This window comes from Carcharodon carcharias, chromosome 10, assembly GCF_017639515.1.
Source record: "Carcharodon carcharias isolate sCarCar2 chromosome 10, sCarCar2.pri, whole genome shotgun sequence".
In the NCBI taxonomy this organism is placed as follows: Eukaryota; Metazoa; Chordata; class Chondrichthyes; order Lamniformes; family Lamnidae; genus Carcharodon; species Carcharodon carcharias.
The window spans coordinates 71295539-72438586 of NC_054476.1; the positions used below are offsets into that span (position 1 = coordinate 71295539).

The 1143048-nt window shown below is 44.2% G+C and overlaps 3 protein-coding genes and 1 non-coding gene across 9 annotated transcripts; 2 read left to right on the forward strand and 2 right to left on the reverse strand.

Moving 5' to 3' along the window:
• Positions 1-138396: 138396 nt before the first annotated feature.
• Positions 138397-901724, forward strand: LOC121283400 (potassium voltage-gated channel subfamily KQT member 1). 4 transcript variants are annotated; one of them, XM_041197951.1, is made up of 19 exons: positions 138397-139044; positions 140432-140863; positions 309573-309663; positions 385653-385779; positions 387093-387171; positions 388611-388707; positions 390941-391081; positions 398607-398717; positions 407039-407134; positions 410854-410970; positions 411282-411429; positions 415567-415593; positions 417015-417077; positions 435938-436061; positions 659257-659332; positions 670340-670434; positions 689540-689586; positions 692407-692468; positions 899440-901724. In XM_041197951.1, the coding sequence occupies exons 2-19, from the start codon at positions 140493-140495 to the stop codon at positions 899638-899640; spliced, it is 2073 nt and encodes a 690-aa protein (XP_041053885.1). In that variant the 5' UTR covers positions 138397-139044; positions 140432-140492; the 3' UTR covers positions 899641-901724. The 4 variants fall into 4 exon arrangements, with proteins under 4 accessions (XP_041053885.1, XP_041053886.1, XP_041053888.1 ...); XM_041197952.1 differs by lacking the exons at positions 415567-415593; positions 417015-417077 and having other exon boundaries at positions 138397-138772; XM_041197954.1 differs by lacking the exons at positions 659257-659332; positions 670340-670434; positions 689540-689586; positions 692407-692468; positions 899440-901724 and adding an exon at positions 532361-532668 and having other exon boundaries at positions 138397-138772.
• Positions 901725-988143: 86419 nt separating this feature from the next.
• On the reverse strand, positions 988144-990839 carry cdkn1cb (cyclin-dependent kinase inhibitor 1Cb). Its single transcript, XM_041196767.1, has 3 exons — positions 990099-990839; positions 989523-989663; positions 988144-988866 (listed from the first exon to the last, which is right to left on the reverse strand). Exons 1-2 carry the CDS (start codon positions 990610-990612, stop codon positions 989557-989559), a joined length of 621 nt encoding a protein of 206 aa, XP_041052701.1. The 5' UTR covers positions 990613-990839; the 3' UTR covers positions 988144-988866; positions 989523-989556.
• Positions 990840-1014673: 23834 nt separating this feature from the next.
• LOC121283608 (plakophilin-3-like) lies at positions 1014674-1084801 on the forward strand. Of its 3 annotated transcripts, none has more exons than XM_041198373.1 (13): positions 1014674-1014717; positions 1035485-1035835; positions 1042671-1042750; positions 1044571-1045364; positions 1046927-1047050; positions 1049225-1049429; positions 1061925-1062093; positions 1062970-1063087; positions 1065190-1065357; positions 1065782-1065961; positions 1070081-1070234; positions 1071249-1071441; positions 1082835-1084801. In XM_041198373.1, the coding sequence occupies exons 2-13, from the start codon at positions 1035595-1035597 to the stop codon at positions 1083004-1083006; spliced, it is 2598 nt and encodes an 865-aa protein (XP_041054307.1). In that variant the 5' UTR covers positions 1014674-1014717; positions 1035485-1035594; the 3' UTR covers positions 1083007-1084801. The 3 variants fall into 3 exon arrangements, with proteins under 3 accessions (XP_041054307.1, XP_041054306.1, XP_041054308.1); XM_041198374.1 differs by lacking the exon at positions 1014674-1014717 and adding an exon at positions 1074427-1074511 and having other exon boundaries at positions 1035361-1035835; positions 1082835-1083007; XM_041198372.1 differs by lacking the exon at positions 1014674-1014717 and having other exon boundaries at positions 1035359-1035835.
• Positions 1084802-1100271: 15470 nt separating this feature from the next.
• LOC121283677 lies at positions 1100272-1100378 on the reverse strand. Its single transcript, XR_005944325.1, has one exon. It is a non-coding gene; the product is annotated as a U6 spliceosomal RNA (small nuclear RNA).
• Positions 1100379-1143048: the final 42670 nt, after the last annotated feature.

Below are 1143048 nucleotides of genomic sequence, written 5' to 3' on the forward strand. Positions count from 1 at the left end.
GTGAGATGCAGATTTGAGGTTATCAGATCAGCCATGATCTTATTAAATGGCGGAGCAGGCTCGAGGGGCCGAATGGCCTACTCCTGCTCCTTGTTTGTATGTTCAAATGAATGATCACACCTCAGCTGCCCAGATTCTGAAATACAAATTAGCCAGATTCATAGATATGTCTGGGGAAGAAGCAATCAAATTTTATGAAGAAGCCAAGGAACTATAGATGAACCTGGACACAAATTCTCAAATGGACAGGATCATACAAGATCCTGTTGCATGCAGGGTTATCAACTGTGATTAAATGTACTGCTGGAGGTTTCAACACAGGACTTGCCCCACACTCCAGCCATTAGTCGGCCAACACATCCATCCTTGTGTTCCTATGTCAATAGGGAAGGAAAAAGACTCATTACCCAATTGCACGATGCTTGACTGTCAGCCGAACAGCCATTTTTTTCCCCATTTTCAATATTTTTATATCTGGAAAAAAAATGTTCAAAAAAATTAAAAATAAAATTATCTTGTTTAATGTCGCGATGATTTTTCTCCAGGACTGCACACAGCAGTGTCCTGGAGATTGATCTTCAATTCCTGGAGACTCCAGGCCATTCCTGGGGCGTTGGCAACCATAGTTGTATGGGAATGGGAACAGGGGATCTGCTGAGCATGTGACCGGGAAACATTGATGGCTTGTTTCACAGAACTCGGGCACAGCTAGGACTGAACAGGTGTAGGGCATTTTACATGTGCCATGTCTGGCAGGATTCTGTCAGCAAGTGGTGGGATTAAAGAACAAGAACGTCTGCCTTTGAATGTCTGAGAGCATCATGCTGAATCTATATAGAGTTCAGGCCATATCTTTAATATTGGACACCAAAGCATAAGGGAAGCATCCAAACCCTGAAGCTAATGAAGAAAAATGGTAGGAGGCTGATCCCTAGCATCAAAGGGCTGACTTATGAACTAAGTTCAAACAGTCTCGGACTCTTTTAGCTTTGAAAGGAAGTAAATGGAAGTCAAATAAGGAAGGTCGATCTGAATCTCTATTTCAAATTAAGCTATTACCTCAGGATTGGGTTAAGGGAACATGGGAACATAGTATAGACTAGTAAAGGACATACTGAATTCTAAAGTTTTGAAGCACTTCTTCACACAAGTTCATAGTGCTGGTCTCCTGATAAAATCATGAGGCAAAATCTCTGAAATCATTCAAGAATCAGTAAGATGCTGTGATGGGGGAATTGTAGGTTTTTGCAGGAGAATGAACAAAATCCTTCCTCCCTAGTTTTTTTTTTTGGATCATTTTGACAGTTCCCTTTAAATATCTGTTCAGGAAAGTAGTAACATTCTCACCTCTGAGTCAGAAGGTTGTGGGTTCAAGACTGACTCCAGAGATTTAAACACATAACGCAGGCTGACACTCCTACATAGCACTGAAGGGACGCTGCACTGTCAGAGATACTGCTTTTCAGATGAGATATTAAAACAAGGCTTCATCTACCATCTCATGGAAGATCCCACAACGATTTTCAAAGAAAAGCAGTTGAATTCTCCTTGATGCCAATATTTATCCCTCAAGCAACATCACTAAAAGAGATTGTATGTATCAATATCACCTTGATGTTTGTGGGAGCTTCCTGTGTGAACATTGTCTGCTATGTTCCCTATATTATAACAGTGACTATATATGAAGGGCCACTCTGCCCTTCAAGCCTGCTTCACCATTCAGTAAGATCATGGCTGATCTGACTGTAACTCCACATTTCTGCTTACCCCCAATAACTTTTCACCCCCTTGCTTGTCAAGAATCAATAGAATGTGAATTTGCCAGCTGCTATGGTGGGATTTGAACCCATGTCCCCAGAGCATTAGCCTGGGTCCCTCAATTACTAATCCAGTGCCATTACCACCACATGGTGGTGTAAAGTATATTGTGAAGTCACAAGAGTGTGAAAGGCACTATGTAAATCCAAGTCTTCATTTTATCTAAATACAAGTTCTTGTTTTATTTCTAAGTATATAAAGGTTAACTCTTTTGTTCCTGTAAAAGGACAGACAGCTCTTGAAGACGGACTCTCTCCCACTTATGGAAAGAAAAAATATTTACAGCTATCAAAGCAGTGTTTGTAGAAGGGTCCATTAGCTTTAAATCAACAGTTACAATAATGTAACTGTTGAGAGGTGGTTAAGAAGCAGTGGGATATTTTTGCTGTTCAAACAGAACATAGCCTATTTTCATAACCATGACTCTATTTTCAAAGTCCGTTAGGGCCTTGATTTCAGGCATTCCTCCACTAGTCTGTGACCTCTCCATCTTGCTGTGTGCCAGCTTGTCCTGCATGAATACAGATGGAGAAAGTGTAAGCAGGACACTTGCCAGGCCAGATGATAAGTATGCCTAGCATGTGTGGGTGGTGAGTGGTGCCATGGACAAGATGAGGACACTATCTGCAGGGCAGATGAAGATGCGTATGACAGAGTGAATGGTGATGTCCCTTGAACTGGCAGTGAGTGATATCCCTGTGGACGTGTGATGGGTTTTTGAGTGTGTAAGGTAAGAGTGATGAGAAGAGTGACTTATCCTAATGTAAAGGAGGAGATCATTTATTCTCTTTCTGCACTGGATGGCTGTCCTCTATTGCAGGGTGTTGCTGCCGACCACCGCTGCCACCGCTTCCCATGCAGGATTAGTGACCTTACTTGCTGGCCATCGCCCAAAGCTGGGGTAGAGGGCATCACAGCGTGGCTCCACAGCATCCAGTAGGCGCTCGAGGGAGGCCTCCTTAAATGTGGGAGCAGCATGTTTCCTTCCTTTGCAGCTGTTAGGTCACAGCAGCTTGCTATCCCTTGAAGAGTGCTAGCTCTTTAAGTATATTGAAGGTTTAGTCCCTTGCAGAAATGACGAAAGCCAATGCAATTTGAGTGCCAGTTGTCACTCTAGTACGACACTTGTTCCTGTTTCAGAAGGCGGTAATTCCAAAGGCCGGATCATCCCAGATTTGCACTAAGCACAGTATCGGGCAGAAAGCAGGACATTTTACCCGTTGGCTGCAATGGCGGCTTTTCGCACCGTATTGTCCCAATCCTGCCTCAATAATCAGGCATTCATGGGAAACAGACCAGGTTGCTGGTGGGGCATCCTCTTATTCCCCTGCCCCGCTGCTACCTTTGGCCTTCAGTAAAGCTATATTTAAACGCCGCCCCTGTAAAGAGACTCTTCAAGGGATAGCAAGCTGTTACAATCTAACAGCTGCAAAGGGAGGAAACATGCTGCTCCCAGATTTAAGGAGGCCTGCCTCGAGCGCTTACTGGATGCTATGGAGCCGCGCTATGGTGCCCTCTACTCCAGCTCTGGGCGATGGCCAGCAAGTAAGGTCACTATTCCTGCATGGGAGGCAGTGGCAGTAGTGGTCAGCACCAACGCCCTGCAAAAGAGGACAGCCACACAGTGCAGAAAAAGGATGAATGGTCTCTTCTGTTATGCCAGGGTAAGTCACTCTTCTCATCACTCTCAACTCAAACACACACAAACCCATCACACATCCACAGGGATATCACTCACTGCCAGTTCACAGGACATCACCATTCACTCTGTCGCACACACCTTCCTCTGCCCTGCGGATAGTGTCCTCACCATGGCACCACTCACCACCCACACATGCCAGGCATTTCAGATTTCCAGCATCCGCAGTATTTTGTTTTTATACTTATCATCTGGCCTGGCAAGTGTCCTTCTTACACTCTCTCCACCTGCATGTATGCAGGACAAGCTGGCACATAACAAGAGGGAGAGGTCACAGACCGGTGGAGGAATGCCTGAAAACAAGGTCCTCACGGACTTTGAAAATAGAGCCATCCAGCTGGCTGGCCGGGAGCTGGACCATTCCTGTGCTGATGGTGAGGTCAGCTGCACTCAACCAAGAGAGGATCCAGCAACATCCATCAGACGTCCATGCTGTGACTGATGTTTCACAGGCCACTGCAACGCACTACTTATCTCTCCTGGTTTTCACAGGTACATCTGGGAAACAGCTGAAGGGGTCCACGACCCAGATCCTCAACTTAAGCCCCGAAGGCATCTCAGAAGGGGAATCTGATGAAACCCTTTTTGAAGACCCGTCACAACACTCACCCACACCCTCCACCAGCACAGAGACACACACCTCAGTGGGACCTAGTTCTAGAGTAGTCCCGGGGTCACAATCTAGTGAGCACATTGCACTTTCACTGTCAGGGACAGTGACAGGCAGCGACTTCCCAGGTTTCTGGCACTTGGAAGACTGTTGGAAGCCAGGAATCTGCTAGTCCGAGCCAGATGACAAACCTCTGGACTTGGTCATACCTCAGCTGCTGGAGCTGCAAAGGCAAGCTTGGGAACATCAGGAAAGGATGTCCACAGCACTTCTCAGATTGCAAGGCACGATGGAGGAGTCTGTCCGCGTTCAATCTGTGGTGATAGTGCCAGCATGCCAACACACTGAGGTAAACACTTGTAGGATGGCAGACGCCATGGAGACCTTGGTCTAAGATATCGGTCCTGCACTGCAGCGCAGGCTTACCTCCATCGCTGACGCCATAGTTGACCTCCAACGGTGTCAACGCGAGAGCGGTGTGGGGCAGCTCGATCTCCCTTCAGTTTCCGCTTCTCCTCAAGAAGCCAGCTAGGGGCCCTTGGGCACCCATAGGGAGGAGGACCAGTAGGTGCACACCCCGGGGCCATCAACCAAGGTGATTCTGGAAGTGTCTGGCCCATCCGAATCCCCTCTTGCTGTGATGCCAGCAGCTCCAGCTCCACAGGCTGAGGATCCTGCCACACAGCAGGATCCCGAAAGCAGGCCTGGCCCTACAGGTCTCAGCCCTCCAGAGGACACCCATCAAGGTCATCATAGACAAGGTGTAGCAGTCAGCAGGCTGCCTTCACCTCTACTGTGGATGTTGGGGTAGCGGCAGGGTTAAGAAGGTTAGGAAGATGTAACTCTTTTGAAGTTAAGACAATTAAACTAAATTAACAAAATGAAGGACAAACCAAGCACAACCCCTAATTCAGGTCAGCTGTAAAACTAAAGACAAAGTTTAAAGGAAACTTACAAACTTTAAACCAAAAGTTAGGAAGATGTAGTTGCATATCCTGGGCATGGGTGTTAATCGCTTGTACATAATGTTCACTAAATAAATTCCCAAGAATGTTTCCTTGACTTTGGCTCCTTGTTCTGATGAGCAGTGTTTGTGTCACTCAGATATGAAGCCTTGGTCCTGCACAAGATGAAGGCAGGTGTTTCAGTCTAGGACCTCTTCCCTGTGCTTGGTGCAACCTTCCCAGCACACTGATGGTGTGCCTTCACTGTTACTGAACACATCAGTCATGCCTGCACCTCGATCGGGTTTATCATTGCCGCCAGGATGTCCTAGGCTGGTGGCACAGAGTTCCATCATCCTCTCTGTGCGCTCCCAGTACCTTTGAGGTACGGCTGGACCCCCATCTCATCAGCATCCGTGCCCGGTGACAGTGTGATCCTCAAGGGTTCAGCTCACAAAGGATGCTATAGGATCAGGACAAGTTATGGTTTTCCTGCTGCATCTCCATGATATGACCTGTTCACTGAGCATGAGTGAGTTATCATCAGCTAGACAGGAGTTACTCATTCACATAAGCTACATGAGGACTTTTTTTTTGAGGGCTCTGGGTCTATACTCGATGGAGTTTAGAAGGATGAGGGGGGATCTGATTGAAACTTACAGAATACTGAAAGGCCTGAATAGATTGACGTGGGGTAGATGTTTCCATTAGTAGGAAAGACTAGGACCCGAGGGCACAGCCTCAGAGTAAAGGGAAGACCTTTTAGAACAGATATGAGGAGAAACTTCTTTAGCCAGAGAGTGATGGATCTATGGAATTCATTGCCACAGAAGGCTGTGGAGGCCAGGTCATTGAGTGTATTTAAGATGGAGATAGATAAATTCTTGATTGGTAAGGGGATCAAAGATTACGGAGAGAAGGCTGGAGAATGGGGTTGAGAAACTTATCAACCATGATTGGATGGCGGAGCAGACTCGATGGGTCGATTGGCCTAATTTCTGCTCCTAGGTCTTATGGTCTTATGATCTATGGTGTGTCCCCATGACAGGAGACTCATCACAGAGGGTATGTGTGCTGCCATCAGCCGGACAGGAGTCAAACATTCACAGATGCAATGTGAGGATCTATGGTGTCTCCTCACTGCAAAGCGTCATCATCTTCCACAAATCTAGGAGCTATGAGGGCCTCCTGAGCGCATTTACCTCGTCTGGCTAGTGCTATGGCCACATCACTGTCATCCTCACCTTCAAGGACATCCTCAGCCTCATCCCCGACAAAGTCCTCCTCATCATATGAGACATGCAGTTCCTCCATCTCCTCTCCCTGTTGCAGCGCCAGGCTGTGAAGGGCGCAGCAGGCAACAATAATGCGTGACAGCCTCTGTGGACTATATTGCAGGGCTCCACCAGGCCAGTCCAGGCACCGGAACCTCATTTTCAGCATCCCAATGGTCTGTTCCACCAAAGTGCAAGTTGCAGCATGAGCCTCATTTACCTTCACTCTGCTGCAGTCTGAGGCCGCTGCACAGGTGTCATCAGCTATGTCGTCTGCGGGTAGCCCTTGTCCCCAAGGAGCCAAACCTGCAGCCTCTCTGGACCCTGGAAGATGTCAGGGATCTGAAACCTTCTGAGAATGTAGAAGTCGTGGACACTGCCTGGAAACCATGTGCAGACCTGCGGGATGCATTTGTGACGGTCGCACACTGGCTGCATATTCAGTAATCGAAAGTGCTTGCGGTTGACGTAGTTGACCACTTGTTACCAGAGAGATCTGAGCGCCACATGTGTGCAGTCAATGGCACTCTGCACCTGTGGGAAACCTAAGATCTGGCCAAATCCCAGCGCTCTTGCTTCCAGGCTTTCCTGTTTCTGGGCGAAATGCACAAAGTTTTGTGCCTTTGTGAATATGGTGACCTCATGGATGCATTTGTGGGTGGAGGCTTGTGCTGTCCCACAGAGGTCACTTGCAGAGCCCTGAAAGGAGCCACTGGCGTAGAAATTGAGCGCCACAGTCACTTTCACAGCCACTGGCAGTGGATGCCGTCCATGTCCCTAAGGCACCAAATCCTGAAGCTGGTGGCAGATGTGACTGACTAGCCTTCGGCAATGCTGGCTCTCGGTCATCTGCAGGAATGACAAGTGCCGTTTATAGACCCTGAGTCTAGCGAGCCACTGACCAGTGATGGTTCTGTGTGGCTCTTCAATGGCGTGAGCGGGAGCCCCAGCCGCTCCTTCTTCTTGAGGTGCTGCTCCTCCCTCCGTCTAGCCAGGCGCCTCAATCACTCTCTTCTCCGTCGTCTCCGCTCTCTGTACACCACGAAACATGCAGCTAGGTCACCAGGTTCCATGCTCCTGATGTACTCCTTCTGCAGGATGAAAGAGAGAAATGCATTGGTTAGCATGGGTGTACTAAAAACCTCTCTTGGTTAAGTCTGAAGGCCCCTTAACACATCCCAGACAGTGCTGGACACCACTTGGATGAAGACTTTAGTGCGCTGCATGGCTGCCTGGAACCCCACCCACCTCCACCCCACTCCACCTGACTGACTGGTGGCAGCTTTGCCGACTGGACTGTATGCAGTGCTCTCAGCTCAGGCGCAGGCATTCTTCTAACCCACACTGCAAGGCTGCACTGTTAGCTTGAACCATGGGGGAGACTGGCCCAAACCGGGATGCTGACATTGCAAGGGGCTGTGAGCGCCTCCACCAGTGACTGTGACATGGCCAACTTTAGCATGGAGATTGTACAATGTGCCCAGTTGTCCAACTGTTCTGTAGTCCATGAAAATGCTCATTAGTTTGCAGTCTGTACCCAAGGGGTGAAAAGCTTTGGAGCACTTGGTGGCACTTCCATGCCTCTGCGTTGCTTGAGTGGGAAGATAAGCTAGAGGCCTAACTCCAAGCATGTCAATGTGGTTGCATCTGAACTGTCTCAGCTGTGGAGAAATGGTCACTTTATACAAAGTTTCCTAATGTGTGGTTGCTTCCCTCTGCCCCACCCCACCTCTGTAAGTGTTTGTGCACTACCATCAGACGCAGTGCAGCCCTAGTCTCTGCACTACACTGTCAGTCAGCCAGGAAAAAGCGACTTGCCTTTGCCCTCGCCTGAATGCGCGGCACTTTAACCTTGAAGTCTAACAGGTGACCTTCTCAAGCTCTGCGCAGCATGAGTGTGCACTCACCTCCGAGTTCCCCTCGAAGTGCAGCTTCCCAGGTGCATGACTTTATAAACTCTGTTGTGAAATACATTGGCATTCAATCACACCAACATACTTGGATGATCCAGCGTGGGGGGATGATTCCGGTGAGCAGGGCTTATGATGTTTTGCAGATGTTTTAAAATTAAGTTCCCCACATCCGGCGGTGGTAAACACAGTAGGCCATTGACAGGCGGCGTGAACAATCGCAAACTGGTTTCACAACCTTGTGAAACCGATTTTTGGCTTCCCAGCCATATTGTCCACTCATGCCTGCCATGAATGCTCGACACCAGTGGGCATGGAAAATTCCGCCCAAGCTGCACTCAGTTGTTTGACTATGGCCCAGATCTTCCAGCCTCCAGATAGTCAGAGACCGGACACACACCACCACCCTCCCCCTGCCAAGATGCTCTATGGGACCCCTCGGAAGTCACACCACAATGACTCTGTGGGAATTGCCTGGGAAGTTTGAACCTCCAATGGACAATTCCCCTGCTTCCCCAGATCCACCCCCCGCCCCCCCACCCACAAACCCACCCACCCACCCACCCCGGCTAAAAGTCTCGAACTCTGAGTTCCGAATTACCTGGACAGTTACCCAGGAATTGTTGGATGAGTCAGTCTTAGTCTATACCTGGGTAACTATATAACTGAATCCTTGACTCCCCCTCAACTTCAGACTCCTCCACCGACCCTCCCCAACTCCTCCAACCCAACCTCAACCCTGACTTCAACCTCAGCTTCCCTGACTCCCTTGCAACCTCGACCTAGAAACAAAGAAGCATAGAAACCAGGAGCAGGAGTGGGCCATTCGGCCCTTTGAGCCTGCTCCACCATTCAACATGATCATGGCTGATCCTCTATCTCAACGTTATATGCCCACTTTCTCTCCATACTTCTTGATGACCCTAATATCCAAAAATTTATCAATCTCTTCCTTGAATATACTCAGTGACCTGGCCTCCACAGCCTCCTGTGGTAGAGAATTCCACAGGCTGACCACCCTCTGAGTGGAGAATGTTTTCCTCATCTCAGCCCTAAATGGCCTGCCCCGTATTCTGTGACTGTGGCCTCTGGCCCTAGACTCACCAACCAGGAGAAACATCCTCCCTGCGTCCAGTCTGTCTAGCTCTGTTAGAATTTAAACGTTTCAATCAGATCCCCTCTCATTCTTCTAAACTCTAATGAATACAGATCCAGTTGAACCAATCTCTCCTCATATGATAGTCCTGCCATCCCTGCTATCAGCCTAGTGAACATTCGCTGCACTCCCTCAATGGCAAGTATATCCTTTCTTAGATAGGGAGACCAAAGCTGCACGCAATACTCCAGGTGTGTTCTGCACGCAATACTCCAGGTGTGGTATAACTGCAGTAAGACATCCCTACTTCTGAACTCAAATCCTCTTGCAATGAAGGCCAACATACCATTTGCCTTCCTAATTGCTTGCTGCACTTGTCTATTTACTTTCATTGACTGGTGTACAAGGACACCCAGATCCCTTTGTACACCCACATTTCCCAATATATCACCATTTAAATAATACTCTGCCTTCCTGTTTTTCACACCGAAGCGTATAACTTCACATTTATCCACGTTATACTGCATCTGCCATGTATTTGCCCATCCACACAACTTGTCTAAATCACCCTGAAGTCTTCTTACATCCTCCTCACAACTCACAATCCTGCCCAGTTTTGTGTTGTCAGCAAATTTGGAAATATTGCATTTGGTTCCCTCATCCAAGTCATTTATATATATCGTGAATAGCTGGGGCCCAAGCACTGATCCCTGCGGTACACCACTAGTCACCACCTGCCACCTGGAAAAAGGCCCATTTATTCCCATTCTCTGTTTCCGGTCTGTCAACCAATTCTCAATCCATGCCAGGATATTACCCTCAATCCTATGTGCTTTAATTTTGCCCACTAGCCTCTTATGTGGGACCTTTTCAAAAGCCTTCTTGAAATCCAAATACACCACATACACTGGTTCTCCCTTATCTATTCTACTAGTTACATCCTCAAAAAACTCCAGTAGATTAGCTAAGCATGCGAACTTTGTCTAATCCCGTTAATGCTTTCCAAGTGTTCTGTTACCACATCTTTTATAATAGACTCTATCATTTTCCCCACTGCTGATGTTAGGCTGACTGGTCTGTAATTCTCTGTTTTTTCTGTCCCTCCTTTTTTACATAGTGTGGTCACATTTGCCACCCTCCAATCTGTAGGAACTGCTCCATAGTCTATAGAATTTTGGAAAATGACCACCAATGTATCCAATATTTCCAGGGCCACTTCCTTTAGTACTCTGGAGTGTAGATTATCAGGCCCTGTGAATTTTTCAGCCTTTAACCCCATTAATTTCTCTAGCACCATTCTTTTACTAATACTGATTTTCTTCAATTCCTCCCTCTCACTAGACCCTTGGTTCCCTAACATTTCTGGGAAATTATTTATGTTCTCTTTTGTGAAGACAGGGGCAAAAAAAGTGTTCAATTCATCTGCCATTTCTTTGTTCCCCATTATAATTTTCCCCATTTTTGACTGTAAGGGACTTACATTTGTCTTCACTAATCTTTTTCGCTTCACATATTTATAGAAGCTTTTATAGTCAGTTTTAATGTTCCCTGCAAGTTTACTCTCATACTCCATTTTCCTCTTCTTGATCAATCTTTTTGTCCTCTTTTGCTGAATTCTAAACTGCTCCCAACCCTAGGCTTGCTGCTTTTTCTGTCAATTTTATATATCTTCCCTTTGGATCTAATACTGTCCCTAATTTCTTTTGTAAGCCATGGTTGAGCCACCTTTCCTGTTTTACTTTTGTGCCAGACAGGAATAATTGTTGTAATTCATGCATACGTTCATTAACTATTAACCATTGCCTATCCACTGTCAACCCTTTTAGTAAGGTTCCCCGATCCATCATTGCCAACTCACGCCTCATATCCTTGTAGTTCGCTTTATTTAGATTTAGGACCCTAGTTTCAGTTCCAACTTCTTCACTTTCCATCCGAATGAACAATTCTATCTTTTTATGGTCGCTCTTCCCCAAGCAATCCCGCACAACAAGATTGGTAATTAATCCTTTCTCTAGTTGGTTCCTCAACGTATTGGTCTAAAAAACCATCACATACGCACTCCAGGAAATCTTCCTCCACAGTATTATTGCTAGTTTGGTTTGCCCAATCTATATGTAGATTAAAGTCACCCATGATTAGAGTTGTACGCTTATTGCATGCGTCTCTAATTTCCTGCTTAATACCTTCCTTTACATCTGCATTACTGCTTGAGGGCATATAGATAACACCCACCAACATTTTCTGCCCCTTGGTATTTCTTATCTCCACCCAAACAGATTTCACATCATGATTTTCTGTGCCAATATCCTTTCTCACTATTGCATTGATTTCCTCCTTTACTAACAATGCTACCTCACCTCCTTTCCCTATTTGTCTGTTCTTCCTAAATATTGAATACCCCTGGATGTTCAGTTGCCATCTTGGTCACCCTGCAGCCATGCCTCCGTAATCGCAACTATATCATAACCGTTTATATCTATTTATGCTGTTAATTCATCTACCTTATTGAGAATGTTCCACGCTTTAACATATAATGCCTTTAGACGTGTCTTTTTAACCTTGTTAGTCACCTTAGCTTTACTTTGCACTATGACTCCATTTGTTTCTCACCCTTGCTTTTTCTGCCTTCCACTTTTGCTTCTTACTTTTCTGTCTTTTGTTTCTATCCTTGTCCTGCACCCCCCGCCCCCCACCCCAACCCCAGCACCCCTTCTGCTCAGGTTCCCATCCCCCTGCCATTCTAGTTTAAACCCTCCCCGACTGCATTAGCAAACATCCCCCAAAGACATTGGTCCTGGTCCTGCCCAGATGCGACCTGTCCTGTTTGTACTGGTCCCAATGTCCCAGGAATCTGAATCCCTCCCCCCTACACAATTTCTTCAGCCATGTATTCATCTGGTATATCCTGTTATTTCTACTCTCGCTAGCACAAGGCACTGGTAGTAATCCTGAGATTTCTACCTTTGAGGTCCTAATTTTTAATTTACGTCCTAACTTCCTACATTCAGCTTGTAGACCCTCATCCCTTTTTTTAACGCATGTCGTTGGTATCAATATGTACCACGACTACCAGCTGTCCACCCTCCCCCTTCAGAATGCCCTGCAGCCTCTCCAAGACATCCTTGACCCTGGCAGCAGGGAAGCAACATACCATCCTGGTGTCTCTTTTGTGGCCATAGAAATGCCTGGCTATTCCCCTTACTATTGAATCCCCTATCACTTTGACCCTGTCACTCTTCTTCCTTCCCTCTTGTGCATTAGTGCCACCCATGGTGCCATGGACTTGGCTCCTGCTGCTTTCCATCTTTGACACCCCCGACCCCCAAGCTGACCTGACCACACTACTTGACTCCCTCCCTGACCCCCTCCCTGACTGTGTCCTGACCTCACCACCCGACTTGCCCCCTGACTCCTCGAAACTCCATGACCCGACCTCAGCCCTGACCTCCCAACTAGCCCCCAATGCTCCAACTTCCCCATGACCTGACCATCATACCCAGCTTCCACCCTACCCCCTCACCCACCCCTACCCACTTACATTAAATGCCTTACCCCCTTACCCACCTTACCTCCTTACCCACTTACCTTACCCACTGTACCCCCTTACCCACCCATTTATCCCTCAACAAATAAAACCAAAAAACAGATTAAATGATAGCTTATCTCATTGTTGATTAAGTGCAAATTGCATGTTACTGTTACATACATAGCAACACAGAATGCCGTTCAAAAGTATTTAACTTATTGTAAAGTGCTTTGAGACATCTTGAAGATATGAAAGGCACTATATAATGCATAATCTTTCATTGCAGAGAACTTTTCCCAGATACTGAAGTTTGCAGTTCATAGCTAAAAAAAAATGTGATTGATGCTATATTTGCCAGAGTAAAAAACTTTATAAAGAAGACACTAGCATCCACTTAAACGCATCTATGTTATTTGAAGATTCTTCTTTTCTTCCTGTTAGAATTATTAGTGACAATTTTATATTTACAGCCACTGTGAAGGGCTAATTCCTAACATCTTAAATCTAGACAACTACCTTTTAAAATGACTGAAGCCTTTTTTGGCTGTGACCTTCAAATGATAGGGGCCAATTTGGCAGTATCAAAGAAATTTGTGCCTTGTTATCTCTGAAGGGAGGCTAACGGCCCCTGTGGGCTACAGAGACCAAACTCAAAGAGAATTATACAAAGGCCATCTATATTTCATAAGCCAGGCCTGGCCAACCAGAGTCTACTAGTCTACTAGGACAAAGAGCCCTGCAACCTTCCTTTCAAATTCTTAATGTGTGGAATATTTAACCATCTCAGGAATCCAGACAAAGGGGTCTACACCCTTTGTCAAAGACAAAGTGGAGAGTTGAGAGCCATGTGGCATGACCACCCTTAGCTGGAAGAACAAGTTATACTGTCTGGCTGTACTGCAAATCAGTCTTCCATCTAATTAGCAGCACAGAAAAAGGGGTCCTGTCCAGCTTGAATACCTGGCACCCATCTGCACTGCTTCTACTGGAACCTCTGAACTCTTATACCATCACCCACCAGTCTAATTCAACTCGACTTGTCTATCTCACCGTGGAAGTCATCTCTACTGGAAAAGTGAATTATCCAGCAATAGTTTTCAGCACCTGCCGACCTCTGTGAAGGAATGTATCATTAGACTTTGATTCTGGACTCTGGAGTCACGTGAAACAATAATTCTTTGCTTTGTGGTCTTTGCCCTGTTTGTCTTTCTTTCTCTACGGGGGGCTACATAGAAACCCTCCTACAACATTTGAGCGTGTACATATAACTAATCTATTTGAGTTCATCCTATCACGGGTTTGCTGTGGGTTTATTAATAGAAATTGGATCACACCAAAGCCAAGGATTTGAGAAATGCACCTCTGCTTATAAAGGTAGAAATCAAAATCTAAATCCCTTTTTGTTTACAGATGGGTGGTGAGAGAAGGAATCGGGGTTGTTTAAATTAAACTCTCTCCTGTACATAACAGCCACTGTATATTGATCTCACCCACAAGTGGAAATTTGCAAGTGGATAAAGTATTCTTAACAGTTCTGTAGCTGTGAATCTCTTCTATAGTTCCTATCAGATCCAACAGGAGACTCCAGTAACTAAGATTGAACCTGTATTTTAATGGCCTTTTGCTCCAAGGATGACCACCTTCCTTTGTTGCACCTCCTGCATCAGTGCCTATTAGTCAGCTGGAAAGAATTGAGTCTTCTTCATTAGCCTCATGGCACACTTTCTTAAAGCAATGACACTCTTTAAGGTTAGTTAGCAAAATCAGTGCAGTCTTCTTTAACTCTGGGTCACAGGCCTTTATGAGCTGTTGCCTCACTGAGGTAAACATCTCCCAGCTAGTTGTACTGCAGACCTAGCTCCCTGCTAGTGTTTTCCATACACAAGTACCAAATGGAATTCAAGGAGAGGGGTTTGCCTCTCAAAATTTGGCAAGGAAGGCCCTGTCCCCAATACTGGCACAAACATGCCTTCAAACAAAAATGAGCATAGCTCCAACTTATTTAGTGACACACATCAGTGCCATAAACAGAGTTTACACCAATAAATATGGAAATTTTCAGTGGCTGTGAATATTTACATTTACAACTGCAAATGCTAGTTATAGTGGATCATATGAATTCTTAGTCATGAAAAGCACTGTTTACAGAATGAGATCAGTGAATTCTTTACCCTTAAAAGTTTTGCACCATCACAATAAGAAAAATATGTCTGTGTTTATTCTAAGCATTATACTGTCTTTGCTCCTATGTTTAACTGGTGGTTTCTTAACATTGTTCAAATGTTATGTTTATGCTTACTTTTGAGATTTTCGTGTCAGCTTGACTTGGTTGGTTATATTCCTGCCTTTGAAGTTAGAAGATCACAGATTAACAGCCCCACTCCCGAGACTGGAGCGCAAAATCAAGGCTGACATTTCAGTGCAGTGCGGAAGTAGTGCTGCATTGCCAGAAGTGCTGTTATGTGAATGAGGTTTTCCTAGCCAAGAGGATATTACAGATCCCATCTCACTATTTGATGAAAAAAATGAGATGTTTTAGTGCCAAGATCAACAACAATTCCTCAACCAACACTTTCAAAAACAAAACTAGCTATTCATCACTTAATATTGTATAAATGTATTCATTGCAATTCAAAATAGTTCATGTGATTTGTTTATTGCCATTATTTGAAGCTACTTTAGTGTTTTGGTGCCAAGACCAAGCAAACCTCCCTGAACCAACTAATCCAAAACAAAACTGGTTATTCACCTGTTTGTGGGATATATTGTGCTGTGGCTACATAACAGTATTCACCACAGTTCAAAACATAGGAACAGGAGTAGGCCATTCAGCTGTTCAAGCCTGCTCTGCCATTTAATTAGAGTGTGGCTGAACAGTACCTCAATTCCAAAGCTCCATATCTCTTGATATCCATACTGAACAACAATCAACAATAAACAGTTCATTATATATAGATGAAGAGATGTGAGAATATTTTATTTGAGTGTTTGTCATTAGCATTTAACAAGCTGCAGCACTTGCTGGGTCCTCAGGAGGGCAGTATTGTTTCTTCTAATGTAGTAAATATGGCCAAAGCTGGAGAATGCTGGTGCCATAAAAGAAAGACTCAATTTAATGAACAATATTTAAACACACCCTTGCTGTTGATCCAGGTTATCTTGATTCAGGATAAAGACCCACTAAATATAATAAATAGATCATATTAATAGCAACAACAATGCAACTTGTTATTTAACTCATTTCTTCAATATTAGCTTTAAGACATGATTGAGATGCCTCAGTGATAGAGGTTGGACATTTGTAGCATAGCAGCTTGGAGCAGTCAGTGGTAAAATGTGGATAAGCTTTCATAAATTTCTGTGTGGTGAGATCCTAATCCGAACAGTACATCATCCAGGCTAACACTCAGTGCAGTTCTGAGGGAGTGCTGCAGTGTTGGAAGTGCTGTCTTTTGGATGTGTCATTAAACTGAGGTCCTGTCTGCGCTCTCAGATGGACCTAACAGATCCCATGGCACTACATTAAAGAAAAACAGGAAAATTTCTGGCTAATGGCGACCACAAACTGCTTAAGGGGAGAGTTACTAAAATGTTTTCAAAGGACTTGGCACCTATTGAAGTAAGTACCTGTGCTGTCTGCCTCCCTCAGTACCTGGTTTATAATGGGAGGCCTGCAGAGGAATCACATCTGACTGCAACTTCTGCATTAATCAAGAATCCAGTCTCACTGGGACTATTTTGAAAGCACTAACATGGTGACATTGAGGTTTGCCAGTCCCTCCAGTCAAAAATACATTCTAGAGTTGCCCAGGAGAAGGAACTAATATGATAGCTCAAACAACTAAAATTACTTTATTGTGTTAAATTAGATTTAGATTGTCACCATTAATTACACAATCCGTATCCAATGGCATCCATTAGTTACACAAGGCTACAAGGTCAGGCTGGCATTCAAAGGGCAAGCAATCAGAGTGATCCTCCCAGCAAATCCTTTGCATTCTTGACCTGGGGATGGTGTGTTTTTGGATATGGTCGGGGAAAGGCCTTATTCCTTAAAGGGCCTATTTGAATACTAGGATCTGGATTGATTTAGGATCTTCCAATGCCTGTTGGGACTGAGCTTTGAGGTTTTATTGACCACCTGCATTATCCATCATATGCTAGCAATTCTTCTGGCTCCAGTTTTGCTCTACCTGTATCCAGGTGCTGGGGCAGGTGGTGGTGGTGGGGTTGGGTGGGCAGTGGGGTGGTGGGGGGTTATTCTGCCTTTATTAATTGACCTTGAGAAGGTGATGGTGAGCCACTGTAGTTCATGTGGTGTAAGTACACCAACAGTGCTGTTAGGAAAGTAGCTCCAAGATTTTTCCTCAGTGGCCAAGACGAACAGCGATATAGTTCCAACTCAAGATGAAGGCGAGTTTGCAGGTGATGGTGTTCCCATGTACCCACTGCCCTTGTTCTTCTATGTAATAATGGTCACAGTTTTTGGAGGTGCTGTTGAAGAGACCTTGACACGATGCTGCGGTGCCTCTTGTAGATAGTACACACAGTGCATTGATGCAGGGAGTCACTGTTTAAGATGGTAAACGGGGTGCTGATCAAGCGAGTTGCTTTGTCTTGGATGGTCTTGAGCTTCTTGAGTGTTGCTGGAACTGCCTTCATGCAAGCAAGTGCAGAATATTCCAAAACACTCATGACTTGAGCTTTGTAGTTAGCGGACAGGCTTTGGTGAGTCAGGAGGTGAGTCACTCACTGCAGAATTCCCTCCTGTCTGTAACAATACCTATTGACTCCAGTTTTACCAGGGCTCCGTGATGCCACTTTCAGTCAAATGCTGCCTTGATGTCAAAGGGAGTCATTCTCGAATCACTCTCAACTCACCTATGAGTTCAGTTTTTTCATGCTGTAATGAAGTCTGGAGCTAAGCTGTCCCAAACAGATGCCAGGGTGGTAGCTGTACTGGAACAGCTTTTCTAGGGGCAAGGCTAATTCTGGAGCATAGAGCTTCAGTACTACAGCCGTGGTCCAGTAGTCAGATTCCATAGCCTTTTCTGTTTCCTGTGTGCTCAGTCATGTCTTGATATTGTATGGATTTAATCAAACTGATTGGAAGACTTCCATCCATGTGGACCTAAGGAGGTGGCCCAAGATGGATCACCCACTTGGCATTCTGGCTAAAGATGATTGCAAACACTTCACCCTTGTCTTTTGCCCTCGTGTTGGGCTCTACCATCGTTGAGGATGGTGATGTTTGTTTTGCCTGTTCCTCCCATTGCTTGTTTTGTTGTCCACTATCCTCGATGAGGCAGGACTTTGATTTGAGGTAAAGCTTTGAATTTATCCATTGTTTGTGAGATCGCTTAGCTCTGTCCATTGTATGCTGCTAATGCTAATTAGCCTATGCTATTGACAGAACTATGTTGTAGCTTCACCAGGTTAGCACCTCATTTTAAGGTACACCTGGTGCTGCTCCTGGCATACTCTTCTACCCTCCTTATTGAACCTGGTTTGGTGCCCTGGCTTGATGGTAATGGTGGAGTGAGGGATATATCAGGTCAAGAAGTTACAGACTGTGATGGAATCCCATTCTACTGCTGCTGGTGGCCCACAATGCCTCATGGATGCCCAGTTTTGAGCTGCTAGATCTGTTCTAAATCTATCTCATTTAGCACAGTGGAAGGGCCATATAACACGATGAAGGTTATCCTCAGTGTGATAAAGGTGCTTATCTAAACAAGGACCGTGTGGTGGTCATTACTACTAATACTTTCAGGGGCAGATAAACCTGCAACAGGTAGGTTGGTGTGTTTGAGGTCAAGTAGGTTTTTCCCTTATGTTGGTTCTCTCACTGCCTGTTGCAGATCCAGTCTGGAGGCTATGTGCTTTAGGATTCAGACAGCAATGGTGCTAACAAGCTACTCCTGGTGCTGGGCATTGAAGTCCCCACACAGACTACATTCCATGTTCTTGCTACCAGTATTTCCTCTAAGTTGTGTGATTGCACGGCCAAGCAGCAATTCAAAAGTCCCTGCCCAGGCCGGGCATAAGTCGGCCCTTTGAAGTTACTGTGCACATATGGCTGCACAAAAACATTTAGAGGGACCAGGCACTTAAAAAATTCTGGTAAAGTGAATGATTAGGGGTCTTGAAGTCGAAACAATCTCAACCTATTCTCAAACTTTAAACACTCCAAAACATTTTTAGAGGGTTCATTACTTGCTATCTTAAGGGCTTGTTCTAATTGGTGTTCAAGATTGAGGAGTAGCATCATCAGGTGAGGGAGGGCAATAAGTGTTAATCAACAGGAGGTTTCCTTTGACTTGATACTATGAATCTTCAGGGGGTCCAGAGTCAATGTTGAGGACCCCCAGGACCACTCCCTCCTGACCGTATATCACTGTACCGCAACCTCTTATGAGTCTTTGCTGCTGGTGGCACAAAACATAGGGATGGTGATGGAGGAGACTGGGACTTTGTCTGTTAGGTATGAATCTATGATTATGACAATATCAGGCTCTTGCTTGACTAATCTATAGGCCAGCTCTCCCAATTTTGGCACAAGTCTCCAGAGGTTAGTGAGGAGGACTTTGCAGTTCAACTGGGCAGACTGTCCTGTTGTTGTGTGCTGTGACTAGGTTGATGATCTAAATCAATCCAAATTCTAGTATTCAAATTGGCACTGTTAGAAATGGATCCTCCTCTACCCCCTGTCCAAAAGCACAACATTTACAAGCACAATTCATTGGGAAAGTCACTTCTTCAAGATCTTGTTCATGTCAGCCTCACCTTCCCTAGAGCAACAAGTGGGCACTATTGCATGCTGGTTTTATTATTGAGGGTGAGAATCAATTCTAACTTAATAAAACACCATAAAGCAATTTTAGTTGCTTGGGCTATCATAGTTGTAGTCCCCATCTCCTGGGCACTTGTAGAATGTATTTTTGGCTAGAGAAACTGGGCAAACCCCAGTGTCACCATGTTAGCACTTTCAAAATAGTCCCAGTGAGACTGGATCCTTGATTAATCCAGAGGTTGCAGCCAGATGTGATTCCTCTGCAGGCCTCCCATTATAAACCAGGCACTGAGGGAGGCAGACAACATGGATACTTCAATAGATGCCAAGTCTTTTGAAAACATTTTAGTAGCTTTCCCTTTACGAAGTTTATGATCATTATTTTTTAAAGGAATAAGAAAAACAGTGTATCTCCTAAAGCCAACTTGGAGGTGTCTTTGCAGGTATGTATTCTCTTCTCATTGTGTCTGTCCATACGTGTGCTGGTTTCTCCATCAATTGTGTACATGACAAGCAGAGTTCAAGTTTACTAAGTATACCTCAATGTTTTTAATCAGCTCTGGGCAGAAAGTAAATTTTGAGACAATTGAGCAATAAGCAGATACCAAATTTGATCAATTATTAGGAGTCAATCAATTACAGTACCACAAACTTAAATGGCAGAATACAGGCTTCTTACCAGCCTAAGTAAAACTTATAATAGGAAATTGAGGAGGAAAAATAATATAAAATGGATATATTAATGACAGGAGCGTAATGATAAAATAAGTTATTGTATAGTAGAATATAGATTAGTGAAGTTTAAACATAGTAAATGTAATGTGGATGTGAAAAGTATTGTTGAGAGAGAATTTTTCCTATGGCGGGCGGGCTGGGTGGGAGCGGGCATGGAACTGATCGCCTCCCGTGATCGGCTGTGTGCCGCCATTTTATGTAGGTGGGCAATTAAGGCCCGCCCAGCGTAACTGGTGGCCGGTAGTGCTCAGCACTACCTGTGTGGGCGGGGGGAGGAGGGAGAGTCGGGGCCTGCGCTCTTTCGCACATGCACGCAAAAGAGCGCAGCAATCTCCCTGAGGCATGCAGCTGCCTCAGGGAGATTAAGTAGATAATAAAACTTTTTAACAAATAAAGTAAAAAATTATTTAAACATGTCTCCTCATGTGACAGTGTCACATGAGCTGGGACAGGTTTGTGAAGTAAACCTTCAGGAAACTTCATCCCACCCGAGGATGAAGTTTTCTGAAAAACATGAAGGCCACCTTGGCACTTCGCCTGCCCGCCAACTTTAAGGTTGAATGGGCAGCATTGTTAACAATTTTAATTACTTTTTTAATGGCATTAATAGGCCGTTGATGGTTCTGCAGGCACATGCCCGACGAACGAAATATCGAAATGACGTCAGAACATGCACCTGACGTTATTGCGCATCATTTTACACGTCAGCATTTCAGGCCCGCCCTCGCACACCCATGGCAATATTCTGCCCTTGGAGATCAAATATAGTATATAGTGTGGTATGTAAAGTTATGTGGGCTATATCATTAATGCAGGCTCTACAACTGTGCATAAGCAGCAAATGCACCCACTGCAGTTGAGACTTCACTAAATGCAGCCTAATCTTCATTGCATTTGACTAAGTTTTGACAAAGTCAGTGTCTTAATCAATAGCATGCAAAGAAATAAATAATATTCCCTGCTTTCACTCTGGATAGAGAACAGAACCTTCATCGATTCTTTTGTTCTTGTCTCTCTGACAAATTATCAAGTAAAACTTTAGATCTTTATAGGGCTGTAGTCACAGACACCACTTAAAGTTTGTGATATAGGCTGACTTCTTATATGAGGACCACTGACCCTTATCCAGAATCCCTTGTGAACAAAGGAACTTGGCATGCTGACAAAGCTTCTTCTCTGAAAAAGAGTCATCCAAATCCTGAAAATGAGCAAAATGATCATTTTCTTATTTCTAGCTTCAGTACAATTCTACTTATAAGTACAAAGGAAGCAGAAACTTTAATCATATAAGATTAAATCTATGTATATAAAACATTGTTACTCAGCAAGTAGTTAGGATTTGAAATGCACTGCCTGATAGGGTGATGGATACAAATTCAATTGTAGCCTTCAAAAGGGAATTGGATAAATACTTGAAGAAGAAGAATATTCAGGGACATGAGGGAAGTGCAAGGAAGTGGGACTAACTCATTAAAAGGGCTGGTGCAGACTCACAGGCTGAACGGACTCCTGCTGTGACATGCTATACTATATATATATATATATATATATATACTATAATACGGCATCTCATGCTCTCCCTTTCCCCCCTCCCCAACACTTAAATTTCTGGGCTGCCATTTCCCAACTAAGCAATTGAAAAAGAAGCAAAAATTAGAATTAAGAAGTTTTTATTTCTCCCTAATATTTGAATTATGGTCACTTGGGCAAATGCCTGGAAGATAATTGACGTTCATGGAATTGTGCCAAAGCTAAATGTTAACTGCTTTAGGGTAAAGATTGTTTGCAATCTATTTGGTGTCAAGTCCGAGAATATTACAGGAGTGAGAAAGCATGGCTGACTTACAGAATGACATGTATATATCGAGCAAACCAGAAAGAAAACGCTTGCATGTTTTGATCTAAGTGAACCCAGCACAGATCTTAAAAAATAAGTACCAAAAGACAAGTGCATTTTGGGTAAACAATAACCAAGTGCTAGAAACGATTAATTTGATTTGACAGCATAATCTAATCAGGATAGCCCTAACAAAGTAATTTTGAGGGAGCACCCCGCTTGAGAAAATAACATGGGGCAAATCGGCAAGGTAATGATTGGGAGCTCATGGAAATAGTGACCAAATATAATTAGGTTCAGTATAAAAAAATTAAAGGTCAAGGGAACAATCAATGATAAAAATACTTGACTGGGAAAAAAAAATCTAATTTTAGTCAGATTAAAAGAAAACTAACCCAGATAAACTGGAAACATTGCAAGTAAGACAGATAAGGGGAAGTTTTCAAGCAGAAAGTGATTAGGGTATAGACTACATATAATACCATTAGAAATAAAAAGGGGTTCAATAAAAGATAATACTTTTTGGATAAATCAGAATGAAAACGAGACTTTAAAAAGTGGCATATAACAATCAAAGTCTGATGATACAAGATAAAATCAAGCAAATTGTAAAAATGCATAGTGCACTTGGAATAACTTAAATAGGCTGAGGGAAAAAATACCAGCAAATAACATAAAGGGGGATCCGCAAAGATTTAATAGGCATACAAAAAGAAATTGAATAATGAAAGGATGGAACCGCTAGAAGATGAAAAATTAAGATGATGAAATTAGTCTATGCCAGCTATACAAAACAGGTTTGTGGTGAATCAGCAGCCAATTTTTCACTGCGTCCAAACTTCTTTCCATCAAAGTTCACAGAATGATAGTTCAAACTCTTTCTCGAGATTCATTTTCTAGTCTCATTTTTACTTGCTTTGAAATTAAGAATATTGGTAACATGTTCCAAATCAATGGGAAATAAAAACTGGTGCCGTGTAAAACAGGCTGCCACTTCACCACAAACCTCTGCTTGTGCAGACCGATTCAAACCCCTAAATCATTAAATGGAGGGTGGAGATATTAAATTAGGAATTTACCACAGATTTCATCATACATCGTGCAAATGAGAATGAACTGCAACAAGAGGAGGGAGTGAAGCAACTTGATAGGGTGACTATAGATAAGGAATTAGTGGGGAGAAATTTGTGTTTCAAAATGGAAAATGCATGAGGACTTTCAAAATGGAAAATGCACAAGGACTTGATTGCTATATCTTAGAAAGCTGAGGGAAATCAGAGAGAAAATAGCAGAGATTTTGATGATGATCCTTCAGTCATGCTGGACATGGAAGTTTTGGCAAGAGGATGGAGGTTTGCTTTTCCAAAAATGGAAAAAGCAGAAAAAACAAAAGCAGAAGTCATGATAACCTGACACAAATCATTGATTAAAATGTGATAGGCTGAATGACCACCTTCTGTGCTGATTTTTGAGTTGGACATGAAATAAAGTATCTGGGGATGTTTAAATCTTAACAGATGTGTGAATGGAAATTTGTCGAAGGAAAGTATGTTCCTGTCTCTATAGATGCATTCACCTGTGTTTGATAAAATAAAAGAGAGGGAAAATTTAACTGAAAGTTCATCATTACATTATGACGATGATGAAGAAAAATTTTTTATGGGGAAATCGTGGTAATTGTGGTAGAGATACATAGAACTTTGTGGCGACAATCTTTGTCATAAAGAAATTCGCTGACTTGATGATTCATAAAAACACCAGAGCCAAAGGTGGAATGCATAAACATCACTGAAAGAAACAAGGGCAGAAGTAGGCGGTGCAGTGATGAACATTTTCCAATGGTTGTTGGACGTGGGTTGATAACAGAAGACTGGAAGACATGGCTCCAATCATTAAAAGCATCCAGAGGTATTACCATGGGAATTTTAGGCCTGTTAACATGGCCTCTATTGTGGCAAAAATACTGGAGCTTTTCATAAAGAAAACATTACAAGGGCTTCTGCTAAGTGGAAAAGATTTCGCTAGACTCAAGGAACCATTGCTCAGGAAATTCAAATTATAACTAATAATGGTAATGCCACTCTCCAAGGATTATATGTTATACTTAAAACATATCTTGACTTTTAGAGAAAGAAAAATCAAGTTTTCTCACAGGAACAGTGGATACACTGAAGATTCATGGAATCCTAATGAAGATGCAATTTGGATCTGAGCAAAAGATGGAAGGTACTTGCTTTAATAGCAGGGTGTTCTAGCTGCACAAATGCGATCAGTGGATTAATGTTCACTGCTAATCCCAACTGACATATGACTGCATGAGATTGTAAATTCAGCCATTTTATTTGATGAAGCAAGGTGTTGGGGGGACTCACATTCGAAGAATTAATCAATCGTTACATAATAGGGAGAAGTGGAAAACATTTCATATAGAGAAATGAAAGATAATAGGTATCAATACTAAGTAGGTTTAAGTCAAATAGTTGTTTGGTAGTATAGAATTTGAGTATTGCTGACAGAAGAGATATGTCAAAGATTTTCATCTTGCACTCATCAGGACACTTGGCAATAATAGCAATATAAGGGGAAGACAACAATTTATACTATATGAGAAGGGAGTGCTGATTGGTTGGCAAGTGGGCTCTGAGCGGTAGAGGCTTTGCCATGGAGAATGTACCAGTCGATGGTGACTGACAGTTAACTGCCAGCACTATTTGAAATTTAAACCAGGTAATGTTTGCCAACCAATCAGCAGCCTCTTCTCATACAGAAGAAATGATTGTTTTCCCCTTATATTGATATTCTTGCAAAGAGTCCTGATGAGTGCAAGACAAAAAGCTTTGATGTGTCTCTTTTTTTCAGCAATGCTCAAACTCCAAGTCAATGAGAACCAATGAATCTGATAACTAAAACACAAAATGATGTCCCATCCACAAATAAAAAGTTTTCCAGGTGCATTTTAACTGTGGGTGTAATAATTGCTTTTTTGTAAGAAACTGTTTATAAAAAAATATTTTTAGTGCTCTTACAATACACAATAGTAAGATTGATATTACGATTGGACATTGCTACAAATGACTGTCCAGTACAGAATGAAGAAGTTTAGCATTTGTAAGGGAAGTCTCTGATTTGTGATTGTGCTGAAAGCAGTTCTGTACTACACTATAAAAGAGTTGTTATCAAGATTTGTTTTTTTTTATTCTTTGGCTGATTTTCTTCCTCCTCTGCTTTCCTGAAGGTGTCTATTCCTTATTGAGTGAGGCAGATCTCCAGATACCAGATTCCCTCTGGTACTTCATTGAATGTTCATTCCTAATTCATAACTATAGTGAAGTCGCAGGTGTCTTACATTCCTATGACAGCCGCACATTAATATTTTCCAGCAGAGGTCAGTATAAGTGATCTTTCCTCTTTCCTAGCCCTGATTGGGGATTGGGAAAGGTTGCGGGGGAACGGGGGAATCTGAGGTCAAATGTATTGCCTCTACTGCAGATCAGGGATTGGAGCACAGACTTGGAATTAGGGCCAACGGTACCAAACATAGAAATGTGCACACTTTTCCCAAATACTGCCCCCATCCAAATATTACTCCATCCTTACTGGTCCAGAAACTAGAATACCCCACTAATATTATACTCAAAGATTAGTCCTAGTGAGTATACTTTAGTGATGTTAAATGCAATAAAACTTAATCTCTTGGAGCCCTCAGCCATAGGATTAAAATTCTATCCTTCTGTTAACTTGGCATCTATAGAGGCAAAAGTGTTGGAGCTGTTTATAAAGAAAGGATGTCTGCTGAATGGAAAAGATTATGCTGGACTCAAAGACACATTTCTCATGATGTCAAATTATAATTAATAATTTTATTGCCATTCTCAAGGATTACATGTTATATTTAAAACACACCTTGGGCTGGATTTTACAGCCCCCCCATTGGGCGTGTTTTCGGTGGGAACGGGGAATGTAAAATATGTCGGGTGGCTAGCCGACTGCCTTCCTGCCCACGCCTGAACCGGTCTCCATAATACGGGAGGTGAGTAAGGTGCCCATTAGCCTGCCCTCCCTTAGATCTTTGAAGTCCTTAAATGGCCAATTATTGCTCACTTAAGGCTCTCAATCCACTTCCACTGTCATAAAATGCTGGGCAATGGAAGGTGGGCAAGAGTGGCAAGACTGTTTTTACCCAAGTTGGTGAAAAAGGGGGAAGGGGGGGTTAAATCCATTGTGGGGGTGCCCTATGTACATCAGGAGCAACCGCCTAAGATTGTACTACTGAGTTCCGGTGCTGCTGGGACTGCAAGAGCTCAAGGGTGGAGCTTCCTTCCACTAGGGGGCAGAAGTCTTTCTCTCTGTCTGATTAGGCTGCCTCCAGTGTATTATCACTGTGGGACTGACATTTCTTTCGGGGCGGCAGGGGAGGGGTGGGCATAAAATTCAGCCCCTTGACTTTGAGAAAAAAAATCAAGCTTCCTCAAAGGAACCATGGATATGTTGAAGGTTAATGGAATTCTAATGAAGATCCAATTTAGATTTGAGTTGGAGATGTAAGGTATATGTTTTTTCAGCCTTCTGCCAATTTCTTTACATCTATGCCCCTTGATTATCGACCTCTTTGCTAAGGGAAATATGTCCTTCCTATCCACTCTCCCTAGACCCCTCATAATCTTATGGACCTCAATTAAATCCCTCCTCGCCTTGCTCTGTTCCAAAGAAAACAACCCCAGCCTATTGAATCCTTCCTCATAACTGAAAGTGTCCATTGCTCATAGCTAAAATTCTTCAGTTCTGGCAGTGTCTTTCCTGTCCACAGGATTCCCAAAACATTTCACAGCCAGTGAAGTACTTATTGAAGTGTAGTCACTGTTATAATGTAGGAAAAAGTAGCAGACAATTTGAATACAACAAAGTCCCCAAACAGCAATGAGATGAATTACCTGATAATCTATTTTTTGGTGAATTATTAGTTGAGGGTTACAAATACTGACCGGGATTTTGGGAGAACCTACCAAGTCTCCTACAAATAGCGCTCTATGGTTGTTTATGTCCATCTGAGAAGTCAGCTGGTTTAACACTTCATCCACAAAATGGCACCTCTGACAGTGCAGAGCTCCTTCAGTACTTCACTGAAGTTTCATTTTATATGCTTAACTCTTTGGAATGGAATGTGAAACCGTGACCTTCTAGTTAAAAGCAGTAACTAAATGAGCCAAGAATGGCCCTTACAAGCTCTACATTGTAATGATTTACATCAAAGATATCAGTTTAATTTAAATTAAAGATCATTTAGGGCTACCAACTGTGATTAAATGTATTCCTGGAGCTTTTCATCACATGACCTGCCCCCATGCTCTTGCAATAGTTGGCTTTGTGACGTACTGCCTTCCTACGCCAATTGGAAAGTACAAAGACCCAATTGATGCTTGACTGTGACCCAAACAGCCGTTTCCCCCCATTTTTAATGTTTTCATATATGGTAAAGAGAAATGTTCAAAGAAAATGACAAGAAAAGGGATTCTTTTTAATGTCTTGATGATTTTTCTCCAGGGCGCAGTGTCCTGGAGATTGATCTTCAATTCCTGGGGACTCCAAGCCAATCCTGAAAGGCTGGCAACCCTTGGATGTTTTTCTGATTTATTAGCATTAAATTTGACATTTATTAATTATGTTTCTATCCAGTAGGGTTAGGTCTAGGGTCTAAGGACAGAATTTTGCCATCTCTCTGGTGACTGGTTAGGAGGCAGCAGGGCTGGTAAAATAACAGCTGCTCCAGGGCACAGTCCTAGCGGAACTAGATGTGGAATGGCTTCCCACTCCAAGGCAACCAATTGGAATACTTAAAGGTCCTGTTAAGGGCCATTTTAAGGGGGCCGAGAGCATTTTGCCAATGATGGGAGCACGAGGCCGCTAACTTAATGCAGCTGGTGACCTGCCTGCAGCAGCCCAGGGGGCCATCAAAGCCAGAGGCTGCATGGCCCATAGATGGGCCTGCTGGATAAGAATTCATAGGAATATAGGAGCACGAGTAGGCCATTCTTCCCATTGACCCTGCTGTGCTATTCCAACATTCAAACCCCCATGGCTACAACCCTCTCCCTGGAGGGGTTTTCTTTCCAATCCTTGGCCCCCCGAACTTTTCTTTCCTTCACTTAACAGGTGGAGGCTTGAGGTCTCTTTCCTACCTCAGCAACACCGACCTCTCCCAGTCAGTGGCACAGTTCAGAGCCGGCAGCCTTCAGATTGGGCCAGCAGCATCAGAACCCCCTCGGCAATTAGCTGAGCTAATACCTCTGGTGGTATGTGCGAGCTCGGAATCTGCTTTCCACCCTGACATCTGGATTTCGAAGTCCGTGGTTAAAATTCAGCTCTAAATGCCTGCCTGTGGAATTATTATTGTTATTAAATATTTCATGACCCTGCTTTTAAAACTGCATTTCCCTGATCCAGGTAAATTATTTGAACCTTTGATGATGACAAGGCAGGCGTGAGGGATTTACAGGAATCAGTAGGGATCTAGGTAGCTTAGAGCTCTAGTGCAAACCATGGGGAGCTCTCTGCATGCAAGGGGCTCCCCCACACTCTTGCACCCATACATAGGGGAATTTTCAGTAACTGTGAGGATTAGAATCTACATCTGCACTGCTATTTATAGTTGGTCATATGAATTCCTTAGTTATAAAACAAAACTGTTTACTGGATAGAAAAAATCTTTACTTTGGAAAGTTTTGCACCATTACAGTCAGAAGCAAATAATATGTCAGGGTTTAAACAAGCTTTATTGCCCTCAGACTTGTGATTCTTAAGCAATTTTCAGATACTTTCATATGTATGTGTGTGTGCTTGCCCGAGGCTAACAACTTTTTCAGATCTTTTTAAGACTATAATTCTGAACAGAATGAGAAAATATAGTGTACATCTTGCTTTGATCTCTTGGATGAGTTTAATTGCAGCTGATTGCAACCCCACTTGATTCCTGAGAGGGGCACAAGAGAAGCATCAAAACATTGCCTAGTGTTAATGGTTAGCCTGTTCCGAGCTTGGTTTCATTGCTGAGTGTTAACCTCATCTCTAGTGACAAAAGGTGTATCATGGAGAGAGGTTTCTGAACGACTAGCAAAAATGTGTGAACTTAACTAACCCACGTGAAGGGATATAAGTGTGTCATTGGTGACAATTCTGTATTGTTTCAATTTGGGATTTACATTGAGCTCCAAAGATGTAAAATTCAGAAAGCTCAGTTCCAAACCCAATATCAAAAGTGATAACAGACGCATATATTGGAACATGAAACCTCTTTGTTCACCTACTTCAAGGCTCATGGTTAAGTGCTCACACCATCTTGTGAATTAGTCCAAAGCACCATGTCTATAATATTCATATTACTTTTCTCATAATAATAGTGAGCAACAACTTACATTTACAGAATGCCTTTAATGTAGTAAAACATTCCAAGGAGCCTTATCAAATAAAACTTGACACCGAGTTACATAAAATGACATTAGGGTAGGTAACCAAAAACTTGGTCAAAGACGTAGGTTTTAAGGAGTATCTTAGAGAGGAAAGAGAGGTAGAGAGCCTCATGGAAAGAATATCAGAGCTTACGGCCAATGCAGTTGAAAGCAAAGTCGCCATTGATGGGGCAAAGAAAACTGGTGATGCAGGAGAAACTAGAATTTGAGAAATAATAGAGATATTAAAAGGGATTCCTGAGATAGGGAGGGGCAAGGCCATGGGGGGAATTTGAACACAATAAATAGAATTTCCAAATCAAGACATTACTGGACTGGGAGCAAACGTAGGTTAGTGAACACAGGGGTGACATTTAATTAAGTGGGAGTGATCTCACCAACATGAAATATTTCTGCAAAAGCCAGGAAATCAGATCATTGTCCAATTACTTCAATGTACAATACTTACACTGATCTGAAGTGTTTCTTTCATATTCTGTACAAGACCTTCATTTTAATAAAATTATAACATGAGACATAATATAAGGTATAATTTCCTTTCCATTTAGGACAGGAGCGCAGTAAGTACTAGGCTCATCTATCTGTATTTGGTAAAATGGGAAACTCCATACACAACAGAGTTCTTATAAAGAGGTAGAGTTTTCTCAATGTTCTTTTACGTTAATTTTCCTATTTGATGCTGGTTTTATTTTTAAAATCTCTGCATCAGATCATGTGAGGAATATTTATCGTAGTATTATGGAACTTAGACTACAGAAGAAAACTATTCAGCACCTTGTGCTTTTTGTGGTATTAACTCTTCAGCTGGAGCTAACCACTCTAAGCTTATTTCCAAACCCTTTACTTGTTCAGGTGGAAACAAAAACTGGCAGTTATTGTCTGAAATATTGTTCAAAACTCAACTGCAAATTAAGCATGCAGCAGAACTTTGAGTTTATAAGGAGCGCACATGGAATGGCTCTTTTACAATATAAACTGTTAGTGCATCACAAGATGCCAAACTGAAATTAAAAGGCCTTGTGTTGGTTGGCAAATCAAATTACCATTAATGATGTGCTGTTTCCCTATAGCTCACCATATGCAGCATTTCAGGTTCAAGGTAGTGCAAAATCACCAAGTAATTATAGATGAGGAAAACAAGTGGCCCATATTTATTCATTTATCTGGAGGGATCTTACGGCCCATCCCCATAGCAGCGTGTAATTATTTCTTAAATAATTTTCTCCAGATCTCTATTAGGGAGCTTGTTCCATATTTTTGTGAAGGAACTTTCCGCTGTCAGTCTTAAACTTCATCAATTTGAACATGTCACCTTTTGTCTTTATTTAATTTAAAGGAATATTCTGAATTTAGCTTTTAATTCTCTTAACTATCTTATATACCTATATAATGCCACTCTTCAATGCCTCCTTTTGAGCCTGAAATGCCCACATTTCTCCAGCTTGGATCTTTGACACTTAATTCACTAGATTGTTCTCTGAATTGCTGCCAATGTCTCTTGGGGATGAGAACTGCACATAGGAGTTGAGGCGAGGTCTGACCACATCATTGTGTAGTTAGATCATAACCTCATCTTCCATATAATTAACTGTTTTAGCTATGTAGTTCAACATGCTATTTGCATTATTCATTGCTGCTTGTCATTGGTCGGCTCTGTTGAGAACGGAATCTAATAAGACCTCAAAATCTTTTTCACCCTTAGCTATTTCAGTGTTATTCAAGGAGTGTGTATATTGCTCACTTTTCCTTCTGATGTGGAGTACTTTGCACTTGTCTGCTGTCACTTCCATCCATTGTTGTTCCCGACCCTTACACATTTTGTCCAACTCAATCAATTTCACTGTCCCTCTTAGTTTGGTAGCTTCTAAATTGGATCATTGCATTGAATTCCTGAACCCAAGAAATTGATGTAAATTAGAAATACTGGTAGCTTTGCCATTGACCCCTGGGAACACCAATTGGTACTCCCTCCCATTCCAAAATGGCAACTCAAATGAGTACTTATATTTCTCTACCCTCCAACTTCTCCAATTTTTTAGTCATTTCCAAGATTTATCCTGAATCTCCTCATTTTTGATCTTAATTAGCGTCTTTAGTATGGAACTGGGTCAAATGACTTTTGGAAATACATCATGTCACATGGCTTTCCTCTTTTCCAAAGAAGTTGAGGAGCTTGACCAGGCATCATGTCTCTTCTAAATCCATAATTACTGCTATTTGCTAAGTTATTATCATACAGATAATCCTCATGTTTACTTCTAATAATGCAGTCCATTACTTACATGAAGTGGAAGTAAGATTATTGCCTCTGTGGTTACTATGTTTACTTTGTCACCCTTTTTGAATATTGGTGTGAGATTAGCATGGTTCCAAACTAGTTTTGCACAGTGTCCATTGAATCTCATGATGATTGCCAATAGCTCACAATACTTCCCCTTAATCTCTCTGAGAGCTCTGACATTAAATACTACCTAGTCATACTTGTTTTGAGATCTTTAAACCTGTCTAACTTCTATCTTATTTCTATCGTTTATTGATTTTGTCCATATCTTTCCTTATGAAAACTTGGAGGAAGTAGTCATCATTACTATTTCATGCTCATCCTCAGCTTAAGCCTGCTTTGATCTTTTATGATTCCCAGCTCTTTTCTGACTGGCCCCCTAAAATAATAGATCTGAACTAATTTTTTAATGTTTTTCCTCTGGAGCTTTATTTAGCCTAGGTTCCTCTTTGCTCCTCTAATCATAATTTTAACATGATCCTCAATGATTTCATCTCAGTGATTCTTGTCCCTCCTTCCCACCTCTTCCAACTCACTTCATTTTTCTTTTCCATTTCATTTTTGGGTTCCATTTGTTTAGACTTAGTTCATGTATTATAGGTATACACATATCCTCTGGATTTATTCCTTTAAAAATATTCCATTTGACTTCTGCTGCAACTCCCTTCCTGATACCATTGTGGGGACCACCCTCAACATAAGGACTCTAGCAATTCAAGGACAGGTCCCATGGGTATCACGTCAGTGCAACTAAGAATGAACAATGAGCACAGCCTTGTTAGCATCGCCCACATAAAGAAAGGAGAGATAAAAAGGAAGACGTGCATTTATATAGTACATTTCACAAACTCGGGAGGCCTCAAAATGCTTTACAGCCAATTAAGTACTGTTGAAGTGTAGTTGCTATTATAATGTAGGGAACTGCAACAACAAGGAGCCACAAACAGTAATGTGGTAATGACCAATCCATTTTTTGGTGATGGCTATTAAGTGATAAATGTTGGCCAGGGCACTGGGAAGATTCACTTCTTCTTTGAAGCGTGCCGTGGGATATTCAGCATCCACATGAGAGGGAAAATGTGGCCTTGTTGAGCATCTCACCCAAAAGGCGACATTGGACAGTGCAGCACTCCCTCAGTACTGGGGTACATTGTAGGCCTTGGTTTTGTGCTGAAGACTCTGAAGTGAAACTTGAACACACAACCTACTGACTCAGAGACACAAATAAAGAAAATGATGGGCTGAATGTCTGCCTTCATCTGTAATTAGCTTGTGACACTGTGATTGGCCAGCTGAACTGAAAATGGTCCTTCCCAGTCCTTTATCTTTCCATGTTGCTGTGTGCTATTTCCTCGTAGATCAAATATTTGGTTCAGTTTACAAAGCCTAAATTTAGATTATTTTTGTGGTTTCCTTGTTCAGAAGTTACGCTGAAGATGTAGCCCTCACAGAGATTCATGAACCAGAAGATAAGACTTTGGATCTAGTTGATATCATTTGGGTTGGGCTGACACTGTTTCATTGTTTGATGTTCCAACTAAAAGCTAGTATGAACTGGTTAATTTGATGAGGATACAAATTCTCATTGTGAATGATGCTGGACTACATAGAAAAACAATTTCCTTGTAATAGGCAACAAATCCTATAATCTCATTCAAATCACAATTTTTAATCATGGACTGTTGACACCTGACTCTGATAAGATAAAAAAGTATGAATTTCCACCCAGGAAGCCATCACATTTCTGAGTAAATGCCTGTTTTTAGTTTCACTAGGGCAGCTTGGCTAGAGGCATGGCTAGTTCTGAGACACAAGTCTTCAGCACCACAGGCAGGATGTTGTCGAGTCTCATAGTCTTTGCTGGGTCCAGTGCGCTAAGCCTTGTTTTGTTATCATGTAGAGTGATTCGAATTGGCTAAGGACTGTCTTCTATGATGATGAGGGCCTCAGAAGGAGGCTGAGATGGATTTGCTGTGATGATGAATGATTTAGATGAGACTTATAAGTCTTATTACTCAATGGCAAGTTTCAGACATAATGACTGGCCATTTTGGTGAATACAGGAAAGCAGTCATCTCTTCTGGGAGATTGAAGAAACAATGAGCAACATGGTGTACTCCAGGATTGTTCATGCAAATTGAAGTGTTCGGACAAGGATAATGGAATTGACGTAATAAAACATGTAATGCATGTTTAAAACTTAAATGTACAAGATGGTATTTTACCAGTTACACCAGTTTTGCCATATGACCTTCTAGATTGAACTATCTCATTCACCCAGTAATTATAAAGTTCATTCATGTTAGGAATTTTCCTTAAGGGTTACAGAAGCAACAGAGTGTGATTTAAATTAGTTCCTGTAATCTGAGAAGCCTATTATGTATGTCAGAGGACTCAAAAATCTATTCAGTATTACACAACGTATTATTTAAGGGTAGCAACAGAGCACAAGGCTGTATGTTTAACATGCTCAGTATTGCATCTATTTCATCCTGCTTTACTAATTCTGAACACTTCATAATTAACCAAGGGATTGATTTTCGTTTCTTCCTTTTTCCCATTGTAGAATCAACCCTGTGCTGTGTACATACCACCTGCCATTCAATGGATGGGATTGTGACCTATTGTCAAATCACTGTCACTTCTAATCTGTAACTGTTACAGGAATACTTTCTATCATCCTTCCCAACTATCACAGCATGGCTGAGATCAGGAGCTCACGGTGACACAAATAGGGTGAGGAGAGGGGGCAAATCCATCTCAGTCTCCTTCTGAGGCCCTCGTCATCAAAGAAGTCAGTCCTTAGCCAATTTGAATCACTCTACATGATAACAAAAAAGGGCTTAGCGCACTGGGCCCAGCAAAGACTATGAGAATAGACAACATCCTGCCTGCGGTGCTGAAGACTAGTGCTCCAGAACTAGCCATGCCTCTAGCCAAGCTGTCCTAGTGAAACTAAAAACTGGCATTTACTCAGAAATGTGAAAAATTGCTCAGAAAAAGTAGGACAAATCTAATCTGGCCAATTACCACCCCACCAGTTTACTCTCAGTCATCAGGAAGGTGTCTTTTGCAGTGCTATAAAGTGACACCAATAACTGCTTGCCAGTGCAAGCTTTGGGTTCTGCCAGGACCACTCAGAAGCAGCCCTCACTACAGTCTTAATAAAAACATGGACAAAAGAGCTGAATTCCAAAGGTGAGGTGAAAGTAACTGCCCTTGGCAGCAAGGCAGTTATTGACCACGTGACATCACGGAGCCCAGCAAAATTGAAGTTAACGGGAATCGAAGGAAAACTCTCCACTGCTGGAGTCATACCTAGCAAGGAAGAGGCTGTGATCATTGGAGGCAAATCAAGTCAGCCCTGTACATTGTTGCAGGAGTTCCCCAGGGGTGTGTCCTAGGCCCAAACACCTTCAGCTGCTTCATCAATGACTTTCACCCAACACAAGTTTTGAAGTGGAAATGTTTGCTGGTGATTTCACAGTGTTCAATATCATACACAACTCTTTTGATAATGGAGCAGTGCATGTCTGCATGGAGAAAGACCTGGGCAACATTCAGGATAAAGCTGAGAAACGGAAAGTAAAATTTGCACCACACAAGTGCTAAGCAATGACCATCTTCAATGGGAAAGAGCCTAATCACCTTCCCATGAAATTCAACAACATTGCCATTGCTGAATCCCCAAACAACAAAATCCTGGGAGGGGTCACCATTGACCAGAAACTTAACTAGACCTGCCACATGAATACTGTGCTGAGTGACACAACTTCTGACTCTGAAAACCTTTTCTACCATCTGCGAGGCACAAGTCAACAATATGATGAAATGTTCTCCACTTGCCTGGATGACTGCAGCTCCAACAACACATAAGAAGTTCAACACTACCCATGACAAACCAACTCACTTGATTGAAATTTTATACACCACCTTAAACATTTACTCCCTTCATCGCCATGACTGCAGTGTGTGTACCCTCAACAAGCAATATCTGGTTTAGGCTTAAACTGATAAAACTATAGCTTAGGGCTTCACAAAATGAGGGGCCTCAGTCTCTGCCTTTACAAAGTGCTGGGCAGTGCTTAAATCATTTTTGGGTTCAGATTCCACTGTACCAAAATGTCTCTCTGACACTAGGTGGGAAGCACCTGCAAAGGCTTCTTCAGTTGTAGCTGATAGTTATGGTTCAAATATTGATGCTCTTAATCATCTCCGTACTGATAACAGTGAAACAGGTGACACAATGAGAAAAGCTGGCATTCTGCTGGAGAAAACAGAGGAATTAGAGTTTGTATTAGAATTAGAACTTTGGAATCGTGTGTTGGATCAGTTCCACAAAGTCAGCAAGGCCCTACAGGGTGCACAGATAGCCCTTAATACATGTGCAAAACTTTACACATCACTCTCTCACATCTTGGAAGAAACCCATGAGAGGTTCTGACAGAATTGAACTCAAAGCAAAAGAAAACTTGCCTGGATGTAGTCTACAAGTGTAAATGAATAGAAAGGATTAGAAAAAAAAAGTCAATAATGGTGACACACCTAATGCTCATGAAATGCTTTCTCCAAGAGACAAATTTCAGGTGTATTCCTTTATCACTATGATGAATGCACTTTGTAGTAATTATGGCTTTGTTAAATGTTGGACTGTACCTGAAGAATTGTCCTGTGATGTAAGATCACATGATCTGTGTAAACCAATGTGTTAGCAGCACCTCCACAAGCAGTATAGAGATAGAGATGGAGTTGAAAGCACACTTGTAGCTGCTGCTGACTGTATTGTAAATAAACCAAATGTTTCCACTTAGAAAGCTGTCTGCAGATCAATTCTGTTACAAACAGGTGACTTGGCCACACTGCAACAAACTGGCGATGAAGGTAAATCAGGATAAATTAAGATAAATCGGAATCGGTACTACACCTTGCCCAGTGATTGTGAGTATCAACGTCCGATTAAAATAACAGAAGATATACTCACCCAAAATGCCACAGAGGGCTTCTGGTGAGCAGGCAAGTCCGAAGGGTAGGCCAGGTGAGCAGGCCAGGCCGGAGAGTAGGGCAGCAGGGCAGACCAGGCCAGAGGGTAGGGCATCGGAGCAGGCCAGGCTGGAGGGTAGGGCAGCGGGGCAGGCCAGGCTGGAGGGTAGGGCATCGGAGCAGGCCAGGCCGGAGGGTAGGGCAGTGGGGCAGGCCAGGCTGGAGGGTAGGGCAGTAGGGCAGGCCAGGCCGGAGAGTAGGGCAGTGGGGCAGGCCAGGCCGGAGGGTAAGGCATCGGAGCAGGCCAGGCCGGAGGGTAGGGCAGTGGGGCAGGCCAGGCTGGAGGGTAGGGCAGCGGGGCAGGCCAGGCCGGAGAGCAGGGCAGTGGGGCAGGCCAGGCCGGAGAGTAGGGCAGGGGGGCAGGCCAGATCGGAGAGTAGGGCAGCAGGGCAGGCCAGGTCAGAGGTAGGACAGCGGGGCAGGCCAGGCCAGAGGGTAGGATAGCAGGGCAGCAGGGCAGTGTACCCTACAGTTTTCGGATGAGTGCCTAACTGCCTTCCTGGAGGAGGTGGCAGCACGGCGGGAGGTCCTGATTCTGAGGGACAGGAGGCGGAGGCCTCCCCACCTGAGCAAACGTGCATGGGAAGAGGTGGCCGAGATTGTGAGCTTCTATGATGTGGTGCGACGCACATGGGTCCAGTGCCGCAAAAGACGCAACGACCTCCTGTGCTCGGGAAGAATGAGTACCATGTTGGCTAAGGTCACTTAATGCAGCCATCTGCCTTTCCCCCCAAAGCACCCCTCTCGCCACCACCCCCCCCCACCTCCCCCGCCCCCAGTAGCTCTGAATGCAGTTACAGCATTGAATCCTTCACAGCATGTTTCCCTCGCTAGGTGGGCCAGCAGCTATTGCCCATGCCTAATTGACCCTGAGAGGGTTGAGCTGAGATGGGTTCTGCACCCGCAGCATGTGTAACACTGACACCCAGAGTGTAGAATTGGGAGGAAATTCAAGGGCCTGCACCTAGGCAGAGTGCTGCAACTGGGAAGCATGTCAAAGTCAGGGTGCTAACATGCTGGGAAGGGAGCTTCCAGGTGGCAGGCACCAATCCATCTGCTGGCTTTTGCGATCCAAGTGCTTGTGTCTCCTTGCTTAGCAAGGTTACACCATGTACTGCCAAATATGGTGGAGGCAGCATTTGGGCAAGGGGGGGGTCAGCCCTGGCTTCTTTGTGTGAGTGTGTGGCAGCTGCAGGGTAATGAAGAACTGGAGCCCTGCAATGTCCCTCTCTGGCTGGGTTGACAGGGATGCGAGTGGAATCCAGGTATAGGCTGGACTAATCCATGCTCTTCTCTCCTTTTCAGGAGAAGACCGCGCACAATTCCACTGAGTAGATGCGGACTGGCAGAGGCCAGGCCCAGTTGACCATCTTTAGAACAGCAGGCCATGGATCTGGAGATCCACGTACATGTGTCCAGGTCCACCGGTGGCAGTGAGGCTGGGGTGCCATGGGGAGGTATGTTTGCTGAGCACTGAGGTCACCATGTATGTCCCAGCAGCCATAGCATTGCTGAATGCTCAGTGATTGAAGTTTGCAACATAGGTTGACCATTGATTAATGATCCAGGGGACAGGCATGCAAATTGACATTGTCTCCACTTTAACTAATCAAATGTCCTTGTTCTTCCTTCCAGCATCACCGGAGCAGGAAAGAGGAAGCACAGGGGCCCCTCTCACACCTGAGGGCACTGAACATATCGACTCACCAGCATCACACCATCTTGCCAGGCAGGCACCAGCGCAGATACTAGCATCTCTGTGGGAATTAGATCTTTGACTAGTGTCCTGGGGCACAGCGGTGAGGGCACTTCACACTCACTTGAGGCACGGGCAGAAGCAGAGATTGCCCAGGGCGCCAGCAGATGGAGAACTGCTGGGGACCAGGCACATGCTTGGTCAGTGGCTGATGATGCGCCGCTGGAGTCATCCGTGAGGCAGCAAAGGCTGGAACTGCAGTAGGGTACGGGGGAGGATCTGGCGGAGATACATGAGGCTATGCGTGGTATGGTCCCCCTGCTGCAGAAGTCCATGCGGAGCATCACCGATGCAATGAGCCTCATGGCCGAGTGCCATGCTTCCTCCATGGAGATAGTGGTTACCCTCATGGAGAGCCTCCTCCAGGAGACCAATCAGGGCTTCCTGGGGTTGCGCTCAGACCTGCAAGCCCTCACAGCGGCATTGACCTCAGCTGGTCAGTGCCAGTGTGGGAGATGGTTTGGGCACCAAGTACTCCAGCTTGATGTCGATCCATCCACGGTGAGCAGGGAGGTCCAAAACTACCTCACGTCGGCGCAGCAGCTGCCTGTTGTCTCTGCAGGCTTCTCTCAGGGTACTCTGGATGAAGGCAGCAGCTCTTCTGCCCCTCTGCCAGTGACCGCGGCATCCGATGAGGCTGCAGCGACTGGGGTGATGCCAGCTGTGGAACTGGCAACTCCCTCCCAGGCAAGGCCAGCAAAGGCCCCATGGGCCAGTGGACGGCCGCTAAGGTCTTCGAGGCCAACAGGACAGCGCAGTGAGCAGGATGTCTCAGATGCCAGTGGCAGCAAGAGGAGAGCACCTCGACGTAGCACCCTTAAGCATAAATTTAAGGCACATTAGGCACACCACGCGTTTCTCACTGGTGCCTTTATGTTGCCCCGCTATTTGTTCATTAAGACTTGGTGTGATGTGTAACACCTTTTTCTTTTGGTTTCTGGTGTTCATTCTGTTATTACATTAAATTTTGTTATATGAGCATGGCTCAGGGTGATTCCTTACTTCTACAGGCGGACGGGAACGCATAGTGTTATCAGTGAGTTGTTTGACATTGAGCTTTATTGACAAACGCCTTAGTTAATGTTCCCATCCAGGCAGGTTTAGCACTCAGGTATTGAGCATGGAGCCTGCAGCCCTGGCGTGTGTTGGAGGTCCATCTGTGGTGGGCTAGCTGAAGGGTCTTTGGATTAAAGCCTTCTGGGCGTCCCTGCCTCCCTGGAGTATGAATGGGTCAGCGTCTACCCACTCAGCGTTCTCCTGTGCATGCTTATCCTTGGACTCACTGCTGGACTGAGCATGCGCAGCTGGAGCAACTGCATCTGTGTCTTCTTTGTCCTCTGCGTCACTTCTTTCCAGCGCTAGATTGTGGAGAGTGCAGCATGCAACCACTATCACCGACACACAATCTGGGGGGGTATTGAAGTGTGCCCCCTAAACAGTCCAGGCATCGGAAGCGCATCTTGAGAAGACCAATGGCTCTCTCCACCACAGCCCTTGTGGTGCCGTGATTCCTATTGTACCACTGTCCAGCTTCTGTTCTTGGATGGCAGAGAGGAATCATGAACCACCTTCTGAGGGGATAGCCCTTGTCACCCAGCAGCCATCCATCCAGCCGGGCTGGAGCACTGAAAAGCCCTGGCACCTGGGAGTGTCTGAGGACGTAAGCATCATGGGAGCTGCTTGGGTACCTTATACAGACTTGTAGAATCTGCTTCCTGTGATCACACACTATCTGCATATTCATGGAGTGGAATCCCTTCCTGTTGACAAAGGCACTGGTCTCATCCGCTGGCGCCTTGATGGTCACATGTGTGCAGTCGATTGCACCCTGGACACGGAGGAAGCCAGCAATCACTGCAAAGCCTCTGGCTCGCTCTGTCTGACTTGCCTGCTCCCAACGGTAGTTCATGAAAGTCAATGCACGCCTTAGCAGCGCTTCTGTCACCTGCTTGACACATGTGGATAGCTGACTGAGAGACTCCACAGAGATCACCCACTGACCCCTGAAAAGAGCTGGAGATTTAGAGGTTGAGGGCAGCTGTGACCTTTAGAGCCACTGGCATAGGGTGTCCACCCACACAGTTTGCGGAGATCTCAAGGCCTATCATCTGACAAATGGAGGCAACTGTCTCCCTTGAGAGATGGAGCCTCCTTCGGCACTGGACCTCAGACATATTGAGGTAGCTGCTTCGCCACCTTTATACCCTGGCAACAGGATAGTGGCATCTTCTGTGGACCCTTCCACCTTGGACTTCCAGTTGGCCCTGCGCCCCTTGTGCCTGTGCCTCTCCTCCCAAAGCTGGCTCCCCTGGAGGCTGAACATGGCCTCCTCCCCCTTCTGGCCCTCCCTTCCTCCTCAGAGGAGGTCTCTCCAGTGGAGAGCTAAGGCTAAGGGAAGGGGCTTCCTGAAACCTGCAGGCCCCAAAAATGATCTTTAGTGTTGAGTCCTGACCAAGGCTTTTACTCCTGTCCAAGCAGTTGGTATGACCTTTGAAATAATCCTGTTCACGCAGGCAAGTAGCGGTAACTTTCACAATTAAATACCTGAAAGATCACATTTGCGACCCCACTCACCCCTCTCATCCCGCCCATGGATGAGGTTTATACAAATGTCTCTTACCCGCCTGCCCGTTGTACCCATGCAACGTCCTGAAGATTGCATGGGCTGTGAAAAATCGTATTCAATTGCTGCCTCAAGGGCCTTAACTGGCTGATTAATCAATGGTCATTTCACACGTTGGTGTGCGGGGCCTGCACCCTCATGCTAACGGGAAAATTCTGCCACTGAGTTTACAAAGTGTGTCAAGACACCTCATAACTGAGCAGATTCAGATTTAAATGTGATATTGTACTGCAGAGAATCAGAGCAGGGAGTCCAAGTGGTTCTTGGGTTTAAAAGCTGAACTCATAAACTTGTTGATGTTTTGTTTTGTTTTCCATTTAGAGATTGACACAAGTGTATGGGATCCAAAACTTTGCACAAGGCACCTTGAACAATGAACACATGTTGTTAAGACAAAAGAGGGAAGTTGAGGTCACATTGCTGATAAGCTATATGAAAAACTGTTGGTTTGGTTTCTATTTAGGACATTATCTGTATTATAATGTGTTTGCCCACATGCTCCTATAGGCAAACAATGTCAAGTGAAAGAAGGCAAGGAATATAACCAATGACCCAGGCTGCTTAAATTAGTAAATACATATGCTGTTCAGAAGAAATAATTTTCATTTATATAGCACCTTTATGATCCCAGGATGTCCCAAACCTGTTCACAGATAAAATATATTTGAAGTGTAGTTACTGTTGTAATGTGGGAAACATGGCAGCCAATTTGCACACAGCATAGAGATAAGTGACTAGGTCTTCTGTCTTCTCTTAGGTATTGGTTGAAGGATAAATGTTGACTAGGACAGAGTGGAGAACTCCCTGTTCCTCCATAAAAGCAAAAAGCTGTGGATGCTGGAAATCCAAAACAAAAACAAAAATAAAAATACCTGGAAAAACTCAGCAGGTCTGAGAGCATCTGTGGAGGGGAATACAGTTAACGTTTCAAGTCCATATGACTCTTCAACAGAACTAAGGAAAAATAGAAGAGAGGTTAAATATAAGCTGTTTTAAGGGGGGTTGGGACAAGTAGAGCTGGATAGAGGGCCAGTGACAGGTGGAGATAGCCAAAAGATATCGTAGATAAAAGGACAAAGAGGTGTTGACGGTGGTGATATTATCTAAGGAATGTGCTAATAGGTGACATTAAGGGTTGAAAACAGGACGAGCAAGGTACTGATAGCCCTAGTGGGGGTGGAGTGGGGGGAATGGATCAAAATAGGCTAAAAGGTAGAGTTAAAACAATGGATGGAAATACATTTAAAAATAATGGAAATAGGTGGGAAAAGAAAAATCTATATAAATTATTGGTAAAAAGGGGAATCGGAAAGGGGTTGGGGGTGGAGGAGAGAGTTCATGGTCTAAAGTTGTTGAACTCCATGTTCAGTCCGGAAGGCTGTAAAGTGCCTAGTCAGAAGATGAGGTGCTGTTCCTCCAGTTTGTGTTGAGCTTCACTGGAACTTTGCAGCAGGCCATGGATAGACATGTGGGCATGAGAGCAGGGTGGAGTGTTGAAAGGGTGGAGGTCTGGGTCATGCTTGCGGACAGACTAAAGGTGTTCCGCAAAGTGGTCACCCAGTCTGTGTTTGGTCTCTCCTATGGAGAGGAAACTGCATTGGGAGCAACAAATGCAGTAGACTAAATTGAGGGAAGTTCAAGTGAAATGCTGCTTCACTTGAAAGGAGTGTTTGGGCCCTTGGACGGTGAGGAGAGGGGAAGTAAAGGGGCAGGCGTTGCACCTTCTGCGGTTGCATGGGTATTGAGTATGAATATTGAGTTCAACAATTTTAGATTATGAACTCTCTCCTCCATCCCCACCCACTTTCTGATCCCCCTTTTTTCCAATAATTTATACAGATTTTTCTTTTCCCACCTATTTCCATTATTTTTTAAATGTTTTTCCATCCATTGTTTTATCTCTGCCTTTTATCCTATTTCGATTCCTTCCCCCCACCCCACCCCCACTAGGGCTATCTGTACCTTGCTCGTCCTGCTTTCTACCCTTAATGTCACCTATTAGCACATTCCTTAGATAATATCACCACTGTCAACACTTCTTTGTCCTTTTGTCTATGACATCTTTTGGCTATCTCCACCTATCACTGGCCCTCTATCCAGCTCTACTTGTCCCACCCCACCCCCCTTAAATCAGCTTATATTTCACCTCTCTTCTATTTTTCCTTAGTTATGTTGAAGAGTCATACGGACTCGAAACGTTCCTCTCCGCAGATGCTGTCAGACCTGATGAGTTTTTCCAGGTATTTTTATTTTTATCCCTGTTCTTCCATGTGAGAGGTTGGGTGAGGCCTCCATTAAATGCCTCATCCACAAAGAAAATCCTTAAGTGCTGCATTGGAGTGTCAGCCTAGATTATGTGCGTTGGCCTCTACAGTGGGTCTGGAGTTCACAATCTAACGACTCAAGTAAAAGCACTACAAACTGAATCAACATTCTTTATGTTCTTGATAAATTTCTTTGGTCAATGTAGTTCCTCTATAGGCTTGTATTTCTCACGGATATATTAATAAGAGAGGGAAGCTGAATAGAAACTGAATCTTTTTACTCAATCCTGTTCAGCATTCCCTCCACAACTTGCTTGATCACGTTCATACTGAATATATAGTTCAGTTAAGCTGATAATTTAATTACATATATAGAGCATTCTTAAAGCAACATTATTAATGTGTTGAATGTTACGCTCATGTTTTGTCTAGAGTACAATGCCTTTCAAATCCTTCACTGCCAGTTTCAGACACAGTTTAGATAAAACATAGAGCCCAATAATGGCATATTTGTTTCCTCCACTTGCTCATTATTATAAAAAGAATATCAACAAGTATAAAGCAGAGATTTTTATACACAAGTCCACAGTTTTTGCTAAAATTAATAAACTGAAAATGCACTCAAATGTGCCTCTGCATCAAGGTCAAAAGAGCAGCCCCTACAGCACCACCTTGCACACTTGTCATACAATCTGATCATTAACATGCCCTTAGCCTCAAAAGCACAATGCACGACTTTATTACTGTGTAAACTATCTTATCTGTTTATTACACAATGAGTAATAACATGGAATGAGCTATTAACTTTTGCTCAGTATAAGCAGCATTAAGGCCATATTACTGCAAGGGACAATATATTTTAAAATCAACCAGTAATATACTACAATCTCACTTGCTGGTGTTTTTTGAAGAGATCACAGAAAAGGTCAATAAGGGTAATGCTGTTCATGTGACGTACATGGACTTTCAAAAGGCATTTGCCACAGTGCCACACAAGAGACTTGTGAGAAAAGTTATTGCTCATGGAATAAAAGGGATTGTAGCAACATGGCAACAAATTAGCTGAAAAATAGGAAGCAGAGAGTAATGGTCAATGGATATTTTTCAGGCTGGAGGAAGGTTTGTAGTGGAGTTCCCTAGGGGTTGGTATTGGGGCCATAGCTTTTCCTGATATATATTAATGATCTAGATCTTAGTGTGCAGTGGACAATTTCAAAGTTTGTGGATGATATGAAGCTTTGGAGTGTAGTAAACTGCAAGGAGGATGATGTGGAACTTCAAGAGGACATAGACAAATTGGTGGAGTGGGCAGATAGGTGGCAGATGAAGTTCAATGTAGAGAAATGTGAAGTCATATATTTTGGTAGGAAGAACATGGACAGACAATATAAAATAAGGGGTGAAATTTTGAAATGGGTGCAGAAACAGAAAGACCTTGGTGTATATGTGTATAGGTCATTGAAGGTGGCAGGACAGGTGGAGAGAGCAGTTTATAAAGCATATAGTATCCTAGGACAAAACAGAAAATGCTGGAAAAACTCAGCAGGTCTAACAGCATCTGTGGAGCGAAAGACAGAATTAACATTTTGAGTCCATATGACTCTTTAGAGCTCTGAAGAAGAGTCATATGGACTCAAAACATTAACTCTGTTTCTCTCTCCACGGATGCTGTGAGACCCGCTGAGTTTTTCCAGCATTTTCTGTTTTTTTTTTTCAGATTTCCAGCATCTGCATTATTTTGCTTTTATTATAGTATCCTGGGCTTTCTAAATAGGGCCATAGAGTACATGAGCAGGGAGGTTACACTGAATTTATATAAGACACTCATTAGACCTCAGTTGGAATATTGTGTACAGTTCTGGCTGCCACATTATAGGAAGGATGTGAACACATTGGAGAAAGTGCAGAGGAGGTTTACAAGAATGGTTCCAGGGATGAGAAACTTCAGCTATGAGGATAGATTGGAGAAACTGGGACTGTTCTCCTTAGAGAGAAGGCTAAGCGGAGAATTGATTGAGATGTTCAAAATCACGAGGGGGCTGGACAGAGTAGATAGGGAGAAGCTGTTCCCACTCGTAAAAGGATCAAGAATAAGAAGGCACAGATTTAAATTGATTTTCAAAAGAAGCAAGCGTGACATGAGAAAAAAAAAACTTTTTCACATAAGTGGTTCGGGTCTGGAATGCACTGCCTGGAAGTGTGGTGGAGGCTGCTCAATCGAGGTATTCAAGAGGGCATTAGATGATTATTTGAATAGAAACAATGTGCAACCGTAGGGGGAAAAGGCAGGACAATGATACTAGATCATAATGCTCATTTGGAGAGACAGTGCAGATATGATGGGCCGAATGGCCTCCTTCTGTGCTATTAAAATTCTGGAATTTTGTGATTCTGTGATCTCACATTTTGGCAATCCCTCACCACGTGAATCTTGATTGGATCAAGATGAGAATGGTTGGAAACATTTGCAATGATGTTTTCAGCAAGTGAAACAAGCGTGATTAATAAAAGAAAATCAAATGTCTGCTTGAACTTCACTTTGAAGAAAATAATTTTTTGAAATAGAAAGTCCTTTTTAAAATTTATTCTGGGAATGTGGGCATTGCTAGCAAGTCCAGCATTTAATGCACCTGAGAAGGTAATAGTACATCTTCTTGAACCACTGCTGTCTGTGTGGTGAAGATTCTCCCACAGTGCTGTTAGGTAAGGAGTTCCAGGATTTTGACCCCAATGAAGGAATACATATTCAGCTGAGGATGGTATGAGTGTTGGAGGAGAACTTGGAGGTGGTGGTGTTTCCATGAACCTGCTACTCTTGTCCTTCTAGATGGTAGAGGTCAAGAGTCTGGAAGATACTGTCAAAGAAAGTTTAAAACCTATCAACATGCTAGGAAGAATTATTGGGCTGGATTTTCAAATGCCAGAGGTGGCGGGAATTTGAAAATCAGGCCACTGAAGGGCAGCACCAGATCCCATCGCCTCTGAAATATGATGTGATTTTCAAAGGGAGGATGCGAGGGGGGTGATTTTGAAACCCACATGCCTCCAGTTAGGGTGTTTGTTGAGCTCATTGATGACCTCATTAATAGCTATCAGAGGAGCAGTTTTGAATTTTCAATTGCCAGACACGAGGATCACCCATTGCCTGTGAAGCATCTGGGTGCAGCTGGTGTGCACGCAGTGGGAAGCCATCCGGTTAATGGATACACTGGTTAAAAGAGGGAGATTGAAGCCTGACTCCTCATTGGGTGGCACAGAGTAGCCATCGCTGGTGCTGAGAAATTTGTATTTGTCAACAGTGAGAGGTAGGAGCCCTTAGAGTGGGGTAAGGCTGCTGGCATCATTTGGGCAATGGGTTGGCAGAGGAAGCCCTGGCGAACAGATAATCGCCAGTTGAGGGAGTACAATGGAAGCAGTCTACACTGATATTGGATAAAGTAGCAAGAAGGAGCTTGAGATAGAGAGGAGAGCAGAGGAGCACAGAGAGGGGCTGCAAGGGAAAGAAGGCGCTATCCAAGACAACAGGTGTACCATTCACGAGTCAGATACCTGCAAATGACAGATCATCTATGCCAGAGGAAACTGCACCTATCCAGGCAGATGGTCTCAGATATCTGCACTCTGGGCCTCAGTGACTGACACCTCACAGCCCCTATGACAGTGCCCTACCTGCAGCTATCAAAGTCACTGTTCCCTTGAATTTTTATGTTTCCGAGTCATTTCAGGCATCAGCCATGGTGGAATCGCACAGTCAGTAGCTCATTATGCTGTCAGGCAGGCTACAGGTGCCCTATTCTGGAGGGTGTTATGTCAGTAAGACATGAAAAGAAATCCAAACTGTATATATCAAAACCTTTATTGTTTTTTGCTATTTTTAAAATGGACTTTCTGCTGAACAAAAAGATGGCTACCTGAGTGGCCATTCTGAAATCTCTATATTCCTTTGAGAACTGACAAACCCTCAGACTGCTAACACCAATGGAAAAGAACTCCAGCAGCTCCCGGCTGAGCAAATAACCTGCCACCATCTCTCTTCTCCTTAAAGTCGGTTTGATTTTAAATGTCTCTGATCATTGCCTGCCCAGTGTTTTAAGCACAGAAAGCCCATCGTGCTACAGCGTCATTTATTTCAGGATTTTTATGTTGTCTCCAACCAGCAACTCATCTGGATTGAACTCTGTCATTAAGGAAACGCCCTCTGGACTTTGATTTCTCAGATTCTGGAAATCACATGAACTAATATTCATTTCTGTGGTTCTTTTATTGTTGTTACCCATAGTTGTAAGTCTTCCTTTTTTCTATCCTCCACCTTACTGTCTATATGTGTGAGGTTGTGAACACCCCCCCACCTAGATTTGAATGTGAATAAACTAACCTTCTGAGTTAATCATAACGCAAGTTTGCTGTGAGCTATTATTACATTGGATCACACAAACTGAAGGTTTAAAAATAATTCAAAAACACTTCTGCTTATGGACAGATGGGGAGAGGACAAAGAATAAAAATCTGGAATTAAAAGTCTGATGATGACCATGAAACCATTGCCAATTGTCATAAAAACCCTTCTATTCACTAATGTCCTTTAGGAAAGGAAATCAGCTGTCCTTACCTGGTTTAGCCTACATGTGACTCCAGGCCCTTAGCAATGTGATTGACTCTTAAATGCCCTTTGACCAAGGGCAATTAGGGATGGGCAGTAAATGCTGGCATGGCCAGCGATGCCCACATCCCATGAACAAATAAAAAAATGTTTCTCTCTCTCCTGTCCATAACAAGGGCATGGTGCTAGATTCATTTTCAGACATACCAGCCTGCGCAAGCACAGAAGACTTTGGTGTTGCTGCCATTGATGCATTCCCTTAGTTCTTAGGGGTCATCGATTGCACCCAAGTAGCCATCAAGAGAGACCAGCCAACCAGATTCCTGAACCGAAAAGACTTCAACTTAATGAAAGTCCAACCGACCTATGACCACAAGAAGCCCAGCTTGCAGGTATGTGCTCAGTTCCTGGGCAGCTATCATGATGCCTTCTTCCTTCAAGAGTCCCAGGTGCCACACCTCTTCATGCCAACATCTAGACTCTGTGGATGGCTGCTGGGGATAAAGGTTATTTTCCAAGGAGGTGGCTGCTGATGCCTGCCCAGCATCCAGACACAGATGCAGAGAGGAATAACAAACAAAGCCATCTACTAACATTGAACAGACTACCAGTATCTTGAAGATGTGCTTCCATTGACTTGACTGGTCAAGTGGTGCTCTCCAGTACAAACCAGGTAGGGTGTCTCTTATTGCGGTCATCTGCTGCACATTGCACAGCATGACAATAAAAAGAAGGCCAATCTTCCTCAGAGGATGACAGAAGGAGGAAGAAGAGGAGGAGAGTGAAGAAGAGGCAACTGTGGGCAGGCCCCCTAGGGGATGGATGACAGACACAACCATGCTTCGCTCTGCAAAAATGCTGGGCCTCAGGGTCCATGTCTCACTCCAGGCCACTCCTGGCACTGCTGATTCAGTGCCAAACTTGTCCCTGGTCCAATTAGATGTATTCGATTTGAAAATAGTGTGCCATCCCTGATGTTGACTCAGTTCAGAATTATCCCTCCTGAGGTCAAGACTCGGAAATTGCCTGGATGTCGAGTTCCTGAAACTGATTTGAAAATCCAGCTCATAGCATTTGTTGACATCCATTTTATTTTGTTCCCCCTATTTTCTCTTTTTGGTTTTAAACCTTCTAAAGTTAGCAGTTAAGCCTGATTGTGAAAAGAAGTGAATATGAACATTATTAGAGAAGCAGATATAACACTGGGAATAAATAAGCAGTATCTTAGTATCAGGCTCAGATAGCCTTCTAATATCCAATTGCATCATCAACACTAGCAGTTTAAACAGAAATATTCAAGACATTGACTGCAATGACTGAATGAAAGGAGATCTATTATTCTTCAGAATATTTGATTTTAGAAGAGGATTTTTGTGATCACTCCTAGAAAAGGTTAGATTTTGATTTTGCATTATAGAAACCAGGTTATGGAGAGTAGACAGCCTACTTTCCAATTCTCTTTTATTTCCATTGACATTAATGGAAATAAAAATCAGGACAGATGTAAAATGGATGGCTGATCCATTATCATCAGTTTTGACAGTCAAAACCTACCCCTTACAGTGTAAGGAAACCTTTCCATACAAAGAAAATGCACTTGAAGCCTTTGAAAGATTTAATCCATTATGTAATGATCAGATACTTCAACAAATAACCACATTTAATTGAACAGATAGTAGTTTCTTAGAAAAGTGTTTCCCTACCTTACAACCATTACCACTATAAAAGGATTTCATTGGCAATGAAACGCTTTGAGATGTCATTAGGTCGCGAAAGCCTAATACAAATGTAAGTTCCTTCCTTGTTTAAGCCAAGAGTTAAGCTGTAAAGATAACTTATGGTGCTATGGACACATGGCACATTCTGGACTTAATGCCATGACATTGATAAACAATTCACGTTAAGAATGAAGTTTTTTTAATGCATCAAATGCTGCTTATTTCCTGAGCTAATGCAACTTTCCATTTTGATTCAAATCAATTAATTTGGGAATAAGATTCACTCTATTTTCTCCATATGTGGTTTTTAGCTAAATATCAACACAAATCTAATAAATGCAGCTAGCAACTGACTGCTATGCCACAACAATGTAGTCAGCCCATTCTTAGACACCCAGTCTGGCTGTAAACCTGAGGATTGCTGTACATTCACAGCCTGACCTGTTTATATTTATTAGTGTGGTTGAAATATTCGCCTTCTCTATTTGGTGGGAGAAGGTGGCTTGGCACTGGGTAATTGGTGCAGTAAATCCAGTCTCATCATCTGTGCAGATTAAACCACAGTCCCAAAAATAACTGTAAGGGGTGTTACTGTACGAGCACTGAATGCCCTCCTACCATCTTCCTCTTTCTATTTTTTAACAGAGGCATTAGCTTATTATATTTTAACAGAATTAACACTCCCGACAAAATAACAGGGTGGAATTCAATATAGATATCCTGACATAATTGAAAAACAAAGGCATTTTAATCTTTTTTTAACCTTGAATCTAATTGTCTTTCTATTTCTTTCTCCTCTTGTCCTAAAGATATTGAATGCCTCTGGTTTGCAGTTATGCTGGTGTCAATAGCCCTCTGGTACCTCACCCAAGGGGCCATTCTTCCCTTCAACAGCCTGAGAGCAATTCGACTATAGGGATACATTATTGTGGTCCTCATCTGACATTCATGCACAACCATTTTCCAGTTGGAATCACTGGAAAACTATCAACAGTAGGAACCCCTCTGAAAGGTGTTTCCTTTCCTCCCATCCCCCATCTCCCTATCTGAAGGGCACTGAGACCAGTTGTCGCACCCTTTCCGACTACCTGAGTTCCAGATTAATAAATTTGAAGTGCAGTATAAGGGGTGGTTATGCAACAACTTGCAAGGAGCAATGTATGCAAGTGGTGCATCTTGGGAAATCCAGGCTGGATGTAACAGTCTTTACTTTAAAAGAGTAATTTCAAAAGTACTTCATTGGCTGTAAAATGCTTTGGGACCTTCTGAGCGTGTGAAATACACAATAGAAATGTTAGTTCTTCCTTTTCTCTTTACTGCCTTTGGCTTCCTGTGTGTTCCCAGACCAGGTGCCCATGATATTCCAAGATGTGCTCTCTGCAATGGCCTTTCCTCCTGGGACTACCATCTCAGCAAGTCATGCCTGGTTTAGTTAGGTCTACCCATATAAATGCTGGCAGGATGCAGATGTTAGTCACAACCAAATCAGAAGCACATCAGGAGTCACCCTGACACATTTTGTGAGAGAATAGGGTGTCCATCTTGGCCTGAATCCTTTCCCCTGACAATTAAGCGACTCTCCTGTATATTAGAATTGAGTGGCCAGAGCTGGTTAGTAGAACATTGTTAAGAAAGCGGTCGTAGATGCTTGATGGTGCCTAAAATAAAAAAGCCAAAAAGATAAATTAAAGGTCACTCACTCAACGTGAGTTGGTGCCAAGTTCATGTCGTGAATATCAGCGTGTCTAACAGTGCTTCTGCATGAGAAATTCCTAAAATAGTTCGCACCCTTTAAGAGTACCACAAATAAACATCACAAGCAATAGCTCTTCTCATCACTGAATCATCCTTTTAATAAGTACCGTGATTGTAATTAGCCTGACTTCAGTGACATTTTCCATATGGTCATGCCTGATAAGGGATGATAGGCAGGACTAAGGGAGGAGAGTATTTGAGCATTTATCAGCATTGATTCCAGTAAGCCAAATGCACTTCAGATGCAGGAATAATGGAACATTCCATGTGTGGCCGTTTCCATTAATTGTATATGGGACTGAGTTGCTGGTGACAGCAAGTTTTTGTTTCCCCTTTCAAACAGTTATTTTAAAAAGTGCAAGGCCTTCAGTGATACAGGGTAGCCTTTGGTCTGCTGTTTACCCTTTAATCATCCACTAATGACCACCTAACACAGGGGTAAAAACAAAGTATCTCAACAAGGTGGGAATAAGCTGCTGAAATGTCTCACTTCAGTTGTACCTCTGATAATGGGGCATGTGCAGCCTTCGCATCCTCACTCTGTACCTCGTGTAACCAGCAAGCTGTCACTCTGGCTGGAATTTTTCCTTCATGAAACTAAGTGCGGTGACCAGAATAGCAGGAACTTGTGTCCAATTCTACACTAAATATACAGAGGCGTGTATCGGTCCGAATCACCTGGTGGGTCAGGAGCTGATTCGTCTGCCCACCATCAGATGGCGGGTTCAAAGACCAGGAGCCATATTTAAAAGCCAGTTCAACACACAATCTTATTCTCTCCAGCCCACCAGAGATATCGGGCAGCCAGAAGGAGAAGGCCAAGAGCCTGAAGAAGAAGGCAGCACCTCGTTTCACTCACCAGGCCCTCCAGGCCTTGGTCAGAGCGGTGCAGGTGCAAAGGCACACGCTCTATCCCAGGATGGCTGCAGGAAGCACAGCAGCCTCACCTCTCCGGTCTGGGAGACTATCGCAGAGCAGGTCAGTGCAGACGGCAATCGCTCCCAAAAAGCTACCCAGTGCAGGAAGAGGATAAATGATCTCACCTGCTCCACCAGAATAAGTCATCTTTCAACTCCCTCCAATATCAAACTCTCATCATGGCATCATGCACTCAAATGGCTACTCTCTTCAGTGGATTCACATAACCATTAGTGGGGGACACATGTCAACACTCATTCTCTCACTGAGACTTTCACATCACCACCATCCCATCTATCATGTTGCTGACACTCCATCCCTTGGCCCTTCTGGGGCGGGATCATCACACCCAGGAAACCTGTGTCTCACTCACCCTCAGCTCTCTCCCTTCTCATCACATGCCTTTCTTTCTTCTTCATACAGGCCAAGCTGGCACACAACAAAAGGGAAAGAGCGCAGACCAGGGGAGGGACAGCCAACATCACTGCCCTCACTGAGTTTGAGGAGACTGCTGGTGAGCTGGTTGGGGAGGAAGGGTGTCACTCCTGTGGGAGAGAGGAGATCGGCCTCTTCCACCAACTTAGAACAGATCACAGCTCCATCAAATCAAACTTCATCAAATCCTGACAATCACAGTGAGTCACATGCAGTCTTGTCTAGCTCATGCTCATTAACTGAAACTCTATTTTCTATTTTCTAGGCACCAGCTGATCGAGGCCCTCTAGCCAGCACAGCACCAGTGTGAGCCCGCAGACTTCACCTGAAGAGGAAGCTCTGGAAGACCCATCACGGCAGTCACATGTACCCTCCACCAGCTCAGAGACACACACCGGGAGGGCACAGCTGTAGATTAGGCTCGGGCTCACTTTCTGAGGAACGCCTCACTGAGATGTCCCTGCAGCAATCGGAGGCAGGGACAGCCCAGGTTTCTGGCACTTGAAGGGCTGCTGGTGACCAGCCACCCACTCAGTCCAAATCAGGTGATGAGCCTCTGGAAGCGACCAGCAAATCAATGCTGGGGATGTAACAACGGGCAGCGGAACATCAGGCAGAGATTTGACAGTCACTCAGCAGACTAGAGTAAACATTGGAGGAGTCCGTCCACATTCTGTCTGAGGTTGTGGCTCCAGCATGTGAGCGCCTCGAGCTCACAATGGGAAGGCTGGCAATCACTATGGAGACCTTGGCCCAGCAGGTCTTGCCGGATTTGCCCTCAGCCCTGTATTCCATGGCCACACGCCCTGGTGGCCACCATCAGGATGTAAATGACATGGGGACGAGGCATCTTGACCTCCCTTTGGCTGCACCATCTCCAGCAGGAGTCAGGGCAGGGCCCTCAGGCACCCATAGGGGGGGGATGAGCGTCATCCGGACACCCCGGGGGCCTCCGCTCAGGGCACTTCAAGGGTGTGCAGCCGCTCACAGCTCCCTCTGCCTGTGACCCATCCACTCCAACTTCTCAGGCTACTGAGGGTGCTTCTGCCACTGAACAGGTGACCCTGATCAGGCTGGAGCCCTCCAGGCCTCGGGCCACCAGAGGACATCTGCCAAGGTCATCACCGACACCAGGACGTAACAGTCAGCAGGCTGCCTCCACCTCTGCTGCAGATGTCAGGGCTGCACCAAGGCGGAGCGGTAGAGTTAGGGAAGTTAACAAAAATTTATGTCACTTTTGGGTGTGTGTGCTAGGCATGTAAATAAATTGCACTTTTGTTAATACATTTGATGGTTACGTGAATGTTCCTCTCAAATGAAGGTGTTGTGATTTTGTACTTTGGAATTCTCTTATTTCAAGGCTTAACCTTCCTCCCATCAGTGATTGTGTCCCACTGTGAGATTCACATTCCTGTGATGTCAGCCTCACTTGAACAAGTCACCGCATCCTTGTGTGATGTTAAAGAGATGTGCTTAAATCTTTATTGGAAATGTGTGATGTAAGCATTTCTAACTCTTCTTCCTCAAGGAACACCATTGAGTGGGGCTGCTCATCAGCAATGATATTCTAGCGGCATTTATGTCTCCTCAGTGGTAGCGGCAGAGGGAGGAGGAGATCCCTAGGCATGTCCACATCTCAGTCACAGCAGCGTTTGCATCATTTGATGGCAGCAAAGGCTTCAAGTCTTCTCTCACATCAATCTTGTTCCTAAGTGGACTCTCAGTTCCCAGCGTGAGCTCACTAACAGGGCCCCACAGACAAAAGCACAGATCATGGCCTGGTGATTCATGAGGCAAGTACGAATGCAGGACTCATGCTCGCTGCAAGTAAGTGGACATCCCCTGAGTTAAAAGAAAATGACATTGAGGGCTAGGAGAGATGTGGTCACATGCCCTCACTCAACTTTACTCTTCATGGAACCTGTCAACAATTAACGTATCATGGGCACGTCTCCCACGTGTTTCTTCCTCCATATCTTGATCGTGCTCATACTGACCCTCAGCAGCCTCCTGAGGTTCCTGGGCCTCTGGATCTTCATCCTCAGATGAGCTTTCATCCTCCTCCAGTTTATCCTCCAGCAGAAGTTCACCTCTTTTCATTGCCAGATTGTGAAGGGTGCAACATACTGCGATGATGTGTGAAACCCCATCGGGAGTGTATTGGATTGAGCCACCTGAGTGGTCCAAGCAGCTGAAGTGCATCGTCAGAAGCCCTATGGCCTGCTCTGTAAGGGAGCATGTGGAGCTGTGAGTAGTATTGTAACTCTTCTTGGAATGACTCTGAGGTGACTCACCAGTGTCATCAGCCAACATTTCAGTGGGGACCCCTGCAGATGTAATGGCTGCTCAAAAATCTCAGGCATCTGAGAGTGTCTCAGGATGTAGGAGTCATGGCAACTCCCAGGGTACCATGCACAGGCGTGCAGTATGTGCTTCCGGTGATCACACAACAGTTGTACATTGATGGAATGGTAGTCCTTGAGTTTTATAAACATTAGGGCCGCTGCCATGGAGCCCATATAGCCACATGGGTGCAGCCTATTGCACCCTGCACTTTTGGGAAGCCTGAGATGGCAACAAAGTCAGTGAACCTTGCAGCTTGGCCATCTTCATCCAGAGCAAACCTGACATAATGATGGGCCTTCCTGTAAATGACATCTTGACCTCCTTTATGCATCGATGTGTTGCGGACCGGGAGATGCCGTACAGGTCCTCTGTTGATCCCTGGAAAGACCCAGAGGCAAAGAAATTGAGTGCTGCAGTCACCTTCAAAGCAGGGGATACCCTCCAACTCCATGTGGCATCAGGTCTTCATGAAGAATGTGGCATATGTGATATATCAGAGATCAGGACAAGCGCAGACGTGCACGGCATTGCCTCTCACTCATTTGTAAATAGGAGACTCTTCTACAATAAACCTTAGGTCTGGTGAGTTACCCCCATTGCCTGGTCTCTACTTCTGACCCTCCTCTTCATGCTCTGGCTCTGCTTGACCATGTCCCCCCTGCTGGAGCATTGTAAGGAGTTACCTCCCCCTCTCTCACCCCCTCCATTGCATTAGGAGCCTGACAAAGGCAACATTGAGCCCTGGGTCCATATGTGCTTTTGCTTTCTTTCAGAAAGGAAACATTGAAGACACTAATGGTTCAAGGGGCAAGAAAGTGAAGCTCAGAAGAGGGCACGTTTGGAGACTGAGGGTCCATAGTTTTTCCTGCCCTACTTGCACGGTGGCTGATGCCGCCTTGTCCCTGAGACACTAGCACACACATCGAGGTGACCAAGATGGCATCGCAGATATGTAACATCTTGAGCCCTGCATGGGATGCTAAAGTTTCAGTGAGATGAGTGACCCAACCTACCTCTGTGTTCCAATCTCTGAAGTAGCATATTAATGACCAATCAGTTGCTCATGGTCAATGAGTGGATGACCTTTGGCCCATTAGGAATGTCACATCTGGTAAACACGTGACAGGCGTTCATTGATGGAATGCCACATATGATACAGCTGTGTTTCCTTCACTATTTCCTGCATTCCCAAATTCTACATTCCTATGTGTTTCTCTTGAGATGCAGCGATTATGATGTGAAGCTACTGAGTTCTGAGTAGCCCTTTAACAGTGCTAATGAAGCCATTGGCTTTCAGTGGCTTTCATTGCAAGGAGGTCTTCCTCCTTTCTTTCTAAGCAGACTCCTGTTCATTCCTTCAGCAACAAGAGGTTAGAGAGCGACCCCAGAAAGGCCCTGCCCATGTTCGCCCTCCCCCTCACTGCCATTCCACAGCCCTCCCTTCACGTTGTCCCCCTCGTGTTCACCCTTCCCCCTTACTGCCATTCCACAGCCCTTCCTCCCTGTTGCCTCTCCCTCGTGTTCACCCTTCCCCCTCACTGCCATTCCCCAGCCTTCCCTCCCCGTTGTCCCCCTTGTGTTCATCAACCCCACCCTTGCCTCACAGCCCACCCCTGGTTGAAATGCTAGTTTCTGAAGGTGGACCCTGTGTGACTACCACAGCACAGTGGTGTTCTTCAGGACAATGTAGGCAAAGAGCAGGAGCAGACCAATCCTATAGCCCCAGCAGCGTGGAATTCATCGCAACAAGACCGGCACAGTGCAATAGCAGGTAGGCTATGTATGTTCCACTCACCTCGAAGTTACCAGCGAACTGAGGTCTGGCTTGTGCACCCTCCCCCTTCCAAACAGATTTTAGACCAACGGTATTTTCATCTGGCGTGAAGCAAGATTGGAAGGCCTGACAAGATTCCGGTGAGCAGATGTTTTAATGGGCATTCACGAGATGTTAATGAATGCAAATGGCGTTCACGCCACAAGTTGGTGGGATAACCGATCCCCCATAAACTCACCATCGGGAGAGTTGCGATCTGCTTTTATGACAGCGGAATTGCAGCTTTTTGCCTGCTGCTGGATTCTCCACTCCCGTCCACCATGACACTTGCCACAAGTGGGATGGGAAAATTCCACTCTCTGTGTCTGACACATCCCTTGATTCCTCACTGCATCCAGTGCAGTCCTCAAGACTTTACAGTGCAGCTATCGAAGTCGCTCTGCATCCAGTGCAGCCCTTGAGCCCTCCCTCTGTATCCAGTGCAGCCCTCAAGCACACACTGAGTCGCCCTGTACCCGAGGAACCCCTGCACCCTCATTCTATATTACATTCAGCTCTCGAGCCTTCACTTTGTATCCAGTGCAGACCATGACCCACACTCTGCATCCAGTGCCGCTCACAAGCACTTGATCTGTAGCCATTGCAAGCCCTCAGGCACTCACTCTGCATCTTGTGCAGTCTATGAACCCTCGCACTGTATCAATTCCAACCTCAAGATGACCATATGTATCCAGTGCAGCTCCCGAGACAGGAGCTGCATCCAATGTAGCTCTCGAGCCCTTGCTCTATATCCAGTGTAGGTGTCAAAACCAGGATCTGTATCCAGTGTAACTATTGAGACCAGGATCTGTATCCAGTCAAGCCCTCAAGATCAGGATCTGTATCCAGTGCAGCCCTCAAGACCAACAACTGTATCCAGTGCAGCCCTCAACACCAAGATCTGTATCCAGAGCAGTCCTTGAAACTATGGTTTGAATCCAGTGCAGCCCTCAAAACCAGGATATGTATCCAGGTCAGCTCTTGAGACCAGGACCTGTATCCACTACAGCCCTCAAGACCAGGATCTGTATCCAGAGCAGCCCTTGAAGACCAGGATCTGTAACCAGTGCAACCCCTGAGACCAAGCCCTGTGTCCCGTGGAGCAGCAGCAGCTCAGTTGGTACTTATGTTCCTCTCACTCAGTACTGCCTCCCTCTTGGTGATTAAATTCTATATTGGGAAACCAAGTTTGATTAGCAGTGGATGCTCACGATGTATTCAGGTTAATCATTAGATCCTCTACATGGCCCATGGGGACCAAGGCAAAGACACCATTATGCTTGTCACTAATGTAGCTCAGGGTGCGGAGCAGCAATATCCGTGCACCAACTCCCTTCAATCGTATGGTGAAATCAACATCATTATCTTGATAGCCGAAGCATAAACTCACAAACATGTCACTGGTATAAAATATGAATGTAAAAGTGAATGAGATAGCGGGAGGTAAAGCTTGAGATAGCAGACAGCACGGTGAGGGGTGGAAATTGAAAATAATAATGGAATGCTTGAGAGTAGAGGGAGCGGTGGGAGAGGAATATGGGAGGGAAAGCTCGAGAGAGCAGGTAGCAGGGCAAGGGTGGGAATATGATATGGAGAAGGAATGCTTGAGAGTGGAAACAGCAGGATGAGGGTGGGATCAAGGAAGCTTGAGCTGTTCGGATACAAAGTTCAGAGTTGAGAAAGCTGCCATTCACTCAGTTGTACCAAACATTCTACTCAGCTACTCATTACCTTTACTAAAGGCCAGCAATGACTTGAAAGGTAAATTTTCTATTAATTTTCCGGTAAATGATTTTTGAGTACCTCTGACTGTCTGAGAATTATGTTTTTAATTCTAAACACTAATTCTCCTTTTTCTAATGTTTCCAATTCATTATCAACCTTTGTCCTGGCAGACAATCATCCTACTATCAGCAAAGATAAGGCAAATATATTGGCACACAGGTCAAAACAGACACCAGTATAACCGACTAGAAACATGAATAGCAAAGCTAACATGTAAAAACAATGGTGTCAATTAAATATACAATAAAAACCAAGATTAACTGGGATTAAAGGATATAATCAGTCCTAATATATCTATGAGAGTGTGTGTGTGCACATGTCCATGTGTGTGTGTGTGTGTGAAATCTACAGGAATGCTTGTTCCACAGGCACCTATTTAAATATTGGCTTAAAGTCAGTGCAAGGTGTATCTATCTAGTATAAATACTTCCTTTTCGATGCAAGTTTTGTTGAATTCTGACTGTTCAGCTGTCTTGTCGATTCAGTTTTGCATTTTTCCACTTAGTTTTGGCTCTGCTGCAAAAGACATGGTTTATGTCTCACTATCTAAATGCACTTGCTGTGTTTCCTGACTTGTACAGCCTGGTTCACTTTCTGGTCTGTGTTGAGTTGTTTGATGTTTCAGGCTGACATTTCAGGCTAGAGCTGTAAGGTTGATTTCTGATTATCCATGAATGCTGCCTGACCTGAATGATTTCCAGTGCTTTCTGTTCTTATTTTCAGATTTCCTGCATCTGCCAGCAATTTTCTTTCTCGTTGAGCTACCTAACCACATTCAAGACAGTGTTGTGGGCGTTACAATTGGGCTTGATGCCATTAGGTTAAGAAAGATAAATTCAGCCAGGGTTCCCAGTTCCTGATGTCTGTCAGGCGGTCTCAGTTGTGTGGATGTTATGCTGAGATGATCAAGCTTGGCAGCGATGCCTTTTATGTCAAATAGCAAGTTGAGAGGAGAGGAGAAGGACGATTGGGTGAATGGAAGGATGAGGGGAAGGGAAGGAGGGGGAAAAGAGGCGCTGGCGTTGTGGTAATGTCACTGAACTAGTAATCCTGAGATCCGGGCAACAGCCTGACATAGTCATACTCACACAATCCATACCGTGCAGAAAATGTCCCAGACACCACCATCACATCCAAAGGTGTCAGCACAGTGGTATACAGTCCAGAGGGAGTATCCCTGAGAATCATCAACATTGACTCAGGACCCCATGAAGTCTCATGGCATCAAGCCATACGTAGGTAAGGAAACCTCCTACTGGTTAAGCAGCCCTCCCCCACACACCACCCCCCCATCCCCATGCCCCACCTCAGCTGATGACCATGCTGAACACCAACTGGAAGAAGCACCGAGGGTGGTGAGGGCACAGAATGTACTCTTGGTGGGGGGCTTCAATATCCATCACCAAGACTGGCGACCAGCTCGGTAACACCACTAATGACCAGGCTGGCTGAGTCCTAAAGAAAACAGCTGCTGGACTGGGTCTGTAGTAGGTTGCTGGGAACCAACAAGAGGGAAAAACCCACTTGACCTCAGCCTCACCAATCCACCTGTCACAGGTGCATCTGTCTATGACAGTATTGATAAAAGTGACCATCACACAGTCCTTGTGGTGACCAAGTCCTGTCTTTACACTGAGGATCCCCTTCATTGTGGTATGTGGCACTACCACCTTGCTAAATGGGATCGACTTTGAACAGGTCTAGCAACTTAAACTTGGGAATCCATAGGCACTGTGGGCCATCGACAGCAACAGAATTGTATACAGCCATAATCTGTAACCTCATGGCCCTGCATATCCCCCCCACTCTACCATTACCATCAAGCTAGGGGATCAACCCTGGTTCAATGAAGAGTGCAGGAGGGCATGCCAGGAGCAGCACCAGGCATATTTAAAAATTGAGGTGTCAACCAGGTGAAGCTACAATACAGGCTACTTGTGTACCAAACAGCGGAAGCAGCATGTGACAGACAGAGCTAAGTGATCCCACAACCAACGAATCAGAACTAAGATCTGCGTCCTGCTAATTCAGTCATGAATGGTGGTGGACAATTAAAATTAAGCTTTAGCTCTGAAGAAGGTTCATACGGACTCAAAACGTTAACTCTGTTTCTCTCTCCACAGATGCTGCTAGACCTGCTGGGTTTTTCCAGCATTTTCTGTTTTTGTTTCAGATTTCCAGCATCAGCAGTATTTTGCTTTTATTTAATTAAACAACTAACTGGAGAAGGAGGCCACACACATATCCCCAACCTCAATGGTGGGAGAGCCCAGCACATCAAAAGTGCAAAAAACAAGGCTGAAACATTTGCAAACATCTTTAGCCAGGATTGCCAGATGGATAACCAATATCGGCCTCCTCCAGAGGTTCCCAGCATCACAGATGCTAGTCTTTAGCCAATTTTATTCACTCTACATGATATCAATAAACAGCTGAAAGCACTGGACACTGCAAAGACAATGGGCCCTGACAACATTCCGGCAATAGTACTGAAGATTTGTGCTCCAGAACTTGCCGCACCACTAGCCAAGCTATTCCGGCACAACTACAAAACTGACATCTATCCGGCTATGTGGAAAATTGCACAGGTATGTCCTGTACACAAAAAATAGGACAAATCCAACCCCAGCCAATTACCAGCCCATCAGTCTACCCTCAATCATCAAAGTGATAGAGGATGTCTTTGACAGTGCTATCAAGCGGCACTTACTCATCAAAAATCTGCTCACTGCTGCTCAGTTTGGGTTCTGCCAGGGCCAATCAGCTTCTGATCTCATTACAGCCTTGGTGCAAACACGGGAAAAAGAGCTGATATCAAAGGTGAGATGACAGTGTCTGTCCTTGACATCAGGGCAGCATTTGACTGAGTGTGGCATCAAGGAGCCCTAGCAAAACTGGAGATAATGGGAATCAGGGGGAAAACACTCCACTGGTTGGAGTCATACCTAGCACATAGGAAGATAGTTGTGGTTTTTGGAGGTCAATCATCTCAGCTCCAGGACACCACTGCAGGAGCTCCTCAGGGTAGTGTCCTCAGCCCAACCATCTTCAGCTACTTCATCAATGACCTTCCTTCCATCATATGGTCAGAAGTGGGGATGTTCGCTGATGATTGCACAATGTTCACCACAATTCACCACTCCTCAGGTACTGGGCAGAATTTTCCGTGCCTGCTAACATAGGGCATGATCAGCAGTGTGAGTGGGCAATATGGTGAGAAGGCCAAAAATTGATTTCACGATGCCGTGAAGCCAGTTTGTAATAGTCTGCTCTGCCCGTCAATGGAGGGTCGCGTTTCCTGCCGTTGGACATCAGGAACCTCATTGTAATACATCTGCACATCATTATAAGGCCAGCCGTCTGGAATAACACCCCCCCCCGCCCCCACCACTGGATTGTCCATTCACGAATCATGCCGACATGCTTCACAGCAGCATTTATAAGGTGTGCACTTAGTGGGCTGCACTTTGAGGGGAACTCGGAGGTGACTGCACAGTAACATTGCACAGCACTCGTGCGGGTCATCAGTTGGGCTTTAAGGTTGAGGTGACTTGCGAGGAGAGCAAGGGCTGCCCTGTGGTCGAGGCAAGTTGGGGAGGGGGCAAGGCTGCCCTGCGGTTGAGGCAAGTTGGTGGAGGGTGGAGGTGCAAGGGCTGCTTTCCAGCTGAGGTGCATTGGGGTGTGGTGCAAGGGCTGCACTGCTGTTGAAGGTAGTGCACAAGCACGTACAGGATGGGGGGAGAGAAGCGTCCAAGAGTTAGGGAAATCTTGTATAAACTGACCACTCCTCTGCAGCTGAGACAGTTCAGATGCAGCCACATTGACATGCTTGAAGTTGGGTCTCTAGCTTACCTGCCCACTCAAGCAACGCAAACATGAATTGCTCCAGAGCTTTTCACCCTCAGGAACAAACCGCAAACTAATGAGCATTTCAGTGGACTGCAGAGGTTGGACGACTGCACATGTTGTACAATCTCCATGCTAAAGGTGGCCATGGAGCAGTCACTGGTGGAGGTGCTCACAGCCCCTTGCAATGTCTGCATCCCGGTTTGGACAAGTGTCCCTTATGGTTCAAGCTAACAGTGTAGCCTTACAGTGCAGGTTAGGAGAATGCCTGCGCCTGAACTGAGAGCACAGCATGCAGTCCAATGGGGAAAGCTGCCGCCAATCAGTCAGATGGAGTGGGGTGAGGAGGATGTGGTTTTGGGCAGCCATGCAGCGCACTAATCTCTGGCCATCCAACTGGTGGCCAGCACTCTCTGGGATACATTAAGGGGCCTTCAGACTTAACAAAGAGAAGTTCTTAGAACACCCAAGCTAACCCACTCCTCTCTCTCTTTCATCCTGCAGGAAGAGTACATCAAGAGCATGGAGCCTCATGGCGTACAGAGGGCAGAGATGATGGAGAAGAGAATGATGGAGTTGCCTGGCTGCACAAAGGGAGGAGCAGCACCCTCTGGAAGGAGGGGCGGTTGGGACTCCCGCGGACTCTGCTGAAGAGCCACAATGAGCCATGGCTTAGCTAGATCCAGGGTCTATATAAACCACCCTTCATTCCTGCAGATTACTGAGAACCAGTGTTGACGAGTTGCGCATGTCTAGGGAACTGGTCAGTCACATCTGCCAGCTACTGTAGGATTTGGCACCATGGGGACATGGAGAGCATTCACTGCCAGTGGCCGTGAAAGTGATCAGGGCACTCAATTTTTACGCCAGTGGCTCCTTTTAGGACTTCACAGTTCACCTCTGTGGGATATCACAAACCTGCACACAAATGCATCCATGTGGTCACGGATGCTGTCTTCACGAGGGCACACAACTTTGTGCATTTCATCCAGAACCAGGAGAGCCAGGATGCAAGAGCGATTGGATTTGCCCAGACCTCAGGTTTCCTACAGGTGCAGGGCGCGATCGACCGCACTCACTTGGCATTCACATCTCCATCACAACAAGTGGTCAACTATGTCAACTGCAAGGGCTTCCATTCGCTGGTGTGCGACCACCACAAAAGCACCCTGCAGGTCTGCACTCGGTTTCCTGGGAGTGTCCACGACTCCTACGTTCTCAGTTCGTCAAGATCCCTGACATCTTCCAGGGTCCACAGAAGCTGTAGGGAGGGCTACCCGCAGAGGACGTGGCTGATGATGCCCGTGCAGTGGCCTCAGACTGCGGCAGAGTGAAGGTATAATGAGGCTCAAGCTGCAACTCGCACTTTGGTGGAACAAACCGTTGAGATGCTGAAAATGAGATTCCAGTGCCTGGACCGGTCTGGCGGTGCCCTACAATATAATCCACAGAAGGTGTCACACATTATTGTCATCTGCTGCATCCTTTACAACCTGGCGTTGCAATGCAGATGTGACTGACCAGTTCCCCAGACATGCACAACACAACTCGTCAACACTGGTTCTCGGTAATCTGCAGGAATGAAGGGTGGTTTATATAGACCCTGGATCTAGCTAAGCCATGGCTCATTGTGGCTCTTCAGCAGAGTCTGCGGGAGTCCCAACCGCCCCTCCTTCCAGAGGGTGCTGCTCCTCCCTTTGTGCAGCTGGTTGAGGAGAACGTCAACGGGGATGATGTGAGGAGGTCCTCAAAGGCGCTAATGATGCTAATGAGTCCTCGTACTGACCAGATGAGGCAGGCACGCTCAGGAGGCCCTCATAGCTACTAAATTTATGGAGGATGAAGATGACATACAGTGAGGAGGCACCATAGATTCTCACAGCGCATTTGTGAACATTTGACTCCAGTCTGGATTGTGGCAGCGCACGTACCCTCTGTGATAATGCACCTGTCATGGCAACGCAGTGGAGGCCCTAATAGTCACTCAATTTCAGGAGGATGATGACAAAATGAAGTGAAGACACTCCATAGATCTTCATATAGCCTCTATGAATGTCTGACTCCTGCCTGGCAGAGGGCAGCTTGCTTGCACTCTGTGATCAGGGTCATATCATAGAGACGCAGCCATGAAGCTTTAGAAGCGTCAGGTCATTTGTCTGTCTTCAGCATCTGAGCCCTTCAGGAGCACAGCGTCAATGGTCACAGATGCTGAAGAGACGGGGGCGAGCCCAACCCTAAGTGTGCTGAGAGCACACGGAATGATGGAACTCTGTGACGCCTGTCCATGACATTCTGGCAGCAGTGACAAGCAACATCGAGGTGCAGACATCAGTAATGAGTCCAGGGAGTGTGAGGCCAAACCATTACTGTGGTCTGAAGACTGCAAAAAAGGAAGAGGCTGTGGATTGAGACACCTGCCTTTATCTTGTGCAGAAAGGTTTCACATCTGAGTGGCATGAACACTACTCATCAGAACAAGGAGTCATAGGCAGGGAGACATTCTTGGGAGTTTATTTACAATAGTGAACATTATGTACAAGCGATTAACACACATGCCCAGGCTCTGCAATTACATCTTCTTAACCTTCCTAACCCTGCTGCTATGTCTCCCTGGACATTAATAGTGGAGGTGGAGGCAGCCTGCTGACTGCAATGCCCTGTCTGTGATGACCTTGGTGGGTGTCCTCTGGAGGGCTGAGACCTGGAGGGCCCTGGCCTGCTTTCTGGGTCCTGCTGTGTGACAGTGGCACCCTCCTCAGCCTGTGGAACTGGAGCTGCTGGGGCCACAGAAAGAGGGAATGCAGATGGGCCAGACACTGCCGGAGTCACCTCAGCGGATGGCCCCAGGGTGTGCACCAGCTGGTCTTCCTCCCTATGGGTGCCTGAGGGAGCCTATCTGATTCCTTGAAGAGAAGGGGTAACTGGAGTGAGATCGACCTGACCCACACCCCTCTCACATACACATTGTTGGAGGCCAGCCATGGCATCAGTGATGGAGTTCAGCCTGCGCAGCTGTGCAGGAGTGATGTCCTGGGCCAAGGTCTCCACGGTGGCCGCCATCCTCTCAGTGTTGAACTCAGTGCATTGGCATGCTGGTGCTATCACCTCAGCTTAAGATGGACTCCTCCATTGTGCCTTGCAACATGAAGAGTGCAGCAGACATCCCTTCCTGATGTTCTCACGCTTTGCAGCTCCAGCAAATGAGATATGACCAAGTCCAGAGGCTTGTCATGTGACTCAGACTCAGCAGATTTCTGGTCTCCAGCACTTCTCTGAGTGCCAGATACCTGGGAAGTCCCTGCCGCTGCCTGCTGTGGATCAGACAGTGCGATGAGCTCACCAGATCATGATCCCGAAGCTACTCTAAAGCTCAGTCCAACTGAAGTGTGTGTGTCTGCTCTGGTGGAGGGTGTGGGTGAAGGCTGTGATGGGTCTGCAATGAAAGTGCCTTCAGATTCCCTTTCAGGGGTTCCTTCGGGGTTTGATTAGAGGCCCTGGGTCGTGGACTTTGTCAGCTGTTTCCCAGATGTGCTTGTGAAAGCAAGGAGAGATAATTAGTGCATGGCAGTGGCCTGTAAAACAGGACACATCACTCACAACATGGTTGCCTGATATATGTTGCACTGCTGGATCCTCACTTGGTGGAGCATCACTGACCTCACTGTCAGCACAGGACTGGTCCAGAACTTTGCCGGCCATTTGGATGGCTCCATTTTCAAAGTCGGTGAGGACATTGATTTCAGGCATCCCTCCTTCATTCTACGACCTCTCCCTCTTGTTGTGTGCCATCTTGTCCTGCATGAATAGAGATGGAGAGAGTGTAAACAGGACACCTGCCAGGCCAGATGATAAGTATGCCTGGCATGTGTGGTGGGTTAGTGGTCCCATGGATAGAATGAGGAGAATGAAGGTGTGTATTTGAGAGTGAATGGTGAAATCCCTTGACTGGCAGTGAATGAGATCCCTGTGGATGTGTGATGGGTTTGTGAGTGTGTGAGTTGAGAGTTGTGAGAAGAGTGACTTACGCTGACTGAACGGAAGAGGTCATTCATCCTCTTGCAGTAATGGGTGGCTGCCTTCTTTTGCAGGACGTTGGCGCTGACCACCACTGCCACCACCTCCCATGCAGGATTAGTGATGTTGTTGCCCATCCTGCAGCCTGAGGAAATAATGGCAGGCCTGCACGGCATCCAAAAGGGGCTCGAGGGACGCGTCATGAAACCAGGTGGGCTGCATTCTTCTTGCTTTTTGGGGCCATGTCTTCTGTGCACTGAGAGGTGTGTGCGCAGCTGGACTTTAAGTATGCTGCCCAGCCTGATGAAGTGGCAAGGTGATGGCGTGGTGAATGAGAGCCCGCCTGCCATCGAAACTGTGTTTCCCAGGAACGCATAATTAATGCAGCGGGTTTGGGATGATACAGCGTGAGAGGCCGCCATTGTGGCTGGCCGGTAAAACATCGTTTCCCCATCCACTAGCGCACTTACAAATATGGAATGATTCTGCCCACTGAAGCAGGCCAAGACCAAATACAGCAAGACCTAAATAACACTCAGGCTTGGGCTGCTAAGTGGCAAGTAACATTTGTGTCACAATCAAGAGAGAATCCACTTATCTCCCTTCACATTCAACGGCCTTACCATTGCGGAATCACCCAATATCAAAATCCTGAGGTTTGCCATTGACTAGAAACTGAACTGGACTAGCCATATAAATACTGTGACTACAAGAGCAGGTCAGAGGCTTGGAATCCTGCGGTGAGTAACTCACCTTCTGACTCCAAAGGCCTGTCCACAACCTACAAAGCACAAGTCAGGAGTGTGATGGAATACTCTCCACTTGCCTGGATGAATGCAGCTCCCACAATACTCAACATGCTGGATACCATCCAGGACAAAGCCCCTGCCTGACAGGCACCCCATCCACCACATTCAACATTCACTCCTTCCGTTGCTGATGCACAGTAGCAGCAGTGTGTACCGTCTACAAGATGCGCTGCAGCAACTCACCAAGGCTCCTTCAACAGCACTTTCCAAACCCACGACGACTACCACCTAGAAGGACAAGGCAGCAGATACATGGAAACACCATCACCAGTGAGTTCCCCATCAAGTCACTCACCATCCTGACTTGGAAATATATCACCGTTCCTTCACTGTCGCTGGGTCAAAATCCTGGAACTCCCTCCCTAACAGCACTGTTGATGTACCAATGCCCCATGGACTGCAGCGGCCAAAAAGGCAGCTCATGACCACCTTCTCAAGGGGCTTTCCCTGGTACATATATAGATGGTTTCAAGGTAGTTATGGGCATTTCTTTTTCGTGGAAGAAACAATGTGTTTGGCATTCACTCTTTATTGAATGTTCATGTTAGCGTTCAGTGTTGTACTCGCTACTCTGCGGAACGTGGCTGAACTTGCAGGCTCAGCTGGCCCTTCCCTCTATTGTAAAAGACATTGTCTGAGATCACTCTCAGTGGGTGTAATTGAAATGTTGTAGGTGAACTCAAAGCCCTGTAAGGACTCTGCCAGCCAACACCCTGAGATGGACACACATGTGGACAGTACTGATACCACCCGTCAGGCCTCTCATTTTCTTAGCTTATCTGACTGTTCCCACCAATCCCTACCACAGTTTGGATGCCTTCCCTCTTCCACTCCTCCACGCTCACGACCCCATCCTCTGTCCTCCCTTGGGTCCCACTTCCACTCACCCTTGCACCTGACCCCACTCCACACTGCCCCCACCACCCACCACTGACTCACCCTTGCCAGTCCTGAGACTCCATGCAAGCTGCCATTCTCCTGTTCCCCTCCCTTGTGCTGTAGAGCTCAACAAGAAAAACCACTGACCTCATACACAACTGCGTGAAACCAACAGGCGCACAGGTTGTGAACCGAATTCCACAAGATTCTCGTGCAACACTGACTTTATCTTGATGGTAGGATTTATTAAAAAAATGTTTACACTAATGGGCATTCATGGCATGCAAATGTATTATAAGTGGGATCCTGCCAAAGGATGGCTTGAGGCTTCATACGCCACAAACAGGCCGTTGACTTAATCTCTGCATCTCAACCCGCTGTTGCGAAATCAAAATCTCAGCTCCCGACAAATTCAGTCGATCCACATACCAGGTTTCCCGCTCTTGTAGGCTTCATAAAATCCACACCCACCCCCCTCCCCAACCCCCACACCCTCTTGGACTTCAAGAGGACATAGGCAGGTTGCTGGAATGGGTGGACATGTGGCAAAGCAAATTTAATGCACAATGTGAAGTGATAACTTGCTAGGAAGAATGAGGAGAGGCAATATAAACAAAAGGGTATAATTCTAAAGTGGTGCAGAAACAGGGAAACCTGGGGATACGTGTGCATAAGTCATTGAAGGTGAGGTTGAGAAAATGATTAAAAAGGCATATGGAATACTAATTCTTATAAGAGGCAGAGTGTACAAAAGCAAGGAAGTTATGATGAACGTTTATAAAACACTGGTTGGACATCAACTAAAGTACTGTGTCCAATTCTGGGCACCATACTTTAGGAAGGAGGTGAAGACATTGGAAAGGGTGCAGAATGGTTTCAGAGATGAGGGACTTCAGTTAAGGGGTTGAAGGAGTTGGGATTTTTCTCCTTTGGTAAGAGCAGGCTGAGTTGAGATTTGATGGACGTGTTCAAAATCATGAGCGGGCTGGACTGAGTAGATAGGGAAAAACAGTTCCCGATAGCAGAAGGGTCAAACTCCACAGATCAAAGATTTAAAATGATCAGCAAAAAAAGCTACAGCGACATCAGGAAAAACATTTTTACGTAGCAAGAGTGTGATGGAAAAAAATTCAATCTTGGCTTTAAAAAGGAATTCAGATAAGCACCTGAAGGGAATAAACTTTCAGGGCCGTGGAATAGTGAAATTACTCTTTCAGAGAGCCAACACAGACTCAATGGGCTGAAGAGCTTCAATCTCTGCAATAATCATTCCATGTTTTATGGTTCTTAGTTCAAGTGCTATGAACTCTTTTGGGGACTGATTTTGTTAATTTTTCTTCACCAATCCTTATTAACTGGCTGGCACATCTCATTTTTGCCTTGGCCACAATACCATGAGCTTATACACCTTGGTGTCTGAGATTTTGTTCTGCCAACTTGTCTTTATAATGTTAAAAAGGTGCTACAGATGGAAGGTATTTAGCTTTCGGATGTGGTGTCATTAATAAGTTCATATTTCACAATAGTAGAACAAGGTGGAGATGACTGCAGTATCATATATCTTGAGTTTAATACTTAGCTGCTTTCATGCCATCTCCAGATTCACTGGAGGCAGTTTTGGTTTGAGAGTGTACTAGGCCGATGAACAGGGCATGTGCTGCACTTGCCCGAAGGAGCAGTCTTGGACCTGTGCCATTTTTGTGGTCAGACGTCATTTCCATTCATTCCGCCAGCTGCCAACTGAAACACGTCCCCTGTAGATACCTGCCAATGTGGGTCAGGAAATCCGGAGGGTGGCAGATTTTGAAAGGCCTGAAGCAGCACCTTATAGGAGAGCTATAAAGTGTTGAGACTGAAAGGTAGCACCAGCAGGCTTAAGGTCTCCAGCACTTACAATTCAAGATCATTAAATGTAGTAATCTTTAAGCTTCAAAATGCACAAGGATATAAAAATATACCAAAGCTGCATCCAGTTTTACCTGGCACTAGCTGAGGATCGCATCAATAGACACCGAAGATAATTGCTCTTCCACCCTCAACTTCTACTGCCTACATTCGGTGGATAGAAGCAGGGACTGGCAGTATTCTGACAGGCAGAGATACAAATGGTGCTGAAGGTTATCTGACTCTGATTGACATCTAATCATGAGGCGCCTGGCAACTCAATCAGGGAACCATGGGAATAGATGGTAACCTAGCCATAAAAAGGCATTCAGCTGATTGCATATTACATTGGTTCCATTATTGCCCTGTTTAAGATGCAAAGGGGGATTCATGGTTACAAAATCGCCCCCAATGGTTGAATCTTATTTTTATTCATTCTTGAGATGTGGGTATCACTGACAAGACCACAATTTAGATTTAGCACTTTCCAAACCCACGACCACTATCATCTAGAAAGACAAGGGCAGCAGATAGATGGGAACATCATCACCTGGAAGTTCCCCTCCAAGTCACTCATCATCCTGACTTGGAAATGCATTGATTTTCCTTCACTGTCGCTGTGTCAAAAATCATGGAACTCCCTTCCTAACAGCAGTATGGGTGTACCTATACCAAATGGACTGCAGCAGTTCAAGAAGGCAGCTCACCGCCACCTTCTCAAGGGCATCTATGGGTGGAACCAACGTAATATGCAATCAGCTGAATGCCTTTTTATGGCTAGGTTACCATCTATTCCCATGGTTCCCTGATAAATACCGGCCCAGCTAACGAAGTCCACGTCCCATGAATGAATAATAAATAAATAATTTATTCTCCATCCCTAATTGCCCTTAAAAAGATTTTGGTGAGACATCTTTTTGAACTGCTGCAGATCTTGTGGTGTAGGTACACGCATAGTGCTGTTAGGAAGAGAGTTTCAAGATTTTGATGGATGGGGTGCTGATCAAGTGGCTGCTTATCCTGGATGGTGCAGACCTTCTTGAGTTTTTTCAGAACTGCTCCCATGTAGGTGAGAGGAGCTTTTCCCATCATACCCTTGACTTGTGCCTTGTAGATGGTGGGCGGGCTTTGGGGAGTCAGGAGGTGAGTTACTTGATGCAGAATTTCCAGTCTCTGACCTGTTCTTCTGGCCACAGTATTTATATGGCTGGTCCAGTTCAGTTTTTGGTCAATGGTAACCCCCAAGGTGTTGACACCTTGCTTTTTTGATTTGCGTTAGCAAATATTGGGCAACATCACAGGTTTCATTAACCTAATAAAATACAGATGAGGGGCACTAATTTGGTCCTGGCACTTTGGCATTGGAATTAATGGAAAGGAAAATCCAGAGAGGTGTATAACAATGACCAATCTGATATTGCACATTTTACACTATTGTCAATAGTTAAAATTTCTCCTTTAATGCTATGTTGACTTTGTTTTTCATAATATCACCACTTCTATGGCACACTGCAATCAAGCTACTGGTCATTTTAAAGCTGTACCACTACTGAAGGGTAGAAATGACTGCACTATTACTAGGTTTACCAATGGTTCACTGCTTCTTCACCAGGAGCAGCTTTAGATGTCCTGTTGCAGGAGGTGGCATTAAGTAGAGTTAGCCTTCTTAGAATGGTAGAGAAGTGGTCCTCAAACTTTTTTGGTTGAAGGAACCTTTTCAAATGGATTAGCAATCGCGGACTCCCCATTTCAATAATAATACTATATAATGCTCATAATAGGTAAGTGCTACATGTAAAGAGTTAAAAATGCTTGTAGGAAAAAAGGATATCAGTGGAATGGGTGTGCAAACTTCTCCAAACACAAATGCAAATATTTTTGAGCTCTTAAATGTTTTTTAAAAACTGCCTCACTTGAACAAGGCTGAACTCACTTGGCACTTGTCACCAGCTTTGGTAACTGCAGGTCCACCTGACAATCGCTGCTCCCGTTCCCCTCCATGTGTGCTCCCTTCCTCAGTGAGACAACCAGTTCACTCTTCACTGCATATCTGAAGGCTACACTCCATTCCAGCCATGCACCAAGGTCATCTCCAACCGCCAACCAAGTTATTTTACAGACCTTCTGGAAAGTCTCAGCAGATCCTCAGGTATTCACAGACCCAACTTGAGAAACACCGTGGCATGGTATTGTCCTCTAAGCAGCCCTTACAACAGAATGGAGGTAGCAGAAAGAATGAATGACGTTTCGCATATTTTTAAAAATTAATTTATGGGATGTGGGCACTGCTGGCTAGGCCAGCATTTATTGCCTATCCCTAATTGCTCTTGAAAAGGTGGTGGTGTGCTGCCTTCTTTAGCCAATATATAATCAGAAAGGAATTGAGGAGGCAATTTTCTGTGGTAATAGAGGAAACGTGTTAGCCAATTTGAGCACAGCAAGGTCCCAATAACAAAATGACCAGATAACCTATTTCAGAGATTTTGGTTGTATTACAGAGGAAGAATTCACAGTTTTTTGACAACTGTCATCTACTATTAAAATACATAGGTATGCATGCAATATTTTATTACTGCTGTCATGGACAAAATATATGTCCTCTCTTATTGTCCATAATCAGTATATTTCCAATGGAAAGAGGTGCGCCTTTTCTTACTCTTGGAGTGTGTTTTCAAATTAAACAATTCGGCAGTGAGCTTTACTGAGTATAAAATAAAGGTTATTTATTCTCACTGTTATGGCACAGCGGATAATAAATGCTGAGCTGCTCAAATCCCAGAGGGAAACTTGAAACAGCTGCCACAACTGTTTTGCAATTTGTCTTTTTATTTCAAGACGCGTGCCTTGAATTCGATAGTAATAAGACAACCAAGTCTTAGAGGTTTTTTACAAAATTAAAATAAACACTTATTAATAGAATAAATGATTTTCAGCATATAAATAGGTCTACAGATTACTATTAAGATAACTCCTAGCTCCCCTAATTAATCTAGCTCCCAGTTATGCCTCCGTTAAGGCAACTTAGATTTCAACAGACCCAGGCAAAGCACGCAATACTCTGGACAGTGATATTTAAAATGAATTATCTTAGCTTCAGTTCCTATAGGCAATAATTTGGCACATAGAGATTGGAGGTTTTTCACACTTGTTAGATCTTAGAATGTCCTCTTCCTTACACATAACCTCATCTCCTTTCTACACATTTCTCCCTTTGTTAATCCCATTGTTCCAATATGTCTTTGCAACTTTACTTTTTCCATAATATAAATCTTCCATAGTACTCATATTATCAGTAATCTTTGGGAGAAATAAACACATTGTTTGGCTTAGTCTCTGTTGGCCAGATGTAATACATTACCATCTCTTTGAAACTCACGACTCCAGTTAATCCAAAAAATGCAAATGTTCTTCACACCTCACATTCTAAGACTTCAGCCATGTTTACACTTTAAGCATTTCAAACCTAGTTTCCCTTCTGATACATCAAAGCACCCAGACCAGCTGTTTTCCAGTTAAAACCCACACACGCACACACACACACACACACACACACACACACACAGGGCTGAATTTTCCCCCCGTTGGGGGGGAAGTTGATGGGTGGGCGCACTTATACCGAATTCAAGGCACGCGTCTCGAAATAAAAAGATAAATTGCAAAACAGTTGTGGCAGCTGTTTCAAGTTTCCCTCTGGGATTTGAGCAGCTCAGCATTTATCATCCGCTGTACCATAACAGTGAGAATAAATAACCTTTATTTTATACACAGTAAAGCTCATATCTTTGTTGTACATTCAACTTCCGTGAAAAATACCCTATTGGTTTCTCAATTCCAGTGTCATTTTCTAGTGACAATATGTCCCCAATGCCTATATTGCTTGCGTCAATGGCCAACTTAACTTGCTTGGTATAATTGGGTGCTACCAAAATAGGTGTCATAATCAATAGAGTTTTCAAACTGTCAAATCCCTCCTGACACTCTCCAATGTCCATTGAAACTTCTTGTTCTTTTTTAATAGCTCAGTCAATGGAGCAACCACCCTGCTAAAATTTGGTGTAAATTTCCAGTAAAACCCACTTATGCCCAGAAACTTCAAAACTTTTCGTTTTGTTCTAGGCACGTTGAAATCCATGACTTTCACATCTCTCGGAGCCACCTTATCATGTCCAACGGTATGGCCTAGATATGACTTGTGCTTTTGCAGATTAACTATTCGCCAAGTTCACCACCAAATTAGCTTCTTGTAATCGATTAAATAATTATTCCAGATGTTGTAAATGCTCATATCAAGTCGTCAATATAAACAGGACAATTACTCAATCCTGCAATTACTTTGTCAGTCTTTGAAATGTTGCAGGTGCACTTTCATAGCTAATGGCATGAATTTAAACTGATATAGTTCAACTGGCATCACAAAAGCCAATATCTCCTTTGTTCTCTCCGATAACGGTACTTGCCAATATCCTCTTAATAAGTCAATTTTTGTAATAAATTTTGATAGTCCCACTTTCTCAATACAATCTTCCAACTGTGGTATAGGATATGAATCCACTTTTGTCACCGCATTCACCTTTCGATAATTCACACACAGTCTTTGTGTTCCATTTGGTTTCGGTACCAATGCAATAGGTGAACTCCAGTTACTGCAACTAGACTCAATAATGTCATTTTGAAGCATAAATTCTGTTTCTTTCTGTACTTGTGACAACTTGTGTTGCCTTATCGAGGATGGAACTTCTACACACACATCATGTATATCTAAATTTGCCCTCCCCAGTTTATTCCCACAAAAAGCTTTGTGTGACTGCAATAGCTTCTCCAAATCACTTTTGCACCTGTCTGGAAGGTAACTCAATGTTACATTTAAATTTTCAAGTACTCCCTCATCATCCAATTTAATTAGAGGAAAATCAATTTCAGAATCCTGCATTTCTACCTCTTTCTCTTTATCTACCACCTCGAACATCTCCTTTTCATCCTCTTCCCTGTCAAAGTACTTTTTAAGCATATTTACATGACATATACTCTGCTTCTTTCTTTTGTTTGGAGAATTTATTAAATAATTTATTTCACTCAGTTTCTTTGCAATCCTCTAAGGCCCACTAAGCCTTGCCTTTAACGAGTCACCCAGTACTGCTGACAGAACTTGCATTTTTTCCCCAACAACAAAACTATGAGCTTTCCTGTCTGTCTTCACTTTCATCGCTGGCTGTGACATCTTTAAATATTCCCTAGCTAACTCACATGCTGTGCCCAATCTCTCTCTGAAGTTTGATCATAATCCAGGAGAGTAGTTTCTGAATTTTGACCTACCAATTTCTCATGAATCAATTTCAGTGCTCCTCTTACCTTATGACCATAAACTAGTTCAAAAGGACTAAAACCAGTCAATGCATTAGGAGCATCCCTAATAGCAAATAACAAGAATGGAATTCCCCCATCCCAATCCTGTGGATAATCCTGAACATATACCCTCATCATAGTTTTAAAGTTTGATACCATCTTGCCAAAGCCCCTTGTGACTCAGGAAGGTAAACTGTTGACTTAAACTGTTTTATCCCCAAACTGTTTATTGCCAACTCTTCCATTTCTCAAAGGTATCGCTTCAGAAAACCTTGTCGACATATCCATTTGTGTCAGTAAGTACTGATTTCCACTTTTAGTCTTTGGGAGGGGTCCTACATAATCAATCGTGATCCCAGTAAAAGGGTCATCAAATGCTGGAGTTGGAATTAAATGTGCCTGCTTAATCACTGCTTGAGTTTCCCTTTCACCTGATGTTTGTAACATGTTCTACAGAATTTGACTACATCTCCATGCAATCCAGGCCAATAAAAATGTTTTTGTATTTTTGCCCGTGACTTTCTAATTCCAAAATGTCCCCCATTGGAATTTCATGAGCTATCATCAGGATCTCATTTCTATATCCAAATAGTATAACAATCTGAGGCACTTCCCTCCAGCTTTCATTTGCTGAAACATGATATGGCTGCCATTTTCTCATTAAAACATTAAGGTAATAACACTCTGGAATAAATTTTGCCTTTGTTTCTGAATACGCAGTTTGATATAACTGTCTTATTTGCATATCCTTTTTCTGTAACTCCACCAACTGCCTTGAGCTAAATATCTCAGCTTCATTATCCTCCAGTCTTTCTTCCTGAACAATGTTATCAAAACCAGTGTCAGCTATTTGGAATTCATCACCTTCTCCCTGCCTTTTAACTTCCTTTTCTTCTTGTTTCAACCTGTGGCCTTGTTGTCAGGCAATGTGGAAACAATCCAAGATGCTCTCTCTGAAACATTTCTGTTGAAAACACTTCTACAGGCTGCTCAACTACCATAGGCATCACCCACATCTGTGACCCAGCTATATCATTACCTAAAATAAATTGAAACCCTGCAATGGGCAATTTTTCCACTACTCCAACTATTACCTTGCCTGTTTTCCTCTTTCTCTTTAAATTTACCTTCCACAATGGAATAGGTTTAGCATCTCCATGAACCCCATTTATTATCACCTGTTCCTGCAATACTCACTCTGAACAACTAAGGTCACTATCTCACAACATTAAGTATTGACTAACCCCTGTGTCTCTTAAAAGTTTAACAAGTTTACCTACTCCACCATGTACACATGGAAAGATTTTCCCTTCACAAACAAAATCTCTAGACATCTTAGCAACCTGCTCCTCAGAATCCCCTTGGGTAAATTGTGAACACATTCCCACTTCTTTACCTATCACTGATCCTTCCTGTTTTACCTGTAGACAAACCATTGGTTTTTCCTGTGCCTAAGCTTCAGAACCCACTGTATTTTTACTTCCAGAACTTTTCTACATCCCAATAATTCCAACAGAATTTCCCTGTAATTTCCAGCGCACTGACTTTGTGTGTCCAACTTTATTACAATGAAAACATCTCAATTTTCCAGTTCCACTTCTACCCTCAGCAGCTTCCTTTTTATTCTGAGAAAAAACTTCCTGGAAATTTCTACCTACTACTTCTTTTCCCCGAGTACCCACCTTCCTTTCACCTTTCCACTTTCTATCCTTCTCTGATTTAAAAGGGTGACCTTAAAAAGGCTTAGCTCTATGAACTAACTCATAATCATCAGTTGTATCTCTGCTGCTTGTATTACCATTTTAACCCTCTGTTCCTCCACATGAGTTCTAACTACTGAAGGAATTGAATTTTTAAATTCTTCCAAAAGAATTACTTCTCTGACAGCTGCATATGCCATCTCCATCTTTAATGCCCATATCCACTGGTCAAAATTACTTTGTTTTACTCTCTCAAACTCAATATAAGTTTGCCCAGGCTGTTTTCTCATATCCCTAAATTTCTGTGTGTAGGCCTCAGGAACCAACTCATATGCACTCAAAAAAGCCTTTTTTTAACCACATCATAGTTCACCAACATTTCTTCTGACAGTGAAGCATAAACCTCACGTGCTCTACCCTCCAGCCATGGCCTTTTCATCTGTTTAGCTACATTCTGAAATGAAATAAAGAATGCTTCAACATCTCTTTCCTCAAACTTCGGAAGAGCTTGTACAAATTTAAACATCTCCCCACTGGGTTTTAGGTTAAAGGTTTTCTCATCATCAGAACTTTCATCAGCATCTGATGTCTCCCTTAGAGAATATCAGCTTAAAAAGCTGGATTTTAAGTCTCTTTCCTTACTTCTCTTTTCCATTGCTAACTTTTTCCTCTGGAGATGAAGTTTTCACATTTCCATTTCTTTTAGAAATAATCTCTCTTTTTCCCTTTCTTTTTCTACTGTCTCTAGTTCCAGTTTTTCATTTCCAATTCTTTTTCCTTTTCCTTTGCCTCCAGGTCAAGTTTTCCCAGTTCCTTTGCTTGTTCAAATTCAAACCTCTTCATTTCTAACTGAAGTCTTACTACCTCAGCTGTGACTCACTAGTGTTAGGTATCACTTCCAACTTTAATTGCTGCACTATCACTTCAACTATGTCTGCTTTCTTTGCCCTACAGGCAACCTCAACTGCAACTTATCCGCCAATTCTGTTAACTTACTCTTAGATACTTTTTGTCACCCAGTCAGAATTATATCTTCTACGTCCAAAAAAGTTTTAGCTATGGATACAAGCATTTTTGCAGTCTCACCACTTTAAAAATACCTCACACCAACGCCTGAACTCAAAGTGCTTCTCATACTCATAACATTAAGATTCACCAATTCCAAGCCAATCAAGGAATTTCAATATATCCCACCAACAGCCCCCTATTTTGTTATGGCACAGTGGATGGTAAATGCTGAACTGCTCAAATCCCAGAGGGAAACTTGACATAGCTGCCACAACTGTTTTGCAATTTGTATTTTCATTTCGAGATGCATGCCTTGAATTCAGTAGTAATAAGACCACCATGCCTTGGAGGTATTTTTTATTAAACTAAATTAAACTTCTTTTGATAAAAGAAATGATTTTTAGCACATGCTTATATCTACATATTAATATTATGATAACCCCTAGCTCCCCTAATTAATCTAGCTCCGAGTTACACCTCTATTAAGGCAACAGTAAAACAGCATGGATTTCAACAGATCCAAGCAAAGCATACAATACCCTAGTCAGTGATACTTAAGATGAATTCTCTTAGCTTTGGTTTCTATAGACAGCAGTTTGGTACATAGAGGCTGGAGGTTTTTCACACTTGTTAGATCTTAGAGTCCCTTCTTCCTTATACATAACCTCATCTCCTTTATGCATGTTTCTCCCTTTCTAATGTAAATCCCATTGTTCCAATATATATTTGCAACTTTACTTTTTCCTAATATAAATCTTTCATGGTACTCATAATATCAGTAATCTTTGGGAAAAAGAAACACACTGTTTGGCTTAGTCTCTGTTGGCTAGGTGTAGCACCTTACCAACTCTTTGAAATTCATGACTCTAGTTTATCTAAAAATGCAAATGTTCTTCACACCTCTCATTCTAAAACTTCAGCCATGTTTACGTATTTAGCATTTCAAACCTAGTTTCCTTCTGAAACATCAATGCACCAAGACCAGCTTTCTGTAATTCAATTAAAACCCACACACACACGCCTACACTCAGAGAAACTAATCCAAACCCCACTATTAATCTATCTTTACAATAGATTGCTATAATATTATGAAAATGATTATATTTTTGTGACACTCACATATTTACTCCGAACTAATGCAAATTCACACACTCAGTCTCACGCAAACACACACAAAGATTGGATACAGATGAAGGTAGAGCACCTTTACAGTTAATTCAGTCTCTGATTTTCGATATCCGGTCTCCCATGTGGCAGGCTGTGGTTTCTTCAGTGGATTTGATGATTAAAAGTTGAAGTGAGGCTTTTTTAAAGTGAAATGAATATTTAGGAAATTGGTTCTCAGGTGAATTTTAAAACTGGAACATGTTAAACACTTTCACTGCTTGAGATCTTGCAGCCAATTTCAGAGTCTTGTTCTCAGACTGCCTGACAACTGATGGTTCTGATGGATCTAGTGGATCCTGGGGTAATAAGAGAGCAGTCCCTGAAACCAGCTTCAATCACATGATTGCCGGGTTAAAACTTCTGAAACGCGCTCATTCTAGTTTGGATGGGGAACTCATCGTGATAAAATGGGAAGTTGAAGGTGGTCATTTTATTTCGATCTTTCCTTTTGTTCAGTATGAAGCATGGAGACAGGCAGTCTGGAAATGCCATAGACTTTATGTGTTAGCCCATTCTTTAATAATGAGGTGTATGAATTCCACAAATGGCTATGAGGTACCCTCACCTATGTTCATATTTAATTAGGTATTCACTGGAGACTTGATGCTGTCTGTGGTACAAATGCCAAAAATCACACGATTTGGGGCAGCTATTCTAATAGCTTGTCCTTATGTCCAATTTTTAAAAGTATTGACTGTAAATACATAACATGACAAGCCTGTTCTGAGGATGACACTGTACCCTATATTGTTGCCACATAAATGCATCAGCCCTGCAATGGGGAAAAGAGCAAATGCGAATACACAGCCAACACAACATGCATGCATTCTGCACATTCAGAGTCTCATACAAGGGCGTTTGATCACTAAGGGACCTCTTATTCATCTGGTCAATGGCAACATGCCTTCACAGATGAGGTTGGTAATCATTCTGGATTTTACATTGGCTGGTTCTGCATTGCACTCTACTGCTCATCCTCCCTCCTCCAAGGCCTACTGGATAGTGATAATACTTGTCGGCCCATTTAAAGAGAGCTCAGGTGCTAAATAAGGTGCACCATTAAGAAAGTGCAAGTAGTTGCAATTCTGGCTTTCATTTCCATTGTGCCTTTCACAACCTCGGGACATCTCAAAATGCTTCATAGACAATGGTTTACTTTTTCAGTTTATAACCACAGTTACAATGTAGATAGCGCTCCAACCAATTTGCACACAGCAAGATTCTATTAAATGAAATAAGATAAATGGTCAGATAATCTGTTTCAGTGACTTTGGTTGCAGGGAAAACAGAAAAATGAAGCCAAAAATGAATATAATAATGTGTAGACTAGACTTTGGTCTGCCTGGGTTTTTGGACATACAGGCTATGATTCAGGACCTGCCCAAACTTATTTAGATCGAGGTGGGCAGAACACAAAATTAACCAACCACCTCATTTGACTGAGAACAGCATGGGGCCAATTGGCTGCACTGCTTTCATGTTGCCTGCAGCACAACAGGGGGCCCTGGCAGTGTTGCTTCAACCAGCCTGGTCCTCTTAAAAGGTCTCAGCCTCTTAAAGGGAGGCTGCACACCTGAAATCCCTGATCATGAAAAAAGCATTTTGTAGCATTGGAAGGATGTCACAGTAGGAAGGGAGAGGGCTCCCTTCTTTAGTGAGGCCACATTGGAGGCCCTGGACACCCAAACAGACAACAGGAGGAAGGCAATGTTTCCCTGGATGTGAAAGAAGGCCTCAAGGAATGGCCTGAGGAGAGAGTGGGAGCACATTTTCCAATGAGTTGTGTCTGAACAAGGCAGGATGCAGGAAAATATACGATGGCCTCACAATCATGCTCGACGTGAGTGAATGCATCCTCACAATACGTCTAATGCCCACCACACCTACAAACTCTTGCTGTGCTCAATGCATCACAACACCATCACTCACCTAGCAGCAATCCTCTCATGCCCAACATTTCTATCATTCACCCCCCCCACATGCATCTTCTAATGCTACCAGCATCTCATACCGCTCTCTCTGCTTCCACACATCTCCAGCTATTCAGCTGTGGCAGGCACATCAACCAAGTGCAATGTTTCACAAGCACTTAATCAATCCACCCTTTTTAATTTGGTCCCACAGGAACATGTGATATAACAGGAGTAGGCCATATGATCCTCGAGCTGGGTCTGTTATTCAGATTATAGTTTCTAAAAGCTGTCCCACCACCAAGGTCAATCTGACTGGCCTGTAGTTGTTGTGTTTATCCTCACATCCTTTTGTGAACAAAGGTATAATATTTGCAATTCTCTAAACATCTGGAACCACCCTTGTATCTAAGGAGTATCAGATTATGGCCAGTAGATCCGCTATTTCCACTCTTACTTCCCTCAGTATCCTCGGATGCATCTCATCCACTTCTAATCACTTATCAACTTTAAGTACATCCAACATCTCTAATACCTTCTGTTTACCAATTTTTAGCTGATCCAGTACCTCAATTAGCCTCTCCTTCATTATGACTTTCAATGTATCTGCTTTCTTGGTAAAGAAAGCTCTTAGGTTTGTGGCTGCCAACTCAGATATGGGTCCTGCAAGGATCTTAGAAGTGGTATAGAGTTACTTTCAGCATATAGTGAGTCAACTGGCATACATGGGAAAAGGTAGCACCTGTACTGGCTTCCCATGGGACCTAGTTGTGGATGAGTTCTGCTGAAGGGGGCCCAGTGAGGGCCTTGATGGGGCAGTATATGGACACTGAGACGCTTGGAGCATTGGCAGGCATGCTGGACAGCCTCCTGTCAGTGGCAAGGAGCATGGAAGAATCCGGCATCAGTGAGACATAGGGCATCATGCAGAGCCTGGATCCATCCTTTCCACAATTGGAATAGTGGCCAATTCAGTGATAGCACTTGCAGACCCAGTTGTGATGCAGTGCCCGGGGTGGCTGCTGTCCCACCTTTCACTGTAGCACAGGCAGAATTCTCCTGATGTCTCAGTGCTGCAGTGGAAACTCAGATGGAGATCATGCAATTCGTGCTTGCTGCCTTTTAGGCCCTGACTGCTGTCATTATGGGTGTGGATCTCATTGCTCACAATGCAGGATTTCACAGCAGTCCAGCAACCTCTCAACAGCCTGCACCAGCCATGCTGCAGCCACTGGGTTTACCTGGCAGCCTCCCTGCACACCGGTGGGCCTTTTTATTATGGGAAAAATGTCCATGGGGTGGGAAGTGGCCCTCAAATGGGCTTTTAGCAGGCAGACAGCTGCGCCTCTGAGGTTTCTGCCACTGTTAATATGCCATGGTGGCAGGACAACATCGGATTCCCCTCCTGACACCTTCCCCTGCCGTATTACCAGCTCTCCCACCTACCAACCCATCACCACAGGTTTGATAAAATTCAGCCCTTAGGGGTGAGTTGCAATAACTTTACTTATACATTAACTACTTCCACTCAGTAAGAAGCTTGATATCTTATTGCCTCTAAGAACTGTAAAGCACCTTGACAGATGCTTATAACTAGTTACCTTTTACCCAGTGTGTTGTATCTGCCTCGAACATTCTTGAGATGTACAGTAGGTGCCTTTCACATACTATAAAAAAACAGAAGTGGCTGAGCACAGAGAGCTGCACAAAACTACTAGGGAGAGCTTCCCCATTTCACCTACTTAAAAACTGGTACAACATTTCTAACTTTTCCCAATTCTGATGGAAAGTCACGATCTGAAATGTTCAGCTGAATTTTACGGGTCACCTGCAGGCAAGTGGACCTATAAACTAGGGCACTGTGCCATCAGCGGCATGCCCGCCACCTGTCCACCCACCTCCACCCCCATGACAACGTTATGAGCAGCAGGGAGGAGTCGGGTGAGTCACCCACATGTGGGCCAGTTGAGGCCCTTAAGTAGACAATTAATGCCCAAATAAGGGTCTCATTACACTGCCATTCTGATTTAACAGGCAATAAGAGAGTCCGGCACTCAACGTGCGGCCTAACCCTGCCAGCTGCTGGTCAGTTAAAGTTGGGGGATGCCTTTTCCATGACCCCTATAGCTTTGCCTCCACACATCCACCCGCCCCCTCGACCTTTCCAACAGGCCACCCAACCCCGCCTCCCTTCGCCCTTTCTGGGGCCTGTCAGTCTGACGCCAGTGAGATATATGAATGTGTGGGTCCATTGCTGAACACTATCTCCTTGGCATACCTCCAGTACCCATACTGGCCAATGCTCCTGCTTGATGCTTCTGTTGTTCAGAGCTAATTCCGATTGGCCAGTAGCTCTATGAGGCACGGATTCCTCCTTCAGGCAGATGGAAGCCTCACCTCACGTTAATTATAGGACCGTTGCCTGAAAAATTGCCTGAACAGGCTAACTCTTCTTCTCCTTCTTAGGCAGTCCCACAGGACCAGGGATGTCTTTCTTCCACTCCGGGATTGTGAGTCCTGAGGTGACCAAAAAGCCCAATGCTGGATTTGCACACTCTGCCACAGGTGGGAGAGATTGTGTTTGATGAGGCGGGTGGGTGGGAGGCTCGGATTTTGGAACACCCCTTCCACTGTTTGTGCTTGTCCTCCACCTAAGCCTGTCAGAGATGTTGGCAAAGTGGAGGCAGGCTCACCCCTGACATTTACTCTGGGGTGCAGGTAGCACGAACACTCTGTTTCTCTCTCCACAAGTGCTGTCAGATCTGCTAGGTATTTTCAGCAGTTTTCTGTTTTTATTTTATTCAAGGTGATATTTTAACCAGATGATGCTGGCACCACCCACTGGGGATAGTGCACTGTAATACCAAGCCCCACTGCTCCCTGGGCTGTGACAAATGTGAAAAGTTTGACCAAACCACCGATTGCCCCAATTCTACCTAACTGTTTAATTTAGGTTAACAGAACACGAGCAACAGGTTTGTAAATTTAATAAGTAAATAACTGTTTATTGAACAAACTGCCGATAACCAGTGGCAAAAGAAAGAAATATGACTTGCTAATTTTTAACTCTATAACCTAAACTCTACCCTTTTCTTAAATCTCTATACACATACAAGACACTTAACACACGTAAAAACATGGATTCTAAGGGTGGGATAAAACAGTTCAATAGCACCAATTCCGGAGCACAGGAATCGATAGGTTGATTTTGATCAATGACTTCCAAATTCTTTTCAGTTCTTTGTTGATGACATGAGGTGGTCTTCCAGCACTTTCAGTCTTTAGTTCATTGGTTGAGCACTTACCTTTCAATGTCTTTAACAGTGATTTTTCCTTTGCCTCTTAACAGAAACAGGGGTTTTCAGAGAGAGCAGGTTATAGAGGTGTGAGGAGAAAAAAACAGCCAGCTATTATTGTAGGATTTCTGGAATCTGACACACACAGGACCAAGAGGTTTTAGGTCTTTTCCTTTTCAGGCTAGGAGCTATTCTGCTGCACTGCTCTCATATAAAACCTGGTCACCTGGTCAGGAGCCAATTAAAATATTGTTGCCAGGCAGCTCCCTTGGTCCAGGACTCCTTTCTGGCACCTTCCTGTCTTTGATGGCAATCTCTGTTCCAGGATTGCAACATTGTATATATATATATATATATATATATATATCATCCTGTTCCAGTGGACATGTCTTTCAACCTGCAGCCATTGTAATTTTAATCCACAGTCCACAGAAAGTAAAAAGATATGTTCTTCACAACAGCCCAACAGAAATAAAAAGGTATGTTCCTTACAATGCTTATAGATTGTTTAACATAAAATTAACTGTTTCCTGCATAATATTGCATACAAAATTAATAGTTGCCAGCTATTCTGTTTTAAGTAAGCAATGTTTTTATGGAACTGTTGATTGGGAAATGTAAATACTTATCTGGATGCCTCAGGGAATGTGTACTTAAGGAAAAGTGTGTTACTTTCCAAAGTAACCAATAAACACCAGACCCAGCCTTAACATATGCACTAATATGCAATAGTAGTCCTGTGGTTAATCTGTATGCTAATTAGTAGTAGTATGGCAAAAATTAAGTATTTTGTTCTGATAGCTCATGGCATTTTCTTCTTTATTTGTGTCACACTAAGCAGGTGGTCCATAACCAGGTTCACTCACACAAAATGGCTCAATTTGTTTTGCCATGCATAGTCACAGTAACATAACTGTTATATCTGCTCCCCATGCCCAAAGAAGGTAAAACCCAATCAATTCAAATATGAAAACTAATGTGTTTTGTTTGACTGACAGCTATTTTCTCCCCTGATATTTACCTGGCAGGGGAGAGACCATTATCGCGTTTCTGCTAGGGAAAGAGAAATGGCTATAACCAGTTGAACTCCTTACCATGGGGTACCTAACATCATCCGAGTCATGGTGAAGGGCAGCGAGCAAGGAACAGGAAAGGACAGGACCTTCTTCACCAAGTGGATCCTATTCAAGCTGTGTGGTTTCGAGGCTACGGAGATCTACTGCCTATAGGATTTCCCCAGTGCTGGTTTTATTGATATGACCCTCAAGCAAGTGGCAGCTTGTGTCAAACTCCTGAAGGTGTTTGAGGAAAAGAAAGACCTGCCAAAAATGAAGATCCTGACGGCAGAGCCGCTCTTTGCTCTACCGTTGCAACGAGAACGGGTTGTGACGGTGCATCTGTACAACACCTACGTCCCTGTCGCTGACGTGCTCACCTTCCTTACCAGGTACTTCGAACAGGTTGGGAGCTGCACTGAGGTTAAAGATAATTTGGGGATCTGGACATGTAAACGCCAGGTTAAGGTAACGCTCAAGACTGATGGTAAGGGAGCCTTCTTCCACCCTCCTTCCAGATTCGCTATCGGGGTAAGCCGTGGCTACCTTGTCTACGCTGGGCAACCCAAACTTTGTCACTCATGCAGCAAGTCTGGTCATGTGGCGGCCAACTGCAGTGCTGTCCTCTGCAAGAACTGCAAACAGGAAGGGCACCAGACAAAAGATTGTAAACCAGGCTAAGTGCTGCAACCTGTGTGGCGAGGCAAGTCACCTCTACAAGACCTGCCCCAAACGTTGCTGTACTTATGCACAGGCAGCCAAAGCCAACGAGGGGGAAGCAGAAGAAATGCCTCGCGTCACTCCAACTACCAAGGCCCCCAGGGAGAACAACGGGACAAAGGAGGACACAGAGAGAGACAATGTGAAGGAAAAGATTGAGGCAACAGACGGCCAACCAACAGCACTGCCCCCTGAACCTCCCACTCCTCAGGAGAGCGAATCAACGGAGGAGGAAGAGGCAGCAGTGGGAAAGCAGCAGGGGGAGTGGCAGCTGGTGAAGAGAGCCAAAAGGAAGAAGAGGCTAAAAAGAAACCAAGCCACTTCCCAGACAAGAGTCAAGAGGCGTCTCCTATCTGACATGGATAACAAGAGCAGCAGCTCTTCGGACGAAGAAGGGCCAGGGCGGTGCCAACAGAAGAAACGGCAAAACGCTAGGGAGTTGGAGGATGAGACACCCGAGCTCCAGAACATTGAAGACAATGAGGAGACCAGCGCACCCCAACTTTGCCCACAACCCGAAAAGGCCAGTGCACCACAACCCCAGGAATCTGGGAACAGTGAGGCGCTCAGCGCACCCCAGCTCCGGGAAGCCGGGAGCAGCAATGCCCCAGAGGGCGAGAGGATTGGAGAAGCTTCTCCAACAGAGGACATTTCAAACCCCGCTCTCTGCACGGACCCCCAGATGCCACCCGAGCAGAACACTGTCAATGGGGAGTTTCAGGACAGTTTCCTCAGCCCATCCAAAGTGAGGCAATTTGAGCACGCTACGGGTATGAAGGAGCAGACCAAAGGTCTGGGACTCTCAGAGACAACAGGTTTGGTAAGCGACTGACTGCTTTAAAAGGGGTGTAAAGATTGTATCCATAAATGTGCGTAGCATTAAATCTACTACACGATGTGTTGCAACCTTGGATTACCTTGCCAAGGTCAAAGCTGACCTGTTGTTTCTGCAGGAGTGTGCGATACCGCACCTCAGCTCCTACAGGCAGTGCTCACGATGGTGGTCCCACGGGCCATCAATCTGGTCGGGAGGAAATGACTCTCGTTCCTCTGGCCTGGGGATTCTGCTGTGGGGAGGCAGCTTCACCGTCTCCCAGGTTAAGGAGGTGGTGGGCGGGCGCCTCCTTGTGGCAGACGTAATGTACAAGAATGCTCCACTCCGGTTAATTAACGCCTACGCCCCGTCACAAGGGGCTGAGCGGCTGGAGGTTTTTCAGCAGCTCCCACTGATGCTGGCGACCTCCAGGCCGGTCATTCTGGGCAGTGACTTCAACTGCATCATTGATGCGGCTGGACAATCCAGCAGGGCTGACAGCAGATTGGATGCTACATCCAGATCCCTGATGGAAACAGTAAAGGATGCCAGGCTGCACAACGTCTTCAGCAACCCTGCTGACGGGTCTGTCCATTCCAGGATAGACTTCCTGTTTGTGTCCATTCACAGTCAGATCCACCGACATCAAGCCGGTGTTCTTCTCTGACCACTGCCTCCTACTGGCTGACTGTCACTTAGAGAAGGACCAGAGGGTTGGCAGGGGGGCATGGAAGCTAAACGTGAAACTGCTGACCCCAGAGAACATTGAGGAGCTCAAGAGGGATTACAAATTTTGGAGAACCATGAAACCCCACTTTGAGTCCCTGACACACTGGTGGGAAGCAATCAAGGGAAACATCAAGAGGTTTTTCATCCTCAAAGGCACCCAGAAAGCTAGAAAGGAACAGAGGGAAATGTCCCGACTCCAGAAAAACATGCAGAATCTGCTCCGGCTGCAGTCGATGGGGGTCGATGTCAAGGAGGAACTCCAAGAGGTGAAGACCCAGCAATCCTCTCTCTTTGCCTCGGAGGCCTCCAAGATCATTTTCCGTTCCAGAGTCTGCTCCGTAGAGCAGGACGAGACATGCTCACGTTTCTCTTCCAAAAGGTACACAGAGAGAGCTCTGTGATTAGCAGCCTGAAGGAAGAAGATGGCTCAGTAAAGTCATCGCAGTCCGACATTTTGAGGATCAGCAAATCCTTCTATGCCGGATTATATGACGTGAAGCCCACAGACAGCACGGCCTCCCAGTCCTTCCTGTCCTCTATCACGGAGGTCTTAGACGACAGTACATGGGAGAGTCTGGACAAAGCCCTAACTCCTGATGAACTGACTGAGGCCCTTGAGTCCTTCGAGAAGAGTAAAACTCCTGGAAGCGACGACTTGCTGGCGGAGTTGTATTCGGCTCTGTGGGACTGGATCAGCCCGGACCTGCTAGAAGTGTATGAGAGTATGCTCCTGGCCGGCAGTATGTCAGAATCCATGAGGAAAGGCATTATCACCCTCATCTACAAGCACAAGGGGGAAAGGGAGGAAATTAGAAATTGGCGACCCATTTCACTGTTGAATGTGGACTATAAGATTCTGTCCAAGGTCATCGCCAATCGGGTCAAATCCACTCTGGAATTGGTGATCCACCCTGACCAGACCTGCACTGTGCCGGGCAGGAAGATCTCTGACAGCCTCGTGCTGCTCAGGGATACGCTTGCCTATGTACAGGACAGGGGTGTGGACACCTGCCTCATCAGCCTGAATCAGGAGAAGGCCTTTGACAGAATATCGCACACCTACATGGTGGATGTGCTCTCCAAAATGGGGTTTGGGGAGGGAATTCGCAATTGGATCCAACTGCTGTACACTAACATCAGTAGTGCAGTCTCAATCAATGGGTGGGAATCAGATAGCTTTCCTATTAAATCTGGAGTCAGGCAGGGCTGCCCTCTCTCACCTGTTCTTTTCGTGTGTTGCATAGAACCCTTTGCTGAGTCCATCAGGAAGGATCCGGGCATAAGAGGAGTGATGACCCCAGGTAATGGAGGCACTCAGATCAAAGTCTCCCTCCTGTACATAGATGATGTCGCTGTTTTCTGCTCAGATCCGCTGTCAGTGCACAGACTTATCCACATCTCTGACCAGTTCGAACAGGCCTCGGGAGCCAAGGTAAATCGTGGGAAGAGCGAGGCCATGTTCTTTAGGAACTGGGCTGACTGATCCTTTGTCCCCTTCACTGTCAGGGCTGACGGCCTGAAGGTGCTGGGGATATGGTTCGGAGGGACCAGGGCACACGTTAGAAACTGGAAGGAGCGAGGGTCTATGGTGAAAAGGAAACTGGGCATGTGGGAGCGACGCTCCCTCTCCATTGCGGGTAAGAACCTGGTCATCAGGTGTGAGGCACTCTCGCTGTTGCTGTACGTGGTGCAGGTCTGGCCCATTCCACACTCCTGTGTGGTGGCGATCACCCGAGCCATCTTCCGCTTTATCTGGAAGTCGAAAATGGATCATGTCCGCAGGGACACGATGTACAAGCCTCTAGATAAAGGGGGAAAAAACGTGCCCAACATCGCCCTCATACTGATGGCCACCTTTGTGTGCAGCTGCATCAAGCGGTGCGTAGACCCTCAGAATGCAAACACCAAGTGTCACTACATGCTGAGGTTCTACCTGTCCCCGGTGTTGCGAAGGATGGGTCTGGCCACGATGCCGCGGAACGGTCCAAATAGTTGGACCGTGCCGTACCACCTGTCCCTCGTGGAAAAATTCATGCCGAGAAACGCCTTTGACCACAAGTCCATCAGGCAGTGGTCGGCACGTAACGTCTTAGAGGCCCTGCGGGAAAAGGAGAGGGTGGATCCTGTGGGATGGTTCCCCGAGCAGACTGTCAAAGTCATTTGGCAGAATGCCTCATCGTCAGAATTTTCCACTAAGATGTAGCTTGGCTGGTCGTTAGAAAGGCCCTCCCTGTCAGATCCTTCCTATATGCCAGGAGTCTCACCCCCTCTGCACGTTGCCCTCGAGGTGGCTGTGGTGGGGACGAGACCGTTGTTCACCTCCTTGTAGATTATGCCTTTGCAAAGAAGGTCTGGAGAGAGATGCAGTGGTTTCTGTCGAGGTTCATCCCGAGCAGTTCTGTGACACAGGACTCTGTGCTCTACGGGCTGTTCCCAGGGACACACACCGAGACAAACATCAACTGCAGCTGGAGGATCATCACCTTGGTGAAAGATGCTCTTTGGTCTGCCCGAAACTTGTTGGTCTTCCAGCGCAAAGAGTTGTCCCCGACCAAGTGTTGCAGACTGGCACATTCCAAGGTCCAGGACTACCTGCTGAGGGACGCACTAAAGCTTGGGGCAGCCACCACAAAGGTGCAATGGGGAAAGGCCGCTGTCTAAGACCTTTCCACCATAGTGCACCTAGGGGCTGGGAATTGTATAGAATCCTTGGGCAGTACAGCTTACAATGAACGTATGCATTGAATGTTAATTGTATTATAATTGTATTGAAGAACCTCAGAGTGCAACAAGATGTATGTCAATAGCTCCAATACCATTTGACTGTCTGTAATGACCATATTGAAATGACTGTAATATTCATTGATTGTATTGAAGCACCTTGTGATCCATGTGTAAAAGTTGAACCTGATTGTACTTTTTGTGATGGCGATTTAGAAATGTTTTGGAATGTTCTTCCAAATATTTTATGAATAAAACATGTTTTTCAAAAAAGAAAGCTCTTTTTTGAGTGTAAGAGACATATTTGGTTTGTATTTGTCTATGTCATTGTTTCGAGAAACATTTCTTAGATGTACAGAACAGTACATCTGAAACAATCAGTTTAAAAAAAATGCCATAGATTCAGAAATAGTCTGCAAAAACCACCATGTACGGATTAACATTCAGGGGTGTTGTGTGAGCCCCACTACTCATTGTAGCCCAGGACAACAGATGTAACTGCTTGACATTACCCATCGTTCTTGAAGAGTTTATTAACCCTGTGGCAACTCTTAGCCTACTATGTGTCATTGCTTCTGTTTATTTATCCATTTTGAGACAGTCACCTCCATTTGTCAGATGATAGGTCCTGAGATCTGTGCCAATTGTGTGGGTGGACACCCCATGCCAGTGGCACTGAAGATCAGAGCTACCCTCAAATTCTATGCCTCCGGATCTTTCCAGGGGTTGGTGGGTGATCTTTGTGGAGTCTCCCAGTCAGCTGTCCACACTTGTGTTAAGCAGGTGACAGACACTCTTTCAGGCATGCATTGACTTTCATCCACTACCACTCAGATGAGGCCAACCAGGCAGAGCAACCCAGAACAGATTCACCATAAAATATTTGTGTGCATAATGCATCACCAGGTGATTATGAAATGAAATATTGTAATTGGTGTTGAGTCCATGAGGGGCTGCTGTAATAATCTGCGAGAGATATAGATACAAATATGAAGAAACTTGGATGCTGACTTGTGGAATAAGTGATAATCAGATTTTCTGTTACTGATTGGGATAAACGTAAGTCATCCTGACCTTGGTGCTTTACTCCATTGTAGATTTGAGTCAAAATCTTGCAAGCAAAAATTGGCTTTTCCTCTGCTAAAGTTAAATGCAGTACAGTAACCAGATATTTTTTTAATTCATTCACGGGATGTGGGCTTTGCTGGCTGGGCCAGCATTTATTGCCTATCCCTAATTGCTGTTGAGAAGGTGGTGGTGAGCTGCCTTCCTGAACCGCTGCAGTACATGAGGTGTTGGTATACCCACAGCGCTGTTTGATAGGGAGTTTCAGGATTTTGACCTAGCGACAGTTAAGGAACGGCAATAAATTTCCAAGTCAGAGTGGTGAGTGATTTGGAGGGGCACATCTAATTGCTGTCCTTGTCCTTCTAGATGGTAATGGTCGTGGGTTTGGAAGGTGCTATCAAAGGAGCCTTGGTGAATTCCTGCAGTGCAACTAGTAGATGGTACACACTGCTGCTACTGTGTGTCTGTGGTAGAGGAAGTGAATGTTTGTGGATGCAATGCCAATCAAGCAGGTTGCTTTGTCCTGGGTGGTGTCAAGCTTCTTGAGTGTTATGGGGGATGCACTCATCCAGGCGAGTGGGGAGTATTCCATCACACTCCTGACTTGTGCCTTGTAGATGGTGGACAGGCTTTGGGGAGTCAGAAGGTGGGTTACTTGTCACACTATTCCTAGCCTCTGACTTGCTCTTGTAGCCACAGTATAGAAATGGATAGTCCAGTTCAGTTTCTGGTCAATGGTAACCCCCAGAATGTTGATAATGGGGGATTCAGTGATGGTAATGCCATTTAATATCAAGGGGCGATGTTTGGATTCTCTCTTGTTGGAGATGGTCATTGCCTGACACTTGTGTGTGCGAATGTTACTTGCCACTTGTCAGCCCAAGCTGGATATTGTCCAGGTCTTTCTGTATTTGGACATGGACTGCTTCAGTATCTGAGGAGTCATGAATGGTGCTGGACATTGTGCAATCATAGCGAACATCCCCACTTCTGACCTTATGATGGAAGGAAGGATATTGATGAAGCAGCTGAAGATGGTTGGGTTGAGAACACTAGCCTAAGGAACTCCTGCAATGAAGTCCTGGAGCTGAGATAACTGACCTCCAACAACCACAACCATCTTCCTTTGTGCTAAGAATGATTCCAGCCAGCGGAGAGTTTCCCCCCTGATTCCCATGGACTCCGGCTTGCCAGGGCTCCTTGAAGCCACACTCGGTCAAATGCAGCCTTGATGTCAAGGGCAGTTACTCTAACCTCAAATCGGGAGTTCAGCTCTTTTGTCCATGTTTGAACCAAAGCTGCAATGAGGCCAGGTGCTGAATGGCTCTGGCAGAACCCAAACTGGGCATCATTGAGCAGGCTATTGCTAAGCAAGTGCTGCTTGATAGCACTGTTGATGACCACTTCTATTACTTTACTGATGATGGAGAGTAGACTGATGGGGCAGTAATTGGTGGGTTGGATTTGTTCTGCTTTTTGTGTGCAGGACATACCTGGGCAATTTTCCACATAGCCGGGTAAATGCCAGTGTTGTAGTTGTACTGGAAAAGCTTGGCTAGGGGCGTGACAAATTCTGGAGCGCAAGTCTTCAGTACCAATGCTGCAATATTTTAAGGGCCCATAGCCTTTGTAGTATCCAGTGCCTTCAGTCATTTCTTGATATCACATGGAGTGAATTGAATTGGCTGAAGACTGGCATCTGTGATGCTGGAGACCTCCAGAGGAGGCCAAGATGGATCATCCACTCAGCACTTCTGGCTGAAGATGGTAGCAAATGCTTCAGACTTTTCTTTTGCACCAACATGCTGGGCTCCTCCATCATTGAGAATGGGGATATTTGTAGAGCCTCCTCCTCCAGTGAGTTGTTTAATTGTCCACCACCGTTCACAACTGGTTGTGGCAGGACTGCAGAGCTTATATCTGATCCGTTGGTTGTAGAATCGCTTTGCCCTGTCTATCACTCACTGCTTATGCTGTTTGGCACATTAGTAATCCTGTGTCATAGCTTCACCAGGTTGACACCTCAGTTTTAGGTACGCCTGGTGCTGTTCCTGGCATGCCCTCCTGCACTTTTCATTGAACCAGGATTGATCCCCTGCTTGATGGTAACAGTAGAGTGGGGGATATGCCGGGCCATGAGGTTACAGATTGTGTTTGAGTACAATTCTGCTGCTGCTGATGGCCCACAGAGTCTCATGAATGCCCTGTCTTGAGCTGCTAGATCTGTTTGAAATCTATCCCATTTAACATGATGGTAGTGCCACACAACACAATAGAGGGTATCCTCAATGTGGAGCCGGGCCTTTGTCTCCACAATGTGGTGGTCACTCCTACCGATACTGTCATGGACAGATGCATCTGATTCAATTTAACCATTTTGGAATGCACAAAGAGAATACTTTGGAAATAATAAATGTGGGCAACTGTCTTCACAAGCTATGGTATCCAAAAGGAGCTAATAATGGTTTCACTAATGTTCTGTTTCAGATTTTCAAGAGGACGGGGATCTGAGGCACAGTGATAGGGATGGTGGATCCGGTAAGACTGTGCCTTTGTGGAAAATGTAACAGCAAACCAGTTTGAGCCACTTTAGATTTGTTATATTGTCCTCTTTCAGGAAATATGGCCTCTCTGTAACTCATAGGGCATCATTGAAAGAAGCCAGAGATGTGCAGAAGGCTGAAGTATCCCACCACACTGGCTATAAAAAGAATGTACAAATGAAGGATGGGGATACAGATGCACCCAATGGAAACAGTTTGAAATGTTAAGGGGGGAAAAGCTGGGCAGATGATCTGGGTGATATTGACCAGTTCATTTTAATGACTGGCCCTCATTTAAATGCCACTAATGAGCTGCTCAATAGTTGTCCAGAGGTAACTTGCTGGGTTTTAGCTGGCATAACATTGGGCAACCTGGGAGAATACAAGGCTGTCAGTCTGGTAAATTATCAGGATATGGGTTCAGGAGGGCATCAGTATGAGGAGGGGGTGAGACCCTGGGCAGGAACAGCCCAAACATTTTGGTGAGGCCCACAGGAGCAGTTCTGCTCCTCCTAGTCCCATAAGATTAAATGTTACCTGAACATTTGACCTATTCAAGGCCTCAGGCTCCTCCCTGATAGCACATCAATGTGGATGTCCTCAATTTGCCTCCACAGAGGTGAACGCCAAATTTTTCAAATGATCCTTTCCCCATGATTGTAGTCAGGTCACCCCGTGGGCAAAGCAGCTGGCTTAAGCCCCACTCCATCACACTTTCACCACCCTGAATAAAGTCACAGAAAGTCTAGGCTAATGGCCTTCTTAAATTTAACATTGTTGAAATGACTGAACAGAAATTACTTTAATACCAGACTTATTTGTAAATATTTACTGCACAGAAAGAGGTCATTTGATCCAACAAGCCCATGTCATCATTTCTGCTCTTCATGGCCCTCCTTCCGCTGCTCTTCATCTAACTCCATCAACATACCCTTTCTCTGTCATCTAGCTTCCTCTTAAACATATCTATGCTTTCATACATATCAGTGAATTGTTCCCCATATAACATAGTGAATTTGTTTGGGGCTTGCAGACTCTAACGTCATTATTATTGTTTGATAAGTGCATCTATCCATGAGCCATAGGGACCATAATTTCCCAGTTTTAATTCCAGAGTTAGCTGACCGCAACCAGGGCAACTGTGCTAAAAATTAGCCTCAGTGCCCCTGGAGCAGCAAAGCAAACACTGACATGTGTTTTCACTCCTGTGTCCTGCAGAAAGTGTACACTTGGATTTCAAGGGGAAGATTGGGGTTGAGCTAGGCTGAGAGGCACCCAACGACAAAATAGGCTTGCCAAAACTCAGGATCTCAGTTCATGTGTGAATGTGCACTAAAGTGAGGTACTGACAGACAGCTGACGCCTACAGTTGGAGTCTACAAATTGGCAAAGAAAATAAAACGCAAATCAATATGGCTGGTTATTTCTTTTTGGGATCTACAAAACTTTTATGATAAATAATCATGGTAACAAAGACATTTTAATTCTTGACAATAGAGTCAAATACAGTACGTGCTTTCGGGTGGGGAGATTGGACAGGTACCTGATTGCCAGCCATATTGTCTATTTTTAAACCACTGTCTTGTATATTAAGTTAGTTTATAAAATTTTCACACTAACTGGGAGCTGAAAGTGTTCTCCTTGAATGTTAGAAGAGATTTTGCATCTGTTTACAGCTTTGTTCATTACAGTTGAAACCTGCAGCAAAAGAACAAGTTTTTTTTATGAGTACAGCACTCTGTAATTTGTGGCTTGTGCCTTTGCACTGGAGATCTTAATATTGAAATAACAGATGCCTGGGAACATTTTAATTAGCTGTAACACAATCAAGGCTTTCTGATCTTGTAAACAGTGAAGGGCTAAGCTGAGGTAATTTATACAGCTATCAGAAGCCCTGATCCCCATACCAGTAATGCACTCCCAGCCATCTATTAAGCTATGAATCCCTGTTTTGCTTTTTTGAAAAAAAATATTATTCATTCTCAGGATGTGGGCGTTACTGGCATTACCCATCCCTAGTGCAAAGGAACAACTTGCTAGACCACTTCAGATGGCAGTTAAGAGTCAACCAATGATCATATATAGGCCAGCCTGTGTCAGGACAGCAGGTTTCCTTCTCTAAAAAACATTAGTGAACCAGCTGGGTTGTATGCAACTATCTAACAGCTTCCTGGTCATTTCTATTGATATCAATATTTTATTTCCAGATTATTTTTTAAATTGGGATTTGAACTGACATTCTCTAGATTGGTCAAAGTTCTGGCATATTGCTCCAGCAATGTAATGACTACATGAACAGATCCACTCCATGAAAGTCCAGGACAGGCCAAAATAATTCAAATGTCTAAACAAAATTGGTTTTAAGCTACAACCTGGAACTGGGTTACAATAGATTAAAAATGAATGTTTATGATACAAGTGACACTCAATTCATACCATTGTAAAAGTTGTGGGTCCAGACCTGAGTGCAAAGGATAATACTTCAGTGCAGTACTAAAAAAGTGCTGCACTGTCAGAGGTGCAAAGTTAACATTTGAGTCAAATATGACTCATCAGAACAAAAAGAAGTCATAATGAACTCAAAATGTTAGCTCTGTTTCTCCCTCCACAGATGCTACCAGACCTGCTGAATCTTTCCAGAATTTCTGTTTTTATTTCAGATTTCCAGCAGCTGCAGTATTTTGCTTTTATATTACTGTCCGAGATGCCACCTTTCAAATTATACATTACACCAAGATCATGCCTGTTTGCTCTTGTGGATGTAAAGTATCTTTCTGATCTTGTAAAGAGAGGAAAGAAGTTTTTCTAAAATCCTCGTCAACAATCACCCTCTCAACCCAACAAGGTTGCTTTTGTGGCCCTTACCCTGTGCAAATGGGCTGACACATGTTATCTACAAATCAACAGTGCCCACATTGATTTACTGGCACTTTGAGACATCCTGTGATCATACCTAAATATAGTGGTATCTAAATGAAAATTTATTGTTTGGTTAGACAGCTCCTCATTTGGTCTATGACATTCCCCACATGCCATTTTCACAAAGCAATTAATTTTATCTGGGTTAATAAGTAAGAGCCCATGTTCCAAGACAAAGTGGCACATTGGATCCAAAAATGGCTGAGAGGCAGGAAGCAGAGGGTGATGGTAGAGGGATGTTTCTGTGATTGGGAGTCTGTTTCCAGTGGGGTTCCGCAGGGCTCGATTCTGGGGCCCTTGCTGTTTGTGGTGTATATAAATGATTTGGACTTAAATGTAGGGGATATGAGTAAGAAGTGTGCGGATGACACAAAATTTGGTAGGATGGTAAGTAGTGAAGAGGGTAACCATCAATGGCAGGAGGATGTCAATGGACTGGTCAGTTGGGCAGAACAGTGGCAAATGGAATTCAACCCAGAAAAGTGTGAGGTAATGCACTTGGGGAGGGTTAACAAAGCAAGGGATTACATTAAAAATGGTAGGACCCTGAAAAGTACTGAAGATCAGAGGGACCTTGGTGTGCATATCCACAGATCCCTGAAGGTAGCAGGGGAGGTAGATAAGGTGGTTAAGAAGGCATTTGGGATACTTGCCTTTATTAGCTGAGGCATAGAAAACAAGAGCAAGGAAGTTATGCTGGAATTATATGGGTACAGAGGAAATTTCCAGGATGCTGCCTGGGCTGGAGGGTCTGAGGTATAAGGAAAGATTGGACAGGCTCAGGTTGTTTTCCTCGGAGCAGTGAAGGTCGAGAGGGGACCTGATAGAGGCATATAAGATTATGAGGGCCATGGATAGGGTGGATAGGGAGGCACTTTTTCCATTAGTAGAGGGATCAATAACCAGGGGGCAGAGATTTAAGGTAAGAGGTAGAAGGCTAAGAGGGGAGTTCAAGAGAATTTTTTTCAACCAGAGGGTGATGGGAGTCTGGAACTCACTGCCTGAAAGAGTGGTTGAGTCAGAAACTTTTGTAACATTTAAGAAGTATTTAGATATTCACTTGCATGCCATAGCCTCCAGGGCTATGGGCCAAGCGCTGGAAAATGGGATTAATGTAGTCAGATCTTTGTTGATTGGCACAGACACGATGGACTGAATGGCCTCCTTCTGTGCTGTAGACGTCTATGAGTCTATCATTAACCTACTAAAGAAAGGACAGTCATTTGTACAGTAAAGTTTAGTCTTCCACTGTCTTCCTCCATTTTGGATTGCTGTTGAGGTTAATCCTAGCACGAGGTTTGTTTGTAGGGATTTGTCTTCTGCTATAGCTGTGAACTTTTAGTCTTCCAAAGTAACAATGCATAATAGGAAGAGAAAGCTGATTCAAGAATTAACAGGGAAATCCAAGGAATGAATTCACTTTCCTTGTGCACTGGTGTGATTCTCACTCTGTGGCCAACTCAGTGACTGTTGTAGTGCATTTTAACAAAGCGTCAAATTCAATTGGGATAGTTTTAATCTAACTGGAATTGGGGGGAATACTGGGTCTAATATTATTCCCTGCTGACTTCAATGGACAGTAATCGTATGGGAAAATTGTAAGATGTAACTTGTTACTATTCAACAGTACTGTGCATATTACCTGTAACAGTGTAAAATATTGTTTGGCATTAATGGATAGCAATTCTGGCAATTCATATTCAATCAAATAACAAAAGGCAGAACTTTACATACATATGTACCAGTGTTATCATTGTCTTGATGCCATGGAACAATGATATCCCACAGGGTTTACATTGTCCCTAGACAGGTCTGGCACGCGCTGTTTACTTCGACTTAGGTTCCAGAAGTAAGTACTTCATGACCTGCATATGAAGAGGCATTTGGGGTGTAACACTCCCATGCCCCCACTACTGTTGCCATTAAGTTGATTATAGCAGTCATTTTCCATGCTACAAGCACCCAAAGGATCCTGGCTGGAGTAATTGTTACTATCAAGTACTTCAGCACTATCCCAGCCTTTGTTCTGAAAACAAAGTTGCTTTGCTCAGGAGGAAACTATCAAATTCCCAATGTGCCAGCAACAGTAACAGCGAACCAAAGAAGCATTCTTTGCTGCATCCGTCTATTCTAGATCCTATCCATGGTAGTCATGCACCAAAAAATTACAGAATTATAAGAAAGTACAGCATAGATGGTGGTCATTTGGCCCATCATGTGTGATCTGGCTGGAAAAGAGTGATCCAGCCTATTTTCACTTTCCAGCCCTTGGTTCATAGTCCTAAAAGAAAGACTTACATTTATACAGTGCTTTCTGTAATCACAGGACATCCCAAAGCACATTCCAGCCAATTAAGTCCTTTTGAAGTGCAGTCGCTGTTGTAATATATAAAGCAGCAAACTTCCAAGGGCAATTAGGGATGGGCAATAAATGCTTGCTTGGCCAGCAAAACCCACATCCCTTGAATGAAAAAAAAGCAATGCGATAATGACCAGGTAATCTGTTTTTGTGATGTTTATTGTGGGATAAACATTGGCCAGGACACCAGAGATAATTCGCATGCTCTTCTCCAGGATAATGCCCTGGGATATTTTTACATCCACCTGAGGTTTAACACCTCATCCTAAAGGCAGCACATCTGACTGTACAAGACTCCCTCAGTGCCGCAGTGGAGTGTCAGCATTACCTTTCATGCTCAAGCCATGGAGGGAGACTTGAACCAGCAACTTTCTGCCTCAGAGGGGCAAGTGCTACTAACTGAGCCACAGCTGACACAGTCTTGGTAGGTTACAGCACTCCAAGCACTTTTTAAATGCCTTGTGAGTTTCTGCTTCTACCCTCCTTTCAGGCACTGAGTTCTATGCCCCAACCACACTCTGGGCAAAAAGCCTTCTCCTCAATTCCCCTTCTGCATCAATGCCATCAAGTTATTGATGCCTCTGCTATGACAAATAGATCCTTCCTAACCACTCTATCTGGGTTCCTCATAATTTAATACAGCTCAATTAACTCTCCTCTCGCTTTCCTAGCCTCTCCATTCTTTCCTCATAGCTGAAATTCTCCATTTTAGGCACACCCTCATAAATCTCCTCTGTACCCTCTCTACTGCGATCGCGTCCTTCCTGTAATGTGCTGACCAGAACTGTACACAGTGCCCTAGCTTTGGGCAAACTGGTATTTTATACAGTTCTAGCATAACCTTCCTAATATGCCTCAGCTCATAAAGGAAAGTACCTCATTATGCTTTCTTGATCAACTTATCAACCTGTCCTGCGGCCTTCAGGGATCTCTCTCTGTTCCTCTACAATTCTCAGTATCCTATCATTGTTGGCCCTGATCTTTTGGTCAGCGGCAATGTTGGGCGCATTGCCAATGTCCACAGGTTTTCTGTACCCTGACTATATTGCATATTTTGAGTTAAGATTTCCGATCCTGTATACAGCGGAAATGGGCCAGCACTGCCTCTCCGGGGCAAGTCCGGTGAGGGTTAAAGAGGGATGAAGAGAAGGTTCGCACCCCACCATCCCACCCCCTCCCCCTTTTACAGCAGTAACTTCCTTATTCAGGTAAATTTATAAAGGTCTTAAGACTTTCACTGAGTGAATGGGTGAGAAGATGAGTGAGCGAGTAGGCGAATGGTTGAGGAAGTGAGTGAGTGGGTGAGTGAGTGGATGAGTGAGTGGGTGAGTGGGGCAGTGAGTGGGTGACAGAGTGGGAGAGTGAGTGGGAGAGTAAGTGGGTGAGTGAGTGGGAGAGTGAGTGGGTGAGTGAGTGGGTGAGCGAATGAATGGAGTAATGAATCGGTGAGTGACTAGTTGGGTCGGGGGTTAGTTGAGTCGGGGATTAGTCAAGTGGAGGGAACTCAACTCCCTTTGCTCCCAGATTCTCATATCCCTTGATTCCCTTGGAGTTGAAAACTCTATCTAGCTGAGTGTTGAAAATACTTAACAATTAAGCATCCACCACCCTCCAGGGAAGAATTACAAGGATTCACAACCCTCTGAATGAAAAAAATTCTCCTCAGGTCATGAATGGTCAGACCCCCATCCAGAAACTAAGTCCCTAATTCTAGATTTTCTAGCCAAGGAAAACAGCCTGTCAGCATCAACCCAGTCAGACCCTCTCAAAATAGTATATGTCTCAATGTCTCATTCGTCATACTCCAGGATAGGCACATTTAATCAATCTCTCCTCATTGGTCAACTCTCATCCCAGCAATCAATCTAGTGAATCCTTGTTATTAAGGTTGATATACCCTTCCTTACACATGGAGGCCAAAACCACACAGGTATTCCAGTTGTGGTCTCACCAAAGCCATGTACAAATGTAGCAAGAATTCCTTACTCCTTAAGGTAAAAGCAAAATACTGTGGATGCTGGAAATCTGAAACAAAAACAGAGAATGCTGGAAAACCTCAGCAGGTCTGGTAGCATCTGTAGAGAGAGAAACAGAGTTGATGTTCTGATGTTCTGAGCCCATATTACCCTTCTTCAGAGCTGTTGGATCAGGCCAAAGAGGTGATCAAGTTGGGTGGGTAGTCAGGTCAGGAGGGGTGGTCGGCTTGGGTGCGGGGCCACTAACACATATGTGAAATTGGGTCAGATTGGGTCGGGGATGTGGTGGAAGAGGGAATTGGGTCTCCAGGGAAATGATTGGGGGGAAGGGGTGGTCTGTAGAAGGGTCATATGGGCTCAAAATATCGACTCTGTTTCTCTCTCCATAGATGCTGTCAGACCTGCTGAGGCTTTCCAGCATTTTCTGTTTTTGTGCCTCACCCCTTACCCTTATACTCTAACCTCCTTCTAATAAAGGCCAACATGCCATTAACCTTCATAATTGCCTGCTATATCTGCATTACAACTTTTTGTGTTTCATGTACAAGGGCACCCAAATCCCCCTGAACACCGACAACAATTAGTTTCTTACCATTTGAAAAAATATTCTCTTTTGTATTCTCCCTACAAAAGTGAGTAACCTCAGATCTCCCCACACTATATTCAACTGGCCAACTCCTTACCCACTCACTTAAACTGTCTTTGTCATTTCATAGAGTCTTTGGGTGGAATTTTACTCCAGCGGGATTTTACAGTTCCGCCAGAGTCAACGGATGGGATTTTAATGGCTTGTGGTATTTCACAGCCCCGCCCCCACCATGAATAGATCGTTTAATTCCTCCATTTGGCTGTGAAATTCAAAAACCTCCAAATTTGGTGCCAGGATAGCAATGCATGAATAACCCAGGCCCATTGCATTTGATGCAGACAGTACACAAACATCCTGTTGCCTGTCCATTAAATGATTGTAACATGCATCCAGTGCTAAGCTGTAGAATGGCTGCACATCTGAGTAGGGGATGCAAAATCATGAGAGGCTAGCATGGCTTCAAGTTAGGGTGTGTGACTTAAAGCCAGCCACCAGCTCTTACAGGAGGGGGAGGTGGAGGTGCAATGTAACCAGAACATGAGCTGGAAGTCATTTTAAAAGTCATTTAGACCCAGGAAAGACACATAATTATCATAACAGGGCAGATGGCAAGTTCCCAGGTTTTCCATTGCTGTACTGGAGTCCTTGATGCAGAAGCTGGACAGGAGGGAAGATACCATCTATTCACAGGCCAGGAAGCTCTCCAAACAAACTTTGGGGGACAAAGTAGCCACGGCGGTAAATACCAGGAGTCAGGCATGAGGACCTGAATGCTGTGCCACAAGAAATTCAATGATCACTGAATGTATTTTCAGATGCTACATCCCACCAATTGCACCATGAGCCTCATACTCTGCTCAATGCATCACACCCCCATCACTCGCTGACCAACAATCGCTATTAATGTAACTCATGCCTAACATTCGAAGCTTCACTTCACTGCCCCCTCCATCCCCCACTTGGCACTGCTGTATGCCTCATACCCACCTCACACAGTGTTAACTATTAAACCATGACCAGATACATCATTCAAACACATTGGCCAGGATTTCCTGGCCCCATGGAGAAGACTGCAATTCTGGCATAGCCGTATACTGGCTGCGCATCAATCACAGAGCATCAATGAACTCCTTTAATGGCTTACCAATAAATTGAGGTCCATTTTCCATAATGATCTCTCTAGGCACACCAAATAAACTGAAAATAGCACTTGGAGTGTGCACGATAGTTGTACTTGAGTTTTTGTGCAATTGTCGAATAACAGGGTACTTGGTAAAGTAGTTGACAAAGAAAATGAAGTTGGTGCCATGAAAGAGGTCGGTTGCAATTTTGGACCAAGGATGGGAAGGAACTTCACGTGAAACCAGTGGTGCTTTGTGCTGACTTGGCATATGCTCTTGACATGCCTTGTACTTTTTGATGATGACTTCAATGTGACTATTCATACCCAGCCAATAGACTGCCTCTCTTGTGAGACTTTCCTCCAATCTATGCCCATGTGTAAGTGATGAAGTTGTTGGAAAATATCAGGCCATAAAGATTGTGGTATGTTAACTGCCTGCCTTTAAAAATGAATTCCCGGGAGATGCCTAGCTCATCCTGGAAAGGCCAAATTGGTCTCACATGTTCATGGGCATGCTGAATTGAATCAGACCATCCTTCAATTATGTTTTTCCAAAGTTTCTGTAACGTGGAATCTTCCACCGTTTCTTCCTGTAGCTGCTGGCATTGGCGTTTTGCAAAATGAACCAGGTCAATTGGCGGACTTGCATTCCCTGCAAGTATAATGTTACAGCTCACTTCAAACTGACAATTTTGTCAAAACATTCTGGATATTTTGATCTTAGGTCATGAACTGAGGTGATAGGAGTAGTTTCTGAGGTTGATCTGCTTTGATGAAGTCTGATTGATTCCATGGTTCATCATTAGCCGTCATACTAGTAGACCTCCAATCGCTGGGCCTTTAGTTTCTATGATTTAGAATATCTGTGACACCCAAGAGGGTTGATCATACTTGCACTTCAGAACAATGGATCTTACACATGGAATAAGTGAGCCGTTGTACACTGAAAGTTTCACAGTAGTAGGTTTCGCCATGGCCTTCTGAGGTAGTATGTTGGCACTTGCCCCTGTGTCAATCTTGGCCAATAACGACTAATTACCTCCTTTCTTAGACACATAATTTGAATGTTGGCAAACACCTCAGATGGAGTGACAGTATCTATGTTTTGCACGAGATTCACAGTGCAAAACGTGTTCACTGCTCTTTGTCTTGTCATGCACATCATTGCCATTTCCTGGTTTGTCAACCATCTCATGTCTATGTTTCTGATGGGATGCTGGATGACCATATTTATTGCTTGAATGCACCCATTGTGTACGGTCTGTTTGGATCAGTACACGGCTCTTTGTAGCTGTATCAACCTTTGCTCTAGTGCGCTGCCCTGCCAATGGCCCATTCTGCCACGCGCCTTGTAGAATTACTGTAAAGCTGCCCATTTCCTTGGGGCATGCAGAAGGCCACACCTTCTACATGTCTTGATAGGTTTGGGTGTGCTAGTGAGTGCATCAAGAATTGGTGTTGCACTTAGAACCTATAAGCTCTGTCAACCTGTGAGGATACTTATGCCCATCCTTGGGTAGCTCTTCGATGCCATATGTTTTGGGCTTGACTAGCAGATCTTGCTGGAATGCTTCCATGGGCATGGATGTGATCACCAACTCAACAATTCTGTTGGCTAGCTCTGCATTTGAAAAATCACAGTACGTACCCTTTTCTCTGCATCTGCTGATGAAGCGCTCTATGTAGGCTATAGGCTGTCATCGAAATGACATGAATTCTAGTTGATGAATACAGAGGTTTAATTTGATTCTGAACTGGTCTTCCAATGTAGCCCATATATTTTTGGGATCCTTTAGCTCTTCCTCTGTTAATCCTGATGTGTTCAGCCAGTGTAAACTTTCATTTGCAATTGCTGGGCAAATTTTTATGGCTTGCTTGTCTGGCTCAGACACACTTGAGTCAAGGAACCATAGCTCTGTATGTTGTTTAAACATTTTGAATTTGTTTAGTAAGTCAGCTGTATTCCAATTCAAACTGGGGAATTTAGTGGACATTCTGACAATATCCCTTTGACTTTCCTTCTCCTATAGTGCATGGGATGATTGTCACTATAGTTGCTTTTGTGTGATTTTCTGAACCCCACCTGGTATAAATGCAACCTTCTTTGGCATGATTTTTATGTACTTTTTTGGGGTTTTTTTGTTTGACTCTCCCTTGCTCACTATCGATCTGGCCCACACCCTGGTTATTCACCTGTCCCAACTGAACTTACCTAGTGCCGGCCCTCTCAATGTGCTGTCCCACTCACTGACTGACAGGCTATGCTCTCACTACGAGGGATCCATATGCTTACCAGCTCTTTATTTGAGCACTACCCCGGCACTGTGTCTTGAAACCTTTTCTGCGCAGTCACCATGCTGCAACATCAACACTCTCTGAAGCTGTGACTGTGTTGCGCTCTGACCAGAACGTCAAGGGTGTCTCATGCCATGTAGCACACTCTAAGGCTGTTCACCATGTTGTACCTGCACTTAACCCTACTGCCAGGCTGTTTGATCACTGCTGAGCACCATGTTGTGTTCCTATAATGATATAAAGGCACCAATCATTCATCAGGGATTGGGTAAACACATTGTGGGTTCATTTATTTAGACTAGGCACATAAGAACAGCTATACATAGGTAGGAAACTTGCAGACCAGCAGCAGAGCTGTATGTGTGTGCTCTGCTCAAAAGCAGAAGTGAAACTAAGACTGGAAGACGTGACACACTTCCCTTCTAGTAATGTCATGCTGCTATCCCTTAAAGACATATTACAACAATTTCCGCCCATATTGATTCCACTTCCTGATCTTCTGAGCTAGCTTTTCATTGTTTATTATCAGTGCTACCCATCTAACCACACCACCCCCCATCCTCACCCCAAGTCACTACCCCATCTCTTTTTCCATTTTGGCTGCCTTTTCGAAACACCAAGTACCCTGGTATATTTAGTTCTCAACCTTATCCACCATGCAACCGCATCTCTATTAAGTCAAACCCATTTATCTCTATTTGTGCCATTAATTCATCCATTTTGCTGCAAACACTTCATTCTTTCAGATAAAGCACCTTAAAGGTTTTACCATTTTTCCCTGATTTGATCTTATTTACTGATAAACTATTACCATTAAACTCTGCCCCTAACTGCTTAACTTTACTTAAATCACTACACTGTTCTGTGGTCTTGACTTTTCTCTTTAGGTTTATAAATTTCCCGTCACATGAACCACTTTCCCCCACTCTTTTAATTTAAAGCTCTACCTATAGTTCAAGTTATTCAATTCTTCAGAACATTGGTCCTAGCCCAGTTTAGGTGGAGCCTATTCCAGTCAGCCAGTTCCCTCTTTACCCAGAACTGATACCTCATGAATCTAAATCCCTGTCTCCCACAGCACTCTTTCCGCCATACATGCACGACTCTGATGTTTCCCGATTGGCATGTGGCTTCAGTAGTAATTCAGAGGTTATTACCTTTGAGATTCTGTTTCTTGGATTCTGACCTTAGCTCCTCAAGTTCTCGCAGCAGAACCAGCTCTATCTATGTTGTTGGTTCCTACGTGATCATGATAACTGACTCCCCCCTCACACTCCAAGTTCTTTCCCACTTGCATGTGATAACCTTAGTCCTTGCACCAGGCAGTCAACACAATTTTCAGCACTCCTGGTCACATCTGCAGAGAACAGGATTCACCTCACTGATGATCCCTGATTTCTACCACATTTCTTTTACTCCCTCCACATGAGTGCCATCCTTTACCATGATGACATGGTCACATTGCCCATTCTCCCTGCAGCTTTTGTTCTCATTCATACAGAAAGCACCTCACACCTACTGGACAAGTTCAAAGGCTGAGGCTCCTTCATCTCTGCATCCTGGATCCCCATACCTGCCTGCCCTACAGCCTCCCTCTACTGTCCCTGACCACTGACCAAGTCTAAATCACTCCCTAACCCAAAAGGTGTAACTGCCTTATGGATCAAAATATTCAGATAACTGTCCCTGTCTTGATGTCCAAGATAGTTTGTTGCTCAAATTCCAGCTCAATAACTCTGGCGGAAGTTCTTTGAGTTACTGCAGATGTGAACGGGATCTCACTGGTATCCAGCAACTTCCACATGCTGTAGTTACGACACATTATTTAATTAGTTAAGGTTTTTAATCATGCAATTTTTTTTAGTTTTATTAGCTTATTAGTTTATTAAAGTTTAAGTTACTGATTTGATAAAGTAATAGTAATAGTTTCCCATTCTTAATTTAAACCACTGGCCTAGCTTAAAGAGCAAAATAACAGTAATACTCACCAACCATTCACCTCCCTGCAGTCTAGGAACATCGCACCTTGATTATGATATGATCTCTTTCTGCACCATATATTCATACCTCAGCATTCCCTCAGTGCTCACAACTGTTAATACATCTCAATTTCCTCCAGACCCTCCACTGAAGAAATGAAAATCCTGCTACCATCAGCTCAGAGGGTTTGATAGTTTGCATTGCTACACATGTGATCTCAAAGAACTCTACCAATAATCTAGAGAATAGTATTCAAATCCCACTGTGATAGTTTTCAAAATCATAAAGCGAAAGTGACCATGCAGCTTTCAAATGGTCCTAAAGCCTCAACTGGGTCCCTAAATTTCTTAAGAGAAAAGAACCTGCTGACCTTGTCTGGCCTGACCTATAGATAACTTCTGTCTCACACTAGTTTGGTTGACTCTTCCCTCAGTTGTATTGGCAACCAGGGGTGCCCTTTTCTTATCACGAGCCATTCACACATAGACAAAATCAGTTTCGGTCCACACACATAAAAATCAACTTAATTTAATGTGTGTTTAGAAAGAATACTGAAACGTTCAATTCACCTGCTGTTTTAATGTGATGACTGAATTTGAATATTGTATTGTTAAATATTATTATTTAGCTGACACATTTACCCAAAGCAAATTTGTGGCGATGATGATAAATGTTACATTGAAGGCGCTACTGTCATAGGTATATATTTTTAGAAATTTTGTTGTGGGATGGATGCGGGCCCCTATTCTAGAAGGATGCAGTTTCTTCATGTCTTTTGCAATTACCAATGTACCGTAACTTTGATGGTACCACCTTCAGCCCATTTGATTTTTCAAACTTCCTAGACTCAGGATCTTTCCTGCCCTTAAGTTTCCTCCTGATTCAGTTACAGCAATCATGCATCTAAATCAGATCATTATGGGTTCAAGAGGCTTCAGCACATAGTCTAGTTTTTTTGTAAAGTTATTGCTGTATTGAGGGAGTGCTGAATCGCTGAAGATACCATGTCTTGGTTGAACATTTAAACTGCCTACCTGTTCAGGTAGATGTGAAAGGTTCCATGGCATTATCTAACACTCTGGTCAGTTCTCATCCCTCAGCCATTACACCAAAATCCCAGTACCACTTCTCTCATTTTGTGGCTGTGGGATCTTGTGCTTCTTTCCCTACCTAACAACGATGACTACTCTTCAAAGGTACTATATTGGCTGTGAAGCACTTTCAGACATCCTGAAGTCAGGAGAGGTGCTATATAAATGCAAGCTCTTCTTTCTTAAATGGAGCTTCCACAAGTCCTCCAGTTAGAGCAGGTTGAAGTGGGTGTCATTCAACCATGAAGGTCTTATTCCATGTCTACCAGTCACTTTATTGGCAATGTCAGCCTCTATTGAAATTCAACAGGTCAGTTTCACTGCCTATGCCAAATTATTCCATTAATGAACCTATCAGGGTGACCTGAGAGTCAGAAGAAAAAAATGACAAAATCTTTAAATAAGCTCCAGATATATATACTTAAAAGATAGTGTTAAGTATGACATTATGGTTGACCTAATTTTTGTTTTCAGATTCTTTTGATTGAAAGAGATGGAATAAAGCACAGGGAAACAGCAGCGTGGAGAAAAAGGCAGAGCAGTGAGGTTGAGGAGTGATATAGTGCAAGTAGACGGTACTTTGCAAAAAAAAATTAGGGGTTTAAAATAATCTTCCATGCACAAAAATAGAAACAATATGAGTATTTGCAGACTGTTTTTCTCAGTCTGTTTGCCTTCATGTGAATTGGAGAAAAGATGCACAATATACAGGAGAAGTCTAATAATATAAGGGAGTGTGGACAATCTTAAATATGGCTACTCTACTTTTTCACAGTAGAAATCTGGAACTCTCTGCTGGGAGATTTGGAGTTTTGAAGATTGCGATTGAGATTTTTGTTAAGTAAGCGCATCGAGGGATATGAAGTTAAGGTAAAAGTAGCTGAGGTACAGATCAGTCATTATCAAATTAAATGCTGGGGCAGGCTTGAGGGACTGAAGGGCCAACTGCTGTTCCTATAGTAGCAAAGTCATCAAAATGGAAACACTGAAAGCTTGTAACCTCTTTCCTATACCACTAAACAAACCCATTGGCTAACTCCTGGATACTGTGCTGGGATTTTCTGTGCCTGTTGATGTTGGGCGTGTTTGATGGCATGAGTGAACAATGTGGCATGATCAGTTTCACAATGGTGTGAAACCAGTTTGCGATCGTCTGCTCAGCCCACTGATGGCGGGTTGTGTTCCCCGCAATCGGACATTGGGAACCTCACTGTAATATATCTGCATATCATTATAAGGCCAGCTCACCGGAATCACGCGGTGCTAGCCAGGGTCATCTTTTGGACTTCAAGTTTGAGGTGACTTGTAGGGTGGAAAGGGCAGCTCTGCCATTGAGGCGACTTATGGGGGGACAGTGGTGGTGGGGGGTGGGGGGGGGGGTGGGGGCAAAGTCTGCCTTCCGGTTGAGGTGACTTGGTGGGGGGCAAGGGCTGCCTTGAGGTTGAGGCAACTTGTGGGGGGGTGGGGGTGTCAAGGGCAGCCTTAAATATAGTGCACAAGTATTTGGGGTGGGGGCTGGGCAGGATGGGTGAGGGAAGCTGCCATGCATTAGGGACATCATTTATAAAGTGATGATTCCTCTGCAGCTGAGACAGTTCAAGCACAGCCATTGATATGATTGGAGTCAGGCCTCTAGCTTATCTGCCCACTCGAGCAATGCAAAAGCCTCAAGTGCCACCAAGTGCTCCAGAGCTTTTCATCCCTCGGGCACAGACTGCAAACTAATGAGCATTTCAGTGGACTGCAGAACAGTTGGATGACTGAGCACGTTGTACAATCTCCTTGCTAAAGCTGGCTTGGAGCAGTCACTGGTGGAGGTGCTCACAGCCCCTTGCAATGTCATCATCCCGGTTTGTACCCCCATGTTAACAGAGCAGCCTTGCAGTGCGGGTTAGGAGAATCCCTGCCCCTGAGCTGAGAGTTCAGCATGCAGCCCAGTGGGCAAAGCTGTCCCCAATTAGTCGGGTGGAGTGGAGCGGAGGGGTTGGGGTCTTGGGCAGCCATGCAGCACACTAATCTCTGGCCATCCAAGTGGTGGCCAGCACTCTCGGGATGTGTTATGGGGCCTTCAAACTTAACCAAGAGAGGTTCTTAGTATACCCAAGTTAACCCACACATCTCTCTCATTCATACTGCAGGAGGAGTACATCAGGAGCATGGAGCCTGGTGACTTAGCTGTATGCCTTGTGATGGGCAGAAAGTGAAGATGATTGAGAAGAGAGTGACTGAGGTCCCTGACTGTGCAGAGGGAGGAGCAGCACCCTCTAGAAGGGGAGGCTGGGGCTCCAGCACATGCTGCTGAAGAGCCACAGCGAGCCATCATAAGCCAGCACCTCGTGACACCCAGGGTGTATAGACGCCGCCTTTCATTCCTGCAGATGACTGAGAACCAGCTGAAGACTGCGCATGTCTAGGGAACTGGGTCAGTCACATCTGCCACCTGCTGCAGGGTTTGGCACCATGGGGACATGGAGGGCATCCACTGCCAGTGGCTGTGAAAGTGACTGCGGTGCTCAATGTCTATGCCAGTGGCTCCTTTCAGGGCTCCACAGGTGACCTCTGTGGGATTTCTCAAGCCTCCACCCACAAGGATGGAGGTCACGGGTGCCATCTTTGTGAGGGCACACAGCTTTGTGCATTTCACCTGGACCAAGAGAGCCAGGATGCAAGAGCGATTGGACTCGCCCAGGTCTCGGGTTTCCCACAGGTGCAGGGTGTGATTGACAGCACTCACATGGTGCTCAGGTCTCCTTCGCAACACACAGTGAACTATGTCAACTGCAAGGGCTTCCATTCGCTGAATGTGCAGCTGGTGTGTGACCACCACAAACACACCCTGCAGGTATGTGCACGGTCTCCAGGGAGTGTGCACGACTCCTACATTCTCAGTTGGTCACAAATCCCTGATGTCTTCCTGGGTCCACAGAAGCTGCAGGTTTGGCTCCTAGGGGACAAGGGCTACCCGCAGAGGATGTGGCTGATGACACCAGTGCGGCAGCCTCAGACTGCAACAGAGCAACACTATAATGTGGCTCATGCAGCAGCTCGTAACTTGGTGGAGCAAACCATCGGGATGCTGAAGATGCGGTTCCAGTGCCTAGACCGGTCTGGTGGAGCCCTGCTATACAGTCCACAGAGCGTGTCATGCATCATCATTGCCTGACGTGCCCTTTACAACCTGGCGCTGCAACGGGGAGAGGAGCTGGCTGAGAAGCAGATGGAGGAGCTGGAGGTCTCCTCCGATGAGGAGGATGCCGTCAGGGTATGAGGGTGAAGAGTTCCTCAAAGGCAACAATGAAGGGGATGAGGCCCTTGCACTGGTTAGATGAGGCAGACGTGCTCAGGAGGCCCTCATAGCTGCTAGATTTGTGGAGGATGATGACAACATGCAGTGGGGAGATACCATAGATCCTCACATTGCATCTCAGAATGTTTGACTCCAGTCTGGCTTATTGCAGTGCACACACACTCTGTGATAGTGCTGCTGTCATGGAGATGCAGTGGAGGTCCTAAAAGTTGCTCGATTACAGGAGGGTGATGATGACCTGCAGTGAGGTCACTCTATAAATCTTCACATAGCCTCTGAGAATGTCTGACTCCTGTCTGGCTGAGGGCAGCTCACTTGCGCTCCATGAATAGGGTTATATCACAGAGACGCAGCCATGAAACTTTAGAGAAATCAGGTCATTTGTCTGCCTTCAGCATCTGAGCCTTTTAGGAGCACAGCATCACTGGTTACAGATGCTGAAGAGTTGGGGGCAACCCCACCTTAAAGGTGCTGAGAGCACACAGAGAGTATGAGAGAACTCTGTGGCACCTGCCAACTACATTCTGGCAGCAATGACAAGCACTGCTGAGGTGCAGGCATCAGTAATGGGTCCAGGGAGTGTTAGGCTGGACCATCACTTTGGTCTGAAGGCTGCACAAAGCACAGGGAAGAGGTCCTGGACTGAGACACCTGCCTTTATATTGTGCATCTGAGTAACACAAACATTGCTCATCAGAACAAGGAGCCAAAGGCAGGGAGACATTCTTGGTAGTTTATTGACAGTAGTGAACATTATGTACAAGCAATTAACACCTGTTCCCAGGCTGTGCAGCTAATTCTTAACTTTCCTAACTCAGCTGCTACATCTTGGTGCTCCCCGGAGGTGGAGGCTGCCAGCTGACTACTACGCCGTGTCTGAGATGACATTGGGTAGGCGTCCTCTGGAGGACGGAGGCCTGGAGGGCCCCAGCCTGCTTTCAGGGTCCTGCTGTGTGGCAGTGGCACCCTCCTCAGCCCGTGGAGCTGCAGCTGCTGAGGTCACAGGAAGAAGGGAATCGGATGGGCTGGACACTCCTGGAGTCACCTGGAAGGATGGCCCCGGGATGTGCACCTGCTGATCCTCCTCCCTATGGGTGCTTGTGGGCCCCTGGCTGATTCCTTGAGGAGCAGGGGTAACTGGAGTGAGATTGAGCTGCCCAATACCTCTTTCACATACACGCTGTTGGAGGCCAACTATAGCATCAGCGATGCAGTTGAGCCTGTGCAGCAAGGCAGGACTGACATCCTGGATCAAGGTCTCCATGGTGACCCCCATCCTACCAGTGTTGACCTCAGTGCATTGCAATGCCAGCACTATCACCTCAGACTGAAGATGGATGGACTCCTCCATCGTGCCTTTCAATCTGAGGAGTGCAGCGGACATCCCTTCCTGATGTTCCCGAGTTTGCCTTTGCAGCACCAGCAACTGTGACATGGCTGAGTCCAGAGGCTCATCATCCGACTCAGACTCAGCAAATTTCTGGCCCCCAGCAGTTCTCTGAGTGTCAGGGACCTGGGAAGTCCCTGCTGCTGCCTGATGTGAACGAGACAGTGTGATGTGTTCACCAGATTATGATCCCGAGGATATCTTAAAGCTAGGTCCCACCAAGGTGTGTGTCTCTGCACTGGTGTAAGGCATGGATGAGTGCTGTGACAGGACATTAGATTCCTCTTCAGAGGTTTCTTCGGGGCTTGATTGGAGGCCCTGGGTCATGGGATCCATCAGCTGTTTCCCAGCTGTGTCTGCGAAAGCAAAGAGAGATAATTAGTGCATGGTAGTAGCCTGTGAAACAGGACACATCACTCACGGCATGGTTGTCTGATGGATGTTGCGCTCCTGAATCCTCACTTGGTAGAGCAGCGCCGACCTCACCATCAGCACAGGACTGGTCCAGATCCTCGCCGGCCAGCTGGATAGCTCTGTTTTCAAAGTCTGTGAAGACCTTGATTTCAGACATTCCTCCTTCAGTCTGCAACCTCTCCCTGTTGTTGTGTGCCAGCTTGTCCTGTATGAATAGAGATGGAGAGTGTGTAAGCGGGACACCTGCCAGGCCAGATGATAAGTATGCCTGGCATGTGTGGGTGGTGAGTGGTGCCATGAGGACAATGACAGCGAGTGTGAGAGAGTGAATGGTGTCCCTTGAACAGGCAGTGAGTGAGGGCCCTGTGGATGTGTGATGGGTTTGTGAGTGTGTGAGTTGAAAATGATAAGAGTGACTTACCCAGGCAGAACGGAGGAGATCATTCATCCTCCTGTGGCACTGGGTGGCTGCCCTCTTTTGAAGGGAGTTGATGCTGTCCACCGCTGCCACCGTCTTCCAAGCCTGGTTGATCATGCTGCTGCCCATCCTGTGGCCAGAGAGGGGGCAGATGAAATCCTGGCAGGCCTCCACGGCATCCAAAAGGCATTCCAGTGACACGTCGCTAAACCTGGGGGCTGCTGTCTTCTTGCTTTTTGTGGATATCTTCTCTGCAGCAGCCATGGGCTGGAAGCACTGAGATGTGTGAGCTCAGCTGGGCTTTAAATATGGAGCCCGGCATGCTGAAGTGGCGAGGTGATGGTGGGCAGGCAAATGAGAGCCCACCCGCCATGGAAATGACATATTTCCTGAGAATGCATAAATAATGTGGTGGGCTTGGGATGATACGGCGTGAAAACCTGCCAACGCAGCAGATGGGTAAAACAGTGTTTAGTGCAAATCTGGAACGATTCCGCTCTGTGACTGCTGTGACACTAGACTCAGAACACGATATACATAGCTAAAAATAAATAACTTGACAGCACAGGAACCTCCTATAGTTAGAAGTTGCAGAAACATTATAGGCTTTTGACCTCTAACCACCAAGTCATTGCCGAATGCAAGCCAAACTGAGCCCTTCAATTTTAGTTAAACCAGTCCATTTTGAGATTTACTATAGCTAAATATTAATTGGCATATCAAATGAAAGATTACCTGTTCAAATCTGGCCTATCCACTGTTGTACTAACCCAGAATTAAGTTAATTAGGGAAAAATAAAATCACTGATAACATGCCTCCAAAATAAGATCCTGTTGACACTTGTTTTACTGTGGAATACTTGCTGATAGCTCAACTGTGCATCGGTCATAAAAGAAGGAATGAGCGTGATACTGGTATGCTGACTGAAGGAACATCAGCCACAAATGAGAGGTGTTGTCACTCCAGACAGGGACCTTGCACTCTCATCACTTGTGTTATTTAATCAGGTTATGTGTTTGGAGAAATGTCTATGGATTTTTTCCCCCTGTGGAAAAAAAATTAACCTGATAAAAATACAGAAGTACTGATTAGAATGAAGTTAACTCCCTTTGACATTGTGAGACAAAAACTCCTCTGTTCACTTAAGACCTGGAATTCTACCCATGTTTGCTGGTTGCATAGGCACCATAGGACATCAGGAATTATGAGAGAAGAGTAAACAAAGGATTGGTACTCAGAAGTGGATATGGAGCAAGCCGACACATGGGAGCAGGGTGCAGCCACCACATGTACAGTGCAGATTGAGCTGGCTGCCTCATCCACAAGGGGAACACACATGGAGAGGCGCTGAGAGAGACATGACATTCACCAGGCAGTGAACCCCACAATGTTGATCCATCACAGTGGGTGATTGTGTTCTGCTATTCTCTAGTTTTGGGGTGAGATGGGGAAATGTAGAATTTTAAAGCTTTAGAACCTTTACTTTAGACCATATTTGCAATTTTTTGTGCCAATTTTCTCCTATACTCCTCTTCCAGGGGTTTGACTCCTATCATGGGGCATGGTTACACCCCAAACCATCACCTAAAGTACCATTCTTAACATATTCGAGTCTAGAGCATAAGGCTGGGGATTTCCTTGGAGCTCATATAAACAGGGTTCCTGCCACCCTTCCAGGGGCAAAGCAGGAACAGTTATACAAAGGAAACCCCAGCTTTACTGCTGAAGAGACTTCCACCATAGGAGGACATCACAGTTGAGCCCAATCTGGTCCTCACCCAACACCTTCACATGCTCACTGACCAGCAGTTTTTATTCAATAACATACATTGGCTGAGTTTCCTCCTGCCTAGCCTGGCTGCACTGAGACCAATCTCTGCACCTATACTGTCTCCCAAACTGAGATGATCTAACTCAGCCCAGAATGGGAATTTAACTTGGGACTTTCCTATCTGAATCATATTGTTGCTCACTGATTTTGTCAACTAGCCCATCAAAAAATTTGAATTTTGGTAAATGATCTCCAGTCTAATTAATCTTTATGTAGAATATACAGCACTGAAGCAAACAATTCAATCTAACCAGTATGCCAGTGTTTATATTCCAGGTGAGCCTCCTCCCTTCCTTCCTCAACTAACTCTATCAGCCTAACCTTAGTTTTCCCTTAAATGCATTTAAACTATTCATATCATTTCTCCCTGTTGTAGCAAATTCCACATTCTCACTTCTCTCTGGATAAAAAAAAAGTTTATTTTGACTTGCCTATTTGATTTCCTGTTGTCTAACTTGTATTGATGGCCTCTAGTTTAGATCTTCCTACTAGTGGTGAAGTATCAGTCAAGCCCCAGGGACCTTGGTCTCCATTTGAATATCTATAGAATTTTATGACAATTGTGTTTATTCATCTTGAATTTTCTTCTCCAAATATAGTCCATATTTGGGTTCCTGAGAGAAATTTGAGCAGCTGGCTCATATTCCTGTAAAAGATGTACTATATATGCACTTCTCCTTCAGATACCAAACCCTGCTTGTTGTTGTGTGGTGTTTGAGGGACACTAATTGTCCAGGACAAAATGTGATCTGCTTATTGTCGGGAGATCAGTGATAACCCCACCCAATATAGTTTTGTCCCACCATCTAAATGTTTTTAAAATGCATTTGTTAAGTTCAAAGATTTGATTTCACAATACAAAGCAAATTTTCTAAGAAACCTTTTGTGAACTTGGGTGCCTCAGAGTTAACTCCTGATTTGATAGCTGATGGCTTTGAACAAGCCATATTTGATATGTTTTATATGCATGTTGGTTTCTTGATTCACAGATCACACTACAGATTGTTAGAATATTCTATTTACTATCATTGGCGATTGTAGTTTAGCTGCTACCCTGTAAATTATTCCTGTAGTGTTCCTACTTGATGTAATTTGCTTTAGTGTGTTGTTATACTAAAGGTCTTTACCCACTCTGTTGTATTCAGGGCAATTAAGATAGGCAATAAATACCAGCCTTGCCAGTGACACCTACATTCCCAGAATGAATAGAGATAAGTTTCTATCTCTCTGCAAGATAGACTATTCCACAGGGTCTGTTATTCCTAGCAAGATACACCGAATTGGGCTCAACCTGTAGACTGAGAAAAACAAGCTGGTCTTTTCTGGTCAGTTTATCAGCTCATTTGAACGCTCATGAAGTGCCCGCTGGTCCAAGCACAGAAGTGATGCATGGATGGGATATCTATTGGGAGCCAGCCACCCTTAATCTTAGTGGCCATTTGCTGTAAGGAAATGGGTGAGGGAACTGGTTTCTATCAGTGTTTAGTTTTAAATATTTGTCAGCCTTTCCAAAATAAACAAATAGGCAAATTCAACATTGAATCACGAAATGGATTGTGGGGTGGGAAACCAATATTTGACCATCTACTTCATCAATGATTTTATGGGTGTGCTACTGAATGAGGTGCGTGTGATGAAGGTTCCTCAACTTCATTAGACAGCAGTGCGCCTTGCCCGGCAGGAGGTGACAGCCATGCTCAATGCTGTGTGTGGTATCTGGGAACAGATATGAGGAGACATACTTACTTGAGTAATGAGGCAGGATAAGACTACCAAACAGTCCTATGTACCAGACAGCTAGCCTAAAATAATCCTAACCTTAATCCTTCAGACACCACCTGCTGAGCATGTGGCAGAGTCTACAGATGGCGTTTTGGACTTAACAGTCATCTCAGAACCCATCGAACAGAGTGGAAGCAAGTCATCCTCAATCATAGGGACTGCCTAAGATTGGTGGCTATAATGTTGACACAGTTAATTGCAACAAGTGTGGACAAGTTTCTAGACAGATTTTCCAGCAACCATTTGTTATCATCAGTTACAGTTACTAATCCAAAACTGATTTTTTGTAACTGATGTCAATTTGATTCAGTGAAAAGTTACATAGAAATCACAACACAGAAACACGCATTAACCCAACCAGCCCATGTTGATGTTTATCCTCAATAACATGTCAGGGCTTTATAACAAAGTTATGGTCTTGGTCCAGTACTGAAAATAATGAATCACTTGTTTCCCTGCTGTCCAATTCTGATGTTTGCTTATAATGATGTTATGTCTATTTGTTCTTCATATGAAGAGACAGCCATTCTGTAGAGGGTGGCACTGTCAACAAAAACATCTCCACCAGCAAGTTGTTGATAAGGAAGGAATCAAAGCCCTAGGGAACACATGCAGAGATTTTGCAATAAGACAGCAAATGTGCTTTGGAGGAAGTTGTACATCCATTTCAGTGGTTCACCAGATACATCAGAAGAGTCAGTCTCCTAATTCAGAGTCATAGGACTGAAATGTGAAGCAGTTAATTCTTTCGGAAGACAAATCGCCCTTTTATATTTCTTTCCCCTGTTTTTATTTAATAAACCTTTCAAAATTCAAGCCATTTACCACCATAGCCCTTTCAGTTTCATTTTTCAAAATAACGAGAAACACTTTATTCCAACAACATCTCCAACTTTTTTACAATTATGAAGTTCATAAGGTTATTATATTTTGGAAATGTAGCTTTAAATTTAGGGTAAATGAAAGGGGCCATCTGACCTATTCTCCAGTCTACTTGACATTAAGCCTTGGTTGTTTGATTGTTGGAAATCAAAGGAAGATTTAGCTTGTTTTGCTGGGAAGAAAGTGCAAGGTATTTATGCTTGAAGACAATGGCAGTAGTCTCTGAGTGAACCATGAGTAGACACTAAGTCACCCAAAATCCCAGAAATGTTTTGAAGGTATCAAGTTGTAAACAGTTGTGCTGTAAAATTTTCCATTTACTTCTAAGATAGAAAGCAGCATTGGTCAAGGATAGCTAATTAGCTTTTCTACCTAGATAATGTGTTTTTGTTGCCATAGGAAGAGGACCGAGGAAGCCATTTTGAGATCAGGTTACAGGTTTCCTTACAAATTAGTGAATTTCTCAGACAGCAGAGGTTCTGTGTGGTCAGCAGAGAAAACCCAGCTGGACTTCACAAGCTACCACAGCAGGAGGGAGATGGTTTCTAAATAAAGAGAAACATCTTGCAGCCTTCTATGGATTCTGAGAGATTTGTTCTCTTGTAGCCAAGAGAAAGAAGAATCATTGGAACAGGATTTACTGCTGCTGATGGATTTAAAAAACTCTCTGAAAACTGAGGTAGGTGCCTGGAGATGGTCACTCGAAATTACTACTAGACAAAGCAAGGATACAGGAAACCATTGGAGGCCAGGGATGTCATTTTCTGTAGTTAACAGGTAAGTTGCATACCAAAAGAAAATAGTGTTTAGCCAATAGTGTTTTTAGTCATTTGTTACAGTAAAAGTTTTAAAATATGAAACCTTGTTGGGTCATTCTTTCAGCTGATTATGAAAAGGAAGATTATGCAGGCTTACAGAAAAATGGCAAGGGAGTGACACCGAGTGAATTGCTCCTTTGCAGGGCTAGCAAAGACATGATGGGCCACATGGCCTCCTTCTATGCTGTAGCAATTCTGTGATTTTGCAATAACTGGAAGTTTGAATCCCTTTTTAAATGTATTGGTCTCTAAGGTGACTGTAACAATTAAATGGTGAGTTTTGAGACAATTTTTGATCTGTAAATTTGTTTGTTTCTTAAAATAAACATCAAATATCCTACAATAGGATTTCCCTTTCCATTTATTCTGCCTTCCTTCTCAAAACATCATCCGTTGTCCATCACTTCAGAGTAGACAATGTAGCTTTATTTTATTTCAATCCACACAGCTCACCACCTGCAAAGTTGAATTCTAAGGAAGTCACTTTAGTCTCTGAGATCCTAAATACATTTGGTATTTTAAACAAGAAATAAAAGCAAGTAAATATGGCCCTCTTGAGGGCTTCGTGGATAAATAAAAGCTCTGGTGATAACTGGCAAAAGAACTGCGGGAGATAAGGAGAAATTATTTTTACACTGTTAATTATTATTGTCTGAAAATGTGGTGGAAGCAAATTCAGTGATAGCTTTCAAAAGGCATTTGGATATATACTTGAAAAGGAGAAAGAGCTGCATGGCTTTGGGGGAACAGTGGGAGAGTGAAATAAAGTGGATAGTTCTTTCAAAGAATGGGCTGAATGGTCTCCTTCCATGCTGTATGTTTCAACAATTAAATGGTGTGCCACTGAACCTCATAGATTAGGGATATCACCAGTTTGCATAACAGTTTTGGCTGATCTCAGCCAAGGAGGCATTACGTATGGCCTCTGTATCTTTGTAATTGAAAAACTCTCTCGTGAAATTTGCTGGCAGGAATGTGTGTGGACTTTGGGTGAGGTCAAGGTATGGCTTAATTGTAATACCTCCCCAATTTTTTTTTGTTTATTCGTTCATGAGATGTGGGCCTGAATATTGTCCAGGTCTTGCTACATATGGACACAGACTGCTTTAGTATCTGAGGAGTCATGAAAATATTGTGCAATCATCAGCGAACATCCCCACTTCTGACCATATGACGGAAGGAAGGTCATCGATGAAGCAGCTGAAGATGGTTGGGCCTAGGACACTACCCTGAGCAACTCCTGCAAGTGATGTCCTCGGGCTGAGATGATTGATCTCTGATGACCACAACCATCTTCCTTTGTGCTAGGTATGACTCCAACCAATGGAGAGTTTCCCCCCTGATTCATATTGACTTCAGTTTTCCTGGGGTTCCTTGATGTCACACTAGCTTAGATGCAGCCTTGATGCCAAAGTCAGTCACTCTCACCTCACATCTTGAGTCAGCTCTTTTGTCCATGCTTGGACCAAGGCTGCAATGAGGTCAGGAGCTGAGTGACCCTGGCAGAACCCAAACTAAGCATCATTGAGCAGGTAATTGCTGTGTAAATGTCTTTTGATAGCATTGTCAATGACTTTTTCTATCATTTTACTGATGATCAAGAGTAGGAAGATGGGGCAGTAATTGGCTGGGTTGGATTTGTCCTGCTTTTTGTGAACAGGACATACCTGGGCAATTTTCTACATCACCAGGTAGCTGCCAGTGTTGAAGCTGCACTGGAACTGTCTGATTAGGGGTGTGACTAGTCCTGGAGCACAAGTCTTCAGTACTATTGCCAGAATATTGTCAGAGCCCATAGCCTTTGCGGTATCCAGTGCCTTCAGCTGCTTCTTGATATCACTTGGAGTGAATCGAATTGGCTGAAGACTGGTATCTGTGATGCTGGGGACCTCCAGAGGAGTGGATGGATCATCCACTCGGCACTTCTGGCTGCAGGTGGTTGCAAATGCTTCAGCCTTGTCTTTTGCACTGAAGTGCTGGGCTCCCCATCATTGATGATATTTGTGGAGCCTCCTCCTCCTGTTAGTTGTTTAATTATCCACCACCGTTCATGACTAGATGTGGTGGGACTCCTGAGCTTAGATCTGATCCATTGGTTGTTGAATCACTTAGCTCTGTTTATCATACGCTGTTGCTGTTCTTTGGCATGCAAGTAATCTTGTGTTGTATCTTTACCAGTTTTAGACCTCATTTTAGGTATACCTGCTGCTGCTCCTGGTATGCCCTGCTGCACTGTGCATTGAACCAGGATTGATCCCCTGTCTTGATGGTAATGGTAGGGTGGGGGATATGCCTGTTAATTCCAAGAATTGTATGTTGAGGAAGAATGAGTCTGAAGCTAGCCTTGAAACAGTTTTATTTCCAGGACAGCAAAGTAAAATCACAATATCTCCCAGTTCCTGACACCCAGCGTGAACTGGTTTATGCAATGGTTCCCTCATCCTTCCCCAGTTGGGGACAGGTACGCTTAGTTACCGACTTAAAGCATGTATTCTATTGCAGCATGATTTCAACATTCACAGATTCACTTCTTTCTCTTAAAGCAAAAACAAAAGTTCATTTCCTTTTCAGAAAAAAAAATAAAAAAACTGAAGACAGAAAATTAAATCACCCATTTTCAAAAAAAACTCACAACCTGAGTTGTCCTTTTCCTATTACGCCCAACAATTTTTCACTACAAGTGTTCTTTTTGGTGAAACGATCTAATAACAGATGACTTGTATCAACCTGCTGGAGTTTTGAGATTTCCTTTTTCTCCATCGTTTGTTTTAGACTTGCAATGTCAATTCATAATCTTTTTTTCACTCATTCTTTGTGAAGTGTACATTACCTCAAAGAGATCAATTGTCAATGTAACATTCCGTTGGGACCTTTTCTTCTTCATTTCCCCCATGTAGTATTTCCCCTAAGGTTTTAGATAAAATCACCTCTACTCGGGTGAGCATCTCTGCAGCCAGAGTGCTCTTTACCACTCGCCTTATTTTCTTGGCTTCCCAAACCAAGGGACAACACCTCCCATTTTCACCCGCAAGAAGTATTATAAAACCCGCTGCATTTGAAAACCCCTCAACAAGGTTTGTGTGAGAGGTGTCGCTGAACACAATCAACTTTATATCCTTAGGCCTGAATTTCATGCCTGGTGTGCACACCAGGTTGGCAGGTAGCGAAGCGGATGTGGAATCCACTCCTGGCTGCGGCCACATTGCAAACACAATTTTGCGCTGGATAGCCAATTAACATCCTCCCAGCGTGAAACACGTCCTCTGAATGGTCGGGAAGGGCTGGGCGGGGTCCTATTGGGTGCTGGGTCTGGATGGCAACCCAATGGGTGCTATAAAACCGGCAAACACAGCTCTCTGAAGGCTGCCAGGGGAGAATCCCACAGGCTGGAACAATGGCCTCACCAGCGGCAGGAAATATCAGGCAGGAGGGTAGGCCGGGTGGACATTCAGCTCCCCATTTCTCTGATAAGTGCCTCATGGTCCTCGTGGAGGAGGTGGGTGTCAGGCAGGACACTCTCGTACCCAGGGATGGCAGGAGGAGGCCACCGCACCAAACCAAAAAAGCCTGGGAGGAGGAGGCAGCCGAGGTCAGCAGCTGTGACATTGTGTGGCGCACGTGGGTGCAGTGTGGCAAAAGGTTCAATGACCTGCTGCGCTTAGCAAGGGTGAGTACCGAGTTGACATGGCTCTGTGTGGAGAAGTGTTAAGGGCTGGCTGTCCCCCTGGGGAGCTCAGAGTTGTTAGAGTCTGAGTGCCAGCTGTCACTGATGCTGGAGCTGGTCAAGGGGATGAGCTCTGGCTGCTTAGCCTGAGTGTCTTGCAGGTCGAGGGCCACGACTTGGATGTGCCCAACATAGTGTTCCTCATGTGGGGTTGGCCAGGTTGCAATGGTGTTGCAGGTAGAGAGTGGACTAATCAATGCTCCTCTGTCTTATCAGGAGAAGTGGAGCCATAACACCAGCTAGAGGCCAAGGACAGGCGGACGCCCCCAAATCTCCTAATCTTGATGAGGTACGAAATGGATGCATTGGAGCTGGAGAGCCGCCACTCACCTCGATCAGCCAGTTTTGGAGAGACAGGGGTCTCTGACAAAGATAAGAGTGTAGTGCAGACAGGTGAGAGTTTCGGATTGTGCAAACATTCTTGTGTAGCAGCATCATTAATGGGAGCCTCAAACCTGGAGTCCCCAATGATCATTGAAAGACGTTGGCACCATGATGCAGATCTCCATTGTCTCACCAGGGTGCCTGGCATGCACAGTGACAGTATGATGACTTAAACTAATGACATTTCATTGTTCCCATTTAGATTCGTCAGCATCCAGTCGAACACAGGACCCCGCAGAGCCACCCTTGATGCCAGGGGACCACAGGGCTTTAGATGCACCTGCGTCACACCCCCCTCTCTGAACCAGGCACCAACATAGATACCAGCACCTTGGTGGGCATTAGATCATTGGCTAGAATGTCAGTTCACAGCAGTGAGGGCGCTTCACACTCGCTTGAGGAGCATGCGGAGGCAGAGAGTGCCCAGGGGCTGGCAGCTGGAGGAATACTGGACACCAGGCAGGAAGGCAAGATGATGAGTCTCTGGAGTCGTCCATTAGGCACCAGATGCTGGATGTCCAGTGAGATGTGCGGGTGGATCTGTTAGAGATCCATGAGGATATGCGTGCCATGGTCTCTGTTGTGGAGGAGTCCATACAGAGTGTGAGCACTGCATTGACCCTCATCGCTGAGCGCATTGCCTCCGCCATTGAGAGAGTGGCCACTCTCATGGAGAGGCAGCTCCAGGGACAGAATAAGGGGTCAGTGCCTGTGTGTGAGATGGATGAGGCACCCAGTATCCCAGATAGGTGCCCATCCATCAATGGTGAGCAGGGAGGTCCAGAGCATCCTCATGTTGACGCATGAGCTGCTTGTCATGTCTGTGGGCTCCTCTCAGGGTGCTCTGCATAACAGCAGCAGCTCCTCCAACCCTCTGCCAGCGACCGTGGCATCTGATGAGGCTGCGGTGACTGGGGAGATGCCAGTGGAGGCACTGGCCACTCCCTCCCAGGCAGGACCAGCACAGACTCCACTGGCCAGAGGACAACCACCAAGGTCATCAAGGCCAACAGGACAGCAGAAGCAGTAGACTATCAATGCCGTTACCAGCCATTGGTAGGGAGGTGGGGAGGGTGGGGGAGGGGTGCAGGCAACAAGACGCAGCATTCTTAAACGTAAGTTTAAGACACCATGAACAAAAGAGGGACTGTTCATAGGTGATCTTCTGTTCTGCCATGTTTTCTTTTTATATTTACTTGTGTGGGGATTAATACCATATATAACTATGTTCATTTGATGTGAGTGTCAACATGATATAAATTTTGCTTTTGTCTTAATGGTCTGAGTATGCTTCATTTGTGGTGTAGGTGCAGGACACGCCAGTATCTAATGCTGGACGTGAATGACTCTAAACTTTACTGTACAGGCACCATGTGGACTTTGGGTTCAAAGGAAAGGGTCATTTCAAACATTGACACCTGCTCTTGGGTATTGCAGTGTTCCCCCTGAATGGCCCAGGCATCAGAAGCGCATATTCAGAAGACCTATTGGTCCTCTTTATCACGGCCCTTGTGGGGCATGAGTCCTGTTATAATGCTGCTCCACCTCTGTTCTTGGGTAGTGGAGAGGTGTCATAAGCCACCTCCTGAGGGGATAGCCCTTGTCACCCAGCAGCCATTCATCCAGCCAGGCTGGAGAACTGAAGACCCTCGGCACCTGGGAGTGTCTGAGGATGTAGGTGTCACGGGAGGTGCCAGGGTACCTTGCACAGACTTCCAGAACCTGCGTCTTGTGGTAACACACTATATGAACGTTCATCAAGCCAAAGCCCTTCCTGCTGCCCCGCTGGCACCTTGAAAGCCACATGTGTGCAGTTGATGGCCCCCTGGATACGGGGGAACCCAGCAATCGCTGCAAAGCCCCTGGCTCACTCAGGCTGGCCTTGTCCGTAGGGAGATAAATAAATGTCAATACCCGCTTCAATAGAGCTTCAGCCACCAGTTAGATGCAACTGTGAACAACTGACTGGGAGAATCCACACAGATCCCCCACTGACCCCTAGAAAAAGCCAGAGGCATAGAAGTTGAGGACCAACTGTGACCTTCAGAGCCACTGGCATGGGGTGTCCATCCGCAAAGTTGGAGTTGATCTCAGGTCCAATCATCTCACAAATGGAGGTCACAGTCTCCCTGGAGCGGCGGAGCCTCCTTCAGCATTGCACCTCAGACATATTGAGGTAGCTGCATTGCTGCCTGTAAACCCTAAAAGCAGGATAACGGCGTCTTCTGAGGCCTCTTACACTTTGGACTTCCTGCTGGCCCTACACCCTTTGTGCCTGCTTCTCTCTCCCCCCACAGGTCGCACCCCTGGAAGCTGCACTGGGATACCTGGCCTCCTTTCCCTTCTGCCCCTCTCTTCCTGCTCAGAGGAGGTACCTCTAGCGAAGACCACAATCCTCATTACCAGGGTAAAAGAAGGTTGTCCGATACCTGGAAGGGTCCACAGGGTCAAAATCCTCTGAGGGTCTTGGAGACACCAATGAGTCCTGAAATGAAGCTTAGAAATGCTAAGACTGAAGCTCAGAACAGAGGTGCAGCTGTCAAGTTCAAATAAGCAACCAGCAGCAAACTATTTCCTAAACTCTTCACTACTCATGCTGGCAATGCTGCTGACCTTTTTATCCCATCCTTGGATGAGGTTTTGTTAAAAGTGGGAAATCGCACGGGCAACATAAATTCAGAAACAATTGCCCTTTTAATGACCTTAAGTGGCCTTTTAGTTCTTGGCGGGTGCGGCTCCGACACCTGCATGTGCCCGCTGCCCTGAAGATTGCTCGCATGCGAGATAATGTCAGGACACTCACCGACATCATCTCGTGTTATTTCACGTCCATTCCGATCGGGCAGGTGCCCTCCTGCAAGGCGTAAAATTCTGCCCTTAGGATCGTCCAAAGATGGGGACTTGAGTGCACATTTCTCCATCTTTAACTTTTTAAATGTTTTGTTCCCAAGTATAAGCAAACAAAGCATTTAAAGAGCTGAAGATGGAGAAATGTGCACTCCAGTCCCCATCTTTGGGCGATCCTATGGTTGTTTCATTATAATACTCAGTTCAAGCACATCAAAACTTGTATCCAGCTTCGTCTGAGTGCCCAGACAGTTTAATTGCCCAAACAGACTTCAAAGCTGTTCTGTCTTATCCCTGGAAGCATCAGCATCCTTTTATGAAGATCTAGCCCAACTGACTGCAAAAAGGCTAACTCTATCTAAATATGATTGCTGGTGCAAAGTAACCTCAGACTTGTACTGTTTTATTTCTAATCCAATATATTTAAAGGCCCCATTAGCCTGACTCCTAACCTTAAAGTCTGTTCTAATCCTGTCAATAACTTTGTTTTGAAACTCACTAGAGCCACCCCATAGGAAGTTGTCAACATGCATCATGGAGATGCCCACATGTTTCCCACCATGATATGATCTGCCTTCAGTTGGAGACAACCCAACTTTGACGTGGACTGAACTGAAAAGAACCACATTCTAGAAGCATCATTCAAACTATATACTCAATTATTCAACTTCCCAAGTTTTCCCTCTACCTCTAGCTCCTCCTTAGGAGGTTTGAGAAACACTTCCCTCTCGAGGTGATCACCTGCAGAAGTGTAGCTTTTATATCTATCAACTTACACTCCTGCTAAAACATCACCAAAAGAGCCAAAAAAATGTTCAAAATTACCTTCCCTGCTGTGGGCAAGTCCACTCTGATTTCTTTATCTGCTAAGCATTCTTCAAATCCCTGGGCCACTAACCTAGCCTTGGCCTTATAAGTGCCATCCAGTAGGACCTTTTCTGTGCAGAGCCACCTATGTGATAATGCAGGCTCACCCACACTTGGGACTTCTGAATACACACCCTCCTACTGTCCAACTCCCTCTGTTTCGCCTCCCATATAGTTTTATCCCCTAGCTTGTCAGCCATTACAAAACCCTCTCAGTCGTGGGGACTCCTGCTTCTGCTATTTTGTCATAACGGTTCAGCATTCTCCACTCTACTATGTCATCTAGTCAGACTGCGACCCCTACTTGTCTGTTTAAATCTGCCTGGGCTCCTGCTGTTAGATCCCCTGCTTAACCCAGCAGAGGCCCTATCCATTGTATGTGAACTTTTCCTCACCAGGGATTCATCACATGACGCATTACTACAACTTGGGCTACACTTCCTTATTTTCCATTCTCATACTCCATTCCCTCAGTCCATGGCCTTCACTGCTTGTCCATCATCTGGGCATTCAGCCAATTCTTATACTTTCAAATAGATTTTCCTGCCTATCCCACTACTGTTGTATCCGTCTAGGTACCTGATCCTTCTGGACAATATGGTACCCGGGAACCCACTACGGGCAGCTGACCTCTGGACAAAATAGCCCCTTTCTATTTATCACTATCAGGTTTTCAACCAATATCTAACTCCTGATCTATTATATCTTGTCCCTCTGGCTCTGCCTCACAAAATATGTGAGTACATGGTGCTCATGGTGCTTCTATCACATTGTCAGTATTTGCAAATTCATGCTTCTTTCTGATGACCTGTGAAGAATGGGCTTTTATTGTATGATTCCCATATTGAAGAATCATAGTTTTCCCTTCACATCCCATAACTTTCCCCGAGCCTTTCCATTCCCTTTGTCCCTCCCTCTTATAATAAACCAGATCACCTGAACTAAATTCTAACACAGACGGTCTTATGTGGTGATGCACTGCTCTCCTAACTCTTTCTGAAACCTCTGCCTTAATGAAAGCTTCCCTGCCTGCATGTAATTCATTCAAGTGGACAGTAAAAACCGACCTAATGGTAGTTCCTTATAGAGCAGGGGGAGAACCCGAGAGCACTGAAGGCAACTTCAGATTTCTTCCGTACACCAACTGGTACAGACTATACCTCCCAAGTGTTGGTAAAGAATTCTTTGCATGCACTGTCCATGCCAATGCTGTTTGAAACTTGCAATACTGTTGTTTGGCGAGTATCTTATGCAACATGTTGTCTATCATTCCATGATTCCTCTCACATTAACCATTGCTGAATGGGATCTCAGCTGCAGTATGCATGACTATGATATTCAAAATTTAACGCGTCCCAAAATTCATCATTTGCAGATTCCCCTCTATTGTCCATCAGGAATTCCCTCAGTGTTCCTACCCATTTCTCCATAACCTTACCAACAATGGTCTGTTTGTCCTTACCGCTTATTACTGTAGATATGCTAAATCTAATCGCCATATCTACGAAGTGTAGCCAAAAAAACCCCGATCCATGTCCCATAACTTTAAGTCCATTGCCATTACATCATTAAATTCCCTGGCCAGTGGCAAACTCACAACAGGACATGGCGGTGTCTTTCAATATTTAACACAAATATCACATTGAGCCGTGACTTGCTCAATAAGGTTATCATATTCTTCATCATCCACTTCAGCATCTCACAGTAGAGCTTTCAGTTTTTGTGGCATTGGATGTGCAAATTGTCCATGCAACTTTCAAATAATCTTTTTCTTGCCCACCAAACTCTTATCCACAGAAGTTAACAAGACCACTTGAACTCTTTGACGAGAAATAATTGGCTTCCATAATGGCAGGCAGTAATGGCCTGACCGAGTAAAATGTAGATCCACAGTTTTCCTGAACACAATTGCTCTGTCAATCTCTGTGTCCAGCTTCATCTGTGCTTTTTTCATTGACTATCTGCTGAACAATAGAGGGATCTCACTAGAGACCACATCAGTACAGATGAAGAGACTATCTTGCATGGAGAACTATCTTGCATGGAAGCACTACTCTTTTGGAAGTCATTTGTGTGTTATCATCTCCAAACCTAAAGCAGGTGGAGCTTCCTTATTCCTTAACCTTCCTCCGACCTGCCTCATCAAGAGATTCCAGGTAGCAGCTAAGCCAATCCACCCCACACATTATGGAACTGCAACCGTAATCTAAAACTGCATAGTTGAATGAATCAGCCATCAAAATACTCATCACTCAATTCAAACACCAGCGATCAATGCAATTCCTTCATGGTGGCCACCTTGATCATTCTCAGCATCTGAATTATCTGTTCCAAGCGTTATTTCAAAAATACAATTCTTCCGCTGTGGGCAATTCATTGTGTAATGATACTTAGAATCACACCAATAACACTGATTAACCATACCCTTTGGTTCAAGTGCCTACGGGCGCTGTCCCAGACTCACCTTTTGTCTTGACCCTCAAATTGGCTAAAAGTGCGACCATCTTCAGACTGCCTATCACCAACCCCATCTTTGTACTGGAATCAATGTTTAATATTTTGGCGGTCTTGAAATTCAGTCACCATGGAATCCTCCATCCTTTGCTTTACCGCAGAGTTGCCTGTATTTGATAGAACGTAGCAGGAAATGACTGCTTTCCCCAATTTTTTTAGGTCTGTAGCCATCTTATCTAGGAGAGAGTCTTTCCCATGGAATTGAACCCCTGTCAATACCAAAAGTCTATTGACATAATAAATGTGTGCACAATCAAGTAACTTAAATGCCAATGCAGTCTCTGGGATTTCAAAGTTAAACTTTTTCAGTCTTTTCTGCAACTTATCAAAGTCCATAATATACTCCACCATGGACTGATCATCTGTTTTCTTAATTCTGTCAAAGATTGACCAGGTGTCAAATGCGTCCAACAAATGATCCTTTTTGTAAAACATTTCCAAAAATTGTAATAGAAGGGTCAACCCCTCTTCAGTATCCAAGTCATCCAAGTCCAATTCTGAAAGTACTTTACTCCCAACCTTCCTTTTTACTAGTAACGACAAAGCCAAAGCTGTACCTTGCTTCTTTCAGGGTAACAAAGTAACCCATGCCCACGTCTTGACTTCATTTTTCCATGGCTGATATAGTGCCACCGCCAAAAACAGTGGTGGATCGTCAAAGCCTGAGATTTTGCATCGTCCTTTGCCATTCTGTAACTGAGTTTGCCAACAGCAGCATGCTTCTTTTTCTCTCAGAGGATAGAAACAAAGAACTTCTTATTCATCAACCAATCAGCAAAGCTTAATACTCATCCTCTGCTACCATGTTAATTCCAGTAATTTTATGTTGAGGAAGAATGAGTCTGAAGCTAGCCTGTACCTTAAAACAAGTTTATTCCCAAGTCAGCAAAGTAAAGCACAGACTCTCCAAGTTCCTCCCAGATACCCAGAGTGAACTGGTTTATATATCTTGCAATGTTTCCCTAAATCCTTCCCCAATTGGGGACAGCTACGCTTAATTACCAACTTAAAGCATATATTCTATTGCAGCACAATTTCAATATTAACAATGCTGGGTCATGAGGTTACAGATTGTGGTTGAAGACAATTCTGCTGCTGCTCATGGTCCACTGTGCCTCATGGATGCCCAGTTTTGAGTTGCTAGATCTGATCAAAATCTAGCACAGTGGTATCACAGTATCTTTACAGTGCAGGAGAAGGCCTTTTGGCCCATCATGTCTCCACTGGCTCTCTGAAAGGGCATACCACCTAGTCCCACTCCCATGCCTTATCCCTGTAGTCTTGCACATTCTCTCTTTTCAGGTAGCAATCCAATTCCCTTTTGAGTACCTTGATCGAAGCTGCCTCCACCACCCTTTCAGGAAGTTTATTCCAGACTCTAACCACCCTCTGGCTGAAAGTTTTTTCCTCACATCACTTTTACTCCTTTTGACAATTATTTTGAGTCTGTGCCCTCTAGTTCTTGATGTTCTCTTGAGTGGGAACAACTTCTCACTATTTACCCCATACATACCCCTCAGGACCTTGAATACCTCTATCAAGTTTCCTCTCAGCCTTCTTTTCTCAAAGGAAAACAGTCACAACCTCTCCAATCTATCCCCATAGCGACTGTTCTTTATTTTTGGAATCATTCTTGTGAATCTCCTCTGTACTCTCTCCAATGTCTTCACATCCTTCCTCAAGTATGGCACCCAGAATTGGATGTAGTACTCCAGGTGAAGCCTAACTTGTGTCTTATACAAGTTCAACATGACCTCCTTAGTCTTGTACTCATATCCCTATTAATAAAGCCTAAGATACTATATGCTTTATTAACTGATCTCTCAACATGCCCTGCCATCTTCAATGACATATGTAGGTATACACTGAGGTCTACCTGTTCCTGCACCTCCTTTTATTTTAGGCTCTCCTTCCATATCTTTCCTGCCTAAACGAATCACCTCACACTTCCCTGCATTGAACATCATCTGCCACTTGCCTGCCCAATCCACCAATATCTCTATGCCTTTTTGAAGTTCAAGACTATCCCCATCACAGTTGACAACATTTCCAATCTTTGTATCATCTGCAAATTTTGAAATCATGCCCTGCACACCACAGTCTAGTTCATTAATATATATCAAGGGTCCCAAAACTGACCCATGAGGAACTCCATTACAAACCTTCCTCCAACCTGAAAAACAACCATTTATCATTACTCTCTGTTTCCTTTCACTCAGCCAATTTCTTATTCAAATGCTTACTTTCCCTTTTAATTCCATGGCCTAGAATTTTGCTCACAAGTCTATTGTGTGGCACTGTATCAAATACCTTTTGAAAATCCATATACACCACATCAACAGTGTTTCCTTTATCAACCTTCACTGTTACCTCCTCAAGTGGTGCCACACAACATGATAGAGGGTATCCTCAATGTGAAGACGGGTTTTCGTCCCCACAAGAACTGTGTGGTGGTCTCTAATATCAATATATTCATGAACAGATGCATCTGCGACAGGTAGATTGGGGAGGATGAGGTCATGTAGGTTTTTCCTTCTTGTTGGCTCCCTCACCAACTGCTGCAGACCCAGCCTAGCAGCTCTGTCCTTTAAAACTCAGCCAGCTTGGTGAGTAGTGGAATATAAGTGAAATACTGTGGATGCTGGAAATCTGAAATAAAAACAGAGAATGCTGGAAAAATTCAGCAGGTATGGCAGCATGTGGAGAGAGAAACAGTTAATGTTTCAAGTCCATATGGCTCTGAAGCCAATATTGCCCTCCTGAGTATATACAACTGCACTGCCACCCCTCTGGTGGTTCTGTCCTGCTGGTGGGGCAGGCCATATCCATGGATGGTGATGGTGATGTCTGGGACATTATCTGTAAGGTATGATTCAGTGAGTATGACTAGGTCAGGCTTTTGATTGACTAATCTGTGAGACAGCCCTCCCAATTTTGGCACAAGCCCCAGATGTTAGTTACCACTACGCCACCTGCATAATAATCCGCTGATACTCCGTTTGAAAACTCATAGATGAAGACTGGCTTCTGTCAGTAGTTTCCCAATGTCCATGAAGTTCATTGAAATAACCATCTTCAGACAGATGGGGGGTGGGGGGGGCGGGGGGGAACTATGGAAAAGGAGAATCCTTTCCCACCACCATCGCCTCTTATGCCCTCCCATTCAGTGATGCCATCTTATTGCTTATTAAAACTTGCCTGACGGGGATAAAGTGGAAATCTAGTTAGACTGAACCTCTGAATTGCTTATAAGTTGCTTAGAAAATTCACAATTGCCGACTCAGGATTGAAGGTCCCCCGATAAAAGCCCTTCGCTCCTGTAAAAACAAAAATGCAAATGATGGAAATAACATGTGAACTGGCTAATTTGTAACGATTTCAGGTCACCCGCTCTGCAGTTAGCCTCACTATTACCGTTCTCACAGAGCCCTAATTGATGCCACTTACAACATTCAACCATCGCTGCTTCCCAGAGTCCGTCTTTCAAATAAGATTGCATTCCACCCGAGCCCCTTCCAAAAAAAGAGCCAGGACATGATTTTCCGACAAGTTCGTATTATTAGTACATCTGATCTAGCGCCCGCCTGTCATGGATTGCATAATGATGTTTTTGCATTGAGATTAAAATATTTAGAGGAGCAAAGTGGGAAGGTCCCCTCTATAAACTGTGTGCCCAAATTGGAGGTTTCCTTTTTATAAATGCCATGATATTGCGACCCACCACACACACAGTACCGTAACTCTGCGAGTATTATACGCCCCATGGTTAGAATGCATCCCATTCACACTCTCGTGTTAAGAAAAAATCGAATATTTTAGCTACATTTTTGTGTCTGCATATAACACGCGTTTAGAAATATAACGGGTATATTATACTCAACGATTCCCTGTAAATTTTCCCCAGTGTATTTTACTATTCAAAAAATTCGCTGCGATAATTAAAGGCAGACAAGCAACACCTTAGCAAATTATTTTGCTTTTTATCCCCGTTTCCCCAAACCCGGTGCCGACAAGAAGTGTCATACAGACTCGAACTGTTAACTCTGTTTCTCTCTCCACAGATGCTGCTCGACCTGCTGAGTTCCTCCACCATCTGTTTTTATTTCAGATTCCCAGCCTCCGCAATGTTTTGCTTTTATCACAGAACAGCACTCGTCATTCTGTAATACTGCAACCCATTGTCTGTTCTCCCTGTACCCAATATGATCTCAAAGGAACTGAGTGAAAAGTCACGTTCGCAATTTTGCCAATCAGCAAGGAGCTAACGCAAGTTTGGAAGCAAGTGCCTTCTCCAATACTTGGTTCAAAATCACAACACTGCCTGTTGTGGATCTATGGCCAAACCAGAAATGGCATAAGGGATTTAACAGTTGCAAGGAAGCCAATGTTTATACTTACCGCCAGAATCACTGGGCTCCAGCCTCATTGAGACAGCCTTTTGCCTTGTCGGGAGTCAAAGGGGAAACTCTGTAGTTCGAGTCATGCCTAGCACAAAAGAAAGTAGTTGTTGTTTTCACCGACCAGCCACTGCAGGAGTCCCCGAGGAATGCATCCTCAGCACGACCTCTAGCCACTTCATCAAAGACCTTTGCATCATCAGGAGAGAGCGTGTTCACTGATTATTCCTCAGTGTTTTGCTCTGTTCATGACTCTGTTGATAATGAGGAGGCCCACACCAGCCTAGGGCAGGACCTGGACAACATCCAGGCTTCACTTGACAAGGGGCAGCTAACATGCATATCACAGAAGTCCTAGCTAATAACCATTTTGTACAAGAAAAAGCCCAGGCAGGTCCCTTTGAGCCTCAGCAGTACCACCACCACTGAGCTCAGGGGTTTTGGGGGGTGGGGTGGGGGGGGGGGGGGGGGTGGGGGGCGTGTGAGCTGGGGGTGGTTAGGTACCATTGACCAGCAGCTTAACTGGGCCAGCCATTTCAACATAGTGCCTATAGGAATAGGCAGGCACTGGGTTCTCTGAGACAAGTGGCTCTTCCCTGTGTCCTCCAAGCTTCTCCAAATCTACAAATCAGGAACTTGATGGAATACTCACTACAACTGCTGCAACAACATTGAAAATGGGTGATGATGAGATCACGGTGTAGTGGTAATGTCACTGGACTAGTAATCCAGAAGCCCACTCTAATGCTCTAGGAATACAGGTTCCATGGCAGCTGGTGGAATTTAAATTCAATGAATAAATCTAGAATATAAAGCTGCGCCCAGTAATGGTGACCATGAAACTATCATTGATTGTTGTAAAAACCCATCTGGTTCACTAATGTCTTTTAGGGAAGGAAATCTGCTATCCTTATCTGGTCTGACCTACATGTGACTCCAGTTCCACAGTAATGTGGATGACTCTTAAGTACGCTTTAAAATGGCCTAGCAGCTTGCTCTGTTCAAGGGCAATTAGGGGTGGGCGAAAAATGCTAGCCCTGCCAGCAATGCCCACAACCCACAAAAGATTAAAGAAAGATCAATGCCATCAAGGACAAAGCAATTTGCTTGATCTGTGTCCTGTCATGAGTCTCAGTATCTTCCCCTTCTATCATTGGCATACCATGCCACAATTCTGTCCAATCACTAGAGTGGCAGCTGCAATTCACCAAGGTGAGTTTGACAGCATCTCCCTCTCCTGGGACCTCTCCCACTAACGGGAAGGGCAGCAATGTCAGCGGAAATACCCCCATGTTCCCCTCTACACCACACACCATCCTAATGTGGACATGAATCTCCATTTCTTTACAGTTATTTGGTCACAATCCTGGACTTTCCACAACATAATGTTAAAATAAACAACTGCCGAAGGTAGGTTAGACTTTAAGGGGAAAGCAACAGCAAAATACTGCAGATACTGGAAATCTGAAATCAAAATGGAAAATGCTGGAAATACTCAGCAGATGGAGGTGAAGATCCAACTTTTGTTTCTTTACTTGTTTCAATATCATCTTTATTTACCTGGCACCTTTCCCCTTGTCATTTAGTCAGCCCTGCCTTCCAAACTATCACAGACCTTCTTCCCTTCTGTTCACCACCCCCACCTCCCCCACCCACCCACATACACCTTTCCCTGCCTCTGTACTTGCTTCTAACCTGTTAGATTTCTAACTTTAACCAGTTCTGATGAAAGGGTATTGATCTGAAATGTTAACACCATTTTTCTCCCAACGGATGCTGCCAGACCTGCCAAGTACTTTCAGCATTTTCTGTTTTTGTTTTCAACTTTAAGGGTGTTGCTCCATTATGCTGTGGGAGCACCAACACAGCAATGACTGCAGTGATTCAAAGAAAAGGACATCACCACTTTCCATATATGGAGAATGAATACAGCCTCGATACAACATCTGCATCCTCAGAACAAACTTTATAAAGGTGATACTCTCCCCTCTCCTACCCCTGGTGGGATTTTTTTTAACCTACAACAGCACTACTGTCAATATGTGTCAGCCATGACTCAGTTGAAGGCTCTCTCACCTCTGAGACAGAAGTTGTGGGTTTAAGTTCCATTCCAAAGCCTTGATGCTGAGAGATTGTTTTTGCTGGTTTGGGAATCTAAAACACAGGGGCAGCATCTCAGGATAAGGGGCTGATCATTTAGAACTGATATGAGGAGAAATTTCTTCCCTCAAAGGGTTGTGAGTCTTCGGAATTGTCTACCTCAGAGTGTTATGGATGCTCCATCGTTGAACACGTTTAAGGTTGGGAGAGAGATTTTTGAAACAAAAATAGAAAATGCTGAAAAAAACTCAGCTAAAGAAAAGCTTCAACTTTGTCCTGGATAGAGATGTAAGAAGCTTCTCTTTAGCTCTGAAGAAGGGTTATATGGACTCCAAGGGTTAATTATGTTTCTCTCTCCACAGATGCTGTCACACCTGCTGAGTTTTTCCAGCATTTTCTGTTTTTGTTTCAGATTTCCAGCATCAGCAGTATTTTGCTTTTAGACAGATTTTTGGTCTCTCAATGAATTAAGGGATATAGGGACCTTGTGGGAATGGAGTTAAAGCCCAAGATCAGCCATGATCATATTGAATGGCAGAGCAGGCTCGATGGGCTGTGTGGTCTACTCCTGCTCATATTCCTTGTGCTTTTGACCATGAAAGATGTGCTGACACTTCAGTGCAGCACTGAGGGAGTGCTGCATTGTTTGAGGTGCCGTCTTTCAGATGAGATGTTAAACTAAGACCCCTACCTGTCTGCTCAGGTAGATGTAGAGGATCTCATGGCACTCTTTTGAGAAAAAAGAACAGAACGGTTCCACCCGGTGCTTTAGTTTGTGCTTCAAACACATGACTGAAACATATTATCTGGTCATTAGCACATTTGCTGTCTTGTGCTGTGTTTTCTGCTCTACAACAGTAATTACACTTCAAAAGCAGCTGACTGCATGTGAAACGTTTTGGGAAATCCCTTATGAAAGGTGTTGTATAAATTACTTTCTTTTCGTGTCAATAGAGACAAGCTTGTAAAATGAATGGGACATCAGCAACCGAACCATCCTACACATCACCTGGGAGAGTTTGAGGTTGAAGTGCCTCGCCCAAACTGCAATCTTTCACTCCCCAACACTGAGAACACCTCACCAAACATACAAGGACAGGTAGAATTGATTTTAAAAATTATAAGATTGAAGTAAATAACTGCAGGAGCTAATTTGAATTTTAAGGGCACTGCTTTAAATGAGATCAGTTTAAAATGGCGGCTATACTGTTTGATTTCCTGTGACTTCTGGCTTCCTGGAGATGTTAAGAATTTGACATGGACCAGACTGAGATCCCGCTTTTAAAGTAAGGTGCGGGGGTGGCGGGGGGGGGGGGGGGGGGGGGGGGGCGGAGTGGCGGGTTCAGCAGGACTCCTCCTATGTTCTGTAATTGATGAGCCGCCAAGGAAACCAGATTCTCAGCAATTGGACACGGAATCCCACTAATGTTACTTAATGACAGAGGAGACACAGACATTCTTCAGCCATTCCTGGAAAAAGGATTGCTGTTCTTTAGAAGTGCCACCTTAAGACTATGTTTAGGACCAGCAGGGGGGGAGGGGGCGGGGGAGGTCAAAGTCAAGGCAATTAAGATAGAGACAAATGCAGAGTTGTGATGGGTGAGGTGAGTTAACTGGTGAAATGCATTCTAGACGTTATCAGTGTAAATAAAGGCAGCACAACAAAGCAATGGAGCTCCATCTGTCGAGGAGCTGTCATTTATATATCTCCCTTTCAAACGGACCTTTTTTGTTCCATGAAACAATGTTTTGAATTCCTCACGCTTAAGATGTTCCGATAACATTGTAAAGAATTTTCCAAGTCTCCTCCCCTTTTAGTTTTCGTTTCAGGTGAGCAAAAGGGGGCAAGGCACACTTCGAGCTTGAAGACCACGCCTTAAAGACTCTGACATATCCCATTTAAAGAGACGCTCGGCGCCCTAGGTGCGTTCGGGATTACTGCGGCTCATAACAAGTGCGGAACCTCTGACTATTGGACTCACTCATTTCCAGTAACTAGGCTCTCTGGTTCAGTTCAGTTCCAGTGCCCGCTTCTCCCTCTCTCTCTGGTATCTTTATTTACTTTTTCACCCATCGGAGACATGAAGAAAGGCCACGAAGTGCCGCCGGGTCGTTCGTGGATGTTGCTGGTTTGAGGCAAGTGGAGCTTTTTCATTTGGAAGTTGGGCGAGGGAGTGATCCAGCCCCATCGTCAGCACCCAGCCGCCAGCTGCTCTGCTTTGGTGAGTGCTACTTGTGCTTTGGAAGTTCTTGGTCTTTTCCCCTCCCTGCTTCCCCACGTTGGGAAGGTGAAGCTGCCGAGCGAGCGATGCCCTTGAGAGACGCGTCCAGGTACAGCCGCCAGTACAGGAGTTTGACAGAGGGAGAAGAGATAAAACTCCGCTGAAGCTCTTCCAAAAATCCCACAACCGTCAGAAAAAAAGAGCCAGTGTCTTCTCTCGACCCTTAATACCGCCATTTGCACGCTCACAGCCTCAAATCACTGAGTTGACAGGTAAGGTGGCCATGATTTCAGAGCTGTCACTGTCAGACTGCGGGAGACAGTGAGGCCAGCGGCAAGCTGCCCTTACTATCACCGAATCGTCAGCTGCTCCTGAACTCGGACAGGGAAGTCCTATGTGTATCCAGGTTGCTTAATTCGTCAGCTAGTGTATATTCATTCAAACATTAAAAAACAGTACATTTAGATCCCCTGACTATACATGCCAAAAACCAGGAATTGTCTAACCATTTGGTTTTAACTTTCGTTTTTAATACAGTTTAAATCAACATTACTGATAAATTGTCCGGTGTGTGTTACGGTTGTGAGCTGAGGTGACCAGGGAGCGTTTCAGCTGAGATTTGTTTGCGATTGAGATTTGAAATATCTGAAAGCGCAGACTGCCCGGTGATCGTTCCCTCCCCACCCCTCAATGTGCATGCTTGTGTTTATTTTTTTTGTATCTGTTCGTATGACGTGTGTGTATGAATGTGTGTGTATGTATGGAGTGTGCGTATGTGTAATTATGTATTTGTTTATGTTTAGTGTATGTGTGTGTGCGTGTAATTGTGTTTGTGTGTGTATGTGTGTATGGTGTATGTGTAAGTGTGTATGGTGTATGTGTAATTGTGTATGTGTGTGTGTATGGTGTGTGTGTTTATGTGTTGTGTGTGTGTGATTATGTGTTATTTGTTTGTGTGTTGCACTTGGTCTATAGTCCAAGATGCCCTCAATGTCCATAACCCAAATCTCTCCGAGTGCTGACTTTACGTTGTATCCACACAGAGACTCACAGCTGTGTCGCCCAGACATCTCTCTGCTGATGTCCTAACTCCTCACTGTGCTTAACAAAAACAGAATCACCTGGAAAAACTCAGCAGGTCTGGCAGCATCGGAGGAGAAGAAAAGAGTTGACGTTTCGAGTCCCCATGACCCTTCCACAGAGCTGGGAACTTCCAGTTTTGTGGAAGGGTTATGAGGACTCGAAACGTCAATTCTTTTCTTCTCCGCCGATGCTGCTAGACCTGCTGAGTTTTTCCAGGTAATTCTGTTTTTGTTTTGGATTTCCAGCATTCCCAGTGTTGGGTTTTTATCCTCACTGTCCTTGCCCGATCTCGTTGGACTTGACCTGAAGTCTCTCAAGGTCCTGGCTAGCCATGTCCGTATCTAACTCTGCCCCAAGGCTGACTCTCAGTTGTAAGCAGCACGCTCCTCACAGGCATACACCTGCCTCGATCAGATATCTCAAAGCGGATGTCCTAACTCTCGCTCGTCCCTCTTCTCTCTCTGCTTGATCTGAGGCTCTCGAAGTCCTGACTATTCATGTCCATGTCTTGAATCTCTAAGGCCCATGTCCCCACTCTCTTCACTGTCCTTCTCCCCTTCTCTCTCCCTCTCTCAGTTGTGCCCTGTCTGAAGACCAGGCGCCCCAACACGCCTGCTTGCATCTCCCTCGTACTCCGATGTCCTCCGAAGTCAAGTCACGATGGAGTGGCTCCGGTTCCCAGGCGAGCGGCTCGGTCCGCAGGTCAACAATGTTGGAGATGTCTGAGAACGCGAACAGCGCTCAGTACGAGCCCGTCCCGCTGCCTCTACAGAGGAGCAAAAGTCCCGAAAGCAGCACGGACAATAACCCGGAGATCCGTGCTGCCGACAGCCGGGCTGAGGTGATCATCAACCCGGATATCCCTCCTAAAGCTATCAGCCTGCCATCGCACATGTCGCCATACAACAGCCGCAAGCCTTTATTTTCCAAGGTGAACATCCAAGGGAGAACTTACAACTTCTTAGAACGGCCCACCGGCTGGAAATGTTTTATATACCACTTCACAGTGTGAGTACTATTTACTGTTTTCTTTCAAAAGTGCACTGTAATACTCCGAAAACCCATGTACCAGGGGTTAATCCTAAAGTTTTAAAAGTGACTTTGGGGTATTCGACCAGTTCAACCTCTTTCCTCCTTGAGTTTTGAGTGGCAAATGAAATCTTTGAGATCTGGTTTGCACTGTGTGCTTGGGAAGGGCAGCTGATGGGGAGGGGAATTGTTTAAATCTGTTTGACAGTTCCTGCTCCTTGTATAGTGTTTCCCCAGAATAGTTGGTCCTTTCCCTAAAGATCTCTTATTCCAGGATAACCGGAACATGTATGTCCGACCTGTTGTGAGGCAGGTGACCTCTGTTGTGCTGTGTTGTTTAAATGCACTCTTAAAATATGCTATCGCCCTGTGGGAACTTTTCAAACATTCATTGTACCCGGGGTTAATGCTGGTCCCATTCGGGGAAGATGAGAGATTCGGCAGGAACCCGAGTCGAACTTGTTCTGTAAATGCACTCGGTGATGTGACACATCGACTTGTGCTTTCAGGCAAAAGGTGGTGTGGTCAGCTGAGCTTAGCTGGGTTATATAGGGGTCTGTTTTATTTGTTTGCTCTGGGGATGATGCAGCCAGCACCATGAAACAGGCTTTAGAAATGATTCGACCGAACAGCGCGATTAAGTTCTGCAGGGGGGAGACAACGTGAATCCATTTGTGGATGCATTTGTGTTCTTAAAGATTGCCTTTCGAGAAATTATATCTAAGATTAGTAACATCTTTTTTTAAAAAAATGCTTTACTTCGAACTTTTGTACTGAAGGAGGGGGAAGCGATTTCAGAAGGAATGGTTATTGAATTTAACCTCATTCCTAACCCTAGAACCTTACATTCGGCCATTCGGCTGATCATACTGGTGATGGCTCTCTAAAAGAGTCCCACCGTTCCGCTTTCCCCACCATAACTGTCTAATTGTTTTTCTTCCTAGTATAAATCCAAATCCCTTTTGAAAATTAATATTGAATCTGCTTTCGGGCATTGCAGGTCGTAACAATTCGTTGGGAGGTTGTTATAGTGAGAAATCCATTCTCCCCATTTCTGTACCAGATTCATTTTAATCTTGCTTATTTTGCTGTTTTCTGGACGGTTTCACCTTTACGTGCAGGGCGGAGAGTGGCGCTGGTGGTGGGGTGGGCGGGGAATCGGTTCGATGGGGAAATGGAAACCTTAAATAAAAAGTTTGATCAGATTGCAGGAGTATACGTGGGCACTGACGTTAATAACGCTGAAAACAGCGCACAAAGTGCCGACCGTGCCAGCTAATGTCGTCCCGAGGTTGTGTGTGTACATACAGCAAAGGATGTACTGGGGCATTCAGTAACACGCTGCACATCATCAGTCCTGTAGCATCGCTTCTTGTCTATACAAAAGCAACAGTTGCCATTCTGTATGCAAGTCGTTATCAAAGCAAATTGATTATTGAGATATTTAAAACATGATGGAAGGTTTATTTCTTGTGTTGTATGTTAAAGATGTCTGTGGCAGCCTGGGGTGAGTCCCTTGTCTTTATAGAAAGTTACTATCAAGAAAGGCTGAACGGGCTGGGATCTTTTCTCAAGGAAAGAGAAGGCTGGAGGGTGACCTAATAAAGGTCTAGTAAATTATGAGGAATAGACTTGGAGATGTTTTTTTTTCTAATAGTGGGTAGTGGGAATTTAAAAGCAGGGGTCATAAATATAAGATAGTCATCAATAATTCCGGTAAAGAATTCCAGGGAAACTTCTCTTTTCCCAAAATATACTTTATTCATAAAAATTGTGACGGTATGTTACAAATCAAGTACACAGCATAAAAACAGAAAATGCTGGAAAAACTCAGCAGGTCTGGCAGCATCAGTTAACAGTTAACGTTTCAAGTCCAATATGGTTCTTCTTCAGAGCTACATGGCATCTGCATTTACATTGTATTTAAACATTTTATAACATATACAATCCAAGGGGTTTTGCATTGGCTCCAGTTACTCAGTGTAATATGGCAGGAAAGTCTTAAATTATGGCCTTTTCCCTATTGAGGCTTTGTGGAAGCTGTATCCCTCAGTTACATGCTGCTCTTTGGAATGTGTCAGTCTACAAGACTTGGTTGTGGACAGCCCCTTGCCCTTGAAAACCAAGAAGTTTCATACATACCAAAGAGTGCTGATGCTTGTCTCAGTATGTGTCCCTGGGAACTGTGTGTAGGGCACAGAATCCTGTGTTGCAGATCTGCTTGGGATGAACTCCAGCACATTCCAGAAGGAAGTGAATGACAATCTTTTCCCCATCACAGCTGCCTTAAGGACAGTTTGAAGTGGCACTGAGATTCTGAGTGCTCAGAAGGGATTTGGTATGCAGGGCCCTTCTCACCATCAGTCAAACTACATCTTGGCACTTGTCTGAAAGTTCTGGTAATGAGACATTCTGCTAAATGATTTTGACAGTCTGCTCAGTGAATCATCTGACAGGATCCACCATCTCCTTTTTCCACAGGACCACTTCTTTTACCCAGAAGAGTGTGGAACTTGTTGTCACATGGAGTAGCTGATGTGAATAACATTTAAGGGGAAGTTAGATAAAGACCTGAGGGGGAAAGGAATGGGAGGCCATTCTAACTGGGTTAGAGCAAGTAAGATGGCTGGAGGTTCCTATGAAGTGTAAACACTAGCATTGAACTGTTAGGTTGAATGGGCTGTTTCTTTGCTGTAAATATTGTAATGCTGCTGGACAGTGCAGTCAGTCTGATCCCTTGCTGCTACTCCATAACTTGCTCAGTAACTCTTTAACCAGTCTACATTATAATAACCCCAGCTTTTAAAACTTCAAAGCTGAAATATTTTGTGTGTGTGTGCGCACGCGCATGCATAACATGCAATACACACAAACTTAGAAATGTGATAAGAGTCTATGCTATTCCCCATAGCATGTGATAAACTGAAAACCAATATTAGTGCTACAACTCTAGTTCAGTTTAAATTATGAGATAACCCTGTCCTTCTCAATATCTGCCACTAGCTAAGAGAAAATTTGCCAAAAACAGGAGTGACTCTGATATACTGTGTGGATGTCTTATGTAAGAGGTTTCCCACCACCACCCCCTCACCCCCCCCCCCCCCCCCCCCCCCCCCCCCATAACCTGTAGAATGTTGGAAGGAATGTGGGGTTAAGCTATGAGTGCTCTTAAACCTGACATGTGTTATTGCCTTATAACACACTCTAGCCTATTACATGTTATTCCTCACACAGTAACACTTCCATTCACTTTCTGTCATGACACCATACATTTTGTTCCTTATGGACAGATTTATTATCCTGTTACACAAAGTGTGCAAAGGAAAACTGTTGCCTTTCAAGTTCCAGCACTGCCATAAACGGTGAATTTTGTGGTGCTCTTTTTTTAAAAAAAAAGTTTTTTCTTAAACAGGGCAACTGAAGATAACCAATATGAATGTGAATGTATTCCAAAATATACTTCTGAGGCATCTTATGACTTTGATTTGAAAAGTATATTTGAGGAGCTGCCTGAGATCAAGCATTTTGTTCAAGGTCAAGCCAGGGATATCTAGGAAAACACAAGATTTCTTTACCACTGATGAGGACTGTTTATATTGACTCCTTGCTCCCTTATAAATTTTCAACAATCCTACAGTCATTGGCTCAAGTGATGTGAGACTCGTCAATGGGTTTTGACTTGCTGTTTGACTGTGAGAGCTATCACAGTCTGATTCTCAGCCAACATGTGTAGCTTTCAGCAGCAGCACAGCGTGTCAGCTGTAGCTCAGCCAGGAAACCTCTTGAGTCAGAAGGTTGTGAATTCAAGTTCTATTCTAAAAACTGAGCACAGAAATCTAGGCAGACACTCCAGCACAGTACACACTGAGTGAGTGCCTTTTGGATGTTAAACCTGTGACTCCGTCTGCTCTCTCAGATTGACCTAAATGGTCCTAAGACACTGGTTTTGAAGAGTTATCCCTAGTGTTCTAACCAATATTTATCCCTCAATCAATAAATCAATATTAATAAAACAGGTTTTCCCTGGCCCCAACCGCCTCCTCTTCACCATGGACATCCAATCCCTCTACGCCTCCATCCCCCACCAGGATGGTCTGATGGCTCTCCGCTTCTTCCTCAAACAGAGGCCTGAACAATCCCCATCCACCACTACTCTCCTCCGTCTGGCTGAACTTGTTCTCACACTGAACAATTACTCCTTAAATTCCTCTCACTTCCTCCAAATAAAAGGTGTGGCTATGGGTACCCGCATGGGCCCCAGTTAGGCCTGTCTCTTTATGGGGTATGTGGAACATTCCTTGTTCCAGTCCTACTCCTGCCCCCTCCCACAATTCTTTCTCTGGTACATCGATGATTGCTTTGGTGCTGCTTTATGCTCTCATTTGGACCTGGAAAAATTTATTAATTTTGCTTCCAATTTCCATCCCTCCATCATTTTCACATGGTCCATCTCTGACACTTCCCTTCCCTTCCTTGACCTCTCTATCTCAATTTCTGGTGATAGACTGTCCACCAATATTCATTTCAAGCCTACCGACTCCCACAGCTACCTCAACTACAGCTCCTCACACCACATTTCATGTAAGGACTCCATCCCATTCTCTCAGTTCCTTCGCCTCCGTTGCATCTGTTCTGATGATGCCATTTTCAAAAACAGTTCCTCTGACATGTCTTCCTTCTTCCTTAATCGAGGTTTTCCACCGACAGTGGTTGACAGGGCCCTCAACCGTATCCAGCCCATCTCCCACGCATCTGCCCTCACACCTTCCTCTCCTTCCCAGAGCCATGAGAGGGTCCCCCTTGTCCTCACTTATCACCCCACCAGCCTCCGCATTCAAAGGATTATCCTCCACCATTTCCACCAACTCCAGCATGATGCCACCACCAAACACATCTTCCCTTCACCCACCCAGTGGCATTCTGCAGGGATCATTCCCTCTGGGACCCCCTGGTCCATTCCTCCATCACCCCCTACACCTCAACACCCTCCTATAGCACCTTCCCATGCAACCGCAGAAGATGCAACACCTGCCCCTTTATTTCCCCTATCCTCACCGTCCAAGGGCCCAAGCACTCCTTTCAAAGGAAGCAACATTTCACTTGCACTTCCCTCAATTTAGTCTACTGCATTTGCTGCTCCCAATGCCGTTTCCTCTACGTTGGAGATACCAAACGCAGACTGGGTGACCACTTTGCAGAACACCATCAGTCTGTCTGCAAGCATGACCCAGACCTCCCTGTCACTTGCCATTTCAACACTCCACCCTGCTCTCATGCCCACATGTCCGTCCTTGGCCTGCTGCATTGTTCCAGTAAAGCTCAACGCAAACCGGAGGAGCAGCACCTCATCTTCTGACTAGGCACTTTACCACCTTCCAGACTGAATATTGAGTTTAACAATTTTAGATCATGAACTCTCTCCTCCATCCCCACCCCCTTTCCGATCCCCCCATTTTTTCCCAATAATTTATATAGATTTTTCTTTTCCCACCTATTTCCATTATTTTTAAATGTATTTCCATCCATTGTTTTATCTCTACCTTTTAGCCTATTTTGATCCCTTCCCTTCAGCTCACCCCACCCCCACTAGGGCTATCTGTATCTTGCTTGTCCTGCTTTCTACCCTTAATTAACACATTCCTTAGATAATATCACCACCTTCAACACCTCTTTGTCCTTTTGTCTATGACATCTTTTGGCTATCTCCACCTATCACTGGCCCTCAATCCAGCTCTACCCCTCCTTAAAACGGCTTATATTTCACTTCTTTTCTATTTTTACTTAGTTCTGTTGAAGAGTCATACGGACTCGAAACATTAACTGTATTCCTCTCCGCAGATGCTGCCAGACCGGCTGAGTTTTTCCAGGTATTTTTGTTTTGGATTTCCAGCATCCACAATTTTTTGCTTTTATTAAAACAGGTTATTTGACAGTTATCACATTGCTGTATACGAGGGCTCCCTGTTCTCTGTTTCTCATATTATAACAGTTAGATTTGAAAGATGTACTCCATTGTATGTAAAGTGCTTTGAGTCGTTAGCCGCACTACACAAATGTTTAGAATACAAAAGCAGCAGTCAAATGCTCCACACAACCTTTACTTTTTTTATTGATTTTTTTCATGGGATGTGGGTATCACTAGCTAGGCCAGCCCAACATTTATTGCCAATCCTTAATTGCCCTAATTAAGAGGGTGTTTAAGAGTCAACCAGGTAAGGACAGCAGATTCCCTTCACTAAAGGACGTTTGTGAACCAGATGGGTTTTTATGACAACAATTTCATGGTCATCATCAGACTTTGATTCCAGGTTTTTACTGAATTCAAATTTCAAACCCAGGTCCCCAGGGAATACTAGTCCAGTGACAATACACTACCTCCCCCTCGAGAACAAGAACCCTTCTACTCTCCTGCTATCCCCAGAAACCGAGTTACTGATTTCAGCCACAGAGCCTGTGGCAAGTAATGGCAATGAGCTTTCTACCCTGGGGAGCAAAACAAAATCAGCGAGAGGATTGATCCAAACTTAATCTTACACTACTGTCGACGGAGCCGTTTGAATTTGACACCTCAGCGTTCAAGAGCATTACTGAGACGAGCAGCCATGCACCCAAAGCAAACTGCGTTCATTTTTAAAAATGACTGCAACTGAAGCAGCTGGAAATTTGAAACAACAGAAAGTAAGGAGATAAAAACAAAAAAACTGCGGATGCTGGAAATCCAAAACAAAAACAGAATTACCTGGAAAAACTCAGCAGGTCTGGCAGCATCGGCGGAGAAGAAAAGAGTTGACGTTTCGAGTCCTCATGACCCTTCGACAGAACTTGAGTTCGAGTCCAGGAAAGAGCTGAAATATAAGCTGGTTTAAGGTGTGTGTGTGGGGGGCGGAGAGATAGAGAGACAGAGAGGTGGAGGGGGTTGGTGTGGTTGTAGCGACAAACAAGCAGTGATAGAAGCAGAATATCAAAAGATGTCAACAACAATAGTACAATAGAACACATAGGTGTTAAAGATAAAGTTGGTGATATTATCTAAACGAATGTGCTAATTAAGAATGGATGGTAGGGCACTCAAGGTATAGCTCTAGTGGGTTTTTTTTTATTTTATATAATGGAAATAGGTGGGAAAAGGAAAATCTTTATAATTTATTGGGAAAAAAAAAAGAGAAGGGGGAAACAGAAAGGGGGTGGGGATGGGGGAGGGGACTCACGACCTAAAGTTGTTGAATTCAATATTCAGTCCGGAAGGCTGTAAAGTCCCTAGTCGGAAGATGAGGTGTTGTTCCTCCAGTTTGCGTTGGGCTTCACTGGAACAATGCAGCAAGCCAAGGACAGACATGTGGGCAAGAGAGCAGGGTGGAGTGTTAAAATGGCAAGCGACAGGGAGGTTTGGGTCATTCTTGCGGACAGACCGCAGGTGTTCTGCAAAGCGGTCGCCCGTAAGGAGCTTGCCTGGCAGCCCGTGAAAGAACTGAGCTGACATCAGATGCTCCCTCGCTGCTTGCCTGTCCCCGTCCCGAGAGCTGATCTCGCCTCCAACACAGGTTGAAAGCAACGCCCTCTGAATCGACAGCAACAGATCGAGCGCTGAGAGAGACTCGGGGTGTGAGCTTTTGATTACGGGCAAGCATTGGAAATCCGGAAAGGGAACAAGGTCTCTTAAGAATAGAGAAGGTGTCTTTTTTGGTGCATTTTGTATTTCAAAGTGACACTGGTTGAATGAGGAATGTCGCTGTTTTGTTCGATAGGAGGCTGAGCTTGGAATGGGGATGTTTTGTAAATGTGGAAATGAATTTTGTTAAGAAATAAAAGCAGAAAATGCTGGAAAACACTCAAGCTGGTCAGGCACCATCTGTGAGGAGAAAAACAGTGAACCGTTTAGGCCAATAATCTCTTCATTAGGACTAAATCAGGCTGAAGGTGAACTGCTTTTAAACCAGTGCAGAGCTAGAGTTACAGGTATAGGCCTGAGCGGGGGCAGAGCAGGAGCCGCTAAATGCCAAAAGTGGTGGTGCAACCAGAGGAGCTGATAATGAACCAAGCGCAGAAACAAAAGATAGATCCAAAGGAAGTGTTATCAGTACTCGTCCATGTTTAACACCAATGGGAAGAGGTAGAAAGGGCACAGAATGTACAGCTTCAATGCCCACCACCATAATGGCTTGGTAGCAACACTATCAGTCAAGTGCTAAACAATATAACTGCAAGGCTGGGTCTGCAGCAGGTGGTGAGGGAACCAACAAGAGAGAAAAACCTATTTAATCTCACCCTCACCAATTTACCTATCGCGGATGCATCTGTCTATGGCAGTATTGGTTGGAGTGACCACCACACAGTTCTTGGGGAGACAAAGTCCTGTCTTCACCTTGAGGATATCCTCCATTGTGTTGTGTGTCACTACCACCGTGCTAAATGGGATAGATTCAGAGCAGATCCAGCAGCTCAAAACTGGGCATCCATGAGGCACTGTGGACCATCAGCAGCAGCAGAATTGTATTTAACCTCAATCTAACCTCATGGCCTGGCATTCCCCCACTCTACCATTACTATCAAGCCAGAGGTTCAAACCTGGTTCAATGGGGAGGGCAGGAGGGCATGTCAGAAGTAGCAGCAGGCATACCTAAAAATGAGGTGAATAATTGGTGACACTACAACACATGACTACAAACATGCTAAACAGTGGAGGCAGCACGTGATAGACAGAGCTAAGCGATCCCACAACTAACGGATCAGATCTAAGCACTGCAGTCCTGCCACATCCAGTCATGAATAGTGGTGAACAGTTAACTAACTTGCCGGAAGAAGAAGCTCCACAAAACCAGCACGTCAGTACAAAAGACAATTCTGAAGCACTTGGAACCAACTTCAGCCAGAAGCGCCGAGTAGATGATCGGTCTCCCCTGGAGGTCCCCAGCATATCAGATGCTAGTCTTAAGATAATTCGAATCACTGCACATCTTCACAAGAAACGGCTGAAGGTACTGGATACGGCAAAGGCTATGAGCCCCATCAACGTTCCAGCAGTACAGAAGACTTGCACTCCAGAACTTGCCGGGCCCCTAGCCAAGCTGTTCCAGTACAGCTACAACACTGGCATCAACCTGACGGTGTAGAAATTGTCCAAGTATGTCCTGTCAAGACAAATCCAATCTGGCCAATTACCGCCCCATCAGTCTACTCTCGATCATTGGCAAAGTGATGGAAGGTGTTGTACAGTTACATTGCCATAATCTGCTCAGCGATGCTCAGTTCCATCAGGGTCACTTGGCTCCAGACTTTATCACAGTGTTGGACCAAAACTGGACAAAAGACCTGAATTCCAGAAGTGAGGTGAGAGTGTCTGCTCTTTACATGAAGGTAGCATTTGACTGGGTGTGGCATTAAGGAATCCTAGCAAAATTGAAGCCAATAAAAATCCTGGGTGAAACCCCATCATTGGTGGAATCATTTTCAGCACAAAGGAAGATGGTTGCAGTTGTTGATGGTCAGTCATCTCAGCTCCAGGACATCACTGCAGGAGTTCCTCAGGGTAGTGTCTTAGGTCCACCCATCTTCAGCTGCTTCATCAATGACCTTCCATCATAAGGTCAGAAGTGGGGATGTTTGCTGATGATATCACCAGTTCCATTCACAAGTCCTCAGATTCTGAAGTAGCCTGAGCCTGCATGCAGCAAGGCCTGGGCTGAAAAAATGGCAAGTAACATTCACACCACATAACTGTCAGGCAATAACCATCTTCAACAAGACGGAACCCAACCATTTCCCCTTCACATCACTGAATCCCCCACCATCAACATCCTGGGTGTCACCATAGACCAAAATCTGAATTAGACCCAGGGCCCAGGAGAGGGGGGTGCCCAAGGTGCATAACACTGGGCCCCATGCTCTAGGCCAAGTATCCTGTCAATACGGGGGGATCTCCATGCTGGATTGGTTGCTTTGGGCACTATCAGACTGGTCAATGTCCAAAGCAGCCAATCGGACTTGCAGGCCATCCTAATTGACAGGCTACTTGGCCATAGATTTCTCTTGTTCTGAGTAGAATACACTGGATGCCCCAGTCCCTCCTTTTTCTCTTAGCTCATGCTCTGTTCTGTTTGAGTGATGTTGGGTGCTGCTTTCTTCACTCTTCTTCAGATGTGGCTGGAAGCTGTTGGAGCACAAAGTGCCTAATGCCTCTATGTTTAGCTCATCTCCTTAAGGCCCTTGGCACCCCCATCCCTGGTGTGGCCCTGGGTCTTCTCTCTCTCGACTTCTCCTCCCTCCCTCCATCAATGGTGTCTGTGGTCCCTGGCCTACCTGACCTCTCCAAAGTCTTTTGACAATGGTGTGGCCCTGTGCCTGGCATCCCCTACGTGTGACTGATTGAGTGAGTGCGTGTGTGACAGTGAATGCCCATGTGAGAGTTAGTGCCCGTGTGAGTGAATGTGCATGTGAGAGTGTGTGTGTCTGAGAGTGTGCCCTTATGTGAGCATGTGTGTGTGTGTGTGTGTGTGTGTGTGAGTGTGAGAGTGTAAATGAATGTGTGTGTTTAAGAGAGAGAGAGAGAACCGTGAGACAGAGACACGCAAACACATACACACACATGCAAACACAGACAGAGGCTGCTCGGTACGGGGACACATGCCCTCCCACTCCTCCTTCTCACTCCCCAAAAACGTATCCACACACCAGGCCGGGTGAGGAGGGAAACCCAGGCCGAAATGTAACCCACTTTCGACCCTAATTTTCATATGAATTTCATTGAGGCCAGCTTGGAGAGGTGAACGCAACACTGATGTTAGTTAAACCCAACCCCTTAGCTCGGCCCTTGTCCCCTCCCCCTTTCCTGGTGACCATGACTTGGGGCCTAGTCTGTCCCCCTCTCTTCCTAGCTCTGCTTCTTAAGCAAGAAAGCAAAACAGGCATTATTAGTTAACTCTGCTGCTTGTCATTTTTATTAATTACACATTTTTAAAAATGATCAGTTTGTTGTTTTGACATTGCTTTATTTTACATTTTCTTCACACTCTAATTTATATATTTTTTTAAATCCATGTTTAATGTTTTAAATCAGATCTCAGCTGCTGCTGGGTTTCTTGCTGAACGGGGATGAGAGGCTCACAGGAGGGCTGGCGAAAAGGGTTTATTTTTGCACCAATAGAAAGGGGGAGTGTTGGAAATGCTTAGCACGTTTGGTGGCAGCTGTGTAGAGAGAAACAGACATCAGAGACGCTTTGTCAGAACTAGTGAAGCGTTGACTCTGTTTTCACCCCTCCACAGATGCTGCCTGAACTGCTGAGTATTTCCAGAATCTTCTGTTTATATTTCAAATTTCCAGCATCTGCAGTTCTTTGCTCTCCTATTATATGCTCCATGCTGGGCATTTGTAAGTGTGGTTAATATAAAAATAGAATACATTTATCACTCAATGCCAAGTGTAATTTTTATGTTTTCAAAGTCCACTTGTGTGGATAGAAATAGAACATTATTGCAGGTGAATTGATTACTGCTACTTTACTGGTAGGTTCTGCCATTTTTAATTAAACCAGGAGTCACATGCCAATCGAATGGCCCAGACTTCCAATCTCCAGATGCTTGTACCCCGGAGGTACTCTGGATGATGCGCTGGCTACCCCTGTGTCTGGAACCTGCCGAAACTCTGAATTAAAGTTGGAGGCTTCAGTTGGTTCTGACTCCCTTATCATAGTTACCCAGAAAAAGTTAGAAGGATTAGAACCAGTTCTAACTCCTGGGTAACCATACTTCTGACAGCCGATTCCTCACTGGAAACCCCGACTGCACCCATGCCCACCCCCTCACCACCCAACTACTTCCCTGACCCGACTACCCCTCAATCCCCTGACTACTCTCTGACCACCGGACTACCCATGACCTCTCCAATTACACCCCAACTCCGAGTGCCTTTCTGACCCGGCTACCCCCGATCCCTGACTACCCCTCCAGCCCAACTACCCCTTGACTAATGCCCTGACCATAACCCTGACCACCCGTCCATCCCTAACTCACTCTACCCCCTCACATTCTTTTATCCACCACCCTACCTCCTCACCCCCCCAACTACAACCTTACCTCCTCATCCACACACCAACCTTACCTCCTCATCCATCCAGCTGCTACCTATCTCCTCACCCACCCAGCTGTTACCTATCTCCTCACCCACCCAGCTGCTGCCTACCTCCTCACCTGCCCACCCGACCTCTAACCCCTCATCCACTTGCCACCCTACCCCCTCACCCATTTACCTGCAACCTTACCCCTCACCCACCCACCTGCTACCCCACCTCCTCACCCACCCACCTGCCATCCTACCCCCTTACCTACCTTACGCACTCTCTTTCTCTCCATAGCTCTTCAAAATGTCTTTGGGACATTTAAATCTATTGGAAATATGATATCTAGTGCCATGAAATGAGGGTGTGGATTGGCTTCCCCTAACAATCCTGCACTATGAGGAAGGACTTCCAGAACAATTACATTCCACATTTCTGAGGAGGCCTGGTTTTTATGTCTAGGCGAGTATTGCGAAGCTCCAGTGCAAGGTAAATAAGTAGGACTGGAGTGGCAATCTGATGGTGATTTCCACTCCTCGGAAAACTCAGCCCAATGTCACTGTTAGTTTAAGATTCTCTCATTTGTATTAGGATAGTTGTTTGCAGAACTTGTGAGGTCTAAATCATTTAGATGTTGCTGCTCGATATTGCATAATGTCAGGTTTAAAGAAGCGGAGCTGGTTGCACAAGATGAATGACCAAGTTGTATGCAATTGTTTGATAAAGCCATGGTTGTAAAGTATATCATACTGGACCCTGAGCTTTCAATGGGCTTCATATATAGAAGCATAGATTACAAAATCCAAGATGTTTTACTAAACCTATATAAAACAGTTTGACCCCACTGTGACTGTGTTTCCCAATTTTGGGCACCTGAAGGATGTGGGGTGAGTGGGGGGGGGGGGGGGGGGGGGGGGGGGTGGGTTTGGGGTAAAGGGGGGTAGAATGGATAGGGGGTGCAGAAAGAGGAGAAGCACCAGGGCCCCTGATTACTCTCTCTTTGGCTCTGACTGGACTAGCCATATAAATTCTGTGGCTACAGGGGCAGGTCAGAGGCTGGGAATCCTGCGGTAAGTAATTCACCTCCAGACTGCCCAAAGTCTGCCCATCATCTACAAGGCACAAGTCAGGAGTGTGATGGAATGCTCCCCACTTGCTTGGGTGAGTACAGCTCTAACAACACTCAAGACACTCAAGAAGCTTGACAGTATCCAGGACAAAGCAGCCCACTTGATCAGCACGTTATCTATTCACATTCACATAAGAATTTATTCCCTCCACCACTGATGCACAATGGCGGCAGTATGTACAAGATGCACTGCAGCAACTTGCCAAGGCTCCTTCGACAGCACCGTCCAAACCCATTACTTCTACTACCTAGAAGGACAAGGGCAGCAGATGTATGGGAACAACGCCCATCTTCATATTCCCCTCCAAGCCACTCACCACCCTGACTTGGAACTATATTGTTGTTTCTTCTTCAGTCTTCAGGCTAAAATCCTGGACCTCCTTTCCTAACAAAACAATGGGAGTAGTGTCACCAGATGGACTGCAGCAGTTCAAGAAGGTGGCTCACCAGCACTTTCTCAAGGGCAATTAGGGATGAGCAACAAATGCTGGCCTAGCCAGCCACTTTTCAATTCCTATGAAAGGATAAAAAAACTCCCAATTCATCCATTATTTCACCACCTGCATCCCTTCATAATCAAAGTTCTGCTGACTCCTTAGCCCTGTCCTCATTGTCTTTCTATTCTCTAAACTGTAGGTTTCAAAATTTTTGCTTTCTTCTCCAAGAAGGAGCAGGAGTAGACCATACAACTTGTCCAGCCTGTTTCATTCTTCAATACCACCCTGGCTGATCTTGGGTTCAACTCCACTTCTCTGCATATTTTCCATTTTTTTAAATTTAATTTTATTTATTTTCCATTCTATTTTCCACATTTTCTACATTTCCCTCTATGACGTCTTTCTACCCTATCTCTGAAACCTCGTCCAGCCACTCCTCATTGCCCACCTCTTCTGTGTCTGAACGCAACATATCCCATTCCCATCTGCTAAGCCCCAATGAGCAGTTTCATTTATTTTTTCCCATCTTCTAAAGACTCCTGAAAACCTAACTCTTTGGTCATTGATCCTAAATTTTCTCCCAACTCCAACTCTTGTGCTGATTTGCGAACACTTGGGGAGGGCAGCACCTCATAATGTCTCACTGTTCTCATTGTGTTTTAATCAGCATGAGTTGTAAAAAAATGAATGAATAAAGATAATTTTGGAAGCAATAATGTTCAAGATATGTACAGTATGTACAAGATGCACTGCAGCTACTTGCTAAGGCTCCTTTGACAGCACTGTCCAACCCATGACTTCAAGCACCTAGAAGAACAAGGGCAGCAGATGTATGGGAACAACACCATCTTCATCTTCCCCGCCAAGCCACTCACCACCCTGACTTGGAACTATATTGTTCCAGGAAGAGTAAAAGTTAATTAAAAAATAAAAGTTTTACAGACTTCAATGGTCTGATCCATATGCTAATGCATCCACACAGGTTTCAAGCATCAGCAGCATAAAAGGAACAAGAGATGCTGTAGAAATGAAACTTCTGTACAGGCAGTAACACCAGTTTATTAACCTCGCCAATAACTTACAACCAAGCACCACATGGGCTAAAAAAATGGAGAGTGAGATTTGAAAAGAGATAGGTAAAGGCTGAGAAAGGAATAGAAAGATTGCAGACATGCCATAGAGCAAGAAAACAAGTGTTGACTGTAGTGTATATTCAGTGTGTTGACTGTATTCTTATGTTACAGTTTCCCAGCCTGGATGTCCGAATAGTTGACTGACACCTAGACCTTCTTTATGATTTCTAATATTATGTAAATGTTATTAGCTTTCCTCTTTTCCATTTATTCCTTCTTTATCTCTCCTTGACTATCCAATTCAGGAGTCTGGTTATGGAAGGAACATGGAGAAGAGTTGGGAAGTTTTGTTTGGAAAAATACATCTACGTAAACTAAATTCTTTATTTTTAAATACTCAATGTAATTATGAAAGAAAAAAACTAAAAGCAAATCCTTTACTGGTATGTTCAGCTACCTCATCAATGACCTTACTACCATCATTATGTCAGAAGTGGGGATGTTCGCTGATGATTGTACAATGTTCAGCACCATTCATGACTCCTCAGATACTGAAGCAGTCCATATCCTAATGCAGCAAGACCTGGACAATATCCAGGCTTGGGCTGACAAGTGGCAAGTAACATTCACGTGGTTCAAGAAGGCAGCTCACCACCATCTTCTCAAGGGCAACTAGGGATGGGCAATAAATGCTGGGCCAGCCAACGAAGCCCACGTCCCATGAATGATTTAAAAAAAGATAGGGAAATAAATCCAGATGTGTCTCCAATGAACTGTTTCAAATTAGATTGAGCTATTCCCATTTCTAGAGGTGGATGCAGATCTATTAAGAACAGAAAAAAGCTGCAGCGACATAGGAAAATTCATGAAACGATTGCTAAAAGAAGCAACAAATAATTAAAATTCCTGAGATTGATGAAGGAGAAAAATAGGATTCAGGAAAGATTACAGTAAAACAGACCAAGTGGCAAAGTTGTTGCCAAGTGGGCAGGAGTTAAGAAAATAATATAAATGAACAGGTGTGCACTTACTTAGGGCCTCCTCAACTTAAATGATCAATTTGCAGATACTGGACACTTTTCCACCCCATGTGTTACACTGGAGAGCTGAACTCACAGCTAACAGACACAGAGCAATGCAGGTGCCAAGAACTGCAGAAATGGAACTTGTGCCCAGTCTTGCAATCAAATCAGGGGCTAACAACTCTGCATGCCCAGATAGTATTTCTCTTTGCGGTAGTCCAGTTTTTTTCCCCCGTGTGTCAGCTGTTATCAACTATTCCAGTTTTTCACCTAAGTGGCAAGAAAATAAATTTTGCCACTAATTTGTCATAAGTGCAAGATAGCCACAAATAAATCCAGTAAGGGAATTCAAGAGAAGCTTATTTACCCAGAGATTAGTTGAGGCAAATAATATTTCAGGGGAAGCTAGCTAATTACATGAGTGAGAAAGAAATAGAAGGCTATGCTGATCAGTTTAGTTGAAATAGAGTTGGATGAGGCTCATGTGGAGCACAAATACCAGCATAGGCCAGTTGGGCAGAATTATCTGTTTCTGTGTTGTAAATTCTCTATTTCCCCTTTTTCCTGAAGGCACAGTGTATTACAGAGGTATAGTTACACAGATTGTTGTAGCTGCCTTACAATTACAACTTGCATTTCACAGAAACATAATCCGACAAAACAACTGACACTGAGCCAAGGAAAGAGGCATTAGGACCAGTGACCAAACACTAGGTCAAAAATGTAGATGTTCAGGACAAATATAAAGGTGGAGAAAGTTATAGAGTTGGGAGGAGAATTGCAGAGCTTCAGGCTTAGATAGCAGAGGTAAAGGATACTGGGGATGCATAAGAGGCCAGAGTAGGGGAGTGCAGATTGCTGAGAGTTGAAGGGCTGGAAGAGATATAGGGAAGGCTGACAGCATGGTGGTATTGAGCATAAGGATAAGAATATTAAATTAGAGGCCTTGATGGACCAAAAGCATAGGGCTGATGGGTGAACTGGACGCGGACTTGCAGAAGGATTTTGGATGATTTAAGTTTTTGGAGGATAGATGATGGAATACCAGCCATGAGGGCTTGGAATAGTCGAGTTTAAAGGTAACAAAAGCATCGATGAATGTTTCAGCAGCAAATAGGCTGTGGCAGGGATGGAGGCGGGTAATATTATGAAGTAGCCAGTCTTTATCTTTGGGACAAGATATTGAGTCTCAGCAGGCTATTTGACCTCTGGAGACTCCGCTGTGAAAGAAAGGCTTGCACTTATCTGGTGCCTTTCATGACTACTGGCCATCTCAAAGAGGTTTACAGCCAATGAAGTATTTTAGAAGTGTAGTCACCGTGGTAATGTAGAAAACACAGCAGCCAATTTGTGCACAGCAAGCTCCCACAAGCAGGAATGTGACATTGGCCCAATAATCTGTTTTTGCAATGTTGTTTAAGTGATAAGCACTGGTCAGAACACTGTGAATAACTCCCCTGCTCTTACGTAAAATAATACCGTGGGATCTTTCGCATCCATCTGAGAGGGCAGACAGGGCTTCAGTTCAAGATTTCATCCAAAAGACAGCACCTCCAACAACACAGCATTCCCTCAGTACTGGAATGCTAGTTGTAATGTGTATGTTTAAGTCCTAGAATGTGAGTTGAGCTCACAACCTTCTGATTGTGAGATAAGAGTGCTACCAACTGAGCCACAGCTGACAGAGGAATTACCAACATGATTTTGCTTTTTGTAACTTTTACTTTGTCATGAATCAGAACCAATGCAAATTACATATGAATCAACAGACAAATGATATTTCAAATAAAAAGAGAAATCTCATTTTAAGTAGTCAACGAAACAAAGATACATCTTACATAACCGCAAGTATTTCTCTTCAGCACATATAGCGTTACACAGCTACACAACTCCACAATATTCACGCAGGGTGGGTCACGAACCCTACCTGACAACAGCTTTTACCTCTGAGTATCAAGGGTATGACTATCACCAACAGGGCACACTTCTATAAACCTTTTCTCCCTTGGGTCATGACAGTCCTGATGGTGTAGCTGTCCAGAATCCCTAAAACCAAACAACCAATAACACCTCTGTTCACAGTTTGTTCTCTCTGGTAAAAAATCCAGCTCTTTTGCATCTCTGAGCAATTCACACAACTTTCTAAGTTTTAGACCTTTATAGGCCACTCACAAAGTGCCTCCAAGAGCTCCTGCATCTGTGCGCTCATTGTCTCCTGCTTCCAGCTCTCCCATTTGTAGCTTTCCTTTGTGGCTGGCCACATGGTTTCTCTCTTAACTTTCTTCCTGTTTGTCCTGCTTCTAGGTCATGGGTCAGGTCACATAGACCCAGTATCTCTTATTCTCCCAAACAATTACAATTGATTCCTTTACAATTGATGCAGCTCTTAAAAGTCCTTCTCAAACATTCTTAAAAACAATTAGAGATTCCACAAATATTTTAAAGAAATTACAAATTTTCCTTACTGTACTGCTTCCAGATCAAAAGTTGTCATATTTGTAAATTCGTTTTTAAAATAAATCAACCTTAATTTCTCAACAACTATTTTTTTTTTAAACTACAATAATTGTTGGGTGCCAGCTTTGGCTCAGTGGTAGCACTCATGCCTCTGAGTTAGCCTTGGGTTCAGGTCCTACTCCTGAGTCTAGGGGTTAATAGCTTAGGCTAAGGGAGTGCTTCAATGTTGGAGGTGTTCTTTCAGGTAAGTTGTTAAACAATGGCTCTTTCTACCTTCCTGGCACTATTCAAGGAAAAACAGTGGGTTATCCTGGCCAAATGTTATTTCTCACCCAACACCACTAAAACAGATTACCTGGTCATTTATGTTGAGTTTGTGAGATCTTGCTTTACACTAATTGGCTGCCCCTTTTCCCTACATACAGCAACAATTACACTTCATTGGGTGTTGAGGACTTGTGAAATGCGCTATAGAAATTCAGACTCTTTAGTTAATAAACCATGTCTATAAATAAAATCAAACAAATGAAAAAAAAGAGTCCTTCAGTTGCCTAGCTGACAATACTCTCATCCAACAAACCAGACTCACTGATGATTCATCTCATTGCTGTTTGTAGGATGTTATTAGTGTAGAATGCTACTCAATTGTCTATATAACAAAAGTTGTGGGGCTTTAAAAGCACTTATTATGTTCAAAGTGCTTTGAAGCATTATAGTAATGTGCTAAGTCATTATATGAATACAAATATAAATGATAGATGCTTTAATGGTATGTTGTCTACCTCATTGTAGATCCTTTTATTGTTGTGGCATTTACTTTGCCGGTACAATAATGTATAGACTGTCAAATCCATATTGTTTGACCCTAAGGAATCTGCAAGGGAATACTGAGGGTCTAACAGGTCAACAGCATTCTGACTAATTTCTCATGGGGTAGGAAATTGCTGGAAGGGGCATGGGGGAGGGGGCATCGCATTGGCATGCCTGGTTTCTCCTGCATCCTTCGGCTTAAAATATTTTGCCCTGTGAGTTACTGGGTGCGCAAGTTGATTGTTGTCGAGGGCAAAAAGTTAACGAGAACCTTAGTAATCAGTGAGACTAATAGTCTATCTCTTTAGCCATTGAGATTCAAGGATTGAAAGATAAACAGAGGAAGGACTGAGAAGGCGAGTGGATTAGAATGGGTGAATATAATGCCAAATCAGGTACAGAAAAAAAATTGACAGAGAAAAAGAGAAAACGACAGAAAGAAAAGCAAGGGAAAAATAAGAATGATTAAATTAACATTCTCAGATCTCCAAGAGATAGAAAGGAAATGTCAAGGAAAAATAAGAATTAAAAATTTAACAGTTTCAGATCTCCAACAACAATTCACTACCTGTAGGAATGAAAGTTCAAATTGTTTACTTCCTGGACCAGAGAGGTTGACTGGCAATCACTAACTATTATCAGGTCTTTAAGAGGATATTTTTATTCACTAGATTTAAATTTCTCTGGTGAGTTTAAAGGACAATTAATGAGCAACATCATGAAACTCATTGGAAGGCAAGGCCAATGGCATAAATCATCCAGCAACTTGTGGCAATTGCAATTCATGGGATATCTTCTCACTGTGACAAGTTGCTGGATGATTTATACATCCATAACTGCGCGTGTTTTAAACTCATCAATATTCTCGGCCATCAGGTTGTTTTACTTACTGATATACATTATTTATATTGCTGTGTACTGTTAAACATATGTTGGCACTGGTTTTTTTTTGGTTAATTGACACTAGGCAAGGGAGCTGGAGATGGATCTCCTGGACATGATGAGCTTAGAGAGGGCCTGAGGACAGATAGGAGAGGAACTAGAAAAAGATGTGAGATCAGGCCTAGGGAAGGGGACCAGTAGAGGAAGTTTAGCTTGGTGGGTTCGTGGAAGTGGGGGACATGGCAGAGGCAGTTGATTGGATGGTTTCAATATTAGTAACATCAGTTGTCCACCATGTCCTTTCAAGTCTGCATCCCTTGGGCTCAGGAAACAGAAATGAAGGCCTTACCAAGGAAATAGCCAGGTTGAGAGTAATGATTTTATTGGGGATTAGGACATCAAAGTTGGAGATGAGGTTAAAAACCACCAGTGCAATGCATTGCTGTGCCAGCATATTGGTATTCTCCATTCTGTTTACACATTAACTTATTAATACACAAACAGTAACCTTTGCTTGCTACACCTTAGTCAAATTAAATGATGTGAATTTCTTTTTTAATTGTTTCATTGGTGCTGAGATACTGTTAATTTCTTAAATGGTGTTTGGTGTAAGCTGTTTTATTTACTGTGTCCTGTACACAGTAAATTAGAGTGCTCATGAGCAGTTCCCAAATCCTTTGTTGATGGATTGTTATAAAATGCTGCATTCAGGGGAGATTATATAGAATCAAAGATATTTCAGCCAAGGAGGCTATTTGATACATCATTCTGTGCTAATATTAACTCCACAGTGGAACCAGCCATTTTAATCCTTTTCTCCTGCTTTTTTCCAAAGCCCTGTAATATTTTTGCCATGTTTAGTAGTTCTATTGGGATTCAGGATGTTGTCTCAGCAAATGTACTGGTGGAGTGTGCAATATCAGTGAGAAAGTAAATAGGAAGATCTTTGCTGCAGATAGCAGTTTGAAACCTCGCAGCAACATGTGACTTGAATTCTCAAGTTATACTGCTGGCTCTGCAGCTCTAGGCAATGAAAGCAGAGCTCGCACTAAGGTTAAACACTGCATGGAACTTTTTAAAGTTTGCTGTCTGTATGGGCTGCTCAAGTTCTAGCCACTGAGAGAGATGTCTACGATGTGTAATTGTTTTCATTACCTGCCATGCAAACCAGGAGGACATGGTTTTCCCTCGGAATTCACCCATGTTATTAAAATTAGGCTTACTACAGAGGGTCTGTGCATGATGGCTCAAGTCGGAGCAATTTGCATCCCGCCCCACTTTTGTCCTGACTTTACACCCAATCAAACAACTCTATATGAATACATTTAAATCAGATACAAATCCGGAATGGTGTGTGAGACTGCTGTTCTATCTTGCTTTACATTAATGTCAAAATATAAATATAGAAGTATAGACAAATTTAAGGCCACACAAGGAGACCATTCGGCCCATCATCTCAATGCCAGGAATATGTTGTATAACAACCTTACATTGTGCTTTATATGCATAGGCTGGATCCCAACATGGTCTGGTAACTATGGTGAGTGTGATTGGGAGATTGGCTCCTAGTGGCAGGAAGTTGGGTACTGTTGTGGGATTTAAATTTCTGCAGTAACCTAAAGGGACCAAGCATGTTGGATTTTTCAAATTTGGAGAAACAAATCTATAGGGGGTAAAAAAAAAAAGCAATGCCTCCAAAATGAGTCATAACTATTTGCCCTGCCAGAGCATTTTTGGCTTTAATTGGACTTCCCTTTGCTTATAGCAGGCACTCTGGGGCTTAAGTGATTTGGCCATTATATGCATTGCACAAATTATAAGAATAGTTGTTTGGTAGTATAGAACTTGAGTATTGCTGAAAAAATACATTTTATCAAAATTTTTCATCTTGCACTCATCAGGACATCACAAGAACACCAATGTTTCCCCTAAGGTATTCTTGCAATTGTCCTCATGAGTGCAAGATGAAAATCTTTGACAAAATGTCTTTGTTCAGCAATACTCAAGTTTATAAGCATCTTCATGACACCCTACAAACTTGCACTTTTTAAAGTTGAAGGCGATTAGGAACAAATTTACTTTTTGATTAGGATTGAAACGTTCAGACCAATTTATTGCAACAATTTGGATCAGATCAATCCCTTGCTAAAACTCTTCTGTGATGTATTTAAACTCAAGTTCCTGATCTGATTCCATGGTTGGGAAAAGATTTTTGGAAGTGCTGGTGTATTATGTATCAGGCAATTTGTAATTCACTAACCAGTGCATAAAGAGAACACTACCAAGGTCCTAAGTTGTAAGTGCCAACATTTAGATGGGATTAAGTAAAATGGGTAATTGTACTTTATTGTGATGTGGACTTGTTATTGAACACCTGCTACTCCCCTAAATAGCAGGTATGCTTAATACACTGTTTGTGGTGCTTTTGTAATTCACAGCAATCATGTTGACAAATGGTTGGCATTATTTACCCAACTTAAATGTGAATGGTTTAAGTGGTGGTGATTGTATTTGAGATTTGAGGCATCATTGCAGTGTCTTTCACTGCAGAGAGATTTTACATCCTAGCTATGCTGAATCTAGAGTCCGGGCCTAACCTGATACTGGAATGAGGCAGACTGGAGCTTCCTGGAGGAAGGAACTTCACTTCATTTTGCTTTGCAGCAAGTTTGGTCCTTGGCATGAGTTTAGCATTGGGGTGAGGCCAAAACCACTTTGCATCTTAAATTAGCAGGGTAAACATTCCTAAGATTTAACAACAATAAAATATTTTGCTTTCAACAAAATATTTGGGCTTGGATTTTGACCACGATGGAGACCCTTCCTCTCATGCTGAAAATGGCGGACAAGCACAGAAAACACAACTCCCGCCATCCGAACACGGTACTTCCCAGACATAAGAGCCGTGGCTTTTCCCTAATTAGCAGGCTTCCCTCAGGTGCAGGGTGTTATTGGTTGCACCCATGTTGCCATAAAGGCCCAGTGCAGCATATGGATACATTTGTCAATCAAAAGAGGAGGCCACCAATGGCAGATTAGCTGGGAGGCATGGTCATGTAGTCAGGGCTGATCTTGTGCTCTCCACTCACTTCATTGCTAGACGCGTCCTTGCACAAAATAAATTCTCATAAGGTCTTCCAATCTCACAATTACCATCAGCCAGTCCCTGGTGAGCAACTTCCACCTGGAGAACCTTGTACATTTATACCACAATTACTCAAGGGAATACCCACCCCTCACAATGGAGGGAATCAACATTAATGCAGTTGACTCAGTCACATTCGAATTGCTGCAACCCTCACCATTATAACCATGAGCCTCAACATATTGCAAGCACACATGATAATAAGTCCTTCAAAACTTGACCCCCTCACATGAATGCCAATATATGAGATGCCAAAGCCGCCAGCCAGTGCATACTCAAACCAAACCCACAATGCTGAGTGTGACATTATTACCTAAGACTTCACACCCAATATATGCTGATAGGATTGTATATGCCAATATAAATGCAGATAAGGCATATTGTGCAGAATGAGCCCACAGCTGTGCAACATCAGCTCCTCAAAAGAGCTTGTGCACCATCCAGTTTCTGAAGTGGGTGCCACATGCAACATTGCAGGCTTCCATAAACCTCTGCTTCCCGCACAAAGCATATCCTGTGACACCTAGAAGGCAAACGCTGCCAAAGTAGTGGGGACAGCAGACAACTAATCTTGCCTAGAGCATACATGGCCTCTCAACCTGCGATGCCTACACCTAGGCCAATGTGTAACACTGCAGTACAGAAGAATGCCTTGCACCCAGCACTCATGCTTGAGATGCACCTGCTGCCCAGCATCTGTTCATGGAGTCTGATTATTGAGCCTCCCTTAAAGTCAAATTTGGATGGACAATGAAAGATACAAGGAGCCTTTGACCTCTGGATTCTTATGAGAGAAGGAAGTAGCCCTCCAATGCCTCAAAAATCAGGCCATAACCTTGCTCCTGATGATGTCATATCAAAATGGACCTCAGCTGCCACCCTCATTATTACTGGTAAGAATTTGCTTCATAATTTTACCATTCTTTTGGAGTTCTATAGAGTACAAACACTCAGTGAGTCATGTACAAGTATAGGTAAATATATTCAAAAAGTACTCATATGTGATGTGTGCAATGTGAAAAGTGTAACCATGGTGAACCCATCATTGCTTTAGGCGAGAGAACGCTCTGCGCTCACCCGCACTCCTAACAAATGCCTCGGAGGAGGTGGAGACAGGCTGCTCACTTCACGGTCTATACAACAATGAGGAGTATGGTGACTGGCCTTGTCATGCAGGCACCCATTGACAACCTCCCTCAGACTGCAGCCCTTGCATCACCCTAGGCAGCAGTGGTCACTGGCACCTGTAGAGTAGATGAGGCCTCTGGCGGAGGGGCTGGGAAGATGGAAGAAGATGAGAGTGTTGAGAAGCTCCTAGTACCATTACCCTCCTCAATTCCCTCCACAGCCCTGGGCTAGCCTTCAGGTGGGGTTGATGGGGCTGGCTGCAGGCGCCCAGCAGTCGTCCATTCCAGCAACTGCTGGGCAAAAAGTGTGACCGTCCTGTTCAGGGTACACAGCTCCTCATATATTCCATGGATGTCCGCAACTCATAACCTGAACAGACTGACCCAGGCTACTGAGGGATGAGGTGCCTGGATGAGGTGCCACTCTTGCATTCACTCTGATTGCTGCTGCTGCATGTGGTTCTCCATGACAGTGGCCAATCTCTCATGCTCAGATCTCATGCAGTTGAGCCCCTGGGACAATGTGGAGCTCCACGAAGGCGATGAACTCCTCCATTCACAGCCCTAGAGATCCCACTGTCTCAGGGAACTCCACCAGCTGTCCACACATCTGTTACTGATTGGACAAATACGGTGCCCCAAAAGATCATTCCTGAGGTTTCATATTCCTGCCAAAGGGAGCATCATCATGACTTTCCTCCGTCATCTGAATGGGACTGTGCACAGATGTCTCTGACTCTGACACCACCTCCTTCACTCTGGTGCAGCGCCCTTCATCCTATGCCACCAACTTTACACACCCACTACATTCCACCGATGCGCTGATATCTGAGTTGCCGGAGTGTGGGCCAGTTTGATGTGATCCTGCCTCCCCGGACACCTCTTTCTCCTCCTGATGCCTCAGGGCTAAGGTGGCCCAGAGTGGGTGAGCAAGCAGAGCTAGGACCTGTGTGTGATACAAAAGGAGTTATGTAGGTATAGCCCTTCTCATTGTGAAAGCACACTCTGATGCACGCCACTGCCTTAAGCATGCTCACGCTGCCCTTATGATGCAACCCCATCCTAACACTCCCTCTCGTGCCAACACCCACTTATACTTGGCACACTAACAACATGATGTCTACCATTACAATCATATTCCAAGGAGCAATTACCACCCACTTTATCACCTGCTAATGGCAATCCACCATCACCAACAGGCCACTGCTCAGGAACCTTGGCAAATCTCCATGGCTATCAGTTCAACTGAGTGAATTGTTCTCTGCCAGGCTGACCCACCCCTAGTCTGCACCATCTCTTTAGTGCTCTTCACCCTTTTCGACTGCAATGACAATATGATCTTATATTAGCCTGATAGATCATGCATGTGGGAATATTTTTCTTCACTGTGTCTGTGCATCACAGTGCTCATTCACACGTGTTCTGTGTGCACCTACAAGAACTGTTTACACACGAGCCTCAATGCTGAAGCAGAGGTATGGGCCAGGTCCCTCACCTTAGCTGCAGCATGCAGGTGTGACCCTTCCCTTGGACCTCTGTATGGATTAGCCAAGCTGCTAACCTTGGCGAAATGCAGCAGGTCATTGAACCTTTTCCGGCACTGTATCCACCATCTCTCGTGGTTCCTGCTGCACTCATTGCAGCACAATTTGTATCCAGGCCTTCTTGGTTGTGGAAGATGATTTCGATGGCCAGCACAGTACAGGTCAGATCTCCACCTCTGCAGCTCTTCCATTAACACTTGAAGGTCCTGATCAGAGAAACAAAGGGACCCATCCCTTCCCCCATAGCGTCTCAGTGTGACATTCTATCAATAAAAATATAAATTGAAAAGGGTCATGAGCAATTCAGATTACAATGCTCTCATTCACTTTTGTGAACTTACCTGCAATAACAATTTTCACCATACCATCAACGAATACTGTTAATGGTGAGCTGGAGAAAATGGCTCTGCACAATTGCTTGTTGCCATGGATGTTGTGGCTGTGACTCCAAGGTAGCATGTTGTGCTCCGCAACCATTGTCAGCCCTAATGGTTTCCTCCCTCTTAGCCACATTGTTATGTTGTGACAGTGTGCAGATGTGAGGGACATGGTCAAGGGTTAGCAGTGTGGGTGCATCTTGATAGGTGGACGGTAAGAGGGCAAGGGTATGTGATAATGAGTTTGATACTGTTCATCATTCATCCACTGAGTCTTGGCAGCTAACTACATCACTGCCGAATGTCTGTACCAGGTAGTGGTGGCAGGACAATGCAATCTCCATGTATGTCTTGAGAATCCACCCCATGCTTTCAGTACTTGAGTAGAGTATACTATGAATAGGCAGCAGCAATAACAATTCTCCCATTGGGAAAGTCCATGACGGACCATCCATTCCAGGGTCAGCTAACAGTTGGACAATATTTGCGTTGTTCACACTCACCTGACAAGACAATGAGGGTTGGGCCCACCTCCAACGCCTCAATACAGCTTGGCTTGCCCACCCCGACTCCTAATATAGCCCAATATCCCAGCCCCAAAACTTGACGTGCAGGCAGACATTTTTAAAAGTTGGGTTTGCCAGAGCCAGGAATTCTCCCGACTCAGCACACCCGACTCAGACAAAAATCCAGGCCTTAGTGTCACTCAGCTATGTTAATTTGTGGACAATAATTCACAGCACAACAACATTTTGCCTCAGTCCCAGTCACTTTGCCTTCAAACACCAACTTGCATTTGTTTACTCTTTAACGTACAAAAAAATGTCCCAAAAGTTTAATCATCTTCCACCTAGAATTTCTGCTGGGGTCTCTTGATTTTTTGCCATAACTTGGGTGGAACACTAGTGGGCCCCACAAGGATGCCAGGTAAATGCCCACTTGTGCCGTTTCTCCTGGGAAAGTGACATGTTCAACCACTTTTCCACTGAATTTACAGTGGGAGATTGGGAGAACTCACATGGAAATTCACGCCTCTGCTCTTTAACTATATCATTTATCTCCCCAGTTCCAAGACCCTCAATTCCAGGATGTTCTTCCTTCTTTCTCTGCTTGCTCTTTCATTTCTCCTTCCTTGTTGAGCATTCTGAAAAGTTGGGTGTGTGAAAGGTTAGACAAACACACATTGTTTAGATTGAGTTTAACTATGAACATAGACTTACAGTCAGTTAGATATGTGCTTCTGATGTCACAAATCATAAGACAGATTCTTCAGTAGATTTGGGATATCAGCATAAGTCACAAGATTGAATCATTGCCAGCCAGATATTTACTGCTGGATAGCTTTGTGTGTGTTTATTCCCTTTTATTATAGTGTGTGGTTACAGACAACTTGTGTCAGTAGAAGAATAACAGAGTTATTTCTTAAACAATGGATTGATAAGCAAACATCAATACTAGTTTCATTTTGGAAGCAGCAGAGTCCATTGTGAAGTTGGTAAAGAATCGGACTTAACATCTGAATCAAAATATCATGGGCTCATGTTTCCCTTCAAGACCCAAGCACCTGATCTAAGATGACACCTCAGTGCCTATACTAAAGGAAGGTCATCTTTTGGAAGTATTAACCAAGACCTCTCTGTCCTCTTTGGTGAATGTAAAAAATCCCATGGCACTACTTTGAAGGAAAAGAGGCAAGTTCACCCTGATGAATATTTTAAATTAGCCCTCGGTAAATAATTTCCATCATTATCCTGAATCAAAACCTCTTTATTCAGTGAATTTTTTGGAGAGAGTTTTATGTCATTTTCCAACACCAGTGACTGTGCTGATTCTGTATCCCTAAGGAAAATAATCAAGTTGCCTACTTTACCAGATGAACATGGGGATACTTTACCCTCAGGCAAAAAAAAATCTCTATAGCTCTCCATCGCCTTGTAACCACATAAGCGCTCTGCTGAAACAGATAAGCACACCTCCAAAGCCTTCCTTACCAGAACACTTTGTAGGAGAATAACCCAATGTTCTTCCAGGTACATGGCAATTTTCTTGAAGGACGTGAAGTTCAACTCCACTCCCGCCTCACTAATTTTAAGTGTTAAGCGAAAATTCTTCACTAAATTAAAATTAGGAGGAGTTCTACCTGAGTCAGCCTCACTTCTCTTCATCAATTTTAGTTCATGTAATGCTATAGTGCTATTTAAAGGACAGCAGAGTTCTCCAGATGTCCATGCTGAACATTTCTTCCTCAAGCAACACCATCAAAAGCAGATTAAATGGTGATTCATCTTCTTGCTTTTGCTAGGCAAAAAATGGCTGACACATTTCCCTACATAACAAGTCACTGCACTTCAAAGTAATTAATTGGAATTTGAAACATTTTGAGATAATTTGCTTTATAAATACAAGCATTATTCATTTGTTTTCTTTTGGTCTTGTTTCTTTGCCTTTTCCCCTTTCCATATTAAGTTATAAGAATACCCTTGGGTATTTTCTGCTGTCTTGCCCCAACAACACATAACACTGACGCTCCTGTCCCTCACATTCCAACATCCTCCAGCCCACCTCCAGAGAAAAGTCTAGACTATTTTTTTGCATGGGAATGTGGTTTACTAGCACCCAGGAGAGAAATTTGCACAATAATCCAGATGTTCTATGTTTGGACCATACTGAAAGCACAGACTCATTATTGTAAATGGTGGCCAATGCTTAGATAAGCAACTGACTACAGAAATGCAAATAAGTTGTTAGAAACTGATTTTCTGTGGCACTCTTCCAAAAATAAAGATACTTAACCACATTCATTGACTAATTAGAGATAGTATTAGGTTCAGGGTGATATATTTTGGAAGTCAATAGGATTGAACCTATCAGTAATTGAAATGGTTGACTTTCACGGCACTATAATCACATTGGGAGAAGATCCTTCATGTTGAAAGTTTATTTATGTTTGCATACCTCAGATTAGTTTTTAGTAGATAAATATATTAACGATACGACAATTAAACTGCAGATTGGCAATCGATTGGCAGGTAACCAAGACCAAACTGTTGATGAAGAGAGTTGAAAGTTGGCACAGTCATGCACTAAAATGACAGTGTCAGCTTCATGTGAAGTAAATTTTGTAACTAATTGCAATTCCAGCATTGACTTTGGAAATATGTATCTCCCCAGCAAATTCAAAAGCAAGACCTTTAGGAAAAATGTACAAATTTAGCTTTGTTTGGAGACTATTCCACCTGGTGAAAAGGATAGCACTGGATGCCTGTCCCTTCCCACCTCTCTTGCTTTCTCAATTTGAGAAGGTCCCTGACTGTCACTTGACATCTCAATCATATCACCTCAGCTGCAGACAGAAATTCAACAGCTTGATTAATAAAGCCATAAAAAGCAAACAAATCACTGGGGTTCATTTCCACAGCAATAGAATTGAAAAGCAGGGAAGTCATGTCCAACTTTATGGGACCTTGATTTGACCCCACTTGGAGTACTGCTCTCCATAACAAAAAAAAGAAAGCAGAGGCAATGGAGAAGGTGCAACAACTATTTACAAGAATGATACCAGAACTGACAGGTTACTCCTATCTCAAAAGATTGAACAGCCGGGGGCTCTTTTCCCAAGCAAAGACAAGTCTAGGAGGGTGACCTGATAATGGTCTTTAAGGCTATGAAAATATTTGATAGGCTAGACTTATAGAAAGCATGTCCACTCATGGTGAGACAAAAACTAGGAGCCATAAATATATGATAGTTAATAATAAATTTAATAAAGAATTTAGGAGAAGTTCCTTCCCCCAAAGAGTAGCTACCTTAGGGAGTAGTTGAGGAGACTAGCATAGATGCAATAAAGGGGAAGCTGAATAAGTGCATGAGGGAGAAAGGAATAGAAACTTATGCTAATAGAGTTAGATAAAAAAAGGTGAGAGGGGTCTTGCATATAGAATAAACATCAGCATGGGCTAGTTGGGCTGAATGGCATGTTTTTGTACTGTTTGTTTGTACTGTATGTTGTTCTCCATAATCAATCACGTTGCCTAATTTTCAATTTGCCCCCCCCAAAACATAAGCTGTGGCATCCATGTACAAGTGTCTCAAGCTGCTCTAAGAAGTCACACTATCAATGAAGAGGAGCTAGTAAGCTCTGCAACCAAAAGGATTCTCAGGAAGAGACAATTGGAATTTCTTGGGTAGTAATAAGAAATCATGATTTAGAAAGTCTGATGCTGATGGGAAAGATTGATGGTTAAAGAGATCGAGGTAGACAAAGAATGATCTTTCTAAAGAACCTTGCAAATTGAATGAATGAATGAACAACCAACAAAGATGATCCATGTTTTCAGAGCAGGATTAACATGGAGGTCCATGGTCACCAACACCCTCTCAGGGCATGGTACCTGAATGAGAGAGATTAATTTGGTTGAATTGCAAGGAATACTAAGGATGAAATGTAAGGTAAATGATGAGGGTTTCTCCCACTGTCTGGAGAACCGGCAAAAGCCCAACGCCAACTCTTTTAGGAAAGGCCGGACACACTAAGTATCAATCAAGCATTTAACCAGGTGGTGACAAGCCTTCCCCGGGATCAACTTCTGGGGCAGGCCCACCGAGAGCTGCCGGCCAATCAGAGGCAAGCAGCCTTTCATTGCTCTCAAAGCCAAAGGGGAGCTGCTGGTTGCTGCTGTTAATAAACCCACCTCTCACCCAGGATTGCTGAGAGACCCAGGTCTCAGGTGAGTGATGATGGGAGAGGGATCGCAGGGCGGGTTTGTGAGGGAGTGGGGTTGGCAACACGGGCCGACGGATGGCTTTCAGCAGGTCCTTCCCCTTCCCAAAGCTAGGTTCCTAGATCAGGCACTGAGTGTCTTTGAGTGAGGAAACTCCCTGCCAATGCCGCACTCCTTAAGCCCCCAAGCAACCCTGATAGCGTTTGCTTTATGGGATTCCTGTATGGCAAGACCATGCCCACCTCTGGGTGAACACCAGCAGCAATGGGATGAGGCCCTTATATGGGCATTAATTTCCCACTTAAGAGCCTCAAATAGGAAAGCCATCCACACATCCACAAGAAGGTCCCTGCCACCACCCGTCTGCCCAATTAAATTCCCCCACCACCAATTTGCCACAGGGCAGGACACTACTTTCCAGACGAAAGGGTAATGAATAGACTTACCCTCAGCAACATTTTTACGTGTTAGCTGCAAATTGTTCAGGATAATGAGGAACTGAAAGCATGCATCACCACACACTGGGCTGGAGAGATTGGAAATCTGAGGGAAAAGCAACAAAGGAAGGATTGATGAACTATGAGGAGATAGAGAGAAAGAGATGCAGGACTGTGGGCAAGCCAGTGAGTGGCTTTGCTTTTCAGCTCAGCAAAGGCAGAAAGAAACCCATTGAATTGATGTACAGAATTTTTAATTCAGTGCTGACAGTTCAAGGTAATTATTCTAATTTCATTGAAAGAAAGACTTGCATTTAAGGAGATAAAAACAAAAAAACTGCGGATGCTGGAAATCCAAAACAAAAACAGAATTACCTGGAAAAACTCAACAGGTCTGGCAGCTTCGGCGGAGAAGAAAAGAGTTGACGTTTCGAGTCCTCATGACCCTTCGACAGAACTCAAGTTCTGTCGAAGGGTCATGAGGACTCGAAATGTCAACTCTTTTCTTCTCCGCCGCTGCTGCCAGACCTGCTGAGTTTTTCCAGGTAATTCTGTTTTTGTTTTGCATTTAAGGAGTGTGTTTATGAACTCAAGTCTTCCCAAAGTGCTTTGGAGCCAATGAAATACTTTTGAAATTTAGCCACTGTTCTAATAAAGGAAATGTACCAAGCAATTTACAAACAGCAAGATCCCACTGACAGCAGAGTAAAATTAACTAGATAACCTATTTTAGTGACATTGGTTGAAGTATAAATATTGGTCATGACACCAGGGATAACTCTTCTGCTCTTCTTTGAAACAGTGCCATGGGGTCTTATACATTGACTTGAGAGGACAGACAGGCTCTTGGTTTAATGTCTCATACTCTTTCAAATCATAAGTAACTTCCCCCACAATAATGCAACATCTAATGCCCTCCAATCTCTCTGGTTAAGCCTTAGATTTCAAGTTGGGATCAAAAGTTTTCCAACTGCACCATTCCAGATGTTTAAAGTTTTTACGGCTCCGTTGCAGCAGGAACGGGGCCATAAAATACAACGAGCCCTTCTAAACTCCATTGATTTCAGCGGGACCGCAAAATCCTGCTGGCATAAAACCCGACCCTATATCTCCTGGAAAGGAAAGAAAAGACCTGAACTACATTTGTACTACATTTATTGAGAAGGGAGGCTATGTTTGTTTGTCTTCTCTGTGAGCAGGTTTGTGTTTACTGTCACCAGCACTGCTGAATAAGTGGAACAATTTGTACTCTTAGCTATTGTCTCAAGTCGCTATCAGTTTACTCAGGCTATTTTATAATTACAGAAGTGTGATTCAGTGTAGAGTTGGCACCTGGTGGCATATGATGGATATCCCAGACCTGTGCTTGAATTTTTACCAGTGTCCTTTTTGGAGTTCATCTGCCAGTCAGCAGGGTTTGAGGTAGAGCATAGATTATGAAGGGGTCCACAAGGTCTTATCAAATCAAGTCAGTGCTCCATTATGAAATGTGTATACTGGCAGCAATCTGACACTGATTTGCCTGCAGTAGAAAGCTGAAAGGAATCCCAGAGGAGATGAAGTGTTTGTATCAGCAGGGTAGTTATTTCTATGATCCTGCATTTACAGCCATGCAGTTAATTATTTTGTAATCTGTCTTGGTATATGTAGCCATTTGTGGATTGACAGCAATGGGCCATGTTTATTAATGGTCATTTCACCCTGCCCATAAAGTTATATTTCCTTCCTCTTAATTTCTCCCTTCCCTCCAAATAAACTGTTTGGCCAATTGCACCAAAACTTTTAACACTGTGTAAATAACTCAGAAATACATGGCAGGTATCTGTGGGCAGAATTTTTAGGTTGGCGGGCAGGCATGAGTCCAGGATCAGTCAGGAAACAGACCGCCAACCACGATCAGCCCTCGACCACGATTTCAGGCTGGCTGGCCAATTAACGGCCAGCCAGCATGAAATGTCAGGGTGGGCACTGGCACCAACGCGGGCGCAGGCGAGCGCTGAATGAAAGCTCCCTGAAGGCAGGGAGCTGCCTCAGGGAGCTGAAGGCCTGAAAAGTCAAAAATAAAGTTTTCAGAAGCTGAAAGAAAGTGTCCATGCATCGTTATAAATCACCTGAAAATTTAGCTACTGAAAATGCTGTGCACAGGAAATTATTTTTTTTTAAATCATCATGGAAACTTCATCCCGCCCGTGGATGAGGTTTGAAGAAAAATGCAAAGGCCGCCTGGCCGATTTGCCCGTCTATCAATCGTAAGGTTGGACAGGCAAAGTAAAATTAAGGACAGTTGCAACTTTAATTACCTTAATTGGCCTCTTAATTGTTGGTGGGCACGTTTCCAACTTTTGCGCGCACCCGCCAACCAAAATATCGCACGAGCGCGGGATGACATCGGGATGCTCGCCCGATGTCATCTCATGCGATTTCGCCTCCAATCGGGTTGGGTGCGCACCCGCCTGCCAACCTAAAAACTCTTCCCTATGTTTTCAAGGTCAAAAGATAAATTGATGAGATTAAATGTATTAGGTTATTGTAAAGCAGTGGCCTCCTCAATCAACTGCTTTTTCCGGTGTCTTCCACTTTCAAACCAAAATAAATGATGTTATGGCTGATGTTACATAACATAACCACTGTGCTACTGAACCCGCTTGCATACCCTGTGAATGAATAAATTATCAAAAATCTTTGTCCACTGGTTGCTTGGCAGCGACCTCCTAGCTATAACTGAACAGTCCAGCTTAATCAACTAAAAATAGCCCTGCTTTTCCTCACTTGTAGGTGATGCTGAATGCCCTCTGTGTTTTTTGTTATTTTCTTTGCACACTAATCCAAGTTGGTGCGCAAGTTAAAGCCATTCAAGTGCCAGCTTAAATCCTGCCACAGAAGTGTATGGGCAGCCTTGTCAACTGCAAGGTGCAGCCTATGGTGTCCCATATTTTGGCATGGCAGTTCACAGATGTGCTAAGTAGAAGACAATTAATGAGTACTGGAGTGGTGGGTGATCGTGGTGTGCGATAGAGAAGGGCTACGGGCCAAGTGCTGGAAAATGGGATTAGAATAGATAAGTGTTTGATGGCAGGTATGAACGTGATGGGCCGAAGGGCCTGTTTCTGTGCTGTATAACTCTATGACTCTATGTAGATTGCTCCTTTGCCACCTCTCTGCACTGGATACTACACAATAATTTCAAGTGCATTTTTTCTTTAACTGTCTTCAGTGAGAAATTGAGCAGAAGAGGCAAGCTTCACAGAGCAAAGAGAGCCAAAGTTGGGAAAAAAGAGGAGGTGAGGCAAATAGGCATAGTTGCCAAGCTTTTTTTTAAAGCTTGGAGGACATAGGAAAAGGCGAAACATGGGGGAGGTGAGCAGTGCTGAGTTCATGGAAAGAATGTGTTAGAGTAGGCGAATTGGTGATGAATTTTGATTTTAAAGGCAGCCTGAGGATAAAGAAGAGGAAGCATTCAGCAGATAGTGCACTTGAAGCTTAGAAAGATTGAGAGAGGAAGGTTCAGAGGACATTGAGTATGGTCATGTTCCTATAGTGAAAACAAGAAAGGTCATGATGGTATTAGAAACTGGAGACTAGATGTGAGACAGAGCTTGTTTAACAGCATAAAAACCAACAATTCAAGTTTTATGTAAAGAGCATTTTGCATCTGAGTCTGCATTTTGGAGGTAAAAATTACAGGAAATTTAAACTTCTGCAGTGGTCCATGAGCCATGATGTTCCAGTAATAATGGTCTTATTCTACTGCCTCTCCCCTTTCACCACTGCTTTCAGCTCCTACCTGAGGCTGGGGATTGAACCCTGGAGCATTGGATCCAAAGGTAGCAACTGTGAGCCAAGCCTAAGAAAACTTGTCTATCTGCCAATACTAAATGTTAAACAGACTTTATGGAGCACTGATGCTGATGAGAGGAGGAAGGACGTAGGCCAGAAATCCTTATCTTGAGAAAGTCTTGGGTGATTAGGATTCCCTGCCTGTGCAGCAGAGTTAGAGCCACAAGCAAAGCAGCAACAGGCCTGCTTCAGCAGTTTCTCTATTCCTTCCTCCTAACTCCGACTTTGACACTCGGAACTGGCTTTCTAGATTTTCTCTGCATCGCATCCAACAGTTGGATAACTTTTTTGAAGTAGACATTCAACTTGCCACTAGGATGTGAAACGGATTTTATGGATTGACACATTTCATTACCCTTGTGTCTTACTGACAGGAATTGTACAGACATTGCCAGATTTGGCATGGCCAAAGCGCTGTATAAATGCAAGTTGCCAGTGTTGTTTCAGGGGACATCTTTCTTGCATACCCCCTCTAAATACTTAGAGAGAGTTATGGTTCATCATGGTTAATTCCTTTAAAATTAAGGGGCATTCAGTCGCTATTTCGATTACATTAGTTATGGATTTGAGAGCTCAACAGTGGACCATGGGAAGGCTGTCATCATCCACCCCATCATGCCCCAGACTCAAGTTTGAGGGTGACATCCTGAAGTTATACTTGCTCTCCAGCTGGGTGTTGGACTGGTTAGGGGACTTGACATGTGATGACAGCTTCTGCTCTTAAAGCCAAATGAAAGAAAGAAAAGAAGATAATTTATGTTTAGTTTTCATCATTCATTTCAAGTCCCTTTTGCCAGATTTTTACCACTCCCCCGACAGTCCTATTACTATGGTTGCAGCCAACTGCAAGACCTTGGCATTTTGTTACACTGCCAAAGAAATTAGCGACGAAACTCACAAGGGTGTGATGCTTAGTAAAGCTCTCAATTATGTCAATATTTGTTGGCCTAAAGGGTGTGCCAATGAGAAACTGGAGGGGCAGAATTTTCTGCCTGTTGGGCAGGCTGGGCGAATGTGGGAGCGGGGGCGGACCTGATCAGCGCCCCCTATCAGGTCCACGCCGCCAATTTACGTCGGCAGGCCAATTAAGGCCCACCTAGCGTGACTTGCACCCGGAAGCGCTTCCCTGTGCGGGTGGTGGGGGGGACGGATGGTTTTGCCTGAGTCGGGAGTGCACAGAGGTTCCTCAGGGAGATTAGTTTTAAGTTCAATAAGTTTAATAAAGTGGCGAGAAAATTTTTATGACATGTCCCCTCATGTGAAACTGTCACATGAACTGGGGCATGTGCATTAATTTCAATAAGAAGTTTTGTCAAAATTTAAAATCATTCATGAAACCTCATCCCACCCATAGATGAGGTTCCATGAAAAATGTAAAGGCTGCCTAGGCTCTTTGCCTGCCTGCCAACCTTAAGGTTGGGCGGGCAGCTCCGTTAATAATTTTAATTGAAAATTAAATGGCCTCAATAGGCTGTTGACAGGTCGGCGGGCGCGCAGCTGACTCGGGTGTGAGCCTGCTGAACTGAAAGTCAGAATGACGCGTCATGAGGCCGGGACGCATGCCCGACATCACCACACATCATTTTATGCCTTGGCAAGCGGGCCCCACCCCCGCTTGCCAAGCTGAAGATTCAGCCCCAGGAGTGTTTCACGCACAGGAATGATTGAGTGTAGGTTAAGGCTTGTCTCCTGTGGGGTTTAAGAGCCATTATTCTGCCAAGGTTTGGAGAGAGATTGGTTAGTGAAACTTCATCAAGAGAACACAGGGACAGTCCTCATAAAAGCAGTAGCAGGAAGTCATTTTGGCATCCGAAGGTGGATGGAGATATTGCCGAGTTGTGGAAAAGTTGTGGTGTGTCTCAGAGTGAGAAATGACCCAAGCAATGTTCCTTTCATTGCACAGGGCAGAATTTCCCCCATGTCGGGCGGGCTTGGCGGGACAGGCGGAAGTGGTCGGGAAGCCGGCCGCCACTTGTGATCAGAGCCGGAAGGCGATTTCACGCTGGCAGGGCATTTAAGGCCCGCCCAGCGTGAAACACGAGCAGCAGTGCTCAGCGTTGCCTGTGCGGGCGGGGGGGGGGCGGGGAGGGCAAGCGGGGTGACTGCGAACTTTGCACATGTGCGCAAGTGCGCACTTCATAATCTTCCTGAGGCACAGAGCTGCGTGGTGAGGGGGAGGTTATCCGATGGGTTTGGGGTGTGGAGAATACTGTGGGGGGCGGTTAGTCGGGGGGTGGGGGTAGTCCCATGGTGGGGGTAGACAGGGGCTGGAGGGACTCCTCTGAGAGGTTGGGGGGAATCCTATGGGGGAGCTTGGTCTGGGTCTGTGCAATAGTTACCTCAAAGTTAGAAGAATTTTCACTTCTTGTAACATTTTCTGGGTAACTATTTCTGTGACACAGTCAGAACCATCCAAAGTTTGCGATTTAAATCACATTCTTGGGTGGTTCCCAGTGCAGGGCACTTGCCCAGAGCAAGTTTGCGCTTCTGACCAAATGTCATGCAAACCCTTACCTGGGAACTTCCGAACAGGATTCCCCAGTGCATCATTGGGATTCCCCCCACACCCCAAACCGACTACGGTGAGCTCAGAAGTTACAGTCCACAGAACCTGGGAACTTACATACATGTAGCATGTTATATTTTAATGTGTAAGTTGTTTTGAAGTAGGGATGGAGTGGAGAATATTGCAAGATCTGAATATTTTGTTCTACTGCCCTCTCTTGCTGTCCTCTGTGTTGGAGATGTGTAAATAAAATTAGTTCAATAATGGCTGCCTGCAGTTGAGCATGTATTGGTCTTACACAATGCAATACACAACAGTGGTAATACTAAGAGAATCTCTAGAGTGGGACCTGAGCCTCCTGGCTCAGACATGAGAATTTTACCAACTGGACCATGGCTAACCAAAGCGAAATTACCTCCAGGGAAGAAAATTAATGTACAGGTTTTGTGAAAGATAATTGAGGGTACGTTCAAAGGGCTAATTTTGCCAGGTAAGTTTCCCAGTGTGGAGCCTTGCTGACAGGAGCATAGCAAGAGGGCTGTAACCTTGGAGAAGATGCCCACTGAGGTCAGCCTAGAGCTTTCCCCTGTGTGGCCAGGAGCAGCAGGAGTGATCTTCTGGGCCCTACAACAAAAATCCTATTCTCCTTTGCCCAGATACTCTTTCGCAGCCACGCCCCATAACCCCATCTTCACCCCTGTCTGTCTGTTTCCAAAACCCCCCCACCCACCCCCATCCCCACCCCCACCACAAATTGCCAGTGCACCCTCCTTGGGTGTGCCTAGCTTCCTCTGGCTGCCTTGTGCTTCCTCTCCTGCTCGCTAGCCACCTACCAATTTCCATTGTTTCGGGTGTACAGATGACCAACCACATCTGGACAAGGCCCAGGCATGAAAATACCCACAGCTACCTGGGGCCTCAAACCTGGGCCAGCGAATGCATTTTGCCCCTTGCCCTTCCCCTTTCCTCCATAACTTTCTCTCACATGGCGGACACGAAGCTGCAGCTAATTGTAAATGATGACTTACAAATACATGGCAGAGATTCCTGGATATTCAGTAGGCCAATCCGATTGAATGTCCGGCTATCACTTAAGCTAGTGTGGAAGCTAAATTGTACCAAGGAACAAAATTAGTCTTTGGGGGCATAAAACAGGTGGCAAGAAATCATTGGAACTCTTTTCCACCTTCCGATTTTCTGTCTGCAAGCTGAGTTCCTGTTCAGTGTGATCACCTAACTTAAGTGACTAAGTGGCACCAGCCTGTAGTTCCTACAGGACATCTGATCATGGGTGGCACCAGCCTGTAATGTGTAAAGTGCAGCATCAGGAAACCCGGCAAAAAAGAGGAAAATGGTGCCACACTGACCTCAGGTTCCTGCGCCTAATAGCTCTCTCCCTCTCTCTTAAGCTCTCCCTCGGGATCGAAGACCATTTACTTCCTCACTAAAAATGAGTTCTCAGGTGGCTGAAGAGTTCAATGTGTGACCTACAGCAGCTGTCACAGGCGGGGCAGGCAGTGGTAGGAGATGCAGGTAGGTGGGGTGCCCGGGCTGCCACGTGCTCCTTTCACTGTTGACACTTGGCTTCAGCTAGCCCTTGGCAATGAGACTGGAGGTGTTCAATTCCTTCCTGGATGCTTTCCCCCCACTTACAGACAGTGCTTGCGGCAGCCTGAATAAAGTAAACCCAGTAGCTGTATCCCCCCATCACTTTTAACACCCTCACCTCTGTCTTGACTATGAATGCAAATTTGCCACTTTGAATATGTTTTTGCTCTGGGACCTGGATCCTGTTTACCCGAATGGAAAACCACATGTTCAAAAGAATGTGGTGTGATCTGGGCACAAGGAACAGAGGCTGAGAGTCTGGAACATCTCTAAAGAGCATGGTATTGTTCTCAGGTAACTTTAAACCGCAGTCTTAACCCACCCAAGACAGTCTTTTGTCAGTCAGCTCAAAGCTTGTTTCTGGATCATTTGCTTGTAATTGAGTGTGAAGTGTATTTAACCTCTTTATTGGTTTAGCGGGCCGAGGTGACTGCAGACTACTGGTCACCTAATTAAACCTGTCTGGCTGAATAAATAGAAGAATACAATTACTTTTTACCAGATGAATGAGCAACACTTCCAAGGTTAAACTCCATTTGTGGTCCGCTCCTAGTCTGTCCAAAATTATTCCCAATCGCTAGTGTTAAGCATTTGGTTGAAAAAGCAAACTGGTCAGGCTGTGAAGTTGTCCACCAATTTACTGCTGCCCTTTTTATGCCACTTCCCAAGAAGAATTTCACCCACATTTTTAAAAAATTGCATTTATATAGCACCTTTCACAACTACCACCCATCTCAAAATTCTTTACAGTCAATGAAGTACTTTTAAAGTGTAGCCACTATTCTAAGGTAGGAAATGCAGCAGCCAATTTGCACACAGCAAGCTTCCACAAAAAGCAATTTGACATATAATAGTCCAATAATCTGTTTCAGTGATATTGATTGAGGGACAAATTGATTGAGGACACTGGGCTTAACTCCTCTACCCTTCAAAATAGTGCCATGGGATCACCTAACTCAACCTGAGGGGACAAGCAGGGCCTTGGGTTAACATCTCACATGAAAGATGGCAACTCCAACAGTATTGCAATTGTCTTGATTTTTTTGTGCTCAAGTCTTGGGGTAGGACTTGAACCCATAACATTCTGATAAAAAGCAAGCGTGCTGCCAAGTGATGACATGCAACTTAGACCAAAAGTATTTTCTTGATGCTCTTTTAATTCCAAAGTCGCTTAATTGATGACTGGACATTAAGTCTGATGGACCTGCTGACTCAATGAGTGACCAGAGGCCCCTGCCTATTTTGTAAGTGGAGCAATAGTAGGATTCACTGTGAAGTGCCATGGGATATTTTACTATTTTAAAGCACTGTTTAAATGCAAGTTGTTGAGTCTGTTCATGGAATTTGTAGCTTTAGTCAAAAACAGCTGGACTATGGTAGAGGTGCTATTGTTGGCCACTACTCCCCAGGCCATAGCAGATTTCCTTCATGTTGCAACTGCTGCTGGAAATGTATCTTTGTGAGGTCAATGAAGTATAGTATCAAGCTTTGCTGTGCTCTTCCATGTGGTTGAATAGCCAGCCAATACTCACTGTTAAGGCCACTTTAGATAATATGCTGGAGGACGTACAGAAATCAAAGGACTGTAAAGCCCCAACAACAAGTCAGCTCCTTCGGAAGGGCAAGAGACAAAGCCTACAAAATATCTGTCCCTTCCTAAAAGTAAATCAAAGAATTTTTAAAAAGCTCCATAATATCTTTCCCACATTCCTAAAGCTTTCAAGCTGCCATTGTACTTCACAGAGAATAGCCATCATTATTTGCTTACACTTTTTGAGTCATGTATCTTGTTCCCTTCCAAATCTCCCTTCGCTTCATACTATTATTTTTTTAAAGGTGTTTAGCTGACAGTCACTTTAATTTATCAGGATCCCTGAAGACAGTGGCCTGTAATTCTGCTTCTGCATTATCCTGCTCCTTCCTTATAATATGAATGCCACACTCTGTGGTAAGTGCTGGAATGGGAACTGAAGCCAATATCTAGATCTGATTTTGAGAGGCCTAGATCCACTTGTAGGGGCAGAAACCCTAGCTTGATGCTTTATTGATCTTTGCTACAGTTTACACTTTCTAAATTACCCCACACCCCAACATCTCACAATGCTGTAGTGACTAATCCTTATCTGATCAAATCAGTGTGGTGTTCAGGGATCAAAGTTGCTTGGATTTTATTGGGTCTGCAAGGCTGGTTGTCAATGGTAGATGACAATGCACTTTGGTGCAATTGATCACTTGTGTGTCCAGGATGTGATGAAGTGCAAGTCTTCAACGGAACCTGACAGCCAACCCTTTAGACACTGCATAATCTGACACTGAGACACAATATTGTCCAACATAAAAACAGAAAATGCTGGAAAAACTCAGCAGGTCTAACAGCATCTGTGGAGAGAAAGACAGAGTTAATGTTTTGAGTCCACATAACTCTTCATCAGAGCTAAAGAAAACTAGAAATGTGATGCAATTTATACTGTTTAAGGGGGTGTAGCAGATGAAGCTGGATAGAAGACCAGAGATAGGTGGAGGCAAAGGAGAGATTGCAAAAGATGTCATGGACAAAAGGACAAAGGGGTGTTAATGCTAGTGATACTGACTAAAGGAGGTGCTGATGGTGGCACTAAGGTCAGAAAGCAGAATGTGATAATAGCAGGACAGGGGTAAGCACTCTGGAAAGAACAAGTGACAAATGGCCCTTGTGGGGGTGGGGCAGGGGAGGGGATGGTGGTGGGAAAAAAGATTGGAATTAGGATAAAAGGTGGGGATAAAACAATAAATAGATATGAAAATAAATAAAAAATAAAAATAAGTAGATAAAAAATAAAAATGGAAAGATGAAAATGAATATTGAAAAAAGGGGATAAAAAGGGGTGAGGATGGAAGACAGAGTTCATGGTCTGAAGTTGTCCAACCAGTTAGTCAAGAACTCTTCACTCGTTTCCATTGACAGCACTGTTAGGCTAATCGTGACCATGCATTTGCTACAAGCTGTGGCTGTTCTTTGGGTTAGGATGTTCTGATTTATTGAAATGCATCACTTTTCCCCCAACCACTCCCCTTGGACTTTAAAACTGACAATCCAGCCATCCCCCTGAATAAAAAACAACATTTGAATGCCCAGGAATAAAGTTACTAATCTCTAGTAGGGCATATTCCTGGAAGTTTTATCACACCATCGTCTACCTCCAACCACCAGTCAAGCAAACATTTTCCCCACCTCCAATATTTTTGGAAAAAATAAATGAAAGCATTGAACTAAAAAAAAGGGGAAAAAAACAACCGTGCTTTGGTATGTACTCTCAAATGTCAGAAATGTGAGCACCGCTTGCTCTGTCATCTGTCAAACTGGTAAAACAGCACGACTTTCAGGCAAATTCAAGAAAGGAGTGCATTCTTCCAGCAAGCAGCAGCATGAGCCATTTTAATCCAGTTGTACCCAGTCAGGCTGTAGCCTGCAAGTAAACTCATTGACCTGCGCTTGAGAGTAGCCCAACCTTCTTTCATGCTGATGTTCACATTAGCATGGAAGAGTTCTGGAATCAGGCTAGCTAGTGTTGAACCTAGCCTGGTTCCATAACTCTTCTTCAGTTGTGCATACTTAAACTTGAACCTGACTGTCACATCATTCGAATGGAACATGATGGGTAAATGTGGTTCCAACCTGAAGAATGATGACTAAAGATTAAAATAATCTCATACTAAAAAAATAAAGAAAAATAGAGCCTAGGTTCAAACAAACTCTTACTGGGTTGGTTTACTCCCTTGAAGTTGCAGGATGACATTATATAATACAACAAACAAAATTGCTTTGAGTTGATGTGGTTCTATTTTGGTCTGCTGGGAAGTGCAATTTATGCAATTTGTACTTCAGTCTGTAATAATCCAAGATGTTGCATGACTGTAGCAATATTCTTAAATTTATCAGTGAATAACCTGTTGCTGATAGTTATCGAGCTTACTTTCAGTATCTCAATAGATTCTACTCTCCCTCTTGTGTTAATTGGATCATCTTAATGTAATGCTGTTGTCATTATCCTTTCATCTATGTAAAATGATTGACATGAAGCAAATGAAATCTGGTGGTGTAGTGTAAAGAGTTAATGTTAAATATGTAAATATATAGCCTACATCATCAGTGACATACGATGACATGACAATAGAGCATGGAGAGAGAGTTCTATGTAGATCATCATGCTAAATCTGTATTGTACATAGCTAATATAATGTTCAGTAAAAAAGCAGAGTTTACCAAAAGCCATCTCTAGCCAAGAGCATGAGTAACCCCATCTGAGACCCACAATGCTGATAACAGAACCACCTTACACCATCCACGATTCTCATTGGCCACTGTCTAGATCAGCCAAATGGTGCTAACCCATTTGCCATTACTATAGGCGTGAATTAGAAAGGCATGGCTGAATAGGTATTAAGTGTATTGACGATTTGGGGTAGTTAAATCATCTATACTTGCTGGTACTATAATAACAAATTATGTTTATATAGTTCCTCGAATGTGGTAAAATGTCCCAGGGTGCTTCACAGGAGTGGTGTCAAAGAATTGACACCATGTTGCACAGAGATATTGGGCTGAATCTTCGGCTTGGCGAGTTGGGGTGGGGCCCACTCGCCGAGACATAAAATGACACATGGTGATGTCAGGCATGCGTCCTGACGTCACGGGGCGTCATTCAGACTTTCAGTTCAGCGGGCATGCACCTGAGTTGGCTGTGTGCCCGCCGAACTGCCAAAGGCCATTTAACTGTCAATTAAAGTAATTAACAGAGCTGCCCGTCTAACCTTAAGGTTGACGGGCAGGCGAAGAGCCCAGGCGACCTTTGCATTTTTCATGGAACCTCATCAATGGGCGGGATGAGGTTTCATGAATAATTTTAAATTTTGACAAAACTTTTTAGTGAAATTAATACACAGGTCCCAGCTCACATGACAGGTTCACATTAGGGGACGTGACCGAATATTTTTTAAAAATCTTTTTTCAGTTTTTCATGCTCTGCTTAATCCCCCTGAGGCAGCTCTGTGCCTCGGGGAGATTTCTGCGCTCTTTCGTGTGCATGCGCCTGAAAGAGCGCACTCCCTACTCAGACAACGCCCCCCCCCCCCCACCCCCCTGCCCGTGCGGGGAGCGCACAGCTTAATTGGTCCACCCATGCAAAATGGTTGCGCAGACCCAATCAGGGGCACCAATTGGTCTGTGCCCACCTGTGTCTGCTCTGCCCTGCCTGACAGGCAGAAAATCCTGCCCATTAGGACAGGTGAACAATTGCTTGATAAAAGAGGGAAGTTTTAAGGAGCAAATTAAAAACTGATGTAGCAACAGACTTGCTGTTTCTTCTGTGTCACAGAAATCCTATTTACACTCTTATAAAATGGCATTGTTACAGATAAGTCACCAGTCAAAGATTCCCATTTAGTTTCAAGATGTGATTGACTGAAGCGCTGAAGGCGATTAATTGTGGGCAAGATATTTAATATGTATGGGCGGAAACCTGAGCTTTACATTAGGCCACAGGTAGCTCACTTTTGTCTCTAGAAGAAATAAAACCCACTTGGGGCCACAAGTGCCGGTATCAAGAAACTGCTACACAGTTTTAGCACTTTAACTATTGTAAAAATATGTACCAAACATGACTAACAATTCTGAATCCTCTGGATGGTCTTTGAGGCTAATGCTTAATTCTGACAATCTATGGTGGCTGTGCTTTCAGCTACCTAGGCCTTAAATGCTAGAATTCCCTCCACACACTGCTCTACCTCACCCTCCTCCTTTAAAACCCTCCTTATACATGGTTGACAAAGTTTTTAATAAACTGACCTAATACCCCCTTATGTGTTATATTTTGCTTTATAATGATCCTGTGAAGTGTTTAGGAACGATTTATTACACTAAGGCGCTACATAAATATAAGTTGCTGTCGAATTCACAGACACTTATTTGTAATTTACCCTGTTCATACCTTCAGAGGCTGCATCTGGCATCCAAATTTGATTCAGTGTTGGGTCAACAGCAACTTATATTTATATCGCCCCTTTAACATTGTAAAATGGCTCAAGGCACATCACAGGAATGTCATCAGAAAAAAAAAATGACAAGTGATCAAGACAGGTAACCAAAAGCTTGATCAAAGAGGAAAGTATTAAGAAGCAACTTTAGGGAAACAGATGGGTTAGATGAAGATAAACTATTTCTTCTGGATGGTGGGTCTAGGACAAGGGGGCACAGGGACAATTAGAGCCAGACCTCTCAGGTGTAAAATTAGGGAATGCTTCAAACATAAAAAGAAGTGGTAGAAATTTGGAACTGTCTTCCATGAATAGCAATTAATGCTGGATCAATTGTAAATTTTAAATCGGGGATTGATAAGTTTTTGGTATCCATGGTCATTGCAGGTATATGGACTTGGGTCTCAGATTAGCCATGATCTTATTGAATGGCAGAACATGCTCAGAGGGCTAAGTGACCTACCCATGTTCCTATGAGAGAGAGGTGGAGCTTTTTGGGGGGTGGCCTCCAGACCTTGGGGTCCAGAAAACTGATGGTACAGCTGCCAACGGTGAAGCAATAAAAATCGGGGATACACGAGAAGCAGAATTGGAGGAGCTCTGAGAACTTGAAGGCTTGTAGGCTGGAGGAGGTTACAGAGAAAGATGGAATTGAGACAATGGAGGGATTTGAACCCAAGGAGGAAAATTTTAAAATAGAGACGATGCTGAAATGGAAATTAATGTAAGTCAACAAGCACAAGCCCAAGACTGTACCGACATCCCATCAATGATGTAGGATGGCTTCAAGTTCTGGGTGGTATGTTAATAGGAGTTTTGAGAGCTTGCAATAGGGTTGGTTGGGTAGAGCTTAGTTCCAGTTAGTGATTCCTTTAATCATACTACCCAATGCTACTGTTTGAGTCTGCCTCATTATAAGCATGCACAACGATCAGGGCACTGATACAGCAGGCTGTAGTTGGAAAAGTCTCCTTCTTGTCAGTCCAGTGTCCAGCTATATCAAGCTCCTGTAGGCTGTCTGCTAGATGGAAATATCCCCACCACCCAGTTTACATGTACAAAGTGCTTCCCCCAACTAGCAGCTAGAGTTTCCACACCAGCAAAGCTTCATACACAGTTATTAAATATTGTACTATGACCAAAGAAAGCATAAAAATTCTTAAACAATGCAGTGGTAGCAAAATAGAACTAGTTCATCTGCAATGTGCAGTCAAAAATTGTTTCACTCCTTCAGGTTTCTCTCCTCCACTGGAACAAGAGGATATTTTTTCTGTGAGGAGAGATGGAATAGAATGGGCCTATATTACCTAGAGTTTAGAAGAACGAGAGGTGATCTCATTGAAACATATAAGATTCCGAGAGAGTTTAATGTGGTAGATGCTGAGAGGTTGTTTTCCTTTGTTGGAGAGTCTAGAATTAGGGGATCATAGTCTCATGATTAGGGACTTGCTATTTCAGGCTTGAGATGAGAAAATTTCTTCACCCAAAGGGTTGTGAATCTTTGCAGCTCTATCCCAGATGACTTTGGCTGCTCAGTCATTAAATATACTCAAGGCTAAGCTCAATAGGTGTTTTGACACTAAGGTAATCAAGAGTTATGAGCATTGGGCAGAAAAATGGAGTTAAGATTGATGATCAACCATGATCTTGTTAAATGGTGGAGCAGGCTCAAGGGGCAGTATGGCCCACTTCTACTCCTTATGTTCTATTGCAACTTCTTTTCTAATTTTCTTTTCTCTCACTGTCTTTCCATTTCTCTTCCTTTGTTTTTACTCTCTCACACTGCCCTCAATGTATTTTCAGTATTTCTCTGCCATTTATTGCTGATCCCCGACCTCAACTAATCTTTATATCCTTTGAATCCTATAGAATCCAAAATCTATCAGTCTATCAGCCCTGAATATATCTAATGACTAAATATCCAATCTCTCCATCTCTCTTGTTTTATATGACCTTTCTGTCTCCTATGTATCCTCTATACACAGTGCAACAGTCACCCTTATTCCTTTACCCAATTCCTTTTTCTTATCTGCTTTGAAGCTCGAGCTACACAGAAATGTTTCCCAACATGTCGCAGCAGCTGAGCACCCAGATCATGCGGCTGCCCAAATATTGTAACAATGTCCCTTGTGTGATTCCCCCCAGCAGTGGCCACCTCTTGCTCGATTTTAACTGTCCAGCAGCTGCTAACCTATTGAATTCCTGGTTCTTTTTTAGTTAGGTAGCTAAGGAGGGCTAGCCATTATAAATCAGCCAAGCCTGTCCGCTTCCAATCCCAGATGAGCACTCTGCTTGCTTTGCTGCTTTCCCAACCAGGAGTCAAAATTGAGCCCTTTTGCATTTGACATTAAACTCGAGGCTCCATCTGCTCTCTCAGCTTGATAAACAATCCCTTGGCACTCTTTGAAGAAGAGCAGAGGAGTGCCTTGGCCAATATGTCTCAACCAACATAGCAAGAGGCAGATTATCCGGTCATTATCACATCTTGGTCTGTAGGAGCTTGCTGTGTGTGAATTGGCTGCCCACATTTCCTACATCACAGCGGTGACTACACTTCGAAAAGTACTTCATTGACTGTAAAGCACTTTGAGATGCCCTGATGTTGTGAAAGGTACTATAAAAATTGCAATTTCTTCTTTTGTGACAGATGCAAAGCTAAGAGCAGAAATTTCTGTGCCCGTTGGCGGTGGGCATATTTGGTGGCGAGTGGATAATATACCGAGAAGGCCCAAAATCGGTTTCATGACATTGTGAAATCAGTTTACAATTGTCCACTCAGCCCATCAATAGTAGGCTGTGTTTCCCTCTGTCGGACGTCGGGAACTTCATTGTAATACATCTGCATATCATTATAAGCCCTGCTGGTCAGAATCATCCTCCCATGCTGGATCGCTGGATCATCTGAGCAGGTTGGCATGATTGCACACCGACATGTTTCACAACTATACATAAGAGAAGCACCCGGTGAGCTGCACTTCACTCGGGACTTTGAGGCCTGTTTGCCTACCCTGCTTCGGGCAGCACTCGTGGTCATCAGCACCAGGCTTCACAGGCAGCACTACTTTTAGGGGGGCTCACGGGCAGGTCTCTACCCACCAGAACAGCCATAAGGCAGGGGTAGCTTTTCAACAGCAGCTGGGTTAGGGCTTGCTTGGGAAAGGGGGAGAAGTGGCCTCAGGGAAGGGGTTGCAGACCGAAGGCTGTAGAAGGGGAAGGGTGGTATCCCAGGGCGTGTCTGGGGACACATGTTGATCTGTGCAAGTGGCCGCAAGATGGTGAGGGTTGAGGAGGCAGTCTCCAGGGGAGATGAGGCTAGATGGCGATGTGAGGGTGCATGTGAGAGAGAGTGGTGATGTCCCTTGAGTTGGCAGTGAGTGAGATGCCAGTGAACATGTGATGGCCATGTGAGTGTGTGAGTTTAGAGTGATGAGGTGGTTGCCTTACCCTGGTTGCACAGATGAGATCATTATTCCTCTTTCCACATTGGATGGTCAACCTCTTCTGTGCAGCATTGACGCTGACCACTGCTGCCATCGCCTACCAAGCTGGAGTGGTGAGGTTGCTGGAGCGCCTGTGGCCAGAGTCGGGCTAGAGGACATCACAGCAAGCCTCAATAGTGCGCAAAGATATTCCAGGGATACGTCACAGAATTAGGGGGGCTGCAGTCTTCTTGCCTTTCAGGGTGATGTCTTCTCTACAGCAGTCCTGGATTGGAAAAGCTGAGAAGTATGCATGTGTCTGCACTTTTAATATAGCACCTGGGTGTGAGGAAACAGTGAGGTGATGGCATGGTGGGCAAATGAGAGCCTGCCTGCCATCAAAACTGTGTGTTTCCTGGGCATACATGAATATTAGGACGATATGGAATGCAAAGCCACCATTTCTGCTGGCAGGTAAAACATCCATTTTCCCATCTGCTACTGCACTTACTACAAATCTGGGATGATTCCACCCCAACAGTAAAATGCAGCATGCTTCTACACTGTATCCTCCACTCCACAATGTTCCCCTGCCGAAACAATGAGGGTTTCAATAATTTCAATAACATGAAGTTCCGTGTTTCTATTGCCAAAGTTCTTTCACCAACCAATTATTGTGTATTCCAAATTGCAAGAGACTATGATCAATTGGCAATTATTTTTTCATTGTTTTCAAAGGACACAGCTACATTATCAGCATCATATGGGGTAGCACATGTGTTCTTAACAAACAGCATATCATCACTTACTATGAGTGAGGCCACTGGGGATATGCTAACAATGCAAAAATGGTACATTTAAACACTCATTGTCAAATTTCTCCTATGTAACATTTTGGTGTAAAATATTTGGCACTATACACTTTAATGTGCAACTGTCTTGCAGCTGATGAGCTTGTATCACACTTGTCAAAAAATTGGAACTTGATAACAATGAGCTGTGAGGCAAATCCACCAATTACAAGAAACAGAAACTGAATCAATTAATTCCTTTCAGCCACTATTTTTGCTTTGATTGAAATAAAAAAGACTTAAAGTTACTTCAGAAAACCACAATTAAAACTGTCTTATATATTTGAGTGTGTTCACAAATGCTTTTACTCAAATTCTAGCTGATTTGAAGAGCATGCAAGTGGATTTGGCATCATTTGTAGAGAGAGTACTCTCACTTGAGGACAGGTAATAACTACACTTGTTGTTGCAACCCGTGCTGCCACACTTCTTGCACCATTAATCTGTTGCACTCCCTTGTCCCACTTAACCCTGAAGACAATCATTCATAAATTTCAGTGTCACACTTGCAACTGATTAGCTTCAATTCTGTGTTGATCAAATTCCAATCACTCACAACTGGCAAGCACAGCAAGTGCAAATCACAACATAACCTGCCTTGTATGAAAACTTCAGCCAGTAATTTCAGAAAAAAAAGGAACACTCCCTACCAAAAGATAGTGACTGTTATCAATAGCAAGGAGCAGAAGGGAAGCCAACTGACTTGTTGTAATTTTGCCCAGATCCTTCCTGCTGACTTTGACTACATTCTTCTCAACTCCCTGAACAGGGAGTCTTATGTGAATACCTCTCTTTAGAGGGACCAAAGTGCTTGCCTGGCTGGCTTCGATCACGGTGGATATAATAGAAGATTAATGTACATTAAAGTGTTTTTTTCCACAAAATCACCAAGAAGCATGTGTAGACTTATTTATTTTAGTAACTAAAACCCAGGAATGTTAATTTTGAGTCAAACAGGTCAGCACTGGGAGATAACATTCAGTCCTGAACATGAAGCCTGCTATGCTGGATAATCTGCAAAGTTTTAAAAGTTTAAAATCTATGTGCTTTGCCATTGGCGTTTGGTTAGATTTATGGGAACATGTCTTACAATCACTGAAGCCTTGCAAAAGTGGTTTTACGTATGTGAAGGAGTGGTATAAGCAAGTTTTGTGATTTGGTTTCAGATTTTTTACGTTTATTATAATTTTTTTGATAGAGGCATGTTGCTGAATGAGCTGCTGGGGCGAGTTTGATTTTTTTCAATCATGTTGATTGTTACGTTTGTAGCAATTGTCACTTGTCATTAGTTTTTTTTCAATGAACAGGAATATTTCTTTTAGCAAAGTATTTGATATTTTTCCCAAAGATAGTAGTTGGAATTTTACAGCCCCGTTGCAACAGGGGCAGGGCTGTAAAAGGCCATGAGCCATTCAAAAGCCCATTGACTTTGGCAGGACTGTAAAATCCCACCGGCGTAAAATTATGCCCAGTATTTCTTTAAATTTGCGCAAATGTGCAACTGGATTAAAAACAAAGCAATCAGCACGACATTTTGAACAGCACTTGGCTTGTGACTCATTTTATTTGTCAATGGGGGCATTTAAGCCAATCAGGATTTTCTGCCTTGAAGTCATTTGCCACACCTTAAATTTTTATGCTCTATGGATGGTGTGCAGATGCAAAAAAAAACACTTTGAATTAAACCTGTGTCATATGGGAAAAGGACCAAAATTAAAGTGCTTTATGTGGCTTGTCTGCAATCAGGGCGAATAACACGCTTCTCACTGAGTAAATATGCTTGAGTAAATAAGGCTGTGGAAATGTGTCACAATTGGGACAAAGTAGGGCCAGGAATTCCCTTGAAGCTCCTTCCATTCTGCCACTGTAACATCATCAAATGTATGCTGGAAGCTGTTTATGTACATGGACCAGGAACTTCTGCTGCAGCTATGGTGGCAGTATGGGAATAACTCTGAGGAAATTCCTGGCCTTGGGGGTCACCACCCAGAAATCAGGCTTGATATAAGATGGTTAAAGAAATGAAAATTGTTGTTTTTAACCAGTGTAAATGCAGGGACACAGCTTCAAACCACTGAAAGGTAAGTTTAGAAGAGATTTATCATCCGCAAGCTGCGAGCAATCGACATAATGAACAGATGTCCAGTTAGAGTAGTGGAGGCAATAATCCTGCTATCATTAAACAACAGGAATGGGAGTGGAGGCATTAAGATCTTTCTAAGATGAATGTCTTAGGCTGGGCTGAATGCTCTTCTTCACTCAGCACATCACTATTGTGACTATATAGGCTGGGATTTTCTGACCCTACCATGGTAGGACCTGTCACAGGAGATGCAGTGGGCCAGCCATAAGTCCATTTACTTTCAGCAGGACTGGAAGATCCCAGCAGTGGGCGGGACTGGATAATCCCAGCCATAGAGGCCAAATTTCAGTTTGCTGCCCCTGTGTGTTAAATTGACATTGTGGGTTCAATTGCCCCTATTTTCAGCTCCTGCAGTCCTACAATGCCCATCCGACAACCACAAAACTTGGTTCCGCTCTCCAAAAAAATTGCAATAAACTTGTTAGGCATGTTGACCTGTTTCTCAGATACTTGTGTTTCCCCCGAGCTGTTGTCTTTCCTCTTGTCAGGTATGTGCTCATGAAGAGTATGCTCTCAGCCTTTCTGGTATTTGCCTTTGTGCAAGCAATCTGCACAGGAATGTCTTTCCACTGTTATTGTTCCTTCTATGAACTTTCTTCTTGTTGTTCAGGCCTGCAACTCAAGGCCCTGGCGTAAATACTTCACTTCTCCCCAGACCAGTTGCTGTCCATTAATTATTCAGTCGTGACTTTGAGATTGTCAGGCGCTGATGCACATGGTGCCTATACAAACATGTATTGGCTGCACAGTTGATTTTTTTTGTCAACAGGACAATGCAATGGGCACTTTCATTGAAAGTTATTAACGCTTGCATGCCCTTCAGAGAAAATCTGTCATTTCAGCAACACAATAGTGCACCTGTCTTCAACATAATAGATTATGAATGACCTGCTAGCAAATGCAGGCAGGTGGACCTTATGATGATGAGTGAAAAAATGGCTGGTGCATAGAGAGGGTGCTTTGATGTCATCGTAAATCTATTTGATTAAGCTGCTTGCTTCCTGGCCTTGACTGACAATTCCAGTATTTAGCTTCATGTATTATCAAAAAAAAGAGGCTCCCTTGAGGTGAAAGCCGCCCTATAGATTTTTCAGTCTCTGTGGTAAGATGGAGGCATTGCTACTCAGACCACTTAAAATCTCAGACGTGTCTAAAAGCGACGGTGGAGGCTTACCAGTTCTTTGCTGCTGCTCTGATTTTGTAGCCAGTTGGATTGAGAGATGATATCCCCCTGTGTCCTGGTTAACATTTATCCCTCCATCAGTGCCACGAAAACTTGCCTCATCAATCTTATTTGCTGCCTGTGAGGCTTTGCTGTGTGCAAATTGGCTGCAATGTTTGCCTATGTGAGCAGTTGTGAATATATTTCAAAAATACATTGTGACCATGAAGCACTTTGGGCTATCCTGAGGATATGAAAGGGGCTACACAATTGCAAGTCCTTCCTTCCCTTTTTTTATGATGGGGAAGCTATCAGTGCTACCCACCCTAGCTACCAACAGCTCGCACATTTGTGGGAGGGAAGGGTACAGAATTTTGGTGGGAGTGACACCATTTGAAGGCAGCTTGCTCTCCTTAAAAGGGACGGTCACTTTGGTGCATGTTTTTGTGCCTGAATTTGGAGAGCATAGCCAGAAAGAGCTCCAGAATTTTCAAACAGCACTGTGAAGGAGGAGGGCCAGCATCTGGAAGGAGGCCTTGTTACTTGTTGCTGGGAGAAGAGAGCCAAGGCAAATAGCCTGGCAACAATTGGCAGAGGGGGTTGGCTTGGTGAATGTGCAGAATGTCAGTGACTTTGCAACAGTGCCAAAAAAGGTTCAATCATTTGACAGAGCTGTTAAGGTAAGACTGTTCATACCTCTTTTATTCTTCACGCTGAGTGAAGGGCTGACCTGCACCACCAATAGCCCCACTCCCTCTGCCACTTCCTATCCCTCTCCCCCAATCACAGCAGTTCTATCTCCTCCTGCTGCCACTTGAACGAACTATATTTGCTACTTCTTCACATCTGTTGCTGCTTTCACAGCCAAAGTATGTTACCCTGACATTTGGCATTGCAGATACTAACATATACCCTTTCTTCTTGCAATAAAGCTGACACACAATACAAGAGGGCAGATGTGCACAGAAGGAGGGCTATCCTCAAACCAAGTGCACACAACATTGGAAGAAGTCACCATGGCTGTGGTAGCTAGAGGGTATGTCTGAAGCATAACATGTGACAAGGTGACAATGATACAGTGCACAGAGTGTTTGGCCATTGAACCTTTCTTTCCTCATAAACAATCTTCCTCATGCACTCTGCATGGCAACCTGCCATGCAACAAACTGCCAGTCAACTGCTACTGATGAGATTTGCCATGCTGCTAACCCTTGTCCCTCTCTCCATTTCTCAGGCCCACTGCAACTCCCCAGTATTGTCACAGCAGAAGAAGAGGACAGTCCTCTGGAAAGTGCATTGTGGTTGGCAATTACTCTTGCGCGTGTCAACTCAGAAACTGGCAATCTATGTACTTGAGGGATCTGCAGTTGGATAAATATTGAGAAAGAGGAAAAGCAAGCTGGGCCAGGGGGAAAGCAAAGCTCAGGGACCAGTTCTCCAGAGGCCAAGCCCATATGCTAGCCCTGATGTAGAAGGTACAGATGAAGATGACCAGGGATCAGTCCAGTAAGGATGATTAAGAGCCACATATTAGCAACTACTCCATGCATTGGATTGCTTATCAGGAAGCTAGAACACAACGTTAGACAGTTGGAGGAGTCTGCCTCCAACTTGTATGAGACTTACACTTTTGGTGTTGAAGGATTGAGTGTGGCCACCTCAATGCAGCAAGGCCTCAGTCATGGGATAAAAGCAAAAAACTGCGGATGCTGGAAATCCAAAACAAAAGCAAAAATACCTGGAAAAACTCAGCAGGTCTGGCAGCATCTGCGGAGAGGAGCACAGTTAACGTTTCGATTCCGAATGACCGTTCAACGGAACTAAGTAAAAATAGAAGAGAGGTGAAATATAAGCTGATTTAAGGGGGATTGGGACAAGTAGAGCTGGATAGAGGGCCAGTGATAGGTGGAGATAACCAAAAGATGTCACAGACAAAAGGACAAAGAGGTGTTGAAGGTGGTGATATTATCTAAGGAATGTGCTAATTAAGGGTAGAAAGCAGGACAAGCAGGACAGATAGCCCTAGTGGGGGTGGGTTGGGGTGAAGGAATCAAAAAAGGCTAAAAGGTAGAGATAAAACAATGGATGGAAATACATTTAAAAATAATGAAAGTAGGTGGGAAAAGAAAAATTTATATAAATTATTGGGAAAAAAAGGTGGGGAATCGGAAAGGGGGTGGGGATGGAGGACCAAGTTCATGATCTAAAATTGTTGAACTCAATATTCAGTCTGGAAGGCTGTAAAGTACCTAGTCGGAAGATGAGGTGCTGTTCCTCCAGTTTGCGTTGAGCTTCACTGGAACATTGCAGCAGGCCAAGGACGGACATGTGGGCATGAGAGCAGGGTGGAGTGTTGAAATGGCAAGTGACAGGGAGGTCTGGGGTAATGCTTGCAGACAGACCGAAGGTGTTCTGCAAAGCAGTCACCCAGTCTGTGTTTGGCCTCTCCAATGTAGAGGAAACCGCATTGGGAGCAACGAATGCAGTAGACTAAATTGAGGGAAGTGCAATTGAACTGCTGCTTCACTTGAAAAGAGTGTTTGGGCCCTTGGACGGTGAGGAAAGAGGAAGTAAAGGGACAGGTGTTGCATGGGAGGGGGTTGAGGTGTAGAGGGTGATGGAGGAGTGGACCAGGGTGTCCCGGAGGGAACGATCCCTGTGGAATGCCACCAGGGGGGTTGAAGGGAAGATGTGTTTGGTGGTGGCATTTTGCTGGAGTTGGCGGAAATGGCGGAGGATGATCCTTTGAATGTGGAGGCTGGTGGGGTGATAAGTGAGGACAAGGGGGACCCTATCATGTTTCTGCGTGGGAGGAGAAGGCGTGAGGGCGGATGCGCGGGAGATGGGCCGGACACGGTTGAGGGCCCTGTCAACCACAGTGGGTGGAAAACCTCGGTTAAGGAAGAAGGAGGACATGTCAGAGGAACTGTTAATGAAAGTGGCATCATCAGAACAGATGCGACAGAGGTGAAGGAACTGAGAGAATGGAATGGAGTCCTTACAGGAAGTGGGGTGTGGGGAGCTGTAGTCGAGGTAGCTTTTTTTTCCCAATAATTTATACAGATTTTTCTTTTCCCAACTACTTCCATTATTTTTAAATGTATTTCCATCCATTGTTTTACCTCTACCTTTTAGCCTTTTTTGATTCCTTCACCCCACCCCACCCCACCCCCACTAGGACTATCTGTATCTTGCTTGTCCTGATTTCTACCCTTAATTAGCACATTCCTTAGATAATATCACCACCTTCAACACCTCTTTGTCCACCTATCACTGGCCCTCTATCCAGGTCTACTTGTCCCAACCCCCCCTAATCCAGTTTATATTTCACCTCTCTTCTATTTTTACTTAATTCTGTTGAAGGGTCATTCGGACTCGAAATGTTTACTGTGCTCCTCTCCGCAGATGCTGCCAGACCTGCTGAGTTTTTTCAGGTATTTTTGTTGTTATCTCAGTCAATTCTGATGGCTGCAATGGAATTTCAGATTGCTATCATTCAGGCTCTTGCTTTCACCATCTCTTGCAGCTTGCTGAACACTGAAGGAAAGCATCAAACCATCATGTCACTCTGACACACTGCTGTTGTGCAAAGTAGCAGAAGAGCTGAGGCATAGTCCTAGTCAAGTGGTAGTGACACAATGGGAGAGGCACATGCTCCTGCTCTTAGGATGACAGAATGCACGTCGTGCTCTCCTCCTGCCCAATGCACATGCTAGTGCCTGAAAACCAGCTGAGGCAGAATGCCTTGGCATAGCCAAGTTGATGCAGCATGTAGCTGAGCACACTTAACTGAGTTCCATTAGGTTGTCCGTGACAACTACCTCAAGTGCCTTCACTGGATGTATAATAGCCTTTCACCTCTCATCTGTAGCAACTTAGGTAGCACCTCATCAGAACTATGTAGAAGGGCACCTACAATAGGCACCGAAATGGGGTTTCCACCGCACTTCTGATGAACAGCTGCAGAGCAGGATCAGCTCCAAGAAAATTCCTGGCCAAGCTTGTGGCTTTTTTTGTTTTTTCCTTTCAGCTTTAGCCAATAGTTGTACATTCACAAAACCTCTATTTCTGCTAATGCTCTGTGCAGAAGTTTTTTATAATAGGCCTTTAAAGTCAAACAGAGACTATCTGAGGTACAAAGCATCTAAATCTAACATCTTAAATCAATTTGTCTCAATATTTATGAAGAGGTCATAGCTCAGATTCAATCAGCAACAGTTGTAATGCCTATACTCCACTTACAGACTCATTACATTAAATAGAACCATTAGGCATCTGAGAAGTATGAGCACCCAGCAACCAGTTGACTTGTGAAGTGAATTTAGAAAGTAGGGAAACCATGTGTTGCATCTAAAATCAGTGCCACAGTGGAACTAAACTAAAATAAGCAGTTAAGGGGTGTAGTTCATATCTAGAAGGACTTGGGCACATAATCTAGGCTAGCACTTCAGTACATTACTGAGGAAGTATTAAAGTGTTAGATGAGCTTAAGGTCTGTCCACACACTGAGATGATATGTAAAGATCTCACAGTGTAATTCATAGATGAGTGAGGGGAGCCTCCTGGTGCCCTGGCCCAGCATTCATCCCTCAACCAACTCGATTGAAATCAGTTTAATGAATCATTTGTTCTCTTAATGTTTGAGGGATTTTGCTACATGCCAATTGGCTTCCTTGTTTTCCTCTATAACAACAGAGACTGCACTTTAAAAGGTATTTGGTTGCTTGTAAGATACTCAGAGGATTTCACAAGGATTTGATGAGACACTATACAAACATATTTTATTTGAATGACTATTATTTATCTGACTGATGTGGAGATACTTCCTACTTGATGTAATAATTATCTGATTATTCAAATGAAATGGTTCTCAGTGAGAAAATACATTTGACTATGGAAAGTCTACCACCACCTTGTGGCAAGTAAGGATAGGCAACTGATACCAACGTTCCAAGAACGAATAATAGCTTTAAAAAGGTATCAAAGAATTAGCATACTATGCAGTTGCTCCCTGACCTCTAAAGACAATCAAGCAAGATTCCACGGTATCAGTCTGACATTACAATCCAAACCGGTTGCATTCCACAGATGATATTCCCATGGTCCCAGATGCACTGGAACTACAGCGCTCAGTAGAATATCTGATGGTCTATCATCTTGTCTTATCTCTGTTTATTTAGCTGACTGTTAAAAATGTTATAAAGTATATGCAATGCCTAGCTCAACAGGAACCACCAGCTCAATCACAATTTGTACCCTATGTAATGCTTTACAGGTAGTGCAATGAGTTGTTAGTCACATGTTCATAAGCACAAGAGAAAGAAGATTTATCTTTTAACTGTTTTCAAATGGGCCATTGCTTGACAAATGTAAATACCTTTGGGACATCTGTTCATGTCTGCTATTCCCCATTTAGCTGATATTTGCTTCATCACAGGGTAACATTATTCACCTGGATTTAAATAATACCTTTACTGTAGAAAGGCATTCAAAGGTATTTCACAGAGGTGCAAGCAAAGAAAAAAAAGTCTGCAGAAATGTCAGTGCAGGAAGGTGTTTGGCCAATCCTCCCTCTGTTGGTCTAACTGTACGTCAGAGAACTTAGGTCAAAATCACAATGTGAAAACACATTGTCCGGCTCAACCAACATATGCTAGTTTTAATCCTCCACACAAGCAGTGGTCTTAATCCCTAGTGCTCCTGTGTTTCTTTATTCACTTTTCCTTTAACCATCTACCTAAGCTACAGCATTCTTAAATGTGGACATGACCCAGGGATTTCCTGGGAGCTGCGGCTACTCCAGCACCATAACTTTGCCAGATACCCCATTTATGCCTGTAAATGGGGTCTTTGCCGCTCTTCTGCAGAAATTACAGTGGTGAAAAAGGAACAACTCTGAGGAATTTCTGGACTGTATTCTGGGCTTCAATCACAATCTCCAATAGTGCATTCCACAGCCTTATCACCCTCTGTTTAAATTTTTAAAAACGTTACTCCTGCCACTCCATTCAAATCCCTTACATTTAATCATACATCTTAGTCCCTTCACCTGCATCTTGCAATCATTGGGAGCAATTTGATTCTATTCACTCAGTCCCATCTCTTCATAATTTGAAATACCTTTAGCAAATCAGCCATTAAACTCTTCAACAAAAACACCCCTATTTTTAGATCTTTTGAGATTTCGTCATACCAGGCAGCACCCCAGTGAATCTGAACTGTATGTTTTCTATTGCCTCAACTTTGTTCTTATAGTGATTCCAGCTGTGGTTTTCCTAGATGTTTATTTATTATGCAAAGGTGTTGTGCATGGTAAAAATATTTGCATTTATATAGAACCTTTTACAACTTCAGAATGTCTGAAAGCATTTCAGAGCCAATGAAGCACTTTTGAAGTGTAGTCACTATTGTAGTGTAAGAAACGTGGCAGCCAATTTGTACACAGTAAGCTTCCATAAACATCAAAGACCAGATAATCTGTTTTCGCAATGTTAGTTGAGTGATAAATATTGGCCAGCACACCAGGGAGATCTCCCCTGCTCTTCTTCAAAACAATGCAATGGTATCTTTCATATGGGGAGGCAGATTGTGGCCTTGATTTAAAGTTTCATCTGAAATACAGCACCTTCAACAATGGAATTCCTGTTGCAGCATCACCCTAGATTCAATGCTCAAATCTCCAGATCAGCTTTTGAACCCACGACTTTCTGACTCATAGGTAACAGTGCTACCACTGAACCACAACTAATTGTGGTCATGTATTGGCAGATATTGTTTCAGACTCTCTAGGACATTCCCTTTGGATACAACTTCCACTAATAAGTGGAGACTCTGGGGTGTAATTACTATAATTTGCTTACTTCCTTCTTGGGGCCCTCTAGTGGTCAATTAAAATATATATATCAAAAAGGATGTAATAGATTAACGATAAAATATATCTGATGGGTTTAAAAGCTCTAATATGATCAGTTTTTATTCAGCCAGGTACAAGTGCAGAATCCAATTAATAAGCTTCATCCTTTACAAAATCATTAAGTCTTACATCAATTCTCCTCATGAAATTGCCCATGATAACGGTGTTGTCGTCTATTACCAGAGGTGCCAGCTTTTATTGTTTGTATTGTTTTAATGGTTAGAAAATTGGGTCCATTGTGTTTTATAACTGAATGGATATTGGGTATTGTGTACAGCCGGCAAGTGTCATAGTGGTTTTGATTGTGTGGGGATTGAAGATAATTTAAGCTTTAGAAAACCAATTAGGCCTCTCACTGGCTGCCTGTTGGTCAGGTGACTGAATCTTCGATTCTATTGTTTACTCCTCGCCTTCCATTTGTTCTCTTTGTGCATTCCATCTTGAGTCTTGGATCCATGATGTCTAATTAGATCTTCACTTACTCATTGGAAAGGAAACACATGGCTGGATGTTAAACAATATTGGAAGAAGGGTACATTATTTGGTAGCAAGCACACTGAGTTGAACCCCTGTCCTGCCTCTCACCCCTGCCAAGTAATTTAGACTGAACTTCAGCTTTTCTTTTGGACTTTGTAGTGTATAGAAGTAAATTGGCAATTGTGCCCATGTAAGAAAGTTCCAGCCTATGGGCTGGCTGTTTTCATGTCACTTAGCACCTGGGGCTGGGAACTTTCTTTTTTCACTTCCCTGCTAAGAATGACAACAGGACTCTTGCTAGTTGTGATTGGGTAATTGCTGCCATGAATCAATAAGCTGCATGGTGTAATATTTTTTGAGAACTTTGGTACTGTGCCACCAGGCTCAGATCTCTGTTGGTGATTGAATGCCTTGCTCCTGATGATATGTTGTTTATTTTATGGCTTGGGTAAACTTTTCCTATGGAAATTACATCTGTGTTTTCTAACGAGAAAGGGGACGCAATGAATGCAAAAAAAATGACAGGACACAGATCCCAGTAGAACTTGACCACGCCTGCCAATGACTTCTGAAATAAAAAACGGAAAATGCTGGAAATACTCGAAATAAGCAGCACCTATGGCAAGAGAGGCAGAGTTAACGTTTCAGGTCAATGGCCTTTCATCAGAACTGGAAAACATTAGAGGGGCAATAGGTTTAAGCAAGTAAAAGAGGGAAGGGTGGGAAAAGATAATAGCTAAAGTCTGTGATAGGGTGGACAAAAGGACAAGGGAGTGATCTTACCAAAGTGGGTGGTAACGGAATAAATAAATAAAAAGTTTTATCTTGAGAAGGTGAGAATGGCAGGACGACAAACAGCTGCTGTCTGAAAGTAAAAAAAAAAAGGGAAACAAGAAATAAAAGCACAAACCTGCAAAGAAAAATGAAACAAAATGAGGCAGCGGTTAGGATCTAAAACTGTTGAACTGAATGTTGAGTCTGGAAGGCTGTAAAGTGCCCAGTTGAAAGATGAGGTACTGTCCCTTGAGCTTGTATTGAGCTTCATTGGAACCAAGGACAGAGAGGTCAGGGTGGGAGAACAATGGAGAATTAGAATGATAGGCAAACGGAAGCTCAGCATCGCACTTGCTATCTATTTCTGTGGATAGGCTATCAACCAATATTTACTATAAGCCTACTCACTCCAGCAGCTAACTTTACTATATTTCTCATATCCCGCTTCCTGTAAGGATCTTATTCCATTCTTCCAGTTTCTTCGTCCCATCACATCTGTTCTGATGGTGCAACTTTCCATACCAGCGCTTCCGATATGTCATCTTTTTTCTTCAACTAAGTAATTCCCCCACCTGCATCCCATCTTTTGACTGGGCACTTTACAGGCTCTGGGCTCAACACTTAGCTCAACAATTTTAGATCATTATCTCTGCCCCCATTTTGTTGCCTTTTTCTTTGCCGGTTTTGGCTTTTCTCTCTTTGTCTCTCATTTCCTTTTCTTTGCTTTTGGGCAGTAATTGTTCATCATCCTGTCATTCACACCTCCTCTTTGTCACTTTACAGGCCCCCCCTTGCCATACCCTTTGGCCTTGCAAATGAACCCTTTTGTCTTTCAATCTCTCCTGCCTTCCACGCTATCACAGATGTCCCTCTTGTTCATATTCCAATCCTCCCCACTTTCACTTGCTTAAAACCTATTACACCTTTAGCTTTTCCCAGTTTTGATGAAAGGTAATTGACCTGAAACATTCCTCACAAATGCTGCTTGACCTGCTGATTTTCCAGCATTTTCTGTTTTTACTTCAGATTTCCAGCGTTTGCAGTATTTGGTTTTGTAATGAAAGTCCACTCATACTGAGTGATCGCTGAGAAATTCCAGGCCAATGAAGTGGTTAATCACAGATCTTGAAGAATATCTTCTCAAGCAGGGGTGAATCTGGGTGTTGTTCTAATGCTGAATAAGTCTCTATGGCCCACTGAAGCATATCTGCCACTTTGTTCTGCTTGCTCATCATGTCATGTGGCTCTTTTATTTTCTTTTCAGATTAGAACCTTGGATGTAATCAAATATATTGTACATATGATGTCATTGACATAATTGGAAGCCCAAAAGCAAACAAAAAGTTTGCAGCTGAATTATTCAGAAAGGTATTTTGATCGTGTTGTAAACATGTTTGTGCTATATACAGGGTTAATGCTGTACTTAGAGGTATCCACAAAGCCCAGAACACTGAGAGGAATCTCCATTGGTAAGAAATTTGGCGGGCAGGGAGCATTTGTACTGCAAAGTGTTCTTGAGCTTTTGGTTCCTCTCAAATTGGCTGTTTTTGTGAAGAGTGTTTCTTTGCACATGAGGGTAACTCAACCTGTGTTTATACAAGTTATAAATCTGTGGCAAACACAAGAAAGTGTCAGCAACTAGCAATCCAAGGAGCAGATGGCAAAATAGGAGGCTGATTACACAACAGCCTGCAGTACTCCTAGGGAGCTCCATTATTTCAGTAATGGTTCTCAGTCACAAAGGGACTAATTAATAATGGAACCATCAGGAGAGCCTAAATGCTGTCTGCTTCTTAAGAACAATAATAATACTTAATAAATTGTAAACTACATAGAAAACAAATGGGCCACACTGGGTGCTTTTAATCGCCTCCAAAAGCCTCTTATTTTGCCTGGCTTACTTGATATATTTTCCTATTATATGTCTTCTCTATGGACAGAAAGCCAGGTTCCACATCTCAGCACCCCCTCTCCTCCCCATCGCCACCTCACATAACAGAAAAATATGCAATTACAATAAAATGTATTTGATGAGATAGTTGGCCACATTCTGTTTTGTGTGCCTAACCCAATGTGTGTCAGCTGTGGCTCAGTTGGTAGCACATTCACTTCTGAGCCAAAATGTTGTGGTTTCACAGTTTCCCTCCACAGTTTTGTCTTATCAATTATGTTGTTAAGGTCTGTTAATGTCAATTACGTTTTTAAGGTTAAGAGAAACAGATGAGGGTTTAACTGTCTTTAAGAACATATAAATAGGTGATAGCTGGGGCACTGGGTTTGTGGGAGGAGAGCTGTGAGACTGAACAAGTCAATAAACTCAATAAAGAAAAGATCTGTGTTTCAGTTTTGGCTTCATCAACCGGCTTGAATCCTGTTAACAACTTGAGTTCAAAGTTTAGGCTGAGGGAGTGTTGAAATGTTGGAGGTGCTGTTTTTCAGTTGAAGTGTTAAACCGAGGCCCCATCTTTCCTTTTGAAAGGGGATGAAAGAGCCCGTGCTGCTGTTTGAAGAAGAGCAGCATGTGTTTTCTCTGAAATATTTATCCCTCAACCAACATCAATAAAACAGCTTTTTTGGTCATTGTCACCTTATTGTTTGTGGATGGTTTTTGAACACAAATTGGCTGCTGTGTTTCCTATGATGCAGCAGTGACACTTTAAAAATGCTTCTTTGGCTATTAAGTTCTTTGGGGTGAGGTCATGAAAGGCACTACGCAAATGCAACTCTTTCTTTTCATTGGAAAGAGAGCTATCATATCTGCCATCACCTATATCCATATATGTAAAACCTGCAGATCTCCTGCTCAGACAGCAGCACTGATCAAAGCTTTTTGCTTCATGGAGTGGGATTAGAATGGAAGATGACTGGAGTTTGTAATGAGACAGGGACTGGGGAGTAAAGGAATTGAATTAATTAGGAGAGTGTGTAAAAGGATTTGAGAGAGCAGGAAGGCAGGGACCAGAAACTGAAGTTGAGACAGATGTGGTAGTGATGGGAGAAGTAGCTTCATCAGCACAGATTCTGTTGGTTGCTCACTCGGTTTACAGATAAATATCCAAAAAGTTGTACAACACCATTTGAACCCATGCAGCTCACCTTTCCTCTCCCTGATCTGAGGCTGAACCAGCTCACGGCCTTGGGTGTTGTTTTTGACCCTAGACAAGCTTCCTACAATCATCAAGACTGCTTACTCCCACCTCCATGATAACCCCTGACTCCATCTATGCCTTAGTTCATCTGCTGAAACACTCATCCCTTCCTTTGTTACCTCTAGACATGACTATTCCAATGCCCTCCTTCCAAATATTTGAGCTCATCTAAAAGTTAGCTGTCCATAGTTTAACTTGCACCAAGGCCCACCGCATCTTGTGCCACGTAGGCACTTAAAAAGCCAGCAGCGGGCCATCCAGGGAATTCAAGGACCCTGGGGATGGAAGACCCACTTGCCGAGAGACCCAGCAGCCCTTCTGTACTCAGCAGTGGCTGCTCCCTGTACTACACCTACCTGATGCTGCAGATTGAGGAGGGACCCAGACATAGGTGAGTGATGGCGGGAAGGGGGTCACGGGCGGGGAGGTAGAGGGATTGATAGCAAACGGCAGGGGGATGGTGGCTCTCAACAGGCCCCTCCTTCCCAATGTTGGGTCCCTCGATCAGGTACCAAGTGCCTTTGAATGAGGGTCCAACCCTAGGACCCCGCAAGCAAACATGCCACGGTTTCACCAACTGGCTTGGATCCTGTTAACAACGTGAGCTGAAAGTTTAGGCTGAGTTAGGCGGAATGCTGAACTGTTGGAGGTGCTGTTTCTCAGTTAAGGTGTTAAACTGAGGATCTTTCCTTTTGAATGGGGATAAAAGGACCCACAGTTCTTTTTCCAGGGCTTACTTGTTGAGCTCCCTGTATGGTGAACCGTCCACGTTGTCCCCGCCACTGTCACTGGGCTAATGTCAATGACGGTTGGATGAGGCCCTTAAGTGGACTCTAATTGGTAGTGGGGCGGGAAGGCTATCCATGGGACCAATCGGAGTGGAGGCACGAAGGTGACGTGGTGCCAACCCACCAGCCTGCTGCCTGTTTAAATGCCCCGCCCCCACCAAACTCGAGAGGGCACAAAATTCCACCCGTTAACTCTATTTCTCTCCCCACAGGTGCAACCTGCCAGCATTTTCTGTTTTTGCCCCAAGAATATGTCACTGCCTTCAGGAGGGGAGAGTGAGGAGAGAAAGTTTGATGCCTTTTGATGGCTAACACTTTCTGTGTGGATCACAATAGAAGCCTGTCACCAATGGCAGCTACATGTTGTAAATGCCTGATCATAACTATTGTTATTGAATAACACAACCTGAGCTGAGCTATTATTTTGTGAAGATAAAGACCAGCGATCTGTCTATAGTGGACACATGTCAGACAGCAAACTGGCAGGATCATGACATAAACCAGACTGCAGTTTAAACCTTGCTTTTTTGCCGCTTTCACTGATTGTCATGTAAGTGTTATTAAGTAGATATTGATCTGTATTCCTTCTGTACAGAGCAGCAAGACTGAGTTCATAGGCACCTCGCTTGAAATACAGCATCTCAGCAGAGTTATGCTCCCTCAGTAGTGCACTGAAGTGTCATATTAAATCAGTTTCTGGAGTGGGATTTGAGCCCACAATCACCCAACTCAGAAGCTATAATGCTGAGAACTGAGCCTTGGCTGACACCTAATAATCCACATGAAGTATTCTTCCAGCTCAAACATGCTATGAATTGGAACACCAGGTTTGGACTGACAGGGCTGTCTATGAATTAGACCACTATAGGAGGATATGTCACTTTAGATTGCTTTCTGAAAGGAATTATTACCTTGGCTGGATGGCAGAGAGCCGGGGTTGGGGGGGGGGGGAGATGCAGAATTAAGGGAAGGGCGGGGTGCGGCAGGAAAGAATGAGTTAATAAAGTCCTAAAGATTTTGCCCTCTCCTGTCTTTTGATACTTCAATAACAATAATAATGCCCATTTTGTTCACACCAAACTTGATCTAATTGCATGGAATAAAGACAACATGCTACGAAAACGGACATTGGGTTGCTTGTTTGAAAGAGAAAGACAAATTCATGTTTCTGTCTCCGACCTACAATAGATTTTCAGATTTTATTTCAGAATTCCATCATTTGCAGTTTCCCTTTGTATCTCTATCATTGTGAATTGGAAAACCTGCAGAACATAACGTAAAACAGCAAACTCAGTGTTCACATAAGGGCCTACAAAACAATAGGTATCCAAAAAATGCTGGATGGGGTAGAAACCTGGTTTAGAAAAAACAGGTTGGAAATACCTATAACAGCAATTTGCATTTATATAGCATCTTTAATGTAGTAAAACATCCCAAAACACTTCAGAGGAGCATTGTTATTTGATCGAGCCACAAGGGAAATATTAGGATAGGGTGACCAAATGCTTTGTTGAAGAGGTAGTTTTATGGAGCGTCTTAAAGGACTAGAGAGAGGCACTGAGGCAAGCAGGTTTATGGAGGAAATTCAAGAGTGTAGGGCCTAGGCAGTTGAAGGCATGGCTCTGGTTGGGTAGAAGAAATCTGGGGTGAGGGAATGGACCAAATTGGCTAGGATCCCAAACAAGAATGGCTATGGTGAGGGTATAGATGATATGGGAGGGTAGAATTGCTAACTCTTCAGGATCGCCCAGGAGTCTCCTTCTATTGGTTGATCCTCTGAGCACTGCTGGGTGCAACTTGAGAAAAACCATAGCAGCATTAAGAAAAAATTGTACACTTATGTTAGTTGGTTATGAAATATTAACAGATGAGAAAAAAATGACAATTTGGCCAAGCAGGTGAAAGCAGTCAAGTGATAAAACCTTCAGGAATTTGTCAAATCACATTTGACATCCTCATCAAGGGACAGACTAAGGTCATCTGGAGAAACATTAAAAAACTTACTTGATCAAAAATTTTCTTATCAGAACAGCGCGACCAGAGAAGATCAGACTGTAGACATCTTGGAAACATGGCCGTTGACTGAGATTTGGAAGAAACATGAATGAATTGCAGATAAAGGTGCTGACTGGGTCATAAAGCCTTGCATTTATATAAGCCTTTCATGACCCAGTGCTCTTTACAGCCAATGAAGTACTTTTGAAGTGTAGACACTGTTGTGATATAGGAAATGTGGCTGCCAATTTTGTATATAGTAAGGCCCACAAACAGCAATGCAAAAATGAGCATAATCTGCTTTGTAATGACATTGATTGAGGGATAAGTATTGGCCAAGACACCAGGAAGAGCTTGCCTGTTTTTTCTTCAAAATAGTGCCATTGGGTTTTGTTACCCTTATCTGAGAGGGCAGACAGGACTTTGGTTTAACATCTCATCTGACAGATGACACCTCCAACAGTGTAGCATTTCTTCACTACTGCATTGGAGTATCAATCGACATTTGGTGTTCAAGGTGAGGAAGGGGAGATTTTCCTCTGCTCAAACCTATGAAATTAGCATTCTAAAAATCTGTGGAGCAGTTTCTGCAATCTCACCTATTTTCAATCAACTTTCCAATTTATGCATCTTTATGCTGTAGCTGGAATATCCTTAACTGGGGAGATTCATTTTCCTTTTACTTACCCTGCACTCAAACGTGGTAGCCTGTTGACCCACATGTCCATATATGCTGACCATCTTTGGAAGGCAGATTCTTCATTCACGGCTAACTATTTAAGTGGAGAGAGGCTGAACTCAGAGATATGCTGTACTGTACTCAAAGGCCTGAATATTTCAGATGGCAGGGTTTCCCTTCCTGCCATCCAAAGGGTCGGTGGGGAACCCATCTTCACCGAGTCCAAGTGCCCTGGAGCCATTTCACAAATGAGCATCAGTTGACTGCAGGCAGGACTTCTGCCCCTCACTTGGGTGGAAATCCCACCTTAGAGGCCTGCCAGCCAATCTGGCTGGCAGCTCTCCAGTCCCTGCAGCGATAAGAGCTGCAGTGGACTGAAGAGGAACTTCAGGAAGATGCCTGGGCTAAGTCCTGGGACTGGAGCACTAGGTAAGTAGCATGACCGAAATTGGGAGCTCAGTATCTGAGAAATCATGGATGCAAAGCTTACAATCCTTCACTTCACAGTGCATTACATAGCATTCCAGAGAGTGGTCCTTACTTAAGATGTTAATTGGGATTGTGAGCTTGGACACAAGGGCATGGAATCTTCCACCTTCACCCATGGCTTGTTTGGTGGGGGGTGGGGTGGGCATTTAATAGGTGAGGGAGCAAGTGGGGACCCCACCACCTTCCCACTTCCTGATTAAGTCCGTGGCAGGAAGGCCCATGGACAGCCTTCCCACCCTGCTGCCAATTAATGCCCACTTAAGGACCTCATTGTGCCACTGCCTTGGGGAGAGTATTAAAAGCAAACCCATATGAGGTTGCTTGCGGGCTCCCAGGGAGGTCTTTGTCCTTTCTGCTGACCCCATCTCCTGCCATAACCACCTGTGGCCTGAGATCCAACGATGATCCTAGGCTTTGGTCAGGTACCGTATCGGCAGCACTCTCCGGTGGCACTGCTATTCAATGCCTTTACTGGTCGGTAATTCATAGCAGGCTGGACTTCCACCCCCGGGACCCTTTATCCCTGGGCAAAGGCCTATCAAGTGCCTGAGTGGGACATGATGCAGTGGGCCTTCCTGGAAAGGGGTGATGTGGGCCTCTCCCTGGGTCTTTCATCTATAGCCAAGACCTCTAGCGCCTCCATAAGATTTGTTCAAGGTTACTAAGACTGGGCTCTAGCACAGAGACTGAAGTAATAAGCAAAGGAAACCTAAACCTGCAGGCCAGGCTGTTGAGAGCACTCAGGTTGAAATTATTGGGCTGCAAGGAGTTGTTTTCAATTGTCCAGGTTGAATTCTTTGTGCTGGAATCACCTCGCTGATTAATTGTTACTCTGACCCTCAATTCCAAGGGGATGTAAAGAAGCTTGAACATATTTGAGGAACTGAGTTGGAGGTAGTTGTGTAAAAACAGATCGTGAAATTGTTAGGTACTGGCCAAAAACAAAGTACTGCAGATGCTGGATATGTTCAGCAGATCAGGCAGAATCTGTGGAGAGAGAAAGGAAGTAACTGTTTGAGTTTGGTGACCTTTCATCAGGACTGGAAAGGTTAGAGATGTAGCAGGTTTTAAGCAAGTACATAGGCAAGGACAGGGAGATGGGTCGGGAGGAATGAAAGAAGGGAAGATCTGTGTTAGGTTGGAAGGCAAGAGAGATTAAATGACAAAAGGAATGATGATGCAGGGCAAAAGGAGATGGTACTGTGATAAAGTAAAAAAGCAAAACATGGGCCACAAAGAGGTGTGGATGGGAATAACAGAATCATCACCAACAGCTACAGTCTGAAAAAATTGGAGCAGCAGCCATGATCTGAAATTGTTGGACTCAATGTTGATTCTGGAAGGCTGCCAAGTACCTAATTGAAAGATGAGGTGTAGTTTCTTGGCTTACATTGAACTTCTTTCAAACAGTGTAGAAGGTCGAGAATAGAGAGACCAGAATGGGATTAGGGGAGAGAATTCAAATGATAGGTGATTGGAAGCTTGGGGTCACACTGGGAACTGAAGGACAGTGTCCTGAAAAGTGATCACCCAGTCTGCATTTGGTCTCTGCAATGTTGGGGAGACTACATGATGAGCAGCAAATAGAGTGTACTAAATTGAAAGTGGTTCAAGTAAATTGCTGTTTCATCTCAAAGGAATGTTTAGGGCCGTTGTCGGTGAGGAGGCAGGAGATAAAAGGGCACTTGTTGCATCTCCTGCGCTTGTGTGGTTAGGTGTCATGCAAAGGGGAGGGGGTTGCTGGGGGTGATTGAAGAGTGAACCAGGGTGCCTTGGAGGGAATGGTCCTTTCAGAATGCTGAAAGGGGAGTGGAGGGAAATACGTGTTTGGTGGTTTTATCACACTGTGGGTGATGGAAATGATGAGGATGATCTGTTGAATGTGGAAGTTGGTGGGGTGGCAGGGTGCCACTATCGTGGACCTGGGAGGGAGGGGAAAGGGCGAAGGCAGAGTGTGAAAATGGAATGGACATGGTCGAGTGCCCTGTCAACCATGATGGAGGAGAATCCCCGCTAATGGAAAAAGTATGAGGTTACTGGGCATGCTTGATGTGCAACTTGTGCAATAATATTTTTGTTTTCTTAATCAACCAAGGCACAATGAAAAAATGGTGACAGATGGTTTCTAGATCTTTAGGACTGGTTCTGAATAATTTTCAAACAAGATTTAGGTTTTTTTTTCAAGAAAGAAGCCATATGTTTCAAAGGATTATTGTTATCAATTGTCTTACTTATATTCTTTTGATGGAGACAAATGGTGCATTATATAACAGAACTGCATGCAAGCTCATTTCAAAGTAATGATTTATGGAGTTTTATTTTCTGGAGTCCAGATATTCTTGGTAGCTGGGAACCTGATTGGTGGTCTGTACAGGTGAGCAGGGAGCCAGTTGAATTGGATGTCAACTGTGGCTTAGTGTCAGCATATTCATCTCTGAGTCAGAAGATCATGGGGTCACGTTCTACTCCAGAGGCTTGAACACAAAATGTAGGCTGACACTTCAGTGCAAGCACTTTTGGAAATCCTGAGGTCATTAAATGTTGCAGATAAATGTAAGTTCTTTCTTTTTACCCTTATATCACTGGAAGCAACATAGTGGGTAGAGCAACAGAAAAAATGCAACTGTAACATTTGCCCCACACAAGTGCCAGGCAATGACCATGTCCAACAATAGAGAATCTAACCTTCACCCCTTGATATTCAATGATATTACCATCACTGAATCCCCCACTACTAACATCCTAAGGGTTACAATTGGTGAGAAACTGAACTGGCTGCAGGAGCAAGTCAGAGGCTGGGAATCCTGCGGTGACTAACGCACCTCCTGACTCCCAAGGCCTGTCCACCTTCTACAAGGCACAAGTTATGGGTGTGATGGAAATCACTCCACTTGTCTGGATGGGTGCATTTCTACCAACAGTCAAGGAGCTTGATACCATCCAGAACAAAGTAGCCCACTTGATTGACACCCCATCCATCAACTTAAACAATCACTTCCTCCACTATCAACACACAATGGCAGCAGTGTGTACCATATACAAAATACACTGCAGCAACTCAACAAGGCCACTTTGGCAACACCTTCCATACCCACGAGTTCTACCACCAAGAAGGACGTGGGCAGCAGATACATGGGAAAACCACCTATCTGCAAGTTCCCCTCCAAATCACACACTGTCCTGACTTGGAAATATATCACCGTTCCTTCGCTGTTGTTGGATCAAAATCCTGGAACTCCTTCCCTAACAGCACTGTGTGTGTACCTACACCACATGGATTGCAGCAGTTCAAGAAGGCAGCTCACCACCACCTCCTCAAAGAGTATTAGGAATAGACAATAAATGCTAGCCTAGCCATGGCGAAGCCCAGATCCCATGAACGAATAAAAAAAACCTTTTTACCCTTTACTCCCCAAATATTCTATCTTGCAGATATATTTGCATCTGAACTCTTTACCAATATTATTATATTTTAATAATATTTTCATTTAGCATCCTCTTCAGCATGGTCCTCCTGACCATGGTGCCCAACTGTAAGATTGGCCCTATCATGAACTTTGAGGGGACTTGGGAAGGTGGCTGCTGAGATGATGTTTCCTTTTGTGGTCTAGAACTGAGGAACAAAGACTGAGATAACGAAAATTCTTTTAAGGAAATATAAGGGAAAAGTGTGCAGTTTTCCAATTTGACATGAAGAATAGAAAAACAGAATATCATTTAAGTGGAGAAAGAATTCAGAATGTTGCAGTCCAGAGGGATCTGAGTGCCCTTGTACATGATTTGCAAAAAGTTAACATGCGGATCTAACTAATAATTAGGAAGGCAAATGAATGTTGGCCTTTATTGCAGGAAGGAGGAAATATGAAAGTAGGGAAGTCTTGCTACAACTGGACAAGGCAAGTGAAGTCGCACCTGAAATACTGTATACAGTTTTGGTCTCTTTACTTAAGGAGAGATATATTTGCATTGGAAGCAGTTCAGAGAAGTTTCACTAGGTTCATTCATGGGATGAAGGGATTGTCTAATGAGGAAAGTTTGAGCAGGTTGGGCCTGTATCCATTGGAGTTTAGAAGAATGAGAGGTAATCTTATTGAAACAGATAAGATTCTGAGGGGGCTCGACAGGATAGATGATGAGAGGATGTTTTGCCTTGTGGGGTAATCTAGAACCAGGGGACACTGTTTAAAAATTAGGTGTCTCCCATTTAAGACTGAGATGAGGAGAAATCTTTTCTCTTGGAGTGTTGTTAATCTGTAGAATTCTCTTCCCCAGACAGTTGTGGAGGCTGGGTCATTGAATATATTCAAGGCTGACTTGGATAGATTTCTGATTGACAAGGGAGTCAAGGGTTATGGGGGCTTGTTATGATCCAAGCTGAGGTTACCCCTGGACAAGCTTGATCCCAAAGTGGAACCTAACTTCATAAATCCTAAGTTTTATTTTAGTTTGTTTAGATATGTGGAGAGTAGCTACTGAACAGAGTCACAAGAGTCAGCTGATGAATCTTTTACAAAAGAATAAAACATCTATTCAACAAGAAAAGATGAACTATATTACAAAACTCCTTCACTCACAACTATACCTTTACAGATGTGTACAGATTTGTAAGGATAACACAAGTTGTAAAGGCTATTTTATACTTTAATGTTCACAGTAAATACCCAGTTCATGTAAACCTATGGCACCCTGTGGTCAGACACACCACACTCTGAAACCAAGTGACAGATGCCACCTCAAACAGATGCTGTGGATCTCTCCTCAACTCCCTCCACACGCTTGTCATACTGTGAGCCAACCAGTCTCACTGAATTCTGTCCTTCACATGAGGGATTCCAATCTCCACTCTCCAGGACTTTGCCTTGGAATCTTCTCCCAAACTGACGTTTTCACGCAGACACCTTCCGCAAGGGTTCATCTCCAGGGTTTCAAACTCTCCTTCTGATATTCTACTTCCCTGGGTCACTACATGCACTCAAGCTGTCTTCCATGCACCCTCTCTCACCAATTCAGCCTTAACAGTACACCATTGCTTCACATTCTAATAGCAAAGAATTACAGATCTTCAGTTGTCGCTTTGAACCTTCTTGCTTCTTGCAAGCTGTCCTCACTTTTAAATTTGAAGCTTGGAGCCTTTCCCTCTGCCCCTCACTCTTACCTTCACTTAACAGGACCTTTTCTCAGGTTCCTGTCCTTCCTTTAACTAGAAGGTCTTCTTTGGGTTTTCTCTTCTTCCACTCCACTGGAATTTTGGGGTTTTTCTTAGCTTGGGGCTTGCTATCTGTTCCCTTTTAGGCTGCTTTGCTTCACAGCTTCAAACCAACTGAACTCAAATGGCTTCCAAAACAGCTTATTTCTTTTTCTGTGTGTGTGTCTGTGGGAGGAACCTGCCTATCTGGCCCCCTGTTGCTAAGCAACAGCACTGTTCTTCTTACTCTTGTGTTTTCTTTCACTTTATAGAGATCGTAAAGGTCTCATTAGAAATGCAAGCAGCCTTTTAAAGTGAAACTAAAATTCCATTTGACCTTTCTTAACACACAGTTACAGAAGTACAAATCAAACTTAAACTTTAAAGCTAAAACTCATTCCTATCGTCCACAAGTACAAGTATAATTTACTTAAGCTATCTCTATTTCTTAACAGGGCTAGACAGGTAAATGGAGTTAGGGCCATAATCAGATCAGCCACAGTCTTAGTGAATGGATGAGCAGGCTTGAGGGGCTGAATTACCTTCTCCTGCCCCTAATTCTTCTGTTCTTATGTTCATTTCTGATTGGATAGGAGCTGGCAAGGTTGTTGGAAAGCAAAATCTAGCCTGTTGTAGCCTTTTTTGGAAGAAAAACTGATGACAAGTTCTTGTTATTAGGTATGAAGTGAGACTTTTTAAATTCATTCTTGATATGTGAGAGCTGCTGACAAGGCCAGCATTTATTTCCCATTCATAGTTGCCCGAGAAGGCAGTGGTGAGCCACTTTCTTCAGCTGCTGAAATACATATGGTGTAAGCACACCCACAATGCTCAGGAATCTTGTTATAAACCTTTGCAATCTGTATTGTTCACTCCACATTGGCCAATGGGTTTACCAACTAAAAACATTAGGGATACTTGCTCCCATGTTTACAAAGTTCATAAATAACCTTCACTTGACAAGAGATCAAGTTCCATTTGAGTATTGTGCAATTTCACAAGTTTGACTGAATATTACTCTTGTGTGAGTCTTTTATCAAATTCTGAATCCCACATTTAAGCATAACAGGCAAAAACCAAGCAAGACAATTTGCACAACCAAATACACACTGTGTCCTTGTAAGTTGAAGCCCTTCACGATCCCAAGACATGTTGTATGCCCTTCCAGTGACCCCTTTATTGTGTCTTGAATGACATTCCACCATTACTTTTATCAGTTCATCAGCACTTTTTACGGGTGGGATGAGGGAGTAGACGAGGTGTGGGAGGAAAGAGGGAAGAGTTGAAGATTTCCAGCATCTGCAGTGTTTTGCTTTTATTATATAAGAGTTGCATAAGAATTGTCAATATTTCTAGATTCAGGCTATTCAAAGGAAGGGCACCTCCGGACTATTAGGTTCTTGATCACAATTATCTTTTAATTGGACTGTTGTAAATGTGGTTATTGTTTAAGGGAGTTCCTGTGCTCCACTGTTTGTAAGTTTATTCTTCTATCCAGTGACATGCTTATGCATAGAATTAGCTGATGTTAAAGGTCAGAGCCTTCACACAATTCATTATTCTTATCATTCAACACTCTTTATTATCTTTAATCCATTTGACTGAGGCTGAGTGCTGATCACTTCAACCTATGACACTTAGTGACAGCCTTGCAGCTAAGATAAATATACCAGCAGGACAATGAGATTGAAATCTTGCACCTTACTGCAATCTTGCTCATGCAAAACTTTCCCTCAAGTGATTCCTCCTTATTATTGATAATTCTTGGAGGGTCACATTTTCCTCTGTTCAGTAACTTCTATGAAAAAGTAGATGTGAGCAAGAGAGAGTGTGTGGTACAATATTGGTAGAAAACACTGACTGTCCAGGTTTGACTTTTTGAGAGGATTCTGACCACTTCCAAAAGTGGACCAATAAATATCAGCAAAAAGTGGGTTTAAAATGTCCCTTTTTTGCTTGTTTAGCTGTTGTCCATAACATTGATAAAGAGCTTGTGCAGCATCCAGCAACAATATGTTGTAAAGTAATAAAGTAATTTACTGTGGATCAGACCTGACATTGGGGAGTTTAATGAAGGGAATGATTTTGAAGCTTCACCACCATGCCGGTGAGAGAAGTGATGAGCAGACAGAGGTTGACATCCAGAGTGTGTGACCGTTTGGTGCCATGAGTGGGTATGGTCCAGTGGAGTGAGAGGAGGAGGAGCAGAGGACGTGGGTCTATGACTCACAGCTGGTACTACTGCAGGTAGTGCCTCTACTGTATGGAGTCAACTGTCTTGGCCTGACAGAGGAGCGGATCATGAGGAAGCTCAGGCTTGTCCTGGAGATTGCGTTCATACTATAATATATATTGACAGTAAATTACTTTTACAGTATTAAATTTTTGTTGCCATATACATTAGAGACAGTTCTATTTCACTATTACACAGCCATGCATCAGATTACAATAACTGCCACTTCTCAAAGCAATAGCTATAGTAATTCAGCACTGATTTATTCCCAGCAAGCCTTATCTATCCCATGCAGCTCATAATTTGGCTACATAGCCACACCCTCATACTGTTAGTTCCACAGCATGGGAGCCATTTGCTAATAGAGTACCTCCACAAGGAATATCGAACAAACAAGTTCGACATAGACGAGGGCTAAACTCTGCATTTAGTGCACCAGATACAGATGGGTCAAATCATGCTGCGAGACACCCATGAACCAACAAATTTACATCAAATTCCTTGCATTCCTATGAGATCTCTCTGCCCACTGTCTAAATGCTAGCTTAAAATAAACAGGTGCAAGTAGTGGACAGAGAACATTAAACATGTTCACTACTAATATGATTTCACTCTGACACTGAAAATAAATATGATCTAAAAATAAGGAATAAAGGATGCCTTATGTGAAGGATGACCATTTTATGACCTTTTAAGATGACATCTATCAGAATTGAGTTTTAGGGACCTGCTTTACACCTCCATTAGGACTTGAATCCTTCACCGTGAAGGGACACTTTCTGCCCTTCCTTCCTGCCTCATATTGTTTTATCAGTTTTTCCCCCACTTCCCTATTTGTAGCCTCAGCAACTCTCCCAAGACTGACTACACAACAACCAGCAGTATTACCTGAGTATCAATAAGTTAGGTCAACATAATATTAGAGCACTCTCCCTCCTGCTTAATGCTGTTTGCACCCAGGTGAACTGCATTCCCATTCCTGTGGTCCATTGCAACTTCCCATGAGTCAGGCCTTTTGACCACAGAGGACATTCCGCAGCTAAGTCAGCAGCCAGCCCTATTTCCCTTAGGCCAGAAATACTGTCAACAGCTATGGACTTTGAGAGCTTTAACCTTCTTGATGTTATCTGGATTGGATGGTTGCCCACTTAAAGTACTCTGACCATTATAGTTCTGCTGATTGTCTGCATCAGAGCATCACCTTTGTGTGAGCTGCTATATTACATATTTTCTCAAGAATCTCTGAAATTATTCATAAGGAGGTGGGTGCAGGTGTTACCGAAGAGGTCAAAGTGTCCTAAAGGGAATGGGGCTTATTGTTGATCTTTCTAAAGAATGTCAAAAGAATTGATGGTGGCCAACTGGCATTTATACAGAATGATCAGGTGTTTGAGTACTGAAATAGATTTTTTTAAAAAGGAACAGTCACTAAGAACATCTTAGTGACTTAGCCATCCATTTTTCCCTTCTGATATTTTTCCCCTACCCACCTCCCACCACCCCCCAGTCCACCTCTTGAAAATCATGGCAAATGCTAGGGCATGTTTCACAGGGTAGAGAGGTTCTTTCAAAGTTTAAATCATTTTAAGATGTTCTGAGGGATGAAAAGGTGCAATATAAAGGATTGTTTTTCTTTCTTTCTGTCTTACTTTCTGTCCTTTCTTTTTCTCCTTTCTTTCTGTCTATCTAAAAAGTGGTATAAATATAAGACCAGATTTTCCCCTTGGGTCTCAGGACTCCTTGGTGAGGTTTAAATGGGGATGAGAAGGCCACACGGGCGAGCGTCCCGATGTCATCCCATGACGGGCGGATCTGTCAGGTGGACTTTGCCTTTTTGATGAAACCTCACCCAAGGGTGGGATGAGGTTGCCATTATTAATTTTTAAAAATAAAAATGTTTGGACAGAATTTTCATCTATATTTTGAGATGACTGATTCTGATGCGTGGACATTTTTTTCTACATTTTAAAATCTTATTGATTGCTTTTAAATTTTTTAGCTCCCTGAGGCAGCTCTCTGCCTTCAAGGAGCTTTCATTCCATGCTCCTCCGCACCTTGCGCTTATGTCCACACCTGCCCTCCTCCAGTCCCCACCCCAGCAGCGCTGAGCATTTCAGCACAACTCTCACACTGGCTGGTCATTAATGGGCCGATTGTGGTTGGCGGTCCATTCCCCAGCCACTCCTGGGCCCGCCGACCTCGGGCACTCCCACTGTATGGGAAACAGTCATCCAGCTGTGATTTTCCCTGACCTGGCCTATTAATGGAGTCAGGTTTTCGCTATCCAATTAAGGACATAGCTAACCTCTCGAAACTGGAGGAACAATAGGAGGCCCTCCAGTTCAGAATGAGCAGCAGAATTCCTAGATAAGCGAGGGAGAAGATGACCCAAAATGGAGGCACCCTCTCTCAAAATTTTTTAGCTTAAAATTTAAAAAAACCCTCAGCAGCCAGGCTACCACTGTGAAGGGGAGAATCCCTCCACAGGGTGACCTGTGGCTGCAGCTGAAGTTAGGCTAGCCCCCTGTCTAAACCTAAGCCTCACTGGAGAGTTGGGCCCCGGTTTGTTGCCAGGAGACCACCTCCAGGCAACTACACTGTTTCCTAATGCCTCAGGGGGTCTGGAGGTCAAAAGAAGGTTTCTGCTTGCAGGCAGTAACCCATGTTGCCCTTCCATCCTACCTCAAGGAAAATGGCCCAGAGGCAAAATAGAACCTGAAAACTGGCACAGGTGTGGTGTCAATTTATATGTGTCTGCCCTTCTTCCGCACCTACCCACATTGTGGCTTAAAAATGCAGTCCAAGTATTTGCAATCGTTGCCGCTGGATCAAAAACCTGGAACTCCCTTCCCAACAGCACTATGGACTGTAGCAGTTAAAGAAGGAGGTTCACCATGACCTTCTGAAGAGCAACTAGGGATGGGCAATAAATTCTGGCTTGCCTGAGATGCTCACATCTCAACAATGAATAAACAAAATAATCACTTTTCACAACTTCAGGACATCCCTTTACAGTCAATTAAGTGCTTCTGAAGTAGCCTTTTTTATAATGTGGGAAATGTGGCAGCCAAGTTGCACACAGCAAGGTAATAATGTAAAAAATAAGATAATGATCAGATAATGACCAGTTTTGGTGATGTCAGTTGAGAGGTGAATACTGGCCAGGACACCAAGAATAACTCCCCTACTCTTCTTCGAGTTGTGCCATGGGGACTTTCACATCCACCCGAGAGGGTAGATGGGACCTTAGTCTAATATCTCATCCAAAGATGGCACCTCCAATCATGCCGTATTTCAGTGATAATACTCTGGAATGTTAGGACCATGTGCTTACCTCTCTGGATTGGTGATTGAATCTATGACTTTCTGACTCAGAGCTGAGAACCGAACAAAAACTGTAATCATAACAATTTTGGCCTCCCTCAGCCAAAGTAGGATTTCCAAAAACAAACACATGCAACTAAAATGCATTTTTCTTTTGCTGATTAAAACATTTTGCAGAATGCAAACTCTGTCACCAATGTTTAAACAGGAGTCCGGACTTCAGCAAAAACAAGAGAACAACATGCGGAATCTGTGACTGGTAAAACATTGCATGTGGTCATCATCAAGCAAAGGATCACTGGATCACATCCAACTTTAATTAACACCATACATCTCAGTTTAGGATTTTTAAAAAATAGTAACAAACTAGAATGGACATAGAAGTAATTAGTGTTGAATTCAATGAAGATAAAAATGCAAATTTTATCCAGTGATGATTTTCTTCTCATTTGCTTCCTTTCAAGAGTTTTCTGATAAATACTCTTATAAAAAGTGTGAAGGAATTGGGGATATTTCTTATAAAAAATGTTCTCCGAAGTTAATTTCACAATCTGACTGGTTTTGAAAGGATTGCATGATCCAATCTCCCACATATATACATGTGTGCCCTGTTCAACATCTTAATGTACAATAAGAACACTGATATATACTATCTTGCATTAAGCATTAAGGGTGATACAGATAAGCACAAATATAAATAAGCTCATACTCAATGGTGCCTTTGACCTGCTGGGGCCCTGCTCATTATATGTGAGGAATGTGCAATCAAGGTTGAACAGCAATAATAATATTGATGTGTACAATAAATTATGGTTAATATCCAATTTTGTGCTGGGTCATTGAGGTGATTCAGTTTTCTGTTTTGCTTTTTGTTTTTGTTCTTTGTTGGAGTCTGAAACTGCTCCCTTACTGAAGAATAGAGAAGGCCGATTTCTATCCACGATTGATGACCCGCTGTTATCACATGAACAAGCAGCCTTCGAACTTGGGATTGCTGAGAGAGTGACCAGGAGGTCATAAATGAATTAAAAGTACAGACTCACTTTCACTTTAAATTTGGTCAAAGGAAGAATTTCAACCACTTGAATTTTAATAAGTTGTTACAGTCCATTGTTAACATCCAAGGAGTCCTAACTTTTTCTTTTATGGGATGTGGGCGAAATGTTGGCAAGGCCAGCATTTGTTGCCCATCCTGACTTGCTCTTGAGAAGGTGATAAGCTGCCTTCTTGAACCACCGCAGTCCATCTGGCACAGGTACATGCACAATGCTGTTAGGAAGGGAGTTCCAGGATTTTGACCTAGCAACAGTGAAGGAACAGTGATATATTTCCAAGTCAGAATGATAAGAGTCTTGGAGGGGAACTTCCAGTTGGTGGTGTTCCTATGGTCTGCAGCCCCTGTCCATCTAGGTGCTAGAGGTCACGGTTTGGGAGGTGCTGTCATGGAGCATTGGTGGGTTCTAGCAGTGCATCTTGTAGATGGTACACACTGCTGCTACTGTGCGTCAGTGGTGGATGGAGTCAATGTTTGTGGATGGGGTGCTGATCAAGTGGGCTGCTTTGTCCTGGATGGTGTTGAGCTTCTTGAGTGTTGTGGGAGCTGCGCTCAACCAGGAAGTGGAGAATTTGAGACAGGGTGCCTCCATTTTGGGGCATCTTTTCCCTCACTTAGCCTTGTCGATCGTGGAAAAGTCAGGAGGTGAGTTACTCACAACAAAATTCCCAACCTCTGACCTGCTCTTGTAGCCACAATATTTATATGGCAGGTCCAGTTCGATTTGTGGTCAGTACTAAACCCCAGGATGTTGATAGTAGGGGATTCAGTGATGGTAATGTCATTGAATGTCAAGGTGAGATGGTTAGATTCTCTCTTGTTGAGAGACATTGCCTGGCAGTTGTGTGGTGTGATTATTATTATCCATATCACTTCAACAGATTGATGTCTCCATTAAAAGAGTGGGGTAAAATTTACAATTTATGCATTAAGTGGTCTTATAATGATAATGAACTGTGTGCTATCCAGGTTGGGGAAAGCAAAATAACCCTTTTACATTTCATGCTTAAAGTGAGACAGATTAGAAACCAGTCCTCTGTTAAAACACAGAGGGTGGAATTTTAGGGTCGGGAGGTGGGGTGGGGGTGCAATGCAGCGGTAACTGAAAAATCAATTTCCTGTCGGAGTAAAATGACAGCGGAATCTTGCTCCATGGCAGGTTACAATTCCTGACAGAGGGTGGCATGAACTGAATTGCAACCTGCTAATGGGATGCAGATGAATTCCTGACCAGAATCACACCCCCCACTCAATCGTCCTCATGCACCAGCGGGAAATTACACCGGTCCAGAACACATCTGGACCACCGTGACATGGAGATTTCAGACCTCACCTGAAGAAGACCTGGGGGAGCTCGTGAGGATCCAAAGAGAAGATGGAGGCCTCCAGCGACCGGACCCTGGAATACCACCTATGCAGTAGGTGGGTGGACCCTTAACCACGTGGATCTTCTCTGCGCAGCAGCATCCAGGAGGTGATTGTTCCCAGCGTAGCAACTTCTCCTGGGGTTCAGATCTTTAAGCTGCAGGTGGAAGACTGCAGGAGGTACTGGTGGGTGGCAATGATCTTTGTGGTCTGTGCTGGGTTGCAGCAGGGGGAATTACACAGGGAGGAAAGAAATGAAGAAGTGGGGTAGGTGTGGCGGCCTCGAGAGGTGTGGGGGAGAGAGATTGGATGAGGCATTGACAGAAATGGGTGAGCTGGTATGGAGAGGGCCGTGTTGGAGTGCAGTGATGAGGAAGGTGGTTGTGCAGGTGTGGATGGGCATGGACGGGGTGTAGAGGTATGGATGGGCAGTGCGAGGAAGAGAAGAAAGGGAGTTCAGAGGAAGGGGTTAGTGGAGTCAATGGTGGATTCTAGGGGCGCATACTCAGGGAACTGGTGATAGGATGAGATGGTGATGGTTAAATGGGCAGTGGGAGCTGGTAGGATAGGAGGGTGAGGGCATGGCAATGTCGAGTGAAGGGGCACTGATAGTTGTTGGAGGGGATGTGGAAGGTGATGTGGATCCAGGTGTCAGCAGGATAAAGGGGGGCATGTCAATTGTAACGGGTGTGGGCTGTTTGGGAAGGTAGGGGATGGACAGAACAGAAGGTGATGGGGGATGGTTGAAGGATGTTCGTGGGGAGCTCCAAAGTGATTCCGGGTGGGTGGTTGGTCAATTGTTATGGGGGAGAGGGTGTAGGTGATGCGGGAGGGGAAAAGGTATTAGACTCAACCTTGAACGTGACGATGACCATGTCTGCAAGCTACTATGCAGAGCTTTGTGGTGGAGATCTTGAGGTGGGAGCTGGGTCATTGGAGTGGGTGGAGATGCAGGTCAGCTCAACTGGACAACTGAAGGGGAACCCCAGCATGTAGTATTTACACTGCTAGGGCCTTGGGAGAGATCAGACAGTGAAGGGAAAGGCTCAGCGTACGTGGAAAACTTCTTTCACATGGCTTACAAGGGGCCTGGTAAATACCTTTGCTTCCCTGTACACGCCTGATTCCTGGGTACATGGGAATGTACCTCAGCAGATTATTGGGGGAGGGGGTGGCGTGCACACAGGCTTAAGGACTATCACAAATAAACCACATGAGACACGATTAAAGTGCAAGTGAACTATATTTACAAAAGTGTGATAAGGTAACAATCATAGTGCACAAGTGCAACTACATGTGAAATCAGAACTTAATTTTTCTTTCCTCTAAGTGCTCCCCTGACACCCACAGGTGTAAAAGATCTCATTGCACAATCTGAAAAGGAGCAGTTGGCTCTGTTGCCTTGGATGACCGTGGCATCCGCCTTCTGGAGACCCGAGGCCTGAAAATCCCTGGATTACTTTAGCTGTCCTGCTTTGGGGAAGCTGCTCCCTCTGTGGTCACACAGGACGAGGCTGAAGGGTCACAGGGTAGGTGGATTCAGAAGGGCCTGAAACTCTCAGAGTCCTGGATGGAGGTCCAAGTGGTGTCCAACTGCCACTCGCTTCCCTTTGGTAGTCCGAGGGCCCCTGCCTGACTCCTTGATGGGAAGGGGTACCTGGAAGGAAGTCGAGGTGCCCTGCTCCCCACCTCGCTTAGCCACTGCGAAAGCTCACCCATGGCTACAGTGATGGAGTGTAGGTCTGTGCACACCTCTGGCCTAATCGACTGGATCAGGGTCTACATGGAGTCCGCCACCCTCCTCATGGAGACCTCCATGAGTGCACAGGTCTGCGCCACTTCATCAACCAACAGGCCACTCTCTGGAGGGTCTCCAACATCTCTGCCTGATTCTCCTCCATCTCTTGCGGCATCCCAGCATCTCTTGGGAGGCCGATTCCAGAGGTCCAATATCGGGCACGAACCCTGCAGATGCCTTTTCCCCAGCACTCCTTCAAGTGTCGGTGAGCTTGGCTGACCCTGCCTCCTCCTGCTGCAGACACGTGATACCGTGCCAATTCCCAGTGGCCTGCGTGGCGGTAAACACTCCCCGTCCCCACCTCGCCATAGGACTTAGTCCCGGAAGGGTAACTTCCACCCAGAGAAATAGGGTTCATAAAATCATTAAATCAACAACTCTTGAAAACAAGTAGTATTTAAATCCAATGTTTGGAGCTTTTGTTTGAAAGAGCCTGGAAAAAGCTTAATGTTAAGTTCAGCAAAGCAAGTACAAGTAGTATCTGACATGTCGGGTGGAGGAGGGGAAATAATTAAATGTTAGTTCAGATAACAATTGCTTTAATTAATAATAAATGTGTCAGCTGCCCTTTGAACATTATTTGGATTTTAGTCTTTGTACATTGTGGATAGATAGGGCTGAATTTTACACTGCTCGGGCGGGTGTGCGCTCAGCCCAATCGGGTGTGAAATCGTGTGAGATGACGTCGGGCAAGCGCTTCCCAATGCCATCCTGTGCTCATGCAATATTTCGGTCGGCAGGCACGCGCAAAAGTTGGAAGTGCGCCTGCCAACAATTAACAGGGCAATTAAGCCCAGTACCAGGGTTGGTACTTACGGTTGGCGGACAGGTGAATCGGCCAGGCGGCCTTTACATTTTTCAGCAAACCTCATCTAAAGGCGGAATGAGGTTTCTGTCATTAAATAAAATAAAAATGGAAATTTGTGGACAGCTTTTTTATAATCTATATGTTCAGGTGCCTGATTGTGATGCTTGGACATTTCTCTCCTGGTTTTAAAAACTTTATTCCCTGGGTTTCAGATCTTCAGCTCCCTGAGTTCTCTGCCTTCAGGGAGCTTTCTGTCAGCGCTCGGCCCCGCCCGCATTGACGTCATTGTTTGTCCTCCTTCCACCTCCACCCTGCAGCACTGAGCTTCTCAGCTCATGCTTCATGCTGGCTGGACGTTAATTGACCAGCCAGCGTGAAATTGCAGTCAGGGGCCGATCGCAGGTCTCGACTGTTCCTGGGCTCGCCGATTGCACCCGCCCACTGAGAGGAAAATTCGGGCCACAAAATAGCAAAAGATAAGGAAATGTGCAAAGAGGTTGCATGGGGTAGAGGAAAGCAGCAAGTTTTCAAAGGCATGTCCTCTGCAAGATGGTGAAGTTGGAAAAGACACTTCCTGGATTCTTGCTGTAGTTTCAATGGTACTCGATAGCACTAGCCCATCACAGTTAAGGACAATTACAATGTTCAGGATCTAACATTGCACTATATGAAAATGGCTGACGGCCTCCTGTTGTGTCTCCTGCTCGTCAGCCCACTTTGGTCCTACAGCATAAAATTACCCCTAGTTTGTCACTCATAGCAATTAGATTCAGAAATGTTTAATGTGGTGCAACATTGTTTAAGGCAATGATGCATTTCTGTGCCACACACATTGGAGAGAGGTTCACTCTGCAACTGATGTTTGCTGCTGCCACTTGCATTTGGAAAACAAATTTCCCAGTTTAACTGAAAAAAATAAAAACTATGAAAAGTAAACTAGTATTTTTTTTGAAGGGTGGAAATGAATCCTTCTCCAGAGTAAGAGATAGCAATTTTACCACCCAAAGCAGTCCTTCCTGGCAGGAAACTTTAAAATTCCCACAAAGGAGCAGTCAGGCAAATGCAATGACTTAGCAGCAGGGAGGTGAATGAACTAATCTTACACCACATATCTTTGTCCAAACAAAACAGATGGAATTCAGGAAATTTAGTATTGAATCAGAGAGGTAATGATGATATAGTCACTGTAGAGATGAAATTGTTTTTTGAGTGATTGTGGAAAGTTGACAGTGATAAACCAACAGCCAGCTTTAAAAAAATTAAATTCTTTTCCACTTTTGAAGGAAATTGGTGAGGGTGTAAAATGTGCTGCCATTCATTGCTGTCCATTCTGGCTACTGCTTAAATTAATTTAATGCTCACTCCCAAGATTTTATGAGTGCAGCATTAATCCATATAGGTATCAACCTTGGCTCACTGGCAGTTTTTCTCCCTCCTAAGTTTGAAGGTCGAGGTCTAAGATCCACTGAGCATATTATCATGGCTGACTTGTAGACGCAGTACTGGGAGTGCTGCCCTGTTGGTGGTACCATTGTCTGGATTAGATGGTGAATTGAGACTTTGTTTGTCCCTTCAGGCAGGCTTAAAAGATCTCATTCCACAATTTGAAAAGGAGCAGGGGAACTCTCCCTGGTGTTTGCTCACTGCCCTGCTCCCAACCCTTGGCTGCCTCACTTGCTGTCCTGCTTGCCACTTCGCTCACTGGCCTTTTAAATAGCCTCTGAACAGGGGCTACCTTGTTGTCTTGAGAGTGATTAACAAAAATGCTGCCTGCACGTACGTTGACCAAGTTTGGTATTCTGGTGTTATGTCAGCCCGTTGGGTCCCTGATGTTAGGATATTGCACTTTAAATGTCTTTGGGCAGGTGAAGCATCTGTATGCACCACTCCATTTCATTAATGCCATGCAGGCCTCTTGGACAGCAGTGCATTGTGTACAATAAAAACTCATGTAGGCTTTCATGGTGCCACTAGAAGTGGTGTTGCACAGCTGAACAGACACCTGGTGCAATAGCACAGGAATGTGAGCTGGCATTTAGTGGTGTCTTGAATTTTAGCAGCTGGAATATGTGCATGTCACTGTTCATACCCATTTCTGAAAGAAATACAAAAAATAAATCCTTGTGTGATTATCCTCATTGAATGTGACTCAGCCCTGGTTATTATCAAACCATTATTGCTGAATTGACATGCATAATCACTCTCTATGGTAGAAAAAATAAGTGGTTGGAAAAAATGTGTCACTGGCAATGTCCTTTATATCCAAAAGATTAATGATCCTGCTATTGTGATTCAGTCCTGGTGCTTTTTCCATCCCATTAGAAAATGACTTGAAAGATAATTTATGACTGCTTGAATTCCTGATTTAGTAACACCTTTGTTTATGAGTAGCCTGAGCATGTTTCCTGAATATTTTTCTCTTGAAGTTGTTCTTGGTATCTCTTCTGTTTTCTGGATGGGACTGCTTGCTAGAAATGGGTTATTTTCTCTTTTTCCTATTTTATGGTAAAGTTGCTCCTGCCACTGTGTCAGGAGATTGTGGGTTTGACATGTGGCTGACACTTTGGTGCAGTACTAACAGGGTACTGCACTGTTAGAGGTGCTGTCTTTCGAATGAGGCATTAATCCATGGCCCTGTCTGCCGCCTCAAGTGGGTGTAAAAGATTCTGCCGCACTATTTGGCCTGAAGTTGCAGGTGGGTGTGATTGGTGGGCCCGGGATTGGCGGGGAAACAGACCGCCGACTGCAATCGGGTTTCACGTTGGCTGGCCAATTAATGGCCAACCAGCATGAAGCATGTGCTGAAAAGCTCAGCGCTGCCTGGGTGGGCAATTACATTAACTTGGATGCTGGCGAACACTAGGAGAAAGCTCCCCGGAGACAGAGAGCTGCCCCAGGGAGTTGCAGACCTGAAAATGTTCCAATAAAGTTTTAAAAAGCAGAAAAAAAATGTCCGAGCATCACAATCCGGCACCTGAAAATATCGATGATAAAAATGCTGCCCACAGATTTTCATTTTTATCTTATTTCATCACGAAAACTTCATTCCGCCCTTGGGTGAGGGTTCATGAAAATGTAAAGGCCACCTGGCCAATTCGCCCAGCCGTAAGGTTGGACGGGCGATGAAAAATGGCTGATAATTGTGCCATTAATGAGCTTAATTGCCCTCTTAATTGTTGGCGGATGCCCTTCCAATATAGCATGCGCCCGCTGAGCGAAGTATCACTTGAATGCGCGATGACGTCTGGAAGCTCGCCCGATATCATCTCCCGCGATTTCACGCCCAATCGGGTCAGGCATGTGCCTGCCCCAATCAATGTAAAATTCAGGCCTTTGTTTTTTGAAGGAGAGCAGGGGAGCTGTCCCATGTCCTGGCCAATATTTATCATTCAGCTGACATCACTGAAACAGTTTAAATGCTCATTATCATATTGCTGCTTATGGCAGCTTTGTTGTGCGCAAATTGACTGCCGTGTTTCCTGCATTACAACAGTGGCTGCTCCTCAAAAGTACTTCTTGGCTGGGAAACAATTTGGACTTCCCGTGGTTGCGAAAGGCGTTACATAAATACAACTTTCCTTCTGTTGCCAGACTGTGAGGCATCGATCGCTTGTTGAATTTTTTCCCCAAAGGAATTTTTTGTTCTAGCATGTGGATTGTGAGTGTTATGGACGAGAGATAGCAGTGCTAAGAACAGATTACTTTGTGCTGCTCGTTCTGGTCGAGATCTCAACCTGATGCTGCCCCAGCAGTCTGTGTTAAACCCTAACTCTGAGCAGCACCCCTGTCATGACTGTTATGACTCATACCTGGCATTATCATAGATGACAACACCAGCATTTTGAGGGGGGGTCAGTCAGTGTGTTGGGATTTAGTTACAAACATCAGTGTTAGACTCCCCTCGGTTCCTCTCAGCTCCGGTGGCTGTACTATGAGCGTTAACAGCTGGGATTGTTGCCTCTGGATGCAACACCGACTTGCATTGTATAGCACCTTTAACATCGTGAAACATCCCAAGTATGTCATCAGGCAAAAAATGATATAGAGTTCGAAAGGCTCGGTTTGGAGTGGGTGGGGAGTGGAATTCTTGATCTTAACGCCAAGATGGCTAACGACACGGCTGCCAATGGTGGGGCAGGGGAATATCGGGAATGCATAAAAGTTCAGAGTTAGAGAGCATTGGCAGGTACACTTACTTTCAGAGAGTTAGAATCCCAGAAGGAGAAGGGCAGTGTCACCTATCCAGTACAATAGCCTCCAGTTTCAGGCAGGAGCAGAGACTGGGACGGGGAAGAATAAAAGGCAGAGTTGCGGATAGGAGGGGGCAGAAGATGGGGTTTGTGCCAACCAACTAGAAAACACAGTAAACTTTGTGTTATCCAAAACTCCACCAACCGGAATTCTCTCGTAAACAGAATTTCCGACGGCTTGATTTTTTTTAAAGCCGATCACTTTTAGTGCATGTTTTTTTAAAAAACTAATAATAACTATAGATTGTAAACCTGTAGAAGTTGTTCTTAGGCTTTACATTGAAATTATGAAATTATTAGGTCAGCTTTGGTTACTGTGCCTCAACCAACGATATGCCGCACCTTGTCTTGTGTCCGGAATGATATAACTCCCCGTTAACTGGCATTTTTGTGTAACTGGCACCACCTATTCCCAGAGCATGTTGGACAACAAAGATTTTACTGTAATATCATGCGGGATGTAAAACAGCTGATCCGATCCCGCAGGTTAGCTAAAAACGTGTCCATCGTTTCATGCTGGGGCTCCAAGATCAAATGACACTCGTGAATGTGAGGGGCTTATTCAACCTATCTTAATTCATTCATGCAATAACGACCCTATGCTGCCCCTCCCCATTGCTGCATCTTAAATGACTCCTGGAGTTTCACTGCTCCACACCGCAGTCTATTCCAGATGGTGTCCACTCTCTGTGGGTCATTTTGACATTGGGTGATTGTTTAAATTGGGCAATATTGATTTAGCTCTCCATCATACATCTCTCTTGATTTTTATTTTCTTAAATACTCTGAGAGATGTATAACTGAATCGATATTGCCTATTTTACAAAGCTAATATTATTCCCTATTTGCTGTGTGAAGCAGAGCCTCCGGATAAATAAAATACCTTTTATTTGAACTTATGTCCTCTCTTTTTCTTGCTCCCACTGTTAATTTTAAAGTGATGGTCCATATTAACAAGTTTAAAAATGGCCTTGATATTTTTTTCCAAATTGCATCAGGGTGAGCATGTTCATTTCTCCACAGCCTTGGGCATATCCTTCAACAGGATGTACATTCCATCCACTTACTGCCTAAAGGCTGGATTAAAGTAGTTCCTGGAACACTTATTAGTAGCTTCCTGCAGCAAAAACATCTCCGTTTCTCAACACTTATAAAATATAATATTAAAATGCAGGTTACATGGTGTGGCACTAGCTCCATGATGGGATAACCTAACTGCTGTGGAAATAAGTTTCCAAAATGGCTATTCTTAAAGAGATCAAGTTAGTACTCTTTTTAGGAAATATACTGTTAAACAATTTAATAAACTATAAATAAAGAGCAGCAATATGTTCACACTAGGCTTCGCCAGCAAACAGCTAAAGTTTTAGTGACACTAATTAGAAGTGTTCATTTCTCTAAGAGCATCCACCCCTCTTTTTTTTTGATGTGGTCTTTATCATACCATCACAACAAAGGTCTCTTCATGGGTACACTGGACTCTTTAATTGTCAGTGTTCCTAACCGTCCACTCTTGTCTGCATGAGCTGTAAACATTTGCTTCATTGTTATTGCAGGCTTGTTCCTTGACTTATTTGCGCTGTAATGCTGTAAACTACAGCAGAAACTATTCTAGAAGTGACTAAAGTCATAATACGAAATCTATTTCAGGAACGATGCTCCTGCTTTCCCCATCACCATCCCCCCCAACCCGCCACCTGAACTCCCCCACCATTCCATTTTGAACGATTTTCAATAAGAGAATTTCAATTTAAAAGGCTGTATGTATAGTTTTTTTGTATGAAAGGTCAGCACTGATCATTGCAGGAATGAAAGAACAAAGTGCAAAAGATCAGACAAATCAGAAGTGCACACATTTTCCAGCAATATTACCACTGCTAAAGGCTAAAAGGTCTGCCTGTGACCAAAAAATAGCATTTAAAAAGTTTGGGGGTGGGGTGAAGGAAATCACACACAAAATCACAGAAACAATCACCCAAATACACACACAAACAACAAACACATAGCAGGCAGAACATTTCTTTGAAGTATAATATTCAAAGCTTAGATTTCACTGATGCAATGAGGAAGACCAACTTGTATTTGTATAGCAAATTCATCACCTCAGAATGTCCCACAGCATTTTACAGCCAATGAAGTACTTTTTGAAGTGTAGTCACTGTTGTAATGTTCAAAAGTGGGTCAATCAATTTGTACTCCTAACCATGCAGTTGGATTTTGTCCTGAAGTCTCTGGAGTAGGGCTTGAGTCCATAATTTCCAACAAAGTGCTGCCAATAAGGCTGACAGTCATTGGTTCAGCTATAACTTGCTGCAGAGCTCAACCTTTTATTCAATTGATTCAGTTCCAGTATTTTTTTTTTCTTTAGCTTTTTTCTTGTACTGTTTTTGGAGCTTTCAAAATAACTCCCACAAACCAAATTCCTGTAAATCAGGAATTGGAAGGGAAGGAGGAACTCAAGAAAATTACAATCACCAGGGAAGTGGCACTTAGCAAATTGTTAAAACTGCGGGTTGACAAGTCCCTGTGTCGTGATGGATTTCATCCTAGGATCTTCAAAGTGACTAGTGAGATTGTTGATGTGCTGGTTTTAATTTTCCAAAGTTCACTAGATTCAGGGAAGATTCCATTAGATTTGAAAACAGGTAATGTAACTTCTTTATTCAAAAAGGGATGGAGACAGAAAGCAGGAAACCATAGGGTAGTTAGCTTAACATCTGTCACAGGGAAGATGTTAGAAGCTATTATTAAAGACATTTTAACAGGGCATTTAGGTAAATTCAAGGTAATAAGACAGAGTCAATATGGTTTTGTGAAAGGGAAATCATGTTTAAACCATTTATTGGAGTTCTTTAAAGAAGTAACAGAGGTGCTATGGATAAAAGGATGTACTGTAAAAGGTGGATGTACTGCACTTAAGTTTTTCAGAAAGCATTTGATCAGGTGCTTCATCAAAGGTTATTGCAGAAAATAAAAGCTCATGGTGTAGGAGGTAACATGGTGGCATGGATAGAAGATTGGCTATCTAACAGGAAACAGAGAGTAGGCATGAATGGGTAATTTTCTGGTTGGCAGGATGTGATGAGTGGTGTGGCACAGGGATCAGTGCTGGGGCCTCAACTTTTTACAATTTATATAAATGATTTGGATGAAGGGACAGATGCTATGTTTGCTAAATTTGCTAATGACACAAAGATAGATAGGAAAGTAAATCGTGAAGAGGACATAAGGAGGCTACAAAAGGATACAGATAGGCTAGGCGAGTGGGCAAAGATCTGGCAAATGGAGTATAATGTAGGGAAATGTGGCAGGACAAATAAAAATAAAACATATAATCTAAATGGTGAGAGATTGCAGAGCTGTGAGATGCAGAGGGATCTGGGTGTCCTAGTGAATGAATCACAAAAAGTTAGTATACAGGTGAAGCAAGTGATCAACAAAGCTAAAAGAATGTTATTGTTTATTGCAAGGGGAATTGAATACAGGAATAGGGAGGCTTTGCTTCAAATATACAGGGCACTGGTGAGACTACGTTTGGAGGACTGTGTACAGTATTGGTCTCCTTGTAAATACATTGGAAACATTTCAGAGAAGATTTACTAGATTAATACCTGGAATGGGTGGGTTGTGAGGAAAGGTTGAACTGACTAGACTTGTATCCACTGGAGTTTAGAAGAATAAGAGGTGACTTGATTGAAACATATAAGATCCTGAGGAGACTTGACAGGGCAGATGTAGAAAGGATGTTTCCTCTTTTGGGAGAATCTAGAGCTAGGGGCTACTGTTTAAAAATAAGGGGTCGCCCATTTAAGAGAGAGATGAGAATTGTTTTCTTTCAGAGGTTTGTGAGACTTTGGAATTCTGTTCCTCAAAAGATGGTTGAGGCAGAGCCTGTGAATATCCTTAGGGCAGAAGTTGATAGATTCTTTATAAACAAGGGGGTGAAAGGTTATTGCAGGTAGGTAAGAATATGAAGTTGAGGTTAAAATTAGATTAGCCATAATCTTATTGAATGGTGGAGCAGGCTCAAGGGGCTGAGTGGCCTACTCTCGTTCCTAATTCATATGTTCGTATGTTCATGCTCTTCTAACAATCACTTCACATTGGGCAGAATTTTCCCTTTGGCGTGTGGGGGCAGGCCCCGCATGTCCATGCGTAAAATAACGCGTGGTGACATCAGGTGAGCGTCCCGACCTCACAGCGCACCATTGCGATATTTCGCTGGGCGGGTGCATGATGATGTCTGACGCCCGCCATTAATTAATGAGCCACTTAAGGCCCTTGAGACGCCAATCAATGCTGATTTTTCAGCACCCATGCAATCTACAGGCTGGCACATGGGCGCAACACGCAAGCAAATAGGACACATTTGTCTTAACCACCTCCACGGGCGGGATAAGAGGGCTCACTGGGGTCACCAGTGTGCACAGTCAAGTATTTATTTATGAAAGTTTTTCAAAGTTGCTTATGTGATCTGCAGTACTTCAAAATGCATACCAGTTGCTTTTCCTGGACTCTTAACATTCAGGTCAGCACACTGCAGTGAGGAATCTTTTCTGGGCTTGCAGGTTTCATGAAGCCTTCCCTTAGCCTGAGAATGGGAGCTGAACTCTCCACTGTCGGCAGCTCCTCTGAGGAGGAAGGGAGGGCTAGACGAAGGAGGAGGCCGGGAGTGCACTTTTAGCCTCCAGGGGGGCCACCTTTGGGAAAACAGGTGGAGGCACAAGGGGCGCAGGGACAAGAGGTAGTCCTAGGCGGAAGGGGCCGCAGAAGATGCTACTATCCTGCTGCCAGGGTATACAGACGGTGAAGCAGCTACCTCAATATGTCTGAGGTGCAGTGCCGAAGGAGGCTCCGTCTCTTAAGGAACACAGTCTACTATATCTGTCAGATAATAGGGCCTGAGATCTCTGATAACTGTGTGGGGCGAACACCAGATACCAGTGGCTCTAAAGGTCACAGCTGCCCTCAACTTCTATGCCTCTGGCTCTTTCCAGGGGTCAGTGGGTGATCTTTGTGGTGTCTCCTAATCAGCTGTCCACACTTGTGTCAAGCAGGTCACAGATGCTCTGTTCAGGCGTGCACTGACCTTCATCCAATTCCGTTGGGACAAGGCAAGCCAGACAGAGTAAGCCAGAGGCTTTGTGGCCATTGCTGGCTTCCCTCGCGTCCAGGGTGCAATAGACTGCACACCTGGCCATCAAGATGCCAATAAGTGAGCCCGGTGCCTTCATCAACTGGAAGGGCTTCCACTCCATGAACGTGCAGATAGTGTGTGACCACAGGACGCTGATTCTTCAAGTCTGTGCAAGGTACCCTGGCAGTTCTCACATCCTCAGTCACTAGCAGGCGCCGGGGCTCTTCTATGCTCCAGCCCGGCTGGATGGATGGCTGCTGGGAGACAAGGGCTATCCCCTCAGAAGGTGGTTCATGACGCCTCTCCGCCATCCAAGAACAAAGGTTGAACTGCGGTACAATAGGAGCCAGGGCATCACAAGGGCTGTGGTGGAGAGAGCCATCGGTCTTCTCAAGATGTGCTTCTGATGCCTGGACCGCTCAGGGGGCGCACTCCATTACCCCCCAGATCATGTCTCGGTGATAGCGGTTGCATGCTGCGCTCTCCACAATCTTGTGCTGGAAAGGGGGAACGCTGTGGACGATTAAGACGTCGACGCAGTGGCTGCGGTTGCACACAATGAGTCCAGCAATGAGTCCGAGGATAAGCACCCACAGGGAAATGCTGAGGGGGTAGACACTGACCCGGGCATGCTTCAGGGAGGCAGGGACATATGGGAGACTTTAATCCAATGAACCTTCAGCTAGCACACCACAAATGGATCACCAGGACAAGCCTGTGCTGTAGGCTCGATACTTGACACCTAAGTGCAAAATCTGCCAGGTTAGGAACAGTCACTAAGGGCCTTGTTAATAAAGCTGAATGTCCCACAAAGCACTCATTACTGTTTTGGAAACCGTACACATGCAGAAGGAAAAAGGCACCTTGAGCCATGGTGACATACCTGAATTTATTATGTCAAGCAAACCACTTATTCCAAAATAAAGAGAATAGTGTTACAAAACAAAGCAAATCATAAGGAGCACATCTCGGGCCAACACAAAAGCACCAGTGATAAACCCATGGTGTGCCTAAGATGCATTATGTTTTCATTTCCGGGTGCTACGTCTTGGTGCTGCCCCATCGCTCGGAGTGGCATCTGAGACAGCCTGCTTACTCTGCTGTCCTGTTGGCCTCGATGACCTTGGCGGTCGTCCTCTGGCCCAGGGAGCCTATGCTGCCCCTGCCTGGGAGGGAGCTGCCAGTTCCACAGCTGGCATCTCCCCTGTCGTTGTAGCTTCACCAGATGCTACTGTCACTGGGATAGGGGTGTAGGAGCTGCCTCCCTCATCCGGAATGCCCTGAGAGGTGCCCACAGAGACTCCAGGCAGCTGCTGTGCCAACGTGAGGTCGCTTCGGACCTCCCTGCTCACCGTGGATGGATGGGCACCAAGCGGGGAAAGTTGATGCCCAAACCATCTCCCACACTGGTACTGACCAGCTGAGGTCAATGCCGATGTGAGGACTTGCTACTCAGAGCGCATCCCCAGGCAGCCCTAGCGGGTCTCCTGGAGGAGGGTCTCCATGAGAGTTGTCACCCTCTCCATGGAGGATGCATGGCACTCGGACATGTGGCTCATTGCTTCGGTGATCATCCGCGTAGACTCCACCATGGAGACCATGCCATGCATAGCCTCATGTATCTCCCCTAGATGCTCCCTCACACCCGGCCGCATTTCCTGCACCTGCTGTATCACAGACGACTCCAGAGGCACCGACTGAGCATGTGCCTGGTCCCCTGCAGTCCTCTGACTGCTGGCACTATGGGCACTCTCTGTCTCTGCCAGCTCCTCCAGCAACTAAGTGCCCTCACCATTGTGCCCCGGGACACTAGATGATGTTTGAATTCCCACCGAGGTGCTAGTATCTGCACTGGTACCTGCATCGCAGTGATGGTGTGATGCTGGTGAGACTTCAGGCCCCTCAGGTATGAGAGGGGGCACTTTCTGCTCCTCCTCCTGGCCTTGGTCCGATGATACTGAAAGGAAGGACAAGGACAGTGGATCAATTAGCGTGCAGACAATGAAAAAGTGCATCCCTGTCCTCCGGATCATTATGCGTTCATCCTTCCATAACCAATGGTCAAGCCATATTGCAAAATTAAATCACTTAACATTCAGCACTGCTATAGCTGTTGGGAGAACAATGGTGACCTCACTGTTGGGCATAAATACCTGGCTGTGGCACCCCAGTCTCACCAACACCAGTGGACCTGGCTTGTCCAGATCTAGGGCCACCTGCCCGAAGCAGCTAAGAATGGTGATCTGTGCCTGGCCGCCGCCAGTCCTCACATACTCTGCCACGTTATGAGCATTCTTCTCCTGAATACGAGAGACTAGCATTGATTAGTGGAAATTGCACATGGACTCTGTTTGCGCACGGCCCACCCCAACCAGAGTGGGACATATCAGGGCTCCAGTGCCTCCCCACCCCACTGCTGCCGATCACTCAGACAAAGATGCTAGGCCTGCTCCCCACCACCCCCACCGCCCCCTTGGACACATGCTGCCCACATCACATTTGGCACCACACGGTATATCCTTCCATTGCAAGGAGGCGCAAGCACGTGGAGCGCAGAGCGCAGCAGATGGTTCGTTGCCACGCCACCTTGAAGCTTCACTCCCAACATGTCATCACCCTGACTTGGACATGTCCTGGAGTTCCAGCACTGCGCCTTGGTGCAGCTCCTCCCGGTTACTCCTAAACCAGTCATGCGGGTCTCAGTGTAACACATGCTGAGGGGGCAAAACACATCTCTTCATCACCCTCTCAGGCTGACTTCAGCATGGGCAGTATCTGCTTGCCCACCCAGCAAAGGACAAATGCCGTCAATAATTCAATGCAGTCACGACACATGGACATGGGGTGAGGAGGGTGGGGAGCTGGGGGGGTAAGCTGACCTGCTGGGTTAAATGCCCAATGTCAACATGGCACTTACCCCGCCAGAGTGCAACAAGTCGTTGAAGTGCTTGCGACACTGGATCCAGGTGTGCCGCACCACATCGTTGGGGGAGCTCACCACCTCTGCCACCTCCTCCCAGGCACGTTTTGTCATGTGGGGGGGCCTCCTCACCCCAACCTGGGGAACCAGCACCTCCCACCATGCTGCCGCCTCCTCGAGGAGGGCAGCAAGGCAGTCATCCAAGAAATGGTGGGCACACCCTCCAGCCTGGCCTATCCCAGTGGCTTACCCTCCGGACTAGCCTGCTCACCAGAAGTCCTCTGGTGAGCCCTTCCAATTGCCATTGTAAGCAGCCTTGCAAAGGCTGCCAGCGCTTCAGATAAACAGGCCACCAGGTCGCCATTGAACCCGGTGGACAATGCACTCCTGTAGCCACCTGCTCACTCCTGCTATCCTCGGGAGTCACGCCGCTGGGTGGGCCTTAATTGGCCTGCCCGCTCCCACTCCGCCCCCTTGACAAACAGAAAATTCAGCCCATTATCTCACAAGTCACAAGGCGGGCATAATGCTGGATTGTTGGATACTGAAAGTATTTGGGGCATAGAATATCTGGTTTTATTGAGTAATATCCTTCAGATTTTATTGAATTCTGTACTCATTCTGCCAGGCTCAACTTCAAACTGACAGCATTATTTATCATTTTCCCGAATCTACCTCTTTTGACATTCTTCCAACACACTTTTCCTGATCTTCATATCACAATTCCGAAGTCTTAATTTAACAGGGCTTTAGTGAGATTGTACCTGAAGTACTGTGTACAGTTACTGTCTCCTTACATAGTGAAGAATATTCTTGCTTTCAAGGGGGTAAATGAAGATTCACTAGACTTGAATGAAAGGGTTGTCATATGAGGAGAGATTGAGTAGAAAGGGCCTATATTCTGTGGAGTTTAGAAGAATGAGAGGGTCATCTCATTGAACTGTATAAAATTAATAGCGGGCTTGATGGGTAGATGCTGAGATGCTTTTTCCTGGAGTCTTGAACTAAGGGTCATTGTCTCAGGGTAAGAAGTCAATCAGTTAGGATTGAATTGTGGAAAAAGTTCTTCCCTCAGAGTGTTGTGAATCTTTGGAGTTCTCCACCCAAGAGGGCTATGGGTGCTCAATTATTGAATATATTCAAAGCTGAGGTTAATAGGGATTGATAAAGGCACTAAGTGAATTGAGGGATACATGAAGAGTTTGCAAAAATGGAGTTAAGGCCAAGGATCAGGCGTTAACCTTTCTGGCAGAATTTCTGATCCATTTGGAGGGGGGGACCAAAGTCAGGAGGGCTCAAAAACTGGCATCAGAGAGTGGCATGCTGGGCTGCCAGCATGTTCCTACTCTGGGATGAACAAGGTGAGGGAAAGGGGGCAACAGCATTTACCCATAAATGGCAGTTAGCCAATTAGAACAATTAAATGACGTATTAAGGCCATTCAGCAGAAGCCGACTGGAATTTTCCAATTGTCTTGTCAGTACTCTCCCCACCTCCCCCAACCCACCTAGGCTGAAACATGGCTTCCTGACAACAGGCTGAGGGGGAGGGGTGAGAAGGAACCAGCACCCCAACCTGCTAGGGTCACCTCCACGTACCCTGCCTAGTGAAACATCCTCAACGTTTCTTATATGCATTGGTAGCTCTCACCTTGGCTCTTGGGTCTGCTGATGTGTCATTACTGGCAGAATTCCTATTGGACCTCCAGCCTCAGGAACCCATCTGCCATTGTTCATTGGACTCTAATTGAAGAAATTGTATTGGGCATCCAACGCCAATGCAACTCAGTGTTAGGGACCTGGAAACTCGCTCGATGTCAGGGTCCTGACATCAGAACAAAAATTCTGCACATTACATTGCAGGGCAGGCTCGCAAGACAGTATGGCCTACTCCTGCCCATGTATCTTCTTATGTTTCTTAATTATCAGCAGTTTCAATGTTTCCTTATGTCACATGTATTTAAACACTTGTAAGAAATCAAGCTTTGTATTCCAAGCGTATAGGTTTAGTTTTTGCTGAGCTGTTTTGTGTTGTTCTGTGCATGTGTGAAAACTGGATACCAGGAATGATTAGTCAGTAATTATTTGCAAGGAAGTGAAGTCTGTTTAAGTTCTTTGTGCAGTTTCCGGCCAGTAATATGCTCCAGTACATAGTCTGCTGCTTACTCCTGCTAGTCTTTGCCTACTTGCTGCTTGGGGCCTTCAACTCACTGCTCTGTGGTCCTACTTCTTCATAGTTTACTGTTGACAGCCTTCCAGGATTGCCCAGGAGTGTCCAGGGCACTGCTGCATGCAACCCCAGAGGAAAATCATAGGGGTAAACTTTTCAAGAAAATATTCTTTGAATACTTTTGTTACCTATTTGAACTCCCTTCATAACAGCACTGTGAGTGTACCTACGCCACAGGAACTGCAGTGGTTCAAGAAGGCAGCTCACCACCACCTTCTCAAGGGCAATTAGTCATGGGCAATACATGCTGGCCTAGCCAGCGATGCCCACATCTTGTGAAAGAATAAATTTATTAAAATATCGAACATGGGGGAAAGGTTTGACAGATGGTCAAGAATCATTCAGTTAGGTAATGAAAAGTCTGTTCCCTTCTTCACTGGCCTGGGAAGGCGGTGCCCTGTGAGGCTAACTAATGGTGGGAGGATGGTTGGGTGCAGGAAGTCGTGTGATGGCATCTTCATATGTCCGACCAGCGTTGGTAACCCTATCAGTTTATTTCTTGTCAAACTTCCTCAGGCCTTTGATCTGCACCTACCAGAATCCTTAGACTACCTGGAACACTTGTCAGAAAAGCAAAGCAAGTGATCTTAGATCAGAAGGGCTTCTGAGAAAATTTTTCCTTCGTTGGGCGGGCACGTGCCCATCCTGAACAGGAGAAAAATAATGCATGATGACGTCGGGCGATATCGCACACACGGGTGTCGGCAACCCACCCATTGACAATTAAGAGGGCTGTTAAGCCCATTAATTAATTAACTAAATGGAATTCTTACCTGCCCGTTCAACCTTATGGTTGGTGGGCGGACAATTAGGCCAAATGGCCTTTGCATTTTTTGCGAAAGCTCACCCAAGGGTGGGATGAAGTTTCAACTGGTGATTTAAAAAAAGAAGAACTTTTAAAACTCATTTTTAACATGTCCCTGCTGGTGTGACAGAGACAAAGGACATGTTTCTCTTATTTTTCAATTTTTTATTTTTATAGTTAAAAATCTTCAGCTCCCTGTGGCAGCTCTGTGCCTTCAGGGAACTTTCACTAAGCGCACCCATGTGCATGCGCTGACTTCCACGCTTGCCCTCGTCACCACCCACGCTGGCAGCGCTGAGCTTTTCAGCATGCGATTCACGCCAGCTGGCCATTAATTGCAGTCGGGGCCCAATCATGGGTGGCGGTCGGTGTCATGGCCGCTCCTGGGCCCACCTGCTACGCCCAACCGACGGGGTTGAAAATCCTACCCCTGGAGTCAATAGATTATGCACGTCAACCACTCAAACCATGTGTTGACTTGTAAATATTTTGACGGAAATCTTTTCTCACTAGCTTTGGGAGTTGTTAAAATGAACTCATTAGATGAATTGGAAGGTGACATTCAAGTCTGCCCAAACCAAATTGGTTGTCTTTCCATCTTCCAAAAAATCAGGCATTACTTTCTCTCACTGCTGTGTGCGAGCTTGAGGCAAAACTTTTTAAAATGAGCTGTTAGTTTCTGAGAGTCCCAGTATACAGGCATGTTCATTTAACATTTGTCCCCAAAGATAAATAACAGGTAAGCTGCGAAAATTAAGCCTATAAAGACCAGAGGCAGAATTTTAACAGGTGGAGGGGTTTCCCACTCCATCACCAAAAGGCCATTAGGGAACTCACCCTCACTTCCAACAACTGTCCTGCAGCCAGTTAACGCTCTGATTGGCCAGTTGCTCTCTGGTCCCAGCAGTGCCCCTGGGAGCAGTGGTCACCTCTGAGACTCCATCCAGTCCCAGCAAAGGAGAGCCAGGAGCTGGATGAAAGGTAAGTCTAAGGGCTCACAGCAGGGCCTGGAAAGCAGAGCCCAGGGGCGGGGGTGGGGTGAGGTGGGTGGAGGGGGGACAAGGGGGAGGAGAGCCTAACCTTAAAAGGAGGCCTGTCAAGCCCCTGTCCCTTTCCCGCTTGAGGCCCGAGAAGGCTATCCTGCCGGGCCTCCACCCCATCCCTGACCTCCACCTATGCTTGCCAACTGTGATTAAATGTATTCCTGGAGGTTTCATCATATGACTTTCCCCCACACTCCAGCCATTAGTTGGCCAACACATCTATCCTTGTGACGTATTGCCTCCCTACACCAAGTGGAAAGCAAAAAGACTCATTACCTAACTGGATGATGGCTGACTGTCAGCCAAACAGCCTTTTTTCCCTCCATTTTCAATATTTATACATCTGGTAAAGGGAAATGTTCAAAGAAAATTTTTAAAAGACCTTTTTTAATATCCTGGTGATTTTTCTCCAGAGTTGCACACAGCAGTGTCCTGGAGATTGATCTTCAATTCCAGGAGACTCCAGGCCAATCCTGGAGGGTTGGCAACCCTACTTCCTCCAACCAGCAGAAAAATTGCAGCATGAGCAGGAAGTGGCCCCTAGTGGCCATTAATTGGCTACTTAAAGATCACAATTGGAGCAAGGGTGGCACCACCTGTAAAATGACGGTGAAGTCGGGGGCGAGTAGGTGGTGGGATTTTTCTGGAGCTTTCCTGTTTTTGCTGAAGGCTTGGCATCAACAGAAAAGTAAACCAGATGGGGCCTACAGAGGCAGCCAATCTGCTACTGTTGGTTTTGCACATCTGCTGAAGTCTTCCTGTGCAATCAGATCATTTTTGCCTAAATTAGAAATGAGCTGGAATTTTCTCAAAACACTAGCTCATGGAGCAATGATAATAGTGACCACATGGCTGATTAACTATTGTGATCTTTCTCTATAAGTATTTTTTAAAAATTCCTAGCTATTGAGAGGACTGGTTAATATATCTCAAACTACTGTTTTTGATTTGATTTATTTTTAAAAGCATTAATGTTGTCCATGGGACATTGGGATTTTTCTTTGCTTAAAAACAGGCATTTTTTTTAAGTTGGTCTTGCCTAGTCAAGGATCCAAAATGTGGAATAAGGTCCCAATTTTCCAGTTTATTTTCTCCTGTGAATATAAAGCCACAATGATTGCAAGTGTTTTAAGTGAGGGGAGTGAAGTGATCTTAGTACCAACTATCCTAAGGATTATGTGTTTTTTGGCTGCTGCCATTAAGGTAACTGATGGAGAAGCAAACAGGAGTGTTCACATGAAATATTATTTTAAATACCTTGTTGAATCTGTAGCAAAGGAACGTTCCTGAAAGATTTTGCATTCCATCAAATACTATCTTATAGCCACGTGCTTTCTTCACACCAATGACACGCCAACAGTGTGACAAAGTCATTAAAGAGAATTCAAACTCTGCTTCATGAGACCTGTTTTAAAATAGAAAATCTAAATTGACTTTGTTGGTCAGACATTTCCAAAATCTTTAAAGACTTCTGTGTAACAATTATAAGCAGAATTACAGAATGAAACACCACAGAAGGAGGCCATTCACTCCATTGTACCTCTGCTGACACTTTTGAAAAGTCATCCAATTAGTCTCTCTTTCCCCCATACCTTGTAAATTTTACCTTAACTATTTGTCAGTTATTTTTGAAAGTTATTATTGTATCTGCTTCCGCCACCCTTTCAGGTAGTGTATTCCATATCAAAACCAGCTACTATCTCCTCATATTCTTATTCTATTGTCAATTACCTTAAATACGCATCCTTTAGTTGCTGAACCTCCTGCCAGTGGAAACAATTACCCAATCAAAACCGTTCATGATTTTGAGCCCCTTCTTTAGCCTTCTCTGCTCCAAAGAGAACAACTTCAGCTTCTGTAATCTCTCCACATAACTGAAGTCTCATATCGCTGTTATTATTTTAGTAAATCTCTACTGCACCCTCTCAAAGGCCTTAACGTCCTTCCTAAAGTGCGATGCCCAGAATTAAACACACTCCAGTGATATCTATCTAGTAAAATGTCTAAGCTGCTTTCTCCTCAATAGGAAATAGCACAAAGCACTCCTGTTTCCCTTGAGTGTGTGTGTGTGTGTGTGTGTGTGTATGTATGTGTGTGTGTGTGTTATTTAAAAGTTTTGCACAAGCTTTATTTTTTGTTGCCATGACTTTTGGTTTGTTTCAACTTTTACCTTGCAAATTGTTAGGTCAAGTATTATAATGTGGTTGAGACTCTGACCACTACCTAGTTCTGTGGAGTGAATTCTGCTTCCATTCACCTGCACATTTTGACTCCTGCTCCAGAGTTGAGCCTATTTACAGTTCCTTTTTAACTCCTTTACTTTTTACTTCTCCGAGACGCTCTTAATTTTATTGTGATGCCTCCTTTCACTTCTCCATTCTCCAGTACTCTGCCTCCCCAATTCCCTATCCCAACCATTCAGTGCTCCTCAAGCTTCCTGCTCTCTCTTTTTTTAGATTAATTCACAGGATGTGGGCTTTGCTGGCTGGGCCAGCATTTATTGCCCATCTCTAGTTGCCCTTGAGAAGGCAATGGTGAGCTGCCATTTCCTTGTATCACTCATCACCATATCCCCCTCTCCACACCTCAATCCTACCTTTTTCTGTATCTGTCCCTAGAAAAAACTATCCCCAATTCACTTACAACTGCACTTTCAAAATCCGAACTACCTAGCCTTTGGCCCTCTGTTTCTGAAGCAACTGATTTACTCAATGTCACACTCATCTCCACCTTGTCTTGCCACCATCCCAGGCTTGACTGTCCCTTAGATAAGCCTACAGCTTCTCTTTGTGCCTTCTTTGGCATCCTCCAAAGGGCTCATCAAGACACTCAGCACTGGCTCAATGCAAGCAGCAATTCCATTGTCCCTCTTGTTAACCTTCCCACCCAGTGGGCATGCTGGTGGTTAATGTCGCCAACCTTCTTCTTGTCCAACTCACCCTTTCCCACTGCTGACCCTGTGAGTTCTGCCAGTGGATCAGTTCACACCACCCCTCTATGTGTTTCCCCCCAAAATGTCCATTCACTGGTGAACAAGACTCTTGTGAGCCACAAACTTATTGTGCATTGACATCATGCCCTTCATGGAAACCTGGCTGAGGTGTGCTGACAGATTTCCCCTGAATGAAGCCTACTCTCCTAGTTACATCTTCCACCATTTGCCCTATCAAGATCATTGCGGTCTGTTGCAGTGCTTATCCTGAGACCATCCATTGTTCTGCCACTTTCTCCTCCTATAAGCATCTCACCTTGTTCCACCCTTCTCACTTGCAAAATCCTTGTCCTCTATTGCCCTCCCAAGTACAATAAAAATGTTATCACTGAGATGTCTTCATTGTTTTCCTCTTTCAACTTCTGCATTGAGAAACTTCTCATCCTCGGTGATTTCAACATTCAGCTCAACTCATGATGTTTCCTTTCCTCAGAGTTCACTGCTCTCTTAACCTCTTAACCACTAATTCTTTCGCTCCATGTAAACTCCCAACCCATATTTAGGGGCACTCCCTTGACCTTGCCATCTTATATGACCTTGCTAGTGCCATCATGTCAATCACAGGTAAGACCATCTTTGATCATTTCCTCATCACCAAATCTCCTTCTCCACACCTCAACCCTACCTTTTTCTGTATCTGTCCCTAGAAAAAACTATTCCCCAATTCACTTACAACTGCACTTTCAAAATCTCAGCTACCTAACATTTGGCCCTCTGTTTCTGCAGCAACTGATTTACTCAATGTCACACTCACCTCCACCTTTAAATCTTGGTTTCTAATAAAACCATTACCCTCTCTCCTACCCTAAACCTTCCCGCTGATATGGCCCTCATCTGTGATTCCTAAATCCAGAGACTTGAAGGGATATGGTGTACAACTGGTTTAGCCATCCAGCTCCAGATCTGGCTGGACAACTTAAAGCACTGCTTTTGTATGTCAAAAATTGCTCACTATTCCAGGATCAACCCATGGCTTCTTTTCTCTACTACAAGCTGTCTTCTTAAATCTCCCTCCTCTGCCCCCTGGATCCTTACCTCCAATAATAGCTGCGATGAGCTCATGGTTGTCTTGGTCACAAAAGATTGAGACATTCTCTTTTAAGGTGTTGTTTGCCTCTCCTTTAAATCTGCTGTTATCATCCCTTTCCTCAAAAAAAAACTATTGAATCCACCATCCGTGCAAACTGCCACGGCATCTCCAACCTCCCTTTCCTCTCCAAAGTCCTTGTTGCCTTCCAAATCCATTCCTATCTTCCCTGCAACTTCACGTTTGAATCCCGCTGCCCCTGCCACAGTACCTGTTCCATGTGGTTTGTACACCAAAAAAAAATTGCATGCGCTATCATTTGCAAGATCCTCCACATACAAAATCCATAAAGGAAATGATCATTCATGAACAAAAGTCTATTCATGCTTTAGAATCTGTTCCAATTTTGCCTGCCCTTACACAGGCATTGCACACATAGGGCAAAATTTTACAAGCCCCTGCCGGTGGATTTACAGGCGGGAGTGCGGGGATGCCAGAACATTCCCCCAGGTGGTAATACCACTGTTGTCCTGCCTGCCTCTGACCTGTCCATCAATTTACGGGAGGCAGGTGAGGCCTAGGGCAGCCTGCCTGCCCTCGCCCCAATTGAGGTCCTTAAGTGACCAATTTAATGGACATGTAAGGGCCGCTTTCTACTCTGTCCTCAATTTTGAGGTCAGCAGGAGTGGTACAGGGATGGTGAGAAGCCCGGATGGGAGGAGGGGGGAACACCTCCATTACTGGTCCCCCTTCAAGATCGGCCCCCACCCTCCAGGTGCTTCCTCCCCAACTACTCTTCAAATCACAAACCACATCCACCTCAACCCCAATTCCTGGGCCTCTCCTCCCCTCCTCGCCATAAGACCCCAGACATTCCTGCGTCCTGGGCCTCTGGCACTTTGTGACTCAGGAGACTGGTTGTTGTCCCACTGCTCATGGTGGTGCTACTGGGACTTGAGAACTACTGGCCAATCAGATCATGAACCCTCTCTGAGACGGGCCTCCTGCCCGAGTGAGTGGCAGAAGCCCGCCTCCAACCAATTAACTCTCCTCGAGTGTTAAATGTGGCGGGCACCCCTGATCGGCAGAAACTCTGCCCTTGGAAAAATTCTGCCCATAGCCTTTAAAGCCTTTGAGTCTTTTATGATAGATGTGTAAGTTGGCTCTTCACCTGGTGTCTGCTGGTCCTTAGGATGACGTTGCTTCTCTGGGGAACGTTATTGTCGTATGGTGAGTGTTTCCGATGTAGTACGTGTTGCTGCTGAGTCATTGCATTTGTTGAGGAGTGGTTGACCTCTGGGACTGATGGTCGCTCAGTTCCTTGCTCAGTTGTTGAAATCAGATCTGCCCTCATCAGCGGTGGTCTGCTGTGAAAGAGCAACTTCTCCAATTGCATGCGGATGTCTGCAGTTGCGGCAATATATCTGGTTGTTCACTTTCACTGTGTACGATGAAGGTGACTACTTCTCTGCACAGGTCCCAAGTTGCAACTGACTTTTACTGAGTGCATTGAATGTTTACATTCTGATTGGCTCTCCAACTCTCTGCCTTGGTATTGGTTTGGCAGCGAAATTTGCCTTTCTGTCATTTCACTTTGATTTTATCACTCAACCCCGTTGCTACTTCTGGGCTTAATAGTTTTTTAGCTGTTGGAATTGACTTGCCAACCCTCCAGGACTGCCCTGGAGTCTTCAGGAATTGAAGATCGATCTCCAGGACACTGCTGTGTGCAACCCTGAAGAAAAATCATCAGGACATTAAAAAAGATTGTTTGTTTGAAAAATTTCTTTGAACATTTTTCTTTACCAAATACAAAATTGTTGAAAATGGGGGGAAAAAAAGGCTGTTTGGCTGACAGTCAAGCATCATCCAATTGGGTAATGAGTCATTTTGCTTAGAAAGGCAATGTGTCACAAGGATGGGCGTGTTGACTAACTAATGGCTGAGTGTGGGGACAAGTAATGTGATGAAACCTCCAGGAATAGATTTAATCACAGTTGGCAATCCTATATTGGAAGAGTAGACTGGGTAGGGGATGACATCAGTCACTGGACTGACTACTTTCCATGCCTTCAGTAGGGGTGTTTCTCCATTCCAAAATTGCCTTGTACACGTCTGTGCTGGATCTAGTTGATTTTTTGATGATCCCTTTGGCAATTTTCATGACTCTTTTAACCTTTCCATTTGGCTGAGAGTAGCGTGGAGATGATGTGTAATCATGAATTGATAAGATGAATTGGGCTTATCACTCGTGCTTACAGTCTCCTGTGTTGTACTAATGTTCTGCAGTGAAACTGGAGTGTCCTCTCCAGAGCACAAGCCAGGGCAAAATTTATGGAGACTGTGGGCTGCCCAAGTGTCAGGAACCCCCTCTCAACCTCCCTAATTGAATCCAAAGGAATGCAAAGCACTACATTTGGCACCAGCTTCGTTGCAGGAGTTGCCGGAAAGATGACAAATTTAGACATCAGTTCGCCTTTGGGATCTGTTCCAGACTTTATCTCAGAATTTAGTCCCTTAGCCTTCAATTCTCGTGAGGTATCCATAAGACAGTGAGCTATTTGTCCATAGCTGGGAGCTTGGTTCATGAGTGCCAGGGTGTGTCCACATACTGGTGGGCCTGCACACTTCACGTCTGGGGGTCTAACCTTCTCCGAGTTCCTCTGAATGTTTAACCTGGACCACGAGGAACCCAGTTTCTATGTATCAACTCAAGGAGGCACAGCTGAGGAGTCGCTGATGGCGAGGCTGTGCACTGACATGGTGAGACTTAGACATTTGTCTCTCTTTTTCGCATTGCTGTTAGCCAACAGTGTAGGCTGAAAGTGAGAAGCAAACTAGCACACTAAAGCAGAGTGCATGTGAATTTCCTTCGCCCACACACTAAATGCATTGCATTGATCTAATCTCCCAAAAGGCTCGATAACCAGAGAAATGTCAGCCATGGCTCAGTGGGTAGCACTCGTCTCTCCTTCAAAATGGTTCAAGTACCACTCCAGAGCTGATACTCCAGGGGCACAGTTCAATGCTGTACTGTTGGTTGTTCTGCTCTTCAAATGAAACAGTTGAAGTCCTGTAGAATTCCATGGGGCCATTTTGAAGAAGAGCAGGCAAGTTTTCCCTGATGGCCAGGCCAATATTTATCCTCCAACCGACATAATTGAAAGGATTATCTGCAAAATTGTGTTGTTTTTGGGACCTTGCTAAGCTCTATTTGGTTGCCATGCTTCCCACACTACAAAAGATGTCATTTTTTAAAAAATAAAGCTCCCTTCTCTTTGCAGAGTGTAGTAGCACCTTGCTCTTTTGACAGACTCCACCTAAAAGGATGCAATAATGAGCGTGCAGGCTTATGCCATCCTCCTCATGTGTCACCACATGTTAAAGGAATAGCATCGTGAAAATTAGCCAGGATTTAGTTCTAGCGACGGAGTCTCCCCTCAAAGAGAGTCCTGCATCGCTTCTGTGGGGTGGCCCAACACTTAACTGGCCAGGGTCGGGCCTTCCATTCAATTAAGCCCACAGGAGGTGGAAATCCCACCCTGAGAGCTGCCAGGAGTGGTGGCTGCTGCCGGTTGTGCTCCAAGGCCCAGCCCAAGGATTGCCATTGGATCCCTGGACACAGGTGAGTGGGGCGGGATGGGGGTTATGGGGAGGCTATCACTGGAGGTGGAGAGGAAGGGGGTCCGAGGCAAGGGCAGTGGCCACCCCTCGATTGGGCAATGAGTGTCTGACAATGAGGGCCCCCCCCCCACCCTCTCTTCGCACCCCCCAGCCCCCCGCCACCAGGCTGCAGGCTAACCCGCTCAGGGATAATTCATATTAAGTGTCTTATTAATGAGCCCAAATGACATCCTATTGCTGGCAGGTGGGATTCCTGCATCAGGCCCTTGCTGCCTGGGCTAAATGGAGACAGTTCTCCCAACGCTGGAAATCGAATGAAGGTACTCGCCCAATTCTCCCAGACCCCCGCCTTCATGCCCACTCCAGCAGGCTCAATTAAATTCCTACCATTAAGTGTACCAAAAGTCACTGCATCTCATCTATAAACAGAGCACTGTTGTCTTGCTGACCTCATTTGCAGCAATGTTGAAAGGTTTGTGCTGTCCCTGTTAAAGTTTGAGGTAAGGTTGCTCCTGTAAGCACTGGTCTGATTATGAAACTTCCCATTGGCATTTCTTTAAATTGCTGAATTCATTATAAAAAATGTATTTGCGTTTTATACACGCCATGTGTGAGTGTGTGGCCAGGAATTCTGAGGTGAATATGGTAGCTTTCAACCATCTGGAAGCATTGAACTGTCCCTCCACTGTTCAATTGTCTATGTGGCTCTGGTCTTTGTACAGAAGGGTAAAGAAAATCAAGTAGAAAACGAGCAAGCGTCGTCACAAGAGTCTACTGCTGTGAAAATGCGGTGCAGCTGATTGCAAACCTCGAATTGGAACATTCTTGCTCATCCCTCCACCCATCCCTCGCTCCTGTTTAACATTCTGCCCATTTAACGTTTTATTCAGGAATACATATTGCGCCTGTTAGTAGTAAAACCTGTGTCAGGGTTTCTCCTCTTCCTCTCTTTGCTTCATTATGCCAGTCGTGCAATGTGATCTTTAAGCCATGTGAGAAGTGTGATCAGGCTTTTTAATTCATTCTCTCCATTGAATAGCTTGCCTTCTTTGCATCTCAATGCTTGTCCCAATGGTTTATTTTGCCCTTGTGTATTATTTTTCTAGCATGCCTAATCCAGTGAGAATGATTTACTACCACAATCCAAAGACTTTAATAAAAGCAAAATACTGCGGATGTGGGAAATCTGAAATAAAAACAGAAAATGCTGGAAAAACTCAGCAGGTCTCTCAGCAAGTGTGGAGAGAGAGACAAGAGTTAACATATGACACTGCTTCAGAGACAGCTCTGAAGAAGTCATACAGACTTGCAACGTTAGCTCTGTTCCTCTCTCTGCAGATACTGCAGAGACTTTAAGCTGTGCCATACAATGTTCACCTTCAGTAATTTGTTTTCTACCAAGTCTATTGGTGTTGTAAGTAACTATGGATGGAAAGGGGTATGGATTTCCGGCTGGGATAAACCCCCGCCTTATGAAAAATTAATCTGTGCTCCAGCCCTCATTTTAGCTGGAGATGATTAATTTTTAACTCAATTTCACTCTGCATGTGTGCTTCCCGGTAAATGCCTATTCGCATATGTAGTGGAAGAACAGGACTGGGAAGATAAAGTTCAGAGTACAGAAGAAGACATGAAAAACTAGAGTAACTATTAATGTCAAAGAGTTTTCTAATAAAATGTTCATGTTCATGCTTGATTGAAATGGTAGTTGTCTGACAAGGTAGGACTGGGCTGGGGTGGTTTTTTGTGAATCTCTGAATAAAACAACAGATTATTGGTGGCTAGCAAGACCAAAGTGCCTGGTCCCCTGGCCTGAAGAGAATGATGGCAATACACTCAGAGACCAGATGGACACCAGTGGTGAAATGAGGAAAAACATTGTAAAATTAAAGAGAATATGTTAGCAGATCAGGATCCATGACAATATTCCCTGCCCTAAGCTTCTTCCAAAGCCAATGCATTTTGATGTTATACAATTTCACAGAATCTTTCTGCTGTACAGCCCACAACAAACATAGAGCCAAACCCACACCACTATTATTAGAATAAAAAACATTGGAAAATTAATTTTGAGAGAGACTCAAAGCTGGGCACGTTAGTGCACCTCCCAGCAGCTGGCTCAGAGGAATGGCGATGGAGACTTCCAGGGAACAATGCGAGACTTCCCACTTGGATGCACAAGGAGTGTGAAAAGGTAGGAAAACACTTCACGAAAAGAGGGACTCATCATACCCTCTCAAAAAAAAAACAGAAATGATCACTCCAGGAAATAAAAGGTATTTTACTAGTTGATGCTCAGTTGCCGTAGTAAACGCTCCTGTGTCAGGCATCATTGACAACTTGTAATTATGTAGTGCCTTCAATGTATAAAATCATCCTGAGGCTCATCCCTGGCGTATTCAAAGAAAAAATGGGCTCCAACCCAATGAAAAAGAAGCAAGAATAAACGGTCATTTATACAGTGCCTTTCATATTCTCAGGACATCCCAAAACACTTTACAGACAATGAAGTAAATTTGAAGTGTAGTCATTGTTGTGATCTAACAAGGACATAGTGTGAGTAGGGTGAAAAAAAGCTTGATCAAAGCACTACATAGTATCGCTGCATAGTGAGCGATTTCAATTCCAAAAATGGTTCATCGGAAACATCCTGAGCATGAGATAAAGCAGTGCAAAAATCCCATTTCTTTGTCGTTCTCTTTACACAGCTGAATACTGAACTGAAAATATTAAATGCACGTTTGTCAGCATTGTCGTTCTTCACCCACCCTCTCATGGCCCCTCATACTCTCTAAGCCAAGCTATGCCCATTCGCCCACCACCAATGGCCCTCATACTCCCATGCCAACCTATGGCATTTCCATGCCCATTCATGACTATATGTTTTGCATTAAACAAATGAGCCCTATAATGACATTAGGACGTATCAAAAAAAAAGCTTTTAATAAACAATCATCCATTCATGTCTGTCCTTGGCTTGCTGCATTGTTCCAGTGAAGCCGAACACAAACTGGAGGAACAACACCTCAGCTTCCGACTAGGCATTTTACAGCCTTCCGGACTGAATATTGAATTCAACAACTTTAGATCTTGAACTCCCTCCTCCATCCCCACCCCCTTTCTGTTTCTTCCCCCTTCCTTTTGTTTTTTTCCAATAATTTATATAGATTTCTCTTTTCCCACCTATTTCCATTATTTTTAAATCTTTTATGCCCCGCTAGTCTTTCCACCCACCCCCACTAGAGCTGTACCTTGAGTGCCCTACCATCTATTCTTAATTAGCACATTCGTTTAGATAATATCACTACCTTCAACACCTCTGTGTTCTTTTGTTCTTTTGTCTGTGACATCTTTTGATTATCTGCTCCTATCACTGCTTGTTTGTCCCTACAACCACACCACCCCCCCCCAACTTCTCTCCCCCGCAATCACCAACCCCCCCCCCCCACCTCCCACCTTAAACCAGCTTATATTTCACCCCTCTCCTTATATTCGCTCAGTTCTGTGGAAGGGTCATGAGGACTCGAAACATCAACTCTTTTCTTCTCCGCCGATGCTGCCAGACCTGCTGAGTTTTTCCAGGTAATTCTGTTTTTGTTATCCATTCATAAAATTTGCTTTCACTACAGGCCAATAAAAGTGTCAATCATCCAGAGTCTTTAAAGCAGTTGAAGAAACTGCAAGCATTTGAAACCTCTTTATTTTGTGGGAATAAACATTGTGAAATTGACAGAAGAGATTAGAGTGCCAGAGCTGTCAATCAAGCAATGTTTTCCCTGGGGCTCAGGTGTTTCAACAGGCTAATGAATTTCTGGGTTTTCGGCCAAGCCTCATTATGCATTATTTTGGCTGAGAACCCAGACATTCATTAGAGGGACCATGGGGGATAGGTAGAGGGGCATAGATTGGCACAGGAGGGCATTGGTAAGATCTTTGAACTTACCTTTCAAAAAGTTTCCTCATCCAGACTATGGTTCACAACACCTCTGAGGTGCCATGAACCATGTCTCTTTGAAAAGCTGGCCTGACTCCATGAAAACTATAGAGGACTAGGATTCATCTCATTCGTGAGATGTGGACATCACTGCTAGGCCAGCATTTATTGCCCATACCTAATTGCCCTTGAGAAGAAAGTGGTGAGCTGCCTTCTTGAACCGCTGCAGTCCATGTGGTATAGGTACACCCACAGTGCTGTTAGGGAGGGAGTTCCAGGACTTTGACCCAGCAATAGTGAAGGAGCAGTGATATATTTCCAAGTCAGGATGCTGTGTGACTTGGAGTTGAACTTCCAGGTGGTGGTGTTCCAATATGTCTACTGCCCTTGTCCTTCTAGGTGGTAGCGGTCATGTGTTTGGAAGGTTCTGTTGGAGAAGCCTTGGTGAGTTGCTGCAGTGCACTTTGTAGATGGTACACACTGCTGCCACTGCTCGGCGGTGGTAGAGGGACTGATTGATTGTGGAAGGTGGCTGCTTTGTTCTGGATGGTGTCTAGAGTGTTGTTGGAGCTGCACTCATCCAGGCAAGTAGAGACTATTCCGTCACACTCCTGACTTATGCCTTGTGGACTGTCTTTGGGGAGTCAGGGGGTGAGTTACTTGCCACAGGATTGCTAGCCTCTGAACTGCTCTTGTAGCCACACTATTTATATGGCTAGCCCAGTTCAGTTTCTGGTCAATGGTAACCCCTAGGATGTTAATAGTGGGAGATTCTATGACGGTAATGCCATTGAACATCAAGGGGTGATGGTTAGATTCTCTCTCTTGTTAGAGATGGTCATTGCCTGGCATTTGTGTGGTGTGACTGTTACTTGCCAGTTGTCAGCCCAAGCTGGATATAGTCCAGATCTTTCTGTATTTGGACATGGACTGCTTCAGTATCTGAGGAGTCGTGAATGGTGCTGAGCATTGTGGAATCATCGGCAAATGTCCTCATTTCTGACCTTATGATGGAAGGAAGGTCATTGATGAAGCAGCTGAATATGGTTGGGCCTAGGAGACTACCCTGAAGATCTCCTTCAGTGATGTCCTGGAACTGAGATAATTGACCTCCAACAACCACAAACATCTTCCTTTGTGCTAGGTATGACTCCAACCAGCAGAGTTTTCCACCTGATTCCCATTGATTTCAGTTGCCACACTCGGTGATGTCAAGGGCAGTCACTCTCACCTCACCTCTGGATTTCATCTCTTTTGTCCATGTTTGATCCAAGGCTATCATGAGGTCAAGAGTTGATTGATACTGGCGGAACCCAACTGAGTGTCAGTGAGCAGGGTGTTGCTATACAAGTGCCTCTTGATAGCACTGTTGATAACCCCTTCCATCACTTTACTGATGATGAAGAGTAGATCCTCATAGACTTTCTAGCGGTTTGATACAAGTGAGTGGTTTGCTAGATCATTTCAGAGGGCATTATAAGAGCCAACCACATTGCTGTGGGTCTGGAGCCACATGTAGGCCAGACCAGGAAAGGACAGCAGATTTCCTCCCCTAAAGGGCGTTAATGAACTAAATGGGTTTTTACACCAATCGACAGTGGTTTCACGATCATCATTTAATTTCAGCTTTTTATTAATTGAATTCAAATTCCACCATCTGCTGTGGTGGGATTCAACCCAGGTCTTCACAGCATTACCCTGGGTCTCTGAATTACTCGTCCAGTGACAAACCATTACACCATTGCCTCCCCATGCCTATTTCTGCAATGGAGCCAGCCGGGCCAAGAGTGCTGGGTGTGGAGTTTTAACTAGAACCAGCCCATACCCTTTAATAGTCCTGCTGAAAATCAGAAGCCCTGGGAATGGGGTCGGGAATCCTGGAATCAGGCCCCAGCCGCCATTTTCATCCTTCCACAGACTCTATGAAAATCCAGCCCATAAAAACAGATTGTCAAAGCTGCTGTAGATATATAAAAAGAAAGTAATAAAAGAAGCTAAATGTGGGTTCTTTACTGAGAGAGACAGGAGAAACGTAATGGCAGACATTAAACAAAGACTTTTGTCTTCATAGCAGAAGACACTAAAAACTTTCCAGGGATAGTGGAGAAGCAAGCATCCATTAAGAATGATAATTAAGAATAAAAAAATAGTATTAGTAAATAAATTACTGGAGAAATGAATGGAATTTAAAACTGACAAATCCACACGACATTATGGTCTATATCCTATGGTTTTAAAAGAGGTGGTTACAGAGATAGTGGATGTATTGGTTTTGACCTTCCAGAATTCTCTAGATTTTAGAATGATCCCTCTAGGTTGGAAGGTAACAAATGTAACCCAGCCGTTCAAGAAAGGAGGGACCGAGGAAATAGGCAACAATAGACCAGTTAGCCTGATATCAGTAGTAGGGAAGGTGCTAGTATCTATTAGTAGGGACATGGTAGCAGGGCACTTAGAAGATCATAATATGATTGGACAGAGTCAATGTAGATTTATGACAGGAAAATTGTGTTGGACAAATCTGTTTTTGAAGTTATAACTAACAGGGTGGATAAGGGGGAAATGAAGTGTATTTGGATTTTCAAATTGATATCACACAAGAAGTCTTTACATAAAATTAGGGCTCATAGGATTGGAGGTAAAGTGTTGGCATGGATTGAGGATTGGTTAATGGACAGAAAACAGAGAGTGGGAATAAATAAGTAATTTTCAAGTTAGTAAACTGTAAATAATAAGCTATTTCAAGGCTTTGACCTCAGCTATTTACAATCTATTTTAATGACTTAGATTAGGGGACTAAGTGTAATACATCCATTAATAAATAAAAACAGAAAGTGCTGGAAAAACTCAGCAGGGCTGGCAGCACCTGTGAAGAGAGAAGCAGAGTTAATGTTTCGAGTCCAGTAAGGTTCTTCTTTGTAATGCATCCAAGTTTCCTGACTATACAAAGCTAGGTGGGAGACTAAGTAGTGGTGAAGATGCAATAAGGTTGCCAAGGGATATAGACAGTTCAAGTGATTGGGCAAGAACATGGCATATAGAATATAACGTGTATAACTGTGAAGTTATCAACTTTGGTAAGAAAAATAGAAAAGCAGAACATTTTTTGAAATGGTGACAGAATGGGAAATGTTGATGCTCAGAGGGATCTGGGTGTCCTCACTAATCATGGAAAGTTAACATGCAAGTACACCAAGCAATTAGGAAAGCAAATGATACCTTTGCCATTCCCATCCTACCACCAAAAGGGCCATACACCAGTCACCAAGTAAGTGGATGGAATCCTCCCCTCCTCCTCTGCCACTGATGGGAGTTGTGATGGACAGGGGTGGACAATCCTGTGGGAACTGTATGGCAAGGATCGATGATGGGTGCTTGCGGTCCCAACCATCATGGCAGGAAAATGGCGGGTTGCCATTCCCACCTGAGGCCATCAGGAAACCCTTTTGCATCCTATTTTCGGGATACAAATGAACTCCCGACTGGAATTTCCGCCAACGTCCAATCACAACCGGCCACCAAACCCCACCCCATCCACCCACTCGCGCAATTTCACATCCGGTCCAATGTGGCATGCATATGTTTTCTGTTCATTAATCAATCCTCAATCCATGCCAACATGAAGGCCTGGGGCAGCTTACAAACAGTGGTGAGATGGAGACCTGCAGCGGCAGTGAACCCTGGAAGATCACATTCAGCTGTGGGAGAATGGAGTATCTATTAAGTGGATCCTTGAGCTGCTGGTGGATAGCTGAATGAGGCAGAGTAGGGGTGGGATAGCAATTTCCTCAGTTTGCCAGACAGGACTCATCCGTTGACAGCATAAACCCGTCCCTCTGAACCCCTTTCTCCCCACCACTGTCTGTTCACACCTGCACACCCCCCCCCCAATTTGACATACTCCAACACAACTCTTCCCACCCTCCCACTCCTTTGGGCAGTGAAGGTCTGTGTCGTGGTGGGGAGGGCATTAGATGGGGAGGAGAGCAATGAAGAGGTGGGGCGGGTGTGTAGACGTAGAAGGGGGTGGAGAGTTTGCGGGTAGTAGAGGAAAGAGTGGGATGCTGCGGGGGTGGTGGAACGGATGAGCTGGTTTAAGGAGCGGGAGGGTGTGAAGGGTTGTGTTGGAGTAAGGCAAGTGGCGGGGGGGTGTGCAGATATGAACAGACAGTGGCGGGGAGAAAGGGGTTCGGGGGAGGGTTTTGTGCTGTCAATGCATGAGTCCTGTGTGGCATACTGAGGAAATTGCTATCCCGCCCCCACTCCGCCTCACCGGGGTCTGACTGATTAGCCACAGCATCCCCAGAGCCCACTTACCTGTCTTTGAGATCGTGTGGGCATCGATGCACCCTCTTCTGCCAGGTGTGGCCCCAGCAACGGTCACTGGTGCTGCTGAGCTGCCATCCCTCTGATTGGGCAGGCAACTCTGCCGGGTGGGCCGTCATCCGGAATAAGTGGCCACTTAATTGGCTGTGGCTGGCAAAATGCGGTCCTTGGTAATGCAAGCTGCTGAAAAATTCTGGCCAATGAGTTAGAATGAGCGCTGAAAGTGATAAATGGGCCTGGCTGATAATTTAAAGGTAAATGCACTTCCCTACCACGTCCTCACCAATGATTCACAATGATGGACAACAGTCTTCAAAGTGAACAGATATTATTCAGTTGTGTTGTCGTGTTTGGAAAGCTGAATACAAAAATCTACACATTTCATATCTTGTCCAGGTTCTTGATCTGGAGTGCAGTTATTTCAACTGAGGTCCAGAGGTATCAGCTTTCTACAGTTAGACTGAACCTGTCAACGTACAATACCATACCATACCCACTTGTCCCATACTTAGCTAACATGACAAGGTGGTGTTAGAAACTGCTGATCATGGGAACTGTCGGTTGAACTTTGGGCAGCACACAGTACTGCAGAATCATGCAAAATTGTGGAACACATAGAATCACAAACTCCCATTTTCAATAAGAACTGTATTGAAAAAGCACCTTTGAAGATCTCAGGACATCCCAAAGCATTTTGCAGCCAATAGAGCTTAGTCAGTGTTATAGGCCGGAATTTTACATTAATGAGACTAAGTGCAATGCTGTGCAGTTTTGGCAGCATCCACCCTGCTGGCCGGAATGGCGGGAACTCACGCCTGATTCCGCGATTGGAGGGTCACTAATTATGCAAAGGCACGTATCGGTCCGAATCATCTGGCGGGTCACGAGCTAATTAGTCCACCCACCATAAGCTGGTGGGTTCGAAGGTCTGTTTGCCAGCCTAACACATAATCTCATCCTCTCCAGCCCACTGGAGATGTTGGCCAGCCAGAAGAAGGAGGCTGAGAGCCTCAGGAAGAAAACAGCAGGGCGCTTCACCCACCAGGCCCTCCAGGTCTTGATCAGAGGGGTGCAGGTGCACAGACATGTGCACTATCCCAGGGATAGCTGCAGGAAGTGCAGCAACCTCACCTCTCTGGCCTGGGATACTATTACAGAGCAGGTCAGCACAGCTGGCAACTGTGTCCGAAATGCCATCCTGTGCAAGAAGAGGATGAATGATCTCACCTGCTCCTCCAGGGTAAGTCATCCTTCAACACCCTCCAATATCAAACTCTCATCATGGCATTATGCACTCAAATGGAGACTCTCTTCAGGAATTTCACGCAACCATTAGTGAGGGACATAAATCACACTCATTGTCTCACTGAGACTTTCACATCACCACCATTCCCATCCATCATGTTGCTCACACTCCATCTTCTGCCCCTTTTGGGGAGGGCTCACCACACACAGGAAACCTGAATCTCACCCACCCTCTGCTCCCTCCCTTCACATCACATGCCTTTCTTTCTACACTCACAGCTCCCTCTGCCTGTGACCCCATCCACCCAGCTTCTCAGGCCACCAAGGGTGCTTCCGCCCCTGAGCAGGTGACCCTTAACAGGCCGGGGGTCCCCAGGCCTCGGGCCACCAGAGGGCGTCTGCCAAGGTCATCACAGACATTAGGATGTAGCAGTCAGCAGGCTGCCTCCACCTCTGCTGCAGATGTCGGGGCTGCACCCAGGCGCAGTGGTAGAGTTAGGGAAGTTAAAAAATTAATGTCACTTCTAGGTCACAGGTGTGCTATACATGTAAAGAAGTTGCACTTTTGTGAATACAATTGATGGTTATGTGAAGGTTCCTGTCAAATGAAGGCGTTGTGATTTTGTGCTTTGGAATCCTCTTATTTTGAGGTTTAGCCTTCCTCCCACTAAGTGATAGTGTCCCACCGTGGGATTCACATTCCTGTGATGTCAACCTCAGTTGAACTAGTCTCCATACCCCTTGTGTGATGTCAGGGAGATGTGTTTAAATCTTTATTGGAAGTGTGTGATGTAAGCACTTCTAATGCTTCTTCCTCAAGGAACACCATTGAGTGAGGGCAGCTCTTCAGCACTGATATTCTAGCGGCATTTGTGTCTCCTCAGTGGTAGTGGCAAAGGGATGAAGAGGTTCCTGGGCATGTCCATATCTCAGTTGCAGCAATGTTTGCATCATTAGATGGCGGCAAAGGCTTCAAGCTTTCTCTCACACTGATCTAGTTCCTAAGTGGACTCTCAGTTCCCAGACTGAGCTCATTCACAGGGCCCCACAGACAAAAGCAGAGATCATGGCCTGGCGCTTCATGAGGCCAGAACTCGCAAGTGTGAATGCGGGATGTGTTTTTGCTGCAAGTGGGTGGACACTCCCTGAGTTGAAAGAAGATGGCATTGAGGGCTAGGAGAGATGTAGCCATATTCCCTCATTTTTTTTATTTGTTCATGGGATGTGGGTGTCACTGGCTGGGCCAGCATTTATTGCCGATCCCTAATTGCCCTTGTTCAGAAGGAATTTTAAGAGTCAACCACATTGCTGTGGGTCTGGATTCACATATAAACCAGACCAGGTAAGGATGGCAGATTTCTTTCCCTCAAGGGTTTGGGGAAAGGCATTGTGATTGTTGTAAAAGCCCAGGTGGGTTTTTACAATAATTGACAGTGGTTTCATGGCCATCATTAGACTTGTAATTCCAGATTTTTTTTACTGAATTCAAATTCCACCATCTGCCAGAACATTATCTTGGATTATCTGGATTACTAGTCCAGTGACAATACCACTACATCACCACCTCCCCATTACTTTACTCTTTGTGGAACCTGTCAGCAATTAACGTATCATGGCATGTCTCCCATGTCTTCCTTCCTCCATTGCATGATCGCACTCATACTGACCCTTAGCAGCCTCCTGAGGTTCCTGGGCCTCTGGATCTTCATCCTCTAATGAGCTCTCATCCTCCTCCAGTTTATTATCTGTTAGGGGTTCACCTCTTTGCATAGCCAGTGAAGGGTGCAACACACTGTGATGATGGAGAAAACACTGTCGGGAGTGTATTGTAAAGAGCCACCTGAGCAGCCCAAGCATCTGAAGCTCATCTTTAGAAGCCCTATGGTCTGCTCTGTAAGGGACATGTGGAGCTGTGAGCAGCGTTGTACCTCTCCTTGGATAGAACTCTAAGGGTGATGCACCAGTGTCATCAGCCAGTATTTCAGTGGGGACCCCTTGTCCTCAAGCAGCCATCCCTACAGACGTAATGGCCCCTCAAAAATCTCAGGTACCTGGGAGTGATCAGGATGTAGGAGTACCGTGCACAAACGTGCAGCATGTGCTTCTGGTGATCACACACCAGTTGTACATTGATGGAATGATAGCCCTTGCAGTTTATAAATATTAGAGGCTGCTGCCATGGAGCCTGTATAGCCACATGGGTGCAGTCTATTGCACCCTGCACTCTAGGGAAGCCTGAATTGGCGGTGAAGTCAGTGAATCTTGTAGCCTGGCCATCTTGATCCAGAGCAAACCTGACATAATGATGGGCCTTCCTGTAAATGACATCTGTGACCTCCTTTATGCATCGATGTGTTGCAGACTGAGAGATGCCACACAGATCCCCTGTTGATCCGTGGAAAGAATCAGAGGCCAAGAAATTGAGCATTGCGGTCATCTTCAAAGCCACTGGCAGGGGATACCCTCCAACTCTACGTGGTGTCAGGTCTTCACGAAGAATGTGCCATGTGTGATACACCAGAGCTCAGGACAAGTGCGCGGCATTGCCTGTCACTTATTTGCAAATAGGAGACTCTTCTACGATAAGCCCTAGGTCTGGCAAGTCACCCCCATTGTCTGGATCTCTCCTCCTGACCCTCCTGTACATGCTGTGGCTCCACTTGACCATGTCCCTCCTGCTAAAGCTGTGCACAGAGTTGCCTCTCCTTCCTTCAACCCTTCCATTGCATTAGGACCCTGACAAAGGCAGCATTGAGCCCTGGATCCACATGTGCTTTTGCCTTCTCTCTGAAAGGAAACGTTGAAGACATAAATGATTCAAGGGGCAAGGAAGTGAAGCTCAGAAGAGGGCACATTTGGAAACTGTAAGGGTCAGTAGTTTTTCCTGCCCTACTTGCATGGTGGCTGATGCCGGCTTGTCCCTGAGACACTAGCACATACATTAAGGTGACCAAGATGGCATCGCAAATATGTAACATCTTGAGTCTTGCGTGAGATGCTAAAGTTTCAGTGAGATGAGTGACCTAGCCTTGCTCTGTGCTGCAGTTTCTGATGTGGCATATTAATGACCAATCAGTTGTTCATGGTCAATGGGTGGATGCCCTTTGGCCCATTAGGAATGTCAAGTCTGGTGAACATGTGACAGGCGTTCATTGATGGAATGCCACATATGAGACAGCTGTGCCTCCTTCACTATTTCCTGCATTCCCAAATTCTACATCCCTATGTATTACTCTTGAGATGCAGTGACTGTGATGTGAAACCACTGAGTTCTGAGTAGCCCTTTAACAGTGCTAATGAAGCCTTTGGTTTTCAGTGGCTTTCATCGCAAGGAGGTCTTCCTCCTTTCTTTCTAAGCAGACTCCAATTCACTCCTATGGCAACAGGAAGTTAGCAGGGACCCCAGAAAGGCCCCCTTGTGTTTCCCCTTCCCCTTCACTGCCATTCCACAGCCTTCCCCTCCGTTATCCTCCTTGTGTTTGCCCTTCCCCTGACTGCCACTCTACAGCCTACCCTCCCTGTTGCCCCACACATGTTCGTCAACCCTACCCTCGCCTTACAGCCCACTCTCGGTTGAAATGCTAGTTTCTGAAAGTAGAGTCTGTGTGAGTACCACAGCACAGTGGTGTTCTTCAGGACAATGTAGGGAAAGAGCAGGAGCAGAGCAACCCTACAGCCCCAGCAGTGCAGTGTTCATCACAACAAGACCGGCTCAGCGCTATGGCAGGTAGGCCACGTACGTTCCATTCACCTCAAAGTTACATGTGAACTGAGGTGCGACTTGTGCACGCCAACCCTTTTCAAATGGGTTTGAAGCTGACGTGATGTCCCGCAGACGTGACGCAAAGTTGGAAGGCGTGACAAGATTCCAGTGAGCAGCATTCATGACATGTTAATGAATGCAAATGGCATTCACGCCACCAGTCAGTGGGATAACCGACCCACTATAACCCGCCATGGGAGAATTGCAAACTGTTTTTACTCCAGCAGATTTCTGACTTTTTCCCTGCTACTAGATTCTCCGCTCCCGTCCCCACGAAACCCATCGCGGGCGGGACGGGAAAATTCAGCCCATTATGTGGGAAATACAGCAGCCAATTTGGGCACAGTAAAGTCCCACAGATGGCAATGAAATAGTTGATGACTGGACCATTCATAAATTGACTTGTTGGTCCGTTTTCTCTTTGTAGTGCTGTACACATCCAAATTCATCCTTGCTTTTATGATTCATCCAGAAATGTCAGAAAATCCACAATAAACGATTCTGACTTTGTGGATTATCACGACGTCCTCAAAGAAATTGGATCAAATTCAAAAATGCTTCTGAAAGCTGCTTTGGAGGTCAATCTGAAATGCACAATAAAAATGACATTCATGGCAATATTTCCCAATAACCAAATATTGAGATGATTAAAAGGTGATGAGTAGATGATTGTTATTTCCTCAACAGAGTCACCGAAAATGAGAGAAACTGTCACACCAAGATAGAGAGAATGTGGTGATTCACATTGAGGGCACTTAACCCGCATTTTAACCTTCACAAAGCCTGCTGCCTTTCAGATTTCCTCTACCACATTAAATTGGATCCTCAAATTGAGGCCAACACATTGATTGAACAGCTATGCTATTGATAATTATTAAGTCTGTATTGACCAGATGCCTGATCCTGTTACTAACAAGAAAACCTACGCATGTAGCAGGGTCAGGGTCTCAGGCTTAACTTTCCAGAGGCACACAAATGCAAGGAAGCTTGAAAATAAGCCAATTGACACTGCTCACCTTCACCAACTCACCCACTTACAGCACAGCAGGGATAGAGGCAAGCTTAAACAAAAACAGAATTACCTGGAAAAACTCAGCAGGTCTGGCAGCATCGGCGGAGAAGAAAAGAGTTGACGTTTCGAGTCCTCATGACCCTTCAACAGAACTCAAGTTCTGTCGAAGGGTCATGAGGACTCGAAATGTCAACTCTTTTCTTCTCCGCCGATGCTGCCAGACCTGCTGAGTTTTACCAGGTAATTCTGTTTTTGTTTTGGATTTCCAGCATCTGCATTTTTTTTGTTTTTATAGAGGCAAGTTTTCCTGTCATACTTGCATTACAGGACTGATTAGAGTGGTCTGCCATGGAAGGTACCAGCAAAGACAGGGTGTGTAATCAGTTCAGACAGAGCACTGTTAGCCACATGTTAGGATAAATTTAGTATTGCCCTGCAAGCAACAAGGAGTTACACTTGAAGTGAGTAAATCAAAGATCATTCTAGTCCACTTTTCATTTTTCAAGTGTGCTCCTCATCATCAGTGTAGAATTACTGATTTTTCCAGTAGATTTTTGTTTGGCTTATAGAGGTTGACAAGAGGAAGAATTTTGCCATTTGGTTTGGGTCCCCAGAGGCCAGTTCCGATCCTGCTCTGTCTCGGGAACAGTCACCCAACTGTGATTTTCCTTGATTGGCCAATTGTCCACAGGGTGTGCTCACTGTCCACTTAAGGAGAAAGGGTGAGGTCTTGAAGCTGGAGGGCCATTAGGATACCCTCTTGCCTTTGTCCCCACCTACAAAGTGGGGCAAATATCCTCCCTATGGTCACTACTTCTATTACTGACTCTGGGTAATACATGCTATAGCCTCACAACGATCTGTGTAAAAAGAAAATCGCTTAATCGGGGCAAAGACAAAAAGGCAGCGGGGTCCTCACTTGCAACCCTTCTGCCCGCCACCTTGGGCAGGGGGGTGGTTGGGGGGTTGGCAGGGGTGGTGGTGGTCATTAAATTTTGCCCACTGTGTTATGACAAAATGATGGAAGGTTTGGAAGACATTTTAAGAAATTGCACAAATTATGTTGAGTGCAATTTCTTCCAGTTGTATTGGGCTACTGAATGGTCTAAGCTTTCTTTCTTCACAATTCTGAAAAATATAATCAAGTTGTTGCTATTTATTCAGTTACAAGATTCTAAATGTATACTTATCTTCGAGTCTTGCTGAACAGCATGATTCAATAACCAAAAGATTTCAGAAGAAGATTTGCAGTTGGCTAAATAATTAAGTGAAGACGACCTTAAAGGTTGACCAGAAAAAGCACAAACTATTTAATTCATGCTCTATGGTTGTTATGAGAGAAAGCTTCTTTTTTGGTGCTGGTTGTTTATTGAGCTTGTGCCCTCATCATTGGAATGATTCAGTGAATGAATATATGTTTTGGAATACCAATATAATCAAGTTTCCAGGGGCTATCATGATTAATGATGATAGTAACTCTGGACCGTGCAAATGTCAAATGTTGTCCAGTGTTAACACCCTTGCCCCTTAGTCAAAAGGTCTTTGGTTCTAAGCCCTATTTAAAACACTTGAGTACAAAATCTAGGCTAGCATTCCAATATCACACTGAGAATATGTGCACTGTCAGTGATGTCTTTTAGATAAGACATTGGATTGGATTCAAATTTCCCCTCACAGGTGGATGTAAAAGATCATGAAAACTCTCCTAGGGCTCTTTATCCCTCAAGCAAAATCCCTACATCCCCAACATAAGGTCAGAAGTGGGGATGTTCGCTGATGATTGCACATTGTTCAGTACCATTTTTAACCCAGATACTGAAACAGCCTGTGTCCATAAGCATGGGCAAAATTCAGGCTTGGGCTGATAAGTGGCAAGTAACATTAGGCCCACAAAGTGCCAGGTAATTCCATTTCCAACAAGAGAGAATCTAACCATCCTCCCATTGATGTTTAATGATATGACCATCGCTGAACCCCCACCATCAACATCCTAGGGGTTACCACTGACTAGAAATAGATCTGAACCGGCCAACTAAATGCTGTTGCTACAATTCTGCAGCAAGTAATTCACCTCCAGACTCTCAAAAGCCTGTCCACCATCTACAAGGCACAAGTCAGGAGTGTATTGGAATACTCTCCACTTGCCTGGATGAGTGCAGCTCCATTAGCACACAAGAAAAACTTGACACCATCCAGGACAGAGCAGCCAGCTTGATTGGCACCTCATCTACCAACTTAAACATTCACCACCGACGCACAGTGGCAGCAGTGTTTACAATGTACAAGATGCACTTCTGCATTTTGCTAAGCCTCCTTCAACAGCATCTTATAAACTTCTACCACCTAGAAAACAAGGGCAGCGGATGCATGGAACACCACAACCTGCAAGTTCCCTTCCAGCCACACACCCCATCCTGACTTGGAACTATATTTCAATTCCTTCACTGTCACTGGGTCAGAATCCTGGAACTCCCCTTCCTAACAGCACTGTGGTGTGCCTACACCAGATGGACTGCAGAAGTTCAAGAAGGCAGCTCACCATCAGCTTCTCAATGGCAATTATGGATGGGAAACAAATGCTGGCCTTGCCAGCAATGGTCACATTCCATGAGATTAAAAAGAAATTATCTGGCCACTTACTTCCTTATGTCTGGGGCAATGCTATGCACAATTTGGCAGTCATCAGTCAAATTTGAACAGTAACATTACAAAAGCACTTCATTAACTTTAAGGTGCTTTGAGGTATTATGAAAGACACTACACATGCACCAGCTCTATTTTTGCTCCTTCTTCCTATTTGTTAACCCCGGTGACACACCAGATCCTGCTCAGCTAGATGGGGGGCTAGTTAATCTTTTCCCAGACCTTTGCCAGTGACAAATAATTATAGATGACGGTGGTCATCTCTTCTATCTGGAAGGTGCAATTTAGTTGATGAGTTTGTGATAAATTCCAAGGGAAGATCCCACTTCAACGTTATGGCACCAACATGCTGTACCTTCACCTTGACAATAGCACTGTGTATTTAAAGATGAACTTCAATAAAGAAAGGGCAGTTCACTTCAATTAGCAAAGGTATCTGTGGCATTTCTATTTTCTCATCTACTTACCAATGGTGTACCATGGTGGTGGAACACACATGGCCCTCAGATTAACAGCATGGCACACTCAGGTTGTGTAAATATACTACTGCCATGCTATCATTTTTATTAAAGACCTGTCCCATTGTAGCATCACTTTAGCACTACTTTTGTCAACAGGGAAGGCAAGGGAACTAGTAGGACCACTTCAAAATATGATGACCTAAGTGATGTATACAGTGCAGGATGTATTACAAAATACAATGGAATTCATATGATTGTACAAGCACTGAATAAACAATCAGCAATGCTATGGAAGCAGGGATACAATAATGAGAAAACTAAGAGATCACATAAATTATTGGCTGGAAAAAATGAAGTGAAAGAGGATTAAGATGAAAGAATCTTTGAGCAAAGGGTTAGGAGGATAAATGAGGATGGAAGTGAGAAGGGAAAGAGGCAATGCTGTAGTGTTGGGAAAGAACCCAGATATAAAGAACAAAAGAGCTTACCTGCTGAGAAAAGAAAAGCACAGGCGTTTATCAGTCAGCAAGCCTTCACATTGCTTGTGATGTGATAAGTCAGCTATAACCCTCTGTCTATGGGTAACAATAGTTTAGTTGCAACCTGGGGAAATCTTGGTGAAAATGCAAAAGGGGGAGATCTTTTATGGTGATCTTCTGCAAACTTGCAGGATGGTTAGCGCCTTTGTTATGAGTCTAAATGGAGGCCATCGCCTACCAAAAGGTGGGATTATTTCCCTTGTTGCTGCCTAGGCATTAGCCTGGCTGAGCGGGTGAGCCATCCATTCTAGATTGATGGGGTGGGGCGGGGGAATTTCCTTTGAGCTTCTCTTGCTCCAGCACCACGACTTGGACTGAATCTTGTTTACATGTCACTGGAGTTTCCAGCAAAATTACCATAGGGATGCAGAGAAGCCCCAAGGAAATTTTGCTCATCCCCATTGGTTTGAATAGGATGAAAATCAAACAAGGACTGTAATAGGCAGGCAAGACACTTTACCATATTCCCACCCCAGCACCAATGTTGTAAAGGACTCCCTTCATTTCAGATGTTGACCTTATTGCTTGCCTTTTGCTTTGATTGTGATATTGATTGTAGGAAGCTCATTCAGTTAGATTTATATGGATCAAACTATGCTGGCAGAAGAGCTAGGGCTTATTATGTTACATTCACAAAGTAATGATTTAAAACATGCATACAAGTGCAAAGGGTCCATAACAGGTTTATACTGTACTACCAGACCCCCACTTGGAGGCACTGGAAATAGGCAGCTCTTATTTGGGGTGGGGGCCGTATTGAACCAATTATTGTGGTTTTGGGCTATGTCTCTTAGTAACCTATTTTCAGCAAGGGAAGGATGGGTATATGTTTTATTCCCTCCAGCTATTAGATCAGCTTGCTTTATTGCCCTTATTATTGGATGGCTCTCAATGTCCCTGTTATAGGGGGTAATCTGCTTCAAACTCCTCCTCGTTGGGAGGAAAGAGTTCAATTCCAACCTGTACTGGGAGGCCATTCTGCATTTTTATTTGTGTTTATAACAAAATCAAGACCATACCAGATTCTTTTGGGAATAAAAATTGAACGATGGAAGCTTCCACAAGGACAGCCCTTGTGTTGAACAAAACATTCCCTTTGGGCCTTTTATTTAAGTTGAAACTATTGTAAAAGCTTTGCAGAATATACAGGTAATTAATTCACACCTCAGAAAACATATTCTTTAGTCAAAGGTGCCCATTAACCTGGATTTATTCTGTATGAAGTGATTATTAATTCCACAGAACTCCCAAACACAGGCTACCTGGGATTGTGCTAAGATCCAAACACTTTAGACCTTTCTCTTGAGCTTTATCTAAAGAAAGTAAACAATCTGGTGATTTGTTAAAGGGGCATTACACTTATTGAGGAATGTTTTGACAATGCCCATTGTTTATTTACAAACACAGAAGAGAAAGATGTCAGTTCAAATGCAGCAGTGTGTCGCTTATACACAGCACTATGCCTTAAGGGCTGCAAAGCCCTTCATCATCTCCAAATACAAAAGGTTTGCCAGATATTTTTTCGTGACGGCTGCATCCCTTTAACATGAATCCCAGAAGGCACAACCGGCTATCTCTCGGGGATAGCTTTAACCAGTCATGAAGGGAAAAGGGTTGTCAGCCTCCAGTGAGAATGAGTTCATAACAGTGAGTCCCCCTGATGATTCAACCTGTACAAGATGCCAAACATACCGAATGTTTAGATCTTTCGACTTGCGCACCCATGTCGTTTTAATCTGGCCATAATTCACAGAAAGTGGAGACTTCCACGAAAGAAAGATAAAGGCAAACTTGCATTTCTGTGGCATCTTTCAGAAACATTGGCCAGAACTTCACCTACAATGAATCACAATGAAGTGTGAAGTGTTACATGGATAAACTCAGATGGCTATGTAGCACACAGCAAGATTTCACAAACAGCACTGAGATGAATGTTAATGTTTTGATCAGGCTGTCTGAGGAAGGAGCTTTTTCCAGAGTGCAGGGAGTACTCCCTCCTTTCTTTAAATGGTGCTATGGGATCTTTAATGTTCATCTGCACTATTGGAACAAGCAGATGACCCAAAGGATATTAAAGCACTCCCTCAGTAATCTACTGAAGTGTTGTACATAAAAATACATGTAATGTCAGCTATGGCTCTGCAGTAGCACTCTTGCCCCTGAGTTGGAAGGTTGTGGGCTCAAGCTCCACTCCAGAGAATTGAGCACCTAATCTAGGCTGCCACTTCTGTGTGGTACTGAGAGAGTGCTGCACTGTCAGAGGTGCTATTTCAGCTAAAGCTCTGTTGCTTCCTCATGTGGGTATAAAAGAGCTGGAAGTCCTGAGCAAATTCATCCCTCAATGAGCACTTAAAAACTGATGGTTGGCCATTTATTTCATTGGTGATTCTGGGAACTTGCAATGCACAATTTGATCGTCCCTCTTCTTACATTACAACAGGAATGACGCTTCAAGGGTATCAGTTTTAAAATGTTTTGGGATGTCATGAGGTTGTGAAATGGGCTAGATTATGCTGAGGTCCCTTGCTGCAGATGAGGACTCTGGAATCCCACCCTTCCTCATTTTACACCATGCAACTGTATATAATAATGTATATCCTAGACTGCAGCAGTTACTACACTTCAAAATGTACTTCATTGGCTGGAACAGAAAACTATAAGGAATAGGAGCAGAAGTAGGCCATTCGGCCCATTGCACCTGTTCTGACATTCAGTAAGATCATGGCTGATCAGATTGGGGCTTTAACTCCACTTTCCTGCCTACCCCCTCATAACTCGTGGCTCTTGTCAATCAAAAATCTGTCTGCCTCCATCTTGAATATATTGAATGATCTAGCTTCTACTGCTCTCTGTGGAAGAAAACTCCAAAGGCTAGTGACTCTCTGAGAGAAGAAATTCCTCCTCATCTCCATCTTAAAAGTGAGACCCCCTATTTTTAAACTGTGCCCTCCCAGTCCTAGATTCCTCTGCGAAGCTTCCTATCAGCACCTCCCCTGTTAAAACCCCTCAGGACCTTATATGTTTCAATAAGACATCCTGAGATTGTGCAAGATGTTTTATACGTGCAATTTTTTTTTTTTTTTTGCTTTTTTTTTTATAAGATATAAAGGGCAATATCTGTGCCATCACTTGATATCTCAGTTACCTATATTAGCATGATCTGGAATTTTAAACCTATTGGTTAAACTTAGGCCTGGAGCAAACACTCCTCTTAATTTGAAATTCTGTCTCAGTGACAACATCATTGTGCCAGTCTGGAGCTGGTGAGCTGCACTGGGGCACTCATTCGGGGTGTGCAGCTCACTGATGACATGAAATGTGACCTCGCCCTCAAAATGGACAGGTCTCCCTTCAGAGCCATCTGCTGATCAGCATGCCCATTGCATAGACAGTCCCTTAATGGTTAAAATCCCCCCAAAATGTCTGATTCTAGGCTCCTTCTAACCAATAGTTTAAAGTTAGAAAACACAGTAACAAAAGGGCAGCAGATGCACAGCTATTTGTTCCCCTTTATAGCATCTAGGGTTATGTGATGAGCTATTATCATATACATTCCCTTATACCTCTGAACTGTTTCCTTCATTGGCATTTTCCTCAGCACTGTTAAACCATCATTCTGCCATTTGTGTGGTTGCTGACTTTTGCCCATCTGGCAATGGTAGGCAATAGTGCAAAAACATCTACGCAATTTTGATTTGCTGGTTAATGCTCATTGTTTTTGTCCCTTGTTAGTTCAAGTCTATCAATTTATGCATTTGTGGATTTTGTAGTGCTGAACTGAGTGCACCAAAATCTGTGCCCTGCCCCTATAGCAGATACTCCATCATAACTTGTTGATTCAAGCCTATGGAATTTAGGGATTCTAGAACTCCAGCTCCTGATCAACCCAAATCCTTAGCTCTGCCACCTCCATGCAGCCAAGTGTCCCTTGAGTTAAGAATCTATTGACATTAACTGGGAAAAGAGCTTGTTATGGTACTGAGCACTGAAAAGCATCATGCTGCACACTGCGATTTAGTAGTTTGGATTTGGATAGCCAGTTTCGATTCACTATCCAGATCTAGCAAGTAAAGCACTGCCAGGCCTTAGGCCTGTTCCAATCCCATGACCTCCTGAACAAATAACTTTCATACAGTTGATATGAGGAAAGCAGCAATAACAATTGTGTCTCTATGAAAGGGGGTAAAGTGAGATATGCAAGTAATTTAGTGGCTTTTTTCTGGACTGCCACTTAGAATTTCAATAGTCCTGCCGATATAGTTAGAGCATAAAAGTTTAAGGTTTTGTAATAATTGAAGGAATAGCCTCTCCCACTGTCTGTCAAGGATCATGTGATTGTTCTTGGAGACTTCAATGAGCCCTAAGCACAAGTAATCCGGGTGGGGGGTGGGGGGGTTGCTTCTGGCGAGGACCTGGTTCAAGCATGTAGCATCTGAAAAGCTCATGATAATAAAGTTAACTGTTTCATGTTGAAACCTGTCCAGTATGTCAAGTCATTACATTTGGCAATGAGGGTAAAATATCTTTGATGCTGCATCTTGCCCTGTTATTGTGAGTGCATCGAATCTTAAGGGAAAAAAGAAAAGACTACTCACCTGTCATGCCACTCTTCAGCAGAATTGGCCCTTATGATGCGACTACGGAAGACTGGAGTCAGTGCGTAGAGTGCTTTTGTTTTTATTTCGTAGCAAACAAAATTACCAGGGAAGAAGAGCAGAAAGCAATCCTTTTGAGTGTAGGTGGCAGCAAGACACACAATCTTATCCGCAGCCTGCCGGCCCCGAGCTCACCCAATTCTAAATCCTTTAATGAATGAGTGGACCTCGTGAAAACGCATTTTCAGTTGAAGCCATTCGCAATAATACAGGGGTTTAAGTTTAATTCCAGAGTTAGGGCCCCGGGAGAGTCCATCTATGTAGCAAAGTTGAAGCAGTTGACTGAACACTGCGACTGCGATATGTTGCGGGACCAATTAGATTGTGGAGTTCACGACGCGCCATTCAGCGCTGTTTACTCACAGAAGTCAACATCGATTTGAAGTACGCCATGGAAATATCACTCGCCATGGAAAGTGCTGCGAGGGACTCGCAGGCTTTACAATATGTACAACATGGCGCCGTTCTTCATGTGTGGCAGGAACCTGCTGCTGGGCAAGATGCGAAAACCAGAGACACAGCAGCAAAACGAGAGGCAATGTCTGCTTTGAAACACAAAAAGGCCTTGTAGAAACACTTCAGCTCTGACTTCAAGGTTAATCTGTTATAGATGTGGGGGTAACCATGTACCGGACACCTGCAGATTCAAGGAGGCAGAATTCCATTACTGCCATAAGAAAGGTCACATGTTAAGGCAATGCTGGGCAAAATCAAAACAGCCTGTAAAGCAGCAAACCAACATGATTGAATTGAATAATACAATAGAACTTGAAGCTGCCGATACCGACATCTATTACCTGCAACTGCTGTAAAAACCGAACCTATCACTGTCACAATTCAAGTGAATGGGAAACCACTAATAATGGAGGTAGATATGGGATCCTCAACTAAAGTGGTGGGAGAGCATACACTTAAATACCTAAATTAAAGTACCCAGCCACTGAATCTGGAACGAACAATGGCTCAATTGAAGGCATACACCAGAGAACCTCAGGACCTGTGTCCTATAGCCCAGCTTCCAGTGATTATAGTGACAAGTGAAGGACCTGGTCTTGTGGGCCAAAACTGGTTACGAACAATTTAGCTCAACTGGTCTGAAATATTTCACTTGAGAACAGGAAGAGCTCCTGAACTGCAAAGGAAATACAACAATGTATTTTGTGATGAATTGGGGAAGTTAAAAGGCTTGCAAGCAAAAATGTATGTGGATTTTCAGGTGACGCCCCATTTCATTAAGGGTAGACCTGTGCCTTATGCCTTAAAAGAGAAGGTGGATGCAGAACTGTGCCGGTTAGAAAAGATGGGCATCATCCAACCAGCCCAATCTTCGGAATGGGAGGCACCCATAGTCACCAGGTGAATATATGCATTTGTGGGGACTATAAATTGACTGTGAACAAGGTAGCCAAACTAGATAAGTATCCTATCCCGAGGATAGACGACTTATATGCAAAGCCAGCTGGAGGCAAATGTTATACAAAATTGGACATGAGCTATGCATACCAACAATTAGAGCTGGATAAAATGCCTAGAGGGTATGTAAACATACACACGCACAAGGATTTGTATCAATATACTTGCCTACCCTTTGGAGTATCATCTGCATGTGCAATCTTCCAAAGGACAATGGAGAGTCTTTTGCAAGGACTTCCCCGAGTGGTGGTATACCTACATGATGTTCTGATCATAGGGTCAACTGGAAGAGGTGCTAAGAAGAATCTTTGAAGCTGGTGTACAATTAAAGGAAGATAAATGTACATTCCAAGTGCCAGAAGTTACTTAAACAAAAACAAAAATAGCTGGAAAAACTCAGCAGGTCTGACAGCATCTGTGGAGAGGAATACAGTTAACGTTTCGAGTCCGTATGACTCTTCATCAGAACTAAGGAAAAATAGAAATGAGATGCGGAGAGAAGAGCTGTACTTCATCAAGGTTAGGCTTTCCTGGAAGAGAAGTGGCAGTCAATTAAACACTAAGATAAAAGCAAAATACTGTGGATGCTGGAAGTCTGAAACAAAAACAAAAATAGCTGGAAAAACTTAGCAGGTCTGACAGCATCTGCGGAGGGGAATACAGTTAACGTTTCGAATCTGTACGGCTCTTCATCAGAACTAAGGAAAAATTACTTACCTGGGTCACAGGGTGGATGCCATGGGTTTGCATCCAGTAGAAGAGAAAGTTAGGGCAATCAAAGATGTGCCCTCTCCGTCCAGTGTAACTGAACTCAATTCTTTCCTGGGTATGATCAACGATTATAGCCACTTCTTGCCAAACTTATCAACAGTGTTGACACCATTACACTTATTAAAAAAGAATCACCATTGGTTGTGAAATTCACAACAGGAAGAAGCCTTTGTAAAAATTAAGAAGCTATTACATTCATCATCTTTATTGGTACATTATGGCCCACCAAAAGAATTGGTATTAATATGTGATGTGTCTCCTTATGTTGAGGGAGCCGTGTTATCACATCGGATGTAAGATGAGTCAGAACAGCCCATTGGCTATGTTTCCAGAACCCTCTCTGCAGCCGAGAAGGGTTATTCCCAACCAGGAAAGGAAGGTTTATTGGTAATATTCAGAGTGAAGAAATTCCACCAGTATCTGCATGGATGACATTTCACCATTGTGTCAGACCATAAACCATTAATGGGTTTATTCAGTGAGGATAAGGCCATTCTGCCAATAGCATCAGCAAGAATTCAACATTGAGCTTTGATATTAACTGCGTATGAGTATACTTTTATGCACTGTCCTGGCTTGCATATTGCAAATGCTGATGCACTCAGTCATCTCCCATTACCAGATAGCATTGTACATGCTCCTGTGCCACGAGAAGTTGTGCTTGTACTGAATTTCTTGGATTCTTCACCTGTGTGAGCAAAACAAATTAGAAATTAGATGAACAGATTTCCAGTTCTGCTGAAAGTCAGAGACCTTGTATTGCAAGGATGGTCAAATTCACCAGTGCCTGAAGAGACGAGATCATTCCATGCCTGAAAAACAGAGTTAAGTTGTCAAGATGCAATCTTGTTGTGGGGATGAAGAGTTGTCATCCCTTCACAAGGAAGAGAACCATTCTTGACAGAGCTTCGCAGTGTGCATCCAGGCATATTGGAGATGAAAATGCTTGCATGAAGCTATGTCTAGTGGTCAGGCATTGACAGTGACATTGAAAGCATGTTCAAGCACTGTCCCCAGTGTCAGCAACAACAGAAGTTGCCTGTTTCAGCAAAACTGCATCTGTGGGAGTGGCCTGGTTGACCCTGGGTTAGACCACTTTTTGATTATGTAGGACCATTCTTAGGTACCATGCTTTTATTATCGATGCACATTCTAAATGAATGGATGTGTATGAAGTCAGAACACCAACATCAAGCACAACTATTGAAAGGCTGCGTCAATGTTTTAGTATACATGGCCCACCAGAAGTCATCATTTTGGATGACGGTAGGGTCTTTACCAGTACTGAGTTTCAGAGATTCATGAGTTTAAATGGAATCAGTTATATTAAAATAGCCTGAGACCGTCCCTCATCAAATGTTTTAGCTGAAAGAGCTGCACAAACTTTCAAAAGTGGAATGAAGAGGTTATCAGAATTTACTCTAGAAAATCAACTTTCCCGCTTTCTTCTCAATTATCGTACAATGCCTCATTCAACTATGGGTTTAACGCCATCTGAATTATTGATGAAATGCCATATAAGTACAATGTTAAGTCTGGTGTTTCCAAACTTGGGGGGGTGGGTAGAGAAGAATTTGTGTAATCAGAAATTGAATCATGATATAGCAAAGCTCAAAGATTTACTGTAGGAGACATAGTTTTCATATGGAACTTTGGAAGTGGGCCTTGTTGGGTTCCTGGTACAATTGTCTCAGAAACTGGTCTCTTGTCCTTCCTGGTGGAAGTGGAAGACCGAATTGTTCGAAAATGTGTGGATCATCTTAGGAATAGAGAGACATTAATACAACCAGCTATTCCATCTGTGATCAACGTCAAACCATTAATCTCTGAGGTGACAGATCAATCTAGAACAGACATGCCTGATGCCTCTGTAGAGTTACCAAACCCTGAATTGTCACTTTCTAATGATGTATCTGGTACTGCAGTTCCTGAGCATATCGATCCAGTGGAAGAACCTCAAGTACTAGAGCTACACCACTCTAACCAAATAAGGAAACCAGCTCAGAGACTTAATCTTTAATCACCTGAGTTATATTTATGTGGGATATTCAAATGTTCTCTGTAAATAGAAATTGTAAAAAAAAAGGGAGATAATGTAGTATTTGAAGGTATAGCCTTTCCTACTGCCTATCAGGGATCACGTGATTGTTCTTGAAGGCTCCAACTAATCCGGGGGGGTTGGGGGGGGTGGTGGGGTGGTCGAGGATCTGGTTCAAGCACGTAGCATCTGAAAAGCTCTCTGTAATAAAGTTATCTGTTTCAGGGTGAAACCTGTCCAGTACATCAAGCCATTACAGGTGTCCAGTTGAGTAAAGCCTAAAAACAGATTTGTCAGGGAGATGAGGGTTGGAGAGGCAGTGAGGAGTGGTGGGTGGAGCGGTGGGGGGAGGGGTAAGTGTCGTGTGGGTGATGGAGATGGATTTTGTGAATTCTGACCAGTCTGAAGCTACAGCATTTCATGTTGACCTGACAATCGCATGAACCTTAATGTTCCCATTATATGCCACTCATACAAGAAATGAGATGTCAATTTTTAGTTTCCTTGATGTGGACCGGATAAGTGTAGCGACACTTGATTGGTGTTTGCCATTTAAAACCATGTTTTGCACAATGGCAATTATCCAAATGTCATCGTTTGGAAATTTTCCTGAATTCAAGCTTTGTTCTCCATAATTTCTGGTGTCGCAACTTTGCTCAGTTCCTGAATATCAAACTACAGTGACATGATCTTTACTTTTTTTTTCATTGTCTTTAATCCCTTGCCCATTCTGAAGTTAGAGGGTGGAGATTATGAAGAAATTGTGTTATGACTATATCTGTAACCCATTATCTTCTTACGTTAGTAACTTAAGATCACAGGCCCGATGGCAAACTCTTTTAAAGATTTAGATCTGCTGCCCCATTGTTTGCTAACAGGCCTCATGCTAGGTGGTGGTTCAACTCAACCACAATATTTTAGGTCAAGGCGAGAGCAAGCTTTTTTAATTGTGCTAAGGATAAATGGCGTGAATCATATGGGTCAGGAAGGTCCCAGTTCTCGGTAGTAGCACTTTGCCTCTAAGTGAGGAATTTGTGTGTTTGAGCACCACTCTAGAGATTTGAGTACATAATCTCAGATGAAATGGTGTACGGAGGGAGAGCAGCACTGTCTGTGATGCTGGTTTTGGATGAGGCATTAAACTGGGACCCCCTTCTGAACTCTCAGATGGACATAAAAGCTGTATTTGATCTGAGGCGTTCTCTCCATGACCTGGCTAATATTTATCCTTCAATCAGCATCACTAAAACTGCTTGTATGGTCCTTATCATATTACTGTTTGTGTGGTCTTGCTGTATGCGAATTGGTATGTAAATGGAAATTTTTTTCTTTCTTTTTGATTCAGCTACCCAGACCTCTGTTTCAAAACCTTCTTAGCTCATTTTTCACCCAAACTTTTTTCCTGAGAAAATCCACCCCTCCCCCAACCCGCACCCCACCCCCCCCACCCCCCCCCCCCCCCCCCCCCCAACCCCCCACCCCCCCACCCCCCACCCCCCCACCCCCCCTTCTCCACCACTCCCCATCACCTCCACCGGCTCAGTATTCTTTTCCAATTACTATTTCTATGTAAAGTACCTCCAGGACATTTTATACTGTAAAGGTAATATGTAAATGCAACTTGTTGCTAATATTCCCTAACCCAGCCATTCATGCTTTGGCATACTGCTCTCAGAAATGCCACAGAAGATTTATTTCCAAGAGTGACTGAGCTAATCCAGCTTTAGAGTTGCTGGGATAGATCTTGACTTTGTGTGGATGACAGCGTCTTCAACAGAAATAAAAATTGAGAGAGATGTAAAACTCAGCACTGCCCGATTTACACAATCACAAAAGTCCAAATCTACTCCGCTGTGCATTCTGCCAATAGCAAGAAGCAACTCATTAACAGTGACCTTGAAAGCAAAGTGGTAAAATCAGATTTTGTTCAAAACCTCTGGTATTGGGTTTAGCAAACAGTACATTGTGCACCCTGTTTGAAGTGAAATCTTTTGCTGCTGTAGTTTTCTAGGATAGTACACAGAAGGCAAGCATTACCCACTGAACACAATGTCACCTTTGTGTCTTGATACTGTTGGCAGCCCATTTTACACTATCTCACAAAGTCATGATACTGAAACATCAGGAAGTGCAGAGCGTTAAGAGGTTATTAATGGAAACATATCAGATTAAGCCTGTTAAGTGACATTTGATTGTGCCATCTTAAATTGTGGGTGGTTTGCTTGCTTGTCACAATGATTGAAAAGAATGCTGAGGCTTCTTAAACAAAAACAACACATGTCAAGAAAGCTTCAGTCTATGAGATGATGGTTGCAGAGATTTTAATTCATACTCACATGGGAGCTATTTAAAAGAAACAATTTGAATTGCTACAAGCTGGAATCCAGAATGTTCTTGAATTTCTGGTGATTGTGAAGTGAATAGTAATACTCAAATCCTGGTGCTAATTTGGTACACAAAAGCTGCCTGATTCTTTAAACACTTTGGCCTGGATTTTTGTGGAGTTGGGCCAGGTCGGGAGGCCTTTAATGGCGGGACCCAATTCTGGGTTTCAGACCCATTCCAAGTCTTTGCTGGCTCTATTGCGGGGCTGGGCGTTTCAAAGCCCCAGGCAATTTTGATGGAGCCAGGATCGCTTTCGTGGGAGAAGTGGTTCACAGGATAATGGTGTTGAGGCCACAATCAGATCAGCCATGAACTTTTTGAATGGTGGAGCAGGCTCAAGGGGATGCATGGCCTACTCCTGCTCCTAGTTCATATGTTCATATGTTTGTATAAAAGCCATGATATAAATGCAAGTTGCTTCATTCCTTCCACAAGCTGCCCCTCCGATGCTTATTTTCACAGTAACGTTGGGTTACAGACATTTTGACCTGTGGACCCGAGCTTGCTAAGCTGAGCAAAGTCAAGCTTATTCTGCATGAAACCCTTGTGGCTGGCAAATAGTTGGATTTAAGGACAGATCCCTGGAGTGGGAGCATGGTGTGCCTACCCACTGGGCTCTGCAATCCCCTAGCAAAAATACACTTTGGGATTGAACGGATAATGTGGTTGTTTCCAAATGGTTGCAATTAATGTTGGCAGTCAAAGCTGGCACCTGCTTAGCTTCAGCTGTTAGCTTTTGTGCCCCGAGAGGACTCTCCTGGATGATTATTCTGTTCTAATTGTACTTCACAGTGGAACAAAACACAGCAGGGCTAAGTGAAGTTGTGGGCACATACTGACAACAGGTACGTTGAGATGAAAGGGTTAAACTGCTGTTGCTATGGACAGAAGTGAAGGTGCAGTGTTTCTTCTTTTCTACGTAGTGTTTCTGGGGCAAAGCTAATACTATTTTCTTGTTTTAGGCAGAGCTGATGGTTTGCTGTGAGTATTGAAAATTAGATCCAAGAGCATCATATTCTTTTAATGTTCTCTGTATGATACCATGCTTATGCAGTTTATTATATGAAAGGAGCTCTATTTCATAGGAGAGAAGGAGATGCAGATTTTAGATGATATTTTGCATTCAGGTCCCACTCCAGAATTTGAATATTTAGCCAAGGCTGACACTGAGGGAGTGCTGCATTGTCAGAAGTGTCATCTTTAGGGTAAAGAGCTAAACTGAGCTCTCACCTGCCAATCTAGGTGAATGCTAAGATGTTAGGCTGTGTTTGCTGCCAATGCCACAGCCAACACCGAGCATGCGCAGTTGCTCCCTTGCATCATAGCGAGTGACAGTGTCGGCAGCGGCCAGGACCAAAAGTGGCGCTGCTCAAATATTAACAGCTGTGTTTTCTCCCCTGTTTCGGCAATTGTCAAAGCCATCCCCTTGTTAAAGATGTTACAATTCTCAGTTCAGAACTTGAATTCGTTACTTTTGTGAACAATGATTTCACCAATATCTTTTTAAGAAGAATGGCAGAAATCTTAAACCGTACGCTCTTTATTTTAAACCTGGCGTCAATACTAAATGTACCGCACAAACATGTCCATTGCATCATGGTTTGTATAGACAACTTAAAATGCTGTTTTTAATGTTTTTCAATGCCAGCCCATGGAGTCTGAATTCGGGGGACTATGAGATGTGTACAGACATGAGCCTAAAAACACTGACTGTAATTTACATAACCACAGCCCATGCAAGCTGCAACAGCATACCAATACAATACTGTGATGCTACTTTTCCAAACTCACCTATTGAAGTCGTCTAACACAACATTTCATAGAGTGTTAGGGGCAGAATATTTCTGATCAACTGCTACTCTGACAAAGACTCTACATCTGGAACTTGGTCTTCTCTTTTCAGATATAAACAGACTTGCTATGTGTTTCCAATATTTTGGCTTTATTTCAGATTTCCTGTATTTGCAATTTTCCATGTAAAGTGGCCAGGAAAAGAAAACTGGCTACTTTTGTTTTATTTTTAAATTAGGCTTATAATCTCATGGAAGTGCAATTTAAACACAAAATTTAATAGCAAATTTGAAATCCAGTCATGAAATAAAGGGTGTTTCACACAAAATATTTTAATCGTTCTTGATCAGCCAACCAACATTCAAAGTCTTGTGAATTTACTGCTTAATTTGGGCTCTTGTGATTTCATGCAACTTCTGTGTAAGCAGGGTCTCCTTAGGGATGAGTTTTAAGGGAGATTAGGATTCAGCCTATCCTCTCTAGCAGATTCAACAATTTGACGTATGAGCCAGAGATGTGCAGAGTATGCCAGGGCACTCTATTGTTACTGAGTTTGGCTGACTCACCATTGGAATTTGGAAGGATACTTGTCCCTAATTAAGTAATAGATAGCTTTATTGTTCTTCAGGCTAAACCTAAACTTCCAACCATAATCATTGCAGGAATGTATCCAGACAGATATAGAAGCTTTTCACGCATGCTCAGAGGTGCACCAGCAGGCTGGTCACAGCAGAATGATGTCATTGGCATGCACAGACTGGCCATCTTGCGTTGTCAGGAGGTAGCAGTGAAGATTTTATGGCACAGTTCAAACAAGAATGGGGGATTTCCCTGTGTCTTTTTTAACAATCCTTCCTCCACCAATTACACAAGATTAGCTCATCCTTCACCCCTTTATAGTGACTGCTGTTGCTGTGCCAAACTTAACTACCATATTTATCCACATAACAGCAAAGCAATTCCTTGTATGTTAAGTGTTTTGAGATGTTTTTGAGAGGCATGATAAGCCACTATGTCAATGCAAATCTCCTTATTGTGAGTTGCTTTGTGTGGTTTTTGAATGAATTATTTTAATGTTACAGTTGAACAGTAAGAAATGATTTTGGGAGTGCTGCTTCAGATTTATTCTCATTAAAAAAGCAAAATACTGTGGATGCTGGAAATCTGAATTAAAAATAGAAAATGTGAGAAAATTATTTTCAGCAGAAAAGGCAACATAAGTGGAGAGAGAAACAGTTTGTGTTTCTGCTTAATGACCTTTCCTCAGAACTGGGATAAGTTAGAAATTTAATAACTTCTAAACAAGTGAAAGTTGGGGGTCGGGGGGGGAGGGGGTGGAAGTGAGGTAAAAGTACAAAAGGGAAACCTGTGATGGGGTGGAAACAAAAGAGTTGGTGGTGCAGGGCCCAATAGAGTTGTAATGGGGCAAGTAAATAAACAAAAGATGTGTCTTTAAAAGGTGTGAATGATAGACTGATGAACAGCTGCTATCGGAAAGCAAAAATTAGGGGAAAACGAGGCTAAAACTCAGCTGAACTAAAATGAGACGAAAACTGAACCCAGTGAAGAAAAGCGAAACCTAATGGGGGCAGAGATTAAGGCCTGAAATTTCTGGATTCAGTGTTGAGTCCAGAAGGCTGTAAGATGCCTAATTGAAAGATGAGCTGTCGTTCTTTGAGTTTACATTGAGCTTCATTGGAACTCTACAGGAGACAGAGAGGTCAGCATGAGAGCAAGGTGGAGAATTAAAATGATAGGTGACCAGAAGCTCAGGGTCATGCTTGCAGATTGAACAATGATGTCCTGCAAAGTGGTTACCCAATCTGCAGTTGATCTCCCCAATTCAGATTTACCCTGACTGAGTCTGGAGGGACTGGAAGGATTATTTCTCTGACCAGAGCTGGGCTGATGCTTTCCAAGTTGAGGTGAATTACGTATGAATGGCCAGTATTCCAGAAGAAATGCCCCATTAATATTATCATTCACCTGTAATCTAATAATCTAAAACAAGATGTTACATAGAGCCAGATTCAAGTGCTCACCAGTCAGCGCCCTTTACTCTTGTCATGTTGAAGTGCTGTGACTCTGGGGAACTGAAAAAATGTTTACAATCTTGTCCATTATTGCCATGCCCGTTATAACATAAAGCACTGACAGAGTCTAAAGTTATGACAAACTGTTCTTTCATGTTTGTTGATGCATATCATATTTTTAAAATAATAATGCTAAGAATTCATATTTTCTCTGCCTTTTCTTTCCTACCTTTTGGCTATTCAGCCTGTTCTAGTTCCTGTTCTTAGTAAAAGTTAATTAAAAGCCCCACTCCTCTGCTATTCCCAATTTTTCATTGTTTTTTCAAGTTTTCAAGTGGTTTAGCGCTACAGCGCTATAGAACCATTGCCTGAGAGAACTCAGGAAATTTCCAGCTGCCCCCTACATTACCAAAGTTTGGCCTAATTAATGGTTGTATCCATGTTACCCCACGTGACATGACATCTCAGTTGGTAGCTGTCAGTGAGTATCTCTCTCTCTCATCTGAGTCAGCAAGTTATGTGTTCATAGACTTGAGCACATTATTTAAGCTGATTATTTATCTCATTGCTGTTTATAAGAACTGTGCTGTATGAAAATTGGCTGCCACATTTCCTACATGACAACAGTGACTAACTTCCAAAGTAGTTAATCATTTATAAAGTGTTTTGAGGTGTCCTGAGGTCATGAAAGGCACAATAGAAATTCAAGTTCCTACTTCCTTTAGCAAAAGTGAGTGCACATCAAAAGCAATATATTGTTCATGAAACATTTTGTGATATCTTGCTAAGGAGCTATACAATGCAGGTTCTTTCTTTACTAGCATCTCTCATCAATTTCACATTGTAAAGAAAAGCTATCATTTGTTTTAGGAATAATTGGCACGTCCAAGGGATATTTTGTTGCATATAGAACCGGAGACTGCAATGAAAGGTATCGACATAGTGAAAACAAAAATGCTTTGGATAAGTTCAAAGCTTTTGTGCTATATTTTTTGTTATTCATTTATGGGATGTGGGCGGTGCTGGCTAGGCCAGCATTTATTGCCCATCCGTAATTGCCCTTGAGAAGGTGGTGGTGAGCTGCTTTCTTGAACTGCTACAGTCCATGTGGTGTAGGTACACCCGCAGGAAGGGAGTTCCAGGATTTTGACCCAGCGACAGTGAAGGAACGGTGATATATTTCCAAGTCAGGATGGTGAGTGGCTTGGAGGGGAACTTCCAGGTGGTGGTGTTCCCATCTATCTGCTGCCCTTGTCCTTCTAGATGGTAGCAATTATAGGTTTGGAAGTTCAAAGGAGCCTTGGTGAGTTTCTGCAGTGCATCTTGTAGATGATACACACTGCTGCCACTGTTCGTCAGTAGTGGAGGGAGTGAATGTTTGTGGAAGGGGTATCAATCAAGTGGGATGCTTTGTCCTGGATGGTGTCAAGCTTCTTGGGTGTTGTTGGAGTTGCACTCATCCAGGCAAGTGGAGAGTATTCCACCACACTCCTCACTTGAGTCTTGTAGAGGGTAGACAGGCTTTAGTGAGTCAATAAGTGAGCTATTCGCCGCAGGATACCCAGCCTCTGACCTGCTGTTGTAGCCACAGAATTTATGTGGCTGGTCCAGTTCAGTTTCTGGTCAATGGTACCCCCCAGCATGTTGATAATGAGGGATTCAAGCAGTTACAAAGGTAGAGGAAGAATGACACTAAAGGGATTAAAAATAGGTTGCTTTTGCTATATATCTATCAGATTAGGTTTCAGCCTTCAGGTTAACACAATCTTCTAGTTTGCAACTCTCTGCTGGGTGAATGCAAAAAGCACTATACAGCAGTGTAAGAAATTCAGTGCTAATAGGATCACATCATTACAAACTATTCACTGGTCCTTTCCTCTGCTGAAAGCATTGCTTTATGCAGTGATATGGTGTCTCAGACATCCCAACTAAATGTCCAATTTTCATGTGCGTGATTGGACACTGATCAAGACCAGAGATTAAAGTTGTGATCTTGCTGGTCTGCATGGCTCAGTGTCGCACTTTATGGTGCATGTGACTATTGAGCTAAGGGAGCTAGAATGTAAGATTCTCTTAATTGCTATTAAAATACAATCGTGTATAAAAATCATTGAGCAGAGCAGATTAAAGTAAATGGTTCTTTAAAAATTCTCATTGACGTGTTCAATATGCTTCACTGTCCCACTGACTTTGTTCCTACATTACATAGAGATTTGTGATAGCAAACGGATATTCAGCATCCCCCTCCAGCTCATGTTTTGATATTCAGCCTGTTCCTGGTTAACCTGCATGAAATGATGTTGAGGTTTGGATTAGCTATGATTTAATTGGGTGGCATACTGGTATTGTCACTGGACTAGTATTCCAGCAAACCCAGGGTATAGTTCTGGGGACCCAAGTTCAAATCTCACCATGCCTGATGATGAAATTTGAATTCAATAAAAATCTGGAATTAAAAGTCTTATGGTGACAACAAAACCATTGTCATAAAAACCCATCTGGTTCACTAATGACTTTTAGGGAAGTGAATCTACTAGCCTACATGTACTCCAGACCCACAACAATGTGGTTGACTCTTAAATGCCCTCTGAACAAGAGCAATTATGGATGAGCAATAAATGCTGTCCTAGCCAGTGAATCCCACATCCCATGAGTGAATAATTTAAAAAATAAGAGCAGGCCCAAGGGGCTGAAAGGCCCTTTTGCTGTTCCTAATGGTATTTGTTATTATCTACATTTACATGATAATTTTCAAGATGGCTTTCTGTTTCTGAAGGGAACTGATGAAAGCAGTATTTAAAATGCACTGTTTTCAGGTCTGGTAATTTGCCATTTTTATTATGAGGATCTAAAGGTTCAGTCACAGGGCCTTTCCCCAACTCCCAACGATTCACTGAGCCCAAAGCATAAAGTTTGATTTTAGTTCTCTAACTGTGCCCCAATTAAATGTATAAGGAATGAAAAACCTAATTTAGCAACAAATGAGGGGAATGGCAGTTTGTCCCCTCTAACTGATGAAATGCAAATAAAAATACTAGTTGTAAGTACAAGAGTTAGTTAGTGGGATGTAAATTATGGAGAAACACAACGTTTGCCAGCTTTGTACTAAAAGGGCAATTTTATCTCACCTTGGATCACATCATCCAGATGGCATAGCACCACACCACCAGTTCTACGGAAATAGTTCTGATCTAGAATGGTGATCCCGAACTGTTAGATCTGTGAGCATTTCTCAAAAACTCAGGACTGGCCACTGCACCACCACACAGTTTTGACTATTCTGACCACTTAGACTGAATGCGTCACTCCTCTTAGTCCATCGTTATTTCTCAGGCAGTTTAAATAGATAAGCACAGCAGTCTAGCTTCCCATTCTCAATAGCAAATAGTGTAACTTTGTCTGCCAAGATGCATTGCTCTTAAAAGTGGAGCAAAGTAACTGAGCCAAGTGAACATGAGCACTGAGCTGAAACTTAAATTATTTTATGTTTTGTCAGAAAATCAGTAGTACAATTGTCAGCCTGAGCAGTTTCTGAGAATCTATCTGAGGAATGTGGATTAAACCACAGAAGGGAAATTGTTAATCATTGCTGAGATGTTTTTGTAAAATTGATCTAATAATGGCAAGAAGGCAGTTTGTAACAGAGAACTTAGTCTTTCCATCATATTCAAAGATTATCAGCTATGTTACAGCTATCCATTGCTGCGAGCTAGTAAAATGAGTATTAGCATATAGAGTCCACTTACGAGAATCTGTTCAGTCTGCATCAAGCCCCTGACAAGGAATGGGATTGCTATTGGTGCAGTTAACCTGCACAAATGAGATTCGGTCCTTGGATTAATGGACATTCTTCAGGAATTTACCTTTCTTTTCTGTGCCATCTGTTTATATGGGTTTATATACAACAAAGTAACTAGGGTGAATTTAACAAAATTACACAAATATTGACCTGCAGCAACACTTATCTGCTCTGCATTTCCAGTGGCAGACAAGTTCACCACTATTCTTGACTTATATGCCACAGGGCTCCTCAGATACCCCAAAGGGGCTTCCTAGGAGCCAGGTGCTAAGCTGTCCCCTGATGTATTAACAAAGTAACTGAGGACATGTTTTGCCATCCACCCACTTAAATTCTTCCTGATTTTAATTCAATGATTCAACTTCATTCAGATTGATTGCTGTCTAGTACTTGAGAAAGGAAATTACTTTCCTGTTAATATCGCTCTGTGTGGTAATAACAACAGGAAAGAGTTTTTTATTCGACCCTCTAGTACTCTCCATGGAACTGTCAGGATGGCTTTCTTAACTAAAACACCATGGGCTATATTTATTCTGTGAGCAAAATTGAGCAAAAAATAAAGTAAGTGAACAGGTGAACTGGAGAATGTGCTAAAATTGTATTCCATTATTTAATTTGCTGTACTCCTGCTTTCTTGCACACCTGCCTGACGGACATAAAATCCTGCGCATAAAAGTATTACTTTCTTTAGATTTTGTGATGACAATATATTGAGGTCACCGAAGAGAGTAGTAATTTCATGAAAAATAACTGGAGTAAGCTATTTTATAAGTACTGATGTGGTGACTAGTGAGAGGGAAGAGTGCCAATCTTTGTGCTGCGTTGTGTTTGAATAACTGGAGGTATATGGAGACAATGGATGGAGTTTTCTCACAATTGCACTAAGTGTGGTAGCTGGTGGGTAAAATGGAGTCTGACCCACTGATGAAAATGATGGGTTTTCACGCCGTATCGTTCCAAGCCTGCCTCATTATTTATTCACCCCCGTGAAACACGCCGTTTCCATGGTGAGCGGGCTCTCATTCACCCACCTGCCATCACACGGCTGTTGCATCATGCTGGCTGCCATCTTTAAAAGGTAGCCGCTGGCAAAGCGCTCATCGCCACCAGCTCATCACCGCTATCCGGGAGACATGGCCAGCAAAGGAAAAAAGGCTGCAGCCCCCCGTTTCAATGATGGGTCCCTCAAGCGACTGCTGGATGCCGTGGAGGCCCACCGGGATGTCCCCTACCCCTGCTCTGGCTGCAGGATGGGCAGCAATGTCAACAACCCGGCATGGGAGGTGGTGGCAGCAGTGGTCAGCGCAAATGCCCTGCAGAGGAGGACAGCCACCCAGTGCCGCAAAATGATGAATGATCTCCTCTGTTCCACCAGCTTAAGTCACTCTTTTCATCACTCCCAACTCACACACTCACAAACCCATCACACATCCACAGGGACCTCACTCACTGCTGGTGCAAGGGACATCACCATTCACTATTTCACAAAAACCGATTTTGTCCTCATCCCATCCATGGGACCACTCACCACCCACACAGGCCAGGCAGTCGTCCTGATGCACTCTTTCCATTGCTATCCATGAGGACAAACTGCTCACAACAGGAGGGAAAGGTTGCAGACAGGTGGAGGGATGCCGGAGATCAATGTTCTGACAGTATTCGAAAACAGGGCTCTCCAGCTGGCCAGCAATGACTGGGACCAATCCTATGTTGACGGTGAGGTCGGCCCTGCTCTATCAAGTGAGGATCCAGCAGTGCAACATCCAGCAGACAACCATGCCATGAGTGATGTATCCACTGCCATGCACTAATTATCTCTCCTTGCTTTCACAGGCACATCTGCCAAACAGCCAACAGAGTCCATGACCCAGGGCCTGCAATCAAGCCCCGAAGAAACCTCTGAAGAGGAATCTGAAGGTACCCTCCCTGAAGACCTGTCATAGTGCTCACCCACACCCTCCATCAGTAAAGAGACACACACCACAGTGGGACCTAGCTTTAGAGGACACTCGGGATCACAATCTGGTGAGCACATCGCACTGTCTGATCCACAGCAAGTGAAAGCAGGGACTTCCCAGATCCCCGGCACTCGGAGGATGGCTGGAGGCCAGAACGTTGCTGAGTCCGAGTCAGGTGACGAGCCTCTGGACTCGCAGTTGTTGGAGCTGCAAAGGCAAACTCGGGAACATCAGGAAGGGATGTCCGCTGCACTCCTCAGATTGCAAGGCACAATGGAGGAGTCTGTCCATCTTCAGGCTGAGGTGATAGCGTCAGCATTTCAATGCGCTGAGGTCAACACTGGTAGGATGGCAGCTGCCATGGAGACCTTGGTCCAAGATGTCACTCCTGCACAGCTGCGAGGGCTTAACTCCATCGCTGATGCCATAGTTGGCCTCCAACAGTGTGTATGCAAGAGGGGCGCTGGGTAGCTCAATCTCACTCCAGCTATCCCTGCTCCTCAAGGAGTCAGCCAGGGGCCCTCGGGCACCCATAGGGAGGAGGATCAGCAGGCGCACACTCTGGGGCCATCCACCCAGGTGACTCTGGGAGTGACCGGCCCTCCCGAATCCCCTCTTCCTATGACCCCCACAGATCCAGCTTCACAGGCTGAGGAGTGTGCCACTGTCACACAGCAGGACCCCGAAAGCATCCTCCAAGTCTCGACCCTCCGGAGGACGCCCACCAAAGTCATCACAGACAGGGCGTCACAGTCAGCAGGCTGCCTTCACCTTGGCCTTCGTCTCTGCTGTGGATGCCATGGAGCACCAAAACATAGAGGCAGGTTTAAGAAAGTTAGATAAAAGTAACTGCACAGCCTGCTCGCGGGTGTTAATCACTTGTACATACTGTTTGCTATTGTCAATAAACTCCCAAGAATGTTTCACTGCCTGTGGCTCCTTGTTCTGATGAGCAGTGTACTTGTCATTCAGATGTGAAACCTTTCTGCACAAGATAAAAGGCAGGTGTCTCAGTCCAGGGCCTCTTCCCTGTGCTCTGTGCAGCCTTCAGACCACAGTGATGATCCAGCTTCACACTCCCTAGAAACATTACTGATGCCTGCACCTTGACAGTGCTGGTCATTGCTGCTAGAATGTAGTGGGCAGGCACCACAGGGTTCTCTCATTCTCTCCGTGTGCTTTCAGCACCTTTAAGGTGGGGCTGGCCCCTATCACACCAGCATCTGCAACCAATGATGCTGTGCACCAGCTCCTGATGGGCTGAGGCGCTGAAGGTGGACACAGCATTAGATGCATCTGAAGTTTCATGGCTACGTCTCTGAGGTGGCCCTGATCATGGAGCGCAAGTGAGCTGCCCTCGGCCAGACAGGAGTCAGACATTCTCAGAGGTTGTGTGAAGACCGATGGAGTGTCCTCACTGCATTTTGTCATCATCCTTCTGTGATCAAGCAACTATTAGGGCCTCCATTGCATCTCCATGACCGCAGAAGGTGTCACGCATCATCATCTGCTGCGCCATTTACAACCTGGCGCTGCAACTGGGTGAGGAGCTGGCTGAGGAGATGGAGGAGCTGGAGATCTCCTCTGTGGGAGGATATTGGCACTCCCATAATCCAGACTGGAGTCAAACATTCACAACTGCAATGTGAGGATCTATGGGGACACTTCACTGTATGTCGTCATCATCCTCCACAAATCTGGCAGCTATGAGGGCCTCCCGAGCGCAACTGCCTCATCTAACCAATGCGAGAGCCTCATCCCCATCATCATCACCACCGAGGACCCCCTCATCCCTGTCTCACCTTCATCCCAGTTGACGTCCTCATCTGAAGAGATCTCCAGCTCCTCCATCTCCTCCTCAGCCAGCTCCTCAACCAGTTGCAGCGCCAGGTTGTAAAGGGTGCAGCAGATGATGATGCGTGATATCTTCTGTGGACTATATTGCAGGGCTCCGCCAGACCGGTCCAGGCTTTTAGAACCTCATTTTCAGCATCCCCATGGTCTGCTCCATCAAAGTGCAAGTTGCTGCATGAGCCTCATTATATCTTTGCTTTGCTGCAGTCTGAAGCCGCCACATGGATGTCATCAGCCATGTCCTCTGCGGGTAGCCCTTGTCCCCAAGGAGCCAACCCTGCAGGCTCTGTGGACCCTGGAAACTGCAGGGACCTGCGAGTGACTCAGGATGTAGGTGTCATGGACACTCCCTGGAAACCGTGTGCATACCTCCAGGATGAGCTTCTGGTGGTCACATACCAGCTGCACATTCAGTGAGTGGAAGCCCTTGCAGCTGAAGTCCACTGACTGTAGCGACGGAGATCCGAGCGCCACATGAGTGCAGTCAATCGCACCCGAACCTGTGGGAATCCCGAGATCAGGTTGCATCCAATGGCCCTTGTATCATGGCTGTCTTGGTCCTGGGCAAAATGCACAAAGTTGTGTGCCATGGAAAAGATGACATCCGTGACCTCGTGGATGCATTTGTGGGTGACAGATTGTGAAATCCCACAGAGGTCATCTGTGGAGGCCTGAAAGGAGCCACTGGCATAGAAACTGAGCACCATGGTCACTTTCACAGCCACTGGCAGTGGATGCCCTCCATGTCCCATTGGCGCCAAATCCTGCAGAAAGTGGCAGATGTGAGCTGCCAGGTCCCTAGACATGCACAGTCATTGGTGACACTGGTTCTCAGTCAACTGCAGGAATGGCAGGTGGCGTCTATAGACCCTGGGAGTCACTAGGTGCCAACCAGCCATGGCTCACTGTTGCTGCCGGGCAGCGTGTGTGGGAGCCCCGGCTGCCCCTTCTTCATGAGGTTGCTGCTCCTGCCTTTGCGCAGCCAGGAACCTCGGTCACTCTCTCCTCAGTCTTCTAAGGTCTCTTTAGACCATCAGGCTTACAGCTAGGTCACCAGGATCCATGATCCTGATATGGTCCTCATACAGCATGAAAAGAGAGAGAGACATGGTTATCATGGCTATACTTAGCACCTTTCCTGGCTCTGTGTAACTGCCCTTTAATGCTTCCCGGAGAGTATTGGTCACCCCTTGGACGCCAGAGATGAGTGCGCTGCACGGTTGCGCTGTGAACCTGCGACATGGGGGACACTGGTCCAAACCAGGATGCTGAGATTGCAAGGGGCTGTGAGCACCACCAGCAGTGACTGTTACATGACCAGAGTTGGCAAGGAGGTTGTACAACATGTACAGTCCAACTGCTCGGCGGTCCAATAAAGTGGTGGTGGACTCGAAGTCTGTGCTGGGGGTGGTGGGGGAGGGATGGTGGGGATAATGTATGGAGGGCTTTGTGGCCCTTTGGTGCCTCCACATTGCTTGCATGGGCGGGCAGGCTAGGAGCCTGATTCCAATCGTATCACTGTGGCTGCGCCTGATCTGTCTCATTTGCAGAGGCCTGGTCAGTTTATACAGGTGTCCCTAATGAGTGGGCACTTCCCTTGTTTGCCCTGACCCCCACCTTGATTGCCTGTGCACGGGATGCAGTGCCAGGGGAACACTTGACCACGCCCCCACCGACAACGGATGCCTCCGAGGCTGGCCAGCACTTGCAGCCCTCGCTCCCTGACGAGCTGTGGAGAACGCTGCTGCTCACTTACCTCAATTCCCCCAAAGTGAAGGACGCTAAGTGCACGTCTCCTGCGTGCTGTTGTGAAACACATTAGCATGCTTTCCCGCTGATATGGATGGACAATATGTTGGGGTTCCAAGAACCTAGCGGGATGGCCTTTTAATTATTTGCTAATGCATTACAATTAGCTCCCCACTGATTGATGGCAGGAAACGGGCTGAATGGATGATCGTGACCTGCGCTCACGTACGCCACCAGCAGGCTCAGAAAATTCTGCCCAATGAGGGATAGATATGAGGTTGACATCATTGGAATATGTGTGAGGGTAAAGCGCAGTATCTACATGCTTGGCATGAGTCCTGAGATCGAGACACTGCTGCTGGCTGAGTGATGGGGATGTGGTGCCATGAGCAGTGTGAGAGGTTTGTTGTGTGATGGTTAGAAGATGTCATCTATTTAGGGACCTTGACTACACCTGTGAGATCATTAAATTATTTCCAGAGTTGTTGCCAGGTGCTTAGCAACAGACTCCTTGCACTGACCTCCCTGACAACCTGCTTCCACTCCCTTTGGAGAGCACCATTGAGTGTCTCCTGGGTCCCCATGGAAGCATGGCATCTCCTCCTGTCAAACTCCATGCCTAAGGCTTCCAAGGCCGCATACAAAAACAGCAGAGCCCTCTCACTCCCTGCAACTGCAGCACTGGCATTCAGCAGCAGCCCCTTTAATTCAGTGCAAATTCCCTATAGAAGGGACACGCTGACTAACAGTGGGAAGCTAACTGTAACATGTGCTAGCCTTTATTTTATTTTATTATTCATCCAAGGGATGTGGGCTTCGCTGGCTGGGACAGCATTTATTGCCCATCTCTAATTTCCCTTGAGGAGTTGGTGGTGAGCTGCCATCTTGAACTGCTGCAGCCCATGTGGTATAGGTACACCCACAGTGCTGTTAGGAAGGGGGTTCCAGGATGTTGACCCAGTGACATAGAAGGAATGGCGATATATTTCCAAGTCAGGACAGTGAGTGGTTGCTGTGGAGCTGCCTCTGGGAACTACTGAGCTCCACCCAGAAGGTGGAGTGGCTTCCAGGTGGTGGTGTTCCCATGTATCTGCTGTCCTTGTCCTTCTAGATGGTAGTGGTCATGGGTTTGGAAGATGCTGTCGAAGGAGCCTTGGTGAATTCCTGCAGTACATCTGTTAGGCTGTGTTAGGCACTGTGTTGTACATGTAGCCAGCCTGTTGTGGCAGTCATGCTGAGCTGCATGTAGAGATCATGGTAATAAAGAGGCAGCACAAAGTTTGTGTGCTGTCTGCCTCAACAGGAACAGGCATGAAAAGATCACACATTGTGAACCCTACACCTGAATACAGGCCGGGTTGAATTTGTCCCCCCTTATACTCACCTTGGTTCCACATCACTTGATACCTTGACCTTACAAAGATCTATCAATCTCCGTTTTGAAATTTTCCATTGATTTTATCTTTGGCAGCGAGAGTTCCAGATTCCCACTGCCCTTCGTGTGATAATTAACCATTGGTTTATTAATAGACCAAAATAAAGCTCCATATATTCATGTTACAGAAATACCATTGTATTCTGCCAAGGTTAAATTGACATTGCCTGCTTGTAGTCAAGCAAACCCTCAGAATTGATTTTTGCCTAGGAGTGCTTGTCTCGCAGAGATTTTTGTTTGGAACCAACTTGAGCAGCTTTGGAGTTGACCCAAATGCAGCATTGCCAGGTATTAGATTTAGGTGCATAAAGACCAGCCAGTGGGTGAAGAGGTGCTAGCAGACAGCAACAGTGCCAGCAGCACCAAGGGAATACAGGTCAGTGTATAATGGGGATGAAAAGACTGCCAAGGTGAAGAAAAATACTGATATCCTGGCAGCAGTAAATAATACGCCCTCAAAATGGGCAAAACAGTGATAAGATTGCCCATGATTATGGAAATGGCAGCTGTCAAATTGGACTGGATGTGTCTCATGTGTTGATTATAGTCAATCTAGACTGACAAACAAATAGGTTACTTGTTGGGAACTTACAGATCTTAATTATTATAAAATTGTCTGTTCTGTCTTCCTTGCATGACCTGTAGCTTCATGAATATTTTAATACGAGATTATGTTTTACAAACAAAAAGCAATTAATTTTGTTTCTGATTATATTATGTGGAATGGCATCTTAATGACCACAGAATATCTGAGCTATTTAGTTATCCAAATGGCAATAAACTTAACTTTTCTGTGGGAGGAAGAGAGGAAGTCTTGCCAAGTAGAACAGCCCAGTAGTGCAATGGATTTATAATCTGGGCTCAAATTGCTATTGAAAGATTTATAAAGCAGCCTTTGTAAAACAATATTAAAAGCTTCCTTACTGTAGAGTGCTTTGTCAGATAAATAATTTTCGTTGTTTTGTTGATAGCAAAACAGATTTCAGTACAAAGAGCAAGTGTGAAATGACATAACTATAAGTATTAATCAGGCTTTCGTACCAAGCTCAGGAAAAATTCCAAACCATATCCTTCAGCTACCCTTTGAAAGTATCTTTACTGAACCTCCCAGCTATGGGCAAAGTTTCCGTCAGAGTCATTAAGTCCACAACAGATTTCATCCAGATCATCATTACTGTGCCTAACCTCAAAACATATCCCTCCTTCCCCATTCTAAGGGAACTTGACGGAAGTCACATTTTTCACCAGTGCACCATTTCTGTTTTGTAAAATAGTTGAACCTTATAACAATTGCAGAATATTTTCACTCGCTTGCTGATTGAGTTTCTCCATCTCCACCAGGAATTTGCATTTATGCAGTGCTTATAAAAAGGAAAATGTCCACAACAACTTCATGGAACACCACCACCTGCAAGTTCCCCTCCAAGCCACACACCATCCTGACTTGGAAATATATCGCCGTTCCTTCACTGTCGTTGAATCATGATCCTGGAACTGCCTTCCTAACAGCACTGTGGGCGTATCTACACCACAGGGACTGCAGTAGTTCAAGAAGGCGGCTCAGCAGCACCTTCTGAAGGGCAATAAGGGATGGGCAACCAATGCTGGCCTTGCCAGCGAAGTCCACATCCTGTGAAATAATAAAAAGTAAAAGTAAAAAGAAAAGAACAGGCACTGAGGTGACATGTTAAAGGTCAGCAGAAGTGACTGAAAGCTTGGTCGAAGAGATGGATGTTAGTAAAGATTTGAAAAGGTGGAGCGAGAAGTAGAGAACTGGAGAGGTTCAGGAAGAGAAGTCAAAGAGGAGGGCTGACTCAATGGCTGGCTCTGTCACCAATTGTGGAGCAAAAGGAAGAGGCCCATTTAAAACCTAAACTTCTTGACCCAGAAGTGAGAATGTTACCAAGCTGAACTAGGCTGTTGGCACCTAAGATTAACAGGCTTCAATGTATCACACATTCATTGTCAACTAGTTGGTTAATTGGAGACTCGTGCTCTCTTTGTTTAATGGTGCTGTCCTATTTGTGACTAAAAATGATATCTGATCGATCTTAACCCTAGACCTTTCTTCCACAGTTTCCATGCCTCTTTCAATGAATGCAATATTACAGCATAGAACTCGAGCCACAAAATAGAATTTAATTGTCTTACTGAAGAAAGATCATTCAGAGAGATTTTTTTGCCCACACTTCATGTTCTATTGGGTTTCGTTATATTTGGCGTGACCTAGATAGCTGTTTACTTGTTTGAAAAATGACATAACAATGACTCTGAGAGATCTATAGCTCCGTGGTCTTTACTTCCTTATAATTTGATAATAGTTGTTCTGGCCCATTTCCCAATCCAGAGGAATGTCTCAAGTGACTTTTGAGTGCTTCAAAGAATTCACCAGGAATTTCTCAGGGTGCCATCTTGAAAAAGAATTTAATCCATGTATTCATTTAGATTGTGATTGTTCTTTTGATGGTAAAACAAGAAGTTGCCATTTTTTGATGAAATCTAAACAGGCCTCGGTAAGGGGATAAAATTGATACCCATCTTGATGTGCAATCTTAAAATCTTTAAGCAAATCTAGATATTTGAGCACCCACCATAATGGACAATTACATGGTATGGAAATGTGGCATTCATAGTTTGTTGACATTGTCCCTAATTGTTCTTCTATAACATTTATAGTTTCAAATGTCCTTTGGACATACACCTGGGAAATAAAGACACATTGTTTTAATGTAGGCTAATCTTCAGTTTCACTGGAAGTCACCAATCCGCGATTCCCTCCCTCTGCCGATGGCAATAAGCAAAGATTCCAGGTGCAGTACAAACAATGGTGTCAAGGTCTGGTACAACAACCTGAACTGAAAGATTGTACACATGGCTGATTCATTACCTTGGAACTGTGAAAATGAAGAATTTTTGGATCCACTTTCCCTAGAAACCATAGGACAATGCCAGATGTCTTCAGAAAATACTTCCTCTCAACCTTATTGTTTACCTTTTCCACATCCAGTTAGAAGTTGGTCATTAAGTCAATTAGGTGCCTGCAGAAAACTGACTCTTAAAGAACCCAACATGATCCTGCGTGCAAGGTCCTTCTCTAGTTTAAAGGGTGGAACTGCCCAGTTATATTGTTGCAACATTTAGCAGCAATACTCTATAAATTGATAGCTGCCACATTATTTAAACCTTTTCCTTTCCAAAACGGAAAAGAGGACTTGCTTGAGGACCGTCTCAAACAACTGTCCGTCATATCCTTCAAGCAGCTTATGTTCAATCAAGACATAAAGGGCAGTCATCAGTGAATTTGTTATTCCCAGGGGATTCCTTTTCTAATCATAGAATTCTACACTAAAGAGGCCATTCAATCCAACATGCTTGTGTCATATCTTTGAAAGAGCTACTCACTTAGTCCTATTTTCTGTGCCATTAAATATTTTCTGTTTCAAATATTTATTCACTTCTGTTTCTGAACCCTTCAGCCTCTCTGCTGTAAGTTTTACCATTTAGTGGATCTGCTTAATCATCCTCTCAAAATATATCACTTTGTATTTTGTTGCATTAAATTTCACATGACATCTATTTACCTTATCTTCTGACTTGTCTATGTCCTCCTGAAGTTACTTATAGCCCTATTGCTTATACTTAGCTCCCTTCTTGGTACCTGTGAGATTTGGGATAGCCGCATCAATTAAATACAATTGGGCATTCAAGAGAAACTTTGTCACCCAGAGAGTGGTGAGAAAGTGGAAGTTTGTACCCATGGACTAGTTGAGCCAGATAACATTTAAGGGGAAGCTAGGTTAGCACATGAGGGAGAAAGAAATAGAGGTTATGCTGATAAGTTTAGATGAAGCACAGTTTGACAAGGCTCATGTGAAGCATAGATAACAGGATACTCCAGTCTGGCAGAATGGCCTGTTTCTGTGCTGGAAAATACGCCTAGCTCTTCCATTCTTGGGATCTTTGTACCCTGGAGGTACTCCGGAAGATGTGCTCAGAGGTCCTCATGCACTGACTACTTGGGAAGTTTCAACTTCCATTGGGCAATTGCTTTACATCTGGAACCCCCTGAAATTCTGATTTAAAGTTGGAGACTTGGGATGGTTCCAACTCACTTAGTAGAATGGTTACTCAGGAAAAGTTAGAAGGATTAAAACCAATTTTAGCTCCTGGGTAACTATACATCAGACCCCCCCCCAATGACTACCCACACCACCGATCACAACCTACACCCTCCGACTATCACTCCATACCTGACATCAACCCATGGCCCTCCCCCACTTCCCCCAGCTACCCCTTTGCCCCTCCACCGATTACCTCCCCACCCCTCTCAATTAGCCCCCACCTCTCAACTACTCTCCCAACCACCTGACTGCCCTCAAGTGATGTAAAAAGGGGGCATGGCTTGGTTTCCCCAGATGCTGTCACACTCTGATGGAAGGACTCCAGAATCAGTATGCTGCACATTTCTCAGGAGGCCTGGGTTGGAAACCTGGGAAGGAAATGTGGAGCTCCAGTGTAGAGTAAATAAATAGGTAGCAATCCAACAGTGATTGTCAGTCCACCGAAGATTCAGGCTACTATGTAAATAAACCTTGATTGAGGGTTTACGTAATTTTGCACTGATGGATTTGACACCACACTTTGTTTTGGTCATAGTGAACAAAACTCTTGAGGTGATTAATTAATTTGGTTTAGAAAATGACTGGTGAAAGTGAGGGCCACCTGTATACAGGGAAATATTAACAGTTGAAGAAAGCGGATTTAGCTGGTAGGAAGTCCAGCCACAGCCACAAGGAGCAGGTATCATCACAGAATCTAGAGAGACCATGAAGCTTTTGCTGCAGCTTTCAAAGTTTCCTGTGTTATTCCCTGTAAACCACTGTTTTGCATTAAGTGGGGCTGAAACTGTGCTGCAGAAGTGTTGGTCAGGACCAGTTATTTGAAAGCATTCATTCATCTCTTCTGATTAGTGGTAGCCCTGTTGCCTCTAGGCAGGTTGTGAGTTCAAGCCCAGAGACTTGAACACATAATTTAGACTGACACTCCATTATAGTACTGCGGGACGGCAGCACATTGGGAGTTGCTGCCTTTCCAATAAGATGTTAAAGCAATGCTCCATCAGCCATCTCGGTGGACATAAAGGATCCCATGGCGCTATTTCGTAGAAGAATACCAGAGTTCTTCCTGGTGTCCTGACAAATATATATCCCTCCACCAACTTTACTGAAACAAATGGATGAGATAATAAACAGAGGCCCCACCTGCTCTCTCCGCTGCACATAAAATCCCACAGCCACTGTTTGAAGAAGATCAGGTGAGTTCTCCTGGTGTCCTGACCACTAGACCACAAACAGATCAGCCATGATCTTATTGAATGGTAGGTCAGGCTCAAAGGGCCAAATGGCCTACTCATGTTCCTAAGGCCTATGTTCCTATTTATGCAACATTTTTTACAACCACAAGATACCCAAAGTGCTTTACAGTCAATGAACTAATTTTGAAATGTAGCCACATTTATAATATAGGGAACACAGCAGACAATTTGCACATAGCAGTCTCCCATAAACTTCAGTGAGATAAATGATCAGATAATTGGTTTTAGTGATGTTAATTGATGGATAAGGAATGGCTAGGATATTGGGGAAAATTCTGCTGATCTTCTTCAAAATGGTGCCATTGGATCTTTTATGTCTATCTGGGAGGGTGGACGGGGCCTCGGTTTAACATCTCTTCCAAAAGATGTACCTCCAACAGTGCAACACTCCCTCATTACTGCATTCGAATTGTCAGCCTTGATTTTTGTGTTTGAGTCCTGATTCACAACCCCATTACTCAGGCAAGAGTGCTGCCAACTGAGCCATGGCAAGACCTAAATATCAGTCATCGTATCCCTCAACCGATGCCACTAAAAGAGTTTAATAGATCATTCTTTTTAATGCTGTTTGTGTGACTTTGCTGTTCATAAATTGGATGCCATGCTTGCCTACAAAACTACAAAATAAAGAAGAAGACAGAATGACAGGAGCATAGCTAGAAAGATGGTGGCCATGAAATCTCATGGGGATTCTGCTGGGACCCCATGTGACTCGGGCAGAAAAGCAGCATTTTTAGCCAGTTATGCCATTTCTGTGGGGTGAGGGAGCCAGTCAAAGCATGACACAAAGTGGCTGGCAGTTTACACTTTTCATTGTGTCTGTGAACAGCACTATGGGAGGCCAATAGTAGTTTTGATAATATTTGAACCATCCCACATGTCATGCATCGTTTAGAGAAGACATGTTAATAAAACTACACAAAAGGCTGCAACTTATGAAAGCTCCATCTTTTACTTTCTGCTTTCCCTGTCCAACTGCTTCATGTTGTTCTCTCTGGATAGTGAAACAAAGCATGAAGATAACTGACCTAACATCAATGATTGTATACTAGACCTAGCATTACATGCACTTCCGCCGCCCCACATCTTCAAAGTACCTTGAGTTCAACACAATGTCCTACTATATAGTTGCTTCTTTTTCAGAGCCCAGAAACTGGCACTCCTCATCTCTCTTCAGACTCCCTTCCTCTTGACAACCTGCTTTCTGATTCATCTCATTTTGTCTATTACTGTTTCCAACTTTGATGGCGTCAGGCTTGCGTTTTTAACAAATTAGCTCTAGAACAAGACGGTGGAATAGTGATAATGTCACTGAAGTAGTAGCCCACAGGCCCATGCTAATGCTCTGGGGTCATGGATTCAAATTCCACCATAGCAACTGGTGAATTTAAATTCAGTTAATAAAAAAAAACTCTGGAATTATAAAGCTAGTTGCAGTAATAGTAACCGTGAGAGCTATCATCAATTGTTGCAAAAACCCATCTGGCTCACTAATAAATTTTAGGGAAGAAAACCTGACATCCTTACCTGGTCTGGCCTACATATCATTTCAGATCCACAGATATCTTAACTGCCCTCTGAAATGGCCTAGCAAGCCACTCAGTTCAAGGGCAACTAGGGATGGGGAACAAAGGTTGGCCTTGCCAGCAATACCCATATACCATGAAAGAATAAAGAGAAACAAAAATGCTCCAACTAGCTTGTATTGATTGCTCAAACTCATGCAACATGTGATAAACTTTTCCAGAAATCTTGCTGGGGATATTGGATTACTTGAATAATTTGTTCCATTTTTATCTCCTATTCGGGTTAGGATACCAATCAGATTGAATAATTTAAAGGTTGTAATTTACAGACTTCACCCTGCTTTTTTCTATCACACCAAAAAATGATTGGAAATGGTATGGGTCTTTTCATCCTGACACTGCCTATACTTAAAAGCCTGCAGACAAAGCCTGGCTCCTGTGTATTTAAGGTGACTCAAGAGTTGTGCCAAGGGTGGATGTTGCATGAAGCTGGTCCAGGTTGTACAAAGATTTTTGAGTTGTTCTGCCCTTGGGGTGAATCAGAAATGTCCCACAGCCTGCTGCAAGCCTGTTAATAGGTGATGAACCTAACACTGATGTAGCTCTATACAGAATCCGAGATTCCAGATGCTGGGTGTGATGTTTCTGTTACTTTGCTTAGAATTGTTGGGCCATAAAACATATTTGTTTTACAATGCTTCCTGTTTTGAAAATGCCCTTTATAAATTCGGAAATGTATTCACTCTAAAATTATAAAGCGTAAACCCTAGTTGGATCCGAACATTTTCTGTAGCACAGGGAATGGTGCATAGCAACTTCCTGGGCAGCGCTCTGAAGCCAGTGTCTCTTGCTCCTCGGAATACCTGTTTTTGGATGGAAAGAGATCTTTCATATTATTAACTTCTAAAACTGTGAGAAAGGCATTATCCATTAGGAAATCAAATGCACAGTATGTATTTTTAAAGAAAAATTAAGAATACTTTGGTTATGTAACCAGAATATCAGAATCTCGAGGCCTGGACTAATAATTTAGAGAATGCAATTTTCCCACCATGGCACTTTAAGAAATTGAATTCAGTTTATATTTTTAAAAATCTGCTTTAATTGACTTATAACAGAAAAAATGACCATGAAGTTGTAAATTATCTTAAAACCCAACTACTTTACTAATGTCCCTTGGGAGGAAAACTTGCCATCCTTACTCAGTTATGACCTACATGTACTCAGGTCTCACACAAATATAGCTGACTTTTAACTGCCCTCTGAAATGGCTTAGCAAGCCACTCCATTGCTTCAAAATTGTGGCGGTTCAAGAAGGCTCACCACTGCCTTCTTGAGGGCAATGAAGGACAGGCAATAAATGCCAGCCGAGCCAGGTATTCGACATTCCAAGAATGAAAAGGGGAAAAAAATGTATATTCCTCAGAGATAATCATACAAGTGTGAAATGGCTGATAATAGATAAGGAAAGTCCTATATGATTGAGATTGTTATTTTATCAAAGGTTTAACTTAGCTGAAGAACAGAACTTCTCTAAGCTCGAGGAGGCAGTGGTACAAGAACACAAACACTTGGCCTCAGTGCCCCATTGCTAGGGGAAAAAAAACACTAGCTAGGGCTGCTGTTCTTGAAACATAGAACCATAGAAACTAGGAGAAGGAATAGGCCATTCGGCCCTGCTCCACCATTCATTATGATCATGGCTGATCATCCAACTCAATAGCCTGTTCCCACTTTCTCCCCATATCCTTTGATCCCTTTCACCCCAAGAGCTATATCTAATTCCTTCTTGAAAGCATACAATGCTTTGATCTCAACTACTTTCTGTGGTAATGAATTCCACAGGCTCATCACTCTCTGGGGGAAGAAATTTCTCCTCATCTCAGTCCTAAATGGTCTACCCCATATCCTCAGACTGTGACCCCTGGTTCTGGACCACCCCCCACCATGCGTCTACCCTGTCTACCCCTGTTAGAATTTTATAGGTTGCTATGAGATCCTCCCTCACTCTTCTGAACTCCAGCGAATATAATCCTAATATACTCAATCTCTCCTCGTATGTCAGTCCCGCCATCCCAGGAATCAGTCAGGTAAACCTTCGCTGCACTCCCTCTACAGCAAGTACATCCTTCCTCAGATAAGGAGACCAAAACTGCACACGATATTCCAGGTGTGGTCTCATCAAGGACCTATACAATTGCAGCAAGACATCCCTGTTCCTGTGCTTGAATCCTCTCGCTATGAAGGCCAACATATCATTTGCCTTCTTTACCACCTGCTGCACCTGCATGCTTACCTTCAGCGACTGGTGTACAAGAACACCCAGGTCTCGTTGTACATTCCCCTCTCTCAACTTACAGGATTCAGATAATAATCTTCCTTCCTGTTTTTGCTACCAAAATGGATAACCTCACATTTATCCACATTATACTGCATCTGCCATGTATTTGCCCACTCAGTCAGCTTGTCCAAATCACACTGAAGCATCTCTGCATCCTCCTTACAGCTCACCCTCCCACCCACCTTTGTGTCATCTGCAAATTTGGAGACATTACATTAAATTCCCTCATCCTTATATATATTGTGAATAACTGGAGTCCCAGCACCAATCCCTGCGGTACACCATTAGTCACTGCCTGCCATTCGGAAAAAGACCCGTTTATTCCTGCTCTTTGTTTCCTGTCTGCCAACCAGTTTTCTATCCATCTCAATACACTGCCCCCAATCCCATGTGCTTTAATTTTACACGCCAAATTCTTATGTGGGACTTTGTCGAAAGCCTTCTGAAAGTCCAAATAAACCACATCCACTGGCTCCCCGTCATCAACTCTACTAGTTACATCCTAAAAAAATTCCAGTAGATTTGTCAAGCATGATTTCACTTTCATAAACCCATGCTGACTCTGTCCAATTCTGCCACTGTTTTCCACGTGCTCAGCTATTAAATCTTTTATAATGGACTCCAGAATTTTCCCCACTACTAACGTCAGGCTGACTGGTCTATAATTCCCTGTTTTCTCTCTGCCTCCTTTTTTAAATAGTGGGGTTACATTAGCTACCCTCCAATCTGTAGGAACTGTTCCAGAGTCTATAGAACCTTGGAAGATGACCACCAATGCATCACTATTTCTAGGGCCACTTCCTTAAATACTCTGGGATGTAGGTTATCAGGCCCTGGGGATTTACCGGCCTTCAATCCCATCAATTTCCCCAACACCATTTCCCTACTAATACTGATTTCTTCCAGTTCCTCCATCTCACTAAGCCCTGTGTTCCCCAACATTTCTGGTATGTTATTAGTGTCCTTCTTTGTGAGGACAGAACTGAAGTATGCATTTAGTTGGTCAGCCATTTCTTTGTTCCCCATTATAAATTCCCCTGTTTCTGACGGTAAGGGACCTACATTTGCCTTCACCAATCTTTTTCTCTTCACATATCTATAGAAACTTTTACAGTCAGATTTTATGTTCCCTGCAAGCTTACTCTCGTACTCTATTTTCCCCTTTTTAATAAATCCCTTGGTCCTCCTATGCTGAATCCTAAACTGCTCCCAATCCTCAGGTCTGTTGTTTTTTCTGGCCAATTTGTATGCCTCTCCATTGCATCTAATACTATCTCTAATTTCCCTTGTAAGCCATGGTTTGGTCACCTTTCCTGTGTTCCTTTTGAACCAGACAGGAATAAACATTTGTTGCAGTTCACCCATGCAGTCTTTGAATGTTTGCCATTGCCTATCCACCGCATCCTTTTAAGTAACATTTCCCAGTTCATCATAGCCAACGTGCACCTCATACCATCGTAGTTTCCTTTATTAAGATTCAGGACCCTAGTCTCAGAATCAACTACATCACTCTCCATCTTGACTGCTATACAGCAACTCCAGCTGGGAGTGAATATATGTTGATGCTGGTTGATAGCTGGATTTCCTTTGGTTGTGATGACCCTATGGTCAAATAACCAGACACCAGCCAGTTTAACATGTGAAGAGGGAGTAAGGTAATGGGGGAAGGTTGCAATTACCAGACCTATTCACCCTCCTAGGTTCCTGCCTTAAGGAGAAAATATGGAGGACTAGAAGGTGAAAGTCAAGAGAGATTTCCACATTAAAACTCCTAAATAGTCTTTTCTTTACTACTTTAATAGCCTCCTTAATTTTACTTTAATAAATGTTATAGTTGGAGTGTGTTAAACAATCTCTCTGAGCTGGGTGATAAGGTGGATTGGGGCACCATTCTTAAACTTTAAGGACCTCATTTTAATTCCAGACTCTCTCCTCTGGCCACAAGGTCCAGTGTGAACTAGGCTTGCTCAGTGTCATCTCCGTTCCTATTGTGTTACGAATCACAGAATTGTTACCGTGCAGAAGGAGGCCATTCGGCCTATCATGTCTGCACCAGCTCTCCGAGTGAGTAGTAAGACTCAGTGCTATTCTCCTGCCTTTTCCCCTTAACCCTGCATTTTGTTTCTATTCAAATAATCATCCAATGCCCTATTGAATGCCTCGATTGAACCCGCCCCTACCACACTTCCAAGCAGTGCATTCCAGACTCGAACCATTCGTTGTGTGAAAAAGCTTTTTCTCACATCACATTTGCTTTTTTGGCAAATCACTCTTGCTCTTGTACTCTATGTCCCTATTAATAAAGCCTAGAATACTGTGTGCTTTTTAACTGCTCTCTCCACCTGTCCTGCCACCTTTAATGACTTATGCACATATACACCCAGGTCCCTCTGCTCCTGCACACCCTTTAGAATTGTACCCCTTATTTTACATTGCCTCTCCATGTTCTTCCTACCAAGATGAATCGCCTCACACTTCTCTATACTGAACTTCATCTGCCACCTATCTGCCCACTCCACCAACTTGTCTATGTCCTTTTGAAGTTCGACACTGTCCTTCTCACAGCTTATAACATTCCCAAGCTTTGTATCATCCGTAAACTTTGAAATTGTCCCCTGCACACCAAGATCTAGATCATTTAGATATATCAGGAAAAGCAAGGGCCCCAATACCAGTCCCTGCAGAACTCCACTACAAACCTTCCTCTAGCCTGAAAAATATCCATTAACCATTACTCACTGTTTCCTATTACTCAGCCAATTTCGTACCCATGTTGCTGCTGCCTCTTTTATTCAATGAGTTATAATTTTTCTCACAGGTCTGTTGTGTGGCACTGTATCAAATGCCTTTTGGAAGTTCATGTACACTATGTCAACAGCATTACCCTCATGAACCCTCTCTGTTAGCTCTTCAAAAATCTCCAGCAAATTAGTTAAACACCATTTTCCCTAACAAACCTATGCTGGTTCTTCCTAATCAACCCACATTTTTATTCTATCCCAAATAATTGTTTCTAGAAGCTTCGCCACCACTGAAGTCAAACTGATTAGTTTGTAATTGCTGGGCTTATCCTTACAACCTTTCTTGAACAAGGGCGTAATGTTTGTAATTCTCCAGTCCCCTGGCACTTCCCCTGACTCTAGGGAAGACTGAAAGATTATGACCAGAGCCCCTGCAATTTCTACTCTCATTTCCTTCACTATCCGTGGATGTATCTCATCTGGTCAACCTTAAGTGCCGACAGGTTGTCCAACACTTTCTCCTTATCAATTTTGAACCCTCCTAGTAACGGAATTTCCCCCTCTCTCACCCTGACCTCGGTAGCATCTGCTTCCTTGATAAAGACAGATACAAAGTGTTAGTTTACCACGTCAGCCATGCCCCCTGCCTCCATCTGTAAATCCCCATTTTGGTCTCAAATCAGCCCTACTCCTCCTCTTACCATCCTTTTACTATTTATGTACCTATAAAAGACTTTGGGATTCCCCTTTATGTTGGCTGCCAGTCTTTTCTCAGAATCCCTCTTCACTTCTCTAATTTGCTTTTTCACCTCCCTTCTGAACTTCTGTATTCTGCTTGGTTCTCAATTGTATTTTCTACCTGACACCTGTCATAAGCACACTTTTTCATCTTTATCTTAATTTCTATCTATTTTTTTCATCCAGGTAGTTTTGGATTTGTTGCCCTACCTATCCCTTTTGAGGGAATACACCTTGACTGTACCTGAACCATTTTTTCTTTGAAGGTAGCCCGTTGTTCAGCTACAGCTTTTCCTGCCAATCTTTGGTTCCAGTCTATCCAGCCCAGCTCCATTCTTGCCCCATTGAAGTTGGCTCTCATTCAGTTAATTATTCTTATCCTCGATTGCCCATTGTCCTTTTCTACCGTCATCCTAAACCTTATGATACAATGATCACTGTCTCCTAGATGTTGCCCCACTGACACTTGACCTACTTGGCCCACCTAATTTCCAACAGCCAGGTCTAACATTGCCTTCTTTTTTGTTGGGATGGACACATACTGTTGTAGAAAATTCTCTTGAACACACTCTAGGAACTCTCGTCCCTCTCTGCCCTTTACACTACTATCCCAATCTACATTCAGGTAATTAAAGTCCCCCACCTCTCTGTAATTTCCTTGCAGATTTGTTCCTCTACACCCTTCCTCTTATTGGCGGTCTATACACTACACCGAGCAATGTAATTGCACCCTTTTTATTCCTTCGCTCTAGCCAAGTTGATTCTGTCCTTGAACACTCTGGGACATCCTTTTTCTCCAGCACTGCAATGCTCTCCTTAACCAATACTGCTGCCCCTCCTCCTTTCCTATCTTTTCCAAACACCTTGTGCCTGGGAATATTTAACACAGAGTCCTGCCCTCCCTTGAGCCAGATCTCTGTTATCGCCACAATATCATGCTTCCACATGACAATCTGTGCCTGTAACTCCCCGATCTTATTTACTATACTCTATGCATTCACAAACATGCATGGTAACCCTGATTTAGACTTCATTACTTTCTCCCTTACTCTGACTCCACCTATTAACTTACTATTCTCTATTTTAAAGTTATCTGTCTCTCCCAGTATTTTGCGCACCTTGGTATTATTTTCTAACATTCTCTCCTGGCTCCCACACCTCTGCTGAGTTAGTTCAAAGACCCCCAACAGCACCAGCAAAATGCACCGCAACATACTCAGTCCCGGCTCTGTCCAGGTGCAACCCGTCTGGCTTGCACAGGTGCTATCTCCCCCAGAGCCAGAGCCAGAGCCAGTGCCCCAGGAATCTAAAACCCTCCCTCATGCACCATCTTTCCAACCACGCATTCACCTGCCTTATCCTTCGATTTCTGTATTTACTTGCACGTGGCACTGGAAGTAATCCGGAGATAACTACTTTTGAGGTCCTGCTTGCTAATTTTCTACGTAGCTCCCTAAATGCTGTTTGCAGGACCACATCCCACTTCCTACCTAAGGCATCAGTACCAATGTGGACCATGACCTCGGGCTGTTCACCCTCCCCCAGAAGAATGTCCTGCAGCCGCTCAGTGACAGCCTTGGCCCTAGGACCAGGGAGACAACATACCATCCTGGAGTCGTGTCTACGGCCACATAAACACCTGTTCCCCTAACTAATGAATCCCCTATCACTATTGCTCTTCCATTCTTCTTCCTCCCCTCCTGTACAGCAGAGCCACTTGTGGTGCCATAACTTGGCTCTGACAGCATTCCTCTGAGGAACCAATGCCCTCACCATATTCAAAACAGAAAACCGATTGGTGAGCGAGACCTCAGGAGACTCCTACACTACCTGTCTGGTTCTCTTGGACTGCCTGGCGCTCACTCATTCCCTTTCTGCCACCATACTGCTAACCTGTGGTGTGACTACCTCTCTGAACATGCTATACACATAGCTCTCAGCTTTGCAGATGCGACACAGTGTCTCTGAAATCAGAGCTCCAGTTTCTGCAGCTGGCAGCTCTTCCTGCACATGTGGTTGTCTAGGCCACCAGTAGTATCCATGACTTCCCACATATTACAGGACACGCACTCCACATGGCTGAGCTGCCCTGCCATGCCTTAACATTACTACCCTTATATTAATTTTATTTGACTTTGGTGTACTTATATTACTTTACATTTATTACACAAATCCAAGTAGCTACTTGTTTTAAAATAAAATGCTTTTCTAAATTAAATTTATTTAAAGATACTCCTTAGCAGTAGTTTCTTACCAACCAATGAATTTACAGTTTTCCTGTGATGTCACTGTGCAATTTTTTTTCTCAAGCTCATCTCCGAAGATGAGGTTTACACCCAGGTCCATTTCTGCTCAGCTGCTCCTGTTCCCGACTTAGAATAATTCCGATGTATACCACATCTCTTTCCCCCGTGCACTGAATTCCCACGTGAGCCTAATTTGCTGTTCACTTGGTCTCTGGCTCACTCCAGCGTGGTCGCTTGTCTCCTCGCGTGCCCTTTACTGACCAACACTGCAGAATTATGAGTTGTACAGTACTGTTAGCCACTGACAAATGCAGCAAAGATTTGGGAGCCAAAGGACATGGTTGAGTCAGAGTGAAATGGAGGTCTATTCTGTTTGGAACCATTTCAAGTTGACTGTAGACTGGCTTAAGATGTTACATTCCCCAGCATTGATGCTCGCTTTGGTATAAATATCAATCGAGGCTGACACTCCAGTGAGGTATTGAGCAATGCGCCGTCAGAGCCCTTTCAAATGAGACGCTAAACTGAAGCCTCACCTGTCCTCTGGGGTGGATATAACAGATATGATTCGCTGCTGAAGAGAAGGGGAGTTCTCCCTGGTGTCCTGGCCAATAATTACCCCTCAAACAACGTCACTAAACTAAATGGTCATGACTGCAGTGCTCTTTGTGGGATCTTGCCGTACGCAAATCAGCTGCCAACATTCCCTACATTTCAATAGTGACTACACCACAAACCTACTTCATTGGCAGTAAAATACTTTGGGAAGTTATGAGGTCATGGAAGACAGTATATAAAAGGGAACCTGTCTTCCTCTCACCTTACCACCGCTATACCCTGACATTTACAGACCGTCCCCAAAGAGGACAATGCAGCGTCAACTCACCGTTAACCATGGAAGAAGTTGACCTGGTCAGGTGCACGCCACTTATAGGCAGCCGTGAACGTGAATGCTCTAATTTCTTGTGGCGCGGAACTTAAATTGGAGGGGGAGCTTAATTCCGGCGAGGGTGCGTGTTAATGAGCATGAGATACTAATACATGGAGAAGGTCTTACTGACATTGTTCGTCAGGAAGCCCGATTCACCTTAAACCCACTTTTAAAGTCCCAAGAAAGTTCATCTTGCCATCAGGAAACTGATTTTTGGCCTCATTCTGCTGGCGGGACCGGACAATCTCTAACCGCCTTGCCCAGCCAAACAGTCTTTTCTCCACCCAACCACAAAACGCTCTATAATTCATGGGGGAAAAAAGCGTTCAAATAAAATGGGGGAAAAGAAAGCGCACTTCGTTTTAATGTCCCAATGATGTTTCACCTTGCTTGCTTGCAGCAGTGTCCAGATGATTAAGCTTCAATTCCCGGAGACTCCAGGACAAGCTGGGATGGTTGGCAATCCTTTCAATGTTGCGATATGTCCGGGGATCTCCTGCAAACTCAGCCGGACAGCTAGACGAATAGCAAGAGCTCTGGGCGGGTGAAGGGGAAATCACCAGTTATGTACAATTTATGAGAAGAAACTGTCTCTTAGCAGAAAGAGTGAGTCCAGGCACCTTGGCAATATGAGATCTTTTTAAATTAGGTTTTTCTCATATTTAGATATATTTTTGGGAGTACATTTATAAATCTTCCTGCAAACGGGGAATTTAACTGCTGCTAGAAGCGAGGCAAAAGAGGGCTGGGAAGGAGGAAAATGCCACTTCATTTTTTTTAAAGGTAAAAAAAAAGTCATCAAAATCTGAAGGATTTTGAGAAATAATGAACTTTTAGTAATGATATTTCACCCAGTGAGCTTCATAGCACCTATTTGTATTGTAATGCCCTCAGTATTTTGACATCTTCAATGCTGATACCTCTGCATTAGAAGATATGATGCGATTTTATTTCCCCATTAGCAGGTTGGGAGGCTGGTGCAACTATATTTTATTTCCCACATTAATAGTTGGAGGGATGTGATGCATCTGTATTTTGTTCCCCTATTAATAGGTTGAGAGACAAGGTGCAACTGTATTTTTTCCCCTTTCCAAAATTTGGGGGATGTGATGTGACCTAATCAATACTAGTGTGTGTTTTTATTTTTCTACGCATTTAATTCTTTTCTTTTTACTTCCAGATTTCTTATCGTTTTGGTTTGCCTCATCTTCAGTGTCATGTCGACAATTGAGCAGTACCATTACTTTGCCAATAGAGCTCTTGTTTGGATGGTATGTAAACACCACATTGGTAACATTGTTGTCTCTATGCGTATACTCTGGAGCCTTCCATAATGTTTACTGGGTTGTGCCACTGTCTGTGGGCGCTGCCATTCACTGTTCTTTATTGGTATTAGAGGTGTACACAGCAACTGCTGCATCTTAGGGTCTGTTGCCATTGTGATTGAATTGATGAGATATGTGAGAATGTTTGGATGATGATGACGAGCTTGAGCCATCCAAGTGTTGTAATCAAACCACCAAGCTTTCTTGCTATTTCTCCAGTGATGATTGGATCTGCTGTATACCTTTCTCTAGCGCAGCACATAATGTCTTGGAAAGGGTAATCGAGTCAGAGTAATTGATTTTAAGTTTCTACTTTTGGCTGGGTATCCAAGTGCTCACTGTGGTTGTCTGTTCTACTCATTAACCTCATGGTTGGTTGATGATCGACTCATTGGTCGGAATTTGGCTGAACGCTGAGCACTCATGATCACACAATTAATTTTTATGTATCCGAACTTAAGTGTACATTTGTATGTGCGTGTGTATGTGTATGTGCATGTGAGTGCATGTATGTGTGTGCATGTGTGTATATGTTTGTGTGTGTGTATGTGTATATGAGTATGCATATGCAAGTGTCTGTGCACGTGTGTGTGTGTGTGTGTGTGTGTGCATGTGTGTGTCTTTATCAAATCTGAAACCTGGCAAAGTTGTGGTTTGAAGTTTGGGTTCTGAGGTTAGCATTGCTGGTGGTGAGAATTCAGGGGAGATCTGAATTATAAAATCAGAGGAGTTTCAACACAGACTAAGGGCATTTGGGCCTCGGCGTCTTCATCCTGTGCCACTCCACCCACATCATGGTGCACAGAGGCGATTTGAGAATGTAAAAATGCGGCAATATTTAAAAGAAAGAAACAGATTTGCCTTAATTTGAGACTCCCACCCTGTCTGTCAGGGGCAGGTATTGGAAATTTGGACAAAGTTAAAACTGAAGGCTGGAAAACTGCCTGGATTTCCTGGCTGCAGGGTTCCATTCAAGGAGCCCAAAGTTCCACTGATGACACTCAGTTTACATTTCAAACATCTCCAAACAATTCATTCAATGACTCATCTGGGGAGAGAACAGAAGAAGGGTTGGTAATGATTAAGGAATTCTTCCAGTCAGTGCACCATAGAAACACCTCCTTTTATTGATGACGTGCCACTCCATTTTTTTTACAGTGCTCTGGATAATGTAACTTGGACTATGAAAATGGTTAGGTAAACAAACCTGAAAGATTTTGCTAATCATTCTCACTGACAGCGCTGTGCTAACATCCTCCTGTGTCAAACCTGCCCGTGTTAATCCTTTCTTAAGGGGGGGATTCCAAAACGTGGGAAAATGTTAAACAGCAAGTGATGTTGGTGCCTGAGGCCTCTCCTCGGTCACAGTTCGCCACAGCAGGTGTTTCAGGTGTGTGCTTCACAACAGTTTTGTGTGTAGTGATGATAGAGTGGGGTTGCAGACATTAATCATAGGGCTTTGTGAGGTTCAGTGGGATGAGGTTAGGGTTATAGCTGCCCACAGTCCTGAATCTCAGACAAAGTGTGGGGAACTGCCATAAGAATCAACTGCCAGATCTCACCTGAGCTGACTGTGTGCTGATAGGCACGCGCATCGCTTGGGGAAAGATTCCCCAACCTTATTTTCCAAGCCGACACCTCTCCCTCATGGCTATCTCCATGATTCAGGTTTTTCACATTGCATTCTTCTTTCATTAAATTCTGGTTTGGTTCCAGCATCATCATGAGTTTGTATTAGTGCACTGGTTTCCTCATAACAGAGTCAGGTAATTTGAGATGATAGGAAGCTTGTTAAATGCACCAATTTCCCACTTTACTATATTATTTATGTGGCTTAGTTTGAATGACCAGGAACAAACAGCTTTGGCCATTGTATGTATTGGAGAACACTGAGGTTAAGGCTGGTAAATTCTGGAGAAAGCTTTTCTTCATATATTATAGCATTTGTGCTTTAACCAGTGGAAGAGAATGAATTGCTAGGGGCCAGTGACAATTTGTCAAGCGAGGCGGGAAGAGGAGAGGTTCTTTTTTGTATTTTACGTGTCCTTTCCCATGCAGTACTCTCATGACTATTCTAAGCTGTAAGCCTTGAAGTCACTGCTGTAAGCACCTTGTTGAAAGCAGCAGTGTCAGAGCAGGAAGAACCCTGTTTAGTTCAACAGCGCTAGGCATATCCTTTTTTTTATATGCTCCTCTTAATATGATTTTCTGGTCACTGTAAAGAAGGCATGTAAGTTTTGTAACATTTTGTTTTTAAAGGAATTTGTCAACCAGGAAATTACCTCTAAGCATCCGACCATGCTTGGTTCATCCAGTTAGTCATACAAAGAAAAATATAATCCTTGGCTCCATCCGTAATGTATCCAGCCTCCAACAGATGGCGATATTGCCTATATTTTCCAGTCTCATCCTTCTCTGAAGCATATAATAAGGCAGGGATCACTGCTGCCTGGTAAACTATGACCTTAGTCTCAGGTTTGAGAACCTTGTCCTCAAATACTTTTCTCTTTGGTCGGCTGAAGGTTGAGCTGGCACATTGGAGGCAATGATGAATTTCATAATCTATATCTGCCTTCATCAAGAGGAGGCTCCCAAGATACGGAAGATGGTCCACGTTTTCCAGGATATTGCTGTTGATCTTAATTGAAGGGGGGCTGGTGGTGTGGGGAGTGGGGGGAGTGTTTTGCTGTGGGAGCTGTTTGGAAGGGGACCTTGGTTTTCTGGGTGTTCAGTGAAAGGCCCGTTTTCACATATGCTTCGGAGAAGGAGTCACCAAAGATCTGGAGCTCAGTTTCTGAGTGAGCGCATACACAAGTGTCATCAGCATACTGAAGTTCAGTGACTGAGGCTGGAGTGGTTTTGGCCTTGGATTGAAGGCGGTGTAGGTTGAACAGTTTCCCGCCTGTTCTGTAGAGTATCTCCATGCCTGTGGGTAATTTGCTGGAGATGAGTTGAATTACTGTAGTGCGGAAAATGGGGAAGAGAGTTAGTGTAATGACACAGTCTTGTTTGATCCCAGCCTTCACTGAGATAGGGTTGAGACTCCAAGACTCTGTCTTCAATCCAATCATCCTCAACAACATTCCTCACGACCTCGTCTGGCTTGGTCTTGGCACTACCCTGGCCTGGTGTGAAATTGAAAAAGCCCATTTGGCAGCTGAAAAACAACAAAGCTCCTGGAGCAGTTGGAATCTCTGCAGAAATTCCGAAACACAGTGGGGATACACTCTTGGCACGGCTGCCCTCATCTGGTAAGAGCAGTGCATGTTAGGAGATCTAGGGGGTGGTCTGATCATGGTTATATTTAAGGAGGGAGACAAGCCCGATTGCGGCAACTACAATGGAGTCGCCCTGCTGTCTGCCACAGGGAAGATCATTGCAAAGAATCTCCGCAATCACCTCCTCCCAGTGGCTGAGGAACTCCTTCCAGAATCACAGTGCAGTTTTTGTCCATCAAGAGGCAGCACAGATATGATCTCCACTGTGCAGCAAGTCTAAGAAAAGTGCAAGGAGCAGCACTGACTGCTCTACATGGCCCTTTTCTACCTCACAAAAGCCTTTGACCCTATCAATCACAAAGGCTTATGGAATATCCCCCTCAAGTTTGGCTGCACTCAGAAATTTGTCACCATCCTCCACAATGACATGCAAGCCATGGTCCTCTCTAATGGAACCAACACAGACTCTACTTTCCAAGCCAGCAGTGAAATGAAGGGCCAGTTTTTGATAGTGCTGCTTGAAAGGTGATGGCTGGCCAGGAAAGCTCTTTGCTCTACTTTTGGTCAGTTTCATTAGATCTTTTACACCCGACTGAACAGGCAAACAGGAATTTAGTTTTGAAGTCTCATCTGAAGAAGGGCCTCTTTGACAGTACTGCATTCCATCATCACAGCACTGGAGTGTTGAGTTAATTCAATGGTGGGGGTTGAACCTGCAACCTTCTGATTTGGAAGTAAAATTGCCACCAAGTGAGCCACTTTTTCACAGCCGAAGCAAAGTAGTTCGATCTCAGTTAAAGGCACAGTGATTGATGGGTAGTGCAGTGTAGGATAAGGTGTTACCGACTTACATATCAGTTGAAAATGGGACCATTGATGGAGAGTCTGTATGGAAGTGTTGTACAGAGCTGCATTGTTCAGTGTGGTTCTAATATCAGACGGTGGCCTTCGCCATGTTAGCAAATCTCGGTTTGGCTTCAGTATTTCCTCAGACTAGTTAAAGGTCAGCCCGGCTCATGATTCTGATAACGATCCAATGACTAGCTAGTTGCTCATGTCTATACACCATGTCTGGATAGTTGTAAATCCTGACGACACATAAAAAATAATGTCCTTTTACTGATTTGTTCCCTTGTTCCACTGTCATATTTTAACTTCAATTTAGTGCCTCAATTAACCTTTTCTGTCCCATCTATAAGTAGTTTCTAGCTTTTGCCTGAATCCAAAAGGCAGATTTTTGCCTCTCTGACCTCGGCCTTCTGACCTCTGACCTCAGAAAGCAGACAGACACAGTCAGGGAAAGCCAGTCAAGAGGCTGCAGCACAGTGGGATGTCTTTTTTTTTTGCAAAAATATACTGGATTCATAAAATATCTAAAAGAACATTTACAAAACATTTCAAAATGGCCATCACAGCAAGTTATATTAATGATATTCAAATTTTCTACATAGACCATTTTGCACTCTGAGGTGCTTCAATCTAATTGTGATACATGTAATATTTACTGTTTACATTCAATGTGAGTCTTATGGCCCAAGGGAATCTATATTCCCAGCCCCTCGGTACGCTATGGCTGAAAGATCCTAGACAGCGAATTTCCTCATTGCGCCTCGGTGGCTTTCCCAAGCTTCAGTGCATCTCAACACGTAGTCCTGGACCTTGCAATGTGCTATTCTGCAAAGCACAGTGGGATGTCAGGTAATTGGCAGAGGCTTCACCTTGACACAGGCACTAACATCAAGCCATGCTAACTGCTGAATCACCAACCCCACCCATTCTAGACAAATGGGAAAAATGGGACGTCCATTTAATAAAAATATTGCCCATTCCTTTTTCTGAGCCAACCCACTCTTTGGAAATAACTGGAATGATTGGACCAATATTGATGATCCTAACCTGGATGACATGGCAACCAAGAGGAAGAGCAAATCAAAAGATAGCAGGAAATGAGGCCCGTGATTGGATCCAGCAACAGTCAGTATAACCCTGTGCCAACCATGGCTGCAGTCAGGTTTTAAAACTTTAATATTTCCTACATTGCAACAGTGACTATGATCCAAAAGTACTTGTTAGTCTGTAAAGCGCTTTGAGACTTCCGGTGGTCATGGAAGGGGCTATATAAATGCAAGGCTTTCTTTTGCCTGGGCAGGGGGATGTTGCAGGACAGAGACATCCTGAGTGTGTGGTTCTCACGCTCTTTATGTCACTACACAAAACAGGCCAGCAGGCTGAATCTCACTCCCTTTTTCCCAGCAAACTCTGGAAGAGGTGTTGTTCCCAAGCAGTCATGTTGCCTAGGTGTAGGACTGCCAACTCTGATTAAGTGTATTCCAGGAGGTTTCATCTCATAACTTGCCCCACCCTCCAGCTATTAGTCAGCCAGCACATCCATCTTTGTGATGTACTGCCTTCCTGCGCCAATTGGAAAACAAAAAGACTCATTACCCAAGTGGACGATGCTTGACTGTCAGCCAAACAGCCTTCCCCCTACCCCTGCACCATTTTTATTGTTTTTATATCTGGTAAAGGGAAACGTTCAAAGAAAATGACAAAAAAAGTCCTTATTAATGCCCCAACGATTTTTCTCCAGGGTTGCACTCAGCAGTGTCCTGGAGATTGAACTTCAATTCCGGGAGACTCCAGGCCAATGCTGGAGGGTTGGCAACCCTATGCAGTAAAGAGGCTTAATCCTTACTTCTGCACAGCCAGACACTCGCCTACCCAGCACTGCATTCCTGACGGTTTGGACTCATACTTGTCTTCAGTCTTCCCTATCTGTACTCCAGTAACCCTAAAATAACCATTCTTCAGTTGTGAGTCCCATCAGTGAGTGTCGACTGAAAGGGTGGAGGACTCCCAGTGGAACCAGATCTGGTCCTTACATAACCTTCATAAAGGCAAAATATTTTGTGTATGTCTGCCTGCCAGTCTACTCTTTATAGAGGAGAAAGAACTTGCTTCCATCCATACAGCAGCTTTTAGTGTCCCTAAACGCTTCGTAGTCATTGAAATACTTTTGAAAGTAGGCACTACTGTAATGTAGGAAACACGGCAGCCGATTTGCACACAGCAAGCTCCCACAAGTGGGTAATGACCAGATAATCTGTTTCTTAGCGATTGAGGCTTAGTTGTTGGTCAAGGAACAGGGTGAGCCCCATGCTATTCCTCACATAGTTCCATGAGATTATGTAGCTCAATGTGTGAGTGCAGGTTAGCATCTCATTGTTAAAATGGTACACCTGACTGTGCAGTGCTCCTTCAATACCGCACGGAGATGTCAGCCTGCATTTTGTGCTGAGGCACCTGAATTTGCGATATTCTGACTCAGATGTGAGTGAACCACATCTCCGTCATAAAGTGAATCAGAGTAAAATCATAGCCTTTCAAGCACACAAATGGAAAATTCAAACCACAATTCTAAACAGGGGTCACCAGACAATGGTCAGTACAGCAATGTCAACCCCACTATTTCATAGATAAAAGACGAGGTCTTAAAAAAATCAAAAGATTTGACATAAAAATCATATAAGTTGCCAAATAAACAGATATAAGTTGCCCATTGGTTTATAAAGCTCATTTTGCGTTTATTTAATCTCTAACAGGGTCAGAGCTCTTTACAAAAACTACATTATTACATCTGAAAATGCTTTAAAAGAATATTTTAAAAATCCTACCTGTTATCCCAGCACGTGTTAAAGAAGAATCTGTCCTCACACCATGTAGAATGAGACAGCACAGAAGCAGATCATTCAGCCTATTATGCCTTTTTGACAGTCATCCAATTAATTGCACCCCCCTGCTCTTTTCTCATAGCCTTGCAAGTACTTCTCCAAGTCCCTTTTGCCAACCCTCCACCCTCCAATTTTAGTCACCCCTTCTTACTGGGGTAACAGTTCAACTGGTGTCGTATGCAGGTATCCATTCAGTCAGGTATTCAGCCATGAAGAGATGAAGGGATGAGCTCAATCTTGTTTTCACCCAGTATGCACACAAACAAATGCATTGTGTACACATTTCCTAGTGAAGGTCACTGGACAGCATTTCAGGAGCAGGAACTCTGTTTGATCTTTCCCTGCCATAGCCTATTGGATGATGCGGCCATTTCCTGATTAGACCCAGAAAACTGAGCACAGACACGAGAAGAGGGTACTTGCTGGCCTGGACAGCTGAATAATCCACTAACAGCCTTTGCCTTCCACTGCACACCCACTATCCCCCCACCGCCCACCACCACCACCACCACCACCCCACCCCACTGCCAACTTCAAGAGCTCCTGCTATCAAGGTCTGTCACATTGCTGACAGCATTTGTTGGTCCATGCTCCTTCTCCCCTCATCCACCAGACGTCAATCTTACCCACAGCAGCAGGCTCACGTCTATAGCGGTTTCCAGCTTCCCCTCTCCACCGGCAGCCTCACCTCTGACCTTTCAGCAACGGCACACAGCAAGAAAGAACATAAAAACACGTGAAATAGGAGCAGGAATAGGCCATTCAGCCCTTCGAGCCCATTCTATGAGATCATGGCTGATCTTCTACTTCAATACCATTTCTCTGATGGTGATTTTCAAGATCCTGAGATCTTGGGGTCCCGTCGCGAGAGAAACCTAATTTTATTGGGAAGTTGCATCCCTCACAATCAGTGTGCGAGAATTGGCATGTCTGTCAGTGCACGGAGCCAGTGGCTGTGAGTATATTAATTGTACTGCTGTACAACACCCATACTGCCCAGAGATAGAGGCATTCTGACTTAAATGAGTTCTGCAGTATTCTCTACCTCCTTATCTTTGTTTTCAGTTTACTTTCAAAGGAAAACCTACAGGACAGATTTACTGATCTGGGGCACCCAGCAAGAAGCCATATTTGAAGGTGAAGTGCTGTGGGTCGGGATTTTCCATGCCCACTGGTGTCGGGTGTGTTAGGTGGCGTGAGCGGACAATATGGCGAGAAGGCCAAAAATATCGTCTGTTCAGCCCATTGATGGCGGCTCCTGTCCCCACCATTGGACATTGGGAACCTCATTATAATACATTAGCATATCATTATAATGCCAGCCCACCGGACTCATCCCCCTTGCTGGATCTTCTGCCCACGTTGGCGGGAAAACACGCCGGTGCTGAACACGTCTTGACAAGTGTGACGTGCAGAAGTCGGGACTTACTGCCGGGGCCTTGCTCACATCGCGGACACCCGAGGAGCAGAAGATGCTGGAGCCCAACACCAATGGGATCCTGGAGGAACATCCATGCTGGGTGGATTCTCATGAACTTTGCTCTGCTGTGAAACAGCTCATGGAAGTTGGAAAGTTACTGTTGATGCTCACAACGGATGATGGTCGAGGGGATGAGAGAGGAAGGCCTAGGATTGATTGGGAGAGGAAGAGGTGTCGGGGGTGTGAGGTTCAGAGGGGGGAATGAAGGTGTTGGGGGGTGAGGTTGGGAGCAGGGAATGAAGGTGTTGGGGGGTGAGGTTGGGGGGAGAGAATGAAGGTGTTGGGCGGGTGGGGTTGGGAGGGGAGAATGAAGGTGTTGGGGGTTAAAGTTGTGGGGAGGGGAATGAAGGGGTTGGGAGGTGAGGTTAGGAGGGGGAATGAAGGTGTTGGGGGGTGGGGTTGGGAGAGGAAAATGAAGGCGTTGGGGGGGTGGGGTTGTGAGGGGGTGGGAGTACGGAGGGAGTAGGGAGTAACTGGGGCAAAGATGGCAACTGGGATGGTAGGTGTAAGGGAAGGAGTGCGGAGAGGGGAGGGAGTCCAGGGGAGGAAGGAGTGCGGAGGGGGAGGGAGTCCAGGGGAGGAAGGAGTGTGGAGAGGTGAGGGAGTCCAGGGGAGGAAGGAGTGCGGAGAGGGGAGTGAGTCCGGGGAGGAAGAAGTAACGGTGGAGGAAGGAATCAGGAACGGGGAAGGACTAAGGCCGGCAGGAGAAGTAAAGGTATCTGAAAGAATCAGGAAGGGGGAGGAACTAAGCAGGGGAAGAGTCCGGGACGGCAGCAGAGAACTAAGGATGGGAAGGGATTCCAGGGGTGAAGGGGTCCGGCGGGGGTAAGGGGTCTGGAGGAGGAAGGGGTTCCAGGGGGAAGGGGTCCGGAGGGGGGGTGTCCAGGTGAACATGCAAGTGACGGGTCAGATGGGTCCATGTCTGCCTCCTGGGGAGCGAACTGAGGGTGGGAATGACCGAGGGCAGAGTGTGGCGGTAGGGTGGGAGAGTGAGGGTTCGACGGTAGCGATAGAAGGAACGGAGAGGGTGGTTGGTGGAGACCCAGAGGCAGATATGGACCCAGGGGTGGGAAGGAGGAGGTTGGGGAGGTGAATGTGGATGGGGGTGGGATTTTCGGGAAGGAAGGAAACGTGCACATTCACCTGGACATCCCTGAAGCAAAAGGGTTGTGGCTGGTAGATCACAGAGGGGAGGTGGAAGGTGATGCCAGTGGGGTCAACAGTGATGGAGGAAAGAAAATGGATGATGGGGTGGGGGGGAAAGACAGGGGATGGCATGAAAAACCCAATCTAGACCCTGCTGTCCAAATCGAAAGTGAAATGACAGTCGTGCTGGGCGGGCACAGGTGATGCGTGGGTGTGTGACCAGTGGGTGGGCAGAGATGCAGGTCAGCTCAGATGGACAACTGAAAGAGAACCCCAGCAGGCAGCATTGAAAATGCTCAGGACATTGAGATGAGTGGGATATGTGAACGATCCAAGCGCATGGGAGAATGCGTACATGGGGCTCCGAAAGGCCCTGCCACACATACACATTTCTCCCTTCAGAATCACTCATTGGCCGGCTGCTGTCTCTCAGGTGACAGGATGAGGTTGAGGGGCTCACAGGCAAAGGGGACTCAGAGGGAGAGGACAGCCTCTGAGATTCCCAAACAGATGACCCAGGGGTGTCCAGCTGCCGCTCCTCCTCCATTCGTGTGCCCAGGGAGTGGCACCCCGGAACCCCTTCCCCCCCCCTTAGTCCTCTCACATCCTCAGATTCTCCCCCCATTTAGTCTCTCCCACCTCCTGACTCCCTCGGGCACTCTTACATCTTCGACCTACGTCCTTGAGGGGAAGGAGCACCTAGAGGAATGTCGAGGTGCCCTCTTTCCCTCTCGCGTTGCCGCTGCAGGAACTCACCCATGGCTCCCATGATAGAATGCAGGTCAGCACACATCTCCGCATTCTGTTGGACCAGGGTCTTCATGGCCTTCACCATCCTCCCCATGGAGACCTCCATATGTGCACATGTGGGCACCACTTCATCAGAGAGCAGGCAGATGCACTCCTCCGACTCGCGTGTCATTCTGTTGAGGGCTTCCTACAGCTCTGCATGATGTTCCCACACCTTCTGCTGACTTGCCACGATGAGTTGGAAGGCTGAATCCAGATGCTCGTCATCTGACTTGGACCTCACAGATGCCTCTTCCCCAGCAGCCCTCCGAGTGCCAGGGAGCTCAGCTGAATCTGCCTCCTTCTGCGGAGGACACGTGTCTATGCAGTAACCACCAGATTGTGAACCCGAGCCTGCTCTAGATCTAGGTGTGTGTCTCTGTGCTGGTGGAGGGTGTGGATAAGCGCTGTGATGGGTCTTCCAGGCTGCTTATTTCCAGCTCTTCAATGGAGGAGGTGTCCTCTTGGCTGGAGGTGAGGACCTGGATGGAGCTGAGGGACTGGCTGACATTGGTCACTTAGCAGAGCTCCCTGTGAACCAAAGTAGAGATAATTAGTGCATGTCAGGAGAGTCAAAAGCAGGAGAGAGAGAGCACTCACATTTGGGCTGAGAGAGGGATGATGGGGTGCGGGATCCACATGAGGGTGTTCGCCGCTGACCTCACCTTCATCACAGGCACAGTCCACGTCCTCACCAGTCAGCACGATGGCACACTTCTCAAAGTGAGTGAGGGGTCTAACGTGGGCCACTCCACCCCTGGTCTGGGACCTCTCCCTGCTGCTGTGAGCCAGCTTCTCCTGCATGAAAACAGATGGAGAGAGTGTGAGCAGGACACATGGCACTGCGTGGAATGTTTGTGTGGTGAGTGGAGTCATGGGATGAGGACGCGAGCACCAGAGGATATGAGCCTGATGGAGATGTGAGGGTGTGTGTGAGAGTTAGTGGTGTTGTCCCTTGAGGTGTGAGATCCCTGTGGATGTGTGATGGGTTTGTGTGTGTGTGTGAGTTGAGAGTGATGAGAAGAGTGAATTACTCTAGCGGAACGGATGAGATCGTTCATCCTGTAGCGGCACTGGGTGGCTGTCCTCTTTTGAAGGACGTTGGTGCTGACCATCGCCACCCAAGCCAGATTAGTGAGGTTACTACCCTTCCTGTGGCTAGGGTAGAGGGCAACAAGGTGAGCCTCCACCGCGTCCAAAATCACTTGAGGGACACGTCATTGAACCTGGGACTGCAGTCTTTTTGCCCCTTGGGGCCATGTCTTCTGTGCGGCAGTCCTGGGCTGGAAGCACTGAGAGGTGTGCGCGCGGCTGGATTTTAAATATGGCGCCCGGCATGCTGAAGCGGCGAGGTGATGGTGTGGCAGATGAATGAAAGCCCGTCCGCCATGGAAACGGTTGTTTCACCTGACCGCTACCGCACTTAGTGCAAATCTGGGATGATCCTACCCAAGGTGTTGTAGACTACATTCCTTCTGAGCATAGCTTCCCCACTGGGAATGCAAGATCAGAGAATTTAGCCCTAAATGCACAGTAATCCTGCAAAATGTCAACAACTCAATACTTTCTTTCCAAAGACAGAATGATTATTTTATTTCAGGCAGTACCGAGACACCTCTTTGGGGCCTGGGGTCGTGTCTCATTATGGAACTATAGCGACAGGTGTTCCTTTGACTTTAGTCTCTCTCACATACAAGAGTCCATCATTAAGCAATGCTCCCAGCATATCACTGCACTAAATAGAGCTCCAGTGCTTGTTTTCTTTTGTACCGCACTTGATTTTATGTCTGACCTTAGCCAGCTGGAGTTCCATTGTTTTAAGTGCAATGGTGCGTCTGATGTAACATAACCAAATCAGCCGAGCCTGTTCACAGAGATGTGAGCAGCAGCTTTGGTTCCCAGGACAAACAATCTCCGAGATAATGGGATGAGTCTATCGTTATGAGAAAGCTGCCCATTGATCACAACCCGAAGAAATGCTCTCAATTTAATCGAGGCTTGGAATGGTCTGCCAGCTGTCACTATAGTTACCATCCCAGAGATTGCTTCTGGGAACACTGTGTCTGCGCGTGTAGCTGAAGTAACCATCATGGTTTGAAGCATGTTTAATGGTATTGTTACACAATTGATAATAGCAGCCACAGTTTGCATTCTATGGCTGGCATAAGTGAGGAGCTGAGCTTGCTGTAACTGGTGCGATGGTACAAGAGCAAAAAAAAGACTTGCATTCATGTAGCACCCTTCACAGCCTCAGGATGCCCCAGTGTGGCTTACGTACTCTTGATGTGCAGTGAGCATGGTAAAAGTGGCAGCCAGTTGCACACAGCAAGTTCCCAAAAGCAGCAAAGTGATAAAGACCAGCTGATTTGGTTTCTTTTTATGATTTGGGCTGAAGGATGAATATTTACCAGGACACCAGGGGGAACTCCCCTGTTCTTCTTGAAAGTAGAGCCTTGGGATCTTATACATCGACCTGAGAGAGTTTCAGCTTAACATCCATCCGAAAGAATAATGCAGCACTGTCTGACTAGTGCATTGCAGTGCGATCCTAGGTTATGTATTTAAGCCTCTGGAGTGGGATGTGAATCTTCTGACCCAGAGGTGAGAGTGTTACCAACTGAGCCATGGCTGACACCATGTATGTTATGCTATAGTGTAGTGTGGAGCCCAAGTTTTGGGACAATGGTCCCACCATAGACAGTCTTCTGCTGCAGTTTCAAGCAGTAACTTCTGGAATAAGTTATTAAGCAAAGCAGTATAGGGGTAACTTTAACCTAACCTGTGGGGTGTAAAATAGGTGGTCAATGCAATGCTGTCAATAACCAACGGGCGAGCGGGGTCTCGCTCTCTCTCTCCCTCAAAAAGGTGGTGGATAGAATAGAAATCTTTTAAGAGGGGCAAGAGGCTGAGGTTTGCCAAGTGGAGTGGTTCCCACATGGACAACCTACCATCCAGTTCCAGCATGTTGGCCTAATGCCCTCTTGTTAATTTTTGTACTTTCCTCCTCCCTTAAATAAAAGAGCTGTAATAATTTTACCTTGTACTGAACTCAGGTAAAGTGACTTCTGGGAAGATGAGGTGAAGCCAAAGGAGTTTAATTGCACGATATATGTTGCCAATTTTCATTTTGCTTTCGTTACTTTTCCTTTCCCAAATTAGATTTAATTTATTACATTATTTTTTGACTATGAACTGTAACTGATCCACACGCACACACTCACGCGCACACACACACTCGCACGCACACACACTCGCACGCACACACACTCGCGCACACACACACACACTCGCACTCACTCACACACACACATACTCACTCACACACAAACACATACACATACTCACACACAAACACACACACACACTCGCACAAACGTACACACACACATACTCACTCAAACATACACACAAACACACTCACACAAACATACACACACACTCATTCACACAAACACACACACACTCACAAAAGTACACACACATTCACACACATAAACACACACACACAAACACACACAAATGCACTCATACAAGCACATTCACACAAACACACAAATACACACACACTGTCAAAAACGTACACACACATACCCACTCACATGCACACAAACACACTCACACAAATAAACACACACACACACAAACACACACACACACAAACACACACACTCACACAAATGTACACACATACTCACTCACAGACACACACACAAACACACACACTCACACAAACACACACACACAAACTCACACAAACATTCACACAAACACATACGCACTCACACAAACACATACGCATTCACAGACGTCCATACTCTCACTCACACAAACACACACACACACACACTCTCACCCACACATAGGGCAGAATTAAGCCCATTAATAGTGCAGTTGAAAGAGATTTTTCGGTTGGCAGGCAGGCAAATCGGCCTTTTTCAGGAAACCTCATCCAAGGGCGGAATGAGGTTTCTGTGGCAAATTCAAATAAAAATAAATTTCTGTGGACAGCATCTTCATTACCTACATTTTCGGGGGACTGATTATGAAGCTTGGACACCCTCACACACACATGCGCTCATACACATACATATAGACACACACACACACACATACACACACACACACACCCTCACACACAAAAGCACTCATACACATACACATAGACACACACACACTCACACTCAGACACACACACACACACACACCCTCAGACACATATGCACTCATACACATACACATAGACACACACACACACACACACACACACACATGTGATTGCCAGACTAGTCAGTACAGGAACCTGGATACAAACCATTAAGATTCCATTATATAGGATCTTCAGAAATCCTTAAGACAGGGAGCTTGGAAAAGAAGGAGTAACAATATTGATAAAAGATGGAATTACAGCTGTAGTAAAATAAAGGATTTCAGTAGGAGTGAATAGACAGTGTAAACACAAAGGAACGAAGGAACAGCAACGGATGAATTATTTCAGTGAGCATTTTTTACAGACCTGATAGTGGTGATGCAGTTGTTTGGGGGAGGAGGGGTATAAAAATAACTCAAGGGGGCAGCACATAGCAGAAACAACGTGGTTCTGATAGGAGATTTAAATTTCCACATCTACATGGACGAAGTAGAACAGCTCAAGTAGTAAAGAATTTCTGGAAGATAGTTTTCTATAATTACATGTTTTACTACCGACTAGAGATAAAGTAATATTGGATTTAGTGATGAGTAATTCACCAGAATTGGTTAATAATCTTGCAAATAGTGACCATAATGTGATTGAGATGGAGAAGGGAGTCACAGACTAAGGTTTTTTTAAGCTTTAAGTATGGCAAATTTCAAAGTGATGAATGATAAATTTGCTACAGTAAACTGGGCTGAACTGTTATTGTACAAACAGTGGAAAGTACTCAAAGAAGTATTTGGTATGGTACAAAACCAGTAAATTCCCCTAAAGGCGAATGAATACTTCTCTCATAAAGTGTTGCTGCCTTTAGTGGCACTACAGAACCTACTGTCCCTGATCATTTTCTATGTGGTTCACATGGCATTGCTGGATAAAAAGGTGCAGACAGGTTTGTCCCCTGTGTGTGCTGGAAGATCTTCAATTGATACTATCCTGACATCACACAACTCAACCAGCTGATGTGACACCAGGAATCCAAACTTGGACAATAAAAGAGCAAGCAACCTCTTCATTCATCACTCTGCACTATGCGGCAATGAAAGCCACCATCAAAGAACTATTCCACAATTTGCAGGCAGGGTGGAAGCAACTGCCTGAAAGTGTGGTGGAGGCAGCTTCAACTGAAGCATTCAAAAAGGAATTGGACCGTTATCTGAAAAGGAAGAATGTGCAGGGTTATGAGGAGAAGGCAGGAGAATGGCACTAAGTAAATTGCTCAAGAGAGCCAGTCCAGGTGCAATGGGCTAAATGGCCTCCTTCTGCCCTGTAACAATTCTGTGATTCTGCGAAGCAACTACGGTCAACAAATTAAGTAAGAAACAACATCGAGCTGGAAGAAAAAGCTTGCACAATGCAAGGAAAAGTGGAAATCCAGCAGACAGGGAGAATAATTAAAACAGAACAGATATAAAGAAAGTAATGAGGTGAAAAAGGAGATATAAAAAATCTTGCAAGGGATATCAAAGTTAATTGATGGTCCCTACTCAACTTTAAAGGAAGCAGGTAAGGAAATTACAGGTGAAAGTCAAAATTTTCCAAGCTTCTTTAGACTCAAGAATTGAGACTTTGGATTAAAATATGACAACCTTCACTCTGTTATTTAAGAAAGGAGGAACAGATAAACCAGGTAACCACAGAGCTCTCAGTTTACTCAGCTGTGGGGAAGTTCCTGGAATCTGTCATCAGAGATGGAGTGACTGAGCACTTCGACAAGTATAGATTGATCAAAGTGAGTTAACACGGATTTATGATGGGTAAGTCATGTCAGACTAATATAGTTGAATTTATTGAGGTTGTTGTATAGGAGAGTATATACAGACAATGACTGTATGGAAGGTATGAAAAGATATTTGATAAGGTTTTGCACATGAGATTGTTAACAAGAGTGACAGTGTATAGAATTGGAGATAACCTTGCAGCATGGGTTGGATATTGGTTGGGAGGTGAGAGACAAGAGTTCATACTCTGATTGACAAGTGACAAATGGCATTCTCTAGAGACCTGTTCTGAGGCCAGTCAAAACCCCTTCCACTTGCAGGAACTTGTCCAGCTGCCTTCTGAGCATATGAACATACGAATTAGGAGCAGGAGGAGGCACTTGCAGCAAATGCAGATTCAGCACAGAATCTGCCAACTCATTCCTGAGATTGATGAGGCTCTGTAAAATGAAATGCATCGTGACCTCCTGACTCCATGATTGTATCCTAATATTGGTATCCCCTAATCCTGCCTGCCAAGCTAGCTCAATCTATCTATCCAGTGGCTATGTCATTCGTTATTTGAAATAGCTCAGTAATTTCCCCTCGAAGTCTACCCTTTTCCAATGTTAAAATAAATCTTAGCTCTCTAAGCCTATCCTATTAAATAAGGGCTCTTAAACTCTCGGCATCGATCCAGGGCCTCATTATCCTCCACCATGTGAGGGGACCAAAAATGGATGCAGTACTCGACCACTGCCTTGTAAAAAATACTTCTGGGTTTTATTAAAGCTGAACGTGAATTTTAAACAATTGTACAAGTCGAACCAAGCTAGTTGTAATACCGTTGAGTGATTCCTGATGGCGATGCTGAGTTGCTGTTTGCCACCAGTCTGACATCACCACCATCAGGTCACTTATGGTATTACTGCTGATTTCACAGCATTCTTCATTCCATACCTGATGTTCCTATTACTTTTTAGAATCATTTGGGAACTCAAAAATAGCAGCAATTATTAACATGTGCCTTACTGGGGGCCCAGGATGTTTTATATGCATTTTTACAGACTAGGTTATGTCTCAAGAATGCTGCTAATAGGTAATTATTACAGCAAAGTAACCCCTGTATTAAGTGGTTAGGGATATTTTGGTGTGAAGGCTGCTTAATAAATACAAGCGTTACTTAAACCAGCTTGGTTGCTGTGTTAGGGTGGTGGAAATTTGGAACTGTCTCCCACAAAGAGCAGTGGATCACAGAATTGCCAGAATGGTGACAGCACAGGAGACCATTTGGCCCATTGCATCTGCACCGGCTCTCCAAATAAGCTGGGACAATTGTAACTTTCAAAATTGAGAATGGCAGATTTCTGTTAGGCAAGAGTATTGAGCTGGTGCGAAAATGAGTTTGAGGTGTGGACCAGCCATTATCTAATTGACTGAGGCAAGAGGCCTGAGGGCCTGAATGGCCTCCTCCTATTCCCAAGCTCCTAGGTACTGCAGGAACATCATTTTAAAATTATTCACTCTTTGCAATATATTTTTGGAGCCCTCAAATTTGCCTCGTGTAGTGGGAGCGGGGGAGAAAGAAACTGTTTTAGTCAGAAGTAATTTGGCATTGGAATGAACAACACACGCCTTTTGTTGTGAATTAGGAACTAGTTGGTGAAATGAAGGAAGAGTTGAACAGACTGCAAAGAATCAATGAACCAAGAAAGTATTGGAAGGAGCAGAGGGAGAGAAGAGCTAGATGGAGGGTAGGGGAGAAGGGACAGGGGATTGAAGCAGTGAAGGCTGAAGGTTAAAGCGCTGAAGAGCTCGGTGGCTGAAGGAGAGAACCTTGTGGAAGCTTCTGGAGGCACAGAGAAAATGCCCAGAGCAGAAAGGAGTCAAAAACTCTTGATACTTGCTGGCTGTTTTTTTTTATCGCAGTTAAAATTACCGTGTAATTCTTCCTCTGAATACTTGGAATCATCCAATGCATGAGCAGTTGGCCAGTAGCTCGTGATTTAATTATAATTAAAGGGTACATTTGGCAGCATTTAAAATGCTGTAAGGCAGGACAGAAAGAATTCGGTTTCTACCAACGCAGCAAATTCCTGATTGAATTCTCGATATCAGAGGGAGCGAGGGCCAGTTGACAAATGGAGGGAGAGTCTCCTCCAGGGGTAGGACACATCTGTCGAGAGCAGCATTGGCTGAGGTCAGAGTGGTTAGTCAGCTTTCTGTCTTTCCAGGAGAATGAAGTGTGTCACATTAGGGGAAGTTTTGCTAAGGACTCTGAATCTTAATTTTAAAAATTGTTAATAAATAAAAATAAGTTATGGCTTTAAATTTTTCAGACATAGCTTTCCAAAAACAAAACGATAGACTTTAATAGTTGTGAATGTGATGGAGCCGAGGGTGCTCAGTGCTATCATGATGAAAGGTTTGCGCAATGATAAAACTCCGACTTTATGTTTAATTATAATGACTTCGGTGACCTCCTACAGAATCCTCCCTTCGCTGAAAACTTTTGAAACACAGCTGTATTGATTTGCTGTGCTTCAGATTTGAAGCAACCTGCAGAACACATGCACCCCTATGACCAAGACTGTACAAACTCAGGAACATAGGATTCGTGAGATAGGAAAAAGATCAAAGTTCATCTTCTACCATCCTGGTAGTCATGTGATACAATGATAACAGAGTAACAAGGGCAGAAATAGGCCATTTGACCCCACTGGTTTATTTTGTTGCTCATCCTTAATTGTCCTTGAACTGAGTGGCTTGCTAGTCCATTTCAGAGGGCAGTTAAGAGTCAACCACATTGTCTGGGTCTCGAGTCACATATAGGCCAGACCAAGTAAGAGCAACTGAAGGACATTAGTGAACCAGATGGGTTTTTACAACAATTGTTATCATTACTGAGAGTAGCTTTATATTAATTGAATTGGAATTCCACTACCTGTCATGATAGGATTTGAACCCCAAATTCCCCAAAGAATTAGCCTGGGGACTTTGGATTACTAGGCCAGTGACATTACCACTACACCACCATCTCCCCATGCTGGTAGCTATGCTCTGCATGAGCCTCCTCTCAGTCTACTTCATTTAACACTGTCAGCTTCATCTTCTGCTCCTTTCTCATCATTTGCTTATCTAGCTCTCACTTCAAAACATCCATGCCAATTGCTTCAACTACCCCATGTAGTAGTGAGTCACTTTTTAAGCATTCTCTGGGTAAAGAAATTTCCCCTGAATTCCTTATTGGATTTAGCAGTGACTAAAAATTGGATTTATGACAAATATAAGGCAAAATAAATGTAGAATATGGCAATTACTTGTCACTCAAATAAAATAAAGTGGGCTGGAATGGTTGGGAACAGTGGAGCACTGATAAACTGGATAGAAACTGGGCTGCACCATAGGAATGTACTGTCTATATAGGTGTTGGTATGTTCAGCCTGTCACACATGGACAGAGCTGCTAGTCCAACATTTAACTGTGGGCTGAATTTTCCGTGCCCCCTAGCATCAGGCATGTTCGGCGGCGTGAGCAGACAATATGGCAAGAAGGCCAAAAATCGGTTTTTGGATGTCGTGAAACCAGTTTACAATCAATACATCTACATATCATGATAAGCACATCCTGCTGGAATCATCCCTCCATGCTGGATCATCCACCCACGTCAGCGGGAATACACATCGGTGCAGAACATGTCTTGACAGGTGAGATGTGCAGAAGTTGGGACTTACCATCAGGGACTTGCTCACATCGCGGATATCTGAGGAGCAGTAGGTGCTGGAATCCAACAGCATTGGAACCCTGGAGGAATGTCCATGGCATGTGGGGTGGATTCTCATAGACATGGCCCTGCTGCGAAGCAGCTCATGGAAGTTGGAAAGTCACCATTGAGGGTCTACTCACAATGGATGATGGTTGAGGGGGTGGAGAGGAAGGTCCAGCTGTGTTTGGGAGAGGAAGATGTACCGGGGGTGGGAGAGGAATATCTAGGATCGACTGGCAGAGGAAGTTGTGTTGGGGTGGGGGAGAGGTTGGGAGGGGGATAAAAAGCTGTCGGGGCGGTGAGGTTGGGGGGGAACAAAGGTATTAGGGGGTGAGGTTGTGATGGGGGAACAAAAGTGTCAGGAGTGTTAAGGTTGGGGGTGGGAGGACAAAGATGACAGGGGGTGAGGTTGGTAGGGGGGGAAACAAAAGTGTTAGGGAGCTCAGGTTGGGAGGGGGAATGAAGGTGCCTGGGGGTGAAGTTGGGAAGGGGGAACGAAGGTGTCAGGACGGGTGAAGCTGGGAACGGGGCGAAGGTTTTGGGGCGGTGAGGTTAGTTGGGAGGGAGTACCGGGGAGGTGGGGGTATCAGGGGAAATGACGGCAACTGGGGAGGTAGGTCTAAGGGCAGGTCAGCTCAGATGGACAACTCAAAGCGAACTCCAACAGGTAGCATTCAAAATGCTTAGGACATTGAGGTGAGTGTGATGAAGGGAAGGATCTGAGTGCGTGGCCCTGCCACACACACACACTTCAGAACCATTCATGGGATGGCTGTATGCAGCTGAATGGCAAGCTGGGGTGTGGGAGGACTCTCCAAGCCTGTCAATGAAGTTGAAAGTCACCATTACACATTATTCAGTGAATGTAAATATATTTTCAGATTATAAAGTGACCAACTATAATCAGAATCTCTTAACATTTGAATGCCTTAGACTTCCAGGTGCTGCCCTGACATCCGCAGCAGGGGTGCAGACAGTCTGCGCAATCGTTGCCCTGTTGCCTCTGATGACTTCAGCATGGGTCCTCGGAAGAGCCAAGGCCTTGGGGGCCCCCACTTGCTTTAGCTGTCCTCCTGTGGGCCAGTTGCTACCTCTGCGGTGACAGAGGGTGAGGTTGAGGGGCTCACAGACAAAGGGGACTCAGAGGGAGAGGACAGCCTCCGAGACTCTTGAGTGGATGAACTAGGGGTGTCCAGTGGCTGCTCCTTCTCCCTTTGGGTGCTCGAGGGCCCTGACCTGACACTTTGAGGGGAAGTAGCACCTGGAGGGACGTTGAGGTGCCCCGTTCCCCTCTCTTGTTTCCATTGCAGGAAGTCATCCATGGCTATGATGCAATGCAGGTCATGCATCTCCACGTTCTGCTGGACCAGGGTTTCCATGACATCCACCATCCACCCCATGGAGACCTCCTTATGTGCACTTATGGACACCACTTCATCAGAGAGCAGGCAGACACACTCCTCTGTTGAGGACTTCCAACAGCTCTGCATGATGTTCCCACGCCTTCTGCCGACTCTCCATGATGAGTTGGAAGGCCAAATGCAGAGGCTCAACATCTGACTCGGATCTCACAGACGCCTCTACCCCAGAATCTACCGAGCGCTGGGGAGCTCAGCCGAACCTGCCTCCTCCTGCTGCAGACACATGTCAGTGTGGTGACCACCAGAGTGTGAACCTGAGCCTGCTCTAGATCTAGATCCCACCAAGATGTGTGTCTCTGTGCTGGTGCAGGGTGTGGGTAAGCGCTGTGATGGGTCTTCCAGGTTGCTTACTTCCAGCTTGTCAATGGAGGAGGTGTCCTCTTGGCTGGAGGTGAGGACATGGATGGAGCTGAGGGACTGGCTGGCGGAGGGTGTCAGTCGCTTGGCAGAGCTCCCCGTGAACCAAATTAGAGATAATTAGTGCAGGGCAGTAGAGTCAAAAGTGGGAGAGAGAGCACTCACAGTTGTGTTGAGAGAGGGATGTGGTGCAGAACCCTCACAAGGATGTTTGCCACCGACCTCACTGTCACTGCAGGCACAGTCCACATCCTCACCAGTCAACACGCTAGCACACTCCTCAAAGTGAGTGAGGGGCTTAATGTGGGCCACTCCGCCACTGGTCTGGGACCTTTCCCTGCTGCTGTGAGCCAGCTTCTCCTGCATGGAAACAGTTGGAGAGAGTGTGAGCAGGACACATGGCATTGCGTGGAATGTTTGTGTGGTGAGTGGAGCCATGGACAGGATAAGGACGTGAGCTTGAGAGGATATGAGCCTGATGGAGATGTGAGGGTGTGTGTGAGAGTTAGTGGTGTTGTCCCTTGATGTGTGAGATCCCTGTGGATGTGTGATGGGTTTGTGAGTGTGTGAGAGTGATGAGAAGAGTGACTTACCCTGGCAGAACAGATGAGACCATTCATCCTGTAGCAGCACTGGGTGTCCTTTTTTCAGGGCACTGGCACTGCCCACCACTTTCACTGCCTCCCAAGCCGGATTAGTGATGTTGCTGCCCATCCTGTAGTCAGAGTGGGGTAGAGGACATCATATCGGGCCTCCACGGTGTCCAAAAGGCACTCGAGGGACATGTCATTAAACCTGAGGGCTGCAGTCTTTTTGCCTTTTGGGGCCATGTCTTCAATGCAGAAGTCATGGGCTGGAAACACTGAGAGGTGTGCGTGCGGCTGCACTTTAAATATGACGCCCGGCATGATGAAGGGGCGAAGCGATGGCGTCGCGGGCATATGAGAACCCACCCACCATCGAAATGGCGTGTTTCCTGGGAATGCATAATTAATGAGGCAGGATTGGGTTCATACAGTGTGAAAAGCCACCATTGTGACCGGCAGGTGAAATGTCCTTTTTCCTGCCCGCTACTGCACTTAGTGCAAATCTGAGACGAATTGAGACTGGGCAAGAGTTCTACTTCTGTGCTTTTTTTGACTAGCCATAGTTAACCGAGTGAAAAATTACTCAGAAGTAAAATTAGCTTTTACAAATCCTGCAGGGTTCATTGGGGTGAATAGGAATCGTTCAGCAAAATGAATTTTGTATGGTGGCTGGAGAGGCATTGAGAACTGTGTAGCATAAGAAGCTCCTCCAGTACTGCAACAGCAAGAGGTGAGGATGATAAAAGAGAAAAATTGGCTGGAACTGAAATGAGAGCAATATAGTTAATATTCTGAATGATTAGCTTTTCCACATGTTCACTTGGGAACACATAAAAAACATGCTCTCTATGACTAGCCATCAACGTATTTTGACACAAGAAAGGGGGAGGCAAAACAGACTATGAACAAATGAAAATAACCTTGGGGGTGAAAGAATATGTGCACTTTTAAATAGTGTCCGATCCTCAGGACATCTCAGCACGCTTCACACTCCCAAGGGGGTTATTTTTCAAGTGCGGTCACTTATGTTATGTAGGCAACTGCAGCAGCCAATTTCCGCACAGCAAATAAATGAATGAGCAGTTGGTTTGTGTTGGCTGAGGGAGGGATGTTGGCCAGGACACTGGGAGAACATTTAGACTTGGAGGCAGTTCAGAGAGGAGCCACAAAGCTGATCCCTAGAGTCTGTAGGATAAATTATGAGGAAGGACTGGAGTAACTCGTGCCTTGAAAGGAGGCTACTGAGAAATAAACTTCTAGAAGCAGTTAAGGTAGTAAACAGTGTGGAAAGGGTAGTCTCAGAAATATACCTCAAGCTAAATTGTGAGGATAAGATAAGAAGCACAGGTTCAAGCTAATAAAAGGCAGGGGCTTAAGAATAGAAACTCTCCTCTTATGAACCTAAGGGGAAAAATAATAAAGACATTATTTTTCTTTGAACTGCAAATACTCTAGGTGGCACCATTTCTATTCCCAATCTGCAAACATCTGGGATTTTAATCAGGCAAGATGCTGATACTGTACTTGTCCTTGAGTTTAACACTTTTCCATTCACAGTCTGTGGCCCTTAATAATTTCACTTCTGTGAAGAATGAAAGCAAAGATTTGCTGCAGTGAATTGTCTTTCAAAACTGTTTGGCCATGAATGAAATGGGAACATTGCAGCAGTGACTGCAACAACATCCTAACAGACCGTGTCTTATGTAAGCCTTTGGCACTCCACAGTCTGCTCAGATAAGAGTGACTAGATATATGCATTGCAGGTGCAGAGATAGCTGTAAGAGGGCTTAGGAGATCTCATTGTGTACCCTGAAGTAATGCAGTGGGAGAGTGGGATCACATATTGAGGAGCATTTCCTGTGAGAATTCTGGGGAGCTTCAACAAAAATCTTCAAAATTTTTACTGTAAAATTTCTACACAAAGGTAACTGAGGGAGCCCTTGATTGAGGGGTGGTGAAGTGCATATATTATTCATGTACCTCCTCATTGCTTTAAATTAATCAAATTATTTTCATAAAGTTACAATTGGCCTCATCCAGATTTCAATTCAATAAAAGCTTTAAAACACTAAGAGAAATATGGTCACATCAGATTATATAAGTATATATGTACATATTTCTTGGCTAGCCTCTCATCTTCCATGCACTCGAACTCAATCAAAACTCTGCTGCCCTTGTGATAACTCACACCAATTCCTGTTCACCCATCCTGCCGGTTGACCTACATTGGCTTCTGACCCAGCAATGCCTCAACTTTAAAGTTCCCATTCTTTTCTTCAAATCCCTCCATGGCATTCGCCATCGCTTATCTATGTTAACCTCCCACAGGCCTACAATCCTTCAAGACCTCTGTGTTCCTTCCATTCTAACCTCTTTCTCAGCCCTGAATGGTTGCTGTCTTCAGCTGCCTAGACTCTAAACCCTGGAATTCTCACCGTAAATCTATAGGCCTCTCTATCTCTCTCTCTCTCTCTCTGCCTTGATGATGCTCCTTAAAAATTATCTCTTTGACCATTTTTGGTCCTCTGTCCTAATATCTGCTTATGTGGTTCAGAGTCAAATTTTATCTGCTGACGCTCTTGTATTATAGAGGTTAGGAGACTGGTCACTGATAGAATCCCTGTTTTGTATTTTATATAGGATAGAGATATGTATACTATTTACTTATTTAAGAGTTTTCTTTGTGTAAGGCTTGGTTGAGTGGGGCTTCACTGTAAAGTAATCAGATCTCCCTGACCTGACCTTTCCAATGATAGGAAACAAGATTTATAAGGGAAGGTATAATTGGAGAGGAGAATCACATAGATAAAAACAAAAAAACTGCGGATGCTGGAAATCCAAAACAAAAACAAAAACAGAATTACCTGGAAAAATTCAGCAGGTCTGGCAGCATCGGCGGAGAACGTCAACTCTTTTCTTCTCCGCCGATGCTGTCAGACCTGCTGAGTTTTTCCAGGTAATTCTGTTTTTGTTTTTGTTGAGGAGAATCACATACTCATCAAGATGCTTGAATTGGAAGATTTTCCACATTCTGATCCTGGGATCAGTATCAATCATTCCAGGATGAATTAAATGCAAAGTCAAATTCCAGAAATTTGACCTTGACAGCAGGCTTTAAAACCAATCACAGAGGAACATAAAAACAAAAAACTGCGGATGCTGGAAATCCAAAACAAAAACAGAATTACCTGGAAAAACTCAGCAGGTCTGGTAGCATCGGCGGAGAAGAAAAGAGTTGATGTTTCGAGTCCTCATGACCCTTCAGCAGAACTCCTTTGCAGAGGAATATCCTTTGCCTGCTGCACCAGGTGATATCTGCAGCCTGTATTCCAATGTAAAGTTGGGATGGAACATGTGTCTGTGCTATGAAGGGAACTTGGAAGGGTTCAGAAATAAAAATGCTGCAAGTATTTTGTGTGGTTATTTCAGAATTGAAGCTCACATAGTGTTTTGCATTTGCGTTAGAAGGGTTCAGTCTGCCCCTTCTCCATTTCGATTCACCTATGTCATCTCTATGTGAAGTGTCTTCAGGAAGTTGTTTTTGACCCATTCTAAATTAGCAGAGTCAGATAACTTGAGGAGAATGCAGGAGTTTAAATGATTGCGATTTTCACAATCCTTGATGAATTAGGTTTCTCTGTGGATAAATGAACTGAAGGATAAGTGGTAAAAAAATCAAATCTTAAGCTCCCTCATGGGTAAAGACTTCAATCATTAGGCCTTACAGAACTGAAGATCCTGGTCTGTGTTGAGTGAAATGACTTAAACTTGAAATGGCAACCAGAGTGCTGCAAATAGATTTAAAATCCAAGGCTAGTGAGAGAAAGGGTGAACGTTCCTACTTGTTGATGGTCATTAACAACTCCTGCTGGCAATGGCGTGCATGTGGGCATTGGGTGAGGATAAGATTACACTGGTTTATGACAACCTTTATCAGTCATGTATCTTGCCAATGCTCACATATAAAGGCTATGGAAGGTTATCAGTCCTGAGGAAATGGACTCCAGGGGAAGTCAGAAATGTCAAGAGAGGAAGAGCAGGTGACATAAAAGTAATGCTTTGTAAAGTTATTGGGATCCAAGGTCTTTGTCAGTTAAAAGAGAGGCTCTTTGTGCAGGCATATGGAGATTGGAACTTCTTATTGTGACCAGAAGCAGATGGGAAATGATAAGGTTGGGACCATCGGTTTCTTTTGCTGTTGATATAAGGTGAAGACGTCAAGCTTTCAACATTAAATCGTACAGGCCAGAAGGTCACTTCAGGTTCAGTTCATTCTCTGCACTGAGTTATCTGTCCTTAACTTGTATGTACTATTAAGGGTGCTAATGTGGCCTAAGCATGCCTGGTTGAGGAGTTGAGAAATCAGCCAAGGCTGCTATCTGTTAACTCCTAGGAAGTGTGCACGTGCATGGGTGTCAAGTGAGGAACAGGACCTGCTTGGCTGCAATGGCCTCAATGGTAAAATATCTTGCAGCACTCCCCATTGCTTCTCCTCTGCAGCTGGACACATACACGAACAACAAGCACTTGGGTGAGGTGCCTAAAAGATCCTGTGGCACTATTTTGAAGAGCAGCAGGGGTGTTCTTCCCATATCCTCAACCAATGTCAGTAAAAGGCATTAACAGCTCCTCGTCTCATTGCTGCAAGTGTTGTGATAAAAAATCAGTACTGGAAAGACTTGATCCTGATTTTTTTTCACTATCACCGCAGCATCAACCCCCAACAATATGGCAGAATCAGTTACCTTAAAGGACAGCTAATTATAAGCTGGCTCGTTTATAATTGAGCAAAATAAAGTGATACGTAATTTCTTCCATATTTCTTTGCACAGGTGGTAGTGAGACACTCGAAGATGGCAGCAATACACTGCGGGCTCCAAGCAGAAAATGTTCATTGTTAAGCAGTGATTTGAAAATACCGTCAAAGCCTTTATTTTGTGACACACAACACAATATATATTTGAGGTGTTATTTCTTTTTTTGCATAATCTGAATATTTTCACCATTTTATTGCAATTTTCAACAGTAAGCCAGAAAAATTGTCACCAGATGGGGTAGAAGCATCTCTAAGCTGTACATAGGCAAGTCTACACATTAGTGAGGAGTCAGTGATTAGTGCATAAGGAAATTGTTGTTATCACTCCACTATCCCAATGCAGGCTCATATTTTCATGCTGTGTCTCATTGAAGATTTTCAGATTGGTGGATCGGATGCTATTTTGCCAGCTCACGGAAATAAGGGTGTTTGAACTCAGGTTCAGAGGCCCATGCATTGACACAGATAGATTGTGGCTTTGTCCATTAGTTTTGAATAGGAGGTAGTGAGTCAGTGGCTGATCATTGGAAATAAAAAAGATTTTATACAGTGCCTTTCATGTCCTCAGGATGCCCTGAAGTATTTTAGAGCCGATGAAGTACTTTTGAAGTGAAGTACTTTTGTAATGGAGGAAACATGCTGCCAACCTTTCACACAACAAACTCCTACAAACAGCAGTGAGACAAGGAGTTGATAATGTCTTTTAATGATGTCGGTTGAGGTATAAATATTGGCCAGGATATGGGCAGAACAAAAACAAAAAAACTGCGGATGCTGGAAATCCAAAACAAAAACAGAATTACCTGGAAAAACTCAGCAGGTCTGGCAGCATCGGCGGAGAAGAAAAGAGTTGACGTTTTGAGTCCTCATGACCCTTCGACAGAACTTGCGTTCGAGTCCAAGAAAGAGTTGAAATATAAGCTGGTTTAAGGTGTGTGTGTGGGGGGCGGAGAGATAGAGAGACAAAGAGGTGGAGGGGGGGGTGGGGGTGTGTGGTTGTAGGGACAAACAAGCAGTGATAGAAGCAGATCATCAAAAGATGTCAACGACAATAGTACAATAGAACACATAGGTGTTAAAATTAAAGTTGGTGATATTATCTAAACGAATGTGCTAATTAAGAATGGATGTTAGGGCATGGATGGTTTTCCACCCACGGTCGTTGACAGGGCCCTCAACCGTGTCCGGCCCATCTCCCGCGCATCCGCCCTCACGCCTTCTCCTCCCTCCCAGAAACATGATAGGGTCCCCCTTGTCCTCACTTATCACCCCACCAGCCTCCGCATTCAAAGGATCATCCTTCGCCATTTCCGCCAACTCCAGCATGATGCCACCACCAAACACATCTTCCCTTCACCCCCCTTATCGGCATTCCGTAGGGATCGCTCCCTCCGGGACACCCTGGTCCACTCCTCCATCACCCCCTACTCCTCAACCCCCTCCTATGGCACCACCCCATGCCCACGCAAAAAATGCAACACCTGCCCCTTCACTTCCTCTCTCCTCACCGTCCAAGGACCCAAACACTCCTTTCAAGTGAAGCAGCATTTCACTTGCATTTCCCCCAGTCTACTGCATCCATTGCTCCCAATGTGGTCTCCTCTACATTGGAGAGACCAAACGTAAACTGGGCGACCGCTTTGCAGAACACCTGCGGTCTGTCCGCAAGAATGACCCAAACCTCCCTGTCGCTTGCCATTTCAACACTCCACTCTGCTCTCTTGCCCACATGTCTGTCCTTGGCTTGCTGCATTGTTCCAGTGAAGCCCAACGCAAACTGGAGGAACAACACCTCATCTTCCGACTAGGGACTTTACAGCCTTCTGGACTGAATATTGAATTCAACAACTTTAAGTTGTAAGCTCCCTCCCCCATCCCCACCCCCTTTCTGTTTCCCCCTTCCCTTTTTTTTCCCAATAAATTATAAAGATTTTCCTTTTCCCACCTATTTCCATTATATATAAAAAAAAACCCACTAGAGCTATACCTTGAGTGCCCTACCATCCATTCTTAATTAGCACATTCGTTTAGATAATATCACCAACTTTAATTTTAACACCTATGTGTTCTATTGTACTATTGTCGTTGACATCTTTTGATGATCTGCTTCTATCACTGCTTGTTTGTCCCTACAACCACACACCCCCACCCCCCCCCCCTCCACCTCTTTGTCTCTCTATCTCTCCGGCCCCCACACACACACCTTAAACCAGCTTATATTTCAACTCTTTCTTCGACTCGAACGCAAGTTCTGTCGAAGGGTCATGAGGACTCGAAACGTCAACTCTTTTCTTCTCCGCCGATGCTGCCAGACCTGCTGAGTTTTTCCAGGTAATTCTGTTTTTGTTATGGGCAGAACATCCTGCTTTTCTTCAAAATATTGCCACAGGATCTTTTAAGTCCATCAGAGAGGACAGATGAGGGCCTCAGTTTAACATCTACCTGAAAGAAAAGCAAAACATAGTAGAGACATAAACCAGACTCTAGATTTACAGGACATCTTTGAAAAAAAATTGCAACAAGTAATTCGCTCCAACCCAGCCTTTTGTCTAGTGCAGGTGAAGGAGCTGTCACATCTCGAGTTACGTGCCACCTCTGTGTCTCTTCCCAGCCATTCTCCATCTGTGTCTGTCTAGGTTCCCTCTGCCCCAGGGGCTGGGGTCTGTCACCAGCACAGTGGCTGTAACCAGATGAGCAATTTCCCAAGAGGTCTTGTGTGTTTAGTGTAATCTTGGTGCATTATTATAGAGTAAAAAGTAAATTGCAACTCATTTTCTGGCTTCAAATTGAGTAAAAGAATGTGGAATCTGATAAAGTGAATTTCTAAATGCTAAATCTCAAAAGTCAAATGCGACATGCACTCACAGCTATGTTGCTTTTCAACATTTTCAAGCTACTTATTCCCAGCAGGTAAATTTATTTAGAAAAAAATGAATTTGTTTGGGGGAAACTAGACACCACTGAGCAAAAATGAATTTTGCAGCACAAGCAGGGGGTTTTTTTGTTCTACAACCCCCTCAGCCTTTGCGTGTGCTGTGTTTATTAAAGATTAGAGCATACCTGTATTTTAAAGAGCTCATAAGAATAATTCAGGGAATTCACACATGCAGTGGAGAGCTTTGAATGTTGGGGGTGCACACAAGGAATCTGGGCATAGAGCTCAGCTCGGAAATCACAGTTTTTCCAATTTCATGGATTTGACTTTGCTGCAATCTGCATCAGATTTGGTGCTGGAGGGCCCAATCTGCAAAATCTACCTCTACAATTATTGTAACCTTTATACAATTCCAAGTTTTCTCCCAAATGCTTAGGTGTGTAGATTCAAAAATCAAATCAGTGGCTTTCTGGTACCTAACTTGAGTGCCTGTCCTTCATGCATGAATCTGGAGATGAAAGTCTTACATTTATATAACACTTTACAAGAGCTCAAGATGTCCCAGTGTGTTTTACAGCTATGAATTACTTTTGAAGTGGCCAGGCAATTTTGGCATGGCAAACTTCCACCAACAGCTGCAAAATAGTATGTTTGCGACATTGAAGGATAAATATTGGCCAGCTGGGCACAATGGAGAACTCCCCTGCTCTTCTTTAAAATAGTGCCAGAAATTCTTTTATATCTGCACGAGAGCCTTGGTTTGAATATCTCATCCAAAAGAAGGCACCTCCAACAGTGCAGCATGCCCTTAGTATTGCACTGGATTGTGTGCTCAATCTCTAGAGTGGGACATGAACATACAACCCCCTAACTCAGAGGTGAGAGTGCAGTCATTGAACCATGGCTGGCAGAAGACTGAAACTCGCTACACAATAATCCAGTCTCATTGTTATACTGAGACTTGGTACCACAGTCTTCATCCAGGGATCAAATGTGCTATTGCCAATGTTCCCACTGTTGATATCTCCACATAGGTAGAAATTTGTATTATGGAGCAATAGAGGGCCTATCAGACTGAAGGTGCCATCCTGAAACATCCTAGTGGTTGCCATGGTTGCAGTGGCAGTTTTGTAAGGGAGGCACATTGAAGTATTTCAGTGATGTGGCCCTGTTTTGTGTGGATTTTGTGAGAGGGTTTATTCGCGTATTTCAGCTCCCGGAAGATCCTTTTATAGAGTAGCACAGCGATAAAGGAGAAAGGAAGAAATTTGCTTTTCTTAAAGCGAAAGGGCCAAGACAGGAAGTAGTTGATTGTTGTGTGAGTGGCCACTTCATCCTGTAAAAGTGATAATGTTCTGTTGCCAGCTCATTATCACTTTGTTGGGAGAAAAAGAAGTCTAAAAGTCTAAAAGAACTGACTTCCTGAATATTCCTCAGAAGTGAGAGTTTTCTCTCTGTCTCACTGCTTTATCTAACACAGCTGCTGAAGAGATCATGGCTGTGAGTGTCTTTAGACTTTGTTTTTTAAACTGTTAAGTATTCAGGAATGAATTGTGTTTGGAAGTAGAGTCATTCTTTCATCTCCAAAATAGCTTTGCCAAGGGAAGATTTCACTTCGCACATTGATCCCCAAACCCTCCTAAGTGGGGGTGGGCGTGGGGGAGTGGAAGGTGGAATGAGCCCTTTTGTATGTTGAGGAGGAAACCCTACTTTTGTGGCTGTCACCATGATCGATGTGAGATAGGCCCCAGCATGAACTCTGGGGGCTTTCAAGAAGAAACTGTTTCCACTCGAAGGTGGGCAATAACAAGAGGATGCAGATTTAAGATAACTAGCAAAAGAAACTAGAGGGCAGTTGAGGAAACCTTTTATTAATGCAGCCTGAAAGAGCAGTGGCACCAGATTCAATAATAACTCTCAAACGCCAATTAAAAAGGGAACATTTTCAGGGTTATGGGGAAAGCAAAGGGGAGTGGGACTAATTGGAAAGCTCTTTCAAGCAACCAGCACAGGTACAATGGGCTCAGTGGCCTTCTGTGCTGTAAGATTCTGTGGCGCTGTCACATTGACATGGGGTACAATTCAGACATGGGGTACAATTCAGAAGTGCAATATCAAAGGTTGAACTAATGCCAAGCTGAAGACCCAACCTGCACCAAACTACCCAACCCAAAGTGCCTTGTGACCTCGGTATTCAGTTGCATCAGCCGAATCTAAAGGTAACCACTGCCCTTCTGTTTCCTGCCCAATTACTCTCATCATTTGGAAAACAAAGGACGGAAGTAGATCTGATTGTCCACAGGGTTCTGATTAAAATGCACAACGTCATGAGATGGTTGCCTCAGGAATACAGCCGATTCTCTGTGTTATTGCGCATTTAAATTTCTAGGCTTGTTAGAAGCAGATGCCGAATGGTGACAGTACATTAGCATATTAAATAGTGCATCTAACTGCCACTCCCATCACTCAAGTTTCTGTTCAATGACTGTCCCTTAACATTGTAAAAAGTGCACCTGCCCGGCCAGTGTTCAGCCTTGCATTTGATGCGTGTCTCTTACTAATTTGGACACAGTTGGTGGGGTGGGAGAGCTGGTGGATAGCTGGAAAGTTAGAGAGTGCTATAATGAATGCTGGATGAATAATAGTGTTTTGACTGAGAATCTTATGATATGAGTAATACGGGAAGCCTGTTTTACCATATTATATGGTAGCAGAGAGTGCTCTAAACTAAAAGCAATATAGTGTGGGTGAGGTGTATAACAGAAAAGCATAGAAAAAAAACCACCTTGTAGATGGCATGTATTGCTGCCATTAGGTGTCAGTGATGGAGGGAATGAATGTTTAAGGTGATGGATGGGGTGCCAATTAAGCAGGCTGCTTTGTCCTGAATGGTGTTGAGCTTCTTGAGTGTTATTGGAGCTGAGCTCATCCAAGCAAATGGAGCATATTCCATTACACTCCTGACTTGTGCCTTGTAGATGGTGGACAAGCTTTGGGGAGTCAGGAAGTGAGCTACTCTCCACAGAATTCTCAGTCTTTGACCTGTTCTTGTAGCCACAGTATTTATATGACTGGTCCAGTTCAGTTTCTGGTCAATTGTAACTCTCAGGATGCTAACAGTGGGGGATTCAGTGATGATAATGCTATTGAATGTTAAGGGGAGATGTTTGAATTCTCTCTTGTTGGAGATGGTCATTGCCTGACACTTGTAAGACACAAATGTTATCCAGGCCTTGCTTTAGTATCTGAAAGGTGCTGAACATTGTGCAATCATCAGCAAACATCCCCACTTTTGATCTTATGATGGAGGGAAGGTCATTGATGAAGCAGCTGTAGGTTGGGCCGAGAACACTACCCTGAAGAACTCCTGCACCAATGTCCTGGGACTGAGATGATTGACCTCCAACAATTACAACCACCTTTCTTTGTGCTAGGTATGACTCCGACCAGTGGAGAGTTTTCCCCTGATTTCCATTGACTTCAGTTTTGCTAGGGCACCTTGATGCCACACTCGATCAAATTCTGCCCTGATGTCAAGGGTAATCGCTCGCACCTCACCTCTTGAGTTCAGCTCTTTTGTCCATGTTTGGACCAAGGCTGTAATGCTTTCGAAACATTTCTTTGCTCCTATTTGAACCCAAACACATTCAGTTTATTTTAAATTGTTAACAACAGATGTGAGTTGAGGAAAATACTTCTCGCACGTGCATTAAACATTTGATCATGAATTTGTTGACTGTAATTCCTAGGCTATAGTCAGGTCAAGTGTTAAAACCCGCTGCTGTGATGACAACAGAAAGCACTATGTGTGATTGATCAAACACTGTGTGCTGGGTGATGGTTAAGTAACCTGCTCTCCTCCAGAAATTGTCCATGATTTATGGAACAGAAGGGGGAGCAGGTTGGGAGAGGAGGAAGTCAAGGGCCCAGGGCTGGAGACTGGGATTGCCAATGGAGGAAATGGTATAAAAAGATGGAGGAGATTATTTTCGAATTAACCAATGCCATGTGCAACCTGCAGGCTGTGATGCATTTGTCATACAGAACAAGCCAACAGAAGAGCGACCTTGAACAGCCCAAAACACAACACTTAGAAGGGGGGCGTTGGGCAGGGAAAAGGGGGTGGTGGGGGTGTGCAGTCAGGGGAGTTCCAAAGGAAGTGAACTGACCATGATAACTCCCTGAACTGATGGAACACTACAACCTTCTAACCAGGGTGAACACAATGGAAACACTATCATCTCAATGTTCCCCTCCAAATCACACACCACCACAACTTGGTGATGCATATTGCCATTTCTTCATCGTGGCAGGATTAAAATCCTGCAACTCTCTACACATCAGGAGCAGCTTCATCACATGAACTGCAGTGGCTCAAGAAGAAGGCACACTCCGCCTTCTCAAGGGCGCTGGAGATGATCAACAAATGCTGGACTTGCTAACAAAGCCCATACGCCAAGATAGAGTTTTAGAAAGGCGCACCTGAGAATCTCTCTTCTGTTGAAGGGTCATGAGGACTCGAAACGTCAACTCTTTTCTTCTCCGCCGATGCTGCCAGACCTGCTGAGTTTTTCCAGGTAATTCTGTTTTTGTTTTGCACCTGAGAATCAGTTGGCTCTATTTGGTCCCAAGATTTTGAGATCAGTCATTCTTGTACCATATTAAAAAAAAGTTAACCGTGCAAGCAATGTTTCTGGAATGCATTGGAAGGGTTAGCATGGGAGGGAAGTTACCCCAAACTCATTTGGCATTGTAGTCCTATTTAAACTTAGGTTCAGTCTCTCTCTCCCTGTGTTTGCTTTCTCAGTGGAGACTGTAATTACAGTATGCTTCATTAACAGGCTGTGTCTGGCTGGAAGGAAGAACTGGTTGTTTCTTTTGAAAGTGTCAGGCCATCCCATGGAGACAAGCTGGAGGAGTTCAGATGGCTGGGGGTGTGCTTTTAATGACAAAATGAAGGGGGAGGAAACGAAAGACGTTTGAACTATTATAACGTTTCATATCCTATTGAAGGTGTAAACCAGTTGAAACAGGTTTCAAAGGGAGGGAGGAGACAAAGGGTGGGGAGGTGGGGGAGGGGAAGCCAATCATACTTATAAACTTCTCAGTGTGGTGACAGGCTGGATATGGTAGTAATTATCTGGCTTAAAAAGGAGGAAAAATGGGTGTAGCAAAGGCACAATAGGATGTGGATTTTAAACTTTTTAATGATACATGGCTGAGTGAGTCTGAGGATAACGCAGAGTGCACTGTGCCTTCAGTGGCTTGTCTGGTGTAGTTTATCAGAGGGATGCGCCACTGAACAGCAGTGTGATAGGCCGCAACTTTTCAAGAGGCCCATTTATATTCCTTTAAATAAAAGACTCCACTGTTGTCAGAGGAGGAAAAACCAAAAAGCTGCCTTTTCCCCCACTTCCAATTAACACCCCCTCCCCCTTCCCTGTGAACTTAAAATTTTAAATCTACTCCTCCCCTCCCCCAGCCTCCCCATCTTAGTGTATTATGACTTCAAAGGTGTCCTAAAGTCTCTGATAAATTGATCATCAACTTCATAAAGGTATAATTAGTCATTTGAACTTGGAGCAAAGAGGAGGATATGAAGAGGAGGAGGAGGAGGGTGTGGGTGGGGGAGGGAATCAGCCATCAGCCCTCTAAAGACAATGTGCTGTACAAGGTTGCTCCCATTAACAGTGACCTGACAGGCAGGAGATTAACTTTACTGCAGGGGTTAAATCCCGGTGGACTCCAGTGTATTAGGTTGACTTTGCAGGAGAGTTTAATTAATCCTAGGACCCTTTATTGACATGGTGGAATGAGAATAGAGCTGGTAATGCAATCCCAAAAAACAGCTCTGGAAGTCGAGGATTAAGCTCATAAAACAGTTTGACTCCACAGCGAGAATGAAGGGACATTTCAAATTAAACAAACCTGCGTAAGGCAGAATGTCGAGTGGGTTCATCCCCGGGGTTTCCTGCTGCTGCAGACTATATCTGAAATTGTGGAAATACTGGAATAAGACTTGCTTCGATGATTCGAACAAAAGCAAGCAGTTGTACTGGCGACACTAGGAGCTTGTGGCACAGGGGGTTGTGGATAGATTTTTTTTGGCCCTTTTTTTTTGGCTCTGGGAGCAGGCAAAACATAAGCCTCCCACTTCTTTATTATCCTGGTGGCAATGAGACAACAGCTGGCAACTACTCCCCTCTTCCCTGCTGCAGGGTGGATGGGAAATGGTGGATGCCGTGGGTCTCCATGACAACCAGAAAGGCATTGCAGCTGCTTCCCCCTCCACCCACCCCCACAACCACCACCACCGACCTCCACCCCACCCCCCCAGCCTCTTTGCCCGCCCCTCTCAGCTGAATGCCTCTCCCTAGACCCTGGCTGAAGACATCTGGTCAGTGCAGCCATTTCCCAAAGGAATTGCTTAATTTCATCCAAGACTGACCATGGAATCTCTTGGCTGAGCTTTTAGCTGCATGATGATGAATAGGAGAGGGGCAAGACGGCAGCCTCAGTGGTTTCAAAAGTCAAGGGTTATCAGTTATTTTCTGAAAAGAAACTAGTTATCCATTGTTTGCATAGAAGACAACAATGTGAGGCAGAAAGTCTGTTCTTAACAGATAGTGATATGAAGGCCTTGCTGTTAAAGGACAGTCTCCCAGCAACTGTCTTTGAAGTGCTAAAATTCAAATTGCAGAGATTTATTTAAAATCTGGATTTTTTGGGAGATCATTCTCCCATCTTGATTTCATCATAATTCTGCAAATCAAGAGTGACATATTTAATTTTTAAAAACCCTGATGATTTTGCTTGCTTTTTTTTCCTATTCTAAAAGCTTTCACTCTCCCTGGTCCATGTTTATTTTGACTGTCACCCAGGACACAATCTGGTGGAATTTCTGATTATCTGTTGGATTGGAATGGAGGCTTGTGTAAAGCATACACATAGGCCCAATCTGTTTCTGTGCTGTGAATTCTAAAGCATTCCGTGGGCCGGAGGGGAAAACAAAGCAGTTGTGCAGTGCAACTGAAATGCTGATGTGCATTTCATCCAGGATGATTCACAGAAGATACTGCAGCAGCTTTTACAGCAACCTGTATTTATATAGCACTTTCAATGCAGCCAAATGTCTCAAAGCACTTCACACTTCACAGGGTTAAAATCCTGGAAACCCCTTCCTAACAGCACTGTGGATGTACCTACACCACATGGGCTGTAGTGGTTAAAGAAGGCAGCTCACCACCACCTCCTCAAGAGCAATTAGGGATGGGCAATAAATGCTGGCCCAGCCTGCGAAGTCCACATCCCCATGAATTAATAAAAAAAATATAAGGCAAAATTTGACCCTGAGCCACCCAAAGAAGTACCAGGATAAATAACCAAAAGCTTGGTCAAAGAGGTAGGTTTTAAGGAACGTCTTAAAGGAGAAAAGAGGTAGAAAGGTGGAGAGGCTTAGGGAGGAAGTTCCAGAGCTTAGAGCCTTGGCAGCTGAAGGCATGGCCACCAACAATGGAACAACTAAAATCAGCGATGCTCAAGATGCTGCATTAGAGATGCAGAGTTTTAAAAGAAACACCATGATGGGGAAATTTTATCCCAAAACTTCAGATTTTAAATAAATCTCCACGATTTACAATCTAGCAGTTCAAAGGCAAGTGTAATGGAATGTATTCAGTTTTACTTCTAGCACTTATCACACCCTCTGGACTTATAAGACTCATGATATACACAAGTTGCTGTTTACAGTGGGATAAATCAAAGTATAACCATTATGCAAATCATGTCGGGCAGGATCACTGCTGATCCAGCCACACGTTCAGATCCTTCTGCCTGTCCACATTTCACCTTCTGTGTTGTAGGATTTCTTCACTCGAATCATTCACCTCGATCAAACTTTAACCAACCATTTGGATCCTGCCAGAAATTTGATTTGATCGATTCACAGTTGGACCTTCCGTCTCTGTCACACAGAAATACAGTTGCTTTGTCCAAAATTGCTTCTGGCTATTGAGTATTTTCCTTTGGATGACTCATACACTCCACGTGTGTGTGGATTATTCTAAATGTTTTTAATCTGCATCTGTGGATCATCCTTACATTTTTCAATCAATGCTGGGTTAACAGTGCTGAGGCTTTATTTTTGTATAAGGATAAATATCATTATTTCAAACCATAGAAGCAGTATTTTAGCATATATATTAATCACAGCAAAATGCAGTACAAATGGAGTCTGATTAACCCATTAAGCCTCTTTCAAAGAGCAATCCAGTTAGTCCTATTGCCTCGCTCTTTCCATATACTGTTGCAGTTTTATATCATTCAAGTTTTTACCCAACTTCCCTTTGAAGGCTGGTAAAGAATGTTTTTCCACCACCCAATCAGGCAATATATTCCAAATCTCAACCACTCGTGTAAAAGAGATGTTTCTCAAGTTGCCTCTGGTTCTTTTGTCAATCACCTTAATTTTGTGCCCTCTGGTTATTGGCCCTTCAGCCAATGAAAACAATTTCTGTATATTTACTGTATTTAAACCATCCATGATTTTAAACTCCTTGATCAAATCTCCTTTTAGCTTTTCTGTTTATGACCTCAAGTCTCTAGAGTAGGTTCCAAACCCATGACTCACCTTGGGATTAGTAATTAGTCAGCATTTCATATATATAAGAAAATATTTTTATAATCACTACTGTATAAGGCTGATAAAGGTTTTATTAATATCCAGTCAGTAGCAAGAAGGGCTGCTAGCCATGCACGGGAAAGAATTGCAGCACATGCCGTGTGCAATCTTATAACCTTCAAGAATAATTACGGGACCATTTCCAGGTCCTAACTTTGCACTTGCCCCTAACTTAGGGTTGCCAACCCTCCAGGATTGGCCTGGAGTCTTCAGGAATTGAAGATCAATCTCTAGGACACTGCTGTGTGCAGCCCTGGAGAAAAATCATCAAGACATTTAAAAAGATTGGCCAGGATTTTTCCTATGGTGGGCGGGCTGGGTGGGAGTGTACGGGGCGGGTGTAGAGCCGATCACCGCCCACGATCGGCTCCGCACCGCCATTTTATGTGGGCGGGGCAATTAAGGCCAGCCCAGTGTAATACACATTCCAGTAGCGCTCAGCGCTACCTGTGCGGGCAGGGGAGGAGGGAGATTTGGGACCAGCACTATTTCGCACATGCACACTAAAGAGCGCAGCGATCTCCTTGAAGCACAGAGATTGAATGTATATTAAAACCAGGAAAGAGATGATTAAAAATTTATTTAAATATGTCCCCTCATGTGACTGTGTCACATGAGTGGGGATATGTTTTTATATTTATGAAAAATAATTTATTTATTTAATAAAAGCTTCAGAAAACCTAATCCCGCTCATGGATAAGGTTTCCTGAAAAACGCAAAAGCCGCTTGGGCTTTTCGCCTGCCCACCAATCTTAAGGTTGATGGGCAGTGTTCTCAAGTGACTCAATTGATTTCTTAATGGCCTTAATAGGCCGTTTATATTTCGGCGGGCGCGCAACCGACTCGGGCTCGCGCCTGCCGAATGAAATATCGCAATGGCATGCGATGATGTCAGGAAGTACGCCCAACGTCATTGCGCATCATTTTACACATTGGCATGTCGGGCCCACCCCTGAACGCCAACTGGAAAATCCTGCCCATTGTTTTTTTCCCTTCATTTTCTTTCAGCGCTTCTCTTTACCAGGCTTAAAGATATTGAAAATGAGAGGCCAACAAGGAGTGTGGTGGAATAATGAAGTTTGGAGGTAGCAAAGGCATGGATGAGGTTTTCATCAGCAGATGAGCTGAGACAGGCATGGTGTCAAGCAAAGTTACAGAAGTGGAAATCGGCCTTCTTGGTGCTGGAGTGGATATGTAGTCAAAGGTTCATTTTGGCGTCAAAAAAACATCAAATTAGTGAATAGTCTGGTTCACCCTCAGACAGGTGCCACGCAGAGGAATGCAGCTGGCGGTAAGGGAATGGGCTTAGAGTTAGGTACAGAAGACAATGGCTTCAGTCTTCCCAATATTTAGTTGGAGGCAGTTTCTACTTATCCAGTTTGTTAGGGGATCCAAACTTATCTCGTCAAGAGTGGAGGCTGGGAAACACATCACCCAGCATGTCTTGGGAGTTTCCGTGGATGCGTGGGCTGGGAGTGGGTGGCGTATGTGCAATCTAACATATTTGTAATTCTTCAGGCCAAGGATTCTTCGTGCACCTGCACAAAAAGAAAGCTTAAAAACCCAGGTCACGTAATCGGGAGCAGAGCATCAGAAGTGAGAACAGTCCCGGGCAGGGGACAGGGAAAAATCTCAAAGGAAATCCCAGGCAGGGACAAGGAGAGAGGACAGAGAGATGTCCCAAAAGAAGACCCCAGACAGGGGACAGGGAGAAGTCCCAAAAGGGAGCCCCGTAGTGTTCTGCTCGACACAGCCAAAGAGCTGAAGTTGTGCTTTTGAGTTGGTGCTGGAGCGCAGACTCAGGAATCTGGGAGAATGGAATCTCGGGAGACAAGATTGGAACCTTGTGAGGTGGGCTGTCATTAACACTGTCCAAGATTGGAGTGACTTTTAGAGCGAGTTCCAAGGTGGGATATTTGAAGGTAAAGACTGCAATCCCTGGTGAGAGAGACAGAGTTTCAATGTGATTGATTCACTCAGTGTTTGCTGATGGGCTGTTGAGAAATGCATGGAATCTGTCTTGGTTGCATCTGCCATTTATTGTGCAGTGTGGTGTGTTTGTACATCATATTAACCCTGAATGTTAGAGTATAAGATAGATATTGTAATTTGCTTTATCTTGTAGATCTTGTATAGTAAAGTTTATTTTTGTTTGTTCAAAACCTGTGGAATCTTGTGGCTTTATTCTCTTGGTGAGCATCTTGAATCTCAAACTTTCTCTATGTTAAACAAGAAGTTATTGGTCCCTAACCAGATCACACCAAAAGCTTGGGGTCTGGCCCAGGATCATAACAAGTGCTGGATACAGGATAAGCACTCTGACAAGTGAGGAACAGTTGGAGGGCTGAAGAGAGTCCTGTTGAAGTAAAACAAAAACAGAATTACCTGGAAAAACTCAGCAGGTCTGGCAGCATCGGCGGAGAAGAAAAGAGTTGACGTTTCGAGTCCTCATGACCCTTTGTAAAGCTGGGCATCCTCAGGGTACATGTGGAAATTGATGTGTTTTTGGATTAAATCATTGACGTATGCAGTATGCAGATGAGAAATAGGAGGGGGCCAAGGATAGACCCTTGGAGGTCATTAGTGGTAATGGTGTGGTAGTGGTAAGAGAAGTTATTGCAGATATTTCTCTGGTTAGGACTGGATATGTAAGAATGAAACAAAGTCAGTGTAGTCCCACCCAGCTGGATGACAGTGGAGAGGTGTTGGGGATAATGGTGTGGTCAGCTGTGTCAAAGACTGCAGACAGGTCATGAAGGATAAGGAAGGAATATTTACCTTTGTCACAATCACATCGGGCGTCACTTGTGACTTTGATAAGAGCCGTTTTGGTACTGTGGCAGGCGTGGAGAGAGAAAAATAGATATGTCTTAACCCATTCCCACCCACCCTTCCGTCCCAGAAATAAACAAATCCAATCATCTTTTGACTAACAATTTGCTAAGTAAATGTTAAAGCCAAATCTTAAACCTCCAGTTTGCAGCATCCGATGCCAGCAGGTCGCAGATTTAAGTTTACTTTGGAGTCCAAAAGAAAAATAAAAGAGAGTCTCTGATCCCTCCAGCAGACAAGGGTAACAATGGTGTCTCACCCCCCTGAGTAACATTAATCTCCCCGCTGCTCTCCTGCTTGTACCTTCACTACACCCAGTGCTGCAAAGCAGAGAGAAAAAAATAAGGAAGGCGCCAGGAGCAATGGGTTTATGTAAAGCCATGGTGCTACTAATTTGTTTTTCTGGTCAGAGCAACAGGTGCCCATGTTCCAGTCTGCTCCTCAACCAAGAGATTTATGAGCCCAGAATGTGCCCTATTCATCTCTCTGACTCCTAGGAGACAGATCCCTCCAAACATGTCATTAACTTGGACGGTTTAGAGGCAGGAATCAGTAGCTTGCCCATCTCCAGTCAGCTACTGTATTTGTCACTTTCCTTTATTTGTGTTTTCCTTTCCAAACCTTACTGATGGCCACATTTTGATTTAAAACACTTTGCGTGATAATGTTTTGTGTTTGTTTGTTCTTTTTTGTCAGTGCCATTGTATGTGCTAAATTACAACACCTCTGTAATGCCTTCCCCACACTCATCTGGTATTGCTAGAATTAGGAATGGCTGCAAGTTAATGTGGGTTGCTCATTCTTCCCTGATGTTATAACTACACGGATGCAGGTCAGCACACTGACACCTCCATGTGTGAACCCAGATGGGGTATCATCAGACTATTTGGCTGTAGGAACATCACAGTATGTCCTTACACAAAGTTCTCTCAATAGGTGCCACTAGCAGGAATCTTAGCTGTTATTTTTTTTGCACTCCCTCTCTCTGTAAGGATGCTGAGGGCTATTGCAATATCTGTTAACTTAAGCAGCCTGGGAATTGAACCAAGAAACTTTTTTATCTTTTTGACCTAGTATACGATACTGCATCTACTTATTCGAACCATTGAGTTAGATGAGATATTGCCAAAATATTTTGCTGGTCAATGAATGGCATCTGTTGATGGTTAGATTTTCCCTTGACCATTTAAGGGGAATATTTCACCCTGCATATTGCCGGAAGTAAGAGGTAGAAACAGGGTGGATTGTAGCAGCCCCAGTTCAGCACTTACGCGCCATCGGAATTCGCACTTCCACAACGTCAGAGGATCGGACATGGGTCTTCAAATTGGGTACAGGTCCAGCAGAGGAAGCTGTGAGAAGGTGAGTCGGGGCATGGGAGGTTCAACCAGAGGGTGTGTCGGGGAGGGGAGGAGGTCACAACTCTGAGGCTGGGGAGGAGAGAGAGGTCACATCTCTGAGATTGGGGAAAGGAGAGAGGCCACAACTTGGAGAGTTGGGGAAGGGGAGGATCTGCAGCAAGTTGGAGGATCAGGGAGTGGGAGGTTTAGGAAGCAGGATCTGTGGTGAGCAGGAGGCATTGTAAATAGGTAATTACATTTTTCTTTCATATTTTTAAACTTATTTTAAAAGTTGTTAAATTTACCAATGTAGGAATTTAGCAATATAAAGCATTTTAGCTTAGAGGGTATAATGTTTAAACATTTGTTATTTTTTCTGATAATAAAGGTCCTCCAGAACCTAACTACAGTTTTAACATTGATTGCTATGGGAATCAATGTTTCACTTAAGTCATGATTTTCAGGAATGCAACCACAACTTTAAGTGAGGACCTACTGTATTAGCTGTAAATTGATCTATTGAAGAAAATTGAGGGAGTTCTCTCTGGTGTCCTGGGCAATATTTATCCCTCCACCAGATCACTAAAACAGAGATCTGGTCATTATTACACTGTTTGTGGGACATTGCTGTGTGCAAATTCACTGCTGCATTTTCTATATTGCATCAATGACTCTGCTTCATCCTTTGTGAAGCACTTTGAGGTCATCAAAGCTGTTAGATAAATGCGGGTTCTTTTTTTCCTCACAGTTGGGGTGAAAAAAGGTTCATTTATTGAGATGGAAAGGGTTTAACTTGCTAGTGTATGTGTGAATCTGCTCTGGAGTATCAATGTAAGCAGCAGTTTGTGGGGGTAACTGTGTTGATCTGTAATCTTGCAGATTATTGCTTACCTGTACTGACCTGCTGACAGCTCTTGGCCTCGCTGTTGCTCTAGGGCCTTTCACTAGAAGGTGCCAAAGAGCTGTTAAGGCCAACTCCCATCCTGTGGAAACACTGTGGTCCAATCTTGCCTGACAGCCTGTCTTACATCAGGGATGGAACACATATGGAATTAGAGTGTATGATTGGTGTCTTGTCACAACTTGATGTCTTCTTGTTTTTCTGACAAATTGCACCAGTGGGCCTACGCTCTTTGTCTGATTTTAGTTGTGCATATGTTGCATTCCCTGATATCCCAGCTCTTTATCTCCAGGCTATTGTTTAATGCTTTGTTCTGTTTCTTCCTTAATTGTTGATCCTGTCCTTTTCCCATCCATTTCTCCTCAATTTTTGACTGCTGTTTCTTATTCCCACAAATTCTGAGTCAAAAGTGTTCCATGGGGTGTCCTTGTGTTATGTGTAGTGATTGACAGTGAGCAGTTGATTTTAATTTTAATTTTGCCATCAGAAATACTGAAGAGTGCATGTGCCATGTAAGAAGTGGGGTTGGTTTGAGTAGGTCAAGCTGAGCAGATGTTGGTTGTTATGGTGTAACTGATGAGAATGCAAGTTGGTGTATTCAAAGGGTTAAGTTGTTTTCCTTCTTCTGTTTAAAGGCGCCTGATTGACAAGATGTAGCCTTCGTTCTACTCTGTGGCACTTTGACCTGGTTTCCCTGACAGTGCATGGTTTGTGTCAAACATGAATGACTGGTTACCTAGTTTGACACTGTACATGACAATGGTTGACATCCTATCCACATGGGCCACTTAATAACAGAGGCTACAATGTCCAATATACATTTCAATTTGATTGGAAAAAAAAACATTGGTCTTCTGATTAAACAACAGCATTTTACCGAATCATTTCAGTAAAATCTGGTAGGCCTGCTTCTTCTAACGCCATGTACAAGAACAACTTTGGATCATACTGTGCCTTTAAGAACATATGAAAAAGAAGCAGGAGTAGACCAGTCCACCCCTTGAGTCTGCTTTGCCATTCAATTAGATCATGGTTGATCTAAATGCAGCCTTAACTCCTGTTCCCACCTTCTCCCCATAACCCTCGACTCCCTTATAGAATAAAAATCTATCTAACTGAGCCTTGAATACATTCAATGACCCCAATTCCACTGCATCCTGGGGTAGAGATTTCTAGAGATTAATAACCCTCTAAGAGAAGAAATTTCAGCCCCTCTCTATATAAAATGGGGGTTCTCTTATTCTGAAACTGTGAACCCTAGTTTTAAATTCCCCAGGAGGGAAAAAATCCCCTCAACATCTACCCTGTCGAGCTCCCTCAGAATCTTATAGTTTCAATAAGATCACCTCTCATTCTTCTAAATTCCAAAGAGTATAGGCCCAACCTGCTCAATATTTCTGTCACACTGGTTATTTTTACCCATGTCGATACTCTGTACTATTGTCTTGTCCTTTTACTTTAACTTGCTAAATTTTCCCTTACCTGAACCCTCCCCAACCAACTACCCCCCTTCCCAACACTCTAGTTTAAAGCCCTCTTTACAGCCCCAGTTAATTGATTCACCAGTGTGCTAGACCATTTCTACTTGCGCCATTGTACCTCCTATGAGGTATGAATGATGCTAAAGGCACATGATTCTCACCCTTTTGAAAAGTCCTGTGTTGTATGACTCAGGAGTGGTATTTCCCCTCCCGTTTTTTCTCTATGTTACATTGAACGCCCTTGGTATCTTGCTCCCAAGCTGATGACAGTGACATCTATTGAAGCTCACCAAGACTAAGCTATGGCTATCCTAAAGATGAATTCTTGATTTTTCTTTATTCATCCTTTTCTGTGGGGAGGTCATGGCTGGAGAGGTGAGGTGGGTTGGGGTGAAGGCAGTCAAATCTGTCCCCCAACCACAATCTATCAAAAGAGCTTTCTTATAAGGAGGTTTTGCAGTGTTCCCCTCCCACCCACCCTCCCAACCACCAGTCAGTGTTCTGAGCAAGCAATCAGGAGGACTATGCCTGACTTCAGATTTAGGGAGGCAGAATTCAGCCATTTTTGCCGTAAGTACCTGTTGAAACTACACACGTGCAAACATTTGATGAGGATCAAATTGTTTTTGGATGAGGTACTACCCCTGGAATTTAGCGGATGATGTGTTGAGGTCAGGTTGCATAAAGAAAGACTTGCATTTATATAGCGCTTTTCATGAGCACTAGACATCCCAAAGTGCTTTGCAGTCAATGGGGTACTTTTTAAAGTGTAGTCACGGTTGAGATGTAGGAAACAAGGCAACTAATATGCGCTCAGCAAACTTCCACAAACAGCAATGTGGTAATGATCAGATAATCTATTTTTGTGATGTTGTTTGAGAGGTAAATATTGACCAGACAATGGGGATAACTTCCCTGCCGTTCTTAATGTATCATGGAATCTTTTACATCTAACCAAACAGGCAGATGGAAACCTCAGTTAAACATCTCAGAATCATAGAACTGTTACAATGCAGAAGGAGGCCATTTGGCCCATTGTGTCTGCAATGACTGACTGAATGAGCAATTCACCTAGTGCCATTCTCCCACCTTCTCCCCTAACCCTGCATGTTCTTCCTTTTCAGGTAACTTTCTCCCCAATTCCATTTTGCATGGCTTGGATTGAACCTGCCTCCACCATACCCTCAGGCAGTGCATTCCAGACCTTAACCACTTGCTGCGTCAAAAAGCTCTTTTTCATGGCGCTTTTGCTTCTTTTGCTAATTGTTTTAAATCTGTGCCCTCTCCCTCTTGATCCTTTCATGAGTGGGAACAGTTTCTCCCTATCTACTCTGTCCAAATTCCTCATGATTTTGAATATCTGTATCAAATTACCGCTCAGCCTTCTCTTCTCCAAGGAAAACAGGCACAACTTCTCCAATCTATCTTCATAACTAGAGGTCCCCATCCCTGGAACCATTCTTGTGAATCTTTTATGTACTCTTTCCAATGCCTTCATATCTTTCCTAAAGTGGGGGCCAGAACTGGACCCAATACTCCAGCTGAGGCTGAACCAGTGTCTTATACGAGTTCAACATAACCTCCTTGCTCTTGTACTCTATGCCACTATTAATAAAGCCTAGGATACTGTATGTTTTATTAACCACTCTCTCAACCTGTCCTGCCACCTTCAATAACTTATGCACATATACACCCAGATCATTCTGCTCCTGCGCATCTCCTTTAGAATTGTACACTTTATTTTATATTGTCTTTCCATGTTCTTCCTGCTAAAATGAATAACTTCACTTTTCTCTAAATTCTACCTGTCCAACCATTCCACCAATTTGTCTATGTCCACCTTGTCTCATCCAAAAGACAGCACTTCCAACATCCTCTCAGTAGTGCACCGGAGTGTCAGCCTAGATATTTGTGATCAAGCCCTAGAGTGGGACATGAACCTGGAAACTTATGACTCTAAGGTGAGAGTGCTGCCAACTGAGCCACAGGTGAATCACAAAAGCTTGGCTAGTATTCCCTTGAGTATAGAAGATTGAGGGTGATTTTATTCAGGGCCTTTTTCTTCCTGGTTGGGGACTCTAGAATTCAGGGTTGCGGCCTCATGATAAGGGATCAGCATTTAGGACAGCGATGAGGAGCAATTTCTTCACTTAGGCAGTTGTGAATCTTCAGAATTTCCTACCAGAGAGGGTTGTGGATGCTCAGTAGTTGAGTATGTTCAAGACTGAGGTTGATAGATTTTTGAACATTAAAGGCATCAAGGGATATGAGGATAGACAGGAATGTGGATTTGAGGCTGAGGATCAACCATAATCTTATTGAACGGTGGAGCAGGTTCAAGGGTTGAATGGCCTTCTCTCGCTATTTCTTATGTTGCTTTGAAAGTTTTGGGCTGTTCAAAATGATTATAAGTACAAGTATTCAACAAGGCAGATACAGAGAAACTATTTCTTCTGCAGGATAAATCACAAATAAGGGAATATAATCTTAAAATTAGAGCTTCAGTATCCAGGAGGGTGGTAGAAACCGGGAGTTCTCTTCCCCCAAAAGTCTATGGATGCTACAACAATTAGAGTTTTCTAGTCTGAGACTGAGTTTTTTGTTAGGTAAGGATATCAAGAGATATTTAGCAAAAGCTGTAAAATGGAGCTGAGGCACACATTGACCATTATAGTATAAAGAGTTAACAGATGGAACACACTAATGTATGATGTAGACGATGATGTACTACTGACATTAGTCAGTCATGTGTTAGACTTGAGAGAGAGAAAAAAGGAGAGAATTGAAATCATGCGTAGGAGCAACATGCCTACTTTGTAACCAGTTTTTATATTATTCTTTCGTGGGATGTGTGCGTCGCTGCCTCAGCCAGCATTTTTATTGCTCATCCCTAGTTGCCCTTGAGAAAGTGATAGTGAGCTGCCTTCTTAAAACACTGCAGTCCAAGTGGTGTAGGTACATCCACAGTGCTGTTTGGAAGGAAGTTCCAGGATTTTAACCCAGCAATAGCAAAGGAATGGCAATCTTGTTCCAAGTCAGGATGGTGTGTAGCTTGGAGGGGAGCTTGCAGCTGGTGGTGTTCCCATGGACCTGCTGCCCTTGTCCTTCTTGGTGGTAGAAGTCACAGGTTTGGAAGGTGCTGTCGAATTGATAAGTTGTTGCAATGCACCTTGTGGAAGGTACACACTGCTGCCACTGTGCATCGGTGTTGGAGGTGGCGGATAGAGTGCCAATCAAGTGGGCTGCTTTGCCCCAGCTGGTGTCAACCTTCTTGAGTGTTGTGGGAGCTGCACTCATCCAAGCAAGTGGAGTGTATTCCATCAGACTCCTGACTTGTGCCTTGTAGATGTTGGACAGGCTTTGGGGAGTCAGGAGGTGAGTTACTCACTGCAGCATTCCCAGCCTCTGACCTGGTGTTGTAGCCACAGTATTTATATGGCTGGTCCAGTTCAATTCCTGGTCAATGTTAACTCCCAGGATTTTGATAGTGGGGTATTCAGCGATGTAATGCCATTGAATATCAAGAGGAGATGGTTGGATTCTCTTTTGTTGGAGATGGTCATTGCCTGGCACTTGTGTGGTGTGAATGTTATTTACCACTTATCAGTCCATGCCTGAATGTTGTCCAGGTCTTGCTGCATATGCGCACGGACTACTTCAGTATCTGAGGAGTCACAATCTCAGGAGTGCTGAATATTGTGCAATCATCAGCGAACATCCCAACTTCTGGTCTTATGGTGGGGAGGTAATTGATGAAGCAGCTGATTAGGCCCAGGGCACTATCCTGAAGAACTCCTGCAGTGTTGTCCTGGGACTGAGATGATTGACCTCTAACAACCACAACCATCTTCCTTTGTGCTAGATATGACTCCAACCAGTGGAGAGTTTTTCCCCTGATTCCTGTTGACTCCAGTTTTGCTAGGGCTCCTTGATGCCACACTAGGTCAAATGCAGCCTTGATGTCAAGGGCAATCACTTTCACCTCATCTCTGTCATTCAGTTCTCTTGTCCATGTTTGAACTAAGGCTGTAGTGAGTCAGGTGTTGAGTGGCCCTGGCAGAACACAAACTGAGCATTAGTGAGCAGGTTGTTTCTGAGTACGTGCTGCCTGATAGCATTGTCAATGATCCCTTCTGTCATTTTTGCTGATGATCAAGAGTTGACTGATGTGGTGGTAATTGGCCAAATTGGATTTGTCCTGCTTCTTGTGGACAGGGCATACCTGGACAATTTTCTACACTGCCAGGTGGATGCCAGTGTTGTAGCTGTACTGGAACAGATGTAATACAAATAAACAAGTGTTAAGCAGAAACCAGAGTATGTCTACAGTCTGCCTAAGGACAGAGTCCCATATCTAGAGTCCAAAGTAGAATCAGAACAACCAAGGCCTAATAGCAGAATGGGCTCGAGGTACTAAATGGCCTACTCCCTGTTCCTACATTCTTATGTTCCTTGCAATCAGGTAGAGTGCTAATATTCATGTCAAGACATATATATGAATGACAGCCTGTTTACTGAGTTAAATGGAGTCTCTGACTCCCCTGCACCCATGGAATTATACCAAACAAGAAATCAACTTCTTCAGCATAGGCATAGGAAAAAGAGGCTGGGGAAAAAATTCCAGAAAGATAAATAACAACTACATAAAATTCACAATATGTATGCACTGTCTTGCATCAGTGGTGTACAGTTCAGAAGTGCTGCAGGGTTTGTCCACATGCCAAGCAGACATTTATAATATTTCAAGAGAAACTGTTTTCGTCCTGTAAGCGTCCTGCCTATTAAAATTGCATTAACTTTTTCTTAAATCCTCTTCCGGGACAAAAGATCCAGTACAGAATGGCTGACTAAGGGATCCTGCCTTTTCCCTGGTGATGGTGGCTTCCTGTATGTGTCAGTAAAAAATCCACAATTTCAGCCACAGTATGGCAGGGCCAGGGGGCATATCGAGTGCGAGCACTAATCACGCACTGACGATATTTTTGCCAACTTGAACTGCCAGCAAACGTCTGCTCCACTGAGAACTGTTAAGTGCTGGACTGTAAGGCTCAGTTTCACTTACTGTTGTTGCAGCTGTGTGCTGGAGCATGCCGGGAATTCCCCAGAGCCAGCCTAAGATGGAAAACTTGTAACGTTTACTGACACGGGGTTGAGTGCCCAGGCAGGGGTTGTTTTCATAACTGCAGCTTAAGCAAACATGGCGACAGATTGTTTGCGTGTAATTGTCCCAAACCTTCATGAACTGCAGTTGCTACCATAAGACCAATTCTATTTGAAGCCTTTAGACATGAGCAACGCTTAACGACCGGGCCAGACAGATTCAAATCATTTTCCTAAAGACAATGATGTTTAGGGGTTGTTCTTGGATGTGATTGTTTTCTTATTTTGTGTCCACGTGTATGTTTTCTTGATGATTCCACTTTCACACATGATCTGCAAACCCAATATGTGTGACTGTTGCAAAAGTTTCCTTGGTTTTTAGGCCCCACGGGGGCCGGGTTCAGAAGAGGCTGAGGGTGCTAAAATAACCCTGCTGGCCGAGGTTTAGGTGGGATGGAAGTGCAATGGAGCTACCTGCCCACATGCAGCAGATAGACAATGTGCTCCTTTAAGAGCCTATTGATGTCAATTAAAGGAGGCTGACTGGGATTTTCCAGTCATCCCCCTGATCCCTGAGGGTGTCGAAAGTCAGTTTAACTGTCAGGAGGCAGCCTCCCAGCTGCAGACCAAGGGGCCAGTGCTCTAGGCAGGTCCAGAGGTCCTCCCTGCCCTATGCATGCTGCAGCAGTCGCAGGCTGCCCTGTAGAGGGGCACCACACCCTTGCAGTGGCTGCAGGATCCATCTTTTAATTTAAGTTTAAAAAGGTTGGAGAGAAGGCAACTCCATTTTGAAGCACCCTCTCCTTTACTTCCCCTCCAGTGCAGTCTGCTGCTCCTTTCAAGCTGGAGGACCTCTGAATCTCCCTCCAGCATCAAGACCCCACCTGCCACTCTAAATTGGACAGCGAGGCTGCCCTCTGGCTATTAATTGGCCATCTCTGTGAAAATTGAGGCGTGTGGCTCTTTTTCTCCAGAAACTCATTCAGGATAAGAAAACAGACCCGAACTCTGATATCTGGCCCCAGAGGGAAAAGTCTACCTATTATGTTACCCAGCAAGCTGCCCATATTCAAGTGCTGGCTTGGTGCATTTGGTAGCATTGATGCTCCTGAGCCAACAGCTTGTAAATTCAAGTCCCACCCTGAGACTTGAGTGCGAGATTTATGCTGACCCTTCAGTGCAGTATTGAGAGTGGGATGCTGGGGTAGATCTTGGTGTCTGGCAGTTGTGCAAGCTGGGTGATAGGGAATTAGCAGCTTGTTTTTTTCTCTCCACCTGATATGCTTTTCCATAATAGAAACGAGAACAAGGCGGAGTGCAAAATATGTTGCCAGATTCACTAATTCCCCATATTGACCGACTGTTCAAAAATACTTTGTGTCCTATTGTCCATTAGATGAGCTGTCAAGCTGTGGTCTTGTCTGTCTTTTTAAGTGAATGTAAAAGATCCCATGGCAATATTTGAAGAAGAGCTGTGAGTTTGGGAAAATTTCCTACCTCAGTCAACGAACACCACCAGCGCTGCACAATCTTTACTTATGGGACTGTTCTGTATGCATGTTGGCTCTTTTTGCTCCCAACGCAAAGTGCACTACAAAGAGCAAGCAGTTCATTGTTTATGAAGGGTTTTGGTAAATCCTGAGAACATAATAAGGTGCTGCATAAATACAAGCTCTTTCTTTCCAATATAATGGTGATAAAGTATGCCAATTGTTCTAGGGCATGTAGCAAAGGAGGCTGTAATGGTAAGAATAGATTGTGATGCAATGTTTAATATTTCATACACACAGTAAGTCCTTTCTGTAACCCTGAGTTAACAACCATGCATTCACAGTCAGATGGGTCAATTAGTGTAGAATACAGATCAGGATGGTTGAATGTTTATTTACTGGTGTATCCTGAGTTAAACGAACTCTGGTAGAATATACTGGGTCTACTATAGTTGGAAACCTGATGAGAGTGAGGAAAAAACTGAATCAAAATACTTAACATTGATCACCATTCTCATTTCTTTGTTGGAAATGAGTGTGAGCTAGATGGGCTCTGTTATGACCCACTCCATGATAATAAAGCCAGTTGATGGTATTTAGCAGCCTTCTGTGTGAAGAATACCCTCTTGAGTGAGATACTGGAAGGCTGCTGATATCTTTGGACCTGTATGCCAGTAACACTGCATTGCGGATGAATAAGGGAATGTTTTCATCATAGGTTAGGATGAGATGGGATAGTAAGTGAAGATTAAATCTGGTTTAGCCTCTCTTTGCATTAGATAGTATAACTGTAAATTGCATTTTGTTGTAGTAATCATTGTTACAGTTTCAAACTGCCATGGATGCCTGTCTCAATAGGAGAATCAGGTAATCGGGCTTGACCAATGCCATAATGCCCAGTGACAGTAAGATGGCTGCAAGTATGCTCTTTAAAGCTGATGTCCCCATTCTCTATTGAAGCCTTGTTCTACAATCAGTGCTCAGTCTTCCAAGAGCTTATATGCCATCTCTGTGTAAGAGTTGACTATGAGCATTGGCAGGCTATTTGGCCATGGACACACACCACAATTAAATTCAATCCCTTTCTCACTCTCTGCCCACATTCATAAATTTAGCAAGAGTCACTGGACAGCAAACAGAAAAGAAAGAACATATTTGCATTCATATAGCACTTTTCACAACTTTAGGATTTCCCAATGCACCTTATAACTAATAACTTATAACTATATAGAATTGAAGTGTTGTTGTATGTAGGAAAATACAGGAACCAATTTGCATACAGCAAGGTCCCAAGAACAGCAATGTGACAAAGACCAGATAACCTAATTTTTGCTATTGGTTGAGCAATAAACATTGTCCACCACACAGGGGATAACCCCCTTCTCTACTTTGAATAGTGCCATAGGCACTTCTGGGTCTACCTGAGAGACTAGACAGAGACTCAAGTTTAACCATTCATCCAAAAGAGTGAAGAAAGAGTGCAGCATGCCTCGGTACTGCAGTGGAGTGTCAACCTAGCACTGAGCACTTCAGTTTATGAGTTGGAGGTTGACCTTATGATCTTCTGACTCTGAGGTGACAGTGCTTTCTACTAAGCCAAACTGATGCACGATTGGGGAATCTAGCTGAATTTTCCTTCCTTGATCCTTTGGAGACAATGGCCCAGACTTTCCAGTCAGTGGTATAGAGAGGGAGCACACTCTTCTGATTCATTTAAAACTGTACACTGTCATTGAAAAAATGTAGTGTTTTATTGTTATCCCTGATCAAAGTGTTTTAATGTATTTCCTTACCCTCAGACTAATTTGTCCCAATTTAAATGATTTCCTACAGCAAGCTTTTTTGTGAATTTAAAAATAAAGAAGATTATTTATTATCATGCAATTGCCCCAGAGGTTTAAAATGTGATGTCTCACACACACTATCACACACACAAAGATTAGAAACAGGTGAAGAAAAAAACAATATGATTACCATCTGGAATCATTTCAGTCTCTTTCATAGCAGGCCTATAGTTTCTTGGATGAATTCATGCTTTAGCTGGAATGGAGGTCTTGTAAAAGCAGAGGATTCTTAGTAAGCTGCAAGGCTTCTTGTAGTTGATTTGCCAAGAAGTCAGATCTCAGGTGAAGTTGAATTTGGAATAGTTTGGAGGCGGAGAGTCCTTCTACCACTTTCAAGGTATAGCTGTATATTACCATGGCTGCCTAATTGTCTAGCAGTTGGTTCAATAGTGTTTCTGATGGCGTTTCTGATATTACCTGTTTTAAAAGCAGATAACAAATTTGGCTGCCTTACCCATGTGCCCTGTTACAAGTCTAAAGTCATTTTTCAAATAAGATGATGTGTTAGCCTGATACACATCCTGTGTTGTGGCTTGTCACACCATGAGTTTCAGTCAACCAAGCTCTTTGTCTTTTGAATGAGAAGCCATCACAATACAATGGAAGGTTGGTGGTATTCACTTTATATTAGTCCAACATACGTTGCGTTTTGACATCTCTATTGTCCATGATGAAACAGAAACATGAGTCAGCTGGTATATGATGGTCCTTTCAGTTACCAGTCCATCCTAAACAAAGGGATGTGTGAATTTTACAAGTGGCTGTGATTGTTCATATTTCATGAGGTATTGCTTAAGTTTCAGGACTGCCTGGAGCTGGATACTACCAAGTCACATGATATGCTAAAGCCATTTTAAACAGCTTTTGATATCCACCTTTTAAAATATAGCTTTAAAATTTTGCAATATCTTCATGACTGTACTGGGCATGATATGCCTCCCTCCCATAGGAAAAAAATTAATTCTATGAAATTTTTACATGGCTTCCTTGCAAAGCAAAGGGGAAATGTACACATTCACTTCTTTGTACACACTTGGACTTTCACACACAGTAACCTTATACTGCTACAGTTTCTCTGTCGCATTCCCTTTCCTTACAATTCCCAGTTACGTTTTATTTGGCGAATGTTTATTAACATAGGTACATGAGGTTTCAGGAATAGTGACTCTATTAGACATATGACTCTCAATACAGTTAGTAATTGAGGAAAGTTCAGACTTCAAGCTGGTTCCTAGGGAGAAGTCAGGTTTCACCAGGCTGATTTTCGTTTGGAAGCTTGCAATATGTAAATTGTTCTGACTACTTTGCTGTGAGATCTGCAAACTTCTTAACCCTTTCATGGTTGCTTCCGCAATCCATAAATCTGTTAATTTAGGTTCTGGCCCTCTGATGATTCATATTTCTAGGGCGATGGTGTGATGCATATTGTTTTTGGACCCCAGTGAGGCATCAGGGTTCTCCTCCAGCACCTTGTCATCAGTTATCTGGGAAATTGAGCTGCTGGGTTCAGGTGGATTTAAGTTTTGAACTTGATCCTTTAATGACTTTGTGGTTAATACTGTGTTAGCTGCACCTGTATTTCCCTTGTGGCTATCACAAGTGCAGCTTATCTAAACAGGTATTGACTTGCCCATTTCTCTTACTTTGGGGATGGGTTGGTCTCCAATCTGCCCAATATCCTTTGGGACACTACTGCCCACAGGTGTTTAGATCCAGAAATAATGTGTTAGCTAACCAGACTCTGGTTCAGTCCCTTTATTATTTTTAAATTCCATAGGCCCTTAGCCCCTTTAACCTCTACTGGTTGGATTTGGCCTCTTTAACATTTACGGGTTACATCTTCACCATTCCTACCTCAGAAGGCTCTCTGCTAGCCTCTGGAATCTTCTCTGGCTTTCCTTCTGGTTCCTACTCCTTATTGGCTCTATTACACCACTGTAGGATGTTAGGGTCATCTTCAGCTTTCTGCAGCTGACCAGCATTTTCTTCTTCCCAACTGTTTCACAGTCTCCATGAACTGCAGTTGACCCCCTGGGTGCAGAGCCTGGCCCTCCATCAGGTCAACTCCCAACAATAAAGTCTATTCCCCCTATAGGTAAGCTTGCCATAACGCCGACTGTCAATATCTGGGTGACCCACTTACTCTGTAGCTTAATTTTACTAGGGGGGAGCATTAAATATGCACCAGTAAACCTCTCTACTAGCACTGTGGTGTTTGTCCTGTATTTGGCGGCACATCAGCAATTTCCACTGCAGGCAGTGATTGAAAACACCCTGTATATCAGAAAATAGTTATTTCTTTTCTGGGAGCATGTGATGCAGAAGGAATCATTGTCCCTTTTCGCAAGAAGCTTTTTTGATAGAAGAGGGGGTGAGCACTCTCGGGGAGGGGGGGTGCAGGGTGGTGAGTATTATCAATGGTGCGGGGAGGGTAAGTATTCTTGGGGGTGTGGGGGAACAGCGTTACCGGGGTGTGGAGAAGTGAGCATTATCTGGGTGTGAGGGGCTGGGCATTATTAGGGTGTGGGGCAGTGAGCATTATCGATGCTGTGAGGAGCTGAGCAGTTTTAGAGTGCGGGGCAGTGAGCATTATTAGGATGCAGGGTGGTGAGCATTATGGGGGTGTGAGGGGGTGAGCTGTATAAGGGTGTGGGGCAGTGAGCATTATCAGTGCTGTGAGGGGCTGAGTATTATTAGGGTGCAGGGCAGTGAGCATTATTAGGGTGTGGGGTGGTGAGCATTATTAAGGTGCAGAGCAGTGAACATTATGGGGGCGTGAGGGGGTGAGCAGTATAAGGGTGTGGGGCAGTGAGCATTATCAGTGCTGTGAGGGGCTGAGTATTATTAGAGTGTGGGGCAGTGAGCATTATTAGAGTGCAGGGTGGTGAGCATTAACGGGTGTGTGAAGGGCTGAGCAGTTTTAGGGTGTGGGGCAGTGAGCATTATTAGGATGCAGGGTGGTGAGTATTATTAAGGTGCAGGGTGGTGAGCATTATGGGGGCGTGAGGGGCAGCGAGCAGTATAAGGGTGTGGGGCAGTGAGCATTATGTGGGTGTGAGGGGGTAAGCAGTATAAGGGTTTGGGGCCGAGCGTTATCGGTGCTGTGAGGGGCAGTGAGCATTATTATGGTGCAGGGCAGTGAGCATTATTAGGGTGCAAAGCAGTGAGCATTATGGGGTTGTGAGGGGGGTGAGCAGTATAAGGGTGCAGGGCAGTGAGCATTATCGGTGCTGTGAGGGGCTGAGTATTATTAGAGTGCGGGGCGGTGAGCATTATTAGGGTGCGGAGCGGTGAGCATTATTAGGGTGCGGGGTGGTGAGTATTATTGGGTGTGTGTGGGGCTTAGCATTATTAGGGTGTGGGGTGGTGATCATTATTAGCGTGCAGGGCAATGAGCATTATGGGGGTGTGAGGGGGTGAGTAGTATCGAGCTGTGAGCTGCTATGGGGATTTGGACAGAGTGAATGTGGTCAGGGGTGCAGGGCGGGGTGAGCAATGTTGAGGGTGCAGTGAGGGGATGTGATCAGTGATGGGTGTGTGGTGGGGGTGAGCTCTGTCATGGAGTGAGCATTGTTGGAGGATTGAGCTGTGCCGAGGTGGCGTGAGCTGTGTTGGGGTTGGGGTGGTGTTGAGCAGTGTCGGGGTTGGGGGCGAGTGGTAAGCTGTGTCGGGATGATAGTGGTGAACTGTGATTTGGTGGTGGGGGAGGGTGGGGTGGGAGGGTGTTGTGAACTGTGCTGGGAGTGGGTGGTAAATGGTTAATGTTAAATATGTAAATATATAGTTTTTATTTATTCTTTCATGGGATGTTGATGTCACTGGCTAGGCCAGCATTTGTTGCCCATTCCTAATTGCCCTTGAGAGCTGGTGGTGAGTCATTTTTTGAGCCCCTGCAGTCCATGTGGTGTGGATATACCCACAGTGCTGTTAGGAAGGGAGTTCCAGGATTTTAACCCAGTGACGGTGAAGGAACGGTGATATAGTTCCAAGTCAGGATGGTGAGTGACTTGGGGGAACTTGCAGATGGTGGTGTTCACATCTATCTGCTGCCCTTGTCCTTGTTGGTGGCAGAAGTTGTGGATTTGAAAGGCACTGTTGGTGAGCTGCTGCCGTGCACCTTGTAGATAGTACATACTGCTGCTAATGTGCACCGGTAGTGGAAGGAGTGAATATTGAAGGTCATGGATGGGGTCCCAATCCAGCGGACTGCTTTGTCCTGGTTGGTGTCGAACTTCTCCAATATTGTTGAAGCTGCACTTATCCAGGCAAGTGGAGAGTATTCCAACAAACTTCTGAATGTACCTTGTAGATGGTGGACAGGCTTTGGGGAGTCAGGAGGTGAGTTACGCTCCACAGAATTTTCAGCCTCTGAACTGCTCTTGTGGCCATTTATATGGCTGGTCCAGTTCAATTTATGGTCAATGGTAACCCCCAGGATGTTGATAGTGGGGGATTCAGCAATGGTAATGCCATTGAATGTCAAGGGGAAGTGGTTAGATTCTCTCTTGGAGATGGTCATTGCCTGGCACTTATCGGGCATGGATATAAATTGTCACTTGTCAGCCAAAGCCTAAATGTTGTCCAGGTCTTGCTGCATTTGGACATGGACTACTTCAGTATCTGAAGAGTCATGAATGGTGCTGAACATTGTGCAATCATCAGCAAACATCCCCACTCCTGGCCTTATGATGGAAGGAAGGTCATTGATGAAGCAGCTGAAGATGGTTGGGCCGAGGACAGTACCCTGAGGAACTCCTGAAGTGATGTCTTGGAGCTGAGATGATTGACCTCCAACACTCACAACCATCTTCCTTTGTGCTAAGTATGACTCTAACCAACGGAGAGTTTTCCCCTTGATTTCCATTGACTCCGGTTCTTCTTGGGATCTTTGATGCCACACTCAGTCAAATGCTGCCTTGATGTCAAGGGTAGTCACTCTCACCTCACCTCGAGAGTTCAGCTCTTTTGTCCATGTTTGGACCAAGGCCATAATGAGGTCAGGAGCTGAGTGGCCCTGGCAGAACCCAAACTTAGCATCAGTGAGTAGTTTATTTCTGAGTAGATACTGCTTGATAGCACTGTTGACGACACCTTCCGTCACTTTGCTAATCATCCTGAGCAGTCTGATGGGGCAGTAATTAGTTGGATTGGATTTGCCCTTCTTTTTGTGGATAAGACATATGTGGGCAATTTTCCACATTGTTGGGTAGATACCAGTGTTGTAGCTGTATTGGAAAGGCTTTACTCAGTGCACGGCTAGTTCTGGAGCACAAATCTTTTAGTACTTATGTCGGAATGTCATTGGGGCCCATAGCCTTTGCAGTGTCCATCAGCGAGCACTCCCACAGAGCCATTTCTGAGGATTGGAAATTCCTGGTTTCTGTATAAATTAGCTTCCTGGATCTTTCCTTGCCATGACGGCCTTCAGCAGCAGTAAATATCTCAGCATTCACTGCTATAGGGATCAGAAGCTCTGGGACAGTGTTTTCATTTTGCTGTGAGAGAAGCAAGCAAGCATCAAGAACAGGACTGCAGCCTGCCTTGGTTAAGATGTCGAATTGATAAATCTATTGGTCATACACTTTCTCTCATTATCTTTTCAAAGACAAATAATTCATCTTTGTTGCTAGAGAGGTTAATACATAATTGGGCTTGTTACGCAATTGCCCTCCATTCACCTCCATCCATAAATCAGTGCATGTGAAGATATGTTTTTTTTCACTTTGTAATGTAAAAAGAAGAAAAATCTATTCTAGTATTAAGTACTACCCAGCTCCTTTTGATCTCAGCCACAGTAGTGCAGATTTTATTCATGAACCAGCTGGATCCTCGTGAGCTGAAAATATCAGAATGATTAAAGCAGTTTTGCTGCCAGGACACGGCTCAGACAGTAACCTTGCATAATCGGGATCTGACAGTCCCTTGTATCTTTCCACACACACAGAGCAAAGTTCGTATCATGCTGATATTATCTGTTGATCGTTTTCCAGGGTTCCACAATAAGGGGGAGCCATAAAAGCTAATTGCTGTATCTTCTGATGAACCTCTTCCCATAGGCCACGTCCCAAAGAGTTGCATTTTGGCTTCTACCCCTGTTTCACCACAGAAAATCACATGGCGGAATTAATTTGCATTAAGAGTTCGAAGATTTTGTGATGTTCCTGATGGTTACTGTAACATGTAAAACTGATGTCAAAAAACCCTGCAAAAGAATTCACCTCCTCGTTGCCAGATTTTCCAATGGCAGTTTCAGACGATGCCTTGCCCTTTGGTACAATTTTCAACATTGCAGCCAATAGATCCAATTAAAGTCTTGGATTTTGACTGCCAGCTATTGCATTTGTGAATTCAGTAATGGCAGAAAGGGACTGAAAGTGGAAGAGAGCTACAGAGTGAAAATTGAGGAGAAAAAAAACTTGCATTTACGTAGTGACTTACACATCCTCAGGACATCTCAAAGTGCTTTACAGCCAACTAAGTACTTTTGAAGTGTTGTCACTGTTATGATGTAGGGAGGCAATCAAATTGCACACAGTGATCATTCATAAACAGTAATGAGGTAAATGACCAGATAATCTGTTTTTTTGTAGTGTTTGTTGGGGAATAAATGTTAGTCAGGATGCCAGAAGAACAACCCTGCTCCTTGTTGGACATTTTAGGTCCACCTGAGAGGGCAGAAAGATCTTTAGCTTAATGCCTGAATCAAAAGATGGCATCTCTGCCAATGAAGTACTGCACCGAAGTGTCAACCTAGTCTATATGCTCAAGCCTTTGAAGTTGGACTTGAACCTTCTGACTCTGAAGCAAGAGTGCTACTACTGAGCAAAGTGCCTGAACAAATCTACTCAAAAACCACAGGAGCTAAACGAGAAAAGCATTTTGGAAAGAAAAGACGCAAGAGAACGGATGATGGAAGCACTATAGAAAAACTTAAAAAAACACAATTCCAAAGGGAAAGCCAACAACTAAAATCAAATGAAATGTTTATGAAAGAGCAAGCAAGCTATGAAATCATAGATCATAATATTCTATGAAAGCAGCTTTATTTGGAGAAATAATTTATATTAAAAACATCTGAATGTTATTTAATTTTGTGTAGGTTTAACTAGATTAGTTTAATTCTATATGTCGGATTGAACGAGTTGTTTAGTTGGGTTAAGTTGAGTTAGATTGTGACCATAGCTGTCATAGAACAGCCTGGTCTGGATAAATGGTCTACTTGGTAGGATTAATTTGAAAAGAGCTTAGTAGAAGACAGCTGTAGGATTGAACTGGGACTGGCAGAATGAGGATATAGAATTAAATCGGTTTGATCAGTTTTGCCAGATGAAAGATCATCGACCTTAAACATTAACTCTGTTTTTCTGTCCACGAATGCTATCTGACCTGCTGATTATTTCCAGTATTCCCTGCTCTCATTTCATATTTTCAGCATCTGCAGCATTTTGTTTTTGTTTGCCTAAAGTTACAGTAGGTAGAGCAGAGTTAGACAGAGAAAGACAACCAGAATGGATTGAGCAGGGAGATGTCAGATAAAAGAAAGCTAGGCCTTCATTCATATAACACCTTTCATGAACTTGGGATATCCCAAAGTGCTTCACAGCCTAGGAACAAGTTTTCAAAGTGTAATTACTGCTGGAGGGTAGGAAACGCGATAGCCAATTTGCACACAGCAAGCTCCCACAAACACCATTAATAATTTGCATGTAATTGTTAAATGAACTTCAATATAGATAAGATACAGTGGCCTATTTTGGTTGGAAGAATAAGGAGGGCACATACTGCTTGGGTAATAAAAGTCTAATGGGAAAGAGGAACAGAGGGATTTGAAGGTTGAGATACATAAATCATTAAAAGCAGCAACAAAGGTTAATATGATCATTAAAAATAAGCAAACAAAACATTGGGTGGCAGAGAAGTTAGGTTAAAGTTGGATGGATCCTTTGTTAGACCACACTTTATCGTGAATAGCTCTGGCTTCCAAATTACAAAAAGGATATACAAGCACTGGAGAGGTCCAAGACACGTTAGAATGACAGCAACTGAGGCTTTATACACATGAGGGAAGATTACACAGGCTGAGGCTATTTATTTTTCTGGAGAACTGAAGATCGAGGGTGAGCTGAGATCTTTATGACCATGAAAGAATTTTGTAAGGAATATGTAGAGAAGATGCTTCCACTTGCGGGTAAGAGTAAAACTGGCAGGCCTAAATATAAAGTAGTCACTAATAAATCCAAAAGGGAATTCAGGCATAACTTTTTTATCCTGAAATGACTAGGAAGCAAAACTTGCTACCATGAAGTGTAATTAATGTGACTTGCATAGATGCATTTAAGGGGAAATTAGATAAACACATGAGGGAAAAAGGAATAAAAGGAATGTATGATGGGATGAGATCAAAAAGGGTGGGAAGAGGCTTATGTGGCAGATCTGTTGGGCTAAATGGTCTGTTTCAAGGCTGCAAATAAAAAAATAATGACATTTTAAAAATTTATTCTTACACGTCGCTGACTAGGCTAGCATTTATTGCCTATCTCTAATTGCCCTTGAGACGGTGGTGGTGAGCTGCCTTTTTGAACCGCTGCAGTCCATGTAGTGTAGGTACACCCACAGTGCTGATAGGGAGGGAGTTCCAGGATTTTGACCCTGTGACAGTAAACAAATGATGATACAGTTTGAAGTCAGGATGGTGTGTGACTTGGAGTGGAAAAAGCAGGTGGTGCTGTTCACATGTGTCTGTTGCCCTTGTCCTACTGGGTGGCAGAGGTTGTGGATTTGGAAGGTGCTGTCAAAGGAGCCTTGTCGAGTTCCTGCAGTACATCTTGTAGATGGTACACACTGCTGCTACTGTGTGTCAGTGGTGGAGGGAATGAATGTTTAAGGTGATGGATGGGGTGCCAGTCATGCTGGCTGCTTTATCCTGGAAAGGGTCAAGCTTCTTGAGTATTGTTGAAGCTGCACTTATCCAGGCAAGTAGACAGTATTCCATCACACCCCTGACTTGTTCTGTCTTGTACATAGTGGACAGGCTTTGGGGAGTCAGGAGGTGAGTTACTCTCCACAGAATTACCAGCCTTCGACATGCTCTTGTAAGCACAGTACTTAAATGGCTGGTCCAGTTCAGTTTGTGTTCTCTTAGAATGTTGACAGTGGGGGAATTCAGTGTTGGTAAAGCCATTGAATATCAAGATGAAGTGGTTAGATTCTTTCTTGTTGGAGGTGGTCATTGCCTGGCATTTGCATGGCACGAATGTTACCTATAGTCAAAAAATCTGTTGATTGAGAGATAAATATTGGTCAGGACACCTGGAAGAACACCCTTCTTCAAAATAGTGCTGTGGTCCTTTATGTCCACCTGTGGGGTGGGACTGGGCTGAGGAGAGTTGGACAGAGTAAGGCTACAAAATTGAGGAGAGCTGAAAGGAGATTAAAAAAAATACATTCTCTGTGAATCATTCTGATCTTCTCACTTTTGGCTCATGCCAGTAGTTGCAGATAAGGGGCCTGGGGAGATTTCTTGACCCCTGTCAGCTTAGATTTTAAGGCTTGGCCTTCCAGTTTCACAAAGTAGAAGCTTTATTCTAAGAACAAGCCATTTTTTTCTGATTTACATGGGTATGAGAAATAAAGCAGATGTATATATTGTTTTGACTTTGTGCACTCTTTGTCCTTTAGTAAAATAAAAACGTGTGTGACTTTGGAGCAATGCTATATCTTTTAAAAAATCAAAGATTGATACCCAAAGAATATTTATTTTAAAATGTGTTTTTTGTATTTCTCTTCGTTTTCTGTTACCATTTTATGTAGCATCTGTAACATCACTGATGGTCACTATTTTATTTGGCCTGACTCTGCAGTTTGTCAAATAAACCCATACCCTCTTTAGGGACTTAGGTCATGTTTTGATCTTGCTCACTTAGCCAGGCTTTGTTACACTACAAATGTTTGCACGGTTTCTCAGACAGCAGCACTCCTATGCTGATGGCTCAACTTTTAATCCTACCCTCAGTGGTCACAGCTGGCAGATTTGGTGGAAGTCTGCTGTAATCATATTCTCATGTCCTGTATTCAAAATGCACTTTCTACCTAACATTTAACCTTTGAATGTGGCATTACCCTTGACTCAGTTGGCAGCACACTCACCTCTAAGTCATAAGGTCATATAAGGTTCAAACCTCACTCCAAACATTTGAGTATATCATTTAAAATAATAGCTTCCATTTATCTAACATCCTTAGTATAGTGAAACGTCCCAAGGCACATCTCAGGAGCAGCTATCAAACAATATTTGATACCAAACCAGATAAAGGAATATTGGAATGGGTGAGCGAAAGCTTGGTCAAAGAGTTTGGAGGGATGTCTTACAGATGGAGGGAGAGGTAAAGATGCAGTGAAGTTTAGAGAGCTTAGCTAAACAGTTGAAGGCATGGCCTCCAACGGTGGAGCAATGAAAATCAGGGATGTGTATGAGGCCATAGGAATTGAAGAGTGCAATATCATGACATGTTATAGGGCTGTAGGAGGTTGCAGAGATAAAGAAGGGCAAAACGTTAGAAGGATTTGAAAACAAGTTTGAGAATTTAAAAGTTGAGGCATTGCTGAACTAAGTTGTTACTTTAATGGTGTACTGGAGGAGTGCCTGTCATTTGTAGGAGACATTAAGTTGAGGGTCTTTTCTGTCCTTGAGTCGATGTAAAAGATCCCAATACATTGTTTGAACGAGTGCTCCCGAGTCCCAGTTAACACTTATGCTTCGATCACAATCATCAAAAACAAATGAACTGGTCCTTTATTTTGCTGATGTTTGTTGGGATCAGTTGGTTATTAGAGCCTATAATAAATTGGTGACTTTATTAGAAGTTTGTAACATAATCAAGAGTTGAAAGAAAAGCCTTAAACATAAAGCTTTAGGCCTAAGCATTTGGGAAATTACATTTGAATCCCAAGTTTGCATCCTCTCTCTGTCTCTCTAGGTGCCATGACCTAAGAGAACATGGACAACCATGGGCTTCCATTGGATTGCTTCATGGTTATGCTTGGCAAAGTACTGCAGTGGTTTGCCATTGTCTTCTACAGGTCATGGTTGACCAGGAGACTCTTCACTCTTATCACCTGCCTAAACCACTTGCTCCCTGACATGGATGCAGCAGAATGCATCCCACATAGAATACAGCATAACATGGAGAATAAGCAGAGGCTGCACAGAGCAGGACAAACTGCTGGAAGAGAAAAGGGGAGGAGGGGGAGAGGAACTCTCAGTTAGGAGGCTACTTCCACCCAAAGTGTACAGGTAACAATTTTCCTACCTGAACTTCGACGCGGAGCAGGATGTCAGATGTTTCCAATTCACTAAGGTCACCTGCTGCAGCCACAAGCCCAGCCTCGGAGCAGGGTGAGGATGCTTTGCTAGCGGCTTAAAAGCTATGAATGTTTATGCATCTGACTTTTTTCAGGCTGGAGTCTGAATTATTTGTAAAATCTCCCAGCTTGCTGTCTACTTTTGTCTAAGGGAAGTCTCTAAGGCTCTATATTCTAAGAGGAACTGAATGGATTTCATTCTATCTTGTCAGAAAGAGCTAGATGAAGTGAGTACATGGCTTTGCGAGGTTTGTAGTCTTCACGATGGTGCAGTATGCCATTGACTGCATGCACATTCATTTTGCATGCGCTGGATGTCAACTCTTGAGATGTACCACAACTAAAAGGTTCCCATCTATGTGCGACCATATGCTGTGTACCATGCAGGTCAATGCCCACCATGCTGTCAAAAGCCATAATGCCTTCATTCTGTGTTGGTCCGCTGTGTCATCTGCATTTGAGCCATCATGACAAACGAAAGGGTGGTTACAGGGTGACAAGGGCTATCCTTTGACAACCTCGTTATGAGTCAAGTACATAATTAATGTACATGTGGGAAGTATGTTTATAGCAATACCATACTACCACACAAAGTGTGATAGAGTAGACAATCGGGGTGCTAAAACAATGCTTCAATTGCCTGGGCTGCTTTGGAGGAGACCTGCTCTACTCAACAGAGTGCATGTCAAGATTCCTGTGGACCGGCTGGACCTAGCAAAACTTGTCCTCATGAGGGCACAGTCCTTGTCACCAGTGATGCAATGACCAACTGAGCAGGAGGAGGCGTAAGACAAGAAGGAGAAAGGGAGAAAGCAACAAACCTTTCCTGGATGGGATTTTTGTGATTGACTCAGCTGACTCAGTGATGCCAGCAAGATCATATGGTCTTAGGAAATAGGAGCAGAATTAGGCCATTCAGTCCCTCGAGCCTACTTTGCCATTCAATAAGATCATGGTTGATCTGATTGTGGCCTTAACTTCACTTTCCTGCTTGCTCACCATAACTCTTGATTTGTAGATCAAAAACCTGTATAACTCTGCCTTAAATATCATTGATCCAGCCTCCACTGCTCACTGTAGAACAGAATTCCAAAGACTAACGGCCCTCTGGAGAAAAGAAATTCCTTCTCATCTCCATCTTAAATGTGAGATCCCTTATTCTCCCTAGTTCCAGATTCCCCCATGAGAGGAAACATCTCCTCAGCATCTCCCTGTCAAGTCCCCTCAGAATCTTACATGTTTCAATAAGATTACCTCTCATTCTTCTACACACTAAAGAATATGTGCCCAATCTTCTTAACCTTTCCTTGCAAGAGAATCCCTTCATCCCAGGAATCAGCCAAGTGAACCTTCTTTGAACGGCCTCCTATGCAATTCCTCGTTAAGTAAGGAGACCAAAACTGCACACCCTACTCTAGGTGCAGTCTCACCAATGCCCTGTACAGTTGTAGCAAGACTTCCCAACTTTTGTACAATAGTGTCGCAAAAACTGGAATTGGCTGAAAACTGGACATTTTTAGAGTGTGCTGTGCATCAATTTGAATTGAGTAAAACAAAAAAAAACTTAACTGGATAAGTCGGCTGGGCACTGCATTGGCATGGTGTGGTGCCTGACTAGTTATCCCCTTCGTCGCTTGTATGTCGATCTACTCCCACAATTCAAGCAACCCTTGATCTCATTCAGCCTGGCTTGACCAGAACCACCCATGGCCCAAACCGCTTGATCGAAAATCCAGCAAGATCTGAAATCTGGCACGGCCTCAGTCCTGAGGGTGTTGTTTTGAGACACTGTATCTGTACTTTACTCCCCTTGCAATGAAGGACAACATTCCATTTGCCTTCCTACTTACTTGCTGCACCTGCATGTTAACTTCTTGTGATTCATGTACCAGAACACCCAGATCCCTCTGTACTGCAGCATTCTGCAGTCTCTCTCCATTTTAATAATATTCTGCTTTTCTATTCTTCTTGCCAAAGGGGCAACCTCACATTTTCCCACATTATACTTCACCTGCCAATTTTTTACCCACAGATTCACAAGAACCTATCTATATCCCTTTGCAGACTCTTTGGCCAGGATTTTCCCCTCAGTGATTTGGGGGCGGGGTCCGGTCACCAAGGGGAAAATGACACAAGATGACATCGGGAGGAAGCCCTGAGGTCATCCCAGTCCATTTAAACTTTTAGGAAGGTGGGAGGTCAGCGAAATCAGCTGTCCGTCGGCCGACCTGTCAATGGCCAATTGAGGCCATTGACAGGCTAATTAAAGTGATTTAAGACCTGCCAGTCCAAGCTTAAGGCTGGCGGGCAGGCCAGGAACTCCAGTGGGCTCCAGATTATTCTTGAAACTTCATCCACTGGCAGGATGAAGTTTCATGTCCGTTTTGTAAATAATTAATAAAGTTTATGTGTTCTTTATTAACATGTCCCATCTCTTGTGACATTGTCACGAGGGGGACATGTTAATAATTTTTTAATGTTTCTATTTTTGAAGTTTTTTTCACTGTCAGTATTCTCCCTGAGACAGGACTTTGTCTCAGGGAGAAGTGCGCTCTTTCGCACGCATGGGCGAAAAAGCACACTTTTACAGCTGGGGATTCCCTCCTCCCCACATAGGAAGCGCATAGCGCTTCCTGTCAGGGATGCTGCTGGGCAGGCCTTAATTGTCCCGCCCACTTAAAATGGCGGCGGGCCCCGTTTCAGTGGCAGGGGTCGGCTGGCCGCCCACCACCAAACCAGTGGGGCCCGCACGCCATCCGAGGGCAAAATTCTGCCCTTTGTATCCACCTTATAACTTACTTTCCTACCTATCTTTGTATCATTGGCAAATTTGGCTACAGGACAATCGGTCCCTTTACCCAAGTCATTAATATTGATTGTAAATAGTTGGGGCCTGTAGCACTGAACCCTGTGGCACTCCGTTAGTTACAGTTTGTCAGCCTGAGATTGACCCATTTATCTGCCTCTCTGTTTTCTGTTTGTTAGCAAATCCCTTGTCCACGTTAATATATCACTTCAATTCTGCATTTGCCAACACCTTACCTTCGCTCTATTACTGAACATCACAGGATGCACTTGTACACGTTTCACAAATAAAAACGACAACAAAATACATATTCTGATTCAAATTTATAAATTAAACCATGCCTTATTGCTTACAAAAGTCAACTAATCATCCTTGCATAAACCCTTAGTAAGCATCTACTGTGTGTCTTTGCCTGTCTCAGTGTTCCTATACAGTGCTACCCCAGTGGCTGCAGCATAGTTGGTGGAGGGCCAATGAGGCACTTTCAATGAGGCAGACTGCTTATGGCCTAGCAGAATGCACTTGAGCAGCTCTGGTCCAAAAAGGCCTGGCTTCAGACATTGACACCATAATTATAGCTGGCTGGCTGGCAGGCAACAGCAAGGCTACTGGTTGAGAGGCAATGGTGAGAGCACGAACATTGCCACCCTGAGAGAGGACAGCAGGTTCATGCTCCACAGAGCCACTGCCACTCCCCTGGGGTATTGCCTCAACAATCCTAATCCTAGTAATGTGTTGGAGGATGGATTGCTGTGACACCTTGCAAGGCTCTTTGAACACTGGCATCCACAGCAATGGGGCAGAAACCTGAGCTTACATTACAGCAAGGTGAGCTACTACTGCAGCACCCAGTTATTGGGTGGCTTCTGCTTGTGCTACAACAGAAACAGGCTTCAGCCATCAGACGTTTCATCATGGTTGGGTCACAAGTGCACTAATAGAGTTCCACTTCCATGCTGGAAAGGATGGGCTCCAAGCTCTGTGTAAAGGCCTGTGCCGAATTTGTGCTGGTTCCCTCCATGCTCCTTGACATTGACTGCAGCCTTTCTGACAGGCTTCCCAAACTACCAAGCATTTCATTGTACAGAAACCTTTTTCCGTAGCCCATCCAAATCGAAGTTCACATCTGATTCCCCTGCAGCAGAACTAGTGTGGGACCTTGCCCTCCAGTAAACTGGCACCTGTGCTAACCTTGCCCCTTGTCCTGTCTTCAGACCACTTGTACCTGGCATCTCATCATGTGCAAATCCTAAAACTAAGCTATTCTCTGAAATATGTGCAGTGTGAGTGTCTGAGCTGGCGGTTGTGAGTGACAATGTTTCCTCCTCACCGTTGCTGTCCTGCTCTTTCACTAGTTGCTCTTTCACTGCTGGCTGGCTAAGTTCCAGTTCTTGAGTAGCTAGAAGGAGAAAGGCTCACAGTAGGGATATTGAAAATGAGGCTTGGGGTGGTGGAGTGCGGGGGGCAGGTCAAATGGGGAATTAGTATTTTCGTGCTTATATTATCTGCATCTTGTGAATTAATAGAGATTGTTGAATGAGGGGGAAGTGGATTGTGAGAAGGAGGGTTCAGTATGAGCATACTGTCATCTTCAAAGATTGCAGCACCACCACTGGCCATGCCTTTAGTTATGGTCACTCCAGTGCTGGTGACTGTTGTCTCCTCCATGCAAGTAAGACATGCAACCATGCCTGTCCCCATCAGTTAGTGCTGCTGCCTCCAATTATGCTCCACCACCTTGTGCTACAAGAGAGAGGGAAGTGTAACTGTTAGTGTGGTGTAATGCATTTGGATGATGTAGCGATCATTGTTAAATAGCTGGCAGTGTGAACTGGCTGTGAGATGTGGGTGTGAGGCAGTGCTAAGTGTATGAAGGTGAGGTGAAATGTAAGGTATGTATTCTGATTGATGGAGATTGTTGGTAGGTGAGTGATGGGGATGTGGTGCATTGAGTAGTGTATAAGGCCAGTTGTGCAGTTGGTGGGATATGGCATTTGAAGATACATTCACTGACCATGATCACTTGTGTGAGGAGTGGATTGGGTGGAGTGTGGGACAGGAATCCTCCCAATTGACTTCAATTAACCTATGATAAGGATAGTCATTTTCGACTCAAAACACTATTCTTATCGATTGGAACATTAACTGTTTCTCTCTCCACAGATGCTGCCAGACAACCTGAGTTTTTCCAGCCCTTTCTGTTTTTATTTCAGGTTTCCATCATCCATAGTAGTTTGCTTTTATTTTAGAATTTATCATAGATTAATTGGAGTCAATTAGGAGGATTCGGCTCAAAACATCAACTCTGTTTCTCTCTGCACAGATGCTGCCAGACAATCTGAGGTTTTCAAGCACTTTCAGGGGCTAAGGTTCTAATTTTGAAAGTGCCGCACCTTCAGAAACTCACCAGCAGTAGGCAGCAGAGTAAACAATGGGATGCCCCAGGATATAATCCTGGCCCCATAAGAGGACCAATGAGGTAAAGAGGAACTGGGCAGTTGGCAAGGGCGTGCAATTGGCACTGCATAGGTGGCAGGGAGAGTGGGCACAGCACCCAGGCTTTGAACAGGGTTGGCATCCATGGCATATCGATTTTGGCTCCATCCAAGGATCAACTGCAGGCCCCGCCCCATGCCAGCCAACTGGAAGATGCAGCCCAATGGGTAGAATTTCCTCCCTTTTGTGGGGGGGGGAGGGGGGGTTGTTCGGCGTCGGGCGCGGGCAGGCGCGGACCCGATCGGCATCCCCGATTGGGTCCATGCTGCCATTTTACGTGGGCAGGCCAATTAAGACCTGCCCAGCGTGACGCGCACCCGGAAGCACTGTGTACTCCCTGTGCGGGTTGGGGGGTGTTCCCTGAGTTGTTCTTGAGTACAAAGAAGTGTACTCCTTTGTGCATTCACACAAAAGAGCGCAGAAATTTCCCTGAGGCACCTCTGTGCCTCAGGGAGATTAGTTTTAAGTTTTAACAGTTCAATAAAGTGTTGAAAAAATTTTTATGGCATGTCCCCTCATGTAAAACTGTCACATGAGCTGGGACATATGCATTAATTTCAACAAAAAATTTTGAGAAAATTTAAAATCATTCATGTAACTTCATCCCGCCCGTGGGTGAGGCTCCATAAAAACTGCGAAGGCCGCCTGGGATCTTCACTGCCCGATAACCTTAAGCTTGTACGGACAGCTCCGTTAATTATTTTAATTGTTAGTTAAGTGGCCTTAATAGGCCTTTGATAGTTTGGCGGGTGCGCAGCCAACTCAGCTGCGCGCCCACCAAACTGAAAATCTAAATGACGCACGGTGACACATGCCCAATGTCACCCTGTATCATTTGATGCCTCAGTGGTGGGCCCCATACCTGCTCGCCGAGCTGAAGATTCTCCCCAATAAGTAAATAACTGTTTATTGAACAAACTGTCGTTAACCATTGGCAAAAGAAAGTAATATGAACTGCTAATTTCTAACTCTACAGCCTAAACTCTGCCCCTTCTTAAATCCCTATATACACAAACACACACATCACAAGACACATAAGACACACAAAACATGGATTTTACAGGTGGGATAAAACAGTTCAATAGTACTAATTCCGGAGTACAGGATTTGATGGGTTGACTTTGATCGATGTCTTCCAAATTCTTTTCAATTCTTGTTGATGACACAAGGTGGTCTTCCAGCACTTTCAGTATTTAGTTCACTGGTTGAGAACTTGCTTTTCAATGTCTCTTCCAGTGATTTTCCCCTTTGCCTCTTGACAGGGGTTTTCAGAGAGAGAGCAGGTTACAGAGATATGAGGAGAAAAAACAGATAGCTATTATTGTAGAATTACTGGAATCTACCACACACAGGAGAAAGAGGTTTTAGATCTTATTCCTTTCACACTAGGAGCTATTCTGCTCTGGTCTCACACAAAACCCTGGTCACCTGGTCAGGAGCCAATTAAAATGCTGTTGCTGGGCAGCTCCCTTGGTCCAGGACTCTTTTCTGGCACCATCCTGTCTTTCATGGCACACTCTGTTCCAGGACTGCAACATTGTATATATCTTTCATCCTGCTCCAGTGGACATCTCCTTCAAACTGCAGCCATTGCAATTCCAATGCACAATCCAACAGAAAATAAAAAGATATGTTCTTCACAATAGTCCAACGGAAATAAAAAGGTATGTATGTTCCTTAGGACAGTCAGGAGGTTTGAATAGTTAACATAAATGGGAGAACTATTTCGTTTTAGAGAGGGGAAATGTGAACACAAGCTCTGTATTTTTATTTTAAACTTAAAATGTAGTTGACTATTCAGTGGAAAAAAGGAATGAAGTGAATGACTAGCAGGAGAAAAAGAATAATTGACTCTAATTAGGGTATTTAGCTCCGATCTGATTTGTGACTTTTACTTGCCTGTGGAGTAATGTTTCCTTTACAAAGAGATTTAACTACAATTAATAACATTCCTGAACCCTGGTTTTCTTCTGTTTTCATTTTCATTAACATTGCACAAGTTGTTGTCTCGAGCTAAATTATTACGTCCATTATATGCATAAAAAAATCCATACTTAGCTTACTTACCTCATATGAGCCATTGCCAGAGATCCCAGATAAGGATTTTTGGCGGAGGATGGCGATCTAGCCTTCTCATGCAAAGATAAAATCTCTCTCCACGAGAGTCTAAAACCCTTTGGAGTTGTTTTTATATTAGCGTTCAAAACAGTTTTTTTTTCTTTAACCTGATTTTCTTCCCCCCCACTACTCCCTAAAGATTTAATGCTAGGATTAATGCTCAGTGATACACTTATGAGATGTCAACACTCTATTTATTAGAAAAGTTACATTGCTCCCCCGCCTCCCGGTTTTGCCTTGTTGTATGTATGTTGTCGCAGCCATTGGTTATATGTCTGCACACAATTGTTCATTCTCATATATAGTTTTTCTCAATTTATTCTCCTTTTCGTATGTGAACACAATATAATTTGCAGCTCTGAAATGATCTGAGCTTTTTAAAGCCTGTTTTATTCCCCCTCCTTCAGTAACATTATCCACTCTGGGACGACCTTGGCAAACTTGCTGGATTGCAATGACAATGTATCTATCAAACTGCAGAACTGCTTGGACTCTTGCAAGGACTGATATAGAAAATACTTTCCGATATTGGGCAGTCACCGGGGGCATGTTCTGGTTGCTAATGGTTACCTGGATCAGTTTTGTACAGCTATGAAGAACAGCTTGTGCACTTTCACCTCTGACCTCCTGTGAATATCTGAGGTCTCGTCGGGGTCAGTGGTCCTCTATTTAAACATCAGACATGAATAATGGCGCCTGGCGCTCAGCCGACTAGTCCTCTCCTTTTAGTTATTCTAGTCTCTAGCAGGATTGATGGATGCACACTTAGCATGTCTGCATGTACAGTATGGAATTCAATCACAGTAACTATTGCCTACTTGTCTTGTGCTTTGTCTTGCTGACAGTGCACATTTACATATTTGACAATGCTTTGGTTTATGAGTTGTACCTATGTAATGAAAGAAAAGTGAAAATGGAGTATTTTTTTACCCATGTTGATTAAGATCTTTTGAAGATGTTTGACATCTGATGGAGTTTTGTAGTTTAACAAATCTCGTTCAAAACCTAAATTACTTTACAGAAAATTGCCAAATTATAATCTGAGAGAGAGAAATAAATGAATTGTAGAACATAGAAGCAGGAGAAGGCCATTCAGCCCATCGAGCCTGCTCTGCCATTCAATACGATCAGACCTGATGAAACACGTCGATACCTTTTACCCAAACTATCCCCATAACTCTCTACGTTATTGTTAATCAGAAATCTATCAGAAAGAAAGATTGAGTGGAAAGAGTATCCAGTGAATTGTAATGTGAAAGGTGGTCCCTTGCTATGGATCCAGTTAAAGGGTTTCTTTATTACGTAGATGGGAGATGTCCATCTGTCCATGAATGCTAATAAACATGATAATTAATTAATTTGAGAAGCACTTAAAACAGGCTTAAATACCAACTTAACAATCGATTCCCTCCTAAATATTATTCACTAAAGAGCATTCTCAGACCTACACCCTTACATGTGCCAGTTTGTATGTGCATCACCACACACTGAATGTAGCAGTTGTTTGGTTTGGTTTGGTTTGGTTTGGTCCCACCTATGAAAAATAGTGACATTTAGTCTTGCAATCTTGATGACGTTTCCAGCTGCTATGATGACATTCCCAGTGACCAGCCCTCCTGCTATTTCCACTAACTGTGTCCTATTGATCCTTTTGTCATTTTCATTGACCAATGTTTTGCTGACAATCAGTGGGAAGCATTTTCCCTATGGCTCCTGAGCCCTGCCCTCAGACTGAAATGTGGGTCAGAAATCAGCCCTGTGTGGGGGAAACAGTCACTCATTGTAATTTTCCCTGGGGCGCCCAATTATTGGCCAGTGTGGCTTGCCATCCGATTAAGGATAGGGTGGGGGCAGGTTCTCAAAGCTGGAGGGCCAATCAAAGGACTTCTAGCTTGAAAGTAGCAGCAGCAGAAGACAATGGCAGATAAGTAAGGGAGAGGACACTTCAAAATGGAAGCACCATTTCTTCCATCCTCACTTCCAAAAGTGGCTTTTGCAGTCAGGCCACCATTGTGGAGTTGGGATCACTGTCCTTTAATTGGATCACTGCATGCGGACGCGTCACCTTACTGCCCCCATCCTCCCTTCACAAAAATATCTTTGGAATGGGATGGGGCTTGAGAATTGGCATGCGACAAGTGGCGCTATTTTTAATGTCTACCCACCTCCAATTCAGACCTCAGTATGGGCTAAAAATGAAGCTCTATTAGACAGTGTCTCCTAACCATCAGTCTAGTTCTGTTGCTATTGGTTGTTTGCAACAAGACTGTGCCTGTTTCAGATCTTAATCATACTGGTTCTGTTTCCTTTAAAAAGTGTTGGCAAAACAGAGAAATGTCCCGAGTGATAAATGGGCAGAAGAGTTTGAAACAGATCTGACTCGAGCATAAGAATTATTTTACTTTGTTTCAATTCACTATTTTAACAACCTGGTGCCATTTGCATTTGGGAGCGACAAACTGTCCCAATGGGCAAGATAATTCTCACAAAGAATCAAACTGTTTCCAGGACAGCAAAGGGTTTGTGTTTGGATGGGGCAAGAGCAATGGTTGTTGATTTGAATATGAAAGTACTTGACACAAGGGCAGCCCTACCACTGGAACTTGTGGTTTAACTTGAGTCAATATAGGAAACTTTGCCTGGATCTGAGCTGGGTTGTCAGATTCAGCTTTATTTTGGGGTACTTTGTGTGTGGTGTTAGTTGGTGGAGCTCCTAATTGCCTGGTCCTTATCTTGACTGCACAGTAGGGAAGTTCTAAAGGCAGCACAATGGTGCAAGTCAAGAATGAAAAATAAGTGCGCGACCCAAAGACATTCATATAGTATTTAAAATAAGTACATAATTGCTGTAAAGAGTATAAATCAGACCCTCCATTCAGCAGTTAAAGAATTCTTAAAGGGGAACTGACAAATCTAAGGGAACTGGAAGAGGCAGGACATTGCATTTTGTTAATGATAACAATGTCACAAGGAAGTGAGCATTGGAAAAAGGCATGGATTGGGGAAAGACGGCTCAATCTAACAAATTATTCTTTTCTATAGATCATCTGCAATCTACCCTCCCATCTCTATAACCTCCTGAGGGAAAGTTCCTAATAAATATTCCCTGATCCTTGAAGATTATCAAGCAAAACTCCTGGATATAACTTCGTCTGTGTCTCCACTATTCAACTCCAATCTTCTAGCCTACTCGGTTAACATCTTTGCCCCATCCCCACTCCCCAGTGGAAAGTATTCATTGTATAGCACATCACCATTACATCAATTCCTTCACTGCCATAGATAGTATTCAGATTGGGTGCGGTATCGTACGGACACAAAGAAGATTCTGGAGTTTCCATTTGTGCACAAATGTTCTCCATTTTGGAATGGCTCTGTTCATTTTCTTGTTTCTTTATTTTTCAACAGGAGATTGTATTAGTGGTATTTTTTGGAACTGAATACATCGTCCGACTATGGTCAGCAGGCTGTCGCAGTAAATATGTTGGATTTTGGGGAAGGCTGCGCTTTGCCAGGAAACCTATCTCGATCATCGGTGAGTGACTGTTACAGTTACACCTTACTAGGAGTGCACTCAGTCATCAACCCTTAGTTGTGCACCTTTTAATAGGAATGATTTGTTTAGCGACTGATAGGATTTTTGGAAAAAGAAACATGTCAGGTGGTACTGTATTGGGACACAGAATCAGTGGTATAGGCCCCAACTGAAGGATTGTGTTTAATTCTAGGAACCACCTTTTGGGAAGGACGTCAAAGTCTTGGAGACGGTGCAGAGAAGAATGGCACCAAAGATGGGTGACTTTTGTTATATTGGGAGGCTAGAAAAGCTGGGGTTGTTCTCCTTAGAGCAGAGAAGGTTAAGAGGAAATTTAATAGAGGTGCTCAAAATCATGAAGGGTTTTGATAGAGTAAATGAGGAAAAACTGTTTCCAGTGGCAGAAAGACAATGTGAATTTCAGGTAACTGGCAAAAGAAGCAGAGGTGAGATGAGGAAGCCATATTTTATGCAGCAAATTGTTATGATCTGGAATGCACAACTCGAAAGGGTAATGGGAGCACATTCAACAACAACTTTCAAAAGTGAATTAGATAAATACTTGAAGAGGCAAACTTTGCATGGCTATGGGGAAAGTGTATAACTGGATAGTTCTTTTGAAGTGCCGGTGCAGGTGTGATGGGCCAATTGTCCTCCTTCTGTGCTGTGTCATTCTCTCATTCCATGGTTCTAATCATACAGCACAGAAGAGACCATTCAGCCCATTGTGCCTGAACTAGTTCTTTGAAAGAGCTATCCAATTAATTCCACTCCCCTGCTCTTTCTCCTTTATATATCCATGGCATGCTTTTGTACCTGTAACTTTTTTTTCTGTGGGGTTATAGATCCTTATATAAGGATGCAGTGAGCAGAAAGAAGCTATTTTCATTTAAGGAGGGAGACATCCTAATCTATGTACCTTCTGAGTTCTTCTGCATCTTCTCGCGCTTGGCTTCAGAGCAACATTGGCAGGACCCTGGAGCAGACTGATGGACATTTCAGTTGAGGGTATTGAGTAGTGCTGCAAGCCCTGAGAGAAGGAAAAGAAGATATATCTTAAAAGGAGAAAGTCACAAGAGACAAAATATCAGTTCACTTTATTGTAAGGGTTTACAAAAGCAGAATGAATAATCGATAATGATGGGCAGAGAACAGACTGTGATGAGCCATCATTACTCGTCATTGTGTAAGAACATGTTGCATATTTTAGTAAATACTCCATCAAACACTGATTCCTTTTCTCCAAGGTTTGTAGACTGTAAGGTGAATCCTAAATTTTTATAACCTCCCCTGATTTTGTGTTTTCCTGGCAGATCTCATAGTGGTGGTGGCTTCTGTTATAGTCCTCTGTGTGGGCTCAAATGGACAAGTTTTTGCAACATCAGCCATCAGGTAGGCAGAACAAGCTTGGATCTCTTTATCAACTGGGTTTGGTGCTGGACCACCACCATTGTTAATTGTGGGTAAGCCAAAAGCATACAAAGCAACTTTCCTCTCCTGCCCTCCATATTGGAAACATGCTAGATTTTCCATGTGGTGTTTGGGGCACATGGCCCACTGGTATGTGTGGGGTCAAGAAATTACCCTTTAAAAGCCAATTCTCCCATTTTGGGATAGGCCATGTGCAGGTTTCTTAAATGCCAGTGACAGACCTGCCCTCTTGAAGAACCACTTGACTTCCTCAGACCTGTACCATGGTTGGTCAAGAAAACCAGTTGACTTACTCCCAGACCTTGGCATCTGGAGCAGGATAGCCTTGCTTTACAGCATACAGAAGTTTAGCATAGAGTGATTCACTCTCCAATGCATTTTTATATCCTCATTCCCACCCTTCCTGTTGTAAGTACCTGGTCTTGACAAGTTGGTTTGTCTGTGATCAGTATCTCAAAGCCAAATGCTACCATGAAGCATCGTGTTGGAGCTGCAGCTTGTGGTGCCAAAATATCAAAACTTTGGGCTGGAATTTTACTCTCTTATTTTACTGGGGGTGGGGGGCAGGTTGGTAGGTGGGAGGGCATAAAATTGGGCGCCATGGCAGCTTGGCACCCGTGAGACCCTGGACTTATCAATAAATTGGCACTCCATGTTACTCGTCTTTGCAGACTGCCTTAGATCCCAGGAATGGCCACTGCTCCCAGCAATCTAATGTCATTCCATAATCCAGAAAATTCCAAAATCCAGAAATGACTTGATCTCAAGCATTTCTGGGCTGGACAGATTACAGTGTGTCAGTAAAAGTGCTTCATGAAGCTGTTAGGTTGTCATAAAGACCCAACTGGTTCACTCCAATCCTCTTTTTAGCTCTGAAGAAGTGTCACATGGACTCAAAGCATTAACTCTGCTTCTCTCTCCACAGACACTACCAGACCTGCTGAATTTTACCAGCATTTTTGGTTTTTATTTCCAACTAATGCCTTTTAGGGAAGGAAACCAAATGTGACTCCAGTTCTACATGGATGTAGTTGAGTCTTACCTGCTTTCTGAAGCACCCTAGCAAGCCACTCAGTGGTATCAAAGATCTGTAAACATTGTGAGACACCTTTATCATACAAACTGGAATGGTTCAAAAAAAGTCCCATCACCAGCTTTACAGAGCAACAAGAGATAAGTGATAGTGACGTCATTATCCTGAAAATGAATAAAATAAAATGTTTCCAAGGCTGTAGCCTAAAGATTGGTTTTAATCTTGATTCTCTCTCTCTGGAAATCAGTACCTTCAGTATTTAGGCCTAGATTTTAAACTCTAATAACAAAAGCCACAGCCACTGGAACCTACAGACCTGGTTGCCTATCTAGCAGCTTAATGGAGCATTGCTTTTCTCTCATTCCAGGGGCATCCGTTTCCTGCAAATCCTTCGAATGCTGCATGTTGATCGGCAGGGAGGCACCTGGAGACTTTTGGGATCAGTTGTCTTTATCCATCGACAGGTGGGGTGGTCTGACCTCGTGTTCAAGGCATCAATTTAAACACCTAGTTATAAAGTCATAAAGACGGCTGGCTTCCATCAAAGTTCTCATCTCATCTAATTTAGCCTGACAAGAATTTTCTTTAGTTTCCATCCTTGTTGCTCGATTCCATTCTCAAGACTTGTTAAATGTACTTGTAGATAACTGGCAGAGCCTATAATGCTGCTGTGTTTACTATCAAATACGATCATTCCAATCCACATGTTGTCTTTTGCTATGGAGATCAATTAGGTCAATTTTAGCAATAAGGAAATGTTAATGGACCAGAATTTGCTAGAGGGGGGCATCTCATGGCAGGTTTGGACAATTAGACCTTTCCCTGCACTCCTTGGCTCAAACATTTTGCCCTGTAAGTTAAAAGTGCAAACTGATAACAGACATTGGACCATCTGGGACCTTTGAATTATGCAATCATCCCCTTAACCAATGGGATTTAAGAGAGAAAAAAGAAGTTTTGCATTTCTATAAGGCCGTTCACGACCACTGGTCTTCAAAAATTGCTTTACAGCCAATGAAGTGCTTTTGAAGTATAGTCACTGTTGTAATGTAGGAATGGATTGGGAAGTAAACAGGAAGGACTGAGAAGGAGGGTGAATTAGAGGGGGTGAATTTAATATCAAATCAGGTACAGGAAGAGAAATAAAGAGAGAGCGAGAAAGATTTGATTAATGGAGTGAGAATGAGACAAAGGAAAAGTAATAAAAATATTAGAAAGCTAAAATTTGATGTTTTTTAAAATCTGCAATAATAATTCACAAACTGAAGGAATGGGGTACCATATTTTTAATTGTTCACTTTCTGAACCAGAGAGGCGATTGGCAGACTATAAAAGTTATCACACTAAAAACAAAACAAAAACAAAACCAGAATTACCTGGAAAAACTCAGCAGGTCTGGCAGCATCAGCGGAGAAGAAAAGAGTTGACGTTTCGAGTCCTCATGACCCTTCGACAGAACTTGAGTTCGAGTCCAAGAAAGAGTTGAAATATAAGCTGGTTTAAGGTGTGTGTGTGGGGGGCGGAGAGAGAGAGAGAGAGAGAAGTGGAGTGGGGGTGTGGTTGTAGGGACAAACAAGCAGTGATAGAAGCAGATCATCAAAAGATGTCAACAACAATAGAACAAAAGAACACATAGGTGTTAAAGTTAAAGTTGGTGATATTATCTAAACGAATGTGCTAATTAAGAATGGATGGCAGGGCACTCAAGGTATAGCTCTAGTGGGGGTGGGGAGAGCATAAAAGATTTAAAAAAAATTTTTTTAAAAAATGGAAATAGGTGGGAGAAGGAAAATCTATATAATTTATTGGAAAAAAAAGGAAGGGGGAAACAGAAACGGGGTGGGGATGGGGGAGGGAGCTCACGACCTAAAGCTGTTGAATTCAATATTCAGTCCGGAAGGCTGTAAAGTGCCAAGTCGGAAGATGAGGTGTTGTTCCTCCAGTTTGCGTTGGGCTTCACTGGAACAATGCAGCAAGCCAAGGACAGACATGTGGGCAAGAGAGCAGGGTGGAGTGTTAAAATGGCAAGCGACAGGGAGGTTTGGGTCATTCTTGCGGACAGACCGCAGGTGTTCTGCAAAACGGTCGCCCAGTTTACGTTTGGTCTCTCCAATGTAGAAGGAGGATTGCCTTGTATCTATGCTGAGGGCAAATGGTTTTGACTCTGACTTCAAATAAAAGGAGAAATTGTTTCCCATTAAATTTGGCTTTTATTCCCTTGAGTATAGAAGATAGAGGGATGAACAGACTGAGGAGTTTAAAATATTAAGAAAAATATTTGATAGAGTAGTTGCAGAGAAGTTATTTCTGCTGGTGGAGAAATCAAAAACGATTAGAGCTAAGCTATTTAGGAGAGAAGCCAGGAAGTATTTACACAAGGGATGGTGAAAATCTGGAATTTCCTCCCCCAACATGCTGTGGATACTGAGACCATTAAAGCTTTGAAGACAAAGATGGATAAAAGATTGTTGTTAGGCAGGAGGATTAAGAATGTAGAGCTAAAGTGAATAAATGGAGTTGAGATCCAAAAATCAGCCCAGATCAAATTGGATGGTGGAGCAGGTTTGAGGGGCTGAATGGCCTATTCCTGTTCCTCTAGTGTTATGTTAACAAAATCTCTCACCGGTATAAAGTTAAGAAAACTATGTGGAGGTACAAATGTCTGCTCTTTAATTTTGTTGCTTTACCTTTGAATAGGAACTGATTACTACACTTTACATTGGGTTCCTCGGCCTGATCTTTTCCTCCTACTTTGTATATCTGGCTGAAAAAGATGCTGTGGATGACAGTGGCTCTCAGCAGTTTGGTAGCTATGCAGATGCCCTGTGGTGGGGTGTGGTAAGTGTCTTTAAGTGGGATAGCTCTATGCTCAGCAGAGTCATTTGGGAACGAGGGATTACTTTAGCAATCTGACCCGATAAGGAAATGGGTTGTAAAAGACTGTAATAGGGGCCAGGGATAATTAGTATCTGCTGTTTCCAGTTTGAAGCACTCCTGTAATTTTCTGCTCAGCTACAACTCCTGTCTTCTCCTGTTACAATTTTCTGATTGATATCTGGGTAGGTTAATGAGAAACTTGTGCTGTTTGTTCCAACAAGACATTATAGGGAACCCAAAAGTCTGTTTGGTATATTGTGGCTCAGTAAGCAATGGTGATCCCTGATTTACAGTGGCTGAGTTGGTCCATTTACTATGACCAACTGAATTGGCAGTAGAGTGAATGAGATCTGGCTAAGGACTGTTTGACAGTGTAAAGCGCCAACTGAATATTAGCTAAATCCCTGCCAAGTTCCTTCTCTGTCTACTGGACGCTTCTAATAAGTGAATTTTTTTTATCCATTTAATCTACCATTGAAGAGAAGTAATGCTACTTGGAACCATAGCAATTTATAACACAGATTTACACCATTTGGCTCACCATCTCTGAGTTGACTTTTTGCTAAAGCAATCCAATGCTAATCACACTGTCCGGCTTTCTCCTCAGGCCCTTTGTTTTCCTCTGTTTTAAATATGTATTCAGTTCTTCTTCAAATGATACAATTGTCTTTCCTTAATCACTCCCTGTGGCAAAGCATTCCACATGCCAACAATCCTCTGAGTAAAAAAAGCTCTCTTAACCTTTCTCCTTCAATGACAATTTTAAGTTGATGATCGCTGATCATGAGTGCTCAAGAAGAGAAAATATTCTTTTCCTATTTATCTCATGAAAACCCTTTTTAATTTAAAATTACTTCTATTAAACTCCCCCTTAGCCTTCTTATTTCCATTGCAAATGCTCCCAATATCTGAAAGTCTGTCCTCGTAATAAGGGTTTCCCATTGCTACCATTAGGAGGTCTTATGGCTCAGCGGGTAGTGCCCTTGCCTCTGAGCCAAAAGCATCAGGGTCAAGTCCCACTCCAGGGCTTATTGGCCATGGAAGGAGTGTTCATGATGTGGTTCAAGCAGGTTGCTAGTCAGCCTGCACATCCTACCAACACTTCCCCACTATTTCCCAAAGGGAAAAAGTGTGTGTGAAGATATGAAACAAGCAAACAATTGTCTGCATTATCTGTGAATCCATGCCACATGCTGTCTATAGCCCTCATGTTCTTTCATAATGGGCTACCCATAACTGCATGTAAATCCTCAACTGTGACCTAACCAAACTCTGTACAAATTTATCATTATGCCTTTATTCTTATATACTATGCCCCAATAATCTATCTACATTCCACTTTCATGGACATTATTATCTACATTAAACTCCATGTGCCATCTATCTCCCCCTTATTGTAATATGCCTATAAACAGAAGTTTAGCTTTCCCAGAGATTTTGCCCTCTGTGCCCAATCCTAAATCATTTATATATGCAGAGAGCAAATATGGGTCCAATTAGACTAATTAGTTTATAGTTAGCCAATGTATCCTTCTCTCCCATCTTAAGCAGAAATATAACGTCAAGTACGCCCCAGCTTTGTAGCACAATTTATTTATCCTAGAGAATCAAAAGTTCTCCTTTCCAGATTCATTCTGTAGCCAAAGGTGCAGCCTTTTATGGTGCACTGACATATTAACTTTGAGCTCTGTTCATTTTATTGCAACCCATTCTAAGCATCCAGTTGCCTCTAACAATTGATTCAAATCCTCCCCTAGAATACCTACATTTTCATTTGTAACAAAATTTTTAAAAACTAATGTTAACTGCTTATGTGTTATCTCTTCTATTTTGATCTTTCACTGTTGAATTTCCCCTTCATTGTTAAATGGTCCTGTTGTCTCTTTTATGATGTTGATCATTTTTTAGGTGCTTATAAATGCCCTCACTCTTTGCTTTCATACTATCTGCCAGCTTATTCTAGCCAGTAGCTTGATATAATCATTTTTTTTAAATAGCTTAAATAACTTCAGCTGGAAGCCTCAAGTTTTAAATACTGATTGTGGACTACATAGCCAGACCTGGAAGTACAAGACTTATCAATATTACTTTTGATTAGGTTTACATTTGCAAACCTCAGCGATGATCTCCATCTGATTGCCCATGATTGGAAGCAAACTGGGGATAGGGGTAGATTGGTTCTGTCCTGAGGAACTACTCGAAAGCTTGGGATACTTTTTTGTAAGCTCACTGCAATTTTTGAGTAAATTTCACAGTGATAATTCCATTTTAAGATGAGTGTGAGAAAGAAAGAGAGAGAAAATAATATTCATAAAAATGATGCAAAAATATTACCTCAATTAGATACCTCAAAGCAAATCTGCCTTCACAGCTAAACATCACAGATCACTCACAAGTCACAGTTCAAAGTTTACTTATTAGGCCTACAAAGACTAGATCATGAACGCATGATCAGATGCACTGCATCACCACTGATGAATGCACACTGCCATCATTCTTACCACTGTCCATTGTCTATGTAGTTTAAAAAGTGGCAAGTGTCACAAGAAAGCAGTATTTGCAGTGAATGACACTGAGCTTTGTTTCACTGGACGTTACATGGAGTTAGTCTTCCTTTCAAAACCACAAGAGATTCTCACCAATAATCCTACCAGCTTTCCAGTTTTCATCATCCTATTACTTAGGGAAAAACACCTATCTCAGTGAGACTTTTGAGTTAAGTACGCATTTAAGTGTTAACAATGTGTGCGCAGTTACATTTCCAGTTGATAAAATCTTTATTAAAAGAGAACTGCTTTACTGTTTGAGTTGCATATTCTGTCAACACGCAACCAAACCTTTCCAAACTGCTGACCAAAACTTACTGTTCATTCTAATGCCATTCATTTGAATTAGGTCCAAGAATGTACCGAGGCCCCAAGCCTGAAAGTTCTGAACAATGTGCATAGAATCATAGAAACATCAGCACAGGAGATCATAAAGCCCGCTGTATCTGTGCCAGAACTGGCTGCACACCAAAGTTTTGTACTCTGCTCTTCACCTTGTAACCTTTAATGTTTTTTTTTTCTCCAATCATTTATCTAATTCTCCTAAATGCTGTGATTAATTCACTCCATTTACTTGTAAGACATTCTTTGTGTGGAAAAAATCTCTTCTGACCTTAATGTTTCTAGCACTAAGTTTATGTGCCCTTGTTACTCATTCATTCACCCCTGAAAATAATCTATTTATCCTCTCAAACCATTTCATAATTGATAACATTTTTATAAACAAGCCCACTGTCCCACTATAATAAAAACAGAAAATGCTGGAAAAACTTTGCAGGTCTGATAGCATCTGTGGAGAGAGAAACAGAATTAACATTTTATTAACAGAAGTGTAAAACAGACTCAAAAGTTATCTCTGTTTCTCTCTCCACAGATGCTGTCAAACCTGCTGAGTTTTTCCAGCATCTTATGTTTTTATTTCAGATTTCCAGCATTCGCAATATTTTGCTTTTATCCCACTGTCCCACTACTGCCTCCCCCTTCACTGTGATTTTAGCTCTGGCCTCACACTAGTAAATCAACTTTGTATCTTTTATATGTCTCCAATATATCCATTCTATGACATAACACAACATTCTATTAAAGGGCTACTGTAGGAATTGAACAGTGATCTGGAAGGATCAGAATACCAACAATGTAGAGTGCAGTCTATAGGTTGTACTAATTCAAATAATTAGACCGTAGCTTCATACCATCTTCCCACGTGCTGTTGGTAAAAATCACTTTAAATGTGCAATGGCATTCTCTCGGTTAGGTTATAACTTAAGGTGTGCAGTTCCTGTTTTTTATTTTCTTTTGCAGGGTGGTGGCATGACTGCCTTTGGCTCCTTTTCAAATGAACTAGAATGCAAGTCGCTATCCAATCTCTCACTCTCTCCACTTTAGTGTTTAAAGTGCTTCCTATTTCTTCTACAGTACCAGTAATATAATAGTTTGTTGAAGTTTGCATCACAGTGAAAGGCTTTGTTTAGTGATAAGCCCCCAACTTTCCAATGAGAGAATCAGTGCAATACTGTAATAGGACACCTGGTCGCACTTCAAATAGAAACCAGTGGCGTATGTTAGTGAATTATTGATAAAGCTGTGTTATCTTTGAAGAGAGGACATCTGTGCACTGGTATCAGTCAGTGGCTCTGCCTCCAGGACTGAAAGCTGAAGCTTTTCCTTCAGATCAGTATCGTGCTGTCGTGTGACTTCACGTTTCTAATCCTTTCTATTTTTGTTCAGGCACATGCTCCCCAGCTGTGCTCCATTACATTGTTCCTCTAATCATTCACTGAATTAAGAAAAGAAAGAGAGAAGAAAAGTATCTCTAGCAAGGCTTTTACTTGTGTGAACTTGTTAAGTGTCTGATTTCAAACAAAAGAATATCTTTTTCTCTGCTTGGAATGACAGCCGTACACCTCAGATACTGTTTCACTCTGTCCTCGTACATTTATGATTGTGACTACCCCTCCTCTTTTCTGCAATTAACTCCTAAAAAGCTAAGCTCCCAAGAAGGCCTTGAACATTGGATTTTTATTCAGAGGCAGACGTTCAAAGAATAAATGGCACCGTCAGGGTCCATCGAACCATGTAGGCTGAGCTCATTTATTCCAGTGCGACCAGAAACACTGATGGTTTCACTTGTTCTTGGCAGCGGCAATTTAAAAGGGGGTTCAGGAACAGAGACACACAAAGGGTACACATACACAGATCTCTGAAGGTGACAGTACAAGTTGATAAGGCTGTCTTTAAAAAGTATACGGTATCCTTGACATTAGCAATAGGGGCATAGAGCAGTGTGTACCATCTACAAGATGCACTGCATCAACTCAACAAGGCTCCTTCAACAGCACCATCCAAACTTGCGTCATCTACCACCTAGCAGGACAAGGGCAGCAGATGTATGGGAACACCACCAACTACAAGTTCCCCTCCAAGCCGCACACCATCCTGGCTTGGAAATATATCTCTGTTCCTTCACTATCGCTGGATCAAAATCTTCCCTAACAGCACCGTGAGTGTACCTACACCACATGGATTGCAGCAGTTCAAGCAGGCAGCTCACCACCACCTTCTCAAGGGCAAGTAGAGATGGGCAATAAATGCTGGCCCAGCCAGCGACATCCACATCCCATGAAAGAATAGATAAAAGCAAGGAAGTTACCTAAATATTTATAATTCACTGTGCAGGCCCCAACCATAGTATTTTGCCCAGTTCTGGACACCTGAAGGTTGCAAAGGCCTTAGAGAGGATACAGAGGAAATTTACTGGGATGATACCAGGGATGAGGGTCTTAGTATTACAGAGACTAGAAAAGATCAGGCTGTTCTCCTTAGAGCAGGGAAGGATAAGGGTAGATTTAAAGGAGGTGTTCAAAATTATGAGGAGAGAGTAAATAAGGTGAGATTCTTACGACAGGCAGAAAGGTTAGTAACAGGAGAACAGAGAATTAAGATAATTGTCAAAAATATATAGAGGCGAGATTTTATGTTCTGTCCTGAAATAACACTATTAATAAGGTGAAGGAACTAGATTCAGTAGTAGCTTCAAAAGAAAATTGGATATACACTTGAAAAGAAAAAAATCTCAAAGCTATGAGGAAAGAGCTGGTAGGGGGATGGGAATAATTGGATAGCTCTTCCAAGGAGATGGTGCATGTACATTGGGCTGAGTAGTCCCCTACAATTCTGTAAATTTCCATGACCCTGTGGAGGGAATTTTAATCCCAAAAAACAGATTAGTTAGGGTTGAGTGGAAAGTGAAAATGTGAAAAAAAATCACAAACCCAAAGCCAATCTACCTCAATCTTGCCCACTTCCAGTTTTAACAGACGTGGAAAAGAGAGTGGTTGACCTTCCCATTCACCAGAGGCGGGGGTTCATTTAAATGTTTTATTGAGGCTATGCACCTCAGATTTCTTTCTGCCTTCCAACCTTAATGCTGGCCAGCCGCCGAAGGGAGGCAGGGCCTGCTACATGGAACAGGTAAGTGTGTTTCTAGTGCTGCTTGTGGGCCAGGAGGAGCAGTTGTGCTTCCCTTGGCTCACCAAGGAAACCTGCTAACCTCCCCAGCGATTGTACCACTCCTTGTAATCCAATGCCCTCCTAATGTCCTCCATTGCCCTTGATTTCCTTTGGCCTCCCCACTATTTTCTCCAAGCCGCCACTCTACACCCCACCCAACCATCCCCAGATCAATGTCACCTTCCCCTATCTCTCTGGCCACCCCATTGATGTTCCCCTGACCCCCAACCTCAGCTCGTCCCTCATTGACGTTACCAACATCAATCATCGCAGCCACCTAATTGATGGTCTCATCAATATCCCCCCACTCCTGATCCTCATTCCCCAACCTCCCAACCCATCAATGCCTGCTTGTACCACTAACACCTCAAGACAGGATGTGATGTAGTAGTCTCATGACCTGTAGTTAGTCAGCAATCAGCAGGGTAAAGAGATTGGATGTGTTATACTTAGCCTCCTAGTGAATACTATCTGTATATAGTCTTATCTTTAAAGTAAGAAACATATTATTGTTTCACCAATCCTTGTGTATGATTGGTACATTTACGTTGAAAAAAAGAATAACATGACACTGACCTCTCTGGCCAACAATTTGTCTCCTGCCTCCCTCCCCACATCTATGTCCCCCGTCCACCATCCTCCAATTTCTCCCTCCCTTCTCTCTGCTCCTGTACTGTGGTATGGTGCTGAAGGCCTAACTGCCTGACATCCAGCCAACCTCTCAATCTGGATGGCTGCGACTGGGGAATAGATTTCTAAAATGATAATAAGGTCCTGCTGTTGAATTTGGCAGGGACTGAAGGAAATCCATTCTTCAGGGTTTCCTGACTGTATAACTGCCCCTTAGCCTCACTCGCTCCCCATCTTTCTGTTAACATCAGGCCCTTTCATTTCTGACCTTGGTGCAAATTTTGCATCAGTGATTCGAACTGGTTGCACATTAAAGATGTGGTTATCTGAGCACACGTTGTCTGAGGGTCCTTACCCAGAATATTGCAGGCACATTACGCTATGCTCAAAAAACATGGACCATAATGTGACTGTTTTGATCTTTAAATTCTGAGCACCTGCGACAGTAACAATTGTTCTAACAAAAGATCATTGACCCAAAATGTGAATTCTATATTTTGCTCTGCAGTATTTTGCTTTCATAGTAACAATATCAGTTTAGTTCTCTCCCAATGACATTATCAACACTAAGAGATAGAAACTTGGCCTCCCATTATACACCCCGTCTAATATTCAGTTCCTTGTTGGCTTCATTAGCATTGAATATTGGTGGGTCAAGTAATGGTCACCAAATCAATGACTAGGAAAGTGATTCAAATTGAATCAAGTTCATTCTATTTTTGAGATTTCAATACTTTGCTGCAGCAGAAATTCCCTTGACAATAATACTAAAATTCACAAGCTGTTCTTTTCCTACACAGGTGACTGTTACAACAATCGGGTATGGGGACAAGGTCCCCCAGACTTGGATCGGCAGAACGATTGCTTCATGTTTCTCTGTTTTTGCAATTTCGTTTTTTGCACTTCCTGCTGTAAGTTGTTTTTTTTTTTAAAGAAATTTCTGGTTGTAGGATTTGGTTCAAATATTTACTTATCACTTAGGTCAGTCAGAATAAAAGTTACCATATGTAATGTCCTTAGTAAGCAAGAGGATTTAGTTGGAAAGCTTGTCTTGTTATTGTGAAAGAAATTTTTAATGATTGTCATATCCAGGCCCATAAACATTCTCTTAGAATCATCACTGATCAAACTGAAAAGCTGAATTGCTAGAACTGTAGAATTGGTCATCAGCACAGCCTGCTGGTATTCACCTATATCATATCTAAATAGATAGCTGGGTAAAGAGGAGATGTATAATCAACAATTACCTGGCTAAAGAAGAGGTGCATAGCCAACAGATACCTGGCTAAAGAGGAGGTGCGTAGCCAACAGATACCCGGCGAAAGAGGAGGTGTGTAGTTAACATAAACCTGGGTAAAGAGGAGAAGTATAGTTAACACATTCTTGGCTAAAGAGATGTATAATCAACAGATACCAGGCTAAAGAGGAGGTGTATAGTTAAAAGCAAAAAACTGCAGATGCTGGAAATCCAAAACAAAAATAAAAATACCTGGAAAAACTCAGCAGGTCTGGCAGCATCTGCAGAGAGGAGCACAGTTAACATTTTGAGTCCATATGACTCTTCAACAGAACTAAGTAAAAATAGAAAAGAGGTGAAATATAAGCTGGTTTAAGGGGGGATGGGACAGGTAGAGCTGGATAGAGGGCCAGTAATAGGTGGAGATAGCCAAAAGATGTCATAGACAAAAGGACAAAGAGGTGTTGAAGGTGGTGATATTATCTAAGGAATGTGCTAATTAAGGGTAGAAAGCAGCACAAGCAAGGTACAGATAGCCCTAGTGGGGGTGGAGTGGGGTGAAGGGAAGGGATCGAAATAGGCTAAAAGGTAGAGATAAAACAATGGATGGAGCACATTTCAAAGTAATGGAAATAGGTGGGAAAAGAAAAATCTATATAAATTATTGGAGAAAAAAGGGGGATCGGAAAGGGGGTGGGGATGGAGGAGAGAGTTCATGATCTAAAATTGTTGAACTCAATATTCAGTCTGGAAGGCTGTAAAGTGCCTGCTTTTCCTCCAGTTTGTGTTGAGCTTCACTGGAACAATGCAGCGGGCCAAGGACGGACATGTGGGCATGAGAGCAGGGTGAAGTGTTGAAATGGCAAGTGACAGGGAGGTCTGGGGTAATGCTTGCAGACAGACTGAAGGTGTTCTGCAAAGCAGTCACCCAGTCTGCGTTTGGCCTCTCCAATGTAGAGGAAACCGCATTGGGAGCAACGAATGCAGTAGACTAAATTGAGGGAAGTGCAAGTGAAATGCTGCTTCACTTGAAAGGAGTGTGGACGGTGAGGAGAGGGGAAGTAAAGGGGCAGGTGTTGCACCTTCTGCGGTTGCATGGGAGAGGGTGGAGGAGTAGAGGGTGATTGAGGAGTGACCAGGGTGTCCCGGAGGAAATGATCCCTGCGGAATGCCGCTGGGGGGGTGAAGGGAAGATGTGTTTGGTAGTGGCATCATGCTGGAGTTGGTGGAAATGGTGGAGGATGATCCTTTGAATGCGGAGGCTGGTGGGATGATAAGTGAGGACAAGGGGGACCCTATCATGGTTCTGGAAGGGAGAGGGAGGTATGAGGGCGGATGTGTGGGAGATGGGCCGGACACGGTTGAGGGCCCTGTCAACCATCACGGTTTCCCCACGTGGTTTCCCCACTGTAGGGGAATCCGCATTGGGAGCAGCAAATGCAGTTGACCATGTGACTGTATTGACCAATCGCTACAAAGCACTGGCTTCTTGGATAATTGGAAGTCTAGAGCTCGAGGTGATTGAAAAAGCACACATGGTGTTAGTGCTCTGTTCTTAGTTCCAATAAACTACCAGTGTTTGTTCAGTTAAACAGTCTCTCTGCCTCTATTGTTTCAAGCACCAACTAATATGTTAATATTAAGGGCGCAGCTCACATTTGCTTGATAAGCGAACCTGATAACCTAAAACATAAAATTGGCAACAAAGATAAACTGGATCAATTAACGCCAATCAAGAAAGCCACGGTAAGCCAGCCACGTTACTTCGCCACTACATTGAAGCTGTTTGAAAGCACAATCTACTTAGTCATCGAGTATGCTGCAGTTTGGGCATCTTGAACCGTTCGACCTCATTTCCGATGACTGGTCTCATTATGTCAAACAGGGCAGAATTTTACATTCAGTGTGCAGGCGTGCACCCAACATGCTGGAACGTAAAATGACATTGGGCGTGCATCCCAGCGTCATTGCAAAGTCGCATGATATTTTGTTCAGCGGGCGTGCGCCGGAGTCAGCTGCGCACCTGCCGATAATTGAAAGGCTTATTAAGGCCATTAACCTGAATTTTACGTTGTCCATCCAAACTTACGGTTAGCGGGCAGGCGAAAAGGCCAAGCGGCCTTAACGCTTTTCAGGAAACCTCATCCACGAGCAAGATGAGGTTTCCTAGAGCTATTACAAATTAAATAAAAAGTTTCATTTGAAATTTAAAACATGTCCCGTCTCATGTGACACAGTCACATGAAGGGATATATTTCATTGAATTTTTTGCTCTTTATTAATTTTTTCAAATAACGCTTCAATCTCCCTGAGGCAGCTTCATGCCTCAGGGAGATTGGAGCACGCTTTTGCATGCATGCGCGAACTGCGCACTAGGCCCAGTTCTCCCTCCTCCCCCCGCCTGCACAGATAGCACTCGCTACTGCTTGTGGTCCACGGAGTGCGGGCCTCAATTGGCCCACCCGCGTGAAACCGTGGTGTAGAGCCAATCACAGGCAGCGGTCGGCTCCACGACCACCCCTCCTGCTCCCGCCAAGTTTGCCCATCGAATGGAAAATCCTGGCCCTAGCATTCTTCTTTACTGCTGACGGCATCATGGAGGAGGACAAGAAGAGGGCGATTCTTGTCCGCAAATGGGAGCAACACATATGGGCTGATCCACAGCCTCACGTCACCAAATGCCCCAGCTATGGAGACTTTTGACAAGTTAGTAAATATTGTCAAAAACCACCTGAAGCCAAAGCCCTCAGTCAAGATGCAACGTTTTAAATTCAATTTGAGGAATAAGAGATAATCACTGGCTATGTATCTGCTTTAAAGGGATTAATGCAATATTGTAAGTTCAGAACTTCAATTAATGACATGTTGAGAGACGAAATGGGGGACGATGCTATTTAAAAGCAATTGCTATGTGAAACTAATCTAGACTTCAGTAAGGCATTAGAATTGGCAACAGCCATCGAGGGCATTGTTAGAGACTTGGAGGCGATAAAAGATACACAAAATGGCACCGTCCATATTGTAGGGCAGGAAGGGCCGGTGACAAAAGGCATGAAAACGTCGGACTTCGCAGAAAGGTTGGAAACGCCCGGTATGTACAGACCATTGAAGAACAACAGTACTACAGTGAAAATCCATGATATTAATGAGAGAATTGCATCCAGGCAACCTGCAGGCGATCGACAATTCAGAAATATTGAACACTTTTTCTGCCCCCACAATGCAACATTGTAACGATAGGCTGAGACAGCATTTTAAAAATAAAGGTAGAAATCATGAAATCTGTCTCGTTGAAGAGCCAGAGGAATCAGAATCTGATACCTATTCATGAAAGTGGGTAGAACTGAGCTAATCCAGGTAGTCATTAGAATCAATGAACAATCCATCAAGATGGAGGTCGATCCTGGGGCATCAATGTCTGTCATAGGAGAACATACGTTCAGATGCTTGAATAAATGAGTCCATCCTTTAATTTTGGAAGAATCAGGCACTAAATTAAAACTATATACAGGAGAAGAAATAAGAGTGAAAGGGACATGTCAAGGCCTGGTGCATTATGGGGATCAGTCTGTAAATTTACCCCTTATATTAGTAACTGGGGTGGGACCCAGTTTAATAGGTCTCAACTAGCTCAAAAAGGTTAAATTGCCGAGATTTTTCAAATCAGAACGAGAAACTTACAGGAATTGTTACAAAAGTACGCTTCCATTTTCAGTGACGAGCTAGGAAGGATTCATGGGCTGCAGGCCAAAATCCACATGGACACTAATTCAACCCCCAGATTTATCAGAGCCAGACCAGTCCCTGATGCTCTATGGGTCAAGGTTGAGACCAAGCTAAACAGGCTAGAAAAGTTGGGTATCTTACAACTGGTGCAATTTTCCGAGTGGGCAGCACCCATAGTGCCCGTACTGAAGCCAGACCAAGGTGTTCACTTATGCGGTGACTGTGAGTTAACTGTAAACAGAGTGGCCAAACTTGATAGACACTCAATACCGAAGGTTGAGGAATTATATCGAAATTGGCAGGGGTCAGCGCACATTCAAAACTCGACCTGAGCCACGCCTACCAGCGGGTAGAGTTGGAAGAAGGCTCTAGGGAATTCATGACCATCAAAACACATCGAGGATTATGTCAATATACTCGACTATCCTTTGGGGTCTCATCGGCATGTGCTATTTTCCAGCATACCATGGAAAATCTGCTTCAGGGACTGCCCCATGTCGTTGTTTATCGGGATGATGTCTTAGTCACTGGACTAACTGATGAAGAATACTTAGCTAATTTGGAGGATGTGACGAAATGCTTCTCACATAGCAGGGGTATGCTTGAAACGAGAGAAATGTGTTTTCCAAGCCAAGCAGGTAGTTTACTTGGGGGCCATGACCCAAAGAAATAATTGATTTTAACTTGCAATGCATCCTTTTATGGAGTAGGGGCTGTACTTTCACATCAGATGGTGGGCGGTTATACTTCTCGCACACTCAGTACTGCAGAGCGATGATATTCTCAAATTGAGAAGGAGGGCTTGTCTGTTCTGTTTGATGTTCGGAAATTCCATCAATATCTCCACGGTCGCTATTTTCACTTTATATCTGACCACAAGCCTCTGCTGGGATTATTTGGAGAGGATAAGGCTATACCCCCATCGCATCTGCTCACATCCAGAGGTGGGCACTGATGTTGGCTGCTTACAATTACACTTTTATTCAGAATCAGGAAGCCAGGTGGCACATGCTGATGGGCTGAGCCACCTCCCCCTGCCAGATAACAACTTGAATGTTCCAATTCCCCAGTAACTTGCCTTAGTGCTAAATTTTTTGGATTCCTCCCCTGTCCAGGCCAAACAAATCCATGAGTGGACAAGCCAAGATCCACTTATATCTCATGTCCGGGAACAGGTCTTAAATGGATGGTCAGGCAAGCCAAAGTCTGATGACATGAAGCCCTATTTCAGTTGCAGATATGAGCTCACCTGCCAGGACAGCATATTGCCCTGGGGAACAAGGGTTACCATGGTCCTAACACATAAAAACAAGGAAGTCAAGGATTATAGAGAACAGGCAGGAGAGTAGAGTTAAGGCCACAATCAAACCCGCCATGATCTTATTGAATGGATGGACAGGCTCAATGGGCCAAATGGCCTACTCCTGCTCCTATTTCTTATAACCTTATGGTGAAAGTGAAGCAGTGATCTATAGAGTCCTGGTGCATTTGGCCTGGTGAAGGTGAGACAGTGATGTTTACAGTCCTGATTGCAATCTTTCAATACTCATTGGTACAGGAGTAGTACAGGAGTGTATAATGTTATGCTAATGCTAATGTTATTTGGCTATTCAGAAAAAGGGGAGAGAAATAAACCAAGAAACTACAGGATAGTCAGCCTAACATTGGTGATAGGGAAGTTACTGGAAATTAATTTCAGGGACAAAATAAATTATAATTTGGAAAGTCAGGAGTTAATTAATGAGTGGTAAAGGTGATGCAGAGATTTGCTCAAGGCAAATCGTGTCTGTCTAACGTGATTGAATTCTTTGATGATAGAGTGGTTTGATCAAGTTAGCACAGTCAATGTTGTATATGTGGACTTTAGGAAGGCTTTTAACAAATGTCTCATAGGTGATTTATTAATAGAATGGAAGCCAATGAAATTAATGGGAAAGTGGTGACATAGAAAAAGAATTGGCTTAGTGATAGGAAATAAAGGGCGGAAGTGGACGGATGCTTTTCAGACTGGGAGGTGATTTGCAGTGGTATTCCCCAAGGTTTAGTTTTAGGTCCATTACACTGTGATTTTTATAAGCGACCTAGGTTCGGTTGTGAGGAGCACCATTACAAAGTATGCAGATGATACAAAACTTTGCCATGTAGTTAATCAAGATGATAATCTTCAGAATAACATAGGATGGTGAAATGAACAGAAGCATGACAGATGGTATTCAACGCGAAGACACGTAAAGTGATGCCTGTTGGGAGGACAAATATAGCAAGACAGTATGCTGCAAAGAGCATGATTTTGAAAAGCGCACATGAACAGAAAGCCCTCAGTTCCATATAGACAAATCCGTTAAGGTGGCAGGGTGAGTTAGTAAGGTGTTTAAAAAAATCACACTAGAACCCTGATTAGGCCTCAGCTGAAGTAGTATGAACAATTCTGGGCACCACACTTCAGGAAAGATGTAAAGGGCTTAGAAAAGGCACAGATGAAGTTTACTAGTATGTTACCGAGGAGGAGGGATTTCAGGTATCAGGAGAGGTTGTAAAGGTTCTCCTTGGAACTGTGAAGAATAGTCGATGACCCAATAGAGGTTTTCACTATGATGAGAGCTTTTGACAGAGTAAATATGGGGGGAAAAATTTTCCTCTGGCAGGTGAGTCAATAACTAGAAGTCATGAATTCATAATCATTGGGAAAAGACCTGGCAGCAAGATGAGGAGACATATTTTGACTGGGATGGTTGTTGGGAGCTGAAAAAATCATGGAAGCTGATTCCATAAATAACCTGACAGGTACTTGAGGATGAGTAACTTACAGGGTTATAGACAAAAAGCGAGATGTGGGACTAAACATGACTGGCCTTTCAAAGAGCTAGTACAGACATGCTGAGCTCAATGGCTCCTTCTGTGCTGTAAATTTTTATAATTCTATGTTCTTGGCCTGGTAAAGGTGAGGCAGTGAAGTGTAGAAAAAGATGTGTATAAAAGCTCTTCCATTGATACCGGTGCTGTTATATCTCCCTACTGCTGCTTTGAGTTATTTCTAGGTATCCAACTGCTCTCTGTAGATTTATTTATTCATACAAACTAGAATGAACAGGAAATGATAGATTCAGCCTGTCCCTTGTCCTGTCTCATGCATCACAACGCATTTACCCACCAGAAAGCCACATAATTTCCTGGGCAATGTGAACAATCAGATAAAAATCCAGGCAAATTAGAGGAAAATATTTGAAAAGTTCCTATTTGATTCCACTGGGTTGTCAAATCATCGGTGTAGATCACATTAACCCAGAATATACAGTATTCCACCATGTAATCTCTGCCCCTGCCAGAAACAGATCCAAATCTTGCTCAAAGAATTCGGCATATCAATGTTTGCTGTTTTAGCTGGCCAGCTTGTTCCATAGGCCCAAGAAAGTTTAGGATTTTGATGACATTCCCTTTAGCTATGCTTCTCATTGGTCACCTTCCAATGTGCCTGTGGCTGATTTGGCATGCAATAATTTTTAAAAAAAATATCTATTTTCATCTTCCAATTTTCCCACTGCTTTCCTTGAGGCACAGATCTACAGGCTCCAGCCAAATCTACAGCCAATCATTTCCTTACCTCAGGGCGATTGAAGGCATTCCAGAACCTCTTCCATCTAGTTGAGATCAGACAAATCAGCACTTGAACCTATGGCTTTCCTGGTCCATACAGCTCAGCTTCATGTTTGCAAGCACATTCCAAACTAGAACAAGGAATTCAGGAGAAAGTTCTATATCCAGACTGGTCAGGAAGTGGAACTTACTACTTTATGGAATCGTTGAGGCAAATAACATAGATGCATTTAAAGGGAAGCTAGATTAGCACTTGACAGAAAAAGGAATGGAAGGTTATGCAGGTAGGGTCAGATGTAGAGTGGTGGGAGGAGGCTCAAGTGGAACACAAATACTAGCATTTCCCAAAAACAGGAAATGCTGGAAAAACTCAGCAGGCCTAACAGCATCTGTGGAGAGAAAAACGGAGTTAATATTTCGAGTCCGTATGAAGAGTCATAAGGACTCGAAATGTTAACTCCGTCTCTTTCTCTCCACAGATGCTGCTAGGTCTACTGAGTTTTTCCAGCATTTTCTGTTTTTGTTTCAGATTTCCAACATCTGCAGTATTTTGCTTTTATACCAGCATTGACCAGTTGGACTGAATGACCTGTTTTTGTGCTGCACATCCCATGTAATTCAACTGGGGAAGCCAGCACAAATGATTTGACCTGATTTTCTCTTGTGCCATTCCAGGGGATTCTGGGTTCAGGGTTTGCTCTCAAGGTCCAACAGAAACAACGACAAAAGCATTTTAACCGTCAGATTCCAGCAGCTGCATCCCTCATTCAGGTATGTCATGGTCAGCTGCAAGCTGAACAGAATCCAATGTTGCAACATTCAGGGAGCCAATCATGAGTGGCGATTTTCAGTCAAAATCTATATTGGCTTTGAACTTGGCCTCTTAAATTAATGTTATTGTTTGAATGTTTACCTTTGGGATTTTTTTTCCCAATCAGTAGATCTTTCCAGAAACTTTAGAAATTGTAACTTTTTTCTGAGGTAGGATTGCAACAACCTACTTTAAGTTGAAAATTGTAGCCCACATGATATTGAAGGAAGTTCAAGTCAATTTAATTTGTTTTTTAAAGAGCTACTTTATTGTCATCATGCAGCACACAAACGATTTGCGAGTATATTGTAATCAACAACAGTACATAAAACCAAGTCATTTTGCAAGATCATAAATTTCATGTTGTATGAAGCTTGCCAGATGTAGCTCCTTAATGCATCGCAGATGTCTTTTTTAAATGCTCCCATGATAGACTGTCACCACTTCCTGATACTGCACACAAATTTAGGGAAGGATTGGTGTACAGGGAAGTGAAGTTCAGTAATGTGGGAAGAGAAGAAATATTTGTGCTATTAGAAATATTGGCTCAGTACTTGTGGAACCGTTCAAAAATTTCTTCAAGACATGCTTATGTTTAAACACTTGATTAACTGGAAGGTCTTGTGGAATGTGGTCGGAGTAGATTCATGTATGTATACCTCATCTACAGCTGGAGCAGAAGGGAAAGTAAGAGGAAGATAAAGGGATGGGGTTCAATGGGATGAATACAAGGACATGTAATTTGTTAAAAGGATGATCAGAGGGAAAAGAAATGACCACTAGGAAAGGCATAGCTGCAGATTTGAAATATAAGAGCAAGAGATTATTTATATCTTTCACAGTAAGAGGTTAATCAAAGAAGGGATGAGAAGTTTAAAAGGTATAATACTGTGCTGGGAGACTAAAAGATACCTGCCCCTCTCCAAAAAAAAATCCAGCAGCCTTCCCGTGTAAGCCATTTTGTTGTTCTTCTGCCGCAGCTATGTGAGAGTCTGGGAGAGCTCCTGTGGTATTTCAGGGATATTTCTCAACGTGAGCTACCTGCCTCAGCAGCCAAAATCTCACCCTCGGGCTTAGAAACCCAATTCAAATGAGTCAAATTTGCATATGATACTAAGCTGGGAAGGGCGGTGGAATCTAGAGAAAGCTCAGAAATCATGTGATAGTTGGGCAAAATCTGTATCTGGGCTGAGCAATGGGGAGTTAATTACTCGTGTAAAGTGGTCCCCATTGAAGGAAAATTGGGCTGCATACACACTCTGGAAATCAAGGTGAAATAGCCAAAGACAAAGTTGAAAAAAACCTAGAAGTCATTGCAGACTTGATGCTGAACATACCCATCCAATGCTGAGCCATGACATCAATAAATCCATTTCAATGTTGAACTTTAAAGTCAAATAGTCAAAAAGAGGAAGTCATGGTCAAACCCACTCAGTGTTCTGATCAGACTAAAACTAGAGTAATGTATCCAGCTCTGAGCACTGAGGCACAAGGGACAACAAACACAAGTTGGTGGCACTGTAAAAAAAAATCCAAAAGATTAATTATCTCATCTGAGTTTTGAACCTTGAAAGGTTACATTTGAGAGGTAATCTTACAGAGATATACAGAGTAGTTAAGCAAAGGATCAGGCAAGGTAAGCCTAGGCAACTACTTTAAATTAAATTATTAAAGTATAGCACAGATTCACACATTCAAAGTGATGGTTACTGCTCTACATTGAATGGACATGTTATGGATATGTAGGAAAGTATGTTGTGAAGAGGACAAAAGGAGGTTGCAGGTGGATATAGATAGGTGGTTGAGTGAGTGGGCAAAAATCTGGCAGTTGGAGTATAATGTAGGAAAATGGGAAGCTGTTTACTTTTGCAGGAAGAATAAAAAAAAAACGAGTATTACTTAAACGGAGAATGGCTGCCGAATTCCAAGGTGCAGATGGATCTAGATGTTCTAGTGTCACAAAATGTTAGTAGCAGGTACAGCAGTAATTAAGAAGGCTAATGGAGTGCTGTTCTTTATTATGAGAGGAATTGAAGTTGAAAGTAAGGATGTTGTGCTTCAGATGTACAGGGCATTGGTGAGGCCACATCTCGAATATGTCTGCAGTTTTGGTCTCCTTATTTAAGGAAGGATGTAAATGATTTGGAGGCAGTTCGGAGGAGGTTTACTAGATTAATACCTGGAATGACTGGGTTGTCTTATGAGGAAACGTTGGACAGACTGGACTTGATTCCACTGGAGTTTAGAAGAGTAAGGGGTCAATTGATTGAAGTATATAAGATCCTGAATGGTATTGACAAGGTGGACATGGAAAAAATGTTTCCTCTTGTGTGTGAGTCTAGAACGAGGAGGCACTGTTTTAAAATTAGGGGTCACTCTTTTAGGACAGAGGCAAGGAGAAACCTTGTCTCTCAGCGGGTTGTGCGACTTTGGAACTCTCTGCCTCCAAAGGCGGTGGAGGTGGGGTCATTGAATATTTTTAAGGCAGAGGTAGATTCTTGTTAGGCGAGGGAATCAAACGTTATCGGAGGTAGATGGAATGTGGAACTCAAAATATGAAAAGATCAGCCATAATCTTATTGAATGGTGGAGCAGGTTCGAGGGACCCAATGGCCTACTTCTGCTCCTATTTCGTATGTTCCATTGTTCCTTGGCCTCTTTCAACTTTGATAGTTGGTATTTCAACACCATCATAGGCAGGATTTTTCACTGAGCAGGCGTGCTTGACCTGCTTGAGTGTAAAATGACGCACGATGACATCAGGCGAGTGTCCTGTGCACGATATTTCGATCGGCAGGCGTGTGCAGGAGTTGGCAGCGCAGCCACCGACAATTAAAAGGCTTATTAAGGCCATTAACAATGTAATTGAATTACATTTTTCACTGCCCATGCAACCTTACAGTTGATGGGCAGGCGAAAAGGCCGAGTGGCCTTTGCATTTTTTGCAAAATCTCATCCACGGGCAGGATGCGGCTTCAATCCATCATTAAAAAAAATTTCATCCTAATTTCTAACGTCTCCCTGCTCATGTGACAAAGTCACATGAGGGGACATGTTTTTTAAATATTTTTAAAATCTTTATTTTTAATTTTCAAAACTCTTCATCTCCCTGAGGCAGCTATGTGTCTCAGTGAGCTTTTCCAGCACGCAACTGTGCATATGCATGAACTTGTGCTCTTGCTCTCCTCCCCCCACCGCACAGGCAGCGCTGCTGCATGTGTTTCATGCTCGGTGGGCATTAATTGGCCCGCCAGTGTGAAATCACGTTCCAGCCCTGATCGCAGGCGGCCGTCGGCTTCCCGACCACTCCCACCCACTGCTGCAGAGCCCGCCCAACGAGGACAAAATTCTGCCCATATATTTCGGAATATGTAAATTTAGGATTGATATCAGGAAATTCTTCTTCTCTCTATTTGCCATGATAGAGGAATGAATAAACCTGTGAATCATCAGAGTTTGCAAACTTTTCTCCCCTGACAGAATTTTAGCCACATAGCAAAATGGTTTATTCTGAAACCATTTTCAACAAATTGAGTCAAGATAACTAAGCCTGTGAAAATCAGTCTTCGTCACAAGTAAATGTACAGTAGTTCTTTTGCTCAGTTACTAATGCACAGGAAACATTTAAGCCCTTCCAAAGAGATAGATTAAACAGCTTTGTTGGTATTATTTCTTTCAGACATCATGGAGATGCTATGCAGCAGAGAACTATGAATCTGCAACGTGGAAAATGTATGTGCGACAACCTGTCAAAAGTTATGGTCCATCTCCAAGCCCAAAGCCAAAGAAATTAGTGGTAATTACCATCTTCCCATTGTCTTTATTTTCTTTGTTATCTCCTCCCTTTTCACATGTTTTTTCTTTTTATGTTCCCACTTCCCTTTTCTCTTTTCATCATTTTCTAATACATCAGTGGGAGCCAGCTTTCACTTGGACAAATCTGATCTCCATTTTTACCTCATTAAAGTCTCCCGCTTCCATCTGCACAAGGTTGTTTGAGCCTTGTCCCCGGGTGTTTACTGACTGTGTGTCGTGCAAACATTGACACCTGTCTTACAAGCCTGATGTTAAAGTTGTAAAGAAATTGTTGACTGCTTGCACTTTCAGGGTAAAAAAAAGAAGCTCAAAGTTGATAAAGACAATGGATTGAACTCTGAGAAGTCACTGAACGTGCCTAACATCACTTACGACCATGTCGCTGACAAGGATGACAGGAAATCTGAAAACTCAAATATTGATGGATGCGATTCATCAGGTAAGAGAGAGATATGAATGAGATTTGACAACCCTTGCCCAGTTAGCTGGTCCAACAAAAGATTTCTCAGGTAGACAGTTTGCTGCCTGTTATCAAGCTTGCAGAAAAAGAGAATGGAAATTTGGAACTCTCTCAGTCCAAGAAGCTTCGGCAATTAGAGCTTTCAAGACTGAGCTCGAAAAATTTTTGCTAAATAAAAGTATCCAGGGATATGGAGCTAAGAGGAGAAAATAATGTTGAGGTAGAGACTAGCCATTGTTTAATTGAGTGGCGCGCAGGCTCAAGGGACCAGATGACCCACTCCAGTTCACAATGTTACTGTGATACAGGTGATTCAGAACAAACTTTGCCAGTTGTTCTTTTTTAAACCCGCAATCTTGCGCTGTATTTTCAAGCAACTCTTTGATCTGTGTCTCTCAGCGCAGATATGCTCAGACTATCCTGAATCCAATACAATGTCCATGAAAATTTGAACAGTTGCAGTAACTTTGGTTTTCACCGATATTGTAAGATAAAGATGAGAATAAACAATCCATGCAATTTAACAACCAAGTTATTAAAATACAGTGACAAGTCTCAAAAGTGTTTCAAAAGCTGGGACTGCTGCCTAGCTTTTGAGCTGTCACTGTAAATTTGTTGGCCTAATGGATTATCCTATAAAATTGCATTCTGATTTCTGTACTATTACAGGTTAAAAGAAGGTGCAGCACCAGTCTTTGAAAACAGTTCCAAAATACCCTGAAAATATTACAATCATGATATTTAACTTGATCATTTTAAAGTAACCTGCTTTTTAATTAAAAAGAACAGTGCAGCATTTGACAATTTAATACAATATATGTCGAACATCTGTATTATGGCCTAAATTATAAAATGTACAAAGGCATTTGATAACAATATAAACAAAATAAACTTATGGCAAATTATTAAATTGATAGTCATAAAATGAAATTTTGGAGCAATAGATGGTGTAGTGGGGGAATATATGCAGGGTAATTACATTTGGGTTGTCCACTGTATTCAGCAAGTCTGAGAGAATGGGGTAAATTGTCAACCTGCCAGCTGGGTGTAAAACAGGCACTGTGGATGGGCCACCTGGTATTGATGTCGAATGATTTTCATTACCATAGAAATGAAAAGTTTCCAGTTTTTACAATGGATCCTCAGTGCTATGAATGAGAGGGAAGTTGAAAATTTACCTTCGTATAAATGATCACACAGTGACTTCAACTTAAAGTAATGCCATAAGAACATCATGATGTGAATTCCTTAAACATCAAAGGGTGAGATTTCATCTCTGTCCTGCGTGTAATGAAATCATAGCCCTACTTATAAAGAATGCATTTACCAGTTGGTGCACAGAGGAAACTTTCTTCCAGTATGATGCTCCATGGAATGATGAAAGGTGCTATTGGATTTTTCTGCCCTTTGAGGTTGTGGAAACAAAACAAAATGTGGAAGGAAATGGAAAATGTGAAGTACTTCTGATCAGCCCAATCACGTGGACCTTTCTATGAGCTCTGGATTGGGGGTCAGCAACATGTGTGTCCCTGAAATGAGGCAAATGGAGGTTACTGGGTCCATTTTCTGAGAATGAAAGGACAGCAGAGGAACAGGGCAGCGTCTCATTCCATGCTATCCAGTCCAGGGAACAAATATTTTGAAGTCAAGGAATTATTTTTATTGTCTAGGTCAGCTGCACATAATGAAAGTGACTCCTTTTTGTATATTTTATGGAAACTTGTAAATATATATATATTTTAATGATCCTAGAAGTTGTTATGTATACTAACACACAAACATGAGATGCATTCCATGAAACCTCTTTATTTTAAATAAACCCTTCTGATCCCTGGTTAAATAGTGAACATTTTAATACATTAAGCATGCTGATGCTGATTTCACTCCATGGCATTTATTTCTAGGTAATATTTTTTATGATAGTGGGATATTTTATCAGGTAATCCAAAGGAGGCCTTTACAAGAACGGTCCCCACATGCCCTGGCCCTTATCTCCTTAACCCTAGTTAATGCTGTATTTATTTGCCATAGTCTTTCAATCACATTGTAAGATGTGTGACCTGATTTATATCTACATTATTCATGGCTGTCAACATTTCATAGATTCAGGTCATGCCATTTTTCAGGTTTATTTTCTACAATGAAAAATGGCAAACTACTTCACACTTTGAAACCATAAGCACACGCATCCAGATTTTTAGATATTAAGGAGAGAAGCCTGGCTTTGCCTACCTGGATAGGGTGCTTGATATGAGAGGCCTACAGATCAAATTTCTCATCACAGTTCGCTTCCAATTGATGTTGGAACAAAATTTCTAAAACATGTGTGAACCAGAACTGGATGAGGAAAATACCATGTTGAACCATTACTAAAATGGCTAAGAATGCTAATGCAGGTGGATAGATCATTACTGATAATGAATGGTTATGGAAAAGATTTTGTAAGTAACCCTTACTAAGTGCATTTTCATTAAAATGTAAAATTTGAACAGACTTCCCTGTGTAACAAATCTGGAATGCCATCAATTGGGTTGTATGCTTGCATGTAGCTAATCTTTCTGTTGTATTAGTAAAGATCACAAAGCAAAACCCTAAGTGGCCTTATCTGGAGTATGCATACAATTCAACTATGTACCTTACAAGCTCTGCTGTGGAAGTTCATCTAAACGTGGAGTTTGAGAGACTTTGGCCAGAATTTCCTCTTGTTGGGCCAGCCACCCGCCGCCCGCGATCGGCTCCACTCCACGATTTCACGGGGGCAGGCCAATTAAGGCTGGTCCTGTATGGATCGCGAGCGGCAGCGCTCAGCGCTGCTTGTGCAGCCGAGGGAAAGAGGGAGAGCGGGCCTGGCGAGCAGTTCATGCATGCATGCGAAAGAATGCTTCAATCTCTCTGAGGCACGGAGCTGCCTCTGGGAGATTGAAGTGCTTTTTAAAAAAATTAATGAAGACAGTGAAAATTTTAAAAAAACATGTCCCCTCATGTAACCCTGTCACATGAGCTGGGACATGTATTTAATTCAAAAATAAAGTTTTTAGTTAATGTTTATTTGCTTTAGGAAACCTCATCCTGCTCATGGATGCCGTTTCTGAAAAAATGTAAAGGCTGCTTGGCCTTTTCGCCTGACTGCCAACCGTTAGATTGGACGGGCAGAGTAAATTTGATTTTAATTAGCTTGTTAATGACCTTACTAGGCCTTTCAGTAATCGGTGGGCACGCAGCCAACATTGACATGTGCCCGCTGAATGAAATATGCGAGTGCGCGATGACATTGGGATGCACACCTGACATCATCACATGTCATATTACGCTCAGGCGTGTTGGCCACATGCCCGTAAGCTGAATATAAAATTCTGCCCTTTATCTCAGTGGACAGCCTTTGTGTATTGGGGCTGGTGGTGTCTCACCTTCTGATAATATGTGGAATCTTGCATCTTATTTGTAATCAACCATGCAACTGAGGAAGGTTGCATTGACTCCACAAGCAATGGGAAGTGAAGTTAAGGTGAAATCAGACCGCTTGGTTTGGGTTAGTAGACAATAGACAATGGAGAAGAAAAGGGAGTGAAAAAATGGGAATGGAAGAAAATGGACAAAGCATTGTTGGAGTAGAATGAAATAGACTGTAGGCATGATGAGGTGGGTCGGTGTATGGTGAAAGGAATAGATAAAGCAAGGGAAGACAGACAAAGTGTGGAGATGGATTGAAGAAAACGGCCATGGGCAAGTATAAATAGGGGGAAATAAGCAAAGAGGTAGAGATTACGAAGGAAAAAAATGGTTGCCAACCTCCTCAAACTTAATCATAACTGAGATATTTTATCAGCACAATTTAAACTATGGTTGATATTAACCCAGTCAAATATGCGTGGTTTTGCTATTCCACATAAATGGGATGAACTTTCTGCCATCTTCTTCATAAAAAGATAACTGAGAAACTCATATGACAATGACCATCATTGTTGAGTTGTAACACTTCAGGTGATTGTGCAATTGAGGATATGTTGTAATATTTTGAATGTGCACAACATTACTATTTTCTCTGACCTTTTTCTATCTTTCTCTGTCTGTGACATCTCCGTCTATAACCTCTCTCCCACTTCTGCAAGTATACAGGAAAAGCAAAGATGCTGAAAACAACTGGTAAGTTATTGGTTGACATGCGCTGTGGTTGTAGAAATGCTGTATTTTCTTTTAAACCTAGATGTGGGTAATGCTGTGAGTGACATCCTTTGTGACTATTGTCTTGGTGATTAGCTTAGAGTAGAGCTCTAGAAACCTGTGAATTTTAGTAACCAAACCAAGTAAAGTACACTAAGCATGCATTGACTTCTAAATGAATTTCAAAAGCAGGGTGTTGCATGTGATTTTGCTGTGTTGTCATTGAGTGCAAATATTGACTGCAGTGACAAGCTACATGAAGGAGGTAATATCTGCAGCAGGGGAGGTGCACGGAACTGAGAGTGTATTCTACTCAAAGTTGGAAGGGGCATCATTTAGCTAATATATACTATATATATATAGCTCAAAACTGAAGTCAGTATTTGTGATATTGTAGTTATTTGCTTAGTTTCTTTCAGAAAGAGGAAATAGTCCACCTCCCTATTTACTGTACAGTTTTGTCGGTGGTCAATTTAGATAGCCCAACTCCCATTTAAACCGTGGAGCCATCCCAAAGGTAGGCACTTGGACTCTGATGACATGGAAAAATTATGTTCTTGTTCCATTTTCATGGCTACCTCGCTGGCTAATTGGATACTAACTTAATAAAAGTGCCTTGATGTCTCAAATGCTTTTACATAATTCCTTTGGGGAAACCAGGGAACACCAGAATGTGGTAGACACCATCATGTACTGATTGTCATTTTAAGAAAAAATGTTGCTATTCCTAAAAAGAGGTTCCAACTGTAAGTTTTTCCTCTGAACTACGCATATTGCTCACCAGAGACAGGTGGTGATAAGCCATCGCCACATCTTCTCTGCCCCATCCTTTTGGTTAGTTGCCTTTGCAACAGTTTGTAGATCATATCTCACTACCAGGAGCACTTTCAAACCAGGTCCTCCTCTCCCTCCGCTGTTCTTAATTATGAAATGGTGTTTCCCCACCCCTTTCAAACTGGAGTCACTCTGAAAACAGCAAGTTTGCCAAATCCACCATCATGCCATTGTTTGTTGTCACTTGCCTGAAATTATTTCCCACATGTGGCTTTTCTGCAGTTAGTTGCATGCAAGGTTTTGTTCCCAGGACAATATGTATATGATTATTAAGAACTTAAGGCATTGTATACTGTAAATATATGGAAAATAGGTTCAACCTGTTCAACCACAAGGAAAAGCTCCCATGTATTGATTATCATTTCTTGATTTGCCTCTTTCCTTTATGCTGTCTCATTTCAAATTCTGTAATGATAAGAGTCGAATGGATTGAGGTGCAAAAAAAGCATTTCCTTCTGGGCAGGTATGAAGAAACTGTTTTCATTCTTTAATCTTTAATTAATGCTGTCTTTTTTCTTTTTATCTTTTCTTTTCCTAATCTCTGATTTCGTCTCTGGCTGGTGACCAAGTTCGCCAGCATTCTTGGGCTTCCTTTACTCCAATCTATTCCTTCAGCTTTCCTTCTCCTCAAGGTAATGACTAAGTTGGGTGAAATAATTTGATTTGATTCTAACAGAAACTCGAATCTTCACTGATCTTATTCAATGCAAATGTTCCCACACCCTGAATAGTTGAGAAATGTCTAGCTTGTAACTGATGCTGTGATACCAAGGGTGGAGTCTTGTTGAGGCATCAGAGAACTCACCTGCTGGCTGGAGAGTCAGCGAGAGATCCGTACTGCCTCTTTTTAGGAAAGCCTGGTGGAGGTCTTGCCTACTAAGAGCTGCTGGCCAATCAGGGGCCAGCAACTCCTGTTCTCAGCAGTGCCACAGGGCAGGCAGTAGCTGCTGCAGGAAAAACACCTACCTGAGTCCCAACATCACAGAGCGACCCAGGTCACAGTTAAGGTGGGGGGGGTGGGGGGAAGTGGGGCGGTGGCAGAGGGTTCGTGGATTGGTGTTCGCTGGAGAGGGGTGTAGGGGGGTCAGCAGCAAGGCCAGGGGGTTGCTCTTATCTGCCCCCCACTCCTTCCCAATTCAAGTCCCTCTATCGGGAACTGAGTGCTTTGACCAATGAACCCCACCCCCCTGCCCCAGAAGTGACAAGCTGGCCACACGTTTTTAGCTGTCATGCACAACATATTTTGACAGGCTCTCTTACAGCTGGGTTAATATCAGTGGAAGTAGGATAAAGCCCTTAAGTGATCATTAATTGGCCACTTAAGGGCCTTAATAGGCAGCGGGGCAGGAAGTCGACCATGGACCTCCCCACCCAGAACTTTATTCTGGCGAAGGCAGGAAGGTGGCAGGCTTCCGATATGCCACCACCCTGCCTAATTTAATGCCTTTCCCACCTCTAAGCTCGCCTCCAGAGAGAGCACAGATTCAACTGCCCCACAAGGTCTCCTGATGTTAAAGGTGATTCTCCTTACATAGCACAAGTTAAGAAGGTGACTGTGTGCTGAATACTGGTTCTCCCCAAAGTTAGCGGGTAACAGAGTCCAACAATTTTTACTGTCCAAATTTGTTTTAAGGTTCGTGAATTATGAATCTAATGATGAATTCTGCTGGTTTACAAATGTGGATCATTGGGGGATTGAAACTAATTAGATGGATCTGTGATTCTGTTATGAGATCCCCATTCATTTGATTCAGAGTACAAACTGATGCTTGTCTAACACCATAACACATTTTTCCAAAAGAACCAAAGTATTTAGAAAATGAATTATTGTTGTTTTGTAGGTAAATTTAGCTGTCACTCAGCGCCAGCAACATGATGAATGATCAGTTAGTCCGTTTTTTTTCTCTGTTGGATTGCTTGAGGGAGGAAGGCTAACCTGAACCCTGGGAGGATTTCCTGCTGTTTTTCATACAGTAAGAGGGGTGTACCTAAATCACCTGAATCAGCTGAGACCTTAGTTTATCAGCAACTCTCGTGATGTGGTACTATACTGGATTAAAATCCCGGAGAGGAGCTTCACCCCACAGCCTTCTGACTCAGATGCTACAAATTCTTAAGAAAGCTGACAGGAATTTTGTCAAAAGGTATAATCGAAAAAAAAGCTAAAATCTACATCCTTCATGCTATTGAACGCTTACGCCAAAATTTCCTGAGAATTTCAATAGCTTATGCTGGTATATAAAATAAATTAGAAACTAATATTAACATTTGGGGGCCACATTTATTTCTTCTTTTAGTTTCTCATTAGGTATGAAAATTCAAGTTTGAAACCATTGAATTTTCCTCCAAGCACAATAGGTACAGCATGTTTAAGAAAATGCAATCGTGGAAACTTTTCAGTGCTTGGTGTAACTCTGGTTGATTCTTTTAAAATGCACCCAAAGATCCAGAATATACAATGTAGGCCTTCAGTGAGGGGCAATGGTTTTAAAAATTGCTTTTTTAAAAAATCACATTAAAACAACATAAATATAGCTTTGGGTTCTGCTGTGCCTAAAATGTTGGATGTAAACATATGCCCATTAGAACGGGAAACCTCAGAGAAACTCACAGTCTTTAGTCTTTTGCGTGAGAAAATGGAGCTATGTGAATAAGCAGCCAAAGGTTTCACTGGAAGTTTCTTTGAGTCAGCTCACACGTCGAGGAAACTAGGCATAGCAAACAATCATTGCAAGTCATTTGTGCCTTGCATCTCCTGAATCTTTTGATCTGAAAATCAGCATTGGCACAAGTTTTCAGGATATTCCAGATCTCAAACCCTATCTATGGGGGAGGAGGGAGCTTGGGCTCAGCAGTGGGGTGGTAGGGTATTAGAAAGGAGTAAATTGTATAATTGTAAAGAAAGGGACTGGGCTAGTACAGAACTCATACGAAGACCTTTACTTGGTTATTCTAAAATCAACAAATGGATTGCATTGGGTGCACATTCATGAATCTTTTACGTAAATGCAATTTTTAACACTGACTCATATTGCTTGGTATGTCCACATTGCCTCACAGTGCTTGAAAAAGTAATTTATGACAGATGGCTAACATCAGACTAAATAAGGTAGATATCCAACCTTGTTGTACTTGTTCTTGTGAGAATAAAATGAGTACAATGAGATCTAATATTGGAGACTAATGTCCTGAGCCCTAAGCATGTCGGATGGACATCCATCCTAATATTGGACAGCTGCATGTGGAGGCATGGCAAGTGCTAGCAGTTTACACAGATTTAGATGAATCCCAAGGACCAATTGAAGACTTCCAATATGGCTCGCATTGGGGATTCATCAACCACTTCACCTGTTATGATGTGTGCCAGGCAGATCCAATCCACAAGGAAAACTTGGTCACGTTATCACAAGTTTTACAATTTGTATTTATTACGAGGAAGATGTGTGTACTGAATTCAGAAGTAATAAGTCCACCAAGACCTTTAGAGATTTTTTAAAAATTAAATTAAAATACTTACTAACAAAATAAAAGATTTGAAACACATACATAAGACTACAATTAATTAATACAATTACTATAACAAATCCTAAAATTCCTAACTGACCTGACTCCCAGTTATACACCCCCTTTAAAGCAATAGTCCAAAATAGATTTTATATTTAAAACCAAACTCAGCAAGTTAACACTTGACAATGGAATTCCAAATGGGTGTCTCCAACTCATGTTACTTTACATAGCAGACATATGTACAAATGGCTGGAGGCTTCTTGAAGACTGTTTCACACACTCCTGTTAGATATTACATGGCCTTCCTTACATAGCCTTTCATTCTCCTTTATACATGATTCTCTCTTTTTAATATGTAAATGCTATTGTTCCATATGTCTTTGAAACTGTATCTTCCTCATAATATAAAAACTTTCATGTTGCCAACATTGCCAGTAACCTTTGGGAAAAATAACATCTCCTTAGCCTTGCTTATCTGGCTAGTTGTAAACACACTAAGATCTCTTTGAAATCCAAACACTCCCTTCATTTATCTGAAAATGCAAATTCCTTTCACACTTTAAATGCTAAGCCAGCATCCATGTTTACTCATTAGCACGTCAAGTACACTTCTACACCTAGCTTGTTTTGATGATTTCAAGCTTGCAGTCTACTTGACTCCACATATAATAAAATTACACAGACCGAACTATAATCGCACCATAAACCTATTTCACAATAAACCAGAAAAATATTATGCAAATTATTATACTTTCATCACACACTCCACAAAACAGAATGCCAATGAATTTCTACATTTGTAACTTCATAAAGTTTCAGAAAGAACATTTATTTTGTTTTGAGAACTGCATATTTATCTAATTTCTGTGTTTGCTGGTCTACCAGCTCTATGCTCCATGGCCTCACCCCTCCCTATCTCTGTAACTTCCTCTAATCCTACTATCCTCAGCATTAAGAGCATAAAATACAGGAGCAGCAGTAAATCATTCAGATCTTTGAGCCTTCTCCATCATTCAATACAATTATGGCTGATCATCTACCTCAATTCCACCTTACCGCACTATCCCCATATCTCCTAATCAAAAAATCTATCTATCTTTACTTTGAATATGTTCAATATATGACTGAAGATCCACAGCTTTTTAGGATAGATTATTTCAAAGATCCACAACTCTGTCAGTGAAGAAATTTCTCCTTGGCCAGAATCTTAGTGTCGGCGAGTGGGGACCGCACGTCATTCAGATCCTCAGTTTGGTGGGTGTGCACCAGAGCCAAACTGTCAAAGGCCTAATAAGACATTTAAAAACAAATTAAAATAATTAACTGAGTTGCCCGTCCAAGCTTAAGGTTGTCAGGCAGGCGAAGAGCCCAGGCGGCCTTGACATTTATCATGAAACCTCATCCACGGGCAGGAGTTTACTGAAAAATTTTAATAAAATTCATTGACAGGTCCCAGCTCATGTGACACTGTCACATGAGGGGACATGTCTTTAAATTTTTTTTTTCTTTATTAAAGTTTTTAAAATTCAAACTAATTTGCCTGAGGTAGCTCTGTGCCTCAGGAAAATTTCTGAGCTCTTTTGCGCAGGGCCCAACTCAGCCTACTCCCCCCACTCGCACAGGGAATGCTCAGTGCCTTAATTGGCCTGCCCACATTAAAATGGCAGCACGCAGCCCACTGCCACCCAACGCCCCCCCCCAACCCCCAACGGGGTGGAAATTCTCCCCCTTGTCTCAGTCCCGAATGGCTGACCATTTATTCTAAGACTTTGGCCTCTGGTCCTAGACTCCACCACCAGGGAAATCATCCTTCAGCTTCTACTCTATAATGCCCTTTTAGCCCTTTATACGTTTTAATGAGATCACCTTTCATTTTTCTAACTTCTTGGGAATATACGGCGGAATTTTATGGCCTCGTTGTGGGGGGAGGAGGGGCACAAAATGGGGCAAGCCATTTATAATTCCATTGACTTCAGCAGGACCATGAATTCCTCCTGCCAGTGTAAAATTCCATCAATAGCATCAATTTCCTCAATCTCTCCTCATAGAGCAATCCCCTCATCCCAGAAATCAGTCTAATGAACCTTTGTTGCACTCCCAACCAGACTAGTATATCTTACCTTGGGTAAGAAGATCAAACCTGTACACAGCATTCCAGCTGCCGTCTTGACAAGCCCCTATACACTTGCAGTAAGACTTATTCACTCTTATGCTTTAATCCCTTTGAAATAAAGGCTAACATTTGTTTTCTTAATTCCTTGCTGTACCTGCATGTTAACTTTGTATGATTGTTGTACAAGGATGCCAAAGCCCCTCTGAATATCAACATTTCCCAGTCTCCCAATATTTAAAAAAAAATTCTGCTTTTCTATTATGTATTCCAAATTGGATAACATTACAATTCCCCACATTATATTCTCCCTGCTATGTCTTGCTAAATCACTTAGCCTGACTATAGCCAACATTTTTCTCCTGTCGGGGGCAAGGAGCGGGAGTGGGCACCGATGGGCAGGCCTCCGATCAGCGCCCCAAGTTGGGGGCGTGCTGCCATTTTAAGTGGGCAGGCCAATTAGGGTAGCCATTTGTTAAGCAAATCACATCAGAGCATTTTCTGGGTTTTTTTTGTGTGCTCTGAAAGAGGACAATACGATGGTCAGTGATGGAGGAAAAGTAAATGTGGGATTGTTGATGAAGCTGCGATTGAGGCTATTGGCATGTTCATGAATTATTTGATCATGTAGAGCTCAGATAGACAGGGGCTGTCTATGTTGTAGCATCCCTTCCCCTTCCTGTTCTTCCACTTCTTGTTTCACATTCTTCTCCTCCTCTTACTCTTGCTCCAGCTTCTCAGCTTTTTGCCTGATAGGGGTTTGCAAAGGCTGTACCCTCATAAGGTTGCAAAGCACGGAGCATAGTACCAGAAATCTTGTTACGTGCTCTGCTGAGTGCTCCTCCAGAGCAGACCAGGTTTGTGAAAACTTGGGAATGGCAATGGCAAACTCTGTAATACCACTTGTGACAGTGTGGTTCTCACTGTAGGTGCTCTCACATGTAAGCATGAGTTCCGTATTGGAATCATGAGTCAAGTGGTAACCCCTGTCTCCCAGTAACCAGCCATGTTGGGTCAAATGTAGGTGGCACAGAGGACTGCTGCAGAATGAAGGAGTGGTGCCTGCTGCCAGGATAACAAGCATTCAGTTGTATGACATAAAAACAGAAAATGCTGGAAAAACCCAGCAAGTCAAACAGCATCTGTCGAGAGAAAGACAGAGTTAATGTTTTGAGTCCATATGACTCTTCTACAGAGCTGTATGACATGTTGCCTGTATTCAAGCATCAGACACACATTGAGAAAGCAAAATCCCTTTTGGTTAATGAAAATAGCTGACTTCAGATGAGATACATTCCAAGCAATGTTTGTTTAGTCAATAGCACCCAGCACCACAGGGAAGCCTGCAATCCATGCAAACCCTTGTGCTCATTCTGCCTGCTTCTCTCTGGCAAGAGGAAAGGAAATGAAGCCATTTCTCTCTGTATAGAGAGCCACAGTGACCCCTCCCATGAAGCAGCATACCGCAAACTTTGAGATATTGCTTGTATCCCCAGCAGCAGACGTAAGGAGCAAGGCACAAAAAACTTAAAGCAAAGGTCACCTCGATGGCCATAGGCAATGCTGACCTTGCCTTGCTTTGAGGCTGTTATTGTGGCTGCAGCTGTTGGCCACTTTCAGTCATGATCTTTTTGGTGAAGCAAAAAAGATATTGGCATCAGTTCTCACTACAGTTGAGGTAAGAGAATCATTCCTTAAAAACCCTGGGCAGATGTGGCCCCCTGCTGACAGTGCTTTTCATCCTCCTGCTCCTCCTCCTCCCTCTTCCAGCAGATTACACTGCTCTATGTGCCCTCACTTCATTCTCCTGGTCCTGCTCAATTCCAAGAGGAAACCCTACCAGGCCACTGAGGTCTGGAAGGAACTTGTTTCAGCACAAACTTTTGAATCAACACAAAAGTATCAACTAGCATACTCCCTGTAGATTATTTAAACTTTAGCCAAGTATAGGAAAGCCCTAAAAACAGGTATATTGCACCAACAGCCAGAAGAAATAATCTGGCAATTTGTGTATAAATAGTTCAAGTACCCTTTAATGGTGGTGGATGGGGCTGGGGGGGGTGGGGTGGGGGGTGGTGAGTGGTGGCAGTGGGGGACTTCATTCAATTTAACATTGTGTTTAGCTGTGTGAAGGTAAACCAGGGCATTGGCTGAAGAGTGACCTCGGAAGGTGGTAGCGCTGGCATCAAACTAGTATTGCACACTGATTTGTGCCATGCTGCTGACATTCATCAGATGCGCACCACAAACCCCTTTACCGAGAGGACTTTCTGTGCTCTTCCATCAGGAATTTTGATGCTCATCTCTGATCTTATTCCCTAGCAACTAGTAAGTGGAAGCTACACAGTTCAGTTTAGCCCCACTGACTAGTTTTTATTTCCCTCTCCTTCTTTAGTTTTTTTTTGTGGTTATCTAAAATCTGAAACCGCTTAAAACTGTCTCAATGACAGTGGAAACAATCTGCTCAGCAGTTTAAAATTCTTCATAAGTCTTAGTCAGGTCATAGTTGTAATTCCCTCAACCCCCTGGTAACAACTTTATGAATCTACATTGCGCCTTTGCTGTTGTTTAACTTGAACTGAAGTCCAATCAGTGTTTTATGCAAGTTCAACATTACCTCTTTGCTTTTGTATTCCATGTCTTTAGATGCAAACCAAGAACTCTCTTCCTGTTTGCATGGATTTAGGTGCTTTGTGGTACTACTTTCAATGATCTGTGTATCTACAGTCACACTAACAGTGGAAGTGGAAGTAGTCCTTCTAGTCATTTAAGGCCTATTTCCTTTCCTCAGAATTACTTCCAATGCATATTATGTCATATTTTTCTACATTTGCTTGCCCGTCCTGTGAGCCTATCAATATCAGGTGATCAGGAGTAGACATTCCTTCCTTCTTAACAGCACTGTAGGTGTGCCCACATGACATGGATTGCAGCAGTTCCAGAAAGCAGGTCACCACCCCTTTCTCAAGAACAATTCGGGATGGGCAATAAATACTGATCTAGCCAGCGACATCCACATCCCATGAAAGAATAAAAAAAGCTCCTCAAGCCTTTAGTTCATGTCTGATCTTTGTTACAAGCTCTAAGAGTACAATGCTTCAAGTACTATCGTCTTTACTAGAACTGAACATAACATTGCTACCCCCAGCACAATCTTATTTATCTCAATTCCATGAACCTTTACCTAACAAACATATATCAATCTCAGGCTTGAAAATTTAAAATATTCCAGCAGCCAATTTTGGGAAGAGAGCTCTAAATCCCCCTTTGTGTGAAAAATTGCTTCCTGATTTCACTCCTAATTGGCCCTGTTCTAATTTTAGGATTTTCCCCCTAGTTCTGGATTTCCCCAGCACAGGAAATACCCTGTAAGATCCCTTTAACATATTTTAAACACCTCAATTGGATCACCCCTCAACTTTCTAAACTCAGGGGAATACTGTTGGAACTTGTGGATCCTAGTCACACGCCTGTTGTAAGTGGCAGCTGAGTTGGTACTATAGATAGAGTTGATCAGCAGACAATTCTTAGGTGGAAAACATTATGGAGAGGATTTTTCCCTTGTCAGGCGGGCGCGGCGGGCGGACCTCGGAGCCGGCGTGAAACCAACCGCCACCCACGATTGGGCCCTGAATGCAAACTCACACTGGCTGGGCAATTAACGGGCAGCCGGTGTGAATCATGTGCTGCAATGCTGAGCGCTGCTGGGGTTGGGGTGGGAGGAAGACGAGTGCAGAAGTTTGTGCAGGCGTGTGGGTGCGTGCACTGAAAGCTCCCTGAAGGCACAGAGCTGCCTCAGGGAGCTGAAGAATTTTAAAAACATAAACAGAGAATTTAAAAATATTAAAAACATGTCCCCTCATGTGACTCTGTCACATGAGCAGGGACATGTTATAACTGAGGTTTAAACATTTTAATTTGATTTTTAATTCCTGTTGGAAACCTCATCCCGCCCGTGGATGAGGTTTCATAAAAAATCCAAAGGCCACCAGGCCAATTCACCTGCCCACCAGCCATAAGGTTGGACAGACAGCAAAAAATTGCATTTAGTTATTACTTTAATGTCCTTAATAGGCCTGTTAGTTATTGGCAGGCACGCTGCTGACTCCCATGCACACCCACTGACCAAAATATCACATGAGTGTGCAATGACATTAGGACGCTCGCCCAATGTCATTGCGTGCTATTTTTCTCCGTTCACGTTGGGCACACGCTCACCCAAAGAGAGAACAATTCTGCCCTATGTCTATTTACAAAGGTACTCAGCAACAACTTACATGTGCCTTCACTTCAAACCAATTACTGACCACTAACTGCAGAAGTAGCCCGCACTACTCTTCTATTGGTTACTCAAGATCATGTGATCTTCCTTTAATGCATTCTTCTTAAAGGGATATTACACATTAGATAAAACCATTATTACCAAGTCTTTACCAATTACCCTTTACTTGGAAATACATTTTATATTTACAAGTACAATTTTCTTGAGATAGCAAATTATTTACACTAATAAGTAATTTACAAATTCAATCTTTCTGGGGGTTTCCTTTGCTGTGTAGGATGTCTCAGCTCTACAACTTCAGATGCTTCGTTAGGATCCTCCTTTTCTGGAGTTGTCTGAACATCAGGTTCTTCGGTGGTTACCTGCAAATCTGTTTCCTCAACTCTCACAGGTACTTCAGACACATCAGACACTGTACTGGGTTGAGTTCTCTCAACAGGAAACCCGGTCGTGAACACTGGTGATTTCTTGGTGATTTGTTTCTCTCTTCCTTAGATGATCCACATGTCTCTGTATGACTTGGCCTTCCACCTTCACGTGGTAAAATGGAGGATCAGTCAGTGCACTTATTGCACCCGGTGACCACTTTCGTCCTTCTCTAAAGTTCTTCACGTATACCACCTCTCCCATGGTAAATTTCCTCTCACGACTATGCCAGTCATGTCTAGTTTTCTGTCTTCACTGACTCTTTTCTACCTTCCCCCCCTAACTTTAGCATTATTAAACTTAATCTCACCCTGAGACAGCGTTTCATCAATAACTCCACAGGTGTTAAGACCTGTTGTTGTGTGACAGGTGGTCCTATAGCGGAAAAGAAAGTGTGCTAGCTTGGTTGCAAAGGAATCTCCAGTTAGCTTCCTCATGCCTGTCTTGAGCGTTTGAACCGCCCTTTCGGGCAGTCCATATGAGGAAGGGTGATATGGTGAAGTTGTCACAAGTAATACAATTGAGGCTGATAAACTGCTGAAACTCAGCACTCATAAATGCCATGCCGTTATCAGAAATGACTACTTCTGCTAGCCCGTTAATGGAAAAACTTTGACATAACTTCTCAATTGTAGCAGAGGATATTGGTGACTTCACCTCATATATGTCCATCCATTTTGAGTGGGCATCAACAATGAGCAGAAACATTGTTCCCATTGAAAGATCCCACATAGTCAATGTGTAACCATGCCCATGGCTTCCTGGCCACTCCCAAGGGTGTAGTGGAGCTGTTGAAGGTAACTTTTGGACTGGCTGACATTGCACACAATTCTTCACTAACCTCCTTATTTCTCCATCCACCCCAGGCCACCATAGATAGCTGCATGCTATGGTCTTCATTTGGGAAATTCCTGCATGTTGTCATGAACCTATTAATGTATATAACATTATTGGAATGTATTTTTATTTTAAAATTGAGGTTTAGTCTGTGGGTGTGTCTTAATTGGATTAAAGCCAGTTAGTCTGTGTGCTTTGATGTGTACTAGTTTTGATATATAAAAGAGAGAGTGTATATTTGCATTTTTTGAATAGCGAATTCAAGTAGGGTGAAAATGGACATATATCTAGCAGCTACCAAACAATATGTTTATGTTACAAATAAAAATGGTACTATGAAAAGGGTTTTATTGTTAGAGAGGTTTAGTTCAGAGGTTGTTGATACAATGAGAATGGGCAGTGGTAGGTATAATGAGACAATCGTTTTGGGGCAATGTAATATCAAAGCAGCTGTAAGCCTCCAACTGACTCCACAGGAACAAAGTGAAAAGAACCTTATTTTGAATTCGTAAGGTGAAAATGCTTTGCCTGGTGTTTGTTTAAGTCTATGGGTTGCTGTTGTCTTAATGGGGATTAGTTTGGGAATTTGTTTTAAGTTACGATAGTAGTAATTTGAAGCCATGTATGTATATATTTTAACCTGTGTAAACTAATAAATGTTTCAATTAGTTTATTGTAAAGCCTCGAGAACTGATGGTCTGATTCCTGAATTTAGAGTTGCATCTCAAACATAGCACTTAAAATTATAAGTTATGACAGTTATTTAAAGTTTCCCTCTGGGATTTTTAAATAACTCTGCTTTACCAACTGCATTGGTCATAACAATGTGCACTGTGTGGTTCAATTAACAATAGCTCTCTTCCCTGTGCAGGAACTAAAACTCGTGCTCCCCATAATCAGATACCAGCCTGGCTGGTTATTTCATGCCTTCTATTGATGTGCGGTTTAATTTCATCAGTTACAGGCTCTCATGACCAACCATGAAGCACTTGTTCTCATACTTGAGTTAGGACTGCGTCCCTACTTGTCCAGTCTCTGATCTGTCGAGCACATACTGGTGAGGAATCTAAGAAATTTAACAATAAAATAAGTTCTTGTGGAACTGGGATGTCCTCATCATTTTCTTGTAAAGGCAAATGACTAAGTTCACCAGCATTTGCAATTTGATTTCCAGGCCTATGTACAAAAGTATGCCCATATGCTGCCAGGATTAAAGCCTTATTTGTGTTTCTGTGTCTTTTTTCTACATGCCTTCTTCTTTCTAGCACTAACTTTAATCTTGGCCTTCTTTTTGACTTCAATATTAGCCAGACTACTCTCAGATGTAAATTTGACTTGAGTGAACTCAGTGGTTGCATTTCCCAGAATTTCATCATCTGTTTGCTTCTTAGAAAATTCTGCAACTTTTGCCTCCAATGTCTTTTTGGATTCTTCAGTTCTTCCATTTCTATTTTCAATTTGTTTGCTGCCTCCTGGAAAATTGAGCATTGTTGGTCTTCTCTGCCAACTCATCTTTCAGTTTATTCAGAGAAGTGTTGAATTCTTCCTGTTTATTTTCATACTTTTCCAGTGGTACAAACTTTGACCTGAGGCAATCTTGTAGGGTGAGAAGGTCTTTCAACAGGTTTTCTTTTTTCTTTCGAAGGTTGCTCACTTCAACTTGGACTCTGTCATTGAGCATGGTCTCCTTGAGTTCCTTTTGCTGTTTTACCATGTTTTGGCTTAAGATACATTATTTTGGTTGTTGAGCCCTTACACACTTCTTTTCCAAAACAGGAACACTTCCAGCTTCCTTTAGGAATCTCAGTGGCCAATCAATGTTGATTCCCTTTAACCAGTTTCACTCTACAAGCCTTGGTGCTCTGCCTCTCAGTACCAACACTGGTACCTTTGCTGATTGGCTTCTGTAATGGACAGTTACTCTGCTTATGCCTTTGACTTGAATATCTTCACCCAAGTATGTATTTAATTTTGCATCATTTTCTTCTAAATTTGATTGATGTTCACCATAATTCAGATATCTGAAGGTGTGTTCACCAATTACTGTAGTGGAGCTCCTGTGTCCACTTCCATTCCAACAGGTCTGCCATTTACCTTCACTGTTACATATCTTGGTTCCAACCTTCAAATTAAACAACAAATAAATATCTTAACTTGTTGCTTGTTTATTAGGTGTTCATTTCTATGACAATAAAAACATTCATTTTTTAAAAAACATCATCATTATAGTACTATTTGTTTCCATCTCTATTGAAATTATTCCTTGTTTTTGCTGCTAAGTCATCTCTTTTCATTTTCATGCTAGCGGGGGCTGTTTCCCGCTTCTCGACAAAGTCTTGCATTTTCACGCCCCTTTTGGCTGGGGCTTTCCACCCAATGTGGAGGCTGGTGCCATTTTGCACTCCCTGTATGGCTTTTGAATCCTTTACTGCACTTTCCATGGCCAGTGCTATCTCTAGCGCGCCTTAAAATCCAAATTGTTTTGGACAATAATCTCTTCTGAATCGTTTCCTCATTCACACCGCACACTAAACGATCTCTGAGCATGTCATTTAGAGATGTACCAAACTCACAATGTTCTGTTAACTGTTTCAAATTTGCCACATAACAAGCCTCCCCTGGGGCTCTATTTCTCGAGTTAAACTTGAACAGTTGCATCGTTACTGAGGGCTTTGGCTCATAATGGCCGTTCACAAGGTCCACCAATTTATCAAAGTTTCTCAGGGCACTGGGTGCTATCAAACTTTGAATCAAGCCATAGGCTTTATTCTTACATGTAGATAAGAGGATCACTTGCCTCTTCTCCTCCCCCTAATCTGGTTTGCTTGGAAAAAGAATGCGAAGCGTTCAATATAATGAGACTAATCATCCGTGGCTGGATCAAAAAGATCAATTCTGCCGAATTGTGACATTCTGAGAGTGAGTTATTTTGTTGATTTGAACTGAACTTCTACTTACAATTACTGTGCAAGGTACAGCCTAATTTTGTTTCTCTTGATTTCTTCCGTTAACTTATTTTACTCTCATCGCCAATTTGTTGGATCTTGTGGATCCTAGTCGCACGCTTGTCCTAAGTGATGGCTGAGTTGGTACAATAGATAGAGTTGATCAGAAGACATTTCTTAAATAGAAAACATGTTTATTTACAAAGGTACTCAGCAGCAACTCATGTGTGCTTTCACTTCAAACCTACCTCCATGCTACTGACGACTAACTACAGAAGTAGCCTGCACTATTCTATTGGTTACTCAAGATCACCTGCTCTTCCTTTGAAGCATTCTTCTTAAAGGTATACTACATATTAAATAAAACCATAGTTACCACAAATATGAACAAAGTTTATTCAACCTTTAGTAATTTGACCTTTCAACCATTTTTGACCTTTTACCCACTTGTATCATTCTGTGACTCTGTGCTGCATCCCCACCAAGAACAATGTCTCTTTCCTAATGTGTAAAACCTAAAACTGAATGCAGAACTTGACTGGGGGCTGACCAATGTTCTGAAACACCACTTTCATGCTTCTGTACTCCAGCCCCCTTGAAACAAAGGCCAATATTCCATGAGCCTTTTTAATTACTTTTGTACTTGCCACAAGCTTTTCTTGATTGTATACAGGGATCTCCTTGCTTCACATCAGCTTTTAGTCTCTCTCCCTTAAGAAAATATTCTCACTGTCTTTCCTGGCTCCAAAGTGGATGACCTCACAGTTACACACATTAAACTCCTGTCAGAATTTTGTGCTCTCATAATTTTTGTACGTTCTTTGATAACTTCTACCTGCACAACCTTACTCTGTCTCCTAACTTGCCAACTGCAAACCTTGGTCTACAACTCTATTCTTTCATCCATGTTATTAATATATATGGTGAAAAGCTAATGCCCCAGTACAAATCCTGGGTGTCACATTCTGCCAATCAATTCTCCTGCATCTCTCACAATTCCTGTGACATTTTATCACTTCACTTTAATCATTAAGCCCAGGTCATTTATTTGTATGTTACAACTGGGACTACTTTTCAGAAGTACCACAGTAAAGAATTTGATGGTGTCCTGAGGTTGTGAAAGGTGCTATACAAACATAAATTCATTCATTATAATAAGTAACAGAAAATCATTGTAAAACACTTATGGTCACACTTTTGAACTCTGAAAAATGTGCTACCTTGGCCCTTTGCTTCTGCCCTCCAACCATATCTCTCTTATGTGGCCATGTTCTGTTTAATTTCATGTGCTGTTATCATTGTCATGAACTCTATCAACAAACCACATCAACCACATTACCTTTAGCTATGTTGGCTCTTATTTCTTCAAAGAATTTCATAAGATTGGCTAAGTACAGTTGCCTTTTAGAAGTTCATGCTGACTGCACTATATGAACACACTGGGGATAATTTTAAACAGTCCCATGATGGGTGGACCAGGGTTAGTGTTAAATCGGCAAATTTGCAAAACCTGGCACCAACCCATGAATGCGACTGTTTCTGCTTTTAACTGCTGCAGCTTTTGGGGAAACTGAGTAACCTGCACTAGACAAAATGAAAATAAGACTCTTTTAAATGAGTGGGAAAAGGCCTGGCAAATGGAGTATAATGTGGGAAAATGTGATATTGTCCATTTTGGCAGGAAGAATAAAAAGGAAGCATATTATCTAAATGGTGAGAGATTGCAGAGCTCTGAGATTCAGAGGGATCTGGATGTCCTAGTGTGGAAAGGATGTTTCCTCTTGTGGGAGGATCTAGAACTAGGGGTCACTGTTTAAAAACAAGGGGTCAGCCAATTAAGACAGAGATGAGGAGAAATTTTTTCTAGGGCCATGAGTCTTTGGAGCACCCTTCCTCAAAGGTAGTGGAAGCAGAGTCTTTGAATATATTTAAGGCAGAGGTAGATAGATTCTTGATAGCGAAGGGGTGAAAGGTTATTGGGGGCAAGCAGAAGTGTGGAGTTGAGGTTACAATCAGATCAACCATGATTTATTGAATAGCAGAACAGGCTCGAGGGGCCGAATGGCCTATTCCTGCTCCTAATTTGTATGTTAAAGGTAAATTTATTAATTCAATGTGTTGGAATGGCAGGTCAGTGAGAATGTTCAAATGAGGGCCCTTTTCTGATATTGTGGCAACAATTTGTATTTAACATTGGCCAGTGGGGTTTCCCAGAGTACGGGAAACCTAATGGGTAAGGGGAGACTGGAACAGCTGAATCCAGCAGGTGAATGCTTTTTAGAGCATTGCTTGTAGGGCCAGGAGGAGCAATAATGTTTTCCTCTCCTCCTCAACGCCTCAAGTAAATCTTCAGCCACAATCAGCCAACTCCCTCAGCAATTCTGCAATCTTTTCTGGTTCTCCCTCCTGCTCAATTGCTGGTCCAACAAATGCTGGGCCTCAGTATGCCCTCCCCCAACCCATAATGTGTCTATGTCCCTGGAAGTCAGCCCCAAAAGTCCCTGACCGTGGCCCCATATCACTGGATTTCCTGCCCGGTAGCTGCCTAGTCTGTCAATCTGGAAACAGAAAAGTGATAATGAGGTCTCCTGCTCATTATCCACTAAATTTGGCATGTTTCCAACATTTTGAGGCTGCCCCCCCACCAAACCCCAACCCGCCTCCACCTGCAAACACACTCCTCTTCTACAATCTCACCCGCTGTATATACCAGGCCATTATGTATGAGATATATCGTTCATTATAAAACCACACCTCCTGTGACTCTAAGATCTGTTAGTATACAGGAAGTTTGCTATCACTTGAAGGCACTTTTTTTATAAATACGTTTTATTACCTAGTAAAAAGGTATAGTGAGCTAGACAAACATTACGTAAGGGGGCGCAACTCTACTTACATTTTATTACAGAAATAACCTCAGACTCATCTATTCACAAAATGACGATGTCTGTGAGCAGGAATTCTAAGCCTGTGGCTTAGCAAATTTAACAAAGTTGTACCTTGAATGAAGTTGCAAGCTGGAATTGGAAAGCCTTGCACAGTGAGACTGACCCTGACCTTGTTGAAAGGTATTCATGAAGGTGGCATAAAAAAGGGAATTAGTTGTCTCACTTAACTTTGCACTGGGGTCAGTCTGTGTTCTCTGTATTTGATTAAGGGTTATGGGAAGGTCCAGCCAGTGGCTATTCTGTGTGCAAGCATGAATGATTTTGAGATTCTCTGTTTTGTTCCTATAAATATGCTTGGTGGTGGTGTGTTGAAATAACAAATGATCTATACCTGGGGCACAGTTGGTGCTTCTTTTAGGAAGGGAAATTGGGGGATTCAATTTCAATACAGGTAAATGTACAGTGTGTTATAGAAGTTCTATTTCCGAACAGCATTGGATATTTTTAAGAACTGACAGCATCTGAATAATGTCATCATTGTAGAAGATAGTTTAGCTTAGAGCATTGCGGGTGTAGACTTGTGGTCCAATAAAGGAACAATTTTATGTAGCTGTGGAAACCGTTTTTCTCCCCTTCTCCAATCAATTTTCAATAAAAGGAAAATGTAGTAGCATATTTTCCTTTAGGAGTTTAATGGTAAAGCAGAGGTGAGAAAAAGTGATATGAAAAAGTACTTTTCTACCACTGAAGATAGATTTTTGACTATGTGATAATACACAATGGGTGAAACTGAATTGACAGCATGTTTTACATCTCTTCCAATTCTTATTTCTGTGCAAGCTTCCTACAAGTAGGAAATGGGATACAATTCTGAGCCTTTCTTTGACTGCAGATACTTTATGAAGAGATTTCCTGCTTTGTGTGCCTGGATGGAGTCTCAACACACTTGATCTGTACAATAAAGTCACTAAATCACTTTGTGATGCTGTAGAAATGGTTTCTGTCCCATTATCCCCTAAAACAGTGACTTATGCTGAGTAGAGCTCCTTAGTACCTACAGTCCTCTGTTATTGATAAGTGCGCTCCCCTACCCACACTCTCCTTCAGAGTTCAGCTTAAAGAGTGTAAGTGTGTAAGAAACATAACAGCCAAGCATGTCCCTGCCTCCACCTGATTTCCATACACGCGTTGTGGGGTAAATTTTCTTTCTCAGTGATGGTAGAACGTGCAGTACAAATGTAGCTGGCAGTTGATCCACTACTGTCCATTTCTCAGCAGCCCAAAAGAGAAAATCTACCTTACCCCTTTGCAGCAGGATCACGAGACAGAGGTTGGAAGCAGAAATCTTGATTGATTTTCTTCCCCTAACCTGAGGGAAGAAAGATGAATTGCTGCCATCCTCATTGCGGCCCTGGTTAGAATTTGTTAACATAGCACAGATATGGGTTTGAACCTGAAGTTTACAAAGTCTGTCTGGTTCTTTAGGACAGTTTTGCTTTGTCCTATAAAATGGGTATATACATAATATATATATATATATATATTTCATTTTGAACACTCAAACAAATAACATTCTAATCAGTCATGGCTATCCATGGGCGTCCAGACTGATTAGCCTCCCCTCGATTTGGAATGGGGATGGTTGTGCTTGTGCAGTGTGAAGTGTTAAATAACTTGCCCTATGGTTACATTAGGTTCCCTTTTTTGGGCTTGTGCATTGGGTCATTGCTAGCTTCAGCTAATAGTGGTAAATGAGACTTATCTCCTGCTTCATTGCTCAGGCCAGCCCTATAAGGTCCATCAAGGTTGAGTTTTGCTTCATTGTTGGACATCAAACTTGGCTGACAGCTAAATTCTTTTTCAGAGGAGAAAGGTCACCAACTTCAGGAGTCTTCCAATAAATAGCAAGAGAATCTTTGTTTTCATCTCTGGGATTGGTTATTATTGATTTTTAAAAATTTGTTAAAATATGTAACTATTAGTCTATATTGTATGCAAATAAGCAATGTGTAAAAACCAAGTGTTAGTGGCCACCTAGCCTTCAGGCTGTGTCTGTGAATATGTTTGCCAAAGCTAGCTTAATGCCCTCATGGGAAAAGACAGCACCTCCTGTATCACCAGCTTAAATTTACTGAGTTAGCTGATCCAAGCCACAGTTCCTAATCCCAACCTCTGCCCAGTGATCGCTGCTAAGTGTGCGTTTGAGTAACAAAGATGGGGGTTGATGGGAGGGTGGTTACAGAGTGGGTGTGTGTAGAAGGGGATTGGAGTTGTCACTAAGTAGGGTGCTGACACTCACTGTCAAAGCTCATATGTGAATAATGACCACATGTAGGGTTGCTGGTGCCTGTAAAAATGTACATCAGTGTGACCAATACCTTAAGGTGAGGGGAAGGGAAACAGCTAGAACATTGTTGGGGAAATGCTAACTGATGTTGAGTTCTCAAGTGCTTTGCCAGACTGATGCTTGTTTTTTTAAAAAATTTATTTCTCACAGTTAAGAAATCCCTGGGGATGCTTGATGTGAACAGTGGAGCCTTGTCGAGAACAAACAGCTATGCGGATGATCTTGACCTTATCGAGGGAGAGCCGGTACTGGCTCCTATCACACATGTTTCTCAGTAAGTGGCAGTGTACAGTTGCTAAATGGACGTTACTGTGGTTTCAGGAGAAATTTTGGGACTTGATTCAATAACTGGTAGGGTCTGTTCCAAATTATAGTCAGTTGGCCCAGAATTTTCTTAATGGTGCATCTATGGCATTGGGATGGTTTTACACCATAAAAGCCACAGGAACTTTCAGATTGAGTGTTCAAGAGAGTCTGCTATTAAAAATTGTTGAGATTTTTAATAACTTTTATTAATAATACATGCTGGATTCAATCTCTTCAACTATTTTAAGTATCACATAAACTACTGGCTTAGAATCAACATGGACCTAGTGGGATAGAAGTCTGTCTGTGGGGCAACAATGAGGGAGGAGAAGAAAGGGCTGATTGCTCACTTGCAAGCCAAATATTCCAAAGTGCATGGGTTTGCTGTGTATTGTCTAAGGAGTGCAGATTTGTTGGGGACATTTCATAGAAGAGCTCAGGGTGGTTCTTCCTAGTCCTGCACCCCTTCCCCTCCCCAAGGCATATGGCTTGCTAAGACACAAGAAAGGAAAATTGGGTGGGGAGGCGCACACACCCTTAAGGGAGACTGCCCAATTTTCTGTCCTTTCATTTAAATGGTCTGAAAATCAAGCGCACTCACTTGCGGCTATGTGCTCCACCCTCCGCAATTTCCCTTTACTGGCTGCAGTAGTACTTGGGCACGGGACCAGGAAAGTCTACCTCTTCAAATATCAAAGTCCTTACTAATCAGTTAAGATACGTAGGGAGTCATTTTAACCTTAACCCACCCAGCGGGGAGTTGACTGGATTGGATCGGATGCCCTTTTTATACCTCAGCTGATTTTACATTCCATTGACTTCAATGGAAAGTAATATTGAGCAGAATGTAAAACAGGCATCTGGTGTGACCCGGTCAAATTCCCATCCCATGGCCAGATTAAAATGACCCCCGTCAGACTGTTATCAAGCTTGATCGGATGTGATGTTCTCTCATTGCATGTTTTCTTTGTTTGTTAATTATTAATAACCGTTGCAATTCTTGTTGAGTAGTTTGTGGTTTCTGTGGATTTAAATCCCCAAGTATCACACTGGGTGTGAGCTGCTCAATTAACCACAACGTTGAAGCTGTCAGGGCAGATGGAAAGCTCGGTCAGTGGTGTCTGGAACATAAGTTTGTGCCTATGAGTGAGTTATAGGGAAGCTTGAACGTCTATTGTTTTTTTGTAAACATTTCAATGTTTGCTCATGAGCACATCCTCTATGGACTGGCTAGGTCTCAATTGGGTATTGTGGTGGCTGGAAACATTACATCATTACCATTATTTCTTCTTCACCCTTGTTCTTAGTATAACTGCATGTGGATACAAATGTGTTTTACAGCTTTCTATTGAACGTTATGTTTAGAACTTGAACTTTTCATTCATGATGCCAAAAATAAATTGTAGTAGGGCTGCAATTTTCACAAAAATAGCAAACCATTACTGAGTTTTACCTTGCTGTCAGCTCTGGTTCTCTGTCCCTGTCATGGCCTCTTGTGTCCTAATTCCAAGTGATTTGGTTCTTTAGTCTGACAGACTTGTATTGTTATACAGCCAGACTTGCTTTGGCTGGACAAGTTACCAACTGGTCCATAGTGAGTGTTTCCTCAATGTGGAAAATTAGGATGTATCTAAACTTTTTCTCTGAATTTCATATTCATTTGGCAATTAATTGATTGCAGGAGCAAGAGATTAGCTAACATATTGAGTTCTCAAATATTCTCCCTTTGCATTAAAATGGGACAGAATGTTGCTAGTGCCATGGAACCCAGTTTGGCTGTCTCACATGCAAATTGAATTATTTTGTTAATACACCACCGCAAATTTCAAAGGAGGGATAAAGGGTCTGTTGTAACCTTACGTAAGGTATTGGAGTGAAAGTTAGGACATTCAAACTATGCAACAAATGAATTGTTATAAGACAAAAGAACAAGTTGAATGGGAAACTATGTTTGAATGATGCAAGAGTCTGCTATCTTATGTACCACTTGCACCAGAATTTCTGAATGGTCATTCAGTCGAACACTGGAGAATGGCTGTGCCATCATTGTGGTATCTATCTGAAGCTGAACAATGCATTTACTCAGTCATTTTTGGAGCCTATAGTATATGGGGTAGAAGACAATTAATATCCCCCAGCTCATTGTTATGTGAAGACATGCTATTACAGTTCACTGTGGAACAACAATGCCAATTGTATTAAAGATCGCAGCCCTGGCACTGGAGAGGATAGTGATGACTGACATATCACACAGAGTCGAGAGCAGCAGCAGCAAGGTGGTAAGTGAGAATGGTATTGAGATAGAAGCAGCCAGTAAAAGGGTGGGTGAAATCTGGGGGTCTCACTGTAGGTAAACAATGAAAGATTGTTTCCATTGCTGAGCAAGTGGTGAACTTGGGGATGGAAAAAAAGATTCCCATTAGAAGAAACAAGAGTGAAGGGAGGATGAATGATCTTGAACTGAGGGCTATTCGACAGTGAGATACTTCGCCACATGGTTGTTGAGGTAGAAACTCAAATATAATTTAAAATGAAATGCGATAAATATTTGGGGTGGGCCTGTTAAAACTGGCATCGAGCAGGGAACCTGACTGCACATTGTGCGGGGGGATTCTGCTTATGATTTCAGACTGAGTATCAGCAGGTTATATGATTACAGTTGGGATGTTGGAGCAATATAAACTATGACTTACAGTTAAATATATTGAGCTATTGTATTACTGTGGGTTATAAAGGAAATCTGTGTGTTGCCTCTTGCAGTTATCAGCTATGTTTGCAATTTTTGGGAGTTACCCTAGTTACTAGTGGACTCAAAGCTCCTCTCACTTCTGGCTTTTGCTTTGCACATTGCTCTCTGACCTTTGGATTCCCCATTTCCACATCCTCAGCCTTTCCTCTTTCTTACCCTCAGCCACTTCTCTTCACTTGCTCAAGGTTAGCCTCCTGCTTCTTGGAATTTTGTGCACAACAGCTGCTGATGTGAAACCATGAACATAAATACTTAACTACAGGGGATTTAACCTTTATAAGGTTACTAGTCGAATAGCATAACCACAACATTTCCGTACCCTAATTAGAGATGGGGAAGTGGATGGCAGCAGGGCACTGCACCTCGTGGGAAAGGAAACATGCTCAGTAACAGTCCTGTCCCACCCAATCTAAATGTCTTTGATACTGCTCCCGCCCAGAGGAATGAATCAATGGAAAACAACAGTGTCCCTTCCCAAAAAAAGACCCAGAATATGAGATGAAAAGAATTGGAGAAAAGTGACCTTTTCCAAGAAGTTTAGACTGTATTTATAACTTCAAACCAGTGCCTTTGTAAAACAAAAAAATAAACTGTGACGCAGAACCAGTTCGAATGCAACCTTTAACTAGCAATTATGTTTAGTAATATTTTCCATATTTGGAGACTTGTGTGATTGATTGTTAAAATGGCAAGTTGAATATTGCCTGTACCTAGAAGAATGCAGATGGCTTTGTCTATGTATGCTTGAAGATTTTGTGATGGGAGACACACACACACACACACACATACACACACACACACACACACACACACACACACACACACACACACACACACACACACACACACACACACACACCAACATTGTATATATAGGTTAAAATGTTAAAATGCAAACATTCATTCAAGAAGAAAATTCCAAAGGGCAAAGCCAAAGTGTTAAACTTTTTAATTGAATGGAATTTAAAGCTTCTCATTGCAGACAAATGTACTTGGCATGCGATCAGTCGATTTATTAATGAACAAAAGAATTCTTTACTCAGTAAGTTGACATTCCCCATCAGGAAATCTGCACCCCTCACTTCAGCGGGGAAAAGAAGCATGCTCATGCTCATCTATATTGGCTTCAAAGAGTCTTCAAAGGATATGCTTAAAAGATGTTTAATTTCGAACAGTTGGATGCAATTTACCGGTAATGAAAGCTGATGACATCATGTCTATGACATTGTGTTCAATTCCAGTTGACAAGTGGGTGCTAAGAACACATGCGTGTTCTAACCAAGCTTACACAGCAATAAAACCAATTGATGTGTGATGTTGATACAGCAGTTTGCAGTCAAAGTTTAATTCAATCAGTGCCCTTTTTAAAGTTTTCTCGAATATCTGGTTCAATTTTTTTTCTTTATGCTGATGCTTATTTTCTGGTTCAGTGAGCAATAAAGACAATGAAAAGCTTTACATGATTTTTTTTTAGAAATTAAATCATTAGATGTACTAGCTGGTCTGTTCATTGTTCCAGTTACTGAACTTCTGTATTTTTTTCCAGTACCCTCAAATGATATTGGTTTAAGTTTAGCAATAATGTAATGTAGACATCCTCTTGTTAGATTGTCTTTCTATAGTTTTAGACTGTTCAGGTTTAATGTTATGTTTGTGCAGTTGTCATTCTTTAAAACCTTTGGACAAAATCCAATTCCACTGTCAAAGAGAAAGATTTTTTGGACCTGACACCAAAAATAGTCACTTAAAAACATTGAAGGTCTTCAACTCCCAGTTTCTAATTAAATATCCCATTCCACTCTGTTAAAATAATGCTTTTCCAAACTTGATCATTATAAGTTGATTTTATAGGACTCATCCACCTCCTTTGCTGTCCCTTGCAGGCTGGGGAAAGAAGTGAGCAAGAATGTGGAATTCCGGCAAAGCTGGCAATGAGTTCCAGTTGAGACCCGGAGGACACGAGTGGGGAGTTGGTGTCCAATGAGGATTGTCTGGAAATAAGGGTTAACTAGGCTGCAAATGGGAATTTCTGGGAGCATACAAATCTACAAAATAATAAACAAGAAAAGACCAGCAGACCTATTGAACTTGTCCAAACTGTCATGGTGAGGATTGCCAATCCTCCAGGATTGTCCTAGACTCTCCAGGAATTAAAGATTCATCCCCAGAAGAAAAAAGGTGCAAAAAGGATTGGAAGGGACAGATCACATTAGGGTATGAAATAACACGGTATTAGTGTGTGTCTAACTAAGGAGGAACACAATAATTCGAAGTTTTTAAAGATTCATTCACGGGTGTTGGTATCGCTGACTTGGCCAGCATTTTTTGCACATCCTTAATTGTTCTTGAGAACCAGTATAGGCCAAGTGATGTAAGTACTCCTACCTATTTGGAAGGAAGTTTGACCCAGCGACAGTGAAGGAACAGCAATATAGTTCCAAGTCAGGATGGTGTGTGGCTTGGAGGGTTTAAGTTATAGTGCATGTATATAAATGCATGAAACAAACTACACAAGATTGGTGAGCTGCAAAAGGAGATAGAGACACGGGAATATGATGTTGTGGCAATAACAGAGACCTGATGCAAAAGAAGGGACAGGGCTGGATACTAAATATCCCTAAATATGAGGTGTTCAGGAAAGAAAGGGAAGGAAAGAAAGGAAGAGGGGTGGCAATATTGATTAAGGCCAATATTATATAGTTAGAGAGAGAGGTTTCCTGGAGGGATCAAGGGCAGTTAAGAAACAATAGAGGTATCATTTTGTTAGTGTATGTATTCTATGAACCACTAGTGGGAAAGATACAGAGGAGCAGGTTTTCAGCAAAATTACAAAGATGTGCAAAAACATAGAAGAGTGATAATGGAGACTTCAATTATCCTAATATAAACTGTGTCATAAATAATGCAAAGCGTGGAAAGGGGGAGAAATTCTGAAGTGCGTTTGGGAGAATTCTCTTGATCAGCATATTTCCAGCCCGTTGAGGAAGAAGGCATTGCTGGACCTGGTTCTGCAGAATAAGGTGGGTCAAGTGGATCAAGCATCAGTAGAGGAACATTTAGGGAGCAGAGATCATAGTATCATAAGGTTTAGGTTAGCAATGGAAAAGGACAAGAAGCAATCTAGAATCATCCAGTCCTATCCTGCTTGTGGCTAATCCTACCAGGAGAATCTGCTGTCATGGTATGTCACGCATCCTCACACATCCATTGTAGATCATCAGCAACCACCCTGTGGCATGCATCATCCAACTAGGACCCCTCTTTCAGCTGCCTTCCATTTTGCTCTCTAGCAAAGATCTCTGTAACTTTTCAGCTCTGATCAACTGGCCGAAATACTGACATTTTCTTTGCTAGGTGTCACTTGCTCTTGCAAGTTCAAGCACATCTTCACTTGTTTTATGGTCTGTATATGAAATTTTAAGCATATGTCTTAGCTTCCACATTTCAAAAGCCTCCATATTCTTCCACAGATCTTTATTTATTGTCCAAGTTTCTGAGGCATACAGGAAAGCAGACATAATGTAGCATCTTGAGTTTTTTTTTCCCTTGTTACTAGCTTGAGTTTTCTTGTTGCTAGCACATCCCTTATCTTCATGAAATTTCTTCTGGCTAACTCTATCCCTCTTCTAATTTTGGCAATACATCTACCATTGCCAAAGTCAGAAGAAGGTAGATGCGATGACAAAGTCAATCTAGGGTAAAAATACTTAAATGGAGGAAGGCCAATTTCAGTAGGGTGAGAACGGATTTGCCCCAGCTAAATTGGCATCAAACATTGGCAGGCAAAACTGTAATGGAACCATGGACTGCCTCCAAAGAGGAGATGGTTCAAGTACAGTTGAGGTACATTCTCACGAAGGGGGAACTAGGGCAACCAAAGCCAGAGCTTTTTCAGCCTGGTTCTCACTTGTATTATCAACTGGACATCTGTCATATACCCCTGCATGTAATTTTCCAGTCCTCTTTAGCTACAGCTGGCAGCAGAGAATGGAGAATTGCAAATGTTACACCCTTGTTCAAAATGAGGCATAAGGATAAGTCCAGGAACAGCAGGTCAGTTAGTTTAACCTTGATGGTGACAAAGCTTTTAGGATTGATAATGAAGGTCTAAATTAACAGTCACTTGGACAAGTGTGGATGAGTTGAGGAAAGTCAGCATGGATTTGTTAACAGCAAATTGTATTTATCTAACTCAGTTAAGCTTTCTGATGTGGTAACAGAAAGGGCTGATGAGGGTAAGGTAGTTGATGTGATGTACATGGATTTCCAAAAAGCATTCGATAAAGTGCCACCTAGTAGGCTTGCCAGCAGAGTTGAAGCTCATGGAATAAAGGGATAGTGGTAGCATGCATATGAAGTTCACTGAATGACAGGCAACAGAGAGATGTGGTGAGCAGTTGCTTTATGGATTGGTGGAAGTATACAGTGGTTGGTTTGAGGACGACTGCTTTTCTTGACATATTTATTGATGACTTAGACTTGGGTGTATAGGACAGCATTTCAAAACTTGCAAATGACACAAAATGTGGAAGTATTGTGAACTGTGAGGAGGATGGGGTATTGACTTCAAGAGGACATAGATGGGCTGGTGAAATGGATAGACATGTGGCTGAAATGCAGAGATGTGTGAAGCAATAGCTTTTGGAAGAAAGAGTGAAAGAAAATCCACACTTGTCCAAGTGACTGTTAATTTATACCTGCATTATCATTCCTAAAAGCTTTGTCACCACCAAGGTTAAAGTAGCTGATCTGCAGTTCCTGGATTTATCCTTATGCCTCTTTTTGAACAAGGGTGTAACATTTGCAATTCTCCAGCCCTCTCGGCTAACCTTGTAGCTAAAGAGGATTGGAAGATTATGTGTGATGCCTTCACAATTTCCCCCCCTACTTCCCTCAACATCTTTGGTTGCATCCCAACCAGTGTTAGCGACTTATCAACTTTAAGTACAGCCAGGCTTTCTAATATCTCCTCCTTATCAATTGTAGCCCATCCAGTATCTTAACTACCTTCTCTTTCACGATGATTTTGGCAGCCTCTTCTTTCTTGGCAAAGACAGATGCAACATACTCTTTTAATACCTTAGCCACAAGTCTAAAGAGGGTGTAGGAACAGAGAGATCTGAGGGTATATGTACACAAACTGTTGAAGGTGGCAGGACAGGTTGAGAAAGTGGGTTAATAAGGCATACAAGATCCTGAGCTTTATAAATGAAGGCATGGAGTACAAAGGCAAGGAAGTTATAGTGAACCTTTATAAAACACTGGTTTGACCTCAACTAGAGAATTGTGTACAAATCTGGGCACAGCACTTTAGGTAGGATGGGGGGATTTTAGAGAGATTGCAGAAAATGATTACAAGGATGATTCCTGGGATTAGAGACTCCTGTTATGTGGATAGATTATCTAAACTGGGGTTGTTTTCATTGCAGAAGTGAAGAATGAAACGAGGATTGGTAGAGCTATTCAAAATCATGAAGAGTCTAGATAAGGTAGATAGAGAGAAACTCTTCCCTTTGGTGGAAGGGTCAGAACCAGAGGACATCAATTTAAGGTGATAGAAAAAAGAACCAATGGCAATATTAGGAAGAGCTTCCTTATGCTGTGAGCAGTCAGGATCTAGAATCCACTGTCTGAGAGTGAAACTATGGTTTGAACAGGGAATTAGATAGGCACCTGAAAAGAAACCAATTGCAGGGCCACAGGAAAGGGGTGAGGGAGTAGGACTAGCTGAGTTGCTGTTGCTGAGAGCTGGCACAAACACACCAGGCTGAATGGCTTCCTTCTATGTTGTAAACATTCTCTGGTTCGATAGGACACTGTTATGAGCAACCCAGGAGAAACATAATATGGGTCATTAATAAAAAGTGTTACATAAACATGTTGGAAAATGGACTGCCAAGCAATATTTTCTTTAAAATTTTATTCTGTGTGGTTGTGGCCAGGCTTGCGTATTAGTTAACACAGAACAAGGCCTGTGAACCCGCACAGCTTAGTGGGAATGTTGCTGTCAAGAATCATCCAATCGGATAATGAAGAATCTGTTTGCCTCCCAACTGCTGGAGGGAAGCAGTAAAGTGAGGATGTGTGCTTTAGGCAATTGTTGGAGGAAGCATGGGAGTGCAGTGGTTGAAGGGCAGATGTCACATGATGAATTCTCCAGGAATACATCCAACCAGAGTTGGCAGCCCTAGTTACCGTGCACCTTGAACATGTGACATGCATGATTTCTCCTTCACCGCCACCCCCACCCCCACTCTCCCATGCTCTAACCAGCCAGCTAGACAGTAACCTGGGAGAGGCAGAAGTAATTCCAGAGAATAAAAACTACTGAAAAGATTCTGCTCTGGTCCTGAAGGGCATCAAAAAGGCTCCAGGTAACAAGGAGAAAGGGGCAGATCAGAATGATGAGGGCTGGTCAACTGTGAATGGAAGTTAGTACGTAGCTTTTTCTTTTTTCCAGGTTTTTAGGGAACAATTAGGGGTGATTTTCTCTTACTTTGATGGATTTGTTTGGTTAAGTAACAAATCTGAAATGTGTCTGCATAAGATAATCAGAAAGCTGTGGCAGGTGGCTTTAAGCACACAAAAATTGTGTATCAATTAGTTTTAGGGTGGCAGTTAAGATGGGAGTCTGTCCAGCATTCTGTGATAATATCTTTCGATGTGAATGGAGTCTTCTTAGGGCGGAGTTGTGTGGCGGCGGATGGGAGTGAGCACGAACCCGATTGGCATCCCCGATTGGGTACATGCCACCGTATTACGTGGACGGGCCAATTAATCTGTGCCTCAGGGAGATTAGTTTAAATTCTGAAAAATTTAATAATGGAAAAAAAAATTTTAAGGACATGTCCCCTCATGTGAAACTGTCACATGAGCTGGGACATCTCCATTAATTTTTTCATAACTTTTTATTTAATTAATAAACCCTTCATGAAACCTCATCCTGCCCGTGGATGAGGTTTCATGAAAAATATGAAGGCCGCCTGGGCTCTTCACCTGCCTGCTAACCTCAAGGTTGGATGGGCAGCATTCTTAACAACTTTATTTACTTTCTTAATGGCCTTAATAGGCCTTTGACAGTTTGGTGGGCTGCGCACCCATTGAACTGACAATCTAAATGAAGCAAGCTCGACATCACCACGCATCATTTTACGCGTCGGCGAGTGGGCCCCATCCCCACTCGCTGACCCGAAAGTTCTGCCCTCAAATTTTATCGTCAAGTTCTCTGGTCTTACATTCAGACTTTAAGTTGAACTACATTTAGGGAGGTCAACAGTTACAGGGATTACACAATAAATGGGAATATACTAAGAGGGGTAGATGAAGTGAGAGATCTTGGCGTACAAGTACACAGGTCCCTGAAGGCAGCAGTTCAAGTAGACAAGGTTGTAAAGAAGGCATATGGAATGCTCACCTCCATTGGCAGAGTTATAGAATATAAAAGTAAGGATATAATGTTGGAATTGTATAAAACACTGGCGAGGCCACAGCTGGAGTATTGTGTGCAGTTCTGGTCACTACATTACAGGAAGGACATAATAACTCTGGAGAGAGTGCAGAGGAGGTTTATAAGAATGTTGCCAGGGTTAGAAAAGTGTAGTTACGAGGAGAGAGGTTGGGGTTATTTTCCTTAGAACAAAGAAGGCTGAGAGGTGACTTGATTGAGGTGTACAAAATTATGAGGGGAATAGATAGAGTGGACAGGTTAATATTGTTTCCCTCGGTGGAGAATTCTAGAACCAGGGGACATAGATTCAAGATAAGTGGCAGAAGGTGTAGGGGGGACATAAGGAAGAACTTTTTTACACAGAGGGTAGTGGGTGTCTGGAACTCACTGCCTAAGTTGGTGGTAGAGGCAGAAACTCTAAACTCCTTTAAAAAGTACCTGGATCTGAATCTTAAGTGCTGTAAACTGCAGGGCTATGGGCCGGATGCAGGAAGGTGGGATTAGAAAGGGCACCTGGGTGTCCTCGGGCTGGCATGGACAAGATGGGCTGAATGGCCTCCTTCTGTGCTGTAACTTTTCTATGGTTCTATGGTACCCCTTCCATTTTAATAACTGGATGATGCCACCTCTCATTGTTTTCCTCTCTCCTGTGAGAACAAGTGCAGTTCTGTCAGAATCTTCTCAAAGCTTCAGGGTGTTAGACACTGGAATAATGCTTGCTTTTTTATGAGTCCTTTCCTTAGTACCTTTTTGATGGCAGAAAATGGAATGGGCACAGGTATTGTAGTGGACTAACACTCTGGTGGTCACAAAGTCAAATTGCATTGTGCCAGGTTCTGTGCTAGCAGCAGGAAAATAATGATGAAAGCAACTGAATAATTGTAAAAACCCAACTGCCCCAATGGATGTCATTAGGAAACTGAACCTCCTTACCTTCGACTGACTTACCCTGAATGTGACTGGGGTCCCAGACTATTTGTTGCATATTAATGTCCTTAGAGTGACTAGGAATGTACATCCACTGCTTTGTTCATGTAACACACATTACAAGAGCAAATGATTTGTAAAGAAATACATTTTTGACAAACTACTGAAAACTAATTGTGTGCCTAGCAGGAGTAGCAGGATGCCTGGAATTATGGCAGTTTGTAAAGAATATATCTTGACATATTTTATTCCGGTGTCTCTGGCTGAATCTTATCAATTGCCTTTATTCAAATTAGTTACATAACAGTACTTGAACAGAGGATTGTTAAGTGCCCTTGGTCGACAGAGCCACTGAGAATGAGTCAAGGTGTTATCAGAATAATCTGAAGGGTTGGGTCACAGTCCCAAAATTTAAGCGCTAATTGACTATGTATGAATCCCAAAGCATCTTCTCTGCCTGTTTCTCATGTAATGGACACAATCTAATGTGATTTAAATTGCATACTTATTCTCCCTCTTCTCTTTTTCCGCATATCAACACACAAACCTGGCTATTGTTATTTCCCCTCGCCCCCTCCATCTCCCCTTCAGCTGTATACAGGGCGGACTGGATTATAAATAAAACCTCCTCCAATTATTGGCATAGCATTAAACCTAAAGAAAATTGAATCAGTCAAGTAGACAGCGATGGGCCATCCTCCAGATTGAGGACCCTGGAAGACAACCTCCTGCTTGCCAAGAGCTCCGAGCCAATCAGAGGCCAGCAACTCTTGCACTTGGCAGTGCCACAGAGGAGACTGTGGCTGCTGCTGGAACAAAAGACCCCACTCAGAATCCTGGGATTGAGGAGCGGCCCGGGAGAAAGGTAACTACTGCTGGGGGGAGGAGGGGGTCTCACATGGTGGAGGACATGGGGAGGGGGCCCAGGGAAGTCAGCAGCAAGGGCAGGGGCTTAGCTGACCCACCCCACCCCATGTCCATGCTCTTGATCATACACAGATTAATGCAGATCGAGGGAACAACCCCACCCCACCTCAAGCTGACATGCAACTTGCACAGTTTTACCAGTCCAGTTGTGCATGTCAGCAGCCCACCCAGAGCTGGGAAGATTGCAGCGGAGGTGGGAAGAGGCCCTTAAATAGTTGTTAATTGGCCACTTAAGAGACTGAAGTGGAGGAGGGGGCGGGAAGGGCGACCATATGGGCGACCTTCCTGCTCAGAACTTATTTCCGGTGGAGGCGGGAAGCTGTAGGGTATTGGTCCCGATGCCAACCCACCAAATTTTCAGGCCTGCCTGCCTCCTCCTTCACCACCTGCTGGGGCCGATGATTCCGGACAGAGTTAAAGTTTCAGGCTCATGACCTTTCAACAGAGACCACAGGCTGCGTTTTCAATTGGGGTTTGGGAACCTGAGGCCTGGATAATTTCAAGATACCAAACCCACGTCACATCAGCGTCAGTAAAGCAACATATTCTTCAAATGTCAATCAACTAATTGGACTGGACGTGAGTGAGGCAACTGTTTGATGGATGTACTAGGTCTTGTATCTTATGAACAGGGACTGTAGCCAGACTCAGGCATTTACTTAAAATTAGTTTATTTACACCATGTACCTTATAAACAAAGTGGGCTATTGAGAAGCATATCTCCTCTGAGTGATTTGTCTGCTGCACAGAGACTCTGTCAATGTCACAGATACATCATAGTCTATATCACTTATGATACCTATTATATCTATTTAATTAACCGTTGCATTACAACACCTAATCTGTAGTGGCAAGACAGGCATTGTTGCAGGAAGTGGCTACAGACTGCGATGGTGATAGGCAGATGGCAGCCATGGCAGGGCCCTTTGCCATCTTGCTGAATGGTGCAGGCAGCAGATGATTGTTCCAGCATCATTAAGGCATTTAAAGCAGTTAAATGTTCACCAGGGAACGGGAGAAGTGCTACATTTCAATCAACCTATTTTTCCTTCATTTTGAGTCATTATCCACATCAAACTAGGTCCAACTGCATTGTTGTCAGCAGCTCATTACATGCACTGGACCACTCTCCACTTTGTAAATTCCCTTCTCACCTCACACAGCCTGATAACAACCTTCTCAAGGAGTTTAACAGGTTATTAATTGGAGGCAAGCGGGTTTCTGACTCCCTTTCCCCCAGCCTTCACTTTAAAAGTTGGAGCATGTCCCGGAGGCGCTGGGATCCAGATGCGATCTTCATTCTGCACCCGAACCCATGCTCGCCCCCAAAGTGCTTTGAAAATCCAGCCCCATTTGTCCGAATGCAGAACTGGCAAGGGTCTGGGCCTTTACTGTAAGTCTTATTGGTTTTATCGCTGTTGTGGTGGTCACTATGTTTCACTTACATTTCTGGGTCTCAATATTACTTCTGTTGCATCTGCAGCTGTAATTTTTTTTATTATTTCTTTACTTTTCTTACTTTAGTTTTACAGGGATTGTATTTTTACCCTGCCTCCACACTATTTCCATGTTTATTTGTCCATTCTGTATGTCTGCATTATCTAATTGATGACCTTCTCTTCCTAACACCTAACTCTTATTAAGCAGTTTGTAGATCATTTAACCCCTTGGCTCACTTTCTCTGATTGTTGTATATGTTGGTTCTGACCCCCTCCTTCCCAACTTTTTCCATTTTCCCAACTTTACTAAGGTGCCTGTTCATCGCAGCTGTCAGTCTGATAAAGGATACACATCCAAGATATTCTAACCTACCTTTCCTCTTTATAGGGATATAATGGTTACTTTGGGTACAAATGTAATGAGTATTTTGGGATGTGGCATAACGGTTTAAGATCGTTTTGTCCCATTACTTCTGCTGAACAAAAAACAATCGAAAAGCCCTGTTTCTATTTATTCTGTTTATTTACGCACAATGTCTGTATCATTGCCCCTTGGGCACTGACAATGCTGTGGTGTCAATCGTGATTCCTACTAAAGAGATTGTTTCCACATTTTCCAATAATTTCCTCACCTCCCTTCAAATTGTAAGCACTTCCCCAAAGAAAGCCTTTCCTCTTTAATGCGTCAGTCAGATCTCATGGGACTTTGGGTCAAGGTATTTAGCAAGAAGCGCAACCTCTTCAAACCTGAAACAGATGGAACTGCAGCTATCTGCTGCAATAGTGTCTGGGAGATGAAAGTGCACAGCCAAGTCTTCTGGAGTGGTCTGGTAATGAGATGAAAGTTACTGAACTACACAGGTGCCCAGACATCTCTCCAAACCTCAGACTTGTGGTGTGAATGAACAGATCGATTTAGCAGCTGGCTTCAAATTTTATGATGCAATTGAGATTTTCACTTCCTATTCAGAGTGTAGTTAACAAGTAGGTGATAGGTAACAAGTGCTAATGAGTCACTTTGTTGTGTTCTCCCATGTCCTGCATAGGCAGAGAGGGAAGAAGATTTGGAAAAATGCAGTGCTTGAGCAAAAGAATTGAGTGGGAAGGTGAATGGCTGGAGGGGTGGGAAGATTGGAATCGGAAGGCGTAATGCTCGGGTGGTAGGTAAGGATTGGAGTGAAAGGCTTTTCAGGAGGAAGAAAGTCCGACAACTTCGAGAGAAAGGCAATAGAATGGTGCAATGTTCAGGAAATACACCAGCAACAACTTGCATTTATTTAGTGCCTTTAACATAATAAAATATCCCATAGCACTTCACAGGGGCATTGTAAAATAAACTATAATGCCACATAAGGGGATACAAGGATAGATGACCAAAAGTTTAGTCTAGGATGTAGGTTTTAAGATTAATCTTAAAGGAGGAAAGAAAAGTAGTGAGGCAGAGGGGTTAAGGAAGGAATTGCAGAGCTTAAGGCTTTCATGGCTGGAGGCATGGCAGCTGATGATGGAGCAATTAAAATTGGGGATGCTCAAGTGGCCAGTATTAGAGGAGTATCTCAGAGGGTTTTGGAGCTGGAGGAGATTACAGAGATGGGGAGGGACAAGGCCATGGAGGGATTTGGAAACAAGAACTTTAAAATTGAGGCGCTGCTCAACAGGGAGTCAGTGTGGGTCAACGAATACTGGGGCGATGGGTAAACGGGATTTGATGTGAGTTGGGCAGATGAAAAGGCATCTTTCTATATATTTGCCAATATTTTCCCTTGCCACTGATCACAAAGATTAAACAATGGAGCTCTATTGCTTAGTGGATGAAAGGATCATATGGTGCCTTAGGGAAGAGACTTGGGGAAGTTTCAATTCAATATCCCTGGGTTAGGAAAGGGGTCTTTTTTTGTTGTTGTTCAAGGATTGTATCCCAGCAATGAAGAAGAAATAGCAATATATGCTCCTGATCACTTACCACTACCTCTCCTGGGCACTGGCTGAGGTCACTACTAGGTTTGGCTGGATTAAGGTCACATTAATTGCAAACATACATCATCCAGGTTTACTCTGATCACTTGTGTGAGCTACTGGAGAGCCACTGATGCCATGTGACTGGCTCAGCATGGATCATTACATTCATGGGAGATTGGATAAATGAACAAGATTAGGGAAGTAACTAAATTGTAAAGTGTACATGCCACTGTTTGAGAAACCAGCAATTTTTGAATCTTCACCACTCTATCAATTGATTCATATCTTTGGGATGGGGCCAGGGAGGAAGAGAAACATATTAGGACTTTGCTCCAGATAGTCCAATACACGTTGTCACAGTGGTGGGGTTGGCTTTGCTGTTGCATTTGACCCCTGAGGAGTTTCCGTGATCAATTCTCTTTATATCTTTGCAGTGGGCTTCTGGCGGGGTTCCCACTTGCACTCAGGACTTGGAGCTCAGCACTGATGGGCAGAATTGAAGAAAATTGACATGTCTTGAAGAAAATAACATCTGCAGCAGCTTAAAAGTGCAGGCCATCTTAAAAGATGGAAAAACAATTCCCTGTTCCTGATGTCACAGATTTGACACTTTATTGTACAGATAGTAATACATCTTCCTGCCTTGGACCTTTAAATTGTTTTTCTTGTTCTTCCTCCTTTAATGAGACCACATACACGCTTAATGCGGCTCTAAGTAATGTTGAGCATCACTAAGGCAACAATGATGAAACATGTGATACTTACTGTCACTTCCCAGAGTGCCATGACCTCCACCACAGGTAGGAAGCACGTCCCAAATCCACTCCAGCAAGAACAGGGATCAAATTCCATGATGTTGGCACCAATCAGATCCGCACCAGCCGTCCAGCCAACTGAGCCAAACGGCACCCCAAAGGGACCGAGTTGCTGTGGCAACATATGCTTTTTGCCGCATAAGTTATAGTCCAGAGCTATAGGTACTGTTGGTAGAGGCTCCATTTTCTATGCATCATATGGCTGACCAGGAATCCTTCCTGCTCTTACTGCCTTCCATTGGCATAAGTCATTAGGATTTACGAGTTAATACCTGTTTGGCCACATTATGAATGTATCTTTCTTGGGCATCAAGTCCTGGAGTGAGACTTGAACCTAGAGCTTCTACCAATGACACTACTCACTGCACCACAAGACCTTCTCCGCCTGCCCCAATTTGGAGGCTAAAGTGGTGTACACACCCAAGCAATCTAAATTACAGAAAACCTCACCCTCAACTACTCCATGGAAAGATATTTAAGATAAAGATTAAATTGAGCTCATTATGTAGAAGCTTTGGGTGAGAGAAGATTCAAGTTTGTGATAGTGCATGTTCAAATATTTTTCCATTAAACAACAACAGAAACTTTCATCATATCAGCCTTGTTCACATTAGTGACTATACACTTGTGGCAAAATGCAAATCCCATTGTGATGAATTGTATTCTGATTTGTAAATTAAAATGAGTACTAGACACTATGGTTGGACATGTGATCTCGATACTTATATTCTGACAGTGTTAGCATATGTACTTAAACATTTTTGTGCATTTCTTGATAAAATGGTGAGGCAAAAAGCAGAATGCTTTTGATTGTTGTGACTGCTTTACTTAATTATTGATTGGTGGTCAATGATGGATGTTAAGAAAATCTAAACACACTTGTATTGTGTAAGGTGTTTTCTACTAAAATTAGAGTGTGTACCGAAATAGATGTCACTTTAGCCATACCTGTGGCTAGTCACCAATTTTTATCCGACATCAATGGTTTACATAGTGTCTTTAAGATAGAAAACATCATGAGAGGATTCACAGAGAAATGAACACAAATGAACCCTGAGCCAAACGAGATGATATTTAGAGGGATGAGCAAAAGCTTGACCAAGAGATGGCTTTTAAGAAAAATTTCAAAGACCTTAAAGGAGCAGAGGGAGGTAGAGAGTCTCCTTCCGTTCAGGTAGTTTGGGGTCACCATGTTGTGGATGTTCCAGTTGTTTGGGGTCACATCATATAGATGTTCCAGTTCTTTGGAGTCATGGTCATATAGATGTTCCAAATGTTTGTGGTCATGATTTTTTTTTTATACATTCATGGGGTGTGGGCATTGCTGGCTAGGCCAGCATTTATTGCCCACGCCTGACTGCCCTTGAGAAGGTAGTGGCGAGCTGCGTTCTTGAACCGCTGCAGCCATGTGGTGTAGGTAACCCACAGTGCAGTTAGGAAGGGAGTTCCAGGTTTTGACCCAGCGACAGTGAAGGAATGGTGATATACTTCCAAGTCAAGGTGGTGAGTGGCTTGGTGGGGAACTTCCAGGTGGCGGTGTTCCCATGTTTTTGCTGCCCTTGTCCTTCTAGATGGCATTGGTCGTGGGTTTGGAAGGTGCTGCCAAAGGAAGCTTGGTGAGTCCCTGCAGTGCATCTTGTAGATTGAACACGCTGCTGCCACTGTGCATGGTAACGGAGGGAGTGAATGTTTGTGAGTGGGGTGCCATTCAAATAGGCTGCTTTGTCCTGGATGGTGTCAAGCTTCTTGAATGTTGTTGGGGCTACAGTCATCTAGGCAAGTGGATAATATTCCATCACACTCCTGACTTGTGCCTTGTAGATGGTGGATAGACTTTGCGGAGTCAGGAGGTGGGTTACTCACCACAGGATTCCTAGCCTCTAACCTGCTCTTGTAGCCACAGTATATATATGGCTAGTCCAGTTCAGTTTCTGGTCAATGGTAACCCGCAGGATGTTGATAATGGGGGATTCAGTGATGGTAAAACCAAATGATGAGGGGCGATGGTTAGATTCTCTCATCTTGGAGATGGTCATTACCTTGCCACTTGACAGCTCAAGCCTGGATATTGTCCACGTCTTGCTGCATTTGGACATGGACTGCTTCAGTAACTGAAGAGTTGTGAATGGTCTTGAACATTGTGAAATTGTCAGCGAACATCCCCACTTTGACCTTATGATGGAGGGAAGATCATTGATGAAGTAGCTGAAGATGGTTGGGCCAAGGACACTACCCTGAGGAACTCAGATGTTCCAGTGGTTTAGGGTCACAATGATATAAATGTTCCAGGCATTGGGGCAGATGATTGATTGCAGACATTAAGGAAAGAAGGAAGGTATGAAGATATTTTAGACTCTTGGGGAAAAGTGTAAGCTGTTTCTGGGGTTGGTGGCAAGGAGATAACAGGTGCTCCAGTGATTAAGGGGATATCTGTTGGCAGATGTTTAAGAGTTGTGTAGGGGTAAATTATGGCAAACAGTTCAAGGATGTAAAGGCAAATGTTTTCTCAAAATGGAGAACGTGGCATGCTCTGGATCTAGGATTTTAATAAGTTTTATTGAATTCATGTAATGTCATTAAAATAGACAGCAAAGAGCTGGAAATATGGAATGAATGTTAAAAAAAATTAGAGATAATTATTAGGATGGCTGTGATATTGATTGTAGTCAGATTCTAAGAATAAGTGAGATTTAATTCCTTATCCCAATGGATTACAGAGGAAATTAGAAAATAAAAAACACACCAGATCAAATTTAGTGCAAAAAATATTGGATTGGAATTCACTGCAACTGTAATATTTTCTAATTTATTCTTTCTTGGGATGTGGGTGTCACTGGCTAGGCAGCATTGATTGCCCATCCCTAATTGCCCTTGAGAAGCTGGTGGTGAGCCGCCTTCTTGAATCACCGCAGTCCATGTGCTGTAGGTGCACCCACAGTGCTGTTAGGGAGGGGGTTCTTGGATTTTGATATTGGCACTGAGAGCCATAAGTTAGTCCATTGTGTTCCTCCAGTGAGGAATTTATGCCAAAATTTTGTGGAGAACAGATTAGAATATGGGGCAGCAAGCACAAAAGTAAATCAGAAGCAGCATGGCCAATGGTCAAAGTAAAGCCCATTAATTTGTGACACTACTCAGTCCGACAGGATTTTTAAAATTTGATGTTTAAAAATGGAAATAACGGGCAGGAACTAGCTCAAATTGAAATTATTGAGTGCTGTTTATCTTCAGACCTGATCGGTCTGCCAGGACAGTCCTGATTGTGGATTTTGATCCGCTTCTACCTCCTACCCAAAATCCACAAACAGGACTGTCCCGGCAGACCGATCGTGTCAGCCTGTTCCTGCCACATGGAACTCATTTCTCGCTATCTTGACTCCATTCTCTCTCCCCTTGTCCAGTCCCTTCCCACCTACATCCATGATGCCTCTGACACCCTACATCATATCAACAATTTCCAGTTCCCTGGCTCCAACTGCCTCCTCTTCACCATGGACATCCAATCCCTCTACACCTCCATCCCCCACCAGGATGGTCTGAGGGCTCTCCGCTTCTTCCTTGAACAGAGGCCCAAACAATCTCCATCCACCACTACTCTCCTCTGTCTGGCTGAACTTGTTCTCTCACTGAACAATTTCTCCTTAAACTCCTCTCACTTCCTTCAAGTAAAAGGTTTGGCATTGGGTACCCGCATGGGCCCCAGCTATGCCTGTCTCTTTATGGGGTATGTGGAACATTCCTTGTTCCAGTCCTACTCCGGCCCCCTCCCACAACTTTTTCTTCGGTACTTCAATGATTGCTTTGGTGCTGCTTCATGCTCTCGTATAGACCTGGAAAAATTTATTAATTTTGTTTCCAATTTCCACCCCTCCATCATTTTCACATGGCCCATCTCTGACACTTCCCTTCCCTTCCTTAACCTCTCTGTCTCTATTTCTGGTGATAGATTGTCCACCAATATTCATTACAAGCCTACCGACTCCCAAAGCTACCTTGACTACAGCTCCTCACACCTCGCTTCCTTTAAGGACTCCATCCTATTCTCTCAGTTCCTTCGCCTCCGTCGCATCTGTTCTGATGATGCCACTTTCAAAATCAGTTCCTCTGTCATGTTTTCCTTCTTCCTTAACAAAGGTTTTCCACCCACGGTGGTTGACAGGGTGCTCAACCGTGTCCGGCCCATCTCCTGAGCATCCACCTTCATACCTTGCTCTCCCTCCCAGAACCATGATAGCATCCCCCTTGTCCTCACTTATCACCCCACCAGCCTCCGCATTCAAAGGATCATCCTCTGCCAACTCCAGCATGATGCCACCACCGAACACACCTTCCCTTCACCACAACCCGCACCCGCCCCCCCAGCCCCGGCGGCATTCCACAAGGATCATTCTCTCTGGAACACCCTGGTCCACTCCTCCATCACCCCCGACACCTCAACCCCCTCCCACGGCACCTTCCCATGCAACCACAGAAAGCGCAACACCTGCCCCTTTACATCCCCTCTCCTCACCGTCCAAGGGCCCAAACACTCCTTTCAAGTGAAGCAGCATTTCACTTGCACTTCCCTCAATTTAGTCTACTGCACTCGCTGCTCCCAATGCAGTTTTCTCTACATTGGAGAGACCAAACGCAGACTGGGTGACCGCTTTGCGGAACACCTTTGGTCTGTCCGCAAGCATGACCCAGACCTTCCTGTCGATTGCCATTTCAACACTCCACCCTGCTCTCATGCCCACATGTCCGTCCTTGGCCTGCTGGAATGTTCCAGTGAAGCTCAACGCAAACTGGAGGAACAGCACCTCATCTTCCAACTAGGCACTTTACAGCCTTCCGGACTGAATATTGAATTCAACAATTTTAGATCATGAACTCTCTCCTCCATCCCCACCCCCTTTCTGATCCCCCTTTTTTCCAATAATTTATACAGATTTTTCTTTTCCCATCTATTTCCATTATTTTTAAATGTATTTCCATCCATTGTTTTATCTCTAACTTTTATCCTATTTTGATCCCTTCCCCCCACCCAACCCCCACTGGGGCTATCTGTACCTTGCTCGTCCTGCTTTCTACCCTTAATGTCACCTATTATCACATTCCTTAGATAATATCACCACCTTCAACACCTCTTTGTCCTTTTGTCTATGACATCTTTTGGCTATCTCCACCAATCACTGGCCCTCTATCCAGCTCTACTTGTCCCACCCCCCCCCTTAAAGCAGCTATATTTCACCTCTTTTCTATTTTTCCTTAGTTTGGTTGAAGAGTCATACGGACTCGAAATGTTTCAACTGTGTTCCTTTCTGCAGATGCTGTCAGACCTGTTGAGTTTTTCCAGCTATTTTAATTTTTGTTTTTTATTATTTGTTAGTGATACGTGTGAAGAATAAATATTGGCCAGGACATCAAGGAGAACTCTTCTTCAGGGTAATGCTGTGGGAATTTTCACTTCCACCTAAGAAGATAGACAGGAATTCAGTTTCATGTCTGATTTGAAAGGTGGCAGGTCCACAGCACTAGATTTAGCCTAGACTTTGTGCTCAGATCTCTAGTGCTGATGAGTGAGAGGTGGGGTGGGTCAGTTCACCTCAGCCAAGTCTGTCTCATTAATAAACTGGGGGAGATGGGGCCTTGTAAGGATCTCAGCAGAGTTCTATGCCAAAGTAAAGAACATGAAATGAGAACATAGCTATCAGCTGAATCATTGTACCATTATTTACATATGAAAGTCAGCCATTTCCTCCACACGTACAGGCCATCAAAGGACCAAAGGTTGTGTACTGCAGCTTTGACTGGCTGAACTATTTCACTTGGAGTTTAAAGCTGAATTTCACTGCTGACATGCATGAGCTTTTTTCTAAGTAAAAAATCCGAGCAGGAGATAGAGGCTGGGTGAAATAAGACAGCAGATTTTGAATGTCAGTGCACCGTTGCAGTTGGAGGCTTGAAGGTCATATTATAGAGTTTGTTTGCTGGCTGGGAGTCCTCATCAGTGGAGATGGAGATTGAGCATCTTTAAATTGATGGAGTAGAAATGCTATAACACAATACCTTCACTTTACATCACCGCAATGTATCTCTTGTTTAAAGCACCTAAATGATGGACTTCATTGAACTTCTAGGATCCTTTTTACAGAAATACCAAAGTATGTTAGTCCTAAAGAAAATAGATAATATATAATACATAACAAATACAAATAAAAGTAAATCATGTCACCAATAGGCACTATTTCCATATGTTATGGTTAGATATGATTGGCTAACATACCTAGGAACCTCTACATGTATGAGACTGAGAACCATAAAAACAAATAGCTATATTTCTTCTTTCAAATGCCCAGGTCCCAGTGGTAAAGCATGTATCCCTTACTTACCTTGACACAATTGATGAGAGCACTCTGGGATTCAGCTCCATTGTTGTTTTCTTAAAGTTAGTGCCTGATCAACACAATATATTGAATGGGCTTAAGAAATCTTCCAGCAAGATGCTTCACATAATACACATGCCAGAGGCTCCAGAGGTGCTATTCTCCTCCCTCTTGTCTCTCTAATCCAGTTTAGATTGAGGTATACAAGGGCTGAGCAGAAGTGGCACCTTAAAGAGGTATTGATGGCGGCCAGCACAATTTATGCAGGGCCAGGAGATGTGACCTCAAGAGCAGCTGTTCGGCACTCAGTTGCACTGAGTTGGGTGTGCCCTGAGAAATACCAAAATTGCACCAGAGTCTGACATACCGTGTACTGCTCCATTTTGCATATTGTAAGTAGGCACCCACATGGCTATAAGTGTTGTTGCCATGATTCCTGGCATGCTAAGGGGGAGGAGGTGGCATAGTGGTAATGCCACTGGACTCCAGAGGCCCAGGCTTATGCTCTGGGATACAGGTTCAAATCCTACCATGGCAGTTGGTGGAATTTAAATTCATTTAATGAATATGAAATTAAAAGCCCATCTGGTTCACTAATGCCTTTTAGGGAAGGAAATCTGCTGTCCTAACCTGGTCTGGCCTTCCTGTGACCGTAGACCCACAGCAATTTGGTTGGCCCTTAGCTGCCCTCTGAAATGGCCTAGAATCAAACTGCTATGATCTAAAGAAAGGAATGAAACTGAACAGACCGCCCAGCATCGACCTAGGCAGTGGAAATGACAATGGCAAACCCATCACTGTCGACTCTGCGAAGTCCTCCTTACTAACAACTAGGGGCTTGTGCCAAATTGAGAGCTGTCTCACAGACTAGTCAAGTAATAGCCTGATATAGCCATGCTCACCTTACACACAATTTCCCAGATACCACCATCACCATCCCATTCCTGGGTATGTCCTGAACCACCAGCAGGACAGACCCAGCAGATGTGGCAGCACAGTGGTACATAGTTGGGAGGGAGTTGCCATGGGAGTCCTCAACAATGACTCCATATCCCATGAAGTCTCATGGCATCAAATCAAACATGGGCAAGGAAACCTCCTGCTGATTACCACTTACTGTTCCCCCAGCCTACCCCACCCACCCTCCCTCAGCTGATGAATCAGTGCTCCTCCATGTTGAACACCCCTTGGGAGAAGCACTAAGGGTGGCAAGGGTGCAGAATATACTCTGGCTGGGAGACTTCAATATCCATCACCAAGAGTTACTTGGTAGCACCACTACAGACTAAGCTGGCCAAGTCCTAAAGGACATAAATGCTACATTGGATCTGTGGCAGCTGGTGAGGGAACCAACAAGAGGGAAAAATATACTTGACCTCATCCTCATCAACCTGCCAGCCACAGATGCATCTGTCCATGACAGTATCAGTAGGAGTGACCATAATACAGTCATTGTGGCGATGAAGCCCTGTCTACACATTGAGGACACCCTCCATCGTGTTGTGTGGCACCTGTCAAATGGAATAGATTTCAAACAGATCTAGCAACTCAAGACTGGGCATCCATGAGGTGCTATGGGTCATCAACAACAGCGGAATTTTACTCAATCACAATATGTAACCCCATGGCCTGGCATATCTTGCACTCTACCATTATCACCAAGCCAGGGGCATCAACACTGCTTTAATGAAGAGTGCAGGAGAGCATGCCAGGAGCAGCACCAGGCATACATAAAAATGAGTTATCAACCTGATGAAGCTACAATACAGGCTAATTGTGTGCCAAACAGCAGAAGCAGCATATGACAGATAGAGCAAAGCCATTCCGCAATGAACAGATCAGGTCTAAGCCCTGCAGTCCTGCCACATCCAATCGTGAATGGTGGTGGACAATTAAACAACTAACTGGAGGAGGAGACTCCACAAATAGCCCCTTCTTCGATGATGGGGGGAGTAGCCCCTTCTTCAATGATGGGGGGAGCCCAGCACATCAGCGCAAAAGACAAGGCTGAAGCATTTGCAGCCATCTTCAACCAGAAGTGCCAAGCAGATGATCGATCTCAGCTTCCTCATGAGGGTCCCAGCATCAGTGACGCCAATCTTCAGCCAATTCGATTCACTCCAGATGATGTCAAGAAATGGCTGAAGGTGCTGGGTACTTCAAAGGCTATGGTCCCTGACAACATTCCAGTAATAGTACTGAAGAATTGTGCTCCAGAACTAGCCATTCCCTAAACCACACTACAGCACTCGCATCTACCCAGCAATATGGAAAATTTCCCAAGTCCACAATAAGCAGGACAAATACAACCCAACCAATTACGGCCACATCTGCCTACTCTCGATCATCAGCAAAGTGATGGAAAATGTTGTCGACAGTGCTATCAATCAGCACCCACTCTGGAATAACCTGCTGACTGATGCTCAGTTTGGGCTCCCCCAGGCTCCTCCTAACCTCATTACAGACTTGGTCCAACATGGATGAAAGAGTTCAACTCAAGAGGTGAGGTGAGAGTGACTGCCCTTGACATCAAAGCAGCATTTGACCAAGTGTGGCATCAAGGAGCCCTAGCAAAACTGGGGTTAATGGGAATCAGGGGGAAACCTCTCCACTGGTTGGAGTCACACTTAGCACAAAGGAAGTAGGTTGTGGGTTGTTGGAGCTCCAGGACATCACTGCAGGAGTTCCTCAGGGTGGTGTCCTCGGCCCAACCATCTTCAGCTGCTTCATCAGTCACCTTCCTTCCATCATAAGGTCAGAAGTGGGATGTTCGCTGACAATTACACAATGTTCAGCATCATTCATGACTCCTCAGATACTGAAGCAGTCCGTGTCCATAAGCAGTAAAGCCTGAACAACCTTCAGGCTTGGGCTGATAAGTGGCAAGTAACATTAATGCCACACAAGTGTCAGGCAATGACCATCTCCAAGAAGAGAGAATTTAATCATCACCCCTTGACATTCAATGACATTACCATCGGTGAATCCCCCACTATCAACATTGACCAGAAGCTGAACCGGGCTGGCCATATAAATACTGTGGCTACAAAAGCAGGTCGGAAGCTGGGAATTCTGTGGAGAATAACTCACCTCCTGACTCCCCAAAGCCTGTCCACCATCTACAAGGCACAAGTCAGGAGTGTGATGGAAAACTCTCCACTTGCCTGGATGAGTGCAGCTCCCGCAACACTCAAGAAGCTGAACACCACCCAGGCAAAGCAGCCCGCTTGATTAGCAGCCCATCCACTATCTTAAATATTCACTCCCTCCACCACTGATGCACAGTGGCAGCAGTGTGTACCATCTACAAGATGCACTGCTGCAGCTCACCAAGGCTCCTTTGACAACACCTTTCAAACCTGTGACCTCTACCACTGAGAAGGACCAGGGCAGCAGATGCATGGGAACACCACCATTTGTAAGCTTTGCTTTATATCGTTTACAGAGAGAAGTGACTGATTAATTATTTTTTCTTCTACACAATGTGCATAACATGTAGGGGCAAAAGGCAGATGATCACTTTGTATTTTATTGAGAAAAAAGTGATTAAATCCTGATGCTGATCCCAGCTTTGCTTTATATCAAACTTATAGCACAGAAAGCAATAATTCAACCTGACTGGTCTGTGCTGGCTTCACACAAGTCTCCTCCCACACTACTTCATCTCATCCCATCTTAACAGCATTTTCTCATGGCCCTTTTTCCCTCATTATTTACTTATCTCATTTCTCTTTAAATGTATCAGTGCTATTCACCTCAACCGCTTCATACTGTAGCAAGTTCTACATTCTCCCATTCTCTGGGTAAATAAGTTTCTCCTGAGTTCTTGTATTTATTAGTGACTGTCTTTTGTTTAGAACTCCTTATTTTGGACGCCTTGAGTAGAATTTTATGAGTCGGCGAGCGGGGGTGGGGCCCGATTGATGCGTAAAATGACGCGCAGTGACATCGGAGGGAACTCCCGACATCACTGCACCCAATTTAAATTTTCAGGAAGGCAGGAGCACAGCAAAATCAGCTGCACGCCCACCAACCTTTCAGTGGCCAATTGAGGCTATTGACAGGGTCAATTAACCAATTAAAGGTTGTCGGGCAGGCCAGGAGTCCCAGCGGCAACTAGAAAAAGCATGAAATCTCATCCAGGGGCGGGATGAGGTTTCATGTAGGGTTTAAAAATTTTAATAAAGACTTAATAAAAATTATGGACATGTCCCAACTCATGTGACATTGTCAATGTGGGGACATATAAGGGAAATTCTATTTTTCTATTTTTGTCTTTTTTACATTTACAGATGATCTCCCTGAAGCTTCAGGGAGATGAGTGCACTCTTTCGTGTGTCTGTGCGAAAGAGCGCATTCTTGATTTTGGGATTCCCCCCGCCTGCACAGGAAGCACATAGCATTTCCCTGCGGACGTCACGCTGGGCGGGCCTTAATTGGCCTGCCCATGTAAAATGGCGCAGTGCCTCCAATTGGGGGCACCGATTGGATGCATGCCTGTATGTGCCCGCCCATCAATCTGCCCCCCCCAACGGGGCGGGGTGGGGGAGGGCGAGGAATTCAGCCCCTCAAGTGGAAACGTCTTTTCTACCTATGTCTATTCTAGTGAACCTTTCCATAAATTTAAAGACCTCTATTAGGTCACCCCTCAGCCTTCTTATTGAGAAAGGAGACCACGCCTATTTAGCTTAAGTCTCAATCTGATCGTTTGTAGCAAAGATGAAAAATTGGTCATACCAGGCTGTGCTGTACATTGGAGCCACATACCATTGTATCAGGCAGAATTGTGTCCATAATCCTCTGTGACCTGAATTTCCAAATTCAGCTGTATTGTCATGCACAAGCCCAAAATGGATAGGTAAAGAATATATTGCTGGAATACTCACCATCTGGTAACCTCTTAAGGGAGAGTTTCAGAATTGCACTGGCTGAGGCTATAGGTTAGCTTGCTAACTCACCCAAAAGGAAAGAAAAAGAAAGATTTATAATCATGTACAGCATTATCTTTTCATGTCTCTTAGAAAGGTATCAAGGTATCTCACTCACTCACTCACTCACTCACTCACTTTTCCAGAACAGCTTCATCCAATTCAGGGTCACGGGGAGTCAGAGCCTACCTTGATAGGCAATGGGCACTAGGCAGGGTACACCCAGGCCAGGCTATCACAGGGCACACACAGACACACACACGCACACACAGACACACACACACAAGCACACACATAGACATACACTCACACGCACCAACTCACATACACATGCACAGGCACACATGCACACGCACACACACGCTCACACAGACACGCATGCACACACACACACACACACGCACACGCCACACACACTCACACTCACACACACACTGGGGGACAATTTACCGTGGCCAATCCATCTAACCAGCACATCTCTGGACGGTGGGAGGAAACCGGAGCACCCAGAGGAAATCCACACAGACACGGGGAGAATATGCAAACCCCACACTAGACAGACCCGAGTCAAGGTATTTCATATACAAAGAATTTCTTTGCGGTGTATTAACTATTGTTAATTAGGTCTTTTCAAGTTTTAAATCGCTCCATGACTTCTCCCTCCTCCTTTAAGATGCTTGCTAAAACTTTCCTCTTTTGGGCTCCTGACTTAAATCTCTTTATGTGGCAGGGTGTGAAATTATGTCTGATAAGGCTCCTTGGATTGCCTTGGGACATTTTACTACATGAAAGATGCAATATAAATTCAAGTTGTTGTTGTAGTGGATACAGCAGTCATTTGGAAACAACGGGTTGGATTTTATTTTCCAAAAATAAGTGGGCTGGGGTCTGGTCAGAAGTTAAAATGTTAAGAATCTCAAACATGACTTTGACCCACTGACTTCATTCAGGTTTAATAGAGGCAAAACAAGGGGAGGGAAAGCAATTACACTCCCAGGAAGTGGGTTGGCAATTTAAATATTTTTACGAGGCTGGCAGCCTCTGCTTTAACCTGTTTAACTGTGGGCTGTCAGATTTCCCAGGCCCCTGGAACCCAGCCAGCTGAAGGGAGGTGGGAACAGCTTTGGGGAGAAGGTAAGAGTTTTTACAGCACTGCTTGTGGGCTGAGAGGGGCAGGAGTGTTCCCACTAGCCACCACCACCGCCGCCCCCCCCCGAAACTTCCCCCCCTGCATCCAACTCCCCCATATAAAGGCTCCTAGCCCCTAACCCCGGGAACTGACCCCTCTCAGGTTCAGGGGTTCAGGGGCTTGACCCATTCTAACCCCAACCATGGGATCATGGTTCAGACCTTCATGGGCCTGTATCCTGCTCCAGAGGCCTCCCTGCCTAGCTGGAAGCCAAATTGTCAATTTGGCTGACATCCAGATGGGGAACCTGTCGATGAAAAGTTGCACATGCTGAGCAGCGAAGATTCCATTGGATGCAGGGAAACCTGGACTTGTGGGTTTCCGGTCTGAAACTTATAACCCACCTCTGTCAATATCTTGGCCAGAGTTTCACAAAGAGTAAAGAGTTAACTAGCAAGTTAATCCATTTTTGATGATGTTGGTTGAGGGAAGCTAGGGCAGGAGAACTCCCTGCTCTTCTCCAAATAGCATCTTAGGGCTACTGGAATAGCCATCACTGGGATCTCAGTGCTGATGATGCAACTTTTCATTGACTTACAACTCCAAGGCAAGAGTACTGCTGATGAAAGAAAAGCTGATTCCCAGAGCAGGGATGAGCTCAATAGAAGACTCTTTAGATACTTGTACTTTGCAGTCTGGATCTTGGCTGAGTAAGTTAATTGAGCTGTTTTTCCACCCTTAGCTTTTTTTATGTGCAACTAGCCTTCCTATAAAGCCGCTGCACTATGACGGTTCAGTGTTCTACATGCCAGCAAAGATCAGTAAGAAAGTAATGGCAATGTTGGGTCACGAGATGTAACATCATGATGTCACTGCCATAATAACAGCAGCAAACTGCAGCAGCGTGGTCACTGAACCTGGTGAGTCTGCGACAGCCTGGGACAGGTGGGGGTGGGTTGGGTGGGGAGGGTAGACTTGCTAATAAACAAGACAACCCTCTCCACCAGTCTCCAATGGCTTTATGTCGATGTAAATGGCTAGCTGTGTGGGACCTGCACTATGGCAGCCAGTGGGCTGAGAGAAGAGGTGTAGCAGGGACAAAGAAGGAAAAACAGCAGCTTTCATGAACAAGATGAGTAACAGCAGGCACAGCCAATGGTAAGAAAATGCCATCATGCTGCCAACCAATCCTTCTATAAATAAAACATTTACTCCACAACCTGACCTCTTTTAAAAATGAACAAGCAAAAAAAAAAGATCAACTGCTAGTTGTAACATTTCTGTGTTACTGTTGTGCTTTTATTTATTTTTGTTTTGTGAGTGCCCTCGCCTGCCAGCTCCCTCATGAGATTGCTCTCCAGCTGTGAGCTGGCCCCGGACATGATTGATGTCAGTAATTAAAGTCCTTGATTTGAGATGCTGACTTCGTCTGCGCTACTTTGATCCTTTGATCTGATAATGAGGACTCTGCCTCTGAAGAACATTCTCCTGTTATTGTTTGTTTTTGGATGTCACGCGAAGCCATAGCTGGAGGATCCACAATTGCCAGCTTGTGTTGGACATAAACTTGTGACTCTCCACAGATGGTACTATATTACCCTTGTAATGTATCTTTGAACAGTGAAAAGTATTTTGATTTGACATTATTAAATTGGTGCAGCAATGAAGCAATGAGGAGTTGGGGTTAGGGGATGTACAGGCCAGTTTCTTGGATGTGATGAGATTTTATATTTGACAGATCTGGGACTTGGCTGGGGCCTCGGATTAGTTGCAAAAGTTGAAAACCTGCCTTTTGCAGAGTTACTGCATAGCACTGTCTCCTTACTTCACTTGGGAGGAGGAAGATCCAAGCATTTCTTTTCTCTGCTCATGTTCAGGGGTTTTTTTGGGCGGGGGAGTTGGGGATGGTGCGGGGGGTGGGGGTGGTAGTGGGGACAGGAAGGGAGGGAGTGGGTAGCAGATGGGGAGTTGATTTTAAATGTTCTTGCAAATGGAAAGGAAAATCTGTCAGGGTGTAAAACAGGCAGCCAATTCTTTGGCTGGAAATTAATTTAATTGCCACAGGGCCAGCCCATCAGTTGGAGAACAAGTCAAAAACCAAGGTCACTTCTGAGGGGGAGGCCCAAGCAAATTAAGTGCCTGTTAACTGGCTGGTGCCAGGCCTTCCCTGGAATCTAGTACATCAGGAGTGTAAACCCGCCCCCTCCCAGTCAGAGGCTGGCAGCTCTTCACTGCTGGAGCAGTGGTTGCTGCCGATAGTGCTCCAGGGGCTTCATCAGGGGTCATTGTTGGATCCCTGGGCTCAGGTGAGTGAGAGCGAGTTGAGGGTCACAAGGAGGAACTGTGGTGGGAGGATTGGGTTGGGCAGAGAAATTATAGGCAAGGGCAATGGGGTGCCTTTCAGTGGCTGCTCTTCTTCCTCTGGGTTCCTCAATTGGCCACAACATTCCTGACAACAAAGGTCCCCCACAGAAGGCCGCAGGCAAACCCTACAAGGCTTGCTGGATGGTCCCTGTGAGAGCGGGAAAGCTATACTACTCGACTTTAATACTTGAGCCACCACTAAAATCTGGTGGACTCAGTGATAATTGCTGTCAATTGACTCAGTAATGAGCCTGAATGACCTCTCGCCTTTACACAATCTACAAGGCACAAGTCAGGAGTGTGATGGAATACTCCCCACTTGCTTGGGGAGTGCAGCTCCCACAACACTCAAGAAGCTTGACACCACCCAGGACAAAGCAACCTGCTTGATTGGCACCACATCTACAAACATTCACTCCCCCCACCACCAATGCACAGTAACAGCAGTGCGTACCATCTACAAGATGCACTGCAGGAATTCACCAAGGCTCCTTCGACAGCACCTTCCAAACCCATGACCGCTACCATCTAGAAGGACACAGGCAGCAGATAGGTGGGAGCACCACCACCACCTGGAAATTCTCCTCCAAGCCACACACTTATCACTGTTCCTTCACTGTTGCTGAGTCAAAATCCTGGAACTCACTTCCTAACAGCACTGTGGGTGTACCTACACCATATGGACTGCAGGGGTTCAAGAAGGCAGCTCACCACCGCCTTCTCAAGAACAACTAAGGATGGGTAAAAATGCTGGCCCAGCCAGCGAAGCCCACATCCCCTGAATGAATAAAAAATAATTAAGATCAATTGTTGGAGGCCACCTGGGATTTTCGAGTCAGTCACCAGGCTCCTGTGGGCAGTAGGGAGCAGTGCAGCTGCTGGAGGTGGCCTCCCGGTGGCAGACCAGGGAAGCAGCATTCCAGACAGGTTTAGAGGACTTTCCTGCCTGCCTGGGTTTAGTAACAGTTATACGCCATTCCCCCAGCACAAACCCACCATATTGCCCACATTGGAGACCCAGCTGCTGAATCTAATTTTTACCTTAAATTTGCAAGAGTTTGAGAGATGGCACATCCACCTTTGGGTATTTTCTTCCTCACTTATCTATAAGGACAAGCTGCTGCTTTCAAGCTGGAGTTCCTCCTATTGGCCGTCTAGCTTTGAGAGCCCACTGAGCAAACCCATCCTCTGGTTTGGCCAGTCCAGGGAAAATCAGAAGTGAGTGACTGGATCCCACACAGTGCAAGGTTCTGACTCTTGTTTGAGCCAAATGGCAGGGTCCTGAAGCCCACAGGAAAACCCTGCTCCAAGTCTTTACAACTAATCTGGTGTGGCCTAACTGTCGATGCAGTGCGCAACTCCGAAGTTCAGGTGGCTGGGGCATTTGGTTGCCAGCCTGTTATAGACAAAGAAAGTCTTAGGTTCAAGCCCAAGCCACTGCCTAGCCAGCCAGTTTCTCAACTGCTACATTTGGTCTCAATGCTCTAAGGGAAGGAAATGAAATATTAGCCTGTGTTCTGTCCCTGATTACTATCCAGTAACTCTCAAGGTGTCAGTGAGCAGAGGACTGAACTCAGTTGTGATACCCCTTGTGATCAAATAACTGACTGCTAGATTGCCAAGTACGTGCGTGAAGAATGGGTGGTGCATTGAAGGGTACATTCCTCTAATGGGACCGTACTCTGCAAGAAATTAATTCTTAGGTACTTCAGCAGCACCTGCTTGTTTTGTGACCAACACCATTGAAAATGATAAGGGCAGCAATGTTGTGGGAACATCAACACCTTGAATTTCTCCTCTCACACTCCACTGCCCTTGAAGTCTGACATGATCCTGATTTAGAAGTGTCATCTTTGTTGGGTTAATATCTTGGAACTTCCCACCAGATGCCATTGTGGGATCACCATCACCACAAGGACTGCAGAGCTTCATTAAGAAGGTCTGTCATCCACCCATGCCAATAGAAATGAAAATGGGAAGAGATGTAAAATGGGATGTTGAATGAGCAGCACCAATTTTAGTCCATTTTCCACAGTAAGAATTATCCCCCTCACCTATGTGATGCTGAGCCATAAACACCAGCAAGCTTCCAGCTTTGTTTTTTGACCTCTGATGAGTTAGCTGGACACTGAATACTGGATTACTAGGGGCTCGATTATTCACAACTGCAGAGTTAGAATTGACACGATTGAACGGTCATCTATTTCTCATTAGCAAACCCATTTAAATTCAATTTACAATTTCAGCTTGATTTTCCACTAGTTTCAATTCAACATGAAAAATCACAAATGACATTTATATATAGTACCTTTAATGTTAAATAAAAGTCCCAAGATGTTTCAGGAGCTTGAGTCAAAGTTGGAGAGACTAGGAGCAGTGATCGAAAGCTTGGTCAAAGTGGTAGGTTTCCAAGGTGATGAGGGCGATGGGGGGGAAGTGGGCTTTAGGAAGGGAGTTCCACAGAATGAGGCCTCGGTAGCTGATGGCAAGGCCACTGATAGTGTGAACAAGAGACTAGGTGCTGCCCAAAAGGTTGAGTTAAAATAAGAGGGAGTCCAGAGGAGAGTGATGTTACAGAGGTGGGGAGGGATTCAAATGCAAAGTTGAAAATTTTAAATTTGAGGCTTTGGATGAGTGGGAGACAACTTCTGTCAGCAGAGGAACTTTATCAAACACTTGCCAGCAGTCAGCACCTCTGATTTCCACATTCCCAGTCATCAGTTACATCCTCAAAAGAAACTCCCAGTTTGATAGGTATGGTATTGTTATTATAGAGGCACTTCCCATTGGGTGTTATTATCCTCATCCTGCTACATGCTATTGATTTGTTTCCATAAGTTCAGCATCATGGAATGTGTGGGTTGCCTTAAGAGGCAAGGTTGGACAGGCTAGGCTTGTACCAGCTGGAGTTTAAAAGAGTAAGAGACGACTTGATTGAAACATATAAGATCCTGAGGGAGCTCAACAGGGTGCATGTGGAGAGGGTGGTTTCTCCTGTGGGAGAATCTAGGACTCGGGGTTGCTGTTTTCAAATTAGGGGGTCACCCATTTAGACCGTAATAAGATCATAATAAGACATAGGAGCAGAAATTAGGCCATTCAGCCCATCGAGTCTGCTCTGCTATTCAATCATGGCTAATAAGTTTCTCAAACCCATTGCCCCGCCTTCTCCCCGTAACCTTTGATCCCCTTACCAATCAAGAACCTATCTATCTCGGTCTTAAATACATTCAGTGACTTGGCCTCCAAGCCTTCTGTGGCAATAAATTCCATAGATTCACCACTCTCTGGCTAAAGAAGTTTCTCCTCATCTCTGTTCTAAAAGGTCTTCCTTTTACTCTGAGGCTGTGTCCTCGGGTCCTAGTCTCTCCTACGTTTGGAAACATCTTCCCCACTCTATCTATGCCTTTCAGTATTCTGTAAGTTTCCATTAGATCCCCCCTCATCCTTCTAAACTCCATCGAGTATAGATCCAGAGTCCTCAAACGTTCCTCATATGTTAAGCCTTTCATTCCTGGGATCATTCTCGTGAACCTCCTCTGGACCCTCTCCAGGGCCAGCACATCCTTCCTGAGATACGGGACCCAAAATTGCTCACAATATTCTAAATGTGGTCTGACCAGAGCCTTATAAAGCCTCAGCAGCACATCCCTGCTTTTATATTCTAGTCCTCTTGAAATAAATGCCAACATTGCATTTGCCTTCCTAACTACCAACTCAACCTGCAAGTTAACCTGAAGAGAATCCTGGACTACGACTCCAAAGTCCCTTTGCACTCCAGATTTCTGAAATCTCTCCCCATTTGGAAAATAGTCTAAGCCTCTATTCTTCCTACCAAAGTGCATGACCTCACACTTCCCCACGTTGTATTCCATCTGCCACTTCTTTGCTCATTCTCCTAACCTGTCCAAATCCTTCTGCAACCTCCCTGCCTCCTCAATACTACCTGTCCTTCCACCTATCTTTGTATCACCTGAAAACTTAGCCAGGATGCCCTCAGTTCCTTCATCTTGATCATTAATGTGTAAAGTGAAAATTTGTGGTCCCAACACTGACCCCTGTGGAACTCCACTAGTCACCGGCCGCCATCCTGAGAAGGACCCCCTTATCCCCACTCTCTGCCTCCTGCCAGACAGCCAATCTTCTATCTATGCTAGTACCTTGCCTCTAACACCTTGGGCTGTTATCTTACTGAGCAGCCTCCTGTGCGGCACCTTGTCAAAGGCCTTCTGGAAGTCCAAGTAGATAACATCCATTGGCTCTCCTTTGTCTAACCTACTCGTTACCTCCTCAAAGAATTCTAACAGATTTGTCAGGCATGACCTCCCCTTGATGAAACCTTGCAGATTTTGCCCTATTTTACCATGCGCTTCCAAGTATTCTGAAATCTCATCCTTAATAATGGACTCTAAAATCTTACCAACGACCAAGGTCAGGCTAATTGGCCTGTAATTTCCCATCTTTTGCCTCACTCCCTTCTTAAACAGGGGGATTACATTAGCAATTTTCCAGTCCTCTAAGATGCTCCCTGACTCCAGTGATTCCTGAAAGATCACCTGAAAGAAGCATACTAAAGGGAGGACGAGTCAACCATGGCTAGCAAGGGAAGTCAGGGACAACGTAAAAGCTAAAGAGAAAGCATACAATGCAGCGAAGAGCAATGGGAAATCAGGGGATTGGGAAGCCTATAAAGACCAACAGAGGACACCTAAAAAAGAAATAAGGAGGGAGGAGATTAAATATGAGTGTAAACTAGCCAGTAATATAAAAGAAGATTGCAAAAGTTGCCTCCACTATCTCTTCAGCTATCTCCTTCAGAACTCTGGGGTGTAATCCATCTGGTCTAGGTGATTTATCCACCTTCAGACATTTCAGTTTTCCTAGCACCTTCTCCTTGGTAATGGCCACCATACTCACCTCTGCCCCCCGACTCCCTTGAACTTTGGGGATATTACTCGTGTCTTCCACCGTGAAGACTGACGCAAAGTACCTATTCAGTTCCTCCGCCATTTCTTTGTTCCCCACTACTACTTCTCCAGCTTCATTTTTCCAGCAGCTCAATGTCTACTTTTGCTCTCTCTTACCCTTTATTTATCTAAAAAAAACTCTTGCAATCTTCTTTTATATTACTGGCTAGTTTACCCTCATATTTAATCTCCTCCCTCCTTATTTCTTTTTTAGTTGTCCTCTGTTGGTCTTTATAGGCTTCCCAATCCCCTGATTTCCCACTGCTCTTCGCCGCATTGTATGCTTTCTCTTTAGCTTTTACATTGTCCCTGACTTCCCTTGTCAGCCATGGTTGACTCGTCCTCCCTTTAGTATGCTTCTTCTTCCAAGGGATGAATTTTTGCTTTGTCTCCCAAATTACTCCCAGAAACTCATGCCATTGTATTCCGCTGTCTTTCCTGCTAGGCTCATCTCCCAGTCAATTCCGGCCAGCTCCTCCCTCATGCCTCTGTAGTTGCCTTTATTCAACTGTAATACCGTTACATCTGATTCCAGCTTTTACCTCTCAAATTGCAGGGTAAATTCTATCATATTATGGTCACTTCCTCCTAAGGGTTCCTTCACCTTAAGCTCCCTTATCAAATCTGCCTCATTACACATCACTAAATCTAGAATTGCCTGTTCCCTAGTGGGCTCCACCACAAGCTGCTCCAAAAAGCCATCTCGTAGACATTCTACAAATTCCTTTTCTTGGGATCCACTACAAACCTGATTTTCCCAGTCTACCTGCATATTGAAATCCCCCATGATCACTGTAACCTTGCCTTTCTTACAAGCCTTTTCTATCTCCTGGCGTATCTTGTGCCCCACATCCTGACTACTGTTTGGAGGCCTGTACATAACTCCCATTATGGTTTTTTCACCTTTGCGGTTCCTCAACTCTATCCACACAGATTCTACATCATCTGACCCTACGTCATTTCTTGCTATCGATTTACTTTCATTTCTTACTAACAAAGCAATCCCACCTCCTCTGCCAACCTGCCTATCTTTTCGATAGGATGTATATCCTTGGATATTTAGCTCCCAGTCCTGATCTCTTTGCAGCCATGTCTCCGTGATGCCCACCACATCATACCTGCCAATTTCAATCTGCGCCACAAGCTCATTTACCTTATTTCGTATACTGTGTGCATTCAGATACAACACCTTCAGTCCTGTATTTCCGTCTCCTTTCTCATTGTCGTCCCCTTATCTGATGTGCTTGAAGTTAGATTCCTAGCCCTTTCCAAACACTCTGTCCTATTTTGTGTTCTGGAGACTTTAATAGCCTCTCCTGGGTTCTCCTTTCATTTCGGTTTTTTAATAATTTTCCATGTAGGTGAATCCACCCCCCCACATGCTAACCTGCTGCTTTGTTTCCCATTAGTCATACTTCTTGGAGTTTTACCCTTTCCCCCTACTTTCTAGTTTAAAGTCCTGTTGACCACCCTATTTGCCCTTTTCACTAGAACATTGGTCCCAGATCGGTTCAGGTGGAGACTGTCCCAACAGTACAGATCCCTCCTGTTCCAATACTGAGTGCCCCACAAAATGGAATCCCTCTTTCCCGCACCACTCCTTTAGCCACGTGTATACTTCCCTTATTCTCGTGTCCATATGCCATTTTGCACATGGCTTGGGTAGTAATCCGGAGATTATAACCCTTGAGGACCTGTTCTTTAAGTTAGTTCCTAGTTCCTGATAATCCCCAAACAGGTCCTCTTTCCTAGTCTTACCTATGTTATTTGTCCCAACGTGGACCACAACAACTGGATCCTCCCCTTCCCTCTCCAATATCCTTTCAAGCTGGTCAGAGATGTCCCTCACCCTAGAACCGGGCAGGCAACGTACCACGCGGGACTCTTGATCCTGCTTACAAAGGATCAAGATTTCTCTGAGGCTTGTGAGTCTTTGGAATTCCCTTCCTCAAAATGTGTTTGAGACAGATTCCTTGAATATCTTTAAGGCAGAGGTAGATAGATCTTGGTAAGGCTAGCAATCCTGCAGCAAGTAACTCACCTCCTGACTCCCCAAAATCAGTCCACCATCTACAAGGCACAAGCCAGGAGTGTGATGGAATACTCTCCACTTGCCTGGATGAGTGCAGCTCCAACAATACTGAAGAAGCTTGACACCATCCATGACAAAGCAGCCCACTTGATTGGCACCCCTTCCACAAACATTCACTCTCTCTACCATCAATGCACAGTGGCAGCAGTGTGCACCATCTACAAGATGCACTGCAGAAACTCACCAAGGTTCCTTAGACAGCACCTTCCAAACCTATGACCACTACCATCTAGAAGGACAAGAGCAGCAGATAGATGGGAACACCCCCACCTGGAAGTTCCCCTCCAAACCACTCACCATCCTGACTTGGAAATATATCGCTGTTCCTTCATTGTCACTGGGTCAAAATCCTGGAACTCCCTCCCTAACAGCACTGCGGGTGTACCAACACCACATGAACTGCAGCGATTCAAGAAGGCAGCTCACCACCACCTTCTTAAGGGCAATTAGGGATTGGCAATAAATGCTGGCCTAGCCAACGAAGCCCACCTCCCTTGAATTAATAAAATAAAGGGGTGAAAGGTTATCAGGGATAGGCAGGAATGTGAAGTTAAGATTGAAATTAGATCAGCAATGATCTTATTGAATGGCGGAGCAGACTTGAGGGACAAAGTGGCCTACTCCTGCTCCAAATTTGTATGTTCATACATCTCCAGTTAGTGAGCTTTCAAGCAGTTTGTAGAAGTTATCAATTCTCTCTCTCTCTCCCCAGTAGGCACTGACTTTTGCTGGGAAATGGTTCCAAAGGCTGTGGCCTCACCTTCCCAATTTCACCATCTTCCTGCTTTGAGCCTTGACAGTGATTTTAGTGGGACATGTGACCATGGGTCAAAGGTAGGCTCAACCTTATCCAAATCACATTTTCTGGGAGGATCTAAAATGGGAACCCAGGCTAATTTCCCACCTTTCCCATGAGCGACATAGAAGTTAATTGAAGCACCCAGTACAGCCCCAGTTAAGATTAGCATTGAAAATTTGACAATGATATCTGCTGACCTGTATGGTATAGTAGCCATTGCATGCGGTGCCTTTGCCCATTAGGCTATTGGTAGAGCAGGTCAGTAAGCTCTCTATTAAAGCCTGGAATTCCATTACCTGACCCAGAGCTTTCTTACTAGGCAATGCAGTGACAGAAAGCACTTTAGCCACCACATATCTCATAGTTCATTTGAGTCCGATGCTGTTCAAGTACTGCAGTTGCATCACAAACATATATTTACTAACAACTGCTCTCTTTCCAGTTTACTTACTTGGCAAAGCACAACTTTAAAAAAACTTCTGTTCGATTCTGCTGTTATCTTTGTTTAAGTGCTTTTGATTGTTCTCTAATTCATTGTTCTGTGTGAAGATCAGGTTGATGCTTTGATTGACAAAATGGAGTTTAGGTTCTGCAAGGAGTCCAAGAACACTGTTAATGGATTGGGGTCACAGTCGTATGGTTTACTGACATTACTGGGTCCTGCCTTTGTTTCTGCGCAGAAGCATGGAACATGTGGATTTTTTACAACACTAAAACACTTAAAACAACTGTGCATGTTGTATGTGCTTTTGGGTACAAGAATGAATTTGAGCGGATAGCTCTATTGAGGAGCTGTTACACACATGGGCACTGGAGGCCAAATATTTTCCTCCTGCTCTGAAATTTTATGGCTCAACAGCAAACAATGAACTGAGTTAACGGCAATAACAGCTAGTCGCATTGTCAGTATATTTGGAAGACCATTGTAGCCGCTGATATGATTCTGTCTCACAGAGTTGCCAGCAGAGGGCACTGTGTCTACATATTGATCACATGTCTGTACTTGCCCCAAATCCCTACCTTTTGAGTAGAAGTGGCTTGTCATCTGAAACGTGTTATAGTTATGAACACTTCAATGCCTGCACGTTTGTAAGTAAGGTTACACTTAGTAGACAAGCTGATACGATTGTCATCTTCCCCTCTCTGAGTAAAGTGTATTTAAAAAGGATAATTAGACAGCGGAGCAATAGCAGTATGGAGTGACGACAGACTTTTCTTCAGTTTGTGCTACTATTCGAAGACTTGCTGCTGAGCTAAAGATTCCCTGGACCTCCCACCACGCCCTACCCCCTGCCCTAAAACGCCAAAAGAATTGGTTAGAAAGGTCTTGTTGATAGAAACCAAAATGGAGTTCTGAACTTGTCTTCAGAGATTCAAGTTAGCTGTGTGAAGGGAGATAGCTGGACTTCAAAGTTTGACCACTATAGTCATAAGTGGCCCTTCCATCTCATGCAACAAGCATGTTATAATGCCTGGCCATGACAAAGGAGCAGCATCGAGAGAGGCTCAGGCTCACCAGAAGGGCTTGGGCTCAGGAGCAATCTTAGAGCAGATTGCAGAGACAGTCAACCAGCAGCAGTGAAATTCAGTGCTGACCTTGGCTTTTCTGCTACCTCCAGACAATCACAGACCTCAGCAACAACAACCTTTATTTATATAGCACCTTTAATGCAGTAAAACATCCAAAGGAACTTTATAGAAACATCATTAAACAAAACATGACAGAGTCATATAAGGAGATATTAGAGCAGATGACCTAAAGTTTGGTCAAAGAGGTAGGTTTTAAGAAGCATGTAAAAAGAGGGAAGAGAGGCAGAGCAGTTTAGGGAGGGAATTCCAGAGCTGATAGCATGCCTGTCAAGAGTGGAGCGATTAAAATTGGGAATGTTCGTGAGGCCAGAGTTGAAAAAGTGCAGTTATCCCAAAAGATTTTGAGGACGGAGGAGATTGTAGAAATAGACCTTGGAAGAGTTTGAGAGAAAGGATGAGAATTTAAAAAATGGAGGTGCTGCTTAAGCAAGTGCCAGTGTAGGAATGACAGGTGACCAGGACTTGCTGCGAGTTAGAACCAGGCAGCAGAGTTTTGGATGACCTCAAGGTTATGGAGTGTAGAAAATGGCAGGCCAGCCAGGATTGTGTTAGAATAGTCAAATCTAGAGGTAACAAAGGCATGGATGAGAGTTTCAGTAGTAGACAAGTTGAGGCAGGGGCACAGTTAGGTGATGTTATAGAGGTAGAAATAGGTAGTCTTACTGATGGCACAATATGTGGTCATCTTGGGGTCAGATACGGCATCAAGGTTGAAAAAGCCTGGTTCAGTTTTGGACAGTTGCCAGGGAGGGGGAAGGATTTGCAATGATGGAATGGAGTTTCTGGCAAGGACCATAGAAAGCTTTTCCTTCTTCCCAATAATTATTTAGAGTAAATTTCTGCTCATCCGGTACCGGATATTGGACAAGCAGTCTGACAACTTAGAGACAGTAGAGGAGTTGAGAGAGGTGAGATGGAGCTGGGTCTCATCAGTATACATGTGAAACTAGGCACTTTGTTTTTTGATGATGTCGCAAAAGGGCAGCATATAGATGAGAATTAGGAGGGGCCCAAGGATTTATCCTTGGGGACACCAGAGGTGATGGTACAGGAGTAGAAAGAGAAGCCATTGAAGGTAATTTTCTAACTAGGACTGGATGGATAAAAATTGAACCAAGCAAGTTCAGTGCCACCCAGCTGGACAACTTTGGAGAGGGGTTGGAGGAGGATGGTGTGACCAACCATGTCAAAGGCTACAGACAGATCGAGAAGGATGAGGCGGGTGGTTTACCATTGTCACAGTCATATAGGACGTCGTATGTAACTTGGATAAGAGCTGTTTCAGCATCCTGATGGGAGTTGAAACCAGGAGTGATTCAGTCATGGAGTTCTGGGAAAGATAGGCACAGATTTGAGAGATGACAACTTACTCAAGGACTTTGGAGAGTGAGGTTAGAGATAAAGTGTTTGCTATGGAGGAGGGTCAAGGAGTTTTTTTAAGTGGGCGGCAGGTGGTGACAACAGATTTGAAGGAGAAGGGGACAGTGCACAAGGATATAGAATCATTAACAATATCTGCTAACATGGGGACCAGGAAGGGAAATTGGTGGTCAGCATGGGAATAGGATTGAGGGGCAAGAGGCAGGTCTCATGGACAAGATGAGCTCAGAGGGGGCATGAGAAGAAATAGGAGAGAAACTAGGTAAAAAAATGAGTTCAGGGCTTGGTCAGGTCGACTAGGGGAAGGAAGTGAAGTGGCAGAGGCAGCTGAATAGAGGGTCTCAATCTTAGTGGCAAAGAATCCATGAGCTCTTTGCACCTGTTGTTGGAGTTGAGGGTGGGGGAAGAAGGTTGCATAATGAACAGATGACAGACTATAAAATATACCAAAGGTGAATTCATTCCATTTAGACAATGAACAGTGTCTAAGTGTAAGCCTTTGGTGTGTCTTTATTTGTTTGTTCCATGTAATTCATGCTCTTCAACATATTGATTGTGTATTCCCTATTCTTCAAACACTTTGTTGAGATAACACAGTAGCAGTGGAAACAACCACTGAGGTAACTGGTGAGCTACCTGGATTCAGAAACCTAACTGCAACTAAATCTGATTTGTGTGCAATAGTGCTTGAAGTGCCCTCTCTGAAGAGCCAGAGCACAAGGCCTGCACTTGAAGTGCAGTAAATTCAAGACAAATCTGCATAAACAACAACAGGTGGGTTTGGGATGTGTGAATAGTGAAAAATGTCAAAGCTGAGCCCAACTCGGAGATGGGGGCAAGGTGGGTGGGAGATTAACCTGCTCTCAGGTTCTCCATCATTGGGGTTTTCTTCACCTCACATAAAGCGTATTGTTGATTAATTGATAGAAATTGATTGCTTATTGATTAGTCAACAGCTCCATTTATTATTGTATCATGTAACGACCAAGATGGTAGAAGACAAACTAGGTGAGCCGATCTTTTTTCACAAGCAGTTCTTATGTTCCCAAGTCACTAGCCTTCAAGCTACCATGAGAGGCCTGCCAGTTGTACAGAACTCATGCTGTAAGCACATCAATAGAATTCCAGATCACAGATAACATACTCTTCAGCTCACTGTATTTTGTTTTGAATGATCAGTCAAATACGTAGAAGCAGCACACTGCTGCTTCCAGCCAGTCAGCTGTGTGCAGTATGTTTTTATTTTGGCATGTGCTTGTTTAGGTTAAGATGCTGAATGAATGATTGAGTGGGCCAAGATTTGTACAGTTGCTGGGGTGGGGAAGGGGTGGTGTTTTTTTTTTATCAACTGTACAAAAAAATCTCGATCCGATTTCTTGGCAAATCCGCTGATGTGTTTCTCGGAAGAACTGGCCTGTGGCCTTGGAAAGGTCAGGTGGTAAAGCTAATATTTTTGGCATGGCTTTGTACAGGAAGAGCCGGCAAACCAGTGTTAGATTTTATTTTTGAATGGCTGTTAGTCACCAGGCTGAAGTACCTGCTGGTCCTGAAAAATCAAACTAAAACTGCGCCAGCTAATTATTCAGTAAATATTTCTATTTTGCTTTACTTGATTTACCACTTCCCACTGCCCTTCTGAGGTTGCCTGTAACACACTATCCTTAGCTGAAGGGAGACTGTATAATATGAAGGCCGCTGCCTAATTTTATACCCATGCCATTCTGTTGCCATCTGCCCACATGTTCCATATAGTTGGCCCTATCGCTCAGGGGATTAGGTGGGGGCTTCAAAGTTGCGGGGAGGGGGGTCTCGTGAAAGCATGACTAAGATTGACATGCACCAAGCTCCTCCATTCAAATCAAGTTCAGTGAGAATATGGCTTAGCTCACTACTCCCCGATGTACTGTAAAAACAATGAAACAGGACCTATACTTCAAACCAGATTTGAAAATATCCCTACCTCTCAAAGGCACACACATACACATGCCAAAGAAAAAAGTCAATTTTATTTGGGCCAAGTCAGGTTCTTTCACTTGCAGTGTCTGTTTATACAGGTGCTTAGAATTCACATAGCAGCAAAGTTGACTCAAAGTAGACCTCTGTTCAACAATGTGGGTGCAATTATATATGCCACGTTTAGTTAGATTCGCCTATGGGGTAGGTTTCGTGCCCGTAAGTGCAGTTTAGATTGGAGACAGAATTGCAACCTTTCTTTTTAATTCCCTAATGTGGCCGATTCAGTGTTCGAATGTCTCCTGCCCCTTGTCCTGTCACCTCCCCTCATACTGCCTCCTCTGGCAGAATTCTTTCTTACGCCTCATTCCTCAACCTCCCATTTATCAGCTTGAGGATGCAGCCTCTCTCTGGTTTGCTCTTCCAACCAAGACCTTACTATTTTAAATAATCAGCTTGGCACTACTCACCCCCATTAAAACTGCTTTCCTACCTACTATTCCCCATATGAGAATGTCGCAGACACAACTTTGTGGGAAAATGTGAAGAGGAATGAATTACTTGGCTTCATAGTAAGAGGGGCAAGATGGGATTTCCTCTTAATGGGAGATCAGAGGAATATTGGGGCTCTGACAATACAACTTATCTGCTTTCATCGTATTTATTTGTCTTGTGTGCTTCCCAGCATACCTCCTGCAACTCCTTTGCAGTGTCACCTTTGCCCTCAGATAGAGCTGAAACCATCCTGTTCAACACCCACAAAGAACCTCCATGTACAAGCCCCTAATTCCTTACCCCTCACTGGCTACTCATCCCAGTTGAACGCGACAGTGGGCAGCCTTGGTTTTGTGTTTGCCCTGAGATGATCTTGAAATCACATATAAAGCCCATCATCCTCCAAGTTAGCAACAGCTTAAGAGGTTTGGGGCAGAATTTTATGTTTCGCGGGCGGGCGTGTGCCCGACCCAACCAGATGTAAACTAGCGCGAGAAGACGTCGAGCAAGCGTCCAAACATCATCCAGCACGTGCACAACCATCAGGTCGGTGGGCATGCACGGGTGTCAGAGCCATGCCCACCATCAATTAAAAGGCCACTTAAGGCCATTAAAAACCCAGTTGAACTCGATTTTAAGTTGCCTGTCTGATTTTGCACTCATCGCAAGGGCAAAATGGGCAAGTGGGTAGCCCACATTTTGCAGAACTTCATCCAAGCGCTGGATGAAAAGGGTCAGCAGCATTGCCAGTGTGAGTAGTGAGGAGTTTAGGAGATAGTTTGCTGCTGGTTGCTTATTTGAACTTGACAGCTTCATCTCCATTCTGAGCTACAGTCTTAGCATTTCTAGGCTTCATTTCAGAACTCATTGGTGTCGCCAAGGCCCCCAGAGGACTTTGACTATGTGGACCCTTCTAGGCATCAGACATCCTTCTGTAACCCTGGTAATAGGGATTGTGCTCTCTGCTGGTGGCACCTCCTCTGAGGAGGAAGAGAGGGGCAGAAGGGAGAGGAGGCCAGTATCCAAATGCAGCTTCCAGGGAAGCGACCTGTGGGAGGAGAGGCGCAAGCACAAGGGGCACAGGGCTAGCAGGAAGTCCAAGGCGGTAGGGGCCACAGAAGACACCACTGTCCTGCTGCCAGGGTTTACAGGCAGTGATGCAGCTACCTCAACACCTCAGGTGCAATGCTGAAGGAGGCTCCACCTCTCAAGGGAGACAGTGGCCTCTATTTGTCAGATGTTTGGGCCTGAGATCACCTCTAACTGTCTGGGTGGACACCCATGCCAGTGGCTCTGAAGGTTAAGTGGCCCTCAACTTCTATGCCTCCAGCTCTTTCCAGGGGTCATTGGAGTGTGCCAATCAGCTGTTGCATCAAGCTGGTGACAGAATATCTGTTCAGGCAGGTAATGACATTTATTCATTTCTGTACAGACGTGGCCAGTCAGGCTGAGCGAGCCAGAGGCTTTACACAATCGACTGAACACATGTGGCCATCAAGGTGCCAGCGGGTCAGCCGAGTACCTTCATCAACAGGGAGGGATTGCACTCCATGAACGTGCAGGTAGTGTGTGACCACAGGGTGCAGATTCTGCAAGTCTGTGCAAGGTACCTTGGCAGCTCCCATGATGCTTACATCCTGAGATACTCCCAGGTGCCCAGACTGTACAGTGCTCCAGCCCGACTGGATGGGTGGCTGCTGGGTGACAATGGCTATCTGTTGAAAAGGTGATTCATGATGCCTCTCTGCCACCCAAGAATGGGCAGAGCAGCATTATAATTGGAATCAAGCCTCCACAAGGGTGGTGGTTGAGAGGACCATATGTCTCCTGAAGATGCATTTCCGAAGCCTGGACTGTTTAGGGGGAGCACCACAATACTCCCCAGAGTGGGTGTCACTGATAGGGGGTGCATGCTGCGCTCTCCACAATCTGGCACTGGCAATGGGGGACCCAATGGAGGAAGAGGATCTTGACACAGCTCCAGAGGCCACAGAGGATGAACCCAGTAGTGAGTCAGAAGAGGAACACAGTGAGGAAAACTCTGAGGGCGCAGAGGCAGACCTCAGGCAGACCTTGATCCAACACTCCTTCATCTAGGCTGCCAAAGATCTGCTTCCACCTCATGCCAGGGCTGCCGTCTCCATCCCCGATGTCTAAAATGACCCTTTCATTTGAACCCAAACTCCGCTCAGTGCCTGTGCAATAAAGGTTAGAGCCATTCATGTCCAGCATTTCCATCTGGCGGATCCTGCACCAAAAAAAAAGAAAAGGTGAAGCATATTCATTTTCACAATCCAAACAAGTTAACGTAATCTTCTGTGGTCTTCATTCCCAGACCAGTAAACAAAAACAAAACATTACAGAACAGAAGGTCACCCGTGACCAGTCCCTCTTATGCTCATGGTGCCTTAAACTCACATTTGAGAGTGCTACGTCTTGGTACCCCCCCCCCACAAATCTCCTCACTGGCAGTGGCATTGGAGACAGCCTGCTGACCCTGCTGTCTTGTTGGCTTTGATAACCTTGGTGGTCGTCCTCTGGCCAGTTGAGCCGGTGCTGGCTCTGCCTGGGAGGGAGCAGCCAGTACCACTGCTGGCTTCTCCCCAGTGATCACAACCTCATCACTGGCAGAGGGGTGCAGGAGGTGCTGCTGTCATCCAGAGCACCCTGGGAGGAGCCCACAGGGACGACAAACCTCATGCGCTAACATGAGGTTGCCCTGGATCTCCCTGCTTGCCATTGGGGATGGATGAGCACTTAGCTGGGATACTGGGTGCCTCATCTATCTCCCACATTGGCACTGACCACCTGAGGTCAGTGCCTGTGTGAGAGTTTGCAGGCCCTAGTGCAACCCCAGGAACCTCTTATTCTGTCCCCGGAGTCGCTGTTGTCTCAATGGAGGAGGCATTGCGCTCGGCCATGAGGGTCAACTCAGTGCTTATGCTCCGCATGGACTCCTCCACAACAGAGACCATGGCATGCATACCCTCATGGATTTCTGCCAGATCCTCCCGTACATCCCGCTGGACATCCAGCACCTGCTGCCTAATAGATGACCCCAGAGGCTCATCGTCAGCCTTTGACTCAGAATCGCCCTGGTCTCAGCTCCAACTGCCAATGCCCTGGGAGCTCTCTGCCTCTGCCTGCTCCTCAAGTGAGTTCGTAGTGCCCTCACCGCTGTGCTCTGACGTTCTAGCCAAAGATAATGCCCACCAAGGTGCTGGTTTCTGAGCTGCTGTCTGGCTCAGAGAGGGGGCATTTTAAAAAATTTATTCACTAGGTGTGGGCTTTGCTGGCTGGGCCAGGATATATTGCCCATCCCTAGTTGCCCTTAAGAATGTGGTGGTGAGCTGCCTTCTTGAATCGCTGTGGTTCATGTGGTGTAGGTACACCCACAGTGCTGTTAGGAATGGAGTTCCAGGATTTTGACCCAGTGACAGTGAAGGAATAGTGATATATTTCCAAGTCAGGATGCTGAGTGACTTGGAGGGGAACTTCCAGGTGGTAGTGTTCCCATGTGTCTGCTGCCCTTGTCCTTCTAGATGGTAGTGGTCGTGGGTTTGGAAGGTGCTGTCTAAGGAGCCTTGGTGAATTCCTGCAGTGGGTCTTGTAGATGGTACACACTGCTGCTACTGTGCGTCAGTGGTGGAGGGAGAGAATGGTTCTGAATGTAGTGCCAATAAGCAGGCTGCTTTGTTCTGGATGGTGTCCAGCTTCTTGAGTGTTGTGGGAGCTGCACTCACCCAGGCATGTGAGGAGGACCAAGGACACTACCCTGAGGAACTCCTGCAGTGATGCAGGTGCAGCTGAAGCCCAGTGGTCCTCTGGTGACAGAGATAGCTCTTTGGGGTCCTGAGAATGAGTACCTGCTGGCGAATCTAAGGGAGGACAATGACATGCCATTAGTTAAAGTCATCACAATGTCACTGTGCATGCCAGGCACCCTGGCTAGACAATAGAGATCTGCATCATGGTTCCATCATCTTTCAATGATCAATTGGGACTCCAGGTTTGAGGCTCACATCAACGAAGAGACTGCACAAGAATGTTTACACTATCTGAAACTCTCACATCTGTGCATTGCACTCTTTCTTTGTCAGACACACCAGCCTCTCCATGACTGGCTGAACGAAGTGTGTGGTGCCTCTCCAGCTCCAAGGTGTCCTGCTCAAATCTTGTAAGGTTAGGAGGTTAGGGAGGCTTCCGCCTGTCCCCGACCTTGCCATGTTATTATGGCTGGTCTTCTCCTGAAAGGTCCACTCTACCTGCAGCGCCATTGCAGACTGGCCAACCCCAGCTGAGGAGTACCTTGCAGGGCACAGCTGAGTCATGGCCTTTGAGTCACAGAACACTCAGTCCAAACAGGCAGGGCTCACCCCTTTGGCCATCCCCAGCCTCATTGACAGTTGGCACTCAGACTCTAACACCCCTGAGCTCCACGGGGGGATGACCGGACCTTAACACTTCTCCACACTGATCCATGCCAACACAGTATTCACCCTTGCTGAGCACAGCAGGTCATTGATCCTTTTGCACCACACAACACCGTGGCTGCTGACCTCGGCTGCCATCTCCTCCCAAACTCTTTTTGTTAGGTGCGGTGCCTCCTCCTTCCATCTCTGGGGAAGAGGGTGCCTGCCCCCCTCCCCCGGCAGCCACCTCCTCCAGGAGGACCACGAGGCACTCACCTGAAAACCCGGGGGGGGGGCAATGCCCACCCAGCCTGTCCTTCCGCCTGGCATCTCCAGCTGCATTTGAAGCCATAGCTTCAGTCTTCAGCATGCAGAAGTTATGTTCTTCCCTGGCAGCCTTCAATGAGCTGCCTGTGCCATTTTGAAACCGCCCGCCGGATCGCCATTGGACCCAGTGGCCAACAGGCCCCCACCCCCACCCTGCCCTTCCCGACCATTGGGAAGACATGTTTCATACTGGGAGGTCCTTAATTGGCTAGCCAGCGTGAAATCGCGGTCGGGGGCCGATTGCAAGCAGGGACCCGTTTCCCGACCAGTCTTCGGCCTGCAGATCACACATGCTTGCCAAGGGTAAAATTCAGGCCTTGGTTTCCTATTAATAGAAGCAGTGGTTACCCATACTGCTCAACACTAGTTCTATAGCTTAGAGTTCAAACATGGACAAAAGAGCTGCATTCCAGAGGTGAGGTGAGAGTGACTGCCCTTGACATCAAGACAACATTTGACCAGGTGTGGCAACAAGGAGCCTTAGAAAAACTGGAGTCAATGGTAATCAGGGGGAAAACTCCCTGCTGGTTGGAGTCATGCCTAGCAAAAAGGAAGATTGTTGTGATTGTTGGAGGTCAATCATCTCAGTTCCAGGACATCACTGCAGGAGTTACTCAGGGTAGTGTCCTAGACCCAACCATCTTCAACTGCTTCATCAATGATCGCCCTTCCATCAAGTCAGAAGTGGGGACGTTCACTGATGATTACACAATGTTCAGCATCATTCACGACTCCTCAGATACTGAAGAAGCCCATGGCCAAACGTAACAAGACCTGGACAACATTCAGGCTTGGGCTGACAGATGGTAAGTAACATTAATGCCACAAAAGTGCCAGGCAATGATCATTTCCAACAAAAGAGAATTTAACCATCTCCTCTTGGCATTCAATGGCATTACCATCGCTGAATCTCCCACTATCAACATCTTGGGGATTACCATTAACAGAAACTGAACTGAACTAGCCATATAAAGACTGTGGTTACAAGAGCAGGTCAGAGGTAGAAATCCTGTGGAGAGCAACTCACCTCCTGACTCTCCAAAGCCTGTCCACAATCTACAAGGCACAAGTCAGAAGGGGAACGGAATACTCTCCTCTTGCCAGGATGAGTGCAGCTCCCACAACACTCCAGAAGCTTGACACCAGCCAGGACAAAGGATCCTGCTTGATTGGCACCCCATCCACAAACTTTCACTCCATCCACCAGCGGCGCACAGTGGCAGCAGGATGTATCATCTACAAGATGCTCTGCAGGAACTCACCAAGGCTTCTTAGACAGCACCTTCCAAATCCACGATTGCTACCGTCTAGAAGGACAAGGGCAGCAGATAGATGGGAACATCAGCACCTGGAAGTTCCCCTTCAAACCACTCACCACCCTGACTTGGAAATATATTGCTGTTCCTTCACTGTTGCTGAGTCAAAATTCTGGAACACCCCCCCACCCCCAACTAACAGCACTGTTACACCACATGACCTGCAGCAGTTCAAGAAGGCAGCTGACTATCACCTTCTCAAGGGCAATTAGGGATGGGCAATAAATGCTGGACCAGCCAGTGACGCCCACATCCCAAGAACGGATAAAAAAAAATGATGGCTGTGCTTCAGTCTTGCAGAAGTTTTTGGGTATGTTCTGATTGCACGATTATGAGAAGCAAGTTTAGCAGAAATGTCTTTGCATGGAAAGTTGATGGGAATATGGGATGCGTTGCCACAGGCAGTGGTTGAGGCTTTGAAGTAGATGAAAATACAGGGCTACAGGAAGACAGCAGTCCAGTAGGATTAGCTTTGCATTATCCCAGAAAAGAATACAGATGGGCCAAGTGGTTTCTTTCCCTTCTGTACTACCCTATGATTCAATTAATTATTTCTAATCCTATAGGTGGAGTACTACACCACTGTTGAAATGTATCAGGCTGTTTACAACATTGGCTGTACCATTGGGTTCAATATGCTTTATGAGTCAGCAGTAAAGGTATTGGTCTGCATGTTTTTGCAGATGTGATACCCATGCCATGGTGAACTTCTGTAACTTTTTTTGTAGAATGGTTTTAAATTTAAATGTACGCAACGGAGTCAGTAACATTGAATCATGTTATTTTATAATGGTGTGCGCAAACAGCAGTGAAAAGATTGTGGCATGCTTTGCCATATTGCTTATGGCCCTTCAAAGTGTCAAACATAACTCAGTGCTTCTCAGTGACTGTCTCTGTGTTAGCAGGTTCTGGGTTCAAGTCCCATTTCAGAGCCTTCAGCACATAATCTCAGCAGACTTTCTGGTACAGTGCTGAGGGAGGGCTACTCTGCAGTCTCGCAGATGAGATGTTAAACTAGTTATCCTCTCAAGTGGATGTAAAAATCCCATGGCACAATTTGAAGTAGAGCAGGAAAGTTCTCCTGGTGAACTGACCACTATTTATCCCTCAGCCAACATCTATAACAAGTTCTGGCTATTTATCATACTGCTGTTCGTGCTATGCACAAATTAACTTCCATGTTTACTATATTATAGAAGTATTACATTTCAAAATATACATCTGAAGGACTTGGGAATGTTTTGAAGTTGTGAAAATTGCTATATTAAGCCTAGTATTTCTTTCTTTAAGATGAAGAGAAATAACATCCAGAAAACCCAAATTAAATTTTTGACAATAACTTTGGCTGGTGCTATTATCCCCAGTGTTTATCCTACATGTTTCAAGAGCATGATAGAACACTACAAGTTCTCCGTTTTTTTTATTTGTTCATGGGATATGGGCATTGCTGGCTAGATCAGCATTTATTGCCCATTCCTAATTGCCCTTGAGAAGGTGGAGATGAGCCACCTTCTTGAACCGCTGCAGTCCCTGTGGTGTAGGTACACCCACAGTGCTGTTTGGAAGGGAATTCCAGGATTTTGGCCCAATGACAGTGAAGGAATGGCGATACAGTTCCAAGTCAGGATGGTGAGTGGCTCGGAGAGGAACTTGAAGGTGGTAATGTTCCCATGCCTCTTCTGCCCTTATCCTTCTAGGTAGTAGAGATCACAGGTTTGGAAGGTGCTGTTGAAGGAGCCTTGGTGAGTTGCTGCAGTGCACCTTGTAAATGGTACACGTTGATGCTACTGTGAGTCGATGTGGAGAGAGTGAATTGTTGAAGGTAGTCAATGGGGTGCCTATCAAGCAGGATTCTTTGTGCTGGATAGTGTCCAGTTTCTTGAGTGTTGTTGGAGCTGAGCTCATCCAGGTAATGTAAGGATGTAAGGAACAACAAACAAAATTGTTCATTCATTTGTTTTCTATTGCAGTTGGAGTGTCCACTGTGGCTCAGATGGTAGCACTCTTGCCACTGGGTTGCAAGATTCTCGATTCAAGTCCCACTCCCGGGCTTGAGTACAAAAATCAAGGCTGACACTCCAGTGCATAACTGAGGGAGTGCTGTGCTGTTTGAGGTGCTGTCTTTCAAATGAGTGTTAAACTGAAGTCCCATCTACTTGCTTGGGTGGATGTAAAAAAATCTTATGGTGCTATGAGAAGTGTAGGGGAGTTTTCCCCCAGTGTCCTGGCCAATATTTCCCCCCAATCAACATTGCAAATAAAACAGATTAATTGGCCATTTATCACATTGCTGTTTGTGGGAGTTTGATAAGTGCATATTGACTGCGGTATTTCCTTTTTTACATTAGTGGCTACACTTCTAACAGTACTTCATTGGCTGTAAAGTGCTTTGATACAATTGATGGTTGTGAAAAGCGCTATGTAGAAGCAAGTCTTTCTTTTCTTTGTTTCATGTCAGTGGTGCCATTATTTTTGTACTCTTTGGTGGGGAAAAGATTATCCACATTTGATGATGGCTAAATATTCAGTGTTACTCCCTGTTACTGAAGGTTCACCATTCGTAAGGGCTAAAGCACTTGTCAGAGTATTCCTGACATCTTATTTGGGAAGGGTTAAAGACTTGGTCACAGTTACCCAGACCTGAGATGAGGATGGTTAAAGCCTTCAGGCCAAATCCTACTGTCTGCACTAAGAGTAATTAGAGTTAATAGCCCTGAACCTTAGATTCGCAAGGGTTAAAGTGCTACACAGCGACCATGAAACTTGGGTTGGGAAGAGTGAAAATGCTACATAGTGACCCTTGGCTCCATTCCCGCTGATGCCAAATTATGGAAACTACTTGGATGACACACAGAAAATTCTGGAGTTCAGACAGGGTCAGTAGATCAGAAACGGCACTCACAGTAACATTTGTGTAGGGTGGCATTTGATAAACTCCTACCATTTCTGTAACTCTAGCCTGTGGCTGCAACATGCTCAGCATATTTCCAATTTTTCTGGAGAAATTAAAGTGGCCTGGGGGCTCAAGATATAAAACAAAACTGTGCCTAAATGAGTGAGTTACAGAAAAACAAATAGAATAGATCTTGCAGTTAAACAGCAATGCCATATGCCACTCAGTGTTTTCTGGTTGTAGGTCTGGTGGCAATTTAGGTGCCTGGTTCGTTGATTAATGAGAAATGGCTTATGTTAGCATATATACCTTAGGATATACACCTAGAAACGTCTGTTGGTCATGCTAGTCAGTAAACATTTAATGCATTCTTATTCATCTGTTTATTTTAGCAGAGGCACCAACCTGTTTAAAATTACTTATGATTCCTCCATTATTATCTCTAAGAACAACTTTTAAAGTTTACATTAATTAAGGGGGCTTGTTTATTGGGCGCAAATGAAGTAACACACTTAATGAGTCAAGGATGAAGAACGATGCCCTTTATGCTCAAAGTTGGCCATTTTATGAGGAAAATCAATCTCACCACTCTGTTATTAAGTAATCCCCTGAGTATGGTGACTGTGCCACATGGTTTATTTACTGTGAGTTAGGGGGAAATGCATTTAAGAAGATAACAAGCTGGTGTTAAATGGTAGAAACGTGAAGGTATTTACCTTTTTGAGGATCAGAGAGAATTTATATGGAACTTTTCTCTCAGATAACTGAGTGTGTGGGATAGAAGTGCCCAACTTGATGGTCTATGACTTTCATCCAATTCATTCTTTCTTCTCCCTCGGGCCTGCACTGCCATTTTTATTATTTTATTTATTGGGGAGCATTGAGAAATGTATGATTCACTGTTTGCCCATCTGTCTCATGTCATAAAAAGATTTGTTGGTTTATAACCTGAGAGTGGGCATTCAGGGAGCAGGTAGAAGGGAATAGAATAGAGATAAAAACAAAAAACTGCGGATGCTGGAAATCCAAAACAAAAACAGAATTACCTGGAAAAACTCAGCAGGTCTGGCAGCATCGGCGGAGAAGAAAAGAGTTAGCGTTTCGGGTCCTCATGACCCTTCAACAGAACTTCAGTGGAATAGAATAGATCCATTGGTGGTTTGTGCGTTCAATCAAGGTTCTCTGTTATGAGCCCTGAGTCATGCTAGATATCAGGGAGACAAAGCTCCAATCCAGCTCAAGGTCCACTTATGATGCATACGTTTAAAAAAACATGACGCTTGGGCTGGGATTTTCCGGCCCCACCATGGTGGGACCCAATGGCCAAAAGTCCATTGACATTCGGCAGGACTGGAAGATCCTGGTGATGGGCAGGGTCAGAAAATCCCGACCTTGGATTGAGGTTTCTAGTCCTGAATATAACAGTAATTGGTCTGGTGGAAACTGAACAGAGGTCAGTTAGAATAATTGGAGTAACTTATCTCCTCTGATCGTACATCCATCCTGCTGTGTCCCCAAATTAATTTCCCTTTCTAAGGTGAGAAAGGTACCTGCTGGAAGAAAGCAATCTGCCATGTTAAGCTGAGGCCTAAACAAGGAACAGGGTTACATTCCCCCATCAGGCTGGGAGCAAGGCCCTGGGCCAGAAATTGTAATGTTATAATACAAGTTTCCTCCTCGGCCAGGGTGCTCCGGGCCTCTCAAGGGAGCCTTGGGTCTACGTTTTGCAGGGCCCAGCCCTTCCTCTCCTTCTGATGGTAGCCAGACCCACCCTTTCCCTGAATTCTTCCCCCACCTTGGATCATGGCCAGAGCCACGCTGGCTTCTCCAAATTTGCAATGTTCTGAAGGACCTAGCTGTTTTGGGCTGTATGATTCTGTGCAGTCAAAGGGCAGAAAAGACTGCCTGCTTCCTAGGGCTTTGTCCATGCCACCTGAGGTATGCTGGCTAAAATGCACATGTGTAGTCCTGGATCCAGTTCTGCCCTGTCCCTCCCTGGGTTAGCTCTAAAATTTATGGACATTGTTGGACAGAAGGCCACCATGCAGCATTCCATAGCAGAATACTCGGCATGCTACTTTATTCTACGCAAAGAATATAAGAACATAAGAAATAGGAACAGTAATAGACCATTCGGCCCCTCAAGCCTGCTCCACCATTCAATAAGATCATGGCTGATCTTCTTGTGTTTCGATTTCCACATTTTCATCTAACCCCGCTAACCTTTGATTCCCTTGCCTAACAAGAATCTGTTAACCCCTGGCTTAAAAATATTCAATGACCTGAGGCAGGGAGTTCCAAATTCGCGCAAAACTGAGAGAAAAAAATTCTCCTCACCACTGTCCAAAAAGGACGACACCTAATTTTGTGCCCCCTAGTTCTGGACTCGCCCTCTCACTCACTCGTCCACTTTGTCAAGGCTGTTCAGGATCTTTTATACTTCAATAAAATCACCCCTCACTCCTCTAAGCTCCAGTGGAAACAAAGCCAGTCTGTCCAACCTTTCCTCATAAGAAAACCCACTCATTCCAGGTATCAATCTAGTAAACCTCCTTTGAACCACCTCCAATGCATTTACATCCTTCCTTAAATAAGGAGACCTAAACTGCAAACCGTATTTGAGGTGTGGTCTCACCAATGCCCGGTATAACTCAAGCATGATATCTTTACTTTTATGTTCAATTCCTCTTGTGATAAAGGATAGCATTCCATTAGCCTCTTAATTACTTGCTGCACCTGCATACTAACTTTTTGTGACTCATGTCACAGAATTATACAGCTGTCCTCCATTTAAGTAATACTCTGCTTTTTTGTTCTTCCTGCCAAAGTGAACAACTTCACATTTTCCCACATTAAACTCCATTTGCCAGATCTTTGCCCACTCACTCAACCTATCAATATCCATCTGCAACCTCCTCATTGCCTCTTCACATCATACTTTCCTACCTATCTTAGCAAATTTAGCTATCATGTCTTCACTCCCCTCATCTACGTCATTGATGTAAATAAAACCTGTCCATTTGCCCTTTGTTTTAAAATGAACATGCCTAAAGACGAACTGATTTTGGAAGCAGACCAAACTAGTGCTCTTGCAGTTTTCCTTTATCACAAATGCTTATTATATTTCCTTTTTTGGTTTTTTCAGTTTATTAATGGTGTCCCCTCGTGTACTCTGTTGATTGGCCTCGCTGAGCAAGACAGGTGTGAGATATTTGATACAGCCCCAACACATCGCAGTGTGATTTGCAATAAAACAGGACCCTGAGAAATACAGCAACAGCTTGCTAAGGAATCATCCTCTTGGATAGGGCTTGTGTATGGATTTGGACCTCTTATAAACCTTGGATAAAATTTACCAGCCGTTGCAGTTCAGTCTGTTTAATCATTCATTTTGTCCCCCAGTAAAATCAATCTCATTGAAGACTCCTGACTAAAACTGATGTTTTATATAGCAGTTTCAGTGCTTTTATAGCATTCCACTGCTGTTTTTACCCTATGTGGTGAGAACTGTAATGGTCCCCAAAGGTGAATAGTCTGTTGAAGCTATCTGGGCTTACAGTAAAAGAATAGCTACATGGAGGAGGCACCAGAAGGTAGCCAGCACCTGTGGAGCAGTACCCCAGAAACTTCTTAGCAGCCAGGAGAAAACACCTAAAGGGTGGAATTAAGTGCTTGTGCTGTGTGTATTATAGGTGTCGCTGCCACATTGGACAGTTAAGTTGTTCTGTTGCATTTCAGCCATCAGAGGACAGGGTATGGGCTGGTATCATTTACATTACTGGCTTTGGTCTTTGGGTAGTATTTAAGCTGAACATATATTTTGCCCTTTGCGCCCTTTGCGTGAATGGCAAGTTGGGTACAGCAAGAATTAGTCATCTTTCATCATGTTGGCCTCATCCCTGGGTCTGTGATTCTGCTGGCGACAGTGGTTCTGCTGGTGGCTGCTGTGGTATTGCTGAAGGCAGTACTTCTTCCAGTAGCAATAATTCTGCTGCTGGTAGGACTAATTCTCATCCATATGGCAGTAATGCTGTTGGTGGCAGCAATACTGCTGGTGGCAGTATTTTGGCTAGTGGCAGCTGTTCTGCTGGCAGCGGCAATAATTTTGCTGGAGGTGAAAGTTGGTGACAGTATTTCAGACAGTGGTGGTAGATTTGATGTAGCTGGTAGCAGTTCTGCTGCAGATGACAGGGCATCTGCTGGAATTGACAAAGCCCATTGGAATATTTCTGGATAAAAAAAGAGAACTTGTAACCAAGGCTGCTTGTTGCATTATCTTCCTGTACTCAAACAATGAAAAGAACTGGCTAGCAACAATCAGAGGTCCGTAACCAGTTCTCTCTCTACTGCACCAACCCATGGATTTATCCATGGGTTAATGTCACATTGGATTTTTACAACCGATAGATAGTGCCCCAATAGGGAGCAAGAGAGTTTCTGCCCATCAATTAGTGCTGGATTTCAACCACCAGATAACTAGTCATTTTTCTGGAACAATCATTTCAAATGATTTTTTTGGAACAATCATTTTAACTTATTTTTTAACTAAATGAATAATCATCAACCTGTTACCTCAGAGACCTTTTTAAAAAACAGATTAGTCTCTTTGGTATCTATGGATCATTTTTCCACAAAAAGGCATTGAAACAAAAGTAAGTTATTTTAAAATACAAGCTTCAAAAAGACTTTGTAATGATTTGTACAGAGATCCGAATGAGCTACCCCCGATGTTGTTTCTTAAGTAATGAATAGTTTGCTAGCTGGCCTCAACAATTAAAGATTATCTCACAGTCACATTGTAAAGCATTTGAGCCTCCTTTGGCTGTGAACAGAGGGACATAAAATACAGAGGCAGAGACTCATGTAACTGAGTTTTTAAAATTGAAAGCTGCAAAGCAGTTAGGCTTAGCAATAGCTGAGACCAAAAGGTTAGAAATGCTGAAGGAGAGTTAGAAGTCAACTTACTTAAGTCAAGCATTGACAGCCCATTAATGTGAAAATGTGTGGCCTGTTCTTTAGTTTGTATTATCACGTGAAGTTAAGTTTAACTCGTTGAATTAAGTGAATCTAATCCTATCTTTTTTTCTGGAATGTCAATCTTTCTGTGAAATAAAGCAGCTTATCAAATGTCAGTCTGGTTAGGTCACAAGGGGGTACTATTGTTACACACCTGGGTTATGTTAACATACAGGTAGATATAGGGCAGTGCTAACTAATTGCCAGGAAGTTAAAAACAAAAAACTGCGGATGCTGAAAATCCAAAAGAAAAACAGAATTACCTGGAAAATCTCAGCAGGTCTGGCAGCATCGGTGGAGAAGAAAAGAGTTGACATTTCGAGTCCTCATGACCCTTCAACAGAACTGAGTGAATATTAGGAGAGGGGTGAACCCAATGCGGTCTCCTCTACATTGGAGAGACCAAACGCAGACTGAGTGACCGCTTTGCAGAACACCTTCGGTCTGTCCACAAGCATTACCCAGACCTCCATGCTGCTTGCCATTTTAACACTCCACCCTGCTCTCTTGCCCACATGTCTGTCCTTGGCTTGCTGCATTGTTCCAGTGAAGCCCAAAGCAAACTGGAGAAACAGCACCTCATCTTCCGACTAGGCACTTTACAGCCTTCCGGACTGAATATTAAATTCAACAACTTTAGATCTTGAACTCCCTCCTCCATCCCCATCCTCTTTCCGTTTCTTCCCCCCTCCTTTTGTTTTTTCCAATAATTTATATAGATTTTTCTTTTCCCACCTATTTCCATTATTTTTAAATCTATATCTTTTATGCCCTGTTAGTCTTTCCACCCCACCCCCACTAGAGCTGTACCTTGAGCGTCCTGCCATCCATTCTTAATTAGCACATTTGTTTAGATAATATCACCACCTTCAACACCTCTTTGTTCTTCTGTCTGTGACATCTTTTGATTATCTGCTCCTAACACTGCTTGCTTGTCCCTACAACTACATCCCCTCCCCCACTTCTCTCCCCCAACCTTAAACCAGCTTATAGTTCACCCCTCTCCTAATATTCACTCAGTTCTGTTAAAGGATCATGAGGACTCGAAACGTCAACTCTTTTCTTCTTCGCCGATGCTGCCAGACCTGCTGAGTTTTTCCAGGTAATTCTATTTTTGCCAGAAAGTTAAGTTGCTCAGAGTGCTTATGTGAGTAACAGAAGACACTGAACCCAAACTGGTTTTTAATGCAGAGCCAAATGTATAGCAGAGTTTTGGATCTTTCCTCCCAAAGGTTACAATTTTGCTTGAAGCATATTTGCTTTTGAGATGCCATGTCCCCTTTCTCTCTTGTTTTGCCTCTCTCTTAACTTGCACCTTAAAACCTACCTCTTTGACCAAGCTTTGGTTATCTGTCCTAATATCTTTTTATGTGGTTCACTGTCAATTTTTGTCTGATTACACTCCTGTGAAGTGCTTCGGGACATTTGTACTAAAGGTGTGATATAAGTGCAAGTTGTTGCTTGCACAGCTGATATAAAATTGTGCTGTAGGGCCATTTGCTTTGAAGTGATTTTGTTGCAATTTGCTATATCTAGTGACTCCCCTTGTAACTTTAGTGGATATATGCATCAGTTGGTATGGTATTGAGCCAAACAGATGTGGAAGGTCCCAAATTCAATCCGCAATTTGCAATGATCTCAGTGTATGTTGCTACAGTTGGCCTCAGCATTCCTGTGTCAGGATGAGAAATATCAACTCAGGTTTCTTTTGCTGAGCACTACATGACTCCTACGGCTCAATGTGCACACACTGGATTAGTCTTAGTCATGATGCCTACTCTGTTTCAATGGCTGCAGGCACACACCTTCAAGAAGAGCCTCTGGACACTGGAGGCTTGCACGTGAGTATCTATGAATCATTTGCCTGACCAAAAGTCAGGAATGCCAGGAAGAGAAGAAAGAAACTTGAGAATTGGATGTTGTGGGGAGGGGGTTGGATGTGGTTAATTGTGATCTGCATCCACTTTCTAAATATAATGTTCTACCGTTAATTGTTTGAAGAAAGCAGCAGCAGAAATAGCAGTGAGTCTCCACTGGTAGCTGAGCAATGCAGACTAATAAAGTCCCAGGTTTGATAGCTGTGGTATGTGCTGAGTAGGCTGATAAGTGTAGGCTGCACAAGTATCACTATGACTCAAAGCTTTGGGGAGTTAGGATTCCGTTACTGTCATTTGTCTGAGAGTATGCTTTTTTTGTTTACTAGCCAATGAAACTGAGAAACAATAATCAAATGACAAAGAGTTACATTGTAGTGCGCTTAAACCTGTAAGCTGAGAATTTGTTTTTTAATTCTGTGTTAGCCTTACCAATCAACTGCTGTTCACACTTAAATACACAAAAAGGGAGAGAAAGAAACACTGAAATGGATCCCAATTCCTGTTGATGCGGGTAATTTAAAACAAACAGTAAAATTGAGTTAGAATTTTATTTTCCTGATGTGCTTTTTAATGTCATCCTTCAGTGCTTCACAATGAAACTTTGGCAAGTGAAGTAATCCACTCATGAAGTTCAGATTGTTTTTTTCTTTATTCATTCTTGGCATGTGGATGTCACTGGCAAGGCCAACGTTTGTTGCCCATCCCTAATTGCCCTTGAACTAAATGGTTTGCTAGGCCATTTAAGATTCAACCACATTGCTGTTTGTTTGAAGTCACATGTAGGTCAGACTGGGTAAGGATGGCAGATTTCCTTCCCTAAAGGACATTAGTGAATCAGATGAATTTTTACAACAATTCATTATAGTTGTCATGGTCACTGTTACTAAGGCTAGCTTTATATTCCAGATTTATTAATTGAATTTAAATTTCACTAGCTGCCATCATGGGATTTGAACCCATTACCCAGAGCATTAGCCAAGGCCTCTGTATTACTAGTCCAATGACATTCCTTTTATGCACTCAATTCTATAAACATTCCAATAGGCACAAAATAATTTTTGAGCGAATAACCTGGTTGGCTGAACTCTTAGCTTTGCATCCTAGTTGTCAACCTAATTATCTTTCACATTAATTTCTAGTTGGCCAATGTTGCTTTCAGACAATATCCAAACTGTTAATGTAGCAATGATTCCCAATTACATATACAAACCGTTTTTCAATAACATATTAGCAGTAACCCTACGCGTCTGGATAAATTCACCTTCTTCCTCTCATAGTGAGTCTGATGACACATCAGCTGCTGTTTCAACCATTAATATAAAGCTGGTTTCAAAACAATCTGTTATGCATAATATGAGATCGGTCTGTTACATTGGTAATACCTCCACTTCTTGCGTTCAAACTATGACAGGTGTACAGGCTTCAGTGCCACTCATATGATTGGGGCATTAGACAAAGTGTTTGATGTTTTTACAACCTTTGGTTATGATTACATCAGTGATTCCATCCATAATTAATGCACACACTTGAATTATACTACTTGTAGTATTTACATTCGAATATATTGGCCTGGCTAAAATTGATATCAGGCCACTATCAATCAGTGTTTATAGGACTGTTCTGTGCACAAATTGGCTGCTGCACATCTCCTACATTACAATCATGACCACATTTCAAAAGTACTTCATTGGCTTGAAGCATATTGCAACCTCCTGAGGTCATGTAGGCACTTTATCTTTGTTTTCTTCCTTCTACAAAAAATGTAGATATTTGTGCATAATCTATTGATGAAAAATACCTATCTTTGCATTTGTGGTAAGTGTTAGATTTGTGGGCAGTGCCACTTATTAATTTACATTATCTTTGTCCTTAAATTACGTAGTCATGTTTTAAGTTCTTTATCTCTGAAAGAAACTGATGAGCAAGCATACTGCACAAAGGCAGTGTCTGTGATTTAATATTCAATTTTCCTTTAAAAAAGGAAATGCCCAGGATTGAGGTGAAGATCCTGATGGCTGTTGTAAGCTTCAAGGAGTTCATTCTGGTCAACCATGAGGTCACCCACTTTGGCCCAAGAAAGATAAATTAGAATATTTGCTAAAAGCCTGTGGATGCTGGCACAATTGGAGGGTTCAAGAATGAGATCGTTAATTGTTTGTTAATGGTATCAAGGGATAGAGCAAAGGCAGGTCAATCAAATTGAAGGTATGGAACTTGGGGAGAGAGACTGCGAGATTCTTGAGCAAATTGATACAGGGAGTGACAATGTACTGGAGGTGTTGGCAGGCTTAAAAGTGGCCAAATCTCCAGGTCCAGATGATTTGTGTCCCATACTGCTGAGGGAGGCAAGGGAGGAGATTGCAGGGGCTCTGACCCAAATTTTTAATTCCTCTCTGGCCACGGGGGAGGTGCCAGAGGACTGGAGAACAGCTAATGTGGTTCTGCTATTTAAGAAGGGTTGTAGAGATAAGCCAGAGAACTACAGACCAGTGAGTCTCACATCAGTGATAGGGAAACTATTGGAGAAAATTTTGAAGGAGAGAATCTTTCTCCACTTGGAGGCAAGGTTTGATCAGGGATAGTCAACATGGCTTTGTCAGAGGGAGGTCATGCCTAACAAATTTGATTGAATTTTTTGAGGAGGTGACCAGGTGTGTAGAAGAGGGTAGTGCTGTTGATGTAGTTTGTATGGATTTCGGCAAAGCCTTTGACAAGGCCCCACATGGGAGACTTATAAAGAAGGCAAATGCACATGGGATACAGGTAATTTGATGAGGTGGATTCAAAATTGGCTTAGTTGTAGAAGACAGAGGGTGATGACAGAAGACTGCTTAGTGACTGTGGAAGCCGTGTCCAGCGGCATACCACAGGGATCTGTGCTTGCTCCCCTACTATTCGTCATTTCTATAAACGACATAGATGACTATGTGGGGGGTAGGATTAGTAAGTTTGTGGATGACACAAAGATTGGCCAGGTGCTTAACAGTGAGGTTGAGCATCTTGGGCTACAGGAAGACATAGACGGGATGGTCAAATGGGCAGATAAGTGGCAGATGGAATTTAACCCTGAAAAGTGTGAGGTTACACTTTGGAAGGAGTAATTTGACAAAGAAGTATTCAATGAACAGCATGACACTAGGAAGTTCTGAGGAACAAAGGGACCTTGGCGTGTGTGCCCATAGATCTCTGAAGGTGGAGGGGCATGTTAGTGGGATGGTGAAAAAGGCATATGGGACATTTGCCTTTATTAATCGAGGCATAGATTACAAAAGTAGGGAGGTCATGTTGGATAAAAACAAAAAACTGCGGATGCTGGAAATCCAAAACAAAAACAGAATTACCTGGAAAAACTCAGCAGGTCTGGCAGCATTGGCGGAGAAGAAAAGAGTTGATGTTTCAAGTCCTCATGACCCTTCATGAGGACTCGAAACGTCAGGTCATCTTGGAGTTGTATGGAACCTTGGTGAGGCCACAGCTGGAGTATTGTGTGCAGTTCTGGTCACCACCACGTTATAGGAAGGATGTGATTGCACTGGAGAGGGTGCAGAGGAGATTCACCAGGATGTTGCCTGGGATGAAACATTTAAGTTATGAAGAGAGGTTGGACAGACTTGTGTTGTTTTCGTTGGAGCAGAGAAGACAGAGGGAGCAACCTGATTGAGATATACAAGATTTTGAGGGGCATGGACAGGGTGGATAGGGAGCAGCTGTTCCCCTTAGTTGAAGGTCAGTCACAAGGGGGCATAATTCAAGGTGAGGGGCAGGAGGTTTAGGGGGGATGTGAGGAAAAACTTTTTTACCCAGAGGGTGGTTACGGCCTGGAAAGCACTGCCTGGGAGGGTGGTGGAGGCGGGTTGCCTCACATCCTTTAAAAACTACCTGGATGAGCATTTGGCACGTCATAATATTCAAGGCTATGGGCCAAGTGCTGGTAAGTGGGATTAGGTAGATAGGTCAGGTGTTTCTCATGTGTCGGTGCAGAGTCGATGGGCCAAAGGGCCTCTTCCGTACTGTGTGATTCTGTGATTCTGAAATTGAGGTGACATCTAATTGAATTAATCTAATTGAATGTGCAGAGCAGGTTTGAAGGGCTGAATTGCTTATTCCTCTTCCTTATGCTCCCATGTTCCTAGTCAGTCTGCTAACATTGTACGATACTTGAGCTATTTGGTCCAGGTTTTCTGAGTTCATAATATGACTAGGTAAGGGCTTTACATGGACTTTATATTAGCGTGACCTAAGCTCATCACCTTTTTCTGTGCTCGTTATGAAGTCATAGTATCACATAGCTTGTGATCTTGTTTACAAAGTCCAGCATGGCTTGTTGGTATTCCACTTCCTGCCGTCTGAGCTGCTGTCTGGTTTCCTGGTGCACTGCAGATACCCACAATCAACTTCAGATCAAATTGGTGGTTAGAAAACAAAACTGGAACTTAAAGGATTTCTGCGTAATACTGACGCACTTTCATGTTTTAAAACCAACCCCAGTAACCTCAGCAAAACCAAGATTAAGTTGCTAGCCTGACTGAATCTGCCAGCATGCAAATTATAAGGAATAAGCAAGTTCAAAATTAGAGAGGAAATGACGGAGCTGGTTTATAAAAATGCCAGGCTGACGAGGAAAGAAAGGTAAGGAATTGCATTTGTATAGTGCCTTTCATGACCTCAGGACATCCCAAATTGCTTTACAGCCAATCAATTATTATTGTAATGGCGGATACAGAAACATTTCAACATGGCAGTGGTGAGAATGTCAGAGAGAAGACATTCACCAATTTTTGAATATTTTTTCTTTCCCTCTCCTTTTCCTTTGCTATAGTGCTCACTGCTTGTAGGCAGCCTTTGGAACCTCATTCAAGCAGTTATTCTAAATGTTTCTACCCAGGATGTGAGTGCTCCCTGGCTGTTTGACTGCAGGGGCATCACAGCCAAGCCTTACCTTGTCCCCATCTGGTATGTTGTGTGCAGTTAATAACCTTGACAGTGTTGCTCAATATCGTCACAGTAGTTAATGAGTAGCTAATGAGCTTTTAATCTGGCACACTTTCTAAGTAGCTAATTTGTAACTGCTACCCAGTAATGGAAAAGATGCCTGTATATCCAAGATATGGGGTAATGTGTTGGTAATGCTGCCTCTATCTGTGTAAACTTGAGATTAAAACAACACTCTCAGACAATGCTATCTGTTTTTGCAGACTAATGGTGAGTTGACTCCAGGATTCCTGAACGGTGCAGTAAAAGCAGGTTATCTGATAACATTAAGGATTACCTCACTGCACTTGGCACAATTCATTCCAAGATTACCCTGTGAGCTTCACATTCTAATATAGTTAGGTACTGCAGGGAATGGGACCTTTAAGTTTGAAGCTGCCATTTAACTATCAAGGAGAATTGGCAAAAAGTCAAACTGTATTCAAAAGGCTACTTGCCTGGTAATGTGTAATAAAAATAAGTGAATAAAATATACTAATTTTTATTTTTATTTATTTTCAATTTTATTCATTGTTTTATCCCCCTTTTATCCTATTTTCAATCTTTTTCTCACTACCAACCCCTCCCCCCAGCCCAGCCCCACAAGGCCCACCTGTCGCTTGTTCATGTTGTTCTTTCCAAAGTGCTTACCCTTGTCCTGCTATTATCACATTCTGCTTTCTGACCTTAATGCCACCATCAGCACCTCCTTTAGCCAGTACCACTATCATTAACACCCCTTTGTCCTTTTGTTCATGATATCTCTGGCAATCTCTCCTTTGCCGCCACCTATTTTGCCTTCTATCCAGCTTCACCTGCTCCACCCCCCCTTAAACAGTATACATTTTATCACATCTTTACTTCTCTTTAGCTCTGAAGAAGTCATACGGACTAGAAATGTTAACTCTCTTTTTTCTCTTTCCGCAGATGCTGTTAGGCCTACTGAGTTTTTCGAGCATTTTCTCTTTTTGTTAATAATCCAGAGGCCTGGGCCTGGGCCTTGAGGCAGGTAGGGGGAGTTGGGAAGATACTTGGCTAAGCCCCTCTGCCTCGGGAGAAAGTGCCCACAAAGGCGAGGTCTTCATTGGCAGGGGGTGCGTGGGGACCCAACCTAGGAATAAGTGTGGGGGCCAAAGGGGCTGCCAAGTGCAGAGGGGGGGCTGTTTAAAAGGCCCGCTTGGTGCATGAGACTTCTTCCCAGTTAAAATAAAAACACAAAGGTCCTCCATTGCTCGTCCCTCACACCCTCTTCACCCGCCAAACACTCCCCATTCCCCACCCATGTCACATCATGCCTCCACCAACCCCCTATGGCCCCTCATGCCCATCCACCCCCTATGGTCCTGCATGCCCCCTATGCCAAGCTATGATATTTCCATGCCCATTGACCCACTGTACACTTTCTAGAACCAATGAACCCTAGAGTGTACAGTGGTATGTGTAAAAGTAAAGTTTTGAACAAAAGTAAACCATTGATAATTTTCTCCTATGTTGAAAAAACATCTGCGCTACAAGCTAATATAAGTGTCAATCACCCAGGCCCTTTAAACCACAAACCACAAATCCTTGAATCCACTTAACTTGTGCAAACAAACATTGTGAAATTGACAACAGAGATCAGAGTCCAAGCTGTCAACCAAACAACGTTTCCTTTGGGGAACAGGTGTTCTAGTATTCTTATAGCTGTCTGGGCTCTCAGCCAAGCATACATAATAAGGCTTGGCTGAGGGCCCAGGCAGCCATTAAGATTGTTGAAAAAGCTGTTCCACATATCCCTTGATGATTAACACTTTTATTAGCCTGCAGTGAAAACTTTTTTCTCAAACATAGGTTCGAGAGTCACATGAAGACCCATGGCAGAGGCTAGTGATCCCGGGTTGACCTGATCCTCAAATCAAGGGGCAGCTGATGACAATAACATTGAACTTTCTTTTTTGTCATATCTACTTTTGTTCTTCTATATTCTTCTAAGTCTTCTGGTTACCCACCTTTCTGCCAATGGAACCAGTTTCTCCTTATTTGCTCTACCAAAGCCCATCTTGATTTTAAACACCAATATCAAATCTCCTCGTAACTTCTCCTTATTAAGAAGAACAACTCCATATTTTCTAATTTGTCAATGTAACTGAAGTCAGTCATTCCTGGTACCATTCTAGTGCATCTCTTGAGCAGCACTGTCATACCTTAACATCCTTCCTAAAATGTGGTGCCCAGATTTGGCCACTACATTTTAGCTAGGGCTGAACCACAGTTTTATAAATGTTTTTTAAATGTCTTCACTTTTGTACTCGATGGCCTGAATCCTTGTGCAGATGGTGAGGTGCTCCATCCTTGCGAGAATGGCGCCGGATGCCCAATTCCAGATGACACCCCCCCACAACCACTTTCGCAGGTGGAGTGGGTAGAAATGGAGTCCAGTTGAACTTTGCACATCCATGATTCACGGAGGCAGCTGCACATGTTAAAGCGAGTGGAGGGCATAGGTTAGCGTGGAGGGCATAAGGGTGATGGAGGGGTGGGTGGGGGGTGCATAGGTTGACATGGAGGATATGAGGGACCAAGAGGGGTGGGTGAGGGTTAGTATGGTTAGTATAGGTTAGTATGGAGTGTTTGAGGGGCCATGGGAGTTGGGGGAGGCATGAGATGGCATGAGTTAGCATGGATGGGACATGGGGAGTGTGGGATGATGAGGGGTGAGTGCTGGAGGGCTGTTTTTTTGTTTGATTCTTTTTCTCACAGCCTTTTGGCCAGCCTGCCTCTGTGGCTCCCTACGAACTCTTTCCAGGAGTGGCGGGCACAACTCCCATCAAACCTGCCCCCCGACCTCATCCTGCTCCACTCCAGAAATCCAAACTTCTGGGTTGCCTTTTCAGTACTTGGGTTCGTGGAGCCAGGAATTCTCCTGACTCTGCTCACCCACCGCAAGAGCGAAAATTCAGGTTTAAGCCTTTTAAATAGTCTTCTCAACTCATTCTGCCACCTTCAAAAATTTGTGTGCACACACCCCCAGATCTCTGTGTTCCTGCATCTCCTTTAAAATTGTACAATTTAGTTTATATTGCCTCCCCTCATTCTTCCTACCAAAATGAATTACTACGACGTGGCATGATTGATGTAATGATACCATTTTGGCCTTATTTGCATGCAACTGCCCGCAGACTGACAGGTGCTTCCTGGAGTCTTTGTATTCTTGATTGTGAAATTAAGAGGGTGGAACAGGGGTGAAGATTTAGGTCCATGTGTTTTTCAGATTGGTTTTGCAGTTTTACTTATGATCAAATCTAAAATTTGGGTTGATGCTTTTACTTTCATAGCAAATACTGAAAACAAATGGCATGAAATCTGTGAGAATGTATATATTTGCTAGGATAAATGGTGTGAGAGGAGTAATTTCCCACAATAAATATTCACTATGCTGCTGCAATGTACAGGTGTAGTGATGTCCTTTTTGGATTACCACTTTGTTTTTGTTTCCAAACATTTTTCTCTTTCAAATAGATCATTTTTCTCCGCTCTCAATCTCTGCCCATACCTTCACGTGACTCCACCATTGTCAGCCAAGCAATCCTGGTCCCACACTCTGGAACTTTCTCCCTAAATCCTTCTTGTTTGCTACTGTCTCCCCTTCAACAGAACCTTCCCCAAAGCTCTTTGATCATACCTTAAGTTTGTCGTCTCTTCTCTACTGCAAACCATCTTCTTAAACCCCTCTCCCATACAGTCTCAACCCTCACCTTCAACAAGTGTGAGGAGCTCACGCACTTCTTTGTCACTGAGATGGAGACCATCTGTTCAGCGGCCTTTGTCATTTCCCTCTATCCCCCCTAGTCCACCAAGAAATATTTCTTTCCTAAGGTTTTCTCATGCTCTACATCTGAAAGCGCATCTCTCTTTGCTTTCTCTTCTATTTTCCCCCATCTCCGAGCTTATTTTGTCCATGAGGCCTACCACCTGCCCCCTTTCCCACCAAACCTGGCATCTCTTCCTGGCCCTCATTTTAAAGGCTCCCTCCCCCAGGTATTGTACCCCTCTCTTTCAAGCCATCATTGCCCCATCCTAAAAAAAAACACTGTCCTTACAAACACTACCCAGTCTTCAACCCTCCTTTCCTCTCCAAAGCCCTTGAATGTATTATTAAATCAAAAATCAATGCCTATCTTTCCCACATCTTCATGTTTGAATGCACTTTCCATCCACCTATGGTAGTTAAATGTGCCATAAGTCACAAATCACATACTGTGTGACTGTGACAAAAGCAGTCTATCCCTCCTTATCCTTTTTGAACTGTCCACAGACTTTGACACAGTTGACCACACTGCCCTCCTTTAAAAGCTCTCTACCATCATTCATCTGGGTGGGACTGTCCTCACCTACATACATTCTTAGTTGCCTAGTCAAAAGACGATGACGAGGAACCAGAGAATGACCTGTAATAGCTTCTCCTGCACCATTACAACCAGTGCCATCCAAAGATCTCTTCTTGCCCCCTTTTATTTCTCATCTACATGCTGCTACTCAGCAACATCATCTAAAGGCAGACTTTGGGTTTCACATGTACACTGATGACAACCAGCTCTACCTCATCACCATTTTTCAACACCTTGGTCAGTTAGCTTCTCTGACGTTCGGCACTGTATGAGCAGAAACTTCTTACAACTAAATTTTGAGAAACAGAAGCCATTGTTCTCAGTCTCTTACATAAACTCCATTCCACAGCCACCGACTCCATCCCTCTCCCTTGCCTGGTCTGAGGGTGAATCAGACTATTTGCAATCTTAGTGTCATATTTGACAATGAGATGAGCTTCCGATGACATACCTGGTCCAAGACTACCTACTTCCACCTGTTTAACAGCAGGCATTCCCATAGTTCATCTGATTCTGAAACCCTCATGCTAGCCTTTGATATTTGTAAACTTGACTGTTCCAAAGCCCCCCTGCCCAACCTCCCAAAATCAAGCTCATACAAAATTCTGCCGCCCATAATCCAACTCTCACCAATTCTCATTCACCCATCACCTTTGTGTTTGCTGAGCTACTTTGGCTCCGGGTCTGGCAATGCCTCAATTTTAAATTCTCATCCTTATTTTCAAAACACTTCATGACCTTATATCTCCCTATTGTTGTAACCTCCTCCAGCCCTTTCACCCTACAAAATATCTGCTCTCCCCGAATTTTCGCATCTTGTACATCCCCGATTTTAATTGGTCTATCGCTGGTGGCCATGTTGTCAACTGTCTAGGCGCTGAGCTCTGGAATTCCATCCCCAGACCTTGCTGTTTTTCCACATCTCTTTCCTCCTTTAAAATGGTCTTTAAAAACTACCTCTTTGACCAAGCTTAGTTTTAACTGGCCTAATATCTCCTTATGTGCCTTGGTGTTAAATTTTGTTTGATTGCATTCCTGTGAAGCATGTTGGAATGTTTTACTATGCTAAAGCAGCTACATAAATGCAAGTTGTTGTTGCATCACCTCTAGTAAAACCTCTACTGCTGCAGAGTGGTCAATATTTTCACCTCTGTGAAGCACTTTGTGGGAATTTTTATTACATTAAGGGTGCTATAAAATGCAAGTTTTTGCTGTGAGCATGAGCAGAAGGCTGCACCTACCCCTTCCCTCAGTTGTGAAGTGAATCAGTAGGATATTCAGCAGAATAGCCCAGGATGATTTTTTGTTTCCGTCTCTCACTTCCATTGAGGAAACACCAAACCTTCACTCAGCACATCCCCAATATCAGCGTGGCAGAGCTGGGGAGAGATTGGTGCATGTATGGGTGTGTGAGGAAGAGTGGGCACATGACCAGATTCCACCAGTCTTTGGCTCCACATGCCAATGCCTTAGAGCACCAAGCTGAAAGAGCTCCAACCTGGCCAGTGGCATCTGCATTTGCACAAGCTCTGGTCTATTTTCATCAGATGACTGAGTAACAATTGAAACCCAGCACGGGTGCCAACATCCCAAGCGGACCTGTGTCACACTGTAACTTTTGGATCAAGAGTGAAGGAAGCACTTTGGCAGCAGTTGGTTGTGGGCTGTTGACAGCAAGTTGCGTGACAAGGTTAAGCCGGCACCCTACAATGACAACATATTCCATCCAAACATCTGTCCCAGCTTCCTACACTGCACTCCTCATCCACCGCCGCCCCCACCGCACCACCCCCGCACTCCCCTCACCCCCACCCCCCCACTCCCCTCACCAACCAAAGGACACAGTACTTGATGTTCAGCCAGTTAATGTTCCATAAGTTAAGTTGTCAGCAGCTGGGACACGTATGCTTTATTCATTATGTGTGTGAAGCATTGGCTTCAACAGCCTCAGTGCCAGCTCTCAGCGAGTGCAAGAACCTTTCAGAATAAGAACAGGCCACTCCCAGTACGTGGTTTGAGAGTTCTTGCCGCAGAGCTGGTTGACAATATTTTTTGATTTAGTTGATTCATAAAGACAATATTTTTTTTAAATGTTATACCACGGGCATATACTTCATTCCTATTAATTTTGAAAATAATTAAGTTAATTGCTCATAGTTCTCTTCGCTTCAAGATATAAGATACTGGGCAGAATTTTAATGCCCTCCCCTGAGGTGAATTTGGAGGTGGCGGGGAGGGGGTGGCATTTCATCTGGCAGAATGCTGCCAGGTGGGGACCCCTCTTTTAAGACCACCCACAATTCCTATTGACAAAAACAGAAATCCCTGGAAAAACTCAGCAGGTCTGGCAGCATCGGCGGAGAAGAACAAAGTTGATGTTTTGAGTCGTCATGACCCTTCAACAGAACTAAGTAAAATAGGAAAGGGGTGAAATATGAGCTGGTTTAAGGGTGTGAGGGAAAGGAATGGGGGGTGGGGGGGTTGTTGGGACAAGCAAGCAGTGATAGGACGAGATAACCAAAAGATGTCACAGACAAAAGAACAAAGAGGTGTTGAAGGTGGTGATATTATCTAAAAGAATGTGCTAGTTAAGAGTGGAGAGCAGGACAAGCAAGATAGCTCTAGTGGGGGTGGGGTGAAATAAACAATGGGTGGAATACATTTAAAAATAATGGAAATAGGTGGGAAAAGAAAAATCTATATAAATTATTGGAAAAAACAAAAGAAAGGGGGAAGAAACAGAAAGGAGGTGGGGATGGAGGAGGGAGTTCAAGATATAAAGTTGTTGAACTCAATATTCAGTCCAGAAGGCTGTAAAGTGCCTAGTCGGAAGATGAGGTGCTGTTCCTCCAGTTTGCATTGAGCTTCACTGGAACAATGCAGCAAGCCAAGGACAGACATGTGGGCAAGAGAGCAGGGTGGAGTGTTAAAATGGCAAGCAGCATGGAGGTCTGGGTAATGCTTGTGGACAGACCGAAGGTGTTCTGCAAAGCGGTCACTCAGTCTGCGTTTGGTCTCTCCAATGTAGAGAAAACCGCATTGGGAGCAATGAATACAGTAGACTAAGTTGGGGGAAATGCAAGTGAAATGCTGCTTCACTTGAAATGAGTGTTTAGGTCCTTGGACAGTGAGGAGAGAGGAAGTGAAGGGGCGGGTGTTGCATATTTTGCATCTGCATGGGGAGGTGCCATAGGTGGGGGTTGAGGAGTAGGGGGTGATGGAGGAGTGGACCAGGGTTTCACGGAGGTAATGATCCCTACGGAATGCCGCCGGGGGGGTGATGAAGGGAAGATGTGTTTGGTGGTGGCATCATGCTGGAGTTGGTGGAAATGGCGGAGGATGATCCTTTGAATATAGAGGCTGGTGGGGTGATAAGTGAGGACAAGGGGGAGCCTATCATGTTTCTGGGAGGGAGGAGAAGGCGTGAGGGCGGATGCGCGGGAGCTGGGCCAGTCACGGTTGAGGGCCCTGTCAACAACTGTGGCTGGAAAACCTCGGTTAAGGAAGAAAGAGGACATGTCAGAGGAACTGTTTTTGAAGGTAGCATCATCAGAACAGATGCAATGGAGGTGAAGGAACTGATAGAATGGGATGGAGTCCTTATAGGAAGCGAGTTGTGAGGAGCTGTAGTCGAGGTAGATGTGGGAGTCGGTAGGCTTGTAATGGATATTGGTGGACAGTCTATCACCAGAAATTGAGACAGAGAGGTCAAGGAAGGGAAGGGAAGTGTCAGAGATGGACCATGCAAAAATGATGGAGGGTTGGAGATTGGAAGCAAAATTAATAAATTTTTCCAGGTCCCGCCGAGAGCATGAAGCAGCACCAAAGTAATCATCGATGTACCGAAGAAAAAGTTGTGGGAGGGGGCTGGAGTAGGACTGGAACAAGGAATGTTCCTCATACCCCATAAAGGTCAGTGTGCCAGACAACAACAGCACCACCCTTATCAGCGGGTTTGCTGACAATGTTAGGGTTGGACCTGAGAGAACGGAGTGCAGTAAGTTCAGAGAGAGACAGGTTAGAATGGGTGAGAGGAGCAGAGAAATTGAGATGACTAATGTTACGCCGACAGTCCTCAATGAAAAGATCAAGGCATAGCTGGGACCCATGCATGTACCCATAGCCACACCTTTTATTTAGAGAAAGTGAGAGGAGTTAAATGAGAAATTATTCAGTGTGAGAACAAGTTCAGCCAGACGGAGGAGAGTAGTGGTGGGTGGGGATTGTTCGGGCCTCTGTTCGAGGAAGAAGCTGAGAGACCTCAGACCATCCTGGTGGGGGATGGAGATGTAGATGGATTGGACGTCCATGGTGAAGAGGAGGTGGTTGGGGCCAGGGAACTGGAAATTGTTGATGTGACGTAAGGTGTCAGAGGAATCATGGATGTAGGTGGGAAGGGACTGGACAAGGGGAGAGAGAAGGGAGTCAAGATAGCAAGAAATGAATTCCGTGGGGCAGGAACAGGCTGACACGATCGGTCTGCCAGGACAGTCCTGTTTGTGGATTTTGGGTAGGAGGTAGAAGTGGGCTGTCCGAGGTTGGGCGACTATCAGGTTGGAAGCTGTGGAAGGAAGATCTTCAGAGGAAATGAGGTCAGTGACAGTCCTGGAAAAAATGGCTTGATGTTCAGTGGTGGGGTCATGGTCCAGGGAGAGGTAGGAGGAAGTGTCTAACCTTCCCCTCTGCGACGCTGAATGTTCAGTGCTCAGCAAAGGACTTAGTTTCATACCCTTATGCCCTCATCTCAATAAATTTCGGGCTCGGCACAATGCTGAACACTTCTTTGAGCAGGAGTCCTCTCCCCATTCAACGGATCCTTTTACCTACATCCAATATTCTCCCTCCACCTGGACCCTTCCCTCTGGATTCTTACCTTCTCTTGATCTTTTCACTGAGAACTGTCGGCATGACATTAGTCATCTCAATTTCTCTGCTCCTCTCACCCATTCTAACCTGTCTCTCTCTGAACTTACTGCACTCCATTCTCTCAGGTCCAACCCTAACATTGTCATCAAACCCGCTGACAAGGTGCTGTTGTTGTCTGGCGCACTGACCTCTACCTCGCGGACGCTGAGCGTCAACTCGCAGATACTTCCTCCTACCTCTCCCTGGACCATGACCCCACCACTGAACATCAAGCCATTGTTTCCAGGACTGTCACTGACCTCATCTCCTCTGGAGATCTTCCTCCCACAGCTTCCAACCTGATAGTCGCCCAACCTCGGACGGCCCGCTTCTACCTCCTACCCAAAATCCATAAACAGGACTGTCCCGGTAGACCGATCGTGTCAGCCTGTTCCTGCCCCACGGAACTCATTTCTCGCTATCTTGATTCCCTTCCCTCTCCCTTTGTCCAGTTCCTTCCCGCCTACATCCGTGATTCCTCTGACACCTTACATCACGCCAACACTTTCCAGTTCCCTGGCCCCAACCTCCTCCTCTTCACCATGGACGTCCAATCCCTCTACACCTCCATCCCCCATCGGGATGGTCTGAGGGCTCTCAGCTTCTTCCTCGAACAGAGGCCCGAAGAATCCCCATCCACCACTACTCTCTTCTGTCTGGCTGAACTTGTTCTCACACTGAACAATTTCTCCTTTAACTCCTCTCACTTTCTCCAAATAAAAGGTGTGGCTATGGGTACCAGCATGGGCCCCAGCTATGCCTGTCACTTAATGGGGTACTTGGAACATTACTTGTTCCAGTCCTACTCCGGCCCCCTCCCACAACTCTTTTTCCGGTACATCGATGATTACTTCAGTGCTGCTTCATGCTCTCGTATGGACCAGGAAAAATTTATTAATTTTGCTTCCAATCTCCACCCCTCCATCATTTTCACATGGTCCATCTCTGACACTTCCCTTCCCTTCCTTGACCTCTCTGTCTCAATTTCTGGTGATAGACTGTCCATCAATATCCATTACAAGCCTACCGACTCCCACAGCTACCTCGACTACAGCTCCTCACACTGTAAGGACTCCATCCCATTTTCTCAGTTCCTTCACCTCTGTCGCATCTGTTCTGATGATGCTACCTTCAAAAACAGTTCCTCTGACATGTCCTCCTTCTTCCTTAACCGAGAATTTCTAGCCACGGTAGTTGACAGGGCCCTCAACCATGTCCGGCCCATCTCCCACGCATCCACCCTCACACTTTCTCCTCTCTCCCAGAAACATGATAGGGTCCCCCTTGTCCTCACTTATCACCGCAGCAGCCTCCACATTCAAAGGATCATTGTCCGCCATTTCCGCCAACTCCAGCATGATGCCACCACCAAACACATCTTCCCTTCACCCCCCCCCGGTGGCATTCCGTAGGGATCGTTCCCTCCGTGACACTTTGGTCCACTCCTGCATCACTCCTCAACTCCCACCAACGGCACCTCCCCGTGTAAACGCAAAATATGCAACACCTGCCTCTTCACTTCCTCTCTCCTCACCGTCCAAGGGCCCAAACACTCCTTTCAAGTGAAACAGCATTTCACTGGCATTTTCCCCAACTTAGTCTACTGCATTCATTGCTCCCAATGCGGTTTCCTCTACATTGGAGAGACCAAACGCAGACTGAGTGACCGCTTTGCAGAACACCTTCGGTCTGTCCACAAGCATTACCCAGACCTCCCTGCCGCTTGCCATTTTAACACTCCACCCTGCTGTCTTGCCCACATGTCTGTCCTTGGCTTGCTGCATTGTTCCAGTGAAGCTCAATGCAAACTGGAGGAACAGCACCTCATCTTCCGACTAGGCACTTTACAGCCTTCCGGACTGAATATTGAATTCAACAACTTTATATCTTGAACTCCTGCTTCCATTCCCACCCCCTTACCATTTCTTCCCCCTCCCTTTTGTTTTTTCCAATAATTTATATAGATTTTTCTTTTCCCACCTATTTCCATCATTTTTAAATGTATTCCACCCATTGCTTATTTCACCTAACCCCCACTAGAGCTACCTTGCTTGTCCTATCACCACCTTCAACACCTCTTTGTTCTTTTGTCTGTGACATCTTGCGGTTATCTCTTCCTATCACTGCTTGCTTGTCCCAACAACCCCCCCCCCCCAATCCTTCCCCCCACCCCCTCTTAAACTAGCTTATATTTCACCCCTTTCCTATTTCTACTTAGTTCTGTTGAATGGTCATGAGGACTCGAAACGTCAGCTTTGCTCTTCTCTGCCAATGCTTCCAGACCTGCTGAGTTTTTCCAGGTATTTCTGTTTTTGTTTTGGATTTCCAGCATCCACAGTTTTTTGTTTTTATCACAATTCCTATTGTTCTGACCTAACCTTTGGACATCCTTCCTAATGTCTTCAATTTGGCGGGGCATTCGTTTTCATTATGCGTATTTGTGAAGTACCCTTGAAGGTTTAAATTAAAGGTGGTATATGCATTCAAGTCGTTGTCAGTTGTCCTTCTTGCACTCATTTTTTTTTCCTTGGACTTATAAGATGACTGCTAATGAATGGGCAGCCAATCTCCCGCCAATCTAGTAAAATAAGCTAGAACTTTTTAATGAAATGAAGCCCAGTGCCAAAAGCAGTCATTCTTCTCCATTGGGTTGGCACACTGTTGTGGGATCCAAATTTCAGTTGGAGGTAAATTTCCCTCTGCCAACCTAAGGGTTAAATATGTATTGAGTTCATGCAGATTTAGGAGGTTATTTCGGTAAAAGGGCGAAAACAGAACTGCGTTAATAAGGCATGTTTAAAAGTCTGGTTTTAGAATGCAGTGTTGGTTCCTAATTGCTAATTATCATCATTTGAACTTGCCTAGAAGTGCTAAAAAAAATACATTTGCAGGTTTAGTTTTCAATGCTGATGCGATTCAATTTTCTTGGAGCCGTATATCCAGACTCAACACATCCAGCTCCACTGAAGATGGAGAGTGTGCTGGCTCACACACAGCAGCTTGTTTCCAGATGGCACAGGAACTGAGTGAAAGGGCACACAGATTCTCAGACATGACACTGGAGGTCAAGTGGAGGAGATCCACAAGCGGAAGAATGCCCTCTATCTACCATAGGCAAGTCATCTACCACAAACTCCTGTATCCCTCTGTTCTGCAGCAGCTGGTGCTGCTCTGGGTAACCGCATGTTCTCCTCCCATTCCCCCTGCAGATGAAGGGAGACCCCTAGCACAGTGCCAAAGACCAAGCACTGCATTTCTTCTGGTGACTTTTATAACGTGTCCAAGAAGGTGGAGTAGCTCAGCATCTACTCCTTTGAGATGAAGTTCTCAGAGGATTTTCAGAATAAATGTCAGTACTGTTGGTGAAGCCTTGACAAAGTCTTGTGTGTTTCAAAAGTTTTCTTCAAAGGTCCGAAAACAAATGAACGTAAAAGATGATATTTCTTTAAGTAGCGTTCAAAGTTTTCAGCAACATCTTGGTTTAATCCCAATCAGATCTTCATTGTTTGGAGAGAGTATTAGGTCAAGAGGATTCCCCTTTAATGAGCCTTATCTGGCCATTTAAGTGGCAATCAGCCTCTTAATGATCCCCCAGGTGCCTGTTCCCACTCCAAGCTTTAATTCCTTTGCCAAGATGGCATCTTTGTCTAAACACAGCTAAACCATTGTTTCAGCTTAAACTTGGTCATCTCTAAAGTATCTGAGGAAAATCACCCCCTTAGTTTAGTTCCTTATTGACTGGACCTTTCAGTATACGATTGCTTATGGTTCAGCATAGACTGTTATGGTGGATGCGTTTATATGACAAGTGGAAAATTGCCCAGGTATGCCCTGTACACAAAAAGCAGGACAAATCCAACTCGGCCAATTACCGCCCCACCAGTCTACTCTCGATCATCAGTTAAGTAATGGAAGGGGTCATCAACAGTGCTATCAAGCGGCCCTTGCTTAGCAATAACCTGCTTACTGATGCCCAGTATGAGTTCTGCCAGGGCCACTCAGCTCCTGACCTCATTACAGCCTTGGTTCAAAAATGGGCAAAAGAGCTGAACTCTGGAGGTAAGGTGAGAGTAACTGCCCTTGACATCAAGGCAGCATTTGACTGAGTGTGGCATCAAGGAGCCCTAGCAAAACTGGAGTCAATGGCAATCAGGGAAAACTCTCCACTGGTTGGAGTCATACCTAGCACAAAGGAAGATTGTTGTGGTTGTTGGGGGTCAGTCACCTCAGCTCCAGACATCACTGCAGGAGTTCCTCAGGGTAGTGTCCTAGGACCAATCATCTTCAGCTGCTTCATCCATGACCTTCCTTCCATCATAAGGTCAGAAGTGGGGATGATTGCACAATTTTCAGCACCATTCGCGACTCCTCAGATACTGAATCTGTCCAAATGCAGCAAGACCTGGACAATATCCAGGCTTGGGCTGACAAGTGGCAAGTAACATTCGTGCCACACAAGTGTCAGGCAATGACCATCTCCAACAAGAAAGAATCCAACCCTCGCCCCTTGACATTCAGTGGCATTACCATCACCGAATCCCCCACTATCAACATGCTGGGGTTTACCATTGACCAAAAACTAAACTGGACTAGCCATATAAATACTGTGGCTACAAGAGCAGGTCAGACACTAGGAATCGTGCGACAAGCAACTCACCTCCCCAACTCCCCAAAGCCTGTCCACCATCTACAAGATGCACTGCAGGAATTCACCAAGGCTCCTTCAACAGCACCTTCCAAACCCACAACCACTACCACTGAGAAGGACAAGGGTAGCAGATAGATGGGAACACCACCACCTGGAAGTTCCCCTCCAAGTCACTCACCATTCTGACTTGGAAATATATCACCGTTCCCTCACTGTCGCTGGGTCAAAATCTTGGAACTCCCTTCCTAACAGCACTGTGGATGTACCTACACCACATGGACTGCAGCGGTTCAAGAAGGCAGCTCACCACCACCTTCTCAAGGGGAACTAGGGATGGGCAATAAATGCTGGCTCAGCCAGCAATGCCCACATCCCCTGAATGAATTAAAAAATGTTACTATTAAGCTAGTGGTTTAGTGTAAAAGCCCAATTGGATCACTAATGTCCTTCAAGGAAGACGGCTTTCTGTCCTTAACCAATTGGTCCATACAATATTGACACTTAACTGTTCTCTGAAGTGGCTGCAAAGAATTCTAACAGCATTGTAGGAGCTTCTTCACCAAAAGGACAGCAGTACGTGGTTCAAGAAGGCAGTCCACCACCACCTTCTCAGGGCAACTGGAGATGGGCAGTAAATGTGACCTTAATGCTAATGACACTTACATCCCGAAAATTAATTTAAATAAAATTATACTGTCGTTTAGCATTATTAGGAAGTGCTTTAGGCTTCACAATTATAGCTAAACATCTTGGGAGTAATTTTAACTTGACAATGCTGTAAAGTGGCTGACATCAAATTGGTTATACATTATACACCCCATGTGATTTCCCCTTTTCTTGACTTCAGTGGATAGGAAAATTGGGTACAGTGTATAACAGTCAGCTGATTCAATAAAAACTAGAGTTCAAGTTACCCCTCTGTAGTCTCAATCTAAATTGTTTCTTCAGGGAGCCTCAGTGCACTTCATTCTATTGTCAGAGACTTTTACTCCAGATTCAGGCTAAATTACACCATAATTGCAGTGTCAGGATGAAACAAAAGCAATGTGGGGTAGAACTTCCACTGGAATTCCCCAATCTTCACTCTATCTTCAGCGGATGATTGGCAAAAATCCCAGACAAACAGTATAAATAACTGTTTACTTCTTGCCTCCAGGGTTGCTGACCATGTTCTGCCCAAGTTACATCAGACAGTTGAGAAAATTTTCCTTGGAGGTTACTGGGGTTTGTACTTATATTTTATTCTTACTTGAGCAGCTGTAAAATGGCTGATATGGATATAGAAATAGTGAACTTCAGTTTGTTTTTCTGAGGTTGCGATGAAATCTCATCATCGGAGCAGCGACGAACCTCTTTTAAACTCATAATAAAAGCTGATGCTTAATGCTGACACATGATGTGAAAATAGGAACGGGATTTTGCTTGTGTTGGAATCCTCCATCTTAATGAACAAAAAAAGCCACAACGAATGTCAAAATGAGGAATTCAAGAGAGAAGCCTGTACTCAGAGAGTAGTTAGAATGTTGAACTCGCTACGACATGGATCTTCAGATTCATCCCAAGCTCTCCGAGGCAAATGCCAATCTTCACAATTACTCATGCTGCTCTTTCTTATCACATGTTAATTGGCTTTTTTTTTTATCCATCCACTCGGCACTTCTGGCTGAAGATTGTTGCATATGTTTCAGCCTTATCTTTTGCACTGATGTGCCGAGCACCTCCTTCATTGAGGATTCGTATATTTGTGGAGCCTCCTCCTCCATTGAGTTGTTTAATTGTCCACCACTATTCACGACTGGATGTGGCAGCACTCAGAGCTTAGATCTGAACTGTTGGTTGTGGAATTGCATAGCTCTGTCTTTCACTTGCTGCTTATGTTGTTTGGCAATCAAGTAGTCCTGTGTTATAGCTTCACCAGGTTGACACCTCATTTTTTGGTATGCTTGGTACTGCTCCTGGCATGCCCTCCTGTACTTTTCATTGAACCAGGGTTGATCCCCTGGCTTGATGGTAATGGTAGAGTAGGGGATATGCTGGGCATGTTGTGTTCGAGTACAATTCTGCTTCTGCTGATGGCCCACAGCACCACATGGATGCCCAGTCTTGAGTTGCTCGATCTGTTTGAAATATATCCCATTTAGCATGGTGGTAGTGCCACACAACATGAAGGAGGGTATCCTCAAAGTGAAAGTGGGACTTGTCTTCGCCGTGACTTTGTGGTGGGCACTCCCACCAATATTATCATGGACAGGCAGGCAGGTTGGTGAGGATGAGGTCAAGTATGTTTTTCTCCTTGCTGGTTCCTTCATCACTTGTCGCAGACCCAGTCTAGAGCTATATTCTTTAGGACCCAGCCAGCAGTGGTGCTACTGAGCCACTCTTGGTGATGGACATTGAAGTCTCCCACCGAGAGTACATTCTGCGCCCTTGCCACTCTCAGTGCTTCCTCCAAGTGGTGTTCAACATGGAGGAGCACTGATCATCAGCTGAGGGAGGGTGGTACATGATAATCAGCAGGAGATTTCTTTATCCTTGTTTGACCTGATGCCGTGAGACTTCATGGGGTCCAGAGTCAATGTTGAGGACTCCCAGGGCAACTCCCTCCCGAGTGTATGCCACTCTACTGGGTCCATCCTGCTGATGGGTAAGGAAGTAACCAGGGATGATAATGGTGGTGTCTGGAACTTTATATGTAAGCTATGATTCTGTGTTGCCTGCTGTCTGTGAGACAGGTCTCCCAATTTTAAGAACTAGCTCCCAGAAGTTAGTAAGGAGGACTTTGCAGGGTCGACAGGGCTGAGATTGCCATTATCATTTCCAGTGCCTAGGCCCATGCCAGGTGGTTCATCTGGTTTCATTCCTTTTTTGTGACAATTTGATACAGCTGAGTGGCTTGCTAGACCATTTCAGAGTCAGAATCAACCATTGCTGTGGTCCTGGGTCACATGTAGGTGAGGCCAGGTAAGGATGGCAGATTTCCTTCTCTAAAGGACATTAGTGAACCAGGTGGGTTTTTACGACAATCAACAATGGTTTCACGGTCATCATTAGTCTTTTAATTCCAGATTTTTATTGAATTTAAATTCCCATGGCAGGATTCAAATTTGGTCTCAGAGCATTACCCTGAGTCTCTGGATTATTAGTCCAGTGACAATACCACTATGCCATTGCCTGCCCAATGGTCTGGAAGCATCCAGATATGTTTGAGAAGAGGAAGAAGCTGGGCCTCAGTGAGCTGAAGGCAGACCCTGTTGTCATGCTTCAAAAAAAAGGCTATAGCCCTAATGCTTAGAGGTGAATAGTGTAGATACAGGGTACATTTAAGTGGATGCCAGGTAAACATATGAGGGAGAAAGAAACTAAAGTATAATTTGACAAGGCTACAGTCAGGTAGGAACCATAAAACCATAGAAAAGTTACAGTACAGAAGGAGGCCATTCGGCCCATTTTGCCTATGCCAGCCCGAGGACACCCAGGTGCCCTTTCTAATCCCACCTTCCTGCACCCAGCCCATAGCCCTGCAGCTTACAGCACTTAAGGTGCAGATCCAGGTACTTTTTAAAAGAGTTTAGAGTTTCTGTCTCTACCACCAAATTGGGCAGCGAATTCCAGACACCCACTACCCTCTGCATAAAAAAGTTCTCCCTCATGTCCCCCCTACACCTTCTGCGACTTATCTTGAATCTATGTCCCCTGGTTCTGGTATTCTCTACCAAGGGAAACAATTTTATCCTGTCCACTCTATCTATTCCCCTCATAATTTTGTACACCTCAATCAAGTCACCTCTCAGCCTTCTTTGTTCTAAGGAAAATAACCCCAACCTATCCAATCTCTCCTCGTAGATACACTTTTCTAACCCTGGCAACATTCTTGTAAACCTCTTCTGCACTTTCTCCAGAGCTATTACATCCTTCCTGTAATGTGGTGACCAGAACTGCACACAATACTCCAGCTGTGGCCTCACCAGTGTTTTATACAATTCCAACTTTATATCCTTACTTTTATATTCTATACCTTGGAATGGAGGTAGGTGAATTAGAAGCTAATAAAATGATGAAAGCAAAATCAACATTGCTAATCGACAATGCCCAAAGCGAAAAGACTTTAAGAAGCCTCAGCAGTGGAGATCCTTTTGAAGACTAATGGTGTATGCCCTGAAAAATGAAAAAATAAAAAGTAGGGAAATGCTCAGTTGAATTCAGGCTTATACAGCTCAAGGACAGTGTAGAAAAGCTATGTAAACCCAAGAAAAAGCAGCAAACAAGTTGCGGTGCTGGAGGGGAGGATTTTTGATTAAGAAATAACAGATTATAACAATTAGCCTAAAATGTGGACAAAGAGGTCTAATTAGAAATCGGGCTGTATATAGAAGGTCAGAGGAAAAGTATGCTGCAACTTGAACAAAAAAACTGCCTCCACAATCACCCCTCCCCCCATTGCCTTTGAGTGTCAAGGCAGAGTGTTGTGTGTTTTGTGGTTCCTGTCCATGTTGGTGGCCCTGTCCTTACATGAGGGTGTCACCTCCACAGGTGGCTGTTTCTTATGAAAAGCCTCCAAAGGGACAGCAGCAGCTGCAGGTCGTGTGTCCTGAAGCTTTATTATGCAGACAACGCTTGCACCCGTTCGAGGTGTCTGGACCTGCCTTCATGCGTCAGACTTTTAAAGCATGTAAGTAGTTGAGTGGCTTAATGGCTCTGAACCTCCCTACTGATTTCACAGCCAATCATTTGCCTCCCTCCATGGACACTGCTCTGTCTTGAGATGAAGCCCTGACTGTCTCCTTCCATCTCTGCAAGCTGTTCCTTTGCTGGCTTTTCTATTTGTCATCTGAAAATGGATCTAAGCTGTTAGCATTTTTAGTTGAAACTTGTGGGGGTAGAGACCTGAGAGCTATCTGATAATATGGAATAAATGGCAATCTGGCTGCCAAGAAAAAGCAACTTAAGTCTATGTGATGTGATATCAAGAATTTGCTTAAATCTTAAATGATTGGAACATACAATTGACATTTGTACAGCATTCATCATATAGGAGAGGGAGGAGAAAGAGGACACAGAGTCTATGGAAAAAACAAAGGAAGATAGGGAGACTGGAAACATGGTGGAAGAGATTTGCTTATTGAGGATTTTAGAAGGAGCAAGAAAAAGTGGTGGGACAGAATTGCTTAGAAAACGAGTTGTAGGTGACAGGGTGTAATGGCCGAAGGATTAACCTAACTGGGTAGGGAGCAAGGACAAGCAGTTAGCCAGAGCTGGAACAGTGGTCAATGCATGTTAGGGCATAGCATTGGCGAAGATTGCCTCAGTAGGGATCAATGAGGCTATGTTGGGATTTGAAAATCAGCACAAGGACCCCAGAACTGATGCATTGTTCACTGCTGTTATTCTTAAATGACTGAATCAGCAGCAATGTTCAAACTCCCAGCGTTTAAAATGAAACTCTGGAAGGAGATGCTGTTGAGATTGATACAGGGCCGGAAATAATGTGGGTCACTCTAGAGGTTGTGGCAAAGATGCTTTTGAATGTCCACCCTGATAGGATGGTTGAATAAGGCTTTGATTATGATTGCAAATCATGCATCCACCAGTTTGTAGCAGATTGCACTAACTTAAATGTAAAAGAGCAATGAAAATTTCATTTTTTAACCTGACCTAGCAAATTAGGTATATACTGGGGAAGGAAAAGTTTGCAGGGCCATGTAGGAAGAGTAGGGTAGTTGGACAAATTGATTGGTCTCTCAAAGAGCTTGCACAGGCATGGTGGGCCAAATAGCCGCCTTTTCTGCTGAATAATTATGTGGCTGAGAGCCACCCTGTTCAGAATTGGGAGAGAATGCACCAGTGCAGACTTTCAACAGCTTCAAACAGCAGCCATGCACAGAGGACTTTTGGTTATTGATCACAAAGGCAGCCTGCAGAGTGGGTAAAAGGGTTGCCACAGAGCACAGACTGCCTTCACCTCTGACCAGCCCTCCAACCACTCCCCACCCCCCAACCGCACCCGCGCCCCCACCCCCAAATTAACTGCAGCAAATGTGGAACTGTTCCAACAGGAAATTGGGAAAGGATGGCGAGTCTACTGGAACTTACAGAGGGGAAGTCCCAATGGGAGTATATCATGGTTAGTGGAATGAGATGGCCAGGACTGTGCAAACTTTATGCGCTGAGAAGGAAGAGGTTTAATGATCTTACCAAGTCAAGGACAGTAAGAAGAGTAGACCACGCTTTCTATGCATGTGTGTTACCAAAAGTGACCTTCCCTCACACTTTTTTTGATTGCTTATTATGCAGTGCCACTTATCCATGCCTTCACAAGTGTTTCTGAACTCATGTGCTTTATGTGTGTGAAAAAGTCAGTAAAAGCTTCACATGGAAGCTAATTATTGGTTGATGCATCTGTCGCACCCCCCCACCGCCCCCCCCAGCCCCACCAACACCCCCATAAATCTTGTGCTGCCACTGAATTTCTTATTGCATCTTTTGGTAACTGGAGATCATTCTTACTTGCTGCATTTGTTGCAGTGCAAATCTCTTAAGATAGAAGCATTAAGGGAAGCCTGTGCTTCATTGTGGATGCTGTCGCTACTGCCATAGAGGCCTTGGATACCGAATTGGAAATAGCAACCTCTATATGTTTGGACATGCTCGATTATCTGTTGCAGACAAATCTCCTACCTCAATTCTGTCCTCTTACATGCCCCCCCAACCCCCCAATTTTCATTGCTCCACCATTGGCAGCCTTGGTTTCACCTGGCTGGGCCATAGGCTCCAGAACCCCCTCCAAAAACCTCTCTGCCTCCCAACCCCTCTCTCCTTTTTTAAGGCACGCTTAAACCTACCTCTTTGACCAAGCTTTTGTTCATCTATCCTAATATCCCCTTATGTGGCATGGTGACAAATTTTGTTTGATAATGCTCCTGTAAAGCACTATGGGATGTTTTACTATGTTAAAGATGCTATATAAATGCAAGTTGTTGAAGATCTCATTGGGATAATTAGCTGTGTTTTCCTGCAGCTCTGTGCTAAGCAGGTAAGGTTGCCAACTGTGATTAAATGTATTCCTGGAGGTTTCATCACATGACTTGTCCCCACACTCCAGCTATTCATTGGCCAACACATCCATCCTTGTGATGTACTGCCTTCCTACACCAACTGGAAAGCAAAAAGACTCATTACCCAATTGGATGATGCTTGACTGTCAGCCAGTCTTCTCTGCCCCAATTTTCAATATTTTTATATCTGGTAAAGAGAAATGTTTCAGAAAAATGACAAAAAAAACCCAATCTTTTTTCAAGTCCTGATGATTTTTCTCCAGGACTGCACACAGCAGGGTCCCGGAGATTGGTCTTTAATTCCTGGAGACTCCAGGCCAATCCTGGAGGGTTGGCAACCCTATATGCAGAACCAGCGCCTGAGCCAAGTGGCATGGCCAAAAGTAGTGGAGGTAATGATGGTGCTGTCTCTCAGGATAACTGCTTATGTGCCCTCCTGGCAGCTCCTTCAAATGCCTAGGTATATGGCAGAAAGGAAGCGGGGTTGTGTTGCCCAGGCATTAGTATAAAAGGGGCAGCAAGTCCATGTCAGGATCTAGCTGCCATGAGGTGTGCATAATCCTGACACACACAAGCCAGTCACACCACACCCAGCAACCATTCAGGTAGCATGTTGGAGAAGCATGAAGTTATGGTAAAAAGTTCACAGGTCTTAAATCGGCACCAAGGGGAAGTAGAGATTGTAAGAAGAAGTAACTATCGGTACACAGTATGGCTTGTAACTAATGTTACGGTAACACTAAAGCTGTTGGAATTGCAGACATTTTTGTTGGCAAGACTTGGAAGTGATTTTGGTGAGGAGGCAGGAATTGAAGCTTTGCTCATTGATGTGCACAGAAAGGTTGGTAAATGATGGTGGAAAGGGGGAATTTGTAGCCAGGACTGTTTGTACTGTGACCAACTGTGATAGGTGAAAGAAGATCTCCCACAACAGAGTGACACAATTGTCTTTTGCAGCAAACGTGTTATTCCTTACTTCCTCTTCAAGCCACTACTCTTACTGAAGCCTTCATGCTCCAGGCCATCAATGAAGATCACTTTGTATGGCAAGGTTGCACTACATCACACAAACTTTTAGACCTGCAATTGACTTGGGGTCCCTGACTGATGCACCAAAGGCATGCATTCAACACATTTATGATGTTGTCAGTGATGATTCTGATGGATAAATAGACCCTGTTGAAGGAAAGAAATTTTTTTTTTAATGAAAAGTTCCATTTTGTTCCCATTGCCACTAGCACAAGCCTGGATGCTGTGGTTCTTGCTTATTGTTGATAGTTTAAAATGCTGCTCAGCTAGAGTCCAGGAAAGCACACTGATGTCATCTGATATGGCTCTGGAAGGGAAGGCTTCATCTCCAAAACACCATCCAGAAACTTGATCTTCTGAGTTCAAAAGTGGTAGAATGGTGGAGTATTTAAAAAAAAACACAAAGGCTTTGTGACTGTTTCCAGGGAAGTGAGATTTCACTTGTATGATGGTTCTCTGCTGATCATGAGCAAGCTGCACATTGAGGAAGTTGATTCATTACTGGCTAATGTCACGCCATTAGAGAACGTATGACCACAGGGTGCAATTTAAGAATCCTTGTACCTTGGGATAAGATCACAGAATTCTGTCATGTTGGAGCCAGTTGTCATTGGGGAAGCCGATGAAATCCCTAGCTTGCTTGATGCATCCATGCACGTTTGCGCAGCTTATGTTACAAGATGTCCTCAGTGACAGCCCCTTGGCAGCATAAACTCATGGATTAGAAATGAAGTGCAGTGATGACATTAACAGCCACTGGCAGAACAGCAAATAGAGTGGGAGAGGCTCCATATCTGCTTTCAGCGTATGGCATAACGCTGTGACACCCTGCCTTGTAAAATAAAGCCTCCACAAGCACTGCATCTCAGTCAAATACAGGTATGGGCACTTCTGTCTGTTTATTCTGATAGGCGTATTGGTATATGCGTGCTATTAATCTGCGGAGCGCCCTCACTAATGTGGTCCCCCTGCATTGTACCTCCTTTTCCCCAAAGAGCAAGATAACAGAGAATTAGGAATGGGAAACCCATCAGGTTGTGCAAATAAAGGAAAATAGCAAAGTTGACGAGAACGGTTTTTTTTCCAAAAAAGGACAAAATTCATGGTCATGTTCATTGTTTAATGGAAAATTGCATGTGGGTTAAAGCAAGCAGCACTCCCGTGTAACAGATCCCACCCCATTTCCTGCCTGATCCCCCACCTTAAAAAACAGGGGAAATCTAGACAAGAGTGGTTTTAGGTGATTGCCCTGCAAGCTTGTATGTTTTCTATTTGACGTGTATAGAGAAGTCTGCATATTTATACAGCTGGCTAAGTAAAAATGGTTTGTCCCGGTAATCCTGTACTGTTACTTTAATGATTTTCAGTCAGGCGTGACCTGCTGGAAGTCTATCTGGAAAAACTGAGGGTGCTTTTCAAAAGAACAAAAAAATCAGATGTTTGTTATCACGAGAACATGTGAGGTGGACAGAGTGCTGGGCACTGCAAATTACATTTGGATGTTGTTTATTCTTTTTATCCGAGGCTGGGGCTCGAGCTACTGTTTTGAAAGTGGGAGAGGTATTAATAGTTCTTCTGAGTGTTCAAACCAGTTGTTCTAATTGGAAGCCTGTCTAAATGTGACTACTCAGATCTTCTAATTGATGCCATATTTTCCAGTCTGAACGACATGAACATTTATTGTGCATTTTGCCTAATGAATTTCCTTTGATGCCAGAGCACTGGCTGCTGTAGCAATCGAGATGCCGATGCCCCTTGTACCCCAATGGCTTTGATGCAGTGACCTGGCTCCAAAGTCATAGTGCAAGAACTGAAATTGTTCAGAGCTGAAATTGGCATGTGTGCCCAGTCGCGGCACGTGTTTGCGCACCAATTAGATGCCAGCATGCAAAAACCTGGGACTCATTTACTGAAGCATTCCTTACCGTTAAGTGTGGAAAGCAAGCCCTGCTTATCCTGTTTGTCTTTGTTGTACCATATTGATCCTAAATTTTTTTTTAAAAATTATTATTAAAAAGATGATTTACAGCAGCTCCCTTTTCTTCCCATTTTTGCCAGCACAAACATGGGCAATTGGATTATGCTTCTTCTTGAAATTTTTAAAGGGCCGAGGCAGTGTGTGAAAAAAAACAAAAAATTACTCAAGCTTGCAGCGTATTATGGATTCTGTTGTACTCATCAGATTCCCTATTGCTGTTACCATTGGATCTCCGCGCCTCAATCCCAGGTTGAGCTTGGTAACTTTCTGTCAGAAGTCATTCCTTCCAAATAGTTCAATACTGATCAAAGCTGGATTATGTATTCTTGAACATGCAGGACTTCTCTGCACCACTCATACAGTACAACCCACCACCACCCCACACCCCACCCTGATCCTCTAAAACACAAATGTGTAATAAAATGTATGCAGAAATACACCAATAGAATGTTAACTTTTTTATTATTCATTCCTGGGATGTGAGCATTGCTGGCAAGGCCAGCATTAAAGACCCAAACCTAACTGCCCCTGAGAAGGTGATGGTGTTCCACCTTCTTAAACTGCTGCGGCCCATGTGGTGTAGGGACACCCATGGTGCCAATAGGGAGGGAGTTCCAGGATCTTGACCCAGCAACAGTGAAGGAATGGTGATATCATTCCTGGATGTTGTTTGGTTTGGAGGGGAACTTCCCATGCGTTTGCTGCCACTGTCCTCCTAATGGTAGAGGTCATGGGTTTGGAAGGTGTTGTCGAAGGAGCCTTGGTGAGTTGCTGCAGTGCACCTTGTAAATGATAGGGTGGAGGGAATGAATGTTTAAGAGGGTGGATAGGGTGCTGATCAAGTGACTGCATGTGCAGTTGTTTACCATTTGCCAATTACCTGTTAAAGAGCAATGGTGGTCTCATGATCTCGCTGTTGGTCAGTGCTATGCTGCTCCAGGCTGTAACCACCAGGTGGTGAATCCTGCCTCCAAGTCTTCACCCGCTTTTCTGACTGGTGATTACTGTCTCCAGGCCCTCTTTTCGCCTGCTCTTCTAGCTGATGGTTACTGTTTCTGGGCCCTCAGCCGCTCTGGCTCTGCACTGCCAACTGCTTCTGCCGACTGAGAGGCAGTCCCCTGAACAATCGCTGTTTTATCTCCCGACTGCTCCCTGATTTATCTCCTGACCTCTCGCTCGGTGATTTTTCCGTCTTTATTAATTTCACATATGCAGACCCTGTCAGTACTCATCCACCTGTGAAGGTTGCCATAGAGGGGGCTACAGGCAGCAAGATGTTTTTTTGATTGATGTTTCCCTTTTCCACAATTTTATTCTGATTCCAACCTTTCCATCTATTTTAACCAGACTCTTGCTGTGGTTGTGACCTCTTTTCTTGCTGCATCCACGTGCTTTTATTCTTTTTCAGTCACCAAAACAGACGGAGAAGACTTCTTTCTTCTGAGCATTTCAAAATGTGCACCAGGCTAAGCTTGCTTATCAGCCCACAAAGTCCAGATATGCACTCGAGAAAACAAGTCCGTTGCTTTAAAAAAAAGTCAAAGGAAAGTCCCTTTTTTTGAGCCTTGATCCTTTGGCTCCGTGAGTGTTGTTTCAACTGTCCTTCCCCCACTGCACCCCCCCCTCCCCCCCCACAGGATTATCAAAAGGCCTTGGACAATGTGGACCATGTTCCTTACCTTGGGAGCCTACTGTCAACAAGGGCAGACATTGACAATGAGATTCAAAGCTGCCTTCAGTGTGCCAGCGCAACCTTCAGCCGCCTGAGGAAAAGAGTTTGAAGACCAGGACCTCAAACCTGGCACCAAGCTCATGGTCTAAAGAGCAGTAGTGATACCCACCCTCTTGCACGGCTCAGAGACGTGGACTATGTACAGCAGGCACCTCAAAACTCTGGAGAAGTATCACCAGCGTTGCCTCCACAAGATCCTGCAAATCCATTGACAGTATAGGCTCACCAACATCATCTTGGTCAGCTCAACATCCCCAGCATCAAAGCATTGACCACATTCAATCAACTCTGCTGGGCGGGCCACATCGTCCACATACCTGACTTGAGACTCGCAAAACAAGCACTCTACTTGGATTTTCGACACCGTAAGCGAGTCCCAGGAGGGCAGAGGAAATGCTTCAAGGATGCCCACAAAGCCTCCTTGAAAAAGTACAACATCCTCACCGACATCTGGAATCCCTGGCCCACGACTGCCTGAAGTGAAGGGAAAGCATCCGGGAAGGAGCTGAACATCTCGAGTCTCATCACCAAGGGCTAGCTGAAGCCAAGTGTCGACAGCAAAAGGAGCGCATGGCAACCCAGGCACCCCACCCACCCGTTCCCCCTACCACCATCTGCCTCGCTTGTGACAGAGGCTGTAGGTCATGTTTTAAACTCTTACTCACCTGAGAGCTCATTTTTAGTGTGGAATCAAGTCATCCTCAGCCCCGATGGACAGCCTAAGAGTGAAGAGACCTGGTGCTTCGGAGGAGCCTCAGAAATAGGAGAGCTCCTGTATTGGCTGTTTGGATGGCAGTGATGCCATCTTGTGTGTAACGGATCCCTGTCACCTTGGCACTGCAATATAAATACATAACAAAGCGTGACCAACATCTGCTATTACAACTGCACCAGCTTATCTGAAGGGCTGTTTACATCGTACCTTTCTAAATCAGTGCAATGAGGGACTCCAGTGCTGAGCTGTCAAGTCAGGCCTAGCTTCACAACATGTGTATTTCAAACACCAGCGGGTGGTGCTGAATTTGCCTTTTTACGTGTGAAGCCCTCAAAGCATTTGATTTGACTAAAGTGGAGAATGGGGAAGGCAGCCTGTGAAATATGTTTGGATTCCCTTTATTTTCTGTTGAAGTGGTACAAGCTCTTAAAATTAACATTGTTCGATCCTCTTTATGGAAAGGGCAAAAGTAGTGGAATTTTATGCAAACGGGATCCCCAACCTTTGTCTTGCATCTCCCTCCCAGACTGCCCATTACCACCCAGGTTTGAAAGGCCTGCTTTCAGATGAAAATGGCAGCGACACTGAGCCACACAATAGAGCCATTTCACGCCTCATTTCATTATTTTAAAAACTGATTGCAGTTGCATCCCTTCTCAGCCTTCAGGATTCTAAATTAGTGGAAACATCCTCATCTGATTGGCAGACACACTCCATACAGAAGACTCAAGGATACTGGACATGTTTGCAGTGGGGGTGTGGGGGGGCGGGGGCGGGTGACGAAGGTTGTTGGGGGGGATGTGTGGGGGGGGGTGCGAAGGTTGTTGTGGGGGGATGTGGGGGTGGTTGGGTAACAATGGTAGAGAATTGTAGAGAAAGGGTGAAACAAATTGGTCTGTATGCTGTGGGGCAGGGACAGGGAGAAGTGAACCTGATTGCTGATAGAATCATAGAATCGGACAGCACAGGAGGAGGTCATTCAGCTCACTGTGACTATGATGTCTCTTTAAAAGAATGGTCAAAATTAATCTCACATCTCTATAACTCTAATATAAGGCCTGATAATTTTGAACACCCCAATATGTGCGCTCTGTGAATGGTAAGAGAGGGAGACCTGGAAGCAAATGAGAGAGAATGCAGATGGACTGACTGTGCAAGGCAGAGATTAAGTAGTTAAACTGCAGAGCCATGCATCCCCAAGGCTGCAGGGTGTGCATGCTATGAGTGCAAAGATAGAGTGAGAAGAGAGCTGTGACTGCAGGATCTGAATGTGGGAGAAAGAGGGAAAGAGAGGCTGATGGTAGATAGGGAGATGGGTGAAAGAGTCAACCCCTAATCTGATGGGTGGCAGGAACAAAGGAGAGAGGCAACTCCTAAACATGGGTGTCCATTTTCAGAAACATGAGCCAAGAAGGCATTGTTTTCCTGGGTTCCTGCTTGACATCCATCATAGAAGAGGGAGTCTAACAGGGTTGTTGCCTTCAGCCCCTTCATTTACCCTTGTCAAAAAATGGTGTAAAGACAAGCCCAGCAACCACAGGCCAGTCAGTTTAACTTTTGTGGTGGGGAAACTTCTAGAAACAATAATTAGGGACAAAATTAATAATCACATGGACAAATGCAGGTTAATTAAGGAAGACCAGCACAAAAATGGTGTTTAACTAACTTGCTGGAGTTTTTTGAAGATGTACCAGAGAATGTTGATGAGGGCAGTGCTGTTGATGTGGCGTACATGGACTTCCAAAAGGTATTTGATATAGTGCCTCACTTATAGATTTGTGAGAAAAGTTACAGCTCATGGAATAAAAGGGAGAGTGGCAACATTGATATGAAATTAGCTGAGTAATCTGAGAAATAGTGTAGTGATTAATGGATGTTTTTCGGCTAGAGGAAGATTTGTAATGGAGTTCCCCAAGGGTCAGCGTTAGGAACCTTGTTCTTCCTCATATATATTAACAATCTTGAGCTTGATGTACAGGGTGAAACTTCAAAATTTGCAGTTCTATGGAACTTGGAAGCATTGTAAACTGTGAGGAGGTTAGTGTATATTTAGAAAAGGACATTGGCAGGTTGGTGGAATAGGCAGACAGGTGGCAGATGAAGTCATTACAGAGAAATGTGAAGTGATGCATTTTTATAAGAAGAACATTGGGAGACAATATCGTGATAAAACTCTAAAGGTGGTGCAGGAGTAGAGGAACCTGGGTGTATATGTGCATAAGTCATTGTACTTGGCAGGACAGATTGAGAACATGGTTAATGAAGCATACAGTGCCCTAGGCTTTATTAATAGGGGCATAGAGTACAAGAGCAAGCAGGTTATGTTGAACTTGTAATAGACAGTAGTTGGGCCTCAGCTGGAGTATTGTGTCCAGTTCTGAGTATCACATTTTAGGAAAGATGTGAAGGCATTGATGAGAGTGCTGAAAACATTCATGAGAATGGTTCCAGGGATGAGGAACTTCAGTTATGACTGTTTTCCTTGAAGAAGAGAAGGCTGAGAGGAGACTTGATAGAGGTATTCAAAATCATGAAGGGTCCATGAACAGCATAGATAAGGAGAAAATGTTCCCACTCATGAAAGGATCGAGAATGAGAGGGCACACATTTAAAATGATTGGCAAAAGAAGCAAAAGTGTCATGAGGAATTTTTTTTTTCACACAGCATGTGGTTAAGGTCTGGAATGCACTGCCGGAGAGTGTGGTGGAGTCTGGTTCAATTGAGACATTCAGAAGGGAATTAGACTGTTATCTGTAAAGGAAGAATGTGCAGGGTTATGGGGAGAAGGCGGGCGAATAGCACTAATTGAATTTCTCATTCAGAGATCCAGTACAGCCACAATGGGCTGAATGGTCTCCTTCTGCACTATAATGATCCTGTGATATTTGAGGGTCTGAAAGAGGGACTTCCGTCAACTGCTTCAGGACTATGTTTATGCAGGTTAGCAGGCAGAATTATCGCGGCTGAGTAATAGCCAGAAAATCCAGAGCTGATGGGAATTTCCTTTCAGGCTCGCATCAGTGCACAACTCTGCATCCACCCCTACACCACCACCTCCTCCCATTTCAAGTGGTATTCCTGCCAGGGAAAAAGCCAGCCCAACATAATTAACTGAACCCATAAATCCAGTTAGATACAAGTTTCAAAGATGCATGAGCCAAAACATACAACATAAAACTGAGACTGAGGCTGGGATTTTCCAGTCCAGCCCACAGCGGGAATCATCGTAGGCGAGTTGGAAAATTTAACGGACCAGCCAAAGGCCCATTGACTTTGGGCAGGAATCTCCAGTCCGGCTGCAAGTGGGATCAGAAAATCCCAGTCTGAGTTAAATAGGGGAGGAAAGTATGTCCCATATCTATTTGCAAGTTTATTCTCTTCCTCCACTTTTCTCTCATGTTCTCCTGAAATTGCCAACTTCTGTTCAGGTTTTAGTCCATAAGTGCCATTGGAGGCCATTCTTCATGCTTCCATTGTTTACTCAGCTGAGATAACTAATTGAGCACAGCTTGGGGCTTTAACCAGGGCCCTTCTCAGTTCATATGGCTCATGTTTTGCATTTAACATCCGAAAGTCAAAAATAAAAAAAAGTCTTATGAATGTCTGCACAAGCACAATGACCCTAAAGCCGTCTCCTGTGCTGTATGAATCATGGTTCCGTTCTAAACTACAATGCCAGTGATTTCTGCACAGGCGTCCCCGATCTACTGTGCCAAGATTGGTAGAGACAGAGTAAATGTCCATCTTTACAATGGTGCTACAGTGGGATGCCCAGGAGCCCTCACAGAAATTCTATTCTATAATCTATGCTGAATTGGGCAGAATGTGCCTTCCTAATATTAAATCAAGTTTGCCTTCAGCAAAATAGTTAGCAAAACTGTTTCATAATGCAGCTACTCTAAAGATGATACAATTTCTCCTCAAGTGTTAGTATTTCACTGTTACAAGCTGGACTGTTCTATCTGGTAAAATTGTTTATGATTCCCCTGGTCAGATATTGTATAGCAATATTTGCTTAATTGTCTATTGCCATTTGTGGCTGGCTGTGGTACGAGCTGGTATGAGCTTTGCTCTGAGTCGATGGTAATAGAATTGTCTTGCTCTCTCCTTTAGCATTTGCTTTTCTGCCTTTTAGTTCCATTCTGGTGCTTCACCAGGTTGACACCTCATTTTCAGTTATGCTGCTTACAGCATACTGTTCTAACTCCTCATTGAACCAGGGTTTGTCATCTGGATTGATGGTGACAAGGGAGTGACAAACATGCTGGGTCATGCAATTGCAGACTGTGGTGGAATACAATTCTGCTGCCCAAGCTACCTCATGGAATCCCAGTTTTGAACTTTTGGGCCGGTTCTAGACAGCATGATGAATTGGCATCGCCTGCATGAAATGGATAGATTAGGAGAGAGTGCGTGATTCATATCGGTTGTGAGATCCTTTCAAGTTGAATTGGAAATGATATTAAGTTTGAGTGTGATTGATCCTATCGGGGATGATTGATGCATTAGAACCATGTGTGTGATGCTTATGTTGAGTGTGAGATGGATCAGGAATGGGTATGTGACAGCTCAGGAGTGTGCAGTGGATCGAGACTGGTTCTGCTTTTGTAGTTGAGAATGAAATTCTACTCAGAGCGCGATTATAACATTGTGTGTTTAAACCTTGTATAATCTTTAATTACTATTTCTTCTGCTTCTTGAAGAAAATAAAAAAAAAGGATGAGTTATTGAAGTCAGCTGGAATGGACACCCAGAGCTACAGCCAGAATAAAGCAGAAGTGTGCAGCGGCTGCTCCGTGCTGGGACCACCCAACCTCTTTATGCTAAACTCTTTGCCCTTTGTTCGCCAAGCTGAAAATGTGCGTCTCATATTTCACCTTTTAAGCCTTGAGATTGATTTAAATTATAGACTAGGCAACAACAGCAAATGGGATTTCTAAAAATAGCAGACATTCCATGGTCTGGTGAACTGCCTGAATATTAAGACTGTGTTGAAATTAGAGTCCTGTTAATGCACCCATGTATGTAAATAAAAAATAAAGGGCATGTTGAATACCCTGGACTTGTTAATGGACCCATGTATGTAAACAGAACGGAAAGGGAAGAAGGATACCTACAGGGGAGATTTTTTAAAGTTTGGGTAGAAGCAACATTAATAAATAAAATATGGAAGCCAGGTGAAAGATCAAGTGCTTATTTGGGTAGGAATACTGTGGCATCCAGTACATTTATATGGCTAAGAATCTCGTGATTGGTTTTTAAAAACTTTCAAAGAGCGGATGTTATTTGGTAGGGATCATGCATGGCTGGAAAATAAATTATTGGGCATTATAATAGCCCTAACATGTAAATACAGTGTTTTAGTTTTACAGTGATCTTTCAAGCCAACTGTTTTCTTCAGACTAGCGTTAGTAACATAGTATAGCATGTGGATTCTTGTTTTTAATCTCATGTCTCCTACTCAAGAGTATTACATGGAGTAGTTGAGGTGATAAGCATAGATGCATCAAAGATGCATAGGAGAAGCTAGATAGATGCATCAGGGAGAAAGGAGCAGATACCTAGGTTCATAGGATGAGATGAAATAGGGTGGATGAGTAGAATGGAGCATAAAGACCAGCACAAAGCAGATGGGCCAAATGACTTGTTTCTGCACTATAATTTTTATGTAAAATCTCCTGCTATGTTTCATGTTCTGTATTAAGAATCCCAGGCTGACTGCTCCACTGTGTAAAGCGCTGAATACATTGAGTTGTACAGAGGATGCAATGTCTTGCATTTGGTCCACACTGAGTTAGCTGATCTTAGCTATGGAACTTGGGAGAGGCATCTTAATTGGACTTGGTGCCCCCAGGTTAAAGAGGAGGAAATCAGTAATTGCTATCCAGAAACCTTCTCCTTCATTGAAGTCACATGTCTGAAACTGTGGTGAGGACAGGATTGGGCTTAGCTGTGAGGCACATTACAGTCAAGTAGTTTATTGACACCCACTACCAACTCTCAAACACAAAGGATGCCATTGGATGAGGTATCAGAGGGTGACTGACACCTGTGCAACTGGCAATCAATGCTTTCCAGAGAATAAGGGGAAAAATCTGTCCAGAGGCAAAGATCCAAGGCCTAATATATGATGAATAGGCCTGATTTACTGTCCCACAGCCCCATGGTGCCTAGAGTAATACTCACGCTGCACAAGTGCCAGGCAATGATCATCTTCAACAACAGAGAATCTAACAATCTCCCCTTGACATTACCATCACTGACTCCCCCACTATCAACATCCTGGGGGTTACCATTGACCAGAAACTGAACTGAATCAGCCATATAAATACTGTGGCTACAAGGGCAGGTCAGAAGCTGGGAATCCTGTGGCAAGTAACTCACCTCCTTGCTCCCCAAAGCCTGACCACAATCTACAAAGCACAAGTTCGGAGAGAGATGGAATATTCCCCACTTAGCTGAATAAGTGCAGCTCCATCAACACTCAAGAAGCTCGACACCATCCAGGACAAAGCAGCCCGCTTGACTGGCACCCCATCCTCCACCAACGCACAGAGGCAGAAGTGTGCACCACCTACAAGACACACTGCACCAACTCACCAAGGCTCCTTCAACAACATGTTCCAAACCCGGGACTCCTACCACCTAGAAGGACAGGGGCATTAGATAGATGGGAACACCACCACCTGCAGGTTCCCCTCCAAGCCACTCACCACCCTGACTTGGAACCATATTGCTGTTCCTTCACTGCTGCTGGGTCAAAACCCTGGAACTCCCTCCTAAACAGCACTGTGGGTGTACCTGCACCAAAGGATTGCAGCAGTTCCAGAAGGTGGCTCACCACCATCTTCTCAAAGGCAATTAGGGATGGGCAGTAAAAATGCTGGCCTAGCCAGTGATGTCCACATGCTGTGAAAGAATAAAAAGGCAGAGAAACCGAGGTAGGCCATTTATCCCCTTCAGTCAGCTCTGCCATTCAATTTAGATCATGGTTGATCTGTATCTTAACTCCATCCATTGATTCCATTACACATAATCCCCTTGCCTAACAAAAAATTATCAATTTCAGTCTTTAAATTTTCAATTGACCTAGCCTTAAATTATTTTAGGGGAGAGAGTTTCAGTTTTCCACGACCCTTTGACTCCAGAAGTGCTTCCTAACATTACCCTTGAATAACCTAGCTCCAATTTAAAGATAATGTTCCACCATTCTGGACTCTTCCTAACCCTCTACAGGTATGTAACCTCCTTGGGGAGGCAGGAGAGTTGGACACCTCATTTAGTTTTGGTCGGTGCAGTGTACCTTTACAAGTGATTGGGCCCAAAAGTGGGATTGCTTTTTCCCATTTACGCTGGGTGCCATGAGTGCCCTCAGACCTCCAAAATGGCATGCATGATGCGCATACTTTTTGGAACAAGTCGCATAGGAAATTTGGTGAGTGAACGTGCAGTGAAGAGCCACTGGTTGTATGCAGAATAGGTAGATCATGACATCAATTTGTCTATAATCTTGATATCAGCAATGGCATTTTGGATATCAACTCTGCATCCAATCCCCCTTTCTTCACCTCACTTGGCTAAACATGGGTTCAGGAGCAGGAAGGAACCCCCACTATAGCTATCTAAAGGGATCATCAATTTTTACTGGTTGGTTGCTGGTTGATTTCTTCCAGCTGTCGCTTCAATTTTCTAGGAGTTTGGTGCTTTCTATAGTTGTTTAAAGTTGCAAAGTCTAAAGGAGGTGGTGTGGCAGGTGCTGAATGAGTTTTTGCTGACCTCCAAGCTTCTGCACAAAGTAGCTCCTCCCAGACACGCAAGTAACCATTCTCGTTGGAATACAGCATGACTAGGAGAATGAACAGAGGGTACACAGAACAGTTCAAGCTGCTGAAAGAGGGAGGAGGAGGGTAAGGAAGAAAAATTCTCAGCGAAAGTCCAGCTCTGCCTAGGGAGTTCAGGGAGCAACTCTCCAACCTGATCCTGAACGGGAAACAATGTTTGAGATATCTGCACTTCTGTAAGGATGCCCTCACTGTCATCTCCCACTTAGTGCAGCCGTAACTGCGAGCTTAGAACAGGGTGAGGATGGCATTGTTTGTGGTTGTGAGGGTGACAATGGTAATGAACTATTATGCATCGTGCTCCTTCCCAGGCTGGAGCTGAAGAAATTTGAAAAATCTCACAGTTGGCCATCCACTATTGTGGAAGGGAACACACTGAGACAATAAGAGCTAACTATACTTGTTTATCTCTTTTACCAGAGTGCAGCAGGTGGAGTGAGGGCATGGCTTTGCAAGGATTGTAGATTTCCCCTAGGTGCAGGGTGCCATAGACATCATGCACATCACTCTGTGGGCACGACATGTCAATTCTGCCTTTGGCAGAAAATTATTGCAGTTTAAAGCAGCAATCATAATGTCTTCATCCTGGTGAAGTCTGTTGTGCCAGCTGCATTTCAGCCACCATGGCAAACGAAGGCCTGTGCCAACTTGGTGCCAGACTCCTCCATGCTCCTTGACATTGACTGCAGGCTTTCTGGCAGGCTTTCTAATGCACCAATTTTTTTGTGTATACCCATCAACATTCATCTGTATGCTGCACATTTAAGTGCTCATTTGAGTCCTCTGCAATGGAGCTCATGTGTGACTTCATCCTCTGGCAACCTGACTGCTGCCCTCTATGCTGGAAGTAGACCAATGTCGTACTATGTGCAAACCCTGTCTCTGGTCTATCAGCTAAGACACACGCAATCTCAGTAGCTGAGCTGGTGGCCGTGAATACAAAGTCAAGTGCTCTTGCTGTTCATCCATTGCCTGACGAGGTTGCGCTTCTTGGGTGTGTGAAAGGACAAAGGGTCACGGTTAAGACTGTGGTACAGTGGGGCTGGGGAGATGGTGGGGAGGTAAGAGGTGCATGTGTGGACCTTATGCAATCTGTAAATCAAAGAGACTACGGAATGAAGGGGAAGTACGACGAGAGAAGGAGAATTAGCTATAAGGATATTGTTGGCCTGAATGGTTTCAGCTCTGCCGGTAGCCACGGCTTCAGCAATAGAAGTCCCAATAATGTTCAGAACCATCTCTTCCACGGGGTTTAGAACCTGCAGAATTCCTGTGCCACTCTGATTAGCTCATGCTGCCTCCTTTGTATGAGACTTTGTCCTGCAAGAGAGAAGAAAGAGCATCAGTGAATGTCATGCAATCTTTCTGGCTGATGTGGCTGTCATAGTTGAATAGCTGGCAGCTTTTGCACGCTGTGGGATGTGAGAGTGAGGTTTATGAAAATGTTGACTCTGTGAAATTAGATTAGGTATATGTCAGGTATAAGTCCTGATTGATAGAATTGTTGGTAGGTGAGTGATGGGAGTGTGGTGCATTGAGAATGGCTGAGTCTAGTGGTGCAGCTGGCGCACTATCTCTCCTCCTTTCCACATCCTCCACCGAGGCCATTGTCCACAAAACTTGATGCCTGCTCTGTCCTCTGTTCTGCCATAGTTCAATGTTTCACAGGTCAGACTCACTTCATGCATGGCTGCTAGCACCTGCTCTATCCACAATACACCTTACCTTTAAGAGGCTAGCTTTAAGTGGTGGTAGCCACTCCAACACAAGACCAACCCACATTAGATGAGGTTTTAAAATGGCGGGTGGGACTTGATTCCAGGATTCCCATCAGTGGCAATTTTGAAGTGTGTGGAATAAGGGCGCAGGGTCCAAGCCCACACCACCTATCCCAACGTTGCCAGCTCCATCATGGAGGTGGGCATTTCAGACCACCCTATTGCAATTTTCATGGAGCTGGGTTGGCTTTAGAAGGTGATATAATTTATCAGCCCGCTGGGGCTCCTGGCTTGCCCACCAACCTTAAGGCCTTGTCTTCCTGAATATTTAAATGGGGTGGGATGACGTCGAGGATTCCCCCCCAACGTCATCCCACGTCGTTTTCGCATTGGCATGCGGGCCCCACCCCCACTATTTGGTATGAGTGGTGATGGTGGGCAGAATTTTGCCCTTGATGGGCGGGCAGGCCCCACCAGCTTGGCAGCAGACAGGCAGCCAATCGCCGCCACCGAAACGGGCCCCGCCGCCATTTTAAGTGGGCAGTCCAATTAAGGCCCACCCAGCAGCTGCCCGACGGGAAGCGCTATGCACTTCCTGTGCAGGGGGGGAGGATTCCCCAACTGTCAGAGGGCGCTCTTTAGCGCATGCACACGAAAGAGCGCACATCTCCCTGAGACTAAGTGCTGCCTCAGAGAGATCGCTGAAAGTGTTTCAAACTTCAAAAATAGAATAATAGAAAAAGTATTAACATGCCCCCCTCATGTGGCAATGTCACATGAGATGGAACATGTTAATAAATATGACTAAAACTTTATTAAACTTTTTTAAAACAAACATGAAACCTCATCCCGCCAGTGGATGAGGTTTCACATTTTTTCAGAAGCCCCTGGGGCTCCTGGCCTGCCCACCAGCCTTAAGGTTGTACAGACAGGGCCTTTAATTGGCTTAATTATCCTGTCAATGGCCTCAACTGGCCATTGACAGTTCGGTGGGTGGACAGCTGATTTCACTGTCCACCCGCTTTCCTGAATATTTAAATGGGGCAGGATGACGTTGGAGGTTCTGCCCCAACATCATCCCGCATCATTTTCACATTGTTGAGTGGGCCCCGCCCCCAGCTTGCCGACGGAAAAATTCTGCCCGGTGAGTTTAGGTAGAGCAGGGTGATGGGGATGCAGTGGGTGAAGCAGCTTCAGCAATTTAATTGATGCAAATGACATCCAGGTGGTGGTTAATGAGTTCTGGACCATTTGGAGTTTGTTGTTGGGCAACGAGGGTCTTATGACAATGTTGACCCTAATTTTAAGTCAAAGAGTGGTTTCAGTTGTGGGTTGTGTTTCTTCTCATATCCATCTGAAGTCCCTCCCTGCCAATGAAGTGCTTTCTAATACAAAAAGCAGCAAGATTGCAATGGTGGCACCAGGTACCCATATCACCTTCTGCCACTTAATACATTGATTGTGTGAATGAATGAGCACACATGCCCATTTATAAAGAGGGTTTTCTAAATTTCTCTGCCTCTCCTCTCTCTCCTCCTTTAAGATGTCCTTAAAGTCCTTCTCTTTGGCCAAGCTTTTAATCACCTACCCTAATATCCCCTTCAGTCGATCAGTGTCAATTTTTGTCTTATTATGCTTGTGGAGAAGTTTGAATGGTTTTATTTTATTCAAGGCACTATTTATTGGTTGAGGGATAAACTTTGTCCATGGCTGTCCACTGGGAGAGCTTGTCTGCTGTTCATCGAAGAGTGGCATGGATAGATTGCCTCCAACTGAGAGGGCAGATGGCTGGGGGACCTTGGCTTAATGTCTTATCTGAAAGACGGCAGTCTGACAGTGCAGCACACCCTCAGTACTGTGCTGAAATGTTAGCCTATATTATAAGCTCAAGTCAAGCAGTGCCCAATGAAGAAAAAGGAGGAATGACTTGCATTTATATAGTGCCTTTCACAACCACAGGATGCCTCAAAATATTTTACATCCAATGGCTGTTTTAAGCCTCCATTCTAATTTCTGTGCTAGTCATCAAGCAAGTAACTGCACCCCACATGATCCGACAACAATCAGTGTTGGATAATTTAAAACTGTAAAATGGCTATGGCAGCCAATGGCTGGGGCGGGGGGTGAAGAGGATGTTTAATGAGGAATGAATGTAGAAAAATTGAATAAAAATAATGCTGCCTACACCTGTTGTATCAAACAGTTGGACTCAAAGGCTTTGGCCTTTAGTGTCTGGTCTCTCAATCCACCTTCTTGTCATCAGGTTTCCTGGTACAGTGTTTTTACAGGTGTGGATTATTTCTCCACTATTTAGCTTGCAGTTGGATACTAATTGTGTTGCAAACAACAAGACTTTTTACTAAGGCAGCCTTGTCCTAGTGGCCTTCTCTTTTTTTCCCCCACCCCCCCATTGATTGTTGGCTAGTGACACATAGACTTGCTAATTACTTGGTGTGTGTGAAAAGCTTGCCGCCAACTCTAGAGGATTTCTTTCCCCACCCACTGCCTTTATGTCCTTTTTTATTTGACCAGTGACCTCTGACCCTACTCTGTTGACTCTGAAGCCAAAGAAAACGAAAAAGAAATCAATCCCCTCTCCCCTCAACACTCCTCCTCCCCTCCCCACATCCCCCACCATCCCCTGAATCACCTTACATTTGCCTTTACTTTCAGATGGGCTATTGGTTCATGTGTTAAAAAGAAAGAAACAATTATTTCTTTTTCCTGGATGTTGACTACAGAACTTTTAAACAAGAAATTTGTTTTAAACAAGAAAGGCTGAGAACAAGAGTTAATAAGATGGTAGAGGGTGTGTTAATGTGTCTGAGCTCTAATCCTGCAAGAGGCATGTGTGCATTTTAGTAATTAGTCTTGAACCAACATATACTATTGCAGAAAATCCACATTATAAATGTACTGGATACGCTGGCACATCAGAAACAAACTTTGTATGGATAAGTTATATAATTTGTGCACCTCACACATGGTATCTAAAGAAGATTTTTAAAAGGAAGGATTAAGGGTTTTTTTTTCCATTTGTTAAAGATTCCCTGATTGATACCCATGTAGGCTAATATTTTGTCAATGCAGGTAAAAAACCCACCAAGTATAAGGAAGACTAAAGGATTCATTTCCTGTGGGATTGCTTTTTTTTTGCCGTGGCAATATGTACTTGTGAAGAGGTGGTTACGCAGAGATTGGGTTTGCTGCATGTGGGGGTGATGCTGGGGCTGGAACAGAGAGGAACCAAAGCAGCTGTTCAGATTAAGCTGTCACTGGCTTTGTCAAAATATGCAGAATGTACCATGTCGCCCCTCCCCATCCCAATCCCCAAGAGTTGTGACCAATTTCCATACCTCTGCCACACAAATTCCTCATTTTGCATAATGCTGTAGGAATATCCATATTAAGTTACATACCATAGCGTAATAATGGCATTTATTTCTCTTTTATTAAAATGCCAGGCTTTGGGCAAGGTTCCCTTTAAATTTCTGTGGTTGTACACAGCCATTTTTTTTCAATGCATGGTCCCTTCAAACCTATATGCATAGCTGTGCCTGAGCAATACTTAAAACAGAATAAGACCTGTGTAGCCCTCTCCAGGCGGCTGCATGGCCATGCACATGTGCAGCTCAGCAGGAATGTTGGCTCCAGGTCCAGGTTTAATCCCTGGTCTGTGTTGAGACCTGGGCTAAAACAGCTTCCAGGGCACTGCAACCGCCAGTATCCTCTTGGCTAGGGCGGGTTAAAAAAATATGCATCAAGCATTCTTCTCCTGATTAGTATTAGTGACCACTACTGCAAAGTGTGCGCATAGGTGAGAGCAAAATCTGAGGTGGCTCTGATGCACCTCAAAGGCAAAATCAATCCAGACTTGCACGTGGAATCCGGCCACTTTGGGCAAAATTAGAAAGAGCAACTGGTGCCCATGAAACCCTACGGCAGTCCAAATCACCACCTTCAGGAAAGCAAGGGGATGCAGTTTGGGGAGGGGTTGGCGATGGAGGGGCGGGGTGGTAATAAGAATTGAATTGTATCTCAAAAAGATTTTCTTCTAAGAAGTGATCTTACTGTATGTAATAGCTGCACAACTAGGGCTGTTAAGTACTTAAGGCAATTTGTAAAGATAATGAGCCTGCTGAAAGGGGATTGTATGAACTGCTTTAAGCTACACAAGTGACCCTTTGTTAGTCAACATGCTTAGCACCATTGTAAATTAATCCAGGCTTGAATCGCCTCCTGTGTTCCTCATAATAACATATTTTAGATTAAACGCATAAAACTTTGTTCAAAACGTAAATCCTAATTTAGTATTGTGTGCACTAAAGCAGAACGTGGGTGATTTGGCGGCTGCTCGCATTGTGTTAGCGTATTCAGGCTATGAGTATAAACGTCAGATTGTTGGGGATGTAAATCATTTCATACTGCGGCCTACAACTATTATGTTTGCTGATTAGCACAAGCGATTATTGAAATGCTTCAAGCAAAATATTCCTGGCTTCTTGTCCTGGGCTTGTGACGACAGTTATTAACATTTTGCTTGTGTGTGTAATGCAGGGTTGATGTGCCCAGTAGGATATAACCTTCAAAGGTCTTTAAACACTTTGTCTATCTGCTTTTGTAAATTGTGTGTTCTTTCTGGAGTTAGAGGGGCAACAAATCTGCAAAAGCCACTTTAAAGGTACAGGCTCTAGAATTAGGCCTACTCAGACAATGGGAACCAAAAACCTGCAACAAAGATTTAGGACTGGGTGGACTGCAAAATTCTATACACTGGCATCAGAATTTAGCAGGGTACATGTGACTGTGCAACAGCAGTGAAGAGGCTGGATTTGGCAGGATACATGTGACTTTACACTGCTGCTGGCGAGTTGGGATTGGCAGGATGCATATGACTGTATGCTGGTATTGAGGAATTGTACTATACGCTGGAAACACGGAGCCAGGTTTGGCAGGGTGCATTTGACTTATGCTGGTAACGAGGAGTCTTGATTGGCTAGGGTACATGCGAATGTGCAGTGGCAGTGAGGAGTAGGAAATGTGAAGGGTACATGTGACCACGCTGGCTGTGAGGAGTTGAAATTGGGCAGGGTACATGTGACTGTACACAAGCAGTGAGAAACTAGGATTGGGCAGAGTGGCTGGGACCGGCCAAAAGGAGATGGGATTGCGTAGACTACATGCTAATGTATGCAGACTACAGTTGCGCAGAGTACCTGTCACCACCAGTGAGAATTCAGGATTGGGCAGATTGCATGTCAGTATGTACAAGCAGTGATGATTTGGGATTGACAATGTATATGTGACAGTACACTGGCTGTGAGGAGTGGTCAGGGTACATATGATAATACATACACAGTGAGGAGTGGGGACTGGTCAGAGTACATGTGAGAGTACACTGGCTATGAGGAGCGGTTAGGGTACATATGACAGTATACACAGTGAGGAGTGGGACTGGTCAGTATCCATGTAACAGTACATACAGTGAGGAGTGGTCCGAGTACATGTGACAGTACACACACGATGAGAACTGGTCGGGGTACATGTGGCAGTACACACGCACTGGGGAGTAGGGACTGGTCAGTGTTGTATGATGTTGTATTTGCCTGCGTGCCATTGTAATATAAAGTGCTTGGTAGAGCAAAGGTTAATGTGGAACTGGAGCCCACGGTATGCTCTATAGAGTCACATGGTAACAGACTGAGAGAACAGGATAGACAGAACACCCCGGAAGCAGTCCACCTGCACGGAGCAGCACCATGCATGACAATAACCTGGGATCTATAAATAGTTAAAGACTACCAATAAATGGTTCATGTTTAAACATACAAGTCTCAAGATCTCATCATGGAGATGGCTAAAGAACACATATTACAACAGCCAGGGTACATGTGACAGTACACAGGCAGTGAGGAGTGGGGGCTGGGCAGGGTATATATGGCAGTACACACTCATTGACGAGTGGGGAATGGTCAGGGTACATATGACTATATACTGGCAATAAGACGTTAAGATTGGTCAAGATACATGTGACTGTGCACTTGTCATGTGAAGTGGGGACTGGGCAGGGTACATGTGACTGTACACTGCTATTGAGGAACTGAAATTAGGCAGGCTACGTAACCATACTGTCAGTGAGGAACTGGGATTGGGTAAAGTACATGCAACCATACACTGGCAGTGAGGAATTGGGATTGGGTCAGGTACGTGTGACTGTTTACAGAAATTTGCTATCAATATCTGGGGGGTTACCACTGAGCAGAAACTGAATTGGACCAGCTATATAAAAATTGTGGCTAAAAGAGCAGGTCCGAGGTTGGGAACTCTGCAGCGAGTAACTCACCTCCTGATCCTCAAAGTCTGTCCACTATCTGGTTCAAGTCAGGAGTGTTTTGGAATACTCTACACTTGACTGGATGAGTGTAGCACCAACAACAATCAAAAAGCTAACACCATCCAGAACAAAGCAGCTCACTGATTGGCACCCATTCCACCATCATCAACATTCACTCCCTCCATCATCGACACACAGTAGCAGCAGTGTGTACCATCTACAAGATGCATTGCAGCAACTCACCAAGGCTCCTTCGACAGCACTTTCCAAACCCATGACCTCTACCACCAAGAATGACAAGGGCAGCAGATGCATGGGAACATCACCATCTGCAAGTTCCCCTCCAAGTCACTTACCATCCTGACTTGGAATTATTTTGCCATTCCTTCACTGTCACTGGGTCAAAATCCTGGAACTCCCTTCCCAATAACATTGTGGGTGTACTTACACCACATCAACTGCAGCTGATCTAGAAGGCATCTCACCACTATCTTCTCAAGGGCAATTAGAGATGGGCAATAAATGCTGGCCCAGCCAGCAGCACCCACATTCCATGAAAGAATGAAGAAAAAGCTGGGTAGTGTACATGTCATTGGACACTGACAGTGTGGAGTCAAGATTGGTCCAAGTACATGTGATTGTGAAGAATCTTGATTGGGTTAGATACATGTAACTGTACACTAGCAGCGAGTCAGGATTGGGTTAGGTACATGAGACTGTTTACAGCACTGAGAAGTTGCATTGGTAGAGGTTCATGTGATTGGACACTGGCAATGTGGAGTCAGGAATGGGCAAAGTGCATATGACTATATACAAGGATGGGGAATTGGCGAGGTGCATGTGGCTGTACATCGGCAGTGAGGTGCTGGGTTTGAGCTGGATGAGTGCAACTGTTTGCTAACATTGAGAGTCAGGATGGGGCAGGGTGACAGTAGAGGCAGTGTGGTATTGTGACTGGGCAGGGTACATATCAGCATTCATTGTCCCTTCTCACACTTAAATGTTAAATGAATGTTGAAACGCACGTGGGTGTCTGCATCCACTTCACACTAAAAGGGCGGAATAAAAGATTTTTCCTGTTAATCCCACAGTTGCTGGGACGGAATCTGATTTACATGTTGATAGTGGGGCATCAGAATAAAAATGGGACAGACCCCAGTTTGAAGAGTGACTATTCTTACAGGAAAACAAAAGGCATTTTGTTGGCCAAGATGGTAGCACAATGGCATGGACTGATTGACAGTTGTATGCGGGTGTGTCAGTGACTTTGACAGGAATTTTCAATGAAACCTTTGTTTAGAAAACTTGTAGTGTTCCAGAGCTAGGGAAACTGTTCATTTTCTTATCAGAGCTGTGCTCTCTAATGTCGCTTTTAAAGGTCTGTCACATCTCTCGGAGTAGAATTATAATGTGCAGTTCAAAAAGAATATTTAGTCCAAAATTTGGGCTTTGACAAAATATGGTGCAGTTTTTCTGTTTCAAACCCCTGCCATTCCTTCCCAGCTTCAATCCTTGGCAGGTGTTGAGGTAGTCCAACTCAGTAAGGGCAGCAAATGAACAAGTTGCCTGAGCACTGCCAGCCACGTGAGGAGAAATCAAGAAAGCCTTCCTGCTGGAGCTGCATGTGTCTAAAGGACAGGTGAGAAGAGAATCAGGCTGGCCTATGATGCCCCTTCGCCTCACAGCACCTCCAGTGATCAAATAGCTTACTGACCTTCACTCCCCAGACTCATACTTGAAGAATAGCCAGACAGCTTGGGATAAAAACAGAAAATGGTGGAAAAACTTAGCAGGTCTGGCAGCATCTGCAGAGAGATAAACAGAGTTAACATTTCGCGTCCATATGACTTCTTCAGAGTTAAAGCTTCTCTTTATTTCTAAGTTTCCAGAAACATTAACTCTGTTCCTTTCTCCACAGATACTGCCAGACCTGCTGAGTTTTTCCACCATTTTCTGTTTTTATTTCAGATTTCCAGCATCCGCAGTATTTTGCTTTTATCTTAGACAATGTGAGAAGTGGAAATAGCTGGAACTAGAATAGGATAATTTATGCTTATTTGAGCAGTTAGGAAAGACCTTGATTTAATATCTCATCTGAAAATAACATTCCTAACTATGAAGCATTCCATAGGAAGGAGTTGTTCATTCAACTTCTATATTTCACAATTTTAAAAAAATGGTTACTTTGAAGAATGTTATGAAGGCTTACTAACCCACGCCATAGCGTGGTGATACTCTATCCTAACCCACACTATAACATGGTGATACTCTGTCCTAACCCACACTATAACCTGGTGCTACTCTGTCCTACCCTACACTATAACATGGTGATATTCTGTCCTAACACACACTATAGAATGGTGGTACTCTGTCCTCACTCACACTGTAACATGACAATACTCTGTCCTAACCCACACTATAGAACGACAATACTCTGCCCTAACCCACACTATAGCATGGTGATACTCTGTCCTAACACACCATAGAATGACAATACTCTGTCCTAACCCACACTATAGAACGACAATACTCTGCCCTAACCCACACTATAGCATGGTGATAGTCTGTCCTAACACACCATAGAATGACAATACTCTGTCCTAACCCACACTATAACATGGTGGAACTCTGTCCTCACCTACACTATGACATGGTGATACTCTTTCCTCACCCACACTATAGAATGGCAATACTTTGTCCTAACCCACACCATAGCGTGGTGATACTCTGTCCTAACACACACCGTAACATGACAATACTTTGTTCTAACTCACACTATAGCAGTTATATTCTATCCTAACTCACACTATAACATAGTGATACAACATCCTAAGCCACACTATAACTTGGTGATACATTCTCCTAACCCACATCATAACATGGTAATCCAACTTGCGCTCCCTGTTTGGTGTGTAGGTGCCAAGGGACACTGCTCATCTCTTTGGCACACCATTTTTCAACAAGGGATGCAGACAACTTTCTATATGCAACCATTAAGTCGAAAGTGCTTGGAAACTCCATCATCACTTTCAACAAATTTCATAGGGCTGCTGCCCTATACTATATTGTGCACAAGTCTACAGAATGTTCCATGCCAATAACAGGCAATCTGTTGAATCTGCATGTGTCCTAGTTACTGAATACTGTCCAAATGACCCTCATGACATCTTTACATCTCGAGTGTAATGTTAAGCACAACCAGCCAGGTTTGGCTTTCTTTCCTCAAAACACCCACTAGTAATTCAAACCAGCATTACAATGCTCCAAGATCTCCTCGATTCTGGCTTCTTCAACGTCCCTGATTTTTCATCTCCCCACCACTGGTGACTGTGCCTTCCGCTGCCCAAGACCTCCCCAAGCCTATGTACCTCTCTACCTCTCTCTCTCTCTCTCTCTCTCGTCCTTTAAGACATTCCTTAAAACCTACTTCTCACCAAGCTTTTAGTCATCTGTCCCAATGTCACTAAGTGGCTCAATGTCATAAAAACAGAAAATGCTGTAAAAACTCAGCAGATCTGGCAACATCTGTGGAGAGAGAAACAGAGTTAACATTTTGAGTCTGTATGACCCTTCTTCAGAGCCATACAGACTCAAAATTTTAACTCCGTTTCTCTCTCCACAGATATTGTTAGACCTGCTGAGTTTTTACAGCATTTTCTGTTTGTGGTTCAGATTTCCAGCATCAGCAGTATTCTGCTTTTATTTTGGCTCAATGTCATATTTTGATTGATCATGCTCCTGTGAAGTACCTTGGAGAGGGAGGTCTTGTGGCACACCAGATAGCGTCTCTGTCTTTGAGCTGGAAGCTCCAGGTTTCACTCCCACTTCAGGATTCACTGGCCACAGAAATGCATTCATAACATGGCCAAACAGGTTGATTAGCAACCTGCAAATCCTCCCAATACAGCTAATACGCCCACTCATAAGGATGGGAGAATAACCTGGTCATGCTTGACGCAGAGTGATGGCTCTCAAGCTATGGCCTCTGGCTTCAGGCTAACAAACTGTTCCAGGAAAAAATAAGCTATGTAAACATGCACTTTAAACATGTAAACATGTCTGCCCCATTTGTTTCTAGGCAATGGAAGAGAATAGATAGAGAAGAATTTTACATTAAAAGCTCTACATATATGCAAGTTGTTATTTTTGTTGTTACATCAAGGCTGCTCTGGGCATGTTTGATACTGATACTGGGAGGAAAAGAAGTGCAAATAATCTTTCACTCACCAGCATTGCAATATTCTTCACTTGATTGAAACTAAAATATACAAACAAAAAGAAAAATATTTGAGATGATTTAGCTGCTAACTCATTACTGCTTAGGATACTGATGAAAATTTCTCACACTGAAAATAGATTCAGTTTGGGGGAAAAGTGTACCTGAGCCAAAGGCTGAGGAATACTCCAATTTTCATTGATAACATTATATATATGGGAGCCGTGTTCACTGCAGTGTGCTTGACAAATCATAGAATTAGCCCGAGCAACTATATTTAAGAATAATATCAATGCCAAATAAGGTGTAGAGTGAGGAGCTGGTCATCTAGATAAGAGCACTTGCTGTATCCTAACTCTTTGCTGGAGTGGGGCTGGATGGGGAACAATAAGGCTCCAATGCACTGCCTTTGATAAGCTAAATGAAGCGTGGGTCTAAACCTGCAGAGATTCAGATAGAAGCCGGTTGTGGTGCAAAAAAAATGTCTAATCAGCAAACGAACTGTCGTCTTGCGGGTTCAGCCACTTTTTATCACTGGCTTGAGTGATGTGTTGGCTGCAGCAAAGTTGGATTAAGGTGTGCAGTAATGAAGCTTTGCGACTTCATCAGCCTCAGTGGTCAGCAGAGCAGAACGAGTTTTCATTCCTGCTCAGCAGTGTTCAGGATGAGGAGTAAAATAGAGACAGCGGCAGAATGAATGTGCAGAAAACTGTTGGATGTAGAAGTTACCAGCTGCCTTTGTAAAACATGTTCATGGACTCTCTTTTCCTTTGGAAACACTATAATTTGTTTCTAGAGAAGTGTTTGCTTCTTGCCTCGTTTCCTATTTTAAATATCGTGGGATGAAATTCAGTTTGGCCGGTAGCATAAAATGGGCGATAACGAATCAGCAGCCTGTGTTATACTACCAATTAAGACTAAATTTGCCCTCGTCATCTTTTTATATAAAACCATAAATCCACTGTTTTTTGCATAATTTTGAGCCCCTCATGGATTCCAGTAAAGACAGAAGGCAGTCATTTAATTACTATTCTATTTCTTTGCTATGAATTCCACCTTCCTGCCACAATTTCCAAATGGGCTGTTTTCCTTCATCCTTTGTGGAATGGTTTTATATATATATATATATATATATATATATACACACACATATCTATATATATATATATATATATAGTTGGTAAACCCTCATTAGTGGAGATGTTTTCAACAGTCTTAAATTTTTCCTGAGCGCTCTATAATTATTTTTAAATCTATTTTTGGTTGCTCTTACATTACCAATCTTCCTGCCTACCAGGTTCCTGTATTATTAAAAGCCTACTGCTTGTTAATACTACTTGTTATTTTCTTCCTTGACCATTATTGAGCTCCATTGCCCTCTAATCTGTTCTGAATTTGCTTTGAAAGATATAGGATATACATTATTTCCTCCTTAAAATTCAAATCAATGTATCATGTGTGGACTTAAAGATTAATATTCAGTTTGTTACTGGAAATATTCCCACACTCTCCTATTGAGAGTCCTACAATGCAACCTTGAGTTTCAAAAGTAGATAGAGAATAAAACGAGTCAATCTTTAACCTTTTTTTAAAACTTGCTAAATTTAGAAGAGCTTTCGGAAGGTTGGTAATTAGTTATCATAACTCCATTGTTTTAAGATAGGAAGCCAAGTACGTAGCCTGGAAACCCATAAACCCAATGATTTAATGGCAGGACAGGAAAATTCTTTAAAATACTTCACAGGGACATTGTGGGTAGAGAGAAAGTAAATCATGAATAGCTGAGAGAAAAACGAAGTCACTGCAACTGGACACAAAAATGACAATTGGGCAAAGATTAGATGGAAAATGAGAAAGAAATAGGAATGTTTAATGAAGTAAGTGTCCAGAAAGATAATAAAAACAGAAATTGCTGGAAATACTCTGTAGTTCTGGTTGTAGCTATGAAGAGAGAAACAGAACTTCTGAAGAAGAGTCATAGTTGACTTGAAACATTGACTCTGTCTCTCTCTCTACAGATGCTACCAGACCTGCTGAGTGTTTCCAGCATTTTCGGGTCGGGATTTTCCAGCCTGGCCATAGCGAATTCCCTTGATGCAGATGCAGCAAACTAGCCAAAAGCCCATTGACTTCAGTGGGACCAGAAAATCCCACCAGTGGCTGGGATTTGAAAATCTCGCCCTATTTCAGATTTCCAGCATCCACGGTATTTTGCTTTTATGCCCAGGAGGATATTTGGGGAGTGCCAGTGAATTATCATGGACTATTATAATGAATTGGTATTTATCAAGGGGTTCAGATGGTCCACATTTAAAACTGTGTCATTATAGTCGTGACTAACTTCAAAAGTACTTAATTGACTATGAAGCACTTTGGGCCATCCTAAAGCAATGCAAGTTTTTCTTTCTTTAATGGATACGTAGGAGTGAATTTCTTGGCTGCTATGTACTTGAGAGGTTCAAGTACAATAATTTACATACGGTGCACATTGTTGTAGGAGTAGCACACTTAATTTTAAGTTTAATTAGGATCACTTGCCATGAGTTAATAATAAATTGCACACTGCCAATATGCTCTCTCTTTGCCTTTATGTAGTCTGGCTCAACTTTTACATAGCAGGAACTAAATGAGAGAAAAGTAATTCAACTAGGTCCCAACTTGTGCTACAAACCAAACAATTTTGCACTGATTTAGATCAGGCTTCCATGAATTTGCCCTTGCGCACACTCCTTTTAAAATGTATATTTATAGTCACACCATCTGGTTCCTGTGCGCATGCTGACCTCATCCTGGGTAGTTATGGTGGTATTTACCACTGTGTTCTGTGATATTTAGGGGCCTTCATGAAAGTACCAATGTCCTGAGAGTGTTTAGGATTGTTTAATGGGGAAGTTGTGCTTCAAACCACTAACTTCCCCGTAATTTCCTCAAGTTGCTGGCTCTCCATTTTGACTTAGGCTATTTGTGCAGGAAAGGCTGGGATGAAGCTTAGAAACAGGAACTGATTTAACTTATTCTCTTTTCAGAAGAATTTTAAGAGCTTGATTTCAGGAGCAGCTGGGCATTTCCCACTGGCCTCTCCCCCAAAACTTTTCACAAATTTTGAGCACTGCTAAAGATGTCAGATGTGTGAGTTTTACTATTTTATGTGCCCAGGCTGTAACACAAAATAAGAAGTAGTGAATTGACTGTTCTCTTTACATTACGTTTTATCTTCTCAGCTGACGGATCAATCAGGCAGACTAGGAAACGGGCTGCCATCTCACCACTGCCCGCTTTGTGTTCCTGCCCAAGATCAATTTAATGTTTCTTCCCACCATCAAGCTCCACTTTATCAAATATCCGAAGCAATGAGGGCTAACCTGTTCCTTGTGCTGCTCTGAGTTAGTCAGGAAGCTTGTGAGGACAGCAATGATTGCCTCTCATCCCTCTTCTGATTTTCCTTTCCATTCTGCGGGTCTGTCCTGAGCTCCTAACCTGCAACTTTGCAACTAGGGGTGGAATGGGGAAAATGAGCCACTTTCCCACTGTGCATTGATGCTACAGATGATGCTGCAAGGAGCCGTGTAGTTTTAACTAAAAGGTGGGTCGAGTACTCTTGCTGGATTGGGGGGTGGTCTTCCCAATTTTCCTATCTAACTTCACAAATGCTGCTCCTCTGGACTTTCTGCCGATATCACACCTAAGTTAAGCTGGAGTATAAGAATAACCTTCACGGAAATTTGACCCCAAGGTTTGGGGCAATGAATGTGATTTTATTTAATAACATTGGATATTGAATCAGCCATTCTTTCCCCACAATTTCTCACCATTTTATCTTCACAGATCAGCCAGTGTACACTTCACTGTGTACATTGCACATTTAGATATAATTTGTGACCAGCCATTAGCTGGGAGAAGACCTTGGGCAGAGCATTAAAACAGACTTTTAAAAAAGTAAAATGATTGGAGATTGGGATTGTTAAATAAAAACTGTTAATATATATTGTGTTTGATCTCCTACATAAACAGGAAAGGAATCCAAGCAGTCCTGCTTCTGTCTCCTGTTCTTTCATTAATTGTACACTGGTTGGCCAATTCTATGTCTGTCTCACAATGTTAGTCCAGTGTCAGGAATTCACAAATACAAAATATCAGCAAGAATGTTTCATTGCACAATTCCTTGCGTGCTTTTAATTGTTACTGAAATATTTTTCCCAAAAATGGAACCAGTTATTGCATGTGCTTGCTGCAGTTGAACACAATTAAAATAACATTCAGGGCTATAAACCTGGCAAAGTATGTAATTTGGACAAACAGCAGTCATTTAACTGGAATCTCAAGCAGAAAACAATTTGAGTTGAAGGAGTGGTTGCATTGAAGGTGCAGGTAGGAAATGGCCTCAGATTTTCGATTTTTGCTCAATAAACAAAAATGCTGATTTATCCAATTTTTTGCCTGTAAAGTTGATTGCATTTTGGGGCGTTCTGGATAGATCACCTTGATTATGCTCTCTCAAAATAATGGAAGTGTGCAAGCTTCTTATTAAGTGAATTCACAATGTTGATCCAGACAAACTTTCAGTTATGGGTTCAAGTATCATGGAAAAGAAAGTTTAAACATTTTAAACTTAAGAAGACGGTCAAAAACTTTTACCCAAATGGTAATGAACCTGTTGAGTAAATTACCAGAGCTCCATTGGAGCAGACAATATAAAAGGGTTTCATGGAATCATAGAATATTTTGGTACAGATAGAGGTTGTTCAGCCCATCATGCCATAAGACAATAAGACCATAAGACATAGGAGCGGAAATTAGGCTATGCGGCCCATCGAGTCTGCTCCGCCATTCAATCATGGCTGATAAGTGCTGGCTCTTTGAAAAGGCTATCCAATTAGTCCCATTTCCTTGCTCTTTCTCCATAACCTTGCAAACCTCTCTTTTTCAAGATCAACTCCATTTTGAAAGTTGCTGTTGAATCTGCTTCACCGACCCTTTCAGGCAGTGCATTCAACATCATACCGCTTGGTGTGTAAAAAAAAAAATCCACACCTCTTATTTTTTTTTGCCAATTATGTTTTATCTGTGACCCTGGTTATCAATCCTCCTGCCAGTGAAACAGTTTCTGCTCATTCATTCTAAAAACCCTTTATGAGTTTAAACACTTGTATTAAATGTCCCTTAATTTTCACTGCTCTAAGGAAAATAATCCCAGTTTCCCAGTGCCATTCTGGCAAATCTTTTCTGCACCCTCTCCAAGGCCTTGATGTCCTTCCTAAAATGAGGTGCCCAGAATTGTTCACAGAACACCAGCTGATTTATAAAGGGTTAACAAAGCTTTCTTGCTCCTTGGTTTAAAGATGCAGGCATGTGTTTCTGGAGGGAGTAGAGTTTGGCAGATATGAGGGCAGGCTTTACAAATGGATGAAAATTTGTGCAGGGCAGCTCCTGGATGCTCAAAATTTGCTGTTATTGCACAAAGCTCTGCACAACAGCACAAGTTTGTAAATTCTACACTTTATTAAGAAGGTAACAAATGATGGTGATCTATCAAAAAAAACAAAGTAATTTGAATTTTTGGCAATTGTGTAGAACAGTTGGTATTGCATTGACACCTGTTATACATCTCCTCTCATTTTCCATCTCCTTGATTCCCCTTCACCCATCAGTGGAATCAACACGATTTCATTGCTGAACCACAGTAAGAAAACTACTGTAAACCACAACCCTTTACTAACTGCTTCCCCCTCGGTGCCGCTCTGAATCACCACATTGCTGCTGCTGCTCTTCTCCTGGCTCTGCAGCAATTGTTGGTCCAATTCCACAATCTTCAGTCTTCTCCCCTCCCTCCCAACCTCATTCCCACTGAACCCCATTCCCCAGTCTCCATCTCTCCCTTCAAATCCCCAATCTCACTTCTATCACACCAGCTCCTACCCCCTCTGCCCCAGTCTTTTTCTCTCCCCCAAAACCCCATTCATAAATCTCCTGCATTCCCCCATTCCCCAGTTTCCTTTTCTTCCTCATCTGCTGGCCCAGTTCTCTGGTCTCCCACTCACCCATCACTGGAAACTAATGCCCAGTTTGTCTTTTGTATGCCTGGTTCATGATTCTGCCAGCTCCCACCCACCGGAACCCCCGCCCCGCTACCACCACATCCCATAACTCCCAGTTGTTACTGGCACACCAGATAGCGTCTACTTGCTGTGGCAATGGGCGTTGGTGTGTCTGAGTTGCAGGCTTCTCTTCAGCAGCAACCGGTGATATCAAAATGTGATGGCGATGGTGGGCAGGGGGGCTGCTACAGCAGGAAATTTAAAGCACAAAGGTCTTCTGTACACTGCTGCTTCATTCATGCCCCATTCTAGGAGATGCCTAAGCAATTTGGAGGAATGGTAGGCCAGTCTTGGTTCTAAATCAGGGCCTGAGGAAATGGAATACAAGAAAGATATCAGGAAAATTGTATCCTGTGGACTTGTGAATGATCGCAAGAGAAACCTTGGGTGAAATTTTACAGCAGCTGGATTTTACATTCTCGCTGAAGCCAATGAGGTTTAGAATGTCTTGCTGCATTTTACGGCCCTGTCCCCACCCAAATGGGGCCGTAAAATTCTGCCCCTTAAGTTTCTCTATATGAAGGATTCCCCTTTGTGTTTGCAGGGGGCACTCCTCCCACCAGGCCATTCACAGCTTTCTCCTCTAGCTATCAGCCCAAAGTGTTTTTCTCAGTCTCAACCTAGAGAGGATCACTATCAAAGCCGGACAATACACTGAGATTGGTGTGCGGCCTAGATCCCTGAAGACGGGTAGGCACGATGTTATTATTGAAATCAACATCTTTAGAAAAGGAATTGAATGAACTTAAAATCTCCTTCTCCTCAGGCTGACTTTGCACCCACAACTCCATGACTGTGTGGCCTGCATGGGCTGGCAGATGCCCAAATTGCATCACTGTCAGCATGGACATACGAATATACATACAAACATATGAAAAAGGAGCAGACATAAGCCATTCAGTCCCTTGAGCCTGCTCCGCCATTCAATAAGATCATAGCTGATCTGTTTGTGTTTCGAATTTCACATTCCCATCTAACCCCAATAACCTTTGATTCCCTTGCCTAACAAGAATCTATCTACCACCGCATTAAAAATATTCAATGACCCCGTCTCCACTGCCTTCAGAGGCAGAGAGTTCCAAAGTTGCACAACCCTCTGAGGGAAAAAAATTCTCCTTATTTATGTCCTATACGATCAACCCCTAATTTTAAAACACTGCCCCCTAGTTCTGGAATCACCCACAAGAGAAAATATCCTTTCAACATTCACCTTGTCAATACTGTCAGGATCTTGTATACTTCAATCAAATTATTCCTCACTCTTCTAAACTCCAGTGGAAACAAACCCAATCTGTCCAACCTTTCCTCATAAGACAACCCCCTCATTCCAGGTATCAATCTAGTAAACCTCCTCTGAATTGCCTCCAAATGCATTTACATCCTTCTTTAAGTAAGGAGACCAAAACTGCACACAGTATTTGAGATGTTGTCTCACCAATGCCCTGGAAAACTGAAGCATAACATCCTTTTATGTTGAATTCCTCTTATAATAAAGACTAACATTCTATTAGCCTTTTTAATTACATGCTGTACCTGCATACTAACTTCTTGTGACTCATGCACTAGAACACCTAGATCCCACTGCACTTCAGAATTCTGCAACCATTCTCCATTAAAGTAATACTCTGCTTTTTCATTCTCCTTGCTGAAGTGAACAACTTCACTTTTTCCCACATTATGCTCCACCTGCCAGATTTTTGCCCAGTCACTCAATCGATCCATATCCATCCACAATCTCCTTACACAACATACTTTCCTACCCATCTTTGTGTTGTCTGCAAATTTAGCTCCATGCCTTCGCTCCCCTCATCTAAGTCATTGATGTAAATTGTAAAAAGTTGAGGCCCCAGCATAGCCTTGCGGGACTCCACATGTCCCATCTTACCATTCAGGCAAAGATCCATTTATGCATACTCTCTGTTTTCTTCCACCCAGCCAATCTTCTATCTATGCTAATATGTTAACCCCGACATCATGTGCTTTTATTTTCCACAATAACCTTTGATGTGGCACCTTATCAAATGCCTTCTGGAAATCATAGTACAGTGTGTCTTCAGGCTCTCCCTTATCCACATCGATGTGACTCCTTCAAAGACGTCATAAACATGGGGCAGAATTTTTCCGTCAGCGTGTGGAGGTGAGCCCGACACGCCGACGTGTAAAATGACACACGATGATGTTGGGCGTGTGTTCCGACGTCACCGCGCATCATCGCAATATTTCGGAGGGCAGGCGCTATGAGTTCTGAGGCGTGCCCACGATTAATTAACAGGCCAGTTAAGGCCCTTGAGGTAGCAATTGATCCAATTTTGCACAGCCCGTGCAATTTTCAGGGCGTCGCACGGGCGGAACGGGCAGGCAGGTAGGCCACATTTTTCAAAACCTCATCCATGGGCAGGAAAAGGGGGTGAGTGGGCTTGCTAATGCGAGTTGTTAGTACTTTAGTTTTTAAACTTACTGCAACTTGCTTGTGTAAACAGGACAGCTTCAATTCTCTTCAGAGCTGCTTTGACAGAAAGAACAGACTTCAGTTGAGGACTCTGAAGGAATCATTACACTTGGGCCTTGCAGGTATCAGACAGCCTTCCCTTCCCCTGGGAATGGGGATTCTGGGCTCCGCTGGAGGCACCTCCTCTGAGGTGGAAGAGAGGGCCAGAAGGGGATAAGGCCAGGAGTCCACATTCAGCCTCCAGGGGAGCCACCTGTGGGAGGACGATGCAGGCACAAGGGGCTCAGGGCCAACAGGAAGTCCAAGACAGAGGGGGCCACGGAAGATGCCACTGTCCTGCTGCCAAGGTTTTCAGGCAGCGATGCAGCTACCTCATTATGTCCGAGGTGCAATGCTGAAGGAGGCTCCGTGTCTCACGGGAGACAGTGACCTCCATTTGTCAGAGGATTGGCCCTGAGATCAGCTCCAACTATGTGGGTGGACAGCCCATGCCGGTGGTGCTGAAGGTCACAGCTGCCCTCAACCTCTATGCCTCCGGCTCTTTCCAGGGGTTGGTAGGTGATCTTTGTGGAATCTCCGAGTCAGCTGTCCACACTTGAGTCAAGCTGATGACAGATGCTCTGTGCAGGCATGCATTGACTTTCATTCAGTACTGCGCAGACGAGGCCAGCCAGCAGAGCGACCCAGAGGCTTCGCGGCCATTGCTGTCTTCCCCCGCATCCAGGGTGCAATCGATTGCACACGTGTGGCCATCAAGGTGCCAGTGGGTCAGCCTTCATCAACAGGAAGGGCTTCCACTCCATGGACATGCAGATAGTGTGTGACCATAGGATGCAGATTCTGCAAGTCTGTGCAAGGTACCCTGGCAGCTCCCATGACACTTACATACTCAGACACTCCCAAGTGCCAAGGCTCTTCAATGCTGCAGCCTGTCTGGATGGATGGCTGCTGGGTGACAAGGGCTATCCCCTCAAAAGATGGCTCATGACGCTTCTCCGTCATCCAAGAACAGAAGCTGAGCAGATGTACAATAGGAGCCACGGCACCACAAGGGCTGTGGTGGACATCAGTCTTCTCAAGATGCGCTTCTGATGCCTGGACCGTTCAGGGGCGCACTCCAATACCCCTCAGATCGTGTGTCACTGATGGTGGTTGCATGCTGCACTCTCCACAATCTGGCGCTGGAAAGAGGGGGGAACGCAGTGGAGGAAGAAGATATTGATGCAGCTGCTCTGGCAGCAGACAATGAGTCCAGTAGTAAGTCCAAGGATGAGCACGCTCAGGAGGACGATGAGGGAATAGGCCCAGGCAACCTCCAGGGAGGCAGGGACACCCGGGAGGCTTTAATCCAAAGAATCTTCAGCTAACCTACCAAAGGTGAACCTCCAACATATGCCAGGGCTGCAGGCTCCATACTCGATACCTGAGAGCAACATTTGCCTGGATACTAACATTACCTATGTGCTTTGTCAATAAAGCTCAATGACAAACAAGTCACTCATAACATCATGGGTTCCCCCTCACCTGAAGAACTAATGAAGCACCCAGGGGCTTGTTGAGAACCAAAACATTTAATGTTTGCCAACTTGCATACAGAAATCAAAGTCCATTAAAAGGTGTTGAACAGCACACCTGCTTAAAAACAACTGAAACAGGCGGCAAAAGAAAACCACCAGTGATAAGCCTAAGGTGCTTTACATTTATGTTTGCGGGTGCTATGTCTAGGTGCTCCCCCCTCTGGCACCGGCATTGGAGACAGCCTGCTCACTCTGCTGCCTTGTTGGCCTTGATGACCTCAGCAGGCATCCTCTGGCCAGTGGAGCCTGTGCTGGCCCCAACTGGGAGGGAGCGGCCAGTAGCTTAGCTGGCACCTCCTAAGTCATCACAGCCTCATCAGATGCGACGGTCCCTGGCAGAGAGGCGGGGGAGCTGCTGCCATCATCCAGGAGTGCCCTGAGAGGAGCCCGCAGAGACAGCAGGCAGCTTGTGCGCCAACGTGAGGTCACTTTGGACCTCCCTGCTCACCATTGATGGATGGGCACCTAGCAGGGATACTGGGTGACCAATCCATCTCTCAAGCTGACAGTGACCACCTGAGGTCAATGCCGCTGTGAGGTCTGAGCGCATCCCCAGGAAGATCTGATTGTTCTCCTGGAGCAGCCTCTCCATGAGAGTCGCCACTCTCTCCATGGAGGAGGCATTGCACTCGGCCATGAAGGTCATTGCATTGCTCATGCTCAGCATGGACCTCCTCCATCATGGAGACCATGGTACACATTCCCTCATGTATCTCCACCAGATCCTCCCGCACACCCTGCTGGAATTACAGCATCCGCTGCCTCAGGGACGAATCCAGAGGCCCACAATCAACCACCGACTGAGCATTGGCTGGTCCTCAGCAGTCCTCTGACTGCTGGCACCCTGGGCACTCTCTGTCTCCGCCTGCACCTCAAGCAAATATGAAGTGCCCTCACCACTGTGCACCGAGATACTAGCCAATGATCTTATCCCCACCGAGGTGCTGGTACCTGCGCTGGTGCCTGCCTATTTGAGAGGGTGTGACGCTGGTGCTTTTATATCTTCTGGGCCCTCGGGTCAGTGGTGGTCCCTCTGCCTCCTGAGTCTGGGCATGCTCCAGTGAGGCTGAAAGGAAGAACAAGGACATTTAATTAGTATAAGTCGTTACTGTTAATCTGCATGCCTGGCCCCCGGATCAGGATGTGCTCCTCCTTCCATTATCAATGGGCAACCCATGTTGGATGCTAAATCAATATACAGTCAATGGTGGAATGTTTGCAATGACAGACATTGTGACCTCAGTGCACGGCACTCTTACCGCCCAGTGGCACCCCAACCTCACCGTGGCCGGTTGACCTGGGCACATGGCACCTCTCCAGCTCGCGTGCCTCCTGCTCATATCTGGTAATGATGAGAAGGTGCAGCTGCCCTCCGCTAGTCCACAGCCGCTTGGCATTATTGTGTGCGGCCTTCTCTTGAAAGGAGAGAGGAGCATTGATTTGTCCACCCTGTACCTGCATTACCATTGCAGCCTTACCACCCCTACCTGAGTGAAACCTCGCAGGGCTCATCCGATTAGTGACCCTCAAGCTGCTATACAGTCATTCCAAGCAGCCAGGGCTCACCCCTTTGCCCAGAGGCTGCCTCCTTCACATTTGCCACTCATACCCTAAAAGCTTCCAAACCCATAAGCACTACCACCTAGAAGGACAAGGGCTGCACCTTCTCATCATGACCAGATATGAGCAGGAGGCACTCGAGCTGGAGAAGTGCCATGCGCCCAGGTCAACCGGCCACGGTCAGGTTGGGGTGCCACCTGGAAGTTCCCCTCCAAGTCACTCAGCATCCTGACTTTGAAATGTTTTGGCACTCCACCACTGGCTAGGTCAAAATCCTGGAGCTTGCCCCCAAGCGCTACTGTGTGTGTTCCAGCACCACATGCAGCAGATACAGAAGGCAGCTCAGCATCACTCTCTCAGGGGCAACTAGTGATGGGCAGTAAATGCTGGCCCACCCAGCGAAGGCCGCATGCCGTGAATGAATGAATGCAAAAACAAAATTCTGAGTTGGGTGGGGGGTGGGGGTGGTGGCAACCTTAACCAGCGTGCTAAGTGACCCAAGCCAACACGGTATTCACCCTTCCTGATCACAGGAGGTCATTAAACCACTTGCAGCACTGCGCCCAGGTGCGTCTCACCACATTGTGGGAGCTGACCCTTTCTGCCACCTCTTTCCAGACACATTTTGTTATGGGGGGGGGGTGTGTGCAGGGGGTCCCCCTCCTCCTTCCCCTGGCACAAGGATCTCGTGGTGTCCTGCTACCTTCTCGAGGAGGGCAGTGAGGCACTCATCCAAAAACCTCGGGGCCAACTGCCCCACCAACCCGCCCTCCCACCTGGCCTGCTTTCCAAGAATGCTCTCTGAAACCCTCCTGTGTGACATTGGTGGCAGCCTTTGGAAGGCTGTCTGCGCCATTTTTAAATAGGTCACTGGGTTGCTATTGGGCCTGGCAGTCATTGGCATCCCGCCACCGCCTACCTACTGATCTCGGGAGTTGCAATTCACACTGGGCAGGCTTTAACTGGCCCGCCTGTGTAAAATGGCAGCATGGAGCCAATCGCTAGAGGTGATCAGCTCCGTGCCCACCCACACCCTCTCCTGTCCAGCCTGCCCGCCATAAGTAAAATCCTGGCCATGATTTCCCTTTCACACACTGACTTCCAATGCCCAATTTTAGCCTCTTTAATGATGACTCTAACATTTTCCCCACGACAGATGTCAAACTAACTAGCCTATAGTTTCCTATTTTCTGCTTACCTCCCTTCTTGAATAGAGGGGTTATATTTATTATTTCTAGTCTGAGACCTTTCCTAACTCTAGTGAATTTTGGAAAATTAAAATAAATGCACCCAGCAGCTCATTAGCCACCTCTTTTAAGACCGTAGGATGAAGTCCATCAGGACCCAGAGACTGATCAGCCTGCAGCTCCATTAGTTTGCCCTGTACTGCTTCCCTAGTGATTGTAATTTCGCCAAGTTTCTTTTTCCTTTTCAAATACCTGCAGAAACTCTTGCTATCATTTTTACATTTCTAGCTAACTTCCTCTCATACTCTAAATTCTTTTTCCTGATTAATCTTCTAGTTATACTCTGCCGTTTTTTATACTCTGACCAATCATTTGACCTGCCACTCATCTTCGCGCATTTATATGATTTTTCCTTAAGTTTGATGCTTTCCTTAACTTCTTTAGTTAACCATGGATGGTGGGCCCTCCCCTTAGAATTTTTCTTTAGAGTGGGAACATACTTATTCCGAGTATTCTGAAATATCCTCTTAAATGTCTGCCACTGCTTCCCCAATGATCAATCCCCTAGCCTAGTATTCCAGTTCACTTCAGCTAGATCAGCTTTTATACCTACATAGTTGCCCTTAAGTTTAAAATACTAGTTATAGACCCACTCTTCTCCCTTTCAAACTGGATGAAAAATTCAATCATATTGTGGTCGCTGCTACCTAGGGGTGCCTTCACTCTGAGGTCATTAATTATTCATGTCACATCACAGAATACCAAGTCTAATATACCCTGCTCTCTGGTTGGTTCCAGAATGTGCTGCTCTAAGAAACTATCTCAAAAGCATTATCTAAATCCTTATCCAGGCTTCCACTGACAATCCAATTTTTCCAGTTTATATGTAGATTAAATCACCCATGATTATTGCCATCCCTTTGTCACAAGCACCCAATATTTTTTTGCTGTATACTTTGTCCTACATTGTGGTTACGGTTAGGGAGCCTGTAGACCACTCCCACTATTGACTTCTTTACTATTCCTCATCTCCACCCAAACCGATTCTACATCCTGATCTCCTGAACCAAGCACATCTGTCACTATTGCACCAATGCCAACCTTGATCAGTAATGTATCCCTCCACCTTTACCTCACTTCCTATTCTTCTTGAATGTCATATACCCCTCAACAGTCAGGACCAATATTCAGCACCTGCCATTGATAAAGAAAATGGTAGAGTGAAACTTGTTAGGCAAGATGTACTTGGAAAGGCTGGCTATGCTTAGAGTGGACAAGTTGCCTGGTCCGGATGCCTTGTATCCCAGTTTGCCAAGGGAAGTGGGGGTATATATCGCAGAAGGACTTGTCATAATCTTCTGGAGATATGGGAAAGGTGCCAGACAATTTGGCAAGTGGCAGGTAATATTAAGAAAGAGTAAAGGGGCATTCTTAATATCTATATGACCATCAGTTTAATGTCAATGAAAAAAAAAACTGCGGATGCTGGAAATCCAAAACAAAAACAGAATTACCTGGAAAAACTCAGCAGGTCTGGCAGCATCGGCGGAGAAAAACAAAGTTGACGTTTTGAGTCCTCAAGGCCCTTCAGTTCTGTTGAAGGGTCATGAGGACTCAAAACGTCAACTTTGTTCTTCTCCGCCGATGCTGCCAGACCTGCTGAGTTTTTCCAGGTAATTCTGTTTTTGAGTTTAATGTCAATGGAGGATAAGATTTTAGAAAAATTAGTCAAGAAAAGAATGAACAGGCACTTGGTAAAAGATACAAGGGGATGTGAGGAAGAACTTTTTTACCCAACAGGTGTAATGACTCACTCCCTGTGAGGGTGGTGGAAGCAGAGACTGTCATTGATTTCAAGAGGAAATTGAATGGGTGGACTTGCAGGGCTATGGAGATAGAGAAGGGGAATGGGACTGACTGGATTGCTCTACATAGAGCTGGCATATGGACTTGATGGGCTGAATGGTTTCCTTCTATGTCATAATGACATCATGACTCTAAATGATTAGATGTCCCACTGATCCCAAATATGCCAGCAGAGTTCCTGTTGGGGCCCTCATAGGTGATATCCCAACATAATTGCCAAGATCGCTGCCCAAGGACTTCTAGAAGCATTATATCCAGTTTTTGGCAACTTGCTTTAGGAAAGATACCAGGGCCATGAAGGAGGTGATGAAGAGATTCACAAAGATGATACCAACAATGAGAAGCTCATTTATGATGGAAGATTAGAGATATTGAAAACCTTCATTCGTCCAAATTGAGAAGTTTTGATAAATTAAATCAGTAACAAGCCATTGCCCTCAGTCAATGATTGGTGGCCAGAGGGGATAAAAGGAAGAGATTAGGATTTTAAAAAAATATATAGAAAGTTGTTAAGGCATGGAATACTGTCCAGAAATGGCGGTGAAAGCATAACCCATAATAACTTTAAATGAGAAGGGTAGGCATTTTAAAAAGAAAATTTAAAAGGGTATGAGGGTGAGACAGTAAGCCAAAGCCTTGTCTGCCCATGTGTGTGTGAGTGCGCATGTGTGCATCGGCGTGTGAGTGTGTGTGTGTGTGTAAGTACATGCATGTGTGCATAGGTGTATGAGTGTGTGTGTGCGTGCGTGTGTGTGAATGTGTTTGGTGCAAACACAATTATTTCTCCTGCTCAGCTTATCCCACTTGCACCCTCTGTAGAAGTGGGCGCTTTACAGACCGTTCCTCACCAAGAGCCCTGCCCTGAGCCATATAAGCATTTAGGATTTCTGAAGCGCAAGCAAGCTGCAATCAATTATCCTTTGTACCCGACATGCACATTGTGCCCATTGCTTTGGAATGAGTGTTGCAGGATAATCTGTCATAACGGGTGCATACATTCCTCGTAGTAGTCAGAGGTCAGATGGAGCCCTCATCCCTGAGGAGCACAATAAAGACTAGTTTAAAAAAACACACACCCATGCACACAAAACATACACAGCCACAATTAGAGTGTTGGTGAAAGTCAAGGAGTCAAATAAAGAGATAGAGAAAGAAGAGTTTGTTTGGAACAGCAGATGGAGGTGACAGAAGAATAGATGACCAATGATTCTCAGGATAAAGGACAAAACAATTACAGTGTGTAATTGTATATTTGTAATGTTGAAGTAGAAGGTACAATGGACGCTTGACTTCCTCTCACTGAGCTATTGCATGCCAATATTCCTGTGGTGTTTCATGTTTCTTTCATGGTTCACAGCTTAAATTTCACCATTTTGAATTTGACTACAGTCACTGATATCTCTTTGATATTCCCTGCTTCCTGTAAAGACTTGAATTCCTTCTCCCCATTCCATTTCCTGTGCTTTTGCCCTTGCCTTTTCTTTCTCCACCTTCCCCTCTCAGAACGACAAGATGCGTGGTCCTTTTGGCCCTAACCTCCATACTTAACAGATTATCTTCTGTTCTTTTCTGCAGCATAGTCCCACCAACAAACACATCTTCTCTTTCCCTCTAATACCAAGCTCCATGCCTATTGCCAATTCGGTTCTGCATCCCACTCCTATTCTGACTGCCCTGTCCTCGACCTTCCAATGTAGATCAACACAAGCTGAGTGAATCATAGAATAGAAATTTATGACACAGAAGGAAACCATTGTGCCTGTTGCAGCTGAAAAGAGTTAACTAGCCCAATCCTACAATCCAGCTCTTAGTCCAAAGCCTTGTATGTTACTGCAGTTCAAGTGCAAGTACTTTTCAAATGGGATGAGGGTTTCTGCCTCTTCCGCCCTTCCAGACATTGAGTTCCAGACCCTCAGCACCCTCTGAACGAAAAAAATATCCTCAACTCCCATCTAACCCTACTACTAATGACTTTAAATCTATGCCCCCAGGCTTTTGATATTTCTGTTAAGGAAAATAGACCTTTCTTATCCACTCTACCTGGGCTCCCTATAATTTTATGCACCTTAATTTAAGCCCCCCTCAGCCTCCTCTGTTCCAAAGAAAACAACCTGAGCCTATCCAATCTTTCCTCAGTGCTAAAATCTTCCAGCATCCTTGTAAATGTCATTCATATTCTCTCCAAAGTAAGAAACAATACCTTATCTTTCTAATGGGCATTTTGCATTCCTTTGACCTTAAACATTGACTTTAACAGTCTCAGAACTTAATTCTAACTCTCAGTTTAGCTCTTACAGTTGGTACTGGAAATGTAGGGTAGACTTGCTTCTGTTTCTGTTCTCTACTCAGCCGAGTCACTTATCAGTGTTTGGGCATTGTACATTTTTATCCTCCTCCCCCTATCCCCTTTCTTCTGTTTTTTTCAAATGTTCATCTGTATATATTGTCCAGTACTGATTATGAGTCTAACCCTGAAAAATTACCTTTTGTCTTGGCTTGCTAGGTGTTTCCAGGCTTTTCTGTTTTTGTTTCTGCTTTCTAGTATCTGAAGTATTTTGCTTTCTGTCCAAGCTACACTCAAAGGGGAATTTCCTCCGAGCTCCCCCATTCTGGTGTCTGTAATTTCACTGGAAGAGCAGTTGAAACCCCATTGGTTTGCAAATGGAGTTTCTGCCACATTTCCACCGAAGGCACATGGTGGGAGCAGCTCCAAGGAAGTTCGTCGCGGCTAAACTCCTCTTAACTGTCCTCCAGGGTTTTAAAACGTATGCCCTGCTCTAAGGAGGATTATGGTAGATCAGCTCTTATGGGCTTTGGGAAAGGGCCATAATCAGAACAGGCCAATTTTGTGGGCTTCGAAGTATAGGCCATAACTGGAAGTTCAGCAGGTGATGCAGCCATTGAGCTGTCGACAATATCTAAAACAAAAATAAAAATACCTGGAAAAACTCAGCAGGTCTGGCAGCATCTGCGGAGAGGAACACAGTTAACGTTTCGAGTCCGTATGACTCTTCAACAGAACTAAGTAAAAATGGAAAAGAGGTGAAATATAAGCTGGTTTAAAGGGAGGTGGGAGAGGTAGTGCTGGAAAGAGGGCCAGTGATAGGTGGAGACAGCCAAAAGATGTCAGAGACAAAAGGACAAAGAGGTGTTGAAGGTGGTGATATTATCTAAGGAATGTGCTAATAAAGGGTAGAAAGCAGGACAAGCAAGATAGCCCTAGTGGGGGTGGGGTGGGGGGAAGGAATTGAAATAGGCTAAAAGGTAGAGATAAAACAATGGATGGAAATACATTTAAAAATAATGGAAATAGGTGGGAAAAGAAAAACCTATATAAATTATTGAAAAAAAAGGGGGGGATCGGGAAGGGGATGGGGATAGAGGAGAGAGTTCATGATCTAGATTTGTTGAACTCAGTATTCAGTCCGGAAGGCTGTAAAGTGCCTAGTCGGAAGATGAGATACTGTTCCTCCAGTTTGCGTTGAGCTTCACTGGAACAATGCAGCAGGCCAAGGCGGACAAGTGGACATGAGAGCAGGGTGGAGTGTTGAAAAGGCAAGGGACAGGTAGGTCTGGGTCATGCTTGCGGACAGACCGAAGGTGTTCTGCAAAGCAGTCACCCAGTCTGCGTTTGGTCTCTCCAATGTAGAGGAAGCCACATTGGGAGCAACAAATGCAGTAGACTAAATTGAGGGAAGTGCAAGTGAAATGCTGCTTCACTTGAAAGGAGTGTTTGGGCCCTTGGACGGTGAAGAGAGGGGAAGTAAAGGGGCAGGAGTTACACCTTCTGCGGTTGCATGGGAAGGTGCCGTGGGAGGGGGTTGAAGTGTAGGGGGTGATGGAGGAGTGGACCAGGGTGTCCCAGAGGGAACCATTCCTGCGGAATGCTGCCAGGGGTGTGAAGGGAAGATGTGTTTGGTGGTGGCATCATGCTGGAGTTGGCGGAAATGGCGGAGGATGATCCTTTGAATGCGGAGGCTGGTGGGGTGATAAATGAGGACAAGGGGGACCCTATCGTATTTAAAGTGCAGTTAAGCCAGAGATTCTCTCCTTTATTCCCTCCTAGGGTCAGTTCGTTGACGGACATTGGCTCTTGGCCAGGCAAAGTCTTGATTTTAAAATTATCATCTTTGTTTTCAAATTCATGGCTTCACCCCTCGTTATCCCTCCAGATCTACAGCCTTCCAAGATATTTGAGCTCCTCTAATTCCAGCCTCTTGAGTACCCCTGATTTGAATCGTTCCAGAATTGATGGCCGTGCCTTCAGTAGCTTAGCCCACAAGCTTGAAATTCCCTTCCTAAACCTCACCACCTCCCTAACTTGCTTTGCTCCTTAAAGACAATCTTTAAAACCCTTCCCCCCACCCCACCCCCACTAGGGCTATCTGTACCTTGCTCGTCCTGCTTTCTACCCTTAATGTCACCTTTTAGTACATTTCTTAGCTAATATCACCACCGTCAACACCTCTTTGTTCTTTTGTCTACAACATCTTTTGGCTATCTCCACCTATCACTGGCCCTCTATCCAACTCTACTTGTCCCATCGCACCCCCCCCACCCCACCTTAAACCAGCTTATATTTCACCTCTCTTCTATTTTTCCATTGTTCTGTTGAAGAGTCACATGGACTCGAAATGTTAACTGTGTTCCTCTCCGCAGACACTGTCAGACCTGCTGAGTTTTTCCAGGTATTTTTATTTTTGTTTTTGTTTTAAAACCTACTTCTTTGACCCTGATTTTGGTTATCACAGAATCACAGAATCTCACAGTGCAGAAGAGGCCTTCGGCCCATCAAGTCTGCACTGACACATGAGAAACACCTGACCTATCTACCTGATCCCATTTACCAGCACTTGGTCCATAGTCTTGAATGTTATAAAGTGCCAAGTGCTCATCCAGGTACTTTTTAAAGGATGTGAGGCAACCCGCCTCCACCACCCTCCCAGGCAGCGCATTCCAGACCATCACCACCCTCTGGGTAAAAAAGGTTTTCCTCACATCCCCTTTAAACCTCCTGCCTTTGACTTTGAACTTATGTCCTCTCGTGACTGACCCTTCAACCATGGGGAACAGCTGCTCCCTATCCACCCTGTCCATACCCCTCATAATCTTGTACACCTCGATCAGGTCGCCCTTCAGTCTTCTCTGCTCCAACGAAAACAACTCAAGTCTATCCAATCTCTCTTCGTAACTTAAATGTTTCATTCCAGGCAACATCCTGGTGAATCTCCTCTGCAACCCCTCCAGTGCAATCACATCCTTCCTATAATGTGGTGACCAGAACTGCACACAGTACTCCAGTTGTGGCCTCACCAAGGTTCTATACAGTTCCAACATGACCTCCCTACTTTTGTAATCTATGCCTCGATTGATAAAGGCAAGTGTCCCATATGCCTTTTTCACCACCCCACTAACATGCCCTCCGCCTTCAGAGATCTATGGGCACACACACACAGTTCTATTCCTCAGAACTTCCTAGTGTCATGGCGTTCGTTGAATCTTCCTTTTCGAATTATTCCTTCCAAAATGTATCATCTCACACTTTTCAGGGTTAAATTCCACCTGCCACTTATCTGCCCATTTGACCATCCCATCTATATCTTCCTGTAGCCCAAGACACTCAACTTCACTGTTAACCACCCAGCCAATCTTTGTGTCATCCGCCTTACATTTCCTTATGTGGCTCAGCCTCATATTTTGTTTTATAATGTTCCTTTGAAGAGTTTTAGGAGGTGTTAATGATGCTATATAAATAGAAGCTATTGTAGTTGTTTAATTCTTGCACAGAGTTGACCTGGGTTTCCACTTTCAGATTATTAGCCAAGATTCTGGGCCAGATTCTTCGGGTCGGCTTGCGGGGGCGGGGCCCACTCACTGACACGTAAAATGACGTGCGGTGACGTCGAGCGTGCATCCTGATGTTACCTCGCGTCATTCCAATTTTCAGTTCAGCGGACACGCACCAGAGTCGGCTGAACGCCTGCTGAACTGTCAAAGGCCTATTAAGGCCATTTAAATATCAATTAAAATACTAAACGGAGCTGTCCATCAACCTTAAGGTTGGCGGGCAGGCGAAGAGCCAGGTAGCCTTCGCATTTATCATGAAACCTCATCCACAGGCGGGATGAGGTTTCATGAAGTGTTTATAAATTGAATAAAACTTTTTATTAAATTCATTGACATGTCCTAGCTCATGTGACACTGTCACATGAGGGGACTTATCTTAAAAAAATTTTTTTCCTTATTAAAATTTTTGACAATCAAGCTAATTTCCCTGAGGCAGCTCTGTGCTTCAGGGAGATTTCTGGACCCGACTCAGCCTACTCTCCTCACCCGCACAGGGAGCGCACAGCGCTTCCGGGTGCATGTCACACTGGGGGGGCCTTAATTGGCCCGTCCATGTAAAATGGCAGCGCGCAGTTGATTGCAGCATGCGCCCGCTCTGCACCACCCCCCCACGACGGGGAGAAGATTCTCCCCCTGAACTTAAGTAAAAGCAAAATACTGCAGATGCTGGAAATCTGAAACAAAAACAGAAAATGCTGGAAAAACTCAGCAGGCCTAAAAGTATCTGTGGAGAGAAAGACGGAGTTAATGTTTCGAGTCTGTATGACCCTTCTTCAGAAGAGTCATACGGACTCGAAACGTTAACTCCGTCTTTCTCTCCACAGGTATGGTTAGCCCTGTTGAGTTCTTCCAGCATTTTCTGTTTTTGTTTCTGAACTTAAGTGTTTGAGTCAATCCTCATCCCAGTTGACGAAACAAACACTGACACTGGAATAGGTCCTCCAATAAAATTCCTTCAATTCCAGTCGTAATAGTGCCACATTAAATTTCAAAATGAATGCATGCTCACAATAATGCTTTGTTTATTATCCAACATCTTGTTAAGGATTCAGGAGAAAATAGCTTCTCAATAAATCCTCTCCCTAATAATTGTTAAATTATTTTCCATTCAGAATCTCATGAGAATCTAGTCAAAATAATTTTAAAAGGGGAATATAACGCCAAAGAAATTGAGAAAACTGAACCTTCAAATGAGAATAAATCCCTTGATTGCTGCTCTCCCTGTTTTCCTTCTTTTAGCCTCCTTACACCATGGAATTTATCTCAGGTGTGGGAAGGTAGGGTGACAGGAAGCAATCTCACACTAGGTCCCTGCCAATTTGCGATCTAAGTCTGACTCATGGGGTGAAATCATGGGATTTTCTTCTCTGCCAACTTCTACTCAGCATCTCCGCAGCTTCTGAAGGCTTGATATGTGGGGAAAATACTGCTCCACCCCTTTGAAAGGGCTAGAAAGAAAATCCAGCAGAAATAAGGCAACAGACCTAACCGAGCCTTCGCAATTGCTGGTGGCGACCATTGGATGAAGCATACTTTTCTTTTATGTGGCAGCATCGGCGGAGAAGAAAAGAGTTGACGTTTCGAGTCCTCATGACCCTTCGACAGAACTTTTCTTCTCCGCCGATGCTGCCAGACCTGCTGAATTTTTCCAGGTAATTCTGTTTTTGTTTTGGATTTCCAGCATCCGCAGTTTTTTTGTTTTTATCTTTTCTTTTATGTCTTAGTCTTTGCTTGTCACTGTTTAGTTTGGGCTTTCTATCCTCGCTGTGAATTTTGTGATGTTTACTGTTGACACACACTATGGTTTCATATCAATACCGATGGTATACAGCCTCTGCAGGAGGCTTTACACATCAGAAGAGATTTACGTAGCCCTTCCCTCAGGCAGCCGAATGGACCTTGCTGCTCTATTCCTGGAAGGGGAATAAGGTAGGGATGAATCAAAGGTTGACCTGTTCATTCTGTAATGTAGGGCCACTGGATTCTGATTTAATTCTCTCCCTCTCTCTCATTCTGCAGTCTGTCGTTGTTTATCACATTGTCACTTTAACTGGTGTGTTGGCCGGGCAGTGCCTGCTACCTGGAATGAAGCAGAGGGTTGAGAATTTGGGGAAAGAGAGCGGCAACCTTAGCTTCTATCTCAGTGCTGACATTTTGAAAGTTTCTTTAAAGCTTCTTTATGAGCGATCTTTTAGTGTGTATCGTCTCCAATGCAGCCGCTGCAGACAGAAGGTGGCATATATGGGGGAAGATAAGTTTCCCTTCATGTCGCCCAATCCTTCAAGGTTCACATCCTCCAAGGTTCAAGAACCTTGCAATTTGCTGTTCTCTTGGGTTTAGGGCAGTGGCACTCTTGTCCTTTCCACAGGCTGAGTGATGTGGCTGGAGTTACACTTTCTGTTCCCTATTAACTCCTGTCACCAGCCTCATTTTCAGAGGCTTCCAGCTTCTGATAGGAGCGTCTCTTGGGTTTTCTTCAAAGGCTTACCTCTCAAGAAAGAAATTTGGTGACAACTTCCATAAGCAGGCTGAGTCTTCCAGAAATTGAAACCTCTGCTATAGGCTCCTGGTAGTGGTGTTCGCCTTCCATCTGGTAAGACGATGGTTTGCACCATGGTGGCTAACTCTGCCCCACTCTGGCATGGCAGTCTCTGCTGTATTTGCTTCAGAGGGCTGAGAAGGTGCAGGATTGACTGGCCTTTGTTTTCTCTGGGCCCTCTTCTCAGCCAGCTGAGCTTCTACTTTCTGCTTGTCTCTTCCAGTACCCTTCTAAGCAGTCAACCTCCAGAGGTCACAGCCGGCAGTGACTGTCTCCCAGTTGCCATCTTCATACTTTCAGGTGTCCCTCTTGCAAAGATATGGAGGCCAAGGAGGTCAGGACCCAGTGGCCAGTTCACCGTACTTTGGTTATTTTGCTATCACCCACCCGATGAACGTGGTCAAGCCAGTATAGGCATCGTTGGCTTAGCAATGAGTGTATGCCAATTGAATTAGAATCCTCCAGAACCTCTGATTTGGTAATCTCGTCCTGCCAATAGATAATGAGGATACATCTGAGAAGTGAAGGTGGAATCTGTTCATCCTCTTCTCCTGTCTAGCATATGTTGTCCAGGTTAAAGCACTGAGGACACAGGCTTGGTAGACTCACAGCTTGGTGCTCTCAGTCAGGTTGCTGTTGTTCCATACCTTATCCAGATTGGACACAATCGCTGCAGCTTTTGAGATGCATGTGCTGATTGCAAGTGTCAGATTGCTGATTGCAGAGCCTAGATATGTGAAGCTATCAACGCCTTTGAGCAACACTACCTGCACTTTGCCGGTAGCCCTGCAAATTTGTCCTTTTCAAGTATATATCCAATGTATCCCAAAGTTTATGCAACATGTCTTCATAATTTAACTCTTTAGATATCATTCTGGTGAAACTGCCTTTCACCCTTTACAAAGCCAGTACACCTTTCCTGAGATTTCTGCCCCAAACTGAATACAATCATGCAGATGAGAGTCTGACTAAGACTCATAAAACTGAAGCATAACCTCCTCCGCTTTGTATTGCAGTGTCCATGAGATAAAGGACGCCATTCAATTAGCCTCTTTGATTAGATCTTTTTAAACTGTGTACCAAAATTTTAGTGATATGTGTACATGTGCACCAAAATTCTATTGCTCTTCCACAACTCGTCATCTCTCACCATAAGAAAATATTCCAATTTGTTTTTCTCAGGTCTAAAGTGGATGACCTCAAACTTCCCCATATCTGCCATGGTTTGTCTGTGTCCAATCATAACTTCTTCAAACCACTTATTGTGGCTCCCAGATTAGTGTCATCTGCAAACATGGATGTGCAATCTTCTAATCCTTCTTCCAAGTATTACCATATGTGGTGAAAAGCTGAGCTCCCTGTACAGATCCCTTGTCACATTCTACCAGAGAATTTTCCCTGTATCTCTCCTCTCTGCCTCCTACCTTCCAAACAACTTACAAACCTATATCAAATTCTACACATTCTCTTTGCTAATAATATTTATCACAGATGCATTTAAGGAGAAGCTGGATAAATAAATGAGGGAGAAAGAAAGAGACAGGTATGCAGATTGGGTTGGATGAGTAGAATGGGAAGAAGCTCAAATGAAGCATTGGCCTGTTAGGCTGAATAGCCTGTTTATGAGTAGTAAGTCTTTTGCTATCTTGTGTTGAACATTATGCAAGGTCTTTTGCAAGTCCAAATAGACAATGTCCACAGATGCTTCTCAATCCCCCATGCTAGTGACCTCTGCAAAAATTTAGTCAGATAAGACCCAGGGCTGGATTTTCATGCACCAGGTCAGGTCTGCAGGGGAGTGAGCAACCAAAAAACTGGCACCGGTCTTGTAAACCATCTACCAAGTCCATCCCCAAACGTGCTGACTTTCATGTGGGCAGGGAAAGAGCAGGGAAGTGAAGACTCCAGCAACATTAATTGGGCACAATTATGTAGTTAAGGGACTTGTTCAGAGCTCAACTACTAAAGCTGGCCGTTGGGAGCTGTGTAAAACTGAACTGCTCCAGCCTCTCAGGAACAAGGTCGGAAGCATGAAAGAGGCTTTGTGTGATTGAAAAAGTGCAAGTTTTGAAGAAAATCTATTCCACAGCAATGAAATTTTAATAATACTAACATTTCCCTACCCTATCCCAGGTTCCAGCTCTCAGTCTGCCCCGGCCAATTTGAAGGTAGATTTTTCTTTTTTTAAAAAACATTCACAGACAGCAGCTGCAGCAATAGCTGCCAAGTCAGGACAGAACATAGCCCACTTTCCTAGTGTTCCACTGCCATTTCCACGCCACTGGTCACTAATTGGCTGGCAGGCTTCTTCCCTCTCCAATTAGGTGTCCACCTTGCGAAAATGTCAGTTCATTCCTAGTTTGTGATGAGGTGGGGGTCATGACCCAGAAATAAACCAACCTCTCCTCATCAAAAATCTGGCCCCTAAGATCATAAGATCATAAGAAATAAGAGCAGAGGTAGGTCATTCAGCCAACCGAGTCTGCTCCGCCATTCAATAGGATCATAGCTGATCGGATTGTGGCCTTAACTCCACTTCCATGCCTGTCCCTCATAACCCTTCACTCCCTTGTCAATCAAAAATCAGTCTAACTCAGCCTTGAATATATCCATCCTCCACTGCTCACTGGAAAGAGAATTCCAAAGATTAATGATCCTGTGAGAGAAGAAATTCCTCATCATCTCAGTTTTAAATGGGAGACCCCAATTTTTTTATTCATTCACGGGATATGGGCTTCGCTGGCTGGGCCAACATTTATTGCCCATCCCTAGTTGCCCATGAGAAGGTGGTGGTGAGCTGCCTTCTTGAACCACTGCAGTCCATGTCGTGTAGGTACGCCCACAGTGTTGTTAGGGAGGGATTTTGACCCAGCGACAGTGGGGGAATGGTGATATATTTCCAAGTCAGGATGATGAGTGACTTGGAGGGGAACTTCCAGATGGTGGTCTTCCCATCTATCTGCTACCCTTGTCCTTCTGGGTGGTAGTGGTTGTGGGTTTGGAAGGTGCTTTCAAGGCTCCTTAGGAGCCTTGGTGAATTCCTGCAGTGCATCTTATAGATGGTACACACTGCTGCTACTGTACGTCGGTGGTGGAGAGAGTGAATGTTTGTGGATGTGGTGCCAATTAAGCAGACTGCTTTGTCCTGGATGGTGTCCAGCTTCTTCAGTGTTGTAGGAGCTGCACTCTTCCAGGCAAGTGGGGAGTATTCCATAACATTCCTGACTTGTGCCTTGTAGATAGTGGACTTTGGGGAGTCAGGAGGTGAGTTACTCATCGCATGATTCCTAGCCTTTGACCTACTCTTGTAGCCACAGTATTTATATGGCTAGTCCAATTCAGTTTCTGGTCAATGGTAACTTCCAGGGTGTTGATCATGGGGGATTCAGTGATGGTAATGCCATTGAAACTTCAAGGGGCGATGGTTGGATTCTCTCTTGTTGGAGATGGTCATTGCCTGACACTAGTGTGGCGTGAATGTTACTTGCCACTTGTCAGCCCAAGCCTGGATATTGTCCACGTCTTGATGCATTTGGACATGGACTGCTTCGGTATCTGAGGAGTCACGAATGGTGCTGAACATTGTGTAATCATCAGCGAACATCCCCACTTCTCACCTTATGATGGAAGGAACATCATTGATGAAGCAGCTGAAGATGTTTGGGCTGAGGACACTACCCTGAGGAACTCCTGCAGTGATGCCCTGGAACTAAGATGACTGACCTCCAACAACCATAACCATCTTCCTTTGTGCTAGGTATGACTCCAACCAGTGGAGAGTTTTCCTCTTGATTGCCATTGACTCCAGTTTTGCTAGGGCTCCTTGATGTCACACTCAGCCAAATGCTGCCTTGATGTCAAGGGCAGTCACTCTCACCTTACCTCGGTTGTTCAGCTATTTTGTCCATGTTTGAACCAAGGCTGTAACAAGGTCAGGAGCTGAGTGGCCTTGGCAGAACCCAAACTTTGCATCAGTGAGCAGGTTATTGCTAAGCAAGTGCCGCTTTATAGCACTGTTGATGACCCCTTCCATTACTTTACTGATGATCGAGAGTAGACTGATGGGGCAGTAATTGGCGAGGTTGAATTTGCCCTGCTTTTTGTGTACAGGATATACCTGGGCAATTTTCCACAAAGCTGGGTAGATGCCAGTGTTGTAGCTGTACTGGAACAGCTTGGCTAGGGGCGTGGCAAGTTCTGGAGCATAAGTCTTCAGTACTATTGCTGGAATGTCGTCAGGGCCCATAGCCTTTGCAGTATCCAATGCCTTCAGCAGTTTCTTGATATCACGTGCAATGAATTGGACTGGCTGGAGACCTTCGGAGGAGGCTGAGATGGATCATCCACTTGGCACTTCTGGTTGAAGATTGATGGGAAAGCTTCAGCCTTATTTTTTGCACTGCTGTGCTGGGCTCCTCCATCATTGAAGATGGGGGTATTTTCGGATCCATTTCCTCCCATGAGTTGTTTAATTGTCCATCACCATTCAAGACTGGATGTGGCAGGACTGCAGAGATTAGATGGTTGTGGGATCGCTTAGCTCTGTCTATCACTTGCTGCTTATGTTGTTTGGCACACAAGTAGTCCTGTCTTATAGCTTCACCAGGTTAACACCTCATTTTTAGGTATGCCTGGTGCTGCTCCTGGCATGCCTTCCTACACTCTTCATTGAACCAGGGTTGATCCCCTAGCTTGATGGTAATGGTAGAGTGGGGAAATGCCAGGCCCTGAGGTTACAGATTGTGTTTGAGTACAATTCTGCTGTTGCTGATAGCCCACAGTGCCTCATGGATGCCCAGTCTTGAGTTGCTAGATCTGTTCGAAATCTATCCCACTTAGCACAGTGGTAGTGCCACACATGTTGGAGGGTATCCTCAATGTGAAGGCAGGATCTCATCTCCACAACGACTGTGTGGTGGTTACTCCTACCGATGCTGTCATGGACAGATGCATCTGCGGCAAGCAGGTTGGTGAGGATGAGGCCAAGTGTGTTTTTCTCTCTTGTTGGTTCCCTCACCACCTGCCGCAGACCCAGTCTAGCAACTATGTCATTTAGGACTCGGTCAGTAGTCATGCTACCGAGCCACTCTTGGTGATGGACATTGAAGTCCCCCACCCAGAGTACATTCTGTGCCCTTGCCACCTTCAATGCTTTCTCCAAGTGATGTTCAATATGGAGGAGCACTGATTCATCAGCTGAGGGAGGGCGGTATGTGGTAATCAGCAGGTTTCCTTGCCCATGTTTGACCTGATGCCACAAGACTTCATGGGGTCCAGAATTGATATTGAGGACTCCCAGGGCAACTCCCTCCCAGCTGTATACCACTGTGTCGGCACCTCTGCTGGGTCTGTCCTCGTGGTGGGACAGGACATATCCAGGGATAGTGATAGTGGAGTCTGGGACATTATTTGTAAGGTATGATTCCATGAGGATGAATATGTCAGGCTGTTGCTTGACTTGTCTGTGAGACAGCTCTCCCAATCTTGGCACTAGTCCCCAGACATTAGTAAGAAGGACTTTGCAGGGTCAACAGGGCTGCGATTGTCGTTGTCATTGCCTAGGTCGATGCCGGGTGATCCGTCCAATTTCATTCCTTTTTTCTGTCTTTGTAGCAGTTTATTACAACAGAGTAGCTTGCTAGGCCATTTTAAACTGTGCCCCCTAGTTCTAGATGCCTTCACAAGAGGAAGCAGCCTCTCAGCAGCCACCCTCTCAAGCTCCCTCAGAATATTTTATGTTTCAGTAAGGTCACATCTCATTTTTCTGAAAGGTCCCTCTCTATTACAGTTCCACAGTCTCTCTCTCCATTTAAACAATATCCTGCTTTTCTACTCTTCATGCCAAAGTGGACAATCTCACATTTTCCCACATCATACTCCATGCCAAATATTTGCTCACTCACTTAATCTATCTATATCCCTTTGCCTACTCTTTGTATCCTACTCAAACTTGCTTTCCTACATATTTTTGCATGGTCAGCAAATTTGGCTACAGTACAGGCAGTCTCTTCATTGAAGTCCTTAATATAAATCATAAATGGTTGAGAACCCAGCACTGATCCCAGTGCCACTCCACTAGTTACAGTTTGTCAATCTGAAATGACCCATTTATCCCATCTATTTCCTGTTAGTTAACCAATCCTCTAGCCATGCTAATATATGACCCTTACCACCATGTCTCTTACTTTGTGCAGTAACCTTTTATGTGGCACCTTATCGAATGCCTTTTGGAAATCCAAATCCACTACATCTACTGGTTCCCCTTCATCCATCCTGTTTGTTATATCCTCAAAGATCTCTAATAAATTTGTCAAGCATGATCTCCCTTTCACCAAACCATGTGGACTCTGCCTGATTATGTTATTATTTTCTAAAAGTTCTGCTATTACCTCCTTAATAATGAATTCTAGCATTTTCCCAATGACCAATGTTAGGCTAACTGACCTATAATTTCCTGCTTTCTATCTGCCTTCTTTCTTGAACAGAAGTGTTACCTTTGCTGTTTGCCAATCCGCTGGGACCTTTCCAGAATCTAGAGAATTTTGGAAAATTGCCACCAATGTATCCATTATCTCTGCAGCCACCTAGTCTTCGTAAATCCATACTGACTCTCTTTGATCAACTAATACCTGGACAAGTGCTCAGTTACTCTGCTTCTGATCCGGTGATAGATGCCAGTAGCTTGACTGACATTAGACTGATAGGTCTGTAGTTACTTGTTTTTTTCTCTCCCTCCCTTGTTAAATAATCAAGTGACTTTTGCAATTTTCAAATCTAAAGGCACAGTTCCTGAATCTGGAAAGCTTTGGGCTAATGCATTTATAATTTTCTCACCTATTGCTTTTGGTACCTTGGAATAGAATCCATCAGATCTTGTAGATTTGTCTGTCTTAGGTTTCATTATTTTCTCCATTACCATTTTTTTTAGGTCCAGTAAGTTGCTCCTCTTGACTTGAATTACAGCACAGGAGGAGACCATTCAGCCCATTGTGTCTGTTCCCTTTTGAAAATTATTGAATCTGCTTCCACCATCGTTTCTGGCAGTACATTACACTTCATAAAAATGTTCTGTTCATCTCACCTCTGGTTCTTTTTGCCAATAACCTTCAATCTGTGCCCTCTGGTTACTGGCGCCTTCTGCCACTGGAAACAGTTTCTCCTTAGTTATTCTATCAAAACCCTTCCAGATCTTGAACACTTCTACTTAATCTCCCTTTAACCTTCACATCCCTAAGGAGAACAACTCCAGTTTTTTTGGCCTTCCTGCGTAAGTGAAATCTTTAATCCTTGCAATCATTTCCATAAATTTCCTCTCCACTCCTGGTAAGATCCTTGACATCCTTCCTTAAGTGTGGTGCCCAGAATGGGGCACAGTATTCCAGCTAGGGCCTAACCAAAAGGAATCACTTCACACTTTGCTGTGTTACGTTTCATCTGCTTCCTCATTTCACCAGTCAATGTCCTCCTGAAGTCTGTTACCCACTTCCTTATTCTTTACTATGGGTTGAATTTTATGTAGATGGAAGCGTTCCTGTTACCGGGGCTGAAAGCAGAGGTTGGCCCTGCTTCGGTGGGCAGCGGGACCCTCGGCCACATTTTGCGAGTGACAGCCATTTAAAGCAGTCTGCCACCAGGGCAGCTCAGCAGCCTCAGCAGCACCACTGCTAGTGGTGGCCATTTCTGGGGCTGTAGTTCCAGGATCAGGGTATGCACCATCCAAGCCATTTAAGTGAAAATCCAGAGTCAGGCAGGCAAGCTCTGGCAATTGAGGGAGGAGTGTGTCGCTGAGGGCAGGGCAGCGCATAGGCATGGGGACTGCCATTGCTGCTGGTGTTGGTGGGGGGGCCCTCTGTGGGCCAAAGGATACCCAAAAAGGGGGAGACCTTTCACTCCCCCCTCTTCCCCCAACACACTGGAGCCCACTGGGAGGCCAGGACCCCGCATCACTGGTACCAGCAGATGCGTGAAAAGGTCCCTAATTGGTCACTTAAGTGGCTCAGTTGGGCTCTGGGTAGACGAACTGCCTACTACCTTGCCTGCCACTTAAGGGATTCCCCATCTGTCAAAGTGCACTCTTTCGCACGCTGCTCCCTGAGGCAAAGTTCTGTCTCAGGGAGATTTGTGAGAGGTAAGTAAACTGTAAAAGTAGATAAATATTAAAATTATTAACATAATGTGGCAATGTCACACGAGATGGGACATGTTAATAATAAACACATAAAATTTATTAAATTTTTAAAAAACAGACATGAAACTTCATCCCGCCAGTGGATGAAGATAATAATCTGCAGCCCGCTGGGGCTCCTGGCCTGCCCGCCTGCCTTAAGCTTGGACGAGCAGGTCTTTAATTATCTTAATTAGCCTGTCAATGGCCTCAATTGGCCATTGACAGGTCAGCAGATGGACAGCTGATTTCGCTGTCCTCCCACCTTCCTAAAAATTTAAAGGGACCGGGATGACGTCGGGGATTCCTCCCAACGTCATCCTGCGTCATTTTCCCCTCAGCGAACGGGACCCGCCCCCAAATCACTGAGGGGAAAATCCTGGCCTAAGTGTTTCTTCCTTTTTGAACATGGCTTTAATTTTCACAATCCTACAATCTTCTGGCACTAGTCCCATATCTAAGGACAATTGGAGATTGTCACCAAAACCTCTGCAATTTCTGTCTTCACTCCCCTCAACCACATGCCTGGACATCCTGCCTGGGCTATGTGACTTTTCTACTTTGAGCATGGCCAACATTTTAAGTGTCTCCTCAATTCATTTTTAACCTATTCAATTTTTTCTACCTCCTCCATTGACATTGGCATCATCATCTTCTTTAGTGAAGGCAGATGCAAAGTAATCATTTATTACCTCATCCATGCTATCTACCTCCATAAGAAGATCTCCTTTTTGGTACCTACGCAGCTCCATCCTTCCTTTGGCAGGTTTTTTACGATATGATTATAATATTGTTCTAGAAAACTCACCTGAATACATTCTAGAAATTCACTGCTTTACAACTTGAATTGTCCTGCTTTCTCTTACTCTATGCGATAATTAAAATCTCCCATTATAAACACATTATGTCTGCCACACTGTGCCCAGATCTCTGTATTTATCTTTCTCCCAACTACATTATTGCTATCTGTAGACCCTCCTACCAGAGTTTTGCATCCTTTGCTGTTCCTAAACTCGACCCATACGTTTTCCAGTGCCCAATCACCCTTAGCCCTACCACACTCCAAGCTATGCATCCCCTCTAATTCTGGCTTTTCTGTATCCCTTGTTTTAATTGATCTACCATCTTTGCCAAGGCCCTAAGGCTGGAATTCCCTCTCTAAATCTCTCCGCTTCTCTGTCCCTCTTGCTTTCTTTAAAACACTCCTTAAAACCCATCTCTTTGACCAAGCTTTTGGTGATCTGACTTAATATCTCTATACATTGCTCAGTGTCAAATTTTGCTTTATGATGCTCCAGTTGCATATTTGGATATTTTATTATTTTAAGGATGCTATATACATACAAGTTGTTGTTACTAAGATCTTTCCTTTCTACTGAGTAATCTTTTATCAATATTGCTGATCCCCCCTCCCCCCGCCAGCCCATTTCTCCATTTCCATCTCTAAAATTAATGTGTCATTGAGGAGTGATGCTCCGACAAATTGAAAGAAGAAATATTAATTGCCATTTTCACCCACTGGCATGAGATTGCCTCCCAGTGCCAGATGACATTCGTTAGTTGACAGCATGTCAGTGGTTCTATTCCATGTTTCTGGTAGGGTCAAACTTTCTTATTTAGTGTGTAACAAGATCTATGTTAGTTCCACATTGAATCTTTCATTAATAAGCACATCTCCTGGACATCTCCTGACATCTCTTGAGTACTGAGATTGGGAACTCGCTGTTTTCAAATTCTTCCATGGCCTCAGTCTTTCCTATCCCTATACTCTCCTCCAGCCCTACAGTTCTCTTAGAAATTCACACTCCTCGAATTCTGGCTTCTTGTATGTCCTCAATATTAATTTTTTCCATTATTCGTGGTCATGCCTTTAGATACTGGGTCAGAACTCAACCCCCTTATTCAAGCCTTGCAGTTAAATACTTTGTTGTTCCATTCTAGCTGGATATCTAAGTGCTCTGTCCCACAGCCATCTTGCGTCCCTGAATGCTGCCTCCCTGTCACTCAAACCATGTTCCCGACCTGGTGGTTCGCCCACCAGCCTCAGTTGATTCACACTGCCGAATCCAGTGTTCTTCTTGAATCTCCAAAGCTGAAAGCCTCCTACATAGCCTCTGCATTTAACATTGGAAAAGTCTACATCTATTTCACTGATGTCATTGTATATGTCAGGAAAAACAAAGCTGTGAAATGGGGATAAAAGGAAGCACTTTGACAACAGGATTAATGGAAGTGATGTCTCTCTTACTACATAAAGTTGAGGCGTGTCAGTGTGGGGCGATGACTTCCTGCTCTATTTCTGGCACAGGCATACCACATGGGGTGAGTAATGAAAGAATCTTCTGAGATGACCTGAATAGGAATAGGAGAAAAAGCGCCACAAAGTCTTTTGTGTGGGTGTTGACCAAATGATATCATCAGGATCTCTCAGACGCTGTCTCATACTCTATGTGACCAATGGGCGGAACATTGAGGCAGGAAGGGAGCTGATGTCATGCTTGGCACTCAGCATGGTTGATTATTGTTTGATAGTAGCTCAATCATCATGAAGTACCTGAGGCAGGGCACTAGCTGTGCTACTGAGCGGGTGATTACAAGACAGGTGATTGAGAAGAAAATGGCTAAAACAGAACCCACTCAAATCATACATTAATATTTAATCTCAGACCTAGCTTTAAAATGATTCTGACATCCTGGAATGATGCACACATCAATAACTAAATCACAGCAGTTCGCATGTACTTGGACAGCACCTTCCAAACCCATGATCTTCGCCATCTTGAAGGACAAGGGCAGCAGACTCAAGGGAACACCTGAAAGTTCCCCTCCAAGTCACGAACCATCCTGACTTGGAACTTGTTCCTTCACTGTGACTGGTTAACACTCTGGAACTCCCTCCCGAACAGCACTGTGGGTGTACTGACACCAGGTGGACTGCAGTGGTTCAAGAAGGGGACTCACCGCCACCTTCTTGAGGGTAATTAGGGATGCACAACAAATGCTGGCCTTGCCAGCAATGCTCACATCCCATGAACGAATAAAAAAAATTGGTTTTAGCTTCAATAGAATTTTAGAGAGTGAATTTTTTTTACCCCCTCACTGCTTTTTAGTGAAGTACATTGTTCTCATTGAATATTTAAAGATTACAAATTTTTACCATGATAAAGGCACTAAAAAATGCAACTCATTGTTGTTGTGGAACAGGCAAAATGACTCTCACTGAGTTGCCTAAAATCACTGTTGTCAAGCAGTTTTTTAAAAATTTGTTTACCCAAAAGATTTTATGCTGGATTTTATGGCCTCTCGTGCCACTTCCTTTTTGCTGGATGATCCTTAGGGGGCCAAGCCGGAACTAATATTTGGGGATACAATCTTCCTCTCCCCTCTCCCCTAGCTGCTGCATGGCATGCCCCACAGTTTAACATAACCCCTACTTATTTATAGGAGGGAGCAAACAACTGGCTTTAATAAGGGCAAAACACAGTCCCCTGTAAAACACCCTCACTGAACACTAGATGACAGGGTTGTCTGTTAGGTCTTGGCATGCATAGTTGAAAGGTCGGGGGAGCGGGCCTCTGAGAGGTGCCCGTTCTTGGAACTTGCTGTTCAAAATACCTCTGGAGCAGCAGCAAAAGCTGCGGAGAGCTATTTCTCAGGCAAGGTGGGGAGATTACACCTCCGAGGCTTATCACAGGAATCCTGGTCTTTAGGACAACTGGTCCTGGTGGAGGCTTTGGCACAATGCCCACATGTTCCCCAACACAGCTTGCAAAAGAAGTGTTGATAAAGGTAGAAAAAGGTTCAATCCTTGGTCTTGCTGAGTTAACCCAAGCTCAGTCAGTGGGCAACAGGGGTATTTCTGGGCTAGAGACTGGAAAAGCAGCCGTGGTTCCTGCTGCTAGTGTCGACTCAGTGAGCCTCACTGAAAAAGGCAAGTGCGTAGATACCAAGCAAGATCTTGATCAGATGTAGTTGTGATACATCCCTTGGTAGAATAGTAAACTAGCACTCATTATCTAGAGTCAAATGTAAGAATGGCTCTTTGGGCGAGGCACTGGTAGATTCTCCTGGAATTGTATCCCAAGATGAGTCATTCCCATTAAGAGAACAGGAAGCTGTAAAATATCCTGCCTGCCTGTACCTGTGTGGTAGTCACATTGATGCCTGTGAGCTACCAATCAGTCAAGCATCACTCTTAAAGAATTCTGCTTCAGAGTGCTTTCAAAATGTCATCCTTAAAACTAAGTAAGGCTCCGTATTTTCAGCTGGGTTATAGCCTCTATTACTTTTGCAATGATGCTTGCCCCTCCTAATGTTTCCTAGGAGTCACAGCCCTGAAACTATCCCGAACCTTTAAATTAATATTGTTCCAGGAACAATCCTTCTCTCTTTCTGGTGTATTGTTCACTTATGAACTGATATTTAAATTCTCTCTGTATCAAATTCTGTGCAGTAAGATCTCAATCAGCAATATGATAATGACCAGATGATTTATTTTATTGGGGTTGTTTTTGGGATAAATATTGCCCAAGACATGGTGTGGAATTCCATTTTGATTTGTGCTGTGAGAGAAGACAGGGTCTCAGTTTAATGTCTCTTCCAAAAGGCGGGAGCTCCAACAGTATAGTATTTCCTCAGTACTGCACTGGGCTGTCAGCCTGGTGAGATGCTTGAGTCTCTGGGATAGAATTTGCATCTGCAGCTTTCTGATGAGATGAGAGCACTACCACTGATCCAAGGCTGATATTTAATCTTAAAAAAATATAAATTAGAAATTTATCTATACCAATGGAAGCTCACAGCTGAATATCATGACATTAACTTTCCAAGGGGTATCATTTATTGGTGTGATTTTGGCTTTGGATGACAGTGTGAAATGGGCAAGACCAAAGTCTACGGAAGTGAAAATCCAGAACTTCTATTTCATGCAACCGAACCAATATCGGCCGTTTCACACTGATGGTCAAGGTCAAAATTACTCCCAGTGCCTTAGTATAGATAACCCACAGAAATTAGTCCATCTCTTGAGCAGGGTTAAAGTTAGGAAAGGAACCAGGGGTAATGGAGGAGATAGCAAACCAAGATCAAGTTTCGCTCTGCTTCGCGATTTAGAAAAGGCCTTTCCTTTGAAGCAGACTATTGAGGGTATTTAACAAAAGGATCCATTTTGATCCAGGGAAGAATTAGGTTGAATGCTTTTCATCTTCATTGCCTACAGACTAGTCCAACTGTGTAATTCCTTAGGCCCAAGTAACATTTTGTCAAGGATTGGCATGTTCAGTTCAATAATAAGTAAATGCAGCATTTTGTACCTATCTGAGAATTGAGTATTGGTGTATGCTGAAACTGACTGAAGCCCTTTCATCTTCTACTAGGATATGTTAGGGGGATGAGTAGGGATAAATGGACGAGCAGATTAAAGAGTCTTTTTTTTGCCGCAGGAAGAGGGGGCGTTTTGTAGATTGTAGAGTAAGGTTGAGAAATGGTTGCCGTGGCAATGCTCACTGACGACAACATCTGCTTGTTCTCTCCTTCTTTCCTTTTGTAAAGGAATGGGGCCGAGCAGCTCGTGATGCCTATTTGTAATCATTCTAACTCGGGTTCGCTGAAGCTTAAGTCCTTCACTGCAGGGGAAGAAACAAAACTCGGCTTAGGTATTTATTTCCAATTGGAGATTTATCCTCAGAGGACAGAAAGGTACTGGACCAGTAAACCTGGTCTATCCAAAAGTGCCAACCCTTCATTTTTATTCGGATCTTATATTGCTGGCCACAAGTTTCCCAATTCCATAGAATTACATAGGATGTATGGCTCTGAAACAGGTCATTCAGCCCAACTATTTCCTGCTGGCATTTATAATCCACTCGAGCCTCCCCAACCTTTCATCTAACTCATTCATTACAGCGTAATGCTCTGTCACAGTGATTCCCAAACATTTTTGGTCACAGACCCCTATACAGATTTACCAACCTTATATGTATCTCTACAGGCAGTTCCTTTTTTAACTACCCCTCTAACAACCTGGGGTTTTGTAAATCATTATAATTACACATTGCAGGTATATATCTATAATTATATATTTTTTACTTACCATTGATGTGATGGATGAGCTGGTTTTTTTGGAGCATAAGCACTTGAAGCTCCTCTTCACAAACCACCTCCCACCCGACTCACTCACTCAGCAGCCCCTCTTCCCAACAACTCCTCCCTCCAGTCACTTACTCATACCCCCTGTTCCCACATCCCTTCCCCCATCACTTACTCATACTCCCTGTTCCCACATAACCTCCCCCCAGTCACTTACTTACACCCCCTGTTCCCATATCCCCTGCCCCCAGACACTCACTCACACCCCCTGTTCCCACATCCCTTCCCCCGTCACTCACTCACACCCCCTGTTCCCACATCCCTTCCCCCGTCACTCACTCACACCCCCTGTTCCCACATCCCTTCCCCCGTCACTCACTCACACCCCTTGTTCCCACATCCCCTCCCCCCTAGTCACTCACCCACACCCCCTGTTCCCACATCCCTTCCCCCGTCACTCACTCACACCCCCTGTTCCCACATCCCCTTCCCCCTAGTTGCTCATTCACACCCACTGTTCCCACATCCCCTCCCCCCTAGTTGCTCATTCACACCCCCTGTTCCTACATCCCTTCCCCCGTCACTCACTCACACCCCTTGTTCCCACATCCCCTCCCCCCTAGTCACTCACCCACACCCCCTGTTCCCACATCCCTTCCCCCGTCACTCACTCACACCCCTTGTTCCCACATCCCCTTCCCCCTAGTTGCTCATTCACACCCCCTGTTCCTACATCCCTTCCCCCGTCACTCACTCACACCCCTTGTTCCCACATCCCCTCCCCCCTAGTCACTCACCCACACCCCCTGTTCCCACATCCCTTCCCCCGTCACTCACTCACACCCCTTGTTCCCACATCCCCTTCCCCCTAGTTGCTCATTCACACCCACTGTTCCCACATCCCCTTCCCCCTAGTTGCTCATTCACACCCACTGTTCCCACATCCCTTCCCCCGTCACCAACTCACACCCACTATTCCCACATCCCCTCCCCCTGGTCACTCACTCACACCCCCTGTTCCTATATCCTCTCCCCCCAGTTACTCACTCACACCCCCTATTCCCACATCCTCTCCCCCCAGTCACTCACTCACACCCCCTGTTTCCACATCCGCTCTCCCCCTAGTCACTCACTCACACCCCTTGTTCCCACATCCCCTCCCCCCGTCACTCACTCACACCCCTTGTTCCTACATCCTCTCCCTCTGTCACTCACTCACACCCCTTGTTCCCACATCCCCTCCCCCCGTCACTCACTCACACCCCTTGTTCCTACATCCTCTCCCTCTGTCACTCACTCACACCCCTTGTTCCTACATCCTCTCCCTCTGTCACTCACTCACACCCCTTGTTCCCAACAGCCTCTCCCCCCAGTCACTCACTCACACCCCTTGTTCCTACATCCTCTCCCTCTGTCACTCACTCACACCCCTTCTTCCCACATCCCCTCCCCCGTCACTCACTCACACCCCTTGTTCCCAACAACCCCTCCCCCCAGTTACTCACTCACATCCCCTGTGCTCATATCCCCTCCCCCAAGTCACTTACTCACACCCGCTGTTCCCACATTCCCTTCCCCCCCAGTCACTCACTCACACCCCCGTTCCCATATCCCCTCCCCCCTAGTCACTCACTCACACCCGCTGTTCCCATATCCCCTCCCCCCTAGTCATTCACTCACATCCCCTTGTTCCCAACATCCCCTCCCACCCAGTCACTCACTCAGTAGCCGCTCTTCCCAAAACTCCTGCCCCTCAGTCACTCACTCAGCCATCCCTCTTCGTACATCTCCTCCCTCCAACTGACTCACTCAGTAGCCCCTCTTCCCCAACTTCCTACCCCCTGCCCCTTTTTACCTACATGAGACAGTTCCATCTTGAAGGCTTGGACCAGGTAGGTCATGTCTACCCAGTAGTTCAGTGACACGTGAGTCAAGCAGCTGCCTCGCCCACTCGGACAATGTTTTGACTAGCAGCTGGTTCCCTCACACCACCGCCGCCACCACTCAGGCTCATAAGCTGCCACTTGCCTTCCTGCTGCTCACTGCTCCTCCAATCATAGGTTCCCTCTTTCTCACATTTGCTGGTAATAGACACAGTGGTGTCTCACTAATGTGCCGGTTAGTGGCAAGAGTGGGAGAGAAACAACCTGTGAATGGATGAGCAGTGGGAAGGTGAGTGGCAGCGCATTAACCTGAGACTAGAGATCCTTGCATTTGGGAGAAGTATAGGGAGGGGGAGATGGAGGTCGGAAAAAAAGTTTCTTCCCTGAAATTCCATCATGACACAATTAAGAGAAAAGAACCCACCAGAAGTATCAGCTGTACTTGTAGGAATATGCGTGCCCCACTTTGGGAACCATTCTCTCACATTTTCTCCTTAATATGCTTATCTAGTTCACCCTGAATGCCTGTTTATTATTTGATTCAACCACTCACTGTGATAACAAGTTCCACATTCTCCCCATCCTCTGGATAAAGAAGTTTATCTGAACTTCCTATATGACTTCTTGGCGATGACCTTATCTTGATGGCCTTTAAGTTTTGCTTTTCTCCATTAGTGGAAGCGTCCTCACTTTCTAGGCTAACTAAACATTTCATAATTGGAAAGATCACTATTAGGTCACCCCGCCTTCTTTCAGAACATGGAGACTTGGCCGGTTCATTGGTAGGTATACTCTCAAACTTCTGGTATCATCCTGGCAAATCTTTTTTGCACCCTCTCCAATGCCTCCATACCCTTCTTATAATGACAGTCAGGACAGTATGCAGTTCTCCAATGGGGGGTCTTACCAAGATTCAATACATGTTTGCACAACTTCTCTACTTTTCAACTCTATCCTTCTTGAAATAAGGTCTAGTGTTTGGTTTGCTTTTGCTATGATCTTATGAATCTGTGTCACCACTTTTAATGATTTGTGCCTTTGTACTTCCAGATCCTGCTGCTCCTCAAGCACATTTAGATTCTTATTTTCCAAGTAATTAGCGGCCTCCTTTATTTTTCTTCCCATTTTCACCACTGAACCCTCTTGCAGTGGTAACCCCAAGATTCTTAATGCAGCGCCCATCCTGAAAACACAATCGAAGCAGTTTTATACTGACCACGCTTATTTTGTTAAAATATACAAAGTCCTAAGCACAAAGTTAGAATGTAGGGCCTGGAGGTTCATTCTGAATCGGTCAAACCAGCGCAAAAGATTATGGAATGTTAAACTCAAGTTATGTTCGGTAAAACTCAAGTTTCCATGATCTTTTATGCTGGTTTAAATGTCATGACCCTAGAAGCTGCCCCTCTCCCTATAAAATAGATTTAATCATAATTATGAGTTTCCACTAATTGGGCCCATTTACGAGCCTTCGGAAAGGCTCTTAAAATTAAACTTATTTTTAGGTGCACGGGCAATAATAGGCACCTTCTAAAATCTTTTAAATTATGACTTATTAAAAATATAATACCAGACTGACTACAGTACACCAATCAAGCGAGTAAATGGCTCTGCAAGACATTATTTAAAGTTATTTAAAATCAGACTAATTAACAGGAGAAGAATAGACGCTGATAAAAAAAAATGCTCTTTATGATAACCCCATTTTCAGGGGTATCGATAAAACTGATTATTATTGCTCTTAAATTTTTTTTGTTCATGGGATTTGAGTATGACTGGCAAGGCAGCATTTGTTGCCCATCCCTAATTACCTTTGGGAAGGTGGCGGTCAGCCACCTTCTTGAACGACTGTAGTCAACATGGTGTAGCTACACCCACAGTGCTGTTAGGAAGGAAGTTCCAGGATTTTGACCCAGCAATAGCGAAGGAATGGCAATATATTTCCAGTCAGGATGGTGAGTGCCTTGGAGGGGAACTTGCAGGTGGTGGTATTCCCTTGCGTCTGCTGCCCTTGTCCTTCTAGACGGTAGTGGCTGTGGGTTTGGAAGGTTATGTCAAAGGAGCCTTGGCGCGTTGCTGCAGTGCATTTTGTAGATGGTACACTCTTTTGCACTGTGTGTCGGCGGTGAAGGAAGTGAATGTTTAAGGTGATGGATGGGATGTCAGTCAAGTGGGCTGCTTTGTCCTGGATGGTCTCGAGCTTTTTGAGCATTGTTGGAGCTGCACTCGTCCCGGCAAGTGGAGAGTATTCCATCACACTCCTGACTTGTGCCTTGTAGATGGTAGACAGGTTTTGGTGAGTCAGGTGGTGAGTTACTCATTGCAGAATTCCTAGCCTCTGACATGCTCTTGTATTTATATGGCTAGTCCAGTTCAATTTCTGGTCAATGATAATCCCCAAGATGTTGATGGTGGTGACTTCAACAATGGTGATATCATTGAACATCAAGTGGAGATGTTTCAATTTTCTCTTGTTGGAGATGGTTATTGCCTAACATCTGTGTGGCGAGCTGTTGCTTGTTTAAATGCATGATGCAAAGACAATTACATGGTAAACACTGTTTAATTGTGCTGGTTCATGGACTATTTTACATTTGTGATCATGCAAATAAGTTTGAGCAGAAATTTGAAGTATGAAATTTATGTGGAAAATTGGTGCAATTTTGAGAGGAATTTGTGCCCAAATTTTTAACTGCGTGCAAAACACAAACTCTACCACCAGGTATTTTGTAACGCTATGGTGATGTAAGCAACTCTGCCAGTGCTCTCTGGTTTTGTCTTCTTGGCCCCCGTGCTAGCTGGCATTGTCAGAGGTTCTTTCTCCAGAGACACTACCCCCACTTTTCCAATACTCTTCTATAAAAAACCACCCTCACTACCCTTTCAAACTACACCCTATTGCAACCTCCTTTTCCTCTCCAAAGTCTTTGAGTAATGTCATCACCTCTCAGATGCATGCCCTCCAATCAGGTATCTGCCTCTAACCAAAGCCTCAATTGATATTTTGGCTGTAGTTATTCCTCCTCAACCTCTTTTCCTACATCTCGCTACATCTTTGACAAAGTTGACCACACAATCTCCCTCTTGTTGACTAGCTCGGTGGGAATTCCTTCACTTCATTCCACTCTGACCAGTCTGATCTTAGCCAAAGTAGCTCCAATAATATAGAAAGAGAAGTATACTATTTAGCCCCTTGAGCTTGGTCCACCATTGGGGCAGGATTTTGTCCTTGGCAGGGGTGCTCGGCGGGGACAGGTGGGAGTGGTTAGGAAGCCAACTGTTGCCCGTGATCAGCTCCGCACCGCAATTTCACACGGGCAGGCCCATTAAGGCCTGCCCTGCATGGATCGCGAGCGGCGGTGCTGAGCGATGCCCATGCGGGTGGGTGGAGGAGGGAGAGCCGGGTCTTGTGTGCAGTTCACACATGCACAGGAAAGAGTGCTTCAATCTCTGTCACATCAGCTGGGACATGTTTATAATTCAAAAATAAAGTTTTTATTTAATGTTTATTTGCTTTAGGAAACCTCATCCCACTCGTGGATGAGGTTTCCTAAAAAGTGTAAAGGCCGCTTGGCCTTTTCACCTGCTTGCTTGCCAGCCGTTAGGTTGGATGGGCAGCGTAAATTTGAATTTAATTAGATTGTTAATGGCCTTAATAGGCTTTTTAATTGTTGGTGGGCTTGAACGACTCCAGCGCACGCCACAGAACAAAATATCATATGACTGTGCGGTGACTTCGGAACACACGCCCGACGACATCGCGCGTCATTTTATGCTCGAGCATGTCGGACACGTGCCCGCACACCCAGCGTAATATTCTGACCAACATCTTTCTGCTCAAACTATCCAGTTACAATAGCAGTCGGGTCCTGGTGTGTAAAGTTGGTCTTTGGCATTAGAAAGACAGAAAGACATTTATTTAGTGCCTTTCATGCCCTCAGGAGAAGGTTTGAATTGTAGCTACTGTCGTGTTGTCTTGTGGTTTTTTAAATTATTTCATGGGGTGTGGGCTTCACTGGCTGAGCCCATCCATAGATGCCCTTGAGAAGGTGGTGGTGAGCTGCCTTCTTAAACCACTGCAGTTCATGTGGTGTAGGTACACCCACTGTGCTGTTAGAAAGGGAGTTCCAGGATTTTGACCCAGCAACAGTGAAGGAACAGCAATATAGCTCCAAGTCAGGATGGTGAATGATTTGGAGGGAACCTCCTGATGGTTGTGTTCCCATGTGTCTGCTGCCCTTGTCCTTCTAGATGGTAGTGGTCATGGGTTTGGAAGGTGCTGTCTAAGGAGCCTTGGTGAATTCCTGCAGTGTATCTTGTAGATGGTACACACTGCTGCTACTGTGCTACTGGTCATAGAAGGTGCAATCATAACGTAGCCAAACAGATACTTATCAACCTGCAAATTCTTTCAACGCGCCTATGAAAGGTGACAAGAGTGGGAGAGTCTCCTGGTCAGTCAGAACCTATAGAAGGGAGTGAATATTTATGGCTGAGGTGCCAGTCAAACCGGCTGCTTTGTCCTGGATGGTGTCAAGCTTCTTGAGTGTTGTGGGAGCTGCATTCATCCAGGCAATTGGGGAGTATTCCATCACACTCTTGACTTGTGCCTTGTAGATGGTGGACAAGCTTTGGGGAGTCAGGAGGTGAGTTACTAGCTGCAGGATTCCTATCCTCTGCCCTGCACTTGTAGCCACAGTATTTATAATGGCTGTTTCAGTTCAGTTTCTGGTCAATGGTCACCCCCAGGATGTTGATAGTCGGGGATTCAGTGATGGTAATGCCATTGAATGTCAAGGAGTATGTTGCAGTGGCAGTATGTTGCCAGAAGCTTCAGTTTCAAGTCCCATTCAGGGGCTTGATGGTCATAGAAGGTGCAATCATAACGTAGCCAAACAGATACTTATCAACCTGCAAATTCTTTCAACGCGCCTATGAAAGGTGACAAGAGTGGGAGAGTCTCCTGGTCAGTCAGAACCTATAGAAGGCAATGCCAAACCACTGAAAAAACTTGCCCAGCATAACCATGGACCAACGCATGGTTGCCAATGCCCTCTTAGGAGATGGTGCCTGAAGAGAGAAAGAAAGAGCAAATGCAACAATCAATACGGTGCATAGCAAGGTCCCACAAGCTGCAGGGTGATAATTTTTTATTAAATATTGATGTTGTTTGTGAAAAATATTGGCCGCAAGATCTTGCAGAACTCCCCTCCTCCTTAAATTATTACCAGGGGATCTTTTACATCCACCTGAATGAGATGCGATTCTTTTTTCATAACGTCATCCTGTGGATACTGCTTCCAGGTCAAGGAATCTAATGCGATCTCAGTACTGCACTAGAGTGTCAGCTTAGATTTTGTTTTCAAGTCCCTGGTGTGTGAATTAAGCACTCAACCTGACTCAGAAGTGAGAGTGATACCACTCAGCCGTGGCACAATCCCATATGCTCAGTGAAGCAGGCAAACATTCAAGGCTGTCAGCTGCCACAACCCCAGGTCACGGGCTGGAGAGGGGGTGGGAGTGGAGGAATTAACTTGGGCGATTTTCATTGCAGATGTTGAAAGGGGGGGTGAAAGCCATGTTCAGGATGTTCAGCCATGAAAGGGTTAACTGCAAGCAGTTTTGAAGCAGCTGACATTGTGCCTTTGCCACAGCGCCTCATACTCCTGAGAGAAGCTGTGACTCAGTAAGAGCTCACGGCTGAAAACAGGCTTGGCTGGAGAGGCAAATAAAAGAGCCCCTTTTCTTTTCACAGAGGCGCTCTCCGCAAACAGCACGTAAAGATTCTGCGTTAGATCACCCTTCGTCCTTGCAAATCCCAGCCAAGTGCAACCATCTGTGGTTATATTTAGAACATCTGTGATGAAGGAAACTCTCTTGTGCAGTGAAAGCATGCTTTGAAGAGCTGAAGTGAAATCGGAGTAAAATTGATCTTTTATCTGTCGTTAGTGACTTGATCAATGCTGGTGTTCATAGTGGCACTACTGTACCCATCCATGTGGCTCTCTGCAGGGCACCATAATGTTTACTAACCTGGGACACGCAGACATCTAATGTATTCTGCGAATGCCAGACTGCCACAAAGCTGGGATTGTGACTGTGTTTCTAGTTTGCCCAGGTCACAATAGATTTTATTATCACCAAACCTGCTCGAATGAGGTTTTTTTTTTTGCTTTTTTTTAAAGAGAAAAAGAAACTTTGATTTAATGCTTCAGTGCTTCTGAACGACTGCAAATGAGCGAGTATGGTGGAGTTTGCGTTCTCTGGGCCTGTCCCTTTTTTTTCCAGGTTTTAATTAATGGCCATTTTAAGCTCTGACACACAGCACAGAAGCAGGGGACAGAGTGAAATGCTGTGATTAATGACTCCCAGGAAGTTGGGAAATTTTACTGAAAAGGCCAACCTTAATTTTGAATAAATTGGATCAGTTAAGGAACCTTTTGTTGTAAGGGGGCCTTTTTATCCAAACGAAATAGTGAATGGAAAGTTTTTCTTTGTTTAAAGAAAAACAAGATGTAGCTAATTTGATCGCATCTCTCACTGCAACCACCGTTTGCGATGGATATCAAGTATGTGATATCAGTCAGTTCTAGAATGGATTATTATCTCTTTCCTGCTCTTTCATATTTGGCACCATGAAAACTCGCAGGTGTCCTTGCAAGATGTGCATGGTGACATTTTCTATTCTGTTTACAAGCCCAGGCGGACAGAACATTGAGCTTTTGTTCCAATTTTTTTTCCTTTCGTTTTCCTGGCTGAGGTGCGATGATACATCCCTTTAATGAAGCCTCCCTGTCTGGTTACACCTTCCACCTCTTGCCCTGTCAAAACCATTGGGGTAATGTTCTGTGGCACTTATCCCAAATCTCACTTTGGCCTGACCCCTACTCCCCTGTCACTTTCTCTACCTTTGGGCATCTCAACTTGTTCCACCCCTCCCACCCCTAATTCAAAATCATCATCTCTACCACCCTCCCAAGTACAATAAAGATTCCCTCACCGAGATACCTTCACTGATTTCCTCCCTCAGCCTGGACTGTCACTGTGTGTTGGTGGTGGAGGGAGTGAATGTTTGAGGATGGGGTGTCAATCGAGCAGGCTATTTTGTCCTGCACTGTCAAGCTTCTTGAGTGTTGTTGGAGCTGCACTCATCCAGGCAAGTGGAGAGTATTCCACCATACTCCTGACTTGTGCCTTGTAGATGGTGGTCAGACTTTGGGGAGTCAGGAGGTGAGCTACTCACTACAGGATTCCTAGCCTCTAACCTGCTCTTGTAGCCAAAGTGTTTATATGGCTAGTCCAGTTCAGTTTCTGGTCAATGGTAACCTCCAGCATGTTGATAGTGGGGGATGCAATGATGGTAATGCCATTGAATGTCAAGGGGTGATGGTTAGATTTTCTCTTGTTGGAGATGGTCATTTACTGGCACTTGTGTGGCACGAATGTCACTTGCTACTTATCACCCCAAGCCTGGATATTGTCCAGGTCTTGCTGCATTTGGACATGGATTGCTTCAGTATCTGAGGATGGTACTGAACTTTGTGCAATCATCAGCATACATCCCCACTTCTGACCTTATGATGGAAGGAAGGTTATTGATGAAAGCAGCTGAAGATGGTTGGGCCAAGGACACTACCCTGAGGAACTCCTGCAGTGATGTCCTGGAACTGACATGATTGATCTCCAACAACCACAACCATCTTCCTTTGTGCTAGGTGTGACTCTTTCCTCTCCAAAGTCTTTAAATGTGTTGTTGCCTCCCATACCCATGCCCATCTTTTCTAGAATCCAGGTTTGAATCCCTCCAGTCAGGTTTCTGCCCTTGCCACTGTACCTTAACAATTCTTATCAAAGTCACAAATAACATACTTTGTGACAAAAGTAAACTATCCCTCTGTGACCTTTCTTGATGTGTCTGCAGCCTTTAACATGGTTGAGCCCATCATCCTCTCCAACACCTCTCCACTGTTGTCCACCTGCAAGGGACTGTTACCATCCAGTCCCACTCTTATCTATCTAATCATATCCAGAGAATCATTCACAATGGCTTCTCTTCCCATTCATGCACTGTCACCTCTGGTGCCTCCAAGGATCTATCCTTGGCCCATACCTATTGCACATCTACATGCTTCCCCTCAGTGACATCATCCGATGTTTGTCTTCACACACGCTGACAATGCCAGCTTTATCTCACCATCACCTCTCTCAACTACTTGACTGGTGCTAAATTATCTGATGGCTTATTCAACATCCAGTACTGGATGAACAAAAATTCTCCCAATTAAATATTAGGAAGACTGAAGCTATTGCTCCCTGTTGAGGTGAGCTTCCAACCTCATATTTGTGCCATTGCGAAGACCACATATTCCCACTTCCATATCATCACCCAACTTTGTCCCTGTCTCAGCTCAACTGTTGCTGAAACCCACATTCATGCCTTCATTACCTCTGGACTTGAACATTCCAGTGCACCCCCAGCTGGTTTCCCACGTTTTGCCCTTCATAAACTTGAGGTCATCCAAAACTTTACTGCCCATATCTTAAGTTACACCACCTTGCTTTCACCTATCTGCCCTTTGCTCATTGATGTACATTGGCTCTGATGAAGCAACGCCTTGATTTTAAAATTCTCAGCCTTGTTTATTCCTTCCATGACCTTGCCCCTCCCCATCTCTGTAATCTCCCACAGGCCCACACCCCTTTTACTCAGGTATTTGTGTGTATCAAATTCTGGACTATTGAGCATCCCCGATTTTCATTGGTCCACCATTGGTGATCGTTCCTTCAGTTGCTTAGGCCCTAAGTTCTGGAATTCCCTCCCTAACCCTCTCCACCTCTCTACCTCACTTTCCTCCTTTAAGATACTCCTTAAAACATGCCTCTTTCGACCAAGCTTTTGCTCATCTGACCTCATATCTCCTTATGTGGCTCAATGTCATATTTTGTTTTAATAATGCTGCTTCGGAGAGCCTTGAGATATTTTATTTCTTTGATGGTGCTATGTAAATATAGCTTCTTGTTGTTCATTTTACCACACTGCAGTTCCACACCCTCAACGCACAGTTCTTTATAACTGTGATGCAACACAAGCACGATACCCAAGCCTGAGGAGCAACAGAGCCAAATGCAGTCCTGTTCTCATTGAACATCCACATGTGTGTACGTTCAGTGTGAGGGGGAGGAAGTCTCCCTGATTTCTCACCTCCTAGCCCATGAGCACAGAGCCCAATTATACACTCACAACTACTATCCTGGCTGATATCAGCAAACTAAGTACGAGCCCAGAATTGAATTTGGTGCCATCTGGTTTTCAGCAGGCAGTGCTGTCGATTTGTGTCAGCCTCAGCTCAGTTTCTGAGCAAGAAGATTGTGGGATCAAGTTCTATCCCAGGGATTTGACACGTAATCTAGTCTGACATCTCAGTGAAATACTGAGCATGTGCTACATGACCAGAGCTGTCATCCTTTGCATGAGATATTAAACTGAAGCCTCATCTGCCCTCTCAACTGGGCTTAAAGGTTACATGGCACTATTTCAAAGAAGAGCAGGAATATTCTCCTACTTTCCCGATACTTATCTATCCCCCAAACATTGCCACTAAAATAGATTATCTGGTTATTTATCTCACTGATGTTTGCAGGACTTTCCATGTGCAGATTACATTGCAATAGTGATAACATGTCAGTATGACTTCATTGGCTGTGAAGCCCTTTAGGATACCTGTGATCATGAAAGGCGCTACATAAATGCAGGTTCATTACTTCTGCTCAGTACGATGATGTAGAGCTCCTGTCTGCCATTTTCAGTTCTTTTTATCCTGCCTGTATGAATTTTTATTCACTTATGGGATGTGGGCCTCGCTGACTAGGCCAGCATTTATTGCTCATCCCTAATTAACCTTGAGAAGCTAGTGGTGAGCTGCCTTCTTGAACCGCTGCAGTCCCTGTGGTGTAGGTACATCCACAGTGCTGTTAGGAAGGGAATTCCAGGATTTTGACCCAGCGATAGTCAAGGAACAGTGATATATTTCCAAGTTAGAATGATGCGTGGTTTAGAGGGGAACTTGCAAGTGGTGGTGTTCCCATGTACTTGCTGCTCTTGTCCTTCTAGATGGTAGTGGTTGTGTGTTTGGAAGATGCTGTCAAAGGAGCCTTGGTGAATTCCTGCAGTGCATCTTGTAGATGGCATCCACTGCTGCTACTGTGTTGGTGGTGGAGGGAGTGAATGTTTGTGGAAGGGGTGCCAATCAAGCAGGCTGCTTTATCCTGGATGGTGCCAAGCTTCTTGTTGGAACTGCACTCATCCAGGCAAATGCAGAGCATTCCATCACACTCCAGACTTGTGCCTTTTAGATGGCGGACAGGCTTTTGGGAGTCAGGAGATGAGTTACTCGCCACAGAATTCCTAGCCTTTGACCCGCTCTTGTAGCCACGGTATTTATATGGCTTGTCCAGTTCAGTTTCTAGCCAATGGTAACCCCGAGGATGTTGATAGTGGGAGATTCAGCGATGGTAATGTCATTGAATGTCAAGGGATGATGGTTAGATTCTCTCTTGTTGGAAATGGTCCTTGCCTGGCACTTGTGTCACGCAAATGTTAATTGCCACTTGTCAGCCCAAACCTGGATATTGTCCAGGTCTTGCTTCGTTTAGGCATGGACTGCTTCAGTATCTGAGCAGTCGCGAATGGTGCTGAACATTGTACAATAACCAGTCAACATCCACATCTTTGACCTTATGATGGAAAGATGGTCATTAGTGAAGCAGCTGAAGATGACTGGGCCTAGGACACTACCCAGAGGAACTCCAGCAGTGATGTCCTGGAGCTGAGATTATTGACCTCCAACAATGACAGCCATCTTCCTTTGCGCTAGGTATGACTCCAACCAGCGAAGAGTTTTCCCCTTGATTCCCATTGACTCCAGTTTTGCTAGGGCTCCTTGATGCCACACTCAGCCAAATGCTGCCTTGATGTCAAGGGCAGTCACTCGCACCTCACCTCTAGAGTTCAGCTCTTTTGTCCATGTTTGAACCAAGGCTGTAATGAGGTCAGAAACCAAGTGATCCTGGTGGAACCCAAACTGAGCATCAGTGAACAGGTTATTGTTAAGCAAGTGCCACTTGATAATATTGCTGATGACCCTTCCCAATCATTTTAGTAATGATTCAGAGTAAAATGATGGAGCAGTAACTGGCCGGGTTGGATTTGTCCCGCTTGTTATATACAGAACATAAGTGGGCAATTTTACACTTTGCCGGGCAGATGCCAGTGTTGTTGCTGTGCTGGAGCAGGTTGGCTAGGGGCACGGCAAGTACTAGAGCACAAGTCTTCAGTACTATTGTCAGAGCCCATAGCCTTTGCAGTATACAGGGCCTTCAGCCATTTCTTGATATCACGTGAAGTGAATCAAATTGGCTGTAGACTGGCATCTGTGATGCTGGGGACCTCCGGAGGAGGCCGAGATGGATCCTCCACTTGGCACTTGTGGCTGAAGGTTGTTGCGAATCCTTCAATTTTATCTTTTGCACTGATGTGCTGGGCATCTCCATCACTGAGGATGGGATATTTGTGGATCCTCCTCCTCCAGTGAGTTGTTTGTGGGAACTGCTTAGCTCTGTCTATCACTTGCTGCTTATGCTGTTTGGCATGCAAGTAGTCCTGTGTTATAGATTCACCAGATTGACACTTTATTTTTAGGTATGCCTGCTGCTGCTTCTGGCATACCCTCTGGCATTCTTCATTGAACCAAGGTTGATCCCCTGGCTTGATGGTAATGGTAGAGTGGGGGATATGCCGGGCCAAGAGGTTACAGATTGTGTTTGAGTACAATTCTATTGCTGACGATAGCCCACAGCGTCTCATGGATGCCCAGTCTTGAGTTGCTAGATCCACTGGTAGTGCCACACAACACGATGGAGGGTATCCTCAATGTGAAGACAGGACTTCGCCTCCTCAAAGACTATGCAGTGGTCACTCCTCCCAATCCTGTCTTGGATGGATGCATCTGCAGTACGCAGGTTGGTGAGGATAAGATCAAGTATGTTTTTCTTTCCTGTTGGTTCCCTCACCACCTGCCACAGACCCAGTCCAGCAGCTATATCCTTTAGGCTCAGCCAGCTCAGTTTGTGGTGGTGCTACTGAGCCACTCCTGGCAATGGACATTGAAGACCCCTGCCCGGACTACATTCTGTGTCCTTGTCACCCTCAGTGATTCCTCCTAGTGGTGTTCAACATGGAGGAGCACTGATTCATCAGCTGAGGGAGGGCAGTACATGATGATCAACAGGAGGTTTCTTTGCCTATTTTTGACATGATGCGATGAGGATTCCCAAGGCAGTTTCCTCCTGACTGTATGCCACTGTGCTGTGGGACAGGACATACCCAGGGATGGTGATGGTGGTGTCTGGGACAAAATCTGTAAGGTATGATTCTGTGAATATCAGACTGTTGCTCTCCCAATTTTGGCCAAAACCCCCAGATGTTAGTATGGAGGGCTTTGCAGGGTCAACAAGGCTGGGTTTGCCATTGTCACTTCGGGTGCTGAGTCAATCCTGGGTGGTCTGTCCATTTTCACTTCTTTTGATTGACTTTTTAGTGATTTGATACAACTGAGTGGCTTGCTAGGCCATTTCAAAGTCAACCACATGTAGGCCAAACCAGGTGAGGATGGCAGATTTCCTTTCCTAAAGGGCATTAGTGAACCAGATGGGCTTTTACAACAGTTGACAATGGTTTCATGGTCATCATGAGACTTTTAATTCCATATTTTTATTTAATTCAAATTTCTACCATCTGCCACAGTGGGATTTGAACCCAAGTCCCAGAGCATTACGCTGGGTCTCTGAATTACTATTCCAGTGATAATACCATTACACCACTGCTTCCCCAATGAATTGCTCTCTTGCAATAATTCCAAAATTTGAACCATCAGAGATGGGCCTGTGTTAATTTTTTTTTAAAAGGCATTGGCCCAGTTATAAAGGTGACACAAAATAGTAAGAAATGACCAAGGAAGATCATTTTGGCTTTGTTTCCAAAGCTGAATGATTAAAATGGTCAAGGTCTAAATGACAGAGTTTTCTGCATCACATAGTAGTACATTGTGGCTTCTTGACTATCTAACCTCAAGCCGTTATTTTCTAGTCTCTACCATCGTTGTCAGGTAAAACCTTTCCCGAGACCTGAATATACCAGAGATAAAGTAGCACTGAAAAATACTTAGGAAGACATATCCTGCACCCCAGCTCTGAGAGGCTTTCTGTGTACATGGAGAAGGGAATCGTAAGTGTGGATTAAGCTGCAGGGCAGTAGGATGCAGACTTATGCCCATAATCTTCTGTTCATGGTTGCTGATTTTCATCTGCCATTGCTCCAGAGGATGTGAGCTAAAATAGGCAGCCGGAAGGGGAGATAGCTTTTGTACAATTCTCTTCGGCTGTTTTCAAAGCAGTTTTGGCCTCTGGGGATTACTCAAGATTGGATGGGGAGAGGAAGGGTCAACCTCTTGCCTGGAACTTTGGCAGAAAAACAAATAATTTCAAAACTAGAAGGAAGAGGCAAATCTCTCTTTCTTTTTATTTAATCAATAGACAGTCTTTATTTTACTTCTGCCGAACTTTTGTTTTAAATAAAGACTTTGTCATAGTAATTGAAATAGAAGCCTTTCAAAATCTCAGCTGCATTAATGGAATCATTGCCCAGCATAAAATCATGGAATTTTACAGCACCAAAGAGATTCTGTGGTCTGTCATGCCTCTGCCAGCTCCTTGGAAGAGCTATCTGATTAGTCCCGCACCCACTGTTCTTTCCCTACAGCCTTGTAAATATTTCCTTTTTCAATATGTATCCAATTCCTTTTTGAAAGTTACTACAGAATCTGCTTCCATTCCACTTTCAGGTAGTGCATTCCACATCAGAACAACTCACAGCTTATGAAATATTTCTCCCCTACTCCCCTCTAATTCCTTTGCCAATTAATTTAAATTTGTGTCTTCTGGTTGTCAATCCATCCAGCAGTGAAAACAGTTTCTCTTTATTTACTCTATTAAAACTTACCATAATCTGATATCTTTGCAGATAAGTGGAAGCCAGTCTGAGTAAAGGAATTCTGAAGGAGGTAGGATGGAAGTATGTTTGCTGGGGAGTTTCCTGGATGAGTTCAGAGACACAAATTTTCTTGAGCTGTAATAAAAAATGAATTATTCTTCCAGTTTGCTTGTACGCATATAACAGTTTCAACGATTACCTCATGCCAAGATACAGTCTACCATTACATCTTTTTGTAGGAGAACATAGCATTCAGGTTAAGCACTGTGGATGTACCTACACCATATGGACTGCAGCGGTTGAAGAAGGCGGCATTCCAACACTTTCTCAAGGGCAAATAGGGCTGGGCAACAATTGCTGGCCTTGTCAGTGATGCTCACATCCCAAGCACTAATAAAACAATTACCTGATTACCAACACTGTGCAATTCATGAGTGCCTGCTGCTTTGTTTAAGTATAATTTAACAAGTCAATATTTAATATAATAAGCTGCCTAGACTTGCTATTTATTTAGAGATATCTTACAATCCTAAATCATTAACTAAGATTAAATAAGCAAGAGAAATGGAGCAAAGGCAGGTAAATGAGTCAAGGTACAATCAGCAGTGATCAAATGGAACAGTGGAGCAAGCTCACACTTACATTTCTATAGTTCCTTCCACGACTGCAGGATGTGTAATCATTGTTTTAATTAACGAAATGAAGTAGGCACTTTTTACAGAGTAAGCTCCTAGAGACAGCAGTGCGATAATGAAGAGCTGAATGACCTCGTACAAGGGGATGTTTCCCTTGTGGGGGAGACTAGAGCTAGGAGACACAATTTAAAAATAAAAGGTCTCCCATTTAAGACAGGGATAAGGAGAATTGTCTTTCTCTCAGAGATCATGAGTCATTGGAACTCTCTTCATTAGAGAGTGGTGGAGGCAGGGTCATTGAATATTTTTAAGGCAAGAATAGATGGATTCTTGACTCACAAGTGGTGGGAATATCGAGTTAAGGCCACAATTAGAACTGCCATGATCTTATTGAATGGTGGAGCAGGCTCAAGGGGCTGAATGGCCTACTCTTTCTCCTGATTCATATGTTCGTATGTACTCCTGTTCCTATGTTCCTAAAATGAATTATAATATAGACATTTGCAGGATAAGAGTAAGCATTTTTGATCATTAACAGATCAGGCCTTACCTATTGCCTTGCCAGGAATCCATTTTAATGTGGTTCCATATTCTGATCTCCTCCTTTTGTTTGTCTAGTTGATGGGGATGTTTGGGCTGTAATTAATGGTTCTGCTCCTCTCTGTAATTTGGAGCTGGAGTAACATCCTGGTGCCAGTTAATCACTGGCTGAAGAATAAATGCTACTTTTCTCCCTCTTGTTTGTTGATGTATGAAAGGTGCTAAATTGTAATGTTTGTGTTTTATTTTTATCTGCTGGTGTTTGTAGTCTTTGACCATCACAAACTCTCAAACACGCTAAGGAAAGAGTAAAACCTCTTATTTTAGCACTCCAAATAGAGAGTTTCCTTTGAAGATTTTGCTGACCTTAAACCTCACCATGACATGGACAGCCCAGCTGTCATCTGTCCAGTGTGTGTAAGATTTAATCATGTTTTACTGTATTCTCCACAAGGATAAATGTCTGCAAAACAAAAACAGAATTACCTGGAAAAACTCAGCAGGTTTGGCAGCATCGGCTGAGAAGAAAAGAGTTGACGTTTCGAGTCCTCATGATCCTTCAACAGAACAGCCAATGCTGCCAGACCTGCTGAGTTTTTCCAGGTAATTCTGTTTTTGTTTTGGATTTCCAGCATCTGCAGTTTTTTGTTTTTATCTAAATGTCTGCAAAGATTGTTGTCCACTTTCAATGTTGATTATTCAGTCAAGGAATTGTATTGGATTAAAGAGCCATTAATCTGATAACTAGTCTGCTGTTGAGTTCTGCCACTCAAGAGCTTGAATGATGAATTTTGACAATACAGTTGCTCAGACAGGGTTAGGAGAAAGAAAAGAAAAAATACATTCGTATAGCATCGCTCACACCCTTGGGCTGTCCGGAGTGCTTCACAACTGATGAATTCTTTGTTGAGTTGTAGTCACTGTTGTTTTAGACAAACAAGGCCGCACAAACAACAATGATATAGCCGACTAGTTAATGAATGTGGACTTTCTGATGCTGCTTAATTTACCAGAAGTGTAGTGAGATCTCTACCGACGTAGATAAGCAGAGTTTCCGATGCATTACAGCGGAGTATCTTAGAAAGACTAAGATCACTCAAGGCCAAACTGTTTTGGTGGTGTTAAGTAAGAGATGAAGGTTGGCCCGGATACCAGGAGAATTCCCCTACTTTTTTTTTAGATAGTATTGCCAGACCTTTTTAAATCCACCCAAACAGACAAGGGTTTGGCATCACACCTGAAAGGAAAGAGGCTGAATTTTACCGATTCCGCAGGCCACAAGGGAGCAAAGTCAGAAAAAAAAGTGCTTTGGCTTGTCTATCCGGCATATTCCAGCCTGTGGTAACCAGGTGTACTGTCCCTCCCTCCTGTTAATCACATATCATGTGATGCAATTACAGGGCTTTGACCAATAGGTTTATTGCATGGGTAATCCTGTGGGCTGGGCTTCTGACAAAGAGATCATGTCTAGCGTGCAAGCACCTCTACATGTCTCCTAAATAAAGTTTAGCCTTTTCTTCACCAAGCCTGCTGCTCCATCAAGTTATTACGTTTGGCAATAAGGATAAAACTGACTTCTGCTGCTTACATCGCCCTGGTTGATGTGAACAATACTAACCAGTAATGCCGCTGTTTGGAAGAATTGATTCATACAAAGATTGGTGTCATTATATTGAGCGACTCAAGTTTTATTTTGTTGAAACGAGATTACTGCTGAAGAAAAATGTAAAGCTATCATGTTGAGTGCATGTGGAAGCAAAACGTATAACCTGATTCGAAACCTGACCATCCCAACCGCGCCCAGTTCTCAGCCATACAGCGAGTTAGTGGAACTCGTGAAATCGCACTTTCAGCCCAAACTGTCTGTGATCACGCATCACTTCAAGTTTACTTCGAGAGTTTATGCCGTGGGAGAGTCCATTGCTACCTTTGTGGTGAATCTGAAAAAGTTAAACGAATACTGAGAGTTTGGGGATACATTGAATGATGTGCTGCGGGTTTGTCTTGTTTGTGGAGTCAAGGATGACACCATACAGCACCGCTTGCTAGTCGAACCCAACAATGATTTCAAGCACACCCTGGAACTTTCTCTCGCAATGGAAAGTGCTGCGGAAGACTCTCAGGCTTTGCAGCATATGGATAATGGCGCCATGCTTCATCTTGAGTAGAAACTTGCTGCCGAGCATGGTGTGAAAAACATAACAGCAGATTTTAAAGGCAATTCTATGCCCACTACATAAGACTTCAGAAGCCTAATGGTAACGCCTTAGCTAATGAGATGCACATTTGCGACATATGTGGAGGAAATCATGGAGCAGACGTTTGTAGTTTCAAAGAGGCAGAATGCAATTACTGCCACAGGAAAGGACACCTGGTTAGGCAGCACAGAACAAAGGATAGGCAAACAGCAAAACAACAAACAAATCTGCCCTCACGCCTTCTCCTCCCTCCCAGAAACATGATAGGGTCCCCTGGTCCTCACTTATCACCCCACCAGCCTCTGCATTCAAAGGATCATCCTCTGCCATTTCCGCCAACTCCAGCATGATGCCACCACCAAACACATCTTCCCTTCACCCCCCCCGGCAGCATTCCGTAGGGATCGTTCCCTCCGTGACACCCTGGTCACTCCTCCATCACCCCCTATACCTCAACCCACTCCTATAGCACTTTCCCATGCAACCGCAGAAGATGCAACACCTGCCCCTTCACTTCCTCTTTCCTCACCGTCCAAGGGCCCAAACACTCCTGTCAAGTTAAGCAGCATTTCACTTACACTTCCCTCAACTAGTCTACTGCATTCATTGCTCCCAATGTGGTTTCCTCTACATTGGAGAGACCAAACACAGACTGGGTGACTGCTTTGCAGAACGCCTTCAGTCTGTCCGCAAGCATTACCCAGACCTCCCTGTTGCTTGCCATTTCAACACTCCACCCTGCTCTCATGCCCACATGTCTGTCCTTGGCTTGCTACATTGTTCCGATGAAGCTCAACGCAACTGGAAGAACAGCACCTCATCTTCCGACTAGGCACTTTACAGCCTGCCGGAGTGAATATTGAATTCAACAATTTTAGATCGTGAACTCTCTCCTCCATCCCCACCCCCTTTCCGTTTCTTCCCCCTCTTTGTTTTTTCCAATATTTTATATGGATTTTTCTTTACCCACCTATTTCCATTATTTTTAAATGTATTTCCACCCATTGTTTATCTCTGCCTTTTAGCCTTTTCAGTATTCCTTCACCCGCCCCACCCCCACTAGAGCTATCTGTACCTTGTTTGTCCTGCTTTAGCACATTCCTTTAGATAATATCACCACCTTCAACACCTCTTTGTCCTTTTGTCTGTGACATCTTTTTCTTTTGGTTATCTCCACCTATTACTGGCTTCTTGTCCCAACAACCATACCCGCCCCCCGCCACATCCCTTAAACCAGCTTATATTTCACCTCTTTCCTATTTTTACTTAGTTCTGTTGAAGGGTTATGAGGAGTTGAAATGTCAACTGTGCTCTTCTCCGCCAATGCTGCCAGACCTCCTGAGTTTTTCCAGGTATTTATGTTTTTGTTTTGGATTTCCAGCATCTGCGGTTCTTTGCTTTTAACAAGCAAATCTAACTGAGCTAACTGATGCAACAAAGGCTGAGGCTGCTACTACTGATGTATACTCTCTGTATCATGTGACTGCTGTTAAATCTGAGCCCATTACAGCCACAGTGCAAGTGAATGGCGAATGGCTGCAGATGGAGGTGGATACCGATGATTCAGTTACTGTTGTTGGGGAGCACGTGTTCAAGTACCTCAGCCAAGGGAGTCAGCCATTGACATTGGAGCGAACGCCCGCCAAGTTGAAAACTTACACCGGGGAATCCATTCAGGTCAAAGGCACTGCTACTGTCCAAGTCTGCTACAAACAACACAGTCCAACTGCCTGTGATAATCGTAAAGAGGACTGGCCCAGCCTTTTGGGTCGAGTTTGGCTGCAGAAAATAAAACTTGACTAGTCAGAAATATTCCATTTGAAGTCTGATGGAATTCCAGAGCTCTTGAAGAAATATGACACTGTTTTTCAAGATGAAATGGGGAAACTGAAGGGTATGCAAGCTAAAATGTGCATCAATCCCCAGGCAATACCACGTTCCTTCAAGGCCAGACCAGTGCCTTACTCACTAAAAGAAAAAGTGGAAGCAAAGTTGTGCAAGCTGGAAAATCTGGGAATAATTCAGCCTGTCTAATTTTCTGAGTAGACCACACTCATAGTCCCAGTTGTCAAGCCAGACCAGACTATATGTATATGCCGTGACTACAAACTGACAGTAAACAAAGCAACAAAGTTAGACAAATACCCCATTCCCAGAATTGATGGCTTGTAAGCCAAGGTAACAGGAGGTAAGCCATATACAAAACTAGACATGAGTCATGCCTATCAACAATTGGAATTGGATAGCACGTCAAGAGAATATGTGATAATTAATACCCACAAAGACCTTTACCAGTACGCCCGATTACCTTTTGGAGTTTCATCAGCATGTGCTATTTTTGAGCGAACCATGGAGAGTCTCCTGCAGGGGCTTCCTCATGTGGTTGTGTACTTAGATGACATCCTCATCACTGGACTGACTGAAACTGAACATTTTGCCAACCTTCAGAAAGTGCTGAGAAGATTTATAGAAGCAGGTGTGCGTTTTAAGTGAGAAAAATGTACATTTCAAGCATTGGAGGTAACCTACCTGGGTCACAGAGTGGACACTATGGGGATGCATCCTGTTGAAGACAAGGTCTAAGCAATTAAAGGTGCACCATTACCTTCTAACGTGAGAGTTTAAATTGTTCCTAGGTGTGATTAATTACTATAGCTGTTTTTTACCTAATCTATCCACTGTACTGGCACCACTACATTTGTTGCTGAGGAAGAACCACCACAAGTCATGGGGTTCACAGCAAGAAGAAGCCTTTGTAACAGCAAAGAAACTGCTTCATTCGTCATGCTTGTTGTACATTATGAGCTATCCAAAGAGCTCGTGTTGACGTGTGATGCTTCTCTTTATGGCGTAGCAGCTGCTCTAATAACATCAAATGGAAGATGGATCAGAAAGTCCTATTGGCTACATTTCAAGAACACATTCCCAAGCTGAAAAGGGCTACTCCCAGTTGCAAAAAGGATTGTTAGTTGTGTTTGGTGTCAAGAAGTTTCACCAACACCTACATAATCAACGTTTTACAATTGTGTCTGACTATAAACCACTGACAGGTTTGTTCAGCAAAGACAAAGCTATTCCGCCTATAGCTTCAGCGAGAATCCAACATTGGGCTTTGATGCTATCAGCTTAGGAGTACACATTCATGTACCGCCCTGACTCGCATACAGCCAATGCAGATGCACTTAGTCGTCTTCCAATACCGGGTAGTCTCATCAATATGCCTATTCCACAAGAGTTATTGTTATTGTTAAAGTTCTTGGATTCCTCACCTGTGTGTGCCAAACAGATCAAGGATTGGGTGAACAGAGAACCAGTACTGTCAAAAGTCAAAGACTTTGTTTTACAAGGATGGCCAAGAACATGTGTGCCTGATGACTTGTGACCATTTTATTCCAGAAACACTGAACTGAGTTGTCAAGATGGAATTTTGCTGTGGGATTCAAGGTATGTGGTCCCATCACAGGGTAGAGTCACTCTTGACAGAGCTCTACAGTGCACACCCAGGCATATCGAAGATGAAGATGCTGGCACGTAGCTACGTCTAATGACCAGGAATAGACAGTGACATCGAGCACATAGTTAAACACTGTTTCCTTTGCCAGTAACACCAGAAGCTACCTGTTTCAGCTCCTCTTCACCCATGGGAATGGCCTAGTCGACCTTGGGTTAGACTGCATATTGACTATGTGGGACCGTTTCTAGGCACCATGTTCCCATTAATTATTGATGCACATTCAAAATGGCTTGATGTCTATGAAGTAAAAACGCCAACTCCAGCCGCCAGTATTGAAAAGCTGCGTCATTCCTTCAGTATACATGGTTTACCTGAGATTATTGTTTCTGATTTTGGAACAGCTCTCACCAGCATGGAATTTCAGAGGTTCACAGACATGAATGGTATCTGGCACATAAAGACTGCTCCCTGGCACCCTTCATCCAATGGTCTCACCAAAAGAGCTGTACAGACCTTTAAAGCTGGTATGAAGAAGTTATCTGGAGGTACTCTGGAGTTTCACCTTTCCAGATTTCTCCTGATACCGTACAACACCTCATATTACTACAGGCTCAACACCATCAGAGTTACTGATGAAATGTCATTTGCATAAGCATTTCCACTTGGAAGGTGACACAGAGTCAGAATAATCAAAAATTGAACCATGATTTACACAGCAAGTCTCGTACTTTCCATGTAGACAAGCCTGTGTACCTGCGTAATTTTGCAAGTGAACCCTGTTGGACTCCAGGAGCCATCATTTCAGAGACTGGCCCATTATCTTTTCCAGTGCAAGTCAAAAATAGAATTGTACGCAAACACATAGATCATATTAGGGCTGGAGGAACATCCCAACGAATACAAGATCAACATGCGATTGATGTTTCGCCACTGACTTCTGAGGGGTGTGATCGTCCTAGAGCTGATATTCCAGACACACCTAATGAGTTGCCAAATATAGAACTGCCCAGTTCCAACAATACATCTCTTAGAGCAGCTCCAGGTCCCATTAATCCTGTTCAGGAACCTTCTTTGGTAGAGCTATGCTGCTCTAACTGTCTCTGCCAAGCTCCTCAGAGACTTCATTTGTAATCACCAGAGACTGTACAAATGTTTGCTAGTTTTTGAGACTTTTTTTATTGCAAATTTAAGAAACTTAAAGGGGGAGCAAGTGTAGTAACTAGATGTATTGACCCTCCCTCCTGTCAATCACTCATCATGTGATGCGATTATAGGGGCTTCAACCAATAAGCTTACTGTGGGGGTAATCCTGTGGGCACGGTTTCTAGCAGAGAGATAATGTCTAGCGTGCAAGTACCTCTACATGTCTTTGAGATAAAGTTTAGCCTCTTCCTCACCAAACCTGCTGCCCCATCAAGTTATTACACAACCTACAAGCAATCTTGCCGACGGCATTGGGAGTGGGGCAAGGACACCCACCAGGCAGCAGCAGAAAGCCAGTTAGGCCTATTGTTGGGTCAAGTGGGGGGGGTGGAGATGTTACCACTGCCAGGACCTTCCTGGGAGCAGCCAGGTTGCCACTGAGGCTAGGGTCCAGAATTGAACTGGAGGCGCATCCTGGCAGCAGGTCAGGAGGCCATCGACGCTTCCTCCCTATCCTCCCAGCACTGACCCATTGGGATACGTCGGCCACAGGCAACGATGTTTCTCCCTCCACATTGATGGCCTGACAGCTGTGGTCATGTGGAAATTTATAACTCTTTACAATCCTGCAGAGAACGTTTCCATTTTGAGGCACACTTACGGTCTCCTGCCAGCCTCAGTGGCACCCACCTCTCCCAGTAGGATTGCTGACTGGGCCCTCTGGACCACCCTTGTCACTGGTCCACCCGCCATCCTTAATTGGGCAGGACTCCTGGAGGTGGCTTCTTAATTTACCTCCGCTGGAAAGAACATGAGCGACGTCCGGGCACGGCCGCTTTTGGGTTCCTAACCTGGAATTGAGGCCAACGTTAGGCTTCCGACAATCTTGGCAAAATCCATCCCAACGTATCTCAACAATACAGCATTCTCCTGTAGTGGTCTGAAATGACGGCCAAGATTATGTTTTTCCATCTTTAGCGTGGGAATGAACCTGTGACCTTCTCATCCACAGGCAAGAGCGTTAACACTGCACCAACCTCGCAGTCTTTTAATGGAATAATGGTTCTCCAAAGAGAGAGTGTATCCCATTGCAAGCAAGATTAGCTACTCAACTGGTTTGGTTTACACAGAATAGAAGCTGTTGTGTATCTGGTGTCTCCTGTTGATAGTAAAATACTGTGCCGAAAACTCTGATTGATAGCTAAGGATTTGGCGTCATTCATGGCTTCCATCATTGCTATAGATCATGTGCTTTGAAGTTCTTTACAGTTGTGAAGATCCATCCCAGAGTACTTGATCCAACTTGTCTAGAGGCTACAGAAAACATTAATGAAAGGCAAAACAGTGTGATACATGGTTTGTAAGGTGCAGGTGCTAGATAATGCTATTTGAGATCCTGGCATTCAGTTGTTTAAGTGGACAGTTTGAGGCTCAGTTCATGATGCACTGTAGATCATGCAGGAGTGGAACTGGTTGAAATATCTCTTTAGAGAGACATTTGGAGGCAAAAATTCTGCTGCCTAAAAAAAAAATGACTAAATGGAATGAATTCTCATTTGTTGACTAGTTATGTTCTAGCTGGCAATTTGCATATGGTATTGGTTTCCTTTGAGCTTCCATTTGCTTCCATAGTCCCTCTGTATCCTATCACTGTAATAATATCATAGAATGCATTTCTGTTATATGTCCAGTACATTTTCTAAACAAATTGCTAAGAGAGAAATATTATCATTCTACTGTCAACACCCACTGAATTCTAGAGTGGGAGAACTATGAGCCCACAGTGATTCCGTAACAACTGCCTAAGTGTCATTGACACAGTATATCTTGGTAGCATGAACCTTGAAAGGGTGGCCACATGCGAATACCCGGAAGGTGGGTTCAGTCTGGGAAAGTGAGGCAAGATCTGGTTCTCATCCACTCTCCCCCAGCCCCGTTCCTCCACCGTGTGAGTGACAGAAGACCAGAAATTGCCCAGCATTACTGTGGCACAGTCCCACCAGCTCATTTAGTGAAGAGTACACTGAGGCCCAGAAGAGGATTGCTAATGTTCCTAACTGCCCTATCCCATCCTACAAATGGTGTATAAAGGACAGACTAAAGAAAAAAATATTTTTTTCCATTATTCTGTGAGGTAAAAAGTAAAGGTACTACTAAGGATGGTTTAATGGACATCTGTAATGTAGTGTCAGCCATGGCTCAGTGGTTAGCACTCATGCCTCTGAGTCAGAAGGTAGTGGGTGAAAAGTCTCAATCCAAATATTTTTGGCAAATTTTCCTAGCCAGGTTGAGGTGGATTTTGGTGAGCGCAGGGTGGGCAGGTGCAAGAAAATAACATTGAGTTGGGATTCCAAAGTCATCCTGCTCATTTCTGGCTTTTCCCCAGGGTGGGTTTCAAAACCTACAGGGAACCCCCTTGGATCTGATGGAACAATGGAGATGATTAAAAAGCCATTAACCATCAATTCCTTCTTTTCCAACAGCTCACGGCTTCTATTGCTGTGTCTGCAGCTCACCAGGGTCACTGAGGCAAATGCACAGTAGGAAGAGCTTCTTCAGTGAAACTAACAAACTTGCAAGGGTTTGACCAGTGAAACTGAAGAGCTTCAGCCATGGCCATTGAGAGAATACTGTTCAAAGTACGTAGTCACTCAGAGCATGTGAACACTACTTGACAGATGATTGCCAACTTCTTGGAAGCTACCTCACCCGTCTAGCGCTTCACTTGTCTTCAGCTGCTCTTCCCTGTTGCCAGCCCTACCATAATGTGGGAGCTGCTTATGTAGCTTCGCCTTGCATCTCTGCTGAGCAGAAGCAACACCACCAAAGCAGCTCCAGCAACAGTAAGAGCAACACCAGCAGCAGTTCCTCAACTACAAACCCATCCACATTGCAGATGCAGTGGACACTAAGATCCAAGTGAAAGGAGGCAAGACCCCCAACACAGGTTCTATAGGCAGAAGATCAGCTCCCTCAAAAAGCCTGAGCACCAGTACCTCAGGAGGTTTAGGCTCTCATGGTAGGTCACTGCTGAAATCTGCAGCCTGTTGGAACAAGACTCCTTTCCACTGGAGCAGGTAGCCACATATAACCAATGACCAACAAGATGCCTGTCATTTGGAGCACCTCTCCCCTCCTCCCTCTCCTCAGGGTATCTGCCTCTCAACAAGTAGTGTCCTCTCTTTTGCAAGGAGAGGAAGCAGAGGGCTGTACATGTTCATAATGGCTTGTGTGGAGAGGAGGAAAGGACACTATTTGTGGAGAGCCACTGTAAGGCATGGTGTGACAGGGCGCTAGGATCAGGGTGACTATGAGCTGGCTGTTCAGATGGGGATCTAAGATGCCTGCAGAGAAAGAATGCGCGGAGCTGCAAGGTGTGTTGACTTGAGCAGAAGACTGGGCAAGTCAGAGTGTGGGGCATGGCGGCTGAAGGTGTTACTCTACTCCCTTGTCCTGCCCTCCTGGGTTCTGGTTTCTCTTTGGTGCACTGCCTCTGCTGACTTCCTTGGTCACTTCCATCCATGCCTGCTCAGCTGGATAGGCTGCCCTTTTCCTCCTGTCCTTGGGAGAGCTCTGCTCATGGCAGCCCCTCAGACCCTGCAGCAGGACCTGCACATAAGGGTGAGAGACAAGGGGAGCAGCCTTCCCAGGCCTCCTCTTCATCCTTGTGGTTGCTGCAGCATCAAAAATTCAAGCAATTCAAGTTGCTTGGGGGTGGGGGTAGGGGGTGCGCATTCAAACCTAAGTTGTGGTCCCTTTTAATTAGAGATCCTTCCTTTGACAGAATGGACAAGACACCCTGCCCTCCCTCAATAATTGGCTAGGAAGCTCAGAGCTGGGATGCTAATACCCATGCTCCAGGAAGGAGCCTTGACAAAGTCTGTCCATTAGGAAATTAAGGTCCCGAACTGAAAATGGCCCCACCATTGTGGCAGGGACCAAGTGGAGAAGATTCAACTCTTGACTGCATAATCTAACATTCAAGTGCAGTACTGGGGAAGTGCTGCATTGTTGAAGCTACCATCGTACAGGTGAGACATTCAGTCAGTTGGACATAAAAAACTTCACACCTCTCTACCTATTTTTCCTCCTTTAAGACACACTTTAAAGCCAACCTCATTGCCCAAGGGGCTGGGAAGAGGGCAGGCGATGACATCACCGCGGGCGTGGGTGAGTGCTTCCACTGAGCTCCCTGAAGGCAGACAGCTGCCTCAGGGAGCTGCAGACCTGCAACTAATGAAATGAAGCACTAAAAAGCTGCAAAAAAATTGCCCATGCAACACAATCAAGTACCTCAAAGCATACCTCATAAAAATGCTGCCCCCAGATGTTTCTTTTTATTTTATTTCCTAACGGAGATTTCATCCCACCCTTGGATGAAGTTTCATGAAAAATGTAAAGGCTGCCTGGCCAATTCCCCTGTCTGCCAACCATAAGGTTGGATGGGCCATAAAAAAATCGCAGACGGTTACGCCGTTAATGGGTTTAATTGCCCTCTTAATTGTTGGAGGGCACGCTTCAGTCTTTTGCGCTCATCCGCTAAACGAAATATCACACGAGTGCAGAATGACATCAGGACACTCACCCGACATCATCTTGTGCAATTTTATGCCCGATCGCATTGGGTACGTGCCTGCCCATGGAACATTAAATTCTGCCCTAAGCTTTTGGTCATTTGCCTTAATAGCTCAGTGATAAAATTTTGATTGATAATGCTCCTGTAATTCAACTGTATTAAAGGTGCTATATAAATACAGGCTGCTGTTGTTGTCGACCACTATTTCGAAAACAAACAGGCATTTATAATCCATTTATGGTTTATTGCTCAACCATAAAAAAAAATAACTGGCTAATATTGCATTGCTTTTGTAGGCATCTTGTGTGCAAATTGACTGTCATATTTCCTACATTACAACAGTGACTACCCTTCAAATGTGCTTGATTGTAATGTGTGGACACCCTGAGGTCATGAAAGGCGCTAAGCAAATGCAAGTTCTTCCTTTCTTCTTTGCGATCACAAAAATACTGGGCTGCATTTTATTTGCAAGTTCTTCAGAATCGAATGGCTTTGCTTGATTCAAAGTGATTAAGTCCTCTTTGAAAAAGCAGACCTGTATGAATCCTGTTCCCCTGAGCTACTCAACAGGGTGGATAGGTCAAATCTTTTACGGCCATTTATACGGGCGAGGAAATGTTTTCAGCTTTTAAACATGGTGAAGAATCAAAGTATTGTGTAGAGGCATTAAAACATCACTGACAATAATCTACAGGATGTCAACGGTATAGCTGTACAAAGAAAACATTGGACCATCTGACAAGAGAGAAGTTGAAAGTTAAAGTTCTCTTTGTTTCCAGATGGAATGAGTTTGATCTTTGACCCTACAGTTGAAACTTTGGATAGGGTTAAAAAGATAATGGGAGTAAGATAATTGCTGTATTTGCCCTTTGACTGTTGAATGCAGATCTTCATCATTCTGTCTATAATATGCTGTAAATTATCTCGATAACTCTTATTTCTGCCAGTTGTCTTTAAACTCTCTCCTCCTCATTCCCTTCCCCATGCCTCCTCCCACTGCTGACCCACCAACACCCACTGCTGGAATTAAGCAGCATGCTAAACACACATGAGGGCCAGTATTCCTCTTCACATCACTGTTGATTCCCAGGCACCGCAGAGAAGAAGAGGGTGATGGTATATGAGGTCTTTATCCCAACTACACTGCCCTGGATTTCTAGAACTTCCTTGAATGGGTGAACTTGGGCTCCCACTTGCAATATAGGCATAGCTCAGAATTACCAGGGAAATAAAGTGGGTATGGAAATTCATTGTCCCACATCATCCATCTGAAGTAAGGAGGGAGAGGAATGCTAAGACACGTGAAACAGCCGCAGGCTTCTCAGGTGTTGCTGAAACGCTGATCCATGCCTGTGATACCTCCGGATTGACATTCCTCATGCCCTCTTGTTCAAATATCTACTTCCTCCACCACCGACGCACAGTGGCAGCAGTGTGTACAATCTACAAGATGCACTGCAGGAACTCACCAAGCCTCATTAGGTAGCACCTTCCAAACCCACAACCACTACAATCTAGAAGGACAAGGGCAGCAGATACATGGGAACACCACCACCTGGAAGTTCTCCTCCAAGCTACTCACCATCCTAACTTGGAAATATATTGCATTCCTTCACTGTTGCTAGGTCAAAATTCTGAAATTCCCTCCCTAACAGCACTGTGGGTGTACCTACACCACATGGACTGCAGCGGTTCAAAAAGGCAGCTCACCACCATCTTCTCAAGGCCAATTAGGGATGGGCAATAAATGTTGGCCTAGCCAGCGGCACCCACATCCCATGAATGAATAATAAATAAAAATTTTCACCATCCCAGCTTCATAGATTTCAGCTCATCCAAAGCTTTGCATTCTATCTTGCACCAGGTCCCATTTAGCCATCACACCTAGCCTTGTTGACCAATTCGATTCCAGTTCTCCAACACCCCAAATCTAAGGTTTCCATCCTTGTGTTTAAAATTCCTTTATGGACTTGTTCCTCCCTATCTCTCTAATCTTGACTATCCTAAGCCCTCTGTTGCTTTCACTGACCTCATGCATCACACTCCCAACACCATCATCTCCTTTCATCACACCATTCAGCCATATAGACCTTTCACCTCTCCATTACCCATTCATTCTTTATGACTTTCCTAAAAACCCATCTCTTTGAGTAAGCTTTTAACCAGATCTCTCAATATTTCCTTTGGTTTGGCATTAATTTGCTTTACCTTACTCACTAATTTGTTATAGCACTCACTACCCAAGAGGTTTCTTTTTAACTCACATTTACCAGAATTGGAACAATACAAAAAAGATTAGCAGGGCCCCTGTGTAAATTGACAAAGACACGCAAATTCGTGGAGCTTTCTCTCCTGAGAGTTAACAGTTTACCATCACAGTCACTTTTTGTTTCTTATCAGACCCATCTCCAGTTTCCATTGCACACTCTTCCTCTGTTACTCTGTTCTTGTGCAGATCCTGTAGTTAGCAACTAGTTTTATTTTTTCCCATCCTGATTTTTTTGTTTATTGTTTTTACTAGATAGCCTTAATCCCCGAGATAAGAGAGTTGGAACAGGATCCTGTCCTAATGTGATCCTTGATGCTACTGATAGGCCAAGTGCAGCAATATTTTCTATTGAGGTTGTGATCTTTGCAATATACAAATGAAATGTCGGCCGGGATTTAATACAGCCCGCTAGAGCGGGCATGTTGGCAGAGGAGACCCAGAGAATCTGACCAGAGTACCCGCTTGCTATCCCCAGCATCAGGAAAATTGCCCCCAATTTAGTAGGCAGGCAGGGGATTGGGTGGGGGGAGGGTGGGGAGTGGGAGTGGGTGGCAGAAAAGACCTTACATGGGAATCCTGCCTGTTGATGGTGGGATGTCTCTTAGGCTCTTTAAGGAACCACTTAAAACCAATTTCCCTGAGCCCACCAGGATTTAATGGCAGCACTGGGATTTAAGAGGACTCACATGGGTCTCCCCTGGCTCTCAAAGACCACCCTATTAGGTTTGCCAGTGACCTACCAAGGTTTGGGCTTCTCGTTCACAAGCACTCAATGTTGATCAAGGGACCCAGCGTCAGGAAGGGCGGGGGCTGGGGGGTGCTGAATGCCACCCCCTTGCCTTTACATCCGACCACGCTCTCCCCCTTCCCACAATCTCCTTCCAATCACCTGTCTCCAGGGATCCAGCAATGATCCCTTGCGAAGGTCTTGGAGCCACTGGTGCTGCTGTTGGTGATAGAGAGCTGCTGGCCTTTGGCAGCTCTCTGGCATTTCTGTCCTACTGGGGAATTATTCGACAGAAGGCTCAATGCTTTCCAGATAAGTGCCTTTTACCATACTATTTCGCCGGACCTCCCAGAGAAAAGTGACGCCAGTTCCCATTGGTTCTCCAACCAGTGTGGGGGTGGGAAGATTCTCCTGTCACTGGAACTAAATCCTGCCCATCTTATGAGTAGCAACCATTCAATTTATAAAATGAAAATACTTTTGGTTATTGTTAACCAATACTATTCGTTGAGGACAGTTAAAGGTTGCTCTCACCCTGCCTCAAGTGTTATCACCAAGAATGTTCAGCATTTAAGATCTGATTCCATGAGAATGCATGCATGTCTCATGGACCTGGGCCTGAGTGCCCAAATCCTGTGACCCCAAATTTTTCAAGGGTTTTTAGAGGCTCACAAAGAGCATGCCCAGGCTTTATTAAACTCCCTAATTCAGAAACAGTTGGCCCCTACTCTATTTCAATTGGGGATCTCTGGACTTATGGCAAAGGGCTTGAGAAGTTAGCTTCTTCAACCTGTGACTGGCAGATTTCTGCCACTTTGTAAAAACTTGCGTAACTTTTCATGCTGAGATTCCTGCTGTATTGCTGGTGCCGCATTGCCTTCTTTTGCTGTTTGCTGCTGTATTTTACTTTGTATTTCAATGCATCCAGCCATTGCATGGTTCCTGCAAACTGCAAACCTTAGCTGTAACCACACTGCTTAGCTATAGGAGATCCATTGGACCGCCCAATTGATCAGATAATCATACAGCCCTGAAGGAGGAAGCTACCATTCCCCTGCACTTTCCCCTATACCTCTAGACTATTTCCAAGTTGCCATTGAATCTGATTCCACCACTCTTCCAGGCAGTGCATTCCAGATCATAACAACTCGTTGCACATAAAAACACCTCCCACCAGTACTTTTCCAATTATCTTAAATCTGTGTCCTTTCGCCAGTTATGGATTTAGAGGAGGGTGGAGGAAAGTAAGGCAGATGTGCACATGCCTGAGGCATGAAACAAAAATGCAATACTTACTTTATACCCGATGATATTATTGTCAGGTATTAAAACAAACAGGCTAATATGATGTGGAAACCATCAGTAACAAACCATTAGTCAATAAGCTACCAAGCTATGAAGACAGTTATAACATTTTATTTGCTTGTACAGCTTCAAAAGAAAATACTTTACGTCAAAAAAAATCCCATGGGATAAAGATCCGAGTTTTAGCTGCTAGTCTTTCATTCTGGCAATGTCACACTGAGCCGTTGGAGGCCTGGAAGCTTACGTATTATATGGACAACATCTTGTCCCAAAAGATACACTTTGAGACTGTGGACTGTGTAACCAAGGCAACAGCAGATTTAGCTGATTTGTCCAAAGCGACTGGTACATTCCAAGAAACTTAAAAAGGCAGCTTTCTGAAAAGGATATATTAACTCTGTGTGGAGTGATGCCAATTCTCCTGTACAAGTATTGTGATGTTTGGTGATTTGCTCATAGCCTTTTCACTGTTGCGAATTTTCATTTTAAATGAATCCAGGATCATGGTTTATCCTGGTGGTGTCATGCTTTCCATCATCCAGAGTGACAACTGGCGCAGCAGGCATCATCTATATTCTTCAGTAAACAATTTTCTTCGATTGAGGTTAATTGTTAGGACTGAGTTACACTAACCTAAATATGGCAAGGAATGAAAAAGTTTTAAGTTCATAGGAGACCTTGATCAACTTCTGGGAACTCTTGTCAAGCCATCGACATGGAATAAAGGTTCAGGAAAAAGCCCAAACTGTAACAATGAGCAAGGCACAAGTGATACTGCCTATTTGACATATGTTGCCAGGCAACCTCAGTGCCCATCAATTCGCTGTTGGACAGACCAGCTCTGTGTTGTTACCTTTATATTAGAGTGTTGATCTGGATCCATTCCAGTATCAAAACATTCGTGTCTATAGAAACGGGGGAGCTGTTTATCTGGGTGCATGTGGAATGGGAAAATGTGCTAAGCGGACCTTCATGACAGTGGGGTATGTAGTGAGAAGAAGATGTGGCCTTTGATCCCAGCAATTTTGACTGCAGAAGCAGCCTTTAGAAACAACCTCCTAAAAATTTAATTTTAGGGAGAATAATGCAACAAAATGAAGAAACCAAGCAATTTAGAAAATTGGCCATTATCCAAACTCCAGGCACGGTGCAGACTGTTGTGCTGGCATTAGCTGCTCTGGACAAGCCATAAATGGGCTAAATTTGGGAATAGGCAGCATGGAACAGACCTTGTTAACTAAGTTGTGCGGATAAGTTGTGAAATTTGACTGCTAAGCTTCTTACCTTGCATTAATAAACTGTTTATAAATAGTTTAAGGGTGTAGTTATGGAATACGTTAGCACCTGTGAGAAGCAGCTTTTCTTTCCCTCTGACAGTAAATTTGCATTTTATGAATCCAGAGTTTAGGCCCTACCTGAGTTTGAAATGAAGCAAAACAGGCCCCTTTTCTACGAGAGTCCACTTTTGCTGTTGTGCCAAGTTGCGACCTGCCTCCAGTTGCAGGCTACATTTTGGACTATAAATGCAACATTGATATGGAGAAACCCCACTTTGCATGAAGTCTGCAACTGTAGTGTAAATGGGCCTTATAAAGACCAGCATTCCCACCATCCCCCTCCCCATCACTGCCAGAGAGAAAAGCCCCTGTGCCATCCTGTTTTATGTTCTGCGTTGATAAATTACTTGGCTGCTGCTGTTTGTGATGGCTTGCACAGATATGTCAAACTGTTTGTTTCTCCAAAGGACCCCGCGCCCTTTCCGTTGATCTGCTGGCCTGGATTTGAGCTTCTTCTTACCCAAGCAGAAACAACTCGCTGTCATACAATTAGCTCTTTCCATTGTTTACTTTCTCATCCATTAAACATTCACGATTGGCATGGGTAGGGGGGAATGATGTATTTTCTGCGGAATACAGATGGTGTGCAGGATAGGATGGGCAAGGAAGATTCCCTACAGAGATGCCTGAGGCAAACTCTTTGTTTGTTTATTGATGTGTTTATGATGTAGGGACTTATATTTATGAAAATGCCATTCAGGGGTACAAAACAAAAATCCCCTCGGGTCCCAGGGTAAAATTAGGAAATACCTGCTCAACCTCACTACAGTTAGCGTTAACCTTATCAACAGATCATGTTTACACTTGTTGTTTTCCTGACAAATTAATTGCACCGTAATTTTTAGTGTTTAAAAAAAAGAAAGACTTTCATTTATATCACTCCATTCATGACCAGCAGATGTCTCAAAGTGCGTTACAGCCAATGAAATACTTTTTGAAGTGTAGTCACTGTTGTATTATGGGAAACATGGCAGCTAATTTACACACAGCAGACACAACAAACTCCCACACATAGCAGTGTGATAATGACCAGATAATCTGTTTTTGTGATGTTAGTTGAGGGATAGATATTGGCCAGGATAACTCTCATGCTTCAAAATACTGCTGTGGAATCTCATGTGTCCACCTGAGAGGGCAAATGAGATCCTGGTTTAATATCACATCCATAGGACAGCGCTGCACTCCCTCGGTACTGCACTGAAGTGTCAGCCTTGATTTTTGTGCTCAAGCCCTGGAATCCTTTGGAGTCCTTTTGACTTAGAGGCAGGAGCACTACCAACACAGCCATAGTTGACACTGATATTCCCTGTGCCTTTTGCCCAGATTTTAAGCAGGACAAATTCTCACCCTACCCCTAGTTGTACAACTCTGTCAAGTTTAATGTCTAAAAGACTCTCCAACACTTTCTGAAGGCATTTCTTGATCCCAAGGTGAGCAATGAGCTGTTGAACACTGTCTTAGATTGAGTTTTCTAAATCACCAGTGCAAAAAAGGGCTCTCGTCAGCAGTAAGATTTTCAGCTGTTTAAAAGGAAAATGGAATCTTAGTCATTCATCACATATCAGCTGAATTTCTAGAACAACAAATGTCAAAAATGAGCTTCAGTGATTAATCTCACACTAACCCCTGCTGACTTTTGGAGGCTGAGTTCAAAGGTGTCAACCATGGCTCGGTTGGCAGCACTCTTTTCTTTGAGTCTAGAAGGTTGTGGGTTTAAAGTTTCAATCTAGAGATTTGAGCACAAAAATCTAGGCTAACACCCCAGTGCAGCAGTGAGGAAATGCTACTTTGATGGAGAACCTGTCGTTTGAATGAGACGTTAGGCCTTGTCGGCCCACTCAGGCTACTATAAAAGATCCCATAGCATGATTCAAAGGTGAGCAGGGGAGCTGTCCCTCATATCCTGGCCAACATTTAGCCTTCAACCAACATCATTAAAACAAATTATTTTGTCAATTTCACACTGTTGTTTGTGGAAGCTTACTGTGTGCAAATTGGCTGCCATGTTTCCTTCATTACAACGGTGACTACACTTAACTGGCTATTTCACTGCCTGCTTGACATCAAATCATGGATGAGACAGAACTTCCTCCAACATTACCAAGAATGAAGCCATACTATTAAGTTCTTGCTTGGAGCTCCATATCTGAACCTTCATTTTCCCCAGCCCCGCCTCTCCAGTTGCACTCTGAGGCTCAAGCTGACAATGCATGTCTCTGATGTTCTGCTTAAACCATCTGTTGAGCTTCAAACCCAACATCAAACCTATCACTAAGACAGCTTACTATCACCTTCAAAGTATTGTCTGCCTCTGATTGTGCCTCACCCCACTGCCACTTAAACGTTTATCAATTTGTTGAATTTTACAGAAGGAACTATCCATCTCATTGTACATCATTCTATTTCCTTACCCTTTCCCTGTAACGTTTCAAAGTTTGCGTTTTTGAATCTTTATCCACTTGCTGTACAGCAATTTTTATGAATTCTATTCCTCCCACAGTTTGTGGGGAGAAACAATTCTCCTAGCCTCTCTCTTCATTCTTTTGGTGATAACTCTTAAATTAATGTCCTCAAGAGATGGACCAGCAGAAATAGTTTGTCCTTATTTACCAGATCAAATTCCCTCATAATTTTGAACAACTTGTTTTCTCCCTTCCTCTGAATACCCTTCTATGCTTTCCCTCCAATTATTTAAAATTTTCATTCATACAGTTGATATGGCTAGGGCAGTGTTTATTGTCCATTTCCTAATTATCTTTGAGAAAATGATGGTGAGACCCATTCTTGAACACTGTGGTTAATGTGCTGAAGGCACTTCCACAATGCTATTGGCTAGATCATCCAGGATTTTGACCCAGAGATAATGAAAGAACATTGATAAATTTCCAAATGGGAATGTCGTGTGACTTGAAGGAAAACTATGAAGTGGTGATGTTCCCTTGCAGCTGCTGCTCTTGTTCTTCTAGGGGGTAGAGGTCGTGGATGATAGAGGGAGCGAATATTTAAGGTGGCAGGAGGGGTGGCAATTAAGGAGGCTGCTTTGTCTTGAATGGTGAGCTTCTTGAGTGTGATTTGAGCTGAACTCGTCCAGGCAAGTGGAGGGTATTTCATCACATTCCTGAATTGTGAAAGGCTTTGGGGAGTCAGGAGGTGAGTCACTTGCCACAGAATACTCATTTGGCTCTTTATCAATCTGTTAGTCTTACTATTATTATCATTCTGTTAATGTTTTCTCTTAGTTTTGGTATTAGTTTTTGTCCTGGTCTCTCTCTCTCCCGTGAGCCATTGTCTGTGTGTCAGTCGCTTCTGTTTTTCTTTCAGCCTCTCTCTCTCTCTCTCTCTCTCTCTCTTTCTCTGCCTGTCTCTTATCTAAATCTCATGCTCTATCTCTGTCACTGTCTTTTTGCCTCAGTTTGAATGCCTCTCTGTATCTTGACTTCCATTCAGGATCTCTTCACAATGTGGCTCAGAAATTCACTGTACAGGAGGCGTTTTCATTGAGGAACTGCACCAGGCAATGCATTTCCCTGTTATTTCAGATGGCACTTGCCAGTGCCTCAATTTCTTTCTAACGAGAGGGATTCACAAAGATATTAGATGGAAATATTTTGTTACAGTCGCATTTATAGGTTAGTGTTGGCAAAGGTCAATAACTTTATTATTTAACAGTAAAAACAATAACCTGGTTGGTAACTTATAAAGGCAGCGTCCTTCAGTCGAATGAATTGTGTCAGTAACAGTGCACCATTATTGTCCTAGTTTGTACACGGAGCCTGTCGGACCCCACTTGCTGCAGATCAAAGAGCTGCTTAGAGGATTAAATAAATGCTAACCAGAGCCTAAGGAGAATGGCTGCAATTGTCTCTCTGCTGTGTCATTAGAGATGTGTTCTGTGGATTATTGCCGGCGTGCCAGTGATCAAAGGCAGGCTGATTGTGTCCGGACTATGTCTTGCAGTCAGTGTGTGTTTGGATCCAGAGTGTGAGTCACTGAGGAACTGAACTTGAAGCCAAGTCATTGTTGCCCATTTATTCTGATACTGTGAGTGGGTGTGGGGAGGGAGAGAGAGAGGTGATATTGTGAGGGAAAGGGAGCAAGGGAGGAATATTGCGTAGATGAAGAAAAATACATTTGTGGGAAAGTAGGTGGATTCAGTGAGGCTGGGGATATGTCTGTGAGGGAAAATGGAGATATAAGCATTTTGTGAGAGGCAAGGGCAGTGGAGAGAATGTGTGGGGTGTGGACAGTGTGGATGCTGTGAGGGTTGGGAACAGTGGGAAGTTACTGGTGAGAGTGAACAGATGCTGTAATTAAGGATGAAAATAAAGTAAAAGAAAGAACATGCATTTCTTTAACACTATTCTTAACCTCAGGTTGTCCCAAAGCCCTTTACAGCCAATAAATTGCTTTGCAAGTGCAGTCACTGTTCCATGACAACATGATGGATAAGGTCAGCTATGATGGGGCAACATCGGAACTCTTTGAGATCCTTAGTGGGGTCAAACAGGGTTATGTTCTGCCACCGACACTCTTTGGTGTATTCTTCTCTTTGCTGCTGTCATATGCCTTCAGGTCATCTTCAGAGATGACAGAAAGCTGTTCAGCCCTGCTTGTCTGAGACGCAAGGCAAAGGTACGTCAAGTCCTCATCAGGGAGTTGCTCTGGGATAATGATGCCACTCTAACATTCCGTACTGAGGAACACTTTCAGTGGCAAATGGATAAACTCTCTCACGCATATAAAGAGTTTGCTTTGATATCAGCATCGGGAAGACAAATGTCATGATCCAGGATGTTGCCAAACTGACATCTATCAGCATTGACAATGTGATGCTGGAGGTTGTTGATTGCTTCACATATCTAGATTCCAGAATCACCAGCAATCTGTGACTTGATGTTGAAACGAACACACGGATTGCAAAAACTGCAGTTGTCTTGTTCAAGCTGAGTAAGAGAGTGTAGAACAACAGCAACCTGATTAAGAACACTGAACTGCCTGTTCACCAAGCCTGCATCCTCAGTGGTGAGACCTGGACAACAGCTGCTAGGCAGGAGAAAAGGATGAACAGTTTCCACTTTCGCTATCTCAGACATATCCTCGGCATCTCTTGGCAGGACAAGATCATGAACTCAGAGGTCCTGGAATGTGTTAATTCCATCAGTGTACGTTCAATGCTCAGCCAACGATGTCTGTGCTGGCATGGCCACATTCATTGGATGGATGATGGCTGTATACCCAAGGACCTTCTGTACATTGAATTGGCCACTAGGTCACGACCTCCTAGGTGTCCATATCTCCGCAACAAGGACACCTGCAAGGGAGAAATGAAGATGGCAGACATTGACACCAACGACTGGGAGACAGATACTGACGGCCTTCGCCTCTGGAAGCTGACTCTTTAGAAGGGCATTAGAAGAGGTGAGCAGAAATGTAAAGCTCAGTTGGCTGGGAAGAGGGCCCAGAGAAAACAGAGGCCAGTAAATTGTGCACCTTCTCAGCCCACTGTCTTATCTGCAGCAAATACAGCAAAGACAGCCATGCCAGAATGGGGCTCCTGAGCCACACCAGGCAAGCTTAATACAGACCAGACCATCAGAATACAAACAATTGTCTTACGAGATGGAAGGCTGCCACTCTCCGCTGTTGTAATGTAGGGAAATGTGGCAGCCAATTGGCGCACAACAAGATCCCAATAAAGCAAAGAAATAAATCAAACTGTTTTTGCTGATGCTGATCAAATATTTGCCAGAATATTAGGAAAATTCCTCTTTGAATACTCCCTAAGGATCTTTTATGTCTACTTGAGGGGGCAGATAGGCCTCATCTGAAAGACAGCAGCTCCAATATTGCAGCATTCCCTCAGTTCCAATGTACTCTTTAGTTTTTTGGGGGAATGCACAAATGATTTGTTTAAATGTGTGGCACCTTTAAATTGCTTTGCACACACGTGTTAAGTTAAAGGAGCCGACCTCTTGCAGACTATTGGTAACTTTTGAGTCGCTGCTTGGTTTAGAGGAAACAATGCTCAGTACTACACTGAAACAAAAATAAAAATACCTGGAAAAACTCAGCAGGTCTGGCAGCATCTGCGGAGAGGAACACAGTTAACGTTTCGAGTTCATATGACTCTTCAACAGAACTAAGTAAAAATAGAAAAGAGGTGAAATATAAGCTGGTTTAAGGGGGGGTGGGGGTGGGACCGGTAGAGCTGGATAGAGGGCCAGTGATAGGTGGAGATAGCCAAAAGATGTCATAGACGAAAGGTCAAAGAGGTGTTGAAGGTGGTGATAATATCTAAGGAATGTGCTAATTAAGGGTAGAAAGCAGGACAAGCAGGGTACAGATAGCCCTAGTGGGGGCTATCCCTTCACTCCACCCCCACTAGGGCTATCCTTGCTTGTCCTGCTTTCTACCCCTAATTAGCACATTCCTTAGATAATATCACCACCTTCAACACCTCTTTGTTCTTTTGTCTGTGACATCTTTTGGCTATCTCCATCTATCACTGGCCCTCTATCCAGCTCTACCTGTCCCACCCCCACCCCCCCTTAAACCAAGTTATATTTCACCTCTTTTCTATTTTTCCTTAGTTCTGTTGAAAGGCATACGGACTCGAAACGTTAACTGTATTCCTCTCCGCAGATGCTGCCAGACCTGCTGAGTTCTTCCAGGTATTTTTATTTTTGTTTTTGATTTCCAGCATCCGCAGTTTTTTGCTTTTATCTCAGTACTGTACTGCACTGTTGACCATAATGATGTGCTCAAACAAACAAAAAACAGAAAGTGGGAACAAATGGCTCAGTTTTGGACTGGCAGGCTGTAAGTAGCAGGGTACTACAAAGATCAGTGCCTTGGCCTAGACTAATTACAATCTATGTCAACGATGAGGGTACTGAGTGTAATGCATCCAAGTTTTCCAGCAATACAAAACTTTGTCTGAAAGTATACTGCAAGAAGGATGCAAAGAGGCTTCAAAGGGATATGTGAAATTTAAGTGAACTTTTTTATATATTCATCCTAGCCACCTCCTCAAGGGCAATTAGGGATGGACAACAAATGCTGGCCTTCCCAGCGAAGCTCAAATCCTTTGAACCAACAAAAATGCATGCTCTAACTGAGGCATGTACAACACCTAAAATAAATAAGCAATACTGTGTAGCAGTTTTTGACTTCATTTAAATTTGGACACTGGGCAGTCCACTTATTGGTAGGTCTGATGGAAATCGATGATAGTTTTGTGGACAGCAAGAGTTACATTACCAATGCGTAGCGGGACACACAGCATTTTCATCCTGATAAATATACCTAGCTTCCTTCCACCTTCAGCGAAGTCACAGCGTGAGTTGGAAACAGTAGGATAGCCATTTCATTTCATTCACTGCTTAGCCTAGATGACACTGTGCCTGGTCCTCCTGTTGTTGCTACTGATCATAGCCAACCTTTACTCCAGGAATTTCTTCTCCCCGCTCTTCTCTGCTGCAGAGCAACAGTGTGGTGACCTGGCACTGACGAGGCTTGTAATCTGTAAAACCAAAACATTCAACCAAAATTAACCAGTTCTGCATATATTTCTGCCCTACCATTTTAAACATTGCAGCAAATTCATCTTACACTAGACAAGGGATGACCTTATGAGGCGAGGTGAGATGAGAATCCCAGTGTAGAGCCTTGCTCGTCACCAGCGCAAGTCACTGACAGGGCTATAACATTACACGGCTAATTTTCCGACTTGACATCCTGTTTAGCAAGACTCAGTGTCAAGGTGGGAGCCTTGCGGGATAACCTCATGCTGTCAAGACAACTTTTATACGTATAAAACAATCTATTTATTAAAGTCTGAATTGACACTTACTTCTGACCCACGTGGTAATTACTCTATTTGACATGCTGCTGAGCCATGTAGGACAATCCCAGGTTCAACCTATGGCCTTTGGGCTGAGACAGCTGATCTTGGTTCATAAGGGAGCCTGGGCATTGAAATGTGGGGCAGAATTTTATGCCCCCTCGCGGTGGGGCGGGACCATAAGATGCCGCAAGCCATTCAAAAGCCCATTGACTTCAGCGGGACTGGAAAATCCCACCGGCGGGAGGAAGTGTAAAACTCCGCCTGTGATTTGAGGTAGCTCAAGCATGGAGTGGAGTCAGGATTGAATTTTACAGTAATGATTCTAGGGGCAGAATTTTTCCTCCTGCGGGCGGGTGGGCGGGCGGGCACGCACCCGACCCGAACGGGAGTGAAATAGTGCACGATGACATCAGGCGAGCAGCCCAACGTCATCGCGCACTCTCGCAATCTTTTAGTTGGTGGGCACGTGTGAGAAGCGGCAGCGCGCCCACCGACAATTAAGAAGCCTATTAAGGCCATTAAGTAATTAATTAAGCTGCATTTTTTTGCTGCCTGCTCAACCGTTCAGTTGGCAGGCGGATGAATAGGTCAGGTGGCTTTTGCATTTTTAACAAAAGCGCTTACTGAGAAAACAATAAGACATTTTTAACATCTCTTTTTACATGTCCCTCTTCATGTGACTGAGTCACATGTGGGGACATGTTTATCTCATATGGTAAAAGTTTATTTTTGTATTTAAAATCCGTCAGTTCCCTGAGGCAACTCTGTGCCTTCAGGGAGCTGTCACTGTGCGCTCCCCTGCGCATGCGCACACTCAGCGCTCGTGCTCCTCCCGCCCCACCCCGGAGCTACTGAGGCCCCCAGCATGCGTTTCATACTGGCTGGCCGTTAATTGGGCCACGGTCGGAGCCCTATTGCGGGCAGCGGACTGACGAGGGAACAATTCTGCCCAAAGACCCAATACTCTCTAATGGCAGGCGCACATTGAAAAAGAGGTAGAGGAGGAATACTTATAGGACTATCCCACAGTATTAGCCACTGCTTTTGATTAAGGAGAAATTCATAAGGGAAAGAAATTCTATGGCTTCTTTTAAAAAATTGTAATAGAATTTGCAAAAGCAACAGCTTGCATTTAATGGAGCTGTTCTTAACAAGGGTAAAATATCCTTATGGTATCTCACAGGGGTTATCAGTCAAAATATGATGCTGAGCCCCAGAAGGAGATATTGGGACACGCGTCCAAAGCGTTGGTGAAAGTGGACCATTAAAGGAGCACCGTAAAGGAGGAGAGAATTGGAAGGGCTTAGGGAGGTCATTCCAAAGTTTTGGCAGCTGAAACTACAGCTGTCAATGGTGGAGTGCTGAAAATCAAAGATACACAAGAGTTCAAAACTGGGGTGTTGAAAAAACATAATGGCAACTCATGGATCATGGACTGGTTACCAGCCTAATGTATTGTGAAGCCGGTTCGAGTGAACCGACATGACAGACTCTCCATTAACACAATGCAAATGAGCTCACTTACATTTTAATTGAGGTGGAGGGTTGGAAAATCTGGGCACTTAAATGGGAATAGCTTCATTAATTTTTTGAATCTTTGATCAATAATTTTCAAGTTAATAACCATGAAATGGAAATGTGAACCTCTGTCTATCTTTAAATTCTGATGAATGTGTGCCGTAGGTTCCTGTCCCTGTTCCTTGTCTCCAGTGCCCAGAGTGTTTGCATTTTCCCAAAAAATCATTGACTTGAGTGACTGTCATTTGGCATTTCCTGCCATTTCCTATGTCCCACTTGATATTTGTACACATTCTCAAACCCCCTGCAGTTAAAATAGTTTAAATGCAAAAAATAAATGTGTCCCATAAAGTTAGAATGACAGTCTGTCCAGATGTCATGCTTGAAGCGTTTGTTGGTGCATGTAATCTAAATGTTTTAAATACGATTTGCTCTCACCCTGTCTCCCAAAATAACAGGAAATTGGATTGGTTTGTGAAGGTCAGAGGTTAAGGGTGTCAGGAGAAAAGTAAGGTGTGACAGCCTCCACCTTCCTTTACCCCTGACCTCCAGAAAGCATTCTGACTTCCTATTATTATTAGTTGTGAATCTTACTTTTAATGACTGAATGGAGCTGAATCCTTGTTTGTGTTTGTTTTCCCAGGGCAAAAAAAGCGTAAGTCATAGCCAGAGCATTCCTACTTTGGATCCAGACATAGCATTGGCAAAGGTTAATGAGAAAGCCTCCAGTCCACCATCTCTGGATGCTGCAATTATGAGGAAAAATAGCTGGGATTTTGATTTTCAATAACAGTTTAAGAATCAGATATAATCTCATTCTGTTACTGGGAAAGGCTGAGGCGCTGCCTGAAAGGGGAGTGAAGGCAGATTGAACAGTGACTTCCAAAAGGGAATTGGATATTTATGTAAAGAATAAGCTTTTGTAAGGCTGTTGGGAAAATGTGGGTGGGGACTAGTTAAATAGGTCTTTTGAAGAATTAGCACAGGCAACATGGGCTGTACATTATGTTCTGTACATTTCTACAATTCTATCTATAGAATAGAATGTATTCAATTTCTATAATTGAATCAAACACTTCTTCACCTAAAAGGCTGTGGTCATCTCCCAGAATGGTTCAGCTGAGTTAACAACGTAAGTACTGATTCATTTCCTTGACTGTATTTCCTTCTGTAAGGATTTTGTTCCATTCTCCCAGTTTTTCCATTTCCATCAGATCTGCTATGACGATGTCTACCATATCCAGTACTAGTGCTTCTGATAGGTTTTCTTTCTCTTCAATCTAGGATTCCACTCCACCATGATTGACAGGGTCCATAACTGTGTTGTCTAATTCCCACGCTCTGCTCCTACCTCTTCCTCTCCTCCCAAAATCCCAACAGGTTCAGGTTGTCTTCACCTCCCATGCCACCAGCCTCCATAGTTGACAGATCACCCTCCAGCAGTTCTGCCACCTCCAGTGTGATGCCATCAACGCACACATCTCCTCCTCCCCCTTTCAGCATTCTGAATGAACCATTCCCTTCATGACACCCTTTCAATCACCCCAATCACCACCTTCCCTTCCCATGGCACCTTTCCTGGCAAGAAGAGGGGGTGTAACACCAGCCTGTTCACCTCTTCTCACCTGCATTCCAAGGTCCTAAACAATTTTGTCCAGGTGACACAATAATTTAACTATACTTCTTTCAATTAGCATACTGTATTCACTGCTGACAAAAAAGACTCCTCTACATATGGGAGACCAAACGTGAATTGGGTGACCACTTTCCATTCAATCGCAAGTGTGACCCTGAGCTTCCAGTCACCTTGTTTTTAATTCTCCATCTTGATCTCGCACTGACCTTTCTGTCCTTGGTCTCCTACACTGTTCTAGTCAAGCTCAACGCAAGCTTAAGGAACAGCACTTCATCTTTCAATTAGGTGTTTTACTGTCTTCTGGATTAAGCACTGAGTTAAACAATTTCAGACCATAGTCTCTGCCCCCAGTGGTGAGAAATTGCAGAGCTCTGAGATGCAGAGGGATCTGGGTGTCCTAATTCACGAATCGCAAAAGGTTAGTACACAGGTACAGCAGGTAATTAAGAAAGCTAATAGACATTATTGTTTATTGCGAGGAGAATTGAATACAAGAGTAGGGAGGTTATGCTTTAGTTATACAGGGCACTGGTAAGGACTTCTGGAGGACTGTGTACAGTATTGGTCTCCTTATTTAAGGAAGGATGTAAATGCATTGGAAGCAGTTCAGAGAAGGTTTACTAGACTAATACCTGGAATGGCAGGCTGTCTTATATGGAAAGGTTAGACAGGTTAGGCTTGTATCCACTGGAGTTTAGAAGAGTAAGGAGTGACTTGATTGAAACATGTAAGATCCTGAAGGGATCAAGGTCAATGTTTCCTCTTGTGGGAGAATCTAGAACTCGGGGTCACTGTTTAAAAATAAGGGCTCTCTCATTTAAGATAGGGATGGGGTGACATTTTTTTCGCTCAGGCGGTCCAAGAGTATTTGGAACTCTCTTCCTCAAAAGGTGGTGGAAGCAAAATCTTTGGATATTTTTAAGGCAGAGCTAGATAGATTCTTGATTAACAAGGGGATGAAAGGTTATCGGGGGTAGGCAGGAATGTGGAGTTGAGGTTACAACCAGATCAATCATGATCTTATTGAATGGTGGAGCAGATTTAAACAGCCAAGTGGCCTACTTCTGCTCCTAATTCGCATGTTGATATGTTCATATTTTATTTCATTTTCCTCTGTGGTTTTAGTTTTGCTCTTGTTTTACTCTTGTTTTTGCTTTTAGATAGCAGCTGTCCATCATCCTGCCATTCACACCACCTCTAAACACTTGTCCCATTCCTACTCTTTTTGACCTTGCTACCATCAATTCTTTTGACACTTTATCTCTCCTGTCTTCCAATCTGTCACAGATCTTGCCTTATGTTCTTTTTCTACCCTCCCCACTCGCACTTGCTTAAATCCTATGACTTTTCCCAGTTTTGATGAAAGGTTATCGACTTGAAACTTTGGACTGAATTACATGAGGTGCTGGATTCCACAACCACCCCCACCCCCAGAGCTCAAATGTCAGATGGAGTGATGCTGGCCGAGAGGAACGCCAGCTACCCCACGCCCATTTAACAGCCAATCGGCCATTAATAGACTGGAGGCGGGACTGCTACCCTTCTGGATCAGGAAGTCCTGCCTCAGAGTGCTACCAGCCAATCAAAGGCTGGCAGCTCTCCAGTACATTGGGACAGATGTGTGTGGAGCTGGATCAAGGTGCCAAGCTGGCAGGTCTCAGCCAGGGCGGTGAGGAGTTGGGGTTTGAGAGGTCATGGTGGGGGGGAACCTGTGGAGGTAACATCATGGGATCCTCCATTGGGCCAGAGGGCCTGATAAGGATGGGCACACCCTCCCACCCACCCCACCAGCTGGTGCAGGGTAACCTGCCATGTTGGCTGCTTGATGTGGGCCTCTCCTAGAGCTGGCTAAATTCCAGCAGAGGCAGAATGAGGCCTTTAAATGGGAATTAATTGCCCACTTGAGGGCCTCAATTGGCCCATTAGTCAATGGACTACCTGACGCCAACTCCACCACTGATAAAATTATGTTGGGGGAAGAAACAGGTGGGTAGATGACAGGAAAGATGCCCACAGGATTTACTGAATCTCCTCACCTTCAAACTCCTTAACAGGGGAATGTAAAATCCAGTCCTTTAACTCCATTCCTCTCTGCACAGACGCTGCCTGACCTAAGTATTTCTAGCATGTTCTGTTTTTATAACCCTCCAAGCAAGCTGGGCTCAAGTTGTGGTATAAGGGAGCTAGGACTGACCTCAGTACCCCTGGATTGAAGAGGGGAAAAACTGATTGATAGTGCATGTGGGAGATGTTGGGTGGAGGCAGGATAGGGCTAGGCTTCAATGGTTCCCTTAGCCTTTGCACTTCATTGGAAAAAGTGCCTGTTGAGCACTGTTGGGGGCCTGGTACCCCTGAAACTGCCAGTAGGCAGATAGAGAAGGGAGAAAATTAGCAGGAAGATTGGCCTTAGTCAAGCTGTATTGCAGGAAAAGCAATGGTATTTTTTGTAACGACAGCCTGCTGTTTATTGTGGTTGGTGTCTTCATTCATATCTAAACTCCCATCTGCAGAAGGCACAATGGAAAAGGCAATCTGATGTGATCCCCAGCTGTCCTTTAGAGCAGACAGTTTCTAAATGACACTGAGAGTTAATCCCCTGATTGAGGCAGCTTTTTCTACTATTCTCCTCAAAGCAAAAACTAAACCTCCTTTCTGTATTTTCCTGCATGAGGTCTGAATATAACTCAAGTCATAAGGCCCCTAAAAACTGAATTTCTGTTCTAGTGGCATCCACCTCTTAAACCCTCTCTCACTGTTTTGTTAAAATATACCTTATCTTGTAGTCTGAAAAGAGGATTGTAAAATTATATATAACATCATATACTGAGGCTTCAGAGAAAAAATATAATTTTTAAAATTGAAAATGTGATACAATAATTGATTAAGAACTTTGGGTCAAAATGTAGAGGAACGAATGGCGCAGTTGGTTATAGCCTTTTCCTGTCACGTCTGTGTAGAAAGCTACATCTTCTCTCATACAGTTGTGATGTTTGCAATACTCCCAGCCAAAGTCCCTCATAAGTATAAGGCTTTTCTGCGGATATTTTGAGAAAATATTTGTCAATGAAATTATCTGGGAAAATGCTGTGATACTTCAAACACTTACACTTGCAACCAAGAGCCAAGTGCCAAAAGCTAAATGTTTGGACCAGTGACTGTGGTTTCGATCACTGGAATCAGTGCAGTACACTCTTCTCAACAGACGTCTCTGGATCCTGAACCTGAGGAGTCATTTGACATTCAGTACTTGGAAATGCACTTCCTTTAAATTGAATCCTATCTAGATAATTGAAAAAGGAAACTGAAAGCCTAATGATGAAATTTGTGAAGAAGGCTATGTCACACATTGTTCTTCACTCGAGTCTGACTGCTGAAAGTGGGAATGGTTTGAATCTGACTGAAGCAAACAGTTCCAAAGTTCTTCTGAAATGAGATTTAACTAACTCTTTGGGCAGAATTTTACTGCCCCGTTTCGGCGGGGACGGGACTGTAAAATGCGACGGGCTGTTATAAACCCCATTGACGACAGCGGGAATGTAAAATCCCGCTGTTGTAAAATTCTGCCCTCTATGTGGGTCTCTGTAAGATTGAGTCTAAGTGGAACTTGACTGATGCTGCAATCAATCTGAGTGTGACTTGATCTGTCCCCTTACTCCTCTGGTACTTTCTCCTCCGCTGAGCATCTGATCCTGTTCCACCTCTCTCATCTCTCATTTAAAATCTTGGTTCTCTACTGCTCAGCTAAATACCAGGCCAGTTTTCTCAATGAGCTATCTGCACTGCAGCCTCTGCCCGAGTGACTTTCAATCCATCTCAGCTCTTATGTTCCCTCTCCTCTGAGTTCACTGACCTCCTATCCTCCCTTGATTTCTCCCTCCATGTAAACTCCTCAACCCATATTGGGGCCACCCCATTGACCTTACCAACTCACAGAGTCTTGCCACTCCCTCAGTATCAATCACAGTTAAGGCCATCTGTGATCACTTCCTTTTATCGCTCCCCACCCACACCCTGCTTTGCTCTTTCAAACTCTATCCCATTCTGTATCCACCCCTGGAGAGAATTCTCCCCTAATTCACTTGCAACTTCACTCTCAAAATCCAAAATGTCCAGCCTTTGATCCTCAATTCACCACCACATTTCTGTAGCAACCATTCTGTTCAACCTTACCCTCAGCTCCACCTTTGATGTCCTGATCTCCATTAAAATTATTACTCTTTCTCATCCTGGCTTTTCCTCTTCGTATGACCCTCATCTCATCTCTTAAGATATAAAGCTGGGTATCACATTTTTGGATGATGTCACTGAGAGGCAACATGTAGATGAGAAATAGGAGGTGGCCAAAATGGATCCTTTGGGGACACCAGAGCTATTCGTGCAGGAATTGGAAGGGAAGCCATTGATTGCAATTCTCTGTCTTTGATTAGACAGATAAGAATGAAACCAGGTGAGTACAGCCTCACCTGGATGGATACAGGAATGGATACAGAATGAGATAGAGCTTATATCTTAAGCTCCCTTAAATCCAAAGGACACAGATTTGAATGGAAATGGTGGGTAACTGGTTAAGCCAAACCTGGCTAGATCACATAAAGCACACACCTGCTAAAACTTTTCACTATTCCAGGATCCTCCTGGCATGCAAAGGTAATGCCCGGCTTCGTTTCTCTACTGCAAGCTGTCTTCTTCAACACCCCCCTCCCCGCCCTCCCCTATCTCTTCCATCCTCACCTCCAACAATAAGTGGAGGAGCTCATGGACTTCCTATCACCAAGATTGAAACCATCTGAGCAGCTGACTCTGTCAACTCCCTCCCTTCTACTGGCTGAACTTCCTGCAAGGCTTCCCCCTGCACTAGCCCTGAACTTGTGTCATGTCTACTTTCTCTCCTATTTCCCCTTACGCCTTCTCTGAGCTTATCTTGTCCTGCTCACTCGACCCTATTCCTACAAACCTATTAACCCTCAGGTTCCCTTCCTAGTTCCCATGTTAGCTAACATTGTTAACTGTTGCCTCTCCTTCAAATCTGCCATTGTCATCCTTCTCCTCAATAAGCAACCTTTGACCCCACCAACCCTGCAAATTATTGTCCCATCTTCAACCTGCCTTTCCTCTCCAAAGCCCTTGAATGTGTTGCTACTTCCCAAATTCATGCCCACCTTACCTGAAACTTCATGTTGAATCCAAAACAAAAACAGAAATACCTGGAAAAACTCAGCAGGTCTGGCAGCATTGGCAGAGAAGAACAAAGTTGACGTTTCGAGTCCTCATATTGAATCCCTCAGGTCAGGTTTCTGTCCCTGCCACAGGGCCGAAAGAGCTCTTATCAAAGTCACAGATGACATTCTATGTGCCTGTGACAAAGGTAAACTATCCCTCATCGTCCTTCTCGACCTGTCTGCTGTGTTTGATGTGGTTGCATGCCACCGTCCTCCAAAGTCTCTCCACCATCATCCAGCTGGGTGAGGCTGCGCTCACCTGGTTTCATTCTTATCTGTCTAATCATAGACAGAGAATTGCTATCAATGGCTTCCCTTCCTATTCCTGTACAGATAGCTCTGGTGTCCCCAAAGGATCTATTTTGGCCTCCTCCTAATTTCTCATCTACATGTTGCCTCTCAGTGACATCATCTGAAAATGTGACACCCAGCTTTATATCACCATACCTCCTTCAACTCCTCTGCCGTCTCTAATTTGTAGACTGTTACTCCGAAATCCAATACTGGATGAGCAGAAATGTCTCCAATTAAATATTTGGTAGACTGAAGCCATTATCTTCAGTCCCTGTTCCAAACTCTGTTAACTAGCCACCAAATCTTTCCCTCTTCCTGGTGACTGACTGAGGTTGAATCGCAACCTCAGTGTCATATTTAATCCTGAGATTAGCTTTCAGCCAAGTATCTACCATGTCACTAGGACTGCCTTTTTCCATCTCTTTAAGATCGCCTGGCTACATACCTGCCTCAACTCTTCTGCCTCTGAAACCCTCATCCATGCCTTTGTTATCTCCAGACTTGACTATTCCAATGCATTCCTGGCCAGTCTACCACATTCTACCCTCCGTAAACTTCAGGTCACCTAAACTCTGGTGCCAGTGCCTTAACTCATAGCAAGTCCCGTTCACCTATCACCCCTGTTCTCACTGACATGCATTGTCTCCCCGTCAAACGACATGTCGATTTTAAAATTGTTTTCAAGTCCCTCCAAGGCCTGGCCCCTTCCTCTCACTGTAATCTTCCACAATCCTCTGAGATACCTGTGCTCCTCTGGCTCCAGCCTCTTCAGCAACCCCAATGTTAATCACTCCACCATTGGTGCTTTATGTGATCCAGCCAGATTTGGCTTAGCCAGCTGTTGGCCATATCCTTTCAAGTCTGTGTCCTTTGGACTTAAGGGAGCAGAGATGAGGGTGCTGCCAGCTACCTAGACCCTAAGCTTGGGAATCTTTCTTCCTCTCCCACTGACTTTCTTCCTTTAAGACACTCCTTAAAAACCCAATTCTTTGACCAGGTTTTTGGTCATCTGCCCTGATATCTCCATATATAACCCGGTGTCATTTCTTATTTTACAATGCCCCTATGAAGTACCTTGGGCATTTTATTATGGTAAAGATGTTATATAAATACGAGTTGTTGTTATTGTTGACTGAAAGCTGACCAATGCTGGATTGTCCCTAAAAAGTGAGAATGGGCAGAACTCTATTCTCGCTGCATTCACTCCGAGTGCAAATCTGACTGTAAGCTAATTGCTGCTGATGTTTCATTAGAATGTGGTCAGAGCTGAACTACATCTGCCTGTTGTTGCCTTGTATTATCTCTTTTGCACTTCTAGACTGCATTATGTTTTGTTCTGTGTCAATTATTGTGAAGGGAAATCTCATCAACATGGGCAACTGTAACATCAATGTTTGAAAAATAATACATGAGAGAAAGAGCTGATGTGTCACATGACTCATCCTGGCCCATAATGAAGCAGTTGCTGACCTTACTGTCTTGCCTGTTCCTAGAAATCCCACCTTCCATGTGATTTTACACATCTAAATGATGCTGTGCTGTGAGTGACATGAACTTTGATCTCTTACACTTGAGGCTTTAAAAGATCATAAACGTTTATGAGAGACCAGTGAAATGGGATCTTTGTTATGGTTCGAGTGATTACAATGCTGTAAAATGCATAGCTGAAGTGTACACTCTGAGGCAGGGTGTCACGCTGACCCTTAATGGCCCACTTTGCTTCAGAAGGTCACACTTGTACAAGAGTGGGACAAAACAAAAAGATTACAGATTAAAGAAAAGCACATTGACCTCTTGAACTTATCTGAGACCACCCATTATATGCTAATAAGGAGTATTCAGGGGCATCTTGTCAGAATTTCAAGTAACTGAATACTAATGTCTTTGTATTGAGTACATTCAACTGAGATCCTCCCTTAAAGGAGGGCAATGCTATCAACTGTTTTTGAAAAGGAATCAGGATGTCTGGTACTTGAGAAGAGACATGCTGGGACACAAATTGGTATGTGCTGCTGCTGTTTTTCAAACATAACATGGGCATAGGGTATCCCAATTTAGCAATGAACACTGCCTGCTCCCAATCTACATAGGCGCTAGGCCCATTGCTAAATGTGTATGGCCTTTTTTTTAGCACTACTCTCTGCCTTCTGTCTCTTAGCCAATTTTATATCCTTGCTGCCCACTGCCCTTTTAATTCCATGGTTTTCAATTTTGCTAATAAATCTACTTTGTCAAATGCCCTTTAAAAGTTCATATACAGTACTCAACAGAAAATTGCCGTGCAGATACTTACAGCATCCCTCAAGTTGCTCAAGGAAATTGGTCTTTGAAAGGCAAGAGTTATGTGAGTGAGTGCCTCCAAGCAGCCAGCATTCCGTGGCCCATCATTCCATGACTGCAAGGGGTAGTGGAATGAAGAAACTTACAATGCAGATGGAGGCCATTCAGCCCACTGTACCTATATTGGCTCTTTGAAAGGGTTTTGCTATTAGTCTCCTGCTCTTTCTCCATAACGTCGTAGCCCTTTTCCCTTTTCAAGTATCCATCTAGCTGTATGTTGAATGTTACTGTTAAATACTGTGTACAGTTTTGGTCTCCTTATTTAAGGAAGGATGTTAATGCATTATAGGCGGTTCAGGGAGGTTTACTAGATTGATACCGGAACAAGTGGGTTGTCTTATGAGGAAAGGTTAGACAGACTGGGTTTGTTTCCACTGGAGTTTAGAAGAGTGCGGGGTGATTTGATTGAAATATATAAGTTTCAGAATGGTCTTGACAAGGTGGACGTGGAAAGGATGTTTCCTAGTGTGGGTGAGTCCAGAACTAGGGGGACTGTTTTAAAATTTGGGGTTGCCCTTTTAGGGCAGAGATGAGGAGAAATTCTTTGTCTCAGAGGGTTGTGCGACTTTGGAACTCTCTGCCTCTGAAGCAGTGGAAGTGGTGTCATTGAATATCTTTAAGACGGAGGTAGATAGATTCTTGTTAGGCAAGGGAATCAAAGGTTATCGAGGGTAGATATGAATGTGGAATTAGTAATACAAGCAGATCAGCCATGATCTTATTGAACAGCGGAGCAGGCTCAACGGGCTGAATGGTCTACTTCTGCTCCTAATTCGTATGTTCATATGTAAATCTGCTGCCACCACCCTTTAAAACAGTGCTTTCCTGATCATAACAAGTGTTGTGTAAAGATAATTTCTCCTCATATCCTGACTGCTACCTTAAATTTGTGTCTTCTGGTTACTGATCCTGCTGCCAGTGAGAACCATTTCCCCTTATTTACTCTGTCAAAAATAAGTCTGGGGTACCTTGGACTTGAACCAGGAGCCTGCAAATCTGCAATCGTATGCTGGGCCACTGAACTAAACTCCCACACCCTAAGAGAGTGTTGAAGTGTCACCAGGAGCTATACTCTACAGAATGATCAAAAGCCCGATTATCAAGTGAGACTGGCAAGGTGCAAAGGCATGACTCATTTTGTGCCAACGGGCTTTTAAAATCACTGAAAGTACAGCAACCTCTGCAGATTATTAAATCCATTAAAAGTGAGAGATTAAATCTCTGGGGGGGGGTGGTGGAGAGTGAAAGGGAGGATTTTCTGGCATAGCCCTGGCTTCAGCTCTTGTTATCTTCAAGCAGAGAGATTGGTTTGATTTCCGTTAAAGCCGCTATTCACTTTCCTGGTTTAATTATCCTGGGGTGCAGCCCATCGCTCGAAGCTTGTTGTGACCTAACTAAAATTAACCAAACAAGCTACTTGTTTTTTCCTGATTTCCAAAAGTCCTGTTTCACTTCCCCAGTGCATCCCCTGTCCCACTCCCCACCACACCCCAATTACAGGAAATGCTTCCGACCACTGATGTCCAGACAAAACAAAGACTGCATTCAGGAGGCACATTTTGGGCATGATAAAGAGTCAAAATGTTACCTGTACATTAGTCTGCACTGGCCTGGCATTGAGGCTTGGTTTGCATGTTTGGCTAGATTTAGAAGTGAGGGCTGGCAGATGCTACTTTGAAATGCTGTGCAGACTCTGCTGTTCCAGTGCAGCCCCAACACTGGCATCTACCTGGCTATGTAGAAAATTGCACAGGTATGTCCTATACACAAAAAGCAGAATAAATCCAACCCAGCCAATAACCGCCCCATCATCAGTAAAGTAATGGAAGGGGTCATCAATAGTGCTGTCAAGTGGCACTTGCTTAGCAATAACCTGCTCACTGATGCTCAGTTTGGGCTCTGCCAGGGTCACTCAGCTTCTGATGTCACCACAGCCTTGATTCAAACATGGACAAAAGAGCTGAACTCCAGAGGTGAGATGAGTGTGACTTCCCTTGACATCAAGGCAGAATTTGACCAAGTGTGGCATCAAGGAGCCGTAGCAAAACGAGTCAATGGGAAGCAGGGAGAAAACTCTCCACTGGTTGGAGTCACACCTAGCACAAAAGAAGATGGTTGTGGTTGTTGGAGGTCACTCATTCTTGGTCCCAGGACATCACCACAGGAGTTCCACAGGGTAGTGTCCTAGGTCCAACCATCTTATGCTGCTTCATCAATGACCTTCCTTCCATCATAAGGTCAGAAGTGGGGATGTTCGCTGATGATGGCACAATGTCCAGCATCATTCGTGACTCCTCAGATACTGAAGCAGTCCATGTCCAAATGCATCAAGATCTGGACAATAGCTAGGCTAGGACTGACAAGTGGCAAGTGACATTCACATCACACAAGTGCCAGGCAATGACCTTCTCCAACAAGAGAGAATCTAATCATCGCCCCATGACATTCAATGGCATAACCATCGCTAAATCCCCCACTATCAACATCCTGGAGTTCCCATTGACCAGAAATTGAACTGGACTAGCCATATAAATACTCTGGCTACAAGAACAGGTCAGAGGCTAGGAATCCTGCAGCAAGTAACTCACCTCCTGACTCACCAAAGTCTGTTCACCATCTACAAGGCACAAGTCAGGAGCGTGATGTAATATTCCCCACTTGCCTGGATGAGTGCAGCTCCCACAACACTCAAGAAGCTTGACACCATCCAGGAAAAATCAACCCGCTTGATTGGCTCCCCATCTATGAATATTCACTCCCTCCACCGATGAACAGTAACAACAGTGTGTACCATCTACAAGATGCACTGCAAGAATTACCCAAGGCGCCTTAGACAGCACCTTCCAAACCCACGATCACTACCATCTAGAAGGACAAGGGCAGTAAATACATGGGAACACCACCACCTGGAAGTTCCCCTCCAAGCCACTCACCATCCTGACTTGGAAAAATATCGCCATTCCTTCACTGTCGCTGGGTCAACATCTTGCAAGTTCCCCCCTAACAGCACTGTGGGTGTACCTACACCACATGGACTGCAGTGACTCAAGTAGGCAACTCACCACCACCACCTCAAGGGCAATTAGAGATAGGCAATAAATGCTGGCCTTCATCAAGCAAAGCCCACATCCCATAAATTAATTAAAAATAAATAAACGGTAGTTATTGGGGAAGGGGGTAAGATGTTTTCAGTGGCTGGAGTTAAACTGGCCCAGAAATGGTGTGACACTCACTTGACCTAGCTAATGGACTTTCTTTTTTGAAAAAAGACCTCCATCAAGATGTTTGGACCAAGCTGCTAGCCAGTTGGTTAACCCCAATGCTGGGTGTTGGTTATTATAGATGGGTGTAAGGAAAATTTTTAGCATGTTCAGCTAAAATGTGTCCTGCATCTGCTGGACACCTCCCAGGCTGTGACCAATGGTTGTTTGATTGTGTTTTAATCCATCTGAAATGCAAACATTCTTATGTTTTATATCTTGACTGACATACAAATGGCACATCTTGCTGCTTACACACATTATAAAACAACCAAGATGTAGTAAGATAAAAGCAAAATACTTTGGATGATGGAAATTTGAAATATTCATTTATTCATTGTTTTATCCCCTTTTTATCCCTTTTCCATCCTGTTTCCCCAACCACCATCCTTCCCCCACCCAACACCCAAAAAGGCCATATGTTACTTGTTCTATGTTGTTCATTCACACAGTGCTTACCCTTGTTCTGCTATTAACTCATTCTGCTTTCTTACCTTTTGCCACTGTTAGCACCTTCTTTAGCCCTTACCACTACCATTAACACTCCCTTTGTCCTTTTGTCTTTGTCATTCTCTCCTTAGCCCCCACATATTTCTGGCCTTCTATCCAGCTTCACCTGCTCCAACCCCCATAAACACTATAAATTTCATCACATTTCTACTTCTCTTTAGCTCTGAAGAAGGGTCATACAAACTCGAAACATTAACCCTGTTTCTCTCTCCACAGATGCTGTCAGAGCTGCTGAGCTTTTCCAGCATTTTCTGTTTTTATTTTACATTATATAAGCAAGATGTACTGCTAATGAGAGACATACATCCTTGTACAGCTCCTCTTATCTGTAACCTCTGAGTACATGTGTAGTAAGGTCTACGGTTGCACATTAAGCTTCATGGCTGCCACACAAATGCACAGTGGTAGATGTCACAGGTTTAATCCTCTGAGATTCATATTGGGCTAGGGTCTGACAGGTGTTGACACCTATTTGGTGCCTTGCCCAACTGGGCATTCAGAATGATTGAGCTTGGCCAGAGAAACTATTCAATTTTGGAGGCAACATAACTGAGCCTGACATGCACACACATGCACTTGGATAGTAAGGTTCAGTGCCATAGACACATAATGCATTTACTCACGGAACCATTCATATGTCTTCTTGTTTCGTGTAAGCCTAGCATGAATTGAAATCTCTGGTTGTTTAGGGAAAGGGTGGGGTTATGGATTGATTGGCTGAAGGATTCATGCCTTGGCCCTCCACAAACTGAATCTTCAGTTTTAGTCTTGCCACCATGTGGTTGTGTCAAGCAAAGACTGGGCTGGTGGGATGAAGGGAGAAATTTGGACTTTAGCTGATAGTGTGAAACGGGCAATATCGGAGCAGCTGCATGTTGCACATCTCTCCAGATTTTCATTTCTTTTGACTTCAGTACTGGAGCTATACATAAACAGATGGCTGATTCAGTATCTCCAGTTTTATATCAGCTAAAGTCAAAATAACTCATGTGTGTTTACCGGGCTGAAGCAAAAGGCAGGGGAGATTCCTGAGTACCTCCTGTTGGCAACATCCGGAAAGGCCTATGAGCCATCCTTTCTCCACAATCTGTTGTGGCGTTGCAGACAAGTGGAGCCAAACTTATCTTTTTCCCATTCTAGAAATTAATGAATAACTGGAAAACTGTCGACCTTAGAAAATATATATTAGCATTCAGGCTTAAATAGTAAATGACTCAAAAACAAATTCACAGATATTCACAAAACTCCTCCCAATGGCTTACATTGAGCAGCTAAAATCAAAAGACTAGGAAGCCTCAGTCTTTGGTCAGTACCGAGCCAATTGCTCTCAGCCAGGATGATGGTAAGGGTGTTACAATTGGGAAGAGGCAATTTGACCAATTTGATCCAGTTACACCTCCTGGACGGATGTCATTATGGACACCCAATGTTGCGACTATACCTTATAACCAAGTAGCTTGAGAGTAGTCAGTTAAAAATGATGCAGGGATTAACACCAATGAGGTGAGATACCAAAGGGTGCCAGTGCTTTTGAAACAAGCACAAACTTTGCACCTTTGGAGAAGGATTGCTGGTGCAAATATTAAAAAGGCTAAATATATCTAGAGTCCAGTATTTTGGAGATTTTATACATCTAACCTTTTCTTGATGATACCTTTTGAAATTGGTCCAAGTCTATTGCTCCAAGTTGGATCTATCTGAGCTTTGTCATGTTAAGAATATCTTTTTGAATTGGAGGAAATCTAATGGGCAATACAGTAGGCAGAGAGTAGGCAAAACGCCAAGTGACAGGGAACAGATGGTGACCCTGTGGGTCAAAGGGTTAGGGAGAGAGAAACAAGACAGGAAATTTATATAATTTAAAGAGAGGATGGAGGGTTCTCACATGGGCAGTCATAAAGAACTCAGAGTAGTGCCTGTAAGAACAGGAAATCAAGGTGCAGTTTCAAGATCTGCTGGCATGTATTGGTGGTTTTAATGGGGCGGAAGAGCTGTGGAATTGGTTTCACAGAATCTGGAACAAACAGTGGCTACTACTCACTATTGTTTGTGCAGAGTTGAAATTAGAATATTGGGATGTTTCTGTCATTGGATGTAAGATGGATGTTGATGAGATCCACCGTAAATTCAGGCATATAAGATTGCTCCATTTTTCTGGCCCCTAAAATCATGTTTTTGCATAAACTAGGTGTATAAGTTGACCCCCTTTTTAGCCACAGCATGCTTTACTTGCGTTAGTAATAGTTGGCGTCAATTTTTCACCCCATAAATGCATGTTTTACTGTCCTTGACTTACTTATAAGTAAGTCAAGGACACCTTTCGGGCAGAGCACTCATAGAATGGACCTTGGTGTAAGGGATCAAGCCGGCAATACAAGCTGTGTTGCAAAGATGCACGGGAGTTTAAGATACACCACTCTTTGGGCAGGATGTTCCGCTCCTGCCAGCAACAGGAATTGTGGCGGGCAGGGGAGTAAATTATGGTGGGAGGCCAAAAAACAATTTCCTGACATTGGGAAATTAGTTTGGAATCTTGTTCTCCCAACTTTCATGGCGGCTTAAAGGCAGGTCAAGTGTCTCGCGGAGCTATGTCAGGAATCCAATTTGCATCTCATGCATACTCATTAAAAGCCCAACATCCAGAATCTTGACCCCCTCCAAATATAGCACCTTGCCAGTGGGAATTTAGAATGTTCTGTTTCATGACTGTACATAATTGGCACGCGCCTGGCGAGGTAGACTTCTTCCTGGACTTTCAGGGCAGTGGAGGGTGCTTTCACCTCCCTGTCACACCATCACTGAGAGATATCAGTTGCCTGTTACACATGCTGCGCCAAGGATGGGCACAGGTGAGGGGTGCGACTGAGTCAGAACTGGAGATGGAGTCAAGGAACAGAGTGGAAGAGTGAACGGCTGTCCGGGTGCCATTCAAATATGGCACCTGGACATTGGAGCCTATGAGGTGATGGCGGCATGGACCACTTCTTGCCCGCCTCACCATGAAATTCAAAATGCTCCTCACAACTGCATAACTAATGAGGTGAACAGCACAAGATCTCACACCTTCAGCCATTCCGGTCTCCGACGGAAGCCACTCTGACTTTTGATTCCGCCACTGGATTTAGTCCCCAGAACAAAAATTCAGCCCTTCGTGCTGGATATTGATGACTTTTCAAAATGGCGACCACCCACACCCTTGCTGGTGGTTTACTTTCATACTCAGTGTTCAAGTTGACCCCATTTTTGGAGGGATGTTTCCAGACTTCAAAGGTTGACTTCTAAGCTGACACCTACGATATTCTTATTCTTTGTGGCGATATGTTGAATGGGGCAGTATATGTAATATTCTGATGATCAGCCCAGTGCTTTATTTTGATTCATGACTTTGGCTTGGATGAATAATTCATTGTCGTCATTGTCAGTCCCACAAAACGAAGATGATATCTGTCAGGCTTCATGTTTTGTGTGTCCTCAGGTATCTCAGCAAGCTAATCCTGGAGCCACAGGTCTTTGGGCAGGGAGGACAAGAGTTGCCTTGAAGAAGGGGGTTTCTTGAGCCAAGGTTCTGTTCTCTCTCCTTCCAATTTTATCATTTCTCCAGAGCAGAGTTTATGGACTCAGGTTCTGACTGTGTTGGATAAGGCAGCACCACATGACACGATTAGGAGTAGGTTCCTCCCACACACCAATGTTCCCTTTCCAATGAGGCCTTCAGAGTGTCCTTAAAGAATTTTCTCTGTCCTCCTTGAGATCAGTTGCCATTCTTAAGTTGTGAAAAGAGGATCTACTTCAGAAACTGATTATTCACACGGATTGTTAAAATCCCAGCTGATGTTAATATTGAACAAGTCAGATCCCATAATGAAGCCTGGCTTGATAATTTCTAACATTTTTGTTTAGAAATCCTGGAGGAAAATTACTGAACAAGTTCACAGAAGTTTACTGATGAACTTTTATCATAAGGAATAAAATATTTATTAAACAAGGCAAAAAAAAACTATATTATGCCAAACAGATTAGCAAGATCTCAATACAAATGCAAGAAAATGATTCAAACTCACACCATACCTTTTTGCCAGCAATACCCTTACAGACACAAAACCCCAGTGAAGATTTACCACTATCTTAAACCCAACCCTTGCTTGGGCTGGCCCAGTTGTAAATGGTTTACTTCCGGCTGATTAGTGAGCATTCACTAGATGCTTTTATACTAGCTGATATCTCTCCCTGAGACACCAAAAACTGCACTCTAAACTCAACTTCAGAACAAACATGAGTTCCCTAAACACAGTCCCCAGCAGCCTTGCAGTACTTCATATCAGAGAGCTTAAAACTCCTGTCACTCTAAACTTATTTTCTGTCTTCCCCTGTGTCTCTGTGTCACTAAATCCTGTCACTTGGGAACAGCACAGTTTTTTCTACTTTGTGTTTTTTCTTGAAATCACTAAGCTACTGACCCCTATGTAACCCATCTCTTCACTTCAAGGGTTGGAAAACCTCATTAAAAATGCAAATCGAACGAATCCAGAAAGCCCGACCTTTTTACCAGGAGCTCTCCAGACTTCCCGGCACCAAGCTCACAAAAAAACTAAATGAAACTGAAACCATGTTCTATATTTCTTAACACACAAATATAAATATAAATTAAACTTAAAGTTATACATTGTCCCTAACAGGATGCAGTGTCCAGACCAGTGGAGGTGATTTCAGATGATCATGGTTGTGATGCTGGATGAATTGGCTTCAGTAATAATACTGGATTTTGTTCACCTGAACCTCCACTTGACTTAGGAGCCCAGTAATTAAATCAAGGTCAGAAATGGAGGAATCATTCCTTCACGTTAAAGTCATGAATCAAAGTAAAACACTGGCCTGATCATCCGAATATGACACTGCCCAATAGGAAACTGCCCCATTCACCATACTTATTACAAAGAATAACAATAAATTCCAACAACATCCATCTCACATCCATTGACAAGAACATCTCACTTTTCTAATTTCAAATCCACAGAAACAACTGTGAGTAGTAGCAACTGTTTGTTTCAGATTCTGAGAAGCCAATTCTACAACTGTTCTCCTCATTAAAGCCAGGCAGATATGCCAGCAGATTGTGAGACTGCACCTTGATGTCCTGTTCTTGCCTGTTCTATCAAGAAAATCGTTGACGTGACCAATAATACTCATGTTTTGATGTGATGTGTGTAAATAATGGGAATCAAACTTATAAATCGAGAGACAGTAAACAGGTCCATTATTCCCAGGATACATTTATCCCATCCACTTTTTTTCAATTCATAGGAAGCATGAGCTCACTTAAGAAATAGGCCCAACACAACAATGTCCTCATTTACCTGAGAAGCACTTTAGATATTGCAAACATACCAATATACAAAATATAATAGACAAGAAAAACCTACTGGTCCTTCCAAGCTGTCCTATAGACTTGGAACAATGCCCCTCCCCCCCACCCAATCCAAAACCATGTAGTCTCCTGGGAGAGGTGATATACCAGATGAAAGAGGTCAGTTAGGGAGAGGGAAATATGTGGAAAACTCCTGACCCCAATAAGTGATCAAAACTTGTTTGGAAGATTACATTGGCCTTGGTCAGAATTCTAGGTTACCTACGTACCAGCCTTCCAGCCATGGCTCAGTTGGCAGCACTCTTGCCCAAGAGGCATAAGGTTCCAGGTCCAGGGCTTAACCACAAAAATCAAGACTGACATTCCAGTGCATTGCTGAGGGAATGCGACATTGTTGTGGGTGCTGTCTTTCAGGTGAGGCTTTAAACTGAAGCCCCAGCTGCCTGCTAGATATAAAGGATCCCATGGCACTACTTTGAAGACGAGCTGGGGAGTTATTCCCAGTATCCAGATAAATAGTGTCCTCACTCAACATCACAAAAATAGATTATCTGGATATTAGCACATTGCTATTTGTGGGAGTTCATTGTGTGAAAATTGCTACATTGGTAATGGTAATTAGTCCATAAAGGATTTTAGGCACCGCTCTCCTTTAGAAAGAGAGAGAGAAAAATAATTGGCTATATAATTTGAGGGGCCTAGCTCCACAGCAAGCGTAGGGCAAGGCAAGAAGGTAGGCCTCCAAGAACTACCAGAGCCAGTACAGGGATCAAACTCATGCTGTTGGCATCATTCTGCATCATGCTCTAGTCATCTAAGCTAACCAGCCCCCACACCATTCACTGTTTCCTACATTACAGCAGTGACTCTACTTGAAAAAGCACTTCATTGGCTATATTCAGTGGTCATGAAAAGTGCTATATAAATACAAGTCTTTCTTTTACCTCTTGATTGAGGTGGTCTCCGCCCCGTGCCAAAAGCAGGCCCAGTTCTCGCTTGCAGCAATTGCAGCTCTCGCCTGCTCAGGCATTCTGTTTTACTAATAAAGGGAAAGAAAAAAATGCTTCCCGGCCAAAGCAATGCTGAATCATTTTCATTTCCTTGGAGTCCTTGATTGGATAGAATTTCTAACACAGAACAGGACCTCTTCAAGCAGGATATGGAAATAATTGATATCATGTTGGTTGGGAGACAAGTTTGGTGTTTTACTGAGTAGCATCTTTGGAATGAAATGAAAACCATTCAAGTTTGGTAAGCTAATGCATCACTGTGTCTTGGAACTGTTTAAGATGCGTTCCCCAGTCCTTTCGCCCCAACTCTCTTCATATGATTCCCCATGTGATAACTTCCCGTTCTCAACCAACAAGTATAAAGACAATGTACAGATTTCTCCCACACCCACTCTGTTACAACTTTCAGGCCTGTACTTTCAGGTTCAGCATCACTAACTTCCCCTGTAAGCAAACCTTGTATCCTAACAATTGAGAGTTTACCTTTATTGTCCAAAGTCTAGTCGTATAATAGTGTGACCCTGGGGTCAAGTAATGAAAATTCCTGGTTGTATGAACTGCATGCTGTAATCTCACTCTTGCTTCATGTATGCTGCTTCTAACTTTCAGAAAGCACTCTTGTAAGACGAGGCTAACTATAAACCATCAGACTATCGACCACCAGGCTGACTTATTATACAAATAACATGTAAGCGAACAAAATAGCAAATTCTAATTTTTAATCTATTTCAATATGCCGCTCATAGCACTGAAAATAACAGAACACACTACAGTTTAGCTCATATTCGGCTAAATACATATTTTTGGTTAGAATACCCTTTCACAAAAGGGAAGCATTTCTTTCTATCTCTGTATTTGATTTTCTTATGAGAATTTGACAGACTTACTGGGGGGGTAATTTTGTCTTTGTGTGTGATAGTGCAAAAATGTGCTAGCGAATCAGCAGCACATTGTACATCTCTCATGATTTTTATTTCCACTAACTTCTTTTGGGTTTGGGCAGGAGCCAAAGCTTGAATATTAAAATTAGGGTTTCTTTATCTCCAGCCTCAACATGCTGGATTAACATAGATCCCTGGATGCACTGATCCCGTTCTATGCTAAAACTGAGCCCATTATCTTGGACAGACTCTTTGGGTCTAATTCTTTATCTGCTGAAATCTAATCTGTTTTCCTAAAAGCTTTATGTTCTGCTGTTGAGCTGAATTTGGCCCATTAGCGATATCTAAATATTAATGTCCTAAAATTCCTGAGAGATGAAATGGCTGACTGAATACTCAAAAAGAAAAATGTGACACCACACCATTCCTAAACTCCGTAACTGAGATACACGGAGAAATTGGAACTGAGACTGTTCTAAATTTTGTCTCTTACCTTCACCTCTTCAGTTAGATGTTGGAATCAGATTGAGAAACACCAGGAAATGAATGGAAACTTTAGCCTCTCTGGGGTGGAGGGAAATTCAAAACTAACACATTTCCTCAGTCTAATTTGAAGCCACTTGGATGTATTGAAGCACCTTGGGATGTTTCATTACATTAAAGGTGCTATATAAATATAAATTGTTGTTGTTGATTGAACATAGGTAACATATGTTACAGTACAGAGAGCCATCCAGTGAAGGATAGCTGTACAGCCAACCTTTACATACCTTTACAAGCTTTTATTTACATCACTACACATCGCCTAGCTGCAATTCCTAATCCAACCTCCAGTTTCAATCTGCACCTCTTTATAGGAGCACAGCTGAATCCCCAGTTAAGGTCCACTACATGCATATAATTAAATACAACTAATATACAATTAACAGTATAGACCTTTTAAGCCAACTGGTGTTTTTGTTCTATGAATTTCATTCATTTGCATAGCACCACTTATGCAGACTACATCAATTCCCATTGGTAGACAGGGCTATGGGCCATTATTAGTGCTGCCCACTGTGCTGTCTGCCCCTGGAAAACTGACACAAACCTGCAAAGCGTGCTTCAAGCAGTACTGCGCAAACAAATTTTTCTCCCATTTGTTGTTAATCTCCCATTCCCTGCTTCAGCTGGCAAAAAAACCTAGAATGTATGCTGCAAAGGAACTTAAGAACTTCTAGCAATTGTGTTCATTATTTTAAACAGCCTGCTAGAAGGATCGTTGAAAAGAATGACAATCCCACAGCATCCTCTACAAACTTTCCAAGTACTCGAAGGTGAAAAACTAAAACATTTCATTCCTTCTGAAGATAATGGGCAGCTGTCCAATTGAAAACAACATGAATGTAGCTACTGGATCATCAACCAACAAGTTGGAATGTGTAAAAATATGTGACTGTGAGCAAAATGCATTTGTTTATCATTAACCTTTCAGCTTCACACACAATAGAAAGTTGGAACCGAGTCCTGTTTTCATATGGCTTTGGAAAGCATAAATCTCTTAACTGTAACTTCTGTGAAATAATCTGGGATTGAGAGATAATAATTTCTTGGCTTTCTGTTATCACAGGATCCTAGACTTTTACCTAGGGCAAAGATAATTAATACTTATTATTCCTGAATTTCTGAGACAAGTTTAACCTTCTTGGAGTTGTGCGCAAGAATTGCCATTGCATTGATTATCTGTTAGCTCACTGTGACTTTGCAGCTTGCAACATTGTACATTACCTTGAAAAGTTATTTCTGGGCGGCCAGTCATGCACTGACGTCTTTCCTCAATATTTAGTCTGGCATTGGGAGATTGACAGAAGGAGGCTGCTTGCAATTGATGATGGACGAATGTAAAAGGGTGCGATCACTTAAATTACCACATAATGAGGATAAAACTATTGGTAACCTCTCCAAAGGTGACTTGGGTAACAGAGGTACCTGGCCAATCCAGTAACTTGCACAATAAAGTAAGCTCAGTCTGTAGCCATGTGAAGGAAAAGCACAACAGATCAAACTTTGTTTGTCTATTGAAGTGGACCTGGTTCAGAAGAGGTGGCATTGCAGCATGCCTGGTAAGAGGACAGAGCAAAATGTCATAAGGGCACAGGTGATCTTTATTGCCTCTCAGTTAATCTTATGGTGCTTATTGGATGTAGGTGGCTTGCCATCGGATGGCACAGTTCTTTATTTGGGTCGTTGTTGGTTTGGGACTTATATAGCTATTCCTGCACTGTCATCACCAGATGGGTTTTCTTTTCTTTATTCATTCTTGGGATGTGGGTGTCGCTGGCAAGGCCAGCATTTGTTGCCCATCCTTAATTGCCCTCAGGGATGGAGGGTAAATCAAAACTAACACCTATGCTTGTAATTAAGCTGGGAGAGAACTCTTCCTTGGCACATAGTCTGTCTGGCCTGGAATTTCTCCTCTTCCTCCAAAAATATGTGATAATGGTTTCCATTGGGAAACCTATCGTCCTGACATACAGAAAAAGTGTCAGTGTCAAAACCCTTGGCACATGGTTTCCTCAACCATCTAATAGAAACAGAAAAGAAATCTTAAAAATGGATTCAGAAATAGCTCAAAATGCTGCTATAAATCTTACCAAAGGTCGCTTTCAGTGTGCTTCCATTAACAGCATACCCCAGAAAACCATCTATTTTATGTGTGACCATCTGGAAATTGTGTGTAGGTCTAAATGATATCACCAGGACCTAATTTTAATATAGTTATCATACAGAAACATAGAAAATTTACAGCACTGAGGGAAGCCATTGGCCCATCGCGTCTGCACATGGCACACTGATGGGTGTTTCTGACACCAATGCAAAGCCTGAACAGAATATGGAATGGATCACTAACTGGCAGGAGGTCAGGCAAAATAGATCATTGCTCATTTTTCTGACTAGTTGCACCTATATTACACCTATGAACCAGGCGTGTCCCATTGAAAATTCACTTCGGTGAGTGTCCTGAGAGTAAAGTCCTCTACTAGACCATTTAAAAGTTTAAATGTGTGTCTCTGGAAGTCATTGATTGTTCCTGTGAGCCCTCGTGGACTATTTAATTTATAAAAGGTGAAGGAAATGAAGTCTGAATGTTTTTCTTCCAATTTGGTGTTTAAGTAACCTTTAAGTTCTTACTCTGACTAAACAATATATCACTGTGTTTATTTTGTTATATCCGCTCCTGTCAATTTATATTTCGCAGTTGATTTTTAAAAACCAAGTCACAAATTGTTAAAATAATGAATACAAAGGCCTCCCTGGAAGGAACATTAAAAAGCAGGAATGTTGTTTCTCTGGATTATCTGGATTGAGGTATTTTTAACCACTGCCAGTCAGCTTTATGGGATGTGAGATGCGTCACTTTTCTTTAATGTTTTCTTTCACTGATCTTACTGTCGTCATGGCAACATTAGAGTCAAGTAAATGAGAGGTCAGAGGTTTGAGTGTTTTAGTCTGCCTGGCTGGCCAGTTGGGAGCCGAGCATTACAGCATCATGTCAAATTGGGCTCCACTCAAAGAACGACTAGAGTATATGTCATTCCTTTGTTTGCTTTCCCCATCCTGCCACCCCCCCACCACACTCCACCCAACCCTTAAGCGCATGACATTTGAAGTGGTAGATATGGAACCCTTAGATGTTTCAGCAGACCACAGACCTGGCTTAGGGCTTGGGATGTATGTTAAAGTGACTCTTGGACCCATTTTACTCAGAGCGTTGGAGAGGAAGTGGAGGGTCGGGGGTGTTGGAAGAGAGGGAAAACTCAAGGCCTTTTATGTTGCTGCAAATTTATAATTACGCTTTTTTAATGGTTTACCTTGGTCTTATCTTAATATTGACATTAGTTTTTATTTAATTTTGTATAATTCCTTCAGGGAAGGCAGGATAGTTTCCAGGTGTAATAAGGAGAATGGATGTTCAATCAATTGTGTCATTAATTGTTATTGGTTTCTAAGTGTTAAGCACTGAGACATAGAGTTATTGTTGATCATGATTTTTTCCATACCCTCGTTGATGAGGAGATGGCAGAGTCTGTAGATGGCCCGCCCATTATAAGATACACAGTAATGCTCAGCATGCCCCCCAACTTCAGTACTCTTTGGAATCTCTTCCCCTGAAGACCAGGCTGAGGTAGAATATATTTTCCTCCAATTGGTTTGTTGAAAGAAAGAATTTTCATTTACATAACATATTTCATGACCTCAAGATATCCCATTCCTCTTTACATCAGTGGATACTTTAGTAGTCATCACTATTGTAATGTAGGAAACATGGCAGCCAATTTGTGTGCAGTGAGGTCCCATAAACAGCAATGTAATAATGACTAGATAATAAGTTTCAAAGAAATTGGTTGAGAGATAAATATTGGCCAGGACACCGGGGAGAATTCCTCTGCTCTTCTTTGAAATAGGATCTTTTACGTGTACCTGAGAGGCAGACAAGGCCTCAGTTTCATGTCAAAAAGACAGTGCCTCCAATTGTGCCCCATTCCACAGGTACAACACTGACACATCAGTCTAATGGTCTGGGGTGGGAATTGAACCTATAGCCATCTGACTTGGATATGTAGGAATGTGTGTACCACACAGCCACAGCTAACTTCTGCCTTAAGTGAATATATATCTAATGGGGTATTCTATATTTAATTTGCGCACCTAATCTCTCACTATAAGGAGAAAAATATATTTCCAGATGACTTTTTAAAAAGTGCATTTTCTCTGATCCATGCTCCACTCAAAAGAGAACTTTCAAAAACCTAATTGCTTTTTTAGAAATATTTTATTCCTGCAAGTAGCAAATGGTTAGGTTTATGATTTACTTTGATCATAGGAGGGGGAGGTGTTCTCTTTGAAGTAAACTCCATCATATTTATTTTGAGGCAATGTTCATTGTCTTGCGGACTGTTTAGGTTCCACATGTGTTCACAATGAGCAGCTTCAGTGAAGGTTGGATCCAAGTGTTTCTCTGCAGCTTCAAGATTCCAGGTGTAAACTGAAGCTTCCCCCTCTGATATAAAATTGGGTGCTTTTATTTTAGAAAACCATGTCTATTCTGGAGGAGAGAACAAGTGGCCTATTTAGTAGGAAGAAGAGCAAAACCTGGACAGAGTATATAAAAAACTTAATAGTCAACATCAGACTGATACCAAGAATGTAAAAAGCAATTGGGAAGGGTGGCAAGATTAGCCAAAAATCCATAGAATTTGACGGATCTGGATCTAATCCAGTTATAGCCCAGAATAGCTGCGGAGTGGATTGAAGTTAAAAATCAGTATTAATATGCAAATCCTTTATATGTTTCCACCTCAACTGTAAGCCATGATTTTATAATTTGCACCCACACAGAGATACATTATAAAATACTTGTTTTATAATATACTTAACTATCTGCATGTGCGCAAGCACTGTTCCTGGCCAGTTTTCTACTGTCCTCATTTCAGGCCAACATTCTTATGTCAATACTGAAGTAACCAAAGGAAACATTTGGAATGGAAATCTTGTATGTAAACATTTGTAATGATGCAGTTGCGGGCTCTGGTCAGTAGGCTGCCCTGTGAAGCGAGTTCCTGAAGTTTCTCTCCTAACACTGCTGTCAACTTACATCCAAAGCACGTTAGAGCCAATGGAGCACTTTTTGAAGCATAGTCAGTGTTGTACCACAGGGAAACCTTGTTCTAAAAATCTGAGGTGGATCCAAAAAATAGTGAGAGAAGGGATGAAATGTGGGACTGGCCCTAACTTTGTATTACAACCATTATATTAGTTTCACTAAGTTTGCTCCTTTTAGCCCCCTCTCCTGAAGATAGTACCTTAAGTTTGCCCCATAGATGCCAACTGCCCTCTGCAAATGTTCCCCTCCCCTACCTCACCCAAGTGACCACATCAGCGTCAGCAACTATAGGGTCGCTACAGCCAAGGCTAGCCATATATCCTCACCCAATGTTCTCACAGCCTCCAACGTGTGATACTGGATTACAATCTGTCATACAACCTATTTGTTCCCTTGTCTGCACAGTGAGCACCAAGGCCAATCTTTCCACTCTCCAACCCATCCAAACCATTACTATCTAAAATCAGCTAATTAGCCATAGACCTCCTTGTTCTCTTTAATGGCATGAAAGGCAAACTGAAAATACTGGAGATCTGCTAGTCAGTCAACATCTGTAAAACAGGTGAACATTTCGTAGCCCCTTTATCAGAACAGATCTAGAGCTGGGGTATTCAGCTGCCTTTTCTGCTGACCAACCTGCTTTGTATTTTGGTTGTTTTCCGTTTTTATTTCAGATTCCCAGAATTAATTTTTATTCTTATTGGTACAGTAGCATGCCCAGTCAACCATCATAGGCACCCCTTGCCAGTTCTTCATCAGCCTTAAATGGATATAACTCCAAATCAATCCATTCTTTCTTCTCAGTAAATATGTTTGCCAAATCAGTCAGAAATATCAACTGAACAGGCTGGGAAGCCTGAGAACAATTATCAGTCCCAGTGCAAAGTACGCTCTGCCATCACCTTGAATCTTCCATTAAGATTCAGTAGAAGATCTGGTTATCTAAAGTACTGCATAGTGGGAAGTATTCCTCAAGTTACCACATGCAGCAAGAATGGCAAATGAGATTGTGTAGTATTACTTGTTTACCATTTTGAGTGGAATTGTGAACACAATCTGAGAAATACATTTATAACTTTGCTAGAAATAAAGATGCAAGGAAATCTTGATGATTGCATTTATGTTGCTAAGCACAGTGACAAGGGTATTTATACCTTGGAACTGTTGGACATGGACCATACCACCCAGACAATACTGTGACAGAGCACATCACCTGCCTGTTAATGAACTCATCCAAATCAATGGGCTAAAAATCAATGGGCGTGTTGTATAATGGGCATGCATTCTGCGCTGCCATATTACCAGCCAGGCAGTGAAGTTCAAAATTATCCCACCACACGCACCCCACCCCCCGCCCCCCAACCCACCCCCACCACCCCCATCCCCCACCCATCACTTTCTATTCATTTTATACATGGGCCATCAAAATGACCAGTTTTTTTTTTCATTTCTCGTTGGACAAATCCTACATCATAAATCATATCAAAATTATTATCGCGCCTGTCATTGTCACAGCAGGAATGACAATGCGATTCTTCATCTCTCAGTGAATGTTTTAGCAAGAAGATGGCACCCCTTTAAATGATGGATTACCAAGGCTTTCTTGACTCATGTAGCTGGGATTAAGAGCTCACTGTAGGCTTTTGCTGTATGATTGCCTGCAGTGTGTCTTTTATAGGAAGCATTTGTTGTTACACGAAAACTAAGGCGAAGTTGGTGCATCAGGACAGCTCTGCCCTATTAAAGGCTGTTCAGCAAGAAAGCTGATGTGCAATGTGTTCATGATTTTGGTTTTGCTCTCAATAGAAATTGAAGGCTCAGATTTGTAAATGGAGCAGTTTTATGTTCTCTGATTATATGTTCATGTTAACCTTTATTGACAATATAATATTAGTTTTCAGTTTTGTGGTCAAAGTGTCTTGCCATACACTGCCTTATGGGTTGATATAATACAGATCAAGTTGTAGTCTCTTTAAATGATGCTGAAAATTGGGAAATTCAGAGAAGCCTACAAGTCACGAGCAAGCTGGCAAATGAAACTGATGTTTGAAAAAAATGTGAAACCTTGTTTAAATTCAAAGAGAGGACGGCAGCAAAGTGAATGAAAACAAATTTGATCAAAGGCAAAATTTGGCTTTGATCCAGCTCTCTGTGTCTTTATACCTTACTCTCTATCTGTGCGTGCTTTGTTCCCTCTGGTTCCCCCTTCTTGTGGCTTAATCTTCCTCACTTTCTCTGTGCCTTATCATCTGTCTCACTAGCTCTTTCACCCAGTTTTACTTACTGTCTTGCTCTCCAAATTTGCTGTTGCTGCCTCTAGACTGTGTTCTATATACCTCTTTTGTTCTATTTTTGTGCCTCCCTTTCTCCCATGTTTCTGTCAACTTATCTGTCTCGCTATCCCTCTTTCTCTCTTTCTGTATATGTTTCCCTTGTCACAGCATATCTATGTCTCCAAGTCACTTTCTTTATTTATTTGTGTGTCTGTCCCTGACTCTTTCCCTCTCTGTCTGTGCTTCTTGTTATGCCTCAGTTCCCATTTTATCATCGTCTCTTGTTTCTGCGCCTACTTCATTTGCTTGCCTGCTCACTAATTTTCTCTCACTCTCCATTTTTTCCTTGTTCTGTTTCTCCGCCTCTGCCTACGCATTTCTCACATGTTTGCTTCATAGCTTGCTCTCATTCAGGTTTTCTCCCTCGTTCTATTTCTTGCTCGGCAGATGCAGTTACTAAAAGTTTGAACTTGGGAGAAAGAAAGGAAAGAAATTAGTCCCAGTGTTGTGTCAGACATAACACTGTTGTTTTCAGTGTAATAACGTTTCGAGTTACCCAGTGTTTGGCTTTGACTATTTATTACCAGAGTTTGGATATTTCTGTAATTAATCCAACTGTCTCAGCAGCAGTGAGAACTCAGGGGGAATATCAGGTTTCCTGTACCAGCAGTTGCTCATGAACTGCAAAACAAGCCCCAGTACGTTTGCAGTTTCAGTCTGTAGTTGCCATTCTACAGAAGATACAATCATTTGCTTTTCAAAAACACAGCTTTTTTTTGAAGCTTTAAGGCTGTCTGACTAAAGTTTTGGAACTGTCAGTGAAAAAGTAGTGCTGTGAATCTAAGAAGAAAAAAATCACAGATTTACAAAAACCCGTCATCATGCACAATTCTCCCTACAATGTGTTCACATCCCACATAAAACAATGGCTTTGATTGCCACGAGTTAAAGTAACTGGAACATAAATTTGGCTAGAGGACTTTTTAATTGAATGAATTACTAGAATTTCAGCTGTGGAATCAATTTTTCCAGCTTCTTCAATAAATTATCATGATATATATCCCCTGTATATATGTATATATACAGCAAAATAGTTCATTGCTGTATTATGTCAATTGCACAATGTGATGGCTTGGATACTATAGTTCCTTATTCCAAGATGGGTGCTCCATGGATATTTGTCAGAAAGAATATCAGTATAATCTTTTTAATATTAACTAATGTAAATAAAATAAATTCGCCTTTACACAATTGTTCATGCAGAGCTCAGATATTCAATGATTAAAGATTTTGTGACTCTTTTTCATACATCAGCAGCTCCATTTTAATAGTTGATGTGGACTGGGCAACCTTAGCTAATTTTCCATTTCTTTAACTTTGCATTAAGAACCTGTAAGGGTTAACAACTCTGATTGGCCTTTCTCCGAAAGGTTTCAACACAGGATGTTCCACCTAAGGCTGCTTTGCCCAGCCAAAGAGCCTTAATCCTCAATCTTCAAAGAAAATGATAAAAACACAATTTTCTGTGTTGCTGGTAGCAGTGGGTCTGGAATATTAATATATAATTCTGAAGATTCCAGGACAACCTGGAGAAATTGCAATCTTAAGGGACTCCCTGGTGGCTCAGTGAGTCTGTTCATTGAGTAGCTGAGCATTCCAAATCAGAAAGGGCCCAGATTTGATCCCCAGTCGGGCTTGTCAGCTGATCTGAACCAGAGTGGCTGTAGGAGTGCTACACAGACCTCAGTCTCCCAGAATCACTATCACTCAACACTATCCCCCCACTGGAAGTGCTTGTGTGTGGACATGGAATCAAAGCAGACTTGAGCTAGCTTGCGAGGTTCAAGATGGTCACAACCCCTATTGTCGAGTGAAGAATGGACACTTGATTAAGGTGGTGCACTTAGTGGCCACGAAATTATATTCCAACAAGGAATCAGCACCTTCAAGTAAAGAGGGAGGTTGGGGGGGGAGAAAAATAAGGAAGAAAGTATTGAAAAACCAGCAGAACTATTTAAACAGCGAGAAGGTGCAAAAGAAAATTCGTAAGAACCCCTGTGTCAACAATAAGAAATGTAGTTAGAGATTTAAAAAAACAGAAAATCTTTGGTCATAATTGAGTCAGATTCAGAAAGTAAAGAAGGTTCATTATGATGTCTTTTTCTTCATTCGCTCATTCTCTTCTAACACGATCGTGTTCTGTTCACAGGTTGAGGGAGTCCCACAGGGTCACCATCAAGGTGATTCGAAGAATGCAGTATTTTGTAGCAAAAAAGAAATTTCAGGTGAGTCCTTGATGGCAGAAGGCATGGTAAAAAGCATAGTTATAAAAACAAAAAACTGTGGATGCTGGAAATCCAAAACAAAAACAGAATTACCTGGAAAAACTCAGCAGGTCTGGCAGCATCGCCGGAGAAGAAAAGAGTTGACGTTTTGAGTCCTCACGACCCTTTAGCAGAACTGAGTGAATCTTAGGAGAGGGGTGAAATATAAGCTGGTTTAAAGTGGTGGGGGGGGGGAGAGAAGTGGGGGGGGGGGGTGGTGGTGGGGGGGGGGTGGTGGGGGGTGGTTTGTGTGGGGGTGTGTGGGGGGGTGTGGTTGTCCCTACAACCACACTCCCCCAACTTCTCCTCCCTCCACCCAACCCCCCCCCCACTACCACACCCCCCCCCCGCCCCATTACCTTAAACCAGTTTATATTTCACCCCTCTCCTAATATTCACTCAGTTCTATTGAAGGGTTATGAGGACTCGAAACGTCAACTCTTTTCTTCTCCACCGATGCTGCCAGACCTGCTGAGTTTTTCCAGGTAATTCTGTTTTTGTTATGGTAAAAAGCATTTCTCATTGTTTCTTTGAGACCATGTAAAAAAGTTTTGGCAGAGATAATTCTCTTCTGTAATGACTGCAAGCTACGCCCTCTATTCTCTGGACTCTACAATGGGGACAGCCGTCTCATTGAGGAAGGGTAGACTGGAAAGAACTGGGACTGCTGTAATTTAGCCTGGCTGAATGTAATTTATTTCTCTCTCTGCCAACGACCTTGACTCTTCAACTTCAGCACCTATATCACTTTCCACTAACACATTCCAGTCACTTTTCACCAACTCTAGAGCTGCTTCCACCCTTTGTGTGAAGTTATTTGATTACAAGATAAGAAAGCAGACTCTGCTATTTTTCTCTCTACTTTTTAACTAATGCTTTTCCAGGTTATTGCTATGCATAGCAGGAAGTATTGCTATACGCGCTGTTGCCCTTCACTATTTAACATTACGCCCTGTAATTTTATGTTTTATACATCTGTGTTCTTTGTTATGTTCTTGATTCATTTTCTTCTGTCCTCACCTCTCCCAACTAACTGTAGCTGAAATGAGGAAAAATAGCACCCTGTTCTCAGAAGCCAGCTAGGTCAGAGGCTTGGAATTCTGCAGTGAGTAACACACCTCCCGACTCCCCAAAGCCTGTCCACCATCTACAAAGCACAAGTCAGGAGTGTGATGGAATATTTTCCACTTGCCGGGATGAGTACAGCTCCAACCATGCTCAAGGAGCTCAAAACCATCCGGGGCAAAGCAGTCCGTGTTATTGGAACCCCATCCACCACCTTCAGCATTCACTCCCTCCACCACCGACGCACAGTGTGTACCATCTATGAGATGCACTGCAGCAATTCACCAAGGCTCCTTTGACAGAAACTTCCAAACTCACAACCACTACCATTTGGAAGGACAAGGGCAGCAGATGCATGGGAACACCACCAACTGCAAGTTCCCCTCCAAGTCACACACTATCCTGACTTCGAACTATATTTCTGTTCCTTCACTGTTACTGGGTCAAAATCCTGGAGCTCCCTTCCTAACAGCACTGTGGGCATCCCTACACCACATGGACTGCAGCAGTTCAAGAAGGCGGCTCACCTCCACCTTCTTAAGGGCAATTAGGGATGGGGAATGACTACTGGCCTAGCAGCAACACCCACATTCTGTGAACAAATAAATAAAAAAAGCAAATTATGGTCATGTCGGCACAAGGGAGTTGCTTGATATTCGTCATGACCTCACACCGCTCACATGCTCCCATCATTATCATCATCCACCCCTATCCTCCCACTAAATGCAGAAGCATTTAATCCCCTACTCAATGTTCCCACATGACAACATGGAATACTCAGCTCCTCAGGGGTGAAAGGCAGTTCATATTGTCCTTACCACTGTGGCACTGAGTGCTATACAAAGCTCTAATTAGACTTGGAGTACTGTGAATAGTTTTGGGCACCACATATGATTATATATAACCTCTAGCAAGCATGAGTGAGCCACATTGTGAGCCCACAACATTAATTTGGTTATTAGTATAATTCTTAGTACACTCAGGATTGTTCAGTAAGTAGAATTACCTAGTTCTGTCGAAGGGTCATGAGGACTCGAAACGTCAACTCTTTTCTTCTCCGCCGATGCTGCCAGACCTGCTGAGTTTTTCCAGGTAATTCTGTTTTTGTTTTTGTTTTGGATTTCCAGCATCCGCAGTTTTTTTGTTTTTATCTTTGTTCAGTAAGTGCTGTCTAATTGTGGGATCACATCCAATTTGGACACTTTGGCCAGGATTTCCCAGTCGGCTAGCGGGGGGGGTGGGGCCCGTTCGCCGACGCCTAAAATGACGCGGGTTGATGTCAGGCGGAACTCCCGACGTCACTTCGCCTCATTTCAATTTTCAGGTTGGCAGGGGTTCAGCTGAATAAGCTGTGCACCCAGTGACCTGTCAATGATGTCTTGAGGCCATTGACAAAGTAATTAAAGTAATTAGTGGACCTGCCCATCCAACCTTAAGATTGGCAGGCAGGCCGGGAGCCCTGGCGGGCCTTGGAAAAAGCATGAAACCTCATCCATGGACATGATGAGGTTTCACGTAGTTTTTTAAAATTGTAATAAATGTGTATTTAAAAGTGATGGACATGTCCCAACTGATGTGACAGTGTCACAGAGAGGACATGTCAGGGAACTTTTTTTTCTGTTCTTAAGACTTTTTATTGTGGAACCGATCTCCCTGAGGCAGCACTTACCCTCAGCGAGATGAGTGCGCTCTTTTGGCATTGTCGGCTCAAGGAATCTCCCCACCCCCCCCCGCCGCCCGTACAGGGAATGCATAGCGCTTCCATGAGGACGTCACACTGTGCGGGCCTTAATTGGCCTACCCAATTAAAATGGCAGCACACCCCCAATTGGGGGCACCAATCGGAGGTACACTTCCACGCACCCACTCTTAAACTACCCCCCCCCCCCCCCCCCCCCCCCGCCCCCCCCCACTGCCCTATGTTCTAAGTTTTGCAAGTGTGGGATTATTGAATATAGTCCATACTGTGCCTATTGGGAACAGCTGAAGGGAGATGCTGTTTGTTACAACCCACCTGTCGTTGGAATGTACTGCCTACATACCGAGCATCACGCAGGCATTGAAATTCTTATCTCACATTATTCATTTGTGTAAAGCCAGAACTTTTTTTTGGCTCGCTGAAAAGGTCCTGTTATTAGAGAATGCCACAAGTGTTGCCACTGTATGTTCAGGAAAGAACACATACAAGCGTTACGTCTTCTTCAATAAAAAACAGTATGGTGGAACAACTTTTCCTTTGTGCATTTCCCATGGCAATACCTCAACCAAACAGATTTGCATTTTTTGAATTTAAACAAATACTTGGCGCATAACTGTTCCTTGGTGCATTCTCCATTGCAACACTGCAATCGATCACAATCCATTTGCCCACCAATCAGCACCCATTCTCATGCAGTATAAATTGTTGCTCCCTTTAAAATTTGGTTTTCTTGTGTCTGTCCTGATCAGTGCAAAATAAAAAGCTTCATCAGCTTGTCTTTTTTTTTTCAACAATACTAAAAAACAAGGAAATTACGACAAACCCGTATAAAACACTGATTCTGGGCACCACACTTTAGGAAGGATGTGAAGGGATTAGAGACGTTGCAGAAAAGATTCACAAGAATGGTTCAAAGGATGAGGAACTTCTGTCAGATTGGAAAAGCTGGGACCGTTCTCCTTGGAAAAGAGAGGTTGATAAGAGGTTTGATAGAGGTGCTCAAAAGCATGAAGGGTAATTGGCAAAATAAGCCATGGAGACAGAAGGCAACCCTTTTTCAGGCAGCAAGTGATTAGGATCTGGAATGTACTGCCTGAGAGTGTGGTGAAGGCAAATTCAATCAAGGCTTTCAAAAGGGAATTGGAAAGGAAAAATTTACAGGGCTACGAAGAAAAAGCTGTGGAATGGCACTATCTGAATTGCTCTTGCAGAGAGCCAGCATGGATATGATAGGCTGAATGGCCTCCTTCTGTGATGTAACCATCCTATGTTTCTGCGAAAGGTATTAAGGGATATGCGGAAAATGTTGCTTCATGGAGTTTGATTGCAGACCAGCCATAATCTCACTGAATGTTGGAACAGGCTTGAGAGACTAAATGGCCTCCTCTTTTCCCTATGTGTTTGTGTTTCAAGATAGCATATTCCACCCTTCTCATTTAGTGGTAGGACTCATTATATTGAAAGTCTCATGTTTAATGGGTGCTTCCTGTAAGTGTCAACTCTGGTGCTTACATGTTAATGGTCATACATTGTTGACCAGCTTAAAGTGAAACAGTAAGATAAAAGCAAAAAACTGCGGATGCTTGAAATCCAAAACAAAAACAAAAATAAAAATACTTGGAAAAACACAGCAGGTCTGACAGCATCTGTGGAGAGGAATAAAGTTAACGTTTCGAGACTGCATGACCCCTCAAGAGATTGCCAAAAGATATCTCCACCTATCACTGACCCTCTATCCAACTCTACCTGTTCCACACACCACCCCCCCCCCCACTTAAACCAGCTTATATTTCACCTCTCTTCTATTTTTCCTCAGTTGTGTTGAAGAGTCATGCAGACTCGAAACATTAACTGTATTCCTCTCCACAGATGCTGTCAGACCTGCTGAGTTTTTCCAGCTATTTTTATTTTTGTTTTTGTTAAAGTGAAACAGTACTAATTCAGGATTGAAAAGATAGAGAACGTACAATTCAGAAGTAAAGAAAAAATGACTTGAAAATCAGTGATCCTGATAGCACACTGTGTGTTACATGGCATAACACCCCTATTATTATAAATAGCTAATCTTCCAATTCACCATGACTGAGGTCACAGATTTGCCAGTACTAAATGTTTTCCATATGTATATACTTCCTGCCCAGTGATCCCAAATTTCTGTAACGCCTTTCTGCATAATTATTTCAGTCAGGTGATTTTCATCACACCTATCTGTGATTAAGTTCAACTAAATGTTTTTATGTATTACTGATTGTATCTTCCAAGATCAGCTTTTAAGTTTAAATGATATTGTTACTTACCTACCTCTGAGACCTCCTGGCTATGGGAGGAATTTTCCGTTTTTGAGTCCAATTGCTGTGGTGGGCGGGTTCCTTGGCGCATTTCCCTCTGCTCGAAATGGCGGGAAATCATGCCTGATTCCGCACTTGGAAGCTCATTAATTATGCACAGGCCAGTATCTATCTGAACCACCTGGCAGGTCAGGAGCTGATTTGCCCGCCCCACCATTTCCTGTTGAGGTCAAAGGTCCGGGCACCACCCGAGCACACACATCTCATTCTCTCCAGCCCACCTGTTTTCAGGAGACATGTCAAGATGCCTGGTGACCATAGAAAGAAGGCAGCAAGCCACAAAAAGAAGGCTGCACCCCGCTTCAACCTGAACACCCTCAAGGCGTTGATAAGAGGAGTGTGTGCAAATAGGGATGTGCTTTATCCCAGGGATGGTTCCAGAAAGCATACCAGCCTCACCTCTCTGGCTTGGGAGGTCATCGCAAAGGATGTCAGCGCGGCTGGCCACGCAGCCGAAATGCCACCCGGTGCAGAAAGAGGATGAATGATCTTATCCACTGCACCAGGATAAGTCATCCTTCAGCTCCCTCCAATATTAAACTCTCATCATGGCATCATATACTCAAAGGGCAATTCTCGTCAGGGATCTCACACAGACATTAGCAGGGGACACAAATCACCACTGATTGTCTCACGGAAATTTTCATATCACCACCATCTCATTTATCATGCTGCTCACACTCCATTGTCAGCCCCTTCTCAAGAGGGCTCATCACACACAGGGAACATGCATCTTTCCCAACCTATGCTCCATCCCTAATCATTAGATGCCTTTCTTTTGTCTCCATCCAGGGCAAGCTTGCCCACAATAGCGGGAAAGATTGCAGACCTGGGGAGGGACAGCCGACATAATTGCCCTGATGGAATTTGAGGAGGATGCCACTGAGATCGCTGGGGAGGGCAGGGATTGCTCCTGTGGAGAAGGGGAGATCAAATTGTCCCAGCAACTTAGTATGGATCACTTGTGCATGAGTCCATCATGTCCTCACAATCACAGTGAGTGACATGCAATCTCATAATCCGCCTGCTCGTGAACTAAAACTCTCCTCTCACTCTTATAGGCTTCAGCAGATCAAGGCCCACAATGCTGGCCAACATAAATCCCAGTCCCAGACCATGTCAGATGAGCAAGCTGAGGAAGAACTTTCACAGCACTCATCCACACCCTCCACCAGCTCAGCGACACACACCTTAGTGGGGCATGGTTCTAGATTAGCCTCGGGCTCACCTACTGGAGAACACCTCATTGACATGTCCCCACAGCAGTCGGAGGCAGGCAGAGCCCAGGTTTCCGGCACTCAGAGGGCTGCTGCAGACCAGCCGCCCCCTTAGCCCGAGGCGGACGATGAGTCTCTGGAAGCAGCCGCCAACTCCATGCTGGAGATGCAACAATGGGCGGCAGAACACCAGGCAGAGATTTGGCAGTCGCTGAGCAGACTAGAGCGAAGAATGAAGGAGTCCGTTTGCGTTCTGTCTGGTGTAGTGGCTTCAACGTGCGAATACCTCGAGGTTACCACGGGAAAGTTGGCGACCACCATGGAGACCTTGGTCCAGCAGGATTTTGCAGATTTGCACTCAGCCCTGGACTCCATGGCCAAACACACTTGTGGGCGCCTTCAATGTGGAGACAAGAGGGGGAAAAGGAACCTTGACCTCCCTCTAGGTGACTCTTCTCCACAAGGAGTCAGGGCACCTGGAGGGAGGTCAAGGGCACCCACAGGGAGGGTGAGCATTGGCTATGTATGTTGCACTCACCTCGAAGTTGCTGGCAAAGTGAGGTCTGACTGGTGCACACCACTCTTTATCAAATGAGATTCAGACCAGCATGATTTCCCACTGGCGTGATTTCCCGCTGGCGTGATGCAAGATTGGAAGGTGGCACATGATTCTGGCGAGAAACTAATTTAATGAGCACTCATCAAGTGGTAATGAATGAAAATGGCCTTCACACCATTAGGCAGCAGGATACCTGACCCTCCATTAACCTGCTATCAGGAGAATTGCAAACTATTTTTACACTGGCGAGTTTCAGACTTTTTTGCTCCTGCTAGATTCTCTGCTCCTGCCCACCACAATAACCGTTACGGGCAGAAGGTGAAAATTCCACCCTATATCTTTGAACTTGAGGCTCCTGTATGCCTGTTCTCCATAGCATCCACCTAGAGGTTTCTATCCTGGATGCCACTACCTCTCTGCCATTATCATGTACGACCAAATTTCCTTTCTCTCATCTCCCCAGCCTCCTGCTGCAACCACTTGGATAGCGCCAATCTATAGTCATGACTTTCCCCCACTGCCAACTCATGTAGAAGTCCTTCAGTGCTACATTAACATGTAAAGCAAATTTATTTTCTCAAATAGTAAGGTGGGAATTGCAGCCATTTGACAGAAAGAGATTATTATTATTTCTATTGGGGAGAAAGTGGGAGCAGGCTATTGATTTGCATGATCAGCCATGATCATAATGAATGGTGGAGCAGGCTGGAAGAGCCGAATAGCCTGCTCCTGCTCCTATTTTCTATGTTTCTATTAAGTGAGTGTTACCAACACAGCCAGACGCACTTTTGGTGACCAACGTAACCAATTCACCAGGACCTGCAGCACTGTCAAGCCATTTCTATGTTACCAGTGGTTCTCCATGGTATTGCTCAGGGTGAGTCAATATATATGAATGTAGATTTTCCACTGCACTGCAACCAAGAATTCAACATTTCCCTGGCAAAATGAAGAGACAGGGGATGCCTTACATCAAATCTTTGCCTCCACTGTGTGTTATCATGAGTTTTTCTTGGGTTCCTCCATGTAATGCAAATGGGTCTATCATAGGCGAGGGACTAGCATTCCTTTTTTTAATGAATTAAGAGCACAATTCCCAGCTACCCACCTCATTTTTCTCTCCATGTTTTGGATGGACAGCTGACACAGAGGACTGTGCAGGAACCCAGCAGTTACCTGAGGTAATCTAAAGGCCCCTACAATGAGGGGCATAGGTTCTTAATGTTTCTATGTTAGATATGCTGCAAAAACAATGCTGTTGTAAATTCGAGTCCAAGCATTATGGCTGTCCATGAGGGGTACTCTAGAAGCGCCGATTGGTTGCCCTTTCTGGCCCTTAAGATGGAAGACAAACATGTTTTAATGATAGCTGCAAGACACTTTGCAAACAATATTTAGTTTGTAATTTACTGTGTTTTGTGCTCTGTAAATATTAACCCCTTTAGCTAGCAAACATAACTGCAGAGGCACCACCTCCTATTGTACTCGTGGCACATGCCCTTTGCATCAATCATTCTTATGGCTCCTCTCAGTCAGATTGCCAACAGGTGCTAGACTGTGAGCACCTTTGAGCTGTAGTTTTGCACCCCTTGCAGCAAGATTCAGATTGCCTTTAGATCATGCTTTTTAGAGCCTTAGAACTGGATTTTCCTCATAAGGTTTGACTTGCTGCCCCGGCAAGTAGTCTCTGGGCAAGATTCCCACCTAGAAGCAAGCATCAGCCAATAGTCTTGCAGGAGAATGAAGAAGGTGCTGCTGCAGCCCCTTAAGAAGTAGAAGGTCTAATTGAAGAGGCAGCAGAGCTCCAAAGGCTGGACCAGAACACTGTCTGAAAGCCTTGGCCAAAAGCATTGCCTTCAACGGCTAAACAACTGGATCTTATGCTAGGTCCTTGTCTTCCATTTGCTACATATAGCACCATTACCTCTGTTCACAAAAGCGAGGGGTGGGATTAAGGCAGATGGGAGAGAAATGAGCTGAGAACCTGAGTCCTGCCCTCTCCCGTCAGCATTTGCATGTGGGATGGTGGGTAAAGATGAAGAAATTCAGGGTTTGCAGTGAGTTGGCCCAATTTTGCCCAGATTAATGGCAAGGATAATGGAGCACAATCCAACACTTAAGAAGCTCCTGGATTGCCAGACAGACACACGGGAACACCACCACCTACAAGCTACCCTCCAAGTTACACACCATCCTGACTTGGAACTGTATCGCTGTTCCTTCACTGTCGCAGGGTCAAAATTCTGGAAATCCCTCCCTAACAGCACTGTGCATGTACCTACACCACATGGACTGCATCAGTTCAAGAAGACATCTCACCACCACCTTCTCAAGGGCAATTAGGGATGGGCAATAAATTCTGGCTTTGTCAATAACACTCACACCCCATGAACGAATAACAAAAATATACAGTGTGGTAAACAATGGAGTGAATTTTATGGGGCAAGAGGGGGGCATAATGCTGCACCCCCCCCACTCAACCGGTACAAAGGTTGGTCGGCAGCTTGATGACTTTGAAAAGGTCCGTCTGGCAGCTGAGAGTCCCAGTAGCATGAGAATGCAGTTTTAAGCCACTGCTGGGACTATATGGGAGTCCAGTGTGGAAGATTATGGATTTCAGACTTTGTAAGTCCGGGTCTTTTGCTCGAGGAGGGATCAGACACCCTAGTCAGGGGTGGAGGGGAGTAGGGGATTGGGTTTGAGAGGCCAGCCAGGTAGGCATAAAGCCAAAGGGTGGGGGAGGGTACCATCTTAGGAGGAGGGAGGCTCCTCCCCCACCCCACCTTTCTTCCCATCTTCTATCCCAAGTGGGGAAAGTAGCAGGCTGGGTACTTTCCTTCCGCCTTCCCTAGCCCACCATATTCTGGCAGTAGAGCCGGAAAGAGGCCCTTAAGTGACCTTTAATTGCCAACTTAAGGGCCTCTACAGGCATAAGGACAGGCATGTTGGCTGACACCTTATCCACTCATCATAATATGGAGACAACTTAGGGGTGGGCAGAAAAGTGGTGGGCTAGCCACCCATTTTATTTCGCATGCCCTCTGCCTTCATTTACTGGGTGGGAGGGGGTTGGGGACATATTAATCTGCCATGTCTCCAACTTATCGAAAGAGACAGCTGGGCCTTCCTTGCTGCCTATGTTACCCCTATTTCCTGATTTAACAAAGGCTATTAGAGATAGCCAGGGAATATTTTGTGACATCATTCCCATTTCTCACATCACTGGAGCAGAACCTTCAAGATGTCAGGTTCAAAGAATGCTGCTCAAAATGTCTGCTTGCAGGCTCTTAATCAAATGCTCTGAACATAAACAGGACAATCAAGAGAGATACTAAGAAATGTACAGATCCCTCTCTACCTTTAAGGCACTCAGGAACTCTGGAGCAGCTCAGTAAGAAATGTTTGAGCTGTTGGGCTGAGGGTTTCCCACTGCTGAAAGGTGCTGAAGTCAGACTTGCACATGCATACTGTTCTTGGGATTGATCATGGTACATTGACATCTCCCGTATGGTTTCAACAACAGTTTTGATTCGTATAAGTTACTGGAGCTGCACAAACCTTCATTTTCCTTGCATGTGATGCATGAAATTCCTCGGAACTCTATTAAACGGTCACAATTAGTTGATAATGGCTGATTTAGTAGTAATAACAAATACATCCACTAACCATAGAGAAAATGGACTGTTTCAAACCAGATTTCTGAAATCTGTGCTTGCATTGAACCATGTGATTTCAATAGGAGTGAGATTGGTCTTGGATGATTGCGCAAAGTGGGTGATTGTGAAAGGGCAGCAGCATTTTACACCACCCTGGGCATTTTTCCTATTGGGTTCCATGAAACATTGATGTAAAATGAGGATGTTTAATTTGCTATCACTTGTTTTTTTTTAACCAAGGCTCAGTAAACATTGGCATGGATCTTTTACAGGATGCAGCAATACTTAAGTATCCACTTTTTTTTGTTATGACTTCCTGATACCAAGCGTCCGGTATCTAAAATGTACTATACATAATGGGGAAAATGCATTGGATCCATGTTGCTTTGCCTTTCTGTTCTAAAAATATTTGTTTGTTTCACAGCAAGCCAGAAAGCCTTATGATGTCAGAGATGTAATCGAGCAGTATTCTCAGGGTCATCTCAATTTGATGGTGCGAATCAAGGAATTGCAAAGAAGGTATTTAACTCTAATTTGCTCTACAAAGGGCATGCTGAGAATTGAATATAAAATATAAAGTATCTTGCACAATATCAAATACAAGAACCAGGGAGCGTAAAATTCCACAGGCCCGTTTATGTTGGGTTTGCTCCCCTGAGCCAGGTTGTCCACCCACCGATGCTTTCTAGCACTGACTGCTTTTAACTGCATTAGCAGGCCAATAACATAAATCCTGTGTAACATGGGATCTGTGTCACAGTGATGGTGGGGTGATTGAAAAGATTGCAGACTTTGAAAAGCCAAAAATGGTTCAAGATTGTGGAAGCAGTTTGGGTGAGAGGGTAGGTAAGCCAGAAGGGGAAAACAGTCAGTGCTGGAAACACTGAGCAGATTAGGCATCATCAACAGACGGAGGACAGTAGAGTCATTATAGCACAGCAGAGTAGGGTTCACACTTCAGCTCAATGGTCATTCTTCATAGCATCAAAGCAGAGCATGGCAATGTCCTTGGAATCTATGTCAGCCCCATCTCCCCACCTAAGAAGTGGCCTAGGACCAGCCAGTACTTCCCCCTCTACATGGCTGCAAGTATGGTCACAGTAGGAGACATATTGTGCCACATTCTTCAGACGCATTTTCACTCCCTGGAATCTCGTAGGACTTTAGAATTTGATAGCTGCACTCAGGCCAACAAACCCACTGATCAGTGCGAACCTAGTGGAACAGCGATGGTCGCAATAAACTTGCTGAGAATGCCATCCCTCAGGACATCAGCATACAAGATTCTTGTTCCTCAGAGTAAGTGATACATAGGAGGTGACCACCAGGCAGCCTAGGTACAAGCTTTGGAGGTGCAGCCAGCAGAGGCACCCACCAAGGACAAATCTGTCACTAGAAGAGGGTCACTTCAGCCCCATGACCTTTTTAGCACAGGAGCAAACAATTATCTCATAATACTAGCCAGGCTGTCGGACTGAGTCGGGAAGAAGCAGTAAAATAGGAGAAAAAGTGCACGTTTACACACCAAAGAAAATCACAGTTTTAAGAAAGAATAGATTGGCTATGGTCACTATGGAGTTTGTTAAATTAAAGGAGTATGTGCACTTAGGTCATGCACTGTTTTTCATGGAAATTATAGTCATAGGGGAAAGGGTGCTGCTTCTAATGTTCTGCTCCACACTATCGTGGCTCCAAAATTGCGGAGGTATGTCCCTGGGAAAGTCTGTGTCCAGGCTGTTCTCGATGGCAAAGTTGTGCAGGGCAATTAAATCTATAAGGTGCTTGATCTAGAGAATATTGCAAGGCCTCTCCTACTGGGGGCACCAGATATTCCTTTCAAGGACCAGTCGGATGGAGGCATGTGCCTTGTTTCAAGGCACTGAAGCTACTCCTGTGCATTTGATTATGAACTAATTGGATATTCAATGAGCCATACCCCTTTCTGTGAAGAGTATTGAGGAGATTTATGGTAGGAGTTCGTAGTGGTTCATGCATTCCATCAAGTGCACCTTAAGTGTTAGGAAACCCTGAAATGCAATAAAACTGGATGATTTTATCATGCCAAGACAAAAACAGAATTACCTGGAAAAACTCAGCAGGTCTGGCAGCATCGGCGGAGAAGAAAAGAGTTGACGTTTCAAGTCCTCATGACCCTTCGACAGAACTGAGTGAATATTAGGAGAGGGTGAAATATAAGCTGGTTTAAGGTGGGTGGCGGGGTGGGGGGGGGGGGGGGGGGGGGGGGGGGGGGGGGGGGGGGGGGGGGGGGGGGGTGGGGGGGGGGGGGGGTGCATAGGGAGATGTGGGGGGGTGGGTTGTAGGGACAAGCAAGCAGTGATAGGAGCAGATAATCAAAAGATGTCACAGACAAAAGAACAAAGAGGTGTTGAAGGTGGTGATATTATCTAAACGAATATGCTAATTAAGAATGCATGGCAGGACATTCAACGTACAGCTCTAGTGGGGGTGGGGTGGAAAGACTAACAGGGCATAAAAGATGTAGGTTTAAAAATAATGGAAATAGGTGGGAAAAGAAAAATCTGTATAAATTATCAGAAAAAACAAAAGGAAGGGGGAAGAAACAGAAAGGGGGTGGGGGTGGAGGAGGGAGTTCAAGATCTAAAGTTGTTGAACTCAATATTCAGTCCGGAAGGCTGTAAGGTGCCTAGTCGGAAGATGAGGTGCTGTTCCTCCACTTTGCACTGGGCTTCACTGGAACAATGCAGCAAGCCAAGGACAGACATGTGGGCAAGAGAGCAGGGTGGAGTGTTAAAATGACAAGCGACAGGGAGGTTTGGGTCTTTCTTGTGAACAGACTGCAGGTGTTCTGCAAAGCGGTCGCCCAGTTTACGTTTGGTCTCTCCAATGTAGAGGAGACTGCATTGGGAGCAAGGAATGCAGTAGACTAAGTTAGGGGAAGTGCAAGTGAAATGTTGCTTCACTTGAAAGGAGTGTTTGGGCCCTTGGACAGTGAGGAGAGAGGAAGTGAAGGGGCAGGTGCTGTATCTTTTGCGTGGGCATGGGGAGGTGCCATAGGTGGAGGTTGAGGAGTAGGGGGTGATGGAGGAGTGGACCAGGGAACGATCCCTATAGAATGCTGCCGGGGGGGGGTGAAGGGAAGATGTGTTTGGTGGTGGCATCATGCTGGAGTTGGCGGAAACGGCGAAGGATGATCCTTGAATGCGGAGGCTGGTGGGGTGATAAGTGAGGACAAGGGGGACCCTATCATGTTTCTGCGAGGGAGGAGATGGCGTGAGGGCGGATGCACGGGAGATGAGCCGGACATGGTTGAGGGCCTTGTCCATGACCGTGGGTGGAAAACCTCGGTTAAGGAAGAAGGAGGACATGTCAGAGGAACTGTTTTTGAAGGTAGCATCATCAGAACAGATGCGACAGAGGCGAAGGAACTGAGAGAATGGGATGGAGTCCTTACAGGAAGCGGGGTGTGAGGAGCTGTAGTCAAAGTAGCTGTGGGAGTCGGTAGGCTTGTAATGGATATTGGTGGACAGTCTATCACCAGAAATTGAGACAGAGAGGTCAAGGAAGGGAAGGGAAGTTTCAGGGATGGACCATGTGAAAATGATGGAGGAGTGGAGATTGGAAGCAAAATTAATAAATTTTTCCACCTGACGAGAGCATGAAGCAGCACCGAAGTAATCATCGATGTACCAGAGAAAGAGTTGTGGAAGGGGGCCGGAGTAGGACTGGAACAAGGAATGTTCCACATACCCCATAAAGAGACAGGCATAGCTGGGGCCCATGCGGGTACCCATAGCCACACCTTTTATTTGGAGGAAGTGAGAGGAGTTAAAGGAGAAATCGTTCAGTGTGAGAACAAGTTCAGCCAGATGGAGGAGAGTAGTGGTAGATGGGGATTGTTTGGGCCTCTGTTCGAGGAAGAAGCTAAGGGCCCTCACACCATCCTGGTGGGGGATGGAGGTGTAGAGGGATTGGATGTCCATGGTGAAGAGGAAGTGGTTGGGGCCAGGGAACTGGAAATTGTTGATGTGACGTAAGGTGTCAGAAGAATCACGGATGTAGGTGGGAAGGGACTGGACAAGGGGAGAGAGAAGGGAGTCAAGATAATGAGAAATGAGTTCCGTGGGGCAGGAACAGGGTGACACGATCGGTCGGCCGGGACAGTTCTGTTTGTGGATTTTGGGTAGGAAGTAGAAGCGGGCTGTCCGAGGTTGGACGACTATCAGGTTGGAAGCTGTGGGAGGAAAATCTCCAGAGGAGGTGAGGTCAGTGACAGTCCTGGAAACAATGACTTGATGTTCAGTGGTGGGGTCATGGTCCAGGGAGAGGTAGGAGGAAGTGTCTGTGAGTTGACGCTCAGCCTCCGTGAGGTAGAGGTCAGTGCGCCAGACAACAACAGCGGGTTTGATGAAAATGTTGGGGTTGGACCTGAGAGAACGGAGTGCAGTAAGTTCAGGGAGAGACAGATTAGAATGGGTGAGAGGAGCAGAGAAATTGAGACGACTAATGTCACGCCGACAGTTCTCAATGAAAAGATCAAGAGAAGATAAGAATTGAGAGGGAGGGGTCCAGGTGGAGGGAGAATATTGGAGGTGGGTAAAAGGATCCGTTGAATGGGGAGAGGACTCCTGCCCGAAGAAGTGAGCACAGAGACGAAGATGGCGGAAGAAGAATTCAGCATTGTGCCAAGCCTGAAATTCATTGAGCTGAGGGTGTAAGAGTATGAAACTAAGTCCTTTGCTGAGCACTGAACATTCAGCGCGGAGAGGGGAAGGTCAGGGGGTATGGTAAATACATGGCCGGGGCTGGGATCGGAAGATGGGTTGGGGACGGAGGGACAGGCAGGGGTGGAAGGTCCTAGATGGATGTTGGTGTCGATGAGTTGTTGGAGCTTGCGTTCCTTAGCACTTGAGGGAAAGAGAAAAAGTTTTTTGTGGAGGCGTCGGATGAGACGAAGAATAAAATGAAACTGGGGGCATGCGCAGCTTTGAAAAAGGGTGCGGCGGTGCTGCTGGAGGGAGAGGTCGAGTGTGTTCATATGGCGGCGCATGGCACTGAGTGTGGATCTCAGAATGCAATGGCAACAGCAGTCCGAGAAACGTTTTATGTCCCGGAGATACCTGTCATACTGGGTGGTTCGAAACAAGCGGGATGGAATTTCAGTTGAAATCCATGTGGGGTAAGTCGGAGATGGAGACAGTCACTGAGAAAGGAGATATGGCTGTGAAACCGGGTTTTAGTAAACACCTTGTCAAACACCAGGAGAGAAATGGAAAGCAATGAAGGTGAACAAGGCAAAAGAGAGATACGGAAATCTTGTCGGAGAGAGGAGCAGTACTTCTTCAAGGTAGGCATTTTTTGAAGAGGAGTGGCAGTCAATTAAACACAGAAATAAAACCAATAAACTGTGGATGCTGGAAATCCAAAACAAAAACAGAATTACCTGGAAAAACTCAGCAGGTCTGGCAGCATCGGCGGAGAAGGAAAGAGTTGATGTTTCAAGTCCTCATGACCCTTCATATGGTTTTATCATGCAGCTGACAACAATAAATGACTTCCCATCTCTGTTAAAAGGTATGCCAGTGGCCTGATGAATTGATCCCCAGATTGGATGATATTGCAAAGATCCTCTCTAGCTGTCTAAAAGAAGCATATAACATGAAAATGGTTTTCTCTTCCATAGTTGCAAGCAGAGCTGTGTGGGCAAGTAATCTTGGCTGAAGGTTTTCATATAATAGCTGGTACAACTTTCCTATTCTCTCTTTGGTGTATGGTGAAATGCACTCCTCTAATTGTCCCTCACAAAGGTCTTTATATGATCTTAATGGCCTGTAAGTTCTTTGGGGTTGGGAAGTTTTGGGGAAATACTTTGTTATTTTGTAGGTCACTAACTTCTCAAAGACTGTCTTACTCTCCTGTAGCTTGCATTGCTCCTTCACCTCGTCCAGAAAATTGCATTTAAGGGAATACCCATCGCTAATTTGCTAACTGATACACCAATCCTCTGACTGTGGATGAGAGCAAATAATTTGGTAGCCTAAAAGGCTCTTAGCATTTCAAAGACAACTCCAGTTCAATTCAGGTACTAGGCAAAAAGAGTTACTTCAAAAGCTTTCTGTGAGTGGTAACCGCTTAAGCTGGGCTATTTAGGATTGAAATGAAAAAAGACTTTTTTTGGAAATCTGGAAACTCCAGAACTCTCAAGGTTGCTCAGATAATTGAAATATCCAAGACTGAAATTGATAAGAGTTTTGTTAGGTATGGGTATCAAGCAAATAGTGCAAAGGTAGCTAGGTGGAGATGTACAGTTCAACTCTGATCTTATTCAATGGTGGAACAGTTCAAAGGGCTGACTGGCCTACTCTTCTTTTTATGTTCCTATGAAAGCTTCTTCAAACCTCAGGCTCCAAAGCAAAGGGCTTTTGCAGGATTCACTGGCACTGGCAACTGATGTGCCTCTTCTATTTTGTTCTAAGTAGGTCTTGGTAAAGTGTTCACACAAATTACCAGATTTGGTGATTCCATTGGCGTCACTGCTGATCTTAATATTGTGCAGTTATTAGCTCCCACATGGAAGGCCTCAAATCTTGTCATAATCTACAGCCAATATGGGTTGGAAACTCAACACAGAATCCACCTATTAAATTTCTGATACTTTGATCTTATGACAAAAATACACCAAAAGCCATAAGTACATTTGGAGACAATTTCGTTAGAAAATATGAACACAAGATACATGGAACTAATGGCTGACTTGAACATGAGGTACAGATTTAAGGTATAAGACTATAAGTAAAAATGCTTTGAGTCAATATATGTGGCTACTGTATGCTGAGGAACTAGTCTGAAGCAAATATTTGGGTCAAGTTTAAACTGTGGCTTATTAACATTCACAATTTACACTTTGTGGTATATAACATCATTGTTCAGTGAAAATGTTGCTCTAACCATAGTGCTTATAGATCTAGAAATGTATATCAAAGGAGTCCTTTTGTGAATTCTGTGACAAATTTTCTCAAAAACAGTGTTAATTATTGCTGGATTAACTGTCCCAGCAAAAGCAGTTCCTTGATACATAACTGAAGCTTCTGCATAACTACTTGAAATGATTCAACCTCACTCAATGATGGTGAAGGGAGCCGCAAACAAAGGATATTCGGATGATTTTCAGATAGTTAGTTGAATATATAATGTTAGGTGAAGTCACCCACCCTTCAATATTGACATACTCAAAAAGGGGTGTCTGTGAAAAAGGACCATCTATCCATTCACATTTCCTACTACCATTCAACAATGGTGGCACCAACTTCTTCATGGGTGAAATTTTATGGCCCCATCGCAGCGGGGGCGAGACCGTAAGATGCGGTGAGGCTTTCAAAACTCCATTGACTTTGCTGAGACTGTAAATTATCACTGGCATAAAATTCCATCCCATGTTTTTTAGGTATCCCAGCTGTGCCACCATCCCAACTTGCCCAATCATCCTTCCTATACTTGTCGATGGGCCACCTATCTCATCAGGCTCTACACCTGACAATTGCACATTTGCCTGAGTTCTCCACTTGGCAGCGTTTGAATCTGACCTGGAGTAGTTTACTTTGGAATAAGGTTATTTCCCCTTGCCTGGGAACTGTTTGGCTTCACCCATTGCATTATCCTGATGAGGCACAATATTGCAGGTTGCAACCTGAACCTTTCCAGAGTATAGTATGTTAGAATGCCTGTACACCTTATTACCCTCCCACCGTGGTCCTTTTTCTCAGGCCACTGCTATATCTGGTGTAGCAGTCATCAGGATCTTCCTATTTCTCGATCCTTCCCCCAGAAGGATATCGCCCATTTTGTTTCCTTCCATGTAAGCAATTGTGAAGGCTTTTAGATTAGCATTTTCCAGCTTCCTTCTTAATATATCCCAACATGGCCAAGTACCCCCTCCCACCCTCTCCTCCCTCCTCATTACAATTTCTGGCTGGGGTTGTCTAGTTTAAGATATTCAAGGGTGTGGTAACAATCTGATTAAAATCATATCCTCAATTTAAATGAAAGTTGTGGTTAAAACAGAAAAATATGTACGCACAAATACAGGCAGAAAATTGTTAGATCAGATGTGTATGTCAGATCCATATCACTTGAAAATTACGTAAAATGTTTCACTGAAAACCCATAATTTGTTTTATAGATATCTCGGGACATCTAGACTTGATTTCTTGCAAAAATACCCTCGCCCCTCTGTTACAACAGTGGCAGCCTTGTGCTGGCATAGTGATTATATTGCTGAGCTAGTAGTCCGGAGGCCTGGACTAAAAATATGGAGATGCAAGTTGCATTCCAACCACGGCAGTTGAGGAATTAAAATTCAGTTAATTAAATAAATCTGGGACAGAATCTTTCCCTCACCTGGCAGGCGCACACTTGACCCAAACGGGAGTAAATTAGTGCGCAATGACGTCAGGCGAGCGTCCCGATGTCATCGTGTACTCGCATGATATTTCACTTGGCGGGCACATGCGAGAGGCAGCAGCAAGACTGTTGAGAGTTAAGCAGCCTATTAAGTTCCTTAATCAATTAAGTAAATCGAATTTTTTGCAGCCCATCCAACCGTTTGGTTGGCGGGCATGTGAACAGGCCAAGCGGCCTTTGCATTTTTGGTGAAACCTCAACCACGGGCAGGTTCGACCAGTGATAAAAAAAAGTAAAAGCTTTTAAAATTCATTTTCAACATGTCACATGAGGGGACATGTTTTCCTTATTTTTTAATTCTATATTTTTATTGTTTAAAATCTTGAGCTCCTTGAGGCAGTTCTATGCCTCAGGGAGCTTTCACTGCATGCACCCTTGTGCATGCGCACACTTCAGTGCTCATGCTCCTCCCGCCCCTGCCCCGGCAGTGCGGAGGCTTCCATCGTGCGTTTCACGCTGACTGGCTGTTAACTGGCCAGCCAATGTGAAACGGATGTCAGGGCCTGATCGCGGGCGGCAGTTGGCTTCACAATCGCGGGCCCGCCCGCCTGCTGCATCCGCCCGACGAGGGCAAAATTTAGCCACTGCAATAAAAGATAGTATCGGCAATGGTGATATCAGATTGTGGTAAAAACTCCAACTGGTTCACTAATGTCCAATAGGGAAAGAAACCTGTCATCCTTGCTTGGTCTGGTCAATCTGTGACTCCAAACTCACAGCAATGTAATTGACTGCCCTCTGAAATAGCCTAAAAAGCCATTCAAAAGATGTTACAGCAGACTACAGTGTTTCAAGAAGGTGGCTCAGCCCCATTTTCTCAAGGGCAATAAATGCTGACCTCGGCAGTTCCGCACACATCTCGGGAATGAATGCCAGTAAATATTAAAAAAAGATCTTTGGAAACCTAGACAATGAGGTATTTTTTACAGGATTTTCCATCCGAGTTACAATGATTAGGAGAACTGTTGTAGAAGTTTAGCACTCCTTTCTCCCTCCCCTGCGCTCCCCCGTCCTGAATTTTAAAATGAACTTGAACATTTGCACAGCACTACATTTGTAACATGCCAATTCTCAGTTCTTCTTTAGCTTGTAGTATCACTTTTCCTCAGTGCACAGGGTGCATTCATAATAGGAGGAAGAGAGTGAATGTGAGATATTAGATATTCTGATATGGGTTCATTTGTCACCCAGATGGCTAGAAATAGATTTTGTGCTGCTGTGAATAGAAGTGTTCTATTTGCAACCAATTGTTCAACATTGACTGATGACAAGAACCCTGCAAAGACAGATTTCCACCATTGTTGCTAGGTAAGCATTCCAGGACCTGCAAAAATAGATGGTGGGATCCTGGTAGGTGGAGTCAATTAGGATACAATGGCTATTGATCATCCTTCTTTCATGCAGTACTACTGAAAGCATAATCTGCTGTGGCTGGAGCACTTTCAAGGAAGAATCTAACTTCAGGTAATTAGTCAGGTATTCACAAATCAGAGGGGTGCCATCAGGTCTAACCTTTCAGCTTTAATGGGAATAGAAGTCTCCATATGACCTAACCATCAGCAATAGTGAGGTATGTTCACCACTGTCTGTCGCTGGGTTGGACGGGTTCCATCATGTGGAAACAGGGCAATCCTCATGCATTCAGACTCTATCGAGCTGCGTTTTCTTCCAAATGCCTCAGATAGGGGAATTCTCCTTGGGAATTCCAAGAACTGTACTCAGAGCAAAAAAAGCTAAGAACATTGGGCACAAACATTCAAAGAAATCTAAGCACCACCAACAACAAAAATGAAGAAAAATGACTAAACAATGGCTGAAATATAGATATGGTGCCCATTGCATGACCATCATGTACTTAGCACTACTTAGCAACTCTGTACATCCATTTCACAGAGGAATGGGTACAATGAGATGCTCGACAAACATTGAGAAATTGTGTACAGTACAACCCTGTCCTCTATGTAATCTGTAGACGAAGCTCAGGCCAGATTCAAACAAGTGCTTCTTATACTGCAACCCTTTACAGAAAGGATACTGTGAGCCATACAGAGTTGAGGGAGTCTTGGTGCACCTCCACACTTTCCTTTTTGCAGATCAGGCAATCCAGATCAGAAAATACTCCCTACTTTGTGTGCATATGCAAATCTTTGTGAGACACAAAGATGAGTTGCAACAGCCAATTTGAATACTCCACGGCGATTAGAAACCTCACCAAATAAAAGCTCTAAGCTTCCATTTAATTTCAAAACCACCTCAGCCAAAATAAATTCTGCGTCGCCAATAGGAACTGTAATTACTTATACAAATGGAATATTGTAAACACTTTCTGCAGTCGAGACATATTCAAATGATTTTGTTTACTGGTGTATACTCTCGTTTCATCTGTCACTGGGCAGATATTTCTGTTCAAAATGCAGCAAAGGTCATCCTTTCTGTAGGGTCCACAAATGTAGAAAGACAGCAATCTTAGCATTATCTATGCACATTTTCATTTGTGCCTTAAAAGGAAGAAGTGTTATTGATGGAAGGTGCCCTATGGGGGGGCATGGCCAATGAGTATGGCATCTCCGCACAACAGCAAGAGAGAGGGACCGAGTGGGATGATGACGATCAGTGAATTTAATGCTTGTGATAGATATAACTCCCATTTCAGCACTTATATTCAAGGAGGAAAATGAAGTCTGCCTTCTCAGTTCCCTGTATAAATCTATGGCAGCCCCCATCAATCTTAACTCAGTGGTAACTTTCTCACATCTGAGTCAGAAGATTGTGAGTTCAAGCTCCATTCTAGGGACGTGAGCACATAACCTAGCTGACACTGATGAAGTTTTTTTATTATTCATTCATGGGATGTGGGTGTCACTGGCTAGGCCAACATTTGTTGCACATCCCTAATTGCCCTTGAGAAAATGATGGTGAGCTGCCTTCATGAACCGCTGCAGTCCATGTGGTGTAGGTACACCTACAGTGCTGTTAGGGAGGGAGTTCCAGGATTTTGACCCTGTGACGGTGAAGGAACGGTGATATAGCTCCAAGTCAGGATGTGAATGGCTTGGAGGGGAACTTCCAGCTGGTGGTGTTCCCATATATTTGCTGCCTTTGTCCTAGATAGTAGTGGTCATGGGTTTGGAAGGTGCTGTCTAAGGAAGCTTCGTCAGTTCTTGTAGGTGGTACACACTGCTGCCACTGTGCGTCAGTGGTGGAGGGAGTGAGTGTTTGTGGATGGAGTGCCAATCAAGCAAGCTGCCTTGTCCTGGGTTGTGTCAAGCTTCTTGAGTGTTGTTGGAGCTGCACTCATCCAGGCAAGAGGGGAGTATTCCAGCACACTCCTGACTTGTGCCATGTAGAAGATAGACAGGCTTTGGGGAGTTAGGAGGTGAGTTACTCGCTGCAGGATTCCTAGCCCAAGCCTAGATATTGTCCAGGTCTTGCTGCATTTGGACATGGACAGCTTCAGTATCTGAGGAGCCAAAAATGGTGCTGAACATTGTGCAATCATCAGCGAACATCCCCACTCCCAACCTTATGATGGAAGGAAGGTCATTGCTGAAGACAGTTGGACCTAGGACACTAACCTGAGGAACTCCTGGAGTGATATCCTGGAACTGAGATGATTGACCTCCAGCAACCACAATCATCTTCCTTTGTGCTAGGTATGACTCCAACCAGTGGAGAGTTTTTCCCCTGATCCCCATTGCTCAGGCTCTTTGATGCCACACCTGGTCAAATGCTGCCTTGATGTCAAGGGCAGTTACTCTCACCTCACTTGTGGAGTTCCGCTCTTTTGTCCATGTTTGGACAAGGTTGTAATGAGTGCTGTACTGTCAGAGATACTGTATGAATGACATGTTAAACCCAGGTTTTCTCAGACAAATGTAAAAGATCCAATGGACTATTTAAAAAAACAGCAGGGAAATTTCTTGATGCCATGGCAAACTTTTATCCCTCAACCAACATCACCAAAACAAATTATTTGGTTATTTATCTCAGCTCTGTTTGTGGGGTCTTGCTGTGTGCAATAGGCTGTTGCATTTCCCTCAACTACTAAAAGGTAGAGTTCAAGAAGTATTTAATTAGCTGTGAAGCTCTTTGAGATGTTCTGGGGACATGGAAGACACTATATAAAAGCAGGTTCTCTCTTTTGCTGTTCATCATGTCTTGCAGAGAGTTGCTGGATGGTCATCACCAAGCTAATCCTTGTACTGACGAACAAGCCTGGGCAAGAGCCACTGTGATTGAGTAATCCTGCATGAACTGAATTTTCTTACACTCATCTAATTGTTGCTTCAATACTCATAACTCTTGGTGAAGAAATCTCACAGAAAAGGCCAGCAATGTGAGGTCCCATGGCTCTGTTGTTTTAAATTTGGTCATGGTTTGGGATTTGTTTCTGATTTTCTATGTGATAAATGCAAATAGCAACTCAGACAAATTGATAACATGTGTTCACTTGTGCTTCTCACTACAATGAACAGTGCATAGCTATTGAAAACCCAACCAAAAGGTATTGTGCACAACACTGCAGGTTCCTCAAATGCTTCATTTGCAGAGTGCACTACTCCAGACTTTACATCACCTGAATATCTTCTGTGGATGGATTAACAAAGTAGACATGAGAAAACAGTAGAGCAAAATTGTTAGAAAGTGATTTTCTGTACTCAGACTAAATGGAATTAGGGAGTTAGCCCATTAAACATTGCATCTTAGGGGCTGTTAAAGGCTGATAAAGTCCAACAGGTCAATGTGATGTGTCTAGTGTATGGGTGAGGAGAGTTAGTGCACTTCCCATTTTTGTATGCTTGTGTCCTTTTTACTTTTACTGGCCACTGGCTGGGAGTAGTTAAAAAAGGAGAGCCAAGAGTGTAATTCTCTGCCAGGAAAGAGTCTCTCCATTGGCAAGTCCTTTGTTGTGCCTCCATGTGGAGACACAAGGAAACTAGGTCCAGGCTAAACTTGGAGAAGGTTTAGCCCCCAGACATGCAGTGTGCAGGCCCATTAATGTGGGCCACCTACGAGCCAAACTCTGAGCTATGGAAAAATAGTCCACTGCCTTGTAGGTACCTTGGGAGAGTTGAAGGCTAAGGGAGTAAACCCTGAGAAAATATTCTGGAATGGAACCCAAAGGTGGAATGATGGCTAAATATGTGGTGTTGCTGTCTCTCCTCCTCCTGGAACTGCTGTAGTCGAGGAGGCCTGAAAGCATAATATGAGGTTGGTGTTTGGAATTGGGGGCGGGGGTAGGATGACAAGCAAGAGATCCATGGTAACACCTGCAACCAAGGCAGTGCCAAACGTAGTGCTCTGCATTCCTTTAGACTCAACCGGGGAGATCAAGAGGGGCCCTGATGTTTGAGCAGCCCAGGCTGTCAGTGAACTTTGAAATAAGAACAGAAAATGTTGGAAAAGCTCAGCAGGCCTGGCAGCATCTGTGGAGAGAGAAACAGGGTTAACTTTTTGAGTCCAATATGACTTCTTCGGAACATATTGGAATTGACATGTTGGGTGGGATTTTTTGGTCACGCCTACGGCGATTCCCGCAGCAGGGGGAACTGGAAAGTCCCACCCATGAACGCTGTTTCTCCCTCCAGAGATGCTGCCAGACCTTCAGAGTTTTTCTGTTCATATTTCAGATTTGCAGCATCGGCAGTATTTTGCTTTTATCTCTGTGAATTTTGTCCAGGCTTGCACACTGAAGAGGACACTCAAGTTTCACTGGACAGAAAGTTGACCTTTGTCTCATGAGACACATCGCTGCCAGAGACAGAGAGAAGAAAGGCCAACTGTGAGAAAATCTAGCAGAATTTCTCTAAGGGAGACAGAACCTAAAATGGAATTAGTACTTTGCTTTGTACCTGGCAGTAGTTATGTGAAGGAAGAGCGTGATTTAGAAGAACCAGCATAGCCAGTGCTTAGTCAATAAAAGTAATATAAATACAATGCATACAAATCATTGAAACCAGAGGGGTTTCTATTCGTCGTGACGATTGGTCAGGAGTTGAGTGGACAATCAGAAACCCAGGAAGTGTTGGAGCCTGACTCTGTTCCTCCGGATTCCACAGGAAGATGTTTCGTAAAAACCAAAATTTTAAGGGTGTAATATTTGGATCATCGAGGAGGACTGTATGTTCCCACTTTATGCCAATTCTCAACTCCCAGCTCACTACCCTCATCCTGCCATCTGGCATGATGAACAAGCTGCTGATGGTGTCACCATGGACCTCTTGCTTTCTATCCTACCCACACCCCCCAACATCACTGACATAACCTGATATTATGCTTTCAGGTCTCCCCAGCTACAGCAACTGCAGGAGAAGGAGGGACCACAACATTGATGATGAGCCCCAATACCTTATCTCAGTGACACCAGGTGTCACAGGCTCTATCGCAGCCCACCCCATGATGCAGCTAACAGCCTCCTTCATTGGGCTTCCCCCCCCACCATTGACTCTACTCTGCTCCCTTCTAATTCTGTACAGTACCACCTTCTCCTGCAAGAGCAAGGGAATAGTGTCAGTGATGGTGTAGCAATCTGATTGTGAGATATGTCTGCCAGAACTGAATAACTGGAGATATGTGGAGACAACAAGAGTTGGGTGTGAGGCTGCCAGCATTAGTAGGTGTATGAGGCTAAGATTTAAGTATCTGGATGTTAGGCCTGAGTTCTGAGTACCAGGGAGTGCTGCTGGTTCAGCAATGGGGATGTGATGCATTGAGCAGCATGAGGGATTGGCCAGAACTCAGGCCTTACATCCAGATATGAGAAGATGCATTCACTGATCTTGACCACCACATGAGGCCATTAGACTTCCAGTAGCATTGTTGCCAGATCCTCAGCTCCAGGTGCCAGGAATTGACCTCAGTGCTCACATGCTCCTGATCCCATATGATGGTGGTCCTTGAGGGCCTCCTGGCACCCCATAAACCCATGGCATCTCATCTCCTGTCCAGTTCCACCACCAAGGCCTCAGTGGTGCATCCATAGCCCTGGTTTTTCATTTTCCATGTTTTAAATTGCAGTAATATTATTCAGGGTTGCTTCCCTTTACAAGGGAGAGGCTGCCTTTAAGAAGAGCAGGTTGACTACACAATATTCTATCAATGTTGTTTGGCCTCCTGCTGAGTGCAGAGGCAGCCATCAGTGAGAGAGATAAGTAACTCCTCGGACTTTAGCTTCCTCCCTGTCTATCCTCTTGCTGTTTACAATATTGGAAGAATAGTTGGCACATTGTTAACATCCAGTTTTCTGTGGCACCTAGACCTCTTTTTTGGAACCTTTGTGATTGATTCCAAGTTGACTTGCTCAACAGCGTAGTGCTGTGTCCTTTGGGTTGAGTGAACGTTAATGAGCTGTAATCCTTCCCCAAACCCTCCACCAGGAAAGTTCAGCACATCTATTGTAGAACACTGCATTAAAAATCTTTGCCTTGGCCTGTGAATTGAGCTTTCTGACTTTTTTGTTCCATTTTTACAGAACTATGTAAATTCCAGAATATTTGCCATTTATATCAGCTGAGTGCCAATTAAAATGCTTGGAAAGTGTAAAGGCAGCATTGGCACAGATGGTTTGTGACCCATACTATGGAACTCGCAGGAGACAACACTAAAAGAGTTGTGACTAGTGGGGAAACAAGCTTCACTTCACCAAAGTCTCCAAAATATACATTATGTATGCTGAAGTGGCACAGGAATAACTCATTTCAGCTTTGGGAGTGTCCTGTGTTGTGTGCCTTGCCCTTCAGCTCGGATTTTATTGATTGGAACCACAACTGACTTTTTTCATAGTAAGAAGGCTGAAAAGAATGAGAAAGGAGACAGGGTGGAAAGTCAGGAGACTATATGTAGACAAGACTGAAAGAACTGCAGGGTTTAATTTTCTTCTATGGAAATGCTAGGAAAATGAGGCCTACTTCCTAACCCCCATCTCCCTCTTTCCCCCAGCCTCTGTCTTACCAACACCACCACTAGCTACCCATTCTTTATCTGCTGCATTGTAAATGCTGGAGGTTGGAAAGTCTCAACTTCCAGGTTCATTTTTCCTTTTGTCCATCAGGATATTGCAATCCTACGGGACTGACTAATGAAAAGCGTCAGCAGGCCTGGGTATTTGCAGGAAACCCTTTAAATGGAAGTAGGCAGAGTAAAGGCTTCTTTTCCACATATCATTTCCTTCCATTTCTGCCCCAAAGCCTCAACTGGTTAGAGGTAGAAATGTGATGGGTTTTATGCTGTTGAAAAAGTGGGGAGGGTCAAGTGGTGCAAAAGAGGAGGTCAGGGATAGGTTATAGCATGGGGAAATTAAATGACCAAGATGTCATAGAGAAAAAGGCAAAGAGAGTGGTAATGGTAGTAGTAAAGAAACAAAGCAAGCCGGTGTTAATACCAGAATAATGGTAAGCGCTGTCTGAAAGCAAAACATGAAAACAAGGTACAGACTGGCACTAGAGGGGAAAATACAAAGTGGATGACTGAGTTCATGGTCTGAAGTTGTTGAGAACCTGTCCAGTGATAGTGAGCAGCATTACTTAATGCACATTAAACATGTTGGCTTTGGATTCATTATTCCCCAAAAAATGGTTTGCGTGCTTTTCAGACCTAAGCATATGAAGAGAATTTGGCACTGGATAACAGGACTGAGTCAGCAATGAGTAAGCAAGACACACATAAAAATAAAACTTTTATTACTTGTCACCCCATGCCCCTTTGTTTCCTCATCTGAGAAAGCTGGCTAGAGAGCTGCTGCCAGGCTGCCACCAGTGCCACTCTATACCTGGCAATCGGAGGTGAGGAAGAGCAATTGAGTGATAGTCCACTGCAGGATTGAATCTGTGATGTTGGCCAAATGAGGGCTAATGATGACCATGAAGAAAGTGTAAGCAATAATAATAGAATAGAGACTTGAAAAATTCTAATGTATCTCCAGTCTTTGCACATGTGTTCATTGTTACCAGGCAGTGGAGCTATTTCACAGTAAGGAATACTGCAAGCATTACAAATCATATTCATTCTAAGATCAGTGCTGTAATAGAGTTGGGCCTATTTCATTGCCTGTCTCCTTGCACTAGGAGCCAAAATGGTGTGTATATGCTTTCTCATGTATTCCTAACCCACTTAGGAAATCAAAACCTTTGAGAATGTCTGACCAAGTCTAAGAAACTCAATGTAATGTCAAGACCTCCTTCCTGCATGGATTAGATTTTCAAGAGATTATGTAAAATGAGAATTTGTGAAGCAATGTATGATCCAAATTTTAAAAGGGGAAATTAAAATTTCATTGTATCTATGTATTATATATCTTAGGCTGGAGCTTCTGCTTGGTTATGCTTTTTCCAGCACCATTTGCCTTAGTTCGGCCAAACCAGAGCAAATGATTTTAGAGGTTCAAGCACAGATTATGTCCAGCACAAATTGAGGTTCTTTTGCACTAATTTGAAAAAAAAACACACAGCAAGCTGGCCCCACTCACAAGTTGACCACCCCCTCACTACCCCCCACCACCCCGATCAAAATAATCACCACCTGGAGTTTGCAGTAATGACAGCTATTTTTGAAGCCTTCAATGAAGCTCTTAAATATAAACTGTTTTTTTCCGGCGCAAAGGGCTGGATTATATGCTCCCTTGCCAGTGTAATTGATGATGGATGTAGGGGGCGCATAAAATCCAGTGGGCACCGTGCCCACCACCTACACATCCATCCTGGCCCCTTAGGATGGGGGAGGCCTTGGACCACCCACATGCCCTTGGGCCAATTGAGCCTTTAGGTGGCCAATTAATGATCACTCAAAGGCCTCATCCCGCATGCAGTTATCCTCCCTCCTTTTGCCCTCCCCTCACGGTACTTCAAATGCAGACCTCCACCCACCTGAACCCCTTCACCAGAGCCTGCTAGCCTGGCTCCGAAGAGACCCTGGACTATCTTCCTGGGTCCGGGTTCCTTTTCATCTGGACTGCCTGTAGTCCCACACTACCCATTGTTCCCAATGGCACTGCTGGATCTTGAGAGTTTCCAGCTATCTGATTGGCTGGCAGCTGTCTGAGGTGGGACTTCCTCCCCACATAGAAGCAGAAGTCCCACTTCCAGCCACTTAATGCTGCTCATAAAAATAAATGTTTGTGGATCAGCTATTGTGGATGGGGGAGAGCTCACCCTCCAAACTTTTTAGCTAGGGACAGTGCAGGGACCACAGCGCCCTGTTAAATCTAGCTCAAGGAGATTAATTGACACCTTCAAAAGCTTTTGGCTGTAATGTTTTTATAGTTTATTAAGCAACTGACTACTGTACATCAATATTTTTGCTTTTATTTAATTAGCAAGTGGTTCTGTATAGTTTCTTAAAAGTTATTTTCAGTTGTCTAAAATCATACTACTTCAAGGTGTGAACTAAACGAAAATTGTGATAAACATATTTGCAGCTACATTAATCGAGCTAAACCAGATTACCACTTTTAATCATATCAAGGAATATTTTTGAAGCAATATTTTTAAAATTACATTTTAAAAACTGCCCAATTGCGTTGGATCATGGCAGATTTTATGTTCCGTAATGCTGAGAGAATATCTTAGATGCTGAATCGATGTTTCTTTTTGTGGGGGAATATAGAATTGGGGGCACAGTTTAAAAATAATTTTAAAGACGACTTAAGATGAATATGAGGAGGAATTTCTGCTCTCAGAAGGTTGTTAGTCTTTGGAATTCTTTTCCACAGCGACCACTGTAGATTGGGTCATTGAATATATTCAAGGTTGAGTGAGGCAGATTTTTGATTGACAAGGGAGTTAAGGTTTATGGGAGACTGACAGGAAAGATAGCTGGTAACTCTCAAGATCCAGCAGTGCCACATCAGATCAGTCATGATGTCATTTAATGGCAGATCAGGCTCCAGGAGCTGAATGGCCGACTATATCTCATGATCTTATGTGATCTGCAAATGAGTTTGAAAAGAAACTTTAGGGAGTGGGGGTAAACGCTTCTTAAAACTAACACAAGTTTGGACACAACTTGCACCTGGATCATCGGTTGTGACCAAAGTGGAAATTCTACTCCACTGCATCTGTTTCTTATTTATATTGTGTCTCTTAATTTTAAATCGTTTAAAATAACAAGTGTTTGCCTTTGCTTTGTGTACAGTATTAAATCAGTTGTTTGCTGAATTAATTGTTAATTTGATTTTTATCTTATTTCCTAGACTAGACCAGTCCTTAGGAAAACCCTCATTGTTCCTAACTGTCTCAGGTAACTATATCAAACACTGAATGCAACCTGACAAAAGAGTTCAAAGTGGTCTTCAGTGTGGAAAGGCTGTATATTTTTTATGTTGTGCCCCACACCCAATGTCTAAGGATTATGTAAGTGACCGGTTAAGCTAGAAAGAGTTCAATTCCAGTCTGTTGGGTTTGTTGATCACAGCCAGGACACAGCACAGCAATTATGATAATTTGCACTTAAATAATGCCTTTAACAAAATCATCCTTCATGTGTGCTCTGCCCAAAGGGAGATCCCTGGCTCTTTGTATGCTGATGCTTCATGTTTTCCCCGGCAGTTTTTGTCACTGATGATTTGCCATTGCCTTTCACTCTCAGGGGCAGGGTGAGCAGGTAGGCTGTTAGATCCACCTCAGCTGGAAGAAGAATTCAAGTCATGCTGTTGGTGCTAATCGCAACCACACTCCAGCCATTTAGCCAACTGGGCTAATTACAACACCACCACCCCCCCCCCCCCCCCACCCACATGCTATCAAAGCTTTTCGTCTTGCACTCATCAGGATGACACCCTAGAAATTACCAACTATCAAGGGGAACAACAAGTTACACTGCATGAGAAGAGAGTGCTGATTGCTGGCCAATACCTTGACCAATCAGACTCGGCCTGCCCAGTTTAAATTTGAACAAAGATGGGCAGTTAACTACTCAATGCTGCATTTTTCGTGGCAAAACCTCTACCAGAGGAACACATCAGAGTCCACTTGCCAACCAATGATCAAACTCCAAGGCCAAGGAACCAGAATCAGTTATTATGGCAACTGATGCAAGAGATCCAAAATTTTATTGTGCCTTTTTATCCTGGCATTCTTAATGAATGGGCAGTTACTGGATATGTGAACCAGTGATTCGAATTGGGAGCCACACCTCCTACACGATTTAATGGTATTTGGTCGACCCTGTGTCAGAATGGTCCTGGTTGGATACAAGTTACACCTTAAAAGCAGACTGTTAATAAACCTTGATTGTTTGATATGAAAACAGGTTTTGAGCCAAGAGTTTGAAGTGTAGTCATTGCCAATGTTGTTCCCCTTTGCTGTTGGTAATTTCTTGCAAGCAGTCCTGATGAGTGCAAGATGAAAAGCTGGATAGCATGTCTCTCTTTTCAGCAATAATACGACATTCTAAAGGGCTTCATGATGATGAGGGAAAATAATAATTCACCAAGCAATGGTGAGAGCAGGGTTAGCAAAAGGGGCTGAAGGCTAGATTAAAGAGGTAGGTTTAAATGTGGTTTTTGAAAAAGGGAAGAGAGGTAGGTAGTGGTGGAGGGGTTTAGAAGACAATACCAGAGTGTAGGGTCAAGGCAGTTGAGGTTGTAGGGAATGAAGTGCCCAGGTTGGTAAGGAAGCGTAGCTTATTTCACAATGGAATACAGACAATTTGAATGAGTTGCAATTGGTGAAGAGACCAGATAGGACAGTTTGAGATTAACTGGTGAAGACTTGTACTGAGTCTGCTGGGTGTAAAGCGGGTATTAATGCCCTCCAGTCCAGATCCAGCTGGAAAGTGAGATGGGGATTACTCTCTTCTAGTGAAGGAGAATGATTTTAGAAGAGTTTGAAGCAGGGAGACCTGAGGAAGCGATTGGCAGTGACTTTTTGTCCAAGTTTGAAATTTTGGACAAGGCGAGGCTTCAGATAGTTGTAAGATGGTGGATATCGGGTTGTGATGAGAAACTTAGAATGTAGGGTGTGTTAGAGTGTTGAAATTTGTTCTAGATTAGAGAGAGAAAAAGCAGGCACGAATCCTGCTGTTGATCCAGTGGGTGCTAGAAAGTGTGCGGATACTGGCGGAGGCCACGATCAGGCTTGACTGGAATGCTGCACAGTTGAACGACCTACCAACACTCAGCTATGCATAATGATTGCTTGCTAGGGTGATGTATCAGAGGGTGCCTGGCACTTGTGGAATTCAACCTCAGCTGGCAGTCAATGCTTTCAAGAGGAGTGGAGGGATGAAAATGGATGCAAAAAAAGTGAGGAATGAAAAATACCTCCAATCTTCAGTTTGAATTTGAGGGTGGAATCTAACCCAGATTGGCTGCAGGGGAAAGAAATGTTCAGCGAGGTTACCTTGGGCAGAGTAGTGTGCCTGCCCAAATTGTGAACGGTTTAGGCATGAGTCTGTAGTACTGATCGAGACATAATCCAACATTTATTGGCAAGAAACTATCGATTTCATTCAGAGAGCCTACAGAAAAGCTGCCTTGAAAATATTCCACAAAAGTAGTTGGCAGGAGGTTTTCTGAGGTTGCAGCAAGTGTAGGGGAACTTCACTCTGCATCAAGCTCATGGTTTATTTGATCCTCCCCAGCACTGGCACCTTTATCCACTAAGTGGGCCATAAAAGAAATTGCAGCATAAAGCATTCAGTAAAGCCACTCAAATATGTTTTTACTTCTTCTGTACTCTGTTTTGCACAAGATTGGACATTATTTATTATTAGACTGACCTTATCTGACTTGTCTTTTGGGTGAAAAGATGGTTTTACATCCTACGTGGTTCATTCTTTTTAACATGGTTAAAATTACAATTCAGTTGTAAAGTCTGAAGATATAACAGCTCATTCTAGCCTGAAAGCTAATCTGGTTTGCAGGGACCATTTGGTGGGGGAAAAAATAATTCTGAAGTGTGAATTTGATACTTTAACGAGCTTCGCAGTTACAGGAGGCTTGTGATGCAATTTATTCTTATCAGTTGTAAAAATATTTATCCAAATGTATCTGCTAAATCATTTAAAATATACAGCAACAAGTAATGAGCTCATTCTCCTTCTCATGGTACATTTCAGAAAAGAGCCAGGACAGGGGGAAGAACACAATTGGAGCAAGACTTAATAGAGTAGAAGAGAAGGTAAGACTGGTTTACGATTTGCACTTCATGAGGTTGTAAACACACATCTGGTTTGTTTGAGTTCTTAATATATTGATACTGAACAGAAATTGCTATCTTACTGGCCTTCACATTGCTGATGAGTTTGACAAGTTCACACATCCATTTTGCTTCAGATTTTGTACAGGATTTAGCAAGGTGCTGAAGCAATATTGTGACATTGGAGGATGTATGTTCAATGCTCCCGCTGAGTTCCTAATCTCAGTCTTAATACTGTGGAGTTGGCTCTGAGTAGATAGCAGGTGGCTTCTCATAGGAAAGGAGATAATCAAAGGAAGGTCACTGTTGTGCTCTTGCCTTCCCTAGTGGCCAGATCAGAGGAACATGAATGGTGGCCCCACACTCTCAGCCATAGTTATTTGTGTCACCTGGACAAGGAATTTGATCATCTCACATTAATTACAAAAATATGTCTTCAAAATACTTCGTGTACTGCAATCTGAAATGCTAAACTATAAAATTTGAAACCTACAGGCGGTTGTTATAATGTCTTCACAAGCTAACTTTACACGGGAAAGTGAACTGTTTACATGATATTGTAGCATTCTGGAGATAAGCCTGAGCAATGTTTGTTGATTCTCACAGCACCTCCCTGCCCCTCCCTCTTTCCTCAACTCAGTGGCTCTGTGTATGTCAATCATCAAATGTTCTGTGACTCACAGCTGAGCAATGGCACAGGTGAGCAAGAAGTATATTATGGCAAATAACGGATATGTAAGAGTTGTTACAAGGCTTGGGATACAGCTGAGCAGGAAGTGCACCACCTCTGTTCATATTGAGCCAGACAGACTAGACAAGGATTGGATTTAACCTTTAAACTTTGACCAGTTAGCTGACCTTGCACTCTGAAGTTGGGAGAGAAGAACAAAACAAAAACAACAGCCTGGGATCCTGCTCCAGATTATTAGTCCTATAGTTGACAGTGTGGATGGAATTTTCCAGAACCACAGGGCACAATCAAAGCCTTAAATACAGCAGACAGCTTATCAGATAATTAATGGTGTAGCCCTCATGATATTTCCATCCACTGGAAATCAGTGGAAAAAATATCACAGGTAATACTCACTTGATTATTCAATTACGACACCCACTGTGTTCGAGGCCCTGCTGCGGTAGTCTGTAAAATTTTGCCTTGACCATCTAGGCTTACTCGTGGAGAATGGTGAGTGGGGCAATGAGCAGCCAGCTTTGTGCAACCATACATCAGCGTGGGTTAACAGTTCAAGGAGAGCAGTTTGTGACCTTGTGAACTACCCGGTGAGATAACTAGCTTGTAATCAAATCAGAGCATCAGTTAGTTATTCAATGCAGACCTTGGATTGTGTAACAAAATAAAACGTTTTAATTCTCTTTTTTAAAAAAAAGTTGTGGAGATGTTCCAAGCGATGCAGGGAGAAAAAAAAACCCTTGTTGGATGTTACATCATTTGTTTTTGAGTTCGAAAACCTTTAGACTTCAATGCATTTATGTCAGGATATTCTGATTGTGATACTCTGATTGTGTGCTACCACTTTTTAGTTAATCAGATGTGATCTTCAAAGAGTAGAGATTTTAAATAAGGACTTGGGGACTTCCAGTTCTGCTGAATCTCAGTTTAAAAAAAAATCGTAGCATTGTCCTGCTTGCCGTTTCTCAGAATGTCAAAGCTTTGTTGTCCTAGCTCTGTTCATGGGTGAATTCCAAAGTCAGTGGAAAGCCCCCAAATATGTCTTCCCAGTATTCATTAACCAATTACCCCTGACTTTAGAATGAACTCAGTCTTGCTGAATTAGCACCTAAGAACTCTCGGGAGAGCCAAACTGTAGTTTGCTGTACCTTCCTATTTTCACCCATTACTGTCTCTAAGGGTGTGTGTGTGTGTGTGTTTCTGTGTATGTATGTGTGTGTGTCCGTCCCATGGGCAGACATGCGCCTGACCGATCGGGCGTAAAATAGTGTGCGATGGCGTCGGGTGAGCGTTCCGACTTCATCGTGCACTCGGGCAATATTTCAGTCAGCGGGTGCAACCGGGTGCCAGAGCCGCGCCTGCCATTAGTTAAGAGGCCACTTAAGGCCATTTAAAAGCCAATTGACAGCGATTTTTCGTTGCCTGTGCAATTTCGTACTTGTCGCACAGGCAAAACAGGCAGGCGGCCAGCCGATACTTTCAAAAACTTGGCAGTTTCATCCTTGTTCGGGGCTTCATTCTTCACGTGTCCAGGTTTCATTTCAAGACAATTTGGTGTCTCCAAGGCCCTCGGAGGATTTTGACCATCTGGGCCCTTCCAGGTGTCAGACAGCCTTCCGTTACCCTGGTAATGGGGATTGTGGTCTCTGCTGGTGGCACCTCCTCTGAGGGGGAAGAGAGGGGCAGAATGGAGAGGAGGCCATCCCAATGCAGCTTCCAGGGGAGCGACCTGTGGGAGGAGAGGCACAGGCACAAGGGGCCAAGGACCAGCAGGTAGTCCAAGGCGGAAGGGACCGCAGAAGATGCCACTATCCTGCTGCCAGGGTTTACAGGTGGCGGTGCAGCTATCTCAATATGTCTGAATGCCGAAGGAGGCTCCGCCTCTCAAGGGAGATAGCGACCTCCATTTGTCAAATGATTGGACCTGAGATCAGCTCTGACTGTGCAGGTGGACAGCCCATGCCAGTGGCTCTGAAGGTCACAGTGGCCCTCAACTTCTATGCCTCCAGTTCTTTCCATGGGTCAGTGGTGGATCTGTGTGGAGTGTCCTAATTAGCTGTCCCTAGTTGCATCAAGCTGGTGACAGAAGCTCTGTTCAGGTGGGTACTGGCCTTTATTCTTTACCATACGGATGAGGCTAGCCGGGCAGAGGGAGCCAGAGGCTTTGCAGCGATTGCTGGGTTTCCCCGCGTCCAGGGTACCATCGACTGCACACATGTGGCCATCAAGATGCCAGCGGGTCAGCCGGGTGCCTTCATCAACAGGAAGGGCTTCCACTCCATGAACGTGCAGATAGTGTGTGACCACAGGATGCAGATTCTGCAAGTCTGTGCAAGGTACCCTGGCAGCTCCCATGGTGCTTATATCCTGAGATACCCCCAGGTGCTAAGACTATTCAGTGCTCCAGCCCAGCTGGGTGGATGGCTGCTGGGTGACAAGGGCTATCCATTGAAGAAGTGGCTCATGACGCTTCTCTGCCACCCAAGAACAGAGGCAGAGCAGTGTTATAATATGAGTCATGCCTCCACAAGGGTGGTGATAGAGAGGATCATAGGTCTTCTCAACATTCACTTCCATTGCCTGGACCATTCAGGGGGAGCACTACAATACCCACAGAGCGGGTGTCACTGATCGTGGTTGCATGTTGCACTCACCACAATCTGGCACTGGCAAGGGGGGACTCACTGGAGGAGGAGGATCTTGACATAGGTGCACAGACCACAGAGGATGAGTCCAGTAGTGAGTCAGAACAGGAGCAAGGGTGAGAAGAATGCTGTGGGTGTGGAGGCAGACCTCTGGAACCGCCAGGGAGGCAGGGCCACCAGGGATGCCTTGATCCAACGATCCTTCAGCTAGGCTGCTAAAGACCAACTTCCACCTCATGCCAGGGCTGCCGCCTCCATCCCAGGTGTCTGAAAGGACCCTTTCATTTCAACCTAAAGTCCACTCATTGCCTGTGCAATAAAGTTTAGAGCCACTCACATCCAGCATTACATACTGGCATACCCTGCACCAAATAAAAAGGTGAAGCATACTCAGACCATTACGACAAAAACAATATTTACCTCATTTTTGACAATCCAAAAATAAATTACATAACCTTCTCTGGCCTTCATTCCCTGAGCAGTAAAGATAAATCAAACATAAATGAACAGAAAATCATCCATGAACTATCCCTCTTGTGCTCATGATGTCTTTAACTTACATTTGCGGGTGCTATGTCTTGGTGCCTTCCCTCGCTGACACCGGCATTGGAAACAGCCTGTTGACTCTGCTGTTTTGTTGGCCTTGGTGACCTTGGTGGTCGTCCTCTGGCCAGTGGAGCCTGTGCTGGCCCTGCCTGGGAGGGAGCAGACATTTCCATGGCTGGCATCTCCCCAATCATTGCAGCCTCATCAAATGCGATGGGCACTGGCAGAGGGCGGAGGAAGTGCTGCCGTCATGCAGAGCACCCTGAGAGAAGCCTACAGAGATGACAAGCAGCTCGTGCGCCAACGTGAGGTTGCTCTGGACCTCCCTGCTCACCATTGATGGACGAGCCTCTAGCTAGGATACCGGGTGCCTCATCTATCTCCCACACTAACACTGACCACCTGAGGTCAGAGCCTATGTGAGGGCTTGCAGGTCCGAGCACACCCCCAGTTACCCTTTATTCTGTCCCTGGAGCTGCCTCTCCATGAGAGTTGCCACTCTCTCAATGGAGGAGGCAGCGCGCTCAGCCATGAGGGTCAACGCAGTGCTGATGCTCTGCGTGGACTCTTTCTCAAGGAGACCATGGCACACATACCCTCATGGATCTCCACCAGATCCTCCCGCACATCTCGCTGGACATCCAGTATTTGCTGCCTAATGGACAACTCCAGAGGCTCAACACCAGCCTTCGACTGAGCATTGCTCTGGTTCCCAGCAGTCCTCTGACTGCCAGCGCCCTGGGCAGTCTCTGCCTCTGCCTGCACCTCAAGCGAGTGTGAAGTGCCCTCACCAATGTGCACCAGCATACTTGCTATTGATCTAATGCCCTCCGAGGTGCAATTATCTGCGCTCGTGCCTGCTTCAGAGAGTGGGTGTGACGCAGGTGCAAGTGAAGCACGGTGGTCCTCCGGTGTCATGGGTGCCCCTTCAGGGTCCAGAGAGCGATTACGTGCTAGCAAACCTAAAAGGGAGAACAAGGACATGTCATTAGTTTAAGTCATCACTCTGTCACTGTGCATGCCAGGCACCCTGGTGAGACCATGGAGATTTGCATCATGGTGCCATCGTCTTTCACTGATCATTGGGGACTCCAGGTTTGAGGCTCACATCAATGAGGAGACTACACTAGGATGGTTGCACAATCTGAAACTCTCACCTCTGTGCACTGCACCCTTACCTTCGTCTGGCACCCCCACCTCTGCACGCCCAGTTGCATGGGGACCGTGCCAGTTCTCGAGCTCAAGGGCATCCTGCTCTAACCTGTTGAGCATCAGGAGGTTGGGTGGGCCTCCACCTTAACGTGCCCTCTCTGCTTGGTTAATGCTTGTCTTCTACTGAAAGGACAAAGGAACTTTGATTCATCCACTCTTTACTTGCAGCACCATTGCAGTCTGGCCAACCCCAACTCAGGAGCACCGGGCAGGGCACACCCGAGCCGCGGCCCTCAAGCCGCCAGGCATTCAGTCCAAGCAGCCAGGGCTCAACCCCTTGGCCAGCTCTGGGAATGGCCACACTTCTGCACGCTGACCCCTGCCAGCATGGTACTCACCCTTCCTGAGCGCAGCAGGTCATTGAAGCACTTCTGGCACTGCACCCATGTACGCTGCATCACGTCATGACTGCTCACCAATGCTGCCACCTCCTCCCATGCCCTCTTTGTGAGCTGCAGTAGCCTCCTCCTCCCATCTCTGGGGACAAGGGTGTCCTTCCTGGCAGCCACATCCTCCAGCAGGACGGCAAACACTCTACTGAAAAGCGGGGGACCGAGTGCCCGCCCAGCCTGCCCTCCAACCTGGCGTCTCCAGCCACACTTGACTCCACCATTTGAGTTTGCAAACACACAACAGACCCAGGGGCTGCCTGGGCCATTTTTAAACCAGCCTCCGGGTCACCACTGAACCCAGCGGCTGACAGGCACCCTTCCCGACCAGTGATGAGCCACATTAAGGCCCGCCAGCATGAAATCGTGGTTGGGAGCCAATCGCAGGCAGCTGACCATTTCCATGTCGCTCCTGGGCTTGCCCACCATGCCTGCCCGACAACCTCAAAATCCTGCCCCAGGTGTTAAGTCACAGGACGAGGCATTGAGGGAGAAAATGTTAGCATGCTAACGAAGTGTGCCTGGCTGTAGAGTTGGGACAAGGGCAGCATTTTCAGGATGACAATCTGTAACTAGTGAAGTGTCACAGGGATCAGTGCTGGGGCCTCAATTATTTACAATGTATGTTAATGACTTATTTGAGGGAAGTGAATGTACTATCACCAAGTTTGCGGATGACACAAAAATAGAAGGGAAGGCAAGTGGTGCGGATGACACAAAGAATCTACAGAGGGATATAGACAGGTTAAGTGAGTGGGTAAAAACTTGGCAGATGGAATATAATGTGGGAAAATGTGAGGTTATGCTCTTTGGCAGGAAGAGTAGAGGAGATGAATATTATTTAAATAGAGAAAGACTGCAGAAGGTTACAGCACAGAGGGATTTTGGAGTCTTTGTGCATGAATCCCAAAAAGCTAATATACAAGTTCAGCACGTAATAGGGCAGGCAAATGGAATGTTGACCTTTAATTCAAAGGGAATGGAGTATAAAAAATAGGGAAGTCTTGCTAAAACTATACAAGGACTAAAACAAAAAACTGCAGATGCTGGAAATCCAAAACAAAAACAGAATTACCTGGAAACAGTTGCTCCAACAACTCATCGACACCAACACCCATCTAGGACCCTCCACCCCTGCCTGTCCCTCCGTCCCCACCCCATCTTCCTATCCCAGCCCCAGCCGTGTATTCACTATACCCCCTGACCTTCCCCTCTCCAATGCTGAACGTTCAGTGCTCAGCAAAGGACTTAGTTTCATACCCCTACGCCCTCCCTTTAATGAATTTCGGGCTCGGCACGATGCTGAACGCTTCTTCCGTGGTCTTCGTCTCCGGGCTCACTTCCTTGGGCAGGAGTCCTCTCCCCGTTCAACGGATCCTTTCACCCACCTCCAATATTCTCCCTCCACCTGGACCCCTCCCTCTGAATTCTTACCTTCTCTTGATCTTTTCATTGAGAACTGTCGGCGCGACATTAGTCGTCTCAATTTCTCTGCTCCTCTCACCCATTCTAATCTCTCTCTCGCTGAACTTACTGCACTCCATTCTCTCAGGTCCAACCCTGACATCGTCATCAAACCCGCTGACAAGGGTAGTGCTGTTGTTGTCTGGCGCACTGACCTCTACCTCGCGGAGGCTGAGCGTCAACTCACAGACACTTCCTCCTACCTCTCCCTGGACCATGACCCCACCACTGAACATCAAGCCATTGTTTCCAGGACTGTCACTGACGTCATCTCCTCTGGGGATCTTCCTCCCAAAGCTTCCAACCTGACAGTCGCCCAACCTCAGACGGCCCGCTTCTACCTCCTACCCAAAATCCACAAACAGGACTGTCCCGGTAGACCAATCATGTCAGCCTGTTCCTGCCCCACGGAACTCATTTCTCATTATCTTGACTCCCTTCTCTCTCCCCTTGTTCAGTCCCTTCCTACCTACATCCGTGATTCCTCTGACACCTTATGTCACATCAACAATTTCCAGTTCCCTGGCCCCAACCACTTCCTCTTCACCATGGACGTCCAATCCCTCTGCACCTCCATCCCCCACCAGGATGGTCTGAGGGCCCTTAGCTTCTTCCTCGAACAGAGGCCCGAACAATCCCCATCCATCTCTACTCTCCTCCGTCTGGCTGAACTTGTTCTCACGCTGAACAATTTCTCCTTCAACTCCTCTCACTTCCTCCAAATAAAAGGTGTGGCTATGGGTACCCGCATGGGCCCCAGCTATGCCTGTCTCTTTATGGGGTATGTGGAACATTCCTTGTTCCAGTCCTACTCCGGCCCCCTTCCACAACTCTTTCTACGGTACATCGATGATTACTTCGGTGCTGCTTCGTGCTCTCGTCGGGACTTGGAAAAATTTATTAATTTTGCTTCCAATCTCCACCCCTCCATTATTTTCACGTGGTCCATCTCTGACACTTCCCTTCCCTTCCTTGACCTCGCTGTCTCAATCTCTGGTGATAGGCTGTCCACCAGTATCCATTACAAGCCTACTGACTCCCACAGCTACCTTGACTACAGCTCCTTACACCCCGCTTCCTGTAAGGACTCCATCCCATTATCTCAGTTCCTTCGCCTCCATCGCATCTGTTCCGATGATGCTACCTTCAAAAACAGTTCCTCTGACATGTCCTCCTTCTTCCTTAACCGAGGTTTTCCACTCACGGTCGTTGACAGGGCCCTCAACCGTGTCCGGCCCATCTCCCGCGCATCTGCCCTCACGCCTTCTCCTCCCTCCCAGAAACATGATAGGGTCCCCCTTGTCCTCACTTATCACCCCACCAGCCTCCGCATTCAAAGGATCATCGTCCGCCATTTCCGCCAACTCCAGCAGGATGCCACTACCAAACACATCATCCCTTCACCCCCACTGTCGGCATTCCGTAGGGATCGTTCCCTCCGGGACACCCTGGTCCACTCCTCCATCACCCCCTACTCCCCAACCCCCATCTATGGCACCACCCGATGCCCACACAAAAGATGTAACACCTGCCCCTTCACTTCCTCTCTCCTCACCGTCCAAGGGCCCAAACACTCCCTTCAAGTGAAGCAACATTTCACTTGCACTTCCCCTAACTTAGTCTACTGCATTTGTTGCTCCCAATGTGGTCTCCTCTACATTGGAGAGACCAAACGTAAACTGGGCGACCGCTTTGCAGAACACCTGTGGTCTGTCCGTAAGAATGACCCAAACCTCCCTGTTGCTTGCCATTTCAACACTCCACCCTGCTATCTTGCCCACATGTCTGTCCTTGGCTTGCTGCATTGTTCCAGTGAAGCCCAACGCAAACTGGAGGAACAACACCTCATCCTCCGATTAGGCACTTTCCAGCCTTCCGGACTGAATATTGAATTCAACAACTTTAGGTCTTGACCTCCCTCCTCCATCCCCACCCACCTTCTGTTTCTTCCCCCTTCCTTTTGTTTTTTTCCAATAAATTATATAGATTTTTCTTTTTCCCTCCTATTTCCGTTATTTTTAAATATTTTAAAATCTTTTATGCTCCCCCCACCCCCACTAGAGCTATACCTTGAGTGCCCTACCATCCATTCTTAATTAGCACATTCGTTTAGATAATATCACCAACTTCGACACCTATGTGTTCTTTTGTTCTGCCGTCTGTGACATCTTTTGATGATCTGCTTCTATCACTGCTTTTGCCTACAACCACACCACCCCCCTCCACTTCTCTCACCACCCCCGTCCACTTCTCTCCCCCCACCCAACTACCACCACCCCCCCCCCCCCCCCCCCCCCAACCACCACCACCACCACCACCACCACCACCACCACCTTAAACCAGCTTATATTTCAACCCTTCCTGGGATTCACCTAGTTCTGTCGAAGGGTCATGAGGACTCGAAACGTCAACTCTTTTCTTCTCCGCCGATGCTGCCAGACCTGCTGAGTTTTTCCAGGTAATTCTGTTTATGTTCTATACAAGGACTAGTTAGACCACACCTAGAATACTGTGAATAATTTTGGCCCCTTATCTAAGGAAAGATATATTGGCATCAGAGGCAGTCCAGAGAAGGTTCACTAGGTTTATCCCAGGTATGAAGGGATTTTCTTATGAGGAGAGGTTGAGTAGTTGGGTTTAGTCCTTGGAGTTTAGAAGAATGAGAGGCGACCTTATTGAAAGGTCCTTAGGGGGCTTGACAGGGTAGATGCTAAGAAGTTGTTTCCCCTTGTGGGAGAGTCTAGGACCAGTGGGCATAATCTCAGAGTAAGGGGGTGCCCACTTAAGACAGAGATGAGGAAGAATTTCTTCTCTCAGAGGGTGGTCAACCTGTGGAATTCTTTACCACAGTGGGCTGTAGAGGCTGGGTCATTAAGTATATTCAAGGCTGAGACTGACAGATTTTTAATCAGTCAGGAATCAAGGGTTATGGGGAAAAGGCAGGAATGTGGAGTGGAGGATTATCAGAGCAGCCATGATCCCATTGAATGGCAGAGCAGGCCCAATGGGCTGAATGACCTACTTTTGCTCCTACGTCTTACTGTCTTATGGTCAACTCTGCAACAGGCTAAAGAGGCAGAGGGTTGGGGGTGGAGGTTGGGGGTGGGTGTAAATTTAACCTAATCTATCGAGCGGGAACCAACAAAAGAATATTAAGGTCTTGCAGTCAGATTTTCAGGAGCTAGGGAGGAAGTTTAAAAAGTAGGGCTTCGAAGGTATTAATCTCAGGATTCCTCCCAGTGCCACGTGCGAGCAAGAGTAAAAAATTGGAAGATGGGGGGATCAATGCATTGCCTGAGGCATGGGTGCAGGAGAACACAAGCTACAAGAAGTAGGAACAGGCCCCTTGAGCCTGCTCTGCCATTCGGTGATAGCACAGCTGGTCTAGTGGTGGCCTCCATTCCACTTTCCTGCCTGGCCCCCATGACCCTTGACTCCCTTGTCAATCAAAAACTATCTAACTCATCCTTAAATGTGGATAGGAGGGAGGGCTTCATATTCTTGGGACAGATCTCTCGGTATCACTGGGTTTTGCAATCTCTCTCCATTTAAATAATATGCTGCTTTTCTATTCTTTCTGCCAAAGTGGACAAGTTCACATTTTCACACATTATACTCCATTTGCCAATTTTTAGCCCACTCACTTAACCTGTCCACATCCCTTTGCAGACTCTCTACTTCCTCTTGCGACAACAGAATAAACAGCAACTCCTCCATGAGGAGATGAGAAGAAATGTTTTCTCTCAGAGGGTTGTGAATCTTTGAAACTCTCTTCCCCAGAGAGCGCTGGAGGCTGGGTCAATAAATATATTTAAAGCAGCGGTTGATAGATTCTTGACTCATAGGGGAGTCAGGGGTTGTCGAGGGCAGGCCCATTATCAGACCAGCCATGGTCTTGTTGGGTGGTGGAGCAGGCTTGAAGGGCCGAATGGCCTACTCCTGCTCCTCATTCATTTGCTGGTATGTAAGTATGAACATGCATTGCTGTTGCAAGGTTCCTGTCTCCTCACACGTCCTGAGGAATTTCATGCATGCAGTGACGTTCTTGAAAGTCAAGATGAAGTATCCAGCACTGGGGAATTGCTGTCCGCAGCTTCAAATCCACAGGATTTACCTTAGGAAGTACAGAGAATCAGAGAGGCCTTGGTGTACAAGTCCATAGATCCCTGAAGACAGCAGCACAAGTAGATAAAGTGGTTAAGAAAGCATATGGGATACTTGCCTTTATTAGCTGAGGCATAGGATATAAGAGCAGGGCGGTTAGGTTGGAGCTGTATGAAACGCTAGTTAGGTCACAGCTGGAGTACGGTGTGCAGTTCTGGTTGCCACACTATAGGAAGGATATGATTGCACTGGAGAGGGTGCAGAGGAGAGTCACCAGGATGGTCTGGGCTGGAGCGCGTCAGCTATGAAGAGAGACTCGATAGGCTAGGGTTGTTTTCCTTAGAGCAGAGAAGGCTGAGGGGGACCTGATAGAGGTACACAGAATTATAAGGGGCACAGATATAGTAGGTAGGAAGAAATGGTTCCCCTTAGTGGAGGTATTAATAACCAGGGGGCATAGATTTAAAGTAAGGGGCAGGAGGTTTAGAGGGGATTTGAGAAAAATTTTTTTCACCCACTTAAGAAGTATTTAGCTGAGCATTTGAAACACCATGGCATGCAGGGCTACAGGCCAAGTGTTGGAAAATGGATTAGATTAGATTGGTGTTTGATGGCCGTTCCTGGAAGCGATGGGCCAAAGGGCCTGTTTCTGTGCTATATAACTCTATGGGAAGAATTTTTGAGTTGGCGAGGGGTGATGGGGCCTGCTCACTGATGCGTAAAATGATGCGCGGTGACGTCGGGCGAGTGCCCCAACATCACTGCGTGTCATTTACGCTTTCAGTTTGATGGGCACCCACCGAACTGTCAAAGGCCTATTAAGACCATTTAAATAGTCATTAAAACAATTAACAGGGTTGCCCATCCAACCTTAAGGTTGGCAGGCAGGCGAAGAGCTCAGGCGGCCTTTGCATTTTTCATGGAAACTCATCCATGAAGGTTTCATTAATTAAATAAAAATTTTAATCAAAATTCATGAACATGTCCCAGCTCATGTGACACTGTCACCATGAGGGGACATGTCTTAAAATATTTCCTTTTCTTTATTTAAATTTTTAAACCTTAAACTAGTGCCTCAGGGAGATTTCTGCACTCTTTTGCATGCATGTCTTAATTGACCTGCCCACGTAAAATGGTGGCGCGGCCCCAATCAGGGACACCGATTGGGTACGCGCCTGGCCGCACTCACACCCGCATAACATCCCCAAACGAGTGGAAATTTCTATCCTATGACTCTATGGTCGAGTGGAGTACTGGTTGTACATCCCATTCGCTATTACTCTCCCTTGATCTTGTGTGGAATGGAACACTAGTGTTGCACTTGATCCTGTCAGTTTGCAGATGAACTGGTCAGGTTGAAAATTTTCTCCCAAGGAGTCGACTTGCTTTTTCTAACAGGACATGAAGCAAGGAGTCTTTGAAGTAGAGAAATCCATAGGGCTGAATTTCCCCCCTGTATAGGGGAGGGTTGTGTGGTGGTGGGCGGGAACGAGGGCAAATCCGATCGGTGCCCCCGATCGGGTGCGCGCTGCCATTTTACGTGGCTGGGCCAATTAAGGCCCGCCCAGCGTGACGCGTGCCCGGAAGCGCTGTGCACTCCCTGTGCGGACATGGGGGGAATCACTGAGTCGAGGCCTGCACTGTTATGCACGGAGTCGCCTCAGGGAAATTAGTTTAAGGGAAGAATTTTCCCCCCGATCGTGGGGGGGATGTTCAGGAGCGGGCACGTGCAGGCGTGCCTCCAATCGGTGCCCCCGATCGGGGACGTGCCGCCATTTTACGTGGGCGAGCCAATTCACATGAGTTGGGACATGTCCATCACTTTTAATTAAACTTTTATTAAATTTTTTAAAACTGACATGAAACGTCATCCCGCCCGTGGATAACGTTTCATGCTTTTTCTGAAGCCTGCCAGGGCTCCCGGCCTGCCTGCCAACCTTAAGGTTGGACGGGCAGGTTCATTAACTAGTTTAATTAGTTTTTAAATGGCCTCAATAGGTCGTTTGACAGGTCGGCAGGTGCACAGCTGATTCGACTGTGCACCCACTGACCTGAAAATTGAAATGACGCGGGGTGACATCACGAGTTCCACCCGACATCATCCCGCGTCATTTTACGTGTCGGCGAGCAGGCCCCTGGCCTAAGTTCTGAAAAATTTAATAAAGGTGAAAAAAATTTTAAGGACGTCCCCTCAGGTGAAACTGTCAGGTGAGCTGGGACACGTCGATTAATTTTTTCAAAATTTTTTATTTAATTAGTAAACCCTTCATGAAACCTCATCCCGCCTGTGGATGAGGATTCATGAAAAATGCGAAGGCCACTTGGGCTCTTTGCCTGCCCGCCAACCTTAAGGTTGGATGGGCAGCATTCTTAACAACTTTAATTGCTTTGTTAATGGCTTTAACAGGCCTTTGACAGAAAACTGACAATCTAAATGACGCGCGGTGACGTTGGGGCGCCTGCCCGATGTCACCGTGAGTGTTTTTACGGGTAGAACCCGCCCCCACTTGCCAATGGAAAAATTCTTCCCATAGAATCGTAAGTACAGAGGAAGGCCATTCAGCCCATTGTGCCACAGTGGTTCTCTGAAAGAGCTATCCAATTAGTCCCACTTTCTTGCTCTAATCCCCGTGGCCCTTCAAGCTTTTTCCTTTTCAAGTACATATCCAATTCCCTTTTAAAAGTCGCTACTGAATCAGCTCTATTTCAGGAAGTGCATCCAGATCATAGCAACTTGCTGCACAAAAAAATTCCTCCTTATCTGCCCCTTTTGCCAAATATTTTAAAAATAAGGAATAACAGTGAAAGTTAAATTGAAGCTCCCCTCCCCCGTTGCCCTTAAAATGAACACACAAACAGCGCGACTTAGTGCTGCGCAGAAAGATCATAGAGGAAGTGTACAATGAGAAAAGTCCCAGCAAAGATCACAGGCCACAGAATGCAAAGGAGACTTGTAAAGTACAATACGCAGATGAGAAGTGGGACTTGGTTTCGTGGAACTCAGCCAGGAGCCTAATAGTTCCTGCGCAATTCTGTGCAATTGTTCACTAATCAATTCTAGGAAGCACTGTAAGCTTGAAGGTGCAGAATCTACATGAGGACGTCATTGCACAGTCTCTGTCAGTGTTTCTGAACAAAGTGTGTCATTGTATTTGAAGCAGTACTATAGGAGAATATTGTTAAATAGCTACAGAAAACGGCAGAAATCTTATCATAGCTGGTTTTGTTGGGATATGAGAAGTGACAGATGTAGATCATGTCTTTTATTAACAGCTTATTTTAAAGTGCCATTCGCAACTATTGGCGTTGCAATACCTAAAATGTAAGCAATGCATGCTACAGGCCAAGTACTGGAAAATGGATTAGGTGCTTAATGGCCACCATAGATGCGATGGGCCGAAGGTTCTGTTTCTGTGCTATATAACTCTATGATGGAGTGGCTTTCTGGCCTCAAGTTCACCTTATTTCCTTCCTGTGTTCTCACTCACTTGCTGTCTTTCCATCTCTCTTTCTCTCACACACATATGCCACTTATCTCCCTTGCTCACTCCCTTTCCATCTCAGTTTCTAGCTCTCTTTCTCCCTCTCATCTGTGCCAGCTCTCTCACTGGCTGCTCACTTGCCCGCTCTGTCCCTCGGGCCTCAATAAACAGAGGACTCCTAACTTTGCACAGCAACCATCTCTTTTCACTTGCAGACTTCAGCATGCTTTGTGCCTGTGCCTTGAAGTCAGCCCAGCAACTGTGGGAAGATTGCAGAGTGTTTGTTTTATAAATTAAATGAAAAATAAATCTAAGCATGCACTATGTGGTGGAGAGGTCTGTGAGAGTTGACCTTGTGTGAGTCACAGTTGCAGATTCTGGTCCTAGGTTAGTGTGTGTCCTTGATTTAGATGCTAAACCTTTCATGTAAATCTTCTGATTGTGACTTTGCTAGTAAGCATGGAATGGTTATATAATGTTTTCTTCACTACCTGCAACTACTTCGTTGTCCAGTGAAAAGATTGGAAGATAAATTTCAAATGGGTTTTTAACTTGCATGAGTAACCTATTCAGAAAATCGAAGTATTGAATATTATTTGTCTGCAGAGTTTCCTCTTCCAGTTAAAAGAGTTACCCTTTGTTTTCCTCTGTAAGAATGTCATTGTCTAACCTTTAATGTACTAAAAACCAATTCATTTGTACTGCGTATGATCTCCATTTGTGTCACTGTACAGGGATAAAAATTGAATACATGGATAATGCAGAGGAATAACGCATTGGTCATTTGCAGTGCAGTGTAACATGGTGTGGCGGTGTGTTTCTTATGAATGCTGCATAGCAGATCAGTAGTACAATGTTGAAGGGCCACCTCACATTATAGTTAATGTTCAGTGTCATAGTGTAGTTGACTCCATATAGAATGGTGTTGCAATGGGCAGTCTATCCTCACATAGTATGATGAAGTGAGCCATTTGCTGGCCTAGCATTGGATTGTCAACCCTGTTGAACATATTCCTGAAAGTTTCATCACATCACCTCCCACCTCCAATTGCCCACCTAATTAAAAAACCGTTTTTTAAAAAAAAATCCTTCTCCAATTTATTTATATCTAATAAACAAAAATAAAAAGCACACTAAGTTGTTGGAATGCCCCTGTGATTTTTCTCCCTGCTTGGTCTCAGCAGCATGCTGGAAATAAATCTTTAACCCCTGAAGATTGCAGGGCAATCTGAGATGGCTGGTAACCCTGGTTGAGCAACAAACTAGGCCACTGTCCAAAGGTAAGGATTAGCTAGTAAGCAGCACATGTAACTCTGGCTAATTGCCAGTCTTTGAACAGCAATATGATAGGGTGCTACATTGGCCTCACATGGAAAGTAGTGTAGTTGTGTTTGGGGTGGTTGAACATAGGACATAGGTAGAACAAGACACCTGATTTTCCACTACCACCATCCACCCCCCCCCCCCCATGGCTAAAAGGTTGGGTAAGGGGGAACCTGCTAAGAACAACATCAGCTGCCCCACAGCCATTTGACAGCCAATTGGCTATAAATAGGCTAGAGGTGGTACTGTCATCCTTTTGGATCAGTAGCCCCACCTCAGAGAGCTGCCAGTCAGTCAGAGGCCAGCAGCTCTCCAGTGCTCCCAAACAAAGGCAAGTGACAATGGATCAGGATTTGAGTCATTGTTTGGGGCTTCCACCGAGTGCCAAGCTGACAGGCCCCGGCGAGGGGGTGTGAGGAGAGTTGTGGGGGGGGAGTGGTGGCTGGAGTTTGAGAGGACAATGAGTAGGGGGCAACCTATGGGAGGGACGGATAGCACCTTGGAGTGGGCCCCACCATAGGGTCCAGAGGACCCCTAAAGGAGTTATCTCCCTGCCCAGCACATCCTCACAGCATAACCTGCTGCACTGGTTGTTTGGTGTGGGCCTCTCCTGCTGCCGGTTACATCTCAGCAGTGGCCTATTGAGGCCCATAAGTGGGAATTAATTGCCTACCTAAGGGCATCAATTGATCCACTAGCAGGCGGCTGCCTAATGCCACCCTCACCACTGGTATAAATGCGGTGGGAGCGGGCAGGTCACACTGGATTTGATGAGCCCCCTGCCTTCAAACCCGCCAGTGGGAAGCATTAAAATCCAGCGCTCTGTGAAATTCAAATAGTTAATTTTGCATTAAAAGAAGCAAGATGCTGCGGATGCTGGAGATCTGAAATAAAAACAGGAAGTGCTGGAAAAACTTAGCAAGCCTGGCAGCATCTGTAGAGAGGGAAACAGAGTTAATGGGGAGAATTCTTTCCCATTGGTGGGGGGTTGGTGGGAGTGGGCGTGAGTGAGCGCACAGTCAATCACCGCCCGTGATCGACTGGGCGCTGCCATTTTGCGTGGGTGGGCCAATAATGGCCCACCCAGCATGACACGCACCTGGAAGCGTTGTGCGGGCTGTGAGAGGAGGGAGAGTCGGTGCCTGTGCTCTTTCGAAAGAGCGCAGAAATCTCCCTGAGGCACAGAGCTGCCTCAGGGAGATTAGTGTGATTTTTTTTAATATCAAGACACGTCCCCTCATGTGGCAGTGTCACATGAGCTGGGACATGTCAATGAACTTTAATTAAAAAATTATTTAATTAGTAAACCCTTCATGAAACCTCATCCCGCCCGTGGATGAGGCTTCATGATAAATGCGAAGGCCGCCTGGGCTCTTCGCCTGCCCGACAACCTTAAGGTTGGATGGGCAGCTCAATTAATTACTTTAATTAGTTTTCAAATGGCCTTAATAGGCCTTTGACAGTTTGGCAGGTACACAGTGGAGTCGGCTGCGTGCGTTCTAAACTGAGGATCAGAATGATGTGCGGTGACGTCAGGACGCATGCCTGATGTCACTGTGTGTCATTTTACACATCAGCGAGCGGGGCCTGCCCCCACTCATTGACCTAAAGATCCTGCCCAATGTTTCAAATCTAAAAAACCTCTTCTTCAGAACTGAGGAGAGGTAGAAATGTGATGGGTTTTATGCTGGGGAGAAAAACTGCGGAATGGGGGGTTCAGGTAGAACTAAAAGGAAGGTCAGGGATAGGTTAGAGGATGGGGGAGATTATATAACAAAGATGTCATGGAATAAAAGGCAATGGGAGTGGTAGTAGTAAAGGAACAAAGCATTGGTCCAGAGTAGGTTTTAACAGCAGAATTAAGGTCAGTGCTGTCTGGAAGCAAAACCTGAAAACAAGATACAGATTGGCACTAAAAACAAGATACAGATTGGCACTAGGGGGGCCAAAAAGTTAATTTTGCAGTTTAATTCCCAGCCCAGTATAGATTGAATATCGCTATCAACTGCATCTAAGGCCTAGCAAAGCTTTAATTTTCTTTTGCTCTACTCCTTCTTTGCCTTGCCTCCTCTACACTCTGCCTGGGTCAGATGGAGGTTCGATTTGCAGTTCTTCCGAGTATGACTCTATTTTTCAAAAAGAACATTAATTTGAGCTTTCCAGAATAAATAGTTCTTAACTCATTATTACACTGAATTGGAATTGTTGATGAGTGGATGTGATGTATGCCAACCAACCACATTTGACATGGACATTTTGGGGACCAAGTCCACCCACCTGCTGCCTCAGCTGGTTCACCTCGAACAGGACCCACTCACACCAGTGTCACGCCTACCAGAGCCCTTCTGTTAACGGACGTGGCTCCAGTCTCTACAGGAATCCTCATGGCAGCAGGGACAAAGATGGCAAACTGGAAAGCCAGCAGGTGTTGACTAAGGATGTCAAAAAGCTGGCAGGGCCTCGAAAAACTAATACAGCCTCAAAAAAGATGGTACCTCAGGGCTTGATTATAAATCTAAGAGTGGAGAGTTGGATGAAGTACTGTGGTTTGAATCTGGAGGTAGTATAGTGCCTTAGCGAAATGGGATAAAGCGAAACAAAAGTCTGTTTGATCTTTTGAAAATCCAAATGGGTCCTAGATTTTAAAATCCATCAGCATCTATTAAAACGTATTTAAAATCTATCAATTGTGAAGTTTTAAAATGATTTAAATGTAAGAATTTCTAACATGCCCTGGACTCACCTCGGAATGCCACTACATATGGATTTTTTGCATTTCCTGCTGCAAATTTCCATGTGTATATTCCTATTCCTCTAACACAATGAAGGAATGTTACATATAACTGCAGCTTAAGTTACAAGTCTGTGTAACTGATTGTTTTTACATGTAATCGGTTTATAAACAGGGCTGTACTTGAGTTGCCAGTGTTTTTGGGTGTCGACGGTGGGGGCGGGTTTGGATACTGTGACAGCTGTCATGAAGCACTGTGTTAGCCAACAAGTTAGTTTACCATGAAGCCACACATGTCATTACAGTCAGTGTGTGAAATAACATAATTTTATCCCACTTGCTTTTAAAAAGCATCAGAGCACAGCTCCCAGCAGCGTAACATAATATCCTTAACCTCACCAGTCACATGACAGTTAAACTTGGATTAGGTACATGAATGCTCGACAGATATTCATTTGTGAAAACAATGTAATAAAGATTTGTAAATCCACGCCTATACAACATGGTGCACAGCCTTGACACATGCATAGTGCATTTCACTATAGTACATCCATGAAAAAGATTCATCCCTAAGGGGTAATATTCACTGAGTTGGAAACCCAGTAGATGGGGTAGAACACCAGTTCTACACCCCATCCAATATTACTCTCCAATAACTTCAATCGAAAGTAAAATCAGTCTCAGCAAAACAGGAGTCTGACCCGTACCCACCCCATTCCCACCTGCTAGCTTAGTTTAAAAATATCCCCTTTGTTTATTTTCAAAAGATCTTTTAAACTTTCAGTGTCTAGTTTATACTTTCCATTTTCTGCAGGCATTCTCCTTTGTTCAGTCTGGTTCAAGTTCTCCCCTATCCCTCATCCACTATAATGATTTTATTTACCTTTGGTTAAGCAGATCATCTCTTTCCAACAATTCCTTTACTGAACAGTTTCCGAAAAAGTTTTCTTTTCTCATGCTTGCCTTTGATTCCCCTGTCTGCTTTTACTTATGGTTGTGCATTGTAGATTTTTAGTTTATAATTATAGTTCTAACCTCACCGGAGATTTGAACATAGAATCTAGGCTGACCCTTCATTGTGCGATTGAGGGAGGGTTGGCACTGTCAGTGGTGCAGTTGTCAGATGAGTTGTTAAACTGTCCTCTCAAGGGCACAGAGAAGATCCCCTTCTGCTACTTAAAGAAGTGCAGTGAAGTTTGTTTGATACCCTCTCCAACTTTATTTCCTCAACCAATACTTAAAATTAATCGTCGCTGTTTGTGGGACCTTTTGTGCAAAATAGCTACTGTGTTGCCTACATTACTACAGTGAGAACATTTCAAAAGTAATTACTTGGCAGTATAGGGGCATTCTTATGTCCTGTAGGACACTTAACTTGAAATCATTTGTTTTTGGCCCTGTGTGTTTTGTAAGCTAGCACCTGTGGTGATTGTAACATTCAGGGCATAGGATGTTCCAATACTTGTTACATTTTATCCTGCCTACTAACAAGGGTGGGACCCTCTTGGAGTGTTTTAATAGGTCATCTAGATCACTTCAAGGGTCAGTCAGTTTTAGTCAGAGAGAGAGTCAGGAGCAAGGAAGAAGCTCCATGCAGTAGAGCTGCTGTGGTTAGCAGTCTCGGGAGAAGGTTGGCGGAAGGTTGCTGGTTCTGTGCTGGAGAGGTTTAGGGCTCAGAAAAAGCCCTGGCAGCCATTTGGTAGCTTTGTGCAGTTGGAGCTCAGAAGGAGCCCAAGGAGCTGTTTGCTGGTCCCATGTGAGAGAGGGAACCCAGAAAGATGTCCCAGTCAGAAGGTCAGGCGGGGAGAAGCTCCATGCAGCTAAAGCGCTGCAGTTAGCTCTGAGGAGCTGGATTAGCAGGGTCCAAGTAGTGAGGGCTCGAGAAAAGCCCTCGAGAGCTGAAAAGGCAGCAGGGAGTTGGGGACTCCATGCTGCAGGCTGTTGGGGTAAAGGTAACCCTTTGGAGCTGTGCTGTTCTGTTTGGCATGGCCGAAGAGCTGGAATTCTGCTAGTAATTATTTGCTGGAGTGCAGACTCAGGAATTTAGAGGAACAGAGTATTGGGAGATGAGATTGAAACTTTGGGAGGTGGGTAGTCATTGAGGCAGTCTGAGTCAGTGACTTTTGGAGGGAACTCAGAGGCTAGATCTTCTAGAGTGAAGACTTGAGATCCCTCATAAGGAAGACAGAGTTTTAACAAGATCATGCAATTCACAGTGAGCACTGACATCTGGGTGGGTTGCTGAGAAATCTGCGGGATCTGTCTTGCTCACATCTGCCTTTACTGTGCAGTGTGATGTGTTCAACCACAGTTTACCTGTTACTACACATTTACCTCATGTTAATTCTGAATGTTAAAGTATAAGATAGAGATTGTAAATTCTTTTACTTTTCTGACTTCAAATAGTAATGTTATTTTGTTTGTTCAAAAACCGTGGAATCTTGTGGCTTTATTCACTGAGCAAATATTTGGGATTTCAGACTTTATCCACTGAAAACAAAAAGTTTCTAATCCCTAGCCAGATCGTAACATAAGTTTTTGGGCTGGTCCAGGATCATAACAAACTGTATAAATGCAGGTTACCTTTCTCTCCCTTTGTCAGCTAAAGCTGTTATGATCCTGTTAGGGACCATTAAAGGTTAAAGAAGAAATCCGAACCCCTAGTAATTGACCGGCAGAACTACGCCACAAGATTTCACAAAAACAAAACTTCATTGCATCAATAAAGAAAATTAAACAAAGCAAGTGCCACAAATTTAACACTGTAGCTTGTAAAGACTTATGCTACAAACTCAATTCTACTTTTTACTAACCCTGCCACACAACCTCCCTCCCCCCACATCCCCTCGCCTCCGACCAAGCACCCAACAAGAGTTCTCCTATCTTACAAAATCTTGAAAGTTTATTCACCTTTCCTGGGATCAACCCAAAAAGTCTGTCACAGCCCTCTAGAATTAACTTTAATTCTCCTTAGTATTCCAGCTATTCTTTTAGGTACACATTTCATGGGGACCCATCTATTAGCTCTCGGCTAAGCAATGCTTGAGCTTTCTTTAAAGACCTCACAACTGTGAACTGAACTGCTTGCCTCTGACAGCAAACACACAGATAAATTAAACAAAAGAACCTTCTAACCAAGGCTCTACCCTGAATCACTTTCTCTATGCCAACAAGGCACGCTTTGGGACAATTCAACCAGAAATGCAAATGAATTATTTTTACCTTAAGCCTACTCTTTGATTCTGTAACCCATAATTTATATTGTTAATGGAATTTACAACCCTTTCTCTATATCCCATGTCTCCATCAGAAGCTCATAGATAATTCTGATCTTGCAAGGCAAACACAGGCAGCCTTTTAAGTTTAATAAACTCCAAGCTTGTTTGAATCGCATATATTTGAGGGTTGCTTATCAGTTTCTCAATCAGATGCTCCCATATTTTACAGTTAAGACTTTAATTCCTAAAATGAAAAACTATATTCTAAAACAAATGAATTATGAACTAGATATTCACAAAAAATTCCTCCTTCAATATTTTCCATTTGCATGCCCAACATAATTAACTATCTTTCCCAAACAGCTTTCTACTGTCAGCCTACTACTCCCTTACTCACAGTCTAATTCTTCTGCATGTACTTGTTGCTGTGCTCCCAAGTCTCAGTGATTGATACACTGACATGTACCCTGATAGCACACCATTCTTTCCAAGTTCTTGCCTGGGTTGCTGATTTCCCAGCCATTTCATACTTTGTCGGCACTTCTCTTCCACTACAGGTCTTGACCCCAATCCTTGGAGGTGAACCATATCCTATTTGGACAGGAGCTTCAGAAGCAGACTTCCATGGGGCCCTGGTGCCCCCCCCTCCCCCCACCACCCCCAATTTATTCACCTGATTAGTCTCATTTTGCAGTATATTATTCCACAAGGTGCAACTGCACCAGAACAAATTACAGCTGACACGTAACCTAAACCTCATTTTGAAAGGGAGAATCTGAAGTAAGATGGCTATCACTTCATTTTGGTTCAGTATGACAAACTTAATTGGCAGCATTTATAATGCTCCTATTTTCACCTTCTATTGCATTGAGTAATGTTTGTTGGATGATTGTGGGCGATTAACGGATGATTCATTATGCATTATTGCAAGACAAATAGGTCATTCTGGGTTGAGGGCAATGTGCACCGGCTCTGAAACTGGTCTTTAAAGCTACCAAAAAGACCTGTGAATGGCCAAGGATGTAACTTGCTGTTACCCGCGCTCCCTGTGTGTCGAGTGAGCTGAAATGGGGTTTTGCTCAACTCCACTCATTGTTGAGGAGTTAGCTTCCAACTATGTAGGACAGAGACAGCTAACTGAGCACTCATCACCAAATTCTTGTCCTTGGGTTTCCAAGGTGTGATTACTGGCCAGTAAAAGTGGGGACTCCCTCTGTAAACTAACTCAAAAGATATCCATTTTTATTCTCAACAAAGCACTCTGTGGCTCATTGTCATCCTACCTGCTGTCTCCTTACGTCCTGTTTTTCAAAGATAGACAAATAGTGGAAGTTGAAATATTCCATTAGATTCTGTATATTGAATAGCTTATTTACTGGGCAAGCAACATGAAAGCAAACACCACATTTACATCACCAAGTTTGTACCAGTGAATGCGACCCATTCCAGAACCCAGGTGACAGTAAAACAGTCCTCTAAACCCTGCCTCCATTAAGTGGCTCCTTGCAGTTTTGAACGAATGGTTTTCAAACTGTGGGAGAAAACCCCTTCAAATATTGATGTTCTTTGTGGGAAATGTCCGAAAAACAGTGTCAGCTACTGAAAAGAAAACAATATTATCATCACAAAAAACATTTGTTACTAACATACAGCAGATATGATCAGTTATAAGTTAGCAAATGGAGAAAAATATGGAACCTCGTTGCCAGATGAATAGAAATATTATCACCTTGTGGACTCTCTGGGACCCCAGTTTGAAAAAACTATCTTCAGCCATCAAGTTAAAGTAAAATTCAGCAGTCCCAAGCTCTGAATGGGGAACCGTGCTCAAAGGGAGCGCAGTGATGGAATTGGTGCGACAGAACAATAGTCCTACTTACATACAGCCAGGTCCCACAAACAGCAATGAGATCATGACCAGATAATCTGCTTTAATCTGATGTTGGTTGAAGAATAAAGGTTCTAAATAAGAGAGCAGGATTCAAGTCTTCGATAGACCTGAGGACTTTATAGAGATCTAAGGGTTTTTTGAGGGAAAAATAAATATTTAGAAAGAAGAAGTAAAGCTTCTTAGAAGCAGGTTTAGCAATAGGGACATTGTGGGAGTTCTGTCTGAATCAGAGCAAGTGTCAAGATTAAGAATGTTAACAAGAAAAAGCACTTGCATTTACGTAGCACCTTTCACAACATCATGGCGTTCTAAAGCATTTTACACCCAATTAAGTAATTTTTTAAGTGTGGTCACTGTTGTAATGTAGGAAAAACAGCAATTTGCACACAGCAAGGTCCTATGAATAGCAGTGTGATATGACCTGTTTTAGTAATACTGATTGAGGGATAAAATATTTACCAAGGCACCTGGAGAACTCCCTTACTCTTCTTCGAGTAGTTTTATGAGATCATTTTATTCCACCTGAGAGTTCGGTTAGGCCCTCAATTTTATATCTCATCCAAAAGGTGAATTATCCAACAGTGTAGCACGAGCCTAGATTTTGTCATGGGAGAGATCTACATGAAATATATATGGCAGCTAATTAAATTCTTGTAAAATTTCCTGAATGAGCTGCATACTGTAATCGCTGACTGGAGCGGTTATTGAGGCTGAAAGTGAGCTACAACCAGTGAGCTTCAGACAAGGGCTGTTAGATTTCCACTGTTCAACTTGGTTTCTTGTGCCATAGATAAAGTGCTCAGATAAATGTAATTCAACCTAATGAATTGTAAGATGTGTCAAAGCCTTACAGCGTTCTGCTTCAGCCACTGGGTGATTCTCTGTAATGGAGACACCACCCTGATGATATCTTGTGATAAGGAGCCTTCTTCCATTCTCCCTGTCTTTAGGAGCCTGACTGATTAACACAGAGCCCAACTGTACCCATGTTTTTCCTTCATCCTTTACCGAAGGCACAGGCCTAAAGTTTCACGGGCCTTTTAGTGCTCTCCCATTGTCAATCAGATATGCCACTGGACCCAGCCTGGTCTGCTATTTTGCACTTGGCCTTACTAAGGCAGAAGCTTGTCCTGCACTAAACATGGTGCTGTATTGGAGAGATTGACTGTCTGGCCTGGGGCCCATGATGTGGCAACACAGTGGGAGAGACTAGCTGGTGGATGTGTGGTCTTAGGGCTGGCCTGATCACCTTATAAATGTTTTTTCCTTACCTAATTCTTTTTAGGAGGCACATTACAGCAGGTGCTGGTGGGCCACAAATCATCTCTCCCAGTGGCACCAGTAACCTCAAAAGTGGCTTTCCAGCGTCAGGGTTTCTGGCTCCTTTACATGACTTCCTCCCAAAGTAACTTTAGTAGTAGTGTGAGGATCTGCCAGAAAAATGCTAATTGGGGAAGCCCTCCCAGCACTAGAGAGTCAGATTGGCACATTTTTGCCAAGATGGCTGAGCTACAGATTTTAGGAGCCTACCCTGACTTTTGCTCACTTGCTACAGTTTGGGTCTAGGGGCACTCAGCAGCCCTGTGCTATTTCCTGTACTTGCCCCTTCCCCCACTGTTAGCTCAGACCCATGAGATTAAGCTGATTTTGTCATCAGGTGGGGTATTATGTTTCACTGTCATTCTGTTCTTACCTTCAAGCACACCTCCCATTGCAGGAAGTTCTGGTGTAGTGCTCTCTCGTAATTCAGAGAGCCAGGCAATGCTCTGGGGACATGGGTTCAAATCCCACCATGGCAGCTGGTGGAATTTAAATTCAATTAATAAAAATGTGGAATATAAAGCTAGTCTCGCTAATGGTGACCGTGAAACTATCATCAATTGTTGTAAGAACCCCTAATGTCCTTTAGGGAAAGGAAAGAAATCTGCCATTTTTACCTGGTCTGGCTTACATGTGACTCCAAGCCCGCAACAATGTTAACTTCCCTCAGAAATGGCCTAGCAAGCTATTTGGATCAAGGGCAGTTAGGAATGGGTGACAAACACTGTCCTTGCCAATGAAGCTCACATCCCATCAAATAATTTTTAAAAATCCTCCCTTCCCCTGGTATTCCATGCCCTAGACACTGAGGTCAATGGTAACATCCTCCCACTGTCCTAGTGGAGATCAACTCAATTAACTCTATGCAGGCCTGGAATTGAATCCAGGATCTTCTAGTCTGTATTTCTTAATAAGCTGAGGAAATCAAGGGAACTGGAGCCCAATAATTGAGCTTGTTCTCAGGCTACCTCTCAATTTTGCACGTTTTAATTAATTGATCAGCGATTGAGGCACAGAGACCAGATTTTGATGCAGGTCTGAAAATGGAGTGTCCTTTTCAGTTTTGCTAAAACATATGAACAGAAAAGTGGTGGGCACTGATTAGAATCAGGCCTCAGGCTTCATCATTATTTTGGTCTTTCTTCCTTATGTCTGCTTCCAACAACACAATAATAATCGGAAACAGAATGTCTGGACTGATCTGCGCTCTCTGAGCAGGTTCCAGGTGCCCAGGACAATCTGTGCTATCAGGATTTGGTTGTCTGGTCAGGTCTGCCTGGGCCAGTTCATGCTGTCTGGGCCTGTCAGACTGGTATGGACAAGAATGATTCCCGGGACGATGAACTGTAGCTATGAGGATAGATTGGAGAGGAGAAAAGAAGGCTGAGACGAGACTTGATAGAGGTATTCAAGATCCTGAGGGGTATGGACAGGGGAAATATGAGAAACTGTTCCCACTAAAGAGAACATCAAGAACTAGAGGGCACAGATTCAAAATAATTGGCATAGGGCTGGCCCACGGTCACTGGGAGAGGGGCAGAGGAGCTGTCGCCCTCATCTGGAGCACCCTGAGAGGTGCCCGCAGAGACACCAGGCAGCTGCTGCACCGACGTGAGGTCGCTTCGGACCTCCCTGCTCACCGTGGATGGATGGGCGCCGAGCTAGGAAACTTGGTGCCCAGACCATCTCCCACACTGGCACTGACCAGCTGAGATCAATGCCGATGTGAGGGCTTGCTGGTCAGAGCCAATGCCCACGAAGCCCAGATGGGTCTCCTGGAGGAGCCTCTCCACGAGAGTCGCCACTCTTTCCATGGAGGACACATGGCGCTCAGAGACGTGGCTCATTGCTTCGGCGATTGTGCATGTAGACTCCTCCACCACGGAGACCAAGCCAAGCATAGCCTCGTGTATCACACCCAGATGCTACCTCACGCCCAGTTGCATTTCCTGCACTTGCTGCATCACGAATGACTCCAGAGGCACATCATTAGGCACCGACTGAGCATGTGCCTGGTCCCCTGCAGCCATCCGACTGCTGGCGCCATGGGCACTCTCTGTCTCTGCCAGCTCCTCCAGCGACTGTGAAGTGCTCTCACCGCTGTGCCCCGGGACACTAGCCAATGTTCTAACTGCCACTGAGATGCTAGTATCTGCGCTGGTGCCTGCCTGGTAGAGATGGTGTGACGCTGGTGAGACTTCAGGGCCCTCAAGTGTGAGAGGGGGACTCTGCTGCTCCTCCTTCCGGCTCTGATCCTCTGATGCTGAAAGGAAGAACAAGGACATTGAATCAGTTAACGTGGAGACAATGACAAAGTGCATCCCTGTCCCCCGGATCATAATGCATTCATCCTTCCATAAGCAATGGTCAAGTCATGTTGCAAAATTAAATCACTTAACATTCAGCATTGCTATGGCTGTTGGGAGAACAATGCTAACCTCATGATGGGCACAAATACCAGGCCGTGGCACCCCAGCCTCACCCACACCAGTGGACCTGAGTGCATGGCACCTCTCCAGATCCAGGGCCTCCTGCTCGAAGTGCTAAGAATGGCTAACTGCGCCTGGCCACCGCCAGTCCTCACACACTCTGCCGCGTTATGAGCATTCTTCTCCTGAAAACGAGAGACGAGCATTGATTAGTGCAAATTGCACATGGACTCTGTTTGCACATGGCCCACCCCAACCAGAGTGGGACATATCAGGGCTTCAGTGCCTCCTCACCCCGCTGCTGCCAAACACTCACACCCCCACACCCCGCCTTGGGTACATACTGCATACATCACATTAGGCACCATGCGGTATATCCTTCCATAGCTAGGGGGCGCAAGCACATGGAGTGCAGAGGGCTGCAGTTGGTTCGTTGTCATGCCACCTTGAAGCTCCCCTCCCAGCATGTCATCACTCTGACTGAGACATGTCCTGGAGTTCCAGCACTGTGCCTAGGTGCAGCTCCTCCATGTTGCCCCCAAACCAGTCATGTGGGTCTCAGTGTACCACATGCTACGGATGCGGAACCCATCTCTTCACAACCCTCTCACGGTGACCTCGGCATGGGCAATGTCTGCAGGCCCAAACAGCAAAGGACACATGCCATCAACGGTTCAATGCAGTCACTACACTCAGACTTGGGGGGTATGGGAGGGCAGCAGGGGGGAAGGCTGACCTGCTGGGTTAAATGCCCATGCCAACATTGTCCTCACCCTTCCAGAGCGCAACAAGTCATTGAAGCGCTTAAGGCAATGGATCTAGGTGCGCCACACCACATCGCAGGAGATCACCACCTCCTCCCAGGCATGTTTCATCATGTGGTGGGGGGGGGGCCTCCTCCTCCTGCCCGGGGTTTCCAACACTTCCCGCCATGCTGCCACCTCCTCGAGGAGAGCAGCAAGTCAGTCATCTGAGAAACGAGGGGCACACTGGCCCCCCACCCTACTTTCCGGCCTGGCCTGCCCTGATGGCCTATCCTCCAGCCTGGTCTGCCCTGCTCCCGCTCTCTCCCCCCTGCCCCGCCATCCAGAAAATTCTGCCCCGGGATCGGATTGAGAAGTGAGATCTGATTGACTGATTATTTGATAATCGGTTTATTGAAAATTCATCATGGCAGCAGGTGCTAAACTGTGATGACGGTACCAAGAAAACAAGTAATCATAATTCATAGCATAGTTATGTATAATATTAATATAATCATAAAGTATAAAACAATAAAAAGTTAAAAGAAATATGAACATTACTGTTTTGAAATAATTCCAATACGTAGAAAAAGGAGTAAATGTCAGATTGACAGTGAGGGAAGGTTAAGTATGGGAATAAGGACCTATGGACGATGTGCACAGTCATAATTCGTCACACCCCTGCTATTTAAAGTCTGAATCAAAACATGCATGAACTCAGCATGATGGTTATCTGAAATCTATCCAGCAAGCAGCTCAGCAATACAGATCATAGAAGTCCTAGGTTCTGACCCCAGTCTGTGCTTATCAGTTGGTTTTAGCTGGGTTGGTTGTAGGGAAGTTATGGTTGGATTTAACTGTCCTGAATTTGGGAAAGGACTTTTGCCCAGGATTCTTCATCCCTATCTGACAATCTTTGCTAGAAGTACAAGAGAATGCTCAGTGACTAAGGAAAGGATTAGGTTTGTCACTCATTGTTTAATTGCCTGCTGACATTCACTGTGAACTGAGACATTGAAAGAATCTGGTTCTAGAAAGAAAGAACTTGCAGTCATATAGAACAATTTGTGACTTTGGAATGTCTTAAAGTGCTTTACAGCCAATGAAGTGATATGACTTTTGTATTCTAGAAAATATGGCATCAAATTTGAGCACAGCAAGATCTCACATATAGCATTGTGTTAATGACCAGATCATCTGCTTTAATGATGTTTATTGATGTATTTGTGGGGCATGGTTGGGGATAGCACTGAGCCCTATGATAGTCCATTGGCCAGCCTTCTCCATGTACCTTGTCCTAGGTGGATCTATGAGTTCTGCAAGTTCATATCTGCTGATGATAGCTGTTGTGCCACCCAAGCTCCATCCATCTGCTCTCGGGACTAGACCCTTAACAAAAACGTTACAAAGTTGATGGACTACCATGCAGCACGCTAAGTCCCTCTACAACCATGTCTAGTGTATTCCACCTCCACAATGCCAGTGCCAAAAAAGAACTGCCATATCCACAATGGATGGTCAGAGACTAAAACATGATCCCAACCCAACATGCTTGGGAGTGACTCTAGAAAGGAATCGATCCTTCCGGGAACATGTGAAGAAAACAGCAGCAGAACCCAGAAACAATCTACTAACCAAACTTACTGGAGCTACGCATGGGGATTGCTGCCACAACACCCAGACCTCAGCATTTACCCTATCATACTCCACAGCAGAGTACTATGCACCTGTTTGGCAAAGGCCATCACACACACATCTTGTTGACACTCAGTTGAATACAATAATGTGCATCATAACTGGAACCCTCTTCTCAACACTCATCCTCTGGCTTCCTGTCCTCACAAACATCACTCCCCTGCCCATCTGCCAAGTTAAGAAAATCCACAAGCTGATTGAAATCTTCAGGCTGTACCTCACTTACCACTCCATGACGACCGATTCAGCCCACCTAGTGCCTGCTTTCCATCTCAGTGCCTCATATGGAGCACCCTTCCTGAGCAAGATTTACCAGCAGGTATACTTTGGATCAAACAATGGGAAACACAGGGAGTTACTAAAAATTTCCTTGTGACAAACCCCAATCTGTTGAATGCCAGGCCTTGAACTACCATAGCGAGAGTGGTCCTTGCTAACAGGTTCTGGGCAGGTCAAGGCTCCTGTGCAACCAACCACTGGGGCCTCTGCAAATCCCTTGTGCACCTGAGCAGAGACACAAACAATGCGACACATGACCGAGGAGCAGGGCCTGGGAGAGCGGGGTGCACAAGGTGCCAACTGGGCTCATGCCTTTAGGGGGCCCAGGCTTGGGCAGCAGCGCCCCTCTCTCAAGTGGCCGCTTCACGGAAAGACGGTGGGTGCTCCATTCTGGGACAATGTTTCAGCGCTCGAGACCCAGTTGTCCTGGAGCGAGACCCTGAGTCGGTGTGGCCATTTGTTTTGACAGCCAGGGTGCATTCAGAGTGATGTAGTCCATATCCAAGCTAGGCCACACTCTCACCCTCCTGTGCAGATGCTAGCCCCTAAAGGACCCAAGTGCTATTTTCAGAGTACACTCTCCCCCATGGGCGACTGAAATGTCTTCACCCCAGATTGGCAGAGTCAAGATGTGGTAAGTCTTTTGAGTTTTTAAGTTTCTTATTTCCCTCCTGTACAGTTTTCTCTAATTTATTACCATACTTTTAACATTGGTCTAGTTGTTTTATTCATGCATGACAGATTACACTTAACTAGTGGACCATTACCGTTGGACCATTGCTGTTTTATTTCTCTCCTGCTCTTACTCTATTTCTTTGAGTAATTGTTGTTTGACTAATATCTTAATTACTACCATAAGCCATTTTAATATTCCTTGTACTGTTAATTTCTTCATTAAGCCTTTATGTTTCTTAGTTAGTACCTTTCTATATAATTTATAAAATAATTTTCTCTGTTTTGGCAAGTAAAATCAAATACCATTGCTATATATCTGTGATATATGTGGAATGCTATTAGCAACTATATTTCCTGCTCAACTACCTAACTCCTTTCTAAATTATTTTTTCATTTGAATTGGCCATATGCATGCTATTGCAAAACAAAATACAAACAGTGTGGCCCTGGGCCGTGCCTTTCCCAGCTTGACCCCCTGCCTCTCGATGGTGCTCCATCAGAGTGAATGAGTTTGAGTCAGTGAGAGAGGGAGTGATAGAGGGAGAGAATGCATGAGTGAGAGTGAATGTGAGTGAGTGAGTGAATGCTGAACCTGAGAGTGAGCTGGCCACATGCACACATACGCACACACAGGATGCTTGGTGTGGTCACACACATGTACACGCCTCTCCTCCTCCCCCCACAAAAGCCTATCCGCACACTGGGCCACATGAGGAGGAAAACCCAGGCTGAAAGGTAGCCCACTTCCAATCCCCACTTTCATATGAATTCCATTGAGGCCAGCTCAGAATGTGCGCCACCTGAGGTGAACGCAAGGCTGGCGTGGGTTAAATTCAACTTCTTAGCTTGTCCCTTTTTCCCTCCCCCTTTCCTGGTGATCAGGAATTAGGGCCTAGCCTATCTCTCTGTAGCTGTGCTTCTTAAGCTAAAAGGTAAAAAAGGTTTTATTAGTTGGCTCTACTACTTGTCATGTTTTTATAGTCATTTTTATTAATTACTCATTTTTTTAAAATTATCACTTTATTGCTTTGACATGTCTTTTTTGCTCAGCAAGTTGTTTATATTTTCTTCATACCTTAACTTTTTTTGAAATTCATGTTTAATGTCTTGCCAAACCAGATCTCAGGCAGTTGCTGCTGGGTTTCTTGCTGAAGAGGAATAAGAGGCTCATGAGAAGTCTCATTGTTTTTTGGGAGGGCCAAGAAAGGGGTTAATTTGCTCCAGGAAGTGTTGGAAATGTTTAGCATGGCTGGCGGCATCTGTTTAGAGAGAAACAGGGGTCAGTGACCCTTCATCACAACGAGTGTAGATTATGGACCTGAAACATTGGCTGTTTCTCTCTCCACAGATGCTGCCTGGTCTGCTAAGCATTTCCAGCATTTTCTGTTTACATTTCAGATTTCTAGCATCTTCAGTACTTGGCTCTCTGATTATATGCTCCGTGCTGGGTATTTGTAAGAGTGGCTAGTTTCAATTTAACATAAGAAAATGTTTATCACTCAATGCATTTTTTCTGTTAACAAAGCCCATTTGTGTGGATAGAAATAGCACGTGATTGCAAGTGAATTGGCTGGTGCTGATTTACTGGAAAGTTTTAAACTTGGAAGTGAAATCAAGAGTCATGCACCAGTAGTATTTGTCAGTGCTAGTTCAAGATATTCTCATTTGTACATGGGATTATTGTTTGCAGTGCTTGTAAGGTTCAAGTCTTTTGAATGTTGCTTTCCAGATTTTGCACAGGACCAGGTTCAAATAAGGAGAGCTGGTTGCATAATATGAAACCAAGTTGTGTGCAATTGTTTGACCATCGTTGTAGAGTATATCATACTGAAACCTGAGCTTTCAATGGGCCTTATAAATAGAGACATAGAGTACGAAAGTCAAGAATTTTTGTTAAACCTATATAAAACAGTTCAACTCCACTGTGACTATGGATCCCAATTCTGGGCACCTGAGGAATGTGAGGGACAGAGTTAAAGGAGGAAGGGGAATAATGGGCCCAGAAACAGGAGAAGCACCAGGGCCCATGATTTCCCTCTCTGACCCTGCTGAGGAGTGTCCCCTCTACAGACTAAGTGGCAGACTAATCACCTTAAACTCAGCAAACGAGGTGGGTATTGCTTGGCTTCAGGAATTTGCATTCAGTAAATAAATAATGATTGATATTGGTCTGCACACTGGATTGAACTCCCCTGCTGTTCTTTGAAAAGTACAATAGGATCTTTTATATCTATCTGATAGAGCAGACAGGGCATAGGTTTACCAACTTATCTGAAAGATGGCATAAATTCTTATTATAAAGCAGGAGTATGATGCAAAAAGGGCAAGCTCCTTTTGATGTTTTCCACTTGAACAAGGCCCTAGCTAGTTACTGAAGATTGATTGGCACTCCTATTCTGTGAGGCATTTGATTTCCACAGGAGCAGAGAGGAGGTTAGAAAACCAGGGAGAAAAGAAACTTAAAAAATTAAAAACACAAGTGAGTGGCAGTGTGTGCACCAGATGTTGCAGCTAAGTGTTGATTTTGCGTTGCACTGCTGTCTTCTGGTATGCAACTTTAAATCAGTGTGAGAGGGGTGGAGAGTGGCTGTCAGTGTGACCAAGACCCTATTTTCAAATTATAATTGCACAGTTCTATCCAGACCTAAAAGAGTTAATATTCCTGGAGTAAATTCTTCAATGAACTACTGCATTGTCAAATAATTAATTGGTCGTGTTGCTGTGTTACATCTGTGCTTAATGGTCTCTCACTGCAGTTAACACATTAGACCTAGTCTGCAAGCACAATTTAATCACTTAAATAGTAATTTAAGAAAAACATTTAAAACAAAAACATGTGTAAAATGTCTGCTCATCTTCTAAGGAAAGTACCCATGTCTCATACTTGTATTGAGCTAATGGCAATGTACTTGATCTAAAAGACTCGAGTTCACCTGCATACTTTAAACACCCACTCACTCATGGCTTCTCTGCCACTACTTTTGTTTTCCCCACCAACCCATTCCCCCTTTTCCCAAAGATATTGACTTCTGTGGGGCTGCAATTCAATGGATGCTGATCAATCTCCAGGTTGGGTGAACTTCAGTGTAACCTTAGACTATGAGCTTATTCAGGCACATAGGATATAAAGGGAAACTTCATTGCTGAAACCAATGTGTATTCCTGAAGTGGCCACTGCATCGCTGAGCAGGAGCTTTCCTTCCCAACCTCCAGCATCCGCAGTTTTTTTGTTTTTATCTCAGAGGTATTCATGCTGGTTGTCGTCCTGATTGAGATCAGTGATTAGGAATTGAATCTAGAATTTTCTGACCTGCATGGTTTGGCTACACGCAGGCGTAGAAAATGCATTCCACCTCTGAATGGTGAGGTCCGGGGTGCCCTTGAAATTGGGCCCAGGCCTTGTTTTGATGCAGATGCCAAACTGCACAGAGGCTGCCAGCAAAGCAGCAATGAAAATTAGGCTGTCACTGCCATTGCAGTGGCCCATAGGTAAATGAAGAATGGATGAGCAATTGGACCTTGGGCTGGGGTTGGGGAGTTGGGGGGGAGTGGTGTGTGGGGTGGGGATGGGAAGTGCAAGGAGGTTGTGGTGTGCAAAGGCAGCAGTTGGTGCTTGGCAGGGGAAGGGGTGGCCACATTCTTTTAATATGAATGTTGTGAGCCTTTGGAACTCTCTTCCTCAAAAAGCGTTGGAAGCAGAGTCTTTGAATATTTTTAAGGCAGAGCTAGATAGATTCTTGATTAACAAGGGGGTGAAAGCTTATTGGGGGTAGGCAGGAATGGGGGGTTGAGGTTACATTCAGATCAGCCGTGATCTTATTGAATGGCGGAGCAGTCTCGAGGGGCCGAGTGGCCTACTCCTGCTCCTAATTCATATGTTCGTATGTAATTAGGAGCACGCCTACTTTCCTTTCTGCTTGTTAGTGCAATGTTATACTGTGTAAGCCCAGTCCGTGGCAAGTGAAGCCCTGTGGCAATCAGAAATCAGCAACAGGTCCTGCGAGACACGCATGATCCTAATTTGAATAAATTATTCTGGCCTGTAAATATTCTTGATGTGCACTTCTGGCGCCAATGCATTTACCCTACACAATGTAGTGGGTGGCGCACTTCTGTTCAGAAATGTGCACATTCTTCTTGCCCGCCATGTTAGGCATTTAGTTGGCTATTTAGCATCATAAAAGCATACACCGTGCAATTGAAGGTCAACAGCCTTTACAGCTTTACAGTCAAGCTTTGGAGCAGCTTACCTTTTTTTTGACAACTTCAGCACACTAATCCACTAATAATGTTAATGAAACCAATATGGCGTGCAATTTCATTGGTTTAATTTTACAACCACTACAAATAATTTTGATCAAAACAGCATGTTGCATTGTTACTTCTCTCCCTCTCCCACCATCAAATTGTGTTGTGAATTTGTAGTTATTTTTTAAACAAAGGCAGCTGGCATGAGCATGCATTGACGAGTGCTCACATACATAAGATGCCAGCAGTCTAGTTACTTTATCACATTAGCGCAGGCATTGGTTCTGCAAACTGGCCATTTAATTTTGGCAGGTAAGTACAGATATCAGTTCTAGACAGAGCATTTCATTGAACTTGGATAGGGCTGCCACTCGTATTGTGGCATTTCATCATGTAGAACTGGTACTGGGGCTGACCCTGGACTATGTGTTTCATGATACTGGCCTAGGCTACCATTGACTCTAGACTGGGCATTTCATCGTACAGGTCTGGTACTAAAAATTGTTGTGATATTGGCTCCTAACACCAAAGCACCAAACACTTTGGCAATGATTGGCAATCTAAACAAAGAATTCTTTAGTGCAGAATGACAAGATTCCAGGAGACCTCTTCATACATGTGTTACCTGCTGATCAACACTACTTCAATGAGTATATCACATATTAACTCGCACCATTTCCTGTGATGTAGACCAAACCATTTACATATTCAAGGGTATGTTAATCAGTATGTTAAACTACATGCATTATAAAACAATGTCACAACAAAACTGACACTAGGGGCAGAGTCAACCAGTCCCATTGGCGGTAGGCATCATGATGGGTGGGGAAGGACAATTCGGCGTGAGTGGCAGAAATCAGTTTCACACCGGTCTGAAATCACAGTGTGATCATCCGATGGTGCCTGCCATAGCGAAAGCAAATCCCGCTGGAGGCCGGCATGAATACGATTTGCATCCCGGTATTTGGATGCAAAGTAAAGCCCAACCGGAATCCACCCCCCCCCCCCCGCACCCCACCAGCCCCACGCCTGATTTCCAATTACACAGGCTGGAAAACACACCGGCCCAGAACACATCTGGACAAATGTAACGTGCAGAAGTCGGGAACTTACCATTAGTGCCTTGGTCAGATCATAGACATCCGAGGAGAAGATGATGCTGGAGACCTACTGCTCCTAGACCCTGGAGGAACACGTGCACGTGGCTCCACCGCGAAGCAGCTCAGAAGATGGGAGGTTTCCTTTGATGCTTCAGGTCTGCTTTGGAACATCTCGTTCTTGGCCATGGGCTGCTACTGATGATTGGTGAAGTGGAGGTGGAGATGAAGGTCTAGGTGTGACGGGGAGATGAAGGTGTACGGGGGCGGGGTGCAGGGGCGAGCAGTCAGGTTGGCAGGGGGTAAAACAAAGGTGTTAGTGGAGAGAACAAAGGTATTAGGGAGGTGAGGTTGTGGGGATAGCTAAGGTGTCAGGGGTTTGAGGTTGGGAGGAGGGAGGAGGAAGTACAGGGAGGAGAGTGTAACCAGGAAGAATGCACAAAGTGGGGAGGTAGGTGTAAGGGGGATGGAAGGTGTAAGGTAGGGAGTTCGGAGAGGGGAAGGTTTCAGGGGGAGGAGAGAGTGAGAATGGAGGAGGGAGTAAGGGGGAGATGTCCAGGTTAACATGCAAGGGAGGGGTCTGTGGAGTCAATGACTGCTTCCTGGGGAGGAATGGTGAGAGTGAGAGGGGGCAGAGAGAGCTGGTTGGGTGGGAGGGTGAGAGTCTGGCGGTCATGGTAGAAGGGATGGCGAGGATGGTTAGTGAGGACTCAGAGGCAGAAACAGACCCTGGGAGTGAGAAAAAGGAGGTTAGGGAGTTCAATTTGGATGAGAGTGGGATTCTCAGGAAGGTAGGGAATGTGCATATTCACCTGGACACCCTGGAATGACAAGCATTCAGGTTGGTAGGTGACAATGGGGAGGTGGAAGGTGATGCCAGGGGGTCATCAGTGATGGGAGAAAGGACATGGGTGACTGGGGAAGGGGAAAGGATTGGGGAGCTGACGAGATACTGGACTACGACCCTGGTTGTCAAAATCAAAAGTGAGCGGAGCCTCGTGTTGGATGGGTACAGGTGCTGCTTGGGAGTGTGGTCAGTGGGTGGGCGGAGATACTGGTCAGCTCAGATGGACAACTGAAAGAGAGCCCCAACAGTCAGCATTGAAAATGCTCAGAACAGTGAGATGAGTGTGATGGAGGAAGGATCTGCGTGAGTGGGAGAGTGCTTGCATGAGGCTCCGAAAGGCCCTGCCACGCACACAGCACCTCTCCCTCCAGAGTCATTCATGGTCCGTCTGTGTGCAGCTGAACTGCTAGTTTGGAGGGTCTTAAGAGCCCCAGCTTGCTCTGGCTGTCCTCGTGTGGACCAGCTGCTCCCTCTGTGGTGACAGAAGACGAGGTTGAGAGGGTCACAGGCAAAGGGGACTCGGAAGGAACAGACAGCCTCTGAGATTCCTGAGTGATGACCCAGGGGTGTCCAGCTGCCGCTCATCCTCCTTTCGGGTGCTCGGGAGCCCTGGCCTGACTCCTTGAGGGGAAGGAGCACATGGAGGAAATCGAGGTGCCCCATTTCCCTCTCACGTTGCCACTGCAGGAGCTCACCCATGGCTGCTGTGATGGAATGCAGGTCTGCACACATCTTTGCGTTCTGCTGGACCAGGGTTTCCATGGCGTCTGCCATCCTTCCCATGGAGACTGCCATACGTGCACATGTGGGCACCACTTCATCAGAGGACAGGCAGGCGCATCCCTCTGACTCACGTGCCACTCTGTGGAGAGCTTCCAACAGCTCTGTGTGATGTTACACCACAATCTGCTGATTATCTACAATGAGGGGGAAGGCCAAATCCAGAGGCTCGTCTTCTGACTCAGACCTCACAGATGTCTCTTTCTCAGCAGTCCTCCGAGTGCCAGGGAGTTCGGCTGAACCTGCCTTCTCCTGCTGCGGACATATGTCAATGTGGTGACTACCAGATTGTGAACCTGAGCCCACTCTAGATCTAGGTCCCACCGAGGTATGTGTTTCTGCGCTGGTGGAGGATGTGGGTAAGCGCTGTGACGGGTTTTCCAGGCTGCTTACTTCCAGCTCTTCAATGGAGGAGGTGTCCTCTTGGCTAGAGGTGAGAACCTGGATGGAGCTGAGGGCCTGGCTGGCTGAGGGCATTGCTCCCTGTGAACCAAAGTAGAAATGATTAGTGCATTGCAGTTCACACACACTCTGGTGGGCCTCCTGCGGCCAGAGTGGAGGTAGAGGACATCTCGACTGGCTTCCACTGTGTCCACCAGGTGCCCCTGAGATGCGACACTAAATATGTGTGCTGCCGTCTTCTTTGCTTTCAGGGCCATCTGTCGCCTGGAGCCGTCCTGGTCTGAAGGCCTGAAGTAGGCTGCCTTCTGGTGCGCTTTAAATATGGCACCCGGAGCGAGGAAGCCCTGAGGTCATGGCGTATTGGGCAAATCCAAGCCTGCCCTCCAGCGGTCTGCAGTGTTTCCCGTGAACACATTATTAATGAGATGGGAGGCGCTGGGAAGGCGACGGTATGATCCAAAATCCCGCCATTGTGGCCAGCAGGTAAGAAGTCTTTTTTTCATGTCTGCTACCACACTTAATGCAAATGTAGGACAAGTCCACCCTAGGTATTTCATTGTACAGGGATAGGGCCACCACTGACTGTAGACTGTAGACATTATACAGAGGTAGGGCTGTATAGATTAGTAGTATTTCTGGCTTGTTGGTTGCTCATTTCTTGGGCCAGCTGATAGACTGGGCATTTTCTTGTGTTGCATTACTGCTGCTACTGACTGTGGCTCATTAGCATGGTGCTAAGAACAGATGCTCTTGCAAAACTATGATCCCACAGAATGACTTGATAATTCTTTTGATGTGGTTGGCAAGGTGAAGTGGCGAACATTGTGCCATTAATCATGCTACTGATGGATATGCTTTGCTGTTTATTAATTTTTACAGACAACTTTGCAACATGGGAGTTGACCATGTTTTTAAAGGCCACTGTTACTACTTCCTTTATGTAACTGCTATGAGTAACGTGACTCCGGGATTATGGGATGATTACACAATTTAAATGGAAAGCTAGAAATCCGTAATTCAGTCCCCATTTTAGTTTGAAGAGTGCTTAATTATTATGATCTTTATGAAAGAAGAGTTGATCATTTTACTTCTTGGGTTGGCGGAGAGCGAACAGACGTGCATCAAAAATGCCACCATGGTATACTTCAGCACGATTTGCCTCGCCACATGCTGCGTTTGTAAGTTAACACAGCAGCAAAGAACGTGAAGTGTTTTTTTCTCTTGCGCAATGCCCCTTTAATATGCAATGACGGCTTTTCAAAAGACCACTGAACAGACCTATGCACCTGTGCCCCTTCTACACACAAAGGGCTCTGAGTTCCCTGAGCTGAGCACAATGTGAGTGAGTGATACAGCCCTGGCTGCACCCTCTTATCAGATCAGGGTGGTATGACTATTTTATGTAAGGGGAAACAGCTGTCTGAGTTTTGTAAAAACAGACACTTAAATGCAAATCTACCAGTTCATACAGTGACTAAACAATAAGGAAATGAAATGCCCCCCACTTCCCCCCCACCCCCCCCCCCACCCCCTCAACCCCCGACAACACCCCCCCCCCCAAACGCCAACATATCTCAGCTCAACAGACCCTCGGAAATGCTTAGAATAGGAGATCATTAATCTGAAGGGTCTGGAAGCTTAAACTCCAGTCAAGGTAGATATGTGGAAATTCCTAATTGTGTGTTGTTCTGAGTGAGTGGATTCTTACAGAAAATCAAGAAACCAGATTACAGATTTCTCCAACTAATGTACTTAAAAGTGGTTCCAATTTTCCTCATGATGCTCTCCAGTCCTCACCGGTAACATCACATTTAACAAATCCACTGTGTACACACACAAACATTTCTCCGCATGTAAAGTAGTAGTACTAACCACACTGGGCTTTGTCTGGACGATTGATGAGAGCCATCAATCAGATCGTTCTTGAATTGGGAACATGAAATCTCAGACATGTGGAAGTAAACACGTGCTTATTGACATATGATTGCTAAAAGGAAGAAGAACTTGCTATCTAGTGCAACTCATGATCTCAGGATGTCCCAAAGTGGTTTACAACCCGTGAAGCACTTTTGAAGTATAGTCACAGCTGTAATGTAAGGAACCATGGCCATCAATTTGCACAAAGCAATGTTCCACAAACAGCAATGAGATAATGATTAGATCATCTTTTTTTAAATGTTATTTGAGGGATAAATCTTGGCCAGGACATTGGGAGAATTCCCTCTGTTGTTCTTTGAATAGTGCTGTGGGATTGTTTACATTAGCCTGAGGGAGCAGACAGGGACATTCTAGCCTCTGCCAGTGTAGCGCTCCATTATTATCTGCTCATGCTTCAGGCTTGAACTTATGATCTTCCAACTGTGAAATGGGGAGGGTACACCTTAGTGGTATGAACAGGCAGGGCTTTTCCTGAAAGCTGCCCTTGCTCTGCCATCATAGCTTCATCACAGGTATGGTCCGGTTATGGTTACGGTGATGGAGCAGGAGCTAACGCCCATGCAGTGAAAGAATTAACAGGAAAACTGGGCTGCTAACCTTCAAATTGAGGATAAAATGCAAGAGATCACCTGAGAAGGGGGAGATTAATACTTCAGGCGATGACCTTCTGTCAGAACCCTTGGCCTGAAACATTGGACCTCCCCAGATACTACCTGTCCTGCTGAGTGTTTGCAGCCTTTACTGTTTTTATTCCAGATTTACAACATCCACAGACTTTTGCTTTTCACTTAATAAACAGCTTGCATTTGTTTGCAATGCAAAACACCCAGGAGTGAAATCATGTTAAAACAATCACTAGATCACTGTGGGGAAAATAACAGACAGCTGTACTAGCTCTTTCACCCAAACTAAGCAAAAAAAAAAGGAAAGTTTGCTGAATACTTCTTTCACAAATGCGACAGACAACAGAATTTAAATTTGACGCTTAAAAAAGTCAGCTGCAGCTCGAGTTGGCTCAACAGGCAATATTGTGCAGCGAGCACTGCTCTCCAAGTACGATAAGTGGGGTGCACATTGTAATAATTATTCAAGGAGCCTGGGCAATCTGACTCGCTTGGACCCAGGCGCAGGTGACAAGCAGAGAAAGAGAGGGAGAGAGAGCCTAGCCCTGTGGCTTCTGGAACCATCCGTCAGGGCCGCTCATCCACGTGTGTAGGGGAGTGAAAGGAAAACAATAATGTTATATAACTGGCTTCAAGTGACATGGCCTACTCACAAACACACGATACATCACAGGAGGCAAGAGTTACTCAGGCATCCATGTTGTAGATAAAGGCCTTTCTGTGACTATTCAAACCACTTTGTACTTTGTAAAGGATTTCCTTTACTAGAGTCTGAATGCTGCATGTGCGAGGGGCTATTTTATCAAAAGCTAAAGGACTGAGCAGAGGATCCCCCTCCAACAACAACCCCCCTCCCAACCCCCAGACCACCCCCAATGCTTTATAGCTCACTTCAAAGTATATCCAATATATTATTAGAACACCAAGAGCTAAGCCTGTAAACGCTGGCACATAATGCTGGGGGATCAGGATAGAACTGGTTGAAATCATTGGATCTCTAACAGTAGGATCAGTGACTGCATTGATGAATCTGATAGCACAATGCTGTAAATTTCATTTATGTTTTACACAGAGGTAACAGGAGGGAAGCATTCCCCCACCCCCACACCACCCCCGTCCACTTGCACGGGTTGATGGGAATTGCCTTCTATGGCTGGTGGGGAGAGTGCCAAGTTTCTCCTGGATCGTTTAATTCAGTAATGTAGATTTACAGAATACTGTTCAATTCTATCCCCTTGGGGCCTACCAAGCAGTTTATTTGGCAAAGGTGAACTGTGGTGAGGTTTGTGGTGCTTGATTGCATAACCTGTCTTGGCACTGCTTCTGATTTCTGTCTCTTGCTGCCTCCCATTTTTCCCTCTCCAGCTCTCAGTACATGGAGTCTGTCTCTCCTTCCACTTGTGTTTTTGAAGAATGTGTGTGTGTGTCTGTTTAAGGGTGTGTGTATGTGTCTGTGTCTGTGTGGGAGTGTGTGTGTGTTTCTATGAGTGAGAGTGTGTGTGTGTGAGAGAGTTTGTGTGGGGTGTGTGTGTTTGTGTGTGATTTTGTGTATATGTGTGGCGGTGTGGTGAGTGTGTAAGTGTGTGTGGATGTGTTTGTGGTGTGTGTGTGTGTGTGTTTGTGTGTGTGTGTGTGTGTGTGTGTGTGTGTGTGTGTGTGTGTGTGTGTGTGCCAAAGAGAATGTGTGTGGAGGAGCGGGAGGTGTGTGTGTGCGTGTGTGGGGGGGATGTGAGTGTGTGTGTCTGAGTATGTGTGTGTGAGAGAGTGTGTGTGTGAGACTGGATGTGTGTGTGTGCATATGAGGGAGTGTGTGTGTGGGGATGTGTGTGAAAGAAAGCGTGTGTGTGTGTGTGTGTGTGTGTGTGTGTGTGTGCGTGTGTGAGAGTGCGTGCATATGTGGGGATGTGGTGGTGAGTGTGTAAGTGTGTGCATGTGAGTGTGTGTGAGAATGCGTGTGTCTGCATGAGAGAGAGTGTGTGTGTGTGTGTTGGGAGGGGGATGTGAGTATGTGTGTGTGAGAGAGTGTATGTGGGGGTGTGTGTGAGAGAGAGAGTGTGTGTTTGTGTGTGCATGCGGGTGTGTGTTTGTGTGAATGTGTGTGGAGGAGGTTGAGTGTGTATGGGGTGTGAGTGTGTGTGAGAGAGAGAGAGAGAGTGTGTGTGTGTGTGCGTGTGTGTGTGTGTGTGAGAGAGAGTGAGTGTGTGTGTGTTTGTGTGTGTGTGAGTGGGCGTGCGTGAATGAGTGTGTGTTTGTGTGCCTGTGTACATTTGTGTGTGTGTGAATGTGAGTGTGTGGGGGGGGGGGTGCAGTGTGAGAGTGTGTGTGAATATGAGTGGGTGTGTGTGAGAGAGAGAATGTGTGTGTGTCTGTGTGAGAGTGTGTCTACGTGTTTGTGTATGTGGGAGAGAGAGGGTATGTGTTTGTGAGAGAGAGTGAGTGTGTGTTTATGTGAGAGAGAGAGAGTGTGTGTGAGATTGTGTGCGTGTGTGTGTGAGAGAGAGAGAAAGCGTGTGTGTGGGTGTGAGTGTATGTGAGTGTGTGTGTATGTGTGTGTCAGTGTGTGTGTGTCTAAGTGAGTGTGTGTGTATGTGTGAGTGTGTGTGTGTGACTCTTTCTCTCCTTAGTGCCTCGCAAATTCTGTTTCTCTAGTAAAAACAGAAATGTCAACTAGTAAGTGAACAATGGGTTAATGTTTTCAGCAGTGACCCTTCATTAGATTGCACTATATCTCCACTCTCTTGCTCTTTCATTTTCTCTCTCTCACTCTGCCATGGTCTCTTTTTCTTTAATGAGTGCTATCTCCCCTGTTGATAATAATATGCTGTCTCATTTTTATTGTTAGCCAGTCTTCTCCCTTGGTCAGATCCTATGATGTCTCCAAAATCCCCTCATGCAGCCACTGAGTGTAAAATCCAATCCTGTGCGTGCAGCAGAGAGTGGTATTCCGTGTCCGGCATGGCTGCTTGTTCAGCGGCTGCTTCTCAAATACTTTGTTTTTGTTTAAACCTTGGAATTAGGCCAGGGACTGAATGGCTTCAAGTTTCACCAACACTTGCAGAGGCATCCAGGAATTAAAGCTCAAGCAAAGAAGATGAACAGAGGGACAAAAGCGAACTGTAGAAAACTGACATGACTGCACTGATTTGCTGATCTTAATACTGTAATGATCACACAGTACGTTCCCAAGCCAAACTCTGCAGCTACTGCTGAAACACTTTCCCTGGGTTCCTGAATCCTTAGTATCTCCCTGATTCTTATCCAGCTGACTTAGGAGATTCTCTCGGATTCCTCCCGAGTTGTAGTTCCCACAGTCAGGGTGCCTTCTCTTGAAAGCCTAAAAATTGAACAGCGTCTGAGAAACAATGGGCACCAGGCAGTCCAGTTTCTGTTACCCTAAACCAGCTTAGGTTTTACAGGTAACTGCGCACTCTAATTGCCAGGGGTGACTGCCCAGGAACTCTCTACTCCAAGCTTCTTGTTAAGGATTGGCAGATTGCTAGGGACGTTTTTCATTCTTCAAACGATCAATTCCTTTTTGTTTGTTTTTAAATAAATGTCACAATATAACACAAGGGCTTTCATTTTCTTCACTTGCTGCTGGGAGCCCTGGGACTCTAGTCAATCAAGCATACTTTCGAAGAAGTGGATTGGAATGTGTGAATCAGGATCTGTGCTTCATGCCTAATACCAACCAACAGACTGCATCATGATGGGCTGAATGGCCTCTTTCTGAGCTGTAAGTTCCTGTGATCACTTGCAGCCCGGTGACACACTGCCTTCTGACTGCCAGCCACACCAGGGAAGTGAGATCAGTGGAAGCTTATCTGCCACTGAGTTGAAGGGTCAGGGATTCAAGTCCCCACTCCGGAGATTTGAGCACGATATCCAGCCTGACACTCCTGTCCAGCGGGAACGCCATCATCTTTAAATGAGAGGTTAAACCAAGGCCTCCTTAAAGCCAGGCCACTCTCAGATGGATATAAAAGATCCCATGGTACTAACTCAGAGGAGAGTCTTAAAGCTCTCCTTGGTGCCCTGGCCAATATTTATCCCTCAACTAACATCAACAAAAAAAACCCAGATTAAATGGTCATTCTCTCATTGTTGTTTGTGAGACCTTGCTGTGTATAACTCGACCGTGACATCATCTGCATAAAAAAAGTGACTGGCCTTCTGAAAGTATTTCATTGATTGTAAAGTGATTTGGGTCTTGAGGCTATGAATTGCGGTATATATTCTTTATCTTGTTCCCCCCAGCAGCAGGGACCCATTTTATCATTTTTACTGTTTTCACTTACGCTTATTGTCTGATGGGATGTGGCACTGGCTGGTACAGAGCAGCACAGGGGAACCTGGTACAAACCATCTGTCCAGCAAAGTAAAAGTGCTTCAAATGGATGGGAGAGTGAGAAAGAATAAGGAAGAGAGAGATTGAAAGGAAGAGAATGAAGTTTATCCTACAATTAGTCTAAAAGTCCTCTAACCCTTACAATGTAAGGTTCAGGCATGCACCATGACCATTGCTGTTGATGCGGATTCCTTATCGTTGTTGGTACTTGCATAGTTGCAACCTTATTGACGTCACTTCTCTTTGGTACAGCTACTTTGATTTTGAGTTCAGTCAGTTTTTTCCATTCTGGATCCTGACTTTTCATCTCACATGCTCATCTGTGAACTTAGGAATCAATCAGTTTTCAATAACAAATTTCACTTACTAAGTCCCACCAGTATACAGAATTGATTGCAGGAATCACTGACCATTTCTTCTCAGGTGTTGATAAGTGAATGTTGCATATTAAAGGAGAGCCCCTGTTACATTCTCCACCAATTTGACCCCTCCCCCACCCCCCAGTTATAGTTAGGGAAAGCAGTCCTGTGATCCAGTCATGGCTGGGAGGCTAGAGGTGATGCTGGAGCTGTGCCAATGCACGTTCTGTGCCGCTGCAAATTCTTGGTAAGCTGGCCCCACTTTCTTCCAATCCTATTCACCCATGACGAGTTCTTTAATAGCTGGATCGCTGGATCAGCGCAAAGTGCCACATAGAATTAGTGGGAGTGTGCACGGGAGCGGTGTGTTTCCAAAAGGCTGCACTAAATATTCAAGGCAATGAGTTTGATTTGCAACCTTTGACCCTGACAACCAAGGAACTGCCATGCTTGTATGTTTGCTTTGAACATTAATTTTCCTTTTAATATACTGCTCTTGTTCATGTCTGCTTTCTACTTTTACTTATATATTTCTACTTTCTGTTTTTTCCTCTCTAAACTTCTCTTTGTACATTGCATTTGCTTTCCTTTTAAATGCTTACCTTTTTACGGACTGCAGCTCCAACTCTAAAGAAACTCAACAGCATCCAAGACAAGGCAGCCCGCTTGATTGGCCCCCCATCCACCACCTTCAACATTCACTCCCTTCACCATTGATGCACAGTAGCAGCAGTGTGTACCATCTACAAGATGCACTGCAGTAACTCACCAAGGCTCCTTCAACAGCATCTTCCAAACCCACAACCTCTATAACCTGGAAGGACAAGGGCAGCAGATACATGGGAGCACCACCAGCTTCACGTTCCCCTCCAAGCCACTCACTATCCTAACTTGGAACTATGTCACCATTCCTTCACTGTTGTTGGGTCAAAATCCTAGAACTCCCTTCCTAACAGCGCAGTGGGTGTACCTACACCACATGGACTGCAGCAGTTCAAGAAGAAGGCTCACCACCACCTCCACAAGGGTAATTAGGGATGGGCAACAAACGCTGGCCTAGACAGCAATGCCTACATCCCGCAAAAGAATGTTTCAAAATCATTTGCCTGCGCAGCAACAATGGCTGGATGTCAACATAATTGATTTATGCTGGGCTGCTTCGGAACCTATTAAGAGGTGTGTCAAATTCCTTTAAAAATGCCAGTTCTTCCTCCTAACACTCATTAGCTCCTATACTGAGGCAAGTGTAAATGTCTCTAAGATTGATTTAATGGGACTTACTTGGTAGGATTGGCTTTTAGCTTAAATGATAAATTATTTATTATGATTATTTGTCACAATGTGGCCACACTGATGTGGCCTACAATATAAGTACAGGCTGATGGGAAATTTTCATGGTGTTCCTCTGCAGAAATTATTCAAATGACCCAAAGCGCCTCCTGCTGCTAATTTTGTACAAAGGGTTTCAAGCCTTCATTCTAATAGTACTTCTCATTCCAGGCAGCAGTATTATAAACCATCCAGAAGTACTTCCAAAGATCAGAGACCAGTAATACTAAATCAGAATTGAAGCCCAACAGCTTATAGTGATCAGTAATCAGAATCAACACCACTTGTTTTGCTTGAACTCTTTTTAAAAAAAAAATTATTGCTGTAATATTTTATGTTTGGAGTGTTTATAGTGACAATTAGAAGCGCTTTCCTCTTTCCCTGTAAGGACCCTGTTTGCTTTATTAAACAAGGTTCGTGGATGAGATGATAAAGTTCTTCAGCAAATTGAGATGGGAGAAAAGAGGTTTGAAGGGCACTTTGAAATGAGGTGGTCGATTCAATTAAGTGAGCCTATTCTCTTTGAATCATATAAGGGATGTAAGGTGGAGGGAACATTCAAAGTGAAGAAATAGGTGAGAATGTAGAAGGCCAACCTGTTCTTTGAGAATGCACAGTCAACGCACTGTTTCTTGGATCCTTTCAAAAAGGAACTGGACAGATTGCCATTGAGGGAAGGGGCAGAGAAACTATACATTTTAATGAGGAGTAGCCTGATGATCGGAGAGTTTCGGTGGAGAGTGCATGTTGACAGCATACTTGGATCATGCTGGGTATATTTACCCAGATTTTAGCTCAAGAAGTGAGTTCTGTGCATGGGGCCTGTTGTGAGGTCCGGATACCTGGAAGAATGGGCAGCCTGATTGACAGGCTGGAGGCCATTGGACAGGAGCCCTGCTTGACAAGGGTGCGGCCTATGAGAGCAGGTGGAAGAATGATATCGTGGAGTTGGTGCCTGATCGGGAAATAGAAAGAAAGGAGTGTGGGGGAGGGGGATGGGGTTGTTCCAATCACTGAGGAGGTTTCCCAATCAGAGAGGGGGTTCTGAGTTGCGTGAGATAGGTCCCATGGTGGTGGGGATGGGGGTCAAATGTTGGTCATGGAGGTACAATTGGTGTCAGTATTAGTCCAGTGATAGTGGGGGGTCCTGATGGTGAGCAGGGGGAGGAGCAGATGGTGGTCCGAGAAGGTAGATGATGGTTGGGGCGATGGGCTATGATGGCGGTGCAGGTGGTCCACTGGGAATTGGAAGATGTCCGACGTGGTTAGGGTGGGATCCAATGATGTGTTGGGGGAGCAGATAGATCGCAGTGGGGAGATATGTGGGGTAGCTGATTGTGCTTAGAGGAAATGCTCATGATCCCACCGGCCCACAGGCTGTGCTATAATGATTCTCATTTTATGGATTCATTCTTTCTCATCTTGCCCCTACTGCGTTTCCCGAAGCTGGTGAAGCCCAGCGAAGCCCAGCTGACATGGGCTTAAAAATAGCATGACTATTAAAATGAATGCAGGGAGCCTCATTACAATATTTAAATGAGAAACCCTGCTTCCCAAAAGCAGATCGGTTGCTCGTCCTGCTCCCGTTAAAATCAAAAGTGTGTGGGTTCAAGTCAGGTTGAATTTCTGCTCCAGATATTTTGCATTTTACCCTCTTGACACAATTCCAGCCCACCAATCTTTAGGAGTCAAGATTTAGCCAACTATCTTGACAAATTTGACTTAATGGGTCCTACTTGTAGAATTGGCTTATAGTTTAGTTAAGTGATAAATGATTTATTTGGAGATTTTACTATTTGTTGTGGTGTGGTGATACAAATGAGGCCACATTATTATATAACTTCTAGTGAGATTGAAACGTTTCTGAATATTATCTGCTCCTCATCCTATCAGATCTTGTTCTAGGCATGAATCCTAATTTGATCTTGTTTAAAGCTAACATTCCCTCCAATATTTCATGGATTCTGTATGGGCAGGGGAATGGGACTAAGTTGCTAGCTCTTTCAGGTAAATAGTAGTTTTCTTTATTAATTCACAGGATGTGGGCATCACAGGCAAGGCCAACATTTATTGCCCATTCCTAATGGCCCTTGATAAAGTGGTGGTGAATCACCTTCTTGAATACATCTAAGTGGCTTGCCAGGTCATTTCAGAGGGTGATTAAGAGTCAGCCATGTCACGACCATATAAAAGGCGTTTCCTCAAAGTGGTCCGTGAGTTAAGGATTTGTGTGTGCACTTATAGTCCCCTTTTAATTTATGAGTGATTCAATTTTAAAATAACCCAGCAGTCAAACTTTATTCTTAAACAAGATAAAGGTTAGTTTATTGCAAAACTGCTGCTGATAGTTACTTAAATAAAAGCGGTAAAGTTATTAACTGAAATATAAATACAAAGACTAAAATACAGTTAAGGATAAAATATACTTATAAAGATGAAATTCAGTTCAGTGATATTATTGCAGGTTCGTAGCTTGTAGTTGAAGTGTTGGTTATCTGGAGTGATAGATTGTGTTCAGCAGCTGCGATGGCTTCTATAGTCGATCAGTTAGTGTTTGCCTTTTCCGGTGGACTCAAAAGGTACAGCGGCTTTTGAAAAGCAAAGGTCCCTTTTCCTTACTGGTTCTGCTGGCATAACGCTTGAATACTGCCTGAATTCCTTTTCAGCAGAACAGTGGTGATTTCTGGAAAACTTCCCCTGTAACTCCTGGTGGCAGAGAGAAACCGAGCTCTCACATGCTGATCACAGCTAGTTCAGCTGAGAGCTGTGGACTGGAACTGATTTCCTGAGGTCTTCTGGGTTCTCTGCACAAAATGGCTATTCTCAACCAAACTTTATACTGTTCAAAACTCAAAATGGTTGCTTTCCCAAACTGGTAAATCATTAGGCATTGGGTTAGCCCAGGTGTGGGGCATAGTCCCATCCATTTTCTTTTAGCCAAGGTAATTAACCTTTTAAATGTCTCAGCCATTAACTTAAATGATTCTCATTCTTCCACGATTGGTGAGATGGGTAAGAGTTATTTGCACCTCCAGGGAAGCCATTGTCAATGAGTTTCTGTTTGTCCTGTGGAAACACACATTTAATTTCAAACGCCTTCACATGTCTGGATATGAATGCTTGCAATCCACTTGGAGCCTTCTAGATGCTTGACCATGCAGTAAAGTAAAAAGTCAGGTGACTTTTGGAGGTCATCTTTAAGACTTCTTGTGTCCATTTAAAAGATAGATTAACTTTTTTGCAAGACCTATAATATGACAGCTATGCATTCATGATGGCCACATTTGCTATAGCTCTGGAGTCACATACACGCCAGACCGGGTAAGGCAGATTTCCTCCTCTAAAGAAATATAGTGAATCAGGAGGGTTTTTATGACAATCCTTAAATTTTATGGTCACCATTATTGCTACTAGCTTTTTATTCCAGATTTATTTAATTAACAAATTTAAATCCCCCAGCTACCAAAGTGGGATTATGAAGTCCATTCCATTAGTCCAGGCATCTGGATTATTGGCCCAGTAACATAACTACTATGCTGCTGAACCCCTCAGTTCGGGTGTATGGTATAGATTGATGAGCTGAATAGCCTTCTTATTTGTTGTAAAATTGTGTGATTGGCTCCTACATAAGCGAAGGCCACTGATTCCTGTGCTTTGTTCCTACCCTGAGAAAATACTACATCTGGATCTGCCAAGTTTACAGCCTTCTTCCTTCCTGAATGGGTGGCCAGTGTAGTCTGTTCTGTTGTTGACAGGCATGCTGAAAGATTGATGATCCCGTTGTAATCATTGCATGTTTATTAAATGATGACCAACAAGTAATCCCATCAGTAATTTTCATATAGGTTTATCTGTATATAATGGGGTTTAACAGAGAATTAAGTGTGATAATAATGACACTTGCATGATGTATGAAATTGACTGCATAGAACTCATGTATCTGAACAATTTTGCAAATTATTCTCTTGTAAGACATGTTCAGTGCATGCAACTTTGATACTGGTGCTGCATTAGTTCATATGTCATCAGCTTGCTAGCTCTTGGCCTTTACTTTTCCCACCTATTTCCATTATTTTTAAATGTATTTCCATCCATTGTTTTATCTCTGCCTTTTGGCCTATTTCGATCCCTTCCCCCCACCCCACCCCCACTAGGGCTATCTGTACCTTTATTACCACATTCCTTAGCTAATATCACCAGCTTCAACACCTCTTTGTCCTGTTGTCTATGACATCTTTTGGTTATCTCCACCTATCACTGGCCCTCTATCAAGCTCTACCTATCCCACCCCCACTTAAACCAGCTTATATTTCTTTTCTATTTTTCTTTAGTTCTGTTGAAGAGTCATACAGACTCGAAATGTTAACTGTGTTCCTCTCCGCAGATGCTGTCAGACCTGCTGAATTTTTCCAGGTATTTTTGTTTTTGTTCTCTTACCCCAGTGCCAGACTGGGCTTGTGGAGGTGGTGTGGTGGTGCTGGAGGGGTGGGGGCGGTGAATGTGAAATTGGTCTTGGGCAATACAATTGAATATCCTTTATCCGAAACCCTTGCGGCCGATTGCATTTCAGATTTCGGTTTTTGGAGACCGCATATAAACTTACATTACAATAGCCTAAGCCTAGGCTAGCAATAGCCTAAAGTAAGTGAAATGGTAAGAAATGCAAGATCACTGAATAATAAAAACAGAGTACCTGTAATAAGTTTCTTTTTGACATGTTTAGCACCAAACTAACAAGGTAAACAGTGCAGCCAAACAACTAAAAGTCGATGAGGTTAAAAAATATGCGGTTTTTGGATGTGTTCGGTTTTTGAATTTATGGATAAAGGATACACGGCCTGTAGTGATAACAGATTGACAGCCTGTTTCACACTCTGCCCGACTTTTTTGCCTATCACCAAGGCCAAAGTGTCTCCACCTCCTGTGAACCTGCCACCCAGTACAGAAGTGCCAGAGTTAGCAGGGTAAATGCTGTCAAGCAGGTAATGAATGGCAGTCTCCTGAAATCTAAGCAGGACCATAGAATCACAGACTAAATACAGCACAGAAGGAGGCCATTTGGCCCATCGCATCCACGCCGGCTCTCTGGAAAAACAATTCAACTAGTTCGACTCCCCCACCACTTCCCCATGGGGCACTGCAGACTTCTTGCTTCAGACAATTATTCAATTCTCTTTCGAAGGCTTCCATTGAATCTGGCCTCCACCATATTCTCAGACAGTGCACTCCAGGTCCTGATCACGCAATGCATAAAAAATGTTTTTCCTCATGTCATTGTTGCTTCTTTAGCCAATCACCTTAAAATAACCTGTATAAAATCTGCTCTAAATTAAGGTTAAAAGCACATTTTATTAAAATGTAGGAGGCAAAAGAGAGACTCCCCTAACGGCTCAGAGAATTTATCCAGAGCTATAAATGCTTGGGGCAGAATTTTACGTCCCCTGGGGGGGGCACATGCCTGACCTGATTGGGAGTAAAATAGTGTGCAATGACACGAGGCAGGCGTCCCGACGTCATCGCGCACTCGCGAAAGATTTCGGTCGGCAGGCACGTGTGAAAGTCGGCAGCACGCCCGCAAACAATTAAGAGGCCTTTTAAGGCCATTAATCATTTCATTTGATCCTATTTTTCGCTGCCCGTTAAACCCTATGGTTGGCAGGCGGGCAAATAGGCCAGGCAGCATTTGCATTTTTGAGGAAAGCTCGTCCACGGGCAGGATGAGATTTTTTTTAATTTTGAAAACTCATTTTTATCATGCCCCTGTTCATGTGACTGGGTCACGTGTGGGGACATGTTTATTTCATTTGTAAAATCTGTATTTGTGTATTTAAAATTCTTCAGCTCCCTGAGGCAGCTCTGTGCCTTCAAGCAGCATTCAGTGTGTGCTCCCCCCTGCATGTGCAGAGTTCAGCATTCACACTTCTCCCACCCCCCTGCCCCCTCACCCACCACCCCAGCAGCGCTGAGACTCTCAACGCACGTTTCATGCTAGCTGGTCGTTAATTGGTCAGCCAGCATGAAATTGTGGATGGAGCCCGATGACGGGCGGCGATCTGTTTTGCGGCCGTTCCCGGGCCTGCCCACTGCGCTCGCTCAACAAAGGGAAAACCCTGCCCTAGGTGTCAGCCGTAGTAAAGAGTGTGACATACCTGCCACTGGGTAAGAAGGTTCTGGCTTTATGTCCTACTCCAGTGGTGTGAGCACAAAATACCGATGCCCCAATGCAGTCAAACAGGCTGATAGCAATTGCCATCCAGATGAAAACTGAGCATTAGGCTGGGCTATTTGAGGATGATTGATACCTGTGAAATATTATCCCAGAATAAGTCAGCATCTGGAGGAGGGGAACAAATTAACAGCAAAGGAGAAAGATGGTTTAAACAAGAAAAATTGGTAGAAGTAAAATTAAATAAATCCTGGGGAGTTTTTATTGTTTCTGGAATGTTTCCTTTTATTCTTTTTACCTCATCGTTTCCTCTCACTGTTCGCATCTCGTTCCATGAAAACTGCTGCAATTGCTGAGGTTCTGACACTGCGTCGAATTCAGGAGGGTCCCAAGACCTCCTTTAGAGATCATTCTCCTTAAGAGGCTGCAGTCATGATATAAGTTAGATTTGGTATGGGTTCTGTGTATTAGGACATGAAGCCTGTACAGTATTTGTACAGCCACATACATTAGGGAGTAAGCTTCTTGATGAATTATTCTATATGGTTACCCACATTAGAATGTGGGGGCTGTAAGAATTCTGTACAATAAAATATTCAGTCTGTATTAGATCTGTACAGGATTGTATACCTTAAAACATGGTGTCTGTATGGAATCTGTAGTCATATATACTTTGGCAAGGGGCTGTCAAAATTCTGACCAAAATTCTGTACATTAAGGTATTAAGTCAGTATGGGGAGTTCAGTGCAATTACCTACATTATTTTAGTTTTAACAGATAATGCACCATTATCTGCATGGGTTCTGTTTGCAGCTCATCTGACTATCTACAGTATGACATGCCTTTAAGAATGGCTTCTGGCCGTGTTGACAGCTTCCATTTATTTTATCTGGAAACACAAGTAACCTGCGGTGATTCATTCCTGCTCTGCTCATTTTCTTGTGATTACATTTAGTCACGGAAGCAGGCGGAGCTTAACTGTAAAGCACTGGCAGCCTCTGCCTGACTCTTTTGGGAAACCAGATGGTCGATGCCACATGCAATTCATGTCAGGACTAGTTAAACCAGAGCTCTTGCAGGATCTCTCCTGAAGCACTGCCGTTGGTTCTGAACTTGCAGCAGCTTCCTGCTGCCACTACAACATAGGGGAAAGGAGAGAGGGAAGATTTGCTGATCCTGGGTGTCTGTGCTCAAAAGATTTACGATTGATGCCATTTCTGACTGTAAATTCTTGGTAAGATCAGGTTACTGAACAACAGAAAGCGAAGAGAAATTCCAGCAAACTTCATCTGTGAAATAATCCATTGGTAAAGCTGTGTGTATATACACATACAGACACAAGTACAAGCTATTCCAATCTAATTACATGCTAACTAAATCTTGTTATCGACAGTGCAGTACAATTCTCCACAAACGTGCAAGCACAGACATATATACATATCACACACAGAGACGTACACACTCCGACATACATACTTACATACAGAAACATACATACAGAAACATACAGACATACTCACACTCAGACATACATACTCACACACTCAGACATACAGACACAGACATACATAAACTCACACAGAGACCTACACATGCACAGAGACATACACTCGGACATAACATGCATACACAAACAGACATACACACAGGAATACATACATACTCACCCACAGAGACATGAACACAAAGACATACATACATAGTCACATGTAGAGACACACACAGACATACATACTCAGACACACACATGTAGACATGTATACTCGCAGACATACATACGTGCAAAGACATACATTCTGTTATGGACAAGGTCGGAAGAGAACTGAAACCCTTGTCCTTTTCCCTCACTGTCCATAATCAGTGTGTTTTTGGACAGAAAGGTAGTTATGTTTCACAACCCCTGAGTGTGTGGTCAATTTTTAAATAATCAGCAGCAAACTTTTGTGGGTTTAAATAAAGAGGATTATTTATTCACGTGTTCACCCTGAAAATCTAAATGCTATATTACTCACACACATGCACACATACACACTAACACACACACACACACTCGAGAAACACACAGTTCAAGAGGATAGTGCATTTTTATAAGGTGTAAACAAAATAATAGTTCACAGTTCATGTATTCGGGTCATCGTAGGAAAAACCAGTTGTTGGGGGCCTGTTAGAGGAGGCATTGTCACTTTGAATGGGTAGTTTAGGAGGTTCCAATAGTTGGAGTCATTTATCAGGATTATAGAAGGATTTCCCCAAAGAGAGGGATGCTTAGCAGGTTGTGAAGTTTGTCACTTGTAATTCTCTTAGCAGGAGATCAAGTCTCTGTACTGGAGGCTTTTTGAAAAGGAATGGATGGGAGACTTTTTAAGATGTTACTGTCTCCATGTTTTTAAAGCCATAGATCTTACTACCTTTTTCTGGAGCTGCTTCTTTACTGTGTTTTCTACAGACTACCCAGTTTTCTTTGGCTCTTGCAATAAAATAATTTGTGATGTGAAGTTGATTTCGATCACAAGATCAGCTGCTATTGTCCACCCAGAGTGGTTTGGAAGTCTGAAGCTATTGCTGCACGATGGGAGATAGATGATGGTCATTCATACCTACTTGTGATTAACTAGTTTCTGCATCTCTCTGTTAAATATCGAGCTTGGAGACAGTGTAACTTGGAATCTATAGATTTTGAGTTTCAGTAAATCAAAAACAATGGCAGGTGTAAATCCCACAGCTGGGTTTCGTCTCGGTATGTCCAATCAAGGGGGAGGCCTCAGCCCATGGCTATTTAATCAGGAACTTTCTGGGGACTTGAGGCAGAAATTTCAAAAGCCACCTGACCTTCATCAGCCATCTTAACAGTCTTGTTAATGCACTGGGTGATGGTCATGTGACAAGTCCATTCTATGTTTAAGGCTTGGCCTAAATAGCCAAGTGGTTATGGTACTGGGCTTGTAACCCCAAGATCAAGAGTTCAAATCTTACAATGGCAAACTATGAAACAATGTAACTTCATCTGAAACAGATGGAAATGTGTTTGTACTTGAAAGAGTTACATATACTTATGCACAAACTCTCTTATAAGCATATATATACTCATATACAGTTATACACAAGTACACACACATAAGTATACACCCAGAGAAATACATAAACTCAGATGTACATACGCACATACACAAACATGCACACAGGCATATACACATGTATATACACATAAATACAACAAATACATACATGTGCACAGACAGAAATACACACACAGACATACATATGTATACACAGAAATACAGGCATACATGCAGACATACATATACAAGCACAGAAATACAAACATACACTTTCACAGAAAAATGCACATTCAGACATGTATACACACTCATACATACAGAGATGTGGAAACACACAAACCCACATACACATAAACATAAATTGAGATACACACACTGACATACATACACACAAATACACACATGCACGCACACATACAATATACATAGATATTAGCCCAAGTGCACTTACTCACTGTTGCCCATGCACTTATGTAGTTATGCTTACACATGTTTATCCACATACATGCACATGTGTACAGCAACACACAAGCACATACATACATACACATACAAAGATGCATACATAAAAACACATAACTATATGCACATACAAACACGCATGCATTCAGATCCATTGGCACTTTCACATACATACGGATATGCACAAATACCTACATAAGTACACACACACAAACACACATAGTCTCATACACACTGCTCAAACATTTAAGGATGCAGCAATTTGCTAATATAGGATAAAACATTCAGCAATAACTTCCTGCCCAGCATACTCTACCAAGGTTCGATGCCTTACCAAGGCAACAGTCGAGCTATATAACTAACCTCCATGTTCAGGGCTAAAGAGAGGAAAAAACAGTCAGGGAACGTGCTGATGATTGCTATCCAGTGACCCCTACTGGATGAGTGCTGATGTCGATATGTCAACTGAGGGGACTGGACGAAGCTCAACTGTAGTGGCATCCATTAACAAATAGCCTACTAGCATTCTTGAAGCTCAAGTACAAAGATTGGCCACTTGGGTGAGGTATTAAAGGGCTTTAATGGAATCGTATGCAGTAAGTGTCGAGCATCCGTGCAGAGAGAAGAGAAAACTGAGGGGAGACAAAAAAAATCAAGTAGCTACTTTAGTATGCAAGGATTTTCTAACACATCAATTTTTTACAAAAAGAAGAACCAGATCCAGCAGTCAGGAATAATGCTTTTATACGGTGACTTTTATGAATCTCATAACCCAAAAGTATTTCACAGCCAATAAAGTACTTTTGAAGTGAAGGCATTGCTCTACAGGTAACACAGCAGAAAAACCGTACACAGCAAGGTCTCACAAACATCAATGAAGTAAATAACCAGATCAGTAGTTTTGATTGAGGATATATTCTGCCTAAAAAATTGGGAGAACTCCCCTGCTCTTCCTCCATTAATGCTTCTATCCACCTGTGAAAGCAGATAAGGCCTTGGTTTAGCATCTCATGCAAAAGTGGGCACTTAACATAGGGCAGCACTGCTTTAATGTTGCACAGAAGTGTCAGCTTGGATCATGTGGTCAAGTCTCCAAAATAGGTCTTGAATCCTTAACCTTCTGACTGCCCAGTGAGAATGATACCAGCTGAGTCAAGGGTGACCTCCTTTGTGCGACAGCCTGACACCAAATTCCACTTTGCACTTTGCAAGATGGGTTCCAGTGAAGAGTTCCTGTAGAGCAGCCACCCATGCAGACATTCTCCTTCCAAATGACGCAGTTGCATCAACTCCCCTTTTCAAATTATTGCAGAAAACAAAACTTAAAAACAGGAGGACCGATGTCCAGTATCTGAAAAAAACGTGAAATTCGTTGACATTTAGTGTGAGTCCTCTGTCAAAACCCAAACCATCTCCAATTAGAATGCCAACCCCATTTTCTCTCCTCCCAGAACCTGGAGGACCTGTTGAGGTATTTCTTTGTCATTAGTAATACAGGTGCAGCAGCTTGTGCACATCAGAAATCTGGGAGTAGAAAGAACTTCCATATATATATCCCTTCCAAAATACTTCACAGCTGGTCAATTATTTGTTAAAGTACGGTCGCTGTTTCGAAACATGGCAACCAGTTTAAGTACAGCAAAAATCCACAAGTAAGGGATAAATAAGTTATTTGCTTTTTGAGGGATGAATGTTGGCTAAGAGACCAGGTGACCTCCCTGCTTTTCTTCAAAAAGTACTAAAGGATTTTTTGCACTGATTGGAACAGGCATGGCTACAAATCTGAAAGGAACCATCTCAAATGTGGAGATTGCTACCACAGGGATTGATTGAAATGAACCCTATGTGGAGGGATTGAGATGAATAGCATAAATCCATTTAAGAAGAAGCTAGATAGTATAATGTGACTCTCTTATATTGATGCAACAATTATTGATTGTTATTGAGACTGGATTTAGATTCCAGATTTACTAATTGAATTTAAATGGCACTAGGTGCTGTGGTGGGATTTGAATCCCTGTCCTCAGTGTATAACTTGGGCCTCTGGGTTATCAGTCCAGTGACATTACCACTATGTCACCAAATGCACCACCCTTGCAGCTATATGAACAGTGTCTGGAGTGTGGCAGAACATCACAGGATTGAAAAGTCAAGTTCAGTGGTGTCTGGAAATGTTTAAGGATTGCCACCCTGGCACCTTCTCCAGATGTCTGTCTGTCTAACCCTCATCTGGTTTTATTTGGCCAATTTATGCTGAGTCTTTTTATCCCTCCTTGGTCCCCAGCATGTAAGATGATGCAGCACGGTGATGTGCAATTTGGGTTTTTGCTGCTGGCTGCCCTAAACTGTGAGATTCTGATTCCTGCCAGCCTGCCACAGAATGGCAACGAACCGCACTTGACACCGCTGTGCATGGTTCACTGCCATCAAGAAGAGAGAAAGCTCAATTTGAGTGCATGACTTCTAGCTGACTGCAGTGTGGCATTAGGAGAGGACAAGATTGGCTCTGCCTATGTCTGGCAAGAAATGTTTCACAGCAAAGGGGAGGAAGAAAGGGAAAATTGTCAACAAGTGCTGGTGGGGGACAGGGTGAGAGATTTGATAAAATGAGTGAAGGTCACTGCTTTTTCCCCCTGAAATGTGAGAAAGAATTGCAAGTGTTTAGCTATCTTGATTGTCTATTGCTTGTAAGGGTCCAGCCTGGGATTAGGTTGCTCCTTTAATCTGTAATTGTTAGCAAGTGAATGGGTAATTACATGGGACTCTGCGTGATTGTGAATTGTTTGTTGGTCCAGTGTCACTGGGTAATTGACTTTGAGAGAGGGGTGTACTCATGTGTGAGGCATATTGCATGACTTTTGTCACACCAGTGAATGGGAATAGAGGCGAAGGCAGCAATCATGAGGCTTCTCTTTGTAACCTTACAGGAGTTTACAAAGATGGCAAACAGAAATGGCAAGTATTTAAAGTGATTCAAATATGCAGCTTATTTTTGGTGCCTGGTGTTAACTTTCAAAAATGTCAAGCAACCCAAATTACAAAAAGATTAATAATATTAACCAATAATATAATGGTTAACAATCTTACACGATTGCTGGAAACAACTTGTGAGATCTTAATAAAGGATAGCAATTACTGTTGAATAATTTGGTAAATGGTGAAATTAATCTCAAATGCTTTCTAAATACTGGTTATGTTGTCAAATAAGTTATAAGTACAGTGTCGGCCTATACATTAGCCATGTGTGGCTAATTGGAAATCCATATAGGGACAATTACTTTAATTTAATTTTAAAAATGAGCACCTTTGTTAAGCATGTGATCTCAATACGTACATTCATATGCTTTTTGCATTACTTGCAACTGTTTTTTAATCATTGTAAGTACTTAACTTTCTTGTTGCCAAATGATGGGGGACATTTGTTAAGTAAATATGCGAGCATTTCCTAGACCCAACCTTCTTTAGCTGCTTCATTAATGCCCTTCTCCCCATCATAAGGTCAGAAGTGGGGACGGTCACTGATAATTGCACAATTTCTGTACTATTCTGACTCCTCAGGTACTGAAACAGTCCGTGTCCATGTTCAACAAGACCTGGACAACATTTTGGCTTGGGCTGATAAGTGGCAAGTAACATTTCCATCACACCAGTGCCAGGCAATAACCATTTCCAACAAAAGAGAGCAACCATTTCCCCTTGACATTCCATAGCATCACCATCACAGTATCACCATCAACATCCTGGGGGTTACCATTAATCAGAACCTGAACTGGACCAGCCATATAAATACTGTGGCCACAAGAGCAGGTCAAAGGCTGGAAATTCTTCAGTGAGTAACTCACCTCCTGACTCCCTAAAGCCTGTCCATTATCTACAAGGCATAAATCAGGAGTGTGGTGGAATACTCCCCACTTGGCTAGATGAGTGCAGCTACAGCAACACTAAAGAAGCTCAACAATGTCAGGCCTAAGCTGCCTGTTTGATTAGCAAACCCATTTACAATCTTAAACATTCACTCCCTCCACCACTGACACACAGTAGCAGCAGTGTGTGTCAGCTACAAGATGCACTGCAGGAACTCACCAAGGCTCCTTTGACAGCACCTCCCAAACCCATGACCACTACCACCTAAAAGGACAAGGGCAGTAGATGCTGGGAACACCACCACCTGCACGTTCCCCTCTGAGTCACATACAATCCTGACTTGGAAATATATCGCCATTCCTTCATCATCTCTGCGTCAAAATCCTGGAACTCCCTCCTCAACAGCATTGTGGGTATGCCTATGAACTGCAGCGTTCAAGAAGGCAGCTCACTACCACCTTCTCAAGGGCAACAAATGCTGCATTTGCGAGCAACTCCCACATACCCTGACATTTTTTTTTAAAGCGTGTGAAGTACATTCACCTGTATTGCGTGTAAGGTGTTTTCTACTGCAATCAGTGCATGTGCTACACCTGTTTCTTGTCAGCAGTTTCTATTGGACAACACTGGGTTAGTAATACACATAACTTGTGCAACAGTTTATCAAGTTATTAATAAGTGCTCCTGTCAGGGCTATTATATATTGGGTTATTACAATGAAATGCTGGTTCTGGTGTATAATCTGTTACTACTACCAAAAACACTATTGCAGTACAACTAGGGTTTTTTGGGGGGAGGTGCCAGTGTGTATGAGACAGGAAGAAACCCATAGAAGCCCATCACCATGCTTAAGCCTCTGAATCAAGTGATTGTAAAACCCACACAGGCATCATGTGAAGTTCACCCTCTGGGCTGAATGTAACGGCTGCAATGGTGGCCCAAAAACTACATTTAATACCAATAACTGGGAGGTAGGGCTCAATTTCCCACAGCACACCTCAGAAGGGATTTTGGAAGCATTACTGAGAAGATACACACAGGTTGTTAGGATCCTGGTGGAAGCCAATTTTAGTTTGTGTTAGGGAAGGAAACAGTTAACTGTCAAGGGGTGTTTAAGTGAGTAATTGTAAGTTAACAAGCTGAGTACTTCACTGGTTGTGTATAAATAGGGGAAACAGGTGCGACAAGCCTGTGGAGTTTTATGTTATCAGAATAAAACTCTGTTTGCAGAAGTAAAGACTTGGACTGGGATTTTGTGCCTGCCAGCATCAGCTGTGTTCGGACAATATGGTGTGATCACGAAGATGTGAAATCAGTTTGTGATTGTCCGCTTAGCTTGTCGATGATGGGCCACGTTTCCCACCGTCGGACATCGGGAACCTTTTTGTAATACATCAGCATGTCATTGTTAAGCCAGTCTGCCGGAATCATCCCCTCTACTGCTGGATCGTCGACAGGGAGTCACGCCGGTGTATAATGCGTCTTGACAACTGTGACATGCAGAAGTTGGGACTTACCCACCAGGTCTTTGCTCACATCATGGAAGGGTGAGAGCTGGCTAGGAGAGGAAGAGGCATCGGGAGAGTGAGGTTGGGAGTGGGGGAATGAACGTGTCAGGGTGAGGTGAGGTTGGGAGGTGTGAAATGAAGGTGTCAGCACGGGAGGTTGGGAGAGGGGAAGGAAGAACGGGGGAGGAGGGCATAACGAGGGAGAAGACAGCAGCTGGGGAGATAGGCGTAAGGGGGGGTGGAAGGTGCAAGGGAAGGAGTTCAATGAGGGGAGGGTATCCAGGGGGAGCAAGGGGTGCGGAGAGGGGAGGGTGTTCGTGGGGAGGAAGGGGAGAGGGGAAGGTGTTTGGGGAGAGGAAGGGGTACGAGAGGGGAGGGTGTTTGGGGAGAGGAAGGGGTACGAGAGGGGAGGGTGTTTGGGGAGAGGAAGGGGTACGAGAGGGGAGGGTGTTCGGGGGGAGGAAGGGCGGCAGAGAGAGGAGGGTGCCCACAGGGAGGAAGGGGTGGGAGTAAGGCTGGAGGAAGGAGTCCGGGGGGGGGGGTCTAGGAGGAGGATGGGGGGAGTCCGGGGAGTGGGGGGACTAGTGAAGGTGGTGGGGAGAGGGGTGCGGAGGGGGTTTGTGCACGGGAGGGGTCGGATAGGTCCATGTCTGCCTCCTGGGGAGCGAACTAAGGGTGGGCCAGGTATGGAGGAAGGGTGAGAATGACCGAGGGCAGAGTGAGGCGGTAGGGTGGGAGAGTGAGGGTTTGACGGTAGCGATAAAAGGAATGCAGAGGGTGGTTGGTGGAGACCCAAAGGCAGATATGGACCCTGGGGGTGGGAAGGAGGAGGTTGGGGAGGTGAATGTGGATGGGGGTGAGATTTTTGGGAAGAAAGGGAACGTGCACGTTCACCTGGACATCCCTGAAGGAAAAGGGTTGTGGCTGGTAGGTCACAGAGGGGAGGTGGAAGGTGAAACTGGGGTGGGCCAACTGTGATGGGGGAGAGGAAATGGGTGACTGGAGGAGTGTAAAAGACGGAGGAGCGCACAATGCAGTGAAACCAGACCATTCTTGCTAAATCGAAAGTGAAATGAGAGTCGTGGTGAGCCAGAACAGGTGCTGTGTGGGAGCGTGGTCAGTGAGTGGGTGGAGATGCAGGTCAGCTCAGATGGACAACTGAAAGCGAACCCCTGCAGGCAGCATTGACAATGCTCAGGACAGTGAGATGATTGTTTAACGTGAAGGAACCACATGTGTGGGAGAATTATTGCACGAGGCTCTGTCTCACACACACTTTTCCCTTCAGAATCACTCGTGGGCCAGCTTCTCCCTCTGAGATGATGGGTCTTCCAGGCTGCTTATTTCCACCTCTTCACTGGAGGAGGAGTTCTCATGGCTGCAGATGAGGACATGAATGGAGCTGAGGGACTGGTGGGCTGAGGGTCACTTGGCAGAGCTCCCTGTGAGCCAAAGTCAAGATAAATAGTGCATGGCAGCAAAGTCAAAAGCAGGAGAGAGAGCACTCACATCTGCATTGAGAGAGGGATGATGTGGTGCAGGATCTTCACGTGGGTGTTCGCGCCATCCTCACTGTCACCACATGCACAGTCCATATCCTCACCAATCAGCACAATGGCACACTTGCTAATGTGGCCCACTTCGCCCGTGGTCTGGGACCTCTCATCGCTGCTGTGAGCCAGTTTCTCCTGCATGAAAACAGTTGAAGAGAGTGTGAGTAGGATAAATGGCACTGCGTGGAATATTTGTGTGTTGAGTGGAGCCATGGACGGGAATGAGGATGTGAGATCAAGAGGATATGAGCCTGATGGAGATGTGAGGGTGTGCGTCAGAGTTAGTGGTGTTGTCCCTTGAGGTGTGAGAGCCCTGTGGATGTGTGATGGGTTTGTGAGTGTGTGAGTTGAGAGTGAGAAAAGTGAGTTACCCTGGAAGAATGGATGAGACCATTCATCCTGTAATGGCACTGGATGGCTGTCCTCTATTGCAGTGGGCTGATGCTGACCACCACGCCAGTGCCTCCCAAGCCTGGTTGGTGACTCCGCTGCCCATCCTGTGGTCAAGTTGCTGTTAGTTTATTAGTCCAGGTTCATGTTGTTAATAAAATGTATAACACTGGAAAGAATTCATCATGATAAATTCTTTGTGTGTCATTGACAGTGCTGTGATAACAACGCATTACATCACTCTTTGTTTCAATAGCCTACAATTCAACATTGGCCAGAACTAGTCGGGGAGGTGAAAGAGAATTCTAAGTGCACGTTGCTGTAATTTATTGAAGCACAGAGAGACAGAAGTGTCAGCCATAGTTTCAAGCACAAATCATTTCTGGAGATCTTCAATCAATCCACTTACTTATATCATTGTGGACTCTGATCCATTGCTACTTGACCTTTCATTGATGTAGAATCTTATTGACGTGAAAGACTAGAGCCTTTTTTCTTACAACAGATAAGATTAAAGGGTTTATTCAATATACGTGCTTACAGTTGTGAAGAGATGGGGCAGAATAGATGCAAACATTTGCTGTTTCTAGCAATTGAAGGGGTTTAGAACAAATGGACATAGATATAAGATTAAGTGTATGGTACAGGGTTTCAGTAAGCAAGCAGGAGAACCTAACAGCTCTATGTTAAATAGGTGTTTGGAGGAGGTGGGAATTAAAGGGTTATGGGAACACTTTGGGCAAATGCTCGTATGAGGATAAACAGCAACATGAACTGGTTAGGTCAAGCAGCTGTGTTATAGGACGGTGCTTTCCGGTCCCACCCACTGGCAGGCTCTTCTGGTCGCCACACATTGGAGCCTGCCGTGGCAGGGCCAGAAATTTATGGCCATTATCATCATTTAATTCAACAGCAGGTGGGTTTGGAGTTCAGACAGCATAGAGCCTGCACCTTTTCATTCCCCAGAGCATGAACTCCTTTTCAGGTGCCTGGCATCTCTCCCACTCACACCGTCCCCCCAATCCCGTCTTTCCCTTTTCCCTGTTTTCATTCTTATGATAAAAAGCCTTGCTGTAAGTAAGAGTTTATGCACAGAGCATAAGATACGAGAGAAGGACTCCAGTGCCAGATTTGCAGTTCTGAGGCTCAGGCTCTGGGTAAAGCAACGCCTGGCAAAATAGATACTTTGTCAACACCAAAAAATACATGTGTCAGGTCGTGACCTCAAATTGACCAGGTTCATGACCTGTTCTGGAGTTGGCACTACTTTCCTTGAAGCCCATGTTTGAAGCAACTTGCAGTAAATCTTCCAGGGTTTTTCACATCTGGGAAAAATTTACTGCCCTTGTTATACATGACTCCAGTAAAATGCCCTAATTGCTTATCTCAGCACAAAACGTACTGAAATGCAGACAATAATTTCATTGCAAACAGTGGAATTCCTCACAAAATATAAAATTAATACCCTGTACGTTATTTATTGGGGCTTCACAATCAGTGGACTCTTTGGAAGTTGTTACATTGTCTCTCCCTTTGTGCCTTTCTGCAATCTCCAATCCCTCCATCATCTGTGGCTGAAAGTGACAGGGAGATTGATCTCTGTGCCTCTGCCAATATCACCCAGCAGCTTCTTGCCAGGAAGACCTTAGAGAGCGACCCTGGGATGGTTCCCCTTCCTGATTTGTCCCTCCTTTGTTGGGCCTTCGCTTGGTGTTGTGCACTTGTGGCCGCGCAGGTGAGCTTGGGAGCTCAACCTGCCCTGATTCAGGGGTGCAATCCTCCGTTCCAAAATGAGATGGCAATCATGGCTCAGTTGGTATCACTCTCATTTCACACTTAGTTGGTTGTGGTCTCATGTCTTGCTTGAAAGACCTGAGCACATCGTTCAGACTGACACACCAGTACAGTCCTGAGGGAATGCTCACTGTTGGAAGCGTCATCTTTGGGATTGGGCATTAAATTGAGGCCCTGCCTGCCCTCTCAGATGGACACAAAGAGTAACGTGGCTCAATTTTGAGCAATAGCAGGGGGATTTTCCCCAGCGGCCCTCAACCAAAATGCATTAAGTCAGATTATTTGGCCACTTATCGCATTGTTGTTTGTGAGGCCTTGTTATGCTCAAATTGGTTGCCTTGCCATATTTCCTGGATTGTAGCAGTGACCACACTTCAATTGTACTTAATTAGTTGTAAAGCACTTGGGATGTCCTGTGGCGATGAAACATGTTATATAAGTGCAAGGCTTTCTTTCTTTTTCCTCAATCTAACTGGACACATAAAATGTGGACAATTTTATAAGCAGGTTAAGTGCAAAGTTTAGTAGATTACTTCCTTGGCATATGAGTATTAGAGTTTCAAGCTTCCATTTCTGCGCACAGCCCCCATCACCACCACCACCACTGCCCATTCCACCCCCAGCAACACCATCCAACCAGTCCCTTTCCCAACGGCACAATGAAGTGCATTGCTCATGTCCAAGCCCAGGATTTCCTAACCTGGACCATTTGTGGATCAGGGGCACTCCTGGTCATTGCTGGCCATAGCAGGGCTCAGCATCAGCAGAAGGAGCAGGCTAGATGGGCACAGCTGTAGGCCTCTCTCTGAGGAAGTTGGCAGAAAAGGGAGGAGTGGGGGTGGGAGAGAAGAAAGATTTTAAAGGGGAAAAAAATCCATCTTCAATTTCCTGATTCCTGGACCCTCTGCAGAGCCTCCAGACAACCGGGTTCTGGGAACAGGCCAAAGACCCACACTTTCTGGCTCTCCCCAATCAATGTACAGTCAGGAAATTCTGGCAAAAGGATGGGATAGCCCTCTACCACCTCTTTACGTGTCTCCAACTGGGCTGTGCCTTTTAGAGGCAGAGGCCAAACTCAGCCTCCACCCCTGCAAACTATCCTTGAGTCTCCAAGGATTAAAGATGAACCCTGGATGCTTCTGCAAGCAGTCCAGGAGGAAAAATCATAGAGACATTAAAAATATAGTGTTTTCCTTCTTTGAACCCTTACATTAATTAATTCAAAAAATATTGGTGATGGGGGGAAAGAGTTGTTTGACTGGGTGGGGCAGTTGGAGGTAGAAGACCATGTGGGTTGGCAATCCTAGTTCATCAGTTGCCTTGACATTATAGCCTAGTGTTTCACTGGCCAAGATATATTACACAGAAGTACGTGTAAGTTTTAACACAGAAACACGCCGTTTGGCCCAACCAGCCCATGTTGGACTTTATTCCCCCACACAAAATGTTGCCCTGTTTTCTATATCCCTTCATCCCTCTGCATGTCAACCTCTGATTTTCAGGACTTTACTGAACATGGGTAACAATAAGGAATATTGTGTAAAATCTTTTATGAGACAAAAAATAATCATCTTGGGCAACGACACAGAATGGATGGTATCCTATCGACTGCTCGTTAAAAACCACGGGCAATGGAACTGAATATTGGACATAGTAATTAACCGGCGTCCAATGTGATGCAGGCCACCTTGTCCTACTACTTCTATGCCATGGTGTTTCGCACTAAAATTAAATTAAATGTCCAGAATTTTTCATAGAGGCTGTGGACCCACAAACTGGTCAAAAAGTAGAGAATGAGCCCATCTCTGCAAGCTCAGGAAGCCACGCCAGGGAGCTGGAGACTTCTGCCCCCAGGTGGGAGGATCCAAGAGTTGCTGGCCAATCAAAGGTGGCCGCTGCTGGGGCTGCTGTCAGTGCCCAATGACGTACAGCGATAAAGGACCTGATTAGCAGGAAAGTGGGACAGCTTTAAGGATTCTAAAGCACACAGTTTTCTAGACTTCATTAATAGGGGCATTGAGTTCAAGAGCAGGGAGGTTATGATGAACTTATATAAGACACTGGTCAGACCTCAGCTGGAGTATTGTGTACAGTTCTGGGTGCCATACTATAGAAAGGATGTGAACATATTGGAGAGTGCAGAAGAGGTTTACGAGAATGGTTCCAGGGATGAGACATTTCAGTTATGAGGAAAGATCGGAGAAGTTTGGACTGTTTTCCTTGGAGGAGATAAGGCTAAGAGGAGACTTGATAGAGGTTTCAAAATTATGAGAGCTCTGGACAAAGTAGATAGGGAGAAACTATTCCCGCTTGTAAATGGATCAAGAACCAGAGGGCACAGTTTTAAAGTGTTTTGCAAAAGAAGCAAATGCGAGGTGAGAAAAATCTTTTTCACACAGCAAGTAGTTAGGGTTTGGAACGCACTGCCTGGAAGTGTGGTGGAGGCTGGTTCAGCTTAAAATGTCACGCGAGCATCCTGATGTCAGCGCGCAGCATCACGATATTTCGGTCGGCGGGCACGCTATTCAGCGGGACGCGCGCCCACCATTAATTAAAGGCCTTGTTAAGGCTCTTAACTTGCCAATCATCGACGATTTTGAGGGGCCCGTATGAACTTCAGCTCGGCGCATGGGCCCAATGGTAAGTGATTTTTTTTACAAACCTCATCCAGTGGCTGGATGAGGTTTGATATCGGAATTAAAAAAGTTTAATAAAGTTTTTGTTTATTTCATTAACATGTCCCATCTCGTGTGACGTTTTCACATGAGGGGGACATGTTAATGAATTTTTTATTGTTCTATTTTTTATATTTGCCAGCCTTTCAGCGATCTCCCTGAGGCAGCAATTTGCCTCAGGAAGATGTGTGCTCTTTCACGCATAGCGCTTCCTGTCGGGTGGCCCGCTGGGCAGGCTTTAATTGGACCATCCACTTAAAATGGCGGCGGCGATCGGCTGTCCACCCGCCACCAAGCCGGTGGGGCCTGCCCACCCATCAAGGGCAAAATTCTGCCCTAGGAGTCTGGGTGCCAGAGAAATTTGGCTTGTACCCAAACTGGTTGTAAACCTATGGGCTAATTCTCTTTCGCAGCTGTTCTTACAACATTGAATATGTTTGCTCAGAAACAAAGAAAATAATTTTATTTGTATAATAATTAGTGAAATATTACAATAATTTAGAAACGGGTGCACTTTTCATTGACGTTCACTTGTTCATCAAACGCTCTGTCCTTTCTCTCGTTGAAGCTTTTTCATTTGAATGCACAGATCTTTACTTAGTCCTTTTTTTAACCCACATTCCAAAAACCTTTCTGAAAATATAAGGCCAGAAGCAGGCATGACAATATTCAACATAAACCATCCCTTTTATGAAAGGTGTAACTCACAATCAACCTAATCCAATCCATAAACTTATTTCTTATACAAGATTCAGTAATGTTACAGGCACACTTTTGCATTTTTGCTTTAACAGGGTGTGATACGAATAACTTCCAGTTATTTTGTTTTTTATGCTATATCGTGGGTCTTGCATGAATCTATGGTGTGACCTTCTGCTACCCACCCTTGGTCACAGAACAAGGCATTCCGATACACTGCAGTCAAGAGCTAAGAGCACTGTGACTCTTTGAACATAGTTGATATTATTTTTCACTTTGAACAGATTAGTCTGTAACAAAAATGTCCAGAATTGCTAACAAGGCTGTACCAACTGACTATGCCTTCGAAATGAATGGTTTGATTTGAAAATCTTACTATTGTATGTGTAACAAGCTAATGTTCTGCTTGCTGTGATTCAGTTACTAAACTCTCACCTCTCAGTCAGAGGTTGCTGGTTCACATCCCAGGACTTGAGCACAAACATTCTAGACTGTGACCCTGGTGTGGTACTGAGGGAGTGCGGCAGTTTCATCTTCTGGATGAGAGATAAGCCCTGTCTGCCCTCTCGATTGGATGTAAAAGATTCCATACAACTATTTGAAGAAGAACAGGAGGGTTATCCCTGGTGTCCTGCATTATCCCTTGAGCATTATCACACAAACAGATTATCTGGCCATTATCAGATTGCTGACTGTAGGAGCTTGCTTTGTGCAAATTGGCTGCTGTGTTTCCTACGCTACTACAGTGACTATACTTCAAAAGTACTTCATTAACTGTAAAGTGCTTTGGATGTCTGTTGGTTATGAAAGAAGCTTTATAAATGCAAGTCTTTCTTTTTTTTACTTTCTCTGCCAAGTGAGCAAGCCAATTGCGTGTCAGCCATTGCTCAGTGCGTAGCAGTCTTGCCTCTGAAACACAAGGTTGTAGGCTCAAGGCCCACACTTCAGCACATAATCTAGGCTGACATGTGGGAGATGCCATCTTTGAGATGAGAAGTTAAACTGAGACCCGGTATGCCTTCTTAGTTGGATGTAAGTTATGGCATTGTTTCAAAGAAGAGCATGAGAATTCTCCTGGATTCCTGGCCAACATTTATCCCTCAACCAGCATTACTAGAGCAGATTATCGAGTCATTATCACATTTCCTGTTTGCTGTTTTTAAATTGGCTGCCCCATTTACTACAGCTTAGCAGTGACCACATCTCAAAAGTGCTTCGTTGACTGTAAAATGCTTTACAGTGTCTTGAGGCCATGAAAGGTGCTAGATAAATGCTAGTTTTCTTTATTGGTTTCACTTGGGGCATTCATAATGTTGAACAGCAGGATGCACCATTGCATCCTGTGTGGAATTTTGATCCACAGAGTTTCAATTTGTGTCCATATTCAACTGCAAGAAGCAGTTCCCCCAATATCACCTTGGGGTCCTGGTTCTGTCCTTTGTTAGCATTCCATACTTCACAGAATAACTTGTAGATCATACAGATGTCCTCCAGTCCTTGCTCACAGTGATTTCCGGTCCCTGTGCCTTCTGAAGTGGCCCATAAAGGCCAAGAAGCACAAAACCATTTCACTGGTTCAGCCCACCAGTGGTTATTTAGAAAACAAGGCTGTCTCCATGTTGGGCAGTGATGCATTTATTGGTATTTGGGTGAAAGTGTTGCTTCATTTACTTGACTGTTTCCATTGAAGTTGAGCTGATTGGTATTTGCTGCTGCATTTACTTGACTGTGTTTCCACTGAAGTTGCAGCTGCCATCAAATGGAATGGAGCTTAAAGAATAGGTGAAACTTTTTGCTTTTCCCTCTCCCTATGGTCTGTCCATACCACACATAGCAGTGTAGCTTCCTTGCTAGCAGTACTTGCTGCACTGACTGAAATGTCAAGATGTAAGTACTAGGCAAGGTAGTAGCAATCTTACTTCTGAGTCAGAAAGGTTCAACCGTACTTCAGGCTTTGAGCACACCATGTGGGCGGACAAAGGCAGTCCAGGGCTCTCCCATTAAAAGGAACAGCCCTTCCTCCCCCAACCTGAAAGTTAGATTCTTGGTTCACCTCATCATATCGCACAACAACAGAAGCAGATTTGAACAATCTCCAGGCAACAGGAGGTATAAGCAGCAGATTGAAGGAACCGCACAGTGTTCTTCTGCCCTGGAAATGCCACCCTGGCATGTACTCTCTCAACAAGTCATGGAGATGATGCTGGAAACCCTCAGCTGTATGTGAATGGACAGCCTCAAAAAAATTCAGGGAGGTCCCCTCTGTGCTCTGTGCAGGCAAAAAGCAGTGGAAATATGTGTTTGCACTATCACTGCGCCTCTATAATGTCCAATAGGGAAGCTCAACAAAATTTATTCCAGATGCCCATAGGTTAAACCATGTACCCTTGCATGTGTAGTCCTTGAAACTAGAAAGTATAAGAAATCCATAGAAGGTCAAGCAGCATCTGAAAGAGAAAGAAAGTTAATGCTTTCTTCATGGCTCATCATCAGAGTCTAACTGTGAGTTAGACTCCGAAAGACCCTTCTGTAGAACTGCCAAAGGCAAGTCAGAACATGTTTTTCACTCTTTTCTTTTCTCTCTGCCACCCATGCATTTTTTGGCAGGACTTACTAGACAGCGATCAGGAGTAAGAGCCCGACCAGTATCTTAGCTCGCGAAACCAATGGGCATTGAATTTAATTGTTGCATCTTCTGCTACTACGCACATGCCGCGGGATTGACTTTGGGCACTCACTGATCTGTGTGGCTTAGTGCCACACTTGGCAGTGTCAGACCCAACTGATTTGTGGGGGCACTTGGCTTAAGTTTGCTTCTTTCTGTATTGTACCCAAATTATGTATTATATAATCGTCAGGATGATTGAATGGTACCAGCACAATACTATTTTCAGTCTCTGTTAGTAGTTTCTTTTTATTCCACTCAATCAAATAAAATAATTATGTTACAGCATTTAAGTAAAGACTGCAGAAGACCATAAAATAATAAAAAAAAGGTCAATGGCACTCCAATTAAAATAAGGATAAGTGAAATGCTGAACCTAAGGTCAACATTTATTGATGCAGTTCAAAATTTTCCAACCTCATAGTCATGCAAGGAGTCCAGTTGCTGTTATAGCACAGTATGTGAATTATTAAACTCAGCTAAGTCCCAGTCCCATTGGGAAACAGCGGAAAGGGGTAAGTGGAATTGAAAAACATGCCTGTACTGCTGGAAGGAACGGTATCTTTGCCGGAGTATGCGTGTTCAGTGTTGGACCAAGAGCAGATTTCAGTGTTTCAGGGAGTGTAACCTTGCTGGATTCACCAGATTTTCTAATGAACTCACAAATTCTGCATCTCAGCCCTGAATGCCTAATCAGTGAGTGGTCATCAACTCTGGTTGCAGGACACAGATTGCCAGGGATTCCTATTAACCTCAGTTTGATGTGCCCAGTGTTACCATATCAATCCAATGTAACAAAGTACATTAACCCATTGAGTTCTTCAGCAGTCAGGCAGTAAATGTTCCAGCTTTAAATCATGTAAGTTCATTTTGGACTTCCTTAAATTCTGGGGTCGGGCTATTGCATCACTGGATCAGAGTGACCCAAAGAGGCTGTGCCATATCCGTGGAAGGGCTGCCTGTATCAGACGAATCAGGAACATTTGGTGACCACAGGCAGGACTGATTGAGTAAACTCATCCCAGTAAGGATTGATTGTATCACACTGACCCTGGAGGGACCAGTTATCGCAATATTGTCTCAGAATGATCTTTGAATCAACTGTATCAGACTGACTTTTAGGGATTTTAGCACCAGTTGCATCATTAACCCCACCCCCCGGCCATAAGAAGAGGTTTCTGCCGCTTAAGCTGTCAATACTGCTCATTCTTTACTCAATGACAGAATAATTAATAATGTGCCATTGGGAGAAGAGGAAACCTGAGAAGTAGAAGTACAGTCATAGTGCGCAGAGATAGAAAATAATAAATTACTCCTTCTGCAAAGCCCAGATTTAAAAAGGAACAGACACCTGATTGTCACATCATTGGTGTCAACCTATTTACATATTAGTTTATCAACTGATTCATGTGAAAAAGAACCACAGAATTATAAAATGCTTACATCACAGGAGAAGGCTCTTCAATCCATTATGTATGTGACAGCTTTCTGCAGAAGCAACTCAGCAAATCCCACATACTCCCCCACCCTTTCCTTGTAACCCTGTAAATCTTATCATCTTCAGAAGCTTTATCCAATTCCCCTTTCCTTGGATTCAACCATTTCTGCTGAAGGGTCATGAGGACTCGAAATGTCAACTCTTTTCTTCTCCACCGATGCTGCCAGACCTGCTGAGTTTTTCCAAGTAATTCTGCTTTTGTTTTGGATTTCCAGCATGCGCAGTTTTTTGTTTTTCTCCCCTTTGAAAACCCTGGTTGAATCTGCTCCTGCCATACTCTCAGGAAATGCATTAATACTCACTGGGCAGAAATTTTCGCTTGGCAGGCGGGCATGCGCCTGACCAGCTTGAGCGTGAAATGACACGCGTTGACGCCGGCCGAGCATGCCAACATCGACGCACAGTCACGTGATGGTTCGGTGGGTGGGCACGCGTCGGAGCTGGCGATTCACCCATCAACGATTAAAAGGCTTGTAAAGGCCATTAAGTAATCAATTGACTTAAATTTTTTGCTGCCCATCCAACCTAATGGGCGGGACGAGGTTTCCAAAAGCAAATAATTTTTCATTAATAACATGTCCCTGCTCATGTGACAGAATCACTTGAGGGGACATATTTCATTACATTTTTTATTTTTTTCCATATCTTTTCATCTCCCTGAGGCAGCTCTGTGTCTCAGGGAGATTATGAAGCGCTTGCTCACGCGCATGTGTATACTTTGTGCTCGGCCTGTTCACCCTCCTCTTCATGCTCGGCCTGCTAGCCCTCCTGACTCCCACCCCCCTCACACAGGCAGCCCTCAGCACTGCCGTTCACATTTCATGCTGGGCGGGCCTTAATTGGCCAGCCAGTGTGAAATCACGATCCAGTGCCAATCGTGGGCAGCAGTTGGCTTTCCAACCGCCCCTGCTGAGCCCGACTGCCAAGGGCACAATTCTGCCCACTGTGTAAAAAGAAAAAATTCCTCATGTCACTGTTGGGTTTTTTGCCGATCACCTTAAATTGGTGTCCTCAGTTCTCAACCTTTCACTAATGGGAACAACATCTCTCTCTACTCTGTCTAGCCACCTCATGATTTTGAATACTTCTACCAAATCTTCCCTCAACCTTCTCTTCGCTGAAGAGAACAATCCCAGCTTCTCCAGTTTATCCTTGTAACTGAAGTTCCTCATCCCTGGAACCAATCTTGTAAGTCTTTTCTGCACCCTCTCTAAAGCCTCACATCCTTCCTAAAGTGTGTGGCCAGAATTGGACACAATACCCTGGTTAAAATCGAACTAGTTTTTTTATAAAAATTCACCAGAACTCCCTTGCTTTTGTATTCTATAAAGCTCAGGATCCCATATGCATTCTTAGTTGCTTGTATCCTTTTTTTAACATTGCCTCTCCTCATTATTCAGACCAAAATGAATCACTTCACACTTCTCAGCATTAAATTTTCTCTGCCACTTGTCTGCCCATTCCACCAGCCTGCCTACGTCCTTAGTGAATTATCACTAGCTACCTCACAGTTCACAATACTTGGACATTTTAGGTCATCTGCAATCATTGAACTTGTGCCCTGCGCACCCAAGTCTGTCATTGATATATATCAAGAAAAGCAGTGGTCCTAGTCCCAAGCCCTGGGGAACTCCACTCTTTGTATTCCTTCCTACAGTCCGAGAAACAACCATTCACCACTGCTCTTGCTTTCCTGTCACTGAACCAACATCATATCCATATTGCCACTGTCCCTTATATGCCATAGGATTCAACTCTGCTTGCAAGTCTATTACGTGGCAATTTTTCAAATGTCTTTTTAAGTCTATATACACTGTGTCAACCGCATCACCCTCATCAACCAATTCTGTGACCTCATCAATAATCAACAAATTAGTTAAATTCAGTTTGCCTTTAACAAGTCCATGCTGGCTTTTCCTCATTGATCCGCACTTCTCTATATGACCATTAATTTTGTCCTGGATTAAAAAGCTTTCCAACCGCTAAGATTAAACTGACTGGCCTGTAGTTGCTGGGTTTATGCTTACACCATTTTTAAGCAAGGGTATAATATTTGCAATTCTCCAGTCCACCTGTATCTAAGGAGGATTGGAAGATTATGGCCAGTGCCTGTACTTCCCTCAACATCCCCTGATACATCCCATTCAGTCATTGTGACTTATCAACTTCAAACGCAGCCAGCCTTTCTAATATCTCCTTTTCATCAATTTTTAGCACATACAGTACCTCAAATGCCTCCCCTTTTACAATGAATCCCTGCAGCCCGTCCCCCACCCCCCAAATCCAGGATGAATCTCCCCCACCGGTATTCAGAACCGAATTCAAAGAGTAAGATGCACTCAGGGGATTGCTGATCCTCTTTGAATGGTGATTATCCATTCCCTCTCTGCCTGTATTCTCTTAGGCTGTGGGTGATCACCCGCAGAAACATGCCATCCAGGTAGCTCGCAGTCTCACAGATGTGCCACAGTGATGCCAGCTGCTGCTCAAGATCCAACTCCCGGAGATCAAGCTCCTGCAGCTGACAACAGTTCCTTTACATGTGGCACATGAGAAGCATCCTGGCGGTCTCACATTGAACAGGATGTGCACTCCATAGGATTGAGATGCCCTGCCATGGCCCTATTTATTAGACAAACGAAACTTAACGGAAATAAAGAGTTACTAAAGATTGATATAAAAATATCATCAGTTACTCAACAATCAGCACCTTCACTTGAGCTGACGTCAGATTTTTTTCAGCTCACTCTCAGATGTTGCTTCTCATTCTGCTCTGTTACACAGCGACCAAACTCCTTCAGATTTGTTCTCCTTACCTCTGAGCTCGCCAAACAATTAATCACTTACCTGCTGTCCTGATACGTCGCTCCTTGTCTTTTTTCGTTGTTTTGTAATCATAGTTTTCCCCCTCTGTCTCCTGCTGACTTTCCGTCACTACTTTTATCTGTTGGCCACTGGTACTGTTTTTGCTCAGACTTACTCCCTGGTCCCCCCGGCACCCCATCGCCACTTTTATCTGTCGACTGGCACTGTTTTCTTTCAAGCACAGTCTCTCTGTCTCCCACTTTTACGAGTTGGTCTCAGGCACTGTTTCCTCTGAGGCTCACACTCTCTGTTATGATAATAAATTGTGATGCAAGCAATGTCACACCAGCTTCAATGTAATGTTCCCTGCTGCCTTTGTGGAGCAAAGGAGTTTTCAAAGTATGATGTTGTGGGTTGCTTTTGGTGGGCTGAGCTGGGTACTTAGAAAGGAGCTGAAATGCCCCTTTAAAAATCTATGTCATGCCTCTCTGCAGAAGTTGCAGCAAATTAGTTGCACAGAACGTGCTCAGAAAACCAAGCTTGGAGACATCAGGAGACAAGCCCAGGCTTGCCCTTGTGTGAAGTGTGAGTCATTCATCAGACTTGTGATTTCTGTTCTGGCTTTCCACTGCTCATATAGAACAGGAAAGCAGAAAAATCTGTGTCTGCACTTGCATTTGAAGTAAGTTTCAGTCAAGAACCGATTTGTTATAAACTTACTGATGCTAAGTTTGGGTTCTGCCAGGGTCCCTCAGCTCCCGAACTCATTACAGCCTTGGTCCAAACCTGGACAAAAGAGTTGAACTTCAAAGATGAAGTGAGATTTACTGCCCTTGATATCAAGGCAGCATTTGACCGAGTGTGGCATCAAGGTGCCTGAGCAAAATAGGAGTCAGTGGGAGTCGGGGAAAACTCTCCACTGTTAGTGTTACACCTAGCACAAAGGAAGATGGTTGTGGGTGTTGGGGGTCACTCATCTCAGTTCCAGGATATCACTGAAGGAGTTCCTCAGTGTAGTGTCCTCGGCCCAACCATCTTTAGATGCTTCATCAATGACATTCCTTCCATCATAAGGTCAGAAGTGGGGATGTTCACTGATGCTTGCACAATGTTCAGCACATTCATGACTCCTCAGATAGTGAAGCAGTCCATGTGCAAATGCAGCAAGACCTGGACAAGATCCAGGCTTGGGCTGACAAGTGGCAAGTAACATTCGCACCACACAAGTGCCAAGCAATGACTACCTCCAACAAGATAGAATCTAATCATCGTCCCTCAACATTCAATGGCATTACCATCACTGAATCCCCCACTATCAACATTCTGGAAGTTATCATTGGCTAGAAAATGAACTAAACCAGCCATATAAATACTGTGGCTACAAGAGCAGGTTAAAGTCTTGGAATCCTGCAGTGAGTAACTCACCTCCTGACTCCCCAAAGTCTGTCCACCATCTACAAGGCACAAGTCAGGAGAATTATGGAATACTCCCCACTTTCCTGGATGAATGCAGCTCCAAAAACACTGAAGAAGCTTGAGACCATCCAGGACAAAGCAGCCCGCTTGATTAGCACCATATCCACAAACATTCACTCCCTCCACCACCGCCACAGATTAGCATTTCCAAGATGCACTGTCAGAACTCACCAAGGCCCCTTAGACAGTACCTTCCAAACCCATGACCACTACCCATTTAGAAGGACAAGGGCAGCAGACACATGGGAACACTACCGCCTGGAAGTTCCCCTCCAAGCCACTCACCGTTCTGACTTGGAACTATATTGCTGTTCCTTCACTGTTGCTGGGTCAAAATCATGGAACTTCCTTCCTAACAGCACTGTGGGTGTACCTACACCACATGGATTGCAGCAGTTCAAGAAGGCAGCTCACCATCACCTTCTCAAGGGCAATTAATGATGGGCAATAAATGCTGGCCTACACATCCCATGGATGAATAAATTAAAAAACAATTGAATACTGCATGATGCAAGGATGTGGAATTGAATCAATGTGCACAGCATTTGTACCTTATGCCCAAACATGTGATGAAAGTGATTGGAAACAGACTTAGCAAGGATTGAATGGCTGGAAAACTTAGATCTGCTCCCGACCCCCTGGCACTGGACGTGCATTGGAACCTCCCGCCAACCCCGGCTTTCCCTATTTATACATGTAATGAGAAGTTGCACCACACTTCAGCAGGGTAACATTGGCAGACTGTGTGCAGGTCTGAGGAGTTTCCTGGCCAATTAGCACAGAGCTAGTTTCCATGTGGTTAGATTTTCAATGTGCCTCCGCTGTATTTTCCTGGCACTGTGCCTCGGCCACCTATTGCAGAAACTGCACGAGTTTCAATTGTGCAGAGTATAAAACTTGGGCAATTTCTAGAGCAGGCAGCTGAACTACGGTGCTCATCTGATACTGGGGTGGCAAATCAGCATGCAGATCCTTTTCTCTGCCGGGGCCCGGGTTCACATTCAGCTCCAACTGCTGATTTCAAAGTTTCCTCCAGGGCCGTTAATGAGTTCAGTCTGCCTGGGTAGCCTCAATCCAATTCATAGTATTACTCAGACAGGCCACGAGGGTAGGACTATAAAAATCATCTTGATATAGTGGGGGTCCTGCTCCTGCAGGAGAAGAGGATCCGTGAATGATTAGAGGCGGAATCATTCTGTTTCTAATGGACTTCATGTCTGGCTGGGAGTGCTTGAAGCTTGCATTGGGTGAGGGAAATTGTGGCATTTTACATTCCACAATTTGAGATCACTGCCTGACTTCCTTGTGTCAAATGTATGTAAAACTGTAGATTAGACAAGTGGATGGTGGTGTGTTTATTTGTCATTGAGTGCTCTTTAAATTATGATCACTTGAAATGGTAAAGATTAACCAAAATTGTAAATCAACCATAATGACAAATAGCTGGTCCATTTTGGTATGGCTGCTGTTGTTTACCTTGGATGAAATGTAATTTGCCTTTGAAAAAGATTTAATCCAATATTTTGGGATTTTCATTGTTTATTCAAGATATGTCAAAATTCCAAACAATGCATTTTAAATTCTGCTGTTGAGATTAATCCCCTAAATTTGAGAATAAAAAGGTATTGTACAGAGGGTTGGTCCTATTTGAAGAAAAGTTGTTTAGCTGGTGTCCTTCTCCATGTAGGCAGGGTTTCTGTTGACAGCTCCCAGTCATGTACTTTCTACACAGGTTCATGATTTCACTGCAAATCATAAACCACTGTGGCTGAACATAATGCTCGTTCATTCACACTTAAAACTTTGAGTCCTGAATAGTCCTATCAACTTTCCAAACCCATACCATTCTCGCAGTTTTAGGTAGGATCATTTCTTTTACTTTTGAACAATTCTATTTCTGCATTTTACTCAGTAGAAACTGACCAATTATAAATTAACAATTGGAAAATCATGGGCAGTGCACAACCAGACTTTTGATTTGCACTGCTAAAAATGAAGCTTCCCATGGATAGATGAAGCTATCCTCCATAAGATGTTAGGGGACTTCGTAAGTGTTATGACAGACCACTTTTTTAAAAACATTTTTTCACTTAATAAGCCCCCTAATATTCTACTCCTGATAGCCAGTTGATGAAGGAAGAAACCAGAGCTGATCTTCCCTTGATCTAGATTTATTCACAGAGTGAATCATTACAGGTATATAACTCTTAGCTTAGCTCAACCCTGTGTTAGTAACTGTCTCTTTATATGTGCTCAAATAACCATCCAATCATAGCCTCTACCTGTATATACTTAACATCAGTTGATACAATTATCAACTAATATCTTTGTAGGGTAATGTTACATATCCATGGGAAACTTTACCTGTAGCTGTGCAAATTGGAAATTCGGGTACATACTGACCATGATTTTCCAAATTATTTTTTTCCTTAATTTCCCTCACATTTTTCTTGTGAGGATAATGTTCCATGGCCACAGTCAACTTCCAGTGCTTGGAAGTGACCATCCTTCATGTGTCAGGCTGAACAATTAAAGCTGGGTGATGATGCATCACAGCTAAGTCTGGTTCTGCCCTCACTTGACCACACTTTCCAGCACTGCACAAGCCAGGAGTGTTGAGGCTAACTTCACTACCTCTGTTGTAATCCTGACAGAGATCTCAGTTAACTCAGCACAGACCTGGCGTTAAATCCAGAGCCTTCTGACCCATATTGCTCAGGTATTCAAATACTTGGGGGAAGCTTAAGTATTTTGAAAGAAAGGCATTTCTTTCTTGTTTTCCCAGGAATGGGCAGACGCCTATAGGCAGTTCCCACTTCCTTCTCCATGTTTTTGGAGATGGATTGACATCACCTTAGGAAAATGCAGGAAAAAGCAATGGAAAGGAACTCTAGTCTTGCGCCAAATCTCACATCAGGAAGTTGAATCAATTTCCCCTATCCAAAAACACAAAGGAATGAAGAAAGATGAGATATTTACCTGTGGAATTCATTATGTCTGAGGTTGAAATGGTTTGAGTGCCCAGGTACTTTCTCCAGCAGCAGCCAAGGTCAGCTGTTTTGATTGCTGGGTTTCCCAGTACAATCCCTTGCCCATTACTGATTATGACACTCTACTATGACCAATAAAACATTCTGTTTTAGCCACTCTATAGGAGATGGGCCAATGCCTAGAAGTGGAATAGGAATAATTGAGCTGAAGTTTAATTGAGGGTCAACAAGTAAACTCTAAATTTTCTGAATTCAGAGTCCAAAAATCCACCACCAGTGGCTCTCTGATTGGTGCAATCATTTGGGACTCCTGTTTATAATCATAATTTCACATTTCATCTCTGTTGCTGATGAAAGATGAATTGGGATCTGCATTTATGTATGGTGTGGTGTATCAGCTGCTGAGGCCCTAAGCTCCCAAACCTCTCTGCCTGCCTCCCCTCCCCTCCGCTCCGCTCCTTTAAGATGTTCCTTAAAGCCTACCTCTTTGACCAAGCTTTTGGCACCTGTCCTAATATCTGCTTATGTGGCTTGGTGTCAAATTCTTTGGTAACACTTCTGTGAAGGACCTTGGGGCATTTTACTACGTTAAAGGTGCTATATACGTGCACGTTGTTGTTGTGGCAATTGAATAAAGTAAATTAGCTATTACTAATTCCATAATTGTTAGTTAACATTTGGAATCATCTGATTGTTTGGGTATTAGGCTGCTTGTGGGTGTGAAGCTTTGGTATAGCACTGTACAGACTGTTGCAGGCAAACTGAAGTAACATGAGAATTGTATTAGGAAAGGCCAGGGGCTCCAAAGAACCATTGTGCATAGCCAGACTTGCAGAAAACTTGCTGATATCCTGCAACAAGAGCTGAGGCAGGTCATTCTTATCTTTCACTTACTGCACTTACACTGTGAGTAAATAAATTATCCTTGACCCTGAACTTCGGTGGAACTGGCTGTCCTCCAGTTAAACTCTTGTCTTCCAGTAACCTGGCTTAGGACTTTGTTTTCTTAACCTCTTGTTATTTTATTTCATCCAGTGGGATTAGTATGATATAACAGATCATTGAGTGCATATAGTGACTTATTGTGGTATTTTTGTGAAAAGCTTGAGTCTGTCCCAATGATTTTCTTCAGCTCTCCTGCACATTAAAAAGGAGTTGCCTTGGAAGCTAAATTATGCACATGACTCTTATGTCACTGAGCTCTGAGTAAGATGCAATCAGCAGTAAAACAATGGATTCCTGACGCTGCTGCAACCACAGGATTGGAGGGGAGGCCTGAGAAAGCTGCTCCTCGGGTCTCTCACTCTCAGCCTGGATTCTGAGTGACTTCAGTGAGGTGATCTTTGCCAAGGTCAGGGAAGGGGCCAACCACTCAAACTAAGCAAGCATGGATGGAAGTGACCAAAGAAGTCAGCAGCAGGAATTGCTCCCTCTAACCTGGAGACTATGCACCAAGAAACCTAGGACCTCAGTGGGAAAGGTGAATGGCAGAATACGTCCAGGTGCCAAGCCCAACACTCTGACACAGCACTCCCCAAAAGAACACACCTTGCAGTTGCACTCATTTCTCTTTCTCCAGGCATCACCTCATATCCCCATCTGGACAGCCAATGCTCACCTTCATTCTATTGCCCTGTCACACCCATACCTCACAGTCAACTTTCACATATGTCGTCCTTTCCTCCTCTCCACAAGAGCCATTTCTAACACTCGTAACTCTCTGATTTCTCTCCTTTCAAGAGAAGAGAGTACCCAACTTCGGGGAGAGGCAGAGCTCTGGGATGAGGCGGGAGTGACAGGCACCTTGAAGGCCACTGGCACTTCCATTAGGAAGGAAGTCTTGTTTGAAGAAGCTGTAGATGTCAGCACCAACCTGAGCTTCCTGAAGTGCTGCTGCTCAATCATGTCAAGAGAGCTGATCCTTTACCTGGTTACCATATGCTTGAGGGTTGTGGAGTGGGGGGAACTTGCCTCTTTCCAGTTGGATCTTGTTCTGCTCTATGGAGGAACACGTCAGCTGATTCCACCATGTTGTGCTCCAATCATAACTCTTCTAGAAACGTCCACCCAGCTTACAGCAGGATCTGGACAGCATTTGAACTTGAGGCAATAGCTAACATTTCCATCATCTAGGCGCCAGTCAATGACAATTTTCATTAAGAAAAAGATCCTTTCTTCCCCATGCATCCCCTCCCCACCTGCCTACAGCAACAACTTTCAATGGTACCACCATTATGGACTTCCTCCACCATGAGTATCGTGGGGATCACCATTGATCAAAAACTTAACTGTGATAGCCATATTGACAATATGGATACAAGAACAGATCAGAGGCTGGTTACCCTGACATGAGTGACTCACATGCCCCATTAAAATCTCTCCAGCACTTACAAGGCTCAGGTCAAGAGAGTGTTGGAATACTCACCACTCGACTAGAAGGGTGCAGATACAACAACACTCAAGAACACCATCTAGGACAGAGTAGTTCAGTTGATCTATGGCCCTCTCTCTGGGCTCAATTTCCAGCCCCTCCAACATACACTGTGACTGCAATATATACAATATACAGGATGCACTGCAGCAAGGTTTGTTCAACAGCATTACCTTCACCTGCAAACTCTACCATCAAGAAAGACAAAAACAGCAATATTGTAGAAGTAACATCAGCTCCCATGTCTCACACAATCCTGATTTGGGCATAAATCAATTAATTGCCATGGATCAATATCCTCAAATTCTATTGTGGTAGCACCATCGCCAAAAGAGCTGCAGAAGTTCAAGACAAAGCCCACCACCATCCTCTCGGTGTAGGTAGGTTAGGCAATAAATATGGCCATGGCCACATATCAATTTAAAAGATCTGAGAAGATCTTTGGAATTAATTAATAAAAAAAGATTTGTGGGTGAAGAAAGCACTTGACCCATGTATTCGGTTATATGTTGGGGTGAGGGAATGCCTGGAGAAGTACCGAGGAATTGGTGTTGGGACCTCAACTGGTTCTAAATTACAAATACAAAAACCTAGCGCAGTTTGATCAAATTTGGAGATTCCACCAAAATACCAAAGGGTAGGAGGGCAGAGGAATCTAAAATAGTAGTTTGGAATGAAATGTAATACAGTTGATTGCACAAGGAAAAGAGGAAGAGCAGTCCAGGAGTGGTGTGGAGGTACCTGAGGATGATCTTCAAAAAGATTTAAGGGCTTGATTAGACTCAGTGGCCAGGATTTTCCAGCCCCGCCACAGTGGGTTCCCTTGCAGCGGATGTGGTGAGCTATTCAAACATCCCGTTCACTTCAGTGGGAACAGAAGATCCGACCAGCGGGAGGGAAAATGAGTCTGCCGCTGTCAGATCGTGGGTCAGAATATAAAGAACGGTAAAGAATGACTTAAAGGTTAATAAGGAGAAAGAAATTAGTGTTTGAGAGCAAGCTGGTTAGAAATGTACAAACAGATAGCAAGAGTTTCTACAGGTATTTTTAGCTTCTACAGGGCACAGATTTAAGGTGATTTGCAAAAGAAGCAAATGTGACATGAGAAAAAGCTTTTTCACACAGCGAGTGGTTAGGGTTTGGAATGCACTGCCTGGAAGTGTGGTGGAGGCAGATTCAATTGAGGCATTCACAAGGGCATTAGATGATTATTTGAATAGAAACAATGTGCAGGGATACGGGGAAAAGGCTGGGCAATGGCACTAGGTCATAATGCTCATTTGGAGAGCCATGCAGAAATGATGGGCAGAATGGCCTGCTTCAGTGCTGTTAAAATTGTGATTCTGATTGTGTCATTTTGTATTTAAAAAGGAAACGAGTAAGCAAAGTGAGTGTTGGTCCTCTAGAGAGTGGCAATGGGGAGTTAAAGTAGATAATAAGGAAATGGCAGATGAAATAAACAAATATTTTACTTCTGTCTTCACTCTACAGAATACAAAAAGCATTCCAGTAATAGCTGTAAATCAGGAGGTGGAAGGGAGAGGGAAACTTGGTGAAATTACAATCACTAGGGAAGCAGCACTGAGCAAACTGATGGGGCTAACAAGTCTCCGGGTCCTGATGGACTTCATCTTAGGGTCTTAAAAGAGGTGGCCAATGAGGTAGTTGATGCATTAGTGTTAATTTTCCAAAATTCTCTAGATTTTGGAAAGATTCCATCAGACTGGAAAGTTGCAAATATAACCCCTCTGCTTAAGAAGGGAGGAAAGCAGAAAACAGGAAACTATAGTCTGGTTAGCTTGACATCTGTCATGGGGAAGGTGTTAGAAGTAACCATTAAGGAGATTATGGCTGGGCACTTAGAGAAACTCAAGGTAAATGGGAGGAGTCAGCATGGTTTTGTGAAAGAGAAATCATGTTTAACCAATTTATTAGAATTCTTTGAAGGAGTAACATGCGCTGTGGATAAAGGGGGGCCTGTAGACATGCTGCACTTGGATTTTGAGAAAGCACTTGATAAGGTGCCATATCAAAAGTTATTGCAGAAGATAAAAGCTCGTGGTGTAGGGGGTAACGTATTAGCAGGGAATGAAGATTGGCTACAACAAAAACAGAATTACCTGGAAAAACTCAGCAGGTCTGGCAGCATCGGCGGAGAAGAAAAGAGTTGATGTTTCGAGTCCTCATGACCCTTCGACAGAACTTGAGTTCGAGTCCAAGAAAGAGTTGAAACATAAGCTGGTTTAAGGTGTGTGGGGAGCGGGGGGGGGGGGGGGGGGGGCGGAGAGTGAGAGAGAGAAGTGGAGGGGGTTGGCGTGGTTGTAGGGACAAACAAGCAGTGATAGAAGCAGATCATCAAAAGATGTCACCAACAATAGAACAAAAGAACACATAGGTGTTAAAGTTGGTGGAAATGAAGATTGGCTGGCTGGCAGGCAGAAAACAGAGGGTATGCGTTAATTGGTCTTTTTCTGATTGGCAGGATGTGATGAGTGGAGTCCTGCAGGGGTCTGTGCTGGAACCTCAACTTTTTACAATTTATATCAATGACTTAGATGAGGGGAACGAAGGCCGGGATAGCTAAATTTGCAGGTGACACAAAGAGAGGTAGGAAAGTATGTTGCGAAGAGGATATAAGGAGGTTGCAGACAGGTATAGATAGGTTCAGTGCGTGAGCAAAAATCTGGCAAATGAAGTATAATGTGAGAAAATTTGAAATTGTTCACTTTGGCAGGAAGAATAAAAAAACAGTGTATTACTTAAATGGAAAATGGCTGCAGAACTCTAGGTGCAGATGGATCTAGGTGTTCAAGTGCATGAGTCACAAAAAGTTAGTATGCAGGTACAACAAGTAATTCAGAAGGTTAATAAGATGCTATCCTTTATTATGAGAGGAATTGAACATAAAAGTAAGGATGTTATCCTTCAGTTATACAGGGCATTGGTGAGACCATCACTTGAATATTGTCTGCAGTTTTGGTCTCCTTATTTAAGGAAGGATGTAAATGCATTGGAGGCAATTCAAAGGTTTACTAGATTGATACCTGGAATGAGCAGGTTGTCTTACGAGGAAAGGTTGGACAGACTGGGCTGAGTTTAGAAGAGTGAAGGGTGACTTGATTGAAGTATATAAGATCCTGAATGGCCTTGGCAAGATGGATGTGGAAAGGATGTTTCCTCCTATGGGTGAGTCCAGGACTAAGGAGCACTATCCTAAAATTATGGGTTGCCCTTTTAGGACAGAGATGAGGAGAATTTTTTACTCTCAGAGGGTTGTGTGACTTTGGAACTCTCTGCCTCTGAAGGCGCTAGAGGCAGGGTCATTGAATATTTTTAAGGTGGAGGTAGATAGATTCTTGTTAGGCAAGGGAATCAAAGGTTCTCAGAGGTAGATAGGGTGGAATTTGAAACACAAACAGATCAGCCATGATCTTAATGAATGGCAGAACAGGCTTGAGGGGCTGAATGGCCTACTTCTGCTCCTACTTCGCATGTTCATATGTGCCCAATTGCATAATCAGCAAATAGAATGCTGCATGGCGCAGGCAAATCACTAAAGTATATGTCAGAGGAAAAGATGCTTAAGCTGTACAGCTTACTATATCTAGTTCTGGTCACTGAGTCACAAGAGGACTGGAAGGAGTTCAGAGAAGAGCCATGGGACTGATTACTAGAGGATTGAGTTATGAGGAAGGGCCAGAAAAATTTGGACTTCTCAACTTTGAACGTGGAGAAATGAGAAGTGATCTTAGAAGATTAGAATCATAGGCCCAGATTTTCACGGTTTGGAAAAATTCCAGGGGCAGAATCTTTGGCTCGGTAAACGGGCAGGGCCCGCTCACCGAGGTATAAAATGATGCGCGGTGACATCGGGGCTTGCGTCTCAATGTCACTGTGCATCATTTAGATTTTCAGTTCGGTGGGCGCGCAGCTGATTAAGGCCACTTAAAAAGACAATAAAGCAACTAGCTGAGCTGCCTGTCCAACCTTAAGGTTGGCGGGCAGGCAAAGAGCCCAGGCGGCCTTCACATTTTTCGTGGAACCTTATCCACAGGCGGGATGAGACTTCATTAACATTTATAAGTTTTTAATAAAATTAATGGACATACCCCAGTTCATGTGACAGTGTCATGAGGGGACGTGTCCTTAAATTTTTTTTTTACCGTTAATCAATGTTTTATAAGTGAAAGTAGTCTCCCTGAGGCACCTTTTTGCCTCAAGGAGATTTCTGCACTCCCTGACTCAGGCGACCCAGCACCCTCCCCCAGCCCCCGCTCAGCCTTAATTGGCCTGCCCATGTAAAATGACGGTGCCCAGCCGATTGGCTGTGCAACCCCCAACCCCCCCCCCCCCCCCCCCCGCGCCCACCCCCACACAACTCTCCCAGTGGGGAGAAAATTCTCCCCCAGAGCCATTAAAAATGGCAGTGAGACCCAATTCCAAGATTCCTGACTCTATTCCTGGCACCCAAGTTTTCACTGGTGTGGGATAAGGGTGCAAGTAGTGAGTCTGCACCTTGCACTCCCAATTTGGCTGGCTCCATTGTGGGAGCAGGCTTCTCCTAGCCCCCTGCAATTTTTGTGCAGTCAGGCCAGCCTCTCCATGGCTCATGGCTTATAGTCCCTGAGAGGAATCGTGAGCCATACTTTGAATTTGGTAACCTTTTGAAAGGTAAGCTGAAAAGATCTTATCTATCCCCCTTGTACTTCCTTATCCCCCCATGTCCCATCTATCGCAACTCAGTGCCAACTCATGCCCCCCCAGCCACTCCTCATAGCCCGTCTTATTGTCCATTCCAACTCTTTACATATGCTTGGATGTGAGCCCAGGCCATCTACTTTGACAACTGAATTATTGACTTTGCTTGAATGACATCTTTAAGATGTTATATGTTGTTCTTTCTGTGATCCCTTTTGTCAATGTCGCAATGTCTATTTCGACAGTATTAAGAGGTATGAAGTGTTTGAAGCCTGTTATTGATACTTTAATGACCTGTGTGACTGATTGAGTAGTAGGAACAGCAGATTTTTTTTTCAAAAGCAGATTTGTGAATGGGTGTTTTTTTCTTTCTCTCAACAGTTCCACACATTCCGTTGTTATTATATGGCTCATTGGTTATGTACACATAGTGCATACTGGGTGAAATGACATGGAAGGGGCATGAGTTGACATTGATTTGACATGGACAGTATGAGGGGCCATGGGGGGGGTTGGTGGTTGGGGGCATGAATGGGCACGAGCTTGCATGAAGCATGAATGATACAAGGGGCCTTGGGGGTAGTGGGTGTTGAGAAGGTGAGAGCAGCAAGATCTAGAGGACCTAAAATTGAAATAAAGTCCCAGAGAACTAAGGTATGCCTTCTAACCAGCCCACCTGAGCTCTCTGTGGCCACTGATGCTCAGCTTCTAAGGTCAGCCAGCCTGACTCCATCCCATGCCCACCCCATGAAGCAAAGATTTTGTGTATCAGGGCACTTTTTAACTGAGGCAGGTCCGGTAAGTTGGGAATTTCTCGGCTCAAGCTACCCATCTTGGTAGCTAAAATTTGGCCTGCAGAAAAGGTACAGAAGGCCATTCTGCCCATTGTGCTTATGCTGGCTCATTGGTCAAGGAATCCAATCAATCCACTGATTTTTTTCCCATAGCCTTGTTAAACAGAACCTTTCAAATATTTATTCAAAATCCTTTTTAAATGTGATTATTGTATCTGCCCCCACCACCCTTTCAGGCAGTGCAATCCAGATCACAAGAGCACTGAACCCAACAACTCTTAACCTGCCTTTAGGAAAATGGCTTAGGGATAGGATGGTGCCAGCAAATTGGCACATTGGCCAGAGGAGTGAATTTTCGCTCCTGCTTACCTGCCTGCCCATAAGACCAGGAGAAGTCCATTCAGCTCCTTGAATCCGTTCTGCCATTCAGTTAGATCATGGCTGATGTGTACCTCAACTCCATTTACCCACCCCTTGATACAAACCCCTTGATACCCTAGCTCAGGTAGAAAAAAAGTTCCTCAACTTCCCCCTCATTCCTTTGCCATTCATGTTAAATCTGTGTCCTCTGCTTCCCAATTCTCCTGCCACTGGAAACAAATCCTTCTCTTTTACTCGATCAGAACCATTCATGATTTTGAACATATATGAAATCTTCTTCAATGTTCTCTGCTTTAGTGCTAACAACCACAGCTCCTGCAGTCTCTCCACATAACTCAAGTCTTTCATCCATTGTACCTTTCCAGTAAATCTCTTAAACCCCTTTCCAGGACCTTGACATCTTTCCAAAAGTGTGATGCCCAGAACTGAGCAAAGTTCTCTAACTGAGGCCTAATCAGTACTTTTTTTTTTGTAAAGGCTACAGCTTAGAAGAAGCTGCAGCCTACAGTTCAGAGTGAGAGAGAGGGGCTGATTGCATTTTAAGGCACCCTCTCTGCAGCTTTTTAAACTTCAAATTTAAAAATGCCTTCAGCAGCTGGACCATCATAGTGAAGGTGAAACCGTTCCACAGGGCAGCAGCCGCAGCAGTCGCCTGGCAGCTGGGTAGGGCCTCATAGCCTCCCTGGATCGCTTGCTCCCCTGTCTGCTAGCAGGAGGCAGCCTCCAGGTAGCTGGCCTAGCCTCCGACACCTCAGGGGGCCTTCAGGCCAACTGGAAAATTCTTACATTAGGCCTTAATAGGCCTATAACTCTCCTTAATTGGCTACCCGTCATCGCAGGTGGGTAGTCCTGCCAACTCTGACCTCGATCTTTGAGAAAATCGTTCAAGGGCAGGATGGTGCTGGCAAACTGGCACGCCGACCAACAGCATTAATTTTCGTGTCTGCCTGTCTGCACACAGGACCAGGAGTAGTCCTTTCAGCCCCTCAAGCCTGATCTGCCAGTTAGTTCATGGCTGTTCTGTCCTCCAACTCTATTTATCCACCTTTGATCCAAATCCCTTGATACCCTCGACTAATAGAAAAAATCTGTTGACTCTGCCGTGAAAATTTTAATTAACCCAGCAGCCACAGCCTTTCGGTTACCCTTTGTACACCTGGGCTTTTCATAAATATGTTTATGATTTCACTCCACATAGTCCGCAGAGGAAATCTTTCCAGCTGGAATCGTCTTCAGCTCTTGCCTTTGGACCCTTTGAAGGGAATAATATCCTTCCTATGATTAAGTGGCCAAAACTGCGTACAACGTTCCAACTGGGGTCTGACCAGTGCCAGTAGCAACAGTATAACCTCTTTTGATCTGCACTCCTATGCCTTTGCTCTTACATGTTGTGATGGGTCCTGGGACCCATCCAGTTTCAATTCATAGGAAATTCTATATTTTATCTTTTTTATGTGAATTTATAGCTTGGCTGAGTGACTGGAATGTTTAACAGAGAAGCTATGGCTTGTGTGTTTAAGATTTACTTTGCCTTAGCTTGAGATCCAGTAGGTAAAGCAAAATACATGGCTTTGGGAGCGTTTCATATTAATAAGTTTAACCGGTTAGCACTTTTAAGTAGAAGTAATTGGTTTCTGACTCAAAGGGAAAACGGATTGAAATCCTGGGTTTTCGATGACAATAAAAATCAAGGGAGATATAAAACGAAAAGCCGACTTGCTTTCACAATCTATTGCACGAAATTAACATCTTTCTCATAGTGTTGGTTGCAATCATACCTCTAAAGGCTAGACAACTGAGTGTGAGCCATTTTGTGCACCTACTGAATGAGCTTGTCAGTCACTCGAATTGGTACTGAAATTACAGATAACTTTGCGTTGGATATTTGCGCCTGCTGAAAATCAGATTAAAACTATTCAGAACTCACTAGCAGTCTACAAAAAGCGGAGACTTGCATCTATCCCCTTGGTCCTGAATGGTGAAAGGACCATGGTCAAACCCTCATGCCACTCAACCTCTTAAAGTCATTCATTGCTCATAAGGAATTGGTTGAAAACCTTTACAAGTATTTTGGTTTCTCCATAAAAGCTTGAGGGATGTTCACAATAATGTGAGGATTGTGCACTACACCAGAAGGCTCTTATTTTGTGATTTCTACAAATTCCTCACCCATTAGACGTAACAAAAATAAACCTGCAATAGCTGATGCTCTGACAAGAGACTGCAGCATGCTAGGTAATGATTGTTTTCTTTAGAAGCATTTATAGCTATTAGCTGAACTCTGCCACACGAAGCGACAGAGAGTGCTACATAAATATCAGAGTAGCCAGAGGGATATAGCAAAAACTACAAAACTCAACAGGGCCTGTCACTCCCTGTGGAGATTAAAAATAAAATGAAGTAGGATTACCACCTCAGAGTCCCTCAGAGTCTGCTCCTTACTGCTCCAGAGAAGAATGTATCTTAAAAGGCAATTGGTTCTGATGGGTAGTAGTGCTGCCTCATCTAAGAATTAAGACAAGTAAACTCGACAGTCCAGATTCAATTTCCAGTCTGCACTTACTCAACTGAACTCTACCAGAGCAGCAGTTGGGTCCTATGATTTACCTCAGTTTTGGTGATCTGGCTAGAGATGTGAAAAATCAATTGCGCCCTCTGTTCCTTATTCAGTGTGTGAATGTGAGTGTGTGTGTATGCGTGCGCGCATGTGCAATGGCTGAGAACAAAACTGATCACAGATGTGATGCTCTCGATTATCAAGGTCTAGATTTATCCAGACAGAATGGCCACTGGCAGAATCATGCTATACAGAGGAGATCACTTGGCCTGTCATGTTAATGCCAGCTCTTTGAAAGGTTCTATTAGTACTACTATCCATTGCCCTGCAAACTTTCTCCTTTACAAGTATATGTCCAATTGCCTATTAAAAGTTACTATTGTATCAGCGTCCAAAACCCTTCCAAGCAGAGTGTGTGATAGTGTAAGAGTGATGGTGTTTGTGGAAGTATATCTAACAATAGTCAGGAGTGCCTTCAGGAGAGAAGTGGGAAAACATTTAAGATTTTGTTTACAATAAGGTGACTATCAAGATTTATGAAAAAGGACCAAAATTGAATGACTAGAAATGCAAAGCCTGTCTTGAAGTTGACTACTCCTCGTGTCTGACTCCTTGGGTTCCGATTCTCTCTGCTCAGGCCAATCATTTGGTCACTTTAGCTCTGCCCTCTTTTTCAACTAACTTTCCATTTTACTACCTTCAAAAGCCACCTTGAAAAACAAATTCTTTTGCTGTGTCTTTAGTCTTCCCAATCCTCTCTCAAATCCTATTGCTTTCTTAATTAGTGACAACACACACCTCTTCAAATTCACATTTATTTTTGCATGACGAGTGCTGTTATCAGCCAGAATGGTTTATGTGCTGATGACCATGAGATGTCGTGTGGTTGTCTAGTGCTTTATCAGACAGATCAAGGACTAGAAGCTTTTGACAAACAGTCTACTCCTGTGGTACACCAGATATCATGGATTGAAAAACCTGGAATGACCTGTCATCTGCTGATTGTGATAGGATGCTCAAGTCAACATTAAAACAGATCCACTTCAAGGGGTTGGTTTAACTTGGGCACTGATCCAAAGTATATTGAGCATGTCCACTATAATGGGGTCTGGGTTGGGAGGGGCACAAAGCCACTCAGAAAATCCATACACTGAGTCTGGGGAAGCTGCACTCACTACACAGCTCTCGGGCCACTTGCAGACCACAATTTTCTTTCCTGAGGCCGAGAAGAGAGAGGAGAAGAAAATGTATTTGCGGCGATGGGGGTCTTGCCCACCAGTGAAAGAGATGGCGAGACCCCTGCAACACCTCTTTCGGGGAAGGCCTGCTATACTAAATGCCAGTCAGGCAGTTAATTGCCAGCAGCAGGCCTCCCTGGAATCAAGGGCATCAGGGCGGAAATCACATGGCCCGGGAGCTGACAGCCAATCAGAGGCTGTCAACACTATTGAGGGAGCAGTGGTAGCTGCTGGTAGTGCACCCACCAGCGGCCCACGATCAGTGAGGTACCCAGGCCACAGGTGAGTGAGAACGGGATTGGGATCATGGGGAGGAGTTTGCTGGCAGTGGGATGAGGGTATTGGAATGAATCTATAAGTAGTCTTTAAAATTCTACTTGCAGCTTGATTAAAATTTCCCAATATTCCAGTTGGTCCTCACTATTTTTCTACTGAATCCACTGATCTGGGATTACAGTCTCAGTATAACTGAGGTATAAATCACGGTAATGAGCTCTGATGATTCTGGTTATAATTCCACTTCAGTACTCCCTCCCCTTCCCCCACTCCCTCAGAACATCTGGACTTTGTCTCACTGGTCAGTTCATAAAGGGACTGAGAAACCCTTGCTTTTCTGCTAGTCAGAATAAGCCTTGTGATTTTTTTTTTAACCCCGAGAGCACCAGAGACATGTTATTTTGCCAGCAGGGAGATTGGACTGTGGGTTGAACTCAGATAACTCATCCTTATTGGAGCCATCCAATGTTTGGCATCTTAGAGCCTGTTTTCAGCCAGTCAGAGTTCCGAATTTCAATGTAGGACCAACCTTCAAAATATCCATCATCTTTCATTTATGATATATATGACATATTCGAGGACATCCATCAACTTTTTTTCCATCATAAATTCTTATGCATATGTTTGTAATGAAAACTAAGGAGCCTTATCAGGCTGTAATTACACCCTCCTGCCAGTGGTGGTTCTGTAGTGCCTTAGTTTTCCTCCCTGCTCTTCCTGTTCTACTCCAATGTTCTGTCAGACTCTACTGTTCTCAGTGGTAGCAGTCCCACCCCTAAGTCAGTGTTCAAATCTCACTTGTGGCAATCCCAGTGAGTAGAGACTCCAGATCTGAATTCTGGGATGATTTGCAGTGTGGATACTTGTGTCTTGTGAATGTTAGTTGCTCACTCATTAAACATAAAACCCTCCTGTCATTCTCCAAGACAGAATATCTCCATATATCAATATATATTTTTCTGCTACCCAAATTGCTGGATGTTCTGCTGTTTAATTATAAATACGCTGTATCTCCTGCTACTGCACTAGGATAGGAAGTTGGTGCTGCTGATGGCATCATTGTGCGCCTGGAATAGGAAGTCCGCAATCACTCTGCCTGTGGGGTGCGTTTGCAGTGCCACTGATATTATTATTGTGCACCCGTCAACCTCTTGCTCACCTCCTCGCCACCTCACTCACCTCTTTGCTTGCTGCCCTGCTGCCAACCCTTGGCCGCTTTTCTTGCTGTCCCACTTGTTGCCTGTGCATAGCGAGGGAGCAGGGCGGTGGTGGGTGAAAGGGAGGCAGTGAGGGGTCCGGGGATGAGGCGGCCAGTGAGGCAGTGAGCAGGGCGACATGCAACTTGCAACCATGATCCCAGGATTTTTAACTGGTGTTTTGGGGTTCAATGTTCTGTGAAAAGTGTAATCCTTAACCATGGTGTAAAAAAGCACATTTTATTGATGTTGTTAAAATATTGTTACATTGCTTAATATTGCAGATGGTCCTACTCTTTGATGCAAGCAGCTACCTGCGATGTCGCTGGCAGTGATGTCACAGGCACTGCGACTGCATTTCTGGTGAATGTGCCTCCTGCAGTTGCAGTGGCAGCAAATGCAAATTTATAACCAATATCAACCCAAAATATTTTGTAATAGGACTTTTTTTTTAAATGGTGAATCATGTTGCAGGCCTGGTTTATTTATCCCCTGCCCTCTAACCTCAGTTCACCTGCACACACCACACTTAGTCTGAGCTTCTTGTGTGGAGTGACTAGTAATTTTAAGATGTCACAGATGAATCATCTCCTCCCCTCTGCCTTCCCACAAAAAAAATTGATGGCTTACACGCTGCATTTTCCTTCCCATGAAAACTGCAGACTTTAACATAGTTTTATAAACTAGTCAGAAGATCAGAAGTTGCACTTCCAAGGACATAATTTTACTTTGAAAAATAAATAGCAATGCATTGTAAAGATTCTCATGGTGTTGACATCCATGCCCTTTATCGTCTGCAGACTCGGCAATTCCACTGCTCTCTGGCCGGCCTCCCAACATCCCAGCTCCTTGTCTGCTTCAACTCAAACAAAACGTTGTTGGCCCATTTCATATTCTGCTTTCTAGAGTCAGACAACCTCTCCATTCCTCAAACTTTGGTCTCTTGTGCATTCCCCTCCCTTCGTCCTGACTATGGTAGGCACGTCTTCAGATGGTGTGTCTAAGCAGCACATTCTGGCATTTTCTCCCTAAATCCATCCACCTCTTCTTTAAGACCATCTGAAATACAGCTCTACCCCCGTGTAATAGTTTTTACTTTGGCTCAGCATCCATTTGGTGGCTATCTTTTTTCTGTGTTAATGGCACTACATGAAGGCAGGATGTTGTTGACAATCATAGAATCATAGACTTCTACAGCACAGAAGGAGGCCATTTGGCCTGTCATGCCTGTGCTGGCTCTTTGAAAGAGCTGTCCCATTTAATTCCACACCCAGTCTTTTGCCCCAAAACCCTGCATAACTCTTCAAGTATATTTCCAATTGTCTTTCACAAGTTTCTATGGAATCTGATTCCATCACCCTTTCAGGTAATGCCTTCCAGATCTTAACAACCCTTGTGTGTGAAGCAACTTCTCATTTCCCCTCTCGTTCTTTTGCTAATTATTTCAAATCTATAACCTCCGGTTGCCAACTCAGTTGTCAGAAGACATAGTTTCTCCTTATTTATTCTATTGAAACCCCTCACAATTTTGAAAACTTCCATTTGGAATTGGTGAATGAGAAGCTAGAAACGGGGGAGGTCCAAAGAGACTTGGGGGTGCGGGTAGGTTGGTCATTAAAATGTCATGAACAAATACAGACATTAATCAAAAGGCTAATGAAATGCTGGCCTTTACATTTAGAGGACAAGAATAGAAGAAATTAGAAGTCATGCTTTAGCTATACAAAGCAGTGGTTAGAACACACCTGGAGTACTGTGAGTAGTTCTGGGCACCATACCTTCGGAAGGTTGTATTGACCTTCAAGGAAGTGCAGCGTAGGTTGGGTGGAATGATACAAGGGTTAAATTGTGAGGAGATATGACACAAACTTTCATCATATTCCCTGGGATTTAAAAGGTTATATAGTGAGGTGATCAAAGTTTTCAAAACGTTAAAGGGAACTAATAGGATAGATAGAAACTATTTCTGCTAGTAAGGACGTCAGACACTAAGGGGAATATACTAAAAGTTAGAGCCAGACCTTGCAGGAGCGGAATTGTGAAACAGCTCTACACCTAATGGGTGAGAGGAGTTTGGACCTCTCTTCTGCAAATGGCATTTGGTACAGGCCTTTGCTGTGAAAAAAAGAGCAAAGATGTTCTGTGAGTGTTTAAAGAAGTGATATTAAAACAGCTCCAAAGCCTCAGACCTGTCTCCAGTAAAGCTGGCAAATAAAACTCTTCCCTTGCCTCATCCTCTCAGAGAAAATTCAAATAAACTATATTTCCCCTTCTCCACCCAGAATGCAACATGTTCTTCTGGGTTTGGGTACATATGAGGTGGGGGAGGGTGGTGGGACACATGCTGTGGATTGACAATCACTGCGGCCAATCAGCAAGTGATTTTTGCTAAAGCTGGCCAATCAATGGGTAGTGAGCGGGACCTCTTCCAGCTGTGAACTTTCACTCCCGTTCTGCGAGTTATATTGCTGTCTCTCTCCCAGATGCTTCACTGACATGTCACTGCCTCCCGGCTGCTCTGCAGTGCTCACTGCCTCCCTCCCAGTCCTCGTCTCGCTCTGCCTGGTACTGGCCATCTCCCTCCAACTCCTTGGTACTCACCTCCCACTCTCCCCAGTACGGCCACCTCTCTCCCAGTCTCCCTGGTACTCAATGCCTCCTCCCACTTCCCGGTATGGCAGCTCCTACTCCCCGGTACTTAATGACTCCCTCCTACTGCTTCCCAACCTTATCGCGATTGCTGAACCCCTTGCTGCTTCCCTCACGACCCTTCTGACCACACCTCTCCTGAGCCCTTGCTGTGAGTGAGCAGCTCATGAGAGGTGTGTCAGAAGGATGCATAAGCAAAGCAACAAGGGATTTGACAATTTGGAGGAGGTCGGTAAGCGGCGGCAGGGAAGCATCGAGTACCAGGGAGAACAGATGCAGGAGGGATGCGGCCAGAACTGGAGAGAGCGGGAGCAGCGAGGATGTTTAACAAAAGGCTACCAATCTCAGATTTAAAATTAACAATTCATCTAGCATCTGTTGCCTTATCAACTTGTCTTGCCACCTTCAAAAATTTTTGAATATACATCCTCAAATTCCTCTATTCTTGCAGCCCCTTAAAATAGTAGCATTTCATTTATACTCCCTTTCCCTGTTGTTTCTCCCAAAGTGCATCACTTCACACTTATTTGCATCAAATTGCATCTGCCATATGCCTGCCCACTTCACCAGTTTGTCTATGCCCTCCTGAAGTCTGTTACTAATAAGTTCACTATTTACTATGTTTCCAAATTTTGTTTGTCCATATACTTTGAAACTTGCACTCCGTAAGCCCAAGTCCCGGTCCTAATACCAAGCCCTGGGGGACTGGCCTGTATTTTTCTCCCCAGTCAGAAAAACATCCATTCACCACTAATCTCTGCCTCCTATCCCTCAGCCAATTATGTACCCAAGTTACCAACGTACCTTTCATGCCATATGCTTTGATTTTCTGAAAAAGTCTGTTTTGAGGTACAGTCTTGATTTTTCCTCTTGATATTTTCAGTTACAAGGCAGGCAAATACATCTTTCAGGATGATTGTACACAGTCCATGAATTAGAGCTTTTTTAACTGCTTAGCTGCATTAGCTGTACACATTGCTGTTGCAGAGAGTATTAAAAGGCCTAATATTTGCAAACCCGATTTGTTGTTTAAAGTGCTTTGAAGGCCCAGGGTCTTGTAGCGGTACCAAGTCTGGTTAGGGATTGTACTGATCACATCAATCATAACAACTGATAAGCCTTAATAAATTGTGATTGCAGGTCTAGAGCAAGAATACGTACTCACCCTAGAGAAAGAGAAACAAGCCCTCTTGCTGGAAAACTTCCAAATAATTGTGGTTTGGGATAGTGCAGGGAAAATTTAGGAGGGGGTGAGACAGAATCTAAGAAATGTTGTTTATTTGAATTTTAATTGCACTAGAGGATGTTCAAGAAGACATTGTTTTGCTTCTGCGTTGTAAGTAGCAATAAATTATGGAGTTTGATCTATGTCACTTGAATTCTCCAGCCTCAGTTAATCCCAAACGGACTTTCATTTAAATCGCTGCTTCATCGCTCAGTCCGGAGGAATTGTCCTGCCATTCAAAGCCTCTTGCCTCACTCAGTCAGGGGAGTTGTCCAATAACTTGACAGTTCTTGAGGTAATCAATCCTCAGGATTTCCCCGTCACTTAAAGCCCCACTCAGAACAAGGGAGTTGCAATGTCACTCAGACCCTCCAACCCGCAGCCACTCAGTTCCAGGAATTGCCATGTTCCTCAGAGCCTCCAGCCCTCAGTCCGTCTGAGGGATTTTTCAGTCACACAGGCTCTGCCCTCTTGTCAGTCCCAGTTATTGCCAAGTCACTCAGCCACCCAGTGGCTGCCTGGTCACTTAAAATTTTAATCGAGTCACTGAAAAAAGACATTAAACTCAGACGGAAGATAAATCAGTCTTGAAAGGAAAAAAAAAATATAAAAATCATTTTCAAGTTGCCATGCATGCTATGTAATTTTGTGTTACTGGAGATGAATGAAAACGTACGGGTGCTGGAATCATGCTTGTTTAAACAGTTTGACATAAGTTGCTGTCCTCATTGCTGGAGATGCTGCACTGGTACAATGCAAGTATAATTGCGCACATAACAAAATAAACCTGTTGAGCCTCCCCCACCCTCGATCTGGCGAATAGCAATGGAAAAAAAGAAGAAAAAAAACAAGAGAGAAAGAAATTATCTGCAGACTGGTGTTGTAATGGAAAAAATGTTGTGGACAGCCTTTTCTTAAACACTGCAATCCAGACCCTGCGTGCAAGCTGCTCTTTCCAGCCTAAACTCTCAGCAACAAAAAGAAACACAGCCAACCCTCACACCACAAGCGAAACCACAGAGCTGGGGTTACAGCCTCGTAGTCAGCTGCAGTTCAGCTGACCAAAACAACATGTGCTGACTGTTAAGAGAAGAGGGGGAGGTGGGGGGCAGAGGGACAAAGTTTCATTGGTTTCTTGTTTTCCCCTCTATCTCATTTGAAAAATTCCTATGACCCCTCCATGTTGTCCAGGTTTTAACAGCACTCGGTGTATATGGCAGCTGAGTGCAGGCTACTTTCGCAGTTCTCATTCAAGACCTTCACCTTTTTGGTCCAATTTAAGGATTTGAATTTACATCCTGGTAGAAATCTTGGGCCTTAAACCTATGCCTCAGGGCGGGAGTAGCACAGGTCAGAGAGGCAGATAAAGCTGCTTTTGGGTTGACAATAAAAAAGAAAATTCGAAGACTTGCATTTCTATAGCATCCTTCACGGCCTCAGGACCTCGCAAGTGCTGAACAGGCAATGAAGTAATTTAGAAGTGTAGTCAATGTTGTGATGTAGGAAACATGGCGTAAAGATCCCACAAACAGCAGATAACCTATTTTGGATAGCTCTTGGTTGAGGGACTAATATTGGATACCAGGGAGAACTCCCCTGCTCTTCTTTGAAATAGTGGCACTGAGTCTTTTATTCACTTCAGAAGGCAAACAGCTTGGGTTGAATATCTCATCCGAAAGACAGCGCCTCTGACAGTGCAACATTCCCTCAGTGTCAGCATCTACTTGGATCTTAAGTCCCTAGAGTGGGACCTGAACCCACAAACCTCTGAGTCAGAGGTGAGAATGCTTCCAACTCAGCCACAGCTGACACTAAATGCAGTACTGAGCACAGACACAGGCCTACAAAATAGACATTGGGCGGGATTTTCGGAAGGAATGGAAATTCCTGCCCGGAGTCAACGGACCTTTTGCTGGTCCGTCAGATTTTCCGTCTCGCCCACGACAATTCCTGTGGCGGATGGGAGCAGAAAATCCTGCCCATTAAAACTAAGCCTCTGTTTGCCTGTTTCCACTAAGTTCAGGTGGATGTTAAAGATCCCATGGTACCATTCAGAAACAGCAGATACTTCCCCTGGTATCCTGACTGACATTCCTCCCTCTATCTACACCACCAAAGACAGATTAATCAGTCATTCATTTTGTTACTGTTTGTATCCACAAGCTATTACTTGCTGTTTTCAAAATTACTGCTTCACCATATAAAAACACATAACTACACTTCAAAGGAATTCATTCTGAGAGATGCTGCAATCAATGTCAGAACAAATATTTGCCCTCTATGTGTTTATGTATGGGTGCATATGTTTGTATTGGTACATATGTGTGGGTTTGTGTGGTTATGTGCATGTGTGGGCACGTGTGTATGTAGCTCTGCATAACGCCATAATTCTGCATAAATTAATGCAAAATTGGCTGCAACATTTAAATTCAAAAGATGGCTATCACTCCAATACATAATTAGCCTGTTCATTGAAATAAAACTCCACCCATTGGCTTCTGTTAGTGGATGTTGAATTTGAGTGACATCCCAGTGCTACCTGTCATAAGCTTTTGATTGAACTATAAAGCTCAGTTTCCACTCACAGGCTCAGCAGGAATTTAGCGCCAAGGGTTGTCTAGCATTGACTTGGGGGCAATCCTTTCTCAGTCTATCGTTTGGAATCTGAAAGCAGCCTTGGGACTCGTTCCATTTCTGCTTACAGTGTTGCTTGCCCCAGACAGTTTCAGACTGAAACATGTTCTAATATCTCTCAGGGTCTGTGCATGTGCAAATATGAAAACTCAAACACAGTGTAGCTTGCCAATTATTCAAATGTTTTTTTCATTTAGTGCATCAGTTATACTCTGTGGTAAGACTTTTATTCTGAGTCAGCAACTTGTGAGGTTAATCCTCAAAATAATTGATAAAAGAACCAGGGGCAGGTTGAGAAGAGCTCTTCGTATGTAATCAGTTGGTACTTGAGGTCATCTAAAATTCTCCCGATCATGTCCTAATTCGCACCAAGTCCCGTGCACACATCACCACTGTGCCTGCTGACCTTCATTGGCTTCTGAGTAAACAACATTCGATTTTAAAACTTTTATCCTTATTTTTAAATCCCTCCAAGGACTCACCTCTCCCTGTCTCTGTTATCTCCTCCAGTCCGACAACCCTTCAAGATAACTGTGCTCCTCCAATTTTGGCCGCTTGCACACCCCCGTTTTTTGTCATTCCAACATTGGCAGCTGTGCCTTCAGCTATCTAGGCCCTGGACTCTGAAATCCCTTTCCTAAACCTCTTCTCTCTGCCTCTCATTTTTCCCTTAAGACTCCTTAAAACCTATCTAAAACGTACCTCTTTGATCAAGCTTTTGATCACCTGGCTTGGTGTCAAATTTTGTTGAAAACATTCCTGTGAAGTGCCTTGTCCAGTTTTATCACATCAAAGGTGCTATATAAATATAAATTTATAGTTGTTGCTATGATCTGGAATATACTACCTGGAAGGGTGGCTGAAGCAGATTCAATAATGATGTTCAGAAAGGAATTGGATATATACTTTAAAAAGAAAAATTTACACTGTAGAGAAAGAGTGAGGGGAGTGGGACTAATTAGATAGCTCCTTCAAAGAGCTGATACAGGTACAATGGGCCAAGTAACCTCCTCCTGTGATTTATGGTTCTATAATCCCCAATCCCAAGGTCTATAGTGTAGATTGAAAAAGCCCATGGCTGGAATTGTACAGGGCTCCAGAGAGTAGGCTGAGAGGCGGGGAACCAAAAAAATCAGGTGGAATGGTAGGGGGTTGGAGTTATGCCCCTCATTTTCCTGCCACCACTGGCAATTTATTAGCGGTGTGGAGGGTGCTGGATGGCCTCCCATGCAGAGACCATTTGAGGCCCTTAAGTAGCCAGTTAAGTTCCTCTTTCCACTGATGCTGGTACTTTGCCAGTGGCGAGCGGGCCCTCTTCCATGTGGAGAGACCGCCAGGTATATCCTTGCAACCTTTGTGCAGGCTTGGGAAATGGGTCCCAACTGAGACAAACTATGTTCGTATGTTCAGGCAACCTTTGGCCCACAGCGGACCTCCACAGTTGCAAGGGCCTCCATGGTGCTGAGAGCCACCCCAACGACAACCCCTGCCTCACCAACCACCTGCGCCCCCTTCCTCTCTGCTGGGGCCTATGTGACTGGCCCCAGTGACCCTGATCCCTCTCACCTTTGTCAGAGGGCAGTGTACATGATGCTTCTCCAGGCTGGGTGCAGTCCCAGCAGTGGCCACCGTTCCCAACTGGCTGGCAACTCTTAGAGGCGGGATCGCGTCTCTTAAAGGGACGGGAGCCCAAACAGAACAGAGCTAATTGCTTGATGCATGTAAAATCCGGTCGGGGCTTCCAGAAATGGCTGCGGGGTTCCCCTTGACTTTTCGACCCATGGACAGGGCCACCGATAAAACCCCAGACCATTTATGTGACTGTGAAACACTTTACAATGGCTAAGGGCTGGATAGCTGCGCTATTAGTACAAGTTCTTTCTTTAACCAAAATTCCTAAGCAACTTCCTCTCACGTGACTCCATTTTCCTTTTACTGGTGGGCTGTGTTGATCTGCACATGTACATTTGAAACAACTGAGGTGGAGAGCGATGCTATTTTTGTAAACAACTTTCTGGCCTCTTCTACCTTCCTGAAACTATTACTATGGCGTAGAGCTTCTGCATGAGTTTGTCCAATAAGTAGGCAAAACTTAGATGAACTTGACCAAAGAAACTGAGCCAAGAATTGCTCACCTGAAACAGGTGGCACCTTTATTAAAGTAGTTTCATTTCAAGGAGTATGTCCTACGTGCTCTTTCCTATCATTCGTACATACGTGACATTCAGCAATATTTGCACATATGAATAATGGCTCTCCAGGATCGCTAGTAAAACCACATTACATAATTTCATTTATTCAGTTAGAAAATTCATTTAATGATTTTGAAGCTATTTTGGACCACTTTTTCTTCATTTTCACCACGGACAAAATTTTTTCTTCGGCAAGCGCACACCCGACGCACTCGTGCGTAAAATGACCTCGTTGACGCTGGGTGAGTGTCCCAACGTCAGCATTCAGTTGTGTGATATTTCGGTCAGCGTGCACACGACAGAGTCAGAAGCGTACCTGCCGACAATTAAAAGGTCTATTAAGGCCATTAACCAGGTTATTAAATTAATTTTTTGCTGCCTGTGCAAATTTACGGTTGGCAGGCAGGCGAAAAGGCCAAGAGGCCTTTGCACTTTTTAGGAAACCTCATCCACGGGCGGAATGACATTTCCTAAAGCAAATAAAAATAAAATAAAAACTTTAAAATTTAACTAATAACATGACCCTGCTCATGTGACAGAGTCACACGAGGGGATATGTTTTATAACATTTTTCATGTCTTTATTATTTTTTTTAAACGCTTCATCTCCCTGAGTCTCCCACTTGCACTCACCCACCCACCTCCCCCAACCCCGCGCCCACCCACACAGGCAGTGCTCAGCCCTGCCACTCGCGTTTCACACTGGGTGGGCCTTAATTGACCAGCGAGTGTGAAATCGCCTTCCAGACTTAATCAAGGGCAGCAGTTGGCTTCCCGACCACCCTCACCCACTCCACCGAGTCTGCCCGACAAGGGCAAAATCCTGCCCCATGTTCTCTTTCTCCACTGCCTCTTTTACTCCTCTTGTAAGTATATTGTTGTCCCAAAGGGAATCTCTTTATATCTGAACCTTTTGCAGAATAACCAAACCTGGAGTATTGTGTACAGTTTTGGCCTCCTTACCACTTGAGATTAGAAAAGTAAGAGACAACTTGATTGAAACCTTTAAGATCCTGTGGGGTCTTGACAGGGTGTATGTGGAGAAGATGTTTCCTCTTGTCAGAGAATCTAGAACTAGGGGTCACTGTTTAAAAATAAGAAGTCTCTCATTTAAAACAAGCATGGAGAGTTTTTTTTCTCTCAAGAGTCGTTAGTCTTTGGAACTCTCTTCCCCAAAAAGCGGTGGAAGCAGAGTCTTTGAATATTTTTGAGGCAGAGCTAGATAGATTCTTGATTAACAAAGGGGTGAAAGGTTACTGGGGGTAGGCTGGAATGTGGGGTTGAGGTTACAATCAGATCAGCCATGAACTTATTGAATGGCAGAGCAGGCTCAGGGGGCTCATTGGCCTACCCCTGCTCCTATTTCCTATGTTCCTAACCAATGAAAAAGTGCCAGGCAGTTTAGACAGCACCAGAGTCCACCAACTGTGTGCCCACTTGGTAGTATCCTCAATCACAAACAGGGGTGCAAATGCCTTGCTTTGGAAAACAGTTAGCCCAGTCCCCAAGGGAGATTCTGACAGCAGACTGGATACATCAGAAATGATGTATGATCTTAATGCTGAATGGTTCAATTCCATATGCCCTGCAACATCAATGCAAGGCAAAAGGCACGTCTTGGTGATCAATAGTCAGCACAGTTTGATTGGCCTCACTCCACCCAAAGTGCCAATGACTGTATCTGCAGCCCTTGGCATACCAACCTGGCAATGCCATAGGGCACCTTCTTCACAGGCTCAACAGGCAGCCAGGTGCACAGTTATGCCTGCTGCTGTCACATTGCTTGAGTTTAGTTTGCAGCTTAGGACTGATACAGCCAATGAGAGCGCCAGTCAACCAACATTAACAACTTGCACTTATGTAGCACCTGTAATGTAGAAGGACACCTCACGTGAGCTGAATGAATTAAAAAAAATCAATAGCCAGACAAAGAGGAAACATTAGGAAGGATGACTAAAAGCTTAGCCAAAGAGGTGAATTTTAATAGTCTAAAAGTAGAAGAGAGGGAGAGATGGAGAGCCATAGAAGTGTAGGGCAGGAATTCCACTGCATGAGGTCGAGATGACTAAAGACATGGTTACCAACCGTAGGAATTTTTGGATGTACAAGAATCCAGAGTTGGAATAATGCAGATCTCAGAGAGTTGTAGGGCTGAAGGAGGTTCAGAGAGGGAAGAGTGATGCCATTGGAGGGATTTGAACAGGAAGATGAAAGTTTTAAATCTAAGGTGGTGGTGGACTGGGACCTGATGTAGGTCAACAAGCACAGAGGCCTTTGCTGGAGTTGCACCTGGTGGATGAGGGCACATTGATGACTGTGTACCCACAAAGTCAGGTCTGTAGGGTTTTGGGGTGCCAGAGCTGGGAAGGCAGGCAGGTCCTGGTGAGGGAGGTGGTGGTCGCTAATAGCTGGTGGCACAGGGTCGACCATTATCACAGGGGCCGTGGGGGGGGGCGTGATGGTGGGGAGGTGGTACCCACTGTGTGAGCCAAAGAATACCTGACAGGGTACCCCACTCCGCTCCCACATCTCAGGAGCCTGCTGGGAGGCTGCCAGGGTTTACTTGTTACCCTCCACATGTAGTGGCAGGCTCACAAGCCCTTGGTCAGATGCCAGAGTAAGGACCAACCCTTAATTAGCCACTTATGTGGCTCAATTGGGCTCCATGTGGGTGGGCCATCTGTCACCTTTCCCACTGCTGGCAAAATAGCATGACAGCGGAATATGATGGGCGTACCACCCGATGCCTTCCTGCGCCACTGTGCCAGCTATCCCGCTTCCCAGCCGGGCCCCAAAGGGTTTGAGTGGTCTGTCAGCACAGGTTGTCTCCCAGCGCTGTGATTGTGCTTCAAAAAGCTCTCTTCAATGATCAAAGATGTGGAGTTTAATTTTTATTGCCGTTTTATGAGTAATTTATATTACAATATAGACTAAGATCATTCCTAGCCTGTGACTAATGTTCCTGCTAAGTGGGCGCATCACCCAGGTGATGGCAGGCCTTGTTTCATGTTAAATAATGTGCCTGCTCAGACAGGCAAATAAAATACAACAGGTGGAATCTTGTTGAGGTGTCAGAGGTCTCGCCTGCTGGCTGGAGAGCCGGCGAGAGACCCATGCTGCCTCTTTTTGGGAAGGCCCACCAAACCACACACCAATCAGGCAGCGGTGAGACCAGTGCCAGGCTTGCCCCCGGAATCAAGACCCTGGAGTAGTCTCGCCTACTGCTCTTGTGCTCTGCAGCACCTCTAGGCAAGTGGTGGATGCTGCCAGAAGGACAGGCACCAGAGTCCCTGGATGTGGAGTGAGCCAAGCCACAGGTAAGCAATGTGGTATGGGGTGGGAGTTTTGGGAATAAGGATGCGAGGGGTTGGCAGAAAGGGCAGGTAGGTGGCTCTCCGCGGGTCACCTCACCACCTTCTCAATGTCAAGTCCCTCAATCAGGCACTGAGTGCCTCCAGGAGCTGACAAACTGGCCGCACTGTTTAAGCTACACGTTGCATGGCAACAGTCCCACCTGAAGTTGGGTTAATACCAGCAACGGCAGGATATGGCCCTTAAGTGGTCATTAGTTGGCCACTTAAATTGGCTCAATTGGCAGTGTGGTGGGAAGGTCAACTATGGGCCTTCCTGCCTAGAATTTAATGCTGGTGGAGGTGGGAAGGTGGCAGGGCTCAGGTACGCCAACACCCCAACTACGTAAACGTCCTTTCCATCTCCAAGCTCACCACCAGAGAGGGCAGAGGATTCTGAGGCGTACCACTTATTGAAAAAACTGGCCACCTACAACAACAAAACTTTACAGGAAACATTGTGACCAACAGTGTGTACATTATAACTTTTGGCACAGTGATGGAGCTTAAATGCACCAAGCACTGCAAGGTAATAGTGTGCACTGGACACAAATGGAAAGCACACACATTGTGCCTGTAACATCACAGCAAGACTTGGGCTCTGCAGGTACTGGGTTTGGGGGCTGGTGGATCTTACACTCATCCCAAAGACGTATCCCCATTCATGGTTGCAGATGCCACACAGTATTGGCAGTGGTCTATGACATTTACAGTGGGAGGAAGGAGAGGAGGAAAGAAGCTATGGCAGGACATCTTAATGAAGGATGGCAATCGACATCAGGCGAGAACATAAAGGATTCCAGGGAACAACTCAAACATGAACAGAGGCATTCTCTTTGGTGTCCTAGCCAACATTAGTTCCTCCACCGTCACTAAAAGATGCAGCATTTGGTCATTTATCTCATTGTGCAATCTTGCTGTGCACAAATTGCCTATCAAGTTTCTTTAATTACAACAGTGACAACCCTTCAAAAAAGTACGTCATTTCCTGTGAAGTGCCTTGCGACATCCCAAGGTGTTGAAAAGTGCAGTTTAAATGCAATCAATCTGATTAATTATAGGGAGGTTAGCTTTTTTTTTATTCATTGTGGGCATCTCTGACTAGGCCAGCATTTATTGCCCAGAATGCAATTAAGAGTCAACCACATTGCTATGGGTCTGGAGTCACATGTAGGCCAGACCAGGTAAGGACAGCAGATTTCCTTCCTTAAAGGACATTAATGAACCAGATGGGTTTTTATGACAATCAACAATGGTTTCATTGTCATCATTAGACTTTTAATTCCAGATTTTTATTGGATTCAAATTCCATCATCTGCCATGGTGGTGGGATTTGGACCCAGGTCCCCAGAGCATTACTCTGGGTCTCTGGAACACTAGTCAGTGACAATACTACTACGCCACCACCTCCCCCTATTTAATTCAATCTCCTAGCTCTTGGCCTTGCATCCAACATTGCCAGGGTCCGATGCCAGGAAGATGCCATATTTCTCTAATTTGCATAGCACAGAAGGTGTACTAAGCTCTGTAGTCAGGTAAATCACATATCATCTTGGAGTGCTACAATGCACTGAAAATGACCACGAGACTTGGGTACCAGTTGCTGTAGAGTATCTGGTGACACCTGCAGCCACTGAGTTGAAGGTGGGGTGGGACTTACAGAACTCACAGCAAACAGTCCACTTTGCAGCAAACAAAGTCTATTTAGATTGCCAACAGTCTATTTAAACAGTGCATGATGGCAGTCTGCAAGGTCTAATATAAAAAAGCCTTGACAAACGACAGCAAGTAACACATAATTGAAACTTGAGCAATTCCTCCTCATTCAGGCAGGAAGAATTCACCAGGAAAATGCAGTGCGTGGAGGACAATCTCAGCCCTCTTAATTGCGAGCAGAGCAGTCTCCCAGTGTGATTGACGGGGAAATTATCCAATCAATTCCTTTCTGGTCAGGGTTCATGGTGTCTCGATATAAATGCGAATCAGTACGAGGATGCGAAAAGATTAAACCACAGTAGAAAGGTAAATTTTTAATTTCACATGCTTGTGTCAGCTAGTACATATGTCAGGGGATGGGGATGGGGGAGTGGAGTTTGGGGTCTGGGCCCATTTACACAAAGTGGACTGAATTTTACACCGAGGAGGTAGCCCCGTCAACTGGCTGAAAAGCCGAAGTAAACCTGCCTCTGCCAGCCCAGGAAAGCACAATCAGAATGATTGTTAGGCAGTTAATTGCCCGAGGTCATTGCTGCCAACTCCAAGAGGGAGAAAGTCCTGCTTCCAAGAGCTGGCAGCCAATCAAATGGCTGGCAGCCCTCCAGCCTCAGCATCCCAGCATTGCCACCAAGAGCAGTGACCACTGCTGGGACTGCAGTCAGTCCCCAAACCGGAGCAGCATGGAGGCCAGAGTATGAGATAGGTGGAGCAGCCTTGCCGAAGCCAGCCAGGCAGGCCTTGGCAAGGACAGTGGGGGAGTGTTGATCAGAAGATCGAGGGAGGGGGTTCAAGGAGGGGGTGCCCTTTCCAGTGAGCATGTCCCCCCCACCCCCCCCGACACGAGGAGAATGTAGTCAGGCCGCCAAGTTTTACCTATCAGTTCTGCCACATGGTGTGGCCACCCCACCCCATCACTGGTAAAATACAAGTGGCGACAGGAGAAGTCACTTAAGCAGCCAGTAATTGGCCCCTGAATGGTCTCAATTGGCTCAAGGGCAGGCGAGCCATCCCCAACCGTGAGCAAAATAATCATGGAAGTGACAACATGATGCACCCCCACCATCATCACACGTGATTCTACACCCAACCCCCCACCCCAAATTGCTAGTGCTCCTGGTGGGATGGCAGGGTTAGCATAAAATTCCGGCCTGGATTTCTGAGGACTTCTCCTGACATAACCTTTTAAATTCAATACATAGTCCATTCCACTGAGATCTTTGTGCACAAACAATGACAGCCAGCAGGAATTCGGCCATCAACTCCAACCATTACCACATCATCCTCATTCTGCAAGTAAATCTTGAGATTAAGAATATATGTGGAACAGGCCCCTGGTTAAAGCAGTTAATGGTATGTCAATTAACAGCTCTAAGAAATAAAGGGGGCTAAATTGAACGTCTGGTTCAAACAGGATTGAGAGTTGAATAGGAGGAAGTGGATATAGAGATAATCAAATGCCGTGTGAAGTGCTGTAAAGCTCCTGAGGTGCTGAAACCTGTGCACTTACATTACAACACTGACTACACTTCCAACATACTTCATTGGTTCTAAAACACTTTTGTCTTTAATTCATGAAAGGCACTTCTTTGGCAATTGGACTAGATTGTGCAATAGGATGTGTAACATACAATGCAAACTCAGCTAGGTAATCTAGAGTTTGTTTATTTATCTCATGCAATTTGGAGAATCTTTCCTCAGGCAATCAAAGTCCATTAGGAAATTATACATGATCTTTGGAAAGAACAGCCTTATTGGGCTGAGTGACCTTTCCTTGTTCCACACTTGTGGTTTTATATCACTCCTTGCTCAGTTGGGTTTGTTAGTGAGATTCTCTGAATAAACAGGAGTCTGTATTCTGCCTTCTCATCAAAACATGCTCGCTTCAGCCTTTCTGCACGAATTGGCAAAATCCATCCCAATTTTTTTTCTTCTTTCCTGCATCTTGATCTCCCTGCCCTGGGCACCAACTTAGAGCATGCAATTGTTTCCTCCACCATTAAAACGAACTGGACCAGACTTTTCAGTGCAATTTCCCTTTATCTTTGAGATGAAGCACTAAAGAGAAATGGATTCTTGTGGCCTCATCAGCACAGTGGATGCATTAAATCCACAAATCCGGGTTTCTTGCACTTGGGAATCAAGAATACTGAAGAAAGAGTCAAAAATTGAGATTTCTGGTGAAAATTTAGTATGGCCAAGGTCACAGGGAAAGGAAGTACATTACGAATGGTCCATGTGGAATGATTTTGGAAACAATGAGGGACATTCTAATTCTGTAACCATTGTGGTAGAACATATGAAAACGGAGCTCAATAAGAATACACAAGAGAGTTGGGTTTGTGGAGGTTTTGTTGTGATTTTATTTTATTTAATTGTTTTCACACACTCCATGGTGCCAAGGAAGCCTAATCTTAGAGGTTAGATATTAAACCGATGCATCCTCCTGCTCTCAGAGGTGGACGCAAAAGATTGCATGGCCCTATTCAAAAAGAGCAAAGGGTATGTCCCAGTGTCCTGGCCAGTCTATATCCCTCAATCAACATCACTGACAAGATTGGAGGTGATTTGTTTTTCAAAGCGCCATTGGAGTGTGCGCTCGGTGAGCGTTGCACCCTCCTGGAGGTGCACACTATGTCACCAAATGCATGAGACACAGCAGGCCCTCTTCAGAAGGGCCACCACACACACATCCCCTCTGTGTACTAGAAACACATGAAGTGGTGCTATCCCGATGTAACACAGCCCTGCCAGCTGATGTGACCCAGGACTTCCTTGGACCACACTGGTCCATTGAGCACATTTTGATGCCACTCAGAAAAGGAAAAGTGTTGATCTGAATGACGGGCCCTGCACCAATGCTATTTAAAGAGCCAGACTCCCAACTTGCAGATAAAGTAATTTTCAAGGACTTAGGAAGTTAGGAACTGGAGTAGGCCATTTAGCTCCTCGAGCCTTGTAATATATTGTAATAGCTGAATTATACTGCCTTCGCTGCTGTACTGTCTGTTGGGGAGATGTAAATAAAGCTAGTACAATAATGATTGCCTGCAGTTGAGTTTGCATTGGTCCTACTCAGTGCAAAACACAACGGAAAGATGACGATGAGGATAGGATGGGATCTTCTCTTACTTTTCATTTGAGCAATTAAGGGCTGAAAAATGTCACATTTTTGGAACTCCTAAAGTTGATTTTGAGGAAGTTTGAGTGATTTGAAATTTGTTCTGTATGCACAGTGCATCAGCATGGTACATGATTGAAAAAATTGGCACTGCAGGCATGCTTGAGAATAATGGGGGAATTCAACCTTGATAAAGAGGACTAGAGTATTTACAAGTGAAGGTTACACATTTGGCTGAAAGCTAATGAAATAGGAGATGAGGATAAAGTAAATGTTTTCCTCACCATGATGGGGCCAGATGCTTTTGAGGTGGTGTCTAACCAATGTTGCCCATGGGATCCCAGTACTGTGGACTATTCTAAAATTAATGAGATTCTGGATTTATATTATGGCACAACAAAGAATGAAATTACTCTGGGAGTTGTACTCTCTGAAAGAAAGCAGTTGCCAAGTGAAACTGGTGCAGATTACATTCTCGAATTAAAGAAACTCTCTCGTCAGTGTGGGTGTGGTGCAAACTCAGAAATCAACGATATAGATGTGTTCGTAGGAGGCCTTAAGAACAATAAAATCCAGGCTAAGCTTTTGAGCAAAGGTAATAAGTTGACATGGAAGGAGGCCTGTGATGAGCCACGGCCTTGAAAGTGGCAGGAAGAGAGGAAGTGCTAAGAGAACACAATGTGATCTTAGAGCAAGGAGCACCATTTGATAAAATTAGGCATCACGAGTCTGAAATCAGGATAAGCACAATGTACAGCCAACGTTTTGCAAGGCTAGGCCAATGCCTAATGCACAGTTTGAAGCAGTCAGAAAAGAGCTGGGTAAATTAGAAAGAACAGGGACAATTAAGAAGGTAGATAGAAGAGTTGGTAAAAAAATTATGAAGTGAATCTCAGGCTGAGAGATGATCCAACCAAGATTACTTTCATTCCATGTTTAAACACAAGAAAACTGTGGGAATGAGTACATGTCGATTTGTTTAAAGTGGAGGAGAAAGAGTACATTGTTTTGAGCGATAGCTATAGCAGGTGAATATGTTGAGTCTATGCCCAATAGCACAACTGCCAAAACTATTGAGGTTTTGAGAAGTTGGTTTGCAATTTATGGGTTGCCAGAGGTGTTGGTGTCAGATAATGGCCTACAGTTTATGTCAGAAGAGTTTGAAATATTTCTAAGTAAGAAAGAAGTCAAACAAACTCTAATACGACTATATCACCCATTGTTCAATGTCTATATTGACACCCATTTGCCACAGTTTTACCCATTCACCTAATTTGTCAAAATCTTTTTGTAAATTTATGCTCTCATCTACACTGCTTACAATTCTCTTGGTACCATTGGCAAATTTGGCTATATGGCATTCTATTCCATCAACAAAGTTATTAATAAATAGAGCGAATAGTTGAGGCCCCAACACAAATCCTGGCAGGATGCCACTGGTCACATACTGCCAGCTAAGGTAGCTGCCCATTATTTCTACTCTCTGTCTCCTGCTGCTCAGCCTACTTCCTAACCAGATTAAGAATTTGCCTTCAATTCCAAGAGCTTTAACTTTAGCTAACAGTGTCTCATAAAATACTTTTATAAGACTGCCCTTTGGAAATCCATATAAGAGGCACACATAGACATTATCATGTCCACTACTTTAGTCACCTCTTAAAAAATTCAATCAGGTTCTTCAGGTATGACCTACCCTTTACAAATCCATGCTGTCTCCCTAATCACCTGAAAATGTTAAAGGTGATCAGTTACATGAACGTTACTTATAGGTTCCAGCAATTTCCTAGCATTGGATGTTAGGCTAACTGGTCAATAGTTCCCTGTTTTCCCCCTTTCACCTTTCTTTAATAGCACAATGACGTGTGCAATTTTCCAATCTAAAGGGATGCTCTCAAATTGAGAGAATTTTGGAAGATTATAGTTAGGGGCATCTGCAATGTCCTTGCCTACTTCCTTTAAAACCCAGGAAGAAAGCCATCTAGTCCTGTGGATTTGTCACTCTTTAGTGCAGGGCTTTCCAAATTGTGGATCGCAACCCCATACAGGATTTTGGGGTCACGAGCTCTGAGGAAGAATGTGAGTAACTGCCCCTTTAAATCCACGTGTTTTACTCTACTGGAAGGTATGGCCCAATGGACAAACCTTTTGAGGCCTGATTGCTGCTGCTGCAAAAAAAGTGGAAAGGTAGGTGTTTGTTTTTTTCAAAGAAAACCCTGCAGTTTGCACAATTCTCATCATCCTGAACTTATTCCCTCCACTCAGGGGCTACCTTCTCACCCCTAACCCCCCCACCCTCATCGCTCAGGAGCTAAAACAGCCCCCAACCCCAGGGGTCACACAAAGTCTGAGGCATTAAAATGGAGTCACATCGGGAAAAAGTTTGGGAAGACTGCTTTTGTGCCCTTATTTTCTTCCATTCCTTTATTCTGCTTGGGTTAATTTTGATGAGTCCCTGTCCCTGTTTCATTACTAGTTTCCTCAAGATGTTCAGCATGTTGACCTCTTCCTCTACTGTAAATCATTTCCTTATTTTCATTGACATTATCAACATTAGCAGTCTTCAAGGGCCTACGCTAGCCTCCCTCATTTTTCTATTATGACAACTATCTTTTGGGTAGATTTTGATATCCCTTGCAAGTTCCTCTTCATGGTCCCTTTTTGTAACTCTTATTATCTGTTTTGTCACCCTTTGCTATTATCTTTCTCATTCCCATTTGTCAGAACCTGTGTTTTTTTATTCTTCATTTTTGTATGCTTTTTCTTTGTCTCCTTCTTTGGTTGTCTATGGTTATCTTCTTTTGGCAAGTGGAGCACTTGTTCCTTCAGGATACAAACTGATTCTGTATCATATTTAATTACTTATTGTACACCTCCCATTGATTGTTTTAACCACAAACAGATTTTTCTAGTTTATAGTGCACAGTCTCTGTCTCATGCCGTTGAAGTCAGCCTTACCTAGATGGTAAGCAGCGACTTCACGTTTCTTCGTTTCAAACATACTTTGAACTCAATCATATTATGATCACGCTACTATTGCGAAGCGTCTGGAAGTATGGTGAAATGTCTTGGAAATGTCATGGGGTATTCCTGGGCTTGGCAGCAAGTCTTATTGCAACCTCATAGGGAGGGGAAAGGATTTGGTGACCTGTTGCACAAAGGCTGCAGCAGGTTTGGGAGCTATGGTTTCAGAGCCTCCAAGTCTGCAGCACAACAGGTAGATGGAGCAGATGCTGCAGAGAGGGCAAACTCTGCACGCTGCCCTTTGCCAAGGCGGAGCCAGACTCCAAGCCCTTTGACAATGACAGGAGACTGTCTGGCAGGCCAGCCAATGCATCCAGCATCTCAGTGTACATCCAGATCAGCGTTCTCCTGTATGCTGTTGCAGTGAAAGCATCATCTGAGTTTTTTGCAGCGGAACTCATCTTCTACTGTCCTCTGGCACACCAACCATCCTTTGCCCTGGCCTGGCTGCAGCCCTCTTGTGCCTGGCGACTCACCGCATGTTGATCTCAGCCCTACGGTAGTCTCCAAGGTATGTGGAGTGTCAGTTTCTGAAGTGCTGCAATTGTCAGATCAAGTGGCAAGGCTGCTTCTTCAGTGCTGTGCTATTGCTCACTTCTTTAGGCTACTGTGGCTGGAGTTGGTGGCAGTTCTTGGGCGTCTGAAAGCAGAAAATCAGAGGGGAAAGCAAGAACTCCATGGTCACAACATCTGGAGCTTGCACATCATGCCAGATAGCAGGATGAGGATGTGCAAGGACGGGAGAAGTGACATAAGACAGGAACATACAGTCATCCTTAAGATTCTCAGCAATGATGAATGAAATGGGCTCTGTCACAGATAGCCCCATGATGGGAGTTACTGTCTTCTTCATATGGTTCAAGAGATTCAAGCAGCTTTTCTCCCACTGGTTCTAATCTGCTCCTTTCTACTGTGTAACACCTTGCCCTGCAAGAGGGCAAACATCAGTGATTGTGTAATACAGGGTTTGGATGATATGCCTGCCATAGTTCAATGGCTGAAGGTATCGAATAGTGGGCATGAGACTGGAGATACCCACTGGAGGTAGGAGTATAAGGATAAGGTGACGTATTTAAGTATTAGATATGCGTCCTGAACATCTGGGAGTGCTGCTGGGTGAGTTTTCAGGGGGTGGTGCATTGAGCAGTGTGAGAGGTTGGTGGTGTGGTGGGTAGAAGATGCCATGTGAAGATAAATTCACTGACCTTGACCACCCATGTGAGGTCATTAGATTTCTTGTGGCACTGATGCCAGTTCCTTGAGGCCAGTCTCCAGGAAGTGACTTTCCTGGCCACCTGCTCCAACACCCTTGAGACGGTGGTCCTTGTTGACAACCTATTTGCCCCACGGAGACACGGTGCTCCCCTCCTTACCACTTGCACCACTAGTGTCACCAGAGCAACATCTGTCACCCTGGATCCTTGCTCTGTTCTGATGTTCCATTTTCTATGTTTTAAATTGCAGCAATATTATTCAGTGCAGTTTTCCTTTAAGAAGGACAGACTGCCGCTAAGGATAGAAGCCTGGCTGCAGCACATGCCCACATTAGTCGGGCTCCTGCTGAGTGCAGAAGCAGTTGGATGCTTGACCCTATACTACAATCATGGTAATGAGGTGTCAGCACCAAATTTACAGACTGCTCACCTCCAACAGAGCTGACATGTGCAGGTCGCGAATTATATTCCCTATGCTTGAGAAACAGGATAAGCCCATTTCTAGCACTTGACCATCATATTATTGTTCATGTGACCTTGCTGTGTGCAAATTAGCTGCCACGTTTACTGTAATACAACAGTGACTATACTTCAGAAGTACTCGGTTGCTGTAAAGTTCTTTGGAACATTCTCAAGTTGTGAAAGGCACTGTAGAAATCGTTTTTTGCTACAGGAGAAACAGCTAAAGTGTATTTAACGGCATCAAATCTTTCAAGTCTTTCTTGATATAAATGATGTAAAAATGTGTAAAAAAAATCATCTTCCAAGCAAAGGAAAGCAGCTAGTAGCTCTTAGTAGCAGTTGGGCTTCCTTTGGCCGTGTGGTTATGGTTTAAAATGAGCTAGAGGGAGCACATGGTTGGTGCTTGCAGAAACTGCTGCAGGAGGGCCTTGGGTTTTGTTCCAAAATACACATGTGCTCCTAGCCTATTCTAAAGGCATTTGTATAATGGGGGAGGGGAGGAGACATGTTCGCTTTCAGGAGGACATTGAAGGGGAGATATGAGTCTTAACTGTAACCCACTCTCTAGGCTGCTAGTGTTCAATGCATATGAACTGTGCTTTTTATCTCCTCTGTGAATGATCCATAAAATAGGACAGGCCTAACACCTCATAAAACTTCAGTGAAACTATAAAATTCATTGACAAGAGTATATCCAGCATAATCATTATTTAAATGAATTTGAAGGCAAAATATTGAGTATAATTACTTGTCACAACGGTTATGCAGAAGGATTAAGACATGGTAAGATTGAATAACATTTTTTAAAAAGTTATTTTAATGAAGTGGAGCATCTTGAACTCTGCAATACTGATTTACTTAGATCCAAAGGCCTTGAAATTCTGGGATGCTCTCCCGACCTTCAGCGGGAAATCTGCATATTCCTCAGAGAAACATTTAAAGCATATTAAACAGCAAATGGCATTTGAGCTCCTCTTGTACAGAACGACATCTTTACAATAAGGAGAAGAAGGTATGATCGGGTTGGCTGAAGATGTGTACTCAGTAGAGAGCACCATCACTGAATCAGAAGTTTATGGGTTAAAGTCTCCTCTCCAGTGACTTGGGGCAGGATTTTCCCCTCAGTGCACTAAGTGCAGTGACAGGTGTGAAAACCGGCGTTTTATCTGCCGGCCGCAATGGCGGGTTTTTGCGCCATATTGTCCGCTTCCCTCCTCATTAAATATGAATGCATGGGAAACATGCCAGATTGCTGGAAGGCATCCTCTGATTCGCCCGCCCCGCTGTGAGTTCACTGCTCCCTCACTCTGGGCACCATGTTTAAATTACAGCTGAGCATAGCGTTCCCAATGCCTTCAACCAAGTCTGCTCCACTGAAGACATAGGCCTGAAAGCTCCGAAGGTCGCAGGCCTCAAATTTAGTAATGCCTCACTGGCAAGCCTTTTGGACACAGTTGAGACCTGCCTTTACCCCCATTCTGGCCATTGGAGGCCCAGCAAGCTCACCAATCCAATCCGACTTGGGAGGTGGTGACAGGGGAGGTCAATACCAACGCTACACAGAAGAGGTCAGGCACCCAGTGCAGAAAGAAGATGAATGATCTCATCCATGCCACCAGGGTAAGTCAACCATCTCATTACTCTCAACTCACACGCTCACAAGCCCGAAACCTCTGGAGATCGCCTTCTCATCTTGCCCAAGGCTCCCCTCACCACCCACACATGCCAGGCATCCTTATCATCTGTCCTGGCATGCGTCTTGCTCCCATTCTGCCTGTCTTTATGAAGGATAAGCTTGCGCACAATTGCATGGAGAGGCCCCAGACCGGGAGCAGAGTGCTGCAACTCAAGGTCCTCTTTCAGTTCAAAAACGAAGCCATTGAGCTGGATGTGGACTGTGCCTGTGGTGATGGTGAGGTCGATGACAAACACCCACATGAGGACCCTTCATCAGCTCATCCCTCAGACAACCATACAGTGTGTGCATTGTCCTATTCTAGTGTCATCTGCCATGCACTAAGTATCTCTACTTTCTTTCATAGGAACCTCAGCCAAGCACCCGACACTCAACCAGCCAAGCCCTTAGCTCAAGCTCCAACGACACCTCGGATGTAGATGCTGTGGACATCACAGCAGAAGATCACAGCTCACCCACACCCTCCACTAGTAAACACCACAGGGGCTCCTAGTTCTATAACAGACATGGGGTCACAGTCTGGTGAGCACAGCACATATTCTGGTCCACAGCAGGCGGAGGCAGGACCATCCGAAGTCGTCGGCACTCGGAGGACTGTTTGAGACCAGGAGTCTGCTGAGTCCGAGTCAGATGACGAGCCTCCGGACTTGGTCTTAAACCAGTTGGTGGAGCTGCAGCGACAATCACGGAAACATCAGGAAGAGGTATCAGCAACATTCCTCAGATTGCAAGGGACAATGAAGGAGCCCATCTGTGTTCAGTCTGAGGTGATAGTGCCAGCATGCCAACTTATCAGGTCAAGACTGGCAGGATGGCAGCCGCCATGGAGACCTTGGTCCAGGATACTGGTCCTGCACTGGTGTAGGAGCTGCACTCCATCACTGTAGCCATTGGTGGCATCCATCAGTGGCTATGCAAGAAGGGGGGCTAGGCACCTTGATCTCACTCCAGCTGCCTCTTCTCCTCAAGAAGTCAGCCAGGGGCCCTCAGGCATTATAGGGAGGAGGGTCAGCAGATGGACACCCAGGGGCCATCCACCCAGGTGACTCCAGGTCCCAGGTGTCCAGCCAACCCCAATCCCCTCTTCCTGTGACCCCATCACCTCCCAGCTCCACAGGCCGAGGAGGGCCAACCTGACCTAAAGCTGGACACCCAGAGAACGCCTGTCAAAGTCATCACAGACAACAGGGCATAGCAGTCAGCAGACTGCCTCCACTGCCACTTTGGATGTCAGGGAAGCACCTAGAAGTAGTGGTAGGGTTAGGAAAGTTAAAAAAGATTTAGGAGCACAACAGTGGCACAGGTGGTCACAACATGTATATAATGTTCACAAATGTAAATAAAATTGCACCCATTTCACACCTCCTCTTGTGTATGCCTCCTTTTTATGATGATCTGTGTTGCTGTCAATCAGATGTGACACCATGGTCCCTCCCCTTACTTATCCCAGATGTCGCTACCACGGGCCTCTCCTCTATGTAGTGTGCTTCCATATCACCACAGTGTGTGCCCCTTTATCAGATCATTCTTGACATCAGTGTTGCCTCTATCTTAATGTTAACTGTGCTAGTGGATGGAACCATGCTTTACAGGGTCATGTCATGCTTATTTTTGGCTGTGTAAGATTGAGGCAGAGGTGTTCTATCTCAAGTGAATTTTTGAAAGGTGAAGGTCTAGTGTACAAGGAGAGATATTTCTATGCATGAAGAAGGGTAATATATCATGCAGCTCCATGTGGTCTCTGTCTCTTGGCAGGGTTTTCATGCTATGAGCCCACACTCAGAGCTTGTGTGTGCTCCTGTGTATCTGAATTTCTGAGTGTACACCTGCTAAGCTCACCAATAAGTGGGAGCACCTTGCCACCTTAAGGTGCTGAAGCTCTGCTCCTCTCAGCCACATTATTGCCCTGGCACTTGAACCTTGAGTGTTTCTCAACCTGTAATTGTCTGTATTGCGGCCACAAGGCTCCCATCACAATGTTGGGATGCAGCGCTGTCTGTCCCACCACCTAAGCACTCGCTGCGACGTGTGATCCTAATGGTAATATTTGCCAGTCGAGAGAGCCTTTGAGTGTGCTCTGGAAGCTCACATTGTAGCTTTAGACAATTTTGAGGGGGTAATGGGATAGAGCGAGGATGTACTGAAGCTGAAGTCTGCTCTTTATTAGCAGTGACTTGTCACCTAAAGGCCTCATGGTGTCTGAGAATTTTGGAGTTCACAAGGGTCAGGGCTGGCCATGAGGGCACAACGTGTGTCTTAAAGACGTGGCATTTTAATGTTTGACATGCAAGTGGTTGAATGCTGTCATCCTCAGGTGGTCCACATGCTTAGTAAGGTAAGGATAAAAGCAGGTTAGCAGCCCTAACTGAGAATGCTGGGTGTTAATGTGACAGAGAAGAAGGTGACACAGAGGATTGAGCCATTTCTGATTCGATGCACATTTGCGAAACGTTCTCGGCTAACTTGGCCTAAGAGTCACCGATCAGTTTCACTATTGAGGTTACACAGAATGCATTGTCCCATTGCTGGAGATAGATCTCCTTGAGGAGCTCTGTCAAATTGAAAGCATACAGCTAGGAGCCCACTGAGGATAGTGGAACAGCTCCTGTCTCTTGTAGGCTTCCATTGTGACTGGGATGTTGGAGATGCACCTGAAGAGACAACAAGACTCGCTCCTCGAGTTAGCACCGTATCTCAGCATGGACACATGCTGCTGAGGGCTCATCACCCTTCAAAGGATCAGGACAATGTGAGCCTGAAGTGTAACTATTCGCTCTCATATCGAAGTGCATGGTTGAAATGAGAGGAATAGCAACCCTGGCGTTAATGTCAGCCCATGCTGGAGGCACTTGTCCAAGAGGGTACTCACTGTAACATGTCATCCTCCTCATGGAATCTGGTGGCTATTGGTCTTCATACCTGCCTGCCTCATTTGCCCTGTGCTATGGCCTCTTTCTCTGCGGCTTCAGCTTTCTCGAACTCAACGCCCTCTTCACCCTCAAGGTCCTCCTCATTGGAGATGTGCAGTTCCTCCATGTCGGCATCTGGCAAGTCTTCCCCTCTTTGCAGCACCAGGTTATGCAGGGCACAGCAAGCCACAATGATCCATGAACCCTCTGGAGAGTGTACTGGAGCGTTCTACCAGATCTGTCCAGGCATCAGAATCATATCTTTAAGTTGCCTATGATCTGCTCCACCAATGCTTGGCTAGCAGCATAAACTTCGTTGTAATTTCACTCTGCAGGATTCTGTGGCCGCCGCACAGGCATTGTCAGCCACATCCTTTGTGGGTGCCCCTTGTCACCAAGGGCCCAATCCTGGATCCTGTATGGTCCCTCGAAGATGTCTGCGACTTGTGATCTACTTAAGATGTATGAGCCATGGATGCTTCCTGGGTGTCTGCACAAACCTGCATGATAAGTTTTTTATGGTCGCAGACCAGCTGTACATTGAGTAAGCGGTAGCCTTTCCTGTTTATGTATTGGAGTGCCTGCTGCCAGGGAGTTTTTATAGCCACATGAGTGCAGTCGATGACACCCTGCACCTGTGGGAATCTGGAAATCGCTGCAAAGCCCAGGGCTCTGGTGTCTTGGCTTGTTTGGTCTTTGTCGAAGCTGAAGCAAATGTGGGCCTTGCCAAGAAGGGCATCTGTTGCCTCATGTATGTATTTGTGCCTGGGAGCTTGAGAGATCCTGCAGAGGTCCCAATAGAGCCCTAGAAGGAGCCACTCATGTAGAAATTGAGTGCGGGGGTTACTTTCACAGCCACTGGTAATGGATGCCCTCCCAGTCCCCTTGGTGCCAATTCCTGGAGAATGTGGCAATTTGAGTCACCAGAGCCCTGGAAATGTGGCGGGCAGTGTCGGCGACACTGTCTGTTGCTCATCTGCAGATGAGACATGCAAGTTCTGTAGACCCTCAGTCTTGCAAGGCACCTATGCATCCGGAGAGGGCCCTGCTGCCCCTTGGTCTTGAGGGTTTAACTCCTCCCTTTGGCGAGCTTGGAATCTCTGTCACAATCTTCTCCTCCTTTTCTGCCTGTATGCGATTATGCAGACAGCAATAAATCCAGGCTCCATCTTCCTGATGGTCTCTCTCTGCAGCATCAATGAGAAACAGTCATGAGTCGGCATCAGTCTGCAAACGTCCTCTTTTTGTCAATGACTTGTCAGTGAATGTGGGTTCAAGAGCTTTGTTCCAGTGTTGGAAACTAATCGCCCCAAAAGTCCAGCGCAGGGTTCGTTTCAAGGTGTGCCTTCTCCCCCCACCCCACTTTACCTGCCCGGCTGCTATGACATTGCTTTGGCCAGGCGCTTCGTTGTGCTGCTTTCAGCCCAGGCACTTAGATCCTCATTCACTGCACTCTAACACCACACTCTTTGGAATACACGTGAGGGAAAATGTTTAGTCAGGAACCTGAGATTGTTTGAGGGGGGCCTGAGGCTTCTCTTCTGTGAAGCTGCCAGCGCCACGATTGTAGCATGCATCTGAAGTTAGTCCAGTCAACCAATTGCTCTGGAGTTGTTTGCTGTTCTGGGGAATTGCCATGCTCTGAACAAGGGGCTAATACAAGCAGATCGATTAGTGCCACTTTGCAAGGTTAGTCTCACATTAAAACACATCATAGCTTCACTTTCCTGATTCCCTGCATTGTCATTAAAAAGCTCCTAACATGTCTCAGCTGTGCATCTCTCCTCATTTGAGCATGGACAGTTCAGTTGGGTGCCCCTTTAATCGGCCCCCGCTGAGTGCATGTACCTGCCCTCCAATCAGCCCTCAGAGCCCTCACCAGCAGAGCTCCTCAGTTTAATTTTGTGCTGTGCTATCACTACAGGTTGCAAAGCTGGTGGTGTTGAGGTCTCACTACCAGAACAGCTTGGACCTTCCCTGCATGGGTGTGGAAATCCCTCCCACTGTCCTGCAGGAGCTTAACATTCAGGTTTCCCTCCATCCAAGAACCTCTCAATCCTCCCCCGGTATTTCTTGATCCCTTCGTGATTGTGGTGGGTATCCATTTGTTACCTCCTGAACATGGTGAGGTAGATATGCCTTTGCGCCGTGTGGACCTCACCCTTCCCCATCTTGAGGACACTTGCACAGTCCAACACCCTCCAATGCCCCCAGAATACTTTTGCTCCACATTTATCTGCAGATACCTTCCTTGCATGTAGGCTATCTGCGGCCCACAATGATACCAAAAATCCCTCTAGTCTGAGGCACGTAATGTTACGCCAACACCCTGTGCACAACATCCTGGGCACAACTAAGACTGGACTGACAGGCCCTCCCCCTGACTGGATTGGGACAAGGTCAGTCTTTACAAGCTCAACACTGAAGCGTTTCCTCACTCAGTGATCCTCCCATTCTGGCCCAAGATCAGCTTATGGCTTATGTCGTTCATTTATGGCACTCTCCCCATCCTCGCTCTTGAGGACACTTCCCCACCACTGCCCCCCCCCCCCCCCCCCCCCCCCCCCCCCAAACCCCAACCTCTGCATCAGCCTGAGTGCCTGAGTGCAACATTCCCCACTCTTACCGCTTTATGCAGCCCATTAAATGCAGCACATTAAAAGCCATTCCTGCCTTACCGCTGGTCTGGTAGGTAGAGACTTGCCTCTGATGCCCCCTGAAAGCAATGTAGTGCTGCCTGCGAAGCCTGGCGCCGAGCCTGAGTTGTGCTGCAAGCGCTGGGCAATGTTAAGTAGGCGAACGAGCCTCAAAGTCATGAGTGAAGTGCAGGTCGCCAGGTACACGTTGCTTATATAACCGGTGTGAAACACATTGGTGAAATTGGACACAGATGTGCCTTCTTGATCCAGCATGGGGAGATGATTCCAGCGAGCAGCCCTGATATGAGACGCAAACGTATTAAGATGACGTTCCTAGCGTGCCATGGCGGGAAACGCGGCCCGCCATTGACGGCTGGAGTGGACGAGACGATCCCAGGCTGCTTTTACAATGGCGGTGAACTGATTTTTCCAATCTCACGATATTTTCTGCTCCCGCCCACCATGACGCCAGAATATCCCACCCTTGAACCCATAATGCAGGACTGAGAGAGTGCTGAATTGCTGTAGCTGCCGTCTTGAGGATGAGACATTAAATCTGAGGCCCTATCAACTGCTCAGGTGAATGAGCCGTGGCACTATTCAAAGAAAAACTAGGAGTGTAGAGGGAACTTTGCTACAAGTAACTTGGGGAGCTTATATTGTACGCAGTAGGTGGCAACAAGTCTACGAATGATCCCATTCCCCGCAATGACATCCCATACCCTGTTCAACACCAAATTCGCCCACACACAAAGGAATTAAATAGAAATGGTATTCCACTTCAGTTCCCCTCCCCCTCTCCCTCACAGCATTCCTCCTGATCTGCGTGCAACCCTTGCCCAAATCATCTGTGCTGCCTGTCGGTGCTGCTTTTGCAGGATTTTGTGGCAGGAAGCCAGCCCCTACCGCTCGACAGTTGATACCTCAGACTGTAAAGTCAGATACAGGCCATGTTGCTCAACCTAGCACCAGGGCCTGTCTCTGGATGACCTTTGCCCTTTTCTGATATAATGGGTTTCTACAGCAAACTTGGCAGGCTGAAAAAAAAATTGACAACTGTTACCAGTTGTGGTTGTGTGAGGAAGGGAGGGGTGGGGGAGGGGTGGGTGGGGGTGGTGCGGTGAAAGGAAAGAGGTGAGAGAAAGCCAGGAATGTTTAATGGAATAGCGACAGGGACAAACAAGCAGAGCAGACTTTATGTTACTAGCATGTTGGAGCTTGTGTACCATGTTTCACTTCAATACCGTGAGGAGCTAATTAAAAAATAAAACTGATGGGGAACAATTGAGTGAGTTCAGTGAACTCCACACTGACTTGAATGGTATTGACTTTGCCCATGAAAGACTGCTCTTAAAAACTCAAGGCCACTTCAGTTTCAACAGTGGCTTGACTAATTGAAGAGTGCCCAGTTTTAAATTCCTCCAGACATTTGTGTGTTTTGTTTTTAGACGATATTCCTGAAAAATTCACTCTATTTTTGGCGGGGAAAGTTCCCCAGCTGGAAATCAGGCACCGATGTTATTTGTGGGGATGTTTGTTTCGTGCAGTGTTTTGACGGAGAGCATTTTGGCTTCAGCATGGGCCTTGGGACCTGTAGCAGCTGTGCCGTTCCTAGCTAGACGTACAGGCTGCTTGTGTGCTGCTCTGGAGCAGGGAGCCTGCCAAGGAATTTCAATCAGAGCAAAGTGAAAGAATTTTAAGCAGGCTTTCGCTGGACCAGAGATTTGGCTGCCCTCAATCTCTCCTTCTCCCCTCCTCCGACCCAGTCTTAAAGTCTTCTCCAAGACGCAATGATCAGCTGTGTTACAGCCACTTCCCTTAATAGCTGAGCAGTCTCCAACACTGATGCAGTGGAATAAGAACATGACCCTTTCAAACAAATGTTCATCATTAAAAGTGCACATAGAAAGAAAGAGCTTGCATTTCTGTAGTGCCATTCGTGACTTCAGGATGATCAAAGTGTTTTACAACCAATGAGGTATTTCTCACCATTGTAACATAGAAAAGGCAACAGCCAATCTGTGCATGGCAAGATCCCACAAAGAGCAACATGATAATGATCAGATAATCTCCTTTTAACTATTGATAATGCTGATCAGCAATGAGGTGCTATAGGATTAATGGTATTAAGCTCTATATAAATGCACTTTTTCATTGGGTCATAAGGTAAAACTGACCTATTGTGTCTTCAGGGTCTATGTCAGATGAGCGCCATAACTGAACTTGCATTAAATAAAGCTTTTGTCTGTGAATTGTGCCTACAGAGCATCAGTCGACAATAGGAATTGTTCCTACAAACCAACAGGTTTACCTTTGCATCACGTTTCCTCTACTTCACTCTAATAAGATCTGTCCATGCCTTGGCACTGTAACCTGGACATAAGGGCAAGTAACAAATGTCTCTTTGTGACAAGTCACCAGCAGGTGCATGAGAACAATCAGTTCAGCCATGATATTGAATGGCAGAGCAGAATTGATGGGCTGAATGGCTTACTGCTGCTCCTAATTATTATGATCTTATGGACAGCTTCAAAGTGATTCAACCTTGGATCCCCCTCAACTTATCCTTCCTCTTTCGTCAGGGACCTCCCTGGCCTCTGCCTGGTATCTCTCCCTTAGTTGAGGCTGTGGGTGAGGTAATCAGCCTGCAGCAAGACACAGGGAAACTTCAGGGTTGATTTTAAACCTGAATACCAAATGAGAAGAGGGTGAGAGTTAAAATACTGGCAAAGCTGTGCTCACCAGATCCATTTCTTCAATGTACCATATGCCATTTTTACATGTGTATCTTGGTCAACATGTGAGGCTGGTGCCCAAGGCAGGCCAGGGCCTCACTAAAATGTAAAAATCTCGGTCCAATATCGTAATGCCAATATTTCAATTTTAGCCCTCAGTTATGAGGTCACGCACAGCACCAATCTTGCCCATGAAAGCTTCTGCAAAGTCAATTCAGAGTCAGAAGAGAACCAAGTAAGCTCATATAATCATACACATAGGGCCAGATGCTATTCGGCCTGTCACACCTGTACCAACACGTCTGAAAGAGCTTTCCAGTCAGTCCCACTACCCTGCTCTTTTACCATTGCCCTGCAATTGTTTCCCCTTTGAGTTAACTGTAAAATATTGTAAAGGTTTCTTTGTGGGCAAGGAAGGCCTCGGGCCTAACAAGCAGTTTCAAGCCTCTACTGATCCAAGCTTTCCTTCCCCTACCCCACATTGTGTTCATGTCCAAAGCCAATCCCACCTTCCTCCTTCCCCCCCACCCTGCCCCCAACACACACACCAACACACACATCCACCCACTCACCCCATACAATTATCTGACTGCCAGGAGCTGTTCCTGTGGGAGCATCCTGCCTCCGGTCCCACTGAGTTCTGGCAGAGGTCAGATTAGGCCTGGGGGGTTAAAGTGGTCCAAGCCTCAAACTTGTCTGTCTGCCCCCAAGCTTATCACACCCCCAGTTTAGATTGAGGATCTTATGCTGTCTGGCTGTGAGTTTATGCCTTCCAATGCACAGGAATGCATCTTTACTTGAGCAGATGCTGCCTTTAACCCAAGCAGTTCCCCAATATGTCACGTGATCTGTGTTGTGCTCACTTACAGTCTTGGGCTATGCACATTCAGGGTTTACATTGTCTTATGTTCCAATCCAATACTCACACTGGCGGGGCCTGAAATCATCCTGCTCTCTCCTTCAAATGGTTGTTTTGAAATTAAGTTTTTGTCCCCCTCTAATCCTATCTAGCCACAATTTTCCATAAAGCTGTCTTAGCGTACATTCAAACATTTGTGATTTAATGGCTTGAGATGAGGTTTGAGGAGCTCTTTTGTGATCGTACAATTCATCGTGACAACATTGGGCCTTCAAGTGCCGAGAAAGATGTTTCAGATTGTCCTGGAAAACATTGGCTTTTTAGGTCATTCTCTCCCAAGACTGCCCATTCCTTAGCGTCTGTGTGCATGAATCCGCTGGTCACACCTGTTACTTGGAATAGCAGAGCTGTCTGACTGCCGATATTCAACACACACACATGGCATTACTTAGGTGTTTGACCTCAGTATGTTCTAATCATTTTTACTGCAAGTAAAATTAGTTTAGACAGCAGAAAAGTGCCTTCACAGGCAGCTTATTACCACACAGACTGACCCAAATCCACTGCCTTTTGGATCCACCGACACTATTGGTTTATTGGTTTTCCACATTCTTCTTCATCCCAACCCATCTAAGGATTTTAATTAGGCTTCCACAGTCGGGCGCTCTCTCTGTAATTAGTATCGTAATGATGAGCCTGTTCTTCATTCATTAACTCTTTCATACATAAAGACTCTTGAGTATAGCAACCCACAAACCCAAATGGCTGCACTTTAAAGATTCTTGGTGATTGAAGACGAGGATTAGCTGTACACTTTCTATGCAGTCATTCATGAGGTGATTTTCCTTCCTCTTTTCAGAATCCTGTGACGCCTTCTCAGGCCTGTGCCATCATCCCAGCACCCTTCCTTTTCTTCCTCGTGTACCACATGACATGTGTCAGCTCCTTCCTCCTCTTCCACTTGTCTCCACTCTTGGTTTCTCGGTCTCTTTGATACCAGGCTTCTCTCATTCACACTCATCCTAATTTTCATTCTTTGCCCTTCACATGGTCCTGTGCTCTCTGCCTTTTGGTTCCTTCCTCTCCCCTGGAAGCCATTTATTTCACAATCCTTCCTTCTCTTCTGAATCTCTGCCTCCCCCTCCTTAAACATACAGCACAGCAAGAGGCCATTCCACAGCGCTTATGCTTCACAAGAGCCTCCTCCCATTCTACTTCATCTCACTCTTGACAACATATCCTTCTATTCCTTTCTTCCCCCTTCATGGATTTATCTGGCTTTCCCTTAAATGCATCAATGCTATTCACCTCAACAATTCCTTGTGGTAGTGTGGTCTGCATGCTTATGGGTACTCTATGGGTAACAAGATTCTCTTGAAGTCTCTATTGGATTTATTATGATTGTCTTATATTGATGGCCTCCAGTTTTGGTCACCCCCACAAGTTGAAACATTTTCTTGGCATCTATCCTTCAAATCCATTATCTCAAGACCTCTGAAGTTCACCCCTCAGCTTTCCCTTTTCTGGGGAAAAGAACCCAGTCTTTTCAGTTCTTCCTGATAAGTTAATCCTCTCAATTTTGGTATCATCATTGTGGATCTTTTTTACCCCTTCATCAATGCCTCTATATCCGGGGACCAGAACTGTGCGCAATACTCCAAGTGTGGCCTAACTAACGTTTGATACAAGTTTAACATAACTTCTCTGTTCTTCAGTTCTATACCTTTAGAAGTGAACTCCAGGGCTTGTTTTACTTTTTGTTATTGGCTTTATAAACCTTTGTCACTTTAGTGATCTGTACCTCTCGATCTCTTTATTCATCTCTTCGAGCAACATTACAAGCTAATTAGCTATGCACTATAGCTACACTAACAACCAATTTAAGACAATCAGTTGAGCTTGTAAGATGGCTCATTTATGCTTGCTAGAAGCGACATGCATTCATACACAGGAACCAATTCTCTGCAAACAAAAGGAATATGGTCAAGCCTTGTGCCTTTTTTGAGTTACCTGGGAGATTCAGGAACCTATAATTCCCTGTTGTTTTCTCAATGGCAACGCCTCAGCCAATCAGTGTTGACTTGCCAACCAATCAGCACCCTTTTCTCCCACAGGATAAACTGTTGTGATCATTTGAAATTTTGCATTCTTGTGTTTGTCCTGATGTGTGCAAGACGAAAGCTTCAAAAACATTTCTCTCTTTTCAATAATGCTCACATGTGAAAGTGTTCATTGTAAATGCACTGCATAGTGTCTTGTGGGGCTGATGTAGATATAGGCGTTAGCAGTGAACTCTTAAGTAAATATTCCTGTCTGTAATGGACTAATTAATTGTGGTAGTTTTCAACCAGAGGTCAAAGGGGGAGAGACTGGCTCTCAAAATGTGTTCATCCACCATGTTTAGCCCTGCTTTGAGTTCAATATTTCAGCAAAATTTCAAACAATACTGTGCCTTCAAGATTAAAACTTAATCAGAACTGGCAAGGAGTATGAAACCCTCTGATTTCATTTTTAGTGGCAGCAGTATGAGGAGCCATGAAGTCTGTCAGAGCTTCCAGAAGAGACTCCAACATGGTGGACATCATGGTTGTGTTCATGGAGTTGGTCACTTGGTCCCTGCTGAACAGAATAACATCCATGCTCTGCATGAAAGCAGCAGACAAGTTAGAGCTGGCAGGCTGCCCAGTGCACCTAGCATTTCCTGGTGTAGGCCCACCAGCATTCTTTAATAGCCTGGGTCCTAAAATTGAGCATCAGAGTCCGCTGCAGTGATCCAGTTATGCAACCCAGCAATTTGGCACCTTTCCCCTGCCTTAGCTTCTGCACACTTAACTGTTGATTCACCACATGAAGACCTCGCCTCTACCTTTGCCTCCAAAGTATGTTTGGTGCCAGTCTCTGAGCTGGCACTTGCTGGGATCAAATTGAGCAATGGTGCATCTCCAACAGTCATAGTCATAGAGGTCTACAGCACATAAAAAGGCCCTTTGGCCCATCAAGTCTGCGCTGGTCAAACAAGTACCGAACTATTCTAATCCCATTTTCCAGCACTAGGCCCATAGCCTTGTATGCCATGGCATCGCGAGTGCATAGCCAAATACTTCTTAAACGTTATGAGGATTTCTGCCTCTACCACCCTTTCAGGCAGTGAGTTCCAGATTCCCACCACCCTCTGAGTGAAAAAATTCTTTGTCACATCCCCTCTAAACCTCCTGCCCCTTATCTTAAATCTATGCCCCCTGGTTATTGATCCTTCCACCAAGGGGAAAAGTTCCTTCCTGTCTACCCTATCTATGCCCCTCATCATTTAATACACCTCAATCATTTTCCCCCTCAATCTCCTCTGCTCTAGGGAAAATAACCCCAGTCTATCCAATCTCGCCTCATAACTAAAACTCTCCAGCCCAGGCAACATCCTGGTAAATCTCCTCTGCACTCTAGTGAAATCACATCTTTCCTATAATGCAGATTCCAGAACTGCATGCAATACTCTAGCTGTGACCTAACCAACGTTTTATACAGTTTCAGCATAACCTCCCTGCTCTTATATTCTATGCCTTGGCTAATAAAGGCAAGTATCCCATATGCCTTCTTAACCACCTTATCTACCTGTTCCGCTACGTTAAGGGACTGGTGCACATGTGCACCAAGGTCCCTCTGATCCTCAGTACTTCCCAGGGTCCTACCATTCATCATGTATTCCTGTGCCTTATTTGTCCTGCCCAAGTGCATCATCTCACACTTATCCGGATTAAATTCCATTTTCCACTGATCAGCCCATCTGACCAACCCATCTATATCCTCCTGTAATCTAATCCTCCTCACTATTTACCACCCCACCAATTTTTGTGTCATCTGCAATGAGACAGGTGAGACATTTTTAGATTTTCTGTACCTGAAATGAAAGAGAGAGACAGGCATTGCAGCTAATTGCTGGAAGTTAAGTTTCTAACATTGACCGCCTCAGCACCTCTTCAATAGCGGTGGAGGTATTGCCTTGTGCCATTGGGAGGAATGGGAACTCTCTTTTCCTGCTTGCCACAGGACCACAGCCTCCAATGTACAATCAGAGAAACTGGGTGGCCTCCCTGATTCCACAGCCATTTTTCGAGACCCAATCTTGTCTGTAGCCAAATTGCATCTTTGCTTTAAAAGACACTGGCTGCCTTTAAATGGCATCAGAGGCACCCAAATCCTAGGCCTGCCCTCACCCCTAACAGGGATGCAACCAGTAATAAATACAACTGAAACATTTTATTCATGACCTGGCTTGGTCCCTGGATCTGCGTAGTAACATGCGTGTTTTTGGGTGCAATTGAAATTCTAGGCCAATGTTTCTTTGACACAGTGCTGTACAAAACCCCTTAGGTGTGCAAGTGACCATTCACCCGCAGCAATGTGACATTTTATTTTAGCACCTCACCAATTTTCTGCCTACCTATTCTATTTAGAGGTGCAGGCTGATGTGCTGATCAACTTTTGGTACCTCATTCAGGCAGCTAGTCACTAGCTAGACAGGAAGGGGGAAAGATTTGTTTGCCTAATGCTGCTTCAAGCTGCGGTACACAAACCATGTCAATTTTCCAAAGCCAGACAGCATAGCCTTTGTGACTTTCTTCAATTATATTAATAAGGAAGCCTGCATGGGTTGTAGTGTGGCTAGTGGCATTGTCTGGCCCCAGAGAATTGACGCAAGTCTGTATAGTGCCAATTAAAACAGCATCATGTGAACAAACATTTCCTCCTAAGTGTTGCCTGCCTAATCGATCATAAAGAGCACCACAGCCTACTGCAAATCCTGCTCTGGAGTGACATCCACATGTGCGCACTAACCAGCAGGGGCCAATGCTGCTCTTTTTTTTAACTCCCTAGCCTCTGCTTGGGTCAAACAGTGGGGGTGGGGCAGGGGAAAACCTGAGATTCTCCTGGTGTGTCGAGTTGAGTTCAGCATTGGAAGAGGAACTTACCAGAACAACAACAATAACTTGCATTCATGTCAATCCTTTAAACATAGTGAAATGTCCTTCTGCTTAGAAGGATTGTTACGAATTTGTCACTCCATCAGATGTGGTGGCCAAAAGCTTGACCATCGAGGTGGAGCATCATAAAGGAAGAGAAAGGAGTGAGAGTTGGAGAGGCAGATAGGTTTAGGGAGGGAATCCCAGAGATAAGGGCCTTGGCAGCTGAAGGCATGACCACCTATGGTGGGGCAATTAAAATCAGGCGTGTGCAAGAGACTAGAATTGGAGGAGCTCAGATAAATTGGAGGGTTGCAGGGCCTGAAGAGGTTACAGAGATAGGGAGGGACAAGATCATGGAGAGATTTGACTTTATAATTGAGACATTGTTGGACCTGTAGTCAATATAAGTCAGCAGGCACAAGGGTGATGGATGCCAAATAATGTGACAACTGTTGGGAGAGCACATTGGCTGATTTTTTAACTGCACAAGTACATCACCAATTCCAGCATGATGTCACCATCAAACACATTTCCCCTTCACCACCACCACCACCACAACCACCACCACCACCCCCCACCTTGGCATTCTGTAGGGACCGTTCCATCCGGGACACCTTGGTCGCCTCCTACATTAGCCCCAACACCTCAACCCCCTCCTACGGCACCGTCCCATGCAATCGCAGAAGGTGCAACACCTGCCCCTTTACTTCCCCCTTCCTCACCGTCCAAGGGCCAAAGCACTCTTTTCAAGTGAAGCAGCGTTTCACTTGCACTTCCCTCAATTTGGTCTACTGCATTCGTTGCTCCCAATGCTGTCTCCTCTACATTGGGGAGACCAAACGCAGACTGGGTGACCACTTTGCGGAACACCTTTGGTCTGTCAGCAAGCATGACCCAGACCTCCCTGTCGCTTGCCATTTCAATACACCACCCTGCTCTCATGCCCACATGTCCGTCCTTGGCCTGCTGCAATGTTTCAGTGAAGCTCAACGCAAACTGGAGGAACAGCACCTCATCTTCTGTTTAGGTACTTTACAACCTTCCAGACTTAACATTGAGTTCAACAACTTCAGCTCATGAACTCTCTCCTTCATCCTCACTCCTTTTTGATCCCCTTTTTTCAAATATTTATTTTTTAGTTCTTATATATATATTTTTTCCCCACCTATTTTTATTATTATTAGTTTTAACATTTATTTCAATTCATTGTTTTATCCCCACCTTTTAACCTAATTCGATCTTTTCTCCCACACCGTCCCCTCCCCCCATCCTACCCCCCACTAGGGCCATCTGTCACTTGCTCATTCTGCTTTTTACTCTTACTGTCACCATTAGCACCTCCTTTAGCCAGTATCACCAAAATCAACACCCCTGCGACCTTTTGTTTATGACATCTTTTGCAATCTCTCCTTTGCCTCCATCTGTCACTGGCCCTCTATCCAGCTTCACCTGTCCCATCCCCTTTAAGCAGTATATATTTCACCATATTTTTACTTCTCTTTACTCCTGAAGAGTCATACGGACTCAAAATGTTAACTCTGTCTTTCTCACCACAGAGGCTCTCAGACCTGCTGGGTTTTTCCAGCAATTTTTGTTTTTGTTTCAGATTTCCAGCATCTGCAGTATTTTGCTTTTATATTACATTGCTTTATGGATCACTTACAAACACACAAGCCTAAAATTACCTTTAAACACCCTATGCCTGGGTCGCAAGCTACCTCTGTTACAACAATGAACTAATCATAGAAAGACTTTCAGCCAAACCTGCAATGACTTTTCACCTGTATGCTCTTGTTCTTTGCTCACACCTCCCCAGTCTCACTACTCTCAATGTTCTTCCTCCCTAGGGTTGCCAACCCTGGTTGGATGTCTTCTGGGAGGTTTCCTCGCATGACCTCCTGCCGAAAATCTGCCCAGCCCCACCTACTTTGGCCCTTGGTCACTGACGTATTCAGCATTGTGGCACACCATCTTCCCATCCAATTAGAAAGCAAAAAGGCCCTTAGTTGTCCAATTAGATGATTTTTGACTGTTCATCAAACAGTCTTTCTTCCCAGATCCAATATCAACAACAACAACACCTTTAACAGAATGAAACGTCCCAAAGCACTTCACAGGGGCATTATAAAACAAATTTTGGCACCGAGACATGTAATGAGATGATCAAAGCTTGTCAATGAGGTAGGTTTCAAGGATTTTCTTGAAGGAAGAAAGTGAGGTGGAGAGGCAGAGAGGTGTGGAGAGGGTACTCCAGAGTTTGGGGCCTCGGCAACTGAAAGGCCAGCCAGGTGGAGCGATTAAAATTAGGGATGCTCAAGAGGCCAGAAATAGAGAGCAGATATCTTGGAGGGTTGTGGGGCTGGACAAGATTATAGAGATAGAGAGGGGTGAGGCCATGGGGAGATTTGAAAACAAGCGTGTGAATCTTAAAATCAAGGCGTTGCTTGACCGGAAGCCAGTGTGGGTCAGCTAGCACATTTTTTCATTTATTCTTTCATGGGGTGCGGACATTGCTGGCAAGGCCATCATTTGTTGCCCATCCCTAATGGCCCTTAATCTGAGCAGCTTGCTAAGGCATTTCAGAGGGCTGTTAAGAGTCAACCACATTACTGTGGATCTGGAGTCAGGTGTAGGCCAGACCAGGTAAGGACATTAATGAACATTAGTGAACTAGATGGGTTTTATGATATTCATTGATCATTTCATGGTCACCATTATGGAGACTAGCTTTTCAATTCCAGATTTTTAAAAATTAACTGTTTAAATTCCACCAGCTGCGTGCTGTGATTTGAATCCATGTCCCCAGAGCCTCAGCCTGGGCTTCTGTATTATTAGTCCAATGATGTTACCACTATGCCACCATCTCCCCCAGTAGCACATACAAATGAAAGTGTTCTAAGAAAACAAATAAAACACACAATTTCTTTGAATACTCATATGATGTTTCTCCCAGTTACTCATAACACTGACCTTGTCAACCTTCAATTCCTGGGGTTTCCAAGCCTACCTTGGATTGGCAACCCACCCCCTCCCCCGCTTCCCTTTAGCTCTCTAATAATGATCTGACTATAGAAAGTATCTCTTTCAGCCAAACCTAGAACTGTTTTCAATCTTCTGACTGCTAAGGCTGAGTCGAGAGTGCTGAGTAAGCAGCTTTCCTAATTGTGCGCCTGTTGTTAAGAGTGGGACCTGACATATTTGGGAATCTCACAAAAAAGTAAAAGCTATCAGTCATCGCTGAGCCAACAAGTCTGCTCATGCCCTATCAACACTCCATGATACTGGCTTCTTGAGTTGTGATTCTAAACACAGACAGAACTCCCTACTGCTTACAGCTGTCACACTGACAGTGACTATTGCCATTAAATACTGAAGTCTGCTGTTTGACTGCTCACTGGATAGAGCAGATTGAACAGAAATGTCTTTGCTTTTACCTTCTTATGCTGGATACCCTACTCTGCCACTGGTCCTTTATTTATCACAGAGGCTCACGGTTTCTTGCTTCTCCTAGCAGCTGCTTTACAGTGCCTTGCCTTTAGCCCTAAACTCTGCAATTGCATCCCAAACCCTCTGCCTCTCTACCTCTCTCTCCTCTAAAATACTATTTAAAACCTACCTCTTTGGCCACCTTATGTGGTTCAGTGTAAAACTTCCTTTTATTGTGCTCCTGTAAAGTGCCTTGGGATGTATTACTACCTTAAAGATGCTAGACAAATCCAGGTTGTTATTGTGATTGTATTGAAAATGATATATGGCTTTTCTTCCTCATCGACTAAAAGGTTTTCCCAACACTTTTTGGGGGGGGTAAGAGGTTACGCTTTAAATTGGGATGCTATGTGGCACAGTGAGTAGGTGCACCATGCTGTCTTGACACAGGTTTGATGCCCTCCAACTAGCTTAAACATCCCCTACCATCACCACTAATGTACCATGGCTGTAGTATGTACTATTTGGTGTTCAGCAAGATATCAAGGCTTCTTCAGCAGTACCCCCCAAACTTATTGCCTCCATCGTCTGGAAAGAAAAGATCAGCATTTGCCTGGGAGCATCAACACCTCCAAGTCATATGCCATCTTGGTTTGGACATATATTGCCCATTCCTGTGTCAAAGTCTTGCAACTTCTTGCCTGATAGCATTTGTGGTTGCCCTTTCATACCTACTCAAGGTCAATCAAGGATGGGCATCTTTTTAAAATTTAATGGACAATGTGATTACATCATTCTGTCACTGATAGTCCGATTGCTTATGCATCTTCAGGCCTAGCTATTATTGTCTGCCCTCTTAGCTCAGCTACAATTGGCTAAGTCCTTCTGGCCCGGCTACGATTGGCTGAGTCCTCATGGCCCAGCTACAATTAGCTGTCCTCTTGGCTTTGTTTGGCTGAATCCTCTTGGCCCAGTTACGATTGGCTGATTTCTCATGGCCCAGCTACTATTGGCTTTCCTCTTGGCCCTGCTTCAATTAGCCTAGTCCTCTTTGCCCAGCTGTTATTGGCCTGACCCTGTTACTATTCGCTATGCCCTCTTGACCCAGCAGCTAATGGCTAAATCATCTTGGTCCAGCAACCATCAGCTGCATCTTCCAGCTGAATTAGTATTGACTGAGGCATCCTAACCCAAGGAACTGGTAGCTGCCTCTCCCTACACAGCTACTGTAGGCAATATCTCCTGGACCAGCTACAATTGTTTGAGGCCTCCCAGACCAGCTACTGTCAGCTGTGCCTCCCTGCCCATCTGTTGTTTGGTCTTGATTCCCATGCCTCATTGACACATCTGGCGCTCTACCTGGCCCTAGGAAATGAAGTGATCAAAGCAGTCTGGAATGACTGGGGGTTCACAGTCTGCTTCACTGACTTTAAACAATATAGATGTCAATAAAAAATAAGCACTGCAAATGCTGGAAATACACAGCAGGTGTAAAAAGACATGGCAGGTTAACAGGTCTCGTACAGATTCTTTCTTGTTCTAACAAAGAATCAACTACTAAAACAAATTAAATAGAGTTATTCTAAGAATTAATGATGCGCCAAAATGTTACCCCTACCTTTTCTCTTTTAAGCACAGATTGGCCGTGTTATGTATTTTGTGTATTTTCCATTTCTACTTTTGTTTTCAGACTTTTGTATGTTATTGTAGAGTTGATGCATTTATAGGGAAGCTGGAAAGTACAATGAGGTAGAAAGGAAGAGAAGGCTATGTTGGTAGGTTGAGCTGAATTAAAGTGGAAAGAATCATAACGTGGAGCATTAACACTAGCATAGGTTTGTTTAGGCAAATGGTCTGTTACTGTGCTGTAAATTCTGTCATTTTGGCTCTGCAAAAGACTTGATGGCTGGAGTCAAAAATGGGTGCAGTGGCAACAAGGAGTAGCCAGGTCGGCTGATTATCGACTGTTGCAGTATCGCCTCTCCTTGTAGCAGGACTATTGGAGATGAGTGTTCCTAGAGGACTGAGGCAGGCAAATGGAGAGAGCCCGAACAAACACATACATTAATACATTTATGAACAAATGAACATATGAGTTAGGAACGGAGTAGGCCATTCATCCCCTGGAACCTGATCCGCTATTTGATATGGTCATGGCTGATCTGATTGTGGCCTTAACTTTCCTGTCTGCCCTTATACCTTTTGACTCCCTCAGTCAGGAATCTATCTAACTCAGCCTTAAAAATATCCAATGACGTTGCCTCCGCTGCTCTCCAGGGAAGATAATTCCACAGACTAATGACCCTCTGAAAGAGAAAAAAAATCTCCTAATCTTAAATGGAAGGCCGTTATTTTTAAACTGTGTACCCTAGTTCATGTACCAGGACATTCAGATCCCTATGTACCACAGAGTTGTGCAACCTCTCTCCATTTAAATAATAATTTACAAGAGGAGTTGCCTCTACAACCTAGAAGGACAAGGGCAGCAAACATGTGGGGATGCCACCATGTACAAGTTGCTCTCCAAAGTCACACCCCATCCTTGGAATTATATCACTGTCACTGGGTCAAAATCCTGGAATTCCCTTCTACCAGCACCACATGGACTGCAGCAGTTCAAGAAGGCAGCTCACCAGCACCTTCTCAAGGGAAATTAAGAATGAGCAATAAATAGCAAAAATGCTCACACCCCATGAACAAAAAATCCCCACAATTATCCTTGAGGGGATTCCCCTCCAATATTTTGGGGAAGGTGTTAGCCATGGCTCTGTGATAGCACTCTTACCTCTGACTTAGAGGTTTGCAAGCTTACACTGCAATGCAGTACTGAAGAAGTGTTGCAGTATCATCTTTCAGATGCGACATTAAACTGAGGCACTATCTGCCCCCCCCCAAGTGGACATAAAAGATCTCAATGCACTATTTTGAAGAAGAGGCCCAATATTTACCCCTCAAACAATATAATTAAAAACACAGATTATCTGGTCATTTATCTCATTGCTGTTTGTGGGAGTTTGGTATAAGACCATAAGACATAGGAGCAGAAATTAGGCCATTCGGCCCATCAAGTCTGCTCCGCCATTCAATCATGGCTGATAAGTTTCTCAACTCCATTCTCCTGACTTCTCCCCGTAATCTTTGATCGCCTCACCAATCAAGAACCTATCTATCTCAGTCTTAAATACACTCAATGACCTGGCCTCCACAGCCTTCTGTGGCAATGAATTCCATAGATTCACCACTCTATGGCTAAAGATGTTTCTCCTCATCTCTGATCTAAAAGGTCTTCCCTTTACTCTGAGGCTGTGCCCTCAGGTCCTAGACTCTCCTACTAATGGAAACATCTTCACCACGTCCACTCTATCCAGGCCTTTCAGTATTCTGTAAGTTTCAATCAGATCCCCCCTCATCCTTCTAAACTCCATCGAGTATAGACCCAGAGTCCTCAAACGTTCCTCATACGATAAGCCTTTCATTCCTGGGATCGTTCTCGTGAACCTCCTCTGGACCCTCTGCAGGGCCAGCACATCCTTCCTGAGACATGGGGCCCAAAATTGCTCACAATATTCTAAATATGGTCTGACCGGAGCCTTATAAAGCCTCAGCAGCACATCCCTGCTTTTATATTCTAGTCCTCTCGAAATAAATGCCAACATTGCATTTGCCTTCCTAACTACCGACTCAACCTGCTAGTTAACCTTAAGAGAATCCTGGACTAGGACTCCCAAGTCTCTTTGCACTCCACATTTCTGAATTCTCTCCCCATTTAGAAAATAGTCTATGCCTCTATTCTTCCTACCAAAGTGCATGACGTCACGCTTCCCCATGTTGTGTTCCATCTGCCACTACTTTGCCTATTCTCCTAACCTGTCCAAATCCTTATGCAGCCTCCCTGCCTCCTCAATACTACCAGTCCCTCCACTTTTCTTTGTATCATCTGCAAACTTAGCCAGAATGCCCTCAGTTCCTTCATCTAGATCATTAATATATAAAATGAAAAGTTGTGGTCCCAACACTGACCCCTGCGGAACTCCACTAGTCACTGGCCGCCATCCTGAGAAGGACCCCCTTATCCCCGCTCTCTGCCTCCTGCCAGACAGCCAATCTTCTATCCATGCTAGTACCTTGCCTCTAACACCATAGGCCCTTATCTTACTGAGCAGCCTCCTGTGCGGCACCTTGTCAAGGCCTTCTGGAAGTCCAAGTAGATAACATCCATTGGCTCTCCTTTGTCTAGCCTACTCACTACCTCCTCAAAGAATTCTAACAGATTTGTCAGGCATGACCTCCCCTTGATGAAACCATGCTGACTTTGCCCTATTTTACCATGCACTTCCAAGTATTCTGAAATTTCATCCTTAATAATGGACTCTAAAATCTTACTAATGACCGAGGTCAGGCTAATTGGCCTGTAATTTCCCATCTTTTGCCTCACTCCCTTCTTAAACAGGGGGATTACATTAGCGATTTTCCAGTCCGCCAGGACCCTCTCTGACTCCAGTGATTCCTGAAAGTATGTGCAAATTGGCTGCTGCATTTCTACATTACAACAATGACAATACTTCATAAGTGCTTCATTGCCTGTAAACAACTTTGGGATTGTGAAAGGCACTATATAAATGCAAATTCTCTTTCTTTCTCTGGAAGAGAATTGAGTTTATCCTGTAATGGCCTTGCAGATCTTCTGGTGTGCAGATGCCTGGCCTTCCACAAGGTCACTGCTATCAGTCAAAATGAATTAATTGGGAGGGGATTTTGGTGTCAAACCCTTCTTTCATCACTCATTGTGGTTGCGTTCCTGAGATTGGATCTTTAAGAAACATATTGGACAGAATCGTTACCTTTCCCAAAACAATGTATAGCAGCACTGCATGGAACTGACTTTGATCTGTTTTTTTGTCGTGTTGTCTCTGGTTTTTGTATTTTATGTTTTCCATCCCTTCAATTCACATGGTTGTGCTTCCAGCCCACCTCCCTTCCGCACCACCACACTCATCTCCCGATAATGCAAACTGTAGGCAGCGGGGAACCACCAACAGCAAATCCATTACCAAACAGGCTTGTGCTTTACTACCACATGCCCAGCTCATGCCACTTCTCAGTGGATTAATTAGCATTAATTATTATTATTTTTTGGAGGGAATGTCAGGGCTGGGGGTGTAGGGGAGTTGAAGGGGCAAAACTAGTTTTTCTTGTGTTATGTCATGGTGACCTGCCCATAACCCCCTAGCGCCCATCCCTCTCATATTATTATGGCTGGCAGCTTTTATTATTTTTTCTATGCAAAGCATTTTGCCAGAATTCACTGAACAGCTGGCGTGATGGCATTGGCATGCGCAGGACATGTGCAAAGTAGGATGTGGTTTTAGCAGATCAAGAACACGCAGTCCTCCTCTTCAAACAGGAAGCTGCACAATGTTCTTTCGTTGTGACTGCAGAAAAAAAGTAAGCTCCCCTCACCCAGATCACGTAATAGAGCATTCGCAAGAGACAAAAAAAGGTTTGTTCATACTGGGATCTGATTACACTCCAAGATGCCAGAGAGAGAGAGACAGAAAAAGAAAGAGAGAGAGATAGAAATAAAACTCCTCAAAACATACAATCCAGCCACAATGAATCTCCAGCAATCATATATGTGAGCAAATACTGAGTGCCTGAGGGGGGAGTTGAACAAGCATCTTAGACATTGGGGATACAATCATCCCTGAGCTACATTTTCCACTGTGTGAAAGGTGTATTGCATAAATAGCAGTGTAGACAGGCTTGTTACAATTTTTTTGGTGAGCTTTGTGTGTCACTATTCTGAGCTGGGCAACATATCCTCTAATTTTTTTTCTCGTGTGTGGGCGATTTGTTTAAATGTGCAAGCTTCAAATTTTTTGCATGGCCATGCAACCATAGTAACTTAAAGGGGCTGACTTGTGCACAATCAGTGTGGGAACTGTTGGGTTCCACACATCTTGGAGGGAACATGGGTGCTGGGTTGACCATCCTTATATTTTGCCACATATACTTGACTCCCTTGGGCATACAGAGAAAGAGAAATTATCACTGCAGTTCAAATTATGAGGCAGACTTGCATTTATATAGCGCCTTTCATGACCTCTGGATGTCCCAAAGTGCTTTACAGTCAATGAAGTATTTTTGAAATGCAGTTGCTGTTGTGATACAGGAAAATGCAAAAACCAATTTGTGCACAGCAAGCTCCCACTGAGACTATTGAGATAAATGACCAGCGAACCTGTGATTTTTTAAATGATGTTTCAGCGCCCTTCTTGCCCAAGTCCTGCTACTGCTGTAAGTAATTCCAACAATGGTATACTGTGGACAGGCAGTGTAGATAGAGAGAAACTAATTCTACTGATTGGAAAATCCAGGACAAAGGGACATAACCTAAAAATTAGAGCCAAATCTTTCATGGGTAAAATTAGGAAACATTTCTGCATGCAAAATGTTGTAGCAGTTTGGAAGTCTATCCTCCAAACAACAGTTGACATTAGATCAATTGTTAATTTTAAAACTGAGATTTGAGATTTTTGTTAACCAAAGGGATTAAGGTATAGGGTATAAGGTAAATGGAGCTGGATTTTGTCAGGGTAGTGAAGGCACCTGTGATCATCCAGAAAGCCGGGGCAGCCCTGCCTCAGCATTTTGGGTAAGCCACCGGCCAGATTTTCTGCCCAGTTTGCAGCTAATGAGCAGTTTTTGAGGCTCCTATCTCTTTAGGAGTTGAAATCCCACTTCCAGGAGCTGCCGACCAATTGGAGGGCTGGTAGCTCTTCAGTCCCAGCAGCGCCACCTGGAGTGGCGGCCACTGCTGGAATTTCACCTAGCTGAGAGATGCTTTCAGCAAGCTATGTGGGGTCAGAGTTCGCCAAGGCAGGTCAAGCAGGACCTGGCGAGGAGGAATGATGTGGTTGCTGAAGGAATCGGGAGTGTTGCTGCAGGACTGGCCTTTGTCACCAGGGGAGTGCAGCAAAGGCCATAGATTGCCCAATCTGGAGGCCTCCAGCTCCCCCCCATCAAGTCTGCAGCGAGACCGCCAGATTTCACCAAGTGGTCTCCCCAATGGCGGAGTGCCCCACTGCAGCTGGTAAAATGCCAGCAGTGGCAGGACTAAGTCCTTAATTAGCTACTTTAGTGGCACAATTGGATTCTGGATAGGAGGGCTATCCTCCACCCCATCATTCCTGCTGGCAAAGTGCCATGGTGGTATGAAGGTGACAGGCACTGCTCCTCCCACCTTCCCTCTCTATTTTCCAGCCTCTCCTCCCTGCCACCTTCTATGCCACTCCTGAAGGCCCCGCAAAATTCAGCCTATGGAGGTAGATCACAGATCAGCCATGATTTCATTGAATGGCAGAACAGGCTTGAAGGGCTCAGGATCCAGATTAACACTCCAAGCAGTACTGAGGGAATGCTGCAGGGTCACCAGTGATATATTTTTGGTGAGACATCATGCCACTGCCCTCCCAAGTAGAGTTTGGAAAAGTGCAGGTCAGCTACTTATCCAATCAACTAATAACTAATTAACTGATTGTAATGATTTGACAGAGCCGACAGGTTTCAACAGTAAACAGATAAACTTTATTACAGAGAGCTTTTCAGATGCTCCATACTCGATCAGGACACCCTGGGTTGCCTGCGCTTAGTGCTCATTGGTCGGAGTCTCCCAGAACCTCATGTGACCCCTGATAGATTGCTGGAGAGGCTATACCTTCAGTTACTACCTTTCCTCCCCCATTAGATTTTTACCATTTTTATCCCATTTCAATATCCAACAACAAATACATATATACAACTTCAGGTGATTAATAATCAAGTCTCTGAGGTGCTCTCCTTATACAGCTAGAGCAGCATAGCTCTACCGCTTGAGGTTCCTCAACGGGATCGGCAGGATCTGGAGCTGCAGCGCAAGACACATCATTAGAAATTGGCAACTCTACAAAGCCATTGGGCATGTCTATTGTAGGTAGATCTGTGACCTGAGGAATTGACAGTTCAACATTAATCACAGATAGAATAGATGGTTGTTGGAATGCCTCTCTAGAATGAATATGATCTACATGCTTACGAATTACTATATTTTCCACTTGTACTTGAAAAGATAATGGACCAATCTCTAAGACAATGGTTCCAGGAACCCAACAAGGTCTACTTCCAAAATTTTGCACAAATACTGTGTCTCCTACACCCAATATGTGAGTTCTGCTGTGTGTATCATGATTCAATTTTTAATTATTGATTCCGCTCTACCTTCCCCTCTAAATTTGGAAACACCACGTTTAGTCATGTACATAGGTTGCATTTCATCAATAATTGAGATGGTGTTGAACCTGTAGTCGAATGCGGCATTGCACGATAACTGAGAAGAAAACGGGAACGTCAAGATTCTAGATACCTTCTGATAACCTTTTCATACCAGGCTTGAAAGTTTGTACAGCTCTCTCGGCTAAACCATTCAATAAGGAGCTGTTTGAAACTGTCTGATTCCATTCAGATTCATGAATTTCTGAAACTCTAAGCTGGTAAAAGCTGTACTATTATCAGAAATGGTGATTTCAGGTAGGCCATGTATGCTAAAACAGTGACACAGCTTCTCAATAGTTGTGTTCGATGTTGGCGATTTGACCTACGCTCAACAAAAACATGGTGCCTAAGAATGATCCTACATAATTGATATGTAGTCTAACCCAGGGTCAACCAGGCCACTCCCAGTTATGCAGGGGAGCTGAAACTGACAACTTCTGTTGTTGCTGACAGTGGAGACAATGCTTGAACATGCTTTCAAATGCCTGACTACCAGATATAGCTTCATGCAAGTATTTTCATCTTTGATATGCCTGGATGCACACTGTGAAGCTCTTGTCAAAAATGGTTCTCTACCTTGTGATGGGATGACAGCTCTTGATCCCTACAACAAAATTCCATCTTGACAGCTTAACCCTGTATTTCTGGCATGGAATGATCTTAAATCTTCAGATACAGGCAAATTTGACCATCCTTGCAAAACAAAGTCTCTGACTTTCGACAATATTGGATCTCTGTTTGTCCAATTTCTAATTTGCTTCACACATACAGGCAAAGAATCCAAGAAATTCAGTAATAACACAACTTCTTGTGGAACAAGAGCATGTACAATGCTATCTGGTAATGGGAGACGACTGAGTGCATCTCTGCATTTGCAATGTGTAAATCAGGATGGTACATAAAAGTATACTCATATGCAGGTAATATCAAAACCCAATGTTGAATTCTTGCTGATGTTATTGGCAGAATAGCCTTATCCTCATTGAATAAACCCATTAATGGTTTATGGTCTGACACCGTCGTGAAATGTTGTCCATGTAGGTACAGGTGGAATTTCATTACTCCAGATATCACTGATAAACCTTCCTTTTCTAGTTGGGAATAACCCTTCTCGGCTGTGGAGACGGTTCTCAAGACATAGCCAATGGGCCTTTCTGATCCATTTTACATACAATGTGATAACACAGCTCCCACACTATAAGGAAGGGCATCACTTGTTAATACCAATTATTTTGATGGATCATAGTGTACCAGTAAACATGACGAATGCAACAATTTCTTTACTTTCACAAGGGCTTCTTCCTGTTGTAAATTCCAAGACCAGAGATGATTCTTTTTTAACATCAAGTGTAATGGTGCCAACACAGTTGATAAGTTAGGCAAGAAGAGGCTGTAATAGTTGATCATACCCAGGGAGGACTTGTATTCCGTTATATTGGATGGTGATGGCGCATCTTTTATTGCCAGAACTTTTTCTTCTACTGAATGCAAACCCATGGCATTCATCCTGTGACCCAGATAAGTAACTTCTGGCGCTTGAAATGTGCACTTTTCCTTCTTTAACCGTACGCCGGCTTCCATGAACCTTCTTAGCACCTCCTCCAGGTTGGCTAAGTGTTCAGTCTCGGTTGACTCTTGTGACCAGGACATGAACTAGGTATACTACCGCTTGGAGAAGACTTGCAAAAGACTTCCCATTGTTCTCTGGAAGATACCGCTGCAGACGATACTCCAAAGAGTATGCGAGTTTACTGATAAAAACCCTTGTGTGTGTTAATAGTCATGTATTCTCTCAACGTGCTATCCAGCTTTAATTGTTGATAGGCCTGGCTCATTTCCAATTTTGTATAGGACTTGCCTCTAGCCAGGTTTGCATATAAGTCATCTATCCTTGGAGTGGGATACTTGTCTAGTTTTGTTGCCTTATTTACGGTCAATTTATAGTCCCCACAAATGCATATGGTTTTGTCAGTTTTAACCACTGGAACAATGGGCACTGCCCATTCTGAGAATTGGACAGGTTGGATGATGCCCAGCTTTTCTAACTGGCTCAGTTCTGCATCCACCTTCTGTTTCAATGCATAAGGCACAGATATGGCCTTAAAGAAACATGGTGTTGCCTGAAGATCCACATATATCTTGCCCTGCATGCCTTTTAACCTCCCTAATTCATCCCGAAATACCCTATCATATTTCCTTAGCAGTTCAGGAAATCATCCTGTTTTCAGGTGAAATATCTCAGGCCAGTCAAGCTTGATCATCTGTAACCAGTCTTAGCCCAAAAGACTCAGTCCTTTTCCTTTCAGCTGCATGTTGCCTATAGGACACAGGTAATGTGGAGGTTCCCTTTACCTGAATAGATACTCCAGTGATGTCTTTAATTTAGTGGTTGTCCGTTCCACGTTTACTGGCTTTCTACCTTCATTAAGGTATAGGAATGTGTGCTTTCCCACCACTGTAGCTGAGGCTCCCGTATCCATCTCCATTATTAGTGGCTTCTCATTAACTTAAAATTGTGACAGTGATAGGTTCGGTTTCTACAGCGGCTATGTTACACAGGGAATAAATGTCGGTGTCGGCCTTGGTGAATTCTTGCAGTGCATCTTGTAGATGGTACACACTGCTGCTACTGTGCGTCGGTGGTGGGGAGGTAGTGAATGTTTGTGGATGGTGTCAAGCTTCTGGAGTTTTATGGGAAATGCACTCATCCAGGCAAGTGGGGAGTATTCCATCACACTCCTGACTTGTGCCTTGTAGATGGTGGACAGGCTTTGGGGAGTCAGGAGGTGAGTTACTCATCACAGGATTCCTAACTTCTGACCTGCTCTTGTAGCCACCGTATTTATATGGTTAGTCCAGTTCAGTTTCTGGTCAATGGTAACCCCTAGGATGTTGATAGAGGGAAATTCAGTGATGGTAATGCCATTGAACATCAAGGAGCGATGGTTAGATTCTCTCTTGTTGGAGATGGTCATTGCCTGACACATGTGTGGCGCAAATGTTACTTGCCACTTGTCAGCCTAAGCCTGGATATTGTCCAGGTCTTGCTGCATTTGGACATGGACTGCTTCAGTATCTGAGGAGTCATGAATGGTGCTGAGCATTGTGCAATCATCAGCGAACATCCCCACTTCTGACCTTATGATGGATGGAAGGTCCGTAAGACCATAAGACCATAAGGTCATTGATGAAGCAGCTGAAGATGGTTGGGCCGAGGACACTACCCTGAGGAACTCTTGCAGTGATGTCCTGGAGCTGAGATGATTCACCTCCAACAATCACAACCATCTTCCTTTGTGCTAGATATAACTCCAACCAGCGGAGAGTTTTCCCCTTATTTCCATTGACTCCAGTTTTGCTGGGACTCCTTGATGCCACAATCAAATGCTGCCTTGATGCCAAGGGCAGTCATTTTCATCTCATCTTGGGAGTTCAGCTCTTTTATCCTTGTTTGAACCAAGGCTGTAATGAGGTCAGGAGCTGAGTGGCCCTGGCGAAACCCAAACTGTGCGTTAGTGAGCAGGTTATTGCTAAGCAAGTGCTGCTTGATAGCACTGTTGATGACCCCTTCCATTACTTTACTGATGATCAAGAGTAGATTGATGGGTCGGTAATTGGCTGGGTTGGATTTGTCCTGCTTTTTGTCTACAGGACATACCTGAGCAATTTTCCACATAGCCAGGTAGATGCCAGTATAGTAGCTTTATGGGGGCGAAGAATAGAAGCCATGAAGACACTGTTTATCGGGGAAGCAAGGGAAAAAGTTGGGAATGTTATTTTATGTAGAGGAAGGAGAGTGTCAGCATCAACTGAGAAGGAATGAGGGAAGAGGGGTTGGAATGGCAGAAGAGTAGCATGTAAAATTGAGAAAGAGATGAAGCAAAGTACCTGTTTGAACTAGAAGCATATGAACAATGGCAGATAGAAAAAAACCCTTTGGTCCGTTCTGTTTATCCCACAATATTGTGATAGCTTATGTACTGAGTTGCAACATTGTGTTAGGCTTGAGGTCCTTGCCTCACCCAAAAACATGCAAGCCCCTGCAAGGGACAAAAAAACACCCCTGATAAAAATGCATTTGGGAAAAGGAAATCTGGGAAATTCCTCTCCAACCCAAGACAGGTGATGGAAACTAGTCCAGGAGCTCACTATTGCCCTGAATTTTGTGAGAGGTGATGTCCGCCCCAACCAGAAACAGGGGAGAGAATTTTCTCCCCGTCGGTGGGGGGGGGGGGGTTGGGCGGGAGCGGGCATGGGCAGGCGCGCAGATGATCGCTGGCCGCGATTGGCTGCGCGCTGCCATTTTACATGGGTGGGCCAATTAAAACCCACACAGTGTGATGCTCACCCGGAAGCACTGAACACTCCCTGTGCGGGCAGGGGGAATAGGCTGAGTCGGGGCCTGTGCTCTTTCATGCACGTGTGCGCAAACAAGCACAGAAAACTTCTTGAGGCACAGAGCTGCCCCAGGGAAATCAGTTTGATTGTTAAAAATTTTAATAAAAGACAAAAAGAAAAATTTAAGACATGTCCCCTCATGTGGCAGTGTCACATGAGCTAGGACATGTCAATGAATTTTATTTAAAAATTTTGTTAAACTTTAAAAACCTTCATGAAACATCATCCTGTCCATGGATGAGGTTTCATGATAAATGCAAAGGTCACCTGGGCTCTTCGCCTGCCCGCTAACCTTAAGGTTGGATGGGCAGCTCAGTTAAGTATTTTAAATGATATTTAAATGGCCTTAATAGGCCTTTGACAGTTCAGCGGGCACGCAGCCAACTCGAGTGCGCGCCCGTCGGACTGAATATCTGAATGACACGCGGTGACGTCAGGACACACCCCTGACGTCAACCTGCGTCATTTCTCGCCGACCTGAAGATTCTGCCTGGGAGCTCTCGCTTGAAGGAATAAAAACAGAAATTGCTAGTAAAACTCAGCAGGACTGGCAGCATCTGTGGAGAGAGAAACACAGTTAACATTTCGAGTCCATATGACTCTTCTTCAGAGCACTAGCTTGAAGGAATTCAGTCAGCATCAACTGCTCAAAATGGCAGCTCGTTGCCCAGGTCCGCTACTCTCTTGGGGTGGAAGAAGAGTGCCTGCAGGAATTGGGAGAGATGGAGGTGACAGAAGAGAGAGTACCTTAGCTTTAATTTTCCTCCCTTATGAACAAAAGGAGGAGTATGTCTCCAGTTTATGTTACAAGGACATGACCATTGCATTTTCAGTCAAATTATTTGCTTTTGTATGTCACAGGCCTCTGAACAGAGTTGCTTTTGGGTTGTCAACTTTTAAGGGTATGTCGTTTTATTTGAAAAACGTTGGTCAGCTTTTGCCATTTTTTAAATTGGTGTTTATGAAGAACCACAATAATCCACAAAACCTTACATTTATATATGCCCTTTCACATAGAAAATTGTTTGCAGAGGTGTAAAAAAAAACTTGTACTTTTAATTAGCTTGCATCTTCAATTAAAGGGGCATGGCTTATTGTAGAAAATCTTTAGCAGGTCTTTTTTCTGAATGTGCAAACATTCTGGCGTAATTTGCATAATTTCAATGCCTGAGAGCACAGGGTGTAACATGATGCCATAATGACACTGTAATTATGCAAATTAATTCATTAGATGGTTTTGTTTGCAAACGTAGAAAGAGGTTTGCCAAGCCTTTCCCATGAAGACAATGGCCCTTTAAAGGTTTCTTCAGTGCCCCCACCAGAGACTGGGGAAGCAGCTTCACCTGAACAAGCAAACTGTGGTTTGAATGGCTTGGACGGTGGGAGGGCGGAAGGGTGCGGGCTGGAGGGGGGTAGGGGGCACGGGAGCCTAGCTGCTGTTTTTGTACTAGAATGTCAATAATTCCAGCTGTATGAGAAAGCTCAGGCAAGCCGAAAATGTACTTTCCTGACGTCATTAAACTAATAGAAGCACCCCCGCCCTTCAAAAAAGTATATAGACACTAGATTAAAGTTTACATCAATTATTTTGGCCTTTTTCAATTTGTTTGTGCCTGATGTTTCATGCAATAGTTTGTATTGTTTGTAGTAGATGTGTTGCCTGCTGGCTGACTGACAGTGCAGAACTCCTGAAAGCGTTTGTGTGCCGTTACTATCAGGGTTGCACAGAGAACATAATGTTCCATCTCCACGGCATCTCTTGTCTGCTTCCTGTGTTTACATGGCTTAGAGCACGAGTGAGCAAACTGAAGAGAATCAAATTCAGGTGGGGCGTTTTGAATTGAGTGGCCAAGAGAATAAGCAGCCCTTGGTCTCAGAATAATTGCAGCTGACAATACACACACACACACACACACACACACACAGACAGACAGACAGACACACACACACACACACACACACACACACACACACACACACGCAGACAAACACACACAGACAAACACACACATAGACAGACAGGCATATACACACACACACACAGACACACACATAGACACAGACACACACACGGATACATACACACAAACACACACATAGACAGACACACACACACACACACACACACAGATACACACACACAGAAAACACACGCATAGACAGACACACACACACATAGACAGACACACACAGATAAACACACACAAACAAACACACACATAGACACACACACACAGAGACACACACATGCACACATACACATACACACGCAGACAAACACACACATAGACAGATAGACACACACACACATACATTGACACACACATACACACATTGACACACACACAAACACACACAGACACAGACACACACACACACAAACATGCACACATCTGGCTGAACTGTGTTTCTCTCAGGCAAAATCATCCATGCTCGCTGGCATTGGGTGTGCTCGGCGGTGTGAGCGGACAATATAGCAAGAAGGCCAGAAATCGGTTTCATGACGTTATGAAACCATTTTGCGATCGTCCGCTCAGCCCGTTGATGGCAGGCCATGTTACCCGCCATCGGACGTTGGGAACCTCTTTGTAATACATCTGCATATCGTTAAAAGGCCAGCCCACTGGACTTATCCCTCCACATTGGATCGTCCGCCCACATTGGTGTGATTGCACGCTGACGTGCTTCACAACTGCACATAAGTGATGTGCACCTGGCAAGCTACACTTTGCTTCGGTCAGCACTCGCAGTCATCAGTGCCAGGCTTTGCTGACAGCAACACAGCAATTTTAGGGGGGCTCACCAGCAGGTCTCTACCTACCAGACCAGCTGTACGACAGGGTGGCTTGGTACGGTTGCAGGGCTAGGGCTTGCTTGGGGAGTGGGGGGAAGTGGCCTCAGGCAAGGGAAGAGGCTGCAGGATGAGGGTTGCACTGAGGAAGTTGGGAATCCCAGGGTGTGTGTGGGGGCACAAGTTGATCTGTGCAAATGGTCTCAAGATGGTGAGGGCTGAGGAGGCAGTTTCCAGAGGAGATGATGCCAGATGGAGATGTGAGGGTGTGTGTTTGAAAGAGTGAGTGGCGATGTCCCTTGAGTTGGCAATGTGCGGGATGCCAGAGAATGTGGATGGGATTGTGAGCGTGTGAGTTTAGAGTGATGAGATGGTTGCCTTACCCTGGCAGCATGGATGGGATCATACATCCTCTATCTGCATTGGATGGTCAACCTCTTCTGTGCAGCATTGGCACTGATCACCACTGGCATTGCCTCCCAAGCTGGAGTGGTAATGTTGCTGCCCCTTCTGTGGACAGAGCGGGGGTAGAGGGCATCAATGCGGGCTCCATTGTGTCCAAAAGGCATTCAAGGGATGCATCACTAAACCTGTGGGCTGCAGTCTTCTTGCCTTTTGGGGCCATGTCTTATTTGCAGCAGTCCTGGGCTAGAAGCGCTGACAGGTGTGCGTGCGGCTGGACCTTAAATGTGGCACCCAGTGTGATGAAGCGGCGAGGTAATGGTGTGACGGGTGAATCGGAGCCCACCCACAATGGAAATGGCTTGTTTCCCAGGAATGCATAATTAATGCGGTGGGTTTTGGACAATACGGTGTGAAAAGCGTCATTTTACCCACCTGCTACTGCACTTAGTGCAAATCTGGGACGATTCCGCCCGCCATCAATTCTTAAGTCTGTACTGCTCCCTTAACAAGTGGCACAATTTTGAAGGGGAAAATAATGTTTGGCAAGCTCACTTCCTTTTGATTTGTAGATGGCAGGGAACTCTTGTGTCATCCCTGTGGAAACGCTGAACATTCTGTGAACAGGACTATATAAATGTGAGCTCTTCTAATGTCATGCAGCAAGGGAGGCAGCATAAAAATTCATAAGACTGGCTCAGATGATCTCATCCTAATAAGAGACCAACCTTACCAGCTTCCCATTAGAGTTTTCAACAGGCTCACAAAACCTCAGAGAACAACATTTTCCCACAACAGCACATTGAATTTTCATGGATGGAATTTAATTTCCTCCCCTGAGGGGAGTTTGGTGCTGGTGGGGTAATTAATCAGATGGGAGGGTGGCCTTCCCGCCTCTATCCCCATTAAATCTGGGATGGGAAGGCTTGAGCCACCAGTTGAGGCTCTTAGCTGGGCAATTAATGCTCATTCAATGGCCTCGCCCCCACCACTGCCAGTATTCACTAGCGAGGTGGTCTCCACTCAGGAAACCCAAACAGCAAACCCAGTCAGCATTTCCTGTGGTCTCCCTGGGAGGTGGGGGACAGGGAGTGGTTTTCCCTCAATCAAAAGCAGTCCGTGAATGAGGGACCCAGCATTGAGAAGGGGAGCACCCCCTGAGAGCAACTGCCTTGCCCTTGTTGCCAACTCTGCCACTCTGTGAACCCCCACTCTCCCTCTATCCCCAATCCCCAACCTCACCATTATTCACCTATTGCCTGGGCCCTTCAGCCATTCTGGGCCTTGGAGTGGGTGCATTACCTGCACTAGCTAATGCTCCCCTGGTGGCACTGCCTGCAATGATGGCTGGCGGTTTCTGATTCCGCCCCCAGAACTCTTGATCACTGGAAGGCCTGCCAATGCCCAGTTAAATGCCTGATTGGCAGAATTAATGGCGGGCCTTCCCTAAAAGAGGTGATGTGGGGCATTTGCTGGCTCTCCAGCCGCAGGTGAGACCTCGATTAAATACTGCCCTGTGTGGGTTATTTTGCATTGTAATGCTGTATCAGCAAAGTTACTGCACTCAAGTTTCAACGCAAACCCTTACCATCCCAGAGGCAAGATTCCTATCACTGAGCCAAGCTGAGAACAATAGTTTACATTTGTATTGTGTCTTTAATGTAGTAAGGGCTAGGTCAAAGAGGTAGACTTTAAGGAGTCTTTGAAAGAAGGAGAGACAGACAGGGAAGCGAAAAGGCTTATAAAGGGAATTTCAATGCTTAAGGCCTAGATGGCTGAAGGTACGGCCACCTTTGGTAGAGAGAAGGAACTAAAAGATGCTCAAGAAGCCAAAGCTGGGAGAATGTGTAGTTCTGTGACAGGTGTGGGGCTGCAGGAGATGACAGCAGTTGAGAAGGACAAGGACATGGAGGGATTTAAATGCAACTATGAGAATTTCAAACTCTCTGTCAAAAGTGGCAGGCCTTAACACCAGCCACAGAACTGAAAAGTCAGTGTAATAAAAACAAAAAAACTGCGGATGCTGGAAATCCAAAACAAAAACAGAATTACCTTGAAAAACTCAGCAGGTCTGGCAGCATCGGCGGAGAAGAAAAGAGTTGACGTTTCGAGTCCTCATGACCCTTCGACAGAACTGTCAAGTTCTGTCGAAGGGTCATGAGGACTCGAAACGTCAACTCTTTTCTTCTTCGCCGATGCTGCCAGACCTGCTGAGTTTTTCCAGATAATTCTGTTTTTGTAAAGTCAGTGTAATGCCTAGAGTGCCGCCAGTTCCTTAAGCTTAAGGTTTCAGTTCTTGTTACTACAGTTCCATTAAAAGATTCCAAATCCAATAAGTGGTGGTATGGACCTTTTTTTCATTCTGTTTCTTTTATTCCTGCATGTGATTGAATTGGATTATTTTGCTCCGATCCTCTGTTCCAGTGCCTCCCTAATAAGGCAGGCTGACCACAACATGGGTCAAACACATTTCCAATATTCTTACAGTGTACTGATAACAAATCACCAGTACTCCAGGAACTATTCAGTCACCTCTTACAAACTGCAATCTCAGCTAATTATCCAATTTTTTGAAAGAGTTTAGTTGTTTAGCACTAACCAACTCTGATGCATATCCATTCCACACATCTCCAGTGGAATTGTGAGACATCAGCTATTGCTTTGAAAGTCACACAAGTCAAGCTGCAGAGAACAGCCTGTAAATCAAAGGGTAGGCACACCCACCAGGAGGACTTAACCACGTACTGTCCCAGAGCAGCTTTGGTGGTAATCTGCCAAGATAGAGGAGGCTAGGACAGACAATGTTCAAGGATGAAGTCCACAGAGCTAGAAAGCAAATTGTGGAAAGTGGAAGATAAAGAGAATTGCAGAAAGGGAAATGGGTAACTTTTTATTCATTTTCAGAGTATGGACAATCCTCTCCCTAATCATCCTTAAGGTGGTGATGAACCTTAGAAATTATAACACAGAAACAAGCCAATCAGCCTATCTGTTTTGTGCTGGTCTTTATGCTGCACCCTAATCCTCCACCCTACTTCATCTCACCCTATGAGCATAACCTTCTGCTCCTTTCTCCCTCATGTACTTATCCAGCTTCCCTTTAAATGCATCTACGCTTATCATCTCAACTACTCCTGAGTAGTAGAAATCAAGATTAAAAAGCAAGAATCTACAAAGTACTCAGTGCAAATTCTGTACCTTGTTAGTAATACTAATCTGGGAAAACAGTTTGTTTCAAGGATTACAATAAAGCTAGCAGACTGTATCTACAGGTTAGGTCAATTATAATGCCCATTAAATCAGTTTTGCATGATTTCAAACAACTAATGAGCACCAGCTCTTAAAAAACAATCACTAGATTCTTCACCATATAAAAGTTCTGGTTGCCACAGTAATGTACTGATCCCAGAATATTATATTAGCACTTGATCTTTCACCTGGCTTCGTTCTTCTGTAGATATTTGATACAAATGAATGGCTTGCTTCGGAGGGCAGTTAAGAGTCAACCACATCATTGTGAAATGAATTCACAAAGAGGGTTAATTATACAGGTGACGTATTCTTCCCTGCACCCCCCCCGACCCCAACACATCGAAAAGTCAGTCAGCACCTCGCCAACTTTAAATCTAGCTGCACTGCAGCAATAATATGCTTGGGGGCACTTTCATAAGTTGAGAGTGGGACTTCCACCCCTCAGTGACAGGAAGTCCTGTCTTCGAGAGCTGCCGACCATTCTGATTGGCCAGCAGCTCCAGAAGCATGTAATGGCCACTGTTGGGACTACAGGCAGTCCCCAAGAAGGACATGGATACCAGATTTGAAGGTAAGTTGGGCATTTTGGTTGGGCAAGGTATGGAGACCCCAGTGCAGAGGCTGGGGGTTTGGGTTTTAGAGGCTGGGGGAAGGCACAAAGGGATGGTATCATTTTGGGGTATTGTCCCCGATTAGCGCAGGGAGCCCCAAAAGGATGTACATCCTTAAGGGCCTCAATAGGGAAAAGGGTGGGCATCGCCAGCTGGGGTGGGGTAGGAGGTAAAATAAAGCAGTTTTCCAACCCACTGCCTTCCCAACCACACCTCCCACCCCATCCCGGCCACATTAAGTGGGGGACAGGTTCGGCGGTGGGAAGGCAGTGGGCTGGCCAATCGCTTTATTTTATCTGCCCCCACCCCCCCAACCCCCAACCCCAACAGCTGGGGGTGGAGTTGAGGGGTAAAATTCAGCCCATAGTCTGACCATGGTAAGGAAGGCAGATTTCCCTCTCTAGAGGTCATTAGTGAGCCAGTTGTATTTTTATGATAATCTGACAGCTCCCATGGTCAATTTCCTTTCTGGTACCAGCTTTATATCTCCAGATTTAAAAGAAACTGAATTCAAATTCTCAAACTGCATGGTGGGATTTGAACTCTCATTCTCTGGATCATTATTGTAAAGGGATCCACATGCAGGCAATAATAAAGAAAAAGACAGATTAATGAAGCACACAGCAAGAAGAGAGCTGTGCTTGTATAGGTGGGAGGCTGATGAAGTATAGCATATGAAGGAATTAAGAGAAAGTTACGATGAAACAGAGTTGAGACAAAAGATGACTGTGTGGAGGTGACTGAAATGGCTGCCACAGGAAGGATGCAGAGGCTGGTGTGTTAAAAAGAAGCACAGGAAGCTATCAAGAATGTTACCTAGAAAAGTCCACGCATATAGGAGCTGATGGATCTATAACAAGAAAACAATATCATTTTAATGCTTATTTTATATAAAATGCTAAGGTACAGTTCTCATCTGCTGTCTAAAAACGTGATATGTGCAAATAGCCTATTGTAAAAAGAAATAATAAGACTACCAATTGAATTTATTATTTTCTGACACTTGCAGTTATTCAGATTTTGCTCAGTGTCTGTTCAGCTCTTGTCAGTGTTTAAAAATTAACTGCCCTCTTGCTTAACAGTATAAGAAAGCATTTCAGTTCCTTTTTAGCCTATTCCCCTCTGTCAGCAATATTATCTGAGTGATTACTATCCAGCCTGTGAACATTGGCCCAAGTCTGGGATTTTCAAAAGAGAGATTAACCTGGATGACCAAGTCAGAGAATGAACCATTAATTCTTCTAAACTCTTTTCATAAATGCATCTCAGGATATTGCAAAGCGTTTTACAGCCAATGAAATACATTTGAAGTGTAATGCCAGAAACAGTTAGCCAATGTGCACAAGCAAGCTCCCACAAATAGCAATATGATAATGATCAGACAAACTGTTTTCTGGTGAGATTAGTTAAGGAATAAATACTGGCCAGAAAACTAGGGAGAACATTCTTCCTCCTCTTCAAAATACTGGTGTGGAGTCATTTACCTCCCCTTCAGAGAACTGATGTGGCCTCAGCTTGGCATCCCTTTTGGAAAACACCACTTTCAACAGTGCAGCACTTCCTCAGTACTGCACTGCCTAGGTTTGTGCTCAAGTCTCTGGAGTAGGACTCAAACTGACAAATACCTGGTGCTTCTGTGTCAGGTGTGGATCAGTTGGTAACACTCTTTGCTCTGAGTCACAAGGCTGTAGGTTCAAGACCCAAGCCAAGGCTTCAGCACAAAGGTCATAACTGAGATTCTGAGGGAGTGCTGCACTGTTGGAGGTGCTGTCTTTTGGATGAGGTGTTAAGCCGAGGTCCCATCTGTCTGCTGGGGTGGATGTAAAATGTCCTGTAACACTCTTTTGAAGAAGAGCAGAGAGATTATCCCTTGTGCCCTGGCCAATATTTATCCATCAATCAACATAATTAAAACAGATTATCTTATCAATATCATATTGTCGTTTGTTTTATGCAAAATAACTACTGTGTTTCCTACATCACACCAGTGATTACACTTCAAAAGTATTTCATTGGCTGTAAAGTGCTTTGAGATGTCCAGTGGTCATGAGAAATGCTATATAAAGGCAAGTTTTTTTTAAAAGGCTCAGTGCCATTGAGCATCTGGGTCCTACATGAAATATGGAGATTTCCCTAAGATGAGTGAGACTTAGTAACCTGGCTGGCAAAAAGGCCTTTGCCATTTAACAGCCGGAGCCTATGGCCAGGATTTTATGGCCCCACCACGCCCTGGCAGATGCGGCGAGCTATTTAAATCTCCATTCAGTTTGGCGGGACCGTTGTAGCCCGTCAGGAGGGAGAGGCCATAAAATCCCGACCTATATGTTCGATATTTAGATTGTGATTAGGCCTTCATGACTAGGCCTTTGTTTCTTGATAGATATTTCATAGAATGATTGTAGTATCATCTAATGGAGCTCTTATAATAGATCACAGGGAATAATAATAAATCATGCAACACAAAAGTCAAACATTAATTTCCACCAAAAGTCAATCATTATCCACAACAATGAGGATTTGTTTTAATGAAGGAGTGTGTACACTGAGGGATTATATTAAAATAAGTCTGTGCACTGCCACATTTCCTTATGTTTGATTCCTAGTTACAAGATAAATTCATATGAAGCCGCCAGCTCATTTGATCACATCTTTCTAGAATGCACACTCTGCCACCTTCCCATTACAAAATCTAGCTATTTCTTAAATAAGTCCGACTCCTGGTCTCAATTATTTTACCTGACAACTCATTCCAGCTGCTGACTATTCTTCATAATGAAAAGTTTCCTGACATGTGTTCTAAACTTGCCTTTCACGATCCTGAACCTGAAACCTTTTATTTTGTGACCTTTGCCTACCTGAAAGTTTTATCCTGGGCTCAGCATCTTCCTTAACATATGAGGCATCTCTTTTCAATATTACCCAAGCTACCTCCCAACCTAGGGGCTCATAGCCTGCCATCTTGAAAGTTCCTCTCAGTAGGGACATGGTAATTCACAGGCGCTGTTTGAACCTAAGGTGTCTTGACCCAAACTGAGTCAGGAGCTAGGGATTTAATGCTACAAGTCAGCACAATGCAGCCATAAAACCTTTCCTACTTTTATACAATTGGACTTCAGTTGTTTTGGGGAATTTAAACACTGTTGGCTCCTGACCAACTGTCTGATCAGAGCCAAAAGTTATAGAAACAGCAGCGGGACATTCAGTTCCTCAAGCCCTTCCTACATTCAATTACAACATGGCTGACCTGTATTTCATCTCCATTTCACCTTGGTTCCATACCACTTGATAACCTTTACCTAACAACAATCTATCAATCACAGTCTTGAAATTTTCAACTGACCCAGCCTCAAAAGCTTTTTAGGAGAGCACGTTCCAGACCTCCACTGTCCTTTGTGTGAAGAATTGCTTCCTGGTATCAATCCTGAATGTTCTTGCTCCAACTTTAAGGTTATGCACCCCTTTACTGAACACCCTGACTACCTCAGGCAGCCATGGGCAGAAAGTGGGCATGAGTCCTGTTCTGCTGGAAAATGTCTGTATGCTACAACTGGAAGGGTAGCAGGGACCAGGGTTCAGCTTCATGATCTTCAGGTCTGACTTCCCAATGCATGCAATGACTCCTCTTACATGGTGGTATTGCTAAGATGTATGAATGCCTGATTAACTTCTTCAGAAGAACAGGTATGTCATGCTTTGAGAGGAATATCCAAGAAGGCACTTTAGGATGATAACCCTCAGCCAAGATACCAACAATGACATCTCTTGGCCCTGGCACGGAATGTGGGAAACTGACTTCACAATGTTTTTTTATTTGTTCATGGGATGTGGGCACCACTGGCTAGGCCATTTATTGCCCTTGTTGAGAGGGCATTTAAGAGTCACCCACATTGCTGTGTGGTCCACATGTAGGCCAGATCAGCTTCCTTCCCTAAAGGGCATTAGTGAAGCAGAGGGGTTTTTACAACAATTGACAATGGTCGTCATCAGACTTTTTTTATTGAATTCAAATTTCACCATCCGCTATGGTGGGATTCGAACCCAGTTCCCCAGAGCATTACCCTGGGTCACTGGAATATTAGTTAGCGACAATACCAATATGCTACCCCTCCCCCAATGTGCGGTGTCATCTGCTGCAGCAACCATGCAGCATTGGTCCGGCCTCGTCTAGTGATAGTGGTGGATAGCTGTGGCCCAATACTTGCAATCCTTCTAGAATTAGGACCTATGTATGGCCATGGAGTGGGACAGTGAGAGCACCTCATGCAGCACTACCATCATTCAGCAAACATAAAACAGGGGTCACACAGAATTATAGACATGTTGAAAATGAATGCTGAACCTTGACCAATGGATTGAAATTTCTGCTGCACATTTCCTGAAGCTCTTTTTATTTTTTGTACCACAGCCCCCACCCCCCCCATTTTGACACTCCCATTTGATTGTTCCCTTCCCACTAAATTTTACTTACATGCAATTTTATGTTCCTGCCATTAGTGTGCGCCCTGCACTTATCCAAATCTGCTTCTGAAGCTGGTCAGATGTTCTAACCTCGGAAAATTGTGTGCAAACAGCACACTTCTGTTTGAACAGATTTTAAATCTACCACTTGCCATTCAGCTATAAACTCCACCAGTAGCAGAAAACCTAGGCTTGTGTCTCATAATTCATGAAAAGCATGTTTTTGAATCTACTGATTCATTACTATCTTAATGGTACTTTTTTTCTGGAATCTATCCTGTACTCCAATACATTTTAAGTGGGTGGAAAGTAAATCGTAAACGTCCTTGAAAACAAAACTTATCCCAGTAAGCGTGGGCTCTTATGCATCTCTTTATCCCCCTCTCTTCGTCAACAGTAAATTAAACCGTGTAATGTCCTAAAGATAAATTTTTGAGTTTCATCATTCTACATACCAGTTGTCCTGTCTGCTAAAATAGGCAAAAACACAGAATAAAGCACCTGTTAAGAGTTTTGTTGAATTATCAGCAGGAATTTGTGCTATCAATGTTCGGGAAATGATGTACCCTATCAGGACAGGCTAGAGGTAAAGTCTTTCTAAACTGTGTGTCTTTCCACTCAGAAAATCAGTTCACGTGGCTTTACTGTAAAGCACACATTATATTCTGCCTTCTCTGTTTCCTCACACCCCCACCGCAGCCTGCCACCCCCACCCCACCAAATGAACATTCTGCTATTGAATCATCCTGAGCTGCCTCCTAGCATTTTCTGCATGATGCTGGCGCAGTTTCAGACAATTATGATGAGAACCTTTCTAAGTGCAGGACCTGCCCACGTGGGGTCAATCTACTGGCCTATTTCTGACATTCAACATCCCAGTCCCAAGAGACTGTCAGAATATAGTTCATTTGAAGTGAAGCTATCACATCTTTCTCGGGAACGTTGCTGCTATTTATAATCTGTTTAGATGGACAAGTGGAGTGGAAGATACCTCTTTATGAATTAAATGTTAAGCATGGACCAGGCTGGGGTAAACTGCTTAAAGACGTTAGACCTCATTTTCACAGCAACCATTGGTACCAAGAGAATGTGGGTGTGTGCAAATGTGTGAGTATTATCTACAGATAATAACAAGTGAAAGAAGCCTTCGAAATGCAGTGGCACAAGAGACAGATGAAGGCACACAATCTAGTGTTCAGCCATTGAATGCAGTGGATTTGTAAGTTGCTGAAGTTTAATATTTCTGTAGCAAATGATGAAACTCTTTAAATCCACTCTGCTTGCAACATGATTGTCCAAGAGCATCTGACTTACTTCACACCTTCAGCCAACGTTGCACTGTAAGTGGTACTCGGCAATGCGTTTTAGAGAAAATCAGAGCAACTCCTTCAGCCTATTTCAGCAGATTCCCACCTGCTCTCATTATGAGTTACATTTTATAGGTGCCACCCAAGCATCCATCCTTCATGTGTCTGAGTCTAGGTGGTGACCTTTGTCAACCTATTTTAACATCGCAGTCAAGCCCAATCCTCCTCTTGCCTGATATCCAGATGCATATACTTACGATCAGGGGTCATTGAATTGCCATCAGGCTCATTAATCCAGGCTGATTTTTTTTTTGCCTTCTCTGTAGCCCAGGGCACATCACTGCCATTTGTTACTCTGAGTGAGGCTAGCTTACTCAGCCAAGGCTCATATATTTTAGGACCTGCCTAACCAGTGGGCAGTACACTTTGACAATTGAGCTCTCGCCTTCCTGCTGCACTTTCAGTCTCTCCCTCTAAAATTGACCATTGTGCTTTTTTCTTATCTACTTACGAGTACAACTTGATTGTGCTAACCACAACTCAATGAGTAATCTACATTCCCACCACAGCTTTGGACATGAAGGTTTTAGAGGTAAAACATGAATGTATCTTATTGACTTGTGACTGCCAAAGATTTTCATATGTCTTGCTGCTGTATGTTATGTTGGACTGTGTGTTGGGCCCTCACTGTCTGCAAACCTAATGAGGACACAGTTTCCAACAAAAGAAAAAATAATTTGCATTTATATATTGCCTTTCAAGACCACAGGGTGTCACAGCCAACAAACTTGCCAAGTGTAATCACTGTTGTAATGCAGGAAATGTGCAGCTTGGGCACAGCAAGCTCCCACAAACAACAAGAAGATAATAGTCAGTTAATCTGTTTTGGGTGTTGGTTGAGAGATTAATATTGGCCAGGACACCAGGGAGAACTCCCTTAATCTTCTTTGAATAGTGCTATCCATGGGGCAGACACAGGGCCTTCGTTTAACATTACATCCAAAAGACAGTACTCCTCGACAGCACAGTACACCTAAGTACTGCACGAGATCTTGTGCTCGCATCTCTGAAGTGGGGCTTGAACCCACAACTTTCTTGACTCAGAGACACTGGCTTTACCACTGAACCCGAGCTTTGAACTGCGTGGAAGCAAATATTGAAGGAAGTCACCCCAAACCACTATCACCCCCCTCTGGTTAAATAGAAGCATTAGCAGATAATTGGGAGCTGGTCATCTCCCATAACCTTTTCACTGAGTTTGACACATGGGCGAGAGGGGCCTAGTGAGAAAGAAAAAGAGAGCAAGAAAAGCTTTAATTTAAAATGACTATTTGGCCAGAAAGCTCCGCGGTTCAAAACCAGATAGGGGCTGAGTTAGCTATTCTCAAGTAGGGTAGCTCTTGGGCCCCTAAAATGGATTTCAGTTCCTCAGTCTAGATGAGGAACAAATCAGCCTTGCTCCCTGTTCAAAATCACCATCCAGTGACCTCTGTTGCTGTCAACTAAAAATGGCTTCCTTTCCTGTGATGCCCTCCTGAGTGAAAACCCTGCCTGAACTCAGCACTCACAGTCTCTGCTTACACAGGAAGTGTAGCCACATGGTTAAGATAGCAGACAGCTGCCAGAACCCATACCCCAGCATGAAAGTCTTCTGGTGATGAGGGTGGGGTGGGGGAGGGGTGTTTTAAATAAAGTACATAAAATATCACTTGAAAGGCAAAAGCGCATATCAGAAAGAGGTCAATCCTTACTTATAGTAGGAGATGTTTTTGCACAAATCTTGAGGATATGAGGATAGGGCTGGATTAATTCCATTCTGCAACCAACTGATAGAAGCTGCATGATTTAGCGATTGCCTCATTCTCAACTCCTGCTGTGGCATTTTGTGGTGATTCACGACTGTGAAAGCTAGCAGATTTGTTAAAAACAAACCATGTTTAATTAACTTGATTGAGTTTTTTTGATACGGTAAGAGAGTGTTGATGAGGATAATGCCATTGATGTGGTGTACATGGACTTCCAAAAGGTGTTTGATAGAGTGCCATACAACATAGTTGTCAGCAAAATTAAAATCCATGGAATAAAAAGGATAGTGGCATGGATACAAAGTTGGCTGAGTGCCAGGAAATAGAGAATAGAGGTGGACCATTGTTTATCAGACTAGAGGAAAGTTTATTGTGGGATTCCCCAGAGGTCTGTATTAGGACCACTGCTTTTTTAAATATATATTAATGACTGTGACTTGGGTGTACAGGACACAATTTCAAAATTTGCAAATGACACAAAACTTGGAGTATTGTGAACTGTGAGGAGGATCGTGATAGACTCCAAGAGGATAGAGGCAGGTTGGTAGAATGGGTAGACATGTGGCAGATGAAATTTAATGCAGAGAAGTGTGAAGTGACACATTTTGGTAGGAGGAAAGAGGAGGGACAATATAAAGTAAAGGATACAATTCTAAAGAGATTGCAGTAGCAGAGACGCCCTGGGGGTATATGTGCCCAAATTGTTGAAAATGGCAAGGCCGGTTGAGAAAGCAGTTAGTATGGAATCCTGGGCTTTATAAATAAGGACATAGAGTACAAAAGCCCAGAAGTTATTGTGAACTTTTAAAAAATCTAGTTCAGCCTCGACTGAAGTATGCAGTCCAATTCTGAGCAGAGCGCTTTATGGAGGAGGTGAAGGCATTAGAGAGGGTGCAGAAAAGATTTACGAGAATAGTTCCAAGGGTGAGAGACTTCAGTTATGAGTATGAATTGGAAATGCATGTGCTGGCCTCATGAGAGAGAAGTTTGAGAGGAGATTTAATAGAGGTGTTCAAAATCATGAGGGGTCTGGACATAGTAGCTAGGGAGAAACTGTTTCCATTGGTGGAAGGGGTGAGAACCAGAGGGCACTGATTTAAGGTGATTGGCAAAAGAACCAAAGGCATCACAAAGGAAAGCTTTCTTTACAAAGCAAGTGGTTAGGATATGGAATGCATGGCCTGAGGGTATGTGGTGGAGGCAGATGCAATTGTGACTTTCGAAAGAGAATTGGTTAATTATCTCAGTAGAAAAAATTTGCAGGGCTACAGAGAAAAGGCAGGGGAGTGGGACTTGCAGAAAGCTGGTTCAGACACAATGGGCTGAATGGCCTCTCTCTGTGCTGTGACCATTCTGTTATTCTATGTTGATGTTCTGAAAACAATTACATTCAATCAGCAGCATCACTTTCTAGTGTTGAAGTTAGAATTTCTTAACTTCAGACTTCCTCATATTTTTCAGAGAGCCTCATTTATGCATTCTCACCCCCTCTCCTCCCCTATTGGTGGCATTCCAACAAGTTCCAACAAAATAAAATGATTTTGTTAACCATTTAATTACCAGTTCTGATTATGGTAATGCTATCAGTTATCGTAAGATTTTGTCCTTGCCAACAAATTTTCCTGGCGATGTTTGTCCAGTGGCCTAGACGGTAAAACAATATTGCGACAAAGCACTGAAGTGTACAGGTTAGATTTCTGGTTTATGCTAAGCCAGCTGACCTCAGCAGATGCAGTAACGGAGGTGATACAGTAAGCCCTGGACTAACATAGAAAAGCATCTGCCAGGGTTCCTGCTCCAGAATACTAAGTGATGACTTATTGAAGTGAGTGTGCTTGTGGATGTATTTTTGTCTTTTAAGAACTGTGCTGTTACAATGCCCTCCATGGTCAAAGACCCTGCTAATTCTCGTGCATGGCATTTACACATGAACAATGGCCACTTTATTAAAGAGGAGGGCCTACACCTGTGTACCCTTCCATGAATCAGCACCATCTGTGGAGGAGGAAGAATGGGAAATTAATTCTTTAAAAAAAGAGATTGAAGACAGTTTCAGGCTTGTTTTGAGTGCACTTTGTGTGGTTGCAAGGAACTAACACTACTATTAATTCAAGATGGAGGATGGGACACATTCAACAGTTTTTACTTTGTACTGAGTTGTAGCTGTACAAGAGAGACAGTGGAACTGCTGAAATCTGTTTTCACAGTGGGGAGAAAGACAGGTAGTGTTGATTCCCTGATTCCAGAAACAGGGAATTTCAGGCAACAAGATGAGAGATCTCATGATATTTTGATAGTGCCCAATATTTGTGTCTTTAAATGGAAGACTGCTCCCTTCCTGTTCTTGATTGCTATTCAGAATGTCTGCAGGAAAGTGTGTAATTGTGGAAGGTGCATTTTGCTATGACTATGTTACAGCCAGTGACCGGACTTATGTATTAAAAAAATGCCCAATTTGGTGAGAACAACAAATACTTGCATTTATATAGCTCTTTTAATGTGTCCCAAGGCTGCTTACATGAGCATCATCAGACAAATTAACACTGAGCCACTTAAGAAGAAATATTAGCATGGGTGACCAAGAGCTTTGGCCAAAGAGATAGTTTTAAGGAGTGGCTTAAAGGAGGAGTGTTAATGGTGGTGGAGAGCAGATCAAGGGTGATGGTGGGAAGGTTGAGGGTGACCGAGGGAGGGTAGAGGGCGATGGAGGGATTGTTAAAGGACATTGCCAAAGCAGCAGGCTAACATGGAAGGATACAAGGGTGTGTTGGGAGGAGACCAGTTTGTGTGGTCAAAGGAAAGCAGAGGAATTCACATTGGTGCATAGACACAAGACCTGGAACAAGGGCCATGTAAACAGTGGTGGACATATCTCTGCCTGGCTTCTGTCCACAGTTCACATTCAGGAAGATGTTCTTGTTCACTCAGCATTACTGGAGCCTGGGGCCAAGGAAGAAAAGAACCAGAAGAATATTTCCATGGATTCTGCACAGCAGTGGCCAGAAGACTAACAAGGGGCAGCAGCAGACACCAATCCTGCTCAGAATGGAAGCAACCAGGGTCCAGTGCAATGATCAGCACTAGCACATGATAGAATGTTCTGTATGTGGATGATCTACCTGCAGATGGGCAATGTCAGAGATGGCTGAAGCTGTCTAGTGAGGCAGCCACTGACTGTGTGCTCTCCTTCAGGCTTCATGGGCTAGGAGGAAGCCCCAATTCCATTAGCATTGAAGGTGACAGCGACATTGAATATTTTTGCCAACAGATCCTTCCAGGGCTCAAATGCAGATATGTATAGGATATATCAGGCATCAATCACATTGATGCATCATCAAAGTTATCAATGCCCTATTTAAAAGGGATGGAGAGTATGGGCTAGAGTTTTGCAGAGTCTGGCAGACTCTGTGGATCTTTAAAAATGGTGGCCAGGGCCTGATTCTGGAATTCCCGGCTCCCCCAGTTTTCACTAGAGTGGGATAAGGGTGCGGCTGGTATGCGTCTCTAGCCTGCAACCTGCACTCCCGACCTGGCCGGTTCCATAGCAGGGGTAGGCATCTCCTAGTCCCCTGCAATATTTGTGGAGCCAGGCCAGATTTTCAGGGAGTCATGGTTCATAGTTCCTCAAAAGTGTTATGAACTATAGCCTGGCTGAGGGAAGCATTTGAAAAGTAAGTTCAACAGGTCTTATCTATGTCCTTTTGCCAACCTAGGTCCCTCCATCCATCCCCCATGGCATTCATACCTACCAAGCCAACCTATGGCAATTTCATGCTCATTCACCTAGTATACATTCTGCACGGAATCAATGAACTCTGTAGTAACAACAGCATATGTGGGAAAGCTTAAAAAAAAAGTCATTCATTCTTAGCTTTCTACTTTATTTAAAAAATGCTTTTACTACAGCCCTATAAAAGTGTCAATCATCCAGACCTTTAACACATAAATTTCAGAAGCTATGAGCACTTGACACCGCTTTATCTAGTATAAATAAACATTGTGCAATTGACAGAATAGATCGCAGAAAAAGAGCTGTCAATAAAGCAACAATTCCCCTTGGGCACAGCTGTTTCAACGGAGTAATGGATATCTAGGCTCTCAGTCAAGCCTTATTATACATTTAAGGGTTCCACTTCATCAATATCCAATTGGTCTGCGACAGAGGATATGAATTCTCCAGGTATGTGCTCGGTTCCAAGGGAACTCTCATGATTCCTACATTCTCACAGATGCCATAGTTGGTTGAGGCCCCTGTGCGATTACAGGGATGGATACTGGGTGACAGGGACAATCCGTTGAAAACATGGCTACTGACACCAGTCCAAAACCTGTGAACCCAAGCCAAGAAGAGGTACAATAACTCCCCTGGCTCCACAAGGGTAACAATTGAGCAGATCATCAGCTTGTAAAAGGTGGTGTGCCAATCCCTGGACCATTCCGGCAGCACACAACTTTATGTGCCTCAGACAGTGTCGAGGATCATTGTGGTCCACTAAACACAACACAACCTCACACTGCAGAGGGGTGAGGACTGGGCAGCCACTGAGTTGGAGGAGCCAGAATTCTCATTAAAGAAGGATAATAGGGAGGACACAAATGAACAGGAATGAACGCATGTTGGGGCTTCAGCCATGGCTTGGAGGGATGTGTGAGGCAGGTCCATGAGTCTCACATTCTGAATGGGTTCCAGTAAGGCCCCTGAAAGCCATGATTTTCTAGGCATAACACATGTGTGAGCTCTACATCTCTACCCAGCTTGCTGAGCAATTTTGAGAACATCTTCCGTTCCCGTGACCTCTGCCACCCAGAAAGACAAGGGTAGCAGGCCTATGGGAACACCACCAACATCTGCAAGGTCCCCTCCAAGCCACACAGCATCCTGACTTAGAGCTAGGCCGCTGAAGCTTCACTGTCACAGGGTCATGATCGTGGAAGTTCCTCACCAGCAGCAATGTGGATACCCCTGCATCAGACGGAATGCAACAGTTCAAGAGGGTGGCGCTGCACCACCCATGCCATTATAGTTAAATTCTGTCCCTGGAGATTGTTAAAGCTTTTAATATGAGAATGAGAATTTTTAAATGGAGGTCTTGCCAGACCAGGAGCTATTGTAGGGCAGGGTTGTGATTTAGGTTACAACAGCAGAGTTTTGAATGAACTTCAGGAGCCAGGACCAGGGGTAGAAAAAAACAAGGGAGTAAAATAACTAAAGGGAATGAAGTGGGCAATGGATTTAGCTCCTTATAAATGTGGAAGGCCTTCAGCAGCTCAGTAATAACGGGTTATTGTGATGGTTGTGAGTTAAAAAAGAATTGTGAAACTTGGGCAAAACAGTTGTGGTTGCACGCCAATCCCGTAGGGGAGTATTATCGTATGCCTCAGTGGGCAGTAAACACAGATTCTACTATTATTTTGCTGACCCACATTTCACTTTCCTTTCTTTCCAACTTTCAAGACAGAACACGTTGTGTTTTGTTAGGCTCGCACCCTGTTTAGCTCTGGGAAGAGAACAGGCCTCTTCCCAGGCATATAACGTTTGGATGGTGTCCAAATACCATGTGATGTCTGAACTTGTTGATTGACATGCCGTGTTTATAGAAATCAATTATCTAATTACTTCAGTGTTGACTGTTGTTGAGCACACTAATGTCCATCGCTGCTTTAATTGTTTGTTTGTTGCATAAATTCTCATGAGAAAGTCTGTATCCAGAGTCTAGGCTGCGTTCTGGCGGAAGTTATCATGGACCTTGCATTTTGTAAAAATATAATCAACAGTCCCATTCAAGCAAAAACTGCAGGTGGAACCCCTTCTACCAACTTGGGCTGCACTCCAAAGCAATCAAAAGGGAAAATGGTACAACACCCTCATTACTTTCCAACAATGTGTTCCCTCTACTCGTCTGGAGAAAGAAAAACTTGGGACTGGGTGTGTAGTGAGATCAAGTGCTGACCTTTCTCCTTCAGACCATAGTTTTGATTCCAGCTCAAACATAGGAAATGAAGACTTTCCCTCTACTGGGGGAGCTGATTGGTGCAAACTGTTGTACAATGCTGCCCTTTCACCTCTGGGGCCTGCCTTTGAAATCCTGGAAAGGCTTCATTTTTTGTCAGCTTCTATGGCCACCCCAAATGAAAATCATGTGGACAGGGCACTTGCCAGTGGACCCAGGTACCAGTGAAAACAACAGTGCAAAACTGGCTGATAGATGGCGCAATTGGCATTGAATGGACACTCTCCGCAGAGAAAAAATAAGGGTTGATGCTATTGATTGGAAAAAGGGCTTCTCCAAGTATGAGCTTACATAAGAGTAGAAGAGGAGCTAAGAGAATGTAGAGGTGGTTCTGCACTGAATTGGACTTGTTCTAAACAGAAATTAGGACTGAAAGTGCTTTATGTTTTGAGTGGGTGTAAGTGAGAGAAATGTTCCATTCCTAGCACTGATAACTTTTGCTTTGATAAATGCAAAAACACAGAAGAGAAAATAAAAATAGTCACCATGAACTTTATTCAGCTCACCAGAGAAGGTGGTGGTTGGATGGGTGGGTGATAAGATCAGTGCTGGAAGAGCACAGACCTCTACCCATGCAGAGTAGCTGAGAAATAAACCTCGAGAATCAGCCCAAAGACACAGGGTAGGTTTAAGTGCATCTCACAGTAACAGACTACCCCCAGGTCCTTGACATAAGTAGATTCTAGTCTGAATAATCCCAATAAGGCACTGAGCAGAAACGACCTGTTTTGCAGGAAGGATAATCCAGCAGCACCTGCTTTTCTTGGCTACCTAACAACCCATGCTTGATTGTTCTAAATAATGGTCATGGCTCAGTGGGTAACACCCTCACCTATGGATTAGAAGGTCGTGGGTCCCACTCCAGAGACTTGAGCACGAGAACTAGGTTGACAACTCAATTCAGTACTGAGAGAGCGCTGCACTGTCGGGGGTGCCATCCTTCAGATGAGATATTAAACCAAGCCTCCATCTAGTGGATGTAATGATCCCACGAGGCAGTATGCAAAGAAGAGCAGGGGAATTCTCCCCAGTGTCCTGACCCACGTTTATTCTTCAACCATTATACTAAAAGCGATTATCTCGTCATTATCTCACTGCTCTTTGGGGGATGTTGTTGTACACAGATTTGCTGCTGCTTTTTCTGCATTACAACAACAACTACACTTCAAAAGTGCTTTTACTGAAAAGCGCTTTGTGATGTCCTGAGTCTGTGGAAAACATCATATAAATGCAAGGAAAAACTCAGCAGGTCTGGCAGCATCGGCGGAGAAGAAAAGAGTTGACGTTTCTCGAAACGTCAACTCTTTTCTTCTCCGCCGATGCTGCCAGACCTGCTGAGTTTTTCCAGGTAATTCTGTTTTTGTTTTGGATTTCCAGCATCCGCAGTTTTTTTGTTTTTATATAAATGCAAGTCTTGATAGGTCTTTGCTCAGTCAGGGCACAGTCAGGGAGACAGGCAGGAAGTTCTATAAACTGCCCTGAAAATGAAAATGCCAAAATAAAAGATTTGTATTTTTAGTTGTGACACCTTAAAATGCAAGCTTTGCCTAGCAGGAGTGAAAGTTCAGCTTTAAACACAAAGCAGGGAGTTTTATTGCTCGTAAATGAAAAGCAGCCAAAAAGCAGAGAAGAATATATATTCTGATATTCAGAGTCTGCTGGAATGTCGAGTTGTTTTTAAAATTCTGTTTTGAAAGGAGAAAAGCCAAGAAACTCTCTTGCAGGAAATGATAAATGGAGGCTCTGGGCTGCAGTGCCGAGTGGTCTGTGCACTGGGAACTGCTGACTCAGTCGAGTGCTCTCAGTGGTCTGCCACATACAAAGAGGCAGAGGTGGGGGCGGGGTGGGATACACTGTCCCAATTTCGCTAGACTGGAGTACGCTGTGTGTTCTTTTTCTGCCCAGGCTCCTTTGTACTGTCCCTGCACAATTGTAAACAAGTGGAGAAAAATAAACGATCAAGCCCTGAAACATGCAAGTCTCGTCTGTACATGCAGCTTCGGCGTCAGAGGCTGTCTGTCCAAGAAGGGCTGCAGCACGGACTCAAAACACTTTGGGGAGGAGATTTAAAAGTGATAACAAAAGAGAGTTTCACCCCATGGAGAGTTTTTGCCACTTAATTAAAACATATTGACTCCCAGATTTTCGAGGAAGAGGGGAAAGCCTGAGCCATACACTTTTAAAACAATACTCCAAGCCATTTTCTGGACACTATGAAGATTGGCTGTTGACTTTGTGTAGCTGTTTCACTGGCAAGGAGAAGGTTAATTCCACAAGAGAAAAGCCGAGAGCCTCACTTGCCAGAAATGTGGATCGTGGAATTGGTCGTTGTTCCCAAAATCGCAGGCCTGGGTGGAAAAGTGAGGATTGCTGCGAATCAAACATGCTGACCTCCACCTCCAATTCCCCCACCTGTGTTCCTGGACAGCAAGGCTTTGTGTCAGGAGCCTCACCACATAAAATGTACCCTGTGATCTTTACAATGATGTTATAATGTCTCATGCTAATTAATATTGATTAGAATGGAAAGCTGAAGAGGTAGTTACATGTACAGTTTCTTCAAGTTTCTGACTCCAGCTAAAATGGTTTGGAACTAGAAAGGATGCCAGCCATGTTTGATTTTGTTGGGCTGCCTGATCATGTGTACCTCTCCTAGGAGATTACATGGCTGCGCGAGGTAGGGGGAGTTACATGTTCTAATCCAGAAAGCCACATGGTGAAGGATAGAACTGGAGCCAATCTTTACACATGTATATTTTTAAATTAGAATTGGAGATTACAGGCTTACTCCAACAATCACCATTTCAGTTTGTGTCAGTTTATAGGTATTCAAATGAGTCACCAGCTAGTACTCCTACAATTAAACACAATGAATATACAATTAACAGTGCGAGGGACAACAGGAAGTGTGTGGTAGGGGGAGGAAGTGTTTAGTCATGATTCTCCGGCCACCATGGTGAGGGAAAACTTGCTGGACCATCTTGTCTATTCCTGCCTATTAATTGTGGTGTTGCGTTGAATGAAGGCTGAACCTGTGGTGGCCCTTCTAGCAATCGTGGCTGCTACAGATTACTGTCTGGTGTATATGACTGTGAGGGCCCACGTCCTACCCTCACTTCTACATTACCTGTAGCGCTGGTCTCTGAGCAGGGCCTGTAACAGTGGTAGCAGTGCTAACTTCCTCACTTCCTTCCTCATTTTCTCCCTCTTTCTCCGCCTGGACAAGGTGACTGTTGCTCATTCCTGCACTTGCTCCAGAGAGTGAGGCGGACCTTGCTCCTGGTAGCTTGCAGTGATAAAGTTGGAATGGTTAGTGTGGAGCCCCTCTACAGGGCAGCCTGCAACTGCTGCAGCACCCAGGCTGGCAGGGAGGATTAATAAGCCTGCCTAGAGTATTGGCATCCTGATGTGCTGTCAGGAGGCCACCTCTAGGTGCCTAAACTGTTCACTGCCACCTCTGGAAGCCTGGACAGCACTCAGCCAGGTGGCTCTGTTTTTAATGCCCACCTGCCCGCCTCCGTTCCTGGCCCCAGCAGGGTCTAAAAATCCAGCCCAAGGTTTCTGAGCTGCAGGCACAAGCTGATGTATGAAATATGATATGGTATCTTTATGATATAGTGGCTATTAGGGAGACTTGGCTTAAACATGGACAGGAATAGGAATAAACATTCCTGGCTACAATGTATTCAGGAGGGATAAGGAAGGAAAAAAGGCAAGGCATTGATCAAGGATAATATTACAGTTCTACAGAGGGACGAAAGGCTAGAGGGTTCAAAGACTGAATTTGTTTGATTCGAGTTAAGGCACAGAAAAGGAGCTGTTACATTGCTGGCAGTTTACTATAGACTTCCAAATACTGAGAAGGAGGCGGAGGAGCAATTCAATTTTCTGAGAAATATGAAAATAATAGAGCAGCAAAATAGGTGGAAATTACCCAAACATAGATTGGGAGGCGGGGGGGGGAGGGGGTAGTAAATGCAAGGATGGTGAAGAGCCTCTAAAATGTGTTCTGAAGAACATTTTGAATCATAGCTTAATGAGGAGGAAGCAGTGCTGGATTTAGTTCTGGAGAATGAGTGTGTTGCAGTGGGAGAACGCATGTGTGATCAGAATAAAATTGCATTTAAAGTAGTTACTGAAAAAGATGAAGAGAAACCAAAGATGAAATAACCAACTAGAAGAAGGCAATTTCAATGATTGTACACAGGCGTCCTGGATAGAACGATTAACCAGGAAAAGAGTAAATGAACGAAGGCAGACCCTCGAGGTAGAGATTGTTCAGGTCCAAATCAATTCTGCCCTTTTCTGCATCCCTGATTGACGTCAGTCCACAATTGGCAGCCTTCAGCTGTTAAGTCCCAAACTGTGGAAATTTCTCCCTGATCCTCTCCGCCTCTTCACCTCTCTCTCTTCCTTTAAAATGATCCTTAAAACCTACCTCTTTGATCAATCCTTTAGTTAAAAGCCCTCGTCTCTCCTTTTGTGCCTTGGTGTCAAATTTTATTTAGTAATGGTTCCATGAAGCAGCTTGGAATATTTTACTACGTGAAAGACACAATTATAAATACAATTTGTTGCTGTCACCCAGGCTTGATTTGCCTGTTTTAAGAGTACAGACACTCTTGTTGAAAATCACTAAGTATTTAAATTTTAGCAGCTGCAAGGGGGAACCTGTGCATATATGCTGAACACACAGGGAAACCTTTGTTGGACGAGAAAACTCGTCTTGGAGCCTGGCAGCATAAGGAAGCGCTCCCTGGGAAGACCATGCTGTTGCTACCAGTCTCCGAGCAGAAGCTGCAGTATTAATGCGTTAAAAAAACGTGGCTGAATTTTATGGGCCACCCGCGAGCAGCAAAGCAGGTGGGTTGACCCCTAAATTAGGGTGCTGTGCCATCAGCAACATGCCCACCGCCAGTCCCCCCACATTCCCAACCCCCCACCATGATTTTACCAGTAGCGGAGGAGGCGTCAGTTGGGTCACCCACCTGTGGCCCAGTTGAGGCTCTTAAGTAGGCAATTAATGCTCTGACATAACGTGGTGGGACAGGCCTGCGCCCAAGGTGTAGCCTGGCAGTTTTAACCCTGTGGGCTGCTGGTCAGCGAAATGTCAGAGGGCATTCCCCCTTCCCAGGCCCCCTGGGTTAATCAGAGGCCCACTCCCAGTTTTGCCTTCTCACATCCACCCTTTTCCCCTGCCCTGTCCAACAAGCCCCCCGCCATCTACCCTCACTGGAGCCTGTCAGCCTGGCCCCAGCGAGATCTCAGAATGTCCGGGTCCACCGCTGATCACCATCTCCTTCGCCTACCTGCAGTACTGGCATTGGCCACCACTCCTGCTTGGTGTTGCTGGTGTACAGACCTGGGGACCTCTGGCTGGCCGGCAGCTCTATGAAGTGGGACGTTCTCCTGGAGATGGACAAAAATCCCGCATCATGCTAATTAAAGGGCCTTCACCCGAAAAATTAAAGCAGTGGTTGCCGGCTAAGTGGAGGCGGGCTTGCCCCCGATATTTATGCTGGGGTGTGATGGAGCCTGAGCTCAGTGTAAAACTCAGTCCTTTGTTTACCTGAGCTGATGGCTGTCATGAATACTCTTAGAGCAATACTAAACAGCATGACCCCTGTCATTTTAATTCTCTACCTTGCCCTCACACTGACATTTCTGACCTCGATCCTACTGTACTGTTCCAGTGAAGGTCAATGTAAGCTCAAGGAACAGCACCTCATCTTTCAATTAGGCACTTTACAGCCTCCTGGGCTCAACACTGAGTTCAATAATTTCAGACCATGATCTCAATGCCCATTTTGTTTCCTTTTCTTTGCATGTTTTTATTTTCTTATTTTTTACTTGCAGTCAGCAAGCAGCACACTTGCTCCAGGCATATCTTTTGTTTCTTTGTTTCTATTCTTGCTCCATAGCCATTCACTTTGGCCCCAGAAGACTAACTTTTCTGTCTTTCAATCTCTCCTGTCTTTTACCCTATCACAGACCTTCCTTTTGTTCTTGTCCCACCCACCCTTTGCTCAAAACCTGTCATGTTTCTAACTTTTCCCAGTCCTGATGAAAGGTTACAGACCTGAAACGTTAACTCTGTTTCCACAGAGGCTGCCATAACCTGCTGAGTATTTCCAGCATTATCTGTTTTATTTTAGCTAATACTGTTGGATAGACGTTATAAACGATTTATTTTTCTTTTGCCTCCTTTGCTGGTGGAGTACCTGACTCTGAAAATGCTTTCTCCAACACTTCTCCTTGAGAAGCTTGAGCTGGGAAATCTCCTGGCTTGGCAGACCCCTCTCCCCTGCAAATGGCCCCTGCAAACATGATTTCCGCTCAGTGGGGGGGATGGCAGCGGTATGATTGAGTCATGCCTGCTGCCTCTTGAGGTACTTCAAAGACGGCCATGGAGGCGGATCAGTTCTGAGGCAGGCTGATTAGAAGGCCCACCTCCATTCCCTGAGATGTCGGCCCAGTTTTATATAAGGCTGTTAGGCACTGTAGCCCACACTCCTCACCACTCCTCCATCCACCCCATGCTACCTCATAGCCCTCACCAACCTTCCACATGCCATCTCATACCCCTGTTGCACCTCCATGCCACCAATATCCCCCACAGAAGGAGATAATAGGTCAAATGGCCAAAAGCTTGGTCAAAGAGGAAGGTTTTGAGAGGTGTCTTAAAAGAGGGGAGCAAGGTAGAGAGGCAGAGAGGCGTGGGAGAGGAAGTTCCAGAGCTTGGGCCCGAGACAACTGAAATTGCAGCTTAAGTAGTGGAGCAATTATAATTGGGAATGCACAAGAGGCCAGAATTAGAGGAGTGTAGTTATCTTGGAGGGTTGTCGAACTGGAGGAGATTACAGATAGGGAGGCTGTAGACAATTTGAAAACAAGGGTGAGAATTTTAAAATCAAGATGTTGCTTGACCGGGAGCCAATGTAGGTCAGCAAGCAAAGGGCTGAGAGGGGAAGGGGACTACACCACCATCTTCCCAAAAGCTCTCTGGGATGTCTTACATTAAAAGGTGCTATACAAACACATTGTTGTTGGTACTCATGCCAGCTTTCAAGGGGTGGGTGGAGCAATAACTGCACTGACTTCGCATCCATTCCAGGTGCTACTTCAAAATTGAAATCGCACTATCTTAAATAGAAATTTTATTTTCCCTGGAACTTCTCTTGATGAGGACAATACTTTTTTAAAAATCAAGAAAAAATATTTCTTTAAAAATTCTGTTTCATACTAAATGCAGAACTGGTCTGATATTTTAGCTCGATGTAATAAATACAGGATTAAAGTCTGGTCTTGTATTAACTATAGCTCAACAAAAAGTTAAGTGCCAAAAGGTTTTAAATCTGCCAGATCTACAAACCATTCCAATGGCCTAATCCTAAATCAATCCAATTCCACCTATCCTCAGTTACTAATCCATGATCAGCAAAGTGAAAGTGAGTTAAGTGAAACCAGTTTGGCAATAGGCAGAAGTAATATTCTGCCCCCACATCCCCTCCTCCACACAGATCTCCCCAATGCCCTGGGTCCACAGGTCACCTGATGGAGTCAATTGGTGGAAACCAATATAATTCACTGTTGGGTAGTCTTGTTTTAAGCGCACGTCCATCTAGTTCAGAATGAGCTGTGGGCTTGAATCTGCCCCCAAGTTAAATTCATTCAGCTTATTTTATGAATAAGACTGACCCAGCCTACACTAATGCATTGAAGGTCTCTTCTGTCTCAGAGAGCTACAAAGGCCCTATGTGAAATAAGCCATGTTCTTAGTGGATGCAAGCTCACAGCACAAGGCCTCACATAATTCAATGTAAATTGATGTTCCCACTCAGAGAGGCCAAAGCAATGGCTGGAGTGGGAAATGGAAATGCACATTACAATGGGTTCAGCTGGATATGTTTTTCTCAAATTGGGTTTAAGGCACATTGTTTGCACAAGTATAAGCAGATATCAATACACATGGCCATGCAGGGGAGTGCTTGGTGTTAATGAGCAAAATTCAAAATGAAAAAGGGTTTCATGTCTTGGCAGTGAGATCCCTCAACTTAATGAGGTCAAAAATTTAGTCAAGAAATTTAAATTAAAAAGGGCAGAAAAAAACTATATTTCTTTGAAGTGATTGACCAACCACCTATAATCAAACACACCTTGCCTTCTAATTATAAACCTTTCAAGCACATGCTACTCTCTCTGTGTTGGTACAGCTGGGTTAACATCTAACCCATAATTAGCTTTTTTTTAATACTTGCTCCTCCCCACACCCCACCCTCAGCATATGAAAACATGTGCAGGTTTATCCTTGCACTGTGCAGTATTCAGCTGTGTTTATCACTTTATTGTTCATTTCTGTGGGAGCATTTCACAAAGTGCAGGATTCGGGGAATAAAACACACAAGAAACGGAAGCGTCTTTGCAAAGTTGGAAAACAGTTGTCGGTAATTGCCAGATAGATTTGAACACTGATAGATTCGGACACTGGAAGACAACTTAACAGGAATGGACAGGCTCTGCCATATGGCCTAGTGCCGAGCACTGATCCTGCTATCTGGAATTTACTTTGACTTGGTGAAAATACATTTCAGATGTTCAAAAATGTTCTCTCTGCTGCTCCTATGGGACTTGTTATTTGTCTCTTTAAAGGAAGTGACCGGGGGTGGGGGTTGAGATCAGGGAACCATATAGTAATCACTTAGGACATTTGATAATGTGGGATTATTGGTACTAAGAAGGCTCAAGGCCCATCAAATCTGAAAAGTCTATAGAGCCTTGGTAAAGTGTTTGTATTGATTAGATTGTGCCAAGCTTGAGATTTAAAATTCAGTTCATTGTAAAGGGGAAAAAAGCATGCAGTAGAGATCCTGCAAAAGAAAGTCATACCTCATGCTCTTTTTGTCACATCCTATTTTTAATAAATAATCTGGTTTAGTACCAGGCCATACTGATGTTCATATCTTAGTCTGATTTGTCTATTACAACATTGACCTGATGCCAGTCTATACTGAGGCCACTTCTCTGTGGGTTCCATTTACACTATTGCCAATTAACAAACTGGCTTAGAGTCAGTTTTTATTGTGGCCCATTTGCAGTCTCTCTGTCTTCTGTTTCTTTTCCATAAACAATCTGACAAGGTGCCAATCTACAATCTCTTTCAATTCCATTTACAATTTTACCCCCCTTTCAAATGAAGTTATCTGAACATCAGATCATAGTGAGGCCTGCCCCAATATGTTAATTTTGTATTAATAGTATTTAATTGTATAAAAATGGTGGATCTTAACTGGGGATTCACTTGTGCGCCTATAAATAGCTACAGGCTGAAACTGTGGTTGTGTTAGGAGGTGCATATTTGTAACCTGTAACTGTAAGTAAATGTTTATAAAGATCTGTAAAGATGAGCTCCTGTTCTACCCTTCACCACCGGCTTTCTGGAATCAAATATGTTAGCAGAGAATGCTTGTCTAAAGGTGCAGTTTGGTAACTAAGAAAAATATCTTCAGACAGAAAACTAAAAATCCGAGTAGCCATTGTGGAATATAGCAGAAAGCAAATATAAATTATCAGGGTATGATTACCCTCCAACTGTTTTGGAGTTTGAATCATATGACCAGTGGAAAAACATAGTTGCTACGTGGTCACAGGTAACCTCCCTATGAAAGGGAAAACAAGGTGCAGCCTTGGCATTATTGCTTCCTAATTTTGGGATGGATGCCCATCAGCTGGATAGTAATGAGTGTTTAGGCCTTCTATTAGAATTCTTGGAAGAAATCTCTAAGGAAGATGACCCATTAACTGCCTATGAGGCATGGTCAGAATTGAATATATTTTGGAAATCATTCTACTGAAGAATTTATCTTGGACCTTAACAGATTGCACTAGATGTTGACAGAATTCAATTTGGGAATCCCTGGATTGATTCTAGCCTTTAGATTACTGGATTGGCTAAAGTTATATATAGGCAGACAACTTTAATAACATAAGTCATTAAAGGGGTCAGGACAGGTAGAGAGAGGTGTTTGTAAAGTATGCAGTATTCTAGGCTTCATTAATAGGGGCATAGAGTACAAAAGCAGGGAGGTTATGGTGAAATTATATATGACACTGGTTGGGCTGGAGTATTGTGTACAGTTCTGGGCGCCACACTATAGGAAGGATATGAATGCATTGGAGAGAGTGCAGAAGAGGTTTACGAGAATGGTTCCATGAGGAAAAATTGGAGAAGTTGAGACTGTTTTCCTTAGAGAGGAGAAGGCTGAGAGGAGACTTGATAGAAGTTTTCAAAATAATGAGGGGACTGGACAGAGTAGATAGGGAGAAACTGTTCCCGCTCATAAGCGGACCGAGAACCAGAGGGTACAGTTTTGCAAAAGAAGCAAACGCGAGGGGAGAAAAACTTTTCCACACAGCGAGTAGTTAGGGTTTGGAACTCACTGCCTGGAAGTGTGGTGGAGGCAGGTTCGATTGAGGCATTAAAGAGGGCATTAGATGATTATCTAAATAGAAACAATGTGCAGGATTACAGGCAAAAGGCAGAAGGTTGGTACTAAATTAAAATGCTCAGAAAGCAGACACAATGGGCTGAATGGCCTCCTTCTGCACCGTAACAATTCTATGTTTCTGTGAACTGGTGTTCAGTTCTCAAAGAAGGAAACCTTGTTGGATCAGATGTTTATTGCCTTAAACACATCCTGGGGAAGTCATAGTTTCATTTGGCCTTCAACAATAAAATACCTAATGTTTATATAGCACCTTAGAACATAATGAAATATCCCAAGGCACTTCACAGGAGCATTATAAGACAAAGTGTGACACTGAGTCACAGAAGGAGATAGTAGGTCAAATGGCCAAAAGCATGGTCAAAGAGGAAGGTTTTGAGAGGTGTCTTAAAAGAGGGGAGCAAGGTAGAGAGGCAGAGAGGCGTGGGAGAGGAAGTTCCAGAGCTTGGGCCCGAGACAACTGAAACTGCAGCTACTAATAGTGGAGCAATTATAATTGGGAATGCACAAGAGGCCAGAATTAGAGGAGTGTAGTTATCTTGGAGGGTTGTCGAACTGGAGGAGATTACAGATAGGGAGGTCGTAGACAATTTGAAAACAAGGGTGAGAATTTTAAAATCAAGACGTTGCTTGACCGGGAGCCAATGTAGGTCAGCAAGCAAAGGGCTGAGAGGGGAAGGGGACTTGCTGCAAGGCAAGACATGGGCAGCAGAGTTTCATGGCACAATTGAGACATTCTGCAGTGACACAAATAATAGATAACTCAATGATTGTTAGATTTCAAAAAGGCTAGATACTAGATGCAGTTGTCAATACACCACTTACACACAGTGAAACCCATAGAAGAAAGAAATCAATACTCAAATGTAGTACAGTTACAACATTGTTACTACATTGCGAGTACTTTTTTTAAGCTATGGAACACTGGTTTCTTTCTATTTGTAATGTGTTTTTCCAGAAATAGTGAGGTTCATTGTGGTACCACTTCAGGCGATGCAATTGGGGTTTTCTGAATGTGGATCACAAAGTGGAATGAGATTAATCATGCCTGCCCTTGGAGCATTAACTAGCTGCTGGTTGATTAAGGGATTCCAAATACATTGTGGAAAAAGCACAGGCAATTCTGGAAGGGTAATAATGCCAAGTAATTAAATGCTGTGAGGAGTACGATAGTTCCTGAAATTCCATAGTAAGGAATATTACTACAAGTACCTTATTATCTGTACAGTGCCCTGGAATGCCCTGAGGTCATATAAATGTAAATGTTTCTTATGTGCAGAATTATTCTGTCGGCGTGTGGGGGGTCGGTATGCATGCCAACGCATTAAATGATGCGTGGTGATGCCGGGCGCGATATTTTAGTGGGCAGGTACGCGGCGATGTCCTTTGCATGACCGCCATTAATTAACGGGCCACTTAAGGCCCTTGAGCCTCCAATTGACCTGGATTTTAAGACACCCATGCAATCTTTGGCTCGTCGCATGGGCGCAACGGGCAGGTGGGTATCAGAAATTTGCAAGAAGCTCATCCACGGGCGGGAGAAGAGGGCTCGGTGGGTTCGCGAGTCCAGACATTTAAAAGCTACTGCTCAGAAGTTGGTGAAACTTGCCTGTGTGAGGTGGAAAAGTTGCAAACGCATAGCAGCTGCTTGGACTGGACTCATAACCTTCAGGTCAGCACTTTTTCAGTGAGGATTTGTTTTGGGGCCTGTAGGTTTCAGCAAGCCTCCCTGAGCCTGGGAATGGGAGGTGATCTCTCCACTGGAGGCAGCTCCTCTGAGGAGGAAGGGAGGGCTAGAAGGGGGAGGAGGCCAGGAGTGCACATTCAGCCTTCAGGGGAGCCACCTTTGGGAGGACAGGTGTAGATACAAGGGGTGCAGGGCTAAGAGGTAGTCCAAGGTACAAGGGGCCGCAGAAGATGCCACTATCCTGCTGCCAGGGTATACAGGCGGCAAAGCACCTACCTCAATATGTCTGAGGTGCAGTGCCGAAGGAGGCTCCGCCTGTCAAGGGAGACAGTCAACTCTATCTGTCAGATGATTGGTCCAGAGATCCCAGCTAACTGTGTGGGTGGACACCCCATGTCAGTGGCTCTAAAGGTCGCAGCTACCCTCAACTTCTACACCTCCGACTCTTTTCAGGGTTGGTGGGTGATCTTTGTGGTGCCTCACAATCAGCTGTTCACACTTGTGTCAAGCAGGTCACAAACGCTCTGTTCAGACGTGCATTGACCTTCATCCGTTACTGCTGGGTCCAGGCAAGCCAGACAGTGCGAGCCAGAGGCTTCGCAGCCATTGCTGGCTTCCCCCGCGTCCAGGGTGCTATAGACTGTACACATGTGGCCATCTAGGCACCAGCAGGTGAGCCCGGTGCCTTCGTCAACAGGAAGGGCTTCCACTCCATGAACGTGCAGATAGTGTGTGATCACAGGATGCAGATTCTACAAGTCTGTGCAAGGTACCCAGGCAGCTCCCACGACACCTATACCCTCAGACACTCCCAGGTTCCAGGGCTCTTCAGTGCTCCAGCCCGGCTGGATGGATGGCTGCTGGGTGACAAGGCCTATCCCCTCAGAAGGTGGCTCATGAATCCTCTCCGCCATCCAAGAACAGAAGCTGAGCAGCGGTTTAATAGAAGTCACACCTCCACAAGGGTTGTGGTGGAGAGAGCCATCGGTTTTCTCAAAATGCGCTTCAGATGCCTGGCGCACTCCAGTACCCCCCAGATCGAGCGTTGCTGATAGTGGTTGCATGCTGCACTCTGCAAAGTGGGTACACTGTGGACAAAGAAGTTGTAGACAGAGTGGCTGGGGCTGAGCATGATGAGTCCAGCAGTGAGTCCAAGGATGAGAACACACAGGGAAATGATGAGGGGGCACATGCTGACCGGGGCATACTCTAGGGAGGCAGGGACACCCGGGGCACGCTAATCCAAGGAACCTTTAGCTAGCACAGTACATATGGATCTCCAATTCAAGCCTGGCATGTAGCCTCCATCCTGGAGACCTTAGTGCAAAATCTGTTAGGATAGGAGCTCTGACGAGGAGCCCAGTCAATAAATGTAAATGACACACAAATCATTCATAACATCTCAGGAATCCATGCACCTGCCCAAAAAAAGAGGCACCCCCCCAGCCATTTCAGATGACATAAATTTAATGCCATAACAGAAAACCACCAGTGATGACCCCAGGGTGTGCCTAAGGTGCTTTCATTTCACATTTGCGGGTGCTACATCTTTGTGGTGCCCCCTCACTGGCACTGGTATCTGAGACAACCTGCTTTCTCTGATGTCCTGTTGGCCTCGATGACCTTGGCGGATGTCCTCTGGCCTGTGGAGCCTGTGCTAGCCCCGACTGGGAGGGAGTTGCGAGCTCTGCAGCTGACATCTCCCCAGTCATCGCAGCCTCATTGGGTGCCGCGGTCACTAGCAGAGGGGCGGAGGAGCTGTTGCCCTCATCCGGAGCGCCCTGAGAGGCGCCCGCAGAGACGACAGGCAGCTGGTCCACCGATGTGAGGTCCATTCGGCCCTCCCTGCTCACCATAGATGGATGGGCACTGAGGTGGGATATCTGGTGCCCAAACAACCAGGGGCACTGACCACTTGAGGTCAATGTCACTGTGAGGGATTGCAGGTCTAAGCGCAATCCCAGGAACCCCTGATCCTGTCCCTGGAGCTGCCTCTCCATGAGAGTCGCCACTCTCTCCATAGAGGAAGCTTGGCGCTCAGCCATGAGCTCAATGCATTGGCCACGGTCCGTGTAGACTCCTCCACCACTGACACCAAGCCAAGCAGAGCCTCATGTATTTCCATCAGATGGCCCTGCACACCCGGCCGTGTCTCATCAGTTGGCTACATCGCCAATGACTCCAGAGGCTCATCATCAGCGACAGACTGAGCATGTGCCTGGGCTCCTGCAGTCTTCCAGCTGCTCCAGCGACTGTGAAGTGCCCTCACCATTGTGACCCAGGACACAAGCCGAAGATATGATGCCCACCAAGGTGCCAGTATCTGCACTGGTGCCTGCCTGGCAGAGATAGAGTGATGCCTTTGATGGTGCAACTTTATGCCCCTCATGCTCCGGGTTCCAGCCCTGTGCCAATGATGCTGAAAGGAAGAGTAAGGACATTCGACCAGTGAGCCTGCAGGCAATGTCAATGTACATGCCTATCCCCTGGATTATCAAACGCTCATCATTCCACACGCAATGGGCAGCCATGTTGGTTACGTCACTCACTCAATAATCGTCACTGCCATGGCTGTTGGGAGACTACTGGTGGCGTGAGTGTTGGCCACACATACCTACCCCTGGAACCCCAGCCTCTCCGGCTCCGGTGCACCTGTGCATATGACGCCTCTCCAGGTCAAGGGCCTCCTGCTCAAAATGGCTAAGCAGCAAAATCTGGCCAGGCCCACCACCAGTCCTCAGCCATTTAGCGTTGTTATGAGAATTCATCTCCTGGAAATGAAAAAATTGCACTGATAAGTGATACTTGTACCGTCAATCTCCTGGCGGCTGCCCCACCCCAAGCCCAGTTGGCCACTGCAGGGGTGCAGTGCATCCTTCCCCCGCTGCTAGCCAGCACTCACACAAATATGCCAGGTGTATCCTTTCCCCACCCCACAACCCCTTGGCCACATTCTGCCTTCATCACAGTTGGGAACATACAGTTGTACCTGCCGTTGCAAGGAGACACAATGACGTGGAGCGCAGAGGGCAGCAGATCGATCGGTGCCACGCCACCTTGAACATCCCCTCCCACCATGTCATCATCCTGACTTCCACATGTCCTGGAGTTCGAGCACTGCGCCTGGGTGCAGATCCTCCAGGTTGCCCCCACCACAGTCATGTGGGTGTCAGTCCACCACATGCTGCGGGTGCAGAACCCATCTCATCATCATCCTCTCATGCTGACAAACGCATAGGCAATCTCTGGTGGCCTGCCCAGCTAAGGACACATGCCTTCAATGACTCATTGCACTCAGGTCAGTCAGACATGGGTTTTCTGCCTATGGGGGAGAAGGTCACATGATGAGTGCAGTGAATGATGCCAACATGCTTCTCACCCTTCCTGTGTACAGCAGGTCTTTGAAGCGCTTGCAGCATTGGGTCCATGAGCACTGCATCACGTCGTGGGAGCTCATGACTTCGCTACCTCCTCCCATGCACGCTTGGTCAAGTGGGGTGGCCTCCTCCTCCTGTCCTCAAGTACGAGCACCTCCTGCCATGCTGCCACCTCCTCGAGGAGGGCAGCAAGGCACTCATCGGAGAACCTGGACGGACACTAGCCAACCGCCCTACCCTCCTGCATGGCTAGCTTCGATGTGCCTTGGCCCTGACCTCTGGCCATGTACAGCAGCCTTGGAGCAGCTGCAGCTTGGCCTTTAAACAGGCTGCCGGGTCACCATTCGACCCGGCAGCGATCGCCGATCCGCCTCCGCCACCCACTCCCGCCCGTCCCCGGGAGTTGCCAAACACGCTGGGTGGGTCTTAATTGGCCCATCTGCGTAAATTGGCAGCGCGGTCCACGACCACCCGCTCCTGCACGCCCCGCCCAACATGGGGAAAATTCTCCCCATTTTCTTTCTACTATGTAAGACAGCAATTCCAGCCAAAATCAAAAGAGCAGTCATCTCAGCTGTTCTTCCCCAAAATAGATTGGTATCCATCTGGCATGGGACATGGTGGGTGATGTTGGCAATTGGAGTTCATCGTGTTAACAGTGAACTTTACAGCTGGACTTAAAGGGCCAGTCCACGTGCCCCCAGCTCTAGACACCTGCTATGTGGCCATTTAATAGCTGATTGGCCATTAATTGGCTTGAAGTGGGAGTTCCACCCCTCAGAAGCAGCAAGCCCTGCCTCAGAGAGCTGCTGGCCAATTAGATGCCAACAGCTCTCCAATACTGGCAGTGCCACCAGGGGCGGCAATCAGACCCTCATGAAAGGCTGAGGGTAGAAAGTTGAAGGTGGAGTGGAAATGGGAGGGGTTATATCTTGGGGAGGACCCTACGATGGGCCCAGGGACCCGTTAAGTAGGAACGCCTTCTTCCTGCCGCTAACCTGTATAGCTGTCAGGCTGGACGCTTGACATGGACCTCTTCTGCCACTGGTTTAATTCCAGTGGTGGCAGGATGAGGCCCTTAGTGAGCATTAATTGGCAAAGAGCTAGAGTTTGTGATGAGAGTTAAAAATAATGGTGTTGATTTTCCCAACATTCAATTGGAGGACATTTTAACCCATCCATGATGTTGGGCTTGCAGTGTGACAGTCAGGGAGCCAAGAGAATTGGTGGAGAGGTAGAACTGGCTGTCAATAACTGATCACATTTCTCTAGACAATATCATCATGAGTGACCTTTACCTCCCTTCATGTCCCACAATAAAATCTACACTGAGGAAGTCTTTGATCTGAATTGTTCCATTAGCCTTCATCTTAAATGTTGTGCCCTGGACTCTGACGCCACCACTTAGTTTCAGCAGCCCTGATCTGGCATGCCCCACTCATTTCCAATCCTATAACATGGCAGTGTTGCTGAACTGTGGAGATGAGGAGGTCCTTCAGTCACTGGTCTGTGGTGAATTAGCTGAACTCAGCTAGGCCGGTGTTAAAGGATGCTGCAATTGGCTTCACTAGCAGTATTTTAGGAAAGCAATGGGTTGTAATAAAAGCAGGGTTACTGCTCCTGATAGCTTTCCATTGTCCCTTGCACATGTGTGTGGACGTTTAGCTCAGCTGTGCTGGTATCCATGGTCAAATGGTGTGCCAAAATAATGTGTCAAAACACAAATGTGAATCATGTAAAAGAAAAGAAAGACTTGGGGCCGGATTTCCCCATTGATCTCAGGATGAAACAGAGGTGGCTTGTGCGCCTGTCTACTACTTACATCCTCAACTCTGCTGACTTTCGCTGAGGACAGATGGCAGAGCAGTGGGTTGTGGAAGAGCGGGGTGGGGGGTGGTTAGTGAAGTTGCCCGCCTTATCAGTTGGGTGTGTTGAGGTCATTAGGGAGCTCTTTAAGGACTCGCCTTCTGACTACCCGGCTTTTTCATGGGATAGGCAGCCAATAGGAGCCTGAACAGGGGTGGCAGTGCCGAAATAATGTTATTTGATGGAGAAAAAGTGCATTTTGGACAAAAAAAGACTACTGGACAGCAATGAAATTTTAATAGCTAACTTTTCCCTACCCAATCTCCATTTGCTCCGGCTACTTTGAGAATGAAGATCTTCTCATTTTTTAGGGACAACGCACAGACTGATTCGGGCCAGACCATGACACTTCCCTGATGTCCTGCCTCCATTCCCACCGCCTGGCCACTAATTGTCTCCATGCCAGTTAAGGGCCTGGGCATTGCAATATCATACTTCACGGCAGGCTGGAGACAGAGGAGGGAATGCAACAATGGGTCATGTCTTCCAATTCCCACCTCCGATGGGGAAATAGGACCCTTGGTGTTTATATAGCATCTTTCACAATCTCAGGACCTCCCAAAATGCTTTACAACCAACGAAGTGCTTTTGAAGTCTTGTCACTGTTATAATGTAAGAAACACTGGAGCCAATTCATGTACAGCAAGCTCCCACATTAGCAATGTGATAATGACCCAGTCATCAGTGTTTCATTGCTGTTGGTTGAAAGGTAAACATCGGTCACCAAGGAGAACTTCCACTACTCTTTTTCAAAGTAGTGCAATGGGATCTTTTACATCCACCTGAGGGGCAGAGTGCAGCATTCCTTGGCATCGGCCAAAATGAGACTTGACCCCATGACCTTCGGACTCTAAGGCAAGAATGCCACTACTGAGTTGGAAAACACCCAGCTTTTAACAGCACCATACAACCAGAAAAAAGTCACCAACTTCAGATGAGGAGAAAACTAAGAGAGGATAAACGGCCCTCCTCTGATAAATAAATCAGCCAGTTATCAAGCCGAAAACAACTATCGGTGCCATGGAGACACTTGAGCCAAGTAACAGGTACTAGTACTTGTGTAAAGCTTTATGCTGCAAAGAGGCAATCCAGCAAACAAGTCTGAGGCAAGTCTGACATGTCACTTCAGAGAGTTAAAGTCTCTGTCCTGCGCTTAGCTCAGAAGGTGCTGCCCAGTTGTAGTTGTAGTTCAGCCGCCAGTTATAGCAGTCACACAATTTTCATCTCTACACAATTAGATGTGGTCTTAGCACATCACCAGTGAGGCAGCCAAGGCTCAAGGAGGGCACCAGCCCAGCTCTGCAGCTCAACAAACTTTGTCTTTTGCTTTTCTGCCAGACTCTTACACACTGTAAATAACAATTAGTATGTGTGATTATATGGGAACCTGTACAAGTACCATACTGAGAGGCCCTTTCATGAACTGGGTGAGGGGAGGCCAGCATTTTTTCCCGTCATTTTAATTTCTCTTTGTAAAATATTGCTGTTTATTTGCTTTTTCTTTTTGGAGGGGGTTAAGAACGATGACTCACATTTACATAGCCTTTAACATAGTAAAGCATCCAAAGGAACTTCACAGGAGCAAGATGAGACAAAAATTGAAATCACGCCAAAGGTTGGTTTTTGTTATTCATTTTTTTCTCACCTTCACCTTCATTAACCTCTCTGAATGAGAGAGTCGGCAAACACTTCTCTCCCAGGCGTCTGCTGCTGCTGCTAAGTATCTGGTTGCATCAGAAACCTAGCTCAGAGTAAAGATGATTCTCCCTGTTTCTTTTCCTCCTTCATACTAAAGCTCCATTTTGCTCCTCTCCACAGCGCTCCTAGAATTGAGAATACTGAGAATTGCGTGTGTTCAGTCTCTTGCTCTGTCATTCAGTGCTATAGCACGGAAAGCTTATACGTTTTCCATCTCCCTCACTATATTACAGTTGATTGGTGAATCAGCCGTGGCTCAATTGGTAGCACTTCTTCTTAAGTCAGCAGGTTGTGGGTTCAAGTCCCACCGCAGGGACTTAAGCATGTCATCCAGGGTGACACTCCAGTTCATTCGTGAGGGAGTGCTTTACTGCTAGAGATGCCATCTTTAAGATGAGACGTTAAACCGAAGCCCCGACAGCCTTCTTAGCTGGACATAAAACATCCCATGGCACTATTTGGAAGAAGAACTCAGGGTGATGGCCCTGGCATCTTGGCCAATATTTAACAAACGTCACAAAAACAGAATATCTGGCCGTTATCTGATTGCTGCTTGCAGGAGCTTGTTATACGAAAATTAGCTGTTGCCTTTCCTGCAATACAACAGTAACTACACATTAAAAGTACTGTGAAGTGCTTTGAGACATTGTGATACCCAAGAGAGAAATGTAAGCTCTTTATTTCTGTTGAGAAGTCATGATGTACATATTGGTAAACGGGATGCTACTCAAATCCCATTTAACAATAGGCAGTACCTATATGCTGCTAGTTAGCTGCCCGCAAAAATTGCTGCTGGCTGAAGGACAGGAGATGAAGCTTGGGCTGCCAGATGCCCCTGGCTGGCACTAAGAAAACGCTTGCTGGCAATCCGATAATTTCCAAGTATAGGGTTTTGTGAGGGTTTTATTAGAGGGAAGAAGGGAGACCAATGGAGGGTCACGACCTTCCCCATGAGGCCTGGAGCTACATTCCTGCTTCGTCTGGTCCCAGAAAGGGAAGTTCTAGATTTGCCTCAGAGGGTCGCTGCCATCTACAGCCCAGCTTGAACCCAGCAAGTAACCCATGGTGGTGTTCAGAACAAAACAATATAATCTTATGCAGTGAGTGCTAATGACCTGGAACTTCCTGCCGACAAGGCTGATGGAAGCAGTGACAACAAATGATTTGTGTGTGTGTGTGTGTGTTAGTGTTGTTGTCCCTTGAGGTGTGAGACCCCTGTGGATGTGTGATGGGCTTGTGAATGTGTGAGTTGAGAGTGATGGGATGAGACCATTCTTCCAGTTCCTGCACTGGATGGCTCTCCCCTTTTGCAAGGTGTTGGCGCTGACCACCACTGCCACCACCTCCCATGCTGGATTGGTGACCTTGCTTGCTGATCTTCACCCAGACCCGTGTTAGAGGACTTCGTGGTGGGCCTCCACTGTGTCCAGTAGGTGCTTGAGAGAGGCGTAGATAAATCCGGGAGCAATATGTTGCCTCCCTTTGGCAGATATCAGCAATTCCCAGCAGTTTCCTATCCCTTGAAGATTGCTAGCTCTGTGCAGGGTCAGCCTTTAAACATGGCGTCCGGTTTAGTGAAGGCCTAAGGTGACGGAGGGGTGGGCAAATCAGAGGCCACCCCTCCAATGACCCAATGTGTTTCCCTGGAATGCATAATTAATGAGGCGGAATGCACCAGGAATGGGATGATGCAGCGCAAAAGGGTAAAGTGCTCTTTTTCCTGCCTGCTACCGCACTTAGTACAAATATGGCATGATTCTGCCTTAAGTTTTATTGCTTTTTATTAGTTACATGTGTTATGAAACCAAGTTGGATAGATAGAGTTAAGACACAGATCAGCATTTATCTAATTGAATAGCAGAATCGAGGGTTGAATGACCTACTCCTGTTCCAACATTTGCCACTCAGGCCCTAACTGAATGGTAGTCGGGGTCCCATTGACATACTAGGACCCCAAAGCAGCCACATCATCTGTTCCAAAGTCCTTCAGGTCAAAATCAATGGCATCAAGAATGCATCAGGATCTAAGGAACGGTTAGTTTAAATTACCCACATTTAGCCTGAATCTCATTGCTCAACTGAATTGATTGTGCTTCTCAATGTGAGATGATTTTCCCTTTGGGATGCTTTGCTATGTTAAAGGTGCTATTTTAAATGTGAATTGATGTTGAGAATGTCTTTAACTGGGCATGTAGCAGTCTGCTGTGTTTGCAAGCACAGTGACTCTCGGGAATCCTCAGTACTGTTAGGAATCTGCTCCTTGACTCTCAGTAGTGGGCTCCATCGCTGGCTGCTCCTTGCAGTGTTTGGGCACTGATTTATGAAGGCAAGGCAGCAGTGCCTCGTCAGCTAGGGATGAAAAATAACACATTTGGGATTTTCCTCCTAAAGTAAATCCTGAGGACTGACTCTGGCTGTTAAAGTGTATGCTCTCTGTGCGAATAGGGGAGTGGGAGCTTTTGTATGGGGCGGGGGAAGGGTTTAACACCAGCAGCTTATATTTCACTGAACACACAGTTAAACTGTTCTACTCAATGTCAAGCAATGAGAACACCAGCAAGGTCAGGAAAAACATTAGAAATCTACTCGTCTCTCTCTAATAAAATGTCCAGTTATTCCAACCACCTTTTTTTAGGATGCATGTTTGAATGATCTAAACAGACCATTTCCCCATAATTTCTAGCCACTGTTCACTGCTGCAGCCTGTGCAGCAGGCTCAGGAGCAGGTCACTCGTTCATCGTGTTTGATCAAAGAATGGTGCAGTTTTAGGGAGGGATGAAGAAAGAGACCAACAAAATGAAAGAATTAAACTTGGACTAGGTGTATCTTTTTCTCTGTACAAATTTAGAGAAAAGTGATTTCACTGAACTGTCAGAAACCAATGATAGAAACTGTCCTTTCTTGTTTGAAGGCCCAAGTTAAAATCCAACCTAGATTTATGGCTGAATCAGCCTTAAATGTGCAGTAGTTACATAACCATATGTAGGCTAGAGGACCCTCAGGAGAGTTGTCTACTCCTCTCCCGCATCTTCTCCAATCTTGCATCTTTATCTGTTCCCTCCCTACATCTTTTTTCATTTTTCTCTTTACTACCTCTGCCTACCCTCCTCCATCTACTCCACACCGCCCCCTCGCCACCCCCCCGCCACACCACCCCCCCCCCCCCCCCCCCCCCCCCCCAACACCACCACCACCTTCCACTCCCACCGCTGCCTCTATCTTTCCTTTGTCCCAACTTATGAGTGGGGGGAGGGGAGGGGTGGGGTGGAAGGATTCACAGCATCCCTTGTATTCTCTGCTACATAAAGAATAAGCTCTTTATAACACACCTGGTCAGATGTTGTTCAATTTTCTTTTTATTCCATTTGTGGAGTGACCCAATCAGAAACATTAATCAGCATCAAAAATATCTTAAATTTGATCCCCAAGCAAATCTGCAAGCAAAGAAAGCACAGCAGCTCCTCGCCACTGACAGCAGGAAGGCTGAACAGTACTGGTCTTTATAAGGCCTTACTCTGCCTGATTCTCCTAAGCCCCACTGATTGTAAAGTTTTCTCTGGTCTTTGTTTCTGTCTGTGAATTATTAATAATTGGTTTCTACAAAGCCGTCAATTGATTGCGAAAGATTTCAGCATGGAATGAATCACACAGCAGAAATGTGGACTGTTGAATGGGTAAAGCATCGATTCCATAAGCAACCCACTCTTCAGCACCATTAACTATTGCTAAGCAGATGGATTTGGTCACATTACTAATGAGTGTTGCCCAGTGCTACTGGATTAATTAAGCAAAAGTTTGCAGCTAACCCTGTACCCAGATGTCGGACACCTCTTTATCACCACTGTGCATGATATCATGTGACCTTGGGCCATCCATGGCAAGTGGGTGTGAGTAAACAGTGATCATGCTTTTGATAGGACAACTCTTGTACTGTTGCAAAACAACAGTTGGTAACAGCACCAAATAGAAGTTAGCTGAGCAGGACAAACACCAAATAGTGTAATAAATCATGAAAGGAGATTAGGGCAGTACTTTATCTCATATAATATAAATTATTTGCTTCGTACAATAATTTCCAGCTAACTTTAGCTCCAAGGAAGTCTGAAGAGCATCATTCTGGGGTTGGAACAAGAACTGCTAGATTATCACAAGTGTTTCCATCAAATTAATCAAGAGACAGGATTCTGTAACAACCAGGCCATTTGATATTGCAGAACATTTAATGACGTAGTGGACTTCCCAATATGTATCCATCAACCTGTGCTGGTCAATAGCACATTGCTGTTGGAAAACTTGGCTGTGCTCAAATAGAATGTTGCATCTTTTACAATAGTGACAACACTTCAAAAGTATTTCATTGGTTTAAAGTGCTTTGGGAGGTTCTGAGATCATGAAAGATGCAAACGGAATTTTGGCCTGTATTGCTAGGGGGTTGAAGTTTAAAAATAGGGAAGTCTTGTTCCAGCTGTACAGGGTGTTAGTGAGGCCACATCTGGGGTACTATGTATAGTTTTGGTCCCCATATTTAAGAAAGGATATACTGGCATTGGAGGCAGTTCAAAAGAGATTCACTAGGCTGATTCCTGGGGTGAAGCGGTTGCCTTATCAAGAACAGCTAAACAGGTTAGGCCTTTATTCATTAGAGTTTAGAAGAATGAGGGATGATCTTATTGAAACATGCAAGATTCTGAGGGGGCTTAACAGAGTAGATGTTGAGAAGATGTTGCCACCAGTGGGGGGATCTCAAACTAGGGGACATAGTTACAGAATAAGGGGACACTCATTTAAAACTGAGATGTGAAGGAGTTTCTTCTCTCAGAGGGTATGAATATCTGGAACTCTCTACCTCAGAGAGTTGTGGAGGCTAGATCACTGAGAGTATTTAAAGAGGAGGTAGATAGATTTTTGAAATATCAGGGAGTTGAGGGCCATGAGGAGCTGGAATGAAAGAGGAGTTGAGGCCTGAGGCAGATCAGCCATGATCTTATTGATTGGCGGGGCAAGCTTGAGGGGCTGAATAGCCTAATCCTGCTCCTATATCTGATGTTCTTATGTCCTTATTTACGTCGGTTCTTCCATGGTATCCGTGGTTCTTCCATTGAAGTTATAGTAGCTGTGCAAGAGGAGAACTTAACCCTTGCCCCATCCTTGCGGATGTTTCCCACAATCCCAAAAACAAAAGGAAAAACATCAGTCATTTCTAACAAACAGTGGAATTCTCCAACCACAGGAAATACCTTCTGATCAGGAGCCACACCTGAAAATAGAATCAGTCTGACTCCTGAGTTTTCCACATAGCAATAGCTACACTTTAAAAAGTGAATCACTGGCTGTGACGCATTTTGAAACAGCCTAAGAACAAGGAAGACATGGGGCCGGATTTTTTGTGTAGGAATGGGAAAGCACGAGTTGGACCATCTTGCAGCTTCCAAACACAAGGATGCCTCTGAATCCCATTCCTGCCATATTTTTGGCTCTGAGAAACATAGGCAGGGTTGGGGGGGGCGGGGGGGCGGCGGGGTGGAATCGGATTTTGCGAGCCGTGATGCAATGCAAGAGGAATGTGATGCTGAGGTCGGCTGGCTACAAGGCCTGCTTTGGTTCTCAGAGACAGTAGCTCAGCTCCCAATATCATTTGTATGCCCCCTAAACCTCACCCCACAGCTTCCTCACTCCCCACCCACTTCCCATTCCCCCTCCAAGCTCTCTCATAACATCCATGCCCCCTCATACCCCCACATATCCTCAATAGCCACTCACTCATTATCCTCTATGGGAAGCCCTCAGGATGTCATTGAAATGGACATTTAAAAAATTTCTAATAATCTAATCGAGTTGATGTTCAAACGTACTTCGCACTAAGAAAGAGGTCGCCTTCAAAAGCCATTCAAAAAATGTAAATCCCCTCAAGTAGTCAAACTGTTGTGAAAATAAACACTTATTCAGTAACCACATCAAAGACTGATAATCTTTTAATAACCACTTAGAATTGTCAATCCAAATGTCAACACATCCCCTGCTGAGATAAGTAGTTGTTTAGCCTTTGAAACTCAGCCAAGCATTCATAATAGGCTTAGTTTTCAAAACAAACCATTCCCAATGCAAACAATGGAGTCTATTGAAATTGCAGGAATAGATAGCTGCTTTCTTTTCTATGATGTTGTGTCAGATGTCCTGTCAATCAAAGCAATCTAGGAGAGGTTGTCTGCTTTTTTTTCTCTAAGTGAGAGTTGCTGAGTTGTCTTTTCAATCTAAAAGGAATATGGGCAGTTAAATCAATTTTCACCTTAAATCACCTGTACTTTTCTCAGTGGGAAATGAATACCATGGGAAAGCAGACATAAATGCTAGGGTTAATTTGTTGCTGTGTCAGACAGTAAGGGGCAAATCCAATATTGGCATGGTTAGAGCTTTTAAGATCAAAGTGTTTCAGCATAAATCATCAAACACCTCTATTTAAATATTTGCAGTGATTATTGTGAAAGATATTTAGTGTCCAAACATTAATTGCCTTGATTTTTGGAAAGTTCCATCATTTACTACATAGATTTCTCTTCCCTTTTTTGCCGATGGGAAAAGTACTCTAATACATCTCAACATTTGCACAATATTGGTTGATGTAATGATCAACTTACCTTTTTGGGACAGAGCCCTATGATGAATCACTGCTGTGAAAACACATCTGCATTACAATACAGCATTCAATCGTGACATTTGAAGTTGTCAAAATATTAGCACTTACCTGTCAGAATGTTCCCACCTCCTCAGCAGGCTTTCCCTCATGACTGAAATTCTCCAATGAGGCAGGGCTTTTTAGGGCTTTCAAAACCCACACCAACACAGGTAAATAGCTCCGGGGAAAAGAAATTCATATTTACTATGGGGCTCATAATGATGACTCTGACCTCAGAAGGGGTGCACGCAGTGTGTGTCCCAAGGCCTTCCTGACCCGTGAAATCGCCACACAAAAATAGTGCAGGGTTGGGAAGGCACAGCAAATTCAAATTCCCAGCAAAAAACAAACTAAGTTTTGTGCATTCTCAAACCCATTCCCCTATCCTTGAGGACACAAAAATCCAGCCCATTATATAAATAGTTGTGAATTTGTTTGTTCTTTGCCTAAGAGCAATGAACTTTTAATTGCCCTCACAAAGGCAAAGCAATTATTCCTTATAGTCTTAAAGTGACACCAAGCTGATTATAACTGCACTGTACAGCAAGATAATTATACAGCAAAATAATGATGAGCAGTTTTTTCCCCCACAAAAAAACAGTCAAAAAGAACACCCACTGTATTTGTTGCCAGAACTTAGACAAACCCTTCCTAAGTATATATACTTAGTTATTTTATTTTTGTATTTAGTTAGCTGGTATTGAGGGAGAGGGCACTGGAATAAAACCAGTATGAGGGTTGTGGGATGTGAGGCACCCAAATAGCATGCACGTCAAACCTGCTGCAAGCATTGTTGTTTACCAATGCAGAACTTTGGTGGTGTAAAGCTGGAGATCAAGGCCAGATAGGAGGGCAAGTCTGAACTTTTGCCACTACATTCAGCTGAAACCAGCTCAGTCTGGTTCTTCGCAGTCGTTACAGCATATGATTACCATGTTTTTGCAGATAGTATAAGGTAGTTTTTGATATTATTTGGGGGATGCTTTTTGCTGGAAGGAATCTTCAAAACCAAAGACTGTCTGTGAAAAGTCATTATTCTACAAGCTTCAAACTGTCCTCTGTATGCTTACATACATATTTGTCATGACTGGCCTGTTTACAAAACTGCAATAACATGCAATGTGCTACATATGAAAGAATGCTCTATTCAGTGAAGGTGAAGGCTACTCTGTTTATTAGCCCATGAATTTAGTTTATTCTTTAAGGTTCACTGTTTAATATTAACTGTAAAATTTAACTCTGCATAAGCTTTTGTTTTTAATAAATTTTAATAAAGCTGTCACATGCTATTTCATGTTAATATTATACCCATATTAAACTCAGAGGCATACTGTATATTGTGACTTTACAACAGTGACGACACTTTAAAAGTGGCTGTAAAACTCTTTTGGACGACATGGGGTCATAAAAGGCACTACATAAATACATTTTGTTTTCTACCCTCTCACATGGTGACAATGTCTACTTAACAGTACACTACAGATTTAATAATCATGGCACATTTTTCATATATTAAAATAAATGCTATCAGTGCTGTTAATATTTGGTGTTTTGCTGATGTTGCCAGCGTACCAAGAGACTTTGCAAAGAACCAAAGCAACAGGAGCTTTCTTCAGGCTTTCCCCAGCACAACAGCTTTGGATAAGGGTTAATCAGTCCCAAGTGTGCTTAAAGTGCAACACTCTCAGTGATATAGTTGTAACATATGCATCCTTGGTCAGTACTATTTAAAAATCAGCCTGGACATGTGTTACTAACAAGGCTGGCATTTAGTTGCCTAGTTGCCCTGAGAAAGTGGTGGGAGCCCCATTCTTGAAGCGTTAGTAGTGGTTTGATACAGTGGAATGGTTTTCCATGCGGTGGTCCAGAAGCAGGACAAATCCAACCTGGCCAATGACCTCCCATCAATCTGCTCTCAATTATCAACAAAATGATGGAAGGTATCTTTGACAGTGTTATCAAGTAATGTTGTAGTTCAGTTCACTAAAATCTCTTATACCAATTGCACATAGCATAGACCCACATTTTTGTGCAATCAAAATGAGCTGATCTATTTTAACAATATAAATACAGCAGAGCTGGTGTACAGTGTCATTGTCCCAAGGTTCAAACTGCAGAAGCATAAAATGTAAAAACATTGGTTGAAATGTAGTGACTTTTGTTTTGATAGATTTGATAGAGGTATCCAAAAGCATGAGGGATCTAGACAAAGCAGATAGGGGGAAATTGTTCCCACTCATGAAAGGATTGAGAATGAGAGGGTACAGATTTAAGGTAATCAGCAAAAGAAGCAATGGCGATGTGAGGAAAACCTTTTCACACAGCGAGTGGTTAGGATCTAGAATATACTGCCAGAGAGTGTGTGGAGGCAGGCTCATTTGAGGCATTCAAAAGAGAATTGGATTGCTATCTAAAAAGGAAGAATGTGCAGGGTTATAGGTAGAAGACAAAGGCACTATGTAAATTGCTCATTCAGAGAGCCAATGCAGTTGTGATGAGCCGAATGGCCTCCTTCTGCACTGTAACAATTCTCTGATTCTAAGTGGCAGCTAGTCACCAATAACCTATTGACCTTTTCTCAGACTGAGTTCCACCAGACCGCCTGGATCCAGACTAATTAAAGCCTTGATCCAAACATGGACAAAAGAGCAGGATTCCAGAGGCGAAGTGAAAATTACTGCCTTTGACATCAAGGCAGCATTTGACCGAGTGTGGCATTAAGGAGCTCTAATAAAATTGAAGTCAATCGGAATTAGGGGGAAAATTTTCCATTGGTTGGAGTCATACCTAGCACAAAGGAAGATTGTGGTTGTTGGAAGCCAATCATTTCAGCCCCAGGACATCACTGTGGGAGTTCCTCAGTGTAGTGTCTGAGGCACAACCATCTCAGCTGCAACATCAATAGCCTCCGACATAAGGTCAGAAGTGGGGATGTTTGCTGATGACTTACAGTGTTCAGTTCCAGTTGTAGCTTCTCAGATAATGAAGCAGCCTGTGCTACAGCAACAGTTGAACAAAATTCAGGTTCCATTACCCACTGAAAGAGCAGTCAACTTCTGAAATAAAACTCTGGGAACTTTGAACTATTGACAAAGAATTGTGAACAAATAGCTTACATTATTGGTAATTATTGATGTTGTGTTAGGCTGTCACATGGTTATATTAAATGAAAGACAAATGAAACTGTCATATTGTGCAGAGTAGCCTGACATTCCCATTTGAGTTTAGCTGCTTGCTGCTCAGTGGGTCTTCAGCAAACCCTTAATCAAAGCCATCCAGTCATGGATAATCTTAGCAAAGCCTGAACATTCCCACAACTATCTTTGAGTTTTGGGGATCCTGTTAGCTTTTAATTGTGGATAATTAGATTGTAATTTTACTGAAAAGCTTAATGGTGTATGAGAATGTTTGATGTAGGCTGTGCTAGATCCTCAGTCTCGGTTGGCGTAGGGGAGGAAAATTGCACAAGGTGATGACTAATTGAATCCCAAATGAAATGGCTGGTCAAGCTTGAGGTCCAATCAGCTACACTGAATAATCCATGTGAGGAGCCAAAGTATCTGAAACACTTTCCGTGGGGTTGCTCGTGCAACAGTGAGATGCAGTGCACCAAACAGTATGGTATTGAAGCCCTGAGCAGTTATAAAAAGAATAGGTAGGAAACAGAGGATGCCTGTGGAACTAAAGTTGCCCGACAGATTTTCAGCACTGAAAGTAGGCAAGAATCGAACTACGTTAGGATAATGGCTAAGGACAGCAAGTGTTTGCATTGCAGGGAACAGACAAGATTAAAAGAATTGCTCTAGTTATAGGGATTCTATACAATGAGGGATTGATAGAATTTACTGCAAGCACAACCGAGCATCCCAGATGGTATGTTGCCTCCTATGTGCCATGCTTCAGGACTTGACTGCTGGACAGATAAAATGAGAGGAACTTGGCTCATATGGGAGCCAGACGTAGGTAGTTGTAGAACAAAGGTCCTAAAATTGATTTCAGAAGCAAGGCAAAAGACTGAAGCAAAGGACAAATAGTTCACAGCATTTACTGTCTGTGACGTATGTTGGACACATAATGGAAAGGAAGATTCAGCAGGTGAATATGTGCAGTAGATGTTGGTTTAAATTTTGGTCCCAATTAATCATTTCTGAGCCAAGCTGAAACTGTACATCTAGAACAGTCTTTAGCTAAGCTGGAAAAAAAAGTTGGGTTGGATTTAATCGAGGGGTGGAAGAGATCCTAATGTGAACCATTTGTTAAATTGGAGTCAGGCAGCTAGAGTAAGGAAGATTTGGAATGATATCAGATATATTGATATGAATCTAAGTGTATGAGAAATAAAATGGATGAATTAGACATGAAGTTAAATAAGGACCTAATAGCTATTGTAAAAACAACTGAAACCTGCCTTATGAAAACCTGACTGGCAGACAAATTTGCAGAGCTGTGTTTGATTCAGGAAGAATAAAGAAGAAAATGGTGGTACTTATCGAGGAAGGTCCCTAGCAAAAATCTCTTTTTATTTATCTGGAAGATACGGGGAAATAAGTTAGCCATAAAGATATGCTGTACGAGGGCACAAAATAAAATGGAGATGTTTTGGGAGGTCATGAAAAGCATGAGAAGATGAAATTTCAGCTCCAATCACAGAGTCTTTCTGACTTAGACAAGATTTATGAGAGCAACCTGTATGTTATCATGGACACAATGTATGCTCTCTTACTGCCCATAATCAGTATGTTTTGTATGGGAAGAGGTATGTCTTTCCTTACCCTTGGAGAGCGTATTCCAATTAAGTAATTCAGCTGCAAGCTTTTGTGAGTTTAAAATAAAGAAGGCTATTTATTATCACACATTTATCCCAAATTAATGCTACGTCATATGCTCGGTCTCATACACATATGCGCATGTATGCACACACACACACACACACACACACACACACACACACAGATTGTAAATAGGTAAAGATAGCACACTTTTACAGATTACAGTTAATTCAGTCTCTGATTTATGATTGCTGTCTCCGAGTGGCAGGCCTGTGGTTTCTTGAATGGAATTGATGATTTAAAGTTGAAGTGGGGGTTTTGTGAAGTGAAAGATTCACATCAAGTTGTGAGGTTTCTCATAGTCCAATGTCCAGGAGGTTGGTTTTCAAGTTAACTTTAAAACTGGAAGAGGTTAAATACTTTGGCTGCTTGATGGCTTGCAGCTAGTTTCAGAGACTGGTTCTCAGGCTGGCTGATGACTGATGGTTCTGATGGATCTGATGGATCTTGGGGCAGTAAGGGTGAAGCCCCTGAAATCAGCTGTAATCACATGACTGCTGGTTTAACAGTTATGAGGCCCACTCAGCCTAGTTTGGATGGGGTGGGCCATCGTGATACAATGGGAAGTTGATAGTGACCTTTGAGTTTTGATCCAGAATGAAACATGGAGACAGGCAGTCTGGAAACTCCACAATCTTTAGGTGTTGGACCATCCTTAAACAATGGCTGTGTGGTACCCGCACCTATGTCCATATTTAATTAGGTATTGGCCAGAGACTTGATACTGTTTAAAGTGCAAATGCCAAAAGTCACATGACTTTTGACAGTTTGTTTGTGTCCAATTTTTAAAAAAATATTGACTGAAAGTTCATAATATGACATGCCCATTCTGGGCATGAAAAAATGTTAAAAGTATGTGAGGCAACTTCTTAGAGGAAAAATCATTGTCAATTTGCTTCTAACTAGTGAGAGAAAAGTAAGTAATAAATGATAAGGTTAATCAGAAAAACTAATTGGATTCGAGGAGGGTATTCTGGGAGATAGGGGGAGGAATGAAATGCTGTCAGAAAGGAATAAAATGGGAAAAACAAGCAAATGGAATCAATACGATATATATTTATTATAGCAGAAAGTCTTTTAGCTAGCTCATTGAATAGACAAAACAACAAACAATCACAACCTAATACTAAACTCTTATTTTACAGATAGAAAATTCATTTTCTTTTGCATAACCTTTTTTGACTAAGCGAGTTAACTGGTCTAACTTATCTTTTCCTATGACATTTCCAATTTGTTTAAAATTTCTGAAAACTCAATTCTTGAAGAGATGCACTACTTAAATTCTCTAATTTCCATGACTTGTTTGGACTTCTTCTGGAACAACAGGATTCAAAGCAATTTGCTGTCATGGATTTAACTGAGCAAGTCACACTGTCTTTTGTTTATTCAAAGATAGCCTAGTTCCTCCCCTCAAGCCTGCAGTTCAAAAACCCAGTTTGAACTGACCTTGTAATATATGTATCAAAACAAGCACAGAACAGAGATCTGAACTGCGATTCTTTTTCCTTTTTAAAAACTGCTTATGCTCAGTAACAGGATTCAAAGAGATAACCACCGACTAAAACTGCACAAAATACATGATTTTTTGTCACACAAAGTCAGTTGTTTATCCCAGGAAAAGACCAAGAATCAAAAAATGAGGGTAAAACTGATATAGATTAAAAGGGAAGGCAAAAGTTGTACAAAATTGAGATTGCCCATAAAAAACAGCAAAAGGAGAACTTTAAAATCAAGTGGAACTACCAGTGCAAGATTAAAAGAGGGAAAATGAGAGGGATCTATTGCAGAAAAAGTGAATAACAAAGCTTTCTTTCAGCGATTCAGGGGCAAGATGAGGCTACAGAAGGTCACTGGACTATTTTCAAATGGCAGTGGTATCTGAGGACAGGAATGAGGTGGATTTACTAAGCTACTAATTTTTGACCATTTTTATCACCAAAAGGTAAAAAGCTAGCAGAGTTGAGAGAGCGATCAGAAAATCTTGAATATTGTAATTGAAGGTACAATCATTTAGATGACACCTTTCAGTTAAAGGAGGTGATGTGTAAGTTGTACCGCTCCTCAATGGGGCCACTCATACCATACTGCTTTCAGTTTTGGACTCTATATATCAAGAAAGATGAGACTGTTGTATATTTTATATCTCCGATCTATGCAGAGATAACACTAGTTTCTATGTGTGTAACAGGTTTTATTCACAGTGCTTTAAAATGTCTACTCCATGTTTCTAGCTCCAGTTTCCAGCTTTTTCTACAGCTTTGTTTAGTATTTCTCTGAGTCCACACCCAGACTTAACCAATCAAGCACAGCATGCATCAATAGTAAACAGGCTCACATAATCAAACACAGAACAACTGAATCGTTGAACACTACAGGGACTTTATTCTCTGGTGAGGAGGAGGGGGAAGGGTTGGAGGGTTCAATAGAGATCACTAACATGTTCATGAATATGGAAATTTAGGCAACATTTTCTCGTGAGAGGGTGCAGAATTGTTAAATAGATTACTAATAAGGCTTGGAACAGAAAACAATAATTTGTTAAAAAAATAACATTTCCAATTCTGAATGGATAGGAGAAGGTCAAGTAAAAACAGGACTATGTGTTTTAGAATCATTGTTCAATTTGAAAGAGCAGGTTAGATGGATAGATGGTGGTCTGCACAGAGCATCAGTATGTTACTGTATTATACAGTAACTAGAGAACATTTCTTTATTTGTGAGGAATGTTTCTCCATTTTATTCTTTTTGCATACCATTCCCATGACTATGCACCTTCAGAGGGCAACAGGGCAGATAGGTGACATTTTCTTATACCCCCATCAATGTGGTGTACAGTAGCAACATCTCTTTTGTTGCCATAAAGTTTTAGTATAATTAGGACACCTCAGCAGCAGGCTACCCGCTCATTGCCATTTGTTTCCAATGTTACCTCCTCCCCAAGGTACTGAATCTTCACACACATTACCATCTCTCCCACATCTCATCCAACTAATAATATTGAATGTTTGAGACCTTCCGGACTGGCGCTAGAAAGTGCATTAACCAACTGAGCATTTGGGGGGAACATATTTTGTAATTGGTAATGACAAATGTATGTGGTTGTTACATATGAGGCATAATTTTATGATGAAAAAGCATGGAGTGGATGCAAGAAGCTTCCAGTTATGAACTCCCAATGGGCAAGGATTCCTGCCAGGGGTGTGCATTCATATAAACAGCCATGTGTTTTGATGTGAGATTGATTACATCTAACATATCCAAAGTGGTGAATGAAGTGCTGTACATTGGAAATTGATTCCCCTACCTCTACAATGTCAGCTATGAAATGGAGCATTGTGACTCTATCTGAAATGCTTCGAACATTGTATGTGACAAGATCAGGTTTGATTAGCAAAATAAATGACTCATGTTAAATTCCTTTTCCTGCTATTTTAATAGAGAAAGGTGGACTTACACTTCAGAATACCTAATGATATCTCTAAGCTCATGCAAAATTCTGCAACCCACACTTTAACTCACATCAAGTCCTATTCACCTATCACTCCTGTGCTTGCGGTCCTTAATTGCCTGTCAGTTGAGCAACACCTATATTTTAAAATTCTGATCCTTGCTATCAAATCCCTCCATGGCCTCACCCCTCCCTATCTCTGTAACCTCCTCCAGCCCCAGATTCTTCCAAGATATCTGCAATTCTCCAATTCTGGCCCGTCGTGCATCCTTGATTTTAATTGCCTCATCATTGGTGGTTATGTCTTCAACTGCCTAGTCCCGAAGTTCTGGAATTCCCTCTCTGCCTCGCTCGCTACTTCTCTTTTCACCTCTAAGATGCTCCTTAAAACCTACTTCTTTCACCATGCCTTTGGTCATCTGCCCTAACATCTCCTTATGTGACTCAGTGTCAAATTTTGTTTGACAGCACTCCTGTGATGTGCCTTAGGATATTTTACAATGATGAAACAATATTTAAATACAATTGTTATATTATCCAAGAATATGTGCTCCAGTTTCTGGAGTGGAATTTTAACCCACAATTTTCTGATTTGGAAGGGAAATTGCTACCAACTACATCAAGGCATGTAGGTGAAGACCTGGCACAATTGATCCCTACCCATTCTTCCTCCTGTGATATCTCAGGAACTGGGATTGGGAACAGGAAGATTGGCCCTATCGTGGCTAAATTTGCAGCATATCTAGAGTGCAAAAATTAGTGTGCGATATATATCCATTGTGAGGAATGTCTGTGTGTGAGTATGGTAAGGAGGTGTCTTGTGTGCTATTCTGGGTAGATAAAGAAGTTACAAAATAAGCATAAAATTCAATAGGAGAAGAATCTGCACCTGTAATGTGTAAGCATTCCAACGCAGTGATCTGCTGCATAGCAGAGGCTAGTGAAATATGAGATGCAAATAGGAGAAGATGCAAAGTCAGACCTGTGGGCATAGGCTGAATGTTCCTTTTCAGGGGCTTACTCTGATTGAAATCCAAACTCCACCATTCACTACAATGGAGCTTTTGCTCAGAATGGTGAAAAATCCTAAAATGTAAGTCTGAAACAGCAGAGGCCCCCAGCCTTCTGATTGGATTTTTACATAAAAGTTCCTTTTTGACTATAAACTTTTCCTGTGTACTTCTCAATTGCATGGTTGAAAACTAAACAGAGCTTCAGAGAGTATAGAAACACTGCCATTGTAGTGCCATTCTTAAATAGTTAGCATTATTTCTTTCACAGTTGGTTATTATTATTTGGTTATTTGGTGCCAGCTTATGGATCAGTGGTAGCACACTTGCCTCTGAATCAGATGGTTGTGGGTTCAAGTCTCTACTCCAGAGACCAGAGTGCATAATCCAGGGTGACACTCCAGTGCAGTGCTGAGGGAGTGCTGCATTGTCAGCTATGTTGATGTTAAACTGAGGCTCCATCTGTTCTGTCAGGTGGATGTAAAGATATGCACAGCCATTTAGCAAGGGCTCCCTGTCACAAAGTCACTTATTTAGGGAATCCACTATTTGAAGAACAGCAGGAGAGTTTTCCCCAGGTCAAACTCACTAAAACTCAGATTGTTTGGTCATCATTACCTTGCTGTGCTTGGAACCTGGTTGTGCACAAGAAATTGGGCATCTATTTCTACATTATAACAATTATTACAATTCAAATGTCCTTCATTGGCCAAAAAGCACTTTGCAACCTCCTGGGATGAATTTGTCAAAAGGGTCGAGAAGAATTAAAGGTTCATTCCCTGACTTACTCCTCCAGGATAAACTCTCATTCAAAAACCCTGGACCTGGGAATATAATTACCAGCTGGACAGTAATCTTTCATATGGATATAAAAAATTCCATGGCTCTATATTGAAGAAGAGGGGAGTTTGCTCCAGTGTCCAAGCCAAGATTTATCCCTCAACCAACATCACTCAAAACAGAATATCTTGTCATTATTACATTCCTGTTTTTGGGATCTTCCTGTTTGCAAATTAACATCAGTGTTCTCATCTTATAGCTATAACTAAAATGACTGTAAAGCACTTTGGGATATCCTTGTAAAAGGCATTATATAAAGTCTTTTTTGTCTCCTTTGCCTTCCTCTTCTGTTGGTGATGGCTTCATGCTGGGGTACATACTACGGGGTAGTGAGGGCACTGGTTACCCTCGGGTCTTTTGCCCAACCTGCCATTCTTCATTATTCACTTTGACAGAGTGTTAACCAGCAATTTGGCAACAGGGGCATGGCAGCTTAGTCCAGCCTTGCACTCATCTAATGCCCACATGGGCATACTTCCAGCAAGACTCACTGGATAGCAATAAGAAGTGAGAAGCCCTGAATAGTTTTCCCTTTCCGATCCAAAAGTTGTTGAACCTAATTGTAGTACTCCTTAAGTGAAAATTCCAGAACCAGGAGTGCCAATAGGGAGAGGATGGCAGTGTTTATGGAACTGTGCCTACATGATGAGTTCAGTTTTCCAAGTCTCTGCATTGCCAGTGGTAAGTCACACCCATTGACACTGCACATTGGGAAATTGAAGGCACACTTCCCATTGATTTCAATGGCCTGAAAACTGCAGGTAGCCCTTCCATCTCCATTCAATTGCACAGTTAGCAAGATTCCCTATCAGAAAGTCACTCATTGAAGCAACAATTCCTAATATCTACAGTAAAGTTAGGAATCCCATTTTCACACAATTCCCATTACAGCATCGACATAAAATATCAACATTAAACTGTTGACAGTTCATACATGGCAGCCTGTTATTGAAAAGAAAGCAGCAGGAACAAGGATTTGCACCTGGTCCCAGGCCTCAGTTTAGCTGGTAATTAAAGTAGCTCGCAAGCATTGGCCTGCAACAGAGGCAGAATGCTAATCCCTCTGGTACACCTGGCCAAACAATGCTGACTCCCCCACCTCCAGCATTGCGAAATTGCCTGCCTATTGACTCTCTTATTTGCATAAAACCTATTTTCTATAAGCAAAATAAATTACCTGGGCAGGTTCTAGGGGGTAAAAGACTGGGTCTTGGGAAAAATGTGTTGCAATGTGCAGTTTTTTTTATACACTGGGAAGATCAACAGAAAAGGGTTTGACGGTCTTAAGAATGAAAGAAAAAGTACTTTCAAGTCAATCCATTGTAGTTATATTTTGCTGTTTAATGCACAGCAGCAACTTGCATTTATGAAGCGCTTTAACATAGTAAAACATCCCGAGGTGTTTCATAGGAGTGTTAGCAAAAAAACTTTGACACTGAGCTACATAAGGAGATGTTAGGATAGGTGACCAAAAGTTTGGCAATAAAGTAAGTTTTAAAGAGTGTTTTAATGGTGATAGGTAGGTAGAGAACTTTAGCAAGGGAATTGCGGATCTTAAGGCCTAGGTAGTTGACAGCAATGTACACACTACATTGCCTGGGCTAAATGGCTGCTATCAACTCATATCCCACTTTTGTGCCTTGAACTCTGTGTTGGTTGCTGCTCACAATTCATTGGCACAATTGTCTCAGCCTAACGTCTTCAAATGCTCGTCGTCCTGTAATGTCTGCATCTGAGTAAACACATAGCAGCTGCCTTTTTAGTTTGATTTCCTTTCCTCAGAGTCTCTGTGCCTCGTCCTGTACCTGAACAGTATAATCTGAGATCTGTCTCTGGCTATATTTAACTCTCCACATATAATGCAGAGGCAGCTGCTTAGAGACTTCCTTCCATGGGGGCATTCTTATCTGAGCTCCGCACTCCTACAGATTGGTATCGCTCTGGAACATTGCTTACTTCATCCTCCAGTACCATGGCAATCCCACTGCAACCCCACATGAGATCCACTTAAGCAGCTCTTTATGCAGCTCCTAAAAAGCCACTAAAGAAAGGACTTACATTTATTTGGTACCTTTCACATCTGTAGGAACATAAAAAAGTGCTTCACAGCCATTAAGTTTTTTAAAGTGTGATCACTGTCATAAGGTAGGGAAACACAACAGCCATGTCCCACAAATAGCAGTGTATTAATGACCCAGATAATTGCTTGAGTGGTGTTGGTTGATGGGTTAAGTGCTAGCCAGGACACTGGGAGAATGCTCTTACTCTTCTTTAAAATCTGCCTCTTTCTCTCAACAAATGGAGATTTAGCAGATGTAGATTATTTAGCCAATGGCAATTTGCAGTGGCAGGTTTGACGTCTGACCTTTAAATAGAATTACTCCTGCTCTATCCCTGACCAGAAGCTTGAGCACAGAATCCAGGCTAGCACTTCAATGCAGTACTGAGGGAATGCTGAACTGCTGGAAGTGCTGTCTTTCAGTTGAGGTGTAAAATAGAGCCCACATTTGCCCTCCCAGATACACTCAGCTCCCACGGCGTTGTTTTGATGAAGGGAAGAGGAGTTCCTCCCTGGCTCCTGGGCACTATGGATCCCTCAACATTATCACCATTGCTGTTTGTGGGGTCTTGCTGCATGCAAATTGGCTGTTGTATTTCCTACATTACAACAGTGACTGTACTTCAAAAGTACGTTACTTATTTTTGAAGGGCATGGTGAGGTTGTAAAAGGTGCTGCACAAAAACACAAGTCTTTGTTTCTCTCTTTTTGAAATAAATATGCAAACACTGAGTGATGTTAATTAATGCCATCTAACATCAAACATGTTCTTTCTGTTTCTGCAACTTTTGCCAAGTTTGTACTCAATGATTATGTTTCCTTTTTTCAACCAGGTTGTTGACATGGATCAGAAGTTAAACACCATCACAGATATGCTGCAGCGTCTGGTTGCCAACCAGCAGGGACAATCACACCCACAGGCTCAGCCTCAGGCAGAGGGAACCATTATACAAGCTATTGCATCAACTCACAGCTCCCTACCCAGCTATGAGCAGCTGACTGTGCATAGGAAAGACCAAGACAATGTGGCCTGATCTCTGATCCTCTACTTTTTTTAAATTTAGTAGTGTTCAAGAGATTGCAAGAGACCTGTTGGATATTGTAAGATAGGCCTCAAGGTTGCGCACCTAACTGGCACAAACCTTGGGGGGGCTGACAATTTACTGAAGAAGTGTATGAAACTTGAAAGCAGCCACCATTAGACTGTCTATGTTTTCTCGGCTTAAGTATCCCTTCCGATTCCAGTTTGTGGATCTCACCGGTTTTGCACAGAAAGAGTTCTTCATACCACACTGCCGAGCCTCGGAAATCTCCTGGTCACATTTCAAACTCTCCTCTGGTCATTCGTTTAGTGAAGACTATGCTTGGATAGCCTGTAAGATAAGAAGAAAAGACCGATAGCACACAACGTTAAGGCAAATTGTAATCCTTTGTAGAATAGACATGAGGTTTAAATTGCAAAAATCAATGTGTTGTATGATCGAGGAAAGAAGCATGAACAATTGAAACTCAGTGTCAGTGTAACGTATGCACTCCTCTCCCACCTTCTCAATGGCAGCCTAAGATGTATTTAATTGGGAAAATGTCCCATTTCTTTTCCATGTCCATTCTAATTGCAGGTATACCAAACATAAGGATGACACACAGCAAAATCAATGTGGGATAAATTGCCCAGGGTATAATGGGTCGGTGTCTGTCAGCTGCTTCTTAAAATCTTTTATCCCAGTTCAGTCCAAGTAGGCTAGTTGGCGTTTTCTTCAGGACTGGCATGTGTGCCTTTTCTCATAAGCTGAAGTCCTCCACACTTGATTCACTCAGATTGTTATACTTAGTTTCCCTTCCCATTTTATTTTTGAATGTCTTCAGGTGAGTGGACTGATATAACTTCAGCCACACTTCTCCTTTTAGCTGAGACAGTGGAGATGTTCATGGCTGTAGGCGCTTCCCCAGTCACTTTGCAGCTGACAAGTGTGTCATGAGTATGGGGTAGCCCAGGGCCTGTTTGGTTACCCTCACTCCCCTTTCCAATGATTCTCAGGCTTGGCAGTCCAACATTTTCCAGCAAATAATATTTGGCTTCTGTCCATGAATGAAGTGAAGCTTTGTTGTGTGTTTAAATGATAACTTCTTACATGATTTAAAGGATTAGTGTGCTGGATATCTAAATCTGAGATTTGTGACCCTAACCAGCCATTGGGTCCCACAATATCCAAAAGTCCACGAGTTTATTCACCAATAGCCAATCACCGATCTGGTGTGTGACTCTAAGCTATAGAACCTACTTTTGCGATGTGACAGCAACCAATCAGTCGATTAGTTCACTCAGGCAGCATGGGATCTCAAATGGTGGGTCAAATTCAACTTGTGGGGGAGACATAAAACAGACGATAATTGAGGCTACCTGTTATAAACCCTGTCCCTTAAGTAAAAAGAGAAAATGCTGTAAATGCTCAGCACGTCAGGCATCATCTATGCACAGAGAAACACAGAACTCCAAAGCCTTGTCCCATTGAGTCAGTGGAAGGGAAGATTGAGCAGGATGAATAATGGGTGACCAGTCTTGTGCTGCCCATTTTCTGCCCCCTCACCCACTGCAGTTGAACTTAATCCCGATGGTGTACAGGTGATATGGTATTGAGTCAGACAGTACAGGAAGATCTAAAGTTCCATGCCCAGTCTGCACTAATCTTAACCAGGCAACAGCAGTTAGGTTGTGTGACAGTTTGCTTCAGAACCCCTGAGCTAGGAAGGGGGTGGGGGAAAATCAATCATGATTTCTGATTGTTCACTAGTGGCCTCTGCTGGGAAACACACATACGTGAAAGCTCAATGAAATCAGGTGCGAACTCCATTGTAATGCACTCCATGGTCAAATTGATCCTTAAGACTGATAGCAGAACTTGCTGCTGGATCCAGGGTATAACTCCAGAGGAATGCAATGGAATTTTCTTTGGGAGCCACTTCTCTGGAGTCTGCTCACCCTGCCATTTCTGTACGGTTGCCAATCCTGCAGGATTGGCCTGGAGTCTCCAAGAATTGAATATCAATCTCCAGGATACTGCTGTGTGCAACCCTGGAGAAAAATCATAGGGATATTAAAGTTTTTTTTGTCATTTCCTTCTCTTTACCAGATATAAAAATATTGAAAATGAGCAGATAAAAGGCTGTTTGGCTGACAGTCAAGCATCATCCAATTGGGTAATGAGTCTTTTTGCTTTCCAATTGATGTAGGAAGGCAGTACGTCACAAGGATGAATGTGTTGGCTGATTATTGGCGGAAACGTGGGGCCAAGCCATGTGATGAAATTTCCAGGAATACATTTAATCACAGTTGGCAACCTTACACTTCTGGCAGAGGCCAGGCATATAGTAATCTTTTCAAATTAGCAGGTGTAAGATAATTAGATGCAAATTATAGCAACACATCATCCAATGCATTTTCCATCATCTGTGCCTTTATGACTTTGGACCCTAGGGCCATGAGTGTGTTCCTGGTGACCATTGATTCAATGAGTAACTGGTGAGGAATTGACGATTTTAAGCATGAGGCGCTTTTACAAAAATAAAAATTGGAGAGTAACATGCCTTCATCTACACCTACAGACTCCAGCCACTAGCAAGTTCCACATTGAGGCAAGAGAGTCTGACAAAATTATGCTAAAATAACCTGATCCCCACTGCCAACCGCTGCCCCTGCCCTCCCCCAACCCAACCACATATAGTGGAAAACCCGGCCTCACTTGTTCACATTTGAAACTAGAACCCAGCACACTTTAACACATTCAGAAGTGGTGGGTGTTGGTGTAGTACTGGGGGTCGGTGCAGATGTAGTGGGTGCAGGGAGATTGGGGCAAAATCCAGTGGACTGATTCGGGTATACTTCTCACTTCTCAGACACTGTTAATCTTTCGTTTTAACTGGGAGGCACGCACTTTCTTTCTAACCTCATTTTGTGGTGTCCCTTTTCCCTTTCCTGGCGGGACCCTGCACGTAGCCACTTTATTATCTTGTTTGTTCTACACCTGCCAGATGCATATGTTTATACTCCTTGGCTTTGTTTACTAATTGATGGTCCTAGTTGAAGGTTTTAATTATGGTGTAACCATTGATATGAGGGTGTGTGCCATTGACCCATTACCCCCTCTCCCCACTTCACATAATCAAAAATATTCAAACATGCTAGTTGGCCTTGAAGTCAAATACAGGGCAGACTTAAACGGACCCTTTGTGGTGCCAATTCACGCTTACTGTCATTTTAAGGGATGGGAAAGGAGACAGGTCACATGACAATGAAGCCACTGTGTCAAACATTAATACTGTTCAAAGGATTGGTCACCAGGAAACTAATAATATTGTAAGACCTTAGGGAAATTCAGTGAAGTCCATCACATCTCAAACTTATAAGCAATGCCATGATGATCGCACAAAGCACTATAGCTAATAGTTTTCTGGAGACACTCGGTGCCTGCCAGGGGTGCAAATACTGTGTAAGAAGATCTGTTTGCAGTTGACTCATGGGAAAACCAACATGTCAATCAACAAAACGTATGAAGAATTCTTTTATGTTTATGTAAAGACGTAGATATATATAGTAGATTTTCTACTGATATTTACAACCTGGGGTTTCTTATAATTTTTATAAATTTTCCTTCTCAAATGAAGTTGATTCAGTAAAAAATATTGTTGTAATAATGTAGAATGGGTTGATAGATCACTTTCATCTCTCAACTTCTTTTCCTCCTTTCTTTTTCTCTCCTTTATGCCTTCCTACTCATCATCTCTTTTCTACTTCACATCCCTTCTATCTCTTTCTTTCTGTCACTTTCCTTCTCCCTTCTTCTTCCTTTCTGTCCTGTTCCCTTCCTCACTTCCCTTTCTTTTGTCTATTAGTCCTTCTCTATATTGCCCCATTCTTCTTTTCCTTCTATCTGGTTCTTTCCCCTGCTCTCTGTCCCTCCTTCCTCCTTCTGTTCCTCCTTTCCTCTTCTCCTTCCTGTCCCTTTCCACTATCCTCTCTCTCTCTCTCTCTCACACACACACACACTCGTCACCTCTTTCATTTCCTTTGCAATTCTACTCACATGTCCTGTTTCTCTTCATTGACTCTGTACTGCCTTTTTGACTTGAAGTGGGGTATGGTTACAGCAATTTGTTAGGCGTTTTTCATCTTGCTTTTTGCTTTCTTCATTTCAATCCAGTTCGAATGGACTGCTCAGAAATATTCAAATGCAACAATGAAACAAATCAGCTGGGACTCATGTTGTGATTTATAAGGTCAATTTTATAATGATACCTGCTTTTTTAACTCAGATGTTATGTGTAAATTTGAAGACAACAATTTGGTACCATGCCTCAATAAAACCAAAAATCTCAGATATGTGCAGCCTAATTTTAAAAGGTATTTTTCTCAACACACCGAGTAAGATTACTCAGTTGGATGTGTCACAAGCCATCCACTTATTTAACTGTTCTAACACACACATTCCTTCAATGTTACACCAATTTATCGATTATAGTTAATTATTTTTATATCTTATTTGCAGGATCTGCAAAATATTGTTAATCACAGTCATCTCCTAATTAAAGCTTGCTTTTAAAAAAAGAAAGGTCCCATTTAATTGTTTGATTCCAGTTAATCAATCTTGGTCTTAATCTGTTTCTTCCTCCCTGTGCCCATCTCTGCCTTTCTGCCATTGGTGTCAATGTGAAGTAAATTTAGACAGAATATAAACTAGATACCCATGCAGCATTCCCAACAAATGGATTAGGTTAGAATTTCTCCAGAGTGCCACAGTACACATAGCATATCACCCGAAACCACAGCAGAGACAGAATTTTACTCTGTCACAGAGCAAGCTGTTACTCAGGGTTACATTACAAACATTATTACTCAGTGTTACATCAAAAACATTATGGGGTGAATTTTCCCAGGTAAGGAGAGGTGGGTTTGGATGCATGCAGGGAGTTCAATCTCCTAAAAGTGAAGTCGGGTCGAGATACTGACATCATCCAACCCACGCCTAGTTTTCACTGAGGCGGGATTGAAGACAAGCAGGGATCCCTTTTGGATCTGTTTGGTATGTAATTAAGATACTTTGAAAACCAATTAAAAACTACTTTAACCCTCAATTCAGGATTTCCCAGCCAGTGCAACTGTTTCCGAAACTGTTACCAACTCGCCAGGGTCTGTGCACATTGGAAAGAGCTTCTTCAGTAAAGCTGATAAACTGGGAAGGCTTTGATCAGTGAAATTGAAGAGCTCCAGCCGTGGCCATTGAGAGGCTATTGTTCAAAACACTTTTTCTCTCACTGGTTGACAAATGATTTCCAGCTTCTTGGAAGGCACTTCAACTGTTTAACGCTTCAATCACCTTCAGCTGTCCTCTGTTGCCAGCCTTCACCACACCATGGGAACGGTTTATGCAGGTGCACCTTGCATCTCTGCTGAGGGGTAAGAAAAGAAACAACATCACTACCTTCAGCAGCACCACCAGTTCCCTTCTCCTCAGCCACATACCCTTCTACAGGGCAGAGAGGTGGACACTGCGATCCAGCTGAAATGAGGCAAAACCCTCAACACAAGGTCTACAGGCAGAAGATCAGTTCCCTCGACATTTCTGAACGCCAATGCCTCAAGAGGTTCAGGCTGTCATGGCAGCTCACTGCTGATATCTAAAGCCTCCTGAAATAAGGTCTCCTTCCAAGCCAACCAGGCATGTATTAATGGTTGTCAATAAAGGTGCCTTTCACTGGATGGCCACTCCTGTCCCTCTTCTTCCTAGGGTTTCAGCCTTTTGCAAGTACAGGAATCCCTTGTTTTAAGTACTAGATACATTCCTGAAAATCACTACTTAAAGCAAAACTGCTTATATCGAAGCAGCTTTTCCTATTTAAATACATGTAATATCAGGAAATGCATTTCCAACCAAATATTTTCAGCCCCAATATGGGAATACACCTTATTTACAAATCAAACATAAACAAAACACAAAGCACAATTCACAAAAAAACAATAAACACTCACCAACAGTGAGGCTGAAAGGAGTTACTGGGTGACCCAAGACAAAGGGTTCTCTTCTGTTTCACTTTTTGATTTGATGAATCCTCAAGTGGATTGTTGAACCTTGAGGGAGACTCAGGGCGGCTGGAGTAGGGGGATGGGAAATCGGGGAAGACTTGCATGTGTAGTGTGATCTCTTCTGCGAGGAGAGGAAGCAGAAAGGCGTGAGTGTTTGTCATGGAAAAGCGAGAAGTACACCACATGTGGAGGATCACTGTGAGGCATGGGTGTGAGAGGGACTGAGGGGGTCACTGCGAGGCATGGGTGTGTGAATAGGCTGTGTTTGAGTGTGGCTGCTCAGATGGGGATGTGAGGAGGAGCCTCAAGAGAGGAGAATGGGTGGAGCTGTAAGATGTATTGTCCTGAGGAATGCTGTGCATGAGAATGCTGGGAAGTCAGTGTGTTGGGCTTGGTGCCTGAAGATATTCTGCCATTCACCTTTCCCGCCCCCTCTGAGGCCTTGGACCCTCTTGGTGTAATGCCTCCAGGCTGCAAGCACCACACTGCTGCTGCTCACCTCCTCAGCCATTCCCAGCCATGCCTGCTTGGTTGGAGAGGCTGTCCTCGTCCTACAGTTCTTGTGAGAGCTCAGCCTACTGCAGAGATCCCACAGATCCAGCAGCAGGGCCAGCAGGTAAGAGTGAGAGTCCCAGAGAGAAGCTTTCCCATGTCTCTCCATTCATGTAGTTGCTGCAGTGTCAAAAATCCAAGTGCAGGAGAAACATTCTAACCCATGCTGTAGTTCCTTTAATAAGAAACCCTTCCTTTGACAGAATGGGCAGGTCATTCTGCCCATCCTCCCATACTAGTCAAAGAACTCAGAGGCGGCATACTAATGCCATGGCTCAGAGCCTCAGTAAAGCTTGCCAAGTAGAAAATTGTGTTCTCAATGCACAAATAGACTCATTATTCTGGCAGGGACTAAGTCCACAAAATTCCTACATTGACTCAGTAGGTGGAATTTTCTGCGCTTGCTGGCATTGGGCATTGTGGCGGGCGTGGGCAGACAATATGGCAAGAAGACCAAAAGTCAGTTTCACACCATCGGGGAACCACTTTGCAATCGTCTGCTCTGTCCATCAATGACGGGCCGTATTTCCTGCCATCGGACGTCGGGAACTTCATTGTAACACATCTGCACCTCGTTATAAGCCAGCTCACCGGAATCATCCGCCCACCACAAATTTACCACCCACATCGGCGGGAAAACACACCGGTGCAGAACACGTCTTGACAACTATGAAGTGCACCAGTCAGGATTTACCATCAGGTTCACATTGCAGACATCCGAGGTGCTGGAGCCTGACACCAATGGCACACTGGAGGAACATCCATGGCATGTTGGGTGGATTCTCATGAAGCAGCTCACGGGAGGTGGGAAATGATCGTTGATGGTCTGCTTTGGGACTTCGGTGGCTTGGCCATGTCTGTTACAATGATCGTCAAGGGGGTGGATAGGAAGGCCCAGCTGTGAGTGGGAGAGAAAGATGTACTGGTGGGGGGGGGTGGGGCGCGGTGGGGTGGGAGAGGGAGGTATAGGTTTGACTGGGAGAGGAAGGTATGTCGGGTGGGGGTGAAGTTGGAAGGGTAGGAACGAAGGTGTCGGGAAGGGGGTGCTGAGGTTGCGGGTCGAGGGAGTACAGGGGAGGAGGGGGTAACGGGGAGAATGTGGCAACTAAGGAGGTAGGTGTAAGGGGGGGAGAAAGGTGTAAGGGAGGGAGTTTGGAGGGGGTAAGGAGTCCAGGGAGAGGAAGGTGTCCAGGGGGAGGAAGAAATCCAGAGGGGTTAAGGAGTAAGGGTGGAGGAATGAGTAAAGAAGGGGGAAGGATAAGGAGAGTTAAGAGTTTGGGGTGTGGTAGGAGTCTGTGGGAGGTAAGGAGTCTGGAGGGAGGAAGGAGTTCTGAGAGGGAAAGAGTTCTAAGGGGGGAAGGAGTAAGGTGGGGGCGATGGCGGAAGAGTGATGATGCAACGGAAGAAGGAACGGTGAGGGTGGTTGCTGGGGACTCAGAGGCAGAGACGGGCCCTGAGGTGGAAAGGAGGAGGCCTGGGAGGCTAATGTAGATGCGGGTGGGATTTTCGGGAAGGAAAGGAATGTACACATTCACCTGGACACTCCGGAAAGAAAAGGATTGTGGCTGGTAGGTGATGGTGGGGAGGTGGAAGGTGATGCCAGGGGGTCAACAGTGATGAAGGGAGAGGACATGGGTGACTGGGGGAGGTGAAAGGATGGGGGAGCTAAAGAAGAATGTTAAACACACCATGCTTGCAAATCCGAAAGTGAAAGAAGGCTTGTGGTGGGTGGAAACAGATGCTGCATGGGAGTGTGATCAGTGGGTGCAGATGCAGGTCAGCTCAGATGGACAACTGAGAGAGAAGCCCAGCAGGCAGCATTGAAAATGCTTGGGACAGTAAGATGCGTGTGATGGGGGAAGGGCATACATGCGTGGGAGAGTGCTTGCACGAGGCTCCAAAAGCCTGTCACACACACAGCACCTCTCCCTCCAGAATCACTCATGGGCCGCCTGCGTGCAGCTGAAATGCTAATGGGGGCATGGGGGATGCAGGGGAGGACTCAGGAAGTCTGTAAATGAAGCTGAAAGATACCATTACATATTATTCAGTGAAACTATACACATTTTCAGTTTATAAAGTGACACACTGTGTTCACCTGTGCAATCAACTGTGATCAGAATTTCTTAACATTTCTATGCCTAACACTTCTAGATGCTGTCTAGACATCCACAGCGGGGGTGGAGACAGCCTGCACAATGGTTGGCCCTGTTGCCTCTGATGAATTTGGCATGGATCCTCTGGAGAACCAAGGCCATGGACTTGCTTTGGCTGTCATCCTGTGGGCCAGCTGCTCCCTCTGTGGTGACAGAGGATGAGGTTGAGGGGGTCACAGGCAAAGGGGACTTGGAGGGAGCAAACAGTCTCTGAGATTCCTGAGTGGATGACCGGGGAGGGGGGGGGGGGGGGGGGGGGGGGGGGGGGGGCTGGTGGTGTCCAGCTGATGCTTTTCCTTCCTTTGGGTACCTGAGGGCCCCAGCCTGACTCCTTCAGGGGAAGAAGCACCTGGAAGGAGGTTGAAGTGCCCCATTTCCCTCTTGCATTGCCACCGCAGGTAGTGACCCATGGGTACCACGATGGTGTGCAGGTCTGTGCATACCTCCTTGTTCTGCTGGGCCAGGGTCTCCATGGCGTTCACCATCCTTCCCACAGAGACCTTCATGCATGCACGTGTGGGCACCACTTCATCAGAGAGGCTGCAGAAATGGCTTCTTGGGAACAAGGTCTACCCACAGAGAATATGGCTGATGATACCCGTGCAGCAGCCTCAGACTGCAGCAGAGCAACACTATAATAAGGCTTATGTAGCAGCTCACAACTTGGTGGAGCAGACCATCGGGATGCTGAAGATGCGGTTCCAGTGTCCGGACCGGTCTGGTGGAGCCCTGCAATACAATCCGCAGAGGATTATCATGCATCATCGTCATCTTTACAATCTGGTGCTGCAACAGGGAGAGGAGCTGGCTGAGGAGGAGATGGAGGAGCTGGAGGTCCCTTTCGATGAGGGGGACATCAATGGGGATGAGGGTGAGGAGGTTCTCGAAGGTGAGGTTGATGGTGATGAGGCCATTGCACTGGCCAGACTAGGCAGACGTGCTAGGGAGGCCCTCATAGCTGCTAGATTTGTGGAGGATGATGGAGACATGCAGTGAGGAGACACCACAGATCCTCACATTGCATCTGTGAATGTTTGACTCCAGCCTGGCTGATGCCAGCGCACGTACCCCCTATGATAAGTCTCCTGTCATGGAGACTCAGCGGATACCCAAAGCCCCTACATTCCACAAGGAGGATGACAACATGCATTCAACATTCCGATTGTTTGCTGCACCGAGGTGTGAATTGCAACATCAAACTCGTTATACTTTCACTCTGCTACACTCTGAGGCCGTCGCACAGCTGTCATCTATTTAACTTCTTCTGATCCTATGGCATCCTTTGCGGCCAGAGTAGGGGTAGAGGGCATCACAGTGGGCCTCCATGGTGTCCAAAAGGCGACCAGGGGATGGGTCACTAAACTCGGGGGCTGCAGTCTTCTTGCCTTTCTGAGCAGCAGTCCTGGGCTGGAAGGACTGATTGTTATGGCACAACAGTTGGTACAGGCTGAGTTGTTTAAATCCCATTGGGAGACTTGAGCAACTGTTATAACCTGTATTTTCAATTGGTATAATAAATTAAAAGCAAAATATTGCAGATTCTGGAAATCAGAAACAAAAACGAAAATAGCTGGAAAAACTCAGCAGGTCTGACAGCATCTGTGGAACACAGTTAACGTTTCAAGTCCGTATGACTCTTCATCAGAACTGGTATGTTTGAGATGCAGCTCTGAATTCAGGAATAAAACTACTGAGGCTCAAGGCTGTTTATATAAAATTAAATTAAACATTTATTAATTTAACAACAAATTAAACACATATGCATGTCAACAAATTACTACCATAATAACTTTTAAACAAACCCCCAAATTAATCACTCCCAGGTAAATCTCCACCAAGGTACCAGTAACCCATCGACTTTAAATAGACACCAGGCAAAGCACATTTGACATTACAAATTCAAAATTGAGTTCCTTGCAATTTGTTTCCTTTGCAGACACAGTTGTAGGTTTACAGGCTGGTTAGATCTTAAGTGGCTCTGACTCAGAGTCAAACTCCTTTCTATTTATAAAAATATGTGGAAAAACTCAGCAGGTCTGACAGCATCCGCGGAGAAGAATACAGTTAACGTTTCGAGTCCATATGACTCTTCAACAGAACTAAGGAAAAATAGAAGAGAGGTGAAATATAGGCTGGTTTAAAGGGGGGTGGGACAAGTAGAGCTGGATAGAGAGCCAGTGATTGGTGGAGATTGTCAAAAGATGTCATAGACAAAAGGACAAAGAGGTGTTGACAGTGGTGATATTAGCTAAGAAATGTGCTAATATGTGACATTAAGGGTAGAAAGCAGGACGAGTAAGGTATAGATAGCCCTGGTGGGGGTGGGGTGAGGGGAAGGGATCGAAATAGGCTAAAAGTTAGAGATAAAACAATGGATACATTTAAAAATAATGGAAATAGGTGGGAAAAGAAAAATCTATATAAGTTATTTGAGAAACGGGGGATCGGAAAGGGGGTGGAGATGGAGGAGAGAGTTCATGATCTAAAGTTGTTGAACTTAATATTCAGTCCGGAAGACTGTAAAGTGTCTAGTCGGAAGATGAGGTGCTGTTCCTCCAGTTTGCGTTGAGCTTCACAGGAGCATTGCAGCAGGCCAAGGACGGACATGTGGGCATGAGAGCAGGGTGGAGTGTTGAAATGGCAACCGACAGGGAGGTCTGGGTCATGCTTGCGGACAGACCGAAGGTGTTCCGCAAAGCGGTCACTCAGTCTACGGTTGATGCTGGGAGCACCTTCGATCTGTCCGCAAGCATGACCCAGACCTTTCTGTCGCTTGCCATTTCAACACTCCACCCTGCTCTCATGCCCACATGTCCATCCTTGGCCTGCTGCAATGTTCCAGTGAAGCTCAACACAAACTGGAGGAGCAGCACTTCATCTTCCGAATAGGCACTTTACAGCCTTCTGGACTGAATATTGAGTTCAACAATTTTGGATCATGAACTCTCTCCTCCAATCCCCCTTTTCTCCAATAATTTATATAAATTTTTCTTTTCCCACCTATGTCCATTATTTTAAAATGTATTTCCATCCATTGTTTTATCTCTGCCTTTTATCCTATTTCGATTCCTTCCCCCCACCCCACCTCCACTAGGGCTATCTGTACCTTGCTCGTCCTGCTTTCTACCCTTAATGTCACCTATTAGCACATTTCTTAGCTGATATCACCACCGTCAACACCTCTTTGTCCTTTTGTCTATGACATCTTTTGGCAATCTCCACCTATCACTGGCCCTCTATCCAGCTCTACTTGTTCCACCCCCCACCCTCCCCACCCCCCCTTAAACCAGCTTATATTTCACTTCTCTTCTATTTTTCCTTAGTTCTGTTGAAGAGTCATATGGACTTGAAATGTTAACTGTATTCTTCTCCGCAGGCGCTGTCAGACCTGCTGAGTTTTTCCAGGTATTTTTATTTTTGTTTTTGTTTTGGACTTCCAGCATCCGCAGTTTTTTGCTTTTATCCTTTCTGTTTATACCTAGCTTCCCCTTTGAATGTAAATTTTCCTTTGTATTCCTAGGCTTTTAACGTCACATCCTCTAACAATAACATTTTCATCCCATTAATTTTGTTAGTAATATAAACACATTGCTTGGCGTCTCTCAGTTAGGTGCAAGATTTCACCCATTCTTTTGAATGGTTTACTTAAAATGCAAATTGCACTTTACCTTCTGCTCCTTATGTTTATCTAATTAACATCTCAAACCACTGAACATCAAAGCACCCAGACTAGCTGGTTTTAATCCAGTTAAAACACACATAGATACAGACACACACACTACTATAATTCCACTACTATAATTAAAAATAATTTCCAGTAACATTATAGACATTAATCTCTTCATGACACTGATAGGTATGCACCCGGCTGCACTTTAAATATGGCACATGGCGTGATGAAGCCGTGAGGTGACGGCACGGTAGGTGAATCGGACGTGCCATGCCATCGAACACAGCATGTTTCCCAGCAATGCATGATTAATGAGGTGGGCTTGGGATGATGCAACGTGAAAAACCGCCTTTGCGGCCAGCAGGTAAAATGTTCTACTTCCTGCTGGCTACCGCACTTAGTGCAAATCTGGGGTGATTCCGCCCTATTACTCAGTGTCACAAAATTGTTACTCACGGTCACAAGCACTATTGCTCAGTATCACAAATATTAATACTCAGTTTCAAAAATACCATTACTCAGTGTCACAAACACTATAATTCAGTGTCACAAATACTATTAATCAGTGTCATGCGAACAATTACTCACTGTCACAAACACTGATGCTTAGTGTCACATATTATTACTAAGTGTACAAACACCATTACTCACTGTCACAAACACCTTTACCTAGTTTCACAATTACTATTAATCATTATCACAAACATGAGGACCAGAAATTTTAGCTCAGCAGGAGGGCAGCGCACCTGCCAGCAATTAACAGGCCTATTAAGGCCATTAAGTTATCAACTGTCCTTAATTTTTCACTGCCCGTTCAACCTAATGGTTAGCGGGCAGGCGAAACAGCTGAGTGGCCTTTGCATTTTTTTGGAAACCTCATCCATGGGCGGGATGAGGTTTCCAAAAGCAAATACAAATGAAGTAAAAACTTTAAATTTTTAATTAAAAATATGTTCCTGCTCATGTGACAGAGTCATACGAGGGGACATGTTTTATTAATTTATTCTAATGCTTAATAATTTTTTCAATGTTTTCTTCATCTCTCTGAGGCAGCTCAGGGAGATAATTCAGCGTTCTTTCACACGGATTTGTGAAGTGCGAGGTAGGCCTACTCGCCCTCCTCTCCCGCCCACACAGGCAGTGCTCAGTGCTGTCACTCGAGTATCACGCTGGGCGGGCATTAATTGGCCAGCCAGCGTGAAATCACAGTGCATTGTCGATCATGAGCAGCAGTCGGCTTCCCACCGCCCCCACTGATCCCACACGCCATAGGCAAAATTCTGCCCTATTACTCAATGTCACAAACACTACTGCTACCTGGCAGACACTTAGTGTCAAAAATGATATGGCTCAGTAGCACAGCCACTATTACTCAGTGTCACAAATACAATTACTCAGTGTCACAAACAGTATTGCTCAGTGTCACAAATACAATTGCTCAGTGTCACAAAAACTTTTATTCTGTGTCACAAATACAATTACTCAGTGTCACATATAGTAATACTTAGTGTCACAATTAATATTACTCAATGTCACAAACAGTATTGCTCAGTGTCATAAAAACTATTACTCAGTATAGCATACACTATTACTCAGTGTCACAAACAGTATTATTCAGTGCATCAGAGACTATTACTCACTGTACCGAGCAGTGTGACTCATTGTCATGAATAGTATTACTCAGTGTCACAAACGATGATACTCAGCATCATAAATACTATTACTAAGTGTCACAAAAACTATTGCACAGCATCACTAACACTATTACTTAGTGTCACACAGTATTACTCAATGTCCCAAATACTATTCCTCAGTGTCACGAATATTATTACTCAGTGTCTCAAATACCATTACTCTGTCCCAAATACTATTAATCAGTGCCGCATACACTATTACTCAGTGTCACAAACACTATTACTCGATGTCACAAACAGTGATCACAAACAGTATCACAAATGCAATTGCTCAGTGTCACAAAAACTTTTATTCTATGTCACAATTACAATTACTCAGTGTCACAAATAGTAATTAATATTACTCAGTATCACAAATATAATTGCTCAGTGTCACGCAGACTATTACTCAGTAATGCATACACAATTACCCGTGTCACAAACGGTATTATTCAGTGCATCAGAGACTATTACTCAGTGTACCAAGCAGTGTAATCATGAATAGTACTACTCAGTGTCACAAACAATGCTACTCAGCATCATAAATGCTATTACTATGTGTCAGAAACACTATAATTCAGTGCCACAAATACTATTCCTTGGTGTATCAAACACAATTACGCAGTGTCTCAAATGCTGTTACCCAGTGTGCCAAACACGGTTACTCAGTGTCTCAAGCACAATTACTGAGTGTCCCAAATACTATTCCTCAGTATCACAAACGCTATTCTCAGTGTCACCAACACTATTACTCAGTGTCACAAACACTGTTGCTCAGTGTCACAAATAGTATTACTCAGTGTCACAAACACTATTCCTCATTGCCTCAGACACTATGGGTGGAATTTTCCCATCCCACTCAAGTGGGTTTTGTAGCAGGCTGGAGCGGAAAATCCAGCAGCAGGTAAAAAGTCAGAAATCTGCCGGCGATAAAACAGTTCACATTTCTCCTGATGGTGAGTTTATGGGGGGTCGGTTATCCCATCGACTTGAGGCATGAACGCCATTTGTATTCATTAACATCTCATGAATGCCCATTAAGGGAGCTGCTCACTGGAATCTTGTCCAATCTTGCTTCACGCCAGCGGAAAATAACTTTGGCCTCAAACCCATTTGGAAAGGGAGGGTGTCCACAAGTCAGACCTCAGTTCGCTGGTAACTTCGAGGTGAGTGGAACATACATTGTCTACCTGCTATAGCGCTGTGCTGGTCTTGTTGCGATGAACGCCGCACTGCTGGGGCTGTAGGATTGGTCTGCTCCTGCTCTTTGCCTACATTGTCCTGAAGAACACCACTGTGCTGTGGTACTCACACAGGCTCCACCTTCAGAAACTAGCATTTCAACCAGGGGTGGGCTGTGAGGCAAGATTGGGGTTGATGAACATGAGGGAGACAACGGGGAAGGAAGACTCTGGAATGGCAGTGAGGGGCTAGGGCGAACATGAGGAAGACATTTCTGGGATCACCCTCTAACTTCCTGTTGCTGCAGGAGTGAGCAGGAGTCTGCTTAAAAAGGAGGAAGACCTCCTTGTGATGAAAGCCACTGAAAGCCAATGGCTTTCGCACTGTTAAAGGGCTACTCAGAACTCAGTAGCTTCACATCATAGTCGCAGCATCTCAAGAGTAACACATAGGAATGTAGAATTTGGGAATGCAGGAAATAGTGAAGGAGGCACAGCTGTATCATATGTGGCATTCCATCAATGAACGCCTGTCACGTGTTTACCAGACTTGACATTCCTAATGGGCCAAAGGGCATCCACCCATTGACCATGAGCAACTGATTGGTCATTAATATGCCACATCAGAGACTGCAGCACAGAGCTAGGTTGGGTCACTCATCTCACTGAAACTTTAGCATCCCACACAGGGCTTAAGATGTTACATATCTGTGATGCCACCTTGGTCACTTCGATGTGTGTGTTGGTGTCTCAGGGACAAGGCGGCATCAGCCACCATGCAACTAGGGCAGGAAAAACTATGGACCCTCACAGTCTCCAAATGTGCCCTCTTCTGAGCTTCACTTCTTTGCCCCTTGAACCATTAATATCTTCAATGTTTCCTTTCAGAGAGAAGGCAAAAGCAGATATGGATCCAGGGCTCAATGATGCCTTTGTCAGGCTCCTAATGCAATTGAGGGGGTGAGGGAGGAGAGGTGACTTCAGGCGCAGCTCCAGCAGGAAGGACATGGTCCAGCGGAGCCAGAGCATGAACACGAGGGTCAGGAGGAGAGACCCAGACAACGGGTGTAATTTGCCAGACCTAAGGTTTATTGTAGAAGAGTCTCCTGTTTACAAATGTGTGAGAGGCAATGCCGTGCACGTCTGCACTTGTCCTGAGCTCTGATATATCACATATGCCACATTCTTTGTAAAGACCTGATGCTACCTGGAGTTTGAGGGTATCTCCTGCCAATGGCTTTGAAGGTGACCGCAGCTCTCAATTTTTTTGCCTCTGGGTCTTTCCAGGGATCAGCAGTGGACCTGTGCAGCATCTCTCAGTCTGCAACATATAGATTCATAAAGGAGGTCACAGATGTCCTTTACTGGAAGGCCTATCATTATGTCAGGTTTGCTCTGGATGAAGATGGCCAGGCTGCAAGGTTCACTGACTTCAGTGCCATCTCAGGCTTCCCAAGAGTGTAGGGTGCAATAGACTGCACCCACGTGGCTATACGGGCTCCATGGCAGCGGCCCTAATGTTTATAAACTGCAAGGGCTACAATTCCATCAATGTACAACTGGTGTGTGATCACGAGAAGTACATGCTGCGCATTTGTGCACGGTACCCTGGGAGTTACCATGACTCCTACATCCTGAGTCACTCCCAGGTGCCTGAGATTTTCAGAGGCCATTATATCTGCAGAGATGGCTGCTTGGGGATAAGGGGTAGCCACTGAAACGCTGACTGATGACACCAGTGCATCACCTTCAGAGTCCACCTGAGTAGAGGTACAACGCTGCTCACAGCTCCACACACTCCCTTATAGAACAGACCATGGGACTTCTGAAGATGAGCTTCAGGTGCTTGGACCGCTCAGGTGACTCATTACAATACACTCCCGACAGGGTTTCCTGTATCTTCGCAATGTGTTGCACCCTTCACAATCTGGCAATGCAAAGAGGTGAACCCCTGCCTGTGGATGAGCTGGAGGAGGATGAGATCTCATTGGAGGATGAAGATCTGGAGGCCCAGGAACCTCAGGAGGCTGCTGAGGGTCAGTATGAGCGCAATCACAACATGGAGGAAGGAACACGTGGAAGACATGCCTGTGATACGTTAATTTGATTTTGGAGGGATTTGAAAGGTGGCTTACCCTGACAGAGCGGATGAGATCATTCACCCTCTTCCTGCACTGGATGGCGTTTTGGGCTCAGTTGCCAGCTGCACTGACCTGCTCTGTGACGGTCTCCCAGGCCAGAGTCGTGAGGCTGCTGTGTATCCTACAGCCATTCCTGGGATAAAGCACCTGCCTACGCTCCTCTGATCAAGGCCTGAAGCGCCTGGTGGGTGAACCAGGCTGCTGCCTTCTTCTTGAGGCTCTCGGCCTCCTTCTTTTGGCTGCCAGACACCTCTGCACATATCCAGAAGACAGATGGACTGGTGAGAGTGAGAGTATGTGTTGGACTGGCCTTTAAATATGGTGACTGGACCTTCAACTCCGCCAGCTGACGGTGGGTTGGCAATTCAGCTCCTGGCCCACCAGGTGATTCAGCCTGATACTCACCTTTGCATAATTAATGACTCTCCAAGCACGGAATCACCGTGAGTTCTGACCAATGGGGTGGGAGCCTCTGAAACCGCTCATCACTGCACTTAGTCTCATTAATGACAAATTCCACCATGATGTTACTCAGCATCACAAATAGTATTACTCAGTGTCACAAACTCTACTCTTCAGCGTAAAAAACACTATTACTCAGTATCACCTGCGATGTTCCTCAGCTTCATAAATGCAACTACTTAGTGTCAGAAATCTATTACTCAGTGTCACAAACACTATTACCCAGTGTCATAAATACAATTCTCAGTGTCACAAACACTGTTACGCAGTGTCACGTATGAGTTTCCTCTGCGTCACAATCACTACTACTCATTGTCAAAATCGCTATTACTCTGTATTACAAACACTATTACTCAGTGTCACAAACTATTACTCAGTGTCACAAACTATTAGTATCACACACACTATTTCTCAATGTCATAAACGCTGTTACTCAGTGTCACCTACGATGTTCCTCAGCATCACAAACACTACTACTCAGGATCACAAACACTATTACTCAGTGTCATACACACTCTTACTCAGTGCCACAAACCTTTAACTCACTTTTACAAATACTATTACTCGGTGTTACAAACGCTATTGCTCAGTGTCTCAAACACTGTTACTCTCCTACTCTGTTTCACAAGCACTATCACGCGGTGTCACAAGCACTATTATTCAGTGTCACAATCAGTATCACTCACTGTCACAAACACAATTACTCTGCATCACAAACACTATTACTCAGTGTCACAAACAGTATTACTCAGTTAAAAGCAAAATGCTGTGGATGCTGAAAATCTGAAATAAAAACAGAAAATGATGGAAAAATTCAGCATCTGTGGAGACCAAAACAGAGGGCAGGATTTTCACCTCGTTGGGGAGGCACAGCAGGGAGGTCCGGGAGCGGCTGTGAAATGAACACGCTGCCCGCGATCAGGCTCTGACTGCGATTTCATGCTGGCTGGTCAACTAATGGCCAGCCAGCGTGAAAATGCACTGAAACGCTCAGCGCTGCCAGTGGGGGAGGGGGGGAGGTGCGAGAGAAGCACGAGCACTGAAGTCTGCACATTCACAGGAGAGCGCGCAGTGAAATCTCTCTGAAGGCACAGAGCTGCCTCAGGGACCTGAAGAATTTTAAATACAAAAATAAACATTTTACAAATGATATAAACATGTCCCCACATGTGACTCAGTCACATGAAGAGGGAATGTAAAACTGATGTGAAAATTTTTTTATTTCAGTTTAGTAACCGTTAGAAACCAAATCCCGCCTGTGGATGAGATGTCATAAAAATTGCAAAGTCTGATTCGCCCGAACAGTTGAGCAGGCAGTGAAAAATACAAATGAAATTAATTGCTTAAGGGCCTTAATGGGCCTCTTAATTATCAGCGGACATGCATGAGAGGCAGCAGAAAGATCAGGAGTACGCGATAAATTTGGGATGCGCGCACAACATCATCCTGCACTATTTCACTCATGTTCAGGTTGTTGTGCGCCTGCCCGCGGGATGAAGAACTCTGCCTTGAGTTAATGTTTCGGGTGAGTATGACTCTTCTTCAGATCTAAAAAAAAGTAGAAATGTGATGGAATGTTTGTTATTTACTATTACTCAGTGGGCAGAATCATCCCAGATTTGAACTAATTGTGGTAGCGAGCAGGAAAAAAGACATTTTACCTGCCGGCCGCAGTGTCAGATTTTTGCGCCGTATCATCCCATTCCTGGCGCGTTCCACCTCAATAGTCATGCATTCCCAGGAAACATGCCGGATCCCTCGTGAGGCGGCCTCTGATTCGTCCAACCTGCCATCACCTCAGGCCTTCATTAAACCGGGCACCATGTTTAAAGGCCACCCCTGCACAAAGCTAGCACTCTTCAAGGGATAGGAAGCAGCTGAGGGCTGATGGCTGCCAAAGGGAGGAAACATTGCCCTCAAAGTTAGTGACGCCTTCCTTGAGCACCTACTGGACACAGTGGAGGCCCGCGGCGAAGTCCTCTACCCCCGGTGTGGGTGAAGACCAGCAAATAAGGTCACCAATCCAGCATGGAAGTCAGTGGCAGCAGTGGTCAAGACCAATGCCCTGCAAAAGAGGAGAGCCATCCAATGCAGGAAGAGGATGAATGCTGTCGTCCGTTCTGCCAGGGTAAGTCACTCTTCTCATCACTCTCAACTCACACACTCACAAATATGGTTGTAGTAAGGTTTCTTCTCAGCTCCCCCGTCCTTTCCCCTCCCCCAGCCACTCATGCCCTTTTCCCCCAGCACTGTTGTCCCCCCAGCATCACCTCCCATGTCCCCACTGTCACCTACCAGCCAGAATCCTTTTCTTTCCAGGATGCCCAGGAGAATGTGCACATTTCCTACCTTCCCAAGAATCCCACCCCCATCCACATTGACCTCCCTGACCTCCTCCTTACCACCCCGAGTGCCTGTGTGTGCCTCCAAGCCCCGACCAACCTCACCATAGCAATTCTACTGCTAAATTGCACCCTCACCCTCCCACCCTTCTGGCTCATTCTGCCCTCTCTTTTATTCACCATTCCCTCCTACCAAACCCACCCTCAGTTCACTCTCGAGGAGGCAATCATTCACCCCACAGTCTCCTCCCTCGCACTTAGTGTGCCTGGACATTGCCCCCTTACTCCCTCTTCCCCCCACAGACTCCTTTCTCCCGCTGGATGCCTTCCCCCCTCCGAACTCCTTCTTACCGGGATTCCTTTCGCCCCCGAAATCCTTCCTCACCCGATGTCCTGCCCCCCTCTGAACTCCTAGCTCCTGCCGAATTCCTTCCCCCTTCCAAACTACTTCCCCAACTCCGAACTCCTTCCCTTACACCTTCCTCCCCCTCTTACACCTACCGCCCCGCCCTCCTCCCCCTGTACTCCCTCCCTGCCAACCTCACCCCACCGACACTTTCGCTCCCCCCCATTCCTAACCTCACCCCGCCCAGTACACCTCCCCCTCCCACTCACAGCTGAACCTTCCTCTCCACCCCCTCACTCGACGATCACCCAAAGCTGCCCATGGCCGAGACTGTGATGTCCCAAAGCAGACTCCAGGCATCAAAGGAGACTGCCATATTCTGTGAGCTGCATCGCGGCAAAGCCATGTCCATGAGAATCCATGCAGCATGCGATGCACATGTTCCTCCAGGATCCAGTGGCTGTAGAGCTCCTGAATCTTCTGCTCCCCTTTTGTCTGCAAATATAGAAATGTCAGAAACAGGGGCATTTATAATGGGGAACAAAGGAATGGCTGACCAACTAAATATATACTTTGGCTCTGTCTTCACAAAGGAGGACACAAATAACATACCAGAAATGTTGGGGAACACAGGGTTTAGTGAGAGGGAGGAATTGAAAGAAATCAGTATTAGCAGGGAAATGGTCCTGGGGAAATTGATGGGATTGAAGGCCAATAAATCCCCGGGCCCTGATAATCTACAACCCAGAGTACTTAAGGAAGTGGCCCTAGACATAGTGGAAGCATTGGTGGTCATCTTCTGAGATTCTATAGACTCTGGAACATTTCCTACAGATTGGAGGGTAGCTACTGTAACCCCACTATTTAAAAAGGGAGGCAGAGAGAAAACAGGGAATTATAAACCAGTCAGCCTGACATCAGTAGTGGGGAAATTTCTAGGGTCCGCTATAAAAGATTTAATAGCTGAGCATGTGGAAAACAGTGGCAGAATCGGACAGAGTCAGCATAGATTTATGAAAGGGAAATCATGCCTGACAAATCTACTGGAATTTTTCAAGGATGTAACTAGTAGAGTTGATGAGGGGGAGCCAGTGGATGTGCTTTATTTGGACTTTCAGAAGGCTTTCCACAAAGTCCCACATAAGAGATTGAAGTGTAAAATTAAAGCACATGGGATTTGGGGCAGTGTATTAAGATAGATAGAAAACTGGTTGGCAGACAGGAAACAAAAATTAGGAATAAACGGGTCTTTTTCTGAATGGCAGGCAGTGACTAGTGGGGTACCGCAGGGATCGATGCTGGGACTCCAATTATTTACAATATATATTAATGATTTAGATGAGTGAATTAAATGTAATATCTCCAAATTTGCAGATGACACAAAGCTGGGTGGGAAGGTAAGCTGTGAGGAGGATGCAGAGATGCTTTAGTGTGATTTGGACAAGCTGAGTGAGTGGGCAAATGCATGGCAGATGCAATATAATGTGGATAAATGTGAGGTTATCAATTTTGGTAGCAAAAACAGGAAGGCAGATTATTATCTGAATGGCTATAAATTGAGGGAGGGGAATGTACAACGAGACCTGGGTGTCCTTGTACAGCAGTCGCTGAAGGTAAGCATGCAGATGCAGTAGGGGGTAAAGAAGGCAAATGGTATGATGGCCTTCATTGCCAGAGGATTCCAGTACAGGAGCAGGGATGTCTTGCTGCAATTGTACAGGGCCTTGGTGAGACCACACCTGGAATATTGTGTGCAGTTTTGGTCTCCTTATCTGAGGAAGGATGTACTTGCTATAGAGGGAGTGCAGCAAAGGTTTACCCAACTGATTCCTGGGAATGTGTGACTGACATATGAGGAGAGATTGAGTCGATTAGGATTATATTTGCTGGAGTTCAGAAGAATGAGGGGGGATCACATAGAAACCTTTAAAGTTCTAACAGGACTAGGCAGATTAGATGCAGGAAGGATGTTCCCGATGGTGGGGGAGTCCAGAACCAGGGGTCACAGTCTGAGGATATGGGGTAAACCATTTAGGACTGAGATGAGGAGAAATTTCTTCACCCAGAGAGTGGTGAGACTGTGGAATTCGTTATCACAGAAAGTTGAGACCAAAACATTTTATGTTTTCAAGAAGGAGTTAGATATAGCCCTTGGGGTGAAAGGGATCAAAGGGTATGGAGAGAAAGCGGGAGCAGGATATTGAGTTGGATGATCAGCCATGATCATAATAAATGGCAGAGCAGGCTCAAAGGGCTGAATGGCCTACTCCTGCTCCTAGGTTCTATGTTTCTATGATGTGAGCAAGGCCCTAACATTAAGTCCTGACTTCTGCATGTCACACTCGTCAAGATGTGTTCTGGGCCGTTGTGTTTTCCCGTTGATGTGGGTGGTAAATTTGATGTTGGGGCTTGATTCCGGTGGGCAGGCAAGGTGATGAGATGCAAATGCATTTAAATTACGTTCCCGATGTGTGGCAGCGGGACAAGCTGCCCACTATTGACAGGTGGAGCGGACAATAGCAAACCATTTTCACGATGGCATGAAACCAATCTTTGGCTTTCTTACCATATTGTCCACTCGCACCCACCATGACACCCAACGTCAACGGTGCCGGGAAATTCCAGCCAGTGTTACACCTGTATTGCTCATTGTCACAAATGCTATTGTTCAGTGTCACAAAAAACATTATTCAGTATTGCAATCGCTATTACTCAGTGTCACAAACAGTATTATTCAGTGTCTCAGAGACTATTCCACAATGTACTAAATAGTATGACTCCATTTCATAAACACTATTACTCAATATCACACAAATTATACCCAGTATCACAAACACTGTTGCTCAATGTTACAAGTACAATATCACAAATACTATTACTTAGTTTCATAAATACTATTACTCAGTATCACCTGCGATGATCCCCAGCTTCACAAACAAAACTCAATGTCACATATCTATTGCTCAATATCACAAACACTATTATGCAGTGCCATAAACACTATCACTCAGTGTCACAAATACAGTTACTCAGTATCTCACACACTACTACTCAGTGTCAAAATTACTATTACTCAGTGCCTCAAATAATATTACTCAATGTCACAAGCACTAATACACAGTGTCAAAAATGTGATTATTCAGTGTTACTAACAATATAAATCAGTGTCACAAATATTATTTGTGACAGTGCATTTGTGACAGTGCATCACAAGCACTCAGTGTCATAAATAATATTACTCAGTGCCCCCTACAATGTTCCTCAGCATCAGAAACACTACTATTCAGTTTCACAAATCTATTACTCAGTGTCACAAACACTATTACTTAGTGTCATAAATATTGTTACTCTGTCAGAAGCACTGTTACTCAGTGTCACAAATACCATTACTTAGTGCTACAAGCACTATTACTCAGTGCCACAAACATAATTACGCAGTATCACAACACTAATACTCAGTGTCACAAACATCATTGATGGAATAATCCCAGAATTGCACTAAGTGTGGTAGCAAGCGGTAAAAGAGCGTTTTCCCCGCAAGCCACAATGGCGGCTTTTCACACCATATCATCCCAATCCCGTCTCATTAATCATGCATTCCTGGGAAACACCCTGTTTCACTGGCAGGCAGCCTCCGATTTGCCTGCCATGCCATCACCTCACCGCTTCCTCACACCAGGTGCTATATTTAAAGTGCAACCGAGTGCACACCTCTCAGTGCTTCCAGCCCAGGACTGCTGCACAGAAGACATGACCCTGAAAGGCAAGGAGACTGCAGCTCCCCCGCTTCAGTGACATATCCCTGGAGAACATTTTGAACACACTGGATGCCCACCGTGATGTCCTCATTTACTGCTCTGATCGCAGGATGGGCAGCAATATCACCAATCCAGCGTGGGAGGCAGTGGCAGCGGTGATCTACAAAAGTAAAAGCCACCCAATGTGGAAAGAGGATGAATGATCTCGTCCGTTCCACCAGGGTAAGTCACTCTTCTCATCACTCTGAACTCACACACTCATAAACCAATCTCACATCCACAGGGATCTCACACCTCAATGGACACCACTAACTCTCACACACACCCTCACATCTCCATCAGTCTCATACCCTCTGGAGCTCACGTCCTTATCTTGTCCATGTCTCTGCTCACCACACAAACATTCCACGCAGCATTTCATGCAGCAGAAGCCGGCTCACAATAGCAGGGAGAGGTCCCAGACCGGGGGTGGAATGGCCCACATTGGACACCTTTCTCACTTTGAGGAGCGTGCTATCGCATTGACTGGTGAGGATGTGGACCATGCCTGCGGCAACGGTGAGGACAGCGGAGGACACCCACATGAGGATCCTGCACCACATCATCCCTCTCTCAACTCACTCTCTCCTGCTCTTGACTCTGCTACCATACACTAATTATCTCTACTTTGGTTCACAGGGAGATCTGCCAAGCAACTAACACCCTCAGTCAGCCAGTCCCTCAGCTCCAACCAGGTCCTCACCTCCAGCTAAGAGGACACCTCCTCCCTTGAAAAGCTGGAAATAAGCTGCCTGGAAGACCCATCACAGTGCACCACATCCTGCACCAGCGCAGAGAGACACACACACCTCAGTGGGACCTAGATCCAGAGCAGGCTCAGGTTCACAGTCTGGTGGTTACCACACAGACACGTATCCGCAGCAGGAGGAGGCAGCTTCAGCCAAGCTCCCCAACACTCAGAGGGCTGCTGGGGTAGAGGCATCTATGAGGTCCAAGTCAGATGACGAGGCTCTGGATTCACACTTCCAACTCATCGTGGAGAATCAGCAGAAGGTGGGGGAACATCACACAGAGCTGTTGGAAGCCTTCAACAGAGTGGCACACAAGTCAACAGAGTGCGTCAGCCTGCACTCTGATGAAGTGGTACCCATATGTGCATGCATGGAGGTCTCCATGGGAAGGATGGTGGATGCCATGGAGACTCTGGTCCAACAGAACCCAGAGATGTACACAGACCTGCACTCCACTGCAGGAGCCATGTACTGGCGACACGAGAGGGAAACAGGGCACCTTGACATCCCTCCATGTGCTCCTTTCCCTCATGGAGTCAGGCTGGGACCCTCGAGCACTCGAACGGAGGAAGATCGGCAGCTGGACACACCTGGATCATCCACTCAGGAATCTCAGAGGCTGTCCTCTCCCTCTGAGTCCCCTTTGCCTGTGAGCCCCTCAACCTCGTCCTCTGTCACTGCAGAGGGAGTAGCTGGTCCTCAGCAGGGCAACCAAAACAAGTTGGGGCCCCCCAAGGTTGTTCGGCTCTCCAGAGGACCCGCACTAGAAGTCATCAGAGACAACAGGGGCAACCATTGCACAGGTCAATCTTTGCAGATGTCAGGGCAGCACCTAGAAATGTTAAGCCTGGAAAATTTAAGAAATTCTGATCACAGTTGGTTGCACGGTTGAACACATTTTGTCACTTTATAATCTGAAAAGGTATTCACTTTTTCTGAATATGTGTAATGGTGTCTTTCAGCTGCATTTACAGGCTTTGCATTCACTGCAACACCCCCCAACCCCAACCCCCCCTACCCTGCCCCCCACCCACTAACAGTTCAGCTGCATAGAGCCAGCCCATAAGTATGAGATGTGTGTGGCAGGGCCTTTCAGAGCCTCGTGCAAGCACTCTCCCATGCATGTGGAGCCTTCATCGACCACACTCATCTCCATGTCCTGAGCACTTTCAATGCTGCCTACCAGAGCTCTCTTTCAGTTGTCCATCTGAGCTGAACTGCATCTCCGCCCACGCACCGAACATACTCCCCTGCAGCATCTGTTCCCACTCAACACGTGTCTCCTTCCACTTTCAGCTTTAGAAACATGGTGTGTGTAATGTTTGTCCCCCTGTCCTTTCCCCTCCCCAGTTACCCATGTCATTTCCCCCATCACTGTCGAGCCCCTTGGCATCAACTTCCACCTCCCACCATCACCAACCAACCACAACACTTTTCTTTCGGGGATGTAGTTTCTTTTTCATCTTTTTCTGGTCGGCACAGACAGGATGGCCTCTTCTGGCTGAATGGTCTTTCTGCAGTGTAGCTTTTCTATGGTTCCATGGCTCTATGGTTCTATATACAGGTGAATATGCACATTCCCTACCTTGCTGAAAATTCCAACCACATTGATCTCCCTGACCTCCTCCTTCCCACCCCAGGATCCGTGTCTGCCTCCGAGTCCACACCAACCACCCTCGCCACCTCTCCTACCAATACCGTCGCACCCTCACCCTCCCACCCTACCGGCCCTCTCTGCCACCCTCACACTCACCATTCCTCCTACCACACTCACCCTCAGTTTGCTTCCCAGGAGGCAGTCATTGACTCCACAGACCCTTTCCTTTCATGTTCACCTGGACGTCACCCCACCTTATTCATTCCTCCCCTCAAACTCCTGCCACTGCCAGGTTTCCTTCCTCCCTCAGGATTCCTTAACCCCTCGGAACTCCTTCTTCCACCTGAAGTCCTGCCCGCCTCCAAACTCATTCCTCCACCCAAAGCCCTTCCCTCTTCCGGACTCCTTCTTCACTCCGGACACCTTCCATCTCGGACTCCTTCTCCCTACGAGCTCCTTCCCTTACACCTTCTTCCCCCTTTACACCTAGTCCCCCAGTTGCCCTATTTTCCCCAATTACACACTCCTCCCCTGTATGCCCTTCTCCCTCCCAATCTCATCACCCCCAACACCTTTGTTCCCTCACTCCCAACCTGACCTCCCCCGGTATACCTTCATCTCCCAGCCAAACCTACACCTTCCTCTCCATCCCCTCGACAAGCATTCATTGCAGACCATGGCCAAGACACTGATGTCCTGAAGCAGTCCCTCTATGGTGACCTTCCACCTTTCCTGAGCTGCATCACGGCGGAGCCATGTCCATCAGAATCCGCTTAGCATGCCATGCACATTCCTCCAGGGTCCCACTGCTTTCAGGCTCCCGCATCTTCTACTCCTCGGGTATCTGCGATGTGAACAAGGCCCTGACTGTAAGTCCCGTCTTCTGCATGTCACTCTTGTTAAGATGTATTCTGTACCGGCGTGTTTTCCTGAAGATATGGGCAGTAAATTTGAGATGGGGGAATTATTCCAGTGAGTTGGCCTTATAATGATATGCAGATGTGCCACGGCAGGAAATGTGGCCCGCCATTGACGGGCGGCGCGGACAATTGTAATCTGTCTTCATGAGGTCGTGAAACCAATATTTTGGCCTTCCCACCACATTGCCTGCTTGAGCCCAACATGAAGCCCGATGCCAGTGGGCAAGGAAAATACCACCCTATTACTCAGTGTCGCAAACATTATTGCTCAGTGTCACAGACAGTATTATTCAGTGTCTCAAAGACTATTATGCGGTGTCACAAACAGTATGATTTATTGTAACAAATACTACTAATGTCACAAATAATGCTGCTCAATGTTACAAAAATCATTACCTTAAGGCTGGACGGGCAACTCAGTTAATTATTTTAATTGCTGTTTAAATGGCCTTAATAGGCCTTTGACAATTTGGCGGGTGCACAACTGACTCCGGTGTGCGCCCACCGAACTCAAGATCTGAATGACACGTGGTGATGTCGGGACGTATGCCTGATGTCACCACGCATCATTTTACGCATCAGCGAGCTGGCCCCGCCTAGGTCACAAACACTATTATTCAGTGTCACAAATACTGTTACTCAGTATCACACAAGCTATTACTCCATGTTACAAAACTACTACTTAGTATCTCATGCACTATTGCTCAGTGTCACAAATACTATTCCTCAGTGCCACCAACACCATTACTCAGTGTCACAAATACTATAACACATTGTCACAAATGTTATTCCTGTGTCCCCTCCAATGCTCCTCAGCATCACAAACACCACTACTCAGTGTCACACATCTATTACTCAGTGTCGCAAATGCTATTACTCAGTGTCACAAGCACTGATACAAACTGCCAGAAGCACTATTACTCAGTGTCACACGCATTGTTACTAAGTGTTACCAACGCCATTACTCAGTGTCAAAATCATTGTTACTCAGTGTCACAAACGCTATATCTCGGTGACAGTAACACTATTACTCAGTGTCTGAAATCCTAATACTCAGTATCGTAAACACTCATGGTCACAAACACTATTACTAAGTATCACAAACACCATTACTTATTGTTACAAACACTGTTGTGTCATAAACACTATTACTCAATATCACACAAACTATACCCAGTGTCACAATCACTGTTGCTCAATGTTACAGATACAATACACAGTGTCACAAACACTATTACTTAGTTTCATAAGTTCATCAGTGTCACCTGTGATGATCCTCAGTATCACCAACATAACTACTCAGTGTCACATATCTATTATTCGGTGTCACAAACACTATTACCCAGTGTCACAAACAGTATTACTCAATATCATAGAAACTATTACTTAGTGTCACGAACACTGATGCTCAGTGTAACAAATACCATTACACAGTATCACAAGTACTATACTTAGTTTCACAAAAAAAGTCACATGCATCATTACTCAGTGTCACAAACAATATTACTCAGTGTCATCAACCATGTTACTCAATATCACACAAACTATTGCTTAGTGTCACAAACACTGTTGCTCAGTGTTTTATTTTATTCATTCATGGGATGTGGACATGGCTGGCGAGACCAGCATTTATTGCCTTTCCCTAATTGCCCTTGTTCAGGGGGCATTTAAGAGTCAACCACATTGCTGTGGACCTGGAGTCACATGTAGGCCAGACCAGGTAAGGAGAGCAGATTTCCTTCCCTAAAGGATAGGTGGGTTTTTAGAACAATCGACAATGCTTTCATGGTCTTCATTAGACTTTTTAATTCCAGATTTTTATTGAATTCAAATTCCATGGTGGGATTCAAACTCGAGTCCCCAGAGCATTACCCTGAGTCTCTGGATCATTAGTCCAGTGACAAACTTACAAATACCATTACACAGTATCACAAATACTATTACTTTGTTTCACAAAAAAGCCACATGCACCATTACTCAGTGTCACAAACACTATTACTCAGCGTCACAAATACTATTACTCAGTGGGCGAAATTTTCTGTTCCAGCTGGCATTGGGCATGTTTGGCAAAGTGGACAATATGATGAGAAGCCAAAAATTGGTTTCATGACTTTGTGAAACTAGTTTGCGATCACCCACTCTACCCATCAATGGCAGGCCGCGTTTCCCATCATCGGATGTCAGGAACCTCGTTGTAATACACCTGCATATCATTATAAGCCCATCTTGTCAGAATCATACCCCCACGCTGAATCACGAGAGTCACGCTGATGTGTTTCACAACTATACATGAGCGACATGCACCTGGTGGGCTGCACTTCACTTGGGACTCCAAGGTTTGTTAGCCCGCCTTGCTTTGGGGAGCACTCACAGTCAGCAGCACCAGGCTTCGCAGGCAGCACCACATCACTTTTAGGGGGGCGCTGGGGTCCGTCTCTGCCAACCAGGCCAGCCATAAGGCAGGGGTGGGTCCTCAAGGGCTGCAGGGCTAGGGCTTGCTTGGGGAAGGGGGAGAAGTAGCCTCAGGCATGGGAAGAGGCTGCAAGGTGAGGGCTGTACTGGGGTAGGGGGTATCCCAGGGTGTGTGTAGGGGCACAAGTTGACCTGTGCAAGTGGCCTCAAGATGGTGAGGGCTGAGGAGGCAGTTTTCAGAGGAGACCAGGCCAGATGGAGATGTGCGGGTACATGTGAGAGACTGAGTGGTGATGTCCCTTGGGCTGGCTGCATGGATGAGATCATTCATCCTCTATCCGCATTAGATGGCCAACCTCCTCCGTGCAGCATTGGCACTGATCACCACTGCCATCACCTACCAAGCCAGACTGGTAATGTTGCTGCCCCTCCTGTGGCCAGAGTAGGGGGAGAGGACATCACAGGGGGCCTCCACGGTGTCCAAAAGGCGCCCAAGGGATGGGTCATTAAACTCGGGGGCTACAGTCTTTTTGCCTTTTGGGGCCATGTCTTCTATGTAGCAGTCCTGGGCTGGAAGCACTGAGAGGTGTGCACGTGGCTGCACTTTAAATATGGTGCCCGGCGTGATGATGTGGCGTGGTGATGGCGCGGTGGGTGAATCGGAGGCCGCCTGCCATCGAAACCGCATGTTTCCGGGAACGGGTGATTAATGAGGCAGGATTGGAACAATACGGCATGAAAAGCCACCTTTGCAGCCATCGGGTAAACGTACTTTTTCCCGCTTGCTACTGCACTTAATGCAAATCTGGGGCGAATCTGCCTAGTTTCATAAATGTTGTTAGTCAGTGTCAGAAAGACTCTTCTTACTCAGTGTCATAAACACTATTACTCAATGTCACAAACACTATTACTCAGTGTCACAAATAATTTTACTGTGTCACAAACACTCTTATTATGAGTCACAAGCACTATTACTCAATGTCACAAACAGTGACACAAACAAATTAGTGTCACCAACACTAATGAATAATGTCACAATCAGTATTACACTGTGTCACAAAACCATTACTCAGTGTCACAAACAATCTTACTCTGTGTCACCAACACAATTACTCAGTGTTACAAACAATATTACCCAGCATCACAAATTGTATAACTCAAAATCACACATCCTCTTACTCTCTGTCACAAAATCTATTACTCTGTGTCTCAAACACTATTACTCAGTGTCACAAATACTATTACTCAGTCTCGATGTTCAAACACTATTTAGCAGTGTCAAAGTAAATATACTCTAACTTCATGTCACTAATCATTATTAGTTAGCCTCAGGGGATAAGCATGGTTACTTAGTATCACAAACACCATTACTAAATGTCACCTTACAAGCACTATTATTCAGTATCATAATGAAATAACTTAGTGCAAGAATATAAAGAATGTTACTGCCCATCAGGGTGCAACACCATTACTTGGTGTCTCAAACAGTCTTTGTCTGTTCAACATGCAAATTCTATTATTCACTGTCACAACCTCTATTACTTTGTGTCACGGTTCATTATCTATTATTCAGTGCCACAATATAACCACTATTGATCATTGCCAGAATCACTATTATTTGGTGTCATATTATTTCTCAGCATCACAGTACAAATATTATTACTCAATGCCACAAACATTATTACTCACTGCTGCACTACAAAATCTAATATTCAATGTCACATTATAATCTTTATTACTCATTTTCAAAAAACCAAGCCAAATCAGTGTCATGCTGCAAACAGTATTACTAGGTCTCACAGTATGAGCATTGCTATATGACTCAGAATCATTGTATATACACAATTAATCAGTGTCATAAACATTATTACCCAGTATCACAGCGCAAGCACTCTTATTCAGTGTCACAGTTTAAAAGCTATTTAAGTCTCACAGTGCAAACACTTCCACAATCAAACTGGACTGATGAGTATGAGGAGTGACTGATCTGTGACCAGTCACAGTAAAAACCCTTTTTACTAGGTGTCACAAGCACTAGACCTCAATGTCAAAATAAAAACACTATTACTCAGCATCAGATTCAACCACTATTATTCTGTTTTACAGGGCATATACTATTACTGAGCATTAATTTATAGCTACTCTTACTCAATGTCACAATACCAGCACTTTTACCTAGTAGCACAGTACAAACCCTGTAGCTCAAATGTTGTTACTCAATATCATGGTAGAAATGCTAGTACACAGTATCACAGTAGAAGTAACATTGCACAGTGTCAAATAGAAACACTTACTCAGTATCACAAACATTAGTAATCTATGTCACCATTCAAGCACTGTCACTTCGTGCCACAATACAAACACTATTGTAGAGTCACAAGCACTACTTTCAGAGTCACAGTACATACACAATTATTTACTGTCATACTATGAACAGTATTATTCAGTGTCACAGTATAAATCCTACTACTCAGACTTAACTTACAAGCACTGTTGCTCCATATCACAGTACAAACACTATTAATCAGTGTCACAAACATGATTAGTCATTGTTGCAGTAAAAACTCAAACTCAAAAAATACTTAGAGTCACAGCACGAACACTATTACTCAATGTTGGGGCAAAAATACTGCAAATAGGAATTCACCTTGGGAAGATGTGGAGAAAAAACTGGTATCAGATCAGTCACTCCTTACACTCATCAGTCCAGTTTGATTGTGGAAGTGTTTGCACTGTGAGACTTAAATAGCTTTTAAACTATGACACTGAATAAGAGTACTTGCTCTGTGATACTGGGTAATAATGGTTATGACACTGATTAATTGTGTATATACAATGATTCTGAGTAGTAATGGTTCTAGCATTTAGTAATAACATTTGTGATGTTACACTGAGTAATACTGTTGTGCAGTGAAACTAATAATGTTTCTACTGTGGCAGAGTAATAGTCATTGTACTTTAACAAACAGTTGTTTTTTGACAATGAGTAGCAGTGTTCATGCTATGCTATGAGTAATAGTTTTTGAGTATTTGTGTTTTGACACTGATTAATAGTTTTTCTGACATTAGAAATAGTTTTTGAACAGTGATGCTGAGTAATAGGATTCGTGAAACAGAGTAACGGTGTTTGTATTGTGATTCTGAGTAATGGAATTCGTGACACAGAGTAACTGTTTATACTGTAATTCTGAGTAATAGAATTTTTGACACAGAGTAACTGTGTTTGTACTGTGATTCTGAATAATATAACTCATGGCCTAATAATCCTGTTTGAACTGTGATTCTGAATAATACAATTTGTGACACTGAGTAATAGTGTTTGAACTGTGATTTAGTGTAATACTGTTTGTGCAGGGATGCTGAGTAATGGTGGATGGAATTTTACCAGAAGGTTGAAGACAGGATTGTGCAGTAGGCAGACCAGGAAATTTGTGAAAAATTGTGTTGGGCGGGAACCTAATGTCTTTCTGGCTCACTCCAGATTTCCCATGGTAAGGTTGCCAGTGAGTTTGGGAATGCCTCTCGATGAAATATACGGCCAAAAAGTCAGTAAGCCATTTCTCAGATGCAATGGTCCTTACCCAACAGCGCACAAGTCACAATCCATGTCACCAATACAGCAGTTTAGAGAAGCTGACTGCACAGCAGGAAGACATTGAGGACTCAATCCAATGTCAGAGCATCAGTTTAAAAGGGGAAATCGGCATTCATTGGGCCAACTATAGTGCAAGACTAGATCTGACTGTAGATACTCCTTGAAGCAAGTATCTTGGGTAATTTGCAGCAAGAAAAACTTGATGTAATTCCATTGAGGCCAGTTGTAGATCCAACGTTGGATTCCATTGGAGCACTGAGATGATTGCTGGACCCATGAACCCCATAAACAGGTCATTACATGTCATTTCTCATAAAGCACTCCCTTTAAGGATGGGTGCTGCGGTGGGGTATTTCTTATAAATCAAGCCTAGGGGCTGCCTCTCCCCTGAATGACACCTGAACTCACAGGGTTAAGTCAAGAGGAGAGATTGCATAAACTAGAGCTGGATTCCTTGGAATTTAGAAGGTTTAAGGTGACCTGGTCAAAGTCATCAAGATATTAAGGGAACAGATGGGGTGGATAGAGAGAAAATACTTCTGGGGGTTGGGGAGTCTAGGACTAGGGGGCATTGCCTAAAAATATAGAGTCAGGTCTCTCAGGAGTGAAATTAAGAAACACTTCTAAACGCAAAGGCTAGTAGGAATTTGGAACTCTCTTTGAACACTGGATCAATTCAGAATATTGGTGAAGGTGATGGGGCAGAATCTTCCAGTTGCTGTGCGGGGTGGGCCGACATCATCACACTTTGTCTCGATATTTCGTTTGGCAGGTGCGCACTGGAGTCGGCTGCATGCCTGCCGAAATGTCAGCGGCCCGTTATGGCCATTAAGGAAGTAATTAAAGTAGTTAAGAACGCTGCCCATCCAACCTTAAGTCCAAGCAGCCTTAACATTTTCAGGAAATCTCATCCACGGGTGGGAAAAGGTTTCCTGAGGCTTTTATAAAATAAATACATAAATTTTCCCACCTTTACAAACATGTCCCAGCTCACGTGACACAGTCACATGAGGGGACATGTTTGAATGAATTTTTAAATCTATACTTTATATTAATTTTCATAACCTTTCAATCACTCTGAGGCAGCTCCGTGCCTCAGGGAGATAGCTGTGCTCTTTCGCATGCATGCGTGATAGAGCGCAGGCCTTTACTCTCCCTCCCCCCCCCGCCCGCACAGGTGGCGCTGAGCGCTACCGGTTGTGCATTACGCTGGGCGGGCCTTAATTGGCCCACCCGTGTAAAATGGTGGCGCGCAGCCGATTGCAGGCGGTGATCAGCTCTGCCCCGCCCCACCCCTGCCCCGCCTGCTCCTGCCCAGCCCACCCGCCATAGGAAAAATCCAGGCCATGGTTTATGCAGGAAGCACAGCCAGAACCAGGTCTACGGCACCTTTGTTTGCTCAGTCATGGATGGGGGAAGGGGACAGGAGGTAGAGTGGAAAGCAACAGTGATAGGGGATTCAATAGGGGAATAGACAAGCTTTTCTACAGCTGCAGTTGTGAATCCAGGATAGTGTGTTGCCTCCTTGGTGCCAGGGTCAAGGATGTCACTGAGTGATGGCAGAGGACTCAGAATGGGGAGGATGAGGAGCCAGCAGTACCAACGACATAGGTAGAAAGAGGGGTCCAGTCCTGAAGGCAGAGTTTAGGGAGCTAGGAAGGAAACTAGTAAGCAGCACCTCAAAGGTAGTAAACTCTGTATTACTCTCAGTACAGCGTGCAAGTGAATATAAAAATAGCAGTATATAGCAGGCAAAGGCATGGCTTTGGATTCTGAGGACATTGGGACCAGTTCTGGGGGACATGGGACTTGTACAGGGTGGAGACAATTTGTACTTCAAGGGGGTAAAAATATGTGGCTAGAATGGAGAAGCTGGCGTCATCCTCCTTAGAGGATAAGGTTGAGAGGAGATTTACATAGAATGACATAGAACATACAGCACAGGGACAGAACATTTGGCTCAATTGAAAAGTTTGCTCAGAATCATGAGGACCTGGACAGAGTAGATAGGAAAGAACCCCTCCCATTGGTGGAATGATTGCGAACCAGGGGACATTGATTTAAAGTGATTGGCAAAAGAACAAAAATCGACTTGAGGAAAACCTTTTTCACGCATCAACATGTGTTTAGGATCTGGAATATGCTGCCTGAGGGTGTGGCAGAGTCAGATCTAATAGTGAGTTGCAAAAGAGAACCAGTATTTTTCTGAAGAGAAAATACTTGTGAGGCTACAGGAAAGGGTTGGGAAGTGGGCCGAGGTGAGTTGCTCTTTCAGAGTGGTGGCACAAATACAATGGATGAAGGGCCTCCTCTTGTGCTATAACCATTCTATGATTCTGACAGTTGTTTTGAACTTTAAGTCTGGGACCTTACAAGGCATGGTTTCACAAGCTCTGAAGTAGGGTGGGCCAGTGAGGACAGCCTTAAGCACTCTACATCTCATCATCCACAGTGGCTGGGACAGGGAACTCTTCAGGACCAGCAGTTGCAGCATCCAACACAGGAAATGGCACCTGGATCCAGCAGAGAGGGTGGTCAAAGGGTTGAACCCAGAAGAAGGCTATAGACTATGGATCAACTTCCTTGGCCTAGCAGGGCAGCAGTGCCTCCAGAGGATGCAGCCAAATCATCAGGTGGTCATTAACTTTTGTGCACTAATGGAACAGGAAGCCCCCCATTGCCTGTGGTGGTGAAGGTTACCATAGTTTTAAGCTTCTATGCATCCGGCTCATTCCAGGGCTCAGCTGCCAGTACCTGCAGAATTTTGCAGTCCACATCCCACAACTGTATTATCCAAGTGATGGGTGCATAAACTGAGGGCAGTGCACTCATCATTGCCCTAATGCAATCCATTGCCCTGATACTTACGCTGCCAACACACACACATGCTACCCTGTTGTGAAGGCAGCCTGCTTGTCTCTCACCTCTGACAAATGAAATCACCAAGGTTATGGAGCTCAAGAGGAGCTCCGCCACAGACTCCCCCACCTGCATCTGTGCAGGGGCAGTCTCGGCCCTGTGGGTCATGCACAGCATTTTTGGTCCTGTCAGAGGTGCCAAGGGGCCAACTAGAGGCTGAGGTCACCTTGAGGAGGGCTACCTCTGCCCTTTCAGAGCCCACCTGCTCATCCCTGTTAACCAAGAGTAGATGAGCATTTAGCTATGCAGTTCTGAGCCATCACTGCAACTGACCCATCAATGCTGACATATTGTGAAGGCCAGTGTGCTGTTCCTGTATCCACTCATTATCTGACTGCAAATGACTCCCCATGAGGGTGCCTTTTCTTTCAATGGAGGAGCTCTAACGCTCATATGCCTGAGAGATTGAAGCATCATGGTGTGGATGGACTCTTCCACCTTCTGTAGGAAGGCTCCGCACTGCCTCAGGGAATGGACAGACAGCCACACATCTCCCTTTGCTGATCCACAAGCATCCGATTTGTGTATGAACACCCCCCCACCCCCCACACACACACACACCAGGCTCAACATCTGTTTCGAGTGGACCATGGCTGAGGCTGTCCTCAGTCCCCCATATCTGTCACTTCCTTCATCACCTGCTTCTGCTCATGTAAAAAGTTGCTCACTTTGTGCCACTCATTCTAGCCGTGACTCAGGGCCCTCTGAGGCGAGTGGATCTGCTCTGGTGGAGGGTGAGCATGACTCATGTGATGATGTTTCCTCAGAGTGCTGCTCCTCCTTTGAGGTCTGCACTGCCTCCACATGCAGCTCCTGCTGCACGCCTGGCATTGTCCCTGCAGGACAGATAAGATCTCAGTTAGTGAAAAACGTTGGCGATATTAGTTCATTCCCTCACATGCTGCAGAGTTTGAAATATTTACTGATGGTTACATAAGGCCAACTGAAGAAGCTGTTCAGATTCATTTCCAGCAAATAAAATTTAGTGAGTCAGCTGTGGTTCAGTTGCCTCTAAATTGCAAAGTTTTAGGTTCAAGCCCCACTCCAGGGTTTAAGCACAAAATCAAGACTGGTACACAATTCAGTACTGAGGTAAAAACAAAAAAACTGCGGATGCTGGAAATCCAAAACAAAAACATAATTACCTGGAAAAACTCAGCAGGTCTGGCAGCATCGGCGGAGAAGAAAAGAGTTGACGTTTCGAGTCCTCATGACCCTTCGACAGAACTTGCGTTCGAGCCTCCGCATTCAAAGGATCATCCTCCGCCATTTCCGCCAACTCCAGCATGATGCCACCACCAAACACATCTTCCCTTCACCCCCACTATCGGCATTCCGTAGGGATCGCTCCCTCCAGGACACCCTGGTCCACTCCTCCATCACCCCCTACTCCTCAACCCCCTCCTATGGCACCACCCCATGCCCACACAAAAGATGCAACACCTGCCCCTTCACTTCCTCTCTCCTCACCGTCCAAGGACCCAAACACTCCTTTCAAGTGAAGCAGCATTTCACTTGCATTTCCCCCAACTTAGTCTACTGCATTCGTTGCTCCCAATGTGGTCTCCTCTACATTGGAGAGACCAAACGTAAACTGGGCGACCGCTTTGCAGAACACCTGCGGTCTGTCCGCAAGAATGACCCAAACCTCCCTGTCGCTTGCCATTTCAACACTCCACCCTGCTCTCTTGCCCACATGTCTGTCCTTGGCTTGCTGCATTGTTCCAGTGAAGCCCAACGCAAACTGGAGGAACAACACCTCATCTTCCGACTAGGGACTTTACAGCCTTCCGGACTGAATATTGAATTCAACAACTTTAGTCGTAAGCTCCCTCCCCCATCCCCACCCCCTTTCTGTTTCCCCCTTCCCTTTTTTTCCAATAAATTATATAGATTTTCCTTTTCCCACCTATTTCCATTATATAAAAAAAAAACCCCACTAGAGCTATACCTTGAGTGCCCTACCATCCATTCTTAATTAGCACATTCGTTTAGATAATATCACCAACTTTAATTTTAACACCTATGTGTTCTATTGTACTATTGTCGTTGACATCTTTTGATGATCTGCTTCTATCACTGCTTGTTTGTCCCTACAACCACACCACCCCCCCCCTCCACCTCTTTGTCTCTCTATCTCTCCGCCCCCCACACACACACCTTAAACCAGCTTATATTTCAACTCTTTCTTGGACTCGAACGCAAGTTCTGTCGAAGGGTCATGAGGACTCGAAACGTCAATTCTTTTCTTCTCCACCGATGCTGCCAGACCTGCTGAGTTTTTCCAGGTAGTTCTGTTTTTGTTTCAGTACTGAGGGAGTGTTCCTTTGTCAAAGGTGTTGCATTTTGGATGAGTCATTAAACTGAGGTCACCACTTGCCTGTGTGGGTGGAGGTAAACAATCCTACAGCAATATGCTGAAGAAGAGCAGAGGAGTTATTCCCAGTGTCCTGGTCAATATCTATCCCTTAATCAACATCACAAAAAATAGAATTATTTGGCCATTATCACATCACTGCTTGTGGAGTTTGCTGAGTGCAAATTAGCTACAGTATTTCCCACTTTAAAAAAAGTGACTACATTTCAAAAAGTGCTTTATTGGCTGTAATGTGCTTTGAGGCATCTAGTGATTGTAAAAGCACCATATAAATGCAAGTCTTCTGTTTTGCTTTCACCCATTTTCTGCTGCACCTCCTTCTCTCATTCAGTGGTGGCCTGGCTTGTGCCAATCCTTCATTGGTATCAGGACTGCCAGTAATTAACACAAACTCCACCCCCAGTCTGACGCATCCCTGGGAGTTAGGATCACCCTTCTCTTGAAATAAAACCAAGAATGTTAGGAAGTGCATTGTGCATATCACGAGGTGATGTGACATTTGATGGACTTCACTGTGGATTGGGGCATGTACTTTTGGGTTGACTGTGAGTGCTGTCTGCATATGTGGAGTGTGACAAAGATCCTGTGTGAGACAATCCTCTGTGTTGCTGCAATTAGTGTGTCTTACCGCCTTTCTGTACAGAGGTGAGTGTGGTATGGCTGCCAGCTTAGAGTTGCGGGCACTCACTTTGCCAGCCCCCATTGAAGCATTTCCTCTGATGAATCCTGTTCATCACACTGTGGCTACTGACCTCCTCAGCTACCTCCAATCACCCCTGCTTGATCATGCTGGCTGACCTCCTTCTCCCATCCCCTGGATCCAGCACCTACATTCAGCTCCTCACCACCTCCTACATATCCTTCAGGAAGGTTCCATGTCCTGCACAAATCACGTGTTCAAATCCATCCTGCAGTAATCTCATTGCAGCAACTGTGAAAATGACTGGCGGGCCTTCAAATATTGTACCCTCAATCACACTCCAGACCCGACATCCATCCTACTAAACCTAATTGGACAGCGATCCCGGAGGCAGGTTCCTAACTGGATGCCACCTGGAAGTTTGAACTGGAAGGCCCGATATCACACACCCAGGTTTCCGACCTGGAAGTGACCTGACATGTGAGCAAAAACCACAGCAGCAAGGTTCCACCAAGAAGGCGGAATCATATTTAAACTGCAACTGCACACACATTTCTCAATGCTTGCAGCCCAGGACTGCTCTGGTGAAGGCATAGCCCCAAAAGCCAATTAGAGTGCAGCCGCCCAATTCAGTGACACATCCCTGGGATGCTTTCTGAACGCTGTGGAGGCCCAACGTGATGTCCTCTAACCCCGCTCTGGCCACAGAAGGTCCATCAATGTCACTACTCTGGCTTGGGAGGTGGAGGCAGAGGTGGTCAGTGCCAATGCTGTCAGCCATCCAGTGCACAAAACGGATGAACAAACTCATCTGTGCTGCCAGTGTAAGGCAACCATCTCATCACTCTAAACTCACACACTCCCAATACCGTCACACATTCACTGGCATCTCACTCACTGCCAGCTCAAGGGACATCACCAATCACTCTGTCACACATGCCCTCACATCTCCATCTGGCCTCATCTCCTCTGGAGACAGCCTCCTCAGCCCTCACCCATCTTGAATTCGCTTGCACAGATCAACATGTGCCCCCACACACACCCAAGCAAGCCCTAGCCCTGCAGCTGTTGAAAAGCCACGCCTGCCTTATGGCTGGTGTGGTAGGTAGAGACCTGCCTGTGAGCCTCCCTAAAAGTGATGTGGTGTTCCTGTGAATCCTGGCGCTGATGACCGTGAGTGCTTCCCAAAGCAAGGTGGGCAAACAAGCCTCGAATCCCGAGCGAAGTGCAGCTGGCCAGGCACACCTCACTTGTGTACAGTTGTGAAGCATGTCGGCTGCCTGGATGATCCTGCATGAGCGGGATGATTGCAGTGAGCAGGGCTTATAATGAGCTGCTGAAGTATTGAAATTAGGTTCCTAAAGTGCTCCGGTGGGAAACAAAGCCCCACGGGTGGAGTGGACGATCACAAAATGGTTTCACAATGGCGTGAAACCGATTTTTGGCCTTCTTGCCATATTGTCCCTCCTTGCCCAAGATGCCAGATGCCATCTGGGCTGGAAAATCCAGCCATAGTCTTTGGGGCACTGAGTAATAGTGTTTGTGATACTGAGTAACAGTGCTTGTAATTTTGAGTAATGGTGTTTGTGATACTGAGTAATAATGTTTGCGATATTGAGTAGTAGGGTTTGTTCTGTGACACTCGGTAAAAGTGGTTGTGACACTCCTAATAGCTTTTGTCACAGTGAGTAATGGGGCTGAATTTTACCAGCTCTGTCTGGTGTGAACAGAGCCGACGGGGGGAGCAATAAAATAGCAGGATTCTGGATTGGGACAGCTTCCTGGTGCTATTCCACCCCTGGGAAGCTTCTCAGCAGCAGGCATGAGTTGGGTTGAGAGATGGATCAGCTGCCCACCTCACGGATGCAGGCAGCCAACACGCACAATTAAGCACCCAATTTCATTCTATGTGGCTGCTAACATTTTGCCAACAGTAGAAGGATTTCCCCTCTATCCGAAAGAGGGTGCCACCATCAACCCCCTCAATTTTAACTTCAAATACATTTCCAAGTGCACCCTGAGCTCCCTGACCCACCTCAGCAGTGCTCATCTCTTCCAATGAGGCTGCTGAGGCCTCAGAACTGTCAGCACTTTGATTAGGCCAGCCACATCAGGAGGCTGCTCGTCATCCTTAATTGGGTGGCAGCCCTCAGGCAGCCAACTAGGAGGCAGTCTGTGGTAACATCACCGAGATAATCCCATTGTCAGCGAGTGCAGGCTCAGGGCCTACCTTTCACGCCAATCATCGGGATTCTGAAGCCCACAGTAAAATGCAGCCCAAACTGTGAGTCCTCTCACACATAGTAATCATGTAAGTTCTGTGTTATTGAGTTACAAATTCAATGAGCAATACTACCATACTGACTAATATAGTTTGGTCATGAGTTCCCCATGGAGAAGCTTAGCTTTGATGTCTGTATAGCCATTGTCACTGGTCGGGATTTTCCTTGCCTGCTGGTGTCGGACCTGTTCGGTGGCATGAGCAGACAATATGGCAAGAAGGTCAAAAATCGGTTTCACAACGTCGTGAAACCAGTTTACGATCGCCCGCTCAACCTGCCAATGGCGGCCGCATTCAGTGGGAAAGCGCGCCAATGCAGAACACGTCTTGACAACTGTGACGTGCAGAAATCGGGGCTTACAGTAAGGAACTTGCTCACATCGCGGATATACCCAAGGAAATGAAGATGCTGGAGCCTGACAGTAATGACACACTGTAGGAATGTCCATGACAGCCTGGGTGGATTCTTATGGGCATGGCTCCACCGTGAAGCAGCTCACAGAAGTTGGAAAGTCACCATTGATCCTCACAACGGATGATGGTCGAGGGGGTGGGAGAGGGAGGTCTAGGATTGACTGGGAGAGGAAGAGGTATTGGTGGGGAATTAAGGTGTCGGCGGGGTGAGATTGGGTGGGGTAGGGAGTATGGGGGGAAGAGGGTGTACCGGGGAGATGGCAACTGGGGAGGTAGGTATAAGGAAAGGAGTTTGGAGGGGGAAGGGGTATAGAGATGGGAAGGAGTCTGGGGGGAGGAAGAAGTGCAGAGAGGCAAAGGAATAAGGGTGGAGGAAGAAGTAAGGGTGGAGGAAGGAATCGGGAAGTGGGAAGAGTAAAGCTGGAGTAAGAAGTGAGGGTGTCTGAGGGAGTCAGGAAGGGGGAAGGAGTAACGCTGGAGGAAGAAGTGAGACTGGAGGAAAGAGTCAAGGGACTAAGTGGGAGGGGAAGCTTGGGAGGGTGGGGGGACTAAGTTGGGGGGGGTTGGTGAAGAGGTTCAGGGAGAGGAAAGGGTTCCAGGCGGGGAAGGGGTCCAGAGAGGGGAAGGGGTTCCAGGGTGGAAAGGGATCAGGAGGGGGAAGGGATTCTGGGGGCGGGGAAAGGTGTCTGAAGGTGGGGTATGTCTAGGTGAACGTGCAAGGTAGGGGACAGATGGTTCCATGACTGCCTCCTGGGGAGCAAACTGAGGGTGGGCATGATACAAGGGAATAGTGATAATGACAGAGGGCAGAGCGAGGCAGTAGGGTGGGAGCGTGAGGGTTCGAATGCATCGGTAGATGGGATGACAAGGGTGGTTGGTTGGAGGCAGACACGGACTGTAGGGGTGGGAAGGAGGAGGAGGCCGGGGAGGTGAGCGTGGATGGGGGTGTTTTCGGGAAGGTAGGCAACGTGCATGTTCACCTGGACATCCCCGAAGGGAAAGGGGTTGTGGCTGGTAGGTCACGGAGGGGGGGTGGAAGGTGCCGCCAGGGGGTCAACAGTGATGGGGGAAAGGAAATGAGCGATTGGAGAGGGTGGAAAAGACAGGAGATGGCACGAAAAACCCAATCCAGACCCTGCTGTCCAAATCGAAAGTGAAATGACAGTCATGGTGGACGAGTTCAGGTGTTGCATGGGAGTGTGACCAGTGGGTTGGTGGAGATACAGGTCAGCTCAGATGGACAACTGAAAGAGAACCCCAGCAGGCAGCATTCAAAATGCTCAGAACGTTGAGATGAGAGTGATACAGGAAAGATCTGCTTGCATGGGAGAGTGCTTGCACCAGGCTCCGAAAGGCCCTGCCACACACACACTTCTCCCTCCAGAATCACTCGTTGGTCAGCTGCTCCCTCTGCCGTGTCAGAGGATGAGGTTGAGGGGCTCACAGGCAAAGGGGACTCGGGAGGAGAACACAGCCTCTGAGATTCCCGAGCGGATGATCCATGGGTGTCCATTTGTCTCTCCTCCTCCCTTTGAGTGCCCAGGGACCCCAGCCTGACTCCTTGAGGGGACGGAGCACCTGGAGGGATGTCAAGATGCCACATATCGTCGCCTGCTGGAAGGAGGATCTGGGCAAGTAACAAGTACACGAACAACAAATGATATAGGCAAGATTGTGGCCGCTGCAGGAACTCACTCATGGCTCCCACGATGGCGTGCAGGACTATGCGCATCTCTGCATTCTGCTGGACCAGGGTCTCCATGGCATTTGCCATCCTCCCCTTGGAGACCTCCATATGCACATATGTGGGCACCACTTCATCAGACAGCTGGCAGACTCACTCTGACTCATGTGCCACTCTGCTGAGGGCTTCCTACATCTCTGCATGATGTTCCCCTGCCTTCTGCTGACTGTCCACACGGGCACAGACCTGCAGCAGCAGGAGGCAGATTCAGCTGAGCTCCCCAGCACTCAGAGTACTGCTGGAGATCAAGCATCTGTGAGGTCCGGCTCAGATGATGAGCCTCTGGATTTGGCCTTCCATCTCATCGTGATGACCACCAGATTGTGAACCGAGCCACTGAGGTGTGTGTCTCTGGCTGGTGTGGGTGTGGGTAAGCGCTGTGATGGGTCTCCCAGGCTGCTTATTTCCAGCTCTTCAATGGAGGAGGTGTCCTCTAGGCTGGAGACGAGGACCTGGATGGAGCTGAGGGACTGGCTGGCTGAAGGTGTGGGTCACTTGGCAGAGCTCCCTGTGAACCAAAGTAGAGATAATTGGTGCAAGGCAGCAGATTCAAAAGCAGGAGAGCGAGAACTCACTGATACTCATTGAGAGAGGGATGATGTGGTGCAGGATCCTCACCGCCTCACTGTCGCCACAGGCACGGTCTATGTCCTTAGTCAGTGCGATGGCACACTCCTCAAAGTGAGAGAGAGGTCTAACGTGGGCCATTCCACCCCCGGTCTGGGACCTCTCCGTGCTGTTGTGAGCCAGCTTCTCCTGCATGAAAACAGAAGGAAAGAGTGTGAGCAGGATACATGGTACTGCTTGGAATGTTTGTGTGGTGAGTGGAGTCATGGACAGGATGAGGACACAAGCTCAAGAAAATATGAGCCTGATGGAGATTTGAGTTAGTGGTGTTGTCCTTTAAATTGTGAGACCCTGTGGATGTGTGATAGGTTTGTGAGTGTGTGAGTGTATGAGAATAGTGACTTACCTTCGCTGAGCAGATGAGACCATTCATCCTCTTCCTGCACTGGATGGCTGTCCTCCTTTGCAGGACATTGGCGCTGACCACCACTGCTACCACCTCCCATGCTGGATTGGTGACATTGCTTGCTGGTCTTCTCCCAGACCTGGCATAGAGGACTTCGCTGTGGGCCTCCACTGCATCCAGTAGGCATTTGATAGAGGCATCGATGAATTTGGGTGCAGCGTGTTTCCTCCCTCTAGCAACCATCTGTTCGCAGCAGCTTCCTATCCCTTGAAGAGAGCTTACTCTGTGCAGGAGTGGCCTTTAAATATGGCACCCAGTTTACAGAAGGCCTGAGGTGATGGTGGGGTGGGCTAAAGAGAGGACAGCCCACCAGCAACCTGACATGTTTCCCAGGAGTGAACTATTGATGAGGTGTGACAGGCCAGGAACAAGACAATATGGCACGAAAAGTTGCCTTTGCTGCAGCGGGTAAAACATTCTTTTTTCAGCCCCCTTCTGCACTTATGGACAAATCTGGGATGATTCCACCCATTGTCTCAGTCACTGTCTCTGCCATTGTGTCACTCACCTTCTCAGTCATTTTCTCAGTCACTGTTGCAGTCACTTTCTGGGTCACTATCATAGTCACTGGGTGGAAATTCCTGTGCCCACTGCCCGTGTTCGGTGGTGTGAGTGGACAATACTGCAAAAAGGCCAGAGATTGGTTGCATGACGTCATGAAACCAATTTGTGATCGCCTGCTCAGCCCAGTGTTGGCAGGCCGCGTTTCCCGCCATCGGACGTTGGGAACCTCGTTGTAATACATCTGCATATTGTTATAAGGCCAGCCCACCAGGAAAACCACCCCGGTGGATTGTCTGCCCACATCGGTGTGATTGCATGCCAACATGTTTCAAAACTGCATATATAAGGTGTGTACTTGGTGGGCTGCACTTTGAGGGGACCTCGGAGGTGAGTGCACAGTAACGTTGTGCAGCACTCACCTGGGTTGCCTGTTGAACTTCAAGGTTGAGGCAATTTGGGGGTGGAGGGGGAAAGGGCTGCCCTGCAGTTGAAGGTGGTGCACAAGAACATGCAGGGGTGGGGGAGGGAAGCAGCCATGCATTAGGGAAGCCTCATATAAAGTGACAATTCCTCTGCAGCTGAGACAGTAGAGACACAGCCACATTGACATGCATGGAGTCAGCTCTCTAGCTTATCTGCCCATGGAAGCAACACGGAGGCATGAGAGTGCCAGCAAGTGTTCCAGAGCTTTTCACCCCTCAGGCATGGACTGTAAACTAATGAGCATTTTAGTGGTCTGTAGAACAGTTGGATGACTGGGTGCATTGTACAATCTCCTTGCTAAAGTTGGCCACACAGCAGTCACTGGAGGAGGCACTCACAGCCCCTTGCAATGTCATCATCCCAGTTTGTGCCAGTCTCCCCCATGGTCCAAGCTAACAGTGCAGCCTTGCAGTGTGGGTTAGGAAAATGCCTGTGCCTGAGCTGAGAGCACAGCATGCAGCCCAATGGGCAAAGCTGCTGCCAATCGGTCAGGTGGAATAGTGCAGAGGAGGGTGGGGTTTCAGGCAGCCATGAAGCGCACTAAACTTTGGCCATCCAAGTGATGTCCAGCACTCTCCAGGATGCATTAATGGGCCTTCAGACTTAGCCAAGAGAGGTTCTTAGAACACCCAAGCTAACCCACGCATCTCTCTCTTTCATCCTGCCATGGAGCCTGGTGAACTAGCTGTATGCCTCGTGGCGTACAGAGAGCGGAGACAACAGAGAAGAGAGTGACAGAGGTGCCTGGCTGCACAGACGGAGGGGCAAAGCCCTCAATAAGAAGGGGCGGCTGAAGCTCCCACACATGCTGCTGAAGAGTCAATCGGTGCCTAGCTAGACCCAGGGTGTATGGGCACCACCTTTTATTCCAGCAGATGATCAAGAACCAGTGTCGCCGAAGATTGCGCATGTCTAGTGAACTGGCCGGTCACATCTGCCAGCTACTGCAGGAAATGGTGCCATGTGGACATGGAGGGCATCTACTGCCAGTTGCCATGAAAGTGACTGCGATGCTTAATTTTTATGCCAGTGGGTCCTTTTGGGGTTCCACAGGTGGCCTCTGTGGGATATCATAATCTTCCACCCATAAATGATTCTACAAGGTCATGGATGCCATCTTCACAATGGCACACAACTTTGTGCATTTCGCCCAGAACCAGGATAGCCAGGACACAAGAGCGCTGGGATTTGCCCAGATCTCTGGCTTCCCACAGGTGCAGGGTGCCATTGATTGCACTCATGTGGCACTTAAATCTCCATCATAAAATGTGGTCAATTATGTCAACTGCAAGGGTTTCCATTTGCCGAATGTGCAGTGGGTGTGCGACCACCACAAATGCATCCTGCAGGCCTGTGCATGATTTCCAGACACAATCTGCTTGACTTTACCCAAATTGCTATAGATTTCAAGTTTCTCTTTGGACTCATCAATTTACCTTTACCTTAACCATACCTGCTCTTACTACTTTAAAACCCTGCCTACTATTCCACTTGTTTCAACTTGCCAGGACACCGGTCCTAGCCTAGTTTAATGAGAGTCCATCCCAACAGAACAGCTCCCTCTTCCCCACTACTAGTGCAAGTGCCCATACGATCAAAAGGCTTCCTCCCACACCACTCTTTCAGCTACACATTGAGCAGGATTTTCGGGTTGTTGGGAGGGCGTGGTCGGCGGGCCTGGGACAGCCGAGTAATGGTCCGCCACACGCAATTGGCCCCCGGCTGCAATTTCATGCTGGCTGTCCAATTAACAGCCAGCCAGGGTGAAACGCGTGCTTGAAAGCTCAGCACTGCCGGCATGAGGGCGGGAGGAGGGCGAGCGCTAAAGTTTGTGCAGGCCCGGGAGAGCGCACAATGAAAATCCCTGAAGGCAGAGAACTGCCCCAGGGAGCTGAAGGTTTTTAAAATCAGGAATAAAGATTTGGAAATTCTGAAAAAAATGTCCCCACAGAGGACTCACTCACGTGAACATATACATAATAAAAAGTACATCAAAACATTTATTCTTTAAATTAATGGCAGAAACCTCATCCCTTCCATGGATGAGGTATCCTCAAAAATACAAAGGCCTCCTGGCCGATTCACCTGCCCGCCAACCATAACGTTGGACAGGCAGTGAAAAATCTCTCTTAATTAATAAATTAATGGCCTTAACAGGCCTCTTAATTGTCAGCGGGCGCACTGCTGAGGCTCGTGCGCACCTGTCGACCGAAATATCGCACGCGTGCGCGATGACGTTGGGCCACTCGCCCCATCACACGCAATTTTATGCCTGGTCGAGTCAGGCACATGCCCACCCGCGGGACATAAAATTTTGCCCATTAAAATTCTCATTTGTTTGTCGCAATCTCAATTAGTGCTTGTCCCAAGTAGTAATCCAGACATTATAATCTTTGAGATCTTTTTACTTTGTACATTAGCTCTTCGAACTCACTCAACAAAACTTCATTCCTAGTTCTATCTATGTCACTGATGCCTACATAGACCACAACTGGATCCTCCCTGACTTTTTCCAAGTTCTTCTCCAGCTGTGAGGCGGTGGCCTTAAACCTGGCACCAAGCAAACAACACATCCTTTGGGACTCCCAGTCATAGATGCAGAGAACAGTATCTATTCCCATTGGCTATACTGTCCCCTATTACTGCCAATTTCTTTGCTCTCCCCCTCCCCCTGCTTGTTTGGCCTCCTATACCTTGGTGCCGACGCACATTTACCTGCTGGCCCTGCAATCTTTGTTCTCAGCCACAGTAGTAGGAGGCATCTCATACCTGTTGAACAATGCGAAAGGCTGAGGGTCCACCACCACAGTATCTGTGATCCCTATATAACTGCCTGAGTCGCTGTCACAGCCTCTTTTCTGTAACCACTGACCAGAACTGCTGCTTAACCTGTCACAATATCCAAGAAACTTTTCCCCTCCCTGATGCACTACACTGGCTACATCTTGGACTCCAGCATAACAACTCTGAACTGAAGTTCTTCAACTTGCTAATATTTATTGCAGATGTGCCTGCCGAGAATGATATTGTACTCCACAAACTCTCACACACTACAGATGTGGCACACTTCCTATACTGCCATCTCTATCTAACCTTGTTTTATATATTTAATTGGGCCCATCATGTTTTTGTCAACATTTGCTGCTTTTTGGGCAATTTGCACATTAAAAGGTCCCACAAGCAGCAAATAAGGTGAATGATCAGTTCATCTCCTTTGGAAGAGGGTTGAATGTTGTCCAATATACTTCAGTATCCTTCTTCAAAGATTGCATTTTGGAAGGTCTAATACAGGCAGGAACTGTACAGTAAATAGCAGAACCCTTAAGTGCATCGACCGGCAGAGGGATCGGGGTGTACGGGTCCACAGCTCACTGAAAGTGGCAACGCTGGTAGATAAGGTAGTCAGGAAGGCATATGGCATGCTTGCCTTCATTGGCAGGGGTATTGTGTATAAAAGCTGGGAAGTCATGCTGCAGCTGTATAGAACCTTGGTTAGGCCACACTTGGAATATTGCATGCAATTCTGGTCACCACATTACCAGAAGGATATGGAGGCATTGGAGAGGGTGCAGAGGAGGTTTACCAGGATGCTGTCTGGTCTGGAGGTTATTAGCTATGAGGAGAGGTTGAAGAAACTCGGATTTTTCTCACTAGAGTGACGGAGATTGAGGGGCAACTTGATAGAAGTTTACAAAATTATGAGTGGCATGGACAGAGTAGATAGTCAGAAGCTTTTTCCCAGGGTGGAAGAGTCAATTACTAGGGGACATAGATTTAAGGTGAGAGGAGAAAACTATAGAGGAGATATGCGGGGCAAGTTTTTTACGCAGAGGGTAGTGAGTGTCTGGAATTTGCTGCCAGAGGAGGTGGTGGAAGCAGGTACGATAGTGGTGTTTAAGAGGCAGCTTGACAAATACATGAATAGGATGGGAACAGAGGGATATGGACCCTGGAACTGCAAAATGTTTTAGTTGATGGGCAATATGATCGGCGCAGGCTTAGAGGGCCAAAGGGCCTGTGCCTGTGCTGTACTTTTTTTTGTTCTTTGTTCTAGTGCCATGGGATGTTTTCTTTACACTCATTTGAACAGCTTTCTCCATTTAATAGGTCATCCAAAAGATGGTACATCGAACAATTGGATTTTCTACTTTTTCAGCAGTGACTACCCTGCACTTTAGGATATCCTGAGGTCATAAAAAGTACTTTATAAAGCCAAGTCCTCCTTTTATTTTCTTTCTTTCTCTACTGAAGAGTAAGGATAATCTTGCAAGCACAGGTTCTGGTTTGGGCCTTGAATCCATAACCGTCAGAGTCAAAGGCCGGAATTTTCCAGCCCCCCCGGGACGGGGCCAGCGAGCCATTGTGATCTCGTATGTATGTATGGAATGTCCATGAGCCCTACATTCTCAGTCGGTCACAGATCCCGGACATCTTCCAGGGTCCACAGACGGCACAGGGATGGCTCCTCGGGGACAAGGGCTAACCACAGAGGAGATGGCTGATGACACCCGTGCGGTGTCCTCAGACTGCAGCAGAGCGACGGTATAATGAGGCTCATGCTGCAGCTCACAACTTGGTGGAGCAAACCATGGAGAAGCTGAAAATGAGCTTCCGGTGCCTGGACCAGTCTGGTGGAGCCCTTAGATATAGTCTGCAGAGGATGTCACGCATCATCATCATCTGCAGTGCCCTTTACAACGGGGAGAGGAGACGGCTGAGGAGGAGATGGAGGAGATGTAGGTCTCCTCCGATGAGGAGGACGTTGACGAGAATGAGGGTGAGGAGCTGCTAAAAGGTGATGATGATGGTGATGAGGCCCTCGCGCTGGCCAGGTGAGGCAGGCGCGCTGGGGAGGCCCTCATAGCTGCTCCATTTGTGGAGGATGACAATGACATGCAGTGAGGATACTCCATAGATTTCATGTAGCCTCTGTCTGATTCCTGTGTGGCCAAAGGCAGCACTCTTGGCGCTCTGTGATCAGGATTGTATCATAGAGACGCAGCCATGAAACTTTTAAAGCACCTGATCCCTTGTCCGCCTTCAGCACCTGACCCCTTCAGGACCATAGCGTCACTGGTCACAGCTGATGAAGAAATGGGGACTAGCCCCACTTTGAAGGTGCTGAGAGAGAATGACAGAACTCTGATGCCTGCCCACATCATTCTGGCAGCAATGACCAGCACCATCAAGGTGCAGGCATCAGTAATGTGTCCAGGGATTGTGAAGTTGGACCATCACTTTGGTCTGAAGGCTGCATATGGCACAGGGAAGAGGTGCTGCCTTTAACTTGTGCAAAAAGGTTTCACATCTGAGTGGCACGAACACTGCTCATCAGAACAAGGAGCCATAGGCAGGGAGATATTCATGGGAGTTTATAGACAATAGTGAACATTATGTGCAAGTGATTAACACCCATGCCCATGCTGTATAACTACATCTCCTTAACCTTCCTAACCCTGCCCCTACGTCTTGATGCTCCCCTGACATTCACAGCCGAGATGAAGGCAGCCTGCTGACTGCTATGTCCTGTCTGTGAGGATCTTGGCAGGCGTCCTCTGGAGGGCCAAGACCTGGAGGGCCCCAGCCTGCTTTTGGGGTCCTGCTGTGTGGCAGTGACACCCTCCTCAAGCTGTGGAGCTGGAGCTGCTGGGGTTACAGGAAAAGGGGATTCAGATGGGCTGGACACTCTCGGAGTCACCTGGATAGATGGCCCCAGGGTGTGATCCGCTGATCCTCCTCCTTATAGGTGCCCGAAGGCTCCTGGCTGACTCCTTGAGGAGAAGGGGTAGCTTGAGTGAGATCGAGCTGCCCAGCACCCCTGTCACGTACACACTGTTGGAGGCCAACTATGGTGTCAGCAATGGAGTCCAGCCCCCGCAGCAGTGCAGGAGCAACATCATGGACCAAGGTCTCCATGGTGGTCGCCATCCTATCAGTGTTGGCCTCGGTGCCTTGGCATGCAGGCGCTATCACTTCAGCCTGAAGGGGGACACACTCCTCCATCTTACCTTGTAATCTGAGGAGTGCAGCGGACATCCATTCCTGATGTTCCCAAGCTTGCATTTTCAGCTCCCACAACTGGGACGTGACCAAGTCCAGAGTCTTGTCATCTGACTTGAACTGAGCAACGTTCTGGCCTCCAGCCATCCTCCCAGTGCCGGGGACCTGGGAAGTCCCTGCCTCCGCCTGCTGTGGATCAGAAAGTGTGATGTGCTCACCAGATTGTGATCCTGAGGCTACTCTAAAGCTAGGTCGCACTGAGGTGTGTGTCTCTGTGCTGGTGGAGGATGTGGGTGAGCGCTATGACAGGACATTAGATTCCTCTTCAGAAGTTTCTTGATTGAAGACCCTGGATCATGGACTCTGTCGGCTGTTTCCCAAATGTGCTTGCGAAAACAAGAGGAGATAATTAGTGCATGGCAGTGGCCTGTGAAACAGGGCACAACACTCAAAGCATAATTGTCTGTTGGATCCTCACTTGGTAGAGCATCGCTGACCTCACCGTCAGCACAGGAACAGTCCAGATACTTGCCAGCAAGCTGGATGGCTCTGTTTTCAAATTCCACCAGGACCTTGATTTCAGGCATTCCTCTACTGGTCTGTGACCTCTCCCTGTTGCTGTGTGCCAGCTTGTCCTGCATGAACAGAGATGTAGAGAGTGTAAGCAGGATGCCTGCCAGGCCAGAGGATAAGTAGGCCTGGCATTTGTGGGTGGTGCGTGATTCCATGGATGGGATGAGGACAATGAAGGTGTGTGCAAGAGAGTGAATGGTTGTGTCCCTTGAACTGGCAATGAATGAAGGCCCTGTGGATGTGTGATGGGTTTGTGAGTGTGTGAGTTCAGAATGATGAGAAGAGTGACTTTTGAGTCATCATCTTGTGGCACTGGGTGGCTGTCCTCCTTTGCAGGGCTTTGGTGCTGACCACCACTGCCACTGCTTCCCAACCGAATTAGTAATGTTGCTGCCCATCGTGCGGCCACAGCGGGGGTAAGGGACATTATGACGAGCCTCCACTGCTTCCAAGCAGTGCTCAAGGGACACATCATTGAGCCTGGGATCTGCAAACCTTTTGCCTTTCGGGGCCATGTCTTCCATGCAGCAGTCCTGGGCTGGAAGCAGTAAGAGGTGTGCACGCTGCTGCACTTTAAATGTGGCGCCCAGCATGATGGCGCGGCAGGCGAATGAGAGCCCGCCCACTGTCAAAATGGCATGTTTCCCCGGGATGCATAATTAATGCGGCGGATTTGGGATAGTATGGTGTGAGAAGCCACCAATGTGGCCAACAGATAAAAGGTTGTTTCTCCCGCCTGCTACGGCACTTAGTGCAAATCTAAGATGATTTTGCCTGCTGTCACAGTCACTGTCGCTGTCACATTCACAGCCACTTTCTCAGTCACTGTCACAGTTACTGTCTCAGTCACTGTTTCAGTCACTGTCGCAGTCACTGTCTCGTTCACATTCTCAGTCACAGCCACTTTCTCAGTCACTGTCGCATTCACATTCTCAGTCATAGTCTCGGTGACTATCTCAGCCATATTCTCAGTCACGGTCACTATCACAGTCACATCCTCAGTCACAGCCTCAGTCACTGTCTCAGTCACATTCTCAGTCACTGTCACAGCCATTTTTTCAGTCACTGTTGCAGTCACTGTCTCATTCACATTCTCAGTCACAGCCACTTTCTCAGTCACTGTCGCATTCACATTCTCAGTCACAGTCTCGGTCACTATCTCAGCCATATTCTCAGTCACAGTCGCTAGCACAGTCACATTCTCAGTCACAGCCTCAGTCACTGTCTCAGTCACATTCTCAGTCACAGTCACAGTCACAGTTGCAGCCATTTTCTCGGTTACTGTGCAATCACTGTCGCAGGCACATTCTCAGTCACAGTCACATTCACTGTTGCAGCCACTTGTGCATGGTGTTAACTTGTTCCTCTTTTATCCAAAAAGTTTAGTTTCAATACATCAAACGCATCATTAGAAGGTGGGAATTTGCTGCAATTCACTGAATGACACATGGTTCAATATTAATGCTTTGCAGTGAAGTACTGATCTCCTTTATCTAATACATCATTCATTATAATTCAATACATTGGCTGTCTATTTTGAAAGGGTAAAAGTATCAAATTATGCTTCAGTTTAAAAGGATAATATTTTCTGTGTTTTCCTATCAAGCATACATTCTCTCTCCTCTCCTCCAACACCCCACCTCCCACACTCACCACCAAACTCATGCACACTTTTCATTTTGTTCTTGATCAGGTATTGTTCATGTAAATCCTCCCCATATATTTTATGAGTGGCTTCAGTCTAAAGGAACAGATGGTGTCCTGTTCTATCTTCTGAAGCGATTTGCAACCTACATTCCATCACTTGATGCTGACAGATAACTGAGTTATACAGCACACGACCATCTGGTGTATGACACATCTTGTGTCTTCCAGACAATACTCCATCAAACCTTCTCAGGGGAGAGGTTAGTCTCTATGGCGACAGCAGCATGTGCAGCTCCAGGCCTTATTCAGGCACAAGCCTCCTCGCTTCTTCCCTTTTCTTCCTTTGCCATTGTTGTCGGTAGGTTCTTAGCTGCATGGCTACTCAGCTGCTGACAATATCCGCGAAGGTTTTGTCCTTGGTCCAGTTGCCATTGTCTGCAAACTTTACTCCATTATTTGTACTTTCAATATCCAATGGCTGACTGAAGCATCTGCTCTGGCTTGACGCAGCAAGTTCACTTTAGCTCTTGGGCCTTGACTACTCTTGCTCATTGACATGCTTCAGTGAGTGCACTGAATGACTCTGTTTGTGTCAGGGTTCATTCTTTTTTTTTGGGCCAGACCTTGCTAATATTGTTTCTATTTCTGTGTTATCACTCAGAGCATTTCATTAAAGGTACATGCAGAAAGATTCTTCCAAACTCTACAGTTTCAGGGTTCCTTTAGTGCCTCCAGTAGCAAATACTTGAATGTGTTTTTTCTATTTGTGATTCCAAGCCCCAGATACACACGCTGCCTCTATTACTTTAATCCTTCTGCTCCTCTTTTTCCTTATCATCTCCTTATAAACCCTATGTTGCCTCATTCTCAAAGAAGGCTTCACTGATGCACTGGAAGAATGGGCTAAATCAGTGAGGGAGCTGTGACAGGTAGAGACCATAGGCTTTTGAGGTAGCCAGCACCCAAGCCAACATCCAACCTTACAGTTGGCGGGTGGGCGAATTGGCCAGGCAGCCTTTGCATTTTTGAGGAAACCTCATCCAAAGGTGGAATAATGTTTCCGATATTAATTTTAAAATAATGCTTGGGCAGAATTTTTATAATCCATATGTTTAGGTGAATGAGTCCAATGTGCGGATATTTTTTTCTACATTTCAAAATCTTTATTTGATGGTTTTCATTTCTTCAGCTCCCTGAGGCTGCTCTCTGCCTTCGGGGAGCTTTCATTGTGCACGCCTGCGCTGACCTCAGCACTCACCCTCCTCCCATCCCCAGCCTGGCAGCGCTGAGCTTTTCAGCACTTTCATGCTGGCCGGCCATTAATTGGCCAGCTGGCGTGAAATCGCAGTCGGGGCTCAATCGCGGGCAGCAAGCCATTTCCCGGCCGCTCCCGAACCCACCCACCATGTCCGCCTGATGACCCGAAAATTCTGCACATAGTTTCAAATCTCACTATGGCAGCTGATGGAATTTGAATTTGAATTCAATTAATAAGGCTGGTGTCGAAAGCTAGCCTCAGTAATGGTGACCATGAAACTATCATTGATTGTCGTAAAAGCCACCTGGTTCACTAATGTCCTTTAGGGAAGGAAATCTGCCGTCCTTATTTGGTCTGGCCTACATGCGACTTCAGACCCATGGTAATATGGCTGACTCTTAACTGCCCTTTGAAATGGCCGAACACAGTCCAAGAGCAATTAGGGATGAGCAGCAGATGCTGCCCTTGCCAGTGACACTAAGCAAGATGAAAATTGTCGCTTTGGGAAATATACCTTTTTCCCAGCTTTTGCACTTGCCAGTTAAATTATATGATGGGTCAGATACACCTTCACCTTTAATTGTCCCCTCGATAGAACCCTGTTTACCACATCACTGTGTCATCTCAATTTGAACCCACTACCATCTGACTCAGGAGTGACAGCGCTACCACTGAACCACAACTTACATAAAATCAAGTCAATTGATGGGCAACTCAGAGATCCACTTCAATGGAGATTTTCTTTATATTCTGTTCTGATTGTGAACAGTGAGGAATTATACAAGATGCCTGATACCTAAACATTAGTTTAGTTTTTTGCAGTAGAGGTTGCAGTTGAGAAGAAGAGCACAGGGAAAGATAGGTTCCAAAAGGCAGAATGGAAAGATGTTCATGGTGTATAAATTCATCTTGAGTGGTAGGACAAAACAGGCGATAGGAGATGAAGCAACTGTTCTACACAATGTCCAATTTTCTTATCCATTGATTTTGCCCTTTATGTTACTAAGCATGATGAATCCAGATGCCAGTCTGTTTGAAACACACAAGTCAAATCGTTGAAGTGGGATAGCATAGGTGTCCATTGTTTCCATATTATTATATACAGAGAAGTTGTATTGAGTGAATTAAATAAATCTGATCAGTGTTGCTCTGTTCACTGACTGTATTTTTGAAAAGAACTATTCAATCCAAACCTCACCTCATCTAGTGTTAATTCTGCCCTCAGACAGGTGAAGAAACACCAACGCAACAGAAGCAATCCAGGTCGCAATGGAGCATCACTGTTACATCTGCTGATCCAACTACCACATAAATACGAAGCAATGTGATCCAGCTCTCAGAGAAATAAAATTCGCAGACTGCTTACAGGGATGATTGATGCTGCTGAACCCAAGAAAGAATCCATTGCAGGTTTAAGCTCTTAATGTTCACAGTGAAGTAATGGGAGAATATCCCGGAGAGAAAAGGCTGAGGGAATGAGCAGGGAAAACTAACCCAGGAAGCAAGAGACATAAACGGTGAGTGCACAGAATGCAGGCTGGTGCAAGTCTTGTGGTTCTACTTATGACCTACACTCATTCAGAACTTGAGTCTGCACAGAGTAAACTGAGAGTTTTCAGGCTAATTTGCCTCAGATGTACCGTTTGGGGATGGAATCGATTAGCATGTGTAATCCGACAATCTCGTTCTGGGTAATATTATATACTTGCAATTGGTGCCTCAGAAGATTGCTGTGTACCTTGTAAAATTAACCAGATCAAATCTGTTAAATATCACTGGTTTAGCAAAAACAGCAGGTGAACACAATCCTATATGTTCATCAAAAGGAACCACAGTATTTTAAAATCTTCAGTATTTCCTCTCTCTGTCACTGGCAAATTATGATAAAGTTTTGCAGGTTAGCTAAACATTTTCATAGAAGTCCTGAATGCCTAAACTATCCAAAGCATTTACCTTAAAATGAGCCTAAGCATCAGGTAATTTACTCCACTTACTCTTAATGTACTGTACACTTATGTCAACACAGTCTTCACATACCATGAACACTTCTTTATAGCTCTTTAGAATTGCATTAATTGCATTTTAATGAACCGGTTTCATTTAAGCTCCTTCTGTTATTCTTGGCTGCTGGAAGGCCATCCCTCAGGGAACAAATGTATCAGCCCATCTGCTGGCTGAGATTATGGAGTGTGAGCACTGTACGATTACGATCAAAGTGCTTTGCAGCAGCTACACTCCGTAGTTAGCTATTACACAGTGGTACAGTGGTCATTTGATGCATTTACTCCATTCTATTTTCAAATGTACCTCTCTGTCAGAGGAGGAGCTTATGTCAAAGCTCCATACATATTTCCAGTCGACTTTCTTTTCTAAATCACCCGCCCCTCAAATATAAGATCTGGAGGAGAATGGCGCAACTCAATGACAGAAATAGCATCTCTTTTGGGGTTTTTTTTAACGTAAGCTTCATAATACATTATAATGTTTTTCCTTCTTGTTAGGATGTTAGCTGTGTTTCAGTGGGTGGCACTCTCACTTGAGTCAGAAAGCTGTGTGCTTAAAGCTCACTCTAGAAACTTGAACATAAAATTTAGGTTGATGCTTCAGCATAGCATTAAGGGAGTGCCCCACTGTTTATCAGTGCTGTCCTTTGGATGAGATGTTCAACCGCCCTCTCAGCAGACATAAAACAAATCCCATAACATCATTTCAAAGAAGAGCACATGAGTCCTCCTTTGGATTCCTGGTCAATATATATCCTTAAGCCAATCTCACTAAAATGTCAGACCATTATCACATTGCTGTTTTTGGGAACTTACTGTGCACAATTTAGCTGCTATGTTCCTACATTACAACTGTGGCTGCAATTTAAAAGTACCTCATTGGCTATAAAGCACCTTGAGGTCATGAAAGGTTCTATACATATTTAGTCTCTCTTCCTTCCTGATTGATTTTGATACATGTTTAATAAATAGTAAGTGAGATATATCTGCATTAATTACCAAGTCTGAAATGCTTAACGTGTAATCAAGAGAAACTATTGTCCTAAGGTGGTCAGTAATAGTTCATATTTCAGCACAGAAATCCAACCCTATCCTGGAGTTATTTCTAATTGTTTGCAGGGTTAGATGTCACCTGAACACTTGGAGGGAAGGATGAAATTGAAACTGCTCAAATCCAAATAAAACCCCACAACTGCATTTGACAGAACCTATTATGGGCATGAGGTTCAGCTCTGCACTGATCACTGATAATAAGCCATGTGTATTTCAAGCGCTTCTAGAAGAGGTATATCATTGTATTGGCACTATACAGCTGGTTGATGCTATATTGAAAAGGTATTGTGATGATGCTAGTGCTTTTAAAGGAGGGACATGATTTAACCCTCACTCAAGAGGACTAAGCACTGACAGTCAAGAAGTAAGCAATTAGAAATAACTCCAGGATAGGGTAGAATTCTGTGCTGAAATATGAAATATTATTGACAACCTTAGGAGAATAGTTTCTCTTGATTATATGTTAAGCATTTCAGACTTGGTAATTTATCACAAACTCTGCTCTATCATCAAGTTGTGCCTTTTATTAAAGACTTTCCTGTGAATATACATTTAGTGAAGACTAAATATGTACTTATGAATGAAATAAGGGGAGACCTTCGTAGTCATCGCTCCAAAGGAAGTGAGTGAAGTAGTGACACACTTTGGTGGACCAACAGTGAGTAGGGGCTGATGTCTTCCACCCCCAAAACCCTTCCCCGCTCCAATCCACCTCACTGCAACTCCAGTTGCTGCTGGTTATGCAGCACAGCCCATGCCCTCTACCTGACATTTGTATTTCCAAGCTCACCTAATTTACATGGGCCAGCTGATCTTCAAAAGCTGACCCATCTTTTGGGCCGGATCTAGCAACACCAAAAGGGGCAGGTAGGTCAGTCTCTGCTGCAGGCCTCTCAGCAACTATAGCCCCTCAATAACAGTACCTTCTGGCTGATGTCTGACATCCACCTCTTCCTTCTCCACCTTCAAATGTAGGTGTCCCATTGTTTTCAACAGCTGGCACCTTGACCTCTCTCTCAGCTTCTCTGAGTGGGGTTGGGCACCTCGCTTAAGGCCCATTTCTTCTGTGCTGTCTTCCAATTAAATCCGCCTGGCAATCTGACCAAAGAAAGAGAAGGCAGTTCCACTTATGTCACTCTCATTTGCTTGGGAGGAGACAGCTTACACCCAATGTATGCCTCACCATTCCACCCTCCCCAGAAACTCCTGGGAAATCTTTGGATAATGCAAAGTGGATGGAACCCTTGTATAGTGAGGCTTCTTCCTCTTTTCTCCATATGCTTTAGGCCCAGGGAATTTTGAGTTTTCCAGGACTGTGTGCGGCAGTGAAAAATTGACCTTAATTATGGCTCAAGAAGTGAGTTCCTAATCTCAGCTAGGCCACTGTGGGAAACAATGAGTGGCCTTCCAAAATTGGAAGATGGGTGAGAAAACCAGAGGCAAAGTCAAGCCAGGTCATTCTGCCAAATCTCCCAAAACCCTACTGACTGGCTCATTGGACTGGGGCACTTTTCTATCTGTGTATGGTGTTCATGGACCTGAAATCACCCATGATGCAGAGACAAACTGGCCAAAATGTTTTTATTTACCTCTCTAGGGGGCCTGGATAGCTGGGATCATGCTGGGCAACTGGCAGTGTGTTGTGAAGGGGTTTCCTGCTACTGACCATCCAGGTCATTTACCCCACCCCAAAATCCTGGAGGTGAGTTCACTTTAATCTTCAGGGTGGGCAGAGAGGAGAAGGTTGACCATTCCTGTAGAGGCAGGTGGAAAACTGAAGTGACATCTACATTTCAAAGGAGGGTAGCTTGAAGTTTACTTTCTTACATAGTATCATCGAAGGGTAAGCACAGCTCCTCTGGTTACTGACCCTTCTGAAACTGGAGGCAGTTTCGCCTTATTTACTCTATCAAATCTTTCATGATTTTGAACACCTCTATCAAATTTCCTCTTAACCATCTCTGCTGTAAGAATAATCCCAGCTTCTATCTTCACACAACATACGTCCTTCTATTAAATCTCTTCTGCACCATCTCTTGATGTCTTTCTTAAAATAAGGTGCTCAGAATTGGCCACTATGCTCCAATTGGGGTCTAACTACTATTTTCTGAAGGCAAAGCATAATATCTTTGCTTTTGTACTCTCATGTTATAAAGGCTGGAGAATCATATGCTTTTTTTTAAGAGGCCGACTTGTCCTGCCACCTTTAAAGATTTGTGTACATACGCCCTCCAGGTCTCTCTTTAAAATTGCAGGGAACTGAAGGCCTGCATTGTGAATGACATCAATCTGTCTTGTTTGTCTTAACTATAACCTACCAGGTTATAGTGGGAATGGCTGGAAGAGGTGTCCACTTCCCATCTGACCGCATAGCTAAAATTTCTGATGTTAATCAAATGGAACAGAAATTAGTCCGATCCAGGGTTTGCCCCAGGGTCAGGATATAAAAAAACTTTGAACGTTGGAAATCTGGAAGGAGCAAAAATATTACAAGCGTAAATTTCATTTGCCCTGATTATTGGGTATGAGGGCCTTGATTAACATTGAGCCCATTCCCGTTCAGATGGAAGTGGGTAAGACACAAAATTGATCTGCCCACCTCCATCTCAATGACTGTGGCACATGTTTTTGCACCTCCAGAGCTGGTGTCCTTTTTTGAACATTGGGGGAGAGCTCCAGACACAGCAGCAGACATCGGCAGTGTTGCTAGATACCAGTGGTAGGGTTTTAGGTTTTGAGTCATACCAATATCAGTGTTCCATGAGGGTCAGGGGTAATCACTCAGTATGACTTTCCCTGAATTGGCCAATTCATGTTCCGAGGGCAGACTCACTGTCCAACAGCAGGCAGGCCCTGCAGCACGGCAGGAGACTCAGTCTGCAGTTACAGGTAAAGGGAAGTATGTGAGAGAGAGAGAGCCTCCACCTTGAGGTTCCCTCTCAGCAATTTTTAAAGCTTTTGAATTAATAAATGGCCAGAGCTGCTGGGCCACCATTTTAGAGGGGAAATTCCTCCCAGGGCAGCCTTGGCTGCGACTATGGCCACGGGGGAGGGCCTCAAAGCATGCCTGTGAGTGCAAGGCTCCTGATCTGCAATCAGGAAGCCACCTCCAGGTAGCTGGACTACTTCCAATACCATGGGGAACCACAGGCTGTCTCGGAAATTCCACTCAGTCTCTTATAATTAGCTTTAATTTTGTCTAGCAGCACTGCTAATGTTGTGTCCAGAGTTCACCAGCAGTGTTCAGAAAAGGACACCTGCTTGCTTGTGGCTGGGTAGCCCTTTCACCTCGATCCTGCCTCCGGAAAAATGGCTGGAGTTGCGATGGTGCCCATAAACCAGCACACCCAAACAGCAGTACAAAATGATGAACCCCCCCATCTCCACTCTCACTCATTTATCAAGATGAAAATTCAGCCCTGCATGGTGCAGGGAAACAGGAGAAAGAGTCATGGCCTTTAGGGAGGGTAGGAAGCCTTCAAGGACCACCCTCAAACAGGAGTGGGCACAGGTGACTATCAACATCAACTCCCAGTGTCAGGACCCAAGGACCAGCCAGCAGTGCCACAAGAAGTGTAATAATTTCATGTGGATGGTCAATGTCTGTGAATGCATCTTCACATGACACCTTCTACCCACTACAGCACCAATCTCTCACACTGCTCAATGCACCACACTTCCATCGCTCACGCAGCCGCACTCCCCCTCTCACTCACGTCTCTGGTCTAACATCCAGATACTCCACCTCACCCTCACACGCCTACCAATGCTGCCAGCCTCACGCCCACCTCTCGTTGCCTCCACTTACCTCCACTATTCGACTATGGCAGGCAAATCACCTAAACACAATTATACACAACCACTGACATTCTGCCCTCTCTCTCTTATGGGACAAGGTGGCACACAATGGAAAGGAGGTAGAGTAGAGCTGGCGAAGGGCACCGATCCATGCATCTCTTGAGTCCTACAAAGGAGATGGTTCTTGACATCATGCGGCCAGCTGCGCCAAAGCCTGCAGCATTCGGTGTTGCGTAAAAATTGGGGATGATGATATGTTCCTGCATTAGGCTATTTATCAAATCTAAGCACATCCTCATCCTGCTATCTGGTATGATGAGCAAGCTGCTGAAAGTGTCGTCATGGATCTCTTGCTTCTCACCCTCAGGTGAACCGTCGCCTTCTAAGTTCCTGCTTTCAGGTACCTGGGAGCTGCTCCCTGCCCTGCCATGCAGCCCAAGGAGGCAGGCAGAGAGCAACAGCCCAGCCCTGATGAAGTGGCCCTGTCACTTGATCTGACGTTCATAGCGACCAGCTCAGATGCTCACTCTGCACTTACCTTAGAGGCTAGCATGGAGTTTGGGATCCACATGTGTTGAGTCGAGGGGCATGAGTGGGCTGCAAACAGGCCAGAGATAAAGGATGGTAAATCTGCCAACCCAAACAGACGACTCAGATGGGAGAGCTGGATTTAGTTCTGTTGCCGCAGCAGTGGCCGCTAGCAGGCCCAGAAGTGGTCATGGATGTGCGGGTTCCTGGCGCTCAGCTGAACTTGATTGATTGGCGGCAAGATCGTGAATGTGGGTCACAAGGACGTGGTGCTGGATCATGTGGCGAGGGGTCTCTGACATCAGGAAGCCTGCATTACCTGATGGCCGAACAGGAGCTGGCATCACATTTAAAGGGCAGCCAGCCCTGTGTTGGAGTTGGAAATCATCTTGCAGGTTTTTTGAGAAAGTTCTGCAGTTTAAATCTCCAGCACCTAAATTCTATTGCTCCAGCACAAAAAGACATTTCAAAGTCCAAGTAGAAGATTCCTCTGCTGTCACACAAGATCATACGGTGGCATCAATGGGTTCAACTGAGGTCTGAGAGTTCACAGTCCAGCAACTCTGCTGCAACACTTGAGGATGAAGACGGACAGGGTGCATGATTTGCATGCTGCCACTACCTCTCCTTTTCCTTGCAGGCTGTATCCTAAGTGTCCTCATCTTTGGGACACAGAGCTGTAATGCCACTTTAAGGGATGGCTCCTCTGCTCCTCATTTGTGTACTGGCCCTTTAAACTTTGCTCAGCTTTTTTTTACGCAGAGAAAGTATCTCCGAGATCATCCCAGTGCCCTGTGACTGAGTCTCCTGGAAGTCCAAAGGGCTCTCAAAGTGAGTCAGGGAAGTCACATATAAGTCACCAGCTTTCACAGGGCCGGTTACTCTAGGCACGAGAAATACGTGTGAGTTTCACTAAACTGGGGAGGCAGGATTAAATTATGTCGAATTGCATTTAAATTTTATGCAAGTGGGCACTTAAATATATCAATGAGCTTCCCGCGGCTAATGGTAGAGTTTCCTGATTTGTTACCTTCCTGCCGCTGACTTATAGTTTTCCCGCCATCGGGAATCTGATGAACGGCCTCCCGCGCAATTCTCCATGCCTGCTCACCATCCTTCCCGCTCTTGCGGGCTCCACAAAATGCAGCAGGGGACTTTGATGGGGCGGCATTCAGGAGAGCACTGAATGGGCATGTACGCCCCGAGATGCTGAGTGCACTGACTGGTCTACCATCCAGCCCCCCATCAATGTCACAGAGCATGGGGGCTCCAAGTTGACAAGGAGGCATGTTGAGCTTACCCTCTCCATAGCCTCTGCTCCATCTCTCTGATGTACTGCAGACCCAGAGTAACAGCTGCTTCTGCCCTCACACATGTTGCAGCCTATGTGAGAACAGTTCACCTATTCCCCTCACCTCCCTGTGAGGATGCAGCAACACTGTTGTGAGGATGCAGCAAAATACCCCCAAAAACGCTCAAGACTCCTTTCAGGCACTTTGCAAGATAAAAAACTCCATAAATGTGTGACGTTAAGGTAATTCCTATTCAACATATTTGGGGGCACACAAGGGGACACAGTCACCTGCGCTCATGCCAGTGAAGAATGTTGCCCAGACCACATAGATAGTGGCCTAGGGCACTGTCAGCCCATGGGCCTGCAAAATGTCTACTTGAAGTAAAATAAAAATGTTTGATTTAAAATATTTTTATTTCACTGTGCTAAAGAAAGAATTGGCTAATCTCAAGTTCTGTTCTCTCTTTGTGTTATAATAAGCTCCTGTTATTGCTGTTTGCCATTCCCTCATGCACCTGTGAAGATGTGGTCACGCTTTGTCCTAACATCATCTCTGCCTAACTAAACAGCCCTGACCAGCAACAAAGCTTTCAATAGCTTTGCTTGTGTGGACAGTGACCTTAGGGTGACCTTGAGTTGTGAGTTAAGGATCAAATTACAAGACCTCATCTATCCGTCTGCATGCAGTCTTTAAGCTTCAAATGAAAAACGCAGCACATTTTAGCAGGTGAAAGCCAGCGTATCTTCACTAAAGGAAATTAGTGACCTCTTCTGCACTTGGCTGTCACAATAATGTCCGCAGGCTCCTTGTTTCAGGGAGACACCTGTTCCAGCATCATGTCTACTGTAACTAAGAAAATAAACTGGAAGCAATGATTGAACAGATAAGTCCTTAAAACACTTTTTAACCCTGAAATGATGCAGCGTGATGTTTGTGCTCTCATTGGGTTAATGCTTCTGTTAAAACAGCAGGCAAGGGAACTTGATACAAACACATGAAACTTTCAGCACACTAGGGGTGGGTGGGGGGCAGGGTGTAATTTCAACTTTCAGTGATAGTGTTAAACAACTAGTATTGAATCTGCCACCCATTATATACCTTTCCTTTTCAATTGACTTACTGTTAGTGTGTTCTAAGGCTCTAGTTGCTTACAAAGTTGCTTCAACTCGACTAACCTCTGACTTGTTGCCTTCCTTTTAATCAATTTCTTACTATAGGAGGGTGTTTTCCTCCTCTGTCTTTATCCTTGCACATTTAGTGAAACCTTTCTACCACCAAGTCATGTAACAATGACAGACTTAGGTCCATTCAACAGTGCCAAAATTTTAATCACACCAATAATTAATAGAAAAGTTGAATTGCTGAGGGCTACTGCCTCCATGTGAGCACAAGGTACTGCTTTGGCAGAAAAAAGCTGATCTTGTACATTGGCACAGTGCCTGTCACAGCCTAACTGAGGGGGTGTCACTACTGCTGGTGACAGCAGTGTGGATTAGGTGATGGACGAGTTGGGAAACGGGGCATAGATCCCCATTGCCAGGCATCTTACCCATAAAATGCCACGCATACTGCCATGAAAGTGTGAGCCTCATTATAATATTAAAATGAAGTAAAAATATATCTGAATCAGCACGCATGCAATTTCTGCTGGGAATTCACTGAACATTACTTTTAACTGTTTAAACCACGCCAAACTGGTGCTGACAGGAAGTCAAAATTGAAAGGGACACTGCATGTTACATAGAGATTTGTAGTACAGGTTATTTTGAGTCCCATTTTTATTGTCCAATCAATTTTTGTATATTTTGAAACAATTTTGGTTCAAATATTTCCTCACCCATATTTTACCTCACTGTTATTCTATTCGGAATGCCACGATTTTTGTTTTATTTGCAGGAAAAAGTAGAAAGGAAAGTCAGGACACCAGACACCTGAGATGGACTCCAGACACCTGGCACTACCCACAAACACCGAGCTTTAGCCCGAGGCGCACCTACCATAGCATATCTGACAAAATTGTATCATATCCTGTAAACTAATCTCCAGCCAAGCTTCATCAAAGAGACGGTACTGCCAGTGGCTGTAAGGTCATCACCATTCTGACCTTTCGCGCTTTAGGCTCCCACCAAGCTTCCACAGGGGGCCGCCAGTCAATCTGCAACTCACATATGCACCAGACAGGTGCCTAAGCTGTTAGTCATCAGAGCAAACAATGTTATCACTTTCCCCATGGACAACTGGCAGCTGAGTCTGAGGAGGCTGAATTTCCAGATTTCCCAAAGGCCAGTGTGTCATAGGCAATAATGATCAGTTTCTACAGCTGTCATAGTGATAGAAAGAATTTGCACTCCTATATTAAAAATAAAATACCGCACTTGCTGGAAATCTGAAATAAAAAATTGCTAGAAATACTCAGCAGATCAGGCAGCAGCTGTGAGCAGAGAAACAGGGATAGAAATTCATCTAGGGCTGTGCCGCAAACGCATGACATTGGATTATATGCGGTGCCTGACACCTAATTCTATTGACTGCAAGACGAATTTCTGCCTGACAGGAATTAACATCTCAGGCCATTAATCTTTCGTCAGAACCGGCAGAAGTTTGAGATGCAACTGGTTTTGCATGATTACAGAGGCAGGATAGGGAAAAGAGGGAAGGGAAGAGCTAAAGGGAAAGCCTGTGAGAAGGTGGAAGGCAGGAGAGATTAAGTGACTAAAGGAATGATTGTAAGCATCGGGGATAGTAATAGGACAAGTACAGAAACAAGATGCTGGAAGGATGTTTCCTCTTGCGGGAGAGACTAGAAGTAGGGGATATAGTTAAAAAATAAGAGGTCTCCCATTTGAGATAGAGATGAGGAGGATTTTTTTTTTCTCTCAAAGAGTCATCAGTCTTTGGAAAACTCTTCCCCAGAGTATTGGAGGCAGGGTCATTGAATATTTTCAAGGTTGAATTAGATAGATTATAGATTGATGAGGGAGTCAAAGGGTATAAGGGGCAGGAAGGAAAGTGAAGTCAGATCAGCCATGATCTTACTGAATGGCAGAGCAGGCTCAAGGGGCTGAATGGTCTTCTCCTGCTTCTAATTCGTATGTTCATATGGGGAGGTGTAAATGAAAGCAGCAGAATCATTACCGGTATCTGCTGTCTGAAAAAATGGGAGCTGTGGTTATGATCTGATATTGCTGAACTCAATGTTGAGTCCAGGGGTTGTAAAGTGACTAATTGAAGAATGAGGCGCTGTTGCACAAGCTTCCATTGAGCTTCATTAGAACAGTGTAGGAGGCCAAGGAGAGAGAGGTCAGAGTGTAAGAATGAAGAGACTTGAAATAGCAAGCAATCAGAAACCTAGGGCCACACTCGCAGACTAAATAGAGGTGTTCAGCAAAGCAACCACTGTGTTTGTGTTTGGTCTCCCAAGTACATTTATATAACGCCTTTCATGACTTCAGGTTGTTCCAAAATGCTTCACAGCAAATGAAGTACTATTGAAGTGTAGTCACTATGTTAATGTAGGAAACCTGGCAGTCATGTTACACACAGCAATGTCTGACGAACAGTGATGTGATAATGACCAACTAATCTGTTTCTAAGTGGTGTTGATTGAGTGATAAATATTGACCTGGACACCAGGAAGAATTCCTCATTGGTGTTCCAGCGTGCACTGTTATCAAATATGTTTCTAGAGCGGTTTAACACTGAGTGTGATTCAGGTTCTCAATTTGAGCCAGATTTAAACCCAAATTCCAAATGTGTGTCCCTTCCAAAACCCCTTTGTTTTACAGGCATGAGTTTTACAGGCAACAGAGACATTCTCCCTGAGGTAGAAATTTTTAATATATCCTATAATAGTCTTGATTAAGTTTTGTTTTAAATATCCATGTTAGGATCCACTATTGTGCTAAACTTTATAGCTCCCAGGTACTTCAGTCAGCTGGATAAAAATAGCATTAGACATGTGCTGTTGTTCTGAGAATAGACCTTTGCATTGGTTTGAAATGCAAATGTATGCATTCATTTATCCAAAGTCGTGCTGGTTTGACATCTGCGTAGAAACATTATGTATATTCTTACAGATGATGTTGTGGATGTCTGAGCTTCTGAACTGAATTTTAATAGTGCCATCTGGTACATTTTCAGTATTGTTGGGGAAAGTGTATTTTCGTGTCCTTCCATTAACTGCTTGACATGCAGAGTAGTTAGTTCCCTGAAACAGCCTAAACATTCATAGATCAATTGCCAAGGATTTCCTGCACTTTATATCATCAGGACGCTCTCGTTATTTTACATCCTCGTTAAAGGAATTTTCTTCTGTCAGTCTGATGTTATTGGAGATCAAAGAAGAAGCATGTTTAGGAGCTGCTGCTTGAGCAGAAATCTTTGGTGAGCATCTTTAAAACAAATGCTGTGCTGGAGCAGATCTTTTAATCAAATTAGCAAAAAAAAAAATGAAGTCTGTTTTCTTCAGGGAGTGTCCAAAATAGAGTGGTGCTTTGACAAACTTTCAATGCTGTGTGTGCAACAGTATGGCCTTGTGTTTGTATAATATTTTGCCTTATCCTAGTACAATGGCTGCATTGTATTCTGTAATTTGTAAATAAATATTATAATTGTAGCCCATATTAGTCTCATCTTCCATGCAATGTGTCCCCGTTTTTTATTGACTGGAGACTAATTAATGCTCAGTTTGCAGTTTTACTGTAATTAAGGTAATTGCTCATGTGTTGGGCAATGCAGCCAAAGACCTGCATCAGGAGAGGTGCGAATCACTAGCAGGGAGCATATAATAGCTATTGACAGGGGAACTGTCTTAAAAATGTGAATTATAATATCCCCTATTGGATTCCCCAACAGTGCAATATATTTTCTACATTGTGGTTATTTTTTCCAAGTGGAGGAGACATGCACAGATTGATTTTTAAAAATGTATTAAATTAATCTGTAGCTAGCTTTCTCCCCGTGTTGGTCTGTAAAAAGTAATTATATGCATAAGCATGAATTTTTTTCAGAAGTAATGATTTCTATATAGCAATGAATCTCCTGTGATATTTCTCATGATCATTTTAAAAAAATGTCTTCCTAGAACTGTCTCTCCATTGTTTCCCACTATTTCATTTTGTTTTCCATTTTTCCTACATGCCTCCCATTTGTTCTGTCTCTCTCCATATGGCTTTCTGTCATCTTCATTTCTGTATCTCTCTTTCTCATTTTTTTCTCATTCTTTCTGTTTATGTAAGTTGGTCTTCTCTCGTCTGTGTAGCTTTCATTTTGCAACCCACATCCAATATCTCTCCATTTACTCTCTATGAACCTTCACACACTCGAATTCCCTTTCTCTCAGCATAACTCTCTACTTTTCACTAAGATTTAAGGCAGAATCTGGGCTCTCTCTTAACTGTAGAAAATATCTAATTTCTCCCTAGCAAGTAGCCATGTCTCTCATCTCAGCTAGCTTCATAATCCTCAAACAACCTTCAGAAGTCTGACCTCCATACAAATATTTCAGTCATGTTATGGGAGGCAGTGGTAGGCCTAAGATGGGCTGGTGTCTGGCGAGGAGTGGAGCAGAGTAAAAGACTGGGATGGAGCTGGGGGTCTGGTCATGGGCTGCAGTGATCTCTTCCCTGGAACAAATGGGCTTCTTATTGTTATCATGCTGGATATAAAGCCATTGTCATAGCTACTAGTGCAGAAGCAGGGAGTTGAGAGGAACAAGATGGCTCAAACCCATTATTGTATAGGTGGGTTGTATTGACTGCCTAGACAGGAAAATGTTTGAGAGTGGATTGGCTCCAGAGTCAGGCCAACAGCCAATTTGTGCCAGGGTTGAACAGAGAGTAGCCATAAAACTAGGTCCACATGACATGTCAAAGAAAGATATTGCTGTTTGCCAGTCAACGATAGAAATTGTTGGGAAAGAATAGTTGGCCTAAGAGGGAATGAGAAGCCTAAGGCATGGGCTCTACGAAGGAGCAGAATGGCTGAACATAGAAGCGGAGGGATTAGTTAGCATGAATCAAGCTGAGGTGTGGACATAGACTGTGAGGTGTTCAGGTCATGTGGTTTGCAGGGATGAAACAGATCCATGGGTGATAACGAATGCAATCTCTTAATTTATATCTGGTAGACAGACAATCTTTGAAATTGAGCTAAGTGTTCTTTATGGTATTATATTATATAACACTATAGTAACCAGCATTCTATAACTAACTGTTACTAATATTATGTCAGTCACATGAATTCTGATATCACTCATCTTTATTGATCCCATTTTTATCTAGTTCATCCAGAGCAACTTTCATTTTCCTTCAATCAGTTTCATTGCCGCAGTAACTAACAAACCAAAACTACTTCAACTAAGCTGGGAATAGAAAGGATGGGAGAGATAAAATAATAATGGAAGGGTTTGTAAATAGATATAAGTTAAAAGATCATCTTTGGGTTCCATCTCCCAACTCCTGCCTATCCCCTCCAACAACTACTACTTTGTATCTTACTAAAGGCCTCTTATTGTCCTCTTAAAAAAAACACTGGGTTGTGGTTTGGAACATATTACACTATACAACATGCATTGGTACAAAGTGGTTTTCTGAGAAAGACTAGAATACCACTGCTCAGAATTCGTGTTGATTTGCCAGTTTTCTCATGGTGACAGTAGGTTCTCTTCCATTGGAGAAACTTCTTGCTGCTTGGAATCTCTCTGCATTCAAATCCATGCTGAACATTGAAAATACGTAGAATATTCAACAGAGTTCAATGGGCTAATTATTATTAAAAGTTAGCAAAAGAATTGTAAGGACTGTCCACTCTTTTTTATCTGTAGAAACAAAATCAAGGGTTGGATGCTGGAGAGTAGAACCTGACACAACACTTTAAGGCTGCGCTTACACTTACACTTGAATGCAATGCAGTTTCTGCTGTGATCTGCAGCATGAGGAGCACATGATGATATGTTCTGATCTGACCCCTTGGCCCAGTGTTGCAGTGTTGCTGCACACATTGCCGCAGCCCGCAAGGATTTATGTACCCTGCCCATATTGCATTATTTCAGTTGGGACCTCTGATCCCTGCCACAGCAGCGATGGGTCAGTGCAGTCTTTCAAGGACAAGACTGGCGAGCACAAGAAAAGACCGGTAAAGAGAGCACATACCCCTCTTTTACCATATTAACTGCTGTATTCAGGTAAGTTTGTAAAGTTCTCAAGTCTTTCAGTGAGTAAATGGGTGGGTGAGTGAATGGGTGAGTGAGTGAGTCAATGAGTGCATGAGTAAGTGGGAGAGTGGGCTGGTGAGTGAGTGGGTGAGCGAGTGGCTTAGTGAGTGGGTTAGTGACTGATTGGGTGACTGATTGGGTGAGTGAGTGGGTCGCTGAGTGGATGAGTGATGGTTGGGTGAATGGATGAGTGAGTGGGTCAGCGAGTGAGTGGGTGAGTGAATGGATGAGTGGGTGGGTCAGTGAATGGGTGAATGAGTGGTTTAGTGAGTGTGTGAGTAAGTGGTTGGATGAGTGGGTGAGTGAGTGGTTGGGTGAGTAGGTGAATGACTGGGTGTGAGTGGAAGAGTGAGTGGGAGGGTGAGTGAGTGGGTAAGTGAATGGGTGAGTGAGTGGGTGAGTAAGTGGGTTGGTGAGTGGGGGGATGAGTGGGTAGTTGAGTGGGTGGGTTAGCGGGTGAGTGAGTGGGAGAGTGTCTGTGTTAGTGAGTGGGTTAGTGACTGGGTGGGTGGTTGGGTGAGTGGGTGTGTTAGTGACATGGTGAGTTAGTGGGTGAATGTGTGGGTTAATGAGTGTGTGGGTGAGTGGCTGAGTGAATGGATGAATGAGTGAATGGCTGTGAGTGAGTGACTGAGCGAGTGAGAGGATGGGTGGGTGAGCGGGTGAATGTGTGGGTTAGAATTGGGTGGGTGAGTGGATGAGTGAGTGGATGAATGAATGGGTGTGAGTGGATGCTTGAGTGCTTTAATGAGTGGGTGAATGTGTGAGTTAGTGTGTGGGTTAGTGAGTGGGTAGGTGAGTGAGTGGGTGGGTGAGTGAATGGGTGAGCGAATGGATGCTTGAGTGCTTTAATGAGTGGGTGAATGTGTGAGTTAGTGTGTGGGTTAGTGAGTGGGTAGGTGAGTGAGTGGGTGGGTGAGTGAATGGGTGAGTGAATGGATGCTTGAGTGTTTTAGAGAGTGGGTGAGTGTGTGGGTTAGTGATTGTGTGGGTTAATGAGTGGGTGGGTGAGTGAGTGGGTGAGTGAATGGATGAGTGAATGGGTGAGTGGGCTAGTGAGTGGTGAGAAGGGAGTGGGTAGTCCCATCATGGGGTAATCGGGTTGGGTTGGGGCTGGTCAGGGCAGGGAGCGGTAGTTGGTTGGGTCAGGCTGGGGCTAGTCAGGCTGGGGATGTAATCAGGTCAGGAGGGTAGCTGAGTCAGGTCGGTGCGCTAGTCGGGTCGGGTCAAAGGCTAATTGGGTCAGGTCGGTGGTGATTGGTGAGGTCAGTTGTGGTGCTTAGTTCAGTTACACTGGCTAATCACTGAAATTGAACAGTGTAATATTGCTGGTAGTGTCCATGTAACAAACAGTGTCCATGTAAGTTCCACGTATCTAACCTAAGTCCCCCACCCTGAGCTGTGTGTGTGTCGAAGATTTTTACATAATGTCCCAGACATGCAAATCAAAAAAAATTAAACTTCCCAGGCAATTTCAGCACATGTGCACACATCTGGAATTCTGCATAGTCCGGATGCACAGCATCAACTTAGTCCAGATTTCACTGCTCTGGACCTTGGAAGATTGGAGCCCATGTTGCACTGAAGCTTGAAGATTTAGGCAGGCAGCTCACAGCAGGCAGCCTGGTGAGGCCTTGCTTACATTCCAATTATAGCAGACCAAGGTGGTGGCACAGTGTTAATGTCACTGGACAAGTAATCCAGAGGCCCAGACTAATTTTCTGGGGATATAGGTTCAAATCCCACCACTTAAATTCAATTAATAAAATCTGGAATTAAAAGCTAGTCTCACTGATGGTGACCCATGAATCGATTGTCATTAAAATCCCATCTAGTTCACTAATTGGCCTGAACTATGTGAGACTCCAGATCCACAGCAAGGTGGTGGACTCTGAAATGGCCTAGCAAGACACTCAGTTGCATCAAATGGCTATGATGTCTAAAAAACAGAATTGCACCAGACAGACCACTTGACATCAACCTAGGCACTGGAAATGACAATGGCAAAACAGCCCTGTCAATTGTGCAAAGTCTCCCTGACTAACATTTGGGGGCTAGTGCCAAAATTGGGAGAGCTGTCTCACAGATTAGTCAAGCAACAGTCTGATAAAGTCATACTCATAGAACCATACCTTACAGACAATGCCCCAGACACCACCATCACCGTCCCACTGGCAGGACAGGCCCACAAAAGGTGATGGCAGTGGTATATAGTTGGGAGGGAGTTTCCCAAGGAGTCCTCAACATTGACTGTGGCCCCCATGAAGTCTCATAGCATCAGGTCAAACATGGGCAAGGAAACCTCCTGCTGATTACCACATACTGTCTGCAACCACCTCCCCCCCACCACCCCCATCCCCTCTCAGCTGATGAATCAGGACTCCTCCTTGTTGAACACCACTCAGGAGAAGCACTGAGGGAAGCAAGGGCATAGGATGTACTCTGGGTGGTCTAAGAGTGGCTCAGTAGCAACACTACTGACTGAACTAGCAGTGTCCTAAAAGACAGAGCTGCTAGACTGGATCTGCGGCAGGTGGTGAGGGAATGAACAAGAGGAAAAAACCTACTTGACCTCGTCCTCCCCATTTTGGGTAGGACTGACTGCAGTCCTGCCTTCACATTGAGGATATCATCCATCGTGTTGTGTGGCACTACTACCACAATGCTACATGGGATAGATTTCTAACAGATCTAGTAACTCAAAACTGGGCATCCACGAGGCACTGGCCATCAGCAGCAGCAGAACTGTATTCAACCACAATGTGTATAGCGTCATGGCCTGGCATATCCCCCACTCTACCATTTCCATCAAGTCAGAGCATCAACCCTCGTTCAATGAAGAGTGCAGCATGGCATGCCAGGAGCAGCACCAAGCATATCTGAAAATGAGGTATCAGCCTGGTGAAGCTCCAACACTGGATCACTTGCATGCCAAACAGCAGAAGCAGCAAGTGACAGACAGGGGTAAGCAATCCCACAATCAACAGATCAGATCTAAACTCTGCAGTCCTGCCACATCCAGTTGTGAATGGTGGCAGACAATTAAAGAACTACCAAGCCTCATAACATTTAAGAAGTATTTGGATGTGCACTTGCGATGCCATGGCATACAAGGCTATGGGCCTAGTGCTAGAAAATGGGATTAGAATAGTTAGGTACTTGTTTGACCAGCGCAGACTCGGTGGGCTGGAGGGACTTTTTCTGTGCTGTAGACCTCTATGACTCTATGAGGAGCAATCTCCACAAATATCCCCATCCTCAATGATGGGGAGACCGGCATATCAGCACTAAAGACAAGGCTGAAGCATTGGCAATCATCTTCAGCCCTAAGTGCTGGGTAGGTAATCCATCTCGGCCTCCTCCCCAGCATCACTAATGCCAGTCTTCAGCCAATTTGATTCACTCCACATGATATCAAGAAACAGTTGAAGGCATTGGATAGTGCAAAGGCTATGGGCCCTGACAATATTCCGGCAATAGTATTGAAGACTTGTGCTCCAGAACTTGCCACGCCCCTAGCCAAACTGTTCCAGTACCAGCTACAACACTGGCATCTACCCAGCGTTGTGGAAAATTGCCCAGGTATGTCCTGTACTCAAAAAGCAGGACAAATCTAACCCAGCCAATTACTACCTCATGAGTCTACACTTGATCATCATATGGGAGGTGTCATCGACAGTGCTATCAAGTGGCAGTTACACAGCAATAACCTGCTCACTGATGCTTAGTTTGAGTTTCTCAGGATCACTCAGCTCCTGACCTCATTACAGCCTTGGTTCAAACATGGACAAAAGAGCTGAACTCCAGAGGTGAGGTGAGAATGGCTGCCCTTGACATCAAGGCAGCATTTGGCTGAGTGTGGCATCAAGGACCCCTAGCAAAACTGGAGTCAATGGGAATCAGGAGGAAAGCTCTCCACTGGTTGAAGTCATAGCTAGCACAAAGAAAAATGGTTGTGATTGTTGGAGGTCAATCATCTGATTTCCAGGACATCACTGCTGGAGTTCCTCAGGATAGTGTCCTAGGCCCAACCATCTTCCACTGCTTCATCAATGATCTTCCCTCCATCATAAGGTCAGAAGTGGAGAGGTTTGCTGATGATTGTACAATGTTCAGCTCCATGACTCCTCAGATACTGAAGCAGTCCATGTCCATATGCAGCAAGACCTAGACAACATTCAAGCTTGTGCTGATAAATGGCAAGTAACATTTCTGTCACACAAGTGCCAGGAAATGACCATTTCCAACAAGAGAGATTCTAACCATCTCTCTTTGGCATTCAATGGCATTGCCATCGCTGAATCTCCCACTATCGACATTCTGGGGGTTACCATTGACCAGAAACTGAACTGGACTAGTCATATAAATACTATGGCTACAAGAGCAGGTCAGAGAATTCCACAGAAAGTAACTCACCTCCTGATTTCCCAAAGCCTGACCATCATCCAAAAGGCATAAGTCAGGAGTGTGATGGAGTGTTCTCCACTTACCTGGATGAGTGCAGCTCTAACAACATTCAAGAAGCTCGATACCATCCAGGACAAAGCAATGGCTTGATTGGCATCCCATCCAATACCTTCATCATCCACTCCCTCTACCACCGACACACAATGACCAACAGTGTATACCATCTACAAGATACGCTGCAGCACCTCACCAAGGCTCCTTCAACAGCACCTTCAAAATCTGTGACCTCTATCACCTAGAAGGGCAAGAGCAGCAGATACATGGGAACACCACCACCTGCAAGTTTCCCTCCAAGCCACACACCATCCTGACTTGGAACTATATCACTGTTCCTTCATTGTTGCTGGGTCAAAATCCTGGAACTCCCTCCCTAACAGCACTGTGGTGTACCTATACTATGTGGACCTTCTCAAGAGCAATTAGGGATGGGCAATAAATGCTGGCCTACCCAGTGACACCTACTTTCCATGAACAAATTTTTAAAAAGCATTGAAGAAAGGGAACATGCATTCATATAACATTTTTCACAACCTCAGGGCACACAAAAGCACTTTACAGCCAATGAAATACTTCTGAAATGTAATCACTGTTATATCGTAGCCAGCCAATTTGCATACAGAAAGGTCCCACAAACCACAATACATAAATGGCCAGATAATCAATTTTAACTGTTGGTTGAAGGATAAATATCGACCCAATTCTGGGACCATTTTGCTGCTCATCTTCAAAACAGCTCCTTAGGTCCAACCTTGGAACCAAGATTCAGACCTAAACCTTGAACCAGAATCAGACATGCAGTTAGACAGATTGGTCTGTTTATATGGTAAGTTCTCACTTTAAGTTACCCCGCTTAACATTGTTTCATGTTAAAGTAATTTCTTCCTGAGGGCCTGTTTCTGTGATTTACATTGTGATTTTTATGCCATTGTGTGTCATCGCTGTTGGTGTCATGTTGTGTGTGTATGTCATCACACATCGGTTCATTTAACTTTGATTTGACATCAGGTCCCATGATCCAACTGGCCCCATTGTGAAAAAAATTAGGTGCTTGCAAATGAGGGAACTTTGATTTAAAGAAACACTGAAGCAAATTTTGTAAGAAAAAATATCCAATCAAAGATTTTTTTTGCAAACAAAAATGTAAAGTTTGGGCTGCTCATTTCTGTGAAAAAAGGCCCATTTCTTGACTCTGCAAGCTGATTTTAGTTTTGGAACCCCAGCTGTGCCTGCTCTGGATGAGGTACAGAAGCCATTTTGAAGTCTGTCAGAGAGAGGCATTTGCTACCATATACAAGTAAAATTGCTTTATTTGTTTGATTGAGAGAGGGGCAGGATTGGCAGCTCAGTATTCCAGGATATAGGGTCTTCAGGTGAGACAGGGAAGGAGGTAAAAGAGGAGGGGGTATCACAATATTGATCAAGGAGTCAATTAAGCAGTAAGGAGGGATGGCATCTTAGAAGGCTCCTCAAATGAAGCCATATGGGTAGTACTTAAAAACAAAAAAGAAGCAATCACATTGCTAGGAGTGTACTATATGCCCCCAAATAGTCAGAGAGAAATAGAGGAGCAGATATGTAGGCAAATTTCAGAGAAGTATAAAAATAATAGGCTGGTAATAGTGGGGGATTTCAACTTCCCCAACATTAATTGGGTTAGTCATAGTCTGATAGGTTTAGAGGGAGCGGAATTCTTAAAATGCATCCAGGAGAGTTTTTTAAGCCAGAACGTAGAAGGTCCTATGAGAGAGGGGGCGGTCCTGGACTTAATTTTAGGAAATGAAGCCGGGAAAACGGTAGAGGTATCATTGGGGAGCATTTTGCAGATAATGATCATAACGCTGTTAGCTTCAAAGTTGTTATGGAAAAGGACAAGGATGAGGCAGACATCAGAGTTCTAAGTTGGGGAAAGGCTGATTTTGATAAGATCACATATGATTTGCCCAGAGTGGACTGGCAGCAGCTACTTTTAGGTAAATCTGCGTCAGAGCAGTTGGATTCATTCAAGAAGGAAATAGGGAGAGTACAGAGCCAACATATTCCAGTAAAGAAAAAGGGTGGGACCAACAAATCCAGGGAACCCTGGATGTCAAGGGATATACAGGATTGGATAAAGAGAAAAATGGAGGCTAATGGAAGATACCGAGAAGCCCTAGACGAGTATAGAATGTGTGGGGGAGTGGGGGGTGGGGATCTTAAAAAGGAAATTAGGAGAGCAAAAAGGGGGCATGAGAAAACATTGGCAGGTAAGGTAAAGGAAAATCCAAAGTTATTTTACAAAGTACATTTAGAGTAAGAGGATAACTAGGGAAAGAGTAGGGCCCATTAAGGACCATAGTGGTAATTTGTGTGTGGAGCCGGAAGACGTAGGTAGTTCTAAATGAAATCTTTGTGTCGGTGTTCACAAGTGAGAGGGATGATGTGGTTCTGGAAATCAGGCAGAAGGACTGTGATATAATTAAAGAAATTAGCATAGAAAGGGACGAGGTTCTAAGTGGTCTGGCAGGCCTAAAAGTAGATAAATCTTCAGGCCCAGATGAAATGTATCCAGGCTATTGAGTGAGGCAAGGAAGGAGATAGCAGGGGCACTGGCAATAATTTTCAATACCTCTCTGGCCACAGGAGAGATGCCAGAGGACTGGAGTTCAACCAATATGGTACTGTTATTCAAGAAGGGAGGAAAGGATAAACCAGGGAACTACAGGCCAGTCAGTCTAATCGCAATGGTGGGGAAACTATTGGAAACAATTCTGAGGGACAGAATTAATCTACACTTGGAGAGGCAGGAGTTAATCAAGGACAGTCAGCATGGTTTTGTTAAGGGGATGCCATGTCTGACCAATTTGATTGAATTTTTCAAAGAGGTGACCAGGTGTGTAGATGAGGGCAATGCATTTGATGTAGTTTATTTGGACTTCAGCAAGGCTTTTGATAAGGTCCCGCATGAGAGACTGATAACGAAGGTAAGAGCCCATGGGACTAAAAGCAATTTGGCAAATTGGATGCAGAATTGGCTGAGTGGCAGGAAGCAGAAGGTGATGGTCGAGGGGTGTTTTTGTGACTGGATGCCTATGTCCAGTGGAGTTTCACAGGGATTGATGTTGGGTCCCTTGCTGTTTGTGGTATCTATAAATGGTTTAGAGTGAATGTAGGAGGGTTGATCAGTAAGTTCGCGGATGACACGAAAATTGGTGGGGTGGTAAATAGTGAGGATAGTCTTAGATTACAGGAGGATATTTTTAGGCTGGTCAGATGGGCTGATCAGTGGCAAATGGAATTTAATCCAGATAAGTGTGAGGTGATGCACTTGGGTAGGACAAACAAGGCATGGGAATACAATGAATGGTAGGACCCTGGGAAGTACCAAGGATTAGAGGGATGTTGATGTGCATGTCCACCGGTTCCTTAAGGTAGCAGCACAGGTAGATAAGGTGGTTAAGTATGCATATGAGATATTTGCCTTTATTAGCTGAGGCATAGAATATAAGAGCGGGGAGTTTATGCTGGAACAGTATAAAATGCTGGTTAGCCACAGCTAGAGTATTGTGTGCAGTTCTGGAATCCACATTATAGGAAGGATGTGATTGCACTAGAGAGAGTACAGAGGAGATTTACCAGGATGTTGCCTTCACTGAGATTTTTAGTTATGAGGACGAATTGGATATACTGGGGTTATTTTCCTTGGAGCAGAGGAGATTGAGTGGGGACATGACTGAGGTGTATAAAATTATGAGGGGCATAGATAGGGTAGACAGGAAGGAACTTTTCCCCTTGGTGGAAGTATCAATAACCAGGGGGGCATGGATTTAAGGTAAGGGGCAGAGGGTTTAGAGGGTATGTGGGGAAGAATTTTTTCACCCAGAGGGCGGTGGGAATCTGGAACTCACTGTCTGAAAGGGTGGTAGAGGCAGAAACCCTCATAACATTTAAGAAGTATTTGGATGTGCACTTGCAATGCCATGGCATACAAGGCTATGGGCCTAGTGCTGGAAAATGGGATTAGAATAGTTAGGTACTTATTTGACTGGCACAGACTCGTTGGGCCGAAGGGCCTTTTTCTGTGCTGTAGACCTCTGTGACTCTATGTTTCAGGGCTTGTTTGGGTGAAAAATACAGGTTCATAATGGGTAGGTGGGATGCAAATTTCAGGTTACTATCAGATCAGCCATGATCTTATTAAATGGTGGAGCAAGCTCAAGGAGCTGAATGGCTTCCTCTTCTTGTTTGTATGTTCCCTTTTAGGGATCTGACTCTGCAATCATCTGATTAATTTTAGAGTCCCCAAGTCAGATCCTTGTTCAAGTCTGCAGCAGGTGAGGCAGGAGCACTAGCAGTATTTTCAAAATATTCTCCAAATCCAGGTGTTGAACAGCCAGGTCTTCCCCCAAGCCAACATGCCTAGCATCACGGTACTAATTCACTCAAAAGCCACCTCCACTGAAATGCTTTAGGGATGTCCTTAAAGTATCCCTGAAGAGGTCAAACATCTCCACCGACTTGTGATGATTGACCAAAATGGGAGAAGGTTCATTTGGGAAGGCACAGGGACTTTGACAGGAACATGCAGAGGTGAAGTCAAGGCCATGGGGTGGGGGAGTACAAAAACCTCCAAACAACTAAATCTAACTGCCCCTCCAAGCAACACCTGTCTCACATGAGGCAGAGTCTGCAGATTGTACATTGCACTTATCAGCCGTGTCAAGTTATTTCAGCTAGGAATGCGGAGTGCTGCACATGTATGGCACAGTGGTTCAATCTGTACATAAGGGTTTTCTGGGTCAGAAATTCCTGAACTCAGGTTTTAACATTGATTCCTGTAGGAACCTAGATTCTCGTAAAGCCGTTTCACTTAACGTCGCCGTTCGCGGGAAGGCAACTATAACTTTAAGTGAGGACTTAACTGAAACATAGCATGCAGTGTTGTTATTATTGGGGAGAGGTCTCATGCTGCCGTAGTATGCCTCACCCCACCCATTCGTACAAATGTGCGTATTGTGTTGCCGATTTCAATTCGAGGTGCCACTGGCGTGTGGTTCTGCTTTGTCTGTGCTTCTCCACAGGTTCCAATCTGTGTGAGTGGGCAATGTAAATCCGAACGCTAGCTACACCTTTAATCAAAGTGATCATTGCAATCTATCACTCTCGGAGACTTTCAGCAATGCACAATGGTGTCGGCATAGGCTTCGCCTGGCATTCCTTAATGGGAATATGTTTTTCTTGGGGCTGTTTTGCTATCTCTTGTTTGTACTGGGTCACTTTAAAATCTATTCTCCACAAGTTCCATGCAGTGATGTGACCGCGCGCGCTCTTCGCACTTAAAAAACATTCTTCGCTTGTGACTTGCTTTACTAGGACCATCTTTATAATAAATTGTCATTTAGTAACAAATTGTTCCGATAAAGCAAGACAGAGATGAGCTGAAAGCAGTGAAATTGCCAAGGAAGATCCCGGTCACTTGAAAAACAATCCCCCCACACTGACCCTAAAGTTCTCCTCAACTTTTACTCGGAAGATTTACAAGCTCCTGGGTAAGTGAATCGTCGCGGGAGTGAGTGTGTTGGAAAATTGATCGGATCAGTGCGCTCCAGGGCTGAGCCGGCCTCTCTCGCCGTCCATCGGAAAAAAAAACTGCCACGAGTTCCTTGTCACTCAGCTTTCTGCCTGGCCGCTTTGCCTGAATGAGCCTCCATTGTTTGCGCTGGGGATGAATGCAGATGGAAAACAAGCAACAGCTCCTAACACCTGGGAGCAACTAGCCAGCCGGGAAGAAAGGGGTGGCGTGGGGGGGGGGGGGGGGGTTGTTGCTGGGGAAAGGAAACAAAATCAACTCCCTTTTTCAGTACAGCAGTGCCTAAACTGGCTTGTACATTGTATTCAATAGGACAACCGGAGGCATCGGGAAGGATTGTGTAGGATTCTCTGTGTGCAGCAAATAGGGGCACACTGCAACAACAACTTGCATTTATATAATGCCTCCGAAGTAGGTGCTATCAGAGAAACGGTAGCAACGAGCCACTTAAAGGATAATAGAGCAGGTGACCTTTTGGGCACAAGGGTTGGTGTAAGGAGGTTTTAAAAGTGCAGAGAGGAGTAGAGGCGAATTGGGAGAATTGCAACTTCAAAAATAGCCAATTAAAAAGAAATTCCGATCAACTATTAGATTAGTCGGGGCCAGCTATGGAATATACTACAAGAGGGGCATGCGGTTGGGTCGTTGCACTCAACTGCTATCCACTTATTTGGGGGAACATGTTTGCTCTCCAACATCAGCCAAAAGGGCAAATCTCACAATGGCAAAACTATGATATCAGCCAAAAGGGAAACTACAGAGTTATTTGCTAAGATTATCCGCTGATTTAACGTGCAGAATTACTCTCGGGAGATGTACACATCGCCTGTGTTTGTCACGACGTGGTCCTTTTAAAGTGTGTAAAAAAAAAGCTACGCCCAGATTTTTGTAAAAGAAAATGTTTCCTGTTTATGTGCAGTCCGCGGGAGGTGTGTGCGAATATATATATATATATATATATATATAAATAAAGGTCCTTCTATACTGACTTGGCCATCCGCCCTGGCCAGTCCCACACGGTCGATCAGCTTCATCCTGGCGCCCTCCCGGGGGATTTGACTAAAAGGTCACGCTAGTTACTGACCAGCTCCCCCGCGGTGCCTTTCATTCGCGCCTCTAAGATTGATTGATCGATCGGTCAATTAGACTGTTCGGAGGAGATTCTGGTTGCTGAACGCTCTCTCTCTCTCAGCGCAAATCCCGCTCCTTGGAGGCGCTGAAACAGAAAAGGACTTTTTTTCCCGCGCAAAGATGGTTGCAAAATAGAGGTGTGGCTGATCAGGTCGAATTTCTCATCGCCAAATACTTCCAATCCCTTTTAAATGAGAACATTAAAGGGGCAGGTGCAGGAAGCCCAGCAGGATGTCTCAACGTGGAATCTGTTACAAGAATCAAAAGATGTGAAATAAATGGTGTTTAATCTCTCCATCCCGGTTTCAACTTTAAAACGCTTCCTCGGTCGTATTTCAGGTCCCTGGTCAAAGTAATATTACTCTTTTTAATCCACTGCCAACATTTCCAATTTGTTTGGAATTAACTATTGAGTGAAGTTAGAATTTGACAGGGCAAGGACATGTTCCCTCGCAGTATTGTCTCTTTTTAGCCAAAACTCTCACTCACCAAACCGCCATTTGTATTATCGCAATGACACCTACAAGGGTAGAAGCCACAACGACAGGGTATTTGTGGTTTGGCTGATACCATTTATTGAAAGGGACAGGTTGTTAACACGGTGACCTTGTCCTCGAGGAAGCTAGCGGCTGCGCTCAGGGTGCTTTGGAAGATGGACACAGTACTCCGAGTGCCCGAGGAGCTGTTGATACCGTCAGTAACTCCTGCAGTTCTCTTCTTGTTGTTATCGGGACCCTGAGTACATAATGGGAGTATGTGAGAAGGCAGACGGCACTCATTAGTGTTTTCGTTCAGATGGAGGCCGATCGGGCTGATTGCGAGCCCCGGGACGGTAGCGCTTTAATTCGGGGACAATGGCTTATTTACAGGTCAATAGCGTGGCACGCTCACTCCACTCCTCAGCCTAAACGCGCCATGAAGCTCCCTTTTGTTATTCATCCCCAAACGTCGTCTGCTTCGAAACAAACCCTAGTGCCAGATGCCCTGTAAAATGCTAATTGTCTTAGCTTTCTCTCTCTGGAATTAAATTGTATTGCTTTGCAGATGGGACGAGGAATGTGTGTGTCTGTGTGCGCGGATTTATATTGAGACGAGCTTTCCACGTCCAGAGACTTGAATGTACTAAATCTGATAAGTCAGCTTTGTAATGTTTTAGCGTAAATCTGATTTCGCCACCACCCCGACTGTGTCAGTAGCAATATTCGGCCCGTTATGGCTATGAGAAAAATGCCTCTAGGTTCACGCAGGGGTCACCTTTAGTTCTATCACAAAAGACAATATTTGGCTCTGATGTTTATTGGCTATAGGTGTTATTTAAAAAAAATAAGTCGGTAGGCAGACATCAATAGTTTGTAATACAAAGGAGCCGTGCTGTGTGCAATAGGTGGAATGGACTGAGATGATTCGGTCCTGAATGCAACAGGATTGGATGTGAAACAAAACGAGGCAACGTTCAAATTAACGGCTTAGCATTATAATATTATAAATGAGCCACGAGGAGTAGCATTGTTTACCGTACTTTCAGTGTAAGGACGCGGGTTACCTGACATTTGCCCCTTATCCAGGGGATCAGACTCAAATCTACAGAATACTGGAGCGGGCGGGGGAGAAGGGGGTGGGGGTGGGGAGAAGGGGGTGGGAGTCGTTATTAGGTTTTGCATTTCTCGCAGTTAAAGTGCGCAATTGTAACAAGACCCGTCCAGTTTCACGGTGAGATTAACAGGTTTTTTCAAAGAATGGTCGCTGGTGCCTGAATAAAATGAAGATCCCGTTTCTGTTCACACCAACTGAGCTGTAATCCATCTCCCTGTGAAAAAAAAAGCAGCTAAAAATCCTATATTGGTTAATTCGTGATTTCCCCTCTTTCCATGCGCCTCTCCCTTCTGTCCCGAAGGCGCTGATTTTGTGTGTGTGTGCTGGTCCAGTAGGTTCACAACATTGGTCTCACGTAACGGTCTCCAATTATGTGACAAGTTAAATTTAATTTAAGGCTCACCGAAAAATAAGCAGGTTTTTTTCTCTGGGGTGTGGGGGGAAGGCAAATGAATCGGTTTAGTTTCGGATTCCAATTCCTTCTATTTAAAAAACGTATGAATGGTTCATGGAAGAAACAAAATTTCTTTTACGACTAGGGATTTATTTCACAACTACAACCGCAATAAGTATTATGAAGCAGCGGTGATAATCGTCTTATGGAAGAGCTGAAACCTTTACTTACACAATGGCAGCAGATTGGGTTACGCAGACCACACAGTTATTTAAAGATTTCGCCTTTATACGAACGAAGCAGCTTAGTGTGATATTTATGCCTGGTGGGTAATAAGTAGAACAGAAACATATCAACTTTTAGCAGTCTCTAAATCACACGGAGTTAGATAAGGCAGCCCAATACAGTGGGTGTTGGTCAAGCCACTTTATTGAATGGGTGCGATTTCTCATGATGTGCTTGATGAGCAATACGAACCTGTCTGTGAGGATCAGGGATTTCGAACAACATGCCTGGACGAAAGTTTTGCCTCCGCCTTAAATCAAAATGAACACGAGGAGCTTGTCTGGGTGGGTACAGCACAGGTCAATGAGTAATAAGCAAACGGAAGCTATGGCTAGTGATATATGCATGATGTAAAGTTACATTGCGCTGTTCAGGTTGCCCAATGTGTCTGGCGTGATGTTGATTTTGATCGGTCTGATTGCACCATGTATTGATCTCCTAAAACCACATACGCAAACCAGCAAAATGAGTCACCCTCGATTGATTTAATTTTATCCCCTGCCGTGTTTGTATGAATTCCATCAGAATTATAGAGACGCATATCTGGGCACTTTATTTTATATTGCCCAACGGATACAGTCCTTGTGGGTTTCCTCAATCCCCTGGCCGAGTTCACACTGATTAAAACGCCATGTAGAAAGATTCAGACACACCCCCTTGAAAAAACAGAAGTCACTGACTCATTGTCTATAAAGCTATCTATATTGCCTATAAAGCTGTCTATAAAGGCAAGTTTCATCATGTGGCGTATCCGCCTACTTATACCAATCTGCTGAAATAGGCCATTAATACAACCATAGATCAAATATGGTGATAATTTGTAAAATATATTCTGGGTATTAGAAAACAGGAGCTGCTGGAGTTATTTTCTGATTAATATTTGAGACTGGCGTGTTTTGAGTTATTTAAGCACACGGCCACTACACACAGATATAGATACATGTGCGCTGGAGGGCTTTGTATTTGATATAACGGAACTGTAATGCTGTATTTTTCAGATGAATGTACTAACGGGTATTTGACAGTGGCTGAAGCTGCCAAAAGAAAGGTATGAAAAATAACAACCAGAATGAATTGGTATTCCCAAACTAAATTTGCTTCGAATATGAGGGGTGATATTTGGAGCGTTGATTTGAGTTTATATGGCGTATGTCCTTGTTCAATTATTCATTTAATGTTTAAAAATAATACGTTTGTATTTTCTTTCTGTGCGGTGTATATATATATATGTAAATAAGTACATAGACTTATTTACCTTGCAAACTCTCCCAGTTCATTCAATTACTCTAAAACTATAGGTACATATGGGCTTGGTTTATAATTAGCTGGATATCTCTCATAGTAGATTATTTCCCCTCCCTCTCTCTCCCTTATTCGCTTCTATATAAAGCAGGCAAACAAAGTTCCAATTGTTCTTGATGCACGACATTATCGTCCCGAATAAATGGATCTCGACTATGTCTACACGGATTTACCATATGGCTACAAACCTCGTGAATAATAGGGGCCCAGTGTGCTTTGTGTTTGTAATGAGAACAAGGCTTCTGCACTGTTACTGCAAAAAAAAATTGTGCAACAACCATCTCCAACCAGGGCCACGGCAAGTGAAGGGGATATATCAGTTCATATTACATAATCGCACACACACATGTATAGATTGACCCTATATCGAATTCATATATTTTGGGCAGGGCACAGTATGATAGAGTCATTGTGATTTCGAGGAGGCTATTTTAGTTGCAGGCTGCTTACACAATGGTGCGTAAGACACCTGCTTCCATTCTAACAGGAGAGAGCCTTTAAATCGGGCTCCATACAGCTGCCTTTCCTGACTCCATTGTTAATATTGTTTAACATGGTCACTGAAGTACAAAGCCCAACCTCGCTACCCCCTCCTCCTCGGGAAATAAAAATGATATTGCTAACACTCTCTGTATTGTGCATGTTTCAGTCGCTCAAACAATCGAGGAGACAGGCAATAATTCTGTCATTCAATGTCAGTAATATCAAAATTGGCAAACCGTTTATTGTTTGGGTATCGACTTCCATTCTAATGCTACCTGACCTGCTGACTGTTGTCCCGTATTTTCTGTTTTAATTTCAGCCTGCCAATTCCATAGTATTAATGTTACTTTTCCTATTACCATTGAGTTTAGGGGGCGTTGATTTGTGGTTAAGACTTATAGACTACATACATGTTTGAGCTCTCCTTGCATCTTCTGACAGTGAAATACTGACATGGGAAGGTGGTTTTACGCAGAAATATGAACCGCAGGGCTGGAGATTTACAGAAACTGCGTGACTCTTCGAATTTACACTTTCTGTTTCACAGATTCGCAGAGTCAATTACAGCCCGTACGGGGAAACCCTCAGCTCGGCAAATCTCATCCGTCAGATGCTGTGTTTCTTTATTAAACTAAATGCAGTTCTGGATAACAGAATTAGCCAATCTTTTGTATGCTTCCGTTCCCTAGTCCTGCACACGATGCCCGCCTCAGGCGGACAAGGATTAAGCCAAGACCAGAAATCAAGAGACTGGCTGCAATCCCCGCTATATAATGAGCTGGTGATTAAAAGCGAGAACCCCTTTCCAATGCTTGGGGGCTGGAGACTTAAAATATTTTAATTAGTAGTATGACCCCTCCCTTCTCCCTATCCACTCCCCAAAACTAAATCATGGCTTCCAGGTGATTAGATTGTGTCGTGCGTTTAACATTGGCTGATGAAAGCCAATCTGTTATTTTGTACTAATGACAACTGGACAGAAAACAACCCCTCCCCCAACATATACGAGTCAGAAAGAGAAGTCGTTGTAATTTTAAAAGGACTGAATATTGATTCTATTCAATCCATTCAAACAGCACATTGAACGGAATTTGAATGTTATTTCCTTCGTGAACAGTTCCTGAATTACATTAAAATGAATAACTTACTGCCGGGCATTCTCTCTGGGACACATGTTTCTTAACTAATCCACTGAGGGACAATGGAGGCGCTGCCTTCCTGATTCGAGTAAGAGAAAGTTACAGAGGCCATCACTCTCAAAGCTCACCCCCCCCCCCCCACCTTATGTGTTATTGTTGGGGAATTAAATGAAGAAGGCGGGAAATCGGCCAGCTTTTGCCTCGTAGCGAATGGGAGCAGGTGTTTAAAAGTCAGTGCAGATTTAGTGTGAGGATTGGTGAATCACTGGGCAGGCGTGTGACCCGTGAGTCAGCCGGGCTGATTGAGGGAGATTGTTCTATTATTTGTCATGTTTCTGGAGGTATAACCGAGTTCATTTGGGCTCCAGCTTCAAATGCTTGACCACTTTTTAAAAAGACTCCTTTCAAAAAAATACTATTCACACCATCGACTGCCAAATGTTTTCTTTTGCTATATTTAGCTTACTTCGGTAGCCAAATAGCGTAAGTCCAGTACTTCACATTGCGCAATGAGTTGTTAAAGATTATACGATTTGTGCAGAGGGAGGACGGAGGACAGCATTTGTAACACATCAACTAATACCTCAGCATTCAATCAGAACACACCCACCATGAGGCAATCGATGGAGTCGGAAAGCGGTTTGAGATTTTGAAAGTTTCCACACACGACCATGCATAATTTAATCGTGTCACAGACCATTCAGAATCAGCACAGGAGATAAAAGAGACTGACAACTTTATATAATTAAATGGTATCCATTTATTCAGCGGAAACAAGAAATGCAATTTTTGTCTTTCCAAATTTTACCAACACACGAAAAGTGGCAGTGGCACATGAATGGCTCAGAAACAAAAAATAAACAAAATGGGACCCTATGCTCACCTTCAAGTAACCTAAACATTTCAGCTACAAACATGTGAACGCAAGACACAAACTACAAAAATAAAAAAACATATTTACATATTTTGTAAATAAAGCAAGTCAAGAGTGCCCTTTTGTTCCACAACAAAGGGAGCTCATCGGGTGCCACAACTGGTCAAAACCATTTTTAACATAAATAGGAAATATAAGTTAGTATAAGCTTTTGTATTTTACAAATATACATCTCAAGTTGTACTGAGAGATATCAGCAGAGCACTATTTAGAACTTATTTTTGCCCGTAATATACCCATTGTGAATCATTACACGTTTGGCCAGTGTAGATACACAATGCAACTGGATAGGTTTACATTGCACGCTGTGCTCCTTAACACTGCTGCAGTGGTTCTTCCACCACTGGAGTTGGTTTGCTACATGTACTGTGTGTTCATTTCATATATTCGAAAGACGGTCAATCCTTCGTTCTTCTGAATTTCGGATCAGTGTCCTTTCTTTTGCTCAGCCTTAGCAGTAGTCAAGATGGTGATCGTCGCTGTCAGCCACTTCTTTCAGTAACCAAAATTAAGAGTGGAGTGCAAATATCTACAAGATTGAGGTGAGGCGGGGGAAAAGAACAGCATTAGTTGACGGATCCTCAAGTAGATAATATTATTTGTTAACAACATCACTAAATCAGATCTGCCCTCACCAGCGGTGAGTCAGCTCAATCTGCCCACACCGTGACGTCGGCATCCACCCCTCCCCCACCCCACCCCGGCTGACGTCACCGTGACCCTAGGAGATATTAACAACAGCTTGAGAGAGAACAAAAAAGTTTGTAAAATCCTGAATGTCACGGATTGCGACTCAGGTTACAAATTCAAAAAGTCAGAACCTAATCCACAAGTGATGACCAGGTAAGGCAGCTCGCTGCTAAGACCACTTTCTAAAGCCCTAGCCTCCCCACATTAACACACTCGGGAGCGGTGAGCGGCTCCCAAAAAGTGGTTTAAAAGAAAACAGATGCTGGCGATGAGAGTTGGAGCTGCTGGTCACTAATCTGCTCGGTTTGCTTCAGTTCTGCAAATATTAGTCACGGGACAATGACAGCTCAAACCTCGCCCAAAACCCTGACGTAAAAGACGGAGCGAATTGTTTACTACAGGACCTACTATAAGCCATTACTCATGCTCGAACACAGCCGTTGTTTTTCCTCCCAATTCATGACTTCCAGTCCTGTAACCGTGCGAACTACTCACTTTTGTTTTGTCCTTCTGGGTTCTCCCCCTTTTTTTATCGTATTCTCTTGCGTGCAGCCTGTTCCCCCGGCATCCCAGAAAAAGACCCGTTCTCACTGGAAACTTTAGATACGATCGTCTTCTTTCGCTTGACGAAAAAATCTGTTCACAATATATATATTTAAAAAAGGACCTTTAACTCTTTCGCCATTACAATTATTCAAACCCGGCAAAATAATGAATGTCTACTTAAACGTATTTAAAGGAGGGAATACGGGGGGGGGGGGGGGGGCAACGCCTGAAAACGTTGAGGAGAGCAAAATATTTTCTGGAACAATCTGGCTGTTAGGTCGCATTGTAAACGCTGCTCTCTTGTTTTTCCCCCTCAAGGCAGAAAGTTGCTGTGCAAGCGTTTCTCAGAGGAAGAGACCGCTACTACACACCAAAACAATTCAACCCTTCATTACCAAGCACCAGGACAGTTTGCAATCGTAGCCCATTGCAACCAAACAAAAACACACGCACAAATAAAAGGTTCTTTTTTAAAAAAAAAGCGAACACAGGCGAACACGGTTCCAGGTCGGACTGTCTCCCCACCTGTGATGCGTGCCGTGGATCCCCTTTTGCGCAAGTAAGACGACCCTCTGGCTGCTTTAATTCCTGAGTGCAAGTTATCCGATCGGTTTTCCTGGTTCGTCTCGTTGCTTTCCAGTCCTAACAATCGGTCGACCATGTCGGGCGAGTCCCTGCTCTCCAGGCCGGCGGAATCGCTGCTGTTGGTGTCCGAGTTACAGGACTCTGGAGCCGGGCACTGCAGTCGGACCTTTCCCCTCTGGATGCTCTCCCGGTAGAAAGCGGGCGCGTCCTCGCCTTCTTCCCACTCGTACTCCCCTCCCTGCAGCGGGGTGTCGGTGGCGAAGTTGAAGTTCCACTTCCTCCGGTCCCTCTCGCTGATCTCCCGCAGTTTGCTCTTGGTCTCCCGGCGCAGCTCGTCGTGGTCGATGGGTCCGAAGAGGCTCCTGCACACGGCCGTCCTGGCGTGGAGAGGGTAGGTTCTCCTGGCCGCCATCCTCTCCAGGCAGCCGATGGAGAGCTGCTGCACGCTGGACATTGCGCTTCGCTTAGAAATGCCAAGAGCGGAGAAAAAAGCAGCAGCGGCAGTAAGAAGGGGGAGTGGAGGGGGAAGCGGGGCTCCTACTGCAAACAGTAGGGAGTGGTTGCTGATACAGTGAATGCAACAAGAAGCACAGCCCTGGGGCAGGGTTTTTTTTAACAGGAGGAGAGGGATAGCGCTCTGACTGCCACACTGCCGCGTTTGCGATGTTTCTCTGCAGCACCTCCTCGATGCTATTTAACCAGCCCGGGAGGGTTGGCCATCAGCATACCCAGGTCCCGCCCTCGTCCCCCCTCATTGCCCAATAACTTCATTCACCACCAGCAGCGCCTCCCTAACTCCTGATTCTTGATTGGCTCCTCCGCTATCATCTCCGTCTCGTGGATTGGCCCGAATGCCCTTCAATCAGCAGGGGGTGGGTTTGATTGGCAACCCGCGCACTCTCTTTGTTTACGCCAGGATCTACTACTATACTCTAGCAAAGACTTGCTGAGTGTGGACAATGTGCAAAGGCACACACACCGGCCTTTTAAACCTCTATCACTACACACCAGAAACAATAACAACTTCGCAGCTGCAAACCAGGTTATCAAACCAACTAAAAGGGATTGTATGTGCGACTGTGTCGCTTTTTGCCTTGCAACAATCTGGTTGTAAAACACGTAAAAATCTATGCCCACTTTACTCTTGTATATATTGAATGTGCTCTCCAAAATATTACTTGGTAATGTATTATAACGTGCAGGAATTTATTTAACCCTTACATTACCCCGTTGTGAATTGGGTGGAGCCCGCCTAGGTGCTTTTAATCCATCGTGGACTTTTAAAGAATGTTTACGAGTTCCAGGGCTAATAAAAACATATTTAAGGTTTCTACTTAAGTTTTAGTTTCGGCAGACAAAACAATACTTTATTCCTGTGGGGTCTGATTGATATGCAAATAGGCCTTCAGCTAAAGTAAACAGATTTGGAAAACACGTTCCTCTGTCCTACATGAATACTGTTCCAACTTTTTTTTAAGATGTTGCACACATTCAGCTGCTGCGGTCCTTTTCTTCATCCTTTCGCGTAGTGACTTTGTCAACAAACTTTTTAGGGGTTGTTTACAACCCCGCATCTTCCCGCTGGGAAAACGGACAACATTCAGTCCCATTAGCTGACGAATTTCTCACAAACCTACCACCTTCCATGGCGAAACTCCCTTCAACCCCACCAGGAACCGCTGCCTTCACACCCCACGACAGATTAGCCATCGCCGTTGTCTGTTCCATGTGGAGGCGGCAGTTTCTCACCGTTGTTCGGGCCGGAAAGAAACTAAACGCAGACCTGTGTGTGTTTAGGAACCTTTCATATATAAAAAAAAAGTCTTTAAAAAAAACACGTTTGCTGTGATGTGGCTTTTGGGTGTCGATGAGAAAAGACGCTCTCCCCTCCAGTCCCCTCACCCCCACTCCCCGCTGTAATTGAGTCTCTGCCCTGTATCCGGAAGGCAATTTACACCGAATCAAACCCCACCTTCGCCAGCACACAAATGCAACCACATTGCCTGATGCAATATTCCCAACAACTCCGCAGAATCCGGGAATAAAGAATGATTTGGAAATTTGCATATGTTGTTAAAAATCACTTCAAGTAACCCAGCGAATCCCCCTCCCAGTTTTTTTTCGAAAGATAATAACATGTGAAGCGACGCGGAATATTGTTAATAACAGATCTGACCCAGTGGGGTCTAGAGACAGCAGCTTCAGACAGATTATTTAATTCACATAAAGGCAAACTGACCGCACACGCTTGCTTGGGCAGACTTCATTACTAGTCCATAGACTTCAGTTCAAATACAGTGGAATCGTTGCTTACGCAATGTGTCATGTAAAACCACAATGTCTCAGCGTTCTTGTAACAAAGTTCAAGTTGTCACTCAGCAGCTTTGCAATGTATAGTAATTGCTCTAAAAATACCTGGCTACTCCCTATTAATAAACAGACCATGACCCCCAACCCTCTCCAAAGAAAATACACTCGCAGACATGGAAATATTTTCCCAATCTCAAAAGGTCCCGTGATTCACACAACACTGTAAACTCAAAAGTCGAATATAACGGCTCCAGGTGGGAGTAGACCAATACGGATTAAAGATTCCTTTTAACATTAAATACGACTTTCTCTAGTCTTTGGATTACTTTTGAAATGTAATTTATTTTTGGAAGCTAGATGTTTGCTCATACCCCTAGTTTTGTCATCGGCAGTGAGTCGAATCCTGCCAGGGATGGGATTGAGGCTTTAGACAGATAATCTTCTGTCTGGTTCCTCATGACGACTAACGGCATCATCAGGGTTCAGTGAAAGTAGCAGCACCCTGGTTAAACTAGCCAGACAGAACGAATGGCGAGATGTGGGTGTACGCCTTTAAGTACAACAATCTCATACACTGTTCAAAGATGTTGCAGAGATTTAAACATTTTAAATGAGCATGAAACATGATCGTACGCATACAAAGAGAAGTGTTCAGTCATTCATTAATAAAAACGCAAAAATATTTTATTCATGCAGTGTGGGGGCGACTCGTGTAGGCTATCATTTTTTAAAAAAAATCTCTTCGCTCCAAGAATTCAGAGCACCGAATATGGAATAAGCCATTTCTAAAATTATGAATTTGGCCCTGAGTGACTGCTGTTTTACAACAGCACTGGTTTGATGGAAAATGCTTTGATAAAGTTTTGATAATAGTTCTGTAAATGCCAGAGACCACATCGCATTCCGATCGTTTTTGCAATACCGGAGTCTGCCCCACGCTATGAAAACGCACACGGAGCACATTCAGATTCACTATTCATAGGTAACAAGTCATTCCTTTATAACAATCTCAGTCTTCAAATACGCAGCTGGGCTTTACTTCACATAGATTCATTTGGTGGGCGAATTGAAATAAGTGATACACGATGGGTGTAACAGACTAGATGTTACTGCTTCGAAGAAATGGCATCATCAAGAACCAAAATTAAAGTTCATGCTACACTGAAGGCTCAGCATCGTGCTTTTTTAAAGCACTGACTTATTAGGCCAGCACCCCCTTATATTTACTTGGTGGGAAGACTGGCAAACAATATCACACACACACACACACACACACACACACAAATATATATATATATATATATATATATATGAGAGGCTGTCCTAACATGTGCCGGTACTGAGTAATATGGCATTATGGGATAAGGGCTGCTCTCCAAGGTGTCAGCTATGCTGAAGCATTGTCACCTCTGAGTCAGACGATTGTGGGTCCAGAGATATAAACACACAATCCAGGTAGATTTATCAGCAATGGGGTTGAAGGAGAGAAACCAAGAAAAACAAAAAAGACAATTTTTGGATAGGAGATGAAGCGATCAACAGGACAAGGTGCAAAATCATTACATTTCATTGTAATAAAAATACAGTCCTGTGGGACAAAATTGTACTTGATTTCCACATAGAATAGGAAAATAATCAACATATTGTAACAGGTATGTTTTAAGGAGTGCCTTCAAGGAGGACATAAAGGTAGAAAGGATTTAGGGAAGGAATTCCAGAGCTTAGGGCCTAGTATAATATTATCACATTGAGTTCAAATATCTGTATACTTTCATTTCCTTTTTACTCCCCCTTTTCTCCTGAAAGTACTAACTAATAATCTAACTAACGGCAGCCCTCCAGAATCTTACAAAATTATTATGGTTCATGTGCAGGCCCTAGCTGTCAATTATGAGTTAATGTGGATTACCCAAAACCTGTACTTCTTTTTGCCCTTTTCTTGGTTTCCCTCTTTCACCCACCTGACAATCCCACCACTGATATGTCTGTTTTTGGATAATCTCCTGTCAACTTGTAGGCTTTGCTGCAGAAACCATTGGAAAGATTCAATTAGATTACAGCCTATAGCTCATTCCCAGTTAATTATTCCATATAGAAACTATTTGAATATATTTATTACATCCCAGCCTGCAAATAACTCCTAGGTGTTCATTGTTCAACATGTAAATGATCTGATCCCACTGATGATATTTCAACTGGTAATTCACACAGGAATCCTTTACTCAATACTGGCAATGAGAAACCTTACTCAGCATAAATGCACATTGGAAAATCAAGGGTGCATTGCATGTGATGTTCTGATATACACAGGTGATGGTTGAAGTATACTGGAAAAAAATCTACCTTTTATGGAAAACAACTGAAAACCACCAGCCTGAAACTCACTCTCAAGCACTCAATATTCCCTATTTAATCCTGCTTTTCCTCATCTACATGTTGCTCATCATAATCACCTGAAGACATGGGGTCAGGTTCCACATGGACGCTAACAGCACCCAGTCCTAACTCTCTGTGCTGTCAGACTGTTGATTAAAAGTCCTTGATGAACCATAATTGCCTCAAGCTAAATGATGGGAAGAGTGAAGACATGGTCTTTCCAACTAATTCTACCCTTGTCCCTGGACATGGTTTTAGGCTGAACCAGACAGTCCACAGCCTCGTGTCCCAGTTGACTCCTGAGTTGAGTTTCCGATTCCATTATCTCCATCACAAAGACCACAAACTTCCACTGTTACAAAATCATCTATTTCCACCCAGCCCCTGCCCATCTGCTTCCTAATCCCTTATCCTTTCTGTCCTTTTCTCTCTCTTTCTCTCTCTCCCCCTTCTACTTGAGGCTTTGCTTTGCTTCTTCTGAAGAAATTTCACCAACAGCTTCTGTCTGCCTCCTCAGTTGCACCTGACTACTTTGATCAGTTTATTATAGTTGCTCAATATCAGGCAGCTGATTGTTCTTTTGAGGCGCAACCTTGTCTGATGATGTCATTCACCTTATTTAAATGTAAACTTTGCAGAAAAGGAAAAGCTTTAAATGCATTTTTTAAGTTGATTTATAAAGATGACACTGGTTTTCCTAGTGTCAATATATTATTCACTCCTTCCACATGTGCCAACCCAACCTGTCAGCCACATTAACCAGTAAATGTTGACTTCCAACTGAAACCCTCTTCCATGCCTCTGTTATCTCCAGGCTCAAATTTGGCTTCTTATGTATTCCAAAATCACTTTGCCCCCATTTTTGATTGCAGTGCCTTCACTTGTCTAAACCCCTAAACTCAGGTATTTGCTCGGTGTGCCTCTATACCCTTCTCTCCTCCTTTAAAACCCTCCTTAAATTCCAGGGCTTCGACCAAGCTTTTATTCATTCCACCCTAATATCTCCCTCTGTCTTGATTCAATTTTTGTCTGATTTTGTCTGAAATACTTGGGGATTTTTTTTTTGTTAAAGGCACTATTTAACTGCAAGTTTTTGTTATTATCTGAACATTTTCCCTAGATTTAAACCTCACTCTTCATTCTATCATTTTATATTTAAACTCTGTCGATTTCTCAGCCTATACCTCACTGGTGAGGTGAGAGTGACTGTTGTTGAGATCAAGGCAGCTATTTGACCGAGTGTGGCATCAAGGAGTAGAAGCAAAACCGGAGTCAATGGGAATCACAGGGAGAACTCTACGCTGGTTGGAGTCATACCTAACATAAAAGAAGATAGTTGTGGTTGTTGGAGGTCAGTCATCTCAACTCCAGGACATCACTGCAGGAGTTCCTCAGGGTTGTGTCCTCAGCCCAACCATCTTCAACTGCTCCATCAATGACCTTCCTTCCACCATAAGGTCAGAAGTGCGGATGTTCACTGATGATTGCACAATGTTCAGCACAATTTGCAACAGCTCAGATACTGAAGCAGTCCATATCCAAATGCAGCAAGACCTAGACAATATCCAGGCTTGGGCTGACAAGTGGCAAGTAACATTCGTGCCACACAAGTGCCAGTCAATGACCATCTCCAACAAGAGAGAATCCAACCATTGCCCCTTGATGTTCAATGGCATTAACGTCACTGAATCCCCCACTATCAACATCCTGGGTGTTACCATTGACCAGAAACTGAACTGGACTAGCCATATAAATACTGTGGCTACAAGAGCAGGTCAGAGGCTAGGAATCTTGCGACGAGTAACTCACCTCCTGACTCCCCAAAGTCTGTCCACCATCTACAAGGCACAAGTCAGGAGTGGGATGGAATATTCCCTGCTTGCCTGGATGAGTGCAGCTCCAACAACACTCAAGAAGCTTGACAGCATCCAGGACAAAGTAGTCCACTTGATTGGCACCACATCCAGAAACATTCACTCCCTCCACCACTGACACACAGTAGCAACAGTGTGTACCATCTACAAGATGCACTGCAGGAATTCACCAAGGCTCCTTCGACAGCACCTTCCAAACCCACGACCACTCCCATCTGGAAGGACAAGGGCTGCAGATAGATGGAAACACCACCGCCCGGAAGTTCACCTCCAAGTCACTCACCATCCTGACTTGGAAATATATTGATGTTCCTTCACTGTCGCTGGGTCAAAATCCTGGAACACTCTTCCTAACAGCACTGTGGGTGTACCTACACCACATGGACTGCAGTGGTTCAAGAAGGCAGCTCATCACCACCTTCTCAAAGGCAACTAGGGATGGGCAATAAATGCTGGCCTGGCCAGCAAAGCCCACATCCCGTGAATGAATTAAAAAAACTCACAGATGTCGAGTATTCCATCCATAACCATCTAAATTCCTTCAATAAATTCCAGCCTGTAACTCACTCTCAGATACCTGTTATTTTATGTGTAAACCGTCTCAACTGCTTGATTAAAGTCCAGCCTGTAACTTTCTCCTGCATTCTTTACCCTACATCTGAATCATCCAAATCAGATCCCAGCCTGTATCCCACTCTGGGTGTCCCCCATTATTCCATATATAAACTAGTCTAGCCTATATATATATATATATATATATATATGTACAAAATATAAAAACAAGTAATTAATTCAACGTGAAATGTAATGATAATATGCAGTGAAACTCAGTGGTTTAATGATAAATAAAACACAGTGATTCAGTCCTATGGGTGAGTGAATTATGTCCCCTGCACTAAAGTTTGGTTTTACATTTGGCAAGTCACCAAGTCCATTGTGTGGTTCACTACATTCTATTAAAATTGCTCTGGCAAGGAAGCCACACCCATCTGTTTTTGCTACTATTCAATTGTACATTGTGTAGGACATTGCAATTTCTTAATGAAAAAAGTAAAAAAGCTACAAAGGTTTAAAATAAGGTCAGTGAGTAGAGTGCTGCAGGACCTTTTCTATATCAAGATTTTTTTTTGGCAGTATTGTCCTAACAGGCATTTTCTTCACATACAGAAAGACAATGTTGATGAAGATCATGGTACATGTAATAATTTCCAACATATTTTCACTAAAACAGTACTCTTTCTCTGGAAAATCACTTCCAAGGACTCTGGAACAGTTTCATAGGAAATGAGAAAGGTGGTGCGCAGCTTCAAGATTCAATTAAATGGTGCCAAATCCTTCATTTTATCTTAAATGAGGAAAGTAATGAGAAGGTTTGGAATACAGATAATCTCACTCTGCTTCAAAGAAGATAAAGAGGTTTATTCTCTCTCTCATCCACATCAATTATTCTGTTAAAAACACGTTCAACATAAATAAGAAGCCCAGGCCCATACAGCACTTTTGATGCCACTGCAATGTTATAGCGCCATCACCTGGCGATACATCTGCAAACCATGAGAGAGAAAAATAGACCATTAAATTCTTACAATTCATAGGAGCAGCAAATGATACAATACGGAAAGAGACTATTAGTTCTATTGTGTCTGTTTTGACTCTTTGAAAGGGCCTACCTAGTTCTTCCCACTTCACTACTCTTTCTCCATAGACCAGTAAACCTTTGTCCCTACAATTATCTATCCAATGCCCTCTTGAAAGTTATTATTTAATTTCCTTCCACCACCCTTTAAGGCAGTGCATTCCAGATTATAATGATGCACTTTGTAAAAAGAGTGTTCTGAGATGACCTTTGGTTACTTTGCCAATAACCTTAAATCTGTGTCCCCTGGTAACCAACCATTTCACCATCAAAAACAGTATCTCCTTATTTACTCTATCAAAACCCTTCATGATTTTAAACACCTCTATTAAATCCCTCCTTAAACTTCTCTGATGTAAGGAGAAACAACCCTTGTTTCTGTAGTCTTTCAGTGTAACTGAAGTTCTTCATTTCTGTACCATTCTCCTTTGCAGTCTCTCGAAAGCGAGGAGCCCACAATTGGCCACAATACTCCAACTGAGGCCTAACTAGTATTTTATAAAAGCTCACCATAACTTCCTTGCATTTGCACTCTATGCCTCTATTTATAAAATCAAGGATCACATATGTCTTTTTAACAGACTTCTCAACTTGTCCTGTACCTTTCAAAGACTTGCGAATATACCCTAAGGTCTCTCTGTGCCTGCACCCCCATTTGAAGTTGCACCTTTTAGCTTATATTGCCTCTCCTCATTCACTCCACACTTCTCTGCATTAAATTTAATCTCTCATGAGTCTGCCAATTCACCAATCTATGTGTTCCTGAAGTCTGTTACTATCTTCCTCACTGTTTATTGCATTCCCAAGTTTTGTGTCATCTGGAAAATTTTAAATTATGCCCTGTATACCAAAGTCCATACTATACAAGGGGCACCACTGAACATTTCACTCTAGTCTGAAAAACAACCATTCACCAATACTCTCTGCATTCTGTTCCTTAGACAGTTTTATATCCATGCAGCCACTGCCCTTTTAATTCCATAGGCTTCAATTCTACTATTATCGACTGATGACCTGCCCACACCCATTCAGACTGAGGTGGGCAGCACATGAATTTGCTGCATTGCACCCCCCTCCCCTCACCTACGTTTGCAGCATCATGCCAAGCAGGTGCCACTCTATTGCCTTTGATGTAACACTGTCGGTAGACTCTACGATCAGCAGGGGGCTGAGTAGCATTGTTCAGAATCTTGTGGTGCAGCCAGCTTATGCTTCTTAAAGGGAAGCTGCCCTTTTAAAGGGAAACTGCACTGAAGAATATTATTGCAAGTTAAATGATGGCTAATTGAACACCTGTAAAGAAAGAGGGTCACAGGCTGACTGAGGCAGCACAGGAGGCAGAAGTGTGGAGGTGGACAGGAGGTGAGATGCCATGGATCTGGGGGTGCCTGGGATACCATCAAGGACCACCCTCGGAAACAACTGGCAGCAGGTGGCCATGGATGTCAATCACTGGCATCTATACTTGAGGACCTGGCAGCAGCTATAAGAAGTCTAATGACCTCATGTAGGTGGTCAATGTCATTGAATGCATCTTCACCTGACATCTCGTACCCACCAAAACCACCAATCTCAATGCATCACACACCTATCAATCATCCAAAGCACTCCCCGGCACTCAGTAGTCATGCCTAACATCCAAATACACCTTCCCATCTTCACACACCTACCAATGCTGCCAGCCTCACACCCACCCCTTGCTGCCTCCCCATCCCTGAACTATTCAACTATGGCAGCCACATCACCTAAACACAGAGCTACACAATTCCTGACATTCTTCCCACTCTCTTGCAGGACAAGGTGGCACAAAATAGAATGGAGTAGAGAAAGACCAGGGTGGGATGAGAATGCCTGGATCTCCAGAACCCTACATGGTTCTTGGCATCATCGGGTTGCATCAATGGGGTCAGTGAGAACCTTGAGGATGACATTATGTTTCTGCGTTATGTTCTTTCAACACCCTAATCCTGCTATCTGGCAGGATAAGCAACCTGTGAGATGGTGTTACCATGGATCTCTTACTTTACACCCAACACCTCTTCCCTCAACTCAACCTTCCCCTCCTGATTTCCTGCTTTTAGACAAGAGCTGTTGCCTGCCCAGCCACAGCATGCCCACAAAGAGGACAGCGGGAAACAGTACAGCACTGATGAACAAACACTGTCACTTGATCTGCATGTAATTTGGATGCTGTACAGAGTTGGGATCAGCATGTGGTGTGTCAATAGGACACAAGTGGACTGTAACCAGGCCAGGGGGAAAGGATGCTTTGTTTATCACGGTGAGATCACAGATGAGTTCTGCTGCACAGGACCTCGACTTGGGTGGCACGCAGGAGAATGTTGAGGGGCATACACCGCGAGATGCTGGATGCAACAACTGCCCTGTCAGACGTAGATAGATTTTTGATCACCAAAGGAGTCAAGGGTTATGGGGGACATGTCAGCCATGATCTTATCGAATGGTGGAGCAGATTCAATGGGCCAAATGCCTAATTCTGCTCTTAATTTTGATATGTTCTTGTGGGTCCTTAGACAATGTCATGTCTGGGTGAAGGAGCCTGGAAGAGCATGACTCCAAGCTGGTATAGGGCATTGTGCGGGGTTTGCCCTCACCACAGCCTCTGCTCTGTCTCCTGGTCATACTGCAGACCCAAAGGCAGTGCTGCTGCTGCCCCCTTACCTGTTGCAGCCTTTGTGTGGACAGGGTAGCTACTCCTCTACCCTCACTGTGAGGGGGCAGAAACTCTTTCCAGCAAATCCAGAAATTCAACACAAGAGATCTCCAGAAACACTCCAGAGTACCTTCAGACATTTTGCACTCAAAAAAAATTGCCAGAAATGACTTTGCCTACAATTTTTGGTGCTTGTCCCTTTAAAGAATGCTAGTGTGTGGCACCACCTGCAGCCTCATGATCGATCTTTGCAGAGTTGGAAGAATACATGGCCAGGACGAATGTTGCCAAAGTTTGAGATCCTGGCATTGTATCAGCTGGGTTAAGCTTTCATCAGGGGGGTGCTGCTTCAGAGGTTGCATGATCCCAGAAAGCAGAGCAGGGCTATGCAATTGACTTTCATGTCTCCTGTGTTTTGAGGCCACCTCACTCTTGGAACATCAAACGCCTGTACATTCAACTACTTCTTAACTCTCGCTTGGAACTTGGAATCCTAAAATGGCACTGACATATATTTGGTGATTAGCTTTAGCTGCATTTGCTGCATTATTGGTCTTGCACACTTTTGTTTTGCTGTTAATGAATTTTTGCAATGCAGGCCTTCTTTTTTACAGACCTGTAGCTTCATATAGTTGCCCACTCCTGACATGCTCAGCATGAATATCCCATCAGGCTTGCCTTGGGCTGTCACTGACCTGAAGGGGAATGAAGAGTTCAGGTTGTGGGAAGAAAGCCAGGTACAGTTCTCGCCAGTATCTGGAACCTATTTGGCATCACCCAAGAATCAAGCACTCAGACACAGGCACACATACTTGGACATGCCTGAAGAGACCTGCATTCATCACTTTGGCTTTGCAAAGCAGGCTGCATCAATATTCTGGCTTTGGAAGCAGAATAATTATGCAACACCTTGTCTGTGGTCACAATTTCAGTTAGTGCCAATCACACCCAATTGGCCAGTGTTCCCAAAATTTCATGCTTGCTGACTCACCTCTGATTTGTGCCCAGGGAACACTCAATTCCCAGATATAAAGCAGAGAAAAAGGGGTCAGGTTTTGTATGATACAGGTCTCCGAAAGCTTCATGTTGCTCTGGGACTTTCCTCTAGGGGCTACAGAGTGCTTGCATCTGGGACAGGTACAAACATTCTAATTTTGTGGGGCTGAGGCGGGAGTCACATAACATCATCACCTGCTTCATTTTCATCCTCCAACACCAGGCTGCCTGAACCCATTTGAAAGGGTGTGCAGAAGCAGTAGGCGTTAGGCCCAGATCTGTTTAGGTCAGAGGATTTGAGAAGGAGCAGGAAGCAAGAACAGGGGGCCTGGTCAAAGGAAGATCTTTGGGACTGGAGGCCTTGTGGTTGCTATTTTTGGACAAGTCCAAAGGCCCTGCAGCTGGCAACTGTTTACTACAGGCTAGTCAGGCCTGCAGCAGTGGTTAGGTATCCAACCCTTATTTTGAGAGCAGACATCTGCCAAGCGGCAGGTCTGCACTAGAGAAATGTTGGGCCCATTCAGTTGGTCTGAATTTGGAAATACAGATACATCAGGTTGAATGTACTTCAAGTGTGTTTTGTCTGGCTAGTGACCATAGGTAGTTGGGAAGAGGAAAGGAGGATCACGGGGGAGTGATAAAAACAAAAAAACTGCGGATGCTGGAAATCCAAAACAAAAACAGAATTACCTGGAAAAACTCAGCAGGTCTGGCAGCATCGGTGGAGAAGAAAAGAGTTGACGTTTCGAGTCCTCATGACCCTTCGAAGTTCTGTTGAAGGGTCATGAGGACTCGAAACATCAACTCTTTTCTTCTCCACCGATGCTGCCAGACCTGCTGAGTTTTTCCAGGTAATTCTGTTTTTGTCACGGGGGAGTGAGTTGGGCAAGAAAATCAATCAAAGTATTATCTGAACCTTGTGTTTTTGTTTTTTGTTTTTTGTAAAGGGGGTCCTTTTGGGAAGGATCCTGGGATTGTTCCAAAGATCAATTTCCAAAACAACTGGGAAAGATGCAACAGATCCAATACTTTCAGCTTTGAAGATCGCAAGGCAGTTCTTCAGGCAACATTTCATTATTTTACAAGACACTTTTTACAGATATATTACAGTATGTTATTGCGCACATATAGTTTACAAACCCAGCAGTGAATTGACCAGAATAATGATGTCTTTTTGCTGTTGTTCAGCGGGAAACACTTTCAAATCTGGGTCACCAGGTTGTGGGCTCAAGTTCTTCTCCACGGTGTGAGCACAAAAATCAAGGCTGACACTAAATTTCATCACTAAGGGAGTGCAACACTGTTGGTGGTACCATCTTTGGACTTTAAAAGGAAACCCTCTCATGTGGGCCTAAAAGACCCCAGTGTCCTGGTCATTATCAAATTGCCACTGTGCACAAATTGGCTGCTGTGTTCCCTACACTATAGCAGTGACTACACTTCAAAAGTACTTCCCTGGCTATGAAGTGCCTTGAGATGTCCTGAGGTTTTGAAAGGTGTTTTGTCAATGCAAATTTTTCTTTACTTTTATTGTCATATGCTTGTTAGCTCCACCAATGCCTTAGCAGGTTAAGCCAGAATATACTAAAAGTCCCAGGTTTGACCGCTGACCTGTACTCAGTTGAACTTAGGTCAATACTACAATTGACCTCAGCATCCCTGAGGTAATGAAGGGGGAAAATCAAGTGGATTTTTTTTCTACTGATCACCATCTAACACCTCTCCTTCCCTCCTTCCTTGTTGGAGGTGCACATGGTTGGCCACCTGGTGAGGTGAGGTTCTAGCTCCGCTGTTGATTCTGCCTGGGATCAAATGACTAATGGGTAGATTATAACCCACAGGCAGCCAGTGGGTAGAGTGTGCAGATTGATTACCCAATCCCGTTGAGGACAGGGCTTCATTACCATGCCACCATTAGGATTCACGCTCCAAATGATTGATCACGGGGGCAGGGAGTCCAATCACAAGGGAGGGTCTGATTGAGGGGAGGGAAGCAGGTTAAGTTAGGAAGCTGGGAGGAAGCAGTTAAGCTCTTCTGTCCCACAAGTGGTACTGGAAAGGCACTTAGGTCTCCCATGCAACAATCCTCACCTCTCTTTAGCTGTCAGCTATCCCAGAGCTCAGAAACACAGCCAGCCAGAGTTAAACCTGGAAAAGAGATAAAATCTGAGACATTGAAATATTAAGCGTCCAACTCACCTCCTGGGAGTGGGTTGCTTGTCCACCATTCATCTCGCCTCTGTTAAAACTGGAGGTGTGGCTCATTGGGTCCAAGTTTGAGATTTTAAATGTTTTTAATATGTCAGACCCACCTTTTGATGGGATTAAAATGCCCCCCTTCACCATCCAGTTGTCACGTACTCCTATGTATTATACAGAACCCTGATTTACACATAATAATGAGGCTCCCACCTGCTTCATGCAATCGCCTGGGCTGAACATCAGAAAGCCCCAGGACAAATGGCACAGAGGAAACTGGTGCAAACTTTGCTACTGCCCCACGTTAAAATTCACCCTTAAGTATCCAGGCTCATCCATGAACATTTGTCCCCAGAAAGATACTGAAGAATGGCTAGTGCTCATGGAATTGTAGTACAGCAAGAATAAGAGAAAAGCAAATTCTTCAAGACGGAAAAAGGAAAAGTGCTTTAAGTGTTTCTCACTGATATGTATTGTTGTAATTCTTCTAAATGCTGTTACTGTGTCATGTAAACATCATTGCATCTGTTGCTTATTGTGTAATTCTGATGTAGGTGAAGTACTTTTGTTCTAGCTGTTCCTCCTATCTGTAATAAAAAACTGTACCTTTTAAAGGCACTTAAACTGAGCTATGCAATCCCAGAAAATGCCATCTTCCTGCTGTTTTCTAATTCACCAGCAGTGGGTGCAAAGTCCCCAAAATATCTCAAAAGATGCAATTGGAGAGGTAAATCTAATTGTTCAATTCATCAAAACAATCCCCAATTTAAATGACAAATTTGCAGAAAAGAAGTTGCTTGATATATTAAGACGATTGTAATTGGAAATGTAATTAACTTTGGCAGACATAGGTGTGAAAGTAAAGTAGTACCATTACCTCTGCTCCATTCTTTCACCTGAAGATGAGGATCATAACTCCCCAAACATCACCCCCACCCCTGCCAACCCCATCACCAAGTATTGACAGTTAATTTAACTCCTTATATCATTGAAGAAGCTGGATATTTTCTTGAGTGTTCACTGTGATGATTGAATATCCAGCTTATTATTAGAAAGTTCTGTGACAAACATCCAATTGTTAAACAATGTTATTGTTTTTATATAGACAACAGAACTCTGCCAGCAACTATCATAAACAGAGCAAGTTCAATACTGTCAAATACCTTGGCTAGACTGATAAAAACAGACCCAAGTTTTGCCCTCTTCTGTATTTGTTTTGCAACAAAGAATATTTCTGTTGTGCCGCATTTACTCAACACCAGATTGCTTCATGGGTAGGTTCTTGACTGCAATGGTTGGGAGAATCTTCCCTGAGATTATTAACTGTGAGATACCACAATAATTGTTCCAATCACACACCTCAACTTGTTGTTTATTGTTCAACAGCCAGCTTGCCTCAGTCAGCTACACTCTTGTCTCTGAATCAGAAAGCGATAGCTCCAAGTTCCACTAAAAACTGGAGTACATAATCCATTTAGGTAGCCTATTCAATCCTGAGCTAAGCTTTAAACTCCACACCCTATCCATCGCCAAGACTGCTTCCTTCCAGCTTGGCAACATTGTCTACCTCCATGCTTACCTCAGCCCACTGCTGCTTTTACCAGCTCCAGATTCAACAAGCCTAATATTCTCCTGGATGGCTTCCCATCCTCACCTGCCATTAATATCATATACTTATTCCTGCAAAAGGCCTGTTCTCACCTCACCTACATCCTTGCTGGTCAATAATGCCTCCTTGTTCCACAATGCATTTAATTCACAGTCTTTGAATTTTTCATGTGATCCCTGATAGGCAGTAGGAAAGACTATACTTCAATTACTACACTAACCATGTATTTGCAATCTCCTCCAGCCCTGTATTCATTCTTAAATGCTCCAATTCCTTCGACTCTGACCTTCAGTCTATCCTCCTCTTTTTACTCCATCATTGCTGGAACAGTCTTTAGGCACCTTGACCCTAATCCTTAGAGGTCCATCCCAAAAACCTCTTTGCTTCTTCATCTTTCTCTTAAACATGGAGAACTTCCTCACGAATCACTTCTCTGACTATGCTTTTAGTTATCCTTCCTCATCCCTCTCTTCCTTTGCTGCCCATTCTCCTTGCATCTAGTTGTCAAGTGCTTTGAGACATTTCTTTTTGCAAATGACACAAAGCTAGGTGTGTGTGAGGAAGATGCAAAGTGGTTTCAAGAGAATTTGCACAGACTTGGTGAATGGGCAAGAATATGGCAGATGGAATATAATGTGGAAAAATATGAGGTTATCCACCTTGGTAGGAGGAACAGATGCACAGATGGTGAGAGATTAGAAAGTGTAGATGTACGAAGAGACCTGGGTATCCTCGTAAATAAGTCACTGAAAGCTAACATTCAGGTGCAGGCAGGCAATTAGGAAGGCTAATGGAATGTTAGCCTTTATCACAAGAGGATTTGAGTACAGGAGTCGTGAAGTTTTGCTTCAGTTGTATAGAAGCTTGGTTACACCACACCTAGAGTAGTGTGTGCAGTTTTGGTCAGCTCACCCTCAGAAGGATAATATTTCCACAGAGGGAGTGCAACAAAGGTTCATCAGACTTTTCCAAGGATGGCAGGACTGTCCTATGAAGAGGGATTGGGGAAACTGTGCCTGTATTCTCTAGCATTTGGGAGAATGAGAGGTGATCTCATTGAAACCTACAAAATACTTAAAGGAATTGACAGGGTATATGCAGGTAAGATGTTTCCCCTGGTTGGGGAGCCTAGGACCAGGGGACGCAATTTCAAACTAAGGGGGAAGCAACTTAGGACCGAGATGAGGAGAACATTTTGTACTCAGGGGGCTGTGAATTTTTGGAATTCTCTACCCCAGAGGGCTGTGGAAGCTTAGTCATTGAGCATGTTTAAAGCAGAGATTGACAGATTTCCAAATACCAATGACATAAAGTGATATGGGGGGTAGCGTGGGAAAAAGGCATTGAAGTGGATGATCAACCATGATCGTATTGAATGGCAGAGCGGGCTCAATGGTCTGAATGGCCTACTCCTGCTCCTATGTTCCTATGACCTTATGAGTTATGAACAGCTCTGACACCGAGTTGTCAAAAGGTAGGTCCAGGGATGATGGTGGGGGTGGGGGGTGGTGCAAGTGGAGGGAAGCAAGCTTGGGCTGGCAGCGACTTGAGTATTTTTATGGATTTGAAAGGAGCACTCCTGATCTTTTGATAACCTTGTTTGAGTGTCCACTAGCAGTCCCTTGAAACAAGGTTCACCCATTTGTACCTGAACTTTGCACTGGGGTCCTACAAATAATGTAACACTCAAATTTATATAGTAAAGAAGTCTTGTACCAGTTTCAAATGAGTGTCTTGTTTGTCCATTTACAGGCTCACCTGAATATAGCACCAATTAGGTGGCTGAGGTGCCATCCTTCCACCAATTAAGGTATTGACCCTTTCCCAAATTTTCAACCTGTTTTTCAGGCACGTAACAGGTGGCAGTGAGTTAACTTTCTTCCCCAAAAAGCCCATTCTTAAAAGTTAGGCTGTGAAGTTCAACTCTGTAGCATTCAGTTTTATGGTGCTATAAATGCCATTTTGCTTCCAAAATGGCCTCCGTGTTAGTAGCCATGGTGGATGCCATTTTGTGGTGACTGCATCAGTATGTGCATAGGGAGTGTAATGCTGATTTAGCGCTAGCAGTGTCATTTTAGAGCTCAATGCCCCAGCTGATGCCATCTTTTAAACACACACAGCTGCGCATGTATTCAGCAGCAGGAAGGGTCAACGGGCCAGTGTATTTAAAGGCATTATCAACTATTTCCAGGTTAGTTGCTGATTGATTTCTACTGGCTCTTGCTGCAAATGTAGGAGAGCTTGCTGGTTTCCAGTGTTGCTTAAAGTTGCTTAAGTGTAAAGGGTGTTATCAAGGTGAGGCTATCTAAGGCGGTTATGTTTTAAATTGTCTCTTTTAATTTAAAGTAAGGCAGAATGTCCTGGAATGGACGATGGTAATCATGCTGAAATCTGCCTAGAGATAGGCCCATGTGATCTTGTTGCCATGGGGACAGAAATAAATAAACTCTTAGGAAACTCAAGTGCTAGTTTTCACACCTTGACACAAAAGAAGGCAGCTGGACATGTCATACACAGACATGCAGTCCCAGTCAGAGAGATCTGGAAGGGAAGACGAAAAACAGTGGCTGCTGTGTCAAACAGTGGAAGAGACTGTTTTTGTGTTAATCACCTAGCACAATGCTAGTGAGGACAGATTCCCTTTTGGAAGAGATGAGACCTGTAGTGATTTAAAGACTCAGGAGTCAGCAGAGAGTGCCTTGCTGTGGAAACAATTCATTTATACTCAGGAGGATTGAGTGAAAGGAATATTAGAAGGAAATTGGAAGACTCTTCCTGGTGGGGCATGGGGAAGACAATCTGTTGAATCACCTAGAGGTACTTGGGACTTTCTCGGAAAGCTATCTATCCGCTGAGAGTGTGGCGTAAAGTGTGAAGTGTAAATGTGGTATGGGGTTTTTGGTTGTGCTAATTAGTTAATGGAGGAAATGCTCTTTCTGTAGTTTAGTTTACTGGTTGCCAACTAAGTAATGTTTGGTCCAAATTGATTTTAGTTTGTTTGTTACAGTAAAAGTCTTAAAATGAGAATTGTGTCTAGTTCTGGGCATCACATTTTAAGAAACATATGAAGGCATAGGAGCGAGTGCAGAAAAGATTCATGAAAGTCATTCCAGGGATGAGGAACTTTGTAAATAAATTGAAGAGATTGGGACTGTTTTCTTTGGCGAACAGAAGGTTGAGAGGAGATCTGATAGGAGGTATAAAAAATCACAAGGAGCCTGGACAGAGTAGATAGGGAAAAATTGTTCGCATTAGTGGAAGGATTGAAAGTACAAGGGCACAGGTTTAAGGTGACTGGCAAAAGAAGCAATGGAGGCATGAAGAAAAATGTTTTCGCACAGTGAGTAGTTGGGATCTGGAATGCAGTGCCTGAGAATGTGATGGAGGCAGGTTCAATCAGAAGAGTATTGGACTATTGTCTGAAAAGGAAGAATGTGCAGGCCTACAGAGAGCCAGCACAGACACGATGGGCAAAAGGCCTTCTTCTGTGCTGGAGGAGGGAGGCCGTGTGTGCTTAGGGTGTTCAGGAAGCAATTTTCCTAGCTGAACCTCTGCAAGGATCAGCGTATCAGGCCTTTCCATTTCATTCCACTTTCACCGAAATCTGCCACTTGCTGCAGCTACAACTGCAGCCTCAGAGCAGGGTAAGGATAGCATTGCTAGTGGCTGTGGAAGTCATGAACTTTTACACATCTGTCTGGTTGAAGCAGGTGATATTTGCAACAATTTTCAGTTTGCCATCCACTGTTGCTTAAAGGGAAGTTACTGAGGCTATGTATGTTAAGAAAGCTGAATACATTTCATTCTCTCTTGCCAGAGAGAAGCAGATGGAGCAAGTACACAGCTTTTCATGGATTGCAGGCTTCCTCATAGTGAATGTATGCATAAATCCTCACGGGTGCGGCTTGTCAACTCTGAGATGTACCACAACAAAAAAACAATTCCACTCTCTCAATGTGCAGTTGGTGTGTGACCATATGCAGCATATCATGCAGGTCAATGTCCAGTATTCTGGTTACTTTCATGTTGTCTTCATTTTGCAGCAACCTGCTGTAATATCTGTATTTGAGCCACCACTACAAACCTGATGGTGGCTAACATTTTAACGATCCATTCACTGAACTTGACTATTCTTGTGAGGCTGTTGAATGTCTTGCAGCACTGTATCCAAGTTCTCAGGCTAGATTTCTGGCATGGACTGCCATGGTTATCTGATTCCACTATATTCACCAAGTCTGTCTGCAAAGCCTGCTATGAATAAATGACATTGTGACTCCTCTCCACCTCCTGTACCAAGGCCTCCAGTGCAGTATTGGAAAATCTGAGAGTCTGCTCTCTGCCCTCTTGTGCCATTTTTGTGCCTTTTCCAGGTCAATGTCATTTTTAGAATGATTTCCAGCATCTGCACTAGTCAAAATGCACCTTAAGAGGTGCAGACAGCTTTAAGTTCTACAGGCTGAATGATTTTGTCTCCCCCACTCAGGGCCGCAGCCGCTCCACAGTGCACTTAATACTGGCTGCACATTACAATCATTTGAATTAGCAGGCTGAACCGCCTGCATCAGAAGTGATGGACACGGGTTAATCACACATCACGACCTCCACCCCCCTGCACCACCATTTTTTGGGGTTATCGACATTCATGGCCTCAGTGTTTCTCCCTTGCTTCTGTGCCTTAAGATGCGAAGGGATTAATCACTAAACTTTTTGATGAGCTTGTCAGTAACAATGCACATGTCAGAACTCAAAATGTTCCCACTCCCTGCCACTCAGTATCCCACACTTTGCCTTTGGAGTTGGTACACTGTGGACTGGCATTATTCCAGCCTGTTACTATGGGCAGGTTCTAGATACACTACATAAATAAATATCACTGATGAAAGGCTCAGTCCTCTGTTATTATACATTATGATAAATTTATTATATTACTTACACACCCATGATATCACCAAAACAGTCCACACCTATAAAAGGCATTAACTCAAACAACGCAGTATGCTGAACTTCAAAAGTCATTCGTAGCGTGAACTGCCTTCAGGTGAGAAGATGCTAAGTAATTACATGATTACTATGCTACATTTTTTGACTATAAGAGATCTTCAATGACATGTACAATCCTGTGGTGGCCACATGCAAACAAATGCACCTTGTTGTTGTGGTAGGGCAAGTCTGCCCTTGAGATTTAGGTAAGGGTATGTTATTGGGGACAGGGGTTGCTCAATTTCAACATTATGTCTGCAGTAGAGGAGAGTTTCATCCCCCAGCAGCACATCCCTTACCTCAGTAAGCGCAAAACCTCCCAGCACTAAGTGCCGTGCCCAATGTTCAAAGCAGGACTTGTGTCATACATAATGGGCAGAATTTTACCCCCATGGGTGGGTGCGCACCCGACCTGATCGGGCGTGAAATAGCGCACGATATTTCGATTGCTGGGCGTGCACAAGGGTTGGCAGCACGGCCCCCCACAGTTAAGAGGCCTATTAAGGCCATTAATCAATTAATTAAGTGCTACTTTTCGCTGACTGTCCAATGTTACTGTTGGTGGGTGGGTGAATCGGCCAGGTGGCCTTTGCATTTTTGAGGAAAACTCATCCACAAGCGGGATGAAGTTTCCGACATTAATTTTTTTAAAATAAAAATGTTTCAGCAGAATTTTTATTATGTCTATGTTCATCTGAGTGAGTCCTACGTGGGGACTTTTATTCACATTTTCCACATCTTTATTTAAGAGTTTTTTATTCTTCAGCTCCCTGAGGCAACTCTCTGCCTTCAAGGAGCTTTCATTATGCGCTCCCCTGCGCATACACAGACTTTAGTGCTCACCCTCCTTCCAACCCCAACCCAATAGCGCTGAGCTTCTCAGCACGCCTTTCACACTGGCTGGCTGTCAATTGGCCAGCCAGCGCGAAATTGCGGTAGAGGGCTGATCGCGGGCGGCGGACCGTTTTCCATCACACCTGCCTGACGACTCAAAAATCCTGCCCTGTACGACTAGTCACACAGAATCAGTGCAGTTCAGTTAATGTGTACAGTGATGCATTGCTTTGTGATACCAGTTTTATATAGCGGCGGGCGCTGTTTGATTATTACAATGAGCCACGGTGTGTAAAAATCAATTTGCTATATGACCTTCCGATAGAAAATATGTGAATTGATGTCAGATGAGACATGGATTTGAATACAATGGCATAGCTCGCACTAGTGGAATCTTACTCCAGCAGGAAAGGAGGGAAATTTCAAAGGGAAGGAAGAAATGGAAATGGCCAGGACAAAACCAAAGTACAATAAAGATAGTTATAATTTTTTGTAACTGTTTGATTTTTAAAAGTGAGACTCTCTTTAAAAAACAGTTAAAGTGTTAAAAACAGTATAAAGTATTGAAGTGATATCTTGCTTTCTCGTTATAAAATTGGAAAGGGGTCAATTTTCTAACAACAGGGTGTATCTGACTCATATTAGAGCAAAGGCACCTGCAAATGACGCCCACCTATAGAGAGCCCATCCTTCCTATCTCCGTCACTCCCAATGCTTCAGGTTCACCCTCCCTATAAGGAGCCAAGACCTCACCCTTGAGCAAGGCTGATGCCTCCATCTGACCCAAAATTACTGTCAGCATATTCTCTTGTTGCAAAAGTTCTGGGAGTGACTTCCAACCTGCGATGAGGTAGGTCACAAAGGCTGGGACAGCTAAGCTAGCATCTGGTTTGTGGTGGGGAAACGCAATGCTGAAATTAGCACCAAACTGGCTGAGTTTTCCTGAATTTCCTTACTGGACTTCTGCTGGCAACTTGGAGAGATCAAGTGCTGCTTTAGTATTTCTGAATACAGAAATTGCCACCAGAGATGAAACTCTTGGCTCCCCAATCCTGCTGTTACTGCTCCCAGAGAGATAGTGTGGTTTGCTTGGATGTGTCCAGAAACAGTGTTGTCATTGGGATTACCAACCCTCAGGGAGTGTCCTGGAGTCTTCAGAAATCTCCTGGGCACTACTGCATCCAAGGACAAAAATTCATGGAGGCAATAAACTTGTTTTTTCATTTACTTTGAATATGTTCATTTATTAGTTATAAATAAATGAAATGTGGGAGAAAAAGGTTGTTTGACTGACAATCAAGGATCACGCAGTAAAGCAATGAGCATTCCATTCACTTTACAAATACCATGGGAGAGTGCTACATAGTGAGACTGGATGTGTTCAGCAAGTGACATATGAGCATGAGGGTGGGGCAGTGGAAACAGAAGATCATGTTTGGGTGAACAGTATAACAACCTACTGAAACAGGTCAAAGAAGCAGTTTTAAACTCACTGCTCCACAGGTTTGTTCCTGCCATTCAAACTATCACGTGTATATTCATTGCTTTACATTAGATTCAGCTTACCGTATAAACTGCTGCCACAATATGAACAGGGTGGCTTCTCATTACCCACAGGCAGAATCACAGAATCCACTCCTGATGGGTTCTGCGATATGGTCACATGGGCTTAATGGGCAAGTAATGTTTAATTCTTAAAACCCTTTGAAAATAAAGTGTTCCTAAAGAAAAACAATCTTATCTCTGAATGCTTCGAATGTTGGGAACTTTGCAGATATTATGCTGCCTGAACTAGTCTGAAATTTGACTTCTTGCTCTTTTTTATTCATTCACAGGATGTGAATGTCACTGGCAAGGCCAGCATTTATATTCCACCCTTAATTCCCCTGGGGAAGCTGGTGAACTGCTACAGCCCATAAGGTGTAGGTACAACCACAGTGCTGTTAGGGAAGGAGTAGTTTGCAGCAACAGTGAAGAAACAGCAATATATTCCCAAGTCAGGATGATAAACGACTTGGAGGGCAACTTGTAGGTAATGATCTCCACATGTGCTTGCTGCCCTTGCTTTTCTAGGTGGAAGAGACTGTAGGTTTGGAAGGTGCTGACAAAGCAGCCTTGGCAAGTTGTTGCAGTACATTTTGTAGATGGTACACACTGCTGCCACGATATGCCAGTGATGGAAGGAGTGAATATTTAAGGTGGAGTGCAATCAACTGTGCTGCTTTGTCCTTGATGTGGCAAGTTTCTTGAGCATTGTTTGAACTGTACTCACCCAGGCAAATTGAAAATATTGTTGGCAACAATTTGAAGATTTGGAGCATTTAATGAGTAGCAGATCAACACACCTCTAAATGTATGTTCAAAAGTGGTACTCAGTAAAACCCATAGGTGGGGACCAATCCTGTAATCTCGCAATTCATTAATAATACCGTAACAAGAACAATCTTCAAACAGCACTTAGGGAAAATCACTGAAGACCAGTTTCTTAGTTAGTAGCAAAAAGTTTTTGATTGAATTAAAAGCATTCAAATTACAACTCAGCATTGTCATAGCTCAAGTTTTCTCTCTGCCTCTCCTTCCTGAGGTATGATTCCATACTTTGACTCAGTGGCTATTACTCAAGTATGACATTTGGCAGCGAGTGAGAACAGACTACTCGAACATAACAATTGGGTCCTATTTTCAGGATCCATTGAATTATTCAGTGACATAGTGAGGTATGGGCATAAGTGGTCATGGTAATGGCTAGAACGTGGAGTTTGTGGTGCCAATGTTTTGCTTGGTGTGCTTCACCCTGATTAGTTTTTAATGATAGGGCTTGAAAATAATGACATTGATCTTCCCAATGCTCAATTGGAGGAAATGTTTCTTCACATGGGATCATATGGTTGCTGAAAGTGGTGTAGAACTTAAATAAAGAGATAAAAACAAAAAACTGTGGATGCTGGAAATCCAAAACCAAAAAGAAATCCAGTTCTGTTGAAGGGTCATGAGGACTCGAAACGTCAACTCTTTTCTTCTCCACTGATGCTGCCAGACCTGCTGAGTTTTTCCAGGTAATTCTGTTTTTGTTTTAGAGCTTAAATATGTCTGTTGGTGAAGTCATTGTGAGGCTTCATGCAGAAAAGAGGAGAGACCAACAAAAATTCATCGAGGAACTCAATATTCAGGGACAGATGAGAAGTCATTACTGCAGGTCTGTCTCCTGCCCTTGGACAGGTAAGAATGAAGCAAGGGTAGGGCAATCCATAGAGGTGCATACTAGAAGAGAGGCAATGGAGGGAAATGGTATGGTCAATGATATCAAACACTGTCGAAAGATTGAGGAAGGCAAGGGTAGATAATGTATAGATGGTCTCAGTGCTGCAAATGGGGGAAAGGTCAGGCTTACATGGGTTGCCAGTGCCTGTACGCCTCTGTGAGGCACCTTTCTATATTATGGTGAGATGGGCATCAAACTGGGCCATTGAAATGTTCAACATAATCATACCAGACTTGACACTGAATGACTAAGCTAATCAACAACACCAATTTCTTTTTGTCACACCCTTAACATAGAAAATGCCCTAAGGCACTTCACAAAAGTGTACAGGAAATAGTGCAGGCACTGGCAACCATCCACTTTCTTATACGTATTCATTATGTGTGATCCTGAGATGGAAAAACTTTGTAAAGTGACACTGTCTTTATCAAATGACCAGAAAAGCAATAAATATCTTTGTCACAATGTCATTGTGTGCAGGCAGCATCATGTTGTTGCAGTTAAATATTCTGGCGTCAGTCACATCATCATCAAGTCACACCATTTGTTAAAGAGAAAAGTTTGCTGAACTCATTTAAAAAAAAGAGGGTAACCCCATAAAGAAAAAAAACACCTATAAAACACTGTACAAGTGTAACTCTTTTGAGTACAAACCCATTTCCATCTGTTTCAGATGAAGTTACATTGTTTCATAGTTTGCCATTGTGAGATTTGAACTCTTGATCTTGGGGTTACAAACCCAATACCATAACCACTTGGCTATTTAGGCCAAGCTACTGTACAAGTGTAACTGAGCAAGCAGTTTTTGGGTTACAAGTGTCTGCAGCTCATCATATACCCGTGATGCTAAGGCTTCCAAGTGACCAAGTGAATGGTTTTCAGACAATCAATAATTACTTGCAGGTGTGAATAATTGCTTGGGGTCAGCATGCCCAGGCTATTTTCCTTGTGAAAACATATTTGGCAGACTTTTTTTTAAGTCTTTGGGAATGAGTAGAGTTGTATTATATATCTACATGGGATTAGATAGGGTATGTGGCATTGAAACAGGCCATCTGGCCCACTAGTTCATGTCAGTGTTTGTGCTCCACTCAAGCCTCCTCTCTGGATCTGGATCTATCCTTATAATTGTCTATTCCTTTCTCCTTTATATACTTGTCTGGCTTCCCTTTAAATGCAGAGTTCTACATTCCACCATTCTTTGGTTGAAAAAGTGACTTCTGAATTCCCTATTGGGTTTCTTGGTGACTATCTTAGATTGATGGCCTCTAGTTATGCTCTTCTATGTGCAAGGAAACTTTCTCTCTGTATCCACTTTATCAAATCCTTTCATGATTTTAAAATCTCTATTAGGTCACCCCTCAGCCTTTTTTTTCCCCCAAGAGAAAAAACATCTAGCATTTCTATGCTTTTCTGATTTGTATACCCATGTATTCTTGGTATCATCCTTATACATCTTCACTGTATCCTCTCCAGGGCCTCCATATCCATTTTATAATATGGCAACCAGAAGTGCACACCATACCCTCAAGTGTGGTTAAACCAAAGTTCAATAGCGGTTTAGGATAACTTCCCTACTTTTTAATTCTATCCCTCTAGAAACAAAGCCAAATGCTTGATTTGCTTTTTTTATGGCCTTGCTATCCTTTGTTGCAACTTTTAGTGTTTGATGTATTTGTATTCTGAGAACCCTTTGTTCCTTTACCCCACCCAGACTTGCACCTTTGAAGTAATGTGTCCTCCCTATTCCTTCCTATGAAAATATACCTCACATTTATTTATGTTGAACATCATTTTCCAATTATTTCCCCAGTTTATAAATATCACCTGCAATTTGTTGCAGTCCTCAGTACTGACTATCCTCTGCAAATTTATGTCATATGCAAATTTAGAAGAGTTTTTGACTACAAGATCCAAATCATTCATGTAAGTTGTGAACAGCAGTGGTCCCAGCACTAATCCTTGTAGAACACCACTTCTCACCTTCTGCCACTCTGATTAACTCCTCTTTACTTCCACTCTCTGCTTTCTGTCTTGAAGCCAGCTAGCAATCCATTCTGCCACTTGTCCCCTGACTATGCATTTTCTGACCTTATTCATTAATCACCATATTGAGGACCTTTTGAAAATCCAGATAAGTTACATCTACTACATTACCATTGTTTACTCTCTCTGTTAACTCCTCAAAAAATTCAGTAAGGTTGGTCAGCAAATCCATGTTGACTATTATATTTTTTGTTTCTAGATATTCTTCTATTCTCTCCTTTCTTAGAGATTCCATTATTTTTCCTAGAATTGATGGTAAGCTGACTGGTCTATAATTCCCTGAACATGTTCTGTCCCCCTTCTTAAATATAGCAATTACATTAGTTTTCCATCAGACCTCTGATGATATATTTAATAATTCATCAGAAAAAAGATATATGTAGTGACATATCTGCTGTCTCTTCCTTAGATGCAATCATCAGACAAGGGGTTTTATCCTCTTCAGGTTTGTTTCATTTATTCAAAAATATTATTTTTTATTTTAAATACACTTTTTGCTCATCTCATCATTCAACATCATTCCTGTTATAATAATATATTTTTTTCATGATTTATGTCATTGGTATCAGAGATGGTGGGCAGAATCTAAAGTAGATGATTGGGGCCCTGCCCAGAGCTCTGTGTCTCCTACTTTCGGAAAGGCCCACAGAATTAAGTGACAATCAAACACTTAACAGGACAACACTGAGCCTTCTCTGGGATCAAGGACTCTGGGTCGCAAATCCCGGCCCACAAGGGCTGCGGCCAAAGGCTGACAACTGTGCATTGCTCAGCAGCACCAGCAGAGAGATAATGGTTGCTGCCAGTAATGCACCCACCTGAGGCCCAGGATCACTGAGGGATCCAGGCCACAGTTGAGTGACAGTAGGAGGGAGGTTGCTCTTTGGGCTTTCCGCATGGCGAGTTCCTCCGCCTGCTGCTGGGTAAATACCAGCAGCAGCTGGCAAGGCTTTTAAGTGGGCATTAATTGCCCCCTGCACCAAACTCACCTCAGAGGAGGGCATTAAATTTCAACCAGTGTTACATGCATGCTTATCCATTCATCTTTGGTTATAAAAATCTGCACAGTGCAATTGGACTTTTAAAATTAAAACACGATTCAAATAATTTAATATCCTAGAGTGGTTGATGTCTTGTTAATTAATCTCCCCTTCCCTCATTGCTTCCTGGGTATGGCGAGTGGCTGATGGGTTTCACCAAGGTGTTTCTTGGGATGGAGGTCACTCTGTACTTCCTTATGTTGGGCCACGAGATAGTCCTTCGACTGCTGACACCATATTTGATGTTAGTTTTTATCAACTCACTTTCTGCTTCAGTCTTGCATGGAGACGCAGCCTTCTATTCTGTGTCTGCTTCTGCTAAGCTAGTGCTGGGCACTCCCACAGCATTAGAACAAACCACTGCTGCAATATGGTCAGGTACTGTCTACCCATGTTCCAGCATGGTGAACCCAGAAAGGACCGAGTTCATTGACATTGGAGCCCAAGGTTGCTATAAGATCATTTCTAAATTTCCCATGGAAACTCAAGACTGAACCTAATGGACTGCAGCAGTTCAAGAAGATAGCTCAACACCACCTTCTCAAAGGCAATTAGGGGTGGGCATAAATGCTGGCCTAGCCAGTGAGGCCCACATCCCATGAATGAACAAAAAAAAATTAAGAGGGACTCTGCAGATACCTCTGGGTGAGGCACGCTCACCAGGGTGGAATATCATTCTGTAAAGCAGTCAGATATCACTGTACAGAGATGGCTGGTGGAAACGCTTGTAATAACTATTACAATTTGCACCATTCTTCTGTATGTTGGTCGTAGATACCAATAATCCCAAAATTTACCAACTGAAAGTGACCTTGAGTTGTCCCTCCAGGCATCTCTTTCCTGTTGCTATGCAACTATTCCCACTTAATTCTCCTTTCTCATCTTTGTGCTTCACCTAACACTCCCACCTCAAAGTCCAAATCTGAATCCCTTGAAATAGATACTCCTGTAAGATGCTTGTCACAGGTGGAATTAACACCACTGTGTGCTGCAAGGTGTAGGGTTGGCACCCTCAGGAGTTGCAGTTGGTGGTCCCTCAGAGCTGTGTGTGAAAACATGAGGAGCAAAAAATCAACAACACATTTTATTGCATAATAGCATACCCTAATATACGATCAATGTCGCAGTCCTAAGCACCTGAAAAATTAAGAGATGAAAACATTATAATGATGGAGACTAGCTTTGAGATTCAACACGTCAACTGCATGATTCTCTCCAATTAGCTCCACCCATTCAGGGCAATTATTTGTATTTTCTTAAGGTTGGCGGAGCTTCATATTGAGGGGGAGGGTCTACACCAACTGTTGTCCTTTTTGTTTTGAGCTTCTTTTTCATGTAAGCATAAAGGGATTGGTGAAATGATATGCAAGTGCTCAGCATGCCTAGTAAAACGAGTGAGTCAATGAGCATGCAGCAGGCAAGTGGCTGTTAGTAGAAACATTTTTTAGCCTAGGTTTTCTGAAAAGTGAATCATATCACTGGAAGATTTTCTTTGGCAGCTGGAAGGTGCTCCAAGAGTAAATATGGGATGCCTTATGATTGTGTGAAAGACTGAAGGATTTTCAAACAGCGGTGCTCTAGCAGTACACCTGAAGCAGCTACATTCAGTGTAATCCAAACAAACTTCCTCAAGATGCTTAATTTCTTCTCTCATCTGGGCAGATGAACTCTGCCACCTGGAATTGGCAGTAGGTGCATGGAAATACCATCATCCCCAAGTTCCCCTCCAACTCACTATTGTCCTTGGACATATATTGCCATTCTTTCATGCCAAAGTCAGATTGGTGTGTGACTTGGAAATATAATAATAAATATAGGGCAGCAGGGTCATTTGGGACCTCAAGGGGCCATCCCTGCCCTTTTATGGAATCATCCCAGACCCAGCTAAGAGTCCCATGCTCAGGGTGACAACCTATGGCTAACAGTGGAACCAATGAATTTTCAGTGGTTATGGCGGAAGAGCTAGAACCACGAGAGACAACAGGCATAAGGTTCTTTGGGAAGAGAACTTGTGTTTCCTTTATGCACACACAAGGAAGACAACGGGAAGCCATCTTGTGTATTCTTTTCCCTAGCTATATTGCTCATTGAAGTTGAAAATGGGAGGTTCCTATGAGCAACTGAAGAGGGAAGCGCAAGATCATGAGATGTGGAGAAATGAGCAGGGGACCTGCCTTTTGACAGATCACTACTACAAAATATAGATATGTGCAGTATATCTAATAAATGCACATATATCTATCCAAATGTGCAAAATAAAGGTAAATTCAGTACACGGGATGTATTGATATGCACACAATGTCTATATGGTGTAAAGCGAGCATAATGTAGATAGTTAATTTAGATCTAAAACGATTTGACCATTGCTAAGGAGTGAGCACCAAAAGTCTCAATACCTGAAAGATGGACTGAATTTTGAGGTTAGATGAGCAACAGTGATCACCACTGACCCCCGAAGCTGCCTACAAAGTACTAACGAGCTCTGTGGTGCAAAATTCTCTTTCCTCTATAGCAATTTGAATGTGTTGTTAAGCCAATTGGATTTCCAGGCAACCAGCAGCAGTGATATCAAGCAGTAACTAATCATAGCAAAGTATTTTAACAGATAGCAAACCAGGAAGTAAAAGTCACTGAATCCTTTCAATTAAAAATTTTAAATTTTATAGATAGTGAAATAAATGATTGGGACATGCACATGGGATTAAGATAGAAGCTAAAATTTCATAAACAAACTTTAAAAATCTATATTATTTAAATATTTCACATAGTAGAGAAATTTGACATTCAACAAATATAAAATTACTCTTTCAGGGCCAGTGAGTCCAGTTAGCTATAATTATGATCTTAGTATGCCATTAAAAGTCCAGTTACACCTCATTCAACAAGGTGCATCTTTTCACGGGTTTTTACAAGGACACTCCAAGAGTGTAAAAGGAGAAGTTCTCACCTGATCAATGATTTCTAATTGGTTGCGCTTACTGGGGGACCTCAACAGTACACCCTCTAGAGCAGAATAGAATTAATGAAAGCAACTTCTGAATTTGTGGATTTCAGAAGTTGCTGTCAATTTCAGAGAAGGAGTGACAGTGAATGCTGAATTTTGCTGTCATTACTGCTGCAAATAAATGGGCCAATATCTTGAGTTCCTTTGAGTGGACTGCAACTTCCATCTTCAGGAGGAAAGGATGATGCTTGAACATGGGGTACTTTCTCATTGTGACACTTCAGGCTCTTGTTCCTACTTTATTCCCCATCACCCCAATCACTTGTCCATTTATCACATCAACACCGCTTGCTCCTAACATGGTTTCTCAAGGAGCAGTCAAGAGCATCCAAATAACCAGGTACAAATTCTAAGATCAGTGGGATGATGAGCTATGGCAGAATACTGATGAGACTCCTGCAGTAGAATATTTTAAAAAACTATTTCAGAGGCATGCCAGGAATGAAGACACTCTGCTTTCCATGCAGGCAACACTGGTTAGGAATCCATTGGCAGTATAGGGAGTTTGAAGACAATATATTTACTGAAGTGAAACGGACATTTTTAACTACAGGCTCCCTTGCATCTAAAGCATTTACAACATAAGTAGTTTTAGTTTCTCAGTCTATTTTGGAAGGTGCTATTTCATTTCCTATCTGATAAATTGACTATTTCTCAGCTCTGGCACTCTTCATAAAAGTGAGATGCCATGTTTTTCTTCGGTGCAGCTCCTTTTTTAATAATGGAGACAAAAGGTGCAATGTCATAAGAATTCTACAGGAGTTATTTTCCATTAGGTAGTTGAATAAATTGCCATTCAGCATGAAGGTTCAGCACAGCTTGGGCTGCAAGGGTATGAGTTCGCTGTGGGGAGGTGTGGAAAGCAGAAAGATGCAAAGCAGGTGTTGAATAGCAAAAATGTGGGGTTAGATGATACTTTGGAGTTTAATTACTTTTAGAATCAGAGACCATGGGCTGGATTTTACAAGGTGCCGTGGTCCCCACCCATTTGGCTAAAATGTCAGTTGTGGGGGGAGTCCGCTACTACTCCGATGGCTGCCCTGCAACAATTTAACGTTGGGAGCAGTGGCCACTGCTGGGACTATGGGCAGTCTCACCACGTTAAAGAGCCCAGGTAAGTCCAGGGTCTGGGGTCTTGCCAAGGCCTTCAATCTTGCCCTAATGAGAGGGTTGCGGGGCCGGGTTCAAGAGGCTGGGTGAAGGAGGGAGGAGGGTTAAAGTGGGGGCTGACCTGGGGAGGGGGTGTGCCTCTGATGGGCCCAGGGGGCCCGCAAATAATGTTGCCCCCCTGCCCTTGCCTGATACCAGCCCGTGCAGCTAAAGCTAATGGGCTTCCTGCATGGCATTGACCACCCCTTTTCATAGGTGAAATACCACCACAGGTCAATATTATGCCACTTGTGCTTGACACATACTCCTCCAATCTCTCTGCAAATGTGCATAGTGCAACTGGAAAACTTGCCAGTACCTTGCATGTTCTTTGCTAATGCTCCAAAAATGTTCTCACCCCTCCACCCTTTCCCCTTAGCCCTGCAATTTTTTTTCTTTTTTGGGTACTTATCCAATTCCCTTACAAAGGCGATGATTGAATCTGGCCTCCACCAGACTCTCAGTCAGTGCAATCCAGATCCTAATCACTTGCTGCTTAAAAAAGGTCTTCCTCAGATTGCTGTTGGTTCTTTTGTCAATCAACTTAAATCAGTGTCCTCTGGTTTTTGATCCTTCTGCCAATGGAAACAATTTCGCCCTATCTATTCTAGTTCACACCCCCTCAAGATTTCAGCACTTTGATCAAATCTCCTCTCAACTTTGTCCTCTCTAAGGAGGACAACCCCAGATTTTCCGACAGCCATATAACTGAAGTCCCTCATTCACATCCTTCCTAAAGTGTGTTGCCCAGAATTGAACATAATATTTCAGTTGAACCCAAACCAGTGTTTTATAAAATATAATCACAGCTTCCTTGCTTTTGTACTCTGTGGGCGAAATCTAAGCGTATTTGAATTTTCTCTGCCATGGGGATTAAAAGCAGCTCCTGGCCCTGCAGGGGTCAGCTGACCACACGGTGTCACAATTTTTTGCGAGGTGGTCCATTAAGAAGCCATCTCCACGTCCTCCATCCAATTATGGATGGTGGACAGGTTCCCAAGGTGGAGACCCAATCAGAGGGCCCAAAGCTCTGAATGGTCTGCAGCCTCATGGAGTTGATGAGTGTGCTGCTGAATAAAGTAGGGTCTGTGATGTCACCTCAAGATGGAGGTGACTAGGAATCCTTCAGAAGGGTACGGCTGTCAGGCCATCATCATGGAGGTGTTCTCTCTCCACAGGATTTCTTGTGCCGGTGGCTGTGGTCTTCTCATCCCAGCAGCTCTGTGATTTGCCAATTGAGAGAATGTTCTGATGGGCCCCTGGCCTGCTACTGGGAAGCCACCTACAGATACTTGCCATGCTCTGGCCTCGGGAGTGCCAGTCCAATGTTGGGAAAATCCTGACAGCATTAGGAACTTGCCCCAATGGTCTCTGATTTGGCTCAATTAGCTACCCACTGCTGCTGATAGGATTCCACTCAATACCTCTATTTATAAAACCCATGATCCACTGTCTTTTTAACCACTTTCTCAACCTGCCTTGTCACCTTCAGCGATTTGTGCACATATACCCCCCAATGCTCGCTGCTCCTGCAACCCTTTAGAATTGTGCCCTTTATTTTATATTGTCTCTCCTCATTCTTATGACCAAAATGTACAACTTTCCACTTTGCTACATTAAATTTAATCTGCCACATGTCCACCTATTCCTCCAGCCTGCCTACGTCCTCTTGCAGTCTATCTGTACCTATACCACATGAACTGTAGCAGTTCAAGAAGGCAGCTCACCACCACCTTTTCAAGGGCAATTGGGGATGGGCAATAAATGCTGGGCTAGCCAGCGACACCCACATCCCATGAACGAATAAAGAAATATATATTACTAGCCTCCTCACAGCACAGAATATTTCTAAGTTTTATGTCATCTGAAAATGTTGTGCCCTGCACACCCAAGTCTAGGTCTCCAGCCATGCTTTCTTGTTCTCAGTGGCAGGATTCTTCCTCTTTGGGCAGGGATAGGGATCTCCCTGCGGGTCCTTACAGACCACAGCATCAAATATAGGGAGACAGCAGAGAAGCCTTGTCACATGAGGACTCCAAAATGCCAGTTGCTTTCTTTATTCCACCACGTCCACAATCCATCAGCTATCTCCTTTGCAGTGTCGCTTTAAATAGTTCCACTGAAAGCGGTTGCAGGTTGAAAGTTGTAGGTCATCATCTTGCCCCACCTACGTTAATTGGTCAGGAAACCCAGAAGTCAGATGTAAATGCAATGGCTAGGTGAAAAAGCCACCAACAGCCATATGGCACTAACTTCAGTTTTCCCTGCACAGTACAGGTGACCACCCCCTCCACTTCTAACGTATTCTCCCACTAAAACTCCCCTCATCCAACCAACGTTCACTCAGTACCTCTTAACCCTTCCACCGTCCCACGTAGAGTCTTGGACGAGGTCTAATTTCATATAGTTAAACCAAAGGCATAGAGTGGAGAAATTCATTCACCTAGTTGTAGACTTACCTCAATTCCCCAGAGGCAGGTAGCCAGCCAATTATTGAAGGATGCCCTGCAGACCAAGCAGTGTCACGTGACACTGCCTAACCCCCCTGAGGAATCAAGGTAAGTCTTTCAGTGGTGCTATGCCAATGAATTACTTCCCCATAGTCTTTGTACCCCCCAGCCACAACCTCCATTCCAGCGACTATATGCTCATCCAGAGCTATGCATTTGTATTCTAACTCACACCAAGCTCTATTCACCCACCACTATAAAGAAATGGGCTAATAATTACTGTATTTTAACTGTAAAATAATAGGCCAAAGCTTGCTTGAAAAATGTGTTAACAATGCATGGTATTATTAATGCGCAAATCATTCCGCAATTCCAGGGATTAAGAGATATGCCATGAACTACAAATCTCCAGATTTTACTGGTTGCTCTCATCCCAAAGGGATCTCATCCTTCACCTCCCTGCTAATTTTTGAAAAATGATGAATTTGCACATTAATTCCCCATTAAACCTACTGCAGAAAGCTAATAATTAAGAACATAAATATCCTTTTAATGATCTGACCATTATCAATCAGCCTCACTGGCCCACAAAGAAATGTAGAGTTGCATTCCTGCATGAAGTAAATTCTTATGAGTGTTTGAAAATTTTATATTTTTTCTTACTTTTGCTGTCCGCCTCTTTCTCGCTCTTGTAATTAAATCTTTCTTTTTTGGTATTTCTCTTTCTGTACCTGATTTATTTAATTATCTAATTCACCTACATTGATTGACCCTTCTTCTCTGTTGTTCCTCTGTTTCTTTGTAATCCCTAAGTCTTATTACTTAATGAGACAGGCTGATGACTATTATTGTAATAAATTTGGAGTGCAGGATGGGTTTCTTGTAAGAAATGGTAAATTTATTTACAGAGGTCTTGATGAAGCTACATGCTTGTTCCAAGACCAAGGCTAGAAAACTCCACTCCCAAGATTACCCATGCTTAGGACTGATTCATCTATACAGTCACATGATCCCCATAACAGTATGAAAGGTTTAACTTACAATTACTACATTCCTCCCCCTTTAATTTTGTTCTACCACTCTTATTCACAAAAAATATCTTAACCAATATCATGTACAAATATATACAGTTCAATTAAAAATTTAGCCTTTGAAGACGTTTTTGGATTTGGGTCGAACAACGCAACTCTACAACTGGAGGCTCTTCCATTGGATCAACTTGACCAGAAACTGCGGCAATAGGGAAATATTTACACAATGGCAGTTCAGAATTATTTACTTCAGAGACATCAGGTATGTCTATTCTTTGTTGATCTGGCACCTCAGGGATCAAAGGTTCGACTATGATTTCAGGTGGATTAACTGGTTGTTGAAATGTGTCTTGACTTCTGAGATGATCCATGCATTTCCTAACAATCCTGTTTTCCACTTCCACTTGATATGACAAAGGTCCTGCTTCTTAGATGATTGTACCAGGAACCCATCTCAGTCTAGTTGCAAAATTTTGTACAAAAACTATCGTCCACAGCACCGTGAACATCATGATTCACTTTGACTATTCTGGTTTTTCTCCACCTTCCCCTCTAAATTAAGGAGCACTAGACTCAATCTAGTATGAAGTTGATGTTTCATTAGCAATTCAGAAGGTGTTGAACCTGTAGTTACATGAGGAGTTGTGCGATAGTTGAACAGAAATCTCGAAATTTGTGTCCCTAACGTTCCCTCGGATAGTTTCTTCGTACCTGTTTTAAAAGGTTTGTACTGCTCTTTCTGCTAACCCATTAGAGGAGGGATGATATGGTGCTGTTTTGACATGTTTAATCCCATTTAAGTTCACAAAAGTACAAGTGATAGCAGTACCATTATCTGACACAATAAATTCTGGTAGGCCATGAACACTAAAACATTGGCACAGCTTTTCAATAGTTGCACATGACGTAGGTGATTTCACTTCGTACACATCCACCCACTTTGAACGTGCACTGATGATCACAAGGAACACGGTACCTAAAAATAGACCTACATAGCCTTTATGTAGTCTAACTCAGGGTTAATCAGGCCACTCTCACTGATGCAGTGGAGCTGAAATGAGCAACTTCTGCTACTGCTGACACTGGAGACAGTGTTTAACCATTTTTTCTATATCACTGGCCTGGCCACCAGATATAACTCCATCCAAACAACTTCATTTTCGAAATACCTGGACGTGCAATATGAAGTCGATGTTTCATTAGCAATTCAGAAGGTGTTGAAACCGTGGTTACATGAGTTGTGCGATAGTTGAACAGAAATCTCAAAATTTGTGTCCCTAACGTTCCCTTGGATAGTTTCTTTGCGCCTGTTTTTAAAGGTTTGTACTGCTCTTTCTGCTAACCCATTAGAAGAGGGATGATATAGTGCACAGGGATGACGACTCTTGCTCCCCATAACAAGATGCCATCTTCACAACTCAATTCAGACTTACGGGCATAGAATGGTTTTAATTCTTCAGAGACTTGTGTATTTGACCATCCTTGCAATACCCATTCATGGATTAGATCCTAGTTTGTGCAATTCTTTATCTGTCTCGTGCAGACTAGTGAGAAGTCCAGGAAATTCAATACAAGTACAACTTCTTGAGGTACTGGAGCATGTGTAATACTATCTGGCAAAGGAAGATGACTGAGGGCATCTGCATTTGCTATATGCACACATGGATGGTGCATAAAAGTGTACTCATATGCTGACAAAATTAAAGCCCACCTTTGAATTCTAGCAAAGGCTATTGTTGGGATTGCCTTATCTTCATTAAGCAAACCCAACAATGGCTTGCGATCGGACACCATGGTGAAGTGTCAACCATGCAGATATTGATTGAACTTCTTTGCTCCAAATACGATCGATAAGCTCTCTTTTTCAATTTGAGAGTAACCTTTCTTGGCTGTAGAAAGGGTTCAGGATACACATCCTATTGGTCTTTCAGATCCATCCTCCATCTTGTGAGACAATACCGTGCCCACTCCAGAGGGAGATGCATCACAAGTGAATATTAATTCCTTAAAGATGGTGCACTAGCAGACACAATGAGTATAAAAGTTTCTCGACTTCAGATTTGATTTCTGTTTTCTCTTCTTGTGTTTGCCACAGGGTTTTGTCTTGATCAACTGATTCTTCAGTTCTTCTCTCTTTTGATTTCCTCTGGAACATTGAACACTGTCAAGCTTTTTCTGCCAACTGTTTCTTCAGTTGGTTCAGAGTGGCACTGTATTCATTTCGCTTCTTTTCATGATTTTTTTCATGGAACCATCCCTGACCCGCGGGAACCTTGCATCCTATGAAGGTCCTTTGGTTCTTTTATTTCATTCCAAAAGACACCATCATATTCCCTTGTCAACTCATGATTTCTTCCTGTTCAGACTTGGAAAATTCCTGACCATTTGAGCTTAATTTCTTTCAACCAATAACAGCCCAGAAGGCTAGAACCTTCCCCTGTGAGAATAATTATTGGCAGCTGGCCTGTCTGTTGCCTGAAGATACAGGTACAGAGATGATGCCTTTCACTTGTATTGCCTCTCTAGTATATGTTTTTAGCTGAGCAGTAGTTTGCTCCAAACTTAATGGCTGTGTCCTTCTCCGAGGTATTTAAAGATGTGTTCTATGCTCCTGTGTCAAGCTCCATGACTAGAGGCCTACCATTTACTTGAAAGGTAACAGTGATTGGTTCAGTTTTCACTGCTTTCAGATAGTATAGGGAATAGATGTCAGAATCAGCAGTTTCTGGTTCACTTATATTCTGCACTTCATTTAACTTGACCTGCTGTCTGAATGGCTGTCTTAATCTTGCCCTGCATTGTTTTACAACATGCTCTTTTTAGTGACAGAAGTGGCATTCTGCACCTTTAAATCTGTAGGTTTCGGGTACATGATTACCCCCACATCAGTAACATTGTAATTTGAGTTACAGGTGAGCTGCTTCCACTATTTTTTTTGTTTTTCTAGTGGTAGGGATCATGTCTCGCTTCGTGGTTGCTTCCTTGGTCTTTGCGCCATGCCCGGCGGCAAGTTCTAATCCTAACTGTAGAACGGCTCCATGTTGCAAAGCCTGCAAGTCCCTTCAGTGCTCTCCATTGCTAGCGCTATCTCCATGGTGTGCTTCAGGTCTATCTCAACTTCTGCAAGTAAACGGCGCTGAATGGCGTCGTCATGTATGCAGCAAACAAACAATCTTGCAACATGTCATTTAGAGTATCACCGAAGTTACAGTGCTCCATTAATTGTTTTAACTTTGTAATGTACATTGTGATTGACTCACCAGAGGCCCTTACTCAAGAGTTGAATCTTTGCACGATCACCGGAGGGTTTAGTCTGAAAATGTCCCTTCACAAGGTCTACTAGCTCGGTGAAGGATCTGAAATTAGCTGCCTTCAAAGCTGTCAAACTATGGAATTGGTTACACGTTTTGCTCCCACCGACACTTAGGAAAATTGCCTGTTTCTCCTCCGCTATTACTTCATTAGCCACAAGGTAGAGACCTAGGTGCTCTACATATTGACTCTAGCCCTCGTTTGGGTTGTATGGGTCAATTCTATTGAAGACAGACATTGCTGGTGAGTATACTTTTTTCCCCTTCTCCTTCAAAAATCGAAATACTCACTTTCAAGAGGTGAGGTGCTACATTGGCGCTATTTATCCTCGTCATTAATTGTAATAAAGTGGGAGTGCAGGACAGGTTTCTTGTAAGAAACAGTGAACTTTATTTACAGAGCTCCTGATGAAGGTACATTCTTCTTCCAAGACCAAGGCTAGAAAACTTTGCCCCTAAGATTACCCTTGTTTAGGGCTGAATTATCTATACAGTCACATGATCCCCATAACAGTATGAAAGGTTTAACTTTGCACTTCCAGCAAGTTACAATGTGCTGTAACATGGAAAAAATGTTTGAATTGAATGGTGCCAAAAAGTCAAAAAATATGCCACGAGATGCCCAGCTCCAGCAAGATTTGGCTCAATCAAGCTGTTGTGTTGCAAACAATTCGTAATGGAATTGATATATACCCATTCAGTAGTGAATTGTGCTGTACAATGATTTAAATACAGCTAACCAATCATTACATTGGGACACATTGTAGAATAAAAATATGTTAACAGCATTCTAGGCTCATTCAGCATTGGATAAACTTGAAGTTGCAGCAAACCCATTATAAAATATGTTTGAGGTCAAAATGACAGAAAAGGCTAAAAGTTACTTGTACCAAAGAAAACGGGCTCTTTCAGTAAGAGGCACTCCAATTTTATTTGCAAGTTTTCTCCTGGATAATTAGTACTACTTTGCTTTGTGAGCAATGTTAAATAGGCTATTGGAATATATCTTTCAAAGTAGCTATCATGCTACTTAAGATTTAAAAAAAGAGTCCTTCAAATCAATCGGCCCTGTTTTTTAACCATGTGCAAAATTATATTATTGGGCTTGTAATAGCAGAATTGTGGCACTGATTTTACAAAGATTTTTAGACACTTATAAAATTTGGACTTTCATATCGAAAAAATCCGAGTAAACAATTGTCATTAATTGTTAAACAATTGTTATTGTAGTTAAACAATTAGAGGTTCTATTATTACACAACTTGTTACTCAGGGTAAATGCAATCGATGAGACAGGAGATAAGAATAAATGTAAAGCTCCCTATAAAAGACTACAAGAACAAATACCACTATATTCTCAGCAATCCTGAAAAGGTGAGGGCTGGGTGATGATAGCACCTGAAACACTGCCCAACAGAAAAGAGTGGAGATCCTGTATTCCCATGATTAGCCAAAAAGCTAACAGGTAACTGCATCTGTCTTCCCAAAGATGATGAAATAATAAACTGCGTGCTTCTACCATAAAAGCCAAAAGGAAGATGGAATAGAAAGGAGTGTAAAAAAAATTGTTCTCTGTAAGGACAATAGAATGGAAATGATTGTTTTACAAATTGTTCCCAAAGCAATGGAACTGTGATTAATTTGTATCAAATACTCTGTGGGTTCTTGCAGAACATTCAATGCTAATTAGTGTTGAACTGAAAGATCAGTATAGATTTGCTCATCTAGCTCATTCTTCCACAGAAACAAATCTACAATCCCCATCCTCCATTACAGAGTCAAACTGCTCTTGAATGTTGAGTTTCCCCCCCAACTCCTATATCCTACCAAGGTTATGCCAGTGATCATTCCAATGTGAAGAACTGCTCCTCAGGTTAGTCCTGAACTTGCCATTTAACAGTTTGTATTAATATTCCCTTATCCTGCAGTTGAGGTTTAATTTGAAAAAATGTTCTGGGTTAATGCCTTCTGTTATACTTAGTATTCTAAAATGCCATAAGATCCCCCCTCAAAAGTCTTCTTTCTTTTGGAAATGTTGGAATAGTTTGGTCTCTGTTTTTTGTCTTTTATCATCTCTATTTTCTTGTTGCCTCGGAGACTTTGGGAATGTCATTGATTCAATTCCTCAATTCTTACAGAGAATGACATCTCTATGCCACTTTCCTTTTGTACTTTGATTCTTCATACTGGAATAATCCATATTGGTAGGACAGGGAGTAAAACTCAACATTCAAGAGACTCTGTGATGGAGGATGGAGATTGTACATTTGTTTCTATGGAAGAATGAGCTGGACAAGCAAATCTATAATTGATCTTTCAGTTCAACTGTTTCTCTTTCCACAGGTGCTGTCAGGCTTCCTGAGTTTTCTGTTTTTATTTCAGATTTTCAGCTTCCGCAGTATTTTGCTTTTAACTAATTATCATTGCATGTTCTGAGAGAACCCACAGAGTATTTGGTACAAATGAACCCCAATTCTATTGTCATATTTGAAAGTCTTAGGGTACCATCACCTCTGGCTTTTTGTCTTCATCTCTATTTTCTTATTGAACAACAAAGAACAAAGAAAAGTACAGCACAGGCACAGGCCCTTCGGCCCCCCAAGCCTCCGCTGATCATATTGCCCGTCATATTGCTCTGGGAACAATTGGGAATACCATCATTTCCATTCTATTGTCCTTACAGAGAACAATGTTATTTTTACACTCCTCTCTAGTCCATCTTCCTTTTGTCTTTTATGTTAGAAGTGCAGTTATCTTTATTGCTTCATCCTTCGGTACTTTAAGGTAGAAGTCCAATATTTGCCTTATAACTTACTCCTCTAATGATTAGGATCAGATTCATCACCTTTCTCTGTACCACTTCCAAGGCTTGGATATTTTCTGTGTCTTGACGATCAGAGTAAATTCTGTAAGCAATATGTGACCTAAACAGAAAACTATAAACATAAGAACATACGAATTAGGAACAGGAGTAGTCGGGCCTGCTCCTCCATTCAATAAGATTGTAGCTGATCTGATTGTGGCCTCAACTCCACTTTCCTTCCTACCACCTACACTCTATATGAACATATGATTTAGGGCTTTGTCATTACAGCTTCAGAAGAATTTAGCAATATAGTCAGTATTCTCTTTGTTTTGTTAAATACTGCTCTGCAATAAAAGAATTTACATTTAAATAGCACCAACATCACCTTTTTCCACAAAAAACTAACCTTTGACCCCCACCGCCCTTGCAAACAACCATTCCGCCCCCAAACTCCCTTTCCTCGCCAAAGTTCTTAATACGTTGTCACCTCCAAAATTCGATCCAATCTTTCCCGCAACTCCTTGTTTGATCCCTACAATCAGGTTTCTTCCCATTAGAGTATCAAAATAGTGTTTACCAAAGTCACAAACATATGGACATAAACTTTCCATCTTCATCATTTGTGACCCAACTGCAACCTTTGTCATGGTTGACCCCACCATCCTCCTCCAAAACCTCTGCACTGTCATCCATCTGAGTGGGACATCGCTCACCTGGTTTCAATCTTATCTATCTAACCATAGCCAAAGAATCACTTGCAATGGCTTCTCTTCCTGCTCCCTCAAGGACCTATCTTTGGCCCTCTCCTATTTTTCATGTAGACAGCATTAGTTTTCACATGTGCACTCATGACACCTCACCAATATCCCTCTTGGTTCCTCTACTATTGCTAAATTATCAGACTGCATGTCCGACATCCAGTACTGGATGAGCAGAAATGTTCTTTAATTAATTAATGAGAAGACTGAAGTAGTTGTTTTCATCCCTGCTCCAAACATCTCTCCCTAGCCACTGACTCCATCCCTCTCCCTGGCAACAGATCAAGATTACGCTAGACTGTTCGCAAGCTATTGTCACATTTGACCCTGAGATGAGCTTCCGCTGTCATCTATGCACATTTCTGTCTCTGTAACATCACCTGACTTCTCCCATCTCAGCTCATCTGCCGCTGAAACCCTCAATCATTCCATAGTTACCTCTAGACTTGACTATTCCAATGCACTCCTGGCTGGTCACCCACACACTACCCTCTGTAGACTTGACATCATCCAAAACTCTGCTGTCAGTGTCTTAATTCGCACCAAGTTCCAATCAACTATCATCCTGTGTCAGTTGACTCTCAGTCAAGCAACATCTTTATCTTAATGTTCTCATCCTTGCTTTCAAATTCCTCCATTGACATGTCCCTTCCTGTCTCTAGCCCCAAACCCATCTAGTCGGCAGGATGGGGGTTAGTTGGGAGGTCAGGATGGTAATGGGAGTGGGGGGGTGCTAATTGGGAGCATCCAGTGGGGAGGGGGGGGGGGGGGTGGTTAGATGGTTATTAGTACAATAGTTATCCAGGAGTTAGAAGTGGTTTTAATTCTTCCAACTGTTCCTGGGTAACTATTCTGGCAAGACAGTCAGAACTATCCAAAGTCTGCAATTTAAATTGAAATATCGGATGCTTCCCAGTGCAGGGTAATTACCCATCAGAAGTTTGAACTTCCTGGGTAATTCCTGTGCAGTGCTTGCATGGGGACTTCTGGGGTGGTACCCCAACACATCTTTGGGGTACCTCCCAAGTACAATGTCCTGGAGATCATAAGTTATGGCAAAACCCTTTATGTGGCTTGTGTCATTAATTGTTTTGTAGTACTTTTATGAGCACCTTGGGACTTTAAGTTAAAGGTGGCATATTCATTTTTTTTCAAGGTATCCCAAAGCACTTGACTAATGATTTATAGTCACTGTTGTTGTGTAAGCAAATAAATATTCAATGCACAAAGTCTAATGAACTGCAAATCAAATGACTGTTAGCAATTTTTTGGTTCTGCTGGGTTGAGGACCTTGGAAAACTCCCTACTCTTCTTCCAATACCATTTTTATATCTACATGAACAATACAAATATAGGCCCTGCTTTGAGGTCTTATGGAAGATTGCACCTCCATTAAGACTTGAATCACTGAGTGCTGCACTGAAGTGTCCAGGTTATGTGCTCAAATCTTGAAGTGGGATTTGAACTCAATCTTTTGATTCAGAGGAGACAGCACTGTCAATTGAGCCAAGTTGATACTTAGCAAAGGTAAGTAGTGGTTCTATTAGGGCAGACAGTTGCACTCCTCTGATAAGCACAAAGTATAGGAGGAGGAGGAGGCAATGACTGGACGAGGGCAGAATTGAATTCATCTCACTTCTTGATCTCTTCCAGTCCTTTCACTGGCTAATTCAACAACAACATTCTTTAAGTATGTTCTCATTTATATTCTTCTTAACATAAGATATTGGTTACAGGATATACACACATTAAGATACAAGTGCACTGCACTGTGTGGTCTGCTGCTTTAATTCCTTCCCAAGTCCTCATTTTTGGTCTCACGGCAACCATTCATTCTTTCCACCCGAAATTTTGATATACTGGCCAATGCAAGCCTGTTTTTGTCCCAAGTTCCATCTTGAGCTCTCCTTGGCCCTCAGCAATAGCACAATATCTCCTAACCTCACACCACATTACATACAGGTCTTCTGAAGATGTGATCACAATATGTGCTTGATATTCATTGGGCAACTCTTCCAGTGCTTTATTCATTCATTCATTCATTCAACTGCACTCTCCTGGAATCTTATCTTTCATTTCATGGGTCCTGATACTCTTTTAATACCTTTTCAGACATCAGTACCTCACTGCTCTAGTTCCTTCTGTCCCTTTTTTTTGCTCTCCTTTTGCAAAATATTAGCTCTTTTTATACCTCTTCACAAGAGAAAGGCATGTGTTTATAGCGTGCCTTTCACAACCTAAGGACATCCCAAAGCACTTTACAGCCAATTAAGTACATTTGCAGTGAAGGAAGACAACAAATACAGCTCAGGTTATAGCAGTAATTAGTCTTAGCTAATTAAGATCTAAGTGCCATTAATTACCAGTGATTTCCAAGTGCCAACCTGTTGTTGCTGGGAGGGCGGCCATGTGCGTTCACTCAATTCTGACCCGAATTATGTCAATGAAGAATGAGACGTTTCTACTCCCTTCCTTACTCAACAAAACTTTGCAGAAACACTATCATAAAGGGCAAAACTATAAAAAGGTCACGAAAAAAGCTCTTTTTCATATGTATAAAATTAACTAATGTGAAACGGGGGGGTGGGGGGGGGCTGATTTTAGTCTGCTCCCCCTCGAAAGGGAACCGAACAGTCAGAATCTGCCCGAAGCTTGCTTGAACACCATTTTGTCATCAATGAATCGTAACCGACCGAAACCTGAATACTGAAGCGAGAAGTACTGCTGGAAATACTCTCCAAGTCAGGCAGCGTCTGTTGAGAGAGAAACAGTTAAAACTCTCCAGGTGGGCGAGGGCTGATATCGAGCGGCCGCTGTGTCCACGCCTGGAGGTAGGGCGCTGACTCACCTGAGGAAGGTGCAGTTGGGGCGGGGTCTCTCCAGCCTTTTCCTGATGTCACGCGCGGTGAGCAGCTGAGTTTAGTGTCTGGCGAAAAGCGGCGAGCTGGTCGTACGGATCCTGAGGTGGGGCGCCTTCAGTTCCCTGAGTACATGGTCTGATCCGACACGCACACACCCCTCCCATACATCGATCGATCGATAGATAGAGAGAACTCCGGAGAGTTTCCTCGCAGCAAAAAGAACTGTAAAGATGAATATGACGCAGGAGAATTATTTTCTCAAGTCCGCCTTGCCCAACGACGCCCCGGTCTCCACCTTGGCCGTGCCCTCGGATATCGAGTTAGAGCACAAGAACGAGTATCAGCAGCGGACTCAACAGAAGAGTATGAGGGTCCAGGAGCAGGTCCGCACTATGCTCAAGAGCAGCGGCGGCGGCGGCAGCAGCAGCAGCCGGGCCAGCGGCTCCGTGTGCGGAGGCTCCAGCACTGGAGGTAAACTCTATCGAACAAATCAAACCCTGCTGCCCAAATTATCCGCGCGTGTGTGCGTTTGTTTTTTTCCTCCATCCCTAACTTGTGTCGGGAACTTTCTCTGCTATGGTTCCGTGTCTAGATGTTTAAGTATTCGTTTTCTAGTTTTTAAAAAGGTCATTTTCTAAAGCAGCGCCCTTCCGATTTGATGCGCTAGTGGAGTTCTTCAAGGTGTATTGCGATTATAGATATGTCCTGACTTATGTGCTGAACAAGATTCTCCTTTGAATACTTGATCTCTATGTAAAGTGGGTTAAATCTGCTTTTAATGAAATGGAGCACAGAAACTTGCTCGGACAGTGGATAATATGTACAGTGTGACAGGGCAACTTTGGGTGTGGTGTGGCCTTGTTTTGTAAAGTTCAGGATTGTGGGCAGGTCTCATTTTGTATGCGAAGGTGTCAATTGCCGGATGCAGCCCCAATTCTTAACCCTTTCTTAGCAACTTTAAATCATATTAGCATGTTCCAGATTCATATGGTAATGAAATTCCATTTTTAAATTATTTTTTACATAATCTGAACTATGTTTTATGACTCCAGTATACTGACTATAATTTAAATATAAACCATTGAAGAATATAAATGAATTGAATACAAGACACAAAAAGCCTGTCCACAATAATGTAGATTAATCACACCTGCCTCTACCTTTTTTCTCAGTTCTTTCTCTCTTGGAAATGTTTTTTAGCTGCTGCTTAAAGCCATTTATATATGTCACTTTTAAAAGGCTCTAATTTGCCTGGTTCATCTTTGTCAAGCCCTTCATAATGGTGAAAATAACAGGTCACCTTGAAGTTATCCCCCAGCCAGAGGGAATAAATCCCTTCACCTTCTGTTCACAATTTAAAACGCAATTTCAGTACAAACTGCAAAATACAAATCAGTTATACTTTATGGTGTGAGGTAAGTTTTGATGTATGTATGAAAACAAAGGGCTGGAAGAGAACATCTCGTCCACAATGACTTGTTTTAGTCGGGGTGCAATTTATGATCCACATCTGACATCGATAATTAAAGTAATCTCAAATGTGGTAATCAAAATGTCATTTTATGCTGCTGCCTGGAATTCTCTCACTCTCCATTTAGCTACTTTTCAGCACTAAAGACCTTAACTACCTATAAGGACCTCAACCAGTACAAAATTAAACAATCTTTCTGTAAACTTTGTTGATGTTTGTTGAAAATTACGTAGCAGGTCTTTGTTTCAAAAAGCAACTTGGAGTTTAGATAAATTCCTTACTCTTGAATTTTGCATTTTTTTATTGATGTCATCTGAAACTCTTAAAACATTATAACTTTTGAGACATTTAAATATATAAAGTATGGGAAAATGTTTTTAACTCTATGGAAATCAACAAGTACATCTGGCTTTTGATGCACTCATTATGTAACCTTGTGCAGTAGTTCTTGTCTTTACGCGGCATCTTGTAATTTTCATTATGAAACAGTTTTCTTTTCATGACAACACTGTTAAACCATTCTTGTTAAAATACAACCTACATCTCCATATTTTTCATCTTGGAGAAACGGAGGAGAATATAGTAAATAAAAAAAACTAATTCCCAAGCTTCTGAATCATATCAAAAAATAGGTTTCATTGTAATAATGCATCTTAAATGACTTGGAAAACACTTGTGTGTGCAGGTAAGATCTTTCTCTCATTTTTCGTTGGGCATATTGTTAACATCTTTATCAGTGATTATTCTACTAATAGCGCAACAGCTGCTGCCACTATACGTGGCATTTTTTCAGCAGCTGTAAAGTCAGTGGGTGTATGACATTCAGAATATAAACTTTAGATGAATAAGATATTCTGTAGTTGTCACAAGCTTTTCAAATAAAATGTTTAGCTCTTTTTGTCCCCAATGAACAGGGCATCAGCATTCATGGAATGATTTAGTCATATATCCAATTTATCAAACTGACCTAAAGAATGGCTGATAAAAAACTTCCCTCTTTTACTCTCTGCAAATTTGCTGTCAAACTTATCAGTTAAATCAAACTTAGTGGCACCAGTGTGGAAGTATTTGATGCTAAACTGTAAGTTCTCACATTTCTGCTCCTTTCACCTTGCCTTCCATTATTAGAAAAAAAATCCCATTATGTTTTCAACAACAGTGAAGCTCCTGCAACATCTGAGAGGATAATACTTTAGTAAACATTCCAAGCTTTATAGCTTTAAATTAATTCCCTAACTCAATGTCTGCTGGACTTTAAATTACCACATTCAGACTTTCCTACTTTGTACAGTTCCCAGCTTGGCTTCACTGCATATATTCTGAGATCTGTAATTAGCATTTCAAGATCTGTCACAAAGATGTCAGCACCTTAAGATGTCCTACTGTCCTTTTATTACTATAAGGTTATATCTACATTGTTCAGTTTTTTTTAACGTTAAAAAGAAAAACAACAATTCTTTATAAAAAGAGTTTGAACTGCAATTTTGAAGCAACAGGTAAATTCTCTTCCAGCAACAGAAGACTGTTTGTTTTGGCCTAGTATTTTGACTCGTTACTAGTGACCTATTTAACTTTTGAAGCAAGGTCCCATGGTCACGAGTGTTATTTCATCTGAGATTTCAGAATTTTCTAATGTCATTAAAATGCATTTGTAATTTTGAAACTCTGCATTATTATTCAGTTTCTTCTGGTTAGTCAAAGTGTGCAGATTTACTTATTTTAAGATGACATAAAGCAGGATAGAATTGCTTACCATTTGTGGTCAATCTGAGCAGTGGAAGCCGCTCTGGGTTACCAAGTTCAATACCTCTTCAGTCTGTACTTAAAAACTCAATTTTGTCCATAATATCATAAGGCCCCATGATCTGGGGAAGCTTCTAGGATTTCACTTGTATTCCTGGGTGGAAAATAAAGAGAAATCTTGTCAATTAATGTGCGATTCATCTATCCAATTTAATTTCCATTCCCTCTCTTTGATGTCAGTATAATGTAGAGAGAAATTTCAATGTTTCTCCCTAGCTCTTTTTCCTCCTTGGGGTGCAGTACGCTAGATTATATACCTTTTCTACTTGCTATATTTAACTCCATACTCTCCACTTCCAATTCTAGCACACTCTTTTCTGACATATCCGTCTGTCCGTCCGTCCTTCCTTCCTTCCTTCCTTCCTTCATCTGCTTGCTTTGAAAAGCTAAGCGAGGCATTATCTAATAATTTTTTATTTATCTAGCCTGACTTTTTGGGATTGTGTGGAAGCACCTTGACATAATGTATGTTTAGAATTTCTCATGTTGAATTCAATTTAGAGGGGCTAAAATTCACAGGGCAGCAAGTCTTACATGAGTGGATTAGGTCAACCTATAGAAAATCAACAACATGCTTGTTGCTCCTACAGCAACTCTTTTCATTTGGATTCGACAGGGATCATTGCCAAGTGTAATCATGAAATTAAATAACCCTTGCCATTAAAATAAAAATGGTGTACTGATTTGGGTTCCCCTTTGGCATACAGCCACCATCATCCTTATTTTCTTGCTCTTTCAGTTTTGCTTCAGATCCCAGCAACCATATAGCTCTTGAACTCATACTTAGCACTTTGCCTACGTAGAAAGTCTTACAAATAATGATCAAGTTTTATTTGTTCAAATTTCTTTTCAAATCTTTTTCTAGCAAATTATTTTTAAGGCAAAGATGCCATGTGATAATAGCCTAGAAGGCAAATTAATTTTTGAAAAAAGTTAACTTTCTATTAGATTGGGAAATAGAAAATGTAATTCCTTTGTTCAAAAAAGGTAGGTGGTGTGGTGGAGACAAAAAGCAGGAAACTGCAGGCTGTCATAGGGAAAATTTTACAAGTTATTATTAAAGATGTTACAGCAGGATACTCTTTTTTATCAGGTAGAGTCAACATGGGTTTTGTGAAAGATAAATCATGTTTAACCAATTTATTAGAGTTCTTTGAAGGAATCACATGTGCTGTGGATAAAGGGGAACTGGAGGATGCGCTGTACTTAGGTTTCCAGAAGGTATTTGAAAAGATGCCACATCAAAGGTTATTGTGGAAAATAAAGGCTCATGGTGTAGGGGGTAACATGGATAGAAGATTGGCAAGCTAGCAGGAAACAGGCGGTAGCCATAAATGGGTCTTTTTCTGGTTGGCAGAATTTAACGAATGGTGTGCCACAGGGATCAGTGGCTGGGGCCTCAACTTTTTACAATTGATATAAATGACTTGGCTGAAGGGACTGAAGGTATGATTTCTAAATTTGCTGATGAGATAAAAATAGGTAGGAAAGTAAGTAGTGAAGAGACATAACCTATGTTACTTTGTAGTAGCCGTAAGTGAGTGGACAAAAATCTGCCAAATGGAGTATAATGTGGGCAAATGTGAAATTGTCCATTTTGGCAGAAAGAATAAAAAATAAACATATCTAAATGGTGAGAGGTTGCAGAGCTCTGAGATTGAGGAATCACAAAAGGCTAGTATGCAGGTATAGCAAGTAACTAGGAAAACTAATAAATGTTATTGTAATCAATTCCCCTCATAATAAACAAAAGTAGGGAGATTGTGCTTCAGTTATACAGAGTACTGGTGTGACCACACCAGTCTGGAGTACTGTGCATAGTATTAGTCTCCTTGTTTAGGAAAGATGTAAATCCATTAGAAGCAGTTCAGGGAAGGTTTACTAAACTAATACCAGGAATGGCCAAATTGTCTAATGAGGAAAGGTTGGACTGGTTAGGATTGTGTGTGCTGTAGTTTAGAGGAGTAAGCAGTGAATTGATTGAAACCTTTAAGGGCCTGAAGGTCTTGACAGGGTGGATGTGGAGAGGATGTTTCCTCTTGTTGATGAATCTAGAACTAGGGTCACAGCTTAAAAATAAAGGGTTGCTTATTTAAGATATAAGAAATTTTTCTCTCAGGGTCATGAGTCTTTGGAACTCGCTTCCTTAAAAGGCAGTGGAAGCAGATTCTTTGAATATTTTTAAGGCAGAGTGAGAGATTCTTGATACCCCCTTGTTTATTGAGGGTAGGCAGGTTTGTGGAGTGGAGAATACAATTAGATCAGCCATGATCTTTATTGAGTGGTGGAGCAGACTTGAGTGGCCTACTCCTCTTAATTTGTATATTCATATTGTGTGACTGTGTGTTGCACACACACGCTCTGTTGCATTTGTGAATTTGTAAATTATTATGAATATTCAACAGCATTTGGAGCTAACTGCTAAAGATTTAGATTGGCCACAAATATTTAAGTAGAAATAAAATGTTCAAAACTAGTACTGCCTTTAAGTGGCGTGCTCCTGGCGAGGTTGACTTCTTCCATGATCAATGGTGAGTTGCTGCTGCATTGTCCTGTTTCGGGAGTGTCTGTAAATGTCAGTGTATGCCTGAGACCAGGTGGTGGCAGTGCAAGTTACGTGGAGCTAACCAAGAAAGGGAGGAAAGGTTATTGGGGAAGGGTGGAGCAGTGGTCGGGCAAAGGTGGAAGGGGTAGTGCAGGCCGTCTGGGTGTCCTTTAAATATGGTGGCAGGATCTTTGACCCCGTGAATGAACTGAACAGTGCAAGATTGTGCTGGCCAGCCACACCCCGCCCTCCCCAAGAGGAACTCACTCCCACTTCCACAGACTTAGACTCCAGAATGGATGATTCCAGCCAAAGATTTCTTCTTTAGAGTATTTCCTTGGTCTTTGTCCACCTGCCAGTGGAATGATCCCTGTTGTCCTTTGAATCATTTATAATATTTCTATATCTTTTTGTAATTATGGTAACCATAACTGGATGCCCATACTTATAAAGACTGCAGATCACTTATTTGGGTTTAATTTTTATGGATCAGCATCCACATTATGCCGTGTTAGACAGTTTGTCAGACTGCTACTGTATTCTAACATAGTTAATAACTCCTAACTTTTTGTTCTTTTTTAAACTTTAAGTTTTGGAGAGGGGTGGCAAGGAGGAATAGTTGACTAAGCAGCAAGTGATTTTGAAACCTCATGAACTGATGTTTAAAGGGATCTCCCAGTGTAGCACTGAGACATACAGACAAGAAGATCGCTAGTTTGGAACTCTGGTCTGTGCTGGATTAGCTAATGTTAGTCAGGTGCACTGCCTATGGGCTGAGGAGAAAATCAGTGTGTGTTCCTGCTTCTAATTGCTGCTCTGCAATTCCTGTTGCAAGGGATGTTGACATGGGCGAGACCACCATCAGACTCTACTGCCCCTCCGTTCGTGATGCAGTGTGTCCAGGACAGCCTGTCTGACAAGCTTTGCTGGAGCCTGTGATGGTCCTTATTACAGAATGGTCCATTGATGTTCAAGCACTGAATTTCTTAAGGCTTCCCCAATCTCCCATTGTGAAATTACAGATATAAAAGCAGGAAGTGCTGGATAGTCTTAGCAGGCCTGGCAGCATCTTTGGAGAAAGAAACAGAGTTAATGTTTCGAGTCCAATATGACTCTTCTTTGGAACTGAGTTTTTCAAGCACTTTGTCTTTTATTTCTGATCTCCAGCATCTGCAGTATTTTGCTTTAAATTTCATGAATGTGCAGATGATCTGCAGCAGCCCCAGAGTAAGCAGCTGTTTAGATCATTTCTACCAAAGTTATGACGGGAGATTGGGAGCATCATGCAAGTTACTGGTGCCAGTGTCTAGTCTCTTTGCTGAAGGGCTATCACTTCAGTGAGATATCAGAGGGCCCTCCTTGGCTAATTGTAACAATAGCCTAGGCAGGGTAAGCACACTTGTGCTAGGCGTGAGAAATTGGAAAGGAACGTTTTTTGATGTGATTATAATTAATTTTGTCGTCTTATTTTACAACCAATTTTTTAGGAATGATGAGATATCAGACGTCAACCATGCCAAGCTTCAGCTCCAAGTCTCAAGCTTTTATAACAGATAAAAAGTACTCTGTAAGTATATATGGTCTTCTGTGATGTGACAATTTGAGATGTTTGTTTTCTGCCAATCGTGCCCTTGGTTCCATGAGCAACTCAAACGCAACCAGGTCGTAATTGAATCTCAGCATTCCTTAGCTAGGAATGGGTGGGGGTAAAGAAAAACAACTACCATAGTTTCTGCTTCTTAGGGTAGAATGAAAATTTTTATGCATGAAAAAAGTTGATTTATTCAATTATTTGAATTGAGCAACTTTGAGCTGAGAAAAGGCTGTATCCCATTTCTGTTATAGAAACTGCTTCATTGCAGAACATCTCAGCATTCTTAAGGCTTGGAGTTGTCCCATTCACATTGTAGGGGAGATACTGAAACACTAGAACAGCCATGGAAAGAGGAGATCTGTACACATGCCAGTCCCTGTTGTAAATGTGACTGTACAGTTGATCTAGTCATATTGATGACTTTCCTAACCAAGCCATGAATGTTTCACAATGAAGTGGCCATTTTAATATTGTAAGTTGTAAGCGCTGCTGCTGAAGATCCTTTGATTTGACCTGTAACACACATCCCAGTCAATAGAACAACTGAGTCATTACAATTGGCCTCAGCATTCCTTAGTTGAGGAGTGCTAAAAGGCAAAAGCCAAAGCTCCCACTGCTTGGGTGGTTAGACTCCTATTGGACTTCTATTGGAACACAACTTTGTTTCCTGAACAGGCTGGATTTTTCAAGAGAGAGAGACATGTATATGCAGAGGGTATCAAGGGATAGGGAACAAATGAAAATATAGTTGAAGTGTTGATCAACCATGATCCAATTGAAATGCGGAATGGACTGAAAGGATTGAATGACTTAGTCCTGTTCCTTAATTGCAGGAAGGGGCAATGCTTGCAGAATGCACTGATTGGGAAATCACAGGCCTGAAGTAACTAACTTTCACCTACAAAGCTTGCTGGTTAAGCCTCCATGGAAGCACTGTTTCTCAACAGGAGGGGCAGTTCTGGGGATCAGTACTATGGCATTTGGTTTTACCCATCCAACACAGGAAGGACATAAAAGCAATGGGAAAGCTGCAGTGCAAATTCAGTAAACTTTTACCGGTGAAGAATGGTTACAATTCTGAAGAGAAACTTGAAAAGTAACTACCTTTTTCACTGAAGCTGGGAAAGTGAAAGGGGGGTCATGTAATTGTAGTAAAGATTAGTGATAGATTGATCCCACTCTTTGGCAAGTGTGACAAATTTATGACAAACAATCACACAAAAATTGGGCTGGAGGTTTGAAAAATTTCAACATTTGAACCATCCTCTGTAAATCTTCTGCCACAGCTATTGTGGTTTTTAGTGAAAGGAAATTCAATGAAAATTTGGAAAAGAGAAATATTAAAGGATTTGGAGGACTAGTTGATGAATGTGATTACACTTGATGGTTTGTGGAGTCCTAATTAGTGCAGATTTGATGGACAAAAGTGCCTGTTGCTGTGCTATAACAAATGATTTCTAATTGCTCTCCAATAACTATGGTCGGTGATACCATCCAGGTGACTATTGATTGAGAATAGGGCAGGACTGCACTGTGAAGTCCGCTACAGTCAAATAGCCTGCCAATATTCACTGTCTGCAATGCAGTATCTTCCCTGAGTGATTCTTCATGGGTGAGCACAGATTTGCCAACAACTGTAGAACCAAAGTACAGCATTAGTATTTTTCAGGAGAGTGGAATGGGGAAGTGAATTGGTCATCAAACAGTAATGAACTTGCTAATTGAGTTTTCTTGCTCTGGTTTTGTGGTGCTTTGCTTAACAAGAGGTTGCAGAGTTATTGTTTTTCCCACAGACTGTCCAGCCACCTGGATACAAACAGACCGGCAATCAAAACTGGTCGTCTCGCTCGGCTGTGGGTAATTATACATTTAAAGGAGCATCCATGGCAAATAAATATGGCAGACAAGGAGATGAGGCTAACCTTCACTACAGACCAATTTCAATTCATCAGACTGCTTCTAGACCAATGTCTTTTCACCAGTCTACAAATTACAGATATGTTAACCAAGCACAGGTGGATCAGCAGGACATTGATAACTTGTCCCTACGCTCAATGCAGTTGCCTGGAAAATATGCTCAGATCATGAGGAAAAAATCCTGGTCTGGCGCACAAATGAACGGACAGGCCACGTGCCAAAGAGCAGATGATGGAGAGATGTGCTTGATTTCGGATCAGGTTGACAATGGCTACTTGTCTTCTGGGGGTGATGGCTATAGCAGCAGCAATTATGGTATGAGCTACATGATGAGTCAATCTCCAGGCAAGCGAATGAGTAGTATGAACATGGGAAGCTCCATGCCAAGGTTGTCAAGTGGCGCAGTGGGCGTTTCTGGTTACGCAGCGGAAGGGATGGAAGAAATGGCTGTACGTCGACAAATCAGACCCCCAGCCCAGCGCATGCTGCAGAGAGTCCAGCAAAGCAGTAAAGCAGCTCGAGGAAGACCAGCTTCGAGTTCCTACTCAACAGTATCTAATGTGATGCAAATGTCACGCACTCCATCCCTTCGGAGCTTGGGCGCAGGAGATGTTGGTGTCCAAGAATTGGGAGACCTGCAAGGGAAGTTTGACACATTTCAAATGGCAAGGTAGGTCTGAGGTTGTGAACGAAGTTACACATGTATAGTGTCTCGAAACCGGCAAGCTCAGGACAAATCCATGCTGGATTTCGGATCCTGCCGGTTTTCAGTGTAGTGAGGGGGGAATCAGAACCATTCAATTAGTGGAAGACACATGGAATCAAGTATCAAGTGAATAAATTTATTTTTATTAAAAAGTTTGGATAAAAAAAACATAATAGTGAAGAAATAACATTGAAACAAAGTAATAAGATAGGCGAGGCTGACTCGCAGACTGTGCTGGATTCAAAGCACAGGCATGCAAGTGAAGCCAGGTTGTGTGGGGTCATGGGTCACTCAGTGCAGGAAAAGGTTGGTGTGTGAAGCTGATAACTAGTCCGGAGAGTTGTGGCATCAATGCAGCACCTAGCTGAGTTGTCCCAGTTAGTTATTTTACTCACTTAATAACAATTAAAATTAATGCATAGAAGCTTGTAAAAAATGTCCGATATTCAAACAACCCCAGTTTTTGGGTAGCTGGATCTAAGAGACTGTACCTGCACCTGTAAGGCGCTCAATTTACTTTAAGATAAAAGCAAAAAAACTGCGGATGCTGGAAATCCAAAACAAAAATAAAAATACCTGGAAAAACTTAGCAGGTCTGGCAGCATCTGCGGAGAGGAACACAGTTAACATTTTGAGTCTGTATGACTCTGTTCTGTTGAAGAGTCATACGGACTTGAAACATTAACTGTGTTCCTCTCCGCAGATGCTGCTGGATCTGCTGAGTTTTTCCAGGTATTTTTATTTTTGCTCAATTTACTTTACTCTGCTAATGTAAGTATAGCAAATTATATTACACGACAAAAACAGAATCACCTGGCAAAACTCAGGTCTGGCAGCAGACGTTTCGAGTCCTCATGACCCTTCAACAGAACTGAGAAACCGCTTGGCTCTCTAGAACTGAATGTTCGGAAAACAACGTGCTTAATTGCACTGATGTATAGAGACCTGACCGGTCCTGGCCTCAGTTGATGGTCTGTGTTGAGTTAAATGATCTCCTTTTAGGGAGTTTTTGGAGACCATCAATCAGTCATGGTGCCCATAGTCTATGAAAGGGCTGTGTCTGCTCCCTGATCCTCGATAGAAGGCACACTTATGTGTATATGTAGGGAGGACAGAATCTAGCTCCACTGCGATGCTCTTCACAACAAAACAGTTTAGCAGCATGCATCACTTGGACTCTCACGGGAAGAATGGCCATTAGGTACCGGCTTCAACATTACTTAGTGCCTTGTGTAAGGAAAAATATTTGGAAAGCAAGCAAGGCACTTGCAAATTATAGAATTTGCACTCTAGGTGTAGGGTTCTGCTTGCTGAGAGCCCATTTTGGGAATATAGACAATCAATGCATCTTGCAGAATTATCCACCCATTGTTATTAATGACCTGAAAGTCTCTCAAGAGCCATTGGCCCACTCTGCATGCTTTAAGCACAACTTCTCAAAATTTAGCCTATAGTTCCTCGTTTGAGGATGATATGTTTTTGCAAGTACACTGAGGAGTCTGAACTCTTGATACTGCTCTCTCTAGGACTGAAGAGTTGGACCTGCCAACGGCTGTCAGTCTTCTGAGTAGTAACGACGTTAGTGGTCAAGTGGTTGGAGCTGGATACATCCAACATAAATGCTACCATGATGCAGATGCTAAAATTCACGTAAGAGAATTGATGAATATGGAAGGATGGATGGGAGAGGCAGAATTGAAGAAATAATTCCAGAACTTAAATTGTTGTAACCGATCTCTGATTATCCTCATAGATTAGTTATGTTATGCATTTGTTTTACGTTCAAGTTTGCTGTAGGTATTCTCAAGCATGTGGCAGAACATCCCTGTAAGCAGTCGGGGGCCTTGTGTTTAGAGGTTTGCCCACACTACTCAATGTTTAATGATAAAATAGTGCAACCCAGGAGTTACTTCTCATGACTAAATGTTGCTAAGACCAAAGCCAAGGTCTTTGGACCCAGCCACAAACTCCAATCCCTTGCTGCTGACTCTATCCCTGGCAACTGTTACATTTGACTTTGGAATGAGTTTCAGACCAAATATCCACACCATCACTCAAACTCTTTTCACCTCTATAACATTACGTGACTCTGCCCCTGCCTCAACTCATATGCTGCTGAATCCCTCATCTATGGTTTTGTTGCCCCTAGGCTTGAGTACTCCAGCACACTCCAGCCTGGCCTCCTGTGCTTTACCCTACATACACTTGAAGCCATCAAATTCTGCTCATGTCCTAACTTGCATTAAGTCCTTTTCACCCATCACCCCTGTACTTGCTGGCCAGTATTGAATCCCAAATCAACAAAGCCTCTAGTTTATAAAACTCATCTCATCTTCAGATCTCTCCATGGTCTCACTTGTCCCTACCTCTGCAGTTTACACATGTCCTACAATCCTCCAAGATATCAGTACTCCTACAATTCTGGCCTCAAGCGCATCACTGATTTTAATTGCTTCATGGCAGCCTTCATGACAGCCTTCAGCTGCCAAAACCTTAAACTCTGGAATTCCCTGGCTGAACCTCACCCCCCCCCCCTCCCCCTCCCAAACCCCCTTCCCAGTCGTCGTCCTCCTCCTCCAAGACAGTTCTGTCTCTTTGACCAAGCTTTTGGTTATCTCCCTGAATATCTCCTATGTGACCCGGTGTCGGATTTTGATAATGCTCCTGTGAAGTCCCTTGGGATATTTTGCTATATTAAAAACACAAATTGTTGTTGGGTGTAACAGTTGTCTCCTCTTGTTATTTGAACTGGATATTTGTGACTCTTAAGGAAAGTCAAAATACAAACTGTTATGCTGCTTTATTTCACAACTAATGAACATACAGAACAACGGTTCTGGTAAAACTCAGTTAATTACAATAGTATATCAGCATAATTATACTAAGTAATGAACACACAACACCTTGATACCAATGAGTTGTCATGTCTGGATGAAACAAAATATCTACCCTGAGCCCGTCAAGGTTTGCAGCTCGCAGTTAAACATTGTTTTTTCTAAAAGAAACATAACTGATATTGCAGCCTTTGCTGGTCCTGAGTGACTGTCTGTATATCTGCCTTTGGTTTTAATCATCCTGTGTTTAGCGCCAGGCAGAAGAACTATCAAACCTGCTGGGCATCCAGGTCCAAAGACTTCCCAACACAACGAGTGTGACATGGCAGAGATGGGTTAGCAAATTGTTTATGTCGATCATCAACATCTCTAAACTTTAGCATCTCAGCATTTAAAAAAAAAAGTGTGAATACACTTTGCTTTAAACTTCGAACTGTTATACACTTTTCATCAGTGCAAAATCAAGGAGGTAGTCTCTCTCAATGCTAAGCATTAATTTGCAGGTGCTGGAAATTTGTACTAAAAACAGAAAATGCTAGAAATACTCATCAGATTAGGCAGCATCTGTGGAGAGAGAAATGGTTAACATTTTAATTTGATCTTTCACCAGACCTGAAACATGGTCTCTCTGCATTTTGGCTTTATACTAGTTGGAATTATTCTATTGGAAGTTTTGGGAGCTCAATTTACTGAGAAAAAACTTAAAATATGATGAAAGCAAAACCCCCTGTTGCGAAATTAATTTGTAAAATGGAGCAAAATTCCAAAAGGCCATGTGACTGAGGTACTTCAGTATTGTACCAGTGACTCAGCAGTTTTCCATTAAGCCAAAGTGTTTGAATCTGAGATGATTGAAATTGGTCAGCGGTGACCGTAGATTACATAACACTTGTGTTAAATAGTCCTGTATTTTACATAGTTGGCTTAGAGAGTTCTGATTACTGAGCTCAGTATTGCAGTTACTAAAATTGGATATTCCCCTCCCATTAGGCCTATAACTTGAAGGCCATTACTAAGCTTGTGAACCTCTTCAACCATGATTCTGTGGAAGTGCAGCGGAGTGCCACAGCAGCAATGCGTAACCTGATTTACAACAACACCGTAAATAAACAGGAGCTGGTAAGGCAGAATGGGATCCCCAAGATGATGCAGGCAATCAAAGGCATTGATGAAGAGCTAAAGGCCAACATCACTGGTATGTCTTACTCTTTCTAAGGCTGTTGGCTCCTCAAGCCTCTTGCAGACTAAATGAGTGTTAATCTGTTAAGTGCATTGCAATAATGGCCAAAGTACAAATGCCTCTTGCAGCTAAATTTGTCGAGGATCTGTATGGGCCTGACTGAAATAACCCCAAAGAGATTTTTGATAACTATTCTTAGCCCCTCTCCAGACATTATCAGATAGAATTACTGAACCAATCCAAGGACTGAAAGGGGTTAACAACCCTGGGATATTTCATGATTGTTTTTCATATCTAATTGGTGTTCCTGGCCATGGTGCCAGAAACATTTATTACACTCCCATTCACACAAATGAATAAGTAACTAACCTTGCATTTTATCCTGTGGTCCTTTTGTGCCAATTTTGATGCCTATTGACAAGCCTAATTTATTATTGTTTATGGAGTGACATTCCATATTTTATGTGGCTTCAGGGAAAAAAAATGGGAACACTGAAACTGGAACAATAACCCCTTCTGCCTGATTGTTTTGAACGTTGGTTTATAAAGATTAGCTGTGTGTTTTCTTTATTCCACACTCCGCTCTTTCCAGTGTGTGAAGTACACCCCCTCCACCACCCCCTTGTCTCTAATATGTAACCATGCCATCAGCAAGCCCCCCTGCAGTCTGTTACTATGCCCCCACCAACTTTCCCTCCTCTATAGTCTGTAACTTCATCTTCACTAACCCTTTTCTCTCCAGAATAATACTGCCATCAATTTCCCTCATCTAGTTTGTAACTACATCCTCTACCTTCTTCTTTAATTGATAACTATACCCTCTCAAGTCTGTATCCCCTCTGCCTAGCCTATAACTTAATCCCACCTATCTCCCCTCCAGCCTATATCCTTGCATCCTTCTTCCCTCCTCTTTTGCCTATAACTACATCGCACAGATCCCCCTCCTCTTTAACCTATAATTATACCTCTGCAATTGCCCCCTACTCTAACCTTTTAATGCAATCGCCAATTAGTGACCTCTCCAGTCTAAATACACCACTGCTAATGCTGCTTTTTCTAGTTTGTGACTATAGCCCCACAATTTCCCCTTCTTTTGAGCTTGTGCCATCCCTGCCAACTTCTCTCCAATATATAGCTACACTCCTATTATCTCCTCTTCTAACCAGCTTGTAACAATATTTCACTGTTTTCTCTCTCTCTCTCTCTCTCTCTCATTCTCTTTATGTAATGTGACCTGAATCATCTTAATTGTTAATTGTAGTTATCATAACAGCAGTATTCAGTATCATACTGCGAGAGGAGAACCTTTTGCCAGCAATAGATCACATTTCTCCAAAAGTAAAATGGCACTACATGTCTGACAGATATCCTGGGTTCAGTGGTAATTGTGCCTCAGGCTGGAGTTTTACTGGGTAGGGTCTGAGCTTTCACTGGTGGGACTGCCTTTTGGAAGGGTTCTTGCACCTCAGTACTTTATTGTTCTTGATTATTTTCATGAGTTATACTGCCACTTCTTTGTGGAGGCATATCGATGCAAATGTGGCACCCGTGGACTATTCAGTAGTTCTGTTGGGAATTTTCTTTGTGGAGATTGAGCAGGCAGGTTCAAACAAAACGGATGAGAGCATCTAAGATTCCTGCTGCAAAATATTGCAGTTACAACATTATCATTTTCTCAAGGTCATGCATCATGTTAGTTGGATAATGGATTGAGAGGGTGGGTGTATTTGGCTTTAGGCCAAGTGATGCAGTCATATCTTGGAAGTGTTTGGGTTCTAAAATTCCACAATGAGTACATCGCTGCAACTTGGAACAAATCAAAAGATCCAGGATTAATTAACTTTGAAAAGAAATATTAAAAGTTCCAGAATGTAACTCAAGGAATCTTCAGTGTGAGTGGTGATATTAAGATAGGTTCAGTCCCTGGAACAGTCAGAAATTACCTCATCATTCACCTCGGAGCTATCAGGCTCATCTTGTTTATGAAATATGAGTTACCTCACTGTAGTGCAATTGAAAAAGAGGAACTGGGTCAGAACCACCTTTTTGAACAGTTAAATTTGAGTCTGTTCTATACTGGTTTCATCTTGGGCACAATTTGGTGTGTTGCAGTTGGCTACTGCGTCTTGGCTAATGTGAGTGGGAGCAGTTTTTGGAGACGGCCAGCAACAGGATGTCTGAATCTGTCAACGTGAGACACTGTGCACTTTGCTGAGCTGGGCACAGATGCTGAGCCACTGGGGTCATCCACAAAGAGGACAATTCTGGAGCAGCAATAGAAAATGTGTGAGGCCCTATCATGGTTTCCAGAGGCATTGTGCATCCTTTGAGAGAGAGTGGAGGAATCCATCTCAGACATTTGAGTGTCATGATGTCTCAAGCCTTTGTGCTGATGCTGATCTCCATGGTCACGTCTGGCAAGGGAGACAACTGAGTGCATGTTTGCCTTGATCCTGTGATCTGCACAGGATGGAGGACAGCCTTACCATAGATGTTCAGCACCTCACTGAATAGCAGCAAAGTGCTCTTCAGCTTTTGGCTGGTGTGAAACTGTTGGGCCATGAGTAGGGAAAGTGGAGAAAGGGCATGGGGAAATGGGGACTCTGTTTCCAGATCCTACCAGTCCTCATCCCGATCCTCATATGCTGTCCCCTGCCTCAGTGACTGAGTCTACCCCCTGTAGGTGGAGCAATGTTTGGCAAGGGACCTCATGGGCTGGAAAAGCCAGAGGATGTCTGCCATGGGTATCTCTGCTGTCGGAGCAGGGGAATGAGCAGCCTGTCTGACTGTGCTGAAGTCAAAAGTGGAATGCCAAATAGATGGAAAAGACAGACTCTTTAATGGCACAAGGGAATTCACTTGGGTGATAGGATTGATTCAGTGATTATGAAGTAGGAAATGTAAGTGAATTATGCACTTTTTTCAAGTTCCCATTGTCTAGGCATGGCCATTGTTGTCTCCCCACCCCTCTCAAAAGGACAGGAGAAAAATGGCATGACCAGAGTGGAAGATGAGCAAAGGTTGCAGATGAGATAGAGACTACCGACTGTGGGTAGGATCCCTTTGGGTTTCTGACACTGGCAATTTTTTTTTTTGCCGGGGTGGGGGGGGTGTTGTTAACCCCTTGCACTCTCTGAACTCAAACCTCTCTTCACACTTGCCAATTAAAATTCTGCCCTTGTGTCCTAAATCAAGTATCAAATATGCCTACTACCACTAACACTCCCTTTTTCCTTTTTGTCCATGACATCTTTGTCGATCTCTCCTTAGCCCCCATCTATTGCTGGCCTTCTATCCAGCTTCACCTTTCTCTCTCTCTCTCTCTCTCTCTCTCTCTCTCTCTCTCTCTCTCTCTCTCTCTCTCTCTCTCTCTTTCCCCCCCCCCCCCCACCATTAAGTGTAAATTTCGTCACATTTCCACTTCTCTTCAGCTCTGAAGAAAGGTCATACAGACTTGAAACATTAACTCCTCTGCTTCTCTATCTGCAGATGCTGCTATACCTGCTGAGGTTTTCCAGCATTTTCTGCTTTTGTTTCAGACTTCCAGCATCCACAGTATTTTACTTTTATCAGATATGCTTTATTGACCAATAGACATCGGCTGTTAGTAAAAATACCTGATGCAGTGTCTAGACCAGACAGGGAAGTAGTAATAAAGCATTGCCTGGAACAGATGGGAGAAGCTAACTGTAGGAGTGTGATTCCAAAGTGCCAAATGTAATCAGAAATCGATTTTTTTTTTGTATTAAAAGTCCTAACAGTTGTCTTGTGTTCTTCTGTACCTCACGCTTGTGCCAGCTCGGGGAGAAAAAATTTGAATTGTTCTGGGAGTGTCCCAGTAAAATTGCTCAGTGAGAGCAAATCAGTAGACTTTGCATGTACAGTAGTGGAAGCTGTATTCAGTCCCTTAATCATTGGGTGGGGTGTGTGTTGAACAGGAGTAAGAGAAGCTGCTTTCAATTTCTTTTTATGTTAGAGCTCGGTGAGTCAACACAATCTTTAGGCTGCACCTTGGAGAGAAGTGCCTCATTGTGCCCATTATTTTGTCCTCTTTGTGAGACCTGCACAGACTCTGTCCCGATCTCAGTGTGCAAACTAATGCTCATACCCTAATTTTTATTGCATTGAAAACTAAAATGAGAAATCATGTTAAGCAGGGCAAGATTGCCCATGCAATGTTAAGGCTCAGAGACTTTAAGAACACAATCTAATCTTTAAGGTAGAATGTTTTTTTTCAACTGCTGGAAGTTTCCCTGTTCTGGTTTATGTCCCTGATAACTCTTGAGATTACTTTGCTGCTTTGTAATCACTTCTCCTTTTAACGATGGTATGCACACTCTGAAATAGGTGGTCTCTGGAGCTGTTGGATCTTTTCACCATCCATTCCTTGCCTAGCCACTGCGACCACTGTCACCTCCCCACCCCAACCCAAGGCGTTCTTCGCCAACCTACCTCAGTAGGTTTCAAATAGCAGCTCCACTGCTGGTAGAGGCTAGCTCTACACAGACCAGGGATCAAAGTTGGATCACTTTCAGTCTGTTGGGCTTGGTGTCACTCTTTGGGTCTTGCCCATTGAAACAGTCACTTTAATTGTATGATTGAGGTCAGGGATATGTATTGTAAATCTAACTTTATGAAACCAGCAAGAATGGCATGGCATCTGGAGCCTTTGGATTTCTCTCCCTCTTTTTTTGAGTTGATTGATCTGTTTTCAGTCAAACACTAAGGGCAGGATTTTCATGCCAGGGGTGGGAATTGGAAGGCAGGACTAAACCCACTGTCATGATCCCAACTCCATTGTCAGGCAGCTGGGAAATGAGATTTTCCCAATAGAAGGCCCCACTTTATACCTGAGATGGGTCTGCCGTCTAGATCAGCAGACCCGAAGGGAGAATCAAAGTGGGATAGGCCTGCTGAAGGTCCTGCCTCGACAGCCAATTTTTATTTTTTTAGAATTTCGATGATCCCTCCGAGGTGCTTGCCCAAAATTTGGCCCTCCAATGGAGTTGTCCCCTTGCTGACCACCTTCAGCTTCATTGGCTGCCTCCAATGCCACTTAAAAGTCCCGAAAAGACCTCTTACCTTGCAAAATATTTCTTGGCCTTCTCACTCCCTGCCCTCCCCCCTGCCCCTCCATGGCCTTTCCTGCTTCTTCTCACTTGGTGGGGTTGTGGAGGTCTTCAGAAGCCTGCCTGCCCCAGTTATAATCCTAAAAGGTCTGACCTTGGGCCTCTCAATAGGTACAGGCAGAGTTCTTGCCCCATGCTCTGTAAAATGAGTGCCAGTGGCCATTCTTTTGACTGTGCCACCTCCTTTTGGTTGGTTTTGGGACTGTAAATTCTGGCCTCAAATGTTCTTGGAAATGAATACCAGTTCCATTATACCCTATTATAATTGTACTGTTTCATATCCTACTATTTGAGTCAATATATTTTTAAGTATAAAGGCAGCTAACCCATAGTTTATTGCAAACATAGTACTTACTCTCCTGCAAGTGGTTCTCACCATTCAGCTTTAATTGTTTTAACTTGAGTCCATAAATTGCTGAGAATAAAGATGTAAGCTTCAGTCCGCAAGTGATTCAGTCTTCCTATTGAAACTATGATGAATACATAATAAATGTTGGTTAAGAAACCCAAAATGTAACAATGGGACGATTCATATTTCACACATCTTAATGTTCACCCACTCTCTCACGACTTGATACTCACTTTATTTTTTTCCATTTGGAAGAGCTGTCAAGGGAGGCAAACATTCCAAGTGTAGAGGAGCAGATTCTAACAGAATTCCAAATGCAGTTTTCTTTGGTTCACCCAGCTGGGACTCATCTGAGTCTGCGTAGAATACATGACACACATTCCAGTATCCTGATGAAAAGCCATCTCAACCTGAAATGTCTGTTTCTGTCCAGAGATGCTGCCTGACCAGCTGAGCATAGCATTTTGCTTTTATTTCAGATTTCCAGCGTCTGCAGTATTTTACTTTAATCAATTTACACATACTGCACATTCCTTGTGGTTTCTTCAGGGAGAAGTGAACAGAGATTGTAGGCTGACTGAAATCAGTTGTATTCTATTTTGGTTTTAAATTAGAGGTAGGGGTGACTAACTGTTGTTTAGTTATTCTTTCATGGGATGTGGGCTTCGCTGGTTAGGCCAGCATATAATGCCAATCCCTAATTGCCCCTAAAGAAGATGTTGGTGAGCTACCTTCTTGAACCACTGCAGACCATGTGGTGTAGGTGCACCACAGTGCTATTAGGAAAGGAGTTCCAGGATTTTGATCCAGCGACAGTGAAGGAATGGTGATATGTTGCCAGGTCAGGATAGAACATAGGAATGAGGAGCAGGGGAAAGCTATTTATCCCCTCGAGCCTGCTCTGCCATTTGGTAAGATCGTGGCTGTTCTGATTGTGAACTCCACATTGCGCCTACCACATTCTACCTATTCCCAATAAGCTTTGACTCCCTTGTTAGTCAATAATCTATCTATCTCTGTCTTAAAAATATTCATTGACCTTTCTTCCCCAGCGAGTTCCAACGATTCACAACCCTCTGAGGGAAAAATCCTTCTCATCGCCGTCTTGAATGTGAGGCCCCTTATTTTTAAACTGTCCCCCTAGACCTAGTCTCACCAATTAGTGGCAACATCCTTTCCGCATTCACCCTGTCCCCTTAGGATCTTGCGCTTCAATAAGATCACCTCTTAATCTTCTAAACTCCAGTGGATACAGACTCAGCATGTCCGACCTTTCCTCACAAGATAACCCCCTCCCCAAATTCCTGGTATCCCAGGATGGTGTGCTTCCTTCAACCTGGGATTGTTGGTGATGAACCTTGTGCCATTTTATGGTGCACATACATTGTTGTGCCACACCAACAGTAGCTCCAATGTGGTAATGTAAACAAGGTGCTGCTCATGCATTCTAAGGCAGTTTATGCCACCAAAGGAGACTGTTTTGCCTATACTTTCAAGGTTACGTAAGTCTAAAGCTGGCTCAGAGATTGCTAGTGGTCTGAGTTCCTGAAGCATCATTCTTGCTTAGTATAGGCCAGAAACCACTTTTTTGCCAAGTGATGGTCCCTGTGTCCAGCGGCATTTTAAAAGATATTTGGATATGGACTGGAAGTGCTGTAACCTGCAGTGATGCAGGTGGAAAGTCGGATTGGGCTGGATAGCTCTTTCTCAGCCGGCACAGACATGATGGGCAAAATGGACTGCTGGGCTGTAAATGTTTTATTTCGATGTTACAGGTATAGTTTAATGCAGAATTGCTTCCTTTTGTGATCCACCCAACAGTATGAATAGGGCAACCTCTAACAATGGAAATTGCAAATAATACAGAAGCGCAGCAGAAAGGGGTGGTGCAATATTCATGTGATGTTCGGCTGGAATCTTTTCAAGAAACCTTTGTTAATGAACCTAGCTATATTAGTGCCTATAGCATGTTTGGAAGTGCGGTGAGTTGTTGAAATGTGGTGCACAGGGCTATGATTCTATATTAATTCTAGCATAAGCCAGTCATCTGAAATCTCATTCAAAGTTTCTCTGACATACTGTGCTTATGGGTTTTCTGTACACTCTTCAAAATCTGGGAAATGAATGCTAGTGTTGATCACGCACAATTAGGCAGCAGATACCAATGCTCTATCTCTGTCCAGTTTTGTCATTCCGGTTATGTTTGCAAATTGTTGGTTGAACTAGTTATAATCCATTTGAGAATAGAATGGTACTTCAGGAGTCAACTCAAAATCTGCCTGGGCCATTGATGGGTTGAGGTATAAACTGAATTGCTATGTCTGTGCCCATGCCTCCCTGGAAAGGGAGCATATGGTGTCCACTGATATACTTGAGGCCTTCTGCAACTGGTGGGCACTGTGGGACTTGGACTTGGGATGATTTTTTGTTTTGTTTGTTTCTTTGTTATGGTAGAGTGGTGGTGTCCCTTTCAAATGGTGCTCTTAATTGGTTGTAGGTGCTACAAAAAAGGTAGAATTAAGAACAGGAGCTTGGATAGCTCAGTACATAGTATCCAACTTTTAATCTGAGGCTCCAGGGTTCAAGACTATGTTTAGGTGCTGCTTATAAAATTTGAATTCACAATTCTCCTGAAATTCATGCAATCACAGCAAACGAGCAATTCATGCCAATTTTTAATTTTTTTTTTATAAAAGTATAAATTGAATTGCCTAATGGAAAATGGAAGCACCACCTATGTATCTAAGCAAGAGAATTTTCCTATAAAATGATAAAAGTTTGCTCCACGATTGATTTAGCTCCCTTTAGATGATATTGCCACATAAGTATGTAATACCAATAAAAGTGTTGCAAAAGAGCGCCCTGGATTGTTTCCAAATTGTGTGATATTAAGATCATAGGCTCACAGATTGAAACAAGAACAACAGGAAGTTAAAAGGCAGGGAGAAGATGTGGGAGTCCAATTAGCTGGCACTGTCTTTGATAACATTGGTCAGGAAGACTGGAGAATGTAGCTGAGGTGTTTAACTCAAGGCCTTATGTTTCAGCGAATGAAAGCTGGAGGGAAGTGCATCAGATTGTTACCTCATTTGGATATAGAAATGAGATCCTTATAATTGTTCATGAAATTCCAATGGGGGACATTTAGGAATTAGACGCAAGCAAACATACAAAAACATTTTAATTGGCCTGGATTGCATAGAGATCTAGTCAAATTCTGCAGAACATGTCACACATCTCAAGTGATAGGGAAGCCACAAGCAGTGATTAAGCTAGCACCTTTTAATGCCAAATCCAGCATTTGAAGGACCTTTCACTAGGGTCATGATTAATTGTGTAGGACCCCTCCCTAAGATTAAAAGTGGAAATCGGTACTTCTGACAATAAGTGTGTCCACAAGGTTTCCTGAAGCGGTACGTTTGAGAAATATTACAACAAAGAAAATTGTGGAAGAGTTGACTAAATTTTTTACAAGATATGGTTTACTTAAACAAACACAATCAGATCAGGGTTCAAATTTCATGTCACAGCTGTTTAAGGAAGTAATGGACAGTTTGGGGATAAAATAATTTTAAGTCAACAGGTTATCATCCTGAGTCACAAGGGGCTTTGGAAAGATGACAAACTTTAAAAACTATGATGACGTATAACCAGGATTATCCACAGGATCAGGATTGGGGAATTCCATTCTTGTTATTTGCTATTAGGGGCGCTCCTAATGTATTAACTGGTTTTAGTCCCTTTGAACTAGTTTATGGTCATGAGGTAAGAGGAGCACTGAAATTGATTCATGAGAAATTGGTGGGTCAAAATTCAGAAACTGCTCTCCTGAATTATGTATCAAATTTCAGAAAGATTGGACAGAGCATGTGAGTTAGCTAGGGAACATTTAAAGATATCACAGCAAGTGATGAAAGTGAAAGCTGACAGGAAAGCTACAGCTCGTAGTTTTGTTGCTGGGGAAAATGTGCTAGTTCTGTTATGAGTACTGGGTGACTCGTTAAAGGCAATGTTTAATGGGCCTTACAGGATTGAAAATAAATTGTGAAGTAAAATTAATCATTAAATACACCAGATAGAAGAAAGAAGCAGAGGGTGTGCCATGTAAAAATGCTTAAAAAGTACTTTGACAGAGAAGAGGACCAAAAGGAGGTCTTAGTGGTGCTAGATAGAGGTAGAAATGTAGGATTCTGAAATTGATTTTCCTCCAATAAAATTGGATAATGAGGGGGCAGTTGAAAATTTAAATGTAATATTGCGTTACCTTCCAGACAGGTGTGAAAAGTGATTCGGAAAATCTATTGCAGCCTCTCAAAGGTATTTGTGGGAATAAGCTGGGGAGGACAAATTTAGCTATATATGATATGTGTGGAAGTTTCATCTTCAATAAGGCCACATCCTGATAGATTAAATCCAGCAAAGTTATCACAAGTACAGAAAGGAATTGAATTCATACTTCAAAACGGCATACTTGGAGTCTAGCTGCAGTAACTGAGTTCATCTGTTCTGCTGGTACCAGAACCAGATGGAATACAGAGTGTGCGTGGACTATTGAAAGGTGAATGTGGTGACAAAAGCGAATCCATACCCTTTACCATGGTTGGAAGATTGCATCGAGAAAGTGGGACAATCAAAATTTATCCCAAAGATTGGCTTGCTAAGAGGATATTGGCAAGTACTGTTATCGGAGAGAGCAAAGGAGATGTTGGCTTTTGTGACGAACTATATCAGTTTAAAGTCATGCTGTTTGGTATGAAAAATGTACCTGTGACATTGAAGATTGACAAATTAAGTAATTGCAGGACTGAGCAATTGTGCTGTTTATATTGATGATTTGATAGTTTTCAGTCAAACATGAGAGGAGCATTTACAGCATCTGGAAGAATTCTTTTGTCAATTACAAGAAGCTAATTTGATGATGAACTTGGCTAAAAGTGAATTTTCAAAAGCATATGTTGCAGAGCTAGACCATACCATTGAACAGGGTAAGGTGGCTCCAAGAGATGTGAAAGTCAAAGCCCTGTGCCTATAGCAAAATGAGAAGTTTTTAGATTTCTAGGCATAAGTGGGTTTTACCGTAAATTTGTACCAAATTTGAGCATTGTGGTTGCTCCGTTGACTGAGCTATTTTAAAAAAAATGTTTTAATGGACACAGAAGTGTCAGAAGGCATTTGACAGTTTGAAAACTGTATTGACTGACACCAGTTTTGGCAGTACTCAATTATGACCAGCAATTTAAGTTGGCTATTGACACAAGCGATATAGGCACTGGGGACATATTGTTACTAGAAGATGACACTGGAATTGAGGAACTGATGTTGTATTTTTTCATGGAAGTTGAATGTACAACAGAGAAGATAATCAACAATTGAAAAGAAGACTTTGGCTCTCATGTTAGCATTGCAGCATTTAGAGATTTTGTTGCAAACAATTCGTTAGAAACAATTGTTTATACATATCACAATCCTTTGAAGTTTCTGGACAAATTTCGAGACAAGAGTGCGGGGCTATTCATTTGGAGTTTATTACTGCAACCATCTAATCTACAGTTACACACGTGGCTGGATGAGAAAATCTGATTGCAGATGCATTGTCAAGAGTTTGAAGCTGAAAGGGAAAATTGGACATTTTTAAAGCCTGGATAGTGGACTGGAATGATTTCTGCTGTTACCAAGGATTTATGTATATATATTTTAACGTGCACATCTGGTAATGTAATAGCATAGGTATATAGATAAATATGAGGTAATGTATGATGGATTATATGAAGCTGACTTTGTAAATTATGGTAGTTCATTTTCCAGTAAGGAGAGGGGTGTCATGAAAATATAATTTTCATAATATTGTAATGTATTGTGAAGAGCTGGTTAATAGTGGAGTTTGGATTAGTTTCTGTGTGCGGGAGGGGTTTAATTGAATTAGACAGCTGCTTTGGATGCTTTGATGTATTAGAAGGGAAACTAGGCTTGAAGTGCTATATATGTAAACATGGCTGAAGTTTTAGAACGTGAGGTGTGAAGAACATTTGCATTTTTAGATAAACCCGAGTAGTGAATTTCTAAGAGATAAGGTGTTAAACCTAGCTAACAGAGGCTAAGCCAAACAGTGTTTATTTTTCCCCAAGATTACAGATAATGAGTGCTATAAAAGATTTATATGATGGAAAAAGTAGTTACAAAGACATATTGGGACAATGGGATTTACACTAAAAGAGAGAAACCTGTATAAAGGAGATGCGTTTATGTGTAAGAAGGCAGCGTTCTAAGATCCAACAAGTATGAAAAGCCTCCAGCCTCTTGTGTACCAAGCTGCAGTCTCCAGGAACTGAAGTTAAGAGAATTCATTTTAAATATCACTGTCCAGGGTATTGTGTGCTTTGCCTGGATCTGTTGAAATCTGGTGTTTTACTGTTGCCTTAACAGAGGTGTAACTGGGAAGTAGATATAATTAGGAGATTTAGGAGTTATCATAGTAGTAATTTGTAGACCTATGTATGTGCTTAAAATAATTTCTTTTATTAATAAATGTTTAATTTCGTTTTGTAAAAAAAAAAACCTCTAAGACTTGGTGGACTTATTACTGCAGAATTCAAGGCACTCATCTCGAGATCAAAATACAAATTGCAAAAGCAGTTGTGGCAGCTGTTTCAAATTTCCATCTGGAAATTGAGCAGCTCAGAATTTACCATCCGGTGTGCCATAACACTTCTGAGTAGGTGCGCTCTCAGAACTGGCCCTTTCTGAATTCCCCCTCAAAAACAATCAGACCTAGTTGGAATTTTTGGAGAATGATCTGCAGACAATTGGCTGTCTGACTGGATGCAGTGTTCATTGGCATTAGTTAAGCAGATGATATGAAACTTTGAAGTACGGTAGATCATGATGAGGATGGTTGTAGACTTCAGGATGACATGGGATGGTCAGATAGGCAGAAGCATGGCAGATGGAGCTCAATGTAGGGAAGTGTGAAATGAGACACTGGGAGGACTAATACACAACTTATTATCTCTCTCTCTCCCTCTCTCTGTTTAGGAATCCTGTGGAATCTGTCTTCCAATGAGAGTCTGAAGGACACTCTTGCCCGAGACGCATTAGAGGGAATCACGGAAGAAATTCTTTCCCCCTCCTCAGGCTGGAGTAATAGTGTGAATGTCCTGCATTCAGAGGACGATGTCTTCTACAATACCACTGGCTACATTCGGTACTGTTTCATGTCTTGTATTTCCGCCTGGAAATTATCTATAACTCTGCTGCTTTCACTGATACTGTTAACATTTTTATATGTAAATCAACACTTGAATTTGTGCACTTCCACATCACTTAAATTGAAGTCATAAATTCCAGTACTTTACACAATTCTATGCCTCTTTAAATTAGCCATCTGATTTCCCTGGCCATAAAGGATGGGCGACAAACAAACTCATATGTTCCTATCATAGCCACAGCAGAATTTATTTCTCATTATCCGTCTTCCTCTGAGGAAATGCCTTCCCATTATTGAGGTCATCACCTTTCTGACACCTTGACCAAGAACTGGAGCCAAGTAGGATGATGGTGGACATGAATCTAGAGGACATCAATCTATGGCATGGCTGTTGACTGACAACCCACTGTAAAATTGTCATACAATTTTTTTTCGATAAAATATATTTGCAGTTTTCCTAGTTGTCCACCAGATTTCAGAGAAAATCTATTTGGTAGTGGATGAAGTGGGGCACATGGCTTATGCTGGAATGGTGAAATTAATCAATGGATGAGCTATAAAATTGGGGACCTTGACATGAACAAGCCAGCCTACAGAATATGAAGTTTGTCAACTGATGCCGGGAATATCATTGACAATTCGCTATAGAGAAATTAAAGTTCTAACTTGTCTGCCCTAGTTAGACTTTTTTTTTGAATAAGCAGCTTTTGGATTGTAGTAAGGAAAATGTTTTTTTAAAAATTTTATTATGTGGTACCTGGAAATAGGTGGCAGTAATGCCCATCCAAGGGACTGCCATTTAGTCAATACCTTTATTTTGCAATATCTGATTCAGTATGGACAATAATCCTCTTGTTCATATATTTTGTACAGAAACCTGAGCTCGGCAAAAGAGGAAACACGCCAGGAACTGAGGAATTGTAAAGGTTTAGTGGACTCACTAGTCTACTTCATTCAGCACTCTCTCGACAACAACAATGGAGCTAACAAGGTAGGGAGGCTGTCTTGCATTTCAGCAAAAATACTTTAACTGGGAATACAAGCCATCTTCAGGGTGCATCTAATTGGGGCTAAACTTCAAGGCATCCCTTGTTTGTGACCGTAACCCCAGTCCATTTTCATGCATTTGAGGCATTTCTATATTTCTTCTGCCTGTGATTTTTGTTTTAAAAAATATATATATTTTTGAAGTTGCCAGTTTTGAAAATAGTGCTTTCCTTGTGCAATAAACTACTTTTCCATTTAAATTTTATCCACCACCCCCCCACCTCCACTCCAGCACATGACCCGTTATTGATTGCAACAAATGCTTGGACATCCCTTATACCCAGTGTTGTTAGGACACAAGTAACAGGGAACAGAATATAATTCCTTTCCCGATTTGATTGGGTCATAGTTCATCAGAATTTTTGCTGGGTGCAAAAAGAGGTGGCTGTCCTGTTTCACATTCCTAGTTACTAGGAGTATCTTGGCTTCACTATGTTTGTACAATATTGGTAGTGGTGGGGGTGGTGGGGGGTGCTGTCAACAGCATGCAATGAGTAATCGTAAGTACAACATAAATTATAAATTCTGAAATTGTTAGTGTCTCTCCATTTACAAGCTGCACTGGTTTTTTCACTCTGGTGTACATTTAACAAACTGCACTTCTACTTTCAACTCCTTCGTTCTGTCTTCCCTCATGTTTGGTGGGCTTGCTGTGTATTGTAGTTGATAGATATTTGAAGAATGCACATTTTGTCATTCGCAGGAGTGATTTGTGGTTTATTTCCAGTGTGACCATCTAATGTTCTAATGAATACACTCTATGATTGACTAGTTGTTCTGAGGAGAATACATACTTTGGATACTTGGCTGGCGAGAAGTGATCCCTTGGCCCAGTTAACAGCGTTATCATCAATCAGTAACTACTGCACTGTTGATGAGTAACTAAATTGTGAATTCAAAGGCATGTTTTTTAAAAATGCGCATGTCTATAAGTCTGTCCTTAACAGCTTGTTTTTTTTTAAACTTTTGGTCAAGGTGCAAATCTATCGAGGACTTTTGGGGTCTATTTGTAGTGAAGAACTTTTTAAATCAATTGGTTCAGGGCAAGGATTAAAATGCTAGGTGTAACATTGTGTAAGTTCCACATTACTCAAGAAGATAAATAGCTGTGTACTTCAACTTTGTATGATGCTTTGTTGATGACTTTGTTTAAAATTAAAAGCATTGCTTTTGTCAAAGCTTCGTTTTTACAATGATTCCGAATGAAATTAGTTTCTCCCCAGTCTGGTAGTGATGCATTGTGGAAACAATATGGAATATTGAGAAATTTTGGTTTGTCTTGAAGGTTTTTTTAATTTAAGAAAAAATGCATATAGGTTTCATTCCTCCATTTTGCAATTAAAACCATGGCTGGCAATGTTATCATTTATCTTTGCACTGAGTTCTGCATGTATCCCTATTATGAGTGATGCCATTCATCAGTTTTTTAAAAAGCCCATTGAAAGGGAAGATGATGCCTCCTCTTTTAGAGGAGGACCATGGAAGTGAACAGTTTGCCTGTCACTAGTCAGTACTTGTGGAGGAATTGCGACAGGTTGGAATACAGCATGACATCATATGGAGACTGAGTTTTAGCTTAGAGAAGCATACATTTAGTTTCAATTCAGCTTATCTGTTGATGATCCCATTCATTTGAAACCAATCTGGATTGGAAGTCCAGCTACTTGATATGGTGAGGCATTCTCATTTCCCCGGTTGAATTATCTTGGCTGAATCCTGAGTTTTTACCCCATTTTATTGAAGACAATGACAATGAACAGGACTTGCCACACTGTGGGTTTACTGACCTAAAATATTTCAACTCTCTAGAAGGCACTGATTGTCTTCAGACTGGGAGCTAATAATGTTATGGAAGACCTTTCCCTCGATTTGTAAACATAGATAACCAGCTGAGTTACTGAGGAAAAACAGATGTTAGCTACACAAGTAGCCTTGTTTCCACCCCTTCAGAGTAAATTGCATTTGTCAGTAAGCAGATTTCTTAAAGACCTAACACTATAGACATAAACTCAATTTAGAGTTTTTGTTTTTCTTCCATCTCGATAGAGTGTAGAGAATTCAGCCTGTATCCTGCGCAATTTGTCCTATCGTCTTTATGAAGAAATACCATCACGTTTTCAAAATCAATTGGAGGGCCCTGGCAAGAATGACAGAAGTATGAAGAAAGATGATGTTGTGGGATGTTTCACTCCTCAGAGCAGGAAGGTTAAAGAGGTAAGGGAGTTGTATTTCCTATATCATGGAGTTCAACAGCCATCCTGTGTACACTGTCTTTCACTAAATATAATTCAGTAATCTTTCCACAGATATATAACTACTTCTAACAGAACAAAATGATTGGGGGAGGGGGTGGTAGGTGGGTGAATTTTTTCAGTTGCTGTCTGGTATAATAAAATGTTAAGTTTATCAAAAAGATTTTGTTACATGCAGCACACAAGGAACCTTCACCCATTAAGTGTATATGAGCATTGTGCTGTCGTTTGAAGTCTCCCATGGTTTTTATTTGTACAACAGGCAGATTTTTTTTGTGTAACTTGCAATGTTTTACTTCTATGGCAAAAATTTTAATTAATCTCTTTTGGCTAAGTATTAAACGTGCGTGCAGTTATGCACATACTATGTAACCTTTTTCTCTTAGTTCAATACAGATTTAGCAATATTTTCAGAAGTGTCAAAAGATCCTAAAGGAATAGAGTGGCTGTGGAACCCAGCTATAGTGAAGCTGTACAGCAGGCTCTTGGACAAGGGCAAGGCCAACCAGCAGACCACTGAAGCAGCCTTGGGGGCACTACAAAATATTACGGCAGGAAACTTCCGGGTAAGGTAGCACCCAGAACATTCTCGTTTATTCCACTTAACAGCTAACTGTTAATTTTCTTGAGAGATGGGAATGTAGCTGATACAGCCAGTATTTCTTGCCTATCCCTAAATGTACTAACTTCTTGAACTACTTTAGTTTTAGTGGTGTAGGCACACCCTCGATGCAGCTAAGGGAGTTCAGGTTTTTGCCCCTGTGACAATGAATGGCGATATAGTTCCAAGTCAGAATGGTGGGTGCCTTGGAGGGGAACTTGCAGCTGGTGTTCTCTCATGCATCTTTTACCCTTGTTTTTCTAGTTGGTGGTGACCATGGATTTGGAAGGTGCTGCCAAAGGAGCCTGAGCAAGTTGCTGCTGTGTAGCTTGTAAATGGTGTACATGTGTACCACTGTGCACTGATGGTGGAAGGCTTGAACAGTTGAGGTGGTGGGTTATTGATCAAGCAGGGTGAATTTGTCCTGGATGGCACTGAACCTCTGTTTTTGGAGCTGCAGTCATCCAAGTGAGGAGTATTCCATCACACTCCTGACTTGTGCCTTGTAGAAGGACAGGCTTTGGGGAGTCAGGAGGTGAGATGCTTGCCACAGAATTGCCAGCCTCTGACCTTCTATAGCCATATATATTTCTGTGGCATTCAGCCGTTTCTTAATATTGTGTGGAGTGACACAAATTGGCAGGAGACTGGCACCTGGCATTCTGGGGACCTCAGAAGGAGGGTGAAATGGAACATCACCTTGGCACTTTTGGCTGAGGATGGTTGGAGCACTTAACCTTGCCTTTTGCAATAACGTCCAATCAATGAGGATGAGGATTTTTGTGGAGCTGCTGCCTTCTCCAGTTAGTTGCTTAAATTGTTTCCACCACCATTCTTGACGGGATGTGGCAGGGCTGCAAAGCTTTGACCTGATTTGTTGTTTGTGGCATTGCTTAGCTCTGCCATAACATACTGCTGCTGTTTAACATACATGTGGTCCTGCATTGTAGCTTCACCAGATTGGTACCTCATAGAAACTTACAACACAAAAGGAGGCCTTTTGGCCCATTGTGTCTGTGGCGATCAATGAAGGCCTAGCCAACCTAACCTCAGCTTTCTGCACTGGATCCATAATTCTATAGGTCTCGACTTTTCAAGTAGACATCCAAGTGTTTTTTAAATGTGGTTAGAATTTCCACCTCTGCCGCCGTTTGGAATTATCTACCTGAGAGAGCTGCAGAAGCTCGGTCATTGAGCATATTCAAGACAATAATCAATAGATTTCTGGACACTAATGACATCAAGGGATATGGGGACAGTGGGAAAAATGGCGTAAGATGATCAGCCATGATCTGTTCGAATGGTGAATCAGGCTCGATGGGCCCAACGACCTACTCCTCTTCCTATTTCCTATGGTCCTTTTAGGCAGTCCCTACCACCCTGTGCGTAACAAAATATTTCCTCATCTCCCCTTCAATTCTTCTACCAGTTACTTTAAATCTATGCCCCCCTTCCTTGGTTTTTGGCCCTCTTGCTAAGATAAATAGGTCAGCCCTATTTATTCTATCTAGGCCCCTCAATTTCATATGCTTAACTAAGTCACTCATTAGCCTCCCCTGTTCCAAGGAAAACAACCCCAGCCTATCCAATCTTTCACAATCGCTAAAATTTTCTAGCCCTGGCAACAACCTTAAATCTTCTCTGCACCTCTCCAGTATAATCATATCTTTCCTGAAATGTGGTGGCAATAACTGTATGTAGTACTCAAGCTGTGGTTTAACTAAGTGTTTTATACAGTTCTAACTTCCTGCTTTTATATTCTAGACCTCGGCTAATAAAGGAAAGCATGCCATGTTCCTTCTTGACTTCTTTGTCGACCTATTGTCTAACCTTTAAAGAGCTGTGGACATGTACTCTAGACCCTCTGTTCCACCACATCCTCCATATCTCCACATTTATTGTACTTTTCTTGCCTTGTTGCATCTCCCAAAATGCTTTACATCACATATTTCTCCAGATTGAATTCCTTTTTCCACCTGCTCAACTGACCAGACCTCCTATCTTCCTGTGGTCCAAAGCATGCTTTCTCACTCAATCACATGACCAACTTTTGTATTATCTGCAAACTTCTTTATCATTTCCCCCTACGTTTGCATCTAAATTATTTAATATAAAATACAAAGGACTGAGTATTGAGCCCTCTGGATCATCATTGGTAACAGCCTTCCAATCGCAAAAATCACCTTCAACCATTACCCTTTGCTGCTTACCAGTAAGCCAATTTTGGATCCAATTTGCCACGTTCCCTTGGATCCCAAGGGCTTTTACTTTTTTGGCCAGCTTTCCAAGTGGAACCGGTCAAAATCCTTGCTAAAATCTATGTAGACCATACCCACTGCTCTCATCAACCCTACTTGTCACCTCTTCTAAAAAGTACAATCACGTTAGTCCAATGCAATCTGACTTTAAGGAATCCATGCTGACTTTCCTTGATTAATCTATGCCTTTCTAAATGAAAGGCTACACTGTCTAATAATTTTCTCCCAACTGGAGTTGAACTGCAGTTGAGCTGGTCTGTAATTATCCAGATTATCCTTTCCTTCCTTCTTAAAGAACTGTATAATGTTGGCAGTTCACCAAGCCTCTGGCAGCTCTTCTATAGCTAGGGAGGATTGAAATATGAAACACGAATATCGATCATTTTTTTGGTATGCCTGTTACTGCTCTTGGCACAAATTTGAGATTGTTTTTACAAAATCTTAGTGTAATAATTTTTTGTTTGTTGTGCAGTGTTGTGGCTGGCCCATCATTTCCCACATATAACCACTAACCTTGGATGCTGTATCTGCTCTAGTCGAGCCAATGGAAATAGACTATTCTAACTGAATGATTATAATTCTGTCCAGTGAGCTCCATCTGTGAAGTCAGTAGAGGTCCTGAAATGTCAGAAAATGTCTTCATTCTTAGTTTCTTTGTGGGTCAGAAGGAGTGGATGTATTTCCCCCAGCTTCAACAGCAACCCCCCCCCCCCACCCACCCACCCATCCGCCCCAAACCCCCAAAGGAAACCTTGCCTGCCTGAGACATCCATCCCCTACACTGCCCCTGCCTACTCCACACCCCCAAATTAATGCAGCGACTGTTCTCTCAGGTCACCAAAAGCAGCCTCCCACCTGGCAAAGACCTGTTACACATGTTGGGTTCAGACAAGAGACTTGGTGGTGAGCATTTGCATGACGCTCGAAAGTTTAAGATCTCTGCTGGCTTCACAGAGCACTATGGCTTAAGCTTCTGCTCGCAGGCCACTTTCGCACCCCAAATTAAATTTGGGCCTTAAGCTTTCCATAAAATAGTAATGTGTTGTGCTGCAGCTAATATAAGGCCTTGGCTGGGATTTTCCAGCCCCATTGCGGTGGGACCCAATGCAAGAGAGTCCAATGACTTTCAGCGGGACCAGGTGATCCTGGCAGCGGGCAGGATTGGAAAACCCCATCCCTCTGTTCACAAATGCATACTGCCAACCAAAGGTATGTATTAATATTTTATCTATGGCACAATGGTTTTTCTTTAGCGTAAACAGCTACTTTTGTTGATCATTTTTTTGCAGAAATTAAAAGAACAAAACTCACCATTTGATGTGTAAAATGCAAGTTTTCTACCAAATGTTAGATCCTGTTTGAGAGAATATTTCCCCATTGCTTCTGCTCCAAAATGATGTTTTGCTCAACTAATGCTGATTTGAGTATGTGTCTGAGTTTTATGTAGCCTATAAAGGCTAATTCTTTCTTTCTTTACTATATTTGAGCAAAATGTGAAGCTCTATTTTCTTTCCTTATCTTGTCAGTTTTTTTCCCTTCCATCCTTTGCCTCCTGCAGTCCAGGTTAAGTATATCACTGAAGACTCATACGCTGCCGGATATTTCTGAGCCTTCTGTTACTTCATTCCCTTTATGGCTTTCTTTACTTTCTCCTTACATTTAAACTGTTAACTAACTTTTACCATAACTGTTAACTGTGTAAAACAGGATCAGAAAAACAGATGCAAGATTCTGCTCTGAGTTTGGAATTTGATTTGTGTTTGATTCAAATGACCCTAGATCTCTGGTCTTGAACTCTGGTTTTGTCTGTACCTCTGTTTTTCCAGTGGGCTTCTGTGATGAGTCGATTAACGATGGATCAGGACAGAACGTGGTACACTCTCATGGACTGTCTGACAACCAATAATGATAATGTACTAAAGTCATTGACAGGCCTACTTCGAAATCTTACAGCCCATGCAAGGAATAAAGAAGATGTTGGTCAGTAACCAGATATCCTCAGATACCATTGTTTATCTGCATAAATGTGAGCATTTGATGATTTATCCAATAGCTGCAATCTCACCAGGCAAGGCATTGGTCTGAATTCCCAATTTTGATACTTGAGAATTAGCAGAATGGTTAACATTTGCTGAGACTGGATTGGAGGGGGCAGGAGAAGAGGGAGAGAAATATCACTGCTACCGCAATACATGGAAGCCAGCCTGAGATAAAACTGATGGATATATCAGCCATGTGAGCCTTATCCTGGTTGGAGACACAATATGGTGGATCCCATAAGTAAGATTCTATACAAAGGAAACTTCTAGGAACATTACAGGTTAAAAACCCTTACCACCCTATTGTATTGTAATAATGTCTCCCTCAATCAGAAAGGCAGATGTTGTTCCCAGTGACTCAGTATTACACATGGAATTTTATAGCTGCTAGGTAACACAAGTGTGATGTCCCCTGTGAGTAAATAGCCCATTGACACTCCCTCTTCAGATACATGGACAAATTACCAAACCACCCCTGTTACTTATGGAACCAATGTAAGCATCTGCCTTCAGGGGAAGAGCTGAACGGAGAGGGAGAAAAGTGGAAGGGAAAGAGCATGTAATCAGTTGCAATGTTTCTCTGGCACACAGTACAAGCAATGAGTTCCTCACTGTACTAGTTACAGGAAACAGTTATAAGGTGGCTATCTTCATATGAATCAATGTGTAATCACTTAGTCATAATAACATTTTGTGTCACTAAATGACTGTTCACAGTAACCCTTATCAGAAATCATTGAAAAACTACTGGCCTGGCTTTAACTCTTTTCTGCACCCCTCGCAAAAAAAGCCACAAATGTGACATGCAAGTTCTCTGCCCTCTAAGAATGTGTTTTAAATGTAAAACATGATTCCACTAAAGGTACTATCTTGCATTGTATAAATGTGATAAGTCATTGCAGTTATAAATTTGCTTTAAAAAAAACTCTTAACAAATGTATTTTCCACTTCCTAGCAATCAAAGTCATTGGTGCCCTCTTGCAAAAGTTGCCAGAGCACAGCAACTCCTCTTCACCATCAAATGAGGTGGCCGCTAACATTTGCTCGATACTTAACAATCTGGTGGTGGAGACCAATGAAGCTCCCAGACAAATTGTAAGCCATAATGGATTAAGAAAGCTCATGAACATTAAGAACAGGAGGGATAGGTAAGTGGGTCAAGTATATTTTCAGTAATAGTGTGGACAGCAAGTTTGTGGAATATATACGAACATAGGAATTAGGAGCAGGACTAGGCCGTTTGGCCCCTCGAGCCTGCCCCACCATTCAATAAGATCATGGCTGACCTGATTGTGAGCTGAACTCCACACTCTGCTGACCTCCAATAACCTTTGAATCCAAGACAGTTTTCTAGATCAGTACATCGAGGAAACAACTAGGGAACAGGCTATTTTGGGTTTAGTATTGTGTAATGAGAGTTGATTAATAACCTTGTAGTAAAGGGGCCTCTAGGAAAGAGTGACCATAATATGGTAGAATTTTGTTGAATTTGAAGTGATTTCATTCAACCCAAAGCTCTAGGGTCTTTGATCTAAACATAACTAATTGGGTAAAAGGGGCAAGTTTGCTAAGGTAGATTGAGAAACAACATTAAAACACACAACAGCAGGCAAGCAATGGCTAGCATTTAAAGAATTAATGCATAATTTGCTACATTCTTTTAAGGTGCAAAAACCATAGAGTAATCCAAACGTGGCTAACAAGGAGTTAAAGATGGTACTAGATAAAAGAAAAAGGCTGATAATGTTGGCAAAAAGCCTGAGGATTGGAAGAATTTTTTTAATTCTGTGAAGGAGGGTCAAGAAATTGGTAAGGAAAAGGAAAAGAGAATGAGAGACTCTCGAAGGGCATAAAACAGAATGCAAACCTTTCTATAGGAATGTAACTGGGAATAGGTTAGTGAAAGTAAACCTAGGTTCATTAGTGGCAGAGTCAGGCAAAGTTATAATGGAGAATAAGGAAATAACAGAGACATTAAACAAATACTTTGTACTGAGTTCATGGTTGAAAACAGTCTGGAAATAATGGGGAGTCCGGGGTCTGCTGAGAATGAGAAGCCTTAAGATGTTGGTATAAGTGAAGAAATAGAGAAATTAATGGATCTAAATAGCGACTAAATAAGATCTGCATTCTAAGGTTTTAAAATTCATAGCTACAGCAATAGTGGATGCATTGGTTTTGAACTTCCTGAATTCCTTAGATTCTGTAACAGTTCCCAAGGATTATAAGGTAGAAAACATAACCCAATTATTTAAGAAAAGAAGAGAGAAAACTGGAATTAACTAGGTCAGTTAGCCTAATATCTGTGATAGGCAAACTGTCAGAAACTATCATGAGTTCATGGAAACAGAGCATGTAGAAAATCATGTAATTAAGCAGAGTCAACATGGAGTTATGAAGAGAAAATTATCTGAGATCTGTTTTTTGAGGATGTCATTGGTGAGGTGGATAAGGGTGAACAAGCTGATGTGGTGTATTGTATTTCCAAAAAGCATTCAATAAACTGCCACACAAGGTTACTATAAAATTAGGACTTATGGTATTGGGACAATATATCAGCATGAATTGAGGATCAGTTACTGAACTGAAACAGAATAGGAATAAACGGGACATTTTTGGGTTGGCAGGCTATAACTAGCGGGTTACCAAAAGGATCAGTACTTGGGCCTCAGCTATTTACGACCTATATTAATGACTTAAATGGGGGGACTGGGTGTAACTTATCCAAGTTTGCTGATGATACAAAGTTAAGTTGGAAAATAAGCAGTGAGGAGGATGCAGAGAGGTTGCAGAGGAATATAGAGCTTGGATGCGGAGCAAGAACATGATGGATAGAATACAATGCATTCTATTGTATAGAATAGGATGGGGGGTGAAGTGTGAAGTTATCCACTTGGGTAGGAAAAATAGAAAAGCAGAATATTTCTGAATGGTGAGAGACAGGGAAAAGTTTACACTTCAGAGGGACCAGGGTGTCCTTGTTCCTACATGTTAACTTTATGATTTATGTACAGCAGGCAGTTAGGAAGCTTTTGTTATAGAGGATTGGAGTAAAAGGTAATAGGGTCCTACTATAATTGATGAGGCCACACCCTGGAGTACTATGTACAATTTTGCTCTACTTGCCAAAGGAAGGACATACTTTCACCAGAGGGGTCACAATGGACTACTTCCTGGGAAGATGGGATTGTCCTATATGGATAGATTGAGTAGACTAGGCCTACATTCCCTTCAGTTTAGAAGAATGAGAAGTGATCTATTTGAAACATAAAATTGTTAAGGGGTTTGGCAGGATGGATGGGGAATCTAGAACATAGGGTCATACTTTCAGAATAAGGGGTCGGCCATTTGGGACCAAGGTGAGAAATGTCTTCGCTCAAAGGACTGTGAATCTTTGGAATCCTCTATCCCAGAGAGCTGAGAGTATTCGGTTACTGAGTATATTCAAGACAGAGGCATTAGACTTTTGGATATTGAGGGGTACAGTATGGGGTAGTCCAGGAGGATGGAGTTGAGGTAGAATATCCGCCATGATGTTGAATGATGGAACATGCTTAAAGGACCAAATGGCCTACTCCCGCTCCCATTTCTTATGTTCTTACCTATGTGGAGAATACCAACTGCAGTACTTTATTTTAATTTTTCTCATTGGTGAATCAACCTTGAACCAGAATATCAAGATCTGTTGGTAATCAGCTTGAGAAATATGCAACTTTAAACTTTTGAATCTCATTTAATGGGAGTCCGATTATCTCCCTCTGAATTTCAGTGTGTGGAATTTCATCTGTTGTTTGCACTTGAGTGACTCACTAAGATGATAAAGCTTGGGCTACGCCTTTTGTTTGATGTAAAAGACCTCTTCTATCTGCATGCACCAGTACAGCTACTGGCTTGTTGACTGACTTTGGGTAGCCAGGATCACTTACCTGAGAGAACAAGTGTAAGCTGGAGTTTTGCTGATCCCATGTTCAGAAGTCCAGTTGATTGAGGGGATGGTCAGTATTTAATGGATTAGGCATTTGGCCACTGTAAACTTACATGACAGTAAGAGTGATATATTTTTCCCTAAACTCCAGGAATGAATAAATATGGGTTTTGGGTGGTGCTGCTCATTCCTGGTTGTTTTTTTTCAGTGAAGCTGAGAAAGCTGTGAAAGCTGCCTCCAGTCTTTTGGGAAATATGTGGTATTACAAGTCCATGCATCGCGAATACAAATTGGTAAGTATCGATGCAGTTAAATTAATAGGTACACGCAGACTAGTTTTACCAGTTCCATCACTTCAGCCTGTTGGCCAAAGTATTTGGTGACAGCAACAATCAGCAAGTTAATAGCAGATCTTTGCTTTCTGCAAAACTGTCACATATTCTTGCACGCTGGTGGAACATTTTAAATTTCCATGACTCTTAAAGGGACATTGGCCCTATACTGTTCAGGTTTTCCACGTTCCTCATGATGGTTTCTGACACTCTTGCCTAAATCTGAACTCTCCTCCAGCTGTATAACCCTCCAAGAACTCATGTGCCAGTTCTGGCCTTTTGTGCATCCTCAACTCCTTCACTCCACCATTGGTCTTGTAGCTATCTAAGCCCTAAGCGTAATTAGCTGCCTAAACCCCTCTGCCCCGCTTTCCTTCTAAGAAGATGCTTAAAACCTACCCCTTTGCCCAAGCTTATAGTCATTTGTCCTAATATTTCTCTCCTTGGCTTGGTATTGATTTTAGTCTGATTATGTCCCTGTGAAATACCTTGAGATATTTTACTGTGTTAAAGCCACTCTATGAATGCAAGTTGTTCTCTAGATGTTCAAAGTCTCTTTAAAGCAGTGCTGATTGCAAGAGGGCTGCTTTACTTTCCAGGGAGAGTCATGAATTGCATGTTTTGGTTTTAGTGAAACTGTTCAATATTCTGACTACACAATGGAAGGCTTTGTTGTGACCCGAAGTAAAAATTTCAGAGTCTTATCTTGTCATTGCTTCCGACAAACCTGTTTAATAGTCTCGCACCAATGCTCCACTGAGAAAAATAAAACAAATGTGTGGATTAATTTTAAATATCTAGCAGCCATTTTATAGCTTTGTGCCTTTCAAGGAAAGGTTAGCTACATTGCCATGCAACTTATCTAGTCATTGGGATGCATTTTAAAAGATTCATCCAGACTTTTTTTCATCTTATGTTCTGATGCAAGCCTTAAACTCTGTACTTTTTATTGAATCAGGAAGATGCTTTTTCAAATCTAGGTACAAGGTTAATCCATAGGTTAGTTCCTTCCTCTAGGTGTGGAGTACTTGCTGCTTGGTATGACTCAGTGAAGAAATGATGTAGTGCTGAGCCATACACATGACCCTGGCCTCAGGCTCGTTTCGTGGCTTCTGCTGTGTCTGTTTAGTTGAATTAGAGTAGCTAAGGGATGCTACAGATTGCCTTCACGGCAAGGCAGGAAGGAGAATAAAATTAGCAAAGAACCTGTATCCAGATCACAAGTCATTGGCTGGGATTTTCTGCACCCGCTGGTGTCAGGCGCATTCAGTGACATGAACGGACAACACGGTGAGAGGTCAAAAATCGGTTTCGCAATGTCGTGAAACCAATTTTACAATCATCCACTCAGCCTGTCAATGGCGGGCCACATCCCTGCTATTGGGCAAAGGGAACCTCATAATACACCAGTATATCATTATAAGGCCAGTCCACCAGATTCAATCACCCCCACACCCCTGCCGCTGGATCACTCACCCACATTGGTGGGAAAACATGCCGGTGCAGAACACTTGTCTCAGCAACTGTGATGTGCAGAAGTCATGACTTACTGCCAGGGCCTTTCTCACCTCAGACGTCTGAGGAGCAGAAGATGCTGGAGCCTGACACCAACGACACACTGGAGGAATGTCCATGGCTTCCTGGGTGGATTCTCATGGACATGTGAACCAAAGTAGAGATAAGTATTGCATAGCAGCAAAGTCAAAAACAGGAGAGAAAAGCATTCACATTTGCATTGAGAGGGGGATGATATGGTGCAGGATCCTTAAGAGGGTGCTCGCTGCTGACCTGACCATCACTGTAGGCACGGTGCATGTCCTCACCAGTCAGTGTGATGGCACAATGTGAGAGAGGGGTCCAATGTGGGCCACTCCACACCTGATCTGGGACCTCTCCCTGCTGATGTGAGCCAGCTTCTCTTGCATGAAAACAGATGGAGAATGAGAGAGCAGGACGCATAGGACTGCATGGAATGTTTGTGTGGTGAGCAGAGCCATAGGCAGGATGAGGACGTGAGCTTGAGAGGTTATGAGCCTGATGGAAATATGAGGGTGTGTGTGAAAGTTAGTGGTGATGTCCCTTGAGGTGTGAGATCCCTGTGGATGTGTGATGGGTTTGAGTGTGAGTTGAGAGCGATGGGAAGAGTGAATTACCTTGGCAGAACAGATGAGACCATTCACCCTGTAGCGGCACTAGGTGGCTGTTCCCTTTTGCAGGGCACTGGTGCTGACCACTGCTGCCACTACCTCTCCTCTGCTAGATTAGTGAAGTTGCTGCCCCTCCTGCAGCCAGAGGGTAGAGGACATCACGGCGAGCCTCCGGTGCATCCAAAAGGCACTCAAGGGATGTGTCATTGAAGCTGGGGGCTGCAGCCTTGTTGCCTTTCAGGGCCATGTTGCCTTTGCAGCAGTCATGGGCTGGAAGCACAGAGTTGTGTGCGTGGCTGGATTTTAAATATGGTGTCCAGCATGATGAAGCAGTGAGGTGATGGTGTGGCAGGCGAATGAGAGCTCGCCCGCCATGGAAATGGCATTTTTCCTGAGAATGCACATATATTGCGATACGGTGTAAAAGGCCACCATTGCGGCCGGCAGGTAAAATGTTGTTATACCTGCTCACTACCACATTTAGTGCAAATCTGGGACGATTCCTCTCATTGTTCTTGTTGGTAGTTTTTAATTTCAGGTGTTAGTGTGGCAGTATGAGGCTTGAATCCTCCTGTCCCTCTGGTCAAATAGCCTAATGACATTTGCTATTCAGCTACAAACTTGGAGATGAGCAAAGCTTCTAAGTGACAATGCACACTGCAACACAAATCAGGAGAGAAAGTGGGCGGGAGGTGGTGAGAAAGAAGAAATTTAGAACTTTTAAGTTCACAATACTGTTTATTTCCAGCAATAAATAAGTGGAATGGCAGCTATATTTATTTGACCAATTCAGAAAGTATTAGATTATAAATTCACAAGTTATCACAAATAAAGGTCAACAAGGGAGTTGTAAAGCCTCTCAGCATTTTGAGAAATGCAACAAGTTGTGCTGATTCTGTCCATGCAGTGGATATCAGACAACAGTACGAAGGGAAGGGGAGAAAATTAGGAAGATAAACCCATGAGTCATTCCTCCATATCTCATGATGATGAGTTACAGATTACCAGCCAGCCCCATTAACCCAGGAAGGCCTAATGCACAGTGACTTTGGTTCAGACAGGCATGTGTTTGAGTGGGGCATTTAGATATTTCTGAATGTAAACTGAGTGGCAACATTTTGATTTTGTTTCAAAACTGAAGCATGCTTTTTTAAAATTAACCTCTAGATCTAATTGTCTGCAGACTTTAGTTCAGTTATTAAGATTTGCAAATAAGTAAAAGCTAACTTCAGAGTTCCAGCCAAGCTCCAAAACCTCATTGTGTCCCTATAATGCCTCTTGAAGGTTTGAACACTTGGTGTAATGTAGTAACCCCACTCTCAGTGGGTGTGGATGGTAATTTTAAAGGCTTAGCAAGCGTGAGCTTTTCCTCCATGTTCCAGAGATTTTGGGCAATCTGTCACAGCAATTGATTCCCAGGCTGACACAATGTCTTTAAGTACCTTTAAAGGTATTTTTACTGCAGTTATGTTGGAGAATCAGGGGTGCAGTTCTGTTATTTAAATTTTTCATCCAACTACCTTGAAGCAAATGTAGGAGTGCTTATCAACATTAATACGAACTTACAAGTTAGGAACAGGAGTTGGCCATTTGGTCCCTTGAGTCTGCTCCACCATTCAATAAGATGATGGCTGATCTGATTGTGGCCTCAACTCCACATTCTGCCTACCCCCAGTAACCTTTGACTCCCCTGTTTGTCCAGAATCTATCTACCTCTGCAGATAAATTGTCATGGTGCTGAAGTACAGCAGTTCTCAACTAGGGATCCATGGCCCCCTAGATTTCCACGAGAAGATTTTGTGGTTTGCCCTTCCTATTGCTTTACACCCTCATCACTAGTAGTATTACTGTCAATGGCACAGTTACCTCATACTGACTGCCTTTCTATGGACAGATGTGTCATTTTAAAAGATTGAAAACCCTGTGGAAGATGAAAGAAACGGATTTTAGTATGTGCATGGAGAAGCAGCAAAGAAGTCCATTTGAGCAAAAGCAGTTTGCTGCCTGGGTGGGTGAATGATGAGATGCTGGTGGTCTGGCTGTGCCTTTGTCTTTCAGCATCTTTTGATGCTGTAAGAGAGACTTCAGGCTGCTGATAATGTCATTCTTGTAACTGGCTTATTGAGTAAAATATTTAATGAAAGTGTCAATGAAGCAATGGAATCACCAAGCTTCTTGCTCTGGCACAGCCATAATGATTTTGAAACACATTTCATTTTAATTCTGAACACACTCTTATTGTCTGTGAAATGATTTGCCAGTCAACCTACGATGTGGTAGTAGGCTGCCTGTAGGAGCAGTGCCAGGGGAGTTATGGGGACAGCTTGACGGACACTGGAGTATGATCTGTTTGAATGTAAAAATCTGTTTCATCTGAAATAATGGCATCACTTTCTTGATATTTACCTAGGAGTCAATGTTCATAATATGCAAAGGCTAAAAACATTAAGCTATAACTTTCTACTTTAAAGCTTCAAACCACCTCCTTAAACAGTTCATCCTACCTTTGCAGTGTCCTGTTTAGTTTTCAAATATTAATTGAATATTGAAATGTTCTGTTCAACTGGTTTGGTGTTTGTTTTCAGACCTGAGAAGAGGGGTCCCAATTTATTATTGTGAGACTATCCCAAAGCATAGATATTTAATTGGAAAGGAATATCTGATAGGCTTACGGTAGCTATTGCCCATTTTAATGTTGCAGATTATTAATACATACAATGTACTTTATCTTAATACACACGTGCGATTTAAATTTACAACGATGAAAGAATTTATCAAAACAGCTGCTTGCTAATTAGTTGCTTAATTTAACAACCATGGAGAGTCCTGCCAAGCATGTTAATGCAACCTTTTGCATCTAACAAGAATTTGTAAGTAAAACTTGTGAATTTTAGGTATTCAAAACTATGCAGATGTTAAATGACTACTGCAGATCAATCACTTAATGTGCATTTTTTAAATTAGTTCCTGGGATGTGGGCGGTGCCAGCTAGGCCAGCATTTATTGCCCATCCCTAATTGCCCTTAAAATGGTGGTGAGTCACCTTGAGCTGCTGCAGTCCATGTGGTGCAGTTACACCCACAGTGCTGTTAGGGAGGGAGTTCTAGGATTTTGACCCAGTGACAGTGAAGGAATGGCAATATAGTTTCAGGTCAGGATGGTGTATGACATGGAGGAAGCTTGGAGGTGGTGGTATTGCCATGCATCTTCTGCCTTGTTCTCCTAGGTGGTAGAGGTCGCAAGTTTGCAAGCTGCTGTCAGAAGAACCTTTGGTGAGTTGCTGCAATGTCCCTTATAGATGGGGTACACTGCTACCATAGTGCGTCAGTGTTGGAGGGAGTGAATATTTAGATGAAGGATAGAGGGTAGATCACGTGAGCTGCTTTGGATGGTGTTGAGCTTCTTGAGTGTTTTTGGAGCTGCACTTATCCAGGCAAGTGAAGGGTATTCCATCACACTCCTGACTTGTGCCTTGCAAATGTGGGGAGTCAGAGGGTGCATTACATGCTGCAGAATTCCCAGCTTCTGACCTTTTGTAGCCACCCTACTTATATGGCTCCAGTTAAGTTTCTGGTCAATGGCAATCCTCAGGATGGTGATGGTAACACCATAGAACTCCAAGGGGAGATGGTTAGAATCTCTCTTGTTGGGGATAGTCATTGCCTAACACCACTCTAAAGTTAACAGACAAGATTCATCAAATGCTTCCGAAGAATAAATAATTGGTCAGTTGTTTGGATCTGATTTTTGCGGAAAGTTTTGGTTACCCAGTATGGGAAATGTTCCAGAACTATCACTAAATAATGTCAGTATTCTGCTGGTGTTTCTGGGTCACATATTTCTATTTTATTGAAATATTTGGTGGGCTGGGCGGAGTTCCTGTGTACTGTATCAAAATAGTATACCTGCTGGGTGTAAATGGATTGATGATATTGTTATATGGAGTATAGAGGGAATCTTAATTGCATGTGAGCTGTTTGAATGTTGATGGTATTTGTACTCAGACTGTACAGAAATGCTGGATCATCTTTCATAGAATCATAGAACACAGGAAGGAGGCTAAACAGCCCATTGTGCCTCTGCTAGCTCATTGTTTAATTATATAATGTGTTTCTATACAAAAAGCATTCTTGTGTTGTGTTACAAGGTATCTGTGGATGTTTTTTTAGATGACGTGCAGGATTTTTCTGCCCCGTTGTGGTGGGACCCACTGCGGGAAATTCGGCAGTCTAGTGAAAAGTCTATTGCCTTTTATTGGGACCGGATGATCCCAGCAGTGGGCGGGGCTGGAAAATCCTTCCTCACAAGGGATAGAAATAAATAGGTTGGGATATCTTGCAGTACAGGTTCATCTCCTATTTCTATAATGCTTGCCACAGTTGTATAAATGTGGGAATATACTTGATTAGTGTGGTAGGATATTTTAAAAGATATGGGGTCATTTTCACTTCAGGCACAGGTAGAAAACTAGTTGTGGTAGATTGATTGCCCACCATAGATTCATACGAACATACGAATAAGGAGCAGGAGTAGGCCACTCGGCTTCTCTGCCATTCAGTAAGATCATAGCTGATAGTAACACTCTGCCTACCCCCGATTACCGGAATTCGCCCTGTTTAACTTGTCATTGGCTTTATTTTCTTTCATGGGATGAACCCAAACTAGATTATTTGGGTGGAATGAGAGGTTAAAAGTTTTTTTAAAAAAAAAATTTGAATCCTAACCCAAAACAGCCCACTTCAGGTTCGAATAATTTGGCAGGTAGACAACCTGCTCATAGTGGGTGGGTAGACAATTTAAAATGGTATAATGAGGATGCATGTACACATCTGTCCACTGTGTTAAATTTAACTCCCCAGTGGGTTTCCCAGGCTTCAGGAAACCTGGCAGCTAAGCGATGGCGAGGACTACAGAATACATCATACATGCCTTGCTGACACCCCGTCAACCTCCAATTCAAAGGCCTACTCCAATCCCCTGCAACAACTTCTCCTCCAGTGTTTTCCACCTAACTGAAAGCCTAGGCTGACTTCCAGCTGGTGAGCTGTTGGTTCTTCCCTGTTCCCTCCCCCTCCCCCACTACCCACTCCTGGAAGGTCAGCGTTCAAATTTCCCCCACTGAATCATTCTTATTCCTACTTGCAACTTGGGGAAATGTAACATTGAGTTTTGTATTTTTCAGGCCAAGGGAACTGTGACAGCCTGTATTTTTTTTTAAAAAGTGAATTCAAGTTTGTGTATGCGCACTTGTGAACAAGTCTGAACTTCTTCTAGATTCTTTACTGACAACAAAATAAGCTTTGCTGTAGAGCAAATCTTCATGACTTTGTTTAATTTGGCAGCTTTTTGATCTAAGTGCCTCTTAGGAAGAGTGATGCTTTCCTTACAATAAAGAGATGATTTGGACTGGGGAAGGAACAAGAATTGCTCTGAAAATCTTTTGAAATCCTGCATGTGAAAACTTGCCATCTAAAATTTGAAGACGGTTAAACATTCTTGACACATGCAGTAGGGTGGCACTACACCAAAAGTATGCCCTTCTAAACTACAAGTTTGAACACTGTTGAACATAGTCATAGTCAAAGGCATAGGAACAGGCCAAAAGTCTCTAGTGCAGATCCTGGTCTTCTGGCCTTGGTGAAATGTTAGCTTTCCCATCCTCTGCTTTCCATTAACCTTCAGTTCATCCAAAATTCTGCTGTCTACTTGCTTTGATGTACTAAGTTGCTCTCACCCATCGCCCCTTTTCTCCCTGTTGTCCCAGTGCTTCAGATTTAAAATTTTCAACTTCCTGTTTAAGTCCCTTCATGTTTCTCCCTCTTGCTTCTCCACCCTGCCCAGAAATCTCCATTGCTCTGACTCCGGCCTTTTGTGCATCCACCCCACCATTGTTGGCCAAGCCTTTAATCATATGCACCCCATGTTGTGAAATTCAATTATTTAACCCCTCCTGCTTCTCCTTTTAAAGCACTCCATTAAAATATGTCCTTTCTAGCTTGATGTCCATTTTAGTTTGCTTTGGGATGTTCTTAAAGGAGCTGTATTAATGCAAGCACTTTTCGTTGTTAATTTCTTTTTAAAAAATCAAAACACGTTCCTAATAGACTTAAATCTGTGATATTTTTCTCCTTCTGCAGAAAGGTTACCAAAAAGATGATTTTATGTCCAACTGAGTTCTACTCTGAGACCACATTCTTCAATCAAAGCTGCAGAGAAGTAGATACTACTGAATGTTCCTCCTCAGAAAAGGATAAAGTAAACTTGACCTATTCCCTTTTCCTTAATTGTTGCAAACTGCTCTCACGTTAACAGAAACTTGTTTGGTGGTGTCTGAATCTACTAAAAAAAATTTGCGACTGAACATCGCCACAAGCAACATTGAGGTTCAGTGACTCTGAAACGTCTACATATATAAACATTTTGATAAATATATACAACATGCCAACCCTTTTTGGAGTAGCAGAATAAGTTTTGTCTAAGCTGTCTTTTACAATGTGTCAGCAAATCCAGTTTTTAACTTTTGTTCATTTTCAAAGTAGAATTACACCAAAAATGATTTTACTAATTTAATTGAATCCTCAAAGTCCTGCCACGACTTGTAGCAGTCAGATACTCCAGCAAGCTGAGTAGCTTAACAGGTTCTAAACCACTTCCACCGATGGGTCAAGTTGTTTAGTGATCTAATTGAAATAAGTGCCACTTTCTGTACCTGAGATGTATAATATCTTTGTAACTTCCAAGGTGCCCAACCTATGTGTATTACACTGTTGATCATACAATTGTTCACTCAGCTAGTTTTTTGACAACGCACACAGTTTAGAAATTTCAAACTATTTGCTGTGTTTTCTTCCTCCCATCTATTAGATTTCTGATCAATCTACTATCTGTGAGCAATTAATTGGTATGGAATGGTCCCTAATGGAGTCAGCAAACTAGGCTTAATGAGACAAAGCAGCGATACAGTGGCTAAAAAGCCAGTATTGGCAAAGTTCATGTGCTAATGTAATAAAGGGTAATGACAAATTCTTGGGGCAGTTTTTATAAATTTATTTACACTTTATTGATAAGTTGGCAGAGGTTCGGTGACATCAATTCCAACATGAGTCTTCAGCTAGGTAGTTACAAAAGAGCATAGGAAGCCCTTCCAAGTCTTAAACGCCATGAGTATTCATTCTGCAGTGAGAGAGTTTTAAGTTGCTGGACCATGATCTTTTTTAAAAAAAAAAAGCTTGAAAAAACACATTTATTTTAGGGTGAATGCTGTATGTTGAATGTATATCCATATAATAATGTCTCCTTCCCATCACCTCCTAAACAAGTCTGTGATAAATTTGCTGGATTTTTCTTGGAGAACTGCAGCAGGAATTTAAAATACATAATCCCAAAGTAACTATTTTGGTTAGCATTTCAAACAAGCCAACTGGATGGAACAGAAAAGCACATTAGATGCGGGGACTGGGGGGTGGTCCTTGGCTTGTATGGAAATCCAAGTCTCTGCTTAACCATTGGCAGATGCTCCACAACTTCTGTAAGGGAGAGCAGGAGGCCTAACGCTGAGGCTCGGAAATTAAGAGGCAGATACTAAGGACAAAAAAAGCAAAAGGGCCTGATAGAGCCAGAACCAAGTATGGAAGGAAATGGACATGAGTGGAGACCGAATCTTGAAGCTGACTGGGAAGCCAGAGAATGAGGATTTGACCAGTCAAGAGAAGTGTTTGCAGTTGGGCTGGGAGGATTGCACCTGTCTGTGGAGTGGAAGAACAGGGCTTGGTCTGTGGTAATCGTGACAGGTCAAATGATTCGTAAAGGCCAAGCAAATTACCAGCAGAAAGATTTATCAATCATGTGCATCTCATTGACCTGTCAAATTGCTGGAAAGTGACTACTGGAATGAGAGAAAGTGATGATCAGAAGACAGATTTTACATAATGTAGATAACTGAGTGAATAATTAGATTCTTTGTAAATGTATGGATTTTTATGAAGAAACCTTGGCTGTTCTGATTTTAAACTGTAAAATGCTAACTCTGCCTTTTATAAACTTGTATTTTATGCTTGCATTATTATCTTCTCAAAAAACTTAAAAGAAAAGCTTTTTTATTTAACCCAGCGTTCCTCTCTTTATTTGTTCAGGGGATGTAGGTATTAGTGGCAAGGTCAACATTTATTGCCCATCCCTAATTGCCCTTGAAAGTAGTGGTGAGTCACTCTTTTGAACCCCCACATTCCATGTGGTGCAAGTGCACTCATATTGCTGTTAGAGGGGGAGTTGCAGGATTTTGACCCAGTGACAATGAAGAAAATGTGATGTAGGGCTGAATTTTTACTGAGTCAGGATGACTTGAGAGCCCTTTAAAAATGGTGGGCAGGGGCAGAATTTTATGCCGGCCAGATTTTACAGCCCTGTCAAAGTCAGTGGACGTTTGAACAGCTCGCTGCGTTTTACAGCCCCACCCCCGCTGCAGCGGGGCCGTAAAATTCCGCCCCAGGATTCCCAACCCCATTCCTGGTCTGTCTGATTTTCACGAATGCCTTTAAAGGCTGTGGGCTGGTTCATGTCAGAAGTCTACACCTGGCACTCCTGACCTGGCTGCCTGATGGGCCTGTTCTAATTGGAATGGAGCTGGGCCAGGTTTTTAAAGAGTCGTGATTCTGGCTCTTGAAGGAACTTCTTAAAAAAAAAAAGGGGGGGTTTCAACATAGCTTCTGTTAAGCTATGGCTTTCTATCCATCATCCCCACCCCTCCCTTGCCTCCACTGGCGTACAGCTGCTTCAACGAAAGTAATGGATGTCTGGGTTCTCAGCCAAGCCTCATTATATACTCTTGGCTGAGAGCACAGGCATCCATTACTCTAGTTGAAACAGTTGCACCCCAGAGAAAACATTGCTTGATTGAGAGCTCTGGTTCTCTGATCTCTGCTGTTAATTTCACACTGTTTGTATACACGAGGTTGTGGTTTCAAGGGCTTGTGGTTTCTGTAATTGATGCTTAAAAGGTATGAGTGATTGACACTTGTGTTGCCTTGCAGTAAGATTACTTATAAATATAATGGAAAGTAATTAGACTTTTTAAAACTATTTTTTACAGGTCCTACTATCACTCTGGCATTCATTGGTTCTCTACGGTATATAGTAGTACGTCAGTGGCCATGGAAGTGCCATACCTTGGTATGGGGGCATGAGGGGTTTTGGGGGGTGTGTGGAGAGGCCATGAGGGTGGGTGAGTAGAGGTGCATAGCTTGGAATAGGTGGCATGATGGGTGAGTTAAGTGGCATAGCCTGGAATGGAGGCATGAAGGACCATGGGAGTGTCAGTGGAGGGCCATAATTTAGCATGGGGGGGCATAAGTGCCCAAGAGCCATGGGGAGGCATAGCCTGACATGAGGTAGCAAGGATGGGGCTTGGAGTGTGTGGGGGATTGAGTGGTGAAGGCAGGAGGAATTTTTTGTTTCAAAAGTAACAAGGTCCCACCACGCAGGCAATGAAGATCCTGCCTTTGTGGGCACTTTCTCCTGAGGTATGTAGGCAAAGCTGGGAATTTTCTAGACTCTCTCTACCCACCTTGGACAAAAATTCAGGCCATAGTTCCAAGTCAGGTTGGTATATGGCTCCAAGGGAATCATAAAGTTGGAGGTGGTGTTCCTGCACCTGCTAACCTTGTTTTTCTAGGTGGTAGAAGTTGCAGGCACTGCTGAAGGAGCCTTGGTGAATTTTTTTGCAGTGCTGTCTCTGTGCTCTGGTAGTATTGAGCGATTGGCACCCCACCCACATGAAACAATCAAGTGGGTTGCTCTGTCCTGGATAGTGTCAAGCTTCTTGAATTTTGGAACTGCACTCATCCAGGCAAGTGGAGAGTATTCCATCGCACTCCTTACTTGTGCCTTGTGGGTGATGGACGGACTTTGGGGAGTCAGGAGGCAAGTTACCACAGAATTCCCAGCCTCTGACCTATTATAACCACAATCAGTAGTGATGCCAGGATGTTGATGGTGGGGATTTCAGCAGTGGTAATACTGTTGAATGTCAGGGTGTGATGGCTAGATTTGCTTTTAATGGCGATGGTTATTGCTTGGTACTTTTGAGACATGAATTGTGTTTATCAGCCCAAGCCTGGATATTGTCCAGGTCTTGCATGAGCGTACAGACTGCTTCTCTATCTGAGGAGTCACGAATTGTACTGAACATTATGTAAATCATCAGCAAATATCCCCACTTCTGACCAAATGTTAGAGGGAAGGTCATTGATGAAGCAGCTGAAGATGTTTGGGCCTAGGACATAAGCGTGATGAAACTTTCTTTTATTCTTTCACAGGACTTGTGCATCACTGTTTAGACTTGCATTTATTGCCCATCCCTAATTGAGAAGGTGGTGGTGAACTGCCGCCTTGAACTGCTGCAGTCCATGTGGTTTAGGTACACCCACCGTGCTGTTAGGAGGGGAGTCCCAGGATTTTGATCCAGCAACAGTGAAGGAAAGATGATATATTTTCAAGTCAGGGTCGTGTCGGCCTTAGAGGGGAACTTTCAGGTGGTGGTGTTCCCATCTATCTGCTGCCCTTGGCTTTTTTGGTGGTAGGAGTCACAGGTTTGGAAGGTGCTGCCGGCGTCTTGAGTGGCACTCTACTGCTACTGTATGTCACTGGTGGATGGGGTGCCAATCAAATGGGCTTGATGCCATTGAAGGTCAATGGGAGATGATTAGATTCTCTCTTATTGGAGATGATAATTGCCTGGCACTTGTACTGGGGCTGAGATAATTGGCCTCCAACAACTGTAATCATAATCATCTTCCTTTATGCTAGGTAGGAGTGGTTATCTTGCTTTTTGTGCACATAGCATATCTGGCCAATTTTCCACATTGTCAGGTAGAAGCCAGATGCTGTACTAGAACAGCTTGGCTAGGGGCATGGCTAGTTCTGGGCACAGGCTGCCAGCAGTTAACAGCCGAGACATTATTGGGGTCCATAGCCTTTGCTGCGTCCAGTGTGCTCAGCCATTTCTTGATAGCACGTGGAGTCCATATTGGCTAAGACTGGCATCTGTGATGCCGAGATGGATCATTCACTCTGCACTTCAGACACTTCAGACATCTTTTGCATTTACATGGTGAACTCCCCAATTGTTAAGGATGGGGCTGTATGTGGAACCTCCTTGGTTAGTTAAAAGCAAAATACTGCAGATGCTGGAAATTTGAAACAAAAACAGAAAATGCTGGAAAAGCTCAGGTCTAACAGCATCCGTGGAGAGAAAAACAGTTAACGTTTCATATCCATATGACTCTTCAGAGCTCTGAAGAAGAGTCATATGGACCCAAAATGTTAACTATGTTTCTCTCTCCACAGATGCTGTTAGACCTGAGTTTTTTCCAGCATTTTCTGTTTCTCTTTTTGCTCCTTGGCTAGTTGTTTGTTTGTGCACCATTATTCATAACAGGGTGTGGATGACTAAGGAGCTTTGATCTGATCCATTGTTTGAGATCACTTAGCTTTGACTTTGGCATGCTGCTTCTGTTGTTTCAAATGTTTGTAGTCCTGTGTTGCAACTTGGTCAGGCTGGTACTTTTTAAAGACTCATTTGAGGGTTGTGGGCTAGGCCAGCATTAATTGCCCATCCCTAATTGCCCTTGAGAAGCTGGTGGTGAGCTGCCTTCTTCAACCGCTGCAGTCAGTATAGGCAGCTTGGTATGCCTGGTGCAGCTCCTAGTACGCTCTCCTACACTCCTCATTAAACTAGTGTTGATCCTCTGGTTTGATGGTAATGCTAGTGTGGGATATGCTGGACTATGAGGTTACAGATTGTGGTTGAATACAGTTCTGCTGCTGATAATGGCCTACAGCTCCTCATGAATGGCCAGATTTCAGCTGCTAGATTAGTTCTGAATCTATCCCATTTAGCACAATAGTAGTGCCACGCAACATGATGGACGGTGTGTAACAGGATAGTGTGTAACTTGGAGGCAATGTTGTTTTCATACTGTCCTTATCCTTTTTACTGGTAGAGATTGTGCATTTGGAGGGTGCTGTCAAAGCTTAACAAGTAAAACGTCGATAATATTTGTAATGGGATAATGATTTTGGTTTTATCCCGGGGATTTTCCAGGATGTCCACTGGACTTAGCATGTGACAGGGCAATTGGAATTTATCTAATAGTCTGCCAAATGCTACATACAGATTTCCATTTTAATTATGCTACTACAGTTCTACTTTATTTATTTAGATTAGATCTAATTATGCTATCACTAAAGGAGTACTATAAATATGCTCATAACCTTTAGGTCATTTGTCCAAGAAATTAGCTAAATCTAGTATTGTAACTCACACCAGGTCCAGTTCACCCATCACCCCTGTGCTCTCTGACCTGGTCTGGCAAGGCCTTAATTTTAAAGTTCTCATTCCAGTTTTCAAATCCCTCTATGCCCTCACCTGCTCCATAAGCCCATAACCTTCTCCAGCTCTACAACTACTGAGGTCTCTGTGCTCCTCCAGTTCTAGCCTCTTGTGAATCCTCGATTTTAATCACATTGGTGGCCTTTGCTCCAAGCTCTAGAATTCTCCTCTAAACCCCTCTGTCTCTCTATCTCTCCATTTAGGACACTCCTTAAAAACCTATCTCTGATCAAGCTTTTGGTCTCCTGCCCTATTATCTCCTTATGTGTCTTGGTGTCAAAGCTTAATTGTTAACGTCTTTGTGAAGTGCCTTGGGATATTTAGCTATATTAAAGGTGCTATATAAATATAAGTTATTGATGTAGTGACATCTTTCCTAGTTGTGTTTGTGACACATTGAACTCAGAGTTTTGTAAAAATGGTGCAACTGCTATTTTGACCACTAGTCATATCAGAGGCTTCCCCTGGATAGTTAATGTCTGTATCATTACAATTATGGTGTTTCTGTAACCTCTGAATTCTCTGTAAATCTCTTCCTTTATTTCTTTGTCAGTACGTCACAGATGTGCAATATTGTTGCACAGCCCTCATTATTTCCCAAACAAAAATAGAAAATGCTGGAAATAGCAGATCAGGCAGCATTTGTGGAGAGAATTTTGCTTCCAATTTCCATCCCTCCATCATTTTCACATGGTCCATCTCTGACACTTCCCTTCCCTTCCTTGACCTCCCTGTCTCATTTTCTGGTGATAAACTGTCCACCAATATCCATTACAAGCCCACCCACTCCCACAGCTACCTCGACAACAGCTCCTCTCACCCCGCTTCCTGTAAGGACTCCATCCCATTCTCTCAGTTCCTTCGCCTCCGTCGCATCTGTTCTGATGATGCCACTTTCAAAAACGGTTCCTCTGACATGTCCTCCTTCCTTAACCAAGATTTTCCACCCACGGTCGTTGATAGGGCCCTCAACCATGTCCAGCCCATCTCTCGCGCATCCGCCCTCACACCACCTTCTCCCTCCCAGAAACATGATAGGGTCCCCCTTGTCCTCACTTACCACCCCACCAGCCTCCACATTCAAAGGATTATCCTCCGCCTACTCCAGCATGATGCCACCACCAAACACATCTTCCCTTCACACCCCTGGCAGCATTCTGCAGGGATGGGTCCCTCCGGGACACCCTGGTCCACTCCTCCATCACCCCCTACACCTCAACCCACTCCCACGGTACCTTCCCAATGCAACCGCAGAAGGTGCAACACCTGCCCCTTTACGTCCCCTCTCATCGTCCAAGGGCCAAACACTCCTTTCAAGTGAAGCAGCATTTCACTTGCACTTCCCTCAATTTCGTTGCTCCTAATGCGGTTTCCTCTACATGGTGAGACCAAACGCAGACCGGGTGACCACTTTGCAGAGCACCTTCGGTCTGTCCGCAAGCGTTACCCAGACCTCCCTGTCGCTTGCCATTTCAACACTCCACGCTGCTCTCATGTCCACATGTCCGTCCTTGGCTTGCTGCATTGTTCCAGTGAAGCTCAACGCAAACTGGAGGAACAGCACCTCATCTTCCAACTAGGCGCTTTACAGCCTTCCGGATGGAATATTGAGTTCAACAATTTTAGATCATGAACTCCTCCATCTCCACCCCCTTTCCAATTTCTCCCCCCCCACGTTTTTTTGCAATAATTTATATGGATTTTTCATTTCCCACCTACTTCCATTATTTTTAAATGTATTTCCATCCATTGTTTTATCTCTACCTTTTAGCCTTTTTTGATTCCTTCACCCCACCCCACCCCCACTAGGGCTATCTGTACCTTGCTTGTCCTGCTTTCTACCCTTAATTAGCACATTCCTTAGATAATATCACCCCCTTCAACAGCTCTGTCCTTTTCTCTGTGACATCTTTTGGTTATCTCCACCTATCACTGGCCCTCTATCCAGCTCTAATTGTCCCACCCCCCTTAAACCAGCTTATATTTCACCTCTCTTCTATTTTTACTTAGTTCTGTTGAAGGGTCATTCGGACTCAAAACGTTAACTGTGCTCCTCTCCGCCGATGCTGCCAGACCTGCTGAGTTTTTCCAGGTATTTTTGGTTTTTGGATTTCCAGCATCCGCAATTTTTTGCTTTTATCTGTGGTGAGAAACTGAGTTAACGTTTCAGATCAACGACCCTTCACCAGAACTGAAGCAAGACAGAAATGCAATTGGTTTTGTGCTGAGGAAGGAGGGTGGAGTAGGAAGAACCAAACTGAAGGTTTGTGATAGGATGAGGACACCAGAGATTAAATGCGGTTTCCTCGGGTAAAAGCCAAAAGACAGAATCATTTCAGTTTTGCACTAAGTGCGGTGATGGGCACGAGAAACGTCATTTTGCCAGCAGGTTTTCACATCATATCATCCCCTTCCCAACTCATAACTTATGCAGTCACGGGAATCACACACAATCGCTGGCGGGCAGCCACCGATTGACCTTCCACGCCATTACCTCACTGCTCCCTCATGCTGGGTGCCATATTTAAAACGTAGCCACGTGCACACTTCTCATTGTTTGCAGCCCTGGACAGACCAACTGAAGATATGGCCCCAAAGCCAGGAAAATTGCAGCCCCCTGATTCAGTGATGCATCCCTTGGATACCTTCTGGATGCCATAGAGGCCCGCCACAAAGTCCTCTACCCCAGCTTTGACCGCAGGAGGCCCATCAGTCTCACCACTCTGACTTGGGAGGCTCCACACATAAGGTTGACCATACTGTGCAAAAAAACTGATGAATGATCTTGTCCATGCCACCAGGGTAAGTCAACCATCTCATCACTCTCAACTCACCCAGTCAAAATCTCATCATACATTTGCTGGCATCTCACTCTGCCAGCTCAAGGGATATCACCACTCACTCACACAAATGCCCTCACATCCCCATCTGGCTTCATCTCCTCTGGAGATAGGCCTCCTCATCCCGTCCATGGCTCCACTCAGCACACATGCACGCCTGTCTTCTTTCTCGTTAGGCTTGGCTCACATTCTCTCCATCTGTCTTTATGCAGGATAAGATCATGCACAATCACCTGGAGAGGTCCTAGACTGGGGGCGGAATGCCAGACATCAAAGTCCTCACTCCTTTTGAGAGTCGAGTATTGGAGCTGGCTGGAGAGGACGTCGACTGTTCCTGCGGCGATGGTGAGGTCCGTGGCAAACACCCACGTGAGGATCCTGCACCACAACATCTCTCTCTCAATGCTACTCTGAATCCACTGTTCTATGTTCAGTGCAGCTGCCAAGCACTAATAATCTCTACTTTCTCTCCTGGGGACATCTAACACGTCATCTGGGGCAACTGTGACATCGACCCCAGCACCAAGAAAACCTTGGATGAGGGACCTGAGTGCAGCACCATTGAAGACCCATCACAGCGTTCACCCACACCCTCCACCATCACAGCGACACAAACACCTTGGTGGGACCTCAATGGAGAGCAGCCTTGGGATAACAATTTGTTAGCACACAATCTGTTCCACAGCAGGCAGAGGCAGGGGCATCCTTGGTCGCCGGCACTCGGAAGACTGTGGGAGGCAAGGAATTTGCTGAGTCCGAATCAGATGATGAGCCTCTGGACTCTGTCTTTAATCAGTTGGTGGAACTGCAAAGACAGTTACGGGAACATCAGGGATGTCCACTGCACTCCTCGGATTGCAAGACACAAAGGAGGTGGCCATCCACCTTCAGTCTGAGGTGATAGCGCCGGCATGCCAACGCATCGAGGTCAACACTGGCAGGATGGCCTTGGTCCAGGACATTGCTCCTGCATTGCTGTGTGGGCTGAACTCCATCGCTGACACCATATGTGGGTTCCAACCGTGTCAATGCGAGAGGGGTGCAGGGCAGCTCAATCTCACTCCAGCTACCCCTTCTCCTCAAGAAGTTAGCCAGGGGTCATTGGGTACTCATAAGGAGGAGGACCAGCAGCTCAACACCCCAGGGCCATCTACCCAGGTGCCCCTGGGAATATCCGGAATTCCAAATCCCCTCTTTGGCCTCCAGCTTCATAGGCCAAGGAGGGTACAGCTGGCTCACAGCAGGACACCTAAAGCAGGTCGGGGTCCTCCAGGTCTCAGCCCTCCAGAGGACACCCGCTAAGATCATCACAGACAGGGCGTAGCAGTCAGCAGGCTGCTTCCACCTCTGCTGCAGGTGTCAGGAGAGCACCAAGATACAGCAGCAGGGTCAGGAAGGTTAAGAAGATGTAACTCTTATTGAGTTAAAACAATCAAACTAAATTAACAAAATTGGGATAAATCAGGCACAGCCCCTAATTCAGGTCAGCTGTAAAACCAAGAACAAAGTTTAAAGGAAACTTACAACTTTAAACCAAAATGTGATAAAAGGGGTCAATAAAACACCCCAGTCCTCGCGGTGCCCACTGAGCACAGAAGGCCTTGAGTGTGCCGGCAGACACCGCGTGCTCCCTTTCTAAAGACATCCGGCTGCGAACGTAGCCGCGGAAGAGGGACAAACAATTGAGCGGGACTCCCCTGTCGATCGCCCACTGCCTGGACCTGTTAATAGACAACTTGGCCAGGCCCAGGAGCAGGTTCACGAGGAGGTCCTCCTCCTTCCCGACCCCCTTCCGCACCGGGTGCCCATAGATCAGGAGCGTGGGGCTGAAGTGCAAACAAAACATCAATAATAGGTTTTTCAAATAACTAAAAAGGGAGTGCAGCCTACCACACCCTATATATGCATGGTCCACGGACTCCACAAGACCGCAAAAAGGGCATGTGTCCTGAGAGTTCATGAACCTATGCATTCTCCGATTATAAGGGACTGCTGCATGCAACACCCTCCAACCCAGGTCCCCAATAGAAAGGGGGAGGACACCTCCGTAGAGGGCCTCCCATCGGGGACCTCCGCCGCCGGACGGCAACAAGGCACGCCAGGGCGTGTCCGGGCAGCGGACAAGGGCTAGAAAATGGAAGGTGTGCAGCAGCAGTCCATACAAAAAGCTCCTCCGCGCCGTGCCAAATGGCACAGAGGTATGTCCCCGAGGCGGCTCATATTGCAGGGCACCAGCACCCGAGGGAGGGTTCGGGGCTTGGGGCCAATGGGGAATTCCGTCCGAACAGGGGAACGTTCAGACGGAAGACCACCGCGCACCTGGGCCACCTCAAGACCTAAAATAACATCAGGTCCGAGCACGACCGTTCTCAGGTCTTGGATGGCATCGGCTGCAACCTGGACACTCACAGACGCGCGATGCGCCAACTCTTGTGGGAGCATCGAGCCCAGTCCTCCGCCAACCAGCACGTCCCCGATCCTGGTCACCCCTGCGGCCACAGCCCTCCTCTCCGCCAACCACTGAAAAGGACGGATGGGCGGATTCCTGAGCAGCGGCTCTCTGACGATAGCCGCTACTCCTGACGGGGGAGAGCTGCGTCGCGAGGCGACCATGTTCCAGACTTTGATCAGGTCCTGGTAAAAGACGGGCAATGCCTGCAAGGAGCCACTGAGGCCCCTCTGTTCTATAAACAGGAGCTGTACGTCATAATTCAGGCCGTGCACCTGACGGAAGAAATACGTTGTCAGGTCACACCATCTCTGAGGAGGCTCGACGTAAAGGTATCGCTGCAGGGTCTGAAGGTGGAAAGTCGCCACCTGTGTGCATAGGCACACTAGCGCTTGACCACCCTCCCTAAGCGGGAGACTCAGAACCTCAGCAGCGACCCAGTGCAATCTTTTGTCCCAGAAGAAGTCAACCAACAATTTCTGGATTTTTTGTGACAAAGTCCGGGGGAGGGGTCAAAGTGACCTGTCAATACCACAACATGGCGGCGATCAGCTGGTTTATGACCAGAACTCGACCTCGGTAAGATAGCACTCGGAGCAGTCCTGTCCAGCGCTGCAGGCGAGCGGTGACTTTCGTCTTCAGTTCCTGCCAGTTTGCCGGCCAGGATTCCTCAGCAGGGCAGAGATGGACCCCCAGGTAGAGGAGGCTGGTCCTGCTCCAGGTGAAAGGCCTGAGCACCTCGGGTAGGGGATCCATTTGCCACTGACTGACCAGGAGTCCAGAACATTTATCCCAGTTGATCCTGGCAGAAGAAGCGGCAGAGTAGACCTCCTGGCACTCGCGCATCCTCCGCAGGTCAGCCGGGTCACTAAACATAAGGAGCACGTCATCGGCGTAAGCCGAAAGGACCACCCCGATGCCCGGCCCGCGCAGAACCAATCCCGACAACCTCCTCCGCAAGAGGCGCAGGAAAGGCTCCACGCAAATAGAATACAACTGGCCAGACAGGGGGCAGCCCTGACGTACCCCTCTCCCAAAGCGAAGGGGCGCCGTCAGGGACCCGTTAACCTTCACTAGACGCTCCGTGGTGGTGTACAGAAGTCGGATCCGGGCAACAAAATGCGTCCCGAACCCGAACGCTCGCAGAGTTCCGAGTAAGTATTCGTGATCCACCCTGTCGAACGCCTTCTCCTGATCAAGAGACAGGAAGGCGCTCGACAGGCCAGCCCTCTGGGAATGGTGGATGATGTCCCGGACCAGATGGATGTTATCATAAATGGTTCGGTCCGGGACAGTGTAGGACTGGTCAGGGTGGATCATGTGGTCCAGCACGGTGCCGAGCCGAGAAGACATGGCTCGGGCGAAGATTTTGTAGTCCGTGCTGAGGAGGGAGACCGGGTGCCAGTTTTTGAGAAGGCGGAGATCCCCCTTCGGCAGCAGAGCAATCACGGCCCTGCGCCACGAAAGGGGCATCTTCCCGGTAGCAATGCTCTCCCTCAGGACCCCCGCGAAGTCGCTCCCCAGGACATCCCAGAATGCCCTGAAGAACTCCACGGTCAGCCTGTCTAGTCCCGGGGATTTGCCCCTAGAGAGACCGTCGAGTGCGCCGGTCAGCTCCCACAGACTTATAGGGGAGTCAATCTTTCCGGCGCACTCCGGGCCGACCTGCAGCAGGTCCTCCCACAAAACTCTGCAAGCGTCCTCGCTGGATGGACCCAGAGAGAACAGGGCAGTGTAGTAATCTCGGGTGATGGCCCTGATGTCCTCTGGGTCCGAGACAAGGGATCCATCGTCGGCCAGCAGCGTAAAGAGCTGCTGACGGACCCCTTTTTTCCAGCGAGTAGAAGAAGGGGGAGCCACGGTCCAGCTCCTTGAGGAACCGGATCCGCGACCTCACGAACGCGCCCTGAGACCTGACCAGTTGCAGGTCCCGCAGCGCTCCCTTCTTCTCATCGTACACCGACCGCAGGGCCGGGTCCGCGTCGGGCTGATGGAGACGTGCCTCCAGGTCGAGCACCTCCTTTTCCAACTCCTCGACCCTGGATTTGCGTCTCTTTGTCGACCCCTTCGCATACTCTTGACAGAAAACTCGGACGTGAGTCTTGCCCACGTCCCACCATAGCCTCAAGGAGGGGAAGCCTCCCCGCTTCCTTCTCCAGCTGGCCCAGAAGCGACGGAACGAGTCCAGGAACCGCTGGTCTTCCAACAACAGGTTATTAAAATGCCAGTACGCGGACCCCGTCCGAGCGCAGAACGAAGTGAGCTCCGCCCACACCAGACGGTGGTCCGTGCACGGAACCTGCTGTATAGAAGCAGCCGGAACGCAGGACACGTACGCCTTCGAAAGGTAAAGGCGGTCGAGTCTGGACGCTCCGACTCCAGGTGACACAAAGGTGAACAAGTTGGAGTCAGGATGGAGATTTTGCCAGACGTCCACCAAGTCGAAGGACCTGACCAGGTCCCGCAACTTACTCACACCTCGCGTGCAGTGCGGGGTACCGTGACGGTCCAGGGCCTCGAGAGTGCAATTAAAATCCCCCCCGAGGACGATGCACTCGCCAGTGTCGATGGAGTCGAGATGAGTGGACACTTCTTCAAAGAACTTCGTTTGCTGCTGCGTGCTCAGGGGAGCGTACACATTCACAAAGTGAAGCACCGCCCCCCCCAGACGCACAGTCAGGTGCAGCAACCGGCCTGGCACTGGCTCCTTGACCCCCAAGATCTCCGGCTGAAAATGCGGGGCCAACAAGATAGCCACCCCGCCAGAATTGGAGGCTAGGTGACTCATGTAGACCCCCCCCTCGCCACTCCAGGAGCCACGTGGCTTCGTCTCCCGGAACGGTATGGGTTTCTTGCAGGAAGCACAACGCGTACTTCCCGTCCCTGAAGACCGAGAAGTTCTGGAACCTGCGCTGTGCGCCCCTGCTGCCGCGGATGTTGAGGCTGGCTATAGTTGTCTTCATCGTCAAAGGTACATCAAACCTCCGCCTTAAATAAAAAAGAAGAGGACTTTTAGTCCTTCCTCTCCTTCAGGAGCCCAGCGAGAAACGTTTGGACCCTCCGCCGCACGTTCCTATCCAACTCGGGAGCTTTGAAAGCCTCACGAGTGGATCAGAACACCAGCGGATATGAATGCCACCAGTCCAAGGCCAACTGAACCCTGTCTCGGCGACCGCGATGACTCACTAGAAAGTCCCGGAGTTCCCTTGGGGGGATGAGGGGGGAGTCAGTGGAAGGCACCAGGGGATCCACCGCCTCGCTAGAGAACGACTCAGCGTAATCTCCGGTGCTCACCACCAACACCCCGTCCTCTTCCGGGTCGTCGCCTCCAGCTTCCAACCCCTCCCCCGCATTGAGTACAGGGGCTGATTCGGAGCTGTCAGCTGGCTCCACCTGTACCTCAATCCCACCCCCAGGATCAAGGCCAGAGGGGTCCTCTCTGGTCTGCTTTACTGTTTTCGGGTCAGAGGGCAGCGGCAGTTCTGATGCCCGCTCTCCTCCCGGCACCGGGTCGTCCGGGGAGCTCAGGACAAGCTCCTGACCTAAAACTAGGACGCCTGGTGCTAAGGTTTGAGAGGGAGCGGGAAGGCCTTCCTTCTCTCCGCCACCCAATGACCCATTAACATTTTTTAAATTTTGCAGGCTGCAGTCCCCCGACGAGCCAGAAGGTACCTCGGGGGTATTGAGTGTGTCCGAGTCGGGCACCACCACAAGGGAGGTGCCCTCAGTGACCCCCGAGGGGCCCTGTTCAGGGGACTGCAGCAGACTGGTAGGGGGAACAGTGTTTGGTGTGGGGGTTTGGGATTCCCCCAGAGGGCAGGGTGAGGTTTTGCTAGGTGGAGACGCCACCACCGCTTCCTCGGGGGAAGGGACACATACAACTTCTGCAGTTTGGGCATCGCCCACTTCCTCCTCCGAAGGATGACGTCTCTTCCGGGTCGGTCTGGGGGCTAGGGAGACCTCAATCTACGAGGCCCCCTCCTCCTTGTCCAGCCCTCCCGGACACTCCACCCTCTGGGGTTTCATTTTATCTTTCCCCGGCTCAGGATCCCGCGTCCTTTCCCCGCCGGCCCCGGGAGCACACGCAGGGACGATGCCGGGCCCAGCACTCGGCGCCTTAGCGCCCACGGGCCCGGGAGCACACGCGGACACGACGCTGGGGCTGGATGTTGTTGTTTCCCCCGAGCTGGTGTTTTCAGATGTTTGGGGGGTTTGGGGCGTTTCAGGGGCCGCCTCCAGGTTGCGGGTCTTCCTCCACACCTTCTTACGGCGTGGGGGCTCTCTCCCCGCCTCACCGGCAGCCGAGATGGCAGTGGCTGCCGGCGTCACTTCCCCTTGCGGGGCGGGAGATGGAGTGGTGGCGGGGGGAGGAGGGGCGGTGCCAGCCGCGGCCACTTGGGTGGGGCTCGTGGCCTTGGAGGTGGGGCAGTTCTTTCTCACATGCCCCGCCTCCTTACAGGCATGGCACCGCATGCCCTCCGCGGTCCAGAAGACCCGATAGGCGGTCCCCTCAAAATTAATTGAAAAGGCCCCCTCCAGGCACTCCTCCCAGGCCAAGCGGATGAAAACCTGGCGCTGGAAGGAGTACACGCGGCGGAGGGCCGAGTCTTTGAGGCTGAGCGGGATTGGTGCAACCCCCGACCTGACCTCCCCCAATTTATTAAGGTGGGGGAGGAGAAGCTCACTTGATAGGAAGGGCGGGACATTAGATATAATAATTCTCTGGACGGTGGCCTCAAGGGGATCCACCACCCACAGTGAGCCCCTTCTGCAGGGCGAGGTGCACCGCCCGCTCGGACCTCAAGAAAAATATGGCCTTTCCATACATTTTAGAGGCCGCTACTATGGCTGAGGGGCCGACGACCCCAGTCATAGCCTTTACGCAGGCCTCAATAGTCATCTCAGGGTGAGCTTAGCACTTCACCCCGAGGGCCCTCGTTAGGAGGCGGAATGGTGACAGGGCAGCAGGAGCAGCAGAAGCCGCAGAAGCAGCCACCCCCGCATAGGTCTTTTTTAGAGGCCCTGCCACCGGTGACAAAACCGGGTCCACATTAGCCCTTGAGGGCCCGGCCACAGGCGATGGTGAACTGGCCTTAGGGCCAGAGCCACGCCCACCCTGAGAGGGATTGGCCATTTTTAAAATTTTTAATTTTTTTTACATATATATTTTTTTTAATATATATAAGGTTCCTCTCTAGGGAGGGAAGGCGGGGGAGATAGGTAGAAATAACCTCCCCTCTTTTTGGCAGGAGAGGAGAGGAGAGGAGGGAGACGAGTAAAGGACAGGGAGGCACAGGAGGGAAAGAGGAAAAAGTCCAGGTGGGTGTCACCGATGCTGGATGGAAGTTGGGTGGGGGCCTGATGGTCTTCTTGCAGGGGGAGGCGATGTCTTCACCAGCCACTGCTGGCCTTACCGGGAAAGGGCTGGGTGGATGGGGGAGGGGTGGCAGAAAGGTGGTTTTCACCACACACACACACCCACCTTTCTTCCTTCCCCAAACCTTCCTGCAGTCTTCTTTCCTCCCCCTACAAAACACAGTCCTTAATTGCCCCCACCTTAACACAACAAAATCCTTAGACACCCACCTAGGATGTTGTCCTTCAAACTGGCAGTTCTGGCCTCCTGGCCTTCCTGTCCTGTAGCAGCAACAGAAGCTGTTGTTCTTCTCTCCCTCTCTCTCCTTTTGCTCCACAGGGGTATGAGCAGCAGCAGCAGAACACAGCAACAGCAACCCTCAGAAGCAGCAACAGCAGTAGCAGCAGGGGAACAGGTTGAAGACAACACTGAGGAGCAGCAACACCAACAACACACACCTTCTCTCCTCAGTGTCAAAGTACAAACTGAATCCACAACTGCCTCAGCGAGCTCGTTAAGAAGATGTAATGTTTTGTAAGTCTAACATATGGAACGCTTCACGAATTTGCGTGTCATCCTTGCGCAGGGGCGATGCTAATCTTCTCTGTATCGTTCCAATTTGAATATATGTGCTACCGAAGGGAGCAGTTGCAAAGCCTGGGCATGGGTGTTAATTACTTGTACATAATGTTCACTATTATTAATAAACTCCCAAGAATGTCTCCTTGCCTGTGGTTCCTTGTTATGATGAGCAGTGTTCATGTCACTCAGGTGTGAAACCTTGGTTCCTGCACAAAATAAAGGCAAGCCTGTCATTCCAGGGCCTCTTCCCTGAGCTCTGTGCAGCCTTCAGACCACAATAATAGTTTGCCCTCACACTCCCTATACACATCACTGATGCCTGCACCTCGACGGTGCTTGTCATTTATTGCCAGAATGTCATGGGCAGGCGTCACAGAGTTCCGGCATTCTCTCTGTGTGCTCTCAGCACCTTTTAAGGTGGGGCTGCCCCCCATCTCATCAGCATTAGTGACTGGTGATGCTGTGCTCCTGAAGGGCTCAGGGGCTTAAGGTTGACAAAGGATCAGGTGCATTTAAAGTTTCATGGCTGCATCTCCATGATATGACCCTGATCACAGAGTGAAAGTGCGCTGCTCTCAGCTAGACAGGAGTCAGACATTCATGGAGGCAATGTGAAGATTGATGGCTTGTCCTCACTACATGTGGTCATCATCCTCCTGTAATCTAGTGACTATGAAAGTCTCCACTGTGCCTCCATGACATGAGTCTGAGCACTGAGGGTATGTGTGCACAGGAGTCTAACATTCAAAGATGCAAGGTCAGGATGTCAGGACTGTCCTCATAGCATCTGATCATCATCCTCCACGAATCGTGGATATGAGGGCCTCCTTGTCTGGCCAGTGTGATGGCCTCATTGTCGACATCTTCACCTTCGAGGACCTAATCACAGTCATCCCCTTCGACGTCGTCCTCATCCATCTCATCCTCAGGCAGGTGGTCTCCCCGTTGCAGCGCCAGATTGTGTAGCATGCAGCAAGGTACAATGATGCACAACATCTTTGGTGGACTGTATTGCAGTGCTCCAACAGGCCTGTTGAGACACTAGAACCTCATTTTCAAACTGCCTATCATTTGCTCCACCAAAGTCCAGATCGCAGAACGAGCCTCATTATGTCGTCATTCTGCTGCAGTCTGAGGCCGCTGCATGTGAGTCATCAGTCACAACCTCTCTGGATGTCCTTTGGCCTGAGGATCCAACCCTGCAGCCTTTCTGGACTCTGGAAGATGTCAGATACCTGAGACCTGCTAAGGATGTAGGTATTGCGGATGTTCCCTGAGAATCATGCACAAACCTCTCGGATGCGTTTATGGTGGTCATGCACCAGCTGAATATTCAGCGAGTGGAAGCCCTTGTGGTTGACGTAGGTGACTGCTTGTTGCCACGGAAATCTAAGCACCACGTGAGTGCGGTCGATGGCACCCTGCACCTGTGGAAAACCTGAGATCTGTGCAAATCCCAGCGCTCCTGCTTCCTGTTTTTTCTGATCCCAGGTGAAATGCACAAGGTTCTGTGCTTTCACAAAGATGGCGTCCGTGACCTCCTGGATACACTTGTGGATGGAGGCTTGCATGATCCCACACAGGTCACCTGTGGAGCCCTGGAAGAATCGACTGGCGTGAAAATTGAGCACTGCAGTCATTTTCACAACCAGTGGCAGTGGATGCCCTCCAAGTCCCCATGGTACCAAATCCTGCAGCAGGTAGCATATGTGACCAACCAGTTCCCTTGTCATGCAGTCTTCAGCGACACTGGTTCTCAGTCATCTGCAGGAATGAAAAGGACCACCTATTGACCCTGGGTCTAGTGAGGTGCCCACAAACAATGGCTCTCTGTGGATCTTCAGCTGCAACCGCAGCAGACCCTGCCACCCCTTCATCTTCAGGGAGGTTCTCCTCCCTTTGCCAAGCCAGACATCTCCGCTGACTCATCTTCTTCTCTGCTCTCTGTAAGCCATGAGGCTTACCACTAAATCACCAGGCTGAATGATCCTGATGTTCTCCTGCAGGATCAAAGAGAGAAACACTTGGGTTAGCATGTGTCCTAAGAACCTCTCTTGTTTAAGTTTGAAGGCCCCTTCATGCATGCAGGAGAGTGCTGGCCACCACTTGGATGCCCAGTTTGTAGTGCACTCATTGGCTGTCCGAAACCCCACCCACCTCTGCCCCACTCCACTCAACTGATGGCAGCTTCAGCTACTGGACTGCACACTGTGATCTCAGCTCAGGCACAGGCATTATCCTAACCTGCATCACAAGATTGCGCTGTTAATTTGAACCATAATGGATACTGGTTCGAATCTTAATAAAGACATCATAAGGGTCTGTGAGCACCCCCAACAGTGACTGCGCCATGGCCACCTTTCACAAGGGAATTTGACAACTTGCCCAGTTGGACAATTGTTCTGCTGTCCCCAAAACTCACATTTATTTGCAGTCTACCCCTGAGGGGTGAAAATTTCTGGAGCGTTTGGTGGCACTTTCATGCTTTTCCTTTGCTTGAGTGGGCAGAAAAGCTTCAGAGGCCCGACTACAAGCATGCCAATGGAGCTGCAGCTGAACGGTCTCAGCTACAGAAGAATGGTCACTTTTGACAAGCTTTCCAAGTGCGTGGCTGCTTCCCTGAAGCCCCCCCACTCCCCACTCCCCACTCCCCACTCCAGCATGTGCTTGTGCACTTCATTCAGTCTGTGCTGCCTTGCCCCCACCACCCCCAGGCCTCACCTGCACTGGAGCCCTTGCCCCGGCACCGCACTGCCAGCTGGGAAAAAGCAACAAGTGCCTTGCCTGTGCGCCACCACCAACGCCCACCCCCCCCAACGAATGCGCGGCGCCGCTTCCTTGATGTCCTACAGGCAATGCTTGTGAGCGCTGGGCAAGCTTGTGTACATTCCCCTCTGAGTTCACCTCAAAGTTCAGGTTGCCAGGTGCAAGCTTTTCAAAGGCAGTTGTGAAGCACGCCATTCTGAATTCACGCTGACGTGGGTGGTAATTTTGACTTGGGGGGTTGGAGGGATGGTTCCAGTGAGCAGGGCTTATAATGAGATGTTAAATTATTGAAATTAGTTTCCCGACATGCAGCGGCGGGAAACGCGGCCTGCCATTCACAGGTGGAGCAGTTGATCGCAAACTGGTTTCACGATGGTGTGTAACCAATTTTTGGCCGCCTTTGTCATATTGTCTGCTCACACCCGCATGACACCTGCCACCAATGGAACTGGAAAATTCTGCCCACAGGAAGTGGTTAGGGATTTGGGAAAAGAAACAAAAATGTGTCCATGTGAGGTATGAATGGCTGTGGCAGCCACCTGAATACAGTATGAAGGAATAAAGAAAGAAATGAGACAAGACTGAACCTGTGGAAAAAAAAACAGAACAAGGAAGAGACAGAGGTGATGATCTAAAACTGTTGAACTGGGTTGACTCAGCAATAAATTCAACAATTTTAGATCATAACCTCTGCCTCCATCTTGTTCTGTTTTTTTTTGCTGGTTCAGGCTTGGTATGTTTCTTCCTTTATTTCTTAATGTTGCATTCGGCTGGTCCCATTCACATCTTATCTGGATATCTTTTGTTTCTTTACCTGTTCCATGACCACTCCCTTTGGCTTTTGCACCATGTGCCCTATTGTCTTTTAACCTCTCCTGCCCTTCACCCTATCATAGGCCTTCCTGTCCCCTCCCCCCTGCCTTCTATATTTCCTCAGTTCTGATGAAAGGGCATTGACTTGGTTTCTCTCCACAGAGGCTGCCTGACCTGCTGAATGTTTCCAGCATTTTCTGGTTTTACTTCAGTTTTCCACATTGGCAGTATTTTGCCTTTGTGCTTGTGTCCATTACTTCCCACTTAAAACCAAGGAGACTGTCTGAAAACCACTTTTGTTAAAGTATTTTATTTCCAGTGATGTAATCATAGCTGTAGATAGGAAAACAAGGATGCAGCACTATCAGTTCCAAAAATGTTATAACTAGAAATCTTAACCTGAAGCCAATTTTTTGACAACTCTATCACATCGTACCTTTCCATAGAATTTAATGTTTCTGGGTCTGAAAATTTGCTTTTAATGTTTACATATTTGTTTACAAATAATTCAGCCCAAGATTCTTTGGAATCTTTCTCCCTTCTGTTTTTTTCTCTTATTATTTGTTGCACTATATTTATTATTAGCCCTCCTTCACCTGCTCTAATGTACGTACCTCCATGTTTAAATTCATACCCACAGCTTTGTACAGCCTTGATACTAGAATATTAGTTCTGGTACAGCTCAGGTGGAGTCAGTTCCTTTTATTTAGACTCACCTTGTTCCAGGACTGATGCCAATATCCTACAATCTTAAAATCATATATTTAATGACACATTTCAGCTGCCTAATCCTTTCATTCTTATCTATTGGCTTTTTAGCTTCCTTCTTAGCTCCTTAAGAATCCTGCCAACATTGCCTTATTGTGACATGAATTACAAACAATAGGTGTTCACCCAGCCCAAAAAAAGTCTGTTTGCACACGTTGGACTCCAAGCGTGAACATACCTGATTACTTAATCTCCCACGATGATCGCCTTCCTCTTTCTAGTCTCTTGCATGCACAGCCCTTGTTCTCTAACAATCTTGTCTCTTCCTTCAGTGGAAACCTTTAAGGACTCATCCTCATCCACTCGGTCACAGTGGTTGGCTAATTTCAGTTCTACTCTGACTGTTAGCCTCCTTGCTCCTTTTCTACTACCAGTCACCTACAAAAAACTTCACATTCCAGTTGCTCCACTATGAAATATCTAGTTTGAAAATTTCTCCCAAGCCTTCATACTCTATCTAGTTGCTTCCCAGTACAATGATCCCCAATCAAATGTATCAAGTCAATGACTGCATGGCCAAGATGTGTCCTGCTCAAGTATGCAATTAACACATTCACAGGTCTCACCTTGAACACAATGTTTAAATGTCGTTCACCTTTTAGCTTTAAAAATGCTTTGTATTTAAAATTTACTCACATCTTTTCCTTTGTGCAAAATAAAGCAGCGAGTTGAGCAGAGAAAATTACCCAGCAATTAATTACTGAAGTGCTAATAAAGGGCAGAAGATAGATCCTACTCCTGTTATCACTTCTCACTGAGCCTTCTTTGAATTTATAAAAACAAAAAAACTGCGGAAATCCAAGACAAAAACAAAAACAGAATTACCTGGAAAAACTCAGCAGGTCTGGCAGCATCGGTGGAGAAGAAAAGAGTTGACGTTTCGAGTCCTCATGACCCTTCGACAGAACTTGAGTTCGAGTCCAAGAAAGAGTTGAAATATAAGCTGGTTTAAGGTGTGTGTGTGGGGGGTGGAGAGAGAGACAGAGAGAGAGGTGGAGTGGGGGTGTGGTTGTAGGGACAAACAAACAGTGATAGAAGCAGATCATCAAAAGATGTCAACAACAATAATACAAAAGAACACAGGTGTTAAAGTTAAAGTTGGTGATATTATCTAAACGAATGTGCTAATTAAGAATGGATGGTAGGGCACTCAAGGTACAGCTCTAGTGGGGGTGGGGAGACCATAAAAGATGTAAAATAAATAAATAAATAAATATTTTTTTTTCTCTTTTTATAATGGAAATAGGTGGGAAAAGGAAAATCTATATAATTTATTGGAAAAAAAAAAGGAAGGGGGAAACAGAAAGGGGGTGGGGATGGGGGAGGGAGCTCACGACCTAAAGTTGTTGAATTCAATATTCAGTCCGGATGGCTGTAAAGTGCCTAGTCGGAAGATGAGGTGTTGTTCCTCCAGTTTGCATTGGGCTTCACTGGAACAATGCAGCAAGCCAAGGACAGACATGTGGGCAAGAGAGCAGGGTGGGGTGTTAAAATGGCAAGCGACATGGAGGTTTGGGTCATTCTTGCGGACAGACCGCAGGTGTTCTGCAAAGCGGTCGCCCAGTTTACATTTGGTCTCTCCAATGTAGAGGAGACCACGTTGGGAGCAATGAATGCAGTAGACTAAGTTGGGGGAAATGCAAGTGAAATGCTGCTTCACTTGAAAGGAGTGTTTGGGTCCTTGGACGGTGAGGAGAGAGGAAGTGAAGGGGCAGGTATTGCATCTTTTGCGTGGGCATGGGGTGGTGCCATAGGAAGGGGTTGAGGAGTAGGGGGTGATGGAGGAGTGGACCAGGGTGTCCCGGAGGGTGCGAACCCTACGAAATGCCGATAGGGGGGGTGAAGGGAAGATGTGTTTGGTGGTGGCATCATGCTGGAGTTGGCGGAAATGACGGAGGATGATCCTTTGAATGCGGAGGCTGGTGGGGTGATAAGTGAGGACAAGGGGGACCCTATCATGTTTCTGGGAGGGAGGAGAAGGCGTGAGGGCAGATGCGCGGGAGATGGGCCGGACACGGTTGAGGGCCCTGTCAACGATCGTGAGTGGAAAACCTCGGTTAAGGAAGAAGGAGGACATGTCAGAGGAACTGTTTTTGAAGGTAGCATCATCGGAACAGATGCGACGGAGGCAAAGGAACTGAGAGAATGGGATGGAGTCCTTACAGGAAGCGGGGTGTGAGGAGCTATAGTTGAGATAGCTGTGGGAGTCGGTGGGTTTGTAATGGATATTGGTGGACAGTCTATCACCAGAGATTGAGACAGAGAGGTCAAGGAAGGGAAGGGAAGCGTCAGAGATGGACCACGTGAAAATGATGGAGGGGTGAAGATTGGAAGCAAAATTAATAAATTTTTCCAAGTCCCGACGAGAGCATGAAGCAACACCGAAGTAATCATCGATGTACCGGAGAAAGAGTTGTGGAAGGGGGCTGGAGTAGGACTGGAACAAGGAATGTTCCACATACCCCATAAAGAGACAGGCATAGCTGGGGCCCATGCGGGTACCCATAGCCACACCTTTTAGTTGGAGGAAGTGAGATGAGTTGAAGGAGAAATTGTTCAGCGTGAGAACAAGTTCAGCCAGACGGAGGAGAGTAGAGGTGGATGGGGATTGTTCGGGCCTCTGTTCGAGGAAGAAGCTAAGGGCCCTCAGACCATCCTGGTGGGGGATGGAGGTGTAGAGGGATTGGACGTCCATGGTGAGGAGGAAGCGGTTGGGGCCAGGGAACTGGAAATTGTTGATGTGACGTAAGGTGTCAGAGGAATCACGGATGTAGGTGGGAAGGGACTGGACAAGGGGAGAGAGAAGGGAGTCAAGATAACTAGAAATGAGTTCTGTGGGGCAGGAGCAAGCTGAGACGATCCGTCTACCAGGGCAGTTCTGTTTGTGGATTTTGGGTAGGAGATAGAAGCGGGCTGTCCGAGGTTGGGCGACTATCAGATTGGAAGCTGTGGGAGGGAGATCCCCAGAGGAGATGAGGTCAGTGACAGTCCTGGAAACAGTGGCTTGATGTTCAGTGGTGGGGTCATGGTCCAGGGAGAGGTAGGAGGAAGTGTCTGCGAGTTGACGCTCAGCCTCCGCGAGGTAGAGGTCAGTGCGCCAGACAACAACAGCACCACCCTTGTCAGCGGGTTTGATGACAATGTCAGGGTTGGACCTGAGAGAATGGAGTGCAGTAAGTTCAGAGAGAGACAGGTTAGAATGGGTGAGAGGAGCAGAGAAATTGAGATGACTAATGTCGCGCCGACAGTTCTCAATGAAAAGATCAAGAGAAGGTAAGAATCCAGAGGGAGGGGTCCAGGTGGAGGGAGAATATTGGAGATGGGTAAAAGAATCCGTTGAACTGGGAGAGGACTCCTGCCCAAAGAAGTGAGCCCGGAGACGAAGACGGCAGAAGAAGTGTTCAGCATCATGCCGAGCCCGAAATTCATTGAGGTGAGGGCATAAGGGTATGAAACTAAGTCCTTTGCTGAGCACTGAACGTTCAGCATCGGAGCGGGGAAGGTCAGGAGGTATAGTGAATACACGGCTGGGGTTGGGATTGGAAGATGGGGTGGGGACGGAGGGACAGGCAGGGGTGGAGTGTCCTAGATGGGTGTTGGTGTTGATGAGTTGTTGGAGCTTACGTTCCTTAGCACTTGAGAGAAAGAGAAAAAGTTTCTTGTTGAGGCGTCGGATGAGCCGAAGGATAAAATGAAACTGGGGTCAAGCGCAGCTTTGAAAAAGGGTACGGCGGTGCTGCTGGAGGGAGAGGTCGAGTGTGTTCATATGGTGGCGCATGGCACTGAGTGTGGATCTCAGAATGTGACGGGAACAGCAGTCCGAGAAACGTTTTATGTCCCGGAGATACCTGTAATCCTAGGTGGGTTTGAAACATGAGGGGTGGAATTTCAGTTGAAATCCACGTGGGGTAAGTCGGAGACGGAGACAGTCACTGAGAAAGGAGATATGGCTGTGAAAGCGGGTTTTAGTAAACACCTTGTCAAACACCAGGAGGGAAATGGAAAGCAAGGAAGGTGAGCAGGGCAAAAGAGAGATACGGAAATCTTGTCGCAGAGAGGAACAGAACTTCTTCAAGGAGGTAGGCATTTCTTGAAGAGCAGTGGCAGTCAATTAAACACAGAGATAAAAACAAAAAAACTGCGGATGCTGGAAATCCAAACAAAAACAAAAACAGAATTACCTGGAAAAACTCAGCAGGTCTGGCAGCATCGGCGGAGAAGAAAAGAGTTGACGTTTCTAGTCCTCATGACCCTTCGACAGAACTTGAGTTCGAGTCCAAGAAAGAGTTGAAATATAAGCACAGCTATCTCGACTACAGCTCCTCACACCCCGCTTCCTGTAAGGACTCCATCCCATTCTCTCAGTTCCTTCGCCTCCGTCGCATCTGTTCCGATGATGCTACCTTCAAAAACAGTTCCTCTGACATGTCCTCCTTCTTCCTTAACTGAGGTTTTCCACCCACGGTCGTTGACAGGGCCCTCAACCGTGTCCGGCCCATCTCCCGCGCATCCGCCCTCACGCCTTCTCCTCCCTCCCAGAAACATGATAGGGTCCCCCTTGTCCTCACTTATCACCCCACCAGCCTCCGCATTCAAAGGATCATCCTCCGCCATTTCCGCCAACTCCAGCATGATGCCACCACCAAACACATCTTCCCTTCACCCCCCCTATCGGCATTCCGTAGGGATCGCTCCCTGCGGGACACCCTGGTCCACTCCTCCATCATCCCCTACTCCCCAACTCCCTCCTATGGCACCACCCCATGCCCACGCAAAAGATGCAATACCTGCCCCTTCACTTCCTCTCTCCTCACCGTCCAAGGACCCAAACACTCCTTTCAAGTGAAGCAGCATTTCACTTGCATTTCCCCCAACTTAGTCTACTGCATTCATTGCTCCCAGTGTGGTCTCCTCTACATTGGAGAGACCAAATGTAAACTGGGCGACCGCTTTGCAGAACACCTGCGGTCTGTCCGCAAGAATGACCCAAACCTCCATGTCGCTTGCCATTTTAACACCCCACCCTGCTCTCTTGCCCACATGTCTGTCCTTGGCTTGCTGCAGTGTTCCAGTGAAGCCCAACGCAAACTGGAGGAACAACACCTCATCTTCTGACTAGGCACTTTACAGCCATCCGGACTGAATATTGAATTCAACAACTTTAGGTCGTGAGCTCCCTCCCCTATTCCCACCCCCTTTCTGTTTCCCCCTTCCTTTTCTTTTTTTTCCAATAAATTATATAGATTTTCCTTTTCCCACCTATTTCCATTATAAAAAGAGAAAAAAAAAATATTTATTTATTTTATTTTTTTTTACATCTTTTATGGTCTCCCCACCCCCACTAGAGCTGTACCTTGAGTGCCCTACCATCCATTCTTAATTAGCACATTCGTTTAGATAATATCACCAACTTTAACTTTAACACCTATGTGTTCTTTTGTATTATTGTTGTTGACATCTTTTGATGATCTGCTTCTATCACTGCTTGTTTGTCCCTACAACCACAACCCCACTCCACCTCTCTCTCTCTCTCTCTCTCCGCCCCCCACACACACACCTTAAACCAGCTTATATTTCAACTCTTTCTTGGACCCCCTTCTTTGAATTTATAGCTGTTTTGTTACATGAATTGAGAAACTGGAAGTGCTCAGGGAAATTCCCAGCATACATCCACATCTCAAATCCAGCTGTTGAACTAAGCCGTAGAATATCCTCAGCAGTTGTACAATAGGCATCTGCCCTCATAGGATCTACACAGGACAACTTGTGAATTCCCAGCCACTTTTCTGTGTCAGACATTAAAGTTGAGAGCCAAGTATCAGACTTTCTCATTAGCAACTGCTTAAGCCAGGTTGTCACATGAAGTTGACTCCTTTCTCAGGGTGCAAGGTGACAAATTGGTGTATGGGTTCTCCATCTCTACATTCACCTCCCTTTTTTCCCCACAAATCCACACATTGCATGAGTCAAAGGTAGATTTTCTACTGCATAATGAGTAATACTGAATTGGTAACAAGTGGACACAAATTTAGGAATGGTATTGGAAGCATAAAGAGGAAGATTAAATGGATGTTTTTTACACAAAGGATATGAAGACCGTGAAATTCAATAACTCCCGAAAACAGATGTGGGGATTGCAATGCGGGATTAGTCCATCGCTGTTGCTTCCTATGCAGGATGCATGCAAAGTTCATTCTACTTGCTAATCTAAATGCTTGTGGAGTGCAGCTAATATTAGCTGCACTGAGGGGTTGTATGCTTGATCAGGGGATGTAAAACTATGAAGCCAGCATATGCCTCTTAAAGGCGACATGAATTTGACTGGAGCTGGTGCTGGAAGTCATTTTAAGATTGATTTTTGACCCAGGAAAGAATGACATAACAGGGCAGAGAGCAGGCTCCAAGATTTTCCAATGCTGCATTGGAGGCCTTGGTGCAGGAGGTGAAGAGTAAGAGAGTTGTCATCAATCCACAGGGAGCCAGTGCTACAAGAAGTTCAATGACCTTACACATGTAGTCAAGGTCAGTGAATGCATCTTTAAATGCATCACAAAAACTGCACCATTATCCTCACACACTGCTCAATGAATGCATCACTCACCTACCAAAAATCTCTGTTAATCAAGGCTCATAACTAAAATTAATAGCTTCACCTCACCATCATACATTTGCATTTCTGCAAGCCTCATACCCATATCTCTCAGAAAGTACACACTGACAGCTATTCAACCATGACAACCAGAATAATCAAACCCATTGCACCACACTCACTGACATACACCCCTCTCTTGCAGGACATGATGGTGAATACCTGAAGGCAGCAGTAGCTAAGGCACATATCTGCATTTCCTTACTCTTTGGAAGTGACAGTGCACCCACTCTTGGAGCAGACATGAATTTGTGACCAGCAGAGGAGTTGAAGCCATTGAAGGTGATGGTATGTTCCTTCTCACATTCCACTTGCCCCTTCTGCTCCACTCTTGTCTGATTTACAAGCTTCAGATGATGTAAACATGTGCCTTGTGTTTCCTCTCCTCCCCTCCCAACAAACTCTCCCTTATGCCTTTCTCCTTTCAGATCCCCAACTTATGCTTTTATTTACCTCTTTCTGAAAGCTTTTTCCTGCCTCTTTGGCATAGATCTTGACTTGTTGCAATAATATAAAAGTCAATAGAAATAAAAATTGGGGAGGTGTTTGAAATGGGCTGTCGCCTGGTTATCACCCATTTTACACTGTTGCTCAAGGTCAATGTGTAACCCAAGTTTCAGTATGAGTACAAGACTCAATTTATCTATCCATATCCTCTACTTGGCCAATCCAAAGCCTGAGATTCAAATTCCTCTCCAGGTTGTTATATAAGGGATGACAAGGTGTCAGTTTAATTCATAAGGCAAATCTCTCACCAACCCAGCTCATTGATCTCAGCTAATTGAAGATCAGTTCCTCCATTCAACACAAAATGATGGATCCCCATAGAAGCAAATCATAGCATTGAAGCTAAATACATTTCCACAGACACAAGATGTATTTTAAAGTTTTGTTGGTGTTAGGATTTTGAAATTTCTTCCCCACACTACTATTTGTCTTTGAGAAGAATGAAACAGGCCACAAAACATCAGGCAGCATCCTTTAGTGGTCAGAGGCAGAGCTGGCACAGAATTTGGGACATTCTGGAATATCCTGACAAAGTTGTTCCATTTGCCAACCAAAGAAACTGGCATAAAACTGAGTAGCAGCTTCAAAATACCTGACATAGCCATCCTTGCTGACAGACCAAAATAAAGCCCTAACTATAGGCCTTTTGAGACATGCAAACAACAGTTAGACTGGAAATGCAGTGGGACATAGGCATGTCATGGCATAAACTGCAGATATACCCAACATGCCATCACTTGCTGTAGTGGTGGATTTATGAATATTTACTAGAGGCGCCTGATCAGCCTGCCTGTGCAATACAGAAGGTAGAACTTGCTATTGGTGACTGTAGCAGACAAAAACTTACCACTTTCACATGACATTCCTCTATTGCCTTTTTCAGTGTGGGATTACCCTATTTAAAATAAATGGGTAATGCTCTCTATTGAAATGGAAGGCAGAGGAGGCTGTTAAGCATAGACTGTAATTTCAGATCCACGTTACTCCTTTGATGTTGTCATGAAGGTTTATATTCTTGCATTGAAAATAAAAGCTGTTACACACTGCAATTAATTACATTTTAAAAATGTACTAAAACAGTTTGCATGAATGGATTTGAGGTGAAGTCTGCTCTCAGTGGACCTGATTGACTGCCTCCTGTCTCAAGGTAGCAATCTATTCTAATTTTATTGATTATAAATGTCATTGTTGATGCTTCTGTATGGATGGTCTTTCCCTGGTTAATGCATAGCAACAAAAGGGATATCCCAATACGAGTCAGTGAACAAACAAATGCCTTCTTCAAATTTATAGATCGGAGCCTGGCACTACAACTTAACTTGAGCAGGCTTGTCATCGCATTATACATTATAATAAGCTCCTTCCAAGTATAGGCTCCTTAGAGCAATCCCTTAACTGAAGTAAAATTCTTCACCATTCTAACCCCTGCTTCCTATTTTATTTCTAAACCCTGTCAATTCTACAAATGCAGTGGCAGGAATGATCAAATAAAGCCACTTAATGTATTCATGGCAGGAACAACCTCCTCATCTGAAAATAAGTATGTACAACTAGACTTAAAGAAAGTAAACCTTCACTTAAAAGAATTGTCAAAAAAGTTCCAGAAAATACCCTTGTGAAACATACATAATATGCTTGTGCGTATGTATATATCAAAAAGCTACATTTTAGCAGCATCTTATTGCTAACTTCTTTGCAGATAAAAGCTAAATTAAGGTAACTCTATTTGCAACTCTCAGGAACCTTCAACTCATCTGAAGGCATTTCTGCATCTAGTTCAGATACAGTTAGCATTGGAAGAAAATGACACTTGATCGATTGCTTCTAGTCTTTCCAATCATTCATCCAATCTAATTGTTTTACAATGAAAAACAATGATTTTTCCTGCAAAAACTGACAGGATGTTTCAAAATATTGACCGTCAGCTTTAAAGTTCAGTGATTGGCTTGTGTGACAGTGTTTGCAGTGTTGTAATATGAAATGCACTAGATCTTATGGAAATCGTCAGATCAGTGTTGTGACCAGCTAGACATCTAATCCTTGGCAGAATCAGCTTTTTGTTGATCAGAACACCTTCCATCTCTGGTAATAGGTTGGCCTGTCCAAAGGATATCAACTATCTCCTTGCTTCCAACCCTCTCATTTGTGTCCACTTGGCTGATATTAGGATTGGTGAGAAGCACTCAAACATGCCTCTATAATTCAACTTTACATGGCCAGTCTTCAAATCCCTAATTAAAAGAATTCCAGCCATCCTAGGATGAAAAATATAGCACCCAAACACAGCTGGAGAAAATAGAAAAGAAAGTGTCTGAGGACCAGTGAAGGGACTGATCTGCAAATTCTTAACTGGAGTAATGTTGTGTTGTAAAATACATTGGAATTATCCCTAGTACTCTGTTGTTCTTGGACAATACTATAGTTCAGTAATTCAATGTGTACTGGCTGTGGTAATACTTGAAAACTGTGCTTTTCTTTATACAATGAAGTGCATGTCTGAGTTAGAGTTTATGAGATTCTTCATTTATATATCCCGAGAACAATAAATTTCTTATAAACTGAATGTAAGTTTTTAAAAATGCATTCATGGGATGTGGGGGTCACTAGCTAGGCTGGCATTTATTGCCCATCTCTAATTGCAATTGGAAGGTGGTGATGAGCTGCTTTCTTGAACCGCTGCAGTCCATGTGTTGTGGGTACATCCACAGTGCTGTTAGGAAGGGAGTTCCAGGATTTTGACCCAGTGGTAGTGAAGGAATGCTATTGGATGGTGTGTGGCTTGGATGGAAATTTGCAGGTGGCGGTATCCCATATATCTGTTGCCCTTGTCCTTCTAGATGGTAGAGGTCATGGGTTTGGAAGGTGCTGGTGAGTACCTGCAGTGCATCTTGTAGATGGTACACACTGCTGCTACTGTGCGTCGGTTGTGGAGGGAGTGAATGTTTGTGGGTGGGGTGCCATTCACGCGGGCTGCTTTGTCCTGGATGGTGTCAAACTTTTTGGGTGTTGTTGGAGCTGCACCCATCCAGGCCAGCGGCGAGAATTCCATCACACTTCTGACTTGTATCTTGTAGATGGTGGACAGGCTTTGGGGAATCAGGAGGTGAGTCGCTCACTGCAGGATTCCTAGACTCTGACCTGCTTTTGTAGGCACACTATTTATATGGCTGGTCCAGTTCAGTTTCTGGTCAATGGTAATGCCTAGGATGTTGATAGTGAGGGATTCAGTGATGGTATGCCATTGAATGTCAAGAGGTGATGGTTAGGTTCTCTCTTGCTGGAAATGGTCATTGCCTGGCACTTGTGTGGCACGAATGTTACTTGCCACTTTTCAGCCCAAACCTGGATCTTGTCCAAGTCTTGCTGAACTTTGAAATGGACTGGTTCAGTATCTGAGGATTCATGAATGGTGCTGAATATTGTGCAATTATCAGCGAACATCCCCAGTTCTGACCTTATGACGGAAGAAGGTCATTGATGAAGCCGTTAAAGATGGCTGGGCCTAGGACACTACCCTGAGGAACTCCTGCAGTGGTATCCTGGAACTGAGACAATTGACCTCCAACAACCACAGCCATCTTCCTATGTGCTAGATATGACTCCAACCAGTGGAGAATTTCCCACGGTTCCTACTGACTCCAGTTTTGCTAAGTTTCCTTGATGCCACCCTCGGTCAAATGCTGCTTCGATGTCAAGAGTAGTCACACTCACCTCAGTTCAGGAGTTCAGTTCTTTCGTCCATGTTTGAACCAGGGCTGTAATGAGGTCAGAAGCTGAGTGACCCTGGCAGATCCCAAACTGGGTGTCAGTGAGCAGGTTATTGCTAAGCAAGTGCCGCTTGATAACACTGTTGATGATCCCTTCCATCACTTAACTGATGATGGAGAGTAGACTGATGAGGCAGTAATTGGCCGGATTGGATTTGTCCTGCTTTTTGTGGACGGAACATACCTGAGCAATTTTCCACATTGCCGGATAAATGCCAGTGTTGTAGCTGTATTGGAACGGTTTGGCTAGGGGCGTGGCAATTCTAGAGCACAAGTCTTCAGTACTATTGCTGGAATGTTGTCAGGACCCATAGTTTAAACCTAACCATTGAGATTATTTGGTCTCTCAGAGGTTAAATGGAGCAGTTTTAATTAAAAGCTGTTTGATATGCAGAAAACTCATGCACTCTTATTACACTGTCTGTGGAGCCCCCCAAGCTGAAAAGATTTTGGGAGGAGTCAAGACCCCACTTCAGAAATAAGTGGGAGGCCAAAACTCCTCCCATATAATGATAGGGAACTCGGTGTGACACACCTTCTCTACATCTGGGCCAGCTGGTTTTTACTCTTTTGATTTGACTCAAATTAACCTTCAGGCGCTAAATGGAGATCTGCCCTCTATTAAGGAAAATATTTCACTGACATCAAGACATGTAACGGCAGCATAATCATGATTTTTGCATAATCATTTTTTAAAATTTGTTCTTGGGATGTGAGTGTTGCTGGCTAAGCCAGCACTTATTGCCCATCCCTAAGTGCCCTTGAGGAGGCAGTGGTGAGGCTCCTTCTTGAACCACTGCAGTAGGCACCCTTGATCTTCTTCAAAATAGTGCTAGGGGATCTTTAATGCCCACCTGACAGAGTAGAAGGGCCTGAAGCATTACATCTGACACCTTGCTCAGCATATATATTCAGAAGCAGCAAAGAATAGCTAATAACAGCAACAGAATAGCTAAGGAAAAAGTAGGGCCTATCAGAGGTGTACATAGTAACTTGTACATTGCTGCAGAATATGTGGGCAGGGGTCTCAATGAGTATTTTGTCTCCGTCTTCGCTAATCACGTAGACATTCTAGTTAAAGAGGAGGAGTGTGAAATAATAGGTACAATAATCATAGTGAGAGAGGAAGTACTGGAGGGACTGGCATCTTTGAAGGTGGATAAATCACCAGAGCCAGATGGATGTATCCCAGGCTGTTAAAGGAAGCCAGGGAGGAAATAACGAATGCCCTGATGATCATTTTTCAATCCTTACTAGATACAAACAAGGTACCAGAGGGTTGGAGTTCTGCGAACATTGTACCATTATTTTAAAAAGGTATGAGGAATAGGCCAGAAAATTAGAGGCCAGTCACTCCGACTTTGGCGGTGGGTAAATTACTAGAATCAATTCTGAGAGACAGGATAAAATGTCACTAAGAAAGGCATGGATTAATCAGGGTTAGTCAGCATAGTTTTGTTAGGGCAAGATCGTGTCTCACTAACTTAATAGAATTTTTGAGGAAGTAGCAAGAAGGATTGATGAGGTTAGTGTAGTGGATGTTGTCTACATGGATTTTAGTAAGGCATTTGACAAGGTCCCATGTAGCAGACTGGTCAGAAAAGTGAGATCCCATGGGATACAGGGGAAGGTGGCAATTTGGGTCCAAAATTGGCTCCGTGACAGGAAACAAAGGGTAATGGTCGATTAATGTTTTGCGAAAGGCCAGCACTTTCCAGTGGCGTTCCACAGGGCTCAGTGTTGGGTCCCGTGCTGTTTGTCATATATATTAATCATTTGGACTTAAATGTGGGAGGCATGATTGGGAAGTTTGTAGATGACACAAATATTGGCCATGTAGTTGATAGTGAAAAGGATAGCTGTTGCTTCCAGAATGATAACAATGGTTTGGTTGAGTGGACGGAAAAGTGGCAAATGGAATTCGATCCGGAAAAGTGTGACGTAATGCATTTGGGGAAGGCAAACAAAGCAAGGGAATACTCAATAAACAGGAGGATATTAAGAGAGGGTGAGGAAGTTAGAGACTTTGGAGAGCATGTCTACAGGTCCCTGAAGGTGGCAGGACAGGTGGATAAGGTTGTAAAGAAGGCATATAGAGTGCTTTCCTTTATTGGATGAAGTATTGAATACAAAAGCAGGGAAGTAATGATGGAACTGTATAAAATGCTGGTTAGGCCACAGCTGGCATTTTGTGTACAGTTCTGGTCACCACATTACAGGAAGGACATAATTGCTGGAGCAGATTTACAAGAATATTGCCAGGGCCTGAAAATTGCAGTTATGTAGAAAGATTGGATAGGCTAAGGCCTTAGAATAAAGAAGGTTAAGGGATGAGCTAACTGAGGTGTACAAAATTATGAGGGGCCTAGATAGGGTGGACAGGAAAGACTTGTTTCCCCTAGCTGGAGGGTCAATTACCAGGGGCCATAGATTTAAGGTGACTGGTAGAAGGATTAGAGGGGAAATGGGGAAAAACATTTTCACCTAGAGGGTGGTGGGCGTCTGGAATTCACTGCCTAAATTGGTGGTTGAGGCTGGAACGCTCAATTCATTTAAAAGGTACCTGGAACTGCATCTCAAGTGCTGTAACCTGGAAGGCTACAGACCAGGTGCTGGAAAGTGGAATTAACATAAGCGGCTAGTTTCTTTTAAGACCATAAGACATAGGAACAGAAACTAGGCCTTTCGGCCCATCAGGTCTGCTCCGCCATTCAATCATGGCTGATAAGTTTCTTAACCCCATTCTCCCGCTTTCTCCCTGTAACCTTTGATCCCCTTACCAATCAAGAACCTATCTATCTTGATCTCAAATACACTCATTGACTTGGCCTCCACAGCCTTCTGTGGCAATGAATTCCATAGATTCACCACTCTCTGGCTAAAGAAATTTCTCCTCATCTCTGTTCTAAAAGGTCTTCCCTTTACTCTGAGGCTGTGCCCTCGGGTCCTATTCTCTCCTACTAATGGAAACATCTTCCCCATGTCCACTCTACCCAGGCCTTTCAGTATTCTGTAAGTTTCAATCAGATCCCCCCTCATCCTTCTAAACTCCATCGAGTATGGACCCAGAGTCCTTCCCCCACAATCTCGTCATTGACCATGTGACATGCCATTCATACGTCGCTCTGCCTTCCCATGTTATCTGGAAAACAAACAGACTCTTTTTATGTACATCAAGAATCAGCCAGTCCGTCAGACATTAGTTGTGGCTCTGTAGTAAACACTCTTACTTCTGAGTTTGAAGATCCTTGGTTCAAGGCCCACTAAAGTACTGTACATAAGCTGGTCAGACACTTTAGGGGATTACTTCTTTGGATATAATGTTGAATCCAGGCTCTGGCTGCCCTCACAGGTGGACATGAAAGACTCCATGTAATTATTTCCAAGTTCTCCCTGTGGCTGGCCCTAATGCAGATGATCTGACCATTTATTTCATTGCTGCTTGTGGGACCTTGCAATGCACAAAAATCCACCGCATTTCCTATATTACAAAGGTACCAGACATGCAACAAAGGTCACTTTAATTTTACTTTTAATTTGGATTATCAGACAGGTGTCTCTTGGCCAGTTTCACACTAGCCTCCCTTACACTGACAGCAGAAGCCTAGGTCCATGATGCACTGGGTCTATCATTCTGCCACTGACATATGAGGGCCAGATTTAGTAAATCTGTAGGACAAAGTATGTTAGTTTCAGTGAGTCTGAGATAAAACAGCACAAAGATAATAGTGGCAGAGGAGTTTATGGGCGAAATTTTACAGCAGTGGGATTTTACGTTCCCGCCGAAGGTTTAGAATGTCTCGCTGCATTTTACTGCCCTGTCCCTGTCCAAACGGGTCCATAAAATTCTGCCCCATGTGTGGGCTTTAAGAGGACACAGGAGCATTGGTCAGTTCTTCTAGGATGTAGGTATATATTGAGTTCCATCCCCTGGTAATTCAATTTACATTCATCATGTTTCTTTGGTATGCTGTTGAGCAATACAGTAAAGTCTAGTCTTTGTACTTTATCAGACTGGGCGTTAGACATTCCCAGTCTTGCTTGTGCAGCGTTGTCTGAATCTTGCTTGCTACTCCCACAGCTACTAGAATAACCCATCTGCTTGTTATCAAGTTGACACTCCTTTTTGTTGCCATGGTCCCCACCCACATGCCCCTGAGGTATAAGATTCAATCAAATTCTTCAAGTTGCACATGAAAGAAGTTCACATGACAGAAATAGGTGAGCAGGACATTTTCAGTCCCAGTCATGCGGAGCAGGCTGGGCAGGGGTGAGTGAGTGGATGTCTTTGTATTGTAAAATTATTTTGTGCTATTGCTCATTTTGGTTAAATAGAAAGATAAAAAGCTAGATAAGACTGCCTGCTGCTGGCATTAATTATTCCCTTTTAACTGTACAATACACATTTCTGAGAATAAGTTTCAAATGCATCATTTTGGCGCTGATTGCTTCCTCAATAGTGAAGTGCAGTTAAATTGTTTCCTGCAGAACAACAAAGCTCTTGCAAACCCTGAACAACTCAACACCTTTCCATACCTGCCTTGTTTGTGTGCCCTGCCCCTTAAAATGGCAGCATTGCCAACAGAATTAAACTTCACACAGAAGCATCTGCTTCTATTTAAATAATTAACTACCCATAGAGGCACCACCCAATGAAAATGTAGATGTCCTTAACTTTAGATAGAGGATGTTTGCTGTGCTTCAACAGGAGCTGCGTGTTCACCATAGCAACCAGCTTATATTGCAAATTCAGCAGGTAAACTCTTGAAAGCACGAATGAGTTATCACCAAAGTAACATGCTTTGTTCAGCACTTCACTGTATTTGCATATAGACGGCACTGCAATTATGCCATCGGTGATGCACCAGGGATTTTGAAATAATTCTTGACATGAGAGCTAGCAGGCAGAAGAAGCGTATGTGCAGGCGGGAGGGTAAAAGACGAAAGATGAGGCAGAGGTCCAGGTGAACAACTGCTGAAGATGCAGTACTGATCAGGCTTTGTTGAATCTTACATGGCAGATGGACTCTCGTGCTTCTGTTTATGCATCTTTTTCTAAGTCCAACAATTTAGAGGCGCTTCAGATGCTGCTCATGAGAAGATCTTGTACAGTTGAGGTACAGTTGAGGTCTGTTGTGATACTGTACCTTCATGTACAGTAGTTGTAAACTAAAATATGAAAACTCAAAAACAAACATCACAGTTCTAGGTGTAAGTGCAAATTAATTATTATAGTTTTCAATAAAAAACAGAGGAAACCAATTGGAAAAAGGTTTGTAAAAGTACCACTTGTTGCAGATTCTTGCCACAAATTCTTCCACTAGCCACATACCAAGCTTTTCAGGACAGGATGTTCCCAACTGCTCAAGGAAGTAAGATAAACCTATGGACTTTGAACATGATGGCTGCTGCTGTATATTGCACCCCAACTATCCATCCAAATCCCAACATAAAATGTCCCTTCCATATTCATAGAGAATAAATGTGACTGAAATCTTTAAGAGCCTGCATTGTGTTCATTCATCTCAGCAAATAAGGTACAGTTGAGGTACAAGAGAATGTGAGGAATCAGTGGCTACAACACTGGCATCTACCCAGCTATGTGTAAAATTGTCCAGGCATGTCCTATACACAAAAAGCAGGACAAATCCAACCCAGCCAATTACCACCCCATCAGTCTACTCTCAATCATCAGTAAAGTGAGAAGGGGTTATCAACAATGCTATCAAGTGGCACTTGCTTAGCAGTGACCTGCTCACTTAGGCTCAGTTTGGGTTCATCCAGGGCCACTCAGCTCCTGACTTCATTAGTTCAAACATGGACAAAAGAGCTAAGCTCCAGAGGTGAGGTGAGCCCTTGACATCAAAGCAGCATTTGACCGAGTGTGACATTAAGGACCCTTCGCAAAACTGGAGTCAATGAGAATGGGGGGAAACTCTCCACTGGTTAGAGTCATACCTAGCACAAAGGAAGATGGTTGTGATTGTTGGAGGTCAATCAAATCAGTTCCAGGACATCACTGCAGGGCTTCCTCAGGGTAGTGTCCTCGGCCCAACCATCTTCAGCTGCTTCATCAATGACCTTCCTTTCATCATAAGGTCAGGAGTGAGGATTTAGCTGATGATTGCACAATGTTCAGCACCATTCATGGCTCCACAGATACTGAAGCAGTCCATGTCCAAATGCAGAAAGACCTGGACAATGTCCAGGCTTGGACTGACAAGTGGGAAGTAACATTCACATCACACAAGTGCCAGGCAATGACCGTCTCCAACAAGAGAGAACCTAACCATGATCTCTTGACATTCAATGGCATTACATTGCTGAATACCCCACTATTAACATCCTGGAGGTTACCAGTGGCCAGAAACTGAACTGGACTAGTCATATAAATACTACGGCTACAAGAACAGGTCAGAGGCCAGGAATCCTGTCATGTCCTAAGTCCCCAAGGCCTGTCCACCATCTACAAGGCACAAGTCAGGAGTGTGATGGAATACTCTCCACTCGCCTGGATGAGTGCAGCTCCAACAATACTCAAGAACCTTGACACCATCCAGGACAAAGCAATCTGCTTGATTGGCACCCGTTCCACAAACATTTACTCCCTCCACCACCAGTGCACAGTGGTTGCAGTGTGTACCATTTACAAGATGCACTGCAATAACTCACCAGGGCTCCTTAGACAGCATCTTCCAAACCCATGACCACTAACATCTGGAAGGACAAGGACCAACCACTAACCATCCTGATTTGGAAATATATCGCCTTTCCTTCACTGTCACTGGATCAAAATCCTGGAACTCCCTCCCTAACAGCACTGTGGGTGTACCTACACCACATGGACTGCAACGGTTCAAGAAGGCAGCTCACCGCCACCTTCTCAAGTGTAATTAGGGATGGGTAATAAATACTGGCTTAGCCAATGAAGCCCACATCCTGTGAATGAATTTTAAAAATGGCCCACCACATTTTGCACTACTAAGAATTTCTGCCCAAGATTAGTGGGAGCTGAAGAGTAGAAGGGAATTTTCAACTTTTTAAAGGCTATGTAGGCATGGCACTCCACTGCTAATTTTATTCAGAATTATGGATTCAAAGAGTTTACCTAAAGCTGATGTTAATTAATCTATAACTTCTGATTTAATTGTCCTTCTTGAACATTACATTATGCCGATGACTCCACTTCAGAAGTATTTCATTGGCTGCAAAATACAATGGGATAGTATAGGCATTAGTGAAAGGCACTTTGGAAATGAGTCCAAATTTTCCAGTATCTGGAGTTTGGATGTAAGTTGGAAATGCATGCCAGGACCTCGTGGAAGTCCTGACACACACATGAGTTGAAATGGCCTGGGAAGTTTAAACTTCTGATGGGCTGATTTGCACTGCCTGGGACCCTCCGTGAATGCCTCTGACACTTAGCTCAGCATTAGAGACTTGGTCCAGATATACAGGACTTACTTGTTTACTTACCCTGGTAATTTAACACTGGTTAATACTTGATCTATCCCAGTGTAATTGAACTGAGCACCACAAACAATACCCCCACCCTTGCAAACACTGCCTGACCCAACTACTCCTGACCACCCAACTACCTCACCTGACTACCCCACCGCCCAACAACTCCCCTGACCTGACCCAACTACCCACTCACCCACTTATCCATTCACCCACTTATCCGTGTGCGCACTCATCCATTCACCCATTCAACTATTCACCCAGTCATCCATTCGCCCACTGACTTATTGAAAGACTTGGGATCTTTAAAAACTTACCTAACTACAGCTGCTATTGTCATGAGATGGGGTTGTGTTCTGTCATTGTCCTTCTTTCCTTGCCCCCAATGATTTTCTCTGTGGATGTTGGTGATGCCCATCGATGCTTCAGTCAAGATTGGAAGACCCGGCTGAAAGATTGCAGAAGAGCCAGATCTTACAAACCTTCATGGGCAGCGTCAATAAACTCAGCACCAATGATGAGTGGAAGACTTTCTTTCTTTTCCTTCTTAAACAAATATCTGTTATCTGAGGGTGGTATCTGCTTTAAGTGTCACATATTTGAACAAGAAGTATTTTCATCTCCAATAGTTTATTGATTTGAATTTCTCATTACTCATATACACACATGTACACAGATGGTTAGTTATAGTTTCTTGGAGCTTTCACTCTAAGGTACAGACTGGGAAAGGTCAATGAATGTGTATCTGTGTCTAACTCTCCTTTGATGATTGAGAGTTTAATATATTAGCTGCTTAAATGGTTTAGCCTTCATTTTGAATAGTAAAGGATTTCAAACTCACCCTTCACACATTGAAATAAAAACAAAAAGTCCGGGAAATACTCAGCAGGTCAGGCAGCATCTATGGAGAGAGAAACGGAGTTGAAATTTCAAGTCTGTAACCTTTCATCATTTAATACATTTACTTCTATTTCTTCAAGTATTGTCTATGTTTGAATACAACAATGAGGCCACAAATTTATCTAATTAAAGAAACTAATTTGTTAATATCTATTATTCTGACAGGTTTTCACAGAATCTTTGATGGGGATAAAACCTTCAAGAATCCTTGAGCACTGGCTTTGATCAACAGCTACTTCAGAGACCAGTGGGAAGGGGCAGATTAGCATTCGCTTTTGGCCCCACTTGACAGGCAGCCTTGTGGGAAAGGCCCCAATTGACATTTCAGCAGTGATTGCCTGAGACTAAATACTTAGCCCAGATTCCATGTCCAGCAGTGAAACTAGTTTGATTCCGTAACAGTGCTCAGCATATATGGTGTGCACAGTCATTTTTAGCTTAATCATGGATAGAGTGATAGCTCAACTTTTAATGTGTTGATACACAGAACAGGATAGGCAAATTTGTTGATTGTAACATACTCTAGATTGCACTGAATTCTATCTATTTGGCTATTTGATTTTAATAACCTATCCATTGATATTTGGCCCTGGTCTCTGTTTGATTGAGTGTACATTCAATCTGTTCACTGAAAGTGAAAAGAGTCATGTGGCTGGGCAGTGGCAATTCATTGTATCTTCTAGTGAACTGATGTATAGTGGAAAAGGTTCTCTATTCAATGCCTGGGTCACCCTATTGTTTACCTGGATATTAGGTAGATAAAGGCTTACTCCAGGTTATAAGGGGATGCTTGCTTACAGGTATAGTCGGTGATGTGAAATCCAAGTAGAATATCTAGTGTAAAGCCCGAAATGGTAGTGCATCTCCTATGTCCTCTTTACTTTCAGGCTGCTTTGTCCTGCTTCTCCAGTGTGTTAGATCTAACAAAGGCAGCTACTTGTATGTTTGCTGTTCGAAAACTCCCCTGCATTATTAATTCTTTTCATTGCTGTGATGATAATTCAAAATTTTCATTTTTATTAAGTTCCCAAATTCCAGTTCTGACTCAGAATAAAATGCTTACATTTTGGCATTAAAGTTTACAATTGCTCGGGTTCGGACAGTCAGTCAGGATCTACTTTAGGGAGGTTGTATTTGCCAAAATGAATAGTTCTTTTGAAGAAGTGACCACTTGGATAGGCAAATGGAATGTAGTAGGAGTGGTGTATGTAAATATTCATGAAAATGTTCAATAAGGTGTTTCACAGGGAGTTGGTTGGAAAAATATAGGAAAATGGTATGTCAGAAGTTAAGATAAACAGGTGTTGCTCAGATTAGAGAAGGATTGGAAGTGGTATATCTAGGGGTCAGTCCTGGGGTTCACTTTTATTCTCAGTATCTGTAGATTATTTGACAAACAGAGCATAATTTGTTGACGACACCGAAGGTAGGGGTTTAGCAAGCAGCAAGGCAGACAGGTGGCAGGCAACAGTCTATCTGAATGAGATAACACACTTTGGGAGAAAGGAATGAAGAGAAAGATGCTGAAGGCCTTGCAAAAAGAGAGATAGATAGGGGACCAAATACATAGTGATGACTGCTCTAAAAAGGTCAATGACACCTTGGATTTTAAAGAAGAGTAAAGGTATAATAAAACTGACAAGAAATTGGCTGGGTCCCTTTAAGGACAGTAAAGCAATAAAGATTGCACAGTGTAGATTTACCAGGGTGATATGAGGGATGGGAAACTAGGTACAAGATGAGATTTGAAGTAATGGAATTATTTGAAATGAAACAGAGAAGACTAGGTGCAGGAAAGAGTTTGGACCTTATTTCTCTAAGAAATGCAAACTTGAATAGGCATACAATCACACAACAGGTCTATTCAGAGCTACATGAACAAAAAAGGACAGTGGAAACTTGGGATCAAAACTGAGCATGGGTCACAGTAAGAAACTGCACTGAAATAACATCTTGGGGCTGAAAGTGACAACAAGGGAGCTAGAGTGCACAAAAGTGACCAAGGTGGAAGTAGACAGGATCACAGTCAGGAAGAGGGACCTGGGTCGAGGATGAGTGTATATGGAGAACGCTGTATGGAGGATGGGTGCCTATGGAGAGCTCTATGTGGGGAATAAATGTCTCTGGAACGTTCTATGTAGAGGACAAGTGACGATGGAAAGCTGTGCGTACAGGATCAGTGTCTTTGGAGATCTCTGTGTAGGTGATGAGTTTCTATGGATAGCTCAGTGTGGAGGATGAGTGTCTATGGAGAACTCGGTATAGGGGATGAGTGTCTATGGAGAGCTCTGTGTGGAGGATGAGTGTCTTTGGAGAGATCTGTGTGGAGGATGAGTGCCTATGGACAGCTCGGTGTAGATGCTGAGTGAATATGGAGAGCTCTGTGTAGGGCATGGGTTTCTATGGAGAGCCCGGTATTTGGCATGAGTGTCTATGGAAAGCTTTGTGTGGAGTATGACTGTCTATGGAGGGCTCTGGTTGGAGGATGAGTGTCTATGGACGGCTCTATGTAGGGGATGAGTGTGTATGTAGAGCTCTGTGTGGGGGATGACGGTTTATGGAGAGCTTTGTGTGGAGGATGAGTGTTTATGGAGAGCTGTGTGGAGGATGAGTGTATGAAGAGCTCTGTGTGGGGTATGGTTGCCTATGGGGCACTCTGGGTGAAGTACTGAAACTGCTCCAAAGATCACAGAGTGACAAAAGCCCAGTGATACAATAAGAGGAGCTCCTCAGAACAGAGAGAGGACCCAGGGATAGATTCATGGGAGAGGGGTGACCTAAGTTCAGGAAACCAGGATGCTGAAGCAGTTTGAGTAGAGATAAGAAACAATAAATGCAAGAATTCACTTCTGGGAATGGTGTCTCCCTAACAGTAATTTCACTGTAGGATGGTGTATAAAGGAAGAATTAATGGGAGCTTGTCTGTAAGGTATGGTGGTAATCATGATGGATTTTAATCTACATATAGCGTGGGAAAATCAGATGGGCCATGGCAACCTAGAATGTTTTTGGGATTCTTCTGCCACCAATCAGTGACCTGATATTGCGCAACGAGATGGGTTTAATTAATGACCTCTAGCTAGCAGCAATCATAATATGATTGAATTTCACATTCAGTTTGAGGGATAGAAGAGTAGATATAAGACTAGTATTTTAAACTTAAATAAGGGCAAATATGAGGGCATATAAGCAGAATGAAAAAGCTAAAATAAACTGGCAAATGTGATTAAGGGATAGATCAATAGAGATGCAGTGGCAGACATTCAAGGGGATATTTCAGAATACACAGTATAGACATACTTCAATGAAAAAGAAAAATTCCAAGGGGAGGACCCATCATCCGTGGTTTACTAAAAATGCTAAAGATAGTATCAAAGATGGATAGGTCTAGGTCAGGAGATTGGACAGAATATAAAAAACAGTAAAGAATGACTAAAGGATAAATAGGGAGAGAAAAAATAAAGTATGAGAGAAAGCTAGTTGGATATATAAAGACAGATAGTAACAGTTTCTATCGCAATTTAAAGAAGAAAAAAGTTAATAAAGTTGGTCTTATAGAAAGTGAGTCTTGGGAATTAATAATGGAAAATATAGAGATGGCAGATGAATTGAACAGGTATTTTACATTGGTCTTCACTACAGAGGACACATGTATCATCCCTGAAATAGTTGTAAATCATGAAATGGAAGGGAGAGAGGAACTCGGGAAAATTACAATCACCAGAGAAGTGGTACCAAGTAAATCTTTGGACCTGCAGGCTGACAAGTCCTTACTTCCTGACGGACTTCATCCTAGGGTCTTAAAAGGAGTGGCTCATGAGATAGTTGATGCGTTGTTTTTAATTTTCCAAAATCCCCCAGATTTGGGGAAAGCTCCATTAGATTGGAAAATAGTGAGTGTAACTCCTGTATTCAAAAAGGGAGGGAGACAGAAAGGGGGAAACTATAGACCAGTTAGCTTAACATCTGTCATAGGGAAAATGTCAGAGACTATTATTAAAGGCATTAAAGCAGGCCACTAAGATAAATTCAACATAGTCAGGTAGAGTCAACATGGTTTTGTAAAAGGGAAATCATGTTTAACCAATTTATTGGCATTCTTTGAAGAAGTAACGTGCTGTGGATAAAGGGGGACAAGTGGATGTACTGTACTTGGATTTTGAGCAGGCATTGATAAGGTGCCACATCAAAGGTTATTGAGGAAAATTAAAGCTCACAGTGTAGGAGATAACAAATTGGCAAGGATAGAAGATTGGCTAGCTAACAGGAAACCTGGAGTAGGGATTAATGGGTCATTTTCTGGTTGGCAAGATGCAATGAGTGGTGTGCCACAGGGATCAGTGCTGGAGGCTCAACTGTTTACGATTTATACAAATGATTTGGATGAAGGAGCTGAAGGTATAGTTGCCAAATTTGCTGGTGACACAAAGATAGGTAGGAAAGTAAGTATTGAAGAGGACGTAAGAAGGCTACAAAGGGATATGGATAGGTTGAGTGAGTGGGCAAAGATCTGACAAATGGAGTATAATGTGGGAAAATATGAAATTGTCCATTTGGCAGGAAGAATAGAAAAGAAGCTTATTATCTAAATGGTGAGAGATTGCAGAGCTCTGAGATGCAGAAGGATCCGGTTCTCCCAGTGCATGAATCACAAAAGGTTAGTATGCAGGTACAACAGGTAATTAAAAAAGCTAATAGAACATTATCACTTATTACAAGGTGAATTGAAAAAGAAAGTAGGGAGGTTATGCTACAGTAATATAGAGCATTTGTGAGACCACATCTGGAGTGCTATGCACAGTACTGGTCTCCTTATTTAAGGAAGGATGTAAATGCATTGGAAGCAGTTCAGAGTAGATTTACTCAACTAATACCTGGAATAGGTGGGTTGCCTTATGAGGAAAGGTTGGACAGACCAGGCTCCTATTGCTGGAGTTTAGAAGAGTAAGTGGCAATGTGAATGAAACATATAAGACCCTGAAGGGCCTTGACAGGGTGCATGTGGAGAGGATGTTTCCTCTTGTGGGAGAATCTTGAACTAGGGGACACTTGTTAAAAATAAAGTGTTACCCATTTGAGATAGAGATGAGAAGAAATGTTTTCTCTCACAGGGTTGTGCGTCTTTGGAACTCTCTTCCTCGAAAGGCAGTGGAAGCTGAGTCTTTGAATATCTTTAAGGCAGCGCTAGATGGATTCTTGATTAACAAGGGAATGAAAGGTTATCGGGTGTAGGCGGGGATGTGGAGTTGAGGTTATAATTAATTCAGCCATGATCTTACTGAATGGTGGAGCAGCCTCGAGGGGCTGAGTGGCCTACTCCTGCTCCTAATCCCTATGTTTCTATGAGCGAGTGAGTCAGGGGCACAGCTCTGAGAGCAGCATGCAGAAGCAAAAAACCAGTTAAGCATTTGGAAGCCTGGCAAGCATCCCAGTGAAACTTGACTTTGGACATGAGCAAGACTCTAAACCCACAATAGAGCTGAAGAGAACTGGGTTCAAAGTGCTCAGTGTTGTCTGACCTGAATGACAAACAAAGGCATTACAGTAGTACTTCACAGAAAAAAATACCAAACCCAAATTTCTGTATTAGGAACAGTGTTTGGCATCTGCAGGTACAGAGTACAGGTTGGAAGTAAGAAACTGGAGAATGATGTTTAAGCTGTAAGGAAGTATGATATTCTCTAATAAATTATGCTGTTGGAGATGGGAACAGGAGTTTTTATTATAAAGTGGAGTAAGACAAACCAGACCCACTTATCTGTGAATAAAGTTTTGACTCTAACATTATTGACATGTGGCTCTTCACCAGAATCTATAAGGGAATAAGGTTATGGATCTTGTTAACCCAACCAATTAAATATTGCAGTTCTACTACATTCTTTTCAAACATGTACATGCATGAATGGATTGTATAACTGAGGAGACTGTTGGCTGCCTTGCTTCAATGCTTTCCTTCATGCCAATGTAAAAGTTGTGGGAAAGTGAAGGCACAAAATAATCCTAACCACCACTGATTAGCAGTAGCAACTCAATATACGAATTTGAACCCAGAATTTACATTGTGAAAACAGAGCTACACAGTAACTGGTGGGCTCTCATGAAAACCAATATATCAGATTGTGTTGATTATGAGGTCCTGTCACAATACCAACCTGACTGCTTCTCAGGGGCACTGACCTAGCTTCAGCCGAGTTGCAGGGATCATGCAGTTTGTATGCTTATACACTGCTTCCTGCACAGATTATGAATGAGAGTGATTGGCAGTGGGAGCAACCTCAAAAAAAGGATAAACTCATGTTTGTACCAAATCATCAAGACAACTCACAGCACTTCACAGCCAATAAATAACTTTTGAAGTGCAGATACTGTTATCAAGTAGGCTGATAGGATAGTTAATTTGCGTTCAATGAAGAATGCAAGGGGGCATGCTAGGAGCAGCACCAGGCATGCCTAAAAATGAGGTGTCAACCTGGTGAAGTTACAACACAGGAGTACCTTGCATACTAAACAGCATAAGCAGCAGGCAATAGACAGAGCTAAGCGATTCCACAGCCAATGGATCAGATCTAAGCTCTGCAGTCCTGCCACATCAAGTAGTGAATGGTGGTGGACAATTAAACAACTCACTGGAGGAGGAAGCTCCACAAATATGGCCATTCTCAATGATGATGGAGCCCAGCAGATCAGTGCAAAAGATAAGGCTGAAGCATTTGCAAGAATCTTAAGCCAGAAGTGCTAAGCGGATGATTCATCTCGGCCTCTTTTGGAGGTTCCCAGAATTACAAATGCCAGTCTTCAGTCAGTTTGATTCACACGATGAGATATCAAGAAACAACTGACGGCAATGGATACTGCAAAGGCTATGCACCCTGACAATATTCTGGTAATAGTAGTGTAGACTAATGCTCCAGGACTTGCTGTGCCCCTAGCCAAGCTGTTCCAGTACAGCTACAACACTGACATCTATCTGGCTATGTGAAAAATTGCCCAGGCATGTACTGTACACAAAAAGCAAGACAAATGCAAATCGGCCAATTCCCATCAGTCTACTCTCAATCCTCAGTAAAGTGATGGAAGGGGTTATCAACTGTGCTATCAAGCAGCACTTGTTTAACAATAACCTGCTCATTGATGCTCAGTTTAGGTTCCGCTGGGAACATTCAGCTCCTGACCTCATTATGGCCTTCGTTCAGACATGAACAGAAGAACTGAACTCCAGAGGTGAGGTGAGAGTGACTGCCCTTGACATCAAGGCAGCATTTGACCAAGTGTGGCACCAAGGAGCAAAACTGAAATCAATGGGAATCAGGGAGAAAACACTCTGCTGGTTAGAGTCATACCTAGCAGAAAGCAAAATGGTTGTGGTTGATGGAGTTCCAAGACATCACTTCAGGAGTTCCACAGGGTAATATCCTCAGCCCAACCATTTTCAGCTGCTTCATCTATGACCTTCCTTTTATCATAAGGTCAGAATTGGGGATGTTCGCTGATGATGGCACGATGTTCAGCACCATTGGCGACCCTTCAGATACTGAAGCAGTCCATGTCCAAACGCATCAAAGACCGGACAATATCCAGGCTTGGGTTGACAAAGGGTGAGTAACATTTGTGCCATACAAGTGACAGGTAATAACCATCTCCAACAAGAGAGTATCTAACCACTGCTGAATGCCATTCTGGGGGTTGCCATTAACCAGAAACTGAACTGGATTAGCCATATAAATACTGTGGCTACAAGATCAGGTCAGAGGCTAGGAATCCTGTGGCATGTAACTCACTTCCTGAATCTCCAAAACCTGTCCACCATTTACAAGGCCCAGGTCAGGAGTGTGATGGAACACTCTCCATTTGCCTGGATGAGTACGGCTCCAACCACACTCAGAAGCTCAAAACCATCCAGGACAAAGCAGCCCACTTGATTGGCACCTATCCACAAACATTCATTCTCTTCACCATTGACACATTGTGGTAGCAGTGTGTGTCATCTACAAGATGCAATGCAGGAACTCACCAAGGACCCTTAGACAGCACCTTCCAAACCCATGATGTCTACAATCTGGAAGGCCGAGGGCAGCAGACACATGGGAACTCCACCACCTGCAAGTCCCCTTCCAAGTCACACACCATCCTGACTTGGAAATATATCACCGTCATAATCACTGTCACTAGTCATAATCCTGGAACTCCCTCTCTAACAGCACTGTAGGTGTACCTGCACCACATGGACTGCAGCAGTTCAAGAAGGCAGCTCATCACCACCTTCTCAAGGTCAATTAGGGATGGGCAATAAATGCTGACCTTGTCAGCGATGCCCACATCCCATGAATGAATTAAAAAAAAGCCACTATTATTTTTCTCATGGGGTTATTTGAGGGTTGTGTTAGCCAGGACACTAGAAAAACTCTATTGCTCATATTCAAATTGTATAATGGAATCTTTTACATCAACAAAAATAACTTACAATTATATAGTGCCTTTAATGTAGTAAAATGTACCAATGTGCTTCACAGGAATGTCATCAGAAAGCGAAGCTGACATTGAACCAAAGAAGGAAACAAATGAGCACCATTTTCCTCCCGTCGGGGCAGAAGTGCGGGAGCTGGCGCGGGTGAGCGGACTTCCGATCGGTGCCCCCGGTTGGGGGTGCGCCGCCATTTTTATGTGGTTGAGCCAGTTAAGGCCCGCCCAGTGTGATGTCTGCCAGGAAGTGCTATGCACTCCCTGTGTAGTGGTGGGGGGGGGGGGGTTCTCTCAGCTGGGAGTGGGCTCTTCGGCGCATGCATGCGGAAGAGAGCACAGATGTCCCTGAGGCAAAGTGCTGCCTCAGGGGGATCAGCTCACATTATAAACTTTAAATAAAGCTGAGAAAAAAATCTTCCCTGCCATGTCCCCTCATGTGACACTGTCGCATGAGTTGGGACATGTCCATAACTTCTATTTTAAAATAGTGAGATTTTAAAATCCTCATGAAACCTCATCCAGCCTGTGGACAAGGTTTCATACTTTTTCAGAAGCCTGCCAGGACTCCCTGCCTGCCCACCAACCTTAAGGTTGGACGGGCAGGTCCATTAATGACTTTAACTACTTTGTCAATTGCCTTAATAGGCCTTTGAGAGGTCAACGGGTGCGCAGCCAACTTGGGTGCACACCCGCCGAACTGAAAGTCTGAATGATGCGCTGTGACCTCGGGACGCATGCCTGACATTACTCCGCGTCATTTTACACGTCGGCGAGTGGGTCCCGCCCCTGCTCGCTGACAGGAAGATACAGCCCATTAGGACAAGTGCCCAAAAGCTTTGTCAAAGAGGTCAGTTTCAAGGAGCATTGCATAAGAAGAGAGAGAGGTGGAGAGTTTAGGGAAGGAATGAGCTTAGGGCCTAAGCAGCTAAAGGCACTGCCACCAATGGTGGAGTGAAGGAAGTTGGAGATGCTCAAGAAATTGAATTGGTGGAACACAAAGTTTCAGAGGGTTCTAGGGCTGGGGAAAGTTGCAGGAATAGGGAGGGGTGAACCATGGAGGGATTTGAACCCATGAATAGGTAGGCAAGGCTTCAGTTTAAAGTCTCATGACACAGACAACAAGCACAGTACTCGGGCAATCAGGTTGGGAAATGCACATAATTGATTGGTGAAACAGAAATGTGCTTCCCATGCTATACAGAGTATCAACCATGCTGAGAACTCAAATTGGCTGCAATGGCATGGTCATGGACTTAGATAGTGTGCTCTCTGCTCTTTTGAATTCCAACGTAGAATTTTTTTGTAGACAGATTTTAATTCACCTAGCATAGAGAGCCTTTTGGGGTTTGCGGGGCGGGGGGTGGGGGGAGAGTTTGACATTTCCACAGCCCTGACATAAAATTAAAAATCATGACTAATAACTGGTTTTATGAGCATTCATGTGATCTGCATCTGAGGTCAGAGACTGTGGTCAGTTGCTCATTAAAGATGTTATAATGTTGGGAATAGGCATTTGGAGTCAATATGCTTACCATCCAAAAAAAATGCATTCACTTTCGCAAAACCTATAACTGCAGGACTCTTTTATGCTGTTAACTGGTTTTCATAAAGAATTTGTCCTGGTAAAGAAGTCATATATTGATTATATGTTTGATGGATGCATGTATTGCTGGTTGAGAGATTTGATGGCTTGGAAAGACTTTGTAGCATGAAAGTTCGAGCTAGTTGATCAGCTTGAGAGCCACTGACAAATCTCCCAGTCTGGAACTTGTCTTACAGTTGTCTTTAGGAGACAATGCAGCAGAAATTGGTCTTGAGTCATAATGCAAAACAGGCAGCCTCATATTGTCTTCCCCTTTTACATCCCACCCAATATTTAGTTCTATTGTCTTTAAAAGCACTGAACAACAAGTGGGGTGATTAACTGGTGGCCAATGTGACACTGCCCAGACTTTTCACCCAGGTAATTCAACTAGTTAATTCCTCCAAAGTCAACCTCCCCACAGCTGTGAAATGTCAAGGCAGGTGTGTCTTCTTATGTTCACATGTGGTTATGTAAGGATGGGTGTGACATGACCTCCTAAGAAATACACACACCCCTCATCTTCTCAGATCCTGTTAGTTTCCTTCAGAGCAGGGAAATATGGTGATACACATCCAGCAGAATACCCTTGGCCATAATTCTCACATTGCTGAATTTAAGTGTGCTGGGAATACAGCTCCAGGTGGTAGATTATGGCTTGACTAAATAGCAAAACTTAACTTTGATTTAAAAAAATGGAAACAATTGATCAAAAAGTTACCATAAACTAGTGTAGGCAAGCAACTTTTTCCCCTTACCTATGCATAAAACTCACCTTAAAATCCATGTGTCAAAATTGCACGGCTCAGCATGCAATCATTTTCCAAGGTGCTGAAAGATAGCTGCCTTTTCCCAGGGTTATAAAAAGAACTTCTATTTTAAATATCCTTTGTATGCTTAATGAAGGGAACATATAGAAAAGTAGCATATTATCTAAATGGTGAGAGTTTGCAGAGCTCTGAGATGCAGAGGGATCTGGGCGTTCTAGTGCATGAATTGCAAAAATGCAAGTACAGCAGGTAATTAGGAAAGCTAATAGAACGTTATTGTTTATTGCAAGGAGAATTGAATACAAAAGGAGGGAGCTTACGCTTCAGTTATACAGGGCATTGGTGAGATCACATCTGGAGTACTATGTACAGTATTGGTCCCCTTATTTAAGAAAGGATGTAAATGCATTCAAATCAGTTCAGCCAAGGTTTATTTGACTAATACCTTGAATGGGTGGGTTGTCTTATGAGGAAAGATTGGACAGATAAGGCTTGCACTACTGGAGTTTAGAAGAGTAAGTGACAATTTGATTGAAACATATAAGATTCTGAAGGGTCTTGACAGGGTGGATGTGGAGAGGATGTTTCCTCTTGTGGGAGAATCTAGAACTAGGGGTCACTGTTTAGAAATAAGAGGTCGCCCATTTAAGATAGAGATGAGAAAAAAATTTCACTCAGAGAGTTGTGAATCTTTGGAACTCTCTTCATCAAAAGACAGTTGAGGAAGAGTTTTTGAATATCTTTAAGGCAGAGGTAGATAGGTTCTTGATAAGCAAGGGAATGAAAGGTTATCGGGGCTAGGCAGGAATGTGGAGTTGAGGTTAAAATCAGATCAGCCATAATCTTATTGAATGTGGAGCAGCTTTGAAGGGCTGAGTGGCCTACTCCTGCTCCTAGTTCATATGTTTGTATGTCCCTCTTTACATTGCCTCCCTTCTCTGCCACCTCTGCTCCATTTCCAAATCATGCTACTGCCAAGATGAGATACAGCTATAGTCCCTGTCACTGAAGCAGACTTTCTCCTTGCAGGCAACAAACCTCCCTGATCTATTTGTCAAGATTCAGCACCATTCCTTTGAAAATCCAAAAGGTTTGCAAACTCCTACAATAAAACAGAACATGGTATATCCATTAACTCTGCACCAGCAAAGGTAGGTCAAAAGCACCTCACCTGGAGGTTAGAAGGTTAACCTCGGTGTAGCTGAATGCATGTTTAGTTAGGCATGATTAACAGATTAACAGGTTAACTGCATGATCAAAAATGACAGATCAAGCACCAAATCAGTGTTGGAGGCAGTTTGATGTCATGATCCCTCCACTGTGCATGTTCCTAGTGCACTCGCAACACGCCTGCACTAGTGCCCTTCAGTCAGGGCACACCCCAAGTGCCAGAGCAGAGGTGGCAGGAAATGCTCCATGTGCCATTTTTGGAGTTTGGGGTTACCATAGTACCAGCACCAGTAGCGTACAGAGCTCAAATTTGCTGCACTGGTGTGTAGCTAGTGTCCACACAACCAGGAATGTACAGAGGGCTGAGGGCTCTCAGCTTCTTCCTCTAACAGAGGCTCGACCAATCCCCATCCACCACTACTCTCCTCTGTCTGGCTGAACTTGTTCTCATACTGAACAATTTCTTCTTTAACTCCTCTCACTTCCTCAAAATAAAAGGTGTGGCTATGGGTACCCGCATGGGCCCCAGCTATGCCTGTCTCTTTATGGGGTATGTGGAACATTCCTTGTTCCAGTCCTTCTCTGGCCCCCTCCCACAACTCTTTCTCCGGTACATTGATGATTACTTCGGTGCTGCTTCATGCTCTCGTCAGGACCTGGAAAAGTTTATTAATTTTGCTTCCAATCTCCATCCCTCCATCATTTTTACATGGTCCATCTCTGACACTTCCCTTCCTTCCTTGACCTCTCTGTCTCAATTTCTGGAGATAGACTGTCCACCAATATCCATTACAAGCCTACTGACTCCCACAGCTACCTCGACTACAGCTCCTCACTCCCCGCTTCCTATAAGGACTCCATCCCATTCTCTCAGTTCCTTCGCCTCCGTCGCATCTGTTCCGATGATGCTACCTTCAAAAACAGTTCCTCTGACATGTCCTCCTTCTTCCTTAACTGAGATTTTCCACCCACGGTCGTTGACAGGGCCCTCAACCGTGTCCGGCCCATCTCCCGCGCATCCACCCTCATGCCTTCTCTTCCCTCCCAGAAACATGATAGGGTCCCTCTTGTCCTCACTTATCACCCCATCAGCCTCCGCATTCAAAGGATCATCCTCCGCCATTTCCGCCAACTCCAGCATGATGCCACCACCAAACACATCTTCCCTTCACCCCTCCGGTGGCATTCCGAAGGGATCGTTTCCTCCGTGACACCCGGTCCACTCCTCCATCACCCCCTACTCCTCAATCCTCACCTACGGCACCTCCCCATGCATACGCAAAATATGCAACACCTGCCCCTTCACTTCCTCTGTCCTCACCGTCCAAGGGCCCAAACACTCCTTTCAAGTGAAGCAGCATTTCACTTGCATTTCCCCCAACTTAGTCTACTGCATTCGTTGCTCCCAATGCGGTCTCCTCTACATCGGAGAGACCAAACGCAGACTGGGTGACCGCTTTGCAGAACACCTTCGGTCTGTCTGCAAGGAAGACCCAGACCTCCCTGTCGCTTGCCATTTTAACACTCCACCCTGCTCTCCTGCCCACATGTCTGTCCTTGGCTTGCTGCATTGTTCCAGTGAAGCTCAACGCAAACTGGAGGAACAGCACCTCATCTTCCGATTAGGCACTTTACAGCCTTCCGGACTGAATATTGAGTTCAGCAACTTTAGATCTTGAACTCCCTCCTCCATCCTCTCCCCCTTTCTGTTTCTTCCCCCTCCCTTTTGTTTATTCCAATAATTTATATAGATTTTTCTTTTCCTACTTATTTCCATTATTTTTAAATTTTTTTTGCCCTTTTATGCCTTTTTTGTCTTATTTCACCCCACCTCCACTAGAGCTATCTGTACCTTGAGTGTCCCTGCTATCCATTCTTAATTAGCACATCCTTTTAGATAACATCACCACCTTCAACACCTCTTTGTTCTTTTGTCTGTGACATCTTTTGATTATCTGCTCCTATCACTGCTTGCTTGTCCCTACAACCACCCCGTCCCCAATTCTCTCCCCCCCCCCCACCTTAAACCAACTTATATTTCACCCCTCTCCTATTTTTACTTAGTTCTGTTGAAGGGTCATGAGGACGCGAAACGTCAACTTTGTTCTTCTCCGCCAATGCTGCCAGACCTGCTGAGTTTTTCCAGGTAATTCTGTTTTTGTTGTGGATTTTCAGCATCCGTAGTTTTTTGTTTTTATCAGGAATGTATTGGCCCCACCTGATTTTACTGTCTCAGCTCCAGTTACAAAGTGTAGGCAAACTTTTAACTCATACTGGGCCTGGCAGTGGGCAGTGAGAGTCATATGTAATCAGTCCTATGCAGGCTTCAAGCGTAATGGCTGCACACAGGGACAAAATATTAGCAGCAATTACAAAAGCTAATAGTATGCTTTAATGTACATTTCAGTCCTTGCAAAGGTTGCTTGGGTCATAAAAAAACCCAGAGACTCTCTGTGTGCTGTTTTCAATCCCACTCTGCTTTCGCTGTTTCCCGCTGTAACATTATGGCAGGTGATAATTGTCGGGCTGACCAAATCCCAAAGGGAAACTTGGCCAAGCTATCACAACAATTTGCATTTTGTATTTTATTACAGGAAGGTATTTTTGGAGATCACTTTTGGAGATTTTAAATATTAAATTAAGACCTTTATTAACAAGAGAAAAGAAGACCCATACACATTGCAGTTACACAGTTAAATTTAGTCTTATAACATTTCCCAAAAGATTTCTCCTTAGCTAGATTCGTAAATAACCATCCTTTTCCAGACAACAGTCCAAATAGATTCTTAATCTATACAACATCCAGTAATATTACTACAAGGCTGTTACTGTAAGAGAAGCATTTCACTTCTCTCTCCCTCTCTCTTGACAATGGAATTCCAAGGCTTTTAGCAAAACCTTGCCTTCTGGAATAAGCGAGCACTTCTCTGGGGTGGCTAGAGGCTGCTTTTCACAAGTCTGTCTTCACACAGCCCACGTTTCAAGATCTCACATGGCCACTCCCCTACAGATTTCTCTTTCCTTAAACATATTTTCTCCCCCTTTGATCTTCAAATCCATTATTTTAAACAGTCTTTGGAAATTACCTTTCCAAAATATAAAAATCTTCCATGTTGTCATTACGGCCAGCATCTTCAGGGAAAATAAACTTAATAGCTTTACCTTATTTATTTACAATTTTGCCAGTTGTAAAACTTCCTGTTTTAGCTTTTGAAATTCAAACGGCTAACAATTCACCCCCAACTTATCTCTGAATGCAAATTCCTGTTCATACTGCATCTACTGGGATCTCATCTTAGCTTGCCCATCTCAATTTCAAAATCAAAAACAAAAATAGGTTGAAAAACCTCAGCGGGTCTGACAGCATCTGTGGAGAGGAAGACAGAGTTACCGTTTCGAGTCCATATGACCCTTTATCAGAATGCCTGTTTTTTCACTTAACCCTTTTGATGATTTAAACCTAGCAGTCTGACTGTCTTCAGTTTAATTATATTAGTCACACACAAACAGCCCCCAAACCTGCTTCAGTATCCTACAGTAATATTAGGGGGACAAAATGATATTCTCTTTACACCGCCATTACCCAAGTCTAACTTTAGAGTAAGGAAAAGCAGCAGCAGTACTCCCAGCCAAGCAACTCACAGCTTTCCAGTGATGTCACAGTTTTTCTTTTCCCTCACATCAGTGATGCTGACCTGCTTCGCACTCCTTCCCATCTCTTCACAATGATGCTGACCTGCTTCACACTCCTCCCGGTCTCTTCGCAATGATGCTGACCTGCTTCACACTCCTCCCGGTCTCTTCGCAATGATGCTGACCTGCTTCACAATCCTCCTGGTCTTTTCACAGTGACAATGACCTGCTTCACACTCCTCCCAGTCTCTTTGCCGTGATGCTGACCTGCTTCACACTGCTCCTGGTCTCTTCACAGTGACACTAACCTGCTTCACACTGCTCCTGGTCTCTTCACAATGATACTGATTTGCTTCAGATCATAAAAACAATAAAGACCTCAAAATTTAATGTGCTATGATCACAGTAGTTATGCATCAGTGGTGCTTTCTGGTATCATGAAAAAATGATCCCACTAAGTACTGCCTTGCCTCATTTCACTGAATGTACTGCCTTCAGCACTACACCCCATTCTGACTTAACTGGGAAATGGAAACTGCACCGTTTGCTCCTAAGGCTACCTTGTGACATTACTGGTGAAACTTGTGCCCCTTAGAAGACAAAGATAATGCATTTGGGAAGGATGAACAAGGCAAGGGAATACACAATAAATCGATGCATACTGAGCAGAATGGAGGAACAGGGGGACTTTGGAATGCATGTCCACAGATCCCTCAACAAAGCAGGTCAGGTAGGTAGCATGGTTTGGGAGACACATAGAATACTTTCTTTTTTGGTCAGGGCATAGAGTATGAGAGCAGTTAGGTTATACTGAACTGTATAAAACACTGGTTAGATTGTGGCTAGAGTACTGCTAAGACACTGCATACAGTACTGGTCACTGTGTTACAGGAAGGAAGTGATCACACTAAAGACATTATAGAGGAGGATGTTGCCAAGTATGGAGAATTTTAGCTGTGAGGGAAGATTGGAAAAGCTTGGGTTGTTTTATTTGGAACAGAGGAGGCTGAGTGGAGATTTAATTGAGGAGTATAAAATTATGATGGGCCAAGCTAGAATGGATTGGAAGGACCTTCTTCCTTAACTGAGAGGTGAATTTTTTTTATTTATTCATGGGATGTGGGTATTGCTGGCTAGGCCAGCATTTATTGCCCATCCCTAATTGCCCTTGTTCAGAGGTCATTTAAGAGTCAACTACATTATTGCAGATCTAGAGTCACATGTAGGCCAGACCAGGTAAGGATAGCACATTTCCTTCCCTAAAAGGGATTAGTGAACCAGGTGGGTTTTTATAATAATCAGCAATGGTTTTAATTCCAGATTTTTATTGAATTTAAGTTCCATGGTGGGTGTTGAACCCAGGTGCCCCAGAGCATTATCCTGGGTGTTTGGATTACTGGTCCAGTGATAATACCATTATGCCACCACCTCCTCTAATAGGAGTATATAGCTTTTAAATAATTGGTAGAAGGATTAGAGGGTAATTGAGGAGTTTTTATTTCATCCAAAGTATATTGGATGTCAGAAACTTATGGTATGAGGATGGTAGAAACAGAAACCGTCATTTCATTTAAGTACGCTTGGATATGCACTTGAGATGCGCTAAACTAGAGGGCTATTGACCAACAGCTGTAAGGCGGGATTAGTCTGAAGAACTTTCGGCTGGCACTACACAATGGGCTGAATAGCCTCCTTCTGTGCTGGAGATGTTTCTATGTTTTCTATCTTCCACAAAACAGTGAACAGTGAGAGAAGCCATTTTTAAATTGGCATAAAAGATTCTTATATTTGACACAGGACTTACTGCCAGGTCTGCCACAACACGATAATCAGGGTAAATGTTACATGGGCCTCAAGTTTTCCCTCGGCGAGCTCATGCGATCAGCGGGCCCGAGAGTGGTTGGGAAACAGGCTCTAGACGGCAATTGGCCCACAGCCGCTATTTCAGGCTGACTGGCCAATTAAGGCCCGCCTGGCATGAAATGCATCTTCCCAATAGTCGGGGGCGTGGGCCTGTTGGACACCGGGTCCAATGGCGACCTGGCGGGCAGTTTAAAATCAGCAGAGGCAGCTCCCTGAAGGCTGTGAGGGGTGAATCATATTCTGCGGTCTGGGGACTAGAGCAATGGCCTTAACAGTGGCTGGAGACATCAGGTGGGAGGGCAGGTTGGGTGGGCACTTAGCCCCCTGTCTTTCAGACGGGTGCCTCGCCGTCCTCCTGGAGGAGGTGGGTGTCAGGCAGGACATCCTTGATCCCAGGGATGGCAGGAGGCCACCGCATCAGACCAAAAATGCTTGGGAGGAGGTGGCAGCCGAGGTCAGCAGCCACAACGTCGTGACATGCGCACAGGTGCAGTGCCGCAAAAGGTTCAATGACCTGTTATGCTCAGCAAGGGTGAGTACTGTGTTGGCATGCATCAGTGTGGAGAATTGTGAAGGCCTGGCCATCCCCTTGTGGATCTCAGAGTATTAGAGTCTGAGTGCCAACTGTCAAGCCTGGAAATGCTAAGAATGAAGCTCAGAACTGAGATGAAGCTCAAATAAGTTCAAAGAAGCAACCAGCAGCAAACTATATCCTAAATTCCTCACTACTCACACTGGCAATGCTGCTGACCCTTGTTATCATGCCCTTGGATGAAGTTTTGCTGCCCGCCTGCCCGCTTTGCCAGTGCGACGAGCACAAAATCGCACGGGCAATGTAAAATTATGAACAAATGCCTTTTTAATGGCCTTAAGTGGCCTCTTAATTGATGGTGGGCACAGCTCTGACACCCTTGCGCACCTGCCGGCCTGAAGATTGCTCGCATGCGGGATGATGTCGCAATGTTTACTTGACATCATCTCGCGTGATTTCATGCCCAAACAGGTCAGGTGCACGCCCGCCCGTGAAGCGTAAAATTCTGTCCTTTGTTTTCACCTGTCATGGAACATAATGAATGGGAGAAGGAGTAGATCATGCTGCCTTTCAAATCTGCTCTGCCATTCAATACAATCCCGACTGACCTTCTGCTTCATCTCCACTTTCCACCCGTTACTTATATCCCTTGCTTCCCTGGGAGGGCAAAAATCTGTATATCTCAGTATGGAATATATTCAATGATGGAGCATCCATAAGCCTTTGGGTTGACAATTCCAAAGATTCACAACCTTCTGCGTGAAAAAAATTCTCCTCAACTCTGTCCTACATGATTGACCCCTCTTTCTGACACTGTCCCATTTGTTCTAGATTCCCCAGTCAGGGGAAACAATCTCTCACTGTCAACCCCATTCAGAATCTTGTATTGTTATTGTTGTGTTTTATGTCCCAGAGATATGCAGAGATGACACCAGTTTCTCTATCTGAACAGGAGTTTTTATTTAAAATGTTTGTTCTCATGCTTATAGTTTCTTACTTTAGTTTATTTTATCTGTGCCTCTGTAACCACACTCTGTAACTAACAGCACAGAGGTCATGGAAGTCTTGATCAAAAGCATAAACACATGAAACATA

Bases quoted from the DNA above. Each gene is read 5' to 3' on its own strand.
- LOC121283400 (XM_041197951.1), top strand. From the start codon at position 140,493: ATGTCCTCCGAAGTCAAGTCACGATGGAGTGGCTCCGGTTCCCAGGCG. The intron at 388,708-390,940 runs GTGGGGTGGTCT...ACCTTTGAATAG, and splicing joins TTGTCTTTATCCATCGACAG to GAACTGATTACTACACTTTA. The intron at 410,971-411,281 runs GTAATTACCATC...TTGCACTTTCAG, and splicing joins CAAAGCCAAAGAAATTAGTG to GGTAAAAAAAAGAAGCTCAA.
- cdkn1cb (XM_041196767.1), bottom strand. From the start codon at position 990,612: ATGTCCAGCGTGCAGCAGCTCTCCATCGGCTGCCTGGAGAGGATGGCG. The intron at 989,664-990,098 runs GTGGGGAGACAG...TATTGTGAACAG, and splicing joins ATCCACGGCACGCATCACAG to ATTTTTTCGTCAAGCGAAAG.
- LOC121283608 (XM_041198373.1), top strand. From the start codon at position 1,035,595: ATGAATATGACGCAGGAGAATTATTTTCTCAAGTCCGCCTTGCCCAAC. The intron at 1,045,365-1,046,926 runs GTAGGTCTGAGG...TGCTCTCTCTAG, and splicing joins GACACATTTCAAATGGCAAG to GACTGAAGAGTTGGACCTGC. The intron at 1,065,962-1,070,080 runs GTAAGGTAGCAC...CTGTTTTTCCAG, and splicing joins TTACGGCAGGAAACTTCCGG to TGGGCTTCTGTGATGAGTCG.